Source organism: Lontra canadensis, unplaced genomic scaffold (assembly GCF_010015895.1).
Source record: "Lontra canadensis isolate GAN:19392208 unplaced genomic scaffold, GSC_riverotter_1.0 scaffold79, whole genome shotgun sequence".
Classification (NCBI taxonomy): Eukaryota; Metazoa; Chordata; class Mammalia; order Carnivora; family Mustelidae; genus Lontra; species Lontra canadensis.
In genome coordinates this window covers 5,455,532-6,608,964 of record NW_022631073.1, presented here as the reverse complement: position 1 = coordinate 6,608,964, position 1,153,433 = coordinate 5,455,532, and the positions used below count along the sequence as shown (strand labels likewise).

The 1,153,433-nt window shown below is 45.5% G+C and overlaps 9 protein-coding genes, 1 long non-coding RNA gene and 2 pseudogenes across 17 annotated transcripts; 5 read left to right on the top strand and 7 right to left on the bottom strand.

The window, feature by feature from the left end:
- Positions 1-112,229: 112,229 nt before the first annotated feature.
- On the bottom strand, positions 112,230-112,327 carry LOC116882016 (annotated as a pseudogene).
- Positions 112,328-193,306: 80,979 nt separating this feature from the next.
- Positions 193,307-194,845, top strand: LOC116882010 (annotated as a pseudogene).
- Positions 194,846-244,707: 49,862 nt separating this feature from the next.
- On the bottom strand, positions 244,708-255,426 carry TEX36 (testis expressed 36). Its single transcript, XM_032882204.1, has 4 exons — positions 255,242-255,426; positions 250,521-250,652; positions 249,594-249,671; positions 244,708-245,026 (listed from the first exon to the last, which is right to left on the bottom strand). Exons 1-4 carry the CDS (start codon positions 255,290-255,292, stop codon positions 244,730-244,732), a joined length of 558 nt encoding a protein of 185 aa, XP_032738095.1. The 5' UTR covers positions 255,293-255,426; the 3' UTR covers positions 244,708-244,729.
- A 36,568-nt stretch (positions 255,427-291,994) lies between these two features.
- On the top strand, positions 291,995-335,075 carry EDRF1 (erythroid differentiation regulatory factor 1). 5 transcript variants are annotated; one of them, XM_032882107.1, is made up of 25 exons: positions 291,995-292,225; positions 293,268-293,476; positions 295,131-295,197; positions 295,856-295,981; positions 296,948-297,072; positions 297,304-297,457; positions 300,711-300,812; positions 301,077-301,198; positions 301,884-301,995; positions 305,013-305,160; positions 305,237-305,345; positions 305,641-305,752; positions 307,125-307,385; positions 309,776-309,847; positions 310,126-310,276; positions 312,797-312,985; positions 313,325-313,525; positions 314,914-315,132; positions 317,046-317,269; positions 319,289-319,447; positions 319,598-319,747; positions 320,945-321,098; positions 323,413-323,528; positions 324,405-324,556; positions 334,229-335,075. In XM_032882107.1, exons 1-25 carry the CDS (start codon positions 292,118-292,120, stop codon positions 334,386-334,388), a joined length of 3,702 nt encoding a protein of 1,233 aa, XP_032737998.1. In that variant the 5' UTR covers positions 291,995-292,117; the 3' UTR covers positions 334,389-335,075. The 5 variants fall into 5 exon arrangements, with proteins under 5 accessions (XP_032737998.1, XP_032738001.1, XP_032737997.1 ...); XM_032882106.1 differs by having other exon boundaries at positions 291,996-292,225; positions 334,226-335,075; XM_032882108.1 differs by lacking the exon at positions 300,711-300,812 and having other exon boundaries at positions 291,996-292,225; positions 334,226-335,075.
- Positions 335,076-336,831: 1,756 nt separating this feature from the next.
- MMP21 (matrix metallopeptidase 21) lies at positions 336,832-343,846 on the bottom strand. Its single transcript, XM_032882105.1, has 7 exons — positions 343,685-343,846; positions 342,725-343,187; positions 341,755-341,894; positions 341,363-341,504; positions 340,089-340,346; positions 337,381-337,553; positions 336,832-337,131 (listed from the first exon to the last, which is right to left on the bottom strand). The coding sequence occupies exons 1-7, from the start codon at positions 343,844-343,846 to the stop codon at positions 336,832-336,834; spliced, it is 1,638 nt and encodes a 545-aa protein (XP_032737996.1).
- Positions 343,847-349,055: 5,209 nt separating this feature from the next.
- On the top strand, positions 349,056-368,393 carry LOC116881951. The gene is made up of 3 exons (XR_004385526.1): positions 349,056-349,066; positions 360,576-360,579; positions 368,290-368,393. It is a non-coding gene; the product is annotated as an uncharacterized LOC116881951 (long non-coding RNA).
- Positions 351,284-370,470, bottom strand: UROS (uroporphyrinogen III synthase). Of its 2 annotated transcripts, none has more exons than XM_032882103.1 (10): positions 370,222-370,470; positions 370,026-370,125; positions 369,761-369,844; positions 367,901-367,997; positions 365,764-365,838; positions 360,088-360,162; positions 356,528-356,608; positions 356,113-356,198; positions 355,024-355,122; positions 351,284-351,617 (listed from the first exon to the last, which is right to left on the bottom strand). In XM_032882103.1, exons 2-10 carry the CDS (start codon positions 370,086-370,088, stop codon positions 351,483-351,485), a joined length of 795 nt encoding a protein of 264 aa, XP_032737994.1. In that variant the 5' UTR covers positions 370,089-370,125; positions 370,222-370,470; the 3' UTR covers positions 351,284-351,482. The 2 variants fall into 2 exon arrangements, with proteins under 2 accessions (XP_032737994.1, XP_032737995.1); XM_032882104.1 differs by lacking the exon at positions 370,222-370,470 and adding an exon at positions 352,580-352,680 and having other exon boundaries at positions 351,461-351,617.
- Positions 370,471-379,801: 9,331 nt separating this feature from the next.
- BCCIP (BRCA2 and CDKN1A interacting protein) lies at positions 379,802-393,331 on the top strand. The gene is made up of 7 exons (XM_032882101.1): positions 379,802-380,025; positions 383,606-383,680; positions 384,355-384,435; positions 388,652-388,741; positions 389,832-390,019; positions 391,463-391,637; positions 393,082-393,331. The coding sequence occupies exons 1-7, from the start codon at positions 379,858-379,860 to the stop codon at positions 393,250-393,252; spliced, it is 948 nt and encodes a 315-aa protein (XP_032737992.1). The 5' UTR covers positions 379,802-379,857; the 3' UTR covers positions 393,253-393,331.
- Positions 393,332-393,489: 158 nt separating this feature from the next.
- Positions 393,490-430,426, bottom strand: DHX32 (DEAH-box helicase 32 (putative)). Its single transcript, XM_032882100.1, has 11 exons — positions 430,119-430,426; positions 419,015-419,208; positions 414,516-414,888; positions 409,237-409,482; positions 407,879-407,978; positions 407,633-407,791; positions 398,785-398,976; positions 398,007-398,156; positions 396,044-396,231; positions 394,969-395,150; positions 393,490-393,869 (listed from the first exon to the last, which is right to left on the bottom strand). Exons 1-11 carry the CDS (start codon positions 430,398-430,400, stop codon positions 393,698-393,700), a joined length of 2,238 nt encoding a protein of 745 aa, XP_032737991.1. The 5' UTR covers positions 430,401-430,426; the 3' UTR covers positions 393,490-393,697.
- A 13,974-nt stretch (positions 430,427-444,400) lies between these two features.
- FANK1 (fibronectin type III and ankyrin repeat domains 1) lies at positions 444,401-541,178 on the top strand. 2 transcript variants are annotated; one of them, XM_032882098.1, is made up of 11 exons: positions 444,401-444,471; positions 517,442-517,619; positions 522,982-523,106; positions 529,735-529,816; positions 530,777-530,851; positions 531,689-531,754; positions 536,261-536,426; positions 539,985-540,128; positions 540,569-540,646; positions 540,787-540,831; positions 540,926-541,178. In XM_032882098.1, exons 1-11 carry the CDS (start codon positions 444,459-444,461, stop codon positions 540,977-540,979), a joined length of 1,026 nt encoding a protein of 341 aa, XP_032737989.1. In that variant the 5' UTR covers positions 444,401-444,458; the 3' UTR covers positions 540,980-541,178. The 2 variants fall into 2 exon arrangements, with proteins under 2 accessions (XP_032737989.1, XP_032737990.1); XM_032882099.1 differs by lacking the exons at positions 539,985-540,128; positions 540,569-540,646; positions 540,787-540,831; positions 540,926-541,178 and adding an exon at positions 539,745-539,954.
- A 6,942-nt stretch (positions 541,179-548,120) lies between these two features.
- ADAM12 (ADAM metallopeptidase domain 12) lies at positions 548,121-872,562 on the bottom strand. The gene is made up of 23 exons (XM_032882097.1): positions 872,224-872,562; positions 830,627-830,763; positions 782,908-782,981; positions 667,739-667,817; positions 651,241-651,317; positions 635,769-635,955; positions 628,588-628,653; positions 627,425-627,496; positions 623,333-623,502; positions 620,816-620,900; positions 615,448-615,596; positions 600,204-600,381; positions 595,469-595,558; positions 593,790-593,985; positions 581,191-581,299; positions 580,885-581,083; positions 578,715-578,792; positions 575,754-575,862; positions 572,318-572,453; positions 571,600-571,708; positions 569,668-569,847; positions 551,268-551,398; positions 548,121-549,287 (listed from the first exon to the last, which is right to left on the bottom strand). The coding sequence occupies exons 1-23, from the start codon at positions 872,309-872,311 to the stop codon at positions 549,227-549,229; spliced, it is 2,760 nt and encodes a 919-aa protein (XP_032737988.1). The 5' UTR covers positions 872,312-872,562; the 3' UTR covers positions 548,121-549,226.
- A 40,405-nt stretch (positions 872,563-912,967) lies between these two features.
- Positions 912,968-1,117,193, bottom strand: CUNH10orf90 (chromosome unknown C10orf90 homolog). 2 transcript variants are annotated; one of them, XM_032882095.1, is made up of 10 exons: positions 1,116,835-1,117,193; positions 1,097,634-1,097,706; positions 981,143-981,234; positions 972,737-973,838; positions 934,763-935,053; positions 931,540-931,739; positions 929,317-929,494; positions 916,342-916,405; positions 913,198-913,297; positions 912,968-913,108 (listed from the first exon to the last, which is right to left on the bottom strand). In XM_032882095.1, exons 1-10 carry the CDS (start codon positions 1,117,072-1,117,074, stop codon positions 913,070-913,072), a joined length of 2,379 nt encoding a protein of 792 aa, XP_032737986.1. In that variant the 5' UTR covers positions 1,117,075-1,117,193; the 3' UTR covers positions 912,968-913,069. The 2 variants fall into 2 exon arrangements, with proteins under 2 accessions (XP_032737986.1, XP_032737987.1); XM_032882096.1 differs by lacking the exons at positions 1,097,634-1,097,706; positions 1,116,835-1,117,193 and adding an exon at positions 987,891-987,985.
- Between the last annotated feature and the right edge of the window lie 36,240 nt (positions 1,117,194-1,153,433).

Below are 1,153,433 nucleotides of genomic sequence, written 5' to 3'. Positions count from 1 at the left end.
TTTCTTTTTTTTTTAAGATTTTATTTATTTACTTGACACACAGAGAGAGATCGCAAGTAGGAAGAGAGGCAGGCGAGGGAGTGGGGGTAGGCAGGCTTCCTGCTGAGCAGAGAGCCTGATGCAGGACTTGATCCCATGACCCTGAGATCATGACCTGAGCCGAAGGCAGAGGCTCAACCCACTGAGCCATCCAGGCACCCTATGGAGCTCATTCTCTCTTTTTTTAAAAAAAATTTTATTTATTTATTTGACAGAGATCACAAGTAGGCAGAGAGGCAGGCAGAGAGAGAGGGGGAAGCAGGATCCCCACCCAGCAGAGAGCCGGTGGGGTCAAGACCCTGAGATCATGACCTGAGCCGAAGGCAGAGGCCTAACCCACTAAGCCACCCAGGCGCCCCTATGGAGCTCATTCTTATTCAGTGTTACGAACTGTAGGCTTTGTCTTCTGAACTAGCTCATGAACTCATCTGGTGGGAGGGGGGCTCTATCTTCTGCTCCTTTTACGCTCCCCACAGGGTCAGGTGTATGACAGTTGGGTAGATGTGCTTTTGAAAAACACATTGTTGAGAACCTATTAGAATTGATAAGCCAAATGAAATAAGTATGTGCGCTTTTATATTAATCGGGAAACTCATTCGGAAATGTTATAACGTAGCGACAGCGCCCTGGCTACGATCGATACGCTATTATTTCCTCCCCCATAGCACTTCATTTCCCGCAATGGTGGTGTCTGGGCACCGGGGACGGCAGTCACACCTACCAGCATCGCACCGAGAGCAAACAGGAGATGCCGAAGCAACTGTTGAATTCACTGAATGGTAGTGAAATATGGGCTCGCTGTTACTGATGAGAGAACAAAGGAAAACACAGAACCTGTTTAAGACATGAAAGATGTTAGTGTCAGGATGAGCAATGAGTTCGTACCTCTACCAAATGTGCAAAGCAGGTTTTTGGAGACAAAAACAAAAGGTTATTTTGAAGGCAATCAATTTTGTTTAATTTTAACATGGCCACATTTGTGCCAAGCGATCAACATTTTCTCGTTAGCTTAGCAACTGTGATATGGCCAAAATATTTGGCAAGACGCTGATTTCAGAAGTCAGGTGTTGTGCCAACCTTGCTAAATGATCTAGATGTAATTTTTAAACCACCCAACCACTTCTCGATGATTTCAATGGGCTGTAATAACTTTCATCAAACGAAAGATCTTTTCCTGAGGGGGGAAGAAAGATACTGAAAGTAGTGAAGATAATGTTGAATATTAGAAGAAAAGGAACACTCTGGAGGTGTTTGAAAGGTAGAGATATTGGATATTAAAGAAAAATCACTCCCCGAAGGAATCTGCCACTACAGTTCTCACAAGGCCAAGAGCACAGAGGGGTCCTGGGGAGCTGCTCTCCCCCACCCCGCTCCGGGGGCGATGCAGTGAGAATGAAGGGTCCGTACCCCTCACGCTGAAATTCATTTTTATTTTGACTTTACCTTTTCATGTCAATTAGAGACTCTTTGTTAAAATGCTTACATAATTTTCACAGAACGACGTTATTGCAGACTGGAGGAAATAAAGCCTCTTAAATGTGACTGATGTACTCACAAATTCCGCCCAGAGCGCCATTTCTCAAGGGGGCCTTCTGCATAGCATCCTTTTAAAGTACAGCAGGGAGAGAGGTAAACACCCAAGAGATCCAAGCAAGGCTTTTGGCTGAGATGGGGGAAAAGCTCCTTGTTCAAACAGCCGACAAAGGTTGCTGGGAACGAGATCGTCCTTTGCCTTGGACTCATCTCCGCGCTCCCTTCCTGTCTTGTGATAAGGTTACACTGAATGGGGCTGGCATCCTTCAAGGTTACTGTTCCAGAAAATATTTGCAAATAATGTGACGTGCTGTCAGCTAGCAGGCTGCAGTGAATTCTTATAATTCAACATACTAATGTAGTTTTTCATGCCTTAAGCTATAAATAAGTTGGATATGCAAAAGTTTCTATAATGTTTATTTAATAACAATATTTAAAAAATAAATCTTGATTATTCCATCGCACTCCAGTGGAAATCTTCCACTCTGATGGTTGTCTGTGACCTCAGGCGGTTTCTTCTTGCCTTTGTCTCATTTGATATCACTGAAGAAACACGCTTGTTTTTCTTTTCAGGCTTTTGGAAGGAGCCCTCTGTCGCTTCTGCCTACATGCTCCTCATCCAAGTCTCTGCTCGTTAAAGGACTGAACTCAATTCAAGTCGAATAACCCCAGCGGGATGGCACCTCCATGGGCATGGGGCCCTGGGCTGGGGCCACGGGAAGACGAAGTGGGTGTTCCCAGACCCCACTCCCTGACTCAGAAAAGACCAATCGTACCACAAAATGAGTGCTGTCACCTTTAAGAGAACACTGAAGGAATTACTGACCAGTTCCCCAGGAAGTGGCCCGCAGTGGGACCTGCCAAGAGGTATTTAAGTTGCCACCAGGTTGTGAGCAGGGCGACCTGCCTGCACAGACAGGGAGGTGGAGAGAGTGTGGCTCGTTAAGGCAAGGCAAATCATAGTGGTAATTTTTCTACTGGTAAGTTTCTGGAATGAGATCATTTAAACTATAGATCTGCTGAGTACATCTGCATGGCCCTGGGCGTGCCTGGCAGGGGGCCTCCAGGAACTTCTTGGAGCTGGGCACAAGCCAAGAGCACCAGGGCTGGTGTCGGAAGGGACTGGGTCCCCTGTACTGATGGGCATCGGTCCATTCGGAGGGTCCAGTCTATGTGTTCTACCTCTGGGGTTGGGTTGCTGTCACTGATCCTAAAGGAGCCTGGTGTCTGACAATGAAAGGACATAAAAGGGATGATCATGCTTAACCACAGATCCATGCTGCGATTGCCCCACACTTTCAACAAGGTCGGAGTGGGACCCTGGGTGGGGGCTAAGGGAGGGAACCACGTTGTGGCATCATGTGGTCCCCGGGGATGTCCCCAGAGCCAGGGCTGGTCCTGCCTTTGTGGAATGCAGCCATGTGCACAGAGGTGGCCAGTGGCCAGGGGATAGCTGGGAAAAAAGAGGTCAGCATCCACACACACACACACCCCCGACCCACTGGGGGCAGCCGGTGCGGCTTCTCCAGTCACTCTGTCTGGTTTTTTGAAAAAAACAACTTAATTCAAGTATGCTCCACACACCATACAATTTGCCCATTTAAAAATGTACAATTCAGTGGTTTTATAGTCAGAGTTCCGTATCTACCACCACAATCAATTTCAAACATTTCTATTAAAACCCCACCTACCTTATCTGTTCCCCATCCCCCGTTCCTCTCTCCTTCATCCCACCCCCCCGCCAGACTCCCCCTCATCTGCTTTCTGTCTCTATAGATTTGCCATTCTGGACATTTCATAGGAGCGGGATCATGTAATATGCGGTCTTGCCTGCTAGCTTCTTTCACTCAGCACGTTTTCTGGGTTCATCCATGTTGGAGAGGGACCATAAGCTCCTTAAGCAGCCGGCACACAGTAGGTGTTAAAATACGTGTTGGATGAAATAGTGCGCTGGTAGGAGTAGCTATGGGGCGGCCGTGACCTGGCCTGCCGCCGGAACACCTGGATGCCTTCCTCCCTGTTCGGCCCCTCGTGCCTTCCTTTAGTCCCACCAGGAACGTGGGCTCTGCTTCATGGAGACTTGGGCCACTCTGAGACTGTAAATGAGTTTTGAGATCATAATGTGCTATCTAAATTTAGGGAAACATAATGAACAGGGCAGTTAAAAAACACAAAATAGGTTCATCTTCTGGGGCAGAGCTAACTTAGCAATGGCCAATGGCTTAGCGGCACGGATAGTAATTTTATGAAGATTTCCCCTCCCCCTTCCTCCCCCACAATAAAATATGTAGGTGAGGGTTAAGCCAGGCTTGAAAATATTTTTGTTGCTTTTCGAGCATACACAATTTTGGGGAAAAGAATTTACTCATTGTAGTTATACTCTACTGAGCAGAAATATATCTACAACTATGATGTCTTTTTATATTTTAAATAAGTAGACTGGCTTTTTTTTTTCCTCAAGCGAAGTCATAATTGTGTTTATTTTAAATTTATATCCTGTCTGCTTCAAAAAGGAATTTGAGGCAGCCAGGAAAATCATAAGCTATAAAATGAGCAAGCTCCATTTTATACTAATAAAATAAAAGTTAGGATCTCATCAGTGAAACAACTTCTCTTTGTGCTATACTGTGTGCAAATATTTGGATTACTAAAGTGAATTTATGAAGCAATTACTTTTAATGCTATAAGAGGAAATTAAGTACTCATTGATTCTTGATTTATAAGCTAGAGCTAAAGATCATGAAAAAGCAAATATAACTTAATTAAATGTCCCTTGGCTTTGCTACTATTGAGGTCTTCACTCATAAAGTTAGTAAAACAAACCATTCCTAGAACATAAATGTATATTGGTTCTTCCAGTTGGGAAGGCAAATAATTTACTGGTTAAATATATTCAGCAAAGTTAACCCAAGTGAGAGATTTTCCCAGTGTCCTCTGGGCTTGAAAAGATAAAAGCTATTGTAGTTTTAGGGAAACCATTGTCCTGGGAATGATAGGCACTAACTTGCTGTAAAAAGGAGTAAACAAAAGGGCATCTCATTTTTTTTCTATTAGAAAATACATTTTAATATGCTCACAAAATAGACTATAGATCTGTGAAAGAAATAGAGCTTTATAGTCTATTCATTGGCTATATACTTGTGGTTATTCATTGCTGACAGTGAACGCATTAACCTGGGATAATTTAATTGAATCTTCTAGTAATGTTGCTATTTTTCTACTCTGAAGTGTAAATGATTTTTAAAAATTGGGTTCTAAAATGTAACACTTCAAGTGATGTATACAGCAAATGAAGGAGCCAGTGCAAGTCCCCTTTGGTGTTCCATGAGTTATTGATTAGAAAACAAAGAATAAAGAAAGGAAAAATAAAAGAAAGAAAAAACATAGCAGCAAAAGGGTGGGAGATGGAAATTAGACCCATTGGACAAGGAGTGTCAGGAACCTCCCCTACATCTCTCTTCCTGCAATTGCTGGTCTTTTGCAGAGGTGAGTGGGGTCAGGATTCGGGTCTCCTATCTGGCTGAGTACTGGGAGGATTTATTCAAGTAAACTGTAAATGAGCATGCTCAGCCAGAGTCTGGATGTTTCTCCTGGCTAATGTAGGTTTTGACAAATTCTCTTCTCCATTACTAGGATAGGTTGGAATCTCACCTTCAAGGGCATATCATGCTGGTTTGAGGAGGAAGTAACAAGAGAATCAGCTTTTAGATTCTAACCAGGAAATGTAAAGATAACCACTATGAAAAACAGCATATACTCACTTCAAGAGGATGAGGTCATCATCAGTGAGATCTGGACTTCATGGGTGTTTTCTAGGAAGTACTGATGGGCTAGCAGACTTTCTCTCGGGTTGGCCTTGTGCTAGGCAAACATTTTTATCTAGTGGTTGTTTTGGCATTAGGGGCATTTTGTGGTGATGGAGATGTGTTTTCCACCCTGTGACTGAGTCCATGAGCTCGGCCTCACTGGCAATATGTTCTAATCACAGGTACTAACTGGACCCGGTTTGCAAGCTGGTCAGACTAAGAGTATGTTAAGAATATAAGAAAATCAAAGTGAAGAGACATATTAGTTTGCTAGGGCTGCCATAACAAGTACCATGGACTAAGGGCTTAAACCACAGACATTTATTTTCTTACAATTCTGGGGTCTGGGAGTCTGAGGTCAAGGTGTCTGTGGAGTTGGTGTCTTCAGAGTCCTCTGTTCTTGGCTTGCAGATGGTCCTCTTCTTTCTCTCCCTGTGTCTTCACATGGTTCTCCTCTGTGTGTCTGTCTTTATTTTTTTGTCTTGTAAGGACACCCGTCAATGGATTAGGCATTATCTAACTGCCTGCTGAGGTAGGTTAGTTTTCTTCTGGAGAGCAGAGAGCATTTGATGAATAGAATAACGTTGAACTTTGATTTTCATAACTCCTTGGGAATGGAAGGCAAAGTTCAAGATCTAAATGAGGATGGAGTCTAAAAAGAGAATCCCTGCTGGTACTCTAAAGTAGTAGTTCTTTCCTAACTGGGGGTGATTTGGCCTACCAGGCTAAATGGGGCATTGTCTGGAGACATTTTTGATTATCGTGGCTGGAGAGGTCTACTGGCATTTTCTGGATGCAGCAATGCTGCTAAACACCCTGCGATGTACAAGACAACCTCCCACAACAGAGAATTATCTGGTCCAAAATGTCAATAGTGACAAGGTTGAGAAACTGTTCTAAAAGGTTACATCATTAGTATTAGAGTGGACTAGAAATTAAACCACTTTCCTCCCATCTCACAAAATTCAAGTAAAATTATCTTTCTAAAACATTGTGGTAGGGAAGGTGTTCCTCCATGAGAGTCTATAAGCACAAGGTTTATACCTCAACTTTATTCTGAGGCCATTTTATCTCAGGCAAATTTAAAGGGGTTCCAGGCTAATCATCCTCCTAAGTGCTTGACAGAGGCAAATTACCTCTCTCTGGGCAAGTCCACCTTCAACTTGGGTCTCAACTAACCCACACCTACAAACTCCTGAGAAATACATATGTAGTAAAAGCCACAAGAAAATAAGCAAGAGGAAAAGTCAGCAGAGAGAGGAGGATCAGAAACCCAAATGAGTCAGTTGTTGAAATTAACAAAGAGAGAATATACAATAATGAAAGTTAAATGTTTAAAGAAATAAAATGAGTACATGAAACGATGATTAAAGAATAAGAAACTATACATAATGACTGAGCAGACTTGAAAATTTTAGCATATAGAATTTTTAAAATGAAAACCAAAATGATTAATATTGAAAACTCCACGGAAGGCAATTAGACACAACTGATGAGAATCTGTAAACTAAAAGGCAGGTGTAAAAATGTTCCCAGTGTAAAAAATTTCCCAGGGAAGCACAGAGAGATTAAGACATGGACAAGTAGAAAGAATGACAAGGAGATGTGCAGGATGGAGAGATGGTTCAGCATAAGTCTGATCAGAGTTTCTGAAAGAGAATAGAGAGAAAATGGCACACAGTCACTGTCTAAAGAGATAATCATCAGTCATTTCCCACATTGCATGAAAGATGCCAGTGTACAGAATGAGAAAGCCCAGGTATGCCCAAGCAAGATAGAAAAAGAAGAGGAAATCCTACACATAGGCTCACCATAATGATACTGGAGACCGTCAGGAACAGAGACAAGCTTAAAAAATATTCAGAGGGAATTCAGTTACCTTCAAATGAATGGCCATTAGACTGACCACTGATTTCTGTGTAGGAACAACAGAAACCTAAGCAGAGTAGAATGCTATCGTCATCACCCTAAGAGGAAATCACTATCAACCTAGAGTAATGTACCCAATAATATATCTTTCTAGAAAACTGAGAGACTTTGCTATCTGTAGGCTCAAAGCACGGGAAATTCTAAAAGAGGGATGTTAGGCAGAAGGAATGTGATCAGGATGGAAGGTTTGAGAAGTGAGAAGGAGGAAAGACTGAAGGAAGTATGCACCCAAACAAACGTGGGCTGAAGAAAACAATATCAGCAATTCTCCTGGTTGGAAAAAAAAGAACTCTTATAAAATAAAGCTAATGTCTGGAGGAGGTGCTCAGAATTAAAGTGCTCTAAGGCCTTGTGTTGTTTCGGAGGAGAGTAAAGATCGTTATTAGATACACATTTTGGAAAATTCAACGTGTGTGTGAAAATCCCTAGAGTAGCTCTTAAAATAATGAAAACGAGACTCATAATTTCTAAACCAATAGAGGAAAAAGGGAAGGACCCATGTACAAAAGTTTGGGAACAAAATTAAAATAAATATTGTTTAGGGTGACAAACATAATAAAACTAGAAAGAAAAATAAGAGGGATACACACAGAAGTCAGGATCGTGGTGACTTGGTGGGGGTGGGAGGAAACAGAAGATCACACAGGGCCCTGACTTCAAAGGCAGTTGGCCATTTTTTCCTTACTGGGTGATGGGTCCGTGATCATCGATTTTCTATTATCTACATCTCAAATTTAATTCATAGTCTTTTGTGTCTATTCAGCATTTGATTATAAAAACAATAGATTTAAAAAAAAACAATAGATTTTCAAAAGAAAAGGATAAAAAACCTCCCATTAAACACTTTCCAATTTCTGTAACACTAATACCACTTCGAGGCAGAGAGATTTTTGTAAGGGGCTCATTGCCCTCTCCTAAGGCTTCGGGGGGCCGACATGATACTTCTTAATTCTCACATCTTCGTTGGCACCTCACTTAGCATGGTGGACTGAGAAGGTTTCAACGCATGCTGCTGTGTTTAACTGAGTTTATCCAAAAGAAGCTATAACTATCAGTAAGACGACTGTACTTAGAAATTGAAGGAACACTCTCCAATATTCGTCAAATAATTTATTTTTTTAAAGATTTTTTATTTATTTATTTGACAGACAGAGAGATCACAAGTAGGCAGAGAGGCAGGCAGAGAGAGGGGGAAGCAGGCTCCCTGTTGAGCAGAGAGCCCGATGTGGGGCTCGATCCCAGGACCTGGGATCATGACCTGAGCCGAAGGCAGAGGCTTTAACCCACTGAGCCACCCAGGCACCCCTCGTCAAATAATGTAAATAAACATTGTTTTTCGGGACAAATGTTAAAGTCGTGTCCTTCGTCGCTTCAGAGGGCTGTCTTGATTTGGGTTCCCCTGGAAGCAGATTCTGAGATAAGGATTCAAGGTATTTTGTTTGTAAGGAGCTGAGACAGGGAAAGCAAGGAAGCCAAAAAAGGATGTTATGGAGCCAGTCACTGGGGTGGCTCTATTCCTCTGGGACCTCCAGCCAGAAGTCAACCCAACCGCACGCTGAGGTGGTGGGTATCTGTTACCACTTCCCTGGCAGTAGGTGACACTGCCTCCCTGGCGATCCCTCTTCAAACGGCTGGTTTGTCCTGTGTCCACATTTGGAGACAAAGCCCATCGGCAGACCTGCACTCCTCCTTTGGCTTGTAGAGGTGAAAACTGGGGGATGTGGGCAGGACACCTACAGCGGGTGTGGGGGCCTGGCAGCCTTCTGTGTAGAACGAGGAGATTTGTGAGCTCAGGCAGGAGAGTGGTACTTACCCTGGAGGAAAGAAGCAAGAGAAAGGAGATGTGAGATAGTAAAGGGGGTTGAAAATAAAGGGGCAGCCACAGTGAGTGCCATGGTCCCAGGGGCAGAAAGTGGGCAGATGTGCAGGGACGCCCCAGACCATGACAGCTGTGACAGTGACTGGGGCTTCTCTGAACCTGGAGGTGCAGAATTAAGGGCACCACAAGCACAAGCATTCTACAGATGTCAAGGCTGAAAAGATCACCAGTGCGCGTTGCAGTTATCATGAGAAAGGTTAACTTTTTCTTGAAGGGCAGATGTATCAAGGGGTCGTTTGGACATATCACTCCTAAGGGTGGATCAGTGATGTGGTTTCATTTCTAAAGGACTTAAGTAGATAAACATATGGAAACGTACTATATAGGATAGGCAAAGATAGGGCAAACAGAATGAGCAAAACAGATTACAGTATGAATAGCACATAAAGAAAAATTCAAGGAAAGATGCATTAAATGAGACAATTGATATGAAGGTAGTGAATGAGCATTTGTTGATTGTTTTTCCAGAACCTATTCCCCCAATATTGTCTTGATTTCCCTTGAGGGGAAATACCCTTGAGGACTTTATCTTTCTTCCATTATTGGCCATGTGTTTTGAGCTGGGGATCACACGCTTTCAGCTTTGGGATGGGACCGCAAAAGAACACAGATACTCCAAAAGACAGAGTAGAGAGAGAGAAACCAAGATCTGGGTGGTGTCAAATCGGGTACTGGATCAAACTTCACCTAAATCTTGATTTGTTAGTTACTGGAACCAGTACATTCCATTTATTATCTAAGAAAGTTTGAGTCAGGGTTTCTATCATTTCCAATGTAAAGAGTCTTCACTAACACAAAGGGTATAGTATACAATCAAGATAAAATTGTCCTAATCTTTATTAAGAAAATAAAATCTATCATCAAAATATATAAAGGAAAAAAACTCGAGAAATGCAGGAGGAAAAAAATAGAAATTAAATTTTAATGGAAGACTTTAAAACTCCTCTTTAGGGACCAAATAGGAAACAAAAGTGAACAGGTAGAAATGTGAATAACGTAATTTAACAAAAATGATCTAATCGATATATCAATTTTATGCAGTCTACCTTTTCAAGTGCCAGTGGTTACATTTACACATTTCCATAGCTGAACCATGACAAAAACTGAGTGTGTTCCCTAAGGAAGAAAAAGTACCACAGTCTCTGCCAAATATTCTGGGAGCTAATAACAAAGGTGGAAAAGAAACAAATTCAAAAATCCTCCAAACCAAACAATCTCCCTTTTAACCCATTTTTTTTTTTTAGTTAAAAAGGAGATGAAACCTGTAACTATACATATAGAATATCTAGGAAATACTGACAATAAAAGTATAATTTTAAAGTCAATCAGAGAAAGATAATTATCATATGATCTCACTGATATGTGGAATTTAAGAAACAAAGCAGAGGATCAGAGGGGAAGGGAGGAAAAAAATGAAACAAGATGAAACCAGAGTGGGAGACAAAACAGAAGAAAGTCTTAATCAGGGGCCTTCTGGGTGGCTCAGTGGGTTAAACCCTCTGCCTTTGGCTCAGGTCATTATCCCAGAGTCCTGGGATCGAGCCCCACATTGGGCTCTCTGCTCAGCGGGGGGGAGCCTGCTTCCTCCTTTCTCTCTCTGCCTACTTGTGATCTCTGTCTGTCAAATAAATAAATAAATAAAATCTTAAAAAAAAAAAGAAAGAAAAGAAAGTCTTAATCATAGGAAACAAACTGAGGGTTGCTAGAGGGGCGGGAGGGTGGGGGTGATGGGATAGGGTACTGGGTGATGGAGATTGGGGGCAGTGTGTATTGTAATAGCACTGGTATTATGTAAGACTGATGAATCAAGACCTGTACCCCTGAAGCAAATAAAACATTACATGTTAATTAATTGAATTTAAATTAAAAAATAGTAAGAAAAATACAATTTAAAAAACAAGATATAGCTGAAATTGGACTCCATGGGCATTTTCTATGAAGCACTTTATTAAATAAGAAGGAAAAATATATAACTCGAGTATCCAATTCAGATAATAAAAAAGAATCTACTTTCTGCTCCGTTTTGCTATGAACCTAAAACCGCTCTAAAAATTAAAGTCTGTTTATTTTTTAATTTAATTTAATTTTTTTATTCATTTGACACAGAGATAGAGAGTACAAGTAGGCAGAGCAGCAGGCAGAGGGAGAGGAAAAAGCAGGCTCACCGCCGAGCAGGGAGCCCGATGTCGGGCTCGATCCCAGGACTCCAGGATCATGACCTGAGCCGAAGGCAGCTGCCCAACTGACCGAATCACCCAAGTGCCCCTAAAATCTGTTTTAAAAGAGAGCTCACCAGGGTGCCTGGATGGCCCAGTTGGTTAAGTGTCACACTCTTGATTTCGGCTCAGGCCATGATCTCAAGGTTGTGCGATTGAGCCCAAGCTGGGCTCTGCACTGGGCATGGAGCCTGCTTAAGATTCTCTTCCTCCCCCTCTGCCTGTTCCTCTCTATAAATAAATAAATAAATAAATAAATAAATAAATAAAATTTGCAAATTTTAAGAAAATAGAAGTAAAAACAGACGTAATATTACATAGTAATAAATTAGAAAATGGCATAGCTAATAAATACAAGAGAGAGTTCTTCGGGAGTTTGTGGGTAATTAATGCCTTATATTAACTAGCTTAGTCAAGACCTGGGAGAGAAAGCCCAAATACACAAAACTCAGATTCACACAGGGAAACTAAGAGCAGACGTTGATGAAATTTGAAGGACACTAAGATAGTACTTTGCTTAATTCCATACTAATCAACTTAAATGTAAGGATGAGGTAGATAATTTTCAAGGACAGTAAGATCATAATCAACTGAAAGGTAACTAGAAAATTTAAGTAGGCTAATAACTAAGGAATGGGCTGGAGGAAGTTAAGAAGTCCGTGTGTAAAGGTTTTACCCTGAGGGTTTCATGGTCAGTTCATTCAAACCTTCAAGGAACAGAGAATTCCTACGCTTCATTAGCTCTTGGAGAGCACAGACAAATAAGAAAAGCCTCTAAAATCTTGTTTGAATGCCAGAATTTGTAAAATAGAGCATGCACCAAACCAACAAACATACTGACAGATGAGCAGCAGGACAATCTCACTCAAACCCCAGGTAAAAATTAGAATCCTCTACTGAAATATAAAGTCTATGGGATATTAAAGGAATTTTACCAGAGGGATACCAAGACAGAGAGGCGTTCTTAGGAGAAAAGATGATTTAATAATAAGAAATGTACTAATGTATTCCATTACATATTATCAATAGATATAAAACATTTATTTAGTAAGTTTCAACACCTGCTCATTTTTATTTATTTATTTTTTTAAGATTTTATTTTTAAGTAATCTCTACACCCACCGTGGGGCTTCGAACTTAGAACCTTGAGATCAAGAGTCTCAGGCTCTATTGATTGAGCCAGCCAGGTGTCCCAGAATATCTTCTCCTTATTTTTGGGAAGCCCACAGTAAAACAGAAATAAACAGATATTTCCTAGATATAAATTATTGTGCCTATGGGATGTGTATAAATTATGTCATACTGAACAATAGCCGATTTCTGCTAAATAATAAAATATTAGCAGTGATGCCCACTAAAGTCAATAAAAGGCAAGAGTGCTGGTTGTTATTACTATTACCACAATCTGAGAGTTACCACTAGATTTCCCTGCTACAGGTTTTAACAATTTATTCTCCCTTCAACCAAATATGAAAGTACCTGTAACCCTACACTTTTGCTTACACTATTCTTTTTTTTTTAGACTTTATTTATTTGACAGAGAGAGAGAGATCACAAGTAGGCAGAGCAGCAGGCAGAGAGAGAAGGGGAAGCAGGCTTCCCGCTGAGCAGAGAGCCCAATTCGGGGCTCTATCCCAGGACCCTGAGATCATGACCTGGGCTGAAGGCAGAGGCTTAACCTACTGAGCCACCCAGGTGCCCCTTGCTTACACTATTGTTATTACTCTTTTCAATCTCTGCCAACATGACACACAAAAACTGTATTTTACAGTAGTTTTAATTTTCATTTTTTTAAGTATTAGTGAGCTGAATTCTTTACACATTTAAACACCACGTGTGCTTTTGTGAGTAACGCTTTCAAGTCCTGTACCCATTTTTCTGTTTGGTATTCCATGTGGATATCGTTATATTAACAAATTAACAATGTGAACCCTTTGCCATGTATCTTGCACATATTTTCTCAGCTTCTAGTGTGTCTTTAATCTTGATGGTATCTATTGACATGAAGACATCTAAATGTTTTCATATAATAAAATATTCGATCTTATCTCTCAAGTTTTCTGGCCTGGGTGTTTATATTGGGGAAGTTTCTATTGCAAGAGAGTAGCAGTCTTCCCCACTGTTTTATTCCAACAGTGTTACAGTGACAGTTACACTTTTACATTGAACCCTTTGGTCCAACTATAATTTATTGAGGTGTAGGGACCAAGGTGGGGCTACAAATAGTTGGTACATTTTTCCATATCCATATCCTCTTATTAAATAATCCATCTCTCACTCATTGATTGCAGACATCATCCCTAAATACCATGTCTTCTCTATGATCGGGTTTGCACTCTAGTCTATTTCACTTGTCTGTTGCTGGGCCAGGACTCACACTGTTCCAGAAACCAGCATTATTGGTTCTGGTATTTGCCAGAGCAAGCCCTCCAGAGTGATTCTTCTATTTCAGGATTTTTCTTATTCTCGCAAGGTACTTCTTCCAGAGAAGCTCCAGAACTATTTTGCCAAGTTCCAAAGCAATCTCGTTAAAACAACCACATAAAAGTGAATTAAGGGATGGCAATTTCCCGCGTCTCCCCGCCCTGCCCAAGGTGCTCGGTCTAAGTGTAGCACGCTGCTGTTGTTCTCTGCATGGCCAGGACCCAAACTGAGCCTGGTCACTATCTGTGCAGGACAACTGAAGCTTGGCCGTGGACTTGGCCGCTGTGCATCCTGATGGTTGGCTCACAACTTGCTTTTAGCATATTACATCACATTCTTCGGCTTCGGGACGATTATTCTGTAATAAATGAAAGGCTCACATCCTCTCATGAAGAATAGGCAGCAATGGTAGATCAATTTCTTAAAAAGATTTTCCCTTTATTACTGTCAAGGGGTTAGATCTAGGATAGTGTAGCATACAGATAATAAAGGTGAAATACAGGATACTTTGCAGATAACTACTATCCACTTTCTTTTTTCTGACAGTTATGGAGGGAAAAGAAAACCACAGATGTCTGATAAGACCCAGAGACGTCCTTTCATTATGCGTCTTAAGAGATAGGAGCAAGGGAGAGTAGAGTAGAAAGAGACATCAGAAAAAATTAGGAGGGGAGAGAAAAAAAAAAAAACGGAACCGTCCTGTGTTATATGGGTGGTTTCTGATTACTGCACATCTGTGGACAATATTTGAGATTTATTTCCTCTCTCTGGGGATTCCTTTGCCGGCTGAATTTGGCGTCTACAGCTCTGCAAAGCTTCTGTGGAAGGGTCCCTTGGCAGATTAAATTCCACGGTTTTGTCTTCATTCATAATCCATACTTTATACATCTCTGCAAATAACCACTGGAATTTAAACTAGAAAGTGACAAAATGGTCCCGGCTGTGGGTCGAAACAAAATCGGAACATGTGACTCTTTTGAAATCATCCCTGATCGCTGTCCCTTTAACACTAGGCTAATCTCCCATTGAAATGGTTCTTCCTGGCTTTTAGGAATACCAACAGTGAAGAATGAAAACAAAGACATCACAGCACAATTTCTCAAAATAAGTCTCTAGGCTGACAAGGGCCATTTGAAAATAGGAAGAAAATCACCATAAACATTTAAAAGAGAAAAGAAGAAGGAAAACAAACTGCTCCCCACTCCAACTCCACACCGGCCCAGCCTTGAGAACACAGTAGAAGTCAGTCTATGAGTGACCACAAGTCACCATGGGCGGCTTTCGGTTTTTAACAGAATTTATTTCGAGGTACAAGCCATAAGACCCTGTTAGCAGGATCCCAGATCCCAGAGAAGACCAAAGATGTTCATTCACCCACGTGAGCAGGAGAACCCACACACCGCCTTCACTCTTGGGGTCACTGAGACACTGGTATTCCACGCTTAGGTACGAAGGCGGGGTTCCAACTGACCAACTTTTTGGTCAGTCTGAGATCTGGGAAATATCTAGATCACTTTAATTTCAGGTAAAAATTTGTCCTTTTTCTGTGTTTGTTTATAAGGGATCAATATTCTATCTGAAAGAAAGAGAAATGAGATTACAGACTACAAAGAAATTATGAAACAGAGCCCATGAAAATAAATATATATAAATATAAATGTAACCAAGGAAATAGAAACAGGAAATCAAGGATCCATAATCACATCATCCTAATACTACTGTTTCTAGCATTTTAAGTCTTTCCCTTCTGATCTTTTTTTCCTATGTAAACACGTAGGTAAACACTTTGTTTTTAGAAAATGGTCATATTCTTACTCTGATAAAATGTATATCTTTTTAAAATTAAGCATGATATCGTAAGCATTGACAAAGTTCCTATACAATCTTAATAATCTGTTTACTGGATTTGCCATCATTGATTATTCCCTTCTGTCTACAAATGCATGTGGTGTCTAAACGGTGGGTGTGTGTGTGTGTGTGTAGGATGTTTGTATGCATCCTGCTTTCCCTTTCTTTCTTCCTCCCATGCCTGCATTTTCATCTTTATTTCCTTTTACCCCAAATCTCCATTATTACTCCCCTCCTCGCTGTAGGGAGCAATGCTAAGTCAATAAGTTTGTTTTTGCTGGTCAGGGTTTTTCCAAAATGAGCACTGCTGTTTGTGGACATGCATTTGTATTTTACATAAATGAGATCTGTGTCCTTGCTTCCCTCAGTAGTTAACATTCCAAGGTGTGCCATCGCCGCATGCCTAGTAAACCATCCACTCCCCCGCCCCACCCCCTGCCCCGTTGCTATTGATAACCCTGTGCTTGTATGTGTTCTTTTTTGGGAATACCCTTGTACGTGTCCCTTTTTGGATCTGCTGGGGAATTTCTAAGGGATGCATATCCAGGGTGAGAGTGCTGGGTCATTGGGCCCGTAATACTTACTTTGACTAAAAAGAGCCAAAATTGTTCTCAGAATGGCTGTAACTTTTTATATTTTTACCAGTAGTTCATGAAAATTTCACATCTCTGCGTCCCTTCCAACACTTGGAGTCATCCCAATTCCTAAATGTTTGCCAGTCTTACAGATGTGATGTGCATCTCCTCGCTGGTGTTAATTGTCACTCTCTGATTACTAACACAGTGTCTTTTTAATTTGCCTGTTCGCTTTTTGAGATTCCTCTTCTGTATGTTGTTTGTTCGTATCTTCCCCCCATTTTTCTACTGGGGCTGTCCTTTTCTTTTGGTTTGTGGGAGTTCCTTGAATATTCCAGGTTTAATCTCTTGTATATTCTCTGTTTGTTGGACTTTTGTCTGTTGGTCCATCAATTACTGAGAGTGGAATGTTAAAATCATTAGCTATGCTTTTTATCCGCAACTTCTCCCTCTAGCAATTTATTTTTTAATGTGTTTCTATGCTCTGTGATGGGGTGCAAACACATGTAGAATTGTTGTCTTTCTGATTAGTGGACCCTTTTATTACTAAAAATCTCCCTCTTTAGCTCTTGTAGTTCTCCTTGTTTTTTGTCCTATGTCTGATATTAATAGAGTCATAGCAGTTTCTTTAATTTATAACTCTAGTAAAGATTAAGGTTTATCATTTCTATCCTTTTACTTTTAACCTACCAATGCCTCTACAGCCTTTACATTTGAAGGGAAACTTTTGTAAAGAGGAAATCGGTCTTGCTGTTGTTTTCGTTTTCCAAATCCAGTGGAATTAGGCTAAGAAGAGTCATTTCAGAATAAAGGATTCATTACACCATGATGAGTCCAGGAAACTAGCAGGAAAGTGGGAATTGGTTTAGTAACCAAGACGGTGTCTGGTTAATTTGGAAAGAACATTTTATTTTATTTTTATTTTTTTTAAGAAAAAGATTTATTTATTTTAGAGAGAGCACACGCGTGTGTACAAGAAGCAGGGCAAGGGGTGGGGAGGGCAGAGGGAGAGAATCTTTAAGCAGACTCGTCATTGAGCACATAGCCCGATGTAGGGTTTCATCCCATGATCCATGAGATCATGACCCGAGCTGAAACCAAGAGTTGAACCCTCAACTGAATGAGCCACCCAGGTGCCCCTAAAGATTTTTTTTTTATAATTTAAAAAGAATTTTTTATAAACATATAATGTATTATTAGCCCCAGGGGTACAGGTCTGTGAATCGCCAGGTTTACACACTTCACAGCACTCACCATAGCACATACCCTCCCCAATGTCCATAATCCCACCACCCTCTCCCTACCCCTCTACCACCCAGCAACCCTCAGTTTGTTTCATGAAATTAAGAGTCTCTTATGGTTTGTCTCCCTCCCAATCCCATCTTGTTTCATTTATAGAAAGAAGAACATTTTAAATTTAATTACCAGGTGGCTTGAATCTACTAAGGTTTTACTTGACCTCCAGCATCATGTTCTCTTGACGGTCCTGACTCAAGACTATATTATGGGAGGGAGGAAGGCACTTAATTTTAACCTCTCAGGGGAAAAAACAACAAGGAAAAAAATCAAACCAGAAATTTTTGATTTTTTCTCTTTAGAACTCTGCCCATTACTGAAGATGTGCTCACCGGATAATTAAGTATCCTAGTGATAATCAGGGACTTTAAGATGCTGGAACAGAAAGGAGAGATTTCATTATTTTCCAATAACCTTTAGTCTTTAGGCTGTGATGCTCCTAAGATCAATATTTTTATCTCTGTGAGGGCAGTGTACATTCATTTTGTTACACATCCAGCATTTCCAAAGAGGTCATTCTTTCACGCAAATGGAGTCGGCCGGGTGCTCTGTTGTTATAATGAATTCTCCTCCAAGACACATAAAGTACTTGGAAAATTGCGAACTCCTGTTTTAACCAGCATGATTTCCAGCAGTTTTAATGAATGTTTTTTTAGAGGGAAAAAAAAATTACCCTGACAACTAACAGTTGTGTTTATCATCTCTGCCACAAAATAGTAAAGATCTGACTGTTCTTCAGGTAATCAATTTCCGGGAATTGTTAATAACAGATTTAGTAAGTCTCCCAGGCTCTGCAACTCAACAGTTGTGTGTAAGCTGTAATTTGCATTAAAAATAGGCATCTCATGACACAAATCCTGACATCATACTAACAGCAAGAGATACAGTTTGTTATATACACGACATGGGCTGTCCTATAAAGCACCCAATTGCACAATTAAGGTTTGTCATGGAATTCTTATATATGAACCATTTTACTTTAACCTCCAAGCTTCATTTTTTAGCCTTCAAACTAATGTGGAAATAAGGTTTTAAAAATTCACAGTTGTAACATGTGACACAATTGCAGACTGACCTTTTTGAAAGTGTTTGCTAAATGATTAGAAGAATACTAATTAAAATTCAGGCTTCAAGAAATGCATCTGGTCATAAGTTGAAATGCTGCTTACAAAACTTTCCCTGACTCGTGCTACGGTTTTTTAGATGAAGTAGGTTCTCTACAGTGCTGTCTTTGAAATCGGAAAAAGGAAAGGGTGGTTGGTTGTCTTCTAACTGTATGTTTGCATTGCCTCTGACTTTGGTTCACTCTGTTCTGTGAATCTGAACAATGAAAAGGCCACATTAATGTGACACCTGCTAGGACAATGGCCGGGGTCCCTCTTGGTAGCTGAAAATCTAGATCATGAATCTTGATGGAGAGAGATGTCATTCCATAAATATGTAAGATGTCCTTAAGCCAAGAGATCTATGATTTTGGCCATATTTGTTAGATGCCATTCTCCTGAGTCTGGGGGGATCGCAGCAAGGGCCACCTTCTGGAAAGAAGACTTTCACAGGAAGCGGGCCTGAGGACTGAGGACTGTTTACTTCCTGGTAATGTTGCCAAAAGGACATCCGGCAAAAATCAAAGACAAAGAACAATTATTTAAAGTATACGAAGAGGAAACCCCAGCAATTGAGACCAGCTACAACCCAATTCATTTTGATGGATTAGGCCAAGAAATTTGGGTAGAAGATGGATGTAGATAAGTGTTTTGTTTAGGAGCAAACCACGCTCTTTTCTCTACCATGTGAAATGTCACCTTTTGCCATTAGGTATGATTATAAACCGGAAGTCAGACCCGGAAACCTGAGCTTTGAATAATTTTCCCCTTGGTCTTATAGAATGCCTGACTCCCAAACATCTAAGCGTGTTGAGATAACAGGTAGGAAATGTGTAGAACAAATCTTCAAAGCCCGCCTTCTATGAAAATGATTGCACCAACTGCAAATGATACCAAGTGACTACAGTTTACGGTTCTCTGGGAAAACAGGAGGAATCAAATTATTCATGAAGTCTGATTTCGGATGGTTATCAATGGCCTGGAGGAGACTAACCGATAGGTCGAAATGCAACCCGTCAAAACCAAGTAGATGAGGTGACCTACGCTCCTCTGTACTCTGCATACCCCCAGCATCAGAGACGGTCCCGTACACTCTACAGCAGGAAGACCATGAGAATACGAAACGCCCACAACTTAGTTTTATTTAGGGAAATAATACTCTTCGCCGCCATTCGTGTTTGTGAATGTGTCTGGGGATATTCATCAGGGAAGTGGGGCTTGGGTAAGGGGAAATTTCTGGAAATGTAAATTATAGAGACAAAAAGTTAAAAAATGAAGAGGTGGACAATCTTTCTAGATTGTCTCTGTTTTGCTTTTCATTAATGGATGTTGGCTGGAACAGTTTAAACAAACTTTCAACAAACGTTTTGATGTCTGTCAATCTCAGAGTCTTAAAATCAAGCAGGAAGGGAGGGGTCACTGAAGTTAGGTAGCTCACATTCCCCTCAAGGCAGGGATTTCTTTGTTTTTTCCTTAAAGATTTTATTTATTTATTTGAGAGAGAGTATGAGAGAGAGAAATAGAGAGGCAGAGAGAGTGTGTACAAGTAGGGGGAGTGGGAGAGAGAGAAGCAGGTAGTCAGCAGACTGACACGGGGCTCAGTCCTAGGACCCTAATGACCTGAGCTGAAGGCAGACGCTTAACCGACTGAGCCACCCAGGCGCCCCATGGCAGGAATTTCTTATAGAACATCCCGACAAACAGTTATCTAGTTGCCACTAGAACCTTCTGTGATACCAACCTTCTCTTCCTCATGAGGCAGCTTGCACTACTTTTACTGGTAGAAAAGTCTTCCTTGTTTGCAATAGAAGCTACTTCTCTGTGACATGCATTCCTCCATGTCACCATATCCTCTTTTAAGATTTTATTTATTTATTTACTTGAGAGAGAAAGAGAGAGAGGGGTGGGGGGCTGGAGCAGAGGGGGAGAGAGAATCTTCAAGCAGACTCCTTGCTGCGCATGGACGCTGAAGTGGCCTCCATCTTATGACCCTGAGCTCATGATGTGAGTTGAAACTAAAAGTCAGATGCTCAGTTGAGCCACCGAGATGCCCCGCCAGCACGTCATCTTTAATGACAGGGAACAGCTTTTAATAGGATGAACTTTCAACCCTAGGAGAGTTCATAGGATGACCTTTCAACTTGGGGAGAGGGAATTCCAGTGCCTTCAAACCTCCCCTTCTCTAGGCTAAAGAATGTTCTCTTCCTATACCCTTTGAAAGCATAGCAAAATTTGTCAACTTTGTTTAAGTCATTGTTCCTTGGAAAATCAGATGCAAAGTAGAAACATTCCTCCTGGAGAAGAAAGACATATGCATCAGGAGGGAATAGGGAGGGTTTTTTTTTTTTGTTGTTTTTTGTTTTTTAATTCTTTTCAATCACATAATTGACATCAGGGTGTTTGGTTTGAAAAACAGAATGCAGGCGAATTCTGTTAACCTAAGTGTTGTGGGTATGCTGATGACCCCGTGGGAAGGCACGTGCACTTTAGTGCTCTACCTTCCTGGGGACCGCCGGCATAGCCAGCCTCACATGGCCACAAGCAGGAGATCCGGGGACTGTGGATTTTCTCCCTTCCTGTGACTGCCTGAGGCAGGTGCACGGTCATCATCGGGAGGGCTCCCAATCGCCCCTCACCCAGCGTTCCATACCTCGGAGTGAACTGGAGTGAAGCAGGAGCCTCACCATGACCCGTGAGAGATGATTTCATTCTTACTTTGCAGCTAGGGAAACAGGGCCTTTGAGAAGATAAAAGACTTGCCCAGGGTCATAGGGGTGGCTGAGTTCAGGGCCCAGCTGGCCAGGCTCCCGTTACCCCATCCAGCACTGCTGACAAAACTGACTCCCACTTACTAACCCAGGGGGCTGAACCATAATCTCATTAAAACAGAATGGCCAGAGCCACATCCCAGCCTTCCCAGTTAGTGGCCTGATGTCATGTCTTCACACAAAGGTGGGTTAGAAGCTCCAGGAGCGCGTCCTTTAGTGCTGGTCCCAGAGGAACCAGGGTGGATGGAAGAGGAACCTTTGCAGGGGTAGGTGATATTGTCCCCTGGGGTGAGGGACCGAGATTGACTCAGCTTTGGGGGAGCAGGAGGCCTTCCCTGAGATTTTGTTCAGGGTCTAAGAATACAAATGCCTCTAGAGCCCTTACACTGGGGGACAGATCATCTCTAACAGAAAACAGATGGTTTTAAGAAAAACCACATTTTGCCCGTGGCCCCATCCAAAAAGCACGAGGGTACCAGCCAGCTCCAGACAGTGTTCCAGAGAAAAATGCCGTAAGAGGAGATGTGGTGGGCTGGCAACCAGCTGTGTGGAGCTAATCTCTGCTTCTGTGGGTCTCCTGCCCGTGTTCGTTTGGCTGCAGCAATGCCCCCTCCATATTTATGCTCCTTGCTCTCCCTTCTGACCTTGAAAACACACAGAAACATTCTCCCCAGCCACCGTGCAGGCTTTGGCAGTAAAGTCCATTCACTCGAGGGGAGGGGTGGGGGGCCAGTCATGCTTTTTGCTGGAAGGCTCTGTGGCAAATCAAATCCCCTCCCGTTCTGAGATGTGAGGCTTCATAGGCTGGCCAGAGAGCAGGAGCAGATGCCCCCATGGGCTGCGGATGCGGAGGCAACTCCGTATTTTGCCTTTTATGGGCCGGCCTGGGCCCGATGCCACACATGCGCTTGGGGCATGGAGGTGGGATGTCTAGCAGGAGGACGGATCTGAGTGGGCTGCAGTGGGTTCCAGGAAGGGATGATGCTCCCCGCCTCTGTGTGGCCTCAAGTGGGGCGAGTGTGGCCAGCAGCACCACGTGCCAGCACCCAGGCTGCTGCACATGGCACCTCCTCTGACTACGAGTCCCTTCTAGATGCCAGCTGAGGCTCACCCAGGGCCCCAGGTCATCTTCTGTGTCAAGTGGAGTGAAGGCCGCATGGGGAGTCTGGACTGAGCACGATTTCTGGGTGTGTCTTTGAGGGTGTTTCTGGACGACTCCAGCATGTAAGTCATCAGTGGACTCCAAAGAAGAAATTGCACTCTGATCCACCGAGGGCCTTACCAGAACAAAAAGGACGAGGGAGGGGAATTCGCCCTTTTTGCTTTCTGCCTCACTAATCGGACTGGGAGATCCATCTTCTACTGCCCTTGGACCAGGGTGGACACCACGTGCTCCTCTGGTTCTCAGGCCTTCAGACTCAGATGGAGTTCCACCACTGGCTTCCTGGTCTCCAGCTCGCAGGTGGCAGACTGTGGCAATCCTCAGCCACCATAACTGCATAAGCCAAGTCTTCCTCATCAGTGTCTACCTGCCTACCTACCTATCTGCCTATCTGCTTACCCATCCATCTACCTATCTCATATTGGTTCTGTTTCTCTAGAGAACCATGACCAGCACAGCAGGAGACTGCCATAGTAGCTCATGTTCTAGAGGCAGGGCTCAGACCTGGATCAAAGACACACAAAGCCAGCACTCTTCTGATGGCCATGCTGCCCGAGAGCCAGTAAGATGGCGGCGCCCACAACAGGACCATGTCCACACCTGTTCACGGGGTTCTAGAGAGGTGTCTGAGCCTCACGGGCAGACACTGTGATGATGATGATTCTGGTGACACAGGGCTATGCGGTAGTTGCTGATGGAGCCATCCAGTGACAGAGTTATTCTGTTTCCAGTCCCCTTGGAACCATTCTGGGTCCAGTCAGGAACAAAGTCTCATGGCGCATTCGTCTTAACACCTTTCCAATGCCAGCCCAGGCTCAGAGCCTTCTGCAGACAACAGCTTTAAAGCCAGCTGTTAATAACATTGTTTTGTGTTTATTGCTTTTGTTTTTCTGTTATTTTTTTCCCCATTTGTAAAAGGGGAGACTTACCTTCCATTTTCAGAAGTGGCATGAAATTTTAAAATCGATGTATTGTTTCATGAAAGATAATCGGTTTAAAGAAAACAATTAAATGAGAGGACAAGTGGTGTACAAATTTCATATAGTTTGGAAAGCATAAGCACACAACCTAGGAAGCAGTCTTCACTTTGAACCTGGCTCTGCTGCTCCCGAATCATGAAACCTTGTGTGGATCACTTAATTCTTGCTAATTCAATGAGATGATGGAAAGGGGAAATCTCCTTGAGGTGCAAAATAATAATCAATTGTTACGTTAAAAAGTGTCACATCCCAGTCCTGCCGGTAGTTGTCATTTGTTGCTATGGCCACCGTGGGGGGGCGCAGGGGTGTGCAGGGAACCACAGTGCCCTGACCTGGTGGGGTTGCCAGGTGAGGAGTCAGGGAACCACAGTGCCCTTGGATCCCCAGGGGCAGGACTCGCAAATGATTCATCCAATGAATGGCTTCCTGGTAGTGTCACAAGGACAACAAAATGTGATCGGTCCTTTTCCTTTCAGCTATTGTGGTGGATGTGTAATAACACCACATTGTGGTTTTAATTTGTATCTCCCTAATTGAGGAATAATGCCACACTGTTTTTTTTTTTTAAAGATTTTATTTATTTTATTTGACAGACAGAGATTACAAGCAGGCAGAGAGGCAGGCAGAGAGAGAGAGGAGGAAGCAGGCTCCCTGTTGAGCAGAGAGTCTGATGCGGGGCTCGATCCCAGGACCCTGGGATCATGACCTGAGCCGAAGGCAGAGGCTTTAACCCACTGAGCCACCCAGGTGCCCCCGCCACACTGGTTTTTATGTGCTTATTTTTCATCTTTTATCTTCTTTGATAAAGTGTTAAAATATTTTCCCCATATTTAAATTGTGTTGTTTTCTTATTATTCAGTTTAAAAAGTTCCTTTATGTATTCTAGATACAAGTCTTTTGTCAGAAAAACATTTACAAATATTTTGTCCCAGTCTGTGGCTTGCCTTTCACATTCAGAACAGAGATGTTTAAAGGGCGAAAGTTTTAAATTTTAATGAAGTCAATGTACTGACTTTTTATTGTGTAGTTTGTGCTTTTTGTTTATTTTTGTTACATTCAAGGAATTTTTGACAAATCCACAACATTAGGGTTTTCACTAGTATTTTAACGACTTTATTTCCTACATTAAGATATGTAATCTATTTTGTGTTAATTCTTGCATATGGTGTGAGGTAAGGGTTGGTTTTGTTTTGTTTTGTTTTTGCATTTAGAAGTCCAAGTGTTCCAGCACCATTGTGCTTTTCTCACTAAATTACCTTAGCCCTTTTACTGAAAAGCAAATGATAATCTTTTTCTTTTTTTATAAACATATAATGTATTATTAGCCCCAGGCATACAGGTCTGTGACTTGCCGGGTTTACACACTTCACAACAAATGATAATCTTTGATACATATATTTGATCCATGCTTTGATCTCTGCAGGGGTTGATTTCTGAACTCTTTTCTGTTCAGTTGATCACTACATGGCAGTACCACACTCTCCTGATGGTATAGCTTTTGATTAAGTCTTGCAATCTATACACTCCAACTTTGTTCTCTTTTCCTAGTTGTTTTGGATATTCTAGATCATTTGCATTTTGACGCAGATTTTAAAGTAAGTTTTCTCGTTCCAACTTGCCTTTCTGCATGACGATGACTCTAGGCATTTTTGCTTTACTTGGGCCCCTGGGAAAGGTAGAGAGTGCAGCCCCTTGGTGTAAGACAACAACCAGGGAAAGATGTATTCCATATGCATATCCTGTGTCTCTGCCTTCCTCTCTCTCTCTCTCTTTCCCGGCACCTGTTACCCCCTAAACAGTTTACGTATTCAAGGAATACTTCTGGCAACTACAATTCTTATTATACAGTCATGGTCTATGTCAAACATGTCTTCGTGTTGAATCTCTTTCTCTCATCTGGATGCCAGCAATCAGGATTTGCTGTGCAGATGAAGATGGCGGAACCTTACTTTAATGGGCTGGAAGACTTCCTGGCATGTTTGGAGTAAATTGTGCTACAGTCATGCGGAACTGGCTTATTGTCTGTTTTATAAACAAGGTCCAAATGCTATCACTTTGCAAAGTGTAGCAGCCAGAGTCACCAGGTTACCTCTCTGCTGTGTGAGGGAACATTCTCGTCCCTACTATCTTATTTTTTACTTGGAAGTAGAGGGAATGGACTTTACGGGATGGGGTGCAAGAGAGCTCAGGGTGGCAGCCCAGGGTGGGTACACACAGGAGCCAAGCTCACACGGACCATACTTGACACAGGGCTGGGGTGACGATGGCAGAGCCGAGAGCACAGAACTTCCCTGCTAGAGGACGGCCCTGCGAGTGGAAGCCGTGTGAGAGGCGGCAGCTGGGCGCCCCCTCGTCCTCACCCTTGTCCCGCGTCTGCAGGACAGTTGGCCTGGAATGCTCTGAAGACTACCTGTGACTCAGCCATCAAGGGCTCATGCATTTCCTACATTCTTTTACGTTTATTAGAAAAGAGATCTTGGCCTCCCTGTGCTCCTCCCACCTCCCAAACCAATCCCAAACAATAAAACCTCTCACTTCCTGAATTGAGTTCTCAGGGCAGGTTCTTATTAATTGAATCTTTTCATAAACCAAACCTTTCCCTTTGGGGGGGATTCCTACTTTGTGCCAGGCCCTGGGCCTTGAGAGGCAAGGCGGGGGTGGTGACTGACCTCCAGGAGGGCATGGCCTCAGGAAGAGAGGGATTAAGCCATACATCTGTAAAGGCAAATGAGAGCTGGGAGGGCTAGAAGGGAGGGACAGGTGCCTCCTTGGGCTGCTCTGAGCAGGGAGGGACCACTCCACTTTCAGGGATAGCCTCAGGGAAGAGAAGGCATTTGAATTGAGCCTGAAAATTAGCACCCATCAGTTCTATCTGTTTATTAATGGTAAACAGCGACGATCGCACTGTATCACAGGTAGGGAGCACTTTATAAGAGCCAAGCATCTGCTGAATCTGGAGCGTCTCCTCTAATCCTCAAAACATCCTGTATTGATAAAGGTACATATTATTATTACATTATAAACAATTACGATTATATTATACATATTTTAGTTATAACATGTATAATGTATTTCATATGCATATCACTCTCCTTTCTCAGATAAGACAAATAAGTCTTGTAGAGAGGCTAAGTCACTTGGCCGAGGTCTTGCAACTAATAAGCGCAAGAGCCAAGATTTGAACCCAGGCTCTCATGCCAGAGCCCAAACATTGGCAGAGGAAAAAAATCTTTATTTACGTTAAATGGACTCGTGTTAAATGCTGAGGGGAACTATTCTGGCTCTTTTAATCTGGAATGTTTCAATATTTAAGCTTCCGGGTGTTGAAAAGGCGCAGTTCAGCTTGTCCTCTCCATCGTCAAGTGCATGGCCACCAATGAGTGAGAGCTTCCGTGTGCGCACAGGCTGTGGCGGTGACGACGCACACCGCCCTGGTGCCCCTACATGCATTCATGGAGCTAAATAAGACTTTACTGGCTACAATAACATCTGTCAGTTATCTGTGCTGTAGTGTAAACAATGAAATTCTTATTATGTACTCAGAATCCACAAAGCCATTTCCATGGAAACTCTGTTTTCATGTCATATCTTTAATGAATAGGTAATGAAAAAAATGCTGCATTTACAACTTCATTACTAGTTTAAAAAAGAAACAGAAAAGCACATGCTTGCACACACACGAGCCCAGCCATAAAATTTGAATTACGGTCACTGTCATGTCTTAGAGCGTGGGGGAACATCACAGAGTTTTCAAGGCTGTCAAGTTGAATTGAATGAATGGGAAAAGGAACAAAATTTTTTTGTATTGCCAAAACCCTGCCTCCCAGGCCAAAAACTTGGAGTGTGAGCCCCAGGCCAAAAACTTGGAGTGTGAGCCTCACTTTTGATCTCATTATGATTTTAATAATTTTGGCACTAAATAAATTCCCAGGCCTACCTCAGAAACAAGCATGTCTGGGAACGGAGAAGAAAAACCCAACACGCCCTCCTTGTTTCCTGCAGGGGCCCCAGTGGACCTGTGTCTGTTTTTGAGACAATAGGGATCTGATTTGCCATTAAAAGATTGCTTTAACGTAGCATAAAAGATTGTCTAATCATGGCATCTAGTCACCAAGGGGGAAGGAATCCATTTTTTTTTAAAGATTTTATTTATTTATTTGACAGACAGAGATCACAAGTAGGCAGAGAGGCAGGCAGAGAGAGGAGGAAGCAGGCTCCCCGCTGAGCAGAGAGCCTGATGCCGGGCTCGATCCCAGGACCCTGGGATCATGACCTGAGCTGAAGGCAGAGGCTTTTACCCACTGAGCCACCCAGGCGCCCCGGAAGGAATCCATTCTTGCAAGATCAGTGAAAGTATCTTAAAAAGGACATTTATGAGAATTATTAACAAAGAACTAGGTAGTCTCCATCCCGATGTTATGATCAAGACATGTGAGCTGGTCTGAAGGGACAACTGTGCAGCCATAACATGATAGGGAAGAGGAAGAGGCCCTGAGTCTGTCTCCATATACACAACCCCCCACCATCTTCTGGAACATTCTGCTGTGGACAAGTGGACTGGTACTTCCCTGATGCTGTCCCCACCCCTCTTCACTCCATACCATGAATGGAATGTGCAGATGGGGTACAAAATCACAGCAGCAGTTTGATCGGCATGGAAATATATTTAAAACCTGACACTCACTCCATCAGTCCATCCTGTCTCCCCTTCAAGTGTCTGATTGGCTAGGAAATGCTGCACATTTCCATGCACGGTCATGAATTATCCTGCCACTGAGCAGGGATGTCCAGTTAGTTCACGGGACAGCAGGTCCTTGTTCAGCAGACACCATCACTTGGAGTTTTTGATAATCTCAACAATAACTGGGCTGAGGCTCACCTTTGTCCGTTCCTGGAGACAGAGTGCTTAGAAAGTCCACAGGGAAAGAAAATTAGCCGGGAAGATACGTAGATCACTTCCAAGTGATGCCCATTTGTCTATAAAACGTAACTTATCTATTCATTAAAATTCTTTCCCTAAGAGCTTTGGACAGGTGATAATTTTTGTCAGTGTAACTCTAAGTACATGAAAATAACAAGGCTGCATTTCTTTAATAATACTCTGTGGATGAGAGGCTTCATGCTCTCATGGAGAAAAACATTGTCTAAGCTCCCTTCCGAACTGCTGTATGGTCTCGGGAAACTCACTTCCCTGGACCTTGGCTTCCTTATCTATATGTTGAATGGGAGGCAGGGAGGGACAAGACGATTCCAGACTCACCTGTCTGATGGTCTGATGCCAACACTGCTTTTGGAAGCATCCTCAGGGCTCCTGACTTGGCCCAGGTCCCTGTTTCTTGTCTCTGTCCCCAGTGACACTACAAGTCTTCATCAAGCCCTTGGCTTCCCTGGGGGACACTGATCTGTGTCTTTGTGGACCTTCATAGGATAAGCAAGTCCCCAGGAAGGTGTTCAGTTAGGAGTAGGACATGTAGGACGAATTGGGCAGGGGTGGCTGGGTTGGTAGTGATGGTCACGGGAAGATGAGGATGACACAGGAGATCCCACACACTCCCTTGTGAGTGTGTGTGCCTGCACATGTGTGATTTTAGAATGGAGAAGTTATGAAGTAGGGTCATGGTGGGTGCCCATTAGGATTCATGACAGGGAGTTCTATAGTCTCCTCACCCCCAGCACAAAGGTGAGCTTCTCTCTGGCAACATCCAGTTGCTCGTGTCATGGGGAGGAAATCGGATGATCACATATGCCCAAATGAAGAAGATGGCCAGGAGATGCACTAAGTGTTCATGGTGGGTGTCTTGATGATGAGACCACGATCGGTATTTTTTTTTTCCTCCTTTAAATTTTATATATCTTCTATGTGTCCTATATAGAGCTTTAGTAGTAATGAAAAATATAACTATAGCTTTTTAAAGGGAAAAATATGGAGCCAAGGTGAGGGTAGTCACAGCCCCCTATATGTCGGATATTTCTATCTGTCAGGCTTTCTCCATGACATTCCAGCAAAGCATTCAAATCAGCTGGAGAGTCTTTCCAATTAGCTTTTTTAAAATCATATTTTATTTTGGGTAATTTGAGATTTCAAGAGAAGTTGCAAAGATAGTACAGAGAATTTCCATATACTATTCACCCGGATTCCATAAATTGGCCATATTTCACATAGGCATGTTAAATTTGTCAAAATTAAGAAATTTTCACTGGCGCCTAACTATGAACCAAGTCACAGACAGTAATGGGTTTTGCCACTTTTTCCATGAACATCCTTTTTTTCTTCCAGGATCTAGTCTAAGATACCACATTGCACTTATCCAATTACCTCTAAAAGATTCCCTGGCCAACGTGCAGAAATTGTTAATTTTATCGACCCCATAGGGTTGTGAGATTTAAATCTGTGAGATTCAACTGAAATAATCTGTAGGGAAAAGCTTTGTAAACTGTAAAGTGCTGTGTTATATTGGGTAATGACGATGATGAAAACTTCACACTGGGGCCAACCCCAGGAGCTGAAATGGAAGGGGAAAATGATCAGAGAAACTTGCATTTGTAAAGCATCTTTACTCTTTGTAAAAGTTACCGTATATTGTGTACTATGTATGTTGAGCTCTGTGTTAGGTGTGGATGTTGGCTTCCTGGGTGCTGTTGTCACCCAGTGCTACAAACTGAGTGGCTGACAACAGCAGAAATTGACTGTCTCCCAGTTCCGGAGGAGGGAGGTTCAGAAATGAAGTGTCCATGGGGTTGGATCCTTGGTGTGTTCCGTGACTCTTTCCCAGCTTCCAGTGGGTGCCACCATCCTCGGCGTCCTGGCCTGTAGACACATGTCCCCAATCTCTGTCTCTGCCATCACAGGTCTTCTCCCTGTGTATGCGTGTGTATGTGTGCATGTGTGTGTCTGTCTGTGTCTCTGTGTCTCTATGTCCAAACTTCCCATTTCTTTTAAGGATTCCAGACATTGGAATAAAGCGCTCTCTAATCTGGTATGACCTCATCGGAACTCAAGCACATCTGCAAAGACCCTATTCCAAACAAGGTCACGTTCATAGGTTCTGGGTGAGCCTGAATTCTAGGGGGACACCTGTCAACCTGGTATAGAGCTCATTTCATGTGAATTATCACCTTGACAGGACAGATATTTTGAATAAATCTCAACTTAGAGACAAAAACACCCGAGACTTAGAAATAACTTGTCCTGAATCCACTGGCTTCAGTGACTGCTCAAACACTGGTCACTGGTCTTAAGCTCCATACTCTTCACTTCCTGTGTTTCTCAGAGAAGAGTTCAAGGTCATCTTCTTGGGATGCTTCTGAGTCTTAAGAATAATTCAAAAAATATTGTTCTTTTATTCTGACAATACTCTTCTAAAAATCCATGCAAGCATATTGTGAAGCCTTATCATGGGACCCAGTGGGCCCCCAGTGCCTGCCCTTGCAGCTGTGGCTGGGACCATATTGGGGGTCAGGCTGGCCACAACACAAAGGACCATGTATATGAAGAACTCAGCTCACCAAGCCAAAGAAGCCAAAGAGGACATTGCAGCGTGACGGACAGAACAGATTCCTGAGAGCTGGATGGAGGAAAGCTCCTGCAGCAGGAGGTGAGGATGGCGTCATCATGAGACCCTGGGAGCAGGATTCGCAGAACAGCCCAGACCCCACAGGGGAGCAGCCGGGAGGAGAGCCCCACTGCAGAGACTTAGTTCTGGCACAACATCATCTGCCACATTAAATCCATGCTTTTAATTGGACTTTTATAGATTTTATGGTTTTGTTTGTATTTAATCTTTAAATTTGTTTTGGTTTTTATAGATGTATAAAAGCTATAAACATAAGGAGATTATATCTAATTTATGTTTGCACATATTTGAGTAATGTTATAATAAAAAGAATTAAGGTCAACTCAAGGAATTCATGAGATTTTTCTCTAGCTGGAGGAGAAACACCCTTTGCTCTTTCTTGACTGCTGGCCTCTTTCTCCTGGCGGGCAGAGGAAGGGGGGTGCTGGAGAGGGTGCTCTCACCCTGCGTTAGTGGGGAGGACATGTGGTCTCTGGGAGAGCAGGTGACTTCCCAAGTGGTGTCACACAGATGGGTCAGGGAGAGCTGAGAGGACCCACCCACAAGCCTGCGGTGGAAACCTGAGGATGGAAAGGTAAGGGAACAGCAGGCATCCCTCTCTTCTCTGAAATTCCAGCAGGACCCAGCTGTGCCACGTGGGGAATGAGGCCAACGGGAAAGGCCAAAAAAACCAAAAACAAACAAACAAACAAACAAACAAACAAAAAACCAAAGAAAAAAACCCCCCAAACCGCCAAAAAAAACAATAACAAAGCACCTCAAAACAAAACAAAATCTTTAAAAAACAGAAGCCTTGTTTGTGGGCTCTACACCTTTTCTGCTCTGTGGAAAGGGCCTGCTTCTCACCAAGTTCTGGATCCTTGGAACTCATACCAGGGATGCGTGTTTGTGCGTGCGCACAAGCGAGTGTGTGTGTGTGTGTGTGTGTGTGTGTGTGTGTAGAGAGAGAGACCCCTTTGGCCACCCAGCCAGTGGCTTTCCTCTCCCTCCTTGTCTCGTATTATAACAACAAACAGCCCCTCCAGCAGGCACCAGGCTGTGTCGGGCGCTGTGCCAGTGGGGCAGTATTTCTTCGGCAGGGACAGGGAACGTCCTCAACCTCGCTGGTCTGCAAAGAAAAGCAAATCCCGCAAATGTTCAGTCTGACTTTGTTCCAGTTGGTCAGAAATCCGCTGAGCTGGTTTAGATGTCCTGAACATGCTTCCAAAGTTCTGGTTTCCTAGATAGGGTTCTAATTCAAGCCGGTGTTGAAAATTTAATTAAAATCCATAAAAAGGAAATGCAGGGAGTAAATCAAGGAAGGTGCTGCTCACGGGAGTATGTTGATTTTCTTTTAAAATGGCAGGGTTTCTCTCTGATAGGCGGTTTGAGGATTTGCGGCATGAAGGATAAGAGAATCAGTTTAAAAGATGAAACTGCAGAAAAAGAGGTGGGTATTGATGCCTTCACAGACCTGACTCGTCCACAACAGGAGGAAAATAGAAGGATGCAATAAATGAAGTAGCCCAGAATGTACGTACAGGGAGGTTCATCACCCGGTAGTCATAGTGCTGAAAATGAGGAGACAATTTAACTTTCTAAATCAGGGGAATGGTTCAAGCACGTTACATTCACAGTCTGGACTTTAATGTAGTTGTTAAAAGTCCAATTTGAAAAATATTTAATGACAAGCAAAAACCCGTGACCCAGTACCCAGCATTAAAAAGGAGGGTTCAAAACTCTATGCTTTGTATGATCACAATATCCAGAATAGGTTAAAATGTACAAAGAAAATACTAGAAGGAAATCTTCCAATTTGGTAACAGTGACAGTGAAAGGTATGTACATGTTCATGGCTGGGGATGAGATTGGTGGTATAATTTACTTTCTTCTTTAGATTTTCTTTACTTTACAAACTTTTTGCAAGTGGGTGTCTGGGCGCCACCAGCCCACAGATGTCTGGGGATTGATGAAGTCCCTCGGGACAAGACAACAGGAGGGACCAAGGAGCCTGAACGTTCAAGAAGCAAATAGAAAGGTGTAAGAGGGAATGAACTAGAGAAGAAGCCCGAGAGAGTCAGGCACAGAAGCAGAAGAGCATGGTGCTCAGACACGTGTACATACATGTACATACCCTGCATGTATGTATATATCACATACATAATGATCAGGAAGTGATTTTGAAGATCTTCAGAATTACGGGAAATAAGAGGCATCAGGGTTACAAGTGCACATCACGAGTGGATGAAGGGCCTGGACGGAGACCTTGAGAACGCTCACAGAGCTGCAAGAACATGGAAAGATCCAGGCTTCCCTGTCCTACAGAACCTTCCCTTCCCTCCACCCCTTCCCTGATGATGCAGATTCTTGCCTTCTTCCTTCCTTCTACATGCAGACCTCTTGAGCTTCCTACACATGCCATCTCTCCTGTGTGCCTCTATTCCTCATCCTCCGTGGTAAGCTGATCTCTGCTCTGCATCTCCATGGACAGTGTCCACCGTTAGACCAGTGACGCCCTCCTGATGGATGAACGTCATCTGCCCCAGTCAGCGTGGGCTCTGCCATAACGAGCACCATGGTCTCTGGGGAATAAACAGTAGACATCTCTTTTCTCACAGTTCTGGAGGCAGGAAATCAAGATCAAGGTGCTGGCAGGTTCATTTCTTCTGGGGCCTCTCACCTAGGCTTGTAGATGGCTACCTTCTCCCCATGTCCTCATATGCCTTTCCTGTGCATGTGCACACACTCCCGGTGTCTCTTCCTCCTGTAGGCCTCACCCTGAAGACCTCATTTAATCCTAATTACCTCCTTGAACACCCTATCTCTCTCCCACCTCCAGGTGAGTTCCCAGCCCCCACACACTCTTCATTCCATGGCCTCAGCCAAGGGCTTCCTCAAGTCTCCTGCTTCTGACCATTCTCCACTCCTGACTATAGGCTGTGTGTGGTCAGAGCTGCCTTTCTGCAGTATAGATCTGATCATTTTTCTCCTCCTGATTTCAACCCCTGTGGCTTCAGGATGTCACATATGATAGCATCACACCTTGTGCTCTGAAACGATGAGCCTATATCATACCTTGATGTGCCAAGGACCTTGTGACTCTGTTTCCATGCATGCCATCTCTTGGGCCTAGAATATGCTCCCCTTCCCTGCCTTACCTGACAAGTTCTAGTTAATCTTAAAGGCACAGTTCAGATGTCACTTCCTCATGGAGCCATCCTCACCTGACCCAGGAGGAGTCTGTTGGTCCCTCCTCCTGGCTGTCACAGCCCTTGTTCCCTCTCTGTTCTAGACATAAATGAGACTATCCATCTTCTTGTGCAGTCTGGTCACTGGGAGCTCCTGAAAGCCAAGACCAACTTTGAAAGTCTCAGAAATCCAACAGAGGTTTTCAGCACATAACAGACATGTAAAGAAGGCTAGTTGAAGAAATGTACATCTAGATGTGGCCAGGGGACTGATTCAGGGTACAAGCATATGTGTGTACCTCTTTATGCAGATCCAAAACATCATCCATTTTTTACCTGGATGTTTTGGATCTGCATAAAGAGGTAAACACATATGCTTGTACCCTGAATCAGTCCCCATATAGGAGCAGTTCCCCAAATGTTTGGTGTGCTCCTATGATGATGCTGAGTCTTGAAAACACAGATGAGGCCCGCAAATTCTCTGGGCTCAGGACTCCTTCCTCTCTCCACATTGTTTTTCTTCTTCTAAGAAAATTATTTTTAATTTGCAAAATGCATAAAAGAAACATTGGAAAGAAAAATAATTGTACATTGGAAAGAAAAATCATCACCATCTTACACTTGATAGGGGAAGTAAAAAGTGACTCTTCTTGCCTTTTCAGTCCATCTAATTTCACCCCAAGAGTTAACCACTGATAATGGTTTGGAGCGTATCCTTCTAGTTATTTTTTCTGAAATGATATGAATATGTAGACACATGCACTTTAAAAAACAAAATGTGATTATGCTATATGTATTGTTCTGCAAATGGCTTTTATCCCTTAAAATATATATCATTTTGGGGCACCTGGGTGGCTCAATCAGTTCAGTGACCAACTCAGTTTTGACTTAGGTCGTGTTCTCAGGGTCTTAGGATTCAGCCCCACATCAGCCTCCATGCTAAGCATGGAATCTGCTTGAGATTCTTTCTTCCTCTCACTTTGCCCCTCCCCCTGTTTACATTCTGTCTCTTGAAGTAAAATAAGTAAAATCTTTAAAAAAATGTATATAGATATCATTTTCCAGGTGGTACATAAGCAGCTCTTTTTCATTCTTTTTTTTTTTTTTAAGATTTATTTATTTATGAGAGAGAGAGAGCATGCTCTTGAGTTGGGGGAGGGACAGAGGGCAAGGGAGAGAGAGATCCTCAAGCAGACTCCCCATTGAGCATGGATCCCAATGTGGGGCACCATCCCTGGTTTCTGAAATCGTGACCTGAGCCAAAATCAAGAGTTGGATGCTTAACCAACTGACTCACCCAGGTGCCCCATCATTCTTTTTCCCAGTTGCATAACATTTCCATCCTCGGGATGTACCATTCTGCTCTTGCAATACTACAAACTTTTGCGATGTAAAATAACATATTCGTGACCAATGCTAATCAGTTATTTTGAAGGAACTGCACCACCAGTAAAGAACCATGGGCCTAAACCCTTAACTAAGTAAAAGAAAGGTGTCAAAATGCATTGTCACTTGCAAAAAAATGCCTTGCCACTGAAAATAAAGACTTGTACCCTCCCTCACCCCAAACTTTTTTTTTAAATCTGTTTGGAGATCACTGATATTTTTACACTTATCTACGAAGTTTACAAAAGCTTGGAAAAAGAAATGCTCTTCCTCAGAGAACCTGTTAAAGGGGAGGCCAGACTCATGCAACCCAGTCCTCTCTCCCAGCCTCCTTTCACTCAAGAAACCTAAGCATAATTCTGTCTTCAATGCACTACAGAAAACGTGAAAAGATTCAGTAGATGGCCATTTGAATTGTTTGGGAATTTTTGAGTTATGAGTCTTTGGGATAGGCAAATGCTACAAGTAAATTACCAAACAAGCAAGAAGAGCTCAGAATCATTTACCTCCAGGTATATTTGTTTATAAACAGTTAAATTCAGTAGAACTATTGAATGCGACAATAGGTTTGGTGAGATAGAGAAGTCCTTGCTTTCTTTAAAAAAATAACAAAAGCACAGTGTACCACAGCAATTTGTTTTTCTTGACACAATTCCTAGAATTTGTATTGTTTATGATAAGAATATACTACTCTCAGTTCATTTATAAAGTCAGCTAACCAGTGACCATGAGAAAAATAGTAGCAGGCACAATTTCAAGACTAAATTTCTTTTGTTGATGGTTATGTGGGTGTTATTGAATATCTAAGACCAAAAACACACAGCTGAGCTAGGAAATATTAATGGAATTTGGCTTTTGTTATTTGGCCTAAAGGATCTTTCGCACCAGCTCCTTCCTCCTGCCTTGGTGGTCTCCTTAAACTAAGTGGGAAACTGAAGAAACATGCATTTGGTGATGAGCAGTCTGAAAAATGAAGTGATTACAAACAAGTTAGAATCCCCATCGAAAAGAAGACACTGAAGGGCAGGATGTCTTTAATGAGATCTTTAATGAGATCTTTCCCGATCCCAAGACTGTACCTATTTATAGAGTTTACTTCGAACTAGGACTCCTGGGGGTCACCTGGTCCTGCTCCAATGCCTGACTTGACAAAGGGGAAATCTGGGGGCCGGCATGGCAGACTCAGCAAATCACTTGGCTGCTCAGAGATAGACGTGAGGCAGTTTCATCAGAGGGCAGAATTTGAACTTGGCAGAGAACCTGAAAGTGTAGGGGACCACAAAGAGGAGTCCAAAATCTGAGTGCAAACGACGTCTACACCCTTGGCTGGTTGCTGAACTGTATGAGATGCTCTTTTAACACTTGAGTGTAAGGGCACTAGGCACTGCTGAACCTTGTGCAAGCTATCACTCAGTTACTAGCTCACCTTGTGGATAGGGTGGGCGACAGCCAGATCTGCAGCTCCATCAGCTCCTGCCAGGTCCCTTCAGCTTCTCTAACTCCTGGTCTAGGCTCATCTTGAGATGCAGAAGCAGCAAATAGACATAAACTGACCTGTGAGCTCCCATAATTACACAAAGTCAGATCCCTTAGATAAAATGCATATTCCCTATCATTCCTAGTGGTCCTTATGGTTGTTTTTTAACTGATATAACATTCAAAATGAAAGACTAAGAAAGCTGGAACGACTATACTAATGTTAGGTGAAATAAACTGTAAGTCAAAGAGAATCCCTAGAGACCAGGACAGATAATTCATAATGGCAACAGGGTTATGACAGCAGCATGAACCAACAATTATAAATGTGGCCCCATATAATAACAGTTCTGACATACACAAAACAAAATGGCAGAACTAAAAGGAGAAATGAACTGCTTCACAATTATAGTTGATTTCCACACTCCCATTTAAATATTAATAAAAAACAGTAAAGATATCAAAGACTTTACCAATACTATTAACAAACTACACCCACCTAGCTGACATTTATTCCATCTAATAAGAATGGAATGTATGTTTTTTTTCAAGGACACATGGAACATTTACTAAGATAAACCATATATTGGGCCATAAAATGTCTCAATAAAGATTATTAAAAATTGGAACAATACATACTATGTTTTGTTTTGTATTATGTATCACAACAGAATTAAATTAGCAATCAATAGCAGATGATCTCTGGAATATCTCCCAAATATTTAGAAATTAAACAAACACTTCTAAATAACCCACGGGTCTAGGAAACAATTTCAAGAGAAATTAGAAAATATTCTAGACAGAGTAAAAATGAAAACACAACTTTTAAAATTAGCGAGATGCAGTTAAATCAGTGCTTAAAGGAAAATAAACACCCTTAAATGCTTATGTTAGAAAAACAAAATGTTCTCAAATCAGTAATTTAAATTTCCACTTTAAAAAAGCTAGAAATACATGAACAAATTAAACCCAAAGTAAGTGGAAAGTGGGAAATAATGAAGAGTGGAAATCAATGAAAATGAAAACAAAAAGCATAGACAAAATAATTAAAATCAAAAGTTTGGGTTTTTAAAAAAATCAATAAATTTCATAAACTTCTACCTAGACTTATCAAGAAAGAAGAGAGAAGACTAAATGTACTAATATCATGATGAGTGAGACAAGAGATATTACTAAAGAGTCTACAGGTTTTAAGAAAACAATAAGGAATTATTATGAACGACTTTACCCCAATGACTGTGACAACTTAGATGAAATGTACCAATTCCTTGAAAGACAGATTATGAAAATGAACTCAAAAACAAATAAAAACATGAATAAAGAAATTAAATTCTTGATTGAAATCAGTCCTACAAATAAGATTCTAGACATTCATGACTTTAGTGGTAAAGTCTACCAAACATTTAAGAAGAAATGATACCAATCCCAAAGAAAGTCCTTCTGAAAATACAGGAAGGTAGAACACTTCCAAGTTATTTTATGAGGACAGAATTACCCTGATATCGATGCCAGACAAAAACATCAGAGGGGAAAAAGAACATATGCCCCATTATCATGCATGAACATATAAGCAAAAATCCTTAATTTGTTAAGAAAATGCAGCATTGGTTTATTATTAGAAAATTAGTCACTACAAATCATGATAGTAACAGAATAAGAAGACCATATGATCATCTCAACAGAGGGAGAAAAAGCATTTGATAAAATTCAATTCCTAAAAGCTCTGAAACCAGCAAGACAGTGAACCATTCTCAAACTGATAAACAGAATTTACAAAAGACCTTCCGCTAATATCATACAAATGATAAAATAGTGGACACTTCCTTCTGAGATCAGGAATGGTCAGAGGATGTTCACTTTCACCACTTCTATTCAACATTATACTGGAAATCCTAGCATATGCTGTCAGGTACACACACACACACACACACACGCACACACACACGCATACAGTTTGGAAAGGAAAAAGTAAAACCATTTTTACTCTCAGAACACATGACTCTGTATATAGAAAATGATTCCTAAGGAATCTCCAAAATGATACTAGGACTAATCTGTGATTTTAGTAAGATCCCAAAATAAAAGGTCAGTTTAAGAGTCAGTGACATTTTTATGTACTAGCAATGAGCAATTAGAAAATGAAATTTTAAAGTATCATTTGCAGTAGTATAAAAATCATAAAGCTTTTAGGGATCAATTTAGCCAAACATGTGTAAGACCTGTTCACTACAAACTATTGATGAGATACATTTAAAAACCAAAGAAAGGGCAAGATATAACATGTGCATGGATTGCAAGATTTAGTTTTGTGAAGAAGTCAATATTCTCCAAATTGTCCTACAAACTCAACAAAATTCTGATCAAACTCCTAGCAAGTCTTTTTCTGTAGAAACTGACAAACTGATCCCCAAATCTATATGGGAATTCAAAGTACCTAAAACAGCCAAAATGATAATTAAAGAAAAAAGTTGGAGGATACACACTACCTGATCTCTTTAGTATAAAGTCATAGCAATCATGACAGTATGGTATTGGCATAAGGGTAGACAGACAGTCCAAGAATTTTATTTATATAGTTAGTTGTTTTTGCACAAAGGGGACAAGGTAATTCAATGTGAACTTTTGGTCTTTTCAATTCCTGGTGCTGGAATAATTGGATAGTCCTATAGAAAAAAACAAACTTCAGCCCTTCTCTTTCACCATATACAAAAATTAATGTAAGATAGGTCATAGACTTAAGGGACTTTAAAAGTATAAAATTTCCGTAAGTTAACATTAGAGAAAAACTTTGTGAAGTTTGGTAGGAAAAAAAAAAGATTTCTTAAAAAGGAAAAAGGAAACCCAAAAGAAAGAAAGAAACCCTTTTGCTCTTCATCAAAATTCAAAAAAATAGAAAGGTAAGCCACAGCCTGAGAAGACATATTTGTAAAACATATATCTGACAAGGGGGACGCGTTCAGAGTATATAAAGAGCTCTTACAACTCAATAAATAAAAAATAAAAAGACAACCCAACTTACTTTAAAAGATCTGAACACATATTGCATGAAGCGCTGGGTGTGGTGCATAAACAATGGATTCTGGAACACTGAAAAGAAATTAAAAAAAAGAAAAGATCTGAACAGATGTTTCACCAAAGGAGACCTTTGGGTGGCCAATAGGCAAATGAAAAGATGCTCAGGGAAGCAAATGGAAGCCGAAATGAGATCCCACTAATCAACCTTTTGAATGGTTAAACAACACCTGATCACCTTTCTCAAATATGAGAAAGAACATTGAGCAAGTGGAACTTCCATGTACTGCTGGCAGAAATGGAAAATGGAATAGCCACTTTGGAAAAAAGGCAGTTTCACTGAGTTTGAACATAGACTTGACAAATTACTCTAACAATACCACTTCCGGATATCTACTCAAGAGAAATGAGATATGTCTATACAAAGACCTGTATGTGAATGTTCATAGCAGCATTATTTACAATATATACAGCCCCAAACTAGAAACAACCCAAATGGCCATCATATGGTTAAACACATTGTGGTTTATCCATTTGATGGACTATTACTCAGCAATGAAAAGGAAGAAGCTACTGATAGAACCCAACACCATGGATGAGTCTCAAATATGTGCTAAATGGAAGAAGCCAGATGCAGAAGACTGAAGACTGTACAATCCTAGGGGATGGGCTGCAGCAGAGCCCAGCCAGCGTTTGGAGGGATGGAATGTTCTGTGTCATGACAGTAGTGGAGCTTACATGACTGGGTACATTTGTCTAAACTCATCCAACTGTGCATTTTACATGAGTGAATTTTCCTTTATGTAAATCATAGTCCCCAAGTGTGTCCAGAAAAAGCAAGAATAATTTCTGTACCAATAGAGACTTTAAGCAAGACATTTGCAAAAACTGACATGTTCTCCTCCCTTGTACATACACAGTCTATCGCTTGGGAAGTGATCAGCTGATTCTTGCTTAAGACAAGAGACACTCGTCAGAGTCAATTAAGTCTGCTGTTCCGTGGGGTCTCAGGGGGCTTTTCCTGCGGATCGCCCACAGCCCTGTGCAACCATGCTGACTCTCTTTTCTCTCTCTCCTCCAACAGCTGCAAACCTCTGAGACCTTGGCTTAGAATGAGTTGTACACCTGCATCCCTTCTCTCTTGTCTGGAATACCTGTAGGCAGGACCAACCAATGAGACCATTTTCTTTCAGCAGCTCACCAAGGGGTGTTTGAACTTCCCCCATATCTGATTTCACTGCCAAGTCCTCCTTGTCTGCTCCAAATCCCTAATGCTTCCATTTCCACTTACTCTTTTTCTTTTCTTCCCTGAAAGGCAATGAGGCACAGCTCATAACCATCTTCTGTAAAATAACCTCTCATGCCCTTAAGGAGAATCATTCCATCATACTCCATCCTTGCACACTGAGACAAGTGTTCCTCACAGTCCATGCCATTCATGCTCCATACATCTCCCCAGAGAAGGGCCCCCAGACCTCTGGCTGAGAGCACACTGTGGGAAAAGGCGCTGTCTTCCAGGCGCCTAGAGTCTTGTGTGCCAGGAAATGGGGAGTGAGTTCTGCTACTCATCCACTGTGTGACGCTGTGGCTGAGTGACCTCTCCGAGGCTTGGTCTCCTCATCCGATTATTAGCTGACATAATATCTATGAGATGGGCCGACCAAAAGCAAATGGCCCCTGATTATCCCCATCTGCCCTCGGTCTCTAATCCAGAAACCTACGAACTCCCCTCGTCCCTTGGAAAGTGTCTCTTGGAAAGTGCTATGACTGAGTTCGACTTATCTAGGTGATTAAGATATTGCTTAGACACAGTATTTTTTGAAAATTAATGAAGCAAGATAATCATACCTAGTATTGATATAGTCTTTTATTCTGTTATCTTAATTATGCTTTATGAAGCTACTATAAAACTGTTTAGTAAGATTACTGCAAATTAATTAATATTTATTATACTCTTGGAAGCAAAGTAGAGCCTTTACATTAATCAGGTAGAGTGAACTAAAGAACATTCTTCCTGAATTTGCAGGATCCGGTGCTATGGCTGCTGTTGATCTACAGCTAAATTAACCCTCCCTTCTCAGTCAGGACTGCTGAAATCAGCAGGGACTCCGTGTAGGAGAGCTGGCCTGAACTAAGAGCTAAGAAGAAAGAAGTCACTGAGGACCTCTAGTACACGGCAAAGGACAGGGCTCCAGCTAATGCCTGTGGAAGCACCAGAGGTGTCCTCTTCCCCTTTTGTCCCTGTAATTGACTTTCACTCTTGTCCCCAACTATCTGGTTGGTGGTTGGCATATGCCTGTTCTTTCAGGGGGAGGGTCTGGGGCAGGCATCAGAGGTGGAGAAGGAGAAACAGAGGGCAAGTGCTGGGCCAAATGCAGCTTCTGATTTAGTGAACAAATTCTGATTTTATACCGTAACCATCTTTTGTTTGCTTGGCCGTTTTTGGGTTTGTTTGTTTTTTGTTTTTTATCGTGTGGGCTGGTAGGCTCTGCAATTTGGTGACCTAAGTGACTAGAAATATTTGGTGTCAGTACATGCTTTAATTCCCAGGTGCCTTAAATAAAGCATGAACATGCTTTACATACAGCCCTCCAACCCCCGCTTATTATCAACACAGATTTTCCGTTCAAGTTTATTTCAGCATTGTTTCGCATTTAATTGTCTAATGGAATATCTCGACCAATTGAGAAAGAGAGAGGGATTGGTTATGCTACAACTAAAAGTTTACCCTGCTCCCAGAATAGGCACGTGTGGGTGTGTGTGTACTCATGGGCACACATAAATCATAGAGAAATATTTACATAGAACCATATGTACAAACCATATTTGTAGGATTTGTTTAGGTGTTGGAATTTACCTACAGCATGGCGTCGGGAAAGGCATATGACATTTAGTAGAACAGCCCCGAGAGCAAATTCCAGCTCTAGCACTCACTGAATGTGAGGCATCAGGAAGCGAATGTGTGTGTTCACTGCCTCAGTTTCCCCATCTTTAAAGCGAGGACAATAATAATAAACCCAACAATAATAACTGCAGCCATCCCACCAAAATTTCTTATTATATTTTCCAGGCACACAAACCAGACATTTGAAAGTGTTTTGTAAACCGTGAAATTCTGCCCGAGGCTAGTTATTGCTTCTAGATTTCATGGGAATATGGATATCCAGATTCTCAGACTGGCATTGAATTTGGTACCACTTGAATACAAAATTTCTCTGATGATTAGAAAAAAATCAGAAAGTCCATACATTTCCATGGGTTTCCACCTCATACCCATTAGAATGGCTACTATAAAACTCAAAAAAAAAAAAAAAGCCAGCCTAGAAAATTACAAGAATTGGCGAGGATGTGGATAAACAGGAACCCTTGTGCATTGGCTGGTCGGAATATAAAATGGGGCAGCTGCTGTGGAAAACTGTATGGCGGTTTAAAAAAAATTAAACACAGCATTACCATACGATTCAGCAATTCCAATTCTGGGTATTTACTCAAAGGAACTTGAACAGATATTTGTAAACCGAGGATCTTAGCCATAGTGTTCACAATGGCTGAAACGTGGAAACAACCCGCGTCCATTGGTGGATCCGTGGGTAAAGAAAATATGATCTGTCCAAGGGATGGGATATTTCTCAGCCTTAAGAAAGCATGAAATTCTGACACCTGCTACAACATGAAGAAACTTGAGGACATTTTGATTCGTGAAATAAGGAGAGACAAAAGGACAGAGATTATGATTTCACTTCTGAAATAGTCAGGTTCATTGACCCAGTAGGCTAGAGGCCACCAGAAACCTGGGAAGAGGTCTATGGAGTGCGTTAATGGATACAGGGTTTCAGCTGCGGAGAATGCAAAGGTTCTGGAGACCAATAACATACAACAACATGAATGCACTTAGTGTCACTGAACTGTACAATTAAAAATGGTTAAAAAGGTTAATTTTGTGTTATGTCTCTTTTACCACAGTAGAAAGAAATTCCCATGCTTTCCCCACCCAGATCTAGCTACTTTGACTTAACTATGGGTTTTTTAAATATCAAATTTCAGTTACCCAGCTCAGACTGGTTGTCAAAGAACTTCTTGGAGTGTGACCTTGGCCGCGTGACCCTATCCCCCAGGAAAGTGCGAAATGTTTTCGCTCAGCTGTGCTAGCTTTTATTTTAAAGCATAACCCCGGTTTCGAGTTTCTTGATATACTGTTACATATACCCTGTGCCATTGTGCTTTCTGTACCTGTTGTACCCCCTTTTTAAAAAGGGGTTCATTTTGGTTTTGTGTTGGTGGGTTTAGTTTTGTTGGGGCGATGGCAACTTTTGGTTGGGTTTGTTTCGTGTGTCTCCTGAGCTTCGCTTCCTCTCACAGCCTGAGCACACATTTTGCACTTCTGGTCACACCTTCGTGTCGTCCACTGTACTGACTCCTGGACCCTCTCAGCTCATTTATCGTGCATCAGTTAAAACTGTACCCTTCACCTGTGCCATCGGCACGGACAACCTCAGACCTGTCTGGTCCCCTTCAAAGGCACTTCTAACTGCAAACTCAGCGGCAGCCCCATGTCTGGGTGGTCTACCCTCCCCCTTCTCCCACGAAGCCCGTGTCTGTCTCAATCAAGACCTCTTCACAATATTCCACCAATAGGTCCCTATTCTGCCTTCGGTGACAGCATTTTCTCATTCCTGGGGACATGTCCCGCCATTTCTGCATCTGGCATGGACTCAGTGCTCTCCCAAGGCTGCCCGCTTGGGTCAGGGTGGGGGGGCACCTGCTACCTGTGTTCACAGCCTCTCTAATCGCTCCTTCCCTTGCGAAGACATTATCTCTGCCGTGCATTACGCCTCTTTCTCTGGGTCATTGTCATCTCCCCTGCTGGTGTTGACCCTCTGCATAAAATTTCTAAACAGAATATTGGGAAGGTGAGAATGTTTTTTTTTTTTACGTTCTTCTTTTGCAGATGACTTGGTAGCATGAAAAGCGTCTAACTCCAAAGAGAATCTCAGAATTTTAAGATGGTTGTCCTTCATTGTGAGCTAAATTCACCATCTTTTCATCACCTTGGTGTTTAATCGTGTTAGCCTTACTGTCCCATGAGATGAGCTCTGTCTCCACCTTGCCTTATTGGCCTAGTCCCCAGCAGTCTTCATGGGACGGTGGCCCTGGGCAGGGGACAGCTCAGCACAGCAGTTCTCAAAATGTGACTCTGAGCCACATGTGGGAGTTTGGACCCGACATCTGCTACTTGCTGGATTTTTGTTTGCTCTGTGAACTCGGGCAGGTAACGCAGATTTGTGAGCCTTGTTTCCTTGTCTGCAGCATGAAAGGTCTTTACAGTATCTCACTCGCCATGTGAATTGATGAGCTACCATGGGTCAGTGCTTGGTACAGTGCCTACCCCAGCTGGCAATCATTCAGTGTCTGGACTGCATGCTCCCCACCTGGGGCAGGACCTTGCCTCCTCTGCGGTATCCCTGGGCCACACCACAATTGGCTGGCACAGAGGCGAGCACGGATGGAGGCAGGTAGGAGGGTTAAGATGGGTGATGCTCTCTGGCTCCGTGCATGCCCCAGGAGATTCCAGCACCGGCTCCTAGAGCCTTCTCTGATGGCACCCTTCTCCCGGGTTGGGCGGGTCTCTCATGCTTGTGCCCACAGAGGAAGCACATACGTGCTTCCCTTCCAGTCTCCTCCCTCTGTTCTGGCATGTTCCTTGTCATCAGAGACCCTCACCTTTCTTCCACACTTGGATGCCTCATACTTTTCTATGTTTCATCCAGGGAAAACTTGCCTTGTCCTGCTCAATCCCCACCCCAGGCCAGTCTCCCACGTGGCTTAACTCCCCTTCCACTTTTCCCTGGTTCCCCGCCACCTCCCAAGAAAGGAAATCTGTGGTGTGCCTTCTCTTTCCTTTGCCTTCCTTCCTTCCTTCTTTCCTTTTCCTTTTATTTATTTATTTTTTAAACTAGTGCTTGCCTTTTCTTGCATTGTTTGGAAACCACGACAGTCTTTATAATAAAAGTCCTGTGCCTTGCACTATTGTAATCGGATTTTAATAACACAGGGGCTTTTACTTTTGGAGGAAAACCTTTGCCCACTTCAACATGTCTCAGCCACCGCCCTTCCTGTTAAAGTCACAGAGGAGCCCAGGCTCTGATGTTGGGCAGCCTGGGTCTGAATCCAGCTCTCCTACCCTCTGGCTGTGCAACCCTGGGCAAGTCATTTAGCCTCTCTGGACCTCATCTGTACAACAGGGATAATAACATTCATTGCGAACACTGAATGGGATAATGCCTATAAAATGCTTCATGTGTAGAGTGTCATAATGTTCCCAGAAGTATTTTTATGAGCCTCCCACCACTGGTCGCAAGTCTTTCCATGTTTTCTCATTTCTGCTTTTTTCTCAAGCCGAGTCACGCAGAAACTGCAGGGAGAAGTTGAGCTGGGCAGAGCTCACTTCCAGTTCCTGCCCTGCTCTGCACCACGTTCCACGCTGCCCGTTGGCTCCCTCGGGCGCGCCTACTGGTGCCAGAAGCAGTGGGTGAAGGGGAGTCTGACAATGCTTTTCTGGGCATTACTGGCAGGGGAAGCAACTGGCTTAAGTTTGGACTTTCTGCTTTCAGGTCTCCAGCAGCGACCATCTTTTGTCACTTGACAAACCCTGGGAGCCAGGTACAGGGCTAGGTGATGCAGAGACACCCCCAGAACCCTGGTAGCATGGGGTGGCGATAGATACAGAGAGCTTCGGAGACCCCTCGGGAGGGATAGCCCCGGAGGCTGGGCCCGAATGAGACAAAGGGAGAGGAGGCTGCGGAGGCCCCGAGGACGTGGCGTGAGGGCCGCACTTGGGATGAGGAGGGGGTGCTGCTAAGGTCATGCCAGCCAACTAAGGAACGGAGGCAAAAATGATCTGATCCAAGGGAAGCCCAGAACCAGACAGAGTTGACCGTCACTGGCTGTGAAGGGGGCCATGTAGCTCGAACACCAGCTCGAGGGTTGATATACCCTTCCTGAGAGTGTAGCTCAGTCCGCTGTCACGGGCTGGCTCCCTACATGCCCCCACCCCAAGTAGATTTACTTCCCCAAACTGCTGGCCTCTTCCTCGGGGCTAGAGCCTGTCCAGGCATCACCCCTGCAGGTGAGCAGACTTGCTTTGAGAAGGCGATGGAAACCAGAGGGGGCCTCTCCTTGTTCCCCAGTCTCCTCCTCAGCTTCCCCACTGCTCACCACCCAGAAGTGACTTCTCTTGGGGAACTTGTAGAGGGGAGAAAGAGACCCCTAAAATGATGTCCTCTGCTCTGTCCTCCCCGGGTATGTGGGGACCATAGGGTTTACTGCTCTCTACAAGCTCTTTTTCCACTGGGAATTCCTGCCTGCTGCCGCCAACCCCACATCTTGGCTGTCAAGGCTGCTGACGCTGTGTGTCAGGTGCGGGTGTGTGTGGGTAATGCTCCCAGGGCTCACTGACGAGTCAGAACTCTGTACAGAAAACCAAAGGATGCATTGAGGTTTCTTGAAGGTCCCTCAGACTCATGATCCTTCTCTATCACCAGGTGCTTTCAGTGTGGCCTGTTGGAGCAAATGTTGCACCAGCCAAGCCCTTGGGAGGCCCTCTTAACATCTCCTGCTCCCCCCGCTGCCCCGTGCCTCCACTCCCAAGCCCCGCCCACCTTATTTTTTAAATGTCTTCAGTCCGTGTGCACCTTCCCCTCTTCCCACCATCCCCAAGCCCCAGCCACCACCTCTATCTTTCCTGGACTCCTAAGGAAGCTCCTGATGGGGCCATCCACATCTCATCTTGAACTCTCCCAATCCGTAACCCAGCACGAAACCAGAGTGACTGTTTTCCAGTTAGAAATCTGGTCATGGCTCCAGCAGTCATTCCCTTCTCCGGCTTCTGTCTGATCCCAGGATGAAGATCCAAGTTCTCGCCAGGACGAAAAGGTTGTGTGATGCCAGCCTCCCGGTTCCACCTGCCCCTACACTGTCTTCCTCTGTCCCCCCTTCAGCCCCCCATCCTTCCAAGCCCTTGAGCATCTTCTACTGGGAGATTCTGTCCCCCACGTTCACTCCAGTGCATCCTTCAGAACTCCATTCTTGTTGCGCTCCCACAGGGAAGCCCCCCCCACCCCACTCATGGAGGCCTCGGGGGCCTGGTCGGTCACACGTTCTCAGAGCTCCCTGTCCCCATGTAGCCTGCACCACACTGTCTCACTCTTCAGTCTCTGGAACTGTTGCCGTCATTCTGTCTCTGTCACCAAGCTCCGAGTTTCCTTGAGGAATGCTTTGCTCACTTGGGTCCCTCCAGGGTCTAGGACAGTAGTAGAAACGCAATATAAATTAATGAATTCCTCATTATTAATTTAGAGGCCATCAAGCAGAGACCTACCAGTGGGCTCCTTAAGCGTGGAATTTAATGCCAAATTCCTTTGTAATTTTAAACAGTTCTTTTACTAAAATTTGGGGAGAAACGCCATAATGAGAGCCACACCGGGGGGTCGGGGTACATTTTACACACATTTGCAAACGGGGAGATGTAAAATGACATTTTCGGCCCAAATTCCCAGACTATTAATATTAACCCAAGGTTAAACCTGGAAGTCCCTTCCTCCAGGAGTGGTACTGAACTAGGAGGCAGTGCGCGAGGGTGTGTCGTCCCCCGCAAAGACCCCTGAGCTTCGTGACTTTGTGAAGAGGAGAAAGAAAGGAAGTTCTCACAGCCGGCCAGAGTGAAACAGAAATGTGTTTGCAGCAAGGCTCTGGCAAATTCATTTGCGATTCTAAGATGGGGCGGAACAGACACGGAATTGGTCGTATCTATCATTAAGGTGCTAACGAGAAAACATCATACACGTATCACCTGAAAGCTGCACCGGAAAGCATCACTGTATCACTGGGAGAGGCGAGAAATGGAGTAATCAACATCAACAAAATCTATTGTTCCCAGGTTGCAAAATTGAGGGATTATTTCTACTGCAAGTCGGAATGAGACCTGTTTACATTTGTCAGCAAAATGATCACATTTTACACCATTAACATTTGGCAAGACGGAGCACCCTCCATTAGGTAATCTGCCGATGCCCCAAGCACGGATTCAGGAAAACAAAGAGCCAGCGTGGTGCTGACTCGTCCCCACTGAGCCAAAACAATGAGCTAAAGGCTGCATCTGGGTTACAACTCAGGTGAGGCAGTGGCATGGTGGGGAAATGGAATGGGTTATTAAAACAATTCAGGATCTGGTGACTGCTGGGAAAAATGTCACCAGGATGCATTAAATGTCAGGAGGTACTTAGGCAGGGACCACTGGCTCATTAAGATATGCATGGGGTAGCCGTAAAAGGCTCAGGACATAGCAGTGAATAAAATAAACACCTCATTAACTCAAGTCTCAAGGATGGTGAGCTGGCATCATGTATTGGGCTCCAGTGGCCTGTCTTGAGCCCCCCACTGCTGAATGCTGGGTCTTGGGACCCCGCCTCATTCCCCAGCCTGGCTTTCTCTTGGGGATGTGGCCAGCAACAATGTCCTTGAGTTTCAGTCCATCTTGGTGGCATCTAGCAGATGGCTTTCCCAGCTTCCTTCTAGACTCAAAATTCACCGAATGTCTGAGAACTAAGGTCTGGCTCAAGGGGAACCAACCTACCCCTTGGCTGTCAGATATCCTTTCCAGGGAGAGGAGCCCTCATGAAATGTTGCAAAACAAAACCTGTGGCATAAGGCTAGATGTTGTTGAACAGTGAGCAGTGAGACCCTGCATGTAGAGGGGGTTCCCGATGACTCGGGGAAATTATCCAACAGATCCATGAATGGTACCAAGACAAGACTGGCAATCACTCCCCCAATTTTCCTTGATGAGTGGATTTCTTGAGTCTTATAAATATGAATCCAAGAAAATATTTTGAAATATAGACACCATAAGACTTATTAAGAGAGAATCGTACTTCGGAATTTGTGCTGACACATAGTGGGAGCTCAAGGCTTTATTGAATGAATAAGTGAGTGAGTAAATACCAACCCCAAGAGCAGACATGCTACCACGGAGTCAAGTAAAGCATTCCCTCTTAATACTCAAACTGTCCTTCTTTGCAGAAATATGACAAAAGCTAATCCACACGAAGCAAATAAATGCAGGGCTCTGGGGACAGAGCTGCCACAAGCATCTGTTTCATGCAGAGGTTAGTGCTTGTGGACACCAAGATTCGAGATTCGTCGGTGTAATGACTCTTTGTCAACAAACACTGCTATTTCTTACGCACGAGAAGAACAGCTTCCAGTTGTCATGACTGTGCTAAAATCCAGTTGGAATCTTCTAGCTCAGAAGACTACCCTCCATACTTTTCTGGTGGAGACCCTAATACTAGGCTAAAAACACCAGACTGACCTGAGCTCCAGACAGTGGCAACGCTCTTTTCCATTTGTGTGGCACTTTGAAGAGCGCTTCTATCCTCTATCTTGTCTTCACACCAATTATCTCTGGGAGGAGAGTAGGACAGACCTTGTCAACTCTTGTGAAGATGGAAAACCAATATTCTAGGAAGCTCCACGGCTTGGCCTCAGTGGTCTGGGGGCATGGGCAAGCCGGGCAGAAGCCCCCACTCTTCCTCTTGGCTCTGGCTGAACCTAGCAGGAGACCCAGCTCCCCGCATTCCACCCAGACACCAAATTCTTCCCCTTTTGACCATGTGTCTGCATATTCTGCCTAGAAAATCACCCTTCCCTCACCCCATCCCCATATTCTGTGGGTTGAGAACATCACATCTCAGCCCAAGCAAAATTTTCAAAGAGGCACGCTGTTCAAATTTGTCCTACTCTTCATGTCCTTCTCAGACCTTAAAAACTCTGCAATGACATATTTGTCTCTGTGTTTATTTATTAAGGTCTCCCTACCTCAGGGGCCCTGAGCTACACGTGGGCCAGAGGCCCTTTCTGGTTTGTTCCCCGCTGTAACCAACTTCATGTTGGTGGCCCATTTGCACTGTGTCTGTTATTAAGTTCCATTTCTGGGCCCCAAACCCAGCCTTCCATACTCCTCCTCCGGGGATGGGGGTTGAGTCTCAGCAAACTCAGGTCTCCCCCGCCAGCTGGTCCCAGTACGGTGCAGGGAGGCAGCCTGGGTGGGAGGCAGGGCCAGGGAGGAGAGATTCACCCCTTTTTGCTGCTCTTCCTGCCAAAGTTTCCCTAGCAGTTTCCAGGGGTTTTTTCTTTCCACCTGCTCGTTGATCCCCGTAGGCCCTCACTCCCCAACTAAGAGGCATAGGTCCCAGCTCTGTAGGGTATCCCTGCCAAGGCCATGGGTCATATAATATCTAATATATCGTATATTATGTAGTATACATCATATGGTATTTATTGTATAATGCCACATATTATATAATCGTAAATATATAATATGTAACATAAATATAAAATATATTATATATTATGTGCAATATGATGTACAGTGTATTTTTTATATATGCCACATATTTAACAATTTCAATCTTCCCCACAGCCCTACCTGGGAGGTGGTTGCTTTCAACAGTTTCTGTTTGTGCCCCCCTTTCGCCTCTGTTCTCCCTTGCTAATTCGGACAGCTTCTCACCCTACATTCTCTGTGTTACAATCACTGATGTCGCTTCCGTTTACTTGACTGGGCCCCTGTTGAGACAATGGCCCTAGTCATCATCATCATGGCCATTTACTAAGCGCTGATGACCCACCAAACACCGTTCCGAGAGTTTTCCGTGGATCCAGCGAGCTCTCCAATCCTGCGAGGTCCACAGCCGATTCCTGCAAACCTACAAACAGCGACGGAGGAAGAGAGAGATGCGGTAAATTGCCCGAGATTTCAGCCAGTGAGAAGCAGAGTGGGCCACGCTTCTGAAGGAATGAATGAAGGACGGATGGCCCAGCCAGGGACCACAGCCCTGTGTGTGAGCGAACGTCAGGACACACCGCGGTGCCGGGTTTGTCCTTGGGTCCACGTCCCCCGGCTCTTAGAAGCCTTTCAGTTTGCTTTGGTCTCCAGTCTGAATGTCTCTGGTCATGGGATGTTCGGCTCCTTCTTCGAGAGCGGCTGAGCTGGACAAGGACGGCCGCCTTCCCTAGAGCCCCTCTCCTTGCCCGTCTTTGCCTGCCCTGGTCGCCAAACCCCATGGGGGCGGAGAGCGCCTGCGGCAGTAGGAGTCTTGCCGGGATGACCCCGGATGCTAGCAGCAGGGGTGTGGGTGTCCCCATACTGCAATGTCTTCTGTCCACGAGACACTGAAGGGGCCTGGGAAAGCCAGACTGCTTCCTGAGGACATGCTTTAGGGACAGGAAGCTTCATGCCTACCACGGAGAGGAGTTACCCTTTCGGCGTGGTGATTTTGTGAGCTTTCTTGCTGCACTCGGGCTGAAGGTGCTGGGGAATGGGAGAGGCTTTCTTCTGCTCTGCAGGATAATTACTTCAATTTCCCTCACTCACATGGATGTTTAATTTTATAACATTGCTATTGGGCCCAGAAAAAATCCCCCCAGAGCCCATTATTAACATCCTGAAAATGGAAAGCATAATCTCAGAACAAATAGCTAAAATAATATTGTGGCAGGGTTTTATTTTTGCGTTGTGAAGAGGGAACACTAAGCAGTTGTTCTCTCTCCGTTTTCTCTTGGAGTTCGGCGTGCCAGAACAAAGTGCTTTGGAAACAAAGGAAACTGAACTGAAGCGGGCAAGAGGGGCTTGACAGTGGAGACTGCATTACCTTCCAGGCTTTGGGTCATTATCACGCCCTTTCGAGGGGGAGCCCGGCCTCCTGCACCTTGCCGAGGTGTTCCCATGTGGGGCTGGGACTGTGGATCGTCCCCCATCCGTTTCACCTCTTGTGCCTGCAAGCCCAGAATTGGGCAGCTCAGCCATCCCGGCAAATGATCAACTTGTTTAGTTCATGGCACTCTCGGCCACCCCCGGGCTGAACACCCCACCCACATTATGGAATTTTTCTGGACCTTTGGCCTGGCCCATGATTTGAGACCCCATTTCTTGGCACCTAGACTGGGAGTTTGGATTAGTTGTACCCCAGGGCCAGGGGAAGCTTGGTTCCCACACCACCCTGAAATTAGAGCCAATGACAGTGACCTTCCTGTCACTAGAGCCCCCTGGCTCTCAGCGCTGAATGTGTACCAACGGGCTCCACACCCATTGCTTTGTGGGTCACCGTGGATTTGCTGTTGGGCTTCCCAGGCCTTCCTTTGCCCTAGGAGCACGTGGTTGCTCGGCTCAGTATCCATCCTGCAACCCCAGCCACCAGTGCAGGACCCCGGTGCTTGACGCATCGCTGCCCTGAAGCCGCCCTGGCTTGGCGGTCGTCTCGAAGTCATGCATTTGCCAATTTATTGGTACAGGAAGCTCTCACTCTGAGACTTATTCAGAAACATGTCTTAAAACCATCATCCAGGAATGCAATTTAAATTTTAAATAAATGCACTAAATAGCGCACAGTGAACCAGGCAACGATGTGGTGAGCTTAGAAGCTGTGCGGGGGACTTGAGAAGGATGCAGAGGCCTGGGCAGAGGGACTGCCTTGGGTGTGGAGGCACAGAGAAAGAGTCGGGCCGACTGTGTCACAGGACTAATGCAGATTCCCGCCACGGTGGTAAGTTCCGTGTTATGCACTAATACATTAGATGTCGAGTTAAAGAGTCCTCTCCCTCCTCTCCAGCAGCCCCTCCTCCCGCTCTCCCCTCCCCAAAGCCTCTTCTACGCACGCTTCAAGCTTTATTTCATCCACTTAATGCACTCTGCTCTGTGCTCAGGTACTTAAAATCTCCCATTACTATCACTCTGGCTCTTTTACGGCTTTTTTTATTTGCTCTATCATTTCACAGTCCAGTTGTTCTTTTCGGTCAGGTGGACTATAAAATACTCCGATAACAAGTTCACACTAGGAGCCGATGCCGGGCTCCATCCATAATGACCGCAGACTCTTCGAGGACTAGCGTGTCCCGAATCAGCGCTTTCAAAAAGCTGCGCGTTCCCTTCCTACCCAGAGAACTGGTTGGTCTTCTAGACTCTTCTGTGGGCTGCTCTGAGGGTATCTCCTTTCATGAGAACAATTTTTCTTTTTAATAACCCAGCCTTTGTCACCCTTGCTTTTTAATTATCTCTCTTCTCTAAAGGTATTCGAATCTATTGCTGGGTATTTAATATTTTTCTCTCTACGCTGACATTCGTAAATATGATATAACGTCGGTGATCTAGCTTGCTCTGTGGAATGTCTTCATTGGCATGCTACCTTTGTCTGTACCTTCCCGGCACACCTTTATAGGCTCCGTACCCAGGTGGGGAGGGACAGTGGCCAAGAGCATCGCCCCTGGGGTCCAGTGGCCTGTGGGTCCACCTCACGCCATCTGGTGGGTGACACTGAGCCTCTCTGAGCCCATTTCCCATTCCATCTCTGAAATGGGAATCATAATAACAGCTCCTCCTGCCGGGATGATCCTGACGATAGAATGAGATGCCCATGTAAGCACCTTGTATGCGTAGGTCTTAAGACCGAGGGTCAGATTGAAGGGTTTCTCTCCCCGGGGGCACATCTCACAGAAGGTCAGTCCCATCTGATGCTCTTCTCGCCTCCATCTCAACCAGGAGCGGCCCAGCAAAATTCACAACCCACTGCTGCTGCCCGGCCCGGGGTCAAGCCTGCACCAACCAGATGTGTCTGGTCTCTGGAATGTGGGAGTGTGGGCATTCCCTCACTAATTCAGACCCAGCATGATTTTTAGGCTTGTGTCCCTTCATTTCATTAATCCATTCATTAATCTTTAAAGTTTATTTTCTAAAAACATCTCCGTGGTTCATAAAATCAATAGAAATCTGGTATCAACCAGACCAAATTCCAGACTATTATTCTTGCTATCTTTCTTTAAGATATTTTTAATTATCGGGGCGCTTGGGCAGTTCATTTGGTTAAGTGTCTGCCTTGGGCTCAGGTCCTGGGATGGAGCCCCATATCGGGCTCCCTGCTCAGCAGGGAGTCTGCTTCTTCCTCTCCCTCTGACCCTCCCTTCCCACTCGTGTTCTCTCTCTCGCTCACTCTGTTCTCTCCCAAATAAGAAAATAAAAATATCTTTAACAAATTTTTTAAATTACATAGTAACTATACACAGGTGTATGAGGCAAAAGGCGAGGTGTAGGGCAAGCACTCTTCATTTGTAAAACCTTGCAAGGTGGGTGTTTTACGGATAAAGAAAACCAGGGCCCGGAGAGACGGAAAGTCCTTGCAAGGTCAGGAAGCTAGAAAGCAGCAAGATGGGATGCAGGCTTAGGCTTGCCTACTGCCTACCACCTCCCCAATCTGCTGCGCAGGGAGAGGTCTGCCTCTCTCACCGGCCATGATCCCTCGCGGTTTCACTTAGTCTGGCCCCTCACTTCCCACAGCTGCCTGGAGTCCTGAGACCGTAGGTCAGAATGTGCTGGTGGATCGGAGCAGAGCGTTGGAGAGCCTGGAGGGCCAGTTCTGGGTATAAAGGTGGAGTATTTATTATCTGCGATCATTCTTCACATCGAACTCCTGCCATGTTGATTATCGACTGGAACGGAATATGGCTCTATCTAATAACAGCAGTACGTTCATATCACATAAATCTCATTTTGCATAAGATTTGGGGAATTTTTCCTCTCAACTCATCCAACTAAGAATAATAACCTAAAAGGGAAATGATTCTCTCTTCCGTCTTATTTTTCTCCCAGATATACAGTGTCCTTTTCTGAATGGAAAGCACCTTGAAAATAATGAATGAATTTATGAGTAGGACATGAAATCTACTTATTATCTCAGGTAAGTATATTTATTTATAAGGGACCTCCATCCATCTCCAAAATTGTTGGAGGTGATTTATGGTAACAAACATACAGATGCCAAGATCACATGACAAGTAAAAAAAATGTAAAGACTGTCCATGTGGAGAGGGACATAGATACTCAGCCCCGTGAGAGCCTCCTGAAACTTTGAGGTCCAGTGGTGATGAATCATTACAGTGCCGGTCATCACACCTGCCACTTGCTAACACATACGCTGTCCTAGTTGTTTCATACACGCTATTTCACTGAAGCCCTCCAGCCAGCTCGTAGGTGGGTGTTTCTGTCCCTGGTTTCAGGTTGGAGTGTCCATCCAGTGGTGACAGTAATTTGCCTGGTCCCTCAACTTCTGAAGGCCAAGGAATGTTCTGACTGTGGGATTGGCTTATACAAGCTTCACAAAACTCTCCTCTGTACCTCTGTCCCCCACATTCCAGAAACTCAGCCTTTCCAGACTCCACTTCTTGGACCACTTGATCCTTCCTCTGCCTGTTCCTTGTGGCTAACCCATCCCCTGGGATCCCTTGTTTATCTTCTGCCCACTCCTCTGGCCTTGCCCTTTTGGGGGCTGCCACACTTCCTGTTCTGGCCCGAGATGAAGCTAGCATTGCCTCCTTTGGCTATGGGACAGTTCTGTCTAGCACTTCCCATGTCTCTTCTGAGCTGACCTGATTCTCAGCACCCAGACCACCCTCCTGTTGGCCTCCATCACCCTGAGTAGGCCTTGGTCTTAACCCACCACCCAGCCATAGCCTTACCTTATTCCATGTATCTTCCTAAACCCTCAATCATATGTTGAAATACTAACACCCTGTGGGATGGTATTGGGAGGAGGGCCTTTGGGAGGTGATTAGGTCAGGAGAATAGAGCCCTCATGAATGGGATTAGTACACTTACAAAAGAGAACTCAGAGAGACCTCTCACCCTCTTGGCCATGTGAAGATACAACGAGAAGATGGCAGTCTGCAACCTGGAAGAGGGTCTCACCAGAGCCCGACTGTGCTAGCCCCCTGATCTTGGACTTAGTCTCCAGAGCTTTGAGAGATAAATTTGGTTTTTGTTTCTTGTCTTTTTTTTTTTTTTAGAGATTTATTTATTTAATTTGAGAAAGAGAGAGAGTGCACATGTGCACACACAAGTAGGGGGTGGGGGAGAGGCAGAGGGAGAGGTAGAGACTCTCAGGTAGATTCCCCAAAGAGCACAGAGCGGGATGCAGGGCTCAATCCCACAACCCTGAGATCATGACCTGAACCAGAATCGAGAGTCGGGCACTTAACTGACTGAGCCACGCAGGCGCCCCACATTTCTGTTGTTTATAAACCACTCAGTCTATGGTGTTCTACTACAGCAGCTCCAGCTGACACACTGTCCATCCCTCCTCCTTTCAGTGGGGCCACCAGCTCTCCACCATTGCGCCTGGGGGACTTGCTTATTGGGACATAACAGAGCACGGATTGAATGACTGAGTAAATCACTAAGAGATGGAATGGATGGGCAGAAATCTTGGGCTCTGCCTAGGAGGGCATAGCAGACACCCAAGTTTATACCTTTGAACCCAAACCCAAGTCTGTCAGTCTCTAAGGTTTGGGATTTTTCTCTGCACCCCGGCCCCCTTGGCATGCCATGAGCTCTTGGGCCGCCCACAGACCCACGCAGCTCCAGGTGTGTTGCACAGGTCTCTGTCCACCCTAGATCCCACGGGGCTGGTGTCTCCTAGAGCTGAGCGAAGTGACAGCACTACCCTCCCTTTGTTACCTCCATGCTTCGCAAAGCCTCCCTGGCAGCAGAGAAGTCTAACCCCTGCCATTCCAAAAGGCTGGGCATGCCCCAGTGCCCTCATTCCTACACACGGACCTATCCACTGAGCTTCCGCCAGCCAGTCCTCTCCGGAAGGCTGCAGGGCTCAGAACAGGACCGACCTTGGCTCTCCGCAAGTTTCAGAGCTGTCTCTGCCCTGGAAAGTGATGGAATATTCCCTGAGAGTCTCACTTGGCTTCCTTATAATGCCCATTCAATACACTGTTTTGATGGAAACATCACAAATCCATTTTATGAAAGCCAATGATATTTGCACCCAAGAATTCAATAATAGGACATGAAACTCAGGGAAAGAAATAATCAAATTGTCCATCCAGAGTGGAGTTAAAATTGTCATAAACATTGATCCTTCATTGCAGGGAACAGAAATAATAAACAGTTGCTGAAATGGTATCGCTGCAGAGATTTCATTCTCTAATTGTCAAAAAGCATTAAACATCAACTATTTATTTTGCAGGAGAAGAAGCAAAAACAGACTTCAGTGCATCCCTTCACCAGAGGTTGTCCCTAATTGTCATGCATAGATTGCAACAGAGGTTACCGAGAAAAATTGTTTGCATTTATTAATCAAAAGGAGTCAAAGGCACACAAGATATCATCAAGGCTCCCTTGTGCTGGGGGGAGGCTGACAACTAACATTCCTGATGAAGTGTTTGCAGAGTGTTTGCAAGCTGTTCAGAGCCTTTTCTCTTTGCAGGTGCAAACCTTTCCATCGGAAACATCAAAGAAACAATTGAAAATTAAACATAGTAAACATCACGAAACAGGTTTCAATCTTCCATTTTTTAAGACAATGGGAGAGGTATAATTAATTTCAAAGCAATATTTGTGTTCTTTCGAAATTCATTTGTGCACATTAGCTTTTCATTAGTTGTGTATGAAGCTCTGTTGCTCCTCTCTTTTGCCCCTTTTGTTTTTTAAAAATAAGAAAGTTGAACTACCCCCGAGATGTCTTTTGCTCTCAAGCATCCATGCATGGATAATTCTCTTGCTCGGCCTGTTTGATGAGTAGAATAAGTCAGAACTGCTCTGGTAAAGTCGGCAGTAGGAAAATCGATTAAGGGAAAAAGACCTCCTTTCTGGTAGTGGTGAGAACTTCAGAAGCAAACACAGCCTCCCAGACTTTTGCTACTGAATAATGTATTTTAATGTACTCATTGTAGGTATCTTTTAATATGTTGGTTTTCTTTAATTGCGCTCCCCGCCTCCACGCCATTTGGTTTTAAACTCATTTCCACGCAAGATAAATGAAAAGAAAATATAGCCAGCATGTATTATTGTGTTTGAGCTAAATGTCAGAAGCATGTTTTTTTTATATTTTGTTTTTAGCCAGTATCTGACTTTTGGACATTGTATTCAACGAGTTATATTTTCCTGCATCATCTGAGCTACATACTAATAACCTCTTCCCTTAAGGTCTATTAATTTTATACATCCTGGACAGGAGATCGACTGTCTCAAAGAGTATGCAAGGTCACTCACGTTAATAAAAATATAACCTTTTATTGTGCTCCATAAAATGGCACAATGTAACATAAATTCTGCATGGGTATTTTTAGTAAATAATAATGCCAAAGCTTTTGATTGAAAATATTTATTGAGTTACTTGTTATTTTGTCTATTATTCAAGTATAATATATATAGTTATTTTATTTGTATTTAAAAATAAATATTTTTATTTTTAATGGGGCACCTGGATGGCTCAGTGGGTTAAAGCCTCTGCCTTCGGCTTGGGTCATGATCCCAGGGTTCTGGGATCAAGCACTGCATCAGGCTCTCTGCTCAGCGGGGAGCCTGCTTCCTCCTCTCACTCTGCCTACCTCTCTGCCTTCTTGTGATCTGTCCATCAAATAAATAAATAAAATCTTAAAAAAAATAATAAAAAAAATAAAAGCCCTTAATTTATGTGGGTCCAGGGGGTGGGGAATGGAATATTTGCTAGAGAAAATTCAGTATGGACTCCTCCCTCCAAATGGGCCTTAACCTGGGACTGGGGTTTGCCTTGAGCTATATTTGAGGCTTGTTCTGTACACATCAGGTACAACAGGACGGGTGTGGCCTGCCATTTTCACAGGTATTTATGGAATGTCTATTGAAATGTGCTCATGAATATCGCTTCCCTGCCTCTGCTGTAGCACCCCCCTTCCAAAAGTGAGTCTGAATGAGCAATAATTTATTTTAAAATCATTGTTGACCTTACAGAGTGTTTTCAAAAAGCTGTAACTGGAAATCCATAAATATCTTATTTGACTGACTTGAAAGCAACAATACAGGACTGCTCCTGTGTCCCCCCAGCTCAGCACTGAAATGGCAGGAAGAACTGACACAGCAAAAATACAAAGTGTCACCCAACTGAGAACCACCAAGAAAGCCCACAGATTGCCTGCACCAACAACTGCAGCCTTGAAGACCCACAACCATAAGTATGTGGTTCCTTGGCTTCCTCTCTCAGATTTGGGGATGTGTTATTGTCTCTCGGATCCTACCCCTCTGCTGGATCTCAGTTACAGAGACCCCAGTAGCCACCAGCAGAGCTAGTGAGCAGCCCAGCAGGCTCACGGTTGAACTTCATACCCAAGGGAAAGAGAAGAAGGGTTTAGCTCAAAACAACCCACCTCTCCTTGCTTTAACTCTGGTCTGTTCCTTTTGGTTGAGCAGCCACATCTGAAGGAGAATAAGCCACGGTGTCTGGTCATTAAGCCAGCATGAGAAGTTTCAGGCTTCTCCACCTTACTGAGACAGGCAACGACTTTGAGACTTTTCTTCTTCAAAAAGCAGCCACAAGGTTTGCATTTTCCCAAGAGTGGTATGAAAATGCCCTCTAATTCCTTTGTTGCTTCTGATCTCCCTGTTGTGATCTTTTTAACGTGAGCCCCCATTTTGTTCAAACAGCACAAAGAAAGCAGAGAAAATCAGCCACAGAACCGAAACGCCATTTTTTTTAAAAAGCTTACTTTATCACTTTGTTATAACGTCTGACCGCGAGCCAGGCTAACTTCTCAGATAAGGGAAAGCCAAGGTCTTAGAAAAACGAGGAAAAACCTAAAAGAGAAATCTTCAAAAGAGTAATTTTTCATGCCTGGAGGGCTCCCTTCAGGTGTGTGTCACCCGCGTGTCACCTGCCTGAGGGCTCAGGTACTCCTCTCGCTAACTCCGCGGGCTCCTCCGACTCAGGCCACTTACGTCTTCACCCGATGTCATGTTGAAACATCTGACGAGGTCCCTTGGAAGAGCCCCGGTTTCCATGTCAGCCTCTCTGCAGCCAGCGGCTGTTAAAGAAAGTGCTCAAGTGCCCCGGTAATTGACCTGCGTCAGGGAGGCAGTTGGGAGGGGCGGCTGGAAGGGCATCTCCATCCCACCAGGCTCCCCAGACAATCGGGTGTGCAGCCTCCCCAGGCCCCGCGCCCAAGGTTAAGTCAAGGGTGGCTCCGCTTCTGTGCTAGGTCAATCACTTCAATGACTTCTTTTCAAAGACTCCTTCAGAGAAGAGAGAAGTGGTTCTGCTCAGATGTAGGGTCTAAGTGTCTTCGCTGAGAAACGTTGCATTTTGCTTCTGAGAGCCCAAGGCCCTGTGTGGATGGAAACATACAAATTCCATTTTCCGTGGAGCACGGTGATTTGAACCGTGATGAGAAGTCAAAGTGTAGAGCTTCCCCCAAAAATGTCATAGGCCTGCTGAGACTTGAGAATGATTACATTCTGGAGAGATTAAAATTTCTATTCAAGTCAAATTAAAAAACACAGAATTGCTCCCTTTTCATGGTTCTAAGATGATTTGCCACGTGACCAAGGGGGAATATGTTCATCCCTTCATTTTGTAGCAAATAGTTATTGATTCCCTACTGGGTCACAAGTCCTGGGCTAATTTCTAGATGTAAAGATAAAAATACAGGGGCTGTCCTCTACTTTTTTAAAGAAGATTTTTAAAAATTTATTTATTTATTATTTATTTATTTGAAAGAGGGAGGAGGGAGGAGCAGAGGGAGAGGGACAAGCCAAATCTGCACTGAGCATAGAGCCTGAAATGGGGCTCAATGGCACAACCCTGAGATCATGACCTCAGCCGAAATCAAGAGTCAGATGCTCAACCGACTGAGCCACTCTGGCACCCCCAAGCTCCTTCTTCTTAAGTGGCGTATGTCTCCGTGGGGAGATGAATAGGCCAGCAGGAGGACATTCATTTACAAGCATCACTGAGCACCAGGCGAGGCACTGGGGACTGCACTGGATGACTTGGACTATGTCTGTGTTCGTGGGGCATGGGAGTCCGGCAGGAGACACAGACATGAAACAAAGGATCATATAGTTATTTACTGATGACTGTGGCTGGGGCAGTGAGCCGGTGGTACAGGATGTCAATCCTAGTGCAAGGAGCCAGAAGATGCTTTGTGAAATGATGACACACCTGACAGCCACAGAGCCACCAAAGAAAAAAAAAATTTAAGAATTATATTTGAAAAAAAAAGGGGCCGTTGTGTGAAAAATCAGAACTTTACTGAGTGTCTGTACATTTCTTGTGTGGTTTAGTGTTATCTTTGTGTTTCTTTCCATTTTGCAAGCACGCACCACCAGCGTTCCAGGGTTTTAAGCTTCTGAAAGTCTTGCTCTGGTTCTGGGCTGGTCTTGAGCAGAGACCAGAGAAGACACAGCCCCAGGGACCAACTCAAGGATTCTGAGCATCGCTCTGGGGACAAGAGAGTTTTAGGTAGCCGAGTGGTCTGTCAGATTTGCATTTTTGAGACCCCTTTCTGTTTGGTATGTTTGGGGAAGGTGGGGTAGGAGAGGAGTGGAAATGCAAGGAGACTGGTGAGCTGGCTTCACAAAAAGTCATAATAATTAACTACTGTTTACTGAATACTTCCTCGAGAAATGGTCCAGGGGGAGCCAACAGGAAGGGCTGCTCAGTGCTGGCAGGAAAAGGTCCAGGGGACAGGCGCAGGCAGGAGGTACTTCTGGGTTTGAAGAAAATAATTAGTTTTTGCAAGGCGGACTGTCTGGGGCAGAACTTTCTAGGCAGAAGGAGAGGGGTGTGAGCTGGAGGCATCGCGCGGATGGGAGGGGACTGGGGATGGCAGTGCAGGGAGGACCTGGGGGAACCAGGATCCTGGGATCAAGCCCCACCCCCGGCTCCCTGCTCAGTGGAGAGCCTGCTTCTCCCTCTCCCTCTGCCCCTCCCCCTGCTTGTGCACTCTCTCTCACTTATTTGCTCTATCTCAAATAAATAAATAAAATCTTAAAAAAAAAAAAAAAAAGAACATGAAGCTCGGCCCTGCAGATGGGCAGACTAAGATGTTCCCAGTGAAATATAAGTCGTGTTTCTAACCTCACGACAATATTGCATTCCTGAATTTTCTATCCATGGCCATATTTGAGACCAGAGAAGACTTCTGTGTGATGATTCTAGGGGATTGCTGCTCTCTTGCTAATGACAGGCCACCCCACTTTAGTCCTTCCACCTCTAAACAAGGATTAATAAGATACCAGTTGTAGATCTGCCCCCCGTCTTCAACGTATCCAACTGGAGCTGGTCCCCTTTCCCCCCATCCCTCCTTAAACCATCGAGTGTGAACTCCACTCTTCCTGTTGAGATAATCCCAAAGTTCCTTGGGGATACATCTTCCCTGGTTGCATCAAGATAACAGAGCACTAGCTAGACCACTAGGCTGCTGATTGCAGGAGCGTCCTCGGTGATCTAGGGCCGGTGGTTCCCACACCCTCAATGCGCGAACGCAGAGAAGCGGGACACTCCGTGGGGCCTGGGGGCTGGCCGGCCAATCTCAGCTCCAGTTCTGTGACCGACCAGCTGGAGAGCTTTTGGAGAGTTACATAAGCTCTCTAAATTTCAGCCTCCCCATCCATAAAATGGGGATGATACCACCTTCCACCTGGGGTTGTTAATGAGGGCAAAATGCTGGAATGCACTGACCAAGTTCTGCATGCGGCGTATAGCGAGGACGCCACACCTGGGAAGTGGGACATCGTGCTTCGAGCTTCTTCATACGGCTGGTGGCCGTGAAACAAGGCTCTACACAGTAAACAAAATTGGGGATTTTTCCAAACATTAGCTTAGAGACCATATGAATGGAATCTTCTGGGAGTCTAGGCACCCTTCACCCCGAAAGCCTTACTCTTTCGACTGATACAAAAAAGAAAGGTGCGTAACAGATAGAATGAGGGGTGCTCATGTCGAGAATGGGAGACTAACACTAAACCTTAAGGCCATGTCTTTTTTTTTTTTTTCAGATGTCTGAATTCCTGCGTGATCAATTACGACTGTCTAGAAAACCCTTCCAGATGGTCCTATGCGCCTTCCAGTAAGTGGCTCATAAGAACTTACCTCCATGGTAATGCATATGGCACGACCAATTTATGAGAGCTCAGTTGGAGCTGACACAGGCTCAAATTCGCCACCCCCGCCCCCCAACACCCAAAGCGAAAAGTCTGTGCCACGTGGAGTGTCAAGATTGTTGGGGTCTGCAGAACGGACTGCACTGACACCCCCTGGATTTGGTGGGTTTCTCAGCCCATAAAAAGCTGATATGTTGAGAAGGAGCCCGTCTCCTGTTGTTCGACATGTGACAGACTCACTGCGTCTTGGAAGAAAGTCTGTTATGGACTAAATGTGTTTCTCCCCCAACCTCCCAAATTCATATAACGAAACCTGACCCGCAGTGTGGTGGGGGTGGGAGGTGGGACTCTGGGAAGGTGATGAGGTCACCTAATCACTAACGGGAATAGTGCCCTTCTGAGAGGGACTCCTGCGAGCCCCCTCGCCCCTTCTGCCGCTGGAGGACACAGCAAAACGTCATCGATGATCTCGGAAGCAAGTTCTCACCAGCGACTCTGCGGGTGCCTTGGTCTTGCTTGGACCAAGCCAAGTTTCCAGTATCCAGCCACGCGAACTGTGAGAAATAAATATCGGTTTTTTATAAGCCCCCGGTCTGTGGTACTGTATTAGAGCAGCCTGAGTGGACTCTCCTCCAGAATCAAGAGCCAACAGAGGTAGTTTTACTTATTTTTATTTCTTTACTTTTATTTATTTTTTTTTTAAGATTTTATTTATTTATTTGAGAGAGAGACAGTGAGAGAGAACATGAGCGAGGAGAAGGTCAGAGGGAGAAGCAGACTCCCCATGGAGCTGGGAGCCCGATGTGGGACTCGATCCCGGGACTCCGGGATCATGACCTGAGCCGAAGGCAGTCGTCCAACCAACTGAGCCACCCAGGCGTCCCTATTTTTTTTTTTAATGTATTTATGAGAGAGAGAGACAGAGACAGAGAGACAGAGTACGAGCAGCAGGAGGGGCAAAGGGAGAGAGAACCTCCCACAGACTCCCTGCCGGGTGCGGAGCCCAACACAGGCCTGCGTCCCACAGCACTGGGATCACAGCCGCAGCCGAAACCAAGAGTTGGACGCTCAACTGACTGAGCCAACCAGGCACCCCCTGAGGTTGTTTTAAAAACAGGTTGGCATCCTGTCCCTGTTTTACCCCATATTAAGTTATAATTGAAATACCCAGTGACATTATCCACTGAAATTCACCCGCAAGGGTATCGTGTCCTTTAGCGGCCGCCGACCTCTTCCAGACTTTTCGCCGCATGCTACCCTGTTGGGGCGGATGTGTCTAAGCTACAAAGTACCGGAGGCCCAGATATCCAAAACCATCTCAACCAAGTTCTTACGCGCATGAGACAGCTTCTCCGAAGTGGAGTCCTGGACACAAAAAGGCAGTTTACAAACACCAGTGATGGAGGCAGAGAGAGAAAATGCTGGAAGACGCCTGTGGGCTAAATTCCAAGGAGACTGTTTTGCAAAAGGTGCTGTTGCTTCCAGATTCCCATTTGTTCCCTCAGGGCATATTTCCGGAATAAAATTTATTATTTCTTTTATCACAAAATAAGTCACTCGTTATTGAAAATTAAATAGGGAGTAAAATAGAAAACAAAGGGAAGACACGTAATTCCCGTGTGGAGAGTTTTCCCCACTACTTTTTCTCAATTTTCCTCCACAATTTATATTTTATTGTGTGTGCAGGTTTGCATTTTCAATGACCATCATCAGATATGATTTTATTCTATTTAGTAATTTTCATAAATATCGTTTTATACATTTCCAAACACTCCTTCGAGCTGCTGCTCCTTGGTCTATCTGAGCACTCCCCTATTGCTTCAGACTTGGGTTGCCGACTGTTTTTTTCCAATTCAACTTACACAGCAACTTGCTTGTGCATCAAGGGGTTTGATAATATATTTTAAGTTGTTTGCTTGATTCAAGGATGAGGTGTAGGGTTCCTGGGTTTCAAAGGGAGTGAGATTTCAGGGCTCTGGAGACTTCCGGGCCAGTGGCAGGAGCTGTATCTCATAAATCACTAACCATAGACAGAAGCACATTGTCACATCGACCCCCTGATGGGGTTCACCGTTTGCTGGGTCCCTCCATGGAGAGCCTGTGCTCAGCGGTGTGGGCGGAAGAGATTTGATGGCACACTTCTTGACCTCAAGCAACACTTCCTCTACCTGCCGGGGGTCACCGATAGAGGGTTTGTGCGCAGTCGGTCGCCTTCCTCGTGCCCATTCTTTCCTCCGGGGCTGGTTCTCTCCCGCTGTCCCCTGCACCCCCGCCTGACTCTTGATCCGTTCTATGTAATTCTTTGCTCTGTGGCCCAAGGGTCTGACCTCTGGGGACTGCACTGCCCGGGTGCCTGCCCCCTGATCTGGGGTTGGGTCCATGCACAGCATGGACAGATTAGAGAGTGGTAGAAGGAGGAGAGGTCCCACCCCACCGCCCACCCCGTCGCAGTTCTGGTGGCTTCTGTGCTTGCCGCTGCTGTTGAAGGTCCCGCTTCCAAGCTCTTGCCGGGCCCAGGCAGCAACAGTTTTCCCCTTCGCGCGGTCAGCTCCAGGGGTGGGTGGGAATGGCTTTCTACCGCAGCTAGTCCCTGCACGCTTCGCCGTGTACCATCTCTGCAAAGAGTACCTTCATGAAGCTCTCCTCCAGCTGACTCCTCTGACTTTTTCATCTGTTTCCTCGGGGCGGATATGCCTCCTCACCCAGCTCAGAGTCATGGGACTGTCCAAACACCCACCTGCTGGGCCAGTCACTAACTCCGGTGATACAGAGCTGCCGGCTCACCCCAGACCAGCAGCCGAGCTGCTGAAATGAAGTGAGTTCTACCCTCAAAATCAGCACATAACACTGCGTGATGATCCTTCCAAAGGTCCTCGGCATGGCCCCTTTCCTCTTCTCAAAATAGCCATTCCGTTCCTTCCCTCCTTCCCCAGGCCCCTCGCCACCCCTCCCCATTCACCATCAGCATTTGCTCGTCACTATCTGCCTCGTCCGTGACTCTGGCCTTGGCCACCGACACCCTCCCACGTGTTGACCATATTCTGGCCCCACAGACGTTCCTTCTGTTCCCCAAATACATGAAGTTCCTAACTGGACGCCCTCCTGTGCCCATTGGCCCATGTACCCAGCTCCTTGCTGTGGCCCCCATGCTCTGAGCCTCCCCTCTTACGCTTGGAGAGCAGCGTCCTTCTGGGCAAAGCAAAGCCCCACCTCGTGTCCTGCCTTTCAGCCCCTGGCGCCCAGCCGCATTACCCCGCGCCTTCAGCAGCACCTGCCCCTCTCCGCTCAGGCTCATCTCTGGGAGCACGTCAGCAGCTCGAACATCGCCGTTGTAAACACCACCGCCCGGACCCCAGCGCCCGGCTCTACAGAACCCCTGTTCTGCTCTTGGAGGTATTGGCCTGTGTCTTTACTTCCTCCTGTCCCATCCTCTTCCCAGCCATCTCCCCACCTACACTCCCGGCCCAGCATTTCCCTAAACTGCTCTCAGCAGTCATCAACAGCCCTCCAAGCTGCCCCACACAGTGGTCCTCCCCTGTCCTCACTTCGTTTAACCTGTTAGCCGTGTCCCAGAGTTAACTGCTCCCTCCTTGAAAGTGTTTTTCTTCTGGTCTTGGCTTCCAGCTTGTCTCACTCACCGACGGCTTTCTTCCCAGTTTCCACCTCTGGTCTCTCCTCTTCCACTAGGGTCTAAGTGTGTGGGGAGGCCGGTCTCAGCAAGCTGCCCCTTTACCTTTATCTGTGTCCCCCTCTTACTAATTTCATTCAGTATCTTAGCTTTCAGTGCTACTGGGGGGCTGATTAGACCCCAGTTTCTGGGTCCAGGCCCCGCCTCTCCCTTGGACTCATGCAACAAGCTGTTCACCGAGCATCTCCAGGCACCTCAAACATCATCCGGCCAAACAAAACTCTTGGTTTGTCACCTGTCCTTCCTCACCTCACACATCTAGTCGCGAGCTGGGGAGGAGACGTGGGCGTTTTTCTCCAGCCTGTCTCCCAGCAAGGACTTGCTCCACCAGCCACCACCGCCTCGGACTGGGCCCCCTTCACTTATTCTCGATTCCTTTTTTGTCTGCCACTCCCACGCAGGTGGCTCCGTCTCCAAACTGCTCCTGCGTCTACTCACATGGCTCCATCTCGCTGCTCTCACCTCATCCAGGATGTCTTCATTTCTGACGTCCTTTGAGACAGTCAACCCCCTCACCAGTCCCCCACCCCCACCCCATGTCCATTACAACAGAGTGGCTCAGGGCATTCTTCCAAAACCTTCTTGTGTCATTGCCATGTGTTGAACTCTCCACCAAACTAAGTCCCCCTGCACTGGGAATGAAATTCACACCTAGAGTCTCGCCAACAAGACCTGACCGGTGCTGCCAACACTGCCCCACCCGCTGGCCAGCTACCTGTGCTCTTCTCCTTGCTGCCCACATTCTAGAACCACACCTCTCTTCTCTTCCTCAAGCACTAAGCTCCTGGCTGTCTCGGGGCCCCCACCCCGTGTTCCCCCTACTGGGAATGTGCAGCCCTCTGAGCGTCTCAGGGCTGGCTCCTTCCCGCTGTTGAGATGACAGATTAGAGGTCACCTCTTCCCCGAGGCCCTCCCTGACCAGCTCACCTGGTCCTGCCTCTGTTCTCGCACCCAGTGCATTTTCTGTATGGTACTTAGCATCTGACCCGACCTCACTCACTTTGTTTGTTGCCTTGCCTGCCCTCTCCTGCCCCACTAGACCATATGATCCAGAGAGTGGAGATTTGTTTTCTTTATTCACAGCTAGGTTTCCATCCGAACAGTGCTTGGCAGAGTGTATGTGCCCAAAACCATGTGTTCCATAACACAGGAATTCAGCAACCGCGTAAGGAACAGTAACCATAACTGAAACAACTACAGCACTTGGGAGGTAAAACACATGCTCTACTCCCTGGACAGGAGCACAGATGCCCTTCAACTCTGAGCCAGCTCTCTCATACAAGGCTCTCAGTGAGTCTGGGACGTAGAGGTTGTTATTCCTCTTTTACAGGTGAGGAAACTGAAGCTCACACAGCTCGAGTGACTTGCCCAGGGTCACCCAGGGAAGAGGAGGGACAGCCCTGGCCTTGGCAAAGTACTACTGGGCTATGGCCCACATCCAGGTCTGGCCTGGGATGCTTGTAACATCACAACTATTAGATGTCTATTACTCCCTGATAATTAATTTTATGGGACAAGTTGGCTGAGCCACGATGACTAGATATCTGGTCAAACATTATTCTGGATGTTTCAGTGGATGTGTTTTTCAGATGAGATTGGTATTTAAATCAGAAGACTTTGAATAAAACAGATTGCTCCCCATCATGTGGTGGGCCTCATCCCATCAGCTATAGGCCTTAATAGAGCAAAGGCTGACCTCCCCTGACCAAGAGGGGATTCTCCCAAGAGACGGCCTTTGGACTCAATCTACAAATCCTCCCCGAGTCTCCAGCTTGCTGGCTTACCCATTCTGGATGGAAATGGATTCAAACTACTGGTTTCTAGGACTTTAGCATTCTTTCCACTGGGCCACAGTCCTTCTTAGACAAAAAGGAAGAAATGGGCACATGAGCAAGAGAGATATAAAGACATGTAGAGGTTCAAAGAGTGAATCCATCTTGCGGTGGTGGAAGTAATCGGTACCAGGCTCCATCTTTCTGGGGGCCCAATCTGCCGGTCAAGTTCCTGATGAGACTTTCTGGGCCTGCTGAGGGCTGATGGTGTTGATTTCTGGCAGGGCTGCAAGTGGGTAAAAAAATCTTACTAAAACCTGAACATTTTAAAACTAAATTATGAGTTGATGAAATCTTACATCCTAATGTCCTTTGATTTCCCAGCACAACATGTGAAGCCTCCTTCTGCGGACGCTAACATTCAGATAAAACCTGATCCTGAGTGAGGCAAAAAGGGTCTTTGATGAGGTTGTTGTCACTCAAATTCCCACATGGTGTCTATGAAGATACAGCCCAGAGGCACTTTGTTGAGAAGTTTGGAGAACTTAATCCAAATAGTAACTCAAGCCCTTAATGTGCTATTACGTCCAAAAATGCTTTTAAATTGCCATGTTTTTAATAGAAAGATGAAAACAGAGATATTATATTAAATATTTATCTCATTAATAAACACAAGATAATCACTGCTTTTTATTTTGAATTAACTTTCCCATTTGGGTTCAATGCACATTTCATAGACATATTCTTTTCTCTTGATGTGAGGGAACTTAATTACAAAAGCACAATTGGACTTCTACTCTGTATGAAAATGAAGCAAACGAAATTACTTTTTCTCCCACAAAGGTTGTTGTTACGAAGAAACACAATTGAATATGACAGTTCTCTGCTACCTAGGAATTGCTTTTGGATGAAGTTTGGGGATTATGTGCAATTATACAACAGTAAATTTTCCATGACCGTTCATGTTCAAGGACTTATTTTAAAAATAAAATGAAAGCCTAAGTACAGAATAAAAAGAACCATGGTAACAAATGTTCTTTACACCTCTGTTATAGCGGTAAACAGATAGTGTTATATTTGTGTATTGGAAATCAGTATCACAAAAAATTCGCAACAGAAAGTAGTTTGTTAGAAAACCATATAAGCAAGGCAAGGCATCTTTTTATCCCTCCTTTTCTGTGCTCCAAATATCTACTCTTCCTCCCTGTTACGTAGTTCCTTCTTCCTCTCTTTCTCTGGCAAGACGAGACAAAGTGAAAGACCAGTGAGCATGGCAACTGGCAATCCAGCACAGCGGCGGGCCTGTGGATGGATGGATGTGACTGGCTCCTGACTTGCTACCCCAGTTCCCAGAATATAAGTTTGCGATGGCTTCTCCCAGGAAAGCGTGGCCCACGAACACTGCCTATAGCCTTGAGGGCTAGGAACTGCACAGTGGCGGCCGGTGGGCAGAAGGGAGTTGGACAAAATTCACACAGACAGCAGTGAGATGGGAGTCCTTGGAGTTGTCCTATGTGGTGGTACACTCTATCCCCTGAACCAGCCCTTCCAGAGGCAGGGCTTTATCTCACCCTCTGGCTGGCCTCTGGGACATGACCTTGTGGCTCCTTCTCTCCAATGACCCCAAATCTACTAGGGGTCCTTCAGAGCATCCAGCCCTAGAGCTCCCTGCAGCTGGGTTGAACTCTGTGTTTCTGCAGCTCCTGAGTCAAGGTATTTCTACCTCCACTGCTTTGGTTGGCTCAAGGATCTCTGACAAGTTTTCTGACTCAGTTTTCCTACTTAGTGATAGTGGGCTACCCTCCTCCACAGTCCAGTTCCTCATTCTAGGGTGGAACCGCAGCCCACTGCCTCATCTAACTCTTGCTAAACTCCTTCCACGGGGGCTGAATCCTGCCCTAATCCTACCCTTGAGCTTATCATCAGATGTTCAGCAGCAATGACTACTCTGCCTCTTGGACTTCCAATTTGTCTCTGGATCCCATCATCCTGGCTAGAAACCCAAAGATTCCAAAATCTGGGATGAGTGAGAATGGTTGTCCTCTCAGACACACTGTTTGGGGTTGCCTGGCTGTTATCTTTATGTGTCCTCCCCAAGCTCCCTTCTCCCCTGTGGTGACTGGGCTCCTATGACCTCGGTTCAGTCTCCTTCTGGGAAGTAAGCAGGTCTCCAGCCAACCCTGTATGCCACTCCATTTCCAACAAGTTTCCCTTGAGGAATATTTCAGGAAAGAAATTTATCTGATCACTACAGGCAGTGATCAAAGAAAACTAATTCCACTGTGTTTGTTACAACAACATTAGTGAAAGAAGTCAAGAATATAGCCTCAGAAGGAGCATAAAGTATGCAATAAAGGCCAATACATAATTAATGAATATCATGTCTCTAACAGTGTTCTGCAAAACTAAGAACACAATGTGTAATTATTCCTCACATCATCATAAAATAGGGAGTGGGCAGATGCTGATTGCCTCTTATAAATAAGGAAACCAGAGAAAAAACAATTTTCCCAAAGGAAGCCCAATAGACAGTAGAAATGAAACCCAATAATCTTGAAACGCAGTTGTGTCGCACTTAACATGTCAGTATGAATCTCCATCTCAAATTTCCAGTGTTCTGAGGCAGTCACTTGGTGTATCTATTTTACGGCATCTGCTGTGCAGAATCCCCGTGTAGCCACAAGTTCCAACCAGTCTGGGAGTCACAAAAGGAAACCAGTCCATTGACTGACAAATGGTCCCATGGTATGATGGGTAAGAGCATGGAATCTATGTCATGTCGCTTCTGTGCCAATCCCACTTCTACTACTTGGACAGCTCTTTGGTGAGATTAATTAAATCAGTACATAGAAAGATAGTTGATGATGTTTTGATTAATATATGTGCTTGGCATATTTGTATAATTGGCACATATATCGTGGTAAGCATGATGGAAGCAGTAGCTCTTACTATTACAATATATTCACATTTCATTTTGACTCCAAATTAGAATGAATTACCATCTTGATCACCCTTGTTATTCCTCACAATTGATCTGATCTGAAAGATCTCTGGTTTAAAAAAAAAGAAAGGCTCAAATATGTCCTCTAAGTTAGATAAACTGAATATATCCAACAAAAGAATTCTGTAAGTTCTAAATGCATTATTAGACTCTTCTGAAGGGGCCACAGATTCAAATGTCGCCAGGCAGGTGACATGAAAGTGAGACATAACCGGGTGTAAGACTAAATAGGAAAAACTTGAAGGAATATTGGCTAAACAAAGCATCCTTCAGATGAGGCTCATGATGAATTAGTTTTAATGTATTTATTTGCACCTTTTTAGTATCTATCAAATCACTGCTGTCTTTCACACTATAAAAGAAAGGTTTAAATGTATATATGTGTGTGTGTATATATATATGCTATATATATATAATTATATATATATAATTACATTGCATAGGCAGACTTTTTACTTCTGCTTATTTCAAAGGAGTCTGTCACTGATTTTCGGGTGGAGCTAAATTCATGGAACCAGTCTCCTCTGGTTTGGGTAATTCTAATTATTCCACAACTCCTCACCCTGCAATTGCTGAACTACAGATGCACCTATTTACATAAATCTAATTTGTGTTCTTGGGAATTTGGGTTCTCTTTTCTCTGTTAGAACGAAGATTCCTCCAGTGTAAAAACCATATTTCTACTGATCCTAATAATCAGACATATCTATTAAGTACCTAATTGTATCCAATGCTGAGTGAGGCAAGCATGGAGAGATTTCAGAGCTCAGCCTGTTCTCTAGTTCCCGTGGTTTCAGAGGTGGCTTATGTTCATGGAAACGGTCCCTGGAGCTGTGATGACCTCTAGGAAATATTTGCTGAGGGGTTATACCATGTCAGGTCTCTTCTGAGTGCTTTATTGTTTCTTTTAATCCTTCAACAACTCTCTAAGGCCATTCTTATTAGTATCCCCATTTTTAGATCAGCAAACTGAGCAGAAGAGATGAAGTACTTTGCTTGGTAAGATAGCAGGTGAGGGCAGACGTGGGAGGAGAACCATGCTCTAGTCCCCAGTCTCCCTTCTCCACAACCCACGTGTGCACCGCAGACCTGCAGAGCAGGTAGAACCCCTGGAATTCTTGTACAGACCTCCTTGCCCCCCAACACAAGCACTTTCTAATATATGGATTTTTGCACCCATCAAAGACTCATACCAAAGGCAGGGTGACTGGGTATAGGTATCTACTCTCATTCCCGCATCCAAGCTCTAGACAGTTGGGGAAAAAAAAAAATTAATATTGCCATTACCACATGGGGAGAAAAAGAAATGTTAGTGGTCTCCTGGACAAAAGGAAGCAGAGGGGATAGGATTCGTGGCGAAAAAAAAGTGCAGGAAATCACGCCACAGGAAGACTCTTCTCAGAACCTACAGATCAAATAGACAAAAACAGAACCAAGGCCTTGGAATAGTGGCCTAGCACAATTTATAAACTTGATCCAACTCTACAGAATTTTCTAACCTGAAATAGGGAATAAATATCCTCTTCAAGCATCCATAAAGCTGTCACAAAAACTAAAGGTGAATTCTGCTGATATTAAAATCTCAGCTGTCCCCGAAGCAGAAATCTTATAAGTCAGTTTTGCTATCCGTACTGCATTAAATCTGAAACTAGTATTTGAGGATGGAAGAGAAAAAACAAAAATAAAGCAAAGCAGAGCAAAACAAAACAAAACAAAAAACCCCACACCTTTGGATATGAGGGTAAAAAAAATCCTTTTAATTTGTTCCATGTTATTTATAAAGATTATTTCCAAATGGATCACAGGTGCCATGTACGTAAATAAGAGCAAAGACGCAGCAAGGGCGGTTTTCCTAGAGGTATGGAGTGGGTGGAGATGATAGTGTGCTGAGAGTGATCTAGAAGAAACACAACCAACAGACCTCCGGAAAGGATCTGACTGCCCTCACTGCCCCCCCTCCCATCCCAGTCCCTCACTGCCTTGCTCAGCCTGAACAAGATCTTGTCTGACTTGCTTGGCACTGGATCCTAGGGCCGAGCACAGACCCAGACCCAAGCCAAATGATTCGTATAGCTTTGGTGAAAACCTTTACTGAAGTCTGTCCACTCAGCACATAATCCCTCCCAGAGGGGGCATTTAGTTACAACACTCCCCCATCCCTAGCAAATAGCATGCCTGGCCAAGCTATACACACTCTGCAACTGACCAGACTCTTAATGCAAATTATCTAGTTTTGATCCTAAAACAAGATTACTATTCCCATTTTTCAGATGCTGAAGCTGAAGCCCTGCTTACCCAAGGTCATGGCTGAAGTGGTAGAGCTAAGATTTAGACACAGTCTAAAAATTGAAGAGCCCATGAAAATAAGTAAATAAGCTAATATTTATTGATTTATGGAGTCCCTACTTTGTGCTAACCATGGTGCTGGTGTTTTATAACAATTATTATTATTTTTTTAAAGATTTTATTTATTTATTTGACAGAGAGACAGTGAGAGAGGGAACACAAGCAGGGGGAGTGGGAGAGGGAGAAGCAGGCTTCCTGCAGAGCAGGGAGCCCAATGTGGGGCTCAACCCCAGGACCCTGGGATTGTGACCTGAGCCGAAGGCAACGCTTAATGACTGAGCCACCCAGGCGCCCTTATAAAAATTATCTTATTCTTTCCTCACAAGGACTTTGGGAGGTATTTATAATCTACACCTGTTTTCTATACCAATGAGGAAACCAGATAGAAATCTGCCAAGGTCACAAGTAGAGGAGCCAGAATTTGAACCTAGGTCATGGCTGCAAGTTTCATGCTCTTTTCCAAATGTACACTGCCCCTCATCAGACCCCTTGGTTTCAACTTAACCATCATCAAGGCATTGACAAATAAGTCTTTCAATGCAATTTAATTCTGATCAAGGAGGATGTTGCTTTTGTAATACAAAAGTGATGCTTTATGAAACTAACTAAGCTTAGGAGCCATTTGAGAAAGTGAAATGCTATTGATTACTTAATAGTTACTGCATAAATCACCTTGGACACATATCGTCTATTACTCTCTAAAGAGCAGGAACCCAGTATCTGGAAAAAGCTGGACAAATGTAGCACAATGCATATTAGAATCTAGTTGGAAAGACCCACAATAAGGGTTTATAAATATTTCATAGGCTCACTAGTTATTTGTCCTATAGTTTTAGTTTTTATAACCATCATAATTAGTTATTTTCAAGAGAATATCTGGAAGGGAACCTTAAATTCTGATAGGTAACTACAGCAATATTATAAAAGCACAAATCATCTGGATTAATTTTATGTGAACTGTAGTCTAAAAGATATCAATTTATTGATTTAAGAAATAGGGTTGAAGACAGAAGCAATTCTTGGATACCTTCATAGAGCAAAATGAATAGCTCTAATTACTGAGTGTGACACCCACTTTGTGTTTGCTACAAATTGTAGAGCCATAAATTTTAAAGCTACTTAGTGTTCCATATTCTTTAAGTGTTCTGAAATTGGGATCAATGTCCAGCCACATAAGAAAATTGTCCTCAAAGAATAAACGGTACATTCCTATTTTTCAGAGGGAAATGAAAATGTTGAGGCATTTATTTTAGGATATATAACAGGTCAGTAACTGATCTATTCATTCTTTTACTCAGGCATAAGTTCAAGGAACAATTTGGGATAGTTACTTGGTGCCCGTAGGTTAACAGTACGGGGGAAAGAGATAAGGTACAGGTAAGCTGGAGGTAATATACTTCATTGATTAGTATCCTTTTAAAATACATTTGTTGAGATATAATTAACATAATAAATGGTACAAAGGATACAGTTTGATACATTTTGACATGTATATACACCTATGAAATCTTCATCACAATTAAGACAATGAACATATCACCCCCAAAACTGTCCTTAGGCCTCTTTGTAATCCCTTTCTCCCATCCCTCTCCATACCCCCCTCCCCCAGCCCCAATGCCCCAGGCCACCACTGATCTGCCCTTGTCACTATAGATTAGTGTGCATTTTGCAGAATTTCATATAACTGGAATCACACAGGATGTACTTGGTTTTTGTTGTTGTTCTTTAACTCAGTATCATTATTTTAAGATTCATCCGTGTTGTTACATGTATCAGTCATTTATTCCTTTTATTTCTGAGTAGTAGCCTGGGATGAGGACACACCACAACTTACTTTTTCTCTTCACTGGCTGATACTTGTGTTGTTTTCAGTTTGGATCTATTATGAGTAAAGCAGGGCACGTTTGTGTACAAGACTCTGCAGATTCAAACTTTCACTTCTCTGGGATAACTACGTAGTGGTGCAATGGCTGAGTCATATTGCAGCGTATGTTTACCTTTGTAAGACACTGCTGAGCTGTTTTCCATATTGGTTGTACCACGTGACAAGCCCCGACTCCCCCACCCCCTGCCCCCACTGCCCAGAGGTGAGAGTTCCAGGTGCCCTTCATTCTCTCCAATACTCCTTTACCGTCAGTCTTTTTCATCTAAGCCATCTGTGATTTGCAAAGATGATTTCCAATTCTGTAGTTCATCTTTCCATTCTCTTACTATTGTCTTTTGAAGAGAAGAAAAACACATATATAATAGGATCTTATTTTTTTTTTAATCCAGTCAAATGTCCACTTTATTTTTTTAAGATTTTATTTATTTATTTGACAGAGAGAGATATAGCAAGAGAGGGAACACAAGGAGGGGAAGGGGGAGAGGGGGAAGCAGGCTTCCGGCTGAGCAGGGAGCCTCATGCAGGGCTTGATCCCAGGACCCTGAGATCATGACCTGGGCCAAAGGCAGACGCTTGATGACTGAGCCACCCAGGCACCCCTAAATGTCCGCCTTTTAATTGGAGCATATATTCTATTAACATTTCACGTTGATTACTGATGTGGTTGGATTTACCCCTGCCATTTTGCTCTTTGTTTTCTTATGTTTCATGGTTTCTTTTTTCCTCTGAACCTTCTTTATTGCATTCTTTTGTAGTAAATAGATATTTCCTAGTATGCCATATTAATTCCTTTGTTGGATCTGTAACTATTTCCAGCTATTTTCTTTGTGGTTGCTCTGAGGATTACTATGTACATCTTAATTTATCATAAAGTAGTTTAGATTAATACCAACTTAATTCATGAAAATGTAGACATTTTTCTCCAGTGTAGCACCATTCCCTCCTCCCTTCTTTGAGCCGTGGTTGCCATACACACTTCATCTACATGTTACAGACTCAACAGTACAGTTTTGTAAGCGTTGTTTTTTTACAATTTTCTTTTAAAGAAGTTAAGAGAAGAAAGAAGAAAATTGTATGTGTAGAGTCTTTTATATTAATCTACACATTTATCATGTCAGTACTCTTCATTTCTTCATACGGATTGGAGTTACTATTTGGGGTCATTCCTTTGCTCCAATATGCCTGCCTTCCCTACCTGCTCCATTGTGCTATTATTGTCAGGTATATCAGAAATTTATATGTGATAAGCTTAATAACACGGTTTTACAATTATTGTTCATGCAACTGTCTTTTAAGCCAATTATCAGAAGAAAGTATTTCTTTCTTTCTTTCTTTTTTTTTTTTAAGATTCTATCCATCCATTTGACAGAGATCACAATTAGGCAGAGAGGCAGGCAGACAGAGAGAGAGAGAGAGAGAGAGAGGAGGAAGCAGGCCCCCCCGCCGAGCAGAGAGCCCAATATGGGGCTCGATCCCAGGACCCTGGGATCACTACCCAAGCCGAAGGCAGAGGCTCTAACCCACCGAGCCACCCAGGCACCCCGAAAGTATGTATTTCTTTAATAATTACCTACATAATAACCTTACTGATATGCTTTATTCCTTTACATGGACTTGAGTTATAGCCAGTTGTCATTCCCTTTCAAACTAAAGAACTTCCTTCAGTATTTCTTAAGCATAGATTTTTCGGCGATCTACCCTAAATGAAGTCAGCCTCTTGGTCACCCTCTGGGAGAAGCACGGCACCATGGAGTTGGGGGGCAGAGAAGGAAGCCAGCCGACCTCACTAAAATTCCATGGGCTCCCATGTTTCCTTCCCAGTTCAGTAGCTTTTCTGAATGACCATTTCTCAATCTGTTGTCTGCCTTTGTTCAATTTCTAGAGTCCCAGAATGATTCTTTTTGACTGCTTTGTCTAGCTTTGTATTGTTTTTTAGGGAGAGGATTTGCAGAGACCCCATTCATAATCTAAAACTACCATCTTGGGGCTCTTGGGTGGCTCAGTTGGTTAAGCATCGGATTCTTGATTTCAGCTCTGGTCATGATCTCAGGATCATGAGATGGAGCCCTATGTTGGGCTCTGTGCTCAGCAGGGAGTCTGTTTGCAATTCTCTCTCCCCCCTGCCCCTCCTCCCATGCACACATGCCCATGCTCACATGTGTGTGCGCAATCTCTCTCAAATAAATAAATAAAGCTTTAAAAAAAATAGAAGTATCATCTTGATGGTCTTGTTGCTGTTCCATCAGTTTTGGTTCTCCTTTTCTGCTTTCTATGCCTTTGGATGAATTGTGTTTTAAAATTCTATTTTTTAAAAAAATTTTATTTATTTATTTGACAGAGAGAGAGAGAGATCACAAGTAGGCAGAGCGGCAGGCAGGCAGAGGGGGCGGGGGAAGCAGGCTCCCTGCTGAGCAGAGAGCCCAATGCGGGTCTCGATCCCAGGACCCTGAGATCATGACCTGAAGTGAAGGCAGAGGCTTAACCCACTGAGCCACCCAGGTGCCCTAAAATTCTATTTTATCTGCTTTGTTGGTTTATTAGCTATTGCACTTTATTTTGTTATTTTAGTATTTACTTTAAGGGTTATATCATACATAATAAACCCACAGTCTACCTTCAGATGATGTTCTACTGCATCACATATGTTATAGGAACCTTATAAGACTACCCTTCTTTACTCCTCCTGGCCTTTGTGCTACTATTCTCATACATTTCAGTTCTGCAAATATCATAAGCCCCATAAAACTTCATTTTTTTTTGTTTAAATAGTTGATTACTTTTTAAAGAGATTAAAATAGAAAAAAAATCCTTTCTCTTCATCTATGTAGTTACTATTTCTGGTGCTCTTTGTTTCTTCTTGTAAACCCAGATTTCCATCGTGTATCATTTTCTGCCTGCCTGAAAGAGTTCTTTTAGTATTTCTTATTGTTCAGGTCTGCTATTGAGGAATCGTTTTAGTTTTTGAATGCATATGTATGTGTTGCCTTTATTCTAGAAGATGTTTTTGCTGGGTAAAGAATTCCAGGTTGAGATTTTTTTTCTTTTTCTTTCTTTAGTACTTTAAAGGTAATGCTTCATTGTCTCATAGCTTGCAGTAGTTCCACTAAGAAATCTGCTGTCATATGTGTCTTTGTCACTGTATGTGGTAGGTCTTTTTTTTCTCTATTTCTTATTAAGATTTTCTCTTGTCACTTGTTTTTAAGTGATTTGATGATGATGTGCATTGTTATACTTCTATGTTTCTTTAGCTTGTATTTGTTGAGCTTTTTCTATCTATGGATTTCTAGTTATCATCAAATATGGAAAGATTCTGGCTATTTTTCTTTTCTTATTCTTTCCTTTCCTTCAGAGACTCCAGTTAGGTAAATTAGGCCACTTGAGGTTGCCCCACACCTCGCTGAAGCTCTACTCAATTTCTGGTCATATTTTTTTTTCTTTCTGCGTATGCCATTTTGGATATTTTCTACTACTATATCTTAGAGTTTGCTCTTTTCTTTTGAAATGCCTGATCTGCCATTAACCTCATCTATTTTATTTTTAAATCTTAGTAGTTTTCAATCCTAGGAGTTTGGTTTGTATTCTCCTTTATATAATCCCCACCCCCATGTCTCTAACATAGTCAGCTTTTTCCTAGCTTCTTGATAGAGAGTGTAAAATGTAGTCACAGTAATTGTTTTAACGTCTTTATCTACTAATTGTATTATTGCTGTTATTTCTTGGTAAATTTCAATTGACTGACTTTTCATTATAGGTTGTATTTTTCTGCTGCTTTGCATGTCTGGTAATTTTTTATTGGTCATTCATTCCTAAAAATATTCTTGAGCTTTGATCTGGGATTCAGTTATTTGGAAACACTGATCTTTTGGGGTCTTGCTTTTGAGCTTTGTTAGGTGGAACCAGAAATGTGCTTAGTTTAAGGTTAATGGTCCCACCACTGAGGCAAGAGCCTTCATAGTACTCTAATACTTCATGATATAATTCATAATTCATAATTCATGAATTATGAGGTTTTCCTCTCTAGCCATAACATATAAACACTATTCTCTGCCCTCTGTCAATTCAGGCACTATTCTCTCTAATCCTTTTGGGTGACTCTTTCCCTTGCCTTGAGTAGTTTCCTCATATGGATGTACTAATCAGTGCTCAGTTGAATATTTAAGGGGAACCCTCTGCAGACCTCCAGAGTTCTCTCCTCTACAGTATTCTTCCTTGTCTCTCAGCTGCCCTGGTGTCCCAGGGCTTCCTGCTCTATCTCCAGAACTCAGGGAGTCCACTTGGCTCTGTCTGTATTTCCCATTCCTGACCTGTGAGCTGGGAATCTTCTCTAGGCAGAAAGCTGGAATAATTACAGGACACATCTCATTACTTCCCCATCTCTCAGGAATCTTTTTCCTTTGTTGCTTGATGTGAAATGTCTTAAGAGCCATTGTTTCATACAGTTTGTCTTGCTCTTTAGTTGTTTCTGGCGCAACAGTAAATCTGTAAAAACTGTTTCTTCATCCGAGCCAAAGTAGAAGTCTAATCAATATTTTCTGGAAGGGCTTTTATTACAACTTTTTATTCAACATCTACTATATACAAAGAACTACATCTACTATTTGCATGGCTCCCTAGGGTTTTGCTCTTGAGAGGTGGCATTAGGGAAGGGAAAGTAGGCAGAATCACAAGGGACAAGATATGATCATCCCCATCAAGGAACTCACAGTCTGGTTGGGGAAAAACAAGATACAATCAGAGACCAGAGTTAAGGTAACTAATGCTGCAGAGAAGAAGATAAGGATATGGAACAAATATATTATTGAACAAATATATATTGAGAGCTTATTCTAGTTGCTGGGAGGTGAAGTGATGATCCAGACATGATCCCTTCCTTCCTGAAGCTTACATTTTAGTGGGAAAACAAACAACAAGCAGGTAAGTCAATAAGTGTAATCTTAGGAAGTAGTAAGAGCAACAAAGGAAGCTTGAACGGGGTAAGGGGACAGATAATGGCTGGGGTACTATTTGTAAAGGGGAAGCCTCTCTGAGGCAAGGCCATTGGAGGGGAGACCTGAACCAGTGAAGCAACTGGTAAGAAAAACTGACCCATACATTTCAGAGAAGGAGGTTTTCCTTCCAGCTAGGGTGGGCGGTGAAGGCTCATGAAGGTTACATTTGAATTTCCACAAGATCTTCATAAAGAATGATCCATTGCTGGTGAGAGACACAGATAAGAAGGGCTAAGGCATTTTTGTAGGACAGGGAATACAGATGCTTGCCTGGGGGCAAGTATTTGGCAAGAAGTGAATGAAATAAGTAAGAGAGAATCTTGGTGCCCCACTGCAGAAGGCCTGAGCAGCCGAGCTAGGGAGTTTGGTGGGCTTTGCCAGAGTTGGGTAAGAGGTGAAGCCATCCAAACTTTGAGAGGACCACTCAAGTCCTCATGAGTATGGAAGGAATGAGAGCATGGTGCAAGGAAGGAAGAGGGTAGCAGCTAGCCTGGCGGTGGCAGCGAGGGTCAGTGTGTCAGCCCTAGAGTGGGGCCAGAGGAAACATCGGCACTGCTTAGACACTTGGTGGGATGCTGGGCAGCCAAGAGGTTAGGGGTCAATGATGCCCCCAGCGTTAAAATTCATTGCAAAGGCTTGAACTTAGGGACTAAGAACTCAGATGGTAATGGAGACTTTCCGCAAAGAAAGACTCAACTTAAAAATACGACTGTTGATTTTAAACTAGTTTCTCATGGTGCCTTCTCTTAACCCAACGATAGGAGGGCAGTGACGCCCATGGGCTCTCATGTTGTAACAGACTTTTCAAGTGAGCAGCTCAAATCCAGCATCTTTGAAAGTCTGAAACATCTCATTTTCTCTGCCAGCTGAAGGCATTAAGATCACCATGTTCAGAAAATCTTTTTATTTTTCCCATCAGGACAAAGGTTTCTGAAAAGACAGAGGCGAGCTTCTTTAGACCTCACAGAAAGCAAACTACGCTCGAGGGACAATTGCAAATGAACTAAGGGAAGCTGTAGCCAAATGAGATGCGACAAACAACTGTCATATTCCAAACGGTCAATCAAAAGCTGGAACAGCGTGAATGTAACAGAAGTCCATTATGATGAAAATAATGATCTCGGGACAAGGGATCCTTAACGATTTGCAAATTTAAGTACAAGGTAAATATTCATCCATGTCCAACTCGTAACTTTCAAGTTCTAACCATCTTATGTGGCTGAGAGTATTACCCACAAGGGTGGGGGCACTTTTAAAGTGAGAGGGAAAGCAAAAAAGTTATCTTCATTTTAATTTCAGTATGATTGCAGAATACCAAGGTACACCAGAAATGTGAATGATACACTAACGGGTATCTTTTTTACATTCCAGAGTATCTCACTGTTTGGGCAGAATGGTTCTCTTACTGGAATTGTTCACAAAGCAACCTATTATATGGTGAGATGTACCCTCCGGGCACCATTGAAATTAATATGAAAGGAACAATCAAGAATGCCAAGAGCAGTGCATAGAACGCAGGTAGGTGGTGGAAGACAGATAAGCAGCCTCGAGGTTTAAGTTGCAGAATCTGAAGCTGCAGAAAGATGTGTTATACAATTTACATTACAACCAGTCACAATTTTAGAATGGGTAATGAAAAGCTCATAGAGTTAAGTATTGAGTCCATTAAAAAAAAAAAAAAACCAAACCCACAAAAAGCTTTTCAACACAAGGGAACTAAATGATGAGTAAATAGACAAAGGAGATAATCAGAGTGCAGGAGGAGAAAGCCGGACTTGCTTTCACAAAATTCCTCTGGTTTTGGCAACTTCACCTGCACATTGCATGGAGCATTCTCTCTCCAGTTGGATCATTTTTGTAAGAGGGTTTCTCAACCCTGGAACTAGTGGCATTTGGGGCCAGAGCACTCTCTGTTTTGGAGTCGTCCTCTGTCTGCCTCCTAGGATGTTTAGCAGTGTCCGTAGCCTCTACTCCCTCCCCCACCCCCCGGGATGCCAGGAGCACCTGTTCTCTCAGCTGTGACAACCAAAAATGTCTCCAGGCATTGCCAAAGTCTCCACGGGGGGTAAGATCTGCCCCCATTGGAGAAAGCAACAATATAAACTACTCTAGTGAATTGCTCCGCTTCAAATCATATGTACTTCATCCTTTAAAGAGCATCACTTATAATAAAATGGCAATTTTAGCTAAAAAAAAATCTGCACACCAAATTAATCTGGAGTGCAACCTAACAGTCGTGTATATGTGCTGCCGAAGCGAGCACAACAGTCGTGTAAAATAACTAATCTACATGAGTTCTGGAAGAATCTCTTTGCTGACTTTTCATTCTACCTTCAAACAATTGGGAAAAGCCTTTGGTCTCCTGTCCATTCATGTAGTGAGCACCACTTGGCCACAGACAGTTTCCCTCCTAAGACACGGCAGCTAAATAGTAGTTCAACACTTCCCCTACTTGATACGCTGGACAAAGAAAGCCAGGTATATTCTGAAGCATCAGGAATGTTGTCATGGTCACCGGGATATCTGAGGTGTAGGGGGCCATTCTGATTCTTCTGCAGCAAGATATTCTTTATGACGTTATGCTGGCTACATGGTTTTTGCAGTAAATTAAACTCGTTTTCACTGTATCTCTTCCTAATCTGGAGATAGGGCTAGACGATTAATTCCATGAGGACAGGGACATATCTTGTGTGCCTTGCTCATCCCTGTATCCATAACACCTGTCCCAATGCCTGACTTATTGCCAGCACCTAATGGATGTTTGTTGAATGAATAAATGAACAAACGAGGACAGAAATGCTAACTTCCAAGCAAATAGATTATGCTGTCAGTTCCTTATTATTTCTGTGCCACAGCCAACTCTGTGGTTGGCAGCTGGCACATAGTAGGTAGTCAGCAAACTTCTGTGGAACTCATCTGAATGGAAGGTCTCTGCCTGTGTCTCCTGGGCAGCAAAGTCCCTCTGACCAAGGCCGGGGCAGGTGTGCTGACTGAATCTGGTGGCCATGCTCACCTGTTCAGCTGTATCCAAGGATAACACGAGGACATATCCCACCATGAAGACCCAAATTAAGACATCTTATGCGGGAAGAGTTTAATACATGCTCCACAAAAGGACATTGTCACCCTCTTTGATGGGTGAGGAGGCAGATTTGGTCCCTGAGCATCCGGATGCTATTACCACAGGGTGTCTAAGGTGCCACAAAGCCACCCATATGCAGGATGTGACATTATTGGTCCTGCTGCAGCCCAGCCAAAGGCTTGGGAATGTACTGTGCAAATTAAATCATCGCAGGCATCAAGGAGTTTATCCTCATTGTAAATGGCATTATCTCTCATATTGAAACTTGAACAACTCGTCTAAAATGAAAAATCAAAAGTGTGCCAAAAAGCAGAGCTGCTGGAGGAATAATGATGTGGCTCTTGGGGAAGGCGCCGAGACTCTGTAAGAATAGAGGGCCCAGCGAGTAAGAACACTGGAATACACGGGAGGCTCATGGAATGACAGTGCCCAGAAGCTACTGTGAATGGTAATGACAGGCAATAAAATACCCCTTTAAAAATCCGGCAAAAGATAAAGACAGTAGATTGTAGCGATGCTTCAATAACCAACTGTTAGTAGATTAGCATAGGCATGGCGAGAAAACACAACTAAAAATTATTCAATCATACCAAATGCTTGCAGGGAAACTAGGCCAAGAAAGCAATCAAAATCAAATAGAAGCAAGGTGTGTTTATATAACTCTGTAGTTCAAAAACACTGAGAAACGTATTGAAAAGATATTTCAAGTTTCTATCTCCAGTTTAAGAAAAAAAAATTAATGAAACCTTCGTTAACATGACGAACGAAGAACACAGTTCTCTTTCCCTTCCCACCCCCTCAACCAGGGTTACTAGGAGACGCCATATTCCGTGTGAGAACTCCAGGACGCAGTCATAAAATACAACACACATTTATGCAATTTGCATTAAGTTTGGTTCTACAACATATGTGGCAGACCTCTTGAATTAAATGCATTCAATGTTTTCAGTAAGAGAAAGAAGATTCATGACTCATAGATGCCATAAATGAAATACAGCATACAGGTAGTAATTACTCAAATTGCATTCTTGAGTCTTTGAAGATAAATTAGCCAACAATGAGAAATTGATAGCTAATGCTGCAATTAGCTACAGGTACAACAGAGTGACCTATATAACTTCCCACTTTAAAAAAAATCTAAAATTTACACAGGTTAATAGCATAAGAGATTCTTCATTGTTACTCGTGGCAGAAATGCAGTTCTATAAATGCACTAGTGTGGCCTCCTGATGATAACTGCTTGAAGAATACAGAGGTAGAATTACTCATGTTCTTTTTTTTTTTTTTAAGATTTTATTTATTTATTTGACAGAGAAAGAGAGATCATGAGGAGGCAGAGAGGCAGGCAGAGAGTGAGAGGGGGAAGCAGCCTCTCTGCCAAGTAGAGAGCCAGACGTGGGGCTTAATCCCGGGAACCTGAGACCATGACCCTAGCCAAAGGCAGAGGCTCAACCCACTGAACCACCTTTCTTTGAATAAGAGAGGCTCAGATTAAACTAACACTCACTGAACACTACTGTGTCTGAGAGACTCAAATGAGATCTCAATCTTCCCATTGGTTCCTGTAGCTAGATATGTTCCCATTTCACAAACAAGGTGATGTTGATGTGGCTTTCCCAAGGCCATGTGTATTGCCCTTCCTGCCCCTCGCCTCAGTGGGCTAGGGATGGGAGTGAGAGATGGCTGTCAAAGCATTCTTGCTGAGCCAGAAGGTAGGGTTAGTCTATATACATGTATTTGCCTGCAAATATTCCTTCTGCTGGGAAAACTTCCTTCTCCCTCAATCACTAATAGTTTTGTTGAGTCTATGGGGTTTGAGTGGAGTTGACCTCTGAATCCTAGTCCAGGAAGCAGCATATGAACCAGCTGGCCACTCGGAGCACAGAATGAGGAAGGGTCAACTGGACAACATACTCCCTGGGTTCTTAAGTTTAAAGGACCACATGGGTCTGAGCTGTAGTGGCCTCATTGCTCCATGTAAGACAAATCCGCTGATGACCAGCCAACACAGGGAAACAGGAGATGGAGAGACATAACGTTATCAACATAATTTAACTGTGCCCTGAAGCCAACTCTACTTCTTAAAATGTTTGTTATTGTTATTATTGACTTTATTCTCTTTTCCAATTTCATGAGTTTGCCCCTAATGTCCCTTCTCTGTTCCAGGATCCCATATGGGATGCCACATTACATTAGCCTTCAGGTCTCCTTGGACCTCTCTGGGCTGTGACACTTTCTCAGACTCCCATTGCTTTCATTGGCCTTGGTAGTGTTAAAGAGTGCTGGTCTTTTGCAATATGTCCCTCGGTGTTGGTCCATCTGAGCCTCTTCTTGTGGTTGGACCAGGGTAATGGGCTTAGGGAGAAAGGTAGGCGAAAGCACCATTCTCATAGCATAGTATCAAGGGTACGTAATTTATCACTGGCAAGGTTGTGACTGTCCTTCATCACAGACCACCAAGAACACAACTGTAGTTAAATGAGTTGTCCCCATCACTCCCTGTGCTGAGGGAGAACACACACCATGGGAAGTGGAGGGTGACTCCGCAGGAAGGTGTTAGAAACAACCTATGATAGGCTTTGGGCTTTGGTTGGGTGATTTGGTAGGCGGTTCTAAGGAATCGGGGGTTTCCTTTCAATTGCTGTTGGGAATCCGGGCAGTTTTATGTTTGGTATCTCAATAAATCTCATCTATAGGGAGAGGAGAGTAGCATAAATACCCCACCTGCCCCTTCCAGTAATAAAATTCTTTTGTACAACTGATAACAAATAGCAGATCACTGATGTATACCATACAAAACAAAACCAGAACTTTGAGTTTATCTGTGACATGGTGTCTCGTCAGAGACTAATGCCATCTAGGTGTGAGAGCCAGACCAGCCTCTGAGCATCAGGGGCATTTTCCTTCTCTGTGCTCACCCTGGTCACCCGTATTGCCAAGTCCCTCCACCGTGAGGTCACTTTCCAGCTCTTTCCACAGTCTTCCTGGAAGGAAGTCATAAGGTGTGGCCGACCTTCTTGGGGGTGGCGGTTATGCTCCACCAACCGGAGCAGTTGTCCTTGAATGTTTGCATCTTGTTTTTCACTTCGGTGGTCTGAGTCAGGTTTTAAGGAATCCCAAACAGTTCTGATGAATGTTCTCAGGCCTCAGGGTCCTTTCTTGCTCTTAGGACTGCTGTGCTGAGTTCAGATCCTCTTGTTATTGAAGCCCTTACAATGAGGTCACCAGGGAGATCTCTTTGAAGACAGATTAAGGAGGAGGGTATGTCTAGACTGATGAACCAGGCTCTGGGTTTTTTTCAGGTATCCCATTGTGGTGGAGTATGGGGGGTGTATCATGTATCAAATTAGAAATGAACTTCTGGGAGCTGGGCTTTCCACCATGGTCCAGGTAAGAATTTACTCTAAAAATTCAATCTGAACAGAAAACCAAGTGCTATGTGCTTTGTCTGTCTAGAAACAATGAAGATCCACACTGTGGGGAGTGGAGTTCCTAACAAATGAATGAAGCCTCGCTCTGGCCCTGAGCTGGGATGATCTGAAGAAAACAGGTTGCTCTTAAAAAAAAAAAAACAAAAACAAAAAAAAACCAAAACCAACCAGGAGCTTCTGTTCTGCACTAGAAAAGATAGAGTTCTTTCCCTTCAGCAGCCGGCTCCTATTCACTGCCAGCTTTTTTCTCCTGTGCAGGAAAATCAATAAAGACAATAAATAAATGGCAATCCCATTGAGGGCTGCTTACTAAGTGATTAAATGTTTCAAACCCCAAATACTTGCATGCTTCAGGGATACAAATCTGAATGAACATATGTAAATGGAATTAATGCTCAAATAATTTTCTAGTTACTTAGCACAAATGTGCAATTATTAATACTGCCATAATTTATGTTTGAATATTTATCCCCATTTTCCTAAGCATAAAACCTTTAATCTACTTTTCTGACATAATTTGAAAATAGATACGGGAATCTTTTTAATCATCTTACGCTTTTTGTAGAGAAAGGAAGGAGACAGAAAAAAAAAAGAAAAGCCTCAGGTAAGGTGGGATCATTTCTGATGTCTCCACTCCCCCTACCAGAAAGGGAAGCAAATGATCCTTCCAAATCTGTGATGAATTTGATATGGAGATATCGGTTTCAATTTTACTCTTTGTTGCAAGGACCCCGACCATGCAAAGGCAGGTTTTTACCTCAACTTGGGAATTAAAGTCCCATAAATGCCACCCAAGAGTTTTTAAAACTTCGATGCAGGACAGAAAAGATTCCCTGCCCAACTTCTTCACCTACCTTTCTCTCCCTGCCATCCACAGTGGGAGGGGGAAAAAAGCAGATGCTGAGAAAGATCAAGAAGACAGGAAAGAGCCTCTTCTATCTGCCCTTTTTTTATGAGAAGGAAGGCTGGGGTCTGAATTCCAGTTCAGACACTCCCTCCCTGGGTGATCTTGGAGAAAGAAGTTCTCTATGAACCTCTGTCTCACCATCTGCTAAAGAAGGATGGAGGGAAGGAGATAGGAAAGAGGGTGAAAATGGAAGGACCAAAGAGGGGAAGGAAGGAGAAGGGCAGTCTCTAAAACTTCCTTCCAGACTTGGGTCTCCAGCTCTGAAATTCCAGATTCATCCATCCTTGTCTGTAAGGCCTTCTACTTCTCTTACGTCCTGCCAGCCTCATCCCTCCTGCCTCCTGGTGGTGTGATGACCATGGTCCTGCTATCCAGGAAGGTCCACTGAGTTGGGATTAGTAACACAGTTTTCACTGTCTACAAACCTTCAAAGTCCCAGGCACGTAGGGATTGGAGGACTGACTTGGGTTTGAATGTCAATGACATAAATGTATTTCTAGCTTAATGAAAATGAAAGCATATGGTGTCAGGGAATATTGTTGACACTGATTTTGGTAACAGGAAATGGAAGACTAAGAAAGTAAAACTATAAAAAGCTGGTTTGGTTATAAAAGCTAAATAATACATTTACATGAACCCCTAATCTGTATCTCATTACTACACAGAATCTTGTTATTCCTGAAATATAAGTTAAATTAAACTGAATAAATTTTTAAAATATGTGTTTATTATTTATTTTGAATTAAGCATTTCAATCACCTTGTTTAAAATACAAAAATTTCCAAGTGTGTACAATGAAAAGTCTTTCTTGGGCGTCCAGTCCCCCCCCCCCCCCCCAAGGGGTAAAAAATGTTCCTAGTTTCCTATGTATCCTGGTTTATAAAAGTAAATACATAGGGGTGCCTGAGTATCACAGTCAGTTAAGTATCTGACTCTTTGTTTTCAGCTCAAGTTGTGGTCCTGCCGTCATGGGATCGAGCCCCATGTCGGACTTTGCACTCGGAGCAGAGTCTGCTTAAGACTCCCCATCCCCCACACTTGCTCATGCTCTCTCTCTCTCTCACATAAATAAATAGACAGATAAATAAAAAATAGATAGATAAATAAAATATATAGATTAAATATACAGATTATTCTTTCTCCCTTTTTACACAAATGATGGCCCACCATAAATTGTGTAGATTTCATATCATTAAGAAAAGATCATCATGTCACATAAGCTTAGCCCTCATAATTGTCTGCTCATTAATGTAAAAAAAAAAAAGGTGGACATATTTTGATTGTCACTGACTATATTTGTTTATGTATAGGATAAATACATGTACAGAGCTTAAAACATGCCAAGCATTGTTCTAAACTCTGTATTAACTCACTTGATGCTCATCTATCCTGGGATCTTTAAAAGGAATCCTAAAAGAAGACTCAGTTTATTTAAACAGTAGTTCTCAAGGGAGTTGTACCACCCCCTAGGGGGAATTTTTGAAATTTGCAGAGGTAATTTTTGTTTGTGACAGTGACTGGTGGGCATCACTGGTAGCTATTTGGTTAATACCCTGCAGTGAATGGGACGGTCCTCCACAACAAAGCATCATCCTGCCTTCAGTATAACTTTGGAATGTCCCACTGCACATTATCGTTCAATCCTAGAACCTAACTCTGTTCACCATAAAAGCACAAAATACTTTTTGCATGGTTTCCATGTACATTGAAATTTCCAGAAATGCAACAGTGATGTAAATGGAGAGAAAACTGCATTTTTGTTTCACTGGGCATTTTATCATGAGTTTTTCACTATTTCAGAAAATCATATTGTTGACAGCAGTTCTTCCTGTGGGATTTGAGTCTTCAGTGCAACACAGCTGTATCAGAGCAGACCATGTCCCTGCGAATTCATCAGTCTACATCACCAAGAGTCTCAAACTCACTTAACTATTTCTAAGTATGATTTTGAATCAAGAGACCTAGAGATGGATGTTGGGATGTGCTTTCAAACACCTGTAAAACTCTTTCAACTCCATAGACCACGATCAATACTAAAAATGAGAATCACCGGAGAATTCCGGAATCTGCGTGGCTGTTACCTTGCTTGTCTATCCTGCCTTGTTCCCGATAGGCATCACCTCTAGGCAAGTGGGAGCCTGGGACTTGGTATAAGCAGGACTTCTGAAGCGTGTGTGTGGTGTGGGAGGGACTACTTGACTTTGTATCTTAGGCAAGAGCTGGTCCAGGAAAAAAAAAAAAACAACAACAAACATTCAAAATAGGTGGGGTGGCGGAGAGGGAACAGAGACTGTGGAATCAGGAAGCAGAACCTGAAAGATTCTCAGAGAGGGTGAAGGCAGTGGGACTTCTGTGATAACCTGAAGGGGAGCCAGAAGGACGCTGGGGTGCCTTCCCTCCTAGAACCAGGCTGGGCTATTAACCGACCACAAGGAATGTACAGATGGAATGCAGCCACTTTAATGAGCTAACACCAAGGTAAAAGACTTAAAGACTTTACAATCTGGTTTTGTAGATGTGATGGTGACTGTGTTATCTTCCTTCACGTGAAAATACTGCTGTTTGAATTTGAGGAAGCAACAGAGATAAAGGAAACAAACATTTAGCATAAACAGACTTAGACAACATGTTTATTGATTCTTTAGGGATTTAAATATAGGACAGGCCATTTAGCCAGTACTGGGTGTACGTTTTTGATAAATGTAACCTAAAAACACTTAGTGTAAGACTGAAGATAGGGTCAGCTTCCCTGTTTTGTGGTAGGTGGGGAGGGCTGGAAGAGGAGAGGACCTGTGAATGGAGAAGAATCAGTAAGCACAAGCATTTTAAGGAGCAACTTTTCAGTTGCTTATTATGTAGCTAGTGTTTTGCTTGATGAATGTAGAAAAATACATCATGAAATTTAACTTTTGGTAAACTATGCACACCACTGGGATCAGCAGTCAGTGTTTGCTTTCAAGACAACTGGAAAATGTTTTAACTAAACAGGTTATACAATCCCCCATCCAAATTTCCATCTTCCCTTATTTCTTAGTTTCTCCATTTCTGTCTATTATAATACCACCTTGCCTGCATCTGATTTGGTGTCAAGTTCCAAAACACCTTTCTTTGAGTCTATTCTGCTTCTTTTTTGATGTCCTCACTGCTATGTTTCTTTTTTTTTTTTTAAGATTTTATTTATCTATTTGACAGAGATCACAAGTAGGCAGAGAGGCAGGCAAAGAGAGAGAGAGATGGGGAAGCAGGCTCCCCGCTGAGCAGAGAGCCTGATGTGGGGCTTGATCCCAGGACCCTGGGATCATGACGTGAGCCGAAGGCAGAGGCTTTAACCCACTGAGCCACCCAGGTGCCCCCCACTGCTATGTTTCTAATGTAGAACCTGGTTGTTCTTTTTCCCTTTTTGTCTTCCATGTAAATATTGTTGACATTTTTTAGGGGGGTAGGATGAGCAGAGGGAGAGAATTTTTTTAAGGTTTTATGTATTTATTTGTCAGAGAGAGAGAGAGAGAAACTGAGCAAACAGTGGGAATGGCAGGTAGAGGAAGGTGCAGGTTCCCCACTGAGCAAGGAACCCAATGAGGGACTTGATCTCCGGACCCTGAGATCATGACATGAGCCAAAGCCAGTGGCTTAACTGGCTGAGCCACCCAGGTGTCCCAGGAAAAAGAGAATCTTAAGCAGGCTCCATACCCAGATGCCCCAGAACATTGTCGACATATCAGTCTTCCCCAGTGTTCATCAGTCGTTCTTCCAATCAAATATTTTCCTTCATCTATCAGTATGAGACTTTCTGCTTCTTTTCAACTTCTTCTAAAATCTGTTTGTATATGTTTTCTTGCATTCACTTCAACCCTTTACTCCCTCATTAATCCATTACTGAATCTTACTGATGCGGCCACCGAGATCTCTTTTGAATCCACCACTTTCTTCCTTTCCTTGTTACCACTCTAGTCTAACCCCTACCTGTGTCTGTGTCCCAACTGGTCACATCATCCCTCATGGCCCTCTCCAGTCCACCCTCAATTTTCAGTAAGAGCGAATTTTTAAAAATGTACATTAGAGCACATCCCCTTTCTTAAAACCCCCTTCACTGGTTTTCTATTAGAGTTAAAAACTCCCTAACTTGAGCTATAGGGCCCTTCACCATGTCTCCTGTTTATCTCTCAAGCCCCAAATTGTGCTACTCTATCCCTCACTCACCATTTTCCAGTTATACAAGCAACCATCACTCTATCTGTATGTTTCATTCATGTTCCAAGCTTTCTTCCACTTTTACCAGGCTATTTCTCCTAAGCCCCTACCTTTCACCCAAAGAACACGTTCTTATCCTATTGGTCTCATGATAGCATTGTTAGAAATATAAACATTCTTGAGGAAATTAACTAAAATGGGATCTTCATGAAACTCCAGATCAACAGTGAGATGACAAAACACAAGAATAATATAAAAAGTGAACTGGGAAAACAAGAAATTGAGGGCAAAATAAATCCAAATGCAGAATGAATCAATCCATTACAAACAAGAAGAGAATTTGGCTTTGTAGAAAACTGAGTCAGAGACATGCAGAAGAGATTTGAGAAAGTCAAAGAGAATACAGAAAGAAACACTAAAAAGATAAGAGGCAAAATGATAGATATGGAGGACAGACAGCAGAGATCAATATACAAAATAATGGACGTCCTAAAACAGAACATATCAAAAGGAGCAGAAAAATATATTCAAAAGATAATAGAAAAAACTTTTTTGATGTGAAAAAACTGCATCTGCCTGATTAGGCTCTCAGAGAAATAGCCAATATGATCTATAGGGATATAGATGAGATATAGTATTATAGGAATTGGTCCACATGGTTATAGAGACTGAGAAGACCCATGATCTGCTGTCTGTAAGCTGGAGAACCAGGAAAGCTGGTAGTAGAATTCAGTCTGCATCCAAAGGCCTGAGAATCAGGGTGCCAACCAAGGGTGTTAAGTCCCACTCTCAGTCTGCAGGCCCCCAAACCAAGAGCACTGATATTCAAAGGCAGGAGAAAGTGGATGTCCCAGATAACCAAAGAGCAAATTTGCCCATCTTCCACATTTTTGTTCTCTTGAGGTCCTCAACAGATTGAGTGATGCCCACTGGAATTGTTAAGGGCAATCTTCTTTTCCGAGTCAACTGATTTAAATGCTAATCTCATCCATAAAAACCTCACATACACACCAGACATAATGTTTTACCAGCTATCTGGATATCCTTAGTCCAGATAAGTTGGCACATAAAATTAACCATCACACTTCCCATCAAACAGGCTCACCAAATTCATCAAATGAATAATGATTAAAACAGGAAGATATATCTTGGCAAATTTATTGAATTTTAGAAATAAAGTCTGCTTCACATAGCTAAGAAGACAGGACAAGCCTCTTTGAGTGGGGAAAATTAAAAGACATTTGCAAGTGTGCAAGGAATAAAGGGGCATATTGCTCTTACCTGTGAATCAGAAAAGTCTTAATGAAGCAATCTAAGGAGCTCAGAGAGGACAGAAAATAGGAAAGCCATTGTTCTAAAGGATAAGAGATGAACACTGAATCCACATAAACAAAGATAAAGAACTATGGTGGTTATGTTATTCAAAATAGAATATAAATTTATATGTAAACATTTTAAAATTTTTAATGAAAAAATTAAAAATTTAACAAAACTTGTTATGACAAAGAAAATGTAAATTTTTGTGCAAAAACAAAAACATTACGACAATAGATAAGGATACTGAGATATTAATATATCTTAATTAAATACACCAGAATATATCAATTAAAATTAGGAAGAAAAAGGGTGAGGAAAGAAAAAGAAATGTAAGGGTCCCAATTTCCTCATAATGTTTAATTTTGTAAATGGAGAAAGATTTAAGAATATTGTTTAAAGTTGTAAAGGTAGACATTAGTTGGAAATTAAAACAGTCCATATGTCTTCCATTTGCCTCCGATGACAATCAATAATCAAAACCAAGCCAAAATACATAGTAAAAGAAAGAACACAAAATCAAGAAAATAAAAAACCCAAAAATTACTACATGAAATTACAAAGTTGAAATAAAATACAGCTATCACAAAAATCAGTGCGAATGGGGTCAAAAACTAAAGTCATCTATTTGCGCTTAGGGACAGATTTTGAAAGTAAAAGAATGGCCCATGATACATCAGGCAGCCACAAACAAAAAGCAGAATTTGCAGTGTGAATATTAGACACAGTTGAATTCATGGGGAAAGCATTATAATGCTGAGGTATAAAGTTCATAATGAAAATGCACATTTCATTCATCTTTATACACCAAACATATAGTATCAAAACAGATAAAAAGTAAAAGTTGCAGGAAATGAAAGGATGAAGTATTTGAAACATAGTAGTGAGAGGAGACTTTAAAACACTTCTCTTAGTCATGAATGACTTCCATAAACTAACAACAGGTAAATAAGTAAGTAGACCAAAAAAAAAACAAAAAACAAACCCAAAAAACCCCCACTGGATCTGATTAATATAATTAATAGCAATTTCTTTTCAAGTGCCCATATATTTTACAAAAATTGGATAACAAATAAAGTCTCAGTCAACTCTAAGAAAATATAAATGGTGCAGGTTTTTTTTACTGCAATTCAATAAAACTAAAATTAAATAGCAAAGAAAAAAAAGTAAAAATAAAAAAAACCCATTAGTAGTAAATGAACAAACATCTTCTAAACTACTCTTAAGCCAACAAAGAAACTGAAACCATAAGCCTAGAGTAGCTGCACATGATAACAAAATAATACACATTAAATCCTAAAGCTGTACTCAGATGAAAACATGTTTTAAATTCTTCCACTGACAATCATTAAAGAATGAAACAAATGAATTCACCATCCAAATCAAGTATTTAGATAAATAACACTAAAATAAACATAAACCAAAAAAGTAATTAATAAAGATAAAAGCAGATATAAATGAATTAGCATACAAAACTGGCAGAATTGCTCCATAAAATCAAGAGCTGGTTAAGGGGAAAGCAATAAATACCCAGAGTAAAATAAACCACTTGCTAGACTAATCAAGAAAAAAGCGAGAAATCACAAAAACACGAAACAAGAAGAGAAAAATCACCATAGATACAAAAGGAGTTAAAAGAATTCAAAGCAGTATTCTGCACAACTCTAGCTAATACATCTGGAAATCTGGCTGGAAAATCAATTATTATATTCTTGTTCCCAAGTTTCCCAGCCTCCCCTGCTGACGAGGTATCTGGGGCAGGGGCGGGGGGAGCTCTGGGAAAAGTGCGTTTCAGCTAAGAACAAACACGGGCGCACCAGCTCTTCCTGGACTCCCAAACCCGCTGCGGTCTCCTTGCAGCCATAAGGGGAAAACGGAGACTCACAGACACAAGGCAGGGCTGAATGGCAGAATGTGCTAAGGCCAAAAGTCTCCCTTCCGCCTTCCTGTTCCTGGAGGAACGGGAATGTTTTACATAAATCTTTATTACTAAAGTTTTCTGTCATTTGCAACAAAACGTATTTCTGACGGGAGCATATACTTTGCTACTGTGACAGAGAAAGCACCCTACACTTACTTTAAAAACAGGAACAAAGCAAGGATGCCACTATTACTACTCTCATTTATCTTTATGCTGGAAGTGTTAGCCCATACAAGCAGACAAGAGAACCAAACAAGAAACAGAAATAGTAAAAGGAAGAAGGCAGGTTGTCATGATTTCAGATGCTGTGACTGACGGAGTACCCAAATGAATGAACTAAAATCCACTATTAAAAATATAACTTAATGAGGTGGCTGGCTATAAAATTAAGATACAAAAATAAACAGGCTTTACAATATAAATATAATCTCTAATTAGAGAATATAATGGAAGAAAAGATCCTATTTATAATAGCAAACATTGATAAAATAACTAGGAAGTTGCTCAGAACAACAGGACTTTAAACTCTGAAAATCTACTTGTTCTTTAAAGGTAATGACTAATACAATGTCAGTTTTTTCTCTATGAATTATAAACTCAATACAATTTTAACAAAAGAAAGCTGACGAGGCAATATAAAAGTAAACCAAATGAAAATTATGAAGCAGAATGCTAAATAAACGAAGAGGGATACTTGATCTTGATAAAGAAGCAATCTACTCAGACAATAAAATAGTTATAAATTTTAATGTACTGAATTGTGTAGTGCAAAAATTGTTAGAAAAATAAGAACAATATTAATAAAAAGAGAATACTAGTGAGACAATTTAGCACAGTTCTCTCAGAAATGGACAGATAAATGAAGACATGAGGGTTTGAAAATCACAATGAACAATCCTAATTTAGTAGGTATATACAGAAATGTACACTCCACAAATGGAAAATAGTCATTCTATTAGAAAATGCTTAACATTCCAAAATGTTTACATATATATGTTTATATATATTATGGTATATGTTTATATATATTATGGTATATACCATATTGTATATAAACATATATACATCATGAAGAAATCTCAGTTCCTAAAAGTAGAAACATAAATGCCAGTTCCTTTGATTATAATTCAATTAAACTAGAAAATTAATAAGTCTAATTTTAAAACCTAGGGCATTTACAAATTCTCTTCTAGATGATACATGTCAAAAGAAAATAAAAATTAGAGAATATTTAGAAACTGATAAAAATTGAGGCACTACAACTCAAAGTTATTGAGATGTAGTCAAAATATTTAAAAATGTATTGCCTCACTTGTATTTACTGGAAGACAATGAAGACTAAAAATTAAATAATTAAGCATTCAATTCAAGAAGTTTAGGGAAGAAATAATAGCCTAAAAGGAAAGGCTGAAATCAGAAATTACTGCATTAGACGGCAAAATGGTAAACCTGATCACCATAATCAATAGTGGCTTCTTTTAAAATAGCTGATAAAATAGACAAATCTCTGGTAATTCTAACCACGAAAAAAATGGAGAAAACATACATAAAAATATTAGAAAAGACATATGAGACATCACCAAAGTCATGGGAAAAATTTAATAAGAGAAGATTTGCATACTCTCTCCCTTCTATGTAGATGTTTTAATAAATCTTATAAATTATGTTGAGAATGGTGTAACCCTTGCCAGGCAGAGGAGGATATTGTGGTGGCTGTCACTGCCATGTGCAGCAGAACTTGGAAGCTTGATCTGCATTTCATTTTCACCTCAATAAAGTCATTTCCACTGGTAAAAAACAAGCATTTGAATTTCCCGCTTAAATTTAGACCCTATAGGTATGCATAAACATTTCAAAATTGATCACATTAACACGAAACTCTTAGGGTGTGGGGCCCTGTGTTCTGGATCAGCTCCTAAGTCTAAAGAAGCCAACAGCCTCCCTCCTCCACACCATTGTAGGGACTGGAAGGGCATGCCAGAAGCAGGAAAAAGGACTCCACCTTCATTTGTTTCCTGGAAGAGCCCACTGAATAGTTGGAAATTTCCTACTATGAAAATAACATTGTCGACATAGCCAAGGGCAGATACCAAATTAAAAGAAAACTGGAAGAGAAACAACACTCTAGTAGCAACAAACATGCAAAGTGCCCAGATTTTGGTTTCTAATTCCATTCTCCAATGAAAGGAACCAGAGCTCAAATGGCTGATTCCAGGACTGGGGCAGAAAATATAAAAGATGAGTCAGGAGCATCTGGTAGGGCCAAAAAGTAAGATACTGCTAAAGAGATATATATGTTTTTTAAAGCCCCCAAGGATGAGGATGTGTCAAAGAGACACAGAAGCCAACTGAAAGAACTCCCAAAGACTGAAGACAGAGCAATTTGAGCAGAAAAATTTAGAAACTAGTATTGGTTTGGGGCGTCTGGCTGGCTCAGTTGGTAGAGCATGCAACTCTTAATCTTGGGGTCGTGAATTCAAGCCCCATGTTGGGAGTAGAGATTACTTAAAAAATATTTTTTAAAAATGTAGTTTTGGGTTATAACCCAAAGTATAAGATAAATACCCATGAGTCCATATGATATAAGTAAATAATTAAATAGATTAATAAATGGAGGAGAATAGACAAATCTGCTTGTAGAAATATTCCAAATATTTTATGTAGAAATTCTGCCTTCAAGGAGGGGGACCATAACTCTCACTCCTTTGTTATTGGCTAAGTGTGGTGACTTCTTCCAAAATGCACAGCATGGAAAGCAGGGATAGCTTGACCTTGGAGAGAGCTCAGAAGCACTACCTCAGCCATGGGATCAAGGACAACATCCACTATCAGACATCATGTGGATAGTGTGTATTCCTAATCTGTGTGATCAACATGGCACTTCATCTCTATGACCTTCCTACCAATAACCCAGAACTCCTGTCCTATCGTGAAAAGACATCAGACAAATTCCAGTAGAGGGGCATCCTACAAAATGTCTGACCATTACTCCTCGAAACTGTTGAGGTCATGAAAAACAAAGCCTGGGAAACCACCACAGCTGAGAGGAGTCTAAGAGGACAAAATGACTGAATGTCATATTGTGTTCTGGATACAATCCTGGAACAGAAAAAGGACATTAGGTAAAAAACCAAAGGAATCTAAATAAATTATGATCTTCACTAATAATGTATCAGTGTTGGCTCATTAATTATCACAAAAGTACCATACTAATTGAGATGTTAGTAATAGGGGAAACTGGGTGCCAGGTATATGGGAATGTTCAATTTTTCTGAAACCTAAAACTGGAGCAAAACACAAAGTTTGTTAAAAAGAAAAAAAATGGGTAATTGGTGGAGCTAGGATATGGACAAAGCAGCCTGACTTTACAGTCCATACTGTTAATAAGTAAGTAATTTTCTAGAAAAGTTAAAAATCATCACAATTTTCTTAATAAAGAGAATACAAACCAAATACAATAAGCCTAGATAAATGCAACAGGTTGCAAAATTGCATACCTCCACCTCCTCATTCCCTCCAACCCCCAAAAGGCAGCAGGCCCAGATGGTTTCATAAACATGTTTTTCCAAAGGAACCAACAACGCCTGTGACATTTTTTGCTGTTACAGAGAATTAAAAACAAACAAACAAAAAACCAAAAAACCAAAAGTTTCCCAACTCAGTCTATAGAACCTGTATAATTCTGACACCAAACAGATAAAAAAAATAGCATGCATGTGTGCGCACGCACGCATGCGCATGCAAACACAGACACACACACACACACACACACACACCAATAAACCAATGCTATTTGTGAATACACATTTAAATTTGATGTAATAACAAATTTTATGCTGGGGAAAGTAAGGGTAGCTGGAGTGAGTCACAAGAGGCCAGGGAGTCATGCTGTCTACCTACTAATACAGACCTAACTCAACATTTAACAGATTTTCTGATATGTTCTAGCTGACTGTGAGCCCAGTACAAGCCCATTTATGCTATATATCTGAGCATTCCTGTATTTTCAAGTCAGTAAATACGTAGACCAGGATCTGGAAGGACACAGATCATACTGCTTACAAGGGTGAGAGAACAAAAACCAGAGCCATGGTTTGTTTTTAAAAAGGAGAGCTTTTTCTCAATTATCTGCTATTATTTTTTTAAAAAAATTGGTTAAAATAAGAGATGTATTCAATCCAATTGAATCAAAATCCCAATGAAAAAAATTTTGATGTGATAATATGATATGATCATATGGTTAAAAGAGTGTAAAACTCATTTGTGAAAATAAGCATGTGCAAATAGAAAAGCACATGGTTGGGGACTACAAAATTTGCCCTAAACTCAGAGTAAAATATGTTATAAATCTTAGTGCTTTAATAAGTGTCCTACTGACTCAGGAATAGATAGAAATGTCAACAGGTTATGGTGTCCAGAAATGAACTCAAGTATATGTAAATTTATTGTATAGTAAAAGCAGCATTTTAAATCAATGGGCAAATGATAGAGGGGACAGGCTGTCTAGTCATTTAGAAAACATTCAGTTAAATCTCTATCACACTGTTTACCCTGAAATAGACTATAGGTGTGTCAAAGATTTAAATGCAGAAATCTAAAGCCATGGAAGTCCTAGAACAGGACATAAGTGACCTGTATAATCTTGGCAAGGGAAAGCTTCTCTGATAGGGTGAGGCAACTAGAAACCACACAAAAGCACACCATTACACTCCCTGAGAATACTTTTGCACAATAAGGGATACTGTAAGTAAAATCAAGATAAGAGATAAGCTAGGGAAAATGTCTGCCATATGTATAGGATGAAAATTCGGATCCTTTGTAGAAAAATAAGAAAATGTAAAAAATCCCAAGATGCACTAGAAAAAGGAAGCAATAAAAAGGGAAAGGGAAAGTCCTTATTTAGTGCCACAGAGCAATTTTTCCTCACACAAAATGAGTGCCCTTTTCAGCCGAGATGTTCCACTCCTAGGATTCAATTCTCTAGACTCACTCATAAAAACTGGAGTGTTGTTTGCGACAAGAAAAAAAAACCTAGAAAAATCCAATGTATACTAATAGAGTATTAAGTAGATGGTGGTATATCCATATAATGGAATACTCTGCAACCATCAAAAATGAAAAGGTAAATCTATATGTACTGACATGGGAGTTTCCAAGATAATTAACTGAAAAAAAAAGTCACACAGCAAAGTGGTCACATTTTTGTAAAATAGTTGGAATATGTATAGTTGCATAATTATAGAAAAGGATCTTGGAAGAATGTACATCAATCTGTTACAAGGATGATTTCTAAGAAGTGGGAAAAAAGCAAAGTACAGACATCTCTATTCTTCTTACATTCATGTATAGTTTGGATGTTTTTAAGTTTGTGTCATATAACCAATAAAAATAGGAATTGAATTTCAGAAATAATTTTAAAATTGTTAAGGTCCTTTTCCCACTTTCATATTCTGTATTTATTAGCAAAATGAAAAATTCTAAAACAAAAAAGGCAGTCAACTTGATTGATAAGCCAGCCAAATGAGTTAAACATCATAAGCAATCTCAAATTTTCAGCCAGAGTGCTACTTCATTCATAAAGAACATTCAACATTGAGAAGAAGAGAAAAGCCCCACAGAAAATCATCACAATCTCTCCCACAAACTTCTCTAGTCCTTCATTCTCCTAGCAGCCTGATGGTGGCATTAGCCAAGGACAACGAGCAGTGAATAAGTAGTTTTGGATAGGAAGTTGCCATTCCAATGGGAAACTTGGTGGGAACACTGAACAAATGGAAACTTTGTGAAGTGAAGAAAGCCAACCCGCTCTGTGAAACACTGGTGGCAAATGTGGTGTAGTAAAGGAATACTAGATTTTGGGAGTCCTGAATTTTGGATTGGGTATTCCCATTGAGACTGAGTTAGAAAATCAGTGGACTTCTTTGAGCCTCATTTTCTTCCTCTGAAAAATGGGTTTAAGGGTACCAATCTTATTGGGTTGTGGTGAAAGATCAAAAATTTTTAAAAGATTTATTTATTTATTAGAGAGAGAGAGAGCACGCGAGCATGGGGGGAGAGGCAAAGGGAGAGGGAGAGAGAAACTTAAGCAGACTCCATGCTGAGTGGACAGGCTCACCTGGGGCTCAGTGCGGGCTGGATTTCACCACCCTGAGATCACAACCGTGAGATCATGACCTGAGCCGAAACCAAGAGTCAAGTGCTTAACCAACTGCACCACCCAGGGGCCCCTGAAAGATCAAATTTAAACATGTGTATAAGGGACATATGGCTCGGTTGGTAAAGCATGTGATTTTTGAACTTGGGGTCATGGATTCAAGTCCCATGTTGGGTGTAGAAGTTCCTTAAAAAATAAATAAATAAGATAAACATGTGTATAGAACACTGTAAACAGTAAGAATGTGAATGTATAAATTGTTATTATACTACTTATGGAATGTGTTAGCCAGTAGAAAGCTGTAGTGGGACCATAACTCTCAGCTCCTGAATTCAATGCACCATGACAGGGCTAGGGTTGCTGGATAAAATATAGGATGCCTAGTTAAATGTGAATTTTAGATAAGCAATGAAAAAAATTTTAGTATAAGTAATGAATCATGATAACTGAACACAAGTTTACATTTAATTTTAACTATTTTCTATTATTCTCTCATTTCAAATAAATCAGGTGCATTTCCCCAACTATTTTGAAAGCTCTGTGGGAATACAGATCATATGTTCATGTTAGATAACAAGTATGATTACCTATTATTCAGGTATGCTCCAGGATGCTCAAACAATATTATAACAGATACTAATAAATAATGATAAGAGCAAGGATTTGGTTTGGGTGTCTTTGACTTCAGGGCTTGACTAAACTTCCTAATATCTACAGGGTCTTCTCATCAGGCTGCCCTGGGAACCTATGAAGCAGCTAGTGCTCAGGAACTCAGACAAATGCCCATTTCTAGAAGTTAAGGAAAGAAGGTTCCAGAAACCTAGATGACACTAATGGACCTAAGCTCATTCCTATTTGCTCACATACCATATAACTCAGGTGCTTGAGTCACCTACACTCGGCTTAAAACCTTAAATTCCTCCTATACTCTGTTTGCGTGTTGTTACATGGTTATGATTCACTAAGAGATAAACAGAAATCTTCCGAGTCTACTTGATTCCTTACAAAGAAGAAAGACAACTTGCACCTTTAAACGTGGAAACTAATTCAGGTTTTGCTGGGTTTTAGGCTACCAGATTTTGAAAAGAAGACAGTATTTCTAAAACACTGGTCTCTTTCTTTCTTACTCGCCTCTTTCTTGCTGAACTTTTCAATGAGGTTTTGGATCCACCACAAATATCCCTGAGTTAAAAAGAACATATTAAATCAGTGCTTGGTTAGAAGAAGGGAGAAAAACTAAAGAATGTAAGAGTCACTCTACCCATAGACAAGATGATAATCTAGATACACTATACATAATGTGTGTGTGTATTTTTTTTTTTTTTTAGGGAAGATACAGAACTTTCTCAGAACGATTTGATGAAATATACACTTGAATCACACAAAAAAAGAAAATGTGACAAGGAAATACTTTGCATACTGAGTTGTGACCATGGTTATGTAGGAGTGTACACCATTTCCAATTAAACAAAGAAACAGGCAGCAGAAAACACTTTTTTTTTAAACCATGAAGTCTCTTTGAAAGAAAAGTAGAATTTGCACTCTACCTTATTCATTAAAGTTAGAAACTGCCATCCCTTTAATGAGCAGCCTGAGGGTGGAGAAAGTGTCTTGAATAGCTATATTCCAAGGAGTACTTGGCATCATCACTGAAACATAATGTGGGACTGCAATTGTGTGGGTTTTTTTTTTCCTCCAGTGAATAGGAAGTGATCAAAGATAACACTGCCTGAGAAAGAATTAAAATAGTGTAACATTGCATCAAGTTATAGCCAATGCCAATCATCACATGGATGAATGAACAAGATCCTTTAAATAATGGTATAGACGTGCTGTGGCATTCAAAATATAATGACCAACTTCAGTGGGGTTCAAATAAAAATGCAAAAGCATGTGCCCACTCATCTGGCCAGAACAGTGAAGTATAAGCACGTCTCTTTAAATAGATCTGTAAGCCACATCCTTCATTTACATCATCTATAAAACACTGGACTATAGGAAATAAATGAATTCCAAAAGGCTGCCTTCGGAATTTTATCTTAGCAATGGGAAATGCTATCTACTAGGATACTAGAAAAATTAGAGGCACGATAAAAAAAAATAAAGTAAAAAGGACTTCTATAATTACAATGTGATCACCTTTCCCTCCGTGAAAGGACAGGAAAGGAAAGGCACAATACAGGAATTGAAATCATCATTGTGTGGATGAGAGTTCCTGGCATATAATGCTAGACAGAGCTATTTACTGGAAAAAGTGTTGGTTTATTTACATGCTAAACAGCACCACCTTCTAGCTTCGGGCTGACTGACAAATAACAGCACAGCAAGGGAAAGAAAGAAAAGGCAATCTTCCTTATTCCAGAGAGAATCAGAACAAGACAGACAGGCGTTGTCACAAATCCAAACATCTTGACCCCATCATTATAAATGGAGTGCCCAGCCTCTCCAAACATCTCCAAAGAGATAATCTTGGCTTTTTCAGTAACAAGAATCATAGCAAGGAAACTTGACTCTGCATCCAGAAGAAGGCATGAGGGAGAGGGGAAAGATAATATTTGTCTTAATCTAGAAAATCTCCATTACACAACTCTTTCAAAAGATGGGAAAAATAAAATGTAGTCTTTGTCGAAGAACTCATAAACAAGGCCAAATGCACCCTTGTGCACTGGATAAAAACAAAGGTGAAAAATATCTGATTTGATGAACAAAGACTGGCCGATGAATGGAGTGAACCGTTCTAATACAGTAAACAGGAGATCTGAATAAAAAGATCAAAGGAAGCCAGAGAGCCTAATGCACCCACAATTGCAAGTGCTCCCCAGGGAGTGACAAGAATAAAATTGGGAGATTTTGCTCAGGGAGATACTGCCCCGGATTCTAATCTAGTTGTCTATTCTCATCAAGGCACTGCCTTTGAGCTTTCTCTAAAAGTTTTCACTTCTTTGATTTAGAAAATAATGCTTGCACTTAGAGTTGGTATATATGAATTCTGACAGATACTAAGAGGGGAAATGAGGCCACTGAGTGGGGAAACAAACAAAATCCATGCGATATTGTTCTAGTTATGCCCACTCCTTGCTATGCAAGCTTTGGCAAATCATTTTATCCCTGGGCGATCATTTCTAGATTTTATGTGTTTACACTATGCTAAATATTTACATTTTACAATAAAAAGTGCTGCCTTCCCCTCCCACCAACCCTGCCGCACCTCTCTGTCTCTTTTTTTTTAAACAAATAAGACTGGGTCGAGTGAAAATTCACCCAAGAAACGGTACTGACAGAATATCCACATTTTTCTTTCCTCATTTGACATTTAGTTTCCTGAGTGGTATGAAGTGTATCGGGAAGTTATCTGTGCACCATCTACATATATTACTTTAAACCTCATTGACAAGACTACAGTTAGTTAGACAGAGTTGAAGAATGTCTGCAGGATTCCGTTTGATTTTTACTTTAGGTGACCCAAGGAAGGGTGACAAGCGCCAGCGAAGCGACGCTGGGGAAGCTGGGGATGAAAATGGCGGGGAAAAGGGAGGGGGGTCATTAGCAGCCTAGACATGGGCCACATTTCCTTCACAGAACCAAATGTGTCCATGCGTTCAGTGAGGCCTTCACAGGTAGTGAGCACTCACCAAGGCCTGGATGCTGGACCAGTGCCTAACGGTCAGTACCCAGCAGCCAGAGGCCACCGCCATTGCCAGCCCGGCTTTCCCCGGCGACCCCTACCCGGCAGGCTTTGTCCGGCAGCCCCTGACCCTTTCCATTACCTCACACCATTACCAGCAGGTCGTTACCGGCCGCTGTTATCTGGCAGCCATCGTGTGACATTCCTCAGTGACCCACTAAGTAGCCGCAGCCACTGCTGCCCAAGTCGTACTCCCGTGGGAGAAGCTGGTTGCGGAGTTTCCCTCGCCCGCCCAGGACTGCTCTACAGCGGGAGGGCCCGGCCATGCGCCACCGGGCTTCCGGCCACACGCCCCGGCGCTTCCGGCCACGCGCCCCGGCGCTTCCGGCCCCTGTATCTGGCTCGTCACCCGGACGGGCTCCTCACGGTGCGCACAGGCTGAGGCTGAGTGAAGCCTGCCCTTGTGGACTCTTGTCCAAGGCGCCTCTGAACATTCCGGAATCCTTCTGAAATTCTCCCGGATTTGGAGAGTTTTATTTACGACGGCGCCTCTCGCTCTGGGGTTGGGAGACTTCGTGAAGATGCTGATGTAAGATAAACTGCCTCAGGGAGAGGATTAAGTAAGAGCTTCCGCTTCGCCCAGATAGCTGCGCCCTCAGCCTGCCCACCCCGTCCTCTGCGCTCAGCCCACCGCGGCCCCGGCCACGCTTGCTCTCACCTGTGAGGATCTCAGCTGCGCTCCGCGGTGCAGAGGACTCGAGCTTTAGCGGCGGTGGGCGTCGCCCTGAACCCCAGCCCCGGGGCTTTACCGCGGTGGTGTCCCAGGCGTCTGCCTGGGCCGGGGAGCGGCAGGAGACGTCCGCCCCGCAGCTGCGGAGGACGGGGAAGAGCGTCGGGCGAGAGCGTTGAGACATCTGCTCTGTGACTGGCACGGTGGCTCTCCCTGGCCGTGTGGCCCGGGACGCGTGGAAGGCTGAAGCTGCTGTGGCACCTCAGAACTTGGGCGTTTGACAGGCAGGCGCTGGCAGACAGACTGCGGGCTTTGGGAGTCGTTTTCTAAACCGGCTCCTGCTGCGGAAGGGCTTGTGCGGAGTGGGTGACTTAGGTTTCAGCGCCCGGGACCACTCCGAGGCACCGGCAGCACGCATTTCCAAGCCCTGTGCACGAGGTCGTCAGACAGTCTGCAGGGATAGAAAGACTTCCGTGGAGAAAGCAACAGAAACTGGGTTTGCTCCTATTAATGAAATTTCAAACTTTGTGCCAGACCTCGATACAAATCATAGCCTGGAACTATGTGCTAGGATGACGGGAAGAAAGGGGGGCGGGGGGAAGAAGGAAAGAAAGAAAGAAGGAAAGAAGAAAGAAAAGGTTTTGGGCAAAATAGGGCAGTTCCATTCTTGGAAACAAAATTTCATCTTGGAAGCTTAGAGTTCCAGGCTCTAAACTTTAAAGTCACAAGCTTATCACAATAGTTCCAGGACTAACTGATAACGCAAGTAAAGTGGTGGCGTCACCGTTTCATCCCTGAAAGAAAATACTGTGCATTGTTTATACACCTCGGTTCGGTAAGGTCAGTTTTTTGTGTTTTGTTTTTTACATTTTTGGAAGGCATTTAACAACAACAAAAAGATTATTTTAGAGCGAGGGAAAGCCTGCGCGCAGGCATTGCCCCAGAGGGGGAGGGGCAGAGAAAGTGGGATAGGGAAGGAATCTCAAGCCGACTCCCCTCTATGCATGGAGCTGGAATGGGGAAGCTCGATCTCATTATCCCAAGATGCCCCTCCCCAGAAGGCATTTTGGATGAAAAAAGATGAAGGAGAACTCCATAAGCTCTACCCCTCAAGAAGGCTGGTCTAAGGGCTACCACTACAGAACAGCGGGCCCGACAATGTTGTTTCAGGGTTGTGTACATCACATTCTTAGCCCTGTTCCCTAAAGGTGTTGATCTTCAAGTAGGAGTGACAAAAAGGGGAGGGGCAATGTTGGAATTTTTAGGGTAAACTCAGAGCAGTGTGGTGAAGAACAACTCTCCTACAGACTCTTTTCATGAAACAGAGAAGTTAAAGCTTGACAAAGTCTTTGGCTGGTGGGTGGTATGCAAGGTTTAAAGAGGGGAAGTTAATTAAAGGAAGCTAATTTAAATAAAAAAGATTGGGAAACTTTCTTAATATTAAGCTGGTCTAGAGAATTTATCTACTGGGGCACTTGGGTGGCTCAGTCGTTTCAACCACAGACTCTTACAACTCAGGTCATGATCTGCATAGTTGTGGTATAGAGCACATCTGTCTCCCCCCAGCCTGGGGCTGGGTCAGGAGTCTGCTTGTCTCCCTCTCTCTCTGGCCCACTCCCTGCTGGCACGCTTGCTTTCTCTCTCTCTCTCTCAAACAAATAAATAAATAAATCTTTGAAAATTTTTAAAAAAGAATGTATCTGCTAAGAAGGGACTGAGGTAGAGAAAACAGTCACAAGAAAGCATAAAATAGGGTCTAAACTGATGGAAACTTCCTAGCTAATGATTGCTGAATTAAAAGTTAATCAACATTGTATTAGAAGACTTCAACTTTAGGCAATAAATGATAGACTATAGATTTCCAAAACTGAGGAACTAAGATAATGAAATTCACCTTTAATTTCTATTTTTAGACTCAAATGAACTTAGATTTAATTTCAAAAGCAGATAAGTATGCAGATCCTTAATACTGTGATTTTATTTTGAATAATTGCCTTTTATTTTTAATGCCTGTTGTGTCTTTACCTCATGTCACAATTTAATCCCTCTTTAAACTTAATTTAATGCCCAATTTAATCTCAATATGACAGCCAATAATTAAAAGAACTCATGTTGTGTAGCATACTGTTTGGTTGTGTTGGTCATGTATATGTGTTGTATACAATATTGTTTTGTACCATGCAATTTAATGAACAGTACCGCTTGATGTGTTTATTAAGGAAGAACAGAAAACCAAGCTACCATCTTTTGAGAGTTAAAATAGGTTTTCATGGTGATGGTATGAAAAGCAAAAGATTTTACATGCTACAGAGGCCTACTTTTAGTATTTGTACATCACATGTACAAATGTACAAACCTATAGATTATGTGTATTTTACACATACAGATCTAAACAGTCTATGTACAAATCTGAAATAATCATTTTGTAAGTATAGTGTTACATGGATTAATAATTTGTATTAGTGGTTTTCATCCTTTCCCCCCTTTTTCTTGTGGAATCTTTCAAGGAATTCTGGGAAGCCCAATTTGCAAAACAGACATTCTGTTTTGACACTCTGCTCTGATCAAAGTTATGTGAGGGCTGGAGATGGGGGTGGAGGGCCTAAAGGCAGCTTTTAGGTTCACTTTCAGTGGCCCCGAAGCCCTTCCATGGAACCTTTAGAATTTCTGGAGCACAGTTTGGAAATTGTTGTCCTACATAATGCCCTACATTTGTAGTGGGTTTTTATATGTTTGATAGTACTTCATTCCACAACATTCAACGTTTTTTCATTTTAAAGATAAGAAAACAGGGACTCAGGTCAATTCATTTTCCCACTGTCACATAATTATTGACTGATTAGATTTAGGACTTGAACTCAAATCTTCTGCTCTGACTCATGTTTTCCCCCTTAATTCATACTGTCTATAACAATAGAAAACATGCTCAGGATGTTTTCTAACATCCAAGTAGGATGAGGTAGAATTTATGTAAAGCATGAGTGTTTCTTAACATTGTCCTTCTGCAGCAGAAGTGAGTGACAGTAGTCCTTTGGATCACAGCCCTGTGGCTCACCAAAGGTCACTGACTGCATAAGGCTTAGAGATGTGTGTAATCCTCACCTGTAAACCCACTTGAGAAAGCATATTGGAGTACAGGGCACAGGGTAATATTATCAGAGTCGATTTTTATTCATGAACAAGATGAACATTTCATCCCCTGCCTTTGGCAACCACCAGTCTGTTCTCTGTATCCATGCATTGAGGTTTGCTTTGTTTTAAATTCTGTATGTAAGCCAGATCATACAGTATTTGTCTTTCTTTGACTTATTTCACTTAGCATAATGCCCTCAAGGTCAGTCCTTGTTGCTGCAAATGGCAGGATTTCCTTCTTTTATGTGGCTGAGTAGTATTCCATTGTATATTTACACATTTTCTTTATCCATTCACTCAACAATAGACACTTAGGTTGCTTCCATGTCTTAGCTATTGTAAATAACGTTGCAATGAACATGGGGGGGTGCATGTATCTTTTTTCAGTTAGTATTTTCATTTCCTTTGGATAAATATCCAGAAGTGGAATTGCTGCATCATATGATAGATCTAGTTTTTTAAACTTTTTGAGGAAAGTCCACACTGTTTTCCATAATGGCTGCACCAATTTACATTCCCATTAACAGTGCATGAGGGTTCCTTTTTCTCCACATCTTCAACAACACTTACTTGCTTTCGTTTTGATAATAGTCATTCTAACAGATGGGAGGTGATATCTCACTGTGGTTTTGATTTACATTTCCCAAATGGTTTTTGCTCCTTCTTACTCAACTTTGGGATACTTTTAGATCTACAGAAGGAAAGAAAAGTAGAACTCAGAAAGCTCATTGGTGAACATCTGACCAGTATTGAACGTACTTGCCACACAGAAGATTTAAGTGCTGAATCACAGATGGGTGTTGAATGTTATAATTCTCATTGTTACACTAAACACTTCCCATCTTAAGCCAAAGCAGTTTATTTTCCTTAACTGATTTTCCATTTTTCATTGGCTCCTATTGAGTCTCTTCCCCCACTAACGTAACTTTTGATTTCAATATTATAGTCAAGATGCTGATCACTAATTGGCCTTCTTTAGATATACTTTCTCTGAATTAGAAGATGAAAAACAATTATTTCCACTGATAATTAAAGTACTGAAGTTTGTGAACTGTTCATCTTCTATGTCATAAATAAAAATTGACTCAGTTAAAAAACAGGATAAGTCTTGTTAGACCCCTTGATATGTTCATGTACATTGTAAAGCCGAGAGCACAAGAAAATCAGAAGCATTTTACAAACAGCTAAATAAAGAACTTTTTCCCTTCCCTTTCATACCTCAACAAAGCACTGGAGTTCTGGAAAACGCCGATGTACAGCAATGTTCTTAGGCAAGTCAGAAAATTGGCAGATACTTCCTAATTAAGAAGAAAGCTCAATATGTCTGGAATCCAGTATAGTCATTTCATACTAGTCTTTCCTTACCCCACATCACACAGGAATGGGGTTCTACATAACACCCTAGTCCTTTGGGTGAGACTGTTCTAGCCCCGCTGTTTTCACTTACCCAGAATGACCTACAAATACCCACCTTCCTTTCTTTGTTTAACTGGCTTTCTCCACTTTGAAGGTCTTGCACTAAGCAACTGTTAGACACAGAGTCCAGAGCTGGTGACAATTCATATGTACATGAACATCTACAATGTACATGAACATATCAAGGGGTCTGAGAAGTCTTGAAGACACCTGTATAGCTTTTTAAAACTTCAGTGGATATTAAATGTTAAATATTGCCAGGCACTGTGTTAAATGCTATTCAGGGCAAGGAAGGGAGTCTTGCCTTCAGAGCAATTAACATCCAAGGTAAAAAGTAATATTAGGAAATTTAGGAAGGTAATTATTGATTTATTTTTGACAAACTGATGGATAATTGACAAATACAAGTTTGTATATTTAAATGATATGTATACATTTTGAAATGACCACCACAATCAAGTTAATTAATATCAATTACATCACATAGTTACCTTTTATTTTTTTTAATATAGAACACTTCACAAATTTGCATGTCATCCTTGTGCAGGGCCATGCTAAATAATTTCTGTATCATTCCAGATACAGATTATCTATATATATGCTGCTGAAGGGACAGTAGGCATTGATTGTTGGCACAAGTCTTAAATTGATTTATGAAAAAATGATTTATGAAGAAATGTAAACATTTTCTATTAATTATAGACATTTTAGTACACACCCTACAATGCTGTGTTTTCCTTTGCCTTGCCCTTCCAGCTCCCAGTCCCATAAAATATATGAAAGACTCGGAATTTAGCTTCAAAGTCATGTTTCTTTGTACATAGAAGTGTGACCATGTGTAAGGTGCCCTGAACCAATTTTTAAACTAAATGATGGGAAGAGGAGGTAGGAAATTTAATATTAATGTTCTATTTTTTTCTTTAAAATCTTCTGGGGTTAACTTTTATTTCTTAATTGTTTTTTTCTTCCATATTTGTTCTTCTACTTACAGCTAAATAACAAAATGAAATGAAAGTGGAACTATTAAAAAGAAAATAATTAACAATTAGGTATTTAGAATATTTAGAATTTTGCTTTATAAAAATATTGTTAAAGCTATTACTCATGTTGAAGTTTTAGTATTCATTATGTATTTTGTGCAAAATTAGCAAATTTCACATTCCTGGTTTGGCTGTTATACACACAAATTAATGAATGTACTTTAATGAATTTGATTAATATGCAGCAGTTTAAGATCCATTTTGTATTATTAGCCCATGAAATGTTCCTCATTGAATGCTGCTGATTCAGAATGCTGTATTTCCCTGGGAAGGCTGTCTCTCTCTCTCTCACACACAGAGATGCTCTTCACAAATAATGTAAAACTAAGATTTTCATAATTATCATAATTCACTCATTAAGATATTAGCAAACTGTCACAACCACAAAAGATTCTCTATGCATGGAATTTTCCATCTTTTGCCTGCACCCAAGATATACATGCAGTGCCAGTGCCAGAGAATGTTAAATGGAAACCCTACTTCTGCATTTTATTAGCAAATTTTGCAAACTACAAACAGCTTGAGTGTTGTATAAATTTATAGTTGTACTTGCGCATTTGTGATGGTGGTTTTTGGCATGCAAGTTTTATCTAAGAGCTTTTACTTGGAACTGCACAGAGCAATTCCAAAACCTCAAAACTAAAGGAAAATAAAACTGAAGTGCCTTTAGAATTGTGTAATTTATATATTAAAGTATTTATTTTAAAACAAGATTAAAAATACTGCACTCCTAGAAACACTCTCTCCTGGTAGAAGCCACTCGGATGGAAAATTTCATCTATTTCAAACTGATTTTTTGCCTGAATGACTTTCACATATTTTCCTAAAACCTAGTCATGTCAAATGATTTATTCTACCTTAGTAATACTGTGCAAGTAGCCAGGAAGATTCAAGTGTTGAAGTGGTAGAAGGCAGTTGGCCAATTAGGTGCTCAACTATTATTTTGATTTTCTATGCTTAGACATACTTATTCTTTTCTTACCTTCTGATCCCCAGCTCAGTACTTCTAAATGAGAATTTCTGCATATTTCTGTCCTAGGAATACGTGGCCAAATTTGAGATATAGAATGCATTTTGGATCAAAATCCCAAATAAGGATAATGCAGTGAAACCCATTTTCTCACTTTAAGAGGTAATAGAAGGAGCTCAGAATGGTATACAATGGGCACATGTATTTTCAATGTCCACCCCAAGGCACCCCGTCACCACCTTCACAGTACAGAATCATCTGTGCCACCACGATGTCCCTAGTGATAGGGAGGCTCTGCATCTATTAAAGATGACTGGCCTACAACAGAGCTACAGAGTTGCAATATAAGAAATCATTTTTCAGTGAAATAATTGGCACTTTTTTCAGATTTTTCTCTCTTAAAAAATTATTTTTTTTGCTTCAATCATTACTGTCATTGACTCACCATCCTCTGGCAACATATATTATTTTTGAAAAATCGATTTTAAAGAAAATAGCACGCAAAATATTCTTAACAGAAACAGTTGCTAGGCTGGAAAGTAATTGGAAATCTCTTCTCTGGTTGAGTTTGTATCATGATCTTGAAATAAAAAGACACAGGATGTGGTATATGTCTTAGTTTATGATCTCAGGAAGCATGTGAGAAAGCTATGAAAGTAAATGCAGACTTTGAAATTTGGAATTTGCTTTGGGAAAAGATGACAGTGGTAGCAATGACCAGAGCATTTTCTCCAGGAGTAGCTCTTAGCTATCTTGATTCTAGTCAACAAGTCAAAGAAACTGTCATCATTTTTCTAAATAGCTGGACTGAATGAAAGAGAAAACCAACATTCTGGACTAGGTTCTTATCTCGATGCACTGACACTCATGAAGAATTCTTTGAGTGAGGGAATACGAAGCTTTCCTATGACAGCACTGGCCAGTCCACGGAGAAAGAGGGACTTTGTCCAATAAGCCCTCCTCAAATGACCATGTAACTCATTTTCTGATGATGGAATATTGAAAATGCATAAGTCCTGAGCTTTTTCCCTTTGCAACGCCCCATTTGGAAGAAAGAAGTCATCAGAAAAATGGATTCTTTCTTGCTAACCTGACAGATATCATCCAGAAACTAGAAAGAAATAATTTGTCATTACTGTCAGCCAAATGCTGCTGTGGCCCCCATCTATTACTTAAGGTCTATTTTCATTCTACCCAATTCGACGAAGTTTGTTTTATTAAAATGAAAAATGGGATTATGGTGCTCCCTAGAAAGTCATTTTATCTCCTTCCAGCTGTTCAGTGACATACTTTTAACTTTGTAAAGTCACTTGTTTATAATTTAAACTTAAGTTAGTTACTGCACACCTTGTTTACTTGTACCTAGTAGCAAATTTGTAGTGACAGGAGAAAGATCACGGAGTACCACTAAGTCTTGCAAGGAAAGCACAATTAATAGCATCCTGTCCCCAGTTTTGGGAAATGTATGTTGTGCATATAACAGTCAGGATTCTATTGTAAATAATACAGGGCATTTTCATTATTTTAGGCCAAAAAAGGTGCTTTACAGGGAATTCAGAACTTAAATATTCATTAGAAGGTTGAGAAGAGCAGGCTCTCCACTGACATCCAGGAACAACTCCAAGGACAATTTTGCAGACCCAGGCTTCCAAGGGCCCTGAATTAGGAAGCTGCAGCAGCAATGCCACCCCCAGGATCACTGTAGATCTTGGACTTCAGCTGCTTTCCAGGCATCAGGAGGCCACCACCACAGTTGTTGGCTCCAGGAATTTGCCACCAAGGCTGCAGTCCGCTAAGGAGGCCACTTCAGGGCCATACTGTGCCTATTCAATCCATGAGAGGAAAATGGAGGTCTCCTGTATCACCCCTTCACCCTCCCTTGAACTTGGCTCCATGTACAAGTCTCACAAGTGTGCATCTCATTGGCCAAACCTAAATGGCTTCTTTAGTTGTATGGGATCCTGGGAAATGAAGGTTTTGTTTTGTTTTAATTTTCTAGTCTTCCCAATCCAGGAAAGCATGCTAATAGGAGGTTAGAACAGAGTTGAGATAGTTTACCAAATCTACTCCAATACCTGTAGACTCATTTTCTACTACTGGTTAGCCATGCATAAAGTTCGTCATAGTTTCCCATTTTTAAAAAATTAGTGTAATTCCTTCTTTTATCTTTTTGGAGATCTTACACTAGTTTTCTTAAAGTCATTTCAGATTGTTCTATCACTTCCAATTGTCAGAAGTAAATAGGTCCTGATGTGGTAAGCAGAATAATGTCCTTCTGCAATGATGTTTATATCCTAATGCTTGGAAACTGTATGTTACATTACATGGCAAAGGAGAATTAAAGTTGCAGGTAGAATTAAGGTTGTTAATCAGCTGACTTTAAGACAGAGAGATTATCCTGGATTATCCATGTGGGCCTGAAGTAATAACAAGGGTCTTTAAATGTGGAAGGCGGAGGTAGAAGAAGAGTTCAGAGTGTTGCAGTGTAAGAAATACTCATCCCACTGTTGCTAGCTTTAAAGATGGGGAGGAGCCATGAGCCAGGGAATACAGGCAGTCTCTAGAAGCTGGAAAGGGCAAGGTCGTCGATTCTCCCTAGAAAGGAATCAGCCCTGTTAGCACCTAGATTTTAGCCCACTGAGAGCCAGTTCAGACTTTGGAAATACAAACTTGAACAAGTTGTTTTAAGCCACTAAGTTTGGGGTAATTTGTTCAAGCAGCACTAAGAAACCAACACAGCTGATAGTTAAGATTGCTGGCTGACCTTTTCACTCATATTTTTTTTTTCATGAGCTTTGACATTTTAGCTTGTGGGTTCACCTTGAGTAGGGTTTTCCCTTGCTCTGAATACTTTCCTCACTTTGTCAACCTGTTTGTGGACACAAGGAAGCTCACTGGGACCCTAGGTTTTAACCTGGTAATTCCATGTCTAGTCTCACAGTGGTATTGGTGCTGTCCCAAGGTTAGCCAAGGGGACCAGTGGGCAGCCTGGTCCAAGGGCTGCCACCATCAGGGAACAGCACTTGGAGCTCTATCTGGCTTGTTTCACATGTTAGAAAGCATGATTAGCCCTTGATTGTATGCAGGAAGTAAAGCACTGGTCCCCAGCTGGGCACAGGGTGCTCCTGTCCAGGCTGTCCCACAGGAATCAGGTCTTTATTCCCTTGTCTGTTTTACTGTTAAAGCTTTGTAGGTCTCTGGTTCATGACACACTTTCTGCTTTGTAGTTCAGTTTTTGGTCCATGAGGATGTTTAGCTCATTTTATTTATTAGCATAGCCATACTTTTCAATTTATAATATATATTTAATACATAATGTAATTTGTAAAATACATATGAAATGCTGGTTGCCTCTTTTGTCATTGCTGTGTTTAGAGCAGAGGGGAGAAATTCCAAGCATTACCTTGACCCTAAGACTGAAATATGTAGGTTGTATGATTTTTTGTTTTTTTTAAGAATTACCTATTCATTTTACAGAGGGAGAGAGCGAATGAGCCAGGAGTGAGTGGCAAGGGGCTGAGGGAGAGAGAGAATCTGAAGCAGGCACCCCACTGAGTCCAGATCCTGATGCAGGGTTCAATCCCACAACCTTAAGATCATGGCCTGAGCCCAAATCAAGAGTCAGACACCCAACCAACTGAGCCACCCAGGTGCCTCAGATATAGAATTAACATTTCACAGAACACCATGTCCCAGGTTTTCACTGTGTTTTAGCTGAAGAGAAAATATAGTGAGTGGTTAGATATTTCTATTTCTATCAGTGATTTGCTTTCTGCATTCCCAGGGATGTCACTTTCTTCAACAAATAATACCCTTTTGGCAAAGGCTTAGCTGGCTGAAAATTATAAGAGAAAGTTTCATTGTATTGTACTTTAAAGTGGTTGTTCCAGAAATTCATCTTAAAACTTGCTATTTCAGGAAGCTGGCTCAGCTCCTCCACTTTCTCTGGAGTCCATCAATTCCATAAATTGGCTAGGCGTTACTAGAGGATGATTGTTAGGGTCAGGAGGGGGAGGAACAGAACACCAGGTGTTACATTACAAAAGGTGGCATGAGTCCCTGGTTTAGTCATGTACTTTAAGAGTGTGGAAAAATAGCTGTTCACAGTTAACACCAGAAGTGCTCATTAAACTGATTTTCTGTTGGGAATGATTCCCCCAAAATGTCTCAGGCTATCAAGTAGCTAAAATTCTATCAGGATTATGATACCCATTGAGTTACAAGTTATAAGAAATGATACTTGAAATAAAGGCTTTGCAGGCAAATTAAAATAGTAATAATTTCAGTTAATGTAATGATATCTTTTTTTTAAAATCCCTTAATATCATTCAGCCAAAATTACATATTTGGGGAAAAATGAGCTACTAAAGAAGATTTCCTAATTGTATGTAATATGCCTGAAGGCATATTGCGGATGTAATTCAGAGCCTGGACACAGAGGAAGATGGCTCTGATGATGATATTATACAATAGAACTACATTTTAGTCACAAACAGTCATAATGTAAAATTATTTCTCAGAGAAAGGAAGCCGGGAGTATGTTACCACTTCTGCAGTAAGCTCTGTAATCCTGGCTACACTCTGGAGATCATATTTTTACATGTGCAGGCTTCTCTGTAAGCCCTTGAACCTTGCAGATCAAATTTTGACATCTAGCATCCCAGTATTTTGCAAATGATAGCACTTATTTTCCTGAAACTCAATTGTGAGGCTTTTGCTTTCTTTGTTTAGTTTATGCCAATGTGGTGTTCCATCAACCAATTCATTTTGGCTTGCCCTTGTCTCTTCTGTGGTCCAAAAAAGCCCCAAAGCTGCTTCTTGAGGTGAAAGGAGACTTACTTAAACCAAGCATGAATTTAACTATTTACAACTAGAAGTAGCTGGGTTTAAGAAGGGTTTTGGGTTTTTTTTTTTTTTAATTTTACATTGTTAAGCTATAAGTTATTGTCAAGCAATGTATCAGTTAAAGCTTTTACATTTACTGTAGTTCAGTGGCCACAGTATTTGCATAGAATTTTGTATCAGTGCATATGTGATCTTGACAAATGACCAAATATCAAACTGTATTCTGGTTTGTAGTCTAACTCAGGTGACTAAATTTGAATTTTTTTTTTTTTTTTAATGCTCAGGTGGGGTTCCCAAACCATACTGGCAAAGGCTCATAAAAAGTAGGTCTCATGGTGGCCTCTGCACCTCTCCACTCCCCAAATCCCATGGTCTTTTCTTTCCCTTGCTGGCACAGGGGTCAGATGCCATCGCCTCTGAAGTGCTGATTTTAGTCTTCCTGAGATAAGGGCTCATAACCCATCTGGGCCACACTATTGTGAGATGGTGCCTTCTGCTTCAACACGGTTGATTCCTTTTCCATCCTCCCATGTTTCCTTTATGCTGGGCTAAATGCATTCCTCCACTGGGGTATGGCTGGGACAGTGGATTTCTCCATTTGTCCTGGTTGGCTTCTGGGATAGCCATAGCTCCAAACAGGCTTCTTGGCTGGTGAGTCTGGGCTCAACAGTTCAGTCTTCCTACTAGATCTGTAGTCAATTTACGTCTATCTCCCAGCTTCTCCTTATGCCAGCTTCATGACGGTTTTTCAGTTGGATCTCAGAACTATCAAAGGACAGCTGTGGGCTTTAGCCTGTCATTTGGCCAGGGATGTTGCTGGCTTGGGCTTAATACATCTGAGGGAAAGCCCAGAGATATGACAACAAGAAGGAACAAACAGGGGGAGGAGTCAAGATGGTGGAGAAGTAGCAGCTGAGACGACTTCAGGTTGCGGGAGATCAGGTAGATAGCTTAGCTAAAGATTGCAAACACCTACAAATCCAACGGGAGATCGAAGAGAAGAGCAGCAATTCTAGAAACAGAAAACCAACCACTTTCTGAAAGGTAGGACTGGCGGAGAAGTGAATCCAAAGTGACGGGAAGATAGACCGCTGGGGGAGGGGCCGGCTCCCTGCAAGCGGCGGAGCAACGGAGCACAAAATCGGGACTTGTAAAAGTCTGTTCTGCTGAGGGACATCGCTCCAGAGGCTTAACCGGGGTGAAGCCCACGCGGGGTCAGTGTGGCCTCAGGTCCCGCAGGGTCACAGAAGGATCGGGGGTGTCTGAGTGTCGCAGAGCTCGCAGGTATTAGAACGGGGAAGCCGGCTACAGAGACAGAGCCGAGGAGTGACTCTCAGCTCGGGGTTACCTTGAACCGGTCGCAGGCTCGGTCAGCTCCGAGCAGCCGGAGGCCAGGGTGACGGGAGTAATTGGGCGCTGTTCTCTGAGGGCGCACTGAGGAGTGGGGCCCCGAGCTCTCGGCTCCTCCGGCCGGAGACTGGGCGGCCGCCATCTTCATTCCCGTCCTCCGGACTCTACGGAAAGCGCTCAGGGAACAACAGCTCCCGAAAGCAAACCCGAGTGGATTACTCAGCCCAGCCCCGGGTAAGGGCGGTGCAACTCCGCCGGGGGCAAAGACACTTGAGAATCACTACAACAGGCCCCTCCCCCAGAAGATCAACAAGGAACCCAGCCAGGACCAAGTTCACCTACCGAGGAGTGCAGTTTCAATACCAAGGAGAGCAGCGGAATTCCAGAGGAGGAGCAAGCAAAGCACAGAACTCATGGCTTTCTCCCCATGATTCTTTAGCCTTGCAGTTAATTTAATTTTTTTTTCTTTTTCAATTTTTTTTCCTCTTCTAAATTTTTTTAACTTTTACCGTATTCTTTTTTAACATTTTTAACTAGTTTACCTAATATATATATATATTTTTTCCTTTTTATATTTTTTCTTTATTGGTTTTCTTTTTTTAATTGTTTCTTTTTTCTTTTTTCTTTTTTTTTCTTTTTGAACCTCTTTTTATCCCCTTCCCCCCCCCCCCCCGATTTGGGATCTCTTCTGATTTGGCTAAAGCATATTTTCCTGGGGTTGTTGCCACCCTTTTAGTTTTTTACTTGCTCCTTCATATACTCTTATCTGGACAAAATGACAAGGCGGAAAAATTCACCCCCCAAAAAAGAACAAGAGGCAGTACCAAAGGCTAGGGACCTAATCAATACAGACATTGGTAATATGTCAGATCTAGAGTTCAGAATGACGATTTTCAAGGTTCTAGCCGGGCTCGAAAAAGGCATGGAAGATATTAGAGAAACCCTCTCGGGAGATATAAAAGCCCTTTCTGGAGAAATAAAAGAACTAAAATCTAACCAAATTGAAATAAAAAAAGCTATTAATGAGGTGCAATAAAAAATGGAGGCTCTCACTGCTAGGATAAATGAGGCAGAAGAAAGAATTAGCGATATAGAAGACCAAATGACAGAGAATAAAGAAGCTGAGCAAAAGAGGGACAAACAGCTACTGGACCACGAGGGGAGAATTCGAGAGATAAGTGACACCATAAGACAAAACAACATTAGAATAATTGGGATTCCAGAAGAAGAAGAAAGAGAGAGGGGAGCAGAAGGTATATTGGAGAGAATTATTGGAGAGAATTTTCCCAATATGGCAAAGGGAACAAGCATCAAAATCCAGGAGGTTCAGAGAACCCCCCCCCAAAATCAATAAGAATAGGTCCACACCCCGTCACCGAATAGTAAAACTTATGAGTCTTAGTGACAAAGAGAAAATCCTGAAAGCAGCCCAGGAAAAGAAGTCTGTAACATACAATGGTAAAAATATTAGATTGGCAGCAGACTTATCCACAGAGACCTGGCAGGCCAGAAAGAGCTGGCATGATATATTCAGAGCACTAAACGAGAAAAACATGCAGCCAAGAATACTATATCCAGCTAGGCTATCATTGAAAATAGAAGGATAGTTTAAAATCTTCCAGGACAAACAAAAACTGAAAGAACTTGCAAACACCAAACCAGCTCTACAGGAAATATTGAAAGGGGTCCTCTAAGCAAAGAGAGACCCTGAACGCAGTAGATCAGAAAGGAACAGAGACAATATACAGTAACAGTCACCTTACAGGCAATACAATGGCACTAAATTCATATCTCTCAGTAGTTACCCTGAATGTTAATGGGCTAAATGCCCCAATCAAAAGACATAGGGTATCAGAATGGATAAAAAAACAAAACCCATCTATATGTTGCCTACAAGAAACTCATTTTAAACCCAAAGACACCTCCAGATTTAAAGTGAGGGGGTGGAAAAGAATTTACCATGCTAATGGACATCAGAAGAAAGCAGGAGTGGCAATCCTTATATCAGATCAATTAGATTTTAAGCCAAAGACTATAACAAGAGATGAGGAAGGACACTATATCATACTCAAAGGATCTGTCCAACAAGAAGATCTAACAATTTTAAATATCTATGCCCCTAACGTGGGAGCAGCCAACTATATAAACCAATTAATAACAAAATCAAAGAAACACATCAACAATAATACAATAATAGTAGGGGACCTTAACACTCCCCTCACTGAAATGGACAGATCATCCAAACAAAAGATCAACAAGGAAATAAAGGCCTTAAATGACACACTGGACCAGATGGACATCACAGATATATTCAGAACATTCCATCCCAAAGCAGCAGAATACACATTCTTCTCTAGTGCACATGGAACATTCTCCAGAATAGATCACATCCTCGGTCCTAAATCAGGTCTCAACCGGTATCAAAAGATTGGGATCATTCCCTGCATATTTTCAGACCAAAATGCTCTGAAGCTAGAACTCAATCACAAGAGGAAATTTGGAAAGAACCCAAATACATGGAGACTAAACAGCATCCTTCTAAAGAATGAATGGGTCAACCAGGAAATTAAAGAAGAATTGAAAAAATTCATGGAAACAAATGATAATGAAAACACAACTGTTCAAAATCTGTGGGACACAACAAAGGCAGTCCTGAGAGGAAAATATATAGCGGTACAAGCCTTTCTCAAGAAACAAGAAAGGTCTCAGGTACACAACCTAACCCTACACCTAAAAGAGCTGGAGAAAGAACAAGAAAGAAACCCTAAACCCAGCAGGAGAAGAGAAATCATAAAGATCAGAGCAGAAATCAATGAAATAGAAACCAAAAATACAATGGAACAAATCAACGAAACTAGGAGCTGGTTCTTTGAAAGAATTAATAAGATTGATAAACCCCTGGCCAGACTTATCAAAAAGAAAAGAGAAAGGACCCAAATAAATAAAATCATGAATGAAAGAGGAGAGATCACAACGAACACCAAAGAAATATAGACAATTATAAGAACATACTATGAGCAACTCTATGCCAACAAATTTGACAATCTGGAAGAAATGGATGCATTCCTAGAGACATATAAACTACCACAACTGATCCAGGAAGAAATAGAAAGCCTGAACAGACCCATAACCAGTAAGGAGATTGAAACAGTCATCAAAAATCTCCAAACAAACAAAAGGCCAGGGCCAGACAGCTTCCCGGGGGAATTCTACCAAACATTTAAAGAAGAACTAATTCCTATTCTCCTGAAACTGTTCCAAAAAATAGAAATGGAAGGAAAACTTCCAAACTCATTTTATGAGGCCAGCATCACCTTGATCCCAAAACCAGACAAGGATCCCATCAAAAAAGAGAACTACAGACCAATATCCTTGAAGAACACAGATGCAAAAATTCTCACCAAAATACTAGCCAATAGGATTCAACAGTACATTAAAAGGATTATTCACCATGACCAAGTGGGATTTATTCCAGGGCTGCAAGGTTGGTTCAACATCCGCAAATCAATCCATGTGATACAACACATTAATAAAAGAAAGAACAAGAACCATATGTTACTCTCAATAGATACTGAAAAAGCATTTGACAAAGTACAGCATCCCTTCCTGATCAAAACTCTTCAAAGGGTAGGGATAGAGGGCACATACCTCAATATTATCAAAGCCATCTATGAAAAACCCACCGCAAATATCATTCTCAATGGAGAAAAACTGAAAGCTTTTCCGCTAAGGTCAGGAACACGGCAGGGATGTCCGTTATCACCACTGCTATTCAACATAGTACTAGAAGTCCTAGCCTCAGCAATCAGACAACAAAAGGAAATTAAAGGCATCCAAATCGGCAAAGAAGTCGTCAAACTATCACTCTTCGCAGATGATATGATACTATATGTGGAAAAGCCAAAAGACTCCACTCCAAAACTGCTAGAACTGGTACAGGAATTCAGTAAAGTGTCAGGATATAAAATCAATGCACAGAAATCAGTTGCATTTCTCTACACCAACAACAAGACAGAAGAAAGAGAAATTAAGGAGTCAATCCCATTTACGATTGCACCCAAAACTATAAGATACCTAGGAATAAACCTAACCAAAGAGACTAAGAATCTATACACAGAAAACTATAAAGTACTCATGAAAGAAATTGAGGAAGACACAAAGAAATGGAAAAATGTTCCATGCTCCTGGATTGGAAGAATAAATATTGTGAAAATGTCTATGCTACCTAAAGCAATCTACACATTTAATGCAATTCCTGTCAAAGTACCATCCATTTTTTTCAAAGAAATGGAACAAATAATCCTAAAATTTATATGGAACCAGAAAAGACCTCGAATAGCCAAAGGAATATTGAAAAAGAAAGCCAAAGTTGGTGGCATCACAATTCCGGACTTCAAACTCTATTACAAAGCTGTCGTCATCAAGACAGCATGGTACTGGCACAAAAACAGACACATAGATCAATGGAACAGAATAGAGAGCCCAGAAATAGACCCTCAACTCTATGGTCAACTAATCTTCGACAAAGCAGGAAAGAATGTCCAATGGAAAAAAGATAGCCTCTTCAATAAATGGTGTTAGGAAAATTGGACAGCCACATGCAGAAAAATGAAATTGGATCATTTCCTTACACCACACACAAAAATAGACTCAAAATGAATGAAGGACCTCAATGTGAGAAAGGAATCCATCAAAATCCTTGAGGAGAACACAGGCAGCAACCTCTTTGACCTCAGCCGCAGCAGTATCTTCCTAGGAACATCACCAAAGGCAAGGGAAGCAAGGGCAAAAATGAACTATTGGGATTTTATCAAGATCAAAGCTTTTGCACAGCAAAGGAAACAGTTAACATAACCAAAAGACAACTGACAGAATGGGAGAAGATATTTGCAAACGACATATCAGATAAAGGGCTAGTATCCAAAATCTATAAAGAACTTAGCAAACTCAACACCCAAAGAACAAATAATCCAATCAAGAAATGGGCAGAAGACATGAATAGACATTTCTGCAAAGAAGACATCCAGATGGCCAACAGACACATGAAAAAGTGCTCCACATCACTCGGCATCAGGGAAATACAAATCAAAACCACAATGAGATATTACCTCACACCAGTCAGAATGGCTAAAATAAACAAGTCAGGAAATGACAGATGCTGGCGAGGATGCGGAGAAAGGGGAACCCTCCTACACTGTTGGTGGGAATGCAAGCTGGTGGAACCACTCTGGAAAACAGCATGGAGGTTCCTCAAAATGTTGAAAATAGAACTACCCTATGACACAGCAATTGCACTGTATTTACCCCAAAGATACAAACGTAGTGATCCGAAGGGGCACGTGCACCCGAATATTTATAGCAGCAATGTCTACAATAGCCGAACTATGGAAAGAACCTAGATGTCCATCAACAGACGAATGGATAAAGAAGATGTGGTATATATACACAATGGAATACTATGCAGCCATCAAAAGAAATGAAATCTTGCCATTTGCGACGACGTGGATGGAACTAGAGGGTATCATGCTTAGTGAAATAAGTCAATCGGAGAAAGACAACTATCATATGATCTCCCTGATATGAGGGAGAGGAGATGCAACATGGCGGGTTAAGGGGGTAGGAGAAGAGTAAATGAAACAAGATAGGATTGGGAGGGAGACAAACCATAAGTGACTCTTAATCTCACAAAACAAACTGAGGGTTGATGGGGGGAGGGGGGTTGGGGGGGTGGGGTTATGGACATTGGGGAGGGTATGTGCTATGGTGAGTGCTGTGAAGTGTGTAAACCTGGCGATTCACAGACCTGTACCCCTGGGGATAAAAATATATTATATGTTTATAAAAAATAAAATTTAAAAAAAAAAAAGAAGAAGGAACAAACAGTTGTTTCTCTGGCCCTGGTCAGAATTCAGCTGATTCTAGGCATCCAGTATTCAGGATCAGCTCAGGCTCAAGTCTTTCCAAAAGATAAATGAAGATGAAGACCCATTCCTAATTTCAAGGCAGGTTTTGTAAGAAAACCTTCACCTGCTGCAGGCTGGGTGGGCAAGGTGCCTTCAGAACAGAAAAGGGTGGTTCAGTCAGTTGAGCAACTGAGTGGCAGACTCTTGATTTCGGCTTGGGTGTGATCTCAAGGTCGTGGGATCAAGCACCACATCAGGCTCTACTCTCAGTGCAGAGTCTGCTTATCGTTCTCCCTCCCTCTCCATCCTCTGAACTCTCTCCATTCATGTGCATGCACACACGTGTGTTCTCTCTTTAATAAATTTAAAAAAATTTTAAAAGGTCCCCTTATTTTGTTTGTTTCCTAGAAGAACCCACAGAATAATGAGACCATCCTAGCTAAGAGAAGGACATAGCTGGCACTAGCTGGTATAACCAATATCAGATACTGTGTGAAAATCAAGCTTTGGTTTTCCAAGTGACCATATAATACTTGAATAAGGTCCAGAATTAGGCTAAACTGGGTTGGTACAAACTACATCTGACCTCTTACTGTTTCATGATACCAGAGAGCTGCCTTCTGGCTTTCCCTCTGTGTGAAATAAAGATGGTGGGTATAATCCTTCCTCTCTTCAAGAGAGAAAGGACCTATGCAGACATTTATTTATCAGTTTAACTTTTTGTTTGTTGAGCTATAGGTCTGTAGCCTTCCAACTGCAATTGGGGAAGGAAAGGGAGAGACATTCATGTCATGGAAGAACCTTTGGATTAGGCCTCTGAATACTTAGGATTCGATTTGTCATTCATAAGCCAATACTCCTTAGTTCTCAGTTGATTCCTCTGCAAAGAAAGTTGATAGTGAAAACGCTATGAGGGCTTCCCAGTTTTGTTAAGATGGGCAGATCAGAAAAGGGATATGAAAGCTCTCAGAAAAGAAGTCTACTGACATGTTTATGAAATACCTAGTGAGCAGCAAACTATGTGCCAGGCACTGCCAGTCTCTACAGATTAAAATGAAGATGACACCGCCCTGCCTCATGGAGACCAATGCTTTCAGCCACTGAGAGGTAAAGTCACAGCCTCCAGAGATAGAAAATCACTATTAATATTCTCTTCAGTTAGGGCCTTTAATTCAGTCTCCATGTTGCTGCAGGGTAGTTCAGTTCCAAGTGATGATGCATATGCTTCTTTTCCTCCACCTCTGCCTAATCGTTTCCTTATATCTTCTTCCTACAAAACTGAAGCAGTGCTCAGGGAAGTGAAGGGAAGTTGGTACTGGGAAATGTGCCAGGGATCAGGGGAGGCTTATTGCAGAAGGGACAACTTAGTTGAGACCTGAAGTTTGAATTGGATTGATGAGGCCAAAAGGGGGGAAGCGATGGAGGAAGAAGCCAAGGCTGAGAGAGAGAACACGTGCAAAGGCCCAGGGATGACCGAGAACAGTGGGCAGAGAGATGAGAGTAATTTGGGGTGATTGGAATAAAGAGTCCAAAGGATGGAGGGAAAAGAGTGGGAAGGATGAACGTTTCAAATACTGGGATGACAGGTATGTGGGAGAGAGGTTAGGTTTGCTTTCTGCAGTTAACTAGCTCCATGGGCACAACTAGAATCCAGGGGGAAAATTCCAGGGAAAAGGACATTGACTAAAAATTAAACTGTGGTAATGGCCTCTACTTAGCTAATCCTTCCAGTATTTCAGACACCATGGTAAGGATTTTCTATCCATTATCTCACTGGAGCCTCAAAACACCTATCCTGTATCTCACTGGAGCCTCAAAACACCTACCCTGTGAGGTAAATGAGAAAATAGACTCGGAGAAGTTACATTAACTAGCTCAGTGTCACACAGTGAAGACAGAGTTGAGTTAGGATTCCAGAATTGCCGCTCTTGGTCACCTCTGTCAAACTGCTTCCTTGTGAGGATTATGTTGTCACAGAACAAGTGTATGGCTCTGAAAGTTTCCTGTCACTGATGGGATACTGTAAAGGATGCAGGCATTAAGAGAACCAGTAACCTTCTGAGAATCTTCCCATTGCGAGATCCAGGGATTCAATGACACATCAGTAGTTGGATATATAAAACAACCCTGAAAGACAACCAGCTTCTGCATTTTGGGCAGCTTTATGTCATGTGTAATGGGCCCTCCTGGGGTATCTGTAAGGGGGGCATTCTCAGGCTTCATCACTGCAGAAGAGAGCACTGAAAGGGAGGCAGAATGAAATGGACCAAATTAGGGCAGCTCAGCCCTCCACTAAAGACATGCATCTTTCACAAACATCTGCTTTAGCTAATGCTGGCCTTGGGCAGTATTAAATTATGTATTCAGCTCTTAAACTATCACAGATTCATGTTTCAAGAATATAACCATGAGAAAATATTGCACCACTAGCAGAAACAAAACAGCTCTGCTCATTTGGCATTAAATATTTTTTGGTGAATTTCTATAATAATTCCTCATTTTCTTTCAAATTAAAGGACATTGTGGGAGACCAAATAGGTTAGAATGCATAGGAATTTTTTTCTATTATTGACTTATTGAAAAAAAGAATAAAAAATTGCCTCTTTTGCTCACCACTCAGTGAATGGTATCCAAATAGCAAACAACAATAAATTACACAATGAATTTGGGCATGTTAGAGGTAGAGAGACCTTAGAGAGCATTCCAAATGTGTTTTCTAGAATTGCCTCTTCTTTATAATGAAGTGCTTCTCTAAGGTCAGAAATCATGACCTTCTTGAAATATACCCTGGGTAGGCCAGCTCCCGCCCCCGTCCCAGCATTGCTTTAAAACAGAAAAAACCATGGCCTATCACAGTTATGAGGGCTTTACCTGTGAATTTTTTAGAGAGAGAGGGAGATGTTGGGGGAAGGAAGAAGGGCTCTCTTGTGCCATCAACCCTGACATATTTAGTGGTTAATAGTTGGGAAATATTATATGGAGTTCATCAAAACGTGTGCTTCTCAAATCCCAATAAAACATTAAGAGTCTTCAACAAAGTTGTCCTTTGTGGTGGCAACCCAGGATCCTTGCACCCTGATGGGAAGACAGTTTCCATAGTGACAATGAATATAGGTGACCCTTTCAGGCAAAACTCTGAAAATGTTGATTCTCCTCTCTCTATAGCTGAGTCAAAGCATTCCATTCCCTGCCCCTTCTCCTCTGAACACATGGTGATGCTCACAACTTCCAAGTATTTGCTCATTAAAACCCTGCATTCTGGACTCTTTCTGGTTCTTTCCCTTCTTTCATGAAGAAAAAAACCCCTCTTTTCTATATATCAACAACAGGTACAGAGCATATACTCTTAAAATGTAGTAAACCAAATTTTTGAAAATTATATTGGAAGGTATTACTTTTGCAGCAATCATTTCTTCCTTTACTCTTTCCATAAATATTTAAATAAAAATTTAGATCATTCTCATTTAAAAAAAGATACACCAATGGCCTTATATAAAAGAATTTTTTTCTGGCAACTTGAACATGTAGTAAATACAATAAAAAGAAAATAAAGATTTTGCAATAAGTGCCCTGTGAGTGTTAGAATATCTCAGCTGGAATAATCATGTCAAGGACCAGGCAGTTGGACAGGTGATTTTTCTTAAATAGAACTCAATCCATTAATGCCAGCCATGGTCCAAATGAGGTAACTGCTGTGGGTCAAGGTGGGGAAGACAAAGTTGTACAAAGACAGAGCTGCAGTAAACTAAAAACATCTCTGCTCATTTCCTCTTTGGTCTAAAGCACGCAAGAGAGGCATTGATCTTTGCCAGCCAGTCTTAAACACCGTCTGTAAGAGGAAGATGAATTAAATTCAGCAGAAGCATGATTGCTCCCTGGCTGCTGGAGAGGCAGGGAGGATTTGGTGTAGGGGATGCCAGGACTGACTGTGTTGGCAAGTAGGCAGGTGGAGTGATGCTGGCCTGTGCCCAGAGGCCATCAGAGGTCAGGACTTCCAGACCCGACCCCAAGCAGGCCCAGCAGAGTGTCTCAGCATAGCAATCCAACTGGCCAGGCCTTCCAGACACCTTAATAACTCTGTACCAGGGATTGAGTGGCTGGAGGAGGAGAGGTAGAAACCAATTTGAGGTACTTTTTGACGATGACTTTTCCCTCTAAGGTCTTCAGCTAGTCTAAGTGACTGTCATTATCTAGCGGCAGTTAAGTCAGGCTGTCCAGACTCACAAGTGTCTCTGTCAGATACTCTCTTTCTCCAAGTCAGCACAAAATTTGAGATCTGTAGGATGTTTGGCCAACATTTTGTAGCCTTTTTTCTCTAACACCATTTTTCAGGTTGCGTATTTCTGTGTGTGTTAAAACTAATGACGTCTGTCAAAAATGTTTCATCGAGTATGGTTTTTGTGTTTGTCTTTTCAGGGATAAGGAAATGTTTTATTTTCTTTACTGTTTGTCTTCCTTCATCTGGCAAAGAGTAAGCTGTCCCATCAACCCCCAGTGATTTAGAACAGAGAGGAAATTAATATTAGGGTTTTGTTTAACAGCGGCACTACATCTGCCATTAGACAACTTTTACTTCCTCTCTGAGTAGCAGAGAAACTGTCTTTCCTCAACCAAAATGTCAAATGAACAGAGGCCTTAAATAAGAACATGAATTTGACCTTTACCAGATGTCTTTATTCTTTAACATTTTTCAAAGATACACACTTGGAAAAGTTAAGACTTATTGATACCCAGCACGGATGCTTTATTGTCTGCCATTTCCAAGATGCCAGAGGCTTTCTTATGTGAACAAAACAACTATTTCCGTCATAATGGAGCACAATTATTTATTCACCTAGCAGAGCAGAGGAAATCATTTTTAAACTAAAAACACAGAATGGGTTGTCTCTACCACAAACTTCCCACAAAAGCAGGAATCTTACTACGTAAGTAGAACCAGATCCTTACTCCATTCTCTGCCCAGCAGAAAAATTACATGGCTTTTAGGTTTAATGGCCTTTTAGGCTTGTGGCCAAAAGAAGTTCCAAAAAATACTTCTCTGGTCCCAATTTGCCCACTCAGCCCAGTTCTTTGTAAGCAGGGAGCAGAGTCGCTGGAGAGCATCCAAAGCCAGCTCTGTGAAATGGAGGCCAGAGAACCACTCCACACAATTGGGAGGAGAGACAAAGGAGCCCCGTGATCACAGTGAGTCAGACCATGACAGAGCAGGTTCAGGATGGTGAGTACAACCTAAGTGATGGAGCCGCTTGTCAGGTGCGTGCGTTATTGACGTTGTACAGGTCAGCGTGTGGCGGCCAGGTGGGGCTGGGGGGGGGGGTGCCTTTATCAGAGTGCCCCAGGCCCTCCTCTCTCATCATTCTGTTGCATCTCATCCTGTTTCTGTCTTTAGTAAACAAACGTGACTATTGTTATTTCCTTGTCAAAGATTTGGGCTTTTATTTGAACATTTCACATCCCAGTCCTGAGTCCAGACTGTGAAGCAGAGAATACTTTTCTGATTTTTCATGGGCATCTTCAAGCTGAAGGGATTTCAGGAAAATACAGGGATATCCTTGCCTGCCTAGATATTCTCTTCTCCATTAGCTCAGGCTCCTCACTCTTGAGGTATGAAGGACGCAGATCAGTTGCCCATGCAGTAACTCCATTGTACATAGGTTTTCCTCTCTAGAACTCTGGATTCTCTCCTTCATTCATTCAACAACTGTTTATGTGCTACTGATGCACAGCAAGAGATCTGGGGCTGAATTCTATACCTGTTCCTGGCTTCAGATTGCTGAGAATTACCCAGAGAGATCAGAAGATGGCACAAAGCACCAGGGTCATCATCTCAATTCGAGTTGGTGAGGGTCACTTGGAAGGCACAAAGCACCAGGGTCATCAACTCAATTCGAGTTGGTGAGGGTCACTTGGAAGGCACCAGAAGGACAGCAGTTCTTCAGAAGATGAGAAGGTTGCTTCCGGCTCTAGTGGATCAGAGATGTCTTCAAGGAGGAACCTGCACCCATGCAGACCTTTGAAGGCCCTCTGAGCTGAGATATGTAGCGGCTGAGGGCAGTGATCCCAACTTGAGCTGAGGAAGCATGAAGAATCATTTTCTCTTACTTCCTCTAGTCAGGTTGGTTCCTAAGGGAGCTGAAAAATGCTTCAGCATTGCTGGTGGCTGTACTCTAGGCATTTGCTTCCCCTCACAGCCAGCCAGTTAAAAAAGTTTTACAGCTGACACAAATAGGCAAAAATAAAACAAAAAATGTAAATGATCTGGATTTGAGGAACTGAAAAAAAATTGTTAACGAGAGAAATGCCCTGTAGTATCAGTACATAATTTGTCTGGGTTCTCAATCACACCTACATGATCTCTGGGCCCCACGTTGGAGTTGCTAGAATGTTCTGTATATCTGAGCGATCTCAGACACCACAGGAAGACTAGAGCTCCTTCCTGGAAGCCTCTGGAGATGGAGTTTGTGTGACAGTTATCAAAATAAAAGATGATTCTTGAGAAACAGAAACCTGCAAAGACTGTGACAAACTTACACCTCATATGAACAAATCCAAACCTGTGACTGGAATGTTCTCACAGTTATTTAAGTTCCCAGAGTGTGGCAAGTTTTTCTCTTAACCATATCATTATTGTTGAAATGTAAGAAAAAACAAACTGAGAAATGACATCCTTCTGAATAAGTGTCTGAGAGGCAAAAATGTAATAGTCAAAGCACAGGCATTTCCAAAACTTTCAAATAGAAGACAACAACACAGTTAAATCATTTTTATTACAGGCATAAAATAAAAATTAGTATAAAATGTTAAATGTTTATGAGCATGACTCTGCTTTGAATAATTTCTAATTTAGAATGGATGATCTGGCAATCAAAATTGTCTCATAATTACTCTCTTAGATACATTAAGTTCACTCAGTTTTCACCTTCAGGCATTTAATGGCAAAAGACCATGGTATCTTTAGCCACATTTGAAATATTAGCTCTATAGTCAAGCAAACTCTTCCATAGAGGACTTTCCTTCTCTGTTCCCTAGTCTCTGAATGGTGCACAGTAAAATAGCAGGGAGGGTGGTGGCGGGCAGAGAGGATAGTTCCATTTCGTGGCACCAATGACAGCTACACCCTGGAATTTCTGTCTTGAGCTGAAGTTAAGAAAGGATGGCTTGGGTAAAGTCAGGATTTACAACAGAAAGGGTTTTGAAGGTTGCAGAGGCCCTTAGTGCAGACTTCCCAGTGCATGGAAGCAGCCAATTCCCCACATTTACATTGTATCTGTAGCTGGGTGACAGCTCTCAGTAGGGCAGGCCAGGTACAGCAAAGGAGTGTACTGTCTCCTGCAGGCCATATTAGGAGGCTCTGCTCGACCTGTGGTCCCACCCCCCTCACTTTCTGGAGATTCTGAGCCCCCAGAAGTTCCATTTGGATTACAATATCTTATTAGGACAATATGAACTGCTAAAGAAGTTGATGGAAATCCAGTGCAAGAGTTGGTCAGTGGGCTTGAGCGATGTAAGCCTCTGTCAGGGAATAGGGGGAGGTGCAGTGGCCCTGAGTTTGCCCCTGACTGGTCTGATTAGGGTGTCCATGCTTTGGGGAAGGTAGATGCCCAGTGCAGGACTTTGGGGTGGGGAAAGAAGGGCATGTTCATGGTGGGGAAACTGGGAGAAAGGTGAGGGGGCTGATGAAGAAAGCCAGTGTGAATGAGGAGGGTGTTGACATTGGACTCTGATTTAATAAGTACTTACGTTAAGGATAATGGGAGCTAGGTTTCTCATTGTTGGAGAAAGGAGTTGCAATTATGGAATAGAAGAAGTTAAACCCCTAAGAGTCATGTTGTGAACACATGGTTATATATATGGACCTGGAAGCAGGGACACCTCAATTGCATTGAGCACATATAGCACACAGATTCGGCTTCCTAACTTTCCTAAAAGAAACCAGGGATCCTTGGAGAAATGTCTGTTTCTATGGCTGGCACAGAGAGAGAACAAAATGAATTTGAAATTTGTTTTTGTGCCCCAAAGTAAGAAAGTGCTTGAAGAATGAGGAGGACATGCCAAAGGGATACAGGAACCAGAGTGAAGAGGCTCTTCGCGGGCAAATCGGGTACAATTTGAGTATCAAACTCAATAATTTTAGTAGTGAATTATAGCCCATTGAATAAAATAGGAAACCATGAAGTCCACACTGATATAAATGAATGAGTAAATTGAAAATATGACAAGGAATAGGATGTTTACATAGTCTCAAAATATCTCCCTACAAAATACTTGTTACAAAAAGGAAAAGAGAGCTGATACAGTGGAGAAGCCTGGAAGATTCCACCTTAAACTATATAAGTAATATCAGTAAGGGGACAAATTGAGGTTGTATGCCCCACCCCCCCGATAGCATCCCAAAGAAGAACACAACATCATGTCTGTGGTATTCTGTCCCAAATACATAGTATGAGTCTAATCACAAGGAGATAGTAAACCCTGATAGGAGGGAAATTTCACAAAATAACTAGCCTGTAATCTTTGAAGTGTCAAGGTCATGATGATTAGGAAAGACCAAAGAGACTAAAGAGAAATGAGAACTAAGTTCAACATATGATTCTGAACTGGATTCTTTTGAAGAACATTATAGGGACAACTAGGAAATTGAATACTGATGGAGGGTCATATAGTACTTGTATATCAGTATTAATTTCCTCATTTTTTGTTTGAATTTTATTTATGTTGGAGAACATCCTTGTTTGTAGGAATACACAATATATAATAAATATTTGGGAATGTTGGGGCATCATGTAGGCAACTTTCTCTGAAGTGGTTCATAAAACTTTCTTTGTACTAGAGTTGCAATTTCTCCATAGTTTGAGTTTGTTTATTTTTTAAAGCAGTTAATCACTTCTCTCATCAATAGATGTTGACTCTCACGATGCAATTGGCATGGTTAACCTTGTCGGGATTTGCACAATCCAACATTTTCAAATATACATGTTCCGGAAAAAAGTGGAGTTTGGAAACATTAGGAATAATAGATCAAAAAATTCAGTTTCCTATTACTACAAACAGATACTTCATTTTGTTTTTGTTTTTGTTTTTGTTTGTTTGGCGTTTTTGATGGGCAGCAAAGCAAAGATTATTGATCATTAGCACAAATCTCCCAAAGATGGGGGGGCCCTTAAAGAGTTGCAAGTAGAGTTTCTAAGTCAAGGGGTTTGGGGGGCTTGTTGGCTCTGTTTTAATCTGATTAACCCTCTGTGCACCTGTCACCCAATCAGGTTTTTGTCATCTACTTATCGTGTGGGAAAGGGTGGAGCGCACCTTTCAGGGAGGTGTAAATTCCTTTATTTTTATCTTTTTAATGTAATTAATTAACATATAATGTATTATTACTTTCAGAGGTAAAGGTCAGCATTCATCAGTCTTCTATAACACCCAGTGCTGATTACTTCACTTGCCTTTCTTAATGCCCATCACCCAATTAGCCCATCCCTCCAACCCCCTTCCCTCCAGCAAATTTGTTTCCTATGATTAAGAGTTTCTTATTGTTTGACTCCCTCTCTGTTTATGTCTTGTTTTATTTTTTTCTCTCTTCCCCTATGATCCTGTTTTGTTTCTTTCTTTCTTTTTTTTTTTTAGATTTTATTTATTTGATAGACAGAGATTACAAGTAGTCAGAGAGGCAGGCAGAAAGAGAGGAGGAAGCAAGTTCCCCACTGAGCAGAGAGCCTGATGTGGGACTCGATCCCAGGACACTGAGACCATGACCTGAGCCAAAGGCAGAGGCCTTAACCCACTGAGCTACCCAGGCGCCCCACCTGTTTTGTTTCTTAAATTCCACATATGAGTGAGATCATATGGTAATTGTCTTTCTTTGATTGACTTATTTCACTTAGCATAATACCAATACTAGTTCCATCCACCTCATTGCAAAAGGCAAGATTTCATTTTTCTGATGGCTGAGTAGTATTCCATTGTATATACATACACATCTTCTTTATTCATTCATCTGTGGACATCTGCACTCTTCCCAAATTTGACTATTGTGGACATTGCTGTGATAGACATTGGGGTGCAAGTACCCATTCAAATCACTACATTTATATCTTTGGGGTAAATACCTAGTAGTGCAATTGCTAGGTCATAGGGTAACTCTATTTTCAACTTTTTGAGGAACCTCCATATAGTTTTCCAGAGTGGCCACACTATTTTGAATTCCCGCTACCAGGGTAAGAGGGTTCCCCTTTCTCCACATCCTTTCCAACATATATCATTTCCTGACTTGTTAATTTCAGCCAGTCTGACTGGTGTGAGATGGTATGTCATCATGGTTTCAATTTATATTTTCCTGATGCTGAGTGATGTTGAGCATTTTTTCATGTGTCTTTGACCATTTGTATATCTTCTTTGGAAAAATGTGTGTTGATGTCTTCTGCCCATTTCTTGATTAGATTATTTGTTCTTTGGGTGTTGAGTTTGATAAGTTCTTTATAGATTTTGGATACTAGCCCTTTATCTTATTAAGATATTTGCAAATATCTGCTCCCATTTTGTCAGTTGTCTTTTGATTTTGTTGACTCTGTCCTTTGTTGTGTAAAAGTTTTTATCTTGATGAAGTCTCAATAGTTCATTTTTGCCTTTGTTTCCCTTGCCTTTGGAGTCGTGTTGAGCAAGAAGTCTAGCAGTCGAGGTCTTCTCTAAGATTTTGGTGGATTCCTGTCTCAATTAGGTCTTTCATCCATTTTGAGTCTGTTTTTGTGGATAGTGTAAGGAAATGGTCCAGTTTCATTCTTCTGAATGCAGCTAATTTTCTCAACACCATTTGTTGAAGAGACTATCTTTTTTCTGTTCGATATTCTTTCCTGCTTTGTTGAAGATTAGTTGACCATAGAGTTGAGGGACTATTTCTGGGTTTTATATTCTGTCATTAATATACGTGTCTGGTTTTGTGCCAGTACCATATTGTCTTAATGATTACAGCTTTGTAATAGATCTTGAAGTCCAGAATTGTGATGTCACCTGCTTTGGTTTTCTTTTTCAACATTCCTTTGGCTATTTGGGGTCTTTTCTGGTTCCATACAAATTTTAGGATTATTTGTTCCAGCTCTGTGAAAAAACTTGATGGTATTTTGATAGGGATTACACTAAATATATAGATTGATATATGTATAGGAATAGACACTTCAACAGTATTTGTTCTTCCAGTCTATGAGCATGGAATGTTTTTCCATTTATTTGTGTCTTCCTCAATTTCTTTCATGAGTGTTCTATAGCTTTCTGAGTACAGACCCCTTGTCTCTTTGGTTAGGTTTATTCCTAGGTATCTTATGGGTTTTGGTGCAATTGTATATAAGATCAACTACTTAATTTCTCTTTCTTCTGTCTCATTGTTAGTGCATAGAAATGCAACTAATTTGGAAGTTTTCCTTCCATTTCTATTTTTTGAAACAGCTTCAGAAGAATAGGTATTAATTCTTCTTTAAATGTTTGGTAGAATTTCCCTGGGAAGCCTTCAGCCGTGGACTCTTGTTTGTTGGGAGATTTTTTTTTTTCTTTAAGATTTAATTAATTTATTTATTTGTCACAGAGAGAGATCACAAGTAGGTAGAGAGGCAGGCAGAGAGAGAGGGGAAAGCAGGCTCCCCACCAAGCAGAGAGCCCGATGTGGGGCTTGATCCCGGGACCCTGGGATCATGACCTGAGCTGAAGGCAGAGGCCCAACCCACTGAGCCACCCAGGTGCCCCTGTTGGGAGATTTTTTATTACAACTTCAATTTCCTTGCTGGTGATGGGTCTGTTCAGGTTTCCTATTTCTTCCTGGTTCAGTTTTGGTAGTTTATATTCCCTAGGAATGTATCCATTTTGTCCAAATTGCCTAATTTGTTGACATATAGTTGCTTATAATATGTTCTTTTAATTGTTTGTATTTCTTCGATGTTGGTCGTGATTTCTTCTCTTTCATTCATAGTTTTATTTATTTGGGTCCTTTCTCTTTTCTTTCTGGTAAGTCTGACCAGGGGGTTATCAATCTTATTAATTCTTTTAGAGAACCAGCTCCTAGTTTCATTGATCTGTTCTACTGTTCTTTTGGTTTCTATTTCATTGATTTCTGCTCTAATCTTTATTAATTCTCTTCTCCTGCTGGGTTCAGGCTTTATTTGCTGTTCTTTCTCCAGCTCCTTTAGGTGTAGGGTTAGAGCTATGTGGCTAGACCTGCTGCCAGTCTAATGTAGGTTACAGACCTCTTGTCCCAAGCTGCTTTCAGGATTTTCTCTTTGTCTCTGAGATTTGCAAATTTCACTATTATATGTTGGGTGTTGACCAATCTTTATTGATTCTGAGGGGGGCTCTCTGCCTTCTGGACTTGAATGCCTATTTCTTTCCCATATTAGGGAAGTTCTCTACTGTAATTTGTTCCAATGTGCCCTCTGCCCCTCTCCTTCCTCTTCTGTGGTCCCAATTATACTATATTGTTTTGTTTTATGATATCACTTATCTCTTGAATTTTCCCCTTGTGATCTAGTTATCTCTCTTTTTCTCAGCTTCTTTTTTCTCCATCATTTTGTCTTCCATATCACTAATTCTCTTTTCTGCCTCATTTATCTTAGCACTTAGAAACTCCATTTTTTATTACATATCATTAATAGCCATTTTGATTTTGACTAGGTTAGATTTTAGTTCTTTTATTTCTCCAGAAAGGAATTCTCTAGTATCTTCTATGCTTTTTTCAAGCCCAGCTAGTATTTTTATAATCATTATTCTGAACTCTAGTTCTGACATCTTACTAATATCCATACTGATTAGGTCCCTGGCAGTCAGTATTGCCTCTTGTTTTCTTTTTTGAGGTGAGTTTTCCCATATTGTCATTCTTACAGAAAGTGGTCACTTTTGGGGGCACCTGGGTGGCTCCGTTGGTTAAGCATCTGCCTTTGTCTCAGGTCATGACCTCAGGGTCCTGGGAATGAGCCCTGCATCCGGCTCCCTGCTTATTGAGGAATCTGCTTCTCCCTCTCCCTCTGTCCCTCCCACTCATGTGCATGCTCTCTCGCTCTCAAATAAATAAAATATTTTTTTAAACAGTGCTTGCTTTTCTATTTGTAGAGTTCAAGCTATTCTTTTCTTAGATCTTTGCTTGAATTCTTAGGTGTTCAGAATGATTTGATAGCAATCTAGCTCAATTCCTGGGACCAGATGAAACTAAGGTCTCCTACTCCTCCACCACCTTGGACTATCTGCCCTTGATTTCCTTTGTTAATCTTATATTCTCTCTGTTTATTAAGGATCACTATACTGCAGAAGTTTTCAAGCTAGTGATCACATCCAAATGAATGTGTCATATGACACTGAATATAATTCTTCAGTAGATGTATCAACATGATCTTTTCTGAAAAATGATATACTAATGATGCGAATTATTTAATTACACCATTATGAATGGGCCTATCATCTTGATTTATAGGACTTCTAATATAAATTCTCCTGGCTCCTGGAACTTATGTACATGAGCCTTCAAGCCTAGTGTCCCTAGTGAGTAAAAATTTTTGGCAAGCAGATTTACTAGCCACTTACTATCTTCTTTGCTCTTTTAAGATTTATTTATTTATTTGAGAGAGAGGGGAAAAATAAGTGGAGGGTGGGGCAGAGGGAGAAGCAGACTGCCCAGAAGCAGACTCCAACACAGGGTTCAATCCCAGGACTCAGATCATGATGTGAGCTGAAGACAGATGCTTAACCAACTGAGCCACCCAGGTACCTTGCTATTTACTATCTTCTTTTTGATCCAAACTATCATTTCTCTTAAAACTATGTTATATCCTCGAGAAAATCTGAGTCACTGAGTCACTACCACCCCCCCTCCACTGCCTTGGAATTTTTTCCACACTCCTGTTGTGTTATATAATCATTATGGTACTCTATAAGAAAGTAAGCAGTGTAGTTGTTTGAATAATAAATGATGTAACATCTTTTGAGTGAAACAGTTACTTTTATTTCTTTGGTATGCTTGCATTATTCCTCAGTGCATTGTATGTACTCATGTTGCTAGCAAACTTAGTATTTTTCATAGTAAAAATTTCATTTTATTAATATTTTAAAATATACATATAAAAGATCATATTACATACATATTTCTGAATCTTGTTTTTTAAAACTCAATAAAACCTCATGGAAATCCCTCTGAAACAACTGGTATAACTTGAATTCATTTTGAAGTGTTGCATACTATTTCATAATGTGGATGTGCCATAATCTAGTCAATCATCCTCTTACTGGTAGGGCTTAATTTAATTTCCTTTTTTTGTACAAATAATGCACCCATAAATATCACTTTGTCTTATGTCTTATGTCTTTCTGGTTTTATTTCTGTGGACTGGCTTCGTAGGAATGGGCACATGGCATCTTAAAAGGCCGTGACAATTTACAACGTATGCCTATCCATTTATTCTCATTCCTAACAATACTAAGAATTAATATTGAGTTATTTGAACTTGTTTGTAGGTCAGGGACAATGATTCACTCACTCATCTGACAAACATTTATTGAGCACCTTTTACATAGCAGACACTGTTGCTGGCAGCTTTATACAGCTGTGAACAGAATAGGTCAAGTCCCTGTGCTTCTGGAGCTTCCATTCTAGAGAGGTAAATGGATAGCAAATACGCTGGGAGTCAAAGAGGGCCTGGAAAGAATGGGACAAGACTGACAGAGGTGGTGAAGCAGGTAGTGCTATTTGAGACAGGGTGCTCAGGAAAGATATCTCAGAGTTGTCATCAGAGTGGAGGAAGAAGTGTGGAATTGGGTCACAGGAAGAGGGGACAGCCAGTGAAGTCCCTAAGACTGGTGCATGTTTGGCATGGCTTTTGGAACAAACATCCAGGGGCCAGTGCAGCTGGCGGGGATCTCCACCTCTACACCTCAGAGCTCTGTGGAAGCCAACTTCAGAGGTAGTGCCACTGAGACTCACTGGGGGTGGCACCACTGGGTGTCCTGTGCATTGCTGGTCACTGTACACAGCAGGATCGTGCTGAGAACACACTGGAACCCAGAAGAAAGACCCCTTTCTGGCCCAGTTTTCCTCTAGTGCCTCTATTGGCAAAACTGGCAGCTAATTACATGACAAATTGTTTTATAATAGTTTTTATAATATTTTACATTATAGTTTTATAATTTTTTTTCCAAAATTCTTCATTACAGATCTTTTTCCCCCAAATTTGTCATTTGTCTATTGACTTTGTACAGGGCCCAGTTTGTCTTCTAAGTGTTTAAATACTACATCTCGTCATAAACGTCTCTCTCTCTCTTTTTTAATCTGACTTCTAGGTTTTCTCAAGATTTTTAGAATTTTATTTTTTTAATTTATATCTTCAGTCTGTGTAGATTTATTTTTCAGTATGGTATAAATAAGGATCCAATTGTATTTTCTTTCAGATAGCCCTTGTACTGACACCATTGATTAAATAATCTTTGCTCCACTGAAATGAAACTTTGTCATTTATTATACTTTTGTATTTACTGGGATCTGATTTTGGATTCTCTCCTCAGTTTCACTGATCCATTTGTTTCTTCCTAAATCTGCAATGACGTGATTGTAGACTTATAATTTTGTAAGGCAAGTACATCCAACTGTTCTTTTTCATAAGTTTCTTAGCTATTCTGAGCACACTTATTCTTCAAGTTTCAATATCATTCCTTCTAATTTGGAAAAACTCTTTAAGATTTTAATCAGAATTAGATTACTTTTACATATTAATTTGGGAGAAGTGACTTCTTTATGATATGTCTTCCAATCCAAGAAGAATATCTGTTCAGATCTGGTTTGATACATTCAATTAGGGTCTTAGATTTTCTTCTTTTAAAAGATGACTACACTTTTTGGTTAAATGCATGTCTAAGTATTTGTGGCTTTTGTTGCCATTATGAATGGCAGTTTTTACTTCCAGGTGCTTGTGCCAGTGTCCCAGCAGGAGACACATGATATACACAAATGGAGTAGTGAGAAGAATTTTAAAAGAAAGTATTTGTAAAAGTGTGGACATGAGTAAGGGAAATCTACAATGATGAAGAAGCATACCAGGGCAGACCCAGCAGGACAGTGAGGGTTGGCAGGGAGCACTTTACAGACTTGGAGAGAGAGCTGCAGCAGCAGGAAAGGACAGCTGGAAAGGAGCCTCTGGTAGAGGAGGCAGCTGGGGCCCATCCTGGGTCCAGCAGAAAGGGAAACGCCCTGTCTCTCCCACCTCCTGCCAGTGCCGCCCAGTGGCTGAGCCCAGCTGGAAGGCAGAGGGCAGAGAAGGGTGAGAAGAGAAGACCAGGAAGGCAAACGGAGTCTGTCCAGTACCATGTTCAAATTTAGAACACAGGAAAGCTATTGAATTTTTTGGCCTTTGTCTTGTATTCAGCCACTTTACATATTATTTTATTAATTCTAGTAACAAAAAAAAAATTGAATCCCTTTGGGTTTTCTGGCTGTACCATGATATCATTCTTTAAAACAGGTGATTCTCTTCTCTTCCAGTCGATTCATCTTCATCTTGTATTAGTTTGTGAGGGTTGCCACAACAAAGTAGCATAAATCCATGGGCTTAAGCAGCTGAAATGTATTGTCCCAAAATTCTGGGAGCTAGAAGTCCAAGATCAAGGAGGCCTCAGGGCTGGCTCCTCCTGCAGACTGAGAGAGGATCTGTTTGGTGCCTCTCCGCCAGCTTTTGGGGGTTTGCTGGTCATTTTTGGCACATTCCTTGATTAATAGGTGAATCACCTCTATCCCTTCCTTCACCTTCCCAGGGCATTCTCCCTGTGCCTTCCCCCTTTTATAAAGACATCTGTCATATTGGATTAGGGCCCACCCTCATGATCTCATTTTAACTTGATCATCTGCAAAGACCTTATTTCCAAACAAGGTCCTATTGCAAGTACTGGGGATTAGGACACTTTTTGCAGGGGATGGGGAGAGGGGGTACACAGTTCAACAGTCCAACCCACAACACCTGTCCTATCACCTTTAAGACAGTACTTATTAATAACAGCTATGGCAGGCATCACTGTCTAATTTCTAATTTAGTTGAAATTATTTTCAACTTTCCTCTTATAGGATATATTTCCTGTTGATTTTTGGTAAATAATCTATTAAAAACTTACTCAAAGATAGTTTAGTAAACAAATAACATTGTTATCAAGTTATTAAATTATTTTTTCTTTTTCTGTTTGACAAAAATTTTCATTAGGAATAAGATTACCACCACCCCCTACCCGGTGTTAAATAAACCTCCAATCCTCCAAAAAAAAAAAAAAAATTACTACCACGTTTTTATCAATGGTCTTTGTACCATCTGTTGATTTGATCAAATACCTTTACTCTTTTAATTTATTGATGTAATGGATTATGTTGATAATTGTAGAATTGTTGGATCTCTCTTGCTTTCCTGTAAAAAGCTCTTCTTGATAAAAATTTATTATTTATTTGATATATTGGTGGGTTCGATTTGCTAATATTTATTTAGAATTTTTACATTGATTTTTTTAAAGATTTTATCTATTTATTTGACAGAGAGTACAAGCAAGGGGGAGCAGCAGGGAGAGGGAGAAGCAGGCTCCCCACTGAGCAGGGAGCCCGACATGGGGCTCAATCCTAGGACGCTGGGATCATGATCTGAGCCAAAGGCAGACGCTTAAACAACTGAGCCACCAGGTGCCCCTACATTGATTTTTCTGTCAACTCAGACTATAGTTCTTTTGGCAACTCTTTTTCAGGTTTTGGTATTACATATATGCAAACTTCATAATTTTTAATTGGAAAGATTTTTTTTTAATCTCTGGCCTAGAATAGTTTACATAATTGGATTATTTATCTGATCTTTAGAAGTTAAATAAATGTCAGCTGTGAACTCACCTTGTTTTGTATGTTTCCTAGTGATACATCTTTAAGCAGCTTTACAATTTCTTCTTTGGTGATTGGCCTATTCAAGGTTTCCACTTTTTATTGGGTCAACTTAGGTAATTTAGGGTGAATTTGGGGTTTTTCCTTTTACATGTTTGAAGTGTTTGGCATAGTATTACATGTGATGTTCCATCATGTTTTTTCTAAGTTTTCTTTTATCTGAGATTCTGTCTCTTTTCTCATTCTTAATCCTGCATATTTTTGCCCTTGCTCTCTTTTCCTTTATCAAACTTGAAAGGAATTTATCTTTTTAAGTGTTATTTCCAAAGAAACAGCTTTTGGATTAATTTATCCTTCTACTGTCTTTGTTGCTATGGTTTTCAACTTCATTAATTTTGTCTTTTAAATGAACAAATGTCCACTTTTCAGCTTTTTATTTATTTTACAGTTCATTTCTAATTTCTGGTTTCATTATTTTTAGTATTTTATCTTTTTAAAAATTTTATTTTTTCCTTATTTTCTGAGGACTACTTAAATCTATAGAGATGTTGTAAAGCTTTTAAGTGTGCACCCTAGGTTTTTAGAATCAAATGTTCTCTTCATTCTTTTCTTCCTTTTTTTAAAAAGATTTTATTTATTTATTTTAGAGAGACATCATGAATGGCGGGGGGGGGGGGTAGAGGAAGAGGGAGAGAGAATCCCAAGTAGACTCCCTTCCCTCCCACAGTCCCAAGATCACAACCTGAGCTAAAATCAAGAGTCAGACACTTAACTGACTGAGCCCCTTCTTCATTATTTTCTAAGTGGTTTGCTATTACCTTTAATTTTTCTTTGTGTGTGTGTTCATGGTTTAGTGATTTTATTTTGTTCTAATTGAGATAAAATTTTATATAACATTATATAAGTTTCAGGTGTACGTGATAATTTGACATCTGCGTGGACTACAAAATGATCCCCCTCAAAAGTCTAGTTACCATCTATAACTGTACTGTTGATCCCCTTCACCCATTTTGCCCAGCTCCCAACCCCCTTCTCCTCTGGTAACCATCAGTTTGTTCTATATATCTATGAGTTTGTTTTGTATTTTTTGTCAGTTGTGCGTTTTAGATTCCACATATGAGTGAAATAGATGGAATTTGTCTTTCTCCATCTGACTTACTTCACTTGAGTAATACCTTCTGGGTCCATCCATGTTGTCATAAATGGCAAGATTTCATTCTTACTTATGACTGTATTTCATTGTGTATACATACCGCATCCCTTTTATCCATGCATCTATTGATGGGCATTTAGGTTCTGGCCATATTTTAGCTATTGTAAATAATGTCGTAGAGATATAAGAATGCATATATCTGTTCAAATTAGTGCTTTTGTGTTCTTTGGATAAAGACTCAGAAGTGGAATCGCTAGATCATATGGTAGATCTATTCTCAATGTTTTGAAGAACATTCGTACTGTCTTCTACAGTGGCTGTACCAGTTTGCATTCCCCTCAGCAGTGCGTGAAGGTTCCTTTTCTCCACATCTTCTCCAATACTTTTCATTTCTTGTCTTTTTGATACTAGCCATTCTAACAAATGGGAGGTGATACCTCATTGTGGTTTTGATTTTCATTTCCCTAATAATTAGTAATAATTGAACATCTTTTCCAGTGCCTGTTGGCCATCTGTATATATTCTTTGGAAAAAATGTCTGTTTAGATCTTCTGATTATTTTAAAATTGGGTTTGTTTTTTATTGTGGAGTTGTATGAGTTCTTTATATGTTTCAGATATTAATTCCTTATCAGATATATGATTTGCAGGTGTTTTCTCCCATTCAGTAGATGCCTTTTAATTTTGATGACAGTTTCCTTTTCTGTGCAAAAGTTAGGTTGATATAGTCCCACTTATTTATTTTTGCTTTTGTTTCCCTTGCCATTGGAGTCAAATCCACAAATACATCACTGAGACTGATGTTAAAGAGCTAACTGCCTGTGTTTTCTTTTAGAAATTTTATGGTTTAGGTCTTACATTAAAGTCTGTAATCCATTTTGAGTTAATCTTGGTGTATGGTTTCATTCTTTTGCATTGTGGCTTCCCTTTAACTTTTTTATTAAATGATTAACTAGCTATTGATTAACTATTAAATGATTAACTATTAATGATTAACCTAATGATTAACTAGGACTGTGATTCTAAATTCACAAGATTTTTGGTCAGTGTTTATTTTTTTTTTAAATTTTGGTATAATAATATATGGCCCTTACATATCTATTTTTATCCTTCTGTGCCCATGCTTATTTATTTATTTATTTATTTAGTTATTTATTATGCTCTAATTGTTTTGTTGTTGTTGTTTTTAGTTTCAGGGGTAGAATTTAGTGATTCATCAGTTGCATATAACACCCAGAGCTCATTACATCAAGTGCCTGTCACCCAGTTACCCCATCCTCCACCTGTCTCCCCTCCAGTAACCCTGTTTCCCATAGTTAAGAATCTCTTATTGTTTGCTTCCCTCTCTGTTTTTATCTTATTTTTCTTTCCCTTTCACTATATGCATCTGTTTTGTTTCTTAAATTCCAAATATGAGTGAAATTATATGGTATTTGTCTTCCTCTGCCTGACTTATTTTGCTTGCATAATACCCTCTAGTTCCATCCAGATCATTGCAAATGGCAAGATTCCATTCTTTTTGATGACTGAGTAATAGTCCATGGTATGGTATATATGTGTGTGTGTGTGTGTGTGTGTGTGTGTTTATAATCTACTTATATCTATATCTATATCTATCTATATATATATATATATATATCTCACATCTTCCTTATCTATTCATCTGTTGATGGACACCTGGCCTCTTTCTATAGTTTGGTTATTGTGGACATTGCTGCTATAAACATTGGGTGTGTGTGCCCTTCAAATCACTATGTTTGTATCCTTTGGGTAAATATCTAGGAGTGCAATTGCTAGGTTGTAGGGTAGTTCTGTTTTCAATTTTTTGAGGAACCTCCATACTATTTTCCAGAGTGGTTGTACCAGTTTCCATTCCTACCTACAGTGTAAGAGGGTTCCCCTTTCTCTGCATCCTTGCCAACATCTATTGTTTCCTGAATTGTTCATTTTAGCCATTCTGATCAGTATGAGGTGGTATCTCATTATGGCTTTGATTTGTATTTTCCTGGTGATAAGTGATGTTGAGCATTTTTTCTTGTGTCTGTTCTGTGTCCATGCTTACTTTTGATTTTTCATTATTATTTTCTCTCTCTCCTTTAAAAAATTTTCTTGTTTAGTCAAGCTCCTATTCATTTTATTTTCCCCTAGCTAATGCAGAATTTTAACTGAACATTTATCTTCAATAAATGGTTATTGGATTTTTTTATCTTGAAATCATATGCTTCCTATTTTTGGTGCTATTATTTCCTTTAATTAAAAAGAGAAGTTAGTTATACATGGTTGGATTTTTTTAACTTTAAGGCTTGCAGTCCTATGTCAACTCCTCCAATTAATAATAATAATAATAATAATAAACAAATTTTTTAAAAAGGAAAAGTATAGGCCTATGAAATCCAAATCTTAGGATCTTTGCCTCAAATTTTTTATATCACAGCAGTCTCTTTCCCCAGAGAGTCACTCTGGTTTCCTTGCTCAGTTCTTATTTGGTGTACACTCTTTGTTACAATTTAACCCACCACCTGACCTGGAATTCCAATTCTGCCACTTGCTAATGAGTAAATTGAAGAAAAATTTTAAAAAACTAAACAGTTATTGAACTTTCTCAAGAACTCTTACACAGAAACATATTTCTAAGTTTTTATTTTCAGTCAAGATACTAAGTATTTACCCCACCAAGATGCATTGTTTTCTTTTTTCCTCTACCCTATTCCAGTAAGGTCAAACCATTTTCAAGATGTTCTTGGTTATCCTTGAAATTTTATTTTGGTAAGTTTTAGCATTGATTTATTAAAATTTAGAAACATTAACAAACTCAGAACTAAAAAGGAAATTGGGATTATGATAGAAACTACATTAAGTAGATTTTGAGGAGTAGTGACATTTTTAAACATTGACTTTCCTGATCTGAAAACATGCTCTGTCTCTGTTAATTAGGATATAATATCCTTCAGAAAAGCTTTGTCAATTTTTTATACCAAAGTTATACATATGTTATTTTCCAAATTTTGTACTTTTCATTGCTATTGTGAATGGGATTTCTGTTTCTATTATATTTTCTAGCTGATTACCATTATAATATATTTATAATATATTAATATATTAATAGAATAGAATAGAACATATATAATATATAATTACCATTATAATAAAGGAGAACAACTTAATTTATATATTCATCTTGTGTCTAGTAGACACAAGTATGCTAAATTTTAAAGTCGATTATAATAGTTGTTCATTTGGTTCCTTGGATTTTCTAGATAAACAATCATATAACCTATTAATATTGATGATTTCCAATACTTGTTTCTTTAATTTTCCTTTTCATATTCTATTACATTAGCTAGAAATCCCACAGTGTAGAATAACGGTTCTTAGAGAAGACATTCTTATCTTGACCTTAACTTTAGCCCAAATATTCTTATTTAAACATCTTTAAATATTAATTTTTATATTCTAACATATATCTTATATCATTTTTAAGGTTTTGTTTTATAGCTATTTCCTAAGAGTTGTTTCTTTTTATTTAAACCCAGAATAAATCTGAAATTTTGTGGGACGCCTTAATGTCTCCTGAGATGATCACAAGACTTTCTCTTAATCTTTCAATGTAATGATTTACACTAATAGATTTCTTAAAGTGAATAGCCTTTACATTCTTAATTTATTTTATACCCTGTTGTAATTTATTTACTAATATTTTGTTTCAGTTTTGCATTTTTGTTCACGAGCGAATGACCTTTAGTTTTCCTATCTTCAGCTGTCCGTGTCTGATTTTGATATCAAGAATATGTTAGTCACTTAAAATGGGTCTGAAAGACCCACCAAATGTGTTTTTGCAAAAAAAAATATGAATTACATCTTAATTCTATCGAAAAGTGTCAGTCAGGCCATCCAGCTCTTGAAAAGAAAGGATTCCATGATCCGACACATCTGGGACTCCTATCCCTGTGTTAGAGATTCCCAGCACACCAGGTACAAAGCCTTTGGAAATTCCTACTGGAAAGAAGCTTATTTCTTCAACCCGGGCTTTCCAAACAAACTTGAGCACAGACATTTCATTCTTTTAAGCTTACCTATTAAAACATCCTACACGATATCTTTAAAGAGATATTAGTTTTGGAAATGCTGCTGTAAGCGCAAAGCTGTTTCTTGCAAATTATTTATAACAGCAAAGATTAGAGAACAACCTAAACAAGAGGGGGTGTTTAGGTAAATTACGGGAGAATGGAACATCATGCAGCCAGAAACTGCTGTGTGCAAGCATTTTAATAAAGGCATGAAAACGCATTCTTTTAATGTTAAGTGAAAAACCAGATTAAAAATACACTATGTCATCACACGTACATTAACACCAAAAACAAAAAACTGAAAACAAAGAAAATGATATGGAGTTAATTAAACAAAATTTCAAATAATCATCTTGGATGGTCGGGTTTATTTTTTCTCCCCATGTTTCTACAACCATGGATTGCTTTCTTGTTTGGGGAAAATGGCAATATCAAAATAATAGAAACTCCCAATTTCTTCCATGGAAGTGAAAGTTTGTGGGCAGAGGGAAGAATGTCTAGCAGAAGTGGGTGGGTGCCAGGGTCTCTGTATAATACTCTTTACCTCCTGCCCGTGGAAGGGCGTCCTCAGGGTGGACCATATTCTTAGCGTGGATTTAAGTGTGAGCAGCCTCTCATCCATGCCAACACCAGATTCTAACTTAGCAAAACAGGCTGCTGCAGCATGTACTCCCCACCCCACCTACCCTACTCCTTTTCCATCCCATCCTCATATAAACTATAGATGACTGTCTTTCCCTTTGGACCTTAGGCTTCTCCAAGGAAGATAGTGTCTGATGGACCTTTGAGTTCCCTCTGGTAATTAGGACAGGGCTTTAGGCATGACACATGTCAAAAATGTTTTTTTATATTCTAATATAATGTAAGGGGTGTCATTTTCTTACGTGCCCCCAGACCAGTCCTGCTCAGCATGAAAGAGTGAGGAAGGAAGCAGAAGAATTCTATGGCTCCAGGAAGAACACATGCTAGAGGAACAATTAGCTCTAAACAGTCACTGAGGCCACTCCCAATTCTCTCCCTCTAAATTTGTTTATTCGTAGACTTTGGACTCCCCCATTCAAAGTAGAGATTTTCTATTTTGCATAATATAATTTTAAGTGATTACATATGACTATTACCCAATTTCAGAGTAACAATAAAATTCTGTATATCGGACAATCACCTAGTAAGGGACATCTTTTTTCATTAACAGAGATAGAGAATTGAGGTAACTAGTGACAACTCCAATTCTTGAGATATTTATTAATGGTATTCTGATTCTAATTAATTATACTACAGTTTACATAATTCTTGACCTCTTCCAACACAGAGAACATTTTGCTATTTAATTTTTGAAGGCTAAAGATACAGAATCTCCTATAAGGGCTGAATCCATACACACACACACATATACAGGCAAAGTCAAGAGCATATTTTTCACGGAGGAATGGAGGAGTCTCTTTCCTACTTTCAAAAATCATGTACAATCCAGAATCTATTTGGCCACTACTTCTGTGTTATTTTTAAATTCTCTGTCAGATAAAATAAAGCTTAGCTTCCCTAAGATTTTAACTTAGCTTTGACAATGACTTCTTAATACCAAGAGTGACATGATCCTAATAGTTTTCCTGGACTGAGCTTCTCCTGTCAACTTGCTTCATCCTCAGAATCCCCCTGGTTGATGGGTTCTGCGACCGCAGGTGCACAAGCTGAGGCTCAGGGCGGCAAAGTCACTGTGTAAGATGGCACAGCTAAGAAACACGCACAAAACCTGGGGTTTCAAGCACGGGTCTCACTCTCTCCAAAGTCAAACCATTTATTGGTAACAGCTTCACAGGAAAACTGGAATTAGCATATGAAGTAGACAATACTCATATAATATGATGATAATAGAAGGAAAAGCCCCAATTGACTAAGCCCTAAGCAGCCCTTAATATGCACCAGGCACTGTTCTGAGCACTTGCCCAGTATGAATTCATTACATTCTCAGTTTGACGTCAGGAGGTAGGCACCATTATTATCTTTAGTTTAGAGGCGAAGCGAGAGCCCTGGTAGGTGAGACAACTTGCCCAAGGCCATGCCCTTGGCAGCAACAGGGCAGAGCTTGGACCCCAAGGAGTCAGCTCCAGATGGGAGGAAGAAGCCACTATTCTGTGCTGCGTGAGAACGACAGAAGCCCTTGGGACTCTCCTCTTGCCTGTTCGTCATATCCATTAAAAGTGATGAATTCGACGCTTGCTCTACGGTCCTCAGCTTGAAGAGATTTTTGGATTATCTTTGGGAATCAGCAGGACAAGTTTGTTCTGGGACAGGCAAGCTATCCCAGACTCCTTTCGACAGAACATGTATCTTCAAGCACCGTTGGGGGAAAACAGCCGTGGGAATAATCTGGCTATTTCCTCAGCATTTGTTAAATCCCCATGTCACTGTGGTATAAATTGGGCTTTGAACTGACTTCTTGGTTTTATCAAACATCTATATCCTAGTGTGTGTAAAGGAAACATCCTTTGGGTTTTCCAGAATCCAGCAAATAATAAGATGGTGGCGAGAAGAAAGTTCTGGAGTTCACATCTCACACTGCCTTAGAACCACATTAGTGACACCGTGAAGCTTTGTTTTTCCAAGAGATTATTATCGTCAGAAGAGTGTCTCAAGTTAACATTTTCCAAGAGCTTCCCATCCCCTTCATATTTATTATTTTGGCTTCAAATTACCTCAGTCAATAAAATTACCGTTGTTGGTTCGCACCTTTCAGAAAATTTGTGTGCATTAAACACTTTGGCAATATTTATTTATTCTGCCATCTGTCTCACTATCTACACATTCTCAACAGTCTGGCCTCGAAAGGGCCCAGAATCACCTGAGCATCATAAAATTAGTCCATGGCTGTCAGAGTAACGCATGGAGAACACAGCTGCTGTCCTGCTGCCTGATTTAATGAGGTTCCGAAAGTATGTGGACAAGGATGCTTTCCCTTGGTTACCATGGAAACAGGACAGGCTCTCAGAGCAGGTGTCAGCAGCATCGAAATCAAGATGAATCAGCTGATGGCTCGTCATCTGCAGGAGGCGTTGACCAAGCCCCCGTGGCTCCAGTTTGCACATAATGGCGCCCTCCCGCTCCTTCTTTCAGAGAACTCCAGGACAGAGACCCAGACTCCACCCAGACTTCACTCCAAACACATTGTGTTACCATATAAGCTTTGTGAGTCGAAAAGGACTTACACTTTGAGAATTTCAAAATTAGAAATCCAAGGGTACTTCTGTTCTTTCAGATCCTAATTAACTGGCGATCTGTTTCATTTGGGGACATGATCCACCCCTGAATCTCCCCTTCTACCCAGTCAACTTGAGTTTATTTGATTTTATTCAAAGCCAAACTCATTTCCATGTCAGGAGGAAACTTTCTGTCTTAATGAACAGAATAGGATATCCAGTTCTGGCTAAACTCACCATTTCCAGGGCCAGAGGCTTTTTACACAAAGCTGGTTTTCCTCCTAAGTTATGTTGTCCCAGTTGAAGCAGTGTAATTCATAAACTTCAGGGTTAGCTCCAGGAGTTTAGTGTTAGCTCCAAGTCACTTCTCCGAGGCCACATCACTTGTAAAGAATAGAAAATCGAGTATAAAACTATACTTTACAGTTCATTCTGCGAGTATGGAATCTTTTCAGGAAAGCTAGGAATGGAGGGGGGTTGGCTAAAACCCCTGGAGCATCGTTCCTCAGGAAGCTCCAATTTGGCACTAAAACTTAAGCAGAAAAACTTCGGTAAATACAGCTCTCTGCTCTCTGGCTTGTGCAAGGAAAAGGAATCTTTAACTTCTTGGCTTCACCTTCTTAGGATTTTTCTCCATCTTTGGACAGGGTCAAATAGAATTCATTAGCCAATTACCTCAGACAAAATAAGGCAGCGTATGTGCTATTTCATGTAGAAAAAGAGCAAAGTGTTCCATTTTTCTGCCTTTTTCGGCTGAACTGACAGATATTCTTTGTTCTCTAGGAATGTGATGATTTAGGCCAAAATTCTGCTTCCTGAATAATTTAGATAATTGCCTCCACCCCACACTTTGCCGGAGTTGGGGAGACTTGACTTCAAAAAGCAGGTGATCAAATTAAAATCATGTTTTAACGGACCTTACGTTGAGCTCTTTTAGAAAGGAAAGATGGATATTTACTGCTTAATTAAATGTTTCTCTGTGTTTTGAAAACAGAAATGAACCATACAAATACTGAATGTTATTAGTCTAATGTTAAGTGGTGAGCAGTGAAAAAGCTCTACTGAAACGGAGCTTGATATACTAGACTTTGTTGCTTAAGACTCATCCAATCAGACGTTTTTGTCAAGCAGATGTTTGAGTCTTGATGTTGGAGGAGGCAAAGCGTTCTTCCTGGCCCTTAGGAGTTGTGTGTACAAAATGAGTCTTGTTCCTCAGCTCTGTAGCTGTCAGTCTGCGTCCCGTCACTCCGAGCCAGTGTCCTGTGCGGTAAACAACGGAGAGGAGTCTGAGGGCTAGCCGGAGCTAGACATTTCCCTGGGTGTTGGTGACCCAGGAGCACCCAGCATGCACGGACAGCAGGGGCTCCCCAGGAAGAGAAATTAAATAAAAGATTTCATTTAAACAAAGGGACTGCTGTCTGGACTGACCTCCTGTAGGAGAATGAGAGCTTCATTTTGGCATCACGACGTGATTGTTGACTCACTTTGTGGACATTTTCTCAAGCCTTTGGTGAATGCTACTAACTCAGAACCGTGGTCCGAGCACATGAGTCATTTGCCTGACATGATCCAGGATTTGGGCTAAACCATCTGCATCCCTAGTCTGAGTGACCTGCCTGGGAGTTTGCTGCAGAGGGGGTCAACAGGTGCACCTGTAGCCCAGAGCGGGCCAAGAGAGAAAGGGGTGAAGCAGAAGGAGTCGTCTGTCCCTCATGCCCACTGGCACAGACCCTACTCTGGATGGACCCCACTGCATGCCACGTCCTTGCATGGCCCTCGGCTGCTCCCATGCCGGTTGGAGCCTGTACCCCAGGGCCTCAACGCTACTATCTGTCCAGCTGCTTGTGAAGACCCTTTAGAATCTCTGCCCCTCCTCAAAAGTCTGCCCAGCTATCCCGCAGCGGCCCCTCCTCTCAGCAAACGACCTTTCTCCCCAGTTCGCAGAGAAACAGAAGCCCTCAGGCAGGACCATCACCAACCTTGTAAACTAACCCGACGGCACCCATCCTCTCCTCATTTCTCTTTTTAAATAATTATGGCAACCATAGATAATGCTTATGTTGCGTTCACCATGGAGCCTGTACCTGTGCTCCTTTACTTAGTCTTCATAACCCCCCTGTGATGTAGGCATTAGTCTCATCCCCATTTTAGAAATGAAGAAGCTGAGGTACAGAGAGGCTGACGCGCTTGCCGGGGCCACTCACATAAGCTGTGTCGGAGCCGGGATGTGACCACCGTTTAGCCACTCTGCTAAGATGGAGATCAGCTGCTTCTCTCCAGCCAGTTCCTCTGCAGCCTGGAGACCCTTCCCCTCCCACCTTCTGAGAGATTCACTCTAACAACTCTCCCTGCCCCCCGGATCATCAGCTTCTCCTTTCTTATTGGTCTTTTCCTATCAGCAATTAAATACACCCAAGTACCCATCTTCAAGAAGTCCTAAATCTCTCTTCCGTCGCCTTCTGTCTTCTCCCTCACCCCCCTTCCTCTCTTCCTCCCTCCTCTCCTCCTTCCCACTCCCCCTTCATTCTCTTTCTCACTCTTTCCTATCCTCTAGTTCAAAACCAAGCTTCATGCAAAAGCCACCAGCACACATGGGCTCCATTTCCTCACCTTCTACTTAGTCAGCCATGGTGAGCTGGTTTCTGTCCCATCACCCCATAGAAAGGTCCCTCAGCTTGCCAGTAATCTCCATTGGGTCGTTTCAGTCATTGTCTTGGCACATAATTGACTTTAAAGAAATGTTTTCGTAAAATACATAAACAAACAAATGAATATAGAAAATCTTCTAAGAAAAACTCAGCTTATTTCTCCCCACTGTTTTCCATCCCTCTAACAGCTTACTTCTGGAGATTCCCCCGAGTCAGCCCGCACCCCCATCACAGTTCCTCAGCCTGAGGTCCCAGGCCACCTGTGTGGAAATCTCATGGCCACCCCCCACCCCTACTTGACCTTCTAAGTAAGATTCTCCAGGTGGAGTCTGGTATCTGCAGTGTCAACAGCTACTGGAGTTGAAAGCCAGGCACATGGCAGTAGGAGGACCAAGGCTCCATATCTGCCCTTCTGTTAATGTTGATGATTCAGGGATCTCCTTATAAACAATTAGATTTAAAACTATAAAAGGGATTATGCCTTTGAAAAACATTCACAGAGAGGAAGGAAAACTAAGTGTTCTCTTTGGCATTCAGTAATGCTTATGGAATTTCATTGATCCTTGCTGTTTGCTTGCAGCATTGACCCCTTCCACGAAGGCTGCGGGGAAGGTTGCCACAGCAGAACAACGGTAGGAGCAATCAGGGCACATCTGTGCACCCCAAACAGCTTACATGTGGGGGACCTGATATCTTGGAGACTGATGCTCTGTGTTCTCTGCTCCCACTTTTTGAGACAAGAAAATCTTATTTAGAAGGCAGAATTGCTTCTCAGACAAATGCAGACAAGGGAATACTTTCCCACTTACATGAAAATGCTCAGTGACTTTCATTCCATGTAATTAATAACTCTAATACTTCCTGCTTCTATGTCGGATTGCTACCTCACACACCACTTCCTGTACGTTAGCACAGTTTACTCTAACAATCCAGAGAAATGGGCAGAGCATTCTATGCAACATTCCTTCCACAGAATCCTAACAGGTGCCTGTTCTGTGCCTGACCCCAGCCTGGGAACACAGAAGAGGGTGTGACGTGGAAGCTGCTGCCCTCCCGTACCTTGCAGTCAGATGGTCAAGATAAGCCATAAGTACACAATCTAGTACAACCTAGAAGGTACTAAGGGCTTTGAAACTCGATTGTAAACACCTCGAAGGCAAGAACCTGCTCTTTTCTATCTCTGCACCAAGCCCACGGTCTGCGGGGCATCACCGTTCACTTCACGTGGTTAAATGAACAATAAGCATCAAGTGCTTTGGAAATTTGGAGTTGGGTTGGAATTGGGGGGTGGATCACTTCCTGCTTGGGGTAGGTCAGTGGACTGGGACTTCCTGAACAAAGAAATGTTTGGACCCAGCATCTCCTACTCTTCTGTAGAACTTCACAAGACATCTTTGTTCAAACCTTTAAAGATTGAGTGTAAATTAATGGAAAAGATGTTAGAATGTCAACCTGCCTAGCTTACGGCTTGTATTTGGGTGAAAGGCATATTTTACTCAAGTGCCCACTTGCATTCCATTTTCTCTAACTTAGTATTAGTTTCCAAGACTTTTCTCCTGTGTTATTTTTGTGTTTGCTTGTTTTTGCTCTATTTTCTCATAAGAAAAATGCAGTGCCATCTTGTAAACAACTTGGAAAGTGGAGGCAAGTTTGAAGAATTAGGAGGCAAATCACCCATAATCCCATGACCTAAAGGCAACCATGGTTATTATTTTTGGCATATTTTTTTACAGCACTTATATATGTGTGTGTGTTTAACGTTGATAAGCACTATTAAAAACACAGTTTAGAGTACTTTCCACTGTCAGTAAAACTCTTCAACAGCTTTCTAAAGCACTATGGCATGAGACACTATTGCTCATGCTATAACTTATATTTTCATTGTGTTTGACACGTGGCTTGTTCCAATTTTACATTAATAGAAATAAAGCTGAAATGAAATCTTTATAAAGTGTGGCCCACATTTTGGGTTACTTGCTTAGAATAGGTTCCTCAAAAGGAAATTGTAGAATCAGTGGAAGCAAACATTTGAAGGATCCTAATTAGATACATATTACCAAATGGCTTTCTAGAAAGCTGGCCTCAGTGTACCCTGGTCCCAGAGGGTTTGATTCTGTCCATGCTCTTGTTCACCAGCTTTTCTCAAACTGACTGCAGCAGAACAAACTGTCCCCAAAGTGAGCAGCTTAAATTTATAGGCATTTCATTCTCTCTCACAATTTTGTGGGTCAGGAGTTCAGGCAGGGCCCAGCCGGCTGGTTCTTCTGCCCCAAGGGGCACTGACTGGGGTTTCTTGCAGGGGTTCGACTGGCAGCTGGTCTGGCCTGGAGTGTCCGGGATGGTTTCTTCCAGGCTCCATCAAATCCCTCCTCTCTCCAGGTGGTCCCGGGACCTCATCACACTGTCTATCCAGTAGGCTCATCAGACTTGTTACGGGGTGGCTTGGGGTGCACAAGTGAGCCAGTGTTTCCAGAGGAAGGAAGTGGAAGCTGCCCATCTCTGAAGGCAGAGTGTCACTTCTGCCATATTCTATTGTCAAAGCAGTCACAGAGCCCACCCAGCCTCCAGGGAGGGGACCAAGGCATTATGTCCCAGCAGAAGGAACGTCAAACATTTGTAGACAGTTCTAATTCAACATAAAAGCATTGAGTGTTATTGTAAGAAATATTTACTTGCTTGCCAATACAAAAGACAAGATATGGTTAGATAAGAAAGTTGCTTTCCTTATAATTTATTCGTTCCCAAAAGTCCTCAACTTTTTCATATAATTATTGCCCCTTGAATTTTCCCACCTATGAGTTGTTTGTTTCTGCCCTTGGGTCTCTGCTAGCTTTGCCATGTACAAACTCCAGGTGGTGGGTGTGCTACATAAGCTCTCCAAATCTCTGTTTCTTCATCTGCAAAATGGGGGTGATAATGTTATCCAGCTGAGCATCTGTGAGAGCTGCTGGGATTTTCAATGAGAGGAAGAATCTAGGAAAGTTTATCACCAAGCCTGACCCATGACAAACACTCAGTACACGTTAGCAACTATTCCTAATCGTATCATTTGTTCAGAGTCTTGTCATAACACTCAGGTGCCAGACTGAGGACGTGCAGATGGAGAGACGCAGGGCTGCTGAAGTCACCGAGTGACTTCAGACAGGCGAAGCCAGGCATCCTCTGTGTTCTGCGCGATGCCAGTTTACAGCCCTAATTCCTGGCGCCTCTGCGCAAGGGCAGGGAACTGACGGCTCGTGAGTGGGCACGGTGCCATCCTACAAGGTGGGAATGAGAACGGGCAGCCAGGGGAACATGTATGTGCCCTGCCGTGTTTGTTAAACAAACCGTTCCCAGCCAGGGAACACCGCAACAGCTGTCAATCCTGTTCTTACAAATCCTGCTAATAAGAGACGTACAGTCATCAATCCAGCTCGGGGAAGAATTACCTTTCAAACTTTTTTTTTAAAGAAACAGTATAGTACACCCAGCAAATACAGAGAAGTTGATTTATGTCTCATCCATCAAACTGAAATAAATGTTATTCCATGGGAACAAGACCAGCACTTTGAGACTGGAGGTAGTAAATTCATTTGCTGAGCACTGACTGAGGGGTACTCACATTTGTCACTTCCCTCTCTTGTCTGAAGGTGACATTCGGCGCCCAGCCACCAGTGGCACCAGGCTTTCAGTGGCTTTTCCTCCCTGTTAGTGATGATGAGTTGTGTCCTGCCAGGCTCACACTCCCTTCCTGATTTGAGCCCCGTAATGCCTGGCCAAGCCGGTAGCCTCTCAGGTGACATTCTGGACCATGAATAGGTCAAACCATGGCCTTGCCAGCCATGGGCACATAGGGATGTTCTCGGTGGGTGATGGGCCCAGATGGAAGACAGTCAAGTGTGGGGTGCAGCAGGGAGGGAGAGGCAGGTGATGAGGACTCAGAAGGCAAGGGCTCCCCCATCACCTACCAATCACATGACATAGGCTTCCTGAGTCTCAGTTTCCACATCTGCTAAATGGGATACGAATGCCTGCACTGCCTACTTCCCAAGAATGGGAAGCCCCACAAAACAAAAACCTTATTACCACATGAGATATAAGCACATCTGAAGCAAGCATATATATTCTTTCTGTATTATTCTTTACTCTCCTGAAGATTTAATTCCCTAACAGCTTTGGAAGGGTTTAGTAAATACTGCTTTTCCATTTAACAGAGTTAGAAAACTAAGGTGCATTGAGTTTGACTTGTCAGGTCCTAGAGCAGAGCCCGGGTCCCTCACCCTCCACGATTCCCACTGGACCACCTCGTCTTCAGGCGGAACAAGGATACTGGATATGTTTCTAGGGCTCTGTTTTTATGCCCCAGTGGGTCAGTTCCAGCTGGGGTGCAGTGAGTTGGGACCAGCTGCTTACCTGGAGAAGCTCACAGACACCCATCCTTCATCTGTCTCAGTCCATGGAACCCTGGATCGGGAGGGCTGGATCCTTCGGAGCAACTCCATCCAGCAGTAGGACAGAAATCTTGGAAAGGCAAATACTCTGCTTCAAAGAGGCCAGACTTGTCAGTCAGGTGGAACTGGGTTTTAATCTCTCTACTTACTGGCTGAATAAGTTACTGCATCTCTCTGTGTCTCGGTTGCCTCAAAAATCGGGGACAGTGAATCATGGGGGCTGTGGCTGGTGGGGGACTAAATTAGTGTGCAGAGCATCAGGCCTAGTGCCTGGCACCAAGTAGGTGGACACATTTTCTTCCTTCTTTCCTTAACATCTATCTTATCTTTCACTTTTTCTTCCTTCCCTAGGGGTCTTGGAAATATCCTGGAGATGAACCAGACATACTTGACCTTGGAGATTTCTTGAGCAGGTCGTGTTCTGCAGGTATGCTGAGCTAATGCTAACGGGCACAGAGCTTGGAAGGAGCCAGCCTAGTCTGAGGACAGAGACGATGCAAGAGGGAGGTGGTTGTTTATATAGTGCAACCCATCGCATTCGAGTGTTCCTTGGTACTTGGCACACAGCTCTTCGCGTGCTGGGGAGCGAAGTGACTGCAGAAACCCTGGAAACTCCTCCCACCTTTCCCAGGATAACCGTGCAGGACCGGAGCACATCCCGAGGACTGGGTAACAGATTCCAGTCTACTTAGAAGAATGTCAGAGCAATCCCAAATTATAATCTCTAGAAACACTTCTGGAAACTCCTTTTCCTTCTTTCTTTTCTCCTCCGGTTCTTATGCAATTCCTGTAGGGACTGTCAGACTCAAGACATTTCACTCTCAAAATTCTGCTTCCATGAAGAGGCTGCCCCTCCCCTGTGGCTTTTAAGTCCTCTCCTTCTGTTGGTCCCCTTGCTATCTTCCCCCTCCAGCCCCGTGCCCCTCTAATCATTTCTCTAAGTCTGTATCTCAAAAGTCTGGCAGCATGTGGGGAAAGGAAGCTATCTCCTACAAGGACAGAGGAGGAAGAGAGGATGAGCATGGGAGATGGGGGCAGGTAGGGCCCAGGGTGGGGGCAGTGTGCATGAGTATCTCTTTCCCACTGCACATGCCTGTGGACCAGGGAGCGCCCTAACACGTGCTGGTGGGGAAAGCCAAGATGATGGAGTGCAGACAAGACAAGGAGTGTGAGCTGGTGCCCCCCGGTCTCTCCGAGCGGGACGCGTGTGGGAATGGCATGCAAGGGTCCTGCTGGATGGTTTCTATTTCCCCACCTCTCCCCACCCCAGTCTCTCCATCAGGATGCTCCCCTCCTAGTGGCCTTTCAGTAGCATCCATCCCAAACCCAGAGGCTCCCTGGCTTCGTTGGGTCTGTGCTGCTCCTTCTCATGCTCTCTGGGGTGTCACGAGCACCCCACCCCTGTCCCATGCTGTTTCCTCTGAGTACAACACTGTTCCATCCCCTGTCTTCATCCAGCCATGGCTGACTCGGCTCAGCATCAGCTCCTCTGGGAAACCTTTCCAACCGCCCTCTTCTGGCATGGTCTGGGGATGGGGGAGCCCCTTCTTTGTAATGACTCTCATTCAGCAGACACCTGTCGGCTGCCTCCTGTGTGTTAGCCACGTGCAGGCACCGGGACACAAAGAAAAGCAAGACACGCTCTTATCCTTCAGGAAGCTTACAGTTACTGTCCCTGGAATAGTGAGGTCGGGGACACAGGACAGTGCCTGGAGTTATCTTTTTCTATTTGCCTGTATCCCCGCTGTGCATTCTGGAGTCCTGCAAAAGGACCTACCTGGGTTTCTAGCACCCCGAGCACAGGTTCTAGCCCATACAGTCCTGTGCCTTCTGTGAACACACGAGCAGGGGGGCGGGCGAACACGTGGACCTGCCACGAAGCTTTGGTGCAGGTCTGGGAGGCACCACTGCCCGGAGGCTACCTTCCCAGCGACTATCACAGTGAGAGCTTGCTGATGATCCCGCTGGGCAGCTGTGTGGACGAAGTGGTTTGTGGTTTGGAGTCCTGAGCAAACACTGTGGCAGAGAAACGAAAGGAATTCCTGTGGTAATACTTGCTTCCTGCTCAGGTGCTCCTTTCTTGCAAGCTGGAGTCGTATGTTAGGTCCCTCCAGGACCAGCGTTCATGTGTGAGTGATTTATGCTTTATGCAGGCAGTGCTCCTGGAAACACAGGTGGGAATGGCAGTAATTTTGGGAGCAATCCAGTCCCAGCCTGATCCCATGGAAAGTTCTGCAGCCTGAACTACACCTGAGATGTCTTATGATCTGTGTCCACTTCACCGCACGAAGGGATCCCAGAAAGCTGTCCACACATGATTCCAGGGTGTGTCCGTGTGGTTGTCTCCAGAAGAGACCGACACTCCCATCAGTCGAGTAAGAGATGTTTGCCCTCCCCAAAGCAGGTGGGCATCACCCAATATGCAGAGCGCCTCCATAGAACAAAAAGGCAGAGGAAGAGCAAACAAATTCTTTCGCTCTTCTGGGGCATCATTTCCTGCCCTCGGATATCGGCACTCCAGGTGCTCGGGCTTCCAGACTTGGGTGGGGACTTACACCATCAGCTCCCCTGATTTTCAGGCCTTTGCACTCAGACCAAAATCCACCACCAGCTTCCCTGGATCTTCCAGGACATCGGGTAACTTCTTGGCCACCGTAACTACATGAGCCAATTCCTAGACTATATTCCCTCATATCTGCATCTGTATCTATACCGTTGGTTCTGTTTCTCTGAGAACCCTAATACAGCACGTCGAAGCTGAGCCCAGGGGAATAGGACCTCCAAAGTCCTTTGGGGCCTCTGAAGGATCCCTGGTACAGGGACAAGCCAGGAGAGACAGGGACAAGCCAGGAGAGACAGGGCCAGGAAGCTGGAGATCTGGGAGGAACATCTACACCTTGTGGGGATAGGAATACCCAAGAGCCCTGGGGGTGGGGAGGGCCTTGTTTCTATTTGAGTTGGAAATCTGTGTCTAACTGACAGACGCCATGGGCCACACTCAGCAGGGGATTGCCTCCACGGCCTCCAGCTGGACAGGGGTTGAAGCCACAGACATGGGCTGAGCCCAAATATGGGCTCCCTTGTGCAATTCTAAAGGGCTCTACCTGTGTCCTTGGTGTCTTTGCTAACGGTTTTATCCTGTTGTATTAGGGGTGAGCAGGGGTAGTTCTGTTAATCCAAGAAGTCAGAGAAAGTGCTTCCTGAAGATCAGAGCTTATCCTCAGCTCTCTGGCAAACAGGTGGAGATTATGAATGAGAAGGTATTCATGGAGCCCTCAGGGCTGAGCACAGAGAGATCAGAGCACACTTTCCTTCCTGGGCTTGAGTTTATTTCTAGAAAGAATCACTTTAAGAAAAAATCATTAAAAGCTATATTCATGGATGCCACGACCACGATACTTGAGTAGGACATACTGCGAGCACCTCACTCCCTGCTGTTTCTAGTTCTTAGGAATGAAAGCATTTTCTCCAGAAAAATGAAGGCTAATGTTAGAAGTGCTTGGGGGAATCACACCACTTAACTAATTTCCTAAGTGTTTCCAGCAACACAGCCTCAGTGGAAACTTTGGAGGGAAAGAGGGAGCCTTTCAAAGCTTTTATAAAAGGCAGCAGCACCCCCTCTGACACAGGGTGGAAGGGGGGACAACAAATAAAAGAGCGTCTCAAAACTCAAAAGGAGGAAAGGATCGCTGGAAGGCATGGCGGGGGGGCAGAGAACACATGAAAAAAGACATTATTCCCACTTTGCTGATTATAGAGCTCCACCAAGTCCTCCCACGCCGGAAAGAACAAAGTACTCATTTCTAGCAACCCCAGAACAGAAGAAGGGGATATTGGCACAATCCCTTCATATTAAGGAGCAATTAAGGTATTAGGAGATTTCAGAGAAGTTCCAAGAGAACAGAGTCGTTCCCGTACATCACAAACCACGTCCTGACCAACTCCCGAGATACCGCGCTGCTCTGTTCCTCGTTATTTTTCTGGCTGTTACGTTCGCCCATTCACTCAACAAATATTTGTCAGGTGACTTCATGCACAGGTCATGGAAAACGATTTTAAGGCCCCACCGACATCCTGTGGAAGAAGCAATCAGATCTGGAGGTAAAAAAGCCAAGATTCAACTCACCGCTGTGCCACACACGTGCTTTGTCACACGCCTTTCAAGCTCCCGGTCTCAGGCTCCCCACCCGGAAACTGAGCCTCTGATAATGCTTCGCAGGGGAGGCGAAGGGGCTCCGGGAAAGAACGTCCTTCACAAAGATGACCTTTCATTCTTTTTGTAACCTTCCCAGACAGGAAAGGGCAACACATTCCCTGGTTTGCCCAGAAAAGTCCCAGGTGACACCTGTTGGCCCAGCCCCAGTGCCCTGCTGCCGGTGCCCCCATGTGGCAGACCAGTGGCAGGATCCCCTCGTGGGAGCATCACCTTTGCAGGAGCCCTAGGGCTCCAAGCGGGTGGCTCCGTCGCAGCGCATTTCCATCCCTCGCTAGCGACTGGCGGAAGCTCCTTCCCGCCGAGCCACCCCTGCTCCCTGTGAAGGTGCCAGCCCGGGTGTGAACCTCAAGTGCGTTCGCAGAAACCGGTGCACTGCTGCACGTCTGCAACAGCGGGCCCTCAACAAAAGAGAAAACTGTAATTTGTGGTGTCCCCTCCCCATCATGAAGGCAGACTCTGGTATGAAGAACCGATTTTCTGCACAAACACCTTCTTCAGTCCATACACTGAAATACGCTGTTTCAAGGCCGCAGTGCTGCCGACCTCCACAAGAAGCACAAAGCACTGGCTGAGGCTGGTGACAGTAAACACCTGGCAGATCCGGGCCTTCCATGTGGAATTAGGCTGCAAGGGGGTGGCTGAGTGAGAGAACCTTAGACCTCGGGCTTTAACTCTCAACTCTCTCCCTTGGCCATGTTCCTCAGTCTTACCCGCTGCTGTTTCCCAACTCAGCGGGCAGGTATGGCCACAGCACCTCCTCCTAGTGCCGCCTTGAGGAGGAAGGCGGATGCAAGCAGAGGGTTTACCCGGCCCGGGACGCCGGGCACATTGTCCATCAGTTGCGGAAGAGCTTATTCTCTGTTCTGCTGCTCCCCACAGAGGGTCGCAATGGTCAACAAGCATGTTCATGGTCAGCAAGTACATGGCAGGAGTAAGGGGCCAGCCCCTGCTCGTACCTTCTCTCCCTTGGCCTTGCTTCCAGATCCTCTCAAGAACCGTCCAGAACTCAGACTTTCAAATGTGGTCAGTGAGTTTGCCTCCTGCCCGTGTGAGTTAGCCACTGCCACAATAACACCGTGCCACAAACTATCCTAAACCTCTGTGGCTTAAGACAACAAGGATTTATTCTCACCGCCGTGCAGGTCAGCTGGCGTCAACAATCCAGGCTGAGCTCTGCTTCACACCGCTCTGGTTGGGGGAATTCTGGAGGTAGCTCTGTGAGGACTCATCTCTCAACCTTCTCCTGCAACCAGGGGCCTCCCAGGAGAAGGGCAATGGCAGGGGCTCCCGGGGCCCATGGGGAGCCCTCCAGGTCTCTCAAACTCTAGGCTCAAAACCCAATCACTGCCACTTCTGCCCATCTAGCCCCACCCAAAGCAAATCACATGGCCAAGCCCAAAGCCAGTGCTCCCCGAGAAAGGCCATGGCAAGACGTGATGCGAGAGACGATAAAGAACTAGGGCCAATTCACAACATCCCATCATTCACAGAAAAGGATGAAACAAACAAATTCCGAGTACCTCTTTTGGACTAGGACATGTTTCAGTTTCAAGAAACCCTATGAACCCATTTTACAGATGAAGAGACTGAGGGCTAAGATCGAACCATCAGCTTTTGCTGTATAACAGAGCACTTCCAAACTGTATCTATATCTGAGCACCACCATTTATGTGGCTCACAATGCTGCCTGTCAGCAGTTGGAGCTGGGCTGGTCAGACTTGCTGAGGCGAACTCAGCTGAGACCACGATGCCTCAGTGGTCAGCTAGTAGGTGGGCTGGAGGCTGGTGGGGGTTTGGAATGGCCTCAGCCACCTATGTGGTGGTTGGCTTGCCATAGACTGGGCGACAGGGATCCTGGGCAGCCTAGCCTAGATTTGTTTATATCTGGATGTAGATTTGTTTATATCTATGTATCTATATAACAAAGATAGATTTGTTTATATCTGGATAGGGCAGCAAGAGAGAAAGCCCCAATATTCAGGCACATTTTTTGCCTTTGTTGGCATGTTCCCTAATGTCCCAGGAGCTAAAGCAAGACCTAAGGCCAACCCAGAGCTAGGGTAGGAGGGGATGAGCCAACAGGTAGAGAGAGCAAGTTAAACGAGGACCCTTCTGGTCATCCAACACAAGTACCTGGCTCGGGACACACAGTGACCACGTGGCAGACTTCCTTTTTGGGGACATGTGGCTGACAAGCATGTGGTAAGCTTAGCTTGCAAGACATCTATGTCCCTGATTGTTCCAAACACGCAGATCCCTTCCCACAATGGCCACGTAAACTTCCTGTCCTCACTAGACTTGCTACTCATATCTATCTCAAAGCCTCATGTCTCGGGCATTAAATAAAAATGACAAAATAAATGTATTTCACAACCTTTGGGAATCTTTGGGACCTTTGGGATCACCAGGAGGTGAATCTCTTAGTAGCAAAATTTACCTCCAGAAACAGAAATCTTGCCCAGGTGATTCTGGAGATTAGTTCTCCAAAAGCATTGTTATGAACAGAATTGGGGGATTCTCTAGGTCCCTGCCCTTGTGCCCACAATGGGGCACCTACCTGTCAGGCTATTTGCTGGGCCTGGTTTCTGAAGAAGTGCCTAGGATTTGCTAAGCGTGCCCAGGTCTTAGCATCTGAGCTTTTACTATGCAAATAGCCTCAAATGCTTCACCCATTTCGCATCATTTATCTGGAAAAGGGCAAAATCATTTTCCAAATTGGAGCAGACATGGAGGGGGGAAATGTGTTCGGTGTTATTGCAATTAGTCACGCTTTGGAATATCCTGGGGAAAGTCTACTCTTGAGTTATTATTGACATAGCGAAGTGGAGGAGGTTAGAAAGAAGTCTGCAGGCACCATTAATTAACCTCTCCATTATTTTTATTTCCATGTGCATTTTTCTGACGGATAGAAGACCCCGGGTCAAACCCTGCTAGAGCCGTGGGCATCCCAGCACTCACAGAGCCTACGCCTCCTGTTTTCCAGAGCCAGGGGGAATGGCTGGCAAGTTCCACAACTCCAGCAGCAATCAGGCAGGCACAGATCCTGGTCCCACATTGTTTGTGGCATGGTCCTCCCAGTCCTCCCAGTCCTCCCAGTCCTCCAGATGTTGCTCACTTCTCCAGAAAGCCTTCCTAGGATGGACTCTCCTTCTTCCACAACTCTCAGCCCTGTCTTAATGCCTCTTTCCGGGTGGATGCTGGCGTATTTTGCCCAGATTCCATCTCTAGGATGAAAGCATTCAGCTCCCTGCTGCTCACAGCTGCAGCCCTCCCTGGCAATTGCCTTTGGCCACAGGGAATAGACTTACTTGCCCAAGGTTAGACCCATCGGGGGAGCCAGCAGCCAGTGACTGGCTAAAGCAGGGATGCCGAGTCCAGTCCATTTCCCAAGATTTAGGCACATTTTGGCTTCAGAGCTCTTGGAGAATCAGCTGGGCCCATGCCTGTTGCACCTGCACTGTGGACCCACTTCTGCTCAGTGCTTACTTCCTCACAGGCTTACCTCCCCCATACACCTTCTGCCTGCAGCTCTTCCTCTCAGAATCTATTCTGGGGAATATGAATTGAGACACTACATGGCACCTTGTGTCTTATTTTGTTTTCTAACTGGGTGCTCTGAGGCTGAACTCACCATAATACTTATTTTTTTAAATCTTAATGACTAAAAATGAAGTTATGGATTTAAAGTTGCTCACAGTTTCCTCCTTAGCTAGAGATGGAGGCCGACCTTGTCCCTGAGAAAAGACTGCTGGTCTGTTTGTGTGGGGGTGGGAAGGACTTTTCAGTGTCCTTGTTGTCATGGAGAGTAGAACCCCAAGCCTGCTCTGGAATGGAGAGGTTGAGGCCACAACATGAGCAAACACTGTATGCTGATGTTCAAGGCTGTCTCTCCAAGGCAAGGAGTTTCATCTTGTTCAGGAAACCAGACAGGGAGGAGGGGTTTCTTTCCTGCTCTGGGCTGAGGAGAGGCATGGCTTTGAATCAGCTCTGGCTAAAGGGATGAGATGAAAGCTGTCCCCTCACTCCTGGGAGGAGATGGCTGGTCCTGTTGAGGGTGGCCATCTGGGAGGGACACCTAAGAAGGGAGAGAGCCAGAAGGGGACCCTGTGAAGGGCATGGCCAGTGGACTGTAGGAGATTTAATTTCTGGAATCTATTTTAAAAGTTTCTTCATTCAGGGGAGCCTGGGTGGCTCAGTCAGGTGGTATCCAACTCTTGGTTTTGGCTCAGATCATGATCTCAGGGTCTTGGGATCAAGCCCTGAATGGGCTCTGTGTTCATTATAGATTCTGCTTGAGATTCCTTCCCTTTCCTGTTCCCTCCCCCTCTCCTCTCACCTTGCACATGAACACACATGCTCTCTCCCTCTCTAAACAAATAAATAAATAAAACAATAACTGTTCTCATTTCCACTACAGACCCTGATGTTACCCCCAAGCCTCCATGGAAGACCATGTAGATATGGCCATGTAGATAAGTGTGATCAGGCCCTTCCATGGCCATGTAGATATTCAGGAAGGGCCTGATCACACTTGGCATGTAGAAGATGACTTCCAGCAGCCCAGACAATGAGAGTGACATAAGGGGACATGAGGTGATAAACTGTAGTTCAGTCAGATTCATGGGAAGAAAGCATTCTTGAGAGACCCACAAACACTTGGAGTGGGGAAAGGGGTTTTGAGGAAAACAGAGCTTGTTGGCTGAGTATTGGAAGGTCAGAGGCTCTGGGGGAGCTGTGTCTATGGACTCTGGCTGATGGGCTGACTCCCTACTCCCCTCCTGGGAGAAAGGAGTTAGTGGATTCCCTCAAGCCGATAGTGCACTGGTGTGCACCCAAGGGCCGGTGACTCCTGACCCATGGTCTCTGGTGGGCAGAATTCTAAGATGACTCCCACTCCCCTGTAATCCCTTCCCCTGTACATCATGAGCCATCACTCCTGCAGTTGTGGTACATGATGTGGCAGAGGGATTTTGTAGCTGTAACTAAGGCAACTAATCAGTTGACCATAAGATAGGGGTATTTCCCAGGTGGGCCTAACATAACCAGAGACTTTGGCTGGTGGCAGAAAGAGAAATCAGAGGTGTTGCAGCAGAAAAAGGATTCAGTGCATCATTGCTGACTTTGAAGTTGGAGAGGACCACATGCAAAGCCTGGAAAGTGGCCTGGAGGAGCTGAAAGTGACTCTGTCCAACAGTCAACAAGGGCGTGGGGACCTCAGTCCTACAACCACAAGGAAGTGAATGCGGCCAACAGCCTCAATGAGCAGATTCTTCTCCAGAGCCTCCAGAGAAGAGCCCAGCCAGCTCACAACTTGATTTCAGTCTTGTGAGACCCTAAACAGAGGCCAGCCAAGCCCAGCAGACTTCCACCTATAGAACTGTGGGAGAACGGCTGTTGTTTGAAGTCACTACATTTGTTTTCTTTTGTTACCCAGCAATAGAAGACTGATACCGTCTTCTTTGAAAGCTCTTTGCAACAGATTTTGGAACACTATGGACTGTGGATGAATTCCTTCCTGTTCTTTTCAGCTGCATGACCCCTGAGCCTCAGTTTCCTGACCTATAACGTGAGAGAGATAATGCCTATCTTTCAAGGCCGTCTCATTCACTGGAGTCTGGGTAGGGGGCTGCTCTTGGGAGACTCCTCGATCATTCTGCACCTCAGCTGTTTCCTTGTTAAAAGGACCTCATTAATACTTATATCATTGTTCTAAAGATCATAGCAGACCAGACAGCGGATGCCTGGCATGACATCGACCTCTCCTATTTACACCCCGAGCCTGAGCACAAACCACACACATCACACACCCAAGAACAGGCCACTAAGGGCAATTTCCTGCAAGCCTATCATCAAGCCCTCTTGTTTCTGGGTAGTGCAGTCCCCTCTAATTGAGAAATCTATGGAATTTTCTAAGAAAAATTGCCTATATGTTATATTGTCCTTTTAAGGCGCCAAATATCTCAATGCAACATTTTATTTGCATCAAAAACCGAAAACCAAAAACAAGATCCCAAGATCCCATGAAAGTTCCCCAGGAGAGATTTTGCCAGAAGTTGTCACATAACAAAGTATGTTGCCATCCATCTTTTCCTTTAGATCCCCTCCCGTGTAGTACCGCAGGGAAAGCTCCTGATTGAGATATAGGTGGCCAGTAAACGGGGAGCTGGAGCCCACACGTCCAGCGTGAAAAAGTCACGTGGGTAGGGGAGGCGGCTGCTCTGGATGTAATCGTCTCCCATCGGAGCACCAGTGATTCATGGGGGCCCTGATCATAGGCCCCACATTATCTAATAGATTTCTGAAGTTTTCCACCAAGCGTTTTATTTTAAGTGACAGTTATTTCTATTAATGGGTGGGCCCTGTCAGTTTCCTGACCCCGGTCGGCAAGGATATTCTTCTATTCCAATGGCAGTCATCATTTCTGTGAAGTGATGCGTGTAAAGGAGGCAGCCAGTGCAGGGCACCTCACTCGGGGCTGTCACTCAGGTTGACATCTCCATGTCGGAGCATTTTCTCAAAGTTTTCTCCATGTGACCTGCAAGTTAAAGATCAAGGGGCTCCCTTCATCCAAGCCATCCAGGTGCCAATCATCCTTACCTAAAAATGAAAGTTACAAACAAGCCGGGCTACTATTTATACTCTCCTGCCTGGCCCAGCTTCTCCCTGTCAATCTCGCCCTCTCATTACAGATACAGGAGCCTCGTCTCCCTAATGCTCTGCAGCGCACATTAGCTGCTCCCGCTCCCCCACTATTTGTCTTCCCTCACATTCTGTGATGTTTTATAAAATAATCAGGTCTGCCTGGCCTTCGTGCTTTCTCGGCCTAATAGGAGAAGGGGACATTTTTCCTCTCCTTGGCTTTTCTTTGCTTCTCTTGCCTCCCTCCCTCCCTCTTCCATCCTTCCTCTTCTTCTCCTCCTTTCCTTCCCCAGGTTCTCTTCCTCTTTCTTTTTCGTTGTCCTTCCTTTATCCCCTTCCTGCCCCTGATGGCTTCCCACAAGGAAGTTATGCTCTGGCTCTGCCCTGCGAAGCTACCTTCCCTTGGACCTGCGGCTGCCTGCCCACACAGCCCGCCCCAGGCCCTTCCCAGCCTCCAGCCTGAACCTGGGTCCCGCCTGATGGCCTTCCTCCTGCCCCCACTGAGCCACCACTTCTAACCTCCTCTGTCCTGATAAGGAGGTGCCGCTCCCTGCCATCCGTCCCTCCTCTCCATGTGAGGTCTGTCCTTGCCTCCCTTCGGCCTCCACCAATGATCTTTCTTAGCTTCCCCGGACAAAAGCACTGCTCTGAGTAAAGGCCTTATTCACTCGTTCAACAGCTCCTCATCGAACACCTTCCACCTACCAGGCTCTGTAGAACGAGGAAGCCTGTGGTTAATGAGACCACAGACTACAAGGCACTTGAAGCCCCACAAGGAAACTTGCACTGAGTTAATGTCTACCAAAAGTTGTCATCACGATGGCCACACATGGCACAAAGTAAGTCTGTCATCGATCAATACACGTCCTGTGTGCTCACTTCCTGGTTAGGACCCCAGGCACCAATGGGCACTCGCTGCCACTGCTCCTGCTTTCAAGAATGTCCAGGCCCTGAGGACGGCAGGTGGGCTCCTCCTCTTGGGTGGACATGGCCTTCTAGTCTTCTTATACTCTTCAGGAACTGGAATGGTGAAAACCACTGGGCTGTGGTCCTTCCCCTGGGGAGGGGGCTTGGGCCTGTGTGCTGGCACGTCTAAGTGTTTTGAGTGGCCTCAAGTGTGTTCTTAAGTGTTTTGCTCTCAAATGAAGCAGGAGCACATTTTCTCAGCATTCCCTTCCACACGGGACCACTGCCTCCTCCCAGCACTTGCTCACTTGCTGTTTGTGTCCACACGGGGTGAAGCTCAACTGTGAACTTGAAAACACAAGTGTGTGTACTGAGCTGTGAGTGCCCAAAGGCACCTGTACTATGATAGAATGCAGAAAAACCGTGAGTCTTAAAAGGCACTAAAATAGTGGACAAAGAGAAGAAATTCATTAACATCCTCAGCCTCCATTTTCCCTTGTGTCACGTGGGATAGCCATAGCACAGAGAGATTTCCAAAGCATTGCACACACTGTTTGCACCAATAAATGTCCATCTACTCTCCCTGATATATGCCATTTAGAAGTCCCAACTGTGGGGGCGCCTGAGGGGCGCAGTCTGTTGAGCGTCCGACTCTTGATCTCCAGGTTGTAAGATCGAGTCCCACATTGGGCTCCATGCTGGGAGTGGAACCTACTTGAGATTCTCCCTCACATTCTGCATCTCCCCCACACCCCTGCTCCTGCATGTCTCTCTCTCTTTCTCTCAAAAAAAAAAAAAAAAGAAGAAGAAGAAGTGTAGATTTTGTGAACCCGGCATGAGCACGAACAAATGTGGGAAACTATACAAAAAGCCTTAGTGTTCGAGGTGATGGGCTCTGGAGGCCCCCACTGGCAGGAGCATCTGCACAGACCTCCACCTTGGGACAGGGAGGGACAGTGTGGGGAGGGCAGACAACAGGGGTCACCTGTTTCTGCTTCCTGCTTCGCTGTTGATTGTCACACGAAAGGAAGGGAATGGGGGAGTCAACTGAGGAACTTGGCTGACCTGGAGAGACTGGGCCCCGCTGTGGGAAACTGAGGTTTGCTCTTTACAAACCAGCCGGATGCCTTCTACAAAGACACTGGCAAACGAGGAGTCGTGATAACCTCATGAACCTTCCCTTGAGGTGCTCCTCGTCACTGCAGAGAATTCACGTCTGCGCAGAACTGAACTGAGTCACACGTTGCTAATCGGACAAGGAGCCATTGGGAGATCGAATACTTCATCCAGACGCCTGGCTTGAGGATAGGAGGAGTTAAAAAAAAAGAACAAAAACTACTGTTAACTTTTAAACTAAAACAGCAACTAAAAGTCAGACAATTAAGCAGGGAAACCATGCACAAATGTCACACACAGAGAAGATCAAAGGAAACTTCGATCTCTGATAAAGATCAAGAGGGACAACTCAGATTTTTATGGCATCTGCTGACAAATGGCTGGAGTGGGAAAAAAACACCTAGTAACTTGATTTCTCAGTATGCTGGAGAGATCAAAGGCTAGCCTCGGAAGTGAAATACCACAAGAAATGGCTTACCCTTTATTTTTATTATTATTTTGGGGGGTAACTTGTATTTTAGGCCCATAACTCAAGGTTTAGAGACTTATGAGCCAGTGGTGTCAGGAGAGATCAGTCAGCTGGCTGAACAGTGAGGGATATATTGCCCTTGGAACTTGTTCTCCTATCTTCTCAGCGCACCCCTCCCTAATGAAGAAGGTGATACTAGACCTTTGTAAATAATATGGTAGAACCCTCTGATGCCCCAGAACACTGCCTTTCCTGAGCTGGATACTATGTGATTCTGTGTGCATGTGTCACTTACATTCCATCATTACTACTTTGCGGCATTTTATCCTCTCATAATATATCCACATGCCCTGGACTTTGCTCCCTCCAACTCGCTCTTCAACACCATCTTTACCTTTGAAGTCTGGTCTTTCTTGAGTCACCTGTGGTTACATCTGTATCCACAGCACTGAAAATCATCCCTGATCTGTCCAAATGTGTAGGTATCTGACAGCAGGTAAATAAAACATCCAGCTGTGTGTCTCCTGTTTTCATCTGGGACTTCAGCCTGATGCAGAGATCTCTTGGAGGGAAGCTAGCCTATTCTTTCAGTTTTCCACATTTGGTTAGCATTAGCATTATATTGTTATTTATTGTTATTTGTGTATAACTTCCTGATTCATATAGGTAGCCAGCCACAGGCATAATAATGTGGTTAATATTTTACACAAACAATTATCCTTCAAATGTAAGTTAGTAAGTGGATTATGAATGAATCCAAGAATATTTTGGCCAATATCCCTGAGAAGCTGCTTTGGGACTAAAGCCATGGTAACAAAGCAGAGTATTCTGGCTAGGGGATCGATGGTGTGTTTGAGAAGCTTAATAAAACATTAAGAGTGTTGATACTGCTGATTCCAGGAAGGTAGGCAGAGAAGTTTAATCAGGTATCAGGCAAGTAACTAGACAATGTAAATAAAATAGACCAGAAATACATGTCCTATAATCAGAATTATTTGCCTCTCTCCAGCTGAGAATTACACACATAATAAGGATAATGCTTAGATTATTGTAGTGTGTTAGAGGAACCTGAGGAGCCAAAACGAGCCACCTTTCGTGGCTAAGTTCCTGGCAACTGTGGTCTAGACTCTGATGGGCAGCCCAGAGTAATCTTCTCCCTCTTGGATGCCGAAAATGCTCCGTGTGCAAAATGGTGTGTCCGTCCAAACTCATGCATCCGAAATCCCTCTGGATGTTTTAGAAATCCAGATGCCCCATAGGTCTTCCTCACTGTGGCCTGTGCTAAAAGAGCTGTGTTCTTTTCTTAGTTACTTTATATTACGGGACGTTTCAAGCCTTTGCTAAAATGGGCAGCATGATGAATCCCAGCGTACCCATCAGCTTCCGTTGTTGGCAACCTTTCATCAATCTTATGGCTGATTTTTTCTACTGTGGAAAAAAAACCCCACGTAACGTAAAATTTAGCATCTTCACTCTTTTGACGTGTGCAGTTTGGTGATAAGTATATTCACATAGTTGTAAAACAGATTTCCCGAACTTTTTCATCTTGTAAATCTGAAGACTTACACCCGATTTCCCTTTCCCCCAGAAACCGCCATTCCATTTTCTGTCTTTGAATTTTATTACTTTATATATATTTTTAAAGATTTTATTTATTTATTTGTCAGAGCGCGCGCGCGTGAGCAGGGGGAGAGGCAGGCGGAGGGAGAAGCAGGCTCCCTGCTGAGCAGGGCTCAATCCCAGGACCTGGAGATCTTGACCTGAGCCAAAGGCAGACGCTTAACTAACTGACTGGACCACCACCCCGGCGCCGCTGAATTTTACTGCTTTATGTACCTCATGTTAATGGAATCAATCACATAGTATTTGTCCTTCTGTGACTAGCTTATTTCATTTAGCATAACGTCCTCAAGGCTTAGTGCATTCTGTAGGATGTGACAGGATTTTGTCCCTTTCAAGCCTGAGTAATATTCCACTGTGGGGATGGAGCACATTTGGTTTATCCACTCATCCGTGGATGAGCATTTGGGTTGCTTCCACCGTCTGGCGACTGTGAAGAGTGCTTCTGTGAATGTGGGTGCCCAGATACCTGTGTGCCCAAGATCCTGACTTCAGTTCTTTTGGATATAGCCCCGGAAGTGGGATTGCTGGATCACGTGGCAGTTCTGTTTTTAACTTTTTTGTGGCATTTCCCGAGCAGTCCATCAGGTTTAGCATCACACCAACGTTGTGCAAGGGTCTAATACCTTTCCATCCCCACCAACACTTGTTTTTTTGTTCTTTGGGTTTTTTGATAGTGGCCATACTGATGGGTGTGGGGTAATATCCCATTGTGTTTTGATTCACATTTCCCTGATGAGGACGGATGTTGAGCTGCTTCTCATGTGCCTCTTGGCCATTTGTACATCATCTTTGGAGAATTGCCAGTCAGGCCCTGTCCCCATTTTTTTAATTGAATTGTTTGATTTTTCATTGTCACTGCTGAGTTGTGATTTCTTCTTAAGTAGAGACATAAATATTTCATGTTTTGTTTTTAATCATAAAAACTGTAAAAGAAAAAGTGACTAGACTACGAAAATGAAGATCGTATAACTGTACAGAGGAGGTTTCCAATATAGGTCAGTCAGGGTTAGTAGGTTACTTTGAACTCTCCATACGGCTAATGGGAGTCATCCTTCAGCCATCAAACAGTAGTGGCACCTGTCTGAGCCAGCCTTCCTAAAGATGAGATATGAGTGTGTAAAAGACCTGGCCTCTGTTTCCAAAGAGCTTACAACAACTCAGAAAAAGGCAAATTTGGGTCTGATATGTTTTAACAGCTTTACTGAGATATATCTCAGTTCAGATATACAGTACAAAATTCAATGGGGGTTTGTATATTTATTTTTGAGATTATGATAAGATTTATGCAACATGAAATTTGCTAATTTAACCATTTTTAAGAGATTTTATTTATTTATTTATTTATTTATTTATTTGAGAGAGAGAGAGAGAGAGAGAATACAAGTGGGGTGAGGGACAGAGGGAGAAGCAAACTCCTTGTTAAGAAGAGAGCCCCAGAGGGCTCCTGGGTGGCTCAGTGGGTTAAGCCTCTGCCTTTGGCTCAGGTCATGATCTCAGGGTCCTGGGATCGAGTCCCACATCGGACTCTATGCTCAGCAGAGAGCCTGCTTCCCCCTCACTCTCTGCCTGCCTCTCTGCCTACTTGTGATCTCTCTCTCTGTGTCAAATAAATAAATAAAATCTTAAAAAAAAAAAAAAAGAAGAAGAAGAAGAAGAAGAAGAAAAAGAAGAAGAGAGCCCCAGGCAGGACTCGATCCTGGGACTCCAGGATCATAACCTGAGTTGAAGGCAAACACCTAACCAACTGAGCCATCCGGGCACCCCTTATTTAACTGTTTTTAAGTGCACACTGGGGCCTTGTGCTATGCACTTCATCGACTGGCCAGCAAACTTCCAAGTGATCAGGCTTCTTCCATGACCTCAGGCTGGATAGTCAAGTGCTGTCCTCAAGTTGCTCATGAGAGATGGCAAATACATCAACCCTTATTTTTGTTCAAAGTGTTCCTTCTCTCCAGTTAAAGTTAGAAACAGGTGGGGCATCTAAACATAGCCTTCCTTCACTTAGTCCTTAATCCCCAATCCATGGTATGAAAAAAACATGAAAATCCATGGTTTTTTAAATTAATTATTTGACTTTTTTTTTTTGCCAGATTATTCATTCATATGGTTCAAACACTGAACAATCCTAAAATGATATTAATTTCCCCTTCTCTCCCAACAGGGGACCAGGATTACTAAATTTTTATTTGTGTTTTGTTTTCTTTCTCCATCCAGAGACTTTAAAGCACTTACAGGCTAATACAAATATACCTCCTCCTTAATACAAATATACCTTCTCCTTCTACCTTAATCCTAGATAGCACCATATACATTGCTCTGAACCTTGCATTATTCACTTAGCAACATATTTGGAGAGCTTTTGTGGTGAGTTTCTGAGCCTCACAAATACTAAGAGATCAAGACTTCTGATGGGAGTAATTTTTGCAACATATTTGGTTATTACCTGATGACTACCGTGCGACTCCTCCACAATCAGTGCCTACCAGTCTGTACCAAAGTTCACAGCCTGAACTACCTGGCTCATCTGGGTGGCAGGAGACCCTATTTCTATCTGAATCACGCAGGCAACTGTGGTTGATGAGTGGGTCTAAAAATATGCAGCCCTTTCCCATTTCCCATCGGGGACATACTCTATCACATTTTGACCCCAACTTATTTTAAAAATCAGCATTGCTGGGTGGTGGCTTGAGTTGATTCGCTGACACTTCAGATGGGAGGCAGTGGCTCAGACAGATGAGAAATGGCTACGTGGGAGCCATTTCATAGACCTGAGCTCCCACGGAACATTCTGAAGGGTACATGGAGAGCACCTAGAAGGTGAAACCCATTCAACAGAACGTGAGGTTTGCCAGACCCTGAATCTGGGATCAGCTCCTCCAAGCAAAATGGCACCATTAGGGGCGCCTGGGTGGCTCCGTGGGTTAAAGCCTCTGCCTTCAGCTCAGGTCATGATCCCAGGGTCCTGGGATCGAGCCCCGCATTGGGCTCTCTGCTCAGCAGGGAGCCTGCTTCCTCCTCTCTGCCTCTCTGCCTGCTTGTGATCTCTGTCAGATAAATAAATAAAATATTATTAAAATCGCACCATTAATCAAAAGGGAAAGAGGGCCCCTTGCAAGAGGGTATATGTTGTGGGAAACTGGACTTAACTTGAAAATTCGCCTTGTCACGGCAGGCAGCGTCTTCCTGAGCAGAGATCTTGCTTGCCAGCCAGGGGGCTCGGACACACGTGGAGGTGAATGGACGAGTTGCCCCAGCGGAAACGAGGGGCTCTAGGGAGGGCTCACGGAGAAATAAAAGGGTTTAACCTTAAATTATCTCAATTGATGTAATTTTCCTCCTGGCCTTATGGAGGGAAATAAAACAAGATGAGAAAATGGGAAGATTTCTCTCGGGCTAGAATATTCCACCTCTAGGCTCCTGTGGTAATGTTCACCATCTCCCCACCCGGTTACTCTCCTCTTGCTAAAGTATCACCCAGGCCTCATTCCTCCCCCTTCATTCATTCGCTGCAAGCCCTTTGCAACAGGTACTTTCAAAAGGATCCACCTCCTCCTTAGTTCTGGGGGAATGGACAGGCCTCTTACAGGTGTGCGCGCCTGAGCCCCGCGCGGACGCCGGCCCCCCATCTTTCTCGTCTCTAGGGGGAGAAGCCTGTTGCCTCGTTCTGCAGTTCTGCCCGCCTTCCCTCCCTTCCTCTGGCACCTCCAAGAATTCACAGAATTTTAATATCTTCCCCAGATGTCCCACGGTGGTGCCAATACAATGTTTTTAAAATAATCTCTCTTTTATTTCATTAACGCCATTCACAGAGTTATGACTTCACATTTCATCATCAGCGCAGACTTGTGGGCTTTGAACCAGAAGCAGCGAGTTGAATTGCTGGAAATAGTCTTGTTGCAGCAAGTATCCTTCAGCCCCGAGTGAGAGAAGCCGGTGGTGGGGTCTGGTGCCCGCCCGCCCCTGGGGAGACTGTTGGTGCCACCTGCCCGGGCAGCCAGGGCCCGACTGGAGGGAGGAGAACACTGGGGCTTGGGAGCGCATTGTTTTGGAGAAGGATAATGTGGCAGGAGCTTGTTATTTAATAACCAGCTGCCTTCTGAGCGGGAGGGTTAATCACTACCATTAAGCAGTGATCACTCCAGGTGAGGAGATGAGAGCAACTGCACATTTCGAAAGTTTGGAAGTCAAAAAGCGAATGGCTGATGTGAGCAGAGCTTGACGGGAAGGCTGCTCTCCTGTTCCAACTGTGTGCGCGCTCTGGGGCTGTGCTTTCAGGTTGTGGGGTTTTTTTGTAATGGAAATTAAGATAAAACAACTTGATGCTGGCGCCTGGCCCTTTCTGGTTTTACCTATCATCATGTTTGAAAGTTTTTACAAGGAGCCTGTGTAATTTTCGTAATTAGAAAAAGCAATTGGCGTTCTGTGAAACAAAAGAAAACAATGGGCTTTTTTCACACTCCTTTTTTGCCTCGCTCTGTCTTCCGTCTTGTGTGGATGGCAGTTTCGGCCCAGGGTTCAAGACTATTTACCCAGTTGTGGTAAACAAGAGCAGATTTTCCCTTTTGCTTTCTGACTCTGAGAACTGAGATCCACGAAGACTGAAGACCGTTTCCAAGGAAGACAGCACAATGGAAAACAGCAAAGAAGATGGAGAGGAAAATGGTCATCACTTCTGTCCGGCCAGGTGTGTCTCCTGTTTGTCCTTCAGCTCCCCAAAGCTATTCCCAGCCACCATGCCAGGGTCAGCTCAGACATCCGGATAGTGATCCCGAGTGACTCGGCTTTAGGAAGCTCTGAGTTCAGCTGCCACCGGCTCTGAGACCTGCCGCCCAACCCTGCTTGCAGTTCGAATCACCTGGGCAGCCTCACAAGACTCTGAGCTCAGAGTCTCCAAAGACTCGAAGGTGAGGGCTCTGGGTACAGGCAGATGATGGTATTGTGCAGCCAAAGTCAAGAACCTTCCCCTCTGCTCTCAGCTCTGCCCCTCCTGCTTTGGTCAAAGCCTTCCGTTGTCCAGTGTGGTCCATAGACCAGAGCATCAGCAGCATCTGGGAGCTCAGGAGAAATGCAGAATCCCAGGCCCCGACCCAGAGCTTCTGAATCAGATCCTGCATTTTAACCAGACCCCCAGATGTGTAGTGTGCGTGTTAAACTGTAAGGAGCACTGGCCTTGGTCTCAGCCAGGCTCTCTTGCCCAGACTCCTCCATGGTCTCCCAGGGGGCTTCCTTTCTCTATTCTCCCTCATTTCGAGGGCATCTGCACACTATTGAAGGGGTGCAGAATAAGCTACTGTAAAATCACCTTGAGCTGAAGGCATTTGTGTTCCTGAAATCTCTACAACGTCTGAAAGTGGAGGCTCCCCAAAGAACTCAATGCGCATATATCCCTCCCCACCTCACCTCTAATCTTCTGAACCCCAGCAGGCTTTGGCACCTGAATATCACGTCTCCCATCTATCCTCTTAAGGGGCCAGCTTCCTTTCCAAGATGTCACTGGCTTTTTCATCAGTGCCCTCTCTCCCATCTTCTGAGAAGGCATTCGTTTTCTCAGAAGTGCCTCCCTGCCCTCCCCATCCCCTACAGAATGGGACAGAAGCCTGGGATTCTGACCACTTCCTGACTCACGTTTTTTGAGCACTCCCGTGCTGTTGTGTCATTTAACCTGGTTTCCTCTCCTGCTAGTCTGTCTTTTGTTGGTTTAATTTGCAGGTCCCCACCACTGCTCTAAGAAGGCAGAAGAGAGGTTTCCCTGCCCCACACGCCACATTTGCTCACATCAGGCTGATGCCTGTAGGATGAAGTACCAATTCCTTCCCAGGCCACAAGGCCCCCAAAACTAGGCATCAGACCTCTCAGGAGTGGTGTGTGTCCCTGGCTTCCTGGAGCACAGTCCTCCAGCTGTCCTGACTCCCAGACGTCACAGCTCTTTGTCGATCTGTGTGTGCACAGACTATAGCCTCTACATGCTCTTTCTCCCTCTTCTCTCCCTGGTGCTCTCTCGCTCTTCAAGAGCAGCCCCACTGGTGCCCTGTCCACACACCTTTCCAGTTTTCATCCCCACCCCCCAAAGGACTCTCAGTGCCCCTAGCTTGTGACTCCAGCGTCTGGCACAGAACCTGGAACCTGGGAGCTACTCAGAAAATAGTTCAGTTTAGGGGCGCCTGGCTGGCTCAACACGTAGCATGAGACTCTTGATTTGGGGGTTGTAGGTTCAATTCCCACCATGGGTACAGAGATGACTTAGAAATAAAATCTTAAAAAAAAAAAAAGAGTTTAGTTTGGATCAGTGGATAGAAGACCTTAGTTCTGGATTCCAGACTTCTGAGGGGTCTGCACACACCCCCAACACACACACACACACACACACACACACACACACACACATACACACACACACAGTGATAGTCCAGAGAACATGCAGGCGCCGCTGTCCTGTCCTCCAGCTCCAAACATTTGCTCAGGTGAAAACAGCTCAGGCTCTAGGGAAACACTTCTCTATGGCTCTTGCCTTACGTCCTCGAAACAAAAAGTACCTGAGCCCAAATGCCGTGAAGTCTTGTGGGTTGTGCCTCTGGATGTCAGAAATAGACAGAGCTTCAAAATAGGGGAGGATCTGAGCAGCAGAAGTGCTTAGGTAAGATAAATGACTAATTAATTCCCTTGTCAAATCCATCCTCCCAGAAAGAATGAACAGAAGAGATTTTCGCATAGTGAAGCATTCTTTGTGATACCGAGAGTCCATTTTCTTGCTTCTCTTTGTATTCCGATTTGTGGCCCAGATGTACTAAAGAACACTTAGCAGTAGTTAAATAATTCATATTGCTCTAAAATTTGCATACATGTGGATCTAGATATGACAGGCATGAAGCATGGTACCAGCTCCCGTGGTTACAACTGGATGGACTGGAAACACTACAACTGAAAGGAGTCCTATTGTTGTCAACCACTTAATGTAATAGCCTGACTTTCAAGATTTCAGAGAAATTCATCTCTTAAAAAATGGTTTCAGTTTTTATACCATTAGCGATGTTTTCTTTTCTTTTTCCTTTTAAATTTCATGGATAGTAATATTTTAAAAGAAAGCAGCTTTTAAAAACGTGAAAAATAACGTTGATTTTTGGAGGGGTCACATTAGCTCTCATTTGTTTTTTGATATAAAAATATTTGAATTGTATTTACTTTAGACACAGCTACATTCTATTTTAAATCTTTAAATCACTGAGAGCAAATATAAGGCAAGATCATGATGAGAATCAAAAATAGAATGTAGAGCTCAGACAAGAAAAAAAAGAAAAGAAAAAAGAAACAATACCTTCAAATAAGTGATTTGTATAAATTTTTTAAAGCTGGAAACAAAATGAGAAGTCTCTGTCAGGCACGACCCACATAAAATTTGCTAGTAAGACATTAGAAATTCTATATTTAATGAAGTTTTAATTACTGATCAAAACAATGAAAATGAGGGAGAAAATTATTCTAATCAAATTCACAACTTCAGGAGGTCAGAGGAAATCCCTGGGACCTCATATTCCCCACTACATGAAGATTTAATTACTGATCAAAGCGGTGAGAATGAAAAAGAGGATTGTTCATGACAAATTCACAACTCAGAAGCAGCAAGTGCAACTCTGGCCTGTCCGTTGGAAGATGAAGAAAAATCCATTCATGAAATTAGCAAATTGGATGCGAAAGAGAAGTCTCTGGGGCTTCACTCATTTATGGTAGGACAATCCTAAAAATGGCGTCAAACGCTCTTTGACAGCACGAGAATGTTTCTAACAAAACACAATCCGATTCAAATTAGCGAATCCAATTTTTCATTGGATGAGCACGAGCATGGCAGAAAAGGAAGTATTTCACTTTATACTAACATTCTTTCAAATGGAGAAGGAACCTCTAAAAGCCGGTTTTGGTAATCCAAAGTGAAAGACAAAGTATTTTGTTACATGTGTTATGTAATTCACAGACGACTTTCGAGATCAGCTTTGGCCAAAGATGTTATTTGTAGCCAGAAACATTTGGATTTTTTTTAATCAAAATAACACAAAATGTCATTGGCACATATAAGAAAAAAGTACACACATAAAAGTACTAAAAATTTAAGAATGGTGAATAAAGAGTACACCGCTGACAGTATTTAACAATGACAAGTACATGCCAGTCTACAACACTATTGTGATGTCCTGAAATGATATATTCTGAGCTCAGTATTTATCCGAGAGTTATGGTGATTTTTACGGTACTGAAACCCCAATATTTAGAGAAAGCAATAAAAATGTTCCAGGTTTAATAGAAATAATCCCAATTTTTAGGCTAGGTTGGCCAAAAATTTAGATGGATAAAAGTCATAAAACAATCACTACTCAGGATGGAATAATTCAAAATGAGATGATTAATTCAGTAGGTAAGAAAGTGAGAGAATCCTACATACAATAAAACCATAAATAAACATTACTCAATGCAACTAGATGTATCACTGACAAAAGTCATGTTGAACAGCAAACATTGATTATATGTATTGTTGAAGAAGAAAACAAGAACTTATTGCACTGTTGTTATACCTAGTAGTTTTTTATTTAAGAACTGGAAAAATAACTTTCAGTTTGTGGCATTGATTTAAAAGCTTGCTAAGGGGGCACCTGGCTGGCTCAGTGGGTAGAGCATGTGACCCTTGATCTCAGGGTCATAAATTCAAGCCCCACATTGGGTGTAGAGATTATATCTAAAGATGTTAAAAGCTTGTTGAGAATAAGTCTATGAAAATGGCGTCAAACACAGTAAACAAAAAGTGTATCGCCCCAAATTTTTTGGCCAGAAAGTTAGAAGCATCGCATGTATAGCTCATAATTTGACTTTACTGGGACACATGGTCTCAAGTTAGCTAGTGGTGCATTCTTCAGAATAATTAAGCAAGCATATAAAGGGTGCTTTCTAGATCTGCCCAAAAAGGGAACAGTTTGATCAAGCATATATCAAATCTGACCTACAACTTCTCTAAGACTTGAAATGGGAATGCCAAGTAAATGCCACTCAAGCAATTATGCTTAACTTAAACAACTTCATAAGAACAAGTTAAAAATGATTAAATATGTTAAAAATGTAGATGGATGTTAAATATTAACAAATTAAAATAAATAAAATATGTAAAAATATGTTTGACTCTAGTTTTTACATGACAGAAAATTGGCCAAAATATCTAAGATGGTCAAATTTAATTATTATTGTGAATGTATACACATATTTTACTGATGGGTCAGTAATGTATAGGTGAAATCCATAATTCATAAATTATACACTTATTCCATAAAATTTGTATTTCTGACTTAATTTCATCAAAATCACTAATTATACCCTTGTCATAAAAATTCTCACATACTTTATCCTATGGAATAATGTCAAATTAGACATTTCTTGAGTAATCAGAATTCCTAGTTTCTTTTTTTTCTTTTTAGAATTCCTAGTTTCTATTAATTTCACATTAGAGAAACTTTGCTGTATGTGAAATTATAAGTATTAATCTCTACACCCAACATGGGGTTTGATCCCACAACTCCAAAATCATGACTTGAGCTGAAACCAAGAGTCACATGCTCAACAACAGACTGAGCCCCGCAGGTACCCCTCACCTTGACTGGTTTTAACTCAGCTATCCATGAGATAGAAAAGGGGCGGGGGTGGGAGGACAACTTAGCATTGGCCTTCCCTGAAGAACCCTGGGGCCCAAGATTTCAGTGGGGTGCCCAGTACCTGCCCCTTCAGCTGGCCTCCTGTGCTCTGATGCTCCCACACAGCTGACCCCCTCTGCCCCCAGATGCCCTGTTCCCACAGGTTATGGTTAGAAGATGGCCCACTTGTGCCACCCCAGAGGGACTGCCTCTTCCCCCAACTTCCCCAGTAATCCCAGGGGCCCCGTGAGTACCCACAGAACTGAGATGTGTGCTTGGAGAACCATAACCAACAGCATCCACTGGCTGCCATGGAACTGGAGGGCTCCCCCCAGATGTCCCCAAGGTGGACTCGGCAGCCAGCTTGCAGCTGTGCCTTAACGTCTTGGCCAAGCTCAACACGCCACATCTAGAGTTGGCCTCTCTTCCTCTGTATTAGTTTCTTAGTGCTTGTTGCAACAAATGACCACAAACTTAGGGCCTGAAAACAAAAAACGTGTATTATCTTACAGTTCTGGGGCGGAGAAGTCCCTGAGCTGAAGTCAGGGTGTTGGAGGTTCCTCAGTGAATCCATTTTCTTGACTTTCCAGACTTCCAGAAGCTGCCTACATGCCTTCCATCTTCAAAGCCAGCAATATTGTGCTGTGTCTTCCTCACGTGGGGTAGCTCTTTGACTCTCTTGCCTGCCTTGCTCCTGCATTTACTAGAACATCGTATAACCTGGCTTGAGTCCTATGCCCGTTCCTGAGCTGGGGTCAGGGAATGGGGTAGAATTACTGGCTCTCTTTGGGTCAAAAATATCTCCATCCCTTCAACTCAGAGCAGTGAGGGGCAGTGATGGGCAGCCCCCAGCAGAGGCACAGGGCTGAAGCAGAGAAAGAAGTTTTCTAGTTTCTTCTGAACGGACAAACCAAGAAATATCTACTACAAATATTCATTGTTTTAAATCATGGAAAGATGTTAAAAATTCAGAGCAAAAACATCACCCATCATCCTGTCATCCCCCAATCAACTGTAGTTAAGACTGTGGAATATTTCCTCCAAGTCCTTTTTTTCTGGGCACATGCACATGTTGAATACAGTCCTGCCATATCGTATAGACAATTTTGCATCCTGCTCTTTTTACTTAAAATCATAACAGAAGGATTTTCTCATGTTATTTCCTTTGACTCTGTGCCCTGCACAAATCCACTTCCTTTCCCACTCCAGCTCTTTGGCGGAAGAATGTGTAGCCAGTACAAGTTAACTGGAAGGAGTGTGGGCTGTTTTGATTTAGGGGAATTTGAGCAGAGAGGAGAAAGAGGGACACAAGGCACAAGCCTCTGTGACCCTTGCAGAGCCTCTGAGACAAACAGATGACACAGGTTATGTGCTGCTATCCGTAGTGGTCATTTACCATCAAACGCAGTTGCCCACCCCAATTTTTTAAGTAATCAAGTTCGCAGGACAGTCTCAGTGCCAGAGGAGGGTGACGCTCTCCTGACACAGGGTCCTGCAGGGAGAGGAGTGCTTTCCCAGAGAATCCATACAGTTTTTGTGAGTTATGGGTGGTAACGTGGTTTTTTGCAAGGCGCTAACATCTTCAGGTGAGGACAGGACGCTATTCTGAAAGCTGCTGATAATACGTGCTTCCAAACCTGTGGGCTTTGAAGCTGCTTAACTGAAATTCACATCCAAAACCGAATTCTGTTTTAGCTCAACTTGACTACTACGGATGGTGAAAATAAATCCCCAGGTCCCACAAGGACAGTGATGGAGTGGAGTTTGTTTGCTGGCACAGAAATGACATTTCAACTGGAATTCAGTTGTCTTCATGTAACCAAACCAAATTTTATGTCATTCTCTGACCTGGATTTCTTTTTTCCTCAAGATAACACAGACAGAACTCAGGTACTGTCAGTGACAGAGAAAACTCAGTTTGCCACAGGCAGCCAAGTTTGGCTACAGGCTTACTCAGCGGCCAATGGGCTCAGCTTTCCCTGAGCAGCCCGGAGGGAAGGAGGGGTGCCATGACCTCCATCTCCTCCCATTCTTCATCCTGCTTATCCTCTCCATCAACAAGAAGTGCCTGTTCAACCTCTAGATGCTCCTCTGCTTCCACCTGCAGCCAGACCACGCTCAGTTCTCACCTGCACTCATGAAAGCAAGGAGGATCTTCCAACAACTGAAACCTCAAGCATCTCTCCCCTGCTCACAGCTTCCTGTTGCACTGACTCCGAATCCCCACTCTTCACCATGGCCCATGGTTCTACAAATACAATCCTTTTCTGACCCACCCCCTCTCTCCCTTTGCCCACACACCACACCTCGGCCCCTCAGGTCTCCCTTCTAGTCTCCCAATACCGCTAATTGGTTCCTGCCTCTACCTGAGCTGCTTCTCCCCAGCTCATCACACCCAGGGCTCCCACACATGCAACCCCAAGGTCTTGAACCCAAGTCAAGATCTTGCTCGGTGAGGGTTCCTTGGCTAATTTCTGCTTCATTACATTTCTACCACATTCACTCTTGGAACGATCTTGTTTTTTTCATTCATGCATGTCTATCTTCTATATCCCCACTCCAAGTAAGCTCCTTCAAAGCCGGAATGTTGTTGATCTTAGTCAACACTACTTAGTAAGCACCTTCTGGGTACTTAACAAATATTAGTTGAATGAAAGAGTGAATGAACATCCAATTCTAAAAAGACATGTTTTCTATTAGGCATGGACGATGATATGTTTGAGTGTCAGTTTCGCACCAGTCAGTGTTCCCCTGGTTTTTACCACTAGCTTCCTACATATTGCACTTGCCTTTGAGCGACGAAAGAATTCCCTTAACATTCATTAAGTTCAGGCAAGTGAAAGTCTTATTTCTAGTAAGGGAGAGCAAAAGCATGAATCTAAAATGTCAATTGCCCTAAGGTGTGAAAAATATTTTAAAATTCTCCATTTGCTCTTTGGTGGTAGTATCCTTTGTCAAAACTTTTCTCCATATTATATTCATGCCTGATGAATGGAGGAAGAGAGTTTTCCTAGAACACTATAAAACACACCCAGCTAGATGGAGCTTACGAGGTATAAGTGCCCTTCGAACTCACAGTGCCTGGTGAATTAGAAGTAAAAGCAGAGAGGGTGGAGGAGAGAAATCATTGATATATAGAGCTAGAAGATTGATAGGGAGAAAGGGGAAATTTTAAATTTAGAGTCCAGCAGCCTTCTAAGAGGGAAAGATCAAGACCCCACACCCTCCTTTCCCCGGTTTAAGTCTGTCCAGCTCTTTGGGTTGGTCCTGGCCAATGTCTGATGAACAAGGCACCCAACCACTCCCTGAAGCCTCACACCCGGTCTTCTGATCAGGGGTGGGCAAATGACCCATCCTGAGCCAATCATAATCCTCAGCTACTGTTATTGGTCCAGGGATGTCACATGATCCAGCCAGGCCAATCAGAGTCCTGCCCTGGGACTTTGCTGGATGGAGCAGGAAGGGAAGAGTCCTCCATGATCTGAACGGATATCTGCTTGGAGGGATCCAGTTCCCAGAAGGAAACCCCCTTGCTGTCAGAGAGAGTGAAACAACCAGCAGAGGCAGACCGAGGAGATAGAGAGTCCCCAGGGCAATCTGGGCCCAGAGTAGAAAGCATTGGGAACCACACTGTGGCACAAGGTCCACCTGGGTTCTCCAGCAGAGGCAGCTGGGGTCTGTTATCGGCCTCAAGTTCCCGCGGCTTGCTTCTTCTCTACCTTCTCCAGCTAGCACAACCCAAAACACGGAGAGGCTTGCCTAAACCTAAATATCTTTTTGCTTAAACTGGTGGGTTCGAATGGGGCTTCTGTCACACTCAAAGAGTCCTGGAAAAGAACAGGTGAGCAAGTCACCACAGATACCATGCTGTGAGGGAAGTGATTTCTTGCTGGGGGCCGGAGGTGGTGGGCTTCTGACCTTGTCCAGGCTCATGCATCCTTTTTCTTAGAAGTGAGCGTGTCTGAAAAGCGGCAGCCCTGGGAGTGCCACTAGCCGAGCAGAGTCTTGGGGCATCAGGGGTACCTTCTGTCCTCCCATCAGGGAGAGCTTGCAGCCACAACAGCAGGAGTGGGAGCCTGAGCCTCAATCCCAAGGCCATGATGACACATGCTCTACAGGGCAAGCAGGGATCTCCCCACACTGGGAGCCCAGCCCTCCTGCTCAGGGATGGAGTGAAGGGACCGGCAGGAGGAAGTGAGTCTGAGTGCCCTCTAATGACAAGGCAACTGAATCAGGAAGCCAAGGGACACAGCCTCAGGCCAGGAAGGTGGGCTGGCAGGAAGGGGGCGGTACCCTCTGGGTCATGGCGGGGTCCATAGCCTCCATCTTGACTGCTGCATCATCTAAGAGAGAAGCCATGGCTGGCATCTCTGTGCTGTCTCTACAGCACGTTTATACTGTTGTCTAACTCTACCTTCTCAGCCTTGAACCTGGAGCACAGACTTGGTGCACATTTTCTTAAAAAGGATTTTGTGTATTTATTTGAGAGAGAGAGCATGAGCAGGGGGAGGGGAGGGGCAGAGGGAAAGCAGGTTCCCTGCCAACTGGGGCTTCATCCTGGGACCCTGAGATCATGACCTGAGCTGAAGGCAGACATTTAACCAACTGAGCCACCTGGGCACCCCATCATGCCCATTTCACAGAGAAAGAAGTTAAGCTCTGGGAGGAGAGGTGGCTTCCAGCTCCCCACAGCCGAGGGGCAGAGAGAGAAGAAACTTTCCGCATACCCAGGGCATGGCTAAGTCTCAAGCGCATGTCGGTTCTCTCATTCAGCTGAGCGCAGACTTACAGCTCGGAACTGGTGACCAAATGCAGTAGATTTAACTGTCTATTTGTGTGAACTTGACTATTGAATTAGCCGCTTAAAAGTTGAGTTGAAAGAAGTGATTCGGCATCCTACACACCTGTGGGCACAAATCCATTTGTTCATTTAGACAATCAACAGATAACCCGAGGAATTTGCTTGGATTAAGAGCCCAAAGTCTTCTTGGGATGTCATTTTTCAGTGCTTATTTCACTTTGGGTTGCTAGGAGATAAATTGGTTTAAAAAAAAAAAAAGCCAATTTGCATAAAGACCAGGAAAGCATTTTAATAATGTCAATATATAGCCGAGTGGACTAAAGAGCTAAAGTGACTATTTTTCACTGGATAATTAAGCCTCCAAATTTAAATGTTATAAAAGAGATAGACTTGTATTCCGTGGGGGTCTGTTCCACTTGAGTAGCTAATTATTTCTCAAGAACAACACTGAGTCATGTTAGACATCTTCTTGCTGATCTAATAATATGAAGCTGCTCAGAGAGGTCTCCTATCCCATCACATAATCAGGAATGGAAAGTGGGTAGGGTTTTAATTGCAGAATTGTGAGAAATCCATTTTTTAATCACTAGCACAAATCTGACAATCTGTCTGGCAGCCAGGAACTAAATTAAAGAAGTTTTCTTTCCTTGATACGTATGCTATAAATCTCAGTAATTCAAACCGATGGAGAAGGAAGAGCCAATCGATTTTGGGGGGGGGAAAAATATATATATATATATATGTATATATATATATATATATATCTCCACCCTAGGACTCACTTAATACTTTTTAAAATTTGCCTTTCAAGTCCCATTAGAATCTTGAGTCCTGCCCAAAATGATCGTTACGAAAATGTTACTTATGTTTATTGTCTCAAAACAGGTACACAGACTAGAAGAAACTTTGAAAACGTTTTTGAAATGCCAAGGTCGCACGTTTGTCCACGTCTACAAGGAGGTTCCCATCGTGCCCTCCATCCCTGTCTGCTAGCCCCCTCACCCCCGCCCTTCACCACTTCTCCCGGCCAGAGGAGGGCGTGTTCCCCTACTCTCGGGTCTGAGCAGGCCTTGTGACTTGCTTTGAGCAATAGACGGGGGAGGAAGTGGTGTTGGGTGAGCACAGCGCATGGGCCTTAAGAGGCCTCTGGCTTCTAGATCTGCCCTCTTAGAAGGCCACTGTCATGTAAAAAAGCCCCAGCCGGCAGCCTGCCGATGAAAGACCGCTTGGAGGGAGAGGCCCAGCAGACCAACACCAACCGCCAGACCTCTGGCCACAGGTGACCTGGCCACACAGGTCACCCCCATCAGGTGACCTGGCCACACAGGTCACCCCCATCAGGAGCTGCCTCCCCCACACTCACAGCGCTGTTGTGAAGTGCAGCGCCACTCAGGAAGGAACCTGATGGCCGCACAGTTCCCCAAGGGGAGAAGCACGATGGGGGTGTATCTGCCCGATTTCCAATAGGTCGAGGGTCACCCCCATCAGGAGCTGCCTCCCCCACACTCACATATTTTGTCATATGCCTGCCACACAGGCCCAGGCAGGCAAGACCAGCAGAACTACCCAGCCGAGCCCGGCTCACCCGCAGAATGGTCGCCACGGAGCTGTTTGAACCCACTTAGTCTGGGGGTCATTTTTGATGCAGCAATAGATAACAGGTACAAATTTTTAAATAAATGTAGACCATTCAGAAGTAACAGTACAAAAAGAAAAACATCCCCACGATCTTACCTCCAAAGTTAGCTACCATCAGTATGTTGATATTTTTCTTCCAAATGTTTTCTTGTATGTTTGTTTATTTACAAGAATGGAAACATATTGTTTTATAAACGCGCTTTTCTTTACGCACCCGACGTGAATGTTTTTGTGTGTCATAAAATAGTTTTTGCTTAGTGTTCTCTTGGATGATGGTCCGTCAAGTATAGTCACAAGAGGACACAGGAGAGGCTCAGGAAAGCCAAGTTTAATATCCTACCGGGTCCTAGCATCAGAAGGCACAGCATGGCAAACAGATTCTCCTTGGGAAAGGGAAGACAGGACAGGACAAGCAGCTTAGATTAGCTAGTTTGAATAATTTTGTCGGACTCTGGGCTCCAGGGGTGTCCTCTGGTTGTCTGCACCTAGCCCTGGGATAATGAGAGCAGGGAGTGGTGCCTCTTGGGGTCTGCTGGACAGAGAGAAGAGGTGGGGCTCTGGAGTACTTAGTTTGCACGCGAAGGGGATTCTCCAGCTGAGTCATCTGCCAGTCTCTAAGAATTTGCTAGCCTGGGGAGGGGCAGTCTCTCCCCAGCCAGAATGTTCTTAAGATGTCAAAACCTATCATACTATAGAGAAGATGAAAAATACATATAAACAATAGAGTCTTCAACCTCGTTTTAAATAATGGCTTAGTGTCTAATGTCTTCACATACATCTTCCAGAATAGACAGCCTCAGGCAAGAATCGAAGGGCTGAGACTTTATTTGGGAGGTGCGGGCTGAGGGCCTGGATGGTGAGGAAAAGAAAGAAAAAAATCCAAGAGAAAACACAAAGCAGAGCTCTGTGACGAGTCAGCACGCCAGCAGCGATTTCAGGACGAGCTCCAGAGAGACACACAGGTCGTGCCACAGACGCGTTCCCCTGGCATCTGGAGCTTCCACCAGAAGGGGTGCAAGGAGGAACCTGATGGCCGCACAGTTCCCCAAGGGGAGAAGCACGATGGGGGTGTATCTGCCCGATTCCCAATAGGTCGAGGGTCACCTCCATCAGGAGCTGCCTCCCCCACACTCACAGCGCTGTTGTGAAGTGCAGCGCCACTCAGGAAGCCCTGCCTCGTGGGACTCTGTCTAAGCTGGGAAGAGAGGGTGACTGCGTGGGGGAGGCATGAAGCCCAGAAGACAGAGACGAGCAGACTGCCTAGGGACTCTGACAAGGCCCAGACTTTGTGTCCACTGCATGTATCTAGTGTAATTTACTTAACCCATGATTCACTCCCAACATTACCCGTGCAGCTTATTTCCACTGTGCTACTTTACAAGCTGGGTTGGGCCAGACATTCTCGCCAGTTAACTCTCGTTTTCATCTGGGAACATTTCCTGGGCATAAACCCCTAGAAGTGAAACTGTTGGGTCCATGTTGAGGATTTTGATCAGTATTGTCACCCAGAGAGCCACCATTACATATTTTGTCATTTCAAGTCCTGTGCACTTCTTGTTAAAGATTTTATTTCGTGCTTATGACTGTGGTGAATAGGATCTTATTCCAATACGTCCTTTACCTCATTAATGAGTATGATGGTTCATCAAAAAGATGTTTGTTTTCATATAATCATCTTTTGATTTAAGTTTAAAATATTGTTACATTCATGTGGCCCAAAGGCTTGAAGTTGTACAAAGTCTCCCACCTACATCCTCACCCCTGGAAATAGCGTGGGCTCCTCAGCCAGGCGTTTGGAGGCCTTTTGTACAGGTGCAAACAAACACGCGGTGTTCTCCTTGTCATGTTGTAACGATGCTCTGTGCCTTCCTTTCATTAGCTTCACGTGTAACTTGGAGATGACCCCCATGTTAGTAACTATGCAAAGTACCCTCCTCTTTGACTAGGTTCTCCATCATAGTATAGACGCCATGACGTAGTTAACTAATCCCCTGCTGATTGGCACTTGAAATGTTGTGATCTTTTATTATTTCCAAAAAATGCAGCTGAAAGCAACTTTGTAAACATAGCATTTCACCCACCCACATGTGAGTCTCTCTGTAGAATCGATTCCAAATATGGGACGGATTGATAGGTCGAGGGGTACGGACATCTGGAACATGGGTGGGTGAGGCTAGCTTGTTTCTCGTCAAGGCTGCATCAGTCTACGTCCCAACAGCAAGAACAAGAGAGTCTCTCGTCCCATCACAGGGTGGTTTTAAACTTCTCAGTCTTTGCCAGTCTGATAGGTGAAAAGCAACGTCTCAACGAGGTTTTCATGTGATTTCTCTGATTACAAGTGAGGCTCAATCTCTTTCCGTTTGTTTAAGAGCCATTTATATTCCCTTTTCTGAGAACTACCCAACTCTGTTCTTTACCTATTGCATCAGATTGTGTGTTGTGTGTTTAAGAAGCACAGGCTTACTGGATTCTCTTTTGATCTCCAGAAGTCAGTCCGTTGACTCTTGGTGAGGTCTAATACTGGGGTGCCTGGTGGCTCAGTTGGTTAAATGTCTGCCTTCGTCTCAAGTCATGATCCCAGGGTCCTGGGACAGAGCCCCACGTTGGTCTCCCTGCTCAGCAGGGTGTCTGCGTCTCCCTCTGCCCCTCTCCCTGCGCATGCTTGCACTCACTCTCTCTGAAATAAACACAATCTTTAAAAAAAGTGAAGGTATAATACCTGCAAAGAATGCCACTTCCATCTTCTCGTTTCTAATAGTCCCAGCTGATATTCCTGTCTTTTTCTGTGTGTGTGTTTTCCAATCGAGACTTACAGTTTCCAGCACAGCACTGGTTCCCATCTTCTACCTTCCTTTCAGGGGAAGGCCTCTTGCCCTTCATTAGCAGGCGGTGAGATATTGGCTGACAGCTTCGGGTACCCTCTTAGCGGAGTGCCCTCTCGACTTCTAGCTTACTGAGAGGCTATTAACAGTGTTTCGACTAGAAGCAGCTTCTCGGCTCCTTGTAGAACCTCTGTCAGGTTCAGCCTACTCGCCTCCACTCCAGCCTCCACTCCGGCCTCCACCATGTCCGTCAGGGTGACCTAGAAGTCCTACAAGATGTCCACCGCCGGCCCCGAGCCTGCAGCAGCTGCTCCTACACCAGCGGGCCTGGCTCCCGCAGCAGCTCGTCCTCCTTCTCCCGGCTGGGCGGCAGCTTCCGGGGGGGCGTGAGCAGCAGCATGAGTGTGGTGGGGGGCTATGGCTGCAGGCCCGGGGGCGTGGGGGGCATCACGGCCGTCTCAGTGAACCAGAGCCTGCTGAGCCCCCTTAAGCTGGAAGTGGATCCCAACATCCAAGCTGTGCGCACCCAGGAGAAGGAGCAGATCAAGACCCTCAGCAACAAATCTGCCTCCTTCCCCGACACGGCGAGGCACCTGGAGCAGCAGAACAAAATTCGGGAGACCAAGCGGAGCCTCCTGCAGCCGCAGAAGACCACGCAGAGCAACCCAGACACGCTCGAGAGCGGCATCAGCAACCTCCGGTGGCCGCGGACACCCTGGGCCGGAGAAGCTGAAGCCGGAGGCGGAGGCGGAGGACTTCAGGAGTCAGTGTGAGATGGAGCTCAAAGAGCGCGCAGACATGGAGAATGAATTTGTCCTCATCAAGAAGGATGTGGATGAAGCTTACACGAACAAGGTAGAACTCGAGTCCTGCCTGGAAGGGCTGACCAACGACATCTGCTTCCTCAGACCCGTGAGCTGCAGTCCCAGATCTCGGACATGTCTGTGGTCCTATCCATGGACAACAGCTGCTCCCTGGGCCTGGACGGCATCATCGCCGAGGTCAAGGCCCAGTACGAGGACTTCGCCATCCATAGCCGGCCTGAGGCCGAGACTCTGTACCAGATCAAGCACGAGGAGCTGCAGACATTGGCTGGAAGCACGGGGATGTCCTCCGTTGCACGGAGACGGAGATTTCTGAGCTGAACCGGAGCGTCAGCCGACTCCGGGCAGAGATCGAGGCCCTCCAAAACCAGAGGCTGCCCTGGAGGCGGCCAGCGCCGATGCGGAGCAGCACGGGGAGCTGGCCATTAGGACGCCAATGCCAAGGGGGCCGAGCTGGAGGCCGCCCTGCTGCGAGCCAAGCAGGACGTGGCCCGGCATCTGTGCAAGTGCCAGGAGCTCATGAATGTCGAGTTGGCTCTGAACATTAAGATCGCCACCTACGCAAGCTGCTGGAGGGCAAGGAAAGCCGGCTGGAGTCTGGGATGCCGAACCTGAGTATCCATACTAAGACCACCAGCAGCTACTCATGTGGCCTGAGCTCGGCCCCCGGGGGCCTCCCAAGCCCTGGCTCAGCTATAGCCTGAGCTCCTTCCAGGCCAGCTTTGGCCCCGCTGGGTCCTTTAGCGGTAGCAGCTCCTCCAAAGCTGTGGTAGTGAAGAAGATTGACACCCGTGACAGGAAGCTGGTGTCCGAGTCATCTGATATCCTGTCCAAGTGAACAACCACCGGGGTCCCGCCCAGCCTCCCCACTCTCGTGGCTGCCCTAGAGCCTTTGGGGGAAGGAGCTGTGCAGGGGAGCGTCGGGAACAGGAGACCCACCTAAGACTCAGCCCCAGTCCTCAGCCTGCCCTTGGGGGGAGTCTACTGCCCTGGGTACCCCATCTTGTCCATGCCTCCAACTATAAGCCAATTCGACTGTCTTGTCCCAAATAAAGCCTCAATTGGCTGTGCCCATCCCCCCCAAAAAAATAGTGTTTCAAAAAATATAATCAGTATCAGATATTAAATTGTATTAAATATGTTTTCAGAATATATGCAGCTAATCATAGTTTTTTATTCTTCATCTTTTAATACATTCTATTAATAGATTCTTAATCCCAAACTATCCTTGCATTCCCAGAATGGTGTGTATTCCTTCTTAATACAGTGCAAGACTCAATAGCTTAGTATTTTGTTTAGGATTTTGGCATCTCGGGACACCTGGGTGGCTCAGTCGGTTAAGGGTCTCTCTTCAGCTCAGGTCATGATCCCAGGATCCTGGGATCGAGTCCCACATTGGACCCTCTGCCCAGCAGGGAGCCTGCTTCTCCCTCTGCCTATCTCTCCGCCTGCTTGTGTTCTGTCTCTGACAAGAACATAAATAAAATCTTAAAAAAAAATAAAAATAAAGGATTTCAGCATCTCTTACATATATTCACATGAGAATTTACTGTCTGGTTTTCTTTCTGATAACACCTTTGTGAAGTCTGGGCATCATGACCTGTTAGGATCTCTTAGGTGGTTCTTAATGAAGCTTCAGCTCCAAGCGTCACTTTGCTTTTTCAAATCCATGTAAGTAACATCTCTTTTCTCACAACTGCCACCCCCATCCACAGAACCTTGGCAGAGAATCTACTTATTGGCATCACATGACCTCGGGGGAGTTCCCCCTATCTCTTTGTCCCATTCTCCTCTTTCATTTAAAAAGGGGAAGGGTTAATAATAGTGCTATCTCGTGGTGGCAGCATTTTGTAAGGATTAAATGAAATAGTGTTTGTAAGAGGCTTTAGCACAATGTCACAGAGTAAGGGCTCCCAGTGTAGCAGATAGGACGCCTTTCTTGATAACCAGCCCCATCTGACGGAAGTCCATGTCCCTAACGTACTTGCTCAGAAAGCGCTTGCTGAATGCTGAGCGACACTGGCACGTCCATGGGAAACAAATGCTGCGTATGATGTCAGCCGTGATCAGAGCGATATTGTCTGATCAAGAAATGGTTCACATCGCACTCATCTTTTAAACAATGTGGTTTAACAGGAAGACACTGGGACACAGCACAGAGATTCAATAGACAGAAATATTAGCGATCAGGAGGTGCACTGCACAAACGCTCAGAAAGTTGTTCTAGTGCCTAATTTCACCGTGTCTCCGCAGTTTCATTCACATTAGTGATTTTGAACCATTACTCTCCCCTCCCCCCCACCATGGCCCAGATGGAGGCAGCCTCAGCAGGGTGGCCTGGGTCGAGGCTGGAGTCTGAGTGTCATCTCTGTCACCTCTCCGTGCAGACTCGGGGCAAGCAAGTAACTTCTATTTGTGTTTTTACCTATAAACCATGAATGAAGATGCTAGAAACCGCCTCACTTGGAACTGTGAGAACTCAAAAATGAGTTACAGCAGGTGAAATGTTTGGAATTGTGCCTGCCCCCCGCCCCAGGGCCACACGTAAGGAGAGTGTGCGGTCATTCATGTCACTTTTATTACTACACACCACATTCTCAGCAGGAACCAAGTCAGGTGGTGGGTGATGGAAGTTTGAGAAATTGTATACAGTTGGCTTTTGTCATAGTTCCCAGTCTCCATATCCCCAACAGCCTTGCCATTTAGCTCTACCTGGGGTGACTAGGAGGAAGCAGGGCCCAGGGGTGAGAGGCCCCAAGCTACACAGAATTATCGAGAAGACCTCTCCTCCAAGAGGCAGTCAGTGATTGGCAGGGGGCCCTCGCTCTGTGCACAGACACAGGCTGGGAAACCTCACTGATCAAACCCCTGCATCATCCAAGGTTCTCCCCCCTACACTCCCAGTTACGGGAGTCAACAGAACATCAGTATTCTTGTTGCAAAGCAAATCTGAGTCTTAACATTAGAAGTGTAGTTAGAATACTCATCTGTGTACACAGAACTGCCACTTTAAAGTGGAAACCCCTCCAGCTCAGAGGATCGGTGAGCAGATGCCTTGACCACGGTCTGGTCCCTCAGCTCTGGTCAGCTTTCCTTTGTTTTACACCAACCTCCCTGAGCAAGCGCGCAACTCTTGATCTTGGGGTCATGAGTTCAAGCCCCAAGCTGGATGGAGAGCTTACTTAAAATACAGATAAATATATAAACAAACTGATCTCCCGGCCATCAGGAGAACCATTAATGCCCGGGGAGATCACTCCCTGACTCATCACGGATCCCAGGCTCTTGCTTCTGAGTCAGACCCTGGGCTCACCGGTTTTTTCACGAAGTGACCGCAGCAAATTAAGTCCTTGCAAATCAAGCGGGTGTCCTGCACGGCAGAACTGCAAATAAAACTCTATGTGTTGAATGAGCTTATTGTCTCCCTCTTGTTTGCAAACACACACACAGTGAGATCTTGATTATTTCAGAGCTTGGAAAAACAAAATTGTCTTCCAGCCTGTTTGAGCGCTGGGTGATTTTTCTGGCTCCTGGAGAAATGCCCAACCTTTTTGGAAGAGCGTATCTTGTGCATCCTAAACCCTCCCGCTGGGAAGAAACCCAGGTCGTGACGGCGGGCCTGAGGAGCATGAAGCCGGAGGCAGCACGTGGAGAACTTTCCCACGAAGATGAACACACACGAGGACCCCCACCCAGGTCGGCTCTCTGCCAGTGGGCTCTGCCCCCCACATGATGGCTCTCCCCTAATTACATGCTCACAAATGCAACATGAGTCTTTCTTTGCTTCTGCAAAATGCAGTTACCTCAGCTTTAGGCTTAGATTCCAGAGGAAAGAAATCGTCCCCTCCTTCTGACAACTTGCCAGACTCTGGAAAAAGTGATCGAGTCTGCAGACCCGGGCTTCTTGTTGTAATTCAGCCACTTGCTGTGTGACTTTACACAACCTAATTAGCTTCTCTGGACTTTAGTCTCATGAGGGTCTGTGCTTGCCTCAGCGAACGGCCAGGAGACTCATACACACAAATACGTTAGAAAATTCTTAGAAGGTACAAAGCATCGCACAAATGTAAGTCATAACCCTAAATGTGAGGTTAGCTCCCGTTATGAAACAGATGATGAAACAGAAAATAAAATTGAGAAAATGGGCAGATGTACAAAAGGACAAACGCATGAGGTACCGGAAGTAGACAAATTCACAGAGACGGAAGTAGAATAGAGGTGACCTGGGGGTGGAGGGGGGAGGCGGGGAACGGGGGGTTAGTGTTCAGTGGGGACAGAGCGTCTGTGTGGGAAGATGGAACGGTTCTGAGGACGGGCGGTGGCAACAGGGGCACAGCGATGTGAATGTACTTAATGCCATTGAACTGTACAGTTAAAAATGGCTAAAATGGTACATTTTGTGTTATACATGTTTTTCCACAATACAAAAAAAAAAACCAAACAAACAACAAAAATAAATGAGGAGATGGTTTAGGGAGACACAGGATTCTTTACAACAAGGTCTTTAACTTACAGATCATTGGAAAGAGTTGTGTCCATGGGTCTGATAACTTTTCTTTCTATGGCCAGACTCTAGGAGAAGCCAAAACCTCATCAGAAGGTATTTATGTTTGTGCCTTTGGAGTGGCACTGTCCCGTCCACTGATGACCACCCCCGGTGTTGTGTCCTCACCAAGAGCGGCCTGCCTATGGGACGGGTCCCGTAGCCAGAGCAATTGCTCCTTCTGTGGACAGACATGAACAGACACAGCCAATGTTTGCTCATGCTTCCCCTTTACCTTGTGCCCGGAGCTGGCTGTGCCCTCTGCCCGGAAGAGTCTTCCTTCCTTAGAGCGGTCATAATCAAAGCAAGGAATACACAAACTTCCTACACATGGATGACCATACGATTTATCCTCTAAAACGTGATGCTTCTGAGAAAGGGGGATCTTAGCCCTAAGTTGGGACAGTCCCAGGAAAGCCAGAACATAGGTTCTATTTCCTGCTCCACCGAGGCTGCTCCAACAGATAAAAAAACACCAGCCGTTTCCTTCTCCTCACTGTCTCTCTGTCCTAAGCAGTGGGAGAAAGCAGCCTCTGGGGAGAGAAGACAGTCACTCTGACCCAGTTCTTGGATGAACACCCCAGAGCAGAAGCTGGAACTCCTGTGAGTGGGAATGTTCTGTGGCCCATGAGGAGTGTGTCTGCTCTCCGGGGAAGTGGAGGAGGAAGAAGGACACATGGGGTGAGGCCAGCAAGAAGGCCGGAGGCCGCCTGCTTGGCGATGAGAGCACCCAACCCCACATAGAAGGTCAGGTGACGGTCCCGGAGGCATACAGCTCCCGTGCATGAGTGGGTATTTGGGGAAATCAGTAAAGATGTGGGCCTCGACACACCACAACAGGGAAGCGCCTCAAACACGCAGTGCCAAGTACAGGAAGCCCCACACAGAGGCCTCATACTGCATGATTTCGTTTTTGTGAACCACCTGGAGGACGGAAATCCATACAGTGCAGTTGGCCAGGGGATCGGGGAGGGGGATGGGCAAGTGACCAGTTCATGGGTGCGGGCTTGAGCTTGGGGTGATGGAAGCAACCTGGGGCTAGAAAGATGTGGTGGTTGCACAACGCTGGGAATGTACTAACACCACGGAATTGCTTGCGTATTAAAATCATTCATTTGATGTTTTGTGAATTTCACCTGAATTTTTTTTTTTTAAACTGTGGTCTTCCAGGTGGATCTAACACAGGCAAGTGGCAGCAGAGGACCACAGGGTTGAGGCAGGCCTGGCTCTGGAAGCCAAGAGTCACACACAACCAGATTTCCGGGGGGAGAGGGGCAGGAGACCCCAGCTGCCAGCTGGCTTACACGGCGGGTTAGGGGGTGGTCACCAGGCTCACTGTGGCCCACAGGAACTTAAATTTTCCACTTCCGGCTTCCAGCATCTGGTAGCCAACTGTCTTCTCAAATAACAGAGTGACAGACTGTTTACTGACACCCATGTCAACCAGAAGGGATTGAAATAAAGGCATGGAAGAAAGACGTCCTAGCTGTGTGAGGGCAAAAACGATGCAGATGCAGGAAAATGAATACCAGAGAAAACTGAATTTACGGCGAAAGTCATTGAAGGAGGCAACAGGGGTATTTGATATTGAAGAAAAGTTTAAGCTTAAGCTTGCCTGCACTTGACACCATTGCTTCAAACTCTATAAGGCATTTAAAAAGGTTGGATGGGAGGTACTTGGGTGGCTCAGTTGGCTGAGCATCTGACCCTCGATCTTGGCTCAGGTCTTCATCTCAGGTCGTGAGTTCAAGCCTCACCTTGGGCTCCATGCTGAGTGAATAAATAATACAAACATATGTATGTACGCATGTAGACCGGATCGGGCCGATACGCCCACATACCCATGGTCTGAACAACGCACCACTCCTTAAAATTGATCAAATAGACAAAAATCGATCAAATAGACCAAAAATCAAATAACCCCCAAACCCACATTTTTAGACATTTAAAAGCACAATTTAAAACAAATTCTAAAAATCTGTATGTTTTTCTAAATCATTATTTAGAGGGAAAGTCAGAATCTTAAGTGTATACATTGGAAGAAAGAAAGATTAAAAATTGACAAACTGACTTAGCAAGTTAGCAGCACGATGGCAAAGAAAGCAGAAAGAAGGAAAGGAAAGCAAGAAATGCACAGAACAGAAGAACAGAGAGAGACCACAAAACCAACATTATTTTCCAAGAGACTAGTTTAAATAGACAAATGTCTGGCAAGGTTGAGTGAAAAAGCAATAGAAGAAGAAAAAGAGAAAGAAGAAGGCACAAGACAACCAGGCATGCAAAAAGGAATGCAGTTATAGTTATGATTCAGATTTTAAAATTCAGCAGAATTCGATGGAAACTTTATACTACAATGTTTGAAAACTTAAGTAAAAATAAGTAATCTCAAAATATGTGTTATACTATTGTGAATTTAGAAAAAAACCCACAAAATCAGAATAGAACTATTAAATACATTGAATTGGAGTCAAAAGTCTCACACAAAAGGCTGATCTAACATGCTGACAGGTGTGTTTTACCAAACCTTCAAATAATATCGATTATCTTTCACTTACATAAATCAGTCCCCCCTCACAAAAAAAAAAAATGTATATTTGTAAATAGAGGGAAAGTTACCCAGACTCATTTTATGAAGCTAGCCAGCATCATGTCAATATCAAAATCAGACACGAACACCTAGAAAAAGGGGAAGTATTGGCCAAGCTTCAGCAGGCGCTTCCCGGCTAATCTCATTGCTGCTGCTCTTGTCCCGTTAGAGTTTACTCTACTTGCAACCCAGAGCGATCTATTTAAAGTGTAAGTCAGAGTATGCCAGCACCTACCACTCTGGCCCTGGCCGCCACTCTGCCTTGTCCTTCACCTCTGCTGAACACCCTTGCTGTTCTTGAAGCACACCAAGTACTGCTGCCCCAGGACCTTTGCACTGGCTGTTCTTTCCACAGAGACCACTTTTCTCCCTACATTCACATGGCTTTCTCTCCACCTTCATTCAGCCTCTGCCCAGAGGGTTTCCTTGACCCTGATTACTCTGCTGTGCTGTGCATAGCATTGCCTAGTGCTATAGACTATACTGTGTCTCCCCAACATCCCCCCAAATTCCTTTTGAAGTCCCACCTCCACCCAGTGTCATGGTATTTGGAGATGAGGCCTTTGGAAAGTCATTAGGGTTAGATGAGCTCATGAGAGTGAAGCTCTCACGATGGGAACAGTCCCCTTGTAAGAAAGACCCAAGGAGCTTTGTAAGAAGGCACACCACAGAGCTTGCTCTCGCTCTGAGAGACACAGTGAGAAGACAGCTGTCTGCAAACCGGGAGGAGAACTTTCACCAGGAACCAAATCTGCCTTGATCTGGGACTTCAGCCCCCAGAACGATGAAGAAGAAAATGTGTAGTGTTCTGCCCCACTCTGTGGTATTTTGTCTGGCAGTCTGAGCTAAGACACCTGTTGGAATAAATACTTGTTAATCATATTCTTCCTCTTGGGAATGTAAGCTCTGCAAGGCAAAGCCTTGTCCATCACCATTTCCTCCTATTATTCTCCTTGGGAATACAGCAGAGTACCTGGGGTGCCTGGGTGGCTCAGTTGGTTAATCGTCTGCCTTCGGCTCAGGTCATGATTCCAGAGTGTGGGTTTGAGTCCCACATCGGGCTCCTTGCTCAGTGGGGAGCCTGCTTCCCCCTCTGCCTCTCTCCCTGGCTTGTGCTCTGTCTCTCTAACAAATAAAAAATACTAATAGTAATAATTTAAGAACAGTACCTACTTCAGAGAGTCACTGTGGGTCACATGGGGTGGTGGCCAGTGCCATCTGCTAGGGTCTGCGCCCAGTGAGTGCTCGAACATGACACCTCTATGACCGCCTGCCCCGGACAGTGTCCTGCCAGTGTTGGGGTGTGACCGCATCCCACTGTCGACTTCACAGTCACCAGAACTGCCGAGTGCTTTGCCGTCCAGCTCCGCACTCCAGCCTGTAGGGGTGGGTGTCCGGGCCTCAGCGCGGACAAACTGTCCTCCCCTCCACCAGGTGACGTCCAGCCACTGTCCCATCCGTGACATCCCGCCCGAGTCCAAACAGCTCCTGAGGCTTTGGGCCACCTGCTGATGTGATTCCCGCCTCCTGCCCAGCGTCATCAGGACACACAGATTTCCCACGTGTGGTTGTTTGCCGCGTCCTCGAGCCCACTCTGAAGAGCCTCCTGCCCGTGATAATCTAACAATGACAGTAATGGTGAGCACTGGCTGAGGTCACAGCCCACGGAGGGCCCTGCCCCTCTGTTTTGTGTAAACTCACAGCAACCCTGGGGTGTGGCGAGAGTGGAGGAAACCAGGTCGTGTGGGCTAAGCTTGTGCCCTGGTCACCAGGCTGACGCCCAGCCCAGTGCTCTTTCCGCCTTCAACCCCGCCTTGAGCTGGGTTTGCTGGGCTCAGCTGCCACTTTCCCTGACCTAGAGGAAGTGGGTCCTTGGGAAAGCCCAGGCCTTGGGCCTTGGCAAAGCCACTTGTCCCCAAACCCACGGAGCCCACAGCTGAGCGGGCATAGCTGAACTGACCTACTTCGTGCTGAGAAAAATGAACCTAGAAGGTGCATTCCTGCCCTTCTCAGGGCCTCTTTTAATTCCATATTTCACAAATCAGTAGATTTTACTGATTTTTGACTTGGAGGTTTTTAGAGACCCAGCAGATTGATCATAGGGAATCAAGTCCATTCAGACAGAAGCCCAGCTCTGTTTCATCATTGCCCAGGCTCAGAACTGTTTCAGCAATGACTTACTGCACCTGAAATAAATCACACCTTTCCTGTAAGAAAAGAATGACTAAAATTGAGCGCTCTTGAAACCTCCCTACCACTGTTGGAACCCCGAGTCCAAAATTATATCCGTGGTCCTAATGACTAACCCATTCACAATAAATGTGAAGCTGAAGGTGAACTTGATCAGATCAACCATGTTTCCACAGATGGCGGACTCCCATGGAGTCTTCACTTTTTAAACCATGACCTTTAAAAAATAAATAAATAAATAAATAAACAAACCATGACCTTTGCTCCCCTTCCCACACGCTGTCTCTTTGCTCCTCCCCCAAATCACTCATGAAACCAACTGACAGTTACACTCATCTTGAATAGTTCTTCTTAAAAAATTGGAAAAAGGGGCCCCTGGCAGGCTCAGTCAGAAGAGCATGTGCCTCCTGATCTCAGGGTCCTAAGTTCGAGCCCCACCTTAGCAGTAGAGATTACTTAAATTAAAAAATAATGCTAATAAAGGAAAAAAATTCTTTCATTATAAAATGTAACCACAGTAAGGAACATTTGGTAAGTGGAGAAAGAAAAAAAAACAGAAACACCCATAACCCCAGGCAGCTGAAACAGCTTTGTCCACTTCCTTGACAGCGTGAAGACCAAAGTTGCTCTCAGTGTATAACTGTGGAGAATCACGTGCGGAGCTGCAGGATGGCTGAGGACCGCCTGGCATAGGGACAGGCCACTGTGCCCTCCCTCAGAGGGGCAGCCTTCTGCTGTGCACACGCGTGTGAGCGCACGCGGGAGTGTGTTTTCTCCTCTCTGCGTTGCCTGTGTTCCTGCTCATCCCTGTTCATTTTCAGTTTTGACCTTGTTTCTGCACTTTCTTCCAGGACAAGTTCTTTAAGAGACGTGTCTTTTCCCACATGTGCTCTCGAATTTCACACACTCAAGAGCACACGAAGAGGCAGCAAATGGGCAGTGGCCCTCTGCTCAGGGGAAGATGGTCCACGCGCACACCGAGGTTCCTGCTCCCCAGGCCACGCCCCTCGCCGAAATGGGTAATGAACGTGTCACTGCTTCAAGCTACTTGCTAGACAATGAGCAATAAAACCCCTTCCACTTTGGAGCCCAGTATTTCAGGGTGGGGGCCGGCCAGAGGCTCTGAAAGTGTCAACAGGTCCTAGTTGTGATCTTTCATAAGTCTGGGGGGCCTGGGTGGCTCAGTCGGTTAAACGTCTGCCTTCAGCTCAGGTCACCATCTCAGGGTCCTGGGATCGAGCCCCACATCGTGCTCTCTGCTCAGGCAGGAGTCGGCTTCTCCCTCTCACTCTCCCTCTGTGCTCTCTCTTTCCATAAGCAAATAAAATCTTTAAAAAAAGTGATGAAAGATCTGAGCCTCAGTTTCCCCATCTGTAAATCTGGGTGGTCTCTAAGGATCCCTCAGGGGAGGTTTCCCTGGCTCCCTGGCCACTGCAGCCTCCCATAAGGGAGCTGTGATGGAGAGACCTCTCCCCCATCCCTGGCTCTGCCCTGCCCTGGACTCCAGGACTTGTGCTGACCTGAGGGAGAGGGACATACAGAGCTTCAGCCCCTTGTCTGGGATTTGCCCTGTGATCCAATCCTGATGTGCCTAGCCCAGTCCAGGAAACCAGGCATGGGTCCAATTTATTTAGGCAGCAACACAAATGAGCCACCGCTTAGAGCTGGGCCCTGCGCCAGAATATGCAGAGAAGTGGTACCCGTCCTACTCCCAGCAGGGGACACACAGAACAGCACAACATGGTTCTCAGGCCTGCGCCTACCAGTGCCCAGAACAGAGAGCACATCTGCTGTCCTGCACCTGTGGACCTAGTAGCCACCCCACACCACATTCTGACACTTGACTCAGCCTCTCTTCCTCAGATCTTAAGAGTTCCTCCCTGAGCTGAGTCTGGGGGTACACGCAGGGATTTCTAAGAACTCAATCCTCCCAGCCTCCCTGACTCTGGGCTTTCCCCTCCTTGGGAGCCCCAACACTCCAGGTGTAAGCATCCTGAGCACCCCACAGGCTATGGGGCAGGGCCAAGCTGGAAATGTGCCCACACTTTGGAGCATTTGCTTGGACCCTATTCTCTGAACTTTCTCTTCCGCCCATGGGGACAGTGCCCCCAGCAGCCACTGTGTCCTGCCCCTACTGCCATAACTGACTGGCCTATGGGGGAACGTGTGGCCCAGGTCGGGATTGCCAGTGGATGCCCAGCTAAGTTTGAATTACAGGTAAACAGTGGGTTATACTTCAGGATAAGTGCCACCATGAATTATTTATGCCTCCTTTATTTGTGTTTGCTACATCTGGTCACCCTACCCAAGGTAGACCAATCAAATTCCATCACAGAACTTTGAACCCACAGCTCAACAAGACTCTAAAGAAATAACGTGGGGTGACAGTGGGGCAGCTAGGTCCCACCAGGGAAGGAGAGAAGAGAGGAATTTGATCTGCAGAGAGAAGCTGGCTGATGGGGGTAAGAGGCAGCCACTTTCCCCTGTGTCATGTTCTGGACTTTTCCCAGGAACTGGCCCCATCCCTGGCTCCGGTGCCCTAAGAGGCCCTGACGTTCTCACCATCATTCCACCCTTCAGGGGAGGGGGTCTTGTCCAGCATGTCTAAGGTGGAACCCTTCCCTGGGAACCCGGGTGAAGTAGCCGGTGTGAATGAAGTTTTGTTTGTTGCTTTCCGCCCCAAACACCAAGATGGTCCCTATCCCACCAGAGTCCCTTCAGTGTCCCCAGGAATCACTGCACATTCCTCTCTCCCCTCACCCGCCTGCCTCCAAATCCCGTCAACTCCACGTTCTCTCCACGCAATGACACCGCCCTGTTTCCAGCCTCCAGCCCCAGCTCTCTACAGCTATGTTTCTCCAGGACTGTCGATCTCCAGTCAAGGCAATTGTCCTAAACATAAATCTGACTTGTCCTCCCACCTCACTTGACATCTGTCAGTGGTTTGCCTCCTAGGGGATTAGGTGTCTCTCCATGATCTGGCGTCCGCTGAGCTGTCCATGTTCACCCCATCCCTCGCCGCCCACCCACCCTATCCCCAGCTTTGGCTTTCACATTCTCCGCCAGACTCTCCCTCACCTGAGGGGCCCTGCACCTGCTGCTCTTCCCACTCCTCCTCCCCTGCCCCCACCTTCCGCCTTCAAGACAGCCTGTCCTGACTCCCTCCCCCGACTTCCTAGCAGGTATGATAAGGGCTTCTCCTGCAACGCACTTACCTGGCCCTGGTCCCTGGACCCGCAGCAGCACCTGAGAGCGTGTTAGAAATTCTAAGTCCCTTCTGGACTGCCTGATTGGAAACTCTGGAAGTGCAGCCCAGCAGTCAGGGTTGTAACTAGCCCACCAGAAGGTCTGACGCTCACCCTGTTTGAGAACCACCACTGTACTGTAATTGCGTATTTCTGTGTTTGAAATAAATAGCTTGACAGCCGTGAGAGGATTGCAAAGGCCAAGGCATCTTCACCCACTAATATAGGAACTGGCGCATAATAGATTCTAGGTCAATGTCTGTGGTGGAAGGAAATGGAGGCCGGGAGAGAAACTGGAAGGGAGGGAGAAGAGGGGAAGCAGCGAGGAAGGCAGGTGGGCAGCCGCAGTTCTGCTCATGGCACCCTTGGCTTTCTGACCCTCCAAGGGTTTTTAGGCCCAGCCACCCCGTTTTGGCATTTCCTTGGCTCTCCCCTCTGCTCACTGTAAGTTTGGGCACAGAGACAGTGCGGGACACAGGCCCTGTGCACCTGTAGTTCCTGGTCGGCAGGGGCAGCAGGACGCACCCACCACCATGGGGCCAAGAGGGAGCAGGTAACAGGCTTTGGGAGTGTCAACACCTTTCAGCATGTGGGGAGGAGGTGGGAAGCGAGGGTAGAAAGGTTTGAAGCGGGTCTGGTCTGTTATTTTCTGGGTGGGCTTCATATCACCTGCCCACCCTATGGGCATTTCCGGCTCCCAGGCCTGCCAACGGCCGGGCAACCTCCCCTCCCTTCCTTGGGCCGTGGCTGACTGGCCCACGGGCAGGCGGCTGATCTCAGGGGAGTGTGTCCACAGGCTCGTTGGTCATTTGGACCTGTGTCGTCTGCTTGATAAGGTGAACGGGTCAATGCCAACTCCCTTCTCAAGAGGTTGGCATGAGACACTAGGAGGGCAGTCGCTGTGGGAACCGACGGCGAGTGGGTGAAGAGGAACCAGGGGCCTGCGTGAGCTGAGCCATGTGCGGCCGATGACCGGGAACGGGAGGGAGGGAAGCACGAGGTGTTGGCAGATGCAGAAAGAGACGGAGAGATGTCCCAGGCAAGATGGCAGGGCTGTCCCACCATTGTTCCCAGTCCCATGAGAACTGCTCTACCTGGCAGCCCGGATCCCTGAGCCGTCCCGGTCGCACTTGCAGAGGACCTTCAGATAGACAGTTTCAATCTCTACCTGAATGACTTAGAGTGAGAGAAAAGGCCACGCTCAGATGTTAAGTCGTATTCCACAAGCATGGAAACCGGGGACCACAGCAGCCAAGGAGAACTTCCCCGGGCCATCCAGGGACACCCAGGGGCCCAGTTACAACTCTCCATGCGACCGACACCCTCTGCATTACAGCACTGAAGAGGGAACGCACATGCTTCCATCGCTAAGCTAAACACAGGTCACTCTGTTTCTAGATGTAACCCCATGGAAAGACCCGAAAATCCCGTGGCATCCTCTCATTCGCATTTCAAGGGTAGGTCTTGGAAAAGTAAGACTGGATTTTGTACATGTGAGATGCCGAACACCACGGCCCGTTTCGGTTTGCGTCTGACCTGGACCCTCACGAGGTAAGAACTTAGCTGATGACCTCAGCCTGCAGGAGCGATCGTTAGAGAATACTACATGCCAGGTCTGAGAGCAATTCGGTTTTACCTTCTCCGTTTGGTCAGAGGAGTCGGCATGGCTAACTGTTCACCAATTTGTCTATCCGGCTGAAACAGAAGAATTGGGAACATTAAACGTATTTGGGAAATCTAAGCACGTGTTCTATCTGTTCATGTCCCACATTCTAATATTTGGGGTTTGAATTTGCAGTTAAGAATAGTAGCTAACATTTATTGTGTGCTTTCTATGAGTAAGAAACTCTTTTTGTGTGTGTTGGTAAGAACCTTTTAACCAATAATCATGTTTAATCTTCACAGTAACCTATGAGACAAGTATATTGTTTTAGAAACCGCACTAATTATCATATGGGGACCTCCCAGAAACCCGCCCACGGAGCGCACCCAGCAGTGGCAAGCCGGGTCTCCACCTGAGAGGCTCCCTCCCAGCCTTTCAGCCACATCCCCGGGGAAGTGAGCTAAGGAAACAGATGATTGCTTGTTTGTTTGAGGTACAGGCAGGGAAGATAATCCAGGAATTTGTAATTGCTCATCCCTGCTGAGGGATATTAGCCAGACATTAGCCTTGCCACGTGAATCATGACACTTGTATCCGGCTAACTTATTACCTATGCACGGTGGTGCTCACCAGCTTGCCTGCTTGGTTTAGAAGGTGCTGGAAAAAGATGGTCCCCACTGCATCTAGTGCTCCCACTGCCGTTTGCTCAACTAGGAACCCATTGCTCTTCCCCCACCCCTCCGCCCCCCTCCGGGCCACACCGCTACCCTGCACTCCTGCCCTCAATGCTACAACTTCCTGCCCCTCCGCACCCGGTTCCCTCCTATCGGCCCTTCCTTCGGGATTCAGCCTGAGTCAGCCCCCGGGAAAGCCCCCGAATCTGGAAGACCCTCCCCCCGATTCCTGCGCCCCCCTGCGTGCTCCCCAGCGAGGGTCTCACGGCTCTGACTCCCGTTTGAATCATTCGTTCACTCCTCAAACCTGCTCTGAGCGCCTGCTCTGCTTGCGGGCGCTCCGAGGGGGACGGAGAAGAGGACGAGAGACCCAGCGCCCACGGAGGGGGCACCACCCCCGGAGAGATGGGGGCACAAGCCTGCGTTCGTCCCGACTCTCTCCACCCCGGTTTTTTAAATTCTGCTTTATATTTCCAGGCTACATAGAATTTCATTCCTTCTTTTAAAATTCACCTGTGTGTCCTTTCCGAGGAATACGAGTTAAAGATAGAGGCTGGCGCGCTGCGCGGCGGAGGCCCCGGCGCTGGGGGGGGGGGGGGGGGGTAAGGAGGGGGGGCGCCAAGTGGCCCGGGCCAGGGGGCCCCACCGCCCGACCCCGGCCGGCGCGGGGAACCCGCGAGCGGATCTCAAATGCGGCCAAGCCGGGCCAGAAAGGGACTTGGGACAACCTCAACTCCAAGGACCGCCAAAGGGTAGGGCCTAGCGTGCTTCCGTTCTAGGACCCCCGCTCCTCCCGCTAAGAAGACTTAAATAAAGTCCCACCCTCCCCACCGCTCCCCCCTTAGAAACTACAGGAGAGACGGTTTCCATTGGATTTCTCCAACGTCCAAGGATCCGACGCCCCCTTCCCCCACGCCGGAAGCCTGGTGGGGGCGAGGTGGCTCCCCGGAAAGCCCTCGGGCTCCCCACCCCCACGTGTCCCGATCTCCGGCCCACCCTCCCTCCTGTCCCCCCCCCGACCCCGCCCCATGCCACCCCCCCCATCCCCACCCGCTGAACCTCCGCCCTCCCCTTCCCCCCACCTCTCTGCCTCCCATTCCACTTCCCTCTCCGCTCCCCTGCTTGGCTCCTGGCTGTGCAGAGCCCGCCGGTCCTGCGCTCCCTCTCCCCCTGGGCTCCTGACCCCGTTTCCCCCACTCCTCTCCCCACCCCCACCCCCGCGCGCCCCTCGGGGGCGCACCGTTTTTCTCCTTGAGCACGGCCCCCAAACGCAGTAAAGACTAAAGACGCAGACTGCACGGAGAGGGCTGGGCGGTCATCCTTACCCCTACGGTGTGGGCACCGGGTTCGCAGCCCCACTGGGGACCCGCCGCTAAGCCGCAGCCCGAGCCCAGCAGCTGCGGAGGCGGTTTCGAGGCGGGGGCGCAGGGCCACCTGCTCGGACCTCGGCCCACAGCGGGGGCGGTGGGGCCTCTGGGCCGCCGGGCGGCCTCGGTCTCCTCCTTCCCCTTGAAAGGACAGAGTACCCAGGGCTCCCCGCCACATCCTAGTGTAGAAAACCACAGTCCCCTCCCTCCCTCCGCCCAGCCTGGGAGACCACCCGAGAGCAGGACCCTGAGGGAAGAGTGGACGGGAAAGGGGGCGCTGCTGGGGCTCAGGGGGGCGCAGAGCCCGCAGCGTCGCGAGAACTGGGGGCCGGGTGGGCAGCGCCGAGACTGGCCGGTGCCTGGTGGCGCACAGAAAGCGCCTGGGGACCAGGGTCGGGGGGTGGGGGGCGGAGTTGGTATGTGGGGCAGCAGACAAGGCTCCCCAGGCGGGAACCCGGCTGAGGCCCTCGCGCAGGCCGGGCGGTGTTCCTTCCCCTCCGCGGCTCACCCTGTATTTTCTCCCAGACCGGCTGCGCGTTCTGGGGTGGGACCAGGTCCTCCCAGCTCATCTCAGTAGCCAGCAGAAGGCAGGGACGACGTGTGAGTGAGTAAATGCATTTTTTTGTTGAATGAGAAACAGGCGAATGAAGGAATAAAGGAAAGAAACTCTCTGGGTCCAAGATGGGTTTATTCTTACATCCTACTCCCCACCCCCTGAAAATAAAAACCTCTCCATATTTCTTATTTATCAAAACCAACTTTGTGCCTTAAAAAAAAAAAAAGAATTCAAACCGTTCATCTACCAACCTTTTATTTAGCACCTACTGTACAATTTCTGTACTTGGGAGTTTATGGGCCCTGAGGGAAGTGTGGACCAGAGACACTTCTTAGACTCGGTGCCCTAAGACTCAATTTTCACAATCCCAGCCATCCTCCTTACTAGGAGTAAGAGACAGTCCTTCTAACTGGCAACCCTTGTAGGATTCCCCCCCAATCCCCCGTAATGAAATGTATTCAATGATGAGATGTCAGTAGATCCCCGAGTTTTCAAACATCTCTCTGAAAATCTAAATCCTGGACCACATCTCCCCGTCTTTCCAAACAGGTAATTATACTTTGTGTATTAAAGTCTTCTATCTCTGACCTATCCAGTGCACAAAAAACAGTTTAACCTTTAAACCAAGTCATGTACACCATTTTACTCCTGGAAAGAGGAATTTATGTTATTCCGTCAAATCAGTATCAACCTGACCTTTAAACGCATCAGTGTTTCTTGGGGAAATATTATGGCTGGGAGGCCTACTGAGGTAAACAAATTCCGCTGCTCCTACCCTGCGCCGAGCCCTGCTGCGCCCCGGCTTCTCAGAATAAGAGGGTGGAAGGCGGCGGGGCCCAGAGCTCTTCTGACAGACTCCACGGGGTATGAAGAACATTGTAAATGCATCGAAGTTGGCAGATATATTTCTATATTACTGTTCCAAAGATAACCGCTAAGGTGAATCATTTCCCACCACCTACCATTCCAAATTATTTCAAATTCTGAAGGGACCCTATTTATTTCATTGGTAGCTAGCAATTTACTTAGCCGAAGATCATTATATTTATGTGTCTGTGAAATCCTCACAATAATTACACATTTGGGCCGTCTCCGATGTGCTATACGTATTCTCATTAGTCATATACTTGGAAGGATATTATCACATTTTTGGAGCAGCCTTCGCAACGTACATATAAAGCGCCCGACTGGATGTGAACTTTGATTCTCAGGGTTTTCTTACACATCAGATTTATCAAACAGCAGGGCAGCCCGCATTCACATGCAAATGCTAACAGAATGCTGGGAAATTGTCTTAATTTCTCTTTTCTCTCCACCGCTTCCGCGCCACAGCCCTGGAGGATATTGTCTTGGGCAGCAGGGAGAGCAAACCTAGCTGAGATCTCAAATTGCTTTAGAAGCTTACCAAAAAGTTCCATAATGGGAAATATTTATAAGGCAGTATGCTTCTTTCCCAATCATAAAGTCACTGATGGGGAAGTACGATGAGGGCATTTGAAATTTCCAGTGTTCAAGCAAGTGTCCCTGGGTTGAATTCTCTGGATAGTGTTTGTGAGGCTGGTCGGTTTACCTGAAAGGTGTGTTTTGTCACTTTAAGTCATGGATTATTAGAGGGCACGGACCGCCTGGTGGTTTTGTCTGTTTCCGCATGTTTATTTCGGAAGGGTCCACAATTATCATAACCCACGTCATTCTCAGAACATGTCTGACCTTGATAGCAAATAACCATGGTAGGAGAATGTTTTCTCCCACCTGAGCAATAGTTCCAAGAAAACATGACAATTCACGTGCCAGAGACCATTATAGGACGGCTGAATTCGGATGGGACCTGGGGGCTGGAGAAGGGGGAGGTGGATTGTCTGATGGCACGTGCCATGGTAATTTTGTGTGATGATGTATTCACATGTGCCTCCCCCACTAGACGGTGACCTCCGTGAGCATGAGGACCATGTCACTTATGTTCACTTTCACATTTTCAGCACCCAGGGCAGTGCCTAGAACATACCAGCGCCTGGCACATAGGTGCTCAATAAATATTTGTTAGACGTTGGGATGTGATGGAGTGAATTATAGGGACCAGCTCTGTGACTGTCGCCTTCGGATCCAATACTGTAACTATCTTCTAGCCCTCGAAGAGCTTCTAGTCTAATGGGAAAACAGATGTTTAGCAGCTGCTCCCAAGAAAGAAGATTCCCAGTGCAGAGAAAATAGAGCTGAATGCGTACATGAGAGAGAAAGGAGAAAGTGGTTCTGATGAGTGCCACAAATCACCCTGAAGTTTGGTGGCTTGGGAGGGAGCTTTGTTGGGGGACGAGAGTGTTCTGTATCTCAGCTGTGATGGTAGCTTCGTGACCGTGCATTTGTCAAAGTCAGCAAACTACACCTGAAAAGGGTAGATCTTACTTACTCTACGTTGTATTTTAATAAGCTGCCTTTCAAAACTGAAACAAGGGGCACCTGGGTGGCACAGTCAGTTGAACCTGGGGCTCTCTGCTTCCGCTCAGGTCTCCCGGTTGTATGGTCGAGCCCTGCATCAGGGTCCATGCTGAGCGTGGAGTCTGCTTGAGATTCTCTCCCTCACCCTGTCCCCCTCCCCCTTCAAATAAGTAAATAAAAATCTTTTAAAAAAAACTAAAAACTAAACCCAAACCCTTAGAGACTTGCAACAATAACTGTTGGTTACGCCCACAGACTCTGCGGAGGGGGGATCAGGGCTGGACATAGCAGGAGGCCTAGGCGTCGGCTGGGAGATCCCCAGGCTGGACAAGGACCAAGTGGCTGAGAGTGGGGTCACATGGAGGCCCCTGGCGCCCGGGCTCTGGGCTGTGGTGGCTAGAAGTCCAGAATGCCCCCTGGAGCACCTTCATCTCAGCCTCTCCATTCCACACATCCTTGGTGAGCGCCCGCTGTATGCTGCCGGGCTCGGCTGCAGAGGCTATGGGTGGATCCGTTAGCACAGGAGACCCGTATCCTTGCCCGGCTGGAGCTGACAGTTCAAAGATGGACGAGAGACAATAAACATTATAAATAAGTCAGTCTGTGGTCTGCTAAAGGTAATATAGTATGTTAGAGGGAAAGAACTGAGCAAGATGAGGGGTGCGGGACGTGGCGGAGGGAGTCATCTTTGCGAATGGCACCACCTGGTGCCACCAGCTAATGGTCCTGGTGCTTATTTTTGCCAGTGTGTGGGGCAAAATGGTGTTGGTTTTAATTGCATTTTTCCAGCTACGGGGGAGCCGAGCGTCTCCTCACGTGTGTGGCAAACTGCCAGCTGGTCACAAACACGGTTCCTCGTTTTCTTGGGTGCAATTAGACTACATTTCCCAGCCTCCTGTGCAGTTGCCTGCAGCCTGGGGTGGGGTTCCAATGGAGAGAACGGGAGCTGTAGAGTCTCACATCTTCACGTCTCGTCCATAAAAACCTCCTCTTTTTTTTTTTTCTCCCCCAGCTGCCCCATTCCTCAAGCAACTTTGGAAGACCCATGTTGAAGATGGCAGAGCCTCCAGCAGCCTGGAACCCTTCGGGGCTGTGAGGACCAGAACTTTGCCCCTTCCCCTCCCCAGCCAAGTCTATATGAGCAAGAGATAAGCTTCTCCTGTTGGTGTTCACAGCGCTGCCGAGCCTCGGTCACACGCGTTCATTCCATTTCTCTCTTCTGAGGATGACCTGCTGGGACCCTTTGCCGAACTTCTATGGGGTCGTTTATTCTTTTTTTCACTTATCTGTAGGAGTCCTTTATACCCTTGCTAGTCAAATTTGGTCTGTGGACCGCAGGATAAATTTCACCTGGGACCTTGTTAGAAATGCGGTGTCTCGGCCCCGCCCAGACTGCTCGGGCAGAATGTGCGTTTTGTAAGGATGTCCCGGTGAGTCTCATGCTGGGGGAAGTCAGGGAAGCGTTCCTCCGCATGTTCCGCAGTAATAATTCATCTTTCATGTGCATTCGATTCATTTTCCCTGGTCTGTACCCATCCTCCCATTTTTTTTGCTCTGTCTTCTCACATACAGACTTTTTAAGAATTTTTTTTAAATTTTTTTTTATTTGACAGAGAGAGAGAGAGATCACAAGTAGGCAGAGAGGCAGGCAGAGAGAAGGGGAAGCAGGCTCCCTGCTGAGCAGAGAGCCCAATGCGATTCGAGGCTCCATCCCAGGACTCTGGGATCATGACCTGAGCTGAAGGCAGAGGCTTAACCCACTGAGCCACCCAGGCGCCCCTCACATACAGACTTTTAAACATTTTTTAACACTGCGGTATTTGCCAAAATTTCATTATTGTCTGTCCCCTAAGAAATTCTCTGCCCGAGGGCATATGGATATCGCACTGTATTTTCTTCTAAAAGTTTTAAAGTTTTCCTTTTCACAGATTGTTGGTCCACCTGGAATATTTGTCTGTCTGGGATGTCCCGTAAGGCTCTCCTGTTATTTTTGGGTGTGGATAACAATTATCCCAGCGCTGTCCGCTGAATTAATCATCCATTCCTTACGGATCTGTCATGCTACCCCAGGCTCCAGCTGTAAATCAAGTTTGCACACACACGTGGATCACGTCTCTGGTCTCCCATTCACATTTTTCTTTTGGGTAATCTGCTTTTCCCCCCCGCTTAACCATACGTTTCAATCTGTCCCCGTCATGAGATTCTTTGACAATGAATTTGAATGGCTGCCTCATACTCTGCCGTCCTTCATTCTGTTCAAGTTTCCTTGTTTTGGTTTTACTCTGTGGTAAATAACAGTGGGGGGAATATCCTTCACGCAACCTTTGCACGCACGCGTGTCGATTTAAGATAAATTCTCTGAGCGAAATTACCAAGGAGGCATATTTTTAAAGCATTTGATAAATATTGCCAAATTGCCCTCTGGAGAAATGGTACCAATTTCTATTCCTACCTGTTTCCTGTTGCCTTCCTTAACATTTTAATATTTCAGCATTTAAATCCCTGCCAATATCATAAGCAAAATACTAACATGCTATAATCGTAATTCATGTGCCTTTGATGACAACTCAAGATGCACGTTTTTCATATGTTTATGGGCCTTTTGTACTTATTTTAACATGCCTGAGCCCATTTATGTGTAGGTGCACTTTCCTTATTGATTGATAAAGCTCTTTATATATGAATAACGTCGACTCCTACATGTACATCGCATCTTTTGGCAATTTGCATTTTACCTTTTACATTTGCTTACCATGTTTTTTTCGGTGTGCAGAAGCTTTAAATGTTGACATGGTAGGATCTAGTCATGTTTTCCTTTAGCATTATACTAAGAGAAATAAATAAGTCCTATCCCAAAATGATTGCTGTATGGATTTTTGTTGTTTTTTTGTTTTTTACAGATTTTGTTTTTTACATTTTACTATTTAATTCACTTGTTCATTACACTCAACCCTCAGGTGGCAACTGACTTCTCCCGCCAGGTACAATCCCCCTGTTATACACTTCCTTCCCTCTGAGCACTTTTCACAGTGGTAATGTTTCACGGGTGTGTGAGTCTTTGGCTGATGTCTGTGTCCTGCTGTAACATGCAAGCCCCATGAAGGCAAGAGTCACTTTTTCATCCTTTTATTCCCAGCACCTGTCAAAATGCCAGGTGCCTGCACCCACCCGTGTGTTACCCTCTGGCTTTGTTTAGAGCACCTGTGGAATCCTGTGTCTGTCAGCCCTTACTTCTGTCTATTTATTTAGCTCAGCTTATATGCACAAGTGATTATATGCATATACACACACATATATATGTACATAAATTTATAGCGATACAGTTGGATCCTATTCAGCCTTTTTTTTTTTTTTTCCTGCAGCCCTTGAGGGCCAGCCTGGGCTCATCTGACCACACCATTCTCTTCTTCCTTGCAGTAGATCACTCGGTAATACCTTGGGCTTTATAAACAGGCAAACCTACTATCTAAAAATAATTTAGTCTGTCTTGTTTCTACCAGTCATAATTCACATCTTTGATTTGTTTATTGCATTGGCTAAAACTTCCCAGAACATGCAGTTCTTTCGTATTGTGGGGGGGTTGGGGAGGGACTGTATAAAACCAAAATAGAAGAAGATTGTACTTAGGTTGTAATTTTTTTCAATTATAAATTTCAAAAGATAGCCAGATGGTCTCCTGATGTGCACACAAAGAAAATTTTCACAATTCTTGTATCAGCACTAAAAGTGGCCACCATGCACAGCACACCCAGCGCCCCGCCTCCCCCCTCAGACTGCTCCACTGTGGTGAGTCCAGTGTTCCTGCAGGAAACAAGGGTCCTGTCTCCCCTCCAGCCGCAGGCTGCAGGGGACAGGTGCACTACCTGGGTATCTAGAAAGCTAGGACACACTCTCAGCTCTGCCCTACTGGTGCCCTGTCTTGGATGAGTCATTGTCCCTCCATGGTTTCCATTTCCCCACTTCCCAGTCGAGGAACCTGCCTCCCAGCTCTGCAGTCTAGGACTCCTTGCTTCTGGAGAAATGGCCCTTCAGGCCATGTGGGTCCTGCACTTCACAGACCTTGGTCTCTAGGCAAGAAAGACATCCCTGCCAGAGCGGATGCAAGCCAAATGATGATTTACGTAAACTCAGACCTGATAGCCTGCTGCAGTGAAGGTATTAAGGAGATAAACCTTGGAGACTGTCCCATATTGGCTGAGTTGAGCCTACATAGATCACGGAGAGAACAAACCACGAGGCACCGTCAGCTGATCACAGGAGCAGAGTGTCCAAGTCGAGTGATGCCAGGAAAGGCCCAAGTTAGCAGGAAGCACTACCAACAAGCCCAGGGGAGGCAGAGACAAGGGCTCGGATCCTTCCTGGCCATGCAAGCCCCCTCTCCGGAGACGGTCTCACCTTGTCACCCCCCACGCCAGTGCTCCCCAAGCATCACGGTGGTCGTCTGAGCCACCTGGCGACTGCTCCTTAAAAACAGGGACCATGTCTTGTCATTTTTGCCTTCCCCAACCACTTGTGAGATGCTCAGATAGTGACAACATTTTTACTTCTTTCAAGGCACATTTTGTTTCGACTCACAAAAATATCGAATGCTTGTTCTAGGCTATCTAGAAGACAAAGCCACAGGCTAATGACTTCATCCAGAAACCACAGATTACATTTTGATGTATTTCCTCTCTGTTCCTGAGGTTCGTTGGTTTTTCACAAAACCTATCTTATTATATGCGTAACCTATATGCGTATATCATTGTAAAAATTTCTTACATAGTTAAATATTTTTCTAAAATGTGATTTTGTAGTAGCTATATAATTTTCCATCTTGTACCTGAGCCTTCTCCATTGGCCAGATATGTAGATTTGGTCTTTGAGCTATTATTAATAACTCTGTGAAAAGTATCTTTGCCCCTAACCCGTTGCCTAGGGCTCTTGTTGGTTCCTTAGGATATATTCTTACTCAGATGGGGGATTATTGGATCAAAAGAAGGAGTTTTTATAGGGCTGTTCATAGGTACTACTCCATTTCCTTCCAGAAATGTGCTAGTTCTGTCTGAAAATGTCCATCTTGACAAATCCTTGCTAGCATTAGGTATTTAAATTATAATAATAAATATCTTTGCTCATTTCATAGTGAGAAATGGAAACTCATTGTTGCTTTAATGGGCTTTTCTTTGATTACTAGTGAAGCTGAAAATTTTCTCATTTGGTTACTGTCCATTTGTAATTTATCTTTTGTGGATTTTCTATTCATTCCTTCTTCCCTCTCTCTACCTCTCTCTGTCAGACATTCAGTAAAACTGTGCGGAGGCATCTGTTGGCCAGACCCTGCCCGGGGGCCATGGTAGACGTGGTCAGGAAGACACAGTCAAGGACTCAGCACCCCTGGGGTGACATACAGCCCAGCAGAGGACCACTGGACAGCCGGAGACAACTGCTATGAGGAGGCGACCACGGATAATTCTTTTTAATCATGGTAAAATACACATAAAATTTGCTATCTTAACCATTTTTAAGTGTACCGTTAAGTGCAAAACTGACACTTCATACCCATTAAACAGCTCCTCGGTCCCCTCTCCCAGCCCTTGACAACCACCATTCCACCTTCTGGCCCTGTGATTTTTGATGACTCCAGGGACTTTATATGAGTGGAATCATATAAAGTGGCTGGGTTATTTCACTTAATCTGATGTCCTTGCAGTGCATTCATGTAAGAGCATATGACAGGATTTCCTTCCTTCTAAAGCTGAATAATATTCCCTCGCAAGTATGTGGAGATATATCTCTGTCTCTGTCTCTGCCTCTATCTCTGTACTCTATCTGTATCCCACTTTGTCTTTATCAGTGCCTTGATGGACACTGGGGTTACTTCCACCTTTTGACTGTTGTGAGGAGCGCTGCTGTGAACTGGGTATATGAATACCTCCCCTGAGACTCTGTTTTCAGATCTTTAGGATCTATCCCCGGAAGGAAATTGCTGGATCATAAAGTAGTTCTATTTTTAACCTTCTGCGGAACCGCCATACTGTCCTGCGAGCATTCTGCCGTCCCATTAACAGGGCGCAAGGGCTCGATTTCTTCACATCCTTGCCAACTCTTGTTACTTTCTGGTCTTTTGCATTTTCTTTTTCGTAGTAGTCGCCCTGACAGGTGCAAGGCGGCGGCTCGCCGTGGTTTTGATTGCATGAGAAGATGGTGAGCATCTTCTCAGTGGCCCTGGGCTCTTTGCGTATCTCGCGACGACGGGTTCTGATGCGGCCTGAGCGTCTGCGCGGAGCAAAGCCACGTTGGGAGGCGCTCCGCTCCCGTCCTGTGTTCACTGGGAAGCGGACTTGAAGTCCTCCCGGTGATTAGCCGGTTTCTAAATGAGAGAAAAGCCTGGGGACTGTCCTGATCAACCGGGTCCCCCCGACTCCCGACGCACGAAGGTGGGAGGCCGCGGGCGCGCGGACGGGAGGGCCTGAAGCAGCGCCGTCAGTTTGGGGACCGCGCGCCAGTGCCCTCCTCACCGCGCCCTGCGACGTTCTATCCGCAAGTGCGCAACCCGCGAAGTTAGTAACGCACTGAAGAAAGGACTGGGCGTCCACCGTTTTGAACGGCGGGTTGTGCAGTTTGAATTTACAAATGATCAGGCGCCTCGTCGCTTTGGCCCTGGAGACGGGGCGCAGGGACCTGCTCGCAGTGGCCTCCTGTTCTCCTCAGAGCCGCGTCGGCTGCACTAACACATGTGCGCACAGGCTGCGAGGTTTTATAAGGGGTTGCCCGCCCCCCGTCCCCGCCCCGCTGTGGTACCAACAATTCCTGAGTCTCAGCTTCCAGAACTCTCTGCAGCAACTTTTTTGACTCTAACATGGGCAAACTGTAGTCCTGCGAGGCCCCTCCCGCTGCGCGCTGCTGCAGACGCGGCAAAGCCACAGGACACCAGCGTTTGCGGATGCAAAACCTATCCTGGGGGTCGAGTCCCCTCCTCTCTTCGCAGGACCCTCTGCTGCACGGTATCATCCCAAATCTTCCCGAACCACAGTAAGAGGATGCGGGGATGGCGCCAGGTGCCCATGTGAGTACTGGCGGGGCCGTCACCTCCCCAGGAGCTGGGGCGGGCAGGGGGCGGGCAGGGGGCAGGCAGTGACCAGACGTAAGTGAGAAACCTAAAAGCAGGTCATCGAAAGTCTTGAGGTCTTCGGGCTGTTTGGGATCTGAACTGAACCAAAGGATTTGGTTCTCAACACTGCGCTGAGAGAAGGGAAAAGGTAGGCTGGGTCCTTAGTGGTCAGCTCTCTGGAGCCGGGCGGAGGGTGCCACGCAGGCCCTGAGGTGCCCCAGCTCACCGCCCACCTTGTTGTTAGGGGCTAATCTTAGTTGGAAGATTTAAAGGGGTGGAGCAGGGAATGAACCTCTGCAGGAAGGCCAGATAGCCAGATGTGCCGTCCTGGGGTAAAAAAAAAAAAAAAAAGAGCGCTGGGTGGCTCAGTGGGTTAAAGCCTCTGCCTTTGGCTCAGGTCATGAGCCCAGGGTCCTGGGATGGAGCCCCGCATTGGGCTTTCTGCTCCGCGGTGAGCCTGCTTCCTCCTCTCTCTCTCTCTGCCTACTGTGATCTCTGTCTGTCAAATAAATAAATAAAATCTAAAATAAAATAAAAATAAAAATAAATTAAAAAAGGCAAGAAAGCAGTAGCAGACAGTGGACGAATGTAACAGGGCACATCCAGAGAACACAGGCAAACAGGGCACACAGGGCCCTGTGAGAGGAGGCTTCGCACGGAGGATGCGGGAGAGCCTCTGTCCCGCCAACGGCAAGCGCCGCTGTCTCAGAGCGGCCATCTCTGCGCTGGAAGATAAGGCAAAGAGCACAAAGACAAGGGGACACATGCAGAAACGCGAGAGCCTCACACATAGGGGCCATGCCCAGGAGGAGGCCAAGGTGACCTGGCCTGTGGAGGAAAATAAGCACAAGCAAAATGAGGTTTCCAAGAGACGCGCCAAAGCACTGAGATAGTCATCTCTCCAAATCTGGCAAGGGAGCACCTTTTCCAGAATGTTCATGCCGATCCTTGCTCTGTGCACCCAGCTCAGCCACTGACTTAGCTCTTCTGTGTGCAGCAGGCTCCCATCAGGCTGGAACCCCTCCCCAGCGGCGCCTGTGACTCCCCTGTCCCAGACACAGCACCTGGTGGAGCAAGGGCTCCTTGAGGGCGTGGGGAGAGGAACTGGAAATGGTTTAGACCCACCTCCCCGAAAAAGTGTTCGCATCTTCCTTCAAGGGACAGAGAAGCTAATAATGAACTCATGTGGAGAATAGAGAGGTGTCCACACTTAAATTGAAAATTGGGTTTGGACCAGAGATAATTTTGACATCCTGGCTCAGTTCATAGTTCAGTTCTGAAATATTTGTTTCCATCTGGGGTTTGCCAGAATTGCATATAGTAAAACCCCACTGATGAAAGGAGAAATCGGAGGCAGACGGGAAGGTTAACCATTACACATTTGTTACACATGTTTAAAATAATTCGAACAGCATTATTGAGATGTAATTTACATAATGTATATAGAAAAGTCTTTGTGTCACAAGAGCACAACCCATACCCAAAGCAAGAGACAGAACATTGCCAGCACCCCAGAGGCTCTGACCTAGACTTTTGAAGGGCTTGGCCGCTGGCCTTGTCCAAGAGCCACTTTGGTGGCCGCCCCTTGTGTATACACTAGGATGTGTTCACTTCACCGAAGCCCATCTTCATTATAGGTAAGGATTTGCAAGCCCAGCCTCCTGGGCTCTGAACATGCTCTCTTGGGTCACGGATTCCATAAGAACCGGTGTAGTGGACACTGCGGTGCGCTGCCCAGACCCCACTAGCACACACCTTCCCCGAAGATCACAGCCCTTCCTGGCAGCCCACACCCAACATCTGATCAGGGCAGGCGATAAAGGCCAAGCTGTCATGGCCCAAGTCAGGACCCGTCTAAAGGACCATCTTAGCTCAGGGCTCCCCGTGGGGACCATCCCCGTGGCAGTGTTCTCAGGTCACCAGCATGTTGCCCCCGGCCAGTCCCACGTCCTCCCCATGCTCCTAGTCCAGGCCTGAGGGCTCGCTCTGAACTCCACCTGAGTCTGCTTCCTGGGCACCTGACCTGCAGCAGCCATGGGCTCCCCTCGCCTTCCGAGCTTTCATTTCCAGTGGCGGCGCTGAGAGCCAGCTCTGTCCTGGGAAGGCCCGGGGTGCTGAAGAATATGCAGAAAGAGGTCATTAAGGGGCTTCACTGTTCACATGCCGCTTCTCTGATCACGGAGCTCTTCCACGCACGCTCTCTCTGCGCCGTCTGCTCGTTCATTGACTCGTTCAGCTGGCGCATCCGTGATGCTCCAGCCCCACACCAGGGGTGACCATACAGTGAAGACTAAGACTCTCCCTTCCCTCTGAGAGCTCACAGCCCAGTGCAGAAAGCAGGTGCCACAGCAGAATTCTCTGGGTGCCAAGGGCCACGACAGGACAAGCCCCAAAGAGGGGAGAAGAGTGGCAGCTGGGGAGGTGAGGCCCCCAGGGAGGTGAGGTTCCCCACCTGGGCGTGCAGCGGCAGGGCGGCACCAGGGAGACCACACGGTGCGAGAGGAGACAGGCAGCCAAGCCCCAGCAGCCACATAGGCCACACGCCCACGCAGGGTCTCTGAGGTTCCCAGCGTGGCTGGGAGCAGGAGAGGCCCCGTGGGCTCTGGCTTCCCACGTGCAAACTCCCAGGGCCTTTCAGCTCACACTCACGCGGCTCGCTGGGGCCCAGGCAGCTGAGCAGGGAAAGAAGAGGGGAGAGTGTGGGGAAGGAGAGAGTTTGGAGGCACAGAGCGGTGGGTGGTAGGATCCAAACCAGAGATGAGCATGATCTTGTCAAGTTGCCCCCCACCCCGGTCCCACTTCAAGCACTGGATTAACTGAAATCCTTCTTTGCGCTACTTTCCAAAGTCAACAAGATTTGTTGAGTTTTTATCTCCAGGAGGGGAAAAGCTTTGAGAGAACAAGACCAAAAAAAAAAAAAAAAAAAGAAAAAGGAAAAGAAGACATGTGAAAAGAGATGTTTTCACTGATCTGAATGTGGGGCATATTGACAATTGAAAAAAATTTAAATGCTTAATTGTGGGATCGGACACACTCTTTTAGAACATCACCGCTTAGAAAACAAACATGAGATTATGCTTTTCAATGTTACAAAAATGAAAATATATCTTGCCTATTTATCAAATTTAATCACCCTAAAATCTAAAGACAAATGGGATTCTTAGGGCAGTATTCAGCCAGGAATTTAATACCTAAGTTTTTCTAATCAATAAACCATTGGCCTGTTAGAATACTTAAGTCATGCTTAAAGTCATTCAGAAAAAAAAAAATGTATCAACTTAAGTTCTTTGAAAGCATATCTTTAATTTAAGATGTCATTTTTTATTTATGTGTTGCATTTTACGTTACTCTAAAACAACACCAAAAAATTTTCATAGAACTATTGAAGGAATGCCCAGCTGGCTTAGTGGGTGGGGACATGAGACTCCTGATCTCAAAGTTGTAAATTCTAGCTCTCCGTTGGGCATAGAGATTACTTAATAATTAAAACCTTTAAAAAAAATTTTTTTAGATATTTAAAATATCTTAGAATCAGAAATGTCATCATTTATTATGTCTTTGATTTAGTAAGTATTTTATATACATAATACTATGTACCAGCACGTTGTATGACTCTAGGGGGCACCGCTCATGTTGTGATGTCAGAAATTGATCTGGGTTTGTGTGAGGCTATTAGGACACTGTTATGGACTGCGTGTTTGTGTCCTGCCCAAATTCAAATGTTGAAACCTTCCCCCTCAATGTGACAGTATTTGGAGGTGAGACCTTTGGGAGGTCATGAGTGTGGAGCCTCCATGATGGCAATCATGCCCTTAAAGAAGAGTGACAGTGCGGAGCATCCTCTCTCTGTCCCTGCCATGTGAGGGCACAAGAAGTCGAGGAAAAGAACCTTTCCTAGGACCCAACCATGCTGACCTCCCAGCCTCCACGACTGTGGGAAATGCATGTTTAAGACTTGCCGGGAAATTCTGTTAGAGAGAACTGAACCAAGATAGATCCCCTGGTGATAAGACACAGTTCTTGTCCTCGGCGAGCCCACAGTAGAGGGTGGAACCGGCCAGCGAGGAGAGCCTCGTGGGGCAGAGGTGCTCGCCCCTCCGAGCCCCCTCACCTGCCTTGGGATTAGGGAAGTGCCAGGTGTGACTCCTGGACAGTTAAAGCCACAGAGAGTCTTCAAAGGTTCTCCCACAGAGAGGTTAAAGGATTTGTCCAGGCTAACCCAAGGGGCTTTCAAACTAGAGCCACAATTTACTGCTTGTCCAAATGCAGCACGCTTGCCATCATGCATTAAAAGTTTTGCAAGCTATTGGTGCTTTAAAAAAAAAAAACAAAACCTCAAAATACATTTCAGGCCATGTAATGATAAGAAACATTTGGCATGTTCAAGGGGAAAAAATTCAAGTGTGCCATTGTAGAATTCTCCCCTATGGAAACCTCTGACTCGGTGCGCTCGGCTGGGAGGAAGCAAAGTTTGGAAGAACCCGATGTGGAACTCCAGCCTGGGACCCACCCACTCAATGCCAATAGCAAGAGCTCTGCAGCAAAAGATTTCCACCTCCGCACCTCGGACCCACAACAGTTAATTCGTGACTGTGGCCTCCAACGTGGGCTGGTGGCAGTTGTGCAAAACCTTCCTTCAGCAAACCTTCGTGGGGAAGGCAGAAGGCATGCTGCTTGAGAAGCGGCCACCTGTTGTAATAGACCTTCTCTACCAACGTGGAGCGAGAAAATGGGCTGTAAGTCTTCCTTCGTGGGAACTTTTCCCTGGTGACACTCCCTGCATCTTCAGATGCCTACAAAAGCATGGAAAGGAGCAACCATTCTGGAGGAAGCTTCTAGGAAGATCTTACGGAGGTCATGTGTTATACACAGCTAGTATGGGAAACACCACACTGTTCTAGCATCTTTGTTTTCAAAGTCCTTTTTAAAGATTCTCCTAGAACAAAATGCAGGGCAGTAAAAAGTCAAACTAGGTAGGCTGTGTGGCCAGTGTCTGCTTTTCTGGGCAGCAGGTGCACGTGCCCAGGCATGTCTGATCATAGGCACCGTGGTCCCCGGTCACCTTCTCCTCATAGCACCCTCTGGAGAGAAGCAACAGCGTGGCTCCATCTCACAGATGGGAAAGCCGAGGTTCAGAGAGGCTGCTGAGATGCCCCTCATCACAGGACATACAAGTCCCAACTGGCAACCGCTGAGCTCTGTGACCCCACCCGGTGGCTCGGGATTGGTGCCAGGCACACTGCCAGAGGGCCCTCCATCAAGCCTCGATGCCTCAGCACCGTGGGCTCTGGCCGGCTGCCCCGTGGAACCGCGTGGGAAGGACCGGCGCCGCCTGGAGACAAGGAGCCCAGTGCGCGGGGAGGGTGAGAAGCACTCCAGGCACCGGGCTACCTGGAGTTTAGAAGAAACGTTTTGAGAAAATAATTTGTCATCAGAAAAACCCCAGGGTCTGAGAAGCCTGCTTCCTCATCTTTCTTGGAGAAATCGAGATGACTTTAAATTACCCGACAAATTAGTTCATTTTAATGTCAGAATGCACCGAGGGGGGAAGGGTTTCTAAGGTGAAAGACGAGTAAGTGTAATTGCTTCTTTTTTCAAGATCACAATATTACTTTGTTCATTATGAAATAATGAAGCATTATTTAATCCCATTATGAAATAAATGAGATTGAATAAATAGCACATCTGCATTCAAGCAGTGATATAAAGTCAGGAAATGTTTATCCCACTGACATTTAAAAATAGCAGCTCAATTTTTCTTAGTAATGAAATTGTAGGTGTTTTCATTACAAAAAAATATATTTTACAAGAAATACAAATATGGCATTGTTAAATTAACTGTTTGGGAAGCTCTCCGGCTGAACGCCTTCCCGGGTGGTGGGGTTTTGAAATGTGGATTCACTTCTTCACAATAAAGCTAATCTGCGGGCAGTGATCAATATCAAACAAAATCATCAGTGAAATGCAAAAGAAAAAAAGTCAATATGCGCAAAGAAGGATAAGCCCGAGAAGCCCTATTTCAGTATGTACACCTGCCCTCTTGTGGTATTCATCTGTATGGCCGCCGATCGGGCACTTCGAAGACTATTAGAAATAGGGTATCCCAGCTAGTATCCTGGGTAGCTGTGTGTTCGCCTCACCACAGAGCCCTGTCCCCACGTAGTTCTGATTCTTTTCAGTGAGCACGTACTCGACACCCTCCTCTGCTAGGGATTGAAACCCCCAAGGTGCACTCACGTTTGATGATGGCAATGTTGGAGCGGGATCCGTTTCGCTATTTCTCTTGCTCTGGACTGCATCACAAATGACCCCAGAACATAAGGAGGCGAAACCACCATTCTGTGAGTTGGGAATTCGGACCACGGATGATTTGTCTGGGCCCCCATGTGGATGATCTAAAGGCTGTGGCTGGGAACGTTTCAAGGCTCATTCACTCTCGAGTGGATGAGGCTGGCTGGAGGCTGGGCACCTCAGTTTCTTGTGCCCACGGCTCTACATGAAGGCCAGTATGGGCTTCTTCAGAGTATGGCAGCTGTGTTCCAGGGGTGAGTGTTTCCAGGAGAAGGAACGACAGGCAGAAGCTCTGCTTTGCTGACCCAGCCTTAGAATTCAGATATGGGCGCCTCCGCCGTGTTCTATTGGTCACGAGGGGCCAGCCCTGATTCAGCATATTAGGGAACCAAACCGGCACGAGAACAAGGAGGTGTAGATCACTGGGATCCATTATGAAGACTGAATGCATACATTTTAATAATGAAACTACACTGTGTTCTGGTTTTCAGTAAAGTATGACTGCCTTCACCTTCTGCATCTGGCCCTGGCATGCTCTCATCTGACCGCAGGCCAGCGTGTAGGACTGAAGCCCCCGTTCCTTCCTGCTTGAGTGTCTGTGGGAGAACGATTGAGGCTGATGTCCCAAATAGAGTGACTCATCCGAGGGAAAAGGCGAGATCTTCTGGGATCTAGCTGTGGGGGGGCAAAGAGAGGGCCGAGGAGGGACGCTGGCACGAATGGGTGGGAGGTGGTCAGCTTGGGCGGGGGGGGGGAATGGAGACTTGTCTCTTCTCTTCGAGGAGTCTCCCTGCCAGACCCCATTTACCCCCACTCCACCTGCATGTTAAAAGATTCCATCAAGGACATCTGGGAGAAATACGAATGACTAATAAACATTTAAGAAAAAAAAACAAAACTCAATTTCACTAGTAACCCTGGAAACAGACATTGAAGCCACATTCAGATACCCTGAAGGGATTTTTTTTAGGTAGGAAGGGTCAGAGTGTTTTCTCAATGAGTGGAACCTCATTTAATCTGAAAACGTACTGCAGCCTATAATTATCTGAGTCTAACTCAAGTCTTAATTCAGATTTTCCATTTTTAAAAATATAAGTGTTTTTGGTTCTGAGAAAAATAGCTTCATATTCAGGAATACCAAATGCGGGTATCAGACCACTCCCCACAAATCTGTCTCAGGGGACAGCTGTGTAACCAGAAGCTGTCGAGGCATGGCAGTTAACTGTAGGACAGACAACTCCCCCTTCATCTGGAACATTCTGTGTTGTGGTCAGAAAGGAGACGACCAAGGACAGGGCTGGGGAATGTGAGGAACATGGCTTGGGGCCTGAGCCTCGAACAACAGGTGAACAGGCTCCAGGACGTCCTCTGTGGGGTGTGGGGGAGAGCCTTCTAGATAAAGGGAACAGCATGAGCCAAGGGTCAGTGGTGTCAGCCAGAGCCGTATGCTTGGGAAATGGCAGGTACCAGTGTCCTGGTGGGTGGTATGTGGAAGTTGGCACCAGAGTAGTTAAGGGCCGTGACTGGAGGCTGAACTCAATCTGTTGATGTGAGTCTCCAGTGTTTTTCAGTAAGGGCACCAGCATTTGGACAAATTTTAGAATAATCACTGTGCACAGTAGCCATCGAGGGGCAAGAGGGTATGCCAAAAGTTAGCAGCAGGAAGCTGTCGGGGTAACTGCGGCGGTGGAGGTGGGAAAAGAAAGAAGGGAAGTGATTATTAGAGAGAACTTTCTAAAGCAGAAGAGTTAGGGAGGCATTGGGGTGGACCCCAGGCTTTGCCTTGGTGACAGGATAGATGGGGGTGTCGTTAACTGAACATGGAACATGAGGAGGGGGAAGAGTCAGTCTGGGAGAGACCTTGAGCTCGCAGTTGGACTTGCCCAGGGTACATGCTTCTGGGCCCACTGGTCACTCTGGCTCCGCCCAGGGGCGTGCATCTCGTTAAATCTTTCCTCCCCCCGCTGCAACAGGCACGCTAAGAGGAGCATGACTCCCTCTTGCCGCATCCCTGGTGCCTCGTACGGGGCCTCAGGAAGATTTGGCAAGCTTTGCTGAAGACACGGTTGTGTACATAAGCGATGGGTCAACAAAATGCATGCCAGACATTGGAGAGGGAAGAGGACGGGAAGGGAAAGGGTACGGGGACACCCTGAGGATGGCCATCTGAGAAATGGTCGAGAATCAGAAAGCCCGTGCAGGTGGTGGGAAAGAACGGGAGGGAGGGGCAAGAGACCCACCCAGCTAATGTACTGTCCCCGGCTCTCCCCAACTAAACAGACAACAGCGACAGCCCAGCAAGGAGCCCCGCAGACAGGGTCCATGCAGGAAAAGCTCGCGCTGACCGTGTGAGCTAGAGGGGGTGCGAACCGGTTCTGTTCATTTCCGTGAAGAATCTGCTCCCTGTAGACAGTTCAGAGACTCCCCCAGCGGTCGTCCGTCCAGCCACTTTCTTCCTAGACATGCAATCACACACCCGCTTCGCTGTCTCATCTTTATGGAGGGAAAGTTTCCTAAATATCATTAATTACCTTGAAGAATTCCGTAAGTGGAAAGACCTAATGAGGGATTACTTTTTATTAATGGTGGCAACTTGGGACATCTGTTGGAGAGTCAACAACCCGCCAGATGAAAGCTAAGATATGGAGGCCTATGGCACTTGAATTTTGTATTTATGTCTACAAATATGATTTCTTGTATTATGCATTTGCCTATGATATACTGATAAAAATTAGAATTTATCTTAATAATGCTCACAAAACCCTAGATAAATGGCCATGTTTGAAGCACGAAAAACATAAACAAAAACGTTTGCTTGACTTGGAAGCCTCGTGGGATGATCTTGCTCTGAGTAACAGCATCTGTTAAACAATTAATTGTTTTGCTGATCCATTTAAATTTTTTGTTGTCGGACTCATACAGCAACAGAAAATTTAGAAAACAGGGAAACCAGTCTCCCGAATCTTGCCCCCGTCACCAGGTCTGATAGCGATTGGAGGGCTCCGTCCTTAGCGCTAAGCAGAATTTTTTAGTTGTAAACACAGTGTACTTTGTATCCTGCTTTTTTTTTTGCTTAATGTTATCTGATTCTTTTTTTATGAGCAATGAAATTTGATATGAGGGGGTTGCTCACGGGGTTTTTTGAGAAACCATTGTTGGAAGGATTGGTGAGCATTTTCTAAGCCCCATCGACTTCAGGGAATCAGGAAATTAAACTTTTTATTTATTGGTCCTTTGACTTTCCCATAAATGGACACAGTTCCACCTTGTTTGACTGCATTGTAAAAGCAGACACTGGCTGAACAAAGGCATGCGGGTGAGTAATTAGGCATTAGGTGGGGGCAGGGCGGTGCTTTATGGGGCCATTAGGACTCACTCAGCTGCCTTTAAGGTTCAAGTCTGCTCCTTGGACATTAGCTCCCATTAGTTTCTTTGATTTAAAAAAACTGGGGGCTTTTGGGGGGGAGGAGTGTCCAAATGTTTAAAAAATGGTAAACTGACTTTCCTACAGTCTTTTTTTTTTTTTTTTTTTAAAGACTTTATTTATTTATTTGACAGAGAGAGATCACAAGCAGGCAGAGAGGCAGGCAGAGAGAGAGAGAGAGAGAGGACTTTCCTACAGTCTTTTAAGGGAAAGGATAAAGGCTGTTTATTCCATAGGTGCTTTTAAAAAAAAACCACACATTTTCTGAATCTGAGTTGCTTCAACACTTCTGGTACAGATGGTGTGGTCAACCCTCCAGAGCCTAGGGAAACCGGCTCCCCGCTTTCCCACCCAGCAGAGGAGGGTGTGCAACCCCCCTTCTCCGCAAGGTTTGCAGCGTCCCTGAGAGGCTGTGTTCTTATCCCACGTTCCTCGGCCAGCCCACTGGCTTGTGGATCTTGACCAGTGTTCTGGGGGAAACGTGATTTTTGCTGCGTGTAGTTTTCCTTGTGAAATGCATTTCCTCATATATTTAGTTCAGAGCAAAAACTGTTATTTTCTTTGCCTGCGATCACAGCTATTAAATAAATAACTAAAGGCAATCCATCTTCAGAGGGGAAAAATTGGCGAGTTCTTTTCCACAAACATGGCCTCGGGAAGACGTTGTCCTCTTTGTAGAACCATCTTTACTCACCTGCTGTGGCTTTGTAAAGCAGAATGAATGTTGTGGCTTCTAGCATGGAAAAAGTCCATTTTGTTAAAAATCATAAGTTTAAAAATAAAACCACTAGTTTTAGTGGTTGGCTGTTTGGAAACACTCCCTCACTGATTAGCACTGTACATTGTCAGTGAGGGTCAGATAGTAAGCTAAGCACTGAGCCAAAGTCAAGGTCAAAGTGATGGATGTGAGCCTGTCCCCAAAGTGCTTGCCACCTGGGAGGGGAAACTGATGCTTAACATATCAGTGGTCTCAGGGGTGAGGGAGCTCAGAGGAGAAAGAAGAAATGTTACTTCCCACTGGGGACCAGGTGGCATGGCCAGGTCGTCCCTTCACAAGGCAGGACAAAGGGTCAAGATCACATCAGACCCATCACCAACCCAATATATTTTGGTTCTCAAGGAACTAATGTGATCCACTGTTGTTGCAGAATTATAACTAAGGACTCAATATGGTGAACAGTTATGGCCAAGAATCTTGAGGAGTCGGTGGCACTGCCCCAGGAGAAGGAGATGAATTCTCCCCAGAGCCTCCAGAAGGCAGCCCTGCCCGTAGCTGGATTTCTGTCCTCTGAGACCCATTTGACTCTGATCTCCAAAACTGTAATAAATGTGGGTTGTTTTAAACCTACATTAAGTCCTTTTGTTACCCTCTTCCTCCATCAAGCTACCACCCCGTCTCCTTCCTGTCCTCCTCCTGAGCTGAACCCCAGTGCCTAGCTATCTGCTGGAGGTTTCCTCTGCCTCCTCAGACACTTTGATGGGAATCCTGCTGCCTCCACTGTCATGACCTCTTCCTGACCCATTGCCTCTGCCATCTCCCCGCACCACCAGCCCTAGGTGAAGAGGGCAAGCGCCGAAACCTCATGTCCCAACCATAAGGTAGGAAAACAGACCTCATTCCATCTGTTGAATAAACCTATTATCCCTCACCATTACCCTCCTCTTAATTTTACCTATCATTAGGCTTTCAGTAAGTAAATAAACAAAACCGAAATAACTGCTTATAAATCCATAAGTAATCAAAATGTATTTAGTGCTTTAGCAAATAGTTTGTTTTTCTAATTTTCCTTTAATTAGCAGGGAAAGAATTAAAATCAATTTCTCATCCAGCAGATAAAAAATTAGACTCAGCTTCTGCCCTTACACAAATCCAAATTTTAATGTACACAAGAAACACAAATTCATAATTGTTCTTTAATATCATATGTATCCAATATTAAGCACATTTCTATGACATTTATCTTATCTCCCTGATCACAGCTTAATAAAATTATAATTATGACCTTTCAAAGTATTATTGCCTGATCCACACTTAATCGGCATTCCTCGCTTGAAACCTTGAGTCTTGCGAGGCGGCTGCCTCATTCCGTCGGTGGGTGAGAGAGTCTCGACTTTGTGCACTAGGTGGGAGGGTGAGTCGGTCGGTCCCCGCGCCCCCTCGTTCCTCCATGCCCGGAGCAAGGGCTTGAGAAGCAGCCACTGATGAGTAAGCACCAGGTGTCGGGCATGTTTTACTTGTATTCACACTGGCACGCGTGAGGGTGTGCCTACACCAAGCCCAAAGGGAAGGGGGCAGTTGGGGGAAGAAGGGGACAGGGATGGGGACAGGGCTATATGTTAGGAATGAGCTAGAAACCAGCCCAGACTGAGTTAGCAAACGTATCTGCTTTAATCAGAGCTGTCCTGATCCGGGGCGCCTGGCTGGCTCAGGATCCTGGGATCGAGCCCAGTGTCGGGCTCCCTGCTCCGCGGAGAGCCTGCTTCTCCCTCTGCCTCTGCCTGCCGCTCAGCCTGCTTGTGCTCTCTGTCGAGTAAATAAATTTTTAAAAATCTTTAAAAAATAAATAAATAAAACTCCTTTAAAGAAAAAAACCCTCCCAATCGGCTGAAAACACGGAGCTCTTCTGCGACTGTGCTCACGCAGAGCCAAATCCTTCCGTTTAAAGATGCTGCATGTGACAGACATCGGGCATTGGTTTGGTGAGGCCTTGGTGTCCGTCCGTTCTTGGAGGAGCAATCCGATTTCTCCCGTGGGATGCCGTGGAGACTTGCCTGTCCTCTTCTGGGACGGCGGCGGTGTTCGCTGAGGAAGGCCGGCACACGCCCCTCGCGGCTGATGAGAATCCTGGAAGCTTGGACCGAGGTGAAGAACAGCAGATTATTGGAGACGGTTTCAGCGTTTCCCCTTCCGGCCGAAGGAGTAATAACCATGTGTTCCTGGCCTGGGAGGGCCAGATGCCACAGTGGTTGCTTATGGTCCCGTGCACAGTACGACCCCAGGTGACCGTTCTTCCTGCTGGGGACTCGTGTTGTCGGCTACAAGCAGCGGCCAGACCGGTGCCTGGGAGGAGCCCAGACAAGGCTTCTCGGACCTGACCTTCTGATGCAGCCTCCTGTGTGGCCCGGGGGAGGGAAAGACGGGAAGAAAATGCGATGTGTGCTCTTGTGCCTGTATTGCCCAATTTGGAAGCTTGTGGATCTGTTTGATTTCGGCTGGGAGAGGGAACACAGCACTCGAAGTTATTTCGGTTACTCTGTGCAGAAATCACACGCTACACCTAACAAAGTCAACAATTTCATGGAGCCTAGTCAAGCGTGTGAGTTACCGTTTTATTCATTCCATTTATTCCGTGAGTAAGACGCTGACAGGGGGTTGATTTGTTGTTTAATATTTGGGGGGATTTATTTTGGTGTATTCGTAATGTGTTTACTTAAATATGGTGTGTTAAATGAGATGTTTTCGTTTGTTTTGATAGGTACTTATAAAGGCAACGTACAGCATTTCACACTTACCCAGCGCTTTCCGAGTCCTCAGCACGGCACCAGGACTCGAGAACGACTACCCTGCATGTTTGGGAAGTGCCAGACTCACTGTACCCAGAGCAAAGTGAGGGTTGAGCAGTGCGGCCGAGCCCCCGGACCCTGAGCCCAGCGGCAGGGCTCCTCCCCAATCTCGGGCTCCCACTATCACGCTAGGACCCAAGATTGTGGGCAGCAGCAAAGAGCCCAGAGAAGGAAATGGATTCTTCTTGCTTGTTTTATGGTTCTTAGGGTGTTACCATAACAGCATGGATTCTTCCGTGAACTCGGCGGAACATATGGGAAACCTATACTTAGCTTGTCATTTCAAGCCCTTCCTCCCCCACACCCAGTCCCCCCCCCAGAAGTCCTCAATATGGTACCAATTCTGTAGGTTAAAAAAAATATTCAATTGGGTGATGTGTCCTTTGGTCGTGACCCATAGGACAGCAGCGCTGTGCCCCGCCATCTGATTGGAGTTGCGGTTGAACGCTGAACTGCCAAGCAGACATCGTCCCTGGGATGGCTCTCCCGGCCACGGCAGGAGCGACGCAGCCAAGACAACCGAGTCTGGTGCACAGTCTCCAGGACAGGCACGGCTTGGGCCAAAGACAGCTCCAAAATGTGCAGAACAAAGAGACGGCACAAGGCGATCTTTAGAAATAGTCGTAAATGTCAAAATAGACCAAATGAGAATGTGTTCTTCTGCCTAAAAATAGGCAGTGTTTCAGAGCCGGCTTCACACAGGCAATCCCCACTCTGCTCTTTCAACTCCGATATTTAAGGGTCTTCGATCTGGGTTTTTATAAATGAGAAACCCAGTCATTCTGCACATGCTTACCACATGCACAGTAAGTAACTGCATCTCCCCGATCTGCTTCTAGAATGGATACTAGGCAGCATCTCTCCAAAAGAGTATTACTGAGCCGTCAGCTGTTCTTTTAGTGTCTCAGTCATTTCTAGGATGGCACAAGTCCAAGTCTCATTCGTTAAAACAGAAGAAATCTATAAACACCTGCATGTAATTGATTAGTAAGTTGGGGTTTCTTTAACTGCCTGTTTATTCCTCTGTTCGAAACAACACACTCAAACAAAGAACCAACAACAGCAAATCATTGACATTGTGCCAAGTTATTAGAGACTTTTATTTCTGTAAAGTGGGTTATTTTATTGCGGGGGGGGGGGGATCAGCCTAAGTTCCTGAGGGCTCCCCTTCCATTCAAGTGCTCTGTCCTTTTGTTCTTGGTTCACTGGATTGAGAACAAACTGTGAGGTGTGAGGTCGTTGGACATTGGTGTTTACTTTTTATGTAGAAAACAAAGAGAGAAATCAGGGTTTAAGGGCAAGTTATCTCATTTGTGTTTTTGCTGATGGTAAACATAGCGTCCACTCTTCCATCCCAAGAGGAGAGGCTGATCTTTCCCCATCCCCTCATCCCACCTTCACATACTTGCAGATTTAGTTCTGCACACCTTGTTGGGAGTTTTGTGAATTTAATCCGTAGGGTGTTGAATGTTGGGTCACTCCTGTTGCAGATTGTTGGTGTTTGGGCAGAGAGAGGGGAGGCGAAGCAGAGGTGAGGTAAGTGAGGGTTTGGGCAGGATGGGTTGGGGAGAAGGTACTGGGAGCAGACAGGGAAATGGGAGGGAATGGACCTGGGGAGACCTGCATTCCTATAAGTCAGAGAGTCAGAGACTGATCTGCAAAGAACAGATAACCCTGTGTGTTGGGGCAGGGACCTGAGAGTCGTGCCCTGGGCGAGCCCCAAAAGATTTCCAAGCATTCAAGCACTCGGAATGTCTGAATGAGGTGGGGGGTGCCAGGAAGCAGGACTGGACACCGAAAGCAGCTCAGATGTCATCAAATCTGACATAAGGCATTTGATTAAAACAAGCCAAAACCAAAAAAAGCATCTCTTTGAAACTGGGGACAGGAAGGAGCATCCACACAGAATCCCTCCAAACAGGAAAGGTAAATAGAAACCTCGCTGAGGACTGATTTAATGTGTATAAAATGTCACGGGCTAGTCTCTCCATTTTAGTGTGTCATTTTTTTAAAAATCAGGGAATATAAAAACAATTTGTAAAGGCTGCGATAGGAATTACTAGGACTCCACTGTCTCCTTGCGATCTTTCTCCTAAGATCTGAAGGTCCTCAACAGGGAATGGTGCCGGAGGCGGCGCCCAGGGTGAACCCCGGCCCCCGGCCCCCAAGATGGGGAGTAATGACCATGACCTCGAAACCAACAGGAAGGGTTGGGAATATTTGGTTTGCCAAACATCGTGTGCTCTTCAGGGTAAAAAATTGTTATTCACGTGACTGCCCTGATGTGAAATCATGTATCGTAGAATAAAAGCCAACATTTGAGGTTTTTAGAATTACTCCTCACAAATTACAGTTGAGATGCACTGAGCGTGCCTTTTACATGGTATCACCGGTATAAACGGGACACATGCGCCTTGAAATGAGAGCGCGGAGAAACACGGGATGAAGAAAAGGGACGTCGCCGGAAGGTACAGAGACTGGTCTGAAGAGAACTTTGAGGACTTTCACTCACAACCTTTAGTGCCTGTTTCTGAGGTGTGGAAGACACTTCCAGCTGGCTGGGAGAGGCAGCATTAAATAATATTGGCTTACATGTTAAGAAAATTGTTTCTTTTCCTATTTATAAGCCTTCTGTTTAGGTTGTGGAGAAAGCCTTGGGTTCAGTGACTATGTGTTTAATGCCTCTGAGGGCAGACCTCAGACACGAAGTCTTGAGGGGAGAACGATGTTTGGCTGGAAATTCATCACATCAGATTGGGGTTTTCTCCCCCCCCCCAATGTGATTACCTTTAGATGACTTTGTATCTATGACAAATTATTCCGATTTTCTAAAAGATGGAAGACAGGGTCCAAGTGTGCACATCAGGGCAGCAAATGTGGTAACCAGTCCAAGGAGAGAGTGGGTTTGTGAAGAGGTGGGGCCCCAGGACACTTGACCGGATTCTTTATAGAGATTCTCTGCCAGAGACGGGGACCATCACATTCTCTGTGCCAGGCAGCGAACTGGATCTGTGTCAGGGCCAAGGCAAGAGGAGAGGGAGTAGTTAGGGGTCAGGGCAGTACCCCCGGAAGATGACAGTAGACAAGCTGGGAACCCTCCCCAGAAAGAGAACTGGTGCCATGTCCCAGGCAGTGCAAACTGCCACTCACCCGTCCTCAGGCTGACGGTGTGAGGACGTCCACACCACTCACAGATAAGTGAGCAAGGATCCTTACAACGCGAGCATAAAACCAAAAATCACCAAATGTTTGCACCATGCTAGAAATACATACAGCAATGCCTGAGAAACAAAGTGAATGGACAAAAATAATAAGATGTTAGAATTAGCAAAATTATTATTGGACAGAATTAAATATTCCATCCACTAATAAGACCTGAATAGAGACTCTGGAAGTTAAAATGTTGTCAGTAGCTTGGCAGAATAACAGAATGGACCCACTGAAGAATCAGTGAGCAAACCGGAAGGCGAAGTATAGGGCTTCTCCCAGCAATGGGTGTGAACAGACAAGCAGATGGAAAATATAAAGGAATACTTCAGAGTTGAGAAAGATAGGTCCAGATATTTACATACCTATATAAGTAGTATTCTAGAGGAAAAGGAGAAAGGGAGTAGAGAAAATAATCAAAGAAATAGTTAAAGAAAATTTTCTATGACTTCTAAAAAAAAGTAAAAAAAAAAAAAAAAAAGCCCTAGGATTTAAAAAGTGAAATAGCTCACCCAGTTCTCAAGGGTGCGTATCACATTAATGCTAGACTAGCGCAGCCAGTTAACAAGCTATATATAATTATTTTTTTGTAGCTAGCAAAAGAGGCTACTCACAAAGAAATACACACACACACACACACACACACAAGTGCACATACTGGTAAAATCTGAATAAAGTCTATGGATTTAACATAAGTTTCCTGTATTTGTTATTCAGGGTGGGCTGAAGCCCAGGATGAGGCCCTTGACACTCACTCTTGTGTAATCCCCTGCCCTTGAGTGTGAGCAGCACCTGTGAACTTGATTCCATATCATTCCCATTATTCTGCCATGTTATTGAGAAAAAGGGACTTGTCCAGGTGCAATTAAGAATCCAAATCAATTGACCTTAAGATACAGAGATTGTCCTTCTGCCACGTGAACCCTCACCAAACACTAAATCTGTCCCACCATGATCTTGGGACTCCCCAGCCCTCCAGAACTATGAGAAATAAAGGTTTGCTGTTAACAAGCAAATACAAATATATATGGATGTTAAACTGGGTGGATCTGGGGCATCTGGGTGACTCCATTGGTGAAGCATCTGCCTTCAGCTCATGTCACCATCCCAGGGTACTGAGATGGAGCTCCAGTTCGAGCTGTCTGCTCCATGGGGAGCCTGCTTCTCCCTCCCCCTCTGCTAATCCCCCTGCTTGTGCTGACTCTGTCAAATAAATAAGATCTTAAAACAACCACCACCACCACCACTTGTGTGGGTCTGATCTAATTGTGTGATCCCATTAAAAACACCAAACAAACAATAACAACAGAGTTTTCCTAGTGAGAGACATCCCAAAAGGAAGAGAGATTTAAACTCCATTGATGACTTTGAAGCCAGACAAGGTGATACAGCATGTCAAGCAGCAACTTCCAGGAGCTAACAATGGCCTGTGGCTAACAGCCCACAGGGAACAGGCATCTAGGTCCTACAAGCACAAGGAACTGAGTTGGGGCACAACCACATGGGCTTGAAGAAGACCCCAGGCTTCACTACACCTCATTTTAGCCTGTGAGACTCTAAGCAGAGAGTCCAGCCAGTGTGCCCAGAACCATGAGCTAATACATGGATGTTGTTTTGAGCCACTACATTTATGGCAACTTGCTATAAGCAACAGAAAATGAATATACTGTTGTACCATAACTATGCCAAATATTATCATTAGGGAAAACTGGGTAAAAGGGACACAGAATCTCTCTGTACTACTTTTTTTTCACAATTTGCTACGAAGCTATAGTTCTTTCAAAATAATTTTTTTAAAGATTTTATTCATTCATTTGAGAGAGAGAAAGAGCACAAGCAGGGGGAACAGCAGGCAGAGGAAGAAGCAGGCTCCACCCTGAGCAGGCAGCCCATCGTGGGGGCTCGATCCCAGGACCCAGAGATCATGACCTGAGCTGAAGGCAGACACTTAACCATTTGAGCCATCCAGGCTCCCCCAAAATAAATTTTTTTAAAAGAGGGATTACAAATCCTTTTTGAATATCCCCTAGAACATTTGCAAATACTGACCTTGTGTTAAGCCACAACATTTTTAAATTTTCATTAAGTAGGAATTATACAGATTTTAATTATTGACCACAGTGCAAAAACTAATCAATTAATAACATATAGATGATGAAAACTAACAAAAGAATAAATTAGAAAATTTCCTTCTTAATAATTCTTGGATTAAAAAAAGAAAATTACAAGCCACTTTAAAATGAACATTCTTTCCTGCTTTGTCAAAGCTTAATTGAACATATAGTTGTGGGTTCATTTCTGGGATTTTTATTCTGTTCCACTGATCTATGTGTTGAGAGGGAAACCGAGAAACAGACTTTTTTTTTCAGATTTTATTTATTTATTTGAAAGAGATTATTTATTTAACATGACAGAGAGATCACGAGCGGTAAAGAGGGTCAGAGGGAGAAGCAGACTCCCCATTGAGCAGGAAGCCTGGGACCCTTAGATCATGACCTGAGCTGAAGGTAGATGCTTAACTGACTGAGCCACCCAGGTGCCTCAAGAAACAGACTCTTAACTCTGGAACACATACTGATGGTTACCAGGGGGGACAGGTGAGATAGGGGATGGGGATGAAGGAGGACACTTGTGATGAACACCAGGTGATGTACAGAAGGCTTGAATCAACATATTGTACACCTGAAACCAATATTACACTACATGCATGTAAGGTTTTATAGGCAGGATAAACATCACACCAGGTGAGGTGGGCACAAGGCAGGATTTACTAAAGGCGTCTCCAGTGAAGTTTCAGGGCTCAGGAAGAGGGGAGCCAGGAAAGTTGCACTGGGAGGAGGTGGGCACCCTTGGGCGACGTTCCTTGACTCTGGAAAGCGGAGTCGGGGAAGTTGAGCTGGGAGGGAGTCGACCGGGTCTTTTATAGGGCCAAGGCAGGGCGTGGGCTCACATCCATACATGGTAGGGTATTTGGTGATGGGAGGGTATGGGGTGGGGGGTCCTGATACTTCTGTTTCCTGCATAGGTATCAGGTTACCTATGGAGACATGACCTGGGCATACATCCTTTTGGCGGGAGAGTCAAGGGTTAAGGAAAGGGTAATGGGGAGGCTGGAAGATGGCGGGACCCACGGTCATTTCTATTGTTCCTCCTGCACTCCCAGAGCCACTGACCCAACAATGCACACTAACTGGAATTTAAATTAAAACTTTTAAAAAAGGGGGAAAATAATAAAAATAAAATAAACAGTATGTACAGAAGCATAGTGTATCTACAGAATGGCCTTTGGAAGAAACAGCCTTACCTACATTCTCAAGAAAACAGGAAAGGCTGCAAATAAATGAGTTATATTTTCACCTTGAGAAGCCATAAAGAAATAAAAACAAGCCCAAGAACAGAATACATGAACAAGAAAGCATGAATTAGTAAGATCAAAAGCAAACAATGGCAACAAAAATGTAGATTTAGTAAAGAGAGCAAAGACATGTGAACAACATTTAACATGTCAAAGGACAGGACATAACTTTAAAGAGAATAACTGAATGAAATATCCCAAATTCAAAAATCAGTACAAAACAGGCAATTTCCTCTATAAATAATAGTAACCAAAATTAGATGGGGCACCTGGCTGGCTTAATGGGAGGAGCATGCAACTCTTGATCTCGGAGTTGTGAGTTAGAGTCCCATAGTGAGTGTAGAGATTACTGAATAAATAAATAAATAAATAAATGTGACCAAAATTAGAGAAATGAAAAAAAAATAGAAGATACAGATTAATTTTCATAAAACACATTGAGAAGATGTTCAAAGATCTGTACCTGAAAACTGCACCAGGCCCAGGAGATTTCATGGCAAATTCTATAGATATTTGCAATTTACACATGCAGTGTCAGAGCACAGTAAAAACAGATTTTAGAGGAGGGCCTGGGTGGCTTTCATCAGTTGAGCCTCAAACACTTGCTTTTGGCTCAGGTCATGGTCTCGAGGTCATGATTCAGGGCCTGTGCATTGGGCTCTGCTCTCAGCTCTAAGTCTACTTGTACCTTTCCTTTACCCTCTGCTCCTCCACCTGCTCCCACACACACACTCTCCCTCTCTCCCAAATAAATAAATAAATAAATAAAATCTTTTTAAAAAGTAGACTTTAGGGACACCGAGGGTGGTGCAGTCTGTTAAGCATTGAACTCTAGGTTTCAGCTCAGGTTGTGATCTCAGGGTTGCAAGACTGAGTCCCATGACTGGCTCTGTGCCCAACACGGAGTCTGTTTAAGACGCTCTCTCCCTCTCCTTCTGCCCCTTCCCCCGTGCTCTCTCTCTAAAATAAACGAATCTTTTTATACAATAGATTTTAAGATCCTTTAATAATTTGCATATCAAGGCAAGAGAATAATACATCAAAAGAATAATACATCATATCATAACCAACTAAAGTTTGTCCCTTAGAATGTCAGAATGGATCAACATTAGGAAATCCATTAATATACTTTACTACATTCACAGATTAATACTGAAAATGTACATGATCATCTCTATAACTGCCAAACGTCATGGGCTAAAATGTCACCCCACATATTAACAATAAGAACTACAACAAATCTTAATTTCATAATTCAAATTAAAGGGGTCCTAAGCAAGGCATAAAATCCAGAAGCCATTAAATAGGAGATTCATACATTTTACTACATGAAAATACACACAGAACTAAAAACGTGGTGTACACCACACCTATGTAAGATGTTAACAATGGGGGGAACCATGGGGAGTGATGAATGAGGGGAAAGGAGGGAGATGGAAACGGTACTTCCCATTCAGTTTTCCTATAAACCTAAAATTGCTCTAAGAAATATAGTCTGTTAATTTAAAATACATATATGACAACAAAGAGGGACTAACCAACATTTGATACAAAGCCTTAACATCTTAATATATCAAGAAATCATGCAAATAATGGAAGAATGAGACAAATGAACCAATGGAAAAATTCGTGAAAGATACATATAAACATTTCACAGCAAGAGAAACACAAATGGCTTTTCAATAACAACACACACAATGAAAGAGATGCAAATTGAAATACGATACCATTTTTTTAGCTAACAGATTGGTAAATATAAAAAAATTTGTTAATGCCCCAGTGTGGGGAAATAGCTTTCATATCTCGTATCTTGTTGGCAAAGCTAAGTTGGAGCACAGCCCCTTTTAGGAAATTTGATCTTAAATTTTTTTTTATCTTTTTATTTATTATTTATTTATTTATTTTGGTTTGACAGACAGCGATCACAAGGAGACAGAAAGGCAGGCAGAGAGAGAGAGGGAGAAGCAGGCTCCCTGCTGAGCAGAGAGCCCGATGCGGGGCTTGATCCCAGGACCCTGAGATCATGACTTGAGCTGAAGGCAGAGGCTTAACCCACTGAGCCACCCAGGCACCCCTTAAATTTTTTTTAATTTAATATAAACTAAAATTGGAAATCCACATATTCTTTGGTTGAACTAGTTTATTTCCATGAGTTTTACCATATAGAAATGCTTGTAGATGGAGGCAAATGTTTATCTATACAGATGTTTAGAGGAGGAAAAGACAGAAACCTGCATAAAAATGGCCATCAGAAGATTCCAGGACCATGGCACATCCGTGTAATGAACCACTAGACAACTGTGTTTTCAAAAAAAGATTTTTAAGTACTGATAAGGAACAACTTTGAACCTTCAAAGATACATTTGTAAGTGTAGTTGGTAGTGGAGCAGTGGAAAGGCAACAGTGGAATGGTGTCTACCATTGGTGTTTGTTAAAGGGTGTGTGTGTGTGTGTGAGAGAGAGAGAGAGAGAGAGAATGAATCTATACAGATTACCTGGGAAAAGATGTACATTAAAAAGTGTCAGTCAGTAGGGCTGGCGCTGGGAGAAAAAATGGGGACTGGAGTCAGAGATACCAGAAAAACCATTTTCACTCCTTAATTTTTTTTTCCCATGTACATACATTACATGGACTTTACAAAGTAACTTAGAGAAAAACAAGAAACAAAGAATAAGAGATCACTCTTAACTGGATAAAGATTACCTATCTAAAACCTACGGCAATAGTCAAACTTGAGAACAACACATTCGAAACAGCCTTGTTACTTTCAGAAATAAGGATATGCGCCATCTGTGCCAGTATTCAAAATGTATCTGATGCAATAAAATGAGGGTGATGTATAAACATGAAAAATGAGACAAACAATCCTTTTTGCAAATGATATAATCATCTGCATAGAAAATCCAAAAAAAAAATCCACTGAAAAATTACTAGAACTTTATTTTTATTTTTTTGGAAATTTATTATTACAAGTTTAGCCAGGTGTCAAAAACTAGATTCCCACACAGAAGTCAATAGCTTTTGTACACATCAGTCAAAATCAACCTAACAGTGTAACTTAAAAAAAAAATCATAATAGCCACAGAAGTTCAAAATATGCAGGAATGAACATAGAAAAGAAACATGCCAGAACCATGTGAAGAAAACTCTAAAACTTTATAAAAGAACATAAAACAAGATTTGAATAAATGGTGAGATTCACTGTCGCATAAGGATATCAATTCTCCTATAAACTATTTTCTAAATTTGGGGAGATTTCTATCAAATTACCAGTGGATTTACTTGACAAGCTTATTCTAAAATTCATCTTTAGGAAAAATATCTGAATACAGATATAAAATGTTGGTATTGAGTGCTGGTGACACTGGTAAGTTTATAGGAGTGTGATACAAAGGACCATTGAGTGGGAAAAGACGCTCCTCCAATAATCAGAGAAATGCAAAATAAGAAAATAAGTAACATGTTTTTGTCCTTATATATCCTTAAATATCTAAAAGTTAATTTGAGGGACACTTAGGTGGCTCAGTAGGTTAAGTCTCCGACTCTTGACTTCAGCTCAGGTCATGATCTCAGGGTTGTGAGATCAAGCCCTGCATTGGGCCCTGTGCTGGGCATGGAGCCTGCTTAAGATTCTCTCTCTCCCTCCACCCATCTCCAGCCCCTCATTCTCTCCCTTTCTCTAAATAAATAAATAAATAAATGATGATTTGAGGAGGGACAAACTGAAATGCACAGATACCATTGGTAGGAGGCTAATCACTTTACTCTAAGGTAATTTGGGAGTATTTATTAAAACTTCAACTGTGCATCTCATCAATCTGGCACTGACAGGGTAACTTCTCAGATTCTACTCCTGAGGAACATACAAACATGCATTCAAAGAGATTGATCAAAATGTTCTTGTGGCACCAGGTCAGACAGCAAAAAGTGGAAGCAATTCAAACGCTCCCTAGGAAGATAATGTCTAAACACATGGTGCATCCGTTTCAGGGAATGCAGTGCAGCCGTTTGAAAACCAAACCAGTCTATTCATACTGACACGGTAAGAACTCCTAGGATACATTGTTAGATATCAAAGGAAGTTTTAGCACACCATGGGCTGTGGAACAGTTTATGTTCAAAATTTATATGGAGTGATACATATGTATATGATTCTAAGTGCACAGAATAAAAACAAAAGGTTAACTTACTTCTGGGGACAAGACAAAGATTGCAGATGTGATGAAATCAAGGGGAACTCCTGGTACCTCTGTGTTGTTAGGACTTTCAGCAGGAAAATGTGATCCTATATCAATTACAGAATTTTTTAAACTCCCCCCGGAAGGTAACGTGGCAATTTTAAAGTTCATTTTAATATATTTTTCGCTTAAAGTACTTTTCATTGCAAGTGTATGTATCTTCACATATCTTTATTTTTATAAGAACTTGAATGTTTTCAACTTTACTAAAAAACCAGAAATATGTTAAAGTGGGGAGTGGTAACATAATGTGTAGCTTTTCTGGTTTCTCAATATAAAGACTTTCATCTCTGTGTTATCACAGCAAGAATATTTCACCTCTGCATTAAGACATGTACAATCTCTAATCTCTAATTTAAACAAATCCTATGTCAACTAGTAGGGCTGAACCAGAAAACAAATGTTCAGTGTGATACCATAACCATAAAACTCATCCATAACCTTCTGGAAGGATTAGGGCTCCAGTGAAGAACCAACATTTTTGTCAATAGCAAACTTTACTTTTGGAGTCTTTTTCAAAAACTCTGTATAGCTTTTCCGAGGAATAAATTTAAAAGACTTCCATATCTCATTATAATGTCTTGGGAAGCGTCTGAAAATTGGGAGCACCACAACTTCTCGATAGACATATGATATCTGGTTATTTGAAAAGCCGTCAAGACAAGATGGAATATGGTCACACGCCCAGAGATTGAAATTTCTTGAAGCATGTTGCCTTTTCTCTGGGGAGATCTTCCTCCGTCCCAGGCCCTGGGAAAGAATTATAAAAAGATTAGGAGAAAAATATTCAAGGTCACAAGTTCTGGGGTCTTCAGTGAAACCAGTTACATGGCATCTTAGCCTTAACGCACAGTATGGCAACCACTACAAGAGGTATATCCTTTACCTACTTGCTAAGTGTTGTACATCAACAGTACGCTGGAGGCATTTTGTTAACGATTCTTGCCGTCTTCTACTTCCACCAAAGGGACTGGTCTTCCGGAGACACGGAAGGGGGAGCCAGAGAGACCACAGCTGGAAACAGCCTATTAGCCAGCCTGGGCTCCTGGGCACCCTGGGCAGGTTCTCTGCACCCAGGTGGCTCCTCCATGAATCTGCCCCTGGTAGCATCCCAGCATTCAATGGGGTAGATGGTTCTCCCTCTAAGAAGTCCACAGAAGCTGGATTCTTTCCCGAGAAGGAAGCAACACCTTTGGGGATCTGCCCACAGCCTTCCTCATTAACACTCAGGACCTCCCACATGAACCTGAGAACAGCTCTGTACTCAGAATTGGGCTTTAGATCTGATCATGATTAGGAGACAACACTGTGCTCAGACAAAAGACAAGGAGAAAAGACACTTTAGATTACCCAGACTTTACATTACAGAGCACCCTAGACTCACAATGGAGCAATATCCGATAATTCCACGGTAAACAGAAAAAAATTGCAAGTTAGGAACTGTCTGTAGCAAAGTGAGTTTGTCTTTTCATAAGGACCGGTATCATTCCAAGTGGCAGCAGGTGGCAGGCCCAATTAGGGTAATTTGAAGAGAGTTTAGTAATGGGACTATCTGTGGGGTCCCCCACTGGGACAGTAAAGAGGCTCCAGGTCCAAGGGGCTTGAGAGGAAATGTAGTCCCCACAGATCAGCCCCTGGTGCCAGGGGAGAGAGAAAGGGGGAGACTGGCTCTGGAGGCACAGACAGAAGGTGTTGCCCAAGCACCTTTCTAAAAATGTACCTGCAGATACTCCAGAAAAAAATTAAAACCAGATAAAAGAGACAAAATGAATAGAAAAAGAGCTACAAAGAAAGGAACAAGTAAAGCTTGTAATTAAGTCTAACTACTTACTGATAATGTGACTATGAAATATATTGAAACTTCAAGTAAGAATCCACAGAAAGAAAGGAAAGAAGGGGAGAAAGAGAGAGATAGAAACAAATCTGGAATTGAAATCCCAGGATTTCAGCTTGACTGCTTTTAACCCCAAGAGGTGCCACTTAACATGAGCCCATGAAAATGACACCTTCATGACTGGGAAAGCACATGCTGGCTTTCAGCACAAGAACATCTAGAGAGGAAAGTGAAGGAGGTCAGTACACTGAAGAACTTGCCTTATTCTGGAGGGAAAACCTATAGATATTAAAATTCATATTCATAGAGTAATAGTGTCAATGAATTTCTTAAATATTTACATTTAAGGGTAACCACTAGTAAACAAGAGAAGTCAGGGTGAGCAAATAAATTCAATCTAACAAAGTCAGGAGAGGGAAGAGAAAAAAACAAGAAACAACATGCGAATGTGGTAAATAGGAAACATAAAATGAAATAGCAGAAATAAAACCCAAAACACAAATTATATCAATGTGAATGGGTGAAATTTTCATACAAAGAAACCATGACTCTTGGATTTTTTTTAAAACCATGCTCTATTTTATTTATGATTAAAAAAAAGAAAAGCAACACCAAATGACTAAAAAGTATAAGGACAAAAGAATAAACCATAATGAAAGTAATGACTATTATCAAAAAGAAAACAATAGTGGCAAAGCTAATATTGCAATCTAGAATTCATGGGTAAAAACAATAAGGTATGTAAAGAGAGATACTTCATTTTGATAAATAATAAAAGCCACCAAGAAAATAAAATCCTCATGAATTTTTATGCAGAAAGATATGGCATTAAACTATATAAGGCAAGGGGCGCCTGGGTGGATCAGTGGGTTAAGCCTCTGCCTTCGGCTCAGGTCATGATCCCAGGGTCCTGGGATCGAGCCCCACATCAAGCTCTCTGCTTAGCAGAGAGCCTGCTTCTCCCTCTCTCTCTCTGCCTGCATCTCTGCCTACTTGTGATGTCTGTCTGTCAAATAAATAAATAAAATCTTTAAAAAAAAACTATATAAGGCAAAAAGAATTCAGAAATTCAAGAATAATCTTAGAAGGGAAAATTGACAGATAAAAACAAAAACGAAGAAAAGGTTGGGTGGCTCAGTGGGTTAAGCCTCTGCCTTTGGCTTAGGTCATGATCCTAGGGTCCTGGGATCGAGCCCCACATCAGACTCTCTGCTCAGCAGGCAACCTGCTTCCTCCTCTCTCTCTGCCTGCCTCTCTGCCTACTTGTGATCTCGGTCTGTCAAATAAATAAATAAATAATCTTAAAAAAAAAAAAAAAGAAAAAAAAAGGCTATGAAGGATTTGAGTAACAAAATTAAGACTTTAATTAATAAAATGAAGAACTTTGTAATCAACAGATGGGAAATATATGTTCTTTTTAAACACCCATGAAACACTTATTAAAATTAATCAGGTATAAGATAACAAAGATAGTCTTTATAATTCAGAATCCATATGCTATAAAAATTTAACCCATTGAATTAGATATTAGCAACAAAAGATGATCTCAAAAAATTCTAACCATGCAGAAAATTCAAAACATTCTTCTAAATTGTTTTTAGAATTAAAAATTAAATCATAGACTATTTGAAAGCAATTAACAACAAAACTTTAATTAGTAAAACCGTTGGGATGTAGCCAAAGCAATAACCTGAGGAATATTCATAGTTTTAATAAGCTTATTAACAAAAACACTTGCAAGTATATGAACTAAACATGCAACCAAAAAAGATTAAAAAGAACAGCAAAATAAGAGTATTTTAGGAGTTGTTACACCAATAAATTTGAAAAGAAATAGATGAATTTTAGGTAAACACGTATCAGCAAAATCTACATGAGAAGAAATCAGTAGAATAGATTAATAATCAACAGAGAAATGGAAAGGGTAAAACAGTAAAAAAACAAACAAACAAAAAAACTTACTCAAAAAAAGTATTAAATCCAAATAATTTCATGGGCAAATTCTATCTAACTTCCTTAAACTGAAAGTTCACATTTTATCTAAACTATTCCTAAATGTAGAGAACGTTGGAAAGCTTCCAGTGTTTTCTGTGAAACTAACATAGCTCTGACAAAATATTTGTGGTACAGTCCTGTTTATCACATTAACAAGATACACACTTTTATATATATGTTTGCATGTAGATTGCAAAAGTTCTCCAATTTTACCCACCAAACCGTTATTGGTGAGCCGTCAAGATGGCATTATGAGGAGGAAAAGTAAGAGTGCAAGTTTTTTTTTCAATTGTATTTAATTCTGTACTGTTTGAAAGTTGTAAAGGACATACGTTACTTTGACGGTTTAGAAAACCATTTTAAGCCCTCATATATTCATATATTAAGCCCTCCATGTAGAGAGGCCGGCAGCATGGATATGCTGGATCTGTATTCAACACTCTGCCAAGGGCAAATCAGAATTTTTAGGTTAAACCACTTCAGCTGAGCTTAGATAAGGCAGCCTAGAAGAAAGAGTGACTTTGGGCAAGTTTTTGGGTTCCTTGTTATCAGGTTCCCCATCTCCAAATTGGGGTCAATAAGAGTAATTAGCCAGCAGTGTTGTCATGACCATTAAATGAGATAGTATGAGATGCTTACATATGGTACATTTTTAATAAATGGTTGTTTTATGTACATCATCCTCATCATGGACGTTCAGATTTGGTAAGAATTCTCGGAAATCACTGGGTCCACCCCTCTACTTCAGATATATTAACCCTGCCCTGTCCAGTTTGATAAGTGCCGGCTACATGTACACTTCAGATGTGGATTTTCCAAATGGAGGGTGACCAATCTGGATTTTAAAGGCTTCATTTAGGGAATGTAAACTAACTCAGAAATAATGTTTATATAGATTACATGTTGAACCAATAATTTGGGGAGTTATGGAGTTAAAGAAAATATATTATGAAAATTATATTTTCATACTAGAAAATTTACAATTTACGTATGCAGCTCACTAGATTTCCACAGCACGGTGCTGTGTTCACCACCACTAACAAGTGCTCTCAGACTCTTCTCTCTCCACTGAGGGCAACTCGCCACTTCTGGGGAAGGACAGCACCAGTGATCGGGAAGTCCTCTGTATTATGTAAGCTCCCCTTCCTCTGAAGGGCATGGGGCTGCCTTGTGGGGCATGGGGCGGCCTACCAGAGACACACAGGCAACCCCTCCTTCAGGACAGATCTTCACAAGAAACTCATGAACGAGACAATTTATGAGAAGACACGTTTTGAAGTAGGAAGTGCGTGCAAACATAGGCAGAAGGACTATGCTTTCTGGTGCAGAAAGTTGCATGGAACTTTGAGAGGTTCATGCATTTTTTTTTAACCTGTTATGAGGCATTAATTTTGACCTGGTTCCAGATTTTGAGGAAAGTCCTCGACCTTCACCGTGCCTCCCAGGGGCACTCCCAGTTGGACTAGTAACTTGGAGAGTAATACTCACCGAGTCCAGGTAGCACCCCGAGCTCTGCAGGCTGTGCCGATTGTCGTGTACAGAGAAGGGGAAGTTATTTACTGCTTGCTGGAAAAGATCGAGGGAGGGGATGAAAAGACTCACATCAGGACCCCAACATGCTTTCGAACCAACACACAGCAGCATGGAAAGAAGACAGGGGAAGCAAAGGGACGTTATGTAAGAGAGAAACCAATCACTGGAAAGAAGCAAATGGCCCAGGGCAGTGAGTTCGTGGGTGTGCGCACCAACTCAAGGCTTTAAAACTCGACTTTATTGGTGACCTTGTGGAAAATCTTAAGAATCCTCTTTCGTTTTTTTATATTCATATTTTTTATTTTATTTTATTTTTTATTAATTATTTTTATTAATGTATAATGTATTAAAGAATCCTCTTTCAAAATACCTTCTTTGGAGGCAAAGAAGGAAAAGCGTATTGGTTCGTGGAATTGAAAGCTGGTAAGGACCTTTGAGGCCATCAAGACCAAACTTCTTCATCTGACCAATAAGGATTCTGATAGACCAGAGCGCCAGCCCAAATAGGCAGTGAGAGTTAGCTAAGGGTGAGGTTCGCACCGGCTTCCCCTTTAGCCCACTCTATGCCCCTGAAGTTGCTCACAAACTGGCCGGGGAGGCAGAATGGGCTCGTTCATGATCTGTGAGCTGTAACCAAAGGTGATGTTCCTTGTCCACAGATGAGCCTAACCTGATTGTCTGGACCAGGAGCGAGTTCCTTCTAAAGATTATTTGGGGTGTCACAGGGACCAGGTTTCAAGGTGGGATGCTACCTGCATTTAGGGAGCAGGGGATGACAAAGGAGTAGTTCCTTCCGAAGAAACGCCAGAATTGCCAGTGGGGCTGCCCCGGTGGAGATCCACAGGGACGGGGGGCCCAGGCCTGCACTCTGGACTCACTCACCTTCTCCCGAACTTTGTAGATTGGTGGTAGCTTCCCCTCCACTTGCCGAGACAAATGTGGGTGGTGGGGCTCCTTTAACATAGCGCTTGTGCTGGATTCTGGTGTCTTCTGTGTTAGTCCAATCTGAGGGAACTGGAAAACCAGCGCATGCTGTGATTAAAACCAGACACACTGTGTCTCAAAGCGAAGTATTGGGGCTTCCTCCGTGATGTGATTAAAATGCCATTTGGGTGCTTCTGGTGTGCAATGGAAATGGCGTAATTTTTGTGATTTTCAAGTATTCTTTCCAAGACAAAAAACACTGTAATGGCCCCAGGTCATCCCTGCCAGCTGTTTCCAGTTACCGGGGCCACCCCCACTGCACCCAAGCCTGGAAATGCTTCCGCCCTGGTAAAGGGGCGTGTGGCCTGTGAGCGCCAGCATGGGCCCCTGAGGAGGCACTCCCTAAATGGGGGCTAAGGGTTCAGCCAGCCTCCTGCACGGGGGAGGTGGTGCTAAAACCCAGTTGAATCTCCACTGAGAAGGTAGAATGGGAGGGGGTGGGAAAAGTCCATGAGGGAAAAATAGGGGATAGGATGCAAAGCATAATAATAAAGATAATTTGGGGAGGTTGCTGGTTTCTCTCCATGAACACGGGGCAAGGAAACAGGTCTGGGCAGTGGGAGGAATTCCCCAGAAGGGCCTCTGCCCACCCAACAGAGAGCTCTGGGCATGGGATGACCTCTCAGAACTGTCCTGAGCAGGGGTGAGGGGCCTGGGCCTTCCTGCCCGCTCATGGATCAGTCACCAAGTGTGGGTTGCTCTAGAAAGAGGGGTGACCTCGAGGAGGCAGCTGCTTTCAGCCAAAGCAGCCCTAGTGTCAGAAAACGGAGGAGGTTCTGGTTGGGGAAGAAGTATAATTTGGTGGTTGGGTCACACACTATAGATCAAAGGTCCTGAGTCCAATCCTGGCTTTCTCTCCTGTAAGGTGAGCCTGATGCAAGACACTGAATTTTCTAAGCCCCCATCTCTTTATCTGTAAAATGGGAATAATAATACTTATTTGACAGGGTAGCTGAGATTAAAAGGGAAAAGGCATGCACCAGAGAGTACCCTATACCTGCTAGCAGATTCTAGCTTTGCTCACAGCTGTCACCTCCCTGTCCCCTCCCCAAACCCCCCATCCACACCTCAGGCCCCTGCTCCCTCCTTTCTGCTGGATTACAAGGAATTTAGCCAACACCGCCATTCTCCCTTGTTCCTTCTCACGTCACAGTCTAACTGTGTATGCAGGTGGCTTCCGTTCACTGCCTGCACGGAGTGTGTTCAGTATGTTACTATTTCTGGAAAAAGGTGGAGACGTTACACCCTACACGTGGTGCCCTTGCTGGGCTCTCCTCACAGCAATGAGAAGCAAGGGGCTAGGTGACACACAGCCACTGAGCCATTCCTTAAACACAGTCCTGAATGGAAAAAAGAAAACCAGAAGGAGACCTATAACCCAACACCATTTCTGTAAATAAAAAATCCATGCACACAAGACAATACCTGATTTACAGAACACATCCAGATGAAAAAACTCCCAGTACACATTTTTGAATGACTACAGGAATGAGGATCAGGGCAGTGAAAAACCACACACCAGTGCCAGGCCAGCACCCGCCCAGAGCCCCAACCAGCGCCCCAACCAGCATCCTAACCAGTGCCCAGGCTCTCCGGGGGACCTGCACAAGGAGGGAGGGAGGAGGAAACCAGGAAGGAGGAAGGCTTTCTTTTCACCATTGTGCTCTACTATTTAAATGTTTCTTAACTAAGTGCAGCATTACATTACTCTTTTCCACAACAAAAATAATTATATCTGTTTCTGATTACGGTTGTAATATATACTCATGGTTTAAAAAGATTCAAACATAGAAACATAAGGAAGCCTTTCTCATACATCCCTGTGGGCATGAACACCCGTGTCTGTGTATGTATGGATGTGTGTAGAGACAGATAATTTTGCATACACAGGGTCATATCATACATGTGGTTTCTAAAGATCATGTATGCCGATTTATTGAAGAGTAACTTTTGATTCCTTTCTCCCCCTCCTTTTGTCGCCCGGCATGACAGTATCCACGGCTGAGTGTTCATGTTCACAAACTCCGACCCCTGCTGACAGGCTTCGATTGGTTTAAAAAGTTGGACCATAAGATGCATACTGTTCTGTGGTTTTTTGCTTTCCCACTTAACAAGGTACCCTAGACATTTTCCCAAGCCAACCTATATATTTCTGACTCATTCAGTGCTATTTTGTAATGTTCTAAAACAATTATTTTTCCAAAGTAAATAAAAAATACAAAGAGCCTCCAGACCCATAACCTTTCCTTGCTCCCTTTCTCCGGTCTGGCTATGTCAACACTCCTGTCTGGGCGGCTATGGAAAATCAGGAGGGGGTGGGAGTCATTCTAGCGTCAGGAATGATCCCTTTCCCCAGTTAAATGACAGCCGACTTGAGTTCATTTGTATGCTGGACGTCTAAGGACTAAATCACTAGGGGGAAGAAAAAGTCTCTAGCATTTTAATTTCACTCTTTTAAAATATATATTTAATGGTGATAACATGATAACTGTGAAATAAACCCTTCTGGTAGATACTGTAACCATGAAATATAGCTTTTTAACTAGTTGGTGGTGAAATTTTTGCTGCGTTCACTCACACAATGACTGCAATATTAAACAGGAAGGGAAGTGTATGAAAAAAGCTTTTCCTGCCCGGCAACAGCCAGATTACAACCAGCAAGGTCAACTGCAAAATGACTGCACCTTTAATGTGGCAATTACTGTCCTCCCCAGTGGGCTGCTGCTGACTCAAAGCCAACGATTTCTTGAATTTTCCCAACTGGCCTGCAAGTTACTTTGGGAAACTTCATGATCAGCACTATTCTTTTTATGCTCTGAGGTGCTGGCAACAGAAGAGACCCACCCCAAACACTCAAATCAGGCTTTAGGTGGCAATGCCTTTCCCCCTGAGCCCTGGCTCTAGGCACAAGTCCTGGGATCACAATATCTCCCCAAACTCCCTGGCAATAAAATTGACCAGGTGACCCAATGAGATCAAAGAGAAATCTGTAGGGCAGGGCTCTGGGATAGCTTTGTTTCCCCCCCCCCATGAAAAGGGACAGAATTAACCAACAGGAGCCTTCCATCTTTTTGTCCATTGACTTCCCCCTCATTTAACCCCTGAGTCGAACAGTCCCACACCAAGGATGACATGAAAGAAGGCTGAAAAGGACCGGATAACCTCCAAGAGCATCTGTCCCAGCCCCGAACTGCCTCCTCCTGAATTTCTTGTTGCTTGAGAAATACAAACCCTTATTTGGTTCACTGTAGTCAGCTTTTTATGATTCCTGCTCAAACACAGTTGTCGCTGATATTGTAGGTGATAGAGAGGAAGCTACTTAGTCTGAGAAACTTGTACTTTTCTTTTCAAGACTGACTCCTGTTACGTAGTTCATCCTATTTCCCATTTTACTTTGGCTGCCAGGAATCTCAGAACCAAATCTGATGATATTTTATAAATTGCAGTCATGTAAGTCCTATGACTGGTGTACACTACACATCTTCCCAGTCTCAGCCTTTTATGCTTAAATGTATCCAAACTGATTCTGAATTTTTATTTTTTTATGATTTCCTGCTTTATTGTGAATATTTTCTATATGTTACTGTAAATCTTTGAGGAATGAAGCAGGGTATACAAGAAAAAATAGGTGTATATGTATAATATTAATATACAGAATAGTTAACAAGTATTGAGTGGTTACTCTTTTTGTGTGCATCATACTAAGCTCTCTGTTGAATGGTCTCATGGTCCGCACAATAGCCCTATAACCTTAGTACACTATGCTCCCATTTAACAGACAAACAAACTGATTTAAGAGTAAGCTGTTTAGTCAAGATCACATCCAGGTGGGTAAAGTTAGTTTTTGTCGTGTTTTTTTTTTTTCTTTAAGATTTTATTTCTTTTGAGAGAGAGGGAGAAAGAAAGAGTGCACAAACAGAGGGAGGGACTGAGGGAGAAGGAGAAAGACAATCTCCAGCAGACTCTGCACTGAGCGGGGAGCCTGACTCGGACCTCGATCTCATCACCCTGAGACCATGACCTGAGTAGAAACCAAGAGTCAGACACTTAACCAACTGAGCCACCTGAGAACCCCAGAAAGTTAGTTTTTTAAAGCCTTTACACTGAAATGTTCAGAGGTGTTTTCTATTTTTCCTTTCCTTTTTAAACAAAGACTGTTAACTTTTCCACGTATTACAGCTCTAATGCAATCAGTAGGTAAAAAGACAAAGATCCCAGGACCCCTGGAGTTTACATTCTCGGAGTGGGTATAATACAGTGGATTACATAGTATACTGCAAGATAGATGTTATTTTAAAAAGAAGAAGAAGAAGAAGAAGAAGAAGAAGAGGAAGAAGAAGGAGAAGAAGAAGGAGAAGAAGAAAAAGAACACACAGCATTGACGGCTTTGAGGACATTCACGAGAGCGCTGAGTGTTTTACACACAAGAGTTGTTTCATGCAATCCTCCCAAGGAGGCTACGAGGGTCTTATTTCACAGGTGAAGGGACTGAGGTTAGGGAAGTGATTCTTCAAGTGATGCCACATGAAGTAGCAGCAGCAGGGTCTAGACTCAGGTCTGTGACCTTGACCACACCCACGTGGCCTGAGAAAGGCCAGAGAAGCCACCATCTTTCTTACCCATCTTCCGTCCTTATCTAAAGCTGGGTTGAAGCGTCTCCCTTTGGCCATTTTCTGCAGGAAGCGAAGGTGCCTGAGGTCGTCTCCCCGACCTCTTCACTGCCTCAGAAATTCTGTCATCTGGAAGACACTCCCCCCTCCTTGCTCCTGACCTTCAGCCTCTACCAGGAGGGGAGGGTCCAGGGGACCCACTGTTGCCATAGAATCAGAGCTCTCATCACAATGGGGGAGGACGGTGGGGCTTCTAAGCCCTCGGAGGGTTCCTGCCAGGGTACTTACACCTGCTGTTCCCCAAGGTGGAAGGCAGAGAGTCACCGGGTCCCAGCTGCGGAACCCCTTTAACAGGTCAGACAAGTGGGGACAAGACAGCCTGGAGATGGCAGCAGACTTTTATCCCCTCTGAATCCTCGAACTCGTGACATTGAGTAACTATCTGTCCCAACTTCTTAGTTTCCAGAGAAGTGAACTGAATCCAGGCAGGAGATGACCTTCTCCTCGGCGGGATTGCGATACCCAGGCCCCAGGGCTCCCTCACTGTCCCAGCTCAGATCTCCATCCTGAGGGCCCCTGCTGCTTGTTCACCTTAGGACACACCACTGAGGCCACGAGGAAGCAACCGTCATGAGCAATCGTGAAACACTGGGTGCTGGACTGAACTGAATACTTTCATGTGTTTTTGTCCTATTTACGCCACACAAGCACCTTTGGCATTTACAAATGAGGAAACAAGGGCCATGCAGCCAACGGAGTTGGCACCGGGTCGCAGGACGGCTCCAGAGCTCACGAGCCTTCCCCAGGGCCAGCTCGCCTCCCCTGGGTGCACAGGCTGCCCCTGAGAGCTGGCCTTTCTCTCCGAGCCCAGATACCCAGACCTGCCTCTCTCCTACTCAGCAATGTGATTTCTGCTTCTCTTGCCCTCTTTCTCCTTTTTGAGATGCTCTATCTCCATGGCTTTCTTGGCTATTCCATGAATTAAGAAGAGTAAACATCTAGAGGAGAATCTGTCCGGCACCTTCTCATCCCCTAATCACCAAACTGGGCATTCGCACAAGACTTGCCATGTTGGTGACACGGGACCTCTCCCCCTGCCAGCGCTGGTGGCCTAGAGAGGTGCGCTCCTGGATGTGAGGCCTGGGGTGGCACCGTTCTCTGGTGGCCACAAGGCCAGAGTCCTGCAGTAAGGGTGGAGGAGAGAAAGACGGAGAGCAGCGTCGTCCCGTGCCAGGGAGCCGCTGTGCCAGCTTCAGACCGACAACCCTGCCATGCAGGGACGGGCAGGCCCCCTGGGTTTCCGCTACCTGCTGACCGTCCCTGAGGTGAGGCTCCCTCTGCTTCTCACCAGTCCGCTGGCTGTCCTCCTTGTGGCCCGGAGGTGGCATCTGGGCTCCAGGCGGCAGGGTGGATAAAGGGCTTGTCCCAGAGTGTGGGACTGGATGGGTCCCGGCCCTGGGTGCATGGTCCGCTCTCCTTGCTGGCTCAGCAGCTTCCTTCTAGGGAAGCGTCCCACCCGCGGCCGTGAAATGCTCCCCCCCCGGGAGCCGCAGCTCCGTCCCTCAGTCACACCTCAACTGAAGAGAGGCCGCCACCTAGGCTTAGTCCTGGTGGGGTCTTCTTCCGGCTGGTGCTCCATCACCAGGAAAGAGACAGAACAAGCTCCTAGGACAAGCAAGGCCTCTGCCACCCGGATGGGTGCGAAATGCTCTGATCGGTCATCTGGACGGCCCTGACTTCCAGCAAGGTCAGGCAGGAGGCGTGTGCCGACTACTCCTCCTCACAGCGGGGACAAAGGCAGTACACGCCATGAAAGCACTTCGTAAACTGGAAAATACTTTGCAAAAATAAGGAGGGACCCATGTGAAAGGCCCGTCAGTTTTGACTAAGGATTTTCCTATCCGCTAGTCATTGCTGCATGTGACTGTGGCATGGGTGCTGGTTGTTCCCTTCTGTACGCCTTCCACGTGCCGAGTCGTTTCCCACCCATCTGCCCCCTAATCTATGCCCTGGTCACTGGCCTGCAGAGACTGCATCACCTGTCCCCACCCTTTGGCTGTGGTTGGACTCACCCAGTAGGAAGAACCGGTGGGAACTGAGAGGTCAGGAGAGCAGGGCACGGGGTGCCAGTCATTGGTGAACAACCAGCTCTCTGGGGAACAGCCTGATTTGTAGGGGTGTTTGTCAATTTCCATGGTATAAATACTTCTACCGTGATTTTTAACCTAACACCAGGGACACCCCACAGGTCAAAGGATTGATCTCAGGTTCCCTCCCTTCCAGCCCACACTTAGGAAGGAGCTGTGTTGTTGGATGGACACCTACCACTCTGGTCAGTCTGGCGGCCTCTCTCCCACAGCCCCTGCTCTTGCTGTCAGCAGCGACCTCTCCCCACCCCTTTGGCCTTGGGGCGGGCAAGGCTCTTGGCTCTCATGGGTCCTTGTCATCCCCTGAACCCTGCCCACGTCTCTAGAAGGAGATCCTTCATGAGACTGTGTTCTGTCTTGGAGTGGGCCATCTGGTTCCTGCGGGGACACAGGTAGAAGCCCACACAGGCATGAGCCACGACCTCCACTTAGTCAAGTGGAGGGACTCCCTGCAGTCACATAGCTAATGTAAGGACCTATTTAGCCAAAGCGACTCCATCTTGGTTAAAAGCCATTTTGTTGTTTGTGCAGTAAAACTTAAACTGACCCTGTCCCCCTCCCCCCGGAGAAACTTACTTAGAAGCAAGTCTGGGAAACCAGTAAAATATGGTCAGCTAGTCCCTGTTAACAGAGCCCAGAATACAAGGACGAGTCGGGCCGGGTGGAGACATCCTATCAGTAAGAAACACACATACTTTTTCCCTAACCACCAAAGAATGTAAACCCCGCCGTTTGGGCGCCAACCTTGAACACCAATTCTGACCAGAGTAATAGGTTAGGTCAAACAGCTACTATAGAGTAAATTGTAGTTCAATTGGCCACCTGCGTGTGACCTAACATGACTACAATCTCATTGGCCACCTATGTGTGGCCAGACTTTTGCTCTATAAAAGGTAGTCTGTAAGATGGGGAGGGGTCGCTCTCTTCGGAGACGGCCCTGGCCAGTCAGTCTGACTTCTAATGCTTGCATAGAATAGAGCTTTAAATAACTTCCACTTTGTCTCAGTCTCATTTCGTTTAATAACGGACCTAACATTGGGGGCTCTCCCGGGATTAAACGACGAGAACTGAGCCAGCATCAGAATTTCTGGGAAAAGCCTCTGGAGGTAAGATCCTGTCTGTCTGTCTGTCTGGTTGCAGAGCTCCAGGGGTATGGCCCACTGGGGAGAAACTGGATGCGGTATTGCTCCCCAGGGCTGGAGTGGATGCGGGGATGCCCCATCCCTCCACTAGTAGATCACTAGGGGGTTAGAGTCCCCCTAGGTGGTCACAGGGGGTTTGAGTCCCCCACTGCTTCAGGGGGCTCGAGTCCCCCTAAGCAGTCACCAGGGGGTTCATGGTCCCTCAAGGCAGCCAGGGGGTTCGAGTCCCCCTAGGCGGTCAGGCGCCTTGTTTTTGTTGTCAGTTGTGCTGTTTGTTAAATGTATGGGAATTTTGTCTGTTGTGCTGGTTGTTAAGTTTATGGGGATTTTTGGAAGAGGCATCCCTTACCCCCGCCTGGAGGACAAGGTCCTCATCTGTGAGGAGAACCGGCTGCCTTTGCAATCGGATTCTCCCTTAACTTCCTTTCAGTTCTGTCTTCACGGCCACGCCGGATAGTTTGTCTTTAGGAGTATGTTCTTATTAATTGTTGTAAGTGTATTTGTCTTGTTGTGGACTGAGGACATGATGGGACAGACACAGAAGACCCCTCTGTCTCTGATGATTGACCACTTCTCAGGTGTTAGGGAAAGAACTCATAACCTCAGTCTGGACGTACGAAAGGGAAAGTTTCAGACTTTCCACATGTCTGAATGGCCATCCTTTAATGTTGGATGGCCCCGGGAGGGCCGCTGGGTCTGCAGTTGTCTTTGTCTTGTCTTTTTGTTGTCTGTTGTGTCATTTATTGTGTTTGAAGGAATGGGGCAAGCGGAGAGTAAGGGGACTCTGACTTTCATCTCTCTGTTCCTCATAATAGATGTGGGGCTTCTCCCCCACTCATTTCGTGTGTTAAGGGCTATAACTGGAGCCAACTGGGGTTGGTCTAACTCGAGACAGAGACCATAAGGAATATTCCCAAGCAGCTACTGAAACTCCCTTTGTTTCAGGGAAGCTCCCTGTCTTCTCTGGCCCGATATGGACTGCCTAACCCCTCCCCTCTTGCTGGCGGGAAAGCATGGCATCTGCTCCTCTGTTGGGGCTGATGAGCTCTAAAACCAGGAACCCTTTCTCTACCTTCTGGTGGTACTTTGTTCTGTTCTTCACTGTCGGGAAACAAGAAGAGGCGCCCCGAGACCTGACACTCCCCACTCCGGATCTTCCCACCCAGGTCTCAGGTAAACATTCGAAACGGAATGGGCCCAAGTGGAACGTAAATCTGTATTTGAACTAAGTTAAGTTTGCTGATTTAATTAAGATAAACATGTCTTTAAAGTTACAGTAGTAGATGTGAAGCTCTTATTCTGTCAAGGTTTACTGAAGGTCAGATAAGCTCATGTTATTTGTTAAAATCTGTTAGCAAAAGATGACTGAATTGATGGTTAATTGTCTGTCTCAAAGTTTTAATGGGTAATTGTTAAAGTAGCTTTCAAAGTCTTTGGTAACCTGAAAGTTTAAAGTTTTGGTTGGATGACAAATGGAATTAAATTATGAACATCTAGGTCTTAACCAAATGGGATAAAATACTAAAGCACAGAGTACTTGATATAGGTTTGTGCCTTTGACTTCTTACTGCAAAGAAACGAAGAATAAACATGTTTTATGCTTAACTGTTTCATAATTTGCCTTCTAAAGAATTCTGTTGTAACTGTTCATAATTGGTTTATATTTAGTCTTCACTAGAGATTAAGATGTTTCTAAGAGTACAAAATCCTGGGGCACCTGGGTGGCTCAGTCGGTTAAGCAGCTGCCTTCGGCTCGGGTCATGATCCCAGGGTCCTGGGATCGAGCCCTGCATCAGGCTCTCTGCTCAGTGGAGAGCCTGCTTCTCCCTCTCCCTCTGCCTGCAGCTCTGCCTACTTACTTGTGCTCTCTCTATCTCTCTGTCAAATAAAGATTTTTTTAAAACCTTAAAAAAAAAAAAAAGAGTACAAAATTCTGCTAACTGTAAGGCTGATGGAAATGAGGAAAGCAACCCTGTATGTAGAAAAGTAGGAGATATTTAAGAAAGATTTAAGGAATGAGAATACATTTTGTTAAAGGTAAAAGAAGGTAATTTTGTCCTAAATGAGTTGGTTGTTTGGAAGAAATGACTTGGGACAAAACCTGAATGCAAAAGCAAGTTGCAGAAGGTCTGTGAAGGGAAATCTTCGGAAAAGGAATTTTAGGTATGGTCAGGACGTACTAAGATTTACTGTACACACAAAAAAGAGGGCCTAAGAGAGTGAGTAGTTTTGTCTTAAAGTGAAAATACCTGGTTGCACCAGAACATAAAAGAAGATAAACTTGAGGGTCTGAAGTAAGTCGTAGAAGGCTTGGGGGAAGTGACTTATATTTGCCTTGCTTTATAAGTTTGAAAGGATACAATGAACTATGTTAAAAATTTGACCATATTAGATCAGTTTTGGTGGATTTATTCATAAGAAAGAAAAAAGACTAATGAATCTTTTCCTGTAAAATGTTTCTGTTCAAATGAGACATAGAATTTAAGAAAGGAAGACTAAAGCCCTGTGTCATGGCAAATCTATATTGATGATCCACTCAAGTACAAAGTTTTCCTGGATTAGTCAATCTGCTGTTAAAAAGAAAATGTAAATAGCTTTCTCTTTGCCTGCCCAGAGAAAACCCAGTTTCTATGTTTTGTTTGATTCTCTTATAAAATAAGTTTTGTCTTAAAGGAGAACATGAAACTAAACAAACTAAAAGATTATAATGTTATGTCTCTTAATGTTTTGTCTCATTTTAAACATTACTGGTTCTCTAATGTTTACTCTTCCAGACTAAGGACACTCTTTTTCCTTAAGTTATCTGTAACTTAGAGAAATGGAAAAGTATTCATTTGTAAACATATCAAAGCAGTCAACTTTTCTGTCTATCTGAACCCTCTAAAACTCAAAACGTCTCAGCAAGTATTCTTTCCTCCGTGGCAATCAGTCATTTGCATAAGTTCAATAAGAATCTGTTCTCCTTGTAACAGGACACTATTGGAAACACTGGTAATTTTACCAAGACTTTGACTGGAATGTCATATTTTTAAAAAAAGACTCAGATATGACCAGACAGCTTAAAGGAACTAAGGTTGACTTTATAAAACCTGGAGCCATAAAGCCCTTTGCAACTGTTGGCCTGATACCTTGCTTACAGAGTTCCCAGCAGCCTCACCAGGTGAATAAAGAATGTCACTTCCTGACAGGATGCTTTGGGAACCTCAGGAAAAGGAATTCACCCAAATCGACAGGTATTGCAGGCATGTCTGATGGCAAGTATATGACTTGGCTTCTGGCCTGGAGAAACTATTATAAGTTCAACCTAAAGATTCCTTATAAAAGTTCCAGCAAAGCAGATTCTAAAAGATCTATATGATCACTCACTGTTCTTGCTGAGCTTATGTAAATAATTAGGCCAAGTCTTCCTCGAAGACTAGAAGAAATTAGTAAACCAAATAGATAAGGGCACTCATTTGGGGACACGAAAACTTAAAGAACTTATGGGCAAACAGTTCCAGGTTTCTAAATTAGAGCGTATGGCTCAGGATATGGTTGATAAATGTGCTCAATGTCAGGCGGTAAATGTGGGAGGAACTAAAATGGGAAGAGGGAAAAGAAAAAGAGGTAAAGAACCAGAAATTTATTGAGAAATAGATTTTACAGAGATGAAACCGGGAAAATACGGACACAAGTATATGTTAGTTTTTGTGGATACCTTTTCCGGCTGGGTAGAGGCTTTTTCCGCCAAACATAAAAAGACAAGAATGGTAGCCAAAAGCTAATAAAAAATAATTCCTAGGTTTGAGTTGCCTTTCATGATTGGGTCAGACAACAGCCCTGCATTGTGAGTTCAGTCCCACAGACATTGGCCAAGGCCATGGGCACTAATTGAAAGCTACACTGTGCCTACCGGTCCCAAAACTCCAGATAACTAAAAAAATAATAAACCAGATGAGAAAGGGTCGCCCTCTTCGGAGGTGGCCCCGACCAGTCAGTCAGTCAATTCTTGAGCCTGTAAGCTGGGGGTGGTGGCTCTCTTCGGAGACGGCCCTGGCCGGTCAGTCTGACCTCTTGGCATAGAATAGAGCTTTGCATAACTTTCACCTTGTCTCAGTCTCATTCTCCTGGCCAATCAGCCTGACTTCTAATGCTTATCATAAAATAAAGCTTTAAATAACTTTCACTTTGTCTCAGTCTCGTTTCGTTTAATAATGGACCTAACACTAATACGTGGCAGAGCCTGAACTAGACCCCAAATGTCCTGAGGCCAAGTTCAACGCCAGCATGTGCTCATTCGGCTGCTTGTCCATGACTCCGCCAAATTATTACGCAGTGACTTCCAGGAGGATTGCTTTAACTCCCTTTCTTTAATTGGCATGAAACAAGGCCCATCTAAATTCCTACCTCTTGGCCAAATGCCCCTCTCTGGTGACCTCTGGAGGTCAAGGCCAGAGGGCTGAGGTCATGGGCTGCCGGTGGCCCTGGGCAGCAGCACTGCACGCATGATGGGGAAATGGGGGGGACACTCGTGCAGAATGTGCAGCTCCCACACCCGGGAACTGAAAGGAAAGCAGAAGGATGGGAGAAGCCAAAGACTTGGAGTTTAAAAGTTAGAACCAGGGCCATTTCCAACATGGTGTTCCACGGGCACTCACTCTGTCTCCACCAACGGAGCAGGAAATGTTTTAGAACGGGAATCTCATTTCTAAATACACTTTGCATCTCCTCTGTCTTCAGTCATCCGCTCTGTCAAACAAGGACTATGATTGCCGGTTAAGGTGTGTTTCAATTTTTCCCCTTTGAATGATTGCTCAAAATTCTAACAAATTTGTCCAAGGAAGTCAAAACTGAATAAAGAACACCCTGCCAGGAAAAATAAAATCCCACTTCTCTTCAGCTAGGATTTCTCAGTCAGAGTTTGGGCCAGGGCTGCTGCTTGGTGGTGCTATTATTATCTGTGAGTTTGGAGTTACTGGCCTGAGCTTTGTGACCCTCCCCAGTTCACACACAGGTCCCAGAGCACACAGGCGCCCGAGTCACTACGGCCAAGGTCAGCAGCGGTCCACGCTCCCTCCTGGCCTGAGCTCTGCCTGTGCTGGGCCCCTGCCTGGAACACAGGGGCCAAGAGCATGCTAGACACCCTCCGCACAGACACTAGTGAGCGTGCGACAGTATTTATTCCATCAGTCCACAAAGATTTACCGGACATCCACTGTATACCAGACCTGTTTCCAAATAGCACCAAGGCAACCACCGACATATAGGAAACGGCGAATTTACCCGTTTGTCTAAGGATCAGTACCCCCAATTATTGGTTAACTGAGAACTATTTTCAGCAAACTTTCTACATTTACAACAAATTGTCTTGCTCAATTTTTTTTAAAGATTTTATTTATTTATTTGACAGAGATCACAAGTAGGCAGAGAGGCAGGCGGGGGGTGGCGGGGGGAAGACTCCCTGCTGAGCAGAAAGCCCGATGCAGGGCTCAATCCCAGGACCCTGAGATCATGACTTGAGCCAAAGGCAGAGGCTTAACCCACTGAGCCATCCAGGCACCCCTTGCTCAATTTTTTTTGACTTAACAGCTGTTGTGTACTTTGACTTTTAGATCTTGCACATCTGAAGTGTTAAGGAGTTTGCGAAAGGTAGATGTGTCTCTCTCTCTTCCGTGCATTTCCAGTGCAATAGGCCATTCCTTGTTAAATTAATGACGGGAGAGAAATCTTTTGAGGGACAGAAAGGGGTGGGACTAGGGGCGCTCTGCAGACATGCTCTCACGCGTGTGTGCATCTGCGTCCACCTGGGACGCCCCCACAAACGCTCAGACCTGACACACGGTCATCCTTCCGGTGTCACTCTGCCAAATGAATGTTTCATCTTCGCGTCGACATCCACAAACCCTGGGCAACTTCACTTCCGTCTGCATGTAAAATGTTGCACACTGAAAAATTCTCAAGCGTCTACCAGACATTACAAAACATATTGTCGTTTCACCCCATGAAGGTAAACTATCTGGGTTCTTTCTGCAGATAGCAACCGGATCAAGGTGACTTGACTACACTTTTTATTACGATTCATGATTTGTATGGTACTGATGGAAATTTTAATGGACGCACAACACGTTTGCACGCCGTCTGGAAAAGCACTCTTGCATCTGTAATGGAAGCACATATTTGGTTGCAACCCTATGCTGCAGACTCTCTGGAAAATTAACTGCATCTCTCTCCCTTCTGCTCAAGAAAACAATTCAGTGGATCCAGACAGCTAAGACTCTCTGAAAGACAAAAAGAAGAACTTCACCAACTGGGAAGTTTATGGAATTGAAAGGCAGATGCAAACTCACTGTAACATTTACAAAAACCCTTGACTCTGCCAACAGGCCTGATACCCCAAATTCAAGTTACAGGGGACATTGTCATTGTAAGGACCGAACAATTTGATCATCTTGCCGAGACATGAATTGCCATAAACCTTTCAAATGGTTTCCAGAGAAGCTTTTGGGTAATGGATACTTTGGAGACTTGGTCACTCAGAGAAGGGCCACCATCTGGCAATTGTGCTGGAGACGCTGATGGATACAGTAAAGCCCGCCACTGTCCTCATGCAGCCGACCCTCCTCTAGACAGAGACATTGCCCCACAAACGATCGGTCATGACTCAGAGAGGCACGGGGTGCCCCGGACTGTCTGACAAAGGGAACTGAATGAATGTGAAAGGATCCCAGGGCTGTGAGGAAGACATGGAGAGAGAAACAAGGGCAACAGGCCAGGGAAGAGGGCGGTGTGGGACAGGCAGACGGACATCCTGGTGCCCTGGCGGTGGGCACAGCTTGGCTTGCTCTGGAAAAGGAAGGGAAGCCAGTGTGGCCTTCATGCCCATGGGACAACTCTGGTCGGAGCAGAGGTTGGAGGGAGGAGCAGAAGGCAGACCACTCGGGGCATCCGGGCAGTCCAGAGTGGCGCACAGGCACCTGCCCTCCATGACCTTGACCAGACAGCAATGTCACCAGGAGGCAGAGACCCACGGAACAGGCAGCAATAGCCTAAAAAGCCTCTTGAGAACTTTGGCTTTCTTAAGAAGAGCACCTTAGAAATGAGACATAGCCGAAATGCCCCGGATGCATGGGGCTTACTCTTCCTCCAAACGCTGAAAGAGACGAGCAGAAACCTGCAGTTCGGAGCCCGTCTCTCCCCTTGTTGGGACTGTTATGTCTGTTGCCACGTGTGCCTCTGCGTGTTTGCAGAGGTGGACGCCAAGACGCGGCGCTTCGCTTTCGCCCCCTGGAAAGACAGCTGCTCCCGTCCTCTCGCACTTTGAATGGGAGAGCCCTCCGAAAACACGGAATAAAAGCGGTAATTACAAGTGTGGTTCAAAATGGAGAGCACTAAAATGGAAAATGCCAGCCTCCAGAATCGTGGAGCGAAGTGGCAAAATAAATATCTATTTTTCAGTTGAAGAGAAAATGAGCAGTGTCTCGGAACACGACGGAAAGTTCATCTCGACCCCAGCCGGTGCAGGAAGCAGCGGAGTCAGGGTCCCCAAACGGAGAAGAGATCTGTGGGCCTTTTCAAAATTCCCTTTATCCTCTTATTCTGTACTATAAAACATAATGGAGATTTCATCAACTTGGCAGGAAATTGCGAGCTAATAAAAGAGCCTTGTTACAAAGATAATAAGAAGAGAAAAGTCATAAAAGACAGACTTGAGCTAGGTTCTGGCCTTAGGCCCTCCTTTCCCAGCTCGGCGGGGACCCGAGGTTCATCAACTCAGTTAATGGTGTGGATGGCCACCAATCTGTCCTTCCTTGCTCCTGCTCTTTCTTCACATTCTGGGACATTTCCGCCCTTAGGGGGTGCCTTGCAAAGGCCAACAGGAAATCCATACAGCATGAAGCCTTGCCATGTCGCCTTCCGCACACGTGTCACCTGTTCATTCGCTCAGTAAATGACACCCTGATGGAGGAACCGAACAGGATACGGCATTGAAGCCATCGTCGATAAATCCCTTCACCTGAGGGAGGACTGCTTATTCCTTGTATCCTTCTGCTCCCTCTCTGGCTTCCAACTTATCTTGTCACCAAAACACCAGTCATCTCTTTTTCCCCTACTCCTCTCCAGGCCCCAGGCCTCACGTTGGAGTTGATGAGAAATGCAGATTCTCAGGTCCCTGCCCAGACTACTGAATCAGAATATGCACTTTCACAAGACTCCTAGGTGATACATGTGCACATAAACATTTGACACGTGCCACCGTACGTAGAGAGTCAGAGGCACGTGAGACCCATCTAAGCCATGGGTTCGGAAAGCCGTGTGGGCATGTTTGACCTCACACCTGCGGATAAACACTGCAGCCTAATCCCTGGACAATGACCACTGTCCTGTGAGATTTTGAAAGATTCAGAAGCCAAACAGGAGGCTTAAAGGGCTTACATTTACCCAGGTTTTCCTACGGGTGCCCCAACTCTTTCTAGATGGTGCCATACAGACCTACAGAGTGCTTGACGTGGAAGGAGGCAAGTGAATGATGTTCCTCCCTGGAGGACCCTCAGACACATGCTGTTTCTTTGCACAGTTACATAAACATACTGCACTGTGGTTGTCTTAATGTTTAATTTAGATTGCTGCCCCATTGATTCAACTGTGGCTCGGGCAAATGAGAGTGAACCAGATTCATGGCTCTGCCGTGCCACGGTCCAGTCGTCCTGCCTCTAAGAGAATGACCACATCAGGGCCGTGCGCCTAATTAAGCACTTAGTCAATAACCCACTCCCTCTGGACTGAGCCATTTGCTTTATCCATTGTGGGAACGAGATCAAGCTGGGCAGTGAGTGTGGGTAATTCATGCAGGAAGAACTCATTTTAGGTGAGGGCGGATTGACTGGAATTGGCTGTTTCAGAGTCCGAGTTGGAGAGAAAGCGCCTTCCCTCCTCGGGCGCTTCCAGCACCTTCACAAAGGCGAGGCGAGGCTTGAAAGTCCAGCCTGCCAGGGGTGCACGGGTGTGGACCCTGAAGGGCCAGCCAGACCTGGCCCCAGAGAGCTGGGGACAGACGCCATCATTGGTATGCACACAGTTGGCTGCCGTGGGACGTCTGGAGCCGTTCTGTGTGCGATAAGAACTCTGCATTTTATCTGAGGTCTCGAGACAGCTTACTGACTGCACTGTCTTACTGTATGGCACATAATAACATTGTTAGGGGAAATGTCAGAGAAGGCGCTGAAGGGTGGAAAAACACGAAATCAAATTTCTCCTATGACAATGGCTTGAATATTTGTTGGGTTTTTGCTTCCACCAAATGAGGCTGCGGGTTCTTTTCAGGCTGATTCAATCGGCCCCTGACCAGTGTTCGTCCGGTCAGCCTACCCAGCAGTCAGCACATTTTAACAAGCCATCCGCTCATCCTCCTCTCAGAGAGGGGTCTGGAACAGGCGGACGCTGTCCCAGTCTCTTCACAGAGAAATCATTTTCATAACATCCCGAGCGTCCCAAGCATTCATGGTATATTCTTTCATGAGCCATCTGCTGGGGTGGATGCATCCCTAAGACATCTTCTTTCGCTGGCATAATTAAAAGAGATTCTCCTCTTTCGAACGTTGTGTTACATTTACATTCAAAGTTATTTTGCTCTTTCTTTGCCCTTGCCCTCAAGGAATTGTGGGAATTCAAGTTAATAGGCTTTTAATGGCTCTGTGATAACTGTGATTATAAACTGTGAATCAGATCAGGGGAGCATTGGAGTTCAGCAGCATCTCGTGCAAAGACACCACCGTTCCTTTTGATCCTTGGTTGAAATTTGGTTTTTACTGTTCAGATGCCACCATCCCCTAAGGGGGGAAAAATTATCTTTAAGGATATCTCATTTGTTTCACAATTGCTTTGATAACAATTTTAAAGCCTTTCCACGTCTTCCTTTTGATATATTAGCAGTATTTAGAAACATATCCTGTTGCTAAAAATTAAGTCTACAATTGCATTTCCTGCTTCCTTTTTGAGGGGAAGATGCTGAATTTATTTAAAACACATGCAACATGTTGGACACACACACACGCTCACACACACACACGCACGCACACACTGTCTTCAACTTTTCACTGCCAAATATTTAGAAATAAATTTTTACTGTGTTCTCTGAACATATAATTACTGCTTTGAGGCTAGTTAATGAAAATATACTTTTCTTTGAAACATATTGGCTCTACTAAATGAGCCTTTCCTTGTGAGTCTACAGATGAATTGATTGTGAGCCTCCTTGAAAAAAAAAAAAAAAAAAGAAAAGGCATTCTGATCATTGTTGCCAGATGTCTCTAGCAAGCCTGCCAAGCTGGGGCTAGAAACGCAGCCTCAAAATAGTAGGCATGGGATTGTCCCAACAGCCAATTAGGGCCCTGAGAGCAAATTAGCTCTCGCTTCCCATTGGCCAGAACATCTGTGACCTGCGCATGGACAGCCCAGGGACGTTCTAGCGAGCATCCCCCACTCTGGCCAGTTGCTGCTGGCATCTGTAAAAGGCCACAAATAGCAGTCAGTCCACGGATTTTAGAAACTGCCCTGTTGAACACCTCAGTTTACTTCCTAGGAAAATAGCCATGGCCATCCCTGGAGACCAGAGCGTTTTCTAGGCAAAGTAATACCTGTGGTCGGAATAATTGCACCGGGCAAAGCCCTCACTGAAGTTGTTCTCCAGAGACAAGGTCTTAGTCTCAGAGAAGGGGGGGGCCCTTACCTACAGGGTCCCCGCCTTGGGGGAGAAATCAACTAGATTTGTTCAGTGGGAAATCTGTAAGAGTGAAATCTCTATAACCCAGCAGCAGACAGCACAGCGCTGCCTTCTTGAATAACCATCATCTCAAACTGGAAATTGCAGTCACCATCCATTTTAAAAGACACATTTCAGCAAGAAGCCATGGGAGACATGGAACCCTAAAGACCAGCTCATCTGTAAGGAACAAAGCAAAGCTGTGGGATTCTCATCCACAAGGGTCAGCTCTTCGCAGCATACGCCCCACTGGGCAGCCAAGAGCTCTTTAGACGCTGTTGCAGGACCAGCATCAGGACCAGAATTAAGAAACTACTGTTGGCAGCAAAGACTAATTGGGTAGCAACAGCTCCCTCAAAAATATCCATATCTTATGATCCAGCAATTTTACTTCTGAGAATTTATCCCAAGAAACTACCCATATATTTGCATGAAGATTTATCCCTAAGCGTGTTCGTGATACTATGTGTTTAAGAAAAAAAAATTGAAACATAAAGTTGAACCTGATGCGGTCATAAAAACCACAGAATGACACAGAAAGGTTTACATTACATTGTTCATTTAAAAAGAGCACCTGGGTGGCTCAGTCGGTCAAGCATCTGCCTTTGGCTCAGGTCATGATCTCTAGGTCTTGGGATCCAGACCCAGTGGGGCTCCCTGCTCAGTGGGGAATCTTCTTGTCCTCCCTCTGCTTGTCCTACCCACCCCCATGCTCTTGCTTTCTCTCTCTCTCAAATAAATAAATAAAATTTTTTTAAAAAGAAAGGTAAATACATATATAGAATGATCCTCTTTTGCAAAAATATGTATACATATTTATAGAAAAATGGAAGGTTACACAAAAAGTTTGAGAATTACTTGAGTTTCTTTTTTCTCTTCACTGGACTTTTCCAAATGAACATGTATTGTTATCGTGGTTAGAAACGAAATGAGAAGATTTTTTTCAAAGAGCTCATAGAAAAGCAAGTAACATAGGACTGATGTAACATTTCAAGAGCTAGACAAGGAGAGGATGTAAAAACTAAATTACAAAAAAACAGGGATGATCTAGGAAGAACAAAGAAGGCCAGACTGGTTCTGGTCAAGTCATGAATTTGCACGTGTTCTAGAAAAAGTGTTTCACAGGCAATGCTCCACGTGGCATTAGGTGCCAAAGATGATCGGTGTTCCCTACTCTGGAAGGCTCACCACCTGTCTGAGGAATGCGTCCACATGTCCACGGGAGCACTCCCCTTCCGCCTTCATGGTGGGCAGAGAAGTTCCTCGATCAGTCTCTATGGAATGTACTTTAATAAGCCCTCCCATTACGGAAAGTGAAATCAAATAAAGCTTAAAGTCTGCCGAAGCGTGACACTTGGCCTTAACCTGGCTTTTGAGAGTGAGACCTTGAAGTCCAACAATGAGGAATAACAAAGTTTCGAGTTCCAGCAGCATCCCTGCTGAGATCTTCAAGCAGGAAGGCTAGGACCTGCTCGAATGTCTTTGTGGGTTCCTCTGAACACAACTGTGAAACTTTCAAAGCTTCCGCTCTCAGGAATCAGACCCCAAAAAGCTAGATTTTTCTCAATTTAAGATATATATCCTCTCCATTATGGAAAATCTTTCAGCATGACTTCTTCAATATCTAGTGTGCACTTTTACAGTAAATAGACCATCTGACAAATTCTTCTGCAAATGGGTTAAAGAAGGCTCCAAGGACACTGGCCAAGTGGTCAAGCCAGGGTTCAGTCTGAGGGAACAGAGGTTCATTTAAAGGGGTATTTATGGGAGACTTGGAGGCAGGAGGAACTGGGGGGATAACAGACATTTGGCGGCTTGCCTCTCTGGCATCCATCATCACCTTTATTTTGGCAATAACTCCAATTTCTGCTCCTCACAACCATCAGTCCACCTGGATGGGGCAGGGTGGGGTCTGCTCGTCACTCCAGCTCTAGCCAGTCAGAGCATCGTGTTCCCCTGGTGCAACTGTTTGGCTCTGGGTGGGCACAGGATGAAATCAGTCCAATCAAAGCAAAGTAAATTCAATTCTCAAACAGAGAAAGAATCTCAGTCTTTCCCGACAAATTCGAACCTGAAAGCATGCAGGCTGGCATCTCTGCCCCCACCTTCCCACCTCGGTACCTCAAGAGGGAAGCCAACTCACAGGGAAGACCTGCCTGGGGCGCTGAGGGAATTCTGACCCTCCCTACCCAGGCTGACCTGCACCGGAAGCCAGCGTGCCCCTGCCCTAGCCAGTGCATGAGCCAGGAAGGTTGCCCTCTGTCTGTGAAAAGGGAAGGAGGGTTGAGGGAGAAGCAGAGAGAGAAGGCTTGGCCTCAGAAGGCAGAGGGGAGGGGAGGACCCATGGGAAAGGAAGGTGGTGGGAAACAAATCTCAGAATCCACTTCCTCCAGGACTGGGGGGCCCTCCCTGGGGCCTGGTCAAGACCTTCAAAGCCCAGGAGTCTGCTGCCCAGATGGGGGCCATTCCATATGCTTCCCTGTCATCCGTGTTCCTGGCCCATCCCCTGCTGTCCACTGCTACCGAGGACACCTCACACGCCTGTCACCTTATCTTCTGCAGAGTGGATCTCTTGGTATGGATTCTCCCCAAGAATGATACTATAGAAGGCTGAGCCCCAACAGGGGAGGGGTGGGAAGGAGGAATTCCCATTCCCTGGTCTCCATGATCACTCCATGTACTTGACTCCGATCCCAGCCCACACACAAACTCTTGACTCGAACTCACCCCAAAACACCAACTGCCCTCCCTGATTTGGCAGATCTCGGGACCTCCATGACAGCCCCACTGTTCAACCTGTAATTTCTGCTCTCCCTGCAGTTGGCACAGTTGGCCCCAGATGCAAACCCCGAGGACTGAATGACCGCTTCTTGCTCTAAGTGTAGCCTCCTTCTTGTTAACAAGACTTGCTCATTTGTGACCCATAGGCTCTGTGTTCTGGGTTATGACAAGCAGGGAAAGGAAGCAATCATGAAAACTTGAAAGGAGCAAATGGCAAAAGGGCTACTCATTCAATTTCATTGAACAGAGTTGATCAATTCCATATTTATTTCCCTATTAACCACCATATCAATAGCATTAATGGAAAGTTACATATTTTTCTGTTAAAAATAGGCATTCTTGGGGTGCCTGTCTGTCTGAGTCTGAAGAACATGCAACTCTTGATCTCAGGGTTGTGAGTTCAAGCCCCGAGTTTGGTGTAGAAATTACCTAAATAAATAATTCCTTTTAAAAAAAGGCCTTCTCATCTGCATCTTTGTTGACCATGCTTTCTGGATTTTAGTGCAGTTGGACTCCTGGGTCTGTAAAATGCCCAACCTCTGTTGTAACCCAGTCCAGGGCAGTAAAGCAGAACTTTAAATGGTGCGTCCAGAATTATTTGTTTTCTGTTCTCTAAGTCATCCTGGAAAGCAAAAGCACCTAAATGCTAACGCCCCAGTATTTCTCTGTATTTCTCAATATTCTCAGTATTTCTCTGGACTGCAGGAAAAAAAACCCAACACTTAGAAATGTGTAGGCAGCAACAAGAACCCTGGAAAAACAGCCTCAGGATGGCCACCCACAACAGCATCAGCCCATGCTAAGAATGCAGCTCAGGAGTGGGACGCTGGTTTGCACCCCAACACTGCCACTTCCTAGGTGTGTGATCTCAGGCAACTTCCTTCACCACTTTGTGCTTCACTTTTCTCATCTGCAAAACAGAGATCATTTTTTAAGTACCTGTATCTTTAGGGGGCACCTGGGTGGCTCAGTTGGTTAAGAGTCCAACTCTTGGTTTTGGATCAAGTCCCAATCCCAGAGTCCTGGGATGGAGCCCCAAGTCTGTTTGTCCCTCACTCTCTCCTTCTGCCCCTTCCCCTGAGCACGCTCTCTCTCTCTCTCTCTCTCTCAAGTAAATAAAGTACCAACATGTTTGGGCTGTTGTATTAAAGCCATTGCTAACAGGTGAAAATCCTAGAAAAGTTCCTGACCCATGATTAGGTGTGAATAAATGCTAGCTCTTTTTCTATATATTACTGATTCCTCAAAATGCATAGATTTTGTCAAGAAGACTGTGGGGATATAGTGAGTGGTAGCTGAGACTGGAAGGAGGAAGGAGCCTAGAAAGCCCGAGATGGGCAAGACCCGAGCTGGGGACTCACTCTGAGTCTCTGGAAGGCTGGCCACAGATCCAGAGTTTTCAGAAGTGAAGAAGGCTGTGGCAGAGGCAGATGCTTTCCACACCAATCTGGGTGCCCCCCCCCCCAAACGATATCCTCATTCCCAAGGATTCTCACAGACCCTGACCTTGGATTCTGTTTCTTCCTCTGCTCTCTTCTCTGACCCCAGGTCTCCTGCAGCTGTGTTGGCATCCATCCTTTCTTTGGCTTGCGGATGGTGGCCTGTAGGTGGGGTGGGGATCAGGAGGAATCCTGGGCAAGAGAGGACCCCAAGCACCAAATGGGAAGTCTGGAAGCTCAAAGGCAAATATGGATTCTGTACAGCTTTGCTAACGGAAACCCTTGCTTCAGTCTGAATTCAAGTCTTCCTCCAAAAATCACCAGCAATGACAGGCTCTTCAATGTGAGTTCTAGCCACAGGCCAAAGATTGGGCTTTACTGAACCAGAGTAAGGGAAAGAATGACAGTCAAACATCTTTTTCTGCACACAGACTGTAATCAGCTCCCCACAAGGTCATTGTGGAACACGAAGGACAATCCAGACCCCTCCTGGCTCTCCTCAGTAATAGACAGAAGCAATGGTGCAAATAATCTGGCCAAATGGTGGGTAATCCAAAAGTCATTTCCATTTGGCCTTGGGAGAAGTCTCCATGCTCATTCTGAGTGTGGATGTATGCAATCCTCCCTGCCAGCTCTGGGGTGTGCAGTGGGGTCTGGACATACCTATCCTGAGATCAGGCTATGCGCAGAGGAAGGCATCTCCAACCAGTGTCGCACAGGCTGTGGTCACTGCAGAGCTCAGACGACACTGGCCCATCTGGAATGGAAGTGTGCAGGGGCTCTCCGTGTGCCCCTGGCCCATCATCCATGCTTCTCAGCTCTGCCAGGCTGACCCTGCCAATGGTATCCAGTAGGCTCCTTTGCTGTTTGGCTTCCTGGCAGGTTTGAGTGACAGGAGATGGGAACAAGGAAAGGAGAGGAAGCCCGGGCATCCCTTCCTGCATCCTTCCTGCTCTGGTATTCTTTCTCCAGTGATCTCTATGTTCTGCCACCTCCTCCTTGGTTCTAGTGTCCCAGGAACACTGGGCTCCAGGAACACCATTCCCTCCTTATCCTTTCAGTCTCCGGGTGGTGACAGACTTTCACCATCCCATATGGGACTTCACCTGCCCATACCTCCATGAGTGGTGCCTTCATTAAAGTATTTTCATTAAACCATCTGGGGTGAGCTGTTTCCCACTGAATCTTGATTGACACGAGGCGGTAGCAGAAGGGAATGAAGTTGGGGCAGGGGCTGGGAGAGTTCATCAGAGAGGCAGCTAAATGCTCACTCAGAGCACAGCCCCTCACTTGATCTCACTGAAGCCCAATACCCCACCCCTCCTTTATACTTAGAAGACACTTGACTCTGCTGAGCCCAACCCCCATTTCAGACAGGGGTTATCAGGTACAACACATATGGAACTCCATCCAGTGTTGGAGGCCATTTTTCTCTCCCTTGTCATCTGGGGTGATGCAGTCCTCCAGGGATGATTGACTTTCTTTGGAAATGGATATATCAAATTATCAAAGGAGCCGCTCACCCAACATTTTTGACTTTTCCTCCTCCCGAGCCCCTTCTCCAATCCTGTCCTCTCAAAACCGGGTTTGGGATTTTATAAGAAGGACCTTTTGTCAATCGCTGGTTCCATGATCTTGACCCAGACTTTATTTTCTAGAATCATGACCCTAATTCTTCCTCCTTAGTCTGTTCAGCTTTCTGACTGTTAGTTGGTCAAAGCCATGGCTGTTGTGAGTTTGCCACAGTAACAGTCTATTTGATCATTGTTCTGTTGATGGACAATTCAGTTGTTTCTGATAGTTTTTTTTTAAGATTTTATTTATTTATTTGACAGAGAGTGTGCACTTGCGCATGAGTGCATGTAAGCACACAAGCAGGGGGAATGGCAGACAGAGAGAGGGAGAAGCAGGCTCTCCACTGAGCAGACAGCCCAACATGGGTTTCAATCCCAGGACCTCAGGATCATGACCTGAGCTGAAGGCAGATGCTGAACTGATTGAGCCACGCAAGTGCCCCAATGTCTGATAGTTTTAAAATCTAGTTAATTTCAGAGGTTCCTGCCCCATGAGTGGTGCCACCATCCATCCAGTTCCACACCACAAAGACTTAGGTGTCATCCACATACCTTTCTCTCCTCCATTCCCCAAATCCAAGCCACCCCCAAGTCCTGGCATATCTCTCAAATCCATCCTCTTCTCTCTAACTCAGTTTCCAACAACCTGGTTTAAGTGACCACTGTTTCTCAAGTGGATGGATGCCTTGTTCTGGGAATCCCTGCATCTCCCCAGCCCTCTCCACCCAGGCCATTCTGCAACCTCATGGCTTGGAAATGTGACCCAGACCATGTCCACTGTCGAAGTCCTTTCAGTGGCCACCATCACACAGCATAAAGACGATGTCCTCTGTGCAGTCCATAAACTACTGACTGCTCTGACCTCTGCGTCTGGGTCTGGCTGTGTCTCATACCATCTTCTACCTCCCTTTCTGCCTCCCTCCACAAACTGCACTCTCTGCCACCATATGGTTGTACGCTGCTCTACCCCACACCCACCTGACCTCTTTGTCTACCCAACTCCTGTTCACCCTCCGGATCTTAAATATTACTTCCTCTAGATCAAGTTCATTCCCCCAGTTAACTGTAGAAACCTGAACTCTCCTTCAAAGCACCTGTCACAGTTTGTAGTATGTAACGTGTTCATCCCCCCCGCAACCCCAGGCTACTCACTCCATAAACCCAGGAATTATCCCTAGCTCCTCCTATGTGACAGGTGCCCAAGAGTCTTGAATGAATGATTTTTTTTCCTATTAAAAATGCTGCCAAGGAAATTTTTGAATCAACATGGCAGATTTACCACATGCTTCTATTTCCTCTTCTTCTGGAAACCCTCCAATGATGGGATTTTTCAAAGGTATAGACCCAAAAGGACAAGAACAAAGAGAACTAAAGAGGAGACAATAACAGAAGAAAGACCTCAGCAGATTTTTGGAATGTAAACAAAATAAAACAAAATTTAAAAAAAAAAAGAGCAGCAACTAGGACCCAGGTGTCAATAGAAGGTCAACCAGGGGTCATGGAGAGGCTGGGCCCCTGAGACCTAGAAAAAATACTGTGGACATTGGGGACACAACAAGGCAGAGGCTGATAAAGCTGCTTTAAAATCCATAGCCAGTGGGCTCAACCCTTGTCCCTTTTCCACCTTAGGTAGCCAAGTAACGACTTTTCACATCTCTACTCTGACACCACCACCAGTAGAAAAGCAGGGCCTTCTCCTCTAGAGAAAATGAATCTGAGGGTCTCTGCTGGGGAGGAAATGAGGCATGGGGGTAAGGAGAGCACAGGAATAAAAACAAGCAGCTCAGGTGAGCATCTAATATTCTGCAACTTCCCGGGAAAACCCTCAGGCACAGAGAAGCAACTTTTCACAGTTGCAAGTGGGCCATGGCACGCTGATTGGTCTCAGGACAACAGGCAGGGACAGACTGTGGCCACTACCATGAATAAATGCAGTGTGGGAGCCCTGATTCGGTTCTAGATCAGAGAAAGAAAAAAGCAACTATAAAGGATAAGTTGGGAATGTTGGGGAAATTCAAATATGGATCTTATAGGGGGCTTTATTATCAACGTTAAATATCCTGCTGTGATAATGGTATTGTGCAAAAATATAGGCAAATATCCTCACCCCTATAAGCCATGCCAAGGCACTTAGAATAGAGGTGACTTTCAGAGAGCCAACAAAGGAATTATATACATACAGATATATATGTGTGTGCCATGTACACACAGATAGATGGAGAGGTACATACAAGTATACATAGACTAATAGTCAGACAGGAGGGGGCGGGGAGAGGAAATCAGACAGAGCCAGTGTGGCAAAATGTTAACCATCATAAGACTAGGTGTGGAGTATTCAAGTATTCACTGTTCCATTCTTCAGTTTTTATAGTAGGTTTGAAATTTTTCAAAATAGAACAACAATGGAAAGAATCCTAGTAGAATAAATCCCTTGACAGCAACACTTAAAGTGAAAACCAATAACAAACATACTTTGTCGGATATTGAGTAAAAGTGATTTTCAATCCAGATTCCTAGTCCCAGCCAAACGATCTACCAAAATAGGGAGGGCAGGAAAAAATACTTTGGACATAAGAAAGGAGTCAGCATTTTTATGTCCCATGTACCTTTTCTCAAGAAGCTAGCGAAAGACATGCTTCAAACAGCAAAGACAGGATGCGGGAAAGAGCCCCGGGAAGAAAAGAAGGCCGGGGATGGTGGGAAAGAGAAACCACAGGACACAGGGGTGCAAGAAGGCTGCATCCAATGCAGGCTGCAGCAGAAGGGCTCCACACTTCTGGAAAAAGGAAAAACAAAAAAGACCAAACAAAACAAAACTCTCCTGGGCCTGCCCAAACGGGAGTTGTCATTGATAAACATGGATCAGAGCATTAAGGGAAATGCAGTAATGACACATAGTAAACTGGCAAATATGAAATCAATTCCATGCTTAATTCCAGAAAAAAAAAAATGACGAGTATTCCAGAAAAGAGACCAGGGACTAGAGCATGTCTGCCTCAGCAGTTAACAATATTTGTAACGGTATAATAAAAGAAACACTGTTTTTTGGGTTTTTTTTGTAATTTCTTCAAAACTGGGAGGGCACCTGGGTGGCTCAGTCAGTTAAACGTTCGACTCTTGATCTCAACGCAGGTCTGGATCTGAGGGTCGCGAGTTCAAGCCCCACGGTGGGCTCCACACTGGGCATGCAGCCTGCTTAAAACAAAATTGAAGCAAAACAAAACAAAACCAAGACACTACGTGGGAGTGAAGATGGGGACTGTGTGTATGGAAAGGTATGTTCTCACCTGTCTGATTTACCATCCGGAAATCAAATGTAAAAAAATGGGTACATCAAGAAACAGCTGCCCAAAATAATTAAACACAGAGGTGCAGACTGGTATTTATACATTAGTATTCATGCCAACATGGTTCACAGGAGCCCAAAGTGGAAACAATCCAACTGTCCGCAGACAGATGGACCAATGAGCCACGTGTGGCATTTCCAGGCAGTGGAATATTATTTAGCCTTTAAAATGGAAAGACACTCCGACACCTGCTATGTGGGAAAACCTTGAAGACATGATGCTGAGTGACATAAGCCAGTCACAGAACAACGAATATCGTGATTCCACTGATAGGAGTTACCTAGAGGAGACAAATTCACAGACACGGAAAATAGGGTCAAGGTTACTAGAGGCTGGGAGCGGAGAGGGAAGTGGAGAGTTACTGTTTAATGGGTACAGAATCGTCTTTTGGTAAGACGAGGTAAGGTAAGAAACTTCTCTAAGGTAAGAAACCTTCTTCAAGGTAAGAAACTTCTGGAAACGAATGGTGGTGACCGTTGCACCACATTGCGGGTGTGCTTAATGCCACTAAAAAAAGGTTAACAAAAAATAACAGCCGAAGAGTAATATTCAAAGTTATGGTGGTAACTAGCGGGAGAAACAGCTGAGTAGGGAGTGCTTGCGGGAGGAGGGGATGCGGGGCGAGGGGTGGGGAGGGGCGTGGCAAGAGATAGTTGCCGGTCATTAAAGTCCTTGTTGCACTGTTTTAACTTTTAAAAGGATAGCAGGAACAGTCACACAGTGCTGCTCACTCGGATACTTTGTGCATATGTTCCTTAATCCTCTGGTCACCAAGAGGCAGGAGCCTTCAGTGTTCCTGTTCTCAGCCAGCCCACTGCGCTATCCCTTGGCCACCTGCATTACAGTAATCAAAGTGCAAACTAATTTTCCAAAAGATGCTGCAGTGAATTTCCTTGTCTACGTATTTTATGTGCTGCTATGTGAATATCAGATTCCTAAAGTAAAATAGTATGAATTTTTATAAAAGACAAAACATCGTGTCCAGCTCATTCTGTCGAAATAAAAACTAAGAATGTTGCTGATGTAGATGTTACACGTTCCTCTTCAAGTAGAACTGAGCACAGAAGCCAATGACCTTCCTTTGTATTCGTGATTTTTAGCAGGTCTCTCCAGTTTTTGCAGTCCCCCCCCCACTTCCCTTCTTACCTCTCCTGTGACGATGATCATTGTAATGGTACCTGGGGAATAAAATATAAGAAAAATGAGCACCGAAAGAGTAAATCGGTCTTCCTTTAGAAATAGAGGAAAATAATTTTGCAGTTGAGGAAACACATTAAAATACTATTTTTCTAGTGAAAATAGGTACATCACAATTTTAAATTACATTTCCATTTGAAATGGAGTCGATTTGCACCACCTACTGGAATGTATGGCTCTATAGAGTCCAAGGTTTCAAAATTAGGAATCTGCATTTAGAGACTTTAAAGTTAGGCTTTTAGTTATCTTTGAGAGACCAGTCCCTTTGATATGTTGGAAATGCCAAATGCTAATTTACTTCAGGGACCATTTTCTAAAACAAACTCTCTTTAGAAGCCAAATTTAATCATCTAACTAAATTAACAAATTGTACAACTGCTTATAAAAATAAAATGATTAAGCCAAATACATCAACCAAAGAGATAAAAATGTAAATTAGAAGCAAAACTGAAATCAATACACATTATCAGTTGCTAACTAACTATTAAAAAAGAAGATTCAAGCAGACAACTGGAAAATGACAGGAAACATAAGCAAACGGGATAATAAACAGAACATAACTCAACATTAATTAAAAAAGAACTCGCCCAATGAAAATTTGATAGTGTTTATATCCAAAGTAATAATCATTGTCATGGCTTAATTACAGCTGAACATCAACATACAAAGTACTCATATTTAAGCTCTTTGACATTGTAAAGGAAATCCCAACAAAAATTTCATTCTTCATGACAAACTACTCCAAGCAATAAATTTCTGAATATCTAGTAGCAACATTCATTATCGCGTAATTGACAGAGATTCAGAAAAAAATATATCTACAGTATCCACTATTCTACGTGAAATTGTTTTAGAATAGAAGCCTAAATATATTACATTTTAATTTCTTGAAACCTATTACAGCATTTCACTTATTTTATGGGTGCTTTGTCTCAAAATTGATTTTATTTTTAGATGTCAACTAAATTAGATGTCAACTCAATTAACTGAAGCATAAAATATGCCAGCAGGATCTATGTAAAATACACCCCACAAAATGGTGTGCAAGTAAGCACCTGATTGAAACTCTGAAGCACAAAAAGGTCCCGTTCGATGGCCGCCGACTCATCCATAATCCTCTTTGTTGTTGCAGGTGATTTGTGCATGACAAGCCTGTGCACAGTGACAAATGTCATGTGCAAAGTTGCTGGAAGGTGTTTTTCCTCAGTGTAGTTCACCACTGGTGTGATTTCATTCTTGAGGTTCTCATCTGCATTGGAAAGCGAGGTGGTTTAATTTCTGTTGGCTGAGCTCAAAGCGTTTCACTGAGGATGCAGAAGAAATTCTTAGTGAGGCCACGGACGCCTTTCCTGGTCAAGACACAGCTGCCTCTCCAGCCGGACCTGCTACCTGCAGCTCCCCAGGCTTCTGCCCCAACCTCACCACCACCTTCCTGTGCCCCGCCCTGGCCGTGCTCCCCACCTCTACCAGGACTTTGCTTATGTTTTTCCCTCTGCCTGGAATTCTCTTCTCTCCCCACTTTGGCCTAGTTACTTCTTCCCTGTCTTTCCTGGCTGAGTCAATTCAAAGCGGCAAGTTCGAATCTGGGGCACTTACCTGCAAGTTTCTGCATTCCCCCACTAGACTGATTTTACTCACCTGTGAGTCCCAAGTGCACAGCACACCACCTGCACAGAGGAAATACGGAATGACTCACTCAGATCAGGCCAGAGAGGCACCTGCTCTGGCCCTCCTCTGGCTACACCTCCCCAAAGGGAGATGAGCCCACCTGGAGCTCTAGGGAGCCCACTCTAATGGCTCCAACCCTACCCTGGGGTCCATGGAGGCTGCTTCCCAAGCCTGTCCCACAAAACACCTGGCGTATCCACCCCTGTGCCCAAGGGGTGGCCAAGGGCCATCTGTTGGAAAGGTGAGAGGATAAAATATATTTTAGGGGCACCTGGGTGGCTGAGTCAACTAAGCGTCCAACTCTTGATTTCGGCTCAGGTCATGATCTCAGGGTTGTGAGATCGAGCCCCACATTGGGCTCCCCTGGGTGTGGAGCCTGCTTAAGATTCTCTCTCTCCTTCTTCTGTTGCCCCTCCCCCTGAAAAAAAAGTACAGAAGTATTTTAATAGTTAGCAAGGTGTGGCTGTGATAAAGGTGTACAGTTAAGGAAGGAGGATAGAATGTGTTTTATTTCATAATTTGTTGGTTTAATATATAACTTGAGATATTTCACTATATGCTATGCAGAACTCCATTTATAGTTTTCCCCAGACCCTGCCAGTCTCCCTCCCCAAAAAACAGGCACAGAAGTGGTTTCATGAATATCTGAAAATAAACTTTAGCTCTCACTTAATATCCTGATGATCCCTTGTATCCCATCTGAAATCTGAATTCAAAGGAGAATGACTCTTAAAGTCAACGGAGATATAAATATTTAATGTCAAAGCTCCTTGATAAGCACAATGAATGGGGCCGGGGGAGAGGAACAGGGATAAAGAGTTGAAGTCATTCAGCTTGAAACCATGTTTCAAAATCATTATATGACACTGAAATATTAAAAAAAATTATGTTCTGTGGGTAATAGGACAATGCACTTTCTTGCCTTTTTGCCTTGCACTACTGTTTGAATTTTCTAATATAACCAGTGCTTACATTTGTAATGAAAATATTACTTTTAAAAAATCAAGTTACTATTCTGTTTCATTTACAAAATGTGAACATTTCACCAAAGCTCACCATCTTTGCTATCCTTCACATGGAAGCAACAGTAAGAATTTTTTGCCCATATATTAATTTCAGAGGCAAAAACTGTATCTTCTCAGAACTTAGTGGAAAAGGACTAAGGCTTATCTTACATTGTAGATAACAGGAAGTCACAAATAAGCTTCATTTCTAGGTTTAGAAAATGTGTTACCTAGCTAGTGGACTTGGAGCCTACTTGATTTTGGGCAGTTCCCTGACCGTTTGTTATTCCTGCCAACTTCCATTAAGCCAACCTTGATTTCTTTTGGTTTCCTAATTATGGTCTGGAGTTTCTTTTTCATACCCATTCTTCTAGAAACCCAGTTTTGTTTTTCCTTACTTAGAAATAAGAATGGTTGGGGCGCCTGGGTGGCTCAGTGGGTTAAGCCGCTGCCTTCGGCTCAGGTCATGATCTCAGGGTCCTGGGATGGAGTCCTGCATCGGGCTCTCTGCTCAGCAGGGAGCCTGCTTCCCTCTCTCTCTCTCTCTGCCTGCCTCTCCATCTACTTGTGATCTCTGTCTGTCAAATAAATAAATAAAATTAAAAAAAAAAAAGAAATAAGAATGGTCTAGGGATGCCTTGGTGGCTCAGTCAGTTAAGCATCTGCCTTCAGCTCGGGCCATTATCATGATCCCAGAGGCCTGGGATCCAGCCCCAAGTTAGGCTCCCTGCTCAGCGGGAAGCCTGCTTCTCTCTCTGCCCCTCCCCTGCTCATTCTCTTTCTCTCTTCTCTCTCTCTCAAATAAATGAATTCTTTTTAAAAAAAGAAAGAAAGAAAGAAAGAAAGAAAGAAAGAAAGAAAGAAAGAAAGAAAGAAAGAAAGAAAGAAAAGGAGAATGGTCTAGTTATTTACCTAGCAAGAATCAATTGCCCTCCATCCTTTGCCCCATCCCTCCCACCAAGTCCCTCACACCATGTGTACCAGTCAAAAGGTGATGCTCTTGTCCCCTCCCCCTTGCCCGGGCTGCTCCCACCTCTACACTTTGGCTAGTGTTTTTCCTTTACCATCCCACACCCTGCCCAACCTTCCAAATCCCAACTACCCCGGGCTTCACGGCCATTCCTGACCACCCTCCACAATCACCCCTCCCAGCCGAGTGAAATTATCACACCTTGGAAATTCTACCACACCTGGAACTTCTCCTTTATCTTATCAGGACTCACATTCACTTGTTACTACTGAGCACTTGCTATTGCCCTTGTCCTCTCCCCAGAGCTAGATCATAAGCCCTTGAGGTCAGGAGCCCTGTTCTGCTACCGTCTTTAACCCAGCATTGTTTCTGGGACTCAATGAATGCCTGAAATGAATGAAGCTACATTGTTTGGTCAATCCCAACACTTGTGTCAGAACTGCTCAGGGCTCTCTTGAGAAATGTGTCTTTTCAGTGCCAACTCAGCGGACTGACTTAAGACAGTGATTGACAGAAGAAAATGTCCAGAAAAATGCAACACCGAAGATTAAATTAAAAGGGATGAAGAATGAACTGATTCCAATAATAATTCGAGGAAGGGGAGGATTGCGGGTGGAGGCGGACTAGATGTGTGTTGATAATTGTTCAAGGTGCATGATGGTGACAGGTACACGGAGGTTCATTTTTCCACTCTCTCTACTTAGGTATATATTTGAAACTTGAAAATATTTGAAGAAGAAGGCAAAGGAGAAGAAGCAGCAACAGTTGGTTTGCAGACACAGAGGCGGCCCCGGGCCCAGGTATGAGAGAAAGGCTTGGGATGCAGGTTTCTCTCCCTCCGGGTACCATCCTTCCCTGTGGCCACACTCCTGTCGTCCAGGCTCCTCTCCTCCCAAATCTATACATGCCCCCATTCATTTATATGGCCCCCACGCTCAGACCCTTGGCCCAAGTAATGCCATCCCAGGCTCTGCCTCTTGGTTATTGCCCCACGTTCTAGGACATTCCTAGACGGGAACGGGAGCCCCTTGGAGCCAGTCTCTACTACAGCCAATCTGGTTGGCAAACCCTACCCCATGGGTGTGATAAGTCACACATGGAGATCTTCTGGGACATAAAGTCTTTGATGGTTCTTAAATCACACCAAGTACAGTCCCCTAGGAGGAAGAACTTGCCACAGTTTCCAGGAGACACCTCAGTGGAAATTTCTCCACTCTGGAAGGCTTCCCATAGTAGTGGAGGCTAGCGCAGACCACCCTCCGCCCAGAAAGACCAGTTCTATTCTAAAGGAGCCCTCTGAGGATCATCCCCGTGGCTGTGATTTTCCAGTTAGTCACGACAGTCAGATCATAACATTCATTGCAGCCAAGATGCACAGAACGCCATCGTGCTTTCCTACTCAAGTCTTCCCTAAACAAGTCATGACAGCCACGCTGATGATGTCCAACCAGTTTTAGGGATAAACAAGCCTGACAGCCTCCAACAGGACAGCTCAAGTTTCTCTTTCCACTCTCGTGCTAGCTTTTTCCTACTTCCGGAAGACCATTAAAAGCATGATATTTGTAATGTAGATGAGGCCAGTCTTTTTGCACAATGTTGACAGACAGGAGGAAGATTCCAGAGAGAAATGCCACAGCAGCAAATGAATATAAATGATGCTTTTCTACTTTGTGTTTATAAAATGCCTTTTGTACCAGAATCTCAAAGTGCTCCAGGAAGCAAGGCTTTGACTGGCACAGTCAACTCAGGGCAAACGTGAACAGCCAGAGCTCCCCAAGTCATTTGTGATAAGAAAGAACAAAAGTCCAGACACTCTAAAAATTCAATATCCTTGCCTTCTGGGTAGTAAATAAAAGTGTGCAGATGGATAATGACATCTGTGGATTCCGGCTCCATTTCCTAGGGAGAAAAAAATGTAAATAAATATGTAAAAAATTGTCATATGTGGATAACACCCATGGTTCACCCAGTGGTTCCCATTCAGACCAATGTCCACGTGCAATGGATTCTGTTACTGGGTGCCTTGTGACTGCATGACACTGAGAAAGTAAAGTATATCTTTTCCATGACCATGAGAAGACAAATACAGAAATGTTTAGTTAAAAGGTCTGTCCAGTCAGTGACTTTGACATCTGATGCTTTGGCACTAAGTGATACCTTCCTTTTGTTCTCTCCACTGGTGTCACTGCTAAATAACTAAATGATTCATTAGGGTCTGCAAAGGCCAAACCCTTAACTAGAAAGGCAGAGGGGACCCACAGGCAGTGCCTGACTGTGGGATTGATATGAAAGTTCGAGAATTCCTTTCTTCTCACTCTTCCTCGAAATTTCGAAGGAGCGTGCACAGCATGAATAAACCCTCAGGCTCCAGCCACCAATGAGTTGTCTTAAGAGCAGACGTTAGTGACTTTGAATCTGTTCTTTGGATTCATTTAGGGTTCCAGTCAGCTTCGGAGAATAAAACTCACAAAGGCTAAGAACACGTCTGCTGTGAAAGTAATACTTAGCAGAGACAACCTGTCCCTACAATCACTTGCATTGTGTTCTGAAAGTCAATGCTAGTAGCTTACGAAAGAATTTCAGTTCTTCCAGTATCTAGAAAAGGAACCCCTGAAAGTGCAATCGAAATGGCTTCTGAAGAGTTTCAAATAATTTGCTTCAATGTTATTTAGTCTACAGAAGAGCAATTAAATAATTATCACCTAAATTAAACAAGCTATCATGTAGTTTTCACCAAGAGGGTGTTGCTATTACACTGGTAAAGTGTACCTCCTAGTTTTCATTGTCTTACACTTTAAAATTTTTCTACTCTTGTCAGATTAAAGTGTAAAGGAAAATACAGATCATTAACCTGATAACTGTTCTTGACTTAAAGAGCAGCTGGCATGTGGCTTTTGGTACCATGGTGTGTCTGAAATAGTCTTTCTAAAAACAGCATTCTACAAACTTTCTTATCACACACTGTTATTAGTTTCAAAATGTTCTGAACATGCAGCCCTAATGTATGTGATTTAATTTGTAAATTACATCATAGCAATAATATATTAACATCAAAACATAAAAGTAGAAAATAATCAATACTTAACATATTTTAATTTATTGACTGCAAATGAGTTCTATTCCACTAAAATTCTTTAAAAGAGAGTAAAGTGCTCAAAGAGGTTTATTTTTGTGGCTCTAGTTTGAAAACTTGGTGACAGAACAACTTGAAGTGTCCTTCTAAGTTCAGTTTATTTTAAAAGAGGGTTTGATTGGTTGTCATTACTTAAAATAGCTCAAAAGATAATAAACTAACTAGGAAGAATCCCATTGTCTCAGAGCTTTCCAAGTCAAACTCATTTCAACTGTATCCGCACATGAGGCAAACATTGTAGCTGAAATTTGGCTACATTTCCATCTTCTTTGAGTCCATCCATCTTTCCTACACATCAATTATATGGTTTCAAGGAATAATTCAGAGATTATAAGTTGTCTTACATGCAATTTGTTTACTCGTTCATTCCTGAGGAAGAAAGGTCAACAGACTGTTGTCAAGGAACAAAATTAAAAACGGGCCGAATGAGAGAGAGAGAGAGAGAGAGAGAGAGATTGAGAGAGGGAGAGGAAAGTTCTTGCTGGCAACTGGGAAGAGTGAAGCTTGCAGCACATTTTTGGGGTAAACAAATCAGTTGGTGGATGACAAAGAGATCAGTCTGGGCATTCTGAGTAGGCCAAGGAGTGGTATTGAGGAAAACAATTAAGATGTGGATAGGTTTTCCCAAAGCCTTAAGAGTGTGGCTGAGAACCACAGGGGGCTTGCTGTCTCTGTATGACGTCAGCTCTGCTGTCCCCTTTTGGTTAGACGCTGCCCAAGGTAAACCAGACCTGCACCCCTGTTCTCCTCGATGTACTTAAAACAAACTCCATTCGGAAGATTTGTAAAAGAGGTGAGACATTTCAGCTCTTAAGTTGACTGTAGACATTAATTTTTAATAAGCAGCATAGGTCCTTTTCAGCAACAAAAGCGCACAATGTTGGAAAGATTTGCAAACATCTATTTTCAAAAGTGCTCTCTCCATAAGATAAAGTTTTTTAAAAAAAATGTCTTTCTCATTTGCTGTTAAACCATCACCTTTCTCTCAAAGGGACAGATTAAGCCTGTCTATTTTTGTGAAATTTCCAACTAAAGCATCTTAATCATGGCTACTTGTCACCACAGAAAAGGATGAGGAAATGTGGGACACTTTTTATAAAATATAGTAACTTATTTTCTAAGCTTGACAATTCTTTTAAGTGCTTTGCCACGCGATGATCTATAAACTGTGTGTGGTATATAAGATTTTCAAGGTCGCCTCTCATCATGGAATTCTGAAAAGATTGTCCTAAAGGCCTTGTTTTGTCACCAGATTTAATCATGTGGACAGTATCTAATAACCCATCTGATCCACCATAAACTGGTATACTACAGAGTGGTCCCCAGACACCCAGTGCCCCTTGCTGGGGCATATGTCTTCCCTAACACATGGGTGCTACACTTGGCCGTGTATCTCGTTTTGGCAAAAAAAAAAAGGTGAGTGGCAGCAATGTTTGTCACTCCTTTTGTTTGTTGGTTTGGTTTGGTTTGGTTTGGTGTGTGTATGGGAGGGGGGGTTGTGTATGTGTGTCCCTGACCAGAAGCTTTGGGAACTGGTTTACAGGTTGTACCTCTCTTGGTTGTACCACTCCAACAGACAGTGCTCAGGGTGGTCTCATCAGTCTGGCTCACAGAGTAAAGATCATGTGGACTAGTGCAAGGATGTCCCAAATTCTGCCTGGGATACACTTCCGCTAAATATTTGGGATGTTCTTAGCCTTAAGAATTTGTTCACAGTTTACCTGAAATTCAAATGTAACTTACCATCCTGAATTTCACCTGGGGACCCTAATTGTAAGTCACTGCATTTGGGAATTGCTTGTTTTGGCTGCAAAACCCAATCTTCCGTGACTGATACACCATCTGACCATGGCCCAAGGAAGGGTGCCTGTGTCAGTCTGCATATCAAGTACTAGGAGGCTTAATCTTTCCTTAGGTTTCAGATTAAAAAGCAGCAGTTCTGGTTCTTCCCGAAAGCCAGCAGAATGTCTGTAGAGATCACTGTTCTAAACTGTGGTCACCAGCAGCAGTGGTCAGATGCTGGAATCTTGCTAAAAATGCAGATTCTCGGCACTACCTTAGAATACCAATTTTGAATCTGGAGATGGCTAGAGGATCTGCTGGTTTAACAAGTTCCTTGGTGTTCCTTTTTAAAATGCTTAAAATGATTAAAAAAAAATTGGAGCCAACAACATTGTTTTTATGTCTCAAACACTTTGATAAGCATTTTAAAAAGCATTTTAAAAGCCTGTCATACTAGTTATTTTACCTACATTGCCTAAGGGCTAAAACAGTTCAATGGGCTGGTGTTGGTAAAACAGATGATCAGATGGGACACTAGCCCTCGAGGAGCTCACAGGTGGCAAGAGAGGCAAATACATATAGCTAGTTTTTCTATAAAGTGGCAAGTGCAGGGTAAAGCGACATACAAACTTTGGGAACAAAGAAAGGGACCCTAAGGGTTAAGGAGGGGGAGGTGTCAGGAGAGACTTATTAGGGACGATATCTGAGATGAGTCTTGAGGAATAAGCCAGGTGAGGAAGGGAAAGATGTCCTAAGCAGGGGGAAACCGGTAAATACAGACTGCTAGAACAGCCCGCTGAAGCAGAAAACTGTAAGCCGGTGATTCATTCAACAAACATTTCCTAAGTGGTGAAAACATCAGGTGCTGGGGAGCCCGTTAAACACCCAAGAGTGCTGACTGGCTACAGGAACGGACACCTACCAACAAAGCAGAGCAGGCCCTAGGTGATGGAGCACATCCTGAGCGGGGCCGGAAGTTGCGGGACAGGGAAGGAGGCAGAAGGCAGACATAGATACCATACAAAAAGAAACATAAATAAGCTTCTTAAAATGTGAAATTCTGAAAGTAATGATCCATGTTACCAACAACATTAAATTTCAATCACTTACATCAGAAACAATGATAACTATTTCTCTCTCTCTCTCTCACACACACACACACACAGCACTTAAAAGTGTTTGTACGGAAGAAAAGAGAGCAATTAACAAGCACTTAGCTAGAAGAATGGATCAACTCTCTGTAACTCAGATGTACCCAGTTTCTCTTGCCTTCAGGAATCCTCCTCCATTACTGTCTACACTTTGCTGGTTCTAGTCCTGGGAGCGGCCTCAGGAAAACCAGTCTTCCCTCAGGTCCTGGCACTCACTGGTAACCCCCCTACCCTGAAGACCCTCTCTGCCCCAGGACGCTTTGTGTAGTTGACCTCTTTCTCTATGCTGAATTTCTGGCTCTGTTTCATTCCTCTCTGCCTCTTTCTTTCTTTCTTTCTCTTCTTTTTTAAAATATTTATTTGAGAGAGAGAAAAAATATGAGTCTTGTGGGGAAGGAGCAGAGGGGAGAGGGACTCTCAAGCAGACTCCATGCTGAATGAGGAGTTCTACACGGGGCTTGAGATCACAATCCTGAGATCATGACCTGAGCCACTGAAATCAAGAGTCAGATGCTTCGCCAACTGAGCCACCCAGGCACGCCCTCCTTGCCTTTTCACAGGCCATTTCCGGCACATTTTCCCACTAAGCAACATCACCAAAGGTTCAGGAACCTGCTTCTCAGGAAGCCTGCAATATATTTGAGTCCTGAAAAAAAGAATTACTGATACCTCAGAAAATCCCTTCTTACAAAAAACTGTAAGTTTAATAAAAATTATGTTTTATGATAAAATAATGCATAATCAGAAAGAAAAATGGAAAACTAAACTTTAAAGAATTAATTTTAAATCACTTCATCTTAACACTCAGAGACTTTTTATGGACATAGACACAGGCAAAAGATAAGCTTTAAAAATTAGGATCATAACTGGGGCACCTGTGTGGCTCAGTGGGTTAAAGCCTCTGCCTTCAGCTCAGGTCATGATCCCAGGGTCCTGGGATGGAGCCCTGCGTTGGGCTCTCTGCTCAGCAGGGAGCCTGCTCCCCTTCCTCTCTCTCTGTCTGCCTCTCTGCCTACTTGTGATCTCTGTCTGTCAAATAAGTAAATAAAATCTAAAAACAAAAAACAAAAAAAAATTAGTATCATAATACATATTTGCTTTTTAAATTTTTATCACTTAACATCATATGTACAATTGAAAAGTTCTTGAACATTTCTGAAAAAGAAGTTAATAGTTGCACAAGTTAATGGTATTCTACACCAGGGGCGCCTGGGTAGCTCAGTGGGTTAAAGCCTCTGCCTTCAGCTCCGGTCATGATCCCAGGCTCCTGGGATCAAGCTCCATGTTGGGCTCTCTGCTCAGCAGGGGGCCTGTTTCCTCCCCTCTCTGCCTACTTGTGATCTCTCTCTGTCAAATAAATAAATAAAATCTTTAAAGAAAAAAAGGTATTCTATACCAAAAAAGACTTAATCATCTTCCTAATACTAGATAACTTGTGTTTAATTTTTTTACTACAATAAATGTATTGCCCTGCAAAAAAAGGGCTTTACAAAATATTAAAAAATGATAAATATCAAAACCAATACATGTTGAAGTGTCTACAAAATGTACTATTATGTATAATTCACTGTTAAATATAATTCATAACGTTTCGCTACATTTGAAAACAAATTGTAAATTGAGCTTCCTCGGTCACAAGGACGTGTGACTATGCATAGTTATCAGAGCCCAGTGTACGTTACAAATTGAAATAGCCAAATACTGCAAGGCGAAATTAATTTTTCAAAAAGTTTCCAATGTTTTGCCACAAAACAAAGCAAGTTTTTATGAAGCATGTGGCTGCATTTATGCTTGATATGGCAGTAAATGGGGATTCTGAGAAGAGATCCTAGCGTCTCCCAAGCTTTCACATGGCGCTGGCTGTTCCTCTACGTCCTTACTACTCTAGGCACTGGCATCATCTCCTGGAAGTCTGCTGAAAATGCAGAATCTCAGGTTCATCCCAGACCCAATGAGTCAGAATCTGCATGTCCACTAGATCTCCAGGTGTTTCCTGCCCCAGGACCACCCACAGAGCCCTTTGCTAGCTCCCTGGGGCCTGACAAGTTGGCAGGCTTTCCGCCCGTGCTTCCCGAGTCACTAGGCAAACGCGGCACCTGGAAAAACCCTGTGGAGGTGCGACCGCCTTCGAAACGCGTCGGTTCCGTACAGGCGGAAGGTCGCCAGTCCGACCCTCGGGGCCACGGGCCCAAACCCGCATTGTGATGCGCGAGCAGGACATCAAGCCGGGGCGCGCCGGAGCCTGCACTGCCCCTCACCTGGGCCCCTGATCTCTCCCTTCCTGGGGCTGTGAGCCCGTCTGTAAGCCGGTGGGGGTACTGAAGGCTGCGGAGGCAGGAGCGCTCACACCTCGCTACTTTATTTAACTGGAACGGCTGGTTACAGGACTGCGTGCGGTACTTTCCCACCCGCGCTGCGACGACCTCGCCGAAAAAGACATCCCTGAGCCCAGGTCGCCAGAACTGTTTGCCAACAAAGACTGCAGGCGTGCAAGGGGTGGAGCCTGGGAATCAGCTACCGCGAGACGTGGTCCCCTGAGGAGCCTCCGTCAGGCGCAGGCGCAGGCGCAGGCGCACTACACATCCTGCCCCCCAGCGAAGGTGGCTTCCAACGGGGAAGACGGGGCCGGCCCTCTGGAACAAAGATCGCGAGATTTGAGCGCGTCACCGCCACTCCTTCCGGTCACAGACCGGAAACTCAGTGAGCGGGGGCGTCTCTGGCGCTTGCTTCGCTGTGCTGCGGCGCCGCTGGGCCCGGTTTCTGTCGCGCCTCCTCGGATCCCGTTCCGCCTCGCCTTCCCTGGGCCGAGGTGATGGGGGACTCCAAGGAGGGTGGAGCGGAGTCTCCGCCGGCCGGGGCCGCTGCTCGGGAAGGGCTCAGCCTCCTGTCTCAGGGAGAATCGGAGGAACCTTCTGCACAGGTGAGTCGGTCCCGGGGCTGGACCGGCAGGGCTCCGGGGGCTGCGGGCCCGCTCGGCGAGGGGGGCATGTTACGGTTCCCGGTGGCTGCTGGTGCCTTGTCTGCGCCTCCCGGACAGTCCGCCAGCCGGAGTGGAAGCCCCCGTGTCTGTGACCTGGCGTTCGGGTATTTGCATCCAAGTCACTCGTATCAAAAGCAGTTCTGGCTTCCCACTCGGTTATAACCGCCGAGCGAGTTAGGCACGACCTCGGCCGTCAAGGAGCGGGAATACGTGGTTCCACGGTGTGGCACAGTCGTGCAGAGCTGCAGGGAAAAGAGCGGGTGCCGGGGGGCGCCCAGCGAAACGGGGTCGAGGTAACCCTTGAAGGGTTCATAGTATTTGCCGGGCCGAGAAGGGACTGAGGGGAAGGCTAAGATCGTGAACTCGCACACTGAGCTTGCTCGGGGGTGTGCAGGTGAGGAGTGTGAGGCGCCTCCAGCGCCTTCCTGTGAAGGCAGAGGCTCCGAGTGTGTAATGACCCAGCGAATCAACTCCTAAACGTTTGCTTGAAAACCGGAAAGCCCCAGGGGCGTCTGGCTGGCTGAGTTAGTGGAACGAAGGATTCTTGGTCGTGAGTTCAAGCGGCACGTTGGGCGTAGAGGTTGCTTAAAAACAAAAACGCCGCAGATATCCTACCACAAAAGACTTTCTAAATGATATGTTACTGAAATTAAAATAGTTCATCTTTAATAACAAACAGAGGCTTTTACCAAATTTGCATTTTGTTAATGGGATTCTATTGACTGTCCTTGGCTGTTGCTTGTCCACCGTCTTAGCTGATCACCATAAACATCGTACTTCCTGACTCATGTTTTTCTTAGAAATTGTGTGAAAAAGAGCTAAGTAAATGTGACAGTGTATGCTTGGGTTTATTGCTATTGGAAGGGTGTGGCGTATATTCTTGTGAAGCCTGATGTGGTGAGTTTTTTTTTTTTCTTTTTATAAAGGTGGTATTTTTAATTTCTAGAAGTGTTATTAAAGTTTCGTTCGATGTGTTAATTAGGGATCAGCTTTATTTCTTGGAGGCAATGAAGTGAAGAGCCGAGCTGTGGTGAAATACTCTTCTGCTCCTCCTCGAACAGCATTTGCACGCCTTGAAGAGAAAACAGACTTGAAACTCCCACCTGCCAACTGGTTAAGAGAGAGTGCCAAACTAGGGCCTGCAGGAACTACCATTCTTGGCAATAGTAAGAAAAGCAAGCCATTTTCAAGGTAAATATCCATCAGTGACATTTTTTCCTGTCTCTCAACAGCCCCCCTGCCAGCCCCCAGACTCTGATGTTTGCTTTTTCGGTTTAAGTGGCAATGCTCACCATCTTGGTGAGATTTCTCTTGAGAAAAAGGTTGACTTTCAAAGTCGTTCCCCCCCCCGCCCCCCCGCCCCAAGTGGGATTGTATTCTCATGTCAAGACGTCAGGTGCATGTGCTTCTTTCAGGTCTGCAGCCTTTTATTAACAAAGCTGAGTTTTGACCATTTAAATTCAATCAGCTGTTTTATTTTTAGCCGATCAGGGTACCTTTTGAGTATATGAATACAAAGAATCAGGATGGCACAGGAGGAGGAGAACCTTAACACTACGGAATCTGCCCCGTAGAGTTTTTCATTAAATGGTGGTGGATGATTTCAGCTGAAAAAGCCTGATACAGAAACCGAGCATTTTTCGGTGACTTACACCACCCTTGACTTTGACACTTGCTGAGATAGTTGCTGGAAGTTCTGCTGGTGGTATTTAAGTGTGAGAGAGTGGCCTGGGTTCTTACAGAGAAACATATACTAACATTCATATTCTTGTAGAGGATTTAATGTGTAGGATATTCTTTTTTTCCCTCTGTATGACTGAACCTAAAATATGTCCACATAACCTAGCAAGAGCCATAAATATGTTAAAAGCTAATGAGTTCGTAGCTTAGAAATTCTCCTAATGCTTCCAAAGGTAAAAATTGTATTTGCATAGTGTTGTTTGTAGCATTAGTTATACTAGCAAAAAGTTGGAGATGGTCCAGATATTTTCTTTTAGAAGAATGACTTAATCAGTTATCAGTCAACTAAATTAAATATTATAAAGTCATTTAAATTTTAGTTACATTGACCGTGTGCAAACATGTGCCAAATACTTTGTATGTTTATCTCATTGACTTCTCACAACAACCCTTTGAGTTAAGTTCTGTTAACTAATTTTCCACATGGGAGAACTGAGACTTAGAAAGGCTAAGTAACTTGCTTAGCCTGCATGGTCAATCATCAGAGCATGCTTTGAAGTGAGGCAGTCCTAGGTAAGTGTTCTGATCCTCTGCCATTTACTGACTGGAAAATGGTGACATCAGCCACTTTTCAGGCTTAGAGATTGTAGACGTGCCTCACGTGGCACCTGACACAACATTTTTTTTCTTTTCTCCTTCGGGCTGAATTGAGGTCATGTTCTTTTTTTTCCCTAAAAGTGTAGTATATGAACTAGCAACACAGTCCTAGAGACTAAAATCCTGATAAATGTTTCTTCTTATGTTTTTCTTATCTCTTCACCTAAAAAGTATAATATCTTAAACTGATTTCTCTTGGAGATTTTTTTGGGGATTTGTAATTACAAAAAAAGAAAGTAATTGTTAATTTTTTTATTCCAAATGCTTCCTATTAATTGCTTCTAATGATTATTACTGTGTTTTACCAAATTAAAGATGTGATTGATTTAAATCTTTGTACCATGAGGAAGGAAAAACTTCAATTCTAATGTTGATAGGCATATTGATTGCAGAGATGTAAGAATGTGGAAAATGGGTATCCTGGAGGTGATGGAATAGTGTATTCTCTTATAAACTCTACTTGTTTCATTATGAGCATGACCTTTGTGGCCTTTGTTCCCTTCATTAGCTTTGGTATGGCATACGACTTTATTGATTCTGTGGGAAACGATGTGGACGTTGTCTCTGACTCTGAAGTAAGTGTGCTTATTGGAGAATGTAATTGGGGTGTTTATATTAGGGATTTATAACATTCTCTGTTCTGTAGTCTTGAAAAATTGCTGATGAAATAAGATAAAACTGTCTGATTATCGAATACCTTTTGTGCTATAAAGTAACACTCTTCCACATCTCCTTTCAGAAAGGAAGGAGTGACACCCAAAACACAGGCAGTGATAGTAATTAATATTGGTGGTTGTATTTTAATAATAGCAATTATAAGTCATTGAAAGGTTTGGGATGATTTATATAGTGTTACCAATTGAGAATTAGAAATGATACCTAAGGCAAAATCTATTGCTCCTTAGTTGGTCAGTTTTATCTGATATGCTAAAAGCCTAGGTCAGTGCAAAAGTGACCTGTACACACTTAACTTTAGGAAATTCCATTGTGTAAAAATAAATGTTTGCCCACCATTTACATTAAAATAGGATGACTGCTAAAGTGTAGATGATTCTGGTTTTGAAGTTTTGTCTTCCATGTGTCTGTGTTTAGCTCTTTGTGTACAGTAGTTTATATAAGCTTAGGAAAATAAAGTTTCTTACGGTTTAAAATGGAATGAAGTTAAAATTGGAAAGAGTTCAGGTCACACTAAAAAGTTCTTTTTAATCTGGTTTTCCTCTTAATTTTTTAAAGAACATAAAAAAGCTCCTGAAGATTCCCTACAGCAAGTCCCACGTAAGCATGGCCGTCCACCGCATAGGAAGGACTCTCTTACTCGATGAGTTAGATATTCAGGAACTCTTCATGAGATCATCTCAGGTAATAACTTTCGGTGGAAAAACAACCATTTAAGCACTATTTTAACAACTTAAGGGGACTAGAAATATCATTTCAAAGAAAGACTGAAGCAGAAATGTGGTTCAGCAGTTCAGCAACTGAGAAATTAGGTGGTTCTTGGAATATGAAGAAGTTTTAATTTAAAAAAAAATAGAAAACAGAGTGAATAGGGAAGAAACTTATTTTATTTATAACCAACAGCCAGGATTCTTGCAAAGAAAAGGATGAAACCAATGGAGAAAGTTCTGAAAAATCAGAAATCTTAGGGGATTGCTGACTTTTTTGAAAAATTCTTTGGTGTCTCCATTAAAGAGATTCGCTCGAAACATAACTGCCAGAAAATGTGAAAAATGTTAGAAATAATTCCTGTGAATACATGGTTATTAGTATTAATTGGTTCACTTAAAGCAAAACTTCTCAAACAGTATTTTGGTAAGTGACTTCCCCACTCCCCTCCCCACCGTGTGTTGGTGATGGATACTTTTTGGAAAGTGTTAACAACAACGTTTCAGTGTCTCAAGGCTTACTCTCCATTTCTGTGCTCTCACTGAGGAATGTTGGCAGGTCAGGGTGTATGTATGCTTGTCACTGGTCAAGCTCTTGGAATGTGACAATGAGTAAATCACAAGTCCTTCTTTCCTGGCAGCTTACAGTTTTCGTGTAATAAACACACACAGATAATTTCACTATGGTAGGCATATTGGGGCTTCTTCCAGGTGCCAAGGAACATGTTAGAAAGAAAAACCACTTCTCTTAGCCTGGCTCAAGGAGAAGAGGAAGACAGATTTCCCCAAAGAGGTGAAAGGGATTAAGTCAAGAATGATAATGTTTGAGTATGTGTTTATGAAATAGTATTTTAAAAATAGAGTATTTTTTGTAAAAGAGGAGAGGGTAACAAATGTTTTGATTACAGCTTTGTTGTGTTTATCATTTTCTTTTGTTACTCAGACTGGTGATTGGACATGGCTGAAAGAGTTTTATCAAAGACTCATTGACCAGAAGTGGCAGAGGAAGAAGAAAAGCAAAGAACACTGGTATCAGAAAGCTATTCTTTCCAAGTTTTTATATTACAGGTACTTGGCTACTTTTTTATTTTTTATCTTTAGGAAGATGAAATTCTATTCTTAAATTGAATTTTAAGCTAGTAAAAGTAAGTTGTGTAACTATTGATATTTCAATGTCTTCTGTTCCTTTTTAAAATAAGATTTATAGTTGATATGGAATTTAGCTTTAAAAAACTGGTAGACTGTCACATAAAGTTAACTTTAGTAACAATGTGATGTTTTTATTTCTGGTTTGGCCAGTATCAATGGTGATGGAGCCGCTCAGCCTGTCCCATCTGCAGAGCAGCAGGAATCACCCAGTTCAGATCAGACAAATGATTCGGACGGGGCTTCGTGGCCCGCCCCCTTTGAAATGCCTTCTTCAGTCTCTGAAGACCCCAGTGCTTCCAGTCAGGTTAGTTAGTACTTAGATGTTAATTCAGTAAACTCATTTAAGAAGACAAAATAAGTGATCTTGTTAATAAAAATGGAAGAATAGGAGTAAAAAATATTTTTTAAAAAGTTTTCAAAATAGGATTTGTAGAAAATATTATGAATAGCTAGATAATGTTTTTAAAATTAATTTGAAGTATTTAAAGATTTTTACTGGCATTCAAAATAGCTTACCAGTGTAAACACATTGGTCTATGGTGTCTATTTAATGACACCATAGGTGTCATTAAAGCACCAGGTCTGTGGTGTCTTTTTAATAAGCTAGTGTCTATTTAATGCCTCTTATCAATGCTGATTATCTCCTTGAAGTCATAAGACTATTATATAATACAGTGATAGAAACTATTTTAAGCTTTAGACTTACAGTGAATGCCTATCAAATACTGAGACTCACAGGCCTGTTTGTTGTTTCTTACCTTAATTTTGTGATTGTTAAGCCTAAAATTGCCTTTAAGATTTTCTGGATGAAGTTCCTGAGACTTAACCCACATTAATACTGTAAAGTTTTTAGAAAGGAAGAAAGAGTAGTATATCTGTTTTGTCTCTTGTATTCTTGGTCTTTTTCTTCTTTCTTGTTTAGTTTTTGTCTTTACTGTGTCTATCAAAGAGTAAAGTAACTGAATCTGTGTAAATTTATGCATATCTGTTTTTAAGAAAACATATTGACAGAGTCGAAGATAAAAATAAGATCTTTGGTTAATTGTGTTTTTCCTCTAGTTGTGTGTTCTCACATATTGAACATTATTTGTCCAGATTGTTGCTCTCCTCACAAACTGTAGGGTTACAGGAGGCAAATGCATTTAACTTGATTTTAGTTTTAGTAGGTTTTGAGATAGAGAAAGCTCATTAAGCTGTGTAATGAATTTAAATTTTTTACCAAGTTAGGAAAGCTGTAGTGAAAAAGAAGGAAGTAATTACCATGCAGGTTCACATAGTGCTCACCTCCGGGAGGGGTGGGTGTTGTGAGAATACGAAGGGGCATGGGTGCTGGGTGCTAGCAGGGTCCAGTGTCATGACCGGGGTGATGATTACATGGATAATTTGCTTTGTAATTAGTCATTTTGCTGTGTATGATTCATCTTATGCACTTCCCTGTATGTGATCATATTGTATTAATGGCGTTTTTAAAAATTTATTTAGTATTCCTTGACTTCAAAACCCATGTATTACAAAAAGACCATATAACAGAAATAAGAATCTCCTGCCACCTATCTGCTCATCTCCCGGCCTTATTATTCTGTTCCTACCTTGTTTAGTGCTTACTATAAAAAATCACGGAGGCTTTTGAGAATCTGTAGAATTGTATGCGGAGGAAGTAAGCTGGTGTCTATTTAATGCCTTTTATACCACGTACTTTAAGCCGTGTATGTGTATATCTGTACGTATACATTTGTTTTCATCCTTGGGGCTGTATATGTATTCAGTGTTGATAGTACCATTTTATAAGTCAGTAAACTGAAGTTCATAAAGAGTAGATGTTTGCTCATCGTCCCACCACTGGGGAGATCTGAGGATTTACACCCTGAGCTTCTGGACTTCAGGGCCCTGTTCTGACATAGTACTCCACCGCATCCATGCACTCCCACGTGTCTAGAAGGGCCTTGTAAGCAGTGGGCTTGTCAGAGCGATGGCATGGTCCTAAGCAGAGCTAGCCTGCCATAAAAAAAAAAATCTTCTTTGACAGAATATTTTACATAACATTATACTGCCTGCGTTTCAGATTTGGAGATTGTTGTGCACTCTGTTACCTCATGAATTCTTATTCCCAAAACTAACCTTGCTAGTTTGAGGCCTGTGTTAAGCAGCAACAGAGTTTCTGTAGATGTCTGTGGTTGGCCTTGGAGCCGGACTTTTATTGAGAACATTGTAACCCAGAGCCCAGACTGCTAAAGCTGCTACCTCACAAATACAGTTTGGGGATTTGGTCCACAGGTTGATACCTTGTCTGTACAAAGAAATAAAATAAAAAAGCTTGGCGTTCTAGTGGGACTCTTTAAGGAGACTACAAGACAGCAAAAGTGCTGGAGATCTCCCCCACCCCCACCCCCACCCCCACCGTACTTGCAGTCGACCTGCTCACTTCCCAGGCCGTGGCTGAGCCTGGTAGCATGTACAGAGGTTGGGAAGTAAGAGATGGATGGAATGAGCTGTGCACATGCGCACACACCTACTGATCTTGGGATTAAAGGTTTAAAATGATGTTTCTTTCTTTTTTTTAATAATTTTTTTAAAATAAACATATAGTGTATTATTAGCCCCAGGGGTACAGGTCTGTGAATCGCCAGGTTTACACACTTCACAGCATAAAGTGATGTTTCTTAAGGCAACTGTCCCTAATGGTTGGAAATTTGAGTGGTACACGGAGTTTACCCATTGTCAAAGGTTCCCCTCCTTAAGTGCTTTCTAGAATATATTCCACAGAATGTGTTAAGGATAAAACGTGTTTTGAGATTAAATAAATTTGAGAACATTGGATTTTACAGAGGAGAAGTTGATTTTTCTCTTACAGAACCTTTTAGAGGCTTTTTAAAAAATGTAATAGGCATTGTTACTGTCCAAAAGCAAGCCCGTAGTGAACAGAGGGTTTCAAAACTTCCTGTGGAAGGTCTTCACCGAGTACCCCAAGGACTAGTGTTCTTTGAAGCCCATGTTGGACAATGGCAGACCTCGGGGCTGCTCTGATGACTCATGTCTCAAGAATAATAAGGCTGGGGGTGCCCAGCTGGCTCAGTCAGTAGAGTGTGTGACTCTTGATCTTGGGTTTGAAAGTTCAAGCCCCCATGTTGGATGTAGAGAGTACTTCATTAAATAAAGTCTTTTTAAAAATATAGGAAAAATAAAAAGAATATGGCTGAGATGTCTTAGAAATTTTTTAATTCAGTAGAGATGGCATGGGCTGAAATAGCAGTGGTATTCAGATTTAGCCAAAAAAGAAAAAAAAAAAAATCAAGACTTTGAAAGCTTAAAAATAAAATCTTTAATCTTTTTTATTTGAGAAAGATCTAAGTGTGATTAGCTTATTAAAATAGCTATGATAATTAAGAGCTGAAGTAAGCCATACGGTGATGAGAGTTCATGATTTGCACATTAGCCCTAAATTCACAAAAGTAGATTTGAGGTTTATGCTTTGAATGTTTAAGGGATACTCTTGAAAGTAGGCCATTTGTGAGAAATTATGGCAGCAGTGTCACTCCTTATCCTTGCACTTTTCACAGGGAAGTGAGCCTCTTGAACCCTCATACATAGTGGGGCATGTGGCCTCAGCACCCAAAGAACAAAACCTGACTACTTTATTCAATGACGGGGAGAACAGTCAGGTACGCTTTCTGTGGTGTCCAAATTGGGACACCTGATCCCCAGTCTGCTTTGTCATTTAAAAGCTAGGACTTGTAGGGAAAATAAGTCCACTTGATCCTGAAAATCACTTTCTAAACATCTCTGTGATCTTATAGCTCTGTGACTTTAATTTACTTTGTCTTCTTTGTCTTTCCTTTTTCTGGAATTTCTGTGAATCGTGGGGGGAAATTATGGATCTCCTGTATATTACATAGTAACCTCTCTTATTTTGTTTTTAATCAAAGGGTCTTAAAAATGATTTTGTTCGGAATATCTTATGGACATTTGAAGATATACATATGTTAGTTGGCTCCAACATGCCTATATTTGGAGGAGGCAGGTATCCAGCAGTCAGCTTACGTCTCAGGTAAACCAGAATGGTATTTCTTTAGGGTCAGTGTTTTATGTGCTTTCACTTAATCTGTTAATCATCACCTTTCTCCTTGCCCCATGAATTGAAATCCACGCAGGCGTGAGGAAGGGGCTATTATCAGCAAATGCTGAAAGCCCTGAGGTTGGGTTTTCATTCATGCCCTTAATGAATGGAGTCAGAGATCTGTTGCACTGGCTTAATCTTGTGTCGGAATTCACAACGTGTGAGAATATAATAGAATTTAATTAGTTAAGGGGATGGTTTACCAGCTTCCTGTTAACTGACTGTGAGCACTTGCTGCTTTAGTTCTCCAGCTGTACATGTTGGTGTGGGCCAGTGTGAGCTCCAGTGTGGGCATTATCACACGTGGTCAGTCCTTCACCTTTGGTTGTGTGAGGGGCAGGCAGTGGGCTCAGGTTAATCTGCTTTCCCACTTCCTTCTACTCTTACTGAGAACTCCTATGGAGTCCAGTTAGAAACTCAGGCAGAACTTACGGAAACATGGTGGAGAACACACCATGTAAGCTATGTGTTACGTGTGCAAATCTCATCAGAAAGTGTGTATGGCATTTTTCACCTGGGGAGTATAGGTTAAAGTGGTCAAATGGTGGAAATAAGTCTCAGATGGTTTATTGCAGAACATCTTAAACTGCATAACACCGGAAATGTGCATTTTTAGGGACAACAACAAACCAATTAACGTGCTAACTGGGATTGACTATTGGTTGGACAACTTGATATGCAACGTACCAGAACTTGTGATGTGTTTTCACGTAAATGGAATTGTACAGGTAAGTAAGCTGCGGTGTGACTTTTCTAATTTTCTCCCAGATGAAACTCAGTGCAGAGAGGACCTCAGCAAAGTTCTTGAGGCCCTTAAAGACTAGGCTCTCTTTTCAACAAGGAAGATTGCTGTGAATAAACTGAAACTTTGAGTGATTCCACATTTGAGTTGGTGATACCAGAGTTCTAGATGTTACGGGAGTGTAGTTGTATAGGTAATTTGTAGGAAGGTCATAAATACACTGCAACCTACATTTGTAGCCACAGAACTTTGATTTTGATGCCGCGCATTCATAGTAATTAATTACCTAAAAATATCTCTACAGTGGAGGTGACTGTATCGGAATATTTACTCCAGTATCGGAATATTTACTCCAGATATGCAGTCTTAGGGGAAGGCTACAACAATAATGTGTGAAGTCGATAGCTTGCATAGCATATTGTTAATGAGCTTGTTCTAGTCATGAGGCACTTTATCTTCATTATAAGTGTTGGGGAAAAACAAAGAATAAAGTTTGGTCACTACCCAGAAAAGTAAAATACTAGTGGGCAATAATGGTGCAAAGAGAAAGATAGGAGACCATCTGTTAGAAGGGCAGGACAGCCACGGAAATCTGGGTGTTCAGGGAAGGTGCGATCACTTCTGTTTTAATCTGTAGAGACTTTAGGAAGTAGTGGCCTCTCAATGGAATCTTGAATGATAGCCTCTCCAAAAGCAAGAGATGAATGTTAGACGACTAGTGTAAGTAAATGAAGGGATTGATAACAAATGCAGCTAGGGACACGGGGTTCATGTGACAGAAGAGCAAATAGATTAGAAAAGCCAAGGTCAAATAATGCAGAGTCCAGCATAGCTCATGGAGTCAAATAGCTCAGTCCAGGATGCTGAGCTAAGGAGTGTGGGCTTACTTCAGTTGGTCATCTGGAATCTGTGAAGGCTTTACATCTGGGAGGTGAAATTCATGGAATTGGAGTCTTAGCCTGGAGATGGCATGGAGGTCTCCAAGACAAGAAGCCTGGGGAGGACCTTGCTCTACTTTTGTAATTTGATGGACTTAAACTGCAGAGGAAGTACTAAGAATTGACAATGATATGGAGGAGGAGCTAGCGCTTACGGAGTGCTTGTTTTGTTACAGATACTTTGCTAAGTGCTTTACATGCATTACTTACTTGATCTTCTTAGCTGCTGGAATACCAGTATTCCCTTTTGATGAAGAGGGTAGCTTGAGGGGTGCCTGGTTGGCTCAGTGGGTTAAAGCCTCTGCCTTCGGCTCAGGGTGTGATCTCAGAATCCTCGGATGGAGCCCCACATCGGGCTCTCTGCTCAGCAGGGAGCCTGCTTCCTCCTCTCTCTCTGCCTGCCTTTCTGCCTACTTATAATCTCTGTCTGTCAAATAAATAAAAAAAACTAAAAAAAAAAAAAAAAGGGGTAGCTTGAAGATCAGGGCTACATTGCTAGTAAGTGGTGGTGCCAGTATTTGAACCTGTATCTCGCTGAGGCGGTGCTTCTAACCATTGTACTCGAACCCAGTGATTCTGAACCTTCAGTGTTTATCAAAATCACTCCTGTTCTCTAAAAAAAAAAAAAAAGTTGGCTTGGCTTCCTAGTATATCAGGATAGGTGGGATCTATGTATTGGGCAAAGAAAATTAAAAAAGGAAAAAGCTTTGTAGATTCTGATTTGCACTGTTAGTTGGGAAACACTTTTGTACCATTACCCTAAACAGCAGCATTTAATGAGAGGCTGTGGCCGGAGGGGGTGGTGGCATTACAGGGAATTCCAGGGCTCAGGGTCTAGAATAGCGGTGGTATCATTGCCTGAGATGGGGACATGGAAATGGTTTAGGCAGGGAAGGTGATCTGTCTGCGTCACGTGTTCCATTTGAGGAAAGCACTGAAATGTCCCTGTGAGCATTTTGAAGTCGCAGGCTTTGGAGAAGACGGGGATAGAGAAGTAACCCGAGTGCCGTCTCTCCCCGGGTACTGTTGGACGCCATCACCGTGGAAATCTATTCAACTCAAATGTTGGAGCCTTTCCCCATGTGGGTGAAAGGGGAGGGGGGCCTGAGTAGTGCAGTGTAAAATCCAGGAGAGGAGTGTTTTAAGGAAGGAATTAGGACGCGGGGCTTTATATGAACCAACGAGGATGAAAACCGACCTTAGGGGAGACTATTTGGTCTTATTTTCCAGTCCATTTGGAGTTTTTTAGAGTTTTCAGAAAATGCGATAGTAGACATTTAAGAAGTGTGAACAGAAGACAAACGAGAAAAAAAAATGTGGAAAAAAAGTAGTGGCAGTGGTTTCCCTGTGGCCTCTACTCTTGTTGCTGCCTCCAGTCCCTGGTTCTGTTTCTGGAAAGGAGTCAAGTCTAGCTCAAGGGAAGAGTAGTGTCACTGGGGAGACGTGCCCAGTGAGTCTCGTGTCTGGGGGAAAGCAGCTGGGTGAAGTCTGCCTTCATCTGCCACCCTCTCAGGTGAAAACCACCAGGTAGAACGAAGGAATTGTATGCTATGAGCTGTTCCACATGAGAACAGAAGCAGGATCGTGCCTAAATTTGAGATTCCAAATTGGTGGTGATTCTCTCTTGAGACTTGTTCCTGTGGTAAGCTGACAGCATTGTTGACAGGTGGGTCAGATTCCTCTGAAATGTTGGAGCAATAAAAAGGTCGAAAACCAGCGGTTTAAGCTCTTTGGGGCTGCATAGATCTCTGATGGCAGGGTTTATATGTTTGGTTCCTTCTTAATAAGAAGGGGGGCGCCTGGGTGGCTCAGTGGGTTAAAGCCTATGCCTTCAGCTCAGGTCATGATCCCAGGGTCTTGGGATCGAGCCCCGCATCGGGCTCGATGCTTAGCAGGGAGCCTGCTTTCTCTTCTCTCTCTGCCTGCCTCTCTGTCTACTTGTGATCTCTGTCTGCCAAATAAATAAAAAATAAATAAAATCTTAAAAAAAAATATATATATATATATATGAGAAGGTTTGCTGCCTAGGTTTTCTCTGAAGCTGCATTCTGTCTGTGTTTTACAGAAGTATGAAATGATAAAAACCGAAGAGATTCCCAATTTGGAAAACTCAAACTTTTCTACGAAAGTCATAAAAGACATTGCACAGAATATTTTATCGTTCCTAAAATCTAACTGTACAAAAGAGGGACATACCTATTGGTTGTTTAAAGGTAAATTCCTTCTTGAATGAACAATAATAATTGATTGGAGTGGTCCTGGTAAACTAAAGTTTGTTTTCCTTTTCAGCAAGTGGCAGTGATATAGTGAAGCTTTATGACCTCACTACTCTTTGTGAAGAAACTGAAGACAAGTACCAAAACCCGTTCACGATGCCGGTGGCTATTCTCTTATATAAGTGAGTGCTTGAAGAAGTCGTCTTATTGAAAATTTTAAAGTGCACAGCCACACATTCCAGGTCAAAGCTTTTAAATACCTCTTAGGTTTTTGTGGCTTAAGAAACAAAGTATAGTGCATATGTTTACAGGCTGTACCAAAGTCAACTTGGGAGGGGGGAGTAAATACCATATTTTAAAATACAGTATTGTTTCTTATATTCTTTATTTTATTGGAAGGTAAGAAGGGCATGGTTATACTTGAGTCTTGCAGAGAATGAGGAATGGAGTGTAAAATTGATGTAAACATTTTTTTAGGGTTGCTTGCAACATGATGATGAAGAAGAATCAAAATAAGAAACACTACGGGACTATTAGAACGTTGCTTCTTAATTGTGTTAAGTTGTTGGACAAAAGCAGACATCCTCAAGTAAGATTAACATTTATATGCTCTTTAAAAACTGCACTATCTGTTACGGTAGCCGGTGACCACTGGTGGCTGTTGAGCCCTTACAATGTGCTTAATCGGAATTGAGGTGTGCTTCAAGTATAAAATACACTTGGATTTTGAAGGTTGGGTGTACATATTGCATGTTGAAATGGTAATATTTTGTTACTGAACCAATACATTAAAATTAATTTTGCCAGATTTTGCCTTCCATATTTTAGCCACTAGAAATTTAAAATTTCATATGTGGCTGCCTGACATTACATTTCTCTCAGATAACACTGTTCTATAAATTTAGAACTCATGTGATTTTCACAGTGGTGTTGTTTTTTCCTCTTAGCACTTCTAGAAGGTGGAAAACTATTTTACAGTATTTCTTAAAAGATCCATTTACACAAATGGGCCTTGTTGTCACTTTGTTGTATAACTAAAGTTCACACTCCATACCTCAGTATATAAAGCATCTCTTAAAATAATCTTTCAGTCCTGTGCCCCACAGTTTTACATCACCCTTTACCCCAGTCGTCTGAACCTGACAGCTACTTTTTGGTGTAATGCCAGTTGTGTTCCATTTGAATTAGGAAAGGCATGGAAAATAGGCAGTTTTTTTTTTAAGATCCAAGTTAGTTTTAATTGTAGCCACATCAAGTTGGATATAAAAGTTTATCCTAGATCCCAAACCATGAGAAAATTCTTTTTGAAGAAAAATAACAAAATAATTTCTGATTTAAATACCTAATTGCTGATTATGAGGTAGTGGCAGTTAGAAATTGAATAGTTTACATGAAAGTTAGAAAAGGGTTTTAAAACTATTAAACGTCTGTGGTCAAAAATAACTACTGATAATAGAGTAGAATAAATAATGATATAATACGTAAATGCTAATTTTAAGAGATGCCAGGATGGACTTTTCTTCATTAAGCTAGTGGGGGATTCCCCCCCCCTCCGGAACCAAAGATCATGTAATAAATATTAGTTGCTTATCAAACCCTTATTAAGTTATAGCTTATAAAGAGAAATTCTGGTTTCTCAGTTAATATATAGAGTTATCTTGCTAATATTTTAGTTATGACACTCCCTGTGAAAACTTGTATCTCCAGGTGCCACCTCTTTTTTAAGACAGAGGGCTGGGGATGGAATAATTGCAGGGAACAAACAACCCATGAAGATTTTCTGGGGAATCTTCACAGTATTGATAACTTTGACTTGAGAACAGTTCTGTGTGTATTACAGTGTGGAAACAGCCTGTTTGCCAACCTCCTAAAATTTGTTAGTACCGTAGTAACATTTATTCCACTTCAGATTGTTCAGTTTTGATGACAATCACACGTATTTCTTTTTTTTTTTTTATAAGATTATTGCTTCAGCCAATTACATGCTTTCAGAACTTTTTCAATTAGATGAACCTAAAAAAGAAGAAAGTTCAGAATCTCCTTTAAATGAGAATTCTGATGAAAGTTACAGTGAAGAGGAGGAAGAGATGCCAGACAGCGATGAAAATGGGTCCTATAGTACCAGCTCGGATCCCTCAGACGATAACAAAGCTGTAGCTATTATTAAGTCTGTTGGAGAACTGTCAGTTCCAGAAAAATACAAATCCATTCATCAAATCCGAGTAAGCATGGTAAAATTGTATTAAAGTTGTATTAAAGTTTTATCAATTTAAAAACAATTATTAATTGAATACAGCTAACATCTCAAAAGATGGCCTTACTGGGGTGCCTGAGTGGTGAAGTTGGTTAAGCATTGGACTCCTGGTTTCAGTTCAGGTCATAATCTCAGGGTCTTGAGATCGAATCCCATGTCGGGCTTCATGCTCAGTGTGGAGTCCACTTCATATTCTCTCTCCTTCCTCTTCCCCTCCCGTTTGTGTGTACTCGTGTACACATGTGCTCTTGCTCCCTCTCCCTTGCTTTCTTTCTCTCTCTTTCAAATCTCTAAAAAAAAAAAAAAAAAATTGGTAGATCTTTCATGGTCCAGGGGCTAGTAATCATTAGCTTTATGAATACTAAAACCTGTTTTATAATTGCCCCAGGGTAACTGATTCACATGCAGACCAACGGTAGACAATGAGTAAACCACACATCAATATATTAATTTTTATGTAGAAGATTTTCTTTTGCAGTGACCAGTGTATATTCCTGTCTCCTCACTGGAGTGTTCATTCTCAGAGTCTGGGTTACTGTGAAACTGAATGTATAGATTGCTTGGTGAACATAGGATAAGAGCAGACCAGGGCTGGTTTGTTGATCCATTTGTGAGGAAGCTGTTGCCTTATCCCAGTGCTGCAGGACAATACTTTGACAGTGACTGGGCCTTAGGAGCTACACTGAATACATCTTTGGCCTGGTCAAGGTCAGATAGACTCTAACAACTTCCTACCCTTTAAGTTCTGTTGACGTGGCTGGTGCTGACTATTCTTTCCCAATTGGTCTCTTTCCAGATGGTAGAATTATGTTGCAGTTTGCTAAATCCTAATTACTTTCCAGTCCTATCTCCCTGTGATCAGATCCAAGTTAGTCTTAAAAAATTCTGGCTATTGCCGGAACTGAATACAGTCACATAACAGGTAATGTCTTAATGTAAGCTCTGAGTTTAACTTTCACATGGAAACTTAATATCCAGATAGATTTTTAGAGGACACCCCTGTCACCCAAAAACATTGCCTATCTTTTCGGCTCTTCACTTCCCCTCTCATTCACCATAGCCACACTGCCTCTTCCTGCCTCAGGCTTGTCAGGCCCATGCCCACGGGAGGCGCGTGCTGTTGCTTGTGTTCGGCATGTCCCCCAGGTTGTTGTGGCCGCCTTTTTTAAGCCTTAAATCTTGATGGAAATGTTGCTCCTTCTGAAGATCTTCCCTGACCACTCTAGCCAGAGCATACCCTATTTTTATCTCTTTGATGGAGACCATATTCTGTATCTAAAGTTTGTGTTTGTTTCCCTTTATGAAAACAGAAGCTTCCTGTACGTATGGACATTCCTCTGTCTCCCATGTCAAGGACACATAAGGAAATAGTTGATTAAATGACTACAGGAAAAATTCTTAACTGTCCATCTGAGAGTTTTCCTGCACTTTCAGCTTGAACTCCCACCCCCACCAGTGGAATTTAAAACAAACAAACAAACAAAACTTTTCTGATTATAAACAAGATTACTGAAGCCAAAAGTTATGTGTATTTGGGGAACTGCATTGTAACACCAGACCCCAGATTTATGGAGTAGGTAGATGACAGAGAGGTAGTGCTGTGTTAGCTTATAGTTTTTTACAGAGATGGCACTTTTTTATCAATATCTGAAGCACTCAAAAAAATGCCCTGGTTTTCATGTAAACAGGTCTCTAGTTAGTTTCGCCTTATTAGTGCACTTTGGAAACTACAGTCAGCCCTCATTTCCAGCTCAATGACTGGGTCCGCGGACACGTTACTTAACATCTGTGCTCGATGCACAATGAGTACCGTCATTCCAGCCTCGCAGGATTCACCGGAAGTGAAATGCCTCGCAGAGGCCCTTACACATAAGATCACTTAGTAGATACGGGTTGTTAACTGGTTCTGCTCGTAATGAAGCATATAAATTGTACAAATTATGCAGTGAGACCATCGGTGATACTTGTTAACTTACGCGGATATTGTTAACTGTGTGTTATGAAGTATCAGTGCTAATTAGGGATTAAACTCACCTGTTAGATTAGGTATACATTTATCCAAAGCATTACTCACATTCTTGCTTTTTTTGTCAGAATTATGTTTAAAACTAAGAATTTACAGTAATTTATACTTTGGCGGATCTTCTTCTTAGCAAGGTTTTGTGGATGCTTAGGCTGCTTCTATCTGCAGCGTGAAAGCAGGACATTAACCTTGGTGTCATTGACCTCACGAAGCTGAATACACAGCAAATTTGGAAATTATTGATGCATAGAGTTTTAATAATGCCCCGGAGCTGAGCACTGTGGAATTTGTCATGTGGGCAGCGTATTAATCATTTTAAATGTTTGTTTCTGAAGCCCAGTTGCACGTTCCCAGTCTGCCATGACACAGAAGAGCGCTGTAGACTCGTGCTTAGCTACGTTCTGGAGGTGAGTCTTAATTTTGTCTCCACTTTCAGTAAACTTGTACTTGGTAGGCACATGGAGCTTGTTTACTGGTGTCTAAGCATTATTCTGAATGACATTCTGCTCTTTTTCTCCCCTTTAAGCATAAAGAAAATTGTTTTTTCCAACCGTTTCAAGTAAAATGTAGTCTTTTCAAGTCTGTTTTCAACATTTAAATTCTCCTAAATGTGTTCAGGGCCTTATATTTCGTTTCTGGTTGACCTTCAGTTACGTGTCTGGTAAATGTTTCTCCTTTTTTAAAGGGGTTAAAATCTGTGGATAGCAGTATTAAAAAAGAAAGCGACCTTCCTGCAGCTGACCCCAACACCCCAATACCATTAAAATATGAAGATGAATCCACAAGGGGGAGTCCTGAGGGTCTGGAGAAGCAGATGGCCTTGTTTTTGGACAAAAGTAAGTTGAACTGATGTGCAAATAAGGACTTTGCTATAGAATAGTATACTGGTCCTTTATCAACAGCAGACTTATGTCAAGGCGTTCATTGAGAGGAATTCAGGAGAAGGATATCATGTGAATGGAAAGTAGGGGGAAATACCGTTTCATTCAAAATATAAAAGAAAAGATAATTTTGGCTCTTTATAGATATTCCTAATAAGTTCCGCTTTTTCCATTTTCCTGCAGCGAGGAGCTAATGCCCTCAGCTCGGTAGGGTTCTCATAAGAAATTACTGCTTCAGTAAAAGCAGTCGAGTGTTTAAGAGCAGACTTGAGAACCAAACTGCCTAGCCCCAAATCATGGCTTTGCTAAGGCAGGTTCCACTTTTTTTAACCTTTTTTTTCCCCCCTCTCTCTCTCTCAGTGGAGACAGTAGTGCCTACTTTAAAGTTTTTTTTAATAGATTAAATGAATTAGTATGTGTAAAGTGCTTAGAACAGTGCACATAATATGCACCGTAGGATTGTTTGCTTTTGTTACCGTGTGGTCCTTGAATCAGCTGGAAAGGTCACTTATAAATTGTCTAATTTGTTCCTCAGGAAAGTCACTTTGTGAAGAACATGTGGACTCTTAAAAAATTGGTTTCAGTTGCTTAAATGTTTCAGAAGCTTGTATGTTTGAAATACTAAGTGCATCAGTCACTTCTGGTCAAGGGTTAAAAAAAAAAAAAAAAGAAAAATACTAAGTGCTTTCCTGACTTTTTTTCTCTTCATAAACATAAGTTGTTTAGGGCGCCTGGGTGGCTCAGTGGGTTAAGCCGCTGCCTTCGGCTCGGGTCATGATCTCAGGGTCCTGGGATCGAGTCCCGCATCGGGCTCTCTGCTCAGCAGGGAGCCTGCTTCCCTCTCTCTCTCTCTCTCTCTGCCTGCCTCTCCATCTACTTGTGATCTCTCTGTCAAATAAATAAATAAAATCTTTAAAAAAAAAAAAAAAAAAAAAACAACATAAGTTGTTTATGGGTGGGGGGAGAGTAAATTTAATTGCCCTAAGCATTTACGTATTGCTTCCTGTGTGCCCGGCTTGAGCCTCTGTCCAGTGAGGAGAACACCAGGACTTGAGACATCTCTGCCTTTTTTAGGGTGTTTTTTTGAAATGCCTTTTCTCTCGTCCTTCGTCCCTACCTCAGCTGTTAAAATCCTGCTGATGTTCAAGAGATTGATGCTCCCCTCTCTCTCTAGTCAGAATTGATTCTCTTACCACTTTGTCCTTGAGCACTTACTGAAGCCTGCCTATGTCATAGTTAGATTTGTTGAATGGTTTTATGCACACCTGCCAGTAGAGTTGTGAGCAAAAATTGTGTCTTATATTCAGTTCTGGTATTCTCACCAAACCTCACACAGAGAAAACAGTTATAGAGGAAAAAGAAATACATGCACAACTAAAACCGTAAGAGATTGTAAGTACCTTTCATTGGTTTAAAAGATTCGTGTTGTCACTGATCAAAAAAATGAGAAATCTTGAGGCTCAGAGACTAGGGAGGGGAATTCCCGCAGCATTTTGTTCTCACCTCTGTAGTTGCACTTAAAATAGATTTGCCATGGTTTGTGTTAGCAGCCTGTCTCTACCTCTAGTGTGTGAGATCTCCAAGGATGGAGAGCATAGAACTTCATGTCACGGTTTCTGGTGTCTGGCACAGTGCTTGGCACAAAAGTGATCATTTGTTAGATGAAGAAGGTAGTAGTAGGCTGGACTTTAAATAAAGCGTGTTCCTGTGGAGGAAACAGTCCATTAAGAGGGGAGATTAGAAAAAATAGGCATCTTTGTGGGCAACAAGCTGTAACCTGACTTTGGCTACTGGGTAGTAGGGGTGGAATACTGGGGAGGAAGACAAAAACATCACATAGGAAAGTGGGCTAAGGTGCTCAGGACTTAATAAGTGGTGTGAAGCCATTTCGGTGTTCTAGAACAGGGGTCCCCCCATAATTAAAGCTTATTTTAGGAAGGTAAACTTTCAGGGGTGCCTGGGTGGCTCAGTTGTTAAGCGTCTGCCTTTGGCTCAGGTCATGATCCCAGGGTCCTGGGATTGAGCCCCACATCGGGCTTCCTGCTCAGCAGGAGGCCTGCTTCTTCCTCTCCCTCTGCCACTCCCCTGCTTGTGTACGCTCTCTCACTGTGTCTCTCTCTCTGCCAAATAAATAAATAAAATCTTTTTTTTTTAAAAAGGGGAAGGTAAACTTTCTGGCAGGTTGACATAGACTGGAGAAAGGTCATGCCAGTCATGAGTATATTTACGTCAGTGACCCTGAAAGAGAATGACAGAGTTGACAGCAGGGAGCAGAGAGCCTTCAAAAATCCCAGTGAGGATCTATTGAAACGCTGCTGTTTTACTCTGTTGTTCAGTAGTGAAATGCAGTGTATATCAGTCTTGTAGCCGTAGTACCTAAGCCTGGACTGTTTCTATGAAGAAATGTTATTTTTTTTATAGTGAGACTTACATTCAAATAAAATCTGCTTCCTTTCCCCTACTCCCGTGTCATAGTGGGCTCCCTTCAGAAGGGTAATTATTCCAGTCAATCTGGAATGATCCCTGGTTCTTGGCAACATAAAATGAAACTCCAGCTGATTCTCAAGTCATCAAAGGCCTATTATGTTTTGTCTGATGCTGCCATGAGTCTTCAGAAATATGGAAGAGCGTTACGATACATCAAATTAGCTTTGCAGAGCCATGGTAAGTCACTGTAAACTAATACACTTCATAGGCATTGGGAGGGGAGAACAGAAAAGGCATCTGAATCACAGTGAAGTTTTACTCCTGTTTCTGTTGTAAAATTTAATTTTGAAATAACTTTTTCTAGTCTTGAGTGTGTTACTTCGTATTTTATTTTGTGCTGAGTGGTTATCTCTTCCTTTGAAATACACAAAACTACACGAGATAGCTGCCATAACATAAACCGAAGAGCTACAGGGGTACAAAGCTTTCAGCTAGTAACAACTTTTTTAATACTCATTGTAGTCATCAATTTTCAATACCCCGGTGTTTTTTCTCTTTCCCACCCCTTCTGCCTAGATACTTACTGCTGCCTCTGCACCAACATGCTTTCGGAAGTGCTACTGTTTCTGTCTCAGTATTTGACGCTCTGTGGGGACATCCAGCTGATGCTGGCCCAGAATGCGAACAACAGAGCGGCGCATCTCGAGGAGTTTAATTATCAAACGAAAGAAGATCAGGAGATACTACACAGCCTCCATAGGGAGTCCAGTTGTCAAGGTACGCCAGTGAGACCCGGCGTTCTATGCACGTGGGATTAGTCCGTCCAGCGCAGGCTTAGAGTATGCCAGGACGGTGGCGAAAATGTTAGTGTTTTGATATTGCAGTTTTGTTTCACTGATTGTTTTGAAATTGAGCATGATCCCTGGTGTATTTGTGTGTTAAGCGATTTTGAAATATTTCATAATTACTAATTATACAACTAGAACTAAAGCTAAAATAAGCTCTAAGACAATTGTGTTGACTTTTTTACTCTCGTCTTTTCAAGAGGTTTTCCTCGGTAACCTTGTAGTCAGTGAACCAAGCCATGGTTTCCTTTTGTAAAGGAGTAACAGTTGGGTAAAAGCAAATGAATTACCTTCTGAATGATTTCTGGGAGCTCACGTCCAGAGATCATTTTTTTAAACTTAGTTCATGGCTGACTGTCTTTCTGAATATATTACTTTGTTTTGGGGTTGTCCAATTTTAAAACTGGGAAAAAGAATTAGTCCACTGCGGCTGTATCCTTAGTACGGCCATAAGCTCACTGTAGTCAGGGTGGTAAGTGAGCTAGGAGGTCCACCTTTGTAACATATCATGGCATTGTTTTATTTTGCTCTGAAAGTGTTGACGATATTTGATATCTACCTCCCCAAAACTTTTGAACATTTGCCATCTAGAGAAGTACAATGAGGGGAATGTAGTATTTCCTCACGTTTGCCCTCTTTCTTTGCCTTCTCTCTTTCTGAGTTTCTCAGACGATCGGTTTCATAGACACAGGGAGAAAATCCTTGGTGTTTTTACCACTCCCATCACATTTCATTTAAAACACTTGCGCTTGAGAGTGACGTTCTCCCATGTATGCCACGGTGAGCAGCAGGAGTTGCTCCTTTTTCCTTGAATTTTGGGCCCTGAACCCAGGTTTACTCCAGTCCCCCTGGATGGCATGTTGAAGTCTTTGAGAGCATATGTAGCGCTTCTTCAGTGAGGTAAACTGACATTCAAACCATAATGTCCATTAAGTAGCCTCTTGTAGCAATCAGAGCTTTATTTCAAGAACTATTTCCATTAATTAAAAAGAAGAAAAATGATTTACCTTGTATCAGTGAACTTTAAGTCTGTACCAGTGAGCAAGTGTGCTTGGTAAAATCCAGATGATGGAAATCGTTTGGTATTTTTGGTCAGGAGAATATTTCTTTATTCAAACATTAATATCCCAGGAAAATGAAGTTTTCTAAATTAAAAGATCTTTACTTTAAAACTTAAAATTTTACTTATATTGATTGAATCTTATAGTAGGTTTATACCATATTGGATTTCTTTTGTTGTCTTAAAAATAGGAGATTACTTGAATACTAAGGAAGAAGAGTTCTCGGGACTCACTGTGATGTTTCCTTTTTTGTTTCAAGGATTTGCATGGGCAACTGATTTGTCTACAGACTTAGAGAGTCAGCTTTCAGTCAGTTGTAAATGTTATGAAGCTGCTAATGAAATCTTGCAATTTAGTGACTTAAAAAGCCAGAACCCAGAACACTATGTACAAGTATTGAAGAGAATGGGTAACATTAGAAACGAAATTGGTGTGTTTTACATGAATCAGGCTGCTGCTCTGCAGAGTGAGCGAGTAGGTGAGTATCTCTTTGGAGTCCGCTCTTTATTGCCTCTTCTCATAGAAAATCATGCTGATTTTATGGTCTGAGCATAGTATTATGGCACTTGACTTGATGTAGAAAGGGGTGCTCTGGGGTGCCTGGGTGGCTCAGTCATCAAGCATCTGCCTTTGGCTCAAGTCATAATCTCAGGGTCCTGGGATCGACCCTGCATCGGGCTTCCCTGCTCAGTGGAAAGTCTGCTTCTCCTTCTCTCACTCCCCCTGCTTGTGTTCTCTCTCTCGCTGTGTCTCTCACTATCAAATAAATAAAATCCTTAAAAAAAAAAAAGAAGAAAAGAAAGGGGTGCTCTGTTGAAGAATCTTTTGTTCTTAAGTTCTTGAGAAATAAAGATAGGAAAATACATTTCCCTTTAAGAGTCATCATTTCAGTGTCCTCTGTTCTTCATCTGATCAGAAGTGAAGTGCTCAAGCAGCTTGTGCCAGGCTCTGTGCTAGGCTCTGTGCTGGGTGTGTAATTGACTCCAACATAGCTCTCTTTCATGTCAGGAAGCCAGAGAGAGAAACAGATTTATGGGGCGCTGGGCTGGCTCAGTCAGTAGAGTGTGCAACTCTTGATCTCAGGGTTGTGAGTTCAAGCCCCACGTTGGGTGTAGAGATTACGTAAAAATAAAAAGTCTTAAAAAAAAAAAAATCTTTGAAAAATACCATAAGCACAGATGCAGTACAGTAGAAGAATGGGAAAAGGAGATGTATTTTGAAGTTGTGGGGTTTTTTGAGGGCTTTTGGGAAGAAGGTGTGGTTTGAGCAGATTGATACATGACGTAGGATATCAACAAGCAGAGACATGGAAGGGGGTGCTGTCCAGACTGAGTAGGCAGCACTGAGAAGGACTAAAGATGCAGGGTCCGGTGGCTGGTGAGAGTAGTAGCACGTGGTCTTTTGTGATTCAGGCAGAGGATAACAGATTCAGCTGGGCCTCTGTCAAGTCTGAGAGATGTGTGGACATGTGAGTGGAAGGTCTGCCTCAGTCGTTGGTTAGAAACCTGTACTTAGAGCTGGGTTAGCAGGAAGTAGGTTGGAGATCACTCAGATGTCGTGGGGAGGGGATAGTTGGATCCATGAGAATGCTGGAAATGTGAAGACCTGCCAGTGGGAGGAAGGAACAGGGCCGTGGTAGAATGGAGGACGGCAGGTAAGTTGAGGAACTGTGTATGTGCCTGGTAGTCTGTGAGCTGTGCTTGGCCCTGGGGTGCAAAGAGGTCATGCTTGTTAAAGAGTTTTGTTATATGTATAATATATGTATTTTATTTTAAGGTGTCTCTAGAGGAGGAAGTCTGTGAAGGAGCATGCAAAGTGGTAGTCAGAAACCTAGGAGAATTAGATACAACCCAGATCATACCTCTTAACAACTCCATGGAACCACATGTTGTGAATCTTTATAAAATAGGGCTTTGCTCAGATCTTTTTATTTGCTTGTTTTCGGATCTGTCATTTCATAGTGAAAGAGGGCCATGTTTGAATATTATGTGAGTTCTCTCAGGCTGCCTTACAAAATAACCACAGATCGGGTGGCTTAAACAGAAACCATATTTCTCACAAGTTGAAGCCGGAAGACAAGATCAAGGGGCCAGCAAGTTTGGGTTTTTCTGAGGCCTCTGTCCATGGCTTTTGGATGGCCACCTTCTCGCTGTGTCCTTACCTGATCTTCTCTCTGTGTGTGCCCCTGGTATCTGTTTCTCCTAGAAGAACACCAGACATGTGGGAACCAGGCCCCATCTAGGATGAGAGCAGGTCACTGCAGTGGCTGCACACAGCTGGTTCCTCAGCTGTCCTGTCCCTGTCCTCCTGCCCTTGTCCTTGCCTGGGACGCACAGGGGGTTGACATGGATGTCTGCTGACATGTGGTTTTCTTTCTCTTCTTTTGTGCAGTGAGCAAAAGTGTGTCTAGTGCGGAGCAGCAGTTGTGGAAAAAAAGCTTTTCTTGTTTTGAAAAAGGAATTCACAACTTTGAGTCAATCGATGATGCCACAAACGCTGCTCTTCTGTTGTGTAACACTGGGAGACTCATGCGGATTTGCGCGCAGGCGCACTGTGGTGCCGGCGATGAATTTAAGCGGGAGTTCTCACCAGAAGAAGGCTTGTATTACAATAAGGTAACATGCTTGCGTGTCCGACCCCATCCATTTATACCTACTTGTCATTCACTTTTGCCATTTGTCCCTGAAAATATTATAAAACTAACTAGAACAGTAGTGATGGCCCAGGAGGAGACCGAGAGAACACTTAGAGACTGGCCCGAGAATGCGAGAATTTAGCGTTGGAGGGGGCGTATTGGAAAGATGATTATCCAGTTAGTTGTGTTGGCGTAAGCAGAAAAGACAGGTGGATTAAAGGCTGACGTGGAGAAAGGGAACTGAGAATGTGGAGGAGGAGCTTCGTGTGATGAGATGGGACAGGCCTTTCCCGGCACCACACCACAGGCAGGGATCACAGAGTAACCTTGGACACATTTAAATGTGTAGAAATAACGATTTCTAAATGCATAACAGAAAGCAAAATTGAAAAGAAAAGCCCAATCTAGTGAAAATATTGATAACAAAGGACAGATCAGAGGTCATATATAAAGAAGCATTAAGAACTATTGAAGAGGGGGATGTCTGGCTGGCTCAGTTGCTGGAGTGCATGACTCTTGGTCTTGGGGTTGTAGTTCAAGCCCCACGTTTGTGCGTAGTGCTTACTTTAAAAATAAATGATATAATTAATGAAAATAAATTGCCCCAATAGAAAAAAAATTTAGAATATATAAAATATATATATTTTTTAGTGAAAAAAATATATATTCATAAAAACTTTTTAAAATTAACAAATAATGTATTGTTTTCAGAGGTACAGGTCTGTGATTCATCAGTCTTATGTAATACCCAGTGCTCATTAAGGGGCAAATCTTGAACAAAAAACTCATACACATTTCAAAAAGGGTAGTTAATAAGTAAGAAATTTAAAATTCTAGACTTTTATGAAATTAAAATTTAAATTAAAAATTGAGTTTCTTTTGTCTGTCTGTTAATTGCCAGGTATTTTGGCAAGTGGTAACATCCAGTGTTAGAGATGGCGCAATGAGCAAGAGTTCTCCTTTTTTTTTTTTTTAAATATTTTATTTATTTGAGGGGGTTGCAGAGGGTCAACGGGGAGGGAGAAGGGTGAGCAGACTCCGTGTAGCGTGTAGAGCCCAATGGGCTCTGGACCCTGAGCTCTCAGGAACCTGAGATCATGGTCTGAGCCGAGACCAAGAGTCAGATATGAACCGACCGAGCCACGCACGCAGCCCAAGAGCTCTCCTTTAACAGGTACTGCACAGCTAGGTGAGCACTAGTGAAGAGTATTTGTGGCGTGGGAGGCTTTTTTTTTTTTAAGATTGATTTGTTTAATTACTGGAGTGCGAGTGTGGGAGGAGGAAGCAGAGGGAGCGGGAGAGAGAGACACAAGCAGACCACCTGCTGAGCACAGCGCCAGATGCAGGGCTTCATCTCATGGTGCTAAGACGACCTGAGCTGAAACCGAGAGGTAGATGCACCCCCCAGGCGCTGCATGCGTGGAGATTTTAAAATAAAATTGACCTTTTTATAGTTTTTTTACGTTTACAGATACATAGAAAAGAAGTAGGTGATGCGCACAAGAAATGCAGAAATTATTGCTAGGTGATGCGATTAAATGTGATTCGCTTAAATATAATGACCGTGCCCTTCAGGCTGGGGGTGGTAAAGGGTGGAAGGGGTTGCTGCTTTTTATAGTCAGATCCAGCAATTTTTTATCCTTAGGCTCATCAAGTTAGTTTCTTCTGGTTCACTAGTTATATAAACACATTTTCATTTAGAAAGGGAAAAAACCAAAGGAAGGAAGTGCATCCTCGTGCATGAGCATGAGGCAGAAAGCGCTGAGGCCGGTGCTGGACCCGCTGTGGAAATGTGGCGGGGCCCGCAGCCCACTTGAAGCAGCTCGCCTCACTGAACTCGTTTCATCGGTATGGTTTTTTCCTTTCCTCACAGCACTGCCCTCCGTAAACTGTTCCACAACAGATTAACCTCTGGATGATTTTTAAGTATGTTTTATTCTCACGTGTTGTTGGTATAGGTTTAGACTGAGCCCGACCTGGATGTTTCCCTCCCTCACAGGCTGTCGATTACTATTTGAGAGCCCTGCGGTCCCTGGGAACACGAGATATCCACCCGGCTGTCTGGGATTCAGTGAACTGGGAATTGTCCACTACTTACTTCACGATGGCAACTCTACAGCAGGATTATGCTCCATTATCTAGGAAAGCTCAGGAGCAGGTAGTCATACTCGTGGGGCTGGAGAAGTCTTCAGCTTCATTATGCCTTAGATATCGAGCATATCTTTTTTAACAAGCACTATTTAAATACTTTTATTTAAGATTATAGTCTTATCATTTTCTTCTACTCTCCCTTAAAAAAAAAAAAAAGATTGAGAAAGAAGTCAGCGAGGCTATGATGAAGTCCCTGAAGCACTGTGACGTGGACTCTGTGTCCGCGCGACAGCCTCTCTGCCAGTATCGAGCCGCGACCATCCATCACAGGCTGGCGTCCATGTACCACAGTTGTCTGAGAAATCAGGTACTGCCACTCCAGCTGCAGTTCAATGCCAGGTCCATTTCAGAGTGTTCTGGGTGTTTCTCTTCTATTTTACTGTCTACTTAAATGTCATCTATTCTGTTCGCTGATTTAGAAAAACTTGGAGTGGAGGTGATTTTTCCTCTCTCATCTGTGCTGTGTATTTTTGTCTGCTATAATCAGTATTATCTTGTGAAATCAGATATCCTCTGTGTGCCTGTCCCTCCACCCAGAATAAATATGTCCTGGATTTTCCAGGATGTCCGTACCTTTTCTGTTTTACCACGTAAGCATTCAGCCTGGCGGGGAGCTCTGTAGGAGAAATCTTACTGTACGTATTCTGTGGTTTATTGCTTTTCACACACACGGTGTTTTTGAGATTCCTCCTGGTTGGTGCATTTTCTTAGTTTATTAGTATTCATTTAATATATCACAGTTTATTTATCCATTTTGTGATTCCTGGACTTGGTGTTGTTTCACTGCGAGGCTGTGGGAAGCAGTGCTGTGAACAGCCTTGTGCGTGAGGCCCGGCACCCGGGTGTATGTGTCAGGACAAACAGAGGCCCAGGTTGGAGGTGCCTTCCTCCAGAGGGGTTGCCTGGCTACTCCTGAGGAATCTTGGGATTTCTCAGGGATGTTTTCTTGTTTGTGTTGCTGTTTCCCTTTTCTTAGCTCCGGACCAAGACAGCTTAGCTTGCAGTCCCCTGGGTATGGGCCTTCTCCGGGTGCCCTTACCCTGACACTGTCGTCCTTTGAGGTGCAGCTTAATCGGAGAGGATTTCTTTTCACTTCAAGCTGGCCCTGGACACTCTTCCCCTTGCCCCAGGAGGTCCTCGCCAAGATTCAGGCTTGCCCAGATGGCCTAATAGCCTAACGGCAAAAGCAGGCTTTAGCATTCCAAGACAACACAATGGGGACAGAGTTGTCTTTTCAGCATATAGTGCCAGGACGGCTGGAGGTCCCGGGCATGGCAGTGGAGTTGGACTCCTGCAGCGCCTCATGTACAGAAATTAACCAAAAGCGCATTAAACACCTGACTGTAAGAAACTCTAATAAAGAAAGAAAGACTGTAATAAAACTGTAAGATCCCTAAAAAAATGACGACACTAAGTAACATTTAGTGATCCAGTCAGAGACGTGGTAAGTAGTTGTTGTAAAGCCCAGGCATTAAGATTGGTCTTACTTGATTTTTGCCTCCAGGTTGGTGACGAGCATCTAAGGAAGCAGCACCGGGTGCTGGCGGACCTTCACTACAGCAAAGCCGTTAAGCTCTTTCAGCTTCTCAGAGACGCTCCCTGTGAGCTGCTTCGAGTGCAGTTAGAAAGAGTGGCGTTTGCAGAATTCCAAATGACCAGTGAGTCCTGACTTTTTCCTTTCGCAGGTCTGTGCGCATTGACTTCATGTTGGATCCTTTTTGAGTGAGACAGACCTGGGGATCTCTCTTGGATGTAAATAATGTCATTTTCTTTTTAATATACCCATAGTTAACGGCTTTGGGTAGGGGCCAGGAGAAGTCTCTAAACTTGTTAAAGTTTAGGAAATGGATTTGGTTATGTTCTTTGACCAACTTATCTTCGTAGAAATATTGAAATACAGCCCGTGCTCTCTTGGGATAAAAAATGTGATAATTCAGTTGAGAGCATTAGAGCTGTGACAACGTGATCATAACAGCACAGGAAGGGAGAAGCAGTGGTCCCATTGGCGTCCTGTAAACCGACGGTGGACACTGGCAGCTATGGATTACGGAACTAGAACTTAGATCCCGAGCAAGGTAGAGCTAAGTGGGAAGGGAGGAGTAAGGTAGGAGGCAGGTGGATGAGAGCTGCCTCTGTTGGGGCAGGCGGCAGGTGCCAGGTGCATGAGCCGGTGGGGAGGGAGGCTGCAGCGGGTTTTGGGGGCGGGGTGCCCACAGCAGGGGGAGGAGTTGCTGCTCCACACTGAATGTGTCTTCCTGAGTTCTGTTGCTCCTGCCCACCTGCCCCCCCTTCTGTAGGAGGGGTCTTTGGAGAAATAGCTCTCGTGTGGTAAAGAAACAAGAAACATTTCTTTGAAGTATAGCTGTTCATTTGATTTTATTTTCATTTGTTTGCTTGTATAAAATTAAAAGAAATGTAATATTTACCCTGGTACATGACTCTTTCAGTAGAGGATCCCAGAAGGATACACCAGAATGTGATATTGCTGCCTTGGGGATAGCACCTGGGGTTCCAGGAGGAAGGCCTTCACTGTTTTCTCATTCAGACTTTATACATTTTGAGAACGTATTACTTATTCAAAACAGTTTTTTTTTTTAAGATTTTATTTATTTATTCGACAGAGATCACAAGCAGGCAGAGAGGCAGGCAGAGAGAGAGGAAGGGAAGCAGGCTCCCTGCTGAGCAGAGAGCCCGATGTGGGGCTCGATCCCAGGACCCTTGGATCATGACCTGAGCCGAAAGCAGAGGCTTTAACCCACTGAGCCACCCAGGCGCCCCTCAAAACAGTTTTTTTTTTTAAAGATTTTATTTATTGATTTGACAGACAGATATTACAAAGGGGCAGAGAGGCAGGCAGAGAGAGAGGAAGGGAAGCAGGCTCCCCGCTGTGCAGAGAGCCAGATGCGGGACTCGATCCCAGGACTGAGCTGAAGGCAGAGGCTTTAACCCACTGAGCCACCCAGGCGCCCCTCAAAACAGTTTTTAAAAAACACTTTTTACTGGGGTGCCTGGGTGGCACCATCAGTTAAGCATCAGACTCTTGATTTCGGCTGAGGTTGTGACTCAAGGTCATGAGATCGAGCACCATGTCAGGCTCCACTCAGTGTGAAGTTTGCTTGAGACTTTCTTTCCCTCTCCTCCTGTCCTTTCCTCCCCCAGCCCCTCTCAAGAAAAATAAAAAAACACACACACACACAGACTTTTTACTGAAAGTATTTTTAACTTCTTGCCAGTTATACTAGACGGCAGGATTAATAGTAGCTCTGTCTGGGGGTGGGTTTGGATGATGTTTGTTCATTTGCATCTTTAAATTTTCTGCCATGGTTGAATTCCTTCAAGAGAGCAGGTATCATTTTCATAAAAACAGATACTGGGAACAAATTTGCTAAGATGACAAGTATGGTTAATTTTCCTTCTAAAAGAATGTTTAAAAATTGAGGACCTGAGAAAAGCAATGTAAACATATGGGGGCCATTGGACCAGACTTGTCCCAGCTGGTTTCTTTGACTTAACACTCAAGTCCTTCGGGTGGTTGTGTTCTCACCCTGACAGAGCTCAGTGGTGATGCGGGGGGACAGTTGTTATTTACTGTTTTGTCTAGACTTAATATTTTCATATGGGGATGATTACTGAGAGTTGGATTTGTTTAGATTCTCATGAGCAACTGTTACAGGATTTGAAAGTCCGTTTTCATTAATACATTGACACGGGATGGGTTTCTAGATTTATATTTAAAGGATTGATCATTTTTGGGGTGTCTGAGTGGCTCAGTCATTAAGCATCTGCCTTTGGCTCAGGTCATGATCCCAGGGTTCTGGGATCGAACCCTGCATCAGGCTCCCTGCTCGGCGGGAAGGCTGCTTCTCCCTCTCCCACTCCCCCTGCTTGTGTTTCTGCTCTCACTGTCTCTCTCTGTCAAATAAATAAATCTTAAATAAATGAATGATCATTTTTGTGTTTTTAACACTTTAGGTCAGAATAGCAATGTTGGAAAATTAAAAACACTATCTGGGGCTCTTGACATAATGGTGAGAACTAAGCATGCATTCCAGCTCATCAGAAAGGAGCTTGTAGAGGAATTTGACCAGGTAAATGGAAAAAATATATATTTGTTTTTTGTGTGTCTTAAGCTAAGTGGTGAACATATATAGTGAGCAGTTGGGGTATATGTGTGTGTTCTTCATAACGTGTATATGTGTATACAAAGACATTCATACATATATGTGTTTTCCATTAAACTCATTAACAGGGATCTGTTGTATTTTCTTGGTGGAATTATTAAACTCTTTAAGTTGGAACTATATGTTTTGTATTAAAATTTTTCTCTTTAACCACATGGAGCTTAGTAAGATCCCAGTAGCATAACGTCTCTGTAGTGTTTTCCTTTTGATTCTTTCGCTCTTTTTTATTCTTCCGTTTGTTTTTAAAAGAAAGAAGGAGTTGTGTAGCTCTTTTATAATCTCTCCTGAACTGCGGGGGAGCAGTTGAACCATTAATGGGCTGAAGCTCCTTGGAAAGCAGTTCGAGTTTGCCTGGCATTCCAGCGTTCAGGCTTCCTTCTGCTGTTGCTGAAAGTTTCCCAGAGGCCCCCATGGTCCCCCAGCCCGTTTCTTTATCCAGCCCTGGTTTGTCCAGCCCTATAGTCTGCCCATTTCCGTCTTGCTCCTTTACTGTGCAGTGTTGCAAAGCAGATTTCCATTTGGGGTTAATTTCTTCTGTGTAAGTGCCTGTTGGGTGTGAGACATTTTTCACAGGTTTTAGTCTGTCAGAGTGATCTCTGAGGCGGGAGAGCTACTGCCACCAACAGGCTGTGCCTGGAGAGAAACAAATGACCTGGAGTTTCCTTTTTGTTTTGTTTTTGGCTAAAAAGTTTACAGAGTGAATTGAAACTCTGGTCCCTTCATTTTACCATGAAGCGGTCACTTTCGGGGGGCTTAGGTAAAGTAACTTCTTGTTGTTTTCAGCCTAAGAGCGATGAGTCCACTCCAGCTGCTGATTCCTCTCCGAGTCTTAATCGAGAAGAAGTGGTCAAGCTCCTCAGCATATTCGAATCCCGGTTGTCATTCCTTCTCCTTCAATCCATCAAGCTGCTGTCTTCAACTAAGAAGAAAACAAGGTAAATGCAGTGGTTATTTGTGGAAATTTCTTTTGCAGCACCTTACCTGTAAAAAGGAAGTAATCTCTACTGACCGAATGAAAAGATAGGTTGTATTCATTCTTTTTTGTGGGTGATCAGGTATTTTAAGTGGTGCTTTTCCTGACTTGGTGAATGAGAGGAGACTCCTCTCCGTGTGCCCTGCTACATATTGGAACTATAGAAGCAGATCTTGCTTCCTAAGAGTAATTACCCTACTGGTTATAATGCTTTCCCTGAGAGAGATGACTGGCCCTGCAATGAAGAGCCCACTGTTTCTACTAACTCTCCGTTGTCTTTAGTGGGAGGCAAGACTACAGTTTTGATCCTCAGCCCCGAATGTGCTCATAGTAAGGAGATGACAGGGCATCGAAGTCTCTGCAAAGCCCAAGAACTTAGTGAAGAGAAAACTGGGAGCATCTCAGCAAAAAACGTTCTCCTGCACCTGTATCAGCTTCTACAATTCTGGTGTTCTGCCAGAGTCATTATGTTGGCATTATTAATTTAACTTGAAACTCCAGTAGTAAGTACTAGGTCAGGAAGGTAATACAAATAATATGTCTTTCTTTTTTAGAAACACAAGTACAGTCTGGCCATATTACAAAATTTGGAAAATAGGAAAAAAAAATCACTGTACATATATGTTATCAGCTATTCAGTGTGTATTTTATCAATTTATAAGCTTCAGGTGCTTTGTCTCTGTATTTGTTTTCGTTTACAAATCGTAAAATTTACTTTTGGTGCTTTGTAGTCCTTCAGGCTTTGACAAACACATACAGACAAGTGTCTCCTGCCAAAACCATGACACAGAACAGTTCCATTAGTCCAAAAATTCCCTCTTGCTGCCTCTCTGTGGTCAGCCCCTGCTCCGCTCCAATTCCTTAGATCTCAAGGAGAAAGCTTGGTGTCTTTTACCAGTAAGTGTAGCATCAGCTGTGGGTTTTTGTAGCTGCTCTTTATCGAGTTGAGAATGTTCTCTTCTATTCCTAGTTTTGGTCATGAATGGACATGAAATTTTTGTCAGACGTTTATTGATGCACACGTTGAAATGACCACATGGTTTTCCTCCTTTAGTCTCTTGATATGCTGGAGCTCATTCGGTTTTTTTGAATGTTAAACCAGCTTTGCCTTCCTGAGATAAACTCCACCTTGTTGGTATGTGTCATTCTTGGGTATCCCTGGGATGCCGTGTGCTCATCCTGAGTTGAGGACTTTTATGTGTGTTTGTGAGGTTCTCTTCTGTCGTGTGGTCACAGTTCTGGTCTTGTAGTGGTTTTGTCTGCTTTGGGGACTGGAGCAGTGCTGGCCTTATTAAACCAATTTGCAGGTGTTTCCTCTTCTAGTTTTTAGAGGTATAGAGTTATTGTTTCTTCCCTAAACTTTTGTTAGAATTTACTAGTGAAATTATCTGAACCTAGAGTTGGCTTTATTGAAAGTGTTTCAGAATGACTTCTATTTCTTTTCGTAGGTAAAGTACTGTTGAAGTTGACTTTTTCTTCTTGAGGAATGAAAGTCTGTTTCAGCTGTTGTCGATCAGTAGGTTCACAGTGTTCTGTGTTATCCTGTTAATGTCTTAGGGTGCTTGCAGTGATAGCCCTCTTTCCATTCCTGATAATGCCGACTTTTGTGTTCTTTTTTTCTTTTAGTCTGATTAGGAGTTCATCAGTTTTATTGATCTTTTTAAAGAACTGGCTTATTCGATTGATATTTTTTTTCCCCATTGTTTTTCTGTTTCCACGGTCACTGATTTATACATTTCTCTATATACCTTTCTTTCTGCTTATTATGGGTTTAATTTGCTCTTTTTCTGGTTTCTTAAAGTGGAAGCTTAGATTATTGACTTGAGACCCTTTCTCTTTTTTAATATAAGCATTTTCTATAAATTTCACTCTGCTTTTGCTACATCTCACAGCTGTATTTTCTTCTTCTTTCAGTTTACTATTAAATTTTTTATATCCCCTGAAACTTCCTCTTTGACCCCCGTGTTATTTAGAAGCCTGCGCTTAGTTTCTAAATAGTGGGACTCTCCAGGTCATCTTTATTTTGGATTACTAATAATTCCATTGTGCACGGAGACCATACCTAACTTCATGTGATTTCTCTTTTTTGTGTACAGTTGTATTACGGCCTAGAATATGGTTTGTCTTTCCATGGGCACTTGAAATATACAGGTGTCCTGCTGTCTTGGATAGAGACAATGGAAATGTCAGTTAAGTTGGTTGATAGTATTCAGGTCTTCTGTGTTCTTACTGACTTTCTACTTGTTTTATCGATTACTAAGAGAGGAGTGCAATTCTCCAACTACAGCTGTGGATTCATCTATTTTTCTTTTCGGTTCTGTCAGTTTTGTTTCCTCTGTATCGATGTGGAGACATTTCTTTTTTATTTATTTATTTATTTTTAAAGATTTTATTTATTTATTTGACAGAGATCACAAGTAGACAGAGAGGCAGGCAGAGAGAGAGGAGGAATCAGGCTCCCTGCTGAGTAGAGAGCCTGATGCCGGACTCGATCCCAGGACCCTGAGATCATGACGTGAGCTGAAGGCAGAGGCTCTAACCACTGAGCCACCCAGGCGCCCCGAAGTGGACACATTTAGATGCACACACACTGAGGATTGCTTTGTCTTGGAGAATTGACCCCCTTATCATATGATACCTGCTTTTTATCTTAATATAGCTACTCAACTTTCTTTTGGTTAATGTCTTCTTTTCTTTTAACCTTAACTATGCCATTTTTAGTAAAAGATTCTTATAAATGACATTCAACTGGGTCTTGCTTTTTTTAATCCAAACTTGCAGCTGGTGTGTTCAGACCGTTCACATTTAAGGTGATTTCATATAGTTAGATAAAATCTAGCATCTTGCTAGCTAGCTGTTTTTTCTATCTTCTTGAGTTAATTGAACATTTTCTATGATTGTGTTAGATTTCACTCTTGATTTAGTATTTATACTATTTTTTTTAAATGTTTCAATGTTTGCCCTAGGGTTTAGGTTCACAGCTTTAATCAGAGACCACTTCCCCATGATACTCTGTGGCACCGCATGTTGTATGAAGACCTTCAGATAGTCACTCCCTCTCATTAGTTGTGTTACCATTCATTTCGCTTTTATATATGTTATAAACACATACACTACTATTTCTGCTTTAGATAGTTACCTTTTAGAGCAATTAAAAATAGAACAATTTATTTTTATATGAATTTATTTTACCTTCATTTATTCCATTTCTAGCGCTCTTCTTGGTATAGATACCATTTTCTGTCTGGTGTCCTATTCTTTCTGCATAAAGAACTTCCTTTAACATCGACCAACAAAGAATTCTTCCATTTTGATTGTCTGAGAAAGTCTTTATTCTTCCTTCAGCTTTGGGAGAGGTTTTAGTTGGGTATAGAGTTCTCGATTGACAGACTTTCATCCCACACTTGAAGGATGTACCTCCCTTGCCTTCTGGCTTGCGTGTTCTCTGACAGGAAGCCCACTCTGGCTCTTACCTTTGTTCTTAGGTATTTGTTTGTTTGTTTTAAAGGTTTTTTATTTGACACAGAAATAGAGAGTACAGGTAGGCAGAGCAGCAGGCAGAGGGAGAGGAAGAAGCAGGCTTTCCGATGAGCAGAGAGCCTGATGCGGGGCTCAATCCCAGGACCCTGGGATCATGACCTGAGCCGAAGGCAGCCGCTTAACCAACTGAGCCACCCAGGTGCCCCTAATCTTCGGTATTTAATGTGCCGTTTTCCTTCAGCTGCTTTCAAGATTTTCTCTCCCACTCCCCAGCAGTTTGAACATGATGTTTTTGGTTATGTTGTGATTTCTCCTTCCTTCATAGGTATTTTTATTTCTTATGTTCCATTTTCTCTTTCTGTGGTGCCAGTTTTACCTATGCTAATTTATCTTCAAGTTCATTGATTCTTGATTTTGTGTCATTTACAGTTGAACTTGTCAAAAAGCATTCTTTATCTCTGTTTACTCTGTTCCTCATTTCTGGTATTCCCATTGGGTTTTGCTGTAGGTTCCATCTCTCTGCTGAAGCGACCATTCTGATCTTGCACACCGTCCACATTTTCCATTGAGCTTTTTAGTGTATTAATCAGTGTCGTTTTAAATCACCTATCGGATAGTTCCAACATCAGTGGCATATCTGAGTCTGCTTCTGTTGATTCTTTGTTTCTTGGTGTGTGTTGTTTCCTTACATTTCTACATCTCCTAGTTAGGGGAAACTGGACATCTTAGCCTGAGGGAAATAATTTTAACTGTGCCTGGAAAGCTTTTACACCTGTCCCATGCTGGGCCTTTAGTATGAGGGTTAGTTTGTTTTTCTAGTCTGGAGCTGAGCTGTGGTTGAGCCTTTGTGTCGCTGTGGTTAACTTTTCACGTCTGGCAGCCTTCAGGTTCCTCAGGTGGTGCCTGCGCCTAATGTGGGGCCGGTCTGCGGAGTGTTTTTCTGAATGTCTCCTCCACCTTTAGTGTTAGGATTTTCCTAAGGAAGGTTTGTGGTACCTCAGAGAGGGTCTGTCTTCACACTCTCACGGTTCTCTCAGCTATATTCCACTCCTGCTTGTCCTTCAGTGCTTCTAGGCTGCTAGGGAGGGGATAGAGGGTGGGCCAGGCCTTCTCAGTTGGTCTGAGTAAGCCTCAGCCTTGGGGAGCCACCGTGGCCCTGAGTGTGAGGTGTGTGGCCTCACACTGCTCCTGCCCCACCGCCAGGGTAGAGTGGCTTTATCTGCATTGACTTTCACCAGTGCCCTAAGGCTGCCACTGCTCCTTGCCTTCCTCTCCCTCGACTATACCCTGCAGATTAAGGCTTTCAGCCCTTGGAGAAAAGGGTCTGGGTGGGGTTGCCTGCCATGCTGTAGCTCTAGCTGGTCCCCTTGCCTGCCTGCATGAAGGTCGCTTTCTTAGGGCTCTCACCAGTTTTTTATGTGAACATCTGGGGGGGTCCTTGAAGAAGAGCCTACGAGACAAGGTGAACTCATCCTCTGTCTGCGGCCCCCAGGGACCCTGCACTCCCTTGCCAGCCCTCACTCCGCCTCTTCCAGCTCATTAGCTATTTTAGCTAAATTCTTAGCAGTATCTGGGTATCTGGCTGCGTCTGCCCCAGCCAAGGAAGGACTTTCGGGTCTCCCTGTCCGTCCTTAGTTTTCAGACTCATTGCTTGCCCAGGGATCCCAGCTCTTTGACAGATTCATGCAAAGTCATGAACTTGTAGTTTGTTCTGCTTCGCATTGCTGTGTTTGTCAAAGGGTGGGAATGATACTTTTTCTAGCTCTCTACATTCTGAGAAGAAACCCTCTCCAGTAAATGCTCTCAGATAATTCTCTGTGGCCCACAGAGAGCTTTTATTTGGGGAGGAGCACTCAGTCTTAGGTGCGCTGACATCTCAGCCCCAGTGTTCATCCTCCGGTCGGCTCCATGTCCTGTCACCGTACCCGCAGGGAATGTGGTTCAGCAGGGGACGCCTGTCTTCTGAAGAAGCAAAGAACTAAAAGGCAGAGGAGACAGTGCGAGTAGTGACACACAACTGAAAAACTTAACGGCTTTCCTGTTTAACAACAGTGGGTAAATTTTAAAATTTTTTGTTGGTTTCCACAAGGTGGCAATATAAACATAGGACATGTGAGAAACAGTGATTCACTGATTTTCACAAATTGATGGTTTGAGCAGTTCGCTACCAAGTGATGCTTCAGTCTTACAGTATCTTTTACAAACACAACTGTCAGGGCGCCTGGGCGGCTCAGTCTCCTAAGCATCTTGCTCTTAGTTTCAGCTCAGATTGTGATCTTGGGGTCTTGAGATCAAGCCCCCAGGCCAGCTCTGCCCTGGGCCTGGAGCCTGCTTACAATCCTCTCTCCCCGCTAACCCCACAGACTCGCACACACACTCTAAGAAATAAATTAAATCTTAAAAAAAAAAAAAAAAAAATGTAGGGGGTGCCCGGGTGGCTCGGTCATTAAGCGTCTGCCTTGGGCTCAGATCATGATCAAGCCCCCCACCCCCGGTCAGCAGGAAGTCTGCTTCTCCCTCTCCCACTCCCCATGTCTCTCGCTGTCTGTCTCTCTCTCTGCCAAATAAATAAGTAAAATCTTTAAAAACAAATAAAAGTTTTAAGGGTCCATCATGTGTATGGCTTAAGTGATTTTTATTTTAGTGAAGGGTCTTGTAACCCATTTTTTCAGGTCATTAATATACTGTTGGAAAAATGCAGTCTGAAGTTTTCATGCATGATGCCTGAAGTCCTGTTTAGCTCCTTTGTGTTCATTTGTCAGGGTTTATTAGATAAAAGACTGTTAAATGTGATATTTATGTTTCCACAGTTTATATGTTGATAGGGCTTCAAAACCTGGAGAAACCGGTTACTGAGTCAGTGACTGTGTTTCTCCTGTGTCACTGATCGCATGTGGAAACATGGGATTTTATTGTGAGGAGGGAGGCCTCCTGTGCTGTCTCCCCACAATCTGTGAGCGTTCCTGTTTGGAGTAAAGGGAGACCAGAACTTTTTTTTTCTTTTTTTAATCATATTTTAATTTATTTCTGTGAGAGAGAGCACGAGTTGTGGGGAAGGGGCAGCAAGAGAGAGAGCAGTAGACGCAGGGCTCCATCCCAGGACCTTGGGATCATAACCTGAGCAAAAAACAGACGCTTAGCTGACCAAGCACCCCAGCTTCCCCAGAACTAGACTTTAAAAGGAAATAGTATGTTTGGGTTTTCTTTTGATTATTCTCTACCTACCACAATGCCGCTTTAAAAAGAAATAGCTTGGGGCGCCTGGGTGCCTCAGTGAGTTAAGCCTCTGCCTTCAGCTCAGGTCATGATCCCAGGGTCCTGGGATCGAGCCCCACATCAGGCGCTCTGCTCACCAGGGAGCCTGCTTCCTCCCTCTCTCTCTCTGCCTGCCTCTCTGCCTACTTGTGATCTCTGTCAAATAAAATCTTTAAATAAATAAATAAATAATAAGTAAAAAGAAACCACTTAGGGGCACCTGGGTGGCTCAGTGGGTTAAGCCTCTGCCTTCAGCTCAGGTCATGATCCTGGGGTCCTGGGATCGAGCCCCCCATCAGGCTCCCTGCTCAGCGGGGAGCCTGCTTCTCCCTCTGCCTGCTGCACTGCCTGCTTATGCTCTCTCTCCATCTTTCTAATAAATAAATAAAATCTTTAAAAAAAAAAACAGCTTAGTAATTAAAAATCTTAATTTTCTTAGAATGTTCTTAAGACGACTAACTTCCTCTTATGATGACCAGCGTTATCCTGCTAGAAATGCTTGTTTTGTCCGTTGGGTTGTGTTTGCTTTTTGGATAAAGAATTTATTTACTCTTGTACTATATTTTAATATTCACTGCTTTAGCAGATAGAGCCTTTTGATCTTCTTTTGATGGCTTTGGGGTTTCATAGAATGAAAAGCTATGCAAAATAGAAGTAATTTCTGAGGGTTTGGAAAGTGCTTGACCACAGTGCAGAGAGCAGATCTTTTGGCTTTATGGGCTGTTCCTGGCCATTTAATATGTACATTTAATATTTGGTTAAGATAAAAGAAAAAGAGGAATGATAGTCACCTTTGGAAAAAAGATAAGCCAATGAAATGTTGGGACCTTTCTTGTTAGAGTTCATGGTTCAGTGACACTATTGATGAGAGTTGATTAAGGATGAGAATCATATGTAGAAATTGGAAGATGGGCTGCTTGGGTGGCTCAGTTGGTCAAGCGTCTGCCTTTAGCTCAGGTCATGATCCCAGGGTCCTGGGATTGAGCCCTGCATTGGGCTCCCTGCTCGGTGGGAAGCCCATTTCTCACCCTCTGCCTGCCACACCCCCTCCTTATGCTCTCTCAAAAATATTTAAAAAAAAAGAAAAATTGGAAGATGAAGATTTAAGATTCAGAAGTAGGGTCAGGACAGATCTCAAAGGGTTTTAAATTTATGATTCCAGCAGCCATCAGTTATCTTCAGGCCACCAGCTAAAATGTGGTATCATCGTCCATGCGGGAAAATTTCATTTTTGGAACACTGGTTCTGATTAAGTACTACTGCCTTGATTTGCTGGTAGTTTAAATTTCTTGTAAGGTCCTCAGAGGTTTTATAAAGGTCAGCCCCACCCAGAATTAAAACATAGCCCTCTTAGGCCCAAACTGTAGACAGTGAATGCATTTTAAATGATCACTTTTACTGTGCCACAGGTGGTTTGAAAGGATTGATAAAAGAAGTAGGACTAAGAAGGAGAAGAGAAACAGGTTTCTAGAGAGGGGTGTACGGGGCCCACACTCTTTCCGGCCTGGGCCCATGGTCAGCCCCAGTGTGGACAGGTGGGTCCTGGTGAGGAAGAGTGAGTGGAGCCACGAAAAGGAGGAGTTGTCCTCATAGCCCAAGCCTTGATGTACACCAGAGGGAGGTTCTAGACTGCTGGTTTGCTCTCTGGCCGGCCTGATGAACGCTCGGGCAAAAGCAGAACATTGGCACATTGGTGAATGGAAGAAACAGAGCATTTGAAGTCAGAATATGTCTGACATGAATCCAATTATTTAGCCCTTTTGAGCCTTGGTTTTTACATACGTAAGGTAGGAATGAACACGTCCTTGCCCTTCTGAGGCAATGGTTACCATGCGGTTCAGATGCAAACGTGCACATTCTGCAGAGACGATCTGCTGTCAGCTGTAGATGGTCACGTGTGGCCGGAGAGTCGGTTTTGCATCTGGACTCGTTTAAAAAAGGAAAAAAGGGCACCTGGGTGGCTCAGTCATTAAGCATCTGCCTTCGGCTCAGGTCGTGGTCCCAGGGTCCTGGGATCGAGCCCTGCATCGGGCCTCCGCTCAGCGGAAAGCCTGCTTCTCCTTCTCCCACTCCCCCTGCTTGTGTTCCCCCTTGTTGTCAAATAAATAAAATAAAATCTTTTTAAAAAGTGGGGGAGGATGCTAGAGGTGAACTGCCGTGTAATTAGTAATCTTTTCTCCTAGTAAGATAATCTATTGCTCTGTCCTGTGGGGGACCTATTTTCAGAGCAGCTGAGTCTCTGTCAGAACAGTTCTTGATTATGTCTCGGACCCTGCACCCGAGGGGCGTCGTTCACACGAAGTTCACGGGCGGTGTAGATACGTTGAGGTGGGCTAACTCCCAAGTCTGGAGTCTGAGCTTCCGGCCGGCACAGTTCTAGCCCCACGGAGAGCATCCCAACCTTCACACTGGTTGATCTCGGAAGGTCAGGCTCAGCGCAGAGAAGGGAGGACATAGGGGACAGCTTTCCACGCCCTCCCTAGCGTGGCTCCGCCGGATTCTCTTCACCGCGTGTCTCACCTGACAACGCTGTTCTGGCTCCGTGGGCGTCTTCGCCCCCGCCGCAGCCCAGCTCCCACCTGAGTGGAACGCGGTGCCGAGAGGGCGAGGCTGCTGGGTCTGGCTTGTCCGCGGCTGGGAGCTGCTCCCCGTGCGCGGGAGGCGCTCCGAGACTCATAAACAGAAGGAGCGTTGGTTCTGATGGATGTAGCGGAGTACGTGTCCACGCGAGGCCTGTGAACGGTGGATGCAGAAGGTGAGTACAGAATGCACAGAACTGGAGCACCTGCTTCCCCGTGGAGAGTGACAGGCCGTTCCTGTGGACGGTTTGGATTCTTCTTGAGCTGTTGGCAGGCGTCTGTGTGCACTTCACTTCCTTGCTTTTGTTTTAACGCAGCAGTAATACTGAAGACGACGCAGTCCTCAAAACCAACAAGCAGATCTACTCCCAGCTTTTGAGAGCTACTGCTAACAAAAACGCAGCCCTTCTGGAGAGAATCGACGTTCTCGTCCATCTGCTGGACCAGCTCGCTCGCGGCGGCAGTGGCGGGGTACAGTGACTCGTGCCCCAGGCCCCGGCCACGGAGATGCTCTAGTGCCTTCAGCTCTCGGGGGCGAGTTTGTCCACTCGGTGCTTCGTGTCATTAAATATGAGGGAAATGTCCACCTACAGCAGGCCCGGCCGGGGAGACTCAGAGTGCTCTTTTCCCGTGACAGACGAGTCATGGTTGAGTTCTTGGACTTCTCCATTGGAAGTGTTACAACCAGAATCCGACTTGGAGCTCCCGGCACTTGTTTCTTGGAGAAGTACATGGTACCTCCATGTTCCCAGACTTGCTGTGGTGGCCGGTACATTTGTAGACATTTTCGAAGTATGTTAAGCTACATGGGTTTAAGATAATTATTTTGGATGACGTTACTTTGGTCAAGGGAACTTCTATCCAGATGACTCTAGTGGTTCAGATGGGTTAAGGCAATGTCCTGTGCATCTGCAGGGTCTCCTCCTGAGCTGCACAGAAGAAAGCCTGTCCTCCTCCAGCTTCGGTGTGGGATGTGGTGAAGACTGGCCGTTGTGCCAGTGTCTGTATTTAGTGCATGTTCTGAAAGGATCCGCTCTTCTTTGACTTTGTATGACAGTTGATCAAGAATAGGTACTACTCCCCCCCCCTTTTTTTCACTTTAAACTTGAAACTGTGAATAAGGTAAGAAAACTATTTTGAATAAATAAATTATTTATTTAAAATGTCTGTATTTTTCCATTTTATGTTCTTCGCTTTGATTGAACTGGTTTAATGAGTGAATTTTACAAAGGAAAGATTAAAACATTAAAAATAAAATGGTGCTACTAAGTTCTCCCTAGAAAGTCACACTCAAGACTCGCCACTGTTGCTGCGCAGCTCCTGTCCCGTGGCCTATAGACGGCCTCTGTTTTTTTCCAAGCTACAGCGTGCGACGCTGTGCTTGTCCTGTCCTGCTAAAATCCATTTCAAGGAAATGGAACAGAAATCAAGCCAACTCTTTCCTGTCAGGTAGATGGTTGGGACTTTGGTGCATGAGGCCTTTGTAGACAAGAGCCTGCCCTGCCTCCAGGTCTGCTGGCCTGGCCCCCAAAGTCCATTCCAACCTCCTTCCGGCCACCTGCAGACCCCTTTCCCGGCAGATCATGCCGAGCCCCCTCCACTCAGCAGCCACACCTCTCCGGAGGAATCTGAACTCCGTGGAAAGGTGTTTGAAGCTGAGTTTTTACGGGGCACTTTCTCACACGCCAGGACTTTCAGGTGTTTCCTGCCACACCTGTCCCAGCGTGGCAGAGCTCCTGCTGGCCCCTGGCCGTCTGTCCACTTCCTTGTTACTTAGTTTACACTTCCTTGGGACAGGTTTGCATCCATTTTCAAAAATCACTGGGACATTTTAAAATTTTGACTAAGTCATGAAGCCGATGCACAGAATCAGCCGTGTCTCCTGTCAGGACAGCGGTCACTCGGCTTCCCCCATCGGCAAGCGCTGTCTCCGCGGGTTAATTCTGCACACCTCCATGGGGAAGATCTGATTTTGAAGCAAGTCCGCGTCAGGGATGTCGCCTTCGCTGTCTTGTTCTCTGGCCTCTCCTTGGCTGAACAGCCTTTTCGTCCAGAGGAGTATTTGTTTTTAAGCAAGAAGATACCAGTTCTAGCTGTCTTCCCTTGTCCAAGCAAGAATATGAACATCCCTACAGAGGAAGAAAGGGCTTTTTCCATGTTTTTGTCATCTGCTGACTTTAAATTCATGCTGCTTAAAGTGCTCACGTCTTAAGCTGTTACTTGAGAACTGTGCCACCCATGGCCTGATCACCGAGATGACTTGTTTTGCAGTTAACTTCAGGGCAGGGATGGAGAGAAGGTTGCCTGGATGCTGGGCTGGAGTGTGGAGGTGAGGGGGGCCAGCAGCCACCGCGTCTGACTCTGGGAAGGACACAGTTGTGAACTCGTTTCCTCGACTAGAAATGTCCAGTTGTAGGTTCCCTGGCACTCTCCAGACTTGTGAAGATCAAGAGAGAAATACACGGGAAAACCTGTACACTGTCACATATTAGAAAAATACAAATTATTGTGACAGGAACTGTGGACTGCAGTCAACTTGAAATCTGTCACCTTTTCCACTGAAGGCTCCCAGGGAACTGTGTTCCCTTCCATGACTGGATCCAATGGCTATTGCTACATTTTCGTCCACCCACGAAATCGGGGTGCAGGGGGGCTAGGTGGTAAAGAGACGGATTCCTCAGCGTTTTTTTTTTTTTTTAACCTTTCCTAAAAGATTGGCAAAATTATTCAATGCATTATTTATTTTTTGCCTGAGAAATTCCCTTCTAAATCAAGTATTTTAGAAGTTCAAGTAATGCTTTTTTCATTGGCTTTTAGCCCTATTTGCTTTAGTTACTAAAAATCTGGTTTGTTTCCTTTGCAAAAGAAACCAGACTTTCTCTTAGATGAGAAATCTTCTGACTCCATTTGCCTATTTCTCCCATTACATGTTCAGGGTGGAGGTGTGGACGTCACAGATGTCAAACCACCGCTCTGAGATGGACTGCTTCGGAAATAAGCCATTTGAAAGAAGCCAAGAATGCTTTTGTTTGTCCTTGTCGTTAACTACTTTCCAATATGCGTTGCCTTTGAAAAAGAAAACAGAGTTGTGTGCGTAGGAGTAATAGGCAGAGTCTATATTCCTGAAGGGATGGTCTCGTGGCTCTATTCCCGGAAACACTTCAGTGATCTTCTTCGGGTAAGAATCAAGTACTCGATCTCTATTGACATCAAATGCAAACACCTGCAAAGCAAGTAAGAGAGTAAGGCTGGCTTTTCTGAAAACCACTGATTTTTAAGTTAACTTATAGGAATGAGGTAAGTAAATCTACGGCTTTGCACTAGATTCTCTGGGCTTGAACTTCGTTCTCCATATGGTGGGATCTGCCATGGCCATAGAGGCCTGAGGCAACTGAGAACAACTTTTAACAAAGAACTTGAATTTCAGGTAGGCCTGAAGAAGCAACAGGAGGCTGGAAAACCTCCTACTTACGAGGGACTCTTTGAAGAAGTAAATTAACTGCTTTCTTCGGTCATAAAAGGCAGTGTCCAGGGGACTTGGGATGCCGGGAAATCCTTCTGAAATCAATTTGGGGTAGCTTCTTCCTTGTTCATCTTCTGTGTAGGTCTGATCCTTGTCACTGTCGTATCTCCAGTACTGATTCCCTAAGGGCCAAACAAAAAATGCTGATATGGCTTACTACCATTTAATTAGAGCCAAACATGAGGAGGGACTGCTTTCAACACAGGCCTCAGCCAACCACGATGATCTGCCGTGACTCCAGGAGAAGGCAGGACCTCAGCATCTAAGCGAAGCCTCCATTCAGATGAATGATTCCCCAGGTCTTGAATTACTTCTAGATTGGTCTCAGCAATCACTGCTGCTATTAAAATGTTGGTTGTCAGGGACATGCGGGTGGCTCAGTCGGTTAGCATCAGCCTTCAGTTCAGGTCGTGATCCTGGAGTCCCAGATCCTGGGCTCAAGCCTGGCATTGGGCTCTCTGCTCAGCAGGGAGTCTGCTTCTCTCTCTGACTCTTCCCTTTCTTGTGGTCTCTCTCTCAAATAAATAAAATCTTAAAAAAAAAAGTGTTGGTTGTCCTTTGCAGGGCACACCAGCCCACTGGCGCTCATCAAAAGCAAAAACAAAAAGACGAAGAGCATGTGGTCTTTTTCACAGAAGTTTCTTCTTATATACAGTCTCATGATCTCCCTTTTACATGTTAGGGAATCATGGGTTGTCAGTCATTTTTCTACCCTAATCAACATAAGCTCTCTTTTTACAGAAAACAATCCTGATGCTTATGACGGGGTTTTACTTTTTTTTTCAGGGTTTTAGGATCATGTAGTTCCACCACCAACCCCAGGGTACAAGTGAAACTGGAGAGAGGAGTTGAAGTGGTCCATCCCAGTCACAGCCCAGGCAGACTGGTGCAGCCCCCTCCTCCCACGTCCCATCCACAGGACTCCACCCACTGTTCTTGTAAGCTTGTCATTATGCTCCCTTTCTTTTCAAGATCCAAATGCTAATTTCAGGCTCTGAAACAGCACAGGATTATTCTAAGATCTCCTTACTAGTTCCTAATGCTGACTACTAACATACTGTCATCAGAAAATAGAACACATCCACGGGTTCGATATTTTGTGCTCACAACCTACACCACGTCACAGCCAGTTACCTTCCTTAGCCACCAGCCATGTGAGCAGCCTTTCCCTCATTCCCTCCCCCTCCCCCCCCCTCCTTCTCCTCCCCACCGACCCCTGGCCAAAAGTTTGCCATTTAGAACAGTGAATGACGAGTGTCCAGCCGGGGATGCAATTCACTCTAACTGGAAGACTTTTTTGAATTCAAAGTATTCACAGCAAGTTAACTTTAAGGTATTTTTAAAGCTCCAAGCATAAAGTACAGCCATATGATAGCAATCCCCCACAATGACCTAATTCTATAATTAAGAATCTTTGAGTGTTGCCAGTCTAAGTTCTAGTCCAGGACTTCCTAAAGTGTGGAATGCTGTGCTTCTAACTCTGTAAGATCTAAACCAGAGAAGTCCACCCTCGTAATTTCTTTATGTAACTGAACCAAAGTAATTCTTCCTTCATGTGATGTCAGGAAAATTAAGACCAAATTCCTGTGCGGCCCAGTCTGTACACAGCATCCTTCTGGCTGGGCTCTGGCCTCACAGTCCTGAGTGGTTTCAGGCAATAGGGTCGTATCACTAGGGAGTGGGGCAGAGACAGGGCGCACAGCTTCCCTCTAGGGCGTACGTTTGGGGAAGGGAACACCAGCAACCACAGAATCCTGTTTGTGTTTAGATGCCACGGATTTGGTTTGCTAAGACAGCCCGCCTCAGTGACAGGGGCACGGAGGTCAGAGCAAGGCGATCTATGAATGAAGGGAGGAAGCTGCAGGAGACCCTTGGCCGGCCTGCTCCGTGTCCCCCCGACACACACCCCACCTCAGTTTCTGCCTAACACGAAAACACGGATCTTGCCTGCTCGGAAACCACGATTCCTCACTGCCTGCTGGGAGAGGTCCAGCCCCCGAGCATGGAGGCTCTGGGTGCTCAGGCCGGCCTGGTCTTTCCAACCTAATCTCATCCCGGGTGGGGGCCCTGTCATACCTCCATGGGCTCAACTGTCTCTCCCGCCTGTGTTTTCACCCTCACTCACCCTAAAGCTCTGCTTCGGCCTCCTGTGTCTCACTGCCCCCTCACCCCCCCATCCATATCTCCCCCACCACACTATTCCCTGTGTCCCTTTCGGGGCACCTGGGGTCCTATGTGTCCTCCGAGGCTGGGGCAAGCCCTGAATTCTGGGTGGCTCCAGCATCTGGTTCCAGGGGCAGTGGCCACCTTGTCCACTCATCCTTCCCGTCACCGCATAATTCTAGTGGGCCACTTCTAAGGTCTGTTCTCTGCAGAACTAGTCTTTGGCAACCACCTCAGGGCCTGGCACCGTTGGTGGTTCACTCAGTCCGTCACTCAGTCAGTCACTCATCTGTTCCTTTGATGCCTGGGTGCCTTCTTCCAGAGATCAGGGGATACAACCCTGTGCTCACAGAGCTCCCAGTCCGACGCAACAGACAAATTACGTGAGGACTTGCGGGTGCGTTATGCTAAGACTCCCTGGTACGGGGTTCAAACATTTGTTCCCAGTGTGTCCAGGGAATAAAAGGAACAGAGCCCTCCGTGAGAACCTTTACCTTTAAAAAAATAACGCTCGTCCCGCCCCCACGTCCAGAGGTGGACATAAGCGTCGATGTTCTGTGCTGGGATTCCGCGCCAGCCCCTGAGGATTTGGAGAGGATCCCCGTAGCGCGTCCGGTTGTTTCGGTTTTCGTAAAGCCAGTACCAGCTGTTGCGGAAAAAGTAGGTGCTGAACCTCAGTGTCACGGCGCCGCGTGGGTTTCGCTCTCTGCGAATCCAGTCAAATGCGGTATCAAACGACCCTTTACATGAACCTGAGGGGAAAATGTCCAGCCACTTGTCACCTGCTGCAAAAACCAACAATCGCTACTTCCATCATGTGTCACTCAAAGACAACTGCGAAGCTGGAGTTTTCTGTCCAGTGTCTCACAGCAAGACGCCCTCCCCCACAAGCCTGAAGCAAGCCCACCCAGCGGAGCTGGAGGAGCCGGAGGGGCCCCGGGGAAGTGTCGGCTCACAGGGCCCATTCTCGCTAATCTTTGCGCAGGAGAGGACTCTCCGGGGGTCCCGATTTTGGTTGCTGGCTGTGTGATCACCCTGAACAGCTGATACCCCCTGATGCTCATCTGGCTTCATTAGAGGCAACGAGTTCGGTTCTGGGCACACACAAGAGTAAGATTTCCTCTGCGGGAAAGAAACCCATCCTGGCACTCGTTGTCACTATCCAAATGTGCCGAGAGCATCTTTGCAGAGAATGGCTGGAGTGGAACACAAACAGTGGTGCGCTCTCTCTCTCTCTTAAATGGAAAAGGGGAGAGTAGCTTTCTTCCCCTCAGCCTCACCGCTAGGTCACTAATCACTTCCATTAAATAGTGAGCCCTTAACACTCTCTAATTAAAGAGAGATTAAAGTTGATCCTGGCAAGGCTCCTGCTGTTCTTTGCCTTTTGAAGGCAGGAAGCTTCTTCCAGGGGCTTCCAAGTGCCTGCAGGGCCAGTGGGAGGCCGCTGCCTGGGTGGCCCACTGCCCTTTAGGAAGCTGCCATGTTCCCCTCCTTCCTCCCAGAGACATAAAGTAGCCCAGGGAAGAGGGAACATCCACGGGAGAGCTTTGCTCTGCACCAGTGGCCACCTCCGGGCACGGCCACCTTGAAGGAAGAGAATTCCCGTCACAGAGCTAGAAGGCAGCTCGCCTCCCGTGCAGCCGGAGTGGCACTATTTTGTGCTCCTTGGGGCCAGCCTCCCGATCAGGAGTGAGTGGGGTCCTGTCATGCTTTGAAATACTGAATGTCCTCTGTGAACTCTGCGGACGGTCTTCCAGAACAGTCTTACCGTACAACTTTTGAACTGCTTTTCTGTCTGACCAATCCAACTCAAACATAGGCTCCTGGGGGATGTAATTCGGCTGCATTATGGATCCTGGCCTGTAGGTGTGAGGCAGGCCAAGTACATGGCCAATTTCATGGACGGCCACCTAGAGGGAACACAAATCACATGTGTGGTGCCAAGCCTGGGTGTCTGTCACCTGCCCCCCCCAACTCCAGGGGGCAGGCCTGTGCTTTAGGAGGAGATGCACATGTTAAGGAGAAGGGGAGCGGTGGGGAGAATCGGGGAGCTTTCTCAGAAGGCTGGGGACACTTCCCCCAAGAAGGCCTGGCGTCCTGCCCTCCTGCCCGTGCTGCACACCCTCGCCTGGCCGCTCGGAGCAGCTGCAGACCGCTTACTTTGAGAAGGCTGATGCCTGCGTCACTGCTGGGAGGTGTGAAGTGCTCGTCGTCATCGAAGTGGATGTCGCCCAGGCGCCAGGCATGTGCAAACTCCTGCCCGCTGCCATCAAAAACCCGAGGACAGCCCAGGTGCCGGCCTGGCCAGGGGAGAGGGAACACGGACACAGGAGTCTTCGCGGCCTCCAGGGGCTCGCAGTCCAGGAGCGGAAGCAACAGCTCCGGGCTCCTGCAACAGGCTGGTGTCGAGTCTAAACACTTGGAAACAGCTGCCCAACAAACCTGTGGGAGCCGGCGGAGGGAGGGCGGGGGGGGGGGGTGCCCTCCAAATGCTTAGGGAGGAGACAAGATCTGAGCTGGATCCTCACAGCTGACTGGACAGGACATGAAGGAGGTGTTGCCCGATGGTCAGGTCCCTCCCCCGTGTACGGTTTTCAGCTACGCTCGCCGCACACCAGCAGGATGGCCACGAGCATCCCTAGCTCCCAGGGGGCTGCAGAGAAGTGACATTGTCCAAACCCACCCAGCTAGGAGGTGGTGGGCCTGCTGGTGGGGGCCCCCAGACCACCGTTGGGCTAGTTCTCCCCAGGAGTGGCAGGGAGGGGCGCCCCTGCCCTGTTGGGCACTGGAGCTCTCTGCAGCAGTGCTCACTTGGCTGACCGGCTCAGGGACAAGCACAGGGATCCGCACCAATGTCCCCATGTCACCACCCCTAAATCGCCGAGGCAGGCAGGCCGTGCCCTTCCCAGTGAGTTGTAATAAACAGCACCAAGGGTCTGCCAGCTGCGCTTACCCCTGGCACGTGCCACCTCGGACACCCCAGGAGGCTCTGCAGGTGGACCAAGTCGGAGGGGGGGGGTCCCCCAGTAGGCCTGTTGCGCCCCCACCCCCGTGCCAACCCGGCCGCGCCTCCGGCCGCGGGGAAGAGAATGGGGACACAGCCCGCCTGGAGCGTCTCGGCCCTTCTCACCTCGCCCGAAGCCCAGCTTTATGTCCACGGCGGCCCCCGGGGAGGCGAGGTCCTCGCGGAAGTCCAGCGGCATCACCTCGCTCCACATGCGGAAGGCCAGTCTGAGGATGTGCCTCTGCTCGTCCACGGCCAGCTGCCCGCTGGCGCCCTCCCCCAGCAGTCGCCAGGTCAGCGTCCTCTTGGCAAAGGCCCGGGTTCCCCCGCGGGGCGCGGCGACCTCGGGCTGCGGGGGCGGCGGCCGTAGGGAGCGCTTGGGCCGGGCGGGGGGCGGCGGGCGCGACAGGGGCCGCGTGTCGGGGACGCCGCAGCGCGGCCTGTTCATGGCGGCCAGCGTGGCCGCGTCCAGCCGCCCGCTCGCTGGCAGCGCGTTGACCTTCTGGAACCTGCGCACGGCCTCGGCCAGGCCGGTGGCCCGGGGGCCCGCGGGCGGCGCGTCGGCCCAGCCGTACTTGGACAGGAATCGCTGCGGAAGACAAGTACCGACCGCGGGCCGGGGGCGGACTGAGCGGCCAGGACGTGGAGAAGACAGGCCGCGCGAGGCCCGTGTGTCCTCGTGCAGGTCTGTGTTCGCGGGGGTGGTTGCCCGTGCGGTGCAGCATTTCTAGTCCGTGGTCACCAGTTGTCTGTGGGAGGCCCTCGCCTGAGGCGGTGTGGCTGCGCGCGTGCCCGCGTGTGCGTGTGTGCTCCTGCGCACGTGCCCGCGTGTGTGTGTGCGTGTGTGCTCCTGCGCGCGTGCCCGCGTGTGCGTGTGTGCTCCTGCGCGTGTGCCTGTGTGTGTCCGCCTGTGCCCTGGCCTGCATGTGCGCGTGTCTGTGTGTGCAGGTGTCCGCGTGTGCACGTACGGATGTGCATGCCTTCCAGGGGCGTGCACCGGTCTGCGTGCGCGTGTCCGTGTGTGGTGTGCACGTGCCCGCAGGTGCCCGCGCCCGTGAGTGTGGGGGCTGCCGGGGCTGCTCCTACCTGCGCAGTGAGGGGGTCCGCGATGGGCTGGGCGCGGCGCAGCGGGGCGGGCTCCAGGTCCGAGCGGTCCCGGCTGTGGAAAAGCGGCTCGGGCCGGGCTGGCCCGGGGGCCGCGAGCCAGCAGAGCAGCAGGGCCCGGCGGACGGCGGATGCGGCCAGCATGGCCCCGGCCGAGCTCCCGCCTCCGCCACGCGTCTCCCTCCTGAGGCGCAGGCCCCCCGGCGCTTTTATAAGCAGCCCCAGGGAGACACGCGCTGGCGAGGCTTCCCACCCAGGCCCGAAGTGTGCCCACCAGGAGGCCCGGCCGGCCCTGGACGCGCCGCCCTTTGAAGACCCCAGGAGCACGCTTCTTGTTGGGGTGAGAATGTTTGCGGCTTCCTCGGGTAATTACATCCCGACCTGGCAGCCGCCTGCCGATTCCGTTTCTGTGGTGACGGGCCGTGGGCGAGCTGCTGCCCGAGTGGGCTGGGGACCCGCCGCCAAGCACCCCCTGGCCCTGGTCGCAGAGGCGCGGAGCCTCGCCCCCCGCAGCCTGCTGGGGCCCAGTGCACCTGCGGCTGTACCCCGCCCGCCATCCGTTCGCTCATAGCTTGCATCCATTTTCCTTCTTGGTTTGCTGCGGCTGGGGATGTTTTGTTGCTCTGATCTCTTCTTGTTGTTCTTGTTTCTTTTTACAAAAGGGATAATCAGTATAGGCAAATGTAAATTCTGGAAGAAATCCTGTGATCCAGATGGTGACGTTTCGGGGAACATTCTCACAGGTACATGTGTCGTGTACATGCGCAGTGAAGGTTTTGTATTCCGATGATTTTATATGCATCATATTCTCTATGCTGTTCCCGTAAACTCCAGGGAAGGTCATGGGCGCCTTTCTGTGTTCATGAATATAGGTGTTTGCAGTCCTAGTTAATGGCTGTGTGCTGCCCTAGTCTGTGGGCCAAGGCATTTTTACACGAGGATGAACTAGAATCACCTGAGGTTCTAGAACTGCCCTCTGTTCCCCCTCTTGAAGGAGTCTACTGTAGGAAGAAAGAGGAAGAAAAAATTAGCTCAGCTGCCTGGGAGTTGTAACTGGTCATGTCCAGAGAGCCTAAGGGAAGAGTGTAAGGCCCTCCAGGCACTATGGCTACTGGTGAGAGCCTGGAATGCCAGTGTCACAGGTCGGATAACAGCAAGGTTGCAGGTGTGCGGGCTGTCCTTTACTCATTCATTCATCAAATACTCCTTAACTCTTCTAGGGACAGGGGATACGGAAATGAACATGATGCACTCGTTCTTTGCCCCCATGGAACTTATATTCTAAGTGGAAGAAACAATAAGCCAGTGAATGAAAAATTAAAATGGTGACAAGAACTAAGAATGCAGATCAGGAAAGTGAGTGCCTTGGAGGTGGGCAGTTGATATTAGGGGTCTAGGAAAGACCTATCGCAAAGGTGAAATGTAAGCAATGAAAGAAAAGTAAGAGGGACAATGTCACATGTGATTGGGATTCGTGGGTGGTGTGGGCAAAGGAAAAGAAAAGTGCAAAGGTCCTGAGGCAGGACCCAGCCCCTGCAGAATAACAGAGGGCAGTGTGGTGGATGTCAGTGAGGTGGCGGGAGGAGGGAGGTGAGAATGGAAAAGAGGGTGAATGGGAAGATGTTGAAGGACCTGGAGGTCAGATAATTTGGATTCTACCCTAAGTTCGTTGGGGATCTTTTGAGCAGGAGAGTGACTTTACTGCTTCATTATTTAAAGAATCCACCTGATTCTGGGGCGCCTGATTCAGAGGAGCAGGAGACCCTTGATCTTGGGGTTGTAAGTTCAAATCCCACGTTGGGTATAGAGATTACTTAAGTAAATACATAAACTTAAAAGAATCCTCCCAGCTGCTCTGTGGAAGATGGATAAGAGGGGGTGCAGCCCCGAGGCAGATGTAGACTGCAGTCCTTCCAGGGTGCCCTAGCAGCCCTTCTGTGCCAGGTTTGTCTGATGGCCCTGTAGCCTGAGACCCCTCAGGGGGCTCTAGGATATTGGGTTTCTGGACAGGGCACCGTACCAGGCTGTGACACAGGGGGATCCATTCCTAGTGAGGTCCCTGGGGCAGGTGTTTGGCCTCACACCAATGCTGCAGTGACAAGGCCAGCCCCGGTGGCAGGGCGTTGCGCTCACAAGGAACTGGGCTGCTCGTCAGGCCAGCTGCACAGCCCCACTCAGTTCCTGTCAGCTCAGAGACATCTGGGGCTGGCCCCGTACCAGGTGGGGACACAAGAACAAGTGAGGGTGGGGAGGCATGACTTTGGAGTGGTGGGCCTATGGGGTTGAAACCCTCCCAGGGCTGTCCAGGTGTAATGGGTCCCTGCAACCCCCTGCCAGATCTTGGAAGTTCATCAGGAGGCCCTATGTGGGCTCAGTCCCATAAACTCTGCAGGTGTTTTCAACACCACATCACCTTTCAAAGCTGTCCTTGGAATAGCGTCTGGGAGCGGGAAAAGCAAGCCGAACGGAACCCACGTTTCAAGGACTGGGAGTGGGTGAAGAGCGTCGGTGTGCCCGAGTCCAGCTCACGGGACAATCGGCAGTCACATCTTTTAGATGACCTTCCCCCGCGGGGTCGCTCACACTCAGCTGTGTCCACAGACCCATAGACCGCACCACCCCCAACTGTGTCTCCTGTGGACATGCTCTCCTAGCTCCCAAACTAGCACCACTGGCTGGGAGTGCTCCGTGGTCGCTCCTGGGGCTGTGGCAGGAGAGGACACCTAGGCCAGCTGTCAGGAGACAGGTGTGGCTCATGTAATTTCTCATCGTTAGTCTCACACCTGCTGCAGAAGCAAGCCTCAGGCATCCTATATAATCCTGTGCATAAATATGTCCGTATGGGTCTGTCCAGGATAGACTGTTGGGGAAAAAGAGCAAAGCACACCACCATTATCATGCCTTAAAACTGAGCAACAGCATCTGACAGTATCACGTGCACCCAGGCAGAGTTCACATTTTCAACTCCAGCCTCTTTCATTACATTTTATTTAAGATTTTATTGATTTGACAGAGAGACAGTGAGAGGGGCCACACAAGCAGGGGCACAGGGACCTTTTGATTGGAAGGGACATCCTGAATACTTTCTATAGAACCAAATGAAAATGAAAAGCACGACGAGTGACTCCCAGTGGTACTTACCACGTGACCGTGGCACCCGACATTTACATAGAGCCAGAGGGGGGCTGGCCCCAGCGCTGGGGGGCTGCTGGTCCCTACACGTGCCCACCGGACCTGCTCAGCCTGTGTACCTGGACTCCTGTGAGAGGCCCAGGGAAGCTCATCCCTCATCCCACGGAGTCGGCCTGGCAGGGTCTCTGCACCGCGTGACCAAAGGGGCCGGGCCACAACCAGTGCCCTACTTGAATTTCTTCCCACTGTGCCCTACCTGTCCTACACATGTGTCATTTATATATATATATAAGCACACATGTGACTATGACAGGTGTCAATCATGTCAGTGTGTATATATGTCAGCTGTATTTATCAACATACTTCATGTATGCAGGCATGTCAATGGACATGTACATCTGGATAAATGGCCACAGAGAATTATTGCACCGTGTGGCCAAAGCCAAGTGCAACTTTCAGGTTTAAGGGTCGTATTCACCCTCCACATGATTGAGTTGTCTGTTTTGTTTTGTTTTTAAAGATTTTATTTATTTGAGAGAAAGAGAGAAGAGAGGATGAGCAGGGGAGAGGGGTAGTGGGAGTGGAAGAAGCAGGCTTGCCGCTGAGCAGGGAGCCCGACATGGGGCTCCATCCCAAGACCCTGGGATCATGACTTAAGCCAAAGGCAGACACTTAACTGACTGAGCTGCTGTGGTGCCCCTCAAACTGTGTTTCAATTAGAAGATAATCCTAAATGTTTTCTCTTGGGGAAACCAAAACCTTCACAGGTACAAGATTTAGAACAAAATTATTCAGGATGCCACCTAGGCACTATCTTTCCTGGGAGGCTAATGTTCCGAACACGGAGCAGAATTGAGAACTCTGTGGTTGAGTGCTGGTGTCCCGAGGGTTGATGTCACACAGCCTGAGTTCTGCTGGGTCTGAAAGACCAAGTCGGGGCCTGTCCATCGTGCGAGCTCTGGCAGAAGACGGCGCTTCTGAAAGTCAGGTCTTTAAACGTGCACGGCAGCTCTCTGTGAAGATGGCAGGGGGACCCACTAGGGCTTTATGAAGGAAGGGTCTTGTTCCCTAACATTGGTCTTTTCTGCTGTGTTTTGCGGGGGCCAACCGGCTCGGGGCACCTGGACCCAGGGATTGTCTACCCTTCTCTCGGAGCATTCTTCTCCTGATTATTTCAAAGCCTCTAAGTAGCCTGACTGGTGTCACAAGGTTCCGACCGTTTAACTAAATCACTTATTCCAGGTAAACTGGATTTTAAGGAAATTAGATTTAGGAGAAAAAATGGCAGAAAAAAAGCGGGTGGTCTACAATACAGACAGGAGGTACAGGGGCTCCTAGAGAAGCTGGTTCCTGGTCTGTGCAGGGCACTCCTCATCTGAGCTTGGGGAAGGGTTTGGCTGGAAGCTTCTAGAATCTTCTTAAATGCTGAGATGATGGCATGATCCAGTTGTCAGTGGAAGGACTGAAGATTTTTTCCCCCCTGAAGTACATGTCTGCACAATATGGGGTTGCATATTCTCAGCTTCACACAGCGTAACATTTTGAAAGAGACTTATCCCTTAATTATTCCCATGGGAGATTTCTGAGCCTGATACACAGTGAGGGGTCAGTTCTGCCTCTGAATATGGATTGATCTCAAAGGCCCAGGTTTTTGGAAACCACCTGTGCAAGGGCAGGCCTGGGTGTGACTTACAGCCACACACTTCTGCCCGTGAATGGGAGAAAAAGTCTTCCCACTCCCGGATCTTCTGATTTCCTTCACTCTGGACTTTGCATTTCAGTCACTCTCCACCTGCAAAGAAATCCCCTTTCTCCCATGGCCAGCCTTGGCCCCCAGGCCTCCCCGGGAGCCGTCACACGCTTACATGTGGAAGGCTCTGTGGTTTGGGGCTCCTGCTTCCCCACGGAAGGACGTGTGCGAGGCGGCAAGGGGGCTGGGGGGAGGGAGGCCGCAGTCACCGCCCGCCCGCACTTCTCTGCGCACGTGTGTGAGACACTTGGACGATGGCCACTGACGTGGAGGTGATGATTGCCATTGGCTGCGGCTTACTGCTTATCGCGCGGTTGCTGTGTCCTCTGTCTTTGCTGCAAAGTGTTCAGAACACTGAAGTGAGTGGGAAAGGGAGGAGGGCGGAGAGGTTTGTACAATCAGTAGCGTGATTTGCCCAGCTGAGAACCTCCAGGCGGTTGTAAGAAATGGGCTTAAAAAAAAAGAAATCTGGGGGCAACTGAGTGGCTCATTCAGTGAAGTGACCGATCTTGATCTCAGCTCAGGTGTCAGTCGTGGGTTCGAGCTCCATGCTGGGCTCCATGCTGGGTTTGGAGCCTACTTTAAAAGAAAGAAAAATCAAATCTAATGCTTACTATACAATCTCCGAAGGGACATATGACAATAGATGGCATCAACACAAAAGGCAGGTGACTTGGTTTGGAAGAAGGCCATCCTGAGACTCTGCTGTCTCCAGCTCCCTGCGGTCAGGCTCCCAGCGACAGAACCTCAGAGAGCGGTGCTCTGGCAACTGTCCACAGAGAGGTGGCCTGCCCCCCTGTCTCCAGGCCACAGGCATGTTGTGTGAAATACAGGCTCTTTATGTGGAACTCAGCTGCTTCCTGACTTTGCTCTCTCTGGATGTTTGCAGGCCCCTCTAGGGCAAACGCTGTGCTGTCTCTGATCCCCAGGTACTCAGAACTCATTAGGTGTTGGGGCCATGACCCCAACATCGCCTTTGCCATTCTGGCAACGCTTTCCGCCAGACAGACCTCTCAGCTCGGAGCAGTAAATGCTGCGCAGTATTGCTTATGTATGACAATACGTGACACACTGCTTACTACCCACCAGCATAAGCTCTCCATGCCGATCTCAAGGCAGCTTCGGGGAGCTCTAGATGTAGTTTTCTGAGTTGCAGGGCACACCTCTAGGAGGTGGTAGCTTATCTGCTCTTGACAGGTGGGCAGACTGCAGCTCAGATGGCAGGAGTGACCCTCCCGGTGTCAGGGAGACAGGGGCTCTGAGAGTTCCACTCCACCCCCTCCTCCTGGTCTTCATGCTCCCCCAGCCCAAGCTTCCCAAACCCTCAGGACACCACACTTACTCTCTGTCCCTGCAAAGAAGCCCAGGCCCTGTCCACTGTGGGAGGGCTGGTTCCTGTCCTCACCCAGCTGACACCTCAGTGGGGCCTCCTATGTAGGGATGATGGCAGTCGGGGGCTATGTGCATACAGGGGACAGCAGGCAGCAGGTCGGTCAGAGGCAGAGTGAAAGTGTGGGGATATAATCGGGAGCAATCCGGCAGGGCTTTGACCTGCAGGCACACGGTCAGGGGACCGCCTCACACAGCAGCACCCACCGCAGCCCTCGGGACGCTGAGGCTCATGTAGCCATCTCTGGTCCCGGTGATGACACTCTGTCCTGAGGCTGGCTTCTAGATGCTGCTGTAGCAGCCTGGCCTGGCGGGCACTGCTTGGTGGCAGCTGTGGGGCCGGGAGGGCAGCACCCACCTTAGCGTGGGCTGCTTGGGGCACGGTGCTTCCCCAGGCTCAGAAAAGGTGACTCCAGCAGAAAAAGGCTCCCTGGAAGCGGCAGGGATTCTAAACACACCCCATCAGATCCAGACCTGACTTTCAGATCAGAAAGAAGCGGTGGGATGGATTCTGACCCTCCCTCAGAAACAGGACCGCAGACAAAAAGTACGGGGCCATCACGGTACCCGCAGAACTTCCGCTGAGGTCACACCACTAATTATCACCAGGTCCTCATTTTTCTGCTAAGGTCACGTGGAGGCGAGGCAGCTCCAGAGTGCCATCAGTCTGGGCCTCTGTGCTTTACGTCCCCAGGTACCTTGCAGAGCATTCTGGCTGGTCATTCACTCGCTGGGTGACCCTAAGCAAGGCATTTAATGCCGCGAGTCTCAGGTTCTTCCCCAGAGAAACAGGAGTCATAGTGGCGTCCCTGCCTCAGATCGTTAAGGGGAATAAGAAGGAGAAGGCAGGATTGCCAGCGTGACACACCTGCCAGGTCAGACACCCCTCCTTCCTGCCACCAGCTCACGTGACCAAATGGACAGACGCGGGTTGTAGTCTACCCAGCTCAGGTTCCAGGCCAAGATTTTAAAAGTGGAAATAAAGTTTGTGGGCAGAGTCCCCAAGCCTGTCCGCAGGCCTGGCACCTTGCAGACAAAGGCCTTCTGTGTAAACCCACCTCCCCGCCCCGCAGACACCCTGCCTGGCCTCAGCTGCATTTCAGCTCGGAAGGGAAGACGGTCTCTCCTTATCGGCAAGGCAACTGCCCACAGCGCACAGGCAGGAACTTTCGGGTCCCTTCTCTAAGATGAACGAAGCTGCTTCCTACACAGATGTTCTCGTGCCTGCAGGCTCTGGCGGCTCTCGGAACGTGGGTGCATCTGTTTCCTGGGCGGACATGGCTCTGTGTGCAAAACAACACACAGCGAGGGACAACACAGTCGGTGCCGGGAGCCGGGCGGTTTATTTGGTTTTCTTGCCTCTGCCAGAGGAGCTCTCGCCAGCCCCAGGGGCCCTGCAGAGGCACGAGGCCGAGGCGTGGGGGCCCTGCTGATGGCTCGCCGCTTCCCCGCAGCAGCAGCACGGTGCCCTGGGCCGGGGACAGCAGCGCAGTGGGAATGGTCACCGTCTCAGCAGCTGGGGGCCTGAAGGGCCACCTGGAGACCCTTGGCCAGGGCCAGCGGCGTGGGGCTCTCGGCCATGCAGCTCACACGCAGGCCCTGGGCGGTCAGCGCACGGGCTGTGCTGGGGCCGATGGCGGCAAACTGTGGGGGGAGAGATGGGGAGCTTCAGCGCACCTGCAGGGCCAGGAGGACAGTGGGGCAGGGCCTGGGACCAGTCGGGACGCTGGGGCTCACGTGCGGCCACCCCTCCTACCGTCTTGGCCCCCTCTCCACAAGCCTTAGCGGCCCACGGTTCTGCCCTGGTGTGGCGGGGGGGGGCACGTGGAGCAGAGAGTAAAGTGGAAGAGATGCTCCGGGCGTGGCGGGGGCCCTGGCTGCACCCCTCCATGCACCCCCCCCCACCCCAGGAAAATTCAGCAGCCGAGGGTCAGGTTCCCATCCTAGCCCTGCAGTACACTGGCCCTAGCAAGTGACCTGCCACCTCTGGGCCTCTGTCCCTTCATCTGTAAAACAGGGTAACAGCCTTCCCCAGGGGCTGCTGCGAGGATCACGAGAGGCTGGTGCGAGTAAGCACCTGGCTGAAGCCCCACCACAGATGAGAGCTCAGCGGGGGAACACGGTTACTCCGAGTGAGACGCTCGGTGGCCTGAGCCGTGTCAGCGGGACTCCTCTCTCCCTGAACATTGCATGTTTGATGGTCACATGCAGAGCCTCGCTTGGGGCTGAATGTGGTTTTCCGTTGTGGTGACCCCAGCCCTTGCCCAGGTGTCCTCACAGGTCACTTAGCCCCTCTGGCCCTGTTTCCTCACCTGTAGACGGGGTACAGCTGCCCTTGCATGGCAGGCTAGCATGGGGGGGAGTAAGGCCTCTTGCTCTGGCGGGGAGAGCACGCATGTCACCCCACCCCAACCCTGGGTGCATGCACCCCTGCCTGGGGGAAGGTCTGGGAGGATGGTAGCCCTTACCCGGCGCCCCCTTCATCCTCCCTCCCGGGGCCAAGTGTGGCGTAGGGAACAATCTCAGGACACTTTCTGGGGCACGTCAGAGCCACAGGACAGAGGCTGCTGCCCCCAGAAGCCCAAGCTCCCCGCTCCCTGCTCCACCTCATGATGCAGCTGTTCCTTGAGAAACTCCCTGAGGAAAAGATGGTGCTGGGACCCACCTCACAGCAGACACACTCGTGAACTTGAAGTGGCTCCCAGACCTAAGTGTGAGAGCGGAGAAGGAACAGAAGGACAGAAGGAACACAGGGCGAGTCTTCACGCCTAGGATTAGCTCCGCTGCTCATGGCCCAAGTAGCAAAGGGAAAGCCACGTAAGTGCGTCTTTACCAAAATGGAAAAACTGTCCTGCTTCTGAGGACACCGTCACAGAGGGGAAAACACAACTCAGGGGACGGGGAAATTTCTGCACATTGTACATCTGTGGAGAAGCCTGGATCTCGCCCAGCCCAGCAGCACCAGCCACAAGACACACGGCAAGGATATGAACAGACACTTGTCCCAAGGACAAACAGAATGGCCAGCACACGCGGGGACAGCTGCTTGGCGTCATAGGTCGTAGGGAAATCCAAGTCAGAACTACCCACCGGCCGCCAGGACGGCTCTGAGTGTGAAGACAAAGATGACAAGTTCTGCGAAGGACGTGGAGGAACCAGAACCTTCCCACACGGCTGGTGTGGAAATGGAGAGCTACAGCCACTCGGGAAGACACTAATTCTTCAAAATTACCAAAGTTAGACCTAAAGTGACCGTGCGGCCCAGCAATTCCCCTCCTTAGTTCATGCTCAAGAGAAATGGAAATACGTGTCCGCTTCAAAACTGTAGTCAGGTGCCCAGCATCACTCCTGCTTGCCCGGGAGCAGACCCGGCGCCAGTGCCCGTCGCCGAGGAGCAGATGAAGACGTAGTGCTGTGGCCCCAGCGCGGACTCTCCCACGGCCACAAAAAGAAGCAAAGTCCTGAAAGGCCACAGCCCGGGGGAGCCTCGAAAGCACCACGCTGATAAGCAGAGGAAGGCAGTCCTGAGAGCCCAGAGAGCAGCTCTGTGGAGACTGCGGTTACCAGGCTGCCGGGCCCGTCACAGCGGCGAGAACTGGGGGCAGCCGAGCACCCCAGCTTCTCCCAGCCTCCAGGGAGGAAAGGGCGGACTATGGGCCGGTCACTAACTTCCTGAGCACGTCAGGTTCTAATCTTCTCAATCTTTCCAACCCTGAGCGTCTCCTCTCCCGTCATTTAACCTCTCAGGGCCTGAGCTGCTTCACCTGTGGTCAGGATAGTGGTCCCAGTTTTGCCTGATTCCTACCACTGGACCGGTGGGCGCATTCTACAAGAGACTGCCCGGAAATGTTCCATCAGCTGGCCATGGCTCAGGTGTCACCACGGCTAACAACGTGGCACCCGTCTTCCTGGGTTCAAATCCCTTCCTCCCGTGAGATTTAGGGCAAGACACACAACTGCTCTGGGCCCAGTACCCCCTGCAGAACCGGGAGCCGGCGCTGAGTCCGCAGGCCGGAGTAAAAGCCAAGGGCGTTCACTGTGTATGAGGACACGCGTGCTGGCGGCCCGTCCTCCGCCCTCTCCTCGGTCCCACTGCAGCCAGTTCAAGAACCTTCCCGTCACAGGCCCCAGAAGCCTCGTCGATACTTGAGACGCTCAGCAAATGGGGTCCCTCACAAGGGGTATGTCAAGCTTTTGAATTAAAAGACATGAAAAGAGGGAATGGCTTTTAGAATAGATAAAGCCAAGATGTTTCAATGGGAAACCAGGGAAAGGATGTTAGGACGCGTGCCAGGTTCTGGCCAAGGACTGGCCCGAATTCTCATCCGGTCCTGAGACTCCTCTGTCGGAGAAGACCACAGACAGCAGCCCCCCCTGACTGCAGCTCCCTGAGCAGCCCCTGCCCCCTTACTCGCGGTTTCACTGTCCACACTGCCAGTTCCCCGCAGTCAACCGCAGTCCAGCCCAGCCTCACGCTGCGTCACTTGCCTCCATCACCCCCCTCCCCTTGTCTCGTCACGGAGTCACATTCCCATCTCATATCTCTGGAGGAGGGTGCGTGCACCACAGCAAGGCGTCCTGAGAGTTCACGTCACTGTGATCACAAGACACTGCTGTAACGGCTTTATTGTTAGTGGTTGTTAATCTCGGACGGGGCCTAATGTAGAAATTAAACTTCATCACAGGGATGTATGTATAGGAAAGAACACACTCTGTCAGGACTGGGTAGTAGTTGTGGTTTCAGACATCCACCCGGAGGTCTTATCCCCCGCAGATACAGTGTGACTGCGTGTCTCTAAAGGCCACAGAGGAATCATCGTCCTCATGGTACAAATGAGGAAACAGGCTCAGAGAGATTAAGTAACTTGTCCAAGAGCACCAGCCAGGAAGTGGTGCTGGAGAATTCTAGAGCCCGGCCGTTCCAGGGCTACGAGCGGACATCATGGTATCTGCTAGGTCAGGAGTGCTCTGACTTTACACGGAAACTCTAGGATAATTGGCAAGAATTTTAAAAAATCTGAAAAGACCAAAAGCCCACTGAATACCTCACCTTAATTCGATGGATGCTGTCACCAGATAACTCTTGAATGTGCCTGAGGCTGTATGTAAGGCCGGAGGGACTGAAGAACGTGATGCTGGCCGGAACGCCCTGCATGGGGAGCCCAAGACCAGTCTGTCAGCATGGGCCAAGAAGAGAGAACGTTCCCCTGGTTCTTCTAGCCAGGTGCCATCAGCCCTGGAGCCCCAGGAGGCAGGCCCCACAGAGTCACAGCAGGAAGGTACCTGGTGGCCGCGGCCGCCTCTGCTCCCTAGGCCAAAGCCAAGTTCAGGTGAGGCACCATTTAGAGGGCAGGGTGCCTTTGGGGAGGCTGGGTGCTGCTCCTCATCGCTCTGCTGGCCCACAGGTCTGTCTGTCCAGAGGACATGGCAACCGTGGACCCCCATGCCCAGCCGAGCAGACGGTGCCACAAGCTCACATGGCCAGAGTGGCCCTGATGAGTGAGATGGCAGTCCAGGCCCGCTCCCTGTCAGCTCTGCATCCCTTCTCAGGAGACAGAAGGCGCACTGGCTGCACAGCCTTTCTGTTTTGGTCTGTACTACGGGACTTCCAGAGCCAGCAAGCCATTCGGAAGCCTGTCCTGGGAGAGGGAGGGGAGGCAGCCCACTGAGTACAGATGTGGAAAAGCCTAGAACAGGCACCACCCACCATCCTGCCTGAAGCCTCCAGAGGCCCCTGTGGCTTCCCAAATTCAGTGCAGACCCCTCGGTGGGCACTGTGGGCCTTCCCAGTATGGGCCCCGCCTCCCCTCCTAGCCTCTGCCCTTGCGGCTCCCCCAGTGCCCCACACAATGGACAGTCGCATGAGGGCCCCTAGCTGCCCAGGCCCACTAGGTCTGGGGTGGAATCCACAGGGCTTTATGCATATTATCTCCTTTCATCCTTCTAGAAACCTTACAGGAGAGATCTGTTCCCATTTCGCAGATACAGAGATGGAGCCTTGGGAAGTCATGCAACTGGGGATGGTGGGACCATGCACAGGGGTTTGGGCCTCTTGTCCCTAGGCCTCCACCACTCAGGTGCCTGCCCCCCCCAACCCCCCACCCCCTCGCATGGAACTCCCCCTGCAAGCACCACCCACCTGCTTAGAATAGTAGCTGTTGAGGTTCACTTGGATTCCTGGGTGTGGGATCTTCTGATAGACAGTTATGCTTTCCATGGGGATCCCTGGGCACAATCAAAAGCAGAAAACAGGCTTCGTTCCACTGTGAACACTGGGCTCCCTCCTGAGACTGTCCTCTGTACGGGGACCTGCCCCAGGGTCCGTCCGCACCAGCACTACCCATACTCTTGGCGAAGGCTGTGACACCCTGCGGGCTCCTAGCTACAGTCAGGACAGCAGCCTGCACCCCACACCGAACATGACCATAAGGGGCGGCCCACCCTCCCCTGGGGGCTCCAGACAGCCAACCCTGAATGCGGACCGCGGAGGCTCCTGGCAGCCCTGAGGGGGCAGACCGGGGGGCTGTGCCCACAAGCCAATGCACTGTCGTCACCTCTGTCCTTGAGCATTTTCGGCAGGATTTCTCCTTTGACGGTTCCACAGGGAAACAGAAGGGGCAATGCTGGTGACTCCCCTGTGGATAAAGAACCAGACTTTGTTAACCCTTTCAGGAAGGGGGTGCACGTGCCCGGGACACAGGGAGCAGCAGCTCCCGCCCACCCGGTGACTGTGAGTGGGAGGGAAGAAGCTGACCTTGCTATAGGAAGATCGCAGAGGATTCGGCCACGGAGCTCAGAAAATGGGGATCCCCACATGTCGGGGCCGCTGTTCCCCGGGCCCCTCCAGCCCCTCTGGTTCTGATGCGGCGCCGGGCGGCAGGCACGAGCTAGCATGCCGCTCTGCACCTGGCTGGAGTCAGAAGCCAGGGCCCACGCTCACAAGGCGGCAGGGAAACCGCAGCTACACATGGCTGGGCAGCCATTCCCAGACAGAGACGAGCTCCCTGCCTACTGTCCCCTCAGGATGGTGGCCACCCGGCTAAGTGCCCACAGGGCGGATGGGTGGCTGTGGAGGGACCCGGCCTGCTGAGAAGGGCCCTGCCTCCCACCCAGCTCCCCGTCTCCACTCTAGGAAGACCTAAGGGTGCGTCCAGCTCCAGGCTCTCTGCAGAATGAAGACGGCATGCGGTCTGAGCTCTGACCTGAGACATTACCATCCAACAAAACCGATGGGCAAAGCCTCCCCAACTGTGAACATTTTGATCGAACTAACCAATCCCCTCCGAGCCAGGGACAGTTCAGATAACCGCACGCCCCTTTGCCTGACTCAGGCGCACCCCCTCTCTTGCAGAATGCTGTAATGCCCCCTTCTACCATTTATTTGCTGCTCGCTTTTCCATAAGAGCATTTCTCCTGGAAGGAGAGAATTTTCTGCCAGAACAACGAGCTAAATGGGTTAATAGTTTTATGAGCCTGCAGTGGCACCTGACACGTAGTAAAAAGCGTTAAGTAAAAGAGAGAAGCAGTAACTACGAATTGGCCTGTTGACCGCAAACACTGGAAGTAGATTTTTAGCTTTTAAAGTCCAGTTTCAGAGCTTGCTGGGGGAGAAAATCATTAAGGCCTTGGTAAAACCACGGTGGAATTCCCTATTAGCAGTCAAGAAGGATTCGTATTTGGATATTCTAACTGCGACGGAAGATTTATTAGGACACACGGGCGTGCTGGTTACGAATGAAAAAAAGAAACAAAGGCTTCGCAAAGGATGCAGCCCGGTGTCTGCGGAGATAAGGCAGAGTGCATCCCTATCTCCCCTCGAAGCCTTGAGTCCATTAATGGAAACACCAGTGTGATATCTCGGAACGACTCGGATCCTTCCTGCTTGTGTGTGCAGAGCATGGCGCCTCTGGACCTGAGAGTGAGGAACGACTCCGTTTCCTTCCATCTCTTTCTAGAACTCGTGCGTTAGTGGTGAGCGCAGCCTGGTCATCTACCCTGGAGACAGAGCTAAATGCCGTCCCACCCGTGGAACCAGTCATTCATCTTCCTGAGCCAAGGATGCACTTAATGCCCCGGGGAATGCCAAGCTCCACCATTTACATTGATTTCTACTTTAAAACAGAATGGCTTTGTTACTGTTTGATGGTGACCATTCTCTCCTAAGAACATCAGAAATAAAGAGCCTGGCGTTGGAGCATTCTGGAACACAGGCATCCCACACCATGAACTGCTGGGGAAAACCCAATCACATGATGTTGCTCTCGCCCTGGAAGAGCTGAGGCTTGGTGATCCTCAAAAGAGTCCAATGGGCCCAAGGACCGTGAGGCTCCCGGGACCGTGCTCACCCCTGGACCCTGGCATAACCGCCTGTGGCTTCTCAGCAGCTTTTGACGCCTGGCTGCATGGTAGTGCGCTCCTGGCAGGCCTGGGCTGACGTTCAGGAAAATGGCCGCTCAGCTTGGCTAGGCCTGTTGGCAGGGACCAAGCCCTCTCTTGCCTCACCCCCCATGCCCTCCTGTCCCACTAGAACAGCTGAACAGTGCTCAGCAAACACGGCGTGGGGACACCTGTGTGCCAGGCCATGAGGCAGGAGTGGGTTAAGCGACAAGGTGAGGCACAAAGGGCATGTGTGTGGTGGGGGTGGCCACAGGAGGGCCACGGTCTCCAGGACAGCGGATGTGGAAGGAACGCAGCCTGTGGCGTCCCTGTCACATGGGAGCCTTCGTGAAGGACAGAGTCTCTGTTGGTAGCACTGACAGGAGGGCTGAGCAGAGACGGCCATGCAGGAAGGGGGTAACGAGTGTGCTGGGAGCCACGGTGGCCGGCCAGAGCGCCACAGAACTGGCCACTAGAGTTGTGGGCCAGGCGACTGTCCTGCTGAAGAGCCCCCAAGGCCCTGCAGCTCACGTGAAGTGGTGGACACAAGAGCCGGGACAGGAGGCCCAGCAGTGCTGCCCTGGGATGGGAACACAGTGCTGGGTACTCGACTCGATCCTCCACTCCAGCCCAGGCCAGCACCTGCTTCGGCCAGGATAGGGCCCAGAGGGTCACTGCATTAGGGCTCACCTCCTTCGTCCCTGGGGCTTTGGAAGGTCTCCGAAACACACCCCCTCAGTAAGAAGAGCATTTTTCAAAACATGAGAGACTTCAGCCAACTAAAGCAAAGAGCTGGGCTGGGACATAGTAGTGGTTGTGACCAGAGGGGCAGGGAGCACCTTCCCTCCAGCTGCCCTGCCCCACTGCCCGCCAGCAGCCTCCACCGCAGCCCTGGACACTCTGCAGGGGCAGAAGCAGCAGTGGGAAGGCATGTCTGTTGAGTGCTGTGGGACGGGCAGGGGGCCATCTGGAGCCCGGCATATGCTGGCATCGTGTGTGTTTCATCTCTGAGTATCCAATACCTCGTGAACAGCCCGTGATGGGGCGGTGATCATTCGACTCACTTTTACCGATGGGCAGGGGCGAGAGGACGCAAGAGCGAGTGTCTGCCACCGGGTTAGCCCTGGCGGAGAGAGGATGGGAGATACAAGCAAGGAGGACCGCTCTGCTGGAACCCCTCTGGCCCTCCTGTGCCTCTCGCTCTAAGAGCTCCCCCACATCTTTGCTTCCATCAAGCCTGGCACCCCACTGAAAGGCAGACCCCTCTACACTAGTGCCATCTCAGGTCTGGGGCCACATGCTGCCCAGGGACGTGCTCCCAGGGAGTGGGCTGCTTGGAGAAGGAGATGGCCCCTGAGAGGAGCCGGTGGGGGGGTAGGCAAGGAGCAGACACAGACTCAGGGAAGGTTCCCAGTGGCAAGAGCCCGCCTCCACTCCTGTCATCATCACTGCAGATAGTCTCCTGGGATTTGTCTCTGAATGTTTCATTTGTGTCATGTTCCAGTTGTCTCCAGTCCTCTGGTGGAGGGGGCAGAGAGAGGCGGGCTGAATTCCAGCAACACAGACACACACAGGAAAAGGAGCCTGTGGTCCCACAAGCAAACTGCACACTGTGCACCAACCAGCGTCACCATGGAGAACGTGCCCAGAAAATGTTGCTCTCCCGGGGTGGGAGGGGGGTGAGGCCAACGAACAAAGAGTAAATGGGTGTCACTTGGGGTGACCTTTTTCTACTTACGGGAACAGATGTATTCTGCAAGCTTTTCTGCATTTCCAGAGTTTGCTCCTTCTGTGTCCAGGCCGATTTTCTTCACTGAAAAACAACAAAAGAAAAGTGTTTTCCTTAAAGACCTCCCTTCCTGGGTTGCTTGCTAATGTGCAAATGCACAGGAACGTCTCCTCCTGAAGGCTGGTATGGGATGATGGCAGGCACGTGTCCAACGTGAGGGTGCTGGGCCCTGGGCCCACCCTTCCTAGATGTGTGACTTTGGGTCATGCGCCCATTTCTCCGAGCCCCACTGAGCTCATCTACACGAGGGGAGGACACCAGCCACAGGGGACTGCTTTAAAGATTTTACAAGATGACGAGAGCGAATCCTGGCCATCCAGGGGGAGCTGAAGAAAGGCGGCTTTCTTATCGGCCAGTGAGGAGTGGCGAGCATTTGGGATTTGCTACGTCTCACAGGGCATGCGAGGGCCCTGGTTCTGTCGGGGAGATGAGGCCAGCCCCGTCCAGAAGGGTGTTGTGGGCTGACGTGGCCAGACTGAAATGGAACGGAGGGCAGGAGAGGTTCCACGGGATCCTGCCAACAAAGACCTCCAGCACCGCAACTATGGGCCTTCTGGGCTGAGGGGTGAGCAGCTTCCATCAAGGAGCGTGGCAGGAGCAGCCCCCCCACCCCAGGGCCCTGTGCACTCTTCCACACGGGAGATGCTGGCCCGTCCGCAGACGATGCCGAGGGAGGAAGGGCCGCGGCCCCTGCGCCGTCCGCGCTCGCCACCTGTCCACGGGCTGCGGCACCCCCTGACGGAGGTGGGGCTGTGGCCATTCTCTTTAGGATTCACGTGAGACCCGCCAGCTAATAACAAACCGCAGCTCTCACGTCAACACCGTCAGCTTTTCATTTACAGGGCATTGCTAGTGTCCCGAGCCCAAGAGTCAAAAGTCACATGCCGCCGTAAACTTTGTTCTGGAACAAAGCCCTGCTTACACTGCACAGCCGCCCCGGCCGGGCCGCCCCTCCTCTGACTGGACTGGGAGGGTCTCAGTACACCACAACCCTGAAGACCCCCCAGGATGGAACTGGGACCTAAGACTGCAGTGATGTCGCTCTTTACTGTCGGCTCGCCCATCCGGTTCGTGCGGCGACTAGACGGGAGGAGCCACACCGAGAGTCTCGCGCCCTGTTCCCAGGGAGCCCTGGCGCAAATGTTCGTCCCCACAATGACTCGGGGCCGAGGGCTCCTGAGAGCAGGGAGCAGAGCCCCGAGCCGGCCAGCGCCTGTCAGCTCCGTCTTCGAGGACAGGGCCTGGCTGTGTGGCCGCCCACAGCCCGCAGAGGCTCTCAGTAGAGGTCAGGGAGGGATGTTCGCAGGAAGGTCTCCACCCCTGTGGCAGCAAGGCTGGCTCTGCTCTAAGCAGGTGCCAGGTTTCAGCCCAGGGCCTCGGGAGCAGGCAAGCCCGCCTCCGGGGACTCCCCAGGCCGTGGTGACAGGGGAGCGTCAAGTGACTCACACCCGTGAAACAAACCAGTCTGCCCCCAGACAAATCTGCCATCGTGTTCTTTACATTTAAGAGCTTAAGGCAAGGACTGCCATGGTGGGCCCACTCGGGAGCTCAGGTAAACCTGGGGTGAGCCCCCCTGCTGGTGGACGCCTATGCTCGAAGGTACCGTGCGGTTGTCTCAAGGGGAGGAAAGTTCTTAGTTCAGGGCGCCTGGGGGCTTCAGACGGTCAAGCGTTTGCTCAGGTCATGATCCCAGGGTCCTGGGATGGAGCCCTGCGTCAGGCTCCTGGCTCCTTGCTCAGCAGGGAGTCTGCTTCTCCCTCTGCCTGCTGCTCCCCCTGCTTGTGCACTTGCTCTCTCTCTCTCTCTCTCACAAATAAATGAAATCTTAAAAGAAAATGCTTAGTGCAAAGGCAAATCATAAGAATCAACAGGTGGGATGTGAAGACACATTAAGGTTATAGACACAGATGATCTCAGTATTCTCCCAGAATTCATGGGAAAATGAAGCAATGAAAAATACTCAAAAATTAGGTATGGTTTATGGGCTGCCTGAGTGGCTGTCGGGCGAGGATCCAGCTCTGGAGTTTTGGCTCATGGGTCCCGGGATCGAACCCTGGGTCGGACTCCTCGCTCAGCAGAGAGTCAGCCTGAAGATTCTCTTCCTCTGCCCCTCCGTCCACTCGCTCTCTCGAGTGCACTCACTCTATCTCTCTAAAGTAAATAAATCTTGATGGACTTTGACATCAAGACCACTAGCTTGGGCCAAGTTTCCATTTCCACTATGAGAAACATTTGTATCTTCTCTTTGCTTCAACTGTTCCATTCTCCTGACCTGATGTGCAGCTTCTGGAGGGAGCCAGAGGCAGCTCTCGGGCCAGAGGGCTCCTGCAAGATGGCCCCTGGTGACCTCGGTGCTCCCACCACTGTGACATCCCCATCCCTTGAGCGAGGCTGGACTGGCTGTATTCAAACAAAAGAAAGATGGTGGAAGTGATGGGATGTCACTCCCAAGATTAGACGATGAAAAGACTGGTTTCTGGCCCGGAGGCTCTCTTGTGCTGGCTCTTGGGTTGTCTTATACTAGGGGAATCCTGCTGCCGTGTCCTAAGGCAGCCCTCAGAGAGGGCCACGTGAGGGCTGGGAAGTGGAGCCATATGTGTGGTCTTGGAAGCAGAACCCCCAAGTCAAGCCTTGATATATCTGCAGCCTGGTGAGAGACCCCGAGCCAGATGGACCCAACTTAGCCATTCCCAGACTGTGGACTTGCAGAAACTGTAAGAAATCAAATGCTTATTGTTTCTGGCCACTAAGTTTTGGGCAATTGTTATGCAGCAGAAGATGACTAATGCTTGGACTCAGGACTCCTCCGGCTGTCCATGTTCAAATTCCTCTCACTCTCCACACGCTTGCTGGGCCTTGGGATGAACAGAAGCATCCAGCAGTTCACTAGAGAGAAGTCCTCTGGGACACCATGTCTGGGAAGGTGAACTTAGAAGTTTCCAAAGTTGGGTGACTGACTTTCATGTTAAGATAGAATGTGGTTTCTCCTAAGAGATTGTTCTTCCCTTTTATTTTTAAAAAGTAATAGAGATTACTTTTAATTACTTTTAATCACACAGCAGTGTGGGTCCCAGCTGAGCCAGCTGAGCATCTCTCTCCCAAGAGAGGGGGGATCCCATGGGACCAGGCTCTGCCATCTGGAGCACACGGAGGCCGGCCCACACTAGCTGGCTCTGTCCCGGGTTTCTCATCCCGTATCCCCACTTTTGCTCTTGGATTTTCTTCTCATTTGACAGAACAATGAGATGCAGCCTGCACAGGGGTGCCACTGAGATGAGACTGAAGGTGGCGTGAGCAGAACAGGACCATTTACAAACATGCCGTGTTTGAGAGCTGAAGTGATGTGTAAGTCCAAAGTTGCCACGAGAATTTTCTTTCCTCTTCTACTTCAGAAAAAAAGGAACAGTGAAAGGAAGGTGTAAACAAATTCTTAACTGATCTGGGGAGGGGATGGGAGAGTGGGGGTGGTTTCCTTGGTAACCAAGGCCCGATCCCCTCTTCACTGGTCTGCAGAGCCCCGAGCTACAAGCTGTGTTGAAAAGCGACCCACCGGCTCTTCATTAGTCAAGCAACTCGCAGCTCAAGAGATGGGGATGTCACAGTGGTGGGAGCACTGAGGTCACCAGGGGCCGTCTTGCAGGAGCCCTCTGGCCCGAGAGCTGCCTCTGGCTCCTCCCAAAAGCTGCACATCAGGTCAGGAGAATGGAACAGTTGAAGCAAAGAGAAGACAGAAATGTTTCTCATAGTGGAAATGGACACCAGGCCCACACACTAAATTAGGAGACCGTCTATAAACAGCTGGCCAGTGTCAAGGTCACGAAGCCAAAGACAAACAGAGGCACCTTTCTGGCCTTCAGGAAACTAACTAGACATGCCGACGAAGGCAAGACAGGATTCTGAATGCCGTCCTTCCGCCACGATGGACATTACGGAGAAGTAAGAGGTACTAGCATGTGCATGTTAATTTCTGGAATGTGAAAGTTGCAGCGATACAGGGCAATGTGCTTGTTTGTAGGGAACCTGCATTCAACTACTTGGGGTTGGTGGGACATCACGTTGGCAACTTACTCTCCAGGGGTCCAGGAAAGACTGAGTTCTTTGTATTGTAACTTAAGTTTTCTGTAAATTTCCTTCAAAATGAAAAGTATATAAAAGAAAAAACTACATAATCATCATATAGATGCATCATAATTTATTTAACTATTCCCCTATTGGGGGCTCTCCTTTTTCCATGATTATAAATAATGCTATAATATACATTCGCATATAAAAACCGATTCTTTTCTCCTGTTTTGGATTATTACCTTTGGCTAGATTATCAGGAAAGGGATTAGTGGGCCAGAGGGTACAAAGCTTGTAATAGAGCCTTATTTTTTATTTTTTTATTTTTAAAAGATTTTATTTATTTTTTAAAGTAATCTCTATGGCCAACGTGGGGCTTGAACTCACAACCCTGAGATCAAGCATCGCATGCTCTACTGACTGAGCCAGCCTGGCACCAATGTAATAGAACTTCTGAATACATATGAACAAGTATTTCTGAAAATATATGACCCAATTTCTAATGCCATTTAGCAATATTTGAATATATTTGTCTCATTATACCTTTACCAGGACAAGCAGGAGAGGCAGAAGGAGAGGGAGAGAAATCCTCCAGCAGACTCCCTGCTGAGTGCAGAGCACGACTGGGGACTTGATCATGACCTGGACCTGAGACCAGGTCCCTGAGATCATGACCTGAGCTGAAATCAAGAGTCAGACCCTTAACCAAATGAGCCACCCGGAGACTCTAAAATTGCCTCTTGTTATTCATAATAGATCTCTTTCCATTACACCTGAGTTTATATTAATGGTGGTGTTTGGAAAGCCCTGAAGGAAGGGGGCTTGTTGCCAGGGGAACCAACCTTGTGATTAGAGAGGGTAGTCTCTTGCCTCCAAGGAGAAGAGTGGGGCTGGAGGTTGAATTAATCACCAATGACCAATAACTTAATCAATCATGCCTATGTAATGAATCCTTCATAAAAACCCAAATGGTGCGACAGAGAGATGCTGGGAAGGCAGTGCACCTGGAGGGGGTGTGGAAGTGCACCTCTTCCCGCCCCCCACCTTACTCTAGGTGTCTCTTCCATCTGTTGTTCATTCCTATCCTTTGAAATATCCTTTATAACAAACAGGTAATAGTTAGTAAACCATGTGCCTGATTCTGGGAGCAAATGACCCAATCCAACCCACATTTGTTAACCAGAATACAGAAGGGTGACTATGGTAATAACAGAGACTAAAAGAAGAAAAATAGTTTTTCATTCCCCAATGACTTAACCTTGTTTGTTTAAAAAAACAAACAAACTATAGTTTAAAATATGATATTTTGCTTATTATATTTACGAATAATTAGTTAAATATGCTGCTGGTAAGGGTACAGTGAAAGCTCTCTCTCTCTCAAAAAAGTAAAGCTTTCCAAAAAAAAGGAGGGCAACTTCATCTTTCTTATCATGTAGCAAATTCCAAGGGTTTATAAAGGAGATTTGTCCCAGGGACAGGGACAAAGCCAAATACACATTTTTATTACAAATCATAACATCACAGTCATTTTTTTGGTGTTTTATCTTTACCTTGATTGCTTACCTAGAGAAGAAGTAGCATTTCCGACCACATACACTGACTTAGCATTCCATTTTTCTCTCAGAGAATGTTTCCAGACTGTAAAACATAGAATTAGATGTGAGCAGCAAACAGCACAGTGGCCATCTGGACTGCTGCCCAGAGCTCCTTGTTCATCCTAAGACACTTGTGAACAAGGCAAACTATTAATAACCACGTATAAAGAACAGCGTCTTGAACTAAAAATCCATTTTTGTTCTGTTCATATTCGGCAAATTTCTAAAAAATCACTTCATAAATGTTTCAGTATGCCTTGCTTAGAATATTAATTCTTTTCCACAGTTGTACTAGAAGCACTTTTAGTATGTACCAGAAAATAAACATATCTTGAAGAAAGAATATGTAGGGTGACATTAAAGTTAAAAAATGTAAACTTCTATTAATTTTTTTTTTCTTTTTTAGTAATCTCTACACCCAACATGGGGCTTGAACTCACGACCCCAAGATCAAAAGTTGCAAGCCTGGGGTACCTGGGTGGCTCAGTTGGTTAAGTGTCCAACTCTTGGTTTTGGCTCGGGTCATGATCTTGGGGTCGTGGGGTCGAGCCCTGTGTGGAGCTCCATGGGAAGTCTGCTTGAGATTCTCTCTCTCCTTTCCCTCTGCCCCTCCCTCCACCCCACCCCCGTAAAATAAATAAGTAAGATCTTTAAAAAAAAGTCACACACTCTTCCAACTGTGCCACCCAGGTGCCCCTAAAAATACAGACTTTTAAAGAAAAAGTCACTGGTCTTTAAAAATAGCAACCTAGGGGTGCCACGGTGGCTCAGTGGGTTGAGCCTCTGCCTTCGGCTCAGGCCATGATCTCGGGGTCCTGGGATCGAGCCCCACGTTGGACTCTCTGCTGAGCGGAGACCTAACTTCTCCCTCTCTGCCTGCCTCTCTGCCTACTTGCGATCTCTCTCTGTCAAATAAATAAATTTATTTATTTAAAAATAAATTAAAAAAATAAAAATAAAAATAGCAATTTAGTGTCTAATAGAGCAACACAACTGGTTTTATTCGGGACATGTATTTGAAAGCAGTCAAGAAACTATAATCTCGGATGTGTACATTAAGTCAAAGTAAAGACCATAACTTTCCGGTTCGTGAGCAAACACAATTTAACTGAGAACATTACGATTTTAGGGCAAAAACAAACAGCTTTAACTGTGGATTAAAGATATACAAAGAGAAAATGAGCTGGATGAATACACGCTGAGGCCACCGGGTGTTCACTACTGTTGGAGAAGACAAGGACACACAAGTTCTCTGTTCCTACAATCCGATTAGGAGCGTAACTTTCCCGAACATTTAAGTGTTACGCTACCCTTTACACTCCCACGGGAAATTTAATTTTATTAATTAATTAATTAATTAATTTTTAAAGATTTGTATTTTTTTAAAGTAATCTCTACACCTGACATGATGACCACAGTAAGCATGCCTCTGGCCAGCGGTCCAGGAATACATGAGGTGCCGAATGTAAAGTATTTAACAGAGCCTGGCATACATTAGGCACTCCGTAAATGTTAGCAAAGAAGCTATTTGATTGAAAGACTAAAGTGGTTGTTCAGTCTGAAGCCTGGGCTCTGTTCCTGTGTTTTGATGGGGGAGGGAGGGAGGAGGTGGGAAAAAGGGACTGAGATGATCATGTCATTGAGTGCCTGGCATGGCACCAGCCATTTTTTTGATGTGCTTGGATTTTCTCATCATCTCTTTGAAGAGATCAAGAGATCATCTCAGAAGAGATTCTGAGGAGAGAAATGACCACCGGTAGATGAATCCCTCAGGGTCTGGGGACTTTGGGGGGCTGCCCTATCTTCTGTTTCCCAAGGCAGCATCTGTGATGTGATACCACCAGGTGCCTGCTCTGGTCAGAGACCACGAGGCTAACCTGTCATTCTGTGTGGGACATTCAGAGTCTGTTTATAAGGAGAGAGGCCATTTTCTGCTTCCTCCAAAGGTTACACAAACATGAACTAGCCTGGTACGTAAATACTGTTTTGAGCTGAAAGTCACGGAGATGTTTCAAACCTGAACAATCTATTTCTGGAATCTGGCCTCCCCGCTCAGGAGAATCAGAGTAAAGAAGGTCCAGGGGAATTCAGGAGAGTCCCCTCACCTTCCGTTTTATTGCCTTTCTCCAAACACAGCTCCACTGCTTCCACTGCTCTGGGGCTGGTAAAAATGAGTCCTCCATAGCCTTCAGGATGAGACAGCTGTGCACCAAACCGCAACAGAGACATTTTACACAATGGCCAAGTTCAACATTTTCCAGATTTGCAAATGCTTCACAAAACTAATTCCTTCTATCCATCCATGCATCGTTTATCCATCCACCCACTCTTCCATCGTCACCTGCCGGGAGCTGACTATATGCCGGGAAGTATTCTAGGCCTTTCAGGGTGCGCAGATGAACTCACTGTTCATGGCATTTCTCTCAAGCAGCTCACAGTCAAGGGGAGAGCTAGGAAAGAGCATGCAGAATGGGAGTGTAGCAGGAGCAGAGAGGGGGGCCATCTGACCCAGCCGGGGCTTGGGTGGGGTGCAGGCAGGAGGGCAGACTGGATCTGCATCCGTACTAAAGCTGGAACCTTCAAGGGGCGCTGGGGTGGTTTGGTTGGGTAAGCTGCCTGCTCTTGACTTTGGCCCAGGGTCCTGGAGTGAGCCTGGCATCGGGCTTCGTGCTCAGAAGGGAGTCGGCTTAGAGAATTCTCTCTCGCTCTGCCTCCTCTTTCCCTTCATGTTTTCTCCCTCCTTTTCTCTCTAGGGAAATAAATACATCTTTTAAAAAACCACTGCACTCTTCAAGGGGCAATATCCATGTTGAAGCCTTGATTTTCAAAGATGGTAACAGTGACATTTACCAAACATTGCTCTTTTTACGTATTGTGTCCCTCACTCTAAGTTCCCTGGGAGATATGTGAGGTTCCTGTCCTCTCATTGATGAAGACTTGGGCTTGGAGAGGCTGAGGAACTGGCCCATGGTGAGAGGCAGGGCCAGGACTCAAACACGTGCCTTGTGCCCCAACTCACTGCAGCATAGGGAGCTAGACAAGAGTCCAGAAAAGCCCTCAGGGGCCACGCTGGCTGGCGGTGATGGGAGAGGCTCCTGTGGGAACTCCAGTATCTGTGTGGCCACGAGGTCCAAGAAGCAATCTCAAGTGATGAGATCTCTGAGGCCTTTCAGGGCTGCTACTGGAAGGGCACATGGGTCTGGGTCCTTCTTAACCTCGTTCCCTCGGCACACAGCCCAGCGCATGGGGCATTAAAAGGTGCCGGACCAGTGTCTGCCGGGCACATTATTGAAGGAATCGTGTAGTATTTGTCCCCAAACAAAGGAAAACACAGGCTTTCCATAAAGAGCAGGAGGGGTGAACCTGGTGCTAACGGTGGCACGGAGCCCCGGAGCATGGCTGGGCACCCCTAGTCCATGAAACCAGCTGGCTCTTCCCCATGTGTCTAGAACGGGGCTCCTGGAAGATGCCCTGAAGGTGCTTCCCTCTTGGGACGGGGTGCTCGCCGGTGAGGGCTGCCTGAGCACTGAAGCTTTGATGGCAAACATCTGGAAGGCTTTACTGAGATTGTGTCCGGCAGGATGGATCCCCGTTCCCCCTGGCGGCAGACCTGACGCTGTGGGGGAGCAACGGTCTCACCCCAGCGGCCCCACCTGGGGCCTCTAAAATAGTGAAGTGCGTGGTCAGGACAGGTGGGTGAACCGGAGGACACACTGGAAAGGACTGCACGGCTGGGAGCCCCCTCCCCAGACCCCGCCTTCAGATCAGGGTGGCTTCCTGGAGGAGCTGGGGACTGTCACAGGGACAGACTCACAGCCCCGTGCACTGGAGCCTGGGGAGGCTACGCTGCCCTTGTCTGCAAGTCTGGTAGTAAAACGAGGGAGCAGTGTAGAAATCCTTCCAGCTCGGGTTGGCAAGGGTTCTAGACTCAGAAATTACGGTACTCAGACACCGACAGACCTTACCTTCTCAGAAAAACTGGGAAGAGACAAAAACTCAAATGATAAAACAGGGATCAGAGTGGCTTCGAGTCCATGTAACCCCAATTCCTGCAAATACAATACAGTTCCGGGTTGGCTAGGGTTGTTTGGAAAGTAAGGAAAAGGGTCACAGGGTCTGTGTCAGCTCCTCAGAGGGTTCGCAGACCACCCCCGCCTCCCCCCCGCCCCCCTTAGCTTCCTTAGGAAGACAGTGTGGTGCTGGGCGGGACCCAGAACCTCAGGCACTTACCCTGATGTACGGATCTTGGCCACAGTCATCCTCCTTGGTGTCTTTCAGTAAGAGAACTTTCATTATGGCTTGGCAGTCCTTACAGGGCGCTGGGACAGAGCAGGGAGATGGATGGATCTTAATTAGATCTCAGGAACTCTTCCTAAGCAATGTCAGTTGGGACAGGAGCACAGGAGGAAGGTCATCAACTGCTTGCTGAGGTGACTGACCTATCCCTCATCCGCAATGACTTAGCGTTAATGGGCTTGTTCCTTCTGAAGCCCCTGTCACTGATAAGGCCAAGGGACAGCATGCTGGCACTTGATATCACTTGGAAAGGCAGATGAAAGCCATTAGGGAAAGCCGGTGTCCTGGCCACACATTTAAGGCTCCTGAAGAGGAGTGATAAAATTTGGGGGTTGTATCATTAACAAATAGACAAATTATTTTAAAGAAATAAAGAATTACTCCATCTCAAGATAAATGTACTAAGAAGTTAATAAGCTTTTTAGGAAATAGTTACATTGACCCTTCTACTTGTTTTATAAATGATGTTTTATAAATGGTGCCAAGTATGAGATCTTTTTTAGAAGTTTTCTAAAAACCTGGAAAAGAATTTGTTGATATCTTTCGAAAGCCTTGTACACTTTATACTCTTTCTTCTTATGATTTCACTTTTAAGCATAAGTACTAAGGCAATATTCATAAAAGTGTGCAAAGACTAACATAAAGATGTTCATTCTGGATCCTGGCATATGTGACATAACAGCACTGTGTAAGTTTCAGCTCACATCAGCTGTTCATCTGATACATTTATTTGCTACAATATGATTACTACCATAGCAGCTCAGCTAAAGCCTCTGCCACGCCTCCTGATAATTATTTCTTTTTTGCAGTTAGAACATTTAAGATCAACTCTCCTAAGGAACTTGGAAGTTTGTAATAGAGTACTGTTGACTGTAATCACTATGTTGTGTATTAGGTGTCCAAGACGTTACTCCTCTTCTAGTTGCAAGACTGTATCCTGGTATTTATAGTGGGAACAAAGTAAATGTCCAACAGAGAGGCCAAGGTAGTTATATGAAATTATTAAAATGTTAGTTACATGGATTATTTAATCACAAAATGTGAAGTTAAAGAAGTCTAATGCATGAATAGTATGGTTTTATAAATTTTATATATGCATATTTATGAGAGAATGTGCATCCGAATACTACTAATAATTACTTTTGGGTGGCAGGATAGGGTGATTATTTTCTTGTTTACCTCTTTCTGTATTATCCATTTTTTTTACAATAAACATTACATTCTTTTTTATCAAGGGGGTGGAATTTAATATGACAGCCCCAAAGGCCTCAAAATAAATGTTGCTAGAGACCTGCAGAATAAACTCTGCCTGAAATGTGGATTACTATCCTGTAAGTAGCATTAGGCCCACCAGCTGGTTACTGACCGAGTATTACACAGTGGTTGATGATAGTCAGACAGCGTGTATTGTGTGAAGCAGAAATGGGTTAACTCTGGGAGCCATTACTTGTGAGTTATTACTGAATAGGTTTCTGGAACATTATAATATCTATGGGACACCTTAGAAAAATCTGGCTCAAAATGAATTGCTTTGTATCTAAGCAACCAGCCCTGGGTGAACAAATAATAATCATGAAATCAAGTTCTAATTACTGCTGCTGTCGAGCTGTGAGCTAGAGAGACTGGGGATTTGGAGAAATGGGCAGTACTGTTCCTATCATTTCTTGGAATTACTTGGAATGTGTCTCACATAGAAATTAGGAACCGGCCTTTCTGAGATGGGTACACGCAGGTGTCAAACCGGTGAGGCATTTATTCCCAAATGCTAACGTAGGTGGTGCTGTGAAGGCATTTTGGAGATAGGATAAAGTCTATCATCGGGTGGCTTTTTGCCAGGGAGATTATTCTAGATAATCTGGTGGGGGGGCCTCCTCCAGTCAGTGGCTTTAAGAGCAGAACAAAGGCTTCACTGGGGCAGAAATTACAGCTGTGGACACAGCTTCCTCTGCTGCCCGAGCTGGCCCACCCTTCTCAGCGGCTTGCACTCAGCCTCCACTGGGGGTCTCAGACTCTCCTGGCAGCCCCTGCAGTGGCACCAGGCAGTGCCTTGCAGCAGGTCCTAATCCATATCCCCCCATGAGCTCTGTATCCTTGGTTGAACCCAGACTGATCCCAAGAGCTCCTTCTGGGGCTCCAGGAATCTGTATGTCAGAGTGGCAGGTAAAACTTACCATTTTCAGGTAACACATACATGTTTCCAGGCCCACAAAACAAGCCAGGATTGTGGGGATTAGAGAAGCAGTTGGTCCCGGGCCGCAGACCTCAGCCCCACCATGTCCCCACCATGGCTTGAGGTTCTGGGATGCGTATCCCCAGGATTTCAAAGGATACATTTAGTGGTGTTTCCAATTCCAAGAGCCAATCTCTCCCAAGTGTTTCTACATGTTCCCAGAAACTAACATCAGGAATCTGTCTTGGGGAGATTAGGTCTGCATTATGTATTGGGGGCAGGGCACAAGCTCAAGTCTACCAAGTGCTAGGAGATGATGTGGGAGAGATGACTGGGTGCTGATAGCCGGTTGCTGGTCCAGGGCCACCACTCTGAGAAAGCAGCATCTTAGTTGAGATCTGAATGACAACAGCAGCGAGGAGAAGCGTTCAAATGTCAGGAAGGGGCTGGGTGCGTTCCCGGGAGAGAAGGGTACATAGGGCTCTGGTGGGAAGGCAGGTGGACTTGGGACACTGTGAGATATGGGAATCCGCAGACAGGTGTAAGCAGGACTGGCAGCAATGGTATTCATGCCTGAGAAAGGCCTCCAGCTCCTGTGGTGAGGACGGCCACCAGCAGAGCAGGCCGTGGTGGCGGCTGGCTTCGGCAGTGGGGCCCTTAGGAGGGGGCTGGCCCAGGGACTCACCCTGAAGACAGGGTTAACAGGACACAGGGGTGTAATTCATGGTGAAACTATCTGTCCACCGCCTGACGACTGGGACTAGGTGAAAATGTCTTTCTTCTTCGAATACTACCTACACTCTGGGTTTGTTCGGTGTAATCCTATCTGTGAGTTAACAAGTATTTCTAGACCATTACTGTGTCCTAGGCACAGGGGATAGGATATGATTCTTGCCTCCCACTGGCGGGAGGGTAAAACAGACACTTTACAAATAAGTAAAAGCGATGGCAGAGTCGGTGTGATAAGTGCCACGAAAACAAGTCAAGGTGCTCTGGAGGCGTAAGTGGCAAGTCTCACTTGAACTGGAGTGGGGGGCCGAGGATGCTGGGAGCCCCCAAATGTGGAGAGGGGGCCGAGGATGCCGGGAGCCCCCAAATGCCCACCCTTCCTTTCTCACTCATAGAAATGGAATCCCTCGTTAGTAATAAGGCACACGGTTGCCCAAAATAAAAACATGTGCCTGGATATGGCCAGGGGACTAGCTTCTGGCCCACAGGATCTATGTGGGAGTGATGTGCACACTTTGTGGGGCCCATCCTGAGAGGGAGGTGCCCTGGCCCTACTCCTTTCCCCCTGCCTCCCTGCTGGCTGGGATGTGGATGCCATATCTGGAACTTTCCTTGGTCTGTGAGAAGCTGCAGTAATGCCACCGTCTAAACTCCTGTGACTGGAGAAAGCCATTTGGACGTAAGTCAGGGGTTTTGGCACAGGAGTCATTCCTCGTTCGTAGGGCAGCTGGCTGAGGTCATCCACAGCTGTGCCTTTACAAACCCATGTACCTTGGCTGTCCCATGAGCCAGTCCTCCCCTGGCTGGTATTTCCTCTGCTAAGGGCAGTGTCCGTCACCTAGTCCCTGGGCCTTTGCTAGACTCTTTGGCTCTGCAGAACCTTTTGGGACTCACCCCCCAACCCCAACACCCCCCATCACCTGCAGACCTTTCTCTGAGCCTTTGGATTCTGCCCTGGGCTGAATGCGCTAACAGTATAGTGAACCGTTCCGTCAATTCGGGGGAATCATTCTCAAGACAGTATCAACTTAAATCTTCAATTACTAAGAAAATTAGTCATTTGTGAGCACGATTATCTTTGCGCACTTATCAGGTGATTTCTTTCTCACTGAACTTGATGACATGGGGATCTGGCAGGGCACAGAGTCTCCAGCAATGATTCCTCTTAATTCTGCATTAGAGGTGCTTTGAGCAATGGCAGGAAGGAGTAAGGGTGTCTGATTTTTATCTGCCAAGTCCAGCAGCACATCTCATGGAACCTCTTAATGGTAATTATCAGGAAGCCATCAATTTTATTACCTAAGACAACCATAAAGTAGAACGCAGAAGACACATTTTCTCTATTTACAGTGGGTCGACTGGGTTTGCTTTCCACTGTTTGCATTATTGAACTAAGCCCTTTGTACCAGAGTGGTACTTTTTATCTTCATGCTTTTCTGTTTTCCCAAACACTGGGGTGTGCAAAGTCTATGAGAGGCAGCCTAGTATGGGGGTTAGGAATACAGTGTCCAGAGCCAGACTGCCTGAGTGGGAACCCCACCCAGCTCTGCCACTGACCAGTTCTGGGACTTTGGATGAGTTTTGTCCTCCATAGGCTGGCTTCCTCACCCCTAAAACAGGACAAACCTCGTAGACTTAATGCAAATAAAGCATTAGATCAGTCTCTGGCAGACAGTAAGTGCTCAGTAACTGTGGCAGTGGTCATTGCTATGTCCTTCCAGTCGCTCAGCAACCTACGGCTGGATAGGGCAGAGCTTATTCCCACTTAATGGGGGGAGAAAAGAAGATCACATCATGCGCAATAAAGCTACTATCAGATCCCCGACTCTCAGCCCTGTGCTGGTTCAGTGACACCACACTTCCCTCCTACTACCCCAAAACGGAAAGCAGACATAAGAACAGGAGAGGAGGCATAAATTTATAAACAAGTGGCTTCCCATTGCTGTTAAGATCAGAAAAGTCCCCAATACAACCTGCGAAGGCCCAGCGTCTTCCAGCCCTGTGTCTCCGGCCGCCCCAGACTTCTCTGCATCCCTCAGGCCCGGCCCCCTCAGAGCTTCTAGTGCTAACTCCTACTCAGCCTCCAGGGCTAGGGGTAAACATCACTTCCTCACAGACAGTTAGGATGTGGTTTGGTGGCTCTAAGAGGTCCAAGCGAACAATGGCTGAAACGGGAGAGAACTTTGTCATGGCTGGCTGGTGGCCCCGACATGCAGAGGGGATGTGCTCCTTCTGCCTTGTTCTTCCAATATCCTCAAGCAGGAGAGGAGCTCAGAGCTGGCCACCAGACCTGTTCAGGCCATGGTAAGGACTTTGCTGTTTATCCTGAGTGAGATGTGATGCCACTGGGGGACCGAGCACAGGGCTGATGTGCTCTGACTTATATTCCAAGAAGGTTACTTGCAGCTGTGAGGAGAAAAGACTCAAAGTAGGAAGGAGGAAGAACTGGGAGGCTCTTAGAACAGACTAGGTGAGGGGCGCCTGCGTGGCTCAGTCCGTTAAGTATCAGACTCGATTTCGGCTCGGGTCATCATCTCAGGGTTGTGAGATCCAAGTCCCAGGTCAGGCCCTGTGCTGAGTATGGAGCCTGCTCAAGATTCTCTCTCCCTCTGACCACTCATGTGCTCTCTTAAAAATAAATTAAAAAAATATGGAAAAGAACAGTCTAGGTGAGAGCGGGTACAGGTTTGGGTTAGGCTGGCAAAGTGGGGAGGAGTGTACTTGGATGTGTTCTGAAGGTGGAGCCAATAGCATCTGCTTCGGCTAGATGCAAGGTAGAGGAAAGAGGAGCCAGGTTTAGAACCGGAACCATGGGGAGAATGGGAGCACTGTTAGGAGATGGGAATGGATGGGACAAAGATTCACTTGGGACCATATTATGTTTGAGTACGCCTATTCCCCACCAAGGTGCCCTCGCCCATTTGTGCACTGTGAATGAGTTCTAGGCATGTCTGCAGGCTTGATCCCCTCAGCCCTTGGGGCCGCTGGTAGGGCCCAGGTTCCCAGAACCACAGAGCACTCGTCCCATGCCCATCCCAGCCGGGGCTGGCTGCCTTCCCCTGCAAACTGCACAGCTCATCTGTTTCTTACAATGTGCTGTCTAATAAGTATTAGCATTTTCTTAGTATGCTGTAATGTTAAAAAAGTTGGAGAGTACCAGCATTAAATGTCCAAATGAAGAAAGTGGGTGGGCAATTTGGGCTCAGTGGCGAGTCAGGTCAGAAGACAAAGATCTGGGAGTTGTCAGTGTATAGAGGGTATTTGAGGTCTGAGGACCTGGTGAGACCACGGTGAGAAAACAAGGAGGCCCAGGACAGAGCCCTACAGCACCCATGCGATGCCAGATCCAGTCTGGGCAGAGAGCAGAGGAGACCCTAGCAAAGGAAAAGGAACACAGACTGGGGTGAGCCTTAGTACGCCATAACAGAATTCCACAGACTGGGGGCTTTCACAGTAGACTTTATTTTTTTCGTGCTGGGGCCTGGAAGTCCAAAAATCAAGGCTCCATCACGGCTGGTTCCTGGTGAGAGCTGTCTTGCTGGCTTCCAGCCTACCGCGGTCTTGGTGCGTGCTCTCGTGGTCTCTCCTTTGTGTTTGTGCAGAGAGAGAACGCTGGTGTCTTCTGGTCTTCTAAGACACCAGACCTAGAGGATTAGGGCTCCACCTAATGGGTAGAGTCGTAGGGCTTGACCTCTCATGACCTCATTTAATCTTTATGACCTCTTTTTTCTCCTTTCTCCTTTTACCTTTTTTTTTTTCCCCCAGTAGGTGCCATGCCCAACATGAGGCTTGAACTGATGACCCTGACATCAAAGTCACGCTCAACCAGTCAGGCACGACCCTTCATTGCCTCTTCAAAGGTTCTATATCCAAATAAAGTCTCATCGGGGATTAGAGCTTCGACCTAAGGAATTTGGGGGGGACACAAGATAACCATAACTTAATGCGGAAAGTCCTGCTGCTCTCCCAGCAATAACAACCACTGCTTCCCCCGCTTTTTTAAGGTTTTATTTATTTATTAGAGAGGGAGGGAGGGAGAAAAAGCACAGGCAGGGGGAACAGCAGAGGGAGAAGCAGCTCCCCGCTTAGCAAGCAGCCCAGTGAGGAACTTGATCCTAGGACTCTGGGATCATGACCTGAGCCAAAGGCAGATGCTTAACCAACTGAGCCACCCAGGGGTTCCAAGAGCCGCCCTTTTAGTGAGCATTTACTCTGAGCAATTTATGGGGCTAAGCATTTTATGTTGCAGGATCTCAATCCTCATTTAAACCAGAAAGGGTAGGTATTATTATCTTTATTCCACAGAAGTGGAAACCAAAACTCCGATGTGCCCAAATTCACACAGCACACTGAGTGGCAGGGGTAGGATTTAATCCCAGTCTGAAGCCCGTGCCCATTCCCTAAGCACTCGCACCACCTCTCAACTCCTGTAAGACACTCTATGCTACTTCACACTCTGACCATTCACTCCACACTGGGAGCTAGTCTGAGGACACAAAGTAAGGTTTTTCCCTTGATCTCTTCTCAACGCAATACATGTTCCCTGGAAAATTTGCAAACTACAAAAAAGTACAGTCCTTCAAAAAACAGCAAACACAGAAAGAATTACCGTATGATCCAACAGTTCCACTTCTGGGTATACACACCCAAAAATGTAAAAGCAGAGACTTAATCAGGTATTTGTTCATCCAAGTTCACAGCAGCGTTATTCACAATAGTCAAAAGGTAGAAGTAACCCAAGTACCCACCAATGGACGACCGGATAGACAAAATGAGATATATATGTACAAAGGAATATCATTCAGCTCTAAAAAGTAAATTCTGACACATGCTACAACATGGATGAACCATGAGGAGTTTATGCTAAGTGAAATAAGCAATCACAGAAAAAAATACTACAGGATTCTTCTAGAGTAGTCAAATTCATAGAGACGGAGAACAGAATCATGGTTTCCAGGGACTGGGCAAGGAGGAAATGGGAGTTATTGTTTAATAGAGTTCTAGTTTTGCAAGATGAAGAAGGTCTGGGAATGGATGATGGTGGTTTTTGCACAACAAAGTCAATATCCTTGATGCCACTAAACTGTATGTTTAGAAATGATTAACATGATAAGTTTGGTTGTTTGTTTTACTACAAGAAAGTAGTAAAAGAAAAGGAAAAGATTATCCATGATGTCTGAGTGCAACTCTGTTGATAGGCTGGCCCTGTGCCTTTGAGTCCTTTTTCTAATTTTAGCCTTATGGTATCTCTTTTTGTTTATTTATTTATTTATTTATTTTTAACATCTTCCTGTTTTGTACGTCTCAGAAAAATGTTTTTACATAGTTGTGGGATGGAAAGGGGGCCTTTTAAGCTAGCCCAGCAGATGTGAATCCCTGATATGCACCAGTATCCAGGCTGTGGCCTGGTAGCGGAGACTCTCAGGAACAATGAAACCCACAGAACACAATCATGGGGCTCCAGGGACCCTTACCTTATCCTGACTACATTTCCTGCTGCTGAAGGATCACGGAGCTTTTCAGGCTTCTGCTTAAGCCTCTGGGCAGCAGCCCCCTCACTACAAGGCGCAGCTCCTTCCATATCTAGAATTAGAGGTATCCAACCCACTTTTCTAATTTTACAGAGGAAAAAAAAACCATAGACCTCCTTCTCAGATACCTGATTTCTTCTTCAATTAAGGACTTTCCTTCCAACTAGCCTTTACAATGAATAGCTGCATACTGGTAGCCCGTGAGATAAACCTGACTGGGGACGAAGTTTTACTTGGCACAGGTGTTAAAAATCAGGATGGATCTTGTGGATCTCCAGGTTCTCTTGAAGTATAAAGACCTGACGGTACTGGGACAGCAAGTCCCCTCCGCCACTACTGGCTGCTGCAGCACAGCATACACCGTCTAGCTGACCACAGTCCCCTCCACTCTGTTCTCTCAAAGAAGGCTCTGCTCCGTGGTTCAGATTTTCCCCCAGTGGACCTGAAGCATTTAAGGTTAATGGCTATCTTAAAGAAAGTTTGTCAAGAAGTGCGCTTGAAGAGCGTCGGTTGGGGGCAGGGCTCCGGTGAGATTCATTAAACCGCGGACCAGACCATGCTACCGACGGTGCTGAGGGGCCCAAGCCCGGCCCTGCAGGCACCTGCGCGAGCCTGACGACCTGCCATCCGCGTTCGATCGCTGCCCCCGGGCCACGGCCCCCGCCCTGACCAGCAGCGGCCTCGGGGTTCCGCTCCCCACTCGTCACGCTCTGGCTGGCGCCGCAGGCTAGCCTTGCGCGTCCGCGGGCCTCAGGGTCATCGTCGGCACCGTGGGCGGCGACACCTACCTCGCCGGGCTGCGGGGGCCGGAAAGGGTAGGCGCTGGGCCAGTTCCCAGCACTCGGGGGGGCGCCCCGTTGGGGGCGGTGCCTCGCGGTGCAGATGAATCCGCGGTGCCTCGACTGGACAGAGGAGCCTGGTGGGCGGCCCCCTCACCATGTGGTCTCTGCTGCCATGGAGACAGCCAACGCGCCGCCACGCGGCCTCGGCCCGGAGACCACCGGTCCCCGAAGCGGAGCGGCTCACAGCTGGAGCGCGCGCGTGCGCAGACAGCGGCCCGGGGAGGGCGGGCCCAGATGGATCGAACCACTGAGCGAAGGGGAGGGGGAGCGTTGGTAGGAGTCAAGGAGGATGGAGAGGGGGAAGAAAATGCCAAACGGGACCTGAAACTTGACTTGACTCCTAGGCATCACGGCCGTGGAATCCATTAGGGGCCCTGGACTGACGCCGACTCAGCGGCGAGGCTGTCAGTCGCCTGTCACTCGCCGCGGCCTGTGTGAGCGGGTCCGGAAGGGCGGGCTCGTGGGAGTTGCGCAGGCGCAGTGAGGCCGGCAACATGGCGTCCAGGCCCAAGCGGCGTGCGGTGGGAAGTGGGGTTCCGCAAGCCCCAGGCGTCCCAGTCCACCGCGACGAGGAAGAAGAGGAAGACGAAGTGGAAGATGAGGACGAAGACGATGAAGACAGTGACGAGGAAGAGGATGAAGACGACGAGAGCATCCACGAGGTGAGAAAACACGCGACCCCAGTTTCGTTTATGTCTGGGAAAAAAAGTTTCTGGCCGCCAGAGCCGTGTGGCTGAGTGAGCTGCTCGGAGGAGCGACTGCCGGTACCTCCGGGTCTGAGCAGGAACCGGAGATGATAAGAGTGCCCTGCTCGGGTTCCACTTGAGTCTTTCACACATTGCAGCCGCAGGAGTTACTACTGCTATTTTCAGAAGTCCTAGCCCGCGGGTTCGGCCCTCCCACCGCTCCGGGAACACCCGCCACAGCCCTTTCCTCAGTGGCTTTTTGTAAAAGCCCCAAATCCATTCAACAAGGGCTGCAGTTTATTCTCAGCCCAGCCTGCAGCCAGGTTCTTGTTGCCTTCCTCACTCTCCGCGGCCCTCTTTCCGTTGTGGCCTTCTCGGTCCGCTTTGTCGGGAGTCTCCCCCGGTGCTCTTCATCCTGCGGTGTTTTCCCGTCCTTCCTAGTCTAACCCAGCTAAGCTGTATCTTCTGCCTCCGGGCACCTGCCGCTGCCCCACTCACCGACCCTGGTGATGGGTTCTTAGAACACCGGGTTCCTTTTTTCCAGCATATCTCCTACCATACTGCTTGGCATTACAGGTGCTTAATATTTGTTGAATGAATTAATCAGGACTGAATGAACCTTCAGAGCACTGTGTGCCCAGTAGGTACCTAAAACTTCACGGGTTCAAAGCAGAATTTGCATTTCATGCTCCAGCTCCTAATCTTTGCCATTTCTGTAAATGGTTCCCGTAATTGCTAAGTTGCTCAAACCACAAACCTGGTAACCAACTTTAATTCCTCCCTTTTTGCATCTTATATCCCACAGTCTGTCAATAAATCTGTTAGCTCTACTTTCGTACCCAGACACTTTTCATCATTGATTCTCCAACAGACTCAGTATCTGCTTCCACCATCGCTTGACTGGACTCCTGTAGTCACTTAAGTGGCTTGCTCTCTTCCATTCTTGTTCCTGTACCATCTCTACACCCGCAGCCAGAGAGATCTTTTTATTTCATTTTATTACACGATATCAGGAATGCTAAATACCGTACTTTGAAGTTTATTTATTTTTTAGTAACCTCTAAGGCCAGCGTGGGGCTCAAATGCACAAACAGGAGTCACATTCTTTTCCTACTGAGCCGGCCAGGCACCTCCAGAGAGATCGTTTTAAAATGTAGGTCTGTTCTCTTTTCCCTGTTCAGAACACTCCACTGACTTAATTTATAAGAAAATCCGAAGACCTCCTGGTTGATGGACAGAAAAGTAGCTAATGTGGCCACAACAGAATAAGCAAGAGAAACTGAGGGGAAGTCAAATCCGATATAAACATGATTCAGGCTTAGGGCTCAGACTGGCGTGGGTATATGGTAAATCTTCCTTTGAACAGAACTTTCCCTTAGAAATCAGCTCTTGACTTTGGCCCCGGACCTTGAATGTGATCTTGCCTTTCTTCACTTAGAACTTTAATGGGCTGTTTTGCAAATTTTGGATTACAGAAATCAGTGCTTTCGTTGACATGGATAGTCTGTCCCACTCCAGTGATTAAAAATTAGTGTGAGGGGGCATGTGGGTGGCTCAGTTGGCTGTCTACCTTCAGCTCAGGTCATGATCCCAGGACTCTGGGATCAAGCCCTGCATCGGGCTCCCTGCTAAGCAGAGAGCCTGCTTCTCGGTCTCCCTCTCCCTTTGCTGCTCTGCCTACTTGTACTCTCTCTCTCTCTCTCTCAAATAAATAAAAAATTTAAAAAAAATTAGTGTGAGAATGGTCGTTGACTGTAGTGTAAGAAAACAGGCATGGGTACTGTTGGTGGGAGTATAATTTGCAATGTCTTCGGAGGGCAATTTGACAGTAATTGTCAAAACTAAAAATGTGCCCATCTCCTGATACAGTAATTGAATGGAAAGAATTTATTCTTCAGTCATAATAATAATGTTTCCAGGCTTTGTGCACATTGTATTAACTCATTTAATTTTTTTTAAAAAGATTTTATTATTTGACAGAGAGAGAGAGATCACAAGTAGGCAGTGGGGCTGGGAGGAAGCAGGCTCTCTGCTGAGCAGAGACGCGGGGCTCAATCCCAGGACCCTGAGACCATGACCCGAGCCGAAGGTAGAGGCTTAACCCATTGAGCCACCCGGGTGCCCCAACTCATTTAATATTCACATCAACCTTCTGAAGTTAGGAGTTATCACCGTTTAAGACAGAGGATACACAGCAGGTTAAGTGAAGACAGTCTGTGTAATGTAGTCTCTGTAGGAGAAAGAAACAGGAAATAAATTTGATTATGTGTCGAAAACCCCTTGAAAGATTAACTTAACTACTGATAGTAACCTCTGAAGAGTAGGAGTTGGGGGTGGGTAATAAGACTACCAACTCTGTAATCTCTGGTCTCTTGTAGTGTTTACCGGTGAAATGTATTACTTTTTTGACTGAAGAAATTCTTAGGGCTTTCAGGGCAGTTCCCTACACTCGGTGGCTCTTGATTCCTTTATTTATTCGAATGGAGCTTTTAGTTTCTGAGATGTTCACTCACCACAGCTCATTACCGTGGTGAATGAATCTATGAGAATTATATTTGAAATTCAAAATCTGCCTTAGGAATGCTGTGTATATAAGGAAGGAAATGCACGCGTGTGTGTGTTAAGTCTGATTTAGAAACAGGGTGATTGGCTTTGCGGCAACAAGCAGAAAGGGGATAGAAAGTAGATATGAGAACTTCAAGAAATAGGTCAGGGTATTGAAACGATGAGAAGAAAAGCAGTAGGCATGTTAAATTCTTGTGGCCCTGTGGTTAGGACTCTTTCTTGTGTGCAACAGTGACCCTTGGAAGGGAGCTTCAGAAGATGGGGCGTTTGAAGTAAGTATGCAAGGGTACCTTGGACCTCCGAGGGCAGGAAGGGGCTGGGACCTTGAGCCTAGAAAGCTGTGGAGAACCTGAGACATCTTTACATATTTTTTCTCTGCTTTATTGCTCTTTGTTCCATTCAAAATACTTGGTTGTTTTTCTGTTTCTTCTCCATAAAGCAGAGAATAGAAAATGCCAACAGCTTCTTTGGTGCAAAAAGGTGGTTTTATTGAAGCAGAAGGACAGGACCTGTGGGCAGAAAGAGCCTCGCTGGGTCCTGAGGAGTGGCCCATTATATACTTTCAAGTTGGGAGGGGGTTAGGGATATCGTGAGTCTCTCAGGAATTTTGGAAGCAAGGTTTCCAGGACCTTGTGGGGGCTAGCTATTGTTGGGAAACGGCCATTTATTACCGTCTAATAAAACCTGATTCATGAGACCCTTCAGATGTATATCTGTGGGTCATATGCGATTGCCAACGTGTATCTTGGAGAGGGAGGGTAGAGATAAAGGAAGTTTTGGAAGGAATTTTTATATGATAAAGTAGATTTACAGGATCCTGGGGTTTGGGCTAAGATTGCCTGTTGCTCTTAGCAAAGTATTAATATTAAGCCAGTTGAGTCCCTAGAGGGATGTCACTCTGCCTGTTTCAAGGACTTGTCAGTAGGCTGTAGATAGTAAGGGAATTTAATAATTTTTGTCTGCCTTTGTTTCCCCACATCATTATTTACAGGAAGTGAATGTTGAATTTGAAGCTTATTCCATCTCCGATAAGGATTATGACGGAATTAAGAAGTTACTACAGCAGGTATGGTCTTTACCTCTCTGCACAAATCTCTTCTCTAAGAAAATCCAGGCCATTCCGCACAAGCTAGGTCAGATTTCATCCTTTATTTTAGAATTCCCATTCTTACTCCCTCTACCCTGCATAGAAGGAAGTACAGTTTCTCTTTTCTTCTCAGGCTAACTCCCGTTGGAGCCTCCAATTCATATGTTAATAAGTGCCTTGTGTGCTAAAATACCTTCCTTTTCATGTGCTAATTATTTGAGCTACTCTACTGTTTTTCTCTTACTCCTGTCTAAGCTTTGTGGGGCCGAAGAATTCTTCCATAGTTCTATCGCTGAGTGCACCAGCTGGTGCTGCAGAATCAGGCTTGCTGCTTCTACACAGTCCTCACCCATGTACGGTGGCTTTGGTTTTACCCTTCAGAGCTTCCAGTGTCCAGGCACCACATTCTTTGGCCTTTTGTCTGTCCTTCTCCTCCCCTCCCCCACACGTCCAGTCTTACCCCTGACTGTCCCTTCAGTTTGATTTCCTTGAGCTTCGATTTTTCTGGGCTTTTCCTTTCCTCCTGGGATCGCTCTTTTGAGGTGTCTTTTTCATCATTGATATTTCATTGTTTGCATATGGATATTAGAAGTTTTATTAAAAATTATGCTTTGATTTTCGTTTAAAATAAGTTTTATTTTCCCTCCTCTTAGCTTTTCCTGAAGGCTCCTGTGAACACGGCAGAACTAACGGATCTCTTAATTCAACAGAACCACATTGGGAGTGTGATAAAGGTAAGCGGGACAGTTATGCTTGTTCTGATTAAATTATTTTTTTGTCCTGTTAAGATCCTCCTGATGTTTAGCTGGTAGGCCAGGAGCTCAAACTGGAAAGAGGTGTCACTGGAGGAAGGGAGACTGGTTAGAAAGCCATTCCAGTAATTTCCAAGATTACTGAGTGTAGGAATCCTGGGGCTGGCAATGGATAGCAAGAGAAGGGAGATTTGGGAGATGAGGTATGATGGGGCTTAGTGAGTAACTGGTCTGACTGAGGGGAAAGGAGTCAAGGGTGGCTCCCACGTGTCTGGCTCCTACAACCAAGATAGCAAACTGGAGGATGAGGGGGTCAGGAGGCAGCGTGGGTTTGGGTGTGCACTTGTTGAGTTTGATTTGCAGGTGACACATCCCGGGGAGGTGTGAGCAGCGGCTGGATTTGGGCGGTCTCAGCGGATGGATGGTTTACCCAGGGAGGGTGGGGACAGACACTGCTGATAGCACAGTTACTTGGGGAAGTAAGTCAATGGTGGAGTCTGCAAAGGAGCCATGCTAGGGGCCACTGGTGGCCACGCTGGGGGCGCGGGTGACCTGGAAGGAAGTGGCATTAAGCACCAGAGGGAGCTTTTGGAGGAGGCACAGCAGGAGGGTGAGTCCTGCCCCTGCTGCTCCTGATGATGCTTTCTGTTTTCTGTCTGCCTCCTGCCCTCGGTTTAGTGTCTTAGGATAGCAATGGTCCCTTCTTGGGCTTTTCTGGACACAGCTCAGTGAGGACAACTCCGGTCTGCTCCATGTCACGTTAGCTAGAGAGGGTCAGTGGGGGGCCAGAGGATTCACTTTCAAGATGACTTACGTGACCAGCAGGTTGGTGCTGGCTGTCCACGGGGAGCCCTGCTGGGACTGTGGGCCAGGGGCCTCCATTCCTCCGCGGGGCGGGCCCCTCTGCACAGTGGCTGGGTTCCAGGAGCAAGCAGCCCCAAAGAACCAGGCACAAGTGCACAGCATTGTATTTCCTCTGTCCTCGTAATCAGACACGAAGGTCTGCACAGGCTCGAGGGGAGGGTGACGGGCCCCACCACTTGGGAGGGAGGAGGGACGAGGTCCTTTGTCAGAACGTGGAGCTGGAGCTGGAGCGGCCATCTGTGGAAAATAGAATCTGCCACAGTGACCTTGGTCCATTTCCGCATCCACCTCTGGAAACGAGGGTGGTCCTGGTCCCTGCTTCGTGCGGTGGCCGTGGTTCGGAAGCAGCAGGAGTTGCTGAGCGCAGGGTGCTCCGAGCCTCGGTGTGTGGTGAGTGCTGGAGCGGCGACACCCTCGCTCGGTGTCCTCCCGGCCCGAGGGCCCGGCCCGCACTGTCTGCGTCATGGTGCAAAAGCAGCCGCCCTTCAGTCTGAAGCTCGCGCTCACCGCCGCACCGTGAGCCGCCTCCTTTGTTGTCAAAGCCGCAGGTCTCGAGGAAGTTGGCATTCGCAGCCTCTGCCTCCTCTCCTCAACACCCCGATCTGGCTCTTCCTACCAGTACTCCCCTGAGGTTCTGGAACTGTCGGATGGGGTCATCAGCATCCCTGTTGCTAAACCTCATGGCATGAAATGTCAGAGTGAAGGGAGTAGCACCGCCAGTAGCTTTCTTTTATTAGAGCATGGGAGAAGCAGGCCCCTTTCACCGAACATGTGTCCTCTCCAGCCGATGGTGTCTGTAGGCATGCTGACCACACTGACTCCATCTTGTTCGCGCTCGCGCCGGGACCTCCTGTGGGCTCTGCTCTGGGCCCCAGGGAGGCTAACGCATGCCGACCAGAATGCGGGGAGGCTTGTTCTGATCTTCCCTAAAGAGGCCCCACCTTAGATAACTACCCTGAGACCTCCCCACAGTGCCCCGGGCTCCAGGGGAGCTGCAGGGTGAGTCCTGGGCAGCGTGGAGAGCAGCTACGTAGCCCGGGGTCGTGTATCTGCGTGATCCCTCTGTCACTAACAGCCTGAGTGAGAATGGTGTGGCGTGGCTGGCTTCAGTTTTCCGTCCTAGGTGCCTCCTCAGTGTGGAGGAGACGTGACTGACCCTCCTCCACCTTTTTTTTTTTTTTTTAAGATTTTATTTATTTATTTGACAGACAGATCACAAGTAGGCAGAGAGGCAGGCAGAGAGAGAGAAGAGCAAGCAGGCTCCCCGCTGAGCAGAGAGCCCGATGCGGGGCTCGATCCCAGGACTCTGGGATCATGACCCGAGCTGAAGGCAAATGCTTTAACCCACTGAGCCACCCAGGTGCCCCCTCCTCCACCTCCTAATCGTGTCCTAAGACCGTCCAATAAGAAACTGTCACTTTTATTCTTGGAAGAGCTTTGCTGTCAGCGGGGGGATTCAGTCTTCACAGGACGATGAACAAATAACTTCACTGTGACAGTTACGGCCTTTGGCTTCCACAGAGGTACTTGACGTGTCCCAGCCACAAAGACTCTGTCCCTAGGAGAGGGACTGCCCAGAACTTCCACCAGAGCCTCTAGGACTCTTGCAGAGAAGGTGGATCCTAGGGCTTTGGAGGGGAAGGGCAAGGGGTGGCCCCGAACTGCACCTGTGGGTTGTGTAGAGCGAGATTCCAGGGTGAGGTGTGAGGTGCGGTTGCTCAGGCCTGAAGTCCCCGGAATTGTGTTGAACCAGGAGGCTGGAGGGATGGGAGGGGGTGTGGGAGGGGGCGGTGAACGGGTCATGCAGGCGGGGCTGTTGCTGCGGGGGCAGGTGGTCATGGATGAGGCTGATGGGATTGTGACCCTGACCCCACGGAGAGGCAGCCACCTGCGGGGTTGCTTTGGGGGTTGGTCACTGGTTAAGGAGGACCGGGGAGCGTGCCCCCGGGGGATGCTAACTGCCTGTGAGCCCAGTGACCATTTGGGGGGTTTCTTTTCTTTCTTTGTTTTCTTAACTAAGCTCTGTGCCCAACCAACTCACAACCTTGAGATCAAGAGTCGCATTCCCCTCCTGCTGAGCCAGCCAGGTGCCCCAGTTTGGGGGATTGCTTAGGATTCGGCACCCAGGGTCCCTTTTCCTCCCCTGGCGCTCTGTCGGTGCTGTGTGTATTTTGCTACAGTAGGTGGGAGACCTGTGAGGTGCAGGACGTCTGTCTCCCATTTGCTCTTGAGGAACAGGGGCTGCTGGACGTGTTCTCTTCTTTCCGTCTCCTTCTGAGCAGACACGCCCTGGCGCTCTCACGTGTCACGTTTGTGTCCTTCCGCGTTACTGTCCTGCTCTGTCCGTGCCTCCTCTTGATTCTGGCGCTTGCAGCGGCTCTCGTTTTGGCACACACTTCCGTTTCCGCGGCCACCGCACCCTTCCCTGTTCTGCAGGAAGAAACCGGTGGTCTTTAACGGCCTGGCAGCCCCTTGGCCCCGTCCCCTGTTGGTGGCTGTGCCGCCTTACATCCAGGAGCCACTTCCCCAGGTCTCTCCCATGAGGCCAGGCTCCCTCAGCCACAGGCCTGACGTCCTGGCCCCGTAGACGCCGGTGCTCCGTTCCCGCCCAGAGCCGCCTAGAGCGCCCCTGCTCCTTCAGCTGCCGGTGGTGCTGCAGCGAGAGCTCGTGTCAGGGACACACACGGGACACTTGTGGGTCCCTGCCGTCCCAGGTGCTGGGGACACGGTGAGAGTGCACACAGCCTGAACAAGCCCGGGCAGGCCACGTGGAGGAAGATGTAGAAGGAGCAGGAAGGCCCAGGGGAGGGGCTGTCAGTAGGGTCAGCAAGTTCATGTTGGAGTCAAGCATTTCATTCTTAGTTCTCTGTTTCTATTTCATTCCCTTTCTTGCCCGCTTTTCCTTTTCTGTTCACGTGGTAGGAGGAAGTGGTGCTCAAGCGTTGTTCGCTCTCCCCGCTGCTCAGGACTGGTCTGCGCTCTGGGGGCAGGTGGGTGGAGGGCCCCCGGAGGACCGAGCAGGGCTGGCCTGGGCCAGGTCACTTAGAAGACAGGAGTGGTTGATCTCAAGAGGTTTTATCTCGTCTGGATTGGTAATATATTGAGAATCCAGCATAAAGAAAATTTGGAGCAGGAAGCAGTCACCTGCATGTAGAAAGGGGGAGCAGACCCAAGACAGGTGAGTCGGTAGGGACAAGGCCCACGGTCCTCAGTGTGTGCTGCTTCCCCGTGGCGACGGCAGCTACGGAAAGTGTCTGAAAACGGCAGTGTGAGTTGGTGTTTTGCTTCCTCCCAACCAGGCATACAGTTTTAATTCTTTTTCTTTCTAAAATAGCAAACGGATGTTTCAGAAGACAGCGATGACGATGTGGATGAAGATGAGATTTTTGGATTCATAAGTCTTTTAAATTTAACTGAAAGAAAGGTTGGTTTCACGGGTGGCATCTAGTACCTGTGCCTTAGACCCCAGTCACTTCTGTTTAATACATGGTGATGGTGCTGTTTATGTCAGACCTTGAAATTAACAACAATAAGGATATGTGCTTTTGTGAACTCTTACTGTAATCTTATTTTTAGGATTTTATTTGAGAGAGGGGGAGGGAGAAGCTGACTCCCTGCTGAGCAGGAAGCCTGACAGGGGGCTCGATCCCAGGGCCCTGAGATCATGACCTGAGCCAAAGGTAGACGCTTCACTGACTGAGCCACTCAGGCGCCCCACTGTAATCTTTTTTAACATGAGAGTGTTTTTGTGCTGAATGATCTCTGTCGTGAAAGTCCTGGCTCCCTGGGGTGTAGAGAACCATCCAGAACTGGGGTCCTGGTGTTGGTATCAATCCCGGAGCTAGTGGCTCTGCCGGCCTGCGGCTCTTCCTTTCCTTGTAGGCTTCGTTGCTTCCTGCAGCAAGTTCTGACCTTTACTCGTGTTTCCATTCATCTCTACAGACTCTCTGAATTTTTTTTTTTATAAGATTTTATTTATTTATTTGACAGAGAGAGGCACAGGGAGAGAGGGACCAGAAGCAGGGGGAGTAGGAGAGGGAGAAGCAGGCTTCCTGCAGAGCAGGGAGCCCGATGTGGAACTTGATCCCAGTACTCTGGGATCATGACCTGAGCTGAAGGCAGACGCCTAATGACTGAGCCACCCAGGCGTCCCTCAATGAGTTTTAATAAAAAGGGAAAACCAGCTGTTTACTTTCGTCAGAAGGAGTTCATGTCAAACTTCACCTTCAGGTTTTTTGTGAACTTTCCAGTTATTCCCATCTGTCTTTACAAGATGGACTGGAATTGCTGTTCTTGTGTGTGGTGTCTCGCTGCCACCACTGCTCGTGGGACCGTAAATGACCAGGTGTAGAGACTTGGAGAGATGCTTGAGCGGTCAGCACGGAGGACAGGCGGGCTTTAAGGGAGGTGGCAGGGGACTGCCCTCACGGTTCGGTAGAAGGTGATATTCAGCGCTCTGGTTTCTGCTCCTGGTGTGGCCTGTACCGAACAGCGACCTTGTCTTGGCTTCCTAGGGCACCCAGTGTGCCGAGCAGATTAAAGAGCTGCTCCTGAGCTCCTGTGAGAAGAGCTGTGGGAAGAGCTTGGTGGAACAGCTGGACGCACATCTGAACGACACCTCCAAGCCCGTGGGCTTGCTCCTCAGCGAGAGGTTCATCAACGTCCCTCCTCAGATCGCGCTGCCCATGCATCAGCAGCTCCAGTAAGAGCCTGCGCCGCCTGCCTCCTTGGTGGCTATGCCCCGGGGGTGGGGTGGGGTCCGCGCAGGGCTTTCGAGCCAGTGACGGTCTTGGCGGCCTCGCGGCTCCAGTGAGCAGAGGCCCCCTCCTCCCGGGGGCATGTCCCTTCTTGACAGTGGGCTCCTTCGTGACTTGTGACGTATGAACAGTCTTACCAGGTGTGCGGGGTGTAAACACAGACGAGTTTATATAGGTTTTTTGCCCCCTACTGGTCTAAAGTTGTCATCCTCTTGCCGGATTTCCGTGACATGGACACGGTGCCGAACAGTCCAGTAACAAACCAGTACAACTCTTCAGTTCCACTGGGATGTTCTGTAACGAAGGAGGCAGCAGTCCTGATACTGTGTCTCTCGTGTTTGGGGGTTTGCTGTTTTTACTTCTTTGTGGGTTTTTTTGTTTTTTTAAAATGACCCTAAGATCATGACCTGAGCCGAAACCAAGAGTCAGAAGCTTAAGACTGAGCCGCCCGGGTGCCCCTGTTGTACTTTCTTAATGCGGAGGTTTTTTAGGTTTACAACATTTTAATTGTTAAGAGCTAAGGACTGGGGTTGCAGTGCTTTGGGGTAGAGCAGGATGGAAATCCAGATGGACGCCCTTGCTCCAGGGCCATGGTACTGCGTGCCCGCTAGCCAGTGGTGGGCATATAAGGACAGGTGACCCTTCAGGGTTCCCACTGAACAGGTTCGTTGCTTACTAGTTTTACTCTCAACCCTGCCCTCCCCCGATGCCCAGCTCCCGTTTTTCCATTTGCTTTTTTTTCCTTTTCCTGATCCGGTGGCGCTCATGTTTATTTGGTTTCACGGGAGGGGGATGTGCTTTCCCCAGGTCCTCTGTTAAAGAAAGCTGAAGTCTTTACTTCTTTGATTAGCCAGATGCACAGGGACATGCACAGTTTTCCGAAGGCTATGTTGCCACTCCACGGACTCTTCTAGAATCTAGGGGAATCTGTCCTGTCATGCCATTTCTGCAGTATGCCAAGACTCATCATAGTTCTGGGCTCTGGTGCTTGGAGACTGGTCATCACATGCTCTAATGACATTGGTTGATGCTCTCTTAAACATTTGTTTTTAAAAATCCAGATTCTTACCTATTTTTAATATCTGCAGAGGCAGAGCAGTGACGTTGATAAATGTGAGACTCCTGTTATTTGCTGTGTGTCCACAGCTTAGCATCGCCTGAGCGATACATCCCACTGCGTCCTGTAAAACACGGCCATAGTCCATCACAGTGCAGGGGACCACATAGGTAAACTCATGGCTTTAGAAGTGTCCAGATCCGATCTCTGTCCATCAAGCCTGTGTCTGAGACAACAGACCCCAGCCCTGCAGAGGCCTCACTGGTTTGCCCTGTGCTCTGGTTTGTGGATGGGTTTCACCGGGCTCAGTAGGCTCTGTTCTACTTTGTAGGAAAGAACTAGCAGAGGCACACAAAACTAACAAGCCATGTGGGAAGTGTTACTTCTACCTTCTGATAAGCAAGACGTTTGTGGAAGCTGGAAAAAACAATTCCAGAAAGAAAGGGAATAACCAAGAGAAAGAGGAATTAATGTTTGCCAATGCAGAGGAAGAATTTTTTTATGAGGTAAGACTGTCCTGTTGTCATCTATTTGTTTGAATGTAAACAAGGATTTTCTTGACAATAGGCAGGATCGACTGCTCCCCGGTTTATGGCACAGTGCTCGGAGGACAGCGGCCGTGTCTCCATGTTGTTGGCAGCTGTGGCTGATGCATTCCCCACACCTAGTACTTTGCCCAGCAGGTTCGTCCCCAGCCCTCCAGCCCCCAGGGCAGAGCGTGGGAGGAGAAAAGTCATGAACGTTGAATGGTGATCAGGCACTCAATACGCTCACTAGAAGATCTGTAATTCTAGGATCACTCTATGAGGGAGACGTTGGTCCTGGTTTACTGATGGGGGACATTGAGTCTGAGGGAGATTAGAGCCATTATCTGAGGTCATGCAGGCCGTTAATGTGAAAGGTGGGGCAGGCCCTGCTCCCCAGTGGTGGCTTATATGGTTCTCTGTGCCCTCGGTCCTGGATGTCCTCCCACTTGTGGGATTCCTAGCACTTTCTTGCAGAAAGATGGCTTGTGCCATGATGGGCAACCAGATACCAGAGAATACGCTTTCTCACCCTGACCTGCTAAGTAAATCCGAGGGGTAACTTACTTTCCTGGATTAGAGAACATCAGTTACTACTTTTTTTTTTTTTTTAATTTAAGGTTTTATTTATTTGAGAGGGAGGGAGAGTAAGCACAATGTGTGAGGGAGAAACAGACTCCTCGCTGAGCAGGGAGCTGCACAGGGCTCCATCCCAGGACCCTGAGATCATGACCTGAGCCCTAGGCAGATGCTTAACTGACTGAGGGCCCCAGGCGCCCGCATCTGTCACTACTTTTTAAAAAGCCTTTGACTAAACACTGAAGTACCACAGGTTCAGCTCTGCCCTTGTTTTTTTAAGAAGTAAATAGTGAAAGTTAAATTTTTATGCCTGAGCACCTTAGAGTGTTTCGGGGCAGGCTGGATGGGTTTTTTAAGACGGCCTGCTTATGCAGACCTCCCTCTTTTCACATGGCTTGACTCCAAGGGAGCAGCCAAGACAGTGGGGAAACACCCGTGTTTGAAGACCATTCTTTTCATTAACTTTCAAATGTTACAAGTCTTTATTTCACTTTTCTGTTGAAAGATTGAGAATCAAATGAGAATGAATATGAATGAATATGAGGGACTTCAGAATTATAAACACTTAGAAATGGTAGTAGCATATGTCACTTAGCTGCTGTTCACCTCTTAGGACTGCGACCCTGCTCTCCACGCTTCTGTAGGTTAGAAATCTGGTAAGCATTTTGTAACTTCTACCTGCATATCCCATTTGAGTTTATTTTATTCCACGTTTTGCTTCTGTTCACTATTATTTTCGTTGTTGTTCACTGTCATTCTTAAACACGTCAAATAGTATTCCTGGCTGCCATGTAAGTAAGTTTTGCCTTTAGGTTGTCTGAATTTTTAACTTGTATCTTTGGTTCAGAAAGCAATCCTGAAGTTTAACTACTCAGTGCAGGAAGAGAGTGACACTCGTCTGGGAGGCAGGTGGTCCTTTGATGACGTCTCGATGAAGCCCTTGCGAACCGTGATGTTGATTCCAGGTGACAGGATGAACGCAATCATGGATAAACTGAGGGAGAATCTCTCTCTCTGACCCGTTTCCCGTGGACAGTAATGGGGTGGTTTTGGGTTTGTAAAATTACCAGAAAACAGCTCAGATTTACTGAAAAAAACCCAGACTTTATTCAGAGTAAGGTCCTCTACAAAAAAGTAGGGGTCTGTCACTTGTGTCTGTGACACATTTACAAAATAGCTTTTAAAAAAAATTTGGTCGAATTATGATTGGTGGATTAAAAGCTTTTCCAGTAAGAAGGAAAACGTGGAGTCGTAATTTAAAGAACTCAATAAAAACTTCTATTTTTTATTTTTAAATAATATACAAAGTGTTATTTTTTTCAAGACACTCGTGTGGGGTGTGCTGTCCTTGTTCAAGTTGAATGTCTGCACCTCACTCTGGTGAAACGACGTTCAGGCCAGCTGGGGGAGGGCAGGGGCGGGACTTATTGCACATCTTGCTTTCTGTAGAAGGTTCTAAAGAGTCACTGGACGGTGCATCTTGGCTCAGTAGTCTCAGGGCACTTCTCACACATTTTCTGGTCCTTTTTCATTGTTGAAAGAGGGGAAAGGTGATCCATTACTTGGTGGAGAATATCCTTACTTTCACTAGGAGGCAGGTTGCTGAAATAGTATGGTGGTGCCAGCTGCATAAATCTGTTGAAAACATAAAGGTGAGATTTTTTTTTTCCTTTTTTGGGGAGAGCTACAAACATTACATGTGGGAACTTCTACTCCGGAAGAATCTCATTGTAGACCTGGTATTTAATTTGAACTCTTCCGTCTCCCGTCTGCCTTTGCGGAATAAATACTTCCTGTGGTTTTTTCCTGTGGTTTTCATGGAACTAATCCAATTGCATTTCTAGAATATGTTGGCTTCTCTAGTGTTATGCCACACAGTGGGTGATGCCCAGCACAACATGGGAAAGACAGATCAGGTGTTCCTGAGAGATTTGGGTAGGTAAGAGGGGGGGTGTCTTTGCCTCTGTGTCTTATTAACAAAAACCACTTCCCATCCACCTTCTAGTTACTTTTGGTTCCTGCCCTGAACATCACTGTCCAGGCAGGAGTGCACGTGCAGGAGACCCACACCTGCAGTGGCACCAAGAGTCTGGTCTTCATTCTCACTACTGCCCCTGTGGTTCGCTCACGTAGCCACAGAATCATCCTTAAAAGTATATGGAGAGGATGTTACTCCTGTTTAAGACTCTCGAATCGTCTCGTACTGTGCTTAGGATAAATTCCAGGCCCTCACGTGGCCCACAAGCCCTACACCTCTGGTACCCACCCGTCTCTCACCTCCCCTTCCCTGCTCTCTTCCCCACTAGCCCTGGTCTCAGTGGCACATCTCTTCTGAGAGGGGGCTGAGCTCATTCCTCAAGGTCTGCACCTGCAAACACTATTTCTCTGCAGCTTTCTATGTCTTTTAAGACGCATTATGCTCTGTTCTATATTTCACTTTTTTTTTTTTTTTTAAAGTAATCTCTACACTCAACACGGGGCTCAAACTCATGACCCTGACCGAGATCAGGCATCGCCTGCCCCACCGACAGTCCGCCAGGAGCCCCTCTGCGGGCTGTGATCCCAAAGAGAGGGGCATTTATACACTCATTTGGAGAGACCTGCTCTAAGTAGGGATGCTCGGCACAAATTGGAACTGGGCCAGCGTAAGCTCACAGAAAATGTCCCAAGAGCCAAATGGGTCATTTGCTCAAGTATGAGTTGAAAAGAACTTCATTTTTTCTCTTAAACTCACAGTTCAGGAGAGATTTCTGAGGTAATCCTGATGTAGTTGTTCTCAGCTATGCTGAACTTGTGGAAGAGCACCCATTCTGGCAGCTTCTTGGTGACGGAGTAGCCGGACAGCGGGTGCAGCTGAGCGACCTGCTTGTGCGTCAGCATCAAGTAGTTACCCGACCCATCCACGTCCCGCGCGGTCTACCAGGCAGTGTTGGGGAAAAAGATTTTGTGTTAAGATGGAGATAATGGACAAAAATGTTTTCTTTAAAAAAACTCCAAAGTGTTTTGTTCAAAATCGTGAAAATTACATATCTGCCACCCATGTTTCCTATTTTCAGACCTAAAAATTAAGCCCCAAACAGGTTTTGCCCAGAACTTTGAGACAGCGATGACATCCTAACGTCAGCAGTTTCAGGCGGTGGGTGAAGAGCGCGGCTGCAAAGGCGAACGTTTGCGCGGTGCATGCTGGCGCGGTACCTGCCACATTATGGGCCGCATGTTTTAGCTCAGTCAGTACAGTAACACTGTGATGGAGGAACCTTTTTCTGTACGTGATGAGGAAATTCATGTTAAAATGTCATTTTTTTCTCGATTAAGACCACTTTAGAGTTGGAGAGGAAACACCACAGCTTCTCCGACTGCGACGTGAAGAACATGGCGGCGGCGTGCTTCAGTTGAGGGGGCTGCGTTATGAGGCAGCCTTCATTTGGGGGATGAAACAAATGAGACCCTGCCTTTATTTCTTGGCTGGGAGTTAGTGTCACCGGTTAAATGTGAGCTAATTCACAGACCAGCGAGATGAGGGACTGTACCTGAAGCTCGGCCACAGCGCATGCTTTCCTAGCGTCCCCGCTGCAGTGAGAACAGGCCTCCTGTCCTTTTGGACAAAGTGAACATACTCTGACTTAGCCCTTCAATTCCCTTGAGGGGAAGTATATTTAAATACTAAATCTTTAGTAACATAGAAGGTTTGTAGTTTTATTTAAAGTTACCACCACCAACAGAATCCTAGGCGAGAGCTTCCTGACCGACCGTCGCGGACAGGTGAGATTCGGGAAAGCCCACACCAAGGCTGCCAGCCCCACTCTCACCTGCATGAAGTAGCCTGACAGGAGAGCCTTCTTTATGTTCAGAGCATTTTCCTTTGAGCCAAAAGCAGGTTCTGCACAGGGGAGCTCGATTCGCTTGACAATTTCCAAGAGTTCAGCTCGGATGACGTCTGCCATCCTCAGAGCACAGCAGTTGAGGAAGTAATCATGACACCACTTTTCAACACAGTCTAGAGGGAAAGAAGCAGAGCTGATGTGCTATAAGCAGTAAGAGTCCAGGCCAGGATGGAGGGGTGATCTCTGTCCTCTGCACGCTTCTCCTAAAGAGGTCACGTGAGCGGCGGGGAGGAGGCTGCAGGGACACAGGCTAGCTGGCGGGACTTGCTCTGGCTGTGGGGGTTCTGGATGCCCACCGAACCTTGGGCACAGTATGTTCTAGTGCCGACCAGTGTGTCACCCTTCATCAGCAGCTGTGAAGGGGACAGAGGAGGGGGTCTCTGATCAATATTTGTCTTTTGTCTCGTGCTAAGCGTGAGGATGTCCAGGGCCACGTTTACTCAACTTAGGAAGGGAAAGTATATGGTACAAGTTACCTTAAGCCATGAAAGTATCTCAGTATAAAAAAAGGATCACTACTAGGCTGATTTGGGAATTCTGTTAAGCTCACCTATCTGCTCTAGGTGCAAATTTTATATATGTGTTGTGTGTGTATCTTTTTTTTAAAGATTTTTATTTATTTGACAGACACAGTGAGAGAGGGAACACAAGCAGGGGAAGTGGAGGAGGGAGAAGCAGGCTTCCTGCCGAGCAGAGAGCCCGATGTGGGGCTTGATCCCAGGACCCTGGGATCATGACCTGAGCCGAAGGCAGATGCTGAATGACAGCCACCCAGGCGCCCTGCAAATATTATATTAAAATTCAGTCACCTGGTTAACACTTTCTTGCTACCTGTAGTTACTTAAGATGGACCTAGAGTTCTGCCTTGCGCTGGGAATGCATATGGCCTTCACACAGCAAGCAGAAGACCCTGGGTGACCCTGTCCGGTATACTCAGAGCTCTTTGGAGCAAAAAGAGCACGTACTTGGGCAAACAATGGCACCCACCCTCCGTGTTCTCAAAAGATGCCACCAAGCTCCCCCTATCCTTTCTGGCTCCACTGACTTTATCTTCTCAGCTCCAAAAAATTAACTCCCTGCTCTCTAATTCTACTGCTATGCGAACTGCTGTCATCTTTTTCAGCTCACTTTTCATCCTACCAGAGCAAAGGAGGTAAATATGCTTCAGGGAAAACGAAGGTTTCCTTGCAGGAAGGGAGCTCTTCGCTGGCTGCCTCTGAAGGCCCCAGCCTGTGCCCACTGCTCTGCCCGTCGGCCCTTTGGGATCCACTTCCCGTCTTTAAAGCCAGGCAAGGGAGACTCATGGAGAGGTGTTTCCGGTTCCCTTTTCCCTGGGTCCCTCTTGTGGAAATTCCTACGCTCGCTGTCGGTCAGCACCAGGACTTCTCAGCTTTTGCACACGCCCGCTCCCCTCCTCCCCTCTTCCCCTCCCCTTGGCCAAACCCCAGTCCTGTTCTCTCCAGCCCCCTCGGCAACCCACTGACTTGTTCCTGGGATCTGGGGCCTGGTTGGCTGGTTTGGTTCTGAACGTCTGCATCCTCTCTTTGCCTGGGAGTGAATGTGGATGTTAGGGGAAGCACAAAGCACAGCTCTGACCCCGGGGCCCCCAGAGACGGCAGTTCCTTCCCCGACCCTGGAGGGTGGAAGCTGTGCCATGCAAGTCTCTGTGTCCCCACGTCATGTGCGCCCGAGCTGGCTCCGAGGCGGGCTGGGCCAAGCGCTGGAGGTCCACGCGCACAGACACGCATGGCAGCAGGCGCGGTCGGGGCCTCGAGCGCCATTCCACCCGGATGACCAGCAGGGCTAGGGAAGGGTGAGGAACACCTCGGTTTTCTTTGAGGAAAGAAAAGTGGAAATGAGTTTCTCAGGATCACAAGCATTCACTTACGTTCACTGGTGGAGTTCAGAGCTATGTCTTGGTAGGCTTTGTAAATGTTGATGAGAGTAAAGTGATCTCCTTCAGGATGTAAAAACGTCTTCCAACCAGTCAAGGCAGCCTCCTCAGCTCCATGTGGCACATTAGAGAAGCAGTTGGGAGCTTTAAGACACAAAAGGTCACGAGGTCAGCAAGACTGGAGACCTGTGACCTGAACACAACACGCAGAGGGGAGGGGCTCACTGCTGTGTGTCTGGAACCGTTCCTGTCTACTTCTTTTAACAAATGTTATTCTTGCTTACTTAGAAATCAGATTTAGGGTGCTGTTCTTGTCCCTATTTATGTTTGCCTCCGTCAGGTATAGTGTGAGTCCCCTGCTGGAAGCACAGTCAGAACGGGGGCACACCCGGGGACCGGAGCCGCTCAGAGGCCCCACTGCAGCCTTAGGCCTGTGCTGCCAGTAAAAGAACATATTAAAACAGAAAGTAAGAAGATGGAAGGACGCGGGAAACAGCAACACGTAAGTCTGTTAGGGAAGAACACGTCTAGTGACACATTTTTCTTTCAGTGTCTGATGAACAAATTCACTGGATTTGACTGATTTTTTTTATATTAAGATAATTAATCTTTCTACCTTTTATATCTGTTAAAGCACTTCATTATCACTTGAAAGGGTTAAATGAATTGGTCAAAGTCTCTGTTAGGTTCTTAAACTATTTCAGACAGCTCTAGCTTAACTCTAGAGCCAGGACAGACAGGACACAAAAGAGCAGCGCTCTCCGAGGAGTACCTGTCACCATGGCGGCGATGGTCAGCATCTCCTCCACACAGTCAAACTCGCAGGAGGCTAGGATAGACTTGGAGAGCTGCGGGTCAAGAGGAAACTCCGACATGATGATCCCGAATTCCGAGAGGTTCCCGTCATTGTCCAGTGCTGCCAGGTAATCCAGGTCTTCCAGGGCCTGCATCAAACTCTCTGGGGCTAGCAGAGGGAAAAAATCATCACCGTCTCCTAGAAACAAGATGGCGTGACAGGTCTTGGACCTCCCCTCCCAAACAGTGGGCAAAAAACGGCCTGCGAGACCAAGAATGTCAGGCAGTGAAGGAGAGTGATTTCTGAGAGGGGGACGCTAACGACGTGAGCGCCATGACTGCCCAGCGTGAGGCCTCGACAGTTTCCTGCTGCAGCGCCAGAAGGGGACCTGGTGGGGCCTGTTGGACTCCCTGTGTCATGAAGACAGTTTGGAGGGCCCAGGGAGCTTGCAGGTGGGGTACCTGACAGGAGCCATATAGAAAGAAGATGCAGAAGATCCACGGAAGGTCTCGACTCATCAGCAGAGCATGCAGAAGAAGCTGTGTCGGGTCCCAGAACCATCCAGGGGACTAGAGGGACAGTGCCAGCTGCTCTAGTGAGATCTAAGATAACCCCCATTTCTACCCACTGGACTGGGAAATTGCACAGTTCGTGGGGCCTTGGGTAGGAGACGTGGAAGGGAAGAGCCCCCGCTCCCACCAACCTGATGTACACTCTCCAGTGTCAGCTAATGGACCTGAAAAGCAGGACCTGAAAGGATCATCCTGCAACCCAGGGTAAAGGTCAAGAGTATAAGAATAAAAAATATCAGGCACCTGGGTGGCTCAGTGGGTTAAGCCTCTGCCTTCAGCTTGGGTCATGATCTTGGGGTCCTGGGATCGAGTCCTGCATCAGGCTTTCTGCTCAGCGGCAAGCCTGATAACCCCCCATCTCTCTGCCTGCCTCTCTGCCTACTTGTGATCTCTCTCTGTCAAATAATCTTTAAAAAAAGAATAAAAAATATCTAATACCCACCACAGCAAAATGTACAATGTCTAGCATCCAATAAAACATCATGAGGCATGAAGAACAGAAAATACAGTCCCATAATAAAGAGAAAAATTAATCCACTGAAACTGACCCAGAACCTGGAGAGATGACAGAAATAGTAGGCAAGGATGTTCAAGAGTTACTTGTCAGCAGGATGATTTGCTCCAGACCCGTATTTCTTCTTTAAGTTTATACAACATCAGTAATGACGTGTTCATCATATATGCTAATCCCCACCAAAAAAGATAATCCATTTATTCAAAGCAAGGTATTCTTGGCCTTGCAGAATAAGATGAGATTAATAAATAGTGTTTTTCACCTGTCCGGCAGGTGGTAGAGCCAATGCAGGCCACACAAAGAAGCAAAGCAGAGCATTAAGCTGCTGTTGTGTTCCTCCCCAGACACTGAAGGATTTCCGAGCACCTCCAGATCGCTTTCACTGTCTCAACTCCAGCAGGTGCGCCGTGAGCAGGAGATGAACACGATGGGGACCCAAGCGGCAATTTCACCTACTTGCATCCGGGAGTTCGATATAACAATAAAAATAACCTTATTTGCTGTTCCAACACTGACCGCTAAGCTACTTGTCAAAACTCAGGCAAACGGTGTAACTCCAAAGCCAGTCACCAACTCAGATTTGCTAGAACCCCTCGTTGCTAACAAGACACCATGAAAACACGGGGAAAAACCACTGCTGTTGGGGGAGAAATGGCTCGATGATGCTGATGGGCAGTTCGCCAAGTCTCTAGACCTTTCGGTGAAGAAGAGCAGAGCATGTAAGAGTCCTGATCTCAACCGGAGACACAGCAGTCGTGAGCAAAAGCTTAGTTCTGGAAAAGCAGGTGTCGGGGCTGCAGGGGCTCTTAAGAAGTAGCCCCTCCGAGAACCTGCCTGAACCCCAGAAACCTGCTCAATGCCCTGGCGCTCAGCTTTAATCCCCAGCCGGGAGAGAAGAACATTAACTTTCCTACTGCTTTTGAATTCTCAGAGATTTAACACGTAGCAGGGCAGGCCTCCCAGGAGATTCCTGTCCTTGCCCAGATTCTGCCCCTCTGTCTTGCCTGGGTGTCCGCACGGAGCACCGGTGCACTCCTCCTCCCCTCTTGGACAGCCCCCTGGGCAACAAAGACCTTGAGAAGTCACAGTCCTGGGAAGGAGACAGATGGGCTATTCAGGAAAAAAAGTCCAAGAGTTCTCTCAGTGAGCCATGACAGAACAGCTGACGTGCCAGAGAAGGTCCGAGAGGCGGTCGCAGACTCTCGCGTCTCAGATTAAACACAGCAGGAGGGTGCTGAGAGCACAAACTTAATTACTGACAACTGTTTAGAAACCAATTTCTATAAATCAGCAAACCTGCTGCGTTATAACTTACAGGATCTTTGGCAACTACCCGTAAGCATCTGGCTTCGCAGCCAGGCTGTGTCCCCAAAGGGCACCTGCACCTCGTTTTTATGCCCTGCAGCTGAGTTGACTGCACACAGGATTACGAGGAGGAGTAACTTCATCATTCTGTTCCTGTCCTGACGTCAGGAGAAAAGAGGATGTCCTTGGGTTTTCTTATATCAGAAGGAACAAGGTAATGAATGTAGGTTACGCCGGTGAAGGAACAAAAGAAGTAACTGATCGGGCTTTGCTCACGCTACGTTCCACACTTGCACACCTCCCAGAGCAGCTCATAAAACCGTCTGAGCTACAAAGCAGAAGGGTTTAGACGAGACTCTCCTCAGCAGCTGCTTAACCGTGAGCCGTGGGAACGGTGCCAACGGACGTCTCACTGGAGAACAGGGCAGGGGTCTCCCTTGGTCAACTGTCCCTGGTTACCCCCACCGCCCCCCACCAGGTAATACTCCTTAACCTACTCTCTAACCACTAAGGATCCAGGATTAAGGTTCAAACTGAGCGGCTGGAGTTGGAAAGAATCTGAGAGGGTGGCCTCCACGGGCGAACGGAAGAGACGCATTTTGAACACCACGCCCACGGCAAGGCCCGACCCCGGCCCGGCAGGAGCAGACCCTCTCGTACCCAGCCTTGCCATGGACGGGGCTCGCCGGCAACAGCGCCGCTCCCACCGCCTGCTGGGCACCGGCTGCAGCATGAGGCAGGGGCAGCCCAGGCCCTCTGGGCTGACCCAGCTGTGCCCTCAGGCCAGCTCTGCTCCATGCCGTGCCCTGGAAGGACACCCTCGCAGACCAGAGAGCCACAGGCACCTCACGTCACTCGCACGGCCCAGACCTAGCAAAGGACTAAGGGAAAGAAAGGAGCAGAGTCCAGCTCCAGGGTCTGCCTTGTTAACGTATTTCCTTTTAAGGATAACATTCAACTCATTCACCCACTTCTTCTCAAGCCACTTGTGTCTCGTGCTCTTGGCATCTGCGAGGCCCTGGGGGCAGGGGCACACATGGACGGGCCCAATCTTGGCCCTTCTGGAGTTGGAGGTCTTAGGAGGGAGACACACACATACACCAACAACCAATTTCCAATGTACGGAAATGCAATTTTACCCCAAGGGCCTCTTCTCCAGGAAGTGCGCCCCCACTCCAAGAAGCAGGATGCTGTAGCCCGTGACCACCTCCCAGACTCCCACTAACCTCCAGCCATGGCTGCCTGGCTCGGGGTGGGGCCCTGCTCAAACTGAGCCCATGACGCTCTATGTTGGGGATTTCAGAGTCTGGACCAAGAGAAGCTCAGGAGTGTGCAGGGGCTGACTCGGACATCACAAGGCTTGGAGAACACAGCCGGGATTCTGCCATGAGAACTGACAAGAGCAAAGAAGACCCAAGACACACGGAGATGAGACTCTGCCAAGGTTGTTCAGGTCTCTCGTGTTCCTGAGGCTTGACTTCTTCTCACTCTGGGTTTCACGGGACACCCCAATCTCCTTATCTTCCTCCACTGTGTTTACACTACTGTGAACCACATGGCTGGCTCTCACGTCCAGAGAAATTCTTTTTTTTTTTTTTTAAGATTTTATTTATTTGTCAGAGAGAGTGAGCACAGGCAGACAGAGTGTCAGGCAGAGGCAGAGGGAGAAGCAGGCTCCCTGCCGAGCAAGGAGCCCGATATGGGACTCAATCCTAGGAAGCTGGGATCACTACCTGAGCTGAAGGCAGCTGCTTAACCAACTGAGCCACCCAGGTGTCCCGAGAAATTCTAACTAATACACCACAGCAGAATCATCCTGTGTTGAAGGAACAGGGTCTCCAAGTGCCACTGGAGCTTAGAAAAGGTAGGGGCCACTTTGGCCTCTGGAAGGAACAAGAACAGCTGCCCTCAAAGCTCTCACTATGTGCCTGGTACCTGCATTCATATCTCTCTCTCACACACACACACACACACACACACGGAGAAAGACGACAGATAGCATTGAAGTCACAGCTTGAGAGGACTAAAGAAAAACGAAGTTTCTGGTCCCAGCTGGTTTTAGGACTGGGACTTGGGCACTATGCACAGCTCAGAGTCCACAGGAGGAGAGACTGACGAGTTAGGAGATGGCTCTGGGCTGACGGTGTAGACTTTAAAGTCTTGGGACTTCTAGGGAATGGGACCCCGGCTGCTCAGAGCCCACAGGCCTGTTCTGAGCTCAGGTGAGAGTCACGCAGGTGGGGACAGCTACAGGATTGACTACATGCCGGTCATGTAAATGGATTTATCTTGACAACTTTGTAAACCAATTACTTTGATTATGCTCACATTCAGATGAAGAAACTGAGGCCCGAGGGGCTGACAATGCTGATGTTACATGGGGAGCAGGGGGCTGTGACCGGAGCCCAAGCTTCCTGGTGCGGTCCCTCACCTGGGCCCCTCTGCCCTGGCTGGCCGAGTATGGCGGGTTCCCGTGGCTCGCCCCGGCTTTATCGTCAACAGTGTCCCCTTTCATCCTCCAGCATCCCGGCCTAGAGAGTAAGTCCCTGCATGTGGGACCCATGAAGAGCCTAAGGCGAATCAAGAGTTGAAAATGCTTCTGTTCTGTGCCTTCTACAGTCTCTCCCTTCTCCTCTTCACTTTCTTAAAAATTACTTTGTTGCTTCCGAGACTCTCCAGGATCCTCGCTCAGCGGCTCCCGAGTTGTTCCAGTGTGTTTGTGCCTGTTTTCCACACTCCCCCTCCACCGAATACAGCAACACACTCCACGAGCGTGACTGTCACTGATGCAGACCTTTAGAGGGGGTTCCTGCCCGTGCGGTGTTGGGCTCTCCACTCATGTCCGGGGCTGTGGGGAGCGGCCGGCAGCTGGCGGGGGGCTCTGCGGTGAGGCTGTCTACACGCACCAGCATGTGCACGTGGCGTCTGGCCCCTTCCGCCTCTCTCTCCTCTGAGTACAGACTGTCCTATTTAAATACACTTTTGCAAACCCCAAAGCAAAATCCCCCATTTCCAGCGATGCAGAGACAAGCAGAGGTGCTTGCCAGTGTGCACACAAACGTGGCTTTTCCGTGGCAGACAGGGTTCTAAAAGATCTGGACTCGTTGAGTCCCGACTCCTCTGGTGAACCTCCTGCAGCATCTCCGCAGGTTGAGCCCCTGCAGCATCTCTAATCCCTCGCTCTGCTGACTCCAACACTGGCCTCCGTGGCTGTGACGCGATTCCGTCCCCACGTCCGTGCCCTTCTCCTCGACCACCCAGTCCCATCCTGCCACCGCGTCTGGCAAGTCTGTGTGTGGGTTCCTTCTTCCCAGGTCATTCCAAAGCCAGTCGTCGCAGCTACACGAACTGTGCATCCAGACGCAAAGATGACATCTGGGGCAGGTTGGTAGGTTTCAGCTAGTTTGTCCCCAATTTTTGTGTAGGTGCCATTGCTTCCCAGAGGGCAACATGTGCTCATTTGACCCTGGGCCTCCTGACCCTGATCAGCAGTGATCCTGTTGCTCCTGATAGAAATAAACCTGCAGCACCAGGGAAGAAAAAACAATGGATTCTTTCTTTTTTTTGAAGAGCTCTACATCAACAGAGTTCAATGAATAGCCTGTAGCCTAGTTATGCCAAATTCACTTGCACACAGCTCATGGATCCTGAAAGGGGTAACAGGATGGCTGCGCTGGCGTAGTTCAGTGGTAAGTTGAGTTAAATGCACCAGCTGCAAGCATCATCTTTTTTTCCTTCTGAACTGATGAGTCAGGGCGAATCCACAGTGAGCTTTTTCCCTCAGCACAGCAGACACAGTTCTGTGCGTGTCCTCGGGAGCCGACAGTAAACGGCGGCCCTAGCCTGCAGCCCCCGCTGCCAGCTCTAGGCATAGGCAGCGCGGAGGGGCCGCCGGGAGAACGGGGGGTTCTTCCCCGCTGCTGTGCTTTGCGGCTGGCTTTGTACAGAGGCTGCATCTCTTCCATCTTGACGGTGCGTCACCAAACATCTACTGTCTGGAGCCAAGAAGATGCCCAGGGAGTCAGCACGTGGGGATTCTGGGCCTGCAAGAGGGGCAGCGGAACGGGAGCTGGAAGAGCAAGTTTCACAAATGAAGCGTGTTTCTTCAGAGCGTGGTCTCCGGAAGGTCGCTGCAGGGGTCACGGTGGCCGATTGGCCTCCCACAAAAGCCACGCTGTTGCAAGCTCTGAGGTCACCGAGGGGAAACCCGAGAAATGGGCGCACGTGGCAGAGACCCTCGCTTTGTTCCTCAGCAGCCAGAAGGGCAACCGGGAGAAGGCGGGTGGAAGCTGGAAAGTTCGGGCACCGGGGCCACGGGAATGCGGCCACCAGCACCGAGGGCCTGCCCAGGTCCCCGGGCCCCACCCCCGCGAGCGGCCCACAGTTCCCGCCCCTCCTTCCCCTTCTAAGAACCAACGCACCGGCTGAGGCCCCAACACACAGGCCACAACCTCGCGTCACATCCTCAGGCGCTGCGGTCCCCGGAGCTGCTGCCCCGCACGTGGGCGCGTCCGCTGCAAACGGAGGCGTGTCCCTCGTCAGTTCTCGGCACCTCTTCACAAAGGCTGGCGCCTCTGGAGGACCTTCCTCTTACTGAAGCTCCGTGTCTTGCCAGCCTCGGGGACCCGATTGGCGCTAAGGCCAAAAGCGTTTCTGCAGCGCTTGCGAGCCTGCTGGCGCCGCGGGGCCGAGCGACGGGAAAACGCGGGAACGGAGGGAAAGCTCCGCGGAAGAGTAGAGCCTGCGCGAGGCCTTCCGGCCGCCACTTCCGGCCGCCACTTCCGGCCGCGCTCCCTGCGCGAGGCCTTCCGGCCGCCACTTCCGGCCGCGCTCCCTGCGCGAGGCCTTCCGGCTGCGGCTCTCTCGTGCACGTGTGGCCAGGAGCAGCACGTCCGCAGGCGCCGCTCGCCCTCCCCGGAGTCTCAGCGAAACCGCAACCGCTGGTCTCACACGCGGGACAGGAACGAGTGGGACAGGAAGGAGTCCCTTCGTCTGAGCGCGCTCGTGCGCCTGAAGCACCAGCGAAAGCATCACAGCTCTTGGTCGGGGAGCTTTACGGACATCAAGCGCGGGCTGCTTCAGCGACGCCAGGCCAGGGCCGGGATCGAAGCGGCCGCTCCCACGGGGACTACGGCCCCGACGCGCGGCGGGAAGGGCCGCCTGAGGAAGCGGCCTGTGGCGCGCTGGGGCCTAGCAAGGGCCTTCCCGGGGCGGGGTGTGGGGGGGCGGCTGGCGGGGGGCACCCAGGGAAGGCACCCCTTCCTGCTCAAGCCGCGGAAGACGGTGCTCAGCAGGCCGCGTCTGACCCGCCCCTGCGGGCTCCGGGGTGGGGTGCGGTGGAGAAGCACCCCAGACCTTCCCTCAGACGACCCGGAGACAGGTTTGGGCCCGCGGGTCTCCTATGTGTTCAAGGAGACTCTGGCAGAGTCCCCTCCGTCTGCGCGCGGGACCTAATTTCTGTGACTCGGTTTCCTCATCTGTAAAATGGGGTGAGTCCGAGCATCCCCCCCCCCAAAGCGTTGTTGCAGCACGGACGACCATCCGCGCGGGCGTGAGACGGTGCTGCTGCCCCGGGAGGACGGGCGTGTGCTTAAATGCATGAGAACAAGGACCGCATTTGCGCCTGCCCACCTTCCTCGCCGCGGACTGTGGATGTTGGAGGCTCCTCCCTGTTCCCCGGACCGTGCAGGCAGAGCGGCGGCAGCGTTCGCCCGCCAGGTAGCAGAACGTGTGAGAAGGCCCAAGGTCCCGACCAACCTTCCTGAGCTGAGCAGGCCCGTGGCCGCCCTGCACACCGCTGGAGCCGCCTGCCCCGTGCCTTCTCGGCCTTTCCGCAGGCCTCTGCTGCTCCTCAGAGAGGCCGCGGGCCCAGGGCAGGGGGGCCCTGAGGGAGACGGCGGCACCTCTGGGTGACGGGACCCTCCGTGGAGAGATCCCCCCCATCCCGAGAACCATGGCCGGCCTGAAACCCCAAGCTTGGTCCTCGGCTTCAGAGCCTCGGCCCTGCAGGAAGAGCTGCACCTGAATCACAAAGCAGGGAACTTCCGGGGTGCTCCCCGGGGGACCGTGCGATGTAGGAGGAAGGACGGTTGGTTGACACGTGTCCCACCAGGGACACTGAAGGCTGCCCGAAGTACCCTGCCCCCCGCTGCCGGCAGATCCAGAGGCCACACTCAGCCGCCAGCGGGTCTCCAGGCCCGGCCCCCCGGGCGCCAGGGGCCAGTGGCAGACGGTTCTCCACGGTCCGGGCAGATAGTTCTAGCAGCTTTTAAACAAACTCCTTCAGAGAATGCTGCTCTCTAAAGGCAGAAATGCTGGAGCACAACCCAAGCCCACGCTGGCCCGGCCTGCCCCAGGCGCCTGCTCTTTGGCCTGGTGGCGGGCAGAGGAGAGGGGGCCCGCCTCGGGCCGCACCCGCCAAGCACAAAGCTACCTGGTCTGTTCATGAAGTCGCAGTGGCCTAGGCCTGCGATGTCTATTCTCTTCAGGAAGAGCACCATGCTGGTCAGGTTGGCCTCCTGCATCTCCGCCGGCTTGAGTGGCCGCATGTCCTTGGAGGCAAACTCCTCGGAGTACAGACAGAAGAGCTTGCCTAGAAGAAACCGAAGAGGGTGGTGTGAGCACGCCTAGGTCGCCTTCAGTCACGGATTTACAGCCGTTTCCACGACCGTGGGGCTACCTGAGGAGGACGAGCCAAGAAGCTGCTTGCGCATGTCGGCCTGGCTCCGGCTGATGGGCTGCGTGACCAGGGAGTCTGCCCGTATCCTCGGGTTGTACACCTTGGAACAGAAAGACAGCACGGGTCACATCAGACACTCGGGGGTTCCAGGCGGGGCCGATGGCCGCATGTGGTCCCTCACGTCACCCATGACACACTCTGCTAGGCCCCTCCTCTGGTCCGGACTTACTACAGACCATGTCTTGACAGAGAAATTGCCAGCGCCTTAACAAATGGATTTCAAGGTTCCATAAACATGGGACCTCGGCACCATCTCCTGAATGCTAGCAATGTCACTTCTTAAAGCACGACCCCGTGATGACGACAGATAGGCATCTGCCACACGGAGGAAAGCGTTATGGCTGCTAGTGCGTCTCCTCGAGGTTCTATGCGCCTCCTCTAGGGTCTATGCGAATTATGACCTCAGCGGTCTGACCTTGATGACAGCCGCTGAGCTCTCCCAGGCCTGGATCAGATCAGACAGGAACTGCCCGTGGCAACAACAGTCACTGTTTTCTCTTACAGGGGCTGGGTGGGGGGAGAGGTGGGGTGGGGAGACAGCCCTGGGTCCTCAGTGGTGCACTAATCCTGTAAGACCTCACACTGGCTCCAAGGGGACCTTCAGATCAGGGGGCCCTGCTCTGTGCAGTGAGACAGTGAGATACTCAGAAGTTCCGGTTTCCTCGAGGGATAAAAGCTACATAACTGCTGATAACGTGGAACAGATCAGTACTTGGGGAGGTTCTTTCAGTTCTTAAACGCTAGGATTTATGTTCCAGTGTCTTTGAGAGTTTGAGATCTACTTCCCTTTTTCTAATTTTTTTCTTTAAAGGTAGTAATTTTATCATATCAACATTCAAGCTAAAACTTGGTAAGATGAAAGTCCATATACTTGAAACTAATTTCCGGTACCTCAGGGAAGACCCTAATCATTTTGGTTACGGGGCTACCAAAAATACTCAGGAGATGTACACAGGGAAAGGCTGATGAGAAGTCCGACACTTTGCCTTGCTGGCATCAGAGCTGAAGAAAAACCACTGACAAGGAGATCCACCGCCTTTATGCCTTAGTAGTTGTGTCTGTTCTCAGGACGTTTTCCCGTGGCACCTGAAATCAACTCGGTTTGGGGATTACCTACCTGCTAATGAGAGGCCCGACCGGGTAAACAAGCCTTGCAGTACTTTCCCTTTGTGCAGGGGAGCCCATCAGGGAGCCCCCTCTCCCAGATCACAGGCTTTGTCCTCACTTCCCAGTGGATATGGTGGCAGGAACCCAAGGACAATTACCAGCAGAGGGTTTACCGACTTGATAGTAATTACCTTTCTCCTTTCCACACCCACATCAATAACAAATTTGACTGTGTTGCTCCAGATCAGAGACTCTCCAGAGCTAGCAGTCAACAGCACTCTTCTCTGATAAACTTGGCATCTCTTTTCTGTTTCATCATTTGGCTTGAACAACGCACATTTCTCTTTTGGATACAAAGGAATGACCACCAGCTCTCCAAGATCTGGGTTTAAGTTAGATCCTTCTTGACAGACGATTTCATAGGCTTTCTCAATATCCTAAAGTAAAAAACAGTATCATCCATGAGAAGAAACATGTCACAAACAACTTTACTACTTAAAAAAAAAGTCTAATGAAAAAAATGTCTAATTAAATAAAACTATAGGCAAAAGCTACATAATATATACAAGGAAAGACCTGTGTCGTCGTCTGTGTAAGTCAGTACATGAAGAGATATAACTGGATGAGAACGTTTCTTTGGGGAAGTTAAATATAATTTATAAACAATTTCATTGCTTTTAGTCCAGAATGGTTTTCCTCTTGTGAAATGTGCTATTTGTGCCTTCATGCACTTACCCTATGTTTCTAGCTTGATGCAGTTTCTCAAATCCATTACCAATGATGGGTAAACCTAAGTTATTTTCACATCAGTGATGATGCTCTAATGGTGGCAGAGTTAAGAATTACAAAACAAGTGCTGGGTGTCCAATAAAAGCATGTACACACACACATTCTGTAATCAGGGTCTCTGGGTCACTCTGAAAGTTGTCTTGACCCCTTAGCACCTTAAGACAACATACAAGCAATGAAGTAGGCAGGAAATATTCACTGCTAATTCACACACCTTGGCATGACTCAGGCATTTAGAAATACCCTTTTAAATTGTTTCACTGCCAAATGTATTGGAAAAAAAAATAATTTCCCCTAAAACTATACAGAAGTAAGTGGTGCAAAACACTCAAAAGGCAGCGTGTTTTAGACAGTATTTTTCTATTTCTCAAGTACAACTAGTTTTTTAGGACCTCATGTAAAAAAGATGTCACTTAATTCTTATACCATTTTCATTTAGGTTTCTAAAATTTCTACTTTCTTAAGGGCCCAACTAACTACCAAATGGAAGAAGCCTCATGAATTTCACAAAAATTCTAAAGAAAAAAAATGACTTTCCGTGACTGTTTGGGTTTTAAGACCTGTTCCGTTTTCTAGTGCACTCGCTCACTCACTCTCCTTCCTTCAGTTCATTTGCAGAAGAGGGTTAACAGGAGGGTTTTGTAGGACAGATCTGCCTGGAAAAACGGCATCACGGTGAGCCATCTGAAAGTTATTCCTGAGCTGCGGGGAGGCCCCAGGAAGTGGGCCAGAGGCCTCTGCGTGAGCAGGTGTCCAGCCACGTTCTGTGTACGTGCCCCTAAAGAGGTGGCTTCGTGGGGGCAGAGGTCTACCAAGCAGAGTGTAACTACTGATCATAATGAAAACTTGCCAATTAGGACAATCGGAACAAACTTATAATTCTGATCATGTCCTCAACATATGTGAGAACAGCCTGTAGGAAATTACAGGGAAAGCAGGAAAGTGGGCTGTGTGTCCCCGCCACTGGCCACCAGTTGCCTCCCCAGGACATCCTCTGTTCCTCCCGGATGACCCCCTCGAGTAGGCTGCCTACAGGGGCTACTGGAGTTGGAAAAGGAGATGGATTCCAGCAGCCCGCTTGTGACCAATTATTTTTCAAAATAAACCTTCAAATCACACCCAAACATTTCTCTTTCTCTTAGAGTACCATTTAAAAGGTAATTTGGGCCACTCATTTTTAATTTGCTTCTAGTTGCTAGATCTTCTTGGTTATAGGTGGATTCTTAGGTTGAGTTTTGTCCCAAATGGAGAAAGAAAAAGGCATAAAAGAAATCTTCAAAAGGAAAAAAGCGGAGCAAAACAGAACCCGATGCAGTGTGTGGTTTAGACTCCTCAGGCTCAGCTGACATGGGTCTCTAAGACTATAACGTTCAGAATTTGGGGAAAAAAAAAAAAAAAGCTCAACATACTTATCTGGTTCTTCCAACCGTTTATGCATTTCCGTCTTATCCAATGGGTACAGTGCGCTGATCTATGTGGGGCCTTCCTAGAATCCCCTGCAAAGCCATGGAAAGCACAAGATGCACTGAAAGGAGATCCCCGGGCCCCAAATGGAAGGCCTGAAACTGTACAGAGCACTTTGCAGAAAACCTTCAACCTCACAGTGCCTTTCTGGAACAATTTAGAGGGGCACCATAATTGGGCTGATGGGACCATAAATCTCAACTTTGTTCTCTACATAACATTTCACTTTTCCAGGTTAAAAGTTAAGTGATGAGGAACCAGAAACACCGAGGGCTCAAAGTCCATTATGTGTGAAGACTTGGGGCAGTAGATGGCCGAGAGGACAGATTCAGCCGGGGTTGGGGGGCGGCTGGGCTGGTGCTCACAGCTCGAGGGAGGCACCCGGTGCTCACCAACCCGAAATGGTGGAGAGCATTTCTGCAATTATAAGTGTAGCTCTTAACCTAAAAAATGACAAGCAGCACGTTTCTGGTCATGTACTTAACTGCCTGCATTCCTAGGACATTTAACTGCCATGGCAGACTTGAAAATTTTATATGGAAATTAAGAAAGCTTCAAATAGTGCGGGAGGAAAATGATCAGTGGCTGTCAACACGGATTTCAGAGCGGGGCGAGGTTTTCAAAGAGACAGATTGCAAGACCACAGGAAAGGAGTATCTTTTCTTCTTCTCTTTCCTTTTTTTTTTTTTTTAAGAGAGAGAGCATGTGTGCGCACAAGCAGGGTTGTCATGGAGGGCACAGGCAGAGGGAGAGGGAGAACTTCCAGCAGATTCCACATTGCACAAAGCCCGACATCCCGTGACCCTGAGATCATGACCTACGGAGAAATCAGAAGCCAGATGCTTAACAGACTGAGACACCCAGGCGCCCGGGAGAGGAATATCTTAAGGAAATGCTGACGTAAGTGGTAAAGAAGAAAAGAGTAACGTCCGTCAGGAGATGAACCGTGTGTGCAGTTTGCTGGGGGGACGTGGGGAGAAGCAGACTCCAGCTGCGGGGTTCAGAGCTGAACTGTGAGCAAAGCGGAAGCCGGAGGGGGGCCTCCCTCAGAGATCCCAGGACCCAGGTCAGACCTGCAGCCCACCTCCCGCCCAACATCACGGCCTCACTCTCAGAGCTTGGAATCACAAATTCCGGCCCACAGCCTTCATCACACCATCACTTGCCAGAGTTTCAGGCACTACAAGACTACGGTGTCTTAACAGGAAATGTCCTTCAGGTCCAACTTCAAGAAAGGTTACATGCCTTTGTAAGCCCTGAGTTCTACTACCAGCCTGGGTCAAGATGCATCTCCTAAGGTCTGACATTTAAAGTCACCATGCCATTAATTATAGCTTATATTAAACTTGTAAGAATCAAATACCTTTCTTAAGACCATCCACTATCCCCAACTGTTAGGAACTTTATTTTGCAAAAATCCATTTTGGGGGCTCCTGGGTGGCTCAGTCAGTTAAGCACCAACTCTTGATTTCAGCTCGGGTCACGGGATGGAGCCCCGCGTCAGGCTCTGCACTCAGCACAGAGTCTGCTTGTCTCGCTCCCTCTGCTCTTCCCACCCCCCTAAAAATAAAGTCTTTTTTTTTTTAAATTTTTTTTTAAGATTTTATTTATTTATTTGACAGACAGAGATCACAAGCAGGCAGAGTGGCAGGCAGAGAGAGAGAGGAGGAAGCAGGCTCCTTGCTGAGCAGAGAGCCCGATGCGGGGCTTGATCCCAGGACCCTGAGATCATGACCTAAGCTGAAGGCAGAGGCTTTAACCCACTGAGCCACCCAGGCGCCCCCTAAAAATAAAGTCTTAAAAAAAAAATCCACTTGGGATTTTTTGCTCTGACTTGAAGGAGGACTACTCATTCCATCAGTCTTAATTATACGCCCCTCCTCCCCCCAAACATATGTCTTTTGTCACTGGGTGACTGACTTTCACACTAATTCTGCCATTCTTCCCTTCCCTTCATTCGCTTCCCTTCTCCTCACTGCTTAACATTTTATCACTTTTCTCAGGACTTTCTCAACTATCTTGAATCATGCAGGATTAGGAAATGATAATAGAATGATCTCCTACTGAAGAAACTTCGTACATGAAAAATGGAGAAACATGCCATAGTTATCATACATTTGAGATTCTAAATTACTTTGTGGAAGCAGGTAAAATCCGTCTAAAGTTCCTGAAGCTAGGAGGGTCAGTCATCCTTTATGCTCTGAACATAAAACAGAATAAATACTTGTGTAAGTATTTCTGAAAGCATGTGAAACTTAAGACTCTGATGGAGAGCTGAGAACCTTGTCTTTGTTCAGCTAGTGGCTGAGCCAGTATCAAACAATTTCCTTTTTGGTTTCTGCTTCGTCACTGGAATCACTACATATTTGGGTCATGGTCTACTAAAAACTGGTACTTTTACTAAGTAAGATGATGGGTAGGAAAAAACGGCCAGGAAACTAGTCTCTAAGAAGAAAGGTATAATTCTTGAGAGTCTGGAGGCTTCCAGATTGGGCCAACAGAGCACTAGAGGGGAAGTAGGGCCACTGAGTAGCTGCAATTAAAAACAAAATCCAGTGCAACCCCAAAGGGCACCTTGAGGATGTAAAAGCAGTAGCATATGCTCAGTAATACATTTCCCCCTGTTCTCCTAAAAACTCATCTTCTAGAATCCAGCCAGATTCTTCTCATTCATCTTACAGAAGAGGAGCCCCAGGGCAGGGAGAAAGCCTTCTGGTTGTGCTATAAATGATGCCTTTCTGCCTCACACCCCACCGACCATTGTAAGACCATCTGTGGGAACTTTTTTTGTTCCTTCGCCCTAGGTCAAGTGCTTAGGGTACAGTCCTCCAGTGCAGCGAATGCTCCTGGTCAGGTGGGAGGCAGCCGAGAGCATAGCAGTAGTCAGCGAGCATCTCTCCGAGACCATCCGAGCACGCAGGTGCAGCTGAGAGCCAGCCCCAGGGCTCTGGAGAACCCCACTGTGGAGTCCCGAGCGCCTCCCCTGTCCCCTGCTCTCACAGCTTGCGATTTCAGAAGCCCTCCCATCTTATTTACCATGCCACATGGCTTCCCAAGAACTTAAAAAAAAAAAAAAAAAGGGTGTGTTGTAACCAAATATTTAAACAGTGAGTCAGCAAACGGACACCTGGATGTTAATTATTAAAAGTTTCCCAACGAGCCTAAAAGGTTCCCCCTAGGGAACCCAATGACTCCATGAGGCCAGAATATGACTTACTTGTTCACAGGCCAGAAAGACCACAATGTCCCCCTTCTCGCCGGACTGGTGAATTTCAAAGATAAGGCGTAAAATAGACTCAAAAGATTCCTTCTGAGTGCTGCTCAGGTGCACAACCTCCACAGGGTGCTGCTTTCTCACTTCTACGAGAGGCACATTGCCGTAGTAAGAGCTGAGTTTGCTGACCAGGTGCGGGGAGGAGTTAATGATGAGCTTCAGCTCCGGCCGCGCCAGTAAGACATCCTTCAGAAGACCAAGCAACACGTCGGTGGCGATGCTTCTTTCGTGGACGTCGTCCAAGATGATGACCCCATAGGTGCCCAAAAAAGGGCTGGACATCATCTCTCTCTGCAACATGTCATCCGTACAATACCTGTGAAGAAGCAGGAGGAACGTCAGAGGCCCTTAAGAAAACCCAGAGATTCCAAACGACACCACAGATGTCTTCGCCATGCCCTCTCTCTAACGGGGGTACTTAGTGGGACAGAATCACACGTTACTATGGACTCTGGTCTAAAAACAGGTTATTTAAATCTACGCTACTTCCTTCACGTGAGAAATTAAATCTATTCCCTTCTCAACAAAAACTCATCTAAGCACTGATCTTACAGGGAGAAATGTTCACTGCCAGGAGGAGGTGGTGTTTTACAGAAATATTTCAAGGCTTCATTAAAAAGAGGAAGATGGTGACTTATTTAAACTCCACTAGACTCAGCAAGGCCTGGGCCTTCCAGTTGATTATGTAACACTAAGGCAATACTAAGGCTTAATCCTAAAACTATACAAACCTCTAATTTTCTCCATAACATAGAGATCTATTTCCTACCTTTGTGTTAATAAAATCATGTGTACAGTGCTTTAAAAAGTGCTGCTCCTGATAACTATTTTAAAAAAAAGTACAGATTGTGAAGGTTTCAGGAAATGTAGTTTATATTTCAAATCCCTAAAACAGAATTTTAGAAAGCTAAAAATAAAACATTGGGTAGTTTTATTAATATTTTCTGAAATTAAATGTAGCAAATTTGACCTTGAATGAAAACAGGAGTCATTTTTTAAAAATCTGTGTTCTATTTGAAATTTATGTATCACTTCTACAAGTCTGGACACCTGGTTCAGAAAGACTATTTTAGGTATATAATACTTATGTTTTATATATATATATATATATTTTTTTTTAAATAGTATCCACTGTTTCAAAAAAGACCATGAAAAAGCTTATAGAAGAACTAAGTTGTTACATACAACATCCAAAATGAATGGTACTAGGCATAAAGATTATATTTACTAAGGGTCTATTATGTGCCTAACAAATGAGATACTAAGGGGCTACAAAGAAAATGAAAAAGACAATAGCAAGTATGGAACACTGCCTTCCGTAATCAACAGGTCACTTTAAAGGCTCTCATTTAAATAGCTATTCAATCTGAGCTTTTTAAAAATTGTGGCTCACACAGATCTCTAAGAAAATGAACCTGCTTCCGATTTACCTAGAGAATCAAAATTTAGCTAACACATATAAGGTGCTCACACGTGTCGGCCCCACATGTTCGTGTCGTCCCCACAATAACCCTGTGAGCAGGCAGGATAAGAGCCCCATCTTACAGGACGAGGAAGCCTGAGCCGCAGAGGTCAGGTGGCCTGTGCGGGGCTCCGGGGAGGAAGTGGTGGGGGACACTCCTCTTCCAGCCACGCTGCCTCCTATTCAGAGCACAGAATCCGAGGAGGGAGATGGGGGCTGCTTTCTTCTATCATAGGGGGCTTTTCACTAGTTTGAGCCTCTTTGCTGCAACTCAGACTCTGTTAGCAACAAATCAGGGTACTGCTGACTCTGCACTGGCTGGGGGCTGTCAGGGGGAAAGAAAGAACAGTCTCCTGGCAATGAGAATAATGGCAAAGTGCAGACACAAAAGACAGCGTGAGGGCCAGCCTCCCCCCCACCACCAAGGCAGCAGAAAGCAGAACTGCTGGGGCCAAGGCCAGTCACCCAGCCCCACCGCCTCCAGAGGTGTACCTGTGCCTCAGTGGCCCTGCAGCTGAAAGCTGTTGTCCATACGAAGAGCGAATGCAGTGCGCAGATAAGAACTACACCAATGTCAACATGAATTGTAGCCCTTCTTTTGGCCGTCATGACTGAACGCTTGGGTGGTGGTGGGGGGGGTTCCCATAAAATAATCACATGGAAGCCAAGTCCCAGCGAGAGATGTATCTTCGACCTACACAATTATTTATCTCTGTGGCTTTTTAAAAAATAGTGTGTATGTGTGTATGTGTGTGTGTGTGTGTGTGTGTGTATGTGTATACACTTGATCCGTATTAATTAGCAATACTGTAATATTGCATTTTAAAACTGACTACATCCAAGAGTTCCTGACAAAAGGTGGCATTAAAGATGTAAAAGTCCAGATGGCATTAAAGATATAAAAATCCAGATGTAAAAATAAAATCCAGATGTAAAAAAAAATCCAGATATAAAAATACCTATACTGACTTCAGACTGTAGTCAGAGCTGTCCCTTAATTAATACCACGACCATTTGAAAGGTCACTTCAAAATGTAAAGGATAAAGAATGAATCTGTCAAGCGTGGGGATCCTTCACTCCTGTGAAGGGTCCGATATCCTGTCCTCTCCAACTCTCACAAGGAGGTTCTTACCTAGTTCATCTGTATCTCTCATAGATCATTTGTATAATAGAGTTTATGCATATACACTAATTTGATGACTCGGGGACACTGTGGCTATAAAAGCAGGAGGCAAGATATCTTCAAGAAGTTCAAGTCCTATTGTTGTTGATGGAAAGATTCCCTATGATTAAACGCTAACCGGAAGACCTGTGTCTTCCATTTTTAAAGGTAAACATTTGAAGGAAAGCAGCTTAGTACAGACCCCATGAGTCACATGGCCTTTCTGAATGGGAAAAGTCTCCAGACTTTACCATGAGAGGCTCTAAGCTCTCCAGCTAGCTAGGAGTGGGCACTACTCCTTCCTTCCACTAGTAAATTTGTTGAATGTTCTCTGAAACAAGCATGTCAGATCCTGGGGATATGAGGATGCAAGAGCCAGCACCTACTACCCTGTACCACACCACACCACCCCATACCACACCACACACCACACCACACCATACCACACCACATCACACACCATACCATACCATACCGCACCACACCACACCACACCACACCATACCACACCACATCACACACCATACCATACCATACCACACCACACCATAACCATACCACACATCACTCACCATACCACGCCACACCACCCCATACAACACCAAACACCACACACCAAACCACACCACACCATACCACATCACACATCATACCACACACCATACTACACCACACCACATCATACCATACCACACCAGACCACCCCATACCACACCATACCACATCACACCACATCACCCCATACCACACCACACACACCACACCACACCATATCACACACCATACCACACCACACACCACACCATATATGCCAACCGTGTTACACTAGAGCAGAAGTTCCCCAGTGGTGTGTCACACAAAGGAATTACAGATGTGCAGACATACTGTTCCCAAGACACTTGTCTCCTTAGCCCTTGGAGCGGTCAGGTAGTGCCTGGGGCAGCTGAAGTCCTTGGGATGGCCAAGCAGCTTTGACCATTTCTTTGAGGTGCTGTTAGATAATTCCATTTTCTAGGTGGGCTATGATATAAAACTTCCTGAGAAACACTGGCCCAGAGCACTGCTTTTTTCAAATTACGTTTTTCTTTTCTCTTCGCCTCTGCGTGTTAAACTCTTAGAACCCTCTGTGCAAAGGACATCTCACAGTGAAGCTAAAAACAGAGATAAAAAAGATGCCCTTTTCCCTCAACCTGTGGTAGTTATTGAGAAGGATCCTGGGAACCTGTAAGACTCTGAAAAGCAGAGTTAGACAAACACTGATCGAACCTGCCATGATGGAGGCTGGTGCCAAGTTTTAAAGAGGCCTGGTGGAGTGTTTTCTAACGCACAGCACGGGAGGGTGAGGGAAGCCTTCCTGGAGTAGGTGAGCCTTGCATGGGGTCTCGCACACCTAGAAGGAATCAGCCATGTCCAGAAGAGGCATCAGCCATGTCCAGAAGAGGCATCAGCATTCCAAGCAGAGGGCATGGGGCACAGGAGAACCACACGCATGTGTCAACTTGGCAGCCGCACAGATAACTTGTATGGACCCATCATGAGGAGAAGCTCGAGAAGCACAAACTTGATGGCCTTTGGGCCCAACCTAACAAGTTATCATTTTTCCGTGAGGATTATGGGGAGACATGGAAGAAGTTTAGACAAGAAACCCCTGGTGATGCCAGTGTAGGAAAACCACCAGCGCACATTTGGCTGGTGATGAAGCGACCAGTCACTAGGACACATTATAAGACGTAGAACACAAGAATACGCTCTTGTGGGATCACAGAACACAAGCTGAACATCTTCAAGCACAGCAGACCCAAGCCCCCCAAACCCACCTCAGGATGGTTTCGCTGGTGCAGCAGTTTTCAAAGGGGATAACGTAGCCAACTTCATGGCCAATGTTCACATCCATCTCGTCTGCCACGCGCAGGGCGAGCTGCACCGCCGTGGGTTTGTGCACCTGTGTGCATACCACGCCCCCGTGCTGGTAGTGGATGGAGAGGCAGTACTCGGCACACCACTGAGGAACCTTTCGGGGGAAAAATGAGACAGGATCAGCTTCCTTGGAGAGAACCACCAAAAGACAAGGGTTCATCTTATAAATCTTTCCTCCACCAGAGAATCATCAGTGGGCTGCACTATCTCTCACTCAGTGAAACTCAGAACAGTCTGTGTTACGCGCAGAGTCATTCCTATTAAAAAGGAATGGGTGGCTCAGTCATTAAGTGTCTGCCTTCAGCTCAATTCATGATTCCAGCGTCCTAGGATAGAGTCCCGCATGGGGCTCCTTGCTCAGCAGGAGTCTGCTTTCCCTCTGCCTGCCTCTCCCCCATCTTGCACTCTCTCTTTCTCTGTGAGAAAAAAAATAAATAAAATCTTAAAAAAAAAAAAAGTTTAAGAGTTAGCAGGGACTGTGAAAGTTGGACTTCCTCCAGATGAAAAAAAAATGCAGATAAAAATAAAAGCAAAATTAAAAAAATATTTTTAATCTCAGCTGTGTTTCTGAAAAGACTAATTTATTTACAGACTGTTATTTTCTTCCTGGTTACAAGAAAGCTCCATCAAAAATATGGTTTCTGGTTGCACTGTATGTTAACTAAGTTGAATTTAAGTAAGATCTTAAAAAAATATATGGTTTCTGGTATCAACTACTATGTTTTAAGTAATGTAAATATTAAATAGCCTCTCAATGAAAAATAGTGACTCCAAATTAAAGCATGCACATTTAAACCCAAATGATTGTAACAAAATAACTGGATAAGCCTACTCACTTCCCTGGTAACAGAAGCTAAAACACATCGGTATTCATCATCTAGACACAATGTAAAACAGGCTCACTGAGCTAGTCAACCAATCCATCCATGTTTGGAAAGAGTCAATTCCAAGGCTGCTGTTGAGTCATTTATATTAAAAAATCCTTTTACTGAAAATGTACTATAGACCAATTGGCTTTGTTAAGTTTATTTGTGCAATAATGAGGGGAGTGGAAAGTACTTGTTTCATCTGTATGCTGTAACCTTAGGTTCTGTAAGTAAGCCATGCTCTGTTACATGTGTCTTTAAAATAAATCATCCCAAGAGGGTTTTGTAAATAGAGCTAAGGTACTTAAAAGTTTTAACATGTTTAATTATTTTGAGATTTGCTATTTAGTACACCCATCATAGAACTCTTAGATTTTAATCCTCACTGTAATTTGAAGAATAAACACAACCAGAAATCATCACTCCAAAACATTACTGCTATAGAATGCTAATCCCCAATGATTAATAGTGCAAATGTAGTTCCTTCATTTTAAGACAGGTGTCAGCCTTGTTAACAGGTTGAAAACTAATCAGTAATTAATTTATTCAGCGCCCGCTTTGTTCTGTGAAAGATGAAGGTTTAGGGTACTGCACCCAGAAAATGTGGAATCAGGGCACAGCAGGAAACGACAAGGCACTCCAGGGACCAAAGTCCAGACCTCCAGTAGCCTGGCTTGCTACTAGTTCGTTTTTTATTTGTTTGTTTAGTAATCTCTTCACCCAACGTGGGGCTTGAACTCACGACCCCGAGATCAAGAGTTGCACGCTCTTCTGACTGAGCCAGCCACGTGCCCCAACTACTTTGTTATTTGTAAATCACAATTCTCTAAGCTTCAGTTTCTTCTCTGTAAAAGGGGTGGAGGGGATGAGTCACCCTTCAAGTCTAAGCTCCTGGGACATTTGCTCCACAAGGCTTACTGCCATCCCACAGGGCACTAGCCAGTGGCCATACACGAATCACCCTTCCTGCAGCTGCTGGTCTGTTCCTGGGGTCCGCCCACCCCGTTAGACTAGGAGCTCTGGGAGACCAGAGACCCATTTCAGTCACCAAATAATCTCAAGCAATTTTACTCAATAAATATTTGATGGATGAACAAATTCCTTTTACTTTTCAACAAAAATATTTTGAGTACTTAATATTAGAGTATACTCTAATACTATATACTATTATATATATTGTATATATCTAATAATGTACAATATTAGAGTATACAATCCTGTATTTTTTCACATAAAATTTGCTGCCTCCCTCATTTCCTAGCAACTAATTTTTCAATTCCTGCCAAACCCTTCCTTTTTAACCTGATTCCCTTCATATCAGGGTCCACTCTCTAGGTGTCTAGCTGAGACTTTAAATATCATTCTTGTGAAAACCATATTAAAACTGTTTGTTTGAGGGGTACCTGGGTGGCTCAGGAGGTTAAGCAGCGTCTCTGCCTTCAGCTCAGGTCATGATCTCCAGGTCCTGGGATCGAGCCCCATGTCGGGCTCCCAGCTCAGTGGGGAGTCTGCTTCTCCCCCTCCCTCTGCCTCTCCCCCTGCTTGTGCTTTCTTTCTCCATCTCTCTCAAATGAATAAATAAAAATAAAATAAAATAAAAATAAATACATTAAATTAAATTAAACCATTTGCTTGAATTTGTGTCTCCCCACTAGACTGGGGAGTCCTTACACTGAATGTGTATGGTTCATACTTTCCCCAATACATAACAGAGGACCTGATACATAATAGGGATAATAAATATTTGGGTGGGTGGAAGGTTAAGGATATCATAATAATAATCGAAGGAAGAAAAGGGAAAAGCTTGGACTCAGAACTTAGAAGTAATAAAACCAAGGGACATTAACTGCAAAGGCAGCATGAGCAGTACTCACTAGCAGAGTAAGATGCCTAAGAAGAAACAAACATTCTATGATTTCTAACTAATAGTAGGGTGACGGTATCACCATCAAGAACAGAAAACTGGAAAATAAAATAAAATGAACGAAGCTAGACAGCAGAAGGTGCTTTTGTGGAGAGTGAGGCGCTAGGAGGGGAGAGGCGACCTTCGGCCTCCGGCGGTGAGGAAGGTGTCAGGCCGGTCTGTGCAGGGAGCAGGCCCAGGGGCAGCGAGCCTGAGAGCAGCTGACAGGCAGGCGGGAGCAAGGAGGCGGGCAGAGGAGTCACGGGATTTCAGAGCCGGAGGAAATCTCTGGAAGGCACGTTGGCCACACTCTATATGAGTGCTTTGCCCACGTCCTACTGCCAGTGGCAGCCCAGCCCGAACCGGTCCAACCCTCTGGCTGCGTGTCCAGCGTGATGCCCGCCACGCGGCAGGTGTCCAGGCACTTCTGAGCACCTTCCTACAAAGGTGGCAAAGGAAGCCTTAAGACTCAGCCGCCAACATTTCTAACCGCACTTTTCAGCCGAACGGCGGTGTGGACACAACACCGTGATGAGCACCGCACCGCTTTACAGACGTAGAGCTGCTGCTGAAATCAGGGCACCCGGTTTGCCTACAGCACCTGAGATTACTCCGCACAGTCTTTGTTCTGCGATCCAGGACGGCTGGCTTTCGAAGTCTGGAATGCTACGGGATTCCAACAATCGCAGGCCACGTTCCCAAGCTACTGATTGGGATTTGGCCTGCATTTCTTTTCTTCTATCTACTCATTGAGACAAATGCTGCACGATTAGATTATTACACTGCATTTATAATGGCATAAATATCATATAGGCCTGGCAGTGCAATAAATGTAACAATCCAACAGTCCTCATTGCCCTTTTTTGCCCCCTTCCACAACTGAGCAAATTATTTCACTTACGAGGCAAAAAAATTACTTCAGAAGTGGAAGAGCTCTTCTAAATTGTATCTGTTAAAGTAACCGGGGAAAGACTGGCCACACGCCTACTGTGCCTAACGGGGGATGTCTGCTGACACAGCCGATGAGGAGCGGAGCACAAGCCACAGCTCGTTCCCGAGAGCCCGCTGAGTGCAGCCTTGGCTGCCCGGGACGCACCGGCCTGCGGAAACAGCTATACACGGACAGCAGCGGTGAGCGACGCACACGCCACGGGAAAGGAAATATGAACTCATCTGTCCTGCTCAGTACAATTCCTCCGGCTTTATGCACCTCCTGAATCACTCGAAGCCAGCTCAGGCCCATTGTCAAGTGTGATACCCTAGCAAACGCAAAGTATTGGCTGGAAAAAGCATGATTCAGCAACTGCTAGAAATGTGGACATTTGGTCATTTCCAGGGACCAGGATTACAGAGTCACAGGGCACGCCCGCACTCTCGGTGCCAACGATAAACACCGTGGCCTTCTGTGCCCTGATTCTGAGTCTCCTCTGGGAGCGGCTTTTTCTTTGTCCCAATATACCTTAGCCTCTCGCCAAGGAGTTACACGCCTTTTTGAGAATTCATTCTGCCCTCCACAGTCTCTCCTAGAAGATGGTCCCCTGCCCCCCCTGGCATCCAGAACATATTATAAGTTGGCACTACAAGAACCTCGAGAGCTTAAATACCTACATCTTTCTCTAATTCATTTGGCTTTACTCTCCCCAGAGAGATACACCGAATTCTAGGCCACTTTGTGCCTTAAACAACACTTCAGAACTTAGCAATAGGGCGCCTGGATGGCTCAGTTGGTTAAGCGTCCGCTTTAGGCTCAGGTCATGATCCCAGGGTCCTAGGATAGAGCCCTGCATTAGGCTCCCTGCTCAGCAGGGAGGCGGCTTCTTCCTCTCCTGCTCCCCCGACTTGTGCTCTGTGTCAAAAAAAATAAATAAATAAAATCTTAAAAAAAAAAAAAAAAGAACTTAGCAAAAGTTGTACAATCTGGTAAACAAAATAGGAAACAAGCTTTTTTTTTGGGCATTTATTCTCAGCAGAATTTACTCCCGGGCTGCAAGTTTTTGTTTCTTCAGTTTCCTCAGGGATAGCTTTTTCTTCTGTGCAACCTCCTCTTCTGGTTTAGGGACAATCCAGTCGTCTTTGGGTGGGATCACTCAGTGTGGCAGGGAGAGCTCATGTGTGGGCTGACACGACCATGAGCCCTGTAAGTTCCGGACTGCATCTCGGGGGGCTCTGTTTGCCTGCATGCGCTCAACGACCAGAGAACTGACATCTCAACCCTTATGTTCAGCATGACTCTGCATTTCTAAACACGTGCAGTAAAAAATTCAACACTCTTCTGGGGTCCCTGACCCCGTGCACAGTCTCACTGTCTGGCCTGGGCACACCCACCAACTCCCACCACTGCAGGGACGCACCGCTCCTGCAAAGTGATGTCCTTCATACCTGGTGGCTTATCAGATCTGCATACCCTTGACGGCCTGGGCAGCTTCACGTGTGTTCTTCAAGTGAAAGTGAAGATTTGAACCTCTTGATTTGCATGATTTCATAGGGTTTTCTGGGTCAAGTGGACAGCGAACCATTTTCAGAGGTCACCTCGGGCTGCTTAGGGAAGAGCAGAAACTGCTCTTTTGACTCAAGAGAAAAATAAACCTACTTACATGTTTATCTGGGAGTCTGGGCAACAGACAACCCCTAAATTTGTACGTTTGGTCTAGAAACTCTCCCTACTAGAAAACACCACTGCAAATATTTTCATTTGGAACTCACCTTACAATTGTTTCAAACTCCTTTGACCCATTTTTTTCTTTTTTTTAAAAAATGATTTTATTTATTTATTTGAGAGAGTGAACGAGCGAGCATGAGTGGGGGGCCAGGCAGAAGGAGGGGGAGAAGCGGCTCTTCGCTGAGCAGCGAGCCTGACAGGAGCTCGATCCCAAGACCCTGAGATCTTGACCTGGGCCAGAGGCAGACGCTTAACTGACTGAGCCACCCAGGCGCCCCTCCCTCAACCCATTTTTTAAATGCCATTTCCTGGACTGTGTGTTGTGCCAAGTGTGTTAAAGCCTGAAGCACGCTACTCTGCTGTCCCAAAGCCCAGCTCGGCTGCCTCCGGGGTGTGCAAGGCAATCAGTGTGAGAGTGCACAGCGAGACCGTGGGGCCCCGGCTCTTATCTGCTTCCAGACAGCGGATCACCAGGACACTGGCCCACTTGTGGCATGAGAGGCGGTAAGAGGAGTCCTCTGAGGAACCAGAATCTGATCTACATCAAGGCTTCATCAACTTTAATTAGAGGCTAGAGTTCTACAAGTTGTACAAATTCAAAGTGAAGCAAAGATGCTCCATTCTCTGGGCAACAGGCCCAGAGGCCAGAGGCTGGGCCCGGGGCTCTCGGGGTGGGGGCGGGGTGCGGGGCCCGATCCGGGAGAGCAGCCATGGTGGCCGGGTCTGTGTGCGGGCCCTCGGCTGCCCCTGGGGCCAGAGGACAGCCACATGAATTATATCCGTGTAGAACTCCCTGTCCTTGCACCCACCGCCACCGACGGTCTCAGCTCACTGAGTGGACCGGTACACAAGTGAAGCAAGACAAAAAGTCATCTGTGAGATACGAGGCTATGCCTGTTAACAGGTCCGAGTCCCAAAGTCCCCCAAGCCCTCGTTTTCCATCACTCCTCTGTCCGTGCCAGCCTGGTTCCTCTTCTGCTTTCTAGAACCACGGGGGCTGCAGCCAGTGCCGAGGCTCTGGTCTCTCACTCTTATTCCAGTGCCAGAACCACGGAATCCAAAGGTTGAAAGGAACCTTTAAGACCGGATTCACCCAAAGGTCTGACTCCCCACAAAAACACCCTACAAAGTGCCTGTGCCTGAGCTCGCTCCTGAGGCCACCCCAGGTGAAGTCCTAGGTCAGGCTACATTACTGAGGAGTGGGTCCCCTTCTGAATTTCATGTACCACGGCCCTGGCTATCTTAATTTGTATGTATCTTGACACGGAGTGAACACAGGTAGAATCCCGCAGCAGGGAACACGGTCGGCACGTTTACTCAGTTAACAGGGGGCAGATGTTCTAAACCATACAGCTTCTTACTTTAGGTGTGATCTCAAGTGCAGCGCGCTTAGCCACCTCCCTAACCCATCCGTCTCCTGGGAAATTTCTGGACAAAAGCTAGAGAAGGAGAATTAAATAAAACAGACAGCTCTAAAAATATTTCATTCTCTTTCAGGCTTTTTTAAAATAAAGCTACCCCCAAAAAAGGCAATAGGAAAAGCCTCTATAAATATATGAAAGGTTGTCCTGTTTTCCCCAGGGCAGGCACAAAATGCCAGCTAGACCAAAGAGAGATGAAATTTTTAGGATCCTATGAAATGTCTGTGGTCCTCTTTAGAAGGCTTGGGTCTAAAGACGAACTTTTGTTTGAAAGGCTTGAACTCTGAGGAACAAGACAGTCCTGGAAGCTCTGTAAAAAATAACCAGGTTGTTTCCAGAATTGAGAAAACAACCAACGCTCCCAATATTTAAATTAGTTTAGAACTGGCCCATTTTCCCATCATTTGAGGACTATTTTGATTTCTGCCACCTTGTAGATACACACTGACTTCCCAACTAATAGAAAACAAGCATTATTTGTGAAAATGGTTGAAAAGTCAAAGATGACAGGAGAAAGCATTGCCAGTTATAACATATTATAAATGTATGATAATTCTTGCCCTAAAAGATCACAAGTTCTAAAAGAAAACTCAGGGAGCACGTAATTTTTTTTTTTAACCAAAAGCGTGGGTTAGCAATTCTGAAACTACATGATGAGCATGTATTCTAAGACTGAACAAGCCAAGCCACTGCAAATAATGAATGACAGGTTTCCCACAGTTAGAGAAGGGAGTTAGACATGGGAAACAGGCACAAAGAATGAACCCTGTGGTGTGGAACTGGAACCGGAGGCATCAGCATGAATTCGTGGTTTTTAAGACACAGAGAAATAAAAACAAACAGACAAATATACATATATATATATATATATATATATATACACACACACACACACACGTACAGAGAGAGAGAGAGAGAGAGAAATACATAAGAAAGAGAAACAGAAAGAGCCAGAGACAGAGAAGCAGAGTTAGAGGTGGCTGGTGGGGGTAGCTGTAACCCCTCCCCCCAATATTTACTTCCTTGCTATGTTAAAGGACAAGGCCTGGAAGCAATGACAAGCCAATGGCAATGCCACTTAGTGTCCCCATCTTGGTTTCTAAGTACAATTCTCCACTAAATGGAACCAGGGCTCCTTGAGAAAAAATGGCTATTTCTTGAGACACGGGTAGAGCCTCTAAGGTCTTATGGGGAAAGAGCAAAGATGAGCTCAGGAACCACGGGACACGTCGGAAGGACACGGAATCATCCTGAACGGTGCCCACAGGCCACATCAGGGACAATTTGAGCAACAAAACAAATGGGCTTAGTAATGGATTATAATCCATAGAATAAAGAAAGAATGCATGAGCCCACATTGAAATAAATGAACAGGTAAATAACAAAAAGGAAGTTTGGTTTTTCAGAAGAATTCCAAATATTAAATGTAAAAGGAATGTCAGAATTAGGAAAATCACCAGTTTGGTTACCCCCAGCGTAATCATGTCAAAGAATGATCTAAGGATGCTAAAACTAGTAGGCAAACGCATGTTGAGAAGCGCACCTTACAGTCTTGAAGTACCTCCCCGTATCTTTTTATAGGTTTTTAAAAGTGAAACACTGATTTTTTTTTTTAACTCCATTGTTTAAAAACTCTTGAAAAGATTTAACAGGAGACTTATACAAAAGTGCTCATCATGGGGCACCCGGGCAGCTGGGTCGGTTAAGCACCCGAGTCTTAATTTCAGCTCGGGTCTTGATCTCAGGGTTGTGAGCTTGAGCCTGGCTTTGGGCTCAAGGCTGCACATGGAGCCCACTTAAAAAAAAGAAACAACACCACAAAATGCTCATCACAGCACTGTTGGAATAGCCAAACCCTGGAAGCAACCCAAGGGCCCATCACCAAGCGAACGGATATACAAACTATATTCACACAACGGGACACCATAAAAAGGAAAAACAAAGGAAGCCCAGCTGTAAAGCATCAGGCTCATCCATGGTTTCCAGACCACCACCATTAGCATCACCCGTGGTGGGTCTGTTACCCCGGCGAGCCCTCCTCTCCCCACCTATTGGATTAAAAACTGAGGCAGGGTTGGGGGGTCAGCAAGTGGGTTTTGGAAGGCCCCCAGGTGAGCCCCAAGTTAGAGCATCACTATTATGTCTGACTGTCAGTAACACCTGCACAAGACAAGCTGGTCTCAGAAGAACACAATATGTTCATTTAATAGTGAAAAACTGGCTAACTAAAATAACAGCGTTTTTAACCAAAACACATGGTAAAGCTATAAAGAAAAGCAAGAAATGATTAATATAAGTTACTCTGTGGAGGAAAGAGTGTAGAGTATGGGGAAGGGACACACAGACAGCCTCTTAGAAAAATAGTGTCTTATTTCTTCAAGTAGGCAGCAGGTATGAGAACCTTACCAAGTTATCAAATATAATTAACATCAGGGCAGAAATCTTATTAGGCTTCCTGATAGGAGGCATGAAGGAGGACACCACAGCACCTGCGTGGTCTTCCTGCCACAAATGCTTTAATTGGAATCTAAGCCAAAGGAAATGTCAGACAGGCTCAAACCAAGGGATGTCATACAAAACACCTAGCGGTACTCTTCAAGTGTCAAGGTCATGAAGGACGAGAAAAAAACAGCAGCTGTTTCAGATGAGAGGTGAGGAAAGAGAAGTGGCAATTACATACAATGTCATTTGGATTGGGTTCTAGACCAGAAAAATACTTGTATTATAAAGGACATTAGTAGGAAAAGTAATGAAATTGAATGTCTGTACATTAGGTAATCAGGAAATGTCAATTCTACATTCCTGACTTTGATCATTACAGTGTGGCTATGCCCTGTTTTTAGTAAATATTTGAAGTATTTGGAGGCAAAGGGCATCGTATCATTAACTTTTAAAGGGTTCACGATAAACACTGTGCACGTCTGTATGTCTTTGTGTGCATGGAAAGAGAGAACGATAAAGCACATGTCAAATATTAACGTTTAAGAAAGTTGATTGAAAAACATATGGAAAATCTTTGTCCTACTTTTGCAACTTTTCCTAAGTCTGAATTATTGCAAAGTAACAATTTCAAATAATGTTTTAACTTGCTGTTTGTCCACAGAAAGAAGGAATATTATACCCATTCAGTTTTCAACAGTAGCTTCTTGCTGAGAAACCAAAAGCATTAGTTGTAACAGTAACTCACTGCAACAATACAATTCATAGCAAACACTCCACATGGGCAGCTCTAAGTTAAAGAAAAACCACCTATTGTCCATCTCTCCTCTCTTCAAGTTAGAACAAGTAAGCCTCAGAGGTAACAAACAACCTGAAAAGTAGCAATGCACAGTAGAAAGTATTCTTGTACTCGCAGCTTAGGAAGTTGTGTGACATTAGACAAATTATCAAATCCCTCTGGGCCAGTTTCATCATCTGAGAAATGAAGGCATTCTGTCAGAGTATCTTTATGGTCTATTTTAATTCTTACATTCCAAGAATCCATACATGAATTTTGTAATCAAAATACTGCTTGCATTGGAATTTAAAGGCAAAATATAGATACTACTAAAATCAAATCTAGAAGTTCAGGTGTCAGAACAGCCTGGACCATACGTTTTCATTAGCCATCTACCCTCATTCTATCCTCCATACTGGACCCCAAAATGTAGGATCTTGGGCCAGGATGATATTTGCCCACTCACTTATTTCTTATAGTCTGGAAAATAACAATTTTCTGTGCTGTTGAATTTCTGTAATTTACCCATCTTCGCCGAGAAGCACTCATGACCACACACCTCCATTGTCAGACTGCTGGGCACATAAACATGACAACTAGTCCCCAAGTCTGTGGCAGGCAAATAACACCTATCACATCTTTTCAAATGGAATATGAGCCATGAAATAATTTGAATGGGTTTTTATCTACTCGTCTAGAGAAAATGTACTGGTACACTAAACACGATACCCACACGGGGGTAATTAACTGTCATCAGCTGGCTTTAATAAATTAAACCAGGTAATTTAACTGTTGTGCTTGAATTGTTAGAGCTTTGTTTGTTTGTTTGTTTGGTTTAGATAACATTATTAAAACGGAATGTTATGCTCCGACATTGCACTTAAGTAAGGAAAAAGTACAACGCCTCAAGCAAATGGTGTTTCCCAACGGCTACTCACCTGAGAGCTCTTGCCACACTTCGCATCTCCTGAAACGATCACAATTTGATTCTGAAGCAGATTCTCCATAAAGGAGTATTTTTCTTTCCATATTGGAAGATCTTCCCTCTCTTTTAGAAGTTTGTAATAACGTGAGGAATATGGCAATCCATCGAAAGGGTTGAGTTCCAAATCCTCACAAGCCAAAATCCCCTCCTCATCCCCATCACTGGAATCCAGGGACTCGGGGCAATAGCGTTTCTCTGAGGCGGAGTCGGGGCATTCCAGTTCTGCCTCTTCCATCTTGTCGAGGGCGAGCTTAAGCGGCCGGCATCGCCGGGCGCCGAGCTCCGACAGCAGCGCGCCGCGCACCGGGCCGAGAGTCTGCGGTCGCTCGCGGGGACGACCCGATCGCCGAGACTTCAGGGCAGAGTCTCAGCCAGCTGGGCTCGCCCCTTCCGCACCCGGGCCTCTCTGCTGTGTGACCTACGGTGCCCGGACACGCTCTTCTGCACGTTCAGTGACAGTCCGTGCACCGCCCTACAAGCACACAAATAAAGAAGGGAAGGAAAATCAGGTACCCAAACAAATGTCCAAAAGCAAAAGCACAGGCATTCGAAACGAAAGAAACTGGTTTTTTTTTCTTCTGCAAACTGGTTACTGCCTGTGCTTTCTGCTTCGTCTTTGAGGAGCCAGCCTAGCTCTTCAAGTGCGGTCAGCGGCCGTCTTCTCCTGGCCGGCTTGGGGACGGCTGCACACTGGACCTGGCGCTCTAGGCCTGACCTCGAGCACGGCCCCAACAGTGAGCCGGGGACGTGGTGGCTGCGAGGCTCTAGCACATGGTCTCTAGCCCCACTAAGAGAGAGACGCTGGATCCTGTTACTGGGCGACACTGTGAGGACCCAGTGCATCCTGCCCTAACACTGGTTACAAGACAGTCTATTTTGTTTTAATTAAGAAATCCTCTAGCTTAAAGGAGAGTATTTTTAAAAACTTCAGTTAGATTTGCTTATGCCAGTCCACAGTGACAGGTGAGGGAAGTGGATTTATTTATTTATTTTTCCCTCTGAGGCTATAGCTATCTTTGAGTTATAAGGTCTTTGTTTAATCAAGCGAAGCCTCAAGCATATTTCTTGAGATTCTAGGACCTTGATCCCAAAATACCTGATTCAAGCGGCAGTAGAAGAGAACATTTTTTTTTTTTTTAAGATTTCATTTATCTATTTACTTGAGAGAGAAAGAGAAAGAGTTGGGGGGAGGGGGCAGAAGGAGAGGGAGAAACAGATTCCCCGCTGAGCAGGGAGCCCAACATGGGACTCGATTCCAGGACCCCAAGATCATGACCTGAGTTGAAGGCAGATGCTTAATTGACTGAGCCACCCAGGCGCCCTGAAAATATTTTAAATGAAGAAAAGAAATTACCCAAGCAAGGGCAAATTTAAACGAGGTCAGTAACTTATTCCCTATGTGTCAGGTAAGTGATCTTACAATCCTGAGTGATTTTTTTAAGTCCAATCAATATTGCCGGAAATAAACCCCTTTTCACGTTAGCCAGGTCAAAACTAAAAATACAGAGAAACTCAAGGAAAAAAGAGCAAACCATAATTTGTAACTCATGATATTGTCAAATTACTCTTTTTACAGGACCTCGTTTACCACAACTATTGCTTTAGATGGTTAGTGGGCTCCCAGGCTAGCTCCTCACCCAGGTAATAAAAAAGGCTTCTTCACTATTCAAGCCAGGCTCCAGGGAAACACTGAAACACCTAAGAAACACTTGCTGGGTGCCTCCTCAGGACTTCAGTTAATAACACACATTAAGGATACTCTTAGGTCAGGACCAAGACTTTACAAACTCACACACAAATAGGCCAAGAGAGGGAGAAAGTAATAACCAGAGGGGTGGGAGAAAGGATGTTTAACACCTCAAAGGGAGAGTTCTTCAAAATCCATTCTGAAAGTTGTTTCAAAATTAGAGTGGTGTAATAACACAAATGTAGTATGGACTAACGTCACAGCTCTTTGCAGTTCCTACGGGTGAGACCAGCTCTACAGAGCAGCTCCAAGGAACACTCTGGCTTGGGATCACAGAACAAGGTGACTTTAAGACAGTATCTAAGAATCAGAAAATTCCACTGCTTAAGAGAAGTTAACATTTGGTTTTACATTCAATTTTTCCTTTATTCTGATTAGAATCCCTTCTAGAGGTTCTCATTCTACATGTAAATTAAATTGCTGTTATTATGATCAATGATTGCCCTAGGTACTATTTCTGAACCGTTTTACCTAAAAAAACAGTTACTATTTTTTTTAAAAGATTTTATTTATTTATTTGATAGGCAGAGATCACAAGTAGGCAGAGAGGCAGGGAGAGAGAGAGAGAGGAAGAAGCAGGCTCCCTGCTGAGCAGAGAGCCCGATGCAGGGCTCAATCCCAGGACCCTGGGTTCATGACCCGAGCAGAAGGCAGAGGATTTACTTAACCCACTGAGCCACCCAGGTGCCCCACACAGTTACTATTTTTACCAAATAAACATCCTTGAAATGTTTCTCTTAGTTTTATGATACTCCCTGAAGGTCAATAATCTTGTAATTAAATAAATAATAATTATTTATTTAATAATTAAAAAATAAATAATCTTATTTATTAAGTATCGACCACTTTGAACCATCAAAAAAGACTTGAGTTTTCTGAGCAGTCATCTTTCCAGAGATGGAAGGGTCACCCGGCCCCCTCACCACACCTACAAAGTACAGCTCCATCACCTACTTCTCTGTTCCGCTGGGTTAAAGATGGCCGCCAGTGCTCTGCCACTGCTTCCCTGAGAGGTGGAGTCTACTTCCTCTCCCCTTCGCTGAGCTGGCCCTGTGAATCACTACCATCAAAAGAATGCAGTGAAGTGACGACGAACCACTTCCAAGGCATCCACATGCCTGAAACACTCCCTCTTGAAGCCAGCTGTCATTCTGGGAAATGCCCAAGCCACATGGAAAGGCCACTGGGAAGAGACCTAAGCCAGACTTCCACTGGCAGAAAGCACACACATGCCACGTGAGTAAGCCACGGAAGATGGTTGTAGCCAGGTCAAGTCTCCAGATGACCACAGGCCCAGCCAATACAACCCCCAGCGAAAGCAGCACCCACAGCTGCCCCGTCAACCCAGAGAACCGTGAAAGGGAACGCATGGTCATGGCTTCTGGAAGCTACTACGTTCCTGGGTGTTGGTGTTGGCAGCAACAGATAACCAGACCTCTGCCTACTAAAACAATCTAACTTTCTCTTCGCGACTCAGGGTCACCATTATGTCAGTTTCCCAAACAGAACGATGTCCTCAGACTTCCCCGAAGTGTCCAGGGATCAAAGGCCAGACTGGTCTGAAGCCCCGCGTTTCTGCAGGGATTCGATACCCATGCACCCTGTGGTCAGCGTGCTTACCTGGTGGGGCCCTTCTCTGCTTTTCTGACCAGCTTTCCTACCCAGCATGTTAGAAACCAGTAAGGCTTGTTGGACAGAAATACTTGTAAAGGTGGAGCCCGCAAAGGGCTCTCTACTGAACCCAGCAAGCGCTATGAAGTTTGTGACGATCTATGCTCACCTCTCAGCGGGACTTTCTGTTGCTTGGTAGCTGGAGGCCCAGATTTGGACGGGGCAGCGGCGGAGTTTTCACGATAGACAACGCCTTTCCGCACTTATTTGGCTACTGGCTTGACCCCTGTCAGTATTTTCTTAGAGGTAATTAAATACACACAAGAGATCCAAGGTTTGGCCTTTGGCAAATTTAGTAGTACCAGTGAGGGAAAACGGATACGGTAGGTGACATGCTCCTCAAATCCAATTAATAAATATTGTTCTGTTAGCAGTTATCAGCTACAGTCCTCTACAAGGATCTGGAAGACTGGTATTTGCTCCTTTTCAAAGCTTTCTTACATATAAATTGTAGACTGCATCATTCGTCAAGGACTGCCCTTTGAAGTGAGTCTATTACAACTTTTAAACAAGCATTTATGAAAAACAATATAGATCCAATGTAAGATGAAACTACCTCAACAGGAAAGAATCAGAAGTTGATGTAAGAGGAGCGATGTCTCAGTCATTGCAATCCTCGGTTCTGGCGCAGTTAATTCTAGAAACACAGTTCACAGAAAAGGCAAAGTTTGCAAGGAATTAAGTAAACCAAGATCGTGACATTTGTCCTGAGAAACTCTGGATTAGGTTTCGCTGTTCAATGTTCCTCTTCTGCATTTTTCTCCATGTTCAGTTTACTAAAAATACATTCTTCACACCTAACAAGTTCTCAAATGTACAACGTGAGGACTCTGTGGAGATGGAATGGGGCCTGTGTGGTCTCCTGCGGTGTCACGGCTTTGACGCCATCCACGTGAGGAGGGCTCCCACCTGCCTGTGCTGTCCACCTTGCTCCTGAACTTGGTCTCCTGTGTTCTACTACTAACTCATCACGTCCAACTTGGCTATACAACAGGTATTTCAGACTTAGTCCTAAACTGACCCCCTGATATTTACCCTGAAGCCACAAACCTGGTCCTCCCACGTCAATGACTTCCTTTCTTTCAATTGCTCAGACCAAAAAATTTGAAATTATTCTTGATTTTTTCTTGCCCTCAAATCCCACATCTGATTCTTCAATGGTAGTAGGCAGAATAACAGCCCACAGAGACTTGCATGTCCTCATCCCCGGAACCTGGGAATGTGTACTTTGAAGGCCAAAAGGGCCAGAGGACGTCACCAAGTTAAAGCCCTCCGGCTAGGGAGACTATCCTGGTGAGTCGAATCTAATCTTAAGAGCCCTGAAATCAGACAACCATTCCCAGTTACAGTCACACGGATGCAGTGCTGTCGGCTTTGAAGGTGGAGGAAGGGCCATGAGCCAAGGAATGATGTGGGCGGCCTCTAAAAGCTGAAAAGACAAGGAAATGGATTCTCTCCTCGAGTCTCCGGAAAGGAACACAGGCCTGCCAATCTTCGATCTTAACCCAGTGGGAATCTGGACGGACTTCTACCCTACACAACTGTAAGAGAAAAAATAACCACTCACTCTGCGATGGTTTATTACAGGAGCAACAGAAAATGAACGGATGATGTCAGCTCTACTTTCAAAATACATTGAGCACCACTGGGAGCAGCCCGTCCCCTGGGTCATGGCAGCAGCCTCCTGCCTGGCCTTCTGATTTACTCTTAGCCATACAGTCTCTTCTCAACCCAGTCGCAGTGACCCTGTTAGTCAGCTCGTGCGTCCCCTGCTCACAAGTCTCTACTGGCTTCCCATCTCATCTCACTCCAGGGGAAACCCCACAAACACTTAACAGGATCGGCAAGCTCAGAGGCTCTGGACCTGGCACCGCTCTGGCCTCATTTCCAACACTCCCTTGCTCCTCACACTTCTAGCCGCGTGGTCCCCTAGGTGTTCCTTGGACGCCCCAGCAGGGGACTTCATGCCTGCTCTTCTGTCTGAAATGTCCTTGCCTCAGGTGTCCCAATGGCCAGCTCCCTTTCCTCTTAAAGGTTTTTATCAAATGTCAGCTGGTGTGGCTCAGTCGTTAAGCATCTGCCTTCAGCTCAGGCCATGATCCCAGGGTCCTGGGATCGAGCCCCACATCAGGCTCCCTGCTCAGCCGAAGCCTGCTTCTCCATCTCTCACTCCCCCTGCTTGTGTTCCCTCTCTCGCTATGTCTCTGTCAAATAAATAATAAAAAAAAATCTTAAAAAAAAAAAAGTCAACCCAGTGAAGGCTTATCGGCCACCCTGTCTACACTTTGACCCACACACCCCACAACCCAGACCCACTTCCTAGCCTCTTTTCCTGCTTTGTTCTTTCCCCTTGACACTCACCATGGGCCGACAAAGTATATATTTTACCTCTTGACCTTGCTTCTGGTTGGTGTCCTCCACCAGAAGGCGAGCACCACGAGGCAGGGATTTGTGTCTCTTCTGCTCACTGCTGTCTACAACAGAGTCTGGCCCACACTCCGCATTCAGCAAATCTTTGTTGAGTGGACGATGTTGGCAGTTCAGAGATTTTTACTCAACTTTTCCAAGACTGCCTTACATTGCGTCAGTGTCAAGGTTTTCTCAAACTCCTTAGGATTCAGTTCTTCCCCTTTCCCTTTTACTTCATACCAAGATGCTGGTGATGACCTACTGTCACTATGCTTTGGGATTTCTGTGACTCTGTGTCCCCTTTCATGAACAAGAGGACAGACTCCTGTTATTCCTAAAGGCTCTGGCCTGAACTTCTGGGGGAATTCCCAGATTCCAGAACTGAAATATTTGTACAGGTTCTTGGTTGGCCTTGAAGAAGACACCCAAACCACAGTTCACCCTGTCTTTCAGCAGAGTTACAGGGCAGAAACCACCAGAGCTGCCCCAAGATCTGTTGGGAGGCACGGACCATGCTTGCCCAGGCCTCCGACCTTCCATAACTGATACAGACAAAGCAACGTCCTTTCATACCAGGGAACCACTCAACTACCTGTATTACCTATTATCCTCGCCCCATGGTTTTGGTCTCTGCTTAGACTGTTATTGGAGCGATTCCCTCTTTGGTATGTGCCACAGTCTGAGCCCGAATATCGTGGGTGTTTAATTAGTAATTAGAGGCTGCAGAGCTAATGACTGAATCACTTTCTGTTCTTTGGGGATTTTCCACTTTTAAGACTAACATCTTCCATGCCTACACTGCTGGTCTTCCGTTTACTCAGCCAGGACCTGAGTGCCCACTAAGTAGCTACCCTGCGAACGGGCCAGTGCCACAGAGAGAGCAGCCAGGTCTGGGTCCTGTCCTCCCAGAGCGTACTGTCCAGCGAGGCCAAACTTGGGAGGGGGATGTTGTGGAACAGAGATCGTCTATGACACGTGGACTTAGTCTCATGGTCGAATAACTACAAGAAGGAAGAGGTGGCTGGTACATGAAAGGAGAGAGAAAGGCTCTGGTACAGACGAACTCGCAGAGTGGACAGGGCCAGGTCACCAACGATGGTGTGCAAAAGAGACTATGTTTTATTGCAAATGCCATGGGTGTAACGTGCCCGGTCATTTTCTGATCAAAATTCTTATTTTTTTACTTTTTTGCTTCTTTTTATAATTCTCCTATTAGATTTGATATGTTACGGTATTTTTTAATACTAAAACTTACAATGTTCTTTAAGTCCTTAGTGAGACAAGTTTTAGGAGCGCTGGTAACATTTCAAGGCAAATGGCAGGATGAAGCGTAGTGGGGTTTGGAGCTGGCTTACCGGGCTGGGCAAAAAATCATTTTCACACACAAAAATTCTTAAGACTTATGAAAACTAAATAACATTTCTTGACTTGAGCATTTTAAATCATTTTCTGATAGGTCTGTGAAAATAGTCTGTTCTATGATCTGATTCACAGTCCCTCCCTTTTTACCTCCACTCTTTAGGGAAAGGGTTCTGGGGGAAAAGGGAACACACACACACACACACATCTTGCCTTTAAAAAAAAATCATTCTTTTTATAGGACACCCAAAACTGGGTTGACGTTATTTGACCAAATAATTTTTTTCTTGAAGAATCAGTGGTAATTTGTATTGAAACTTTACAAATATTTTAGTATCTATTTAATGTCTCCTCATATTCTGCATGGCAGTAAATTATTTAATATTAAATATTTATCCACAGGTTCAAACAGAATTAGTAATCTAAAAAAGAAAAAAAAAAAACCTCCAAGGATGAGTCTCCTGTAAATACTAATATTAAAAAGTTGTACTTTTGTCATTTGTATCCCCAAACTCAGTTATTCCCTAGTGTCACAGATTTTCCAGTCTCCCAGGAGAAATGCTACCCTCGATAAAGTGAACTCTGATCTCTACTATGACAGTGTAAGTCCTGAAAAATAAAAAATATTAATTCTGGCCATTTATGGGAGCAGCTTAGAGAAAGGAGACATCTGTCTATGTGGAGTTTTTGGAACCAAACTATGGGACTAATGCAAACACTTGCTACATGCACTCAACACATTTATTCAGATTTTCACTTTGTCCTCTTGCTCTACGTTCACCACATGCTTCCTAAAGTCAAGATACATTTCCGAGCCATCTTTACAACTTCTACAAAGTGAGATACAGGGTTTTGCACAGACCATGTGACCAATAAATATTTGCTCAAGTAATAAACAATATCCCTGTAACCCATAATTATAATGTGTAGAACAGAGGTTAATGAGGCATCACAAGTGAATAATAACAGTCTTCAGGAGAAAGGGCTATTATTTTTTAGAGAACAGGATCACTGGTCCAACATTCCATGCCAATTCCATTCAAAATGCTTATTTGTGGCAACATAAAGAGCTTGCACCGAATGTAAATCAACTCATTGCTTCCTTCATCGAAGAAGTCTTGCTATCAAAAAATGTCAGCTCAGTGCAGCAGTATGATTAGAGCCACAGTCTACATCCTGGCACAAGCTCCTTATCTCACTGCCAAGCAGTAACAGTGTGTGGACTGGAACTGGTCTGCAGATCGCAATTCGAGAAGCATGGTTCTTACTGCTACTGAAGTTGAACTGGTAACAACAATGGTGATGATGGTAATTCCGCCAATTAGCCTTTACAGAGTGTGCTTCCTGGGTGCCAGATGCTCTACGTACTTAAACACTTCGTATGGATTACTTCATTTAAACTCTTAAAGACCCCATGAGCGTTTATTACTTCCATTTTTCACATGAGGAAATTTAAGCCTTTGGAGGTTTAGTTAATTCATCCAGCTTCTAATAGCTCATCTGTGGGAGAGCAGGTGCTTGAAGTCAAGCAGCCTGATCTCAGCTTAACCCCAGTTAAGTGTACAGAGTATGCCCAACCACACTGTGCCACACCGCTTCCTGGCTGCACCAAAGAACCCCTCACGGTGAGACACCGTGGGCTGAAGGAATACTTGAGGTTAAGGGAGAGGTCAGGCAGGGGTGGTCTGGAAGAAATACCATTAAACAGAACAGAGAGTGAGAGCGCAGCTCTCTTATGAAAAGAAAGACATTTGAGAATTTCTGAGAAACATGGCTGTAATCACCCACGTGGCCTTACAGTCAAATATTTGATATGTAAACTTTATCTCCCAGGCGTGTGATACTCTAACTGAAACAATGGGCTTATCGTTACTAGGACTTTGAGAAGGTTAGCCTGTAGTCTGCTTTAAATGGGGTCAGAGCTCCCCAAAGCATATCCTCCAGGATCTACTTAAAATCCTTCTTGAACAAGATAAAAGTTCAGAATCCATTTTAAAAGACTCTTATGTCCAGACTTCTAACCAGTAGACTCCGTTTTGATTTTAATCAAATTACATCGGTTGGCTTTTTAAAAACACTCAAATTTTAAAAATGATTCACTTTTAACTCAATTATCTGTTCATACCAAATGTGGCTGGAATAACCAACCCTGAACAATTAATTTAAGAATTCTACATTCCACTGGTAATTGACATTTTTGTAGACTTATATACGGGAAGATCACCCAAACTCAATCAATACTTATATATCATAATAACCTATCACTGCCCACATATATACTTGTAAATCAAGCTTTTTATTAGAATGTCATTCAGTGCTTTTCAATATTGTTTTGTTTGGTTTTACCAGAGGATATTCTAAAAACTAGTATTTGAGTAAAAGCAAAGTTAATACAATTTGCTAAAATATTAACTTGGCTTATTTACGTGCTCTATTTAGATAATCCGAGCAACAGTTAAGATCCAGCAAAAACTGAACTCTAAAGATTATTGCCAGTCTTCCCTAGAAAAATAATAGTTATTTTACCTCCAACATTTACAAAGTGAACTTTTGCCTACCTTTTTGTAAAGACAGCATTTGTTTGAGGTATCATCATAACCCCCAAAGCCACATTTTACTTGAATTATTGTTCCAAATGGGGGTGGTGAAAAACCACGAATATCAGGAAATTTTCTTTCTTGTTAAGAAAGTAATGGGTAGCCATTTTGTAGTCACTTTAATAAAACAGAAACAGATTGATGAACTAAGTTGTACATTCCATGGCAAGTGGAAGAAAATATAATTTCAGGGAATGCAATGCATGAACCCTCAAGAGCAGGGATTCCGCTTTATTCATCTTTCCAGATTTTGAGCTTTCTTTGGCCACTCCTCCTCAGTCTCCTTGGTTTCTCCCACCATACCAACCTCCTCGTGTCAAGTAACTGTGCGCCCCCGGGTCCGAGCCTTGACACTCTTCTCATTCCACGTGATCTCCCTGGAGAGATTTATTCACTCATAGTTAGCCTCAGTTTCTGAATGCTTCACCTAAACTTCCCCCTTCATCTCAGACTTCTTTCTTTAGTTCCTGCCCCACATGTCCAACTCCTACTTAAGTGAAATCCCAATTTAGATGACAGGCATTTCAAATGAACTGAACTCACCATGGATGCATTTCTCACACTCCCTAAAAAGAAAAAGACTTCTTTCCTTTTCTCGTCTTCTGGATTTCGATAACAGAACACTTACCCCGTCACCTGGACATCACCCCTGGCTTCTCCCTCGTCTTCACTCCCTACAATACCAACACCTGCCGCTTGGACCCTCTGAGGGCCACCTCCACCCTGTTCCCCACCCTCCCAACCACCACACTTATCATTTCTTGATGGAATTACTACAAAATCTCCAGTTTGGTTTTTCTGCCTCTAGTTTTGGCTCCACCAATCCCTCATTCCCACTCTGCCAGCGATCCCTTTCAAATGGAGAACCGAATGCGTATCTGCCTCCCAGCTTCAATTCCTTCTATGCTCTTCTATTAAGTTGCCTAACTTGACTGTTAGACAATCCCTGCAGATTTTTGTTATTACCAGTTACCAATGAGGAAATTATAGCTCCTGACTTTCCAAAGTGGCATAGCTAGAAATTAATGCGATCACCCCTGACTAAAAGCTTGTCTTGTATTATTATTCTACTTAAATTATCAGGTAGATACTGAAAATCCACCATGAGCTAAAAGGAGTACTGGACTTAGTTCCTAAAATAGTTAATCAAGTCCTAAAATAGTTAATCTAATCAGAGGCACAGAGCCATGCACATAAAATGGGAGAAAACTACAGGAGAGTAGAGTCCGGGGCTAGGTGCCAAAGTGGGTAGTGTCCCCAGTAGGAGAGAGCAGTGCATTTTGTGGCCATTGACCAAATCCTGGAAGACTTTGCAGATGCGGGGGCAGCAGCATGGTCCTGCAGCCCAATTATACTAAGAATGAGTAAAACGTTGGAAGAGCATTCCTGGAGTCCAACAATTTGAGGGCAGACCATTACAGATCTGGAGGCCACAGAAGAAACGAGGCAAAAATGGACATTCGTTTTCTACCTTGACTGAACTCCTTGTAAATTTCAGAAAGTAGTGGTGGAAAAGAGAGAAAAAAGTACCCTCACTCCGGCAAAACAAAAAGCAAACAAAAATCCAGTAACAGAAACAAAAACTTCCTCTGACTTGGGATAGTAAGTCTAGGAAACACACAGTCATTTGTTTGTCTTTCTTTCTTTCGTTTTCTTTTTTAAATCATCCTACTCGCATTAAATAATGTTAACTTTCTACTGCAACTATTTTTATTTTGAATTCTGATGTGGCTAAGAGACTTAAGTAAGAAAAAGAAAGGCTAGGTCTGTCCCTTCTCCGCTACCTTATTCCCTGGTCATAGTGGTTCAGTTTGCTACTCTAGTTAAGCACCAGCAAAGTAAATAATGTAATAATTCTACCCAGTCTGATGAACTTAGAGACCTTTTTAAAAATCGGGACTTTATCATTTTTATCTAACCACCCGTAACTGCCTAAATATGCCGATGAAAATAAAAAGAAAACACGTGGTAGGAAATCCCCAAAAGGAGCAACCAATACCTTTGACATTCATCTCAACCCCTACCCCATGAGCAACATTCTGTCCTCAGGATAGCTCCTCCAGTAAGAAAGCATATCCCTTTATCTCAAGCACTTTCTCGAACGCTCTTCTCTGTCAACAGACAAGCACAAATACACGGTACCAGCTGCTAGAGGGAGAAAGAGAAACTGAATGTTGTCCTTAAACATGTTAGTACCTTCCCCCACTTCCACCCCTCAACCAGTCATTTCTTCCATAAACACACTATCCCCGAAAATCCAATGTTGCTTTCCACAGTTGCCAGTTACCTATTACCTGAAATATTTCAATGCGACTTCCTCAATGTCAAGTTTATTGCTACTGATAAAATCATTCTTCTACACTGCTAAGTTGGTATTTTAAACTTTAAACCTTAAAATCTGCATGCAACAACCAAATTCTTGAGTCCTTTAAACCTCAGCGTGGAGATTGGAGAGAGACAACATTGCTCCCTTGTCCTTTTTAAATACAAATGATGAATCCTTTACTGTTGGAGAAAATAAAACCCTATTTCTTTTACGTGTTAATAAAGACCAGGTTTTTATCATTAACTTGTCACTTTGATTATGGTATCACTAATGAGCACCACTATGTTTCTTGGATGAAAAGACCAACTCACGATTTGCTAATGGTACGAAAACTTGAGTCTGAAAACACTGTTTACAGAAGTGCTGTTGATCTTAGATGCTGTTTGTCTAAAAATGTACCCCCTGCCCTAAGTTTCAGGAACAGGTAATTAAGGTGCTGTGAGGTGTTTACTTTCCAACCTGAATTTATTACTTCAATATTTTAGCTTATGAGTTATGAGTTCAGTATATAGCACACTGCTTGTCAATATCCACACATAAACCTTCTTACTTTGGCAATTAATCTGAAAAGGCCCTATACAGTCCAGGAGGGGAAGCCCAGTTTGGTGGAACATAATAAATGTCCGTTTCCATCACAGAATATATGCTTCTTAGGTTCAATTAACCTCTGAACAATTCTCTTTCCATGAGGAAAGTAATTTTCCTTGGTGTCCTTGTCATCTATGGAGTGGAAATCTCTCTAGTGGCAAAGAATGAGTAATCGCTTACATGACCCAAAAAGGGCTCTTCTCATCATTTCCCTCAAGTGCTGTCTAGAGCAGCGGGAGGAACTGATGGAGGGGCCATAATCTCCAGACGTGAGCACCAAATGAATCACGCACTTCCCACCCGTCTGCTCTTTTCCTCCTCAATCCTTTTCTTCTCTCTCCTCCATTTTTCTTTCCTCCTTAAGGCTCGTTTTTCTTAAGCTAGATCTCTCTCGCGGTGGTTTGCATTTTTACAACCCACAGGCTCAATCTCTTGCGATCCTCAAAGCTTCCTTAAAGCATAACCGGCACGTATTTCAACAGCCAATTATTATGATGCTATTGTATGGGCTAATGTTACAGTTTAGCAGCCCTACAAAGTTTCGGTACAAAATATGTGGGCTGACTCCACAGCTGAACCGAAAACGGGGAGGATGGAAATAAACAAAACACACACACACACACACGCACACACACAAACACACACAAACACACTCCAACCGGAAAGATCCAACCCAGGCCCACTGCCTGAAATGTGATACTCGGGATGACAGTGCAATGTGGGGCAACGGAATTCTCCCGGGTTTCAGGATTCAGGAGACGCATTTGGCCCACTGCCGCCGCCGACAGAAGAGGCTTTCTTTTGCTTTATGAGCCTCCCATAAACGCCGCCCGAGTGACCACCCTCCCGGGGCCTGGCGGACGCCCTGGCTGCCGAGGGATCGCCCTGCGGGGAGGGCTGGGGTGCAACGGGTCGCTCCCGCCGCCGACACGCGGACTCCGGGAGGTAGTGGCGGGGAGGCGGCCTCTGCCGGGGCCGTTTCGGGGGTCGGGGCGGGGTCGTCCGCGGCCAACGGGCGGGCAGCGGGGCCCCCCGAGGCGGCGGGGGCGCGCCGAGCTCGGGCGACCGCAACAGGTGCGCCGCGGCCGTCCACCCGCCCCTCCCGCCGCCCGGCCGGCCTTTACCTGCAGCGGCGGCTCCCGAGTCCGGGGAAGGAGGCCCGGGCCCGGCCGCCCTTCCCCGCCCGGCAGGCCGAGCTCGCCGGACGCACGGACTGACGGACCGACGGACGCCTCGGGACGGCGACGGGGGGGGGGCACAGGCCCTCGCCCCAAAGGCCCGGGCTCAGGCCCCGCCGGGGGCGCGAGGGCTGCCGGGGAGGACGCGACCGCCCGACCGGGCCTCAGGGACAGAGTCTTCAGCCGACGACCCGGCCACCACCCTCGTTCCCTGTCCCCGGCGACGCGCGGGCCCTCACGCTCGCCCGCGTTTCTTCGCGGCTTTTGGTCCCTCCCTCTCGCCGTCCTTCTGGCCCCTCCTCCTCGCCCTCCGGGTTGTCAAGGCAACCCTAGCGACGCCTGCCGCGGACGAGAGGCGTTAGGAGGGGCGGCGGCGGCGCCGGGGGCTCGGCCCTTGGGGGCCCGGGAGCAGCTGACCATGGAGCCCCAGAGTAAGGGGGCCGGGCCGGGCGGGCCGGAATCTCCCGGGAGCAGGGTGGGCGCCCCGCGCACGGGCCGCAGGCTGTAACGCTTCTGACGCGGAAACACGGTTCTCCCGCTCGCTCTTCTCTCTCCTGGAGCGGGGAGAGGGGCCTAAACCTGCCGGGTGAGTCCGGCTGGGTCCGAGCGCCGAGGGAGTCCGCGGGGAGCCGGAGGGACGCGAGCGCTCGGGAGTGTGCCCCGGAGGCGCCAGCGCCCCGCCGTGTTCTTTCCTGAAGTTACCCGCAGGCAAATCCGTGTGTTACTACTGTCACTCTCGTCGTCGCTGTGGCTTGGCTCATTCATTGTCAAGAGCCGTCCCGCTTCTAAATTCTAAAACGTCAGCCGTTGAAGAAGCTACGAGGCTGGGTCTTGAATTTATGAGCGAGACCCCGTCCAATCCCCACTCCACAGTCTGTGATTTAAAGGAGAAAACAACAACAACAAGCCAAAAAACAAAACTGAGCTTTGTCCAGGCGCATTTGATTCATTGCTAGAGGCTGTACGAGCTAAGACACTCCAAAAATATATCTCTATATCTATATTTATATCTATATCTATAATTTTCCTGTTTCCCACATTGTTTGGCAAAACGTGGGCCATCTGGAGTTGAGAGAGCAAATATGCGCTCTAACTTAACTGGGTCCCCCGGCTCCCAAAGCTCTCTAGGCCTGTAGTGCCCTGTCCGTGTTTTCCAATAACGTCTTATTGCTCCTTTTGTTCTCGAAATGATAAATGTTTTCTGTAAAGACTTGGAAGATCTTAAGCTGATGCAGTTTAACTCTCAAAACCAAGTCGGCTTTTCTTGGACTATTTGAGAAATGGATGTACTCAGATCAAATCCATTCTCTGGGGAAAATGCTGGCGTTTTAAAGGGTCGTTAGTTTTGGGCAAGAAGGCTTTAAAGGCTTTTTTCCTTCCTTTTAACTCATTTGCTGATGAAAACCTTACAACTTGTGAGTTACAGTTGCTTGAGTTGAATGTATACACTATCCTGCTGTTTGCATTATAACTCTATGTATTACAGCCCTCTTAGCGCAGTGGGCAGCGTGTCAGTCTCATAACTATGCATTCTACATCTTATCCAATTTGTTGAAAGAAACTATAACTTACAACAGTCTCCTGTCAAAGTGATGCCAGGCTGTGTGTGTTTTCTGTTAATGGAAGAAAGAGGTGAAATATCTCTTTCAGAAACAGCAACTTTATTCCTTCAGATTTGTTATTGTTTAAATGTGTTAAGTATAGATTTTGACTAATTCTGTGCTCACTGTCTTTATCCATGCACCCATTCATAGTATCTCTTGTGTTCCAGACACTGTTCTAGAGATGGGGGTGGCACAATGACTAGGATAGTGTTAGTTTGGGCCATCCCAGGAAAACCCTGCAGAGACTTGCCCAAGAACAACCCACACCTCTCTCAGGTCTGAGATTGGGAGGGAGGAGACAGAGTCTTCCGGGAGGAAGTAGGAGGAGGCCTGCAGAATAACCTTGATTTTGGCTCAGTCATCATCTCAGGGTTCTGAGATCGAGCCCCAGGATGGGCTCCGCACTGGGTATGGAGTCTGCTTGAGATTTTCTCTCTCCCTCTGCTCCTCCCCTACCTGCTCCCTCTTTAAAAAAAAAAAAAAAAGTACAATGCATAGGAATTACATGTTTATATCCCATCGCATTGGGTTTTGAGGTGGAAAATTTTTGTTAACTAATTCATGCTTGGGGGACAATTGTACGGTTATTCCTCTCCACATAGTCTTAAATGCTTTTATAAATTTAATCTCAAGTGATCCAAACGATCACCAGTTACCTTGGGAAATTTTTTTAAAGATTTATTTTGAAGAAATCTCTACGTCTAATGTGGAGCTTGAGCTCACAACCCCAAGATCAAGAGTCGCATGGTCTACCGACTGAGCCAGCCAGGTGCCCCCGGAAATTCTTTCACAGTCTAATGAGCACCATTTTGGATAAATATTTACTAAATCATTTACTGTTAGTAAATATTTAGAGGATACCATTAAGTGATTTTTAAGGTCCCTTTTAACTTCAAAATTCATATCCAACCTTCGAAATTCAGATTTTACCTGAAACCGACGTTATTTCATTCTCTCAAAAATATTGGCGAACACTATGGATACGATATTAACAAGAATTATAATTATCTATAACTACTGTTATCATTATATTATTAATGGTATATTGTGATACCAACATTTTCTAACACATTGTAAGCCTGGTGTTTACCTTTTGTTAGCGATGGGTTTCAAAGAACATTTTACAACTGTAGTTGAACATAGCATCAGTGAATTGATTGGAAGGAAGGATCCTTCTTAATTGCTTTAACGCTTAGACATATACCCAAGGAAAACACCAAGGAACCGCTAGAGTCAGTCTTATCCATTCTGTTTCCACACACTTAGGTTTCTATTACTTTTAGGAACGACCTTTATAAATGGAGTCATTAAAATCCAATAAACATAAACCTTCAGACCTCACAGCAGGCTCATACTCTGGCTATAGGCAGAGGAGAACAGGGCTACCACTATTTTACAGAATAATAATAAATCAATGAGCCAAGAAATGACTCCCCAGGGAAAGGGCAAATTAAGTAAGTTCACAACCTTGAACTTGGGCTGTTCAGAGCCGTTTTGGCTTTAATTATTTTCTTCCTAAACTAACTATAGTATTGGAAAGATAACCCACATATGAAACAACATGGAAAATATACATCAAAAAAATTTGTTTGGTTTTTGTTTTTAGAAAATATTTAAGTTCAACAGTACTGTCTCTTCCATAATTTCTTAGTGAAGGACAATGCCAAGGGGTAACTTTGGGGGCCTTTACCCTCTCTCTCATGATCTTTCCCTAGCTCACCAAATCACCCTAAGCAAACACGCAATCTGGGTATAAAAACTGTGAATCAAATGCAACACCAAGGGAAGCCCCAGCTCCCACTCAGAACCCTACTGCTGCCTATTCTCTCTATAAAAAATCTAGGTCTAGTTTAGACCAGGCAGTCATTGACTGTGCCCCCGCCCCCCCAGCGTAGAAAGGAATACCAAATAGGGATCTAAGTTATTCCAATGACTCAGAGAGTGAGGCATTCACTTAAAGGGCTGAAGCCTTTCTCCAAACCTGTTTTTCTACTGGTTTTCCCATCTTTGATAGGATTACACCATCTCCCCGGTTATTCCAGCTGGAAATCAGAGTCATCCTTCCCTCCTCTCTTCCACTCCCTACCCTTGTACCACCCTACCCACCAGCATGCCTGTGTACCCACCTTCAAAATACTGTCATCACTGGGACTTCAAGCCACCATCTTGTTTAAGCCATGGTTGGAGGCTCTACTGATTTCTGCAGTTCCTGTCCCCTGCCGCATCTGTGTTCCACCTGGAAGCCAGAGTGACCTTTTCACAATAACATAGTACATCATGTTCCTCCTCCGCCAAAGGCCCTTCGAGTTCTCATAATGGTCTAGTTGCCTCTTCAAACTTACCAGGTGTGTGATCTTAGATAATTGCACTTCAAATGATGGTCTTTTTAAAAAATATTTTATTTATTTATTTGAGACAGAGCACAAGCAGGGAGAAGGATCGGAGAGAGAAGGAGAGGCAGACTTCCCGCCAAACGGAGAGCCTGACATGGTGCTCGATTCCAGGACCCTGGGATCATGACTTGAGCTAAAGGCAGACGCTTAACCGATGGAGCCACCCAGACACCCCAAGTGTATGGGTCTTTTAGTCCCTTAAGCATATTAAGCTCCTTTAAGGACAGTGAGTCTTTGCGCCAGCTTTTTCCCTCCTGTTCGGACAGATCTGACTCAATATCCTCTGGTCTTAGTTTAAAGGTCCCCCGCCATTGAGTCCTACACTTAGACCCTAAAGTAGGTTGTGCCCTCCTTCCTCACGTCATTCGGACCTTTGCATTTTTCTCTTCCTAGCAGTGATGATAATTCGCACTTCCTTTGTTAATTAAAAAAAAAAAAATCTATTTTCGCCACCACATGGTAGCGTTGTGGAAAAGGGCCCTGTCTGCCCTTCTGGCCCTAGAGCCTGACGATGGGAGGGACGTAAGCCCCAAACAAGCATTTACTGAATGGATGGCACTGCCTCATCTCATCTTATTTCCTTGAGAATGGGGCATCCTTAAAATCGGAAGCCATTTTGCTCTACAACAGGAAGGGTTGCGTACGGCTCAAATCTCAAGTACCTCTTGTGGAGCGTGCTTCAGGTCAAGTTCATTGAATTCAGGTGCTTACACCTGTTAGCTGGATTACAAACATGGCATTGCTTTTTAGTAGGCTTAATGAGATGTTTTAAGAATCTCATTTTATCCAAAAAAATTAAGGAGGGGCACCTGGGTGGCTCAGTTGTTTAAGCATCTGCCTTTGGCTCAGGTCATGATCCCATGGTCCTGGGATGTGCTGCATGGCTCCCTGCACAGTGGGGAGCTTGCTTCTCCCTCTACTCCTCCCCCCTACTTGTGATCTCTCTCCCTCTTTCTCTCTCTCTCTACCTCTGATAAATAAATAAAATCTTTTTTAAAAAATGAGTAGGCAAGTAATCTTATTTTTGAGACCAAAGGCTCACTAGATCTTAGCTCCAACAAAATCTTTGCACTACCGTGGAATACTCAGCTTTACTAACCCGATAGACCGGTAGGAATTTAAGAGTAATTATGTAAGCCCAGGGATGTTTTAAAAATATCTGCAGTTTTTTTCTCAAGTAGTCTTAGCCCCTAAAGAATATTAATTCTAATAATTAGGTTATAATTGAAATAGTATCATTAAGAAATAAATGCTTGTATAAATCAAGTTCAAAACTTTAAAAAAAATTTCAAAGCAACATCATTTAAATAGATAGTTTCAAATCCCCATCAAAATACTAAAATTCATTGCGCTCCTGACCTCCGGATGCTCCGCCAGCCCCAGAGAGGGGCAAAACGCCTGGACGGTTGCAGCTGTGTCTCACCAGAAGCTCACATTCACCTCAGCGTTATTCCTAGACCAAGTCCATTCCTGGTAACTTGGATTTTACCTCTGGACGGGAAAAGGAAGCACTGTTAAGACATGCCTCCCTGAGAGGACCTGCCCAAGCACCCCAGGAGCTGAGCTAGCCAATCAGATGGAAGGAAGGGTTTGTGCACACAGGCAGCATCCAAGAATGCCTGAATGACTCAGTAAGGTCAGAAGGTGGTGTGAACACTTTAACAAGTAAACAACTCACAATGCAAGAAATGTTCTTGCATTTCTGTGCTCACAGGGCTGGCTGGTAAGCCAGGTGCCAAAGATGCTCCAGCCTGTGTTCTGGGGGCATTTTTCTCCTGCAAGGCAGAAGGAAGGGAGGAGGCATTCCTTTCTCTTAGACCCCAGGTGCCAGTTCCTTCAGCTGTGTCCTTCCTCCTTCCAGGTTGTCAAGGACCCTTCTCTAGCTTCATCTTCTTGGGAGTGTCCTTTCATCCTCTGGCTCTCCTGCCTCCATGAGTCGGTCCAGAATGCACTCACCGCCTATCTACCTGTTTATCTATGAAAACAAATCTTTGGACATCACTGTCTCTTAGAAACTTTGCCTTTTTACCATCCTCCAACCCAAATTAGAGTTACTGTCTGCATTTAATTAATACATTTATTATTCTAACAAGCTGTAATCAATATGTATTCATCCATTCAACTCTCCCATTAAAAGTTAACTTGAAATGGTTTAAGAGTTTAAACATAAGATCTGAAATTTTAAAACCCCTGGAAGAAAAACAGGGTGAAAGCTCCTTGACATTTGTCTTGGCCAAGGTTTCTTAGATGTGACGCTAAAAACACAAGTAACAAAAGCAAAATCAACAAGTGGGACTACCTCAAACTAAAAAGCTTCTGTACGCTGAAAGAAACAAAATAAAAAGGCAAACTACAGATGAGAGAAAATATTTACAAATCATCTATCTGATAAGGGGTTAATATCCAAACTATGCAAGGACCGCATACTACTCAACAGCAATAATAAAAGTAACAATCACCATCACCATCATCACCATCATCACCATCTAATTAAAAATAGGCAGAGGACCTGAACAGACATTTCCCCAAAAAGCCACTGATAGACCTTGATTTTCAAAAGTTTACATTTACCCCCACTTGGCTTTTATGACAGACCTATATTACTACCTGTTTTTTTCTAATCAAAAATAGAATTGGGGAACCCGAGTGGCTCTAACTCTTGGTTTCGGCTCAAGTCATGATCTCAGGGTCTTGAAATCACGCCCTGCGTTGGGCTCCGTGCTCAGCGGGGAATCCGCTCGTCCCTCTGCTCCTCCCTTCGCAACCTCTCATTCTCTCTGTCTCAAATGAATAAAATAAACCCTTAAAAAAAAAAATATATATATATATATATATAGCGTTCTCAGTGGTTTTGCAGGGAGCCCTTACAGCGGCAGCGCGCACCCCATGCAGGGAGAGTGGCGCCGCCCAGTGCCTAACCCGGGAACTACAGTCCGCATCTCCACATCCAGCCACCAGAGCCCTGAGCAGTCTGTGAGCATGGGTGCCTCATCTTGATTTATTTGGGGCATCTGTTAGCAAGGTGTGTCCTTGGGTACCCAGAAAAGCCTAAGAGAGGTTATTTTTTGGACCCGAGAATGCTAAAAAAAAAAACAGTTTTCCATTTAAATTAATGGCAACTGCAGCCATTAATTTGCCAATTTTTGTGGAAAAACACCAGTTCAGTTTGTGATAGTTTTCGCAGGAACGTTCTATTCCAGATAGCTGGGGAAAGCTGTGTATGAGTGGCCAAAATGTACACAAAAAGATGCTCAATATCATTAATCATCAGAGTCATGCAGACCAAAACTACAATGAGCTAACACGTCAGACCTGTTAGAATGGTTATAACCAAAAAAAGAGATAACAAGCATTGGCAAGCATGTGGAGGGGGAATCCTGGTGCACTGTCAGCGGGAATGTAAACATTAGCACAGCTGCTATAGAGACAAGTATGGAGGGTCTCCAAAAACTGAAAAATAAAACTACCATATGATCCACCAATCTCACTTCGGGGTATATATCTGAAGGAAATGAAATCAGGATCTTGAAGAGATATCTGCACTCCCTCATTGCAGCATTTTTCACAATAGCCAAGATAGATAGAGATATCTATGTATAGATATATCTATATCTATCTATCTGTCTGTCTGTCTATAATATACCTATATAGATACACAAAGGAAAGCCACAAGAAAGAAGGAAATCTTCCCTTTGTGACAATACGGATGTATGCGTAAGGACATTTTGCTAAGCGAAATAAGCCAAAGAGAGAAAGAGAAACACTGAATGGTTATGATCTCTCTTATATGTGCCAAGGGAACAAGTGGAACTTAGAGAAACAATAAGTGGAATTCCAGGCAGCTGCCAGGGCCTGGGAATTGAGGGAAATGGGGAAATGCCAGAGAGTGCAAATTTTGAGTTACAAGATGAGTGAGTTCTGGGAATCTAATGTACATGGTGACTAAAGTTAGCAATTCTGGATTTGAAAGTCACTAACAGAATAGATCTTAAATGTTCTTACCATATGCGTAAAAAATTAATTATGTGAACTCATAGAGGTGTTAACCAACCTATTGTAATCATTTTCTAATACATAAGTGTATCAAATCATCAGGTTGGACACCTTAAATCTACACAATGTTCTGTGTCAATGTATCTCAGTAAAGCTGGGGGTGGGAGTGGGAAGCCAGGAGCTCCTTGTTGTTTTCTTTCCTGAAGCTCTCTAGAGCACTTGGAAGAAAACAACTAACCCTATTACACTACTCACTTTTTTTTTTTTAAGATTTTATTTATTTATTTGACAGACAGAGATCACGAGTAGGCAGAGGGGCAGACAGAGAGAAAGGGGGAAGCAGGCTCCCCGCTGAGCAGAGAGCCAGATGCAGGGCTCCATTCCAGGACCCCAAGATCAAGACCCGAGCCAAAGGCAGAGCCCCAACCAACTGAGCCATGCAGGCGCCTCTACAACTACTCACTTTTACTAAAGAGCTCTAAGACAGCAGCAGGTGGTTATTCCTTGCCTTGTGTAGGATTTGGTGATTGGGATCTAGTTTATGTTTTAAGTAAGTTTTTGCCACTGTAAGCAATGGACTAGCAGTGACCCCTTTACCACTGGGGGTCGGTAATGCTTTCAATCAGACTGGAGAAACAATTCCAGATAACTCAGTACCAATTCAGAAAACTCATCCTAAAGTTTCTGTTCTTTTGCTCTGATTCTGTATTAATATTTGTATCAATTAGAGTTTAATTAGAAAAAGCAAAACCACTGTGGGTGATACAGTATGTGTTTTCCTAAAATGTTCATTTGTGGTCATTCGTTATGCAGCAATAGAAAACAAGTACATTGCTTCATATAGTTTCTGCGGGTCAAGATTTCGGGAATACTGTAGCTGTTTTGGGTTGTAGTCCTCATGCTGGCCAGAGCGTTGGCCTCCTAACGGCTTGACGGAGGCTGGAGGATCTGATTTCAAGATGGCGTACGCAAGTGGTAGCAAGTTGGTACTGGATATTAGTGGGAGAGCTCAGTAACTGAGCACATTAATTTCACTGTAGGGTTGCTTGAGTGTCCTCACAACTTGGTGGTAGGTTTTACCCAGAGTGAATGAGCTCAGAGAAAGGAAGGTGGAAGCTGCATTGTCTTCTATAATCTGGCCTTGGATGTCACACTCTTGTCATTTGCCTCAGTTACACAGGCCAGCCCTATTCCCGATGAGAGAGCCTGAGAGAGGGCTGTGCAAGGCGGTAAAGAGCAGGAGGTGAGAACTGTTGCAGACTAGACACTACAACATTGTCAATGGTACCACTCAAAGAACCGGTTTTTAGATTGTTGTATTTTCTCCATTATGCATTTGTTGTCTATTTCATTGACTTCTGCTTTTATCTTCATTGTTTCCATCTTGTAAGTTTTCTGTTCTTTTTTTTTTTTTTTTTTAAGTCTTTGAGAGGGATACCTGGGTGGCTGTTGGTTGAACATCTGCCTTCTGCTTGGGTCATGATCCTAGGGTCCTGGGACAGAGCCCCAGGTCAGGCTACCTGTCCAGTGGGGCGTCTGCTTGTCCCTTTCCCTCTGCCATGGCTCATGTGCTCTCATTTTCTCTCTCAAATAAATAAAATCTTTTAAAAAGTCTTTGAGGGACACCTGGGTGGCTCAGTGGGTTAAAGCCTCTGCCTTTGGCTCAGGTCATGATCTAAGGGTCCTGGGATCGAGCCCTGCATCGGGCTCTCTGCTGAGCAGGGAGCCTGTTTCCTCCTCTCTCTCTGCCTGCCTCTCTGCCCACTTGTGATCTCTGTCTGTTGAATAAATAAACAAAATCTTAAAAAAAAAGTCTTTGAGATAGATACTAACATCATTGTTTTTTTAGCCTATTTTTGCAAACATGTGCATGTAAGACTCTGAATTGCCTTCTAAGCTCAGATTTAACTGCATTCCACAAGGTTTTTTTTGTATGTGTGTGTGAAGTTGTATTAAAGTATGACATATGCCCAAGAAAGTACACAGTATTAAGTATACAGGTTGATGAGTTGTCTCAAAGCAAACACACCCGTAACTAGCGCCCAGATCAGGAGATGGACGACCATTAGTTACTTCAAAGCCTGAGCCTCATAATACTGCCAGTTCCTCTGGCAGTATTATGTTCATGTCTGATCATTCCAACACCCAACATTCGAAAGTTCATGTCTGATCATTCCAACACCTGAATCACTTACAGATTTGTCTGTCTTTTCTGTTTTTGGTCATTTGGTCATGTATCCTGGCATTTCTGGTAATGTTTTATTGAATACTCGACATTCTTTGTGAAAATCATAAAGGTTTTTGTAGATATTATCCGCAGAAGATTCTATTTACTTTTGGTTGGCAGGTATAAGCAAATCACCCTAATTTAGCCGAGGGTGGTCTATTCTCAGTTTGCTTTTATTCTTAGGATGCGGCTATTTAGGGATCTTAGCTGAAAACTTGGGGACTTTACTCATGCCCTTCCCTTTCTTTATCTTTTTTCTTTCTTTTTTTTTGTGAGAGAGAATACATTTTATACATGATATACATGTCTTACAGTTTTTGATCAAATTGCATAAATCCTAGTTAATAAAGATAATCTGGAAATTCAGTAGATAATTTTGTATTAATTCCTTGAAGATTAAAAGAAACTTTTATGACTATTTTATGTACATTGCTTAGAACGCACTTTTGATGGTTAAGTAAGTTATAGATGTCAAAAATAAAACGAGACCAAAGATAACTAACAGAATCATTTCTCCAGGGGAAAATAGCCTGCTATTTTAATATTCTGTTAATTTGTTTTAGAATGTGTTCAGGATAATCCTCAAGTTAGCTAGAGGAGTTACTTGGGCCTTCTGGAATCTGCTCAGATAGACGACTCAGATGGCAATGGTCTTTTCTTTCCCTGTTGAGTGGCTTCCTCTGCTCTGCCCACATGCATCACTAGCTCCCAACTATATGTCATTCAGGCCCAACTACTCTAGTAGTATTTCTTTCTTAATTCTAATTCTAAAATTCAGGGGAAGAATTCTTACTAGATTACCTGCATCAGGTGCCCGTCCCCTGCATGGTGGAAGGATGGAGGGGAGGCATGTCCATGGCAGCTCGTGTGCAGGGAAAGCTGAAGAGATTGGCGGAAATGCCAGACCTTTGCCAAACAAGGTGATCGTGTCAAACCACAACATTTCAATACTGTGTCCAGAGGTGGTTCTACTTGTTTCTCTGGTCTGTGAGAGGGAGGGCCGTTCCTCATTGATCCGAGTCCTCTAAAGCTGGCCGGAGCAGGGACTGACTTTGCAGTGAGTTCGCTGTAAGATCCGTCCAGAGAAGCAGGGACCTGTTTTCATGACCGAACTGCTTTGTCTTGTTGAAGCTGACAGAGCAGAGTGCCGCCAAAGATCAAAGTATTGTTGCGGCCAGGTCTTGCTGATCAATACACAGTCACTTCCTGTCCTTTTATTCGGAGCGTACTTGGAGCGTACTCGATAGCTACGCCTGAATTTATTTGTGGGACTCCTTTCTTCCCATTTTGCAGAGAAACATAATCACGACAGTGTTCTGTAGGAAATCCCATGTACCTGCTTTCTTGTCCTCCAAGGTCAGATGATCACAAACCAACCTTTAAGACATCTTTTTTTGGTAAGATCACTTTTTAGAGAGAGGAAGAGAGCGAGCGAGAGAGAGCGCGTACCCACAAGCTGGGAATGTGGCAGAGGGAGAGGGAGAAGCAGTCTCCCTTTTTAAGATCACTTTTAATTTTTATTTATTTATTTATGGAGCACACACACGGGTGCAGGAGTAGGGGGGTAGGGACCGGGGAGGGGAAAGGGAAGGGGAGAGAGAGAATGTTAAGCAGATTCATGCTGAGCACTGAGCCTGCTGATCTCAGGACCTTGACCTCGCTGAGCCACAATCCAGAGTCAGAACCTTAACCCACAGAGCCACCCAGGCGCCTCCTTAAGAAATCTTTTATACAGAGTAACATGAACAATTTAGTCAGCACGGTGAGCTCTAAGAGACATGGAGTAGCTACAGAAGTCTCACTTGTGGTGGGCAGAGGGAGACTACTGTGGCTCAGTGTTCTGTGAATTCTGAGAAAGTGGCTGATAGAGGAATCCTGTGGACTCACAGCCTGCGGCCTGGGAAACATCCTGTATGTCCCAGGGCTCTCTGAGCGGCGCTCTGTGGCTGGCGTCACAAGCCACCTCTGCCGTTGAAGCCTAAATATGACAAGGTTCAGGACAAAACTTCCCAGTTTACTTCAGGAATGCAGTTGAGAATGGCTGAGTTCAGGGACCGCGTGACTCAGAAGAACGTTGCACTTTGAGCACTTGGCTCCTCTCTCCCTCCAGAAGACTGTCCGTCACAGACTCTGGTGGGGTAAGACATGCTGAGACCTACAGCGGCCTTCTGTGGCTCCGCTCCTTGGAATGACAATGTTTCAGGGTTAATTTGTCCCCCTATGAACTGTGAGGTGGGCTTTGCAGATCTTTTTATTTTAATTAATTAATTAATTTGACAGAGAGCGAAAGAGAGCACAAGCATGGGGAGTGGGAGAGGGAGAAACAGGCCGCCTGCTGAGCAGGGAGTCGGATACGAGGACCCTGGCATCATGACCTGAGCCGAAGGCAGATGCTTAACGGCTGAGCCACACAGGCGCCCCGTCCCCTAGATCTTTAAAACAATAACAGTTCTGGGGTGCACGGAGGCCTCAGTTCATTAGGTCTGCCTTCAGCTCAAGTCATGAAACCAGGATCCTGGGATCGTGTCCCACATCAGGCTCCTTGCTCAGTTGGGAGCCTGCTTCTCCCTCTGCCCGCTGCTCCCCCTGCTTGTGCTGGTGCTCTCTCGCTGTCTCTCTCTGACAAATACATAAAATGAAAAGAAAAAAAAAAAGAATAACAATTCTGTTCAATATTGGACAGAGTCCCCTTGGGCACTACAGTTACATAAAGATGCGACTTGTCTTAAGTTTATGCTCTGTGTTGCCCATATGTACACGTGGATATGTAGAACAGAAGCATAAACATAGATACACGTACTTTCTCTTTTGAAATTTTTCAGAGCTGTGGAGTAGCTCAAAGTCATACAGCGAATGCCCCCATGCCCCTCACACAGATGTGACTGTTCACACTTTGCCACACTCTCCCCTGCCCACACTCACACACTCACAAATGTACACAAGCACGTTTATTTGCTGAACCCTTTGGAAGTGATGCACAATGACACCATGGTCCTAAATACTTCAGCATCTTCCTCCTCTAAGAACCAGGACATTTTCTTCTGTAACCACGTACTACTAATACACACCAACAGTTAACATTGGTCTAGTAATATTATCTAATAGGTAGTCCCTAGCCGTTTTTTCCCAATTGTCTTAATGATGTCCTTTATGGTTTTTTCTTTCGTTTTAAATGCTTGGGACCCTCTTCAGGATTACACGTGGCATCGAGCTGTCATAGTCCTTCAGTCTCGTTAATGTGGATCGTCTCCGTATTTTTTTTTCTTTCATGGCACTGCTATTTCTTTTTCTTTTTAAAAGATTTAATTTATTTATTTGACAGAGAGAGACACAGCAAGAGAGGGAACACAGGTAGGGGAGTGGGAGTGGGAAAGCAGACTCCTCGCTGAGCAGGGAGCCTGACATGGAGCTCCATCCCAGGACGCTGGGATCATGACCTGAGCCGAAGGCAGACGCTTTAACAACTGAGCCACCCAGGCGCCCTGTGACATGGATATTTCTGAAGTGGCCAGGCCAGATGTCTTACAGAAGCTTCCCTGCTGGATTTGTCTGATTGTTTGCTTCCTGATGTTTGAAGTCAGATATTTTTACAAGGAGTGTGATATCATACAGATGATGCTGTTTCTTTTTTGTTGCATCTTACTAGCAGGCACTTGATGTCCCTTCTGTATTTTGATACGATGTCACTGCTGCCACTGAAAAAGAAGAGACAAACGTTCTGGTATGAAGTGTAGTTAAGAGTTGGGGAATCTGGAAAGAAGAAGACTCATTTCTCATGGCTGTCAGGACTGGTGCTACAGAGCCACATCGTCATGCTTCCTTTTGCTGACAGAGGGTGGCAGGGGGATGAACATGAACGATGTGCCTCTCTTCTCGAAGACGTGTCCTCCTAGCAGAAGAGAGAAGCTAACACGTATGAAAGAATCTTCCAGTGTGAAGAGAGAGAACATTTCCGCTTAGGACTAGAACACAGATGTGAGCATGGCAGGGATAGTGAATCAGAGGCTTGGTAATTGAGGCAAAACCCACTCTTCATATTTCTGTTTTCACTGCTTCCTGGGATATACTTATGATTCTACTTAAGCCTATTTCCTTCTTGCCTTGCACGTCCATTATAGTCACTCACGTTTTTATTGCCTCATGTTTACTCACCAGAGCCTTGTCCTCCACTGCTCTGCACTCTTTGTGGTAGCCTGCTTCCAAGATGGCTCCCCATGAGCCCTCTGCCTCCTGGTGTTCTCACCTGTACCCTGCCTTGGTCTGTGTGACCAGTAACATATGGCAGAGGTGACACATCACTTCTAAGATTAGATAATAAAAGCCTGGGGCTCCTGCCTTGGGCTGGCCTTCAATCTCTCTCTGTTTCCCTTCCTCCCTCGCTCCCTCTTTTTCTCCTTCTTGGATTACTCATCAATGGCCATGTCATCATGTCATCGACACACTCAAGCATCCTAAGGAATGGCCTACATAGCAAGGAACGGAGGCCAAGTACCGGCCTCCAGGCGGATTCCCCAGCCTCATCCAAGCCTTTAGATGACAGCTGCCCCAGCTGTCAACTTGACCACAACCTCTAAAGAGACTCTGACTCACTCAGCTAAGCTGTTCCCAGATCCCCGACCCCTCAAAGCTGAGACAATTGTGGGTACTTGTCGTTTTAAGCCACTAAGTCTTGGGGTCATTTGTTGTGTAGCCTTGGAATCAGACACCATTTTTTATCTGTTGCTGTGAAACTTGGCCTTTCTGACCCCAAGATCAGCATGGATCTCCCCCTACCATAACTCCTTTTGTGCTTCTTTCTCCTCTTTCTAGGTTTTCTGGTTTTAGATAAGTAATATAGTTACAAATTTCAAAAATAAATAGTTATAACAGGGTATATGCTGACAAGTTTCATTCTTGTAATCCTGCCGCTCAGTTCCTGCCTTGCAGGCAACCACCTTCTTTGCTCCTGATCGATCATTCCCGGGAAAGCTTATAAATTATATATACAAGTAAATTACATGTACTACATTCCTGTCTCTGTTCTGTATTTTGCTTTTCTCACCTAACCTTATATTTTGCTTTCTTTTTACTACATGAGTTTTCTCCTATTTTAAACACCTGCGTAATATCCCATGGTAGGTTTGCTGTCATTTATTTAACCCATCCACAGCTAACAGGCTGTTTGTTTTCAGTCTCTTACTACTGAGGGGGGGGGGTGAGTAGAAGACGTCTGATATTCCTAATCCCCTGAACCTGTGAGTGTGTCGCCTCCTAGGGCAAAGGGAACTTTGCAACTGTGATTAAGTTAAGGGTCGCGATGATGATGAGCCTGTATGATCCAGGTGGCCTCTGCGTAATCAATCACGAATCCTTTTTAAAAAGGGAGGCAAGAACAGCAGTCTGGAGGGGGCTGTGAGCAGAGTTTGGAGAGTTAAGAAGGTTGGAATCCAAGAATGTGGGAAGACTAGAAGCTGGGAAAGTCTCGGAAATGTTCTTTCCCCTAGAACCTCCAGAAAGAACAAGACTTTGATTTCAGCTGGGCAAGACCTACTGTGAACTTCGGACCTCCAGAACTGTAAGATAATGAATTTGTGTTGTTTGAAGCGGCTGTGTTCATGGGAACTGGTTATGACAACCATAAGAAACTAGTACGGCTATTATCACAAACAATGATAAAGTTGCATTAAATTATCTTGTATAATTTAATGCATTCTGCATTTTGTGCAAGCATTTTTGCAGAATAAATGCCTAGATGTGGCATGGGCCGAAGGCAGTGTTGGGTTTGGTTAATCCTCACTTCCAATGGTAATATTTGTGAGAACAACTTCCCAACCTTTCCAAAGAGTGGGTAACTAAACTTTGGATTTTTAGGGTTTTTCAATTGCTAAACAGTAACTTCTTGAATGAGCTAGATATTCCGTATCTGCACACCATTTTAGAATCTCCTTCAGAGTTGGGACTAAGTCCTTATTTCTATTTATTCCACGTTGTTTGCCTGCCTCCCTTCTACTAATTTACAGAGCGTGAGTTCTCCCCATAAAGTGGTAAAGGGATACGTATCCAAAGGCGTCCATTCTTAAGAGTGGGTAAGAAATGTTATGAGGGATCCACTTCATCCACGTACATAACCATCAATTTTTAGTTATAAAAACAAAATGCTTTGTTTTGGATAAGAACATCCTAATTGTAATCATTGATAAGGGTTAAGGAATGGTTGCCTGGCATGTTTGTTCTGCCTTTTTTTTTTTCCCCTAATGTTTGATGGATCTAAGGTTGGATCAAGAAAACACGTGGCCAAAGAACACATGGCCTCGCCTTGCCCCTGTTGCCCCAGACAGCTACTACAGACCTTTTCCATTAACGGCAACACAATCCAGGCTCCTGGAGGTAGCCAGTCCTTACTGATTATTTGCTCAGGAGCAAAAACTTGTTTGTGTTTATTTAAGGACTAACAGCTGCACCACAAACTGTAACCTTGTGCCTTTCCAGCAAAGAATGAAACATATGTACAACCTTCCACCGCCTTCCTTCTCTTACCTTTAGGATGGTTACACCTCCATTCCTTACGTTTTCTTCTTCTTTCTTAGCATTGCCAACATGTTTTTGAGAGCTTAAAACTTCAGGGAAAAGAAAAAGCTACCACTCTCCTGGACACATTGGAGGCTTCTAGTTTTTTAAAATTAGTTTCTTTTGTTTATAATGTAGCCTGGTGGGTTTGAAATCTAATTAAAAATTATTTGGTAAAAGTTCTAGCCTTTTTAATCACTTAGCTGTTAGCTAAAACTTAATACATAGTGTTCAGTTTCCGAACCAAACAGTGTTAGAGTACACATTCAGAGTTTTCAAACCTTCCAAGAAACCACAAATCTTCAGTTTAATAAGACCTGGAAATACAAAACATATCTATTGCCAATGATCCCAGTTATAAAAATTCTTTGGTTACTGACAAGGGTATAAGATGATGAAGGCTTTTAAGAAAAATCTGTGACTTCTGTCTTCTTACTGTTCAGAATTGGTGATAATTAACAAGCATCCAACAAATAACTTTGAAGATAGACTCATGCGTCTCCATCCTTTTCTGATCGTGTGTCTGCATTTTGACGGTCTCTCATTCTGCTTGACCCCTAAACTTGAGCCCTTTAGCCATCTGCCAAAAGGAGGGTGTATTTGTCCGAGGCCTGGCACTTGATACGTTTCCCTCCTTGCTAATCAGCAGCGGGATAGTATCTTATGACACAGGAGTAGTGAGTCAGGCTGGTTAGCCGGAGTCAGGCCGGTTTGTCTCAGCTGTTTCTGCCAAAGCTGTCCCTCTGGTAGGGGTCCTTGCCACCGCTAATTCCAAAGGGCCTCTGTTTACTTTGAATTCCTTCTAGATAAAAGTGAACCAATTTACAAAAATGTGATAATGCTACCAACACTTAAATTACCATTAGAGTTCGTATTTTGAAACTTCCTACATACCCATTACAGTGTGGGGACAGTACTCTTTTCCCTCAGGAAAACAGCTTCTATGGGCAGTGTGTTTCTCTCCCAGCACCGAATATGTAACAGGCCTCATTCTTCTGTGAGGTAACAGTCTAAACTTACACGAACTTTTTCATTTTCCAGAGCTCCATTGTGGATCTTTTTAGGCTTTAAAAAAAAAAAAAGAAAAGAAAAAAAAAGAAAAAATCTCCATAATCTCTTTTGTGGTAATTCCCACACCCCACTCTCTGCGTCAGCTAGGTGGTACCCCCCCCCCCCCAGGAGTATAGGAACCACACCTGCCTGTTCACAGAGGCACCAGCATTGGTTGAATAAGTAAATGGAAGACATGAAAATGTGGGCAAGATTGAAAACTTCATGACTAGGGGAACCCTACAGTGCTATGGGTAAAGAAATGTTGACCCAAGGCAGTGTCTTTGTTTTGTTTTGTTTTTACCATATTTTTCCCCAAGGAGTAGAGTTTAAATTCTCTTTAAGAAAAAGTAAATACTCAGAAGAGAAGTGAAATATGTATGTATGGTTGAGTTTGAAAGACCACTGTAATAACTAAGATTCCACCCACCCTCCATTCTCTGCTTCAGGAGCTAATTTGGAGGAACATTGTTCCAAAGGAATGTCCATGATCGGAGGCGTGGATCTCACTGTGGGCTTACTTTTATTTCCTGAAGATTTGATTGCCCGTAGAAGGGGAGAGGAAGAGGGTGGTTGTGATCAAAAGTGTGGGCTATGAATTCCTAGGTTGGGTGAGGCCTGGAGGTGAAATTAGAGAATTTCTGGCAATGAACTTGCATCCCATCTGAGGGAGGTTTGGGTGGAGGGTGCCAGGAAGGCTGGAAGTCGTTGGCAAAACCCTGGGAAAGGTTGGGAAAGACTGGTAGATCCAGTTCTACCAGGAATCCATCCAAGAATATTGAACTTGAAAATGACACAAAAGTGCCTTTGCCATGTGGGGGAGAACTGCCCTTCCACGGGACAACTTCATTTGCATATGCATAGACCAGAATCCTCTGTTGGTGCTGGTTCTCTTCAACTTATTGTGACCTAGGCTGTGCAAGGCTAGGCTGGAAAACCTGAAAATGGATGAGGTGAACAATGCATATTTTTCCCACTGATGCACAGATATTTTCCTATAATTCATAAATGGTTGGCATTTTCCAATATTCGATTGCTCCGTATTAACTTCACAGTTTGTAATAACTGTGATGAGTGGTTTCTTTATAGTTGAACTATTTTGTTCCTCTGGCTGTGGAAAAGTAATGAGAGGCTTTAAATAAGATTTCTATCAATAGAAAGTAGGAGCAGTCTGTATTTCCCCCACATACAGTCATGAAGAAGATATTCTAAGAAGACAAACTTTGTGGCCGGGGCAAACTATTTTGATTGCTTCATGTGTAATATTTGGTATAAAAATAATATTGTTTAAAAGGCTTGCCACTTGCAGTATTTATAATCGCTAAAAGGCAAAAACAACTCCAGTGTCCATGAACAGATGAACAGATAAGCAAACGAAATATGGTCTATACCTACAATGGAATACCACTCAGCCTTAAAAAGGCAAGGATTCCGAGAGCGGCTACAACATGGATGAATCTGGAAGACCACATGCCAAGTGGAATAAGCCAGCCACAGGCGGACAAGTACCGTATGATTCTACAGTCAGAGGACAAAAATCAATTAGTGATGCTTGTTCTTTATGTAAGAGAAAATAAGCCATGGGTGGGGAATGTCGTGTCTCACCAGCAGTGGAACACTCTTGCTGAGGGATACGGGTCAGGAATGAATTACACAGACCTTTAGAAGACGAGTGCGGAGGTGGGGCATTTGATTGGCTGGGGGCGCATACATGACCGTATTTAGAAAGATCAAGGAAGGAGGAGCTAAGTAGAGCCCAGAGTTGGCTCCGCATCTGGGGATTGGCTGACTGGTTATACTGTCTTCCCAGTCAAGTTGGAGCATTTATAAGAACAGGAAAGTTTGGTTTGCTGATGTGGCACATGTCGCTGGAGTGCCTCCAGCTCAGGCCCAGAAATTTAGTTCACTACTTACCTAGAGTAGTTAAACCCACAGAGACAAAAAACAGAATAGAGCCTGACAGCAGCTAAGGGAAAGCAGGAGTTAATGGATGCATGTAGGATTTTAGCTTAAGATCAAACAAGTTCTGGAGATGGATAGTACTGGTAGTTGTATAACAATGTGAGGGCTCATAATGCCACCAAATTGCACATGTAGGGGCGCCTGGGTGGCTCATTTGGTAAAGCAGCTCATTCGTTTCAGCTCAAGTCAGCATCCTAGGGCCCTGGGATCAAGTCCCACATTGGGATCCCTGTTCAGTGGGGAGCCTGCTTCTCCCTCTCCCTCTCCCTCTGCCTGTCTTTCCCCCTGCTTGTGGGCTCTCTCTCTCTCTCAAATGGATAAAAATCTTAAAATATATATATATACACACTATATATATACACATACACATATACACACATATAAATGGCTAAAATTGTGAATCTTGTTAAATATTTTGCCACAGTAAAGATTTTTTAAACACCCGTCATTTGAGCACCTCCTAAATGCTTTCAGTACATCTCCACTTAAAATGGCCTCGCACAGTGACCATGATCCCTTTAGCTCACAGATGATGAAACTACCTCCGAGGCACTAATTCTACATCCAGGGTCTCACGGCTGATAAATATGGGCTTGGTCTGATGTTAAATCACACCCTCCTCCTGCCCTGCCACACTCCTCTCTGAAGAGCTGGAGAAATATCAGTGGAGAATCTGAAAATAACTAATAGAATTGGAAGTGTAAGAGACACATGCATATTGTTTGAGCAGAGACCAGCTAAAGATGGCTGGGACTGATTTCGTCTAAATACAGTTGAAATGTGAATCCATAGGAAGGGGAAGGAATTTCTAGGTTTCAAGCTGAGCTAGAAGTCCTCAGAGTTACCTGGATTGGAATCCTAGCTCACGAGAGAGAAGTAGAAGTGTTAGCCATGGAGAATATTCGGTAAACTCAACTTCAAATGTCATTAGCCTGCGTTTATTTGATGTCTAGTGGAAACCAACCCCAGGAAACACTGGAGGTAGGAATGTCCCCTCTGAATCTCCTGGGAGGACCTGGGAGACCTTGAGGAATGAGAGGAGGTGTCCTTCCTTGGGGTCAGGTGGACTATGGAAGATGAGCCAGCCCCTCCAGCTAATGGTGATTGCCGCTAGTCCATTGTTGGACCTGACCCGTAACATGTAGAAGAGATCAGTTCTTTGAGGGATACAAAGGCTTTGAAGTGGGTCAAAGATGTATAAAGCCGGCTGTCCCTCCCTGACCTTTGCCAGTGGGGCTTGTCTGATTCTTCTGGGGCTCTGTATGTTCACTTTCTGTCTGCTTTTGTGACCCTGGGGTACACCTGCCCACAGCTGCTACAGAATCCTTACCCTGGGTGTGTGTGTGTGGAAAATGTTTTGAAGTTGACCATAAATCTGAAAATGAGTTTTTCCACTGAATTGGATTATTTTCTAGTGTCTTCTATCTGATTGATTTTTTTTTTTAACCACCCCTAAAACTACTTTACTTTCGTAATTGTGTGAGTTCTTTTGGGAATACTTGGTCCTGATCTTGCTTTACCACATAGCAGGTGTACGACCTGCTGGTTTCTGCTTGTACCTTCTGGAATTGTGTTGTGACTTCTCATGATGATGAGAGTTTAGATTTTGCAACTGCTCCAGTCAATAGTGCTTCCTTCTGGCTCAGCTAACACTGAGACCACATCTCAAAGTGCAGGGGAAGAATATGGAGGTAGGCGGTAACTATGGTTTTAAATATTTTAACTCTCGGCGCGCCCAGGTGGCTCAGTCGGTTGAACATCTGCCTTCTGCCCAGGTCATGGTCCTGGAGTCCAGGGATGGAGCCCTGCATTGGGCTCCCTGCTCAGCAGGGAGTCTGCTTCTCCCTTGTCCCTCACCCCACTTGTGTTCTCACTCCCTGCCTCTCTAAAATAAATAAATAAAATCTTAAAAAAAATAATTAACTCCTGGGGTATCCAGGTGGCTCAGGAGGTTAAGCATCCAACTCTTGGTTTTGGCTCAGGTCATGATCTCTGGGTCGTGAGATGGAGCCCTGAGTGGGGCTCTGCGCTCAGTAGGGAGTCTGCTTGAGATTTTTTCCTTCTCCCACTGCCCCCTCACTCCTGCTCACAAGTGCACCCGTGTGTGTGTGTGTGTGTGTGTGTGTCCATGCGTATGCTCTCTCTCTAAAATCTTCAAAAATATTTTAACTCCCTTTACCTTTCTTATATAACAATCATGAAAATAGGTGTAAAAACTTTTCCCACTTAATGGGGGAAATTTGAGCTACTGTTCAGTTATCGTCATTCTTATCTGAAAAGGTTATTTAAAAATCTCTAAGGTTACTATTTCATAATCAAATAGTACAAAATTACTGAAACTTTGGACATTTAAAAACATTTTTATTTAAATCCTTCTTATGTTTTCTCCCCTTGTGGAGGGGCCCTGGCAAAACCTAAAAAGTGACAGGAGACCACGGAGAACAAATGAGATCTGGGATGCAGGAGGAAAAGCTGCGATCGTCTGACCTGCACATTGTGCTTTTTTTTTTTTTTTTTTAAGATTTTATTTACTTATTTTAGAGAGCGCAAGTGAGCGAGGGGAGAAGGACAGAGAGGGACCCAAGCCAACTCAGCCTGTACACAGAGACGAACGTGGATCTTGACCCCTTGACCCTGAAATCATGATCTGAGCCAAAATCAAGAGTTGGACACTTGGACTGAGCCACCCAGGTGGCCCTATGCAGTTTGCTTTTTTGTTTTTCTGGATTTCGGATGTAGACTGAACCTTGAAATATCTGGCCTCTGAGTCTCCCAGCACGGTGATGCAGCATTGTTAGCCCAGTTGTAAAAGTTAGATGTGACTTTGGACCTAATGTTTCCTTACGACCATTTTCATAAGGTGCCCAGATGGAAATGTTGCTCCTCACAATACACTAGATTTATTTATTAGAAAAACCTTTTTAAATGATTTTATTTTAAGTCATCTCTACACTCATTGTGGGGCTCAAACAACCCAGAGATCAAGAGTTGCACGCTCTACTGACTGAGCCAGCCAGGCGCACCGATACGCTAGACTTATTAAGTAGAAAATTTCAAGGTTTTTTGTTTTGTTGTTTGTTTTTTACCCAAGGAAACATTTTCAGGAAAAACAAAACAAAACAAAACTTTTTTCTGTTTCCTGGAGTAGTATTAGTAATAAGTGCAAATACTCTGGAATGATTATTTTTTTTTTTTTTTGGAGAAGACTGCATAAACACTTGTATTTTTCTTTGTGATTTACGAGTAGGGTAAAGACTGTCACAACGATGATCATAAATGGTGAATGTGTCCAAGCTGGGCTCAGGCACTGTGGTTGCTGTTGGCCCAGAGTGAGCACTGGGCAGCTGACACCCCAGCTGCCGCACGAAACATACAGCGATGGTTTGCAAACTGCTGTTTAGACCTCCAGTCTCTCGGCAGACCAAGGCTTCAATACACAGGCTTTTTGGTGAAGGTTTCGACAGGTTTGCATCCATTTAAAAATCAGCTTTCAATATATTAAAACACCCTGTTTATTTTAAAGCCAACTGGGGGGATATTACATATGCCTACTATCCTTCTGTCCTGCTACATATTTATTTTCCTGGCCATCTAATAACTTCATTAATAGAAAAATATTTGTGTCCATCTCCCTGCTTCCTCTCCCTTGATCTTGGCTGTTCTTGGCCTTTTGCACCTAACTGATTAGTCAATTCTAAAATTTATATTTTTCACAAAAGTTGTTGGGATTTCCATGGGGATTCAATCAATAACTCAGTCTGAAGAGAACTTTACAGTATCGAATTTTCCAATCCACGAGCTTCATTTGTCTTCCCATTTCTTATGTCGTTGGAACATTGTTAAATACGATTTTCTCCATTAAGGTCCTACACATATCGTAGGTCAGTTACTAGATTCATTGCATTTTCAGTGCTATTGTAAATTATTCAGTTTGCTAAAATTTTATTTTTAATTGTTGGGTGTATGAATGGCCAACTTGCTCATTATTTATATAGATTCTTTAGGAAATTTCAATACAGTTAGCCAGACCAAACATAAGTTTTTTCTCCCTTGCTAATTCTTTTGCTTTTATTTTCCTTATTGCATTGACTAGGACCTACAGTCACCAGTCTGGTGAACCTATGTTCACCATTGAACCTATGTTCACCAGAAGTGCTGATGACAGTGGTCATCTTTGTTGTCTTTCCAATTTCAGAGAAAGCTTTTGGTATTTTCCATCGAGAATATTTTTTGTGGTAGATCTCCTTTATCAGAATAAAGAAGTTCCCTTCCATTCCTAATTTGCTTAATTTTTGAAAATGAAATGGGTTTGAATGTTATCAGATACTTTTCATGCATCTGAGATGATTTTTTTTCTCCTTTAAACTGCTGATGAGTCAAACTTTGTTTTTTTCATGTTAAAATCAAGCATTCCTGGAATAAAACAAAACTTACCCTTTTAATATAATGCTGGCTTTAGTTTGCAAATACATGTGTAGGCTTTGAAAACCTGCATACACTTCATTCTTTTTCCGTGTCCAGCTCTGTGATGTTGACAGATAGTCGTGTAACCACTACCACAGTGAAGATCCCTAACCATCCATCACTTTAAAAATTGCCTTGCGCTACCCCTTTGAAGTAACTCCTCCCCCTTTAGCCATTGGCAGCCACCTATCTGAATCCCTGCGGTGTTGCCTTTTTTCAGAATGTCATTAACATAATGCAATTGAGATTTACTCCTGTGGTCTGGATCAACAGTGCATTCCTTTTTATTCACACTTAGTATTTCATTGTATGGATCTCACATGGTTTATCTGGTCACCATGTGGAGGCAGATGGACTATTTTCACTTATTAGTGCATTATCAATGAATTTGCTCTGTTTGTTTACAAACTGGCCTTTGAACATAGGTTCTCAATTTAGTAAGTACCTAGGAATTGGATTGCTGGACGGCACTGTCCGTCTGTTTGACCTTACAAGAAACTGCCAAATTGTTTTCCCAAGTGGCTAGACCCTTTCAGTTTCTTGGATAGATACATGAGGGTTAGAGCTATCTATTTCTTCTTGAGAGTGCTGGTGTATGGAAGGGAAAACTTTACCTGACCCATTGTATGTTTTCAGCCGGGGCTCTGTAACAAAAAGATAAATAAGCAAAAAACAACTCATCTGTGTAGGGGCACATCGCACCGGGGATACCTCTGAAAAGTAACTCAGAGTGGTGGCTTTCCAACAGTCCGCTTCTGTAGTACCTTCAGCAAAGGGCCAGTGTCTGTAGAGAAATGACAGAAAGAAGGAAAGCAGTGTAGGCTTCCAAGGGCAACAAACTGGGAAGGTTAAAATACAGATGTAATGAGGAAGCTAATGGAGGAAAGTTTGGTTGCAGATTCTTCTGGTGCCATCTCTGGACTGGGAAGCCTTTTTCCAGTAAAAGAAGAATTTACATCCTGCCTTCAGGCATAAATGAGGGAGGACAAAGCTTTTCCTATGTTTGCTGGGGCTTAATTGCCTTCTGTTCAAAACAATTTTTATGTAAAAGAGACTTATTTTGAGGTGACCTATTCTGGTTTTCTTCAATAATTTGTCTTTCAAGGGTTGATCTATTTAATTTGTAGAATTTCTAAACAAAGGTTTGTAGTATCCTTTCTTTGTAGTATCCTCTCTTAACCCAATGTCTGTAGGGTTTGGAATGGCACTTCCTTTCTTTCTTAAAAAAATTTTAATTTAATTTAAAAAATTTTTATTGTGTTATGTTAGTCACCATAAAATACATCACTGTTCCAAGATTCATTGTTTATGTACCACATTCAGTGTTCCATGCAGTACATGCCCTCCCTAACACCCCCACAGGGCTCACCCTTTCTTTTCCCTGGTGTTGGTGATTTGTGTTTCTCCTTTTTTCTTGGTCAGTCTGCCTAGAGCTTTATTAATTTTATTTTTTTCCCCCAAAGAACCAGCTTTGGATTTCATTGACTTTTCTATTTTTCTATTTTAAATTTTATTGGTTTAGTCTCTTCTATTTATTCTCCTGCTCAGCTTTTCTCTAAGTAGATACTTAGATGGTTGACTTGATACTTTTCTGACATAATAACTTAGTGCTATAAATTTCCCTCTTGGTACACATTTTGAAATGTTGATATGTTCAGTTCAAAATATTTTCTAGTTGTCCTTGACCCACACATCATTTAAAAGTACGTTGATTTCCACATTCTTGGCAATGTTCCAGAAATGTTTGATTTCTGACTTAATTCTGGTATCAGAAAACTTATTTGATTTGACTACAATTCTTTAACATCGTTGGGGTTACTTTTATGACCCAGAATATAGTCTATTGCCTTCTGCTATGTTGATCATTCTTCCAAGTTCTGACTTCATCTCACTCTGCTTGCCATTTACTTTTAAGAGTCCTGGAGTCCTTGCATTTTATATTTTGTCCAGAGATTTTCGCTGTAATCAGAGAATGACTGGCTACAACATAAATACTGCATCTTGGCCAGCACCATAAATTGTCAACACATTTAAAAAAAAATACCTGTTCATCTGCATTGAATAACATTGCCCTGTAAATATCTTTGCCTGCAGTCGCCTTGTTGGCCTTGGTAGCAAGGTTATTTTTTTCTTAACCTCATGAAATGAACCAGGGAGTGTTTCTTCTTTTTCTATTCTCCGAGACAGTTTATGTTAGATTTCTTTTCTTTTTTTTTTTTTTTTTTTTTTTAAGATTTACTTATTTATTTTAGAGGGCACAAGTGGGAGGGGCAGAGGAATCTCAAGCAGAGTCTGTGCTGAGTGAGGAGCCTGACATGGAGCTCAGTCCCCGGACCCCGATATCACGACCTGAACCCAAACCGAGAGCTGGATGCTGAACCGACGGAGCCACCCAGGTGCCCCGGATATTTAACTTGTATATTTCATGGAACATTTTGGTGAAGCCCAAGGAACCTAGAAATTTTAAGGGAAGATTTTGACTATTGATTCTATGTGTTTGATATGCAGACGAGGTCTCAGTTTTTCTACTTTTTGAGTCCATTTTGACATTGCTTTTTCAAAGTCTTTAGGTCTAAAGTACAATCCTCATTTTGAGCTGTTATTAATTTCTGGCTTTTTTTCCCTCACTAACTCTTGTTAAAGGCATGTGAATTTTATTATGCTTTTTAAAGAACTGAGTTTCAGCTGATTGATTCTATTGTCTGTTTCTTTGTATTTTGTTCATTTGTTATGTCTTTCATGTTTCTTTGAGTTTATCTTGTTCATTTTCTTTTTTTTAATCTTATTTTTTCAGTGTTCCAAGATTGTTCATGCACCACACCCAGTGCTCCATGCAGTACGTGCCCTCCTTAAATCTTGTTCATTTTCTAATTTATCGACTGATTCTTAGCTTAGTTCATTGATTTTATTTTTCAAAGTTTTTCTACAGTACGAATTTAAGACTATAAATTGGCCTTAAGAATGGATTCAACTGTATCTCACAGTTGTATCTTTTTTTTTTGTATCTTAAGTTTTTGATAGAACTGATGATAATGAATTTTCCTTGTAATTTTATCTTTGATCTATGGGTTATTCAGAAGTATGTGTCCCAATTTCTACAATGTGAGTTTTCTCATTATCCTTTGTTTCTTACTCTCAGCTTAATTATGCTATTGTTAGAAATTGTGATCTGTATTCCACTTCTTTAAAATTTGTGGCTTGCTTTAACACTCAGATATATGGTTAGTATTTTGAAATTGTTTCACATTTACTTGAAAAGAAGTCTGTTTCTACAGTTAAGATACTGTGTTTATATATGTCCATTGAGTCTTTTTTCATAATTTTGTTAAAATCTTCAATATCCTAATTTTTTTAAACTTTTTCTATTGCCTGAGAGATGTTAACATGCCATTGTGATTGTGGATTTGTCTATCTCCTCATATTCTGTCAACTTTTGCTTTCCATTTTGAGGCTATATTGGGATATATGATTTAGAAAAACATGTATCTTCTTTGTAATTTGAATTTCTATTGAAATCCTTTCCTCATTTATCTATGCTCTCAACTGTATCGATGATTGATTGATATAGCTGCAGTAATTTCTGTCACCCTCTGCTGTGTGTACGTGTGTTACATGTATGTTATAGTGTCTTTCAACCCTTTTATATCTTTATATATTTCTTAAATATTTTATTTATTTGAGAGAGAGAGAAGGGGGGAGGGAGGAGCACAAGCAGGGGGAGCAGCAGGCAGAGGGAGAGGGAGAAGCAGGCTCCCCACTGAGTAGAGAGCCCAATGCTGGGCTTTATCCCAGGCCTCTGGGATCACGACATGAGTTGAAGGAAGGCAGATGCTTAATGGACTGAGCCACCCAGGTGCCCCTGTATCTTTATATTTTGGATAGGACTCTTGTAAACAGCATGGGATTGGATTAACAATTTAACGACTTCTAACCAAATCATTTAGTCACTTTGCATTTATTACATATCCTGATGTTTTGGGATTCTCTCTATACGGTTGTGTATCTGACATGTATGTGTCTGATAATCTTATTTTATGTTTTCTACATGTCCCTCACAATCTCCCACTTTCCTGTCTCCTTTGGACCAGTGGGATATTTTTTCATTTCTAGTTTTTTGGAAGTCTTTGTTTACATTCTTTCAGTGACTATCATACTAATCTGACCACGCGTATTTGTTATAAAAGCCTAAAGTTTACCTCCTGGTGATATAAGAACTTTAGAATATTTTAATTGATTTAATTCCTCTTGAATTATGCTATTATAATGTATCTAAATTTATTCATTTTCATCTCTTCATTTGGAGATGATGGTAGATTCACATTCAGTTGTAAGAAATAATACAAATATACTCTTTACTCAGTTTCTCCCAAGGGTAACATGTTTCAAAACTATATATATAACACCACAACCAGGAGGTGGACATTAATGCACAGATTTTATTCAGATTTTACCAGTTTTATGTGCATGCATGTGTGGGTTTATTTAGTTCTATTCTCTCCTATCACGTATAGGACTACTGTTGCCCAGATAGAGAACAATTCTGTAAGAAAGTGCCTCCGTGTTGCCCTTTTTAAGCCCCAGATGCTTGCTTTTCTCCCTAACCACTAACCTGGTCTTCATTTCTATAATTTTGTCATTTCAAGAACATTACATAAATATTTAGTATCTAATCTTCTGAAATTGACTTTTTTCATTCAGCTTAATTCTCTTAAGATTCATTCAAGTTGTTTGGATATATTTTAGTCTTACCATTTTTGTTTTTCTATTTCATGGGTAATTTTATTGTTTTATACACTTAATTGTAACCATAAATTCACTATTTTCTTTCCCCGTTCTTCATTTCTTCTTGTATCACTCAAGATCACTTTCTTCATGCCTGATTTACATTTTTTAGGATTTGGTTTAGTCATAGTCTCCTGGGGCCAACTCCCTATGTTTCTGTGTCTTGTACGCTCTCTTTATTTCATTCTAATACGTTTTTTAAAAAGGAACTTTTTAATCGAGATATAAGCTACATATAGACAAGTGCATATAGGTGTAAGAAACATACAATTAAGATTATAAAAGTACAACTGAGTGAATATTTACCTAGTTGATAGAAATGGAACATTACCAGCACCGCTATAAGCTTCCTTTATATTCCCTTCCAGTTGTTACTTTCTCTCCTCCCCAGAGAATTCCCCATCCTGACTTCTTATACTTGTAGAGGAGTTTTGCCCATTTTTGCACTTTATAAATGGATTTTTTTTTTGCCTTCTTTCCATCAGCTTTAGCTATGTGAGACTTCCTCATAGCAATGGTTAGTTCATTTTCATTGTTGTATAAATTCTATTTTACTAATATCCCATAATATAATTACTCTGCTGGTGGTAGGAAATTCGGTTTCTAGTGTGGGTATATTATAAGTAATATGGTTGTGAGCTTTCTTGCGCATTTCTTTTGGCGCACATGTGTCTGTTTCTATTGGTTCTGTACCTGGGAATGGGGTGTTGTTTTGTAGAACATGTTTACGGTAGGCTTTGGGAGATGCTGCTAAATTTTTTCTACCGGTTATGTCAGTTTATACTTCCACACCTGGTATGTGAATGTACCAATTGTATCTCATCCTTCCCAATACTTACTATTGTGTCAGTTTTAAATGTATTTTTAATTTAGTCTTTCTGTTGGGTATGTAGTAGTATCTCACTCAACTTGAATTTTCATGATGCCTAAAGAGGTTGCACATACTTTCATATATTTTGATATTGGCCATGTGGATATTCTCTTTGTGGGGAAGAGTCCTTTCAAGTGTCTTGCCTCACTTTCTCTTGAGTTGCTAGTCCTTTTTTTTTTTTTTTTTTCTTATTTAGTTTTGATGTGAGGGAATTCTTACATCTATTCTTAATCAGAGTCTATTGGTTAGATTTTCTTAGTGCTTTTTCATTCTTTTCATTTTTTCATTCAGCTTTTTCATGCTTTTTCATTCTTTTCATTTTTTTTTAATTTAAAGATTTTATTTATTTGACACAGAGAGAGAGACAGTGAGAGAGGGAACACAAGAAGGGAGAGGGAGAAGCAGGCTTCCTGTTGAGCAGAGAGAGCCTGATGTGGGGCTTGATCCCACAACCCTGGGATCATGACCCGAGCTGAAGGCAGACACCCAAAGGACTGAGCCACCCAGGTCCCCCAACTGTTTCTTTTGATAAGTAGAAATAATTAGCTCTAATTAGTCTAATTTATCAATCTTTTCCTTTATGGTTAATGTTTTCAATGTTCTTTATAAATTTCTTTTGCTGAATCTAAGGTCATAAATATATTCTGTTATCTTTAAGAAATATTTTCAGGTTTATATCTATCACATATGATACAACATATCATTAGATTTTTTTCTTCTGGTTATTCAGGTGACTTAGCACAATTATATTAGAATGACATTTTTTCCAGGGCTCCTGGCTGGCTCATTCAGTAGAACGTGTGACTCTTGATCTTGGGCTTGTGAGTTCGAACCCCACATTTGGTGTAGAGATTACTTCAGATGACTTCCTTTCCTCACTATTCGGCAATGCCCCCTTTATTATAAATCAAACACCATAGAGCCATATGGATGCTTTTCTGGCCTCTTAGCTCCTTAGTTGATTTGTCTGTAATTGTTCTGGGAATAAAGTCATAAAACACAGCCCCTGCTCTTAAAGGTATTTACAATCTAATGTAGGAATCAGTTGAGTAGCTTAGTTCAACATAATATAGTGTGGAAGAAAACAATGTTAAAACTGCTCATGTTTAAGTTTTCAGAATTAATCTGTTAAGATTCTCTTTAGTAAAGAAATTCCATAGGAAAACTGTTTTCATAACAAAGATATTTTGTGTTTCATTACTTGGATTTTCTTTATAGTTTACCATATGTGAATATATCCTTAAGCATACATTGTTTAGTTTTACCAGTTTAACTTTGCTATAAAATGGCATTTATACCACATGTATTCTGTACTGTTTTTGTTATGGTTCAATTTAAGCTTTTAAGACCAATTATATTTTAGTGATAGAATTTCTAGCAGTAGGAAAAATTCCATGCCAGGTGGTTTCCATTACATTGGTAGTTCCTAAGATATGGTATACAACATCATTTTAGGTGGTATTAAGACAAGCATTTTTAAATGATCACTTTATATTTTAATAGTTTCTATTGGTTAAAACCATACTATTAGTTTTTCATTTACTTACAGCATAAAATTTCAAGCCAACATAAGAAATTTCGGCCAATTTTGCCAGTGGTAGATACTTTGTTCCTCTTTGTAGAATGCCAGACACTTGAAGTGGGATGGAGATGGCCTGTGTGGACGACCTGGCCTTAGATAGTGCCTTTCATGGCCCAGAGAATGAGAGAGGAGGTTTTATCATTGTCTCCTTTTGGTCAGGGGTACTCTGCAGTTAAGGCCAATTGCTCCCTAAGAAAGTTACCATTGGATGGGATAGGAGGAGCAACTACACAATACTGTGCAAAAGGTGAAATCTGTCTCTGGTTTGCCACTCTTCTGCCATGAGTGTCTACTCATCTGAGTAGTATGAGGGAAATGAGGGAAGCCCATAATTAAATGTTAACAAATTTGTGATTTCTCTGGCTAGAAGATGAAATACTATCTATGTCTGGTCTTCTCTGACAGATGGAAAGATAAAGGGTAGTATCAGGGTGCTTGGGAGGGTTTGGACTGAGAAGCTGGTGAGCAGATCCTATGAACTATATCTTGAGGAGGGCTTCAGTTCCAGAAAGAGTATGAAGCTAGGAGTGTGGGTTTCTAAGGATAGGACAGAAGCCAAAGACCAGGCATAGAACCAGAGTTGGGGGAGGAGGAGAGTGAGCTTTGGGGGGAATATTCCTCATCCAGAGCGACAGCATCAGGCCATGGTACATTTTATGGCAGTAAATGGAGCAGAGTTTATCATTTAATGTTCAGGTCACATAGTCATCGGCCTCTGAGGAGGAAGCAGGAATCCACAAGACCTGACCATGCATGAGGGGGAAGAAGCAGCCCACATAGTCCAGGGAAGTTAGGTAAGAGTTCAAGTGTGGGAGGGTAGGAGGAGGCGGAGCTCTCCACAACCACTGCTAAGAACCAGGCTGGAAGGGGAGTTGATCTGGGGGAAAAGATAAGTTCATTTTAACCTGTTAAAGGTTTGAGATTACTGGGGCCTGCACAGGAAGCTGGGATGAACAACAATGGAAAAGCTAAGCAAGAGTGCCAGGGGTGGGGTCTTACCAGGCAGGGGACAATAGCTCAGAGCTGTCCAGGCTGCGTGGGAGAGAGACCAACAGAATGGCCGATTGTGTACATAGCTAAGGAGAAGAGGAAAGGCCACAGCTAGTGAAATGATCTAGTACAATGGCTTGTATGTAGCATTTCGTATATATTTGTTGAAGTATTTTTGAAATACCTGTGCAGACATTAAAAGACATAGGGAGACTTTAACTTCTGGAAGTTGAGCTTCTGGCAAGCTTAACCTTGGGATGTGGTTTTATATATGGAGGTAAAAGAAAAAGACGTTCAAGTTCTCACACTGGTCAGCTTACCTGAACAACGCTTTCCTTCTCAGCCTCCTGCTTTTGTCTGGCTGCTGTTTAATAAGTATGACTTGAGTTCCCTCTTCCATAGAAAATTGGAAGTCCACAATGGCTATTTAAAGGCTTATCAGTGCAACTGGAGGCAACAGCTGGCAACTGGTTTGGAGGGCGGAGACTGGAAAGTAAGACTGCGGCTTCCCCATTACCGTAGATCACCAAAGAAAAGAAACAGGCGTCTTTCAGAGGCGGGACAGGTTGCATGGTAAACAGACATCGTGGGACAGGGTGAATTCGGGCAAGGTCACGGGCAGCTGCAGCCTCTCTCGGACAGAGCGCTGGGCAAGGGCTGAGAGGAGCCTGGCTCTGAGGGAAACTAGCCACAGGCAGGAAGTGTGGCTGTGCTGGGCAGGCAGATGTCTGGCTATTCAGAGGGTTGGAGCTATGGGTGGAATTCTAGTCCTGGATGAATTAAGGCTGATCCTAGAATTCAGTGGAAGGAACAAAACTGACTGGAGCGGGGGAGGATGGTCTCAGGAGGGCAGATCTTACCTATTCAGTATTGTGTACGGAGCTCTGGGTAGCTCACCCAATAGCTGGAATGTGGCAGAACCAGGATTCCATTCCCATACTGGCTTCACACTCCTGCCCTTCCCCATCAGGCCACATCGGTCTGTTGCTGCTTGTATGCCGTGAGTGCCGGCCCTGCAGCCATGTTGTCCTGGGGCTCACTGAGCTGTGGGTCCCAGCACCATGGTCTTTCCCCTCCCCGTTAGCTCAGTGCTGGAGTCCGGCTGGGTTGAGACCATTTTCCCAGCACGCTGGGTCGCCTGCTGGGAGTGTGTGTGTGGGCTGAGCTTCTCTCTTCTTGTTTCACCAAAGACTGCCTTCTATTCTGAAGGAGGTAGCCTGCCACGGGGCACTCTCTCCCCACCCACGCCTTTCCTTCCTTTGCTGACAGTCCTCCTGTCCTATAGGATCATCTTCGGAGTCCTCTTCTGTCATTGCACTTGTCCTGGTTTGCAAGTGGGGCCTTATCCGGTTCTCCGCTCACTGCTCTGTAGAGCATCAAGCTTCAGGAAGGCAGAGGCCACGTCTGTTTGCTCCCCACTGTGTCTTCCTAGTTTCACACAGTTCCTGACCCCTGGAAGGTCTTTAATACTATTGATGATGGAACACAAGAGCTCAAAAACTTACCTCTGCATGTATGGTTAATTAATTGACAACAGAGGAGTCAAGAATATACAATGGGGGAAAGGATGGTCCCTTCAGCAGTATTGGGAAAAGCAGACCCCATCTTACACCACACATAAAATCCACTCAAGACGGACGAGTGACTTGAATGTGAGACCTGAAACCAAAAAAGAAAACATAAGCTCCTTAACATTGGTCTTGGCACTGATGACTTGAATGTGACACCAAATGCAAAAAGAAACAGATGGGACAATATCAAAAGGAAAAACTTCTGCATCGCTGTGGAAACTAACAGATGAAAAGGCAACTTGGAGGATGGGAGAAAATCTTCACAAATCCAAATTATATAAAGAACTGAACTCCATAGCAAAAAAATTTTAAAAATCTGATTAAAAAATGGGCATTGGACCTGAACAGACATTTTCTCAAAGAAAATCTATGAGTGGCCAATAGGTACAGGCCTGCCTCAGAGCTCTTGCAGGTTTGGTTCCAGACCACCACCGTGGAGCAAACATTGCAATAAAACAAGTCAAAATAATTTGGTTCTTTTTTTCCCAGTACATAGAAGAGTTATGTTTACACTGTACTGTAGTCTGTTAATTGCAACAGCATTATGTCTTAAAAAAAAAAAACCCAAGGCAACGTACATACTTTAGTTTAAAAAGGATCGCTAAAAAAAACCCTAACCGTCATCTGAACTGTCAGTGAGTCAGAATCCTTTTGCTGGTGGAGGGTGCTGGCTCCGTGTTTCTGGTTGCTGACTGAGCAGGGTGGTGGCCGCTGAAAGTCAGGCGGGGAGCGTGGTAGTTTCTTAAAGTAAGGTGTGGAGTTTGCTGCATTGGTTGACTCTTCTTCCTTTTACACACGAATTCTCTGTATCATGTGGTGCCGTTTGACCGCATTTTCCCCACAGCAGGACTTTCAGCGCTGCAGTCCGTCCTCTCAAACCCTGCTGCTGCTTCACCAGCCAAGTTGATGTGACCGTCTCAAGCCTTTGTTGGCATTTCACCAGCCTTCACAGCATCTCCACCAGGATTAGAGTCCGTTGCAAAAAAACACTCTCTGCTTGTCCATCCCAAGCAAGTCGTCATCTGTTCAAGTTCTGTCGTGAGATCTTGTTCATCTGCAGACGAGCTTGGGTGATCAGGTGCCTTATCTATGAGCAGCGACGTGTTGAATCTTTTTTTTTTTTTTTTCCTGAGCAGTAGGTCCCAAGAGTAGGCTTAAAATATTCTGTTAACCATGTTGTAAAGGTGTGCTGTCATCCAGGCCTTGTTCCATCGGTAGAGCCTAGGAGAGTAGACTGAGCATAATTCCTAAGCACCTTAAGATTTTTGGAATAGTGAAGGAGCACTGGCTTCAATGCAAAGCCACCAGATGTGTTAGCCTGGTGACTGGCAAGAGTCAGCTTGTCCTTTGAAGCCAGGCACTGCCTTCTCTCTGGCTATAGCAGTCCTAGATGGCAACTCCTTCCAACAGAACGATGTTTTGTCCACCTTGAAAAATTTCATTGCAGGCACCTTTATTACCCTCACCTGATGTTCCGATAACCCGCTGCAGCTCGTAGGAAGAGCTACAGCAGCTCTTGCTTCTTCACCTTGTACTTGGACGTTACGGAGGCAGCTTCTTTCTTAAACCTCATGAACCAACCTCTGCTAGCTTCAGACTTTCTTCGGCAGCTTCCCCAGCTCTCAGCCCTCACCGAACTGGAGAAGTCAGACCTTGCTCTGGCTTTGGCTTTGGCTCAAGGGAATGTTGTGGCTGGTTCCATCTTCTGTTGACTGCGAAAACTTTCTCCATATTGGCAATAAGGCTGTTTTGTTTTCTTATTATTCATGTATTCATTGGAGAAACACTCATAATTTCCTTCAATCATCTCGCCTTTGCATTCACAGCTTGGCTGTTAGGAAGCTAAACTAGGTTTCTTGTGCCGGACTTGGCTTTCAACATGTCTTCCTCACGAAGCTGAATCATTTCAGCTTTTGATTGGAAGTGAGAGGTGTGTGGCTTTCACTTGAACATGTAGAGGCCATTGTAAGGTTATTAATCAGCCTAATTTTAATATTATTGTGTCCCTGGGAATAGGGAGGCCCAAGGAGAAGGAGAGTGGTGGGAACGGCCAGTCAGTGGAGCAGTCAGAATCCACACAACATCAGGTTAACCTCAACTAAGTTTGTAGCCTTCTATGGGCGTGGTTGGTGGAGCCCCAAAAGAATGACCGTAGTAATACCAAAGATGACTGATCACGGAATATCATAACAAGTGTAATAGGAATGAAAAATTTTAAATATTGTAAGAATTCCTGAAATGTGACATGGCGACATGAAATAAGCAAATGCTATTGGAAAAATTGCACCAATAGACCAACTTCATGTGGGGTTGCTGCAAAACTTCAATTTGTAAAAATAAATTAACACTTCCTCCCCAAAAAACCCCTCAGTATCTGCAAAGCACAATAAAAGGAGATATGCCTATACATGCAAAGATACGCAGAGTCCTTACTCCTCAGAAATGCAAATCAAAACCATTTGAGCTAGCACCTCAGACCTATTGCGATGGCTGTTGTCAAAGACAAGAGAGAACAAGAGCCGGCAAGCATGTGGAGAGCAGGGAACCATGTGCACCGTGGGTGAGAATGTAAACTGGTGCAGCCAGTATGGAAAACAGTATGGAGGCTCCTCAAATTAAAAACAAAAATACCAGGGTACCCCGCTGATTCAGTTGGTGGGGCTTGTGACTCTTGATCTCGAGGTTGTAAGTTTGAGCCCCACTTTGGGGGTAGAATTAAAAAAAAAATCGATCTCTGATGTTATCCAGCAATCCCATCGTTGTGTACATATCAGAACAAAACCAAATCACTGTCTAGAAGAAATCTCTGTGCCCCATGTTCAGTATAGCATTACAGCAGCCAAGACCTAAAACAACGTAAATGCCCAACACCAGATGAATGGATGAAGAAAATGTGCTATATTTACATATACAATGGAACATTGAGCCGTGAGAAAGAAGGAAATCCTGCCATTTGTGACATGAATGGACCTTGAGGGTGTTATGTTAAGTGAAATAAGTCAGAGGAAGACAAATACATGATCCCACGTGTAGTGGAATCTAAAACTGAACTCACAGAAACTGAATGGATTGGTGGTTGGGGTGATGGAGGAAGGTGGTCAAAAAACACCGACTTTCAGTTATAAGTCCTGGGGCTCTAATGAACAGCATTGATGACTACAGTTACCAGACTGTGTTGTTTACTTGGAAGTCACGAAAAGAGTGGATCTGAGAAGTTCTCAGCGTAAGAAACATTGTAATGATGGGAGATGATGAAAGTTAACAATATATTCATTCTATACCTGAAGCCATTACATTATGTCAGTTAAAGGCCAGTGAAACTAGAAAACAATACTATTTGATGAATGAACACATGAGACTGCCTTCAGTTAACTTTGCTTCTTAGTTCTTAGTTGCCATGTATGTTGTTAGACCACAGGCCTGTTTTCCAAACTGCCTTGAGTGTGGTTAAGAAACTGCAGGCTTGCTAGGAACTTGAATTCCATTTAGCAGCAGACCGAGGTTTTGTGAGTTCTGAAGCAATTTGAAGAGTCCTCTTTAAGAGAGAAAAGGGAAATTAGAGTCTATGCACTGCCAGAATGAGAGTAAGAATGGAAATTATGAACATAAAATTGGTTATGAAGGTGTATACTTAGAATGGCAGAAAGCACAATTAATTAAAAACCCAGAAAGCTGCCCAAATTAAAATAAATGCCACAGAAATCCAGAAAGAATAACATTTTTATTAACTGATTTCTGTTCTTTTTTTTTCTACATGTTCTGGCTGCATGCTATTGTCTTCCCTTTTGTGTAACAAGTGACCTTGGAAGTTTGTGGCTAGAATAGAAAGATAAATTAGTCTTTCCATTAATGTGGTTATTAAACTTCTTACTCTAAAATTATTAGGCATTTTGCTGAATATTCTTGCTATAACAGCAGTTTTATTTTATTTTAACGCTATTGAGGGCCCCCAGAAGAATAAAGGTCTGTGTACTTCTCGGAGCAAATCCTGTGTATGCGGGGGGTCACTAGCCCAGTTGATGGAAGGTTTCTCAGACTCCAGGAAACCGTGGCATTTCTTCCTGTAGCACCAGTTTTACTTGTTAGTATATACGGTGAAACATTTTTATACTAAAATAAAAGCCAGAATGTCCTACAGTAGAATGGAAGATCCATTAATTTTTAAAGCCTAAACACAAGACTTTATAAGGCCCTGATTTTGAGTTCATACCTCAGCACTCCCGGATCTGAGGTTGTCATCTGGTTTCCATCCTAGTTCTTCCTTTTGTGTTTACATTTACTTGATCTTGGTGATTTTGGGCTTTTACTTCTTTACTTAACTGGAACTTAAAACCTACTTTAATTGAAGTATACTATAGACGTGGAAATTCAGGTTGTGGTTAACTGAATGTTCACGAAGTAAACATAGCTGTACATCCAGAACTGGAGGCAAGAAACAGAACTTGACCCCAGCCCCAAAGATCTCCATTCAGTTCCTTCCACACACTGCCTCTGCTCCATGCCCTGGTTTCTAACAGTGTAGCTTACCATCGCCTGATTTAAAAAAAAAAATATATATATAAAAAAATATACATGTATATATATATATATGTGTATTATATATATGTGTGTGTATATATATATATTTTTTTTAAAAGAAAGTGAGTGAGTGGGGTGGGGGTGGGGTGGAAGGGGCAGAGGGAGAGGGAGAGAGAGAATCTCAAGCAGACTCTGCACTGAATGGGGAGCCTGACATGGGGCTCCATTTCCCAACCCTGAGATCATGACCTGAGCCCGAATCAAGAGTTGGACGCCTAACCAACTGAGCCACCCAGGTGCCCCTAGGTTTGCCTGGTTTTGAACTTTAAGTGGAACCATCCCATCTGTACTTGTTTGGATCTGGCTTATTTACCCCTACATTGTAAGACTCACTTGCATCGTTGTGCCCAGTAGCAAAACTTTCACTCTCCTTGCTATTCTTTTGTCTGAATATACCACAACTTACGTATTCCACTGTTGGGCATTGGGATAATTTTTATATTTTGGCTGTGAATAAATACCACTATGATTATTTTAGGACCTGTCTTTTCGTGAACATGTGTATGTGTTCATGTTGAGTGTGTGTAACTAGGAGTGGAATTGTTGGGTCCTAGGGTAGGCATGTGACCAACTTCGGTTAGACATGGTGGCTGATGCGCTCCCCAGTAGCATATGAGAGTTTCAGTTGCTCTGCCTCCTCACTCGCCCTTGGTTGTGCTTTCTCTTTAATGTTAGATTTCCTGGCACCTGTGTAGGGGTGTTTCATTATGGTTTCAATGTGCACTGCAAATTTATGAAGCATTGACGGCTTAGAAAAGATTCTGCTTTGCAACTTGTTTTTGGTATCATGTAAATTTTCAGAATAGTTGTCAAATTTGGGAAGACCTGTAAATTTTATTCATGAAATTTAATATTTCAGAAAATTTTCCATACACAGAAGTCTGGATGAATAAACTGTGATACATCCATATGCCCACACAATGGAGTGCTATGTAACGGTTTTTTTTTTTTTCTTTCTTTCTTTCTTTCTTTCTTTTTTTTTTTTTTTAAAGAATGATCTCCATGACCTGATATGGGGTGATTTATTTATTTTGTCACGTTAGGACTGTCTGTCAAAATAGCATTACATCATGTTTTATAGAAACTGAAGACAAATTACTATCTGAGTCTCATAAATTGCCTAGTAGAAGATCAGCTTGCAAACATCAGTTACTACATTTCTATGTAATAAATTGTTAGGAAGCAGAATTTTAAAATATCATTATTATATGAAATTCAAAGGACCCTAGGATTACATCTAACAAAGCATGTGAGTCCTGTATGTGGAAACCACTTCATTGAAAGACATACTAATTACTTAAAAGTATAACGACTTACAGATAATTAGTATGACCAAGAATGTTCATAGCTGGACTATTTACAGTAGCAAAAACCATGCATCCATTGTTGGAATGGCTGAATAAATTATGGCATATTCACATGATAGAGTATAATGGAGCAACGAAAAGCTACTCACAAGTGGATAAATGAGAGTAACAAAATTTCATGAAAAAGCAAGTCTCAGAAGATAATACAGTTTAATATTCTTCTATAAAGTTAATATACCAGCAAAACTGAACAATAAAGAGGGACTCATACATACAATGTTAAGCCACTTTTGCAAATCATAGGAATAGCGAACACACATCAGTGGTGTTCTCTCTGGAGGATTAAGGAGTAGGATGAGGACAGGACACAAGTACAGTCACTGGTATTCGTACTTTTCTAGGTCTTCAGCTGGTGGTTCTTCACAGCGCCTGCTTGATTATGGGTTTATATATTCTACATACTCTAGTGATAGCAAGAGTCATAATGAAAATGATAAAATAACTAAGAAATAGCCTTGATATATCAATTTTATTTGTATATACTGTATATATTGTATATATAATATACATATATACTATAATATATATGTTGTGTATACACACACACACACACACACACACATACACACTAATGAATTAGAAGCTACAGTGTAGGAAGGGAACTTCCTACATGGCATTCTGGAACTAAATCTGCAGGGTCTATATGAAGACAATTTTGGAAGCCTACTGAGAGCCATAAAAGGAGACTTGAAAGTGGAAAGACCTATTTTTTTCCTGGAAAAACTTATTTCATAAAGATACCAATTCTCCTTGAGTCTATAAATTTAACATTTTATAAATTTTTTAAAGTTATTTTCAGCCTAGATAGGTTAATTGTAGAATTCATGTATGGAAAATAAATATGTTATTATATATACAGACAAATCATTAAACAAAGATAAAAGTGACTAGAACTGAATAGAAAGCTTCAGTAAACCTGCCTAGGACAGGTAGGTGAATGGACATAAAGGCCAAAAAAGCAAACCAAAGCGCAGGAATAGACCCTTTATTCAAGAGACAATTCATATATGATAAAGATAACATTTCAAATCAGAGGTGAACTTGGGATTGTTCAGTACATGTTGGGGAACCAGATAGCCATATTTTAAAATCTAATTTCCGAAGGATCAAAGATTTAAGTCTTAAAAAAGTAAATCTAAAAGAAAATATGAAATTTAAAAATAACCTCGGCCTGGGGAAGATCTTTTGAAGCATGACTCAAACTATTGAAGCCATAGAAGATGAAGTTGACTATGTAAGGAGGAGGAAAATAAAACTGAATAAAAATGTGTTGGTGGGAAAATGTTAGTTCATCTTAAAAATAATGTCTTTGATATGTAAAAATTCTGCAATTAATAAGACCAACTATACAGTAGTACATACAATAAGCAAGTTTCAAACAGACATTCCACATGTTTTCTAAATGCAAATGCAAGTAGGTTTTAGACATTAAAAAAAAAGTTCAATCTTAAAAGTTCAATCTTAGAGAAATGTTAATTAAAATGACAAGAATGCAAAAATTGGCAAATGAACAACTCAGTTAAAAAATGGGCAGAAGATCTGACCGGACTCCTCACGCAAGAAGATACTCAGATGGCGATGAGCATATGGAGATGCTCTGTGTCCTATGCCATTAGGGAACTGCAAATTAAAACAACAAAGGAAGTAAACAAATGAAAACGAACCACTTCATACCATTAGAATAAAGAAAATCCAAGACTCCCATAACACCCAATGCTGGTGGTGCACATGTGGAGCAGCAAAAACTCTCGTTCATTACTGTTGGGAAAGCAAAATGGTACAACCGCTCTGGGAGACGTTTCGGCAGTTTCTTATGAAACTAAAGATGCTCTTACACAGCCCCAGCAATCATGTTCTTGGTACTTAAGAGTTCAGAACTTAGGGCTACACAGAAGTCGGATTGTGGATGTTTACGGTAGTTTTGTTTATAATTGCTAGATTTGGAAACAGCCAAGATGTCCTTCAGTACGAGAATGGATAAATAAGCTGTGGTATATCCGGACTATGGGATATTACTCAGCACTAAGAAGAAATGAACTACTAACCCATGAAAAGACACGGAAGAACCTTGAGGGCATGTTACTAATGGAAGAAGCCAAGACTGTAAATGGAACAGTAGTTGCCGGGGATTAGGGGGAGAAGTTGGGGGTCGAAGGCTGAGGAGGCAGAGCACAGAGGATTTTTGAGGCAGTAAAACCAATAAATCTACTCTGCGTGATACTCTAACAGTGGGTACACGTCATTATACATTTGTTCAAATCCACAGAATGTACAATGTCAAGAGTGAGTCCTACTGTGAACTACAGACTCTGGTGATGATAGACCAATGCAGGCCCATCAGTTATAACGAATGTACCCCGCTGGCCAAGGATGTGAATAGTGGAGAAGGTGGTACATGTGTAGGGTTGGGCTATGTGGGAACTCCGTACTTCCTACTCAGTTTTGCTGTGAACTTAAAATTGTTCTAAACCAGTCTATTTAAAAAATGACAAGGAGATGCCGTTTTAAAATCATCTAAATATTTGACACACTGTATTCTTGAGGGTAGGAAAGTAGGCATGATTTTTGCTGGAGCATGGAAGGAGTATCTTATCACTCCAACTTAAAAATGCATAATCTGACTTGGCTATTGTACTTCTAGGAATTTATCCTGCAGATACATTTCTATGTGATTGAAAATATCTACGAACCAGGATATACAATGCATCATTATTCATAATAGGTAAAAAGCTGGAGATATTCTAAATGTCCTACAAGAGGGAATGGGTCAAATAGTACATCCATAAAATCACATACTTGTAGGTATCTAAAGAAAAAGTAGAAGGTAATTCAGTCTCTGATCACATTAAAAACAACGTTTGGCAGAATTTCAGCTCTGCAACTCATTCATGGTAATGTCAGGTACTTTTTAAAGATTTTTGCTGTCAATTTTGCTATAATTGCCATCTGGTTTCTTTCCTGTATAGTCCACATTTTCATGGGCCAGGGCAATCAGGAATAGTATTAAACAGTTGGTCATTGGGGTATTTGTAATAGCAGCAATTATGAGTTTCATTTGTCTTTAAATTATTTTTAATGAGAATCTAGCAAAATATTGAGTATTTCCCTGATGTTTGTATGATCCACTTTTCTTCATTCATTGGGTTATCAGAAATCGAGAGCCTACTCACTTTATCTGAAATCTATCCTTACCATTTAATTACTGCTTTTACTGAGATCTGAAAATTTTCCTCTTACAATTGGTTTTCTGATGTTAGAATAATTTCCACTAAATTCACTGCTCCTTTTTAATCACTTCTTTCATATTCCAATAATTTTACACTTCTGTATTTAATAGATCGAAATCCTACCTGTATGTCCAAATCTGAAATTTTTAATTTAGTGAACTAGTCTAAAAGGATTTTTTCCAACTTTTACTTAAGATGGCGTAGTCAACCTTTCTTAGTTTTTAAAGCATTAAAATGTTTAAAAATAATCCACATATCATAACCTATGTCTTCTAAAAAACTGTACAACCCAGTGTTTAGCGGTGATACTCAATTTTAAGAGTATACTATCCAATTTCATGTATCACCCCCAAAAGACCCCCCCCCCATCCTCATCAGCCGTCACTCTTTGTTCCCCAGCCCCTGGCAACCATAATCTACTTCTGTCTCCATGGATTTGCCTATTCTCGATGGCTCCTGTCAACAGAATTCTACAATATGTGGCCCTTTGTGCAAATTTTATTAACTTTTTGAATAAACGCGTGTCTCCTGTTCAAGTTTTTCTCGCCATAGAAAATGTATTTCAGAGTACTTAAAATTGCTGTTGTACTTCAAATTGTGCTGCGGGCTGGCTGGCTCAGCTGGTGGAGCTGCCTGTCTTGATCTCGGAGGTTGTGAGTTTGAGCCCCACACTGGGCATAGAGCCTATAAAAAAAGTCATAAAATGTTATGCTGTAAGATCTCACTGTGTTATCTGTAACAGGCAAACCATCTCACTATCCTTAGAGTCTTAAAAAAAAATCCAATTTGGCATTTAAAAAAAATTTATTTATTTGAAAGAGGCAGAGAATGTGCGCACACACACACAGGGAGAGGGAGAAGTGGACTTCCTGCTGAGCAGGGACCCCCCCCCCCCCAACCCCCGCCTCCAAGGTGGGGCTCAATCCCAGGACCCGGGATCTTGACCTGAGCCAGAGGCAGCCACTTAACTCAATGAGCCACCCAGGCACACCTGGTATGTGTTTAAAATACTACATCTCCTGTAAGAAAGAATAATTGGTGCAAAATCCTGAAGTAGTCTTCAACTTCAGGAACTGGGAGGAGCTCTTCTTGATGTGATTTAGGGATTGCACCCAGAATGTGTTTTTAAGTGCTTACTAAGGTTTTCAAAGGGTGCTTGAAACTTTGTCATCTCTCCAGACAGTCTGGCCATTGGCTGATTGCAAGTGTGCAGCATGGGTCACGGTTGTCCAAAACTTCATTCACTCTGGGGAATTGCCAAAACTGCATTTGACCGATTCTTGTGTGTGCCTTAATTTCAGGTCAATTTTGGCAGAAAAATTAAAACATGGTTTCTTGCATACCGTGGTGTTTTATTTTATATTTTAGAATTGCTCACATCATGGCATATCTGAAGTAGTTCACTATGGCAGAATCTGAAGCAGGAGAGGCTTGCTTGTTGTCTGGTTTTGATTTCTCACTTCATTTTGTTCAAGTTTTCCCTTAGTTTGATTAATTTTTCATGAGCCGTTTTGGATCAATAAGTCAATGTAGTCTCTTCATTTTGACAGTTTTCCAAGCACTCATGTAAAAAAGGATCAGATCTAGTGGTTAGTCTGATGATTTCCTGAAGTTCTGAAGAGCGTTGCTTTATATTGTCTGATGGGTAATTCTTTTTCACTTAATTTAATGCCCTCAGCTACTCCTTTTAGTGCTTCAAAATAATATTGTATTTTGTCTGTTCTTCCAGGCCTTGGTAAAGTACATCTTAATATATCTGTTGTCCAAGTAAACACAATCTCCTTGTGTTCTGTGATGCCTGATTTCTTAGAGTTCTTAATATATTTAGTTCCACCTGAAAACTTATGTGGTGTAGGTGATGTAGGGCTTGTTAAAACATTTAATATTGGTAAAAAAAAAAAACAAAACCCACCAATACATCTATTCTTCAGTTGTGGAACAGACTAGACAAAATCTTAAAATAATTTCATATTTAAATGTGTTGTATAGTACCTGTTTGAGAAGCATTTTAACAAACCCTCATTTTGGTTCTCTGTAAACCGAGATCACAATTTTGCAGGCGAAAAACTCTCATACACAGTGTGTAACAGGCCAAGAGGAGCATTCACGCTACTTAATGGAAGTCAACACCTTCATTAAAAGGTGGCCATGCTGACAAATTGTTTTCTCTTTGGAAATTATTTTGTGCTTGATTCTTGTAATCTTATTTATTCTGTTGTCATTTTTATTATCGGTGTCTTCTTGACTATTATTCTTTTTGAAATGGTTCTGCACATCATTTCAACCATGAGAGATTTAATTTCATTGTTAAATGGGAGAATCTTTTTCCTCCCCAACATTTTGAAGGTCCTGCCAGTTTATTCTGTTTCCTCTTTAGTTTCCAGTACGGTCCTTCCTTTCCAGCATGTTTGAGTTTTGGAGGGATCAATAATGGTAGAAAATAGAAAACTGGTCTGAAATGAAGGCAAACACAAGAGCAGGTCAAATGTGTTTAAAAGTGGCCACTGTTTTTGATGGAACCCCATAATTGTATAATTAAATTATTCTCAGGCAACACAGAGTGAATCATTGATGGGGTACGTGTGGGCGTTCTTCACGGGGACATGTGTTTCTTCAGGCTACTTGGCTGCACTGGTGGCAATTCCGCATGCTGTTTTATCTGGAGCTGTCAGACTGTGAGGACGAGATGCCCTGCTAAGTGGAGGTGTGCCTAAGAACGCGGCAGACATGCAGCTTCTGCGTCAGTTACATTTGCTGTTTGAAGGAAAGCTTTGCATTTGTGTCCTGCAAACCGAGTATTTTGACATTTTATTTCATGTGACTTACTGCAAAAAAGAGAAAAGTAGGGTATGTTTGTAACTGTATACGCTGCCTCTCGAGTATATTTCTGACAGGTGAAAACCTCGGTTTTAATTAGTTATCAGTGAGATCTACAACCTCTGCTTCAGATTATAAATATTTGATGTTTGGGAGAATTCTCCACAGACTGGCTTCTGGCTCTCTCCATCTCACTGTTTTTCCCTGAAGGGCGTGTTCCTAGGACAGTAGACTGGCTTACCCTGAACCTGCATGATGGGGAGCACCCCGGGAAGCCTGTTTCCAGAAGGAAGGCATAGCAGTACCTCGGGGATACACACATGCGACTTCAAGTATTGATACCTTTGGGAAGGTATCAGTACCTTCCCAAAGCAGGTGTGTTTCTAACTCGGTGCCCCTTTGATGGTAGGGATACCAGTCCTCACAATGACGCCAGATGTGGGGGGAGGTGGGCATAGGGGAAGTTGAAGCGGGAAGAGGGTGCTCTCCTAATAATTAGGAGTTCTGACCTTATTTGCAGATTTAACAAGAAAATGTTTTGCCATGTGAATACATTGTTAAGACCCCCAAAATTTAGGTTTCATGAACTCTGTAGAAAATCTCTTTTTGGGTCTAATTATTTCATGGCTACAGGACCCCCTCCTAAGAATTGAATAAATATGGGTCCAGTTGGACGTTTGTCTGTTGGGTCACACCATGTCCCAGACCACTTTGTAAACTAAACATTTTGTGGGTCCAGCCTCTGAGTCTGGGAAATGCCTTCCTCCCTGCCGCCTCTGCTTGCTGCAGGATTCCACCTGAGTCTGCCCAAGTGTTTGTGCAGTCAAGGTGCCTCAGCCCAGCCTGGGGTCTGGGGGTGAAGAAGAAGCATTTTTCTGTAGCAGGGGAACCCCCTGCACCCCGCCATCCCCCTCCCCACCCATCTCAGTAGAAACCTATCACCCAGTGAAGGCAAAGGTCCATATCAAGAGCATCAGACTTTCTGGCCAGACATTCTTCTGTCTTTTTTCTCTCTGGGGCCAGTGGCTAATGATACATGCATTTACAAAGGTCTTGCTCAGCAAAGAGCACTTTCCTGGAACTTTCTGTACCAGTCAAGGTAAATGGTCAAGCCCTAGGCTGGCATGTGTGCCCAGAATTGCCCTTTCTTGCCCAAGGTTCCTACCACAAACCCCAAAGCTGCTTTAAAAACATTTTAAGATGATTATACTCTGAGTATACGGAAAAGCACTGAACTGTAGACTTTAAATTGAGTTTTATGGCCTTTCCATTCTACCTCTATAGAGCTGTTTAAAAAAATAGTTCAGAGAGGGACTCGTGGTTGCTGATTTGTACGTAGTTTTCCATTTCCAGGGGAGTCACAGCTCCAGATCCAACACAGCTTTGTTAAGAACTCGAGTCAGGCAGAGGAGGGTTCAGCCACTCCTGATCAGGTGACCTCCTACGTCTGGGAGGGCTCTGTGTTCCAGTCTCACTTTCAGGTAAGGATTCTGCAGTCCTCCACGGGTGTCGGTGAGTTTGAACGAGACGGCTGCTCTCCAGCACCCAGCACAGGACTGGCTCAATGTCAGCGCTCACATAAATACTAAGAATGCCATGATGGTTTTGTTATGTGCTAAAAAGCCTAAAATTAAAATTAAAGATTAAGTTTAAATTTATCCTTGAGTCAAATGATTTCAAATAAAGTCAACATGGATTCAACATCACGGAGAATTTCAGTAGTTAAGGGCTTACCCCCCCTGTATTGGGCAAAATGGATTTTTAGTTAAAATAGGAAAAATAGGAAAACTTATTAATTATTTAGTTAAAATAGGAAAACTTATTAATAGAGCATTTATTGAAGAGCAAAAAGTTTAAAAGGAACAACTGCCTAAAATTACAACATTAGCAGAAATCACTCTGGTACCTTTTGTTCATTGCTTTGCTTGGCAAAGAATTTCTGTGAAACACTTGTAATACTCTTATTTGATATAAGTATCTTATTTTTTTTCTTTCTTTTTTTTTTGATTTATTTATTTTGGAGACAGTGCATGAATGGGCAGAGGGGCAGAAGGAGAGAATCTTTAACTGGACTCCCTACTGAGCATGGGGCCCAAACTGGGGCTCGATCTCACCACCTATGAGATCATGACCTGAGCTGAAACCATGAGTCAGACCCAGGCACCCCTAAGTATCTTAGTTTTTAAGTAATGTTTTATTAAAAACCAGTTACATGCTTCATCTCAAGTGATTATATAGCTCCCACACAAAATCCAGTTCCTTCCAAGAAAGAATGTGTGTTCTACAGCGGCGCCAAGCAGGCAGGTAGGGGTGTGGTGGGGGCAATTAACTCAAGGAATGTTGGAGGAATTTAAGATTGTCAAGGCTTATCTCCATGAACTATGATGACTTACCCTGGCTATGGCAGAACGCTGTGTGAGGCCACATTCTTCCTTCTTCACATTTTAAAGTTCAAATCAGGAGGAAAATGGAGATCTTAAGAAAATCGTGGAACACTTTGGCTACAAGGTGTTTGTTTTACTTACCAAGCATGCAAATATTTGATGTGCGTGGATCTTAAAGCAAAACCAGTACTTTTATTGTATTTTGGGGGGATGAAGGGCAACAGCCAGGATGAGGTTTGCATATATTTGGGTGGGAATTCAAAGTGACATGTTACTGAGGATTTCACTTTAGAAAAAAAAAAAAATCAAGGGCTTTCTCAAAGATTGTACAGAAAATAAAATTTATTGGAGCCCTCCCTTGCCTGCATGCTCCACCATTCAGCCACCATATCTAATGCAAGTTCTTCAAGCATAGAAAACGGGAAGGCACTGTCAGATTTACTGCTACGTACGAGCATGAATAATTTTTATTCTTATTGCTTTCCCGCTTCAAGGTGAAATTTTTTACTTTGGACCAAAGGCATTCGTTGGGTTTGTAGAAAATGCAACACAGGCACCTGGGATGTAATATATTTATTGTACGTGTTTGTCGTGGTAGAAAGTGATTGTGGTAATTTTAAAGTTAAAAAAAAAAGTTACGGTTAGGCATTTTAAATAAATTTAAAGTGAAAATTTTATAATTAACTTACAAGAGTTGAATGATAATCTGTGGGTATGTTCATTTAGCAGTTTTAGTGGCCAAGAAAGGACCCACTCATGTTCCTTAAGAAAATACCTTACAGGGGTGCCTGGGTGGCTCAGTGGGTTAAAGCCTCTGCCTTCAGCTCAGGTCATGATCTCAGGGCCCTGGGATCAAGCCCCGAGTTGGGCTCTCTGCTCCGCGGGGAGCCCGCTTCCCCCTCTCTCTCTGTCAGCCTCTCTACCTACTTGTGATCTCTATCTGTCAAATACATGAATAAATCTTAAAAAAACAAAACACAACACCTTACATACTAGAGGGAAGATAGTTTTAGTAAACAGTTAAAAAGGAGAAATGATAATGCATTTTAAATTTGTATACCTGGGTGGTCTAGAACTCATCAAAGTCTGTTAGGTGCGACTCATGGAAGTCACACCCCTTGACATTATGCAAAAGAACCCTGTGACCTTACACTTGTACCCCTGTCCTCCACGCTATTGCGAGATGTTTCTTCTTTACATACTATTAACCTCAAGATACATTGTTGTTTACTTTGGGCAGATGATCTATTTACCCACATATGTGCTGTTTTTAGTACTCTATTCCTTTGTGTAAATCCAGATTTTCATCTCCTAGGATTTTTCTTCTGCCTATGAAATTTTCTTTAACATTTTGTATAGTTCAGGGTTGCTGGTGATGAATTCTTTCAGCTTTTATGTGTCTAAAATAGCCTTTATTTTGCTTTTATTTATATAGTTAAGACTTTATTTATTTGATAGAGAGAGATCACAAGAAGGCAGAGAGGCAGGCAGAGAGCAGAGGAAGCAGGCTCCCCGCTGAGCAGAGAGCCCGATGTGGGGCTTGATCCCAGGACCCTGGGATCATGACCTGAGCTGAAGACAGAGGCTTTAACCCACTGAGCCACCCAGGTGCCCCATTTTGCTTTTATTTTTTTAAAGAGCTTGCCACTGGGTAAAGTATTCAGGTAGACCCTTTTTGACTCAGGTATGTTAAAGATGTTTCTATATTGTGTTCACTTACATAATTTCTGAAGAAAGGTCCACTGTTTTCTTTGTCCCTCTAGTTCCCCAAGCCGCCAACTACAGTTGCTTTCAAGATTTTTCACTGAACTTCAACAACTAGATTAAAATCTACTTGGCATGGTTTTCTTAAGTTTATTCTGCTAGGGGTTCTTGAAGTTCTGGATCTGTAGGTTTATACTTTTTATCAAATTTGGGAAATTTTTGCTATTATTTCTTCAAAAAAATTTTGCCTATTTTTTCCACTCTAGTTCTTGAACTACCCTTACACGTAAGTTAGTCTGATATTTTCCTTCACTTCACTGATGCTGTCTTAATTCTCAAGTTTTTTTCTATGCTTCATTTTCCCATTTTTAAGAAGTTTTATTTTTATTATTATTATTTTTTTAAATCTAAGTAATCTCTACATCCAACGAGGTGCTCAAACTTACAAATCCAAGATCAAGTCACATACTCTTCCCATGGAGCCAGCCAGGTACCACCATTTTACCATTTTTTTTTTTTTTTAAATAGCTAGGTCTTCTAATTTAGGGACATTTTTCTACAACGTACAATCTGCTATAAATTCTAATCTGTTTATTTTTCATTTCATATTGTATCTTTCACACAGGCCCAGTTAGACATTTTTTATGTCTTCTGTTCTTTCCTCATCTTGCTCGTGTTTATCTTCTTGAACCCCTAGAGCATACTTGTACTAGCTTAGTGTGCTTGTCTATGAATTCTATTACCTAGGCATTTCTAGGTTCATTTCTATTGATTGATTCCCCCCCTCATATGTAATATTTTCTGCATCATATTGGTGATGTTTTCTTTCCTTTTTTTAAGATTTATTTATTTCTTTACCTGACAGAGAGAGAGAGAGAGACAGAGTGTATAAGCACAAGCAGGGGGAGTGGCAGGCAGAGGGTAAGGCAGGCATAAACAGGCTCCCTGCTGAGCAGGGAGCCCAATTCGGGGCTCAATCCCAGGACCTTGGAATCATTACCTGAGCCAAAGGCAGATGCATAACTGACTGAGCCACCCAGGCACCCCAATACTTTCTTTTCCTAAAACAGCTTATTTTTATAATAGTTTTAGATTCACAAAAAATCAAAGATAGTATATAATTTCTATGTAACCCACAACCAGTTTCTGCTGTTAACTAAAGTCTACACTGTATTTATATTTCCTTAGTTTTTACCAAATGCCTTTCTTTGTCTTCCATGATTCTACCCAGAACACCCCATTAAATTTAGTGGTCACGGCCCCTTACAACTTTCGGTGGTGGTAGTTTTTCCATACAGGTCTTGTTTTCGACGCCTTGGCAATTTTGAGAAAGGCTGGTTCAGGTGTTCTGTAGAATGTCTTTCGATGGGATTTAACGGAACTTTTCCTCCAGATTAGGTTGAGTTCATGGGTTTTGGGGAGAAGACCACAGGGATAAAAATGTCATTTTCATCACACTGATGAGGCACTGTCAATGTCGATCTGAACGACCTGGGTGGGATAGGGGTAGTGTTGGTCAGAGTTCTCCAATTGAAGTCCCCTCTTCCCTCCTGTCCTTACAGAACTTGATGTGTGGCCCACACTAAAGGAGAGAGCAATTATGTTCTACCTCCTGGAGGGCAGATCGTTCACATACATTATCTGAAGTCCTTCTGCATAGGGGATTTGTTTCTTCTTTCAGATTTGTTTATTCATTCTTTTGGAATTTGGATCTGTACCTTATAGTTTGGGGGTACAGTCCAATACTAACTTCATTCTGTTCTTCAGTGTTCCAGCTTGAGTCACTGGGAATTTTTCAATTGGTGCCCATGTCTCTTGAACATTGTGGACTTTTTTTTTTTTTTTAACTATTAACTTTCTGGTACTGTAAGAGGCTGCAAACTCATCTTGTGTGCTTCCTGCCCCTTTTCTAGAATCAGCCTTTTCTCCAAGGGCTGGCTTGCTTCTTAACTGAAAAATAACATTAGAAACGAAGGTCTGGGTGCTGGGCTTGCTTGTTGCTATTTACTGGGGTATCATTGCTTTTAGGACTTCCCAGTTGACAGAGCAAAGAAATATAGGAGTGTTGACACACATGTACATACATGTATATGTAAGTGAAGCTACACATGAGTTCATACTGATGACTCCAACTATAATTTAGCATGTGGGCCATTCTAGCCTCCTCTCCTTGCTTGTCTGTGAGGTCTCCCCCCAGTAGTGACGGGTTTGGTTCTCACCATCTGCTATTCATTTACTTAATTGTTCAGCTCCAACACACACGCACAACAATTAACAATTGTTAACCTGGACTCCTGTGGGAAACGGCATTATCAAGTGGAGTAATGTTTGTGGGTGGTTTCTTTTCCCTTGATCTGAGTCTCTACACATTTCAGTTACCTGGGGTGGCACCCTTTCCCCTCCCCGTCAATGAAGTCGTTTCATACATCTGTAACACTTAAAGATTGTTTTATCACATTGTGGGTTCCACCTTGGTGTTCTCCAACTACCTAAATGACTTAAAAAATGTGCATTAAGCTTCACTGCTTGGGCTGTAGAGTTCCAAGGTTTTTGACAAATTCATAGTATCGTGTATCCACCTTTAGAGGCTCATAAAGAAGAGTTTCACTGTCCTAAAAAATCTTTTGTGTCTCACCTACTCATCCCTCCATCCCTACCCTAAAACCTCTGGTAACTACTGATTTTTTATTCTCACCACAGTTTTGCCTTTGCTACAATATCCTATAATTGGAGTGGTAGGATGTATCCTTTTTGGACTGGCTTCTTTCACTTAGCAATGTAAAAGTAAGATTCTTCTCGTGGCTTGCCAGGTCACTGGTTTCATTGTTGAATAACACCCAATATAGGGGTGCACCATAGATGACTTGTCCCTTTACCTACCGAAGGACCTATTGCTTCTAGTTGGGGACAACAATGAGTATAGCTGTTGTGTAAACATTCTCACACAAGATTTTGTGTTGATGTAAGTTTTCAAATCAACTGGGTAATTACTTGGGCTCTTGATTGATGTGTCATATGGTAAGACTACATTCAGCTTTCGAACAAAACAAATCAGCATTCAGCCAAAGAAAGATCTTGCCAAATTGTCTTCCAGAGTAGCCATACCAATAGCAGTGATTGAGTTCTAGTTGCTCTGCATCTTGGCTAGCATTGGGCATTGTCGGGTGTCCAGATATCGTCTATTCTTATAGGCGCTGGGTGGCTTCATGCTGTTTTAATTTGCAGTTCCCTATTGGTGTGTGATGTTGAGCATCTTTTCATGTGCTTATTTGCCATCTGTAGGTCATTTTGGTGAGAGATTGATTTAGATCTTTTGCCAATTTCTTAATTGTTTTCTTAATGTTGAATTTTAAGAAGACTGTTTATGTTTTGGATACAAGTCCTTTATCTGATAGGTTTTGCAAATATTTGCAAAATGCCTTTTTTTTTTTTTGGAAGCACCTGAGTGGCGCAGTTGGTAGAGTGTCCAACTCTTGGGTTTGGCTTACGTCATGATCTCAGGGTGGGATCGAGCCCTGGGTCAGGTTCCTTGCTCCGTGCAGTCTGCTTGAGATTCTCTCTTACTCTCTCCCTCTGCCTCTTCCCATCCCTAAAATAAAAAAAAAAAATCTTAAAAAAAAAGCCTGCCTTTTCAATTGATAAAAGCGTTTATTTCATTCTTGTTCCTGAAGAGAATTTTTAGTGAGTGTGCTGTTCAGGCTGACAGCTGCTTTTTCTCTTCCCTCTGAGATATTCCTGTGTTGTCCTTCAGAATTCTTGTCTCCTCCTGACCTTACTTTGTGAGGGGATGTGTTTTCTCTCTAGTTGCTTTTGGGATCTTGCCATTGCCTTTGATGTTCTGTAGTTTCATGTTTGTGTCTAGGTATCTTTTTATTTATCCCACTGGGTATATGTTTTTCTTCCTGAGTTGTGAATTTGTATTTTTAATTAGTTACGGTCCATTTTCAGTGGTTAGTCTTTAAATGTTGCCTTTCTACTCTCTGTAGTCTTCCTTTCTGGCAGTCAGAGGGACTGTATGTTGATATTCTATTTTTCTTAACCTCTACTTTACATTTTCTATATCTGCTTCATCCTGAGTGAGTTCCTCAGGCATATCTTTTTTTTTTTTTAAGATTTTATTTATTTATTAGAGATCACAAGTAGGCAGAGAGGCAGGTAGAGAGAGAGGGGAAAGCAGGCTCCCCGCCGAGCAGAGAGCCAGATGGGGGACTCGATCTGGGATCATGACCTGAGCTGAAAGCAGAGGCTTTAATCCACTGAGCCACCCAGACGCCCCCCTCAGACATATCTTCATATTTCTGCTTATTTGCCACTTAATCCACTGCTTAGTTTTTATTTCAACAATTGTATTTGCATTTCTGGAATTTCCATATGCTTTTTTTTGGTCAGATATTTCTGGGCATTCCTCATAGTTTTCTGTTATATGTTCAACTTTGTAAATCTTTTATTTCTTTAAAACTTATGTACATAACTCTTAGTTCATCTGAATCTGACCATTCCAACATCTTCGGTTCTTGGAGGGCATTTTTAATGTGGGTTTGTTATTCAGTTATGGTGAGCTGCACGTCATCGGAAAGAGAGTTTGTGACTCAGTTTGCAGGAACAGGGGGCACGCCATGCCCTGTGGAGATGAGGACACACAGGGAAGTACCAGGTCAGTCAGGAGGCAGAGGGGAGAGTAAGGACGACCGTGGACAGGACTCTTCACTGCGGTTTCTGTAGGAAAGACAGGCAGAATAAGCAGGTTTAAGATTGACTACTTTGAGGGTTCCTGGGTGGCTCTGTCAGCTTATGTCATAATCCCAGGGTCCTGGCATTGAGTCCCGCATGGGGCTCCCTGCTCAGAGGAGAGTCTGCTTCTCCTTCTCTTTTCTACCCCTCTCTCCTGCTTGTGCACTATTTCTCTCTCAAATAAATAAATAAATAAATAAATAAATAAATAAATAAAGTATATTTTAAAAAGACTGGCTACCTTGAATAACTCCTGCAGACTCTGTGGCATAGTGGCTGTCCCAGTTGGTCTAGCATCCGATAGGTAGTTAGGACAGGTGGATATTGGTCTAGAGTTTAAGATCTTATAGGAGCTGAGAGGAAGTGTGGGCTTTGGATTGACTACTGTTCATATGAAAGGTGCCCCCTGAAAGGCAAATTCATGGTCTCTAGGAACTGGCTATAGCCCTGGGAGGGGCCATCTCCCCAGAGTCAGTAAGGCCCCGGATGTCAAAACCTTAGAATGAAAAAGGTATGCTTAATACCAGGGTCTATATTCCTCACTGTGTGGTAGCTTGCCTTCCTTTGTGTTTGCTAATCTTTATTTGATCTTAAACTGTGTGGTTAATAACTTGGAGGGGGGGTTTTTCCATCAAAGAGAATTTGCTTCTGCCCCAGAGGTAGTTGAAGGGTTTAAAGGAACCATGGCTGCTTTGGATCCCTCCCTTAGAACGGGATAGTCTGACTCCACTGCTGCTTGTTGCTTTCCAAGTCCAATATGGCAGTGACATGGTTGCTGTATTGCTCTGGCCTCGTCAGTTTGAAGCCCTGCTTCCTGCCGATGAGGCCAGCTCTGGTCCTCCTGTGCTCTGACTCCCTGCTTCTCTGGCTCTGGTTCTCTGCCTCAGCAGATTCCTTCTTTCCTGTTTTCTGGTTGTTCTGGACTAGTAAAGCCCAGGTTTCTGTTCCCATTGGTTCCTGATGGATCTGAGCCCTGCTCACATTTTATAGTATTTTTAAAATTGGGACAGGTGAAGAGATGGGCTGTCTCTGGATGATAATTCTGCCTTTTGTGAGACCAAAGCATTGTGGACTGGAGGGTCCTTCAAAGAGTCCGGCAAGTTTGGTTGCCTGTATCTGATCACTTCAGGACCCGGCCTCCTACCTCCCAGGTCCTCACCACCATCCTGTTTCCACCTGGGTTACTGCAGTGGCCTCCTGACTGGTCTCCCTCCTCCTGCCTTTACCTCACTTTGGTCTCTTTAAAATATGGTAGCCAGAGGGTTCCTGTTAAAACCTCAATCAGATTGTGTCAGTCCTATACTCAGAAAGCTTGAATGACTCTCTATCTCCTGCAGCACCAAAGTCAAAGATTTTGCAGTGACCAGAACATCCTGGATGTTTCGTGCACCCCTTTGTGCCACCCCAGCCCGGACTTCTCTCCCCTCACCCTCTCCGAGTCTTGCTCATGATCCTCTAATATACTGTCCTCGTTGCAGTTTAGGAAACATGCCGGGCCTGCTGCTGCCTGTAAGTTGTGTTAGCGGTGCCCGCTTCTGGGAGTGCCCTTCCTCCAAATACCTCCATGACCATGTTCTCAGCTCTACCCGTTCTTGATCCAACTCTTTGATTCCAGCTCAGGTCATGATCTCAGGGTCATGAGATCGAGCCATGCGCTGGACTCTGCACTGAGCATGGAGCCTGCTTGAGATTCTCTCTCCTGTTCTCTTTGCCCTTTGCCCCTATTTGTGCGCTTGCTTTAAAAAAAAAAAAGTCACACCCTCAGTGGAGTGAGTCTTCCTCGGCTACCCCAATCTAACACCGCAACTGACCCCAACCTCTCTAGTCCCATTCCCTGCTTGAAATTTTTCCTTAGCGTTTAGGATCATATTATATATTATATATTGTTTCTTTTAAAAACTGACTTTACTGAGATAAAATAAAGTGTACCCATTTTAAGTATATAGTGAGTGGAGTTTCGACAGATGTATTCACCTGCGTAACCATTACTTCAGTCAAGATACAGAGCATTTCTATCACCGAAAATATCCCCCTAGGCCCCTGTGCTACCTTGTAGGCACATTTCCAGGCAACCACTGCTCTGATTACTGTCACTAGGGATCTTTGCATCTTCTAGAACTCCATGTAAGTGGAGTCACTCAATGTGAACACTTCTGTCTGGTTTCTGTGACTCCACATAATGGTTCTGAATTTAATCTGCTGCTACATGTGTCAACAGTACAGTAACTGTTCATTGGATATTATGAATTATCTATGCATTCCTTTTTATTGCTGAGTGATATTTCAGTGTATGGATCTATCACAATGTCTCCATTTACCCACTGACGGGCATTCAGTATGTCTTCAGGTTTTGTTGGTTTTGAACACAGTACACTGAATGTTCATGTCCAAGTCTGTAGACATGTTTCATTCACTTTGGATAGATACGTCGGGTGGAGCTGTTGTTTCAATGTTCAGTTTCTAACTTTAACTTGATTAGAAACTGCCAGTTATCCAAAGTGCACAGTTTCAGATTTCCACCAATAATGTGTGAGTTACAATTCTGCATCCTTGCCAACACTTAGATTCCTCGGCTTTTTTTACTTTAGTTATTCCTGGCATTTTGTTGGTTTTACCAAATAGCCAAAGCAATCTTGAAAAAGAAAAATAAAACTGGAAGTATCACAATTCCAGACTTCAAGTCATATTACAAAGCTGTAGTCATCAAGACAGCATGGACTGGCCTACAAATAGATCAATAGAATGGAATAGAAAATCTAGAAATAAACCCAAATATGTGGTCAATTAATCTTCGACAAAGTAGGAAAGAATATCCAATGGGGAAAATGTCACTTCAACAAACGGTATTGGGAAAACTTAAAAAAAAAAAGTAAATTTTTTTTTTAATATGTTCTGGACATGTGTCTTTTGTCAGATGTATGAATCACTAACATTTTCCCCCCGTTCTCTATATATCTTTTTTTTTCTATATATCTTTTTTTATTTTCATAATGGTGATTTTAAAAGATCAGAGGTTTTAAATTTTATTGAAACTCAAGTTATCAGTTTTTTTTTTCCTTTTGTGGTTAATGCTTTCCATGTCTTGTGTAAGAAATCTTTGCATTATGTGTGGTTGTAAATTTTTGTCCTAACTTTTCCTGTATTTTGTTTATTCATTTTGTTTAGTGTCTTTCCCACAACTGCTAAACATAAACTCGTCGAGGTAGAGGTTTGTGTTGAATTTATTGCGAAATCCCCAGTATTGGATTAGTGCATAGTTCATAGTAGGCTCTCAGTTAAATATTTGCTGAATAAATGCTTTCATAGTTCTTATACATGTATATATCTGTAAATAACACATTAGATTATTTTGCATACTCAGTAAAGTTATTGACTATGAGCTGAAGTAAACACAGTAGTTTCTAAGTAGCAGACACCATTACTTACCTAAGTGAGCAACAAAATGTATTCTGTGATACAAATAAACCTCATTTTATCCATTTTCCTGTTGAAAAGGGTATTTCCAGTTTTTCATTACATCATTAATAACATGACCGTGGTCTTACCAGGTCTTCTTGCCCATGTGTGGGAATGTATGTCTCACTTTCAACCTGTTTTCTGGGGCAAGGGGGTTGATACAAGTCTTGTTTGTTTGGATACAAGGAAACCAGTCTCTTGCATACTCTTGGTACATTGATATATGCACCATTTAAAGGGTAATTTGGCAACGTATATCAAAATGAAACCTTTACATATTCAAAGACTCCATAATTTTACTTCTACGAATGTCTTTTTTTTTTTTTTAAAGATTTTATTTATTTATTTGGCAGAGATCACAAGTAGTCAGAGAGAGGGGAAGGCAGGCTCCCCGCTGAGCAGAGAGCCCGATGTGGGGCTCAATCCCAGGACCCTGAGATCATGACCTGAGCCGAGGGCAGAGGCTCAACCCACTGAGCCACCCAGGCGGCCCGATTTTAGAAATGTCTTATAAGAATACTTGCATCGCTGCATAAAGTTAAATGCACCACAGTTTTTATTGAAGTATTAACTGTACAAGATTATCATATACAGAGAATAGTTTGTTTTCAAAATTTGAGTGAAAGCCACATATATTAACATGCAAGAAAACAGTAGCCTGATACTGGAAAATCTGCTATACTAATGCTCAAGAAATCTTTGAATCTTCATTGAATTGCTAGTGATCATCATTTTTTTTGGGGGGGGGAGTGTGTGTTTAATCCAGAGAATTCTTTTTAAAAATTTCCAATATCTGAATAACCATCTTTCTTTTTGAAAACAGTAGGACATACTTTTTTTTTTTTTTTAAGACAGAACAGTATACTTTTTAGAACTCATCTGATTGGACGGTAATGACTTTGCCTTTTAATTGAGGTTATGTTTGAATGCTTATGTGTGCCAATTTTCATTTGTAGGATTAATTTTATAGTCTCCATTTAGAAAGCAATATTTTTTTTCCATGCAAGATTTCCATAAGATTGCAGGAGTAAAAATAAAAGCTTGTGGTTTAAGGATAATTTCAAGTCAACATTTCCTCTGCATTTTCTGGAAATGTAAGGGAGGAGTTGGGGAGGATGTAAGTGTGTGAAGAAGAAAGGACGTGGAGGAAGGGAGCTGGCGAGGGTGGAAGGGAAGCAACCTGGCTCAGAGGATGCAGGAAATTTATTTGCTTCAAGCCGAGATCAAAGCGGTACATTTGTAACAGGTGCAGAGAGGGGAAGGAAGTCTATTTCAAACTGTTTTGTACACACTGGAGGAGAGGGACTTTTTGGAAGGCAACTATAACATAGTAGCTGCCTCTGAATTTTGTTTGTTGAACAGGTTTAGTTACTATGTACAGCAAAGTGTCCGATCATGAATCTTGGCTGCCAAGACTTGATGGGAGCCAAGAAACCGATGAATACGAAAACAACCCCATAATAGAAGCAGGGGATTTTTTTTTTAATTTTATTTTTTATAAACATATATTTTTTTCCCCAAGGGTACAGGTCTGTGAATCACCAGGTTTACACACTTCACAGCACTCACGATAGCACATACCCTCCCCAATGTCCATAACCCCAACCCCCCTCCCCTCAGCAACCCTCAGTTTGTTTTGTGAGATTAAGAGTCACTTATGGTTTATCTCCCTCCCAATCCCATCTTGAGAAGTAGGGAATTTCTTATTTAGGACATTATTCTGATAAATGCAAAGAACAATGACCATTATTTATAATTAATGCCAGATTTATGATCCTGTTTTTTTCCATACTGGCTGCCAAAGTGCAATGTATTTTCCTGTGTAGACCCTCATAACTTATTTAGAATGAGTGAGTTTGGAGAGAGTTAGGGTTAAAAAAGTTTGTATATGTTAAGTTCGGTCATCCCTTCTGTTCATTCTTTTTATTGCAAACTATTGCAAAGGCAAATGTTGGAGAAGCAGGGGCGTGGTTATAAGCTACAAAAGAACCCCATTTGGAAGAGCGCCAACGTGTGGGAAATATGGATTGATGTGTAACAGAAAACCACGATGTTTTCATTAATCACAACTCATAAGGACTCCAGTTTATCACGTACATGATATCCCCTTCATTTCAAATGTTCACATTATGCCTCTGCACTTCTACAGAGACCTGTGTTAGTACCTGTTTTTGCTAACTGATAGAAATCTGAAGAGGATTTTCACTTTAAGATTCCACTCAGCATCTCTGTTTCCAGCTGCCAGAGTTGACCTGTGTCTGTGAGCACCTGTGCTTCCTTTCCATTTATATTGTGTGCCTATAGCCAGATATGTCCTAAGGTACCAGAAAAGCCTACGAGAGTGTCTTTTGGGTCTGTGAATGCTAACAATTTTTTTCCATATAAATTAATGATAATTGCTTCTTTGGTTTATGCCATTTTGGCTTATAAAAAGTTTCACAGGAACATTCTATTTTTGGATAGCATGAGAGCCCTGTATGTCCATGATGAGGGTTAAATTTTTCTCTACTGGTATTACTATTAGACTACTCAGTTGCTATTAAAATGATCCGACTCAGTTTTTGGTTTGAATTTTGCATGGGGGCAAGTTTGCACCTTATGTTACCATCAACTTAAGTGGCATGATGAGTCATTTTTCTTGCTATAATGTCATCATGGACCTTTCTGGGCTGCACCCTTGATACACGAGATCAAAGTTCTCTCAGCACGTTGGCCTGTTTCTTGTAGAGCAATGATCAGAGTTGTTATTTTTTTTTTGTGTGGGGGGAGATGTCTTTGTGTAGTGTTTCTATCTCCTGTAAGACTGTGGACTCGGAGCTAGAAGCGTCCGTCTCATCCTACCCTCTTCTCAATACTTAGAGTGCCTACCTCACAGTAACATTCAAAAGAAGATATTGAAAAGTAAAGGTCAGAGAATAGGTAGAAGAAAGAGATTGGTTGGATAGAGAACAGAGCAGGAAAATAGCAGTTTTGAGAGAAATTTAAGACGATGACCCCTGGTATAATCATTTGAAACCACAAAATGTGCTCAAAAGCTGTAGGATTGCAAAGATTCTTGTCGGTACGCATCATTCCACTATATTCATTTGACGAAGAAGGGTTCAAACAATATGGTTATTTATGTTACAGGATGGATTGAGTTAGTTTTTATGGGGGCTCTGTGGAAGGCAGCTGATAAACCTCTATGTCCAGAGACAAAGTATCATCCTATGGGCTGCCAGGCATGAACTAGAAGATGGACAACACAATGATTTGTGTGTGATTTCTCACACCTGCCGGCCAGCGGCATGCATCGATGGCTGTAGAGTAAAACATCCTGTGTTCAGACTAGTTATCTTTGATGGTTGAATGAATTGCAACCTATTTTAGGAAGTTAAAAGACAATTCCCTGAATATTTGAATAATGTCAGCTCGAATCAAGCATTTATGAAGTGGTGTTGGCTCGGTCCACACTCCTCCAGGAGCCTGGTCTCTAGCTGGATTGCATGTATCATTGGAATGTAGGGAATATTAAAGACCCACGACTCCTGGGGGTGTCTGAATTTGAAATAGAGCCAACTTTGCATAACATTTTAAGGTGATTGTGGAGTGCGGGTTATCTGGGTACCCATTCACTTGGGCAGTGAGTAAGAAAAGAATAAGGATAGAAACACACCTGGGTCTGCTGCGTCTTGTTCGGTTCTTTTGTTAAGTAGTTTAGTCATAGAGTTATCACCTGCTGCCACCCAGCTTAGGAAACCAAGCACGGCCAATGAAATTACTCTGCTCTTCTCTTCCTTTCCTTCCTTTTTCTCGATACAGTTTTGTTTTCTCAAGCTTTATGGAGATTGTGTCATTCTGTACACATCCTCTTGCAACTTGCTCTTGGAATTCAGCTACCCTCCACGCCCCCCCCCCCACCCCACCGATTTATCCATGGAGATGAATTTAGACCCAATTAATTGCAAGTGTAACCTTAGCTACTGTGCACAATTGCAGTGTACGGTTATTTATAATCGGTTCAGGCTTCTCATGCTGGCGATGGAGGTGGTTTCCAGTGTTTTCCAAATGCAGAGTCGCCGCGAACATTCCTGCCACGTCAGGGACGGTGGCTGGGAGTGGAATGGCTGGTGGTGCAGAAGGCATTTCACCTGGACATGGCTCGCCGGAGAGATTTCCCAGCTTATACTTCGCTGGCAGTCTGGGAACGCCCCAACTGTTCTTCTTCCCTGCAGCCCAGATTTTGATTTTTGTAAACTTAATTATGGTGAACTCCCCTTTGAGGTCCTTCCCTGATGATCGGTGAGGGTGCGTGTGCTTGATTGACATCCTGCTTCTGCTGCATATTTGGCCATATTCTTTAGTGCAGTTTTCTTCATGGATGGAAGCTAAGCAGATGCACGGAACATCTTCCTGTTGCTGCTATTAAAATATCCCACCATATTCACTCTAAATATAGTTTAAACTTTAGTGACCTGCTCTGTGGCAATAACCTATAAATAGCAAGTTGACTTTTCATATTTGGTTTGGAAAGACTGTCATTTTTACCCAGATTCGTTACTCGTTTCCATTGAGAAACTCAGAAGCCCCGCACCAGGTAGCACGTGGGGAGGAGCCCAGGCTCTGCATTTAGAGACCCAGGCTGCAACTCCTGCTCCCCTCTTACCAGCTTTGTAGCCTTGAACATTCTGCTTTACCTGTCTGAGCCTGTTCCTTCCTCCCTGTTCCTCATCTGTATATGGAGGTCATCAGATCATCGAGAGGTCTAGGCATACTGTAGCTTGAGTGTCCTGTGCAGAAAATAGTCTGGGCAAGAAATAGCATGGAAACACATCTCCTATTTTGTCTACTACCTGTTACCCATATGGAATTCCAAGCAGGGTTTCCACATAGCAAAAAGGACGAAGCAAATGTTTTCAAAAGCATTACCCCTATCTTATGTTGAAGCTCCTTATACATTTCAAATCACTTTTCAATATTTTGTTGCTTTTTCTTTGTGGGAAATTTGGGAGGGAGGGAGGGAGGGGAAAAGGGAGGCAGTCCTCCTTATATATCCTCTTTTTCCTGAGGCAGGAGACAAGCGGTGGATCCAGGACACGAGACTACGGTTCCTAATAATTACTCTGGGAGGTTGTGTCTTTTGTTTTTTGTTAGTTGAGTTTTGCTTTATGTGTGGTTTCTGTTTTCCTCTAAAAGCTTTCTAGCAAAGTAGAGAGAAGCAGGTTTAAGCAGTTTGCATTTTATATTATTTTCTCTTAGAAGATAAGGGTGGTTGGCAATAAAAATATAAGGAAATTTTCTAAGAAAATGAAAATGTTTCTATTAAAATTTTAAAACGATTTGTTCATTTTTGAGGGAGAGTGAGTTGAGGGGAAGGGCAGAGGGAGAGGGAGAGAGAGTCACAGGCAGACTCCCTACTGAGCATGGGGCCCAACAGGCTTCAAGATTCCACAACCCTGAGATCATGACCTGAGCCCAAACGAAGAGTCGGACGCTTAGCTGACTGCACCCCCCAAGCACCCCAAAGAAAATGAAAATGCTTTTTAATAGATGGTGTCCTCTCAGCCTACAGGCCCTGCTAGACTTATCCCTCTGACCCTTCACACCTCACTTGAGAGCATCTCATCACCCCTCCCAGCCTCCACTGCCCCCCCCCCCCGCCAACCCAAGATGCACCTGCTGCCTCTCCTCTCCCTGCCTCGTGCCTCTGGTTTGCTTTTGTTTGTTTTGCTTTTGTGTTGGGTCTCTTAGCGCCCTCCCCCTCTCTGTCTGGGTCATGCTTGTGCCATTGGGATGTAGGTGGTGTCCCACAGACTGAATGAATTGATGTAAAGTAAACTTATCCCTTGGAAGTACGTGCAGAATGTCTGCTTGACACTAACATGGTCAGTAATTTGAGCCGGAGTGTAACTGAAGCGTCTCAGGCTACGAAGCATCCACAGTGACTTGTTGGATATTTTTATCAGACTTGTTTATCAGACTTGTTTCTCCAGGTACATGTAAGCTCAGGGAGAGAGAGTCGAGGCTGATCGTTGATCTTTGCTGAATTTTATTTTCATTAAGTATATGTGAAAATGTGCAATCCCATTTTGGATTTTTTTTTTCCATATCCAATGCTGTAATGACAATAGAACTTACCCCAAATCAGCCATAAATCCTGCTCTAATTGTCTTTCATTTTTCTAAGTTTTTCTGTGTATGCATCTGTATATTTTATACCATTATAATCAGTGTCTATGCAAATTTGAGTTCTCCCCTTAGCATATCAAACATATTGACATTAGTATATATTCTCCCATGTGGCTTTTTAGTGGCGAAGTATTTTTGCATATAAATGATGTACCACCGTGTATACAACAAATTCCATGTTCTTGAACATTTAGATCATTTGCAGTTTTTATGGCTATCAAGGATGCTAAGGTGATTTTCTTGGTTTTTCTGTTATCATTTATGTAAGTGCGTGTGTAGTCAAATGTAGGGAGCTCGTAGGTGGTATATACAGAGGTTAAGGGCATGGCTGTGGTGTGGTGTTGCCTGCATTCAAAACTGCCTACTGGACCCCCCCACATAGCCTGGCAAGCTATGTGTCCTCTAACTATAGTCCATTTGTAAAATGGAGGAAATTCTAGGATTTCCTAGGGTTGTTTTAAAGATTAAGTGATATATTGTATCAGTGATATAGGAGTGCAATATATGAGATGTGATATGCAAGTTGCTTACAACACGGTCTGATACAAAGTGAATGCTCATTAAAATTTAGTTATTAAATAATCCAGGTTTGGGGGAGCGTAGGGTTAGGTGGAAGTAAAGATGAAGAGTGGCCATGGTCATGCTGATAATTGATGAAGCTGCGTGCTGGGTGTGAAGACACTACACTATTTTTTCTATTTTTTTAAATGTTGACTTTATTTTTTATTATTTTTTACAGTATGAAGTAAAAGTACACACAATACAAAAACCCTTTAGGTTTTATATTTATTTTTTGGTTTTGGATTATTTTTTTTGGATATGTTGCTAGGCGAAGAGTCACCAGGTGGGATGGTGTATAAATCTTGTGGAACATGGCCAAATAGCTTTAGTAAAGGGTTGTGCTCAGGACTTCCCACAATCTGTAGGTAAACCAGATTTTTCACAGCCTTAAACATGCAAGGGTAATACCCTGTGCTAATTTTCATTAAATTTTATAAATAAAATGGTACTTCATTTATTTTAACATCCCCTCCCCACCCCCATCCTGCTTCCTTTTCATTGAAGTATAGTTGGCACAAAATGTTCCATGAGTTGTAACAGCATGACCTACGGCACGGTGATTACGCTGTGCTCACCTCGAGTGTAGCTCCCATCTGTCACCATAAATGCGGTTGCAGGATCAGACACTGTCTTCCCTGTGCTGTGCCTTTCATTCCCATGATTTATCCGGTGCAGAACTGTAAGCCTGGATCTGGGACCACTTTGTCCCTCCCCGACCCCGCCTTCCCCACCCCTAGCAGCCACCAGTTCATTCTCTTGTCCATGGATCTGTTTTTGCTTTCTCAACACTCCGTTTTGATTAGTAGTAACTTTGAACATTTTCTTAATTGTATTTCCTGGTGGTTATAATTTTTCCAGCTTATCTACTTCTGTCCTTGGTCCTTTCCTCGATTGGGGTTTTATAGGATCCCATTCTATGAAAACACTAGGATAGTTTGGTGGCGCTAAGGCCATTTTGGCTGTCGCATCTCATTTTTAAGTTAAAGGAAAGTTTAAGTTAAAGGAAAAAGCCGTCCTCGCTCTGTGGCTACTGTGATATTTGATTGAAAATTCCTTCTTCGGTACGTATTTGGCAAACATTGTGGGATACTTATAAAAAGCCAGGGTGTAGGAACGGTTATGATCTCCTTGTCATATTGATTTGGAATATGGTTTTGATTTATGGTTGCTATAAATAGATGGTCAAGCCATGATGAATTGCTTCGAGATGACAGTCACCACTATCCTTTATATAAGGTCCCCTCAGTGTGCTGTCATCTTCATTACAAACCATCTGCCACTTGAGGCCAGGATGCAGATGTCCCTTGTCAATGAAATTTGACCTCAGTAAATCTGCAGGTGTCTTTGGAAGGACAGGGAAAGGGCCATTCTGCTTTTGTGGTATTCTGTATTGACAGTGATGAGACTCCTATTTGCTTCTCCATCATTTTCTGCTTTCTGTGACAGTAATCACGACTAATTTCAATATGGACTGTGATCATGAGTTCTCTCCGTAGCTTTTCAAATCCCATCATGTGCCCATCATCAGGAGACCTGGTTAATTGGATGTTGGTACTAATTCCTCCTTTGAATCTCCTTTTATAGGGTTGGCACATTTCTGTTTTATTATATTATTACAACCTGAATTAAAAAATTAGGGTGCTAAGGCCTAATATTGTGCAGTGGCTTACTTATACCTGATAGCATTCGTGTTTAGACCTATACTTTGTAAATGATAGTTCTTTAAAAGGTGGGTTTCTTGTGTGCTTGAGAGCCATTCTTTTTACCATCTTTGTAACCACTGGGACTAATGGTGACAGTGTGTGGAGGCTTCTATATTTTATGTTCATATTATTTATTACTTGACAAATGGCAGGAGGGGCATGAAACTGTCCTATTTGTCAGATTTGCATGAGAACTTTTTTACAAAGAACGTCTGTGGTGCACAACACAGGCATAAATCCTCACGCAATCATCTTTTTGCAGTCTGCCTTGTAGTATTTCCTTTTTCATAATTTGGAAAACCTTTTCTTTTGGTATTTATTTTGTTGAGGTATAATTGACCTACAACATTAGTTTCAGGTGTACAACAGAGTGATTCGATATTCGTGTATGTGGCACTGGGGTCCCATAGGGAGTCTAGTTACCATTGGTTTCCACACTTAGTTACAAAACATTTTTCTTTGCTTCCTGTAATGAGGACTTTTTTTTTTTTAAGATTTTATTTATTTATTTGACAGATAGAGATCACAAGTAGGCAGAGAGGCAGGCAGAGAGAGAGAGGAGGAAGCAGGCTCCCCGCTGAGCAGAGAGCCCCACGTGGGGCTCGATCCCAGGACTCTGTGACCATGACCTGAGCCTAAGGCAGAGGCTTTAACCCACTGAGCCACCCAGGCGCCCCCTGTAATGAGGACGTTTTAAGATCTGCTCTTACCAACTTGCAAAGGTGTAGAACGATGGTGTTTACCTATGTTTACAAGGTCCATGGTGCATTATATTCTTCTGACTTACTTTGTAGCTGGAAGCTCATACATTTCTGCCCCTTTACTCTCCCCCGCCCCCACGCTACGCTCTCCCTTCCACCCTGACCTCGGCCGCCACCAACCTGTTTCCTATTGGAAAACTTTTCAGGTAAGTTAGCCACGATGGAGAGAACCTACCAACTGTTTAAAGGAACCACACAAAGTTGAAGGTAAGGTTTGTTTCTTCCTTTTTGTTGGTATCATGAGGAAAGTTAAGTTTTAAGCCAGAGCTTGTGACATGAGATTCTGTGATTGTCTAAATTTTGACACTGGTTATCAGACTTATGCAAAAGCATCTTTTAAGAGATCTGATACTCACAGGAAAAAGAGTTCTAAAAGTTCTGTATAAAAAGTAGCCTCTAACACTGTATATTAACTATCCTGGAATTAAAACAACAAAGTAGCATCTTAACTTGTATCTATTAGTGTCTCTTTATGGTGTGTTGTACATTCATTTTATAAAACTTAGAAAAGGCAATTCCCCAAATAGTGGTTATGATAGAAGATAAATACAAATATGGATATGAACATCTTTTTTTTTTTTTTTAATTTTATTTATTTGATAGATCACAAGTAGGCAGAGAGGCAGGCAGAGAGGGTGGGGGGAGGGTGGGGGAAGCAGGCTCCCCGCTGAGCAGAGAGCCCAATGCTGGACTCGATTCCAAGACCCTGAGATCATGACCTTAGCCAAAGGCAGAGGCTTTATTTTACTGAGCTACCCAGGTGCCCCTGGATATGAACATCTTGGTTAAATAGCAAAAAGATGAGCTTTCGAGTTTTTTAAAATACTAATTTAAGGGCGCCTGGGTGGCTCATTCATTTAAGTGTTTGCCTTCAGCTCAGGTTGTGATCTCAGGGTCCTGGCATGGAGTCCTGCGGTGGGCTCCCTGTTTAGCAGAGAGCCTGCTTCTCCTTCTTGTTCTCTGACCCTCCTCCCTGCTTGTTTGTTTTCTCTCTCGAAAAAAATTTTTTTTTTTTTTAAATGTTGATTTTAGTCACCTTAAGAAAGATATGTTACTTGTCATCCAGCCACTCAGTTACTCCTAGAGTAGAGGGAGTCAGAGCTGGGATGGTAGATAAGCTCACCACCACCCCTGCCCCCCAGTTGCAATTCTAGCTTCCTCGTAAAGTGTGGGGGCGACAAAATAGAAAAATGGAGGAATCTGTGCCCGTATTGGTCGTACACTCAATGTAGCCTATTTTTCCAGTATGTTGTGTACTCTCTGGCCTGGCAGATTTCTCTAGGGGTCATCTCACTAATTGTTTACTCCAGACCTTATAATAACCTTTTCTTGGCCTCTCACTGCCATCTTTCCCTCCACATTCCATGCTGGACACGAAGAGCACCTGGCTGTCTTCCTACCCACGTTCACAGTGTCAAGGTGAACAGCAGCCAAACCTCTCTGCCTTCTTGGCCCCTACTTAGGGTTCTGTGCTCTTCTCAGATCATGTTCTTTTTTGTGGACTGAGTTCCGGAAGATAAGCGGTCTCCCTGGCCCCAGGGCCGGGAGGGACTTCCCCTCCCTTCTCCCTCCTATATGCAACATCCCTGCACTTCAAACAATAGGGGTCTCCATTTTTCTTGTCATGCTCATTTTCAATTTCCTGGGGGTTTAAGCGGGTTCACAAGTCAAGACTTACTTAAAATGAATGGTTGGGGGGGGGGGAGAAACCCTGACTCTCAACTCTTAGAGAACACATTGATGGTTACCAGAAGGGAGGTGGCTGGGGTGCTGAGGGAGAAAGGGGAAGAGGATTGATGAGCACTGAGTAAGATATGGAACCGTTGAACCATTATGTTGTACACCGGAAACTAACATAACACTATGTTAATTACACTGGAGTTAAAATAAAAATAAAACGAAGGGTTCAAAGAAAACTTGAGATTGAATGAAAAGATTTTTCACCCAGGTCTACCTTTTAGATCTCTGCTCCTAGGAGGCAGTATGGTTCAGGGACTTCTGAGTCAGATTTCCTGGTTTTGCCTAATACTATGGTTTGACCTTGGGCAACTTCTTTGACCTCTCTGTGTCTCTGATACTTTATAAGGGTAGCAGGATTTTTGTTATCTCCACCTACAGTTGTAGGGAAGGTGAACTGGTAACTGACCGTACAGCATCTCTGACAGTGCTGGCACCGAGCGGGCGTCACGGTGTTTTGTTGTCCCCCTCCCAGCCGCTGGTCTCGTCCTGGCCATTGCTGTTGGCTTGCACGGAGGGTCAGTGCTGTCCTGGGCCTGTGTGCCCTTGGCATCCCGAGGTTTGCACTTGGGCCTGTAACCTGTTATACATATATTTTAGGATCCTAAAACAAATTCCTATAATGTGTATCATAGCAGGTCATGACAAAAATACCAGAATCTTTATCAAAGAAAACACAAACTAAGTACAATGTCGTAAGGGTTAAAACACGCCTGTCAAATGACTGGAGGTTTGCCAAAGACCAAGACAACTTTGGTCTCATCTGCTGTTTTATTTTGTTGACCACCCTAAAAAAACCCCAAAAACCCCCAAACTTTTCCCTGATGAGAATGCTCGATCATGGCCTGACCGTAAGGCTCCTGTCTGGCACGAATAGCTTTCTGCCCAAAGCAGTTCTCGCCCCGGTGGAGATTCGCATCATGGGAAGCTTTGTTGTTCGTAAGGAAGACTTAGAGTGTCGCCTCGCTGGTCTGTGCACAAACCTTCAGTGTTGGGGTATGACTGCCGTGTGGAACGGGGTCTCCGCCACAGCCTGTCCGCGGCTACCATGGCTGTGCGCTCAGTAAGCCTTCGCTCACGAGTGCTAGACCATGGTGAGGCCATGGGCCAGGGAGATTTGTATCACTCCTTAAAAAAAAAAAAAAAATTAAATGAGGAACAACAACAACAAATCAACTTTCCAAACGGCACACCTTCTCTGGCAGACCAGATCAGGGGGAGGGGTGATAGACAGCGGGGGCACCCTGGTTGTCCTGAGGCTGCTGCCAGATGTGGGCACATCGCCACGTCTGGTGGAACTGGTGCCAAGTTCAGGCATAGAGATCTGATCGTCCGGGGCTGAGCTCACAGACCGAGGTCTCTCGTTAATTTACTGTATCGATGGTTAGTAAAGAGCAAGGCAAGAGAAATGCTTGCATAACGGGGAATATTTTTTTAATTTAAATTCAATTAATTAACAGACAATGTGTTATTAGTTTCAGAGGTAGAGGTCAGTGACCCATCAGTCTTATATAGCACCCAGTGCTCATTACATCTCATGCCCTCCTTAATGCCCGTCACCCAGCATGACTGGAACATTATCCTTTTATTCCTCACATAAATTCATGGTGAGCCATTTGACTTGTCCATTTCAAAATTTGGCATTAAATTCGAGTTTCTTGCCGATCTTGATTTTGACTGAGATTCTCAATCAGGCATCTTTGGAGTGGGAGTTTTACTTGCCTTCTAATTATATGGGGGTTATCTGCAATGGTCTATTAGTCCTGCTCTTTGGATGGTTCTAGAAGGCTCTGGAAAGAAAAGAAAAAAGGGTTGCTTAGCACGGGTGTCATAATGTCAGGGTGTGATTCTCCAATACGTGCCAGGCAGTGTTGCTGGGATTAAAGGAGATGCTGATACCAAAAGGTGAGTGTCTGGCAGGTAGGAGGTGCTCATGTGTTCTTTCCCACACAGATATTAATTAGTACGTAGGACATTGAAATAGGTTTCTCTAAGATAACCAACAGCCCCATGAGTCATGTTAGTCATTTTTATAGTTCTTAATATTTCAAGTATTGAAAATCACACAGCCCCATGGACCACATAGGTTTAAAATGAAGCATTTTGCCAAATAAGTCTTAAATTCTTAAAGAACTGAAACCCTACAGATACAGTGGCAAGTCTCCCTCCCCATGATCTCTCCATCCTTTCCCCGAAGTCTTTGCCATAACTCTGTCCTGGTGGTGGGCGTTCTTCCCCATCACGTCTTCAACTTTTACTGCATGTTTGTGTATTCACAAACAATACCCAGTGTTGTGTTGTAAACACTGAAGCAGTGCGATGTAGCAGGTCCTTTGAGCACGTGATTTTCACCCCCTCATTGAGATTTACCTAGGTTACACGCAGACCTAGCTCCTTTCAGCTGCTAGGTAAGGTAGCATTGTACGAAGTACTCTGGAATTCGCGACTCCGTAGGCTAGTAAGTTATCACAAAACACTTTGAATATTTTTGACTGTTTCAGAGCATGAATTTAAACCCAGGTTTAGTCAACTCCATCTTGCCATGCTTTGATAGATATTAGGAAAATAAAGTTGAGAAAAATGAGCTTGCAGGCTGTCCCCTGGTGTATCCAGAGGAAGTAAAGGAAATTGGTGGTTGTCTGTCTTCCTGGCCTGGAGCAGGCAAGATCAGGACAGCCCTGCCTTCCTCAAGGACTCTACACTCCAGGATGCCCTGGAGTCTGTGGGGAGTAGACTGTGGTCTGTGTGTCCGCTACCAAGACAGGGCTTCTGGGAAGTACAAGACCCTTTCTTAGTGAATAGTGAGTCTGGTAAATCACTGATACTTCTGAGGCCCAAAAGGCCCTGTGAGATACAGAGGGTTTTTAAGACAAGTGTCAGACATCTGGGACGCCTGGGTGGCTCTGTTGGTTAAGCGTCTGACTCTTGATTTCGGCTCAGGTCATGATCCCAGGGTTCTGAGATCAAGCCCCACATTGGGCTCTGTGCTGGGTGTGGAGCCTGCTTAAGGTTCTTTCTCTATCTCCCTCTGCCCCCTGCCTGCTTGTGTTCTCTCTCCCAATAAATAAAATCTTAAAAAAAAAAAAAAAAAAGTAAGACATGGACCCAGCTCTCAAGGAACTTAAACATCTCCCAGGGGAGGCGAAGCTAATATGAAACACAACAGCCAGATGCTGACCACCCTGGTGTGCTGTGCCCCTTGTCCTCTTCCACAGCAACAGACTAACCTGTATTTTTCTCCGCATCTTTCTCTGCATCTCATTCAAGAATACCTTCTGGAAATCCTTTCAGGGCATCTAGTCTAGAACTAGTTCATTTTTTTTAATGTATACATTTTTTATTATGTTATATTACAGTTCATTTTTAAAGGACCATGTAATGTCCCATGCTAGGGACACGTCATCGTTTATTTGACCATTTGCTTATCAATGGGTCATCTCTTGTTTGCTTAACCTGCTAAAAACTGCAGCATTTCCTGTCCTTGTAGAGGCGTCCCTCTACTTTGGTGCTCTGATTTCTGCAGGCATGGGACGGCTGGAGAGGCGGCATAGCTATGTTTAATTTTAATACTTGCTGCCATATTGCTTCCTAAGAAGGCTAGAATTCCCATTTCCCTGCAGCAATGTTTGAGACTGTCCTCTCCCTACACTGTCATCTCTCCTAGTTATGCTCTCTCGTCTGGAGTGTCTGACTGGATATGAAATTATATACGATTGTTATCAATTTCTGTGTCTATTGGACATTGTACGGGCTGTTTGTTTTTGATGTCTTGTGCACTGCTCATCTTTTGTCTGGTTGGTTATTAGCCTTTGGGTTTTTCCCTTGGTTAGTCTGCAAGAGCTGTTTATCTAGAAGAGATATCAATCCTTTGTCATCTACATTACAAAAAACATTTTGGAATGGTCCATAAGTGAACTATTGTATGGATGGGTTAGGATATGATCTTCTCGACGAAGTATGTCATAGCTCACTACATCAGCTGGATTTTCTGTCACTTGAGCTTTTCCGATATTCTTCAAGCAGCAGGGAGGATACTTAATCTGTGTCTGGATGTGGAGGAAAATAGTCTCATCTCTCCCTATTGTAATGCACTTAGCTGATCTCGGGGTCCTTATGGAAATGGAGTCCTGAAAGTCTGTATTGTTTTTTGTTTTTTGTTTTTTTTTTTTTTAGAAATCACACCATCCCCAAAGCCTCATCCACCTGTTGTGGGCAAAGTGACTCATCACAGCATCGAATTATACTGGGATCTGGAAAAGCGAGCAAAACGGCAAGGACCTCAGGAGCAGTGGTTCAGGTTCTCGATCGAAGAAGAAGACCCCAAAATGCACACTTACGGTATCATTTATACGTAGGTGCAATGTTGAATTGCTTAACATTTTGCTTTGATTTCCTGATGAGCTGGAATGGTTTCTATTGTCTCTAACAAGACTCATTCTGAAATGAAAGAAAAAAGTGAGCCAGCATCATTTGCATGCATGCTGCTTATGAATTAGAAGTTTTGGAAAATCAGCATGAGTGGTCACTCTGAAACAAAACCTCCTCTACCTTCGAGAGCTTCTTTGGCTCCTGCAGTATTCTAATGGTATATTTTAAAACTCTAAAATGTAGAGACACAATCAAGAGGATTTGAGGGACGCCTGGGTGGCTCAGTTGGTTAAGCAGCTGCCTTCGGCTCAGGTCATGATCCCAGCGTCCTGGGATCGAGTCCCGCATCGGGCTCCTTGCTCTGCAGGGAGCCTGCTTCTCCCTCTGCCTCTGCCTGCCATTCTGTCTGCCTGTGCTCGCTCTCTCTCCCTCTCTCTCTGACAAATAAATAAAATCTTTAAAAAAAAAAAAAAAAGAGGATTTGAGATTGGAGGAGGCTGCTGTGTTCAGAGATGTGGGCTGGGGCCCCCCTGTCTGCCCAGGATGCCTCCGGACCGCCTGGCACGCTGCTGTTCTCGGTTAGCTGTTCCCAGGCAGTGCTGGTCCCCAGGGCTGGGTCTTCCTCGTTAGGTTACCCTGAGTGTGTTTCCTTCTGTTTTCATGTGGCTGTTTCCTTCATGCCATGCAAATATCAGGTTGAACATCCCTTCCGCAAAAGGCCTTCGGAAATGGCCACCCTCTCACCCAGGCATCCCCTCTGTCCTGACTTTGTCTCATGCACTCCTAACCTTCAGCTCTGCTGGAATTATCTGTCTCATTGGCATGTTTGTTTTGTCTTCCCACTAGTATTTAAACTCTGAGAGAGGCAGAAAAGATTCCTGTTTGCATAACACCTGATGCCTCTGCCCCTAGGCCGCGTTGGCACGTTGCAGGCCATCTGAGTACTTGTCCCACGGATTAATAAATGAATGTAACTGGGGTAATCAAGAAGTCTTTTTTTTTTTTTTCAACTCCTTTCTTCCTTTTGACTGCTTTACCACTTGTGAAACGACTATCTTAGGGATACCAAAAACACGATACAAATATGGCTGTGTGAACTCTAATTAGTCTTGAGATAATTGTAGAGTCATTTCAGGTTGTAAGAAATGACAGAGATCTGGTGTACGTTTTGCCCACGTCCCCCGGGGACTAACATCACTGGGTGCTGTAGGGAGGCCTCACAGACTGGGGCTGATGCTGTCAATGCCCAGGGCATCTCCGGCATTTTGCCAGTCTTTTCTCAAGGTGGCATCGTGATGATCTTGAGGGTATTAACGGAGGATTTCCCTCTTCCCTGAATGATAATATCCTGGGGATTTAATGAATGGTTGGTTGGTTGTGGTTTTGTTTTTTTACGATACAAACAACAAAAAATAAAACCCCCCAAACAACAAAAAAACCAAACACATTTATCTGAAATGTAGTTACCATCTGCAAATAATTCTGGCCCCATGACTTGAAAATGGTGTTTTAATGAGATCATGCCATGGTATTCTCCATTTAGGTAATTTCCATCTGAAGTCTGAAAGCAGGAATTATGGTATTGGAAGTATGAGTACGCGGAAGGGAAGAAACATCCTTTCTTTCCCGGGTCCCCTGGCGCCCACCCTGCTCTGGGGCTGCAGGTGGGGCCGCGCTCTATGCTCCTTCCTCTTCCCTTCTCCGCCCGCAGTCCCGGGAGGAGGGCGTTGGGGGACCACCTCCCCGCCCCACCCCTCACTGGAGCGCAGCCACGCACTGGCCTCCGCCTGGGGCGTCTGTCAGGGGTGTTGCACGTTCCGCAGAGGCATGAGTGCTGCCCTGCGGGGGGGTCCGCCGGGAGGAGGGTCTGGCATCACGGAGCTGGTAGCAAGACCTGCCAACCGCCAGCCGCAGGCTTGCCTGCCCTCCGAGAAGGGACTGCGAAGCCCGCCACTAGGTGGCAGAATGAGACTGTGTTAATCTCCACTCCAGCGCTCCTTCCCCGGCCGCTCCAGGTTTCCTCAAGACGAGCAACGCCTTCCTTTGAAAAAGTGGTTTAGAACATCGGACCTTGGAATTAGGATTTAAGAGCTTCCTTTTACTTGTCTGTTTCTGTCCCTGTTCACCGCCGGCCGATCCTGAATCGGGGGTGTCCTCACGGACCCTTACCTGGTTTTGTGAGTTCTCCCTTTGCAAACGCCTCGTCTGCTCCTTCCCGAGGTCGAGGCATTTATGCCCCACGATGCAGGGGGGGATGCAGGCTCCATCTTCGGACTCCTTCCCTGATGAGCTCCGGAGCGCGTTTGCTGAATGAATGGGGCTCGTCCGTCTTCTCTTGCCTTCCAGCCGTCCATTCTGTCTTGCTAATCATCCTTTTGTCAAGTTCTCTTCAGGGAGTCTCCATTTCTGGAAGCATGAAGGTCAGACTCCATCCATGATGCCCTTCACAGGTTGCCTACAACCTGCCTGCCTTGTTGTCTCTCTTATTTCTGAGCATGAATCCTCCACCAAGATCTGTTTACTGTCCTTTGAACAGGCCCTGATTTTTCTTGCGTGTATGTTCAGCTGTTTTCCCTGTCAGACCCGTGTCCCCTCATCCCACCCTTTCTTCCACAGGGTCGGATTCTACCTCGACCGAGAAACTTGTTACTAACCTATTGTCTGCCCCTCTAAATTCCTATGACAACTGTGCATTTCATTCATTCGATCACGATTATCCAGTATTTCCTTGATTCCGTCTGCATATATTAATGGGTATCTACTATGTTGCAGACACTGCTGGATGCAGGGGTTGTGCACTGAACAAACCGACAAAAATTCCTCCCTCATGATGAGAAAAGCAAATAAGAGATATAAGTGAAAATGCAGAGTAGGTAAATATAGATGGCGAGAAGACCAAGGAGAAAACATAGGAAAAGTTGGGGGTTTGGAGCAGAGGTAAAGGTTTCCTTAGAAGGTCGCATCTGGCTAAAGAAGCAGCTGAGGCCGATCTGGAGTCTGGAGAGCATCTAAAAGAAGAACATTCCAGGTAGAAGAAATAGCAAGTGAAGCCCCCTTGAGATGGGACTGGGCCAGGTATGTTCCAGGAACCCTGAGGAGTCGAATGGGTGAGAAGAAGAGCAGCAGGGTATGAGGTCAGCGAGGCTGTCGCTGGGGTCCGTGGCCGGGACAGAGCGGTGGCGGGAAAGCCAGGGGCGACTGCTAAGCTGTGGAGGGGCAGGGCCTGGTTGACACTCTTGCTCTCTGATGATCATTCTAGCTACTGAGGTGAGAACAGGCCCAGGGAGGTGCAAGGCAGCCGCTGCTTTTACAGTGAGTGAGGTGGAGAGGATGGAACCGGGCAAGCTGTAGCTGAGTTTAGGATGGTTTGAAAGACAGACTTGAAGACTCTGCTGGTGGCTCAGATATGAGATGGGAGAGAAAGAGGAGCATCAAGGGTTAGATCTAGACCTGCCCCTCCCGGACAGCGAGTCAGGCTGCATTAAACCTCAGCTTCAGAATCTCTGTGCTTTAGGACGACAGTTTCCCACACGACATTACCGGTGTGTCAGCCGTGGCTCCATTGCACGGTGTCTGTCTTCCACGTCCGCCCGGGCTGAGAGAGCAGCCTCTGCCTGGAGGTCGCCAGTCACTGTGGCTGGGGGCAAAGGGCAGGCCACACTGTTTCTAGAAGCTTCCACCCAGAATGATATATTTTACTCCTGCTTCTGCTTCCTTGCTCAAAGCAAGTCCTACGGTCATGTCTGAGTTTGACAGGGCAGGGGGAACGGGACCCTTGTTCTGTCCCCAAATTGTCCCCAAATATTTGGGAACAATATTCTCATCTTCCACAGGTGGTGTGAGGGGACTGGGCCTGAGCATTTCCGATAACAAAGATGGGAAGATGGGGGGTGGAGAGAGGAGGAGAGACTCAGCAGGGGCATCAGGTGGTGGCCAAGTAGAGATGTCAGGGAGCAGTAGCTGGGCAAGACTGGCCTAGGGCACAGTCCCCAGCAGGAGGCTGGATTGGAACTGGGGGCAGAGGGAGCATAGAGAGAGAGGGCAAGTCTGGCAACCGGGTCTTTAGGCGTTCCAGTATTGAGTTTCTTAGGTTCCATGTTTGTTCAGCTGCCACATCAAATATTTGCTTAGGGACTAATAACAAAAATACAGGAGTGTGTTAGACTTTCATAGGCTCTGATCTACTGTGGAAAAGTCCCAAGATTGTCTCATTCATTTAGGTACCATGCCCAGGCCATGGGAACTTGCATTTTCTTTTCTTTTTTCTTTTCTTTTTTTTTTTTTTAAAGATTTTATTTATTTATTTGACAGAGAGAGAGAGAGAGATCACAAGTAGGCAGAGAGGCAGGCAGAGAGAGAGGGGGAAGCAGGCTCCCCGCCGAGCAGAGAGCCCGATGGGGGGCTCGATCCCAGGACACCGGAATCATGACCCGAGCTGAAGGCAGAGGCCCTAACCCGCTGAGCCACCCAGGCGCCCCTGACTTCTGTCTTCTGAACAGTCGTGTGGTTCCTCTTTCCAGGCGGTGAAGGTGCTGCTTGCTTCAGCAGGACCAGAGGATACTCAGCAACACTGGACTTCACTGGGGCACTCTGGTTTCATGGTGGTCTGAAAGGACACTAGGTCTTTGGCACCTGACACCGAATTCCACTGAAGCTTGGATATGATACTCAAGTTTTGCTCCTCAAAATCTTTTCAGAAGCCACAAATCCAGGGCTTGGTCTCTACGAGTCCCGTAACAATAGATACGGACGCGCACTCACATAACAAGGAAATCTACCTACTCTTGAACTCACTTTGGGCTAGGTGGATCTATTTTCGCTGGTGATAATGATTTTTTAAACCATGTGGTTTTACTGAATACTTATTTTGGTTTCAGAGCTTTGCTTTTGTGGTAAATGTATTTATATTGACTTTTAACCATCTGTTTTCTTGGTTTCTTAACTCAGATGTTTTTCTTAATGCCACTGGTATCATTTCTTCATTGTCTTTGTGCTGGTTTCTTCTTTGTGGATGATGTGATGTATCAGTTAGTATCTGTTATCTCTTGCTGCATAACAAACCACACCCAAACTTAGTTGTGCTTAAAGCAAAAAAAAAAAAAAAAAAAGTCCTGTGTTTTCTCATGACTCTGCAACTGGGGCAGGGTGGGAAAGGATGGATGTGTGACTTGTCCTTTGCACTCAGGGCACCCTCCATCTAGGGTGGGAGACTGACAGCAGCCAAGGTGGGATCATACAGGAAGTACGCAGCATTCACACCTTGCTTCCTCCTGCTCTTAGCGACTTTCAGAGCGTGCTGATTTGATCACCAGGTTTCCTGATCGTGCGTGTCTCCTCCCTTCTAGGGGATATGCAACAAAGCATGTTGTGGAAGGTCTGGAACCACGAACACTGTACAAATTCCGACTGAAGGTCACCAGTCCTTCTGGAGAATATGAGTACAGCCCAGTGGTCTCCGTATCTACAACCAGTGAGTATACAAACACCACACTCCTTTATCCAGAGATCAATGAAGACAAAGAACCATATGGAGGTACAAGTACCCTGCCTTTTGCTGAGCCTTTCTGGAAGCAGAAACCCTTCTATTTTTAAAAAAATTTATTTATTTATTTGAGAGAGAGAGAGAGAGCACGCATGACCACGCAGGAGAGGGAGAAGCAGACTCCCTGCTGAGCACAGAGCCTGATGTGGGGCTCAATCCCAGGACTCTAAGAGCATGACCTGAACCGAAGGCAGGCGCTTAATGGAGCGAGCCACTCAGGTGCCCTGAAACGCTTCCAGTTTTAGAGACTCTGCTGCAACTGTTTACTGGCTCGTCCAGGCCGCAGCAGGAGGGAAGTCTGTGCTTTAACAGACGGGGAGAGCTGTGCTGGGGCCGGCCCCAGCCTGGGAGTGCACATTCAGGACTAAAGTTACAAAAGGGTAGAGTCGCCTTTCCTAGGAAGCGGGCAGGGGGTGTGGGCCGAGAAACAGTCTGCCCATTCGGCTGTGCCTCGGGTGACAAGGCCTAGAAAGCATTTTGTCCCTTTGAACCACCTCAGTTTTCTGTCTTGACACATGAATCGGATTCCGGTGGGGCCTGTGAGTGAGGAAGAATGAACACCAGCCAACACACACACACACACACACACACAGAGCAAGGGGCTGGCCATGCTGCCTCTGACCTTGCGTGTCCTTCTCCTGGTCCCACCTGAGGGTGCAGATATTTTCTGTGATCGGTATTTTGGTGCTTTAAAGATGTGTGTGTATCTAGAATGTGGTAAAGATTAAAATGGTCAGAAATGCTCTTTGTGGCCCGCTTGCTGAGAGCACAAACGTCTCTTCTCAGTTGCACAACGAAGTCTTCCTCCTGTGAGTAAAAGTCATTTTAAAGTTTTAGTCCCTATTGCGTACGGCGTGTGCAGGTGTAACATAGACATACATGAGTAAAACATACACTTTTCCTTCTGTGGCTTTCAGTTGTGTCCTTTATGCGTTTATTTGGAGAATTTTTTAAATTTAAATTCAATTATCCAACTTACAGTACATCATTGGTTTCAGATTTCACGTTCAATAACTGACCAGTTGTGTGGAACACCCCGTGACCATCACCTTACGTGCCTCCTTGATGCCCATCACCCGGTTACCCCATCCCTCCTCCCCCTGCCCTGCAGCAGCCCTTGGTTTGTTTCTTAGCATTAAAAGCCTCTCAAGGTTTTTCTCATTTGGATTTTTATGTGGATTGAAGATGATTAAGGCTTTGAGTTATCATCTCTTAGTTTGCAGACAGGGCACTGGGGAGTTGGGTCTTAGTTTGGCAAACTGAGAATTCAGTGACAGCTGGGAGGGGTGTCCCTGTCCCAAGGTGCTCCGCTCGCTGCAAAGACGCATAATTTCAGAGGACACTTTCCGAGTGGAACAGTCAGTTACAGTGACGCGGGTCAGGCAAGAGGGCTTGTCCTTCCTGTGGTGGCGGCGAAAGCATTTCCTTCCTCTGGGAGACCAGGAGCTCTGGCGCTTTTAGGGGAAAAGGCTGAGTGGTGGGGTGTGGGTTGGTCTCCTCTGTGACGAGGGCGGGCACGGAGAAAGGAGGAGCAGGGGCAGGAGAAGAGTCGGCAAAGGGGGAAGCCAGTGTTTGAATGACTCTCTAGGGGATGCTGGGCCACTGTGCTCCCTCCTGTCCCACCGGCCCCAGCCAGCCACAGGCCCCTCCTGCACTCCTCTGCTTTTGCCCCTTTTCCCTGGAGTGTCCCACCTTAGAGCCACCTCTTCCCAGTGCCCCTTCCCCTCCTCTGCCTGCCAGTGTCCAGGCAGAGCTCTGCTTGGGGGTGGTCCCTTGTGCCTCCGCCGGTACCCGGCTGTGTCTCACCGGCTCTGATGGCACCCAGCCCATCTTATTTTATGTATCCTTCATCTTCTTTGTCTCCCACCGACTTGTGTGCTTCCAAAGTGGAGGATGTGATGGGTCAGTCATGTCTGGTGTAGAAGATCACAGTGCATGGGTGGACGGATGGGGAATGGAAAGGTCCAGAGGCAGAATTAGGATGAGGAGGGAAACACTGATCTTCTCAGCTTGCACTCCCGTCTGTGGGGAGATGCACGTGTGTCCTACGGGCTGGGGAGCATCACCTTGACTTGGATGGCGAAGGCAAACAGGATGCAGAGCCAGCCACGGTGAGCCTCTGCTCGCCACGGACATCTTTGCTCCTGCCACATCCACGCCAGGGCAGAGGCTGCAGGACCCTCTGGCCAGAGCTGATGTGGCGCTCGCCTACAATTCAGAGCTCTTCAGGAAGGCAGAAACCATCGTAGGTTTCCATCAGCTGGCCGGGACGGTGCTGACTTCCTGCTGAGCTGGCTTCCCAGAGGCAGCCACGGAAAGGTGGTCTAGGGTCCAGAGCATTTGTCCCTGCAGCCCGTGGCTTCCGTGGGTCACTAGACCAGACCTCCTGCAAGGACCAAGGTGTGATGGAGACGTGGTTCCTGATGTTGATCTGCATACCAGGCTTCATGCTCCTTTCGCGGTCTGGTCACAGCGTAGGTCTGCAGTGGGCAGGACTCTGAGACTTGGGGGGCTCTCCCAGGTAGGGGGGCGCTCTCCTGCTGGCTGCTGCTCCCTGACACTATTATTCTATTTATAATACCCAAAGCAGACTCCCTTAAGGAGGTAGATTATGCTAAACAAAGAATTAAAAATGTGCATATTTTCCAAAACAAGTAAAAAATGCTTCTGTGGGTTGATCACTTGCATTCAGTTTGAAAGTGTTTTTAATGAATCCCGAGAGCATGTACTTTGTTTGAATAAAGGATGCTCAGCTTTTTTTTAAATTATTTTTTTTAATTCCAGGTAAAGTACACAAGACTCTTGCTTAAATGAGGCATGCAATTTTAATCAGTTGGGCCCTTAAAAAGAGAAAAGCAGCTGCTGCTTGTTAATTGGCAAATCTCTCCTCCAATGAACTCCTCATTTATTCACTGCTTCTAACAGAGACCTGAATTCTGCCCAGAAAGGTGTTACTGCCATATTAGAATATCTGCGGGCACATCTGCCACTAAATGACCCTCTGACAGAACAGGGTGAGGGCTTTTTCCACCTCCTGGGTGTCCCCTCTCCTGGCCCTGCCTGATGAGTTCGGTCCAGTGCGGCGCTAGGACAGGGGGGCGGTGGGGGCCACTTGCAGACGTCCTCCCTGCGGGCGGCATTGATTCAGCATTAACAGCCAAACAAACCCACAGAGGCACAGCCTCCCTTCTTTGTATTCGGTTGTACTTACGGATGGCGATCCCTTGGGCCAGGCCCACCATGTCTTTGAGGATTCAGGGGTGGCAGGAGTGGAACATATGGCTCACCCTGGAATTTCCTTTCTTTGTGACTCTTGCCTGTAGTAGGAGAAAGAGCTGCTCTGCTCCTGTTCTACAGACAGGACCCTTTCAATTATTCCTCATCCGATTCATATAAACGGAGACTTGCAAGCCCGGGTTGATCCGCGTCTGGTCTGGTGCTAATCCTCAGGACTCTCTGCCTTCCCGGCAGTGGTCTGAGTGGGGTTAATGAGTGATGAGAAAGAGCATCTACGCCCCGAATGAGAAGTATCGCTTCCTTATGCGGAAACTCCGCAAACAAGGAACGGTTAGCCATAGCGCTGTGCTCCTTCCCTTCTGTGAGGGTCCTTTCGTTCTGAGTAAGTTATGAGGGCTCTGATCACCTCTTGCAGAAGCTGAAATAGGGCAATACATTCATTTCAGTGATGTCCTACCATCAAAATACCCTGGTCTTTGCCGCGCACCGTCCTCACGCCTCTAAGCACGAAACGAACTTCTTTGGTTTTCTAATATTTGCATGCTGCAGGGCCTCCTGGGTAGGAGGGACCAGGAAGGGCCCCCCCGCCCCCCGCAGCCGAGAGCTGGACCGGCCAGGTAAGACCGACGTTGTAGACTGGAGGTGGGTCAGAGCAGAAACACGTGGGGATGCTGCACGTGCTTTTAGAACTTTGTTTAGAGTCTTAAGAAGTTCGCGCTTTTCTGAAACTTTTTAGGCTTTGGCATACCCTTTCATTTACCACTTTGTTCCAGGGGAGCATGTTTATTTATTGAAGAAGTCTGCTTATTTTCAGAGTTTAATAAGGTTGGAAGCACATGATGAGTTGGTCGGCTACCTCAGCATGGCGGGTGGCCGTGCGAAGGCCTCGTGAGCTCTGACGTTGCCCACGCCTACCTACTTGGTCTCAGACAACTCACTCTGCCTTCCTGGCTCTCTTTTGTGGTCTGAAGAAGACTTAAAAAAAAAAAAAAAAAAAAGGATTGTGTAGAGTCCTAGATAGAGCTTAATGAATAAGTTTTGAGTTAGGATGTCCTATTTTAAAATTTAGTAGAAATAGGATGAGCTTCCTATGTTCTTCTAGATGATTCTATGCAAATTAGTTGTTTTTGTAATTTTGGTGGCAGTTGAAGTTTGTGAATCACAAGAGGCAGCTGGCTGGGGGTATGTACCACCACCATCCCACTCTTCCCCTCCTTTCCAGGAAGTGAGAAGGAAGGGAAACTTACCATGGGTTTAGTTTGTCCACTAAAGCAGGGATGCGTCACCTAACAGATCATTTTAAGTCCATACTGCTCTAGCCCAGGGCTTCTCCGACTTGGTGCGTTGACGTTTGGGGGCTGGATAATTCTCATTGTGTGCAGGTGAGATCATCAGTATCCCAGGCCTCTACCCACTAGACGCCAGTAGCACCAACCCTTAAGGTGCGACAACCAAAAAGATCTCCAGGTTTTACCAAATGTCCTCTTGGTGGTGGTAGTGTTGGGGTGGGGGCTGTTCCCTTCTGTAGCCCCCAGTGGAACCACCAGGCTAGGTGTGATCTTCCTTGGAAGGCCAGGGACAGAGGGTGGCCTTGCCCTTTGATGGTTTATCGTGATACTTTTCTTTGAAGCTTTTGGTTTAAAACTATGTGTGGAAAGATGAAGAGGAAGTACAGTGTGGTTAAAAAGTGTTCAGGAGATTGGCAAGCACTAGCAGACAAAATTGGTATTTCAAAATCCGTTTTCACTTGGCTTTAGTTTATTTTTTTTTTTACCAGAAGAACAAGGGTATCAGCTAGAGGTCATTCTGCTAGTGATCAATACACTCTTCTGCCCCACCCGCCCCGGTTTCCCAGTTCATAATGTGCCCAGTTAAAATCTTCCAAGGAAACGAGTAGAAAAGGGGCTCCGGGGCCCAGGAGTTCTCCCTAGCAGAATTTGCTGACCGGGATGGGTACTGAGTTTACAATCCCCAGTTCCAGTGAGCTCCATGGGCTCAACCCAGAGAGTTTTTCTACTGCAGGTGCAGGAAGAGGGAAGTTTTCTCCCCACCTGGTGGGGCCAGCCAGTGGATCTCTGGAGGCCAGCCTGGTGGAGGGTGATGAAGGGGTGGGTGAGCCCCAGGAGTCAGTCTTGGGGCAAATGCGGGAGGACAGGTAGGAGATGGGTGTTTTCTTTCAGGGTTTTAGATGATGACAGGTTTGAAGCCGGTGCTACTGTGTAAATGGCAAAGGAGAGGAACGCACTGGTCTTGTTCTCTCTGGACCCTCAGGGTCAAGACTGGGCATGCGAGTGACTTAATAAATGTTTGAGTGAATGGAAGAGACCTTGGAGCTGACTGGAACTGGGGATTGTAAACTCAGTACCCATCTGGGTCAGCGAGGTCGGCTCAGGTGTGAGGGGCGGGGTGTGACAACGGTGGGGACAAGGACAGTGGCCGCTGCCCTTCCCACGGCCTCCACAGAGGACGCGTGTTGGATATTCAGGACATGCCAGGTGCTCTGCTAAGTGCTTCGCGTGTGTTCCATTTACGCCAAACCATTCAAGCAACGAGAAACGCAGAGTGTGAAGCAAGCCCTGGAAGACGGGCTTCTCTCACTTGGCTGTTTATTGTCACACTCCGCACCTTTCTGCACTTCTGTCTTCCTCGAGGACCTAACGTTGCCCCCACGCAACGGGACACCTTCCCTTCTGCCCCACTTCCCCTTGTTCCTGGAGTCGTTTGCAGGCTTCCCCTCCTGGCTCCTCTCTGCCTGGCAGGCTCTCCCCCGTCATCGCGCTTTCTCACGGTGCTCCCCCTCTGTGAACGAGCCCCGTCTGCGCCCTGGCCCCCCAGCAGCTCCGGGGAGACCAGGCCAACGTGAATGTTATATCCCTGGGAAGCACTGAAATTTCGGATGTCAAATGTTACAGCAATTTATTTTTTGTCGTTTGTTCAAGTAGTTTAGAGACGCTTTGGCAAACAAAACCAGCATGTTGAGACGATCGTGGGGCTTTTCCTTGCTTGTAAGAGACATTTAGTAAGTCTTAGGAAATCTGGAAGGATTATTTTCACCTATCAAAATACCATGCACTAAGCAGTGCTTTTATAACTTGAGAATGTCCCAAGTCCTTAGGACAATCTGAATGTTCTTAATATATGGAAACAAGGCCTTTCTCAGTAAAAGAAGTGGAATAGGAAATGTAAGCCACACTTCTCGGAATAGCCAAGTGCCTTCTTGGAGGGGAACGTGAACACCCACTCAAGGCTGCGGGAGGCGCGTATCCAGAACGAATATTCTCTCATTTGACTTTGGCGACTGTTTTCCATCTTTCTTCAGGAGAACCCATAAGCAGTGAGCACTTTCACCGAGCGGTCAATGTGAATGATGAAGATTTGCTGGTTCGAATACTTCAAGGAGGGTGAGAGAACTCTGCCTTAAAATTAAAAAATTTTTAATGCCCAGCAAGTACATAGAATTGCACTTAACTTTATTTCCCCTTCATTTTCCATGCCTTTGAAATTGCTCCAAAATAGATCTCCAGTGACTGGTGGGAGTTCAGCAGAGTCAATAAAGAGGACCTCTGAGCCCCCATGTAAATGCTAGATTTTGTAAATATCTAATGAAAAATGAAAATGAGAAGTCTGGGTATCCGCTTTTCTTCCCAGAAATAATTCCTGATTCTTGCTTATATGCCATAGCATTTAGGCAAATTTCACCCCTAAGTGCCCACATCTACCTAGGGAATCATTAAATTTGCTGTTTCTGATTCAAGAAGTCGGTAAAACATTAGAAGAAAAGTAGCAAATACATTTGCAGCCACGGGATATTTGATAATGAAAGGTGAACAATGTTATGTAGATTCTTTTTGAATCAGTAGTTTTGAGGACCTTAGAAGACCAGTCATTTTGCAAACAGGGCCCTTAAGTTGGAGGAGAGAAGGACCCCACAAAAAACCAAGGTTTCTGAGCTGGTATTGAAGAGCTCTGCTTTGTTCCTCCAGTAGCCTCCAGGGAGAAATGCAGGCCTCCCCCAGCCCAGACTCTTGGTGGAGCGGAGTGTGGGAGTGCCGGCACCCCTCTGTTCTAGAAGGTGGTGGTGCCCGTCCCAGTGTTTCCACTGCTTACATGGTGGCTTTGAGTTGAACGGAGAGCTGGTTTTAAGCGAAACTAGAGCAATTTCCCTTCCTGTGAATTCGAATCCTTGAAAAATATTAGGCAGGGTGGTTTAAGACAACAGAAACTTAATGGCCCAGAAGAAATGGGAATTTTGGGGGAGAATAAATTGTTTTAGTCACCTGTGTCCTGCAAGAGACCTCTGCTGTGACTGCGGAGAGCCATGCGGAGCATCTTAATCTCTTTTCTCTGTGTTTTTCCCCAAGAAATGTTAAGGTTGATGTTCCCAATAAGTTTGGCTTTACTGCTCTGATGGTCGCTGCCCAGAAAGGTTACACCAGGTAGGCTTCCTCCTCTCATATCTCTGAGTGGCTGAACCTTTCCCTTCTCCCAAAGGCTCCAGTCAGAACATGGAAGGGAGGGAAAAAGGTGTGGGCAGGAGTCCCCTTCTTCTTGCTTCCCAAAACTCTACCACGTGTGGGCTGCCCCCAAACTCGGCTGTTTGCAGCCTGAAGTTCTATACCACACAGGAGAGAATGTAAACGTGCAGAATCCTATGGTGAGGAAGAGAGGTAGCCACTAAATTCTATTTTACAATATATTTTATATGTCCCAGAAAACTGGTTATTGGAATAGGAGTATCTTTAAAAAAAAGAAAGAGGGAAGGATATTAATTCTGGAAAACAAACTTCCCCGAGAGGTTGCTAAGATAATTTTCCCCGATACACTCTATTATCTCTATGCCACACAGAGGCATACACACTAGTGGCTTATTTTACAACCGTATTTATATTTAACTACTAAAGTACCATTTTGGAAAAAAGACCTATATTTTATTAAATGCTGCCATTTGAAAATATATTTAAAATGGCCATTAAAGTGACAGCAAATTAGCTTGACAATACAATGTGTTTCATGTGATATGATTTGTTTTCAATTAATAATTCATGTGAGGAAGAAGCCCTCCCGCCAACCTTTTTTTTTTTTTTTTTTTTTTTTTGGTGTTGAAGAGGTAGTTTTCTGGTTTAATAATGTCCTTTGAAACCAGCCAGCCTCTGAAGGTAGAAAAGGAAGTGTGGAGATGTGTCTGAAATGTAGTGCTGTGTGTGCCCGCATTACCGTGGGTTCCTACCCATCAAAGCTGCGTCTCCAGTGACCTTCCGATATGTCTCCTGCAGGCTTGTGAAAATCCTCGTTTCTAATGGCACAGATGTGAATCTGAAGAATGGAAGTGGCAAGGACAGGTGGGTGGTGGGATGCCCCGAAACGTCCCCCTACTTTGGTTACCAGGTTTGTGCCCAGACGCTTTTTGATTTAACCCAAATATTTGCAGCAGCTTCCTTTGACAGGGCTGTATCCCAAAGGAAAGAGGTTGATGAACAAAGCCTGGCTTATTCATTCGTTCTCGTATTACTTCACGCGCCAGAATGAAGTGGGCTATACTTTGGGCAGCTGCCACCTGCCCTCACTCAGCGCCCGGCACATGCTAAGTGCTCAGTGACTGGTAGCCGTGATGGTAGCCATCGCCAGGGCCGTGCTGGGCATTTGGCTGTGCCTGTGACACTTGGGGCCCCCTCCAGGGATCTCCTTACACTTTGCCTTACTCTCTTAACCAAGCCTCTTAGGGGTTCCTAAAGAAGCACAAAGCAGTCATGATGAAAGCTACGGCCCAAGAACTTCCCCTGGTGGAGGCGTGGAGCGCCGCATGGGAGAAATCTACAGAAAGAGCATGATACTTGGAAACTCTATTCAGACAGATGAAAGAATGCTCTACAAAGACTTAAAAATGATCAGTATTCTAGTAAAAAACCCTATACAATAAAATGGACTAATTTCTTACAAATCTAAGGAAAAAAAATCAATTTAGAAATAATACATGGCCATGGTTATAGAGAAAATCTTTTGGAAATTTAGGAAGAAAAAAATAGAATTTTGGAAGGGTACCTAACAGTGCCTAATAGTGGTGATAGCAGAAACCTAAACATAGAAAGTGGTACACTGCGTCTACACCAGTACATGTGATAATTTCACTGAAATTATCTTTTCGATGGTACATTTTCTGGGAAAATGTAAATCCCCAAAACCAGCCCAAGACACAGAAAATCTGAAACAACTAATATCTGTGCAAGCAGTTAGAAAACTTAGGAAGGGATTATGAAACAGACTCGTGGCAGGACTGTTGTGCCCATGCGCTTGGGAGGAGTGTAGGTAAAGACTATAGATAACTTACTTAGCAGAAGGGTAGTTGAACCATCACCAAGCATAACCTTACTGCTGAAGTCTGATGGAGAAAGAAAGCTCTTCGAATGTTCTTATGTGTGCAGATAGTTATGTCCCTTCCATCCTAACTCAGCGGGTCATGCAGGATGTAAGGATGTCTAGAGCAGGACATTTCTCAATGCAGTAGACCAAAGGTGAAAACCTATGTATGTGCAGAGGCAAAACAGAAATTTGGTATAACTGCACACCTTTCACTAGTTAAAATATCTTTACTCTTTTAAAGTGCAGGATGCTTTCAGTCCTGGGGACAGCCTCTGGGGATAGGAGCACCGGCCTGTGGTGATGGAGGGAGTCCTTTGATTGCATCATAAAAGCTTAGTTATCATCTCAGACCACCAGCCGTCATTCCTAGTGTTGACAGATGGCTTTGAAAAGTTAGTAATGAAACCTGTAGGAGTAGGTGAGAGCCATATAGCTCGATGTCAAATCCAGACCCTGTGGTCAGGTCGTATGACCTTGGGCAGTCACTTAACCTCTGTGTGCTTTATCTACGCGATAAGGATGATAGAAGTCCTTACAGAATTGTGAGTGTTTTTAACAAGTCACTACAAGAAAAGTGAGTAAAAACAGTGCCTGGCGTGTTTTCTTGTTTTGTCACTTCATGACTGGTATTTTGAAAGATTTTTTTTTTTTTATTCGACAGAGATCACAAGTAGGCAGAGAGGCAGGCAGAGAGAGAGAGGAGGAAGCAGGCTCCCTGCCGAGCAGAGAGCCTGAGATCATGACCGGAGCCAAAGGCAGAGGCTTTACCCACTGAGCCACCCAGGCGCCCCATGACTGGTATTTCGGAGTGCTGGTCAGCCTGGTGAGAGATGAAATGTATGAGACCTGGCTCCTTTCTTGCAGTGTCCAAGTGAGTCAGCTTTCAAATACTTGGACTTAATAAGGAAATTTAGTAAAGTGGCCAGCTACTATTTAACAAAATTTTTTTTTCTTAAATAACAGCAGTAATCAGTTAATAAGTATATTGAGGGAAATAAAGTAGAATAAATATCTAATGGAAGTGAGAAATTTGTATTAAAAAATCCTATAAAAATGAGATTAGAAGGTTTAAAAGAATGGCATATACCATATATGGTATACCATATGCCATACCTATATCATATGCCAGAATGGCAAGATCGAAGACTGCAAAATTTTCAGTTTTTCCTAAATGAATATATAGACCAGCATAACCTCAAATGAAATTATTCTTGGGAGGCTGTCAAAATGATTTTGTGATTTACCTGGAGGAACCAAGGGATGACCCCATCTATTAACTTTGTTGAAGAGAAATGTGGAAAGACTTTTGACAGTCATTAAAATGCCTTATAAAGTTTTAGTAATTAATGTATGAGACCAGTACAAATAATTGAAAAAATAATCTGTGGAATGAACTAGAAATAGTTCTCCATATACGTCAGAACTTAGTATGCGACGATGGGAGCAACACAAACTAATGAGTATCGGAAGGAAAAAAAAGTTCTGGCCTTGTATGGCATGCATCAAAATAAATTCCGGATGAATTAAGAATTAAATAGAAAAGACAGAACCAGAGAAACCACAGCATGTGTCTGTCTGGTCTTCTAACAAGAAAGGCAGAATCACTGAAATAAATCACTAAGGAGAAGATTAAAAGTACATAACACGTTTTTAAAAATTAATTACGAAGTAGAGGGTAGCCTGGGGAGAGATTTGCAAATATATTATAGACAAATGACTGGCGTATATAATGTGGGGGTGGGTGCGTGTACCTTCCCCACAAGATACACAGTAGAAATGAGCAGTTTACATGAAGACAATTCATAGCAGAATAAATTAAAAAAAGTTAATATGCAAAAGTGCCAGTAATAAAGACTTACTGTCCTATTGTGAATTAAAAGAGGATAGTAGCGTTGGTATAGTGAGTAAAAGGGACCCTTATTGGTGCAGTCGATACAATTGTAAATGGACATAAGGGCTCTGGAAAGCAATGCATCTAACGGGAGCCTCACGTTTGCCCTAAGCATTTGGCAATCTGCATGGGAAGAAAGCACCACAAAGCCTGGCTGGCGAAGGGCCGCGTTTGCTCTTTTCTGGGAGCCTCCGAGACCTGCAGGCCTCGTAAGGATCCAGAGATGCGGGTCCAGAGATGCGGGCCTCCGCTTCCACTCCAGGCGTGCTCAGGGCTGGGCCTCAGAGCTGGATGTCCTGTTTATCACTCAGAGACTTTGTAGAATTTCCCTGTTAGGAAGACTTCCTTCGGCACTGCCCCCCACCGCTACCCCCCCGCCCCCAACTCTGTGTTTTGAGAAGTTCAAACATTTAGAAAAGTCGAAAGAAGAGTACGGTAAATTTCTATGTACTCGCCGCTTAGGTTTGGCCGTTGTCAACATTTTGCCCTTTTTGCTTCTCTTTCTATAATTTTTTATTCAACTTTTTCTCCTTACTTGCCCATTTCAAGGTTAATAGGCATCTGATTCCTCAATGTGTCCTTCAGTATTTCAGTGTGGGGTGTGGCCGCTAATCTCTCCTTTGTAAAGATAGTTTCCTGCTGAAATTAGCAAATAACCTATGGGGTAAACATGGTGTGAATATCCTGTTCTCTGTTAACTTTTACCCAACGATTTTAGCACCCACTGATGGGCCTTACCCAGATCCGTTATTTAACTGGAATTGCCAAAGTGTGATTTTCTAATTTCACAATGTCGTCCATATTGACTGGTTGGCAGGCTTCGGAGAAAAGGTCTTTCCCTCATCACTCGACGATGGACTGACTATATTTTCTTCTATAAAGGCAGAATAAATGTTTTTATTTAAATACAAATATTTAGAGTATGGAATTGGTTTAATACCCATCTATAATAATGTCAAATGAGTATTTTTCTCCCCTCTGCCTTTTTTGAATATCTTCACAGACTCATGGATATTTTAAAATCCAATATTTTACTCAATTTACAGTGATTCCTTTTTTAAATTGAGATGTAATTCACACACTCCTTTAAAATTTGGCCCTTAAAGAACATATTAACGATGATGTGCCACTGTTACTGTGGTCGAATTCCAGAACATTGGCATCAGCCAGAAAGAAGCCCTGTGCTCACCGGCAGGCACTCCCAGTTTCCTCTCTCCCAGCCCCTGGAAACAGCTACCCTGTCAGTTCTTCCCCGCAGATTTGCCTGCTCTGGGCATTTCACGTAAACAATCCTACAACGTGTAGCCTTTTGTGTCCAGCTTCCTTTGCTTAGCGTGATGTTTTTAGGTTCATTTATGTTGTGGCATAATATCAGTGCTGCTTTCTCCTTTTTATGGCCAAAGAATATTCCATCGTATGGGATGCCGCATTCTGTTAATCTGTGCATCTGTGGATGGACACGACATTTCATATGAAGAATTTTCATGGCTTTTCCACTCCCATTAGGATTGCTTGGTTTAAACCAGGCAGGGTAAAACAGGGACCGGAGTGTGGTGACTGTACTTAGAGCTGTTGCTGCCCCCTCCATGTGTTGCAGTCTGATGCTCGCGTGCTACGCGGGGCACCTTGATGTTGTGAAATATCTCCGAAGACACGGCGCGTCCTGGGAGACCAGAGACCTCGGGGGCTGCACGGCTCTGCACTGGGCTGCGGACGGAGGCCACTGCAATGTCATCGACTGGATGATAAAAGATGGCTGTGAAGTACGGGATCTTCCTTCTCAACCACACGTGTCATTAAGACCTTGCGGTGCTGATCCATGGGGTTTAGGAGAAGCAGAGCCTTATGTGGATGCCTTTGATTAGCTGAACTTAGAAATGCTGCAGAAAGCTCTCTGACTTACTTACCAGTAAGAAGGTTCCTGAAGCCTGGGTAAAAGGGTCTTTATAGAGCTGATATGATAGCTGAGGCTTCACATTGTCATGGAGGTTTGTCTTATTAGGACAAAAAGAAACTGCCGAATCCAGAGCTTGGACCTGATGATGCTTCTGCTTATTTATGCGGGTGTCCATTTGCTCATTATCTCTTCATTCAATCTGTCCACAAAGCTTTACCGAGCACCGGCCATGTACCAGTTGCTAGCTCAGGTCCTGGAGACCGGAGACGTGGAGAACTCTTACAGCCATAGGGCTTCTTACTGCTCTTAGAATGAGACCATTTTTATTCGTGGTTTGCTTTAAAGATTAACCACTACAAAACCCTTCCCAAGAGCAAACTGACCATATCGCAAACAGAGCATTGCAGCTCCTTGTGCCTTTACCTTGAAGCAGGCGTGTGGGTAACCCTTCTGGTCTTGTGTTATCAGACAGTGCAGGTTGGACGTAGTGAATACAACCAGTGTTGTTGGGCTTCTGTAGCTGTTTGAAGATGAGTCAACAGAATTAGCTCAATTATGGTAGCAGCTGATAACTTTGGAGAACTTAAATTCAAGGCTTGAAAGAAGTTAAATAAAAATTTCAAGGCATGGAAATAAGGAATGGTAAACAAAATGCTCTCCTAATTGAGATTGCCAGATGGTGCAGAGTATGGAGAAATTAAACTGATGACCTGGAAAATAAACTCAAATTGAGAGGAGTCATGTCTCCTGGAAGATGTTAGGCAGATTTGTTCTGGCTTGTCTCTGAAGTGTGACTGAAGGAAAGCCTTGCCTTTTGCAATTGTGGGGTCCCCCTGGTTGCCACTGCTGTCTGCAGAGGGCTAAAGAAAGGGCCCTTTGAAGGAAAAACCTCAGTAGCTAAGATAATTCCCTTTTATCACATTTTTTTTTCTCATTTAGAAACATGCTCAAGAAGTGGGAAGGAAAAAAAATAAAAAAAAAAAAAGTGGGAAGGATTAGTATGTGGGCTTCAGTGGTGGGGCGGGGCCGCACCTGCCCTGGGTGGTGATAAGAGCTGTGGTTGTCTTGTTTGCTTTATGATGAACTCTGCTCATGCTTTGGTCTCAGTAGAAGTCTGTAGTTAAAAATGAAGTTTGACCTTTGCTGAAAGAAGGGCAGGACTCTGCCATGAGTATTTAAATTCTGTAATTTTGGAAACAAACTTTCTGGGCTTCAGATACAAGCATGTTTGTTTGTAGGTAAATTCTTTGTTTTTTTTTTTTTTTTAATTAAGATATCATGTATTATTTGTTTCAGGGCTACAGGGGAGTGAATCACCAGTCTTACACAATTCACAGCACTCCCCATAGCACATACCCTCCCCAATGTCCATCACCCAGCCACCCCATCCCTCCTATTTCCCTCCCTTCCAGCAACCTTCAGCTTGTTTCCTGAGATTAAGAATCTCTTATTGTTTGTCTCCCTCCCCAGTCCCATCTCATTTCATTTTTCCCTCCTTTCCCCCACGGCCCCCCACCCTTGCCTCTCAAATTCCTCATATCAGGGAGATCATATGATAATTGTCTTTTTCTGATTGACTTATTTCGCTCAGCATAATACCCTCTAGTTCTATCCACATCATTGCAAATGGCAAGATTTCATTTCTTTTGATGGCTGCATTCTATTCCATTGTATATATATACCACATCTTCTTCATTCATTCATCCGTTGATGAACATCTAGGTTCTTTCCATAGTTTGGCTCTGGTGGACATTGCTGCTATAAACATTCGGGTGCACGTGCCCCTTCAGATCACTACATTTGTATCTTTGGGGTAAATACCCAGTAGTGCGATTGCTGGGTCATAGGGTAGCTCTATTTCCAACTTTCTGAGGAACCTCCATGCTGTTTTCCAGAGTAGCTGCACCAGCTTGCGTTCTGTTTGTGGATAAATTTTATCTTAGTTACCACTAAAGATTTCTGTGAGGTCGGTTGGTGGCATACCATGGATGTCAACAGGAGTGCCTCCGTGTTCTCGGCAGAGGGGCCGCCCCATGTTTGTGTGATGGTAGGAGGGGTCTGGGAGCCAAGCAGGGCAATGTGGCCACCATTCGAGAGTATCAGGATTTCCTACTGACGGTGACTGACTGGCATGGGGAACCGTCTCTATGTTTAACGAGCCACGTGACCTTAGGAAAGGTGTTTGACTTCTCGGAGATTTGGTTTCACCACCGGTAGACCAACAATCAAAGCACCTACCCCATTTAACCCTCAGACCCAAAAGAGAAAATGGGGGTGAAAGTTCAGGGAAGACCGCATAAAGCACCCCATAAAGCAAGGTGATGATTTTATTATTTAAACACAATGGAGTCTGCTGCTCCGAGCTTATTTGTTATTTGCATGAGAAAGAGCTGCAAATCCTGATGATGTTCAGGGGATAATCTCCTGCGTACAAATAACCTGACTTGTCCCAGGGACTTTGTGGCAGTCCCTAGTTTGTTCCTGCATTCTGGTGTTTTACTGATATGTTCGAGTAATACTCCTATAACAGAATTAGGGGCGTGTGTGTGTGTGTGTGTGTGTGTGTGCGTGCGTGTGCACACACCTATTGCCTTCGGTATCATTCTTCAGGGATCGGTGAGGTCTTCCCTGGAACGGGGCGGGGCGGGGGGCAACGCTCACATATTCTTATTCTAGAATATGGCTTTTACGTGACCTTGAGAGCTCCCAATCCCTGGATTACTGGGAAGTGGCCATCTTATTACTAGTCAGATTGAGTTTGGAGAAGGTACTAGATTGGCAACTCTCAGATTGGAATTTGTGTCGTAAATCTGGATGCTTAGTGTTGATTCCACCTGTAGTTCTCCTGCTTAAAGTTAATCTGTGTTGCTAAGTGTAAGGGTGTGTGTATATGTTACTGTCTTGTTCCAGAAAGGAGTTAAAGCTGCTTACAGAGACACTAATAAGGAAACAAAATAAACTTAAAAAAAAAAAAAAGGTGATGAAAGTTAGTCGAGAAAATAAGATCTTTAAAAAAAGACTTTATTTGAGAGAGAGTGCACCCACAACAGCGGTGGGGAGGGGGGCTGAGCAGGGAGCTGGAGGCGGGGCTTAATCGCAGGACCCCCAAGATCATGACCTGAGCCGCTTAACCCACTGAGCCCCCCAGGAGCTCCCATCTTTCAACCCTTTGAACAAAATGTAGGTGATGAAGTTGCCGGCAGGATGTCCTAGGCCTCTCAGCCCCTGTAAAGTCCTAACACAGCTTCTTACCGCACGTGAACATGAGTTAGCTCTGTTCCCTCGAGCCTTCCCAAGTCTCATCCCTTATGGGCTATCCAGCTCAGGGGCATTTGGGCAAGGAAACGTTCCTTTCTAAGTTTCTGATGGGTATTTTTAAGGAAAAAGACACTGGACTAAGAGCAGCTCTTCCTCTGGCATAAAGGTAGATGCTGTGGACACAGGCTCAGGATGGACGCCCCTCATGAGGGTTTCTGCAGTCTCGGGAAACCAGAGCGTCGCGTCTGTACTAATTGAAGCTGGAGCGGACGTGAACATGAGAGATAAAGATGGAAAGACCCCGCTCATGGTATGCCTCTCTTGAGAACACAGCCTGGCTTTGCGGGATTAAGGTCCGAGCTGCTTCTAGAATTAGGTGATTCTTGTGAATTCAGCTCTGGATGAGCCCTGGGTTTTCGCTGTCTGTATATTCCCCACTGGCCTGTTAATAAAGGCATGATAATGTCACTGCAATATTTCCTCTGCTGGTCTGGGCTAGCATTTCTCCTGTCCTTGCAGCGCGGGGGAAGGCAGACTCGGCTCCGGCTTCCTTGCACTCAACGTCGCAGCAGGGCGAGAGCACACGTCTGTCGTGTGAAGTCACAGCGGCCCTGGCTGGCTCTGCCTTCTCGGGAAAGCCTCTGGCTGATTTCCCCAGGCCTGCCATGCATGGGGTCCACCCTGGCTGCCAGCCGCCTCCTCTGCGGGAAGCGCAGACTCGCTCACACCCCACTGTCGTTGGTTTTTTAGGTGGCCGTGTTAAATAATCACGAGGAGTTAGTTCAGTTACTTCTCAACAAAGGGGCAGATGCAAGTGTGAAAAATGAGGTAAGGAACTCAATCTTTATCTAAAGCCTTTCCCCAGAGAAGAAAGAAAAAAATATATATAGAGAGAGAATATTGTATTGCATATAATTGTACGTAATTGTATATTTTTATATATATATAATTTTTGTTTTCCCTTTCAGTTCGGCAAAGGTGTCCTAGAAATGGCCAGAGTTTTTGACAGACAGGTTGGGATGTTCTTTCTGATTCTCAAGGCTAACTTTGTGGTACTTTAAAGAACCGCGAACCTGGGATGACGTTTACCTGTTTTTGTTTATCCAGAACGTGGTCTCCTTATTAGAAGAAAGGAAAAGAACCCAAATGACCAAGAAGTAGTCTGTCTGCTGACCGGGGCGGCGCTACTGATTTCGAAAGCCCAAGCGAAACACAGTCTAAATGCAGCCATTGAGCTAGAGACTAAATTCCGCATCTTTGGGGGCCATACATTTGCTTATTTATTTAGTTGAAGATTCGGTGACTTTTGTAACGTACAACTGTTCCCACTTTGAAATACTTTTTTTTTTTTTTTTTTTTTTTTTACCTAAGCACGTGCGCCTGTGGTGTCATCCTTGGGCGTCTGCCGCGTGGGGATGTTTTCTTGCCCTTGTGCCTTTTCCAGTTAGACATGAAGCCAAATATTTATGTATTGGAGCTGCACAGACACAGGTCCCCCGCTTCCCGCTCCTGCCCCCCCACCCCGAGCTGTCCTCTGAGCCCGTCCAGGACCTTGTGGGAATTCTTCCCCTCATCTGTTCTCAATTACAACCTCGGCTCTCGACTTCAGGCCTTCTAGGCCGTGTGGTCAGGCTGGTGTTCCCTTCTGGAGGGATGCTCCTGGAAGCCCAGGAGGCCTCGTGAAAAGGTTTCTCCTCAGCTGTTGGCCTCACATCAAAGTAAAAAACAAAACAAACAAAAGTATTTCAAGACTCTGATTCTGCTCTGTTAGAGGAGTCTGGTGGAGGGTCAGTCTTTCTAGAATAGACCTGTCTGAGAATGTGTTTGCATATCCTTATGACAAAGGAAGACCCAGCCTGCTGGCACGCTGACGACTGTGCCAAAGAGAAGTATATTAAGTTAGCCTGCAGAGCAGAAGGGGTTTTGACAGTGGGCACGCAGTTGGAAGGCAAGCAGGCATTAACCACAGCGAGGGCTGCTGGTTGGGAGCTTAGACACACGTGTGCGGGAGCTTGAACTCGGCAGACACATGTGAACATGAGCCAAGTGAGCCAGCAGACCATATGCCTCTTGTGTCTCCAGAGACAAGTGGGTTAACTCAGCCCCAGGAGAAGACTGGCTACAAGGGTCGGCACCAGAATGGAATTTTCTCTGCCAGAAAAGCCCGATTAAAAGGTAATTAAAGCTCCAAAGCTCTGGGGGGATGGGCACAAAGTGCAGTTGATTTTATTGATGTTGGCAATTCTCAGCTTTATTCCATACAGTTTCTAGAATGTCCAGCTCCGGAATTGGATCTGTGGGTCGTAGATCGTCCTCTCTTTACACATTTCATATGGGTTTTACCTTTTCTACAAATACATATTCCTTTATTTCTCCTCTAATCTTGATTATTTCCCTTCTTGCGTGTGGAGTTGGCTTAATTTGTTGTTGATTCTCCAGTTCTTTAAGGTGTAAAGAGAGCTGGTGTATTCTGGATTTTTCAACTTTTTTGAGAGAGGCTTGGATGGCTGTATTTCCCCCTTAGGGCCGCCTTTGCCGTATCCCATAGGTTTTGGACTGAAGTGTCTTCATTCTCGGTTTCCATGAATTGTTTGTAAGTTTTTTCTTTGATTTCCTGGTTGATCCAAACATTCTTAAGCATATTCCTTTAAATTTGCTAGATTAAATTTTTAAAATCTCTCTCAAAATCAGAGCGTAGTCATTACTTCCCACGGTCCTTCCCCCTCCCCCCACGATCCATGTGGACCTTCACCTTCATTTCATGTCTCGGTCTGTTATAGATCCCATTCACAAGCCCCATCTGTGGCAGGAGTACACGTCCCTTCTCGTCGACAAAATCCAGGCGATGTCGTCCCATCCTCCTGATCGGAGCCTTGGCCATACAGTGGGGTGACTTTGGTCAATGAAATGGTAATGGAAATGGCTCCTGCCCCTCTGAGCGGAAGCTTTAAGAATCCCCACGTGTCTCTTCCTTCTGTCACAAGACCAGCCGTGACTCAGGTGGAGGCGCTCCCTCAGCCCGGGGCCCCGCGGAAATGCCAGAGGTCACCCGCAGATGGGTGACTCATGAGAAACAATCCTCTTGTGGGGTCAGCCACTGAAAAAATTTTTTTTTTAAAGGATTTTATTTATTTATTGGACACACAGAGATCACAAGTAGGCAGAAAGGCAGGCAGAGAGAGGAGGGGAAGCAGGCTCCCCGCGGAGCAGAGAGCCCGATGAGGGCCTCGATCCCAGGACCCTGAGATCATGACCTGAGCCGAAGGCAGAGGTTTCAACCCACTGAGCCACCCAGGCGCCCCACAAGCCGCTGGAATTTAAGAGTGGTTTGCTGTTGCAGTCAAGGTAGCCAACTGTGAGCGCTGATGAGGTCTTGTGATAGGTTTGTGAGTTTAATTTTCCACAAATGACATTTGCATCTCTGGAGTCCTGTGGATTCCAGCATATTTAAAAACTCAGGAATAGGTGCTGAATCTTCTCAAATGTCTTTTCAATGTCTCTGGTAATCCTAATATGACATATTTCCTGAAAACCTGTCGATGTGGTGACTTGAATGAGTAGATTTTAAAGTATTGAACCATTCTTAGAGTCCTGAGACATCTCCCTGGGTTACGGGGCCGCACCGGAGTCTGTACGTTCAGATGCTTTGTGTGTGTGCTTTCCCTCATCTTTCCTTAGTGAGATCAGTGATTTGACTCGTGTTTTAATTTTCCCAAAGATGCAACCCATGGTCTGTTGTACCGTTTGGAACCGGAGTTTTACTTCGTGGCTTTATATGTAGTTTTATAGATAGTTCTGTGTATACAGAACTTTTTCAGAGGCACTTTGAAAGAAGGCACATTCTGTATGTTTGAAGTATCTCCATCAGATCCATTTTGATTATGTTAATTTTCTTTATTATGTTTATTTAGCTGGCATATAGTATGCTCTTAACTGGGGTCTTCTAGGTACTTATTTTTTGCCTACTTGTTTTGACATGGGTATAAGGTGTTAAGAACAAAGACCTTTTGTTACCATTCTATATATCTATTTTTCTTTGTATTTTCTATAGTTCTTTATGAAGTTGGGTTCTGCTTTTCAAAAATCTATGAATTTCCACTACACTCAGATTTTCATTCTGGAGAAACCTGATATCCATGTTTCTACCCCCACATGCTTGCTTTTTTGAATTTCTCTCTTTTGTAAATAAGGTGCGCTTTCAAAAAGATTGATTTGGATAGGTTATATATTTACATTATTCAAGACAAGTTCCCAGTTCTCCTCCCCAACCCTTGACCCCCACTCTTGTGTATCTGAAAAGGCGTCTTCTTTCTTGTCCTGTCATCTGACTGGTAGCGCCTGCCCCCTGACCACCACTCTCTTTAGTTTCTTACGGACTGTTCCAGATCATCTTTCTGCCTCTGTAAATGGGGGAAAATACAGAGAAGGGGTTTCCCTTTCCCCATTTTTGTGACATTGTCAGTAATGAACAAGACACATCTTTATGTTTATCTGGGTACCATTTATTGGATATAATATTCTTAACAATGGCTTTCTCTACGGAAACAGGTGGTTACCTGTAGAACCCCAATATGAGAAATGTGCACAAAAGCAACAGACTGTAATGTAAAAGGAATGTGAAAAAAAAAAAACAACTTAGCAAGTGGAAGCTTTATAAATGGACAACGCACGATGAACTTAAGGAACCGGTCTGTTTTGTAGCTGTAAGTGTACTGTGCTAAGTGGCTTGCAGCCAAGTGTTCAAGATGTTTTACTTAACAGTTGCCGTACACGCTCAAACCATGGGTCTTCCCCCACAACCTCCCAACTTGACCTGAGAGAAGGCAAAACAGACCAATTGCTCTGCCCTTCCTTGTCCTGCCTTGGACTCTTAGAGGATTTTCAAATTTCCAATTTGATACTTTTGGTTTTTCTTATCAGTGTTTGCTTATAGACCACGGACATCCATGTCATTCTACTTCTTTGTGAAACTAAAAAGATCACAAGCTATTTACCATTTTGTCTGGATTTAAACTGCACTTAAATTGAGGACTGATTATATTATTTTCTGGAAGGAGACTCCCGGGGGAAGCGTAAGACATGTCTTTTGTAGATTATGTGGAAAATCAGGATGGGTTCCAGAATATTCAACCTGGAAGAGCGGAATCCCACTGAGAATCCCTTTCACTGTGTGGTAAATCTCTGGGCTATCGCTATCCGTTATTGAATGTTGTAACAATTTCATATGCATGTTTTGTCTCCCCAATTTTTCTCCTATGAAACAGGCTCTCAGGGCCGGACTTGTCAGCTGTCACTGCTGTCCCAGGAGCAGAGAGGGGATTTCCATCCGCGTGCAGGTAGATACAAATGGCTTCTAGAAGCATCCTCACTGCAGAGAAACGGATCTTAGCCTGGGGCTCACTGATCTTTCTTAGTGTGTCACTTGTATCTTTATCGGAGTTTCCAAAAAGGTTTTAAGGGAATAGATGTGAACAGGAACTGTAGAGTGAGTCAAGGGAATTGTACCATCGTGGCTAAACTGATCTTCTAGGGTGGGGGATGTGCCTGTGCGAGGGACGATGCTGGATTCGAAGCTGGGGCACTGCTGGTAGGCTTCCTCCGAGTCGCCACTCTGGAGAAGAGTGGGCTTGGGCGTCCAGCGGCTGGGCTGGGGGGAGGGTAGCGACAGGTCACCATAGCCCACACCCACTTGGGTTGACCTACAGTAGCCCTGAAGGCAGAGACTTGTCACATGACAGGGACATTGGCACTGGGTTTGCTGTGGAAAAGCAACTGGGCTCCGGGTGATAAGAGGCAAACAGATGTATTAGCCTCTGCTGTGTCCAGATGTGTATACGGGCCTGTTCCTGAGTCGTGGTGGGGGGACGGGTGACTGCAGCAGCCTGGGGCAGCCTCTGGGGTGGTGGGGAGGAGAAAAGATGGCAGCTGCAGTGTCGCCCACCAGCCAGCCATAGTGTATGAAGTCAGACCTAGGGGTCAGCACGGCACCGTGAGACTCCTGGAGAGGGCTGGTGCCCTGTTTATGTGGGTCACTTGTGGCTACCCGGGGTCCTACTGAGAGCAGGGAGGAGAGGGCTCCAGCCAGAGCGAGTCTGCCCTGGGCCTGCTGCTTCCAGAACACCGAAGGGAACCCTCCCTTGCAGAAGTTTTCAATGGAATCAGCCTCATGAGGAAAGCCTGCCCAGGGGTCAGGTTGCGTGAGAAAGATCCAGTCCAGCTGCCCAGGCATCTTGCCCTTTTAGTTATTAGGGTCGCATTGGCTCAGAATGCTTAGTAAACATCAACTGAGATGGCAGGAAGGCGCTCGGGCATTCTAGCCCGCCCAGCACCAGGCTCTCTGCAGCACCGGGGAGATCACAGCTTGACACAGATCAGAGTTTTTGCTGTTTTTCTTTGAGGGGATGCAGTGATGGCGTTGTACTGATTTGCCAGAGAATAATGGCCTGTGGTTTCAGCCTGAGAATTCATAATAAAGTTAAGAAGGCATAAAAATGTCCCCTCTGAGACCAGTCAGGAGTATTTATGCTCATGTAGTTTAATTTGTTGCTTTTGTGGTTTCTGTGATGTCATCCCACATGTGTAAGCTGGAAAATTCACACTGGGAAGTGTAACCTCTGTTTGCATATTTGGACAATGGAAAATGTTATGCATTGTTTCTCTTGGTTGCTACACATCTGATTCCATGTGTCAGGGAAACAAACTGTTACCAAAAAATTCAGGAGATAAACTTTTAAAGAGAATGCCTGGAAGATTAGCCCTATACTTCCCGGTAAGTGGGGTCACGTAAGCTACAATGATAACAAGACGGGGCAAGGAAAGTGACAACCCTCAGAGCCTGCTTTGGGTCTAGGCACGTTAAATTTCTCAGTGATGGCCTTATAAACTCAAATCAACTCTTATTCATGCCTATAAAACATTTAAAATATTAAAAATAGACTGCCATGGAAATAAAAGCATTGATTTTTTTGTTTCGATCATCTATAAGGATATAAAAAGGGAGAGGTACACCTCCCCACTGCTTCCCCCCACCCCCTTAAAAAAATCCCTGGCTGTGGTTCTTTTCTTTAGTTGTATTAAAATGGAACATATGCTAAAATGCTTCAGTTGATAGATTCTGTATCTTGGAAGTATTGTTCCTTTAATATCTATATTTGTGAAGGGATGTTAGGTTTAAACATGTTTGCACTCAATAATAACTCGCGTGGCTCTATGAACGCAATTTGGGCTGTAGAGCGAGGACTGTGTCATCAGCTGCTGCCCGTAAATGACCACTGATGACACGTGTCATCAGAAGGTCACAGCGTTACCCTTTTTTAATACCAATCTATTCCTGGTTGTCTGAAATGGAAGCACAGGAATTCTAGCTAAGGACAGACAAAAAGACAAAATTCACATCCTCTTCCTGATAATAGGAGGAGGGGCAGAATGACAGATCTAAGAATCCGGGCATCTGTAAAGACAATACCCACATAACGCACCATGAAAATTCTGTAAACTTTTCAACAGCATGTGTTTTGGCCTTGATACAGTTACCAAATGTACTATCAATTACAGTAATTCCGTAGATATTCATCAGCAGTAATACTTTCTAACATGGCTTTGCCTTTTTAAGAAAAGAATAATTGTATGATACACAGACACACTCTATAGGGGTTGGAATGTATCAGATCTGGGCTCCCTTTTGTGTGTTTGTGACACGGATTTATTTAGTTTATCCGTGATCATGAGTACTATGTTGCCTGGATACAGTGGGGAACAAGGGGCGAGTTAAATGCAGTCTTGCTTTCCGGAAGGCAAGCTGATTCTTGGTATATTCTTGGTCTCTGTGCTTCAAGGCCCAGGCAAACTGCTGAAATGACCCCAGCTGAAGTCTTTATCATAAACCACTCGGAGTGAATTACAGAACTGTGGTCAACTGCTTTCGAGTGTGAAAAGGAGTCACATATGACCCGACTACAACACAGAGGCGTAATGGCATTTTACCTTGTCTGAGGATTTTTGTAATTTTCGTGCCATTAGTACAGGCAGCTTCAAGATCTCTTTGTGAAAACGTCTCCCCAGTCAGACGTTTGAAGAGTAAAAGGTTGAAGGAGCTGCTGCCCAAGACCACATTTCATGAATATTTAGGATTAAGAATCGATTTCCTTATCACATTCTGTGATGCTCAACAGGTAGGTTGCGAGCGTTTAAAAAAAAAAAAAAATTCAGACATGCTGAAAACCTCTTTTAGAGAGTCCCGCAGCCAAGCTGGGAACACAGAATACCCCCGAAATAACTGACACATAACTTAACCGGATGGTAGACACAGCCTGCCACACAGCGTTCTGTTTGGTTGTAGTTTTTGTGGGCATAGGGAGTCTGCCTAATTTTTAATAAGCTGAATTTTGCAAGAAGAGATTTTTATCTACAATGTTGATTCACTAGATCTGGTTACTGGTTCACATCTGAAAATAGTTATGGTCGCATGGAAAGCCTCATCTATCTGTCCGAACACAGAATCATTGTATTACAGTTGAGAAGATAAGGTGGTAATTTGCTTAGCTCCAAGCAGTACCGGGGGGCTGGAGGCTTGCAGTGCCTGGGTGCAGCCTGCTTGCACAAACACCCCCTTCCCCATCTAAACAAGGTGCTGAGGCCACAGCATCACGGGAAGGGCAATGTTTCTGTAAAGCAATGGTCTTTGTCTGCTCTCCAAATGTGCTCAAGGCCTGCGAGTTCAAGGTCAAGTTTCTGCCTGGCCTTGTGTTCCAGTCTGTGCCCTGGCTCAGGTTCTCTCCAGACCTTCCTGGCCAGAAGCCAGGGCCTCCCCTTCTATCCTGGACCTTCAAGGTGTGGCTGCTGGTGGGCTGAGGCCCAGGGGCTCCCTGAAAGCCCAGCCCAGTCTGGACATGAAGCCCCTGGCCCTGGGCTGAGATCATTGGGGGTTCCAGAGAATCACTCAAGGTTCTGCCTGGGGGCTCCTGAGCTGGGTCTGTGCCATGACCACAGCCATGGAGAGATTGTTGGAGAACCATTCTGCCAATAAAACCTCGATCAAAAAGACAGCCTCCTGTCCAGAATCCCATGCAGCATGAGATTTCAAGTTCACTGAACTACTGAAAGCGCACAAGGCTTCCTTCCATGGAAAACTCAGTGATGGTTAAAAAAAAAAAAAATGCCTCCCACAGCGCACTGCACTGGAGCCAGCATCGGGCATAAATTAATAATTTACAAGTTCCTGAGCAAGTGTACAGAGCACCATAGCACAGCACAGCACCGACGGCAGTAGCTCGAGTTCGGAGAATACGGGTGTTTTAAACATTTTAAAAAAAATTCTAAAAGTTGGTACAAAAAAACAAACTCCAACTGGAGTTGAACGATAGTGCAAACTTCTGTCTTCGCTGTCGAGAAAAGGTGTCGACTTGCTTCTCACTTCGTGTAGGCAGTGTGGGGGGGCCTGGGTGCTTGGTGGGGGTGCTTGGGAGCGGGTCTGTGGCAAAAGAAAAGAAAACGAGATCGTAGGTGGAGCCCCCCGGAAGGTGGCTTGCAGGTCCAGGATCTCTTCTCCTGCCCTCTGCGGAGCCTTGGGAATCAGTCCCCACCCCAGTGCTGAGGGCTTGGTGCTGAGTGCTTGGGACGGCCCTGGCAGGGACAGGCTTGCAGGGCCCCTGGAGGAGCCCTCACCGGAGCGCCACCTCCTCCCCGCAAGGTGACTCCAGAACCGTGCCCCTGCCTAGAAAAACTGGGAGTCACGGAGGTCATGGAACCTTCTCTAGGAGCCACGTGAGAAAAAGCAAAACCTAGGTGAGACCAATTTTTGTGATGCATTTCACAGAACTCTCCATCGTGGCTGTACGTATCAGTACAGATGTCTCCATGGGAACAGTCCCTGAGCATCTGGGCATCTGGGACCCTGAGTGGTCCCCATCCCACGTGCATCTACACTGATGGTGTGTCGTTTCTCCACAGCGCGCCTGCAGTGACCTGGTAAGCCCATGCGCGTCTGGAGAGCAGAGCCAGGCATGTGGGAGCCCTCGGAAACGAGATCTTCTTCTTCGAGGGCAAGACCAACACCAACTTGCGCCGGTGTCAGTGGCCGGCATAGGCGACGACCGGCCACGGCTTGGTGGCATTTAAAAAGAGAGCCTTCCCCTAATCGTGTCCGCGTAAAGTGGTGCTTTTTCTTTTGAACTAGAAAAGTAACTTTAAGACTGGCAAACGAACCACAGAGAAATAATTAGCATGCTCTGCAGTCTTTCTGTATTTCCACAGTTGGGACTGAAACCACAGCTCTGCCCCCTTGACCGGCATTATCTCTGGGATTTATGAGGCTGCTTGTGCTCTCACAGGCTGAACATTTTTCCCAAAAGCTGTAATGACATCACGAGCGTGTTTTCCGCATTGGAGATGCTGAATTATTGAGCCCAAGGCCTGGCTAGCACCCTACCTTTGGTTCCTCGGAGCTCCTACAGCAAGCTTCCTGCCAAGGGGGTATGCGTGTCAGAAGGGTGTTTTGGCTGCGGGTGTAACCCTACCCGTGGCGGGGAGGGAGGGGGGCCAACCTGTAGCCTTTGTCTGTTTCCAGGGTATAAATCCTCTGGCTGCGTGAGCAGGGAGGGGCTGCCCGCTGGCCCCCTTCCCTGGCATTTGCACCATAACGGAAATAGCTGCTTATAACCTCTAGAACAGGTAACAGTAAAAGGTCAAAAAAGTTTTGAGTCTTTTATGTTTTTCATGTAACTTGTCTCGTTAGGAGTTTATATAATAGTGGCTCAGTTTGACACCTAGCTGGCAAAATTCCTGGAAATGGGATAGCTCTTGAAAACCAGTGTGGGCCAGTCCCAGGTGGTGAACCTCCCTGGGTCCTTTGTCCTCTGGGACAGGGTAAGCGATGACCGTGGCTGGGCGACGGTCGTGAAAGGGGATTCTTTTTGTTAGTTGGATGGAGAAGCTCCCCGTCGTCCCAGGTGTGCAGGAGCTAACCCCTCACCTCATCTCTCTCGTTCAGCTGTGACCACCCCCCCCCAAACTCACCTCCTTTCTGGGGACCCCAGGGATGGGGCCGAGTTTATGAAGGTTTCCAGTGGTTTTGGGGGTATGATCCGCCTTCACGGGATCACACCACTTGGGAGCTGTTCATCTTCACCGTGTAGGGGGACGGGGCCTGGCTCACCTCAAGAGCCACAGGTTTCCCAAGCTCACGATCTAGTGCTACTTGATCTTGGTTTTTCTCAGGGACACTGGGGTGCTTAGCAAGAGCCACTGCGCGACCCTGGGGGTTACAGGCTTGTGAGTGCCTCATGCTAATGTTCCTGTCAGCTTGGGCAACCCTCATGCTGTTCCCAGGTACTGGGGGACAGGAAGCCCGGCCTTAGACTATTGGCCCCGTCCTGATGGGGCTGGGAAAGCACGGGTCAGTGTGGCTGCCGCACATGGATCTGGGGAGAAAGGGAGGGGCTGTTACACCGACCTGAGGGGCACCAGGCGGAGCCCAGCCTCCTGCTGTCCTGGGGCCCTGGCTGAGGCACTGGCGAGCCGGCTGGTCCTGCTCAAAGGATCTGCAGGCAGAGGCTTCTGAGGAGGGTTTGGCTTGCGAGGTCCCTGCAACAAACCACAAGACCGTGCGATCACCCGTCTCTGTGAGCTGTGACCAGGCCCTCACCTCAGGGGCCGCCGGAGTCCCCTGCAACATGGCCGGAACCGGAGACTGGGGTCAGGGGCCGGGCTACACAGGTTTCACGTCTGGAGTAAACTTGCTGAACGTGTCCTCTCACCATACAAGCTGTTGACCTTTGTTAATCTTCTCGCCAACATTTCTTCTAATATTTAAAAGATGTTTCAATAGCCTCGCCTAGTTACAAAGGAGTGGCTCCAGAGGCCACCCTGGTCCCAGGCCTTGGGTGACAGTGCACACTGGCGTTTGGGGCCAATGCTACCCGGAGGAGGTGAGCTTTCCTGTGCCTGCAAGCTTCCTTTCAATTTGTAAAGACCTAAAACTGAGAGGTTGGTAAAAATCTTAATTTTCCAGAACCGTGTAACAATTCATCCAGCCGCGAATGAATGTGCCAACACAAGTGATCATCTTCCCTCCAACCATCGTGGTGTCCCTCTACCCCATGACAATCCAGACTGCTGAGTGAAATGCACTGAAATTCTTCTACCAAAATACTTAATTCAAAGAATCACAAACACACAACATGACAATGAGGAGGAAAACCTAAGAACGTGTTTTGAGGGACAGGTGTAACTCTCTAAGGAAGCTAATGGAAAGGTCATATTGAGCAGAGCATGAACTTGGGAGTGACACTCTGAAGACCACGCTTTGGGACTGTCTCGGTCACTTAATATGTCTAAACCTCAATTTCTTCCTCTGTAAAATGGGAGACAAAAGCACCTATCTGAAAGCATTGTTACACAGACTACATAAAATGACGCGTGGGGGTGGGGGACGGACACCTCGGGGATTGAGGTGTCAGTCGGCGAAGCATCTGCCTTTGGCTTAGGTCACAATCCCGGGGTCCTGGGACCGAGCGCCACATCAGGCTCCCTGCTCAGTGGGGAGTCCGCTTCTCCTCCCTCTGCCTCTCTCCCTGTTCTCTCTCTCTCTCTCTAATAAAATCTTAAAAGCTTAGGAAGCCCCCAGAATATAGATAATTATTAATACCGTCGGCATTCCCTCATGCCACAAATTTTAAAATGCTTAATGGAAATATGAGAAAAGCAACACACAGAATATAGTAAAACCACAAGTCACTTGTTTTCAGGGACCCCTTCCCCTGGCTACCCTGAGAAGAGGGGGTACGGAGGGGACCCGGGGTCAGAGGTCAGTTAAGTGTTGACCATGTTCTCCTCTCGGCCCACGGTGAACACAGGTGCCAAGACCACTTCTTCTCTGGTCTTTGGAGCCTAGAAGCACTCGCAAATGCATGGCAAGTCTGTAGGAAATGGTGTTAGAACCTCAAGGGACACAGGATGTCCTAATAAGCAGATGACCTACTTCCCTGGCATAGACTCACTATTCCATACTTCCAAGACCACTTAAGAGGATTTTGAAACACTTGACTTGAATTTCTCACAGTACTTACCCCACTAAAATTACATTTCCTCCGCAAATGGGGCTCAGTTGAAAGAATGCAAATGTGTATAATCACCATTGAGCATATCTTTGTGAGCAGAGGAAGCAAGTCTGGAAACCACAACTGTATGGAAAGTATGCCAAGTTGAAACAGTGAGCAACGGGCCACTGACCAAGGGATAGACTTCAAAGAGGCATTTCTATACCAGTTCTTATTAAAGGAAACAAAATAGAGCAAATGCCTTAAGTAGGCAGAAAGACTATCTAACATGCCTACGAGGCTGCACACTGAGCATGGGCTGTTTAGAGAGTAAGCCAGGCTCTGCAAACACAGGGGTTATTTAGACTCTAAGTTATAGAGCGGGGGTGCTAACAGGACCTTCCTCAGGAGGTTGATGTGAGGACAGAACCATTAACTGGAAAGCTCTCCACACAGGTCCCAGTACACAGTGTCCAATGAGTTATGGGTAAGCTGTCTCACAGCTATTAGGAGCAAATTTACCATCTAAAGGTACTGCAATCCTAACAACAAACTTTGGGTAATAAACTATGGGAATAAATCAAACTCCATGTCCTAGAAGTTGGCGGAAAACTATGAGCAAGAGATTAGCCTGTGATGTAAAAATGAATGCACGCACCTATAAAACTGAAAAACTTTGAGGTTTAAGTGATTCATTCCTCAATGATACTGGTTTTGCTCCTAAGAATGAATAAGTATCTGGTCTTGGTAATAAAGATAATGTCAGGTTTTTATTGCAGTGCTGGAGAAAAAGTGAGACCCCTGTTATAATGTATCATAATACATTAGGATTTATTACAGAAACTCAGGAGAGAGTTAGCTTGGCCATTCATTCTAGTTTGTTGGGGACATCTGCAATTTATGTTCATGGCCCTGTTTAGTTATTAATCACCACCTCTCTCAGCTATGTTCTAGTTTAAAGGATAAATTGTATGGTCACCATAGTGACCAAAGCCCAAACAGTGGAAATGTTGATCGAAAGTTCTGACCTCAAACCCTGGGATCTGCAAAACCCCGATCCACTGTGAACCGGTCACACTCACCAATGCTGCGTAGGTGAGATGTCTGCTTCCTGCCAGGCCCGAACAGGCCCAGCAGAACAGTGGAGTTAGTGAAAGAGGAAGCATCCTCCCTTCTCAGATGTCAGGCATGGCGACGGGGAGCCTACAAACAGGTGCGAGGAAGCCCTAGCCGCACAGGCCAGGACCTTGCAGGAAGAGGTAGGGTTCCCACATGCCCTGTCAGGCACTGCTTTCCCTGCTGCCTTTGCAAACCTCGGTTTCCAAGAAAAGTCCAGCCTGGCCACAAAGCGTCATCAGAATGGAGTCGAGAAAGGACTCCTGGCCAGATTGTTCATACTCAATACATATTCTTGTAGATCCATTAAAATCAGGAATTCAGACTCCCATTTTTCTCCCTTTTCAACTTCCAGATATTGGAGGAAAATTGAGATATGCCATTAGGTAGAAATGTCCCCATTTGTCCATGTTCTGCTCGTGTTTTAGTGGCAGCTACATATTTCAAAATTTTGAGAGGGTTGGGAATACAGTTTTAAATCTAAACAGAGTCCTCTACCTTGGCCCCCATCAACCATTATCTACCTCTGTGTAAGCCACGGCCAATGCATCCTGCTTATCCGAGATCTCTCCACAGGAAGAGGAGATTTTATCACAGGAAAACGCCAGTGATGCTGCAGACATTGCTGAAGAGCTCATACAGGGTCAGGGGACACCGTCAGCCTCCCCGTCCATACTCAACCTCTCTCTGTCTCTGTGAGGAATATATGTCAAGAGCATGCCAAGGACAACCAGTTCTCAGGGAAATGCTGCAATGTCTTTTTATTCTTCCTTCAAAAAAGCAGAGGTCTCAACAAATCAGCTCTCTTAAAAGAACACACACCGGTCTGTAAGGTGACCTTGACCCTTCTTTCCGAGACTACCTGAAAACAGTGTAGAAAATGCATATAAAGGAACAATACTCCATCTTTAAGGAAAACTTACAACTCCAAAAAGGAGGTGAATTATCCAGCAGGCTAGCATGAAGAAAGGTCCTGGGATGCAGCAGATGTCTGCCATTGCCAATCTGACATTGGAGAGGGGAAAACCCTTGCTTAAAGCAGGTATGAGGAGCAAGCAGATGCCATGATATGCCTGGGCTGCACAAGCAACAGCGTAGACAGGCCCCGTCATCTGTGAAGGCTTGGAGCAGTGCCAGGGCCCCCACAATCCATGCTGGGAGCAGGGAAAGCCAGACCCCTCTTCCCTCAGAGCCCTGAACTCTGGGCTGGCCTTTCCCTCAGCTGTCTTGTGACTGGATTTCCAGGAAGAACTGCCCACCTCTAAGGAGGAATTGGACACCCTAGGAAAAGGAAGGCAAATGAAGAACCCATCCTGCAAAAATGTCTGTCTGTAGAAATGAAAAAGAGAGGCAGCAAAACTCAAATAAAACCATGAAAACCAAGGAAGAAAATAGCACTGAACACAGGGCTGTGAGGGTCCCAGCTGAGGGAGATGAAAAGTTTCACAGTACAACAAAAACCACAGCAAAGACAACACAACATATGTACAAGAGGTGTCACTTAAGGGATCTGAGTGAAGATGGAAGAAACACCCACAATTATCTTGTAAAAACTTTCCTAACAGTGAGAGGGTCAGATCCATGGATTACAAGGGCACCCTGTTCCCCCAGGAGAATGAATTCAACTCCTCAATTGTAAGATACAAGCTACGGAAGTTACCGGACAGCAAAGAGACCAAATCATTTCACTTAAAAGGACAGAAAAAAAGCGCCAGCTTCTGATTTGTCCAGGGCAGATGGAGGAAGCCCATGTATAAGAATTCTGGGAAAACAATGTGTGACCCCTTAATTTTATACACACGCTGTGGCTGAGAAGCAAAAGTAATAGCCAAGTGTCTTTGAACATGTAAGAGTCAGGGAGTGTACCTCTGCGGGGCTCTCATGGAAGGAAGTACCATGGAATGTCATCAGCTAGCCAGGCAAGGAATGAATATGTGGCAGAAAGATCATCTATGAGCGTCGAATCCTTTCAGTGTAGACCTGCATCAGTCCACACTGTGGTGTTCATGGCTATAGAACAGAACGTTACAAATCATGGTAATGGAGACAGTACAGACCTAACCAGCTGGGAGGTGACTCTCCCATTTCTGGTTATATGGCAGGCTGGTTACTTTGACCTATTTTCTCTCTAAAACCACTGAAATTATTGGACACACACACACACACAATATTTTTTTTTGAAACAACAAAGAACTGCAAGATAGCAAGATATATCAGGTCCACATCTCACTGCAAGAAGCAGCCTGCAGAGCTGCATATCTACTGAAGCTGAGAAGTCATTTGGCAAATTAGGGAAACCTAAGTTTTGGTTTTGATACCCTTGTATGGTGAGGGAGACAGGAGTCCAAGGTCAGCACCAGCCCAAGTTTAATAGGACACTATTCCTTCCCTTCCCAACCTCTCCCCAATAAAGCCAGACTCTACAAAGAACTATAACTCCGGTAAGAATGTTCTAGAAATACTAGGAGACTGTAAGGAGAGTCCCTTGATGCTAGGCAGACCAATGGAGGAAAATAAAGCTCTAACCATAAACTGCCTTTGAGGACCTGAAGCTGAGATCACATCACGTTGGTAGCTCAATCAGATCAAGTCATTGAAAGGGGTCTCAAACTGGTACTGCTTCCAGCCACCAGGCAGAGGCCAAATACATCCTCTCTGAAGGGTCAAACCTTCATCCTAGATCTCAACTTCCAGAAGGTTTTCTAGATAATTTTCCAGAAAAATAAGAAGCTCAGTAAAAAATTGCCAAGCACACAAAGAAGCAAGGAATTGTGAAAGAGACCTCAGGAGTAATTTACCCAAAGATTTCAAATTATGGAATTATTTGAACACATTTTCTGTATTTAAGGAAATAAAATACAAGTCAGCATATTGCAATAAGGAAAATTTCTAGAAATAAAAGGTAAATAAAACATAATTGCACCAAAAAGAAAAAAAATACTTAAGAATATGATTAACCAAGGAGGTGAGACTATAAAACATGGATGAAAGAAATTGAAGACGACACAAACAAATGGGAAGATACTCCATGCTCATGGATTGGAAGAATTAATGTTATTAAGATGTCCATACTACCCAAAGGAATCTACAGATTCAATGCAATTCCTATCAAAATACCAACAGCATTTTTCACAAATGAAAACAGATAATACTAAAATTTGTATGGAACCACAGAAGGCCCCATTAGCCAAAGCAAACTTGAGAAAGATGTACAAAGCTGGAGGTATCACAAGCCTAGATTTTAAGATATACTACCAAGCTATAATAATCAAAACGGCATTTTACTGGTACAAAAATGGACATATTGACCAGTGGAATAGAACAGAGAGCCCAGAAATAGAAACATGCTTATCTGGTGAATCTATGACCAAGGAGGCAAGAATATACAATGGGGAAATGAGTATCTTTAGTAAATGGTGCTGGGAAAACTGGACTACTTTCTTACACTACACACAAAAATAAGCTCAAAATGGGTTATAGACTTAAATGTGAGACCTAGGTCATAAAACTCCTAGAAGAGACCATAGGCAGTAATCCTTTTGACATTGGCTTTAGCAACATTTTTCTAGATATGTCTTCTTAGGCAAGGGGAACAAGTCAACTATTGGGACCAGCCCCAAATGAAAAGTCTTTGCACAACAGAGGAATGAACAAAATGAAAAGGCAACGTATTGAATGGGAGAAGATATTTGCAAATGACGGTTCCAATAAGGAGTTAATATCCAAATATACAAAGAACTTGCACATCTCAACACCAAAAAAATCCAATTTAAATATGGGCAGAGGAACCGAATAGACATTTCCCCAAAGAAGACCTGTAGATGCTCAACAGACACATGAAAAGATGCTCCACATTACTGATCACCAGGGAAATGTGAGTCAAAACCATACTGGGGTACCACCTCACCTGTCAGAGTGGCTGGTATCCAAAAGATAAGCAGTAACAAATGTTGGCGAGGATGTGGAGAATGGGAACCTCTTGCACTTTTGGTGCGAATAGAAGTTGGTGAAGCTACTGTGGAAAAGAGTTTAGATGTTCCTCACGACATTAAAATAGAAATATCATGGGATTCAGTAATTCTCCTACTGGGTACTGACCCAAAGAAAACAAAGCCACTAATTTGCAAAGATATATGCATCCCTATGTTGACTGCAGCATTATTTACAAAGCCAAGATGTGGAAGCAGCCCAGTGTCCATCGATGGATGGATGGATGAAGAAGGTGTGGTGTGTATATACAATGGAATATTACTCAGCCATAGAAAAGAATGAGATCCTAGAGAGTATTATATGAAGTGAAATAAGACAGGGAAAAAACAAACACCATATAATTTTTGTGGAGTCTAATCGTGTCATCCCCAAAACCAAATGAGTGAACAAATAAACAAAAGCAGAAACCAACCCATAAATACAGAGAATAAAATTGGTGGTTGCCAGTGGGAGGAGAAGTAGGAGAATGAGCAAAAAGGGGTGAAGGGAAATGGCGGGTCCAGGCTTCCTGTTATGGAAGGACTAAAGCCTGGGGATGGAAGGCACAGCACAGGGAACACCGTCAATGCTATTGTAATGGCAGAGTATGGGAGAGATGGCAGCAAAGCTTCTGAGCATGGCCTCACGTACGGAGTTGTCAGAGCCCGTGTTGTGCACCAGAGACTAATGTAACATTCTGTGTCAGCTGTCCTTCCAAAAAAAAAAAAAAAAGAAGGAAAACACAGTTGAATGTAAGTGCAAACTGTGTGAAGCCAATTGTAGTTTGATACCATTTACACAAATTGAAAAACATGGTGTGTGATATATTCATTGGATACACGTATCTATGTGAACATATTGAAAAGATTCTATAGAAAAATCCACACCAACCTACAAAGGTGATTATATCTGAGGTAGTCGCAGTGACATTGTCTGGACTGCCTTGTTTTTCCTTTTTTTTTTTTTTAATTTTTAAAAAATTTATTTATTTGACAGACAGAGATCACAAGTAGGCAGAGAGGCAGGCAGAGGGGGAGAGGGAAGCAGGCTCCCCGCTGAGCAGAGAGCCCAATTCGGGGCTCGATCCCAGGACCCTGGGATCATGACCTGAGCCGAAGGCAGAGGCTTTAACCCACTGAGCCACCCAGGTGCCCCTATTTTTCCTTTTTTAAAAGAAGGAAAGTGTGCATGTCACCTATCTGAGGTTTAAATAGGCACATGCATGAGAAAACCAATGGGCTGTACCTGTGTAGTGTAAATGAGGGTAAGTCCTACATTATTTTCACTCTTCTGTATTTCAAACGCCTTAACAACTCATGACAACCAAAAGGAAATTAATTTCAACCTTTGGGCCAAAGGAAAAAACAAAAGCAAAAGTGTAGGTTATTTTAAAATACGGATAGAGAGAACAGTAGCAATCAGAACCAGTGAGCACAGATAATGGAGTGTTTGGAGGGAAATTCCTAGACCCCTGTGCTTATTTGGTAATGTATGCATAAAATAAATAACGAAGTATGAACAGAAATGAAGTAAGGGTCTAAGAAGTTAGAGAAAGAAATCTAGAGATGGAGGGAGATGAGAAAGGGGAAAAGCACACATTAGAAAAACGAGGAGCTGTCATTTAGCAGAGACTCATTACACCACAGGCTCATGATATTAGATATTTTCATGAAATGACCATGAAGCCCAGAGAGGCAGGTGCGCTTGCCATCCGGGGTGTGCTGGGGGGACTAAGGTAGTGCTGCTGTGGCCGAGGGACAGCAACTAGGAGGCTGCGTTGCTTTAAGGCTCCAGCCAGCTCCCGTGGGAGCTGCCGAGTGGCCAGAAAACGCTAATGAAACACAGGCCGGGAAGGGACAAAACAGCACACAGACTCAAGAAACAGGGTTGAGGATTACTCGGTTGGCCCTCTAGAAACAGGGAGTTGGATTCTTACTTCATTTTACACACCAACAACAATGGCAGATGGACCAAATGTTCCAGTGTAGGGAAAAAAAGATCCCAAAAGAATGAGACAAAAACCTTTGTATTCTGTGGGTAGACAGGCCTCTCCAAAGACAATGAGATGGCAGAGGAGAGGAAAAGAGTTTACGAAAAAGGAAAAAAAAAAACCAAAACAACCCCACAAATGGATCTTATATCTTTGAAAAGAGGTTCTGCCTCATTTATGGGAAGAGAAATGTAGACACCACTTATTTTTTTAGCTATTGTATGGGCAAAGAAAAGTCAACTCTCTGAATACCATGTTGTTGGGGATTTGGGGAGTAGAAATCGGCAGGACTCCTTTCCAGGCTGTTCTGCCTCATCAGATCTTACGGCCTTTGGATAATCCTCGTGTTCCCGGGACGTTACCCCACAGATGTCCTCTGCAGGGCCCTGAAGTCCTTGGGCAAGGACTTGCCTGTTTGATGCAGCAAATGATTGGAAACAGCCCACGTGGCCCTCAGTAAAGGACAGGTTAAGTAATTTATGGGATGGCTCCACAGCGAAACACAAAGTAGCGGAAAGAATGAGGTGGACCCCCGTATCACCGCTAGGGGACAGCCAGAGTGCTAGAGATGCTGGGGTGGGCTGCCATGTGAGTTCCAAACAAGAGGCTAAGAGGAAACAAGAGGCCAGCAAGCTGGCAGGTGCTAAACGTGGGTGTGAGGCAGACAGTGTTTCATGATACTCTTTTCTCCAATTTTGCAGGTTCAAAAATTTCCTAGTTTTCAATAATTTCTCTCTGCAGAGAGAGAGACAGTGGAAAGGAGGCTTTTGCCTGTATTCCAAGTTGTAGTTAAAAAGCCTAGTAACCCTGCTCGCTTCTGGCAAAGGAAGCCTGGGGGCAGAGGTGGGAGGGAGACCAGTTGTTTTCTAAGTAACCCTCTGTTCTGTTGGAATGTGTAATTATGGGCATATATGACCTGTTAAAAAACATAAAGGGTAAAATCAGCATCGTTTTTCTCAAGTACAGCTTGCGTGTTTCTCATAACTCTCTAAATGAGTGGAAAGCAAACATCCCTTAGAAAACTGTGACCATCTGAATGGCTTTCCTCTGCGGTTCCTTCTCTCCAGAGAGATACAGGAAATAGATGTTTTTAAAGACAACACACGGGGTTTGTCACATGAATAACTGGTATAGGATATGAAACCAGAGAAATTTCAGTTAAGATTCCTAGAAGTACTGGGCAGGTGGCAAGGAGAGGTCAGCAGGAGTCCAAGACCTTGGTAGCTACATTTCAGATTTACAGGAGGAAGGGACTCAAACTTTTATGAACTTGTGACTCACGGAACGTGACGGCCACAGGGGAATAACCGATAATGGGAGGAGACTTATTTTTTACTACTTAAAATTCACATCCCCTCGGCATATTCCTCTCGCATCTATTATGTTCAAGGGACTGGACGTGGGTGTGCCTGGAGATGCATGACCCAGTCTGCGCCTCCAGACATTGGGCAGAACAGATGACAAGGTCACCCCTGAGGCAGCAGCTGAGCATGGAGGCTCACGGGAGGACGGCGGAAAAGGTCAGACAGGAGGCAGCCTTGACAGCATCTGGGCAAAAGGGGGAAATTTGGAAAGCAGCGAGCAGGCATGGCCGGGGCGGCCGGGGGTGGGGGGGCACGATGTCCAGCACTTGTGCTCAGCTATTAGCCTTTGGGTTGCCTGGCTTAACGAAGGGTTTTAGAAAGATCCGCTTCGTTGTATTTCATCTCACTTCCTTGGGAGAACATCTTGACAAATGGATTTCCTTTTCTCATTAGATATCAGCCTTTCTGATGAAAAAGGATCTAAATCATCAGATTTCCAGGCCCCGTGAGCACTGGTTTAAACACCAGACACCCACACAGGCCAGAAGGGTACAAGTCCTTATTCATTCAAACGCCGAGTTCATTCTGTTGAAAAGGACTTGGAAAGTCAGGGCTCTGCCTCAGAGTCCACATTAGTTCATTTTGCTCTCATCTATATCCTAAAGCGTTTAGGAATGAGGAGCTGTTGTTTACCAGGAACAGCTGGGGGTGCGGGGGTGGAACTGTTCAGCACCCCCTCTGCGGGCTGGGGAGGGAAGGGATTTGGAGCTCCTTGAAACAGACATTGTACCCGCCCCCCCCAGGCCACTGAAGAAAGTCCTTGTTCCGCGGCCCTCTCAGTCCGCAGAGACCGCACGAGAGGAGCCGGTCTCCTTCGACAAAACGTGGTTGGTGGTATGTTCCGCAGACACAGACAAGGCGCCGACGAGGAGAAGCGCCTGTGGGAAACACGGAACCGACCATCTGCACCTCTGCGGAACATGCACGTGGCCTTCTTGGTATTTGAAAACGCAGCCCCAGGACCGCTCTGATTCCGAGCAAGGACCAGCTCCAGGAGAGACGAGTCAGGACCAGAAGGACCTGAGCGCTCTCGCGTCGCAAGCCAAAGGACAGAGAAATACAGGACTCCCGTGTTACAGACGCGAGCCTCTACAGGATGCCAGAAGGTCCGCGCCCCCCCTTGCCCCTCAGCACCTTGTATCTCTGCAGCAAAATGGGGGCAAAAATGAATTCAACACGGCAGGGATGGTCGCTGGTCTGAACTAGGCTAACCTGAACACACTTCGGTCAGAACAGTGTCTGCCTCCCTCCTCTCCAGCTACCCACCCGTCCCAGACTGCAGGCAGCGAACGTGGTTTTCCCACCTCTGGGAGCCTTCCTACCAAGCTGTTCGGCCTCACTGTACCTGGTTCCATCCTCTGCAAAATGGGGCCAAGGGGGATGTCAGCTCCCAGGCTCCAGGAGATGGTCAGAAATGCCCATAAAGACGCTAGGCTCAGGAATGCTGGCCGCGTCATCGGTGTTCAGTAAATGTTTGCTATGTTACAACGATTTAAAATAGAAAGCTCCTTATGCCAAGACAATTAGTAAAACCGCACACCCAGACACATACATGCCCACAGAAATACACTTCTACGCTATTCGGTTTTGAGAATAAAAATAGCAATGAATCCTGTCGCCCCCGTTTTGAGGACATTTCTGCAGTGCAGAGAAGCTGTGCCAGAAATAGGGCTGGCAAGCATTCTTAGGGGCCTACCAGCTCTTTCAGGAAAAGACTCTGATTCAGCAAAAATCAATCTCAGGAGCAGATCCAATTGTCCTTTTTTGGTTCTTATTTTCCTGAAGAAGCTAATCTGACTAGAAAAACAATCTGAGCCAGTTCAGTATTATAATTCACTGATAAGATTGCTCAGAGGAAAAGCACTTCCTAGCATTTTCCAGGAAACTAAGGGCTTAAAGAAATCAACAAAAACGACCCTGGGCCAAATATCCTCACACAGCAGCATGTATAGTTCAAATGCCATTTTAGGGGGCAAACCTTAAAATAAAATACAGATAAATGCTAAAAGAGGAACACTTGCATGAAGGTTTTGCTCTTTAGAAGAATGGCCCGGCTACGGATTGAAGGTGCCTCTTAGGCTCCCTTTAGAATCCTGGCACATTTCAGTCTGACAGCCGAAAATTGCATTGCAACCTGCTGCTACTTAGTACAGCCCTCTCTAGACATAATTTTCTGTGAGCAGAAATCTTTTTTTTTTTTTTTTGACAGAAACATCTATTTCTTAGATGTGACATTGAACACATTTTTATTTAAACTTTAAATGACTTCATTAAGCCAATTAATCAGAATAAACTGCATAAAGACATTCAGGAGGAGGACACAGGGGGGTCACAGAGGTGTGTAACTGCCTACAGTTGTGCCTTGTGTCGTTGAAATCCTCGAAACCTAATGAAAAACCCCAACAGTTTGTCCCCATCTGGCTCTCTTCTCTGCCAGGAGCAAAATTACGCACACCGATGTCTGGCTGTTGAGAATACGAGTGGTCTTCCTATCTTGCAGGCTTTGGAGGGTCGTACCTCACTGTTCAGGCTTAGGTGGCTCGAGGCCCTCTCTTACGTGACAGGAGGTCGCTCGGTCTATGCCCAAACTCTTGTCATCTTCCCTGCATGGCGTCTGTGTACCGGGCTGCTGCCTGCCTCCTCCCCTGGGCTCCTCCTCCTGACCTGGGTTCGGATCCTCTCCAAGCATCTCAGACTGTCCTCCACCTGGACATCAGCCTTGCCTCCCTACCCGGGACTGGCTGGAGGCCACCGTGATGATGGTCTGCCTGCTTCCCTGAGAGTTTAAGTAGGTCAGAGGGCACCAGCACACAGATGTTTCCCCTCCAAGGTCCCTAGCACATCCAGTGTTTCTGGTGCCTCTCTCCCTTCTGGAAGTCAGGTCAGTTGACTTCATGAACCAAGTGTGTGGTCCAGACAGTGATCCTCTGGCTGGATTCTGTGCAGGTCATCAATTGCCAGGTGTTTGTCCCTCCTGTCCCAGCCCGGGGGTCAGGCTGGAGCCTGCCACCTCAAGTGGCTTCTTCCCAAGAATGTCCTTTCAGACTTCTGCTCAAGACCCACACTTGCTAGGTGCTATATCTTCTCCCCTTACTACACATTATTCTATTTTAAAAAATGATCATAATGATAATATTGACTTTTTTTGGGGGGGGTGCAAAGTTGAGTGATTTTTAACCCTTTCACGGAGAAAAACAACAGAGAATATCTTAAGAATGACCATCCCCAGAAGGGCTCTAAAGCCTTCTGGGATCCGTGCACAGACTTCATTTCTTTCCTCTTCACTTCCTGCCAGACCCTGACATGAACCACCCAGCAGCAGGACCCACAGAAAAAGGCACCTGGTGCTTCCAAAGTGGCCTGAAAGATGGAAACGTCTTTCTGATTGGTGTGATCCCTGCTGCCCTCTCCCACTCCCCGCCCTCCCCAACACACACAAGGGATCCTTCCTGCAGGGCAGGGTCAACGCCACACTGGGTGTGGTATTCTGTGATGCTCCCCAATGACACAAAGCACAACGTAGGCGGTCACACACCTCTGTGACCCCCCATGTCCTCCTCCTACTCTCCTGTTCCCGAGCCCGCCTTCTGCCTTTCATGCTCTGGGGGAACTTGGCAAGTCAGCCAGCAACCAGATGAACGTACTGCCTTAAGTTTTCTCTAAAACAGCTGGCAGGATGAAAAGGAAATGAAGAGTTTGTTTCTTCGATTGAGGCCAAGGAGGTAGGTTGAGAAGTTTGCATTCCAAGGGACATTCTGCTGCAAAGGAAATGGTACCTGGGAAGGGGACGTCTGTGGACAAGACGGGGAGCAGAGTCAGACATCCCCGATTTGTATAAATCACACAGAGTGCTGGACAGAAAGATCAAACATTTAGCCTTTCAATGTGAGGTGTATATCGTGTTTACGGTAACGTTTTCCTTCTGGAAGGTTCGGATGGTAAGTCTGGATGAACAACGCATGGCTAGCCGTGTAGCCGTGTGTTTGTCAGGTTGTGGGGGACCGACCGGGCACAGGACTCGAAAGTGCAGTGTCAGTCAGTGGATTCGATCTGTGCTGCCAAGAATAAGCCACCTCCAAACACAGCCTACACCTGCATGGAATTAATTCCAGCTCTCTACGTGCGATGGGGGAGGAAGCGTGAGCTTAATCTGTATCATATGTCTCGGAAAAGCTCCAGACAGACACCAGCCTGCAGTGAGAAATGTGGATTTTTCAGTTCCTAATGTTTAAAGGGTAACATTTCCTTCGTTTCATAAAACAGAATGAAGGCCTTTTTTGGGACCTGTTTTTAAAGGAAATCTTGAGGGAGTGACTTGTGTAGGCATTGGCTGCTGTCAGGAAAAAAAGATACCAGCAAATGGAAATATTTTGCCTCAGATTCCATGGTCTGTTAAAGACAGTCCCAGTTTGACATGGTGCATAGGCAAGTTGTTTAAAGAGAGACATAAAAAGCCTCAGCATGAGGGAATCCATGGGAAAAGAGCTGGCAGGCTCTGCAGATATCTGAAATTTACATGCAAAGTATTGAGTATGGGTGCATTTTCTGGGGGTTCATAGCTTTCATCAGATTCTCGAATAAGTCCATCACCCAGAAAAGTTTAGGAAATGTTTGCTGCCTTCCCCCAATGTAAATCCAAGACAGGTTAGAAAAACAACTGTGGAAGAACTCTCAACAGCCAATAAAATAAACAGAAGAGACTAGAGGTAGACCTTGACTGATAGTGAAATGGAAAGGGACTTTGCAAGCACAAAGAAAGGGGAGAATTCACACAAAAGACAAATACATTTAATAGGCAAAACTGGAATTCCTTTTACACCCCAAAATATCATAAATAAAATTTAAAGGTAAGCCAGGGAAAGGTTTGCAATAAATACCGGAAGACGGCAAATGCTCTTGGTAAGAAGATGAACTCTTACAAATCGGGAAGAACAAGTCTCTCCCAAATAGAAGAATGTACGCCAAGGGCAGGAACAATTCACGGAACGAATACAGTCAGTAGCAGCTCCATGCTGGAGCTGGCTGGTCCAAGATCATGTCAGCCAATTCTCTACTTCTCATTTGGTGACATTATGTTGATGGCCTGAAATTGGCCATGGTGGGATTTTTTACAGCAGAGAAATCACTGACAGATCAAGGCTTTTTTGTTTTTCAAGGGGCAATTTTACACCATTAGTAAACAGATATGTAAAATGCAGTCTAAGTGTGCCAGTAATCAGAGAGATACAGAATGAGATGAGGTCTGGACAAGATGGAATAAGCCCCTTTCACACCATACCTCCCGCAAATTACAACACAAAAGTCTGGAGAAAGTCCACAGAGCAACTGAAACTCTGAAAGTTGGAGAAAAAAATAAATGGACTGGCTGTCAGACCTCAGAACTCAAAGAACTACCCAAAAGTGAGCTCTTGTTTTTGTTTTTTGTTGTTTTTATGTCTTGGTCTGTGCTCTGGAGAGGTTTCTGGTCTGGAAATGCCAGTGTAACCAGAGCAAAAGGAGGCCCAAGGAAGGCCTTCTGGCTGCAGCCAATAGTTGGGGAACAGGGTGACTCAGTAAGAGCGAATCATCTTGACCGTACCCGACCTTACTCCAGCTCCAGGTGGGGAGCAGAAAAAGACATCCCCTCTGCCCCCAATTGGTCACCACATCCTGGAGATGGCAGAGTCCTGCTTCCCAATCCTGCTTACTATAACAGGCCACATCTCTTCCCTGGAACAGAGACTCTGGGCTAAACTTTTCAGTAGATTTCCAATCACCACAGAGGCCAGAAGGAAGTGGAACATTTTTCATATGTCAAAAAAAAAATAGTCAACCAAGAATTCTATATCCAGTGAAAATATCCTTCAGGAGCAAAGGTGAAATAGACATCTTTGGATGAAGGAGAACCAAAGGAGCATGTCACCAGTGGACCTGTTTTAACAGAATAGTTAATGTTTCTCAGACAGTAAAGAACTGATAACAGAAAGAAACTGAGAATATCAGGAAGAAAGGAAGATGAGAAAGGGTGGATAAATGAGTAGAGGTAGTAGACTGTAGTCTTCAGTTTTAGAACTTGGTTTTAAGCAACTCTGCTTCATGGTTGAAAGCAAAATTATAGCATCTGAAGTGGTTCTGAGTGCACATGAAGGTAACACTTAAGACATCTATGTGATAAAGGGAGAGGATAAAGAAGGCTCAAAGGTGGTAATGTTTTTACACTTGAAGGGACAACGTACCAATACTAGTAGACTGTGATAAATTACATCCATACGGTATAACCTTTAGAGCACCAGCTTTTCAGTCAGGTGATTTTGTCCACCAGGGGACATCTGGCAAAGTTCAAAGACATGGTTTCATGTGCAACTGCCATCTTGGTAGAAACGAAGATGCTGCTAAGCATTCCACAACACACACAACAGTCCCATAGAACAAAACGTTACCCAGCCCCAAATGCCAACAATGCTGAGGTTGCAAAAGCCTGCCTTATGGCAAATTACACAAAGACATATCTTAAAACACTGTAGATCAATCAACAGGGAACACTGAAAAATGTTCAACCGACCTACAGGAATTCAGGAAAGAGGAGCACAATAAACAAAAATCAGAGGGAACAAACAATATTAAAATGGTAGACAGGTTCTAACACACCCATAATTGCATTAAAAGTAAATGATCTAAACATACTTATTAAAAGACAGTGACTGACAGAATGGATGACCCAGCTACATGTGGTCTCTGAGAAACTCATTTTCAATACAATGACATAGGAAAAGTAAGAGTAGAAAGGTGGGAAAAGACATATCTTGCAAACACGAATCAAGAGAAAACTGAAGTGGGTATATGAGGAAGAGATAAAGTAGACTTTAGAACAAAGGTAAATACCAGAACTAAAGAGGACCAGGACATAATGACAAAAGAGTCCATTCACCAAGAAAACACAACAATCTTAACTCTGTGTACCACAAACACCAGAGCTTCAACATGCATGAAGGAAAAACTGATGGACTGAAAAGAGACACATTCATCATTGAAGACATCAACATCCCCTTTGAGTAAGCGACGGAACCACTAGACAGAAAAAAATGAGTTTTTTTTAAAAATATCAATTTGACAAAGCTTTGAAATGGTAAGACTTAGAACCAGCAAAGTCATGGAGACAGAGATGCTCTGTAATAATGTGGAAATACAAATATACATAGGGGTCCTGAAAAAATATTTAATTTATATGTTAAGAGGCTTAAAAGGATTATAGCACTTTTCAACCCAATACTTTCATTTTTAAGAAGATCTCCTAAGGGAATAATTAAAGTGTCCCAAAACTTATCTGTCTACATCTTCACAACAGAACTATTTATAATAGAACTTAGAACCATCCAAACTTGCCCACTAATTGGCAAGTGCTTAAAAAACTATTCTACCTAAATATACAGTGCTATTGTTAAAGAGACATGTTTAAGAATTTTTAGTGCTGTGGTAAATAGGAATGATTTTCAGGCAAAAAAGTAGTCTGTAAAGCAATGTACATACAGAATAATCTAAATTATGTTAAAAATACACATGAAATTCTTAAATACAACAATTACTAGAAGTATGACAATGATAACAGGGAAAAATTATCAGGGATTATGTCTCTGTGTTTTGCATGTGCTTGTTTTTACTGTCTGCCCACCTCAAATTTTAATCCTGAAGTGATGTCTTATTCATGGTCATAACAAACAGAAACCATCAACTTCTAAAACAGCATAAAAATGAGATAGATGACAGATATGGAGGATGTAATACTGTGCTGCGTCTGGGAGGGAGAGACTTGGTGGATGGTAAAAGTCTTGTCATTTTGAGAATAAAAAAAGGGTAAGAAAGTATGCCCACCAATATTCCTGAGTGACCATCTTTTTTTGTTTTAAATATTTTACTTATTTGGGGGAGAGAGAGAGAGAGCGTAACCAAGCAGGGGCAGAGGGAGAAGGAGAAGCAGACTCCCCACTGACAGGGAGCCCGATGCGGGGCTCAGGACCCTGAGATCACGACCCAAGCTGAAGACAGATGCTTAACGACTGAGTCTCCCTCCCCACCCCGACCCCTGAGGTGACCATCTCTGATTTATTATGCAGGCCCTATTAGTAGCAGCGTCCTGTTCTTCTGAGAGTTTGGATTAGGTGGTAAGAGAGGCAGCTGCCTCGGCTATTCTGAATGCACAGATATTCCTGATAAAACACACGTATTGTGACTACACCGAGCATTGTACTAAATGCTTGTCATGGCTTATCTCGTTTAACCATCCGAGGAGCTGAGTTATCTACATTTCACGGAGGCCCTGGCAAGCGGACCAACCAGAGGTCAGCACGAGGGCGGGTCTGGACTTGAATGACATCCATCACATCAGCTGTGAGGGCATACCTGGGCCTGCCGGAGTGCAGGGCTGGCCGGCAGGGGTCTGGCGGGGACGAGGGGTGCACGAGGCGCCTTCTGGAGGGGCGGGAGCACTCGCTGAGGAGAACTGGGCGGAGGGGCGTCGTGGGCTTGGAGGGGCCCGCTGATGTGCACGTTCTGACACGGGGACCATCTCCTGGTATTGCCCTGCAGAGGGGAGCAAAGACATGGTGTCACGGGAGTCACCATTCCCCGGGAGGGGGTGGTGCTGACTGGTCGTGCATTCTCCGGAGAGGGAGCCCATCGTTACTTGTGCAAACTTCACAGCTGGAGCAGAAGCACCCTCTGACCCAAACTGGAATAGTGGTATCGGTTTCTCCCGGAATTTTAAAAACTGGTTTAATTCATCAACAAATAGGCACAGGACACCTGGGCAGGCGCCAGTAAGTATGACGACACAGACTACATCTGAAGGAAAGGATGGAGGAGTTGTGAACTGAGGCAGTGGGTGATGCCCTCCAGGCTCAGGGAGAACCAAGGAAACCCCTGGGAAGGACAATGGAGGCTTCTGGAAGCCGGCTGAGGTGAGGCGCCTGTACCTGGAGGGTCACCACCTACATGGTGCTTCTGCTTTTAGGGCAGATCAGAACGGATGCCTCATGCCCCCCCACCCTCCCTCTTTTCCTCCTTTCTCTTTTTCAAAAGCAGCTTTATTGAGGTTCCCGGAAAGACAGCTAATTGCACATAGCAAAACCAGGTGAAGTGGGAAACTTTGACATGTGTCCACACCAGTGAAACCATCACAACGAGCAAGATAATGACATACACTCACCGTCATCCTTCCCTCCCACTCCTCCCCATCTCCCCTTCCCTCCAACTACTGGTCTGCTTTCTGCTACGGTGAAATAGTTTGCATTTTCTAGAATTCCACAGAAACGGCATCATAGAGTATGGACTCTTCTTTTTACTTGGCATAATTATCTCGAGATTCATCTATGATGTCATATATATTAATAGTTCATTCTCTCCTATTGCTGAATAGCATTGCATGTGTAAATAGACCAAAGTTTGTTTATCCTTTTACCTGTTGTTGGAAATTTGGGCCATTTCCCATTTTTTGGCTCTTCAAAAGAAAGCTGTGTCTTTGGCTCTCACCAGTAAAGCTGGTGGTTCTTGCTATATAGTCCCACATTTGGGGCTGAGAGGTGGTAAAGCATATTAGGAACCCAGTTCTCTAAACTTTTTATAGCAACAGAGATAAAATAGCTTATGATTTATCAGATAAGTGATAGTTCTATTTAAAATCATTTGTCATTTCTTGACACCAACACTGTCACTCATAATTTGGACTCTTGTTGAATGAGTCCAATATTCAAAAATTCCCATGCATACGGCAGAAATACTTGATGGGGATACCTAAATATTGGAGTGGATTCTGGTGATAATTCACAAGGAAGCAGGAAGGGTCAGAGCCATAGACAAAGCTTACACAGCCCTGAGCTGGAGCAAAAGGGGCCCAGCCATGGGCTCCATGTAACTCTTAGAAATGCATGGGGAGGTACAGGGCCAAAGATGATTCAGACCTTGCTGGCGGCATCTGAAACCAGAGGAGGGGCCCAGAGGAAGGAACCTGCTTGGGAGGCAGACCCAGTGGGCCTCCTGGGAATTAGGTCTGGGTGTTTGGAGGGATCATGGCCCATGACGTACCACATAGCACATCACACCGGGGACACCGCCTCAACTGGATCTCAGAGAGCTTCCATGGGGCAGAGTGGGCCGTGGAAGAAGTGGAAGGAGCCCCCAGCCATTACGTCATGAAGTGGGTGGACTCCACATTTCAGGGATCTGGTCCCATCACAAACTATCTGTAGATCTTTGGGATCTATTCCTACTCAAGCTCTCTTGAGAAACCCATGTTACAAGGTGCCCACGAACTTCTCACATTTGTTGACAGCTTACCTTTGACATGCTGGAATGTGGCAGCTTCCTCATCAGGCCTTTGCTGAGGGGGCCGAGGTGAGCCTGACCGGGCTGGGAACCGCGAGACGGCCGTGAAGGGCGCACACACCTGCAACACAATCGCGTTACACATGAACAGGCGCGTTTCCCCTCTGGTTGACTTGACTTTTTCTGATCTGTTCACAATCACGCTCGAAAAAATAAGTGACTTATTTTAACTCAATAAGGAAAAATTATCTAACATTCTTACGAGATTAAAAAATATATATTGATTTTTTTTTCTCCCCAAAGCCACTACTCTGTGAAATTAGTTTTTGCAATTTCTAGACACGTGGCTCTGAGACCCCTGGGAGTTATTTGGTAGAAAGAGGCCATTTCAGCACGATTGTCTTCGAATACATTTAGATCCCAAGCTACCCCAGCTGACGAAAATATTTTAAGATCCTGTGTCTTGTAAAAATTACTAATATAAAGGTGGGAACAAATGCATTGGCGGGATTCAGCCTGCTTACTCGTGGAACGAGCAGCAAACAGTCTGAAGGGAAAGGAAAGGAGGCAGCTGGTCTGGCAAAGATTTTAAAAAACCAAAACAACGGTTTTACTAACTAAAAACCTGACCTCTTTCTTTGCTAAGGAAAACAAAGCGAGAAGAGGAGCCGTTGCCTGCACGTTGCTTGCAAATGCCGTCTCTGGAAAAAATGACCCAAACCCAGCGTACCTTAGCTTTTCAATGGTGGTTTTTTTATCTGTAAACAGCAGGCGAATTAATGTCTTCCTTTTCAGATAAACTACAAATCCAGCAGCAAGAAGACAGAGGATGGCCACCAGAATTCCTATGGTTAAACCTTGGTTATCTGAAACAAAACACATTTTGCTCAGGCAAAGAGAGTCATGATGAAATATGGGAAGTATCAGATCGTGGCCCTCACGGCCACGCGAGCTCTGAAGGAAGGAGCAGGAATGCCGCGAGTAGATGTACTGATATGTCGGTCTTGGTTCAAAGGTCATGTCTGAGGTTCAGTCTGCATCGCCAGTGATGCATTTCTGACAACTCTTGATAAACGGGAAGGTCGTCTGGCAGGTGGGACCATAACACTGACCACATGCCGCCCCCAACCTTCCTGCTGCCCCGTGGACATGGTGGCCACAGATGGTGGCAGGGAGCCGGCATATCCCTGGACAGTGACCTCTCCAGCCCCCATCAGAGATACGCTCCTTCCCACACCCTCCTCCTCTCATTCTTTAGCGCTGGGGTCTGTGTTTATTTTTTTAGACCAAGACTCTACTTCTGGACATTGTCAAAATAGGTGAGAAAACCCCACAAAATCCATAGCTAAAAGGAAAGGCCTACGGGTTTGCTTCTGTTAGATTTCGTTGTGTTTGTTACGTTAGGGACTCAAGTTACAGGTTTTGGGGGGCAAACCCCTTTCTCTGGGAGGGTACTTTTTATTTTCTCCAAGGGAACATCCCTTTTCTGGGATTTGCTCCCATTTTGTTCAGTACAAAGACACTGAGAAGCCCCCCTGAAGGGTGTGGAAGAGAAGGGAAAGTCAAAGCTTCAGGCTGGTTTCTGGCCACAGAAAGAGCCCCGGGGATGACCCTGCCAGGCTGGAGAGGAGCCGGATTGGCAGCTCCCACTGCTCTGCGGAGTCCTTGAGAGCACAGATGTGGGGTTCATGGGTCTCTGTCCCCCTGCCAGCAACGAGCAGGGCGTGCCTCCCCGGCAGGCAAGCCACAGTCCCCTCAGGCTGCTGGGGACAGCTGTGCAGGTGCCCGTCCAACCGCCCCCCCCCAACCAGGCCCTCCCCACCCTGCTGCTGGCTACGATGCTCACTGGGGCTGACTGCCAGGCCCGGCCAGCCCACTCCCGCTCTGGGAAAGAACGCCTCCCACCCTGTTTCTGGACTTCGTCCCCAACTGACAAGTCCTATCAGGGATGTGTCTCAGCCTAAGTAAGACAATCAACATATGACAGTCTTGATTCCCTTGTTAGTGTTACTGGAAAAGCCCTGCTTCTGGGTTTCCGGCCAAAACGTCATTCTTTTCAGACGGGGGCTCTGGCTAGAGCTCTGTTGTGTCTTCACAAAGCTAATGAATGAAGTCAGCAGCTACAGCACGAGCCGCAATTTCCAGCTCCTCGCAATCAATCTGCAAGTCTTAAGCTGATCAATGCAGCCAGATGAACAGTTCCTAGGCCCCGCAATGAACTTGGCTGCACCATCCGGGCCACCTGCCTTCGTCTGTCGCAGTGCATCCATCACGCCGCTCGAGCCAGCAAACCGGGGCCCGCTGGTCCCCTCACCTGGTGCAAACACCAGGTCCCATGTGGCTCACCACATTGGCCCACTTCCCCAAGTCCCCTGGTCTCCCTTCCCTTGGCAGTGCTCTTGCTGGGCCACGTTGGGCCTGCTCCGTGTCTCTGGGCCCTGGAAGAGTGGCTGGCACGTGACAGGTGCTCGAGAAGTCACAGTCAGGCTGGGGGGCGGTGGGGGCAGGGAGGCTCAGGACAGAGCTCCCCATACCTGCCTCTTTGTGTGCGTTTAAGCGTACTTTCATGCAGTCATGGTGGCAGGGGACAGAGGCACGGATGCTTCCTTGCTCCAGTGAAGGACAGGCGACTTCGGACTCCCTGGCTAATGGGGAGCCCCCACATGCGAGTACCGCGGTCAGTACCAGAGCGTCCTGGCCAATCCCCTCCAACCCTGATGTGGGGGGAATGGGGGCCTGTGCCCCATTCTGAGCAGAAGCTAGAATTCTGCCAGGTGAGCATGACACACGCTTTCTGCCGGCTCCAGATGTCAACTGCAGGGCAGGGAACGTGCCGTGGTCAGGGCGGAGACGTCAGCGAGGAAAGGGGACGCCGGCCCAGGGCTGCTTTTCTGCCCCCCCCCAACCTCCCAGAAGGAATGCTCACTAGACAGCAAGACTTCTGGTCCTTTTTGTACTTGCTGCGGGGCCTGGACCTGAGGGCGGGGTCGCCTGGAGTCTCTGAGAGGGACGCTGAGACCCGACCAGGTTTAAGGAGAAGGATGATCAGGAACTCATGACACTTACTGCAGATGTGCCCCTGGGGCAGGTCCTCCCTCTCCCCCCATCCCAGCACTGTCCTCGCCGCCTGGCCCTGCAGAGCAGTGTTATGTCTGTCGTCTTTAAGACGTGGTGATGCCACCACCAGTTACAGCAGGACGTGAGGACATGGGGTGTTCCCTGTAGCAGCACGAGCCACCAAGTGAACGTCTGAGCGTCACGGGGCTCAGGTGAGCACTGATTGTCAGCACAAGCGGGCTCGGGGCCGGCCCTCTGCACCTTTTTGATTCTTTCCCTTTACAAGGGGCGTTGTTCAGACTTGCCTCTTCCCTGCCTGACAGGTGCTCAGAGAGAGCAGCAAGGCACCTGGAGACCATGCGTCAAGGTCACCCCGGGAGAAAAGCAGTGGGGAGCAAGCGCTGCTGCTAGGAGGGTTTTTTTTAGAATTAGAGGGAGAGGGACTTGGTCTCAATCGTAGCTGTGTGGCTTTGGGGAAGTTACTTACCTCCCCGGAGTCCCAGGTCCTTTATTTGTAAAGATGGAAGAATGATAGTGGCTTGGGCATGAGGCAAGTGTCTGAGGAGATCACGCAAATGCAGCCGACGCCCAGCACGGTGACTGCACCGCACAGCTGCTCAGTGCACAGAAGCCTTCTTGCTTCCCCCGGGGGCTGCTGGGGCTGCCAACCCAGACTAGGAGGTGACTCTCTAGTAGGCGTTTTAGGAGACATTTGGCCTCGCACCTCTTGGTCCCCCATGCACTGATGCTGGGCTTTACAAAGTCCTTTCATCCCACACCCAAGTTCGTACCTGTTTGGCAGCCCCCTGTCAAAATGACCTTGGCTAAGCAAAGTGTCACAGGTGAACAAGGGACAGAGTCAGCCACTCAGCCAGAGTGGAGTGAGGACCTTGGCAAAGGTCAAGATGGGACAGAGCCTGGACATGGGCCTCGGGCTGTGTCAGGCCCTTGTGGGGGTGCACTGGGCTTCCCCCGGGGGCGGTTATACCTGCACACCCACGGACCACTGGTGAGCCCTCCGTCTTGTTTGGAAAGATCTGCACCTGCCTTACCACGGTCCCCCCCGATCACTCGGCACCCACTCCTGGGGGCATGCTGTCCCCGCTCACCTGCTCGCCGGACGGGGCCGCTGTCTGTGCTTCCCCCGAAGCCAAACTTATCACAGAACGGAGGCGCCCAGTGGGCCTCGCAGTGGCAGTTCTTGCGGTTGTTACACACCTGTCCAGGCCGCAGGGGTGGGGGACACCGAGAAAGAGGAGCAGCATTAGAGCCCACCCTCCATGAGGGGCGGTGGCAAATCTCTGAGGGCTAATTGGCTACCACACGGAAGCAAAGGCCCTGTGTCAGAGTTCCCTCAAGCACTGAATACACAGGTGGGACCAGAGCCCAAGGCTGCATATGTAACAATCTGCCTCTTGGCTGCGGTCAGGGCAATGCTGGCAATTGGGGGGGACATCCACCGCTTCCCACCCCTTTTCCCTCCATCAACTGCTATGTCCTCGTTTTCTTTTTTTTTTTTCTTTTTTACATGTCCTTTTTTTCAATTCAAAATCTCCCCCCGCCCAATGACCACAATGAGAAGCCCCCTCCATGGTAAGAAGCGACCCCGCTTCAGGGCTGCAGAATCCGAGCCCTTGGCCATCCCAGGCCTGACAACCTATGGGCACAGCCATGCCTCCTGCAGACACAAAGTTTGGAGAGGTGGTGGACCCGCTCCGATGTCTCATGCCTGCAATGCCCACCTGCCTGGGGAGTCTCCCAGCGGCCCCTCCTTGCCTCTCAGCCCCGCGGACTGGCCACAGCCGACCAAACCCTGGGGTCCTCGTGGCGGGAAAGGGGTGCTGAGAAAGCAGGAGGATGGGCTTCACTCTGGGATAGGGGGCCAGAGTCCCCCAGGGAGGGGCCAGCTCCAGCTCACCTGGTTAGCAAGGGTGACCGATGGAGGCAGCTCCCCTAGCCTGAGCTGGCCGTCAGACCCGCTGTCATTACTGCGGAACTTACGGAGCTCCTGCACGCGCAAGGGGCACAGGAGCTCAGAAACAAGAAGATATTGTTTCTCTGAAAACTGGGGGCATGCTGTGGGCACACTGGATATGGGCAAGTCGCTAAGAAGAGCTTCTGACACATCTGGAATGTGTTGCCTGCGAATGACCCTGCAGGGCTGCTCAGACCAGGAAGGATTCCGCAGTCAGGTTGCTTCTGAGCGTCCCAGGTTCTCTTCTGCTTACAGAAGTGAACTGTGCATCGCAGATGACGGGCTTTGCGTGGTTTACATAAGTCCATGCAGACAGCCAGACACCCATCCCAGAGGCCTCAGCCCTGTATCCGACTATTGCTGGATGGGGCTGAACACATACTTCTCTATTTAAGGCAAAAAGAAGATGTTTGGAGTAGAGGTCTCATTTGTGATGTTTTCCTGCTTTCACTGACTTTTTTGTTGCTATTGATGATCCAAACATCAAAAGCCCCAAGTGGGCACCTGGGTGGCTCAGTGGGTTAAAGCCTCTGCCTTCAGCTCAGGTCAAGATCTCAGGGTCCTGGGATCGAGCCCCGCATCGGGCTCTCTGCTCAGCAGGGAGCTTGCTTCCCCCACACCCCCGCGCCTGACTCTCTGCCTACTTGTGATCTCTCTCTTTCTCTCTGATAAATAAATAAAATCTTAAAAAAAAAAAAAAGCCCAATTCCTTAAAATAAGACCAACAGTCCAGACAACCTGTGATAAGTTGGAAGCTATATTCCTATAAAGTTAAACCCCTGCAGCATTGATGACCGAGTGGCCCGGCCTGTGCTGACACTGAGCGTCTTGCCTGTCTCTCAAAGATGCTGCTGCTGACCTACCACCTGCCACACACCTGCGAGGATTTGGGCCCGGCGCTGCCCACTCCGTTTTGCACAGTCTCCCAATGCAAACTGGAGTCAGGTGCCCTTTTTGCAGCTGGCAGTAGAAAGACTGGCAGCTTTGCTATCCCCTTTGGAGGCACAGCGGGTGAGCCTGGTCTCACTCGGGGAAGGCTGTGGTCAAGTGACTCATCACCAAGTCACGGCAACTGTTCTGTCAGTGTGGGCCTTTCTTCTCCAACATGTGGATGGGAGCCCAGGGACGCTGTCAGGTGAGGAGCCCAGGGTCCGCCCCCAGCATGCCTGCTACCTGGTCACGTGACCTTGGACAGGCACTACTGCCTCTCAGTCCTGGACTCCTTCATAACGAGGCTGCACCAGACCATCTCTTAAGGCCATTAGAAAGAAATCTATGATCCAATGAAGACATAAAAGGATTTTGTTTTATATTGACAGCTACACTCGCAGTCAACAAACCGGCCAGAGATGGCATTGTAATCCTTCATGGTTAGAGCACAATCGCCATTTTATGAAAACCCCATAATTCTATGTTAGAATCATTGGTGAGTGTCTGCGAGTTTTAAAAATAGAATTGGGAGCATGATTTCTGCAGAGAAGGTTTCAGAAAAACAAATGAACCCCTGGCATGGCTAATCAAGATTAATATGATTCCCATTGGAAATAATTAAGCCCATCAGAAAAAAATAAATTATGTTTTAAACAGTCAGAGTCCTCTTCTCTCCTAAAAAAATTCTCTGAACTAAAGTAACCACTTTCTTTAGTTGAAATGCATTGTGTGAGATTTCAAGAACACGTCATCAGTATGTTCTGTCTCCCTTGGTTTAACTGCTTTTGGAAGTGTTTCCGTTCAGACCCATGCTCTGAATCTTGGTCCTTAAGAGGGACAGCTCTGTTTGAAACCATAAGGCAAAATCCTTTACACAGGAAGGTGAGTTTTAAAACTACTTTGAAGATGACAAAGTCCCTTTTTTAAAAATCACAGGACGCTCATCTGAGAGATAATTACGGCTCCATCTGATTTTCTTTGTTAAATAAAAGTCACATTTCTCCTGCTATGTAAAGGTCAGAGAAAATTAGTGTCTTTAGAAGAAAGCACGGAAGCGACAGCTATATTTTTTTAGAAGTTGCGGATTGCAGAATCCTTTACAAACGAACGATTTGGTGCTTTGCTTGCTAGGGACAGGCTACAGGAAGCCCACTGGGCTGCTCACCCCTCTTTGGTGACACTGCTTCACACACTCCTGAACGCCAAAGACGCTTGTGTTTTGACAGCGACGATTGAGGCAAATCTGCGGAAGGAGGAAAACACGGTAAACGTCTCAGCCCCTTTCCAACTATACACACCATATCTGTGATCTCAAAAGGGAAAGCAAAGAAAAGTTTGAGGAAGATGATTTTCCTTCAGTTCCTATGGGGACAGCACAGCGATGCCCTTTCCATCTAACTCTGACCTGGATTTGTGCACCTGCTTGTGGACTTGGAACATTTCATCACTCAGGTCAATGTGCTTCATGTGGTTTCGTCAATTAGGAGATGAGGATAACTGATTTTTGTTTAGAGCTTGCAACAAAACCTATGAATTGCGGCATCTCCACCCCCCCCCCCCCCTGACCCCCCCACCTGCTCCTTCCATTGAAGATAAAGAAAGAAGAAATGTACCAGCCCTCGGCCTGGGGTCTGTGCAGACTCAGAGACTCCAAGAATCCAGGTCCAAGTACCTTTTAAAGGAGATACTGACACATGAGAACGTTTCCAAATTACTGACCCACAAGCACTGTCACTGCCACAAACCATCAAGGAAAAGGCTCCATGGAGGAAAACAGACAGTTCCCTTGTGTTTATCAAGCCTTTGCAGGGGTGGTAGTTTCCTAAACCATACCATGCTGGTTGTAGGAGTGTAGTCTCATCTTAAAGGTGCCTAACATACTCCAGACTCATAGGATCAGACCCTTTATTTCCTCTAAGATGTTACAAATCAGTGGAGGCAGAGGAAGAGAAGTCTAATTTTTAGATTGCAGAAGCATTTCTGATCGAGTAGAACCTCCCTACGGGAAGTTCGCACGAGTGACACACTTTGAAAATAGTGCCAGTTGCCCAGGACAACTCCCAGGGCTGCTGGGAATCATGGCCAAGGGGACTGTCACATTCCAGCTGACAAAAGAAACTGAGGTTACAGAGAACGCAGCAGGACCCGGGTCAGAACCCCTGCATATGGGTGCCGCTCTCCTCTCAACCCACGAGCAATGAAGGCCAAGGACAGCTTTCAAAGAACCCGTGTTCTGCGGGAACGGAGATGGAAGTGCATTTACTCTTGCACATGGAGGAAAAAACTCATTGACAAATTGAGGCCTTGGAATTTCAGTGTTCAGATGCACCTGGTTCTGGCTTCTGGCTGTTCAGACTACAGTTTAAAATAGGAGTGTCATTCTAATGTCAATGCCAGAAAAGAAGCTGACATGTGTGGTTAAGGAGACCCCAGGAATGTACATCGTGTTTCATGTACCATCATCCCATTTCCTTCGGGACAAGGCACTTGTGGCTCAGAGTATATGACTGAACGGGGCTGAGGGCACAGAATTCTTGCCCTGGGGACTTGGCCACGGAGCTGAATCTATCTTTCTATTTTATGACTTTCTATTCTGTGACCTCCATGTTCGTGAATGATTTCATAATCATTTTGAAAGTGGAGGTCCTTAAAAAAGGTATGTTGATTAATCCTCTTTCTTAAAATGTTTTATTAACTTGCTTTCATTTAGCCTGACGAGAAAGTCTGCTGAGAAAAATCAATGTGGCAGAATGTTAAAAAGAAACCTCAATTTCTTGTTTTGACTTCTCATTTTTGACTTTCTTTCTAAACCCCCAAATATCCCTGTCCGCTTTTCCCCCTGCTCTCCAAAAGACCTCCCTTTGGCTTCAAGCTGATTCTCTCTCTCTTCCCCTCTCCTATTCTCTCTATGGGGGGTCTCTGAAAATACATATGATTTCCCGTTCTGTCCAGGTGAGAACAAGCCGTCACTGTGCCAAAAACCAAGGCCGCATTTCCAAAAAACAATATAATAGGCTACTGTGTTTGCTTCCAAAGTGATTTCCTGGCTGGAAACACTCCTGACGTCCAGAGTGTAGAAATGACTTACTAACACTCAAAGACTGAGAAACCGAGCTTGATTTTCCCAAATCTGCATCTCCATGGTTAGGCCAGGATCTAGGGTTTATTAACTTTGCCTTCTAGGTGCAAAGAACTGGATTCCAGAGACAAAGTTCTAGGAAGGAGTAGATTTAGGAAAACAAACCGACCTCTTGAGTCAGTTCTTGGACAGGACGTTTCTCCACAGGCCCCTTCCAGACTTAAATTTATGATGTGAGGGAACATGTGGGTCTTACTTTTCCATCTGCACACTTGGTGCCGGCAAGCACAAGCCCGGGGTCCGGGAGGTCATCCCCCAAGTACACGTGGGTCCCGCGGCACAGAATCCGACCTCCTTCCCGCAGTGGGATGTTTGTTTCTATGGAGACGGCATTGGTACCAATGACGGGCCGGCTGGCACCTCCTTGACACTGGATTTTTCCACATTTAGCATCTCTGCAAGGGCGAGAACAAACAGTCCCCAAAGAGGGCAAGTCTGCGACCGGCTCTGAGCCACGTGGGAAGATCAAAGCGATGACGTGCTTGGGCGGCGGGTTCCGTACCTCATCTCGCATTTGGCAAATGAACTCTTGGAGTCCTTGCCACAGTTGCCGTACGGGTCACCTGCAGAGTTGACTCTCTCGAAGCAGATCCCGGGGGCAGGTTTAGCACCTGAAACAGAAGTCAAGCAGCACTTTTACCTCCTGCAAGGGTTTCTAATAACTCGTCGCTGACTGGTGCTGGGATTTCAGGTTAAGGGGAGATGGGCTTGGTGTGCAGAGAAATCATGCCTGCACCTTGGCTGGCTCCTGAGATGAGCGGGCCAGGGCAGCCTACCACCCTCGCCTGGCGTTGCTCGTGGTAAAGCCTGCATTTCCTAGCTCACTCTTCTCTAGGGCGGCTCTCTGGGCCCAGGGTGCGCAGCCTTTCAGGAGACGTGGCCTGGCTATGGGACCAGACCTGACCCAGCACAGAAAAAAGGGGGCTAGCTGGCCTCAGGCGCAAGGGAGTGTGCTCTCTTTAATGGCATCTCCTACAATTCTGGTGAGAAAACTCACGCTAGAGCGGGCTCAAAGGAATAATGATGACTATGGGGGGATGCAGGGAGAGAGGGAGGGAGCAGACAAGCAACACGGAGATCTTACACAACATTTTCAGTCCTATAAAGCTCCCTCTGAGAGCAAGCCCTAGCGTCAGTTAGGGCCCATGTTAGCAAGGCAGAGAGTGCTCTCAGAGGCCAGGGAGGGACAAACCCCACAGTCATTTTGCACGGAATGACAGTGCCCAGTAGAGAGGCATGTGGGATCCAGGGAGCGCAGGACATGGGCATTCCTAGCACATCTTTTGGCCAGGGAAAGAGTGACCTTGTGCTTTGGAATTCACACGGCCAAAGCTTTGGAGGGTTCTTAGATCCTAGGCAAAGGGACACCTGTTGAAGACGATGTGAGAAATTCAGGAAAATGGTCTATACTCTTCAGAATAAACTGTGTCTTGTGGCGTGGGCTTGACCCACCTTCTTTCCTATACTGGTGTCCAGGTGGGTGCTCTTTCCGGTAACCTTTCCAACTGCCAGGATGCCCACTTCCCAGAACTCACTCTGCCCTTCGCCTTTCTCTGCACCCAACTCTGGGGAAGCTCCCTACACTTCCCAAGGTGACAACTGACTTATCTAAGATACCAGTCCAACGATGGACAAGGGAACAGAAGACATTGTTATTTCTAAAAATTTCTCTTTCTTTAAACTGCACCTGATTCCTCTTCATCAGGCAGGAGCAGACACGACCCCCCTCTCATTTAAAAAGCAACAACACACAAATCAAACCAAACAAAACCCTTGCAACCGTTGAGATGGGCTGTGGGTTCAGCCATTGGCCTCTGCGGTGAGGTACCGGAGTCCCCATTGGCCTCTGCGGTGAGGTACCGGAGTCCCGAACCTCTCACTTGCCCATTCTCTGTTTTTTTTTTTAAAAACCATGTTGAGACACCTCTCCAACTCATTTTTAAGGGCATGACGGCAAACAGGACACAGTTCTCGGTCATGGGAAAAGGCCAGGTCTCTGGCTCAGAAGCATCGCAGTCTTTTCCTGGCACCCTGGGTTCCCATTTCTGCTCGCAGCGTGGTTACACCACTGACCCGCTCAGCTTCTGCCTACTACAGGTCCATTTCTTCCATGTCCTCCCGCCTTATTCTTGTTCCTCTACCCACTGCAGGTGGGAAGATGGGGAGGGCGTGTCGAGCCTGTGTTCTGTTTGATGGTACTTTGATCAAAATACCTGGATCTAATTGATCAGTTTTAGAAAAACTGGCATCTAGAATATATCAACAACTCAATGGTTGTTTGTGTATTCGCATGGACTCAATGTACTTGTTACTTGCCTGTCTGGTTTTCTCTTTCTCTCTCTTTCCTTCTTTTTCCTATTCTTTCCTTCCTTCTGTCCATCCGTCCGTCCATCCAACCTCCCATCATGTTGCACACTTCATTCACACACACAGTTATCTGGCCCTCACTATCTGCCAGGCCCTGGGGGTGTAGGGGTTGACCACTGTGGACAAAGCCTCCTGCTTGCTCTCAAGTTGCAAGGAAAAAAGCGCAAGCAAATGAGTATCTTCCTCTCAAGTCCCGGGTTGGGGAGTGTTATGAAGGAATCAACCAAGTCGGAGGGCCCAGGGGGCTGTTGCGTTAAGCAGGCTGGTCAGGAAAGAACTCTTAGAGGAGGGACAATGAGCTGAATTCCACACCTCAATCCTACCAGGGATCCTAAGAGGCAGGTCTCATTATCCCGTTTTATGGACAAGAAAACTAGAACCCAGGAGGTTAAATATGTGGCTTAAAGCCAGGCAGCAGGGCTGCTGGAGGGTAGAGCTCAGCCTGTCCTCTCTGGTGCTCTGAGGTGTATCAAGGCCCCACCCGGTCTAGGTCCTGCACGGGCCTTGGGGACAGAGAGAAGACCTGAACTGCATCCGCCCCCATTGCTGAGTGGAGAGCCATGCTGGTATGCGTGTGTAGACAGGGCAAGAGCTGCAATGGATACTCTCATGCCGCTCAAGTGATCCCAGACTTAGGCGGATGTGAGATAGGGAGCTCCTTCTACGTGCTGTAAGGCCGATGGAAAAGGCTTCAGTCCTTCTTTCCCTGCCTTGGAAGACCCGCCAGGATAAAGGAGCACCAGCAGGTCCTGGCAGATGCTGAGCTCTGGAACTGGGGAGGCAGAATTGGTATCTCTCTGCTACTGATGCTGGGTCAATGCTTCATAGGGTCTGTCATGCTTGCTCTTATCAAGTAATTTATCCACTGGGAAATGTGGCCACTTTAAAAATAAAAAAAAAAACAAACCTTGCTGCTATTTGAATGTGTTCATTGATTAATTTGTTTTCCTGGTAGGGAAAAAAGAGATAAAAGAGATTTTATACATGCGTGTGTGCATGCGTGTGTGTGTGTGTGTGTGTGTGTGTGTGTGTATGTGTAGAGATTTCCAAGCCGTATCAGACACACGAGCTTGTGAATAGCTAGAAGGTAGGATTGGAGGAGGGCTGGACTAGGGTGTGCAGAAGGGTAAGACGAAGAAGGAAAGAGACCAATTGCCACCATGATTTAAAACAAAGGGGAACATTTTATGTAGGAATACCACAGAAAGTGGCTAAAACAGGAAATCAAGCAAGGGGGTACAAATAGTATTTAAGCAAGAATAAAATGTTTAGAAAAGAAAACTAATGCTAGGTCACTGTTTGGGAACCTGGATCTGGAAATTTGACAAAACTGGGTCTTCTAGGGCAGGGTACCTTGGGATTCTAATGGCCCACATGTCAGTGGGCTGTCTGGCCTGGAAAACCAGGTGTGTGTGTAAATCCCTAGGGGCAATAGAACAGCATTAGTGTTTTCTGATAACTGTGAAGTGCTGTGTGTGTCCCAGTAGGTCACAACACATTTAAAGAGAGTTGCCATTTTCCCAGAGAAATGGCCCAGAAATGTTGATGGCAAATTTGAATATGTGAATTTTTAGCAACATGGATGACAGAGTCCAAAGTACTACAACATACTATCCATTAACTTGGTGAAAAATATTGAAAAGTCCCATTTTAATAAAGAAATATTACTTTTTCTTTTACTCTCCTATATCATGAAACAAAGCTACTCAACGTCTTTACATTTCTCTTTGGTCTCAAGGTCTTTGGTCGACTGATCTTTGACAAAGGTGCCAAGAAAGCCCCACGGGCAAGAATAATCTCTTTAACAAATGGTGCTGGGAAAACTGGATATCCATATGCAAAAGAATAAACCAAACCCTTATCTTCTACTGCTGCAAAAATGAAGTAAAAAATGGAGTAATGACTTAAATGTAAGACTTAAAACTTATAGTTTCAAGAAAATATAGGGGAAAAGCTCCTTGACATTGGTCTTGGCAAAGATTTCTTGGACATGACACAAAAAGCACAGGCAACAAAAGCAAAGATAGACAAATGGGAATACATTGAACTAAAAAGCTTCCTTACAGTAAAGGAAAAATAATCAACAAAATGGAAGGCAACCTACAGATTGGGAAGACATGTTTGTAAACCATCTATTTGACAAGGGGATAATACACAAAATACATAGGGAACTCCTAGAACTCAATAGCAAAAAAAAAAAAAAAAAAAAAAAAGTCCCAAATAACCAGATTAAAGAATGGGCAAAGGAACTGAATAGACACGTCTTCCAAGGAGACATAAAAGGGCCAACAGTTACACAGAAAGACGCTCAGTGTCTCTGATGATCAGGGAGATGCAAATCAAAAGCACAATGAGACATCACTTCATATCAGTCTGAATGGCTAGGATAAAAAATAAAAGCAAAAGATAACAAGTATTGGCAAGGATGTTGAGAAAAGGAAGCACTTGTACCCTTGTACCGTACATTGTGGGGATGCAAACTGAGATGGCCTTTGTAGAAAACAGTATGGAAATCCCTCAAAAAATTAAAAAAATAGAACTGTCATATCACCAGTGGTCCTACTTCTAGGTATATATCCCAAGGAGCTGAAATCAGCTGAAATCTGGAAGAGATTTCTCAACTCCCATGTTCACTACAACTTTATTCACAATGCCCAAGACATGGAACCAAACTGTGTCCACTGATGGACAAATGGATAAAGAAAACGTGGTAGGCACATAGAGCGGAAGAGGACTCAGCCTTAAAAAGAAGGAAATCCTGCCGTTTGAGACAACGTGGATAAGCCTGGATGACATTACCCTAAGAGAAATCAGTCAGATACAGAAAGACAAATACTGCACCATCTCCCTTATATGTGGAATCTGAAAAAGTGGAACTGATAAAAGCAGAGAGTAGAATGGTAGTTGCCAAGAGCTGGGGAAGGGACGTGCTTGGGGGAGGCATTAGTCAAAGAGTGCAAAGTTTCAGTTATGCAAAGCAACTCCTAGAAATCGACTGTACAACAGAGTCTACAGTTAATAATACTCTTATGCTATGCTTAAAATTTTGCCAAGATGGTAGATTCTATGTTAAGTGTTATCTCTCTCTCTCTCTCTCTCTCTCTCTCTCACACACACACACACACACACACACACACACACACACGAAGAGGCTAGGAAGAAACTTTTGGACATGATGAATGTGTTTCTGGCATCGGCCATGGTGAGGGTTTCTTGGATAAGTGTGTATTTCCAAGTTCATCAAGGTGTGTGTATTCAATACCTATGGCTTCTTGTATGTGAGTCCAGTTGAGTAAAATTGTTAAAAACAAGTCTGTTTCCACAGCACATCCTCTGTACTTCTAGCTCATTAGAATGCTGACCTTTTTATTCTGTTGTGATGCTGTCACTGGAAATCTTATTTTTAGGTACAACTACCCACTCTGCCAACAGGGAGTCTTCTGATTTTGCTTTTTTCTATCTGCTCAGCAGGTGTATGTTCATGATCTCCATAGCCTAATCATTTGTCCTGTTGCTCGTCAAAGTGATCTTTTAAAAGCTTTTTTACCAGAATGAAAAAAAAGTGGAGGCATGAAGTGACACCCTAGGCATAATTAAACAGGTGAAAAATGCCCTTGTCTTTTCTTAAACCCAATTTTGTCAGTCAACCTCCATGAACTTCCTAAAAAGCACGGACAGATGTTCATGAGGTCCGCTGTGCCTTTCTGACTGGGCTGTGAGAATCAAAAGACATGATTGAGAGATTAAGAGGTCAGTAATAAGCCATTCTTTCCGATGCATAGATTTTTGGGGGTTTCCATGCTTTGTATCTGGGCATGTATGGGATCTAAGGAAAACAATGAACATTTATCACGCTTCAGTTGCTTTCGGAAGGCTCCCCGCCCCCACTTTGGTCTCTATAACCAGCCAGGCTGCAGAGTTCGAAGAGCAAGGGTCTAGGACTAAGAATAACAGTCTCCCAACCCACCGCACTCTGGCCGGACCCCTCCTAGGACAGCCTGTGCAGTGGGAGAGGCTCCTGGCAGAGCGCTCTGTGCCACAGGCCATAGACTGGGTCCATGGTGGATACATGCCCAGGGCGAGGTAAATTCACATCTCCCTCAGAGCCTGACTGCTGGAGCTGGCTGGCTGAGGCTCCTGGGCCACTGTGTTGCCTGACATTGCTGACTGCATCCCTCGGGGCCACCTCCCATCACTCCCATCCCACGAGGCTGGGGTCCACCATCCTTCTCTTGTCCATGCCATAGGAGCTGTCCCCTTCTTGGATTTACCACACTGGCTTCTCTCTCTCTCTTTTTAATCTTGTGACGTCCCAAGTCTCTGGCCTCACTGTCAAAACCCAGGGGACAGGGGTGGTCCCTCAGGCCTGCACAGAGCAGATGTGTGCCAAGAATGAGTGACTGACGAGCCGCTGGGGAGAGAGTTTGGGGAAAGCATGTTCTGCCTCAGCTGCCCTCCCCAGAGGAAGCCAGTTGCAATTTCTGTAGAACAAAGCATCTTGGGTAGGTGAATCCTGTCCCCTGGCTCATCTTTCCCACGGCTCTGGATTTTCACTTACACATTTACATCAAAGGAAGTATTACCATGCTGTCCAGTGAAGAAAGAAGATAGAAGGTCATCAGGAGACAGGTTTTACAAATATAGGCGAAGAGAAGAAACCGTATGGGCAAGACAACCAGAAAGAGGGCTCGGCGCTGACCCTGGGAGCAGAAACAGCCCTTGCATTCCAAGGACACATCATTAAGGAAGAAGAACACAAGCCCCCAGAGACAAGTCCTGAGCACCTCGGCTCAGGCCAGTTCCGAGAGTGGAGTAGGGGCCAGCCAAGTGTTTCATGGGGCTCTCTCACTTAGAGACAGAATGGTCGATACTTTCAGAAGCGTAAATGACTTCTCTCCACTGGGAAGGGGTTAGGAACGCACAGAGACTAGGGTTCAAAGTTGCCACACTTAAAAGTGTCTGTCTTCACGTTTTCACAAAAGAGACTTCACGTCTGTCTCTTGGAAAAAATGACAACAGTGTTCTCATTGCTACCACCACGGTGCATCAATTTACAGTCTTTGAATTCTTAATAACACTTAGAGGTTTTGCCATTATCCAAAGATAAAATTTAGCCTTTCAGAGGGAATTTTGACATCACCCTGTATTTTACAATTACACAGAAAGTGAAGGATTTTAATTACCAGTTTTATCTTCAGAGGGATAAAACTTATATTTGTAATTGTAGTTTGCAAGTTCCAATGCCATTATGTCTTTTGAAAGAGAGATGATGACATCTTGCATTAAGCTCACAATTTACTTGATCTAATCTTTTCCTTAAAATGACTCTATTATGCAAATGCACTTCTCGCGTTTGGGCGCATGGGCTCCTCCCTCTCTGTCACTAACTGTCCCACCCCCACTTCTCATACCCACAGACAAAGCCCCTCTTTGGCAAAACTGAAGGCTGTCCCATTGTTGTTGTACTTCTCCCTTTCTCTACTCCAAACTGACCTTTGCATTCAATGGAAAATGAAGCCCAAATGAACAAGTTTTATCACTTCCTTCTCATGCTGCGGGAAAAAGGGGAGACTCTCCTGCCTCTAGACAATTAGGGCTCTTGGCAAAAGTCTCTTCTCTTCCCATCGCTCGTCGCCAGAGTTGTGGCTGATTAGTAAACGTACTGCCCCAGGTGTATCATAATAACACAAACTCATTTAAACCAGCCTTGCAGATAAACACTGAATATTTACCAGCCCATAAAAACTGTCTGGCCAGCTCACACTGCATAAATCAAGTGACACTATTTTCTGGTGAGTGATAAAATAGATAAAACTAACATATTTCAGGACTTCCCTGATGCAAATTGTTTGTGGCTCTAGACATGTAGTTATCCGTAAGATTAATTTCCAAGTAACGCTTTCAGTAACCATGGTTCAGATAAACAACGTTGGCAAAAGTAAATTTTCTGCCTGAAGAAAAATATCCAGCTGTATTTCAGAAGGAATAAAGGTCATGTCACAGGGACAGAAAATCTTTGTGGCTATTAAAACCAAACTGGACAAAGGGGGTGTAGCGCAGGCCACAGTTTGAACTGCAGATAACAGTTCTGTGCCTGACACCAGCCCACAAGGCCTTGAGATACAACATTTGTGGAAGAAGAATTGGGGGGCCAGCGGCGGGGAGGGGAAGAATTTAAACTCCTCGCCAGCAAGAACATTATCAACACTACTTAGGAAAAGAAACAAATGAACGAAAACCCCAAAAGGTATTCTAAAAGGGTATTACATTGCTAGCAAAGAGTTGGTTGCAGGCATATGTTTTGAATTTTCTATCATTCTATTTGTAGAAAGATTTGGAAGCAGGATTAGTTTATTGAAATCCAACGCCGGGTTGAGAAAAGTCCATTTCAAAAGGGAATAAGTGAGCTGGAAGGGAAGGCTCTGTCCGGCCAGCGCTCTGGCAGCCAGGCCTGGAGACGGATGGACATCCTGAGCGTAACTGGACGTTTCCGGATGACTCGACAGTTCTGTCCAGTCACTGGGGCGCACATGGCACGGGCCAGCAAGCAGGAGCCCAGTGACCCTGGAGCTCTGAGTCATCGGGCCTCAGAGGGGAGCGAAAATGGCCCTCCAGCAAATGTAGTCCAGAGCCCAGAGCATTTGCTAACCGTGGGGGAAATGAAATATGGCAAATGTGTTCCTGACAAGAAGTTCTCCCTCCCTGAATCATGGGAAGCTAATTTAAACCAAGCACCGTAACGCAGCGTTAGAAGGCTCTCAGCCCCGTGCATCTCGCTGGCTGGGGGCCTGGCTGTGGAAGTCACCCCCGCCCCTGGGATCGCAAGGGTCACATCCCAACTCTCCTCCAGGTCCAAGCGAGAGCGCAGAGGGACGCTGGGAAGTCTGTTCCTCTGGCAGAATCAGGTTCTCGAGTCAGCAGCATCTGGTAAGAGCTGGACACCGAGGAATATGTAATAAATGAGAGAACGGGGTGAGAAGTGAGGCTCTCTGCTCTCCAGGTCACAATCCAAGCTCTGGACAAGCCCAACTGCCTGCAGTTCCCTGGAACGCCCGCCGCCCCCCCCCCCCCCCACTGGTGTTTCTGGGCACCTTGACCCCTGCTGTTCCGCATGCAGGAAGTACCCTTCCCCTCCCACCCCTGCCAAACGGTGTCTCCAGGGCCACCTCATCTAGGACGCCCCACTCCATGGTCCGCCACTTCCCAGCACTCACACCAGCCCCAGGACACAGGCTCATTGGTCCATGAGCTTCCTGTGGGCTCAGTCAGAGCCTCCTTCTAGAGTTCAGACTTCCGAGGCGCCATACACCGAGCACGCGACTGCACGTGATGCAGCACACACAAGAGGTCACAGGCTGTGTTCGAGGACAACAGGATACCCGTGGGCTAACCCAACTACAATCCCCAGTTTACAGCTGAGGCCTGAGGTCGAGTAGTCTGTTGAAGGTCACCTCGTTAGCAAGTGGTCTGTTCAACGCCCATGGTAGACAGATAACGGCCCCCGAAGAGTCCCACATCCTAATCCTCAGAATTTGTGAGTATGTCCCCTCACATGGTAAAATGGACTTTGAGAATGTGATGAATTTAACGATTTGGGGAGGGGCGTTTCTCCTGAAGGGTCTGGATCAGAGCAACAGGATCCCGGGACCCTTCTAAGAGGGGGGCAGGAGGGTCCGATGCAGAGAAGAAGATGGGACGGCAGAAGGAAAAGCCGGAGAGAGGCCAAGTTCGGCAGATGCGTGCTGCTGGCCTTGAAGATGGAGGCGCGCCGTGAGCCCGGGAGAGCAGGAGCCTCAGGAAGCCTCAAGAGGCAGAGAAGTGTCCTCTCCCCACAAGCCTGCGAGAGTAACACTGCATCACCAACACCATCATGTGAGGACTTCCAAGCCACAGAGCTGGAAGATGACAGATTTGTGCTGGCGTATGTCACCACGTTTGTGACGATTAGTTCCAGCAGCCACAGGAAACCCGAACTGTGCCCCTGAACAAGACAATGGGCAGCTGCACGGACACAGAAGGAAAGAGCACACTGCATTCCCAGAGGAGGTGGTCAAAGGCCCTTCTGAGGACTGTGGGGGCCGCGGCTGTTTCTGACCCTCCCGAGGAAGTGTGTCCAGTGATCTGAGGGACCAAGAAAGGACTGGCTGAAGTACAGCGAACCTGGGAAGTAACGGGGCTGAGGTAAGACCCCAAGCTCGTCACTTCCAGGAACTCCGAACACCACTGATGCCAGGGAGGCTTAGTCTATGTGCAGTGACTCTCTCAGTCCTTGGGGGAGGCCGGGGAGAGAAGAGGCAGGCTGGGAGCTGCAGACCCACAGCCCTCTACAGCAGCTGGTGCAGGCCCCCAGGCGGTCAGGCCGCCCCCCTCACCAGCCGCCACAGGGAGGCTGAGAATTCAAAGGAGGTAACGTCCGGGTGCTCTTGCTTTTGAAAAGCTCAGGCATGACTCAGGTTGTCAGTGTGCCTGCCCATCTGGCTCGCTCTCTCTGGTCCGGCAGCTTGAGAAGGACTAATCTGATGAGATAATAAATACCAGCCTTGGTCACCAGGAATCTGAGGCGTGTGGCCAGCTGAGTCACACAGTGGCGGTGGCGTGGAGAGAGCCTCGGAGTTCCATCTGACCTCACTTGGGAAACGGGGCCAGACGCCGTAATACAGCAGGGCACCAAAGAGCATATTTTACTCCAAAAGCTCCAAGTGCTGTGTGTGCTCTGGCCACAGAATGCTTTTTTGAAAGGGAGCATTGTAACATCCCCTGTAACTCAAGAATCGGGAGATTGCAGAGTCCGGAGAAAGGCTGGGAAGGACTAGCCCCGAGGGAGGCTTTAGGCCTCGAGGTCTGGGCCTAAAGCAGTAGCCACTGTCCTAAAGTGACCTCACTTGGCAGAAAGGTGTCTGAAGTCACGAAACCATTCAGAGCCCATCCGGCCACTCGACGGTGTATAGTGAGTGTCTTCTTTGTGTTTGTCATCGCAAGGCATTCACCCAGTGTGAGATCGAGAGATCCCACCCTGGCCTGGGGTCCCCTGGCCCAGCTGGTGAGGAGGCCAGACAGAGGGCTGGGCAGGTCCAGAGATGAAGCACAAGGCCCCAGATACCACAGGACCCCCACCTCCTGTGCCCATGGACCCATGAAATCTGAGGAGCACTGGGAGAACACCCCACAGATATGACAAAAAGGCCGCCTCAGGTCCTCTATGCTGCATCTGTGCTGCTCCTCTCGCCCCTCAGGGAGGCCCAAGTATGGAGGGGTATCTTTGGCTGGTGGGGCGGTGGGCTCCGTGACAGACCTGACCCTCAGAAACCTCTGTCCCCGTTCTCCCTGCTTGCTCACGGCTTTCACATCACACTGAAAACCCAAGCTATGAGTATCTGCCCTAGTTTACTGTCCTCCTCACTCCTGAAACCAAACCCTCACAATGAACGTTTGACAGAGGCCCATATCAGATTTCCCTGCCTCTGGAGCTTGCCTGGCTCTCTGCCTGGCTGACCACAGTTGTCTTGCCATGGCTGGTGTCCCTGGCCAGCGCTGAGGTCATGTCTGCAAGGCAGCGGGAGGGACAATGACAGGCAGGGTAGGGACCGCACTCTTAGAAAGTGCTCTCCATGGGATTTATTACTGGAATCCTGGAGCTGGACAGAGGCAGCAAACCCTGGGATGGGGAGTCTACTGGGCCCTGGCTGTCCCCCAGGCCCCTGGACCTCTGGCCCCCGAAGATGGGTCAACAGAGGAGAGACGTGTCCAGGGGGACTGATTATTCCCTTTTGCATCCAAGCATCTGTTGGGACAGTAGAGCTTTGTTCTAGACCTGGTCTTTGGTGTGACTGCATGTGTGCATTTTCTATGGCCTTTGGGTCATCTGGCCTCGGTTCAAATCCCAGCATCACAACTTCACGAAATTGACTTCCAGTCTCTGACTTGGGGCTTTGGTTTCTCTAAACTGTAGCCATTGTCCCTATCTCTAAGTTCAAGTCAGAAGGGACAAGTCATACTGCACATTGGGCCTGGCTTCCCCTACACAGGAAGCAGTGAGTCGACAGACTCTAATTACCCCAGCAGCTGCTTCCTAGCTACCTGCCCGCCCTGGTGCCTTTTTTGGAACACACAAGTCCATCACTCAGCTTTTAGAACCAAAATGGCTTTCAAAAATCTTAAACACCTGTGTCCATGTTCTTTCTCTGAGCTCTGATATCCAGGCCTCCCATCCCAGCAGTTCCTTCTGTGTGCCTTCCCAACCCAGGGCCAGTTTGCTGCTCCTTGCATCAGGAACAACCTCTCCCTGTCCCTCCTGGTCACAGACAACTCATGCATCCAGTCTGCAGTGACTCTCTTTGGCACCCCCAGACTCCGGCTGGGGTCCTTGTTTGAGCACCAAGAAGCACTTACACATAATCAGAGTGGATGGAAGGTTCCAGTTGTCTGTCCAACTACCTGTTAAGCTATCTGAGGCCAGGGTTCATGGCTGATTCTTCCCTGTCACTCCCTAGGGCACACAGTAAGTGCTGACACATCTCTCCTCATTGGACCACAGTAAGCCCTCAGGAGAGGTTCTAGGAAGCATCCATTTTTGCCTGCCCAGTGCCCAGCACGGCCCCAGACCTACCAGGGAGCCAATCACCACAGCTGAATGGAAGGGAGCTTTGTAGATGGAACACGGCAGGAGTGGAGCTTCTGGAAAACAAGTGAGCTCCCCAACCCACTGCTCTGAGCCCACTGGTGGCAGCCACCTACCTGGTCCCCAGAGCGTGATGCACTGCTGCTCATGGGTCTGACAGATGCCGTTGTAGCAGTAGCCGTCCACCCCCTGACACGGGTGCCCGTCGTGCAGGTACACGTTGGCGGGGCAGTGCGGGCTGGCCCCTGTGCAGAACTCTGGGAGGTCGCAGGAGTTGCTGGAGTCCCTGCACGCTGTTCCCGCAGGTTTGAGCTGGAAGGAGAGGCTGTTTATAGCACATGCGCTGCGGGAAAGGGGGAGCGGCTGTCCAGCAGTGCCCCTGGGGCAGAATGGAGCAAGGCCATCCTCATGAAGCCTCACATAAAAGGGCAAGGATTCCAAAGCAAGAGAGACCCAGAGAGTCATTAAGTAAACAGATCCTTGTCCTGGGCTCTGGGGTTCACCTTCTATGGGGGTGGAGGGGGATGAAGTCAAGAGTTGCTTCTTTTTAATTTCATGCAATATTAGGGTTTTCTGCTGAGCGGACAGGCTGCTGGCTGGTACCTGCTCCCTCAGAGGAGGGGTGGGAAGGGAGTGCGGGCTGATGGGCTCCTTCATTTGGAAGGAAGATCTCTGGTGGCCAACACTGTTACGTGTTTTATGATGATATGGGTACCTATGGGGTTAGCGCTGTGCCCAGATGACAGAAACCATCCCAAGGGCTCAGTCACAATAATGTTTCACAGTCACAATAATGTTTCACTTTGTCATCAAATTGTGGAGCTGGAAACCTGTCTGCAAGACCCCATGGTTGTGGAGGAGAGAAGGGACGAAGCAAGGCAGCAACAGGAGAGGCTGGGAACTGCCGGCCAATGCCTCACCGTTATATGGTTGAAGACACAAGGGCTCAGAGTGGCTGGTCAGAGGCCGCACAGCCAGTGACCTCCCCCCTGCTCGTCCCCGACACTCTTCCCTGCCAGGAGCTGTGTGCCAGGAGCACCCGCTTCCTTGAACAATCCCCCAGAAATTAGTCACAAGTAGAAAGGGCAGGAGGGATATGTCAAGCCGGACGTAAGCTGTGTCACGCCCTTGTGACCCACCGGGCTCTAGCGGGGGAGCTAAGACGGAGTTTCCTGCGAGCAGAAGGCCAAAATCAATTGCTTAATTTAGAAAGATATAAAGTCCACCCTTGGAATCTTTGAATCAAAATCTCGGGCTTCCAGATCTCGGCTCTGAGTAATGAGACAGGCCCTGGAATTGCCAAAATGAACCCAGTCCTGGTGGCAGGAAGAGCCAAAGCCGGAAACTGGTGCGGTGGGCTGGGCTGGCCAGCTGGTGCCCTGTGTTAGGAGGACGGCAGGATCCAGATGTTGACGTGGCACCCCTGGAGCCCACACAGTTTCTCGGCCCCGCAGGCAGGTGCTCCTGGGGTAAAGCAGGGGTGGAGTGACAAGGGTCGGGCCCGGCTCCCCAGTTGGTCCCATTACTGGGGACGTCACACACCTCCAATGGCACAAAAGGCACATTTAAGACTGAGCCGGAGTTTTTCTGGCTGCGTTGCTTTCACCCCACAAATAAATAACTTACCACAGCTGATGTAGTCCTCAAGTGTGCGAGGGTGATGGTGAGAGGAGGTGGTGGGGGACACCGGCTTGTGCGGTCAGGGGCCACCATTCTCACAGCCCAGGTGTCCTGTGTCCTGCCCCAGAGAGGAACCTGCGGAACCTGGGGGTGGCCTCGGGCCGAGAGAACTCACCTGGCAGTCTTGGCAGCACAGCCCGTGGGCACACACGGCGTCCGGCTTCAGGGTGCACGTGCTGGCGTTGCAGCAAAGATTCACACATCCCTGCAGAGGGGGGTGCGCTCCATGTGACACGGCCGCAGGTCGTAGGGGACAACTACTCACAGAAGGCGGGACCCATAAAGGGAAGGAAGAACCAGAGGGCCTGGCCCTTGAGCTGAAAACCAGCCTGGCCGAGAGGAACTTCATCTGTGACAAAGCCCAGCCTCTGGGAAGTGCTTTTGAATGGACGGGGTGAGCCCCCGGGAAGAGTCCGTGGCCCTCAGTGCCTCTGGCGGGGGTGCAGGCAGGGAACCTGCAGGAAGCCTGGCTACCGAGTCCGGCCAAGCTCGCGGATGTGGCAGGTCTCCCCACAGCGAACTGTATCGGGATCACCAGCAAGCTTGGAGCTGACTTAGAAACACACAGAGACGTGCACCAACGGAACTCTTTCAAAGACTGGCCCTCTTCATCTGGAGCACGCTGGCAGGGCGTGAAGTCCCCCGGTTGTGTTCAGACCACTGTTCCCTGCGATCCCACCAAATGCTGTAGCCAAGACTCCTGCTCGGCCCAGCGGGGCTGCCCCACCTGACAAGGTACCTCGCAGGTCGGAAATGCATAACGACCTAGATTACTGGAAGGTCCTGTGCCCGCTGACTTGCAAGGGATTTAAACAGTTAGATCAAATATTACATGCATTGTTCTCTCTAAAATGAGAGAAAACCTCCTTTGCCAAGCTGTTCTTCACAAGAACCTGCTTTTTTTTCTAGCAAAAAACCCTACAGGGGATGGACATCTTCGCTTAGCTGTCTACAAAAGGTCTACGCATAGTGCCTAGCGTAAGCATGAAGTCCTAGGACTTTAGGATATCCCAATAACCTGGACTTCACACCTTTTAGAAGAAACTGAATTATCAGAAGGAAGAGGTCAGGGGCACCTGGGTGGCTCAGTGGGTTAAGCCTCTGCCTTTGGCGCTGGCCATGGTCTCAGGGTCCTGGGATCGAGCCCCACATTGGTCAGCGGGGAGCCTGCTTCCCTTTCTCTCTCTCTACCTGCCTCTCTGCCCACTTGTGATCTCATCTGTCAAACAAATAAATTAATAAATCTTAAAAAAAAAAAAACAAAGAAGGAAGAGGTCATAGGGTCTTTAGGATTAATTTATCAATGTCCTTCTATTTAGTATATGACATGAGCAGAAGAATGTATACACTATTAGCTAGAGGGAAGCCAACCATGTACTGTTTTAAGAGTAAAGTCGTTTAGTCCTGAAAACCATCTTTTGCAAATGAGTTTTTCGTTAGGATTATAAACACAATTAACAAAATTTTGTTGATAATCCAGAAGGTTTGGGACTATCCTAGATCTCTGAACTGTACCCTGTGTAAGACTGTGAATTCTGCTCTCATGTGGTGTTTATCATTTGCCCCTGTTACACATACATCCAGAGTTATTAAATTTTAAATTTGCTCAAGGACTTTATAAACATCCGGAGTATATAACATATACAATAAGATAAAAGTGCCAACCAGAAGTCATAGCTGTAATTTTCAAGACGGCAAGGGTTTCTAACTCATGGACTTACAATCTTACAAAATTTAGGAAGTTGTTTTTTTTTTTTTTTAAAGGAGTCGACTGATTGCATTCCTGATCAGTGTCATCAAATATACAGCAGTGTCATGCTGCACATTAAGGTCTAAATGGCTCAACTAATGACACACTAACCAAATCACAGATTTCCCTGAGCTTCTAAGTTAAATCAGCCCTCTGAATACTGGGTCCTGGGTCCTACGATCGTTGAGAACTACCTCCCCCCACCTCCGATCAAACCACCAGATACTATAATAAGCAGCCGCTCAAATGGAAACGCAGCCAAGCGGCATGGCTTTGACTTCAAAGGGGATTGATAATGTGAGAAAGATAACTAAGTTTAATGGATATTTGCAGGCTACTGGCGTTCTATTGACTTTAAACAAGGAGGCAGGGCTGCTTTCCCAACCCTGTTAGCCGGATGAAGGAGTGAGTTGTCAGGACATCCTTATGGTGGATGTAAATCCATGCCCTGCACGGAAGGCTTCAGCAGTCACTTGCCTTTGTCACAACCCAGGATCTCTTTCTTCCACAGGACTGTACTTATCAGAAGAGAAACATTCTTCCTCTGCTGATATACGTATTAACTTAGCACTCAATAGCAAAATTCAACAGAGCCAATGAACACTAGGTCTCCAAAGAAAAAAAGAATAATGAAGCCATTAGAGGATGCTGCAAAGACCCTGTCATTCTTGGGTGTGGGCAGTGGACCCGGTTCTTCATTGCAGCGCACTGGCATGTCTACGGCGCTGCTTCTTGAAAACAGTGGAGGTTATTTCTGGGAGCAAAGGGGCAGAAGCCAGGTCCACTTGTGAGCTGGGGAAGTTGTTCTGATCCCATTTGCTTGCTGATGTGGTGAGACACCAAGTCCCTCTATGGGTGAGGGGGTACGCGGGCCAATAGAAGCACGGGGGTAACAAGTACTTCCAGTGCCTGAGCACTGGGGACGGACACAAAGAGCCCTGGCGAACTGAGCCCAGCTGTGACTGTAAGCTTTGGCCGCAGTGGTTTGGAAACTGGGTACTGTAGGATGCTACAATGTTAGACGCAGTTTGAAAAGCAAAAACTGTAGAACTGCAAATTGAAGCAAAAGTCTCGTCCATGACTTGGACAGTCCGTGACTGTCCAAGAAAGAGTTCTTGGACAAAAGGATTTTGGACTAGGAGAATGCCAGTTCTCTTCAAATATCAAGAAATTACCCTGTGAAGTAAGGACCCTAACCCCAGACATACCCAGTTGGGAACTATGTGCAGCTGGAATGTGGCTCTCCACGAGGAAGGAGTCGGATTTAATCGGCGCTGCCCTGCGATACTGCATCCTGCCTGGAGAGATAGTAAGCACCCTCCTAAAGCTGAACGCCTCCTCGATGGAGGGGACGTGGAGGGTCACGGCCATGGCTGGCCAGTTGCGGGCACTCAAACATTTGCTGACGTGATGGTGGTGGGGTACTGGTGGTGGGGATGGCGGTGGTGCTGGGGATGGTAGGGATGGCAGTGATGAGGAGGACAGTGGTTATGGTAGGGTGATATGGGAGGGTGATGATGGTGGTGAGGGTGGCAGCAGGGCCGGTGTTGATACCTGAATACGGAGCAAGTCACTGCTAATGGTCATTCTAAATCTGAGAGTTCATGACTCCAAGAAGAGTTGTCAAATTTATTTAGATTAAACAAGCAATTACGAGGAGTTCAAATCAAAGACAAACCGTTTGAAGTCCGCATGGCCTCTCCTGAGAACTACGGGTAATTTAAACTAATTTTGTTTTTCTTCTTCAGGTAATTAACAAAAACTCTATGGAATTTCCCCTTTGCATGCCCCATCCCATGACAGTTTCAAGTGCTCCTCCACTAACCTGAAGAAGAGTTTCTACAGCCCCATGCCTGAGGTCTTGCTCCCGCACAGCCATCCTCCCCAGCACATTGGGACCACAATTCCTGCTGCTCTGGACCAGAGTTGCTATCAGAGATGAATCCCGGGTTTGGAAAGGGCACACAGACATTTGACGGGACTGCCCCTACAAACCCCATCCCCTGGTACTTATTCACTCCTGACATTCTTGCAGAAATGGCCAGACTGAGTCCAAGATGGGTCCCGCTGGTTTGCGAAATCACAGAGACTGGGAGATTAGGCAGATGAAGGAGATTCTACAATCAGTTGCCTGTCTGATAAACCCAGGAATCCAAGGTTTCTGCACCTTTCCTTCCACCCCAGCACCCCCCTTTAGATCAGCTCTCCCAAACATGCTCTTCCTGAGCCCTCGCCAAGCCTGTCTGTCCATCCAGTGAAGCCCGCCTTGAATCCGTCTGCCCTTGAAGCTGGCATCAGGTCTTGGGGAGGGGATCCCACATGCAGAAGTCCTGCGATAAAAATAGCTCGCTTTGATTTATTCTAAACACAACCTCCGAGCTTCCAGGAGGCACTTGCTTTTACCAGGAGGTCTCACTTTGTCCTGTCTTTCTCTTTCCTGCTCAAGATCATTCAGAGATCAGAAAGTGGTTGTTATAATTTTTACATTGATTAACTTTATCTTGGGCCCTACAGAAACAAGAAATTTTCCTGACATTGGCTGGGAAACAGGGTTAAGTAAGCCCTTTGCTGGATAAATCTGTTTCCTGCTTTGGCTTATTGCTTCTGAAAGCTAATGAGGGAGGAGGCAGAAGCCCAGAGCCTCGGCTCGTGCATACAAAGGTGGCCGTGCATCAGGCAGAGATGCAATGGGGGGGGGGGGGCGGGAGCTCTTCGTTCAAAATGAATGTTGCTTATTCAAATTCCCCTCTGGTTGCTCGCCTTAGAAAGAAATGACGCTTATTAGCCATCTGAGGCTAGCATTCCTCAGCTTTCTTCTCTGTTAAACTCAAAGCTAAATGCTTCTCCATTGTTCTTGTCCTCAGCTCCCCTCCCCTACACAGTATCCTTCAACACAGAAGATTCTTTAACATTTCCAACCAGAGCCACCATTGTCACAATTCAAGAGAGCTACCTTGGCTTGTGTGGCTGCTTGAGGTGGCCGTTTAGGACTTTGCCTCCCGAGTTCCTAGCACTTTCATTCTGCAGCATCCTTCTTCCACACACACACTGCTTTGTGAGCCGCGGCCACAAGACCACGGTTCCGGGACGAGTCTCTTACCTCGGGCTCCCCGCAGTCACACTCCTCCCCTTGTTCCACATAGCCGTTCCCACACTTCTGGCCCCCAAAAGACTGCTTCACTTCCGGCAGGTTGAAGAGGCACATCCCCACGCCCTTCTCCAGGCTGACCTCCAGGTCCTTCTTGCTACAGCTGCTGAACACCATGGGGAACGGGAACCTGTGGAAAGAGCTGGAACAGTCAGCTGTCAAGGCACAGGACAGGCAGGTGTTCATGGCACCCGCTGACGATACCTGCCCGCGTGTCCACTGTTCATCCCCAGGAACAAAGGCTTAACGACCTCGCACAAAATGAGGCTCAATCTCATGACCTTAAGATCACGATCTGAGCCGAAACCAAGAGTTGGACGCTTAACCGACCGAGCCACCCAATTGCCCCAAGCAAACTATTTTTGAATGATAAGCAAATAGAGAATATCTGAAGTTATACTTAACCCAATGGCTCTTCCTCCAATAAACAGTAATCAGTGAGTTAAAATGATTACAAATCTCCAAAGGGAATTTGATGGCACCAAATATTAGATTCCTTTGATACAACTCTAATCGACGTATATTTGAAAATGTTTACATCCAAACAGCCACTGGTTGCAGAATGTCCAGTGAACTGTTGAGGTCTTGGTTTAAGGAGTCAAAGAACGGTTCATTCATCTTGATGAAAAATGTGCCAATGGACCATGAACGAGGTATAGAAGCAACTCCCCAGCACGGTGTCAAGAACCCACGGACAGGATGTATCTATCAGCCCAGTGATTAGTAAGATGGCGATTTCTTCAATTCAGTCACAAGGAAAAGAATGACATCAGGAAGATGCTTGGCACAGCCAAGCTCATCACCCTACTTCCTAGGTACCAACTCTGCCTCTGAGCTTTGGGTGACAGCAGAATTAAAGTTTTTGGGTAGTGTGTTCACTACTCTTTCATGGAATCACTTACCCACTTCCTTACTCAAGAAGGAGTCTCCAAGAGTCTATGATAATCCAAGCTCTGAGGAGGATCCCAAATGTGGTTGGAGCCCTTCCCACTGTCCCCCTGTAGGGCCTTTGCCAAGGGAGCTACAGGACACACCCATGCCCCACACCACCTCTCCATCCATAGAAATAAACTATGGATGCATATTTACATATGCATAAATATACCACACATGCTTATCCATCTAACATAGGATTCATATAAAAATAATTATATTCGGTTAACATATCTACATATTTTCAAAAATAACTATATATTGAGAACCTTCTTTAAGCTGGGTGGCATGGTGGGTGCTTTCTCAGTAATATTTCTTTCTCCTTTTATACTTTTTTTCTTTTGGACTTAAAACTTCCAAGCAAACCAGTGAGACACGTAGGACTGTTCTCATTTTGCCAGCAAGATGAAAGGTTGCTTTGTGAGTTTACAGTTAGGGGATGGAAGACCCTGGATTTGATTCCAAGTTCAGTTATTTCAAAACCCATTTTCCTCATGATGGAGGTCCGCACACACTGCATTACCGGGAGGGGACAGCAAGAACATGGCCAGTGACCAATACATCCTTGATGTGCTGATTTAAACACGAAGGACAGGGGCACCTGGGTGGCTCAGTGGGTTAAAGCCTCTGCCTTCAGCTCAGGTCATGATCCCAGGGTCCTGGGATTGAGCCCCACATCGGGCTCTCTGCTTGGCAGGGAGCCTGCTTTCTCCCCTCTCTCTCTCTGCCTGCCTCTCTACTCACTGCCTACTTGTGATCTCTCTCTGTCAAATAAATAAATAAAATCTTAAAAAAAAAAAACATGAAGGACATAACCTCCTGCTGCCTACCATATGCCTGGATCGGTATTTTTCCAAGTGTGGTCCTTGCATCAGCATCACTTGGAAACCTACTGGAAAAGCAAATGCCCAGGCCCCACCCAGACCTACCGAGTCAGAAAAACTCGGGGTTGGGGCCCAGCAACCTGTGTTTTAATTAGCCCTCCAGGTGATTTTTTTTTAAAAAATAGAGGTACAATTCACATAACAGAGTCCTCCATTTAAAAGTATGCCATGTAGTAGCTGCTACAACATTCATAATATTGTACCACTGTCCCCACTAGGAGTTCCAGAACATTTATTTTCCTGAGCCCCCAAACAAAGCCCATACCCATTAAGCCATCACTTCTCATTCCCTCCTCCCCACAGTCCCTGTCAACCACCAACCTGCTTTCTGTCTCTTTGGATTTGCCTGTTCTGGACATTTCATAGAAATATAATCATGCAAGGTGACCTTTTATATCTGGCTATTTTCACTTAGCATAATGTTTTCAAGGTTCATCCATGCTCTGACATTATTTATCAAAATTAAGGTTTGAGAACATCTGACCTAGATTTAAAACGGAGAGGTCATAAAGGGAATGGGGATAAACCCACATCTACTCAGGTCAGAAAATAAGAAATACAATCTAGGTGCATCAAAGGTCACCTTCCACGCACTCAAATTAGAAATTGTTCTGTTTTACACTGTGGTTCCATTCTCTAAGGAAAAAAAGCCCAAATGTACAGCATTTTGAAAACATTATGTACTTTTAGGCAGATGCTAAAAATTCCATGAGTATGTATCTGTCTTTTAAAGCCAAATTCAAATCATGAATACATTTTCGGATGTCCTTCAGTGTTGCACCAGAATGATGAACCAATCATCACTATATACTAACTAAAGTGCCACGGAAGGTTCTGGTCATGGAATACGAGGTTTCTGTCTGAAGCAAGTTCCTTCCTCTTGTTTCCAATTCCTCAGTGTGGGGTTCTTCCTGCCTGTGGTTGGCTCTGTTCCTGCCTCACGGCGAGCCGTGTTCCCCACAGCACAGGTGAAAACAGCGCTACACTGGGCTACATTGTTGCCCGTACCGTGGAAGGTCTTCTGTAGCCCAGGGTCAGTGGCTTACAACGACAAGCCTCAGTTCCTTCCAGAGCTTTCGGGAAGCTCATCATGAAGTGCTTTTTAACACTTCTCGTAAATTATGCCAAATATGTCAGGAGAGCTGCTAATTGGATTGACATATAGCAAAGAGAGAGTGGTGCAAAGCAATAAGACGGGAACATTATTTAGAAAAGAAGGCCTTCTGCAAGACACCGGTCTTCCACACGAGAATGCTTCCCAGTGATTCTACGTCGGACCCAGAAAAAGTGCTGCTTTCGGCTCACGGGCGGACACCACGTGGAGTGACCTTCTCCTGCTCAGACGTGACCTCTGCTGTTACATCCTCCTCTGCCTCAAGTTTTTCACTACCAAGGGCACTTGGGGGCAAACTCACCACACAGAGTGCAAGGTCAGAAATAAAACGTGGACAAAACAGGCAGCTGCAGACATGGGGGGGAAACAAAACACAAAATGCACTTTTCGAAAGAGGAACCCCGCTTAAGGCTTCTCACTGTAAATGTTGCCCAGCTTCGTGCTGTAGCCGTCACAAAGCTGCCAAGTAAAACATTATTAGGGGTTACTTTTACTTTGATAAATCTGCAGTCGGAAAATTCTTTGCTTGCAGGTGCCTATTGCACATTTCCCTGCTATATTCGTGGGGAGACCCATTCTAGGCCAATTTATCAGCCCTGACAGTAGAAGTCGGCAGTATCTGCCTTGCGAAAGCTCTCCGGAAACAATGGCCCTTCTTGTTGGAAACGAGGCGGCCGGGGAAAGCAGGTGTGACCAGGCTGGATTGAGGGGGACAAGAAGTGACTGTGTGCCAGGTTTCCCTAGACGTCCTTGCCTCTAATAAATATGGGTTGGGTCCCAGAGTCCGGGTTTCCAGCTCCGAGCTCTGAGGGTGACATCAGTCTGTGCTGACTGCAGGAAAGACACAGAAGTGACCCGAGGAAGGAAGGGAAGTGGCCTGCACAGCTGCTAGGAACCCCTTGGAGGTGACACAACCGTGTGACAGGAAAAGCCAGTGTCGCAGGAAGCCGGGACAGATGGGAATCCTTCCAGATTTGCTTAAATTGATTGGAAGAGAAAAAACCACCACCACCCCCTCACATCTCCCACAGCTGATAAATGATTAAGGCATAGCTAGTTCTAGAAAATGTGGTGCCGACATTCTGCTTCATGCTGGTCTCTTTTTGCAGACTAGAGTGGAATTTTATTTCCTCCTGACAGGAGAAGTGACATACTCGGCAGGCCTGGGAGTGGGGGCGCGTGTTGCACGGAGCCGGGGGAGAAAAATCCATCTATCACAACTAAAGCCACGTTTTAAAACGGAGCCTCATTTTCACATCTGTAGAAAGGGGGTACCACGACTACTTTACATGCCACGGGTCAGGGTCAGCGAGCTTCCGGCAGAAGTGAGGCGAGCCTCCACTTACCTTCGGAGCACGGGGAGAGGCTGAGTCCCGTGTTCATAGGAAGCAGCTGTGTATTTCTTTTTAGAATCGCTGCTTTGCTACTTCAAATTACTGACTACAAGTGCCTTGTACATTCAAGGACCTAGAAACATTTCAACAGGATGCAGAATTTATCCTAATTGTGGCCCAAACATAGCAATCTTTAGACTTTAAAACCACAAGTGCATATCAGCTTGAGAGTAAAATGACTCAGGAGGCCAAGAGATAGCAGGCAGTTAAGTACGATCCCTCAATTAAATGCATACACGGTGTGAAAGGAGCAAAAAGACCCAGCTCCAGAATGGAAGGGCTGGGTTTTCTCTCACTCAACCGGAGCAGGGACTGAGGAGCAGCAACAAACAAAAACGCACTTGGACCCCTTTTACCTGCCACATTTGGCCGTGGACCCTGGAGGCTCCTTCGGAGTCTTTCCCTAAGCTCGGGTCACGGGAGCACCCTCTCCCCGGTCCTCTAATCCCGCCCTCCACAGCCCAGGCCAGGCCCGAACAGAGCACACCTGGCCCCCGTGCTTGGAGAACACCATCTCATGACGCATTCTGGAGCATTCCCTCCACAACTAGCCCGAAGACCTTTTTTTCCAAAAACAACTCATTAGTTAACAGTTCAGAGCTGATGCCTCCTCATTCCTCCTCCCTCCAGGAGCGCAAACCCGGCGTGGCTATCATCGTTCCTTCCTAGCCGAGCCCGAGGCCTGTGTACAGCAAGAGCGTGCAGGAGGTCACCGATAACCTGGTCAAGTTTTAAACCAAAGATTCTAGGACCGTCTTCAAAAAAACAAAACCTTTAGTTTTCTCACAGTTGTGCCCAGGACTGAAAACTCCATCAGCGAGTCCGGAATCGAGGTGCGAGCAAGAAGGCGGTGCTGTTGGGACTGGCCTGGTCTCGGGCAGCCTGGCGGGATGGAGGTGCCGCTCAGGGAGGTCGGCCCGTTGCAGGCGTCCCTCCCCCCCACCGACCCCGGTCAGGGGTAATGAGCATAGATATCAATGGTCAGCGAGCCCCCGCTGTGGGCCAGGGGCTCCGGGGGCCTTCTCGCTCACCCATACCCCCATGAGTCAGATTACATCATTTCTATTTTGCAGAGAGGGACACGAGGCTCTGAGAGTTTATGTACCTCCGCACAGTCATCTCAGGTCACAGAATACAGCTCTCTGACCTGACGTCCCATGTTCTGCACGGGCAGCCCACCTTGCCTCCAAGGCAGTCAGGAGGCCTTGGGGAGCAGCTTCTAGAAGTTACTCCCAGGGCAGGGGCCTCGGGGCAGTCTCAAGCAGGACCCGGAACAGATGACTGAGCCAGGACCATCAGCACTCATGGAGAGGCAGCTGTCTGAGGCCTGGGCTCCCTGAAGTCAGGTAGAGGCAGAAGCAAAACCCCAAGATCCTGCACGTTACCCCAAACGTACCTTCAGGGACCTCCCTGAATGTATTTGGTGTAATGGGAAGCAGAGGCCCCGTCTTGGGATTTATCGAGAAGGCACACGCCTGGGGGAGGCGGGGAGCCTGCTCCGGCCCCAACAAGCTGTGGGCAGAGGAAGGAAGGGCTCTTCCACCTGGAAAGCAGCGTGGCTTTGCTGGGAGACCCTCCCAGGTGTGTGTGGAGGGGGGCGGAAGTGACCCTGAGTCTGCCTTCTGCCCACCCGTGGGGGCACAGGGCACGACCCTAAGAACCCTGGCTCACACGCCAGAATGAAACCTGGGGTGACCGAAAGGAATTCCTCCTGTCAGCTCCAGGAACGGAAAGTGACTGCATTAGGGCCAAACGCTGACCCAGTGGGCCTACCAGATGGGTCGCAGGAGGCGAAGGAAAGCACGAGGCCAGAAGCAAATGATCAAAGACGTCCTTAGTAGGACATTTCCATTGTTAATAGCAAACACCTGGGATTCAGAAGGACGCCATCTGTGGCACATTATAATTCATGTTTGTACATGTGAACTTTGACCTCTGCTCCTCCTCCCTGGAAAACAATTAAAGCACAAATGTAATTTCCTAGAATTTTTAATAAAGAAAGAGGCCAACTGCTCTCCCCCGGTCCGTTGAGAGGTACAGGGGAGGTCTCTGGACGTTTCCAAAAATCAGACCTCTCACTTCTGTGTGCTGATGGCAGTTTCCTCCTGAACCCAGGCCTGCAGAGTGGGAGTGCTCAAGGCAGGGGACCCGGCCCATCAGAGACTGTGTCTCAGGTGAGTTTCTCAGCTTCATTGTAAGAAAAGGCCCCTGTCTCTGCGTGGGGCTCATCAGGGACTGAGCCCTGGCAGATGCAAACAGACCCCGAGGTGAGTCAGGGGCAGTCTGCATGCCGGAGAGAATGCTGTTCTCTTCCCGCCGGAGCAGACAGACCTTCTCATCGTGGCAGGCAGATTTTGCCAGTTGCTGCTGCCTCTTAGAGTCTGTAACGGGGAAGCCACTTTGAATCAGTTATGGTAGAAGAAGTAGTCATGCCGGATACCTCCAGGCCACCCAGCCAGGACTGAAGTTTGCGTGAGTCCTGTCCTTGTCTCACTGAGCTCCCGACACTGGGCTGGCCCCTGACTCCACCCCACCCTGCACCCCTGCACCCCGTGATTTGGAACCAAAGGTTACTCCGCTCAGACACACGTGGGGAGATGCGGAGGAATGGGCCGCGAACCAGAAGCTGTGGGCTGACGTCTGGAGTCTGATCCACACTACCTATGGGCCGGTAGGCTCCCCAAAGCTTGGTTTTCTCCGATGTAAAATGGAGATGATTATATTGCCCTTTTCTCACAGGCGCGATTAAATGCGAAAGGAGATAAGAAAGTTCTCTGCAGACCAGGGAGTGGTCTGTGAAGTCTACAGGGCCTTACTCTTACCACGACTTTTAGATTTTATATTTTTGAGCCCTCTCCTCCCACTTCGGCTAAATCAAGCAAAGGCTTTCAGGAGAAGCCACTTTGAGAAGGACTTCACTTTTTGGAAGCAAATTGCTCCTGCCACCCTGCTCTCCAGAGCACGTCTGAGAAAAAGGCAGCGGATTCCGCCACTATTTACCACCCATTTCCCTGGGTTTTCTCAGCTCTTACTATAAAAGACCGCCATCTCAGAACCTTCTCTCCAGGGGTTCAGCCATTATGCAAAAGGTGGAAGGACGACCTCACTCTGCATATATCTGATTGTGCGGCAATCACCATCTGTCCGTCTGTCCACCCGTCATTCCATCCACCATTATTTATTCATCCACTGACCTATCCATCCTTCTTCCAGCCACCCATCGGTCCTTCCTTCTACAACCCTTATCCATTCACCACTGTTCCTTGCTTCCATCCACTCGTCACGATCCACTCATCCAAGCACCCATCCTTCTAGCAATTCAGGCTTTCATTCAGGAAGTACTTACTGCACTTCACCACGTGTCAGGCACTGTTTTAGGTGCTGGGAACTAGGCAAGGGCAAAATACACACAATTTCTGGCCTAGCGGAGCTTGAGGTGGGTTCTGCCGGATATCGTTGATGGCAGAGAGGCCTAAACATTTACCCTTGACCTCACCCTGGAGCCTCTGTGCCATATGACCTGGGGAGAGGAGGAAGCCATGGGTGTGTGTCTGTGTGCGTAGCGGGGGGGGAGGGAAACATTGGCAGAGTTTCAGCTATAATGTTTTCACACATGTTCTACCACAAATAAAATGCTGGATTAACGAGCAATGACAGGAAATAATTCTTTGCTGTTGTAACATAAGTTGAAGGAAGTCTGACGAACTAAATGTTTTAAAATTGGGGCAGCTCGCCTGCCTCCCAGAAGTCATCCAGGGACATTGAGCTGTACCGAGAAGGCTTCAGTCCTCACACAAAACCCAAACATGGCTGGGGCCATGTCCATGTGGCAAACTCAGAGGTAGGTTGAATGGCCCAGTTCCCCACCACTCGTCCTCAACCTTAATGCATACAGCCCAGCGGCAAGGAGGTCCCTCGAAGCCTCCATCTGGAAGGTGAGCATGCTTTTCTCTGACCATTACCCCAGGACACATGCCCTTCTCCTCTTCCTGAGGTTTAGATGCTGCAAATTTTTATTTGAGGGAAGTCATAGGAAAGTGGGAAGGCAGGGGTTCGGTACCTGGTGACTCAACCTTATGTCCTGGAACTGCCGGTTGGGTAGTTTTGGAAAATGTAGGCAGTTCATTCAACTTTCTGAGCCCCAGCTCTCTTCTCTTTAAAACAGACATAGCCATACCCACAGTTTACTGGGTAGTACCCAGTAATACCCACATGGTTTACCAACGCTCTAGGACACTGGAATGTAATCCTCTAGGGGCAAAGTCAAGTTTTCCTCTGGGCATTTCCCCAAAACTGGGTTGTTTAAGAAGCAGGGGCTATGCCGACCCAGCTCTCCAGTTTGACCTCTCTGTTTTGCGTCTAGCTTAAGAGAGGAGGAGGATTCTACTATGCCCTGGGCAGTGACTTTTAGTACTGGGGCACTGCATTAAATGTAGCCAAACGCCCGTATTTTCCAGCGAGTACCAGCTATTGACACAGAGAGGAGTAAGAACGTTCTCCGTATCGGTGTGCTTTCTTGAACTCTTTTCAAGAATCTCTCCTGCCAATTCCTTTCCCCATTATGATAATGTCAGGATATAGCCAACAGAATAACTCTGGCTGGATAATTAAGCCGATTCTGAGCAGCAGTGTTTATGTGTTACTAGAGTCCCTCATTCTGTCCCCTCCTTGGATAATGATTTCCATTTCCCCCCCTACATTTTGAAGACTGAAGTGAAGCCTTTCTTTAACCTTTCACTGAGAAAAAGAAATAATCACCTTTAAATGAAGAGTTAATACGGGAAAATGATTTCCCACAAACCCGTTCTTTTAAAATCCCCTTATGATAAATGTATTTCATGATCTCAGTTCCTCAGTGTTCAAAGGGGGGGGTGAGTTTTAATTATGTGTATTTTGCACTCTTTAAGAATGCGAGATCTACAAAGAGTACAGACTTCCCGAATACATCTAATTTGTATCTATTCCTAATCACATCCCAAACTCTGAGGAATCTTTCACTGAAAAACTCCCTTTAGTTCCTCAAAACACATTTTCAGATAGAGGTCTCCTCAAACAGAAATCCAGTTTTCCAGTAATGTGAGCTAGAAAATCTTGAGCAGCCTGCCTAACCCCGTTCAGTTCTTCAGGGTTCAGACTGGACTGTGTTCCTGGACGTCTTCCCTGCCCACCATCCCTTTCAATGTTTTGCTCCTCGTTCACAATGAATTAACGTTGTTTTTAAGTGTGAATTGGTATAACGGTTATGTCAAAAAATGTCTCATCTTGCAGCAGCAGTACTTATTGGTGAGATGCTATGAAATCCAGGACCATGTAAAGAGACTAGATTAGGTAACCCTGCAGGGAGCCTCATAGCCCCAAAAATGTTCCCCAGTAGAGTCCTGAGGTTCTAGCACATAATCAGCACGGTTTACTTGCCTGTCATCCCACCACAGTATGAGTTTCCAGAAGCTTCCTGCCTTCTGTGTCTGTGCCCTCACTCTGCTCCCCGGGACTTGGCACACAGGGGCACAGTAAATACGAGCTGAGTAAATGAGTGGTTTTGTGATGACTGGTTGCCTAACCCCATTTCCTGCAGTGGGCTGGTCCTGAGTCAGAGGCAGGCCTGATGTCTTCTTAGTTTTCATCAGAGAAGGTTGAACCCGGGTGGAGGCCATCCAGATGTGCTCCGCGTCCAGACAGCTGTGTAGCAAGTAGGTATGCAACGAATGTTTCCTGAATTGAACTCAACGGGACTGAATGAACCGATGATACCAACTTTGGAGGACACAGCGTGGCGATGCTTTCGGCTTAAATGTGCTTCTTCAATCCAGTTGGAGATGTTACTCCTGAATGTCCGACCTTGGCTTAATGTAAACTATTTACACCACTTGAAGAGTGAGGGGCCATCCTCCTCTGATTTCCTTAACCTGTGTTATCCTGGGCGCGCAACACACTGCTCTCTGTTCTCTGTTGGCAGCCGCGAAACATTCTTTGCTCAGGAGCCATTTGCCAGTCTGGACAAAACAAACCCAAACAGCTCCAAACCCCTAATCTTAGCATCAGCCTGAAAACTATGCAGGAATTCCTTTCAGACGCACACACAAACGCACACACTCGTGCACACACGGAGTGCGAGAGGGCTCTTCCACGGCTCTTTGAAGTCGAGGCCTTAAAGGATGCTTACTGTAGGGACAACAAAGTGAACTCCTAAACAGAAGAGCACTTCGTACATCACGTATGCAAGGCTGGAGAAGCGAGGGTGTTGGGGGAGGGGTGCTCTGCCCCATGTGCTGAAGCAGGACCCTTGTCACTGAATTCCAAATGCCTATTAATTACACAAAAATAGAACTAGAATTTATAGCCTATCACTTTGGCGTCTTTTTTTTTTTTTTTTTAAATAAGAAGCACACCCTGCCTTTTTAAAATAGACACAAACCCCTTAATTTGGCAAGCGATCCTAGCTCAGACACTGGTGATCTTAGAAGGGAAGAAAGCTTGAAAGGTTAGGTCAGATCAGATTACTGCCCTGCCTAAAACCCTCCAAGGACTTCTCACTGCCCTGGAGACAAAACCTCCTTCCAACCTGGTGGACCGGGCTTTGCTTGCTCCTACTCCTTCCAACCCTCCTTCTCTCCAGCAGCACCAGCAACCTGTGCCCCCAGACCCCAGCCCCATCCTGACCCAGCCCCCGACAAGGCCCTGGCCTGCTGTCAGCACTGCCCCCCACATCTCCTCTGCCCAAACCCAGGTCCGCCCCCACCCTTGCAGGCTCTCTGACCCGCCCTTCCTTTTGGTCTTCACTTCAAGGCCACCTCCAAGAGAGTTCCTCCCCAAGCCCCTAATTCAGGTGGGGCCCCTCGCCCATGTGTTTCCTTTCCATCCTCTTCCTTTGTGTCTTCCAAAGCTCTTTAACCTGCGATTTTCAATGTACTGTTTTTCAAGTCTGTCTTCGCCCAGAGAGTGCAAATTCCACGAGGCAAGAAGAATGTCCTGTTCCTGGCTGTCACCCCCACTTCTACGAGAGTGTGTGAGATCTCGGGTTAGCGTGCATCCCAGACTCAGCCTCCTTCCCCCCACGACAGGCTCCCTTCCTCCAGCTCTTTCCAACAGAGAACGTCCCTCAAAAAAATAAAGGAAGCCCCAAGAGCACTTTTTGAATGCCAGCACTGCTTCCTGGGGATCCACTCTGGAAGTGACATTTACAATGATGCTAAACATCTTTTTCCGCATGTGTTCAAACGATTCACATTTTTCTTACTCCCCTAAGTGTGGTTTCATCTGCCACACTTTCAGCCCCAGTGCTCCAAGCAGCTGACGAGCCAGTGGACCCCACTGAGTCTAACTCCCACTCGAACCCCCAGATACTGTTTTTGCCCAAGACTGCTTTCCAAGACAGGTCTTCACGTGAACTACGCTCACGCATACTTCTAGACCTTTCCAGGTGCTGCGGTCATTAATGGTACGACCTGTCAGGAAGCCCTTCGGACCATCCCTGAAAGGTGTTGCTGACCTCACGCCGCCGCCGCCTTGAAGCGGGCGTGGGCACAAACCGTGGTTCTCCCTGGACATCGGGTCCCATTTGTCAATGACGGGCAGGTGCTGAAGGTTCTGGAGTTCAGATTCTGGAAAGTCTCGATAAAGAAGACACAAGGCATGCTAAGGGCTATGCTTTCCCCCTTGCCACCATCTGGAATCGGTTCTTTCTGATTTGGGGCGACCTGAATATCACGAAAGCAATCAGGATTCACCTCTTTTTGGGTCCCCTTCAAGGTTAAGGCTTGAGCAACATTTTGAACGTTTGCTGCTCGTGCCTGAAACCAGGAGTACGGAGGAAGTTGGGGGAAGGCGGGTGTCTGGCCAAGGGCCAGCCTACGCCGAGCCGTTCACCCTGAGACTGTGGGTGCGTTGCTCAGTTAATGTTCTGTGGCACGGGCGGTGCTTCCAGCAACTCCGAACAGGGGTTCTGGAAGAGGCCCTCCACGATTTAGACCCCGCAAGCTAAGTAACAACAGTACTCGCGCTGCTGTGTATTTGTGGAGTGATTTACAATTTACAAAGACATGTGATCTCATTTAATCTACTCACCGCTCTCGAGGGAACCCCATGAGGTAAGGGAGAGACCACATTGGGATAATATGGCAGATTAAAAGCAGCCTGGAAGTTCTACAATGGGTGATGGATGGCTGAGGGTTGCTTGGGCGGCCTGACCTCCCCCTCACTGTGGGTTTTTGTGATTAATTCACCCACTTGCTTAGGAAGTTTCTTTCCATCTGAGAAAATTAAAAACACCACTCTCTGGACGGGAATGTGAGATCATAAACGAGAACCAAATAGAAAAGATTTACACAAAAGCACAAACTCAGCAAAAGAGACAACTTAGAAATTGCTAATAAGGTATAAATCAAGTAAAGGCTATTAGAAAACCCCTGGTAAAGGGAAAAAAATACACCTTTGAAATGATTTGCTGAGCTCTTAACAATAGTGCTCCTACCTATGATTTTCAAATATCTCCGGGGTAATTTGGCTCATATCCTTAAACACTGCCATGAAGACTTTCCAATTTGAAGGACTTTACACAAAATTATGGGGAGCGTCAGAAAGAAGGTCTTGCTATTGTACCTCCAGAATCACATAATTCTTAGAGCTGTAGGGTCTTCCTCGTCTGTGCCTTCCCCAGGATCGTGAGCACAGGGGGGGGTCCAAACAATTTGGTGACTATGTGAACAAGTAGGGGGAAGGATGGGTGGATGTACAGAAGAGCCGATGGAAAGATGGGTAGGTGGATGGATGGCATGAACAGTGAGGACATGGATGGGCAGATGGGTGGGTGGATAGAGGGAATATGAATCAGTGGATGGACAGACGGACAGAAGGTAGGAAGGAAGAAGACAAACTGACTCATTTTCTTGATGAAGAATGGTGACACCAGAGGGGTTACTCCCTCGTCTGTATTACCCAAAACAACTGGTATCAGAATAGGGGCTCTCAGGGCACTTCAGTCCTACTCTAGTGTCCCCAGCCTAGATCTTCTTCTCTTCCATTTGCCAATTTTATCAAGAGTTCCGAAACATTCACGAGATCGGTCACTGGGAACCACTTCCGGAGGCATGTAAGCTGATACATTTTTGTGTCTATGTGATCAGCAGGGAAATTAAGCAAGCAGTGAGTTTTCTGTAGCCACTTGGAGTTTCATCAAGAAGGAGAAAGCACAAACACCACTCAGCTGTATGTTAACTTCCTACAAACCTCGTTGTCTGAGACCCTCACGGCACGCTGGCCAGTGATGCTGGGCTCTGTCGGGCCTGCTGGGATACTGGAAAAAGAAGACACCTACCGGCCGCTGGCCCAACTTCACACCCTAAGAAGAAATTCTTTGTCCCAAATGCCCCCCAAATTGTTATCCTACCTCTGCCTGGACAGTTTAAATGAGAAGGAGCACACACTTTCTCGGAGGAGCCTGCCTCCCTTTGGGGAGCTCCCTGGTTTGCATGTAGGTTTTTATAATATTTCGCTTCCTATTGGTGTTGGCCTGAGATGCTCTCGCTTCAGGCTTCGGTTCCTGGCTTCAGTTGTCACAGATACAGAACAGATCCCTCCACTGGGTCTTGGTAACTCCCTTGAATTGTGCTTAAGACGGAACCAGGAGCAAAAAAGATGCCCCGTGAAGGCTCTGTGAATGGTGGCGGTGAAGACAAGCAATCACTTGTTAATCAGGTGACAAGGAGGTGCCGCAGGAATGTCCCTCAGGTGTGGCAATGTCCCAGATACGAGCTGTGCCCTTCTGCCCAGTCTGTGTTTCAGGGGCAACATGGAGCCCCAGGAGCCATTCGATAGGAGCCTCCCAAAGCTGTTGTTCGCAGAAGCAGAACCTCCCTCTGTCACAGTCCACCCCTTACACTTCTAGCAGGTGCCCCCCAACCTGCCCTGCCCAGGGCCGGCCCCTTGCCAGCAGGTCTCCACAGAGGCCAGTCTTGGGGCTGCTCCAGCATTTCCTTCCAGCAAACCCAGAGAGCAGGCTTCACCTGGGAAGTGCCACAAAGAGAAGCGTTGGGAAGGACTCACTTAGGTATAAAAAAAGATGATTGTAACAAGCGTGTGTTCTCCTTTCCTAATGAACAGCTCCCCACATGAGCACAGCCCTCTAGTTCGGGACAGGGCCTTGGAGGCATCAGGATCTCATCAGAATCTGTACTCGATCAGTCCACGTACCGTCTCTTTCCACCTCATTTGGATGCTCCCTTAATGAAACTGTCTTCCTTTTTCCCTGGGCGGACAGAGTCTCGAGTTTCAGAAAGGCATTTCAAAGGCAAGAACAGCGTGATTTACTGACATAGAGATGTCACTTCATTTAAACCTCTCAAATTCGATAAGGTGATGCCTCAGAGGTGGGGACACTGCTAACCCTCTGGTCCCCGCTAATGATACACGTCAGGCACACCGGCCGCAGGGCCAGCCCCGACGATGGAAGAAGCTCTCCCCAGCCTGCATGCTCTGAAGGCCATGTGACCCATCTAACCCTGCCCCCTTTGCCAAGTGAGTTTTCCCAGCCCTGGGCTGGTGGGAGCACTGGAGCTATGGGCTCAAATAGAAAACCGGTGCTCAGACAGTAGGATAATTTGCAATTTCTAAACAAAGACACATCCATCCCTCCCCACTCGCCACTTCTCAGGGAAGAGGTCAGTCCTCCTGCCCTGTGGCAGTGCAGTCTGGTTGCCTGTGACCCACCCTCTCAGATAAGCCCAGTCTGCTCTTGCTACTTAGAAAGGGATCTCCTTCTAGAAGTTTCTATGGGTGGTCTGGTCAGAAAACCAGGGAGACTTTTGCTTAGCAATTTCCCAACAAGCAATTCAACCTGTGGCAACTCTGAAAGCGGCTGGAATGTTGGTACTTGCCCTGTGGAGGGGTTCATGATGCAGCCTCCTTTGTCGGCAGCCACACTGCAACCACAGCCTCGCTCCAGCGTGTCGTGGTTCATCCCGAAGTTGTGGCCCAGCTCATGTGCCAGGGTCACGGCGGCGCCAAGGGGGCTGTCTGAATGGTCCTCAAAGCAAACACAAGAGCACATGTATAGTTCACATCTCCTTGGCTTTTTCCCCAGCCCTTGTCCATCTCTGTCCCCCACCATTGATCTTTTCTTAACATTTGACCCAATCAAATCCCCTATAAGGAACAAAACATAGAGCCCCATTATTTAGTTCAAACATAAGTCAGAGATGTGACCTATTTTATGAAACCAGCTCAGGGGCCCTTCTGCAGAGGAATGCACACATGTAAGACTCCTAATGTCTTTACATGAAATGTTCAAGGCAATCATCTCTATTCTGTTTCCTGTAGTCTCTTACAAAACATCTTTCTTGGAGCACCTAGATGGCTCAAAAAAAGTACTATTTTACCCTAAATGGAGATGAGGCTGATGAAAAGTTGGGAGGGGAAGGATACTTTGTGACATTCTCAGTAAGACCTGAGCAGGGGCTACTGAGTATCCCCCTCCCTCCGGCCACCCTGCCCCATCAACTTGGTAGAGAAGGATACTTGGAAAATTCACAATAATTCACAAAAAAAGCAAGCCACATTGAGTAATCTGTTCGAAGACTCAACTGAATTAAGATTATAATCCAGTTATGTGTCACTCTTGCTGGCCCTTGTTTTGTCAAGTCAATTTTAGAGATGGGTAGAAGCACCCTGATTCTGTGAAGGTTGCTGCTGGGGGCTCACTCAACTCTTCGATGGGTTTTGGAAGGTGTTCTCTCCATTCAGGGAGCATTGTGAGGCCACTCCTAACTTAATGAACTACATGGATGATGTGGCTAAGTAGATATTAGAGATTATTGTTACTTAAAATATTATTATTAAATTACTAAATACTAATTATTAAAATATTGTTACTTGAACAAACTAAAATTAGCTAATTACTAAAGGTGATTTGCAGAAATTGTGCCCATCAGTGGTCTTTTTTTCTTTCTTTTTTTTTTTTTTTTAGTTTCAGGAATTTAGTGAAAAATAAATAAATAATAATAATTTTTAATTATATAAATACTATAATTCCAGCTAAATAAATAATTTATTCAATTGGAATTTAGTGATAAATAAATATCTATTTATTTTATATTTTATTTATTTTATTAATTTATAATCTAGTGATTTTAGAATTTAGTGATTCATCACTTACCTATAACACCCAGTGCTCATCACATCAAATGCCCTCCTCCATGCCCATCACCCCTTTTGCCCATCTCTCCATCTACCTCCCCTCCAGCAACTCTCAGTTTTTCTTCCATAGTTAAGAGGCTGTTTTGGCCTTATTTTATTTTTCCTTCCTTTCTCCTTTGTTCATCTGTTTTGTTTCTTAAATTCCACCTATGAGTGAAATCATATGATATTTTTCTTTCTCTGAATTACTTATTTCACTGAGCATAATACACTCTAGCTCCATCCGTGTCATTGCAAATGGAAAGGTTTCGTTCTTTTTGATGGCTGCATAGTATTCCATTGTATATCACTGTACATCACTTCTTTTTCTATTCATTGGTTGATGGACATAAGGGCTCTTTCCATACTTTTGCTATTGATGATAGTGCTGCTATCAATGTTGGGGTGCATGTGCCCCTTTGAATCACTATTTTTATATCCCTCAGATAAATACCTAGTAGTGAGTCGTTGGGTTGGAGGGTAGCTCTATTTTTCACTTTTTGAGGACCCTCTATACTGTTTCCAGAGGGGCTGCACCAGCTTGCATTCCCACCAACAGTGTAACAGGGTTCGCCTTTTTCCACATCCTCGCCAACATCTGTTGTTTCCTGTGTTGATTATTTTAGCCATTCTGACAGGTGTGAGCTGGTATCTCACTGTGGTTTGATTTGTATTTTCCTGATGATGAGTGATGCTGAGCATTTTTTCCTGTGTCTGTTGGTCATTTGTCTGTCTTCTTTGGAGAAATGTCTGTTCATACCTTCTGCCCATTTCTTAACTGAATTCTTTATTTTTGGGGTGTTGAGTGTGGTAAGTTCTTAACAGATTTTGTGTACTAGCCCTTTATCTGATACATCATTTGCAAATACCCAGGTTGCCTTTTAGTTTCGTTGACTGTTTCCTTTGCTGTGCAGAGACTTTTCATCTTGATGAAGTCCCAACACTTCATTTTTGCTTTTGTTTCCCTTGCGTCTGGAGATGTGTCAAATAAGACATGGCTACAGCAGAGGTCACAGAGGCTGCTGTCTGTGTTCTCTAGGATTTTGATGTTTTCCTACCTCACATTTAGGTCTGTCATCCATTCTGAGTCTATTTTTGTGTGTGGTGTGAGAAAGGGGTCCAGTTTCATTCTTCTGCATGTGGCTGTCCAGTTTTCCCAACACCATTTGTCGAAGATACTATCTCTTTTTCCATTGATATTCTTTCCTGTTTTGTCAAAGATTAGTTGACCATAGAGCTATGGCCATCAGTGATGTTTCTAAAAAGGCCTGCCAACCACAGAGCAATAAAGGCACCCAGGAAAGAGATAAGACGTTTTCCAAAACACTTCCAGGAAAGAGTGACCCTGAGTTTTGGAGAAAGCATCGTTCCTGACACAGATAATCTTTGTGGGACCTCTTCTAAAGGCATGTAGATAAACGATTATACAGGCTGTTGCTCGCTACAGCTGTAGCTGACTCCTTCCATAGCCCCGAGTCTCACAAGAGAATAGCATATCAAGGGACGAAGTTATTCTTAGAAAAACAGATGAAATTCCTAATAAATTACTTTGCTTAGATTTTACAGTTTCCTGTTGTAGGAAGCTTCACAAATATGCTTCAGGAAATCAATTCTCAAGAATAACACAGGTTGGCAAACAGGATGTAGCCAACCTAGGAATGTGAAGGGTTGAATTTAGCATGCTTTGGCACAAAATTCAAGGACTTCGTCCTTTAAAAATTATTCTTTATTTGATTTTTTTGTATTACTGAATTTCTTGGGTTTGTTTTTAATTGCCAAATTGTTTTACATTCTTTCACGGATAGGTGATTATGAACAGAATATCTCGCAAGAGACCCTGATCAACAATTTACATTTCTAATAAGAAAAAAAAAAAAACCCTACTTCTTCCCCCACCCCCCATTTCTTTATTTATAGCATTATTCCCAAACTAAGGCTATTGGGAAGGCCGTTCTAGTCCAGTTAGATACAAGGGCATGGCTTTAAGTTACTAAAGCCAATATTTGCTCCATCTTAAAAGAATAGAGAACCAGAAGAGGAACTCATATTTTCAATTTGATTGGGATTCCTGCTTCCTTGCTACACGATTTCCTTCCTCTTAACTTGTGAGTACTTGAATGGGGCATGGTCACATGAACACCCACGAATTTAATTTTAGAGATACAACAGGAGAAGTCTAGAAGTTTTAGGTCTGGTCAAGAGATTGATCTCATGAATTTTATAGAATTAAAGGAGCTGTAGACTTTTGTCCTACGTGATGCTTCTCTCGTGTGTGGCGTAGACAAAGGACGTGTTTGCTGCCAGGTTGGTCAAACGTATTTCCTGTTGACTAACTTTGGTCTTGACTCGATTACCACTGCAGTACACATATTTGCCTATAGTTCCCACGTTCATTTTCACCCACTTAAAAAATAGCCTTTTCTGTATGTATTTTTTTTATTCTGTTCAGTTAGCCACTGTATAGTACATAATTAGTTTTTGATGTAGTGCTCAGTGACTCATTAGTTAAGTAGAACACCCAGAGCTCATCACAGCACGTGCTCTGTGTGCTTTCAAAGAAGGAATCTTGATCAAGTGCTTGTATGGAAACAGAATGAGGGATATGAACCGAAGAAAGCCACTTAATGTGATCAGGATGGTTATAAAAATATTTAAACACCCCAAACAGAAGAACCTTCCATACTTATAAGGAATTTAGTTTCAGCTCTAAAAAATATTTACACCCATTTTAAGTGGCAAAGTCAGTAGCCACTGACCATGAAACCATAAAACAGAAAATTACTCCCTCTTAAAATTTTACAGGCTGCTCTGTAAAAATACAGTCGGGATCTGACTTGAAATTAACCTGGCAGCAACAAAAACCAATCTTTCCAATGACTTCCATAGCGGGGATCACATATAGGGCTTGCAGGTTCAAAGAAAACCAGAGGGCAGCTCCTTCGAGCCAGAAATCCAGAGTGGGTGCCATCCTCCCAGACGGCCACTCCCGCTTCTTCATTTAGTGCCTGTTTATATGAATTACCAGTACTCACCAGAAAAGAGGAAAACATTTGTTGTGTATATTCTCTAAGAAGATTAGGTCAGGCACTAAGTGGAGAGAAAACCATAGTCAGCAGAACCTTACTCCTTCTGCTCCTTAAGACAATGGAGTACTAAGCCATGTTCTGTTCGCAAAAAATGTGGAGGAAGTCATGGTTTTTTAGAAGGGCAATGTTCTGTTTGTTTAATGGAGATGCCAGAGTAGACTCAGAACACCCCCTGTCTGAGGGCTGGGGCAAAGGGGACACTGCATTTTCAGAGCAGGGATGGTGCCAGAATGAGGTGAAACCTCTTCTTTAATTGATAGAATGGAGCAGGGGTCCCCTGTGGGGCAGTGTATCAAAGCTATTTCCCTCTTAAATTAATAAGAAATAAGGCCTAAATATTCTTCCAATTTTGTTCCCTTTATAAACATGTAGAGCCCCAAAATGAAAAAAAATTATCCTTATAGAGCAATAAACCTAGGTATCTGCCTTCCAAGCTTATTGTTATTATGAAGACAAATTGGACAGGAGCTAGGAGGTCGAGCAAGCATTTGCAGTGGTAAATAGTTAAAAAGCTCAGACTTCTGGCTGTTGGGGCTGGAGGCAGAACCATTCAAAATCATTCTGGTAGTAATGTTTGGTGAGACCACAGTCCATCTAAGAAACCGAGTGATGAGGGCAACCCCAGTGCCCCAGTGCCCTGGTTCATCTCAGTGCTGGGGGGAGTCCTGGATTGGAATGATTTGACCAAAATCCCAGTTGAAACTTTTTCTCCATAAGAGGGGTAGACAGGCTTCCACTGAGTTATTTTTTACACACTGACCTAACCTGTGTATGACCTGATGCGTGGTTTGGTTTTTATAAATAGTCCCTAAAATATTATGGGATCTAGAAGACCATAAATAGAGCTAGAAAAAGGTAGAGTTACATATAAGAACCATGAAAGGTAATGGCCTACTTTTACACAGTTGGTAAAAGTAGAGCTGTTGGAGAAATGCAAGGAGGTGAGTGGAACATTGCCATCAGCCCCTTGGTGCCCTCGACTTACCATGACGATTCCTCCTGACTGCTCTGCGGTACACATGCTCATGATCGGTGCCATGCCAATGGTCGTCCCTTGGAAATAAACCCCACTGAGAAACAAAAAACAAAACAACTTTCTTAAATTAATATAGAATGAGGACATTTCCTAACATTAGAAATCATTTTGGCCGTTCTTGCATTCCAAAAAGAAGAGCACGGACATGTGCAAAAAGGAAGAGAGCCACGGGGGGCATGTTTACAGGTGATTTGTGTCCTTAATTCCTCTCAAATGTATTTTGCATTGTGGTCCCATAATCCCTTCAGATTTTTGTTTGCAACACTCAGACTATGACCAGTCATGACCTTTGTACTTATGAGTTGTATCCTGCCTATTTCCTATGGATTAGAGGGTCCTGCTCCTTTGAAACATGTGCTGATGGAATAGAGGGTCCTGCTCCTTTGAAACATGTGCTGATGGAAATGGTAGGAAGAGTCACAGAGAATCACTGGCAACTAAATGAAATGCGCATGGTGGTTTACTAGATTTTCTGTTTTAGCTGAACTTGGTTTCCTGTGAACCATTACAATTAATCCAGAAACCCAAACTCTTTCAAGTGTCTTGCTAACATAGTTGGCAACAATGATGGTGGTGGAGAAATGATTGATCTTCAGGAGCCCGTGCAGAATAAAAACCCACGTCTGGAGGAAGCCTCCGCACACCCGGAGGAAGGTTCCAGTAGGGGATATTGTAGCTTAGGTGCAGGCTTCCCCCCATGTGGATTCTTAATGTGGAGTCTAATGACATGAAGCCCTGTTTAATGCCAGTCCTCTAAATGTGACCCTCGTGCATTAAAAATGAAACATTGTTCGTATTTGTTGAATCTCCTTTAAATGACTTACTCATGTTACCTTGACCACGTACATACATAGCCTATACATATTCTGTTTGAAAAGTCAGTTATTTTGATAGTGTTCGACTGGACAAAAGGGAATAAGTCTATATAAAATCTTATCTGTGTATATATGTATATGTTTATCCTTCCATCCCTTCCTATCATACTCATATGTGCAGTAGTTGAGGTTATAGGTTTTATATTTACATCTATATAGACCATTTTAACAGATACAATTATATATATATGTATATATATATAAAATAAGAGGTTAATTTATTTCCAGATGTTCAAGTTGGACAGACTCCATTTGGGAAAAAGAATTAAAACAAAATACTCTGACTCAAAATTTCTAAAATGTACTTTAAGTAGTTTGGGATTAATCAATGCATAAAATATGAGGCAACCGCAAATATCCAGGGTGGGAAAAAAAACAAACAACCCCGTGAAAATGACCAGAGTAAATTATCAGGGAATGCCAAAAGCCTTAGTTCATACGTAGGCATTTTCTAAAGTGAGGATGGGGTAAGAATGGTTTTTAACTTCCCTTAATTTTTTTTCAAAGGTTTTATTTATTTATTCTAGAGAAAAAGAGAGAGAGAGAGAGAAAGAGCATGCACACAAGCAGGGGAAGGGGCAGAGGGTGAGGGAGAAGCAGATCCCCCCCAAGAAGGGAGTGGGGCTTGACCCCAGGACCCTGAGATCAGGACCTGAGCTGAAGGCAGATGCTTAACTGACTGAGCCACCCAGGTGTCCCATCTTCCTATAATTTTTTAAGGAACTAGATATAACTTGCCAAAGAAAAATGACCCCAAAGCTTCCAATTCAGTGAAATGAGCTGCATGAGAACATAGGAATAACAGCATCAACTGTTTAAGGGTCTTAATAAAAAGTTGGTCAATTTGGGGAAAATCTACTCCTTACCAATGTGGATGATAAGAATTTTTTTCTTTTAAATATAAAGGTGTTTGAATATCTTTCCAATATATTATATTATAGCTCTACTTTCCCTCATTTTATTATCTTCATGACCCAATACTACTGTTGCCTTCTCCCAGTGGACTGGGGACTCCTGAGAGCAGGGAGGCTTACAGTGCTGGTCATCACTATGTTCAAAGGACCTAAAACATACTTGCTTCCTGACTGGTGCTCAATACACACTGGCTGAAAGAACGCAGACCCCTAGGGTCCTCTGATCTAGAAAACCAGAGTCATGGCGAAATAGGAGGAGGAATGAACATTTCCTTTCTCCAGGCATCTGGCAGTAATTATCCTAATGCATCATCTTCACATCTTGCATAAACATTTTTCACTAATAGTGAAAGAAAATGAGGGTTTTTTTTTTTAATAGCCTACTCAGGACATTTTATATTAAGACAAAGACTAGAAAGATTTGCAGAGAGGAAAATGTCCAGGTGATGAAAAAAGAAAATAAGACATCTCTTACAGGGATAGGTTTCCTCAGGGATTCAAAGGAAGGCTTTCCTGATGGACCCCCAGTTTGGTCAAGATCAGTGCCCCACTGATGTGGACCGGAAAGCACCCTGGTATAAGGTTCTGCAGTTTTGGGGACTGCCAGGTGATGCTAAGAGGAGAGGGGGTTGCTGAGGTCACTCTTTAAGCAAAGCAGAGACAATGGATCTCCCTACCTGATGAGCTGGGCATTGTCATGCGATTTGCGAGGTAGAAGCTTCATCTTTCTCCAATCCAGAAATTCATGGAGGCTTGTGAACGGGTCCTGACTTATGGAGCATTTGTCGATGTCATTCCACACCTCCACACCCACAAGCACTATCCGAATGTTCAGGGATCTGTAAAACTGAACAAGACAAGCACCCTCTGGGGATCACATTCATAAGAGCTCAAAATGCAGAGTAGAACATATTTGCATGTTTTGAATTTCACTGACATGGGTGAGAAAAAGATCTTTGTCCTCCCTTGTTCCTACGGCACTGGAATTTAAGAAGTATTTGCAGTGTCTGATGCAAAGTGATGTGTTCATTGGGTTTCCAATGTTGTTGACCAGTTAGATGCCAAAGTTCATAGGCTTTTTGATGTCGGCCCTTACTTGTATGGAAGCACACAGTTCACACGGTTCACTGGCGATTGAAAATGTGCAGATAAATGTGTACTATCCCTAAAGTAGCTACATTATACCTAAAGACTGCCCATGAGTAACTACTGTGGGAAAAACAATGAGGGAATTAGGATCTTTCAGACACTCTGCCAAGGACAATAATATGTTCCTTTAAAGCAAAATGTTCTACCTATGAGTTACTGAAAATGAATCTGCAGTAATTTTTCAACAAAGACTCAGACCTGGCTGATGCGATCACATTCCATCACTTATAATCTACCTAGAAGGTTTTAGTTAAATGCACAAATCAGTCTTTTGGAACAATAAAGCCATATGCTGAACCCTTCTTCTGGAACTTCAGTGACCATCTTCTTCACAGCCGGAAGTTAGCTCACCAGCGGCATCACGGGAAGGATCTTCTAGAGGAAGTTCCTGTTTCATAGGCTTGTGAAATCAAGCTTCAGATATACACCAAAGCATCTTCTCATTGCCTGTCTGTCTCCTGTCTTTATATACTCCCGACTTGACTTCAAACTACAGCCCTTTCTCCACAAGCAGATCATCCCGGGGCAGAGGTAGGAGGAGCAGCTCTTCAGATGGCTAAGGGATAGTCTGGTCTGGGACAAGATGTCAGGACAGAGGGAGGATCTACCCACTGCCTCCAACTCTCCCGCTGCCCGCCATGTGCATTACAACGAGGAGGTGGCTCTGCGCTTGGGGCCCAGGGGGTGAGGACATGGGATCACCAGGGTGCTGTAAACTCTTCGAGTGCCCGTGATGGGTGAGGTGAGATGCAATGGGCAATGGGCACGTCCTCATTTTCTGATACTCCAGGTAGCCCAGGAGAAAGATGTAGCAGCCCAAGTCAGGCTTCAGATGTGAGCTGGTCCCATTTTATGCTACATGCATCTTGGACAAGTAGCAAAAGTCATAGAGGCTTCTCATTGGATGGTTAAGTGCCATCCGGATTTGGAGAGTTAATGGGCCATACGGTCCCCAAGTCTGAGCATCTGACCCCTGTTCTGACCCACCGGGGACAGGCTCATCGCTTCCCCGGCCGATCTCCCCGCAGTCGTCTGGTGAGCCTTAGGTTAGCCCGAGGCTGTGACTGGAACGCACACAGCGTCACAGAACGTAAGCTGGCCGCAGCGGTCCCACCGGGCTTCAAGCAGATCACAATTACAGGCATTACATTAATAAGTTAATGAGACAATTCTCCGACCTACATGCAGCCCAACAGCTTGTTTTCAATCAAGAAATGCTTGCTGTGTGGTATGGACTTGCAAGCTCCCAGCCCAGGCTTCCCGGGCAGAATGAAGCTCCCGGACTCTTCTGGAACTGGAAGCTGCCCGTGTCCGGCTGCTGCCCTTTGGCCGGGAGACCACATTTTGCACTGTGTTAGGCAGAGGTAACAGTGATCAGGAGGCGGAAACGTCCGAGCTCCAGGGCTGAGGTCCACACCAGCTCGCTAAGCCCTAACTCAGAGCCAGATGCCCCATGTGGGCTTCACGTGGTCATCTGTGAAGGGGACACTGAGTTTGCCTCTGACAAGGATGGTTGACTAAGGTCTGTAAAAAAGCACTGTTCCTCAGAGCTAGCCTCAGTGCTGGCCAACAAAGGAGCCTGCCGTGGAATGACGGGAGAGAAGCTGGGCGGGAGCCTGGCAGCAGCCTGCCCAGCCCACGCACCCCAGAATGTAGGGGTGCAGCCCGAGAGCGGCGGCATTGAGTCACCCACGGATACCGCGGCAATGGGCATTTGTTTGGCTCCTGCTGTATACCAGGCTTGGCCCTGGCACCAAGAACAAGGATTAGGACACCCTTGTCCTTGGCTCCCAAATGCTCAGAGGTCAGCAAGAGGATCAAAGCTGGGGACACTTAGCCACTGTGACAGTCCACTCCAACAGACTGAACTACCAAGAAAGGGCGCGAACAGGAGGTTCACAGGGTGCTGTGCTGAGGGTCAACGAAGCCTTTCTGAAAGAAGAGGGTCTGAAAAAAATGAGTGGAGGAAAGAGGAGACCCGGTGGGGGCCGACGCAAGAACCTGTACCCTTCAGGCGACCGGCTTGGGAGAGGGGAAAGGAGACTCCCATGAGCTGGAAAATACCTGAAGAAATTAAATGCACAGAAGATAAGCCTGTTCGGAAGCAGGTCACAGAGGGTCTACGCCAGTGAACCTGCCGCTGGTGTTAAGCTCTTACTGGATACGAAGTGGGACTGGTGGGAGGTGAAATGTTAAAGCGGAGAAGCCTGGGCGATCACATACGTCCAGCGCTCTGCCCTGCAGGCGAATCAGGACCCGGGAGCGCCTCCTCATTTCTAGGCATGAGCTTGGCTTCCAGCTATGAGCATCCGACCTGCTTTCCATGTTTTACTTACGGGGGGCGGGGGTGGTTTCCAGGATGCTTCAGAATGTCACCTTTGTATTCAATGACTTCCTGGTCTTTCAGTCCGGGATGTCCTTCTCCTTCTTCCTTTCAGGCCAACCCAGCCAGCCAAGCAGTGGTTACTTCAGAATGGCCAAGGAGAGCCAAGCTTTATGCAAATGAGGAAGTTGCCACTGGAACCGTCATTGTTTTGGGGCCTAGATACTCCCACTTGGAGAGAGACAGAGGTGAACTTTTGAACATCTGCCAGAGCTCAGGGCTGGTCAGTTGGCAGACTTGGGTGTGCAGAGTACCTGGAGGAGCCCGGGTCCCGCAGCACGCTCTTCAGGGTCTGCTGGGGGTGGCCGGATGGGTGAGCTCGGCCATTCAGCTCTCTCTTGGCCAGAAACGCAAGAACTGCCAGGCTGGCAAACTCCATGGAGTCCATCAGGTCTTTCCTGAGGTATGTGGTCCTTTAATTACTAGTGCGAGTTATTAACAACTCCCCGATTGCCAGGGTACCCAGGCAGCCATGCTTTTAAAAGTTTCCCTGTGACTCCAACGTGCGGGCAGGTGTGCAAAGCCCTGTGTTAGAGGGAGGGCGGTCAGCCCCAGGTGGCCGGATAGCTTTGTTCCTCGGGGTGCAGCTGGGGGGCAGCGGCTCAGACAGGTTCACTCTCTCCTTTCAAACAGGTAAAGAGTGTTGCTGCTTTCCTGCCCCTGGGATTAGCCCAGACTTCTGGGGTTTCCTCCTGGTCTGGATCACCTTTGCCAAGGGTGAGCTCCCAATCTCCTCGTTCTCGGTGAGCAATCTTCCAACAGTTGATTGAACCAAAAGCCAATTTCCGTGTCTCAGGATGGTGGAGCCTATGTGTCACTTGTAAATGACAGCCTGCCCTCAGGGGAACTCTGGACACAATCCAGGGATACCTGGGTTAAGAGGCCTCTTGGGAGTTCTCCAGAGAGTCAGTTTCATCCTACTGGGGTTTTGGCTCTAACTGGGGAAAGTGAGACCCGCTCCCCCCCCAACAACACACTGGGATTCTGGCCAGAAGAGAGCCTGGAGGGAGACGTAGCCCAAGGCCACCACAGTCCAGACCGTGTGCACGGGTTGGCGTCTGCCAGAGCTGCTCCAGACTGGGAATTCTGTGCTCAGAGGAAGGACAAGTCATTGTTCCAGCCCAGGACCAGAACCCGGTCTCCCTGCCAAGTCAGACGAGGTGTACTCCTTTCCCTCCACCCTGTTTCTAAACATTTACGTGCTTTGAATGATTTAATTACCCGAAAAAGAACTTACCTTGTCAACGTGATTAGCAATCTCTATTAATCGCTGCTTAACTTTTTCCAGATCTTTTCCTTGCCTCTGAAACTTAATAATTTTAAATGTCAGCATTAACAACAGCAAGAATATCAATCAAATCTCATCTTCCCAGCTCCTGGAAACGTGAAGTCTTAAGCTTCCCAAACCACCCGGGACCCTCCACGGCTTACAGTGAAATGAGTTCCCATCCTGACGAGTAATTTCCCCGTCTGGGGACTTTCTGCAACTCCTTGAAATTTGCCCAAGCCAAGTGCTCAGAAGACAGTAACTTCTGCGATTTTTCCAGCCTCATAAATGATGGAGGCCGTGACATGTTTTGGCAGAGAAAACAGACAACGAGAAGGCAGTCCAAAGCCATTTTTCATATCATCAACTTGATTTTAACTTCCTCAGAAATTTCCTTTATATTTGTTTTTAAAAATTAAACAGTAAAAGTAATAGAAACTCATGGCACCGAGTCAAACAGCAAGGAGAAGAGGGAAACGTTAATGAATTCCCCCTCTCCCCTCTCATCTGACCTTCCTGCAAGGAACGATTCTCTGAGCAACTCTCAAGCCGGTTTCATTCATAGGTGTCGGCTGATTTCCCAAGAAGAAGTTGCCTGACTCATAACTTGGACGGAGGAAGGAACGAGTGCAGAGAAGATCGTCTAAAATGATGGTGTTGGAATTGGAAACTAACTGGAGAGAAAACTAACCCAGCATCAAAGCAGGCTTCAGAAGGTAGGGTTTTCTGCTGTATACCCCCGTGGCCTGGATTCTTCACTTCATTTTGGGTCAGGAGGGATGGGACCATTTTGCACCAAACTTTTCTCCCAAATGTGTCAGAATATATTCTAAAGTCATCTGCCATTTCCCCCAAGTAACTTCTTCTGGAGACCTTAGCTCCAGAGTAGCTCTGCTTTTCCAGAAGTCCTGGTTTTTACTTGGTAATATCAGATACATTTACCATAGTTGGTGCTCTCCAATACCAAAAACCACTTTTTTCAATGGGTTGTTGCAACGTTTTTAAGGGCTCATAGAATATGGAGTTAATCAGAACAAGTAATAACTTGCTACACATTTTTGTTTCTGTATTTATTTATTTACTTATTTATTTATTTTAACCAACTGTACTGAGAAGTTTGAGAAAGTTCTTACCTCCCGGTTGTCTGCTACGATAACCAGCTCTACGTACTTGGTCATCTTGAGGGTTTCTCTTTTATGCTGCCAAAAGCAAACACAGATTTGATTTCCCTTCACACCTCTCTGGGGCTTCCAGAACACTGCCTGTATCTCTGGACCCCAGCACTTTGCCTAAGGGGAGACGATCTTCACCACCGCCACTGGCAGCACCCCCCCCCCCCCGTTCCCTCTAAAAGTTCATTTCCAACCCCAACGACCTCTGTCAAACCTCCTGCGCATGAGTGACTGGTTTCCCTTTCCATATGGGAAATCCTTAAGAAAGGAGTGCAGCAAGCCTGCGGAATCACAGATGGCGGAATCAGAACAAGTCAAGATCATTATTCCATGAGACAGGCACATGGCAAACAAGACAAAACCCTCTGGAACAGGAGCCAGCTGACGGCCACTCCATTCGGGCGGCACGTGGCACAGAGCAGATCCCTCCAGAAGATGACGGATTCAGTGTCTTCTATGTGTTGCTTTCCCCTTTACGATCGAGTGTTGGGATTTGAAGAAAGTGAAAGAGAATGTATTTTGAGGAGAGACTGCATGACCCTTCTGGGGAAACACTAAATAGTCCCCTTCGGGCAGCTGATTTCTTGTGGCTGATCATGTAAACATCAAGTTAGGAGCAAAGGACGATGGTGGTCTGGAGACTAGGGAACAGCCAAGCTGATAAATGGAACAGAGTCAGGTGAAGAGGTGGTGCTAGGAGTAAAGCCAGAAGGAAACAGAAGAGACAGAATAGAAAGAAACAGAGTCAAGAAAAAATAAAAAGACTGAACTATTTGCCACGGGATCAGAGGGCTGGTGGGAGGGGGAGTGGAGCAGTTGGGAGGAATAAGGAAACTGCACATCAAGGGGTACGGATGGAGAAGATGTCGAACTCCCTCTGAACTAAAGGCAGCCTCTGAAGTGGGTTACATTTTAATCAAGTTTCCTCAAAAAAACATTTGCACTCTTCCATGAATTACTGGGAGAATCCCAAAGGCATTTTTAGGAGAAAAAGAGCAATTCATGGAGGGTGGTCTCAAAAAGCAAACATTAAAAACAAAAAACAAAGCCTTCTGTTTCTGCAATAAAATGTGGTTGGAGGAAACGGGGGCTGAGGTGGGCTTGGTCCTCGCCAGCGATGGCCTGGTTTCTGTGTCAACGGCACTGTTTCACGTTTAAAACTCTCATGATCTAACCACGCTTTCAGACAAAAGCAAAAATGACCGAGGCATGCTTTGAATCAGCTTTCCAGTCACATAATCCTGAGGGACACATCTTTTATAAAACAAATCCCCGTCAGTCCGGGATCTTCTAAACAGAGTTTTACAAGAAAAATGTTTGTATCATAGCAGTGTTCCTGTTCACTGCCCAAACGTGCTGATTCATGAATTTAGGGATCCCTCAAGAAATCTGGAAACCTTATGGAGAAGGGAAAAATAAAGCACCAGGAAAGGTATAATATCTCATACTTTTACAAGGTTATGAGAAAAAAAAAAAGTCAAGCTTAGTGACTACGTGTTGCAGGCGTGCTTCCTGGTGATAACTATACACTCAGAGAGGAAGGAAAATGAACCCCAGTGGTACCCACTGGTGTCCCCAGAATGAGCCACCTTTGAAAGGGGCGAAGATCTTACCCCTTTTCCTTCTTGAGGTGTGAAAGAAGCTGATGTCTCTGTCTGTCCCTTCCCACCCCCCGTGCCAACTTCCGATTACCCCTGAACAGATACAGCTAATCATACAAAAGAACATAGAGCTCTGTGGCAAAAAAAAAAAAAAAAAAATTAATCTCCCCTCGAAAAACCCGCTGAAAGGGGCTTGGTTGTTTAGATGTTTATACCTTTCAGACCACGAAGGGGTGAAATAAATGACCGGGGGATTTTTCCAAGTGGCCTTGGATCATCGTTTAGAAAATACACAATTCCAGATAATGAAAACAAACACATGAACACAATTTTCCTGTCTCTGCAGTTTTCAGAGAAGTCCAAATTTTCTCATGAATTCAGAGAAATGCAAGCTCAGAGAGCAGCCTAACCACATAATAATAAAAATCCATGGGGGAGGGGCCAGCTCATGGCCGCGAACATTCATTCTTCCATCAGCAGCACACAGAGAGGCTTAAATTACCTCCACATGACTTCGACCTATCTGGGCTGTCCGGTTAAAAAAAAAAAAGAAATCATATTTAAAATTTTTGATATGCAGAGCAACATTTGAAACTGGTGGCTTGACTGAATTTTCATTTTTGGGGTTATAAACAAAAGCCCTTCCCCAAACAGATAGGAGCATTAGCGTCTGAGGATGGCCCAGCGGTCTCTGTTCCAAGGCGGAGACCGAGGCGTTCTCTGAGTCTTGCTCAAGAAGGAACCAGTTCCCGGGCCTCTCAAAGTCATCACAGCCAAGTTCCCAGAGACAGACTATCCCCCGACAGGCCGCAGCAGGAACTCTGGCACAGGGGCCTTAACCCAGCCCAACTCAAGTCAGAAAAGCAAGTCAAGATTAAGATTTCAATAAACGCTTATCATACCTCCTCCCTCATCTGGGCCAGACTCTGTATATCTTTTATGTACCCCACAGATATCTACGATGGCTCTCTCTGCGTGTTTGGCACTAGGTTGGGTGCTGGGGACAGATGGACAGACAAGAAACCCAAGGTCCTGGGCTCATGAGGCTCCCATTCCAGGAGGGGTTAGGAGACAGGGTGACAATAAAAAACATCAACAAAAATAAAGCTTAGTCTGTAGAAGGGGCAACAATAGACATAATCAGCATTGTGCAAGGAGAATAAAGATGGGGGCGTGTGATGAAGGCAGCTGTGGCCTGAGGATGAGAGGTCTGTATGTGTGCGGGGAACAGTGTTCAGGTAGATGGAACAGCAGCTGCAGAAGTTCTGAGGCTGGGAGACCTTGGGGTGTCGTGGCAACAGGCAGGATGGCTGCATGGTCTAGAGAGGGAGGGAGGAGTGTAGATGAGCTATGGATGGGGAAACCGCGGCCAGGGCAAGGAGGCTGAAGCATCCCCCAGTGACCTGAGCGCAATGGGGAGCCCCTGCACGGAAGCACGCTGGCTGCTGGGAGAATGGATCATGGGAAGACAGTAGTGGAAGCCAGGAGTGAAGGTGATTGCTGGTGACAGTTTGGGACAGGAACCGTGGAGATCGGCAAACAGGTTCCAGCCGGGTGTGATACAACCAGCAACACAAGAACCGCAACAGTGAAGCCGGGGCCCATGCTTCTGTAGGTGGCCAGATCAGCAAATTAAATGAATCCAGTTTGGTTTGATTTTCCTCTGTGTGAAAAAGGGTCTCCGTCGGCTCCCGTGAGGCGGGGTGCCCAGACTCTGAGGCCGCTTCGTGAATATTTATGAGCTGATCCCTGGTCCCTGCCTGCCAGGCCCTCTCGGCCGTCCTGCCACTGGCTTGTGCGGGGTTCAGGGGGTGGGGGGTGAAGTACACAGATCACATCCGTGTGGGATACGGCCCCTGGGGCCCCACTGATGGGCGAGCTGCACAAGCAACCGGCAAGGGAGACAGTGAGCCGGAGGACGGGCTCCGCCTGACCGGCCGAGTGCGAACAGGCACACGGGCAACATGCGGAAGTGGGGTCCGCAAAGCCAAAGGCAGCAGCAGCTCTGTTACTCATTGATTCAGAGTTTTAGGGGACGTAAGTGTCAGCAGGAATCTGCACCTGGACAGTTTGGAGGCTCAGCTCATGCGGAGGGAGGTCGGAGCTCAGGGCCAGAGAGGCCATGGCACCGAGCAAGGTCCGGGAGGGAGCAGCCAAGCGGCCCAAGGAGCTGATACGGGCGCTCGGGGCAGGTGTGGGCACGCAGGTGGTCGAGTCCGAGAGGCGGCAGCCGTGCCCGCTAGAAAGACGGAGGCCACGTGGTTCTGGCCCCTTCCTGATGCTCAGCTCTGCTCAGGCTCGGCACGGGCTGTAGACTCCTGTTGCTGCTGCTCCCGCCGCCGTGACCGTCTTCCACGGAACGAACGGGGGAGGCTGTCTAGGGATCGAAAGCCATCGCGCAGGCCCATCGCAGAAGGGCCGTGTTCGAGGACACGCGGCAGCTGGAGCGAACCCGGCTTCCTACAGGAAGTATTGCCTTTTCCATTTGACTCATAATTACCCACGCTAATGGAGGGGAACCACAGCGCAGATAATCCCCAAAGAAGGGGTAATTCAAACATAATTTACATTTGCCTTTGGGAGGCATTATGTGATTTTTCTCCTGTAGTGAATTTCCCAAGGCTTCGCCTCTCTCTGGCCCAGGCCAGTGTTAGAATCAGTCTGCCTTCTGGCCCGGCTCCTTGACGGAGGGAAGGAGCGTGGCGAGTCGGAGGGCGGCTGAGCGGGGCCAGGGCACTAGGGAGGGCTGGGGTGGGGGGGACTCCGGGACCCTGCAGAGGCGAGGTCGCATTACAAGGCCCTGTGACCGCAGGCGCCCTTCCAGGAGCCACTTGGGTTCTCACTCAAATCGAACGTAGGGCCTTGTAAAAATGACAAACCATAGCTCGAGCCTGTATTATTGCCGGTGCAAACCCCGAGTGCTGATTTATTCCTGCTGCTCTGTGAAAGGAAACGCAAGTATCTGCAGAAAAACCTCAGCCTGCAAACCAGTCTTCGCCCTAGTTAACATTTAGCGGGGGCAGAAGATGCTGGCGGAAGGCTGGCACGGCTGCTGCATTGCATGAACAGGAGGAGCCTGCAGCAGTTACGTTGATTTTTTTTTTTTTTTTTTTTTTGAGTGTAAAATCAAGGGGTGGGAGTGAGGCAGGTGAGTGCCTCTTTCATGTTCACGGAGTTGTTGTCCCAAAGCACGTGGTCTCCCATTCCAATCCCCAAGGAGTCCCCTTATTTAAGAATCACGTTTCACATCGTTTTCGTTATGTAGATGTACTTTGTGTCATATTTTTCTCTTCCACTGAAACAATCACAAGGATTTTTAGAGAAAAATGTTGAGGACGGAGCTGTTGCCTTCCCTTTTCAATTTAAAGGTTCATTTGCACCCCAATGTGCGTTATTAACAAAACAACATTGTTATTCAGGTTTTGCGCTCTCCTCTCTGAGTTGGAGTGACTGGAAATTACGGTGCCAACCACAGTCCTAGACAGCCAGAGGCTTCGTTAAGGAACTAAAATACCGCTGGCAAGCAGACACCGAGCCTTGTACTTCTGCGTGAAATGGCAAATGTATTCGGGTGTCACTTAAACTGTCAAGTTATAAATCTCACAACGTGGGCCCCATACATTCAACAAGGTGATCAAAGACAAGCGCCTTGAAAACAAAATGCAAATGTCCTCCTTGTTTATGACTGGAAGACCTACAGCTTAATCACCTCTTCTCTGAGGTCTGGAATGAAGGCGAGAGTGTTTGAAGAGTAAAATAAACATGACCTGGGACCGTAGAGACTGTAGAGACGGGTCTCTGTGATTCCAAGTCTTCAATCTGTCACTCTAAAATGGGGGGGAGGAGGGAGAAAGGCAGGACGAAACTCTCTCAAGCTGCTGTTCACATGTGGGGGGCGATTTTTTTCAAGCTCTGATCCCTGGGTCTCCACTCCTGAGTATCTGTGTTAAGGTGGGTCACCGTCCCAGACGGGGGCTCTCCCCCTTCTGTGTGATGGGGGAGGAAGGACAAGGAGGCAGCACACACCCGCCATCGGAAACCTTGTGAGCAAACTAAGAAATAGAGGACAACAGGGTCACACAGGCAGAACACAGGGACAGGAAGAAAGAATGAAACGAAAGTGAAGGTTAGGGAAACACAATTCACAGGTGCAAGGGAAATTTTACAAATGAGAAGAAATCATTTAGGATCATGTTTCCTGTTTGAACTCGGAATAAAAATGATGAGGAACGAACAAAGAGGAATAATCCTTACGCAGTACTGAGTGGTGAGTCAGGAAAGAGGAAATGTGCTGTCTTTTAAGTGGAACCTTGAAGAACATGTCTCTAGACCACCCAGTGTTAGCACATTTGACATCATATCCATGAAATCCTGATGTCTTGTCAACAGAGGAACAGGAAAGCCAGAGACAAAAATCAGGAAATTGTTCAGAATTTCCTATCTGGTTGTACTCATTCAAAGTCAGGGCCCCCAGCCAAATGTGGCTACCCTCACTCCTTTTTCAGAGTGTTCTACGGCTGGGGCACCTGGGTGGCTCAGTGGGCTCAGCCTTCTGCTCAGGTCATGGTCCCAGATCCTGGGATCAGAGCCCCACATAGGTTCCCTGCTCAGCGGGGAGCCTGCTTCTCCCTCTTCCCCTGCCCCTCCCCCCACTCATGCACGAGGTCTCACTCTTTCACTCACGTTCTCTCTCTCAAATAAGTAAAATCTTAAAAAAACAAGAGTGTTCTACCACGGCCTGTGGCACCCAAGTAATACTAAAGGGTCAGGCAACCATTTGGGGTGGAGATTTCCTGATAACGCACCAGAGAGTACCAGAGCCCCTGTGTCTCTGTCAGCTTAGCAGGCAGGAAGATCTGTGGCCCGGGCTTCACCAGGCAACGACTCTTCCCCCTTCTGCGGCAGAAGGAGAGAAGTTTGATGAGCAGAGCCAGGAGCAGGTGGCCAGAAAACACGGGAGTGTTTGGACAGTCTCAGGAAGGAAGGAAGGACAGGCACGGGCAGCATGGACAGTAAGCAACCCTCCTTAACCACACTGTGTGGCCAAGATTCCATTCACCTCTGCAGGGGCAAGCAGGCAAAGACTGGGGATGTTATGCAAATCATAACAAAGACCCCAGCTGTAAAACAGACTTGCTAATAAAGAAGGCTCCATATTGTCTTTCTCCTCCTGAGGAAGGAGAGCCGCCCAATGGGCAGGTGCGGGTCCATTCTTGTCTTGTTTATCATTGTGGGTGCAGTGGTGGGGTGCAGCCCTGGGTCTAGGCCCGCAGTAGCTTCTCACTGACCACAACGAATGGTAATTTTGTCGGCCTCTGAGCCAGACTTTACGCAGCACAGGCTGATGAGTCTGAGGCCGCCATTTGCAAAAACAGTGATGGAGGTTTCGGTATTCGGTGATGCTGTGCACACAAGATATGAACCACTCCAGATCCACCCCCACACAACATGCAGACAACGAAACTTCTCCAGCTATCTTCGCCCTGGAGCCCCCTAGCTAGAGCCCCCCTCCCCGGAAGCATGACCCTGATTCCCCCCTACCCTTCTTGGCCACGTCCGGGAGGGTGGTGGGAGCCAGTTCCCTGCAGGGAGCGCAGACGTGCTGTGATGTGACCCGCAGGACCCCCAGGTGCCCTTCAGCTTCTCCACCGGGAAGAGCTTGTGTTTGTTTCTTTCACTTTCCACTGGTTCCAAGATATAGGTGCTATTTTCAAATGTAATAAGTCCCCTGTTGAAGAAGAAATAAGAAAAAAATATATAATTTTAAGGGTAGTTTCTTGTTTATGGCCAAGGCTCTGTTTATAATGAGAGAAGAAATACAAGGAGAAAAGCCGATTTATTTATAACCTCAGGTTTTAATTGGGAAGGATATTTCTGAACCACATGTTTGCATGGATTCATCTTGCACGTTTTGAAAACAAGTCTGGGAAATGTTTTGTCTCAAGTATTTTACGGTAAAGAGTAGACTGTGTTTAGCCTCTATGTGTTTTTTTTTTTAATTTTGATTTATAATTTTTTTCTTCTCAAAGATATATTTCTGGGGAAAAGAGTTGAGAGATGTTTCATCTGCTTAGAAAGTAACTCTATCTGAATTAGCAGATGGGGAGGGAAATCTTTTTCTTTAAAGGAAAATCCTTGCATGTGAATTATTCAGCCCGATCAACTACACTTCCTAAATATTTGAAAGGATTCTGATATGAGGTTGAGTATAAACTTACACTTATTTATGGGAGCCGTGAATAAAGGAAGCTGTGTAGGCACATGAAGCATTAGAACTGCCTCTTGAAGGCTGAGCTCTGCCCTCTGCTCTTTGTTAGAGTTGGATCACTCCTCATAGGAACCAAGACTACTGGGAGATGCCCCAGCCCCGAGGCTGGCGAGGCAGCCTTCAGAGTCTGGCAGTCTGGGGGTAAGCTCTAGGTGCGTGACCTTGACCTCTTTGAAGCTTGGTTTCCTTATCTGGAAAATGGGACTATAATACCTATTTCTCAGGACTGCTATGTCATCCAGTTAAAACTTTTAGCCTTGTGGAGGCCATAGATCAGTGCTGAAATGGTAGTTGTCTTCTTTGTTATTAACAAGGGCACATCCATGGATTAGGCTGCTGTTAACATGTTATTCCAAATACCAAATTCCTGACAATTTCAGGAAGATCTTGTGTTTTGATAACACGTCTGCCCACAGACTGGCCATTCATGACTCCCTGACGTGAAACAGAGCAGTAGTATGATAAATCCACTTCTGGGAATGAGAATAAGAAAGAAAGAAACCTTTGAAGTAACTTTTAGATTTGGGAATAAAAGTATAAGTTCTTTTAAAAAAACAGACAAATGTGCTGAACATTCCACCTTATAGAGACAGACAGTGGTATCAGGTCATGGACCACAATGCATGTCTGACCTTCTGGAGCGGACAGAGCCTAGGCAGTGTCTGCTTCCCAGAAACGAGCAGCGCTAACCCAGAGGTGTCAGCTTCCTTCAAGTGTTGGGGAACATTGGCCTACATGATGGTTTTTGTCTCTCTCTTTTCCAGAGTGCGACAGTAAAGTACTTTAACTTAAAAGGCTCTTCTTGATATTGAAAGACAGATTTTCTTTGGAGAAATGGCAATTTGAGTAATAGTAAACTGGCAGTTTTAAGACTTCCCACATAATAACGGAAGCTTCTAGCGACTTCCATTCTTTAGCAAGGCAACCACAATCTCTCCACTAGAGAAACGCATCACATTTTCGAGTGAGACTTATTGCACTGTAAGCAGACATGCCTAACATAGTAAACCTTAACCTTTTTTGAGACATGAACCCTTTTATACTCTCCCTTGAAAAATACACATGTGTGTATATTGCAATATTTTGCAGATAATGTCTGAAGACTGGGGACTATGGATGAGGTTCAGGGGCTCCAGGTTTAGGGCAGTAGCTCCAATAAATAATTTATATTGCATCAACCCAAGGACTTGAGCCTGCCTTTGTCCTTAAGACATAGCTGAAAAAGTTGATTGCTCCATCAGCTTTCTTCAGAAAATCTCAGCCTTTTTCCAAAACAGGGACCTTGTGAAATGTTCCTTTGTCATTCATTATTGCTTATTTTAGTCATTCACTCATGTTATGCTTATCGTTCCAAGTTTAGCCTGTGTGCTGTGGAAGCAAGCACCGTTCTATGTTTATCGAAGGCCCATTTTATTTAGTTGCTTTTAGATTTTAATAGAATGATGGGATTTCAATACTCAAATAGTATGGAAGGAAGAGGTTTAAAGGAGTCAGGTGTGTATTTGGAATACAAATGGTGAGCAAATACTCGCTACTCCATTCATCGTTATTCAGCTGGTTTGCTCTATCAGTCCTATGTAATGAAGTTATAGACAAAGGCAAAGAGAAAGATCTTGCCTGGGATGCCTGTGCCCCAATTCATGTCTTTGTGTGTCTCTAGCAGATCACATGGACATGACTTTGGCCATCACCTCTGTTGGGGTGGCTTGTATCTCTCTTCTTAAAAAGTTCTTTGTGAAATAAAACTTAGATTTCTAAGTTTGGAATGGGTAACAGGGGATTTTTGTTTATTAAAGTTCATTTTAAATAGCCTCAATTAAGAAAGAGTACTTAAAAATGAGAGGCCAAGGGAATGTGGAAGACAGACACACTTGAAGGGAAAATATGGATTTGCTAAAAATCTGACCTTCCTGCCCTAAAACAAAGATGATACCAACATTTCATTTGATACCACAAAGTTTTCTCTTTTGCGTTAGCGTTAAGTAAGCTGGATGCTCCCAGTAAAACATGTCACTAAGTTGTAATCATGAGAAACAAATTACTGAAAAAGTTTTTCTACTTAATGGAAAATTTTTAGAAATTGTTACTTAGTCATAAAAATGTTCTCATATCTCCTTTTATCTTTCAAGTCATCCAAAGGCCAGATGTTGAGAAACTGGGGTGAAGGCTCTCCCTTCGCTAGGAAAAACTGGCAGCCTGTAGGACAACTTAATTAAATAATTGCTTTGGACGGTCGTGGGTATAATTAATCATTTAGCCCCAGAGATTGCTGGAAACAACAGTGGACACAAAATGCAAGGATTCAGGGTTTCTGAGATGTAAAATTTTGATGTTCTCACAGCCCTTGCTGGCCCCAAGCTAGATAAGCGAGTGTAATTTAAGTGGAATGTAAGATATTTAGCTGTAAACTTGGATTTGGAAGTATCTCCGAGTATGGAATTTAAACCCAGCAGACTTTGAAGTTGGGATTCTTTCCCCTTGCCAGAGTGGGGCAGAAAAATGAAGACCACAGGTACCTTCTCTAGGGGGAGATTAGGAGAACTGGGAGGATTGGGAGGAGGCTGGAGGGTATGGGACCGGCCATCATGGTGGGCAGGGGACTGAGTGCAGTTCATGGTAGAAGAAGAGAAAGGGGTGGTTGGGGGTGATGAGGGCCACTCCGATGGTGCTCTGCCCAGGCTGTGCCCCTTGCACTAATCACCTAGTGGATCTGCACATGGTGGCAGCCCTGGTGATCGTCCCACTATCCAAGGCAGGTGGGAGGCTGGAGGCAGAGCTGGGACCTGTGTGCCCCAGCCCTGCTCCTTTCAGCCTTCCAGCTCTCCTGTCTCCCTCTAGCGCTCTTCTGAGAGGGGTCTGGGGCCCTGCACAAGGATGAGCACAATGGGGGAGAAAAAAGTCAGAGAAAACAGGTAGCCTTCCTTTAAATTTTAAAATCCTGTTATTTTTCCTTCAATAGAAACTTAGAGGAATCTATTAAAATTTTAAATTGACTTTGTGAGCTTTCAAAGTGAAAACTCAGGAGGCCTGTATTTCCTCGAGATAAGTTTTTGTTTTTCTCAAAAGTCAGTTTTTAATCTCCAAAGCAACAGTGCATCAGGCAATAACACGGCTTAATGTGGTTGTTCTTATTACAATTTTTCCTGCTACTCCCAGGCAAGCCGGAGAGTGGCACGGATTTTGACTACCTGTAATAAGGTAACGATTAGAATATATGAATTACCCGGACTAGCTCCATGTTCAAATGCTAATTGAATTTTCTTGCAAAAAAAAGACTTTTGGTCTCAATATCAGGCTGCCAATCATCAGTTGGAAATGTGGTTGGCATGAAATCTAATTTCAGCTCTTTCCTGGGGGAGCCCAGGGGTAAACACCATATCCCACCGCACCTACGCTGGGTACAGCGATGGCGGCGGTTAGTAGGGAACACGCAAGCACTGGAGGGCTTACTGCCAACAAGTAATTTCCATGGGGACTACTCATGGATGATCAGGACAAATTTGCATTGTCCCCTACTATGTGGGAAGCCCTTGGCGGGCTCTGGTAGAACCACAAAGACATCTCACCCACGGTTCTCGTTTCAAATGTAATTCATACCCGGGTCTGGGAGGCATATGACAAAAGAGGTAAAATGTTAGACTATTATAAAAGATTCTAATAGTAGTTGGGACTGGCACATCAATAAAAATAATAATAATAATAATAATAGCAGCTCGGATTTATGAAGGCACCGCCCCCTGAGCCAGGTTCCTTTTTAAAAAGAACAGTTGATCGAGAGATGATTCAATATACCATTAAGTTCACTCTTAAAGCAGGCAATTCCGTGATTTTTAGTACATTTGATGAGATGTGCAAACATCACCACTGACTCTAGAACATTTTCATCACCTCCTCAAAAACCATGTCCTTGTTATCAGTCACTCCATGGGATCTCCTGCCCCATGAGCCTGGCTTCTGAATCCTCTGTTTTCTCTAATAATTACAGCAATCCTTTCAGAGCAGGTACCATAAGCCCCTTTTATGAAGAGGGTACCAAGGCTAAGAGCCCGAGGTCACTGTGCTGGGTGAAATTGTGTTGCCCAAAAGGATATGTCTGACTCCCAGCCCTTGAACTTGTGAACGGGACCCTTGGAAACAGGGTCTTTGCAGATGGGGTCTTGTTAAGGATCTCAAGATGAGCTTCTCCTGGGCTGACAGTGGGCCCTAAATTCAATAACATGTGCCCCCTTTGAGAAAAAGGAGAAGACAGAGACATAGTGGGGAGGCCACGTGAAGGTGGCAGCAGAAACCTGTGACGGGGAGACCAGCCAGAGCAGGCCGGCGGTGGCCAGTAGCCACTAGGAGTCAGGAGCCAGGCATGGGGAGAAGCCTCAGTCCAATGCTGAGGACTCCTTGACCTCAGACTCCTGGCCTCGAGAACGGGGACAATACATTTCTGCGGCTCTCGGCCCCCAAGCATGTGGTGACTTCTTCTGGTGGCTCTAGGACTCTCACACAGTCACCCAGCTGGTCAGCGGCACAGCCAGGATGGCCCAGCTGTGGACCTGGCCCCCGAGGGTGGGGGCCTCCTCCATGGCCACGCTAGGGTGGGCCCTTTCTCCTCCACACCAAGGACTCATTCTGAGGAGGGCACGGCTGAGTTCTGAATGCAAAGGCTGCCCACGGGCTGGACGGTCAGCTCGGTGCTGACCGAGGGAGCGTCATCCATCGCCTGTGCAAAATGGGGGGTCCTGAGGGGAGTTTTGGAGGATGGGGGAACTGGAGGGTGGGGAGCATGAAGGCCAGGTGAGTGGCCTTGAAGGAGCACGAGCTGAGGAGAAAGTTCAGAGTGCGTAAACACCCCACGCACACGAGGGTGTGGGTGAATGGCTGGTGGGGGCCGTGGAAGGAAGGCGGGACACAGCATTTGGGCTTCCTTCTCTGTTTCCATCCTTCACCTTGGCTTTGGCCTTGGTTGCCCTGCGGCCTCACTGCACACAGTTCCACACCCTCCATGCAGACTAAAGGTGCCTCTTGCTCACACTTCCAACTCCCGGCTGCCGGAGCTCTGCCCTTGCTGTCCCCTCCTTCCTCGGCCTTTCCCCTCCCCCACCCGAGGGGTCTCTACAGATCCGCAGGCTCCTTCCGTGTAACCGGGAGTGCCCAGCCCTCTGGCCTGTGGGATGCAGCTGCTTCCAGGCTAGGGCCATGTTCTGCTCCTCGGGGCTCCCACCCAATGGCCTCGCACCATTCCTGCCGCAGCCCCCTGGCTGGATTGACCTTCCAGGCCGATGCAAGCTTCCACTCAGCCGACCTTCAGGACAGCCTGGCATCCCGGTCCCTTCCATGGGTCTCTGGTTCTGTGCACGCCCATGTCACGGCTCTCGCTCCATGGTGCCCACACGGCCTCCGGCTGCTTTCCACACCCACGGAGGGTCTTCCTCATTTGCAGTGGTTTTCCCGGCCCAGCACCAGGACTGGCATGACCGGCGGGGGATCGGGACACAAGAAGCCGGCCCGTGAGCAGTTGCACACGCGTGTGAGCGGGAACGACGGCACACGCGTGTGAGGGAGCGAGAGGCTCTGATCGCAGGCTCCAGGGAGCCCCGTGGCTCCGTGTGCGGGGGCAGTGGCAGGACTTCTGTTATGATCAGGCAGTGTTTCTGAAACACGACCTTCTGGAATGTTCGGGATGGCTGTGAAGGGAAGGGTGGAGGCAGGAAGCACAGGTGGGAGGCAGTTAAACAGTCTCGGAGCAAGGGTTGTACTGGGGGGGGCGACGCGGAAGTCTGCAGGGGCTGGAGCACCAGAGGGGTCGTCAAAGGTCACCACTGGCCAAGCTTCGGAGCCAGAGATGGGCTGGAACTTCCGTGGAAAAGAGGTAGGAGGGGAGCCCATCTGGGGACAGAGGAGTTTAGATTTGGACACCTTGGCATTTTGAGGGAGAGTGGGGCAGGGGAGTGTTGACACTTGACCTTGGGTGACCTCCAGGATGGACACCAGGGCAGACCTGCAGACAGCGTAGCTGAGTTGTGATCCCAGCACTGGCTCCCACCGATGTTCCCATAGGACCACAGAATGCACGTGTCCTCCGGAGGAGGAGGAGGCCAGGACAAGGAGAAACTGGGCCAGAGGTGGCAGGTACAGCCAGAGGGCTGGAGGGCAGGTAGCGTAGGCCAAGTCCTAGCCTAGAAGCTGAGGGAGCAGAGGGTCTCAGTGCAGAGCTCGAGGTCAAATTGACTTTACCTCCTCTCTAGCCAATTTCTTCCTTAATATGACCTTAGAGATGTTCTAAAAATTTGGACTGGCCAAGGAACGCCTGGGTGCCTGTCAGTGAAGCTTCTGACTCTTGACTTCGGCTCAGGTCATGATCTCAGGATCGTGAGATCGAGCCCCACATCTGGCTCTGCCCTCAGCGCAGAGTCTACTTGTCTCTATCCCTCAGCTCCTTCCCCCGTTCTCTCTCTCTCTCTCTCTTAAATAAATGAATTAATTTTAAAAAAATTTGGACTGGTGAAGATTGTCACTGACCACTTAATGGCTTGGGGAGAGCATGTTTTCTCCACTGAGGTTGCCTGAGCACCTATAACTTTCCAGGTTCTAGGCTGAGCCCAGTGCCCCGCCTGCCTTAAACTCACGGTCTGGCAGACAGGAAAGGGAATGCAAGGTCAGCTCTGTGCGCCTGACTTTGTGGCCCATTAGGCCACTTGGTGGCAGGCCATGTAGGTTGAGCTGTGAGATCTGATAAAAAACCACATCCATCCAGGTGAGAGACCTGGAGTGAAGGCGGGAGGGGCCAGGAAGGCGGTAAGCCCTGGCGCGCTGGATGTGGGGAACTTCGAGAAGCCTGCGGCTCAGTTTCCAGCCCGCCTTGCTCCCTCCGTCTGCTCTTCCTCCTAGATTCTTTCCTCCTCTTACTTTATCAGCGGAGATTTCTGGGTGATTTTTTCAAATGGGTCAATTCAACTTGTCTGTTAAATTGTAAATAATAAAATAATAATACAGTATAAAAGCAGAACTTTTTTTTTTCTTTTACAATGGTTGCCTTTCCCTTAAATTGCAAATGATTACTTTCATTATAATAGTTATTTCTGACTCCATGGACCATAACACTGGTTAGTTCTACCTTTGAAAAATAAATTGATTGACTATTTTTCAGTAGTATGGAACAAGAGGTATTCCTGCATTCTGTGCTATGTTTGATTTCATCATATAAAATTTGGTGCAGCAAACTTTTTTTATTATACAGTTTAAAGGAACATAATAATATATGTCCTTACTGGGGTAACAAAGAGACTTACATCTGAATATTTGTATGCAACTGAATTTCTGAAAACATTTTGTGCTGTCTCTCACATGGAAGGCGAGTGCTGAGAGCTCCAGGCACTACAAGCAACGTATCAGAAACGTTCCCCATCGTGAAGGTCCTTACAACAAGGTATGTGAGCGTACAGCAAGGTATACCAGTCAGCTACCAACGGAGCGAGGAAGGAGGGGAGCCTTAACGCAGGGATGTGAAGAGATGTTTATAAATCACCTGCTCTGTGGCAGGAAAGGGCTGCCTGTGACGGTGCAGACGACGCAGGGTTGATCTGCATGGGGAGAATCTTTGGGAGGCAGGGACGGGGCTGTATGCAGGAGACATCATTTGATTTGTTCAAGCTTTTAAAGCCAAATGGAAGGCAGAGAGAGAAGCATGTCCCAGGCAGAAGGTCAGCAGGGACAAAGACGGGGAGATGCATGAGGAATGCTCTGGAAGCAGCTAGAAAACAGTGGAATGGGGGGGAGGGGTAACTCGCGGTAAAACCGTGCCTTCCTGTGGCTCTGGTGAGCATCACAAGAGAACACCCAGAGTTGCATAAATGCAGCAGGTGCCTCTTTCTCGAGACAGAATCTGTGCCTTGGAACAGCGTCGCATGGTGTGGGGACCAGCCTGCCGATGGCGGAGCCTCAGTCAGGAGCTCTTGCCATGGTGGTAGTAACACCGCCCTACCCTCAGGAAAGCAGAAACCATAAGGATGAAGGTCTGGCCCCCACCGTGTGTCACCACTACCCCAGGGGACACGTGTGTGTGCACGTGTGTGTACATGCATCCGAGAGAGTGTTAATATGCGTGTGTAGGTCCACAAGTGTGAGTATGCCAGCTATGGGACGACGGTGAACGACAGTGTAAGTGTGCGTGCACGCAAGGATGGACGTGCAGGCATGAGGTGTGAGTGTGAGTGTGAGTGCATGCACGCTTTGTGCTCAAGCAGCTTCAACCCCATTTAAGAGGGAAATCAGCATTACAACCCCCTCCTAGTTTACAACCCAAGATACCAGTGTCCTCATCTGTGGAGGGAATGGTGGGCTTCAGTCTGTTAAACCACTGAATTTCCTTCAGAAATTCTGCCTCCTTTCAACCACCGAGCCTGCCGGGGATGGGAGAACACGTGGCTTATCCCAGAAGTGGGAGATTCCAAGACACCTTGGGCCAGACACCAGCAGGAGCTGAGAGGGTGGAGCAAGAGAATGAGAAGAAATGGGGAGAGATAGCGTCTTCCTTCAAGGAACTCCTCATGCTCCAGCCAGAGCTGGATGGGGAGGGGAAGGTGGCATTTGTGAATAAAATCAGGACATGGGGACACGCTGTTCTGATGCTGCAGCAGGAGTGTGCCAGGGCCACATGTCTGTCCTATGACAGAATCAGGGTGACACCTCTAGGGAGGGAGCAGACTTCTGTCCCCAGCTGGGTCCCTGTGCAGTGTGGTGTGGGGGAGTTCCTGATGCCCGCGGGGATGCTGTGGGTTAGGGGCTTACGGGTAAGGGGCGTGAGGCAGGATGCAGGGACAGCAATGAGAGCCCAGAATGTCAAAGGAGAACCATGCATCTTTGCACTGGAACCGTGCTGACGAGGACTGTGCGTTTTGGGGACACATAGGCTAATGAGGACTGGCATTCCGGGGAGACGTGTGAAATAGCAGAAAATTAACTTACACCTGAACTTTGCCTTTGACCTGGAGTCCTTTCAAAGTAAGAACAGACTTGACGGCTGCATTCATTTTTATGACCCATTTTCCACATTGCACTCCATCATCCCCTCTAGTAAAACTCTTCCCTTTTTAATCCTGCTTTCTGCTGGGACCTTTATGCTTTTCTCTCTCCTTATCTTCCCCCGCTCAAGCTTCAAATGAAGAAGGCGGACTTGCTTGCTTCCTTCCTCTCTCGTTTCTTCCAGGGCCGAGTTTTTCCTAGCTGCCCACGTGTGAACCAGCCTTTCTGAAGCCATGCAGGACGTTCCTTCCCTGCTCTTTCTCTGCAAAGCTGTAATCTGACGGGCTCTAATGAATGTGTCCCCTAGGACATTTGGGTTCCCCCCACATTCCTAGATCTGAGTATGCTTTTGGGTCACACCATACTGAACAGAATTTTTAATGCCTATTTATTCTTTTCTAAATCTGCCGGGCTGGTGCCATGAGGGCTGACTCTCCCCTTTATCTCCAGGCTCAATCGATTCTTCTTCCGGTGGGTATTTGGTCCAGCAGAGCTTTTTTTTTTGGTCTGATTCTCTGCTTGCAAGGTCACAAGGTTGACTCCTTAACTCCAGAATTTCTCCATGGATGCACAGTCTGCTGCTTTTGTCACAACTGCACAAAGAGCTGGTAAGTCCGAATTCTCAGGAGCGCCACCCTCCTCGGGATCTCCCATCATCGTCCCCACCCATCTTGATGGTGGACACCAGACGACATGCAGCACGTGCTCTTCTGACTTTTTCTGAAACCCCAGCCACGAGTAACTTCACAGCATTCCTCTCTGCCCGATTATGGTCTGTGCGACGTACCCTGGACGGAACATCGTCCAGGTGCTGGAGACGAGAGGTAGAGGCTGAGAAGCAGATGCTCCTCAAACCGGACAGAGAGGCTGGCCTCTCCGTGTGGGAGGACAGGTACCGGCGCCTTTGGTGGGCAGCCCTGGTGGAAAGGTGGGTGTTGTGACCGAGGGACATGGCCAAGAACAGAAGGCAGGTTTATCCTATTCGAATATTATTTCGGGAATACGCTATCCAATTGTTCCTCTTCGTTTTCTATTTTTTAAAGATTTATTTATTCGTTTGAGAGAAAGGAGAGCACAAGCAGGAGGGGCAGAGGAAGAGGGAGAGAGAATCTCAAGCAGACAGCAGCTGAGCTCAGAGCCTGACACGGGGCTTGATCCCACGACCCTGGGATTATGACCTGAGCCAAAACCAAGAGTCAGATGCTTCACTGACTGAGCCACCCAGGTGCCCCCTTCCTCTTCATTTTAAAAAACTAATTAATTAATGTCACTGGTTTATAAATGGAATACCTTGGAGAGACCCCTTTCTCTTTACCTATCAAGAGTTTGAAATGCCTATGAAAATCACCTGAAAATTACCAGACCAATCCCGATGCCTCTGTTAATGCCTGTTCTCTGTTTTGATGGTCTAAAACTTCTTCACAGATGTGTAGAAGCCATTGTTGGAAGAGGCCTGTTTGTTGCTTACTGTCTTGGCCCTCATTTGCCCTTTCTCTGGCAAAAGCCCCCTGGTTTTCCTTGGAGAACTCACTCTCCCCACTTCCCATCCTTGGGGTTGGGTGTAGTTCACCCCCAGCCTGACCCAGGGAGTTAAACCAGAGCATCACACCCACCAATGGCCACTGTGATTGTTTCAGGGATGGACCAATGACCCAGTCAGGGCCAATCAGAGGTATTTTAGGGGAACTTTGCTGAACTTGAAAGAGCAGTCCTCATACTTCTACTTGGTCTCTGAGGATGTAAGCCTAGGGCTGCCTGCAACCCCCCTGTGACCACACACACACACACACACACACACACACACACAAAGCCATATATGAAAATAAAACCAACACAGAAGAAAGTGGAGGCCAGAGTGGAGAGAGAATGGACTCTGACAGCATTAGTTAGACCCTGTATCCAGCCATGCCTGAAGCCACCTCTGGTCTTTTAAGTAGGAGGAGTCTACCTTCAAGTTTTGTTTGCTTTTTTTTTTGCCAGTTCAGATTAGCTTTTCCGTTCTTGTACACTTTGACATTTATGTTAACTTGAAGGCTGGAAATACCCAGCCCTCAATAAATGGCCTTTGAACAAACAGGTCCATCTTTTAGGCTCTGAAGAGGAGCAACAGTAAAGTGTGGACTTGTGGATTTTCCTTTTCCAGGTATGTATTAGAGACTCTCTACTTTGAAGAATGTTGGATACCACACAGGGTAGGGTGACTGTGATTTCCATGTGTGATCTTTGCCACCATGGTCTTGTGGGTGTCCACCATGTTTCCCCTAGGAGGAGTACCGCTCTGCATGAATTAGCGCAGAAGTACTGCATGAACACACCTCCCAAAGGGGCCAGCTACAGAATCAAAGAACACAAGACAGTCTCAAGAGTCTGATGGTTCTTCCTTTGGCGGCTTGCTCCAAATCAGGCACAGGACTGGCTTTCCTATAGGTCACAGGATTAATTTTCAAAACCACCACTTTAGCTGGAGACTTCATTCTATTTTAACACAAGGAAACTGGGGCTCAGAGAGGTCTGGTGACTTGTTCACTGTCACACAGCTTGTTCACTGCTAGGGCTGTTGTGGTCTAGGGTGCAAACATCCACTGTTGGCTCCAGATCATCCATCTTGAACTGGTCACACCCCTCCATCCCAGATGCAATCAGGTCTGACCCCATCCTGTCCTTCATCTCTGTTCGCTTCTATCTCCCCAAGGAGCCTGAGCTCTGGCTTTTCCATCAAGATGGGGCCCTGTCTCCACACAGCCCTTTAATCCTCTGACCCCATTCTCACTCCTCCCTTGGCCCCTCTCACCTTCCCACTGTGCCCCTGGGACTCACGTCCATCCTCGGACTCCCCTCCCCCTGCCCTTCCATCTTCCCTGCAGCTGAAGCCTGGCTGACCTTGCTCCCTCCAGCCCCCTGACAGCCTTTTGAAAAGACAAAAGACTCTTTCCAAGTTCTTCCCTCGTGCACCTCAGTCCACGGGGAGCTGATGTCCTCTCTGTGCATATTGTCACTTGCAAACAGTGTCCTCCTCCACCTCCTCCTCCACCGAGCACCCAGCACGCCTGCTGGGCCCGCACATGTCTTGGAGGCCCTGCCCCTTGAGGGGCTTTCCCACGGCTTCCTTAGTAACCCCTCACTCAGCGGCAGGAGCTTGGCCCCTTCGTGTATTTGTGCCCCTCACTACCCTGGCGGAGTGAGTTTCAGACACAGAGCACTTGCGGTGGAGAAGGCAACGGTCAGAAGCTTATGCAGGTGTCAGGGGCACCAGAATCTCTAAACCCTTGAAGAAGTTTCTGGACTCCTGCTTGTCCGCAAGTGCCCCCTCTGCCCAGGCTCCGGTAACCCGGCAGGATTCTCGGGAAGGCGCCTCGCTGAGCTCTGCGCCTCCGCCTGCTCCCCCTACCATCCAATTTCAGCCCAGCGGCCAGAGTGACCTTGTCAATGTCAAGTGAGACCTCAGAGCAAAGTTCCCGTGACCCTGTCATAGAGAAGGGAGAGGCCAAGGCCCTCCTCCTTCTCCTTGACCTCAGCTTCCCCTGCCTCCTCTGCCTGCTCTGTTGCAGCCACACTGGCCACCTTGCTGCTCTGCCAAGCCCGGGCATTTTCCTGTGTCAGGGACTTAGCACATGCTGTTCCCTCTGCCAGGAATGTGCTTCCTGCAGACGTCCGCACGGCTTGCCCCACCTCCTTCAGTGTCACACTGAGGAAGCGCTCAAGGGATGTTTGCCGGAGAACCATTAACAATGGGAGAGCAGCCAATCCATCAGCACCGAGATCACTCTGCTCACGTGCCAGATTCGCAGACGTTTCAAAGTTCAATAGTGTCCTGTGAATGGGATATCAAAACGTGTCATGAGAGCAACAGTGTGCAGAAACACGTGTGTGCACACACTCAAGGGAGGGAAGCGAACAGAGATTTAAGTCTCTGTCTCCTGACTCGCAGAGACAGAAGAATCAGGGTAAAGTGAAGAGTAAGATGTGACTCGATTTTTATAAAAACAGAGAAACACACACGCATGGGGCCTTGCCCAGGCCTGTGCCCAGGACGAGGAGGCGAGCTGGGAGGGGTATCCCCACGCGGCTGCCATGTTCCACCTGAGAGGAGTGGAAGGCGCGTGAACAGGGAAAGGTCCGCTTTTCCTACATTTTGCTGGATTCCAGTTGTAAACACAGATGTCTGGGATGGGGGAGGATGTGAGGAGGGAGACTCTCAGCTCGGACGGCCAGCGCGGGCGCTGGGACAGCGCTTGGAACAAGAAGGTGGCAGAACTGGTGCTGGTAAGAGGTTGGGGCGTCCACACAGCACCTGCTCTTCCCGCCCCCCCCGTTTCCCCGGGCCCTGTGCACCGAGGCACAGACCCCCTGAGACCTCCTGAGCACCCCGCGCGGCCAGCGCAGTCTGCAATTGAGCGAGGCTGGAAACCACCTAAAGGGGCACCATGGAGGGCGGGAAGAGACAAGGCGTGGCGAACTCAAGCTCGTCTGTCGAAGGAAGGAGCCAGCCCCTCGCCAGCCCAGGAGGAAGGATGTCAAGACGACGCTGGAGACAAAAGCAGATTGCGGCGCGAGACGGGATGTCCTCTCCTGACACCTGCGCCTTGTGCGGGCGACGGGGCCGCGAGGCGCGGCGGCGGCTGGGAAGGAGGCACGTCCCCAGGGGCGGGGCGGCATCGGCCGGAGGCGGCGGTGCGGTGGAAGGAGCTGGCCCTGGGGGCTCGGCTGAGGGACGGCTCTGCTCTGGGCCCCTGACCCGCAAGTGAAGACAGAGGGGCCCACAGAGGGGAGACGAGAGCGAGAAGCGGGGCGGAGGGTCTGGTGTGTTCTGTACGTTGTATGTGGTATGTCACTTGTGGTTTATTGCGTATGTGGTGTTTGTGCTGTGCATTTCGTAGCGTGTGTGTGATGTCTGTGTGTGGTAGCGTGTGTGGCACACTGTGTCTGTGCGTGGTGCCGTGGATCGTGAGTGTACAGTGTCCCACGTGGGACTCTCAGAGACGCGGCGTTCCCGGGACCCAGAGGATGGCCCGGTCTCTCTCAAGCTGGCGCACCCTCCCAGGCCCTCGTCCCTCTCCTCACAGAGCCCGGGGCGCAAGCGAAGCGGGACTCGGGGGATGCAGGCGGCTGGTTCACAAACCCAGTGAATGGATCCGGCAAAAAGGCTGAGGCGGCTCGTGGGGGGCACAGGAGAGCCAGCTGGTGGCCAACGAGTGTGATCTGGAAGGACGAGCCGCGGGGGTTGGCTCGCCCAGCCACGAAGGGCGCTGTTTCCTGCCACGTGCGCAGCCTCGTAGCAAAAGCCCCTGCAACCCACGCCTGGATTCGACTCTCCTCGCTCTCTGCTCGGCTGGGTGCTCTGTTTCGCCTCCCGGGAGGGGAGGCCTCTGCATGTCTCCTGAGCGACAACCTGAATGCTAGGACCCGAGCTCCTACCTTTTAACACCAGGATTATTAAGCACAAGAGCCACATAAGCGAAAGATCATCACAAAATCCTCGGATGTAGAAACTCAGCCCCATCCGTGGCTCTCAACCCACCAGGCCTGAGAACCTTCTAGAAAGGGCTGCTGGGGCAGAGAAGCTAAGATCCCGGGCACACTGTGCTCCTTCGAGGTGTCCGGTGGGGCTTCTCTGTCTCACCGGGGGGAGGCTCAGGCCCCACCATTTACTCTTGATCCTTGAGAGTGAATGGGGGGAAGAAGGAGGTGGCAGTCATGCTCGGGTCCGGAGCCGGCCGTGTCAGGGTCACTTACCTGAGGCCAGAGCAAGTGCTGAAGCTGGCGGTGGAACCAGAGTGTCCTTGCACGTGTCCGTGGTAGTAGCAGTGACCCTATAAAGAGGAAAAGGTTGGTTCAGTCATGTAGCTTCTTGCCTGCTCACAATAAGCCAACCGCCTCCGATCCACTTCTTCTGCTTTCAGCTACGGGATTCCCTCTTGGCATAAAATATTGAACTGACGGTCTTAATATTTAATGCCAAGTCTGGTGTGACCCGGCCAGGACCTCCGGCAGGAAGGTCTGATTTACTTAGAGATGATCAATGTGGTGTTAAGAAGCGTCCCAGGCCCACTCTTGTCTCTCTGACACCCTTCAGGAAAGCTCTGATGCTGAGGCTTTCCCCAAACCCAGCAGCAGAACAGACCCCGTGGACGTCACCACCTTACTCTCCCGCAAGCTGTCTTTTGTAACGAGATGCGACCCGTGCGGCGTGTTTAAGCACATTGTGAAATGGAACAGAATGAGGCCTAAATCGATGGCTTCTGGAAACAGAACAGCAGATGAGACGGCAGCTGGAGGGGACCGCCCTGAATTGCCCAGTTGGGAGCTCACGATCTCTCTTAGCAGGAAAAGAAAAATAGGAAGGTCTTCTTGGTCTACGACAGAAGTCCCCGCGTGACGCCTGCAGAATTCCATTTCTTGAATAAGGTCACCGCATGCAACAAGAAACCACGGCACAGGCCTTCCCTTCCCGAGACGGAGATCTGTCCAGAATCCACGTAACAGAGTTATGGGTTAGCCCCCACGAAGCGGCTGACAGGCAAGAAATGCTAAGCGGGTTCTACTCGCCTCATTCGTGGCCTCGGCATGCCAGCCACGTGGTCCGGCAGCAGAGGCGGCGTGGAAGGAACAGGGCCAGTGGCATCGGGCTTCAGCCCATCCCTGCAGTGTCCCCCACAGCACATGGCCCCTTTACTCACGTGGTGCTGGTGAATTCACTTTTCCCGGGGCAGAGCTTGGTGCCCAGCTATTCTGCTCAACAAAAATGAGATCCCAAGACCACTCTGACTTTGCTAAGAAGGAGGACTGGCTTGGGACACCTGGCTGGCTCAGTCGGCTAAGTGTCTGCCTTCGGCCCAGATCATGATCCCAGAGTCCTGGGATCGAGTCCCGAGTCAGGCTCCTTGCTCAGTGGAGAGCCAGGTTCTCCCCCTGCCTGCTGCTCCCCCAGCTTGTGTGCTCTCTCTGACAAATAAATCTTAAAAAAAAAAAAAAAAAAAGAAAGAGGACTGGATGGGATTGAATGGCCAGTGACATCCAATAATCCCCAATAAAGGGGTCAAGTTTATCTGTCCCTCAGTAGAGGACAGACTTCTGGGACCACCTGAAAGGCAACTCAAGGAGGGAGAGGAGAGTGCTGGACACTGGTTATTTTGACTTTTCTTAGCAATTCTGGAAGTTCTTCAAAAATTCAGGGTATACCTACTATGTGAGAAGTGATTTTTTTAAATTTACTTATGGTATCTTTGGTTATACAGTTTCCCATTCTTATAAAGTCAAATTTTCCATCTTTCTCTTTATGAATGTCATGCACCGCTCAGGGTGGCTTTCCTCAAGGTTACATGGACGTCCTTCTTTATTTTCTTCTATTTCCAGTCTTACACTTAGCTCTTTAATCTACCTGCAACTTATTCTTTGAGGGGGCGAGGTTAGGATCCGTCCCCCGCAAACTGAGACCTGGTTGTCCTCTGCCACCATTTTCCCTTTCCTGGTGACCGGGGGTGCTACGTGTCACCTACAGGGTGCTCACAGCTCTGCTGTTCTCCTCCATGAGCTGTCCCACGTGAGACCAACCTCCATTTGTCCATCTCCGTGCCAAGAGCGCCGCTGTTTAGTTCCTCTTGTTCCATCCCACATTTGGATGGCAGACAGAACAGGTTCTCTGTTTTGACTAAGATTAAATTCACACACCACAGGATTCACCTTTTAAAAGCATACACTTGGCAGGTTCAGAATGTTGTACAGCTGTCACCACCGTCTCATTGCAAAACATTCTCATCACTCCGAAGAGAAACCTCGTCCCCAGGAACCCTCACTTCCCCGGACCCACCCCTCCTGCCTCAGCCCCTGGCAACGGCTCGGCTACTTCCTGTCTCTAGGGATTTGCCTGTTCATTCATTTTGTGGCAGCGGATTCATACAAAACGTGGCCCTTCGTGTCTGGCTGCTTTCAGCATAATGCTTACAAGGCTCATTCAGGTTTTAGCATGGGTCATTCCTTTCTATTGCAGAATAAATAATACACGGTCTGGAAATGCCAAATTTTGTTTATCCATTCATCAGTCGAGGGGAACTTGGGTTGTCTCCACTTTCTAGCAATTGTGAATAGTGCCGCCATGAATAACCGTATGCAACTCCCTGCAGTTTTGGTTCTCTTGGGTACGTGCTGTAGCATAGGGTTTGCAAATATTCTCCCCCACTTTGCGGGTTGTCCTTTCATTTTCTTAAGCATCTCTCCCGAAGCACAGAAGTTGATCACTTTGATGAGGTCCACTTCTCCCTTCGGTTGCTTATGTTTTCGGCGGTGCTATACCTAAGAAACCATGATCTCAAGGCGCTCAAGATTTCCACCTATGCTTTCCTTTAGGAGTTCCACAAGTTTAGCTCTTATACTCAGATCTTCAGTCTACACGGAATGAGTTTTTGTCGGTGGCTTGAAGCGGGATTCTGGTTTCATTCTTGGGCATGTGCCGAGGAGCATGACCCAGAGCTGTTTGTTCAAGGGCTATCTTGGCAACCTTGTGGATGACAGGTGCTCTTTGGTTCTGTTCTTTTCTTCAAATGTTTCTAGGATAATGTTGCCTATTTTCTCTTCCAGGTGAATGTTGGAATCAAATTTTAAGCTTTGTAATAATCCACTGAAATTATATTAAGAATGTGGTTACTATTCCACTGTAATAGGGGCACCTGGGTGACTCAGTTGGTTAGGCGTCTGCCTTCAGTTCAGGTGATGATCCTGGGGTCCTGGGATCGAGTCCCACATTGGGCTCTCTGCTTGGTGGGGAGCTTGCTTCTCCCTCTGCCCCTCCCTCCTCTCTCTCTCTTTCTCAAATAAAATAAATAAAATCTTTAAAAAAGTAAAAATCCATTGTTGTAATCCATCAAGATCCATTTTCCTATTCATGTACATGGTATATTTCCATTAATATTGTTGTTTTTATGTCCTTCAGCTGAGCCTTGGATTTTTTTCATGTTGCCATTAAAAAATTTTCCATTAGGCTTATTCCTAGGTATTGGGTAGGTCTGCTGATACCACAGATAGCATCTTATACATGGTAATTTTTAATGTAAAGGAAAAATTTTTTTTTCTTTAAGTTATCTCATAGCAGACCATCTTATCGGGTTAGTTTCTAGTTTGTCCAAACTTAGTAGCCTATCTTGGATGGTTTATGTTGTTGATTATACTGACTGCAAACAAGAGAAATTTGTGGCTCTTTTTTGGCCCCCAGGCAACGTCGGGGTGTAGGGTGGCTTGTTGTCCAGGGGCAAAGGCAAGAGAGGGGACGCTCACAGAGGGGAAGCATGTGCAGAGATGGGAGGCAACGGGAGAGGGGCTGGTAGTTCAGGGACGAGGGTTAGTTCTGCTTGGCTGGAAGATTCCATGGCAGGAGCACGGCACGGGAAGCTGACCTCTTCAGTGAGCATGTGGCTCAGGAAGGGATGTACCAGGACAGTGGCAGGGGACACAAGCCCAGCCTGCCATATCAGGTGTCCAGACCTTGCTGCCAGCTTGCCTTTTTAGCTTCCATGTGAAATTACTTTGAAAGGCTCCATGGCCCCCCTCTCTAGATAAGGGGACCGGTGTACTTAAGGGAGTTGTGATAACAAGTGTCTAATTACGAGGAGGCTACGTAACTGGGTCATAATGGCCCAGGGCACCAGAGGGATCCCAGTGGGGGGATTTCAGTCCGGGTGCCCAGCAAGCACATCAGAATGGAACATACCCAGAAAACAGAAGAGTGGGAGCTAATCAGTTTAGGCTGACCAGAGAGCCCAGAATCATGGTTTTTGTCTGGTACCCATCATGCATCACAGATTTTGCCTCATTTTAGAGAAATATGAAATGTTGCATTGGCAGCTGAGTATTGGTTAGACAGTGAAAAACCAAATAGTGACAAAAATCTTAATTACTGACCTCTGAAATTTCAAATTCATTTATTCTCAGTCTCAGTTTATTTCTTAATAGATTATTTATCAAACGTACTTTCAAATTAAATACCCAGAAATATAAGCTCATTAAAGCATGAGCCAAGAACAAATTAGTATAAAATTAACTTCCAGTTCACCAGTTAGGCGGAAGGAGTGCTGATAACAGAGGCGGGGATGGATCCTCATTGTCATGGTCCCAAGGCCATCCCGTCTCTCTCCGTCATTAACAGAGTTCATAGCTCATTTCCTAGCGCTAAAATTGCGTGAAGTTCATCCTCCAACAGCCCACAAGCCCACTGCTCGCTCTTTAACTTCTTAGATCACCGAGCATAACTACTAGAACTCCAAATTCCAGATTTTCCAGGACAATTCAAATGTCATGAAGTTTTAATTTTTTCAATATGAGGCACTGCATGCTTCCACAAATGTGATTTCGTTTTTAGGACACAGTCAATCATATGGATAAACTCAAACTCAGAAAGACATACTCATCACACCATGTGCCACATAATTGGTTGTGAATTTGATTATGAGGAGGGGAAGAGACGTAGCCTCCCGCTCTCTGGACAGTTTCGCCCCCTTCATTGGTGGTGGAGGCAGGGGGAGCAGTGCCTGCTCTGGGGTCTCTGGGAGAGGGCTTGCTACCACACCTGAGAGCCAGGTCACCTCCCATGGACTGATGCTAAGAGGCAGGAGTCCTCCAGGCCTTGTGGACTTGCAAATGCCCGGACTGTTGGATGGGGAGGTGACCACACCAGTGAGAGACACAACAGGCATCCATCATGCCGAGGGAGGTCGTGTGCCCAGGGCGCACCGTGCTACTGATCCCATCGCTTTTCCTTGCAAATGTTCCCAAAGCATCCCCTTCTGCAGCCTCAAGAGTATCAACTACTGTCTCTTTTTTATCACACCCATGTCTGCAAAGGCATCGCTGAAAAAGACACTGTCCCGTTAGCCCGTCGACTCTGCCTGTCCTCCTGATCCAATACATTCTATTTCTACCAACAAAACATAACCTAGAAAACAGTCCCAAACATGCATAACCACAAAATTACATCTTTTCCTTTACAAAACCTCTAACCATGTATTTTATATACTTATTACTTAACCTAATGCATTTCCCCCACTCCAATAAAATGAATTTTCCTTCTGTTTAATACGATCAATCAAATGTAATGGTGGGGAAGAGGGAGATGGAATGAAAACCCTTGAACTCGAGGAGAGCCCTCCACTGACTGCCATATGGGAAGTCAAATACAAATTCTGTTATCCAACGCTCCGTGGACTAGAAAGGAAGGAATTTTATCTGCTAAATTGCTAACCAAACCGGCCTGACCTTGTGATTCAAAAGGACTGGGAGCAAAGTCTGTTAGGGAATAGGCTGGACGAAAATTATTTTCGACGCCGCTTCTCCTCGGGAAGTTCGTAGCTCCCCCACCCCACGCCCAGCCACACCACGTGCACTGTGCAGAACTGATTTAGTATTTGAATCACACAGTGTTCTAGCTGGAGAGAAGCTTCAGGCCATCTGAGGCCAACCCTCCCCTTTCAGGCAACCCCGTTCCCAAGCAGATACGGAAACGGGGGCCCTGATTGGTCAAGCGACTGTCGAAGGCCACAGAGCTGGCCAGTGGGCTAACATTTAGCAGGGACTAACATTTAGGGCCTCGACTCGGGCCAGACGGCTTCCCCCACCCCCAGGTCCTGCTGCGACGAACATGTGACCTCACCGGTCTCTCTTTTCCGAAACAAAAGCTATCATGTAAAACCCACACTTAGACGGGATGCCTTCTCAATTACCACAGAGCCTATTGCAAGGCCGCTCAGGGAGCCCTGGGAAAGTGATGCCCAAGCCGGCAGAGACCCCTGCAGAGAGAAGGGACACAAGGGTGAGTGCGTGCATGTAGGTCCACACGGAAACGTGTGCACGTGTGTGGGAGCGTATCTGTGTGCATGTGTGCACCTGCCTGCGCCTGTGAGCTGTCGGCCCGCACGCAGATTCCAGCATGACCGCGGTCTAGACGGAGCTCCCTTGCATGGCCCATCGGGCCCCCCACACTGCACAGTTTGCTGGAGACTGAAACACGGTGGCGGTGCATCCGAGCCAAGGAAAAAGTGATTTTGCAGCCCCGTGTGTTTCTCTGGCTGAGCTACACTACGCTTAGCCTTGAGAGTGTGTGGGACGGGATGGCTGAGAAATACGCCACCACGCCCATACTCCCAGGGCTATCTCTGCTCTCAGCTCTAACGAGAACCATATCTGGTTAAACGACTGTGAAGGACGAGCCTCAGGGGCCATTCGCATTATTTTGTCGTGCTGGAATTTTACATCAGGCAACACATGCTTAAGAAATCATGTTCACGTTCCTGGGGACCTCCCAGCACACTGGGCCTGGACACAGGATGTCTGCAGGAGTGAGAGCGCTCCATGGCTCCCGCGTCGGAAATCTTGGACTTTGAGACGTAGGGTCTCAGGTTTTCATCTGTGAAATGGGAGTGACCCTGACTGTCCAGGGCATTAGGGATCAAAGAAACATCACACAGGGGAGCAGTCTGTGACGGGAAAGGCACTTCCATAGATCCCGAGCATGAAAATACACACTTTAAAACCCACTGTGCCATCAACTCAACTTTCCTCTCTGCTAAACCCTAGCCCCATGTGCTTTTGCTGAATGAGTGAGTGTGTGAGAGCAATGGACACGCTGGAGAGAAGGGGGCTGATTTTCTCACACTCCCATGTGGGTTCCTAACTCCCAGCTCCAAATCCACTCACATGCTGGCTGGGGCTTTGCAGGACTGTGAACATGAGCAGGAGGGGCCTGAGGGGAGTCAGGTCGGAAGAGCAGACAGGACAGTTACCGTCTCACCAGGACACACGTGTGTTAAGAACACGGCGCAGTGCAGCACATCACCCGTTTTCCTGACCGTGGCCCACTTTCTCATCCTGCCATCCTGAGAGGAGGGGACTTCCAAAGCAAGGATGGTCGAGGGCGGCTGTGAACTGCTGTAGGCAGTGGCCACAGCAGGCTAACTTTTCTAGAGGCCTCACTGTGTGTCAGTTTCAAATGTCTGTTTTATGTTCACATTCACGGCTGGTTAAGTGCTTCAGCTGGGATTTGAACCTGGGCCATCTGCCTCCCTGGCTTGTGATCCTGCCTCTAGACAGAAGGCGTCACTCGGAGCCATCCCTTCCCGACAACGTTGGAAAAGGGAAGTCACCCAGACCTGCGCTCCTCTGAGGACTAATTCCAGATTCTACCCGGGTTTGGTGCTTCCACGGTGTGGCTCCTAAAGTCTCCTTACCATGGGCGCATTGTGTCATCTGTGGTCGGACTGCATGCTCCCTGAGGACAGGGGCTGTGTCCTGCTCCCTTCTGTAGACTGCCACAAAGCCTGGGACCGTTACTGATCTGCACTCGGTTGGGCTCCAGAGCGATGTGCTTAGCAAATTCCCAGAGGGCTGGTCAGGCTTCCTCTCCCATGCTCCAGGACTGAGGATAGCAGAACACGCCCTGTGCTCCCCCAGAAGCATATGCTAGGTGCCTCCTTGCAGATGAATGCTAGTCCCTTCCCTAATCCAGCTTGTTACAGTTTTCTAGACTAATTCCAGTAACCACAGATGCCCCAACCAGGAACGTGTAACAGAGACCCTTTCGTGTTCTGTTCCAAGTGGATCAGAGGCAGGATTGCAGTGGCCAGGAGCTCTGATGCTAGAGTCTGGCTACACGGGCTTGAATCTTATCAGCTGTGGGTTTGCTCTAGTTATTTAACCCTCTATCTTAGATTCCTTATCCGGGTATAAAAATAGCAAACATTGATTTGTTGGGAGGATCAAACAACAAAACATCTGAAAAGCACTTTACATCATGCCTTGCGTATAGCTGATGCCGACTTGATTCGAGCTGGCATACCGGGCACTCAGCACACACCTGTCGTGGGGCCAGCATCTGCGTGGGTGATCCACACATGAACAGGGAGGTGTGGCACCACCGAGGAATGTGCAGACTGGTCTAAGAAGTCCAAATTTGAGTGAGGGGGTTTCAGGAAGCTATTGATGATTTATCAGAATCAGATTAAGGGCAACAGGGAGCAGCACACCTAGAGAGATGTTCTGGAAGGACTGCAGGAGTAGGGGCTGGACTGAATCTAGATGAGACTGGAAATGGGAAGAAGAGGTCAGGTGGCTGTGAGGACTTCTGGCTGGACAGAAGGCAGGGCCTGTGCCAGAACCTCAGATGGGTCCTTGGACAAGGAAGGGGGAGAAGGGGAAGGTGCAGTGGGGCAGTGTCTCTGTGGGCTACAGGGGGTGCCTCAGTCAGGGGAAGAACAGGGCAGCCTTCTGGGAAGAGTACACAGGTTGGATGGGTGTAGAACACAGTGAAGGCAGGGAAATTCAATCTGTTTTAAAGGGTTTTTTAGGAGACTAATTATGAGCCTTGCTCCCACCTGCTAAATTTATGGGATATGAATGACCTGTGACTTTCCTCTGATATCCAGAGTCACCTTTTCATACGTTTCTGATGCTAACTATTGAGGAATAAGGTTGACTTCCTAATGCACTTGCCCTGGCATGTCTAGTCCAAGCCAAGTGCAGAGATTTGACCCCCACCACACCACCTTTTTTTAAAGAAAGGAAGAGAGAGCTGGGGGGTAGGGGCAGAGGAAGAGGGAAAGAGAGAATCTCAAGTCCACTCTGTGGAGAGCATGGAACCTGACCCTGACCTCAACCCCACAACCCTGAGTTCCTGACATGAGTCGAAATCAAGAGTCAGAAACTTAACTGACTGAGCCCCGCAGGTGCCCCCAACTCCTTTTTAATAGGATGGATTTGCCATGGAAATGGATGGGGTGTCACCCAAACAGTACTTCTGATCAGAATCCTGGATTTCACACCGATCTGACGGCCAGCCACGGTTAACACTGACTAGTCTCCTACTGGCACCCACCAAGCAAATGTTTTCATAATTTCTTTCCAAGAGAAACACATACAACAAATGGGACTTTCTGGGCACGGCTTGCCTGTCTAGGGTCAGACATCTCCCTTCTCCGTCTCCATGGCCCTGACCTCAGCAGCCATGTCCTCTCCCCTGGGCTTTAGACTTTTCCAGAAGAGCCAACTGCCTGATCTTGCTAAATCCCTGCTCTTGCTTTCTCCGATTACTCTTGGTTCTGCCGCTGGCGGGTCCTTCAAAGCCTACACTGGTCCTGACACCCCCGGGGTTGAGACCTCTTATGCCTTCCCAGTGTTCCTCCCTGACAACCAAATGTATCACCACGGCCTCAAAAGCCTCCACATTCCGGCCCCTGTCAAATTTAAACATACCCCTGGGCCTGCCAGCAAAACTCAGTCCCAGCCTGGATTGTCCCTCCCTCACCACCCGCTGGTTCCTGCCTCCTCAACCTTCCCATCTCAATTCACACACTCCTTCTTCCAGGAAGACCTCCATGATCCCTCAGACCAGATTAGGCCCCTCAGCCTTCCCTTCAGCACACTTATCACAGATGTTGACTAGGTGTGAGATTCTTGGAAAAATGTCAGTCTCCTCCTTCTGGCCCCATGTGGGCCCCTCATCTATATTCAACCCCTGCTGTACCCTCAGTGGCGGCCACAGGGCCTGGCACAGTGGCGGTTCTCAGCACATGGGCGGCAGATGGGGGCCTTCCGACCGGAGCCCCAACAACACTCGGGAGACGTTCTGGATGGTTATGCCGGCCTCTCTTAGAGTTGTCTTCTGAGATGAGAGTAGCACAAATGTCATGTGCACTGTCTCCCACAGGCCTTATTATAAGTAACAATATAAAAGATAATCTTCCCTCAGATGTGGCCAGCAAAGGATAAAACCACAAATATTTCAGCCTGTCAGGACAATAGAGAGATAAAAGACAAGCGATTAATTCCAAAATTAAAATCAGCCACTACTCAGCCTGTCAACCAGCTTATACTGATGGTGGAGAGATGACATTTCTTAAAAAGAGGGTACTATAGCCAAAAGCCGTTCTTATTTTTATATAATCTTAAATTTAGGAAAATTCATTGTGTGCTGACTTCAGGGGATAAGAGGATGAGTCAGCACATTTCTTTTTTTGTTCTCCAGCCTGATTCAATAAAAACAAAACCCCAACGGCTGAGTCTGTCTCCTCACCATGAAAGACAAGACGAGGTCATGGACTCTGCTCAAGGGGTTTCTGCTGGAAGGACAGTCTGTCTAGGGCTGCGGGTTCAATCGTGGGGACGACGCTTCACTCCTTGTCTTCACAGTAACGTGGCTGAAGGCTCAGAACGGAGGCAAAGGAAGGGGACCAAGTTGATGCTGGGTTACAGGACAAGTTGTTCTCATTCTAATTGTATGAGCGATACGTGCTTGCTGTTTCTGGGGGCTTGGGGGTGCCAGTTAGCCTACCCTCCAACTGCTTTGCCGACAGGAGCTAGATTCAGGGTCAGAAGAAGATTAAAACACACCTTCAGCTGAATTACATTCAGAAAAAGGGGTTTCTGGTATATTCTGTTAAAGGCTACCACTTAGGTCTGGTTAGAACTGAGGCATGTGCAATTTCCAACCTTTATCCCTACCACTCTGTTCTTGCTAGTCAAGCCTTGGGGCTCATCTCAGGGAGGCTGGGGCTGCAGGACACGTTTGCTGAGAATGCTCCATGGAGGGAGCGGGCAAGCCCCAGCCACCACTGACTGAGGGAGGACACCAAGGCTCGACTCGTGGCCCTTCCGGGCATGGGATCTCCCTGCTCCCCAATAAGCAGGGACTAGGGTTGATGGGCCTGCTTACTCCTGCCCTCTTCTCCCTAAAAAAGATGCCTCCATGCAGAGGAGTGGGGGATGAGTAGAAGGATGGAGTAGACATTCACCTGTCTATACGCTGACCTTGCAGAGAAACAAGAAGAAAGAAAAACATAATCCTCCCACTCGCCATATACACACAAAAATCACAGAAAATAGAAAAATCCAGAGCCTCCCCACACAGAGATGGCCACTGTTAGCACCCTGGCATGCTTCCCTCTGGCTTCGTCTCTAAGATGGCTACATCTCTAAGATGGCTACCTCTGTAGCCTACAGCCTGCACCGTCCGAGACCCTAACAGACCCAGCAGCTGCTCTAGTACTCTGTCTCTTCTTCTCTCTTATCATATTTGTTTTCCCACATGAGATAAAAGGACAAAAATTGCCTAAGAAAAGGAAAATTAGTAAGGGGGGTTGAAACCCAAACCAGGAATCTGGTAGAACAGCTTTGGGAACATATCTTACACATTCTGGCTGTGTCTGTGCTAGAGGACGGCCACTCACCCCCACGTACAACAGGGAAGGGGAGGACTGAAGCCTCCTGTCACTGTGACGCTCTCTTTTGTTTCTATTTGGAACAGCACTTACAACTGTGAAGATAGCCTTCATGATCACCATAAAACATGTATTAAATGAGAGCATCCTAGGAGAAAAGAAGAGAAAAAACCGGAGAGTCAAGTGTGAAATGACGGCACCAATGTTTCTGTCCGAGGTTGATTCTCAGATCTTCATTTTTGACCCCCATCTTTCTCCTGGACTCCAGATCCATATACCCAGCTGCCGACTGAACACCTCTACTTGGCTGTCCCATTACAGACTCAACGGGGACAAACCTGTCCTCACTGACCCCTCTGCATTCCCAAACCAACAACTGCTCCTTAATGGTGCTAGTGACAACACAAGGCCTGATGTTGGTGACAACCCCCTCATCCACTATCTTGTCTCTTCTGTCTCTTCAGGTTTTCTTGACTCTGGCCAGTTCCATCCATTCCAAGGCCACTTCTATGGGGAAAACCTTCATCAGCTACCTGAGATCCCTAACAGATTTTCTCGCCTCTGGTCTATCAGTGACTCTGCCAATCTCACTTCCATTCTGCCATCAGAGACCCTTTCTAAACTACAGGACTGAATATGCCATTCCCCGGCATGAAAACTTTCTAGAGCTTCCAATTTTCTGTAAGATCAAGTCAAAACTATTTAGCACCAAAGGGTTTTATACCAACTTTTTTCTTCTGTACTCATTTTTAGAGACTTAAATATCATTTTCTTAATGAAGCGGCCTCCAATGAGCTAAAACTAACCATGGCCTTGATAATGTTCCAATGGTATTTTGTACACACCTCCTATGGTAGCAATTTTATTAATACATAAGTATTTCCAAGTTTTTAAAGCACACTACTCTATGAGTAGAATATATATGCTGAAAAATATGTTTTAGTCAACCTATGTCCCCAGAGCCTAACTGTCAGCACACAGAAGGTGGTTAATAAGTGAGCGAATGGGTAAATGGATGAATGGATTCTGGGGGCATCAACCAAGACACTGCAGTGGCTGTGTGAATGTTTTGGAAAGTCTGGTCTGTGCAAGGTGCTGCGTGAGGCTCTATGGGAATAGAAAATAGATATAAGAAATATTCCCCAACCATAAGAGTTCTTATAATATACATAAAATATATTATGGATTATATTTGAAGAAATAATATCAATTATAATAATACTTTTCATCTAGATATAGTAATACATTAAATTACATTATCAGATACATAGATGTCAAACTCTCTTTGCATTCCTTAGATGAGTACCATTTGGTCACAAAGTAGTTTTCAAAATATGTGCTGGATATGATCTGTAAATATTTTATTTAGGATTTTTGCAACTATGTTCATAATATAATATTCATATTGTGGATGGTCCTTTTCTGACTTTTGTAGTTCCTCTCTTCTCCCTTAAAAAACTTAAAAAAAGTTCAAAGGGACTATTTTTTTTTTAATAGGTTTGGCAAGTTACCTGATAAAATATTTGGGTCTGATGTTTTTTTGGGGAGGGTGGATTTTAAAAACTTTATTTTTTATTTATTTTCTTTATATAGTTATATTTACATTTTTGTTTCACCTTGAATAGCATTAAGAATTTACATTTTTAAGAAAATGGCTAGTAATGTTGATAGCATTCCTGTGATTCTCAAAAATCTCTGTATGGCAAGAGTTACGCCCGTCTTGGTGTTCTTAATACCACTGTTTGGGAATTCTTCTTTCTTCTTGATTAGATTTGTGTTTTATTAATTTTATTAAAATTTTCAAAGAACCATCTTTTGGCTTGATTCTCTCAATTTTGGGGGGAGGGTCTTCCTTTTCATTAATTTAAGCCCATCCTTCAAAATCTTCCTTTCTGAGAGAGGTATGGTTAACTCTCCCTCTCTGGTTATGGATTTGTCAGTTTACTATAATTCTTTTGATTACTGCTTCACAGGTTTTGAGGCTATTTTATTAGTACACATAAGTTCACAGTTATTCGGTTATTTTACCATTCTTTGGAATTGTTCCTTTTATCATTAAGTAATCAACCCCTTTATCCATAATAACGCCTTTTTTTTTGCCTTAGGATTTAGCCCATCAGATATTAATGCTACAACAGCAGCTTTCTTTAGGTTAATATTTGTCTACTATTTATTTTCTATTCCTTTCACGACCATTTTGTATTTTGAGTGTGAATCTTGTAAAAATTATGTGGCTGGATTTTAAGTTCTAAGCAGATAATCTGTTTTTATTTTAACAAACAGATTCATTCTATTTACATATAATTAGATTAATATGTTTGCTCATTTTTATGTACTTATTTTGTGTTTTATATTTACTCTGCTTTTCAAATCCTTTTGCTTCTTTCCTGCCCTCTACTGAGCTGATACATTATTTTTGTTCATCATAGATTATTTGGGATTAAACACTCTGCTTTTCCATTCTTTTAAGGGTCATACTTAAATTTGCAAGTTATTTATCAAAATCTAAAGTAAACATGGATCTGTATTATTCTCAAGTACAATACAAATTCTTAAATTGTTTTAAATCTATTTGCTCATCTTGTCTTAAAACATCCAAATTTAGTCACTATTGTTGCAATTTTTATCCTAAATAGCTCGCTTAGATCTACTCACATGCGATTATTCTGCTTACTGTGACCTCTGATGTCCCACCCTTGCCCCTTGTGTTCCATTTCTTTCTTCCTGCAAAAGCCTTTGATAGATATTTCATTAGAATTTAAGAGCAGTAAATTCTCTTATCTTTGTGTGCAAGTGCATCTTATTATTATTTTTGTGATTTTCCGTCAGCTTTCTAGAATTTTAATTTTTTAGTTGCTGACAAGTCTGCTGTTGGTTCGACTGTCATTTCGCACAAATGTCTCTTTTCTCTCAGGCGGTTTTACAGTTTCATCCTTGCTGGTGTGCAGTTTCAGCACAAGGCTTCCTGGAGGGAATTTATTTTTCTTCTTCCTGCTTGGGATGCATGTCTTTCTTCAATTCCAGGACACCCTCATCACACTCTGTTTAAACACTGCTGCTTTTTTTCCACTTTCTTTCTTTCTGTATCTTCACTCTGGAGTTTCTTTTTTTTAAAAATAGATTTTATTGATTTATTTATTTTAGAGAGAGAGTGCATGAGTAGGGGGAGGGGCAGAGGGAGAGAGAATCTTGAGCAGACTCTGCGCTGGGCGTAGAGCTGGAGGCAGGGCTCAATCTCACGCCCCTGAGATCCCAGCCTGAGCCAGAATCAAGAGTTGGACACTCCACTGACTGAGCCACCCAGGTGCACCTTCACTCTGGAATTTTATTAGGCCTATTCTGTTGTCTTTAAAATACTTACCATTTTCTCTGATTTCTCTATTATCTTGCATTCTCAGAGGTGCCGATTCTCTTGTTACTCTTGTTCACCAATGCTCACTTACAGAGCCTTTTCTCACTGTGTGTTTTGTAATTTTGATTTGGGACTCATCATTGTTCTTTGTTTTTGGGGTCTTGTGGTCTGAGCTGTAGAAATATCTCTACAGAATTATTTTGGGTGGCTTCAGCCCAGGGGACCCCAGAATGCTAATGTGGGACCAATCGTAGCCTCACTGGTTCCATTATATTTTGAGGTCAATATATTGACTGGGAATTACATTTCCATACAGGTATTAGAATTGAGACCCTAGTCCACGGCACCACAAACATATACTTACAAGGCTAGCTGGGGTTTCAATTTCTCTATTTTTTATGGGCGTTTTCTTCAATCCAGGATACCCTGAGACAATTCTCTTTGTTGTCCCTTCTCTGGACCAGAGTTTTTCTTTTTCCCTTTTTCACAGAAGAAGCATCTCTCTGGGGCCCAGCTTCTGTGGGACTCTCAGCTGTAGGTGCCCCCACTTCTCTTGCCCCAAATTCTAAGCACAGGTCACCCTTTGAGGTATGAGCCTAACTCACCAACCTACTGCTCCGAGCTCATGTCCCCTCCTTGTTTCTGCCTCCGGGGATTTCTTGGATTCTCTTTTAAGCTTGACCAGGTTTCAAAAAAAGTTCATAGATGGTTATATTTTATCCAGGACTTCTATGTGCTTTCTTCGGGCTGGAAGGTCAGTATCAGGTCATTCCACCAAATTGCTATGAGTCTGAAGGTATCAATTTGTACTTGCTTTGTGCCAAACATGTGATAAAGAAAACAAGCCTTGGCATCATTCACAGAAGGGAGAGATCCCTGCTGCTACTCTGGGCTGCTTGACAACAATTCAATGCAAATGTAAAGCCTTCCTCTAAGCTAATTCTTTTTAAAACAAATATCCAGATTTTTTTTAAAGTAATTTTCCTCGTTCTCAGAAGGCTGCAACTCTCTTTAAATCCCTATATTCACACACACAGGCTGAGTGAGCACAGAGGGTACCCAGGAAGCACTTGTTAGAAGTAGCCTCTTGTCTCAGTTACACATAAAACTTCAAATACCAGGGAAGCTAAAAGGTGATAAAGGTCATATTATAGTAAGAACCATGATATAGAACCATATTGTTTATGGAGGATTTATCGTTTATATAAATAAATGGCTTATACCTTTATTTATGGTAGATACACTTATAATAGGTAGGTTACATTTCTAATAAGTAGGATATATTTATAGGTTCACTAGAATCAATTTTCCTTTGAGTTTCTTGAAGACACTTAAAGTGTAACACAGCGAAGTTCAGCCCAGGCTACCTCGAACTTAGGCTTTTCAGGCCACCTTGAACTTAGCTAGGTTTACTAGAAAGGGTTTGCCTAACTGAGCATCCCCCTAGTGAGTAGAAGGTGGTTTCAAGGTCAGCAACACGTCATAGGCCTGTCCTGACACAAAGCCGGCCAAGGCTAAGTTTTCCTGGAGCTGGGACGCAGTGCCCAAACCCTGAGTGGTGCACAGGCTCCTGGTGGGATCTAAGTGAAGAATCCGGGCGTGTGACCTTGCTAGGAGAAAAAGAGCCGCGAAGTGCAAGCCCAGATTGGATAGCGCAAGATCACGGGGGTCGACTTGCTGGACTTACCGTGTGATTTCGACTGAGGGAGATGTCAGTGCCATCTTGCAGATAATGAGTTTCTGTGAAACTGCTAGCAATGAGACCTCTGTGGAAAAATAAAAACAACAGGAAAAGATGAGTGTAGCATCATACTGGTATGTTGCTTGTGAGTTTCTAGGCCACAGGGCGGCCAGCATCTGGCCCATCCTCATTTCACAGATGACCCAATGCGGCTCCCAAAGGACCTTCCACCCATTCAGGAAGGAGTCAGGAGACCCAGACAGGGGGATCCAGACGTGTGCTCGGAACAACAGCGTCCACACTACACGGGGAGCCCTCCCTCACTCTCTTACCTCATTCCTCCCAAACACTCCCAGGCATGTGTACCCCCAGGAACACAAGCACACATGTGCACACGCAGTGGGAACGTGCACAGAACACACACTCGTCTGCAAATCACACCTGCAGGTTTCCAGGCTGGGGGACTTAACCTGCCTGGCAGTCAGCAGGCTCTCCCATCTAGAATCAATGACGGCACCACCTGTTGGGAAAATAATTCTGGGTCCACAATATTGAGCCTGCTGATACCTCCTGGGGTAAGAGAAACAGCTATCTCTGGGAACATGACAAAGAAGAGAAGAGTTCAGAACAACAATGAAATGTTCAAAGCGCTGCTACAGAGGCAGAGGAAAAATGATTTCGGATACACTGAAATATTGAATTTTTAAGATAAATGAAAGGCAGAGAAAAAGCTCTCTTTATCCTAACTAAAATTGTATGTGGTCTACTAGATCTTCATCAATGAGAGTAAAGCCTGAGTTTCTTTAGGTTTTCAATTATTTAGCAATTTCTTTTGTAATATGCGCTATTTTATTCTTTTTCAACAGAACTGTGACAAATAGTTCCTGTACACCTACTATGTGAGAGGTGCTGTACTAGCTGTGAGGGTACATCGGTAAATAAGGACCCGGTGGCCTGGTGGGGTGACAGAGGAGACACCACCCAGCATGGGGAGGGCTCCCGCAGAGGTAGGCAGTCTCACTGGGTGAATGGAACATGGCAGGGGTGTGCTGCTGAAGGAAGTTTTGCACAGGAAGCCTGACACTGGAACAGCAGCTGGCCAGACAAAGGAGGGGTGGGAGGAGAAGGGAATTCCAGGTGGGGGACAGCAAGCCAGGAGACCTACGGTCTGAAATCTGGGGAGCCGGGCTGGTGCGAGATGGGGAAGGAAGGGTCCGTGTACATGGAGCCCGGGTGGTACCTGCTGGGGCGGTAAGGATTGAGAACTGTCGTGTATAATGGACTTTGCAGGAGGTGCAGTGCCTGCCGGGGTGGGGGGGCTGTCTCCCTGCCCCCCAGCCTTCAGAAAATGCACTTCGCCCCAGTGGTTGTGTTGGGAGTCACTCCACTTCCTGTCCAGAGATAAACCTGAGATTCAAGCGAGCCATTCGGGAACCTTTCCTACAGCATGCCAGAAGCGGGGCCTCTGGGGAGCAGTCTCGCCTCCTTGTTTGAAGAACTCCAGAAATACACTCACTGGGCTTCCCTCAGCCGGGTCCCCTCCTTTCTGAGGACCCTTCCCAGGGGACCAAGCCATCACTCGGCTTTCCAGGTGTGCGGGAACCGACATTACCTCTCCCCTTCCCCGGTAAAGCCCTGTCCTTGGGTTCAGTTGGCTTGGGTTAGGTTTTGTAACCAGAGCAAACAGAGAAGAGACAAACAGGGAAGAGACAGAAGTCGGAAGCTGTGGACGCAACAGATGAGGAACACTTCCTCACAGTCCGTCTCCCCAGCTTCTCTCACAGACATGCCCAGAACTGAAAGCAATCTCCCTGTTCTACGTGAATTTTGATAGATTTAGGATAGACCCAGCTTCAATCAGTTAAACCCATATAGTGGTCTGATTTGTGCTCTACTTACCAGTGAATGTTGGAGAAGCGTGTGCCTAAAACACAAAATAGACGATCTCTCACACTCACTGACAAAGGTACATGGATCCTTCTGTACGTCCCCCCACACCCCCCGCCCCCTACTCCGCACAGATCATGCTGGGTGAGGTTAACCTCCTGCTGCTTTTGGTCTCAAGTCCTCATCCTCTAAGTATCCCTCCTGTGAGCTGTCAGAGGACCCTCTGGACAGGCTCACTGCCAGGGAGACTGCAGCCCTGCTGGGATGGGCAGAGGCAGGTGGGGGAGGTGTGGGAGGCTGGTGGCCTAGACCAGGAGAGCTGTAGGGGAGGCCAAGGGGATGGGGACAGCAAAGGTCAATGAATCTTTCCAGAGGATAGTTCTGAAGGGAAGCAGAGACATGGGGTGTGAAGTCAAGGGGCAGGGGCTTGAGGGGAGAGTGTTATCTAAAGGGATGGGCTGGAGAAATGGGGATGGAGAGGAGGCAGAGCAAAGCCTCGGGAGTCAGAGGGAAGATGCTTAGTGCACAGGGGTGAGCGAGGAGGAGCCAGGCCGGCCTCAGGTAGGGCCTGTAGCAGCCCTAGTGCTCCTGCTGAAGAAGGGGCTTGGTTGGCTCCAAGTCCCAGAGAGAGGAGAAAAAGAAAAACGTAATATAATTCAAGTTATATTATTATTACTTACATTATTTACTGTTTGCTCATCATTTTATTATTCTGCTTACATTGGTTAGTATTTTAGTAATTCCACTCTTGACAGTACTAGATCCCTAGTTTGAAGGAACCTAATGCTAGGAGGAGTCACACACACAGGAATTTGCAGAGAGGTGATTTTTAATCCAAAGAGATACCATTTTCAGGCTTTCTAACCTAAAGCTGGTTTGAATGGATGTCCAAGGAGAAGACTCACTTCATGTATGAGAGACATGGAAAATCTGCCAGGAAGGCCAGGAATTGAAGATGAGCTTTTCATAGACAACAGTCTATGAAACAGTCTTGCGGACAAGAGGGATTTGGGGGTATAACAGCAGAAAGATTAATTGTAAGGTTTTAAAACATGACTCTTTACAGTAATACAAAGGCCCACGAACAACTTCTGCCTTTAAAAACCTACTGCTTCATTGCACTACTAGGTATTTATCCAAAGGATACAAATGTAGCGACTCAAAGGGGCACCTCTACCCCAGTGATTACAGCAGCAATGCCCACAATAGCCAAACTGTGGCGAAAGCCCAGATGTCCACCGACAGATGAATGAATAAAGAAGATGAGGTGTACATATACAATGGAATATGACTCAGCCATCAAAAAGGATGAAATTTTGCCATTTGCAATGACGTGGATGGAACTAGAAGGTATTATGCTAAGGGAAATAAGCCAGTCAGAGAAAGACAAATACCATATGATTTCACTCATGTGTGGAATTTAAGAAACAAAACAGAGGAACATAGAGAAAGGGAAGGAAAAATAAAATAAGATGAAATGGGGGTGGTAAGCCATAAGAGGTGCTGAACTCCAGGGAACAAACTGCGGGCTGCTGGAGGGGAGATGGGTGGGGGATGGGGTCACTGGGGGTGGGCATGAAGGAGGCACGTGATGGAATGAGTCCTGGGTGTCATATGCAACTGATGAATCATTAAATTGTATTCCTGAATCTAATCATTAAATTGTATTCCTGAAACTAATTGTATTCCTGAAATTAATGTTAACTAAATTGAATTTAAATAAAGAATTTTTTAAAATGCTACTGCATTTCCTTATTGTCCTAATGTCACTTAAACAGAAATACCACCTCAGTTGTACTCTGAGCTCTGAACTGTGTCACTGCAGTTCCCTTTATTGAAAGAGGGAGAGGCTGACTGCTGAGTCATGCCTGAGCATGTCCTCTGAAGCTAGGACAGGGATGACACTCCTTTCTGAGTTTTTCTCATAGAATCTGGGAAAGAAATGGGCTGGAGTGCAGGCGCAGGGACAGCACCGTGGGTGTTAACCTTCTCAAAGGGAGGGGGGCACACAGAACAGACGCTCAGGCTCCACGGGCATGGCCAGCACCCTGAGCTTAGGGGGGCTAGACAGGCTCATGCCTCAGTTTCCCTTGAGGGACTGGGATAGGAGATGGAGGGCAGCCAGCTGGCATGGCCTCTGGGGCCCCTCTGCAATGCTCAAGCCATGGGTCTGTGAACCACATGGGGCTCCAGGAACTGGGTGTCCCTGGGCCACACACTGCACAAAAGGTCCCATCCCACTCTCTGTGCTGACCTCCTCTCATCGCCAGACCATCCACCTCACATTTCCCTCAGGCTGCGAGGAGCTGAGGGCAGTGATGGGCCGGTCCAGATCCCACTTTGGGGTCATGCACTCCCCTGCTTAAAGCCAGAAATGCCTTCCCACTGTGCTTGGAATGAATTCCCCAGCCTTCCATGCTCTCCCAAGTGCTCACAACCTTACCCCCCCAACACACCGTGACTGCTTGTGACTCAGTCTACCCCAGGCAATGCTGTCTCCTGGCATGTTCTAGAACATTTCACACCCTATCCCACTTAGGGCCTTTGTATTTGTCCTGCCCTGTGCCTGGACCATCCTCCACGTGATTTTTCGTGGGGCTGGCTCCTTTTCATCTTTCAGGTATTAGTTCAATGTCTTTGCAGAGCGTCCTTTCCTGATCATCTCCCTGGAAGTGGCCTCCATCCTCACCACTCCCCACATCATAGAACACCTCTGGTTTCCTTACTTGTCTATGTCCCCCAGTCCAGGCCCTGTGCCAAGCCCTTTATATGCACCTCATTGAATCCTGATAGTGCCTAGTATCTGGCTCTGTGGTTTAGATCCCATTTTTACCCCAATTTAAATAAGGAAACTGAGACACTGGGAGTTTAAGTGACCCACCCAGAAGCACACCTGGTTTTGGTGTGAACCTGCGCTCTTAACCACTATGGGGCTCTGTCCTCACAGGCCGCCCTGGAGACGGTGCACTGACTGGCCGCAGGTGCTGGGCTGAGCGCTGGATAAGTGTGTGTCAAGGGGAAAAAGAGACAGACGACTGGACGGACGGGTGAATGACAGGATTTCAGGAGGGTGCTGCAGGCAGAGTCTTTTTGCCTAGGGCTACCTCCACAGAACCCAGGTCTTCCGTGTTTCATGTCTTTCTTAGTGACCATGACTTGCTGAGGAACCATAGCTGAAACTGAGAATGTGCTCACTCGAGGCTTTCTAAGATGTGTGTCTAATTTAAAAGGGCTAGAAGTCAAAGGTCCCTTGAGAAAACAGAGAGGCAGTAGGACGATGGCCATATTGGAAATGCAATAGCAATGGGCCCATTTCCCTAGATTTCCCCAAGGAGAAAATCCAATTAGATGCATGCTCTGTGTCAGCAAATAAAAACAGAAGGTGAATGCATAATTTCATGAGAACGTTCCTTTCCTCTGGTTGTTACTAACATGGAATTCTGTTCCTCTCTATACCAGAAAATAAAATGCCAGGAGTTGATTTTGGTATTTTCCATATGTTTTGCTATTATAAGTGATACCTCAATATTCGCATTTAATATGTACTGTGCTGGACATCGGGAATGAGACCCCCCTCGAACTCACCATCTGGTGAAGGATAGACCCAGAGAGTGATGAGAGCTCCGTGATGGGAGATATGCCCAAAGCACTGGGGGAGTTCAAGGAAAGGCTTCCAACCCAGAAGCCAGCCTGAGGGAGGTGGTACCTCATGAAAGATGGGGAAGAGGAAATCAAGTAGAGAGAGGAGAGTGACCTGGGAAATGGAGAGGAATGAGGAAGAGAAGAGTCGAGATATGGGTAACCACATTCTCAAAGGCACAGAGAGCACAGGAGGAGTGTGCTAGTGGGGGATGGGCACAGGAAGCAGCTTTGTGGAGTTGCAGGGGCTGGGGTGTGGAGTCTGTAGTAGGGAGACACACGTGCTCAGAGGGGCAGGCTGGGGACTAATCCTATAAGTTGCAAGTGTTGCTGACTTTATTCCGTGCAACGGGGAGCCATTAAAAGTGGCTGTGATCTGAGCAGACACAAGCTTTGGAGAAAAAGGTCACTCTGACAGCCATGTAGATAACACTGGGGGAAAGCAACAGGGTGCCTGGGGGCTCAGTCAAGCATTTGATTCTTGATTTCAGCTTAGGTCTTGGTCTCGGAGTTGGGAGTTCAAGCCCCACATTGGGCTCCACACTTGGCGTGGGGGAAAAAAAAAGATGGAAAGAAACAAAGGCAGCAGGAAGCTAGTGTGAGCCATCAAACAAATGACCAGACCAAGATATGAGACTTCAGGATGGGAAGTTCAGACAAGGGCACAGAATTAGGAACTTGAGTTGACAATGAGATGGGTAGTTCATGCAGTGAGGTCTGTCTTGGCCATGTCAAATGTCAGGTACCTGGCAGTCATGGTCGTGCATGTCCCCCAAGCAGCTGACTCCCTGAGTCTAAGGTTTAGGAATTGGTTGGGAGTGAAGATAGAGATGGAAACACCTAGACAGCACATGCTCTGTTGATAGGAGAACAGGTACAATCTTGTCTTTTCCAGTCGAACACTCTATTTTCTGAGTTCAAAGTCTTTGGGTATATCTGGCTAGAAATGATCACTTATGATTTACATTAGAACACTGTGATATAGTATTCTTATAAAATGTCTTACCTTTCTGAAATGATTTGTATATTGAAATTTTAAAAATTACCCCAAAATTACCTTTTTAAGTTAGGATTGAAATGATTCCACTCTAAATTTACTATTATATAATTTAATTCTGTGGTTTGAATGATATGAATTTCATCAAAATGGCATATTTTGTTCCCCAAAGCAAAAGAGAGCAGTAAGAAACACCTGCTTATTTTTATTTCTGGAATCACTTTCTCCGTCCTTCCTCCACTAACATCTCTCCAGTGTTCCGCCGGGACTCTGTTATGGGCCTTTCCTTGCTCAGCTTTGTGTCTCGGTGACTCGTCTTCTCCCACTTTGGGTTGAGCTAAAGGGCAGAAACTACATCCCTAAGCTAGCATGATGCCTAGCACACCGGAAGTACTTAATAAATAAACGGTGGCAAACACAGAATCATTAGAACAGAGAAACAACCCTTTTGGACAGAATGTGTTTAGACTAATTGGATCAATTAAAAAGAAAAGAAAAATGGCTCTAAATTGTGGTAACTGATCTTAGAGGGGGTCTGGGGTGAGGGACAGTCACACTCACTCCCTTGTTATTTCAAGAACTCTAAATGCCGTCATGTCATCAAGACCAACCCTGACAACTTGTCACCAATTTCAATTTCAGGACCGCTTAAATGAGGGAAGAGAATCTAAGAGATTGGCATCAATTATTTAGAACACGAAAAACTCGTTGATGACATGTCAACTTTTTTCTATTATTTCTTTGAAGACTATACATAGGGTTTAAGGGTTTAATTATGGTGTGCAGGATAGTCATGCAAAAGCATAACAAGACAGCTCTCGTGTGGGCTGCACTCCCAGGCACCACAGACATTCCGCAGTTAAATCGCACACGCACGCGCGGTATCTCTAGCAAACCCGTTTGGTATTCATAGCACCCAACCCGGTTTTTTGCTGAAGATTTACTTCGCTACAAGTTATTATTCCACAATTTACCAAATGATTCATATATAAATTTGGGTAATGGTTTTCTTTACAAGAATTTGAAAATATAGCTCTGAATATGTTCTTATGAGGGATAAACCATCTGGAGCTTCAACAGGATATAACACATAATAAAAACCATAATTAAAAACCATGATCAGGATCTTTCCAGTTACTAAAATGAATATCCTTTAATGAAAATGATCTATTCCTCAACCAGAGCTAAGTAAATAGAAAAGATCGAGAGGAAAACCAGTATGTACCCAAACTGGATGTTTCAGACATGCAAAGAACTCCTTCTAGTCTTCAGTGAAAACCCCACAGCGGCTGGAGTCACGGGACTCCCCATGCTCATAGCCTGGGCTCTTCTAGACTCTTTGATGGAGAGATCAGACAACTGAATAATTCTTGATAAAGACAGTGCACTCAGGTATGAAGTAAGAGATGGAAAATGAAACCAAGAAAAAGAATCCAAGACCTGCTGTCTTCTATGTCTCAGCTCTGCTTGAACGTCCTTCAGAGCCTTGTCCTTGCAAATACTTAGGCTTTTTGTTTTCCTTATAGGAAAAGTCATCCTGGCAAACAAATGATGCTCTCGGTTCTTGATTTGGGGAGTGAAAGGAAGAAAAGCCCCATCACCATGACCATTTATGACTTGTCATCTTCACCAGCAGTGCCATCTCCCCACTGATATTCGCTCATCAAGAACTTTATGTTGGAGGAGACCCTGTAGTGTAGGGGCTGTTACCATTTGCCCAGCAAGGAAGACAGAAACACACAGAGAGGTTAAGGTACTTGTCCAAAGCCACACAGCCATGCCGGTGGAGACTGAACTTGGTTCTCTTTGGCTCCAAAGTCCCCCTCATCCTAACCATGGTCAACCCTGCTTTGCCAGGCAGAAATCTCAGCACACAATTCTTAAGGTTTGAAAAATAAGCAGCAGCAAATCATATTGTATATTCTCCTGAAATAATTGTTTCCACCCTACAAAATGGGGCTTATGCTGTTTCTCATAGCACTTCATTCAATTTAGCTACAAAATTCACATTATTTTTGGTTATAATTTTGGTATTTGGGATCCTAACTATTTCTAGCTGTACAACTGTAAGAACAATGAAGCATTTACATCGGATGTTCTTTTGTTATTCTCTATTTGCAAAAATACTCAGAATGATTAAGCAACTTTTTCCCCCTAGAATAAAAAAAAAAAAATGCCCTTTCCCCAGCTCTTTCTTATTTAGTTTCACTAACTATAATAAATAAAACTGTTGAGACAGCATTTCGGAAACTGTAAGGGACAATTAAGTTCCTTGCAAAATAATCCTTAATATACTGCTTCCATTTTGTCACAAATACACAGACTTTTGGGTCAAATCATGGGGCATTGACTCTGAGGTATGTGATTCCCGTCTCCTGGGGTTCTTCAGATGACCCCATCCACCCACAGAGTGAGCAGATTACGTGAGCCACCAGGGACAGCTGTAGACTCGGCAGAGACGTGTGTAAGGATGGAGGGACGCAAAGCTTCCAGGTGAGACGTAAGGGCAGGGGAAAGATGAAGGGTTCCTGCCGCTGCTGCTCCCCAGCTTCATTCTTCTTGGGCCTAAAGAGTCATCAGGCTACTCTTCTCCTCTATTACGTGGCTACCTGTGGTTCCAGTGGGTCTTTGTTTCTTAAAGATTTATTTATGGGGCACCCAGATGGCTCAGTGGGTTAAGCCTTTGCCTTTGGTTCAGGTCATAATCCCAGGGTCCTGGGATTGAGCCCTGCATCGGGCTCTCTGCTCAGCAGGGAGCCTGCTTCCTCCTCTCTCTCTGCCTGCCTCTCTGACTACTTGTGATCTCTCTGTCTCTCTCTCTCTCTGTCAAATAACTAAGTAAAAATCTTTTAAGAAATAGAGATTTATTTACTTATTTTAGAGAGGAGCAAGTGGGAGAGGGGAAGGGCAAAGGGAGAGGGAGAGAGAGACTCTCAAGCTGACTCCTCATTGAGCGTGGAGCCTGACATGGGGCTCGATCCCAGGACCCCGAGATTGTGACCTGAGACGAAGTCAAGATTTGGATGCTTACCCGGCTGACCGGCTCAGGCGTCCCTCAATGTATTTTGAATGTAGGCTTATTAACTGTTCTGGGTGGTTCTTGATGGGATAGGACTGTCTTCATAGCATGAGATTTATCAAGTTTAATTAACATATTTTTAAAAAGAATTTATTTATTCATTTGACACAGAGAAAGGAGTACAAATAGGCAGAGTGCAGGCTGAGGGAGAGGGAGAAAGAGGCTCCCCTCTGAGCAGAGAGCCAGATGCAGGGCTTGATCCCAGGACCCTGGGATTACAACCCAAGCCGAAAGCAGACACTTAACCCACTGAGCCACTTGGGTGCCCCCAGTTTAATTAACTTTTTTTTTTTTTTTAAGAAAAATAAGGTTGTTAAATAGGAAAAGTTGGAAACCCAGCAAACCATCCATTCTGAAGGTAAATAAAGCCCCCTGGTCACTTTTTGCAGATAAGTTTGCAAGAATAGATTTCCTAAGTTAGCTTACCTGGTCCCCTTCAAACATTTCTGCCCACACAAGTAAAAAAGTTAGTTTTTTTTAAGTTTTAAAATTTTTTCTTCTTTTGAAAAATAAGTTGGTTGTGACAGCAGAAGCAGGAGCTAACATTTGTTTGAACTCCTACTAAGCAAAAGCATTTTATATGCATTATTTAATTTTTACAACAATCCTAGTGGGCTGATTCCTGTTTTGAGATGAGGAAACTAGGATCATGTAGAGGTTCAGTGACTTGTTCTAGGGTTGCCCAGCTGGAACCGGGCAGACTGACTTCAGAGCCCAAGATCCTATTGCTATGCTTACATGTGACTTTACTAGTCATCTTTCTTTCAAGGGACATTCCATTTAATATGCCAATTCCTGACTCTGAAAACAATTGTAGTTTGTTTTGTTAGTTTGTAGTTAGTTTGTTCAGTAGACCCAAACTACAATTCCAAAAAAGGAATTGTAGTTTGAGTCTATTTCCCATTTACTGCTACAGATTCGAAATGAAAAGAGCACTTAGGGGGGAGTATGAATCAGGGTTCTGTTCACCTCTAGTCTGAAGAGTAATTCCCTGTGGGAAGCTGTTTTATGTGTACTGGCCTAGGAAAGGTTGTCACTATTCCATATGGAAAGGTGAAAAGTTCCGTAAGGTAAGTGAATGAAGAATGAAGCCCATTTATATTTTTTTTGTTGGTGCTAGACATTATCTGAAAACAGTCGAGGAGGTTTGACACCTGAAGTAAAGTCAGTCTTGACTCATGTTCGAATTGCCCATTGCGCCCTATAATGCCAGTGGTATTTATGGCTGCAACTCCCTGAGCATCCACATGGTCTGTGATGGGGCAGGACATGTTCTAACTAATGGCTCTTTAAATCTTTACTGTGACCATCTCATAAAAGTAGAAACTGAGGCTCAGAGGTGTTGAGAAGTTTGTCCAAGGTCACAGGGGGATCGAGTAGACATAGAGTGAGGTTGCTAGATGCTATCACACCTTATACTCAGCCTTTGGCCATCACCAGCACATGGAAAAACACGCATGCTTCTATTTCCTCCAGCCCAACAAAATTCTTGGTGGATGACTTTAAGGATGGCAGGACCCAATGGAACAACCAAATACGGTGTGCAAGGAGATGAAAGCCAAGGGAAGTGCCTCCAAGTGCTACAAGTGTTGGGGTGGGTCCTCCTTATTGACTTTGGAGGCCCCGGCTCCTGCCTAGTTCCCGGCTCCCAAAAGGCTTCCAGTCAATATTTGCAGGATGCTTTGGCTAATATATTTTTGAGTAATACCAATTCAGACCAGGAGACAAATCTACCCTCAAAATACATCGCTGACAGCAGTGTGGTAACAGTGGTTGAGGGCAAACCTGGTTCCATTTTTTTCTTCTTCGTGACCTTGGGGATAACATTTGACCTTTGTTAAACTACAGTTTCCTCATCTAAGATGGGGATAATAGGAACTACTTCATAAAGTTCTTGCGAAGATAATATATGCTAAATGCTTACACACATGCCTGGTCTAGGTTATGTGCTTGATAAATGGGAACAATTATTAGGATTCATAAACTCACCAGCTTCTGTCCCACTCACCCCCAGCTCCCAGATCCAAGTCACCATCTTCCCTGGCCCAATCTTCTATGACGGCTTCTACACCACACTCCTGTTTTCACTCTTGTTCCATCCCCGTCTCTTTTCCACACAACAGCCAGAGTCCAATTTTTAAAACCAAAATCAGATTATGTCATTCTTCCACTTAAAACCCTACACTCCCTTCTGACAGAGCCTGGAGGGCAGTAAAAATCCTGGAATGTGGACGGGCCCTGCCTCCTGGTCCACAGGCCCAGCTCACCTCACTAACGCTCTGGGACCTTCCTTGGGTTTTTCAAGGCCTCCGCCCTTCTTACCTTGCTCTGGAACATTCTTCCCTCTTTCCCTGCTTGGCCAGCTAATAGTAACCCTCACCCTAAATGACATTTTCTGGAGCAGCCTTCTCTGCCTGCCCCTTTCCACATCCGGTTCTTCTCGTAGCCCTTCTTGCAGGGACCTGCCCTGTTCCCATAATGCTCACTGCCCTCCACTGCTAATTGGCTCTGTGACTTGTTTGATGTTATGCCTCCTTCATTAGGACAGTGGCCCAACTCTCTGATTCCCTCTGTGTCTTCAGCCTTAGTCTAGGGCCTACAACCTCACAGGTACCCAATAAACATTTTTTAAAAGATTTTATTTATTTATCTGAGAAAGAACGAGATGGCAAGAGAGCACGAGCAGGGAGGAGAGGGGAAAGCAGGCTCTTTGCTGAGCAGGGAGGCCGATGAGGGCCCTGATCCCAGAACCCTGGGATCATGACCCGAGCCGAAGGCAGACGCTTAACTGACTAAGCCACCCAGGTGCCTCTCAATAAACATGTTTTGAAGGAACCTAATAATCAAGAATGAGAAAAATACATCAAAGGTGTTCATAGACAATACAGTCATTACTGATTTGCTGGTTTTTTAGGGTGGGAGGCGTTTCTTCCTACCCGCCCCCCCACCAAAACAAAACCTACCACCACCAAAACCACACGAAACCTAAAAGATAAAACATACTTAAAGGTTCCATCACCTAGAACAGATCTGGCCTTTTGTTCATACTGTGGAGCGAATAAATTGCTTTTTCTTTTTAATCTTCAAAGATCAGTTTCTCAATTTTTAGTATTAAAAAAAAAAGGTGAGCCAGATTTGGAACCACCAAATCAAAACACCTCTTCATCCATGGACATAGAGCTTTAAGTGGAAAACAAACGACTCTGGTGCGCGCGGAGCTCCCCCACCCCAGCGGGAGTCTGAGGCGGCTGCTGGTGGGAACCGGCACCTTCCGCGGAGCCCCATGTGGGGAGTCCGGCCACGTTGCAGGTCTGATGACCGGGTACGCTCTTCCACAGAAAGCTGGAGGCCGTTCAGTCCGTTTTCCTCACCCACACTGCTCGGTGAGGAACTTTTATTAATTGGTGCTCTGAGGCGAAAGAGGGGGTTTTCTTGGCCCCAGAGGAAGCCGGCCAGCCAGCTCCCAGGCAGACTCGCAGATTGGCCAGCTGGGCTCTCTTAAAAACTGACCTACATTGAACCAAGCTCATAGAATGTGTGTTAGATCAAATTTGTTCCTTTCTGCTTACTCAAAGACAGTTCTGCTCTGCAAATTTCCATCGCCTCAGTGCCAAGAGAGAGATGCCAGGAGTGACCTATGGCAGGGGAATAAGACCCCTAGCTTTCTCGAATTCTCTCCACCAGCCACTGAACTCCTCAGACTTTCTTGCTGAGCAACAGGCTGTGGTTCTGAAATGAAGGTCTTGCTCTTTTTTTTTTTTTTTTTTAAAGGGCCTACTGGCTGTGAAGCCGCGTGCTCAGAGCCACGGTCAGGGAAAGCACACCCTCGTTCCCGTGACGGCCTGCTGCCATTGCCTGCTCACGTCCCCGAGGCTGAGTCACAGAGATCCCAAAAAAGCCACAGATTTCTGCCAGCACGAACAGGCACCGATGTCTGTGAGAGATCCGGTTGAAAAGAACAGATCTTTGGGGCAGTGAAGGGCTGTGAAATGTGAAACTGTAAAATGAAACCGTAAGTCCCATCTGAACCCCTGTTGCTGTGTTCTTCGTAGGAAGTATTCTGTTCTCCCCCACTTTTTTTGTTCTTTTTAAAAGCAACCACAATAAAAAGTCCTTGTAATACCTAAGGTGAATACTTCTGATTCCCAGGAGCTATTCTCTCAAAACTTACCTGATTAGCAATTTTTTTTTTTTTTAAATATCTGGAAGCGTTTTGCATTTTGACCTAATGCCTTCGAGAACCCCCAGGGAAGAACCAAAGAGCAGACCCCAGTGACAATGGGCCAGTGATGGATTTCTCTCCAGGACAGAGGCCACGCCGATCAATATTCCCACAGCTGAGCCTCTGAACTACTTGCCTCCTCCACGTGGGCCCTCCAGGGGTAAAGGAGCACTTTTCATGGTGCCTTAATTCTATTCAACTCCAGCCTCCAGGTTTATGAAGAGTTTGGCTAATTCTAACATCTAATTTTCCACGAGCACTTAAGTGGTTGAGTCAGAACATGGCTGGGAATATTGGTCCTGCCATCGTTCTTACCACAGGGTGACAGGAACTACCTTGTTGATTTCGTTAGCTAACACCATACATGGCAAACTAGCACCTAGGTCATGACTAATAGAGGCCTTTAACGAGCATCCCAGACTCAAACTGTACAAACGGTTAAAAACCACGACGGGGGTGCTGAGCTGGCTCATATCTGATCGAAGCCGGGACCCACTACATTTATGAAAACTTCGGAGCTCATAAGCCACCAGCCTTCCCGTGGATGACCTGCTTGGTACTCTTTTAAAAGGCTGTTGGCATCAGAGCCGTGACAACACAAACCATGCTCAGCTAAGACAGCTCTTCTCCCCTGGATGTACCTTCTGTAACCGCTGAGGGTCCAAGCTGTCCTGGGCACAGGGCACCCGACCCAGACCATTACTTCACTTCTCTGGACAGACTTTGGGCAGAGAAAAGACAAACATACTTCCAACATTTCTGGCTGCCCAGTCACGGATCTGTTACTCAGATGACAGTATTGTGGTTTCTTTAAAAAAAAGAAACACAGAAGAATACTTCCTATAAAGAACCCGGCAACTAGAATTCACATGGGATTTATGGTTTCGTTTTTACACAACAATCTTGCACGCAAAGCTGGGGATTGGGATTACATCATATGTGCTACTAAACTCATATTCTAAAAACATGCTCCAGAAAGGAGTTCTTCATTAAAAGCTGAAATCTTTCCATGTGTCTGGGGGAAAGAAACAGCGGACTATATTGAGGAGGAGGAAGGCACAACTTAATGATTAAAAAATGTAATTTATAGCGATCTGCTTCAGTAATCTTTCCTAAATAGTTTCACAGAAAAAAATACTATAATCACCTACAAGCTTATTGAATTAATCAATGTTTCTCGGGGTCAGAAAACAGTGATATATCCTGTATGTCAGAAGGCTGCAGAAATGTATCAAACTAGGAAATGTGTAAAATGTCAAGTCAGTGCTCTTGACTTTCCCCCATAAGTGTGGATGTTTCCAGAGGGAGTCAATCCCACCTCGGCTCCCTGGTGGGTCTCTGTTTGGCCCCAAGACCTGTGAATCTGGACCAGCTGTTATCTGTACCAGCCCTAGGGACTTATTATTCATTTTGCTGGGTGTGACAGTGGCACTGTAGTCTCATAAGAAAATTGCACATTATTTCAGAAACGCATACTGACATGTTGAGGGGCGAAATGACATAGTATCTGGTGTTGGTTTAAAATGACCTCTGAGAAGCAGAGGGCCTGATAGAAGAAACAGGTGTGGCCACGTGTTTACACCAATTGATCCTGGGTCATGGCAGTGTGGGCAGGTCTCTCAAGCTCGGCTCTGCTGACAGGTGGCACTGGGGAACTCTGGCAGAGGCTGTCTCTGGCCTGCACAGGACAGTAACCATCCCCAGCTGTGACAACCAAAACTGCCTCCAGCCACTGCCCCAGCTCCCCTGCAGGGTGGGATTCCCAGAAGCACTGTGATGTGGGAGGATTCATATTATACTATTTTCTCTTCTTCTGAATACATTTAAAAGGTTTCAGAATAAAAGGCTTTGCAGTTCATGGAGGAATAAAAATATGAAAAATCATGGTGTTAGGTGAGTCTCCTGGGCTATTTGGAGAACATTCCTGAGGAACGTGGCCATCTCAGTCTGGGGTGCAGACACCAGGGGAATATCCGACTCTGGTCCTGAACACACGGGGTGGGGGGTGAAGGCGGCGGACCCACCTCAGGTCTGGGATTCAGCCCCTCGGGGGAACTGGGCCCAGGAAGGTACATTGAAAAAAGCAGCATCAGTCCCTCGTTAGGTTGTATTCCGTTTGCTTTATCCTTTGTGCCGACATGGGCTGACCGGGGTTCACTATCTCCCTCCCCACTCCTCCCACATTTTTTTTCTAAACCAAGTGAGGGCAAGTGTCACACGTCACGGCCCTTCACCCCGATGCACACTGTGGTGTATTTCCTACAAGTGCACATGGTCCTGCGCGGATCGTGGTGCGGCTCCCCCATGTGAGGAGCGACACCGATTTGGGGACACCCTCACCCGCTCTTGGGTTCATATCCTCACGTCGTCCGTGGACTCAGCGATGTTCTTTGCAGCGTTAGCCCTGCCCCCCTCCCCCCAACCACCACCCAGGACAAGATCTTGTCTAGGACCAGACATTGCTCTGGGTGCTCATGACCCTTTACCTCTTTTTACTTTTTACTAGCAATTCTGAGAAATAATTCACATCGTATGATCTACCCACTCAGGATGGCAGTTTTAGTCTATTCACAGCGTTGTCAACCACCCACCCCATCTGATTTCAGGACATCTTCGGTCTCCCTTTGCCCTTGATCCTGTACTCATCACCCTTGGCCTCCTTGAATTTAGAACATTTCTATTGCTTTTCTTTTACTTTTATGATATTTAATAAAATTCTCCTCATGTGGCCTTTGCCTGCTATTTTCTTGTGATTCAATGAAGTTGTCCATTCTCAAAGCAGCTACCTCCCACCTGATGCCATGTCTCTCTCAGGGTGTCCCGGGGGAGACACGTGCTGTCCGTCTGTCCCTCCAGGCTGATCACCTGGCCGAGGCGCTGTGGGTGTCTGCACTGTACAGTTCCACAGGGTGCTAATCTAGGGGGACATCTGGACGAGGAACACGGTATTTACGTGATCTTTGAGTCTCCTCACAGCTCACGATCTGCAAGGAGAGAGGAGCGAGCATCGGCTCGGGCGCTCCCCGCCTCCCTGCTCGCGGCACGGCCCCTGCCTGGGGAGGCGGCGGGGCGCTGGCTCGGCTCTGCCAACCGTCCTGCCCATTCAACCCCGAGGCTGGCTGCCTGCTCCCCGGAGCACGGCTCACTCTCTGCGTGGATTTTTACAGTCCCTCCAGGAGCTAGCTGAGGAAAAGAACACATTTCTGGAAGGAGGAAGGCAGTCCTCACCTTCCCCGGCGGTGGCTCATGCGTGGGGATGGGGACCCGGCCTGCCAGGCTGCTCTCGGCCGGGGGACTCGGAGTCCACGTCCCTGAAATACTCAGCTCCGCTGTGCTAAGCCCGAGCTATCCCCGCAGCTTCGGCTTCTCATGACCCTGCTTCGGGCCTTTCTCTCGGCTCCTGGAACCTCCACAGGCCATGGAGGCCGCGTTGGGGGACCTGCCCGTCTTCTCCTCCAGGGTGGGAAGGGGGCCCGGGACGAGCCTCTGATGGACCCACAGGGAGCAGGAAATCGACGGGGGAGAAAATACAACAGATGCTTCACGTGCACTCGTGGTCTCCCGGGGTCAAGGCAAACCCCGTCCTGTTTGCTGTGCTTGACACAACCGAGTGCCTCAGATGTGAGGGCCTGGCCCAGGCGGGGAGGGCATTTCTGCCCAAGACACGTTGGGGGGGGGGCGGGCAGAGCCACAGGGAGAGCTGGAGACCCCCTTCGGGGCGGGAGTCCTGCGGGAACGGTCAGAAACACGATGGCCCGGCCTCCGACGACTCCTCAGGGAGCCCCACGGGGCAGACCGAGTGGCACACGCGAGCAGACAACATGTTCACAGGAGGGGGATGAACACTGGCGAGGAGCAAAAGCAGCCTCCGGGAGGCCGTTTTACCCAGAGGCCATGAGGCCACACAGCCAGGTGCTTAGAACTTCAACTGGCTTTGGCCTTGGCCTGCCTGCTCGCGGAGCAACGTTAAAAAATATTATTATTGTTTAATTGTAACAATAACAATTGCTCAGAAAATAAAAACCAAAACAGGCAAACCATTGGAACACCAAGAGGAGATTTCTAAGGGTTTTTATTTTAAACATATGTTCCTAAAACGGCCCGTGAAGAGTGCCAAAAACACAGCGTCGAGTCTGTTTTCCTTTTTCTGTGTACAGGATTTACTTTGGAAACTGCCTATAAACGCCCTGAAACTCTTTCTCTCATCAAAAACAATTGAGGAACAGGACAAGGAGTTCTGAGGCATCATCTACTCGTTTCGCTGAGTGGAGGACAGGGGATGTGATGCTCGTGTGACACGGACGGAAGCTACGGCGGGGGCTGTCAGGAGAAGGCACCCCTCCGGCTCACCCAGAAGAGGCACCGCATCGCACAGCATTCTGGAAAACCAGCCCGGCCATTTGGCTGCCCTGCATGTTGTCGGTGGAAGGAGAAGAAAGGCTCTCCCTTCCCATTCTGGAATTCCCTGGGGGCTGCGGCGTCGTGTAAGGGACCCCAGACGGTGTTCAATCCCCAGAAGTAGGCAAGAGAGTCTATTCCCTTCCTTTTGACGTACGGGCCCTGGAGGGTCTCTCCCCAAAGCTGTGGGATGGAAATCCACACTCCCTGTGTGCGAGCTCAGCAGAAAGAAATGGCCGTCCCCACCCTCCCCCCACACACCACAGAGAGCTTCTCCAAGGGAGTCAGCTCAACGGCGGTCCCCAGGGTTAGGGTCAAGGAACTGGGTGGCGGATAAAACAGACCACGCACTGGGTTAACTCACTGATGTCACACATAGCAATTGCAGAACAATCCCAGGAAAGTGAAGAATGTTGTCGGGGACCCATCAGAGAGAGCATCATGAGTTAATGTGCATTCAAGGCCTCGATGGGCCCCCCTGCCCTTTGCTTCAAAGATTCACAGCTCAAGTGAGGATAAACAGTTCTTTCTGCCCAAAGCCATGATTCAAAATTCTGGCTTTGTTACCCTTCAGCGTGGGATTAATTATCACAAGGCCTTGTAGGGGATTCACTTATATATGATATGAAGTAGAGTTTACTGTCATTTTAAATAAAGACACTGGATGAAATTTAAGGCCTACGAAGGGGAGAAAGAATATAAAACCAGAAATGGTGAGACATCACAATTCTGAGGAGAATTCAGAATCATGATCTGGGGCATATTCTACTTGGTGTTCAGAATAAGTAAACAGCTGAATTAAGTACATCCCATATTATTTTATTTCAGAATAATATGATTCTTTTCTTTCTATTGCATAGGAAGCCATGATGTAACTAAAATGCAATCATCACCTTTGGGTCTAGAAATAATGACCTTATAAAAAGAAACTGGAATAAAAACTTAATTCATAAGGGCTTTTAACAAAATCTCTCGTTGTCTCCTAAAGTGTGGAGGTTTACATGGTTAAATGTAAGTGACTCTTCAGTGTGTATCAGTGGACCATACAATCTTTCCTCCAAGTATTTATGACCAAACCCCCCGAGAGGAGAAATTATAGAAAGAAATCTGCAGTCGTGGCTCCTAATCTTTTAGAAAAGGGCTCCTTTCATTTTAAAAGGAGCCAACCTACTTGTATAATGCTACAGTGAATCTGTCATTGTATCATATTTTTAGAGCAGGGGTACGCTAAACAGAGAGAGTGGGGAGAGAGGCAGGGGGAAAAGAGAGGGACAGAGAGAGGGAGTAGGACAGAAGGAGACAGAGGGAGGGAAGGAGAGAGGGAAGTAGGAAGTGAGAAGGAGAGAGAGGGAGGAGAGCGTGGAAGCCAGAGGGAGAGAGAGAGAAAGATGGGGGAGGAAGAGGGAAGAGAGAGGAGATAGCCTGGTTGAATGCATTTGCTATTCATTTAAATCTGTACATTGCTGCCACTGCATTATGGGAGATGCTTATGAAAGCCCTTTATAAAGGATAGGGCGGACTCTCAAGAAAATGTAGAATTACCTGGGAGGAAAATTTAAAATAACATCAGATTATAAATAAATAACATCATATAAAATAACATCAGATTATAAAAAAAAAGTGCAAAAATCAGAAGATTGAAGATCTGATGCTGGGGAGGTGTGGACCAATGGTAATTACTGATTATTAACATATTAACTGTATAACAATACAGGTCACTAGTCATCAAACCCCTACCATGTGTCATGAAGGGTGCTAAGCGCACTCTCACTTACTACTTAAAAAGATCCATAAGGTCTCATAATTCTGCCCATTTTACAGAAGAGACAAATAAGGAACAAAGAGATCACTAGTTTATTCGTAGTAAATAGAAGACATAGGATTGGGACCAAGATCAGTCTGACTCCAGACCATGTTTCAAGATTTCCTATGAAGATTTGAGACTCTGACAGGAATAGGTTTTTTTCAACTGGTAATTCAAAAAAAACAAAAATAAACACCATTTTGGCTTAAGAATGTGAGAAGGAAGCCTGGGGAGAACCTAGATACAAAGCTGTGAACAAAACTACGATAAAATAAAGGAAATAAAATATCAAAATCAAGAGTTACCTCATGCTTGATCATACTGCAACAGAGGGTGGGATTCAGTTGCTGCAGAATTCCTTCATCACCAGGCTTTTGGCCAATAAGGAAAAAAGGTCTGCACTTAACCTGGAGGTACTAGGATACAAGCAATGTGCCAATCAAGCCTTTGGCATCTTTATTCATTCATTAAATAAGAAGAATCTGTATGCGCTCATCCAATTTAACTTGTTAACCTTAATTTGAAAAAAATTTTAGTCTCTAATTTTGGAAAATTTTTTGCTAATAATAATTGGTTAAGCTTTTGTGTCTTATTTATGACTATCACTGACATGAAAAATGGCTTTGCTAATATCTCAGCATCTACATTAGACAAAGTCAAACACTACAGACATTTCAAAAATCTTTCCTACATAAATGGGATCTACTCTCTTATGTAGAGAATAAACATAGTTTCAAGCAATCAAGGAAAAAACACCACTGTAGTTATGGAGATCCATATTAGAGGATTTTTGTTTATGAGAACATGGTACTGTTATCAATTCATATTTTCATGGATTTAAAAGATTTTTAAATCTAAAATTCAAATCAATCAAACATTTTAGAAAACCTGAGAAATACTCATTATACCTCTCTTTTGGCGCATGTCAGTGCTTACTGAAAGATCATTTTTCCCCTATAAACATCTTTAAGATGTTTCTGTAAACAACAATTGAAAACTTACATAAGTGTCAGTCTCTTATGTACAAGAGCAATATACAAAAAGGCAACACATTCTTTGTATGCTCATAAAAATAATTCTTTATTTCTTATTGTTCTTCCATGATATCAAAAGTACTAGAACACAACAAAACCAGGCTTCAGACAGAAAAAAGAAATTAAGGGAAATAAAAAGATCAGAACACTTGATAAAGAATGTTCCTGTGGATTACTTGTAGTAAAGTAAAAGAGAAAATGTCTCCATTGCATGTGAAAAACACAACATGCAACTGTCAATATCTACTTAGGAAGCACCCAATCAACATGATTGTATCATTTATTTCATGAACATAAATGGTGTATGTGGAAATGTTTCATTATTCCTGCCAAAAATTGTCATAAATACCCATTAAAAATGCAGCAGTTCTGAGACAGAAGTTTATAGTGATAAATGCATATACTAAGAAAATAGATCTAAAATAAATGAAAGAACTTTATACCTCAAGGAACTAGAAAAAGAACAAACTAAGCCCAAAGTCAACAGAAGGAATGAGATAACAAAAATCAACATGGAAATAAATAAAATAGAGACCAGAGAAACAATAGAAAAGATTAACGAAACTAAGACTAGTTTTCAAAAGACAAACAAAACTGACAAAAGTTGAGCTAGACTAAGAAAAAAAAAGAGAATCCTCAAATAAGTAAAGTCAGAGATGAAAGAGGCGACATTACAATGGACACTATAGAAATACACAGGAACCTAAGACACTACTACGAACAATTATATGCCAATAAATTAGACTACCTAGAAGAAACAGATACATTTCTAGAAATGTGCAACCTACCAAGACTGAATCAGGAAGAAATAGAAATTCTAACAGACCAATAATGAGAAAAGAGAGTAAGTCAGTAATAAAAAAAGAATCTCCCAACACAGAAAATCCTAGGACCAGATGGTTTCACCGACGAATTCTACCAAACATCTAAAGAAAAATGAACACCCATTGTTCTCAAGCTCTTCCAAAAAAGTTGAAGAGGAAGGTACACTTCCAAACTCATTTTACAAAACCAACATCACCCTGATACCAAAGCCAAAGCCAAATACTAGAGAAAAGCACTATAAGAAAAGAAAACCATAGACCAAAAACCCTGATGAAGACAGAAACAAAAATTTTCAACAGAATATTAGCAAACTGAATTCAACAACATATTAAAGGATTATACATCATGACCAAGTGGGATTTGTCCCTGGAATGCAAGGATGTTCAAATCAATAAATGTGATGCACCTCATTACTAAAAAGATAAAAAAACCACATGGTCAGCTCAATAGATGAAAAAAAAAAAAACAACAACTGATAAAATATAACATCTTCTCATGATTAAAAACCCTCAATAAATTGGGTATAGAAGAACATCCCTCAACATAATAAAGGTCATATACAAGCCCACAGCTAGCATCACACTCCATTAAAGACCGAAAGCTTTTCCCGTATGGAACAAAACGATGGTGCCCAGCCTCACTACTTTTATTCAACGTATTACTGGAAGTCCCAGCTAGAGTAAGCAGGCAGGACAAATAAACAAAAAACATCCAAATCAGAAAGGGAGAAGTAAAATTTATAGATGATATGATCTTACATGTAGAAAATCCTAAAGAATCAACCAAAAAACTGCTGGAACTAATCAATGAATCCAATAAAGTTGCAGAATATAAAATAAATCAGTGATGTTTCTATACACTAACAATGAAATATCTCATTTACAATTTCATCAAAAACAATAAAACACTTGGCCATAAATTTAATCAAGGAAGTGAAAGAGCTGTACAGTGAAAACTATAAGGTTTTGATGAAAGATATTTAAGGAGTCACAAATGGAAAGATACTTTGTTGTCATGGATTAGAAGAATTAGTATTGTTAAAATATCCATACTGCCTAAATCCATCTATAGATTCAAGACAATCCCTATCAAAATTCCAAGGACATTTTTTACAGAAATAGAAAAAGTGATCCTGAAATTTATATGGAACCATAATACCCCAAATCCAATCCCCAAAGCAGTCCTGAGAAAGAACAAAGCTGAAGGTCTCACACTTCCTGATTTCAAACTATTCCACAAAGCTGTAGTAATTAAAACACTCTAGTACTGGCATAAAAATAGACACACAGACCAGTGGAACAGAATAGACACCCAGAAATAAACCCCCATATACAGTCAACTAGTATTTGACAAGAGAGCCAAGAACACTCAATGGGGAAAAGATAGTCTCTTAACAGACCGTGGTTGGAAAACTAGACAACCACATGCAGAAAAATGAAACTGGACTCTTATACCACTCACAAAAATTAACTAGAAATGGATTAAAGACTTAAATATAAGATGTGATACCATAAAACTCTTAGATGAAAATAGGGAAAAGACTCATTGACATCCTAGTCTTGGTAATTTTTTTTTTTTTTTTTTTTGCATATGGCACCAAAAGCACAAGTAACAAGCAAAAATCAACCTGTGGGACTACAACAAAAAAGTTTCTACACAGCAAAAGAAACAATCAAGAAAAGGAAAAGGGAACCTGCAGAATGGAAGAAAATATTTGCAAACCATATATCAAAAAAGAGGTTAATACCCCAAATATGTAAAGAATTCATACAACTCAAAAACCAATCTAATTTTAAAATGGCAGAAAAACTAAATAGACATTTTTTCCAAAGGAGACATCCAAATGGCCAATAGGTACATGAAAACACTAATCATCAGGGAAAGGCAAGTCAAAACCCCAATGAGACATTGCTTCCCACCTATTAGAATGTCTACTGTTCAGAAGATAAGATAGTAAGTGTTCACAAGGATGTGGAGAAAGGGAGCACTACGCACTGTTCGTGGGAATGTAAATTGTGTAGCCATTATGGAAAACAGTATGGATGTTCCTCAAGAAGTTAAAAATAGAAATACTATCGGATCCAGCAATTCCACTTCTGGGTATATATCTAAAGGAAATGAAACAGGATATGCAAAAGACATCTGCACTCCCAGATTCACTGCAGTATTATCCTCAATAACAATATACAGAAACAACCCAAGTGTCTGTCAGTTAACAAATGGATAAAGAAGGTATGGTGTACACACACACACACACACACACACACACACTGGAATATCATTCAGCCATGAGAAAGCCATGAAAAGAAGGAAATCTTGCCATTTGTGACAACATGCCTTGAGTGCATTTGACTAAGCGAAGTAAATCAGAGAGTGAAAGACAAAACCATGCGATCTCACTTGTGTGTGGAATATAAAAAAGCTGAACTCATAAAAACAGAGCAGTGGGTGGGGGTGGGATTGAAGAGATGTTGTTTAAGGGTAGGACTTGCAACTAGTAGATGAGTGAGTCCTAGAAATCTGGTGTGGAGCTTAGTGATTTATAGTCAACCATACTGTGTTGTGAACTTTGAAGTTGCTAAGAGACCAGATCTGTATTGTTCTCACTGCAAAAGAGAAATTATAACTATGTGACATGTTGGACTATGGAGGTAATTGTATTGCAGTATGTAAATGTATCAAAGCCACAGGCTGTATACCTTAAACTTACACAGTGTGGTATGTCCTATTAGATCTCAGTAACAAATGAAATGGGTTTAGCAGCTCTTCTTTCCTCTCGGCTGCTTACTTTGGCACCAGGGTAGTTATTACACAGCAAGTAACTATGTCTTCCATCTGCCATGTCCCAAACTGTTTCTTTTCTGGCTTCTTTTCTGTAATCAAGTCATTCCACAAGATACAATCAATCAGCACTGCTTTCTTTATCCATTGGCCTCAAAATGAGCTGGCTGAATTGGTCAGAATCAAAGTCTTCCATCTATCAAGAGTGGCAAGGACTGTGGGATAGAACACACAAAACCAATCCTGAAGAGAAAGTTGAAGTGATTCAGAAATATTTTGACCTTGTGGGAAAAAAACAGGACATACTTTGAATGCTAAAAAGTGTTGAGTCACAGATACTCTGTCTTTTGACTATGTTCGACCTTAATTATTAATTCTAGAAACACTGAGTGCCTCCAAATGCCATTCTGGGGATGCTGGCGATACAAGGATGAATTAGACAAGTTCATGTACTCAAGGATGCTTTTAGTCTAGATGTATACATAGACAAATAGGGTGTTGTGGAGGCCACGCTAGAAGTTCACGCAGGACATGGTGAAGTTTGGGAGAGGAAGGTGTCATCTCTAACTGGGTAGGATAGGGACAAGGATGCAAGCTTGACCCCGATGCTCCCCTCGGTCTTACTCTTTGCCTTCAGAGAAGTTCTTTCAAGATATTCTACACCCCCATCCCCTATGCAGAAGTTATTCTTCAAGGAGAAATATTCTCTAGGCTATAAGGTCCATATAATATCCATCTAAATTATACAGATGTGATATAGAGGGTATTACTATAAATAAAAGAAATTATTTGGGCTGATTTCCATGTCCCAGGTGTTATATTAAGCATTTTTTATCCTTATAATAACCCCAGGCACTAATCTTATCCTAATTACACGAGAAAACTTATGCTTGGAAAGATGAAGAGTATTGTAAAGGTCAGACTTGTAGTTAGCAGCTGAAATTAGATGAGTGTGTTGACCTTAGAGCTTAAGGTCTAAGCCACAGCAAGGCTTAGGCAAGGAAAACCTTTCTAAGTGTTCTGCATTCAAGAACAAGGCTTTTGATTCTGGAGGGACATGCCAGCAACAAGCTCAGCCATCATTGTATCAGTCTGGCCTTTGCAGGTGTGTACGTGTGCCTGTACGTGGGTGACGTGTGAGGCTGATTCTCATACTCAGGAAAAAGCAAAGATACAGCACTGAAATGACAAACAGGAAAAATATGGCAAATCTGAATACAAAAGGTAAGCTTAGTAATTCTGACAATAAGTCTGTTTGGGTGGCTGTAACAGAATACCACAGACTGGGCGGCTTGTAAATTGCAGAAAGTTATAGAAATCATAGTTTGGAGGCTCCAGCTCCAAGATCAGGCTTGCCAGCCTGGTCCAGTGAGGACCTCCTTCCTGGTTCATAGCTGGTGCCTTTCCATGGGTCCTCACCTGGTGGAAGGGGCTAGGGAGCTCTCCGGGGTCTTCTTTACAAGAACACTAACTCCTTTTATGATGAAGTTTCCACCCTCATGACCGAATCACCTCCTTAAGACCCCAGCTCCTCACCCATCACCTTTGGGGGTTAGGATTTAAACATGAATTTGGTGAGGATACAAATATCCATAGCATATGTATCAATCTTTTCTTCAAATAATAGTAATAAACCGAGTATTCATCTGTGCAGCACCTGGTCCCAAAGAATTTAAAGCAAAGTAGTGAAGTTCCTCGTGATTCTCACATAAATATTTATGAAGTTTTAATTTGCTTTCACATTGGAAGTTATTGATCCTTTTCCCTATTCAATTGTAAAACCTCATCCTGTACAAAGCAGCCTCTCAAAAAGAAAGTTAACGAAGAGTAAATTTGTTATTCTGTTGATTTTCATTTCCCAGTGTGGCATTATAGCTCTGGAGAGAGGGCCATTGTTATTGTAATTATACTTAGCATGCTTGCATTATAGAATAATTAGCCAAAAACATTCTGGAAGAAGAAAAAGTACAAATACAGTTTGAATGAGGAAATTTTAGAGGTTACTTTTAGCCTGCTAATTTAACTCATGGATACTATTTCCTGGACAATGCTATAGTAGAATAAGAACATAAGAACAAATAAAGTATCTAATAAATATCAAAGCAGATTATGCTATATTAGGATTATGGTCAGGGTCTCATTATTCCTCAAAATAATTCCAAGAGTAATACTGATTTACGTTATATAACACCTATAGCTCCTGTTTCATCAGTACGTTGGCATTTGTATGCCCATCCATCCACTCGTTTATTTATTCAAGAAACTTTAAATAATGGCCACTGGGTATCAGGCTCTGTGATGGGGAGTGAAAGACCTGTGAGTCAGAGAAGAGACAGTCCAAGGTAGAGGAGGGCCAGGAGAGAGCTGGGTTGTGGAGTTTTTTAATCCCCATTTCTTATCTGGTTAGAATTGCAGCTTTGCGTTTGCCCTTATATATTTTTTTAATTTTTTATAAACATATAATATATTTTTATCCCCAGGGGTACAGGTCTGTGAATCGCCAAGTTTACACACTTCACAGCACTCACCATAGCACATACCCTCCCTGATGTCCATAACCCCACACCCCCTCTCCCAACCCCCCTCCCCCCAGCAACCCTCAGTTTGTTTTGTGAGATTAAGAGTCACTTATGGTTTGTCTCCCTTCCAATCCCACCTTGTCACCCTTATATTTGACATTATACCAATTCACCTAGAAATTAGCCAGAAGCTTTTGACAGTCAAAAGAGATCAGCCCTTGAGTGGCCGTCCTTCTGGTCTCCCCAGTTGTTACAGAATTTCTGCTGGCTTGGGAGCAGTGGAGATCCACTGGGGAGCTTGCCTTGCTGCCCTGCCCGGTCAGCGACCATCAGTCTGCTCCTGCAGAATGACTTTCCCTCTGGGAGCAAGCAGAGCATAATCCTTCTGAAGGCATTTAAAGAACTTAATTAGGGAAAGAAATCAAGGTTGAAATTCAGCCTCACAAGGTGCTAACAACGTAAGTCATCCCATGAACGTGATGGCTGGGTATGGATGGCGTGTGTAGGAAATGGCAGCCCTGCTGGGCCATACTGATGGGCCTGTTTACTGGAACATTTTTATTCAAAAACACCAATATGTGGAGGTAAAGTGCATGAGGCCATCACAAATCTGATAGTTAATTTTGGAATAATATTACAGCAGAGAGTACTTATTAACAGAGTCTAGAACATAACAGACATCTAATAAAAAAAAAGCCAAAGGTTCTGAAGACACTTTCATATATTCTGGTACAGATAGAAGATCTTTAAAGGGACCTGGATTTGTCCAGTAAAATAACCAAAAAAAAATGCTCACTACAAATTATTCACTTGCATGATTCACTAATTTAATGAAGACTGACTGAACTCTTCATCTTTCCCCAGTATACTTTCCGTAGGGAGGTTACAAAAGATGTAAAATGGGTAAAAATATCAGATTTTGTCTATGGGAGGTTTAAATTTCAATGGATTTATAAGGCTTGTCCCCACACACGAGACAGAGACCCTAAACAAGGATATGAAGAGCCCAAACTTTATGCAAGCTGCTGAGGGGTTTCAAGGTCATTATTAACCACAGAGGGGCAGAAACCCTCAGAGGCTGCTAGAGGGTTTTGGGCAAGGTCAACAGAGAGGTCTTGCTCACATGGCATCTCTTCTGTCAGTCTGATTTCTCAGGATATCATGGAGGTAGGTAATCTCAGGGCCATTCAATCTACCAACAAGTTCTCTGACCTTCACATCCCATATGAGCGTGACGTCTGCTAGAACACTACCATGTGCAATCAAGGCTTTACATTTTCTTTTCAGCTTCATTGAGGTAGAATTGACAAATATAACTGCAAGATATTTAAAGCATATGATGATTTGATATCCATATACACTGGGAAGGGATTCCTCCAATCGGTTTCATTAATGCGTCCATCACTTCACATATTTATAAATATCTACTTTCTTTGTAAATTTCAATTCATAATATGGTGTTCTCTATTATTATTAAAATGCTATACATTAGATCCTCAAATCTTATTTATTTTATAACTGAAAGTTTGTATCCTTTTAGCAACCTCTCCCTATTTCCCCCTCCTCCTCAGCCCCTGGAAATCACTTTTCTACTCTTTGTTTCTGAGTTTGACCTTTTGTTTGTTTGTTTTTAGATCTCACATAGGAGTGATACCCTGTGGTACTGGATTTGTTTCGTTCTGTCTGGTTTATTTCACTTAGCATAATTTTCTCCAGGTTCATCCATGTCATTGCAAATGACAGAAATTCCTTTTTTTTTTAAGACTGAAAAATATTTATTGTGTAAACACACCACACTTTCTTGATCCACCCAACCCCTGAGGGACATTTACATTGTTCTGTATTTTGGCTATTGGGAATAAGGTTGTAATGAACGTTGGAGTGCAGAGATCTTGTTTCATTGAGAAGAGCACCTCCTAACAGGTGTGAGGTAGTACAGCATTGTGGTTTTGAGTTTGGTTTCTTGCCTGGCCATTGAAACACCCTGTTAGCAAAGTGAAATAGAGGCGAAAAAGGCATTTGGGGGCAAACACTAAAATATCTGACAAGTATGTGGTAGTCTCTATATTTACACATTTATTTCATACTTTTAAGAAGTCTATTTTTATTAACATACTCAACGATTTCTTGAATGTCTCCTCTGTTCCTACATACTATCCTAAGTGCTGAGGACATGACAAAGATAAAGAATAAGATGTGTTTTCATCTTTCCCCCAGTGGCAGGAGCAACTGTTCTCCCAGAACCCACACGACAGGCATCCAGCAAAAGTTCAGTAAATGGATGGATGGGAAAATGGATAAATGACAGCAGGTTTTGAAATCCAAACAAAGAGATGTTATTTACATCTACAATTTACATGTAACTATAGAAAAATCTAGTACTGAGTCCTGTGACTAACTCTCAAAAACTTGGCATCACAAAATGTTCCTAAATCCACATTTAAGAAATAACTGTAGAGCATAATGAATTATCGAATATTCGAGACTTGCATTATTGCTATCCTTATATGATGCTTGTTTTTCTGCAAAAAGGCCATGAAATCTTTATTTAACACCATAACTCATGAGCTGGGGAATGAGGATTTAGTCCTACCAAATCTATCTCAGAACCAGAACTCTGTCCCATGGAAGGGACACATCTCAGCTCTTTATAAGATTTATCCTCTGTCCCTCCTCTCCAGTGTCTCCCCCCACCCCCGCCCCGATCCAGGAACAGCAGAATCAAACTACCAGATACAAGTGAAACTGCTCAATTATATTTCTGTGCCATTAAACTGTTTTGATACATCAGCAACTTTTAGATCATACCAACAAATTAACCTACCACAGGCTTTATTATTTTTCCTAAGCATTGAAGTTATTCTCTACAGAAAACCCACAGCTCTTGAATGTTACGTAAAAATGGTCTCAAATTTTTAATGACACAAAGCTTATTAATCTTGCTCAGATTTCATGCTTAAACATTCATTATTAGTCTTTGAAATATGATTTATTTAGATTTAAGTATACCCAGTTTTTATGAAGAAATGGAAAATGCTCTATCATATTTCACAAATTAGGAATGACATTTTCTAGATTAGAATAAGAGGATTCAGCATGGGACTTCAATTTTATAGCACGTGGTTCTGTCAAAAATATAGTATCCAGGGGCTCTGAGCAGCTCAGTCGGTTAAGTGTCTGCCTTTGGCTCAGATTATGATCTGGGTCCCAGGATCGAGGCCCTCATCAGGCTCCCTGCTTGGAGTCTGCTTCTACCTCTCCATCTGCTCCCCTGCTCACGTTCTCTCTCTCTCTCTCAAATAAATAAATAAAATCTTAAAAAATATATAGTATCCAAAACCCAGTGACCTTTCTGCTGCCCACCACTCATCAATGTCGTCTTTTCCAATATTTGTGCTTTGTGTGTTGACAACTGTCCCGCAGGAAAAACAACCCCCAAGGCAGCCCTGGGCAGCAGAAAGTACAGGAGATCCATCTGGGAAGACGAGAGTTCGAGCCCTGCCCAGCCACCTCCCTTCCTTCTGCATAGGCACAACAATGGGTACCAAGACGGCACCGTCCTGCCGTCCTTCCAGGGTCACGTGAGGATCAGAACACACGTGACAGCGACCAACACCATCCCACCTGTTAGGCCGTGGGCAAGGAGGGATACCGGAAAAGATTTACAGACAAAAGCCAACACTGCAGCCTGAACATAATCTTCTATTGGATTAAATCCTCTTATCTAATAAAGCAGAGCTGGGCTCTCATCTTTTTTCTCTTTCTGAGCCTTCATCTTACTCAGGACCGCCTGACACAATGGTCTGGATTTGACAAGGCAGAGCTGAGAGCTAGCTCACGTCCCTGGGTGAAGATGGAGGATGGTTGCAGGATGTTGCAACTGTACCGCATTTTCAAACATACTACGTTTCTTAACCATGGTGTAAAATGGAGAAATTCTGAATTTACTCCTGGGCTTTTGTTTTTGGATCATCTGTTTGCCAGCCAGGGCTGTACCCTTTGGTCTAAATGAAATGACTTTGATAGAGAAGAAAACAATAGCACCTTTCTCTGAACACAGTGCTCCCGCTTGGGAAGAGCCAAGGCTGCTGGAACATATAGGTTCTAGCCCCATGTGTTTTTCAGGATGGAGGAAAGTAGTTTTTAGAAAATACATAATGGAGCCAACGGTGCTCTATTATGTGCTTAAGGTGAGGCCTGCAAGGGGAAGTTACAGTGAAAGCCTTCCCAAGTAATCAGACTGACTCATGGGAGCACATAGGAAGGGGAGCATCTAGGAGGGCAGAGGGACCAGGTGCCACCTGTGAGGGACAATGAGGGAAACACAGACGTTGTGAGTGACAAAGAGTAGCCTGGGTTCCAGGGGCTGGGAACTGCACTGGTCCCGACAATTCATCTCAAGTGATCATTTTATGGGCATTGTTAGTGTCTCATGAAACAGGCCATCTCCAGTGAGAACAAGCTCCCTGTCTCCGGGATGAATGAAACCCTGGATGGAAAGTTTTCGAAGATATCCAAAGATCAGCCAGGGGAATGAACTGAGGGACTGTCAATATCCCTTGTAAATCTGAAGTTCGATGATGCTGTGTTTAAACGTTCTGTCTGGATTTGCTCTGTAATGGTGAGCCGGTGACCTCTGTCTGGAATGTTACTGCTTGGGCCCCACCAGGGGACAAGGAGCCTGGAGAGAGCTGCTGCTTCTGCCCTCCACTCCCCTGGATTCTGGCAGCAATGAGAGTCTGTTCGTGGACACCAGCCAGGCCTGGATCAGGAAACTCATCTCTGCAACTGTGTTTGACTTTCCTCTTCCAACTGTCAGTCTGTAACATGTGCCTGCCACGGGTCCCCATGCGGCAATCCTTCTGGGACAGCAAAATTCTGTTGACGTATTTAAGCAACCATTACCTTTGGGGAGTCATCTGGCTAGTAATGAACAAATGAGCAGCTGTGACTGCAGAACCGTGACATGGTGCTTTGTCAGTGGAAAAGTTCAAGTGATGTGTCTGGCTGGGCAGCCATCCGAGTGAAGGAGAGTTTATTTCCCTGGAACAATCCCTCAGGCTTCAATCACAGTCTCGTTAGATGAGCTGACATTTTGATAGGACCAACCGCACAGATACACTTTCGTCCAGGTCCTATCTTCCTTTCATCTCCAAGACAGCTCTGAGACTCAGGTACCACCATCTTTGTTTTATAGATGGGGAAACTGAGGCTCAGTGGGCAAACATGCTTAACAAAGGCCATAGTCACCAGTTGTGGGCAGATCAATCCCTGCCTGACTTTTGATGCCAAACCGTGTGGTCTGCTCTCAATACCAGCACCTTCCCTGACACGGTGGCTACTCCCCATGTTGTTTTTAAGCTAATGGTGTGAGTGATGTCATGATTAATTACTTCATTCATCCTAATGTCTAGGTGCTGTTTACATTTACAAATCTTTTGCATCACGGGAATTGCTACATTGATAAACTTTTTCTGTTTCGTCTCAAATTACAGATACAACAAAGGACAGGCATCCCCTGAGAAATGGCCCCCTTTGGTGAGATAGTCTCCACATGATTTTATTGTTCTCATTCCTTCTCTTTCTTAAGCTCTCCCCAGCTGTGAAGGAAATGAAGTACCAAGTGTCTTTTTGCTGCTGGGGGCATTTCAGTAAATGGTTTTGACCTTCCTTCTAGCTCCTTTCGAAAGCCAAGGAAGCCAGAATGCTGACACATAGGCATTTGGGGGCTCAGCCGGCGGCTGTGTCCCACACCTGCACACAGAGCTCGGGTCAGGTGCCCAAGGGGTCTCCCCCGGGACGCCCCCGGCCAGAAGCTCCACCCCCAAGGCAACAGTCTTCCTGTCCTTGGGGGCAGTGGTAAAACCACTGGGCGTAGGTCACTTGAAAGTGACTTCAAAGAATCCATCTACTGGAGAAGGGAGCTGACCCATGCGCAGAAATGAGGGCAGCAGGCGGTAGTAAGCCAGACACCGCACAGCTGCTGGAGTCGTGGGTTTTAAGTTCCTGCTGGAGCTAAGGTTAAAGGTGCTTTGAAGATCCCTCCCTCCCTGTTCCCCTGGGTCAGAGTAAATGTGCATTCAGTAGCCATGTTGTACCTGGGTCTCTGCTGACGCCATCCTCTAAGCTCGGAGCCCATCGTTCCTGCTAATGGCTGGAGCTGGGGCAGCCAGGTGAGCAGCGTGAGGATCCACAGAGAGGCTTCCATCTGGTTTACCTCAGAGCCTGTTTGATTCAGATCAGGCACCTAACGAAGGCGGATCGGGTCTCCACAGAGGAGGTTTAAAATTCTGAGGGTGACGTCATTTAAAAAGCCAGACTGAAGGGATCCGTGAGTCCAGCTGCCACTGCCCTATATTTAGCAAGAGCTACTTGATGAACACGTGATCTGTTCTCAGTGTTCTCTGTCCCCTTCTTCCTCCCAACCCAAGCCTCCCTATCACACTGTTTCTTCCCCCCCATCTAGGCTGGCTCATAAGGAAAAACATGTTGGAAGCAGATTCTGAGAACCAAAAGTTGAATGCTTTTTAAGTTTACAACCCAAATCAAACCCTCCTCTGTGGACCTTTATTAGACACCACATGTGCCACTGCACATGCCCTGGTTTTCTCAGCTCCATCACCACTGCACAAGTCTTCGGGATTCAGGGTGGTCTCATATTACTTCCCACAACAAAATGCTTATCACAGCTTCTCATCCAAACGCACTGAATAGGACATGAACGTATCAGTCTGTCAATGCCTCTGTCACTCAGGCTTACTTTAGACCATGTATGTATCAGGCATTCTTCCGGAAGAAGCCTTACCTGTGTGGGACCACACAATCTGGTGCTAAAGAACATTCTTGTTTTTTAACTTCTACTTCAGGGAGCCGAAGCAGTCATAAGCATCTTCTGTGTATGCAAGCATTTCTCTTATATTTGATCCCATGACATCTCTTTATAACCTTTTAACTTCCGATTCCATCTTTGGGATCCTTTTTTAAAAAATTTTATTTATCTAAAGATTTTTATTTATTTATTTGACAGAGAGATAGAGATCACAAGTAGGCAGAGAGGCAGACAGAGAGAGAGGCGGAAGCAGGCTCCCTGCTGAGCAGAGAGCTCGATGCAGGGCTCAATCCCAGGACCCTGAGATCATGACCTGAGCTGAAGGCAGAGGCTTTAACCCACTGAGCCACCCAGGCACCTCTTTGGGATCCTTTTATCAACAGCATTTGGATTGTCGTCTCTGTTACCAATGATCATACATCATCCATCCATCACCCATCCCTCATCCACCCATCCATATATATCCACCCGTCATCTACCCATCCATCCATCCATCCATCCATCCATCCATCCATCCATCTTCTGCCCATCCCTCATCCACCTATCCATACCTGTGCATACTCTGTATGCCAGGTACAGTGTGAGCTCAGGTTGCATGAAGGTCCCTGTCCTCAAGAAGCCTGAAGCCTAGAGCAGCGACACACACATGCTTTAGGAACACTAAGGAGGAAGCCTTGAACTTACTGAAGAAATTCGGGAAGACTCCACAGACCAAATGCCAAGCGAAGGGTCACAATGGAGAAGGACTCACCAGTCTAGAGGAGTGGGCGGGAGCAGCACACAGTATGGAAATGAAGCAGGAAAGAGCAGGGAGCATCTGCTGAACGGGGAGGAGTTCAGCTGGGACAAAGCCACGGCGCATAGTGGAAGGAACAATGACACCAAGAGGACAAGTTGAGGCAGAATGTGGGGGCCCCGAAGGCCAGAGTCAGTCTGCACCCTGCGGTCTTCCTTATCCCTTCCGGGATCCTAATTTTCTCATCATGACATCAGCAGCCGTAACCACGTCTGCTCTGCTCCTGACACAGTACTCGGACAATTTTTCAAGTGCTGACCGAGCCGGCCATGTGCTAAGTGTGCATTACTCATTCGCTCCTCTTGGTAACCTCTGGGTAGATCCTATACTTCTTCCCCCTTCGTAGCTGGCAAAGTAAGGACAGATGGGGCTCCCTGTCCTGGGCCAGACGGCTGGTCCTCGGTGGCCCCGGAACCACGTGGCTGGTCCTCGGTGGCCCTGAAACCGATCCATGCCCGGCCTGCTGCAGAGCCACTGGTGAGGCTGACACACCTGTGGAACCTTCCTGAAGATGGCACCATGGTGACTCCTCTCTTCTGACGGCCAGATGTGGGATCGTTTCACTCTGTATTTCAGGCCCATATTCCCCCTCAGTTCTTAGCACCCTCTCGCCTTCCCTCTCTCATCAGATGGCTGCTAAAGGTACAGTATTCTGAGCAGGGAGGCCAGCTCTCTCTTCCAAATGGCCGCAGGACAGCAGCCACTACACTAGGCAGGCGCTGGGACCCGGGGCTTGCCTCCCCCACCAGGCTGATAGCCCCCTCCTCCCCACCCCCGGCTGAGATGCTCTGCCCACCTTCCAGCCTGCTTGGGTTGGGGTGGAGGGGACCAAAACAGGGCTGCTCCACTCCTGCCTCCAACCAAGTGCCTACCATGTGCTGCTTGTTGCAGGTTGGAGGGGGGTGCGTGAGGAAGGAGGACGCACACAGGGGTTCCCGATGTTCTGGTGGGAACAACATTGTAATGACCCGTTCCTGAGTCAGAGGAGGCTGGGGTGGGGGTGATGGGGGCCAGCGGCCTGGGTTTAAACCTTGGATCTGCTAACAATAAGCTGTGTGTCTTTGGGAGGGGTGAGTAACTTCTCTGTGATTTGGATTTTTCATTTTAAAAAGAAAGATACACTTTTTGTGGTCCTTATGAGGATTACCTAAGTTGACATCTACAAGGGGCTTAAGAAAAGTGCCAGGTAGACACACACACACACACACACACACACACACACACAGGGCAACCCAACCATTGACAGTTACTATGACTAGTAGCAAACACAGGACGAGCGCCCACTCTGCACGAGGCACCCTGTTCTGGGTGGACCAGCTTCACCACCAAGGGGCTTCCGTGCTATCAGGTGGCAAACACATATTAGTGCGTTAGATACGCCTTCAGTTACTACCTTGTATCCCCGATGGCCACTTACTACAGGCAAAGAAGATGATCAGGATCCCGAGCAAACGTGACAAGGGAATCAACGCTACCCAGCCGTCTATACCTACCCCGCTCTTTACTCTTCTGCCTCAAAGCTCCCTTTTGCAGTTCAGTAGACACGACCCTCTTTAGAGAAATGTTAAATTTGCCTGTCTCCCATGGCTAATCTCGTGACTTCTGAAGTGGTCATGAAACATTTAAAAAGATCAAATTTAAGCAAGGAGTCCAGTGGCATTTTGTACAATCTGACAAGGGCCCGTTTCAGCCCGGGACTATCTGGTCCTGCTCCAGTGGCATTAGCTTAACCGGTCTCGAGCTGTTTGTCCCATGCGGTTCTGAAAGACGGAAGGGCATTTGCCCACTTCCAAAAGGAAACAGTGGACAAACTTTGCCAAAGGATTGATTGTAACAGTTTACTGGGGCGGGGGTGGGGGGAGAAGGAAGGCAGAACATACACCATTGGGGTTAGGGTGAATAAAATTCCAGAAGACAATGAATTCAAGTGACCAAGAGGACCTGCTTCCCATTCATGTGCAAAGTCGCTGCACTCAGAGGACTGGGAAGGAGGCACCCTCTCTAACTCCTGCCACAGCTTAATTCTCTTAAGAAAATGCACTTCCTGGATTTACTTACTGCTCACCCTAAAACTGGACACTCAAAACAAAACTCAATCATGAAACCCAGAAAAGGGACAGATTCTTTCAAAACACAAAGGAATGACCGACCATGGCATTAACATGTCTCAGGCATGTGGGGGAACACCAGAAACACAAAGCTAGTATGGAAAGATGGATCTGAAAAGGGTGGGGTGTGGGCCCGGGGTTCTGCTGTACCTCAGGCTGAAATGCTTTAAAATCAGTGCTTTTCTTCCTGAAGCATTTACATTTGTGAAAGGAGGAGAAAACTACTTAATAAGCAGCCTAGGTGCTTATCAGGAGAAGATTAAAAAAGAAAAAAGGCTCTGAATGCTACAGAGTGTTATGGGGCAAACGTTAAATCGAACATCAGAGTGACCCAGTTTCCAACCGGGAAGTATCCTTGGTGCTTCTGTCTCTGCCAGAAGTTGCAGGCTCCTAATAAGAAGCTCGCACACCCGGGGGAAAAAAAAGGCTTTCTGGAGGCTGTCAGGCCATCTGTGTGAAGACTGGAAAAGAATGCTTTAAGTTTTCAGGGACAAATCAAAGGCAAAGGGCGGAAAAGGAAGCATACACCTCGCCGTTTATGGGAAAGGAGACTCCGGTAATTTTGTGGAGCCGGTGACAGAGGAAACAGAGTCGAATGAGGCATTTCCCACAGGTGGGCAAAGATTCTCCCAATTTTAAGACACCCCCCCCCAATGCTGAGTCAAATTATTTTTATTCTAATACCATTTAAATGTATACAAGCATAAAACAAGGTATACCCATTTGCTTTTAGCTCTTCTCCCAACCAAAGCAGATTTCTAAGCGCTGGACTGCCAACCCAAGAATGCACAAGTGAACGATATTAATTCAACCTAACGGGTAATGTGGTTTTGTAGAAACAAAATTGCTCCCATCGAGTTTCCAAAATATGTGACCCTGGTTCTGTTTCTACATGTAATGTTTCCGTATTTGATTTTAATAACACCCTTGCACACAGCGCTCATTTGCATACTTACAGGATACAGAACGGTATGAAAATCTGAGAGCTTCGGTTCCCTGAATCGGATAATCAGACCTCATCTGTCTCTGAAATTCTGCCAGGAAGCAGTCCTTGAACGCCTGTGTCCCGAGGTGGAAACCGATCCCTTTGTTATTGGAAGCGAAGGCTTCAGGACTGTCATGTGGAAAATCTGCATTAAACACGGACCGATCTTAAATATTGTTGCACTCCAAGGAAACATTTTCTCACTATTCTATTGACCACTGATAAACGTCTGGGAACTGGTATCTAAAAGATGGAGGGTCCATGAAATTGTGAAGAAAAATGACCTTTAACTTGAGAATAAGACGCAAAGCTTGCTGTGTGCACTCTCCAAGTCAGACCAGAACACTGACCAGGCCACCTTAGGATCCCGCGGCTAATGGGGGCAGGGGTCAGCAACCTGCCACTCAGGGCCTGCTTTTGGTAAACAAAGCTTTAGAGGAACACAGTCATGGACGTGTCCCTGACAGCAGCTTTGTGCTCTGCCGGTCGAGTCATCGTGATGGGGGCCACACGGCCTGCAAAGCCCAAGATAGTTACTCTGGGGCCCTTCACAGAAGGCACCGGCTGACCCTCCTACTAGGGGATGCTACCAGGTTGGTTTACTATTTGTTCCCGATTAGGGACCAGATTCTGTAGAGTTAGATGTTAACTTGTAGAAGGCTCAGAAATTACAAGCAATTTCATCTGGTAGAAAAGATAATCCCCTAAAGTTAGGGTGTCACCGCCCAGCAGGATGCACACTGGATTTTGTGTCTAAGCCAGGGCCCTGATCAGCCATCCCCACTCCCACGAGCCAGCTCGGCCACCCTGCTGTTCCCCTCGCTGACCAGCCGCTCACACCTCTCACGGATGCTCATTGTACATTTCCTCTGAGTCAAGTCTTCAACTTTCTGAAATGTGCACTTGCACATCCCTTACCTTTTTACACTCTATTGGCGGGCACACACTTACTGACCAACCCAGATGGGTCCAGCGACCAACAGAGCCCTTTCTAGGCAGAAGTGCTATGCAGGGGCCATGTAGGATACAAAAGTGAATGAAGATGGGCGTTGATGGAACAGCGTGGAGAACTAACTGGTTCCCATAACTAGTATACATTAGCCGTGTGCGTTCCGAAAAGAATGTGTGCAGTAATGCCATAGTTAATCATAACTGCTTAGTTATAATTAGTTACTGCGGGGTAAGATTCTAAGTAAGGTTTTTCTCCATGCTTTTGTAGGTTCTATAAAGAGCACCTGTTGCTTCTTATAAAATTTTTTTAAAGGTTGGGGGGAGGATTTTAATTTTACCAAAATTAAAGATGAAAGAACTAGCAAAAGCACAAAGAGTTGTCTTAGTTTCAATGGGAAAGAGGGGACTTCTCTCTCAGAAAATCATGGAAATTTGAGTAGTCTCAGTGGGAGAGCAAGAGGAGGGAGGAGGGGGCAAAATCACCTGGGGATCTTAAGAGGAGCATCAGGAAGGTCAGACAAGAACCAGGGGAGTGTGGCAACAGTATGTACCTTGAGAAAGGCTGGTCTGTTGAGCACCCTAGGACAGAGATGAGCCACAGAAAGGCCCCTGGCTGGCACAAGAACCTGCTTGCCTATTTGGCATTTGCACACCTTTGGTGCCAACGCATGCTCCATCCATGAGCTGGAGGTACAGGGCAGGGACTGAATGAGGTCACAGAATAGTGAGGGTGCAGACCAGGATGATGGGCCTGCAGACCGAGGCTGGGTGCCCAGGAGGAACAAGCAGGTGCACTGCAGAGGGTGACGAGGACGGACGGGCTGCTGAGAAGCCAAGCACAGAAAGTGTTTCTGAGTCGTGGTTATAAAAGGTCAGAACTGAGCACTGACTGTTTAATTTAACGACTCACAGGTCAGCAGTGACACAGGAAGAGCTAATTTGGTAGAATGACTGGGACAGAAGAGAAGAGGAGGCAAGGAGTCATCAAGGAATGAGACAAATCGGGAGGTAGGCTGTAGGTGGGAGCAGTCACTGCGGTGGAGGTGAAGGGAAGGGACGTTTCATTTCTAAGAAGACGGGTTTCAGAGCATTAGGGGTTGTCCAGGATGGAACCTACACCGATGATGCTGGAGGGAGCTGGGGTGGAGAGGCTGTCCTGCTGGTGGAAGAGGATGGGACCCGGCACAGGCAGCTCGGCGATGGACTGTTGCACAGGTCGTGCACAGGACCACAAACCAAGGCAGCAGCTCTTCCAGACCAAGACTTAAGTAGGGCTGGACAAGGAGATGGAGATTGTGGAAGCTTGAGGACAGGGTGAAGGGCTGGAAACACAGCAGGGGCTCCCAGATGTGGGCGGTGATGCAACAGGAAGGGCCAGCAGCTTCAGCCAGCAGCTTCCAGAGATCGAGGAGCCGAGGGGCTCACCTGGGGTGAGGAGGGGAGAGGGCGATGTGTGCACACGTGGAGGGGGCAGTTACAGAGCTGTGTTGGCAGGAACATCTTTGGGGAGGTGGGGAGGATGCCAATGGAGAAGAACAGTCCTCATGAGCCTGAGAGCCCCAGAAAGAGGGGGGCACCTAGAAAACCCTGAAGTTCTCCACCAAGCATGAGGTGACATCACCTTCTGTGAGTTATTGGAGGAGACGCAGAAGGGACGGGGGCCTCCACCTGCAGGTGCAGCTCACATGTGACATGCCTGGTTCACGAGAAACGTGAAGATGTGAAAGAAGCTTCCCTTCCTGTGACAGCACCAGCTCGAAAGACAGACCAAGAGCCCGATGAGAACAGGCGGCTCTGCGGCTTTCCCTGGCGAGCCCAGAGGACCCACAAATGGGGCACGGGAGAGGGCTGGGGCCCATGCCATGTCACGTCCAGCAGCAGACACGCTTTCCAGATCTGACCTCACCCCTGCGGTGGCTGAGAAGTCACACCATCTGGAGGGAGGTCTGATGAGGTGTCAGATGACAGAATCTATAAGACCGGGACAAGGACCAGAAAGGCCCTGGGGAGCTCTGTGTCCCACGTACCTCTCTGTTCCCAGCGCCTGCAAAGAAGCCACAGAGGGGCCACATGATCCGGGTTTCAGGGACCTGGGTAGCCCAAGATGGGCTGTCTGGTTGGCCGAGGCAGAGTCTGCAGCCGGAGCAAGGGCAGCCCCCTTGCTGATGTTACTGCCGTCACTCGGGTTTCCGGGCCTGAAGACTAGAGTCCCCACGACCCAGGCCCCAAACCGCATGTGCCCCCACATCAGGGCCTCAGCACCTGGCATCCGGCCTTGCAAAGCAATGAACAACCCATTAGAAACAAACTCGGTTTTGCTTTTTTTTTTTTTTTGTCTCGAGGTACGTCTGGGCTTCCACCTGACAATATGCTCTTTCAATCCTATTTTTCTTTAAACCCCACCAAAACTCATGTGTATTTATGAATATACTGTTACTGCCAAATTCCTGGCGATTTATTCACATTCAAAACTCCCAGCTGTGGTGAGAAAAGACGAACACAGTTTTCAGGAGGGGAAGAAATGACTTTCCCCGGTGTATCAGAGATATGTCCCATCTTATTACCATCCATCTGATACCACGGCGTAAAGGAGGCAGGCGGCAGATTCCGGAGTTTTCCTTCAGGGGCGCCTGCCCCTCTGCACAGCGGAGGGTGTGCTCTGCTGCTCTGGGAAGAAGTCCAGGCCCGCCTCGCCTGTGGAACGACCTCCTTGCCAGGCCAAGGACCCCGCGGTGCTCAGACTGAGCCCACAAAGCCTCGGTTTGGGGTGAGAATCTGGAAGATTCAGTCAGACGTAGGAACGTAAGAACAAGGGACTTGGAGGGCCAGGATGCTGTCAGTGAGGTGAGGCAGCCCAGCGACACCGGCAAAGTGACCCGCTCACCCCTGCCGGCCGGAGGAGCAGAAGCAAGTCCTCTGGAGGAAGCAGCCCAGGTCAGAGTCACACCACCCGCTCGGGCTGCTCCCACCGGAGGCGTAGGTATGGGGACGCACGGCCAGTTTCCTTAGTGACCGCTTGGCCTGCTGTCCGGTGCACAGCCCGCCTGGCTGCCAGCGAACACGCAGGCTCACCTCTGGGCGCCAGGGCGGTGGCTTTAAATCCTGCCCACACCTACTCCCCGCCAGCCCCCCGGCACCCCCTTCACCACAGAAAACCTCTGCCCCACAGGCTGTTACACGAGTCTCCAGTATCCCCCAGTCGATGTGAACGGACTTCATAAATGTACTAGTGCAAAGCTTGTTTCATACACTGTCTGATGAGCTTAAACTGACTTGCTTCCTTTTTAGACCTTGAGGAGTTATTTTTCATGAAGTCAGAAGAAACCAAATATTTTAAATTATAAATGATATACAAAAAATATAACACAGTTTCTCTACATGCCACGAATATTTCCTGATAATGAAAAAAGGAGAATGCATTCTTTAGTTTTATTTTGTTTTAAGATTTTATTTATTCATTTGAGAGACAGGGAGAGCATAAGCAGGGGAACGGCAGAGGGAGAGGGAGAAGCAGGCCCCTCGCTGAGCGGGGAGCCCGATGTGGGACTTGATCCCAGGACCCTGGGATCATGACCTGAGCAGAAGGCAGCCGCTTCAGGGACTGAGCCACCCGGGTGCCCCAGAGGATACATTCTTTTAAAGTAAATTATGCTCCTTCCACTCTAGTGAACAGAGATTGTACATGATCTTGAGACAAGAATTAAAGTTTGTTCCATCGACAAACGTAGGCAGTGATCATCTGATCAAGGGAGGCTTTGTGGTCAAACAATTGACGAATAAAAACAGAAGTTTCACTACCTGATCCTCGCACTAAATGCAGGCACTTGACAGGGTCACAAATGATACACGGGTCAGGCCTTGCACACCCGTCGTGACCCATACCCCCTGTCAGCAGGAGGGCTGATACACTTGCAGGTGGAACATTACTGCCCATAAGACACTCCTTAATAGTCACCGTTCTATTAATTGCAATATTCTGCTAATTGGCATTTCCATGAGGGGTCCAACCTGAGCCACAGGGAGGTGGAACAGGTGCAAGGTGTAGGCTGGAGGGAAGTATGGCTCCCTGGGAATTGGGCGGGCAGTGGCTAGAGGGCAAAGAGAGCCCAGAAAGGACACCAGACCTAACCTGGGGCTTTGGCTAACCCAAAGTTCACATCCTTGAAAAGTCTGAGCAACTTCTTAATAGCCTCCAGCTGGATCAGATGCCTCCTGAATCACCACCACTTCTGGTGTAGCATCAACACTCAAAACGTCTATGCTCAAATTACGGACATGAAGCCCTGCCCACGGGAAAGGCACTGATACCTGCAGGAACAGTGGAGTATGGAGGTCAAGAGCGAGGCTGCTGGAGTCAGAGAAATTGCCTGAGACTCCCGGCTCCACCTATCAAGGGTTTGTAAGATCCTGGGCAAAGTGCTCCCTTCTCTAAACTGCAGCGTGCTGGGGTGCCTGGGCGGCTAAGTGGGTTAAAGCCTTTGCCTTCGGCTCAGGTCATGATCCCAGGGTCCTGGGATCGAGCCCCGCATCGGGCTCTCTGCTCAGAGGGAAGCCTGCTTCCCTTCCTCTCTCTCTGCCTGCCTCTCTGCCTACTTGTGATCTCTGTCTGTCAAATAAATAAATAAATAAATAATAATAATAATAATAATAATAAACTGCAGCGTGTTAATCCACAAGGCAGGGACATAAACCTCCTTTGGGGAACTGTTGTAGGACTTATCCAAGAAAATGCATGCAAAGTGCTCAGTACGTGCTGAGTAAGATCTCCGAGAACGTTAGTTCGCAGCAAGACTAATACCGTCACCAGGAAAGCACTGTGTGATAAGCTCTGAATGGCTTAGAAAATTCAGAAGACAGACAGGTCTCCCAGTGGGTTGGAGTCCGGAAGACTCCAGAGAAAGAGACCCCAGGGTGTGGCTTTGAGACAGACCTTGCAGAGCCGTGAGGACTTAGATGTGGGGAGATGGATGAAGTGGGGGATGGTAGTTAATTCAAAGCAACAGGGAGAGGTGCTGTGAGCAAAGACACAGATCCCGCAAATGCATGTGCGGTGTTCTGGAGACAATGAATAGGTCACTCTAGGCGGGGCAGAGGGCTCTCAAATGGGGATGATGGGAAGGAAGACTGGAGAAGTCGGCTTGGCCAGACTGGGGAAGAGTAGGACCCAGCTAATGTAGCCGGAATCTCTCCCACAGGCAAGAAGGTTTCTGAGCAACTGAGTGATAGGAAAAGGGACATTTGAGGGGGAACAACATGCTAGATGCTGTGGGTTCAATTGTGTCCATCCAGAAAGATATGTGGAAGCCCCAAGCCCAAGTGTTCATGATCGTGATCTTATTTGGACTCAGAGTCATAGCAGGTGGACTCAAGTGGAGCCGACGGCATGTTGGAGTGGGGAGGCCCTTGTCCAGTGACTGGCATCCTCCTAAGGAGATAGACACAAACACAGATTCTTCCCTCGAGCCTTTGGAGGGAGCATGGTCCTACTGGAAATCAGAAGTCCTTGATTTTAGAGTTCTGGCTGCCAGAAAGATGAGAGAATACATTTCTGTTATTTAAAGCCAAGTACAATTTGTGGTCCTTTGTCATGGCAGCTCCGGGAAATGAATAACCATAGGGCCAGGCATGTTAGAGCAGAACAGGACCTGAGCATGATCACCAGATAGGACGGTGGTGGTGGCAACGGACAGAGCTGAAGCAAATCAACAAGATGTAGAGACTTAACAAGTATGTGGAGGCAAGGAGAGGGAAACATCCTCTGTAAAGATACAGAGGGCCAAGGGGGCCTCTGTCAATGTCAAGAAAGACCAGGAGTGAGGGCACTGCTTCTGGGAGCTGGACTGGGCGGTGGGTAGAGACCCATTGGGTGTGGCAGTGTGACACTGGTTTAACAAGTACGTAATTAACCAGAGGACATCTGGGAGAAGAGGGACAGTCCTCTTTATTTGTAATGGCAGAACTCATCCGGTCCAGTGGAAAAGTAAAAAGTCCATATGATGTCTGAGCATCCCCTGACTTCCCACATTTGCCCCTCTCGACGACATGCCCCACTGGGAAATCACAGCCTCGGAACATGGGGTGCAGCTATCCTCTCACGTGCCTAGGGACCCACCCCATGTGGAGAAACTCAGCTCCAGAATGCATTCTTGGGGGTTTACAGCTATTAGTACCTGTGGAGAACTTTTGCTTTATTTAAAGATTTTTAGAAAAATAAACAAGGCATACCATAATTGTTGGTTAATTTGTTTTCAGTTAAGCAATTCCAGATTTTGAGCTTTCTGACTATTGCCACTTTTACCCTTTTAGGCCCACCCTTAAGTTCACGGAACTATAATTTTGTGTAAATTTAATGACTATCAAATGACATTACGAAGTCTGAAAATCTTCCTTTTTCATTTTGAGGTGACCCACCCTGTAATCCAAGGGTTTGAAAAACCCAAAAGTGCTCTATTTCTTCTCCTCCCTTTCTCTCTCTTTTCTAACCAGAAGAAATAAAGGTCATTCTCTAGTCAGAATAATTGCTATAGTGGAGAGAAGATATTTTTAAAAATTTTCTCTCAAAATTACAGATTTAAGACAACAAGGAAAGTAAAATTGCAGTTCAAATCCAAAGCAAAACCTTCAACTAAAAATACAAGCTACTCACACCGTGCAATTTGGCTGGGGCCAAGAGGCAAAAAGCACTTTGCTTCAACAGAATTCTCATCTCGAAGTGTCTGTAGAATTCAAGTGGTTTCAGGTTGTACAAAGTCCCCAAACGACTGGAGGGAGGTTCGCATACCTAGATATCTCTGAAATGCCTTTCTAACATTTTTCCGAAGGTCACCCCGACACTCAATCTTCAAACCACTAAAAAGAAAAACCTGTCTCTGTGCGACACGCTTTTATTTCACATTGTTGCAGATGGTAGAATGCAAGGGAACTACGTATCAGCTTTTGTCCTGGTTCCTTTTAAATGTGCCATGGTAAATCACAACTTTCAAACCTCGCAGGGGAATGGTTCTTCCCCTGTGACATCTTTAACTAGACATCTTTTGCGAAAGCTCAGGTGTTAAGCAGTTCTCAGTTTTAATCAGGTAAGAGGCGAGCACAGAGAATGGGTGTAATGGGAAATGGGCAGACAAGTCATTCATGGGGTGAAAAAAACATGCAGAACATTCATTTCTAAATTTAAATTTCGTACCTTAAAGCCTACCAAGAGAATGCATCTGATTTAATCTGGAGGAATCACAGTAGTACTTTTCTAGAAGAAGGAGGAAAGCATTCTTTGATATCTATATTAATGCTATATGCCATCCTCCAACGTCTATTCAAAAGAATTACAGTTCGAGGGAGGAAAAAATACCTCCGTTCAATTGTAACTAAAATCATATTTAAGGTAAATACTGCAACAGACGTTTTAACTTTACTTTATAAAAAGCAAGTATAGTGGAATTCCTGTGTGGAATGTAGGTGCTTCAGCCAAGAAAAATTATGTTTTACAGATTTCAGACGTTCTTTTTTGAACAAATATAGAAACATAAACATGTGGAAACACAGAAGTCAGTGAGAAAAACGATTTAGGCATAAACTCTATCAAAGCATCAAATACCATTTTACTGAAGAGCCATTCAATTTTTAGATAAGAAATCATTTTTTTCACAAACGTACCCTGAATATCCTTTACTCCTCTGACAGAATCTGACTAAATATCCTTCCAGGTACAATTTTCCTTCCCACTCCACAAATTCCTCAGAAACTATTCAGAAGCGCTTTAAAAAGTTTCGTTAATTTGGGCGACGAGCGGGTCTGACCTACCCTGCCAGGCCCCAGCCCTCCCTCAGGAGCCGGGCTATTCCCGATGGGCCTTCTTTTCTGTGGTGCATGTGTTCCTGGAAAATTTGAGTAAATCAGACTTTCATTTTTATTATTGTTGTTGTTTTTTGGGAACCATGTCGTCCTCTCAGTGCCCTCAGCCGTTTGCTCGGGGGCTGCAGGGAGTCCACAGCGACCTCTTGGTGACAGCAGCAGTCATGGGTCTCGGCCTGTGACAGGCGGCTGGGCTTGGCCGGGCCGCAAGCTTCCAGCTGCTAGTGTCCCTCTGTCTGTCCTCCCCGTGCTGGAGCTCCCTCCTGCCACTGAGGCTGGAGGTGGCCGTCTCTCTGTCCCTTTGATCTAGTCCTGCTCAGGGGTCTGCAGTGAGGATTTCTGGAAAGGCTTTTTCCTCTACTGGGAAGAGCAGTGTGAGGGAGGAAACATGGCTTCCTTCTCGTGTCTGACCGTCAGACGCTGCTCAGTGAAGGTGTGTTGCCTGCAGCTGCCGCATCGCCTCCGACTGCAGGGGGGAAGCCGGGGGAAGCAGCGAGCAGCAGCCCCAGGGGCTGTCCGGCCTTCACGGGCAGGGCCCCCAGAAATCCCGCTTGTCCCTGCGGCCTTACCAACCAGCAGCTCGAGGGAGCCTGGCCTGCCACACGGAGGCCAGGCCGGTCACTCCCTCCCTGGAGCCCTGGGCACGCCTGTGGCTCAGGCGCACGAGGCTGACAGGACTTCGTGTTTGCCAGCAGGACAAGCTCGGAACGTGGGCCCCAGGGCCCAGGAAAATGTGGCGGCCCCTTGCTTATAGTTCAAGAATTTCAAGACAACAACCGCAGAGCATAAACCAGGCTGGGCCCGGGCGCGGGGGAGGCCTCCGTTTGCACACTCACGAAACTGGTCCGCTTACAAGCAAATCTTTTCTGGAAATGTCCGGATAGCAGGTATTTTAGGCTTTGCAGGCCACACGGTCTTTGTCTCAACTGCCCCACTTGGCCCTGGTGGTATCAAAGCTGCCACAAGAGAACACATAAGGGAACGGGCACGGCTGTGTTTCAATAAGTCTTTATTTATGGGAAGTTGGCCCAAGGGTCCTTGCTGGCTCCCACTGCTCTAGACCAGAGGCTCTTCAACCTCGGTGTGTACGTGAGGGTCACCTAACGGGTCATCTGAGGATCTTGTGGAGGCGGCTTCAGCAGTATGGAGTGTTAGTGCAGCCCGATCCGAATTCACAAGCTCCCAGGCACCACGTTCTGGGAAGCGCGGTCGTGTCTGAGAAACAGTGGCTTAGCCTGGAAGGTGAACCATGGGATTACTCTCTGTGGTCAGTGCCCCCCGCAGAGAGTTCCCCCTCGCGCCCCCCGCAGAGTCCCAATTCCATGAAAGCAGGAACTGGACCTGCTCCGCTCACCAGCACCGCGTAAGCAGCACCCAGCCCTGGGAAATACATGTCCGGAAATGCGAATTAATTATAGGAGCTCCAAACTCATCTGCTGAATGAATTCACTAGGATGCAAGTTCTCAACAGGCAGGAATAACTCCTAATACTTCTAGTATCTTCTAAACGTCTGTCTTCCTAGGAAAGGGGCTTCTGTATTGTAGATTTTAAGTAAGTGTTGAAGATCTTCTAAATGCACCTTATCCAGATTCATTTTTACACAGCCACCATTGCTGCTCCTGTCATCCTTCCCCTCACTCCCTCCCGCCCCATCTATCAGCTCTTCCTCCTCTGTCAGGTAATGTCTCCTGTGGACAGCCCATTCTAGGGGGATTAGCTAAGACATCACCCACAGTCACGGGGATAGGCTTGAAAAACTGAGTTCCCACATTCATCACCATTTTCTGGCCACAGTGATGAGCTCAGGGGACAAGCACATCATGAAAGACAGGCCAGGTGGACACCGTCACAAGATTTGGCTGTAGGTTCTTGAAAGAGATGGTCTTTTTCGCCTGCAATTTCAAAGCTCAGAGTGTATGAGTCAAGGGATGCCTATGGCCTTCTCGACGGTCACAGAAAGAGCCTGACCAAGAGAGAGCCAGGGCGACAGGGCCCCAGTGACATTCTGAGCCCTTGGCTCCAGCCAGGCCTGAAGCAAGTTGTACCTTGCTTCCTAGTTATGTGATACAGAAATATCTTGACATATTCATCAAGCAGTCTGAGCTGGCTTCCTGTCACTTATAAGCAGAAGATCCCAACTTTATAGAAACGAACTCCCTCTGCACTTTGGACCAGCTTCATCCTTTTATGTTAAATTAATCACAAGAACCCACTTTACATGGGATAGCTAAAGATTTGAGTTAATCGTAATAACTATGAAACTGGAAATGATGGGACCAGCCACCTCCACTGACCTGTTACCCCACTTCTTAAGTCTCAGGTCCATCCATACCAATGCCTGATCAGTATATTTGTTAAACGTGACCTGTCCTTCATGTAGAAAATCCTTTCGAAAGAAACAGGCTTTCACAGGTCAAGCGGACTCCTGGCATCAGGCAGGTGAGAAGCAAACTCACGCTGTATTTTCTAGAAGTAAAGACAAACCCAGGCTAAGACACCTTATTTCAGACTTTGCAAACCCCTTGTCTCTCTGCCCCTCCCATCAATTTTTGACTCTTGCTGGAGGTCCTAGAATGTGCCTGAATGTTACTCCCTGGGGAATGCTGTTCAGTACGTTGTGGTGATATTTCTTATTGTTGATACTTTAAAAAATTTGAAATATTCTGGTCACCAGATGATCAGTTTTATGAGCAAAAACATCACTGGTATCTGGGTGAATTCCAATAACACACACTAATACGTACACTCATCTACATTAAAAAAAAAAGAAAGAAAGAAACCAACACATCATAGTCTAAAAATTTTGGTGGGAAGGCTATAATCTCGCCTTCCCAGCAAGATTTCATGAGTCTAGAGAAATGCCTAATTTTTTTTTTCCAGCAGCATCTAAACAAATTACCTCGAGTACAGCAAAACAGGGTCACACTTGAACTCAAATAACTGAGCCTCAGAAATCTCTGGCGTTGTGATGTTGTTAAACTTTCCTTACTGGGGGAAAATGGAATGTAAAAACAAGGTCATCCAGCAAGTCTTCCACTGGTCTATAGAACGAGTGCATGGACCTTGAATTTCTTTTTACCCTCTCACAAAGTACTTGCCATACGTGCCAGAAATACTGAGCCTAAGAGACTTCAAGACCCTAAATTCAAAAACCAGCAATGTGCCATTAAGTTACACTCACCTGGGACACTCTCCTACTGGTCTAGGGAGACAGACTAATCCAATTCTGAAAACAGTTTCAAATGTTAGTATTAAAGTAAAAGAGTTGACTCCTTAACACTCAGCCAGGGAATTAAGTTAATCATAACATCTCATGAATCAAGAGAAACACAGCCTCCTGCTTCCAAAACATACGTATTCATAGCTAATGTTGACAAACAGGCTAATTGTCTGCTCTCCAAAAAAATGGATCTTTTTCTATTGGGGGATGTTTGTCTCTATCTGCTAAGACCCGACAGGGGGCAATTATGAGACTGTCTGACTAACACCAATATTTAAAGAAAGAAACATGCAAGAATCATGCTCTAAGTTAGTGTGTTGCTGTATGTGGGTTTTCTTCCTCCCAAAGGGCTTGCAATTCTCAGCGCACACAGAGGAAGGAAAACAGGGATTAAGAATATAAACTGAAAGGCACTTCAGATGGACATTTTGTGATCCTGGATCAGAAAGCCTGGGGAAAAGGAGGAACAGGGCAAAGGCACAGAGGAAAAGGGGGAGGGTTTATGACACTTCTTTGTCTGCAGAAAGCTGCTGGCGGGGCCAAAAATCCAAGCAGAGTTGACAGACTTTTGATTTCATAAGTAAGAAATAATGATGCATTAAAATCTTTCCTTGCAGTCTAAGTTGTGTTTCAGCAGATTACATAAATTATTACAACTTGGTTTGAGGTTAGATAGTGCACATGGAATTGCATTAAAACGATCATTTAAGAAACAGTTCGAGAAGAGCTCGACACACATTGTGTACTGCAGGCATTGTTTCACTGGATGTGAAACGCTCTTGGCATTGAGGACTTGGTCTCAGCTCTTGTCTGCCAGTAACAGACCCCATACAAACTATGATCGATCATTTCCATGCTAATTATACTAACTCACATGACAACTGGTAACTAACATGTAATTACTTTTGTGATTCTCTAACATTGTTGCGAACCTTTCAAAGTTGATACTACTCTGGATTATTTACTGATGCTAAGAGCTGCTGTTGTTTAAATAGTTTCTGAAATACCGATAGTCTTGTCCCACTCATCTCCTTATCATCATCCCTCAGGAATTGGAGATAAAATCCCAGAGTCTATTGTTAGATAAGATTACACAAATATACCCAGACCCTTACATATTTTACCACGAATAACACTAAAAGGAAAAAGAGTGGCCAGTAAGACTTCCATGTAAGCTAACAGATTTCAATGGTCTCTGTCCATTTTTCCCCTGGTAACGTACGTTTTACAGAAAGACGGTTAGTATGCACAGAACTGCATCCTGGGTATAGGACTAGGAAGGCGTTCGCACTCGGTGTTTCTTGATGTGGGAGTCCTGCTGCTCTGAAGAAGAAATACTTCTAGCTGCTGCCCGAGACTGGGAATGGAAACCCGTGGAGCATGTGAAGAAGCTGCTCTCAAATTCTTATTTTAAATCAGTGGTTCTCAGTTGGGGTGGTTTTGCCCCGCAGAGGACATTGGTAATCTGGGAAGACATTTTTGGCTGTCACAGTGGAGAGGGCAGATGGTGGGCAGGGGTCAGGGAGGGAATGATCTCCTCCTCAGTTAAAGTCACTAGTCCTGAGGTCCAAAAACCTGTCCCAGCTTCATCGAGCTGTAGCTCTTGGTCATCTGGACGGCTCTCCAAGCTCTTAAAGCATCACAGGGGCACCTGGGTGGCTAGGTCGGTTAAACATCTGACTCTTGATTTCAGCTCAGGTCATGATCTCAGGGTTGTGGGATCCAGCCCTGTGTCAGGATCTGTGCTCTGTTTGTCCTTTGTCCCTCTCCCTCTGCAGCTCCTCCTGATTGCACTCAGTCTCTCTCTTTCTCAAATAAAGAAAACCTTAAAAAAAAGTTTCATATGTAGTTGTGCACCAGAACAAATAGATACGTGAGGCACCCACACACAGAGTTCTCGAAAAAGTTACAGTAAAGAGAAAGAAATCAAATAGAATTTCTCTTTGCTTTTCCATGATAGGTGACCAGCCAACAGGAAATATAATACATACTTATTGGGGGGATAAAATCAACACCTTAAATGCAGATAAAAAAATCGAAACAAAACTAGCAGCTCACAGCACAGGAAGACTGAGCAGAAAAAGAGAACTGTCCAAGCAGTCTGGCTAAAATGATCCTCTGACCATTGCAAGGAAAGTGTATGAGGCCCAGTGGGATGAGTCAACTTCTCTGAATCTCATCCATCAGAAATCCCGGCACTGCAACTTAGAAAGAAGAGAAAGGGGAAGAGATTTTCTCACTGCTCCCTCCCATAGCTTTCTCAGCAATCACGTCCCTTCGCCGCTACAAAGGAAGCTTTCCTCCATTCCCCGCCAACTTTTTGTCATAGGAATATTGTCTGAGAAATGTCAAATGACAGAACGTTTCTTTTCAAGGATTAATGAAACTTTTCTATTACTCATTATAGCGCTGTCAAAAGTGAGACCAGCGAGACAGCAATGAAAGCTGGAGTTTCGAAGGCAAGAACATTGTCAATCCTCAGTCAGGAATTCTGGCAAGGAAGCTGAGTCCTATCAACAGAGGATGCACATTTTTCTTCCTTTAATTGCTTCTCATGGCCACTTCCAGAAAATGCAGGGTGTTCCCACCTTGATGAAGAGAGTGGGGGGAAAAGGCAGCTTCTGAAATCTTTCATGGTAGCAGCCTTGGGTGCAAATTTTTTCAGATATCGCTGTAGAATTCTGCTGGACGTGGGAAAATGTTCCAAACTGATAGAAGTGAACAGAAGTGACCTGATGGACAGTGCTGTTCCTTTCTTGTCTTGGCATAAAGTCAAAACTGCCTTTAGCTGTGACTCCCCTTTAGACTCCATAAGGGCAATTTGTGGTGATAAGATAAATACTGGGGTGTCCTATTTTCATGCAGAATTTATTGGGATTTGGGACATCATGCTATGACAACTTGTTGTGCCTTTGATTGGGACAAATGAACAGTCAGATTTTACAACTGTAGAGTTGGAGACCGTGGTCATATTATTATCAGAATCACGCAGATAGTTGAGTTGCATTCCTCCCAAGAACTATTCTATTCCTCCCAAGAACTATTGAAGAAGCAAGGACCAAGTAAGGACTGTCTTATTACACCAGATGCAAGCTTTCAGCCAGAGAGGCTCCAAAACACGGATTTTCTAAAACAAGAAGCTCTTCATACAACTTTTCCTAGAGCTTCCCATCCAGGTAGCACTGAGCTCAACAGCAGAATGCACGATTCAACAGATGGAGGGGTCTGGGTCCATGAAAATTCAAAATACAGTTAGTTATCCTACCAAGCACCCAACTTCACTGTTGGATATTCTATTCAAAATAATGTATGTGTAACTTATTCCTTGATATTTTATTAATGTATAACTACATCTTGGGGATCTCCAGATACTAACTTAATTCATAGGCTTGATTCTTAGCCTTCTGTGGCTATAACAGGAATGTTATATCATCTCCCTGTCTGCTAGGTGCATCCATGCCTGCTAGCTTCCTCCTGGGGGACCCGCTATAGGGAAGATCCTTCCCTTCATCTGTGTCTGGTGAATGCCATCTCATCCTTCCAGAAATAGCACATGACAAAGCCAACATAATGGCAACTGACATTGACTATGCTTTCCTCTGTATCAGGGCTGTGCTGGGTGTTTTACAAACAATATTGCCTTTTACTCTCAACTCCTAAAGAAAGGCAGCTAATTCCTCCCGCCCACTCCTGGGTTCCAGGCCCACCAAGTCACCTAGCTCCTGGCCCCAGCAGATCCCAGAGGCAATGACCACACAGCAGGCCGCATGCTAGATGGGAAAGAACAAAGCATGATGGGGGAGGGAGGGGCACAAGGGAGAACATCCTGGAAAATACTCTGGTAACAGCATGTGTGGGCGAGTCTCTCCTAAAGGCTGAATCAATGAGTCAAACGAAGAGGATGGTAGGAGGAGGCGTACATTTGAAATGGTCGGCATGGGAAATGATGACTAGGTCATGGAGGTCACCAGGGACGAGATGTGGACATCTGTACAGGGAGGAGTGATCTCTCTCCACTGGTGCCCTGCATTTTGGGAGGCAGAAGGAGAGAGCAGAGGATGAGGCTGATCCACAGTGAGACCTTTTCTGGAAACCAGGAATAGGGTGATAGGGAGCGAGGAATGTCATGAGAGGTTGGACAGTCTGGGAGCTCATGGAAAGGTTGCAGTGGACATTCGTGGATGGCTTCCAGGCACGTGGCACTCAGTCCCCTGTTTTCTGCCAGTGGGCCTATATTTTCTTTCAGCCAACTACTCTTTTCCCATTCGCAGTCTTTTTGGTTTGGTGGAATTGACTCCACCAATGGTGGATCTCGGTTTTCCTCTGACATGAGGGACTTCCTCTCTTCCCTGCGGGGCAGCTGTGATAGCACAATGGAAGGCACAGAGCTGCTACCGCCATTTGCAAGCACATGGGGCTGTCCAGGGAGAGGTTCTGGAGAGAATGGGGAGGACTCATCCCTGGGTCATCACCTAACTGTCTCCACACCTCTGAAAGATGTTTCCTCTCAAACTCCTTTCATAGATGGGTCCAGGGGGTTTACTGCTGTGGTCTTGCTTCCTCTCCACTGCTGTTTGCAGGGTGAGATGGGGTGCTTAACTTATCTTTTAGCCAAGGGTTGAGGGACCCTGTGGGGCTCCATGCACAACCTAACCCAGGGCATGTGTCCCGGGCCAGCCATGCAGAACACCCCACTCTCCTGGCACAGTGAGTGGTCCTTAAGGGATGGGTGCCCTGCTTATGCTCTTTTTCCTTCACTAATTGTCACAGAGATTGTATAAGAGAGTTGATGTATTCTCAATGGGGAGGGGACCTAAGATCACATGACTCTGGACATGCTGACAGCCTCCACACTTCCTGTGGGCAGAGGCAGACCGAGAAAGCCCACAAAGAACAAAGTACTGAACGAGGGGGACCACGGGAGCTGGTGAACACCCTTTGTGCATAAGCTATGTTGAGTTAGGCTTTCTATTATTTGAAACAAATTAGACCAAATATTCTCAGGCTGGAGCAGTTGTGAAGTCCAATATGGAATGCCGGGTTTAGTAGACAGGAAAGGAACAGGAGTTACTGGGACTTAATTACCATCCTAAGGGATGGAAGTTGGTTCCCATGTGTTCCCAGCCCCACCACCACGCAGCTCAAGAGCCTGGCTGAGCACTGACTGGCAGGTACCACGCAGACATGGACCAGGATTCGGGCTCAGATTCCTATCTTCTTATTCCTCCTAATAATGATCAGGATGCTGTATTTTCCGAGTGACTAAATTCTCCAACTTCACCTTGGGCTGCAGAATAAAAGGCATTTTCTGAGCACACGTGTGCCCCACTCCCCAGCCTTGAAAGACTAAGGTATACTTGTCTTGATTAAGCATTAGTTTATTTTTGGTAATAATCTTCAAAAGAAAAGAAAGTGAAGTGGCAGCTCTTCTCTCTCTCTTCTTGTTTTTGTGTTTGTTTCTGTTTGTTTTTTTTTGGCCCATCCATCTCTTCTTGTACATGTGAAGAGAATCAGGTTGCCCTGGTGTCTCGGGTACCACGAGGCCTCAGGCTAGCTCTGCTGATCGAATTGTATCCGGCGCAGGGATCTGGTCTAGGTCGCTCCTGAACATAACCATTTGGGGGCTTTGAACTTAACAGCAGTCTTGATTATGGAGAGATTGATTCTTTTCAATTTTACTGCAGTAGTAGGCAAAGGACATTTTTTCTTTGGTCATGATCAAATACTCATAAATGCATGTGGACCTCTGAGGTCAGTCCCACCATCTGCTTCCTGTGTATTTTCCTGTATGAACCCAGAGGGACTTTTTAAAATAACAGCATTATTTTTTTTTATTATGTTCAATTAGCCAACATATAGCACATCATTAGTTTTTGATGTAGTGTTCAACGATTCATTAGTTGTGTATAACACCCAGTGCTCATCACCACACATGCCTGCCTTAATACCCATCACCTGGTTACCCCATCCCCCCAAGCCCCTCTCTTCTACAACCCTCAGTTTTTGTTCCCAGAGTCCAGAGTCTCTCATGGTTTGTCTCCCTCTCTGACTTCTTCCCATTCAGTTTTCCCTCCCTCCCCCTGTGGTCCTCCATGTTATCCCTTATGTTTCAAATATCAATGAAACCATGAGAAAATCATCTTTCTCTGCTTGACTTATTTCACTCAGCGTAATCCTCTCCAGTCCCATCCATGTCAATGCAAACAGTAGGTATTCATCCTTTCTGATGGCTGAGTCATATTCCATTGTTTTACATAACGCCAGGGGATTGTTGTGAAAGAAAACCAAAGCTGGGGCATCACGATGCCTGACTTTAAGCTCTATTACAAAGCTGTGATCAACAAGACAGTATGGCACTGGCACAAAAGCAGACTCATAGATCAATGGAACAGAAATGGTCCCTTGGCTCTAGAGTCAACTAATCTTTGACAAATCAGGAAAGAATGTCCAATGGAAAAAAGTCTCTTCAATAAATGGTGCTGGAAAAATTGGACAGCCACAAGCAGAAAAATAATAGCATTATTAAAATATAATCCACATACCATAAAATTCACCCTCTTTAAAGTATGCAGGTGAGTGGTATTTTAGTATTTTCGCAGAGTTGTGGGAGGGATCTTTTTCACAACATGTGTCCGCTCTCATCCCCAACCCTAAAGCCCCACAAAAGCTGCGAGAGTCACATTTTGCATACCTTTTTTCCCTACAGTGTCCAGCACATTGGCAGAAAGGAGGTGCCCAGTAAGTACTTGTGGAAAAAATAATCCATGACTGTAGAGGCAGGCTAAGCTCAAAGACCGACTACATACAGAAACTTTGGTGTTCCGGCAATGGTATTATAAATCAGGATGTGACAGACAATAAAATGCTATAGGTTATCTTTGCCATTTAACAGTAGAATCTTTGCGTATGATGTGATGTGTATGTGTTTTGTTCTTTGTTTTTTTTAATTTAGTTTTTATTATGTTATGTTAATCACCACACAGTACATCATTAGTTTTTGATGCAGTGTTCTATGATTCATTGTTTGCACATAACACCTAGTGCTCCATGCAATCCCTGCCCTCCTTAATACCCATCACCGGGCTCACCCATCCCCCCACCCTCTCCCCTCTAAAACCCTCAGTTTGTTTCTTGGAGTCCATAGTCTCTCATGGTTTGTCTCCCCCTCTGATGTCCCCCTCCTTCATTTTCTCCTTCCTTCTCCTAATGTCCTCCATGTTATTCCTTATGTTCCACAAATAAGTGAAACCGTATGATAAGTGTCTTTCTCTGTTTGACTTATTTCACTTAGCAGAATCTCCTCCAGTTTCCTTATCTAACTTTAGCCTAGGACACTTCGGAGCTGATGTCCAGATGAAGTGGCGGGAGGGAATTAGTCAAACGTCACCGATTTTAAAGTGAGTGTTTCAGGCAGACAGATGGAAAGAAACAACCAATAATCGATCGAGTATTTGTTTCAACAGCACATTGTGAAATAACATGCTGGGTTTTACCAAATAAATAAATAAACCGCCCACTGATCACACTCAAAGATTTTTTCTACCGAGGCCGCAGAATAATTGCCAAGTATGAAAGTATGTGCAGGCTAAGTTACCTGCCAACATGAAACTGCGTATTTATTCTTAATATTAAATCTCCACGTGACTGATGCTAATTATTGTTGTGATTGGTAATCTATAGTTTGAAAAGCTCCCAGGATGCCGAAAGCACTCAGATGGAAGTAGAGCCCCAGGACGGTGTTTCAACAATGTTACAAAGTTTCCCAGCCAAAACACTAGAATGAACTCATGCTGGCTTACGCTTAAAGCAGAGACCCTCTGTTGCCTCTCCTCCCCACGCATAGAGCAAAAGCAAATCAAAGCAGGTTCCTTCTCCTAAAAACAAGCTTTCTGAACTGAGGTGAATTCTAGGTTGAGTGATAAGCAGCTTCACAAATGCCTCATTATGACTTTTAAGAAAATGGCACAGTGACGACAAAAATCCAAATGTATGACTTGAACCAATGAATCACTTCACAAATATGATGAAATCACAGAACTGGAAGTAACCTAAATGCCCATTAATAAGAAGAAGCTGGTTAGGGGGATTTGAATTCATCCAGACCATGGCATTCCGTGCAGCATTAAAACCACGAGTAGAAGCGTGTGGTTGGTCACAGAGTGGCCGCCGGCAGGTGAGTGCTGAAAGCCAGAGGCAGAGACACCGGCACGGGGCACATCTCTGCCCCGCCCTGCAGCAGCGACAGGACTCAGGAAGTCATTCTCTCCTCCGGTCCCCCATCTGGAAAACCAGGGGACAGTTCCAGTTCCTACCTAGACGGATGCTAAGAGCTGTTCCTATGAGACGGTATCTGTAAAGCACTTAGAATGGGACATACTGTAAACATCACGCAAGTATTGGCCGCTCTTGTCATCCCCATTCACAGACCTGTTAACATGCACAGGGATCGCCTCTGGAAACGTATTCGAGAGAGAAGGCTCTGGAGGGTCTGGAGGGATATTTTCTTTTCACTGTGTGCATTTGTGACCTAACAAAAAGCCTTACATTTTTAAAAAATGAAGAAATAGGGCCCCTGACAGGAGCAAATGTTTCTGAGATGAGTGTCTATGACGTTCATAATGACTCAACTTGGACTCCTTGCTGAATGCAGGTGGCCACGTATAGGCCCTTTTTGGCCCTGGAAGAGCAAACTCCCGGGAGGGGGCCCTTAGCCCTACCATGGGCCGTGAGCCCACTTTCCGTGGCAGCTGTGTGGGTGAGGCCACTGCTCCTCAGCAGGCCTCCCACCTCCCATCCCTTCTCCTCTTCTTGCCAACTCCTGTCTGGCTGAGACCTTCACTGGGTCATCTCCCTGCTCAGAATGCTTGTCTACACCCCTGTCCCACAGTGCCAGGTCCAAACTCCTGGACCTGGCCGTGGAGGTCTCTTGGCATGTCTGACCACTGTCTGTCTGTCCAGCCCGATGTGCCCTGCCCTTCTGACACAGGCCAGCCTCACCTGTCCCCTGTCCTTACCATTCCCTCCAGCACCTTCAGGGAGGGATCATGTGGCCCCTAGTTCCGGTCCAGGCCACCTGCATCCAGATGTCACTCTGCCACTGCCAGGTTTGGCTGTCCATCCTGGGTAGGTGCCTTCCCCTCTCTGGGCCTCAGTCTCCCCAGGGGGATACAGGGATGACACCACCCCTGGGCATCACTGGCTAGAGGGTGAGCAGAGTCACTGTGTCTTGGGCTCAGGGACAGCCCCACAGGGCTTGTCTTTCCTCTTGTCCCCTGCCTGACTCTGGTTGCTTCCCCCCTTCTCCTTCCATTGACTCACTTCCATGTGTTACATACGTTGGGGAGATCCCAGAACAGGGCCGTCCCCTCGGGGGCTGTGCAGTTCAGTTCAGGGTCACCTAAAATCACAGCACATAGTGAAGTGACTGACTGAAGGACATGGATTCTGGGACTGCGTGGCAATCACTGGGGAGAGGGTGGCTAGGGAAGGCTTTACTAGCAGCTGTCACGTTAGCGCTGAGTGGGACGGGATCCCACAGAAGGGGGATCCCTCGGCAGGCCCAGCCCAGAGCTGTCCACGGCAGGGGCAGGACTCACAAGGCAAAAGAGAGGGTTCCGCTCGGGGGCGAGCCTCAAGTCCACTATGAAAACAAGGCCATTCTTCAAGAACAGAGTGTGTGCCCATGAAAGCAAGTTGTCAACTGGTCACCCCCAGCAAAACCATGGCCTAAAGTGCTTATGTAAACGGGTCAGATCAGGTGTGTCAGCCGAGGGCCACAGTATCCATGAACACGTCAACATTTTGACCAGTTGAGAGCTCACGAGCCGCCCTGCTTCTCTGGCTAACGTGTCCCCGCTGGCATGCCCTCGGGACAGCCGCAGCTGCGTCCGGACGGGACCCCACCTGGAGGCGGCGGCGGCGGTGACAGCTCTCCCCCAGTTGTCAGATTTCAGCCTTTGTTGTCCCCTTCCCGTGCTTGCTGGGCTGTTCAGTGCTAAAAACATTTGCTACAGCTTGTTCTTTTAAATAGTTTGAACATGAGAGGGAAGGTAGCGTCACCCCTCCGTCACACACCGAGGTGTCCTGTCATCTGGGCGGCTGAGCCTCCCGGTCTGCAGTCCGGGGCTCCCGACCCTGGGAGACACCGGGCGGGACTGGGGGGCGGCGGGGGGAGGCTGGACTCCTGGACGCCACCAGTGAGGACAAGACGGCCTTTCCTGAAGCGGGAAATCCCACTCAGAAGTTAAAAGGATTCCCATAAAGATTAAAACACAAACCCTACCCGAGCACCCGTCAGCCCGATGAGGCTGAGCCGTTTGTTCTCCAGCAGTGACCGCGCTTGCGGGCTCCCAGCTTCGCCCCTGGCCAGCTGTGCTCCGTCAGCGCCTGCTCCATAAACCGCGGCTGGGGGCAGGCCCCTGGTTTCAGCCTCAAGGAGCCATGAGACCCCAAGTGGCCCCAGGAAGGGCTGAGCCCCGAGGATGATAAATCTTCTCTTTCTACCATAATGGGAAGGTACCGCACTGCTCCGAGTGCCACTTCCAACCCACCCTTTAGTCACAGTGCCTTTCGCTTCAACCGTTTGGGATGCTGAACATTCATCAAAAAACCAGAGGGCTCAGTGGGTTGGGGAGGCAGCCTCCTTCCCGTCCTGGATCCCAGCCGGGAAGCCAGGATGACCCTGGTGGAAGGCCAGAGGACTCCGCCTCGGGCCAAAGAGAGAATTCCAGATTTTGAAAGATGATCCTGGAGATGTCCCCAGAGGAGTTCCAGGTCCTCATCCACACCCGCAAGCTGGATCTTCAAGCCCAGTGCCTTTTCCCTATAAGTTCCCATATACTGTGTTTTCATCTGAAATCCCATGTAATGATGAAGGAGAAGATTTTTGTTTCTCCCTCTTCTCTTGGTGTTCTGTTTTTAGACTCTGCGCTCAAGAATCAGAGATGCTAGCAAACACATCTTTGTATATTAGAGGAGCTTAATTAACAAGATAATGACAGTAAGTACAAGTATCTTTCACAACTGAGAAGCTGGGATAAGATAAAGGCACATTTATAATAATGACTACAAAAGGCTAGACTTTATGTACCTAATGAATGTCCTAAATGAATGTGATCTTGGAAAAGATGGACTTTATCCAGAAGACAGCCTAGCTTACTGAGAAAAAAAAAAAATTGGTCCTATAGGTCTCTACAGAAAGGAAGTACCCCCAATCTATGAAGCTATCATAAGAAAATAGCAAAAGCTTATTATATATTTGGCATATTTTTGAATCCACATAAATTACTCTATTTTCTAATAAGAAAAATTAGAAGTTTTTAATTCCATGGAAGCATAATATAAAGGGATTCTTTCAGTTTAGTGATATTATGATAATCATTAATCATTACCAACAATCAGAGCAGAATCGATCACTGGGTATCTAGATCTTTAGGGTGACCATCATCCAGTTTGAGACATCTATAAGAGTGAAAACCATCAGTAAACATGACCTGACGATAGGTATAAACCAGACTGTCCCAGGCACATGTCCCCAGGGGGACATGTGGTCCCCCTCACTGTGTCGTCCTGCTAACTCCACATCTACTCACTGAGGTAGGAATTATTATCCCCATTTTACAGACAGGAACACCAAGGCTTGCTCAAGGTCACACAGCTAATAAGTACCGGAGCTGGGTTTAGAACTAATTTCAAGGCCCTGGCCCTTCTGCGCAGACTCTCAGACAATAAGAGACACACTGGGGGTATCCTGGTGCTTTGTGTCTGTTAGGAGGGCCGAAGCAGAACACTGAGAAAACTCTCGGGCTCTCTAAAAGTGCTCAGGAATGGGTGTTATGGGCAGGGGGCATGAAGGCCACTGGGCACATGGGCTGCCTTCTTGTAGTCTTTGTTCACTCACCCCACAGCAGCACCAGATCTGTACCTGCTCTCTTTTTCCGCTGTTCAAACAATACCCTCATCTAACGCCCAACTGAACCCAAAAGCCAACCCCAGAAATAAATCCTCCAAAGGGCGTATACTGCTCTCTTCCATTTCTCACGTGTCACTAGAAAGAGAATGGCATCTGACGAATTAGGATCTGCGGAAGTATTGGGGGGTGATTAATAAAAGCAAGTAGTTCAGACATTTGCCATAAATGTTGATATCAATGCCTTCTGTCAATTCCACACCTGCTCCAGGCCTGGCCTTATGCCTGAGGCTTTACAGACATTACAAGCAATCCTCCTGACCCTGCGTGGATCAGAAATGAGATGAATCAGAAATTCACAGGTGAGGAAAATGAGATGTAGAGGTCACAGGTAGTAAGTTATGGGGCTAGGATGTGGTAGCTACGTATGGAAAACTCCAGAACCCAACTGAGCAACCCTAAGGGCCCAGCCTGTTTGGGGTTGCCCTAGAATGAAAAAAGACGAAAGCAATACCGAACCCATTGCCACATGCCTCAGGATTTATCACTCCAGATGCGACCCAGGTATGGTGTTGTAACTTTGAGGTCCAGGCCTGCTGCTGTCCCTCATGCTCTCCATGGCTTTCCTGGAGACCTTCAGGGAGGCTGTGCGCAGGCTGAACTATCATCATAACAGCCATACCACCCCAGCCCCCGTGCCTCTCTCCCCGGGCAGGCCCGGAGCCTTGGCTAACCTGGACATACATTCACCTCTTTGCACTGTGGGATGCAAATAGGTCCTTTCCTTTCTGTCTCTCTCTAAGACTGGAGAGCTATAAAATGTCCACGTTTTATAGAGAAAAGGAATGTCCATAAATCCAATTGTGTTACTATGATATCATATTTTAACAACTCAGAGGAGTCTGGTGAAAATCCTTGTATAGCTGAATGACCTTAGTCAAATATAATAGCTCACAATAGAAACAGACAATTTGCCGTTTCTCAAAGTCATCTTTTCTCATGTAGCTCTAGGTTCTATGAGCTAATCAATAAATTTTGTCAGTTAAATCATCAATATAACAGGTTTGATAATTAACGCTGCCTATTAAATTTTTTTTTTCTGATGGACTCTCTTTCTTATTGCTATCACCAGACAAACCTAGGTGACAGAAAAATTTTTTCAGTTTATAGGGAAATTTTCCACTGAAATTAGATAATTAATGGGCATTGACCTGGATCATAGTTGTCAAAACTAGGCCATGAGGAATTGGAAATAAGACGAACAAATGGAGAGAGAGGGGCTCGATAATTCTGGAATTGGCCACGGTAATAAGCAGCACCTTGCCATACCAAGTAGGAAGTCTGCAAACCTCCGTGGAGACCAAGCCTAGGACTCATATACACGGTGGGGCAACACAATTCTATGTGAGCTCTGGAAGGGACATATAAAATAACAATTATTGTGCTTAAGTTATTGGATTATGGGCGGTTTTAATACGTACCAGTTTCCACTCTTTTTATAATGTTACAACATGTGGACAAGGTTAAAATACCTAAAGTAAACTCTTCACCATCTGTCTTTTCTCTCTCACTTAAGGAAAAGGAATTTGGCTACAAGCGGCTGTTCATCGTTCACATCCAACGGGAGGAAAAAGAGGTGCTGAAATCCATCTTGGGGGGGGGAATGGGGGGCAGGTCTGAAATTCAAAGACCCAGAGCCTCCCCTTTGCAAGGCAGATTAGATCTCCCTCATTCTCCCCAAAGAGCAGGTGGGCTGACACAGATGCTAAAAACTCTATCATACTAACGAGGCACCCGGTCACCAGAGCTGTCACAAACCAAATGTGAAAAATGGCAGTATCTTTACTCTTCTCGATGCCAGCATTCATCTCTGAATCACTGAACACACATAGACCCTTGGAGCTAGAAACCCAGACTGGGTCTCAAGAGGTCATCTTGTCCTGGGCGACCCAGTGGATGCCCCCCCACCACACCCACCATCCTTCTGAAGTCCTCTTTGAAGAGGGTTTGTCTCTCAGGATTCTCAGCAGATGAGTTTAGCCTCGTTTGAGCCGTGATGCTGGCTAACCCAGCACATGCAAACATACACATGAGATGGAATCATGGGCCATGCTATTCTTTAAACAAAGGGGCAGCACTCAATTATAGGGACAGCTCACAGACTTCTAGCCCCCAGGATTACCGATGGTGTGCTCTCAGTTTCTGCACAAAGCCTCAGTTTGGAGAGAGGATCCTAGTTCTGAAAATCCTGGCAGCCGCGGCCATCTCCCTCATAAAAAGCACTGTGTTCAGGGCAATTTGCCTCTGAAGACTTACAAGAAATTGAATTGGCAGGTTCACAAGACATGGCCCCAGTCCTAGCTATGTGCCTTGAGCAAATCCCGTAGGCCTCCGTGAGTCTGTTTCCTCATGTGAAAATGGGCAAAAGGCTAGCGTTTGTTGCCCTGGGTTTTAGGGGGGAGAATTGAGTACAGCCCCACTCACAGTAAGTACTCAGCACACAGGTTCATGAAGTCTCTTCTTGCAAAGTGCTGTTCCCAGGGTCCAGGCCACAGAATGGGTCTGTTAGGCATTTTGATCTAGACACTTCCCTAAAGCTTCCATTTAGGACTTGTCTTGCATTTTGGGGTTGTTTTCTTTTCTTTCTTTTTAAGATTTTTGTTTATTTGACAGACAGAGATCACAAGTAGGCGGGGCGGGGGCGGGGAAGCAGGCTCCCTGCTGAGCAGAGAGCCCAACCGGGGCTTGATCCCAGGACTCTGGGATCATGACCTGAGTGGAAGACAGAGGTTTTAACCTACTGAGCCACCCAGGCGCCCTGTTGTTTTCTAACCATAAAGAAAACAGGCATCATGGTGGTGACTTCAACTTTCAGAAACAGCCAGTGGAAGTGGAAGTTGTTAAGAATCTGTAACCTCACACCGTCAGAGTGTCCAAGGCAGCAGACGATCTGGCCTTCTCTTCCTGTTTTCATGTGTTCACCCTTCCCAGGGATTTCTGACTCTCCTGAGAGTCCTCAGCCTTTCTTCCATACATGCTCCAATTTCTTGGGAAATTAGACTGGCAGCAGGAAATTTTCCATCACTTCACACAGGGCCAAGGGAACAAAGTCATTGTCAGTGATTCATCATGCTCGCTAATTGTCCTCCTGCTTCCTAGACATTGAGATTCAGTTCCGCCAAATCGAATGCAAATGCCTCATTCAAATAAAAAATAATTTTCATTTTGCCTCTGTCATTTTTCTGATCAATTTACAGTTTATAAGTAATCACAATCTCACTTATTTATCTACTTTTTGAGGCATAACTGACACAATATTATATTAGTTTCAGGTGTACAATGTGATGGTTTCATATTTGCATACATTGTGAAATGATCATAATATGTCACCGAAGTTAATATATTATTGATTATATTCCTCATGCTCTAGATTTTGTCCCCACGATTTACTGATTTTATAGCTGGAAGTCTGTAATTCTTGATCTCTTTCATTCATTTCACAGCCTCCCCCAAATCCCACTTCTCCTCTGGCTACCACCAATCTGTTCTCTGTATCTATGAGTATGGGTTTTGTTCAGTTTGTTTCTCTTGTTTTTTAGATTCCACATTTAAGTGAAATCATGTGGTATTTGTCTTTCTCTGGGTGACTTATTTCACTTACTTCAAGGTCTGTCCATGTTGTTCCAAATGATAAGATTTTATTATTCTTTTTTTTAAATACCTGAATAATATTCCATTGAATACATATGCCACATCTTCTTTATCCATTTGTCTGTTGATGGACATTTAGTTCGTGTCCATATCTTGGCTACTATAAATAATGCTGCAATGCACATAGAGGTGAATATATCTTTTCACATTAGTGTTCTTGTTCTCTTCAGATAGATACCCAGTAGTAGGATTGCTGGATCATATAGTCATTCTATTTTTAATTTTTTAAGGAATCTCCATACCGTTTTCCATAGCAGCTGAACCAGTTTCCATCCCCACTAACAGGGCAGGAGGATTCCCTTCTTGCCACATCCTCAACAACACTTAATGTTTCTTGTCTTTTTGATAATAGTCACTGAGCTGATCATACACTTTTTATCTTTCACTTTGTCAATGTGGTGTATCACAATGACTGATTGATTTGCAGATATTGAACCATCCTTGCATCCCTGGGACAAATCCCCCCTGGTCATGATGTACGATCCTTTTAATATACCATTGAATGTGGTTTGGCAACATTTTGTTGAGTATTTTTGCATCGTTGCTCATCAGGTGTTTTGACCTATAATTTTTTTGGTGTTATCCTTGTCTGGTTTTGCTTTTAGGGTAATGGTGGTCTTGTAAAATGAGTTTGGAAGTACTACCTCCTCTTTGATTGGAAGAGTTTGAGAAGGATAGGTATTAAATCTTCCTTGACTGTCTCATAGAATTCACCAGTGAAACCATCTGGTCCTGGACTGTAGTTTGTTAGGAGGTTTTTTGACGACTGATTCAATCTCCTTGCTAGTAATTTGTCTATTCATATTTTCTATGTTTTCATGATTCAGTCTTGGAAGATTATAAGTTTATAGGAAGTAATCCATTTCTTCTAGGTTGTTCACTGTTGTCATATAATTGTTCATAGTAGTCTCTTATGATTCTTTGCATTTCTGGGGTATCAGTTGTAACTTCTTTCATTTCTGATTCTATTTATTTGAGCACTCTTTTTTCCTGGTGAGTCCAACTAAAGATCTGTCAATTTTTTTTTAATCTTTTCAAAGAACCAGGTCTAGTTTCATTGAACTTTTGGGCTGTTTTTTTAGTTCTTTGGTTTATTTCCACTCTGATCTTTATTATTTACTCTCTTCAACTAACTTTGGGATTCATTTGTTCTTCTTTTTCTAGAGGCTTTACATGTAAAGTTAAATAGTTTATTTGGGATTTCTCTCATTTCTTATGCTAGGCTTCCTTCTTTCTTACAACTGCTTCTATTGCATCTCACAGATTTTGATATGTCACATTTCTTTTATCATTTGCCTCTAGGTACTTTTTTATTTTTACCTATGACTCAGTAGTATTCTCAGTAGCATGTTCTCAATCTCTACATATTTGTAGTTTTTCATTTTCTTCTAATAATTGACTTTTCATTTCATACAATTGTCGTTCGAAAAGATGTTTGACATGATTTCAAATTTCTTGAGTTTTTTGGGATTTGTTTGGTGGTCTAACGTGTGATCTCTTCTGGAGAATGTTCCATGCGCATTTGAGAAGAATGTGTTCTGCTGCTTTTAGATGGAATGTTCTGTATGTAACTACTAAGTCCATCCGGTCTAATGTGTCATTTAAGGCTGATGTTTTCCTATTGATTTTCTGTTTGGATGATCTATCCAATGTTATAAGTGGGGTGTTTAAGTCCCCTACTATTATTGTATCACAGCGACTTTCTCCCTTTAGGTCTGTTAACATTTGATTTATTTATTTTGGTGCTTCTATGTTGGATGCATTTATATTTATAAATGTTATATCTTCTTGTTGGATTGACCCCTTTAGCTTTATGTAATGTTTATCTTTGTCTTTTATTACATCTTTCTTTCAAAGATTATTTTGTCTAACACAAGTATAGCTACACCAGCTTTCTTTTTGTTTCCATTTGCATGACACACCTTTTCCCACCCCATTCACTTTCAATGTCCATGTGTCTTTACATCTGAGATGAGTCTCTTGTAGGCTGTATACAGATGTGCCTTGTCCTTTTATCCATTCACTCACTCTATGTCTTTTGATTGAAGAATTTAGTCCATTTACATTTAAAGTAATTATTGATAGGTATGTACTTTTTGCCATCTTGTTAATTGTTTTCTGGCTGCTTTTGTAATTCCTCTCCATTACTTTCTCCTCTTTCTCTCTTCCTTTGTGGTGTGATGATTTTCTTTAGTATTATATTTACATTCCTTTCTCATTTTCTTTTGTGTATTTACTACAAGTTTTTACTTTGTGGTTACCGTGAGGTTCACATACATCATCTTATGTATACAATAGCCCATTTTAAGTTAATAACAACTTAAATTTGAACATATTCCAAAACTACATTTTTCACCCCAATTTTATGTTTTTGATGTCACCTTTTACATCTTTTTATTTTATGTATCCCTCAACTAATTATTATGGCTTCAGTTAATTTTCGTACTTTTGTCTTTTCACTATCATAGTAGCTTTATAAGTGATTAATCCACTACCTTTACAATAGATTTACATTTTCCAGAGAGATTTTTACTTTTCTGTGTTTTCTTGCCAATTCTTTTCAGCTTAAACAAGTCCCGCTAATATTTGTTTTAAGGCTGGTTTAGTAGTGTTGAACTCCTTTAGCTTTTGCTGGCCTAGAAAACTCTAACTCTCCTTTGATTCTGAATGATAACCTGCAAAGTTTCTGCTGAGAAATCTGCTGAGAGTCTTATTGGGTTTCCATTGTACATAACAATTTGTTTTTCTCTCCCTATTTTTAAGAATCTTTAACTTCAGACATTTTAATTATAATGTGTCTTGGTGTGAATCCCTTTGGGCTCATCTTCTTTGGAACAAAGGGCTTCCTGGACTTGGATATCTGTTTCTTTCCCTAGGTTAAGGAAGTTTTCAGCCATTATTTCTTCAAATAAATTTTCTGCTTTTCTGTCTCTTCTCACAAATGTTATTTGGCTTGGTGGTGTCCCATAGTTCTCTGAAGTTATATTCATTTAAAAAAAGTCTTTTTTCTTTTTGCTGCTTTTTCTGGGTGAATTCCATTGCTTTGTCTTCCAGCTCACTGATCTGTTCTACTTCATCCAGTCTGTTGCTGAGCTCTTGTAGTGTATTTTTCAGTTCATTACTGTATTCTTCAGCTCTGTGAGTTCTGTTCAGCAGTTTCTTATGTCTTTCATCTTTTCATTGAAGTTTTCATTGTATTAATCTATTCTCCTAAATTCAGTGAGCATCTTTAGGATGATTACCTTGAATTCTTTTTCACGTAGATTACTTATCTTCTTACCATTATGTTCTTTTTCTGAGGTCTTGTCTTGTTCTTTAATTGGGAACATATTTCTCTTTCTTCATATTGCTTGATTCTCTATGTTTTGTTTGTAACAGGTAAAACAGGCACCTCTTTCTCTCTTGAAAGAGTGACCCTGTGTAGGTCATGAACCTTCTCATTAGACCTTCCCTTAGTTCTTAATTTCTCTCTAACCTCTGTTATTGTCTAAACTTATTCTTGATATGTCCCCATTTTTGAGGATGTGCCAAAACTTGTTCATGTTCCAAGGGAAGGAATCTCATTTAGCTCCTAGTTTCAGGCTGATTGGAAGCCAGACCCTCAGGCAGCAGCTTTTAATACAGGCAAATATAATCAGTCCTGTGAGGCCATAATCATAATCCCTCCTGGCCTATATACCAGGAGATCTAGAGATGTCTGCTGAGTGATAGTTGTAAAAATCAGCACTCTAGATGAGTGTATAAGCTCCTTTGTGGGAGGTCTTGTCGAGCTGTAGCAAGGCCAAGGCAGTGAGAGAGGATGGTGTCTCTGTTTACATTATCTGGGAGTGCCTCCTAAGCCTGTAGATGTGTGGGAAACCTAAAGCCTGTCCCTTAGGCAGCAGCTCCAGGCTAAGTAAATCTGTTTTTTTTTTTTTTTTTTTTTCACAGGAAGACTGGGGTTGTGTTTCAGTCTGTTGTCTGTCTGGTGTCCTGGGGGTGGTGGACTGTCAGGAGCTATCTTTACAATTGTTACTTTCCCAGGGGAGCTCAGGAATGCCAGCATTCTTGGTCACCAGGGACAGGTGATCCAGGGCCATCCCCTGTGCGGACTACATACACATACACATTAGCTGGGGAGCAGGAGAGTGTAAGGTGGTGGGGAAAGGTGGTGGGGAAATAAATGTCTTGATTCCATGCACACCCCTGGGCTTTAGGAATGCAGTGGGAGAGAGTCTGGTCTGTAAGATGAGACAGGGAGGATGCTACCACCACTGCTTCCACTTGTCAGCTGGAACCAGGGAGCAGGGGGAGTGTCATAACTGTCCAAGCTAAAAGACTTCAGCCAGCCAGCGGGAGACCGCGGCAACTCTTTGTATTAACCGGCGCTAGCCAGGGAGCAGGGAAGGATCACAACTCCCTGTGTGTTCTGGTTTCAGAAATATGGGAGGGTAGTGCTGCAACCACTTGCCCAAGTTTATCTCAGCAGGGTGGTAAGAGGGTGCCACTTCCAAGTTTGCCAGCCCCTCCGTCTCTAGGGAGAGTTTCAACCATTCCCTGACTCTCCAGCAGGTACTTTTAGATTAGCAAATGACTTTTCCTTTACACACAGTCTTAGGTGCTCTTCAATTATCTATTTTTTTGCTCGGTTCTTGGGCAAGTGAGACTACTTGGTTTCCTACAGCTTTGGACATCAGTCCCATTGGTTTTGTAAGCCAGATGTTTTAGGGGCTCATCTCTCTGGTGAAGATCCCAGGGATTGGAGATGTGGGGCCTCCACCCCTTGCTCTGCTTCTTCAGGAGAGACCCCTGTCCCACCTCTAGATCTCCTGGTCTATGAAATCCCTTCCTATTGCGTGTCTCTGTTCTGGGGCAGGGTTTTGATGACGGCTGTCTGACCTGTCTTGATGTTGTCTTTTGATCCTTTGTTATGGGGAAACAGCTCATCTTGCTTTTAGATCTCTTTCAGATGGAAATGATCCATGTGTAGCTGTAGGTTTGGTGTGTTCATGGGAGGAAGTGAGTTCAGATTCTTCCTAGGCCACCATCTTGTGGAAATCTCTCAAGCCATTCCATTTAGATAGGATAAAGTTTAAGGGGGAGGTATTTGGCCTATAATAAGCACAATTGTAAATAACCCTATGTAAGTGAATCCAGTAGCTTTTGCTTCCTTAATATGTCTAAAGTATAATACTCTAACAGAGATAAAATTTAATTTCAAAGAAGTATTTCCCACATTTCAGCTTCTGCCTGCCACATTCTTCTGCTCTCTCAAATCAGTCAACATTATAAGCACCAAGAATATGACCTCTAATTGAGGACGGGTGTTATTTCTCCATGGAAATTGCTTTGTTGTCTATCTTTGCTAGACATATCACATGTACTACAACATTCCATTTTCAATGTCCTTGAATGTAAGAGTTGAGAACCTACAGGGTATGTATGTAAAATTTTTAAAGGGCCATAACTCAAATTTGAGAAAGAACAATAAAAGAAAGTGGTTTTAGAAGAATTTCCCCAGCAGCAACAGAAACCTGCACCCTACAAATACAAGAAAAGCAGCCCACATGCTCCCTTCTTAATGCTGCTATAGTGTAGGAGAGTAGCCACGTCAGGCCCAGACAAAGGTACATGCCTAGCAGGTCCCAAGTAGGCTCTGCTGCAGCAGGAGATAAGGAAGCAATTGCTGGGGAGAGGGGGTTCTGGGCATTAGGGAAGCACCAAAGCCAAGCCAGCCCCCACCAGCCTCCCTCTTCACAAGGATGGCTTTTGTCTGGGGGCACAGATAGGTTCCTGCTACCTGTGAGTCAGGCTTGGGGGTGAGAAGCAGCTCTTTATAAGGGAAGTATGCCCAGGTGATGGAGGAGGTATCTCATCTCATGTCGCTATTCTGATTGGTGGAGGCAGAATGCTTCTCTGGGGATGGACCATACTCCTAGCCATTCACACCTCACATGTATTGGCCCAGACCCCTTGGTAAGGGAGGAAGAGAGCTGGCTGCTTTTGTTAAAGCACCATTTCCTTGTTATGGGTCACATTCCAAGGTTACAAAGCATGGAAGTGGAGGCAAAATAATGAGAAGAATTACTTAAAAATATGTCACACACTCGAGGACTACAATCTGGCAGTCATAGAATTTCAAAGCCGAATGAGCTCTAACTAGAGTTTTCTAGTTAAATGCTTTCATTTCACAGGTGAGGAAAAAAGCCCAGAGAGGTGAAAAGACTTTTGCAGGGTCACATAGCAAATTAGTGTAAGGTCAGCATAAGAACCTCCTTGATCCTTTTATCATCTTGCCTGATCATTTGAAAAATCAGTGAGCTTTTACTTTTCACCTGGGAGCCAGACTTCTATGAATTACTGGGTGAAGCCATGTATGTTTAAGACATGGGATTGCAAAATGAGCACACATTCAGGATGCAAAATGAGGGTGGAGTAGCTCCCCTTCACCATGCAGGCTGGTCTTGGCTGCCAGTCTGATAACCAGCTGAAATTTCAGTACATACAATTTTCATCTTTTAGCACCAAAATGAGCAAGGACTTCAATATGAACAGTTCATGGAAATATGGCTGGAAACATCACTCCTCTCTGAGCTTTCTGGAATTGCAACTGGGAATTCCCAGGGTCTCAAAGTGACGTGTTAAAATAACCTTACGACAGAGTGTAAGTGTCCACTGCACTGTAATTCTAGCTATCTCCCAAATGGAATGATGTTGAAGCTTTTCATAACTTTAACAGAAATGGGGATGTGGAGCAAAGTTCCCCTTGAAACCTGAAATGGTCACCTGGGGTATGGTCCTAGTGCCCCCAGGGGGTAGCAGAGACAAGCATCTTATTGTGGACCAGCTGTAGAGCCAGCATGGCCAATACCGACAATCCACGCAAGTCAGGATCATGCTCTGTGCACATGTACAGACAGTTAGAGAGGACAGCTGGACAATGGAACAATAAGCTCTGTGTGATTCCCAGGGGTCTGAGGCTGTTCTTTCAGCCCCTGGATGTCTGCCTGAACACAGCTCTCCAGGACACAATCAGAACCATGTGGGAAGGAAGGATGAGTTCAAGGACAGCAGCAAGAGGAGGAAAAGCGTGCACGTGGACATGGCTGATGAGCACTGTGGTCTGGTAGATTCCATGCGAAGAGGGAAGTTTTCCTGCCTGCTGACCACATGGGCAAAGGTTTTAAGGGTCCCTTCAGCAAGGCTGAGGCACACATGGTAGCAGCTCTGCTTCCAAAATCCTTATGTTATCATAGCAGGACCAGGATGGCCAGAGGGAGAAGTTTGGGCTGCGGAATCTGATGGACCTGAGTTTGAATTCTGCCTTTGCCCCAACCTGTTGAGCAACTTTGGCCAAGATTTAGTTTTAACATCTGTAAAATGGAATTAACACTTACACCCTCCCAAGTCTGGTCACACCAAAATACATAAACAGAGTGCTCAGCAAATACTAAGTGCTCGACAAGTGAAGACCATAGGCAACATTTATTGAGCATTGCTATGTGCCAGGCATTTTTGCCAGGTGCTAGGACACAGGGATAACAAAGACTGACTCTGCTTCTGCTTCTAGAACTTGCAGTCTAAAGAACTAGGGCTGGTTCACAAACTGTAAATGCCTGTATAAATATGAGCACATATTTATCAGCCAACATGAATGAATTTCCTTGCTCTGTTTTCTTTGATGCTTGCTCTCTGACAATAACTCCTCCTCCTATGGCACAGTCAATGATGTTATTTCCACTAAAATAAGTGTTTCCTGCTATTCTTAGCATAATTACCATCACCACCACCACTGCCACCAATATCGTCGCCATCATCACTACCATCATCACCACCACCATCATCACCATCATCATCGCTGTCACCACCATCATCACCATCACCACCACCATTGTCACCATCACCATCATCACCACCATCACCATCATTATCATTACTACCACCATCGTCACCATCGCTATCACCACCATTATTTTCTTCATCATCTTCAAGCTCATTATTAAGCACTTACTACATATGAGACCTTTTGCTCTGCCCCTTACATGGATTCTTGCATTGATTTTCAGTTAAAACATTCCTCTCCAAGTAGGACGGTTGCTACCCAAAGCATGGGTCGGCATCACTTGGGAGCTTGTCAGAAACATAAACTCTCAGGCCCACCTCAGCCCTACTGATTGGGAATCTGCATTCCTACAACATCCCCAGTGACTCGGAGGCTTATTCGGGTTTGAAGAGCTTCCTTCACGAAGGCGGCCATCTCTTGGTAAAAAGTGACTCTCCACTCTTCCTTCCTAGGAGCCCCACCATATAATTCTGATGATCTCACAAGGCTAAGGAAGAAACCAAAGGGACAGGAAAATAAAAATCACAATAATTTTATGAGGCCAAAAGAAAGCTGGAAGCAAGGAGGAGGGTGGGAAGGAAGAGTCCCAGGCAGAGGGCTGGCGGCCCCCACAGAGCCCCACCCTCAGCATTTCCCCCAAGCCTTGAGCATTGAGGTCCCTGGAGGAAGTGTGGGCGGGTGCCTTCCTGTGGTGACATCCCTGACTCAGGGCCTGTGGTCTGGGAGGAGAGGAGCTTCCACAGGCCAGAGGAGGGAGGGCCGAGGACCGCCCTAGCAGTTCCAGTCCTCACTCCAAATGTAGACAGAAGGATGCCTAATGCGGGGTGCCCACCAGCTGGCCACTTGGGGGCCGTGCACACCCAGCATTGCCCAGTTCCTCTTGGCAAAGGCAAATCAACCCTTACTGAAAGTTCCCAAAGTCTTAAGAGTGCCCCAGTGCGCCTGCAAATAATTGCTATTAATAAAAGCTTAACACTTAGAATGGGAGAACGTTTGATACATTAAAGTACGCCCTAGGGTTTCTCCTTCATTCAGCTTCTATGAAAGGCATGATTCCCAGAGATCATTTCATTCAAGCCCAGGAACTGGCAGCTGGAGGAACAGAAGCGAAACAGATTTTCAAAAAGTAACTTCAAATGTACAATGTTGGGCTCAGATAGAAGGATTTAATTTTTATAAAACCCTAAGAAGGTTTAGTTAAATTTTTTAAGACACATGTTTTTTAGAAATACTTAAATGGAAACCATCCTACTCCAGTCTATTTCATACTAGAATGAAACCAGATAATTGGAAATCATGTTTCTGGTAGGTATTTTTACACTCTACAAGAGCAGGACAATTCCACACTAAATGAAATACTTCATTAAACATATTTGCCCTTCCCCAGAGCACTCCCAAGTTCTGGTTATCAAGACGAAGGGTGAACTTTGTATCTGTTTCTCTGTCCATAAATCATGATCTTCAGTAAAGACAGGTCCCGCCCATGCATCATCTATTCTGCTCTAAGCCTCCTCTGTTCTTTAAATGAAAAATACTGTTTCCCTTCCAAGTAATAGTAAATCTATTTGTAAATCCAGTGACTATGTGGGGTGAAACTTTATAGAATATTTTTAGGATAAAAAAATCATATTGGCAGTGCATATAAGAGTTGTCAGAACCAATAGCAAATTGGTGGGTACAGATGGAAAGAAAAGCCAAAATCTTCTTGTGATTACCTTGTTTTTCCAGAAAACAACCACCACAACAACCACCACCACAACAGCAAAACACAAAAAACAACCTAGGATGACCATAGGTCATAGAAAACATAGGGGCCCAGAGGTTTCCTTATTCAAGTGCTCATACATGTGGATGTCTTTGGTTCATCCCCCCCACATCCCTGGAGGTAGGTAGAGATTGGGGTTGAAAAAGGTGGGGGCCAAACGCTATTAATTGATTCATAGGCTCTTACTTTTCCTTTTGAGCAAAAGTCTCTGGAAATCAAATCCAAGTATTGTCTAGTTTCTGTGGCTTCATGCCCTCAATTTGGGGTTTGTTGGGTACTTCTTAATGGTGTAGCATGTTGAAGGATGAATTATGTTAGATGCATTAAAACTTTTATTCATCTTAATGAATTCATAAGTAGGGCTCTTTAAAAAAATTTTAGGACTAGAAAAGCAATATATGTTAACTGCAGAAAATTATAAAAAAGGCATTTCAAGTTCCTAATAATACACTCCAGAGAACACTATTTAACATTTTAATGCATACTTTCCTTCCTTTCTTTTCCTATATATGGGCATGTTTTTCCTTCCTCCCTCCTCTCTGAACTTCCCTACCCTCCACTCACCCTGTCTCCTTCCAATTGTCAAGCTCACATTTTCCTTTGGGAGCAACACCCCTTCTCACCCTCGAATCTATGGTTGGGGGGGAGTTTTGCCTTCTAGTCTAGTTACTGCGCAGAGGTATGATCTTAAATCTTTTATTGGTTTCATTCTTTTGTTCTTACTACCGAAGGGTGAAAGCAGGCCTTCCATAGCCTTCCTGACTTGGCTCTGGGGCACCCATATGCACAGCATCCCAGAGCTTTTCTGTAGCATCATTTTTATCCCCAACATGCTGGCTTACATCCTTGGGTCTGGCCAGTTCTTACCTGTCCTTTCTATGTGGCTAATTCTTCCTGATCCTTCTCATCTTGACTGAGATGTAACTGTCCCTCCGAGTCCGGAGCAGGTGTGGGTAAGCTCTGTGTGCTCTTTCCAGCCCTCCAAGTACTCGTGGCATTGGGCTGTCGTGACTGATTGCCCTATCTGTACCTCAGACACCAGGGACAGAGGGAGGGAGGGCAATGGCTAAGTCTGTTTCAAACCATCCCCCAATTCCTCCCCGACACGTAACACTGCTTCTGCCTCTTAGTTGATATGCGATAAATATATCTTCAGTGACTATCATAACCAGATTGCAATGAATATATACCTTGTAATGTATCACCTACCTTCCTTAGAGTAAATCCCTGATGTGAAATTGCTCAAAGGGTACAAATATGTTTAATATTTATTGCCAAACTGTTCTACCTCACAGTGCCCAAAGTTCCATTCTTCTGAACTGTGTCCGAATCTACCCACATTCCAGAAACCTCATCAACACTGGATAGTAGTCTTTTTTTACTTTTGCCAATCTGGTAAGTGAAAAATTGTCCCTCATTTGAGAATGCATTTTTGTATACATCAGTTTAAGGGTCTTTCCTCATATTCATTCGTCATTTGTGCTTTGTGATTGTCTTAAGCAATTTTTATCTTAGTGTGAACATCTTCTGCTTCTGGATTTAGAAAAGTTCTTTATATAGGAGCCCCGGAGTGGCTCTGTCATTAAGCGTCTGCCTTCAGCTCTGGTGGTGATCCCAGTGTCCTGGGATTGAGCCCTGCAGCAGGCTCCCTGTTCATCGGGAAGCTTCTCCCTCTCCCCTCCCCCTGCTTGTGTTACCTCTCTCTCTCTCTGTCAAATAAATAAATAAAATCTTTAAAAAAAAGTTCTTTATATATTAACTAGTATTTATTTATAGTATTTATTTATACTGACAATACTTTATACTGACAATATTTATACTGACAATACTTTTTCCAGTGTATCATTTGCTCTTTGTCCTTGGATTTTATATTCTAATATCTGTAAGTTTCAAGGTTTTATTTCATTTAATATTACACTCTTACCCTTCAGAGTTGTTTTTTTTTCCTTTACTGTTATGTTGAGGAAGGACATACATAAAATCTTAGGGGATTCTGTCCTATGTAAGTTGCAAAAGACTGCATTTTAAAAGATTGTTAGGTTGAATTTTAGCAACCAAAATCATTATATTAAAAACGTGAGACATCAATTTAAAAGGGATTCTTTGGTGCATTGTTCCGTAAATGGAAGCATTCTTCTGCAAGTCTCTGGGGACTTTTGCCTGCCATATACAGTAAATCTGCATATTCCTGTATCTTAATAGCTTTAGCTCAAAAAATGATTCCTTCAACCTACTAGAGACTGAGGTTTGCTGGAAGAGCACGTCCTGCTCCACCAAACTGTGGCCACTGGATGTTTGCAGGAGATGTAATTATCGCGCTTGCTTTTCTTTGTGTTACAAATCTTTACCTCCTTCTCCCAGCATTTTATAATAGTAATGCTTTTCTGGAAACTTAAAAACCTTAAGAGGGAGAAAGAGGAGATTAGTAGGAAAAAAAAAAATAGCTCACACTAAATAGATCCTTCCCGTCATGCAAATGTGTTTCCATAACCCCATGTTCTAGACAAAACGGCCCCATCTCCAGTTCCACTGTCGTCCCATTCCCAGGGACTCTGCTCCATGTGTTGTGTCTTTTTCCCTAACCTCTCTTCACCTGTGGCAGTGCAGCTCCTGCCTTCACTGAAAGGGCACCAAGGTCACCTGTTAGCCCCCAGCCAAATCTGAGAGGTACTTCTCCTCCTCCTCCTTGCGACACCGCCTTCCATCTGGATTTCCTTCCCACCTTGCTGGCTGCTGCTTCTCCTTCTTTGTAAAATCTTCTTCCTCTTCCCAACCTCAACATGTTGGGCCACACAGGGATCCGGGGCTCAGTCTTTGACCTGCCTCTCTTCTGTACCTTCTTTCCTTCAGTGCCTCGATTTAGCCTTAATTTCTGTTCTTTTGATCCCCAACTGTTTTCTTCCGGCTCTGAATTTGAGGCTGACATTTCAGCATCTCCTCTTGAAGGTCTAGCAGACACCGCGGGCTTCGTAGGCATAAAAGGGCCCATTGGTATTAGTGTCCCCTCACCCTGTATTGCCCTGTCAGGGACTGAATAAAGGCCCCTCATAGATGTCCACGTCCCGGTTCCTGGGACATGCGGACATGTTGCTTCCCCTGACGCTGGCTCTCTGTGGATGTGATGAAGGGCTCTGAGGGGGGCGAGGCGGTCCTGCACCCTCTGGCTGGGCCCAGCGCAATCCCAAAGGGTCCTTGTGAGCGAGACTGGCAGGGAGGCCCAAGTCAGAGAGGCTAGAAGACCCTGCACTGCTGGCTTCACAGCTGGAGAAGGGACCAAATGGTAAGAAACACAGGTGCCCTTCATTAGCGGGAGAAAGCAAGAAAAAGGATTCCCCCTACCACCTCCAGAACTGCGCGGTGATCCGTGGTGCTTTAAGCCGCTAAATGTACAGTAATTTGTTCAAGCTGCAGTACGAAACCAATGCGTCTACCTCCACCACAGGCAAAATGAAACAAAAATGTGCCCCCTCCTTCATCTCAAGCAGCGCCTGCAGGTTCCCTCAGCCGCGCTGCCCTACGGCTCTGGGGTCAGCTCTCTGTGGCTTTTTCTCTCCGTGTTGTCCGTCCAGCAGCTCATCCACTGACCAGCCTACTGCCAAAGTCATGGGAGAACTGATCACCCTATCGCTACAGGGCTAGTACCGTGGCCCCAGGGGACACTGACCAAGGTCACAACTAGGAAAACTGCAGGAGGACAGAGGTGGGGGGGGGGGAAGGAACGTGAAAGATACTTAGGATGTAGAGTCCATGGGATGTCAGGAAATGAAGGGGTCAGAGGGCTGAGTGGGTGGGTGGGGGCCGGGTCCCCTGGTGGAGCCACAGGGGAAGGGGTCTGCGGGGCAAAGCTGTGGAGGCTGGATACTTCCTGCCTGTGGACGGCACCCAGCCAGAGACCACCAAGACTCCCCTTCCAGGGCCCGGGGCCAAAGTGCTGGGATAGACACGAGCTTCAGATGTAGATTTGGGCCCCCATAGCCAAGAGGTAGGAGTTCAAATCATCCCAGAGGATGGGGCTCCCACGGGGCCATCACTTCAGACCCAGGAGGAGGAGGTACAGCCTAGGAAGAGGCAGGAAAGGAGACTGGTGGATGGCCAGAGGGCGCTAGGAAAGCCCAAGGTCATGGAATCAGGTGCAAAGGGCACTAAAGAAGGAGAAACTGAGGAACCATGCCAAACACAATTCCCATGGGTTGGCACCAGAAAAGGTCATGGGGGTCAAGGGAATAGAAGTAGCAAAAATGGGGGATCAGGGCTGGTGTGGACACGAAGGGATGAGGGCGGGCTGGGAGGACAGAGGGAGGTGAACACACGGGGGGGCCCGGCAGGGTTGGCGTGATTGGGGTGGGTGGGTGGAGGAAGGAGGCATAGTTTCAAGGCTGGTGTATTTTACGGGCTACGTAGGAGCTGGGAAGAAGGGAGAGGTTGGAGACCCAGTAACAAGACCCACCAGGCAAGAGGTATCAGAACAGGAAGCCCGGCCCCCCCCAAGAGTCTCAGAAGCCTGGAAGAAAGGGGCGCATTCTGTAGTTGTTGAACATTCGTGAGTTCGATGCTTCCAGCTGGGGGGCTCCCTTCATGAGCATACAGTACCATCGGCCACCTGTATGGGAACCACACTCACGCTGCAGTAAAGCTCTCTTTGATTTACGCTCACAGATAAAGAGGCAAGTGGTGACTACATTTATACATTGCACTTGGTATTTTACGTCCTCTGTATACATAATTCCATATCCCAAAGGTTCCATAAAGGAAACGAGAAGAGATGAAGTGAGGGGTAATAAATCGTTGTTGCTTTTGCATGCATCAGATGAGAAAATAAACACACACCAATTTTCCAGTAAAGAAAGCAGAAGCAGCTGTAGCTATCCTTCCTGCAGGAAGTGACGACGGGGTTGGTGACACACAGCAAGCTGCACAGAGCAGAGACTCCCCCGCTAATCGGCATGAGTGCCGGGCCTACCCAAGGAAAACCGCTAGTTGTAAGTTCAGGTGAGTCACCGAAAAAAGACTGGAAGGAAATAACCAAAGAGTGATGACATTATGTGCCATTTATTTCCTTTTCCTTTTTGCTTATCTGTGTTTTCTGTATTTTATATAATTCTCATGAGTCACAGTTACAATAAAAGATAATGGCAGTTGTGACAAAATGTACATGTCAATAGAAACTCAACACTGTTCCTTAAGCAGACGTTAAAGTAGCTTGGTGATTTGTGTTTCTTTGAAAGCTGGTCGGGTTGCTGTTGCCAAGTCTCAAATATAGAAATGTGGAGGACACTTTGCCATGGCAATCCTCTTGACCAATACTGGCATGTATGAGAGAAAAATACACTCCTGTTTCTTGTTCACCCTTCCGTGACAACCACACTCACAGCGCTTCCGACCCCAGATATGTGGGTCCCTTCCCACACTTGGAGCAACCAGCTGGGTGTCCTAGAATTCAATTCAACCCTGACAGTGACCAGAGTGAATGCAGACCCCACAGTAGAAGGGCTCAGGTTCCCAAGACCACCGCCCACCTCGGAGGCCGATTGTGAGCAGTAGGCCCCCAGCTTACCCACCACTTCTGTCCAACTTGACAAATCAGAGGTTCCCACAACCTCCTACCCTTGATTCATCTTCCGGAACAGCTCACAGAACTCAGGGAAATACGTTTAGCAGTTGATCATAATAAAGGGGAGGATGAAGAGTGCTGATGGAGAGACAGATGAAGACATACAGAGTGTCGGGTCCATAGGGTTCTGAGCTCAGGACCTCCTTCCACGTACTTGGGGCACATCACCCTTCCAGCACGTGGATGTGATCACCAGCCCAGAAGCTCTGTGAATCCCGTACTGGTGGGACTTTTACGGAGGTTTCATCATGTACTCATGATTGATCGATCAGTAACTCCATCTCTAGCGCCTCTCCCCTGAGAGGTGAAGCTAAAATTTCCAGGCTTCTAATTATGGCTTAGTCTTTCTAGTGACCAGCGCCAACGCAGGAGTCCATCCACAGGCTCCTCAATAGAACAGGAGACATTCCCTCGCCTGAGAAATTTGAAGGGATTTGGGAGTTCAATGCCAGGAACCAGAGCCAAAGACCAAATATTATAGGGGCACCTGGGTGGCTCAGTCGGTTGAGCATCTCATTCTTGATTTCCACTCAGGTCATGATCTCAGGGTCCTGGGATTGAGTCCCGCATGGGGTTCTGCTGTCAACATGGAGTCTGCCTGTCCCTCTCCCTCTGCTCCTCCCCCAGCGCATGCTCACTCTCTCTCATCAATTAATCAATCAATCAAATCTTAAAAAAAAATACTATAACAAAAGATGCTTCTAGTGCTCTTATCACATAGGAAATTACCAAGCATTTAAGAGCCTGTGTGAGGGACTGGGGCAAAGACCAATATAAATATTTTCTATTATTACACAGCACGTAAGCCACATGATCCCACATGCAAACACAGGCTCAGAAAGCAGATCAAATGACAACATTTACAGTTCAACAGTATGGGTCTTTCATTGCTTATTGAGTAGCTTAGTCTGTGCCAAAGACTGAGCTGAGTGCCATAAAGGATACAAAAACATGGCAGAATATTGAAACTGAAGACACGCCTGGCCTGGGGGAAACAAACACACTTAGGTGTCTGGGCTTCTGCTGGCCCCTCTGGATGCTTAGTCTTCAACGTCCAGATTTGCATTTGCCTCCATCCATGCAAATAAGGACAGAGATCCAAGATTGGCGGTAAGCCAGCTAGCTCTGGAAACTGGGAATAATTCCCCCAAATGGGAGGGTTGATGACACTAACGTTCATACCAGCAAACAACCAGGGACAGTCTGACCACAAGTACCCTGGAGGAAGCCCCCTGCCTCAGGGCTGCAGAGGCACAGGGCCGGCCCACTCACTGCAGTGGGACTTTAACAAGGCATCAGGCTGTGTGGGAAATTAAGGCTGTGCTCCTATGAGTAAGACCAGAAGGATGGGGGAGGGGAGAGGGAGGGTCATCGAGGAGCTGGAGGCCGGGACAGGAAGCACCGAAGACTGTGTCCGTGCTCCACAGGGCCACTGAGTCCAGGCCAGGCTACCAATGCCCAGTGGGTGATAGGCCAAGGGTAAGCCTGAGGAGGCTGTCACCTCGAGGGAGGGACACAACAGCAGCACAAATGCAGTCAAAGGCAAGTGAAGACATACCGGGGGGGCGTGGGGTGGGGAGACGGGACAAGCTCGGGGAGCAAGAAGCATCAGACAAAGGCAAGGTGACAGGTCACAGAGACACAGCCGTGGCTCTGCCCTCTTTACCTTCTGCCCTTCCTCGGGCTCTGTCCGCTCCCACACAGTGTGTCCTCGCCTGGGAGATGGGCTCTGCTGCTTCACGGGGCTGGGGGCTCTGAAGGGCTGGGACTCAGAGCTCAGGTGACGTTCAGTAAACATGCAGCCATGTACGATTTAACTCCTCCTCCCCCAGCCACATCCTGTCACTGCCCCTTCCCCACGTTCTGCTCTGGGTGTCACTGGAAGGAAGGGACTCTTATTGTTTTAAAAGTGTTTAAAAGCAACTGGTTTACATGAGAAATAATGGAGATGTTCAAAGAGGGTGGTGACCCTAGGAATGAGAGGATGGAACCCCAGGGCTGGGCCCTCTGTTGGATGGAAGGAGGTACAATGTGGACCAGGCGGATGTGTTGGGGGTGGTGAGCCAGTGCAGGGAGGTGGTGGCTCGCCTGCGTGTTCGCAGGACTTGGCCAGACCAGGGGCCTTGGGAGTACAAGCCGCCCAGGGGACGTCCCCAGTTCAGGGTCAGGCAGGGAGGGGAGGGCTGGGGTGCAAGGGTGAGTGCCGTTCTAGGAGGGGTGGGGTAGGTCTCATCCTAAGAGGGGCAGGGCCTCCACAAGGGAGGAGGAAGGACATGTCTATGATCGGAGGGAACATTTTTGCTCTGTGGTGGAGGGCACCCGCAGGCGGCTGTCCGGCTTCTAGAGAGGAGCGCATGCAGCTGGGCTGGGGCAGTGGCCATGGAGGTGAGAAAATCGAGGGGATCAGGAGATGTACAAAAGACAGCATCAGGAGGCCCTGGTGGACGGAGACAACGCACAGCCAATTCCGGGGACTCTCCAGGGTCCGCCTCCAGCTGCTGGGTGGGTGGAGACGTGGAGCCTGAGATGGGGAGCCCCAGAGACAACGGGCGTTAAGGAGGGCAAGACTATAGCTTAGTTTTGGATTTACTGAGTCTGAGATGCTCTGTGATGGCTGGGCGTGGACATTCTGGTCTCTAGAAACTACCAGACCGATCTGGAACTCCAGAGCAATCAGAGCTCGAGACTCAGTCTGTGTGTTGGGTGTGAGCATGTGGAGAGGAAGGAGCCCCAGCAAGGAGACACCCGGGCAAGGTCAGGAGTGGTAAGATCTCAGGAGACGGACAAGAGCCCTGGATGTGGCATGGCCCAGGCCCAGGGACCGGCCCCTGGAAGCAGTGGTGGTGGCGGGAGTGTCCTCCCTGGGGCGGGCAGTGCGTTGCCTTCTCTGCAGAGAATCTGAAACAGCACGAAACTGACCCCAGCCGCTCGCTTTTTACCCCTGCGCGTGAGAGAGTATAAGCAGAACCAGGGACGGCACGTTTCTCCCGACCTCACCGCCCTCGCCCACTCGCGCCTGCCTTTACTAACATGTTTCCCAGCGCCCTTTAAATAAGTACCCTCGTGGTCTCTTTAATTTGGAGATTGCCTTTAAAACCGTTATGCCTCCTTTTCTGGACTCTGGGAGATACGGAACCCACTAACTTATTCTTAGTTCTAACAAGAACACTAACAGAGACATTTTTGTTGGGTTGTTTGCTGGTCTGCAAGGCCAGCCGCTGGCGATGCAGAAACCATCCAAAACATGTCTTTTAAAAAGTCATTAAAGTGGTTTTTATTTGTAAGAATTATTTCATTCTCTGATGAGTACATGTGTTTTGTAAATTGAGGTCCCCCAAGCTCTTGCTACCGTTAAGTTATAGCCTGAGAATTTAAGTGATAAATCTAAAACTACGGAGAACCTTCTAGAAATTAACACAAGAAGGCGGAATTTAATCTCTGGAATAGGAATTTATGTGGTATTATGCTTAAGTATCTATGTCATTATTACCTCCAGTCAATAGCTCATAAAAAAAAAAAAAAGGAAAGAAAGATATCCATAGTTCTGCGCCTGCTAAAGAGACACAAGAACCAGAAATTCATTTTCTCTCTCAAAATCTTAACTTGGTTTCCAAGGGCAAACCTGAAATTCCACTTATTCTGCTCTATTACACTCCTCCCCCCTTTCTTTTATAAAGAGGATCTGCTTCAGAGGCTATACAGACAAATTAATTATTCAATGACAAAGAGATAAAAGAGAAGGTTTCAGGGACTAAAATATTTAGGCCTCCGGGTCTAGGAGTCTGATCACATTGACTAAGTGGGCACCCTGGGAGCTGAAATAAACCAAAATTAAGAAGTAAAAACTGTGTCAACATTTTATTAATTTTTGTGGAAGGAAGGGAAAACCATTTCCAGCAATAATGTTCATGTTAAAGATTAACTTTTGAGGCTGAACTAATTGAAAGAGCATTGCCTGTACATACCGTTCTACAGGTAGGGGATGAAAACTGCTCAAGTAAAAGGTGCGCAGGAAAAAAATAACACATTGTTTCCATTGGAGCTCAGATGTAATCACGGGCCTATGCAGAGTCAACCCTTTCTAGGAGATGTGACTTAACAGCGATTCTGCTGGAAGCGTCACCCCTGCAAGGTCAGCAGCCCTCTCCTTGTTGCTTTTTGCAAAAAAAGCAACTTCTTGGGCTTCTAACCATCAACGTTCTGAGTCATTGAGGATGTCTAGACAAATGGCTAGCTCAAAGCTTTGGTTCACAGGGAACAGATCCCCCTTCCTATAATAAACAGTTGCAGGGGTGACCTGTTCTTTTTGGAAACCAGTTTAAAGCATACAATATTTACTCAGCTCTGCATTTTCTCTCTGAGGAGAAAGAGACCATCTTAAGAAGCAGCAAGCAGAACTCCTCACTTGCTGGACCGGAGGACTGATGCAGTGACGACTGCAACTTTTTTATTACAAATCTCAGTACTAGGTCCCAGAAAGCCTGGGAGTTGCAGGGAACACCCATTCCCCTCACCAGGAACTATCTGATCCTGTGTTCATGGTCCTCTGATGGGAATGGGTGCCCGGGATGTCACGAATGGCAGGACGCCGATGGCCAACCCGGCCAGATTACATATAGGGGTGTCATTAAGAGAGCAAATCCGAAGAGTTGTTTTCACAAGGAGAAAAATTACCCCCTTTATTCTTTTCCTCTTATTGTATCTGTACAAGAAGATGGGAGTCAGCTGAACCTGTTGGTGATCATTTCACAGGAGATGGAAACAAGTCATCACGCTCTGTGCCTTAAACTTATACAGCGTCAATCATTTCTTGATAAAACTGGACAAAAACAGATTTAAGAATGAAGAGTTGCTGGGTGTGCTCATTAACTTGTGATCATCATTTCACAATGTATACGTGCATTAAGTCATCATATTGTATACTTTTTTTTTAAACATCACATCGTATAACCAGAATATATATATTTTGGTGGTGGGGGGGTGTCAATCCTCAGTAAAGCTGGAAAAACTACAATAAAATCAAGGAAGCTATATGTATAATATAAATTTTTCTATTTGGTCCCTTTCTAAAGAAAGGCCAGCATCTCCACCCATGGTGGGCAGGTGAACACACTGTCCATATCACGGTGGGAGTCCTGGGGGGCTCCGCTTTGAGCAGTTTCCAAGTCAGGACTTTACACTCAGTGACTGGGTGCCCACTGCTATGCCGAGCGTCCCTACCCCGTCCTCCTGAGCCCGCACGCTTCCGCAGCACCTGCCGCAGTATCTGCCCCGAGTCCACGCAGACTCCTCTGCTGGGCCTGCTCTGCCATGTGTCTACACTGCCACTGGCACACGCAATGCTTGGTGGCCCAGTGGACATCCCAAGGACAGAGACCTGGCTGAATGTTTTCCTTACCTCCCACTCAGGCCTATGCCTGGAGTGTGCATTTGTAAGGACTCCTCCTTTGCTGAAGAAAGGTACATGGCTAAGTCACCCATGCTTTGTAAAACCTCATTCAAGTGCACTTAGTAAGCGGTGCGGCCCTCAGGCAGGTGATGCTCAGACATCTCTGGGAATCTCACTTATTGGGTTCCCGGGGCTCAACCGTGTGCAGTAAAAAGAGTAAATGTGGGGCTATTTCCTACATCGGTGCTTTTCAAACCTAGTGTGCACCAGCAGTCCGTAAGGGCTCAGACTCCTGAGTCCCATCCCCCGGGGGTTTCTGATTCAGGAAGTCTTCGGTGGGGCCCAGGAACTGGCATCTCCAACTTGTCCCCAGGTGCTGCTGCTGGTGTGGGGAGCTCACTCTGGGTTGCGCTACTCTCGACGCAAGGGGACCGTGTGGACATTGAACCCACATACAGGCCCCAGAGACACAGCAACACAGATCCAAAGGCAGCCTGTCCGTGGTGATTAGGGAGGTAGAGGAGCCCCGCGTGAAATGCATGACCACACGACAAACACAGTTACAGGTAAGAACTGCACTGTTAGCAGAAGGAAAGGGAGCACTAGGGGAAAGAACGGGGTAGCTAGAAGTTGCGTTCTCTCCACATTCAGGCTCAGGCTGGAAGGCCGAGCAGGTGGCAGCCAGGCAGGCAGGACGAGGAGGCAGAACCTTCCAGGCAGAGGACAGAACTAATGAAGACTCTGAGGTGGAAAGGACACCTGTTTGAGCACTGAGACCGCCAGAGAGAAAGCGAGACTGACGGGGGACACCCTGGCCAGGAAGGTCTCGGTCAGGAGTTTCTGTGTTATTTCTTGAGTGACAAGAAGCCACTGGGTGCCTAGCCAGACTGCCATCAGACCTGGATTTGACAGGGACAGACTTGACCTTGTTGGTCAAGCACTTGCACCTAAGCTTGGAATGAAATTTCAAGTGGCATCAAAAAAATCATTCAGAAACTGATGAAAGCATAAGCGAAGTGTGGCATATCCATACAGTGGAATAGCATTCAGCCAGAAAAAGGAACAGGCTGTCCGCAAACGCTGTGATGTGAATGAACCCTAAAACATGAGGCCAAGTAACAAAGCCAGACATAACTCCCTTCATAGGGAATGTCCGCAACAGGCAAATCCATAGAGACAGAAGCATCAGTGCTTGGCAGGGGGTCAGGGAGAGGGAACATGGGGTCCAGGCGGTGACTTTATTAGTTATGGGGATGATGGGAATGTTCAGGAATTACACAGTGGTCATGGCCGCATGACACTGTGAATATACTAAAAACCACAGCAATTACACACTGTAAAATGCTGAGTTTTATGTTGTGTGAATTATGCCTCAATTAAAAAATCATAACTAGGAAACGAAACTTACTCCTTAAAAACTGGCATTCGGTAAATTGTTTCCTCCCCGTCTCTTAGAACATGTGACTTTACTCCGACCTGCAGAACCTCTGTCTTGGCTGACAGCTCTTCGTCCCGACAAGTACAACGCGGAGGTCGGGCTGAAGTCCGGGCTGCTGTCTGTCAGACAGGTTGAGGCCATGAGGCGAAGTCGCTCCTTCCTGCCCCTCGCTTGTCTGGGGGGGCACTGGGAAGTTGTGGAGGAGCAGGTATGTTTCAGACCAGGGTAAAGTGAGTGGACGTTGACTTTGTCGCTCACTGGCTATGTATGTGGCCTGGGCCAAGTTGTGTAAACACTGTGAAGAGTGTCCCCATCTCTAAAATGGGGACAGAGCGCTTGTAGGACTGTTGCGAGGAGTAGAGGTAATGTGCGCAGGGAACGCATAGAAGCAACAGATACCTAGTAAACTGTGTTTTTAATAGTCTTATTGATACACTCGACAGCATCCTGGCAGTGAGTGCATTTTATAAACGCTCTTTGGAATCCCCCACAGCAAAGAAAGAGCTGGTGGGGTATACTTTGAAAAACAGAGTGTTTTTTCTTTTTCAAATCAAATAACCATCTCCTGACATACATGTTTGGAATCTTAGACTGATTTTCCCCCCATTATGTGAGTCAGTCTGTTTGCTTCAGTTATGTTTGCAAAGCTGTGTTTCTGAGAAGTTGCATGCGAATCACATTTTTACAATTCTGATAATATTTTCCCATTGTTCCACATTCTCTGCTCAGGGGTGATTTATCTTCATTTGTGATTCATTTTCGATTGGCAGCCGCTCCCTACACTCCAGTTTGAAGCCTCTTTTCTCCCCAGACTCTGTCAAGTTGTAAAAACATATTTTAAAATACCCTTGACATTTGAAGGAACGCCCACTCACCTATTTTCTAAAATCAGACCTTCAGTGATAAGGCTTTCCCACAAGCAGGGGATAGAGTTGTAGATCCCGTTCAACAGTAAACACCCAGCAGGCTCGCTTACTTTCGATGGAATCCACCCAAGGCTTTCAAAATCAAGGGAAAGTGACGTAGACTGAAGGACAATGCAGGCAGCTTGGCATCGTGTTGGGGAGGGGTAAGGGTGAGAGCGTGGGAACACAGCAGGGGCTCCGCCCCCACCCCTCCCCTGTCCACAGTGGGTCCCTGCAAGCCCTCCGAGAACACGCCCGGCAAACCCATGTAGTGGGGAGCAGCTCCGGGGTCCCAGGTGCCTCGGGATGCCTACGTCCGGGAAGAATGGAGCAGACACACTGTGTCCCGGCTTCGGCCTTAGACTTGCTGGGGAGGCGCTCCCCTGGGCTCCTTCACATGCCTGGTTTGGACACCCGGTGCAAAGTGCTGTGGACTGTTAGGCTCTTTCGGAAGGGCACATTCCTCTGCTTTCCTCACTGAAGCTGTCCCCCAAAACGGATGTGACCCAGCCAAGGCTGGGACCCACAGAGACATATGGGCAAGCCCAAGCCGTGGCCACACTCACCCACCCATGTGGGACTGCAGATGACTCCAACCTTTTCCTTCTTCCCTTAGACATTCATCCCATCTGCACACTCAGAGCCACTGTGACAGCTGCATAATGTCCCAGGAGGAGGCCAGCACGAGCACGTGACATAGCAGGCAGCATCCGGCCGCCGTCTACCACGGGAGAGCCCAGGTGTGGGGTTCCTGCCCCGCGGACTGCTGCCACCCTGCACCAGATCCTCAGCAGCAGACCTGGGCCCAGCTCTAAGACTCTCAAGTGACACCGAAGGATGTCTGGGGGTAATGATGATCGCGGGCCCGAGTGTGTCATCTTCACCCAGCCACACCTCTACCAACCGCTCACCGTGAGCCCTGCATGGTGCTAAGCTCTGCTCGTACCTCATCCCAGGCAACTCTCTTGGCTCTTTCTGAGGCAGAGACTAGGGTGGCCCTCCGTGGGGACCAGTGGGGAACAGCTCTCTGTGTCTGCGTGTGGGGGGAGGTTGTTCAGGCCAAGTGCAAACATTGGTGGGATGTGCTTCTTACTTTCAGGGTGAATACAGTTTTACTGACTTCTTTTTGGGGGGCAATAAAAGTGGTCTTTGTACAGACACCTGTTTTAGGAAGAGAAGATTGCTGGTTTTAAAAACACTCTGCATTTTAGACAAAAATCTCGGCGTTTCTGAGAAGCCGCCAAGTGAAAGCAGCTTCTAACATCTTCTGTCCTGGCGTCAGACTCTGGCAGCTCCGCAGAGCTCAGAGAGCTTCTGGCCGGCCCAGCCTGGTGCAGACACTGCTGACGCATAATTTAAGGCTCCATATCGTGACTGTCCTCTACATCTGAGCTCTTTTAAATTCTAGAGCAAACTAGTTTAGAAGAGATTTGCAGCTCAGCTACAGTCTCGTGAAGGGTACCGTACACCAACTGGATCAGGCTGGGGGCAAGAGGATTCTATTGCTCAAATTCTAGTCATTTCCAGACTCCTACTCATGTTTTGGCAGCTCTGGGGTTAGAGCATAAGGGTTCAGAATTTACTCTGTGGCTCTGATGGTCTCGCGTACTTGGAAACAAAGCACGAGATATCTAAACAACTCATCAAGTATTTGATGTACGGCTGTGTATGTGCCAGGGAGCTGGCTTTGGCGGGGTTCAAAGCTGTCCAGCATGGCTTTTGTCTGCGCTCCGCTTGCACATGATTCTGGGAGATAAGACAAATTTGGCGAAAGACAGCTGGAGAACACGCTCCAGACTTACCCGTGCACCAAACCGGCTACAGGTGAACGGTCACCGTCGCATGCGTGGGACGGAGGAGGGGACAGATGGTGAGGGAGAAGGACGAGCTCCCGAGGCAGAGAGCAGACAGGGCACAAGGAACACGCCCTCGTGTGTGAACGGGCCTAGGGTTTTCCGGAGAACTTGAGCCGACTGTGAGTTGGAGAATCGCCGTAAGAATGGTGGAATGTCTGTCCTGGTGAGCCAAGTCCCAGGGACCCAACCCTGCTTCTCAGTAGGAAAGTGTCATTTAACATGTCACTCAATCCGTATTTATTGGCATCTATTAATTTACAGGTCTCGTGCTGGGGATTCAGAGAAGAAACCATGTGTCAGACCCCAAGTAGCTCCGACTCCATAAATACAAGCAGAGCGAGGAACAGACCCCGTGGAATGCACAGACTGTGAGCAGGTTGTAAGGAGCCGAAGAGGAGGTACAGTTCCAGCTGAGGTGGGGGAGGGGTGTGGGAGCAGTAAAGTGATCAGGAAAAGCTTTGGAAAGCGATGCTGGTGTTGTCCGTTAGAACACGAGTGGGTGTGTGGATCACTACGGAAGCCAGAGAAGGGGGTCCTTCGAGGACAAGATCACAACAGGGCCGGAAGGCAAGGAGGAAGTGGACTGAGGAAAAAGGTTTTGGAATCGACAAGAATGTGGCCCTTCCTCTGGGGTCCCTGGAAGAAGAAGGCGAGGAGGAGATGGATGGGGGGGTAGAGGCAGGTGGCAGGGGCCACTGTTCTGTGCGTGTGCCTGCAAGACAAAAGAGAAAAATCGGACTGGGGCAGGGTGGATGGATGGAAGAATGGATGGAGGGATGGACATAGACTCTTCTTTAATAATGGAGAGATCGTAGTGTTTTTAGAGAGGGAAAGGAGGGAATGATCAGGAAGGGCCTAAGAAAGATGGTAAAGGAAAAGAAAATAAACCAGGATGCAAAAATTTTGGAATTCTGGAGGAGATCACAGGCAAAAAGAAAACAAAACAAAGTAAAATAAAATAAAATAAAATAAAATAAAATAAAATAAAATAAAATGGCTCAGGGAACAAAATGTTACCCTTCTTTCTTAGAAAGTGGGAGGATTGAAAGGCATCTGCAGGCTGCTGATCTACTGATGTAAAGTTGAGAGTAAATGCTTAACTCGTCCCTTCATTCTGAAGCTCTTGGGAAACATCCCAGATTTCCCAGTTCTGTCCTCAAGAAAATGCCCACAGACAACCCTGGGTAAACCCTGCTGCTATCTGGCCATCCCGACAGATACATATTTAAGCTTTTGTTTTTCTACAGGAAAGAAGAAATGCCACTTAATATTTCAGTGAAAGGATTTTCCAAATTGTATAAGATCATTTCTCCTTGGAAAATAACTCCAATTACCCTTTAAAAGATCTGAATGCAGTTCCTAAGAAAACCCTTTCGGTGCCGAACCTCAAGCTGTCCATCTCAAACCAACTGTGCTGCATAGGGAGTCAGAACGTTGGGAAGCTTAAGAAGGATCAAGTGCACGCTTGCTCTAAGCATTCCCATCTTTGGAGATGGTTTTAAGATACCATCACATAAAATGCTTGCGTATTGTATTAACCCTTCTCGCCATTTCTCCTAGACGAAAGAGCTTTGATTCCCCCAAGTACAATGTCGACAACATCAGCAATGGGGAAAATCCCACTAACCAAACTCCAATCACGGATTGCAGCAGCAGCAGGAACTTGGAAGCCGTCACCCGCTTGCCTGTCACTGCGAGATGCCGAGGAGGGAGCCTGTCGTCAGTGACGCATGGGCCATCCCGGCGTCTGGATCAGTCCTGAGAAACTCATGTGCTTCCTGGCCCTGAGTCATGAGGAACTGATGGCGTTGCATAGCCCAAGAAGAGAGGGAATTACTTAAGACAAGGCTGGATGCTGACCCTGCAAATAAGTCATCAAGCAGGAATTCTTTGCTCTTATCTAGTTTTTGGTACTCGTAAAAACATCAACCAGAAATAATGAATGCATGACTCTAAAAATACCACCCAAATCAGCCTGGTGGCAACGAAGAAATAATACAGTCAGCACACAGTGGCCAGAATTTCAACTCCTCCTCTGTCAGGCCATTCACTAAAATTCCAAGAAATAAAAACGAGGCCTGCTTCCTCAGCTCCCACAGTGGTCCAATGGCTCAGCAACAGGCTCTTGGGACTTGGTAATCTCTCCAAACCAAAGACGTGAGAATTAGAGGGGTCTCTGAGGGCCACGAGGGCAGCAGGCCCTGGTGGAGGGCTGCAGGAGAGAGCATCTGTTGCGGGTTCGAGTCCCAGGTATTACATTCCCCTCCAGCTTCACATCATCATCCATGAAATGAGGATGGCAACCGTAGACTCTACATGTTGTCGGGTTATGGAAAGAATCAAAGGCCATAACTCATGTATTCTTCTCAAAATGAGGTCTGGTCCTATGTGCCAGGTGCTCACCTAAGCACTGGGATGCAGATGAATGGAACAAGCCAAGCTCCTCACATGAGAACACTCACACAGAGCCTGGTGCATCGTGAATGATCATTTCTGTCCTTCCTTGTGCTTCCCACTCCCACCTAGGACACACACATGCCACTGTGTTACCATTGGGATCTCCTGGAGGCTTCCCTTGGCTTCCCTACCTGTCCTTCATATCTTCCACTCGCTGGTCCATTGCTGCCTGTCCGTGGCCAACTGGCAGACATCTGTGTCCTCTGACTGGTTCACCAACAGGTAAAGACTTTCCAGTGTTTGGGACCATCCCTGAGTCTGTTTCACAAGGTAAGTCTTTCCATAAGTGATTCTCAGGTGTTCACCTAGTTTATTCCCAGAAGCACCCACTTAGTCCAATGAACTCTTGCTCATTTACAGTTTAAGGAACCTGAGACACAGCATTTCAATAGTCTGCCTGAGACCACACAGCTTCTGTGTGTGGTCCTTGCCTCTTCTTTTTCCAGTTAGCTCTGGGAGACCTTTTTTATTCTATAATCAACTTCCTCTCCCAAAACCTGGCTACATCTGTTGGTTAGTAGAGTTGAATGCAAACACTCTGGTCTCCACCACCTCCAAACCACAAAGAAGGTGCTCTGAGTGGGGGTTCATGGTGGTTGGGGGAGTGGTGGCATAGCGTGTTTGTCTGCAAGGGGACACAGAGAGCTTACGACTCTGCAGAGGTGCTTTGGAAAACCATTATCTGTATGGTAGCCTTTGCCCACAACATAATTTAAACTGCAGGAACTCTAAATGTTTCCATGGTTGCATTAGCTTTTCTCCTCCTGAACTCATCTAGCACTTTGTTGCATGCCCAGGACATACAGACCCTCTCCCTTGACTGGTGACACTGGGCCATTTATCATGGTCCTATATCACACTGTATATTTCTTCAAGTTGGGACTTGGGTCTTGGTGTCCATTCTGCTTAGCACAGGGGCTCATGCACAGTAAATCACTGACAAATATCGGCTGGAGGAACCAGAAAGAGAAAGAATGAATGAGCAAGAGAGTGGTGTATGGCCAGATTCCACCCTAATCAGGGTAAGGGCTCCAACCCATTCCAGGATGACCACAGCAAGCAGGAAGCCAAGCACAGGGACCGAGGGGCTCTTCAAAGTTTCCAGCCAACGTTCCTTCATGCAGCATATTTCCTGAATGTGTAAATGGGGATTCAATGAGTCAAGAGGCCTAACGACCAGTTCTCATGAGCTGGCACCCACTGTAATCAAAGGGGCCCACCTTTACTTAAATAAACTAACATTTAGGAGACAAGATTTGAGAACAAACAACCCTAAGATAAACCAGTGGGGACAACCCAGGCTGACATTTTGTTCACATGTTTATTGGGAGGGCCGTGTGTGTGTGTGTGAGTTTATCAAATGTTCAACAATGAGTATTTTTAGAAAGGGAATGTTCTGCCCTGGACTTGTACTTTCATTGTATCATATGTTTTAATCAAATGCTTAAAAATAATTTTTAATCTGTCAAGACTCTTATATTTAAACAGATTTTTTTTTTTTTTTTTTTTTTTTTTTGGTGGATGGAGGTGGTGTGTGCATGGGGAATTGGAAGAATAAACTCCAATAGGGATAAAAAACTTCTTGGGAGTTTGAAGTGATTAGCTTTCTCCTTCTCCTTCTCCTTCTTCTTCCCCTTCCTGAAATTTTTATTGAAATCATCGTAGAATTACAAGCAGTTATCAAAAACTAACACAGAGAGATTTTCTGTACAGTATGCCAAATTTTCCCAGTGGTAATATTTTTGCAAAACTCTAGTACAATAACATCACAACCAGGATGGTGACATTGATGCAACCCACCGACCCTACTCAGAATTCCCGTCTTAACTGTCCTCATTCGTGTGCACGCATCATTAGCTTTTTACTTGGAGTAGCTGATGTTATTGATCTGCTACCAATCATCCCAATTTATAATTAATATACAACATCTGATTTTCCAGCTCTGAAAATGTGGCAGGCGTGGTGCCAAGAACTTTACATTCCTGATGTCAGTTAATCCCTATGACATTTTTGCCTTCCCTTCTGGTAATAGAAACTCTGCCTCCCCCACTGGCCAAAGGAAGTGCCTTGTTTTCCTCCAGCCAAGAGGTGGGGACATGTTTTAAGGGGCCATATCTCTGGAATTTCACCTGACAGGAGGACGAAAGGACTGTCCTTATCAGACCCTGACGAGCTGTCCACTGGTTCTCCCAGCAGGACCTGAGGGGCCCTGGTCCCCACCTGTCTGAGACCCAGTTCTTCATCCTTTCTTCTAACTGTCAGCTACTCCACAGCCTTCCTGTAGATCCCCTTCTGAAGTGGGCATGGGCTGCTCTGTTGCCTGCAGTCAAGCCCGTCAACGGAGTAAGTGCTGGGATCCTGAGTCTCTCTTTAGAGCAGGAAGCCAGCTGAAGACGTTAGGGAGCTTGCCCGGGCCACGTGGCTGAGAAGTGGCTGAGCGTGGACACAGACCAGCCTGCTGGTATCAGAGCCAATGCCTTGGCCACTGGGCTTACTGCTTCTTATAGCTTGTACAGCTGGGCGGAGGTGATGTTTGTGACTCCAAGATCCCTTCTTTGGGATACTTCTAGATGGTTAAGTCCAGAGTGGATACTCGGTTAGGGCTATTTTCTCAGCACAGAACATGCCTTGCTAGGACTGACTCCTATTTCCAATACCATTCCAGAAGTCCTCTGCCAAACGACATGTAACACTCCATGATTAAACATATCCCTTCAAGTCTGTCCTTCCCTGAACCTCTCTCCCCATGGTCCAAGCACAGGAAATGTTGTTCTACCATTCTTGACATTTACTATAAAAATTTCTTACAAATAAAAAGAGAGAAAGAGAGAGCCAGAGAAAGGGGGGAATGCATACATTAAACTTTCGAGTCACCACGTTGCATTTCTGCAGCGTTACTCATGCTGTTACAACTGGTCTTCATCAAAGGGTTTTCATCTGCTTGCCAGTGTGTCATCTATCCTAATGACTCACAATGAGGGCTCGTTCCTTTCAGCATGATTTATTCTAGCTTATCATTCCCATGTAATCCAGGGGGAGGCTATGCTACAAGCGAGATCAGCCCACAGAGAAATAATCATGAACCAGCCAACTCCTCATGTTAAGGAAACCAGCCAATGTGCTGTCCACAAATGAACCCACTAGAAGACTAGAAGGATACACCTGCTTATTGTCACAGGGTAGACTGGATAAGCAGGGGACAACCCACCCTCAGGAGAGAACTCTGGGTCCTCTGACAGCCTTTGGACTCACATTCCATTAGAAAATCTTTGGGGGAAGGATGGTGGGGGTCTTCACAATCATCCAGGTCGTCCTTGTAGAGGGGCTCCTGGGTGAAGGCACCATATGGGGGCAGGATAAGCCATGCACAGCCATGGTTCCTACACAGCCTGGGCTTGCCCAGGGGTGGTGAGAGAAGCTTTACACACGAGTGAGGTAGGTCCCAAGCCTTCCATGTTTCCTTACCCACATGGGCCCACCAGCCCTCAATGTCCTGCTAACCACCCAACCTGAAGCTCAAAGAGAGGTCTGCACACAGCCAGCAGATGTCTGGGAGTACACGAGCCTGGGCATGGTGACATTGTCTACCAGGAGCCAAACCCACATAGTGTGGACTGCCTAAGGGCCTCCTAAGTCCAGAGCATGGAAGGGGAGCAGGGCACTGGCAAGCTCTACCAGGCACTTAGCACCCTGCCCAAGAGCAGCCCCTTCACAATATCTCCTGGAGATTGTCTACTTACACCAGCCTGGCCCTCCACAGTGGCTCTCAGCCCTTCTGCCTCATCAGCTCACCTGGGACACTGAACCAAAAACAATGATGCACAGATAGAGAGAAATCCTATCAGCTGACCTAGGGACTCTTGTTTCTGTTTTTAAACCTCTCTAGGTGATTCTAATGGGCAACCAGGATGGACAACCACTGGTCTGGCATACAAAAATCCTATTGTCTGAATGAATGAAGGGATAGGCGTTAAGCACAGAGTTGCATGACCCTGTCACAGTCAATGGCATGTTCAGTGAACTAGGAAGCAACACCAGCTCTGGGTTTGTCATCTAGAGCTTTGCTCCAATTTCCAACTCCAGCTTCTAGTGACTTAGGTGAACCTGGGCATGTGCCTCTCTGCTCTTGGCATCTGCATCTGCAAAATGGGTCACTTGGACAAGATGACCCTTGAGGTACCTTCATTCACTGTGTACGCCATGAGTACCCACTGTGTGTGCGGCTCTTTTCCTTGGGCGGGGATTCAGCCAAAGACCAGACCAGCACCTGCCCCTCCAGGAGCTTGTAGTCCATTCTCTTTCCACTTCAGATGCTCTCCAAATCTAGAAGTTTACTTCATTTATCTGGATAATAGCCCAGTTCAGAGTAGCAGAGGTCATACCAAGTAAGAGTAACCAGAAGCAAGTGTCTCCTTGAGTCCCGGAGGGCTGATAGAGATGAGGTTAAGTAGGAGCCACAGGGGATGGGTAGGCTGGATCTATCCAGAAATCTCTTATTAATATCAACACGGCAAAGGCCAGTTCTAAAGTACCATTTCAGTGTATTTATTCCTAACAAGTCCTGTTCCCATGGCTTTGAGGTGGGCATATCAATCATGACCACAGAGGGACTTCTGTGGCTTTGTACTTTCCACATTTTGCAGAGCACTCGCTAACCCGCTCTTGGCAGCTGCACACTGGCTGCCCCATACTCCCCAACCTGCTTGTGTGTCCCTGTCCCACGTCTACAGCTCCCACGCTGCCCCTTCTTCCCCCAACATTCCACGTCCTGCACAAGTGCTCCCAGAAAGTCTTCTCCTGGCCTCGAGAGCAGCCACCTAACCCTACAACATGTCTGCAAAATGCAACGACCCACAACGGTCAACCTTTAGACAGACCAGGAAGGACAGACGTGCGACAACATTGTCCACAAGCCAGGATGCCATTTATGCCCACTCCAGTCTTCCCCCCAAAACCTCCTGAGTAAGAAACCCCAGAACATCTCCATCAGCCACAGCTCTGGGATCAAGATGGGCCACGTGAATGAAGATGGCCTCTTCCCTGCTGAGAGGGAACAGAAGCTGCACTGATGTTAGCAAAGCAGCTCTTTCTGACCTAAATAAAATTTAGAAGCAAGGAGAGCTTCTTTAGGTATGCGAGAATCTGTTACTTTCTCCAAATTTCTCAGGCATGCAGAGGTGATAACGTACTTCTATGCTGCATTAAAAAATATTTTACTGACTCTTTAAATAAAACTCTGTGCACAATAATAAAAGAAAAATGGGGAAATATGGCCTGTCATTAGGAATTACATCTCTTATAAAACACTAGAACCGCTTCACAAAATAACTTTCATCCATCAGCTGTGGAGATGGGCAGGGAAATAGAACTGTCCTCATTTTATAGAGGCGAGAACGAAGCTAAAAATATATAAATGCAGAGGTTAGAATAAAAACGAATCAGTCCTTCCAAGGATTCAGGAAAGACTCAGCTGAGCAAATGATGCTGGACGTTTATAAGCAGGGATTAGAAGTCACGGATTCCTGGGCAAAGGGAAGTGTCCTTTTGAGTACTGTGCCTGCGACAGCTAGGAAACGAAGCATCTGTCATATTTGCCCAAGATAAAGGCACTCCCGAAGAGAAAACGGCTTCTCAGTTGTCACAATGGAGAGATACTAGAAGGTTCTCTGATCATGTATCTACTTATATACAATTTATATAGATACCTGCACACACTGTGGCAAGAGTCAACAGTTCACTTACAGCATTTGTTAGTTTGGTTACATACTTAAGATGTATTGCATTAGCTACTTTATTAATATTCCTTTTTCCCATTCTCACGTCTCACAACACACTTATTTGAAATCTTTGTCCTTGCTGGGAGATTTTCTGAGTCACTTCACCGTTTTCTAGACTCGGCGTCTTCACCTGCATCTGAATAGTTCAGGATTCCGCAACCGTCCCCTATAACCACTTCTCAAACTTGACCTCAGCAGTCACGGTCACCACACTGAGCGCCATCGGCTCACACATGAGCCTCGGTCATGTCCCTCGGGGCCTCTGACACCTGCTCTTGACGTCCCCCACGTCACTCACTGTGCAGCGATCAGGGTGTCATTTTTTTAAGACACAGATTTCACCCTCTCATTTCCCATGGTGTGCAGGACAGAGCCCAAAACCCATCCAAGGCTTGGTGGCTGTGCTCTTTGCGGGTCCTCAGTGGGCGAGGTCAACCTCCAAACCTCCGTCCGGCCCTCTGCCAATGGCTTCTGCCCCGCTGTCCCTGTGAGCCTCCTGCTGCTCCCTGAAGCCTTCCCGCCCTGCACCTGGCTCCTCCCACAGGTGACCTGGCAGAGACACACTCAAGCCTTCCTTTCGATCACACTCTCTTAGCTGTGTCCAATGCCTATAACCACAGAATGCATTGTTTGTAGCCTCTTTTCTTGGTCATCTCACTGCCTCATTAGGCTGCAAGCTTTCAGGGAGCAGGACGCCTTCTCCATCCCACACTGGACCCCAGGGTTTGCTCTGTGTTTACAGTACGGTACAGGTCAGACACCAAGTGACTAACAGCAGCACCCGCTAGCATTTAAGGGAGGCTTATTACGCCTCAAGCTCTACACTAACCCCGTTCAGGGCTTATTGATTTAATTCTAAAAACAACAGGATAGTCTCAATGATCCCCATTTTGCCGACACCAAGCCAACGCTTCCGGAGGTTAATTCCTAAATTCACACAGCACAGCCTGGCCTTCATCAAGATGATCACATCCTGCCTGATGCTTCCCGTTTATCTAGTAAAACAAATAGCCTTCTTGGGTATCTGAGCAAATGGGGCACAGAAGAGAAATACTTTTTTAAAAAAAGCTCACAGAAGATCGAAGAGGACAAATCAAGCTCTGTAGAGTCAAACAATAAGTTTATAAAATAAGCTGTGGCTACTGTCTCCAAAAACCCTGGTGTTCATGAGTTTTGTACAGTTTGTTTATTGAAAGAGGTATCGCACACTTTCCTTAATAACAAAAGCGGCAAGTCACTCATATTTTTTGGTGATTGTTCCCTTAAACGTTCTCAGACATATGATCTGGTCTGAAATAGCTAAATGTTCCACTATGGGAAAATGCAATTCTAATATTTGTCTTTAACATGTAAGTGTGACATTCTGGTTTCTTTTGTTTTCCATTGCAATGGCTCTGAGTACTCTCTGGGCACTGCCTACACTGGTGGGGGAGGGGGGCACCCCTCCTTTAGCCTCTATGGGAATAAAGTCACCCTCTGAGGACTAAGTCAGTACAAGTGACCCAGTTAGCTAACATTTACCTGTAGAAAAGTTTTCAAAACCCTCATAGTACAGTTTGGTGGGCCAAACACCTAATACTGAATTTTTTTTTTTTTTAAAGATAACCGAGGGTTAAAAGAGCCAACCCACTAATGGTGGTAGGAAATGGGGACACGCCACCATGAAGGGTCCCTGTAAGAACACAGAAATAAAGGAAACAGACATTAACTCTGTAGGTTAAACCAGTCGTGTCCATGAAAAACAGGCATTTTGGTGGGCACTGCAGTCCCCTTACACAACACGCTAACTCCAGGGTCTGGAACTGGAAGGTGAGGCTGGAGACCTCAGAGGCTTGGCTGAAATCCCGGGCCAGCAGGGGCCCAATGGGAATGACCACTGTGGCCCAGGGAGCAGCTGGGACCAGAAAGGGCTTCTCCCCATGGACGGCAGAAGTGGGATGTCAATGAAACAGACAAGGAGTGAGGGGGTTCATCTAACACAACTATGTAGAGAAAACATGGATTATGGATTACGGGGCCTGTTGTGGGCAGGATTTGTTCGTTGGTGTCCTTCGTCCCTGCGCTGAGTAAAGCTCACACTCCGAGCATTGTTGCCAGCCCAGCACTGGGAAAGATTCCATCCGCTCCACTCTAGGAGTTATTATCCCCATTTTATAGATGAGGGGCTGAGGCGTGGAGAAATTCAGTGTTGGACTAGCATGGCACAAAGCACAGGGACTGTGGGACCTCCCATCTAACCTTCCAATAAATTCCGGATTCGCTGTCCATCAGCAGTGAGTTTGGTCCTTGCGATTCAGGCCTCTGGATAATTTCTGGTTGTACAATTCCCGGACGCCTTCCCGGAGGTGATGGCCGTGACTTGGAGGCCAGCTGCCAGCCCAGGTGACCAGGTGACACTGGGGTGTCTACCACACATGTGCTGTTCTCCACGCTGCTCTCCAGGTCTGTCCTGGGAAGGCGGGACCAATGGCCAGCAGCCAGTGCTGTCCTCTGGCCTTACAGGCAAACCTGGATGCGAATCTGCATTTGAAAAGCTGATCTCTGCTCCTGTCTGGGATTCTCATAAATCAAACACAGCCAGTGTTTACAGCAGAGTCCAAAGGGAGAGCTGCTGGGAGAGCCCCAAACACTTAAAAATTCTATATGGGAACCAAGAACACTTCATCTGAAGACAGGAGATTAGAAGAACTAACAGGCCCGCTTTTCATCTGCTTCTCATTTAGAAAAATTGGACTACTGGGGAAAAGGGTAAAAATAAAAATTGGAAGCAAAAAAAAAAAATCTTTAAGGCCAGTGGATCACCCATTCAGAAACATGTAGAGATTGATACAATCCTACCCTTTCCCGAAGACTGGTTAATTGTTTGGATAACCTGTCATACAGGGGGATGGGGGGTCCGCGGCGGTGACACAGAAAGTTGACAGAGGGTTAGTGATGACGGCCACAGTCCCCACGGGAAGAGCTGTCATTCAACAACGGGGACCATCAGTCTTAAGACAGACTGAGTCCCTATGGCAGAGCTGTGGCGGGGCCGGTGTTTGCCTCAGTCAGTCCACCCCAAAGGCAGAAGCAGACCATCCACAGATCGCGCTGGGAAACAGATAATTGTGTAGCATGTCATGTGTGTTTCATTTACAGAGATATATACACACGTGCATATATACAGATAAACACAAACGTATTTGTGAGTTTAAAGCAATTAGATTGTACTTAGAAAAGGCAAAAAATAATTATTTGAAGAAGAAGGTAGGTCAAAGATGGAAAGAGGAAGAAAAGTATATCATTAACCTAATTTTCCCTATACATTAATCAGAAATCTTATCAATACCCTTTTGTGAGTATTTGTTTTAAATCAGTTCAGACAAGCCTTTCCTTTGCTATTCTGGAAAATGGGGCTGGTTTAAGCCCTGCGAAAAACGGGGACCCCATAGGACTTCTCTCCACATGCTACCACCCGCACAGAGTCTGAAACGCAGCCTGTCGCAGGGACGCACGGACGAGCGAACATGAACGAAAGAGCAGATCCACGACACGGAAATCAAGCACCTTAATATCAAAACACAAAAACTAAAAATGACAAAACATAACTCAGATTAAAAGCTCTTTGTGAATAAAAAGGATCATCAATCAACAAAGAGGGTTGGCGACCCTTTTTATTAATCGGGTGTTTTTAATGCTCCACTTTGAAAATTTTGAAGGAATCGACATTCAAATCTTACCTTCTAAGGAGCCCTGATTTCTGTGTTTAAATCAAAACCTGTAGATGATTTTCAGGGCATAAATCAAGTTTACACCGCTGTCAACTTTTTTTACTAAGTCATCGAAAATATGACCTGAACTAACAGGTTTTTCTAAAATAACATATAGGTTACTAGTTCCACTTAACAAAAGTGAATGAGTACTATAATGACTGATATTTATGTAATACTGTAACTACATAATACATTAGGAGATATAAGTGTGTTTCTGTGTGTTCATATCAATATAGAAATTTAATGACAAATATATTCTGAGAAATCCCATTCTTTATATAATAGTTGTGTTATTTCCACTTATAGGAATACCATGCCAATGATCATAAAAGAAAATGGTGTTGATTCATTGAAATATTTATCCAGCTCCTTTCACTGGCAACCAGAGGGGCTCACTTTCCTTAAACTCATTCCAATGACAGTGTCCTCTGCAAATCAATCAGGACTTCTATCCAAGGTGGTCAGAGGGAAAGAAGGAAACACGCAACTGGGCTCAAAAGGATTAGAGCAATTGCTCTCTGTGGACAAAAAAACTGTGTTAGGTTTTGCCATGAAAAAGATGATGTTTTATTTTTATGACCTATAGTGTATGTAAGAATGAGAAAAAATGAACACTCATGCACCCATCACTGGTTTAAGAGATAGAACATAACTAGCATCCTGGAGACACCTTGTTCCTTTCTTCCATAACCATTTTTGTTTTAAAAATTATTTTCAAAGACTTGAAGGGGATTAAGGCAATGATCACATATATCATTGTGTTATGAAGGGTCTCCAACTTTTTCTTTTTTTTTAAGATTTCATTTATTTATTTAACAGAGAGAGAGAGCTCGTAAGTAGGTAAAGAGGCAGGCAGGGGGAGGGGGGAAGCAGGCTACCTGCTGAGCAGAGAGTCCAAGGTGGGACTTGATCCCAGGACCCTGAGATCATGACTTGAACTGAAGGCAGACGCTTAACCCATGGAGCCACCCAGGCGCCCCTTTTTTAAATTCTTTATTCGAATTCAGCTTAGTTAATATATACTATATTATAAGTTACCAGCGTAGAATTCAGTGATTCATCAGTTGCATGTAACACCCAGCACTCAATTCATCACGTGCTCTCCTTAATGCCCATCATCCATTTACCTCATTCCCTGGCTCCCCTCCCCCCCAAGCAAGCCTTAGCTTCTTTCCCAAACTTAATCTCTTATGGTTTGTCTCCCTCTGTTTTCATATTTTGTTTTTCTCTCCCTTCCCCTATGTTCCTCTGTTTTGTTTCTTAAAGGCCACATATGAGTGAGATCATATGGCATTTGGTTTTCTCTGACTGACTTATTTCCCTTAGTATAATACCCTCTAGTTCCAACCATGTGATTGCAAATGGCATGATTTCATTCTTTCTGATGGCTGAGTAATAGTCCATTGTGTGTATATATACCATATCTTCTTTATCCATTTATCTGTTGATAGATATCTGCATTCTTTCCATAATTTGGCTATTGTGGACATGGCTGCTATGAAATTTGGGGTGCAAAGGAAAAAATTAACTATTGGGATTCATCAAGGCTCTCCAACTTCTAACAAATGCCACCTATGCCTCAGGCCAAGAGCTGATGCTTCTTGTCGTGACTCTCCCACAAGTGGTATCCCATGTTTTCTTTATTGTGTTGGCTATGAGCTTCCCCTGAGCACACACATCTCCCTTACATAATCTCACATATTTAAATCTCCCAACAGAACAGAATTCTTGGGTCTCCAGAGAGCAGATCTCAGAGCCACATGAAAGGAGTTACTCACTCAGGGCTTCCTCATTCACTAAAATACAGCTAAATGGAAACCTTGGTTCTCACAGGAATTGCCTGATTGGTTTCGATGCTTAAATACAGCATGTGACACGTGATTCCTCATGTAGTATTGTAAATACAATTCCTCCCAATATGACCAGTTCAAGAATTCCTCTGGGACAAGTAAGAATGTATTCTAATTCAGGAAATTACAGAGGCCATACATCTTAGAGGGGAAATGTGCCCCTTGACAACCACCCAACCCAGTTCTTAACTTGATAAGCCATTGTTTTCTTTTTTTTTTAATTTGGGAAATATCTTGTTTTTAAATGTATTAATTGAAGTGCAATTGCTATATATTAAATTAATTTCAAGTGTACAGCAAAGTGATTGAACAAGCATATACATTGTGAAATGTTTGCCACAATAAAAATAATACAGTATTATCAACTATATTCCCTACACTGTATTTTTTATCCCTGTGACTTCTTTAGTTTACAACTGGAAGTCTGTACGTCTTTATCCCCTTCATTCATTTTTAGATTACAATTGAGAAAATCAGGACTAGAGAGGTTACTTAATTTGCTGAAAGTCACAAGGTTACAAATACCAGAAATTTCATGTTTCCATCTTGATTCAATGCTTCACCCCTAAACTAAACCTCTTTCCTCTTGGGGGAAAAGAGAGCAATGACAAGCATACATCATACTTCCCTAAGTGGTCATCTCATGACTTGTATCAATATGGATTAGCATTGCTGCTCTGAAAACAGAATAAAATATAGAAGCTTTAGTTGTTTTGTGGTGGGGACATTCTACAGGTCTGGAGGAAAACCATTAATTTGTGTGTCTTTTTTCACAAACTTGAATCATTTCTGGGATATGATAGAGAACAAACCAATTACTTAACGAATTTATAATATATGGCCACCTGCATCAATATTACATGTAGGTTCTATACTCAAAAGTTACTTCGGAAAAAGCATCAAGTCTGAATAAATAACTTTGTAAACAAAAAAAGAGATTTGTGTAATGCCAATGCAGGTAAGTGATGGTCCAATGCAAAAATATAAACTTTTCAATGAAGAAGTATTTATGGAGCATAAGAAGTGATGTAATACGTCATAAGCATGACGGTATTTGGTACGATAATAAATTTGACCCAAAATTTAAGTGTATTTTAAATATATTTATTAAATTGTAGGGATAGTACTTTCAGTAAGTTTTTAGTGTCATTTTTTCATATATATGTGAAATTTTATATATATACGTATTTCTACTTAACCAACCTCCTAGTATATGTATTTTATCAATATGAATACATAATACCACCAGGACTTTACTAAAAATGTTAATAATTCATTGCTTTGTGAGAAGCACTATACAGCCATACCCACAACTCCTAAGGGAGCTGTTGTGGCACTGAGATTTGTCACTGGGTGTTGCTTGGTCACTAACAGCACAGAGGAACTCTCCCCTGGAGTCTGTCAGATTTTTAAAGAAAACCAGGAAACGAATCAAAACCATCTGGGCCAGTTAAGATCGAAGAGGTAGCCTTAGAAGTGCAGTGAAAATAACTCTGCATAAGTACATCGTCTCTATAATAACCCTCCTGCTGTGGGGCTTGCTCTCACGGCATCGTCTATCTGCCCACCTGTTTTTCATAAGGAAGAAAATCTTAAAAAATAAAGAAATTCTGTTCTCCGCTTAGGCTAAGCCCACTTCAACCCACAGTGAAATCCACCAGCACTAAAAGAAGTGACTATTTCATAAAATTTTTAGATAAATGCCCTTCTTCTATTTTTGTCAGGTGCACTTGCATGAGTGCGGCTGTCCTTGATGTCCTTTTGGGCTGTGGGTCTTTGAAGAATTTGCTGCCACTTTCTTTTAGTCTAATTCTGCTTACCAGGGAACACTTGCCTTAACTTGCCATTGTCATTGACATGAAGATAGTCCTTGAGGGACAGGTGATGTCTGGATTCCAATTCAGAGTCCTGGTTTTCATGCCAGCAAGGCTGGGGCCCGTTCCTGCCCTCCTATTCTGACCCCTGAGTATCTGCTTCCATGAAGAGACATGTTTGTTTTTAAAAGAAAAAGAAAATTAGGGTCTCTATAGGGAGATTTCAGAGTCAGGCTTATACCCTGCATTCTAGCAGCACCTCAGAGACAGGCTCTGACACACCTCTGCATCCCTGTAGAGTCTGTCATAATGTGCGTGCTCAACAGGGGACCATGGAGTGAAGTCCCAAGTGTGTGGTGCTTAATTTGAGAAACACAGTAGCAACCAATGAGCAAAGGCAGAGCAATGATTACAGGTGTTCCTGTCTTTTTCTCAAACTTCAGGGTAACCAACGGTTGATGAGAGAAAGTTCTTCTCTGCAGAAGCATTCCATCTAACCAATGAAGAAGGGACAATAGAATTAGAACATCACCACTTTGCAAGACCCAAAGAAAGAACTGATCTACACATTCATTGTTATGGCCACTGACCCTGGCAGGTAAAGTCTCACATGGGGTTTTCTGACACAAGCCTCAGGATGATTCTGAAACCCAGTGTTCAGTCCAACATCACAAAACTCCCAGTGTGATACAAGAGGACACAGCATCACCTGCGATGTACTCCTACCAAGAAACCAGAACCTGAATCTGCTCAAGGCTGTAGCTCTAACTACTGGTTAACAGAAAACACAGGAGCCAGAGGGATGGGCTAGATGACATGGTGGGGAAGCAATCAGCCGGAATTCTACTGAGCAGCAACCTGGTTTCATCCACAGGGACTGTAAGGTTTAGAAGGCAAGAATTTAAAAGGAGGGACCATTAAAAAAGACTTAACTGTAGTAACCAAATATAATGTGGGGGCTGTGTTTATACCCAGATGCAAGTAATCTAACCACCAAAAAGTGTTCCAAGCTTTCTGGAGAATTAGTCTTACATCTTACCAGATCAAGGAAGAGTCATGGTGTCCCACAAACAGAAATGCTATGGCCTTTCTGTTGAAGATGAGACAACTGGAAAAAGGAAGGGACTTGTCATACATAACACCAGCCTCTGTATGTCACCATGCCAGCCACACCACAAGGAAGGGGTGGTCAGATGACAACCACAATGACAACACTGACTTGCCCCCCAGGCACCAGAGACCACCCACACATAACCAGGACAACCATTCTTATCCATTTATGATGCAGTGTTCTGGGGAGGAGCACTGAGGATGTGCAGGATTTTCATCAGAAAACCATAAACCCAAATGAAGGATGGGAAGTGATGTAATTGGACTTGGAAATCCACTTCCATATCAAAGATCTTGTCAAACCCTTTAAAATTTAAAGCAGTCAATTCAAGGACACCATACTCTCCAACTGGAATGCAGAGAGGCACCATTATGGAAAGGCTGATCTTAACCAGTTAAAGCACTTTAAAGTTAAGTCAGGTTGGGGAAGAAAAACTCTAAAAATGGCATTCTGACCTTTTCCAATGCCTGTATAAACTTCAAAGACTGAAATGAGGAGAAAGCTCAAGGGAATGCAGTTCTCTTCGGCAAACAAAATTTAAGCCCAATTAGAAAGAACTTAAATGTTAAGAGACTATAACTGAATTCAGAAGGGATTTGGTCTAGTTAGAAGATGGCTGAAGTCCATCAACAGTCACATTCTATTCACATTCAGAAAATTTTCAACTGTCCTTCCCTACTTCATCAAAGTGCAGAGGTGACCCCACTGATACAACCCAATGCCCTAAAGAAGGGGTTGGAGCTGACCAGGGTGCAGAAATCAGACAACCTGAAAAGGTGTGGTCACTTCCTGCAGGAAAGGCCATTCCCACAGGGAATTCATCAGCTAAGGCAGAAACCCTAAACTAGAAGGATCTGGTGGGTTGGCATTTCCCTGCCAGTCCTAGCACCATTCAGCACTTTCTGCCATAATGGAAGTGTTTATACAGCCATACGTGGCAATAAGCATGTAAACTATGGCTAGTGTAATGAAGTAACTAAAGTTTTAATTTTATTTAAATTGATGTAAATAGCTTCGTGGGGCCACTTACTGGATATAACTCTTTGTGGAATGTGTCAAAAATACAATCCTCAGGCCCTATAACTGGGGATTCTGGTTCAACAGAGAGACATGGGGCTAGGTATCTGCCTTTGGATAAGCTCTTCATGTGATCCTGGTGTCAGTGGTCCTGAAATACTGCACCAGACTTGAAGAAGGACAGGAGTTTCTGTTTGCACTCCTGGCACACAGAGCGCTCACCACATGGAGAAAGACTATAGGAAGGGCATGGAATAAGGCCTAGAGCAAACCTGGAGGCCACAGTCTCATCCCACTGTGTTCCCACCCAGACACCACATGAAACACTGGCATTGCCTTGGATTGTGACAGCTATCTAGATATTCTCAGGGCCATGGCCAGGACCTCAAGATGTCCAATCCCACCACAGGCTTCTGCTCTTCAGCTCATAGCCCAGCTACTGCTATATTTAGGCCACAAACATCCACAGATCCCAAAGAAATGTCATGCCTCTTTCCACACAATAACCTTCTACAGGTCACCTCCTGAGTCGATTCTATTAGGTCCAAAAGTTGACCCTCTGGCAAGGCTCTGAGGACTATGCCCACTATGATCTGTCTCTTGGTGTCACCAACCATTGCTCAAAGAGCAAGTTCTAGGTCCTTTGTTAGGATTCTCTATTTTAATCAAAGTTCATCAATTTTCTAGCCTTTCACGGATAAGAATTATCCTTTCCATTATCCCACACATTCCAACCGCTCATCAATTTCTACCCATTCTTCCCCCTGAACATCTCTCATCTGTTCCTTTCTGTGGATTCTCCATTGCTTGGAGCCATTACTAGTACTGCCCTATGCACCAGTGATAAAGAGCCTCTTATCCCACCCACTTTTTGCTGCCCCAATCTTGTCTTCATATGTAGCCAGAATGCTATTTTAAAAACTGAATTTTATCCTGTGATTGCCCTGCTTACAGGTCCTGTTCCCATGGTGTACCATTGTCTCAATGAGAAAATACTTAGGTCCTTATGGAGCACGAGGTCCTGCATGGGCTGGCTTCCACTTCTTTTGCTATCCCCCTCCTGCACACTAGCACACCAACTTTCTTAGTGTTTGAAACACCTCAGAGCTCCTTCCACCTCTCCCAGGACTTTTACGCATGCTCCCCCTTCTCAGGGAACCGTCTACTTTCTGCCCTCCTTTACCTGGCTCGCTCTGATTCGTGTGTCGCTCAAATGCTTTGTCACACAACTTCCTTCCCTAGGCCAGACTGGGTCTCATACTAGTCTTCCTCAGCTCTTACATTATAGCTTTGTGATGGCCTGTTTGGCATTGAGGTCCTTGACTGACCTCCAAGAAGACAAGGACTTGACCTTGTTTTCTCTGTCTCCAGCACCAACCACAAGTATCTGGTATTCAATAAATATCCGTGAACAAATGACTAAGTAAATAAAGGTTAAAGAATTACTACTGATTAACTTATTACTAATCATTTGAAGTAATAAAGATTTGTGGATGATATAAGGGAAGTGGAGAGACAAAACCATGAAATAGAGTAGAATTTCCGAGATGTGGTTTTGTCCTTGCTAGTTCAGTCAATAATTAGAACCACTTGAGAGATTAAAGCTCGAGGTTCTAACAGGCAGGCTGGACTTCCTCTGCAAGAGTAGAAATGAAAAAAAAAAAAGCACTCTATACACAAAAACTTAAAAATATTTAATCCCTAAAGATGTCAACATTGTGAAACTAAGACTGTTGCGGCAACAGGAACCCAGAGGATTAGCTAATCCTTTCCAGCTCTTCTCAGAATTCTACTCTTTGGCCATCTTCAAGACTCATGGGCAAAGATTAGACATAATCTGATCTTCACTAATTTAGGAAGTTTGAAATAGGACATAGTTTTGGTGAACCCAAGGGTATACTTTGGTGAAATAACACATATCAGTGGGTCCACAGGCATAGGGCACTGAGTCATTCAAACCCGATTATCAAAAACAACACAAGCTCGAATCTTTCGGCACTCACTATACACAGACTTCTATTCTTTCTCGCAGACGAGAAAACAGAGAATGTAAACAGCTTTTTGTCGGAAGCAAAGCTGGGTTTTGAAGCCCCATTTCGGAGTTAAGCTTTCTCCTTGAACAATTAGTGTCTCACACCACCCAAGACACACCTTCAACCTCCTGGTGACTCACTTCTGGTTGGGTCCAGGCTGTCCTCATTCCATCATTCACTCATATGGTAAGTGCTCATTGAGGGCCAACTACCAGCCAGACCCGGGGAAGTGGGTGGAGGGCAAGTTGAGACCCTTGCCCTGGGCTTAGGGGCATCTCTTGTTGGTGGGAGAGGGAAGGGAAGTCCAATGGTGGGAATGAGAACCATGGCAAGCAGCTCTCCAGGACTGTGTGTGCAGCAGCACAGGGGGAATATTCTGGATATGGCCCGACAGGGTCACTACACAGCCTGATGCCAGCCACTTCCGTTTAGGGCCATGGGCACTCATGCACACACACTGTTGACAGTCACCTTAGCAGCTGCACCACCTCAGGGGCTCATGTTGAGTTTGTGGGTCCCATTCATGAGAACTACAAGGAAATTTCTTTCTGAGTTTACATTTATTTTCTGTTAACCCAAGCATAGGACTTTACATTTATCCCCATTAAATCTCATCTTGTTAGTCTTGGCCCATTGATCCAGACTGCTGAAATCTCTCTAATCCAGATCCTGAGATGCAGACAAGTTACCCCCTCCAGCGCTGCATTGCCAAGAAGTGTGATCAGTGCACATTTTATGTCTTTATAAAGAGGGCTCTGGAAATTGTGGACCATAACGAGGCCTTGTACATAGCCCTAGGGCTGATGACTGCATCTCAGTCCAGTTGTCCAGCACAGTCTGGGTCAACACAAACAAGAGACTCATATCCTCTGGGTGGTTACTCGGCTGAGCCCTAACCTAGCCAGCACGATCTCTGCATCAGCTACATCTTCCCTCATGCATCACCATACTCCAAGAGATGTCATCAAATAAACACCCTCCCAGATATTGACGCCCACATCTGACCAATTTAAAATGTCCTTTCTGCTACCGATTGAGCGAATATTAATTAGATTTGTCCCTTCAGAGATGTCTGGAATTATCCCAGACAGAATAAAAGCCAACGCCTGACTTCTTCCAATGCAGAGACCCAGCAAATATAAATTCAGCGGGCCATAGACCTCCCCCAACCTCTGCCTTCTGTCAGTGATGGGCCAAGGCTGGAAAACAGAAAGCTCGGTGGGTTTGAGAGATGTGGGGGGTGTGATCTACTGCCATCACTTCTAATTATCCTAAACTGGAAAAACGGATGTCTAAGCTGGCCAGCCTGTCTAATAAAGCATTTTGATCAAAGATGCAATTGCACAGAGCACCTGTTTGAGGGATGGCCTGAGAGCCCACGGGGATCCAGGAGAGTTATGGAAGTCATAAAGCGGTCCCTGCAGTTCCGTAGGCAGACAGCAACACTGTGAAAAATTTTTCTCCAGGGAAGCTTTGAGTCTCTTTAAACATTCAATTATGACTATACAAACACAGATTTTAAGTGAACAGCATCCGATCTTTGCACAAATTAGGGATGCTCGGAGGCAAATAGAAGAAAGCCCCCTGAAACAACTGTTTAATACAAATTCCGTCCAGCTTCAAGAAGAATTGGTGTATGTGATAAGTTTTTGAGCAGGGTTAATTAGGTGACTCTCTTCCAGCATTAACTTTGGATTATGGCTCCTATGATTTAAGGCAATGAGGCCACCTTTATTTTGGTTATGATCTCCAAGCAGGTTTTTAATTAAAACAGATTTCTGGATATTTAAAGACCCAGTATTCAATGCGCAGAGCTTTTTAGCCCTCTGAAAGTTGGTGGAGGTCCTTCTAAAACACATTTGCTTTTTATGAATAATAAATACTCCAATATCCTTCTTTTCAATGATTTTTAAGTTTTTACAGATTTTTTTTGCTTCAGTGTTAAAAGTTTTCCTAATCTCAACAGTAATATTTTCTTGCTCTAAAACATGAATGAATGTCTTCCATAATCTTACTAGTCAGAGATACACATATATGTATATAATTTTGAAATAAAAACTCAATGTTGTGTAAAATATTATCTAACATGCCGCTTACATTGATTATATCATGAGTGCTTTTCACAGTGATGAAGATACCATCATCTCCTCTAATTGTGAAATAGAGCTCTATTGGCTCTATATTGTTAAGTCATAATTTAATCAATCTCCTATCGATTTAGGTAAAATACTCTGCGGTGAACATCCCTGAACACAGGACCTGCAGCCATGATGTAGGGCACCCACAGGTTACCTTCTGGTTAGCCAAGATCTCTACTGTGCTGGTTAAATATTCACATTCATCTTGCTTGAACATTTGAGTTCTAATACCTTTATTTGAATAAATTCTCTAATTGGATCTATTGGGCCAAAAGCTATATGAATTAAAAATTCTACTTTCTCCTGGACAATGGATGATATTTTGTGTTTGACAGCATCAAGAGCTGGTAGCGCATGAGCATTTCACTTTCCCCGTAAAGCTCCAGAGTTCTGGTATTCACGGTCTCCAAAGTAAAGCCGTATGGAACAGACAGGTAATTTTTTTCAAAAAAACATTTTATGTTCAAGTATTTTGGGGAAGTGCAACATTAAAATAGTAATATTGGCATGCTCTAATTATGAAAATGTTATTCTTAGCAGGGTAGAATCTCTACAACTGGTATAAGTAGTATAATTGAAATAAAGCCACGGAACGTCATAGGATCATATCAAACACTCTCCATACAATTTCTAACATGAAGGTTGACAGTGAGGTTGGGAAGATAGATATGAATTGAGAAGAGATAGCTTTATGTTTTTGACTTTTCTAATTTTGAGATTATATTGTGAAAGGCCCAGAATTGGAAGTGAGCAAATTAAGGCACCTTTTAACCTTGTAAAATGATCTTTTATACAGATGAGCCACGGTCGAATGACTATTTGTCATTGTGTATTACACTATCTGCCTTAGTAGACAGGAAACCATTTTCAAAAGAACCAGGAATGAGACTACTGAGCCACTTCAGAGACTCAGAGAACCAGAAGGGCGCTAAGAGCTGCATTTCTATAAGGAAAAGCATGTCCAGTATAAAGCTAAGTGAAGAAGCAGGTTATCAAATGCACAGACCCAATATCCACTAGGAAGACAAAAAAAAGCAAAGCTTACTTGTAAGGAAAACATGACCTTGGACCACAACTAAAATATTCATCAGGATGTTGTTTGGTAATAGAAGTATTTTCTTTTGGCTCTTTGATTTTTTTTCCCCTACAATTTTCAATTTTCTGCACTGGACATGTATTCCTTTTAGAGTAGAAACAAGTAGATTAAGGTTTTTGTTAAGTTGATTTCCATCCTTCTACCTGCTGTCCGACTACCATCTGTGGGTCTGGAATTGGCATCATTCCTGCTGTCTAACACGTCCCCCAACACTCTGACAAAAGGAGCGGACGCCCGAATCCAGCAGCAATCCTAAAGCGCCATCAAGGCCATGCATCTCCACCAGAAACCCTAGTCCTTTTTGATCATTCAGGAAATATCCAGTTTCGTCTGTTGAGATATTTCAAAACCACATGCAAATAGCAGTCCACAAAAATTAAAATGTCCCACAGTCTTCTTACATGAACAACAAAAAAATAACATGAATATATTTACTTGGCTGAGAGAGACATACCAAAGGCAACATAGAAGTTTCTGTTCAGTTCCCTGTTCATTCAAAACGGGCACCCGAAACCTCTACTTTAAGACTATCAAGGCATGAGGAAAGCTAAAAACACATCATTTATTGCTTAAAAAAGCTTTCAATCCGTTTAATGGTGGGGGGTAAACATACAAGATATACGAAGAGGCAGGCTGCCGTCCTATTTTACATACATTCATGTTCAGTGTATTTATTTTTTTAAATGTATATATTGATATGGATCTGTTTTTTTAAAAATTGTTGTTGGCCGCAGTGTTAGAAACTGAATGTGAGAACTGGCCATGATGATCTCATTGATCTGACTTGCTTGGGGCCCTCCAATCAAAGCGCGGATACCACATGTGATCTGACTTGTCCACATGGAGACAGTCAGATTTTTGTGACATCTCTCTTGGGCAGAACTCATTCCAGTGAAACTCTCTTCTCTACAAGATCACATCAGGAAAAAGTCAGCATGTCACTGATGGGTGAGGAATAGGAACCAGTAGTTCCGAATTTAGAAATTTCTAGAGGTTTTATCTATCTATCTAGAAGATAGAAACTCCTGTTACAAATCAAGCAGGACATGGTAACTTCATTTACATCTTTAAATCAGATTACTTATTACAAGCACACAGATCTTTTCTGGTACTAATAAGAAAGAATAGTATTGCATCCTCTCAGTCTAAGGAACCCAGGGGGCTAGCCAGGGTATAAAGGATGACAAGAACAGGGCTTGTGTTCCTTATGCCTTGAAGCAGACAGTTTTCTACTGGGAAGTCATACAAAATATGTAATAATATCCATCTGCTCCAGGAAAAAAAAAATAATACCATTTTTGGAAATTCATATAATTTTGCAAAAAAAGGGTCAAATTTTTAAATAAAAAGATAAAATAAATACTTTGTACCACTGGAGACAAGCTCTGAAAGATAAATAAACCCTTGGTATTTCTCAGGGAAAAAAGAGGTTCTATTCATTTGAAGCTATTTCTCCTTATATAAGCCAGGAATTGCCAGAAGTCAACTAATTATGGAACGCTGTTATTTGAACAGAAGATGCTTGAATTCTACCCTTGACAAATCAGGCTCTAGAAATGAGAAACATCAGAACTATGAGGAAAAACCTGCTGATTTACAAAGCTTTTTTTTAGAGTGATAAAATTCTTCATTTTCCACTTCATTTTTTTCAAGTTAATTCCAGCCTCAGGCCCAAATTGGGATTATGACTCTGTGCATTTCATTCTGTTTCTCTAAATGCCAATGTAGATTACACAGCACTTTGAACCCACAGCTCCTTTCTTTCTCCCATGGCACAGTATACAAGAATTAACATGACTTACTCGTTTCTTTCCAGATGTATGATCAGTTCTTTGCTTCCCAGTTGTATTCGAAAATTCAACACTTCTGGATGATTCTGAAAGATAAATAAGAGAAATCAGCTGAAACACATTTCACATTGACTTGCCAACATTTGAATGTTCTGAAGACATATTCGATGGAGGAAGAGAAAAAGAAGTTTTCTTCTTGGGACCATTCTGATATCCCAAGTAGAGGAGACCAGGTCAACCAGGACCAGAGTCTGGAGGAAGCACCACCCTCCTAGATGGCACAAATGTGGCCTGTACACCTTTCCTTTGGCCACATAGCCCTGATATCATTTTCGACTACCCCCACCTCCCACAATGACCTCCTCCCTCAGTTTCCCTGTCTCTATAAATAGCCCCTTCACTTCCCCAGCTGCTCACGTCAGAAATGTGAAGTCCTGCTTGAAACCTGCTCCCTCTCCAGCTCCTCTCCATCCATGGGAGGTCCTGCAGTGTTGCTGTCAAAACCACAGCTCCTATTACGTCGTACACCCCACCACCTCACTCCAGTTCAAAGCACAGTCACCTCGCATCGGGAATACCGCAACGCCCTCCTAACCTGGGTTCCTCCATATCTACCTTTGCTTTCCTCACATTTGTTCTCCAATGGCAGCAGAAATTCAACATCAAAACTACCTCTTCATCAACGCAACTGCACTTATAAGGAGCCTGCACTGGTATCCAGCGATAAGATGCCAACCCTTTAATGTGGCCGGCGGTGCCCACACGGCTCTGGTCCTCACTCACATGGACCTTGCCAGCAACTCAAACACACCGAGCTCCTCTGTAGTGCTCATTTTTTGCACATGCTTTTCCTTCTGCCTGGAATGCTTCCCCTCAGACTTCCCTAACTCAGTACGAGCTTTGACGTCAATAAGTCAGGGAACCCTTACCTTGCTCCTCAATCTCACTGCATACCCCTCTTCCCAGGCAAGCTTTCTTCCAGTCTCCTGTCCTTTCCCTCCTTGTGGAATGAAGAACTTCTTTCCTACTTGTGGTAACTCAGTATGTTGATTTGTGGGTCCACTTGCTTATTATGTCCACAGAGGTGTCAGACAAGTAATAGAAGCACAATTAATATTTGGTGAATGAAGGAATTAATGACTAGGGTAAATGTCTCTACCAATCTCTTCTCCTTCTCACAAGGCTATGACATACTCCTTCCTCTCTGAGCTCCAGGGAATACAGCTCATGCGTGCCCATCTGTCAGTGGGAAGCAGGCAAGTACACTTTCTGCTCTGCCCTGGAAATCCCAATGAGTTTCTTGCCTTGCCCTGAGAATGTACCTGTGTGACAATGTCCCTCAACTCACCACCTTACCCAAGTTCCCTTCCCACCAACCCAGGGTGGTCATGTGCACCACACTCCTACCTTTGAACCCAATCATTTAGAGTCCTTACCCAAGTCACAATCTACTCGCAACTCCAAGGTATTCTGTGAACCTCCCGTGCCCTTCCCTGCTGTGTGATTCGGGAAGCGTCACTTCCTCCTTATCCAGACCAGCGTGTGTCAGATGAGGGCTCTATGTATCCACGGGGCAGTTCTCACTAGGGGAACTGAACATTTCAGTTTTTTTAAAAAACCAATTGATTTTTTAAAACCAATGCTGCATTTTCATTCTGACCTGTCGGGACAGTCCCCCAGCACTCAGGCAGGAGACTGGCAGTGCCACCTGATGGGCCAGGAGATGTGTGAAAGGCAAAGAAGGGGTTAATTCACAAATGATGCAAACTAAAGGAGGGCCAAAGGCCATCAAAGCCCAGGGCAGGAGTTAAGGCTCCTTGGGGGCTTAAAAGGAGCAAAGTAGAAGAGAGCTGGGTCATCACATGGAGCTGGCATCGCAAAGTCAAGGGCGCCCGGCTCCCCGCGGTCAGCGCCGCATCCGAGAGCCGCCGTGCAGTGGCTCAGCCCTGCTCACAAGTCATCACTGCAGGAAATCAGTGCTGCCCCCCCTCAGCTGGTGTGGGTTTTCCTGCCTTTGCTCTGGAAGTTCTTTCGGATTCATCCTTGTGAAACTAAGATATTCATATGTAGTGTTCTAATATTCCAGCGTTAAGAGTTCAAGAGACTTTTCCTACAACATAGCGTTTCATCTGTACTATGGGTCAACTAATCACATGTTACTATGAGAGAAGGTGGAGTGTAAGCTCCAACATCCAACCTTAGTCCAAATGAAAGGAAATTTAAGCAAAAACCCTAACAACAGAAGTCACATGAGTTTTGGGAAAAGGTTAAAACAGCGTGTCCTTGTGCCGTGAGACTGGGACAGCATCACACATGGAGAAACGCTGCTTCTTTTATTTTCACGGCTGCCCTTTGCACATCTGGATAGTTTCCGATGTTGAATATGGTAGCTGTTAGCCACATATGAATTTACATTTAAATTAATTGAAATAAAATTTAAAAATCAGTTTATCAGTCTCCCTGGACACATTTCAGACTCAAGAGCAAGATGCTGCTAGAAGCAGCCCCGTCGGACAAAGTAGAGCGACAACATTCCTACCTACCTTCCCAGAAAGTTCAGACATTTCCATCTTCATTGAGATGGTCAGAGTCAATAATAAAGACCTAAGATTTGCATCAATCAGTTGCTGCCTGAGTAACAGACTATTTTAAATATCGGTGCCTTCAGGGGACATAATTAGGTGCAAACCCAAGTGGGTTTTTTTAAGTGCACATTTAAGAAAGCTCTTCTCAATTTTAATTGATGAGTGATATTATTTTTTAAGGAGTTACTTAAGCTTGAGAGTTAAACTGGTAAATTTCCATATAAATGAAATGCTTATCTGTATTTTCTGGGTTTAAACAGAACTTGTTTTGTACGGACTCATTCTAGCAAATGATGAGACAAACATCTAGCAATCTTGTAAAAACCACACACCGTAAATGACTTATTTTGGCACTATCTGATGTTTCTAAGAATTTTATAGGTTTCTGAGTGCCGAACTTTTCAAATATTACTATTTCCATCCTATGCAACATTAGACATACATTATGTCTTTAAATTTTAATATAGTGCATAGAAGTGCTTATAAGTCCTGGATTTGCTATCAAGTCTGTCATGAGGACTTTTGCCCACATTTGCTTATATTTTCTGACACTGAGATTTAATTACAAATACACATAGACTATTCTCTCCAGGGTTTGCAACTTGTAGTTATCCATGATTTCTTAGAAAAATTGATTATTAAGTTTCCAATAAAATATTAGAATAAATGTCTCGATATTTTGTCAAGATGTGCCCAATGTACGTACATGTATGCATATTTGAATGTGTTTTATATATGTGTGTGTGTAAATAACTTCCTTTAATTACAAATTGTCTTTGCCTGAAATACTGAAACATGTATCACATTTTAAAGATGAATCCTGGCAATTATATTTGTGAAAAAAGATAAAATATTTGCGGTACCTCTCGCCCGCAGTTCAGCTAGTCAGAACATGACCTTTTGTGCTAATTCCACAGGAAGTCCCTCCAGGACCTGTTATAATATTCCAAAGTCAACATCTTTCAAACGAATACATTTTTCCCTAGGGAGGCAAAAAAAAAAAAAAAAAAAGATCTTATCTGTATATTTTAGTTGGGATTTAATGGTACAGGAGAAATCAATGGGGAAAAAGAACAGAGAGCTATTTTCATTCAAAACCACTAATTACATTAGATTGCTCAGTTTAAATGCATGTATTCATTCCATTTTCTTCTGATTTTTATACATCGAAGATAATAAACTAGTGCTGGTTAAATATAGCATTCCTTTTCTTAAACATGATATGCCGATTACCTAAATGGAACTGTGTCTTTTATTGAGTGCCTAAAGAACTGTATTTGCTTAGTCAATTCAATGCTATGAATAGGCCGGAAATGTTTTGGCGCTACTCTAATTCCACCTTTTTCACTGGGGAAAGTAAACCCCAAAAAGAGTGTCCAAAATGTATCACTACAATTTTAATTTTAATTTTTTCTAATATTTATTTTATTTATGATGGGAGGGAAGGGCCAAGGGAGAAAGAGAGAGAATCTCAAGCCAACTCCTTGCTGAACGCAGAGCCTGATGACACGGGGCTCAATCTCATGACCTTGAGGTTATGACCTGAGCTGAAATCAAAAGCTGGATGGTTAACTGACTGAGCCACCCAGGCTCCCCACTACAATTTTTTTTTTTAAAGATTTTATTTTATTTATTTGACAGAGAGAGATCACAGTAGACAGAGACAGGCAGAGAGAGAGAGAGGGGGAAGCAGGCTCCCCACTGAGCAGAGAGCCCGATGCGGGACTCGATCCCAGGATCCCGAGATCATGACCTGAGCCGAAGGCAGCAGCTTAACCCACTGAGCCACCCAGGCGTCCCTCCCCACTACAATTTAAAAAAATAATTATTTTAGAGTACCTATCACTCAGCTGAAAAATCAAAACATTATCAGAATCTGAGAAGCCCCTTGCATTAGTTTGCTAAGGCTGTCATAACCAAATACCACAGGCTGGGTAGCTTAATGAACAGAGATTTATTTCGCATGGTTCTGGAAGCTAGAAGCCCAAGGTCAAGGTGTCAGCAGGGTTGGTTTCTTTTAAGGCCCCTCCTCTCGTAAACTCCTCAAGGAAACTACGTGGGCAGCCTCCCCCAGGGGCTGTGCTCAGGTAGTTCTGCCAAGAAAGGCTGCAGCCAGAATCCCACCGCCCGTTTCTGGGACCCTCAGTTGCCCTGTGCTCCCTCTGAGGTCAACCACAGCCCATGTGCCCAGCACTCTCTACTTAACTGGAATTCTGAGCAGAAGAGTAAAAGTGATTTATTAATTAGCTGGGATTTCTTTCATGTTGTCTTGCTTTCCTTTAATCTGTGTAATTGGGGATCCCCCAAACTTGATTTTAAATTATTTCACCCATATTGGCTACAAAATCTCTCTAGTCAATACACAAGTAACTTCTCACAGATATAGGGATGCCTCTGACTGCTTCTTCTCTGATGGGTGGAATGATACACAGCACCATATCCTTGGTATTTCCTTGTCTTTAAAAAACAGCCATCTTCAGCAACTTAGAAAAAATCTGAACCAGATCATGAAGTTGAAATAAGGAGGCAGTGAGCCACCAGAAGGAAGGGAATTACAGAAGAGAAAATACGATGTCGGGTCAACCGCCAAGTCCACTCCCACCCTGGCTTATAGGTTACCCTTTCAAAGATCACGCTCGGTTCTGACCCAGATTCACTCATCTCAGCCGTTGATACTGGAAGCTCAGAGAGATCTAATTTTTCAAGCAGAAAAACAGTATTAAGATAACTGCATTGGACAGACTCTGAAATAACTAGATCTCTCTCCAGCACTAAATACATGCTTCAGACTACAGCCGTGGCATTCGTGGGGCACAAGGGAGTCATTTATTGCTATGAATATTTAGAGGCAATCTTGATTACCACTTTAATACGAGTGGCCAGCTCCACAGCCGGCAAGATATGCACACTGTGGAACTGCGAGAAGGCAAAATTGAATTAACTGCAGGATAGCACAGGAAGGGGCAAAGGCATTGCAGTGCCATAATGGGGTGTCCCTGGCTTGGGGCCTTTTACTTATTACATAAATGATGATAATGTTTATTCATGAGTCATTGACAATTTTTTTTCTGACAGAAACTGACCTTAGCAAACACCTTGTTAAAATATACAGAATGGCCCATATTAATCTCAGGTAAAAACTGCTTTTGAAATATAGGTAATGTCATTTCTAAGGTTTCTGAGGGTCAACATATTGGATTATCTTTAGTACGGACTCTCCTTAAGTTATTGTGACATGAAGGGTTTACAGATTTTCAGCCTGCTTCTGCCTTCCCATGACAAAACTCACCCCCTCACCACCACCAGCATGTGTGATGCTCAGAGTTCAAGTTCTTTATCCTGTGGCTGCTGGAGTGACCACTAATGTTTAAATTTGTAGCAAAATTTTTTATTTTCATTTTAGATTACTAGATGTTTTAGCCAAAACATCTTAAAAGCCTTATTTATCGATTGAAACATTGCCAGTCTCCCCCATGTGCATCTGTACATGATGGGCTCGTAGTCCCCCGTGCACCGTCCTCTGTGGCTGACGACAATGGCTAATTCTGAAGCCGACATGGTCATCTGTTCCCTCCTGGAGCTCACTACTAGGTTGTAAGAGGACAGCGACAACATGCCTTAAATAGAAAGCAAGCTGGAAAACCCTACAATGCAGTTTTCTCAAAATTAACACATCTAAAACTCATTTTTTATTTTATGTCCCCTCCATCCATTCCAAAGAGGAAGGTGGAGAAAATCAAATCAGTACTGGCTGTGGTGGAGAGCTGGCCCAGCGACAATGCTCTCTCTTAAAAACCCCTCATCAGGGGCACCTGGGTGGCTCAGTGGGTTAAAGCCTCTGCTTTTGGCTCAGGTCATGATCTCAGGGTCCTGGGATCGAGCCCTGCATCAGACTCTCTGCTCAGCAGTGAGCCTGCTTCCTGCTCTCCCTCTCTCTGCCTGCCTCTCTGCCGGCTTGTGACCTAGGTCTGTCAAATAAATAAATAAAATCTTTAAAACAAAACAAAACCCCTTCATCAGGGGCACCTGGGTGGCTCAGTGGGTTAAACCTCTGCACTCCGCTCAAGTCATGGTCTCGGGGTCCTGGGATCGAGCCCCGCATCGGGCTCTCTGCTTGGCGGGGAGCCTGCTTTCCCCTCTCTCTCTGCCTCCCTCTCTGTCTACTTGTGATCTCTCTCTTTCTGTCAAATAAGTAACTAAAATCTTAAAAAATAATAATAATAAACCTCATCAGTAGCCCATCAGACTTAGAATAAAACCATGGCCTTCAGACCATGAAGGGTCTGGCCTCTGCTTACCAGACTTTCAGCATACCATTGAGCTGGCTAGGCTCCGGCCAGCTTCCAGGCCTCTCCACTTGATGACCCTGTGCATGGAGGTCATCCCTGGGCTCCACTGCCAGGTCTCAGGCTGGACATCACTGCCTCAGAGAAGTAGGGGCCATCTTAGTGGGGCTCTGCTCTTGCACACCCAGCTCCCACCCACCCTAGATTTCCTCATTTGTGATCATTTATTGGTGTGTTTATTTCACTTGTTGACTGTGTACCACCTAGGAAAACAGAAACTTTGCAGGCAGAGGAAATTTTTTGGCCTTGTTCCACATTCTGGCCCCAACACCTAGAATAGGAACACCTAGAACAGGAGCACCTAGAAACATCTGTGGGATGATGGAAACATCCAGAGGCTATCAGAGGTAGCAGAAGGATCACAGTCTGAGGGGTCGCAAAGAAACTCCAAAGCCACACACGTTAAGTCAGAAGGTATGAAAGAGACATCAGGACTCTCCTACCCCATGGGAGCTGTCCCCAAGCAGAAGCCTGCTCCTCTGACGCCAGTGGGCTGCCTGCTTCACCCCTGGAGGCTGATGTCCCTCATGGGCCCAAGTGGCCATACAGAGGATCCCTGTACACTGAACAAGGAACTGGGCTTCGACTATGACTTGCATTCTGTTCCTCTGGGGAAAGGGGTTCTGGAAGCCGAATTCTTTACATTTATACTTGGGACTGACAAGAATGTCTCGTTCCTGGCACCCTCCTGCTCCTCCTGCTCAGTGTCTTTGGACCTTAGTGATAAAGAATCCAAATCAGGGCAGAGGGGCATGGAGCGGGTGGCAGGAGGAGGAGGGCACATGATCAAGTATCAGTCACTGTGCTGTGTGAGGCAGACCATCAGAGCCAGGGGAGGGAGAGGCAGAAATCAGAGCCATGTCAGGACGGGGGCAGGTGCTGAGCAAAGTCCGGGCAGGAGGGATTCGAGGAAGACTTGTTTTGCTGGTAATAACTTATCGGTTATTAACTGTCCCGGGTGTGGGGACCATATTCTGGATGCACAGTGACATGGTGGCCTGGGGGCAGGACTGGGTGGTGACATGGTACCTCTGGGGACAAAACCATGGGGTGAGAGTATGCCAAGATCAGACCACAGCAATTCGCCTCTGAGCAGGGCTGAGCAGACACCGGACCCCACCCAGTTGTGGCACCACGTCCTCAGATCTCCGCTGTCCCCTCTCCTCGTCTGCCTTCAGACATGTCTCTTTGAAGGAGAGAATACATCATCCTTGACCTCTCTGCCTGCTGATGACGCCAGCACAGCAGGACACCTGAGGCAGGAGGCCAGTGGCTACAACGGGACTTTCCCAACAGCCTCGTACCCGAACAACTCACAGAGCCACCCGCAGCCCCGGCACCACGTGTTCATCATCCCCCCCAACGGGGACTGGCCCCTGGTGAGTGTTCAGTGTCTGCACCTCCAGCGATGGGACCTGTGATGGGGACTGCTGTCAGGTGAAGAAGGCCGGGGCTGGGTGTCAGGGCCCAGCTTCACGTCAGCATCCTCCAACCACCTCCAACACCGCAGAAGGTCACTGTGTCCTTCTCCTAAGGGGATCCTACTCTGGAAGTTTGCACATAGGTAACAATTTCTCCTTCTTTGATTGCAAAGGAATAATAATTTTAAGTTAAAAATGCACTGTTTAATTTCATCTTAGAAACGGTGTTTTTCCACCTAGGAAGCTGCACACATCAGGGGGCGGTGGGGAGGGGGGAGCAGGGGCTGGGGATCTGCCCTCGGACTGGCTACAAGCCGCCACTCAGACCAAAGGACCGCCGGCCAGTCACTGAGTTCTGCTGGGCCTCCGTTTCCACACTGGGAGAGCAGGGACGACTGTCCTGTTCCTATCAGTGCGGTCAGCAGGATAACGAGGCCTTGTCCTCATCCCTGGAACCTGCAAACATGTTACCTGACTCTGGAAAAGGGGCTTTACTCATGTGACTAAGGGCAGGACTCTGAAAGAGGAAGATTATCCTGGATTACTCAGATGGACCCAGTGCAATGATGAGGCTCCTTGAAAGCCCAGAACCTCTCATTGCTGGGGTCAGAGAGGTGTCATGTGCCGCAGCCTCGAGAAGCTGGGAATGGCCATCAGCTCAGAGCCAGCAAGAACGCTGGGACCCGGCCCTATGGCCTCCAAAAGCAGGATTCTGTCCACACCTCAGATGAGCCAGAAACAGATCCTGCCCGAGTGCCTCCACCAAAATCAGCTGTCCTGTGAAGAGCTTGCTGTCACCCTGGCGAGATCTGAAGCATGAACACAACCGGACGTCCGATCCTCAGACCCAAGAACTGGTCCAGGCACTGCTCTGAGCCACTTGAGGTGCGGTCATTTGTCATTTGTCACAGCAGCGCCAGGAATCGGATAGACTTGGGAGAGATCCCTATGAGATTCCAAGGGGAAAACGTCTGTTGGGAAACCATCATGGGCAATAAATGGAAAGCTGGTCTGCGCTAGAAATCCAGTCACCAGTGAGACCGCTCCCTCACAGAGCGACTGCGACAAATGCCCTGTCATGTGTTATTTATTGCTATTTATCCAAATCGCAACTCATTTGGGTCTTTTGAATTTAGATCTAAATAAGGCTTTTTGGTGTTTCTTTTTTTAGATTTCATTTATTATTTATTTTTTCTTATTATTATTTATTTTTTATTATTTTTATTTATTTATTTGACAGAGAGAGAGAGAGCACTAGCAGGGGGAGCAGGAGAGGGAAAAACAGGCTCCCCACTGAGCAGGGAGCCCGAGGTGGGACTCAATCCCAGGACTCTAGGATCGTGACCTGAGCAGAAGGCAGATGCTTAATGACTGAGCCATCCAGGCGCCCTAAGTAAGGTTTTTTAAGTTAATAAGTTTACAAAAATAAATATTATACATTTGTCAATTGGGGGCCTAGTTATGAGCCAGTATGACCCAGTTCCATTTGGGAAGATCTCATACCTGTCTGATCATAGGTATAGAAGGGATAGAAGATTCTGCAGCAACCCCAGAGATACCGCACAAGACAGTGAATGCCCTTCGTTTTGAGGTGAAATATTCTAAAGGAAGCACTTTCTGAGATTGGCTTACTGATATCAGGACATACTATTAGAAAGCAGCACAGAGCACTGCTGTTTGGAATGACTTGTCTCGTCTTGAAAGACACAGGCGTAGAATAACATGTACTCTGTTTATTAACTGGAAAGCTGGGTTTTCAATTCCAAGTTCATTTATCTAACTAATTTGATGTCTGGAAACATTCATGTACCATATATTTCTACAACACCATTTCAAAACTGTCAGTCAGAGGAAGTTAATAGCTTAAGTTGCTGGTTTGTTTGCACGCAAGCTGTCTTCCGGGGAGAATATCCCATTCATATGTTGACTGAGGGCCATTTATAAAGCATCACTGTAATCTCTTCCAAATAAACATTAGCAGAATATAATAAGCCCTTTAAAAAATAACCCTGCTATCGATCAGAGACACTGCCGAGTCCCTGCATCCTAACGAAAGCCCAGAGCAAACAAGTTTTTCTATTACAAACAGAATTACAGCTAATTGCTATTTTTTTTTAGTATAAAACACGCTCTAAGTGTTCTATGAAAACCCTCGCTGGAAGCCATGCAGAGATCTAGGAGAATTTGCATTTCATAACTTCAGACAAAAACTGGAGTGGGACTCTCACCAGCTCTCCCTATCGCATGCCTGTCACACAGATTCTTGGGGTGTTTGAACCTCAGAATCAGGAGGACGTGGGAGCAGCAGGAGCAAAGAAGCGTCAGATGGAGCAGAAGCCGCTCCCAGTCAGGAGGAGGACCGCGGAGCCTGGGCTGTGGGCCGGGGTGGTCCAGCCCGGCAGCCACGACGCAGGAAGACCAAGCCAGAGACTCAAGTGGCCTCTGGGTACCGCCATGTGAGCCTCCCTTCCCTGGGCGCTCAGGACTTTATCCTCTGGAGGATATCGTTTTCTTTCCTCAACTTAGCTCTGTTCTGGGACAAAGAGATCCTCAATTGGTACGCTTTTTTTTTTTCCTGAAGGAAAATTCGAGTCCAACTCTCATCCTGTTAAAAATATTAGTGAAACCAACCAGTCGTCAATCTAGTGACACTTATGGCCGACTTTGTCCTCCATGTTGAAGGTTCCCAAATCCAAATCCCCGCCTCCGACCTCTCTCTAAAGCCCAGATGGGTTGCTAATGCCCCACGAGTCATGTCCAACAGAAAAATTACCAGCAACTCTAATGGGCAGGTTAAAAACCACTCTCGTCTCACCTCTCCCCTGCTGAGCGCATTCAGCATCCTGTGACGCCCCCATCCCTGCTGTCGCAATCATCCTCAGAAGACCACGTGCATCCCATCCTCTGACTCCTTCCTTCCTCTTGGTCCCATGTCCATCTAGTGGCCCAACTCCGGGTTTCTCCCCTCTCCCCCAATGCATCTCTGTGACTCTGTGCTTGCTGGTGGCCCCCACCCAGCTCTGCTCTGGCCACCCCCTCCACAGCCCATGGTCCGCACTGTTCTCTGGCTGCTCTAGAACGGCATGGCTCAATTACACTTCTCTCCTCCATCCTGAGTATGACATCCTGGGGAACTTCCTCAGCAGCACTGACTCCCGAGTCTGCCCACTCTCTCTCTGATGAGGGAACAGAAGGCAAGCTGAGGACAAAGCAGAAGATGACACCCCACAACCCCTCCCACCCCCACACATTCCTCCTGCACTCCTGGCTGCCCTAATCTAAGGAAAGGAAAAACAACTAGTTAACCCATAGAGACCACAATCCTGCAAGACCCAAGTCTCCCTCAGTTTACAAATTCAGCAATCTCCAAGAACAAAGCATTTCTGTCAATAACCTAGCTTCCAGAAGGGAACATAAATACAGTTAAATGTCCTTATAACCTGCAGCCCATCCACAGACTCTTGAAGGGACAGAGGGTAACGTTCCTCCAGGAAGTTCTCAACTACCTTCTTGTTAATGCCTTCCTGCAGGGGTCAACAGTCTTAACTTGACAATGGCCAGGCCTCAGGTATGCAGTGAGTCTTCTTTAGCATATGAAAGTTCTTTCTTGAAACCTCCCGTTTTCCTTACCTCCACCCCACCCCATAATATATAACCAGCCGCCCCTCTCAACCCCGGGGCAGCAGCTCTTTCTGCCCACGGGTCCTGTCCTGTCCCCGTGCTTTAATAAACCACAATTTTGCACCAGTGATGTCTCAAGAGTTCTCTCTCGTCCTTGGTCTGGACTCCACCACACTGAACCAGACCTGGATTCCAAAACCCCACCACCTCCACACCTCTTCCCTATGCGGGAGCAGGCTGACAAACATTTTCTGGCAAGGGCCAGATAATAAGGAATCCATATTTTAAATAAAGACTTTGAGCTCCGTGGGCACTAGGGTCCCTGCCTTGAAGCTTCAACTCTACTGTTGTAGTGCAGACACAGCCAGGAACCAAAGGTAAATGAACAAGCGAGGCTATGTGCCAGTAAAACTTTATTTATGGAAACTAAAATCTGAACTTCATATAATTTTATGTATCATAAAATATTATTCTTCTCTGGATTTTTTTTTTCCAGCCAATAAAAAATGTAAAAAAACATTCTCGAACCTGACTGAGCACCAAAACCATCTGGAGGGCTTATTGACACTGACGGCAGGGCCCATCACAGAGCTTCTTTTTCCACAGCTCCGGGACTAAGCCCTGGCATTTGCAATTCTAGCAACTTCCCAGGTGATGCTGACTCTGCCCATGTGGGCACCACGTTTTCAACACCATTGGGCTAGAAAAGGGTGGTTTCACAGGGTGGTTTCACGTGGTCCCCTCAGCCTGCAGCTCTTAATGGTTTGGCCCCAACTGTGTGTACTCATTGTTGTCAGTTTGGGTTCGTTGCTAACATCTCACAGTCGGGAGAATTTGCAGACAAATCTGGCCATGAAGCTTCTTGGAGGGGAAGAATGCGGGAAAATGGCAGCCCTGAGCTTGCGCATCAGGTGGCGACAATTGGCTGAAACTAGAGAGAAGCTACCAGTTCTCCCAGCCCCGCCATGCCCTAGTGTGTCTGTCCATGGGGGCCACTGGGCAGAAGTAATCTACCGTCTTATGCCTGGCCTCATTCGTTCACCACACCTGCCTGGCTCCTGGTGGCATTTGAGTTCACTTGAGCCTCTGGTCTAAAGTTAGACAGGATGAGGACAGAAATAGGATGACTGTGAGAACCCATGGAGAGGCTGGATGAGCACACCTTTTCTTTTCTTGCCTTCCCTTCTACTTGCTGACCTCTGCCCCATCCCTTGGGGTCCCTGAGATGCTCCTGATCTGCCTGACCTGGCAGCTCAGGTAGAACCCTCTGCTCTTCACTTGAGACTACACATCCACATTCTGCCTGGGGTATAGCGGTTTCTGTCCACTGGCTTTATCCTCACAGGGCTATAGGCTCCTTGAAGCCTCACCCAACTCAACCTGTCGTGATGCCTCAAGCGCTGCCTTCTTGAACACACAAAACACAAAACGAATGCTTATTTGATTACCTTGATCAACACGTCAAACAGTATTGCTCACTCACTCCTTCATCGAATATTTACATGCCTTAAGTATAGGCTATCTGCCCTGCTAGCCGATCACGACCTTTGCTACAAAGCTTAAGTTTATTAAATACCTTATTTTGCTGAACAAATGAATATATTGGCTATTTTGTTGTTGATAGTATGTTGACAGAGTGAGGTCTTTAAATTCATCCTTGATACACACTATTCTCAGACCAAAATAGGAAACCTAGTCCTTGCCAGGAATGAGTCTGGAAACATCACACAGGGATGACCACCAGATCCTTAATCTACTTTGGGCCTCCCTTAGCCCATCTTAGAGTAAATCATAAGAGTGTAAATGAGGCAGCATTGAAAGGGCCACTGTGGAAACTGTAGGATTTCTACCAGGACAATACTGGCTGCCTTCAAGTGGATATGGAAAATGAAGTTCACGGTCAGTGCTGTCATTTCCATCACTGGGGCTGGCCATGGCTTTTCCTCCGGGAGGACAGCCAGGAGTGCATAGGGCCCCCTCCCAGTCCTGTGGGAAGAGGAAAGAGTGGCTACACTCCTATCAACTACCTTACAACAACTATCCAAAGCTGGACAAATAGTCAACTTTCCTAGGCATCAAAACTAAGTAATGTTGACCTGACAGAAAGTGAAAGAGAAAAAAAGAGATAACTCAGCTAAACCAACATAACACATAGGTATGAATAATTATGAATGACCCACAGACTTTTAACCAAGGAAAGCCAAAATCCCCTTGTTTTCTAGAGACAGAATGTCATATAGGGATACCCAAAGTCCCGCTAAAAAATCTTACTTATAATAATTTCAAAGAAAGTAGTTCAGAAAAGATTTCAGAGGAGTTACTAGTTAGAAGAAATTTTGTATAAACAAAGTGGTATGTGTCTATATTTTTCTTAAGTATAAAACAAGATCTTACTAAGGTACACTGAAATAAGGAAATGTAAAAATTGCTGCACGGTCGTCAGGTTTAAGGTAAAAGTTTTCCTGCTCATTTTTATAAATAGAAAATCTGTGTTTAGTGGAAGACAAGGGGAAGCGGCCAATTAAGCCCACCAGTAGCTTCCCCGTTGAGCAGAACTCACTTTCTCATTATAGCCTCCTCACCTCCCCAAGTAAACTCGGATCACAAGACCTGAGGTCAAATCCGAGACCCATGACTAACTATCTCTATGACTTAGTCACAGTTAAGCCCCTCTGAGCTCGCTTCCTTGCTTATAAGTCATAATAATGCCAGCTGGGAGGATTAAGTGGCATGGTTTATGTCAACAGCTGGACAGGGCTGGCACCCGGGGAGCACTCAGTGTGACGGACGACAAGGATTACACCACACCGCCATTCGTATTGATCATACTTCTGCTTCCTTTGTCAAAAAACACATTTTTGCTTGCTAATGCAGCAAAACATTCCTGTTCTTATAATCTAGTTTCCATTTTGATATAAACCATAATATCTTATCACAAAAACACACATACAGATGTATTTATTTTCATTCTTCTACTGGAATTATTGAAAAAAAAAATTATTCACAAGAACCTCACCCAAATGGTCAGTCACAGCTATCTACTAAGAAAAGGAAGGTTAGAGAATCTCTTCTCAATAACTCTAGGGGACTCTTCCTCCCCATAAAACTACACACATGCTCCCACCGCCATTCCACTTGCACTTTATTTATTTATTTTCCTACCTACCTACCTATCCAGAAGGGTGCTGTTTGTAAAGAAAACAAAACAAAACCATGGAATGTGGAGGGGACAGAAGGCAAGCCAATCTCTTTTCATCTGACAATAAAAGCTAAAAGGAAACTACAGTGATAAAGCACGGAATAACAGGTGAAAACACAAACATTCTATGTTTAAATCATGCATCTATACACCGTGTCTGCTATAAATGATTCAAAGTCCTGGCAGGTAGGTTCCATGATGGCAGTGGGTGGAGAGAGCAGGCTCATATCCATTCCTGTTTGTGAGAATCCTCAGGAAACATGTGCCAAATCGATTTTGAAAATAAGATACTTGGCAGGTAACTTCCTATTCCTTAATTTTAAATATCCTGTTGAAAAGAACTACATTTTCAAAGTTGGGCAAAGTTATCGGTCTTTCCCCCAAATACACATTTTGCAGGAACTACACACCCCTGCTCCTTCCACTGTTCTCTACCTGATATGGTTATAGACCAATCGCCATTGTGGGACTCTATTCTGGAATGTCAAGTGGGTTAGGTTCTTAAAATGCAACCATGGTTGTTATATTTCAGATATAAGTCACCTAATTTAGAGTTTGGTGAGATTCCTTGACTTCCTTGATCTTTACCGTCAAGGTCTATAAATTTGATTCAGGACTGCATTACATTTCATCCACTGCGCTCCCCATCCTCTTTACCCTATCAACTGCTCTTACATTACATTCCCCATCCTACAACCACTTACTTATATATTTTTTTAACTTCAGGCCTTGTTATTTTACTTATTGATTTATTTTATGAGTTTTGACCCATAGTTTCAAATTATTGAGAACTTTAAAAGTCATCATTCTTTTGCCTAAGCTGGTAGCCACCTGGGGTTGTGCCAGGCTTATTAAAGTATGATATTCCAGTTTTGGTGAAGTGCCAAGAAATGGGCACTTTCATGCGCAGCTGGTACAAGTGTAAATTGGTACAGCCTTTCATGGAGCAATCTGGAAATAGTTATAATACTCTTTTAAAATGTACATATATTTGATTCAATAATTCTACTCTTAAGAACTACTCTAAATGAAATAACCAAAAAAAGCATGCACAGATATAAGCAGAAAGACACTTAGCATAGTTCATATTGAAAAGTCAGAAAATATCTACGTGTTTACCCCAGAGGAATAGTTACAAAATTGACACAGGAACCATAGGAAATGATAATACAAAGTCATTAAGTTGCTGGAATGGTAATGGGGAATTTCTGTTTCTGGTGGTGATGCTCTGAATCATTTGTACTCATCCTCCCACTGAAAACAACTAGAGAAGGCGTGTAAAATGTATAAAAATTCTATTTGAAGACAACACAGAGTTTCCGAAATAAGGAAGAATTATAGGACCGTGACTCGGGTAGAAAAGGAAACCCATGGTGTGATACCAGAAGTGGAGGTTAATTTTTCTGCTTATGACATCTGCAGCTATTAAAAGAGGCAGTTCAGTCTGAAACTTGAACAAACGTCCACCAGATTCACAGGGTGATGGGAACCTGGATACCAGAGTTTGCTAAAAGGTGATATGAATAAACACCCCAGACTCTGGACTTTAGGTTGGGATTTTGTGATGCTATTCTCTAGGAGAAAGGGAGAATCAGAAGTAGACTCATCCTTACAGAAAATGAAACCAGCTCAGTCCCTGATCTTGAGTGCCCCAGCTTAGACGTGAGCCATAAAGAGTGTCTCAAACTATTTTTACAAATCTCATACACGACGTCTGACACTCAGAAAATAGTCAGGTGTAAGTGGACACCAAGAAGAGGACACTGAAAATCAGGAGAAACAACAGGCAATAGAAACTGATCTACAGGAGATTTGGTTGTGGAGCCAACAGAAACTGACATTAAAATGGGTGAGCCTGGTGGTGGGTATTGTGGAGGGCATGTATTGCATGGATGTGGTGCATAAACAATGAATTTTGGAACACTGAAAAAAAAATTTTAAAAATGATCGTGCTTAATATGTTCAGGAAGTTAAAAAAACTTTCAGGAGAGAACTAGAATTTCCTGGATATTCTACAACTGGAAAGTACAACTCAATGAAAAAGTTCCATAGTAGTTTAAACATAGCTGAAGACAGAAAAATGATAGAGTGCAAAATAGGTCAGAAGAAAATATGCAGGACTAAAGTATAGAGACAAAGGGTGAAGAATTTAGAAAAGAGCTAAGGAGACCTATAGGATCTGGTGAATGATCTATGTGTGTGCAATCAGAAGCACAGAAAATGAGAAAGGAGAAAACACAGTGGAAACAATATTTGAATAAAATATAATGAGGAATTTTCCAAAATTGGCAAGACATCAAGACCTACGATTTAAATAACACCATGCATTCTAAGCACTATATAAAAGGAAAAACCACACCTTGACTTAACATAGTAAGATTTCTGAAAAACAGAAATGAAGAAAAAATATAGCATCTTAAAAGGAACAATAATAATTGGCAGATGGCATCACAGAAAACAATGGAATATATGATAGCGTTTAAAGGAAATAGTTCCTACCTAGAGTTCTACATTGCATGAAATATCCTTCAAAATTGAAAGTGAAATAAAGACATTTTCAGAAGATAAAAATTGAGAGAAGTCAAAAGCAACAGGCTACACCAAAGGAATACTAAGGTCTTTTCTTCAGGCAAAAGGAAAATTGCCCTTGACAGTTGCTTGGAGATGCAGAAAGAAATGAAGAGATAAAATTTAATGTGTGGGAACCTTTAAATGAAAATTAAAGGCTGGTTGTTATATGCAACTAATGAATCACTGAACACTCCATCAAAAACTAATGATGTACTACATGGTGGCTAACTGAACATAATAAAAGAAAAAAGAAAGTTAAAGGCAGGTTACAACAATAACAAGAGAGACAGGAAGCAAATCTAACCCAATGAATGAATTTACAGGAGTTTACACAGTTTCAACTACTTCATTTCCAGAGACGTATTGTTCAACCGGAAGAAGCAGCTTTCATGACCCCAGGTCCTCGTGTTTATACATGGAAGTTTGGTCGGCAGAGATATAGTCCAGACTTCTTGTCGCTACACCTAATTTTTTGTTGTCATGCGTTTATTCAACAAATCTACTAAGCGAGTTAATACATGCCTCACACTGTGTAGGGTACTGGGACCACAGAGATAAAGATACCCACATTATCAATGGAGAAGAAAACCTCAGGGAGAGGAAGCAACTTGCTTAAGGTCACCAGGCTTCTAAGGGACAGAGCTGAACTCTGGTTCTATTTCTCTGCCATACATTTTTTACTAAGCAGCCCTGACTCTTATTTTAAATTACCACATATACGAATGCTAACTGGAATTGATGCATGTTATTTTTTCTCTCCCGTGTTTTGTTGCCATTAACACTCAGCTTTTTTCTCTCATATCCCTGCATCACTATCTCTCTCTACACCATCTTCTAATTATTCCCTTTAATGCTCTTTCCTACTTCCTATGCCTTTGTTGAATAAAATATTTTGAATTTATTTGTGCAATGTGCAATCTTCTGTTTAAGATGTCAGCATGCAACGTTCTCTAACTGGAAGAATTTCACTGGGATTTCTAACCATTTAATGCCTATCAGTTATACACAGCTGCTGTCCTCTCACCCTGGCAGAGAGCAGAGGTCAGGGTCCAAGGTGGCCTAGAGAGGAAGGCAGAATACTACTTCTTCTCTCCTTCTCTTGCCTGACCCTATCCCATCTGATTAACCTTGGCACAGGTGCCCTGGTGAAATACAAAGGTGAGAAGGCCAGTGCTGGTGTTATCAGTGGGGCTCCTTCCTGCTTCTCAATCACCCAGTTCAGTAACTTGGAGCTAAGAGTTATTCCTCCTGACTCAGACAATAACTTCAGCATATCTCTGTATCACAATTTAACAACGTGGAGGGAAAGATTATTTTTACAGAGCAATGATCAACCACATGTTTGTATAGAATGTATGGTCAAGATATAGGTTTATAAGACTGAAATACTGCTTCGATGATTTCATCTGAGCCCCTATCTTATAGAAAGATAGTCTGCAGGCTGGAGGCCGAACTTTCCAAGTTTGGCTCAGGAACAAACATGGCGAAGCAGCACAAAGAGCTTAGAATGATGAAAGCGTGTGGGGTTAGAGTCTGAGGAACAATAAAAAAATTACGCCAAATGATTACTTGATTTAAGCATCAGAATTGGACGACCCTGAGAAACCCTCTGGAGAATATACTACAGACAGTTGCTTCTCCAGAGAATGTAGAAATTTTAGATAAGACCAGGATGTTTTTGTACACTACTTGTACTGTACACCCTGATTTTAATTACTACAGAACTTATTAATAAAGGACCTCATATTTTATTAATAGGAAGGAAAAAAAAAACTGACCTCACTAGAGAATAAAATTCTCAACAGAAAAATAACATTCAAATAAAAATAACCTGATGTAAAAGTCTCTACAGGTTGAGTGTATAATTCTTTCCACACGTCCACAGATTAAGTGTTGCTCACGTACGAACATTGCTAGTATATTTCATGAGAGTCTGCAACCACATCTTGATGGAAAAGACCAACTTCTGAGGAAGCCCAGAGGTTTTTGTCAACAGGTCTTTCCCTTTTCATCTACTGAACAAAAAACAAGTATTCAAAACAAGCGATTTTTTCAGTAAGTAGGTTGAAATCACTGGTTATCAACCTGGGGTGATTTTGCCCCCAGGGGACATGTGGCAACGTGTCAAGACATTTTTGGTTCTTATGACTAGGTAAGGGGTGCTCCTGGTGTCTAGTGCATAGAGACCAGGGATGCTGGGAAACATCCTACAAAGCCAAGGATAAAACAGCCCTACCACCCCCAGCAAAGGATTATCCTGTCCAAAATGTTAACAGTGCCACAGTTGAGAAACTCTGGTATTAAAGTCTTCTTCATGAAGAGCTGGATTTGACCAGGTGGTCTATAACTCAATAAGTACTAATAACCTACTGCCCAACATAGCACTCTTTCTCGTTATTTTATTTCTATATGCAAACAGATGTGTTATGTATTTTTAAGATCCCCTTTGAATGGCAGAAAACTTGCCAAAATATAGCTACGTTCAATCTATATCAGTGTGAATATAGTTTCACTCAGCCCTAGAAATGACAGTACACTGGAAGAGAGATTAATGTGTATTTAATTTGGGGAGGTTTTCTGTAAGAGATAGCCTTCAGTTCTCATTTAAAGAAAGATCAGGGCATACTGGAAGGGCAGAAGAAAAACTTTCATGTTTCTGAGTCAAATGTGCAGAAACTTGGAGACAGGCAAAAGGAACACGGGGGTGAGGAGTGGGGTGGCTGATATACTTGGAAGAGTGGATTTTTGGAGGGAGAAGCGTATTTATTTCAGATCAAGACTTGTAGGGTGTGACCATTTGGCAGGAAGATTGGCGGACAATCAGCAAAAGTCTGTATTTAATCCTGAGCAACAGAAAGCCAGGGACCATTATAGGTTCCACTGAGAAATAAATACTCAGAAGATGAAAATATACTGGGGTCCACTCTTGTCATCCAAGTGGACAATATCCCCCTTTGTAAACACTCTTGTCTTTCCTCATTTCAAGGCACAATTAATGCTCCGCCTCTTTAATCCTAGTTCATACTCTGTGACCAGGGATTAATCACTTAATCTATCTAAAATCTAAGGAACATACGTGGATCCCATGTATCATGACCATGGGACAGCTTGAGCCACTTAAGAAAAATTTCAAGTACAAGTAGTGTACAAAAGCATCCTGGTCTTATCTAAAATTTCTACATTCTCTGGAGAAGCAACAGTCTGTAGTATGTTCTCCAGAGGGTTTCTCAGGGTCGTCCAATTCTGATGCTTAAATCAAGTAATCATTTGGCGTAATTTTTTTATTGTTCCTCAGACTCTAACCCCACACACTTTTATCATTCTAAGCTCTTTGTGCTGCTTCGCCATGTTTGTTCCTGAGCCAAACTTGGAAAGTTCGGCCTCCAGCCTGCACACTATCTTTCTGTAAGATGGGGGCTCAGATTAATCCTCACTAACTTGTTCTTGTGATCACAGATGTGCTTCTGGACCCGTCTTCCTTTTACACATAATCTCATGGAGTCTGGGCTGAAGACTGCAAGTTAGCATTTTTTAGAAAATAATTGGTCTTTTATGATATTTGTAGAATGACAAATGAGTTTCAGCAAAAACAGAAATTATTTTTGATAAAACAGAATGCCGATAGATGGGAAGAATTCATCCCTTGCATGAGGACACTTAGGATAATGAGTAGAGGCCCAAGGTACAGGAGGGCAGAAGAGGTCTTGGGAGTTTGAAATGATCTCTATAAATTCAAGTAAAAGCACAGTTGTCTCCTATCTGAAGGCAGCTTGTATTCAGTTGTTTTTAAAAAGGAAACCACCAATGAAGAAGATCCTGTTATGCTCAATTATAAATCACCAATGAAAAGTAACTCTTAGAAAAAAAAAAGGACAAAGGTTGTTTTGTTTTTAAATATTCTATTTATTTATTTGACAGAGAGAGAGAGAGATCACAAGTAGGCAGAGAGGCAGGCAGAGAGAGAGGGGGAAGCAGGCTCCCCACTGAGCAGGGAGCCTGACGTAGGGCTCAATCCCAGGACCCTGAGACCACGACATGAGCTGAAGGCAGAGGTTTAACTCACTGAACCACCCAGGTGCTCCCAGGACAAAGGTTTTTAATAGGCCATACACACCACACCATTACCAAAGAATACATGTTTTCAGAATTATAAATGTCTGAAATTATTTTTGAGTCTTAATGCAATGAAATCCTCATGACTTCTAATTTCTGCTAGCTGCTTGGGTAGAGGTGATCTGTGAGAGAGAGGAACAAGGAGAGAGGAGGAACTCATGTGGGATGGGCTGGACATTGAGAGTAAGAGGAGAGTAGAAGCCCAGGGAGGGACAAAGTGGAAAACGGAGTGCCTGGACCCTGGTGTGCGGGCAGAAATAGGAGAGTGGGAAGGGGGGTTGGTCTGATCATTTCTTGTATTTAATGTGCTAAGTGTCTCTACAATCGTGAAATTAATGTTTCTTTAAGTACATGGGGACCCACTGCTGCTTCAGGCAACACAGATATTCCTTTTCATATGTCACTTGATAGAATCCCCATTCATCACAATGTGCTTTTCATCCTTTTGGTATTTCCAGCTGCTCATAGTAACCTATATATGTCCCGAATATAATAGCAGCTGTTGTCACTGTTTTTGGAAAAATACAAGCATCTTTGAACAGCTTTCCCAAGCAAAACTCTCATTTTCCTTTTTATTAAATTGGTCTTGATTAGTGGCAATAGTTAAATAACTGCAGAAACCCGATTAGAAAGAATAATGTACAGATTACACAAGGGTCCCAGGTTCTTCCCCAAGACAGGTCGTTAGATTACTCCTTAAGAAGAAAAAATTCACATACAGCATTTTCTCCTCAAGATAACTCAGGGTAATTAAGAAGGTCTTACCCTATTCCTAGCTCTTGGGAACCTTCTGAGGCAAGGTATGATGGTTTGAGCAAAACTAGGGACACTGGTAAAGGGAGATTATTTCTACACAGCAGAGCAGGGAAATAAGCCGTATGGTTGAATATTGCTCCCGCCCCCACACACACACGCAGCTTGAGACAGACTGTGCATAACAAGCATCTTTCCCTGGGGTGGCTGAGGTTCCTTCATTAACCCCAAGGTAATGCCTCACCTTGCTTTTCCTAATTGTGAGACCACCATTATACTCTACCTCAAATTGGCTTGTTCATAAAGGGTAAAGATCCTAGGCCAAAGGATGGGTTTAAATTCTCTATGATATTATTTGACAGAGGACTATGAATAAGTTAAAGAAGTATATTGGTATTTCCACAGATTTCTCAATCAGATTGCCTCTGGAGATTAAGTTGTAATGCCTTAAGATGTCCATTATACATGATGGGTTCATTTCTGCTCTGTACTCTGAGAATAGTGCTGGCTATATGCCATTCTTGGGAGAATTGAGAAAACAGACGACTGAAGTCATTTTTCTGTCTTCTGTGGTTCAGAACTCTGGTTGAGAAAGACTACGCTGCTCACAAACACACAAAAATAAATAAATAAGGCACTGATGAAGGCAAAGAACTCGGAAACCAACAGTGAAGGAAAAAAACGGAATACTGAAACCAAACCAAACAAAACGCAACCCCAAAACAAAACTTTACATTAAAAAAGTAAGGAAAATAAGCATTAAAAAAATGGAAAAGTAGAAAATAAATAGCAACCACTACAATAGGAGGCAGAGGTGGCCCTACTGAAAAAGCAAGACTTAACCATATGCTGTCAGCAAGAAATAGACTTTAAAGACACAGGTATGTTCAAAGTCAAAGGATGCAGAATGACAGACTATAGAAAGTGAGATGCTATTATTTCATAAGCTGGATTTTAAATTTTAAAAATTCTGCTCCTTAAAATACATCATTAAGAAAATACAGAGTTAAGCTATGGCATGAGGGAAAATACTTCAATACAAAGATTTTGTATCCAGAATAGATAAAGAACTGTTACCACCCAAGAAGAGTATAAACGAACCAAATAAAAACGGGTAAAACATTTGAATATTTACCCTCCCAACCCCCACCAAAAATATTTGAATGGCCAATAAGTACATGTAGAAGTGGTCTATCTTATTAGATATTGAGGAACTAAAATCACAACGAGCACAAATATTCCTCCATTAGGATGACCACAATTAAAAGGACTGAGAATACAAAGTGTTGGCAAGAGTCAGATCAATAGAATACACGTAACTACTGGTGGGAAAGCAAAATGGTGAGACCACTTTGGAAAACAAAGTGACAACTTGGGCATCCAAACATGTATTTACCATTTGAAATGAGAATTTCACTCCTAAATATTTTCCAAAAAAATAAAAATAAAAATATATGTCCACACAACAATGTATACAGGGATAATCATAACAGCCTATTTCTTTTTTTCAAAGATTTTATTTATTTATTTGTCAGAGAGAGAGAGAGAGAGAGAGCGAGAGCACACAAGCAAGCAGAGAGGCAGGCAGAGACGGAGAGAGAAGCAGGCTCCCTGCCATGCAAGGAGCTGGATGCAAGAATGCAGGACTCGATCCCAGGACCCTGGGATCATGACCTGAGCCAAAGGCAGCAGCTTAACTGACTGAGCCACCCAGGCATCCCAATAACAGTGTATTTCTTAATAGCTCAAAACTTGAGTGAATCCAAATGTCCATCAACAAACTGTGGCATATCCAATAATGAGTGCCTATTCAGCAATAAAAAGGAATGGTCTGATGACACCAATGACAACACAAATAAGTCTCAAAAACATTATGTTAATCAAAAGAAGACCTAAAGGGGTACACATTGTTTTGTTCTACATATACGAATTTCTAGAAAAGAAATATATAACCTTTAGGGATCAAAGAATAGATTGCAGCCAGGGTTAATGGAGAAACTGACTACAAAGTAAATTTGGGGGATGATGGGTGCACACATTTGTCAAAATTCATTAAACTGTATACTTAAAATAGGTACATTCTATTATTTGTTTTATTTCAAAGTTTATTTTAAAAAAAACCTCCACTTTGATATGGTTTTGTCTATCTCCCCTTTAAGTTCTACTAATTTTTGTGTTATATATTTTGAATAAATTTTTAAAAAATTTATTTTATTTTTCCAGTGTTCCAAGATTCACTGTTTATGCACTACACCCAGTGCTTCATGCAATACATGCTCTCCTCTAATAAAAATCTTCAGAATGAAGAGAAATGATTCCAAATAAAATTATGGCAGGTTAATTGACACTGTTTTTTCATTATGAGTATCTCTATTTTTTTCAAGATTTTATTTATCTGAGAGAGAAAGGGAGTATGAGCCATGAGACGAGAGGCAGAGGGAAAGGGAGAAGCAGACTCCCAGCTGAGCGGGGGAGTCTGATGTGGGACTTGATCCCAGGACCCTGACCTGAGCCAAAGGCAGACACTTAATTGACTAAGCCACCCAGGTGCCCCCTGAATATCTCTCTTTATTTCTAATGCTTCTTGTCTTAAATCTAGTATATTTGATATTATTACAACTGGTGAGATTTATTTCGAGTACTGTTTGTATAGCATATATATTTTTTCATCCTTTTATTTCTATAGAAATTTCTATATTTCTATATGTATTGATACTTATGGAGTGATCTTGTGAATCACATATAGAGAGTTTGGTTTCTTAACTCCATCTGACAATCTTTTTAAATTTGCCCATTTAATTTTAATATAATTGCTGACACAGCCAAGTTTAAGTTTCCATCCTTCTATTTTTTCCTATTAATATTTTGTTCCTCTATTTCTCCTTTCATTTAAAAAAAATCATGTATTTTTCCTATTCTGTTTTTCTCCTCTAATAGCTTCTTATATTTTTTATATTTATTGTAGTGATTAGAGATTAAAATCTGCAATCAAGATTTACTACGCTATATCTTAAATTAGAATCTGTACTGAACTGTACTGAACAACGCAAAAATATTACGACAATTTAACTTCATTTGTTCTTCCCTTTGTACTATTGGGGTCATATATTCTACTTCTACATATGTTGTAAATCCTTAAACATCTTGTTACTGTTGTTTAACAATCAATATTTTTTAGATTTACCAACATATTAACTTTTTCATGCTCTTTGCTCTATTTTGCAGTTCTGTGCTTCCATATGGATTCATTTCCTTTCAACCTGAAACACATCCCTTCATAGTTCTTAGAGTCTGAGTCTGAATTTGTTGCAGATGAGTTTCATTACCCCTGTTTGGTCTTTAAACATTTTTATTTCTCATTCATTTCTGAAGAATATTTTCACTGTGCTGGATTGTAGGTTGGCAATTTTTCTTACTTTCTGCCCTTTCAAGTTATCGTCTCATTTTCTTCCTGGTAGTGTATTTCCATTGCTAAGTCAGCTGTAAGTCTTAATTTTGCTCCTTTGAATGTCTTTTTTCCTCTGGATCTTTCAAAGCTTTTCTTGCACTTTAATTTTCAATAGTGTGATGGGATTTTCTCTCTATTTATCCTAATTGGGATTCATTGAGCTTCTTGAAAGTATGAGCTGACTGCCTCTCATCACTTCTGAAAAATTCTCAGCCATTATTTCTTTAAAGAATCCTTCTGTTCCAATCTCCCCCTTTCCTTATGGGGTTCCAAGTATGTGTAAGTTAGACTTCTGACTCTTCCATATGCCTAAGTATGTTCTTTCGATTTGTTTTTATCTGTGTTTTATTTTCTTCTATTGCTGTCTTCAAGTTCACTATTCCTAAATTATTCTGTTTACATTCTGTTGTTAAACTTTCCAATGAATACTTAACATTAGATATTGTTTTATTCAGTTAAAGGATGTTCACTTAATTTATGTTGTAGATTCTAAGCTACTGTTGAAATTCTACATATATTTCTCCATTTTCAGCTTTTTAAAAAACCATACCAATCCAAATTATTTTTAAATCCTTCTCAACTAATTCCAATATCTGGATCATTTGTTACACTGCTTCTATTACTTTTTTGTTGTTGTTGTTCTCTGGTTGTTAGTCACAATTTCTGGCTGCTTTTTGCTCATCTAGTCAATTTTTATTTCATGACAGCCATTGTATATGAAAGTACCATAGAGGTTCCTGATGATATTTGCACCAGGGAGAGGGCAGCCTTTCCTCTATGGCAAGATTTGATCAATGCAATCAGTCCCTCACCTGCCAGGAATTGAGCTGGGTCAAGGTTGGGCTGCATTCCTAATAAGACTCAGCCTACCTCCAGTTGAGAGTGACCCTCTTAGGCTTCTGATGCAGAGTCAGGAGGATCCCTGTCCTCTCAACCCTGAAAGACTGCAGAAAAGGTTTGGTTCTACCTTTTGGAGGTCTGAAGCTTACTCTTTAGTTTCCTTACCCATGAAATTTTAAATCTGACATGAAAGGGAAAACAGTCATGTGACTGTTGCAAGCCTCATTCTTCTTACTGCATCTTGTCTTCCAAGCAACATGAGTACATGGATGATTTCACTCTGTCTTTCCAACCCATCACCCAAGCCTCCTGAACTATACCAGAACTTATATGTAAATGTATACTACTGAAGTCAAAGAAAATTTCAACAACACAAACCTTTTCTGTACTACTTTAAACATCCCCAGAGAAATCTTACTTTCACTACTGATTTACTTAGCACTTTAATTTTTTTTAATTAATTTTTTATGTTCAGTTAGCCAGCATATAGTACATCATTAGTTTTTGATGTAGTGTTCAACGATTCATTAGTTGTTTATAACACCCAGTGCTCATCACAACACATGCCCTTCTTAGTACCCATAACCCCCTTACCCCATCCCCCACCCTCTTCCTTCCTGTAACCCTCCATTTGTTTCCTAGAGTCCAGCGTCTCTTGTGGTTTGTCTCCCTGTCTGATTTCTTCCAGTTCAGTTTCCCCTCCCTTCCCCTGTGGTCCTCTGTGCTATTCTCTATGTTTCATATATGAGTGAAACCATATAATAATTGTCTTTCTCTGCTTGACTTATTTCACTTAGCATAATCCCCTCCAGTTCCATCCATGTCGATGCAAATGGTGGGTATGCATCCTTTCTGATGGCTGAATAATATTCCATTGTATATATGGACTACATCTTCTTTATCCATTCATCTGCTGAAGGGCATCTTGGCTCCTTCCACAGTTTGGCTATCGATATTGCTGCTATGAACACTGGGGTGCATGTGCCCCTGCTTTTCACTACATCTGTATCTTTGGGATACCTAGTAGTGCAACTGCTGGGTCATAGGGTTTTATTTTTAAATTTTTTTGAGGGAGAGAGAAAGCATGCAGGTGAGGAGGGAGAGGCAGAGGGAGAGAGCGATTTTAGCAGGCTCCATGCCCAGCATGGAGCCCAACATGGGGCTCAATCTCATGACCCTGAGATCATGACCTGAGCTGAAATCAAGAGTCAGATGCTTAACTGAGCTGTCCAGGGGCCCCCTATTTAATATTTTTAACAGATAGTACAAAAGTGAACTTCTATAAAATCACTATTTAAAATTAATTCAAGTTTTGAGTAAGCGATATTTTGACTTTTTTCAAATATTGATTTTCTATATGAGGAAATGCCCTCAGACTGTATCCTAGAAGTTTAAAAATATTCTCCGCAAATTGACTGACGCCTGGTGTGCTTTGTAGTGAATGATACTGGAACATCTCTTTTCAGATAAGAAGCATTATCATCTCGTAGTTAGCAACTGCAAATAACAGCTGTGACATGTTGAAGTCTTTTGATATTATATCCAGCTGAAGGTCAGAACTTATCACTTAGCAGTCCAGGAATGATGCATGTGTCAGCTGTCATGAAGCCTCATCTGGGATAGCTGCAGAGATGCCTTTGTACAGTTGAGTAGACATTTTTCCTGCTTGCCTTCCATTCTCCTTATGTACAGTCCCAGAATCCAGAGTTCTTTTGGGGAATCACCACTCTCCCACATGGTCCTTGTAATTACAGTTGACTCTCTCCTCATCCCCATGTCAAAGGTGGGCATATGGCCCAGGCTTTGCCAGACACTTATTCCATGCTTCTGGTTATGCTGACACATAACACAAAATTAGTTCTCAACTTGAGGATGCTTGTTTACATTGCAGAGGACTACAATGTCTATAGCTGGGGTTGCAGAGGAGGTATAAGACTGGAGCTATTGCACCCATCTTGCCACTATGAAGTTAAGGCCTCTCTCAAAACAGAGCTAACAGGGAGGAATTAAGAGATGTAGAGGATAAATGCCAGCCTTGAGGACATTGGTTGAGTCCCTGGATGGAGCCTAACAAGTCTAAACCAGGAAATGCCCTCAGGAATTTTCAGTTTTGTGAACAGAAAACAAAAATCCCTATTTAACATAAGTAGGCTTTAGTTGGTTTTCTGTCACTGATAACCAGGGGTCTCTTCACACTGGGTAATTTGCAATAATGGATCAGCATTCTAGCTAGAGTCCATTCTAAGACAGGCCACCTGGTGAGCTTGGCATATGGGGGGAGAAGTTAAAGTGCTCCTACTGTATTACATGAGGTGGGAATCCATGCTCAGGAACTGGCCGTGTCACAAACCAAATATGAACTTGAATAAGCCACTCAGCTTTCAAAGAGAGGCAAAGAAAATCACTTTTAAGGACTAGCAGCTGGAGAGAATGGCATAATGTCCACACGAAAATGATCTAAGACAGTTGGAAATATGGACCTGAATCTTGCAAAAGATCAGGGCTGATGGTGAGGATTTTGTCATGTTTATAGAGGTGAGGGTAGCAACCCTTGAGGTGGTGAAGGGGTCTAGAGAGAGAATGCCATAAGAGGAAGTAGGCAGAAGACAAAACCTTACGAGTTCCATAGATTTAGAAGGTTGGTGGGGGAGAATAGGAATGGGGGAAAGTGAGTGAGCAGTCAGGGAGGCAGGAGGATAATCAGGGAAAACCTGGAACAAGAAATTAGGGGCAGCAGGTAAATGAGAAAGACATCACTAACTACGAATACCAAGAAGTTGAAAATCCCACTGAGGAAAGGGCAAGGAATTCACCAAGGTCATTGTTGACCTTGCCAAAAGCTGTTCCAGGCAAGTGGTAGGGTAGAACACAGGCTGCAACAGCTACCCAGCAAATCCATGGTAAAAAAAAAAAAAGTAGACCCTAGGAGCCATCAGATGCCTCTGAGGTGACTGGTGGATAAAACAGGGGTAGAAAGGCAGAGGCTAGGGGCTTAACTCCAAAAATATATAAATGCCATGACATTGTCTTCCATTGTAAATCACCACTTGGAATGCTTATTTTCAAAAGGAAGCAATTAAAAACAGACTCTCTAAATAAATGTGTAAGGCTATGATGCTAAGTAGCACATGCCCAGGAAATTTATCAAGAACTGAATTACCTGTTTGGTGAGAAGGGACAAAAATATAAAACTGTGGGCTACAAAAGGAAAACTACTATGATTTAGCCGAGCATCTACTGTGTATGGTGTATAGTGGATCCTAAAAAGATGAGGTTCCTGCCTTTAAGGGGTAACAGTCCACACTGAGGGTCAGTACAAGATAAAACCTCCAGGAAACCTCCTCTGAACTATGCCCTTGAAATATTGAGATCCTAACCTGCACTCGGTGTGGGGCCCTTCCTGCTGTCCCTGCGCTGGGTGTGGTTCCAACACGCCTCTAGGAATTGCTTTCTCTACACAGGTGTTTGTCTCTTGGACTGGGCTGACTAACTCCTGGGGGGTCAGGCGTTACATTTATTCATCTTTATGTCACACAGTCTGGAACAGAGTAGATAATTAGGGTTACCAGATTTAGGAAGAAAGAAAAAAATAAAATCTAGTTAGACTTGGGTTGCAAATTCAAATACTGCATGGGATATACTTTTTACTCAAAAGCTCTTTGTTGCTTATCTGAAATTCAAATTTCAATGGGCATCCTGTGCTTTATGGGGCAACTCTACACATTCCATCCATGTTTTCTGAATGAATGCAAAAGTGTAACTGGAGGAGGAGATGTGGAGAGGACAATTAACTCCTCCTAAACCCATTCTCCAAAAATGCTAATTTAAAAACAGCATGATGCCAGAGGTAAGACACTAGCAGTGCCGTTATGACCATAAGAAGAAGAAACGAGAGAAGATGTGAGAAACCTGAAGCAGGAACACCAACTGGGGGACCCCATGTAGTTGGATAGATCTGTTCCCCCACCTCTCCCACCCCCAGGATCACAACTCCTGATGTTAGAACCTAGCTGTGCCTCTGGATGAATGTGGTTGAATTTAGGTCACTGTCTCTCCTCAACACACAAAAACTAAAGGAGAAGTACTATGTGCAGCTGGGTGGTCTTGACCACATAGTTGAGGGATCCAGAGACTCTGGGGTCAGTGGAGCCTGGGTGGTCAGGGAAGGCTTCAGGGAGGAGGCGTGCCTGTGGTAAGGCCCTCAAGAAGGAAGAAAACACAAACAGGCAGAAACCTCTTCTTAGGTTCTAACTCTGAATTCTTTGTAATTAAAACTAAAACATAAGCCAAACATGAGATCAAGATTGTGGCTGTCTTCCTTAAACACTTGGTTTATTTGTTACTCTAGCCTTTTCCCTGCTTCAGTAACAAGTGACTTTCCTCTCTTCTCCCAGCAGACAAGAGTTTCATCAACCCTGAGATCAGTACAGCTTAGTTTCTGACAAACTGTGAACTATGCCCCGTCATTGCAGGCCACGTTCATACATATACGTGCACCTGTGTGGAGAGGCACTGTCGGGTAACAGGCACTTGTGGCCAAGTCTTTGGACTTCGTGTTGCCTTCTTTCCTTCACTTTTAGCTGACATTTTATTAGTTACTTGCCTCTGTTTTATGTGGAAGGCAACCACTTTCGTTCAACTGAAGACAGCATTTTAGCCTACCATTTTGCTTACAGTTTCTGTGGGTAGGAACCGGATCAGGTTAGCTGAGAGGTTCTATCTTGGAGTGTCTCACGAGGGTGCGATCAGACGTCAGCAAAGACTGCTATTACCTGAGGGCTGGTCTGAGACCGGAGGACCCACTACAAGATAGTGAACTCACAGGGAAGATGGCGCACTCACATACCTGGCAGTTGGTGCAGCCTGTCAACCAGACAACTCAACTCTCCACATGGCCCTCTCCACAGGATGGCTTAAATACTTTCAGGGCTTGGGAGCTGGCTCCCTCCAAAGTGAGAGAACCATGAGACCAAGGTGAAAGGTGTAAAGTCATATGCTGTCTCTACTGCCTTATTCTGTTGGTGGCACAGACTAACCTTGACTCATCTGGGAGGAGGCTTCAGGATAATATGGGAAATGGGCCATCGGAAAACCAGTTTAGGAAACTCAACTTAGAAAATTCAAAAATATGCTAACTGGGCAATATCTCCCATCCCAGAAATAGGAGGACATTAAGATCTTATAAGGAATAGCCAAATGCCCCCAAAAAACTACACAAAAGGGAAGCAGAGAACACAGAGGCCTCATCAGTACCATCTGCTTCAAGGGATTGGGCCTTGTCCACCCTCATCCATTCACCCTCCAGCCATCCACCTCACATCTCTCATCTACCCACCCAGATATCACTGATATTTACCACACAAACTGCTGTGGTAGACTCTGGGGAATAGTGGTGAGCAAAAGTGGTATGTCTCCATCCTCTTGTAATAGACAGTCCAGTTGGGGAGACAAACATACAAGTAGATAAATAAAATGGTGAGGCACAGTGTAAAAGAAAGAGAGAAGAATTATAGTAACCAACAGAGTCAGTACCTGCCCAAATGAGATGGCCAGGGAAGGCTTCCCTAGGGAGGTGGTTTTGAGGCAGAATTGAGAAAGTCTCTTCCAGCATTGATCAGAAGGGCAATGAAGGGACTCGTGGATGGAGGTCAGGAACGGGTGGGAAGGTTCCTAGAGCTCTTCTGGACAGAATTCCAGAGAAGGCAAGTGTGGAAGATGAGACCACCAACTCTGTCCTAAGCAGCTCCCAACAGAGGGGCTGCATTTGTGACATTGCCTTGGGGCCTTTAGAGGAGGTACAGGTGGAGAAGGAGCCAATCCTGGAAGGAGGGTGGGAACGGAAGTCCCCGCAGTATGGAGGGAAAGCCAGTCCGATTTCTGGAGAGGAGACCAGATGTCCCATGTGAGGCAAACCAGAAACCAGGTGAGGGTGGTGTGAGGACAGGATATGGTGGGAGGTGGGTATTCTAAAAGAAGTGTTGATGCAGAGAGAGTAGAGTGGGGACAAGATCTAGTGCTTCAGGCCAAAGTCTGGCTTCTGCTTAGAGCTGCACCTCAGTGGGGCTGCACAGTGAACGTTTCCACTCTTCATTCTGGACAAACTGGGAGCACCGTCCACTTACAACTGGGACATACCCAAGTTGATCAAAAGATATGACATATATATCTCCGGGAAAGAAGATCTGCCTAAGAGCCCACTGTTTATAGTAACATTTTCAATAATTTGAAATGCAAGTACCTGAGGGAAATGTTTGATTGTGAAACTATTTATGAAAGTGATTTTTTAAATTTTTTGTAGCATTCATCAAAACTAAATGAAAAAGCACTAGACCAAAACAAAAGCCAAGATAAAAGTAAGTGAAATGAAATAACTGAAAAATGAGGGATTATTATAAATATCAACTCAAACATCTTTGGGAACCTCCTACGTATCAAGTACCAACTGACTCTGAAGATACTGATGTGAGCATTTCATGGTATTTGCCCTTCAAGACTGCAGCTTCCTTAAGAAACCAAGAAGAAAATCAACTGTTCTGTGTGGATCACACATGCCATGATAGAGGTACTGACTGGGTGCTTGGGTAACATGCGCCATGCTGGAAGTACTGAACTAGATACTCAGGTAACGTGCTCCATGCTGGAAATATGACTGAGTGCTTAGGTAACATGCCCCATGAAGTACTGAACCAGGTCTCAGGTAACGTGCTCCATGCTGGAAGTACTGAACTAGGTGCTCAGGTAACATGGCCCACACTGGAGGTACTGACTGGGTGGTCCACTGCACCACTGTGGAGGTACTGATTGGCTACCTGGCAGCTAACCAGATGTTGACAAGGGGCGGTGTATGTGAGGAGTTTGGGAAAACCACTGCCTGGTCTGCTTACAGACAGGAGTGCTTAAACAAAAGACAGGGTACCCCCACAGTTCCAGAGGCTGGAAGTCCAGGATGAAGGTGCCAGTGTGGCTGGGTCTTGGTGAGGACTCTCCTCCTGGCAGACCGTCACACTGTCACTGCCTTCTCATGCGGTAGAAAGAGAACTCTGGTCTCTTCCTCTTCTTATAAAGACGCTGCTCCCATGCTAGGGGTCCCACCCTCATGACCTCATCTAACCTTAACCACCTCCCTAAGGCTCCACCTCCAAATGCCATCACCTTGGAGGTTAGGGCTCCAACATGAAAATTTTGGGGAAAAACAAACATCCAGTTTCTAATGCCAACCAAGGAAGGTGACTTCTGCGGTGAATCCAGGAAAACGGAGACAGGATGTGGAAGGTGAGGGAGAAGGAAGGCAGGGAAGGTAGGAGCATGGAGAAAGTGCATGCAGAGCAGCAGTGGGACTGAGCCTCTGGGGGCCAGAGAGGAGGCGTGGGTGAGGCACAGCAGGAGGGAGGCGGAGGGCGCTCAGCTCACTGAAGGGTGCACAGGCCCCATGTTCAAGGTCTGGGTCTTATTCTGAGAGAAATGGGGAATCACTGATGATTTTTAAACAGTTCTAAGACCTGGCCAGATTTGCTGAAGAAAGACTCATTCTGCTCAGTAAGGGTGTCTCTGAGGGGCCAGAGAGTCAAGGATCCACTAAGACACCATTAAAAACAGGGTTTCTGAGAACGCTTTGTGGCCCGGGAAGTGTAACAACAGTAATAAACTGATTCTCAGCATGTTCTGTACACTTAAACACCATCTTAGCAACAGCCCTCTGAAACAGGTACTTTTTTGGGGTTCCCTTTTTTAATGGGGAAGCAGAGGTTCAGAGAGGTTGTGTAACTTGCCAAAGGTCACAGAGCAAGGGAGTGGTGTGCAGGCCTGACCTCCTGTGAGCAGTCAGCTTTGATGACCTCAGTGCTGGAGAGGGGTCTGCAGAAAGCAAACGGCCCTCACCAGCTCCTGCTGGGGTCTCTTCACAGGCCTGACACCCACGTTCCACCCCTAACATAACCCATCTGCCGCCCTGCCACCACTTTCCTTCCTAAAACGGATGCTCTAACTCAAATTGCTTCTAAATCCACTGCCACTTCTTAGAACCTTCCGTGGCTTTCCACTGCCTTTGGAATGGAATTCTAACCCTTTAGCGTGATAGTCAAGGCCTTGCTCCAACAGAAAGCTCCCATCCTAATAGTGCCTTAGCCGTCATAGGTGTTTGTCCTCTGTGAACACGAGCCGACAACACTACAACTTGCCACTCCGGGCGTGGACAGGGCAGAATGTGGCTCCAGATCTCAGCTAGGACCCTTCGCACATGAGGAGACCGAGGCGGGGAAGGTTTCAACGGGCTGCCTTGGTTTGCAGAGGAGCTAGAACTCATCCCTTCCCGTTTCTTCCCGTTGGATTCAGAAACGCCAGCCAGGAAACCCAAAGGCGGGCTCTCCAGCCTCAGCTGCTTCAAATAAAACAGCTACATTAATTTGCTGTCACGGCCGTAGGAGTTTCTTGAGAGGAGGTGCCTCCGAGGCTAATGGGTGTAAGAGGCCAGTTCTGCATGAGCTCTGATTCCTGGAATCTGCAAACACGGGCAGTTGTAACTGGTAACGTTTCACTGAAAAATGTCCATGTGTTGTCTTCAGGGGTATTTACTTAACTAAAGACATACATTTCCACGGCTTCTGGACATTTATTTTATAGGAAAAGCTCTTTAAAGCCTCTCCAACTCATTTCCCCACCTGCCAACTGCTCTGGCCGGTTCTCCCCCAGCAAACCTGGCCGGGGCCAGGAGAACAGCTCCGTGCTGCTGTCCGTTAGGCCCAGACAAAAACGCCCTCGACATTTCTGCCTCTGACTTCAGGACGCTGTTGCTGCCCTTCCCGCCTGATGGCCTCTTCTCGGCCTGGCTGGGCGGCTGTAGTCCGTGGGACAGAGATCGGAAGCCTCGGGTGTTGGAGGCCGTGGGTGGGAGTGGGGGACACCCGCTTTGCGTTCTACCCATGCAGGCGTTTCCTGCAGCAGCTGCCTTCCCAGAGACGCTTCCAGACTGAGGCAGACAAGGCCCGGGACCCGCCAGTGAAACACAGGCTGGAAATACTCGGCTCTGGGACTGCACTGACACTGCTGTCTCTGCAGATGGCCCTGCGAAGAGTCCCCTCTCCCCTGACTGAGGCTGGGAGGCCAGGCCATCCACAGGACCGGAATTCCTCACTCGCCAACTACCCAGGATCTGACGCCTTCCCACGGATCCCACTGAAGACACTGAGACCAGCAAGAATCTGGCAAACACATTCCTGTTAGCTGAATAGGCACCACCAGAGATTACATGCCCAGTGGTCTTGTTTCCAGCTGTAAAAGGAGGGACCGGATTTCAAAGGAGCCCACATTAGAATTCTCTACCCCTCATGGGCTCTCGGCTCTTCCTGCTGTTGGGACGGCAGGAGCTGCCATTTCCTAGAGCTCTGTCTGAGCAAGCTTCAAAGTCGTTCTGGAAGGAAATTGCCGGGTTTTATGCATTTTTCTAAAAAGGGCAAAGTATGTCTAGCATCCAGCACAGGGCCTGGAACATGAAGGGCTCACGGTAACTGCTGGCTGCTTAAATGAGCATGCAGAAAGAAGTCAGAAGAGAAGGAGGGTCTTGTTGAGTCAGTGAAAATTTTTCCACTGGAAAGTGATACGTCGCTAGTCGTAGATGGAGCTCTACCGGACAGCGCTTGGTCCTGGCTGGGGCGCCCCCGCTCCCCCCAGCGGCTGAGCACAGTGTCACAGCTCATCTCTGGGGATCCAACTGACCCTGCCCTCCAAGGGATGCAGGGCTTAATTTGCACAGCTGTTCAGAGCATCCCTGGTAAGCAACTCAATGATCATCTATTGGATGGAAAAAAGAAAGAAACCGTGAAAGGTCTTGGGCTGATTCCAAATGATATAACATCTTCCCCAATGACAGATGCATTTAGAGAGGGATACAGCACATTTCGTTTCCATCATTTATATTCCTTTTATGTGTTGGAGCAAAAAATCAGTATGTCAAGCACATATAAACTATTAAGTGTAGCTGTTTCTATAATTAGGCTGAAATCTTCCCTGGGGACCCTGGGTGACTGATGTTTGGGAAACACGGATGTGAACTATGTCACCGGCATATACAAACTGCTAAGCCAGCAGTGATGGGGAAGAGTGCACACGACGTGTTTCCGAATTTGGGCTGTCTTCCCTCATACGTTCAGGGGTGTCCCCCCGTAGGATGCTATGGGGCTCAGACATGCCAAGCAAGGGAACAGAGCCAAATTAATGGCTCCTGTGGGGACAGGGAATCCTAACAGAGACATAATGTGCGACCCTGGTCTCATTAGCTCTCTGCTCTCACCAACTCTGTTTTGGGTTTATGACCATGTCTTTAAATTACATGCTCGGAAAATGAGTAGGTTCAAGCAAAAGACCCTTAGTACCTTCAGTGAGTAAAAATTGTGTAGGAAAATGGTTATACCAGCTGAATAAAATCTTTTTGTGTGCCACTTTTAGGAAAAAGGTCAGATTAATTTCCAGTAATTAGCAGAAAGGCAGCCTGGAGGCACGGATCAACTCAGGGAATCTGAAAAGCCAGAGTTAGGTCAAACACTGGAAAGTTGGGTATTAATTTTTTTAAAATAACATTTTAGGGAAAGAAACTTAATGATTAGGTTTGATTCTCAAGAACTGATTTAGGTTATGGAAAATTGCCATTCTTCATTTTTGCCTGAAGAATTATAGCCATAAAAAAGCCAAATTCCTGGTACATTTTCCTCTTACTAGAATTTTTAGAATTAAAAATACTGTTTGAAAATGTACAGTGTACCTCAGCCATGACCCAGCATTTGAAGTTTGTTTCTCTCAAATCTGGTAAGAACACATACATATATTTCCTTACTCTGTCACCTGAGGAGACCCAGAAGTGTCGTTGCAGTGCTGGTGAGCCCAGCTAGCACCCACATCTTGATGTCTAACACCAACCTCCAGGGAAACAGGTTTCCCAGAGAAATGGCTGACTTTAGGGCTGGGGCAGGAAACATATAAAATGGACCTGGTGCTTCTTGTAGTGACAGAAAGTAAGGAAGTGATTACACACACGTAATGGGGGTATGACAAAGGGACACAAAGCCAACTGAGAGAGTTCCCAACGGCCAATTTAAAGAACATAAATAAAATAGTACTGAGGGGCAGGTGCCTGGCTGGCTCACTTAAGCATCTGCTTTTGGCTCAGGTCATTTTCTCAGGGTCCAGGATCCAGCCCCGCGTCGGACTCCCTAATCAGTGGGGAGTCTGTTTCTCCCTCTGCCCCTCTCCCCCCTTCTCATGCTCTCTCTCATGTTCTTACCCTCTAAAATATAAATAAAATCTTTCAAAACTAAATAAAACAAAATAGTATTGAATAACAACCCAAAACATAAATATCCATGAGTCCATCCTGATATGGATAATCAATTGAATAAATAAGTACAGAGGGAGAGTAGATAAATCTTACTTGCAAAAGAATTATATTTTATGTAGCTGCTTCACCCTCTAGGGGGTAGAGCATGACTCTTTTGAGCATGAGATGTACACCGTGACTTCCTTCCCAAGAATACAGGATGGAAAGGAGATAAACCTGGCAAACATGACCTCAGCCAGACGATCAAAGTCAACATCAACAGTGATGAGTTCTGTCGATAGTACTTGCTATGGTGTAACAAGTATGGTACTTACCTCTGCGGTCTTCTCCACAACATAGATAAGTCCAGCTCAATCATGAGAAAAATATCAGACAAATCCCAAATGAGGAACGTTCCACAAAATCCCTCATGAGTACTTCTCAATGTCATCAATATCGTCAAAAATGTAGAGTCTAAGAAATTGTCAGAACCAAGTAGCAAGATATGATGACTACATGTAATGTGGGATTCTGGGTGGGATCTTCGAAAAAGGATATTAGGTAAAAACTAAGAAAATGGAAATAAGGTATGGACTTTGGTTAGTTATAATGTACCGGCATTGGTTCCCTAATTGCAACAAAAGCACCATAATATAAGTCAGCAACAGGGGAGACATTGTGTGAGGTATAAGGGAACTCCGTACTAGCTTTACAACTTTTCTGTAAATCTCAAACTGTTCTCACATAAAATACATCCTTTAAAAAATCTAGCAAGAACAGACTTTGAGAGAGGGAGAAATCAACTTTTCTTCATACCTGCCCCAAATCTCCCACAGGCAGATTTCTGCGCATACATGTAGTCCTGGGAGACAGACATTTCCTTCTGCCCGTTTACATCTGGTGCCCATCATGCATTCTCAGGAAGTGGATAGTGCCCTTAATGGGGCAAAAAGTGGTACTTGGGGAGGGGTTGAAAATTCTTAGATATTACAATGATTTGTATCCCTCTGGAGCTTAACTCTAGCTAACAAATCTTATTTCCTAGTATTTAATTTCTCCCTAAAGAGAAATATAAAGTAATTTAAATTTAACTAAAATTAATTAAAATTAAATTTCACTTAAGACAGGCAATAATGAAAACATGGCTATAAGATACTTGTGTACACCATTCAAAAACACATACCTTATGCTTACAAGGAAGTGTGCAAGGAATGGGGGGGGTCTAGAACATGTTAAATCAATACAGGAGGAAAATCTCACACAAGCTCTCTACACAGGCTTTACTCTACAGTTTTTAACTGTTTTTAACATGATTTTACATACTTGGTCGCAGGCACTCTTGTCATAGATTTTAAAAGATTTCTCACTTTTTGAGGAAAAACAATTTTTTAAAAATCTGAACTTTGAGCTCTGGCTGAATGAAACGTCATCACCAACATGACAGTTTATTAAACAACAAGGAAAGAACCCATCTCACTGGTTATGTTGTTGACTTGTGAGAAATTCCAGAGTAAATGCATAGGTGAGGGCTTCCTCGGCCTTCACAGGATGTGAAATTATTAAATGCAACATTGATACATATTAAGTTTCTCTTGGGAAGGTAAGCTTTTTTCCTCTGAACCAAGATTTAAAAATCATTAGGCTTTCCAGAAATTTTATATTCTTTGAAATATTCCCAACTTCCCAAACCTTTTTCTTTTAGTGAAAAAGTTCAGGTTAAAATATAAAAAACCATGTATCATTAATTGTTACAAATGTGCCATATATATATTTTTTTTATCGTAAATGCAAGTAACAGGGAAAGCTGAGTGTCAGGTGTATGGGGCTCTCTCTACTATCTTTGCAATGTATCAGTAAATCAAAAACTACTCCAAAGTCACTTATTTTAAAAAACACAGGTCTCTTATGAAGTGCTTATTTAAATTTATTACAATCATTAGTTCACTAAACTGTGAGCTTCTCCAGGGTAGATGGAGGCTCACCCATCCTGTGCCATAGGAACTTGACCTAGGACCTGAAATGCAGCAAGTGTTCACTTGTGCTTAGATGAATGCTTGGAAAATTGAACACAGAATTCATCAGACTCCTTTTCTCCTACTATCAAGCAACTATATGCTCTCCTTCTCAGTCAAATGTGGAGAGACTCTCCTAAGAATTAAAAAGAAGAAAAATTATAACTCTGTTTAAACAAAGCAAACCACTCGATCTCCTGGCATTACCTACATTTGTTATTTTACAATATATTTTTTTTTCTTTTTGGAAAAGTTTATTTATTTAGCTACTAGATGATTAACTATTTCGGATTTATTTATTTTTATTCTGTTCTAAATGGCTTCATTTCCAGAAAAGTTGGTATATTTTCTTCCATGTCTTTTGTTTTGAAATAAGCTCAGAGAAAAACCCTCTCATGGCACTTTTTTTTTTTTTTATAAACATATAATGTATTATTAGCCCCAGAGGTACAGGTCTGTGAATCACCAGGTTTACATACTTCACAGCACCCACCACAGCACATACCCTCCCCAATGTCCATAACCCCACCCCCCAATCCCAGCCCCCCTCCCCCCAGCAACCCTCAGTTTGTTTTGTGAGATTAAGAGTCTCTTATGGTTTGTCTCCCTCCCAATCCCATCTTGTTTCATTTATTCTTTTCCTACCCCCCAAGCCCCTCACGTAGCAACTCCACTTCCTCATATCAGGGAGATCATATGATAATTGTCTTTCTCCAATTGACTTATTTTGCTAAGGATAATACCCTCTAGTTCCATCCATGTCATCGCAAATGGCAAGATTTCATTTCTTTTGATGGCTGCATCGTATTCCATTGTATATATAGACCACATCTTCTTTGTCCATTCATCTGTTGATGGACCTCTAGGTTCTTTCCATAGTTTGGCTATTGTAAACATTACAATATATTTTTAAAAGTCTCAGTTCCAAGATGATGCTAGAGGCCTGGTGGGGCAGGGGCATGGGGACGGAGCTGCAGAAACTGTGGGGACACCTAATTCACTAGCCGATTTTAAAATAAATGACATTAGGGCCTCGCTAAGAAGTCCCAAGCAATCAAAGAGTTAGCGGTGAGCCACGTGGAAATGTGGTCCCAGAGCCCCTCCTTGATGGGGAGGCATGCTCCCAAAGCAGGGGTGACAGCTGAACCCAGCACAATACCTTGGCTTGCGTTGTCTTTCCTGTCTGTTGGCCAAAAAGGTGGACAGAACAGAAAGGCCGTGGAGGGATGGGAGAGGCACTCACATCTTGCTTAAGGAAAGAACTGCTTTGGAGGCAAGACGGGGGACAGCACGCCTGTCCTCCAGGCCATGCCTCTGCAGTCCAGATTTCTGAGCCCGTCCTGGTACACGCACAAGGGCAGAAAAGCTAAAGATTTTCCTGGGAAGCAGCACAGCACTATGGAAAGAGCTGAAGACTTCAGAATGTGATGGCCCTGGGCTCAGTGGTCGAAGTGGCCACCTCCGGTTCCCACTTGGGCACTGCCCCATGCTGGCCCCCACCTGCACATGGAGGGGGCATCCTGGGTGCAGGGTGTCTCTACTGTACCGACATCTAGTTCAGGGGCAGCAAACTACAGCCTGCCCTCGGGCCACGTCCGGCACCCCGCCTGTGAGCTGAGAATGGTTTGACATCTTTAAATGATTTAAAAAAAAATAAAAGCTTATTTCATGACACATGAAAATTCTATTGAATTCACATTTTGACGCCCATAGATACGTTTTATTAGAACACAGCCATGCTCCGTTGTTTGGGTATTGTCTGCGGCTGCCTTCAGGCCACGAGGGCCAGAGCTGTGCGGCCGCGGCAGGCAGTGCTGATGCCGCAAAATGATGAAGCCCAGCTGAGCTCTGGGCAGAGAAGGTTTACCAGCCTCCGGTCTGGCTCCTCCCAAAGTCAAGGCAAGGTTCTCAGGGACTCTACTGAGCCTTTCTGGTCTTTTCCCCAGGGCAATGGCTCTTCAGGGGCAAGTTCCCCCCTCCCCCTCTCTAGGGACATATGGAGTTGACATGACTATTGGGGAGGGCGCTACTGGCATCTGGTGGGCAGAGGGCAAGGACGCCAAGCACCCCCCCATCACACAGGACGGCCCCCTGACTGTACACACAGCACAGAAGAGAGCCAGCCTTGAGCAACGGTGCCGAGCTTGAGAAACCCTGCCAGAAAGTCCAGAGTAAGTTAAGGGAAAGGAAAAGAGGCTGACACATCATGGAGCGTGCTGAGGGTGTGATGTCAGGCAGCGAGGCGACCGCTACCACCTCCTTCACAGACGAGGAACCAGGCTCCACCACGGCCTGTCCCCGGACCCACAGTACACAGCAAGGCAGAGGTGGTGCAGGAGTCTGAGTCCATTTTGGCGAGTTCCAACACCTTTCTCCTTCTGCTGTACACAGCACTGATTTTTGAAGACAGTTGGGTTCCCAAAGATAGAGGGGGCCAGCTCTTCCCTCTCTGATCCTGCTCTCCCAGAAGGGTGGGCTTGGTCTTGGCTGGCTGGGTTGTGTGAGGCCGAAGCAGGAGCAGCCTATGTGCCCACATAGCTGCAGAGGGACCGTCAAGCAAGGCATGGGGCTGGGGGGCCAGTGGGAGCTAAGTGGTTGGGGACTGGGGATACAGGACTTCCTAGGAGACCGTACAGTCTAGAAAGAATCCATTTCTTAGGAAAAAACCTCACAGTGGGTATTTTAATAATTATATTCTTAAGAGGAAGCACTATTGGTCAGCTCGTAAGCTACTGTAAGCGCCATGTTCCCTAAGTCGGAAAGGCCAACCATTGAGCTCACTCAACCAAGAAGCAGACAACATGGGCTGGCCTGCAGCAACCCCTACAATTACCAGAATAATCTCTTAGAGAAGGGGAAAGTCATTTTGTAGAGGGCCGGCCATCCCTCCTGGAACGGGGAGGCAATGTGGGGAGTTATTCCAGGTAAGACATTAGTAACCACAAAAGTGAAAAATGTAACATTGTACCAAACTATAAAAGACCTCTACGAGATTTAAAAGCCGCTGTAGTTGCTAAAGGGAGGTCAACAATATCTAAAAAGTTACGGTAGTCGGAGAGCATTGCTCTCAGGCCGTAAGCGGCCTGTCCGGCAAGAGGTGGAAGGACCTGAGGGAGTGGCCGTGGGGAGATCGGGGATGTAGGGCTGATGTAGCCCTGTGTCTGCAGCATCTGTCCGTGCTGTGTGACCAGGCTCCAGCTGCATGAATCAAGTGTGTGCAAGGCATGATTGCACATCACGGAGATGCATGTGACCACGAGGACAAAGACACAGGAAGGACCGAGCTGTCTGGGGGAGCTCAAGATGAGCTTCGCAAGAGATGGTACAATTTAAGCTGGGGCTTCAGGTATCAGGCATGCAGCATACGGCAATAGAGAACATGGTGTCTTTGGGCAGTAAGTGGACCAGGATGAGCTCAGTGGCTGGGAGACAGAAGTGGGGCCTTCCACATCAGGACATCCCAGCCTATACAGTATCTTGAGTATCACGCAAGGTACCCAGCTTTGAAGTCAGACACGACGGCTAGGAAGCAGGAAAGCAACGGGCTAGATCTGTGTCTTAGACAAACGGCCCTGCTTGCATTTGTAGAATGTCTGGAGGCTAGAAGGCCTAATGAGGCATGGTGGGATGGGGTCATGTGTTAGACATACCCGGCTGGTGGACTCGACCTCACGACGTCTCCAACCTCATGATCTGAGGCGAAAAGGGGGATGACCATCTTATCTTCTAGGAGCTATTAAGTAAAGTAGAGGAGATGGACAGGGGGCTGGGTCCACTTTGGAGTGGAGCGCATTTAAAATAATTGGGACCTTTCAGCTGGAGGTGCCAGAAATCCCCCGGAAAGCAGGAGCGCATCTCAGAAATCAAAGCACAGTGAGTGATGTGGATTTTAAGTCCACAAACGTTGGAGAACTGATGGTGAGGTCACCGCATGAAAGGTGCCTGGCGGGGTACTTTCCACATGGCAGGAGCTCAGGTATGGTGGCCGGTGTCTCTGTAGTCATTCCTGGGAGCAGCCCCCCCATTCCCCCACTGCTCTGGAGGACAGTGAGGCCACAGAAGCGAATGAAACGGCCAGAGGGAGCCCTCCATCTGAAGAAACTCAGCAGAAACCAACAGTTTAGAGACAAAGCCAAAAAGAGGAATGAAAAGCAAGAATCAAAAACATATGAGGAGAAACAAGAGAGAAACAGACAGCCAGAGGAAGTGAGAATTTCAAAGGAGAGTGAATCAGTGTGAAGATAAGTGAGATAAAGGGTGAAGGGCATGGGCTGGCCTCGCAAGCTGGGAGGCTGCCTATGACCTTGCAAGGGCCTTTGTTGTGACGAAGTGCCAGGAGAAGAGGTTGCTACTGGGGGTGGGAATGCAGAGGGAGGGAGCCCTGGGTGGGGAGCCCCATGACAAGTCCCCCTGGAAAAGCTGAAGCTGATGGTCCTTCGAAGGAAATGTGGGGCTTCTTCCGATGCCTGCAGGGCATCTACTTATGCCATTTTAACTACTTGCTATCTGATATTTGAGACCCACAATATGCTAAGGGAAGCTTTGGTTTCATGTTCTCATCCAGCTGCCTTCTTACTTTCCATTTCGCACACTGTTTCCATACATTCATTCCCATGGGAGGAAACTGGAAGTTGGAAATTTCCAGGAGCATTCAAAGGCTGGGCTCAATGGAGATCATCTCCTGATCGAGTCATGTCCTGACATGTCTTCCCTGGGTCTGGGTCCAGGGCTGAGTTTTTTCAAGACATGAAACTGGAGAGGGGTCTCTGAAACCCTTTAAACTTGCAATATCACCTTATATTTGTGTAGTTGGGTTTTAGTTCCTAATGGATTTTTATAGTCATTGTTTCTTCTCATTCTTACAGTGACCCTAAGGGGGAAGAAAAGCAGATAAGCTTATCCTCAGGTTCTAGACCAAAACAACAGCAAGCAAACCAGCAAAATCCTGGAAGCTCCAATGTATGTAAGGACATGCTTTCTCATCCCCTATTCTTTCAAGTAAATCATCGGTGACAATGATGGTTTGAAACTTGATTTCTAAAGGGCCTAATAATATGTCATCCAGATATATTTCAATCACAGAGCTGGAGAGAGAGAGAACGAGAGAGAGATAGACAATGTGACAGTACTTTTCTTTTTTTTTTTAAGATTTCATTTATTTATTTGAGAGAGAGAGAGAGAGAGAGGGAGATCATGAGAAGGGAGAAGGTCAGAGGGAGAAGCAGATGCTCCATGGAGCTGGAAGTCCAATGCGGGACTCGATCCAAGGACTCCGGGATTAAGACCTGCGCTGAAGGCAGTTGTTAAACCAACTGAGCCACCCAGGCATCCAAGACCGTGAGACAGTACTTTTGCCAGAATCAGCTCAGACAGGTTGACCAGCACTCCAGCAATTTCCAGTAGTGCCACTGCTATGGTTCTACTCCTGTGTGCTCATTAGAATCTTTTGGGGGCACTTTCTAAAACGGAAGATAAAAAGGAAGAGTAAATCAAACTCTTAAAAAGACTGGTTGACCAGAAACATATAGGAGAGCAAAGAATAAAATAGTAGAGCAGAAAATCAAGAATGTATATCTAAAACTGTATTCTAAGGTACAGTAGGCACAGTTGTGTGGGAAAAATAGTCATTAATGTAAGGCATACTTGAGGATATACCCATTAAAGTAGTTTAAAATTAAAATGCTGACTCTTCAATTTGAAAACAAGACACACACATACACACCATTAACCAGAATCCCTATTCTCACGACAGGTGCACACATCTGCCTCCTGGAGGGTTATGGCACACGTGTACGAGCACATTAACAGACATTTAAATGCTGATGTCATGAGCCCCATGGCATTATGACAAAATGCTGTTCCCCAAATCACCTAAGTCCCCATTCCCTTAAGTAGTATCAGTATAAGTAGTATCAGGAGTTATTTTGGCATGCTAGGTATGTGCCTGCTACCTGCATGGTTCCAGCTGGGAGGCAAAATCCCAGAGGAGCTAAGACAGTCGTCAAATAATAACGGTTTTCCAAGTTTTCTATGAAGATGGCACTGGTGGCTCATAGTCATCAGGTTTTAAGCTTGGTGAGAAACATAACTGCCAGATGCTGCTTGTTGTTTACAAGATGGCTGGCAAGCAGGAAACATGAAGCTGGAGGTCAGAAACCAGAGCCCACCTGAACTGGTCCATTCCAGAGGCATGCCAAGAACCCTCATTTGGTTGTTGCTCTGATACACTTCCCGGGTAGGGTTGCCAGGTAAAACACAGGACACTAGTTAAATGTGCACTTTGATAAATAACAATCTCCCAGATACTGCTTCACCTTTATCTGAAGTCTGAGTTTCAAGGGAAACATGCTGTACTTTCATTTACTAAATTTGTCAACCCTCCTATCAGGGAAAGCTCCCATAACAGTTTCTACTACCCAAGAAACTTCAGATTTTTCCATATTTTTGTTTCATTGATTAGCATCTATAAATATAGATGGAAGATATACTTGCTGAAATAGGATTCTTCTCTTTTTTGCATCTATCATATCATTTCTATGGACATGATGGACTATCCTTTAAGGTCTTAAGTCTTTCTTCCAGGTACCACCACCAGTACCACCATGAGTGACTTATACTTTGTATACTAAATTTGCAACAGTCTCCATGAAACATAAATATTCAAAAAGTGCAGATTTAGCATTTGGATCCTTTCCCCAAACCTCCAACCTTTCTGAATGCTCACTTTCAACTGAAAGTGTCTCTAGAAAATCATGATGTAAATCATATTATCGTTACTCACATAAAGGTGGCCCATTGCCGCCCTTCCAGAAAGCTACAGAGAATTTTTGCAATCTCAACTGCTCTTTAAAAAAAAATCTGTTTTCTATTATGAAAAATAATCTAAAAATAGTTCCACATAACACAAGGATAAAACCATCTGTATGATCTCTCCAAAGAGCTCATATTTCTATAGATTTTTATCACTTTCCAACTGTTCCAACAAGTTCTGAAATTTAAGAAAGTCATGTAGATTTGGCAGCTAAAACTCATTAAAGTATTAAATTTAATCACTAATATTGCAATTATTTTATGTTATTCTTTTACATCATAGAAGGTTCAAATCAAATATGTATCAAAGTAAACAAAGCACAAAACTGCATTAAAACTCATGGCAGAATTTCTTAAATGTCACATTAATGTTTCCACCAATTATCAATCAATAAAACCAAAATATTGATGCAACAGAAAAATACCCAGCACTCCAGTACAACACACAGAGAAAATGTGTATCTGGAAATGTTAGCCCCAGTGTGTGTTTCACGAATAACTTCCAACAGGTGTAAATAATGCCAGGCCCCTCATTAGGACTGTCACATCAAAACTGGTGTGTATTTTCTTAAGAATCAAGATTTCACTTTCAAAGAATAAAGTCAGCATTAAAATAAAAACAAAACTTGTACAGAAAATCATGAATGCAGTTAATGTGATTTTTTAAACTTGAGCCACCGAGAAGTCCAGAAAACGAAACAACTGACCTTTGCGTGGACGCTCTCCATCGGGTCCCAGAGATCTCCATTCAAGAGAGAAACACGGACAACTTCATAAGCTCCCCCCCGGCCCCTTCTTCCAGCCGGCTGCATGGTGGGGGCTAACTTGCTTCCCGGGTTCACCGCTGCATCGAAAAGAAAACAACCCAGTTCTTCATTCTTGTCAGGAAGACTCTGGCATCAGACACTTATGACATAAATGACTCAGTGAAAATATCTGGAAGCCCAAGGAAGCCAGGGAAACAGCATTATCTATTAAGCCACGGTCAAGGTTAGAAGTGATGAATACTCTTGTCAATCCAACCAAACAATTCTGTGACTTAATCAAAAGCTAACTTTTCCCTTCAAGTCCTATGGCATGTCCTGGGTGATGATCGAAGTATATAATTCTGTCCTCAACGAGCAACAAAGATCACACAAGTGGTGACTTTTTAAATGATGAATTAATGCTTTGCTTCAAATCAGCTCTCTCTTAAACATCTGAAGGCTTTAGCTGTATTAAGACTAAATCCATTTACTTAAGTCCCAAGGAATCAGCTCAACACAACGCCAATTCTCCTCTCTGTACTTACAGAGGCTAATTTTATATGCCTCACTGAGTGATTCTATAGACAAAATTAATTGGCCAGTTCAGACCGACTAGACTGGTTTATGTAAAAAAATTAAGTCACTCAATAAACTATTATATGATCTTGTTTCTTGGGGTCTTGTCGAACCAGTTAATGTCCCGACACAGGTTCAACTTAGCCCCATTTCCATAAACAGTCCTAATGGAAAGTATAACTTTTTTCTCTTCTGGACAGTATATCGCTTTCCTAACAAGTCGGGTAATTTCTCTGGGATTGCTCTCCTATGAGGTCACATTCCTGCTGTTTGGTGCGACCACAGCCTGTCCCTCAAGGTAAAGGATGGAGCAGAGTCCCTCACATGTTATTCCCATTTCTTCAACCAGGACTCATAATTTTCAGACCTGAGTCATAATAGCACAGTTTTAAGTTACTAAGGAGTTTACATTTATTGGGCACAAATGGTACTGAAATTTTAATCCTAGACATTTTACAGTTCCCCCAATACTTTTAAATCCATACCATTTTATCATTCTTGATGTGGAAGTCTGCAGTTATGTTCAGGTTACAAAAGGATTACTCCTTGAGTATTAACTGTCTGACATAGCTGCTCCAGAAAATTCTCAAGCTGGTCACAAAGCATTTAAAACTCCCAGTTGTTGAGGGACCACGGGAACAGGGATGAGCAGAGAGTTAGGGATATGGCCAATGGCAGAGGAGGTGAGTGGGTCCACTGGCCACGAGGGGCCGGGGCAAAGCGTTGTGGGGGAGAGGACCATGAGCCACGTGAACAAGCAGAGGAGAGTGTGGGGGGCTCAGGCCTGGGACGAGCTGAGTGTTTGGGGATGAACCCGCATTCGAGTGATGAGGGTTCTAGCCATGTCACCAGAGGGATGGGTGTGGGTCGTGACATCTGCAGACACTGGTGGAGGGCCTGATAGAAGTGGAAAGAATAGGTATCTGAATGGAAGATGCCAAAGCCCTTCTCCCGGCTGCAGAGGGGGCAGCCACTGGCACAGGGAGATCATGGTTAGAGGAGCCCTGACCACCGGCTTGATTTCATAGCCTTCATTGCACTCCCCAGTAGTGTGACATCACTACAGTGGGGGCTTCAGGGGAAGACATAGGCCAGCACCTGTACCCGCTCTTCCACGGGTCAGCTGCGGGTCTCTCGTCCAGTTGTTCTCCCCCCTGCTTGTTCGTTCACTCATTCACTTACTCATTCAACAACTATGTATTCCCTGTCTACCTTCTGATGGACACTCTGATGTCTTCCATTCAAAAAGCCCATCCTTTCTGCTTAGGGTCAGTGTGCGCTAATGTCACCTGGGTGGAGACAGCCCCTCTGCCTCCACAGCCAGGACCCTCATCTTGGAAATGCAGCTTAACCCCAGAAGACTCCGTTCTCTCCATCCTGTGTATCTGAGGGAGGGTCCCAGGTAAAGCTGCCCTCACGTCTTGCGTTCTTGAATTGGCAGAAAGAGGAATAGCACGACCATTTCAGAGGGCGGTCAGGACTATGAAAGAACAGGGCTATGGGGGCTCAGTGTTAGCCTTGCTCTGCTTCTGTCAATCTGCAGTATCTTCCAAATACAAGATAATAAGAAAAATGAGGTAACAGTAGAGTCATGGGGAGGGCTACTCTTGATGGAAAGGCCAGGAAAGACCATTACTTGTTGGGGGAGGGGGTGCACATTAGCCCAGATGTGAAGATGAGAACCTTCCAGCCCCACACAGAACCACAGGAAGAATGAGCCAGCAGAGGGACAGCAAGTGCTTTCCTTTTCCATAAAATGAGGCAGAGCGTGGGGATGCCAAGAGAAAATAGGTGTGAAGCACAGAGAGCAACGTCCACTGGTTTACCAGCATCATTCTTACCAAGACCCAAGTCTCTTGCTCAGGACTCTCAGTGGGATTCCTATGGTGGAATTTACCAGAAGTTCATGCTGAGCCAGCCATACAGCTCGTGCAGAGCCAGACTACGGAAAGCAATCAGCTGAGTGTATCTTAACAGAGAGCAGGTGTGTTCTTTGAATTGGACCAAGAAGGCTTTGAAATACCAGTAATTATGGAATAAGAATTAGAGATCTTCTGAACATTCCCCCAAACCAGTGAAAACCACGCCACAGGCCAAGAGTCACCCTGGCCAGTATTTCACTTTTCAAAAGTTGGGTGAAACTGTTAAGAAAGTGATTGCAAACATTTAAAAATGTTCTGTACAAAAACCAATTTGATTCTAAGCTGTTCCTGGCAGTTCTGGAAGTTAAATTTCCAACACAAGTGGATCATTCACTTGAGCAGTTAGCCACAAATCCAGTTGTCCAAGGGCTTATTAAATCCAAAACAGGAGCTCCGCCTCACCCACCACTCAGCTGCCACGGGGAAGACAGGATGCTTTCCAGGGGCACTGCAGCCATGCTTCTCAAAGACCTCGGAGATCTTCACCAGCCTCAGACATTGGAAAACAACCTTCACATGCATCTAAACTCGCTTGAGAAGCCACATGTCTTAGAAGGAAGCAGATGGCACTAAGAGGTCCAGGTCTCCTGGGTGAATCCCTAGCAGGACTCTGCCATCAGGGGAGAGGGGTAGCAAGTCCACATCCTTGATTTGGGGGAAGCTGGAGAACCTTTGTGGGGCCTCCTAGATGACAATCAGGCTGCAGCTCCACAAGCCAAAGACAAGGAACGTTCTTAGTCCTCTGAACCTTTTTCCTCCAAGACTCTTGGTAATAGAAAATGAGAGTTATTTATTCTCCTGAAGGCAAAATGTTCCAAGAACTGAACACTTCCCTTTTCACCTACATATTACATTGTCTTAATCCAAAAGAAGTCCTTTTTGGCTGAATTCTTTTTTTTTAAACATTTTTTTAAATTTATTTTCAGCATAACAGTATTCATTGTTTTTGTACCACACCCAGTGCTCCATGTAATCCGTGCCCTCTCTAATACCCACCACCTGGTTCCTCCAGCTTCCCACCCCCAACCTCTTCAAACCCTTCAGATTATTTTTCAGAGTCCATAGTCTCTCATTGTTCACCTCCCCTTCCAATTGTCTAAGAGGCTTTATTTCTGAATATTCCAAAGAGAATTCCAAGGCAGACTGTGCCAGCACTTGGAGAATGTTGTGCAACCTTTTTAAGAAACTGAGTAACTGCCCTGTTTGCCGAGTACAGTATTTATTATCTACGTACATGGATAATGAAGCTGTCCCTCAGCTTTTTAACTGGTTGCACAATATCCCCCCAGCAGTATCTGTAGTCAGAAGACCGTTTCTTATGAGCTCTGCTTATGTATTTATACACTGGTATTTCTTTTAGATGATGTAAATAAAAATTTCATTTGTGCTGCACGGATAGACAGAATAAATTATACACAGCTGTGAGATATCAGAATGTATTTTACGGAGTGATCTTGTTGACAATCCATAAAAGCAGGTCCTGAATGATGTGTACATCTAAGTCCTTAGAAGCCCAGGGGGAAAAATATGACCTTATAAAATATACAGTGTGCATACATTTTGTTTTTCCTAGTATTCGGGAATCAACAAAACTCAGTTGCCTAAATAAAAAATGTGAATAACTTATATTAGGAAGGAGCTTCTGGCTTTTTTTTTTTTTTTCCTGCTGGGTAACCAGATACATTGCTTGCCATTTTGATAAAATGGTCAGTTTGCTTCAGTCTCATAGTGGGGAAAAAACCATATTAGATAGTTTGCTTTCTAACAAGATTTGCATCTATAATAATGAGCTTTACTTTCCCATGGGAAATGTGTATGTCTATTTTGCTTTTGTCTTTGCTGGAGCTTTTTACCTTTGGACTTGTGACCAGCCAACAGGGAAGGTATGAAACCCAATTCCGCAAGCAAGCAAGAATCTTTGCAGCAATGGCTTTACAGTCTTGGAAAAGCCACTAATGAAGACACCTGCCCTGAAGAGATGTAGGATCCCCCCATTAGAGCCCCCCAGAGCCTGGCTGCTCATGGAAGTCCTGCCTATCCCTGCTCTGGCCAACCCTCCTTTGCCTGTCTTACTAAGAACAACAACATGATGTCCATTGATGGGCATCAGTTATGCACAGGGAGAGACCGACGTGGAGTTCTGGGACAGTGAACAACGGACATCTTGGAGCCACAAGGCCCAGCCCTGGCCTTGAGTCCCCTGGTCTACTTGCTCCAAGCCTACCTCTGGGGTTCTGCCTTCTGCAGAACAGGAAGCACATTCCCTCCCTTCCTAATTCTTACAGGGTAGAGGAAGCTCAGTGCATTCAAAGAGCTTTCAAAAAGCTTTAATGCATGAAACTAGTTTAGGATATTCGAATCCACTTTCCCAAACTTCTATACAGGGTTCATCTGACCAAACCACACTAACGGTGTGAACGTGGCCACGGTCCATCCAGCAGTAGAAAATGCCAGGCTTAGGTACTGGTGTGTATCCACTCAGGCCACCCAGTGGGCCACTGTGGAAGCAAACTCTGATGAGATTACTACTCAAGATAAAACTTACACATCACATCTGGAATTCTGGCTTTAAAGGGAAACCAGTATGAACACCTGTGCAGACCTAAGAGAGGAGAACCCATCTGAGGCACTAGAAGTAGGATTAAGATAAATATTCTTCTGAAAATCTAGCTGGGGGAAAAAATTGAGGTAGCCATTATGAACCATAAACCAATCTGGGGACAAGGCTCTGGAAACTCATAAAGCATTTTCCTTAGCCCACATATGTGAAAGCAAAAGACAGTCTTATAGAGCTGACCGAACGGCTCCTTATTTCAGGGATATATGGTTGCAGTGCTCCCATAAAGGATGGATGTGTTTCCTTGGTTCAGATTCCTATTTGCAGTCTTACCAAATAACACTGTCATTCTTTCATTTCATCTGCAGACTCCCCGGGTGGAAATTAGGAATTTGATTTTAAAATGACATAGCTCTGGGATGCTCAAAAGAACCATGGTTAATCTGCAAAAGAGGAACTTCAGAGTGGAAAACCCTGAAAAATACTACTTCGGCCAGATGATCAAGGCAACATGAAGAGCGATGTCATACTGCCTGTGTGTACCTTTCAAAGGATGTGGTAGGAATGACGCTTTACTTCTGCAGCCTTACTCCCCAAAACCCATGGCCCCAGTCTAACCTGAGACAAATGCCAACAGAGCTACGACCTACAGTACACGTGACCAGCAGACTTTGAAATAGGCAAGGTCAAAAACAAGGGCACTCTAAGAAACCCTCGCGACCAAGAGGAGTCCAGGGAGGCAGGACAAATGTCCTTCAGGGTTACATGCTGATGGAACGGAGAAACAGAAAGGGAGATGAGATAAAAAGTAAGGAAATCTGAGTGAAGTATGAACTTTGGTTGAAAAATGTTAATTTTGGTTTATAAGTTATGATAAAAGTATAATATGAATGTAAGATCTTTAACAACAAGGCAAATTGGGTGTCAGGAATATGGAAACGATCTATATTTTCTTCTCAATTTTCTTATACATCTATAACTGTCCTTTAATAATATTAATAATTAATAATTGATAATTAATTATTATTATTAATAATATTAATAATCCCTTTTAAAACTTAATCTGAATCTTGGAGGAGCAATGTCATTGTGGAGCAATTCAGTATCCAAAGCTCGGAGATGGCCGGTGACCACAGAGGGCTCCAAACACCCGTAAACTGGAGGGCTTGCCTCTCTCTGCTCTCATCGCTCTTCATTCAGGTGGAAGAAAAGACAGGGCGATGGCAGTCAAGCGCAAAGCATCAAGTAAGTGATACGGTTTTCTAGAGCAGGAAAAGGCAGAGGTGTGTGAGAGTGGTGGATCCCCCAGCAACTGAAAGGCCCCCTACGTGCCCCCAGATACTCTAGAGGACAAAGAAACAACAAATTGCTGTAAACACTTCAACATTTTTGGATGATTGGCTCCAAGGCTCTGCGGAAGTACAGAAGTAAGAAGTTGGTTTAGGAAGGTGACACCAAGTGACAGTCACATAAACGGTTCGATAAAAGGATGTCGAAACAGAACCAGATCCTCTCAGAGCCTAAGGTTTTACTCATCCACACTGGCAGGATGAATTATCAAGACGAAGGAAGGAAGGAGCCGCAGTGTCGAGTCAGAAGACACGTCCTGCACCCATCACAGGCCATTTCTGGATGCTCTTGGGCAAGTTCCTCCTGCTTGACACTCTGATTCTTTCTGTGTCCTGGAAGTTAAGAGACCATCATCTACTGCACAAGGCTGGCAGGAGGCCCAAGTGAGATCATGGATGTAAAGTGTCCTTGGGTGTCATTTAGCTTAGAATTTTTAGAATCAGTGTTTGGAAAGAAATACACGAAAATGCTCTTCCAGGTTTTTTCTGAGTGTCAGGGCTATGAATTCATTGTTTTTCTTCTTTATGTTTATATGTATCTCTGATTTTTCTATAATCAGTACATATTGCTTTTGTGATAGATAAACTTTTATGACGAATAAAAAATAAACTTAAAAAAAATCAATCATTTGGACTCATGACAACAAACCAACTGCTTGAATGTTTTACTTTCTTACCAGCTTTCCTGGCATCACAGATACCAGACTTGGGCATGCCAGAGTACAGAGCCCATTTGGAAATAAAAGCAATCAAGCACTATGGAACAATTACAATTTTGAAAAGATGTTTTATATGTCATTTCTAACCTCAAAGAAAGGTGGTTATGGCTTCTCGTAAATGTTTCAAATGGATTCATATCCCAAGCATCCATTGTCTCTACTACACAGAAAAGTAATTCTCCATGCCCATAGTGTATCTGTTTGCAGGGAGCAAAATCATTTACAACATTAACTTATTTCTATACCCTTTGCTGGTCAGTGGAAAGTGGAAATTAATGCAAGGACCATTTTACAAATGGTCAGACTGAATTACAGGATTACATAGGTTATTCTTAATGGTGCCTAACAACGAATGGCAGAATTAATGACAAAACCCAAGTGCTTTGCATTTCAAATACATTCAGTCCATTTGCCCTTCACTACAGGGACCAAGTCCTGCTACAGGAATTCATTTGATTACTCTTGGGGGTTGGAGTCGGGTCAGAGTTTTCCAAAATTCACCTTGTAAAAAAATTATATAATGGGGAAAAATAGAACCAACGATTAAAATCTATACTCCAGGAGCCATTATTGGAAGTTAACAGCAAAAGGACAAGAATAAAAATGAATTTATTTCACTATTATAAATTCAGCAAATGGAAGTACACAACAGTGAGGGAGCAGTCACTTTCCCCTACTAGAAGCTCACACTAGAAGCTCGGTTCTGTCTGATGGCAATCTCTAACATCCTTGGTGTACCATTTGTCACCACTGACCAACCTCTGCTAGTTGGGACAGTGAACAACGGACATCTTGGAGCCACAAGGCCCAGCCCTGGCCTTGAGTCCCCTGGTCTACTTGCTCCAAGCCTACCTCTGGGGTTCTGCCTTCTGCAGAACAGGAAGCACATTCTCTCCCTAATTCTGAACACTGCTTCAGCAGCACCTGACCATCCTCTGACCAGGTCTTGCCTTGTTCCACTCATCCCCCTTTCTCTGACCTTCTCTCCCTGAGGGATTGAACAGCCCCCCAAGTCCCAGCTCGGGGTCATCTTCCCTCTCTACTCTGACTGTCTGCAACAGAACTCATTAACATTAAGCTGATGTTGCCCAAATCAATATTTTCCCATCTGGCCCACTCACCCAAGAGCAGTCTATATTACAATACCTACTGGGCATTTTAACTCCTACGTCTTGTCACCACGATCACCTCAGACTCAGCATGTGCAAAAATCAAAGGTTTCATTCCATTCCCCAGTCAGACAACAGAGCATTCTGTATCACGCTTGTCTTGCCAATGCCACCACCATTCCCTGCTCCTTAAGTCACGTGGTCGTTTGGCTAGGTGATCTGACACAGTCCTTGTCTTATGGCCCATGGTCAACAGCTCCAAGGAGCTTTTAATGGTGCTTTGTTTTTGTCTCCTGTTTTCTAAAAACTCTCCTACTTCTTAAGTGGATCCTTCTCTATAGCCTCAGAACGTACAGGTTCTCCCTCTTCCAGTCTTCAAGGAGGGGATCCATCTGAGAAGAGCAAAACCCTACAGCATTGTTGTCCCTCAAGAGAACATAGTGTAAATGTCCTAAGGCTACAGTGAGTGTGGCGGTCAGTATGGCTACAGTGAAGTCAGTGACTGGGACGGAGAGAGCTGTGGGCAGAAGCACGGGGGGTAAACAAGGCCTGGCTCATGGTGCATCTCCAAGGCAGAGTCTGGATGTGGAGTGCAGTGGGAAGACATTCTAGAGTGGGGTCGTAGGCAGAGTAAATCATCCGTATTAGAAACATTCTCTGTATGAGAGCGGAGAGTATGAAGGCTGGAGAATAATGGAAAAACGAGAACAATTCATAGGCCCAAAATGCAGTGTTGCATTAGAACATTGTCTATTTCTTAATTTTAAAATATGCTGATATGCCTTAAACTGTAGTTGTAGATCACTGTCATTTTGCTGTTTGAAAATAACCAATGTGTTTCTAAAAGTGTTGTGTAATCTACTTTTGGTGTTAATGCAGAATTGTCGTATGTGTAAGCTGCATGTTAGACACTTGTCTTTTTTAAAAACTAAAATAATTGTACTGAAAAAGATTATGATTATAAGTGACATAATCAATAAGCACGTATCGATCACAATGGTGATCACTAACTGAACAACAGCTACACACCAAGCCCCACTCAAACTCTTTGAAACTTTAACTTGTTTAAACTTCACTATACCCCACAAAGTTTATCTTCATTTAATACATGACAAAAGAGGCCCAGAGAAATGCAGCCGACAACCAAGCAAATCAAGAAGCCAGGAAGCCAGTCCCCACAGCTAAGTTCTCAGGTCTGTGATCCAGCCGTATTGCACGATACAGGAACAGTCCCTAGGGCCTGGAGATGCTTGGAGTAAGACTGAATCCTTCCCTGTGTCCTAGACTCCTAGAACTCCATCCCCTGGCCGCGTCGTCTTACTCGTTCTATTGTCAGTCCCCACCTCTCTACCCCTCAATCTAAAATCACAAGAAGTAGGACCTTGTCTATCAAATTCACTGTTATGGCCTCATGTGCTGACATGTATTTATTTAGTGAATTATTACCAAACAAATGAAAAGTTCCCACAGCCTTGTTGTGATCATAATGACATAAGGCAGGGAACTGGGGTTTGGTTCTCAGCGCAGAGGTTCTGAGAGGTGATTTTTAGCTCACCCAGCGATGTCTGGTCCCTGGCAGGTAGGTGCACAGAACCAAACCCACATGTGTCTTATTTATAAGCCAGGAGTCCCATTTACTTATTTTTAATGAGAAAGAGCTGGCAAGTCAACCAGAACCCTCCTCTAAAGCATTTTGCTCATTATTTTCCCAGCAGGAACTCTTCCTTAAAAAGCCAAATTAAGATCAGAACAGAGAACTGAGGGACCATAATAGAAACTGTAATCATGAAAGTCCGGCATTTCCTTTTCCACTCAAGAGTGTGTACCTGCCATGCTTGCAGAGGTAGAGCTGGACCTCAGCAGGTGTGCTGCACACCCAAAGGAAGCAGGTGTAGGCTGATTACTTGAGCTTGACTCTACGGACTCCAGGAGCCCCTGAAGGCTAGCTCCCAAACCCTGTAGCTCGTAGTGTAGAGGACTCTCCTGCCACCATTTGGACACATCACCTTCTTTACGAGAAAAACCCACTTTGAGTTTTAACTCAGATAATAGTTTATGGACATGATACCCCATGTATGTTTATGCGGAAATATATTCAGAATTCCAGAATGCAACACCAGGGGCATAACCTATGCCTCACGCCCCTACTACAGAGCATTTCCTCCTCCTTCTCTACCTGCCGGACACTCAACTGTGGGGACTCCTGTGGCTCTGGCGGGTTGAGAGTGGGAACGGGGCAAGACTGGGGGCCTTGGCTTCAAGGTAGTACATGGAGGAAGTCAGGATGGGGGATAATGGGAATTAGCTAGGGCACACCTGCCCAGGGGAAAGCATGGCTCTCTGGAGGCAGGGCAGGGAGTATTTTACGATTACTAGTCTATGTGTTGACTTTGCTGGTTGAATTGGAGGGACCCCAATGGGAATCCTAACATCAATAGTCCAATAGGATAAACAAAACTATTATGACACAGGGTTAGAGTCCTGTGTTCAGAGATGTTTCACTTCTCTGAGATTTGATAAATATTTACTAGGTACACAGAATGACTTGGGAGCACTTTTGGTAACTTCAATTAGAAACACTTTCATTCTCAGTTTTTGTCCAGGTTAGGAACCTTTAAACAATTTCTTCTCAATAATATAAATCTTTATTCTGATCTAGTCCCATGAGACAACAGAACTGGCCAATACCATACTAGCCAACAAGCATCTTACCAGAACAAGTGCTTTTGTGGGCCAAGTGTCATTGCCCTGCTTTAAAATTCATGCTAGCGCTGCATTAATTGTTTTAAATGGATTCTTAATCTTCTATAAAATTAGTGCTGATAAGCTGTCCAAGCACCATCGCTGTGAGGGGACCACAGTCACTACCCAGGAGCTTGCCCCGTCTTTCCCCCTCCTGGCTGGTCACACAGGGGAACCCAGTGGCATCCACAAGAGGAGGCATGAGGTTCCATGGCCTTCCTGCTCTATGGAATGTTGGGGGCAGGGGTGAAAGGGCAAGAAGTGGGCTGGGCCCCCTCCTGCCCTTTGCTGAATATGAAGCATGACTGTTTTCTGTCCATTCAGCAGCACCAGGCTCTGGCAGGTCAACATCTCAGTAGCCAAAAGTCTTTAGAAGCCCTCTCAAAAACATCTGAGGATTTGTGGGATGCCTGGATGGCTCAGTGGACTGGACATCTGACTCTTGATTTCAGTTTAGGTCATGACCTCAGACTCCTGGGACAGAGCCCCATGTTGAGCTCCCTGCTCAGTGGGAATCTGCTTGTCCCTCTCCTGCTGCCCCCACCCTCTCTCTCTCTCTCTCTCTCTAATAAATAAATAAAATTTGAGCATTTGTAAAGAAAAAAAAAAACCCACACATTTCCTTGTTGTTTTAGTGTGCATTTGTCCCTGAAGTTAAACTTTTTTATATTTATATCAGTCATTTTCATTTCTTAATTCGGTGATTATGATTCCCTATCTCTCACCCATTTTTGACTGTTTGAATTTACTTCTATGAAATGTTATGTGCTAAGAATATTAAACAGGCTTATTTCTAAAATGAACAAGCCACCAAACAACACCTGAGTCAACCAGCATCTTCCCCAAGAGTGGAGGTCTCTCTCCCCTCCACTGGGGGATCCCCCCTCTGTGGCTCAGGAGCGGCCAGGAGGTGGTGTAGGGATCCACGTGGCTCAAGACCACAGGCAGCCTCTGCTTTCCGGGGACTCTTCTAATGCACAGAACAGAGTACACGAAAGTTAACCCCTGGGAGAGCCAAGGAGACCATAGGAGATGACTTGTGGAGAGAAAGCCTTTGACTTAACACCTAGTCCGTGGCTGAGCTCCATCTGAAGTAGCCATTTGGGAGGGAAGAAAGGAAGGGAAGCGAGCTGCTCTGAGGGTCCGTTTCCCATCAGCTTCCACGCTGAGGTTTCCCTCTTCATTCAGACTCGCTTCTGTCCTCAGAGAGCACGAGGTCCCGTGAAGAAGGCTGGGAAGCTGAGCGCCTGCGAGAGTGATCTGAGTTGAAGCGGGAAACGGGCTGCAGTTGACATGGTCCAGGATGTGGCAGGCTTCGGACAGGTACGCTCAGGGCACTCACATGCGCAGGGAGGGAGGGAGGCAAGGACCATGTCCCAGGTGTGCCTGGGCTGCAGAGGGGGGACCTGGGAGGACGTGGATGTCTCTCAGGAGAAAAAGATGCTACCTCGGGTCCAGTCGCCAGGGCAGCCGATGTGCTCTATTGGTCCGCTCTTAGACTTTGTTCTAACAGACATTCTGATGTTTATGCTACGGACAGACAAACGCTTCTTCCATCTCCCTTCCCCTTGGAATTTCAAACTCACAAAACCTTCATCACTGAGGAATTTTCTTTGACAGTCTCTGTTTATGAGAACAGACAATAAATCAGGATCCATGTAGGGCTGCCAGATGTAGGAAACAAAACCATGACGTCCAGCCCAATCTGAATCTCAGATAAACAACAAGGGGTCTTCAACAGAAGGCCGGCCCCTGCAATATTACATGACCGTGATGGGAAATTCAGACTGAGCTGGGCGTCCTCTGTTTTATCTGGCAGCCTCAGATCCAGGTTCCTCGAATAGTTCGCTGGCCCACAAAGCCAAAACATTTCAGTCAACTCGTAGGAGCACATTCTAGCTTCGGAACTTGAGGTGACCGCGAGAATGCCTGGAACGTCCTTATTCTCCATCAAGTCAGAGTGGGCGACCATATTTACTATGGCACAGAACTGGGACCAAGTAACCCAGGTGACATATTTCAAAGGGGAAAGAGAGATGGGACGCTCACCCAAGAGCCCACCTCTTCAGTAACTGGATCCTCTTAATCTCGAAGCTCGTGTAACCCAGCTGCTGGGAGACAAAATCTATACACAATAAAGAGTTTCATTCAGGGGTCCGCATGACTCCATCCGTCACCGAAGCACATGTTTGGCACGGACTGAAAGCCAAAAGCAGTCTAACAAATATTTCAAAACTGAATTTATATCTTTCTAACACATGGTTTATATACGGATGTAATACCTAGAGAGCTTTTCAGTTCTCAGATCATATCCTGGCTAAACTACAAATAATGTCTGCAGCAGACCACAATACCAAAATTATTTGCTTTTTAAATATGTTAAAGAAAGCTAAGTGTATGAGGGGGTGGCTGCCAGAGATGCCTGCTTTAGTATGCAATTGTTAGAAGGGAGCAGAATACACACACATCCACAGTAGGCTAAATATTTGCGTAATTCCTTACACAAAGAGGGAGCTGCTCTCTGAAGCTCCAACTTCAGGATGAAACTTACCAAGGACGCTTGGCTCACATTTTAAAAGTTCTGAGTATGTGCTCCCTCTAGGAAATTGCTTGAAGGTCTCCTCTGTAACAGGGCACGTTGGGTGTTTGCTCCTGCTGTCCCAAGGCAGAAGGACTTAGCATAATGTCTTTCCAGGCAGGAGAGTGAGCTCAGGCGTACTGGCCGGCCCTAAGTGGCTTTTCCTTATGACCAATTTCTAGATAGAACTGAAAACGATGGGAAGACAAATATTTTGTCTTCAGTGTCAAACAGCCACATGTTTGTAGACTTTCTTGTCTTCATCATTTTCAGTTTTCCTCCACCTGCGTGGTAGCTGGAGACACAGCTTCCATCCATCAGGCAGCAGACCCTATTCGCCACTGGCTGGCCAGGGTGTTCTTGTAAATACTCCAATACCCTCTCTGCTCCCAAGAGTAAAGTGGAAACACGGAAACTGTCAGCAATCACAGTCCCCACGCTGGCACCTGCTGAAATTCTCCTAACTTTTCCCGCAGATTGCTTTCTGATGAGGGCTGGGTGGAGAGCAAGGAAGTCATCACATTGATTTTCTGGGGAAATGATACAATTTATGTTTTTTAACTTGACAGTATTAGCAGAAATCAGAGCCACGGGGAGAGAAACGCTCCTCCCTAACACACGGGCGCGCATACGCACACACGTTGGCATGCTCACACCCTAGGGCTCTAGAGGGCAGACTCTGAGAGAGGGAGGGGGGACAGGGATGGCTGCTTGCGGGGTCATCCCCACCACGAGGCTCATCTGGCCCCACAAGGTGACCAGAATTTTAGGAAGCTGCTTCCCCAGGGCCTGACTGTGTGCATTTCTTGGAGGACATTGCACGGTGGCTTGGGTGCAGGAAGGAGAGGGAGTGTCCTTGGTGGCAGTTTGGTAGCCAACAACTCCCAGGAGCTCACAAAGTGCTTTACTCAACAGACTGCCATGGTGGGTTGTACGCACCCTGTTCTCCCCACGTGCAGGAATGGGAACAGGATGGGTGGGAAGTGAGCCCTGGAGAGGCCAGGTGCCTTGCCAGAGCTCAACCCCCTAGCAGGTGGCAGAGGACTGGCTCAAATCTGGGGCTTCACCTGCCCTGGTCACCTAAGACTCAGGGTCTCTTGACACCACACTCCCCCTCTGTAGGGTATGCCCAGATTAGGGGCTTCAGTTAGCCGAAGCAGGGCTGGGAGGCAGGCAGTAGCTAGGCTTTCAGCAGAAGCTAGGCTGTGGCAAGGTGCATCCTGAGGTCCAGGCCCCACTCTCAGCAGAAGCTGGTGCCGAGCAACCTGAGCCCCCTGACCCCTCAGCCTGTCCCCTGGTCTCCCTTCCAGTTTCAGGTTTCCTGCATGACATAGACCTCATCAAATGTGACCCAGTTATAACCAGTGCTCCTGCCGGCTCTACCCTCTACCAGCCCCATCCAAGTTACCAGGCTCTCCAAATTGATGCCCCGGCCAGTTCTCTCCCTCTCTAGAAATTACTCTGCTCCCTTGAGGTACAACAGATCCCTGTCCCACCCAGAGAGCTGCCCAGAGCCTCCTAAGAGCCCCCCTCCCCACCCCGGCACTGTGTATAGTCTTCCTAATGTGGAACCTCATGCCACAGCCTGTGGTCATCACCGGGCCATATGGGAGATGAGATCTTAACAGAAGCTTTTACTCTGAGCCCCAACTCCCAACCCCCAGGACCCACCACATGCTAAATAAGTGTGTTGAACAGATATGATAGAAGGGATGAGGTCCAGAAGTTGTCAAGTGAGATGTATGAAAATGGCCTGGCTAACAGTTTGGGTCCAGAGGGAAAATGTCAACCTCCTCATCAACAAGAAAACACCTCCATCTGTGGACTGCTTTCCCAGCATCCTCTCTTCTAATGGGGGCACTGAGCACCCCAGGGGCATTAGTTGGTTTCAGGTGTTATCCATGTGTCCCATGATTCAGGCCTTAACCCTCACCTGGTCTTTGAACTCATACCTAAGAGTGGATGGTTGAAAGCACACACAGGTCACTGGAAGGCTCTGGTCCTTCTCCCCTCTCCTCTAGATAAAGGGTCACCAAATTATTCTGGGATCTTTACTGAAGGAACTCAGACCTCGAGGGTCTCAGCACCCTGGCACATTAGCACCACTTCTGGCTGGGGGCAAGATGCTCTTAAACAGGACACTGATCACAGGGGACACAGTATTCCCTTCCCAGACCCCTTCCAAGTCTTTTAATTGGAGCAGCATCTGTTTGGTATAATAGACCTAACACTGCCCCATCCTTCTGCTGACCACCCTTCCGCATAAAGGGAGCAGGGCTCTCGCTCACGGACATTGACAGGTGCCAGTGGCTGGGAACAGTGTAATCACCCTGCTGTGTCTTCCTTCTATTTGTTTCTATACTCTTTGTGACAAGTGACACTGGCCTTCCATTTATAATATGGAAGTACACTTTCCTCCTTAAATAAATTGAAGTAGAATGTGTATATATTGACTTAAAGGAAAATGTAAGATAAATTAAGAAAAGATGTTACTTAAGTAAATGATAGCACAGGTGACATCCACATTTGAAAAAGTCATGGAGGTGTCAATGCCAAGTCGGGAAACTTGGTAGTGCATGGACGCTTAGACCACAGTTGGTCCACACTGCTATGTGCTGAATTACTGAAGCGGCTCAATAAAGAAGCAGGCCCTGACCCCAGCAGAGATGAGACCCTAATTCAGGGTACAGTACCAAGTGGGGTGTGAATCTGAGTTCGTAACAAGCTCCGTGGATGATTCCAATGCAGGCCATCTGGTAGACCAGCAGTCTCAGAGACCCTGGCTTTGAATCAATAATCCTTGACCACCACTCTAAAATCAAAGCATAAAGTCTCCTCTTATGATAGGAATGTCCCTATTTGGTAATCTCTACTATGATCAAAGCTGGCTTTGTTCTACTATTCCAGAACATCTATCTTTTCATCCATGAGACATTCGAGCATATCCTACACACACAATACAGCCCATAGACTGAAAGGGAATTACCACCCACTCCCTATGTTCACATGGAAGCGATACCTAATAAGTAGAGAAGTATGAGACATAAACTCCAACACCAATGAGCTCACAACATCATGAGGCCATTACTGAATCTGCCAGCCTTTACAGGGCACCAGTCATGTTGCAAGCCCTTGGGGATGAGAGTCAAAGGCCACAAGTCCAACTCTGAAAGACTTCACAGTATGCAGTGGAGCAGACAATGGTGTCAGAACAAGATGGCGGGGCACCCAGGGACAATGCCTACCACAACCTGAAGAAAAGAACTGGAGGTAGAGGTGGGAGGACAGTAGTCAGGAGCTGTCCCAAGGGACAGAGGATCACAGGCACAAAGGGGGTGGCACTCAGAACAGCATCCAGGGCTGAGAAAGCAACATATGTAGTAAGTAGTCACATGGATGATGAAATGGGGCAGGCACTGTGGTTACATTAGCATGTCATGATTTTCACTTCATCTGTAGAAGACATCAACCTGTTTACCAAAGAGCCAAGTTCTAGGAGGGCCTCTGGTAGTTAAATGAACTGAACAGGATATGCCTGAGTTCTAAAGCTAACCAACGCTTGAATGGACAAAGGTAATGGAACCCAGCTCTAGCCCGACCCTGCTCATATATCTTTTGGGAGATTTCATAACGTACCCAGAGTTCCTAAAAAGATTGGGAAACTGCCTTCTGTGACAGTTGGTTGCTCTGGGCCACCAGCCCTAGGCTTCCAGCTGCCCTTACTTGGGAAACACACTCCCCAGGGATAATGTCCCTTTGCAAGTCTACAGAATATTGTTAAGCCCAGCCGGTGGACTCACGTGCACAGCACATTCTGCATGCCTAAATGGAGTATCAAAGGAAGGTAGTCTGTGTAAATCTGAGATGACATATTTTAAATAATTTTTATACTGATTAAAAAAAAAAAAAAACACCTTCTTTAAAAGAGAAAGATGTCTGGGGCGCCTGGCTGGCTCAGTCGGCAGAGCATGTGGCTCTTGATCCTGGGGTCATGGGTTTGAGCCCCAGGTTGGGGACAGAGATTAAATAAATGTTTTTTAAAAAGATATGCATGTATGTACTTATTTTCCATTGATACTTCATCAGTGCCTCCATGAAATCCTGCTCCTTCCCTAGTCTGTACCCCTCTTTGGACAAGTCATTTGACCTTTTCAGCCTTACCTTCCTCATCAGAAAAATGACAGATTTATGGGTTGTCCCTACCACTTTCTGAAGTCCCAAGAATATAGTATTGTGGTTTTAGGAGTCATTTTTATTAAAGGAAAATCCCCAGAGTGTGTCCCATCATAAGGCTGGTTTATTTCACCTGCCTCCTGCTCTCCATCACCCTCCGGATTTTGAGTAACTAGTGGTCCTTTGTTCTGGGAGGAGGGCAGAGAGAGGATTCAGGAGGGACTGCACACACACATTGTCTCGGGCATACAGGAGGCACTCCCTGAGCGTCTGGGGAGGGGATGGTGGAAAGGGTAGTGGCCATAAACTGGGTGAGTTTCTAGTTTTGCACGCATCTCTGAAATCCTGTATTCTGTGCACCTTACTAGCACTGATACATGCAAATAACATTCCAGTTTAAATTACTTTTTTTAAAAGTAGGTCCTTAATGGAAAAAAATCACTTAATGCTGAAAAGAAACTGGTTGGCAATTAAAAAAAGAAAGCTCTGTGGGAGGAGTCTCTGGGGGAGAAAATAACTCAGCACGTCCAAGTCTTCTAACATGTTTATTTGTGAAGTGAGTGGCATAGAACAAACAGAGGCAAGATCTCCATTCACAATTGATAAGACATTTTGCTTTTTAGTGGAATACTCAAAAAAGATAGTTAATCAGTGAATTTTAAATCTACACTCTTCATTTTGGGGTGGTGGCACCATGAGGAGATGGAAGTTTTTCACATATTTATATTAAAACTTGCACTGGTCTGGGGTCCCTGGGTGGCTCAGTCAGTTAAGCATCTGCCTTTGGCTCAGGTCATGATCTTGGGGTCTTGGGATTGAGCCCAGAGTCCCGTGTCAGGTTCCCCGCTCAGTGGGGAGTCTGCTTCTGCCTCTCCCTCTGCACCCCTCCCCTCCCCTGTTCATGTATGCTTCCTCTTTCTCTGTCAAATAAATTAAAAAAAAAAAAAAACTTGCACGGGTCTTGGAATTCACATTCAGAGAAAATTTGCCCCACGGAGATCTGAGGTTAATCTTCAAACAGAAATTCTCTGCAGAAAAAGGAACTGTTTTTAGATAGAAAATATTTTAAATTCTGTCTAATGAATACTACACATCAAAATAGAAGGGAGAGAGCCAAAAATTTGCTAAAAAGCAAATGTATGGTTTTAAGTGTGTTTATTATCAAAAGATAGGAACATAAATGAGCTAGCCAAAAAAAAAAAAAAGCTAACTGTGAAAAATAAGAGGAAGGAGTAAAAAATTAAAAGTAGAAATTACTAAATTAGAAGCCATAAATCAAAGCAATAGATTCAATGACTAAATCCAAGGCTTAATTCTTCAGACAGACCACATCCATATCCAAAATTCTGATCTGCCCAAACAAGGAGAAAGATCAATTGTAAAGACAGAGAAATAGGTATATTTATAGGTACAGAATTTAAATTATAATCAAGTACTCCACATTCTTTAGACTAATAAGTCTGAAAACATGGGTAGAAGATTTTCCAGGGTAAGAGGTTCCCAAAATTGGCTCCATAAAAAAATAGCAAAACCAATGGCCATGTAAGTAGCTGAAAAATCTGCAAGAGATTTATGTTCCATAGAGATGCTCGGCCCAGACAGTGGTAAGGGAAAGTTTTGAAAGCCCAAAGACAAATTATTTTCTTATTATTTTTACTGTCCCCAAACACACACACACACACACGCAGGCACGTGCGGGAGCACAGTCCAAGGCGGGATGCAGGAAACTTGAGGATTATGGTCGGTTGCTGGGATGGCCCTGACACTTTACTTCCCCCCGTCTGAGCCCCGTGAGCCGCTCGCTTCAGGGGAGAGATTTAGCTCGGCAGCTCCTCTTGCCAAGCCCACATGCCTCCATTCTGGGTTTGGCTAGAGGGTCAGACCCAAGCGGAGGCTAGAACTGGGCCTGAGCGTTCGAGATTGTCAGTCCTTGTGCCTCTCCAGGCCCCACAATATGGTGCCTGGGCTAGCCTGCTGGAGGGATGGGAGAGACTTGGAGCAAAACCCGATCACCACATCAACAGTCAGTGCGCCCGCAAACATAGGAACAGGCCTCACAAGACCAGAACTGCCCCTTGTAAACTCCTGACGCACAGATTCCATACTTGCTTTCTGGTTTTAAGCCACTGAGTTTGGGGCCAATTTATTAAGCAGTATTGTTGTATCAATAAACAACGGAAGACCACTTTGTCTTCTTAATTTAAGTGTGAAAAATCTTAATTAGAACACTAGGAAATTGAATTCAATAGCATATTAAAAATATGATACACCTTGAAAGAGTTAGATATGTCCATTAAATGTAAGGATGTTTTGATACTGGGAAATCCATCAATGAATAATGACATCAAAAAGTCAGTGAATATTTGGATTAGTAGATCAAAGGATTCAGAGAAAAAAAGGGAAAAGATGTGGTGCCTCAGTGTCTAAAAGGCAGTTAATAAAATTCAATATCCAATGCTGATTTAAAAAAAAATTCCTACTTGAAAATGAGAAATAGATCCTTCTTTAAAATAATGAAACTTCATCTTAAATCCACAGTCAATATCATAACCAGTGCCGAAAACACCAGGGGCCTTTCCACTAAAGCCCAAAACATAAGAGGGATTCCTAGTATTTGCACAAGTTTTTGAAACTTCTTTATATTTGAGAGACTGCAAGAAAGCAATAAAAAAGAAATTCAGAGAAATAAATGTAACAGAAATTATTTATAGGTGATATGATCAGTTACCTAGGAAACCCAAGGAAATCAACTGAACTTCTACTAAAACCAGCAAGATATTTTAATAAACAGGCCAGTCCCAGGATGTATATATATAAATCAATACAAAAATACTATTACTGAAATAAAATTGAAAGTTGGATCCCATTTACAATGACAAGAAAAGAAAAATATCCAAGAGGGGGGAAAAAAACCTAAAAAATCCTTTGTGAGAAATGGATGATAATGCTGTTCATCCAAAATTATGCCTCACAACAGGGTAGTGTCACAACACATAATCCGTAAGAGAGGACAAATGCCTCAATAACAAGGTGACCCCAGGATATGAATGGACAGAGTAAAGAAGGAATCATAAGCGGTTGGTGAACACAAAGGGGTAGGGATTCAAGTATAAGTAGGTATTTACAGAGTCTCCTTTCCCAGCTCTCCACCTGCCCCTCACCCTTGCTTCTGAGCAGGAACTTGTGCCTGGCCTCCCTCCCTGCCCAGCTTCCCCAGGGAAGGGACCGTGACATCTGTGACCCAGGAGACTGGGAGGCAGAACGGCCTGCTGTGGCTCCGTTCCCTCCGGAACCCCCTCTCTTCTTGGATCTGCCCACAGCACATTCATTCTGGCCTGCCCTGCCCTGCGGGAAAGGTAGTGACCCCTCCTCAAGCAAGCCCACTCAACCACAGGCCAAAAGCCAAATTCTCCCACCGGCTTCCACGTAATAGCTGGTACTTTGATCCCCAACGTTCGGCTCCTGAGCAACCAATGTACTCTGAATCTAAGAAGGGAAGAGCGTGCTGTTTATTAGACTCCCAAACCCCAATGACCATTGAAAACGTGAGTTGAGCACCTGGGTGGCTTAGTCAGTTAAGCGTCCAACTCTTGATTTTGGCTCAGGTCATGATCTCAGGGTCGTGGAACCAAGCCCATGTCAGGCTCCATGCCGAATGTGGAGCATGCTTGAGATTCTCTCTCTCCCTCTCCCTCGGCCCCTCCCCCATGCACACATATACGGATGCAAGAACTCTCATAAATCAATCAATTGATCAATCAATCAACCTGCTCCATCCAAAAGAAAATAGAAAAAGGAAATCTATATTGGGCATGTATAAAAGAAATAGATAATGAATTTAAGTCCCATGTGAATAATGAGTTTAAGTGTAATTAGATGAAATGTTCCATTTTAAAGGAAGAGACCCCGAGAATGGATTAAAATGCGAGACCAACTAGTTACTGTTTACAAGAAATGAACTTTGAGTATAACTATGATAGGTAGGTTGAAAGTAAAAACAATAATAATAATAATAATATAATGGAAAAAGATGCTCCAAGCATACATACATATCACTAAGCATAAGGAAGTGGAATTGGCTAAATGAACACCAAAGTTAACCTAAAAGAATTACCACATGAGATATGGAAGGATTTTGCAATGATGAAAGCAGACATTAACAAGGTGTAAAACCTAATAAGAGTTTCAAAACACATTGAGAAAACAATGCATAGAACTGAAGGGAGAAAAAGTTTCTAGTTAAGGTTGTACTACTCTCTCAGCAACCAAGAGCACTGGCGAACAACAAACGAGTGAGCTTCTGGAAGATTCAGTCGCACCATCCATCAACTCTGCCACGTGTAGAGCACTCCTCCAACAGCTGCAGGAACACTCTCTCCCCTGCTGCTGCGGAACACCCGTAACACCGACCACACGCTGGGTAAAGAACTAGTCTCCGCAGATGTAAAGAACTGATCACAAAATGAAATGAGAAATTAAAAACAAAATGATATCTTCTTAAATTCTCAGGTATGTGGAAATTAAGCAACGCATTTCTACGTAAGCCATAGGTTAAGGAATTAGATGATGGGGAAATTTAAAATATTTTTCGCTATACAATAATACAAACTCAGCCCTTAAAAATTTGCAATATGCAGCTAAAGATGTGCTTCTGGGGATATTTCTATTCCTACCTGGTTCTGTGGGAAAAGAAGAAAGGTTTTGGGCCAATAGCCTAAGGGTCACCACAAGAAGCTAGAGGAAGAGCAAAACCAAAGACAAAATAGAAAGGAATACAAAAAGGTAGAAGGCTGGAAATAGATGGTAAAAGAGAAAGTCTTTGAAACTGAAGTTGTTTGCAATACTGGTAAAACTGTTAAACCCTTAGCAAGGTGAAGGAACACACAACTTAACAATTTCTGGAATGAAAGAAAAGGACATTATTATAGAGAATTAGGGTATCACAATAAGAAAATACTATGAAATACTATATATCAATAAATTGTACTCAGATGACATGCATATGTTCTTTAGAAGTCACAATTGACCAAACTGACACAAGAATGAGAAATATCTGTGTGGCCCTCTACCTGCTAAAAAAAATTGAATTCATGACCAATGCCCTCCTCCCAACACACACGCGCACCCACCCCTCTCAGCAGCCAGATGACTACACGGACGGATGTTGTCAGACATTTAAGAGAGAAATAATAACAATCCTACACTAATTCTTTCCCAAAATACAGGAGGAAGGAAAATCTTCCTAACCCTCATTATGAGGCCAACATAACCCTTTTACCAAAATCAGACAAGAATATAATGAGAAAAATATTATAAACCAATATCTCTTGAACACAGACTTAAAATCCTTAATATTAGGAAATCAAACCCAGTACTCTCTCTTTACACACACACACACACACACACACACACACACGGGAGAAGAATGGGCAGTTCACTTGTGGATCTAAATTGTCCATATTCCCAGGACTAACCTAATTAGGCCACCTGCTCTTATTTATTTAAAACTCTTCAGCCAAGTGGATTTCACTATTCCTTTGATAACCTACTTCAATATTTTGTGATCTGGGCTTAGTTTTTAGGCTATTTCTACAAAGGACTGATGGCAAACCACCAAGAGAAAAATGTATTAGAAAAATAAATAGGGCACAACCTTAAGAAATGTACTTTAAAATTACTGTGAGTTTATCAACAATGAACTTTGATGTTCCCAAACAGTTGTATATAAAAATGGTTTTCACCCAAACTGCTGAAATCATCCAGTGTGGACATAAGTAAAAGGATAACCAAGGTCAACAGAAGGAAACAATAAGAAACAAAGTAAAATCTGTGAATTGCAAATTAGCCTGATGGGAGGTTTTATGTTTTTTGTAGTTGGCTGCACTTAAGTTCTGTTTCAGAGTCATTTTTCTCCCACTGTTGAATTTTCACTTCAAAGGTTTAAAATGGAATAAAGAGAGAATGAAAAGAAAAACATGAATATATATCTGAGTTTACCTTCACCTGGTCACTAGGTGCTGGCTGGAAAAAACCCACCCCACGGCAGCATACACTCATTCATACCCACCTGTGCACCTGGCTGTTTCTCAGGGAAGTCATGGGAACAAGCTGGTAGAGACCTCTTCTGATTTCTTATTAAAGTATCAGCTTATATCTTCTACCCAATATAAACATAATATCCCAAGTAGAATTGCATATATTTCCCGGGATGTTTCTTTTGGATCACTCAAAGATACTAAGTACCAGGCACCTGGGCGGCTCAGCCAGTGAAGCCAAAGACTTTTGATTTCAGCTCAGGTCATGGTCTGGGGGTCATGGGATCGAGCTCCAGACCAGCCCTATGCTCAGCACGGAGTCTGCTTGTCCCTGTCCCTCTGTCCCTCCCCCTGCTCTTTCTCTAATAAATAAATAATTTTTTAAAAAAAGACATTAACTACCCTTTTTGTACCAAATATTAGGATACATGGTCTTTTTAAAGAAGATCTCCAAATATCTGATGCATTTACATGAGAGGTTGTACACCAACAAAAAGTTTAAGTAGAGGGTAGAGTTTTAGAGAACCAGGTCAGTTGAAAAGGAAAAGCAGCAAGCGGAAGGGCAGTTGGCTCACCGTGTCAGGATATACTGAGCAGCTGGGATGTGCTCAGTACGGGGGACAATGGTGAACAACACGGATGTGGTCTCTGTCATCCTGGCACTTAAATACTAACCACAAAGACAAGGGATCCAACATGATGAGCCCTTGGAGGAGCGATGGCACTTTGAGCGCACTTAGCAGGGGGGTGACAAGGACTGAGACCCACCTGTCCTGCAGAAGTGACATTTCAGCTGGAGCCCTTCTTTAGGTGGAGAGCTCTGCCCTGAAAGGGACATGGACAGTTAAGGAATGCAGCGGCAGCCACACAGAACCACCTTCCCTAACAAGATGCTGCTACCGATTCTGACACATGTGCCAGCCAGCTGCCAGCTGTCAGAGCCACACCAGGTGCTAACAAAGCTCGGGATAATGAACGCGGGCGGTAGACAGACGGCTAAGATGGCTCCTGATGACCTCTGCCGCCCAGGACTGCCATCCCTGTGCAATCTCCTCCCTGAAGAGGGGGCTGACCTGCTCACTTGCTTCTCACCGACAGAATACGGCAACGCTTCCATGAGTTGATTACAAAACCTGGGGCTTGAGTCTTTCTAGCAGCCTCTCTCTGCTGCCATCTAAGCTTGCTTGCTTGCTTGGCTGAAGCTGGCCGCCATGTTGGGCAGGGAGTCCTCCTGCCAAGGGCCCGCTAGGAACGGAGACCCTCAGGCCATCAGTTCTCAGGGAACAAAATTCTGCTGGTAACCAGGTGAGCTTGGAAGAAGAGCCTTTCCCAGTGCAAACTTCAGATGGACGCGTGGCCCAGGGGTCACCTTGATGATGGCCTGTTGATGGAAGCTGAAGCAGAGGGCTCAGCGGAGTCCACATTCCTGACCCACAGGAACTGCGAGGTCATAGGCTGTGCTACCTTAGACCCCTGAGCTGTGGTCACTTGGTACACAGCAATCGATAACATGTGTTTGTGTATGTGCATCCATAATTTAAGTATTTTCTACAGCCATCATGGACAAAAGTGATTAGGGGGAGTCCTACATTTTATGTGTGAAAGAGAACAGAGAACAGATAATTATTAAACCATCCATTTCCCTGGCAGAGAAAATCTATTTTAGCTAAATCCACACGTCTCTTTAATTCAGAACCAAAGAGCTATTAGCCCCTGAAAATGGGTCCCTAGACCTCTCTTTCCTGTCAGTCCCTGAGGGTCAAGGACCCACCTCAGGGAAAGTTCCAGGATCTACACAGTGAACATCTCAAGTATCATTCTACCCAGCATCTTTCTGGAAAGATGTGCTGCTCTTTCCTCAAACCCCAATACTCAAGATCAACACAAGATGGGACAGCTGTGAAGGGTTCTAAATCTGGAAGGGCACTTGGGAGTCATGGTTCCTTCCAAGGTGCCCACATGGTGAGCCACTGTGGGCTGTGAAACCCACCCTCTAGTTTGGTTGTCGCTCAGCCTCCTATAAGACAGAGCTGAAGCAAACTGCAAGTGCCTTATGCCTCAGTGGTCTTATCTGGAAAATGGAAATAATTAGAGCACAACCCTCCCAGGATGTAGTGAGGTTTGAAGGAGAGGGTTCACGTAGAGTCCAGCATACACTGAATGGTAGGTTCCATGCCAGGGTTTTCACAATGACTGGTACTAGAATGCCCATTTCTAGTGCTTATTTGCCTATTTGGACCATACCTCTTGGGCATAATCTTTCTGTGCCACCTGCTTGCTTGTGTAACCTTGTACACATTGAACTTCCTAACTGTGGCTTTTATATCAGGAAAAGAAAGCAGTCACAGTATCTCCTTCCCAGACCTATGCACTGAGGATGCATGGAAGCTCTTGGATCAACACTGACACACATTTACAAAAGCAAACACTCCTTTATGGAATTCCTTCATTCTATCCTCAAAGTAAGAGCAAGGACCCTCAGGAAATATGGCTGTTGTCCAGACATGCAGGTAAGACTGTAAAAACTAGGAGTTGAGTGTGGTCTCGTAATGTGTTCAACTAGGACTAAATGGTTATTTTTTGAAAATTCATTTGCTTCTTTGCAACTCAAGGGAAAAGGTAGCCAGAATCAGTAATTTAAGATTCAGGAGATAAACAATCTTGGTAGTGAGGGAAAAAATATCTTTCCATTTACTTATCTTTTTTTCCTACAAATTGGGAAAAATAACATCCATGTTCAGTCTTAGAGTGGAAAATTTTTGTTGGAGTCTGGAATGTTCCACATTTTATTGACTAGAAACACAAGGATTCAGAGCTTTTAAATAGCTATACGGCAGAAATCCCATACTCTAATTGGTAATTAGCACAAAAGAGCTAAATGTATGTTCTATCCACAAAACATAAAAGATTCCTATTTCTACTGAAATCCTAAAAACACCTATCCAGCACCGTGATAAGCATTTTTATATTTTACATTTTACTTTCCTTGTAATTCTACTCTCTGTCCTCCTCCCAAAGCTCTTTCTCAACAAGCCGGTGGAAGGTGAAGGCTGGGAAAATCACGCCCCTGGCCTGAGTCTCTGCCATCACTTGTGCTCTTTCCAGCCCTATGCAGAGCCCACAGCATGTCCCATAAGTGGAGAAGAATGACACTAATAATCATTTTGTTTGCTATAACCAAATATATCTGACATTATTAGGACAATCTCAAGTGGTCCTGGTTAACAAAGAGATACTCCAGCCTGAGACCAATAAAAATGAAGAGTGAAACATGAGATTTAAGGCTGGAGGAAAGAAAGAGAGCTATCCTACTTTCCCAAACCTCTGCTGCCCCTGTGCTGACCTCTGAGACCTGCACACCCATCTTCCAGCAGCAGGAGGGACGGCAGCTCATGGAAGCTGAGAACTTTGGGCTTCCCAAGGCATGAGCCCAAACCTACGTCCTTGAACTGACAGTGGTACCTACCGTGTGCCCCCCAACCGGAAGGAAGAACTCAAATTACAGAACCCTCTGCCCAACATGCCCCTACTTCAGTGCTCACAGCATCCCAGTGAGGTCGGTTGTGTGCTTTTCTCTCTTTTTTTAATTAAGAAAAAAAAATTAAGTAGGCTCCCTGCCCAGCATGGAGCCCAACATAGGACTTGAACTCACAATCCTGAGATCAAGACCAGAGTCGGAATCAAGAGTTGGACACTTAACTGAGTCATCCAGGCACCCCTGGATCCTTAATTCTTCTTTGACAAATAAGGAAACCAAGGTTCAGAAAGATTCAGCAGTTTCTTCAGGCCGCAAAGCTGTAAAGAGTCCAAGCCAGGCCTTCTCAGTCCAAGTCCGAGTTCTAGCATGCCCCCGGCGCCCTTCAATGTCATCACTGCAGCACGGGAACACACAGCTCCCTCAGCTCTCTGACTGCACGTGGAGGTGACATCAGGAGAGAGAAGCTAACGAGCCCTCCTTATGTGAAGTCATGTGTGCCCATAAGAGGAGCAGAAGCCTCTATTAGGGTTTTGTTCATGCTTTAAAAGAATTGTCTTGAGTTGGCCTTGCAAACTCTTTCCTATCTGGTTCCTTCCGCCACTCCTTTGAAATCACTTTCCTACTGAAATTCTGTCATCAACACCGTGACCCCTCAGCTATGCTGAGTAAGAAAGAAGGCTGAAAGCACTTTCTCAGGGCGAGCAGAGATACGAAAAAAGAGGAGAGATGCTGAACCACGCAGAACTGGGACAGGAAGCTTCCGGGAGACCACCTACTCCAGCTGAGTAAACTATGCTCTAAGGAACAGACTTTCCCTACTAAGAAACTGGAAGTAAGACTCCATGCATTGAGTACACTAAATCCACATTTCAGTGACAAATCAGGCATCTGATTTTTTGAGATAAATCAGTAGAGAAATCACTCTTATGAGATCGTGTTATTCATTCCAAGAGTTACAAAGATACACAGATGAGTGTTTCAGTTACCGGCTTGCCCCATTATACAATCTGCTCTCTATATTAGAACTTGAAAGTATGGAACAAATTCAATATACGTCCTGGAAAGCTCACAAGAATGGAATTCTGTTGACACCTCCGCTAGCAGAAAAGCGGCTCCTGGGAGCATATTCCGGCCTTGTTTCCCAGCTGTTCACATTCTGCCTCAGCCAGAGGAAGATGGGAACAGCTGAAGGCTTCACCCCCAAAGCTCAGCTTGGCCCCATCATTAGCACATCTCACCCCTGCAGCTGCCAAGGCAAAGTCTAACATGCCAGCAGGAAAGCAGCTGACTCGCTTTTCTGACCAAGCTTTGGAGTATTGGAAGCTGAGAACGAGGGTGCCAGGTGGGTTCAGCTCATTTTTTGTACATCTGTAGGGTCTACTCACTCTACATGCCAGGAGGTGAGCAGCTGTGTCTGTTTTTCTCACCGTCATATCCCCAGTTCCTGGCACAAACATGAGATTGCTGTAGGCAAATAAACTTGTTGACTAAGATAACCCAGTGTTGGGGACTCCCTGTTCTGAAAACATGGTCGACTGAGCTGATTCAGATAGAAAACTTTCTCAAGACAAGCACATAAAAATGTTAAATAAAATGTGGGGGTTTTATAGTATATACATAACTAAACTAGAAAGAAAGGAAAGGAAATTACCAGGGCCCATAAACTAAAAAAAGAATTCATAGCCGGTGCATTCACACCCTGCCAATGCCATCAATGCCACAGAGACCCAGCAGATACAGGGCTGCAGTCTAGGAACTGTCAGTTTAACGATGGGCAGTTTGATTGTTACCATAGGAGGTGGGGAACTACAGCCAAGACCCCTGCAGGATCCAAGTTCAAACGGCTAGAAAAACTCTACCAAATGCTCCAGGGAAACTGCAAAGTGGCATGTATACCCAGAGAGCTTGTAAGTGTTAGGGGGTCTCCCAGGAGAAATCAAAACCTCAAACCTTCATCACGTGGGTGTAGACACCAAAATTACAATAATAATATGGCACATAATTCCCAAAATGAGAAATTAACATAAAAACTGAGCTCAGGGCACCTGGGTGGCTCAGTGGGTTAAGCCACTGCCTTCGACTCAGGTCATGATCTCGGGGTCTTGGGATCGAGTCCCGCATCGGCTCTCTGCTCGGCAGGGAGCCTGCTTCTCTCTCTCTCTCTCTCTCTCTCTCTCTCTGCCTGCCTCTCCATCTACTTGTGATCTCTGTCAAATAAATAAATAAAATCTTAAAAAAAAAAAAAACTGAGCTCAACTGAGTGAAATCCTTGAAACGCCCATCACAAGTAAATGAATTCCTCCACTAGACCTTTCATAATCCCAGGTGCGTAAGACTCCCCATAGGAGCAGTCGTAGTAGATAGAAAAACTGAAAATGAGTTCACAATTCAAAATTGCAAGAAGGGATAACCCATGACTATATAGGCTCAGCACCCTAAGAAATAGAAATAATAGAATGATCTAAGAGGTATACATATATATGCATACATATGTGTGTGTATATATATATAATACATATATGTATATATGTGTGTGTGTGTGTGTGTGTATTCATTCTCTATCTTCCATCTCTCCAAAAGTTTTGGAAACATAAAATACATAGAAACAATAATGGAAGATAATAAAAAACATTATTTGTAAATGATCTGGCAGGTTTAAAAAAGAAAAAAATAAAGCTCCTATAAATGAAAAGCAAAAGACATTGGAAAGGCAGAGTAAGTCCACAGACAGTTTAAACAGCAATATGACATTTCTTGGAAGAGAACTAGGCAATGAGCTTTAGGCCTAGAGATACGACCCAGAGTATAAAGCAGAGTGATAGAAACAAAGAGAAATTAAAAGCAGTATGACTAAATGATAAAGTCTTGTTACATATAACAGAAGTCCAAAGAAGGTAATGGAGAAAATAAAGACAAGACAGTAACTGAAGAGATGATGATGGAGAGTTTTTAATAATTGGAGTTAAGACACATGTCAAGAGCAGAAATACACAAATTAAAAATAAATCCATAGCAAAAAAAAGTGATAAAAACTTCAGAACCACGTAACAAACAAACAACAATCTTAAGAGCAACCAGAGAAAAAGGCAGATTTAGTGCAAAGGAATTATTGTGAAACTAAAGGCTCCTCAACAGTAATAGCAGAGACCAGGATACAATACATAATATCTGCTAGGTGACAATAACCATCAACCTGGAATTTTATACACAGGTAACATAACATTCATGAAAAAGGCAAAACAAACATTTTTCAGGCAAATGCAGGGATCTGTTACTCATAGATTTGTTACTTATATTTCTTCAATGAAAGACCACTTTGAAAAGAAGCAAACTAAATCCAGGAGGCAGAAGTAGTTTGTAAGAAACCATGATGGAAGAGAGGAACTGGTTACACTGGACCAATCCGAATAATCCAGGACCATAATAAACAAAAACAGGGGCTCCCATGTGGCTCAGTCAGTTAAGCATCTACATTCCACTCAGGTCACAACCCCAGGGTTCTGGGATCAAGTCCCTCATCAGGCTCCATGCTCAGCAGGGAGTCTATTCACTTGCTGCCTGCCTCTCTTTTCTTTCTTTCTTTGTCAAATGAGTAAATAAAATCTTAAAAAAAAAAAAAAAGCCTACCACTGCCCCGTGACATTTTTTGATAATGTGTTTCAAAATGATAGAATAATATACTAGATAACAACAGTCAGTGAGAGAAGAGATGAAAGGCATTAAGCATTCTTAGCCTGTAGTACAGTTTGAGAGGAGGCCAGAGTTACTGACCACCTTTACACTTTGGTGCCTGAGGTGCAAATGTTAAAAATTTAGCAATACTACTAAAACTGTGGAAATGGAATATATAACCTCCAAATTAATAGAATTGGACAGAAGTAGGAGTAAATAATCCTTCAGTAATATAATAGGAAACAGAAAAGGAAAAGTATCTAAAAATATCAATAATAAATAGAGTTCAAAATTTTCAAAAGTCACAATAAATGTAAATGGGTAAAATTAGTTGGTTAATAGGCAGCAATTACAAAGTTTTAAAAATCCAGGAATATTTTCTTTATGATGGACATTTGTAAAATATAACATGAAAAATTTTTAAGTAAAGAGATAGGAAAAGATACACCAGAATAACTTTAGCCAAAAGAAAATGGATATAGTAATTTTGTAGTACATAATGTGGTATATAGCAAATTATCTTATACAAATCTGAGGTTGTACACAGTTGAATGGATGCAACCAACTAACCTCAAAAGGCATAATGCAAAAACTGACAGAATTACAAGGAGAAAAGGAAAACCCATGACTCCATTAGATTCTTAAAACCTCTCTTGGAAACAGAAATACTGAACAAAAACTATTTGTCATAATATGATGTGACATCAGCTAATAAGCTAACCTAATTGACATATCTAGAACCCTATACCCAATACATTATTTTCAAACACATATGTACTTTTTACAAAAATTAACCATGCATGAGCTCATAAAGAAAACCTTAAATGGATGAGAGTAAATAGGACACAGATGACTTTTTCTGACATAAGTGCAATAAAATCAGATACCAATAGCAAAGGAACTACCCTTCCTCAAGCATTTGGAAGGCAAAACACACACAGACCAATCAAAACATATATCTAAATAACTTAGTAATAAAAACAGACACAGGGGCACCTGGACGGTTCAGATGGTTAAGCATCTGCCTTTGGCTCAGGTCATGATCCCAATGTCCTGGGATCTAGCCACATGTCAGGCTCCCTGCTCAGCAGAGAGTCTGCTTCTCCCTTTGCTTCTCCTCCCACCCCCCACTCATGCTCGCATGAGCTCTCACTCCAAATAAATAAATAAAATCTTCAAAAAAAAAAAAAAAGACACAAAAACAAAATCCCATAATACAAATTACAGACTATTTTGGATGGAATGATAACACAAAACTGGAAGCAAAATGTGTGCGATAGTGAAAGGAGTAATCAGAGGGGGTGCTTTCACCCTTTGTGACTATAACAGTAAAAGATGGCTGAAGGTGGAAGAGCTAAGCTTGCAACAGAAGAAACAGAACAGTATAAACTCCAAGAAAGTAGAAGAAAAGGACAAGGAATTCATGAAATGGAAAACAAAACAAAAGAGATCTACAAAAGAAGAAGTCAACTCTCAGATTTCTCATGAAAACACCACACCCTGGTATGAAGTACCAACATCTATTAAGCAAAAAATCACCTTGTATACCTACAGCTGTCCTAGGAATCAAAAAAGAAGCAACACCCTAGCTCCCTGAGGCTTACAGTAAAGCTTTGAAATGAAAATAAAACAGACATTTAGAGAAAGGAAAATTAGAGTCTAAAGTTGGTCATGAGCATTGCCCTAGAGTGGCTAAAGTATAAATAAAATATTAATAAGTGGAATTCAACATTATATTTTAAAAATGCACCCAAATCATGGAGGATTCATCCTAGCCATTCAAGGATGGTTTAACAATATAAAATCTATTAATGCAATACATTACACTAATAACAGAAGAAAGAGAGGGAAAACAACAACACATGAAAAAGTGTTCTATCCAAAAATGTTTATGAAAAGCTTAAAAAAAATTAAACAACCATTTATATATGTTAAAAGGAAAACATTTTAGTAAACCAGCAATATAGGGAAATGTTCTTAACATGATAAAACATATCTAACAAAATTTTACAATGAACATCATAATTGTGAAAAGCTAGTTATTCTCACTGAAGTTGAGGAAAAAAACCCAGGGACACTTCAGTCACCATTTTTGTTTATCACTGTAATGGAGGGGCTAACCAATGAAAGAAGAAAAATAAGAGCGATAGAATGAATAAGAACTGTAAAGAAAAAAAAAACAGAATTCACTATTATTTTCTGGTGGTAATTCTTTTAAAATTTCTATGAAATCAATTTATAAACTATCAGAATAAAAATCAAGCAAATTTACTGAATTCAAAAACAAAGCACAAAAATCAGTAATATATATTTACATTGAACAGAAAACATCTATGACAACCTTTTTAAAAAAAGACATAATTCCACAAATAAAACAAGAATAGCCATAAGCTCGTATTTGTAGAAGCTGAGAAATAGACACGTGTGTTCATTACCGGTCTGTCTACAATTGTATGTTTTAAATTTTCCACACTAAAAAGTGAAAACCTAAAAATAAAAACAATGATAACATTCAGAATAATAAATCTAGTAGGTATCTAGGGTACCTCAAAATATATCTTACAGAGATGTGCAAGAGCTTTAAGGAGAAAACAATTTAAAATTTATTGAATAACATTAAAAAACAATGAATAAGGAAGTGACCAGGGATGCCTGGGTGGCTCAGTTGGTTAAGCATCTGCCTTCGGCTCAGATCAGAATCCCAGGGTCCTGGGATCAAGTCCTGCATTAGGCTCCTTGCTCAGGGAGCCTGCTTCTCCCTCTGGCTGCTACTCTCCCTGCTTGTGTTCATGTGCTCTCTCTTTCTCTCTCTGACAAATAAATAAAAATCTTAAAAAAAAAAAAAAGTGCCCATATTCATGAAGCAAAGCTTTGATGTCATGAGTTAGTCAACTCTCCCTCAAATTAATCTGTAAGTCCCCATAGGGTATCTTGCAGAAATTATCTAGATTATTCTAAAGTTCATATGAAATATTAATGTTTCAAGAATAGTCCAGAGAACTTTAAAGTAGAGTCGGAAGAGTAAGAGGGGAAATTAATGTTCTTTGAGCATTTAGCACGAGCTGTCCAATACTTTCCATGGATTATCTCATTTACTCCTCCTGCACCCATGTGGGGGCAGATACTTTATTGTCACCATTTCAAGGAAGGAGAAACTGGGGAAAAACTTGCACGATTTGTGCAAGGTTTAGAATGATCAATCTTCATGGTTTGCCCAGTACCAAGAGTTTCCTGCAACATGGGATTCTAAGTGCTAAAACTGGGAAATTCCTGACAACATAGGATATTGACCACCTTCCCAAGGTCACGTGTCAGTTAAGTGGGTGGCAGAACTGATATGTAAACACTCACAAGCTGACCTCACTGTCTGCCCTCTACACCACTATGTGCCAACCAAGCTAAACACTTAGGGCTGATTACAAAGTTTATAGAAACCTGAACACAGGAGGATGCTGGAGATAGGATAAATAAATGTCCAACAGAACAAGGAACCCAGAAGCATATCTGTCTATACTTGGTATTTATCAGAAGGGAGAAAGGTGTCAACAAATTTTAACCCAGATGATTAGTTATCCTACCTATATGTGAAAAAAATAGATGCTGACTTCATATGACAAATAAAAAAATAAAGTCTAGTTATACTAAAAGTGAACACTGAAATGTTAAAATTTTAAATTATTATTATTATTATTATTATTATTATTATTATTTTAAGTAGGCTCCATACCCAGCATGGAACCCAAAGTAGGGCATGAACTCCCAACCCTGAGACTGAGACCTGAGCTGAAATCAAGAGTCTGGCACTTAACTGACTGAGCCACTCAGGTGCCCCTAGAAGAAATTATTTTTAAATCTCTATTGGAGCTTAGGAAAGAGAAAAATATTCAACCAGACCTAGAAAAGTGAGCAAATGATAAGACTAACTCAAAGAAGAAACACAGAAAATAATATGGACACATAAAAAGAGTCAGAGTCTCTAGCAATCAGGAAATTGATAATAAAAATAATGAAATAGTTCACATCCAGCTTGGCAACATTTAAAAGTCTGAAATCGCCAGGTATTTGCAAAAAGACAGGTAACGAGAACTTTCTAACAAGTAGGCATGTCAATTGGTACAAACAATTTAGAAAATAATGGAGCAAAACATGTAAAAGCGGAAAATTGCAAATACTGCCCAATTCATTTGTAATAGATTCCCTAGAACTCGCGCCTGTATTAAGGAGACAAGTGGAAGTATCCCTGCTCCACTGCAGTATCAGAAGTTGGGGAAAACAGATACATCAATAGGAATGCGCAATGTATGGCTCATTCAATTAAAAGGAATGAAGAAAGCACATGTATCAACACTAACAAGCCTTTAAAAATACTGATTTAAAAACAGCAAGTTGCAGAAGGCAATTGTATACAGTAGGGTACTGTTCATATAATATTTAAATACAAAAAATACTGAATATTGATTAGAGATAGGTAGCAGATGAGACTGCCCAATTTTTTAAGCACTCATCTAGAAGCTAAGCTCTTAATATAGACTTGGGAGGACATAAAATCTTAAAAGATAAAAAATGTCAATATGATGCTGAATTATTCAGGTTCTCCATCCTATCTGTCAGTTGGAGGCAAGGTATATTGGGCATTAACACACAAGGATGCAGAAGGAAAAATGAGCTGGAAGAAGTACGAAGACTGAAATGGCAGCCCATCAGACAGCATGACTTTCGATGGGCACATTTCAACTGGCAAATAAAGCATACTTGAACTGCACTGCCATTCTGCTTAAAACTAAGCTCATTTATAATCTCATTGCTCTCGATGTTATAAATTACGGCAAAGACAGAGTGCAGAGCACATGGACTACAAAATTTCCCCGAGGCTAAGTTAAGACCTAGTCTCCATCATGAGACAGCCCTGACACTGCCCTACATCGGCAACTGAGCAGATACTCACCATCTGCCGCCGTGGTTTCCTCCTCTGTAGATGGAGGGTAATAGCAGGACCCGCTGCAAGACTCTCATGAGATGGTGGGAGCAAAGAGCTTAGAACTGCCCCTGGCACCAATGCACGCAGTAAATGCCTTTTTAAGTAAGTCTGTGCCGGTATAAACACTTTGGGTTTAATAAAATACTAAACAGACACATAAAGAAAGAGCTACTTGAAATGCATAGGAACTATTTCTTGAAACATTCTGTCTAGATCATATCAACTTCACTTTCTCAATCCCAGGGAGCTGATAATTAAAGAATTGTACATACCGCAGAGTTGTTTAATACAGATCTCAGTGGGTACACAGCCAAAGGGCTACGGGGCTGGCCATTTGGTATACAAGAAACATTTGAAAATGTTTCTCACACCTGTCTTTATAAATCATAGATACCGCAGGAACAGTTCAGCTTAAAAAGGCTCTTGGAACACAAAACAAAACCAAAAAAAAAATTTTTTTTTTTTTGCAATTGTATTGAGTTCATTAAGGCATCATCTATACCAGGAAGAAAGATGGTTAGCATCTTTACAGGATGCAGCTGCATTGCTTTAAAAAAAATTCTTCACAGTTTCCACAGCTCCAACATCTATCTAATTAGGTATATATTGACTTCTGGCATTTGTAGATTTTAAAAGAAAGTTTTAAAACATTTAAAAATTGATGTAATTTTTGTTTCCACAAGGAAGGAACAGAAAGAGCCAAATGACAATTAAGAGAAAGAAAGTGTGTCTCTATGTAGGGAGTGGTAAGCCCAGAAGCACAGGCTGACTTCTGAACGGACATGGCAGACCCACAGGTATTTACCTGCACTCCCTCCTGAAACCCCACAACAGGAATAATAACAATAATTTTTTAAAACAATACATTGGAGAGAAGATAACAGGTCAGGGAGAACAACAAAACTTTCCAAGATGAAGGAGGATAGATGAGTGGTTCCTTACTTAGTGGAGAAGAAAGGGCTGGAACCCTGCTGCTTGGAGAGGAGGGAAGCTATCGAGAAGGGGAGATAGGTGAGCAGAACATGAAAGTGCTTGGGAACAGGAGACATGAGCACCTCTGACTGCTAATACAGGCTGAGCTGAAATATCGTCCAAGAAGTTAGGAGCCCTAGATCTCTTGCAAAGACACCATGGTGAGGCGATGACCCCTTCCTCTCTGACAGATGAGGAGAGTTATTTTCTGGAGACACTGAAGCAGAGAAGTTCTGTGCTCAAGGACCTCAGGCATAGCTGAGGGAGGGAGGGGAAGCAAGGTGCCAAATTAAAAACAAAAGGATGAATTAAAACAAAACAAACAAACAAAAAAAAAAAAGCAAAGCACACTTCAGAGTGAGACATCCACTATAACCCTTTTCCCCTTTGCTCAGCTCACAGACCATCTAGTCAGGCTTCAATCTCCTCAGCAAGAGGATGCACAGTTCTCCTCTGGAAAAATGGATCAGCCTAAGAAAGAGGATACAGTCAGTGATTATGAAGGTCCCCACAACAGAGTGGCACTTTGTAAGCACACAGACCTTTCAATCTGCCTCTTAGTGTCTCATTATTAAACATAAACAACCAAATTCAGAGATTATAACAAATAGGAGTAGGGAAGAATCTCAAGGCTAATGATGAGCATGAAGTGAACAAAAAATGCTCAAAAAATAATTAATATACTCTAAGAGTTCAATATCTTATTTTTTTACACAAAAAATTTAAAAACAACAGAACAGTACAAAAAAAAAAAAAGAAAAGAAAGGGAACATTCATAGAACAGAAAACATCTGTAAGTTAACTATCTGGAAGAAATGAATAACTCAATAGCAAGGTTGGAAAATGAAACTAAACTCTCCCAGAAAATGGACCAAAAATGCAGAGATGAAAAATAAATAAGGAGGTTAGAGAATGTCTCCAGGAAAGTGGGACAGACATCCAGCTGATAGCAGTTCCATAGAAAGCATGACAAAAAACAGGAAGGAAGAAATAACTGAAGAAATACTACAAGAAAATGGACTAGAATTCCACAGCACGAATTTTCAAACTGAAAGGGCCATAGAGTTCCCACCATGATAACTGATAAGAACTTAAAGTGAATCATCATGACATGTAAAAATATGATAATAGCTTCCATGGGGGAAAAAATAGTCTACATTTAAAGGACTGACAGAGTGCTATCGAGTTCTCAAGCAGCAAGGGGCACACAGACAGTAAAGGGATATCTTATCCAACCATGAAGAAATGGGACTTCCGCCTTGGGATTTTATACCTAAACAAACTAGCAGTCAAGCGTGGAACATATACCCAGATTTTTACGCAATGTCTGGCAGGCACACATTCTGACCTTTCTTACAGAATCTGTTTTGTTTAAAATACCAATGTGCACAGCTAAAAATAGGCACTTTTCTATTTTCCCATGCAGTTAGCAGCGGCCCTGTGTCTCAGGCTGATTAACAGAAAATCTGCTACAAAGGTTTCTGGAAGTAATCATATTTTCCTCCTAAAAGAGATTTGGCTGGCTCTGCTCTTCACCTCTTCTGCCCTATTACTGCCTAGAATTCAGGTACAAAGCTAAAAGGTAGAGCAGCTGTCATGAGACCAGAGGCCAGAAACATAAAGGCAAAAGCCAACATGTAAAGATACCAGTTACAAACAAAAGTAAAATCCTGGGTCCCTGATAGTCTCATGGACCCACTACACCAGCTACTACATGGCTTACTTCACAACTGCAGGTCATATAAAGATAAAGAAAAAAAAAAAATCCTATAGTCAGGTTTTCTATTATTTGCTGCTGAATATTCCTAGCAAATTATCAAGTGGTTTTACCTCCCATGCACCCTTCCTCAGGAAGTTACTAAAAATGTGCTCCACAAAAATAAGGAACTAAAGTAAGAAAGAGAAAGTTACAGTGCTCAGAAAACAGGTGATCCCAGAGAGGAAGGATGCAAAATGAATTGCAAGTATCTTAGTAATAAGGGTAGTCTTGAGACCACAGCTGTTACTGTATCCTAAAAAGTAAGTAGTTTATATTGGAACAAAAGGATAACGGGCTCCAGGAGAGAGAACACTAAATATAAATAAATAATGGATAGATTACCTGATGTGTTTGATCATGTTGAAAGGAATTTAATAGTTCTCCCAGAAAGTCTAGAAGGTAGAGATTGGTACACAGGAAATAAAGGGTGGGGCGGGGGGGAAAGTCCTTTTAAAAAAAAAGGCAATTATTAACTCTAGGAAAAACAAAAAGTTGCAAGAGGTATGAAATGGAATCATAGAAAACTGTGTGGCTCGACTGTGAACAATATTTGCAAAGTCTTTATAGTGTAAACATTGAATTTTGTTTTTTTTTAAATTATGGCAACACTATACTGGAAAGTTGGAGAGAAGAGAGGCCAGTGTGGCTGAAGTAGAATGAACAAGTGGGGGAATGGTAAGAAAGGAGATCATAGAAGAAAACAGGGATTAAGTTATCCAGAAGTTTGAATTTTCTTTCCTAAGAGCCACTGGAGAGTTTTAAACAGGAAACCAGCATGATCCAACTCATGATTGAAAATGATGACTTTGGCTGTAGGATTGGGAAGAATACAGTGTGCAAGGGCAGGGGGGAGAGCCAGCAGACCGGTTAGGAAGCTACTCTAGCAGGGATATCAAGCTTCTATGGAAGAGAGAAAAATAAAAAAAGGAGGGCTAGGTTGGAGAAGGCATACTTCGAAATGGTGGGAAGAGGGCAGACGGGAATACATCTTGGAGGTTGGTGGTGTTTAGAGAGAAAGGGATGACTTTCTATGTGTTAGCATGAGACATCTGGAGAGACAGAGGGTGTTATTACTGAGTTGGGAAGACTGGAGGAGAAAGGGATTGAAGAGTAGAGGGGTTGGTGTCTAGGGTGCTGTTTTGGACTTGTTAGGTACCAAGTAGGCAACCATTTTGGGTCAGAGGGGTAAAACACAGGGAGAAAACCCCATGATATACTCTGCCTTCAACAAGTATTAATTCCTCCTTTTCTCTTGCCAACACAAAGACACGTTTTTTCATATGCTTGGATTTTTAAGCAACCTCAATGCTATGATTTGGGGCACTGATTTAAGAATTGAGACTGAGAATCCAAAGATAAACAAGCTGTGAATGCTGGGATATCACAACCTATCCCCATACAAAATGTTTAGGTCTAACTGGTTTTCTGTTGGAGCCAGATCTACCCCTAGGAAAATCTCTTTCCACCAAAAGTCCCCTACTCCAAGAATAATTTCCATTAACTTGATTTACTAAACGTTTTCTTATAAAACAAAGAATATTCTCCATGCTCAATGGACTTCTATGCGTATAGAGCATATACCAAGTTAAGGACCACCTCAGGCACACTTTGAGATTGTTTGGGTTTTAAAAAGTTCCTTCTCAATAAACATTCAAAAAGACCAATTTGTACAAAAGTCTTTCAAAAACACTATTGACTACTATTTTTTTGACTACTATCAACGCAGGTCTTTCAACAGTCAGCAGTATTCTTTCTTGGCTTCCCCGTTGTTTTTCACTGCTTTGTGCAATGCTTTTATTTAATCATTAATTCCCCAATTGGTCTTCATTGCTGTGTGGATTTTAACGAGAGCTGGGTTTTAGCCACATTACAGTAGACATGGTGGGGGTGGAGGGTAGCAGTGGCAATTGCAAAATAAAACGTACCATAAAGTGGTAACGGCTCATGATTGAGGCCAGTTGTTGAAAAATAAATGCCTGTTACAGAGAACCATAGAAATTGAGAGTTGGAGGCCGAGGCAAGCCATTCATTGGTAGGCTGACAGCGCCTCTAGCGGCGGAAAGACCGCGTTGACGGCGTCCTGGGGAAGCTTCTGAATTTTTAAAAAGGCACCTGCTGGGTGAGTCCTCATTATGCAAAAAACAAAAGCTCCACAGGTGCCCAATTTGAAGGGGATACGACTCGAGGAAATCTAGATCCACGAAACAGCTATAATACCTACATTTCAGTTTAACTTTGAAATGAGTTGTCACTTTACACAGGTTGATTTAAGGATTATTTATAGCCGAGAAACGACGAAGTTGCGGGAGGCGGAAAAATTCTGCTCAAGCTTGGCCGCCACACACAACGAGGGAGCGATCCCGAATGGGGGAAAAAAAAAGTGGGTGAAGAGTCAATTTTTCAAAAAATGGAGACCGCTGGGGAACGCAGCAGGCGCACCTGTGCAGGAGCGGACGGCTCACCTGTGTGGTTACGGGGCCTCCTTCAAGTCCGTGGGGGAGGCGGGGTGGAAAGGAAACTTCATGGAGGGCTGCCCCAGGACTGGGGAAGTGGGGAGTGGATTCACTAAGGGGGGTGTCAGGAAGAGGACCCGACGCACACGTGTAACTGTCAAGACTTGGACACCTTGGCGAAGGACACCCGAAAGGGGAGGGGACCCGAGGCTGTGCCGTCCGGGCTACGCGCCGGCGTCTTGCGGGCCCCGAGCCAAGCGTTCCCTCCTCTCCTCCCCACACCCGGGGGAATGAGCACCTTAGGGAGGAGGGTCTCCCCTAGGTGGACCCCGCGCGCCGCCCCGCCGCTCGGCGTCCCCCCGCACTGCCCCCTGAGGCGCGAGGTGCCCCCGGGGGACGACCCCCAGCCCGCGGACGGCCCCGGGCGGCGGGCGGGAGAGGAGGGCCAGGGTCCGGCGGGGGAGCTGCGGGGGCTCGGCGACTTACCTCGGGCCGCGGGGGGCGACAGCAGAGCCCCGGCCAGGGCGAGCAGGAGGGCGCGGGCGGGGGGCGCGGGCGGCGGGCGCGCTGCCATGGTCGGCGGCCTTCGGTGCAGCAGCTCTCGGGGCCGGGAGGCGAGCGCTGCACCATCCCACGCGGGCGCCGAGCGGGGGCCGGGCGGCGCGACCCGAGGGACTTCCTGCCGCGGGGAGTCCGCCCCGGAGCCCTCGCGCAGCGCCCGCGCCTCCGAGGAGCGAGTCTAGGCTTTCATTTTTTTGAAAAAGTTTCCCCCGGTGTGTGCGTGTGTGCGCGCGCGCGCGGCGCTGGCACGAGCCAGCCTTGACCGTTGCAGTCAAAGAGCGAACTGTCCGAGTTGGCCCGGGGGCGAGGGAGATCGTTAGTGAGCGAAGGCGGGCCTGTGAAATGGATCCACGGCCAGCAGTCACCGTTCTCATTACCACGGAACAAATTAGCGTCTCCCCCGCACCCCCGCCCGCCGGCGGCGTCCCGCGGGTCCTAGAGACCGCTCGGGGGCCCCCCGCCAGGGTCCCGCCCAGAGCCGGCGCTCGCCCACTCCCGGGGGTGGTGGGGTGAGGGGCGTAGGGGTGAGGGGGGCGGCTCGGTGCCGGGCGCCTCGCGGGCCGCGCGCCCCGGCGGCACAGACGTGGCTCGGTGGCGGCGCGGGCGCCCGGAGCGCACACATCCCCGCCCCGGGATGATGTGGCCGCGGGGCCCCGGGCGTCCGGCTGCCAAGAGCACACGCGGCTGCACGGTCCAGCTTTCCAGGCTGAGGCTGGAAATGATGACTCGGCTGCTCGCTCCCCGGCTCGCCCGGAGCCCGCGCAACGCGGGTAGCAGGTCTGGAAGGCGGTCCAGCGCCCGGGCGCGCGTCCCCGGGCCTGTGCCCTCCGCCGCCACACAGACACCTCGGGCCTGACGGAGAAGCCTGGACTCGCAGGCACGCGACGACGTCTGGGCAGGACATGTTTGATGTGCTGCTCTGGGGTGTACCTTGCGAGGTTGGCTCGCGTTTCTTTCCCTACGTACGTAAGGCATGGGACCCCGGAGAGAACCGCGTCGTTTCCCCAACTTTCCCGGTCATGAGAAGCATCTGAGTGCGTCTGTTGGAAATACAGGTTCCCCGGGCGCCCTTCCCCGCCTGTGGCTGGAGACTCCGCGGGCCTTGCCTTAGTTGAGTCCTAGTTCTTGGCGGCCTCCGCCCTTCCCGCCAGAGAGCCTGGCAGAGCCATGATGTCCGTTTTGATAACACGACTTGTCGCCCTCTCCAAGACCCTGGGGATCGACAGCGACGCAGCTACGGTCACTGAAGGAGCGGGGTGTATTAAGGACGGCGGCCAACACCCACCAAACACGGAATTCTGTCCTGTGACTTCTCACCAATTCCTGACACAGCCCGCATTCCACGGGCCAGTTAGCCAGTGTTTGAGGAAACTCCCATTACCGTCTTTTGCTACGTCCAGGAAAGTACCTTTTCTATCTTCCACCCCCTCCCAGGGTTTTGCAAACTTCTCAAGAACCACAGCAACCCTCTCACAGAAGTACAGGTGTTTAAAAACAAAACAAAACCCTGAAAGCCAGAGGCACTGGCCAAAGGCCCCACCTTCTCTGGGCCAGCGCACCCCAACACTCCATCCAGAAACAAGGTCTGGGTGTGAGCCCCAGTTTAAATTCGGCCCTGTGTACCCCTTACCCCTCTGCATGGCCTTTCTCCATTCCTTCATTCATTCCCTCAATCAACAATTAGCAACGCTGTGTTAGGGCCTTGGGAAACCAAACGAAAGAGAAGAGCCTTTTGCCTTCAAAGTCTTTCCTGTCTTGTAGGACAAACTGGTAAATCGGGCCTATTGAACAGGGTGATTGGTTACTGAACCTACTTAATAATCACCGGGTTGCTAGTTACCTACCACATTATTTGCTACGGGACTTCATAGGATCGCAGTATTGTGCTAAAGTAATGTAGCCAGTGCATTATTTCCATTTAAAATCCTGAATATACAGATGAGGAAACCAGTGTCTAAAGGTTAAGAGGCTTCCCCATGGTCACAGGGCAGAGGAGCAGGTCAGAGCCCACACCAGATCTTAGCAAACGCAGCCTGTGTCTTTAACGCTTGACTTCTAAGCTTCAGGTTCAGCATCTGTTAAGTGAAAGTAAAAGACAAACCTCCCAGATGGCAGAGACCATTAAATAAGCTAATACAGTGCCCCGCCCCCAACCCACGGGATTCCCAACCATTTGTTAAGAATTCAAATCCCCTGGTATTTGCATCGGACATTATTATTAGGAAGGTCTGGGGAGTCTCAACAAGTACTCAAGGGGTTCTGATACTTTGGTTCCCAGAGCGTTCAGCAACACTGTGCAGAGGAATTAAAAAATTGTTTCCTTTGAACTCAGTGGGACAGACTAGTTTGGAGATGAGTCTAGCTGCTGGCCTCTTGAATCTTTCTGACGAGGCAAATTTTTTACTCATAATGGACCTCATATGTGCTGCACGCTGGGCTGGGGGCTTTCCCTACTTTCTCTTCTGATGATCCATTTCTTTTTGCTCTTCTATATTCAGCTATTACTTTTGACTGTGGAAGTCCAGTTTTTTTGTTCGTTTGTTTTTTAACCTGAAAGCTGCAAGGCTCTTTCCAAAGGATTAAATGTACCTCAAGATTGTCCTTGGTTTGTTTTTGACTGAATGAAAGAAAACAGCCAATGCAGGAGAGAAAAAATAAGGCAGGAAAGAAAATCCTAGCCACCGTCCTGGTGTCTCAACCGTCTAGTTCCCCATCGCTGTGAGGCAAGGAGTCAGGACTGACACTCCGTCCATAAAGACTTCATGCTCAACCGTAACAGCCAGCCAGGCAGAGACAATCTTCCATCCGCCAGATGGTTGGCCTTTGGACGGGAGCTCTGCCTCCTCGTGCACAGGAAATGGAAGCCGACGTGGCATTCAATACTGGATTGTTAGGTCATGGTATGGGGTCAGAGGCCAGGATCTGCTCGTTAAAATTTCAGATAGATGGCTTGTTGTCCCTTCCTTTCCAGAAGAATTGACCTTTGCGATACCGTTTCCTGTGGGCTATTTTTGCTGAACAGCCTGGGCATTCATGAGCAGGGCACTCACTGCTCAGCCCAGGTCGCATTTCCATCAAGCCACTTTGAGGACAAGCCGATGAGAAATGGAAGCAGATTTTCCTGAGTTGGGATCTTACAGGTAGCCGCTGCTGACTTCTGGAATGGGTCAGCCTCCCTGCGGCTCGACCCTTGCCGGACCTTCAGACACAGGCTCATGGAACAGCTTTTCTCTCTCCAAGCACAGTTCCCAAGGCTCGCTGCAAAAGTCAACAAAGACAGTCGCACGCCCCATGATGAAGATTCTTGGAAATCTTTTTAATTCCATCTCTGGGAGGCTTGAAACTCATGACCCGCTCAGTCCTGGATAACACGGATTCCATTTTCTTTTCACAGATCTCACTTCCAGAATCCGTGCCTCACTTCATGAGGTTTCTCAGTACTCACTTCAAGGGCACCCAAAGAAGAAGAATGCTTTGGGGGAATCAGGGGCTCATGGGTGCTCCGGGTCAGAAGGGACATGAAGATCATTTAGACCATCTCCCTTCAACCCCGTCTATACTCACCTGTGGCTCCCTATCAACTGACCATCCCATATCTCCTTGTATGCCTACTGTGATGGGAAACTCATTACTCAAGAGAGCCCATTCTTAAGTGTCCCAAGGGACTGACAATACCCAGGAGGAACGGAGAGCCACCCCACAGCCAGAATGCCAGTCACAGAGATAACCCCACTGGCTGTACTTGCCTGTCCTTCCCCACCATCACCGGGGCAAGCTGAATAAACCGGCAGTACTGAGAAAAAGGCAAACTGGGCATCTCAAAACAAACACGAACTTACAAGAAGGACCAAATATTTGAAGATCCTCCTTCATTCAAGAAATAAAGCTTAATCTTCTCTTTTCGTGTGGGCTGGGCTGGGAGGCTCATTCTAATGAATAAAATATGGCCAAAGTCACCGTGAGTGAGCTCTGAGACTAAATCACGAAAGGCAGGAGTGACTCAGGTCACTCACTTTGAAGAAAACCAGCTGCCGTGAGGACGCTCCAGCAGTCTAATGGGGGCGGGCGGAGGTGGGACGTGGAGGTCTGCTGCCATCGGCCATGGGAGTGAGCCATCTTGGAAGCAGAGCTTCCCACCCAGTCAAGGTTTGTCAGCCCCAGGAAGAGACCCAATGGCCAACCCACCCAGCAAGGCTGCTCCCTAATTCCTCACCCACAGAAACTGCATGAAATGATATTTATTGTTTTGAGCCACTGATCTGGGGGGTAATTTTTACACAGCATTAGATAACTAATGCACACTTAACAAAGCAAACATTCTATTTCCACCGGAAAGTTTGCAAGGATTCTAATATCAAGGGCACCAGCCTTCTTGTGTGAACTTTGAATATAAGTTATAGTTGGAGGGGGGCACCTGAGTGGCTCAGTCCGTTGGGCATCTGACTCTTGGTTTCGGCTCAAGCCATGATCTCAGAGTCGTGGATCAAGCCCTGTGTCCAGCTCTGTACTAGGCACAAAGTCTGCTGGAGTTTCTCTCTCCCTCTCCCTCTGTCCCTCCCCTGCTCTCGCTCTCTCTTTGAATAAATAAAATCTTTAAAAATTAATTTTTTAAAAAAACCTTATAGGTAGATGGCCACAGGCCTCAGCTACGTACCAGCCTAATTATCAGCAGTATCCTCCATTCACTGTCCCAAGCATCATGGTTTCTGAACAAATTGTACCACTATCTTATCTGTAGGTTACCATCTTTTGTGTCGTGTTAGGGGGCAGAAGGAGGAGGCAAGCACTCAAACTTGGTTCTACATCTTGACCCAGTTCCTCCTATGACAATGGTTGAACGTGGGACTGAACTTACGGTCCTGGATAATACAGTACAAGCAAACTGCCTAGGGGCGTGGACTTGCACACACTTTCTGTGAGTCTTTTCACTCCTCCAGTGAGCCAGTCACGCAGCGATCTGATCTAAACTGCCACTTCCGGACACAGTGATACATTTTTTACCGGCTGCCAAAGAACCCACAGGCATTTGCTGTTGACTGTATCTTGAACACATCAAAGCAAAAATGTGCTTAAAGGCCATGCTTGCTCTTGGATGGAGGGACCCACCGGAAGCAAAGATGCTCCCATCTGGCAAGGCAAGCCGCTCCCTCCTTGGGGCTCTGCTCCAAAAAGAGGCGCAGGCTCCCAGCAGCCAGGAGAGCTGGGATGGGTGGGACCTCTGGGGGGGGAGCCAGGCCCTCCCTATGTACTGGCCTGGTCCCCAGCAGCTTTCCTCCTGCAGAGCGGCCAGCCCTATTTGACAATAACCCCAGGGAAGGCCATTCCAAGACGTCCATATGTTTTTGAAACTCCTTCTTTACCTAATCTCTCTGGTGGCGAATTGGGCCGTTTGCGTCTTCTTCTGTGCTCTTGAAATTGGAAAATAACCAGACACTGGGCCCTCTCTATGTACTTGAATGCAGTCCCCATTTCGTCTTTACTGTTTTAGGCAAATCAACCCCAATTTCTTTAACTTGTCTCTTGGGTCCTATTCTTGCTCTCTTTAATCATGTTTTTTGCTCTCCTTTGGATCCTCTCCAGTTTCCTGATTTCTCTTAAACTGTAGAGGCAAAATGTGGCTGGAGAGCTCCCAGAAGGGTCTGCACCGGGCCACGGGGAGGGGAGGCTGCTTTATTGCCTCAGCTTCACGGGCCGTGGGGTCTCTCTCTGCAGCTGAGACTCTTAACTCCTCTTGGGGGCCTGACTACTTTCTCCTTCGGGAGTGAGGAACAATTCTGGGTGGTTCTGGGGAGGTGGGCTGCTCTGACCTGGGAGTGCCCGGCCCTCCATCCCATCACTGCACAGCCTCACTGGCAACACACGCAGTCCTCCTTTGCTGCACTTAACTCAGCCCGCTCCTTGGATCTCAGTGTCTTGGCTTCTTTAAGGGACACTTTTAGGCAGGCATCCTTTCTCCCCTTTCTCCCCTCACAGGACTCAGGCAGAAAAGCCAACTCAAATTTCTAGGGCCTGGGGGTCCCTTGTTCTTCCTCCCGCGCTGAGATCTGGTCTAGAATGTGATGGAGATTTGGTTTTGTAGCAGTGACCAAACATTTGACCCTTGTTGTCATCACCACCACATCCTGGACCAGCAGCACCCTGGCTGCCCTAAGCCTCCCAACACCTATCTGTAGGAAGGGGCCTCCTGCCCCCCATCTCCCTGGGTAGAAATACCAGCAGCGTTCCTTTCCCCACATAGTCTTAGGCAACATTCCCCAAGGAGCTTTCAGCTTTCTTTGTCCTAGACTGAGCTGGAAAATAAGAAGTTGAGCACTCATCCCCAGAGCCCCTCTGTGCCCTGCTGCAGGTGAGGAACAGATGACCACCCCTGTTCTCCCGACCCGCTACCCGTGTGATACAGAGTGTGGATCAGAGCCTGCCTCAAGTTACCGTTAACGGACAGCCTCGTCCTGAATCTGCCCACTGCGCCCCAGGCCTCTGCGATCTCATCAGCCTGCGAATCCTGTCCATTCCCCTCTTTTGAAGGAGATGGAGGGTCGGTCTGAGGAGTGACTTGGTCACAGACTTCAAAGTGGTGCAGCTCAGATCGTCTGACTCCAAAGCTCCCCCATGTCATTTCCTCCCTGCCGACCCCTTCCTCGCTCTCTCCCTTGACCGTGCACTTGCAATTCATAAATCCCATCTCCTCGGCCTCAGGAATGGCCCCTGACTCTGCCTCCTCCCCCACCGCTTCAGCTGCAGGACTGGGTCACCATGACGCCTTCCCTCGGTGACAGTAACAGGCCCTTGGAGCTTGTGTGGCTCCCATTCCAGCTACTGCTATTGCAAAAGCACTTTGAAAATGCAAACCTGCCAAACCTTCACTAAATCCTCATGGCCTTTCGTGATACACAGATTCTCCTTTGTGGGATACACAAGGCCATTTGGAATCGACCACAACCATCATCCCCAATCTCATCTCTCACTTCCTCTCCCCCCCCATACACAGCCTCATCCTTTAGCCACATGGGACCGCTCGACATTTGCAAAGTGTCCAATGCTTTGCCGTTTTCCGTGCTTCTCTTAACACCAGAATGCCCTTCTCCTCCTTTCTGATCCACCCTTCAAAGCCCAGTGACACCATTTCCTCCCCAGGGCTTTTTCTACGACTCCAGGCAAACTGGAGACTTCTGTTCACTTGCACAGTTCTGTGCCTCCAGGGCTGGTATGGGGGGTTACCACTTTGTACTCCAAGGATCGTTGTGTGAGCCTACCTGCCTAACTCTACAGGGAGCCCCTTGGAAGTTGGGTCCCTTGACCTATTATATCTGATGATCCATGACTAGCCCAGAGCCTGGCAAAAAGAAGGGACAGCAATTTCTGGTTCAGGGGATAAACGAGCCAATGTGTTCCTATTCCCACTTGGGTTTTTAAAACTTTTTCTCTCCACACAGCTTTCCAGTCTGGGCTCAAGGATAGTGATTCCATGTGAGCATATGTATTGCTGAGGTCCAAGAAGATAAGTAGGCAATATTTCATTTCTCTCCCAAACCATTCCCCCAATAACCTCTGTAATTACTCCTGTTAAGGCCCATTACCAGTGTAAATCAAGTTAGGACTGATTTCCACAGTGCTAACAATCTGTACCAGGACAAGTTTCATTTTCTAAAATCTTCCATTTTTGACCAACTCTGTGACTTCTGGTACTATTTTTTTAATTTAATAGAAACAAAATCAAACTCTTTTAAAACTCCAAACAACCTCAGACTGTGTTTTGTTCTGGTAATCAGACAATGGATGAAGATTGTGGTTACTCGGAGATATTGCCAACAATGGAAAAAATAAATAAGAACATGAGTCAGAATAATCTGAAACCAGAAATGTGTGTTGGTAATAACTCAGAAAGTCATGTGGAAGAGCCTTGGTCACAAAATCAACTTTGATTTTTTTTTTTAAATTATAAGCTATTAAGGAGCCCCTTCTACCTGGTAAAGCGCCAGGAAACCTTACGAAATCTAGTCCTGGGAAATCAGAATCCTGCACCATCAGGAAAATGCTGTCTCTCTGGGGGGGCGGATGCAGACAGTCTTGAGTGCCATATGGAAAAATGACCCACAGTGGTGAGGAAGCAATGTATCACTGGAGAGGGGACCATTAAAGTAGGGTAAAAGCCATCACTCCAGCCTAATCCTGTTAGGCACATTTCCAGCAGCGCCCTGGTGGGGGAAATTTGCAACAGGACTCCATATCCAACTGCATAGCACTGGAACACCAGAAGCCTTACCCATAGTGTGGTTTCGCTATTTCAAAACCAGCTGCTTGTCCACCTCTCCATGGAGGCAGGAAACCACCCCACTCATTCATCCCCCCCTGGAACACTGTCCCCAGTCCCGTGTTGGGCATCCTCATGACATCAGGCCTAAAACTGCCCGCTTGAGGGACTCCTGGGAGGCTCAGTGGGTTGAAGCCTCCACCTTCGGCTCAGGTCATGATCCCAGGGTTCTGGGATCGAGCCCTGTGTCGGGCTCTCTGCTCAGCGGGGAGTCTGCTTCCTCCTCTGTCTCTCTGCCTGCCTCTCTGCCTGCTTGTGATCTCTGTCTGTCAAATAAATAAATAAAATCTTAAAAAAAAAAAAACAAAAAACTGCCCGATCGGTCTCCATGCCCAGCAACCATGGTCTCCACCCTAGAGGTGGCTGTCCCAGAGAAGGAAAATGCAGGCAGTCAACAATGGCAAAAGAGAGTATCCGTGTCACACTCCCATCCCCCCTACCCCAAAGAATGGTCCTTTAGGTCTTAAGAAAACAGGGTTTAGACCAAGGGTCTACAGGTAAAATCTCTCTCGAGCTGAAACCGCCCCCTCTTCTGCTTAGATTTGTGGCAACTGACCTATTTTACCACTCTCCTACTGACCTACTTTGGAGTTCTATTTTGGAAAGTGACACAGAAGTCTCCTGTACCCCATGCAGAAGGAGAACGCATGCACAGGCGCACACGTGTGCACACCCTGGAAATCAAGGCCACGGCTGTTTGTCACATGGGAGCTTTTTTTCTCCTGTCTCACACACACACACACACACACACACACACACACACAAACTCCCAAAACAAACAAAACAAAACAAAACAAAAACTTTGCCAGCACTTTAAAAAGTGTCAACAGTCCTTTCAGACGTAAACACACATGTGTGTTTATTTACTAGAGGCTTGTTCTCTGGTAAAATACCGGCAGGGTGATGGCCCCGCATGCGGGCGCCCAGCCTTGTCCTCCGCACAGAAACCCGCCACTGACCGGGGAGCCACCACCGGTGGAGCCGCGCATGCTCTCTGACGCACGCCCGGCTTCGCATCGCTTTCACCAGAGTTTCAGGCCCACCGTAAGCGGTGGGCGAACGCTACGAGTCTGTTTCATGACAGAACGACCGTCTGGGTAGCAGATGACCCGCACCTGGCCCCCAAGAGCCGGGTCTAGATCTGCCCACAACGATGCGATGGTAACAGTGATTGCCATTCGCTGAGTGCTTCCTGCGGTCCAGACACCTCCCGTGCACAACCTATTAGCTTCTCTATTACCCTGTGAGGCGTATTTTATTTAGCTTCCCATTTTACCTATGAAAAAACGAAGGCCCGGTGGCGCTAAATTATCCAAGACCTCCTACCTACTAAAAGAACCCAAACAAGGACTCCCACCATGTCTGCCCGATAAGTGTCTGCATTTCCACCCACCCCCCAACCACACTGTGGTTTGTAGAAGCGGATTCCACCCAGATTTAGTTTAAATCCTGCGATCATCCCCCTGCCAGGAAGCCATTTGGTTTCTGTCCCTTATCACCTATAAAATGGGAGCGCTCTTTAGCACCGATAGGTTTTTTTTTTTTTTTAGGTCAATTAAAAGGGAAAGATATTAAATGCAACGTGGTATCCTGGATCAAATTCTGGAACAGGAAAAGGGCATTAGTGGAAAATCTAGTGAAATCTGAATAAAGTCTGGAGTTTAGTTAATAGTCATGTACCAGGGTCGGTTTCCTGGTTTTGACAAATGTAGCATGTTATTTTCGATGTTTACAGTGGGGAAAACTGGATCAGGAGTATGTGAGAACTTTCTGTACTATCTTTGCAACTTTTCTGTAAGTCTGAAATTGTTCCAAAATTTAAGCTTTTATTTTTTTAAAAAGAGACATCTAAATAAATAAAAGGAAAAGAATGGAAAAATAGTAGGTCTCTTCCTGCGGTCTCTGATTGTCAAGATTCGAACCAAGTATTTATTGTAGGCTGGATGGAGACATGGACTGACATTTTCAATTATACATCAGAGCATCAGGATGAACACATTTATTTAAATTTGTTTCTTTAAAAGTGCAATGGAATGCATTGCAGTATTTTTGTCCTTGTATAGTTTCTTAATAAATTCCCAAAGTGGATCTATCTAATGTAAACATTTTTGACATTACGAAGCAGCCTCAAAAGCTAGGAGAAAAGCGTGGATAGCATGCTACCATTTATCCAAGAAGATATGATATAAAATACATGTATGTGTATAAGATTATGCTATTATTATATTGATTTTTAAACAAAAGGATAAACCATAATTTTTTTAAATCATTCCTTATAAGGGGAGGAAAAGATCATGGCAGACAGGGAGAAGTAGATTAGACTTCTCAAATACACTTTGGTTTGTACATTTGCTTTGGAAACCATGAAAACATTTACACAGTTATAAGACAAATTAAAATATTTTTAAAAATCAGCCCCTTAAAGTAAAAAGCAAAATGAAACAAACATAGCTATATATTGATTTATGGCTCTGCCACAAAGATAGAAACTATCCCATGTGACTTCAAAACGTTCATTTGTCTGTACATCCTTAGACATATGCTAAGAACAAAAAGAAGACACTAAAGGAAAAACAAAGGGTTTTTAAGGATCATATTATGGACTAGAGGGCTAGAGCTGTTATTCTGAGATTTCAGATTGATGGGATCAAGTAAAATGTATTCTTACAAACTCATTAGACATTTTATTTTAAAAACTTATTTTCTAGCTCTATGTGCTGAAAAGTTCTGGATGGGGTACGTGACCTTTGTGTGGCTTCTGATTTGAACAATCTGGAAAAATCTTTTATAAGGGAAATGGGAAAATTTGAACACTGACTTGATATTTGATATTAAGAAGTCACTGTTAATTTTTGAAGGGATGATAATGGTCTTGTGGTTGTATTTTGAAGAGTCTTTTCTTTAAGCAAAAAATACTCCTACACTGGGCATGAAATGATGTCAGTATTTGAGATTTGTTTCTACATAATTCTGGGGTGGGATGTGCAGAAACAAGTGAGGCTATGACAGAAACAAGATTTCCATGACTTCATAATTATTGAGGCTGGGTGTTGGGTGCATGGGAGCTGCTCACACCACTCTCTCTCTCTCTCTCTCTCTCTCTCTTTGTTTTGTTAGTATTTCACACTTTCTACAATAAGATGGTTTTTTAAACAAGGACTCAGGAAAATAATACAGTAAATATAACAAAATGTTACAATTGTTACATGGATTGATGGATATATTAGGCTGGTTATTAAGCTTTTCTCTCTGCTTTTCTATATGCTTGAAAATATTCAAACGTAAAAACAAAAACCCTCATCAGAAACAATTTGAGGTAGGTTCTCATGCTTAAAAAGTTGGCATCACTGTAGGAAACTCACAGATTTTCTCAAACATTATTGACCACTTTCATGTGCACTCTATTATGACACTGTCTCAGGTGTTACTGAGTGTGACTAGCATCAATTTAAGACTGCAGGAAGGGAGGCCCAGGGAGGCACTGACTGGGGTCACCATGCTGAGTTCAAGGTCAGGTTCCACTTTGTCTCTGTCCAGTTCAGGGCTCTTCCTACTCCTCTCTCTGCTAGAATTAGAATATCTGAGAACAAAACTCTTTTCCCCAGTGCATCAGTTTATAATTCCTGCAAGCTTGGGGGTCCTTTATGTATCCTGGGACATTAAGTGGTAACATTGTTTTGTGTATTTGTTAGTTGGGTTTTTTTTTTTTTACTTAAAAATGTTTACTGAGTTACACACAGTGCGTGAATATTAAGTATACTGTTTCATGAGTTTCATTTATGTAAACTTTCACTTAGGTACTGCCGCCCTGATCAAGATCTAAAATATTGCAGCAACCCATCACCGGAGCCCCTTTTGAATCAAGACCCCGCCCCCGGGTAAGGACTCTGCTGACTTCCACCACATGGACACAAACAGGTTCCCAGTCGGTGGTCTGTGCGTCTGACTACTTTCATTCATCTCTATGTCCGAGATTCACACGTGTTGCTGCAGGAAGCAGTAGACTATCCTTCTAGTGCTGCACACTATTCCCTTGATGGAAGGATCTACCTCAAATTATCAAATCCATCCTATTTGATGGGAGTGCGAGATGTTTCCAGTTTTTAACTATTGTGAGTAAACCGTCAACGAACATTCTCAAAAATGTCATCTGCTGGGCATGTGCACACACACTTACCTTGCTTGAGTGTAAACTTGGGAGTGGAATTGCAGGTCATGGGAATATTATGACCCTCTCTACCTTTAGCAGGTAACTGGCAAAGCCATTTACAATGTCATACCCACTTTTCCTCCCAACAGCAACATACAAAAGTCCCAGCTGGTTCCCATTCACAGTGATACAACTGCCACTGGTCTTGCCATCCCGCTATCTTTGGGAAGAACCCCTAGGAAGAGTCCTGTTTCTTCTGCAGGATTCGAGCCTCTTGCCTGGCTCGCATAGCATCTTCTCCCCCTGTTGCAACTCCTACCACTTTTGCGAGACCATTTGTTTTTTGGGTGTCACTGACATGAAGATCAAGATCCCTCAAGCATAGGGCAGTATCCTATTCTTCTCGGTATCCCAAGAAGATGTTGGGCCTGGTGCATAGTCGTTGTTCAATGTTTGATTCACTGAGTGAATGAATGAATGAATGAATGAACCAGTCAATCAATATTCTTAAAAACCTAAAACCTACTATCCTGGAAGGACTTGGTACACAGTTTACATGAATAACTAAACTCTTTGGACCACGTGAACCTATTTAAATGGCTGTAACACACAGAGAAAATCCGTTTGGCTTGAAATTCAGAGAAGTCTCGGGGATTAGAAAATGTTTCCCATCTCCAAGTCCTCATGTGCTGCAGGACTGGAGGCACAGAGAGAAGCAGGACTCAGCAGCCAGAGGGGAGCTGCCAGGGTTGGCTCCAAGCTTAGACAGTGTGGATCTCTTCCTGAAAAGTCCATCTCTTCCCTGCTGGCCACCATATTGCCATAAGCACAGAAAACAGCATTCCCACGCTCACGTTTTCAGTCCTTGCCAAGACCAGCAATCTTCTCTTTGTGGAGGTTTCATGAGATGCAAATGCTAGCCCTCCTAACGCCATCTCTGGGTTCAGAAATTCTCCAGACTGACCTCATGGTCCAGATGTACACACCAGGAGGAGAATGATCACGGAGATGCTATCTGGGTCAGCTTGGACAGAGAGGTCTATGTAAAGGTTGCCATTAGGATGGATGGGGGATTGAGAATCCATTGCTGGGTGAATATTGTAACCACCAGCACTTAAGGAAAATGTCCATCATTTAGGCAAATAGTTGGCTTTTGTTGACTTCCGCAAAATGATTACATCAGCGGACTGACCTCGGCAACTTCAGTGGTGAACACTTCTTGAGCATTTCTGTGTGGAGGGTGCTGCAGAAGGAGAATAGGAATCATAGAGGCTGAACGCTGACAGAAGCAGGGCTACAAGGAAGACTGAGGAGACTGGAACGGATGTGCTTCTCATGCCACCAGTCTTCATTCCTCCAAGTCACACCAGCCTGGAGGTGAGGATGAGGCTGTGTTCTATTGCATTTATCTGGGTCTCCACTGCATTCTCAACTGGCTCTTGTGCCCATGAAGGCACAGGACTCAGCCCTTTACTTCCAGGTGACTCATAGAACTGTCACATGTGCGATGGGTGCAGACGTCCTTGGCCTCCCCTGTCTCCCTCCCGACCTAGGCACAGCCCTAAGCCCCGTCTTCCCAAAGCTGCATGCAAGGGACCAGCACAAGGGCCAGATGACCTGCACTGGGCTCCCACAGCCTGGTGACATGTGACCCCAGTCAGGCCACCTTGTTTGCAAATGTCCCCTGGGAATTTCAGCAAAGATGGTACTTGTCAGTTCAAGCTGAAAAAGATATTGTCATGGGAGTCTTCTCATACCTCCCCTGTTGGCCCAAGGAAGGAAAGCCCTGTATGGATGGCCCTCGTTTCTCCAGCCTCCTGGGGATAGTTTACTTCTGCTGGGCTGACTCCTCGGCTTTGTGATCCAGGAAGAGAAGATGGGCAGAGGAGACACCAGAGAAAGGCCAGCAAGAGAGGTGAGGACTTCACTTGAAGCCCAGGGTGGTGGCATTAGGGAACATTTACATAGGAAAGCTGAAGAGTAGGGTAGAGCTAAGGGGTGGGGAAGATAGAGTAACAGGTGCATGATGTGAGGGCAGAGAACAGCTGAAGTGGGATGAATCAAAAATGGGGATTCCAAATAATGGGATGTAAGTTCCTAAGTTTTTATTTGGAGCCTCCCAGAAGACTGGACTTCCTACCAATTTGTGTGTGGCTTTTGAACCATGGTCCTTGAGTGAGCCCAGTGGTGGCCTGAGTAGGTCACATTCACAAGACCCCTCTTCCTAGGACTGAGATGTGAACAAATCTAAAAATGGGGCAGCCTTCATGCTCAGAATGGCCCATCCTCTTCAATAATAAACCAGGCTCTCCTAGTAGACCTGCAGCCAGAAGGGCTATCTCTTCCCTCAGGATGAGTCCTGTGCAGGAGGCTGCTGGTCCAGGTCAGTGTCCCCTCAGTGAGTGAGGCTTCGGGTGAAGCTGAAACAGAAATAAACATCCACGAAGGGCTTCAGCCAGCAGCTCTTCCTGTCCACCCAGGCTGGCTCTGTAGCCCCGGAAAGAGTCCATTTCACAAGAACTGCATTCTGTCCCCAGTGACCCACATGACCAATCGAAGCACAAGCCCTAGTCATTCATTCAGATAAATTTGAACAACATCTGATGGGCAGTTGGGTTTGCTTCATTTTAGCCCAACTAGGCTGACTATTTATGCCTCTGGTCTCATAGGTACACAGGTTGATGAAGGAACCTGCACACATGACTGGCTATGAGTGAGACTGCAGTGTTCAAAAGATGTTTCCAAGTCAACGAACATCCTATTTTCCAGAAAGAGCCAAGGACGCAAAGTAATGCTAGTTAGTAGGGATGGGGGGAGAAAGCAAGATTTAAATTCCTTATTGTATGAATTCTGTGGGTTTCTTTCTCTTTTCAAAATTTGTCTTGGTGGGGCGCCTGGGTGGCTCAGTGGGTTAAAGCCTCTGCCTTCGGTTCAGGTCATGATCCCAGGGTCCTGGGATCGAGCCCCACATCGGGCTCTCTGCTCAGCAGGGAGCCTACTTCCTCCTTTCTCTCTGCCTGCCTCTCTGTCTACTTGTGATCTCTGTCAAATAAATAAATAAAATCTTTAAAAAAATTTGTCTTGGTGTTATATCTTATTTGTTTTAACTTATTTAAATTCAATTCTGTATGGTTCTATCATCATTTAATTTCCCTCTCTATAGCCATGCAACTAAATATAAAAATTGATAGAAAATACACTAAAATATTCACAGTTGGTCACTTCTGGTTGATGGGACTGTAGGTGACTTTTGTTTTCCTTATTAAAATGTTTTCCAATTTCAAATTTGTCTTAAATTATATTCAATTAGCCTTTGCCATGTAATGAGCTACTCCAAAACTTAGCTGTTTCAAACAAGAGACAAGAAACATTATTCCTCACAATTCTGTGGGTCAGTGGGCTGTTCATTGGGTCTGGGCTGGCTTGATGGGTCTCTGCAGTCAGCTGACAGTGAAGCTGGGTCAGGATGGCCTCATGTGACCGAATTCAAATTTCTGGTGATTGGAAAGTTGGTTGGCTTCAGGGATGGACATCTCTACATGGAGTTGGCTCTCATCTTCTGTGGGCCAGCAGAGTGTGGTGGTCTCAGGGGTGCAAAGAGCATGAAGAAAGGTCAAGTCCTATGGCTAATGATCTTTCCAACCTTCTGCTTGGACCACACTTGCTCTTGTCCATTGGCCAAACAAGTGACATGCCCAGCCAGAGTGGCAGGGTAGACGAGACTCTGCCCCATGTGGCAAAGGTCAGGCACCCAGGGAGTAAACCCATGTCTATGTGGGAGGACACACACAACATTTGAAATCAGGAAGAAAGAAGCTCATTCTTTAAGAAAGGATAGAAGAAAATTTTGTCAAGAGATTTGGAATTTGGGTTGAGAGTTCAAGAAGCCAGAGGTTTCTAAGAATATGAGATGCTCATAGAACTAGTGAGTCATTTATGGCCAAGATCAATTATTATTTATTTTAAAAAGAGATGGTGGATGTTCCTTCACTTCATTTCAAGTGCTTCCTTTGCCAAGGACTTTTCCTTCATTAATTAAAAATAAATGTTTGTGGGAGGCAGTATTTTGATCCCCCAGCATTTATGCATGTGATTATGTTAAGTCACAAGGCAGAAGAGAAGGAAGCTTGCAGATGGAATTAAGGTTGCTAATCAGCTGACCTTTAAATAGATTACCTTGATTTTCTGGGTGGGCAGGAGAGACAGAGAGATGCACAGGGTGAAGAAGCAGGAGAGATTAGAGGTTTCATGGAGAACTGACTCACTGTTGTTGGTTCTGAAGATGGAGAAGTGGCCATGGGCCAATGAGTGGGAGTGTATTCTAGAGGCTGAGGATGGCCCTCCGTGGACAGCCAGCAATGACACGGGGACCCCAAGGGAAACCACACATAAAGAACTGACTTCTGCCAACAGCCTGGATGAGCTTGAAAGTGGATTCAAACCTAGAGCCCCCAGAAAGGAGCCCAACTTTACAGACACATTGATTTTCTCCTATTGAGACCCCTACCAGACTTCTGACCTACAGAACTATAAAATAATAAATTTGTGTTGCTTTAAGTTTGTGGTTATTTGTCACAGCAGCAATTGAAAACCAGCGCAAGGTTTTCATGATATAAATTTTAGAAACTATATAAAAGCACAAAGAAGCCTGCATAGTATTCCATTGTGTAAATATGCCACATCTTCTTTATCCATTCATCTGTTGATGGACATCTAGGTTCTTTCCATAGTTTGGCTATTGTAGACATTGCTGCTATAAACATTTGGGAGCACGTGCCCCTTCGGATCACTACATTTGTATGCAGCCATCAAAAGAAATGAAATCTTGCCATTTGCAACGACGTGGATGGAACTAGAGGGTATCATGCTTAGCGAAATAAGTCAATCGGAGAAAGACAATTATCATATGATCTCACTGATATGAGGGAGAGAAGATGCAACATGGGGGGTTAAGGGGGTAGGAGAAGAGTAAATGAAACAAGATGGGATTGGGAGGGAGACAAACCATAAGTGACTCTTAATCTCACAAAACAAACTGAGGGTTGATGGGGGGAAGGGGGTTGGGGGGGTGGGGTTATGGACATTGGGGAGGGTATGTGCTATAGTGAGTGCTATGAAGTGTGTAAACCTGGCGATTCACAGACCTGTACCCCTGGGGAAAAAAATATATGTTTATAAAAAATAAAATTTAAAAAAAAAGCACAAAGGAAAAAAAGTAAAAACCATCCATATTATTATCATCTCTGGTTAATCACATTTTACTTGAGATATATTTTTATCTATTTAGCTATCTTAATGCAATCTGAGAGCATACTGGACATACATTTTATAATTCCTTTTGTTTGTTTTTTGGTTTGTTTTTAACAGATATTGATAGTATCCTATGTCAATGGATTGTTTTCTCCATCCCTGAAAGTAGTATTTTTAAAAAAGATTCATTTATTTATTTTAGAGGGAGGACAGAGAGCACAAGTGAGGCAAGGACAGAGAGAGAAAGACAAGCAGACTCCTTGCTGATCGCAGAGCCTGACATGGGGCTTGGTCCCAGGATCCTAAGTTCATGACCTGAGATGAAATCAAGAGTTGGATGCTTAACCAACTGAGCCACTCAGATCCCCCCTGAAAACAGAATTTTAATCAGATCTTAGAAGTGATTTTGGAGAGGTCACACAGGGTATGGGAACTTAATCGTGGCCAGGAGCCACTTTCAGGAAGAGAGGGAGTCTTGAAGAATGAGTAGGAGTTTGGTAGGTGAAGACGTTAGGGTGACTTCCCAGTAGGAGGAACGGTAGGGACAAAGATGCAGAAACATGAGCCCAGAGCATGCTTGCCCTTCTAGTCTAAAGGGTACAGCAGAGGCTGTGGGGGGGCAGGAGGAAAGTCGGGGACAGACCCCTGAGGACCCGAACACTGATGTGCCTAACCTCTGGGAAAGCATCCTCTGAAAGACAATCCTCTTATCTGGGTCCTGTCACTGTTTCTTTCAAGGAGATGCCTTGTGGACAACTGACTTAGGACTTCCCTCTGGAAAAGAGTTGTGGCCATTACTCCAGGTAAGATCTACGCAAACTGGATTTTCCTAGAACAATGCTCCAACACCCGAAAACCCCATTCAATGAGAGTTGCTTCAACATAGTCATTACCTTGACACCTTTATGGAAAGTGGAGATTGTGCTAATTGCTTGACAGTAACCCACTGCAGAACTGAAACGGCTGACACAGAAATAAACACATTTAATTACTACCAAAATATAAACGAGTCTTGGCAGAAAGACCTCAGCAAGTACAATGTGCCCACCCCACACATTCTGGAACTGCGTTTTCTGGTCTGGGTTTTCTTATAAAAGACCCTTGACTTCCAAGCAGTTGCTTAAATGGGCAGCAGAGAGTTGTGTGGGGAGTCTGTTTTCCTCCTCGGGGACACAGGTAAGACACTCAGGGACCCTCAGCAGACACTCCCTCTGTCCCCGGCCAGATTGGCCCATCTTCGGCAAGAGCTTCAGCACTGAGGTTCACCTTGCCCTGTTTGTTCCCAAGCAGAAGATGGGAACAGCAGGGTCTACTCACAAAAGTTCCAGATCTTTTTATCCCGGAATAATGAAGTAATTCCCACTCTTGTCTCCAGACTGGAGGGGATGAGTCATGCTGAGCAACGCCGTCCTCTTTTTCCTCAGCAAAGCATCTTCCCAAGCAAGGGAGATACATGTGAGTCGCCATGGTCCTGGCTTTCTCTGGGGCTTGAGAGTGTTTTCTGTGTCCACGTGTCACACTGTCTGCAGACCAAAGCCTGAAACTATAGAATGCTTTCTCCCAGCCTCTTCCCTCAACTCGCCTGCCTCCTAATCCAGCCCTAATTCCACCTGGGCACTCTTTAAAACATCAAAGGACAGCTGCTCCCTTGGACATAATGGTTGTCTTTGTTATCCCTGATGGACTGGAACCTTTAAAATGTCACTTCCTTGCAGATTTCATTTGGTATAACTGAAACTGATTTTAAAGTTAAAACTTGCACTTGGAGGTTTAATTCCTGGGGATTGTGTGTCTTTCTGCCTTTCAGCTGGCTCAGCCCTGGGGTCTGACATCCTGACATAGATGTATAGGGCGCTCAGGCAAATCCTGGAACTCTTGCAGTTTCTAAATCTCTCCTATCTGAACTTAAAAAGGCACCTCCAAGGATGTACCACTGCTGTGACCGTGCATTTTGGCGTTGAGAAGATGGCTATTTTTCAATGATTTGCTTGTCTCTTCAAGCAGCATTTATGGTTCTGTTCATCTTAGAAATGATTGTTTCTGTAGGATAGGATGGATCTTAGTAGAGAATGACCAGTTCCTTCTTGTCCTGGACTGGCGTCCACAAGACTTATGCCAGCCAAGTCTTCCTGCTCCTTGGGACAATCAGTTCTGTCTGTCCCCTGCTCAGAAGGTAGAGCCTGAATTTATCCTGGACTCTGGCAAGAAGGCTGGTAAAGAACAGCATCCTGCTTTTCAAGGTCAATGCTAGGTCCTGCCATGTTCACACAGAGCAAAACTTCTACCAAGCAAACCAGAAGTCTATGCTCAGGACATTGGAAGACAGTCATCCTTGACCCAAAGGCACAGGCTGTGGGTCTACATGACCTCAAGTGATATGACAATGAAAATGACCAGTCACCAAATGTCAACATGGACATTTTTCCCCAGGTTGGAGGCCATTATTTCTGAAAGTTGACCTTTCTGGAGGTAAGTCTTCATTATTAGGTATTGGTTGCTCTGGTTGTGACCAACTCACTCCCTCCTTTGTCCCCCAACCTGCCCCACCCCAAGCTTAATGGCCCATGCATCTCCATTTGCATATTTTTTACCCCTAAGACTTGGCTCAGGGGAGCAGTTTTATTTATACAGTCACTTCCAGGTGGTGCAGTAGTTTCCAGAGTGATTCCTAGGCTGAATGTGGACTTAGGAGGAGAGAAGTCACCTATTGGTTATGGAATGGTATTGAGCATAGAGTGGGGAGAAAGTTAAGTCCTCTTTGCAATACTCCTGGGGAGTCACTCTGTGTTCACTGTCCCTATTAGAGGGGTCCTCTGGCAAGTGGTGTTTGAGACTCCAGACTCCCTCATCCCATCAGGAGAGGTCAGGCTGACCTACAGACCAGAGGGCTTCCCCATTTAATGGGGCTTCATTACAGCTTTTTCAGGATGACCCCTCCCAGACACATATCCCACCCACCCAAACTTTCAGTCCGTAACATTGCTATCTATTTTCCAGTGGTAGTAAGTACTTCATACATGACCTTTTAGTGGGCATGTAAGATTTCTTCAGATGGATATATGAGTTTCTGTAACCATTTCTCTGTTCTTGGACATTTGCCTTACTCATATTTTCCCTTCTTTTTTTTCTTTAAAGATTTTATTTATTTATTTATTTGAGAGAAACAGAGAGAGAAAGCTGGTGTGGGGGGAGCACAGAGTGGGAGAGAGAATCTTAAGCAGACTCCCAACTGAGCACAGAGCCCAAAGTGGGGCTCAATCTCAGACCCGAGATCATGAACTGAGATGAAACAGAGTTGGAGGGTTAACCAATTGGCCACACAGGTGCCCCTCACATTATTTTCTTCTTAAAAAGAAAACTGTAACTTAATTTCTTATATAATGCACTTTCAAAAGTTTTGAAGTTTCTAGAATGCTAGCAGTAGGATTGTTGGCTCAAAAGAAATGTACATTTTATAGCTTAGATATGTATTTCTAATTTGATTTCAGAAGAGTTGTATCAACTTATTGTCCAGACAGTCATGGATTGGAAGAATAAACATTGCTAGAATGTCAATACTGCCTAGAGCCATCTATACTTTCAATGTCATCCCACTCAAAATTCCATTGGCATTTTTCAAAGAGCTGGAACAAACAGTCCTAAAGTTTGTATGGAACCAGAAGAGAACCCAAATTGCTAAGGAAATATTGAAAAAGTAGAAAAAACTGGGGGCATCAAGTTGCCTGATTTCAAGCTTTACTGCCAAGCTGTGATCACCAAGACAGCATGATATTTGCACAAAAACAGTCACATAGACCAATGGAACAGAGTAGAGAGCCCAGATATGGACCCTCAACTCTATGGTCAAATAATCTTTGACAAAGTAGGAAAGAATATGCAGTGGAAAAAAGGCAGTCTCTTCAATAAATGGTGCTGGGAAAATTGGACAGCTATGTGTGGAAGAATGAAACCTGACCATTCTCTTACACCATACACAAAGATAAACTTGAAATGGATAAAAAACCTCAACGTGAGGCAGGAATCTATCAAAATCCTAGAGGAGAACATAGGCAGTAACCTCTTCAACATCGGCCATAGCAACTTCTTTCAAGATATGTCTCCAAAGGCAAAGGAAACAAAAGCGAAAATGAACTTTTGGGACTTCATCAAGATAAAAAGATTCTGCACAGCAAAGGAAACAGTCAACAAAACAAAGAGGCAACCCACAGAATGGGAGAAGATATTTGTAAATGACAGTACAAAGGGCTGATATCCAAGATCTATAAAGAACCCCTCAAACTCAACACACGCAAAACAGATAATCCTGTCAAAAAATGGGCAGAAGACATGAACAGACATTTCTCCAAAGAAGACATACAAATGGCTAAGAGACACATGAAAAAATGTTCATCATCATTAGCCATCAGGGAGATTCAAGTCAAAACCACATTAAGATACTACCTTACACCAGTGAGAATGGCCAACATTAACAAGACAGTAAACAAGAATTGGAATGGATGTGGAGAAAGGGGAACCCTTGTACACTGTTGGTGGGAATGCAAGTTGGTGCAGTCACTTTGGAAAACAGTGTGGAGATTCCTTAAGGAATTAAAAATAGAGCTACCCTATGACCCTGCAATTGCACTACTGGGTATTTACCCCAAAGTTACAGATGTTGTGAAAAGAAGGGCCATCTGTACCCAGTGCTCATAGCAGCAATAGCCACAGTTGCCAAACTGTGGAAAGAACCAAGATGCCCTTCAACGGACGAATGGATAAAGAAGATATGGTCCATATATACAATGGGGTATTATGCCTCCATCAGAAAGGATGAATACCCAACTTTTGTATCAACATGGACGGGACTAGAGGAGATTGTGCTGAGTGAAATAAGTCAAGCAGAGAGAGTCAATTATCATATGGTTTCACTTACTTTTGGATCATAAGGAATAACCCAAAAGACATTGGGAGATGAAGAAGAAAAGTGACTTGGGGGAAATCGGAGGGGGAGATGAACCATGAGAGACTGTGGACTCTGAGAAATAAACTGAGGGTTTTAAAGGGGTGGGGTGGGGGAAGGAGTGAGCCTGATGGTGGGTATTGTGGAGGGCATGCATTGCATGGAGCACTGGGTGTGGTGCATAAACAATGAATTTTGGAACACTGAAAAAATTTTAAATTAAATTAAAAAAATAAAAATTACTTTAAAAATTTGAGAAGTAAACTGTTGTGATTTATATCTTCAGATAACATAAATTGTTTTTAATCTAATTACAAAGGTAGAAAATTTGGAAAATAGAAGTGAAAGAAAATAAAAATAAAGTGTGAAGATCACCAGTTCTAGGGAGAAGGAGATGATTTCTGCAACTTAATATCAAATAGTTCAGAAAAATAATATATACAGGTTTATATAACACATACAGTATGACACATATAACATATATACTCATGTGTGTATATGTATATATACATATATATACTACATGCATATTTTATGTCATACGTAGGAAACAGAAATATCACACATATTATATACACACACCTATACAATCATATATAGATTATATAATGCACTTACATGTACATACATTATGTATTTTATATATTATTTTACGAACATAATCACAATATATAGTGTGTATATGTTTGTGTGTGTGTGTGGAGAGAGAAAGAGAAAAATAAAGCAAAGGTGGCAAAATGTTAACACAGTTGGTGAGTCTTGGGTGAAGGTCTGCGAAGGTACGTGAGCATTCCTTATAGTACTCTCGGAACTTAGCTATAAATATGATACTATTCTAAAATAAAACATCAATTGATTTTGGATAATATGCTTTCTGTTTTTTTTTCCTATGCATAAAACACTGTTTTCTGTTAATGTAAGTGTTCAGACTATTTTGTTTTTTTAGCAGCAGCTTCATAGCCTCACTCTACCATAAATATGTTGCCTTGACCTTGGTACATCCCCTTATGGATGTAAGCAGTCGCCTTCCTGTGGAACTTTTAAGTTGTTTCCAATTTGTCACCATTAAAAATAATATTTCAGTAAGTGTCTCCGGGCACAAATCTTTAATCATGTCTTTGGGAAATTTCTTTACTGGGAAAGGCTGCTAATGCAAATTGCCAAACGCCGCTGGACAAGTTGCGCTAATTCGTTCTACCACTTGCCATGCAGGACTGCTTTGTCAGGTGCCCAAAACAGAATCCGGCTCAAAGCTGCTCAGGGGGAAAGCAGGCACTCCCGCAGGCTTGAGGCGGGTTTTGGGGGCTCCAGCCTTGGGAAGCACAGCCTGGCATTTTGGACCCGGTGTGTCTCCTTTGGGCAGCATTTCCCCTACCCCATCCACCTCCCGGTTAATGCTTCTTTGCAAAGCTCTGTGTTCTCACCCGTCCTTCACTCCCACTCGAGGGAGCCTCTGATTCCCTGTGGTGTCCACTCTGGCTCCCACTTCTGGACCTTGCAGTTTGAGCAGCTCTCCACGGTTCGCGCAGGTGGGGTAGCATGTGTGTTGGGCGTGGGGTGGTTGGAGCACAGATGTCTTACAATGGAGCAGGACCAGAGAGGCAATGACCCACACCTCCAACTCACACGGTTCCCTGTGCCTTTTACTACAATTCTCTTTCACTCTTAAAAAGAGAGAGAGAGAGAAAATGGAAAATTTGATAGCTTGAAACATTTCATTAATTGCATTTCTTGGGCTGTCAGTGCTGTTTAGTATTTGTGCGTGTTCTTTCTTCTGGGAAAGGCTTGTGCATGTCCTTCCAACATATATGTATTGAGCATTTTTTTCCTTCATTGATCTGCACGAAGTCTTTATAAAGGACATCACCCTTGGTCATAGAGTTTGAATATCCGTCCCATTTTCTATTTCACTTTTTACAGCATTTACCGTGCCTTTTGACATTTGGCTATTTCTCCTCTTTGTATCATCAAATCTAAGCGGGTTTGTTTTGTTTTTCACTACAGCTCAACACTTAATAGAAATGCTTCTTTCTTTGCTTTTGCTAGAAAGGTCTGCCTTCCGTGTGCTCAGGCGTTGGAGCTCTGTACCGCATCCCCTCCTACCCCACCTATGTGGTCCCTACCAGGCAGCCCAAGTAAGCGTCCAATCAGTACATGGCTGCTGTTGAGTTGAGTGAAGGGTGAAGAGTGAAAATTCTTTATGGTCTAATGATTTTGAGCATTATATGCAAGGGTGCAAATGAGAATTCAAGAAGCAATGTCCTAAATGGTACCCCAGTGCCTCTCAGAAGATCTGGCTAATTGAATTAAAACCATATGTGGGGCTGTGTTTCCCAGGACCATATTCTCAGGAGCTGCCTTTCCAGAGCCTGGCAGTCCCATAACAGGACCAAATGAAGGCTGAAGTCAACATCTTCCTTTTCTCCCTTCCGAGATTTGGATTATGAGGTGTACCTCCTAGCAGTAATGATTTCTGAAAATTCATAGAGCTGGTGATACAGGGCTCATCTGCAAGGAGCAAGACAAATGCCTTGTTTTAAAGTGGAAGGTGGTGTCCATAAGCCCGAGGCAAGGAGGTGACAATTATCACAAGTCTTTCCACGATGTCTTTAAGCACATACATGGCAACAATAAAGTCATCGTGCTGGGCCCCCTTTTGGCTCCAGGACTTTGGGCCTCATTTTAGAATGTGCCCACAGAAAACCAAACCAAAACCAAAACCATGTGGTACACTTCTAAAGAGGAACTTCTCCCATAGTGCCCTGAGCCTTTTCAACGTTGGGCGGGGGGTGGGGGGCAATCTCTTGTTAGAAATCTTGAGGATTTTTTTTTAATTTTATTTTTTATAAACATATATGTTTTTCTCCCCAGGGGTACAGGTCTGTGAATCGCCAGGTTTACACACTTCACAGCACTCACCATAGCACATACCCTCCCCAATGTCCATAACCCCACCCCCCCTCCCAACCCCCCTCCCCCCAGCAACCCTCAGTTTGTTTTGTGAGATTAAGAGTCACTTATGGTTTATCTCCCCCCCAATCCCATCTTGCTTCATTTACTCTTCTCCTACCCCCTTAACCCCCCATGTTGCATCTCCTCTCCCTCATCAGGGAGATCATATGATTGTTGTCTTTCTCTGATTGACTTATTTCGCTAAGCATGATACCCTCTAGTTCCATCCATGTTGTCGCAAATGGCAAGATTTCATTTCTTTTGATGGCTGCATAGTATTCCATTGTGTATATATACCACATCTTCTTTATCCATTCGTCTGTTGATGGACATCTAGGTTCTTTCCATAGTTTGGCTATTGTAGACATTGCTGCTATAAACATTCAGGTGCACGTGCCCCTTCAGATCACTACATTTGTATCTTTAGGGTAAATACCCAGCAGTGCAATTGCTGGGTCATAGGGTAGTTCAATTTTCAACACTTTGAGGAACCTCCATGCTGTTTTCCAGAGTGGTTGCACCAGCTTGCTTTCCCACCGACAGTGTAGGAGGGTTCCCCTTTCTCCGCATCCTCGCCAGCATCTGTCATTTCCGGACTTGTTAATTTTAGCCATTCTGACTGGTGTGAGGTGGTATCTCATTGTGGTTTTGATTTTATTTCCCTGATGCCGAGTGATGTGGAGCACTTTTTCATGTGTCTGTTGGCCATCTGGATGTCTTCTTTGCAGAAATGTCTGTTCATGTCTTCTGCCCATTTCTTGATTGGATTATTTGTTCTTTGGGTGTTGAGTTTGCTAAGTTCTTTATAGATTCTGGACACTAGCCCTTTATCTGATATGTCGTTTGCAAATATCTTCTCCCATTCTGTCAGTTGTCTTTTGGTTTTGTTAACTGTTTCCTTTGCTGTGCAAAAGCTTTTGATCTTGATAAAATCCCAATAGTTCATTTTTGCCCTTGCTTCCCTTGCCTTTGGCGATGTTCCTAGGAAGATGTTGCTGTGGCTGAGGTCAAAGAGTGTTCTCCTCAAGGATGTTGATGGATTCATTTCTCACATTGAGGTCCTTCATCCATTTTGAGTCTATTTTCGTGTGTGGTGTAAGGAAATGATCCAATTTCATTTTTCTGCATGTGGCTATCCAATTTCCCCAACACCATTTATTGAAGAGGCTGTCTTTTTTCCATTGGACATTCTTTCCTGCTTTGTCGAAGATTAGTTGACCATAGAGTTGAGGATCTATTTCTGGGCTCTCTATTCTGTTCCATTGATCGATGTGTCTGTTTTTGTGCCAGTACCATGCTGTCTTGATGACGACAGCTTTGTAATAGAGCTTGAAGTCCGGAATTATGATGCCACCAACTTTGGCTTTCTTTTTCAATATTCCTTTGGCTATTCGCGGTCTTTTCTGGTTCCATATAAATTTTAGGATCATTTGTTCCATTTCTTTGAAAAAAATGGATGGTACTTTGATAGGAATTGCATTAAATGTGTAGATTGCTTTAGGTAGCATAGACATTTTCACAATATTTATTCTTCCAATGCAGGAGCATGGAACATTTTTCCATTTCTTTGTGTCTTCCTCAATTTCTTTCATGAGTACTTTATAGTTTTCTGTGTATAGATTCTTAGTCTCTTTGGTTAGGTTTATTCCTAGGTATCTTATAGTTTTGGGTGCAATTGTAAATGGGATTGACTCCTTAATTTCTCTTTCTTCTGTCTTGTTGTTGGTGTAGAGAAATGCAACTGATTTCTGTGCATTGATTTTATATCCTGACACTTTACTGAATTCCTCTATAAGTTCTAGCAGTTTTGGAGTGGAGTCCTTTGGCTTTTCCACATATAGTATCATATCATCTGCGAAGAGTGATAGTTTGACTTCTTCTTTGCCGATTTGGATGCCTTTAATTTCTTTTTGTTGTCTGATTGCTGAGGCTAGGACTTCTGGTACTATGTTGAATAGCAGTGGTGATAACGGACATCCCTGCCGTGTTCCTGACCTTAGCGGAAATGCTTTCAGTTTTTCACCATTGAGAATGATATTTGCGATGGGTTTTTCATAGATGGCTTTGATAATATTGAGGTATGTGCCCTCTATCCCTACACTTTGAAGAGTTTTGATCAGGAAGGGATGCTGTACTTTGTCAAATGCTTTTTCAGCATCTATTGAGAGTATCATATGGTTCCTGTTCTTTCTTTTATTAATGTGTTGTATCACATTGATTGATTTGCAGATGTTGAGCCAACCTTGCAGCCCTGGAATAAATCCCACTTGGTCATGGTGAATAATCCTTTTAATGTAGTGTTGAATCCTATTGGCTAGTAATTTGGTGAGAATTTTTGCATCTGTGTTCATCAAGGATATTGGTCTGTAGTTCTCTTTTTTGATGGGATCCTTGTCTGGTTTGGGGATCAAGGTGATGCTGGCCTCATAAAATGAGTTTGGAAGTTTTCCTTCCATTTCTATTTTTTGGAACAGTCTCAGGAGAATAGGAATTAGTTCTTCTTTAAATGTTTGGTAGAATTCCCCCGGGAAGCCGTCTGGCCCTGGGCTTTTGTTTGTTTGGAGATTTATGATGACTGTTTCAATCTCTTTACTGGTTATGGGTCTGTTCAGGCTTTCTATTTCTTCCTGGTTCAGTTGTGGTAGTTTATATGTCTCTAGGAATGCATCCATTTCTTCCAGATTGTCAAATTTGTTGGCATAGAGTTGCTCATAATATGTTCTTATAATTGTCTGTATTTCTTTGGTGTTAGTTGTGATCTCTCCTCTTTCATTCATGATTTTATTTATTTGGGTCCTTTCTCTTTTCTTTTTGATAAGTCTGGCCAGGGGTTTATCAATCTTATTGATTCTTTCAAAGAACCAGCTCCTAGTTTCATTGATTTGTTCTATTGTTTTTTTGGTTTCTATTTCATTGATTTCTGCTCTGATCTTTATGATTTCTCTTCTCCTGCTGGGTTTAGGGTTTCTTTCTTGTTCTTTCTCCAGCTCCTTTAGGTGTAGGGTTAGGTTGTGTACTTGAGACCTTTCTTGTTTCTTGAGAAAGGCTTGTATTGCTATATATTTTCCTCTCAGGACTGCCTTTGTTGTGTCCCACAGATTTTGAACCGTTGTATTTTCATTATCATTTGTTTCCATGAATTTTTTCAATTCTTCTTTAATTTCCTGGTTGACCCATTCATTCTTTAGAAGGATGCTGTTTAGTCTCCATGTATTTGGGTTCTTTCCAAATTTCCTCTTGTGATTGAGTTCTAGCTTCAGAGCATTGTGGTCTGAAAATATGCAGGGAATGATCCCAATCTTTTGATACCAGTTGAGACCTGATTTAGGACCGAGGATGTGATCTATTCTGGAGAATGTTCCATGTGCACTAGAGAAGAATGTGTATTCTGTTGCTTTGGGATGAAATGTTCTGAATAGATCTGCGATATCCATCTGGTCTAGTGTGTCATTTAAGGCCTTTATTTCCTTGTTGATCTTTTGCTTGGATGATCTGTCCATTTCAGTGAGGGGAGTGTTAAAGTCCCCTACTATTATTGTATTATTGTTGATGTGTTTCTTTGATTTTGTTATTAATTGGTTTATATCGTTGGCTGCTCCCACGTTAGGGGCATAGATATTTACAATTGTTAGATCTTCTTGTTGGACAGACCCTTTGAGTATGATATAGTGTCCTTCTTCAACTCTTATTATAGTCTTTGGCTTAAAATCTAATTGATCTGATATAAGGATTGCCACTCCTGCTTTCTTCTGATGTCCATTAGCATGGTAAATTCTTTTCCACCCCCTCACTTTAAATCTGAAGGTGTCTTCGGGTTTAAAATGAGTTTCTTGTAGGCGACATATAGATGGGTTTTGTTTTTTTATCCATTCTGATACCCTGTGTCTTTTGATTGGGGCATTTAGCCCATTAACATTCAGGGTAACTATTGAGAGATATGAATTTAGTGCCATTGTATTGCCTGTAAGGTGACTGTTATTGTATTTTGTTTCTGTTCCTTTCTGATCTACTACTTTTAGGCTCTCTCTTTGCTTAGAGGACCCCTTTCAATATTTCCTGTAGAGCTGGTTTGGTGTTTGCAAATTCTTTCAGTTTTTGTTTGTCCTGGAAGCTTTTAATCTCTCCTATTTTCAATGATAGCCTAGCTGGATATAGTATTCTTGGCTGCATGTTTTTCTCGTTTAGTACTCTGAATATATCATGCCAGCTCTTTCTGGCCTGCCCGGTCTCTGTGGATAAGTCTGCTGCCAATCTAATATTTTTACCATTGTATGTTACAGACTTCTTCTCCCGGGCTGCTTTCAGGATTTTCTCTTTGTCACTAAGACTTGTAAATTTTACTATGAGGTGACGGGGTGTGGACCTATTCTTATTGATTTTGAGGGGGGTTCTCTGAACCTCCTGGATTTTGATGCTTGTTCCCTTTGCCATATTGGGGAAATTCTCTCCAATAATTCTCTCCAATATACCTTCTGCTCCCCTCTTTTCTTCTTCTTCTGGAATCCCAATTATTCTAATGTTGTTTCGTCTTATGGTGTCACTTATCTCTCGAATTCTGCCCTCGTGGTCCAGTAGCTGTTTGTCCCTCTTTTGCTCAGCTTCTTTATTCTCTGTCATTTGGTCTTCTATATCGCTAATTCTTTCTTCTGCCTCATTTATCCTAGCAGTGAGAGCCTCCATTTTTGATTGCACCTCATTAATAGCTTTTTTTATTTCAACTTGATTAGATTTTAGTTCTTTTATTTCTCCAGAAAGGGCTTTTATATCTCCCGAGAGGGTTTCTCTAATATCTTCCATGCCTTTTTCGAGCCCAGCTAGAACCTTGAGAATCATCATTCTGAATTCTAGATCTGACATATGACCAATGTCTGTATTGATTAGGTCCCTAGCCTTCGGTACTGCCTCTTGTTCTTTTTTTTGTGGTGAATTTTTCCGCATTGTCATTTTGTCCAGATAAGAGTATATGGAGGAACAGGTAAAATACTAAAAGGGTGGCAACAATCCCAGGAAAATATGCTTTAGCCAAATCAGAAGAGATCCCAAATCGTGAGGGGGGGTAAGGGGATAAAAAGAGGTTCAGAAAGAAAAAAAAAAAAGAAAAAAGAAACAAATAAAAAAAGAAAACCAATAATGAAAAAATATGAAAAGGAAAAAAAAATATATATATATATATTAGATAAACTAGTTAAAAAACGTTAAAAAAGAAAAGGGTAAAAGTTAAAAAATTTAGAAGAAGAGAAAAAAATTGAAAAAGAAAAAAAAATTAACTGCATGGCTAAAGAATCATGGGGAGAAAGCCATGAGTTCTGTGCTTTGCTTGCTCCTCCTCTGGAATTCCGCTGCTCTCCTTGGTATTGAAACTGCACTCCTCGTAAGTGAACTTGGTCCTGGCTGGGTTCCTTGTTGATCTTCTGGGGGAGGGGCCTGTTGTAGTGATTCTCAAGTGTCTTTGCCCCCGGCGGAGTCACACCGCCCTTACCCGGGGCCGGGCTGAGTAATGCCCTCGGGTTTTGTTCCCTGAGCGCTTTCCGTAGCGTCCGGAGGGCGGGAATGAAGATGGCGGCCGCCCAGTCTCCGGCCCGGAGGAGCCGAGAGCCCGGGGCCCCACTCCTCAGTGCGCCCTCAGAGAACAGCGCCCAATTGCTCCCGTCACCCTGGCCTCCGGCTGCTCGGAGCTGACCGAGCCTGCGACCGGTTCAAGGTAACCCCGAGCTGAGAGTCACTCCTCGGCTCCGTCTCTGTAGCCGGCTTCCCCGTTCTAATACCTGCGAGCTCTGCGACACTCAGCCACCCCGATCCTTCTGTGACCCTGCGGGACCTGAGGCCACGCTGACCCCGCGTGGGCTTCACCCCGGCCAAGCCTCTGGAGCGATGTCCCTCAGCGGAACAGACTTTTACAAGTCCCGATTTTGTGCTCCGTGGCTCCGCCGCTTGCCGGGAGCCGGCCCCTCCCCCCGCGGTCTATCTTCCGGTCACTTTGGATTCACTTCTCCGCCAGTCCTACCTTTCAGAAAGTGGCTGATTTTCTGTTTCTAGAATTGCTGCTCTTCTCTTCGATCTCCCGTTGGATTTGTAGGTGTTTGCAGTCTTTAGATAAGCTATCTAGCTGATCTCCCGCTACCTGAAGTTGTCTCAGCTGCTACTTCTCCGCCAGCTTGACTCCTCCCCCAGGATTTTTTTTTTTTTTTGACAGAATTGTTGATTCTGTGTTGACTCCTTGACTACAAGATCATGAACTCTCTTGGTCATTACAAATCAACATCTGTAGAATCGTCTCTTTCACCAACATCAAGGAAAAGGGAACTTGAGTTTTTGAAATACAGCCTCTGGAGAAAACCAGTGTGCGCACCACACAGATTATGCCATTAATAATGCATTTTTAGATGAAGTTAATATTTTATGGTCTATTAATAATATATGTGTTTGGGGAAATGCATATATTCTATAGAAGGAAGAGAAAGTTATAAACCGTGAATCTCACATCTTTGGATCGCAGCACAGTTGTGACCTATATTGGATGAAAACTTGCCATTATTTTGTATCGAGAATAAAGTTTCTTCATTGATGTAACCTGGAAGGTTCAGAATTCAGAAGTTTGTTTTTGCTTCTGGCTGAGATTGCTGCTGACAGCACCCCTGCCCCTCCTTACACATCCCACACTTTGGCCACGGCTCTGAGAACCGCCAATGCCAAAATGGGGGCTTTGAAGCCTCAAGCCAGGGCATGGGAATGGCCCTTACTATGTGAATACATAAGAACTCATCTCACCTCAGAATGTGATTTCAACCTAAAGATGATTTTTGTTCAGAACTGGAAAGTCTCTGTCTCTCCCATTACCTTTGAGTTTGAAGAGATGAGTTACGCAATGTTCACTTTCCCAGATGGAGCGAGACACGAAAGGAAGACAAGCGAGAAGCAGCTGGTGAGGCCCAGATGTAATGAAAACCCAGCTGGTGACATGAAATGAGAACATCCTGACACCCATGGGTGCCAGGCTCCCTGCCAGGCGCTGAGGAGGAGAAGCATGGCATCACGCCTGCCCCCAGTCTAGCTGAATCATCACAGGACTCCATTATTCCCATGTCATGATGAACCTACTTAATTCCTTATTCGGCAGTCCTGACATCTCGCCACTAAGGATGCAAGTATCCAAGGCAAATATTTTCTCATTTTATTTCCCTGAAGTCTTGAGGTATCCTCATCCATATGTTAAGTCGGATGGAGTTCAGAACACGCAGTCCCCAAATACGGCATTTTACCATGTTTTAAGCATATGTGAAGCTGAAGAAATTTGAGGAATGCAGGTGCAGGGAAGACTCCCTCAACTGCTTTCTCCCTGAAGCAACTGTAAGATTTCGTGTGAGAGGTGCTTCCCTGTGCTCGGAAGAAAGAAACTCCCTTATTTCCGGAGATGAGGGACACCAAGAGGACCCCAGGTGATCAGGCCTTCCTAAGTTTCCTGCCCTTTGCTCATACCCTTGGTCCTACCATGTTTTCCCATGACTGTCCAGTCTTCACCAGAGTTAGTGCAAAACCACGTTAGGGGCGCGTGGGTGGCTCAGTGGGTTAAGCCTCTGCCTTCAGCTCCGGTCATGATCTCAGGGTCCTGGGATCAGGCCCTGAATTGGACTTTTGGCTCAGCAGGGAGCCTGCTTCCCCCTCTCTCTCTGCCTGCCTCTCTGCCTACTTGTGATCTGTCAAATAAATAAAATATTTTTTAAAAAACATGTTAAACATTTCTTAAAGTGTTCATTTCTCTTTTTTTAAAAAAAGATTTTATTTGTCAGAGAGAGTGTGTGTGCACAAGCAGGGGGCATGGCAGACAGAGAGAGAACCAGAGTCCCTGCTGAGCAGGTAGCCCGATGCGGGGCTCAATCCCAGGACCCTGGGATCATGACCTGAGCCGAAGGCAGATGCTTAGCTGACTGAACCACCCAGGTGCCCCTTTAAGTGTTCATTATTTAATGACAGCTCATGTCACAGAAAATTTATATCAACAGGTGAGCCTGCTTATCTCCTGTGAATCTGTTTTTGTTGATTTTCGGACCCAGCCAGGGACCTAAGAGGGTCAAAGACAAGTTTTTCCTCCAGGGGTCAGGAAATTCAGGGATGCTCCCCTTTCCACTCCAAGCCCCTGAGGACCAGAGGGGCCGTAGGATCTGTCGTCCCTTGCTTCTCAAAGTACAACCTTCTCACTGTGCTGAGTGGGGTTCTAGTACTTTAAAAGAAATTTCAGGGGCACATCAAGTACCCTAAACATGTCAATTTCTTCATCTGATGCTCAGCTGATCTGTTTCAGAGCTGGAGGAAACACTGAGCGGCTGCAGACCTTTACTGAGAGAAGTTAGTCTGTCTCAAGATGGTACCGAAGCGGTTTTCAAGAATGATTCTGAAATAATACTATTCTGTTCTTATCTTAGAAGCTCTAACCCCCCCCTTATGCTCATACATCGCAGCTCTAGCTCTTATGAAAAGGAAGCCGGTCCAGAGCCTACCTACCTTCCACCTGCGTGCACTATTCTGAGGGAAATGAATATGACGTGGGCATGACTTGTAAATGTCCAGACTTTCTGACTCCACAACAAACAACAAAGGGAATATCTCAGAAAATAAAAGAGACCACTAAACAGCTCCGAGCCCCAAGCCTCAGTTTCCTGATGTCTTTCGTGAGACAATGGTCTTGAAGCCAAGCTTCGTGGGGGTGGAGGAAGTAATGTTCTAAATTCCTTGAGTTTCATGAGCCTATCAAGCACTCTGCCGAAGGGGCTAGATCCTAGGGATAATATGCCAGGGACAGAGAGAATTCAGGAGACGACCCAGAGGAGAAATCTATTTCCTCCAGGTGGCCCAGAGGAAAGGCATTAAGTTCAGAGAGTGCAAGGGCTGTAGACACAACCCATGTGAGGTCTCATGGTCCAGAAGCTGGGAAGTCCAAGATTGAGGTGCCAGCAATCTACGTTTCATTCTGAGGTCTCCGCTCTTGGCTTGTAGACAGCTACTGGCTTTGTTGTGTGCCCACGTAACCTCTTTATGCATTTTAAGGAGCCTCAGACTCACGTCATGATCTCAGAGCCGTGACCTCATGACCTCACTTGGCCTTAATGACATCCTTGGAGGTGCCACCTCTAAACACGGCTGTACAGGGAGGGGGTTGGGTTTCAACACATGAATCTGTGGGGAACACAAACACCTAATCCATAACAGGATCTTTCCTCGAGGACCCTGGAAGCAGGTGTGAAAACTGTCTTACTCCTCCTTGACCTTGTCTCATGTCTACAGATGAGACCTGAAATGCACAAATCGATAAACTTATGTTAATTTTTTATTAATTTGTCCTTTATTTCAAGCCTTAGCTGAGAGCCTAGGTCGGAGAGAGGAAAAGTTTCTCCATGCCTACAGTATACAGCACGTGGCAAGCATGTGACATGTGCCCAGCACTCAAGACAAACACAAAATCCTAAGCCTTTATTTTTAGAGACATTCGAACTGGGTCCCGGGCTCAGCAGGTCTCTGTCCGGGCTTCTCTTCTGGTTTGTTCCTGACCCATCCATCAGAAACCATTTCATCCATCCAGGGTCTGGGAAGTGGGGGAGACCTCACTCAATCACCAGCTGAGAATTAGGGTCAAAACACCCCAATCTGAAAAAAGGCTTCATTGTATTTCCCCCAATCTGAGCCGATTTCACGTCTCGAACTAACCAACATCCACACATCCCAGTCACCCATGCGAAAATATTCACTGTCCATTGGAGAGACAGAGGCATGGCTTTGCTAATGAAACGTCACAGGCCACCAAAGTCCTGGAAAACTATCCTGAATCATTTTGTCATTTTGATTTAACAAACGTTTCAGCCAAGCGAGCAAGACTTGGAATTATAATTATGTCGGCATAGAATAATTAAATCTGCCTAACCAGCCTTCACTGCATACTTTTCAATAAAAACAAGCACAAAAAATTCTGTACATGCGCTCAATAGATTTCAATGTTAAGGACATAATTGGCAACACATAACTGTTAAGTGGCTCGTCATCACAAATTCCTCTGGTATCCATGGCACAACGTCAGTCACAAGGAGCCACAATGGATACAACACACGCTGTGGGTTTGCTTCCTTACCAATCAGCAGCAGTGAAAAGATTTATAATTTCCCTCTCCCTGACATCAGTGGGCCAGTACGCAGGCAGCCTCGTTGGCTTTGATGAAAGGATATTACACATCGAATGTACTTAACGCGGGTAACGGTTGTAATATCTTTTCCCTGATGTCATTCCAGCTGTTGCCCTGTTTCAGGCAGGTCAGCAAAGTACAGACACTGAACAAAGGAATCATGCTCTGCCCGTCATTGACGGGACGCTTTTCCTGTGTCTCTCACTCTTAGTGCTGCTTCATAAAAAAGATTGAAAGAAATTCATGATTGTTTTTTCTCAGCTGCCATTTGGACCATAAACTGCATTCTCTTCCTCTGTAGGCTTGGATAAGAATAAAGCAGCATTTTGAAGATCTTAGAGGCAAGCAAAGGCTCTCCCCTCCCTCCCTGGCTTCAAGCTCCTGATGTGCTAAGATCAGAGAGAGGGGTCACCGCTTGGAGTCATGGTTTGGCTGCAGCCTGGCTGGGACCAGCAGCATTCAGCATGGGGACTCGGGAAGCTTCTAGAGACGTGAGAAAAAATGGACGTTTTTTCAATGCCTCCTCCCCAACACACACCCTAGACAACTACCTCAGACAGTCTCTTGGGGTCTCTGGATCAGAACTGTGCCTGAGGCAGCAGACGGGACTTGGGGAAAAAAAAAAACAAAAAAAAAAACCTCGATTCTCGGGGAGACCTGCCAAAGTTGTTGCTAGGTTCCATGTGGAGAAAACATTTGCGTCAAGGAGCAGCCCGACTTCGAGGAGAAAGGGGGCCCCTCATGGAATCCCAGAGTTTTCTGACAGCCCGCTCTCCCAATGAGTGGGGAGATGTCCTGGCAGCTTGCGACAGACAGACAAGGAGAAAATTCTGGAGAGATGGCCACAGCATGTGAGTCCCCGGTGTGGGCTGGTTCAGCTCGGGGCCAGCACCTTCCCCAAGGCTGCCATTCAGCATGACCCTCGTAGGCACCTCTCAAGTGTGCATGAAAGGGCACAGAATGCAAGCATCTGCTGAAACTCATTTTAATCACATCACAGATCATTTCCTTCACTCTTAATGTGCATGACAGCGCTCTCACATAAAGCCACCGTGAGTCATTTCTGTACCTTGTTCTTACTCCCTTAACCCAGAAGGCCTGGTTCCCCACTGTCGGATGGCCTCCCGGAGGCTGGTCACACCCTCTTGTCCTTCTGCCTCCGGCCTGCCTCCTACTCAGACTGCTGGTCATCTGAGAGGCAGAGACCAGGTCCACAGCGTACAATCTGTACGCCAAGGGTTGAAATGGGAGAACTTTTTTTTTTTTTAAAGATTTTATTTATTTATTTGACAGACAGAGATCACAAGTAGAGAGGCAGGCAGAGAGAGAGAGAGGGAAGCAGGCTCCCTGCTGAGCAGAGAGCCCGATGCGGGACTCGATCCCAGGACCCTGAGATCATGACCTGAGCCGAAGGCAGCAGCTTAACCCACTGAGCCACCCAGGCGCCCCGAAATGGGAGAACTTCTTAAGCAACGGCATTTCAACCACTCTCCAGCAACTGGTATTTCACAAATAGTTCTTTCAAAGAGCATCGTTTCATGTGAGCAAGCATTTGCTGACTCACTCAGGGAGCACACAGCTTCCAGGAAGTTTGGTTGGCAATCCGTGCTGGCTAAGAAAACCGAGGCAATTGTTTTTCCATTATTCCATTACCAGCTGGCAGAGAGGATAAATACCAAAATAGGAATTTCTCCTTTGACATGAAGTCATGGAGACCACAGTGAGACAGGCCGGTCCTGTTACCGGCCCATCTCAAATGATTTCAAATGTTGCTTGGTCTGAGCTCATGAGCTGCCCACAGCAAATCCACAACGTCCGCTACCTGCTCCTGTCACCGGAGAGTTGTTCCAACACCGGAACTCAAACCCACTCAGATGAGAAGTTGGCTCCCGAGTGAATCTGATTATTAAAGTTACAAAAGTAGATTCTACTTAGAATTTCAAAATCATTAAAGTCTTTCCTGAAGTCTGATTTTAAGAAGAGAAGCCAGCAACTGGGCCACCACTTCCTGAGAGAAATATAAAGGATGACTGCTACGTTTCAAGCCTTTTCTTCCATATTTATTATAACACTATTGTATTTCTATTATAACCTTATTAAAACATAAAAGAAATGCTGGGCATCCAAAGTCACTCATCAGCATTAAGACTTGGCATCTGCTTTGCAAAGGGGGTAATCTCTTCACGGGCAACTTTGGGAAGGTGACTGCATCCAGGAATTCTGAGATATTTAGTTGCTAGGTGACATAAACCCACTTCTTAGAAAGTGTCACAGAACAGCCTAGAAGTGGTCGGGCCCTGAATTTAAATTATTGGTTAGGAAAAGCTTTGAAACTCTCTGAAGATAGCGAAGAAAAAAATAAGAAAATGTGTGGCAGGATCTTTACCTGAGAAAGACTAGCCTGAACGCATATCATAGATTCAACTTAAACAATTTAAGAGCACGTGAAAAATCTGAGTAGAAATTCAGCATACCGTCTCGGAAGTTCAAGAAAGCTGGCATTAACCTTCAGGGTAAAAGCATAAACCACAGTTGAATTTGTTTCTACGAGGGAGAAGAGCCCGAGAGCAGAAGGACGTTTGCAGAGCATCCTGCTTGTAGGACGGATTTTTCTGCGGCAACATCCACAGGGTCAATGGTCTTTTTGGCACGTGTTCTTAGTGCCGAGCTGAGGGATGACGGGGATGGACAACTCACGGCCCCTGGGCCCAAGGGCTCCCGAAGACACTCCAGCCCCCACTTCTGCATCTGTGTGCGAGGAAACACTCTAGTGTGCTTGCTTTGGGCCAGGCACACTTCCAAACACCGGATTCACATGGATGGTTCCGTTCCCATAGCAACCCTGGGAGGAGGGGCTAGAATGGTCTCCGTTTTACAGCTGTGGGAGCGGGGACAGGGCTAAGGGGCTGGCTAGGCCAGTGTTGGGCGGCATGATCTTGCCCTAGCAAAGCTGCCCTTCTTGCCTCCTCTGTTGAAACGGATCCAGGCCCCCACGTGTGCTCCCTCTGCTTGCGGGCACAAGGCTACGCTCTGTTGATAGACGGAACAGACAGGGCGGGACGGAGGGCACTTCTTCCTGGGTCTGGGACAGTTTGCTCAGCAGGCTCCTATGGGTCAGGGGGCGCCCCTTCGCCCCCTCGGGTGGTACTGCAGCAAAATAATGTGCCCCCCCCCCAAAGCATCCTAGAGAGCTGGCTTCCAGCAAATTCCAGAGGGTGGGTTTTCAATGAGACCACAGGAACGCCGGTCACCTGCTGAACCACAACTGTTCCCTCTCCATCCTGTGGGATCTCTGCTCCCGGGATGCTCCCCACGTGCTGCTCCGGGCTGCCCCCACCTGCTTGCTTTCGAGTTCCCTCTCCTTCTCGCTAGCCAATCCCTCATTCCGCACTCCCGGTATGGTAAATAATTACATACATCACACTTCCCCGGGCAAGTTACTGTGCGGCTTCTCTCTCCTGATTGAATCCAGACCGATACCCTTGCCTTCCAGGCACAGACTAGGGAGCAATGCGGCCAAGACCAGGATCCGGAGTCTGCAGGGGACCACATTGTCCATCATCACCGGCTGGCAGGGTCTGAGACCATGTGCCCAAAGGGCACGGCACTGACTCATCCTGGAGGACAGGGCCGCGGGGAAGGTGTCAGGAGAGAACCTGCAGGCTGAGTTTTCAAACGGTTTTTCGGTAGACATGTAAACAAAAGGCGTTCCAGAAAAGGGATGGCGTATGCAGCAGTGGAAGGAGGGAAGGTGAGTGACAGCCTCGGGATGGGGACGGAAGGGTCAACGGGGCTTCTGCTGACCCCCCCAAACCTCTTCTCATTCTGGGGCGATTCCTAGTGAGCAGGAGGCCTTCGGGATCCTAAACCTTGCCCTTCCATTTCCCTGCTTCCCTCACGCCTGCTCTCCGGGGCATTGGGGCGCACAGGGCTCTGGACCTGGGTGTCGTGGTGGTGAGGAGGCGGCGGACGAGGGTTCTGAGGCCCCTGCTGGGCTGGGACGGCATTCTCACTGTTATCCACAGCAGCTGCCTTAGTCACGGCGCGGAACACAGAGCAGAGCGATACTTCCATTTTTGTCATAATTGCATTTATTTCCATTTTTGATAAAAACTAGTTAGCTCTTCGCTCCCCAAACCCACTGATCAACACTGAACGTCATCAGAATTGGAAGAGCATGTGGCTGAGCAGGAGCCATGGCCACGTTCAGCCACACGGCTTTTGGCTTGGGAGGAGGGGCTTTGCAGAAAACACGGAGTCGCCTGCGGTTTTTTTGTTCCCACCAATCCCGCCCTCACAGCTTCTGTGGACATAGACTCTTTTTCTAAATGAAGAGAAGCCCTCAGAGCGGGGTGGGGTCATGAGGACGGCTCTCCCCACTCTGGTCGCGGACACACAGACTGAACGCTCCCTCGTTCCTGCCCGAGTGCCCGCCTTCTTCCCAGGTCCGCTTCTGGCATCTCTCGGCCCACACATCCAGAGGGTTTTTGAGCACTGGGTGCTGACCCAAAGTCTGCAGTTTGCAGAACTGGCAGACGTTGGGATTGATACTTCAAAAGTGACAGATGTGCGTCCCAAAACTCTGAGGAATGAAAATAACCCCCTAGGGTCTGGGCCCATGTGAACGTATTAGGCCTTTTGCTGCCTCGGGCGAAATGGGGGCAGCGGGTGTGAGGAATCAGAAGCAAAAGGTAAATTCCAAAGTGGAAAACTGAGAGGACTAGACCTAGTGATTTACATCGCGTGGGTCACCCCCCCATGGTCTGCTGGCCCATTTCCTCAAGGGTTACTGTGTCTGTGTGGTTTGGGCAAGCAATTCAGGAGCTATGTTTTCCTTTACAAAACAAAAACAAAAGCAAAAACAAAAAACAAACAAAAAAAACACCAAATCGAAAGTAAAGTAAGTGCTTCATATCATGAAGATAGTGGTAAGTTTAATGGTGGATCCGGTGTTTGAAGCCATCCCAGGTCCCGGGAGTGGGGCAGCCGCGCAGCCTGTGGTTAGACCGCGTTCCTTTGAAGGAGCTGGTCCAGTAATTGCTAGGGAGGCAGGAGACAGACACGTCAAGGTCAGGTTCAGCATCTGCGTGCCACACACACGTCACACCTGCTGGCGGCCAGGCCATTACCTTTTTGAAGACTTCAGCACGGAGTCTGTTACTCTGTAAGAGCACTCTTTTCTTTTGTTCTTCTTTTTTCTTTTTCACTTCCGGCAAGTTATTATAGATTCTGAAAGAGATTCAGAAAACACTCTGAAGGGGAGCGAGACAGCGGGTGCCTGGGGTGGGTCTGTGTCCTGTCTTGCCAGCAGGCTCTTCCATTTCAAAGACAAGACCAGCTGCCGACGGCCATCCCAGATCGGTGAGACGCCGAGACCCAGGGCCGCCTGACAGTCTCCAGAACGGGCCGCTGAGGCTGGGACGGCGCCAACAGTCAGGGGTCCCCTCCCCGCCCCAGGGCAAAGCTCAGAGGCCAGTTGTCTACTGGGTGGGCACTTCCTGCCCCTCCATTCTTGCAGATAATTAATGACTTGCTCACATCAAGTGGGAGATTCCAAACCTCCTGCTTTCCCACTCTATAAACTTGCCCAGACGCCTTTTTGCTACACGTTTTTTTAAGCCTTCCTATGACTTAGAAAAAGAGCAGCGAATAAATGGAGGAAGTAGCAGGAACTCTACCGGGATGACACACGCGTAAATGTGTGTTTCTCTCTTAACCTGTTGCCTTCCTAATTAAACTGCTTCCAGATACATCTCAGACGGAAGTATCACGGTCTTGTCCTAGTGTAAAATTAGGAGTTTCCACGTAACAAGCAGGGCCCAAGAAAGAGACCTTCTTCTGGACTCTTCTTTCCTGACTCTTAATAGAAACTGTGTCCAGAGGCTGAAGGATATTTCTGCGGAGTCCACAGACACAGTGGAGGAACAGTAGCCTGAGCTGTGGGGTTGCTGCATACAGGGCCTGTGGGTAAACGCCTTTTTTTTTTTTTTTCATTTTTTCCCACATGCGAAAGCCAGACAAAATTTGTTTAATAGGTTCTACTTTTAAAATAATAATAACAAAGCATAAAAATATAAATGACATCATTAGCAGGTGACATTATCTTGGTTACTGAGCACGAGGCTAATCACCAGGCATAAATGTTGTCAACCCTCACAGCAGCCGGAAGAGGCACATAGTGTCCTCTACAATATGACTGAGGAGCGCGAGGCCCAGCGAGGTCAGGAGGCTCTTGCAAAGTCCCCCAGGCTGGCTCACGGTGGGCTGGGGTTCGAACCGTGGACTCCAACGCAACACTGCCCCCTAACCCCATAGTATAAAGTGTCTGGGAAATACTTGTTCCATGGGTATGGTTTGAATGAATCCATGAACACAGACTTGCCATATCTAGGAACTATTCCAGGAAGGGCCAGGAAGAGGACCATAAGGAATCAGCAGGAGAGCTGAATGTCCCAGAGCTCCACAGTGGAAATCCCCAGATGCACAGAGACCATCTTCCTGACACCGACCGTCTGAACTATATGGGCAGTTTAAGATAAAAATTCCCAGGTCTCACTCTTGGAGCTCCTGATGTGGTATTTAGTTACAAGGGCTTCCTAAATAAATTAGGATACATCCATACAGAGCACCACACAGCAAATAGTTAGAACCAATGAGGAAAATGGTCAATTATCTGTATCTTTCATGCGATAAAAGTAAGCTACAGAAAAATAATATACATAGTATGATCCCATTTATGATTAACAAATAGATAACTGCTGATGTACAGGTGGAAGTCTATCTTCAGGAAGACAGAAGGTCCTGGAAGGATGCACAGAAGGCTGAGTACTGTGGGTCTCTAGAGAAAGAACCGGGCCCAGAGAAATGCGGTGGGAGGGAAGACCGTCGGCTAGGAGGGCCTTTAACTTTATCTCTGCTGTTTGAGTATTTAAAATGAAAATGTGATTCAACCATACAACTAATAACAAAGAATACGGAAGAAAAGAAAGCTCCAGCATGACTGTGGGTGAGTGAGAGAGCCAGAGTCAGAGCCCACCCAGGACGCAGAGTGAAAACCCAAGTACGGACTCCATCCGGGGGCGCACCGTGACCTAGCTCCTGCATCCTCCCTGAGCCTCTGTTTCCGCTTCCAGAAAGCCCTGGGGCCATCCTGTCGACCCCGAATGCTGCTTTGAGACCTAGTACTTTAGCTTGCAGTCTCCATAATAGCAACTTTGGGTTTGGGGACTGCAAAGGGAAAATTCAGCTGAAATTTTTTGCTAAATTGAAAAAGGAATACTTCGGGCATGAGGGACACACAACCCTGCACATCTCAAACAGCAAGTCTGAAAACCCAGTGGCCCCTCAGAACTCCCAGTTAGAATGCCATGAATCAGATCATTAATGGGATGCTCCCCTTCTCACTTCCACTCTTGGACTTACAAAGAGGCTCCTTGCCCGGGATCAAAGTTGGCCAACTATCATGGAAACGATCCTAAAAGCAGAGATTTTTGTGCCTGGACTGTGGAGAAACATATTCTTCTTATTTCAGTGGTTTCTCTAAGGGCTCTATCAATTGGGTTTAATTATTACCGTTCCTCCCAGTGCTAGATACTTTATTATAAACTAATGACATTTTCTTGTATGAACTTGGCCAACATAGCTGAGTTATTACCTTCTGGTTAGGCAGCCAGGGCTCAGAAAGAATGGCCGCCTTTGTGTGATCAGGTGGGTGAGAAATAGTCGGGGTCTAGAATAGCAACCAGCCAGGCAGAACAGGGAGAGTCTGTGGGCAGCGAGGCCGCCAAGCCCGCCTGGGATGGAGCGTCAGGAAGGCCAGCATGTGGCCCTCTGTGGCTTTGCTGGCTCCCACATGCCACGGGCTTCCAAGTTTGGAGTCATTCCTGCAGGCTCTGCCACTGGCAGGGCCCTCAGGAGAAACCGTCTCACTCTTCCTCATAAAATCACCTTCAAAGGTGCACAGTGACAAGGAGCACCTGCCCACAGAGACAATGAGAATGTGCAGAAGCTTTCCCGCTACGAGTCTGGGGATCTCTTAGAGACCAATTACTGGGTCGGCTCAGAATCCAAGACCCGCCACTTTCCTAAGGCTTTTCCAATAACGGCATTAACATTCAGAGGTGCAACTGAACAACTTCTTTTAGCCAGCGTTCCACGTTCACGGCCAAGAGGACCTCAGACATTAAAGGGAATAGTGACCCCTCTGGATGGCGCCTGGACGCAGCAGCCACCCCCCACCCCACATTTTTCAACCTCACACAATAACCAAGTACCTTTTAGATCGCATGTGCATCTCCTTCTCTGAAATGTATCTTTCTTTGGGTTTGAACAAGTTATCTGGAATGAAATAGAAAGAGGATTAATTTGGGAAGGTTTGGATATCACGCATTTCTAGAGAAACATTGTAGCGGACTTAGTACACATTTTGTTATTGATCCTTAGTCTAAGGCCCAACCTGCCACTGACGGTGCAGGACTCAGTAGACACTCATACACCAGAAATGCTTATATTGAAACTGACAGCCAAGATTGGTCTATTACAGGTCTAAACACAGGCAAGAGGTACAAGGTTTGACATCTAACATACTTTGCAGACAGTGACCCTTCTGCATGCTTCAGGTAGCAACTGTCATCGTGTGCAGAGGGTAGTGACCGAACTGTGCCTCACCGTCACCGTGGGTGCATGTCCCTGGGTGTCCGGTGGAAGATCTCCCCACGAGATTCCTGGTGCTCCTGAGGATAAGCTAATCTCCCAGCTATCACAAGAGCATTTTGAGAGCAGGAGTTGATGTTCATAACTGGGACCCTCCATCAGGGACCCTCAACCTCCACATCCATTCTCACAGGGGACCAGCCCTTTCCAAATCAGAAAATGCAATGGACAGCAACACAGGACTAATGTCTCTCTTGTGCCCCTTGAGAGTACAGCATGACTGAAAATCACTAGGAGTCTGGAATGTTTTCCAGTGAGAGGACACATTAGTAACCACAATGATGTTTACAGATAGGACACTCAGAAATAATATGTATTTTTAAAAAATAGTGTATACCCTTTTGTAATAACTCAAATTCCCACATGGCTCTCGGCCCTATAGACCAGCCAAGAGTCTGTCACACAAAAAAGCTCTTGGGGCTATGTGTTGCATGGAGTACATCTGAGAAGCTGCCACACTTTCTGGAACACCTGGACAGTGACCAGTTCACCTCCTCCGTGCACATAAGCAGACAGACAAGCCAGTACCCTAGCGAAGCATCACAGAGTTGACACGGGCTCCCTGTGATCCCCAGTGACGACCCCATGTACTTCCATTAATCTCCCCACGTCAGCCTGTGCCCTCACTCAGCTCTCCAGCAGAGCCCCATGATGCTTCTCGGGCTTGCAGAATTATCCACGAATATGCACAAAGGTGGGGGAGAGACAGGGATAAAACACACTTCTCCCCTCTGGAGAAACAAAACACAGCTACCAATTTACAAACTGGAAACATCACAACAGCTGACTTGTATTCTGTCTAGTTATTTAACATAAAAGAAAAAAATGGGACCATTACTTAACTTCAAAGACAAGATTCAAAGGAGAAATAAGAGAGAGGACCCCCCCCCCAAAAAAAAATCAATGGAATTTTCCCATCTCAGGGAAAATGTCCTCAGTGTTTGGAAAGCCATGAGAGAAAAAAGCAGTCAACACCACCGTGAAGATTTCCAAGATGCCTCCCAGTGCCCACCCTTGGCTTTCACTCCCACTAGGGCCAGCCCAGCGTGGAGAGCCTCAGAAACATCTTGATGACCTTCCCAAAGAAACAGGATGCCGCCTTCAGGCAGCCGGGTCTTGGGGAAGCAGTTCTGTGACTGCCTGAAGACTCCTACTCAGGCAAGGAGAAGGAACCTCTATAAAAAAAAAAAAAAAAAAAAAAAAAAAATCAGATTCAAGTCTGGAGTAGCATTCCTCAGGAGCTACTCAAAATCAGGGCACCACCAACCCAGAGAGATAAGGGTGCTCCAAGGGAATAAAAATGTTACAAACATTTAAGAAATATATTTGTAACATTTTAAAACTCTTAATCCAATTGTATATTGTCTACTTCGGGACATTAGATTTTTTTTTTTTTTTAAGTTTATTTCTTTAGAGCCCCTGATACCATAATGAAGCTTTGGTTTTATTTCCAAGAGGAAACAAAAGCAAATGCAAGCTCCTTGGCACCTTCACTGTTTTGTTTTCTGAACTCTCCGTGGCCTGCTGGGCCTCAGCAGAAATTTAAATTTGGGGCACAGCAGCCTGTATTAGGTGCCAAACAAGTGGGTCCGCATGCAAGAGGCCAGGTCCTCCCTCCCCAGCTGGCGGGCTCCACCCACACTCGCAGAAAGTGTTTGCTCCTTGGTGGCTGACTTCCAGTTTTCGTAACAGCACCAAACCTATCTGATGAGTAGTGAGACCTTTCTGGAGAGGAGGAAAGAGAGAGCAGTGGTTTTACCCTCCTGGAGGAAATTGTTTGAAGTAAAGCAGTGTCTTGCCAATGGTGCCCAACCTCCTCAGAGCACACGGAACCCTATGTGGCACTTAAGAGGAGGGAATGGCATGGGGTGGGGAGGGAATGGTATGTCAGACCTGACGGGTCTGTGTTACTACTTATAACAATACTCCTAGCATCTGTTGGATGTTTCCCTACATGATCTTCATACCGACCTTGGGACATGTGCATGATTTTTTTGCATTTTAAGATTGGGGAAACTTGAGCCCTAAGGGCTGTTTCCTGTTCAGGCTTATGAAATGAAAGAGTGAGTGGAAGTGCTGGGTTTCAGCCTGAGTTAGTCCAACCCCGTCCACACACACCCTTCACCTCAGAACACAGCCCCCCACTCGTATTGCAGAATCTGTATCTGGGGGCCCTGACGAGCATCAGTCCACTTCCCAAGAGACCGACCCCAAATTTCTTTCTTTTATACTCCTTCCTCCTGCGTCTAATGAGCAATTCCTATCTCACCAGGGAATGCTCAGAAGAAAGGAAAGTAGATAAGATCCTGCCACCATGAACTTCATTTGTTACGGGGGGAGGGAAAGGGAGGTGGGGATCAGATCATTAACAAGCCGGCTATCACATATCAGGCAAGTGTTCTGAAGAAATCGAAACACGGCCACATAGTAAAGGGGGGACTGGGAAGGTCAGGAGGGCCCTTTGGGGGAGGAGATATTTAAACCACAACCCAAATGACCATGGGACCAGGTGTGGGAGGATCTGGGGGAAGGGGGTGGAGAAGGGAGGCCAATGAGGGCCACGGTGGATGCAGCATGAGGGAAGGAGGGCACGAGGCACGAGGTGAAATCAGGCCAGCAGGTGACACCAGATCAAAGACAGCAACGTCCTCCACCCAGGTACGCTTGACAACTGCTTGGGGACCTTAACCGCGATGCACATGTGCAGGCCCCGGAAACGTGACCCAGAATGTCTAGACTATGCTACTGGGCACCAAGACCGGGAACCATCTGAACTGGGTTCTGTAAGCCTGTTTAAGGAACTCCGCAAGCCCATTAAGGAGTTTTCCTTCAGAGCGAGAGAGATGGAGAGCCATGTGGGGTTTTAAAAAGGAGAGACGATCTGCGTTGTTAAAAGATGACCAGCGGCTATTCACACACAAACTTGGGTCGAGGAGCTGCACACAGTCCGTGGGGAGGCAGATCAGGCATCTGGGGGGCGATCCTAGAGACGGCAGTGTTCAGAGGGTGAAGTGGGGGGACTCCAGCCTCGCGACACTGCCTGTGGGCAAAGCGAGTTGTGGGTTGGGAGCTGATCGGGATGACTTTCAGGCAGCGGGAGGGACCATTCATTTGATGACTGGTCGGCTTTCACCTCTTCGGTGCTCTGCAGTAGATCCACAAAGGTTGCTAAGACAAAGGGCTCAAAGCTCAGGGTGAGAGCTAGATAAGTAAGGCCTTTGGATGCCAGGAGCAACAGTCTGCATGGGGTAGAGGGCTCCTAGGGGAGTGGTCAGCCCTCTGGTGGAGGAGCCAGTGGGCTGGAGGAAGGGTGACCCTGGGGGGGAAATGCAGCAGGGCCCCTGGGACCTGCCTGCAGCAAAAGATGGTTCTCCAAGCACACACACATGCAACAGGACCCACTGGGGCATCATTTCAAGGAATGGAAACCATCTTGCATGTGCTTTGTTCGGAAATACAGCAAATTGCACCTGTCAATTCTCTTCGAAGGAAATTCTGCCTTTATGAAATTAAAGTGGTGAGAAAAATATCCAGCCTGCTTGTTGGTCTTTTACGGATTTTCCTTGAAGTGCTCACGGATAGAGAGCAAAGAGAGCCACGGTTGTATTCACCTCTCATTAACATTCAAATAGAGGAGGTTTGGGGTTGGTTTTCAGTGTTTCCAATAAAATTACGGAGGTAAATTGCCCATTTCTGTATTTCTGGAAAATCCTTCCCCCATTCCCCCCCACATCTGTTGTGTGTCTGGTTCATGATTGTACCCAAGCCACGGGACCTGCTGATAATTTAATTTGGCAAGGCCAGACACGCTTAAGCCCTTGCGTGTTTCAAGGTCAGCCAATAACTGGCTACCAAGCCTTTAGGGCCTCTGAGGCTGTCATGGGTGAGCAGCTGAGCAAAGGCTGAGTCCGGAGACCCCCTTGATCTCTGTAAACACACATGGGTGTTTATTAATGACCCTCACCTCCTGTGTGTGCGCACACACACGTGGCCTCCGCAGTCGGTGCCACCAGGAGGCAGCAAGGGTCACCCACGCGCCAGTAGGATCGCTTGTTTATGGGGCCTGGGTTCTTCTCCCTCCACAGAGCCCTCTCGATCTTCCTTTTCCCTATTGAACAAGTCATCTCAATGATCAAGTTCACAGTGGATTTGTAACTACAGTGCCCTCCCAGAAGCTCAATCTCACAGTCACCCTGAACACTTGGAAGAATCGTCAAGTGCTTGCTTCCCGCACCCCTGCCCTTAGAAACACCAAAACCAAGAGATACCTGTTAGACAGAATCCAGCAGGGAGACAGCCAGCTACTTTGGTGTAGACACCAAGTCTACACCACTCAGCCTCTTCTATTAAAGACCAGGCCCCGCAAAACGAACAGAGATGGGGTGTGGGTTTTGGGGAAAAGTTTCTAAAGGCTTTCCCCTTAAAAAGGACCCCAGTATCTGTGTATTCTGAGATCACAAGACTGTTCATTATGCCAGCTTCAGAGCCAAGGAGAAGCTGACCATCCTGTCGCGGGAGTAATTACATCATAGTTTTCAAGAGTTAAATCCAGTTACTTGCACATGATTCCTATTCATCCTGCTTTGGAGGGACCTTGAATTTGCTGAACACAGGCAAGGGCAGAGTGGTCTAGCTTGGACTCATTAGCTTTCCAGAAATGAAACGGTACACACTGCCCTGTACGAAGGCAAGTGGGAAGACTCTTGGGTTGTCTGACTCCGATGTGCTCTTATGATGGTAAAATCTTGTGCTGGGTAAACGTTCTCATTTTTCTCAGATCACTTGTAGCCTTCCGTGGAATCCTGCTCTGAATGACAGTTCCACCTGATGGGCAGCCAACTCTGGGGCCTGGAAGGTGGGGGACATGGCAGAGATGCTGACATTGAGGTGAAAAGGATGCTCATGCCAATTGCCATCCAGCTACACAGGGAGATGCTGACGTCAGAGATGCAGAGAGGCTCTCAGAGCCTTCTGGTGAAGGCATACACCATGGAGAAATGAAGAACAGGGCCCCTGGGTGGCTCAGCCATTAAGTGTTTGCCTTTGGCCCAGGTCATGATCACAGGGTCCTGGGATCGAGTCCCGCGTCGGGTTCCCTGTTCAGTGGAGAGAATGCTTCTCTCTCCCTCTTCCCCTCCACCCCCCCCAACTCATTCTAATAAATTTTAAATTTTTTTAAAAATTGAAAAAAGGAAATGAAGAATAAACCAGAGGTCCCCAGGGATATTGATTTCTCTCTTCGCATGTTCAGTTTGAGAAGCAAGGTATGAAGTCTCCTGGTTCAGGAAGTGACTCTGTCTCTCCGTGGAGAGCTCACCTCTTGCTCAGAGAGTTGTCCTTGAGTTTAGGGCTGGGGCAAGGGTGCTGGTGGTGAGAACAGCCCGTCAAGAACACTAGCAGCCCATGAGACACCCCCCATAGATCTTCATAATGGGAGAGTCCTTGGTGTGCCCGGGCACACAGGCCCCAGGAATGGACACTTCAGCTACCCCAGCTAGAGGAACCAGGTCCCCAAGTCCCACAGGTCAATGAACAACATTTTTGGAGAGAAATGGAGTCTTTATTCAATCCCTGGTTCTATCCTAACATCAGACCAAGAGCAGCCGCCCAAGCCCTTCCTTCCCCACTCTGTCAGGTCTTTCCCTGTGTGATTCTAGGCTTGGTTTCCAGCTACCTGCCAGACCAGCTCTCTTCCCAAGCAGCACGGAATCCCTAGAGGACAATGGGCGGTATTCTTTTTTTTTTTTTTTTTTTTTTTTTTTGCTTCCTCATCACTGCCCCACCCCATACCCCTGGCTCCTTTCCATCCACACTCCATCTCTATGGCCAAAGACAACAAATGTTAATATTTCTTGTATTACCTGGTTACTCTTCAAAGATCCAGCAAAGGAAGAAGGGGTCCAAGGCTCTCTGCTAGCTCTCATAAAAGCCACAAAGACACAAAGGAAGGTGAGCTGTATCAGTCACACCTCTCCTCTGCATTGCTCCTAAGCTCTTGGCATAGACAAGGACATTCCTTCTCCCATTATTTCATGCTGTCGCATTTGTGACATACTTTCCAAAGGGACTGTGACTGGCTCCTTTCCTCTGATGGACTTTGTGCGGTGTACCAGCATGATGGTATTGTTACAGATGCCAGGGGAACCCACATGGAGACAGGGTTAGGCAGGGCCTATCAATGGACAAGCTTCCAATGAGGCAAACCCAACCAAAGACCAGGAAGTTGGCACCAATCTACTGCCCAGAGGGGCCCAGGGCCCTCAACCCTTGCTTCCTGGCACTTCTAGACCAAAGGGATACAACTAAGGTGAGTAAAACCTCTGTTCCATAGTCCCAGGTTTCTGTGAGAAATGGCAGACTTAAACTCTGCTTGGGGTTTCCTTAGCGAAGCATAGTAGCTGTTTCCATAAGCAAAGATTCCTACAGCAATATTTCCAAAGAAATATTGGAACCCCAATATCTGGACTCTCAAGAATTGGATAAAATCATTCCAAGGTCAAAAAAGCTTAGGGGAAACACAGTGAAATGAATGTCAGCAGCCTTCATGGTTGCACAACTTATCAGTGCCTTTAACAGTTATAATCATCAGTTTTCAAAGTTACTATGTATAGCTATAGAACAAGATTTAATCTATCCTAAAAAGAAAACGTGGTGTATTTTCCCCATATTTTTGAAAAAATGTGTGGGTGTTAAATGGCAAGTTTAAATTACTCATTTAAAAGAACTTTAACAATGGCTCAAATCACCCACTTCACCATAAAACAGCAACAGTTAGTGAAAATTTGAAAGATTAACTATTGATATGAGAGTCATTGTTTGCTCCAGTTCCAGGGTTTGCCAGCATTTTTAAGAGAACCAGAAAATATGGTGATTTATAGATGATGAATAAACTTTCCTTCTCATTGCCAAGTAGATTTATATCTTCAGTGTCACTGCAAGGTTTACTACTAAGCTGCATTGCGAGATAAAAGGGAGATCATTTGGAAAATAGAATCCAGGCAACTGGGAGAAGGAATATCCCATAACGTTATTTTTCCCTGTACCACTCTAATTCCTGTTTCTACCTTGAACGATTTTAATTGGAAATAACACTGTCCTTTGAATCAACAGACATAAACTGGTCTTTTCTTTCCATGTTTCTTAAAAAAACACAACACCTTTATCATCAGTCTGTGAAGGACACTATAACAGTGTATGTGTAAATAACTCTGAATCAGGGAAACGGTCTTTTAGCTAAATCATGCTGCTGTTTTCTCTGCAGGCTGATGAAGCAAATTTACAATTACTTTTATCTGACAAGCACATTAAAAAATTCCTTTGTGAGTAATAATGGGAGAACTACCTCCAAATATTTACTCAGATGTTTTATGGGAAAACATTCCCAAGATCAGACCAGGCAGTAATAGGGACAATGCAGCTGGGGCACACCACATTTCTATTACTGCGATGACTTCCCTGCCATCTCCTATCTGCTGGGTCACTTCTCTGGCTCAATGCTCTGGGAATGCAAATTCATTTTAGTACTCGCTCTAGCCAAGATCATCAGTCTGAAGGCAGATCTGCTGGAGGAGGATTTCTGCAGTGCCTTCAGGAGAATTCCATTCCTCTACTGGTCCGTGATCTGAATGGCTCTGACCTGGATCACCTTGGGGAGTGTGGATAATGCAATTCAGATGACTTCAGTCTGTGGCGCCGTGCAGCAGGGCTGCCCAGAACGGCGTAGTGCGGCACGCGCCCATCGGCACTTACAATCTGGGGAGACTTTACTGGCTTCCCCACCTGACCATAATCCAAAGTGGAGAAGCTAAGAAAGTTGGGGATCCAGAGAGATGCAAGTGTCATGAGCGCTCAAATGGAAGAAGGAGGGGGCAGGGGACGGGATAGGAGTATCAGGGAGAGCTTCCTGGAAGAGGGGGATATTCTTCATGGGTTTTCTACACATTCGCAGGTTAGGGGGACAACCTGGGTGGGCCATGAGGAGGATCCCTTCAGGCAGAGAAGAAAGAGCTGAGGCAGAAGCACAGTGGAGAGGGCGGTGTTAGAGCATCGCTGGGTTCTGGACGGGCTGCGGTAGCAACCGCGATTCATAAAAGGCGAAGCACTCAACACCACATGGTCCGGGTCAGGCACTATGGGAAGCAGAAGGGAACGGCCTTGGCAGTAAGAGATGAGAGAAGAGGCCGGACTTAGGCTGGGCCAGTGAGGTGAGGCAGGATTCTGTAGGGCAGAGACAAGGAGGACAGATAAGGCTTCTATCAGGTGGTTTAGGGACCCTGACTTATTAAGGAAGGACAGCTAAGGAGACCACCTGGGGGGGGACAGAGTCAGGATGGGAGGAGTCCAGGTCACAGGGTAGGGATGGAAGCCAGGGGGGCTCTGGGCTAGACTCCCCATGATGAAGAGGGCAAGGCTGGGTAGTGGCAGCGGGAGCAGAGGAGAGCCACACACTGGCCAGCGGGGTATAGCGAGGACTGCCTACCCCTGTGGGTACCAAGCCATCTGATCCCGACAGGTCTGTACCCCTGCACCTGAGGGTGCTGTACCCCATACTTTCCGTTCATCCTGCCCAGACTCATTCTGTAAGGCAGAAGCAAGGCCTAACTCTGAAGCATTCCAATTCCCAGGTCAGGGGCGGCCTTTAAACATGACCAACCCCCGGAACCCCAGGAGGCACGCAGGGATGATGGGGAAGGCTTGCCTACCGCCCAGTGACTGTGGTGGACTGAGCAGGAAGAGCCCTCACGTGGGGAGGTGAGGCAGACCCTCAGACTGCAGAGGCCTCGACCTCAGAGACGGCCAGCAAAGCCTGCCTCCGACCTTCCTCCTTCCGCTTCCCTGGCTCGCTCTCCTTCTTCTCCCTCCTTCTCATTCTCTTCCCTCTCTCCTCCTGAATTCAGCAGTAGCCACCACATTCTATTGATTCTACAATCACAAAACCTGTCACATCTGCCACATCCTGTATCCCACTGCCCTGCCTGACGCCAACCCGTCCCGTCCCGTCCAGCCTGGAGCCAATCTTGCCTCGGCTCTTGACCTCAGAATAAGGTTACATTTGGAAGCAGCATTCACAATCCCTGTTAGCCCTCCGGGGCTCATCTGTGGCCCCTCTGTCTCCCTCTCTGCACCCCACTCTGCAGTTCAGCCCGAGCTGAATGGACACCCTCACACCCTCCCCCATTCCGTTCCCCCCACCCTGCACCACGATACAACTGCACAGCTTCAGCCCAGAGCGGTCTGGAGGTCTTCCTGGCAGTAGCCTCCCCACGAGGCAGGGAGGTCCATGAGACCAGGGGCTGTACCTCACAGTGAGTTCTCAAGAAAGTCTTGCTAAGTGATGGATGAGAAGGCTCCCGGGTCACTACCATGGGCATGCAAGGTTGGCCCGGGTGCCTCCAGGCAAGGAAAGAGAGGCACCCTGTGTAAGACTTTGGGGATTCAAACTACAGGCGGCAAGACCATAAAGGCAGGTGGCGCAGGTGGGGTAGACACAAACTTCATCAGGCTACTTCCTAGCCTCTCTGAAGTCTCAGTTGTTCGTGCAAATGCCCATCTACAAAGAGGGAGCCCAGGGAACTCACACATGCACACACGTACACACGTGTCCCTGCCCTGAGCCTTGAAAACCGCTCAGAATTCATGAGTCAATAGGAAGCTGAGTTGGCCCCATGGCCCTCGCTGTCCTCATCCCTGCAGGTCGGGTGCCTGCTGTCCCAGCAGTCCCCGCCCCACGAGGCATTTGTAGGCCACCAGAGTGCCCACCTGAGCCGAAGACGAGACTGCTGGGCAGACCCCAATGATGGGAGGCAGCTAGCCCAGCTCGGACAGCAGCCCCATCTTCCTCCTGACCGACGTCTTGACGCTGTGGCCAGAGCTCGTTCACACATATGATTTATTAACTAATTTAGCATGTAAGAAAAACATCTGCATTTCGCTTTTATCATCTTGCCAGCAGACAGGCTGAAGACAAGATGTGTACTGTAGACTTGTTTAATGGAGCCCTAAACACTCCCTTCTCCCTTGCCCCAGCTCACACAAGGCTCGGGCTCCAGACGTTGTCTGATTTAACTGACCCACACAAACAAACAGAAGCATAAAGCTCTCATCAACACATAAATACCACAGGGACGGGCAGAGTGGCCATAGAGTCCTGCCCGCAGCACCCTAGCTGCTGGGGCTACCTCAGAACTGGGGAGCTACAAAGGTACCTCGGTTATTTAAAAGTACTGACTAGGTCTGATCACACTTTGTTATAGATGAGTTGAAGATGTCCATTTAAAGTCAACTTCATTAAAAGATGTCACTAAATGTGAACTTGTAAGATCTGTTTAGGGGGAAATGCCATGGTTGGACAATGTAGTGGGTAGAAATACTTCTCCCCAAAAAGACAAGTTCAAGTCCTTACCTGCCAACCCAACCTGTGATGGTGAGCTCACTGGGAAGCAGGGTCTTTGCAGATGTGTGTGAGTTAGAATGGTTCACACTGGATAAGGCTGGACCCTGATCTCGTGACTGGTATCCTTCTAAGATGAGGATATTTGAACACAAAGTCACGCAGACAAGGGGAGACGGAGAATGCAGTGATGCATCTGGAAGCCAAGGAACACCACGGCTTGCCAGAAACCACCAGAGGCTGCCAGAAGCCACCAGGAGCCACCAGAAGCGAGAACGCAGCCAGAGCGCGAATTCTCCCTCCGAGCCTCCAGAAAAAAAAAAACACCACTTAGATATATTCAGTTTGGATATTTGGCCTCTGAACTCTGAGAGAATAAATTTCCATTATTTTAGCCTCCCGGCCTGTGGTCACTTGCTAAAGCAGCCCTAGGGAGGACCGCCGGGCATCTCTCTAATAGTGGCGATGGTGGAAATCCTGGAGTACCCAGCACCCACCGTGGGCACAGCTGGAAGGCAGCTGGCCTGGGGGATGGAGAGCCCAGCACCTGCCGCTGAGGAATGGCCCCACACAGAAGATGCTCCTGAGTGTCTCTGGGTCCCCATTTCTTCCCACACAAAGGGATCCAACTAAAAAGAAAGCTAATCAGATGCGGTTTTTCACCTGTGGAGCTGTGGAGCTCCGCGCGGCATTGTTTGGTTTGTTGACAGCACGTTTGTTAACCATTTATTACCAGGTAGGAGCCTCAAAAATGTCAAGGCCCAGGGGCCCACACATCATAAGCACCCTTGTAGTCCTTCCTGGGACAAGCGCAGATGTCCACGTGCCCGGGGGGCTCCCACGTGTGGCCAGTCGTTCCTCGTGGTGACTTGAAAAGTCTGCCCCTGAACCCGACCGCACGTTGTTGAGCAAGAGACTTTAGTCCCCAGGAGGACACACCCCAACTCGAGCCTGGATCTGCCACGCAGCTTGAGACGCTGGTGAGATGCATTTTCAAAGAGGAAAAGTCTGCGTGTTCATTTTGTTGATTTCCTTTTTTTAAAAAAATCTTTTAACGCATACTGGAAAATGTCACTGGGAGGGAGCAGCAAGTGTCCTGCCCAATCCTGCGCCATGAGAAGGAGGCTCCTTGCCCGAGGTCTTCTGACCTGCAGCACCACGGGTAGATGAAGGAGACAGCCTGCCCACGGGCCGAGGAAGTGAGCAGGAATTCTGGAACAACACCCTTTGTCCTCTGTCACCCAGGCTCCCCTACAATGTCTATAATGTTTGCTAAGCTGCATTTTATTGAATATGGTTATTTCCCTGGAGGACTTTTATTCTGATTTATACCTATGATTTCACCTCCTGGGGGCGAGAACATTTTCCTAGGAAGAAAGATCCTGTTCCTCTATCCAAAGGAATAAAACGGAGGTTCTCCCAGGCCTCCAGATTTTCAGATTTGGGTTGGCAGGCCATCTGTATGTGCTCTGATGTCCCCATTTTTGCCCTCATCTCTTCTTGTTATTCTTGCTGCTTTAATAGTCTGTTTATAAGCTCCGTGAAGAAAGGACCAAGGCCAGTCTGGCTCACGGTGCTATCCCCAGCTCCTGGCACGGTGCCTGGCCCCGAGAAGATTCCTCAGTACTCCCTGTCGAATGAGCACATGCGTGCGGCCCCTCTCAGGGTCAGCCCAACCCTGGCTCTGCGGAGTTGGGAGAGCAGACCATCCACACTCTGAGCTCGCAGCAGGAAAGGGGTTTCAAGATGACGAATGTTGATACAGACAAGCTGGAGTCAACCTCTCACCCTGAGATCTGTTTTTGCAATCTATAAAGGGCAAAGGGGATCTCTTGCAAATGTCTGTCAGGAGCCAAGAATTTGAACTTGCTACCCTGGCTGCTACACTTGTATGGCTTCTTTCCCAGCTACGGTGGTAAATTTGTGTCCCAAGCTAGTTCTGGAGAATTCAGTGCCCTCGGTAAGCTCCCACAATGGCGGGCTTCTGGGGCAGGCTTTGGGATACTGAGATCTGGATGCATGGTGAGACCAGAGTCTGCCGCATGTCAGGGGGTATCATCTGTACCACCGCCGGGGGTGAAGGTCCCGGCCCCTCAGACACCTTCCACCCAGTCTCACCTGCCCTCCCAAGCCCCCTGTGGCTTACCACTAAGAGGGTGGGGAACGGTGAACTGCTTCTTGTTGGCGCGGACAGGAAAGAGACTCTGCTTCTGCCCCAGGTTCTCCTTCCGCTGGGCTTTTCTCTGCTGTACCATGTGTTCCAGCTTCTTCAGACGTTCTTGGGAACGAGAAATGAACTGGGGTTTCCGGACTTCCAGCGCTTCCTGACGGCAGCAAGAAAATATTTTATTTTTTAATAGAGGTGATGCAGGCAAGTAATGCATCTCTCTGATTTGGTCAAGAAGCTGACCAAAAGCACAAGCTTTAAGGACGACCGGCCACAGTGCACCTGCACCCCAAGATTTTCTGCCCCTGCCTCCTGTGGAGACTGTGACAGATGGTTGATGATGTCGGTCCTGCTGGCGGTCCCAGCCTGCCCCAAGGGCCCTGCTGCAGCATGACAGCCTAGCCGCTGACAGCGAGGTGGCAAACTTCTACCCATCCCTTCCTCCCTGTCCATCCATTCGGTTTCCAACAGCCTGAACTCTGAGTGCCCTGAGCTCCAAATTCCAGAGAAATGGGGTGGGGAGGGAATGAAGGCATCATGAGTCACTTGCTTCTGCTGGGGGCTGGAAGCCTCATGCGGACACGGACCATCCACCCAGCATGAAATTCATGCCTATTCAGGAGAAACTGTCATCCTGGCTAATAGGAGTGTCTATTCCCAGGGAGAAAAAGCTGGCCAAGTAGCTTTGCCGATGCAAACTGGTTCTCCAAGCTTTATAGGGGAGGTCTCCACGGCCAGACCTCCATGTCGGCCACGTCCCTCAATATACACGCCCCAACCCCTGCACTAAGCCATATACTCTGGTCCACTGACAAAGAGAAACCACCACGGAGGCATTCCACTCCGGGTCAGACCCTGGGCTACGTGCCTTATGTGGATTCATCTCTGGGAACCCCCACATAGATTCTGAACAGCATATATACTTCTCCCCATTTGACAGATGCAAAACCCAAGGCTTGTAGTGGCTTGGTGGATCTGAGCGATGCCCATGTTTTCTCCACACTGCCTTTTGTGGTCTTAAGTCGCCATTCCTTGAAAACCTCTGTTTGGGTTATTCCACTGCCTGGACTAAGACCCTAGTCACACCCGTCAGTGAGAGTCCCAGCTCTCCCAGTGAGCTTTGTCGGGCCTCCCCATCAGCCTGAGCCTCGTGGTACCTCACAGACCACGTTGTACACTGACAGCCATGCTGGACGGTGAGCTCCTCGACAGAGGAGCCACAGCCCATCCACTCTGTATCCCTCCCTCCACTGCCCTGAGCCCTGCACATAGTAGGTGCTTAGCAAGGCCTCTGGATACGCCACCATGGCCGACCTGTTCCTCAGCCTCACTCCTTGCCCAGCCCTTTGGGAGCTCAGAGTTCCCGTGGGGAGGGCAGTGCAGACTCCTGCGTCATGGAAGTGGCCTCAGCAGCTGCACCAGGAAAGGAGTCTTCTCGGCCACCTGGTCTCCACGGCACCATCCCTTGGTCCCAGGCGCGCTAGGGCTGCACAGAGAGCCCCTGGGAACAGCCTACTGGCCCAGCGTGGCTGCCCTGGGGCCATCAAGAGTCTCTTACCAGGGACTGACCGAGGACCGCCGGGATGCAGGGACCGACCAATGGCACCATGTCCACACCTGCAGGGACTTTCCTGGAGGGTACGCCTGAGTACACAACATCCTGCTGGCGGGAGCTTTCTTGAGGTTGTCTGCTCTTCTTGTTTATATACCTCTATAATTCTGAACTTTAAGAAATGTACGCATATTCCTTCTACAACCAGGAACAGACACCAAGTGAAAGGTTTCATATCCTCGATCTCATGGCCATGTGATTGAGAGCAACCTCCTTAATCTTTCCAAAGCTTAATATCCTTGCATGAAGAGGGGATCATAGGGACTGGTGGCCCATAGGGGGGCGGTGCGGGCGGAAGGCTCTGATGCCTATGAGGTGACCTGCCCAGTGTCACCTGTCACTTCCTGAGAAACGCTGTCCCTGCTATGATCATTGTTACCACGGGATCCTCATTCTAACCCAGCCAGAGTAGACATCATTTCTCCGTCACTCGCACTGTCAAACAGAGGCCCAGAAAGGTCAGGGGACCTGCCCAGAGTCACAGAGCCATTACGGAGGGAGTTAAGCCTCCAGTCTCAGAGGTGAGAGTGAGACAACACCCACGTGGACTTGCCCGGAGAGGCGCCCCCTCCGTGGGGGTCCGGCCTTACCTGCAAGGTCAAGGAGCCTGCAGGTGTTCGTGGACTCTCGGAACAGTCTTCGGACGGGTCAGGGGTCTCTGGTGGCTCAGGGGGCGCTGGCTCCGGGGGCACTGGTTTGGGGGGTGCTGGCTTGGGGGCCGCTGGATCGGGCTCCTCGCTCTTCCTGCATTCCTTTATTTTTACAACCAAGTCACAGCATTTGTAGTCCCCTGGGGAGAAGATTTAGAATTCCATTTACAGGGGCAGCAAGGTTTTCCCCTGGCTCCTCAGTACCATGAGACACAGAAGACGATTTGGAAAATAGAAACCCCATGGCTTATTAATGGGCCTCGTTAAGCCGATGAGATCCTGCCTCAACAGACCGTCCCCCTCCCCCCAGCTGCCCTGGTCATGGGGAGGAATGTCCGTGGGCCTCCGGACTTGCACCACGGACGTATTCCCTCAGCTTCCAGGGTTCAAAATGCCTTTGTTCACAATGAAAAGAAACTTTTCTACTCCGGGCTTCCTATAACGTATGCCCTGTACAATTATTACAGCTCAGTTGTTTGGGGCCACGTGTTAATTTATCTTACGTTTGCTACACTGATGATGTAAGACCGAAGGACGGTGCTCCGTTATTTCTCTCTTCCCTTCGTTTGCCAGTGGTCACCCCTGCTTTACGTGTATAATTGGAATGATCTCCCCCCACACACACTTTCTCGATGCTGGATCTGGCCACTTGCCAACGCCATTTTGACCTTCCCTTGTGGAAAAGGTCAGGGAGCGCATGGAGTCAACAGCGCTTTGGGCAGGGCAGCCTCTGGCATATGGAAGGATGGATTAACACAGATTCACTGACCCCTTAGTGAGCAGCTGCTCCGCCAGGAACACACTGTCTCTTCCATCTGGGCCAGCCCACTCTCCCTAGGTGAGCTCCCCTGCCCCCCTCCGCACCATCCCCCAACACCGCCTCCCCCACCCCCAGCCCTGAAACTCAACAGCATCTTACTCCTCACCCATATGTCCTCCTCTTGCCACAAAGCCCCTTTGATTCCTGGACCCAGGGTCCTCCGACCTACAGGTTGAGCCCCAGTCGTTAGGAAGTCCCCCTTCCCAAAGCAGGCTCCATTCCGCCCGCCGTGTGTCCGCGCGACAGAACACGCGTCACCACCCAGCAGCACTGGTTACACGGGAGGGTCATAACAGGATGTTTTGACACCACAAGCCTGTGGCTCCTCTGAGGGCTGGACCACGTCATAGTCACCGTGCATCTCTCCATGGGGGCAGCCCAGGAGCCTGCCAGGAGCAGGCTCTGTCAGGAGTGGAGAGGGGCCCTCAGGAGGCCTGTGGGGCCGTGGGCTGCATCTCCGTGGTCCCCTGAATCTCTTACATGAAGCCCCTGCTAGAGCACCTGCTGTCCATGCCTGGAGCCCCTCTGGCCCGAGCCAGCGGTCCTCGCTCTGCCACGAGTCCACTCCATCCCGAGACCCTCAGGTCCCGCAGGCAGCCCAGTGGTCCCGCAGCTTGTTCGTGGCGGTTCCGTTTCCAGCTATCACCTTGCACTCGAGCCCAACAACATACGACATGGAGGCTCCCAAATCGTTCGCTTTCCTTCCTGCAGGCATTTGCTCTTGTTCTTTCTGGAGGGTCTCCCTGTTGCTCCCCTATTCCTGCTTCCGGCCTAAGCAGCTGGTCCAGATATCCGCCCCCCAAGTCCCCTGCAGCCAGAGGTAACTACACACCTCGGACCACGCTGTGCCCCTTTCCTGCCATGGACTTTCCTCTGCTTTACCTCAACCACAGGGACGCCACAGTGCCTCGCATCCTTTCCTTCCTGCACTCCATCACCAGAGCCCGCAACCCAAGGGCGGTGTAGGCATGCCCGTGTCCATCAGTGCTCACATCAGTGCTCCCTTGTGTTTTCAAAGTCTCACCACTGTGGCCTCTCCTCCAGTCTGTGCTCCTTGGCAGGGCCTCGGCCCCCGGCCTTACCCTCTCCCTTCTGTCCCACCCCACCCCCCATCGTCCAGGACAGAGTCTCCTTCAGAGCAAATCTAGCTGTCTGCCCCTCAAGGGCTTGGCCCCGCCTTTAGTCCAACCCTGAGTGAGTTTTAAGGATTTTCCAACTTGACCACATGACCTCAGACTCTCATTAAGCCCCCTCCAGCCTCCTAGGACTTTGGCCCCCCTGGATCTCAAATCAATTGTACCCTTTCTATCAACTCTTTGCTTTGTGCATGGCTTTCCCTCAGTCTTCCATGCTCTCAGGTCTGATTTATAAGCTCCTAGTCAGCTTTCAAGTCCCTGCTCAGAATCATTTCCTCGAGGGCATTTCTGTCCGGCCCCTCCTTGGGACCCCTGTGCCCACCTGTGGCTTCCTAACAGCTTTCCACAGACACAGGTATGGCCCTGCTGTCTCCAGCATTGGTGGGCAGGGAGCACCGAGCATGGTCACTGACACACAGTAGGTATGTATATAGTAGGTGTTTAATAAATGCTTCTTTAATGTACTAACGGATAAAGAGCTAAAGATTGACTTGGCTCCCAAGTGAAATTAGTTTTATCAACTACCATAGCCATTTTAACCTTTGTATCCCAAAGATCTATAACCTGGTGCATTTCTTTCTGTCCTCATCTGTAGCTGTTTGGGAAGTCTTTACAGTGACAGGAAATCTAAATTTTCTCCCTGAAAACTGGGCACCACAGATCTCTTTTCTATTCTACCTCTATAGTCTTTTATATATCGGTGCTGACTGCAGTATTAGTAGGGGTTGGGGCTTGGCATTAGAGAAGGGATAGCTGGGTTGGAGTTCTTGGTTCCTTCCTTGGTGTGAGGCTCAGACTGGGACCTGCCTGGAGGACACTGTGGGGCCTGCAGCTCTCAGCCATGATCCTTGCTAGTCAGGCACAGAAGACCACGGGCAGCCTGGTGGACCTCAGAGCAGCCATGCCAGCACCTGGGAGCCTGCCATGTGCCTGGGAGTGGCCTTCCTTTTGGCCTTGGTGGATACTGAGCTGGTGCACAGCAGAGCTAGGTCCCTGACCCACACAGGGGTGTCTTCTCCCTGCTTGGGAGGGAGGACTCACCCACCACGGAATGCTGCAGGTTCTGCTTGCTCATGACTCACACGGTCCAGAAGGGACAGCTTTATGAGGTAAGATTATGTGAACCAGGCCTCAGGAAGACATCAGACCATTTTCCTTATGAATACCAAGGAGGAATCACCTCCACCCTACCTCCCTTGCTCCTTACCTGTCGGGATCTCTCTTTCTATCTGAACATCACTGTCTTCCTGTGGAGATGTGCATAAATCTTGTAAGGGGCAAAGAAACCCAGATAAAGGGATTCCGGACTTCAGGAAGCTTTGCTGTTGACTCTCTGAGGGCTCAGAGAAGTTGCTAGACTGACAGCTGTTGCTTGGAGAGCTATACCCATCGGGAAGCAACTCTTTAACCAGCTTTTGTTCCACTGGGGGAGCAGACAAAGTCCCACGTGCTTCTCCTTGTTGCTTCTCGCTGCTTCCAGAAAATACTTTTGTTTCTACTAAAAATAAAACAAGAGTTGTGCTCAAAACATCTGATGAGTGCACCTCAAGGGTACTGACTTTGGCACACCTTGCTCGTCTGGAGATGGGACATGGGCTATAGCACTCCTCCAGAAGGCCTGAGCCGTGGCAGGGGGAGTGGGGGGCAACGTTCATGGGCTTGGGCAGCATTCGTCACATGATCACGTACTGGATAGGATCTCCCCCAGCTCACTGAGGAGCTCCACTGTATACACCATTCTCATGCATCCGGTCTAAAGACTGTGCTCGCCAGTGCCCTTAGAAACTCAGATGACTTTCTCAACACCAGGCAAGAGAGTGGGTGGGTCAGCACACCGACTGTGGGGCCAGAGTACCTGGGTTCAAATCCTACCTCTACCACTTCTAAGTTATCCGGCCCCATCTATAAAACTGAGGTAATCACATTAAATATTACTTGTTTATTATTATGTCTATTTTCATAAGATGTTCATATAAGTAGTAACACATTTATACAATTTATGTAATTTTCACAGAATAACATTATATCAATTAAAATTGAGGCAATATGAAACAACAATGATCTGTGTAAGGTGTTTAGCACAGCACCTGATACACAGTAAGCTCTTAATGAATGTTACCCATCATTATTAACGCAGAAACACTGACGGAGGGTTTGTACTATGGCAAGTACAGGGGTAGGAGGTAAGTTACGAGGTCACGGTGCAGACTTCTCATAAAGCAGTGGATCGAAAATGTATACAACATGTTGCTTGTTGCCCCACTGTCCTACCAAGAGTCTAGAAGGCACCTGCTGCCTGTCAGTGGGGGACTATGAGATCCTAGGGCTTCCACGCTCCTCAGCAAAAGAACAGAATAGAGCAAATGCTCTTGGGCAGATGTGGAGTACTCTTGGAGATGTGTTAACAGGTGAACGAAGCAAAATTCGAGACCGTGTATCAGGTCTGCTTCCACTGCTAAGTGCTGATATACTCAGGACATCCCCGGAAGGACCCAGAAGGTGCTGGACACCTTGGGACCTCGAGGGCAGTGCAGGACTAGGAGCTGGGAGTGGAGGGAGAGACTTCCTTTTCACTGTTTGCCTCCTTTATACTCTTGGGTTTTTTGAGGGGGGAATACTCTATAAATGTTTAAAGTTTATTCACTTTAAATAAGTTAGTGATTCTTCACCAGGAATCATCTCCTATGTTAATACCCCCTAAGGGGTAGGGCCCCACCTGGGGGAGAGAGTCCCTGCTGCCAGGAGCTTGTGTCCCCAACCTCCTTGGGTACTGGGAAGAAAAAATCTCCTAAGGACCGCTGGAATAAATAAGGACACTTAGAAGATACTTGCAGTATTTTCTCAGATGTCCTGTGCAACAAGGGAATGAGCCCACAAGCACCTGGCATTGTTCAGAACGGGGACCTGTTTTAAAATATCTCAGCTGTCTGCACTGCTCCAGCCCCTCTGTCCCTGAGCCCTGGTGTCCCCAACAATGAGAACAGGTTGAGTGTGGCGATACGGTGCAGGGCAGCGGGAAAAGCAGAGGACACAGAGGACTCTCTCAAGTGTGCTCCCTGGCTCGGGGATCTGGGGCAAGGGAATCCACAGGGGCTAAAGCCGGATTTCCATGTTCTTATAAACAAACAGACAAAATGAAGGAAAGCACCCAGTGGGTCCCAGCACATTGGGGGTACTAGGAAAATGGCGGTTATTTTTGGTCCTGTCTTTTGGAGAGGACACATGGTATCCTCTGGTAAAGGTTGGGCTTTGCTCATTTGTACAGAAAATATCTTTCTAAACTTTTATTTCAAAAACTGCCAATTCTGTTTAAGTATGAAATGCCATAAGCAAAAAGTCTCAAAATAGTTATTGTTTTCTATGTTGCTTCATTTTATGAGAAGCTCTCATTAAAGAATCAAAAATGAAATCCGTGAACAGTGGGGCAGTCCCAGTCTGCTCCTCGCACACCGGTGTCGGGCTCTTTAAGGGAGACATACCTACCGCCCTACCTATCAGGTACCCATCAATCTGGTTTCATAGAAACTCTTATATGAAGCTTTTGGTGAAGGTCAGATGGGTCCCCTCATGTCTTGGAAGAGTTAAAAAGACTCCCAGAAAGTAGGACGTGGTTGGTGTGCTCCAGAAGAGAAAGATACTCGGTCCAAGAAGGACTCCCTGACAACTTATTGCTCAGATCTCTTTTCGTGGATTCTGAAAAGTACAACCATCAGCCACGGAATTACCCTCAGGCGGGCCTCGCAAAGCAAAAATGCGCCCATCGTTTCCCCCATTACGCCCTACATGTGGGTTGGACTGAGAGTTCTCCATTCGTGCCCCCAATTTGAAACTCAATCATCCCAGTGATGGCCCATTGCACTGCCGGCTCTGCCCATCTTGAGAGTCTTAAGAGAAGCGTGAGTAAATCAGCCGCCTCTGACAGGCATTTCTTTCTTGGACTCAAACTCAAAGCTTCCTTCCCGAACCTGAATTTGGAAGAGTTGGAGCATTGCAGCTTTCCTTGAAATAGTAAGGTTCCCTCTGTTGTTTCTTCTCAAATGCATTACCCTGGAGGATCCTGGGCAGCCCAGTCCATGAAGCATCTGCCTGGGGCTCAGGTCATGATCCCAGGGTCCTGGGATCGAGCCCCACATCTGGCTCCCTGTGCAGGGGGATCTGCTTCTCTCTCTCTCCCTCCGCCCCTCCCCCTGGCTTGTGCACACGCCCTCTATCTTTCTCTCAAATAAATAAATAAAATCTCAAATAAAATGCATTACCCTCCGGGTTGGTCTTCTATAGCTCTAGTACTGAGCAAACTCACCTATCCAAAATTGTGCCATGCTCCGGGAGGTGAACAGAAAGCAATCAGAGATCCTGCCCAACGAGTATCTTGTATATAATTTTCCCACCTACGTCAGTATCCACAAACAACAGATTTCCAATGCCAAGAGCAAGCTCAAAGCTAGTTGTTTTCAGGTGAGGATGTCATTGCACCTGTTACTCAAAAGCTTCCGGGAGGAGAGAGATCAGTCAGCAGGCGGGCTCGGCCACAGCTTCCCTGAGAGCTGATGGGGCGCGATTCTGGGAAAGACAGAGGTAAGCCACAAATGAGTCTGGAACACAAGGGGCTGACCACAGTCTGGACAGCAGGCAGGGCTGGCCAGCAGGAAGAGAGCCAGGGGAGTGGGCTGCTCTGGACTTTGTGTTCCTGCCCTCACCGTGTGTGACAGTGGGACACATCTCTGCGGTGAGATGTGGCCTCCGCTGACCCAAGCACAGGGCAGGGAAGGGAGTGAGGACCTCCGGGACATACACAGCATCTCAGCCAACCAAGATCCATGAACCTGGACCAGGAGAGGCTGCCACTAGGTCCTTAGCACAAAATGAGGACAAGGCACCCCTTCCCCAAGACACTTTATCTCCATTGGCCGGAAGATATAATGAACCAATCTGATAGAAAAAGATACTTCACTGATTCTTTCCAAATATTAAGGCAATGCATAATCTTTTATGTTCTTTTTCTTTTTCTTTTTTTGAGAGAGAGAGAGAGAAAGAGAATCAAGTAGGGGTGTGGGGAGAAGGGGAGAGGCAGACAGAGAATCTTGAACAGGCTCCACACTCAGCACAGAGCCTGACGCGGGCTTTATCGCGGGACCCAGGGATCATGAGCTGAGCAGGAATCAAGAGTCAGACACTTAACCAACCGAGCTACCCAGGTGCCCCTCTAATCTTCTATGTTCTTAGGGGAGGCCCTAATGAGCCATTATCCCCTCTCTGGCCTCCAGTCCTGCCTGTGACAACTCGGCTCAAACAGAAGCTAGAAAATGGGCAATGGTTGCTAAGAAGGACTGGCCCAGCAGTGAGAGTCTGCTAGTGAATCGCAAAGGGAGAGCTCGGTGGGGGTGGGGAACAAAAACAAAACAGGGAAACACACACGTGAGCCAGAGAGGACGGTTGTCGGGGGGATGCTGAAGAGCCCAAGGCAGGCAAGTCACCAACAGAATACATTTTAGAGTCATTTATCCCCAGATTAGTTTAGATTTTGTTCTAGGTGTTTCGGCGTTGAAGATGGAACTCAGCTCCTAGCAAGGTCCTGAGGGTTGCGGCTACTGCTGCGCACTTTCCTGCCTTCTTAAAACAGAATGAACCCAGCCAATGAGCCACAGAGACATTTCTGAACAAAGCCGGCTTCCCGGAATCCAAGGCATACATACATTTCCTCCCACATTTCAGTGTTCCTGCTGGGGATATCCCCCCTTGAAAGTTGGACCATCTTAAATGACCGGGTCTTAGAGTAACTTAATGTCTCTGGGTCATTGATAGAAATACAAGTCTCTAAACTATAGGGCGAGCCTAAGGATCTCCTAGAGGGTGATGCTATTTGCCCTGCAGTCCCGACTGCCCTCCCCCGTCACCACCTTATTAAAGCTCTCACGTCTGCATTTTCTGTACAGTTTACCTAACTCTTCCAGCAAATCCTGGAAGCCCTGCATCTCACTGGAAACCAAAGAAGTAAGCTTGACGGGCCTGTGTGTCAATTAGTCAGAAAGACACCTCAGTGGCATCCTGGGGTCAACGGCAGATTCTCCTCGCTTCCGGCAGGACTTCGCTGTCCCAGTTTTGGCACAGGGACCCAGGAGGCTGCCACCAAGGGGGAAGACGGGGCCTTCTCTGCACAAGGCATGCTAATTTTTGGACACGGAGGCTGATGCAGGAAGAGAACACGCAGGACCACGGACGCTCAGTGGCACCAAACTTCTTCAGCAAGGGCTCTGCTCCATTCACCAGAGAGAGAGAGAAACTCCATCCACCTCCAACTACCATATGCAGAAGGTGAAATCAAAGAAAGTCAATTGGCGGCCCACTGAGGAACCACCAAGAGAGAAAAAAGAAGAGTGTTTCGCAATGAGCAAGGTCGGTGGAGGTTTTGTCCCTTTTACTCTGGGCCGCCGGCAAAAGCTCACGTGGAAATGGGTCTCCTTGTGGGACCCCGCATCCCACCCAATCCAGACTTCTGTTTAAAATCAGCCCATAATTGTTTCAGCATATTTCTACTCGGTTTCTATGCGGAGCTGTCATGCCTGGGAAGGGAATCCGAAGAGGAGAGGGGAGCCGGCAGCAAATGGGATAAACAGCTCTGGGCAGAGAGGACAGGGGCAGCCAGCCCCAGAGCCACGCCATGCAGCAGGAGCCGAGCTCGAGCTGCCACCCTGGGGAAGAGAAAAGGGAAGAAACAATCAAGCCCAGGGGAACAGGCAGGCAACCCAGGAATCAGAGGGTAAAGATGAAAGGGCGTCCCAAGGCAGCTGGGCCAGAGGAAACACGTGGGGAGTGAGCCCTTTCTGGAAATGAAACTTCCTGTCCGTGCCAGCCCTTCCTAGACAGTAAACAGGTCTCTTCTGGTATAGGCATCAAACACCAGAGCCCCGTTTCTCCCTAAAAATCTGCGAAAAGAGCCTTCCCTTTCTGGAACGTCGGCACACGGAGGGGAGGGGAGAGTGGTTATGTTGTTAAGATGTCTAGATGGTGTCAGGACGAAAATACGCCCGTGCAGGGATCCGAAGAGCTCTGTATTCAGAGAGCAAGAGGAAAATGCAGTCCCTCCGTTGCTATTGTTCTAGGGTTAAGTTGCAAAATACCATGTGGGAAACAATGCACGCAAGGCTCCCTTACCGCGAAGGCTCATATATGCAATTCCTGTGAAGAGAAATGAGTAATAGCCCTCCTCTCCCAGAGACCGTCTAGAAAGGACACTGGATAGAGCTGTTTTTCCAGGATTATTGTCATAATCCTAGAGGTCTTAAGGCTGATGAACAAAAGTCTTAGAACATACAAAAAGTATTTGGAAGGCAGAACTAAAACACACGTGCACGGCCGTGCACGCATCACACGTATGCCTGTCCGTTTTCCGTAACGCGATTACCGTGAACACATTGCAAGTGGTGGTCGAGAGACACAAGTCCAGGGACAGATCAGATCCTTCTATCTTACCCTCAGGAAAGACAGTCCCAGGTTACTGCACTGTCCATAATCTTTTATCCCAAAACGTGACTTCTCTTCCTGAAGTACAGGAAAAGCACATTTTAAGCCTCTTCTTAAAACCTGATGCTAGGGGTGCCTGGGAGGCACAGGGGTTGGACATTGGACTCTTGGTTTCAGTGTGAGATGAGCCCTGCGCCAGGCTCCGTGTGGAAGCTGCATGGGATTCTCTCTCCTTCTGCCCCTCACACTTGTGCTCTTTTTCTGTAATAATGAACACATAAATCTTACAGAACAAAACTTGATGCCAACGTTCCCCAAAGCAAGCATTTGGGAAGAAATTTTCTCATGAAGGTGCACTTTCTTTAAAAAACTCTCTTCAAATTACAAAGGCAATAAATGATCAAATTTGAAATACAGGAAAGCATATAAAAAATTAAAATCATTGACAAGCTGTCACTCAAAAATGTTCCCAGTGATTTTCTCTGGGAAGTAGGGCACATTTCCTGTGGACTAATCCACTTTTCCCTTTATTTCTTTCATTCCCATTACGGATATCACTTATGACAAGACAGGATCCCCCCCTTCCACCCAGTGATACATAAAAGCCAGGTTCCTTAACATGCTATGTCTGTTGATGGCCACTCTTCCCATTTTGCTTGATGATTCTGGCAGACGTTCATCTCACCTCCTCCTCTTGGTTTTCCTCGCTGCTCTGACAACGACCAAGCAGGTAATACCGCACATTAAAAATTGATTAAAAAAAAAAAAATCCAGCCCATCTGCCAGGCGTTAAAGGGAACGAGAGAGGAGAATCTTAGTCAAGGTTCCTGCAGAGTGAAATGTGTGCTGGACATGTGTGTGCATGTTTGCGTGTGTGTGTTAGTGTGTGCATGTGTGTGTAGGTCCACATGGGCTCACGTGTGTGTGTGTGTGTGTGTGTGTGTGTGTGTGAGAGTTAGAGAGAGACACACACACACACACACACGGCCAGGGGCTTCTAGGTCTTACCCCATTACCTTCACCTGAGGTTTTAGTACTCCAGAAAGTGAGAAAGCAAGGTTTGCTTTTGGTCTCTCCTGCCTCTCAAAGAAAATGCCTGACCTCTTGATCTTCAACAACACTTTACTGAGCACTGACTATGTGCCAGGCACTGTCAAAGGCACTTGGGATACAACAGTGGAAACAACAGAATCCCTGCCCTCATGCCAAGGACCATCCATGTCAGCCCCCGTCCTACAACCAATGACCGTCACCCCCACGTCCACAGCCAGACGTCACTCTTGCTCCTTCCGCCAGTGAAGTTACCCCCATGCCCATAACCAGCAACATCACCCCCACTAGAGCCTACCACGCCTACAGCCAGTGACCACTGCTGCAACTATTGACCGTCACCTCCCCTCCCATTCCTATAACCAATGACATCACTTCCACTGTGCCTCTACCCTAGCAACCAATGAATGATATCACCTCCACTACAACATCCCTCCTACAATCATGACCATCACCTCCACTACCATGCCCCTCCTAGAGCCAATGACCATCACTTCCACTCCCACAATCAATGACTTGGCCTCCACTCAAGCTCCCACTCCCACAACCACATTCCGTACCTGGAATGTATCTGCACCCAGAGCTGCTGTTCTTCTGAATTGGTAAATGGAAACCTGCCACTCTCTGACTCCATCTGCTAACTCCCCCAGCTCACAGAATGCTACTTCCTCCAGGCTGTTCATTCTTCATCACTGACACCTCAAGTCCCCACCAGCCCTGTGGCAGGCATGGCCGGCTCCCTACCCAATCTCCGCTTTTGTCTTTTTTCTTAGAAGATCCTCATTTTGTTCAAGATGGCCATGAGCCCAGCTAAAACAAAGATTTTGGTCTCCTAGGCTACTGATCTGGCCAGTGACATAACAGCAGAATTCTTTTGGGAGAACTTCTATAAGGTCTCAGGAAGGACTGTTCAGCTGGTATTTACTGGGGACGGGGGTGTGAGGGCTGGGGTCCCAGCAACCATCCTATGAGCTTAATAAGGGGTCAGATCTAAAGGAAAGTAGAGCAGGAAACCAGAGGCCTGAACTCCTGATGACACTGTCGGCCTGCCATGACTGCCCATCTCTGGACTTCTTTTACAACAAAAATAAATTCTTACATTTTCAAGCCACAGCTTTATGGAGATCTAGTTACTCAAAGCTACGCAAAAGTCCTAAAGGATACAACGCCCATCTATCACAGCATGAATCTTGAATGGCTGGGTTCGTGGCAGCCCGTCTCTGAATCACATGGAAGTTTTGTTAAAACCCAGAATCTGGGATACAGTTCCAGGATTTCCCAGTAAGTCCAGATTGGGGCCCAGATGTGCATTTTTTAGTTCCCATCATACTGAGCCTGCTGTTCCAGGAACCACACTTTGAGAGCAACTAGATTAGTTAAACAAAAAGCAAAGACGTTTTACGACTCAGCACCTTACCACTAAAAATGTGGTCAATGAATGCCATCACCGGGGAACTCTACAGACACGGAGCCTCAGACCCTGCCTCTGACCTACTTACTCAGAATCTGCCTTTGAACCAATCCCCAGGCACATCAAGCACAAGTTCCATGACCAGACTCAGCCTATCACTGTCCTCAGGACCTTGACACATGCTTCGTGACTGCTGAGGCAGACAGTCTGCACTGGCCCATCAGGGCTTCTATTCACAAGCCCTCCAATCACTCAGATTTTCATCAGCCAAAGTGTGATGTCAGAGTGGAGGGACATGCAGTCCAGCCATGTGCCCATAAGAACAAGAACATGAAAGAACACCTTAAAGATGAAACCACGGTCGGCCTCCTGGTTTCCCAGATTTTTCAAGCGCCCCCCCCCACTATTCTCAGAGTAGGGACCAAGGAAATTTTAACAGGCATAAGTACAAATGTAACCACTAGAACAAAGATACAAACCATCTTAAGTATCCCCCCAGAAAATTACAAATAAAAAAGCCAAGAGTGTATCTTAGAGAAAAAGAAATTCAGCAAAAATAACAAAATACAAATAATTATAAAATTATGATGAAGATGGACTCAAATATCAGTCCTTTCAATAAATGCAAACGGGTTTAATTTGTTGATTAAAAGAAGACTTTCAACACAAAGACCAGCAAAATGGGAACCTTGGCAATACCCAGCAGAACCACATATGAACCCGCCTTTCAGCCCAGAACTCCCCCACTAGGAAACCACTCTAGTGGGCTCATGAGACAGTTTGGCCAGACCTGGCTGGTAACACTGGCCCATTTGCTCCTGTCAGACAGAGGAGAGAAACCAAGCCCAGGGCAAGAGGGACAGATCTCAGGCCTGGAGGGAGTAAGAGCCCTGCTGTAGAATGCGCAGACATCACTTGGGTTCGTGTTTGGGCAGACCACAGGTCAAACCCCCCCCACCCGCAAAGAGCCAGTTGTTTTAAAAAATATTTTATTTATTTATTTGACAGAGAGAGAGAATGAGAAACAGCATAAGCAGAGGGAGAGGGAGAAGCAGTCTCTCCGCTGAGCAGGGAGCCCTACTTGGGGCTGAATCCCAGGACCCCGGATCGTGGTCTGAGCTGAAGGCAGACGCTTAACCACCTGAGTCACCCAGGTGCCCCGTCAACAGCCAGTCTTGATGCCAGTGCTGAACTGGGCACCTGTTCTGAGAAGTCCAACCAACCAGTGTACGGACCCGACGCGTGGGAGCTGCCTGACAGGGCCCGGCAGGGTCTTCCGGCTAGTGAATGTGGCCAAAGTGATGTAGAAAAAAAAAAAAATCTGAAAGCCAAAGGCAGCAAAACACAAAGCACCTCTGACACACACGCTTCCGGGCAGTCCAAGGGGGCGCAGGGGGACGTCCGCTAAACCAGCGGGCGAAGGCTCATCCGACTAGATTAGAGCTTAATCCCCTTCAAGAGCTCCGGCGTTAGCGCCTGGGCCGTCCACACACGGCAGGTCTTGACAGTCCTATATTCTATTTATTCATTTATTAAAGATTTATTTGTTTGAGAGAGAGAGAGGGAGGGTGGGGGGAGCAGCAGCAGGAGAGGGAGAGAAAGAACCCAAGCAGACTCCCCGCTGACCACAGAGCCCGATGTGGGGCCAGACGCCAGGACCTGAGCCGAAACCAAGTGTCGGACACTCACGGTGCCACCCAGGCGCCCCGACGTTCCTACATTTTAGAGCACCCCTCAACAGCGTCTGCACTTGCAGGCTGAGCGTTGGCACCACAGGGGACAAACAGAACCCCGCGGGGTGACGCTTGCCTCCAGCACCAGCGCGATAGACACTGAGGCTCGCACTGCTCTTTTCCGGCCATCGTTTAAACGCGTGCCAGCCACACCGTCCCTGCTTTACAAAAAAGGCGTTAAAAATAGTTGCCTGAACCTGCTTAGGACTCATTTAACACAATTCTGATGAAGCCGGGAATCATCGGGTCCCGAAAGCAGCAAATCTTTAACCTTCACTCTGCGGTCATTGGACTCGAGCCAGAAAGGGATTGACTCCGTGCTGAGTTGTGAGGGAAATAAGCACAGTTAAAGAGCCAGTGCGAAGTGGTGAGTGTATACGCTGAAAGCCCGGGCCGAAGGTCTGGGGTATGAAGTTAGAGGTCCTGTAATAGGGCCGAGGGCTCTGCCTGCAGGATCCCCCTTTTCCCAAGACACTTTCCAGTTCTCCCAGGCAACGGCCACTGGCGCTCCCAGGACCCTGACAGGAATCCCTGCTTTGCTGCCTCAGTGGGGTTGGGGCCAGGAAGGAGACAGGCTGGCCTGATACACAATACCTCCGCTTCCTGCCTTGCCCAGTCGGTCCCGTTCCTCCCTCCAACCCCAGTCAGACACTCGTTTCCAAGATCTGGAAACATCATTTGGGGAAGATATAAATACCTCCAAGGGTTCCATGTCAGGAAAGGAAGTGAATTCCAAGGCTGGAGGATTCCCGTGGAAAAGGCTCTGGGTTCTACTTCCCAGTGCTCTTGGGACTGCGAGCGGTACTTCCTTGCCTGGCTGACATCATTTTTCTGGTTTTCTCAGACACTTTGCACAAACCTCAATCATGTCAAGCCAAACTCAGCAGAAACACATGGTCCTGTGTGCGTCTTCTTCGAAGAACGCTGTGCCCTTTGAAGAACTATTTTTGAAAATCAGAATTGGAGAGACTCCCCAGGGCCTCTGAAGAGAAGCACATGCCACCCGAAAATAGTAATGAAGAATAAATCAAGCAACACAAAGAGCCTGAATCTGGGCCGGGCGGACCACAGTCAACACGCGGACAGACCCCGACGCCGGCTGGCTTTCTCTGCCTTCATCTCATAGGTATCAGGCTTCTCCACGTCCCGCCCTTTCCTCCCCTGTTCCCTCCTGAGTGACCATCATCGCCCAATGAAATAAACAGGTGGTGTCACACCAGACAAATGCTCTGTTTTCCCATTACTCCCATTTAATATGGATTTCCCGAGTTATTTATTTCTCATCTCTGGGAGTAATTCATAAGAAACAAAACATATTTAGTTTATGGGCTTGCCCTGGGAGATCACTTAGGTACAGAAAAATGGAAATACGCTTAACTGGTCTTTAAAAGCCACAGCGAGGATTTGTAGCTCGTCAGCATCTTCCTTATGCCCACAGAGGGGAGGGATATTTGTGTGTGTGTGAAAATGAACTTATCATTGTCTTATTAAAAATCGTCATTTTAGAGCAATGTGGGAAAGGCTAAATTGTTACAAATTACTAGCTTTTTCTGAGCTGATGTCTAATATACAAGCCTGGGGGAAGGAGAGAGACCCCATGCACTTTTACTCTTTCTAGCTGTCTCATGTTGGCCAGCAAAGTAAATAACTTCCTTCTGACCATTTCAAGTTTTCAGCTAATGCAGCTGAGCATTGTTCTACATAAACTTGCAACACTGGCAGTGAATCATACTGAATCAGTGTAGGATTCATGTCTTCTTTCCCCAAACCACTGCCTCCCCCTCTTTTTTTGGTGAGGATATTCAATTCATTCTTGATTTCAAAAGAGTAGGAAAAAAAAGATGGTTGATTGGTTTTCACTGGGCTTTGAAACCTTGCATCAGGCTTTCCAAAGCCTCTCTCAGGAAGGGAAACTGCCTTTCCCACTGTTCTATCCAGTTCCTACAAACTCTGAGCCATCTTTGTTTCTCATCTTGATGGCTTTCAAAGAAGTCTTTTAGGTCAAGCTGTAGAGTAACTACAGGACCCTTTAAAATGTGGGTTTTCAAGCAGGGGCCTATGGGGTACACTGGTACTTCATTTAAGAAATTCGTTTTCTAGGGGCGCCTGGGTGGCTCAGTGGGTTAAAGCCTCTGCCTTCAGCTCGGGTCGTGGTCCCAGGGTCCTGGGACCGAGCCCCACATCGGGCTCTCTGCTCAGCGGGGAGCCTGCTTCCTCCTCTCTCTCTCTACTTGTAATCTCTGTCAAATAAATAAAATACTCAAAAAAAAAAAAAAAGAAATTCGTTTTCTAAATGGTCATTGTCAACATCTTGTTAGCATGTGGGGAAGCAGGGTGAGGGGTGCTAGGAAACTCTTTGTATTCTATCCACACCATTCCTAAAAGTCTAGAATTAGTTTAAACTTCAATGTTTTTAAAAACAGTCATTTGTGGGAACTTAAAAAACCTTCCTCCCAGGGTTGCCTCCTTCATAGAGCTGAAAGTCACTTCTCAGTAACTCTGTAATGTAGCTCTCAACCTCTGTATTTGTTGATGTCCCAGAAGGGGCATAAGCATGTTTGTAAAATCCTGCTCTGTGTTTATTAAAACATCGATGCATCTCAGCTCAGTTTCCAGCATCTGGCAATCTGTTGGTGAGTGGAGACGGGTCATGAGCTACTGAGAATCCCACCAAGGTCAGCTCTGTTAACAAGGTAGCTGCATGGTCTGGCAGGGCATGGCATAAGTTCTCCCAGGCTGGCCAAGTTTGCAAGGTGATATCATTTCAGAGAGATGGCAGGCCTTTGGAATACCAATGACAGGAAGGATTTGGAATGCACACCAGAGACCTGTGATCTGCTCCTGCCTGGGTCTGCCTCCCATTAACTGTGTGACTCCACAGATCACCCAGCCCATCTGGCCTTAAGTCACTCGTCTCTACAGTGGGATGAGCACCATCCTGCTTTGTGAGGGTGAGATGGGGAAACGTGCGTACTCAAGGAGAATTACGCAGAAAACAGTGCAAGGGGAGCCTTTGTTGGTTACCCAGCCCTAAGGTGGCCCATATCTAAGGCACAAACTTTAAAGTGATGTGGATGGACTTTATTTCAAATCCAAGGGGGGAAATATACACCCAAGGGCACAACAGAGGCAGGAAGACAGCTCAATCTTTGACCCACGTCCCACCCCCATGCCCAGACTGCTATTTCCTGCCTATTGTGCCAAACTCACTAGAAGGGCAGTGAAGGTCAATGTGGGTTATGCTTTGTGGTCCCTTTATACGTATGGCAGGATAACCAATGAGCTTTTGGTGGGGCACACTGAGCCATCTTCTTGGTCCTGCAGAGGCTCTGGGGGATGGACTCTGCTCTCCAGACCCATTTGCCTTGGTCTGTCCCTTGAACGTGCCATCTTCCCTCCTTATGCCATGTCCGGAGCTATTCTGCTGGGGAGCAGGTGAGAGAAAATGATGTGGAGGCACCACCTGCAGGTGCTGGAGATCTGAGACCCTCTGGGGATCTTCAGATGAAAAGCAGGTGGAAGGGGACATGACCAGCCCGTGACCCTTCTATACCTTTCCCTTTCGCCCTGACCACTCAGCCAGACTGAGCTGTATACAAATACTGGCACTGGGGTGGGAAAAGGGTAGAGGAACACGCAGTGAGATCCGTGCCCAGAACTCTACCCGACCCAGGCTCTGAGGGGCAACAACAGTCGTTCAAGGTCAACTGCTGCATAAAAATATTTGGGACTTTTCAGAAAAGTCTAGTCACAAAGGGACTCACTCTAGGCTCACACAGGTACGCCCTGAAACTGAGGAGGAGAAAGCACTGGGAATCAGTGACGCAGGGGGTTTCCCAACAAGCACGGCCTATCCCACCCTGCCCGGGTCTGGAGCCTCTGAGAGCTGAGCTCCCAAGGGACCCCAATGGTTCAGTCCTAACTCATCCCAAGTAAGGTCGGACTTGGACAGGACCTGCCTCTGAGGACACAGCTGATGTGCGCTGTCATGAGGCCTCTCTGCGGTCACGGGCCCACTGTTATTTATACACTCTGGATGATTCTTTTCTTTCGTGAAGATGCCTTTCTCCCATTAAAGCTAATGGGACTCATGTGGCTGAACTGAAGGCATTTCATTCTCCCGCTTTTCTAAAAATAAAATGTGGAAAAGGGAAACATATGTATTGTTTCTATTTGGGATTGTAAAAACACAAACAAAAAAGGGACCAGAGAAATTCAGTGTCCAAGAGATCCAGTTCCTTCTCGATTAGAAGACTGGGAGGTTACTTGTCCTTAAATCAGTTTGGATGCGAGATCACCTGAAATCTTGCTCAATGTGTTATGTGAGCACAGTTTAATGAATGCTCTTTGTATCCCTTGAACACTACATCCCATCTTCACTTTGAGGACCAGGACACCGACAGGTCTTTGTTAGTTAATGGACTGTGGAACAGTCCTGTATTGTGGTTCACACTCAGAAGAGCTATATTCCAGAAAAGTCTGCTGTAAAGGAAATTACTAAATAGGGAATTTTGTTTTCCTAATGAGTTTCATTATTCACTTGTAATTACATATGGCAAGGATGAAAAAAAAATACCCCTTGGATAGAACAAAATTATACTTCAAAACATAAACACTTCACAACATCCTTTTCAAGTTAACACATTTAAAGAGACGATGCTAATACAACGTTAACACCAACTGAGCCAGGGTCCAATCTCAAAATCTCACAAAATTGCAACAACTGAAAATAAATTTCTGATCTGCCTTGTCTCACATAAGTGTAGTATTAATAAGCCAAAATTGGGTACCTTTGCTCAGCCTTCTACTGGCATGAACATTTCTAGTTTTCCATCCAGGACCCTTTCTGTTTGTTTTGTTTTTCCCAACACTTGTTTGCAGGCATCTTGAAACATGGCCATGCCTCCACGGACAGTCTGATCCAGGGCTTGGGAACCCACAGATGCATCCAGTCTGGGCCTGGCAATGGATGCCTCCCCCCAAGGAACAGGGACCGGACAGCGGTCAGCTGTCTCATATATCTGAAAAGAAACTTAAGTGGGACCTAAGCCAGCCATCCTGCCCCATAATTCAGTAAGTTCATTACTCCCAAACCTAGGCATTTCCTTCCTTCCTTCCTTCCCTCCCTCTCCCACCCCATAAGAAGTCCAGCAGCAAGTTGTGTTAACTCTGTAACACCAAAAACTGTTCAACTCCCACTCAGGTTGACTCCTGTGCTCCTGTCTTGCTTCCACCTGAGATCTTGGAAAAAAACATAAGTCACATCATGACAATCCTCTGCTTCAATCTCTCCAACAGCTTTCATCCTGCCTAAAATAAATCACAAACTCTCCCGACATGATCTGTCTCCTGCCCACCTTCTCAAGCTCATGTGGCTGCCCCTGGCCCCCCTGCACTCCCCCACTGGCCTTGATCTTGTCTCTCAGAAGAACCAGCTCCTTTCCATGTCAGATCAGGGGCTCCTGACCAGCTGTTCCTTCTGTCTAAAGTGCTCGGACTCTCCGCCTCCACAAAGTAGGCTATTACACAGCTCTTGACTGAGACATCCCTTCTTCAAAGATGCCTGCTAAGACCATGCCATCTGAAGAAGCCAACAAGCCAAGCCAATGACCCAATCACACCACCTGATTCCAGGGCTCTACTAAAGCTCTTCTCTCCGCTGGGAATTTCTCATGCAGATGCCTCATCTATTTGCCTCGGTCTCTAGCCACTCGCTAGGTAAGGTCCCTGAGGGCAGGGACATCGAATTGCTTACTGCAACACCTAACACACCTAGAGGATACCTCGCACCACCGCTAAGCCTTTGTCACATGACTCACATCATTTAGGTAATGGCTCAGGTCTTCAGTAAGGGCTTATGGTCCATGAGGAGTCCAGTGAAGACTAAGTTGCCTACCAAATATGAGGAGATGATGGAGAGATACAGGGTCTGCACCCAAAAGTATCGTCAGGGGAGTTCTGATAGGTTCTTAAATGGGAACAATAATTCAATAATTCAGTAGTATTGTTTAGGTACCTCGTAGCGTCCAGATTCTTATGAATGAAGGATAGATTGTGAACAGAGACATAGTTCTTGGCCCCACAGAGTGGCCAAGTTGGGGTATTTGTTGACAAAAGGATAGATGTCTCAGGCCAAGGACAGTTAATTCCATCCTCACGCTTATGGTAACAAAACTAGGTAATTCTAGAAGCACCTGGGTTCCTTCCATTCCAGTGGCCTCAAGGAAAGGAAAATTGTTTTGAGACTAAGCCTAATTCCTGAATAGAGACATTTCTGCATGCTTACAACTTTTTCTTTTTCTTTCTTTTTCTTTTTCTTTTTGAATCGTTCACTCCACTCAGGAAGGTGTTGGAAGCCTTGCTTGTCCTTACCTGGACAACTCTATTGGCGGGCACTGCAAATCCATTTGGTTGAAAGGGACATGGAGAGTGGAGAATCTGGGGTGAGCGCGTCCCTGTCTGACAGGAACTGGACATTAGCTAAATTCAAATGTACAGATCTCATTATAACCACGTCATCATGGACAATAGTTCCTGCCCCTTTCTAGTCCAAAACTTTTACAAATCAAGTGGCACACTTCACCAATTCTAATTCACAGTTTCTGCACACTTTCTTAGCAGAAGCACGGGTGGATAGAAAATTAGACAAGAGCCAGCTGGAAGGAACAGTGGAGACAGAGAAGCAAAGAGCTCCATTACACCTTGACTGAAATCATTTACGTCCTAAAGAGCTAGAAGACATCACTCCCGCTTTCCCCACAATGTGGAATTACACATTTCCCACTTCTGACAAGACCACCCGTCTAGCCACCTGAGGGCAATGTTCAGGAAGGAAGCAGCTGATCAGCTTTGTGGGCCACAGAGACCAGACAGTAAATACTGGTGTGTCCCTGGGGAGAACAAGACGGTCAGGTTCTGTCTGAGATTAGCAGGAGATGAGCACTTCCTTATGGGAAAAATAGTTCAAATTTTAAAGGGCAGTTTCTCTTCTGAAAAGGAGTTAAGGAACAACTTTAGTTTTGGTGCTCTTACTTTTTAGTTCCCGGCACCTGTTCCATTATTCTCGCTGAAAAATACCTAGCAATATGCAATGTGCAAAAATCCGCTACTTTTTAAGTTATGGTCTAGAAGATATTGCTAGCTGAGACAACACGATGCAGGACAGTTACGGTATGTGGATTAAATCCCAATGAAGTGGTTATTCAATCACTCTTTAAAAAAAGCAGGACCAGGGGCATCTGGGTGGCTCAGTGGGTTGAAGCCTCTGCCTTTGGCTCCGGTCACAATCCCGGGGTCCTGGGATCGAGCCCCGCATTGGGCTCTCTGCTCCACGGGGAGCCTGCTTCCTCCTCTCTCTCTGCCTGCTTCTCTGCCTACCTGTGATCTCTGTCTGTCAAATAAATAAGTAAATAAAATCTTAAAAAAAAAAAAAGGCAGGACCATTCAGCAACCTGATAGGGCATGTGGCTGGCAGGTTGTGAACAAGGTGGGGACAGGTTGGGGGTTGCACCATATTAAAGAGCATTTTGGGGCTAGCAGGTGGAGCCCAAGTGAAAGACACTGTAGTACACTTAGCATTCTGGTCTTTGCTAGTCTTTTGACTTGTAGTCTAATTTCCTTTGGTTGAGTAACTAATTCAACTCAGCTGCAGAGAGACTGTTTTTCATACGTTAACTTTCATGATGTAATTAACGATTCACATCCAATTACATCATGTTAAAAACCTCCTTCCAATCCTTTCTCTACTAATCCTGGACTCAGTGCCTGTGTGCTGACTTGATCAACACTCAGGAGGAAAGTGGAAAGCTCATTTGCAAGCACAGAGGTGAGCCTGGGATGATCTTTACCGGTGCTTTGGTCAAACACATGCCTGCCTTCAGTTTGTGAGTTGAGATCGGGTATGTTTTTATAAGAAAATCCTAAGGTAGTAGGTAGGCCATATTCAGAAGAAAGCTTTTACATCAGCTCCATAAACATGGCTTCCCTACCGACTGGATGCAGGTATTTCCACGTGACTCCCTGTGGCCTGGGAGGGCTTCACAGTGTCCCCAGAGTGAGGCCTGAAATCCCTGCTGTGGGTAGCCCTCCACATGGGGTCCTGGACTTCTTTCCATTACCATATCCTGTTTGCAACCCATCAAGTCCTCAGGGATCGAAGTACATGTTCTATTTGTCATTCTCCTAGATCTTCCGAACTTCTGCAACTGCCGCGTGCTGCTTTTCAGCCCCTGGGATGTCTTTCTCCATCCCACGGATGCCACCGAAACTTTGCTAGTTCTCTCTTTGGAAATCAATCCCCCCTCACTCTGCCGGCTCAGCACGGGGTGTGGATTATCCCATGGGCCTGACTTTGACTCATCTTTCACGCCTCTCTTTCCCTCTCGCCTGTGAGCATCTTGAGACAGAGAAGCTCTCTTTCCCTTCATCATACCACCAATGGCACCAAGCACAGTCATTCTTCTGTACTCTGTTCTCAATAAAACTTTGAAATGAGTTATTTTCGCATTCAGGTCTTTCAGACACATGCCCATTCTCTGAAAATCCATCATTATTTGTGTTGTTACAACAATTTCAATTCCCTAAAGACAAAGAAGTCAGACTATAGTCGCAGAACTATAAAATGGAAGTTCAAAATTACGTAGGGGTGACTCTACACTGACCCAGTGGTGCAGGCTAATCATCATGGTCACTGGTGACATAAGAGTTAGTACCTTAAAGACTCCAGGAAAAACCCTAACGGTCAAGGAGCTGAAGCAGAAGTAGAATATAGGACAGTTTCCAAAGCAGGAAATATACATGGCCAATAAACTACCCCACATCATTTGAAATTAAACATGACTAAGACACACTCTTTCACCTATCAAATTAGCAAAGCACAAAAACATATGCACTCAGGCACGTGGGTGGCTCAGTCATTGGGTGTCTGCCTTCAGCGCAGGTCATGGTCCTAGGGTCCTGGAATCAAGCCCTGCATCAGGCTCCCTGCTCAGCAGGAAGCCTGCATTTCCCTCTCCCACTCCCCCTGCTTGCGTTTCCTCTCTCACTGTGTCTCTATCAAATAAACAAATAAAATCTTAAAATAAATACATAAACATATACATATATATGCACTCAATTTTAAAGAGAACACAAGGAGACCAGTTCTGCAATGCCAATGGCTATGTTGTGGCAAGATTTTGTAAAGCAACTGGTAATATGGTCTCAAAAGCCTTAAAAATGTCCAAATACTTTATCCAACAATCCTCCTTCCAGGAATATAGCTAAAGAACACAAGCAGAAGTGTGGCCAAAGATGTACACATGAAGATACACAGTAAGTATTAAGTATCATTTATAGGGGTGAAAAATTAAGAAACAAGCAAACTGCCCAACATGAGAAACATGGTTAAAAAGTTTATACCAATATATGATCTGAATATGAAACTAATATGTTTACAGAGAATTTTTAATAACATGGAAAACAAATCACTGTGATTCATAGCTTGAGAAAAACTGTAATGATGTTAGATAAAGCCTAATCAGGTCATAAAAAAACCCAACTTAAAAGAAGTACCACTTAAGTCTCCTTGTGTAAATGAAGAGGCATACGATATACAGGCTTTAAAAATTAGTGTTGTAATGATGACCATTAGTCTAAAAATTTAATTTTTAAACATACCCCAAAATCCCAACACTTTTTTTTCAATGGATGGCCAACTTAAGAAAATTCTAATGAAAAAAATGAGTAAAATATTTTATTTCCTGCAACTAGATACTCAAAACACCCTTATCCTAAAAAGCAACTAAAACCTTGGACATGAGTACAAATACATATACATGGCTCAGCTTGCAGGAAAGTATGGAAACCCTTCAGAGCTCAAGAAGAAAACTGGAGACCAATCCACCTTCCCTAAGAGCAACTGCTGATTTCTGGTCACCTAAAGCTTTGGATTTAAGGACAAACAAGCTAGCAGACAAAACCTGGAAACAGAGACTGTGGGAATTCAGGGTGGAAAGCCCTGCATGAAACACCAAGTCATAACCCCAAGCTGATCCCCTCTCAGGCTTGGGGCCAAAATTCACACAACCTGCCCAGTATGAACAACCACAAGTTGGAATTTTAGCATAATGTGAGCCCACCTGAAAGAAGCATGAAAATCCCTGGAGAAACTTATCCCCAATCTAGGACGCAGAATTTCCACAGATAAAGTTCTGAAGAACATGTGCTCCGAATCACAGTAACCAAAGAGGAACCATGTATGGTGACCACGGTTACCATAGCACCCATCTACGAACCCCGAATCATAATATATGCAAGAAACAACCTCCACTAGCAAAAGCCAGCAGATAAGCTAAACTATAGATTCTGACTCATGTGTGACTCAGATATTAGAAATATCAGAGAATATTAAATAACTGACATGTTTGAAGGAATAAAAAAAATTAATCAAAATTATCAGTAAGGAATAAGAGACTATTAAACTGACCAAAGTGATTTAAAAAAATTTTAAAGCATCACACACACACACAAATGCATTAATTGAAATTTAAGATTCAAAGGAATTTAGATAGAGCTGAGAATAGAACTAGTGAAATGGAATACTAGCCTAAGCAAGTTTAATGAATGCATCAGAGAGAGTCAAATAAATGGAAACTGAAAGGCAGGTCAGGAGGAAAGAGGATGGAAGGAGTACAAAATTCATCTGAGCAGAACTGAAAGGAGATAATAGAGGAAATGAAGGAGAAGAAATAAGGAAATGGCTGAGAAACTTCCCAAACTAATAAAAAGAATCATCGGATTCATGAAACACCACCAACCATGTAAATGATAAAAAAAAGAAATCCACATCCAAAATCATCATGGTGAAGCATAATCCCCCAAACCAACAGAAAATCTTAAAAAAGTTTAAAAAAAAAAGATACAGAGATCAACAACTAGACCTACAGCTGCCTTCTACAACTGGAAGCCCAAAGTGCTGGCATAACATTTTCAAAAGGATGAGAAGAAATAATTGTCAATGTAGAACCTATACCTTTGACAAAGTTTTCATACAAGAATCTGGTGAAATAAAGGTGTTTTTAGAATTCCCATCTTCCCCAACCCCAGACAAATTTAGAGACTTTATCACCAAAAGTCCCTCCATTTTGATGTACCACCAAAAGGGACACCTCAAATATGTATTTTAGAAGATGAAAATTGATATCAGCAGCAAAGATCGGGCATACATAAAGAAAAGGGGAGCCCAGGCAGTGGTAACCATGAGGTAAATTAAACACTGATTGTGTAAAAGTAACATCAGATTTGTAGGAGTCACAAAACAAAAGATAGAACTATAATATGTAATAGAACTAAAACACTGGGTGTCACATGCAATGAATGAATCATTGAACACTACGCCAAAAACTAATGATGCACTATATGTTGGCCAAGTGAATTTAAATTAAAAAAAAAAAAGAACTAAAACATAATAATCAATAGGAGGGGGTAGTGGGAGTTTAGATTCTAAAGAGAGGATTAAAATATTAACTTTCAACTTTGTTAAATTCACGTTACTACTTGCAGCTGGTGAATGAAATAATAGAAATAAAAAGTATAGCCTCCAAATAGAGAAAAAATCAGAATAGAAAAAATTAATTCATTACAAGGTTATGAAAGAGATAAAAAGAAAAGGTAGGACAAAGAGAAAGATTAAATAACATGATGGAAATAAATCCACATATACCAGTAATCAAAATAATTACAAAATTACAATTATTACAAAATAATTATAAGTGGCCCACATTTTCTATTTAAGTAAGAATAGCCAATAACATTCTGGAAAAATGTCAGATGTTAAATCCCATTATGAAAACACATAAAACAAAGTGATATTGGTGGAGGATATGCAGAAAATACTTCAAACTGAATTAAAGAGAAAAATGTATATGAAAATTAGAAGGAAATTCATATCTTGAAATAATTATGTGAAAACATTTGATAGGAACATTTGATCAAAGTCTCACCCTTAGGCTAAAAAAGTAAACAGGAGAAGAGCAAACTTAGGAAAAAGTAAACAGACGCAGGGAAATAATAAAGCTAAAAGCAGAAATCCGTGCAACAGAAAATCAATAAACAATAAGAAGAATCAATGGAGCAAACCCTATATCCTTGGAAAAATTTCAGTAAAATGGATAAACCTCTAGCTAGACTGATAAGGACAAAAGAGAAGACACAAATTATGAGTACCAGAAAAAAATGAGGAATCATCATCACAGATCCAAGGATACTAACACAAAATACTATGAACAACTTTGTGGCAATAATTTCAACAACTTTGATGAAATGGCAAATTCCCCAAAGGAATTACCAAATTACCAAAACAGACTCCAGAAGTAGTAGAAACACTGACTCGTCCTATAAAGAATTAAAGAAATTGGATTCATAATTAAAGCTTTCCCACAAAGAAAACTTCAGGCCAAGATAACTTCACTGGTGATTTCTACCAAACACTTCGAGGAAACACTTCCCAGATCTTTGTATAAAACTAGTATTTTCCTGGTACCAAAACCAAAACATTTCAAAAAAGGACACATCACTATTCCTTGAGAACAAATAAAAAAAAAATTTCCTAAAAATATTAGCAAATAGAATGCAGCAATACATTTATTTTTAAAAGTATAAATGTATCATGACTAGAGTTGAACCTAGAACATATAATTTGTCATGAAATTTTGTATAATTCCCCCATTACAAAATAAAGGAGAGAAACCCTATTATTATTCTAATAGGTACATACAAAGCATATAAGTATTCCACAATAATAAAAGCTTTTATCAAATTAGGAATAGAAACAATGAAACAAGCAGAATAAAAAATGGGCAAAAGACTCAAATAGACATTTCTCCAAAGGGGACGTTACAAATAGCTGGTAGGCATATGAGAAGAAGCTCAACATCACTTAGGAAATCGTTAAGGAAATGCACATCAAAAACACAATGAGGGCACCTGGGTGGCTCCATGGGTTAAGCAACTGCCTTTGGCTCAGATCATGATCCCAAGGTCCTGGGACTGAGCCCAGGTCCAGCTCCCTGCTGGGTGGGGAGCCTGCTTCTCCCTCTCCCCCTGACACTCCCCTAACTTGTGCTCTCTCTCTCCCTTTCTCTCTCTCTCTATATATATCAAATAAATAAAACCTTAAAAAGAAAAAAACACAATGAGATATTGCTGCATACCCATTAGGATGGCTATTACCAAAACAATCAGAAAATGACAACTATGGACAAGGATCTAGAGAAACCGGAAGCCTTCTGCTTTGCTAGTGGAAATGTAAAGTGGTACAGCTGCTGTGGAAAATGATATGGTGGTTTCTTAGAAATTTAACACAGAAATATATGACTCAGCAATTCTACCTCTTGGCATATCCCCAAAAGAGTTAAAAACAAGAGACTCGAAGAAATATCTGTACACCGCTGTCCACAGCAGCGTAATTAACAATGGCCAGAAGGTGGGTCCACTGACAACAAAGTGTCCGTTGACAGATCAATAAAACAAAATGTGGTCTGTCCATACAGTGGACTATTATTCAGTATTATTTTTTGTCCAAATTTTTAAAAAGAGAGAAAAAAATCAGAATAGAACAAATCTTTTTCAAACGGGCAGACAGAATCTACCTATGTACCTACCTTCCTATCTATATTTTTAAACCCCTACAGCTAACAAGGGAATAAATCAGGATGCTCACCCCCATTACTGCCATTCCACATTTTACTGGTAAGTCTTAACCTAGTGCATTAAGGCAAGAAAAAAGGAAGTAAAGACATCAAGATGGGAAAATAGTAAGTAAAATTTTAATCATACATAATACTACTGTGTACATAGAAAATCCTGGGAAATCTACAAAAAACACTGTTATAATCATTAAGTGCTTCCAATGACATTGCAGGACTCAAGGTCACCTTACAGAAAACAACATGTGTGTGTCTATGTGCAAGCAAAAAAACAAACAAAAAAGGAAAGGAAACAAAATGTCTAAAAATCACTATCATTCATTTTAGGGAGCATTCAGAATGTGAAATAAGTAGGGATGCATTTAACAAAATACATGAAAGATCTTTATCATGAAAACTACAAAACACCATGGAGAGAAATTCAAGAAAGATGTCGTGATGTAGAAGAATTTTGAAAGCATTAGTTTGAGTGGAAGAAACCTTCCACAGAGAAAGCCCAATCTGCTTCCAATTTATATAGATTCTAGAACAGAGACCAAGGGAAGATCGGAAGTTTTCTGGTACAGGAGCAGGGGGAAGACTGACTGGGAAGGAGCCAAATGTTTTTCTGAAATATTCTGCATCCCGCTGTGGTGCCGGACACATGGGCACATATGTAAAGGTGTGTACTTTAAGGTAAGTAAGTTAAACCTCCATATAGCTGATTAAAAGCAAACAACAAAGTGTGGGATCAAACTGAGAGGGCTTTTTCTAAAATATAAAATTAAAATTTGAGAAAGTATGATGGCAGCCAGAGCCCCTCCACACCCGACCCCTGCAGTGACATGACACATCAGATGTCAACAGGACTTTACCCTTAGGAGTATCTGAAAAGATTCCCCACCTCTCAAATCCCTACATGGTAACAGAGCAGGTTCTGTGAGACACATAATATTTGAAAGGCATGGAAATTTCTAGAAGGAAACTGCATGAGTCAGGGAAATCCTCATATAAACATAAATTTGATACAGGATCGACATTTCCAGCCAGTAGAGGAATAATGGATTACCTCATCAATAGTCCACAGACCACTGGCAAACCATTTAGGGAAAAGAGATGCCAAGCTTCCACCATCTGAGGATATCCGTCCAGAGGAATTATAGATTTACAAAAAGGAGCTGGAGAATGAGCTTAGGAAAATAATAAAAATTACTGACTGTCAAAAATTAAACAGACTTGGTGACTAGATGCAACGTGGTATCCTGGATGAGATCCTGGAACAGAAAAAGGACATTAGTGGAAAAACTGGTAAAATCTCAGTGAAGTCTGGAGTTTAATCATGTTGTAGCGATATTGATTGCCTGGTTTAGGTCAGGGAATCTCAACTGTGGGTGATTTTCCTCCCTGGGGAACATGTGACAATGTCCAGAGACATTTTCCCTTTACAGCTGGGGGTGGGGGGGTACGTGCTGCTACAGTGTCAAGGTGAGAAAGCCTGTCTTGGAGAAAAGTGCTGTGATTGTGAAGGAGAGTAACATAAGGAGAAGCTAGATACTTGGGCTATCCAGGAACCCTCTGTATTACCTTTGAAACTCTTATGTCATTTAAATTCTCTCAAAATTCAAAGTTGAAAAAAATAGGATAAACAACATTCAAAAACACAAAAGGATATTTTAACAAAAATAAAAAGTCAAAAGAGAAAAGACTGAAGTGGACAAAGAAAATATATAGGCAATTAACAAAAGCAGAAATATAGGTATGTCACATGGGAAAAGTTCAACATAAAAAAATAGGCATTATCATAAATATCACTTTTCACTTATCAAAATGGCATGGAAATTTTTGTAATGCCACCACTGAATGTTCATGCACATTCAGGGAAGCTGGAGTTTAAGTGTTGTTAGTGTCACTTCATACACCTGTTGCAGAGGACCTTGAAATTCTGCCTATCCTCTGACCCAGAAATTCTCAGGAATCAAGGTTAAGGAAATGATATGACGTGCCCACAAAGATGTCTATACAAGGACACTTATCAACACGTTGTTACAAAAATGTAAAAATGGAAACAATCTATTCAACAAGAAGGTTTTAAAACCAAACAATAACAGCAACAAACCCAGGTAAATCCACCCAACGAAAGCCTGGGTACCCACTACGTGGTTAACAGGAATATTGTAGGACACGAAAATGAACTTCACAGTCCACTGCTGAGAAGGAGCAGCCTCCAAGAATGAGGATTTACATGGTCCCCTTTCAGTTAAGGAAAGACTAGAAAAACAGAATAAAGAAAAAAAAAAAAAAGTCTGTTGCACCCAAGTAATCTATTCGGAAAGATCTACAGAAACGTTCATAGTGATGTTGCCTATGGGTAGCAAGATTATGGCTGCTCATTTTCCTCTTTTTGCTTATCTCCATTTTAACTTTTTCAGTGCACATTTTTTTTAAACAAGAAAGAAAGAAAACATTACAACAGCAGAAGAACTGAAGGAGAAATGTTAGAATTACAGCCTTTTCTAAGCATTCACATCGACACTGGGAGATGTGGGGAGAAACCACCCAGTTCCCAATGGTGCCAACAGCCAAGGAGGGCTTGTGATGGAGACCGCGAGGGTGGGCTTTGCCACACCGATTACATCAGCACGAATTCCCACTGATGTCTAGGTAAGCGACATCTCCCAAGTGTACGACCCTGGGCTAGTCAGTGCGTTTTAAGGACCACGTCTCCTCAACGCTGCTGGCTGGGATGTGATGCTCTCTCCTCACAGCTCCTTCATGATCACTTCTGAACTGAAGCCGGTTACTCTGTCTTACATGTGTATGTATGGGGGTACAGGACAGGATGCTTCTGGAACCCAAGGTCAGTTTCACCATCTACACAGGCCATCAAAATCACCACAATACAGTCCACATTTACGCAAAAAATGGATAAGCCTCTATCTTCTTAAAACACCAGAGCTTCTCATCTGCTGACTATACGCCAGCCTTGCAATGCATGCTCAGGCCTTCCATTTAGTCTTCTGCCCAAAGAGGGAGCAGATTTTCAGTAAAACTATACAATTTTCCCCTTCATTTTAGCCAACTTAGGTATTTGTACACGGACAAGACAAGACAAAGCCAGAACACCAAATATTTGCCCTAAGATTCCGCATATTTACAAGAGATGGGTCTTGGTGAATTTGAATTTTCTGGACATGTGGAAGGGAAAACATCAGGGGCTGTGTGGACCAAATGCCCTGAAAGGTAAGAGTCACTCAGAAGACAGAGCTCTGGCAGCAAGGAACGTGGAGGTGGTATTCCTCATGGGGCCCACATAAATAGCATCATCCAATATGACTGATCCATGACACAACACACCAAAGCACCATGAAGACAAAGGCAGTTCTACAGAAGATCAAAATGATGCAGGCCTTGTATCCCCAATGTTTCAGTTAATTAAGAAAACCTGGATTTTAATAGCTTTTGCTCCAACTTCTGAGTCTATAGAAAACCACCACTTAACAGGCCAGTTTATATAGTCCTCACCCAGACTCTGAGTTTTACTCTGAGTTCCTACGGGGCACTTATCACAAGAACGGGAGTGGACGAGGGCAGGCATTTGGGGGAAATGGTTCTCACCCTACCTGGCATGACAAAGGCTCTGTTCTTGCAAAGAGAGCCCCTATCCTGTGCATCTGCCCTTCAGGACCCCTTGGGGAACCTCAAACTTGAAGAGTTTGGTCGTTAGCCCTAAGGGCCGAGAATCAAGATGCATAGTAGAAGGGACACACTGTCCTCCAGACAGAACTGTCCCTGAAGGGTAGACACATATGCCACCCCAGAATATGTCACTTCGCGTGAGGAGTATTTTGAGCTGAAAGCAACTAAGAAAAGAGAGAAGAAAAGCTCTCTGCCCTCTCCCTATTTGCCTAAAAGCAGGACATAAATTTACAAAGGTGTCCCTCCTCCCTACTCCACCAGGAAGCACAGAAGTTAATCACCAGAAACAACTTTAAACCCATCAGCCAGGAGACAGCACCAGAGGAACCGACATAACAAATGTCAGCCTTTATCTGCCAGTGGTTTCCTCCCTGCTTTGCTGACCCTGGAAGCCCCAAACTGCCGGTTTTCTTTTGTTTGGGCATTTCTTCACAGACCCATCATTCTTGTTGAAGGTCTACATCTAAACTGGGACTCTTAAGCCCCTGTTCAGAGTCAGACTTCCCATGCACACATTTTCCCATGTATGCATGTCAATAAACAGACTTGCTTTTCTCTTGGTAATCTGCCTTTTTTTTTTTTCTCATAGGGGACCCAGAGAGCACATAGGAGGGTGGGGGGATAATTATCTTCCCTCCCCTACAGCTTCAGAGAAGGGCTCTTAGCCCAGGAGACACTGGATTTCAGCAGAGAGTCCGGGGCAGGCATCTGGAAAAACTATCTCTGGGGTGTGTGATGCCCTCCCCTGGCCGGGAACACGTTCTCCACACTGTGACGTAGCCCCTAAGCCACATGAGCTCAGCAGAATGCCCCCTGTGTGGACTGTGGTGGTTTGTCCACAGTGACGCCCTCACAGGGCTCTGACCTAATCCAGGATATAAAAGACGCCATGTAACAATGTGGGAACAGCTTCTGCATTTAGCACAAGCTACTGCGGCAACATGGCTTAAGAGGACTTTCCAGGCTGGTCCTCCCATCTGCATTCATCTCGCCTTCTCCCAAAGTTAGGTGGTAACATGGAAAATACATTTCCATTTTTTGGAAAGACCTGAGCTTCTGCCTTAAGATAATGGGGAAAATAGCAAAACTCATGAAGCCGAAGGAGTTAAGCACACCACCCATTTCTCATAGTTTTCTCTTTTTTTCAGGGTCGTCCATTTCTGGACCACTTTTCCTTACAAAATTCACCGTTATGACCACTCCTTTTTCCAAGATCATGTCCACATGAATTTCCCACAGACAGCTCGGGTGGCCCTAAGGTCTGAAGATAGTTCCTGCTGCACACCCACCATGCTCAGCGCTCCTCGGGGCAGAAGGTCGGCAGCTAGCACAGCCTGAACTGAAACACAGAGGGTCTGATGCCCACACCTGTGGTCTTTCTTCCACTAGGTCCCCCTGATGATCACTATTTCTCAGGCAGGTAGAGAGGCTGGCTTTGCCGTCACCTAATTTAAAGATCAGACCATGTATCCCATCAGCCTGCCGCAGCCCTTGAACCCAGGTCTCTGAATCTCGTCCCTTAGGCAAACCTAAGCCAGTGGCCCATTAGAATGACCACTTCCTAAACAACAAGAGGACACAAGCCACTCATTCAACTAAGGGAATTACTTGGGGAAAAAAAGGGGGGGGGACTTTTTTTCCATAAATTCAGTTGGGGTAGCTGACCTGAACAATTTTTAGAGATCATATACTCTAGGAGATGATCTGAACATCACAGTCAGGATTATGGGGAAAACACTATAATCCCATCAAGATATACCAAGAGATAGATGAAAACGCACAGACACACACACACACACACACACACACACCCTTCAAAATGTTTTTGCAACTCTGTCCATATGTTTTTTCTTTTAATATTAAATTTGGCTATCTAAAGGATAATAAAGGAGTCGTTCCATGATAATACTTACTCTTATTGAGTTCTTGGAGGGAAACGACAGTTGGAAACTTTTTCCCGCTAAATTTTAAAACCAAATGGGAATATAATAGTTCTCACTTCGCTTTTTTACAACCTGCCTCTAGACAGTGAATCTTACATGGCTCCCCACCCTTTCCTGGCCAGAGAGGTTTTAGATACAGCCACGGGGAGAGGTGGTTTGAGGAAAGACAAGGCAGCTGGCTTTTAAGTGACCCTGACATCAGAAAGGTTTTGTTGGGTCACCAAAGTGTCTGCCCTCCACCCAGCACACACATCCTGTGCGAGGGCTCTGTGCTCTGTGACTCTCTGCTGACCCTGGAGAGGTCAGTGCCAAGACTCAGGCCTGGATCCTGACCTCAAGGGCCATGCAATCTACAGGAAGGAATAGTTCCCGCAGCATAGCAAACCCATCATATCAATAAGCTGTGAAAGTCCCAGGAGCTGAGTACTTGAGAGATACAGCTGGACCAGGCGCTGAGGCTGCGTCTCAGTCTGTGAGCAAAGAGCGCACAGCTGAGAGGGCTGGTCCACGATCGCCACAGGCTGAAATGGGGTCTGGACCCAGTGTGGGCCAACAGCTCTCAGCCACAGGGGGTTCTGATGTGCCCCGACCAACCAATTTCTGGAGATACTGGTTTGGTCACAACAGGGAGGGGGGGCTATTGGCACCAAGGGGACAGAGGCCAGGGGGCTGCTAATCACCCGACAGTGTGCAGACAGCCCCCGCAATAGAGCATGATCAGGCCCCAAAGGTCCAGCTGCTGAGGCCTAAAGGAGAAGGACAGGAGGGGCGGGGTCATCGGGGCGGCCACAGCCAAGGTCAAGGTGAGAAGCAGGAATGAACACCCACCAGCCATCGCAGAGTCGTCGGCTAAAACCGCAAGGCTGAACTGCAATTAGCAAAACTTAGCAGACGGGTCCCTAGTCTTGGCCAAGCACATATGGAAAGGGCCCTCGCTAAGAAAAGCAGCAAGAACTAGGCTTCTCCTGAAGTTGAACTGGGCACCATGCCCCAAGAACCTTAAAAAGGCTGATACGCTCTGATCTGGAAATGCCAGTTAAAGGATTTTTTCCAAAAGGAAATAATCTAGCAAAGCCTTACACACCAAGTGTCCACATTAATATTAGTCCAAAAAGTGAAAAAGGAGTAACAACTTTAAGGGCCAAGCATGAAGAAATAGTTAAATAAACTATGGCATGTCCAGAAAACACACCATCTCAGTCAATAATATGTTCTTTGTAAAGTACTGTTAATATCAAGAAATATTTATGACATACTGCTAAGTGGCAGAGACCCAGAGGGAAATCACATATGTAGCAGGACCTCAACTATTTAAAAGAAAAATCATAAATGCATAAAAAACAATAGAACAAATACACCAAAGTATCAACAATGATTATTAAACTTTTTATTCTGCATTTTATTATTCCCAGTTGCCTATAATGTATTAGTTTTATGGTCAGGAAAATAAATCTATCTGGGCACAGAAGTTCATGAAGGCAACACAGGCCTGGGTCGGGGTAGGGGGTGTGGACGCAGGGGAGAGCAGACGGCTGAGGGAGACTGTGGGCTTCGCTGGTGACTGAATAGGGCAGCAAGGGACAGGGAAAGAGTTCAAAGAGGACCCAGACTTCTGAGCCTGGAGTCCAGGAGGTGAGATGGCCATGACCAAGAACAGAAACAAATGAATCTGAGTGCAACGGTGACAACGGTGGTCTGGGATATGGCATCAGGAGGCCTGGGGGACACAGCCAGATGGGTGAGCATGAAGCCTGCCCCTCCCCCACAACTAGCGGCAGCTGGGGGCAAATCTATTTACCTGTTGTACCTGTTTACCTGGAACCTGGAAGTAAACAATATTTCCCCCTCATGGCCTTGAGGGAGCAGTAATGGGATGAAAGCCATGAAGCACGTGGCCCAGCTCAGGGGGTGCTAAGACCCCAGTACTGAAAATCGGGGGTGGTCTGAGCACCACCATGGAGCGGAAATGTTGCTGCTCCTGCCAGACCTCAAATATTTGCATCCCGACCTTTTTCAGTGCCTGTCCCTCTCTTTCTCTGGACACTCTTAAACTCTCCTGCAGCATAAAACACTGACTCTAGAAGAAGCCTCCCGACCACACCTGTAGCCTAGAACATTCTCCTGAGCTCTAGACTCACGGGCCCAACCTCCAGCTTGCCAACTGTGCTGGAAGGTCCCACTGGCACTTCAAACATACCCTAACCTCATAGCGGTACTCGAGTTTTCTCTGCTTGTCCTCACATCCTCCCCATCTGGATAAAACTCTTCTTCCCTGTTATCCAAAATACACAAACAACTCTTAAAGCTTGACAAGAAGAAAACAAACAGCTCCATTAAGAAATGGGCCAAGACCTTAACAGGCACCCCACCAAAGAAGAGACACAGAGGGCAAATAAGCCTGCGGAAGGTTGCTCTGTGGCCTACGTCATCCGGGAACTGCAAAGTAAAACAAGAGTGAGATATCGCTTCGCACCCATTAGAATGGCCCAGATCCAGAAGGCGGACCACACCAAATGCTAGTGAGCGCTGGAACAATACAAGCTCTCCTTGCTTGCTGGTGGGAAAGCAAAATGGCACAGTCGTACCCTGGAAGACAGCGCGGCAGCTTCTTACAAAACTAAACATACTCTGGGAAAGCTTTCTGTAGAAGTAAACAAACAAACCAACAAAAACTAAACATACTCTAACCACGTGATCTGGCAATCACACTCCTTGGTGCTTCCCCAAAGGAGCTGAAAACTTACATCCACACAAAAACCTCTGCCCAGATGTTTATAGCAGCTTTATTCATAATCTCCCAACTTAGAAGCCACCAAGATGTCCTTCAGGAGGTGAGCGGAGAAAGGCCGGTCCGTCCAGACAATGGCGTGTTGTTATTCAATGCTAAACACAAATGAGCCATCCAGTCTAGAAAAAACAAAGAGGAATCTTAAATGCAAATTGCTAAGTGAAAGGAGCCGATGTGAAAAGACCACATAGTGTATGCTTCCAAGTACAGAACATTCCAGACATGGCAAAACTATGGTGACCGTAAAATGATCAGTCGTTGCCAGGGCTTAGTGGGAGGGAGAGATGAACAGGAAGAGCACAGAGGGTTTCTAGAGCAGTGAAACTGTTCTCTGATACGACAGCAGCGGGTGCGTGTCATGACACATTTGTTCCAACCCACAGCATGCACAGCACCGAGAGTGAACCCTCACGTAAACTACGGACTTCGTGTAATGATAACATATCAACGTAGGTTCGCTGGTTGTGACAAATGTACCACTCAGGTGGGGATGTTGATAGTTGGGAGGTTGTGCGTGTGTGGGATGTGAGATATGTGGGAAATCTCTGTACCTTTCTCTCAGACTTGCTGTGAACCTAAATCTGCTTTAAGAAATAGTCTATACACAAAACAACAGCACCTTCTCTAGATGCTTTAGTCAGAAATCTAGAGTCCTCCTTGCCTCCACTCTGCCTCCCTCCTCTCGAGCTCCCCAGCTCCCCGAGGCTTGCGAATTCCACCATCGGGCTTTTCCTCCCTCCCCAGCTTCCAGTCCAGCCCTCACGTTCTCCACAGCAATGGCCTCACCTGCTTCCATCTCTCACCCTCTGAGAAGCAGGACCATCTTCTTACATACATTGCATCATAGCATCGCGCTACACTTAGGATAAAGTTTTAAATCCTTATTCTGGTCTCTCAGCCCCTAACCCTGACCATGACTGTGATCCAAGTTCACCTCCCAGCCTCATGGCCCCACTTACCACGTGGCGGATGCAAGGACCTTCTCAACCACTCCGAAGTGCCACGATTCAAAGCTTTGGCACACGAAGGCTGCCCTACTTGTGCTTCAAGAATCGCTCTAAAAGCCTCTCCCTCAGAAACTTGATAACCCCTGCCTGCATCACAGAGTAACTTCTCCCTCTGCTTATTCCTGTTTTTTTTTTCCTCTTCCCATATACAGAGGCCAAGACTGCTCCCCAATAAATGCCCGTTAACCTCCACCTCAGAGTTGGGTTTCCAGAGGATCCCACATGCACGACTGGCAAATAGGGTAAATAAAGTTTGTTTTGGAGGATGAATGATTCTGAATCTGCCAATTTCAGCCAGTCAGCCAAATCAGGCCACTGCCTGTTCTTGGGAATAAAGTTTTATTAGAACATGTCCACACTCACTGATTTATGCATTGTCTGGGGCTGCTTGAGTTGAGCAGTTGCTATGGAAACCATCAGGCTCTTTACCCAAAAAAAAAGCTCACAGACCTCAGTTTTAGATCATTAAAGAAAAATCCTATTTGTAAAATAAGGGCTCCTCAAATGTCTTCTGGCTCCTCTAGTAAGAAGTTTTCATGGGACTGAAGGAGCAGAGCCTAATGCAGATTTTTCTGGTAGGCCTGATGTGTATGCATAGAGTCTGTCATTTTCCCTTGAGTGATGGAAGCCCTTTCTTCAGGACATAAAACAGCCTCACTAAACCTGTGTTAGATTAGCGCATCAGAACACTGGCAGACACGGTGGTCACTTTGTGAACCTGCAGGGGGTCCCGTCACTCCTCTCCAGGGAGTCCTCTCCAGCCACGCACATCTTTGATCCCCAGTGATGCTAAGCTCCACTGGGGACTTGTCAGACCAAGGCCACCAGCAGCCCAAACGCTGGCCGGGGCACAGGGCAACAGAGAGCCCATCACAGAACATCAATGTTTGGGGCAAATCAAAAAAGTGCATTCGTAAGTCTCTTCTCCAAAAACATCTAACAAACTTCCATGGATGTCTTGGAAACAGGGGAAAGCTTCAGATCTAGGCCACAGATGCCAGATGAAACCAGCAATAAGTAACGTACCAAAGTCAATGCTGTTTCAGGCGTGCAACAACCGGCAGAAAGAGAATGGCTTGGACCCATACTGCACATCCCACACATCCCACACATCCCACACAACAACACAAAGAACGGGATTTCAGGCTGGGAAGGATTTCCGAGCAATAAATTCTAACTGTACACCAAATGACATGGCTTATTACACTTAATTAGAAATTCACTGTGTACATCACTCTCCTGATCGATTCTGGCCACCAGAGACCACTAGTACTCCATACATCCACGCGTGGTCTTCAAACATTCCCATCGTGCTGACCGTGGAGACGGGGCCCACCCCCGAGAGAGTCCCCACCAATCAAACTGCTCTGCTTGGAGCCGTCACTCAGAGGGTACCGCCGGAGCCAAGTGCGCGGGACGGTTCTCAGCTCTGGCACTGAATGGCCATGTGGGCTCGAGGAGATCATTTCATCTTCAAGCCTCATTTGTCTTAGCTGCAAAGTAGGGATAATGATACTGTCTTTACAGAAGGGAGGATTCTGAGTAATGGACACGACCGATGTCAGCCAGGGCCTGGCATCTAGGACCTGCGCCATCTCTGCTGGGGTCATTGGCAGGATGAGTGCCAAAGACGATGCGACACTTCCTCGGAGCAGACCAGGGAGCTGAACAATGCCGGTCTGGCGGGTGCTGGCAGCAAGTATACCCAGAGTGGAGACACAAAAAATGAACATATGGGGACTGAGAAGGGCAAAGGAGGAAGCAATTGCTCAGTCTCTAGAAAGAGAACAGGTCCCTGTGTGTCAGTTAGAACGCGACACAGTAGACGTGACCGAGGTAGACACGGTCTATCTAACCTGCACCAACTGTTTGCAAGTCTCCCCTCTTCCCTCATCTTAGTAACCTTCCTGCATGCGTGTCCATTCTAGAATACAATGTATAGGACTTCCTGCCTGGTGACCTAACGACTAGAACTGAAACTGCCTTGCCTCTGTTTGTAGAATCTTCCAGACTGCACCTCCCTTGTGGCTAAATGTCAGCAAGGCAGCTAGAGAGGCTGCTGCTCATGCAGGATTTGGGGATCCTTCAGATAAAAAGAATCAAATTCAGTAACAATGAAATATGAAGATGGCTAATAGCATGTGTAACCACAGGAGGCTGTCAAGAATGTCTCCCACAAGATCCCAGTGCCAGACAGGAAACACAAACAGCTCCTCGGGAGTTTTAATGAGCACGACCCCTTCCAGAAAGTACTTGCAATAAGGCTAGAGCGCTGTGTCAGGATGGAAGGTCAGCAAGCTCACCCTCAGAGTGCTGGGTAGGTTAGCCCAGGACAGTCTGTGGTGGTCAGACCCCAGGAGTTGTGCTTAGAAATCTCAGGCAAGAATTCAGTAGTGTGGACACAAAGGGCGTTTTTGTCACTGGGAAGAAATACATCTCATTGCCCATGAGTTTCTAAGTGAGAAGGTCTGAAAGTCCGGGGAGGGCTGTGTGAGCGAGTGTGTGTACGAACGCATCTGAGGCGTGTGCGCAAAATGGTGAGTTCCAGCTTTCCGTAGTCTTGAGCTTGACAACTGCGGACCCACAGCCACATGGACACTCTCCCTCACAGATTCACCTCAGGCAAACAGAGCAGAGCTTTTTTCAAGCTAGAGAGAACCTTCGAGAACACCAAACACACCCGTTCTCTAGCCACCCAGATGAGGAAACAGGCTCCAAGAATTAGGGTTGGCTTGTCCACATTCACTGCACGAGAAAATCATGCAACAGCAACTTTCAAAAAGGTGGCCTGGCCTTGGTGAATATCTTTCCTCAAGTGGTAGAATGACCCACACGATTCAGAACCACTTGAATCCTCCTCATGGAATCCTTGGGATCTGGAGTGATTCTGAGGGAAGTGGGCCCATGGGAAGTAGAATGAATTCAGTACTCTGCCTGAGAACACCAGTTACATGGCCAGTCATTCCACAAAATCAAAATCAAGTATATTCTCTGCACCAAAGCCAAAATAAGTTAGGGTGGGGTGGGGGGTTTTCTCTGCTCATCTTCCTCTCCACTGAAATCAATGTCTGGGACCCGACTCTAGTGATTTTTAAAGATCCTTTGGTCAAAGTGCCATAAATCCAAATGATTATTTCACACCATGGAACCCAACATGAAGATGAGGATACGCTTCGGTAGGGGTAGGGGTGGTAGGTATACAACAATGAAGGTTGTACATTTCCAGAATCTTCATCGACGAGGAAGAGAGAGTGGCGGACTTGAGCGATTTCTTAAAAATACTAGACTGAGGCCCATCTTTGCAACACTGATAAGGGCTCACGTCCTCCTTTTTTGCAATAAGTCTTGTAGGACTCAGAGGCATTTCAATAGTCTAATCAACCTGAAAGCCATGTCAAATTGCCTTAAAAATCTCTACGCATTCAATATATACACTTTTGTTAAAATTAATTACATCATTGACCATTTCTACATACATTATAGCTTAAAATGTTTTACAGTCATTTTTATTAATTAATAAGGCCTTAATGGACAAAAATTACACTATGAAATTACTGTACATATGCTGCATTTCCAGTTTTACTGCTATTATCTTTAAATATTTCCCCCAAATGGAAAGTCACTAATTCATAAATCACAGTCTCTTCTAGAAAGTAAAACTGAAAACTGGAAGTTTATACAGAGAAAGGAATCTGGGGTCAGGTTCAGCCCTGTTTCCCTCTTCCTGGTCTCCTAAGAAAGGTAAAGGGTGCCCAGGGCTGCTCACCCTGGGACGTCTGCCTTGTCCTGGCAATGACAAAAACAGCAACAAATTCTAGCCCAGACACCCCAGAAAACTGCTGTTTTGCTTTTTGGCTCTCCCTGCCAACTTGCCTCTTTTTGAAAATGTCCCATAATTACTAACCATCTCCCCCCCCTTACACATAAACTCCATTATACACAATACACAATATTTCTAAGAGCAATCCATAAATGCCAGCTGTTGGAGGGAAAGGTAAAGGAGAGCAGGACTGTGGACCCTTCCAGACACCCAGATGTTCAGACAAGAGACACGAAACCTCTGGGCATGGACAGCACTTTTTCCTCTTCTCCCTGCTTTGGAGCCATATGGGCCTAAAATAACTTCATGTGGGGGCCATAGTTTCCTGCTCATGACATTACAGGGTCTGGAGCTATTGTTGGAAACAAAACTTTGAGGGAAGGTCCCTCAGAATCTATAAGAGCATCTGTGAAAACCTAAGGCAGACGTCAACACTGAGCTGCCGATGGCCAACTCAGAGCAGAGCAGAGAGAGGATGCTTCTGAGAACCACCTCTTGGCATAAGTCATGCAGAAGAAACTCACCGTCCACCTTGGCGGGGGGACTCGCACAGACGACCTGCAGGCTGGGGGTATTTGGCGGCCCCACCTCCCGAGATTGTCACTCACCTGCTGTGTAACTCCAGCCAGGAATGTGGATGGAGAGTTGGCTGCCGCCACCACCACGGGTCGTGGTCCCGTAGTCTTCTCTCCCGTTTCTTCCAGTGACCTGGTGAACTGCCGCACTTGAGAATCCTTGTTTTTCCCACAGACGCGAGCCCCTCCAAGGACAGGTGCGGGGCCCCAGATGCACCTGCTCCAAGGATGGGACTTCCTGCAAGAAGCTTCCTTGCAGACCTGGGTTCCAGCGGGGGCCTAGAGGGCTCTGTTCTTCCCGGGCGCCGCTCTGGGGCCCCGCATTAGCCGGGCCGCCTGCGCCATCTGCTGTCGGTCCGTGTGAACTGCACTTGAGGTTGAGTGACAGGACCGACCTGTGCATTTTAGGGCCCGCAAGCTGGGGCTGCTCCACGGGGACAGAGAGGGCCCGGTCTAGATAGTAAATGGAATTCAGGCACGGCTGGGTCACCCTGACCTGGACGCAGGAGCTGAACACCAGCGGCCCCTCTCCCGACCGCGCCGCGCCCGGAGGAAAGCTGCTCTCCCGGCTGTCCACATCGGTGATGCAGTACTGGGGACCCCCGCACAGCCGCTGGTCCGTCTCGGGCACCCTCAGCCTCATCACAGAGCCGTTTCCGGAGAAATCCGGGCAGGCGAACGGTCCCTGGTGCCGACGCGGATCGGCACCCCCAGCCGGCGCAGAGGCGTCCCTGAGTGGAGCGCCCTGGGCCCGGCACTCGGGGCACCGCGAGTCCCGCACGGCCTCCCACGCCACGGGGCTGGCCGGGGCGCCCACGCGCCTGGCCGTGATGGTGATGGACGCAAAGCCCCTCTGGGGGCCGCTGCCCGGCTTCGCGCTGCGCGGCGGCTCCGTGTCGGGTCCTGGCCCCGCGGCGGGCGTCGGTGTGCCCAGCCCGCCCGGGAGGAGGCCGAACGCGCGGCCGAGGCAGACCCCGGGGCGGCTCCCCCGCGACGGCTGGGCCGGATGCGCGTGCAGAGCCGGGGTGCAGGGCGCGGGCAGCGCGGCCCGGTCCACCTTTGATTTACTCTCATCAATCAGCTGTGAGATGACTAGGGATGAGATCATTTCTGTGTTTTGCGATGCCAGAGCCCCCTGCAAATGGGAAAAGATGGCAGTTACGCAAACAGCCTATCGCAAGGCAGGCAGTCAACTCCCTTTCAAGGGCCAAGAGGACTTCCCAGAACCCTGTTCTCGGCCGAGGCCTTCTACCCGCACCTGACTCCACCTCTGCGTGCTCGGAAGGGCGGGAAACCCGGATCCACCTGGAATCATTCTTCTGACCCAGGGATTGGTTTTCTCGGCTGGGTGTCTATTTTCGGTTTATTTAACGATGTTTGTGTCGATGGGGGCCATCAGATTTCAAAAATCACCTTCACCAGGCCTGGGAGTGCCTGAAAACAGGTCCACAGCCTCAAGGGGGAGGGAAGATGTAATTCTGGAGCAGGGCTGGGACTTGGGACAAGGGTTTCTGTGGGAGATGAGTTAGCACTGGTGGTGGGGTCAGGGAAGGCCTCTCTATGTCCCCAACCCCCTAACACAATTCTCTAACTTTGCTGATTCACAGTGGGGTTCAGTGGCTCCCCATGCCAGCCACTGTGGGGGTCAAATCCCAGGTAGTGGAACACAGGCAATCAAACACCCAAGCTGGACTAGACTAGCACAGCGACCAGGAGAATCAGTATCAGGAAGCAGCTGGACGGGACAGATGTGGTTTGTCTGCCTTTCAACGCTCAGGGGCACAGCCACGGCTTCTGTCCAGTAGAGGGATCGAGGTGTTCCATGCTCCCTTATCAGCAGATCTATGTCCTAACAGTAAACTGCTAGTGTGTCCAAAACAATGTGCTGAGACTTTTAATAAAGCCTCTGACCAGGTCAGCACCGGGAGGACGAGTCGTTTCCTCCTGGTTTTGTTTTTGTACGTGTATGTTTAAGACACTGCAGGAAGCCACGTGGGCGGGTGAACGGAGAATGCTCCCAGGGTCGCAGGCCCCCATTTTGAAACTCAGTATTCTACGTGCTTAAAACGAACTCTTGCCTGGAACAGCGCAAGACCGGAAATAACCCGGGAACCACTCAACCCCCACAGGGATCCCCACGGGGAGCCCACGGGGAGCCCACCGGGAGCAGAGCCTTCACGAGAAGCCTGGAGGCTTAACTGGGGCTGGGCAAGGACGCAGGAATTCTCACTCCATAATGGGCCTGAGAACCACCTGAAATGTTAACAACTACAGGTTCCCTGGGCTCCAGGGCTTCTGATCCTGTAGACCTGTGGCTGGGGCCCCAAACTCTGCGTTTTAACCAAGATCCGGTGATTCCGATGCTGGCAAACCAGCGACCCCACTCTGAAAACCTCCAGCTGCTGGTCTTTCGAAGGAGGGGAAGGGCTTGTGTTTGAGAAGAGACAATCATCGTTCTCTTTTCCTTAGATGTGATGAGAAAGCACAAATTTTTCTTTTCTTCAGAGAAGGATTAGCACTCACTTATGACACTTAGGTCATGCTTTCCTCCACCTGGACATGTGATGGGGGGCCGGCCCATGGGACCTTAGCAGCCAAGGCGCACTGCATTCTAACTCTTAGCCACGGGAAGGTGGTAGGCTTCTCAGTTTTTCTTTTCTTTTTTTTTTTTTTTTTTCCTGTTTTTCATCAAAATCCCTATCACCTGACACTCGGTGAGATTTTTAAGGTACGTGGGAAGTTGCAAATTCAAAAGATAGCCAGAGACAGGTGAAGAAGAAACAAAGTTGTCTTAAATGTCCCTTCATCTTATAAAAAAATCTGACTATCACGGGCTACCCTTTCCCAGGTGGCTAGCGAGTGCCAGGCTCTGCTTGAACCCTCTTTCAAGATGGGGGGGGTCTCCCCTTCAGCCTGTCTCATTACACTAACAACGTGGGAGCTTGTAGAACCTCACCCCCGACCAAGGGCATCAGAAGCCCTGGGGTGGGGCCAGGCATCCCTGTTTTCTCCTCCAGGGTGATTATAGCAGGCAGGTGAAGCAGCCCCAGGAGCTTCTGAGGCACCTCCCTCTCCTTTCTAGGAGGCACTCTCCACGCCTGTGGTTTACAAAGGAGAACAGTGAAATGTGCCTGGCATCTACCCCAGGCAGTTTGACTCGGTACGCAGTCCCTCCCTCGTTAAATTTAGTTCTGATAATAATTTGCCCGTGTATCCTACCAGGTGCATAGTTGTACCTGGTAGGAATTCCTTTGACACAGGTCTTTGAAAAAAAAAGCAAATATTCCTCTTGGAAAGTGTGCTGTGTTGGTCTTATTTTACACTGTATAGTAATGTTTCCCCAAGTTTGGGCCAATGGCCACTTGCATAAAAAAAACCTGGTGCGGGGAGAGTTAAAAATGCAGATTTCTGGACCCTTCTTTCCCCTCCTCTAGACCTAGGGTGAATCAGGATCTCTAGGGATAAGGCCAAGCAGCTCTGTTTTTAACCAGCTTCTGGGTGATTTTCTGCACAGATAGGGAAGAAGGAATGCCAGGCCAGGACTCAGACCTCCTGGAGTCTCTCCCTGAGCACACGCTGGAGGGATGCCCTGCGGCTCCACTGGAGGTTTCAGGCACCATTGTAGGAAGCCCTAGAGGCCCAGAAGGATAAGACAGGGAATCACCCACCATCTCATTACCTTGGGCCTGGCTGGTGTAACGGGCTTTGAGTCCATCAAATGCAAACGGATGAAGGAAGAGCAACAAAGACATGAATCTGAACTCAATTCTGAAGCCGGGGAATCACCATACATCAGGGAGACACTGTTCCTGAGGGAGGAGATGCTGGTAGAAGCCCAGTCCTAAAGGGAAGTCCGTTTGCCTCCCTACCTTACCAGGAGTTCTGGAAACCAGAAACAAGGAAGGACGCGAAAGTACCTCTCAAAATATGGACTTGATATGTCACGGCAGGGTATGACTTTTTCTGTGATTTATCAGAAACCGGAGGATGTTTGGTGGACTCAAACCCCTGGGTGAGTGAGGGAGTATTTAAAATGAACACATTTGTGTTTATTTGAATTACACAAATGGAAATGACCTGTTACATACCCAATACGTTGAAATCTTGTCATTGTGAACGGAAACTTTCGAGATGTAAATTCTGTCATTCTACACAGAGTCGTGATCAACCCATTTATCCATGAACTCATCACACAGATCTATTGAGCTCCTACTACAGGAAACGGAGGAAACTTCTTGGCCCCACGGAGTTAAATGGGAGAGAACGCCAAGCAGGCAACCAAATTGTCAGGACTGGGATTATTGGTTACATTTTACTGCGGTTTTTTTCCTGAGATGTTTACACTTGGTTTTGGAAAAAGCCCCAACCGACAGACTGAGAGAAATTAAAAAGGAAACACTGTATGCTTTGCTCATCAAAACACTAATCCTACTCTTGTAGGGGAAGTTCTATTGATCAGATCCTATTTTCTCATCAAAATCCATTAAGTCATGAAAGATAAATTCCAACCTCTTAAAACTCTGGGCTGCCGGAACAAAGTGCCACGGTCTGGGTGACTTAAAAACAGACATTTTATTTTGTCCCAGTTCTGGAGGCCGGATGTCGGAGTTCAAGGAGCCGACAGGACTGGCTTCCTCTGAGTCTTCTCCCCGTGGCTTCACATTTTCCTCCCTCAGTGTGTGACCATGTCCTAACGTCCTCCTCTTTTAAGGGCATCGGTCCTACTGGATAAGGCCCACCCTAGTGTCCTCATTTAACCTGAGTGACCTCTTTAAAGATTCTGGCTCAGAACACAGTCACGCTCTGAGGTGCCGGGAGTCAGGACATCCACACACGCATTCGGAGTGGGGGAGACGGTCCACGGCAGACTACAATATAGCACTTTGTGTCCCGCTCTTCTTCTGGGGCTGGGACGCCAAGAAAGAGATGAGACAGAGGATCTATTTGATGTCCCTGACTTGGCCCACTACTTTTAAAGCAGGGCAACTTTTAAAAAAAGGGGTCACATCCTTCACATCAAATATCTTCCCCAGTGAAGCTATTTCAGGATGCTCCTCCAACTGTTCTTTCTATTGGGTTAACTAAACACAGCTTTGGGGGGGGCGGGGGAAGAAAGGTATCTTTCATCTAAAATAAGATTAGCTGATGGAAGATTTGATTTAAAAAGAAAATAATCTTGCATTTAAAGTAGAACATTCAAGGTCAGAGGAAGGTCAAATGAAGAGTGGGATTTTGTGTCTCGCCGTGGCAATAAATCACCCATTTCCTGACCATCCTCGTACAGCACTCGCCTATGTACATTTTCTTTCTCATAAATGCCACTTTAAGATATTGATTTTTTTTAAATGTTTCAGACATGATTGTGTGAGGCTGGTAACTGCTTCCCTAGTTTTATGCATTTTATTGACTGTTTTTAACTTTATATTTATGCCTTAAGGTATTTTACTATAAAGGCACCATTTCATAAATTGAAGGAAGAAAGAGATAAGCGGCGGATGGTTGGAGAAATCAGATCCTGAGCCACTGGGATGAGGACGCATCCATTTCTGTAGCAATTTATTTCTCGAAAAGATAAGCATCTAATCAAACCTGTGGCTTTGAAATCTATATTTTTCTCCACTTGACAATTCTTCCCTTTTCCATGGTCACTCTGCAGCCTTCAACTATGTTTGCCAGATGATTCCTTGGCCCCATGTCTGCCCAGATCCTCTCTCCAGTCCCCACTGCACGAGCTGCAATCCTGCTCAACTCCTTTTTAGTCCATCCAGCATCATCACCACTAAGCAATCTGTCAACCTAGTGGCGTTTCATCATGCATGTAAGAGTGCTTTCAATTGTATGAGTTCACTCTGGTACGTAGCACTAGGGGAAGACCGTTTTGAGACCAATGGAAGAACTGGAGCTTTTCTCCATCTCTGTTCTGAAACTTTTGTCTCTTTCCATGCACTTACAAGAAACCAAAGGACTCAGTGCAGTGTAATGCACAACAGTGAAAAGCTGGAAAGAATCCAAATGTCTTTTAAAAGGGGTTCGGGTAAGTAAATCATGGTAGGCACAACTGCATCGTATTCCGTAGAAATTAAAAATAGAGATTACAAAGAATTTAAATGCCATGGGAAATTGCTTGTGATGGAATGTTATGTAATAAAAGAGAGCTATAAAAGTTGATAAACATTATAGTTTTATGTAAAAAAAATTGCATGGGAAAAAGGAGGGAACGAAATATATATAAATTTTCTTACTTGTATATTTCTATATTTTCCTAAGTGTCTACATGGAGCTGCCATTACTTTTGTTATCAGGAAAATTTAAACGTTGTTTTTGCAAAGATGAAAACCCTGTTCCATATTTCATCCCTTTTAAATAATCACTTGGTTGAAGAAGAGCCTGCATATCATTTCTACAGCTTTGAAGAGTTTTGAAAGGAAAAGTGATCAATCGTGCACGGGCTTGCATGGAGAGGCGGAGATTTATGGCAGTTACAAACGAAGGGCATCCGTTCCAAGTGCTTCATCATCTTACAGCATCCTTACAACACACACAGGCACGAGCTTTAAAAGCTCAAAGTTAGGAGGAAAATTTGAAAGTCATAGTACTGATACAATCGCAGTAGATGGTCCAGATCATTCCAAAGCAGAAGTTTAGAAGGTGTGGTTTCTGGGAGTTATTTAATTCAGTCACAGAAAATGACTGTGTGTGTGCGTGTGTGTTCGAGAGACCCAGCCGCATGGCCCCAAAGATCTAGATCACCAATAACCAAACTCATTAATTTTAACATCAACAGGAAAATGCTGGAACTTGTCAGCTCAGTGTGAAAAACAGGTGGGAAAGACCTTCAGCTGGCATCTTTCTTAAAAAGAGCAGCAATTGGGGAACGTGGGTGGCTCAGTCGTTAAGCATCTGCCTTTGGCTGGGATCGTGATCCCAGAGTCTTGGGATCAAGCCTGCTCAGCGGGGAGTCTGCTTCTCCCTTTCCCCCTGCTCACTCTCTCTTGCACGCACTCTCTCTCAAATAAATAAATAAAAGCTTAAAAAAAAAAGAGTAGCAATCAACTTCATCATTATCCTTCCCTTCTTAACTGGGTACCTCCCTCCAGGGGTGGTTGTCAGGGGCCCACTGTTCCTCCTGCTCATTTCCCTCCCCGCGACCTGAGAGTCTGGCTCCTGCTCCCTGGAAACAGATGAGTCATAGCCGGGCATCTTTACGTCTTCAGACAGCGAGCTCGGTGCTTCCACAAAGAAAGGGCTTGATGGAAATATCTTATGTATCGATGACTAGATCTCACACCCAGAATAGCATCCTTTCGGCAACGTGTGGGAGTTCAGGCCTGGGGTCTCTGGGCTTCACTAAATGCAGAGCTAAATCAAAAGGTAATACCCAAGACAAGCATTTTGGGGGGAAAAATTTTTACAGATATCCTTGCCACTTTAATCTGTCATGAGGCATCGACTCTTCTAATCCCACAATCTCTCAGAATCATAAAAGATGGCAGCAGATTATCCATTTGTCCTCTGGATGATTCCTTCAGGCAGAAAGTCCACATTTTACAATCTGTTAACTGGAATGAGCCTTCCTCTACGCCAGCCCTTTAGAGCAAGATACGAACAGAAGCTCTGGGGCAGCTGGGTGGCTCAGTCGGTTAAGGGTCTGCCTTTGGCTCGGGTCATGATCCTGGAGTCGAGGGATGGATTCCCCCGCTTCTCCCGCTGACCCTCCCTCTCTCACGCCCTCTCTCAAATAAATAAATAAAATCTTAAGAAGAAGAGGAAGGACAACAGAAGCTCTGGAGCCTGACAGCTAATGAGCTGGGAGCTTCAGGGCAAGTCAACTACTGCAGCTACTGCTTTACTTTTCTCACCTGCAAAATGAGTATAATGATAACACCTCCTTCCCAGCATTGTGGGAGGGGTGCAATGAGTCAGTCAGTCAATTAGCCAGAACCGGTTGTGGGAGACATTGGCAATATTAACCCCGGCATACAGATGCTTTGTTCTCTGGAATCAGAAACTCTACATTTTATAAATATGACCTCTAATTTTCTCCCTATTTCAGACAAGTGATGCTTTTTGCAGCTATAACAATGCATACTAGCTTGTTAGATTTCCAATTATCTCTTCTCCACCTTCGAAGTGCTGCATGGCATCATTCTGTCTCTCTCCGGCAGATTAATTTTGGTTTAAAATTGAGATTCAATCACCGTACTCTCATACGATACTGCAAATTTACAAATTGTTGATGAAGATTCTAAAAGAATAATTAAATTTACAGTGCATATTTTAATGTAACAAGTCTTAGTCATCGATGGTTAGATTTTCTGCTGCCTTAATTCAGTTTTGACTAAACAAAATAAAATGCAAACACATCATCAACAGGCCAATGATTGTGTTTTATAGTTGGCCGCATTTTGCTGACTACTCAAGAAGTTAGAAAAAAGTTACCTCGGTGAAGTCAGATTTCTTCTCTGTAACATCAGACTGAAGATTTTTAAGGGCAATCTGATTGTTTGTACAGTACTGCTTGTCCCGTAATCCTAGACAAAAGGAGACAATATTGCTACTTTTTAGTATATGAAAGGATACAATGGAATCTATAACTCTCCTATAAAGTTTCAGGTCACCTACTCAGGTATGGGGTGAATCCTTGTACATTTCTCTCATTCACTCCACTCCCTGATTTGGGCTCTCTGATTTTATTATTATTACTTTACAATTAAGCTGCAAGTTTCCTTCTTCCACACAGTTGTTTATGTTCCTAGATTCAGTAAGAGTTGAACAAGTTTGGACTGCTCACATTCTCCCTCATCCCAGCAGGAGAGAAAATCACATCTAAGAGGTTCCCGACACCACTAGAATTAAGAAAGGCTGAAACGTAAGTCCAACTTTCATCCAATCTCTTAATCCAACAATACTTGAAGGAGCCATGAGTGGCCCAGACGTGGATATTGAAGCTGCTTTGGAACAGCTGGGGATAATTTTGTGATCATACTACAGGGATAAGTGAGACCCTGTGGACAGCCCTCCACAGAGACACCTGCCTCCCTGTTGGCCCAGGATATCATCAGGTCCAAGAGCACACAGCTGGTGTGTTTTGAATTACGAACCTGGAGTCCAGTTCCCACCCCACTACCCACGAGTTCGTAACGATGGGTGATGTGGACTCCTTGATCCAACAAACCCACCTTGCACTCCTCACGGAGCACTGGCTAGAACCCACAACCCAGCAGCCTTATGATCCGCCTGGACACCTGTTGCTAATGCGGGAATGTGTACAAACACAGGAAAGTAGAAAGCAGAGTCTGTGTGGCCCGTTCTCTGGAGCCTGGTGACAATGCTGTCCTCATAACATGGATATTTTGGGGAAAGTGAATTTTCCAGAACCTACAAAGATTGGTTCCCCAGCAGCTGGTGCTGGTGATAAGAAAAAGGAGCTTTAAGAAGTACCTCCCTAAGTTAGAGTTCTGTCTTCATCAACTCATGAGAATATTCATTAAAAATTTACCTATATTCAAATAACTCAATTTAAAGCATTTTATAATAATTCAAAGCATTTTCTGGAACAACTGATAGGCTATAGTATTTTTATGTTTGGCAGGTTTGCAAGGAGTCAGGACATGGCTTGTGGGAATTTCAAGGGTCCCTATTGACCCATCCAAAGGCTTCTCCTGTCTCCCCTAGTCCTTGGGTGATGACAGAACCCCCACCAGCTTCACCCCACACGTGTGCCTGTGCCTCTCCCTCTGCCCGTTACTGAGTGACAGCAGGCGGCATCCGAGATGATGGACACAGATTACTTTCCATAAAGTGCCAATACGAGACCTGAAAGATCTCATGGATTTTGTGCAGAGTCCATATGTCATGATGAGCTGACAATAAAGCTGATGAAGATGGAAATCTCCTGGCTTAGTCAGGTGGCATCGTGCTAAGAACTCTGAAGTCAGCACTGGCTAGGGGCCAGCGAGGCCCGGGCTGCAGCCCAGCCCAGCCCAGCCCCAAGTTCACATGCAGTCTGTGGGTTACTCATCCTCTCGGAGTTTCTTTGGCCACAAAATGCAGAGAACTGCTCCTGCCCAGCCTTGTCTCTAAGGCACTGAGGCACGTGTGGGTAAAGTCCGTGGCCCAGGGAGCGATCTGGGGTTAATACCTGACAAACCACACTGCTTGTGACTGTTTGTGTGCATCACCAAGGTGACAACACCTCCCACCCGGGCCCAGATGGTCACTAGCGGCAGACCACACTCAGTCCCAGCATCTCTAGCTACAGGTGTGGCTTTGGGCAGCATCCCTTGGCTCCTTGCTGGGATGTGGAGATGACAAGGAAGCCACCTTTATAGAGGGACTGGAAAAGATGAACAGGCCTAACTAACTAGCCCTCAGCATGATACCCAGCGCACGATGACACGGGATCAACAACAGCTCCAGGGAAGTAGCCTCACCCCCGTGGGGAGGAGGAATGGCACTGGGGTCAGAAAAGCAGGGGCTGTGCGTTTGGTGGCCTGTGGCTGCTGCCTCAGTGGTCACCATCTTGAAGGCTTCAACAACACAGATTGTGATATCTTTTGGTTCTGGAGGTCAGATGCCCAGGGCACATTTCATGGGACTCAGGGCAAGGTCTCAGCTGGCTGCACTCTTTGGGAGGCTCTAGGGAAGATCTGTTTCCTTGCCTTTTCCAGCTTCAAGGGACAGCTGGCTTTCCTAGGCTCCTGGCCCGTCAAACTCTGCTTTCACCATCTCTTCTCTCTGACCCTCCATATTCCCTCCTCCCAAGACTCTTGTGATTCGACTGGGCCCACGGATCACCCAGGAGAGTTGTCCCATCTCAAGGTTCTTTGATCTGCAAAGTCCCTTTTGCCATGAAAGGTGATATGTCTACCGATTCCGGGGACATGGACAGATTTGGGGGCACCACTGTTATGCCCATCACAGACCACCTGGGGAGACTGAGATAGAGGCGCTGGATGAAAAAAGTAGGGCCTTTAAAACAACAACTATAAAGTCTATGTAGCAAACAAGGGTAAGCACTTACAATGGGCTGTTTATTGAAAGAAAGGAAACAAAAACTTATGAGCCACATGATTGCAACATTAAAAGAAAATTTTCAGTATGTGTGAGAATTTCCAAAACCAGTAAACCTGTAACTCAGAGCCATGAACCTAGTTTTGAGTGAAAATGAGGTAGGACTAAAGCCATACAGGAGGGTACCTGACATAATGACCTCAAAAGATATGAGGAAGTGAGATGTCAGCGTGGTTAAATGCACAGAATCTGGAAAAGAAAGGCCCTGATTCAAATCCGTGTCTGTCACTAACCACTTGGTCCATTTAAGTAATTTGGAGTAAGTTACTTAAATGGCCAGGGTCTTCTTTTCTCATGTGTCAGAGGAAGCAAGACCTGTCTGCTAGGGTGGTGAAAAGAAATAATGAGACGATGAATGTCAAGACCTGAGCAGAGTTCCCAGCATGTGGTGAGGACACAGCCCCCCACCCGGTGCCTTCCCACCCGACCACATAACTGGTCAGCACCGGTAAAGGCCCCCACCATCAGGTGACCTGCACTGGCATCTCGAGGAAGGTAAAGCTGGGAGTGGGAGGGACACTAGAAGCAGGTTAGCAAGAACAAGAGTAATAGTTTTGGCTTTTCCAGTAGCTGGGATGCAACAGTTTCACGGGAAAACGGTTCATGTCTCCAATACAGAAAACGCATTAACCAGAATGGATGGCGCCTGGCCTTTGTCCTCCTCCTGGCGCAAGGATGGGAGGGGTCCGGAACGGTCTCCTCCTTCTCTCCACAGTGGGAGCTGGTCCGGCCCTGACCTCTCACAGGTGCAGATGAAGTCCACTCTGTATCAAGAAATTGTCCCGGTTGAAAGGAAACTGGCAGAGGGTGGGCAAGCCCTGAGCACTTGCCAAATATACTCCAGGCAGGCGTATGTCATCACAGCCCCCAGCAGCCCACAGAAGGGCAAGAAATGGGTACAAAAGCCAGGGAAGCTCTATTATTTATGCTCCAAGTGTAACCCAAGGGCCAGACTGTACCTGAGACCCTATCAGGGCTCCTTAATTCTCTCACAATCCTTTCCTGGACAGTGCCCTCTCCCACATGCCCCTCAATCCTTGCCTCAGGCTCTGCTTCTTGGAAACCCAATGGGGTCCTACCTCACAGTGCTGTTCAAGAGTGAGGGCTTTCCACGTGGGGCTACTAGACCACCTGTCTCTGCATCATGGGTGAGCTTGTTAGAAATAAACTTCTCAGGCCCCACCTGCTGACCCACAGATCTACTGAATAGGAACTCAGGTGGTCTTGGCCATCAACGTTTTAGCAAGCCCTACAGAACACTCGTTGCAGTTCGGGTCCAAGAACACTGCCGGTCTTAGGCCAACAAGTGCTTCCACAAATGATGACGTTAAGGCCCCAGGAGGAAACCATACATGCTTTGGATGAAAAACCAGCCCATGGCTTTTAGAAAACTGTATCCAGAGGATCTAAGTGGACTTTTGACCAAGGGCTTCAATTAAAGTGAAGCCACCCAGGATTCCAGCATGCTTTTATTTTCAAATAAACTTAAAAATCAGCCCAATTAGCCAACAATTCATCGCCGGTTTACAGATCAGTTGTGTTTGGTGCCCAGAGATCTGGTCCTCTGGCCCCAGGGAGCGTGTCAGCACATGGGCATGTCTGGAGAGGTTTTCTCTGCTGAGATGCTTGAGGGACTGTACGTGATTCTGTCTCCATCAGCTTGAAACACTCATCTGAAGCCACCCAGCCCCTTCCCAGAGACCGCAAGCATTAGGTCGCTCATGAGGCCTTGAGCCAGACAACCCTGGAATCCAGATTTCCTCTCTGGAGGAAGATGTGCGTCAGCCATGGAACCCAGAGCAGGAATGGAAGAAGCACCCAGGGTACTGGCGCCGGGGGAGCTGGGAAGCAGCTCTCCACCCATGGCTCCGCTACCCTGACCTCAGCCAGCCGCAGAGAGAGCCCCGCCTGCCAAGGGACCCTGGCAGGGGTTGGGACGGGGACACTTGAAATGGCCCTGTAGGATGGGGTGAATTTGGATAGAGGTGGAAGTGGGGTGAAGGGAAGGTGACACAGACCCAGCTGAGGCAAAAGAGCGTGAAGTGGGAATGGCTTAAGGAAAAGTCTATGAGCAGGAAAACATGGCAGATTGGAGAATGACCTATGGCCCACTGGGTGAGGCACAGGGTGGGAGCGAGGAATCCCCTCCAGTCCCCACATAGCCCCCAGTGATGCTTGAGTCGTCACTGCAGACACGGCTCACAGGCACCAACGCACAGTGCCCTGCAGGTCACCCCATCAGAGTCACGTGCACCCGAGGGGTGCCCAGTCGTCAGTCAGCTAAGTGGGCACCCAGTCTGCCCTCCTCTGTCATGGCATCAGGGACAGAGACGGCACAGCCGGTTGCCCACTTCCGGGACTCTAAGTGCCCTTCCTCATTTCTAGACTTACGGGAGCCACAGTTGGCTCAGAGCCCTCACCATGCTCGAACAATACCCTCTGAAGATATTTTAAAATAGATGTTTCTCAGAATCACTTATCAAATTTAAACGGAACTAGTGCTTCTGTGGGGCCTGACCCTGTGAGCTACCTAGTGTCTCTGAAGATCTTTCCATCTTTGACTTCTAGAATGATGGGTCTTCCATCTTCCTCCCTTCTGGCTTTCCTTTGTGGGTTCTCTTCTTGACCCCCCTATTATCCCTCTGGGCTCTGGTGCCAAACCTCAGACACATCGTGGCCTTTGCTTGATCTATAAACCAATGCCAAGGAAGGATGTGGATCTCATCCGTCAGAATCAGCTCGAACCTGCCTCAAACTCGGCTAGTTTGAAAGGGAAGCAGCCGACTCACCCAAAGTCGCTGCCACCACCACCGACCTCTTCCACCTCTCCTCCCCCTTCCAACCCTGCATCCTGTGTCTTGGCCAGTGGTCCCCATCGTCCTATCACCCACAATAGAAACTGAGGTGTCCCCTTCCACGCCCCTCCTTTCTCTCATCTCCAATGTCCAGCAGAAAGCCACAGCCTGTTCTCTCTCATGAAATAGGCTCTGCTCATCTGTTTAATCTCCCCAGTACAGCCTGGTCTCGGCAAGGTCACAGTCAAGCTGGTGACCCCACCAGCCCCATCTCATGTCTGGTTCTCCCAAATCCCCTTGACATCATCAGTTTGTGACCTAGTGGTTCCTTTGAAAAATCTCATAAAAGGATGTCGCTCTTGCCCTCCCTACCCCGTACCCCGACCCCCGAACAGGGCCTGGGAAACATACACATGAAAACCTGCGCTTTTGTGCACGGGCTCCTGGGGCTCCAGGAGACCAGGCTAAAAATCCTTAAAACAAGCCCGCTGCTACATCCCAGATGTGGCAGCTTCTGTGTCTCTTTGAACTCAGGGCCACCTTTCCAATTGTCCTGCCCAGTTCACTCCTGACTCCTGGATACAGCTCGGGAGCCGCTCCTCTAAGAAAGGGTTTCCCCTACCCAGCATTGCCCTCCAGTCTGTGCTGGTGCCTGTCCTCATCTCCTAGGGCTATCATAACTAATGATCACAAATGAGGTAGCAATAGGAATTTATTCTCTCACAGTTCTGGAAGCCAGAAATCTGAAATCAAGGTGTTGGCAGGGCCATGCTGTCTCTGAAGGACCCAGGGGAGAACCCTCCCTCACCTCTCGTAAGCTGCTGGTAGTTGCCAGCCGTCCTTAGTGTCCCTTAGCTTATGGCAACAGAACTCTCACAACTGTGTCCATTGTCACATGTCTCTGTGTCTGCAAATCTCCCTGTACAAGGGCACCAGCCCCTGCATTTAAGGCCCACCCGAAGCCAGTCTGACCTCATCTTGACTCTATCTACAAGGACTCTATTTCCAAGTTAGGTCATATTCACAGGTACTGGGGGTGAGGACTCCAACATATCTTTTGGGGGAACACAATTCAACCTGCATCTGTACCCCTGACGGGCTGTCGTCACCACCTGTCCTTACTACACTGTAACTAACTGTTCACAAGGCTGTCTCCCTGGGTGGACCGAGGTCTTGAGGGGACGACCTATTCATCTCCTTCCTCCCATGCCTAGTCCAGCACCTGGCCAGGACGCTTTTTCGGGAATGTCGACCAAGGGAACCAATTATTTTATGTTTTGATACGAGTTACATCTACAGGGGAATAAATCACAACGTACCTTCCTCGGACAGTTTTATCATATTCCACTGGCGTTTCAAAGACATTTGACTCAGTTCCAAAGGTCTGTTAATGACAAGGATGTTTCTGGCTAAAAAAAAAAGAAGACGACGACGACGACGACAGAGGAGGAGGAAAAATCAGGCACAGTTTACATCTGTAAGTACTCGGAATGAGTCAGGTTCCCACCGTCGGCCCTGGGCTGAAGAACCTAAGTGTTCTACTTGTGATGACGTCACCAGAGTGTTTACATGGCAACCAGGGGTGGGGGGGCAGGAAGTTCCCCCTGGGTTCCATTTCTCCTTAGCAGCGGCAGCAGTCATAACTTTGACGTTTCTATCTGAGGCCTCTCTGACAAGTCAGAAAAGTTCCCAGGACCATTATTTAAAAAGTGTTCTGCAGAGCACTGAGATTCGAGATAAGGAGCTATTCTCTCTCCTGCCTACAGTGAGATGCTAACTTCTCTTCCTTCCCACTGTGTCACTACTTGATTTTTTGCCTGGTTTCAACAATTCTGGTTCATCACGCTTGCCCAAGCATGCTTGCCAAGCCGTATTTTTACTATTTAAAATTGCCCTAAGTATGAAAATACATTCAGAAACTATCGCAATATTAATTTGTTTAACCCACTTTTAATATGTTACCAAATTCTGCAAACCAGGTTATCTAGAATATTGGGCAATATGACAGTCTGTTTACCATGCAAGCTATTGTAAGAACAATTGGTTTTCATACAATTTAATAAAACACCTTTGACACTAAATTATAACGAACATTGTTTTATAATTTATGCCCGACCACATTTGAGGTAGCTTAAAATTAGCAACAGGGTTTTTGTTTTTGTTTTTGTTTTTTTAAAAAGGTAAAAACTGATAAAAGAAGCAAGTGATGAGCTGGAGAATTCCTGACCACCCATAACACCTGGACGAAAGATGACACCGGCATGATGCATCACAACCTAAGGGCATGTTTGCAACATCCAGGGCCAAAGGGGGACATGATAAATTGCATAAGTTATTGCCTTTCAAATGAAATATGCTGTTTCAAAAGGAAAGTGGTTTCAACCCCTGGGATAAGACACTGAAAGCCTAGTCATTACAGAAGTGGACAGTACCTCTGTAAGCCTTTTCATAAACACCAAACCTATGTACATTTCACTGGATAATCCCAAAGGGCTTTGAGTCTGGTCAATGTCACTAACACATCTTAATGGCTAAAATTTCTTCTTCCCGCTCCGTAAGATAATCGACGTTGGATACAGTGTAATCTCCTGCAATGCTCAAAGTGGCCTTGGGAGAAGGGTTCTAGTATCACTCCTGTTTTACAGGTGAAGAAGCTGTGCCTCATTTATATAACCTGCAAGGGTCACCCACTCAGTGAGCCTCAAGCTATGAATTTGTAGTATTAATGATCACTGCACCTGTAGAAAAGGTAGAAATGGGAAGAAGCCGTATCTCAGAAAATTAAGGTAATAAAGATGTCTTCAAAGTCTACCCACTGATTTTGTAGCCATTTTGTAGCTGATTTCCGAGATGCCTGGAATCTGAGGCACTGGCCCTTGGTCTCTGGCCCTTGGGGTGGGGGCTGGCTCCCTGGGGCACAGGGCGAGGGCTGGGCACCCAGTACAATCACGCGTGCACACCCGTCTGTGAGTCCTGTGTACGGTATCCATGTAATCACACCACGACCTCGGGGCCACAAACGTCTGATGAGAACCCAACATCTGTGAGGGCCTGAGTTCAGTGGGGGTAACAAAGACGGATAGGGCACTGAAGTCCCCGTCTCTGAAAAGCTCCTCTCCCAGTGGGAGAAGGAGACCCAAAACTAGACCTCTCTCGATGCTGTGTAGATTTGATCATTTCCTCTTACGGACTGTCTTCTTTTTTACTGCTGCACTAGTGTGACATAAACAGAGTATAAAGTGACCATCTCAACCACTTGTAGGGTCCAGTTTGCGGCATACAGTACATTCCCACTGTTGTGCGACCACCACCAGCATCCAGCTCCAGAGCTCTCTCATCTTGTACAACTGAAACTCTGGCCCCATAAAAAATGAACTCCCAGGGCGCCTGCGTGGTTCAGAGGGTTCAGCCTCTGCCTTTGGCTCGAGTCGTGGTCTCGGGGTCCTGGGATCGAGTCCTGTGTTGGGCTCGCTGCTCCAGGGAAGGCCTGCTTCCCCTCTCTCTCTGCCTACTTGTGATCTCTCTCTCTCTGTGTCAAATAAATAAATAAAAATCTTAAAAACAAAAAAATGAAAAAACTAACAAACAAAAAAAATGAACTCCCCATTCCCCATCCCCCAGGCCTTGGAACCGACCATTCTACTCTCCATCTCTATAAATTTGACAACCCTAGGTACGTAACATACGTGAAATCATATACATCTGTCTATTGGCGCCTGGCTTGATTCGCTGAGCATGTCCTCGGAGTTCCTGCAAGCCGTAGCTGGTGTCAACATTTCCTTCCTCTTCAAGGCTGAGGAATATTCCATCGTATGTCTAGAGCACATTTTGTTTCTTCGTTCATGTGTTGGCGGATGTTAGGTTGCTTGCACATGTCGGCAATTGTCAATAATGCTGCCGTGAACATGGCCATACAAATATTGCTTCGAGTTCCTGCTTTCAATTCTTTCTGCAGGTCACCTGCCTTTCATTCTGATTTCCTGTGTGTCTTATTACCTAATCTTTTCTTAGCAAACACTAGAGTTCTTTTTTGAAGGGAGGGTAGGGCAAAGAGACTCATGGAGAGATCATTTCAGTTGTCCTCTTAAAAGCATCTTTGAGGGGCACCTGGGTGGCTCAGTTGGTTAAGTGTCTGCCTTTGGCTCAGGTCATGATCTCAGGGTCTTGGAATCAAGCCTTGCATTGGGCTCCCTAATCAGTGGGAAGTCTGCTTCTCCCTCTCTCCACTCATGCTCTCTGTCTCTCCCAACAATAAATAAAATCTTTAAAAAAATTATCTTCAAAAAATTATCATTTCCCCTTTTGTACCCACATGCACAGTTGAGAGAGGCATGGGGTGGGGGTTCTTGTTTTAAGTCCTCAACAGAAGTAAGCAAGCAGAGGCATCCTCTGTCATGAAATCCAAATACCTTCAATGTGGGCTCCAGTGTGAAAGGGAGAGAACACGCCTCCCCTCTCAACAAAGACTCCATGAGTGGGGGCGGGGGCGTGTAGCCCAGGCAGAAAGAACCAGGGCCTGGAAGTAGGGGGTGGGTAGGGGTTCTGCTGGGCTCCCTGGGAATGTGCAGGCTCACCTAAGCAGCGGGCCTGGGTCTGGGCAGCACGAAGGAACAGTGTAAGAGGCTGAAACAATGCAGTGTTCCCACCTTTCTTTTGGCTTTAAAAGGGACACAGCATGACATGGAGGACAGAGTCCAGACGAGCGGCAAGGACACTGCGCTCAGATCCCTGGCCAATCAGCTATGACCTTGAGCAGGTCAGCCCATCTCCCAGGCTCAGTTTCCCCGTCTGTGACATGTGGAATGGCCTCAGGGACACCATCTAGCTCTGCCATGCGGCCCTGTCCCAAGACAGCCAGCTGCATGGTGTCGAGGACATGTGAAGGTGTGTGTGTGGAACGGAAAACAGCATCACCGCCCCCTCTGCTTCAAGGAACACCAAGCTTGCTGAACAAGGGTCATTATTACCTGGTACTGAAAATCACCGAGCGATTTGATTTCAGAGGGTCCCTTCTGCCTTCACAGGTGGTGGCAAAAAACTGGGACCCTGGTACCGACAAGAGGGACCAGAAAGAGACCCCCACACTCCCCCTGGTGTGACCCAGGCTGCCACAGGACCTGCTCTGTAGACTCGCCACCAAGGCAGCTTTCTGCAGGATGGATGAGTGTGGATGAACCGTTTGCTTTGAGTTCGAGCCTGGAGAGCAACCAACAGGCAAGGAAGAAAAAGGGGCCGTCTCGGAAGCCTCCCACCAAAGAAACTGGAGCTACATCTGGCCAAGCTGCAAAGCCACACACTCCAAAGCCACGCACTCCTCAGCAGAACCTGTCAGCTCCGGCTCGTTATGCAAACAAGCAAAACAAGGATTTTCATAAGATGTCAGCTTGGATTTCCTCTCCTCCCCGAGGAGCAACATGACTCTGGTTCGGCGAACTTCTTCCTCACTGCCAACTGCCGGACTCTGCCTGGGCCCATATGGAGCCTGGAGCGGGAGCCCACAGAGAGGAAACCAGGCTGCCCTGTGCACTGGCCACACGCGGATGGCGCTGCCCCCAAGGGCACCTGGTTGCCCATCTCTCATTTTTGCAAACCTCCGGAGTAAGGGTCTCGGGCAGCACCAGGGACAGAGACACTGGCCCAGACCCATGTCTGGGAGCCCCACATTGGAGGAAACACCCAGGCTGTTCTGGGTGGGGGGTCTACGCAGGAATCTGGGTGGCCTCCCTACATAGCTCTCCCCTCCGACAGCTGAGCGGCAGGTAGACGAGGTCTCTCTGCTCATGGGGTGTGCTTCGGGTTTTGAGTGGGGTGAGTTTTCGTCATTGCTACTATCCCGGTTCCTCGTTTAATGGAGAGAAGATCCAGAGCTCCAAGTTCCCTACTTGTCCCTCCTCTTCTAACAGACCCTGAACACAGGCAAGAGCCAGGAAAATCAATCACCCCCTGAAATGTAGAGGCACCTCAGCGTGGAGGGATACCCGCTTGTCCACACCTGCCACTTCGCAAAAATAGGAAACTGAAGCTGGGTGAGGGGCAGGGCCTGAGGGAGCAGCTCCAGCTCAGCAGTGGGGGAGTCAGGCTTGCTCCTAGGAGAAAGCCCTGATCTCAGGCTCTCCCTCACACTGTCTTCCACTGCAGCCCCCCACGGCCCGGGCTGGGCTGACCTTCCCTTTCCGCAGCTGATTTTTTTTTTAATAACCGCTTTATCGAGCTATAACTCACATACCATAAAGTATAGCCTTTACCATGTACAAGTGGATGGTTTTGTATATTGACAAAGTCATGGACCCATCACCACTATCTGATTCCAGGACATGCTCATCGCCCTCCCGAGGAAGCCCCTACCCGTGACTCCCCATCACCCCTTCACCCCAGTCTCTGGCAACCACTAATCTTTCTCTGGACTTGCTTATTCTGGACATTTCCTATATGCGTGAGGCTCTCATTCCTTTCTAGGGCTGACTAGCACCCTGCTCCAATGACACAGCACACACCGCACCTCTGTTCACCAGCTGATGGACATTCAAATTGTTTCCACTTTATCTTTTAATGAATAATGCTACTATGAACATTTACGCACAAGGTTTCATGTGGATATAGGTTTTCCATCCCATGGTTGAACACCTAGAAGCAGAATTGCTGGGCCCTACCGTAACTCCACGTTTAAACTGCACCATTTTAAATTCCCACTAGCAATGTATGAAGGTTCCACTCTTTCCTCATCTTTGCCAAGACTTGTTCCTCTCCACTTTTTTCTTAAGGATTTTCTTTATATATTTGAGACAGAAAGTGCATTAGCAGGGGGGAGGAGCAAAGGGAGAGGGAGAAGCAGGTTTTCTGTGAGTGGGGAGCCCAACACGGGGCTCGATCCCAGGACCCTGAGATCATAACCTAAGCCAAAGTCAGATGCTCAACTGACTGAGCCACCCAGGCGCCCCTGCATCCTTTGACTAGAGCCATCCGCATGGGGGTGCAGTGCCATCTCATTGCTGTTTTCATTTGCATTTTCCTAATGACTAAAATGTTTTATACCTTTTCATGTGATTATTGGCTGTATATTTTCTTTGGAGAAATGTCTATTTTCAAATTGGGTTATTTGTCTTTTCTTTTTACATCTTAATTTATTTCAGTGTAACAATTGCACTCCTGAGTATTTACCCCAAAGATAAAGACGTAGTGAAAAGAAGGGCCATATGTACCCCAATGTTCATAGCAGCGACGGCCACAATCGCAAACTTGTCTTTTTATAGCTATGTTAGGAAAAAGTTGCTTAATGATGCCTCCCTTCCCCCACCCCCACAAATGAGTGAATGGAACAACAGTGATTCACAGACTCCCATAAGACAGCATCTCATGTCAATGTACCTTCACGGAGAGGGGCATCGCTACATGGAGGCCAAGAGAATGTTCTCTGGCATCCTGCAGATAAGAGCCTGAATTTAGCTTGACCGTGTAAAGACTGTGTCACTTCGAGGGAGAAACAAAAAGCCAGACTCTTAAACACAGAAAACAAGTGGTTGCCAGAGATGAAGTGGGAGGGTGGGTAGGGGGTAAAATAAAGGGGAATAAGAGTACACTTACCATGATGAGCACACAGTAATGTACAGAAATGTTGACTCACCTGAAACTAATAGTACATTGTATGTTAACTAAGTGGAATTTAAATAAAAACTTGAAAAAAAGAAATGTTGAATCATTATATGCACACCTGAAACTAATATAACACTATATATTTTTAATTATACTTCAATAAAAAATAAATAATGAAAAAAGTTGATGACTGAGATAAGTCACCTGATTCTCTCTGCCTCGGTTTCCCCATCTGTAAAACAGAGATCATGATGTCCATTTCACTGGAATGTTAATGAGCAATGAGAGAGAAGACACACTAAAAACCCTGTGGACATGGCTTAGTGTACAGGAAGCTCCCAATACTATTCCCTGATTTATTTATTTATTCAGTGAATATTTCTATAGCATCAACCTGGGTAAGTGCAGCCCTGAAGTCACAGCAATGAGCAAAATAGAGAGAAAATTTCTGCCTGTGAGGGGCTTATATGCAGCTTAACATTTTAGCAAAAGTTAATGATTCTAGTTATTATTATAATTCAACATTTTTACTCCTGATTGCCAAATAAGTACCAGCTCATCAGAAACCAGAAACTAGAATGACAAGATAAAGTTTCCCTAATGAACTTGAACTTTAGAGTGAGATGAAGCATTAGTTTCAGTAATTACAGCTCTCCTGCCAGCTCCCCAGAAGGGCCTTTCCTTCCTCTATACTTGCACAGAGACATGAAGGAGAGATGCCTAGGAAAACACCCACCAGTGGGTCCACCAGGTCTTAGGAATATGAAAAAAGGAGCAAACACCAAGAATTAGCACTTCTAGGTGTCTGGGCAAAGAGAAGGATAACACACTTACCACCTAAGGGAGATTTAGAAGCTTAAGAACAGATCATTTCTTTAAAAATGGGCTAACAAAGAAAATGAGAAGCATTCTTGGGCAGAAAGAGCCACCAGAGCAGCTCTTGCTTCTTGAAAATCAGGAGCGGTAGGGCCAAGTGGGGCTGAACCTGAAACTAAATGAAGGGCAACATCTGAGAGTTCATTTGGGCATGGAAAGGAAAACCTTCCTGAGCAAATAAGGGTGCAGGGCCACAGGAAACCCTCCTCCGTTGGGAGGTCAGTGGAAACACACGAAAGGCCTGTACTCAAGGCCAGGTTCACCAGGGACCAGCCACATGAACCCAACAAGTTGCTTGCCTTATTTTGATTTCCTCATCTGCAAAATGGTTTCATGGATTCCAACCTCATCCAGCAGGTTAGACTCGAGTCCTTCTAAGAGAACATTCCCTCCATCTGGGATGGGAGGCTTTTAGCACAGCCTAGCTATTGACGCCTGGCTTACTGTGGGATTCTTTGGGATGCCCAGATGACCACAGCCTCTTTGTGTGTGAGGGGATATGTCAAACCTAGGAGGACAGTGATATCAACGGGCTGCTTTTTAGAGAAAGTCAGACACACAAATAGGAGAGAGGAATATGCCCCATCAGATACAAAAATTTAAAGATGTAAAGAAAACATCAATGCGTAACTATAGGAATAAACAAACAAACAAACAGACAAAACAAAAAAATTCTTAGTGGAAAAGAATAAGGAACCCAGAAAGAGACACTCCCATCTATGAAATGTGAAAACTAATGAGGTGGTATGGGTAGAAGCAAACCATAATAAATGATGCTGAGACAACTAGTTATCGAGTGGGAAGGCAAGCTTGGTGCAGCCACTCTGGAAAACAGCATGGAGCTTCTTCAAAAAGTTGAAAATAGAGCTACCCTATGACCCAGCAATTGCACTACTGGGTATTTACCCCAAAGATACAAATGTTGTGATCCGAAGGGGCACGTGCACTCCAATGTTTATAGCAGCAATGTCCACAATAACCAAACTATGGAAAGAACCTAGATGTCCATCAAGAGATGAATGGATAAAGAAGATGTGGTCTATATATACAATGGAATACGATGCAGCCATCAAAAGAAATGAAATCTTGCCATTTGCAACAATGTGGATGGAACTAGAGGGTATTAGGCTGAGCGAAATAAGTCAATCAGAGAAAGACAATTATCATATGATCTCACTGATATGAGGAATTTGAGACTCAGGACTGGGAGTCGTGGAGGGTAGGGAAGGGAAAAATGAAACAAGAAGGGTTCGTGAGGGAGACAAACCATAAGAGACTCTTAATCTCACGAAACAAACTGAGGGTTGCTGGGGCGAGGTAGGTAGAGAGAGGGTGGTTGGGTTATGGACATTGGGGAGGGTATGTGCTATGGTGAGTGCTGTGAATGTATAAGCCTGATGATTCACAGACCTGTACCCCTGGGGCTAATAATACATTATATGTTAATAATAAAAAAAATCTGGGGGTGCCTTGGTAGCTCAATCATTAAGGATCTGCCTTTAGCTCAGGTCATGATCCCAGGGTCCTGGCATCAAACCCCTTATTGAGCTCCCTGCTCAGCAGGGAGCCTGCTTCTCCCTCTCCCACCACCCCTGCTTGTGTTCCCTCTCCAGCTGTCTCTCTCTATCAAAAAATAAATAAATAAAATCTTTTTTAAAAGACTGTTAAGACTGTTAAGAGATAAAATAACTAATATCTTTATGATCTTAGGTCAGAAATGATATCTTTAAAATGTTCCCAAGGAAAACACTACTAAATAAAAGTTTGATTAATTCAAGTATTTTTAATTTAAGAATTTTTTTTTAATTTTTTATTTCTTTTCAGCGTAACAGTATTCATTGTTTTTGCACCGCACCCAGTGCTCCATGCAATCCGTGCCCTCTCTAATACCCAACACCTGGTTCCCCCAACCTCCCACCCCCCGCCCCTTCAAAACCCTCAGGTTATTTTTCAGAGTCCATAGTCTCTCATGGTTCACCTCCCCTTCCAATTTCCCTCAACTCCCTTCTCCTCTCCTTCTCCCCTTGTCCTCCATGCTATTTGTTATGCTTCACAAATAAGTGAAACCATATGATAATTGACTCTCTCTGCTTGACTTATTTCACTCAGCATAATCTCTTCCAGTCCCGTCCATGTTGCTACAAAAGTTGGGTGTTCATCCTTTCTGATGGAGGCATAATACTCCATAGTGTATATGGACCACATCTTCCTTATCCATTCGTCTGTTGAAGGGCATCTTGGTTCTTTCCACAGTTTGGCGACCATGGCCATTGCTGCTATAAACATTGGGGTACAGATGGCCCTTCTTTTCACTACATCTGTATCTTTGGGGTAATGAATTTCTGACCATTAACACTGTGATAAAAAGAGGAAGCAAACTACAAATTAGAAAAGATATTTGTAACCCACAAAACAGAGAGTACCAAAACTAATTAAATAAACTTCTGTATCTGAAACTAATGATACTCTATAGGTTGACTAATTGAATTTAAATAAAAAAGTTAAAAGCTTCTGTAAATTAATTAGAGAAAGACTAGCAACTCAACACCATATGAAATGAGGTAATTCAGCCTCATTCATGAGGTTATTCATGAGGCTGAATAACCTCATTAGTAAATAGAGAAATGAAAATAAAAATCATAATAGGAGACTACTTCATATCTATCCAACTGGTAAAAAATAACAGTACTAGTTATTAGTAAAGGCGAGGGGCAACAGAGACTCCTGCACATGGCTGGTGAGTACCAGCTGGTAAAACCACAATGAAAGTAACCTAGTGAAGGTGAAGATGAACAATTTAGCTCTTATTTACAGTATTTCATCAAAGTCTAACGTATCAATTATAAGATGTACCATTATTTTCCGTATCACCAAGAAAAAAAAAAGATTCCAAGATGCCACTAATTTTAAGACACATTCTGATTTCAGATGTATTGTAATATTAAAAAAACACATTTTAGGATAAAAGAAATATGGTATGTATGTAAAAGAAACCTATTCATTGACACCAGGGTTTACAAGACTGACAATAGCATCACTGTTTTTAATGGCAAAAACCTGAAAACAACCAAATGTACTTAGAACTTATAAGCAGAGAGATATTCAACAATCCAGCAGTGAAAATAAATATAGGTGCACTCATTAATATGACAAAAAGCAAATCAAAATAAGAGCAGAAATTAATGAAACAACAGAAAAAAATGAAAAACTTAACATAGTCAAATTTGGGTTTTTTGAGGGGAAAACAAAATCAATCAAGAGAAACATTAGAAACACATACAAACAGCCACTGTCAGGAAATGTGTTGAAACTTCAGGCATGAAAAGGATAAGGAACACAATAAAAAAAAAAAAAAGAATAAGAAGAAAAGGATAATGAGCAGATACTATGAATACATTTTATGGGAATAAATTCAACAACATAGAAAAGATGTACAAATTGCTTAAGAAAAGTACAATTTACCAAAATTGACACAAAATAAAACAGAAACTCTTAAGAGTCCTTTAGCTAGTAAAGGAATCCAGTCATTATTAAAAACCCTTTCATAAAAAAACAAACAAAAAAAAAAAACCCTTTCATAAGGAAAACTCCAGGCACAGATGCCTTCCCTGAAAACAAGGAATAGAATGAGATGGAAGAAAACCAAGTCTTAGCTCAGGTAGCCTGTAGACATATATGGGAAAGATGGACTTTAAGAAAAAATGTCATGCCAATACCGCAAGACTCTTGAGAAATTAGAGGCGACCAGCATAACCGACCATAGATCAACAGCAATGCCTGGCGAAGACATTACAAATATATATATATACAAAGAAAGATTATAGACCAATATCCCTCATGAACATGGATCAGTGGTTCTCAGCTGGAGTAATTTTGCCTCCGAAGGGACATCTGGCACTACCTGCAGAAGTCTCTGGTTGTCACTCATGGAAGAGCAGGTGCTACTCGCTACTATAGATGTTCCTATCCAAGAAGCCAAGGAGGCTGGGCTCTGAGTGGCTGGCATCACAACTACTTCTTTGTCTGGTGCCTCAGCACTTCCCTCATCCCCAGGAACTCTCAGACCTTGGTCCTGGAGGCTTTCCTGGGCTCCATCAAAGTACAGTGACCCCAGATCAATCCCCGATAAGTGGAGTCAGGACTCATATGCAGAGTGAGCAAAAAGCAAGCATTCTTTAATAAAGGCGGGGGGGGGGGGGGGTGCTTGCCACTATACGGCTAAACCCAGCAGGATTTGCAATAGTGCCATTTTGGAGTAAGTCCCTTTCAACTCAGGGAAAATCTGTCTTACCATTTAATGCCCAGCTCAAACTATTTCCCTCTGGAAGATCTGCCCCCAGGGGAAAAAAATCAGTTACTCTTCTGTGTTTCCAGGGCATTCTCCCCAACGTATTGCAGTGGTCAGCAGTTGCTTCCTAGGTGGGATGGATCTCGTAAGGACAGAAGCCTCCCCCTTGGCATCCCCGCTGCCTAATCTCACGCTTGGGGAGTCATGAGAAATGAACTCACACACTGGAGGACCTGACACCAACTTTGACTTTGGCAAAGTTAACCTCTCACAGCCCACTTCCCATCTGTGATGGGAGAATATGCGCCCCACTCACTTTAGGGAATTGCTTCCTGCAAGTGCCTGGCACATGGCAGAGGTTAAGAATGGCATTTGCCAATGAGTATAAAAGCAAATGAAAAGTTTGCTCAACTAGGCTGAATTACAAGTGTTGGTTCCGCAAGGGTGGGCCTGGTTCAGTGTGTCCACTGGCACCTTCCCTGAGAGCTGAGAGTCCCATAAGAGCTGGGACTGGGTTAGACCAGGGCCGCCAAGGTGTATCTGCAAATAAAGAAAAGGGAGAAGAAAATGCAAGGATTCTTTGAGAACAGGAGGCATCTGGTGTTTCTCCCTCCCTACACCCTTACTTGGAGCTACCAGTCACAGGTGCCCCTGCTGGCTGAGAGCGTCCTTCTTTGCCCCATGAGATCAGCTTCCTTGGGGAAGACCTGTGCATTATTCATCCAGGGTCCACGTCCTGTCCCACTGAGCCCCTTACTATCCGTGTGAGATTCCAGATCTACCTGCTTGTGCAAAAGCCAGTTCTGTTTGGTATCTGAAAATCTGTGCTTCCCATGCAGGCCTCCAAATGCCTCCTTTCAGAGCCCCAGCTACTCTTGTTTTGTCACTAGAGAATTTCTGAGCCTGAGAAAATGGGGTGTCGCATTTTCCATTCCCCACTGTGCATGCTCTTATGGTTGTAACAGGACATTTTCCTCTCCTAATCTCCCAGTCCTTTGGATCTGGCTGGAAGCTGTTGCAGTGTTTGGGATACACGGTCCCCCCTTTCAAGGGAGTATCACTGGTGTCACAAACCAAGATCCAAGAAGCATATCCAGGTCTTTAACAGCGCCTACAGAGGTAGCTTTCCCACATCTCTTGCTCACTCCCCAGGGAAGAAAAGATGATGATGCCACGAGGTCCATAAATATCAAAATCCCTATAATGAATTTCCAGTTTATTTGTTGCTGTTGTTTTCTGGTTCTGCTTCCCTCCTCCTTCAGCAAAGTGACAGAAATGGGGCATAACTGGTGAATCTGGAAACTCCCAGCAGGCTCCCATTCACCTGGCGCGCATATTGTGGGGACACAACACTGTTTTTCCACACCCTGTCAGGGTCTGCACAGGGTTGTCTCCTTTGGCTAGTGTCTGTGGGGTCCCAGTTGCCCCCATCAGCTCCATGCTTCCCATGGCTGCAGAAACCAGCCTCTCCCACCTTGCTGAGAAGGACCTGATGCCCAGGTGGCTGGCTTGAAGCATCTGAGGTCCCGCCCGCTCATGGGAAGAGCCATGTACTTTCATTTCAGGCGCAGGAAATTTTACAACAGATCTCCAGATATATCCCTACATTCATAATAGATTCCCGCTACCCAGATGGGAAAACATGACGTTGTGGTCTACAGACCTCGTGTAATCGTGTGTATTGTTGGAAATCCATGGGCGGAAAGGTAACAGGGAGAAAGATATTCACAACAGAAACCCACCGCAGCAGGGATTCTGATCCTATAGATCATTTTTTGTTTTTCCTTTTCCTTTAATGTGTTTTGGATCTTGCCATTAGAACTAAAAACAGGCTGGCTTGCTTGCTTTCTTTTTCTTTCTTTCTTTCTTTCTTTCTTTCTTTCTTTCTTTCTTTCTTTCTTTCTGTTTTTTTGTTTTGTTTTGTTTTGTTTTGTTTTTGTTTTTTTTCAGGCTCAACGGACAAGCACTCTCCACCTTCTGCCTACTCAGGCCTTCTCCCTCAGAACCTCTGTGTCGGGGAGGATGGCATGGAAAACAATGAGCCATAACAACCGCTGTGTGCAGCACAGCTGTCCTTGAGTGGCTAGAGTGCATGTTGCAAGGATATGAGTGCAAGGACAGCAAATGGCTCCACCAGCTCATGCCCGCATCCCATGGGAATGCTATGATCCCTGCCCGTGGTTCCTCTTCTCTAAGGACAATCTGAGCTCTCACTTCAAGGACCATGATTAGGCGATAGGTAGAGCGGAATCCTGACTCCTACTCTTTTTCCCTGTTGGGCTGGAACAACGGTGCAGCCGCTAAAGAGCCATCTGGGGTACAGGAGGCACATGGCTGAGAGGAAGCCCACCTTGGCATATTACAGGTTCTGGAAGGGGCCTCTTCAGTGGTACTGCCCAGGGCATCAGGGGGCCCTGACATGAGAACCAGGTCTCTGATCTGGGATGAGCGGTCCTGCTGTAACACACAGGACACCCTCCACCTATAGATGCATGAGAGGGTTTGATACTACTTTGAACTTGGGAGAGGGGCGCCTGGGGTGGTGGTGGTTTCAGGCAGGGCTCAGTAAGCGCACTCTGGCAAACATGCCAGAGACCCTTGCATTGCCCTAGTCCTGATTCCGCCCAAGATCAGGAAAGAGTGAAGAGTGCCCCCGTTTCCTGAGTGTGGCAAGGATGCAAAGCCGGTCCTGCCTGACACCAAACCAAAGCTTCCCCACCAAGCTGCACTGGCCACAAGTAAGTAGTTTCCACCTGTGCTCTCCATACTGAGCCCATCCACCACAAAACAACGCATAAAGCTGTATGTGTGTTCTTACAGACAAAAATGCCCTTGAACTCTTTCAGCGCCCTGCCTGAGTCTGATAAAAATGTCTGCCATTCAAAAGTTGCCCTGAAAATCCCACAGCAAGAAGTCAGACCTGGTAAGGAGGCTCGGGATCCTTCATCACTGGCTTTGTGTTGCCCCTAAAACAAAGCTTCCAAGGGCTGGACTGGGCAAGTCAACCATTCCCCTGCCAAGTCTTCAGAAGCTGGAATACAAATACCCAAGATTAAACAAACACAGGGCGTAAAAATAAAAAGAAATGTAAGTGGGTTTGGTACTTATCTTTTTTCCCAACAAAAGATAACAGGTAATTGCTTTTTTATCACTAGCACTTGAAATTTGAAAGTAAAGAAGGAGCGAGGCTTGGTATCACACCAAACTTGGCAGTCCATTGATCCTTAACTTCCACTTCTGCTGAGGACCAACAGTCAAACAACCCTGATGCTCATATATAATTCAATAAGAAAAAGAGCCAAGAAGCAGCAAAGGAAATGTCAGCCATGTCATCTCCAACAGGAGGGCTTTCTGTGTAGATGTTGTTAACTGATCACATACACACACGCAGCCCCCTTCACCACCACCCCCAAAAAGTTTTTAAACATCATCGATTCTCTAAATGTGCAGCCTTTACCAAAGAAGAGACATCTGGACGAGGGGAATGAGATGCTTCGTGGCCTCCCCACGGAGGGAGGAAGCTGTTGCCTAGCAACCCTGCCCCCCAAAACTCCTGCCAGTTACCTGGGTCTTGCAACAACTGAACATCTTTAACAGAACACAGGTCTTGCCTGCAGCTGCCAAAGCAAAGCATTTGGCAGGGGAGCACCCCCTCTTTCCACCCAAGGGGCTTTCCCATACAGCAATGCAAAGGGCAAAAGAGGCCCGCGTCTGAGCTTCCCTGGTTGTTTCCCTCCGAGATGAAGATCCTCATGTTCTTTCCCACTTAGGGTATCCTGCAACTCAGCTCAACAGAACTTACTTTTTTCTGTCTAAAGAGTTCTCTGGATGCTCAAGAAATTGCATGGCCCAGCAGAGAACCTGCAGTCTCCCTCAGCTGGAGGTAATTCTCTGGGTTTCTATCTGGTATTGAAAATCTTGAAATCAAAATGATTTATTGACTATGGTCATGGGTTAAACCGTGTCTCCCCAAAATTCACATGTTGGAGGCTCTAAGCTGGTCAGACTGAAATGAGGTCATTCGGGGAGGGAGCCCTGATCCCATATGGTGAGTGTCCTTATAAAAAGGAGGAGTTTGGACACAGATACGCTCACAGAGAGAAGGCCACGTGCAGACGAAGACAGAGGGGAGGGTGATGCACGAACAAGACAAGGAACGACAGAGGTGGCCAGCATCCCCCCAGAAGTGAGGACGAGAAGGACGGAACAGATTCAGAAGGAACCAACCCTGTGGAGGACATGGTGATTTTGGACTTCAGGCCTCCAGAGCTGAGAAGCAACACGCTTCTGCTGTCTAAGCCACCCGAAATGCAGTCCTTTGTTTGGGGGGCACAGAAAACCCACATCGCCATTCCCCACTTGTGATATGCTGCTACAGGTGTCACTCCCTCTCTCATGGAGCCCCCCACAGCTCCCCAAGTACGATTCACCACAGTTAGCACCCAAGGAAACCATGGCTCAGCGAGATGGTGTGACTTGACACCCACAGCTCCCAAGAGCAGGAGCTGGAATTCGCAGTCACGTCGGGGCCTCCGAAGACCACTCTCCTAACCCCCTTGCTGGTCTCCCTCTGCTCATTCTAGGGGTGGCTTCCTTCACCCCGCAGCGAGGGGCTTCCCCCAGAAGTACCTAACAGCAAAGCTGACTGCTAACCAGGGCAGGGAAACCCAAAAAACCAAGGCACTATGAAATATTTAACATGTCGATGGGAGGCATTTTGCCAGCTGAGCTCAAGCCAGGAACCGGTCCTTGGCTGATGGGCAAGAGACTTCTGCTGCAGCAAGCTGAGCCCGGAGCAAAGTTAGCTTTGAAGTTTATTAAACCTCGAGTCTCGAGAGCCTCGGAGAGAATGAGCTTGGAGGGGGACTTGCCGTTGCAGCGCTGGGCAAGGCAGTGCAGAGGGACCTTCTCACCACAATGGCAAAGCAGGAGGCATTTAAGAAGGTATTTTTCACGTCTGCAACACATGCACTTAGCAGGGAAGGCAAACTTCCGTGCACAGAGTAAAAACCCACGTAGGGCTCTGCTCCACGACAAAGAGAGGCTAAAATCACTGCAGGCAAGTGAAGGCGAGTTGGTATCATAAGCAAGGCCACCATGTTCAGGAAAACTAAACCCATGGTGGGGGGAGGTGTGGAAATATCTTTATTGTTAGTGGGAGTCTCTGCAGTAGCATCTTATGACCTGACAAAGGTTCCCCATCAAAGAAGCCATCTCCATCTACCACATTATTTAAAGGTCCAAATCATATAAATAAATGCCACTTAGTGATTCTTCAGTCACACAAACCTTCAGCCAAATGCTACAGAAATAAATTCACTCCATAAATGCAGCATACATGAAATGATCAAATATCAAAATCTGATTAAAATGTTTTCATGAAGCAAAAGAAATATAATGCTTATTTTGTGGTTTTTATAAAATGGGAAAAATGTCTAAGACCACTATATTTGGAAAAGCTTATAAATTAAAACTTCCCAGCTGGTGCTTATTAAATACATCATAGGACTTCTTGGTTTTTTGTAATTAAAAAAAAATAATAATGAGACTTCTTGTGATAAAATATGAAGTCCCAAATAAGAAAACCCTGGTTGCTGGGAACAAAGCAAGCATTCCCCAGGTCACAGGAGTGCCGCCAACGCAGTAAGATCAGAAAGGAAGAGACCAATTGGCCTGGAAGAGACAAAACTCTCGTGACTTCAGACGATGTGATGATCTACCTGGGAACCCTAAGGTCTAAGCTGTAATGGTCAGAACCACTGGCAGAGCTGAGTGGTTAAAGAACCATCAAAAACTTCTTCCAAGAGCAAGTATTTTCACAAAGAGCTGCAATAATCATTTACAAATCATCAGAAGAAAAAAATTAAAGATGGCCAGGAAATTATGAAACATCCTGGAACGCATCTAACAAGAAATCTACTATGCCTACGTCAAGGAAATCATGAAGTTATATCGGAGGAAACAAAAGAAAGGCCAAGTGGACGGGGGAGCATGCCACACTTCCGGATGAAGAAGTCAAAATTGTAAAGTCAGTTCCACCCAAATTCATTTATATATTCCAAACTTAATCTAAAAACAAAACGGACCATAAATAAGTAAAAGATTAAATAAAAAATTGAAAACGTGATTCCTAAATGTATGTGGGAGAGAGAATACATAAGCGCACTCGGGTCAATTTTGAGAATATACAGTAAGAGTGCGATATTGCCATAATACACAGCAAAACTTACAATTCAAACAGTGTGGTCCCAGCTAAGGAAAAGATGGATAGAGCAATGAAATAGAACAGAGAGTAAGACACCCATGTACATTGGGGGATTTACTATCAATGAGACGTTACCAATCAAAGGGAATAGGATTGGTATTGGTAACCCATTTAAGGGTAAAATAATCTCATGGCCCTATTTAAAGCCACTCACAAAATGCATTAAAATTTGTATAATATTGGAAGTCTTCTTAAAGAAGACAAAATACCCAGAGACTGTAAAAGATTAACAACTGAAGTATGAAATAATGAGTAACTTTTATATGACAAATGTTACATGCAAAATTAAATGACAAACATCAGACTGAAAGAAATCATTAAAAGGAAAAATACACAGGATATAAAAATAACTTCCATGATGATATTAGAAGAACATACTTTATAAAAGTAAGTAAATGATTTGAACATGGATTTCACAGAAAAATAAATACAATGGGATAATATCCCATTAAAAAGATTCTGGAGCTTTTTAGCAATTGGAAAGTATAAATTAAACCAACATTTAATAAAATAAAATAATACCTTATACATTAGAGGATATTATCAAGAAAGTAGAAAGACAATCTACAGAATGGAACAAAATGTTTGCAGATCATATATCTGATAAATCCAGAATCGTGCATATATAAAGTACTCTACAACTCATCAACAAAAAGACAAACAACCCGATTTAAAATGGCCAAAGAAGTTGAATAGCTATTTCTCCAAAGAAGCTACACGATGGCCAACAAGCACATGAGAAGAGTCTCAACGTTATCACCGATGAGGGAAATGCAAATCAAAACCACAATAAGACACCACTTTATACCCACGAAGATGGCTATAATCAAATATAAAACAAAACAAAACAAGACAAACACACCCCCCAAAACCCAGAAAGTAACACGTACTGGTGAGGATGGGAAGAAGTAGAAACTTTCCTACATGGGCTGGTGGGAATGCAAAATGGTATAGCTGCTATGGAAAATGGCTCGGCAGTTCTTCAAAAAGTTAAATATAATTACCATATGATCATATTGTCATATATGTACACGCATATGTATATACATGTATACACATATACACGAAAGAATTGAAAAAAGCCAAATACTTGTATGCAAATGTTTGCATCAATCCTAGTCACAACAGTCAGAAGGTGGAAACAACCCAAATGTCCATCCACAAATGAATGCATCCACAAGCTATGTCATACCATGGATTGTATCTGTATGCACATATATGCCCTGGAAAAGATTCAGCTGCAAAAGGAGTGAGGCCATGACACAAACCACCACATGCATGAACTATAAAAACATCAAGCCGGGCAAAAGAAGCCTGACACGTAAGAACATATATTATCTGATGCTCTTCATAAGAAATGTCCAGAATAGGTCAGCCCACAAAGATGAAAAGCAGATTAGCAGTAGCTAGGAACTGTGGGGGGAGGCATGAGTAGGAAGTGGCTAAAGGGGTCCAGGATGTTCAGTCAGTGTGATGAAATGTTTTGGAACTGGACAGAGGTGTTGGTTGTATAACATCATGAATGCCCCAAATGCTGCTGCCAGGTACATTTCAAAATGGTTAATTTTTTGTCACGTGAATTTCACCTCACTAAAGCAAGATACTTTATCTTTTTCTTAGTTTGGCAAACACGCCCATACACATACATACACACATCTATAAAAATCCAGTGTTAAGGTGTGGGAAAGTGGGTTCTGTCTACACATTTGGCTGCAACGTAAACCAGTAGAGCATTCTGGGGAGGGAAATTTGGAAATATCTATCAAACTTTAAAATGTATATACCTTGTGACCCATCAGTTTCACTAATGAAATTCAATTCCACATGTGCCCCAAGAGAGATGTGTACGTTCACTGGTGTTTAGTTGTTTGAAAAAATGAAGCAAAAAAATCTGGCAAATGGGTGCTGTTGGTTTTGCTGAGAGCCTCCAAGAAAAAAAACAGAAGCACCATTTGGTCTCAAATTACCCTTGAACATCCCTTAAATCACCCAGAAATTACATATATGTGATTTGTGTAAACAACTCGGCACAGCAATAAGAATGTACAAATACGTCATTTACACTGTAATGTATACTATGTGGTTCCATAAAGTAGTTGCAATAAAAATTGAATCATTCAAGTGCTACACTGCTTAAACACACTTCAACAAATCTGTAAATATTCAAACTTGCCAGCTCTTCCTGCTGGTGAATAATGAAGTGTCTCGCATTTTGGTGCCTTCATCTGAAAAATGGGGATGCGGCACACGCTCAAAGGGTCACCAAGAAGACATGCGGAGTTAATTCAGATAAGGAGCCCAGCACTGTAGCTGGCATGTCTTCGGCATGCAGTAAACGTGGGATGTTTCTAGGCAGTCAAGGGGTTGACATTCTGGAAGGGGAAGTAGACCGCAATTGTACAGCATAGGGTGTGATGAGGGCTCCAGCAGCTGCGGGTCCAGGGACAGGGGGAAATAGAGCAGGAGCGCTGCGGGCAGGCTGACCACGCAGAGGGTGGTCCATTCTCTCAGTCCATTTGAAAGTTGGCTATGAACCCACTTCCTGATACCGACCAACATGAACGTGGTTTTCCCTCGTGGCCCACGGATTTCATTTCTCCACACCTGTGCTATCTAGTATTAGCACACATGTTTAAGAATTCCCTGTGTTTGTTCTCCAGAAAATACACTGTTGGAAAGAAAAATCGATTTTCATTAGCAGTGCTATTACTTTCAGGAAAATCCTTTCTCAAATGAAAGTGGTAGAGGACACTCCAAAACCTGATGTCACTTTGACCTTCCCCGTGGGACTGAGTGAGTTGCTGCCTTAAGCCTCAACGCTGTCTTCTCCCCCTCGGTCCTGAGCCAGCATCCAGAGACGACAGGCCAAAAGAAGCCAGCAGGTGCCATCGGAGAGCACAGCAGGCTGGGTGGGGCTGGGCTAACCCAAGAGCCTCCCCTCAGGGCTGAGTACCCTTCACTTCAGCATTTGGAAGCACAAGATTGGGTTGCCCAACCCAGTTTTTGTTTTTGTTTTTTGTTGTTGTTGTTGTTTGTTTTTTTAAAGATTTTATTTATTGGGCGCCTGGGTGGCTCAGTGGGTTGAGCCGCTGCCTTCGGCTCGGGTCATGATCTCGGAGTCCTGGGATCGAGGCCCGCATCGGGCTCTCTGCTCAGCGGGGAGCCTGCTTCCTCCTCTTTCTCTCTATGCCTGCCTCTCTGCCTGCTTGTGATCTCTCTCTCTCTGTTTCAAATAAATAAATAAAATCTTAAAGATCTCTCTCTCTCTGTTTCAAATAAATAAATAAAATCTTAAAGATCTCTCTCTCTCTGTTTCAAATAAATAAATAAAATCTTAAAGATTTTATTTATTTATTTGACAGAGAGATCACAAGCAGGCAGAGAGGCAGGCAGAGAGAGAGGAGGAAGCAGGCTCCCCGCTGAGCAGAGAGCCCGATGCAGGCCTCGATCCCAGGACTCCGAGATCATGACCCGAGCCGAAGGCAGCGGCTTAACCCACTGAGCCACCCAGGCACCCCAACCAACCCAGTTTTTAAAGAGAAACTCTATGCCTGAATTTTTTTAAATCTCCCATTTTTTTTTAAATATTCAAGGTAAACAACAAGACCCTCTTGGGCCCAGCCAAATCTGTGGGATGAACCTAGCCCAGGGGCCCCAGCAAGTGGCTTCTGTGACACACACTTCCCTGGCCGGTCTGAAACCGGGCATCCAAAGGTGCTCATAGACCGTGGCTGTGGATGTCGTAGGAAAACAATCTGCTATGTTCTTTGGGTCCAGCAAAACCCATTGTTGGATGTGAGTTAATTTCCCATCCCCAGCCTGTCAGTCATCTGCCTCCAGGATTCCGCCCCAATCTTCTATCCATACCACATTCCCCTGCTGGGGGTCGTCATTTCAAATAACACCTGTCATTCTGTGCATGGCGGCACATACGCCTCGCTTAACAAAAGTAAATCACAAGACCCATCTCTACCAAGAAAGCACACTGAGTTTTATCTTCATTTCCCCCTGAAAAGTCAACAGAATTTGTGACATTTGGCACCTCCCCTTTGTCAGTGGAGCTTTTAGAAAGATTATCTTAAATGAATGTAAAGGGAATGATGGAATCAGGGAAGGGAAAGTACAGAGCCTCCAGGCAACGTGAGAGCAGAATTGATTTTTCCTGACTGAGGGGAGTGAATAATGGCATAAAGCACGGCCTGGGAGAGCTACTCTGAAACCCATTCTTTCCCAGATGGTGAAATGCCCCTGCCTTGCCCTATTGATCCCACAGCAGGCATGGCCAGAAGAGCAGAGGGCCTTTGATTATCTGGTGATTTCGGTATCTTTCCCTCCTTCCTGATCAGCACTGGCAGGGTGATGGATTTTGAAGACAATTTCTAGGCTAGATTTCCCATATCTGACAAGGGCAAATGACTTCTAAACACTACAGTCGTTTCTAGAAGAGATAAATGCCAACCCATTATTTAAAAGACATGTTGCCTGTTATCCTCTGTCTGAAAGTGACTCACAGCCTAGCTGAAGTCAAGCACAAGACACCTTCACCCCCACCCTCCCGCCACATAACAGAGGAGAAGGAGGAGGAGGACGACCTTCCTACCTCCATCCACCTCGTCACACCCCAGCCCTCTGATCTCTCTCATCCAGAGCCAGCACCACCGCCCCCCCTCCAGGAACCCACGGGACCTACGGGACCCGAGATCACATTGAGCACAGTAAAAATCTCCCATAAACTACCATTTGGGTACAAAGTGTACTAGCTATTGTGGGTTTTCTAATACCCCAACTCCTGGTTCAACTGTCTCTGTGGACTTAATTTATTCCTTGTCTCTTACCTTTTATTATGTAAAGGAAGGCATCATGACCTCTATACCAGGCCAAGTGAATGACAACAGTGCCTCAATCTTTGTGGCCACTGATAAAGAAATCTTTAAAAGTATCCACTTACTCTTACCAATGTGCTACGACTGTTACATGCTGAATCTCTCCATTGCCTGTGATCCCAAGGTGGCTGAGGAACCTGGGGGCAGTAACGTATCACAATATTTAAGTAGCACGGTCTCTCTCTTTTTCTCCCTTTGGCAAATACATTTACTGGAATTCCTGAAACCACGGAGGCCAGAAGAAATGACACAATATTTCTCAACTGCTTTAGAAGAAGAAGAAGGAGGAGGAGAAGGAGAAGGAGATGGAGACAAAGAAGAAGAAGAAGAAGAAGAAGAAGAAGAAGAAGAAGAAGAAGACGACGACGAAGACGACGACGAAGAAGACGAAGAAGAAGACGAAGACGACGAAGACGAAGACAAAGAAGAAGAAGAAGAAGAAGAAGAAGACGAAGACGACGAAGACGAAAAAGACGAAGACGAAGAAGAAGAAGAAGAAGAAGAAGAAGAAGAAGAAGAAGAAGAACTTTCAACCCAGAATCCTACACCTTAGGAAAATATCATTCAGAAATGAAGGGGAAATCAGATAGAAAAAAGAAAAAACTAGGAGAATCTGTGGCCAGCAGATGTACCCTAAGAGAATGCTAAAGGTAGTTCTCTCCAAACAGAAAGGCAGAGATAAAAGAAAAAAACTGGAATGCCAGGAAGGAAGCAAGAACACAAATGAGCAAAAGTATAGATAAATACAATAGGTTTCCTCCCTCCTGAATTTTGTGAGTTATGTTTAACGGTTGAAGCAAAAATCACAACACTGTCTATGGTTTGAAATGTATGCAGAGGAAGTATTTTAAACCACTATACTATAAATGGGGGAAGGGAAAAGAAGGTACAGGGAGGTAGAGCTTCTGTACTTCACTTGAACTAGCAAAATGATGATAAGAAACTCTGATTTTAGATAGATATAGATAGATAGATAGATAGATAGATAGATGGATATATTTAATATAGCTATTCCTGTTTTCCCTTAATTGATGTTTGTATGATATATCTGTTTCCATTCTTTTTTTTTTAAAAAAGACTTTATTTGACAGATAGAGAGAGACAACGAGAGAGGAAACACAAGCAGGGGGAGTGGGAGAAGCAGGCTTCCCACTGAGCAGGGAGCCAGAAGTGAGCTCGATCCGAGGACCCTGGGATCGTGACCTGAATTGAGGGCAGATGCTTAACCAACTGAGCCACCTAGACACCACTGTTTCCATCCTTTTACTTTCAATCTGCCTCAATTGCTGTATTTATTTATTTATTTTTAAAAGATTTTATTTATTTATTTGTCATAGAGAAAGAAGTGAGAGCGAGCACAGGCAGACAGAGTGGGAGGCAGAGGCAGAGGGAGAAGTATGCTCCCTGCCAAGCAAGAAGCCCAATGTGGGACTCGATCCCAGGACGCTGGGATCATGCCCTGAGCCGAAGGCAGCTGCTTAACCAACTGAGCCACCCAGGCGTCCCTCGATTGCTATATTTAAAGTGAGTTTCATGGAGATAGCAAATGGCTGGGTCACGATTTATAATCTAATCCACAAGCTTTTGTCTTTTAATTTGTGCATTTTGTATTACATACATACATGAGATGTATAAATTCATAAATATACACATAAATATACGATATGTTCTATATATCATGCACATATATTGTGATCTATATCTCATGTATGTTTATGTAAATAGTATATATATATGATGTCATACATACACATATAGTACATGCATGATATATATTTATATTATGTGTGTATATATCATGTATGTATATAATGTGATGCCTAGAGTTTTATATCTTTTATCTCACCCCTGGAATTACCTTTAAAAAATCTATACAAAGACATACTGAAAAACATAATCGTTAAATCATAATGGAATTATAAAAAATGTTCAGGAAAGTCATGGAAAGGCAGGAAAAGAAAATAGAGAACAGAGAAATGAAAAACAGAGAAAAAGCAGAATGCAACAAATAAAAGGGTTGACTTAAGCCCCAACTTATCTATAATTACATTAAATACAAGTGGTCTCAATATACAAAGGAAAAGACAAATGTTCGTTTATAAAATATGACCCAACCATTTGCTATCCACAAAAAACTCACTTTAAATATAGCAATATAGGCAGGTTGAAAGTAAAAGAATGGAAACATTAATCAAAGGAAAACAGGAGTAGCTATATTAATATCAGACAAAGTAGACTTCGGAGTAAAGGAAATTACCAGGGTAAGAATTGAGGAAAAGAGGAACAATACATAATGGTAAAAGAGTCAGTCCACCAAGAAGACATGGGAATCAGACCTGAGCATGTCTCGCACAACAGAGCTGAAAACATGGGACGCCAAGGCTGATAGAACTGAAAGGATTAACCAGACAAATCTGAAATTATACTTAGAGGACTTTAACCCCCTTCTCTCAGCTGTGGATAGAAGAGATGGGCACAAACCCAGCACAGACAGAGAAGAAACTACCACCACCACGAACCAGCAGGACCTGATCAACATTCATAAAACACCACACCCAACTACAGCAGAATATGCATTATTTCCAAGTGGCCGTGGAACGTGTACCAGAACACACCATATCCTGAACCATAACACAAACATCAACGAGTTTAAGAGCTGAAATCGTACAGAGTGTGTTTTCTGACTACGGTGAAATCAGACGAGAAATCAATAACAGGAAAATCTCCAAACACTTGGAAACTAAGCAACGAACTTCTAAGTAATCAATGAGTCAAAGAGGACATCTCAAAGGAAATAAAAAAGTGAACCGAATGAAAACAAAAATACAATGTACCAACATTTGTGAGACATAGCTCCAGCAGTGCATGTCTAACACTAACTGCAAACAGAAATGCAAACAATGCAGAAGGGGGAAAGTTTCACATTGGCAACCTAAGCTCCCATCTCAAGCGGCTAGAAACAGAAGAGCAAAGTAATCCCAGAGGAGGCAGGAGGGGATTATAAAGTTGAAACAGAAATCAATGAAATAAAAAACAGAGAAACAATAGAGAAAATCAATAGAACAGAGCTAGTATAAATAAAGTTGACAAACTTCTAATAAGAAAAAAGAGAAGAAACAGATTACTATAACAGGAATGAATATCACCACAGACCTTATAGACATTAAAAATGAAGTAAGTAAATACTATGAATAACTATGCACATAAATCTGACAACTGAGATAAAACAGACCAATTCCCTAAAAACACAAACTACCACAACTCACCCAATATGAAATATATAATTTGACTAGCTTGATAGCAATCAAGAAGATGAAATATATAATTAAAACCTCTGCTCCCCTGTGGCGCCTGGGTGGCTCAGTGGGTTAAGCGTCTGCCTTCAGCTCAGGTCATGATCTCAGGGTCCTGGAATCGATTTCCACATTGGGCTCCCTGCTGAGAAGGGAGCCTGCTTCTCCCTCTGCCTGTTGCTCCCCTGCTTGTGCTCTCTCTCTGTGTCAAATAAATAAATAAAATCCTTTAAAAAACCCTCTGCTCCCCCAAATTCCCAGGCCCAGATGGTTTCACTTGAGAATTCTACCAAACATTTAAGGAAGAATTAACATCAATTCTACACAATTCCATCCAGAAAAGAGAACACTTCCCATTATTATATAAAGCTAGTATTACCGTACTGCAAAAACCAGACTGGGAAGAAAGAAATAAACTGTCCTTATTCTTATATGACATGTCGCTGTCTACATGGAATATACCCCCAAATGTCTTCAAAAAATTTCCTAGAACTCGTAAGTTCAACAAGGCTGCAGGAGACAACATAAACAGATAAAAATCAATTGTGTTTATATACAGTAACAATGAACACATGGATATCAAAAGCTCAATTATGATATCATGCACAGTAATTGCTCCAAAAAATAAAATACTAGGTGGGAATCTAATAGAATATGCACAGGACTTGTGCATTAAAAATGGCACAACATGAACAAAAGGAATCAAAGATATAAATAAATGGAGAGACATCCCATGTTCATGGATTGAAAGATTCAATATAGTAAAGACATGAGTTCTCCCTAAATGATATGCAGGTTTAACACAATTTCTATCAAAATCCCAGCAAGATTTTTTATAAAAACGGACAAAATGATTATAAAATTTATGTGGAAATATAAAGGATCTGGAGTAGCTAAAATGATTTTTTAAAGGGAGAATAAACTGGCAAAGACCAATCTACCTGATTTTAAGATTTATGATACATCTTCAGTAATCAAGACCACGTGGTACTAGCAGATTGTTGGATACCTGTAACAACGGAGTAGAATGACCCACACAGATATGTCCAACTGATTTTAATAAAGGTGCAAAAGCAATTCAGTGGAAGAAAGATATCTTTTAAAACAAATGATGCAGGAGCAATTGGACACTTAAAGGTTGAAAAATTATCCTTGAACTAAGTCTCACAGCTTATATAAAAATTAACTCAAAATAGGGTATGAATTAAATGGAAAATCTGAACTATAAGTATTACAGGAAAAACAAAGTAAGAGGATATCCACAGGATCTAGGGCTAGGCAAAGAGTTCTTAGACTTGAACTAAAAGAATGATCCATTAAGGAAAAACTGACCAACCAGACCCCCTCAAAATTAAGATAATTTGCACTGCAAAGACCTTGTTCAGAGGATGAAAAGGCAAGCTACAGAATGAGAGAAAACATTTGCAAACCACATATCCAACAAAGGGCTAGTCTCCAGAATATATTTTAAAAAAACTGTCAAAAGTCAGCAGTAAGACAAACAAACCATCCAATTAGAAAATGGTCAAAAGGCATGAAGATTCATTTCACCAATGAGCATATACAGATGGCAAATAAGCATGCAAGAAGATGCTCCACTTCACTATCCATCACAGAAATGCAAACAAAAACCACAGTGAGCCATCCCTCTCTGTCTATTGGAATGGCTAAAATGAAAAAACGGGGACACCACCAAAGGCTGGCAAGGAAACAGAAAAGCTCCATCACCCATAGGTTAGCTGGTGAGAATGTGAAACGGTGCAGCCACTCTGGAAAACAGTTTGGCAGTGTTTTGAAAAGCCAGACATGCAAGCACCATACAACACACCATTGCTCTCCTGGGCTCTCATCCCAGAACAATGAAGATGTGTGTTCACACACACAAACAACTGTACATGAACGTTTCCAGCAGCTTTATTTATAATGGCCCCTAAACTGGGAAAAATCCACATGTTCTTCAATGGGCAAATAGTAAAGCAAATTGTAGAACTTCTATGTCATGGGATACTACTCAGCATTAAAAAGGAATGAACTATTTACACACGGCAGCCCTGAATGAGTCTCTGAAGAGTTAATTACACTGAGTGCAAAAGCCAGTCCCCAACCAGTCCCTGCGTGCTGTTTGATTTCATTTACATCACGTTCTTGGCATGACAAGATGACAGAAATGAAGAACAGGTGAATGTGTACCAGGGATTAAGGAGGGGCGGGGCAAGAGGGAAGTGGGCGGGGCTATAAAAGTCATCCCATCCTTATGCAATGGAAATGTTCTGTGTTCTGACTTGTATCAACCTCATCATACTAGTTGTGATTGCACTGTCGGTTTTTGTTGTTGTTTTTTTTTTTACTTTATTTTTTTTTAACTATGCTTCACACCCAGCGTGGAGCCCAGTGTGGGGCCTGAACTCGTAACTCTGAGATAGAGACCCTCAGATCAGGACCTGAGCAAAGATCAAGAGTCCGAGGCTTACACGACTGAGCCACCCAGGTGCTGTAGTTTTGTAAGCTGTTACTATCAGGGGGAAGTAGGGTAAAAGCTACATGGCATGTCTGTATTATTTCTTAAAACTACATGTGAACCTCCAAATATTTCCAAGTAAAAAAAAATTTCGATGAAAAACATCTCCGATATCACTGCCTTTCCTTAAATGAGAATTCATCTGGTTCCCCCCTGTTTTCTCCCTCTTGGGGTCAGGGGTGGGGAGGGGAGGGCAGAGCCAGCCTTGCAGCCAGGTGGTCCTAGATTTAAGTCTTTGATCTTCATATGCCAGCTGCAAAACCTTGAGTGTGTCATTCATCCCCTCCAAGCCTCAATTCTGTAAAAGAGGGATAATTAAATCTACTTTGAAGGGTTGCCCTGAAGTTAAAGAGAACATTTGCAACATGCAAATGGGGTTTTTCATGCATGATAAATGCTTAATAACTAGTAAATGCTTCTACTGCCATCAGCACCTCTATGTGGGTTTATTCCATTTTGCTCGGTGCCATAGTTCATGGTATAGGAGTTCCTCCAACAGTAGGATGAAAACTCCTTGCACAAAGTACTGAGTCCTATTCAGTCATTTTTCCTCCAGTACATATTACATCTGTCATGCAGTAAATACATCATAAATGCATGTTGGACTGAATTCGTAGAATAAAGTACTGTAGGGGGGATGTGGGGGAAAAAAAAGTGACAGAAAAACTGCAAATCGATAAGAGAATGGAAACAACCTTGTTAAATGCAACCTGCTGTACCTCAGCAGATCCAAGGAGCATAAGATTCCTACACCAGGCACAATTTGTCTAAATTCCTGTCTTGGGCCACAGGATGCATTTGAGATCATTAGATATAATATCCACTGGAAAAAGGCCCAGGAGAAGAGAAACCAGGGATTTGGAGGATTAAGTCCCAAACTGATTTCCTTATTAATAAGGAGAGGCTTGTACTCTTGCTGAAGGCAGTTTTGAAAAGGTCTCCAGAATGATGATGAGGACAGCTGTGTGTCACTTGGTCAGTGGGATAAGCACAAACAGCAATGCCTACACCTGAATTCATCCACTAGAACAAGAGAGGACCCACTACACTTCTAAGGCACATCAAGTGGAGATAAGGTGGAAATTACTAGAAAATAGGTAAGGGATTGAGAGACTGACTACGGTTACGGCTGGAAATACTGGGTTCTCAAATGTCTGAGAGTGGAGAAGCTTGGCAGAGGAGGGAAGGAATTTGCTGGAGGTCAACTGATCTTTGAAGGAAAACAGCTCCCAGTACATCTGCCTGAAGCACCTTTATAATATTATTCTTCTCTGAATATAAGCTCCTTGGGAATAGGAGCTCCCATCCCTTTTGCTCACTGCCAGTGCCTGGAAACACACAGTACACACTCAGTAAATATTTGTTAAATGAGGGGCTCCCCTTGATTACCTCCAAGTGCCTCAGGGTACTGATGGCAGCACTGAATGCAGCCTGCCTTTGTCTCTGTTAAAGCCAGAGGACGGAAGGCTCCATCCTGACATCTCTACATTGGTCCAGGACCTTCCTTCATAAAACCTGAGGACACAGAGTTGCAGTGGAACTGGGCATGTTTAGTCCGGGAAGTCTTCCTGCACAAGTGGTCCTCGACCCAGATGTCACTCTGTAAGGGTGGAACCCAGTTATCCAGATTCTTCCTCAGGATGCACCAGTGTTCACTTCTCCCGTGTTGAGAAATCACCAGGTCTGCTTTGACCTGAGTCTGGAATGACCCCTGCCAAGAGACACTGGGGTAAAGGACACTGATGTGAGATGTGAAGCAATCCACTCTCCCTGCGGTCTGATTATGCGGCATTCCCTGCCCACTTTCTCAGACCATTTACCCAGCATGAAAAGAAATGCGGCATGTGTTTGCAAAGGCAGAGAGAGTGAGGTTCTAACCCTTATACTCTTCTTGCATGGCCAGGTGTGAAAGAGGATACTACTGCATGTACTAGAAGGAAGAAAATATTTCCAACAAATGGCTCGTGCCAAATGGACACCAGTTTAGGGGGAAAAAAACAAGCAAATCTTGACCCCTGCTTCATACCATAAACACAAATCAATTCCACATAAATTATAAGCCCAAAAAAGAAAGATCAAACTATAGTGCTTCAAGAAGAAAACATAGGAGAATACCTTCATGACTTTGGGGGCAGGCAAAATTTTCTTTAAAAAGGTAGAAAAAAAAACACACACACAAAATAAAAAGGTACAAAAAACTCTAATTTTAAAAGAAAAGATGGATACACTGGACTTCAGAAAAATCAAGAACTTCATTAAAAAACACCATTAAGCAAATGAAAAAATCAAGCCACAGATGGAGAAAAGATATCTATATACACATGTATCTGTGCTAGATATATAAAGAGCTCCTACAAATCAATAAGGAAAAGACAGAAGACACAATTTTTTAAAACCGGGCAAGGAACTTTGACATTGTCTGCAATTTATCCACATCCTAGTGCGTTCGTCAAAAGGTACTTCAGAAAGGAGGAACAGCAAAGCTATGAATAGGTGCTCAACACCATCAGTCATCGGAACAACTAAACTAGGAAAACGTCGCTGAAAGCTAAAATGTGAATGTTTGACAGCACCAAGTGCTAAAGAGGATGGTGGAGTGACCACAGCCCCCACATAGGACTGATATGTGGATCAACGATACAGGCACTTGGGAAAACTGGTGGATGTTATCCACAAAGCTAAACGAATAAACAAAATCCTATGCCGACCTATGAGGCAACCATTCCACCTCTAGGTATATATCACAGAGAAATGGATGAACACGTCACACGTCCACTGGAGGCACGAACAGGAATGCTCGTGGCAGATTTGTTGGTAACAGCCAAACACTGTAAACAACCCAATGTCTACCAACAATAGAGCAGATAAATAAACAGTGGTCCATTCATATAATAGAACACTATGTAGCTATTAAAGGCAACACCAGGAAGACATTGAAACACACTAGCGTGTGGATAAATCTCAGACATACCATCAAGCAAAAGCCAGATACCAAGGCAGAGGACGCCTGACTCCCTTTCCATCAAGTTCAATGGACAAAAGTAATCTATTGCAACGGGAGTCAGAATAGTGCCTTGGTGAGGCAGGTACGGAGGTGGTATGTGTGGATGTGGAGGGGACGTGAAGGAGATTCTGACTTGCTGGACATGTTCTATCTTGATGCGGGTGGTGGTTATAGGAGCACACACACGGGTAAAAACATAGCACGCTGCACACCTAGCCTCTATGCGCTCCGCTCCGGGTCTGTGACAGCCCATTAAACATAATAACAAAATTCCACACGGTACAGTGCAAGACACATAGTAACCACTCAAAAATGTATTGACATAAAATTACTGTTAATTTACTGTCATAATGAGAGATTCCTTCCCGGCCCCATTCCCTGCTACCAGTTTTCTTCAGAAACACTGCAGGAACAATGCAGTATGTTTTAAGCTTTAACATCGCAGATTTTGAACTACTTCCGTTTTCCCTTTCGTCTCACGAAATGTGCAGGAAAGTCAGACACCTTTATTGTAAATGACTACTCCTGCTGATTGCACCTCGCTGAGATAGTCAGCAAAACGTGGGGCACAATCAAGCAGGCATGAAGACAGGGAAGCAGACTCTGATTATCAGAGGCATCTAAGAAGCTGGGAACAGCAGCAGCACTGGTCACAGAGCTTGCCTGCCTCGGGTGTCTTAAAATACTGGCAAATCTGCCACTGACTGTCCCTTTCCTTCGGGGAAGACAGTCTGATTGTGTCCCAAGCAGGAGAAGCAACCTCTCCCGAGTGGCGTCATCTGTACAAGACCCTGGAACTCTGCCTTAGAACCAGGAAATTAAAGAAGGAAGCTTGGGGTGGTGACAGAGCCCATCCCACCTAGCTCATCAGCCTTTCATTTCTTACTAATCCACTACCTGACTTTGAGTTAACCTTCAATGTGTACAGGATAAACAGGTTGGGCTTGGGGGGCAGGGAGATGAATGGTAAATGAAATATAAAATTCAGCAGTAGCCACACACCAGCTTTGCAGAAACTAAACTGGAGGAGACGGACACATTAGCTTACCGGTCTCATCCTCCGCTGTTGAAAATAAGCTCATCAGACCCTTCAAATTCACACTTGGGTCAGCATCAGTCAGTGAAATCAGCATCACAGAGAGACGGCGAGGGAAGCAGGCAGATAGGAGTCTCTCTCTACCTCAATGTAGCTCACTTCAGAAGTTGCTCACTCTTAGAGAGAAATGATTACATTTCACAAAGATATCACTCTGTCTGTGCCTGAGTCAATTTCACATTTTAACCTGCCATAAAACTCCTGTGAAATTATACAATTTTGGTGAATGCCTGTAAATTTGTGAAGTGAGTCGTCCTCAGGTTAACCCAAATTGGTGAAAAATGTCTGGCTCAGCCTGCATCAGATCATAAATGAATCTTTGCTTTCTGATATGATCAAAACCAGCTGGCTGACTGGCAGTTAGTCAAAGCAATGCATGGGCCAAAGTGACAATAATAATCATTTCAGGTCCCCTATCATGATAAAGAGATGATACTTGACTTGTGATATGGAAGATTACAAACAAAAAACAACAAAAAATCAACAGCAGGTAGCAAAGAGGTACTAAAACAGAGGAAGTGGGGACAGGAAGGGGAGACTTTGCAAGGACTCGGCAGAGGGAACCAGGTGACCCCATCTTCTTCGTTTATGCTCTAAATAGACCGAGGACGGTTTCTCCTCGTGGTTATCACACCTCAATATTTTCCTAGCTGCAAACTCATGAAATGATCCTTGAAATTATATTACCAAGAGAAATTTTCCTTCATTGCTTATTTTGATATGATTTCAATAAATGTACAGTATGTGAAATTATTTCTTCATTTCACCCTGATCCTGAAAATGAAATCCAAGTTAGAAGCCAGTCTACGGAACACCAGCTGAGCACAACACACCAGCGGCATGTTGTTGACGGCAGGACTGGGCCCTCGGGTGGTGTGTTTTCTCTCCAGGGCCAGGACAACCGTTTAAGGGGAAAGGTGGTCTTCAAGGTCATTCTCAGTGGGCTGAATCATGGATTGTGGATTCTTTACCAGTAGTGGCAACTCAGACACCCCATTTCTTCAGCCTATCATGTAATCTAAAAAGAAGAGCATGAGAGATCCTGAAGAAGACAAGAGGGTCAAGTACCATGGATGGGCGCACTGGTGCACCCCCACCTGTGACCCCAGACAGGGCACCTGTGCACAAACCAGAAACCCTGACCTTGAGGTGGACAGGCAGGGCCGTAGTACCTAGACATCTCTGTGGAGGCTCTGGATAGGAGAGGAGTGCAGGGGGCACCTCGTGGCTCAGATGGTTAAGTGTCTGCCTTCAGCTCAGGTCATGATCCCAGGGTCATGGGATCAAGCTCTGAGCAGGGAGCCTGCTTCTCCCTCTCCCTCTCCTGTTCTCCCTGCTTGTGCTCTCTCACTGTGTCAAATAAATAAAATCTTAAAAAAAAATGAGAGAGAGAGAGAGAGAGAAAGGAGTGCTGTGTTATTCCTAGGACTGTATTAAAAGGATGGACTGGGGTGATGGGCTTTTGATGCCTTTAAAAAACTGTGATATATTTCAGACACACAGAGGTATGATGAATAATAAATTGTACAATGACATACTACCGCTGAAGAAATAAATGTTATCAAAACAGTTGATGTCTTTTCCGTAATTATATCTTTCCCCAGTTACACCCCCTTCTCGGATAAACTGAACTGATGTGCAGCCTTCCCATGACGTACGCTCATACAAATGTATGATTCCTTTAGCAAAGTGTGGTTTTGTTTCAAATGTTGTCGAATGTATGTGGACAGTATTCTATCAAGCCAGAACTTGCTTTTTTGTTCAATATTTTGAGATTTGCCCCTGTTGACACTGTAGTTACAACTGATTTGCTGCTCCTCTCACTTTGGGTTTTCTCTTTCCAAATTTCCTACATCCAACAGGCATGACTTTCACCATCAGACAAGGAACAAAGATCAGCTCGGGGAGGCAGCTCCACAGGACTTCTCCCACCCCTCCTTCTTCCAAGCTCTCTCTCGGGGAACAGCGGTGTTGGAACTTAGAAATGTCATCCTCCAACCCCCCAGCCGATGGCCAGGCCTGGGGCCTGCTTCTCCTAGCACCCCCAGATGCCTCGCTTAACCCACTTTTTTTCATATCAGAAGCCCATCCCCTTTCAACCTGGTCTGAGCTGATGGGTCTGCCCAGCCTTCTCCTTGCTCTGCCCTAGTTCAATCCACTTTTATTAATCCCCAACTGATAATATCCCGGGTCAGGTTTTCATCATCTCGTGCTTGTATTACTTTACCAGCTGCATTACTGGGCTCCTGCCCCCCATTTCATTGCCAGAAGTACCTTCCTAAAACAGAAACCTGAGCCTTATCAAACCATCCCCTCCGCCTTAGAAATCCTTTAGCGACTTCTCATTGTCTTTGGGATGAAATCCAAACATTGAAGTATGACGTATGAGCCTCCATGTAATGCAATCTCTGCCCATCTGGTCCGCCGCCTCTCGCCCACCACATCCACCATGAGTTGCTGTTGAAATTCTCCAGACTGGCCGCACACCCTCTCACTTTTCCTACAGTTTCTTCTGTCTGTGCTCTCTGCTCTCCTTTCCCTGCCCAGCCAGTGCTGGCTACTAGCCCTCTGAGCCACCACGGGCCACCTTTTCTAACCCCTTACTCTGTCCCAGCTGGGTCCCCCACACCGTGACCCTTGGCGCGTCACCTCTCCCCCAGCATGCTCACACTGATCGGTGCTCACACAGAACCGGGCACCCGGGGCTGTGCCCTGCACCTTGATTCCCCAGGACCCAGCTCAACCCACACCCGAGGGTACATGAGGGCCATGTACCCACAGAGACCTTGCATTATTGGGACACATGGTCCTCTCAGTGAAATTTCTACATCATTGAAATTCATCCGTCTGCACCAGAAATACTTCTGTTTGGATATTTATTTGGAGATTTTTCTAAAAATGATAAATGCCACTGATATCTGGCCCATACTCTGTGGTACGCCTGGACCCATACTCTCCAACCACATTGATTCTTATACATCAGGGCCTTTGCCCAACACTTGCTAAATATTTTGAAAAATCACTCCTGATTTATTTGCTTCCTTGAATATTTTAAGTAACCAATAAAGAGATTTCCATCCTTTCCCAATGCTCTATTATCACAAGTATCTATCCTGGAGTGGTGGAATCCACACGAGGCTTTGTCCCTACATCACTGGGCCCCATACGGCCATACGGCCAAGCTTGGATATGGACAGTTGATATCCCTTCTGCCAATGGCCATCACTGTCCACTGTCACTCCTCAGTCAACAAGGGAACATCCCGTGCTTGCACCATGCCTCTCGCTATGCTGCTCAGACTTGCCACGGGAACAGAACTGAGGGCAGCAAGGGATCGCCATCCACCCTGGCACGGCGGCAGGTCCCCTCCACCACCGCCTTCTGCCCAGAACCTTGGGAGTTGTGTAACCATCACCCTCAGTCAGGGCTGGTGGGACTGATGTGAAGGTGGGTACAAGGGGCAGTGAATCATCTCTTCTGTACCTAAGCACCAGCCCACTGGCTTAAGAAAACAAACCAACCAACCACCCAACCAACCAACCAGGCTTACTGTGTTCCTATCTGATGCCAACTGGCAAAGTTAGGATATTTAACATAACAGCATAATCTAGAGCTGATTTCCTTGAGTAAGCAAGTCAGAGATATTTTTCTTAGAGTTTATTAAGAGCTCCTGGTAATACTCAAAATATGTGGTGGGAATCTGACTGAAATTAGACCTTCAACAGTTTCAGGGGAAACACAGCCGTGTGTTATCCCCACTTGACAAACCAGGTGAAGTAAGAAACCTGAAGAACTGCATGACATTTGGATTGTAAAGTTCTTGGTTCTTTTCAGAGTGCCTGGGTAGCTCAGTCAGTTAAGCATCTGCCTTTGGCTCAGGTCATGATACCAGGGTCCTGGGATCAAATCCCGTACCAGGCTCCCCACTCAGCAGGAAGTCTGTTTCTCCCTCTCTCTGCCCTTCCCCCGACTCATGCTTGCTCTCTTTCAAATAAATAAACAAAATCGTAAAAAAAAAAAAATGTTCTTGGTTCTTTTCTGATCTTCTCATGACAGCAGCTTACGTGAAGTTAGGCTGCCTGAAGGTCAAGTTACGGTATTTGCTCTTAACAATAAATGTCATATTTCTACACAACCACTCCATTCGTTTTCCCAAACATTCTTGAACAAAGCCACACAGGGGCGCCTGGGTGGCTCAGCCATTAAGCATCTGCCTTCAGCTCAGATCATGATCCAGGGGTCCTGGGATCGAGCTCCATGTCGGGCTCCCTGCTCAGCGGGAAGCCTGCTTCTCCCTCTCTCACTCCCCCAGCTTGTGTTTTCCTCTCTTGCTGTGTCTCTCTCTGTCAAATAAACAAATAAAATCTTAAAGAAAAAAAAAAAAAGCCACACATAAAAGATCACTTTTTCCTTCTCACTGGACAGTCCTCACTGGCCAGCAAGAATTACTCTCTGAATGAAAGAAGCAAGGGCCCCCCTGACAAGGTGGGTGAGACTCGGCCCAAGATGAAAACATGCCCGTGAGTAGAGCCTTCATTTTTAATTTCTGCATTTACATGTAACAGGAGGAAAACTGAAATTAATTTTCCACTTTAGTTCATTGGCAAACTATTTTTCACTTTGCTGAACGTTCAAGGCACAGTGATAAATGGCAAATAATAAGCCACCAGTGCTCTCAATGCCTGGCTGGAGGCCTCTCAACTTTGCTTTAATGGGCACAGTCACGTGGCCTTCCCACATTGGGCTCCGACTTGCTAAGGCCTTCGGTGACACTGGAGCGCCAGAGTCTCAAACCAGAGTAACCTCACAGACAACACCAAAAATGCAGCTTATCACTGGATAAGAGACCAGCACAACAGGTCTTTGGCCAGGCCCACCAAGGCACCTGTTCTTCCAGACCTGGGCCAGCAAATGATTTCTGCTTAGGGCCAGAGAGTAAATATCGAAGGCTTTGCAGGCCACACAGCCATTGGTACAACCATTCAACTCTGCCCCTACCACAGGCCTGGGGCCGCGGACAACGTGAAAGCAAATGGACCTAGCCTTGTGTTCTGCTAACACTTTATGGACACTTAGATGTGAGTTTCATATCATTTTCATATGCCGCAAAACATCTGTCTTTTATTTTTTTCCCACCATTTAAGAATTTTAAAAAAAAAGGTTCTTAGCTCAGAGAGCTCACAGACACAGGCAATATAATTTTCTAGAACAGTATCCACGGGTCCTACAAAGCCTGCATGGAAAATGCATCCCTCCAGCCCTCTGGAGTAAAGGAAACTCCTGCCGATAGTTTAGAACGCCAGTGTCATCTACTGGGTTTTACCCTGGCTGCTCTCAAAGACGTGTTCGGAGTGGACAAAAAATTGAGTCAATGTATGTAGTCAAAGATAGCAGAACGGCCGGGAAAAAACTGGGAGATGTGGAAGAAAGACTATGACGGGTGCCTGAAGAATATGATTCGTAGCCTGCCCCCGGTTCCAAAATAGGGGACTCACCCTCTAATTAATCTTAATGGCAGCACCGCCGGCTTCTGCTCGCGGAACCCCGACAACAATTCACGGGACCTCATTCAAACATGTGTGAGGCTGGACCACCTCACCGGGTGGTGTGCGGTGATGAAACGACAGAGCTGCGAGCGGCCAGCCCTCTGGGCTCCTGCAGCCAGCCTGGGAGCGTGGGTGTGATCCTGCGGGCATCTCACTCCGGCATGGCTGCCCTGCCCGGTTCATTAAAATGTGCTCTTGGGATGGGGGCCGGGGGGAGGGGGGCAGTGCCAGTGGTGCAGAAGGAAAACCATAAAAGCAAACGTTCCCACTCCGTGCTGCGGAGAACCGCCGGGTGGGTGCAGGGCAATGAGGCTTGATGTGACTGACAAATGTCACCTTCTGGAACCGCAGCTGCAAAGTAAACAAGGGCAGTCTGGGAGAAACAACGCCTGGTTGCCAGCGGAGAGCAGGGGGAGAAACGGCTGGTGGAGAGGCCGGGGCAGGATGCGGGGAGCCGGCCCCCTCCCCAGGCTCCTGCAGGGGCCCCGCTAAGCACCCATCAACACCTCCAGATAAGATGCCTGGGAGACCAGAGAGGTGTAAATTTGGAGGTTAAGTGAGAAGGAAACTCCCACTGAGAGCTGAATTAGGAGGGTGAAAGCTGTGTCCTGGAAGGTCCCAGCAATCAGGAATAGTCATGAAAGACCTCAGGCCTGGGCGGCAGCTTGAGTTCCTAGCAGGGGAAGAGCCAGAGAGGCGCCCCCCAGCGGAGGTGCTGGCTGGCTTCGCCCCCTCTGTCTGAGTAGGACAGGGTGCCCAGGAGAAGCTGCAGGGAGGGCAGGACCACTCTGCCGGCACTGTCCAGAGCACAGCCCTGGGGGGCCCAGAGGCAGGGAGGGAAGGAGGCCCTTCCCCCCACTGTTTGCTCTGTTGGTGGCCACAGCTTGCTAGATTCTAAGGGGTGTGCCTGGCCACTGCCTTCCCCGCCCCCAGCACAATGGCAGGAAAGCTGGACAGCCGGGAGCACTCAGGAGGGACACCTTTAACTCATGCTCCCCGCATTCTTCTTCCAGAAGCCCAAAGGGTTAGCCCAGGATTGGAACCATGGGAGACAGTCTTCTCAACAGAACCCTTTTGGTCTCTGCATGAGACAGAACAGCCCCAGACACACCAGACGGGAATGCCTGTGCCACCCTGGGTAGGCCAAGTGACCTTGCTGATATGCACACGGCCGCACCTGTCAAAGGGGCAGAGAGCCATTTGCAGGAGCTGTCAGTGGTTGCTGTCCCTTCCCCTGCGAAGTCACCTTCAGCTTTAATGGGAATCCGTGCGTGGTTACAGCCAATATGCCCAGAGCCTGCCGCGGAGAGCCCTCTAACCCATCTGAGAGTCAGTGACACCCAGGAACAGAGCTGCCAGAGCCCCCCGCCCAGGGCAGTAAAACCACCAGGAGCGCCCCTCCTTCTGCAATCTACCAAATGCACGTCATGCCATCTGCCAGTGTGAGGCTGCATTTCCTCCCTTAGTGGAAACTGAGACCCCAAGTGAGTCGGGTGTCTGATGCAGCTCACTCCTCCTGGCCACGTGCAGGGGTGCACCGGAGCACACATGAGAGGCAGCGTCTGCACCTCTTCCTGACTCTGGGTTCCGTGGCATCACATTGATGCTTTGAAACTGGCCATGATGGGAGCGTTTATACCACACAAAGAGACAAGAGCTACAGCTCAGGGTGACTCCTTCCTTCTCCCTGGTTGTTGGGACTGACCCAGCAGGCCACTGCACCCGTCCGGGCACTGCCCCACATGCCGGAGCTCAGCCAGCAACATGGCCATATGTGGCCAGACAGGCAGACCCTGGCCCACGGCATGTCCTCCACGCACCTGCATATCCACCTTCCACCCTATGGCAGAACGGGCCCCGAGGCCCCAGCTTTCACTCCAAATGGACAGTCAAACCAGCCAAGGCAGCACAGGGAGAGGCCTGCCTTGGCTTCATCGGGATTTTCACTGGGAGCCGCACAGGCCCAGATGCAGGTTCTCACGCTCACTAGATGTCCAGCTGTGGACAGAAGTTGCGACCTCCTGAGCCCATTTCCCCATCTGTATAAGGTGGACAATCCCAGTTCCTTAGAGCACTGCTGTGAGGAGTCAGTGTGGCCCGGGGCACGTTGATGGGTGTGGCAGGGGGGCTGTGGGGAGGGGAGCCTGCATTGCTGAGCCATCTGCGAGCTCAGAACAGAAAGAACTCAGCCCAGGGCATCCCGCTAAACCAAGACTTTGCGCATTTGCCTGCAGTGACACTATTTGGTCCGTAGACCAGAGAAGCCAGTTGCTGCAGCAAATACACTAAGATACATACTAGCATCATTCATTCTGCTGACACTTGCTAAGGATCAGCCAGACACAGTCCCTGCCTTCAAGTGACTCACTATCCAGCCCAGGGGCCAGAATGTTGGAGCCAGGAGCAGGAGAACTTAGAACAGGCTTTCTCCAGTCCAGCACTGCTGACCTCTGGGCCAGAGCCTTCTCTGTGGGGCGGCATCCTACACTCTGTGGGGTGCCCAGCATCATCTCTGGCCTCCATCCACCCACTCTATCCATCCTAGGTCTGGCAACCCAGACTGTCTCCAGATGAGGCACACTGGCTCTGGTGGAGACCTGTGGTGGAGACCGATGGCTCTCTGCTCGGGGGGCCGTGAGGACAGGGTCTGAGTCACCAGGTCTTCAGAGCTCCAAGCCCAGAAGAAATCTGGAAACACATCACCCAGTGTCAGCAGTGACATTCTTTTCCAAACTAACCATTTTAGTGTCGTTTGGCCTTTGTGAGCAACCCTGTGTGTAACAAGAAGGTGGTGACCAGACGTGGGTCCTGAAGGCCAAGGCCTCCCAGGCAGCAAGTGTGGCCTCCCTGAGGTGGCAGCAGGGACAAAGTCCCTCCCTCCGTCCCAATCACAAGCCAACAATCAACCTTTAGACCATCAGTGTACAAGAAGCCTGGCTCTCAGAGGGGCACAGGCTAGTCCTGGCAGCAGGGGGAGGAGTCCCACCAGGGCTTCTGTCCCAGGTGCCCGCCAATGCCCGCCTCACTACACACAGACCTTGTTGTTCAAATGAACCTCCCCACCCTTGCTCAGCACACTGTGGTCCCAAAAGTGACTCTCCCAAGGTCTCAGAACATGTCAGCCGCAGACGATGTTAAGAAGCAGGAAAAGAATAATGACCCCCCAACAGCCACCTCCCCCAGGCAATGGCCAAGGGGCGGGGCTAGGCCAAGAATTGAGAATGTCACTGCATCTCATCTCCAAGGCCCCCAGTGAGTCAGGTACGGGGTGAGGACCACCACTGCACACCACCACCGCACCGTACGTGACTCTGTCAATGGCCCCAGACAGAAAGAGCCGGAGCTGAATGTGAGACGAAAGCAGAGGCCACATTCCTGACCCCGAACCACATAACTTCCCACTGAAGAATGAGGGGATGGACAGGGATGGCCCCATGGCAGGAGGGTCTTACACAGGAAGCTGCCCAATCTAGGTGTGTACCACCAACTGCCCCTCACCCTCAACTCTGCTTGAAAGACCTTCTAGATAAATTTGGAAAGACAGGGCCTGCCTTTTGCAGCCTGGAAAAGTCAGCTGATGGAAACCATAGCAACCTCCCCCATCTCACGTAGGAATGGCCAGCCTCATCCCTCATCCACGCTGGCACGCAGACTGGCTTTGTTCTTCCTTTTCTCTGCCTCCCGCTTGTGTGTGGCATGACTGTGAAGTGGCCTTCACTTGCCCTCACCACCCCCCAAGTCATCCAATTCAATATCAAAGCAAAGACATCTTTGTGTTAACTCAATAATAAATTTAGAAATAAGACTCTTGACTCAAGGTTTAAAATACATATATATATATGCTTAAAATATATATCTATATAAGATATTTATATAAACATATAGTATATATAATATATAAATACATAAAATGTAAAATATTTATATAAAATACATATATGTATTCACACATACCCACACAAACACACATACGGAAGATGTAGACATCTTCCAAACTAAGTAAATCAATCCATTTACTGTCACTCTCCCTAAAAACAGGGCCCTTGTAGGAGCCCCAATCTCTGCTTTAAAAAAAAATGTCTTTCCAAAAAAAAGTAAAAATAAAAATAAAAAATGTCTTTCCATATTAGCATCTGGAAAATTGGCATGTTTCCAGCGAAAGGGGAAACTTCTCGCCACTCAGGGCTCCAAGGCCCTGCACTGGGCCGGTTGAAGGCACTTCAAAGCTCCTTGTCATTTGGACAAATTGGAAACAGAAAACAAAGGGATGAGAAAGGAGCCGTCCCCACACAAGCACTCTCCATTCCGGAGGGAAGCAGAGCCCCGGCAGCTTTGATGTGGCCCTGTGGTCACATTCCTCCCTAAAAGCTCCAGACGCTGGTCCCCCCAGCTCCCCTTGTTGTTTGAAACTGAGCAAATCCAGCCTTGCGGACAACAGCCCCATCCAGCACGCAGGGGCGGCTGACGCGGCATTGTGGCCGTGACCATGACAAAGGTGCTGGTGAGGATGAGTATGGCCCCTCCGTGCCTCCCGCCAGCTCAATATCCACATCGAAGTCCACTTCCCTTCTCGTGTCTCCATGTCTTATCAAACTCCTCAGTGGCCATTATCAGTCATTCCCCTCAATAGCCTGTGAGTGGCGGCCCTGTCAGCCGGACGCAGGACGGAGGGGCGGCCCAGAACCAGGCTCCCACGCCGGCTCCTGCACTCACACAAGCACGACCTCGGGCAGATTATTTTACCCATTTGGGTCTGGTTTCTTTACCTTTTAAATATTCATGATCATAATACCTACGTGATGGGCTTACCGAGCGGATCAAATGGAGTATCTGTGCTTGAAAGATAGCAAGCCAACAACTGAGGTTGTTCGTTGTTTTTTTTAATTCAACTAATATTAATTGAGGGCCCCTGTGTGTCAGGCATTGTGCTCTGTGCTAAGATAGAAGAGTGACGAAATTGGACTGAATCCATGCCCTTCAGGAGGCAAGAAGAAAAGAAAAAAGGATGGGGGAAAACCTAAGAATTACTTTTAAATTTCAGAAAGTTCAGGATGGAAGTCCCAAGGGGCTGAAGTACAGGATACAGCTCCAGTGGGTAAGAGCAGGGCCGGCCTCTCTGAAGAACTGGCTGGACAGCGGGAAGGACTCAGTGGGCCCAGAGAGGAGGAGCGAAGGAGGGAGAGCCCGAGGGAGCACATGTAGGGAGGAGGGGAGGGGAGGAGGGAGGGATGACCTCCAGATTCCCTACTGAAGGTGGGAAACATCACAGACACATGCAGACTGAGATGTGCATTACCCACCCTAAGGGGGGACATAGAGTGGGCAACTGAGCGAGTGCAGCCCAGAGGAAAGCCTGCTGGGGTGGGGGGTGGGGGGTGATAGATGGAGCTGGAAGCCTCGGCACAAAGGGGACGTTACATCCATGGAGTGTGTGAGAGACGATGGAGCAGAGCAGAGTCAGGCCTGGGTTGGATAAAGGAGATTGACCAGCAAAGCAGGCCCGAAAGCTGTAGCTGGTGGGTGGGGGAAGCCAACCAGGAGAAAGTGGCATTTTCAGCTCGAAGAGGGAGGTGCCCTGTCCTTCGGGGCTAAGAGGTCACACCACTCGGGGCAGAGCGGGGCTGCGTTGCTGGGCTACCAAGAGCAAACCCCAGACCACAGCAGGTGCAAGGGTGAGGCTGGGGGCATTGTGCACTTTAGCCCGAAGGGAAGCAGAGCCTGGAGTGGATCTTGGGAGAGATGTGTGATCAAGACAGAATATTTTTTTAAATGCAACGTATCTGTATGCTGGTGGAGACAGCCCAGGAGAGAAAAGATGAGTGGCATACGAGCGAGTGTGTGAGGAGGGGCAGCAAGGACACTCTTGACAAGGTGGCAGGGTGGAGAGAAAGGGAGGCTTGGCCATAGATCGGGGGTGGGCAAGCTGCCCCAGCCAGAGACAGAATGTGCTAGTTTTCGGTGGCTGTGTGACAAGCACAAATTTAGCCCTTAGGACCTCACAGCTGTCCAGGTTGGAGGTAGGGCAGAACTCAACTGGGCTCTGTGCTCGAGGCCTCCTGAGGCCGAAATCACACCATCGGCAGGGCTGTGTTCCCTTCGGGAGCCTGAGGTGCTCGTCCATTCTCACTCGGGTTGGAAGAGAAAGGTACTGGTTCCTTGCAGTGGTAGGACCGAGGTCACCATTGGCTGCAGGGTACTCTCATCTCCTAAGAGCTGCTCTCAGCTCCAAGCCACAACACCCCTTCATATTCAAAGTCATCACAAACGTCCTTCCTCGTGTTAGAAGGAAGGAACCCTTTTACAGATTCACCTGATTAGGTCAGGCCCATCTAGATGCTCTTCCTTTTGATTAACTCAGATTCAATTGGTCAGTATCTTCATCATGGGAGTGATATTCCATCCTGTTTGCAGGCTTGGCCCACACATATGGGGGTCTTACAGGGCACACATCCAAGTGGACAGGAGTCTTGGAATTCTGATGGTAAAGGGCAGAGCATAGGTGGGGGGAGACAGTCTCGCAGCCCACAGTGTCTGTTTCCCCGGGCAACATGAGGTGTGCTGTCTACAAGGGAGGTGGAGGGGTGAGCTCAGGAAGATGGAAGAGGGAAGACAGCAGCCCACTGGCAGGAGGAGGGCTGGGGCGGGGGGGCGCTAAGCTGGAAGGCATAATGGGTGCTGTGGGTACTGGCTGCTGGGAACGGGATGTGTGGCCAACACAGTGACGGGCACTTCATTCCAGCCAGGCTTTGCAAAGAGGGAAGAAAAAACTGTCCAGTAGTAGTAGTAGTGGTAGTAGTAGTAGTAGCGGGACACAGAGGGGATCAAGGAACCTCCTCTAATCCCCACCTTGGGAGTGGTGGTGTAGGAGAAAAATCATGACTGCAGGGAAGCAGGAGCCAACGGGCAGCCATGGGAAGGAGCAGGGCTAGGAATGCTTAAGGCTCTGGAATAATAAGAGAAAGTGTTCTCAGGACTGTACGAGATACAAAACAAAAATACAAAACAAGGCAACAGCTCTTCCTGCGGTCCAGTGAGATCCCTGCCTCCGCTCCCACAACACGAATTCTTTTAATAAACTGTCTTTCTCGGAAGGAACTTGCACATGTCTCTGTTCCTCAGAGCCTGGAAAGGGCACCCACCCCAACCCGTGCCAGGCCTTGTGTCCACTACAGACGGGACAGAGACGCCGGTCCTTTCTCCGAGGACGCCACAGCCTGATGCAAACCGACCGGAAGAGAATCGCTGCAACGATGGGACCAAGACGGACCGCAGGAGGAGTCCGAGCCAAGTCTGTGCCCTGCAAAGAGTCCGGGGACGAGGCGTGAAAATATGAAAAATTAGACGTAAAGGGCAGAGTGAGCAGAGAGAAGAGTGTGTCTCGGGAAACGGCAAGCAGGGGGAGCTTACGGGGGGTGTGAAGTCTTCTGTCTCAGCGCAGCCTGGTGGGTGTCTGTGGCCGACCCCTCCTAACGGCCGAGTGTTAGCAACGCTTCGCCAAAACTACATTACAAGGGACAGTCTCCTCATTGTCCCCACAAAAATCAACCTTTGGCTCATGAAATCCAATTTTAGAAGGAGCCCCAAAACTCCTGAAGTATCTCTGAACCACAGAGAAAGCAGATACGTGCCACCTTCAGGCTTTAAAAGAAAAAAAAAAAAAAAAGGAAAGAAACCAACAGAAAGAAAGTGATGCTTCTTTGGAGATGGTGACCCAGTGCCTTGTGTGATGACTGCGCTCAGTGATGCACGGTAACCCTTGTGAACCAGAAGCAACAGCGTGCAACCAAAAGAAATATTTCTTTAAAAATTAACTCAAGCGAAAGCTCTCCATGATTCCTGGTGTTACCCTGCCTGGTGAGTTCGGCACCAGTCATATTCTACTTTATTGCAGACCCTGGTTTATGCCGCATTATCTCCCTTCTTTTAATTCACGGGCACAGCATACTTTATGCCTGCAGACGCAGAAACTCCTTAGGGCAGGGACTTCATTAAGGTTTGTGTCAATCAGGGCAGAGCTATGTGCATTTTCAATAGCACCATGAACTTTATGCACTGCCTTCCCTTCCTCCTGGAACTTCCCACCATGCCCGCTTGTGCTTTAAGATTCAGAAATCCAATGCATTGAAATGGACCCCCGGAAGTTAATATATTATTACCCAGTTAGCACAGTTCTGTTTCGTGGTATTATAATGTAAGGCTCAACGATTTTTCTAGGCAATAAAAGGAGTTACTTTAAAACTTAATTAGGAAAATTTAGAGACTATATAGGATTCTTACTGAATTTCTGAAAACTTGGAAGTATGCACTGATATTCCTGAGATTTATCTCATGGAAATCCCGGAAAGGGTTTTGTGAGCTGTTGTAAAAATCATTCTCAAGGGTGCTATTTCTCACAGTTGCACCAAAGGCATCTTACTGAAAAGAAATAACAAACCAAACAAGAATGCCCATTCCTATGAGAAGTGAATCCGTATTACCATCTTCCTCCCAAGGTCTTCGGGGAGATCCCCTGCCCGTCCTTCATGTTTCATTTCACCAGACCCATCTGTCCACACTTCCCATTTCTCTCCAGTCTCACAAACTAACCTGATCTCATTTGAATGGAAAGAAAAGTGGGACGCCTGGGTGGTACAGTTGGCTAAGCATCCAACTCTTGGTTTTGGCTCAGGTCATGATCTCAGGTCAGGGTCGTGAGATCGAGCCCAGGCAGTGGGGCTCTGCGCTCAACAGGGGTGGGGGGTCTGCTTGAGATTCTCTCCCTCCCTCTCCTTCTGCCCCTCCCATTCATGCTTTCGTGCACACGCGTGTACACTCTCTCTCTCTCTCTAAAATAATTAAACCTTTTAAGAAAATAAAAAAATAAAAGGAAAGAAAAATAAGACTATTTGAGCCATAACAGAATCTGTACCAAGACTCTAGGAACATCTTCCCACACCCATCACCAGCGGTGAACCCACAGACAACAGCTTCAGGGCCGTGGTGCATCCCTTCCCTCTACACAAACTCATCCTTGGTGAGCAACTTTATCTACTTCCATTAAAATAGACGGGCTTGCCTGCAGGGGGTTGTCCTGGAAATAAATGTTGGGTGTGGCACCAGTCCCTTCGAAAGAAGTCAGGCTCAGAAAGGGAAAGGGAAACACTATTCAAAGATGCAGCCAGTGAGGGCGGTGCACCAGGCTCCGACCGGCGACATCCTTCTGGGGACCTTGAGACTTCTTGTAGAAGTGAGGGTGAGTGATCACTTTTTAGACACAGAAATCCTGCATTTCACCCTGACAGGGGCTCCCACAACTTCCCGCAAACCAAGGGGCAGATGAGACTCACCAGGGTGAGGGCTTTCTCAGGAGGGCAGGAGAGCTGGCTGGGATGGAACCCTGGAGCCTGGGAGCCATCAAGGACAGGGGCTGGTCCCACAGCCTCTGCGGCAGAGACTCTGGGCGGGGCAGTCACCTGTGGCTCCACCTGGGAGGAGGCCCAGGTAGGAGGCAACCTGTGAATAATGAACAGGCTCTCCCTCCCTTCTTAGTATTCTATTTAAGCCACGCGAAGGAAGTATCCATTTCTCTTCCTGGCTTAAAATGAGAACCCCAGCCTCCGCCTCCCGGGATGGAGATGAGAGAGGGGACCTGAGATGGCAGGACCCAGCACCCGGCACCCCGGCCAAAACCCCACCCACCACACTGAGCAGGACCCTTCACTACCAAAGACTTGAAAGGAGCCGTGCTGCAGAGTGGAGGTAAGGGACTTCAGGCCAGATGCATAAATAAATCCAAGACTTCAAGTTTCTGTCTTCCAAAAGGAGGGGGCACCAGCCACACGGAGCCGCACAAGTCGTCAGGCCTGCGTGCTCCTGGCTGAAGAACCAGCCCCTGCGGCCCTCAGAGGAAGACCTTGCTGGAGGTGGTAGACCAGATCACCTGGATTGGCTTTGTGAGGTGGGCCGCCACCCGGCCTCTTTCGTCGACAGCCTCAGCTCTAGAAACATACCCACGTTCACACTACATTTTGGCCCACCTCTGAGCTCTCAGAAGCCTCCCAGAGCCCTGGTTTGCCCCTGCCTTGACCACGCTGCCAGGGGCCCCTCTGTCGTGCAGACTCCTGCTCCCCCGCCCGGCTCTGAGGAGATTCAGGGAGAACCGCCCCATCCAGAATTCCCCAGAGAGCCGCAGCTCAGCCCAGGGAGCTCTGCTGTTTCCCGGCCTGCCTTCTGCACCCAACACCAAGTTTGCTCAGAAGCACCTGGGAAGCATCTCATGAACAGAAGAAGGATATTAAAAATACTGCCTTTCTGACAAACCATAAGAGACTCTTAATCTCAGGAAACAAACCGAGGGTTGCCAGGGAGTGGGGGGTAGGGGGAGGGTGGTTGGGTGATGGACATTGGGGAGGGTGTGTGCTATGGTGAGTGCTGTGAAGTGTCTAAACCTGGCGACTCACAGACCTGTACCCCTGGGGCTAAGAATTCATTATACATTAATAAAAAATTTTAAAAATTTTTAAAAATTGCCTTTCTAACCCTTAGTAAATGGTGATTGCCATTTTGAAAGATTTGTTCAAATTCTATCTGATGGAAGGAGAGTGCGTGAGGATAGGGTCATGAAGAAAACGGGCTCAGTCCTGCTCTGGGAGAACTTATTTTTTAGTTTTTTAGGTCCAAGTATTTTTTTTTTTATATTTTTGTTTTAGCAAAAATGCATTATGTTCCTTGTTCCATACAAATGCTAGTAATTAAAGACTTCAACAGTAAGAAATGAAGCCTTCTGAGTATGAAAAGAGGAATATTTTAATAATCTGAGCAAGAACACCCTTCTTGCTAGACTGCAAATCCAAAAGTCATGAAAAACTGAAAACTCGGACTATATGAAAAATTAGAATGTTCTGCTGCATGGTGACAAAATCATATACTACAAACAAAGTCAAAAGATAAATGACAAACTGGCAGAAAGATATTGAACATTCATCTGTTAGGCAAAAAATTAATTTCCTTAATGCACAGAGAGCCCCTACGATCAATAAGACGGGGCTCAAAACCAAAGAGAAAAATGGACAAAGGACACAAATGGGTAGTTCACAGGAAAAAAAAAATTAGAAATGGCTCTTAAACATATGGAAATATTTTTAACCTCTGTTTAAAAAAAGAAATAAAAACTATGACAGCCTGGAAAGAATATTGCAAGACAGGAAAATTAGAGAGCCATCTTTCTCTTGAACATAGATGTAAAAATCTTAAACAAAATGTTATCAAATCAAAGGCAGTGATATGTAAAAAGAACGATACATCAAGACCAAGTGAAGTCTGTTGCAGGAATGCAAGTGTAGCTGAACATTTAATAAATCAATCTACATAATATACAGCATCAGCAAAGGAAAGAAAGAGGAAAAAATAACACAAACATCTTGAAGATGTAAAAATAATGTGCCAAGAGGTATAAAAAAATCTAGAGGAAATTTCTTTCTTTCTTTCTTTCTTTTTTTCTTAAGAGAGCGAGTAGTGAACACACAGAAATAGCAGGTGGGGGAAAGGGACAGAGGGACAGGGAGAGAGAAAATCTAAAGCAGGCCCCACACCCAGCACAGAGCCTCATGTGGGTCTCAATCTCACAACCTTAAGACTGTGACCTGAGCCAAAATCGGGAGTTGGATGCTTAACTGAATGAGACACCCAAGGGCCCTGAAAATTTCATTCTTTATGGTAAAACAGTAGAAGCTTTCCCTCTGAGGATCAGAATGAATACATGTGCCTCCTACAATCACCTTTATTTAACATGGTACTGGAGGCCCAACTCAGTAAAATAAGTCAAGAAAAAGAAATAAAATGCAGAGGATTAGAAAGAAAAAAGAACACACTCTAATTATTTTGAGATAAAACATGTTTATGTACTAGAAACCCAAAAGAATTTTTAAAACTATTAGAATTACTATTTCTTTAAACTATTAAAATTAATAAGTGAAAGTAGTAAAGTGTCTGAGTGTAAGAGAGCAGGATACAAAATTTGACTGTGTTCTTATTTACTATCAACAAAGAAATAGAAAACAAATTTTTAAAATTATGTTCTGTATAATAGCCCTTTTTAAATCCTAGGACTAAATCTAAACAAAAATCTGTGTAAGACATCTGGACTAAAAATTTCTAAGATTATTGAAATAGAATAGACACTAATAAATGGAGAGATATACTATGTCCATGGACTAGAAGACCCTCTATTGTAAAGATGTCTATTCTCCCCAAAGCGACCCATAAACTCATCATAATCCCATTAATATTCCAGCAAGATTTTTTTTTATAGAAACGGACATGTTGATTCTAAAATTCATATGGAAATTCCAGGTGAGTTTGAAGGACAAAGCTGGAAAATTTACATTATCAGACATAAAGACTCATCATAAAGTTACAAAAATTAAAACAGTGTGGTACTGATAAAAGAATGGGCAAACCAGTGGAAATGAAGAGTCTGGAAACAGAATATCACCTGATGTATGACGGCTGTGCTACATAATGTAGTGGTGAAAGGATGTTCTTTCAATGAAAGGGACCAGATCAAATGGATATCCAAGGAGACAGGACAAGTCTGGACCCCTAACTCACACCACACACAATAATCAATTCCAGATGGTCAAGATCTTCATGTGAAAGGTAAAAATAAATAGAGCTTCTAGAAGAAAATGCAGGCAATAATAGCTCTGTGACATCAGAGTAGGCAAAAAAGTGTCCAAAAAAATAACTGCATTACTTATAATGTGTTCAGAATGCATAAAACATTAATAAATTGAGCCATATTCGATTTAGAACTATTCATGAAAAAACATCAGTAAGAGGGTGAAAATAGAATCCACAGAGTAGAAAAAGGTATTTATAATACACACATCCAACAAAGAATTCATGTCCAGCATACATAGAGAATTCCTACAAATTAGTAAGAAAAAGACAAACGACCCAATTTAAGATGGGCAAAGGACTTAAGCAGGCTTTCCACAAAAGCAAATATCCTTATGGCTAATAAACAAAGGGAACTGTGCTCCACTTCATTAATCAACAAAGAAAAACTAATCAAAACCATTAGACACCCATCAGAACAGCTAACGGAAAACAACTGCAAAGTGCCACGTGTTGGAGAGGCCATGGAGCCACTGGAATTCTCACACAGGGATGCTGCTACTGTGCATTAGTAAAATCACTCTTTGAAACTGTTTGGCATGCCCTCTGAGCCACCCATTCACTCCTGGGTATATGCTCAACAGAAATCCTTGCATATGTTTCACCAAAGACATATATAAGAATGTCCGTAATAGCCCCAAACTGGAAATTATTCAAATGCCCAACAACAGAACCGGTAAATTGTACATTTGCACAAAGAAATTCTACTTAGAAATGAGAATAAGGGATCACAACATGCAATGATTTGGATGACTCACAGACACAACGTATGAAGGAGGCCGGACGCACAAAGCACATACTTCAAACCCCCAAGGCACAGAACAGGCCAACCATCTGGTCAGGGTGTTGATCCCAGGAAGGAGACCCCGGGAAGCTTACAGGGGGTGGGTCAGGTTCTACATCTTGATCTGAGTCCCGGTTAGATAGATGTGTTTTGTTTTGTGAAAATGCCTGGAACTGGATGCTTAGGATATGTGCATTTTTATGTATAGATAGTATACTTCAATTAAAAATTTTCAAAGAGTCAGTTCTGCTCTTGTCAGGCGTTAACTGGACTGCCCAGGTAGTGAAGGAATACCAGTATTCTTTTCTCTAAGGAGACAATGCCACCGGGTCAGACTTATCAGCCACTTACATACAGGTGTTTCAGGAAGATTTTATTCTGAAAGGGTTTCACAAATCTGTATTTCATGATGCAATTTTACACTAAGCCAATTTCACTGAAATGTGTTCAAAGCAAAGACTGTATGAAACTTGTAAAAAGTATAGCATGTATATTATTCGTAGCTAGAAATGACAAAAACAAAGGAAGTGACGTTTTCCAGGAGTGGTCTCTTATTGAAATCTACCATCATTTTATTGCAAAATATTTTGCATATAAATATACGTTGGTGAAATAATGGGGGAAAGAGTTAATTCTTACCAAGCACTCATACGGAAGATGTAGTTACAGTTATTTGCATGCAGAAACACGTAGTTATCCCGAGGACAACCCCATAAGGTAGGGTTATCATTACTCCATTTTACAGACGGGGAAGCTAAGTGGCTAAACCATTTATTGACGATCACAGATCTCTTACATGAAGCCAAAGAGAATCAAAACTGCGTGCCTATCTCCCATACTCATGATTCTACCCAGGAATTATCTTTACCCACAAATGTGAGTCTGTGGGTCTTGGTGTTGAATCAACATGTCTCTCCTGGACCATGGCAAATTTCCTAGGTATAGACCCCTGATTGGTGAGTACTGATCCATCTAATAGCCAGCATTCATAATCTGATCTAAAAGCTACCAAGTAAGAGGAGAGGGAGAGAGATGCATTAAAGTGAATACCTACCTGAATTCTTTCAGCTAGAATCTCAGGATGCCCTAACTCTCTTCCCGCGACCTGGATTTGTAACTTGTCTTTAGATCCTAAGAGATATGCTTTTTCTAATAAACCTATTTTTCCAAAAACTAACTCAAGTTGGTTTCTCTCACTATAGTGAAATGGAAGGAAGGAAGGAAGGAAGGAAGGAAGGAAGGAAGGAAGGAAGGAAGGAAGGGGAAAGGAAAAGGAAAGGAAAGGAAAGGAAAGGAAAGGAAAGGAAAGGAAAGGAAAGGAAAAGAAAAGGGGGGCAGGGGAAGGAAGGAAGGTAGGAAGGAAAGAAAGAAAAGAAGGAGAAGAAAGAAAAGAGAAGAGAAGAGAAGAGCAAGAAAGAGGCCCCTAAAACAAGATGCTAATCTTCTTCTTGCCCATGGTACAAACAAGAATGTGTGAGTGCATGTGTGTGCGTGTGCATGTTTCTGGACAGATTTCCACCCTCGCTCTGTCCCATCCATAAGGGTCTAGCTATATTGTCCTTTTTCCTCCCACATTCTCCATCCTAATTCTCCAACAGTCATGACTAACATTTACAGTTGTTACGAGAGGCATTAAATTACACTAACAAGGAGGGACACCTGGGTGCCTCAGTGGGTCAAGCCTCTGCCTTCGGCTCAGGTCATGATCTCAGGGTCCTGGAATCAAACCTCACATCGGACTCTCTGCTCAGCAGGGAGCCTGCTTCCCCTTCTCTCTCTGCCTGCTTGTGCGCTCTCGCTCGCTCACGCTCTCTCTCTCCATCTCTCTCTCTGTCAAATAAAGCTTTAAAAAAATAAAAAATAAAAATAAATTACACTAATAAGGCAAAACTTCAGGTGTCCAGCCAAAGAACTCACTCACAGCTTGGCTGCAAAATAACCCACTTAGACTAGCTGCACTGCAGAGTGAAAACCCCAGGAATACAGGCTCCATCCTCCGCTGTGCATAGCTAGGACCACACTAGATCAACTTTCTCCCTCCTCTGTCTCACTTAGCTCCTTCTGCAAAATAAGACCAGCAGGAACATTCATGCTGGGTCTTTTGTTCTAAAGAACTCAAAGGAACTGAAAGGAAAAAGCCTTTTTACAGTGAGAATTCCAGCCCCAGAGTTCATTTGACCAGCAGGAGCGCACCAGGGGAGAACAGACAGACAGACCCCCTAGCCATCTTCCTAGGAGCACATCCCTGAGTCGGGATTGCCAGAAGAGAGATCTTAGGGGTCCATCACATGGTGTGGTGTCCTTTGCCAGCCTGTCTTACCACAGAGCCTTCTGTCTGCACCATGAAGCCCTGCAGATGGTCCCGAGGTGCTCTCTGCAGGGCCCCCTCATCACATCACCCACGCTTCTTCTCTTTGCCCTCCTTACAGACCGACTTTGCCCTCCTTACAGACCGACTTTGCCCTCTGTTCTTTCATAGGATGGTTGGATCAGAGGCACAAAACTGATGGCCAGGGTTTAAACTGAACAGCAGCTCACATTTGCTGTGGACTTGTAGACAGCTATCACATGCAGCAGCATAAAATACGATAAACACCTTCAAATTTGGAAAATTCCCCACGTTGTGACTCCTAAATTCATGGCATAGAATCTTTATACAGAAACAGACAAAACTACATTTCCCAGCATACTTTGCCACTAGGGTGCAGGCATGTGACTCAGAGATCCACCAATCAGAAGCACCCCTGCAGAACCTTGGTTCAGAAACCACTACAGGTAGAAGCTCTTGGGGCTTCTTACTGGGATACAAGGGCAGCATCCCAGTCTCAGAGGGCAATGTGATTCTGCGGTTGGCAGCTATAGTGCCAACCTCTGGTTGCAGCAGGGATGGTGGGCTCCCAGAAGGGAGCCTGGGGACACACCAGCTTCCTGGCTGTGGTAGGGGCAGCATAATCCTGGGTCAGGGGCATCTCCTTGGCCAGATTGTTCTTCAGAGGCTTGGGAACCGGTTCCTGGAGTAAGACTGCAGCCTGCTGTTAGAGCCCCTCCAGGGATGTCCCTTAATACGTCCCCTGAACTAGCAGCAGAGGGCTTTGTGGTCTGCAACTAAGAACTGGGGCCAATTCCCCAGGTCTGTGCTGGTGTATATCAAGGACGCTTTCAAAGGACAGGGCTTCTTCCCCCGATTCCCACCCCCTCAACAGCTTCTAGTTTGATCCAAAGCAGGCAGTTGTCTACCTTCCTCTGCTTCCCTGGTCGATCACTTTTTTCTTCATCCTTTTCAACAATTCTGATGAACTATAAGGACACGTACTAGGTCTACATAGAAGGTGTGTGAAACAAGGGGGGTGTGGAGGCGCACAACACCAGCATTCAATGCGAGAAGGATCTGCTGTAGAAGGTAACAGGGGGCAGGTGTCTCGAGATCCCATATTCATTTCCATAGTTACAAGTGAGACAAAGCCCCTCAATTCATATGGGAGAGGGGAGGACACCTAGATATCAACTTATTATGGAAATGAATGAGGAGATGGGTATCTTCCAAATCAGTTCTCTTTATTTTCTCTGCATGAGTATTTCTTGACTGTTTTCTAAACATCACAAAAATGGCATAAGCCAGAGTATCCCATGATACCTCCCATGATCTCAAGCAGTGAGCCAAAAGTCTTGAATTAAAAGGTGTATTGGACTACTTAAAATGTGAAAATATGTACCATGCGCCACGCTGAGGAAGTGGTGGGGAGGCTGCAAAATCACAGATCAAGAGACTCTTCCCGCCAACAGCTCAACGTCATTCTGCAGGAGGGTTTCCCAACTTTGGCTGACACTATCAACATTTTAGGCTGGGTCACCCTCAGTTGCGGGCACTGTCCTGGGCATCCCTGGCCTCTACCCACAAGGACGCCACCCCCCAATTGTAAGAACCAAAGATGTGTCCAGACATCATTGCCACATAGTGCCTGGGGACAAAATCACCCCTACCTGGGAACGACAGCTGTGCAGCTAGGCACCATAGGCCACTTTGTCAAAGCATGGCAATGTGTGTGTGTGTGTGTGTGTGTGTGTGTGTGTGCGCGCGCGCGCACGTGTGTGCACATGCACAAATGTTTTAGCTTCAGGAATAATGTTTTTCAGTCAAAAACTCAAGAGTTACACATTAAATCTCAAGGTAATTTTCCTTTATCTCTGAAACATTTAGAGAGGAAAAATCATTATGAATTCTAATACAAAGAGCTCAAAAATCTCTCAACCTCAAAGTCATTCCCTCTATTTGAGATTTGATATCGAAAACAGATCCTGGGTTGTTTAAAAGATCCCTTATCCAACTTTACCTTTCAGGCTTAAAAGCATCGAATTTATATTCTTGAATTTCATTCTGTTTCATATTTATGAGGCTGAACATTATCAGTTCTGTTCTTTTAAATAATCATTTCTTGGCATTATTCTGCTCAGGCTCAAGCCTGGCACAGTGGGCAGTCTCTCTCAGCGTTTGGAAGGAACGGTGCCCTGCTGAAGTCCTAGTCCTGGAAGGACAGAGCCCTCACACCGGCTCTGCATCCAAACTCACCACCTCTGAGCAGAGTTCCTGCGAATGACTCCCTTCCAACTCTTCCAGCCCTTCCAGCTGTCAGGGCTCACCCACCCTACACTCTCAGGAAAGACAGTCCAGCTGCTCATCTCCCCGGTGCCTCATAGGCTAGTGGAAATCATCAACCAAACTGGATAAGCGGGCAGTGCTCTGACCTGGAAGGGACACCCCCACCCCCAGCACCCCCGGCACCCCTGGCAGCAATAGCAGCAGCTGTAGATGCATCCGCCATAGCTAACGAACGTCTCCAACTACTAGGTGAGGCCAGGAGCCTGAATGGAGCCATGTGCACGCTGTGGCTGTGCTCTGTGCCATGTGGGAAATGCCCCCACGAAGCTGCCTGGACCTGTCCACCTGTAGGAGAATTCATGGTTTTTGTTTGCCCCAAGTATTGTCCCTCTCCTCATGGTAATAGAACAGGAGACCCCCGCAGCCTCCTCTCAGAATCCAGCTGATTTGGGAGTAGTTAACAGTTCTAGAACCCAGAAATGATGGTGGAGGATTATTATTACTTTTTAGAATTCTGGAACTTTATTTTGTTTTTGGATTTTAGAATATTATTTCCTTTTTTACAGTTTTTCACAATTTTCATGTCCATCCACATCAGTCCCTGAGAGACAGAGTATGATGGTTGTGTGTTTGGGTAGTTCCCTTGGTGGGTCCCCTACCCCTCCCATCTCCTGCAGGTGCACACACACACATCACACACCCCTCCCAGGATGGCAAATGTTGCTTATGGCCAACACAGCCTCTGGAGGAGGCTACAGAGGAGCACATGGTATGGGATTTCTATCTGGAAGGTATTTCTCCCAGCAGCTGGGAGGATGGATGAAGGAGCACCAAACTGGAGGCATTATAGGCAAATAGGCAAATATTATAGGCAATTATAGGCATTATAGGCAAATAGGAGGATCCCTATTGGGACACTAGTCTCCAGCTGCTCAGGACAAAGATAACAAAAATAGGCATTAAAGTGATGTTTTAATCTTTGAAGGTGGGATTTGAGCATTGGAGGAAAAGGAAGAAAGGGAGGGAGGGAGGGAAGGAGACAGAGAAGGAAGGAAGAAGAAAAGGTGAAAGACAGGGAGAAGGAGTAAAAGAGAGGGAGGAAGGGAAGAAAGGAGGAATGGACACTTTCAAAGGACAGGGATCCCCATGCCTAGGGCAAGGACAAAGACCAGGGAGCATTCCCAAATTCCATTCCATTTATTCCAATGAAATAAATGATTTATGAATTGGGGACCATTCAGAAAAGAATATTAGGGCCAGATAAGGGAGAGAGTCCAGTGCCAGCTAAGTCCTTGATCCTTGTGGCTCTCCAAGCAGGGTCCCCAGACCACAGTATCAGCCTCAGCTTCAGCATTGCTACCCAGGAACTAGATTAAAATGCAAATTCTCAAGTGACCTCCTCCTGCCTCCAGATACCCCTGCCATGGGGCCGGGCCATCTGAGTTTTAAGAAAGCCCCCAAGTAATTCTGAGGTTTTCTAATGCCTGAGACCCACTGCTGCGAGCAACAGGGAATCAGTGAAGATGACTGGGCAGATAAGCCCCTTCTCTCTGTCCTGAAGACCGAAGCAACTCACTTTTTTCCAGCCTCTCAGACAGGAACGGTAACTTCCGACGGTAAGTGCTTCTAGGCCCTCATTCCAGACCTTTGCCTTCAGCACATCTTCTAACATTGGGCCTCTGCTGTCTCAGGGACGGCTCTGCTACTCTAATATTTACGGTGTGGAAACCGCCTTCCTAGAGCAATAGCCAGGCGTGAAGAGTGAAAGAAGGAGAAGTGAGGAGCAGTCTTGAAACCAGAGCCTTTAGCATCCCTGGGCCGGCAGCTGCGCAGCTGTGGGGCCCTGAGACCTTTGCTTTCATTAAGCAAAAGAAAGTGTTGGTGGAGCAGGGCCGCAAAGAAGCCTTGCCAGGCGCTAACACGAGAGGTCAGCTGAGAGAAAAATCAGCCACAACGCCCCTTCGTGGGTTAATTCAGCCTTTGCCTTTGTGAGCTGCCAGGAGATGCCTTTCTTTGCCTCTTGCTTTGTTTACAACAGAGCACAGGAACACACCAGGTCAGTAATTGCTACCAGGCCCATTCTTCCAAATGGTCACTTGCATCTGTTTCTTCCCTGCAGGGCTTACATTTCCTAAGCTGCTTGGAAAATGCCTATAGAGCTGTTCTCTTAGTTGGGCTGCCTAATCCCCAAAAGTTAAGAGAAGGGAGTGTCAGAGGAGGGAGTGTAAGACATGGAGGGTGACTCTGGATACTGAGCTCCCAGACAGAAGTGGGGAGGGGGTAAAACATCAAAGCAGAGATCAAAACACCGGCTCAGGGAGGAAGTTCTTCAGTTTAAAATCTGTACTTCCTCCTGTAACCGCAGATTCTGCTCCTGGGCAAGGTCCCATTACCCCACCTCCCACCCCAAGCCTCGAGACAAAAGTCCAAGGGGAAGGGGCTCTCAGAGGCCAGTAGGAAGAGACTCCACACGGCCTCTTGTTGATGAACAAAGGAGGCACCGGGCTTCAGCAACATCAAAACAACAGGACTGATGTAAAGGTGATTCTATAATTCTCCACCCTCCACTCAAGCCACTGTAATAGTGGAGGAAGGGTTAGCTGTGAGGTTGCATGCCTATGGAGGACAGAAGCCACCAAACTGTGACCACTGGGTTGTCACAGCCCAATGACAGCAGTAGTGATATCAGGGAGGCCTCACCGTTCCTGGCCACATTTATATTTTATAGGATAATTAGTGTTTTTTGAGCATGGATGGGATCCCAGGCGTCTTAAGACCTCTGTGAGTCAGGTGCTAGAGAACCTTAAGAGTTGAGTGGAGATGTGCTTGATCAGTTGAGACCATGTGATATTTCATAGACATTTAATCAAGCACTTAGGAACTTTATGCTCTTTCTTTTCACATTTTGGAGCCATTAAAATGTGGGGTTTTTTTAGGCCCCGACCATCTCACAGAGCTCTGAAAAGCAGTCAGGCTGAAGCTGTGAAGGCTACAGAAGCTAAAGGAAGGAAAGGTCCTAGTGAGTTGCGACTGTGAATTGCACATGCCACCGCCCAGCCCTCGGTCTGCACAGGAGATGAGTTGACAAGAGGACCAGACACAGTATTTCCAGGGAGGAGCAAGTGACAACAAAAGCAGAGTTTCAGAAGGGACTGAAGAGATCACAGGGTAGGGGTAGCTCAATGTCATCAGGAATATGGTGTTTTCTAAGATGTACGTCATTTTCAAGTTTCTTACTTCCTACCACACATTGTATCCTCGGCTACTCTGTAGTCTTCAAAAAAAGTCCTTTTTTGTTCTCAAACACTGTGTTGGGACAGGAGGTTTTACAATAACTATGTCCCAGAAATAACATCCCTGGCATTCTGTGCAAGATACCATCTGCCTTGATTCTGCATGGGGAGGGTGGGAAAGACTGAAGGGAGGGCCATATTGTGAAGGAGCTTACCCAGGGAAAGCTAAAATGAAGGCTGAAAAGTAGCATGAACCCCGGGAAGGAAATGCAGGTGAAGTTCTGGAACCACGAGAGCAGAAACAACCCATACATCCCTGATAGCTGGACAGTATCCTAACTGCGGACGGTGAAGCAGACGCTACCAAGAATGAAGTAGGTCTCTACGTGCTGAAGTGGATATGTTTCCTCTACATACCTTCGTAGGTGGTAAGCCCAAGCTACAGGACAGTATGAATGGAAAGATCTCGTTTACATAAAAAAAAAAAAAGGAGCCCAAAACACACAAATCCTGTGTGTGTCCAATATAAATATATCCATACATATGTAAATGTCCACCAAAGGATTCGAAGGAAATGCAGGAAAATGTGAGCCAGGATCACATCTGGGAAGGGAGCTTGGGAAGACTGGGCTGCGAGTGGACTGTTGAGTCTTTTATAGCCAGCAGCACATGTCAACACCTCATCTGGGCTGGCCACCGTTCTCAATGCCACATCCACGAAGTGAACCAGATGCGAACACAGTGCCCTCCAGACAGTGACATTCACAGGGAAGGAGACAATAAACAAACACACAAATGGGTAAGATCAGGTGCAGGTCAGCGCCATGGAGAGGATGATAGAGAGTGGCAGGTAGGGGTGGGAAAGTCCTCTCTGAGCAGCTAAGTGACAGAGGAGATGGCGGCTGTTCAGAGTAAGAGCATTCTGGGCAAGAGGGTCTACCAGAGCAAAGGTCCTAAGTCAGGAAGAGCTCACCATGTTCAAGAGATAGAAAATAGACCCACAAAGGCAGGGAGTGGTGAACAGAGAGGTGGAAAGGGACTCCACAAGGTAGGTGGGGGCCTCACAGCATGGTCAAGGGCTTGGACTGTATTCTAAGCACAATGGGAAGACTCTGGAGAGCTCGCAGGTGGCAGAGGACAGACGTGATCAGGTTTGTACTGAGAAAGTTCACACTGGCTCCTGCAGAAGCAGGGAGACAGTCTCATGGGGAGAATATTCCAGTAGCCAAGGCAAAGAGTGACATGGTTTGCCAAGGGGACAGGCAGTAGACATGGTGCCAAGTGGTGGTGGTTCAAGATCTGTTTTTGAAGGACAGTTTGGCAGGACCTACAGATGCATTCAACGTGGGATGTGGCAGAAGAGAAGGACCACTATATCCCTTGAAGGAAGGCCTGAGCCACTCCATGGAAGATGGTTTCCCTGTTGAGATTGGTGAGACTGGGTGTGGGGGCAAGACTGGAGGGAAGATCAACAGAGGTGCCATCCAAGAGATGTAATTGGGCAGCCCTGTAGGCGGGGGTGGGACATGGGAGAAGGTTCAGACTGAGGCCGTGACCGAGAGAGGCTATCATTAGCCCCAGATGGTATCCCAACTATGGGGCAAGATGGTATCGCCTGGGGAGATGAAGCAGGTAGATAAGAGAATGGGGCTCAGGGGAACACCAAGATACAGGGTCTGAGCAAGGGAAAGGAGCCTTTGAAGAAGACAGAGAAAGAAAAGGGGCTGCGGGTGACAGAGTGGCCTTGAAGCCTAGGGCAGCAATGAGTTCATGAAGGGAGAAAGTGATATGCTGTCCCAGATGCCCCTGAGCCGGGAGCATAGTGAGGCAGAGATATGACAACATGGCCGTCCCTGATGCCAGGACCATGGCGGGTTCAGTGGTGGGAGGGAGATGATCTGGGTCAAAGTGGGCTGCAGAGAGAATGGATCATGTTCTCATGTGCCATCCAAAAGCCCTCGTTAAGGGCTCCCGGAATTCTCTGGCCTTGTTCTTGAACCATGGAACTCGGCCCTTACTGTGCTTCCACCTGCACTTGTGGTCATTAGTTAGGTTGCGAGAACGCGGAATCTTTGGAAACCCAAGCGGATCATTAGAATGTCAGGCTGCACTGCGCAAAGTGGACCAAAACATTCTAATTGATACCCACGAAGCGGACCTCTGCTCCACACAGATTGATAGATGGGGCTCTTCCACTGAGACGCAGAATGTGCTTGCATAGCCTTTGGATGGCTGCCACCCCTCCTGACAAACCCATCTTTTATCTCCCCCGCAAGTGACAGCATCAGAAAAAGAGGATCTAAATTATTTAGCTTTACGGGTTGCCCATTCTCGATGTTTAAAATGCCAAAAAGGCAAAGTGCGAATAAGGGATTCTGTGGAATCTCCAGCAGCTCTCAGCCAGAGGCTGCATGGGGGAGGAGGGGGTGGTGTGCAGGGCAGGGGAGACCCAGCCTCCAGCTCCAGCCTGACGCAGACTCACCTGGGCAAACCACAACCTTTCCCAGGGCCAGTTTCCCCATCTCATACCCTAGGGAACAGACTGGTCTCTAACACTTTTGGATGTGGAGCCGTCTGTTCAGATGAAACCCTATGCAGAAGACCAGTAAAGAATGGATAAAAGTGGAGGAGCCATGTTGGGACTGGGGGACAATCCAAGATCCCCCAGACCTAGCCTTCCATGGACAGATAACCCATCATGGCTCCAAATCTTAAGCTCTGGGAGTGTTCAAGCCCACTGGACGATACCATTTAGAGAATAACCCACCAGACTCTCCCCTTATAGGGATAAAAAAAAAAATTAGCCTCAACCCTTACTTTGTACCATACACAAAAATTAATTTGAAATGGATTATAGATCTGAATATAAAAGCTAAAACTATAAAACGTACAGAATAAAATATAAGAGAAAATCTCAATGTCTTACGGTAGCAAAGATTTCTTAGAACTCCAAAAATACTGACCATAAAAGAATAAAATGATAATGGGACTTCATCAAAATTAAAATCTGGCCTTTGAAAGACACCATGAAGAAAAGGGAAAGGCAAACCACAGACTGGAGGAAAATATTGGCAACGTTTTTATCTGGCAAAAGGCTTGTACCTGCATTATATAAAGAACTTTTATCACAGGGTAAGTGGGTTGCTCAGTTGGTTAAGCGTCCGACTCTTGACTTCCGCTCAGGTCTATGATCTCAGGTTGTCAGATCAGCCTCGGGTCAGGCTCCGAATTCAGTGGGGAGTCTACTAGTGATTCTCTCCCTCTCCCTCCCCTTCTGCTCCTTCCCCCAGTCATGCATGCTGTCTTTCTCAAATAAGTAAATCTTTAAAAAAAAAAAAAAAGAACTTTTATAACTAATTTGATAAGAAGACAACTCCATTTAAACTCTTCATAAATAAAGACAGAAAAATTACAAATAAGGGGCACCCGGGTGGCTCAGTCAGCTAAGCATATGCCTTTGGATCAGGTCACGATCCTGGACTCCCAGGATCAAGCCCCATGTTGGGCTTCCTGCTCAGTGGGGAGCCTGCTTTTCCCTCTCCCTCTGCTCCTCCCCTCCCCCACTGTTCATGCTCGCTCTCTCACTCACTCCCGTTAATAACGAAATGAAATCTTTTTTTTAAAAAAAGATATAAATGACAAGCACATGGAAAGGTGCTCAACACCTTTAGTCGTCAGGGAAATGTACAGTGAAACCACAATGAGATATCCCCAGACACCTGCCAATGGTTTACACTAAAAATACTGACAATATCAAATGTTGATGAGGGTGTGGAGAAATCCGACTTTCACGGATTGCTGCGGGGAGCGTGAGGCGGTACAGTTCACTTTGGGAAAAAGGCAATTTCTTATAAGGATAAACCACAAAGGTTTACTACACAACCGAACAATTTCAGTCCCCTCGCCCCCCAAAAAAGAAAATATATGTCCACACAACGATCCAGTATCAAAGTGTCTGTAACTGCATTCATCACCGCCGTGGTCCATCCACGCAATGGAATGGAATGGAATATTACTCAGTAAAGAAGAGGAGCCGGTGGGTGTTCTAGGCAGTGGGGCTGAAGTGCTCAGGAGCTCGGGTGAGGGAACACAGTGTGTCAGAGGGGAAGAGAGGCCAGAGAACAGCCTAGAGGCTGGGAGGAGGCTGGCACCAGATGCCACACAGCCTCGGGAAGCACTGATCCTGGACTGGTTCTGAGGAAAAGGGATGGGGCTGACTAGCTTGGTCAGATGTGCATTAAGAGACGGTCTGGCAACCAGGAGGAGATTAACTGGAAAGGGGCAGGGGAGGACAGGGAGAGACCGGCTAGGAGCACCCGATGACCGTGGCTGGGCTTATGTGGTGACGACAGAGAGGCGGGTGCATTTGTTGTAAGAGAACATTCTAGCACAACGTAATGACTAACTGGGTCTGGAGAAATGGCGGTACTTACCCTGTTAAACACCATCGTCTTAGCTTCTGCCTTTCCCTTTGGTTTCATCATCCAGCACATAAGCAATTCCTTGCAAATGTGATCGGTGACTACTTGTGTCATCTGAGTCATTGTCACAAATGTTGAAACAAGACAAGGAACATCATAGCATGAACGACTCTCCCCTCCACGCTGAGCTGGAACAATGCTCTTTATTCCACCGGGAATCCACGGAGCCCACATTTCTCTGCTCTTCCCTCAATATCATGAAGGACCTGGTCCAAGGCCCCATGAGCACCCACAGTACTTGCCCTTCCTCTGAACCACAGCTCTCAGAAGCACAATGGAAAAAGAAGGAGAGGAGAACATGGCTTACTCTTTTGGAAACCAGCCCGGCCCCCTTGAGATCTCCAAGGGCTTGGCTGGGGTCTTTGATCACCGACCTGTGGCAGAGCTAGTCCCACACCCAGGACCCTGAGCACCACTCACTCCTGCCCCTTCTCCGGCAGCTCCAGCGTTGAGATGAGCTAGCTGAGCTGACCTTTTATCCTTCTGTGCAGTGTCTATAAACTCAGGTGAATAATTCCATCTGGCGTGCTTTTCTTGGTAGAGAGAAAGAAACAGCAAATATCCTCTTGACATCTTTCTTTCCCGAATATCCTATAATCTGACCATAGGGGAATTAATATCTTTGAACCCAAGCCCATTGGAAGTGGATACTTAGCACAAAATCCACCTTGTTCTCCAGCTGTGCCATCCAACAGGTTACAATTTAAACATCCATCACACCTGCACGACTTCACGCCCCTTGCCTGCACTCTCCTCGGTTCCTACACGTTTCCTGCGTCCTCCTCTGCCAGACCTGTAATTAAGCTACTGTGTCAGCACGCCATTTCACTTGCAGTTGGCATGTGAGCTGCTCTTTAGGAAGGAAGCAGTTATCAGCTCATGGATGGGCTCATTCCGTGGTGGCATTTCTGAACTGACTGGAGCAGGCTGTCAAAACTGAGCAAAATTAATGAGTTTACCAGAGAGCGTTCCCAGCTCTGGCACTGGGGTGTGGAGTGGGGATGAAAACAGGAACCTACTATTTCTCCTTTTTCCCCTGCCTTTCTCCCTCCTTCCTGCCTTCATCCTTGCCTTCCTTTCTTCCCTCCCTTCCTTCCTTCCCCCTCCTCCTCCTCCTCTCCCCTCTCTCTTCCTTCTAATTAAATGATGAAGGATTTCCTGGCTGTGGTTGTCTATAATTGGTGTTGCTCTGTCTCTGAAACAAACCTTCACATGTATCTACTGGCAAACTTCAAGTTGCTATTTTGTTGACAATAACTTGGAAGCATGAAGACATATGTCTGTTGGGGTCAGTGGGCCTCTGCCTAAGCCTGTTGCCCACTTCCCCAATCTCTGATCCTTCTGGTAAAACTCTCCCCTACACGTGGAACAGAACTCTGTGTGCTACAGAGATGGGATGCTGGGCCCCGTTGGTGTTCTACTGTTGGAAAGGAAGGCTGGAAGCAGCTCCTGGGGCCAGTCAGTGGATGAAAGGGCAGCCCTAAGGGAAAGACCAGGAGACAGAGCCCGGACAGCCCCTATGGATGCCCTTCTGAGACTCCGGGGAGAAGCACCACCCTCTGGTTGTCCCCTCTGCTTTGCAGGGTTTTAAGTGGTCTACCAATAGCTGTGCACAATTAGAGGTGGATTCAAAAAACTAGTCATAGGGGATTGGGCACTAATCCCTTTCCAATTGTTACTATTCATTAAAGAGCTTTCTCTCTTTCAGTATGCAACAAACACTCATACTCCTTTAAAAGGACAAGCCAGAGAATGCGACTTGGGAGGATAACATTTGCTTGGTTTTTCCAGCCAGGAAAGCAATATGTTCTTGTTTTCATTCTCAGAACAAAGCTTTGGGACGGAGGTGTAACACAGGAGGAGGAAGAGGAGAGCACTTTCTTTTCGCCATTCCTTAGATGAGATATTTTGAAAGATACAAGATGTTAAGTGCCTAATCACTTCCCCTAAGAACTGTCTCATTGGCCACTGCAGTCAAATTATTTAGATAAAAGCACAGAGCGGGCTCAGCTAGTGGGAGCCACGGTGTGGGTGTGGGGGTGTGTGTGCAATTGGGTCACTCTCCAGTGGACCCGAGAGGCCCCACAGGTGGCCAGCTTCCCCACAGCTGACATGCTGAGTCTAGCCTTCTGAGCTTTGCAGGTACCCCACTTCCCCGGGGAGACGCCCCAGAGAAGATGCCATAGACCTTCCAAGGGCAGCACCACTATATCCTCTTGTGGCCCTTGGACAAACACACTCACTGAGCCCTGGTTTGTGCAGAAACCTGCTCTGTGTGCAGGAAAGACACACGCAGGGAACAAAAGGCAGATGCAGCGAGAAGCTCATGAGCAAACCCACAACAACCAAAGTAAAGCCAACCACACACCGAGACTCGGAAGGTGCTGGGAGAGACGGGAAACACATCCTCACCCCGATGGGGAAAAATGCATCTCACCCACCGAATTGCAAACCAAGAAAAAAGAAAAATACCTAGAGTCTCCTTCCTGTTCAAACCAGAAAATTTACAAGACGTACTGCAGGCCCAGCTACACACTAAAAGAGAGAGTGTGTATGTGCGTGTCTGTGCTTAAATCGACGTATTACGTTAATTAAGGGGCAGTGAAGCCAGAGATGTGTCACGTTTATCTCCTTCTCTTCGCCAAAGCACCCTATACGATGCCTGACCTCAAACAACCAGTTCTTCCAGTCTCCTGCCCCTCTGGTGCATGTGTGCACCAACTATCTCATCTGATTTATTTTTTAATTTTAATAAAATAAAATGACTTTTCTAGTTATACCCTAGGATTCAGAGGCTGAAAAAAGTTCCGTGTTCTGAGGCTCCTCTGAGGCTCTTTGGGGACCCAGAAGAGCCAGCAAACTGCCCTCCTAAGGGACAGCAAGGACATCTGATGATGTCCAGGCCGGGCACCACACTCACCACGTGGGGAGCATGGCCTCGGGGGGCTTTCAGGAAGCAGGAAAACAGCCCACTTTCCCACACTGAATTCTCCCTCAAATGTTTCAACTCCAAATGCCACAAAATGTCCTATAGAAGAAATAGGCATGAGCACGCACTTCACAGAAGGAAAATGCGTTGCTAAACACTATTTTTCATGTTGCTATACAAATGTCCATCCCACAGCCAGCCTCCTCCTGAACGGTAGAGCAGATGAGCTCTTCTGAACGAGGCCCATGGACCTAGCTCCAGGAACAATGTCCCCTGGACCATCTGCACGCATTTCAGGAGGAGCCTTTCCGATGAATCACACTCTGGCAGATGTTTTAGCCGCGATACAAGTCTGTGTTCCCTGGGTTCGGGGCTACAGTGAAGGTGCTGTATACACCTGCTGGGGGAACTCTTCCCTTAAGCCCTGAGTGTCCACCTTGGGAAGCAAACTTCTGGGAGCACAGTCAACAAACACTGATGGAAATGGAGACTGAGCCATTGCTCTGCTCCCTGCCCCATGTTTGTCTCAGAATACCTCATCTCCTACCCACCTGGGGAGGCGGAGCCAGGGCAAGCCCCCTCAGGCCCAGGCAGCTGTGAGTGGGCGCCCCTGGGTCTCAACCTAGGGTGGTCAGGCTGCAGACCTCCAGCTCCGACACGCTTTCTGGGGTGCACAGCCAGGTCCCAGGAGCATCTGGCCCCTTGAGGGTAAGGGCTGTGCCCATCACTGTCTTCCTGGTTTGTCAGAGACCTTCAACATAAAGGCTCAGATGCTTATGTGTAAGCATATGAGCCCAAATTTCTGGAAGCAGCTGAACCTCTCCAAAGTCAGGAAGTGTCTTCCGTGGGATGGTGTCATAGTTAAGTTGACAGGTTTTTGGTTTTCTTTTTTTGGTCTTCTTAGCCACACAAAAAACAATGGTGCATCTTACCAACGGTGGACCTTGGATTTGAGGAAATATGGTAGCGTCTACTTACTCCATTGTAGAAAGACAGAGCTTTCCCCAGGGTGGTTTTCAAAATTCAGAATAACTAACAATGGGTGATAGGAATGATGCAGAGTAGGAAATCAGGGAGAGCGCCACAGTGAGGGGACAAGAGGGACACTACACAGAAGATGGCAGGTTCCAGGGTAGGGGATAAGGTTTTACAGCCATCACGCTGAAGAAACAGTGTAGCGCCCCAGCCTGAGGTGGAAGTCAGGTCATAAGCCATGCCATCTGTCATTTTTTTTTTTAAGATTTTATTTATTTATTTGACAGTCAGAGATCACAAGTAGGCAGAGAGGCAGGCAGAGAGAGAGAAGGAAGCAGGCTCCCCGCTGAGCAGAGAGCCCGATGCAGGGCTCGATCGCAGGACCTGGGATCATGACCCGAGCCAAAGGCAGCGGCATTAACCCACTGAGCCACTCAGGCGCCTCAGCCATCTGTCATCTTGAACAAGACAATATCCCAGGGTTTGACTGCTGGCTGCCCCCACTTGCTGTGTGACCTTCGAAGAGCTGCTTAAGCCCTCTAGGGCTCGGTTTCCCTTACTATAAAGGGGGCTAATAGTTGCACCTACTTCCCAGGTTAATGTGAAGGTTAAATGCATTCATCTGTATTTTAGCTATGGAAAATAATCTTATACTATTTCCAGACCTAAAAGGCAGTGCCGGAAGCATGGTTGAATCCAAACATTATCAGGATGTGGGGGAAGCTCCTGCTGGATGCCAAAAGGAACCAGAAACAGAGGAATGTGGGGGAAATGTGCAAGGCCATCCACGAAGCCTGACATCAGAAGATGCTCCAGGGTCGTCCTGTCCTTTGGACTCAAGGTCGGGGGAGACACACACTCACCAAAGGCAGGTGAGTACAAAGCCTGAGATGAAATTAGACTGGATAAGCGTGAGAAGAAATGCTTGCCCTCATTTTCCCTGAACGTTTCCTTTCCATGTTCTAAATTCCCACACGTTTTTATTTCCACCCCTCCTAAAGCCACCCTGGCTCTTTCCAGAAACACAGTTTTGGAGAAGCCACAAGGCTTTTCCTGGTTCTCCTGGTGGCACCCTGGCCCTGATCTTCTGCCTGATTATTCCTTGATATCTAAGTAAAACTGAGCCATAACAGAAAACACAAACCTTCTGTGTTACCCGGGAGCCCATTCCAGTGCCACATTTTCACAAGGGAAGAAGGAAGCCTTCAGGTAATTTATCCAATATTTTTTTTTTTTTTTGCCTGAGTGTTTGGCTGCTTGATCCTTTATTTCCTTTCTCAGACTCGATCTTTAGTTGAAAGGGAAAAAAATAAAATCTGTATATATGCAGTTGTTTTAAAAGAGAGGAAATTGCTTGAACAAAAAGTCCCCAGTCTTCACAGAGAATCTCATTTCTACTATTCAAGACAAGAAAGATAATCTATAAAACACAGAAATGCAAAATGCAGATGTGATGTCTTCCCCGGTTCCCCAGACAACAAGCAAAGTTCATTTAGGGCTTTTTCTTTCTTTTTTTTTTTTTTTTTTAATTTTCCTCAGAAGCCACAGAGTGAGACAATGGGGTTTTGCCACACAGCTCAACATCCTAAGGGTCAGAAAGGCTGAAGTTCTGGTAATAGACTGAGAGTTTGCTGAGGTAACAATTTATCTATACTTCTCTGCAAGTTCCACCAAGCTTGAGTTTCTTCAGCTACATGAATCCATTTTAATAAGAGCTGACAGTTTAATCAGGTAAGATAAGGCGTATTTTCATAATAGGGCACAAGAGGGATGCATATTTTTCCATTAATGGATCTTGGGATTTGGTCACGTAGCCTCAGCATAAAATGTAGACGTTTCATTCCAGCGTACCCTTTTGATCTGGTGCCACACCAGGAAAGCTCAGGAAAAAAGGCGAAACTGGCTGTAAAGGACACTTGATAATGAAATAGATTGCGCACATTAAAGAGAACTCGACTTTCAAATGAATGTTGCTCCATGACTTCAGTCACGCTAATCACTTAATGGCCATTTTTAACCTTATAACTAAGACATGAAATTGCTTCATTCTGGAAAATGGTTTCACATTTCTTCTCAGTAGAGAGAATGTGGGCCCGCAGGTCACGAATATGGATGAGCGTAAACACCGTCCGAGGAGCATGGCCCTCGATGTGCCAAACCAGAGATGCAGAGGCAGGAAGGCATTTCTCTGACTCCAGACCTCTCCCCTCTGACTCTGGCATGAGCTCAGGCCTCTCTGATGAAAGGCATAGCCGCTGGGCCTGGGGTGATGAGCAGGGCCAGCCCTGCAGGGTACAAGGTGGGACTCTGTTCCCTCTGGGGGTTGACTGTGGAAGACCCTGGAAAGGTCCCAGTGTCCCTGCAAAATAGCCATTCCATGGGGATCCCGGGTCCCTGCTGGGAGCAGCCTGTGTCCGTGGGCCTGGGAAGACATCCAGGAGAAGGGAAAAGATGGGCTGTACCCGTACCCCAGCCCCCAGCCCCGAAGAGTGCTCAACCCTAAAGCCTTATTAGCCAAGGAGAAAAGTAGGCTCCCGGGTCTCCTGGTTTCCTGCTGGTGTCTTGACAACACCTGCACTTAGAGATGGAGCCTGCTGAGCATCCTGCCAGGGGTGACACTGCTGCCTCCGGACCCAGAGCCAAAAATTACTAGGGCCTGGGGTTAGAGGACCCAACAACCCAAGAAGAGAGGAACAACCAGAAACCCAGAAAATGGGGATCCTTAAGAAACAGAGCTACAAGAGAGTACAGAGGAAAACTTAAAATAATAATAATAAAGTAACATTCAATTGCAGCATATATTTTAAAAAGACTTTAAATAAATATGATCTTTAATTTTAAAATTCTATCTATAGGGGCACCTGGGTGGCTGAGTTGGTGAAGCATCTGCCTTTGGCTCATGATCCCGGGGTCCTAGGATCGAGCCCCACATTGGGCTCCCTGCTCAACAGGGAGTCTTCTTCTCCCTCTCCCTGCCACTCTCCCTGCTTGTACTCTCTCATTCTATGAAATAAATAAATACATAAAATCTTAAAAAAAAAAAGACCTCTAAATTTCCATCTATATATTGAAGTAGAGGATGGCCACTATTGAGACCCAAATTAGTAGCTTTGAAATGAAGTAGAAGAAACAGCTCAGACTACAGAGTAGCTCTTAAAGGGCAATGCGGTTTTAAGTTAGAGTCTGTGAAGACAGAGCCCAGGGGACCCACAGATTCCTAAGAGTTCTGCCCGCAGTACATAAAGCAACTTTCAAGACAGGAGAACACTCATCAGGGGTTGTATTGATGTTATGATTAAAAGAATGTCCTTTGAGACATAAAATGATATTAAAAAAATGAATAATGTCACTCTTGTAGGTTATAATCTGTATGATAAATGATTTTGGTTTTAAAACACTTGGAGAAGAAAACAAGTATAGCCCATTACCATAACATCATCGGTCCTTCTGGTTCTTACTAGTGGCTGTGGGCTGCCTCATACTGGCTGTGACCTGTGACTATCTTGTCTCTCTTTTCTCTTTGAACAACAAGAAGATACTACAGCTCATCTGTGTCACTTCTGAAGGTTATCCTAGAGGGGGTTGTCCAATATCAACTTTCTTGGCAAGTAAAATTAGCTAACCTACTACCAGCGAAGCAAAACGGTCTCGGCATTCCACCTGCTTTAGAGTTTACTTCCAAGAACTTTGAGGGGTTCTAATGTTAGGAGACAGGTCAGCAACATAATATCCTTTTAGAATCTGGGAGTGAGGGAATGGATGGAAGTGGAAGTAAGGTTCGTACAACTTAACTGAATCAGGTTCAAAAATTCCTATGATGTAGCTGTTTTGGTTGGGGTGTTTATCCTGGACTATTTGTACAAATCCTGGAGAACTGCATTTCCATGATGAAATTGCTGGGGTTGGGGAAGCAATATAGGTCCTAAATCTCATTTTCCAAACCTCATATTCAATGGTATGATGAAGAACAGAATCTGGGACAATAGGCATTACAATAGTCAAGGCAATGACCTAAAGGTTTAAGGAGGAGCTATTCAAAAGAAGGCATTGCTCAAAATCGTAGTTCTCAAAATATGGGGATCGTCATTCCTTTTAGAGTTCCACAAGTTTAAATTATTTCTATAATCTTCTATAAAGAACTTAGCAAACTCAACACCCAAAGAACAAATAATCCAATCAAGAAATGGGCAGAAGACATGAACAGACATTTCTGCAAAGAAGACATCCAGATGGCCAACAGACACATGAAAAAGTGCTCCATATCACTCGGCATCAGGGAAATACAAATCAAAACCACAATGAGATATCACCTCACACCAATCAGAATGGTTAAAATTAACAAGTCAGGAAATGACAGATGCTGGCGAGGATGCGGAGAAAGGGGAACCCTCCTACACTGTTGGTGGGAATGCAAGCTGGTGCAACCACTCTGGAAAACAGCACGGAGGTTCCTCAAAATGTTGAAAATAGAACTATCCTATGACCCAGCAATTGCACTGCTGGGTATTTACCCTAAAGATACAAACGTAGTGATCCGAAGGGGCACGTGCACCTGAATGTTTATAGCAGCAATGTCCACAATAGCCAAACTATGGAAAGAACCTAGATGTCCATCAACAGACGAATGGATAAAGAAGATGTGGTATATATACACAATGGAATACTATGCAGCCATCAAAAGAAATGAAATCTTGCCATTTGCAACGACGTGGATGAAACTAGAGGGTATCATGCTTAGCGAAATCAATCGGAGAAAGACAATTATCATATGATCTCCCTGATACGAGGGAGAGGAGATGCAACATGGGGGGTTAAGGGGGTAGGAGAAGAGTAAATGAAACAAGAGGGGATTGAGAGGGAGACAAACCATAAGTGACTCTTAATCTCACAAAACAAACTGAGGGTTGATAGGGGGAGGGGGGTTGGGAAAGGGGGGGTGGGGTTATGGACATTGGGGAGGGTATGTGCTATGGTGAGTGCTGTGAAGTGTGTAAACCTGGCAATTCACAGACCTGTACCCCTGGGGATAAAAATATATTATATGTTTATAAAAAATAAAATTAAAAAAAATTATTTCTATAATCTTAAAAAATGCTATTTGCCTTCCCCCACTGAGCTGACATTTGCACTGATGGTCAGAGTAATGGTAGATAAAACAGCTGCCTCTTTACCATGAATCTTAGCACCAAACTCTGCTAACAGTCTTATATTCTCTACCAGTGCACACTCATGGTATGGAACAAAACAGAAATGCCAATGTCCTTTGGTATGTCTTTGATAAAATCACAAAAATGACTGATTTCATCACAGAGCCATACTTGGGGACCCACTTCTTAGTATTCTGTGTGACAAAATGAGAAACTCACTTTGGCTATAGTCCATGGGTTGTCCCGAGGAATAGCACTTGTACAACTGTTAATTGTTGTAGCTGCAAATGGAACTAGCCATTGTTTTCATGATACGCCATTTTAACTTGAATGAACCACTGACTCACAAGCTATAGTCCTTCAGACATGAGTGTTTGGCAGACATTTTTTTTTTTTAAATGAACAAACAGAATCTGTTACTTTAAGGAAAACAACTGGATAATCTTCATTGTCAAAGATAAAATTTGAACTTTCAAGTGGAAGTAGAATTTTAAAAACTTGTATCATGCTCCCTTGACCTTGACATCTTCTCAATAATTAAAGACTTTTCCAATAACATTGATGGTGACATCAGTGAATTCGTTTTCTCTAATATAAGACAAAATGTGCCAACATTTAGAAGATCTGCATAACTCGAGGAATCAGAATTTTCCAGATCACCCATGCATGATGTTACAGAATCAAACACGGATGAAAGACCCATTCAAGTGCCAGGTCAACAAGTAAGTTTTAAAGTAACAAAGTAAGAAAAGTTCACAGATAGGGTTTCACATTCCACGTTATAGCTGACCTTCAGAAAACTATCACTTGACAAGCTGTAGCATAGTATCAAGGACGAAAATCCGCAATTACATGAAAAGACTGTTAAAATATCCCTCCTTTCCCAGCTGTATATTTGTATTACCTCTCATTTTCCTCATGTACTTTGATTCAAACAACACATTTGTAACAGATTATTACGTAGGAAGCAGATGTGAGAATCTACTTGTTTTCTATTAACCCAGACTTTACAGAAATGTGCAAAAATGCATATGATTTTTGTTTTCCACATAGTATTTTTAATGAAAAATGTTATTATGTCAACAGGTAATAGATAGATTACTGCTCTGTTAAATGAACCCAAAAATTAATGTTGTAAACTTTTCTTAGTTTTCATTTCTAATTCAATCAGTACAAATAGATATAGTTTACATCAGCCAAAGGTCTCCTAAATAATTTTGAAGAGGGCCTAGGAGTCCTAACCAAAAACTTAAAGAACTATTAGCTTAAAAGATTATGTCTCTGCCATGGACAGGTTGTGTGGCTTTGGGCAAGATACTTAATCCTCTGTGCCTCAATTTCCTTATTTGTAGAATGAGAGTAACAACAAAACAATGTATGTAAATTATTTAGTGTAGCACCTGGCCCATAGTACCCCTGCAGAGGGTGTTAGCTGTTACTGTTTTCCCAATAACTACTCATAGAGCATCTACTAAGTGCCAACACTGTTCTGGATATTGAGGAAACAATAGCAAACAAAAGAGACAAAGATCCCCAGCCCTGTGGTGCTCACATTCTGCTGAGAGAAGCAAGGACTGCTCACATTGGACCCTGACTTGGAGTCTTCTCAGAAGCCAAGAAATACATTGGCTTCATCTCTGGATCCTAAAGATCACAAGTGTGTGGGTTAGAAGTTCATCCTTCTCGACCTTGTACCCACCTGTTCCTGATGTCTCCCATCCACCTCTCCAGATCCACACCATCCTTCCCAACCTGTGCTCTACCCTGGCAGGCTGACTTCCATGAACTGTGCCAACAGGGTTCCCTTGTCTCTGGCTTCCAGTTGGGTTCATCCAAAAGGGACCACAGGTGGGATGTAGAAAGGAGGGAAGTTGGGGTCCTGACTCCCCTGGCTCCTCCTTTTGGGCCATTTATGGGCTGAGCTCAGTTCCTGCAGGTGGTCCTCCCTCTCTGCCCAGCCCCCCACTCTCCACCATCTGTAACCAAGCCAAGCCTCACCACTTCCAGCAGGGAGAAGCTGGTGACACAAGTCCTGGGGTTCTGTACCATCCCCTGTTCATATGTTTTAAATGGCCCCTTTTAAATCTCTCCTAAAATTACTCAAATGGAGTGTGCCATCAGTCCCCAATTTGGACCCGACCAAAGGACTTGCGTGGTTCCAACCCAGCACCTGGAGCTTGGATGGCTCACCGGGAGGGCAGGGGTCTCCTCTGTCCTGTTCACTGTTGTTTTCTGGGGTTGAGAAGTGTCCCAGGCACACAGTATGCACTTACTAATATTTGCTGGAGGACTGAATGAGAAATGAATTTCCATTTTAATTTTGTCCACATATTCAATCAAATGCTTCAAAACACTTTAGATTAGGAATTCATTGTCTCTCCTAGTCATTATTTTAATCCATAGATATAATCAAACCTCTACCCACCCACAGTCAATAAATGAAAACCAGACACATAACAAGTCAGCAGAGAGGAGAGCTCAGATGAAGCCCCATCTGGAATCTCGCCGAGGACTCTACATGTGCCCCCACAACATTCTTGTGTCCGGAGGAGGGGTGGGAGTCTCTATACTTGTTCTGTTTTTCTTTCTTTGTTTCCATTTGCATCTAATTTATGATAGTTTTAAGTACAACAACTTGATTAAGACATAATTCACAGACAAACACATACAATTTACCCATTTCAGTGCACAAATCAATTGCTTTTAGTACAGTCACAGAGTTGTTCAACCATACCCACAATTCCAGAACTTCTGCATCCCTTCTAGAACAGACCCCACACCCACTAGCAGTCACTCCCTATTTTCCTCTCACCCCCCAGCCCTAGGAACCACTGTCTATACCTGGACATTTCATATAAATGGAATCCCATAGTATGTGGTCATTTGTAATGGCTTCTCTCACTTAGCTTAGTATTTTCAAGATGTATCCATGCTGTCATATGTATCGGTGTTTCATTTCTTTTTATTGCCCCATAATATTCCCCTGTATGGGTATACCACATTTTCATGATCCATTCATCAGCTGATGAACATCTGAGTTGTTCTAACTTTTTGGCTCTTACAAATCATGCTGCTATGAACAGTGTACAAGTTTTATGTGGACATAGGTTTCCATTTCTCTTGTGTAGGACTGCTGGGTCATATGGTAACATTACGTCTAACCTCTTGAGAAAGTGCTAGACTGTTTTCTAAAGCAACTTCCCCATTTTACATTCCCACCAGCAGTGGATGAGGCTTCCAGTTTCCCCACACCCTTGTCAACACATATTATTATCTTTTTTTTTTTTTAATGATAGCTCTATAATTCTTCTTAAACACTCCAAGGGAGAGGATTTTTGTTAAATGGGGCTTCAACCAGGTCTCTGGACCCCTCACTAAAATGATCGTGTTTAAGGGGCTAGTCTAGAACTGCTTCCCCAGCACCTCACAATTTCTGGAGTCCCACCCAGGCTCCAAGGGCACCGAGTAGATGTGGTCCCAAGTGGCACACTGAGAGTCTGGACAAATTCCACTACAACATGAATTCTGCATACTCTAGAGCTGTCCTGTCCAATACAATAACCACTAACCATATGTGTCTATTCAAATTTAAATTAATTAAAATGAAAAGAAATTAAACATTCAGTTGCTCAGTCACACTGATCACATTTCAAGTTCTCAACAGCTACGTTGGCCAGTGCAGATACAGCACATCTCCATCACTGTAGAAAGCCCTATGGGATCGCAACAAAGAGGAAAGACAAAAGAAGACACTACACATCACCACCCTGTGAAAAATGCTCATCGGAGTGGCTTTGTCTGCAGACCCCCTTCTCTCAAGCACCCCATGACATACACTCCCATTTTGCCAGTCAACCAAAGACGTTCAGAATCCTTAATGATGCTAGGGAAAGGGGAGATGGGTATGTATTTTGGTGTAGAAATGAAGAGATTTTGACCTTGAGACCTTACAGATGGATGACTATGTTTTCCAATCAGTTCAACAACCTCAAGCTACTCTTTGCATTCCTCAGAGTCCGACTACCCAAACCTCAGTGCCTCCTACGAGTAATATTTAACATCTAAAATGATGCCTTTCTGAAAACTCCTCTCTAAAGGATTGCCAAATTCATGCATTTCTAAAACAAAGAATTTTCTGCATATGTGCTATTAATAATTAGCAGTCAATTAACACTTTTGAGCCTCCAGCATGTTAAAAATGTTAACCAAGTGGCTCATAGGAGAAAAACTCGCCCTCGAAGCAGAAATGACGTGTTACATACTAAAGCAGAGTCAGCCGGCAATTCTGGGGGCTGGTATCTGGTAAGGCATACCAAATGCTGGATTTCACCCCTCTTTATGACTATTAATATTCAAAGAGTATACTCATTATTCCTTGAAAGGCAGGCAAATTCTCCTTACTATTAGTATAAATCAATGGGCACTGGCCTTATCTCTAAAGCCATAAGACTGTACTTTGCCACAAGTTCATAGAAATCCAAGGACCAAAGCTACAGGTGATCACTTCAATCCACTTATATAAAAGTTCACAATAACTAATTCAGTTCTGAAAAACTATATAAAGCAATTTAAAAGTCGAAATTCTTCACAGAGCTTCCCTCTCCCTTTAAATCACTGTAGGCAAACTAGTTCTTGCCAGGTCTTGTTTTAAAGAAGCAACAAGGAACTTCTCACTCAAGACAAAGCAAACCTATGTGACCTTTAAGCAAAGACTGAAGGATTCCTGGGGAACTCCTTCTCTCTGGAAATGGGCCTCCAGTTTATACTTGAGCCAAGGTTTTCAATGTTTTACATCTGAACAAATATATGTGGTACCCTGGGAGAAGTTGCCAACTGTGATGGCCTGACATCCACCACTTGTCCAGTGAATGTGAATGGGCAGCCCAGCCCTGTGCTCCCTGGAAGGCGGTCAGGAGACTATGGGCTCTGCTGAAGCTGATTCTCCTTCTTAAAAGTGTATGTTCTCTATTATACACGGGCAGGTCCTATGGTGCCGTCACACATTCCTTTGTGTCATGGGTCCCCAAAGCAGCCACAAGGTATCAGGCAAAGTTGATGTAGTTGTAGAGCAGGTTCAAGAGTGGCTACAATCTAAAGTCTTTTAGGGACAGAGACTAGCTGTGAGACTGTTGAGGTCATTGCCCTGAACTCCCACAGCTCTACCTGCTCACTTTTGAGGAGGTAGTATCTTTTTATCCCCACTCTACAGAGGAAGCCCCAGAAATTGGAAGACTGACTGAAAGTCCTTGGGGTGGGATGAGAACTGAGGTGTCTGCTCACCATGAAGGGAATAAAAACATTCACAAAATGTGGCAAGAACCTCCAAGAACATGACAAGGGCAAGGATAGACATAGCTTGTCTCTGTGGAATGGATGCAGGGTTAGAGAAAGCCACATGAAGTCCAGAGAGCCTTGTAACACCCTCTGCTCAATCCTGAAGCTAAGGTGTCAACTCCAGACAACCCCTTTCCTTCCCGTGTTGGAACTGAGGTTACCGTGTGGGGTGGACATGGGGGATTTGGATAGAAGACCAGCTGTATCAGGTAGGTCCCAATCTGATACTCCTCCATGGTTTCCTATCCTCAGCTCAGCCTTCTAACATTAGTAAAGGTTCACACTTGATGCCCATCTGTCAGTAGGGAGGATCACTGCTCAGTAACCCTGAAGGCCATCATTCCTCTAGAAGGCACAGCATAGAACTAGAAAGAGACATGGCATTAGCTTCTATTTAATATATTCATATGCTTTGATAGTATCTGAAATCATCTGTGGAACAGATCAACAGAAATACTTCTTTCTATGCCAACTCTTAGGCTCAATCATGTATCAGGTGGTACTTATAGCACCACAAAGTCCTACAAAACTGGGTGTCCTAGACAACAACATATTTATTATTTTTCATGATTTTGCATATTGGACAGGATGCTTCTGATCTAGGCTGGCTCAAAAGAGGCTCAAGGGTCTAGAAGGGCCTCACCAGCATGTCTGGGCTCTCAGCTGGGATCCTGAGGCTCTCTCCACAAGCATCTTCCTCTAGTTGTCTAGCTGGCACTTCTTCATACAGAGGCACAAAGTTTCCCAGAAACTAGGGGGGATGAACCCCACTTCATACGGGCTTTCCAAATTTCTGCTTGTCTTCCAACTGCTAATGTCCTTTTGGCGAAAGCAAGTCACATGGGCCCAGCCCACAGTCAGATGGGAGGAGCAGCACTAGGGCATGGCTATGGGGAGGCACAATTCACTGGGGGTCATGTCTTCAACAATCCATAACAAATTACTCCAGATGAGATGAGTGCCATAAACCAGCAAAGTTCATGTCTTCTGTTGAATGAAATACAGAGAAGAAGGAAATAGTATCTAAGCCACATTACTACACTTCATGGTAATATTTCATAATAGGACTTCAGCAACAACCATTATCTGTGAGAGAAGATGCACTTGAACCAAGACCACAAAGTATGAAATCTGAAATACAAAGATCTGATTTGACTCATACTTTTAATTTACTTATATTTTATTCTCTAACCATATCTCCTTAAGATTTCCTTCAGTTTTCTGCAAATACCTTTTTTAAAGTACCTATGATGTCTAAAGCATTGTGAAGATCCAAAGATTCATAGCATATGATCTCTACCCCACCAGGAGAGATAGAGTCTCTACCCAGATCACTATAATATTTATCATAAGAGGGGAGAAAACATCACAAGAAGAGAGAGTCAGATGAAAGTCCAAGTGGAATCAAGCTCAGGCCCAATGTATATCTCACTGTTATAACTTCATGAAATTCCAAACACCCTCCATCTAATTCCAACTTGGCCATGTGCTGGAGACCTCCCATCAGAGCACTACCACCTTTACTGGCATCAGTGATAGGGGACTTCCGAATGTCCCAGACCACTGGACAGAGGGTTGTCCTCCGGGATGGCTGGATATGGGGCTGAGCTGTGTCTCGGAGCATGACTGAGCACATTTCTGCCAGAGAACTGATACACAGCAACCCTCCTGACACACACTTCTAATGTGTGTGGTCTGCCAGAAGCTGATCTTCTCTTGATTTTGTGTTCCTATCTGAACGTGCCCTCCTTCCATGCCTGTGAGTCTTTAATCTGTGAGTGGAATAAAGTAGTTGTGCAAATGTACACCCAAATCTATCTGCCTCACACCTAAACAAACGGCTACTGAACTCAGTCATCAAGTACTCGCCCCCATCTATGCTTCTATTTCTGTAACAACCCTCTTTCCACAGGCAGTAGGTGACTCATGTCTAGCTGTCCTAGGAGAAAGGTTTTCAGGGCCCATCTTGGATGAACATAGGGGTAGGCGGTCAGGGAGACACACACCACATAATCATTCTAATATGATCCCACCCATCCATGGAATCTACCAGAGTCTAGCATGCAGGTGGCATTTGTTTGGGTAGGAGGTGAATGGTGAGCAGGGCCATGGGAGGATTTTAAGAGGCAGGGAGGCATTGTGGTTATGCCCAAGGAGCAAAGGTGTGAGTCCCCTGGCAGCTTCTGGAACCAATCCCTTGGGCAGCAACATGATGGCTCTTCGTCCACTAACTGAACTCTGGAGGGCAGGGCAGGGCTTTCAGGTATTTGAGCTCTGTCTTTGCAGTCTGTACAATCCATCTCCTTAAATTAATGGCCACTCACAGCTAAAGCCAATCTTGGGGCAGTTCATGCCACTGGAAGAGCAAAACCTTTGATCTCTGTTCTTTGCTTGTCTCCTCCTAACCAAATCTCGGGCAGGAAGAACAATAACAGCAAGTCTCCCCTTCTTGATCCAGTGACCTTCAGTGCCCCGGCCAAGCAGGGCCTGCAACACTGATGGGACTCGGCGTCTTGCTTCCTGCATCTCCCTTTTATAACCAGAGCTATTTAATCGAGCTTGAAAGACGATGAGAGACTTAAACCCCTGATGGTGGTTCTACTAAATCTTTCAGGTAGCCTCTGCTGTGAGAAAACCTAGATGACTTAATTCTTCTCCATGGGAACTATCTCCTCTTTCTGATAGCCCAAAGCAGGAGAGAGTCAAAAACACAAAGTGAAATCAAATAGTACAAATTCCTCAATGTATGCTAGGCTAATTTCCTACGAGCTGCCTCCTCTTGAACTTCCCCAAATCACTCTATCCATCTATACTCCACACCAAATGAGGAGACTTGGGGCATTGCTTCCAATTTGATCTCCAACAGGGAGTGACACAAGATCTCCACTCCTTTCCCTGGGGTGTGAGTGAGAAGAACGTTCTGCTGGTCGATGGGCAAAAACAAGCACCTCACCCAGACAACATCACCCATCTGCGTACCCACACAGAGATGCTGTGCCTTCCACTCATGACGACTGGTTTGGATTCTTCTGCCAGCACGGCTTGGGTTCTTACACTCTGCCAGCTCAGAGCCGGTCTTCTTCACAAGTGTATGTGTCATGGGCAGATATTCAGTCTCTAGGTATGGACACACATTGATATATAAGCCCCTTGATTCATTCTCTGCAGAGAAACACTCCCCAACATCGCACTTCATTTATGGGAATGGCTTCTGAGATCCCTGCTAGGGTAACAAGCTCTGATATCATGACTTTTGTCTTTGCCTATGTCCTGGGCACCTCTGTATCGTCCAGGCTGCTCTCCCACATCCCAGTCTCCATCTCTGCAGTGGAAAGCATCATCTACCATGGGCTCTCCCTCTGTTCTACCTTGGGGTTTGCCATTACAAATGTGGATTAGAGAGAGAGAGAGAGAGAGAGAGACCATCAGTCACAAAATCCATGAGCAATAAATGTTAACGTATGCCAATTTTTATTCAGAGCTGGCTGTGGGCCACGGCTGATGCTTAATATTTATTGAGTGCCCATAATGGATGATGCCCCTTCTGACCCTCTCGTGAAACAACCCTCAGGAGGGATAAAAAATGCTTTCCTAAGGGAATAAACCTCCCTCACTATGAGGCTCACAAGGGAATCTTAAAGCTGGAAGGGGTTTTATTACCATATTTCAACAAATTGAAGGTGCCTTTCAATCTTACAATGTTATATTGATGCACCATTATTTTCTGGACCTAAAGAGACAGATACTACCATTAACTGCCAAGTGCCATAGACTCCATGACACATCTAGATCTCAGAAATGTTAAAATGTGACAAAATGTACATCTTAGAATCAAAGAAATAGTTATTTTATCTAGCTTTGTTCATGACTGTGACATGGAATCTCCTTGGTGTTGGGACACCATTTGTTTTCTTCTAGAAGATTCTAGGACAAACCCTTCCCATCTTCCCACAAACCATGGTGGTATTTGATCAGCCTTATTTTCCACAAGTCTTTCTTCCTGCCTGGCCAGATTCTCTTTTGCTTTAACTTGCTTTAACTTATACTTGTTTGATTTTCCACTTACCTGGATATAAGCTAGACTTCCTGTCCTTTTAAATACAATCCTGTATTTGCCTGAAGACAACAACTGAGCACCCAGTCTTTCCTCCTATAGGTCAATTTCAATTCCTTTTTAACAAAGTATGACATACACATACAAAAATGAACAAATGTATAGCTTGTTAAGATTTACAAAATTAACACATCTGCAGAATCATCATTCTGATTGTTTAAAAGTATGAGCCTCCTTTATGCCTTGCCCCTTCACCCAACCCCAAGTTAATCATTCTGACTTCAGTCAAAGGCAGAGATTCATTTTGTCTGTTTTAAGCGGTACGTGAAGGAGAATATACAATATATAATCCGTTGTGTTCGGTTTCTTCTGCTCAACACTGTACACCATCTCTCAGTGTGTGGCAGTAGTTTGTTCCTTTTGATTTCTACAACATATTCACTCTTGATGAATATTTAGGTTGTTTCCCACTAATGCCTTTTACAAATAATATTCTTATACATGTCTGCCAAGACACAGAGGCATACATACCTGTTGGAATACACATAAGGGTTGAATTACTTAACCGTAGGGTTTGAGTGTGCTCAACTCAAGTACTGACAATGCAAGAGTCTTCCAAAGTCGCTTCCAAATATTCCATGTTCCTATAAGAAATGCATGAGCATTCCTGCTGCTCCACATCCTCACCAACACTTGGTTGTGTCTACTTCTTTTCAGCCATGCTGGTGGGTAATACCTCACTGCACTTTTAATTTGCAATTCCCTGATGACTAGTGATCTTGAGAACATTTTAACATATTTTTTGGCTATTGGATTTCCTCTTTTGTGAAGGATCTTTGTAAGTCTTTGGCCCTTTTAAAAATTGTGTTGCTTTTCCTTATGGAATTTATAGAAATCCTTTATATATTTGATACTAGACACAAATCCTTTGTTAGGTGGATCTATCAATCTATCAGTCTATCATAATTACCTTCTGCCTCTCTCTGGAGTGCCTTTTTATTGCTTCACACAGTGTCTTTTGATGAGCAGCAATCGTCAATTTTAATTTAATTGTATTATTTTTAATTGTTTTAATTTATTTATGTGAGAGAGAGAATGAGAGAGAGAGAGAGCATGAGAGCAGAGAAGGTTAGAGGGAGAAGCAGACTTCCCACTGAGCAGGGACCCCAATGTGTGACTCAATCCCAGGGCTCCAAGATCACGACCTGAGCTGAAGGTAGTCACTCAACCAACTGAGCCACCCAGGTGCCCTTAATTTTATTTTAAAATAATCCAATGGAGCAATCTTCTCCTTTATAGTCAGCATTTTATGTTTTACCCACCCCATAATCCTAAAAATATTTTTTCGTGTTATCTACTAAAACCTACTTGTTTGGAGGCACCTGGGTGGCTCAGTTGGTTAAGTGTCCAAATCCTGATTTCAGCTCAGGTCATGATCCTAGGGTCCTGGGATCAAGCCCCACGTCAGGCTCTATGCTCAGTCTGGAGTCTGCTTGTCCCTCTCCTTCTGCTCCTCCTCCTATTTGCATTCTCTCTCTCTCAAATAAATAAATAAACCTCTGAAAAAAAATAATAAAACCTACTTCTTTTGTTTTTTACAATTCACCTGGGATGGAATTTGTATATTTCCAAATGTTTCAGGACAAGTTCTTTCTCATATCATTGCTGGGGCCCCTTTGTCACTCATCAGGCAACGGTGGGATTATATCTGGGCTCTGTATTCTATCCCATTACCAATTCTAAATGTCTTGACTACTTTAGCTTTATTGCTTTAATTAATAAAAAAAATTAAACCACATTAAAAATTCATGTTATAAAAATGTCACCCATGTGACTCATCCCCGGGACAGTGTATTGATCAAAAGAACACAGTCTGCTGAAACAAAAGGAATTTTAAAATAATTCAACAGCATTATTTGTATTTCTTGAGCACCTTCCTCCTCCCCAGCTCAGGCCACTCCCCTGTTTTCCATTACAGAAGTCAGAAAAGATAGGATACCCTCCCTGGAGGATGGAAGGGGCAGAGGGAAGAACAATTCAGCAAATCCAGACTCTTCTGACTTGTTGTGGGGGAGGAAATGCTGGAAAGACTCACTGTTAATCATTTGGGTTTTTTTTGTTTGTTTGTTTTGTTTTGTTTTTGTGGGGGTTTTTTTAATTTTATTTTTTATAAACATATAATATATTTTTATCCCCAGGGGTACAGGTCTGTGAATCGCCAGGTTTACACACTTCACAGCACTCTTAATCATTTGTTTTAATTTCCTTTGGTTTTAAACTTATAGAACCCAAATAGATATTTTGTAAATTTCAGGAACTAGGAGGAGGGGAATAATCTATATTCCCAATGAACTCAACAATTACAAATTCTTTCAAGTTTAATCAAGAAATAATTGACATACATCACTGTGTAAGTCTAAGGTGTACACCATGATGACTTGATTTACATATACTATGAAATGGTCACAACAGGTTTAGGAGACATCCATGTTCTCACATAGATACAATACAAAGAAAAGAAGGAAGAAAAGAAAAAAATTTTGTTTTTTTTCTGTGTGATGAGAGCCCTTAGGATTTACTCTCTTAAGCAACATCCCTATGCATCATTTAGCCAGGTTGGCCATAGCCATCTTGTTCATTACGTCACTAGTACTTATCTATCTTGTAACTGGAAGTTTGTACCTTTGGACCCCCTTCTTCCAATTCCCCACCACCTACCCCTCCCCAGCCTTTGGCACTTACAAGTTTGATCTCAACTCATATGAGTTTGCTTGTTGTTGTTTTATTTCACATATAAATAACATCATAGCATTTGTCCTTCTCCATCTGATCTATTTCACTTAGCACACTGCTAACACAAATTTAATGCATTCCCTGCCTGTTCTTTATTTCTTTTTTTTTAAGATTTTATTTATTTATTTGACAGACAGAGATCACAGGTAGGCAGAGAGGCAGGCAGAGAGAGAGGAAGGGAAGCAGGCTCCACACTGAGCAGAGAGCCCGATGCGGAGCTCGATCCCAGGACCCTCGGATCATGACCTGAGCTGAAGGTGGAGGTTTTAACCCACCGAGCCACCCAGGCACCCCCGGTTCTTTATTTCATGTGCTTAATTAGTCATTGCTTTTTAATTTGAGCCAGGTATCATGCTTAATATTTACTGAGTGCCCATAATGAATGAGGTCCCTTCTGACCCTCTTGCAGAACAGCCCTCCAGAAGGATAGAAAATGCTTTACATGTTTTGCACTACTGTAACCTATTCATAACTTCTATTGCAAATTACAAAATTTACACAACCTTTTCCCTACTACTGAGCATTTAGGTTGGTCCTGATTTTTCTTAAAATAGATAATACTACAATGAACATCTTCAAGAATATGGCTGTTTTCTTTCTATTGAATTATTTCTTCCCAGTGGGTTTTACTACTTTACATGACCATGGGCAGTGTTCAGTTTCAATATACACATTGTGAATTAATTTACATTTTAATGGGGTTGAATATTTTTCTATATATTTTTTTAGCTTCACCTTCTTTTTTGTCCTTTGTGCATTGACCTAGTGAGGTCTTAATATTTTCCTTTTCAATTTGTGTGACACATCTCTAGCTGAAAAAAATAGTAGCTGTCTTTTGTTTAAAACTTGTACTCCTTTAGGTCGGGGATGGTGTGGAATTTATCTGTGTATGTTCAGGGGTTAACACACTGCAGGCACCCAGCATGTGCTCAATCAATATTTGCTGAGTGAATGAAGTCATCTTTGTTTCGAGTATTCTCCCCTATCTATTGTTGCCATCTGTGCTTTGTGCATGGGAGGAATTAATAACTGTTGCTTGTTTATGATAATAATGATGACATATGGTGTATCTATTTTTAGTGGCATCTGTCATGAGTAAGAGCCCCCAATTTAGTTATTTCAGTGTGGCAATCTTAGAGATTTTTTTTCTGAAGCCATTTCACTCATTCTTGATATTAATAAAAATTCCTCCATACAGTTAATGTAGCAAAAGTAGGAAAATCTAGAGTAAATTCTCTCTCTTTGCTTTAACTCATCCAGACCCACCTATCTACTCATACTCCACAAAGACTTTGCATTTCAGTGATACTGAGCTACCTACAGTCCTCTGAATGAACTACGCTCCAGCTTCTTGGCCTTGAACATGCTGTTCTCCACCATCTGCCACCCTGTACCATCTCCACCCCCTAACTGGCTTATACTCAGTTCCTTCCAACCCCCAGTTTAGCAAACATCCTCCCCATCTCTCTGCCCCATGGGCTTATTGGGGTGTTTCTCCCTATTTTCTTCCTAGAATCTTCAAATTTTTCCCTACAATATCACTTTGCCTCAGATATTAGAATATGCAGAATTGTGTCTGGTTCATTCTTATAGTCACTTCCACTTCACCCTTGAACCTACATAGTCCCTGGGAAATAGTAGTAAGCGGATTTATTGTTGAGTGAACAAAAATAATTAAAATAAGCTCCATGGATATCAACCTTCTCTAGCTCAACTGATGAATGATTTTATCAGGCTTAGAAAGGAGACCCAAACCCTACTTTCCACTCTTTATCACCCCTGCCCATCAGTGGGCTCAGCCAACTCCTCCTGTGACCAAGAAAAAAAAAAATCCAGATTCCTCTTCCTGTTGTTTTTAAGTCTAACCACAGTTCTCAACTGGGGCCATCTTACCTTTAGGGGATAGAAGTCAATGTCTAGGGACATTTTTAGTTTCCATGATGGGGGAGAAGGTGCTGCTAACACCTGGTAGGCAAAAGCCAAGGATGCAACTACCCTTCTAGCAGGATGGCCCCTACCACAGAGAATGATCTGCCCCAGTATCAGCAGTGTGAGGCTGACAATCCCACCCTGCTCAAGGAAGACCTTTCCAATTATTTCAGCACTCCAAATAGCCACCGCCCAGCAGTCTGTTTCCCCAGAAGCCTGAATGACAAGGGAGGATTTTACTAGAGGAGGCCAGAGTGCCCTGGCAGGCAGCGATGGTCCTTGGCTCCAACAGTGCTAACCATGCTCTAGTTAGAAAGGTGCACACACTCCCATTATGCAAAGGAACCTCAACAACCCTTCAGATAGCTACTTGACATAAAATTATTTAATTTACATGTGCAAGCACATATTTCCATACATACTTAGCATTGCCACAAATTAAGTAGCAATACTGGAAAGGCTCACATGAAATATTAACCACGTAATTTGATTTCAAAATGTACTATGCAATTGTCCTCTGTAGGAGACACAGAAGTTAGAGCAAACAGCACAGCCCAAGGCTTCAGGCCCCCATGCCTGCCTGACCAGCAACTCTATGAGCTCTTAGATAAGCTCACAGCTGGATGTCACTGTGGACCTTAGAGTAATACTTTTAAAACCCAAGTCAGAGCATGCCTTCCCCTACTCAAAACCTCCCCTGGGCTCCTGACTTCAACGTGAGTTACCATGGCCTCAGTATCCTCTCGTCTGGGATGCCATCCCCCACTATCCCCTCATTCATCAGCTCCCGACTGGCCTCTGTGCTGTTCTCAAACACCCTCCACACATCCCAGACTTGGGATTTTGTTCTTTCCCAAATTTCTCATACCTCACGTCTTTCCTTCCTTCGTGTCTCTCAAATGTCCCTTTTTCCCAGAAGTCTTCTCTGGCCATCTATACAAGCCAGGATAGCTCCATTCTACCCGCTTCCTTCAGTTTATATGTCTTTGCAGAGCACACCACCACCTGGCAATCTATATCTTTGTCTGCCCACCTCACCCCAAGTAGGATGAGAGCTTTGTGTGGCAAGGTCTTTGACTGCTTGTGGCTATCGTCCCAGCCCCTAGAATGGTTTCTAAAACACAATGTTTATCTAATAAGTATTTGTTGAATGAGTAACCCCAACATTGCACTTTTTAGGTCTACCCCCATGATACAAAGAGATGAGGAACATCACTGGTCAATTCAGCAAGTAGGTATTGAAGTCTTACTAGGTATTTCACTGGCGTGGGCACTGGAAAATGATTACAAGATAATAAACCTGGTCCTTTTTTGTTTTCCATTCAGAGTTCCCAGCAGGAACTGCCTCTGGCTAACCTAAATCTATCCCACTGGGGGAGCTCACAGAATTGCTGAGAAGACTGAGAACCGGGGCAGGCACAAAGAGGGCTCCTGGGAACTAAACAGCAGAGAGTCAGGAATGGTCTTATAGCCACACACGCAGTTAAGGTAAGAACTTTGAGCCACATCACCTGTGATGGTTTCTTTTCTCCCTATGGTTCTCATTCCAGGGCCAAAGTTTTAGGAAAGAGCTTCTGGTGGCTCACATTTAGGATTTATGCTGAAAGTCTGGAGCAGGAAGAGGAAGAGCCTGACAGGAAATCTGCCTAAGGATCACTTGACTTTCCACAGTGGGGAACAGGCATCCATATTTATTTCCAACAAGGCTGAGTGCAGTAGGAATAAATATCCCTGGAAAGAACTTTGCATGCTGGTAGGACCCAGAAAAGGACCTTGGGCAGCCAAAGAACTTCACATGCTGGTAGGAGACAGAAAAGGACCGTGGGCAGCCAACCTTTGGACAGCCAAAGATGGACACGTACCCACTCTACCTTTGCCCTCAAGGAGCTGGCAGTGTTTTCTCTTCAATCACAGCTGACAGATGCATCAAGTTCAAGGGCCCAATGGCCATGCTGACACAAAGAGAGGCAGAGGTTCTGAGGAGGGTACCCGATGGGACCCTAGAATCCCCAGACACTCTTCCTTATGGGGAGTAAAGAGATTACATTTAAGCAGACACTGGTCTACCCCTTCCCATGGGGCCTCTGGGCCTAGCCTTCTAGAACAGGAATTCAGGAAATGTCTAGGGAGCCAGAGCAGCACTTCCTCATGTATGTTCCCTTTGACACTTGTCCCACAAGGTGCCCATCATGCAAAGGTCAAGCAGGCTTCCAGAACCCGCACAAACATGCCCTTGACACACTAAATAAAACACCTCACCCTGGTAACTCCCTGTTTCCCAAGAGGACTTGACCAAGTGATGTTTTTATAAAATACAATAAGTATTTGACATCCCATGTCAATGGTAAACACTGGAATATCATTTGGGAAACCTGACCCAGAACATGGTGGTCTGTTAGGCTGTGTCTCCTCTATCATCCATCCTACATCTGATTGGTTCCAAGTATTCTGAGGAAGAAGAGAAATTCAGAGGGCAGGAGTGTGGGGGAAGCAGTACTAGGCCAACACAGTGTAAGTCCTTTTTCAATAGTCTGACCTTATTTGGGCAACTCCTTAATTTCCCTGAAGATATCAAGGACTCAAAATGAGGTAGAGAGTGGGCAATGCAGACTTTAACTTGAGGACTGAAATTCAGCCACTTAATTTCTTTACATTGTTCACCAGAATTTTTACTGCAATCTTGAGTTCCTACAGTGGGTGGTTTTGAGATTAGAGCCTTCCCACGGAATGTTGGGTTACTTCTCAAAGCATGGAAAGGCCTCAGACTTCCTTTTCTTCCCAGTGTACAATGCACTGTCCTCTTTTGCAAAGACAGATTATCATGGAAAGCGGACCTCAACCTCATCCTCCCTGTCAGTTCTGCCTTCCAACCCTCCCAGCCCAGGAAAATCCTTCTGAGACCATGTGCCTCCCAGAACCCACGGTGGTCCTGGTGAGGAAGGAGGGAAGACTGAAGCACTGAGAACAGCAGCTTCAGGTAAGCTCAGGGGTGTGGATTCCTGGGGTCCGGTCAGGCACTGACTGAGCCTCCTACCTTGTCATGTGAAAGGCTCATTCCTGTGCTAATAAAATCTTCTCCTGGCTTTAGATATGTTCTTCCAAGTTAAGAAAGGATTACTGCATCTTTGATATCACAATTAAAATGGATCAGGAGGGAGAAATAATGATTGATCCTTGAACTATTGTGCTGATCTGTTAAAACTGCTGAGATATGCCTTGAGCAGAAACACTGAATCACAGGGATCGATAACCCAGCCGTGTCAGTGTGGCGGCTGCGGCTTCCCAGGTAGGCTGGTGCTCGCAATGAAAGAGACGGGGTTGGCTTTAAAATCGCTTCACCAGGAGTACGTAACCTTGGTTTCTAAATGAAAAGGTAACTGTCCTTGGGGCTGTCAACACCACCAAGCTTTCCCCTGGCTCTCTGCAAGGACATCCCCACCCAGCAGCCATCTCAGCGGCCATGACGAAGGCCATCTTGCTAAACAGGAATAAAACTCAATGAAACCAGGTCGGTCATAGAAGAGCAGCGATTTAAAAAAAAATAAATAATGGAGATAAACCAGTTACTTTAAGTTCTGAGGAATAGTTCCCGTTTACTGCCCCACGTGGATGATTAGTAAAACCTCACCGTGGCCCGTGTTCGTGGAATGGCCACACAGGGGCCTCGGATTCGCCGGGAGTTCTGCCTAAATCAAAGCCGTGAGGCAGCCTAGCCCTTTCTCATCTCCGTGTGGTTCATGCCTCCAGTCCCGAAGCCAGACGGAAGCTCCAGAATTCTGGCCGCTCCAAGTTAAACAACAGAAGGTGAGGCGTGGGGCAGAGGGAGACCCACGACGGGATAAAAATCACTGCGAGTGTGCGTCTGTGCCTAACAGTTGCAGGTAAGACGGGGGATGTCTAAGGGGCCAAAGTCACGCACTCTCATTCCTCTTGGCAGCCCCAGCGAAGAGAAAACTCCAATTCCAGCTCCTCGGCAGAGCCCAGTTTCATGTCAACATGGATATATCTGCTCATGAATATTTCTGAGCATGCCGGGCCAGATTTCTCTGAAGAGGGGCCTGCCTGTTCTTGTCAAAACTAGCAGTTGTCTCTCAGGAAAATGCAGGGAATTTTACCCAGTCTGTAAAGCCTAGGTATGCTCTTGTCATGAAGATAGGCTCCTCAGCCTGATGCATGAGAACTCCTTCTGGGGCACTTATGAAGCCTGGGTCCCAGCCCAACTTGATCGGGTCATTCATCAAGTCTTTGCTTAGGTTTTTCATTGGTCAAATAAGGCAAGGAGGTCCCTAAAAGATCTCTTTGGCTTTCACATTCTTGGGGTCTCCAAATGCCCAAGGTCTGCATCTTATTTATGTATTTTCAGGCCTTTCTCAAAGTAGGTGCCTATTCAATGCTGGGGGTGTGGATGGGTGGGAGGACGGAAGATTGAACGTTTGGATGGATAGAAAGAAGGAAAGAAGGAAGAAAGGAAGATAAGAAGGAAGGGAGGGAGGGAAGGAGGAAGGGAGGGAAGGAGGGAAAGCGGGAAGGAAGGAAGGAGGGGAGGAGGAAGGAGTGGGGAATGGAGGGAGTGTTGGGGGAAAGGAAAGAATGGTGTTGGGTGATTGGAGGCTTTGTTTGTCACTAGTTCACATGTTCCTTATTTGTGGAGAATTCTAGCACTCAAAATGCACCCTTGGCTTGAGTTTCGACCATCACTGGGAACACTGAGCCAAGGGGAGGGGTGCTGATCTTGCTAGAGGTCAGCCTTCAGGATGAGTTTCGTCGGCCCCTGCCTCTCAGTACCGAGAACCACTCAATAATAAGTAATTCGGGACTGATTTGCCAAGTGGACAGTTCTGAATATTGGTAGTCACCACTCCTACGCTGGGAGTCTCCTTGGCCATGTACCATCACCTTCCTGTCCTTCATCTGGTCCCCACAGCTTCTCTGAGACGAGGCTTACCTACCCACCACTCACTTTCGGCTGTCCTCACAGGAGTGCGACTGGCGATCCCAGTTCAGTAAGGAGGGCTGGGCTGTGACTAGATCATTCCTTACAAACACCAAGCTCCTTCCACAGGCCACCCTCGCCTGCAGAAGTAGCAACGTCTGTCACTTACATTTGTCCTACCACTTGCTACACCCTGGCCCCCAGAGAGACCTGTGAGTGGCCCTTGTGGAAGAAACTGTGGTCTAAGCAGGGTTCTCCACGATGCTCCTGATACAGAAATTAAGATTCCACACACAGGCCAGCTTTCCCTAGTGTTACACCCTCAGTGAGATTAGAAGGCAGAGGCAGCCTTCGGGGATGGCATTTAGGGTCCCAACTGCTCATGAATGATGAAGGCTGATTTCTGCAGCATTAATTCACTATCATTGACCTCTTCTTGCATTAATTGTGAAGGGTGAAAACTTTTATAATGACTTAGCTTCTTAAATGCTAATTTCATCTTTTCGGTGCAGGAATGAGAAGCCCAGCTTATCCCAGCTAATAGGACGACAGAAGCAGACACCCTCCAGCAAAGATGTCTGATGGACACATTCTAATGAAGGGGAAACATCTGGCCAGAGACCATGTTCGGCGTCCTCAAACAAGACCCCTGCTTTGCGCACAACATATCTCAATTATCAAGAAAAGTCTGCACAGAGACAAATGGCAGGTGTTAACAGCAAGAGCAGGACAGGCAGCTTCCAGCTGCCCGACAGATGCAGACATCTGAAGGGATCTTTCTTTATGCAACGGCTTGAAAGGGGGAAAGTTTTCAAAGTAATTTTACATTCCACATACTTAAAATTTTCGTTAAACTTATCAGAAAACCCAATGTTCACAAGGGATGAGAAGCCATTTGTAGAAAAATGGGCTTATAAATAATAGGGCTCGGCATGCTTGGTATTCAGTGTGGCTAGGACACACTTTCCCATCAGTAAATGCACATACTTTGTACTCAGCAAAGACAGGAGCCACCCACCCTGCGGAGCTCTGTCCGGGGGTGGGGCCAGGCAGTGTGGGGGTTTGAGGAGTGCCAGCTGCAAGGAGAGGTAAGCAGGCAGGAGGGGTCTCAGACCCCAGACACGGTCCATGAACCTCTCTGCTAGGGATCCTTCCTTTTGCATTCACCAAGCTCTCTTTTAACTTGCAAATATTTCTCAGAGTGCTATCTTACACTCGCTACGTACGATTGTGCCTCTTTTTTTCCTCTGCAAATGCAGATAGTAAAAGGAGCAGTCACTCATGCGTGTACTTTATACTAGGTATGGTGGGTGTCAACATGACCTTGTTTAATGCCCTCAATGGCACTGCCCCCATTTTTGTAACAAGAACACTGGCCAAAGAGCCCAAAAATCCCCGGGCCCCCCGCATACAACCTGTTCACTACTCTGCCTTTATGTCAAAGACCTTCATTCAACAAAATCTGACTGGATGCCCACAGAGTGCGGAGTCTAAGTCGCTGGGATGCAGAGGTCCCAGCGTGGCCCCAGTGTGGTCGCCCTGGGCGTGGGCTGATGGCGTTGGGGTGTGGAAGCCGAGGAGGAGGGAGAGGTGACGTCTCAGATGACGTGGCCTGTCAGGCTTCTGAGGAGTAGCAGAGGGATGCTGGGTTTAGGGATGCTGAGTCGGCAGGAGGAAGGCACACAGGCCGAGGACAAAGAAGAGAAGGAAGGGCAAAGCCTCTGCTCACGTCTGTCCGACAGGGCCCATGCTTGTCTAGTCTGCGGTGGACAACCCCGTGAGCGGCCTCACCAGCCCTGCGGCCCCAGCAAGCATGCGGTGACGGCCAGCTTGCACGCAGCCGGCCTGGGCTCAAACCTGACGTGAAGCAGTCCCGAATCACGGTGGGCTCCTAAGTGCCCAGGGCCCGCTTCCCCAGTCTGGACTTGGGGTGACCATCAGTACCTCCAAGGAGGAGCGAGAGGATTAAAGGGGGCGCTGGTGAGGCAGCATCCTCCAGTCCTCCCTTCTCTTGCCACCCACCCTCAACCCTTAGGCACAACCTGGAGACTCCATTTCCAACCCCTGCGTGTCCACATCCAGCGCCCCCAGGCCACCACTCTCATCACACGCTCCCTTCTCTGGACGGCTGCTGTGGGCCTTGAACTTGTCTTCCTGCACTCAAGCCGGCCCCCTACCCCTGCCATCAAGGAGTGGAAGAAGCCTCAGGCTCCTCGCCCCTGTGGACACTCGTCCACGCCTCTGGCAGGGGCCCTGGCATTTTTGTACTTGATGCTCTTGCACTCTATGTCCCAGACAAGTTCACCCTCCCTGCGGCCCCATGACACCTGAATCTGCCCTCACACATACAGGTGGCCTTCTCACAAAACCAAATGACTCAGGATGCGTAAGGTTCAACCCTTCAGCTGGGTCCGTGGTACACAGAAACCCACCAGGCTGGCCAGCCCTCCAGGTTCTGCCTGATCACTGCTCCAACCATGTCTCCTATCCCCTACTTCTTCGCTATGATCAAACCACACCAGCTTTCCTTTTCCCATCCTGAACATGTCAGGCTCCTCCCTCCCTAAGGAACTTTGCACATCATGCTTCCTCAGGCTGAAACAGTCCCCACTCCAGCTCCCCATATGGCAGACTCCTTTCCACCCTTCCGGACCTGAAGCAGTCACCCATCTGTGTTTCTCTCTCCTCTCCTTGTTATAATTATTTTCTTTTTTCAGTCTTCCAAGATTCATTGTTTATGCATCAAGCAATAATTTTGCTTACTTGTCTGTCTACTTGATCTTTGTCCATCCTGAACCTCTAGAATATAAATATTAGGAGGGCAAGTTTGCTTGGTGTCATGTTCAAAATTGCACACCTCGTGCCCAGCACAGTTCCTCGCACATGCTGAGTGCTCAGTAAAAGGGTACTTCCATCCCGATTTATCCAATCTCTATCTTCCAGGACTTTGAGATCTCTGAACTTCCTGGATGGCAGAGTTTTGAACAGTGAATGATTGAAATGGAAGACAAGTAGCACAAATACCAAGACCCAAGGAGCAGATGTAGAAACAGAAGCACGAAGACTACGAAACCGTCAAGAAGGAGCCACCAAGTAGAGCTTCCTCTGCAGGCCAAGGACTAAGCCACTGCTTAGTGGCAAGAAGAGATGGGGCAGATGTCCGTGAGGGACCAGACACTGTCCCTGTTTATGTGGCTACAGGGGCCCCAACAGAGCTGGAATTGCCAACATTCTAGGGAGCAGAATCCCAAGGCATATAAACAGGCAAAATTCACATGGAAGAGATGGGATTGGAAACCTTCAAGGGTGAACTTCAAGAGACACCAAGTCTCCTGGACTCCAAAACCAGAGGTCCTATAGGTAATCAATGACTAATCAGACTCAGACCCAGATCTGGCCAACTGACTAGAAGGTATTACCTTCCCAAGACTACGTGTTTTCATGTATCCATTGAACAGCTATTGATTGGGTTCCAGACCCTGTGCCAGGCATTAGGGCTGCAATGACACACGTGACGTGTGTGGTCCCTAGACACGTGTGGCCCCTGACCTGTGGGCAGCCAGCATTCATCATGCATTCACCAAGGGCCAGGCACAGGTGCACTTAGCATGAGTGTGCCCCACTGCATGAACTCCTATCATAAAACTCGGAGTAGAACCCCATCTTAGGGAAGAACAGTTCAGCAACCTCATACATAACTAGACATCTTTGAATCGCAATAATCTTATCTATTGAATGGGCAGAAAAGTACCTTCGCCATGGAGTGGTTGTGGAAAAAAAAAAAAAAAAGCACAAACCCTGTCCATGCCGATTGCTAGATGCATCGCTGGTAGATGGATGCTGGATTGCTTGATTGTTGGTTGCTAGAAGCATCATGGCTAGATGGATGCTAGAGTGCTAGATTGCTAGATGCATCGCTGGTAGATGGATGCTGGATTGCTTGATTGTTGGTTGCTAGAAGCATCATAGCTAGATGGATGCTAGAGTGCTAGACTGCTAGATGCATCATTGGTAGATGGGTGCTGGACTGCTAGACTGCTGCATGCATTGTGGGTAGGTGGATGCTAGATTGCTAGATTGCTAGGTGCACCTTCGGTAGATGGATGACGTTAAGAGTTCCAAGTCCCTGCATCCCCCATAGCCCTCCCTTTTCAGAGGTGAGGTTCTCACCTCTAGATTCTGAGTTCCATCATTTGACTTGCTTTGGCTTGTAGACATGCTTCTGCACTTCTGTTTCTGTCTTGTCCCCGGCCTTCACCTTGGGAGCATTCCCAAGCAGCCTGCTTGAGCCATCCTCCCCCGTGGACAGCCTGCTGACCCCCACCACATAAGTAGGCCCAGACAAGACCAAAGCCAAAGACAAGAACCAGGAGCCAGAATTGTCAACCTGTGCTTAAAGAGCCAAAGAAATGTTTATGCTTCTATGAGCGAATGAGTCTTGGAGATGGTATGTTTTTGGCATGACTGTGGTCATGGGCATGTGAATCCTATTGCTGGTGTTTATACCTTCTCTCCCTCTAGGTTCTCTGACAAACTGGCCTTTCTGGAACTCCATGGAGCCTGGTCTGACACCAGGACCTGCAGCCAACACCCAGATGTGGCCCTCACCACTGTCGCCCACATGATAAAACCTATCTGGGAAGGTACAACATCACAACTCTGCAGGCATTTTCCATCATCTTACAATGATTGCCCAGAGACCCATGAGACCCATGAGGACCCATATGGAATTCTGCTGTTGGACAGGATATGTTATAGAAGAGAAGATGGAGGACATTCCACAAATTGCCAGGGGACTCCCTGGGGAAGGTACAGGAGTGTCTGCCTGAGAAAGAGCAGCACCCAGGGCAAGGAAGTCTTCAGACATCTGCTGAAGGGTTCAGAAGCACAGGGCAAGGGTATAGCCTGACCCATCCTTGGGGTGGTCTTCCCAGATGGCCTAGGACAGGGACAAAGTTGGCCACTGCAGGGCTCCTGGCCAAGGAAGGTATAGGGCATGAGGCTCTGGGATAAGCTAGGAGAAGTGCACCCCCATCTGGGATAAAGCTGTGCGGATGAAGGAGAAGGAAGCCAAGGGGACAGGCTGAGCATGGTGACCAACTGTGGGGTCACTTATGAATAGAGATGTCCAGCTGTGGCAGACCTGGAGTGAGCCCACAGGTCATCAGGCAGGTTGTCCTTCTATCCTTGTGCTTTACCTCACCCTTCCCCTGCTCTTGTGGCCCCCAGCCTCACCTTCTCTCTCCTCCTCCAACATGCAGCTCAAATAGAATGCTCCAGAAAGAATATAAGAGCATAACCTGTAAGTACCAGTATATTTTAGGCAGTGGTAGGCATTGAGAGCCTGCAATGCTCATTTAAATATCAACAGTGAACATTAGTCACTCAGCATTAGGGAAATGCAAATCAAAACTACAATGAGAGATCTAAACTCACCCCTGTCAGGACAACTATTACCAATGATCTCTCTGATATGAGGACTTTGAGGCGGGGGTTGGGGGCAGGGAGGGGAAAAAATGAAACAATATGAGACCGGGGAGGGAGACAAACCATAACAGACTCTTAATCTCAGGAAACAAACTGAGGGTTGCTGGAGGGGAGGGAGTAGGAGGGATGGGGTGCCTGGGGGATGGACACCGGGGAGGGTATGCACTATGGGAAGTGCTATGAATTGTGCAAGACTGATGATTCACAGACCTGTACTCCTGAACCAAATAATACATTATATGTTAATTAAAAAAAAAAAAAAGCTAGGGGAAAAAAAAAGTAACAAATGCTGGCAAGGATGTGGAGAAATTGGAAACCTTGTTTCCCGTTGTTGGGAATGCAAAATTGTACGGCCACCACAGAAAATGGTGTTGGTTTTTTCCCCAAAAGTTAAAAATCAGAACCACCCTGGGATCCAGCAATCCCACTTCTGGGTATTTATCTGAGGAACTGAAATCAGGATTTTGAAGTTATACTCACAGCCCCATGGTCCCCGCAGCACCATTCACAGAAGTCGAGATGTGGAAACAACCCCAACAACCCATCCGTCAGCGGATGAACGGAAAAAGACGATGTGGGAAATGTGCACGATGAGATACTCCTCAGCTCTCAGCAGGAAGGAAATCCTATCGTATGCAACAACGCGCACGGACCTGGAGGACACCAGGTGAGTGAAGCAAGCCAGTCCCCGAAAGACAAACCCTGCGTGATTGCACGTCCGTGATGTGTGTGAGAAGGTCGGATTCCTAGAATCAGAGCCGGGGGTGGTGACGGCCGGGGGCAACAGGGAGGGGAAGATGGGGAATTACTGATCAATGGACATAGGTTTTGGTTAAGCAATGTGTGCAAGAGATCGGCTGTACAACACTGTATCCGTAATCAGTGCTCGGCCAGGGTTCATTTAACACATTGTCACATGGGTAGACCTTATGTTAAGTCTTCTCACCACAGTAAAATAAGCTTTTACCTAACGGTTGGGATTAGTGTTTTCTACCTAAGATGACTGCTCCTTGAAATAACGACGCACAGTAGGTGTTATTCCACCATTACAAATGGTGAAACTGAGTCTCACAGAGCTCTGTCAAGTTGTCCAATGTCAAAGAGTGAACAGTGAAGGAGCTGGGATCGCCCAAAGCCCTCTAGTCTCGCCCCCCGCCCCCCACGCTGACTCCAATCTTGTTCCTGAGGGCAGGACATCATCCTCTGACCCCAAATGTAATTCACCCTCAGACACCCAGCATTCGGAAACCGCGTACCCAACCCCATCGCAGGGCACAGCTTTCTGGAAGCGAGCGCCCTGACCCCGGCCCTGTCCGCGTCCAGAGCTGTCCAGGAACAAGGCTCGGCCCCCTCAGCAGGCTGACAGTCTCGATGTTTAAGCACCGCCTGAGACTGTCTCCTCAGTCCCATAAAAAGAACAAGTCTACCCGGGGCACACGCAAGGCATTGGAGGGCCACGCTCACAGCTGAGCGAGTGGCTGGAGTCCCACCAGGGCCGGCACGAAGGGACTGAAAGAAACCCTGAGCTGAGGGTCATTAAAGCGAAGCCATTTAATACCGGAAAGGGAAGGGCATTGTAAAAGCACCGTCCCATTATACTCTCTGCCACATCCGCTCTTCCAGCTGAAACCCAGGGCGCACTCCCACCCCTTCTCCAGTCGCGGGGCCAGGGGCCAGCCCTCCCCCTGCAGAACCAGCTGCTGAAGCTCTGAGGCACCCAGGGCAGCGCTTTCTGGAGAGCCCTCGATGAGGCAGGATTTAGGAACCCGACAGCCGATCCATAGAGACACGGGGGAGGGCTGTAGGTGGAAATGGCCTGTCCACGGTGATAACCTGCTCATTCCATGGGGCGCTGGGTTAACGATGGGCAGCCTCCACGTTCAGAGAGAAAGCAACCAATCTGTATCCCAATGCTCTGTGCGCTCCCCGCCGAGTCCTGCGGAGGGTGGTTTTCAAATCCTGCTTGGAGGCGGCAGCCTGGCAGGACCTGCAGACCCCCTCCCGGGGGACAGGCCCCCCGCAGCCAGGGCACCTCTGTTCGGTCTGTCTCCCAAACTGGCTTCCCACGAGGTTCCATCTGAAGAAAGAGCTCCACTTAAAAATAGCCTGAGCCGCTTTAAGGAAACTCAGCCCTCCGCGGTCAAGGTAGTTGGGGGAGAACAGCAAGTTCTCCGCAGAAGCTTTTAAAATAAGATTCAGGAGCTCTCTCAGCACAGAGGCCAGGCGGCGCTGGCAGATGCCAGCCTAAGGCCGAAATGTTCCAGGAGGTTTCATAAACATAAGATCTCCTCCTGTGCCCACGGTAGGCACATGACACGAAGCCGAGGCCTTTTCCAGAACAACGGCCTCTTTGAACACAGAAGCCAGCTCCTACCTGTCAAATTACTCCAACACAGAAACAGTTTTTACCAGGAAACACCACGTCTTTGCACTCCCCTGGAAGCTGGAATGGGGTAGTGGCGCTAATTTTCTTTTTCTAGCAGCTGTCACCTCTGACTGCGAGCTCTCTCTCGGCCAGGCACGGGCCGCCCACCCCCAGGCCCTGGCCCTGAGGGTGAGGGGCCACCTGCACCCGCACCCAGAAAGAGAGAGAGACCGCCGGCAGGAAGCAGGAGAGGAGGAAGCGAGTCAGGAGACACTCTGTTCAAAAGCAGGTGCTTTGCAAGAACCATCTTCCGGCCAGCACTGGTGTATTTACTGTATGTACCAAGAGGTCAAACAGGCGGTGGGGGCAGATGGTGTTGCTCTGTTCGGGAGGCCCTTTCCTCCGTGTCCCCATCCCCTGGGCTCAGCCACAGTCCAGCTGCCAGAGAAATTCTCCTCTCGTGCTGCAAAGCCAGATACTAACATGACCATTATGTTCAATAACATGAGAAGCTTCAAAAACACATTTAATTCCACACGTCACTTTCAATTTGGGCTGCCTTTGTTTATGTACTTATTTCTTTTAAAGAATCTCTTCTTTAGTGGCCAGCAGGGCACGAAGCTACTCAAACCTGGAACACGTCCGCTCATGGGGCGCCTGGGGGGCTCAGTGGGTTAAGCCTCTGCCTTCGGCCCAGGCCATGATCCCAGGGTCCTGGGATCGAGCCCCAACATTGGTCTCTCTGCTCTGCAGGGAGCCTGCTTCCCCCGCCCCCTCTGCCTGACTCTCTGCCTGCTTGTGCTCTCTGTCTGTCAAATAAATAAGTAAAATCTTTTTAAAAAAATATCTGTGATGTGTCAGCTCTTCAACAGGTCCGTCTCTCCACGCCCTATGCACAGAATTGCACAGAATTTCACTGCAACACGCAGCGCTCGGCGCAGCCGGGCCCACAGAGCTGGGGGTGGGGGTGGCCTTTTATTTGCAACCTTTCCCCAGTGACATCGACCCTTCGGAAGGAGTGTGGGACTTTTGACAGTTATTTGTAAATGTTCTTTTTCTCTCGGGGGCTCTGGATGTACAAGTAACAGTAAGGAAGTAGAAACCTACGAGCTTCTTTAACTTGAGGCAGCTGAACATCCCACCAACAATCGTGCGTCACCCCCCGGGCTCAGGGCTCTGCAGCAGGCGGGTGATTCCACCAAGAGAGAGATGGGTGACATCTGACGAAGGAGACTCAGAAACTTGAGGCTGGAAGGGAATGTCGCACCAATTCAGAGAGGAGGAAGAAGACAGGGCGGAAAGGGGCGCGTACACAGTGTCCCAGAATGTCCTCTTAAAGTCCTTCTAAGTCAGCCCCGGGGATGTGCCTGACCCCCGTCCCCAGGGCGCTCCAGGCTCCGCAAGTGACTTAGCTCCTTCTTCCCCCCACCTGGCTCATCCCCCCAACAGCTGCTTACGGCACACCTAGCTTGGTACAGGGGCTGGCAGGCAAAATCCAAGCTCCCGCGCAGCTCACGGTCTGGATGGGGGAGCAGGTGTTTATCAAGTACAAAGAAATACCACACGATCATCACCCGTGCAGCAAGGAAGAGGAAGGGAGACTCCAAGTGCCTGCAGCAGCACTGCTCTTGAGACCAGGGATTCTTCCCTAGGACGTATGGGTGAGACTCTGTAGCCTAGGTCGCTTAGGGGGAAGGGAACAGACAGCATGGTTGAAGCAAAGAGATCAGCTTGCACAGGGGCCTCACAGAGGAGGCACACATGGAGAACAGGGGTGGAAGAGAGGGGGAGAGAGGGAAAGAGGGAGCTCAGGGACTGGTGCGCCCAGGGCCTCTCAGACGATAGAATCATCTTCACGAGCAACTGAAGGATGTGGAAGGACGTTAAAGGAGGGAAAAGCGTGGCCCACCCAGCTCATGCTGGCCGTGAGTAGGGACTAGACAGAGAAAGCATGGACTACCGCAGCAGTCCGGACCAACATGGCATCAGAGATGTGTCTCAGAGATGATGAGGAGATAAATCAGAGCATGGATTAGACATGGGGGTGTGGCAGGGGCAGAAAGACTCTTAGGTCTCCTGCTTGAGCAGCCACATGGATGGCGGTGCCATTCCTGAGATGGGACAGCAGTCTTAGCTTAGAGAGATATTAGAGCTCCATTGCTTCTCGTGCCCAACCTGAACCCAGTCTAGAACCTGGGTTCCTGCCTTGCTGGGGAATGAGTTCCTCGCTTGCCTCCAATTCCTGAACCTGATGCTGGGACCTTAGGCACTCTGGGCAGGACCTACCCTGACTCAGATCCAGCCCATTTCTCTCTCCATGTGCCCCCGCCCTACATTCCCAGGCACCAAGATGTACTCCTCCATCTGAGGACACTATGTCCTCTAGCTGCATGGGCCCGACACTGACCTCGTGCCCAGCTAGTGTCCACACCTGGCTCTCACCATGCTCTCAGAAGCTGAGTCCAAGCTCTCTCTCTGTCCTCCTCGCCCCAGCAGGTGTGTTAACCCCCAGCTCCCAGACCATGTCATTCTACCCAGTCCTCCACATCTTCACTCTCCCCACGCCAGGCCCTCGTGGTGTAAGGCCTCCAACTAAGACCCCATATTGTGTGCTGTCTTGACATCCGGTGAAACTAAGAAGGCTTCATCTGGCCAAAGGGCAAATTCCCCTTCCAACCCTGCTCCCACAGACAAGAACCCCGGCCAAACAACCCTCCTTCTCACGGGGAGCAGGAGCCGCTCCTGCTCGTCCCTGAGCTGTAGCTTCGTTTCCCTTCCGACTCATGGAACTACTCAAACGATCCTATTACATCCTTCCACAGGAGGCAGGGGTCACCTCCCCCCCCACAGTACAAAGCCTGCACTCGTTCACTTTGTCCTGCAGTGCAAGCCTCGTGTGGCCCTGCAGGTGACAGGTGGCTGGTGACATGCTGGTCCCCGGGGCTATGAGCTATATGTGACCCATGAACTGCCACTGAGTCACCTGCCAGGGGTCAGGCATTGTGCCCGGCCACCGCCAACACGTGGGGGCGGGAACCCCTCCCTGACCCACAGGACAAAGTTGAGGCAATAAAACAGCCCTTATCGAAGAGCTCCGTGCTGAGTGACCCCTAGACGTGAAGGAATGACAACCCCGTTTATTTCTTAAAAACACAGCAAACTCCCAAAGACCCACAGCGGCGGTTCACACAAGAGAGGCCAGTGACAGCTTCCTGGGCTCCACACCCACAGACTCTGCCGCCGCAGGCCTGGGGGCAGCCGAGAGACCTGTTTCTGGCTCCGGCTCCACGGAGCCCTCGGACGCCCTCTTCCACTTGGGCACCATTGCTAGAGCAGAGCATGTTCCTCGCACTGCGATTTCCGTAAAATCTTGTCTCCGTGCTGCAGAGTGTGGGGCTGCTGCTTAGCCACGGGACTCGGGCTTCCGGATGCCCTTTCACCAACAGGTGCTCCTTTCCAGCAAAAGCATGACGCTGGATGCCTGTCTCTCAGACCCAGTCCCTTTGCTCAGGTGACAGTACTGATACCCACAGAGGCCCGCCCTGATAGCCATGGCAATGGTTCAGGGAAGAGGAATGGACATGATGAGTGGTCCTCCTCGTCCTCCTAAGAATAAGACACAGCAGCCCTCACGGACCCCTACCGGTACCCCCTGCCTCCCTCAGCAGCTGATTCCCACACTTCTAGACGAGCCGCTCTTGCTCCTCGGTACCCAAGAGGCAATGACTAAGCTTCTAGGCCTTGGAGAGGAGACAGTTAACTCTGGCCAGGTGCACGTCTTTCCGACACAGAGCTACACAGACTGGCAAATCTTCAGCCGAGCTCTTTGCTTAGCCCATTACTTTACCAATTATTTTTAAATTAGCTTATGACCAGGTGATGGGTAAAGATGGGGCCAGAGGCAGAAATTCATGTCGGGGGAAAAGTTTCTTATGGCACTGTGTATAGGTGATCACAACAAAACGGAGGGTCAAGACCCAGCAGCCACTAGGCAGAATTCAGGAAGGGGCTGGAGCATAATGGTTCTCCATCAGGGAGCAAGCAGGGAACTGTCACACACCCCTGTGACAAAGCCACTTGGTCTCTATTTGCCCCAATAATGTTCTACACAAGTAGGCACAACAGACCCCAATATGTCCCTTTCATCTTCTGCAGAAAAACAGGAATAAATGTCCTTTCTTCTTGGGTAGTCAGAGAAGTGATGTTGCCTTTTCCCACCTGGGTCCTGGACAGAGTGGGCACCAAGCAGCCCATGTAGGAGCCACCTGGGTGGAGGGAGGCTTCCATCCCCCTCCACAAAGGAAGCTGAGTAACAGAACAGGAAAAGCACTTGAAAGAGTCTTAGAAAAACCCAAAGGCAGTTGCTTTCCTTCACAGGCTCTCAACTGCTGTCACAAGATCCAATTCCCAGGCTGCTCTGCGTGCTCTCCTGGGAAACTCAAGGAAGGTCCCTGGAGATAGAACTAGCTCTACGTGGTTCCTTCAGTCAAATAATCCTGCGCAAGCCAGTGAAGAACTTGTGTGCGCTGGTCCCTGACCTTGGGAACACAGAGCTGAGTGAGACAATGTTCCTGCCCTCCAAACCAACAGTCTTGATGAGACAAGTCTACAAGGGAAGAGACAAGTCTACAAGGGAAACAAGGCAATGCAGGAAGGACTCTAATTCTGGAACAAACAAAGCCTTAAGCACCAAGGATGGGCCAGTTGCATCAGGGAACGCATATGACAAAAGGAAGGATGTTCACACCCGCAAGATCTAGAAGGTGGTTTCAGACAAGTCCCCATAGGCAAGGAGAGTGATGGGCAAGTGTAGGGTCGGATGTGGAGTGGCACTAAATGCTGTGCCCTCTGAGGACTGGTGTGATTTCTAAGCAGAGAAGTTACACTGATTAAAGCTACTCCTAGACCATGTTCCCTAGATGACTTCTCCTCACAGGCAGGGAGGGATCTGTGAGAATGAGGCAGATGGTGATACAACATGATCAAAACGGCTCCTGCATTAAAAAAAATCCTGAATAAAACCTGAATAAAAACCAGGTTTTTCAGGGAAAACATAAATATGGTGTCCCTGCTAGACTTTGTTCATAAACTGCAATTACAGATTCCAGAAGAGAAACAAAATACAATTCACATCCTCTCAAGGTGGTTTTTAAGGGGTAACAGACCAACCCTTCCTTGAGGGATAGTCAAGGGTATGTGTTGTGTCGGGAGCTGTTTGACTCGATGCTGATGAAAGTGAAAAGTATGGTTATGAAGGGAGCAAATCACTGCTCTTATAAAAGCTGAAGAAGAGAAACAGTGACCCTCAAGTTTTAAGTGAAATATAATGACTTCATCCCACTCATCAATCAAAGACCCACCCTTTAAAAACTGCCAGTTATAAAGGTCGGGCTTAATTGATCAGGAGGGAGAAAATTTTATGCCGTCCCACCTTCCTTCCTAAGCCAAGTGAATTAGTAATTAAAATTTCCCGGTGACCTTCATCAATTACCCTTCCATACATTTCCCGTAAAGGATGCCCCAGCAATGGCTTAACGAAGCACCTGGACCTTCAACCGTTGCTCAGTCCTTAGATTAAGCAGCCTTGCCTGCAGACAGGTAGCTCAGTGATGGGGGAACCAGTGAAAGGAATCTTTTTATAACACACAGAATGGAAATTTCAAAGCGACTTCCTACCTTCCTCTGATTTTGAAAACAGATGTGAGTTTGGGCAGACACCATTGCCCCTCCTGCATTTTTTTTCTCTTGGAGTTTGGATCCTATTAATCATTGCAATCTGAAGTTTCACACAAGCCAACCAGATGCCAAAGATCTTGCCAATGGGATGATTTTACCATAAAAACTCGGCTCCCTGCCCTTCCCACTCTTGGAATTTCCAATGACAGAGACCGCGGGTAGTTGCAGCATGCAGGCGAAGGAAGCAAAAATGAAAATCCGGAGACGATGTTCCTTTCCGATTTCGTGCATGAGCACTTGAGCCCTGTTTGCACCAGATACTCCCCTGACCTAAGCTTCTGCAACAGGGGCGTACCCCCCACATTGCTGAGTGCTAGAGTGGCCGGTAGAGATGGGGCGCCCAGAACCACGGTTATCGGAGAGCAAAATTAGACCTGAGCAAGTAGAGAGACTTCTCTAAAAATAAAGTGAGGACAAAGCGAAGTGAAGACAAAGTCGGCCATGCACTAAGTACCTCACCTTAGAAAACAAAACCCTGACACCGGTGTGTGGTTCCCAGGACAACGCTGCTCCTCCCTGTCCCCAGCTGTCACCCCCCAGCCGCCACCCCACACACGTGGGCTTTGCAGCTTCATCCTCTGTCCACCCCGCTCACGCAATTTCTTTTGCATTAATCCCAGCTGTTCTCATGGCTTCTCACACCCTGCCTGGAAATAATGGTCGCATTGGGCTCTACAACCCTAACCCGTCTTCAGATCGCAACACCAAATTGCTGAATGCTACCTGGCCATCTAAGGCAGGTGGCCTCTCACGAGGAGAGGATGCAAACCCCACAAATTCAGGATCCCCCCACGAGCACCCCCCGACTCTATGAACCTCCTGGACCCTGAATTCCCTACCCCACGAATGCCAACACTCTCTGCCCGGAAACATCTTTCAACCTCCCCCTTACTGCAAATGTTCTGTCATTTCCCCAGCGCTCCAGCGATCCAACACCCCCACTCCTGCACTGGACAAAACACTCATCACCTCCTGCCTGGACCGGCACACCGAGGAGACGTCCTAGAACGTGGGTCAGGTCATGCATTCTAGGAACTCAATATTTACTGAGTCCTCTTTGGCTTCTCAGTACAGATTGAAAACAAATAAATAACTTATTTTATTTTGGCTCAACCCAATTCAAAGGCTTTCTAAAAACTCCAACCGTGGGAGCAGATCCTGATCCTCCTTCAGAGAGTGAGTCCCCCTTCCGTGGGGCTGTATAGGGTCAGCCTCCTCTGCAGAGACGGCCCCCCTTCTGCATGGGAATGAGTAGGAGGGCTTCCGACATCAGGGAGAACCTGGACAAAAGGACCCACTGGCCCTTCCCAGACTTGAGATTCTGAGAGCTGACATCTGCCTGGCCCGTGGGCTCCTTCTGGAAGAACTGCCCTGGTAGCCAGGTACGCAGAGGATCAGACCCACGGAAGCCACGTTTCTAACATTTGACCTTGCCTCCTGACCTGAGGTGACTGAATCAGGACAGAGCCTGAGAAGGTGATTTGACAGACACAAGGGAGAGGCGGCAGGCAGGAGGCATCGAGCCCTATTACGGTAGCTCCAGGCGAGGGCCCACACGTTCTTGCTGCCAGAGCCCACGGAGTTCTGGGGCTTTTTGCAACCTGATGGAACATCCTTCCACTAAGTTCACTGGTTTCCTAATCGTGGTTTCCCTTGTGTGTGTTTCTAGTCCTTGTGACACCTAATTTGATCTAAAACTCTGCTCCCTTGGGCCCCCAAGGCCACAGAGAAGACTGATCCAGGTCTCATCCTCGTGCTGGGCCCCTCTCAGGATGGTGGGGCAGGGACTTTCATGCCCAAAGCAAACTCCTGCTCTTCCCCAAGCCACCAAACCGGACCACAGAGAGCCCTGAGGGCACAGGTGGCTGCTCGGGCCAGTTTTCAGAAAAGAGATGTGTCCACGTGCCCTCCTTGACCCAACTTGAGCCAGGCTCCTCTGGGCCTCCGGGAGCCTGTCAAGTCCAGTTTTAGCAAAGAATGCTGCTGAGCCCAGATTTAGAGAGAACCCTGCTGAGCCGGTTTAAAGGACTTTCCCCCACCCCTGACACCAATCGAGCTCTCCCTGGTAATGTTGTAGGCACCGCGTCCCCCACAATGACCGGCTGCAGACCCCGAGCTGCCCCGGCTGCCTTCAGAGTTGAGCTCAGTTCTCCACTGGGGTTGACATTCTCTCCTGCAATAGCTCCCAAGTCTGGTCATTTTAGACCAGTTAACAGTGTCATTTTTCTTTAACAGATGGGAATGGCCTTGCAGCCAGATGCACAGAGCCCGGATGGCCCCCCGGAGCGTCGGCCAGCCGGGGAAGCAGGAGCCTGACTCTGACAGACACTCGCCTTGATCCACCCAGAGTCAGGCTTCTCCGAGAACTCGATCTGACGAGGCCTCACCACCCTTGGGCTCTGTCCTTGGCCTATTTAGTCCACTTTTAGAAAGAATCCTGCTGGTTCCATTTAGAAAAAAAATCCCCACCCTTGATATCTGATCAAATTCCTCATCCCGCACCTGTCAAGCCAACTGAGCCAACCCCCCTTACCTCGTAGACTTTTTCCATCCATGGACCCCCATCCTGCTCCTTGGCAGTGAATTCCTACTTTTCCTTATATTCGAAGGGGGGGCAGACTCTCTTTCCTCCTCGAAGACCCCATGTAGCGGTCTCCCTGAATAAAATCTCTCTCTTTCACCCTCTTTAATCAGCGTTATGAGTGATTTTTTTTCTTTAACAACTGCTTGCCTTCTATACGAGAATGCCCAAGAGTTATCACAACCTTTAAGTATCTTTCTATAATTAAAACTTGGAAAATACAGATTTAAAAAGAAAGAAAAATAAAGAAAGGAGGGAAGGGAAATGGGGAGAAGAGGGAAGGGAGGGAAAAAGCCGGAATATCTGTATCTCCTCCTCGCCCGGACTTGCTTGGGCACATCCCCTGCAGCCCGGATGTTAACCTGTGGCCTCTGGGCCAGCACGTGTGAGGTTTCTAAGTCATTAAGCGGCTAAGTACCTCGTGAGTGGACGTCCACCGCAGAAGCGCCCAATTAGGCCCATTGCGAGCTAAGCTCATCCTAAGGAAAAGCAGACTGACATGTCCACACCTAGGTCACCCAGGACAAACTGTTCTCTCCACGACCTCGAGTGCTCTGAGGAAAATACAACATCCTTCTCAACGTCCCCAACCCCCACTGTGGGGCGCGGGTGGGCAGATCCGCTTCACGAGCCTGCCGTTCAGGCCACCAGAAACACCTACCAGGGGACTCATGTTCTCACCACAAGCAATTTCTGGGCTAGGTTTTCAAAGGGTCCAAACGAAATTCATGACACTATTAAAGAATAAGCTAGAAACCATGCTTTGGGGCTCCAGGAAGTATCAACTAGGAAAGCTTCTTTCAAATCATATCCTTGTCTTGGGCTGACTGTGTCAGTTACGGAGAGTTATCAGGTCCCTGATACCTTTGATATGGGCGGGCAGTAAGGGGTAACGGAAGAGAGAAGCTATGCATGCGTATAATCACACACACACACACACAAGCATGCACATGTACACACGGATATTTTTCATAGAAACCAAGTCACCTGCCACATTTACAAATTAATAAGACGAAGATGAAAAATAAAATTTGGTCCATGAGAACATGCTTTTAGAACTTAGTTTTTGCTAGAGTCTCCAAATTGAAATACTCTGTTAAGCTCAGTCTTTTTACAGTGTCATCAGAAAATGGGACCTAAACTACCATCTGATTCCTCTCACAGACACGCGAAAAACAAGCTTGTTTCCACACCACTTATGTTAACAAACTTAATAAAAGTTATGAACTGTAACCACCTCGCTGGTGTGGGAACCGTGTAGGGGCTGTGAACTGAAGCTTCCCAACAAATGATTTATGAAGGCGCAGAGACGATGCCTACACTTAAATTGTGGCTGCTCCGATGCGAGAATATTCCATATTTGTCCCATTACTCATTCCTGGCGGAACCCTGCACCACGTTGGCCCAAACCTCCACCGTGTGCAGCAATCTTGGGTCCCAAACGCACTACCTGAGGCAACCGATATTTCTTCTGCATTGTTTGCTTTTTCAGAGACGGCCAACCTAAAAGCCTGGGTGTTTAGAAATTCAAATCAGCTTCAAATCTTGTCAGAGCCACTGAGCTATCATCTTGGGGTGGGGGGAGATGAGGCTCCAAAGCACATTTCGTTATTAATAAAAAATAAAAGAGAGAGACAGCAAATAAAACCTTGAATGGGAATGCCACCGGGTCAAGCCCAGCTCGTTACCTGTGTTTGAAAGACCTTCATTTCTTTCCCAAGCAGAATGATCTTTGGGGGACGAGAAGAGCCGACTGTGGATCTGGAAGATAAACAGAATCCTTCCCAGTTTTATATTTTAATTTGCCAGATATAAAATCTTCAATAATGTGCATTGTTATTTTTAAAGCATCCAGAAACGTCTCTAGAATCTCTCCCATCTCCTAAGAAAGAACTCGGGTTTTAATGAAGACTTATTTCCATGTTCTCCTGTGTTAACTCTGCAAATGAATAAAGGGTGGGTTTCTGACAATTTCAAAATGCACAAGGAGGAGGAGGGGAGGGAGAAAAACCATAATCACCTAATGCGGATTTTGCCGCAGATTTTGCCAGCAGAGCAAAGGACCACACCTAATATTTCTTTTCTCTCCCATCATAATGCTGAATGGTTGTTGAGCTAAAATTGGACATTCAATAAATATTGATGAATTGATTAAACACAAGCAATCAAATTTCAGGAATTAGCCTTCAAGGCCCAGTGAAAATAAGATTAATATATACAAAAGTGTTCCGCTCTCTGCAAGTATGACTATGATGCGGACATTCTCTGCCAAAAGGCAAAGATTTGTTTTGTACCTTTATTCCAAAAGCAGCTGGCTGTGGGTGAGAACTTTGGTTTGGGCTTCTCAATCTACAATCGGACTCCAGAGCGCCTCGTTCCACCCTGGGTCTGCCCCTTGCCCACCAGCTGTGGGCTCACCCCAGGACTCTCCCTTAGCGCTAAGGAGTAACTTTGCCAACCCCTGCTGTAAGCACAGTCTCCCGTTCTGAATCTCAGTTAACTTCTTAGTCCCAAGCGGAGTTAAGCTTTCCATTGTACATTTCCCACATTGGCCCTTCTCATCGCCAGCATCCGGGCAGCCAATGTGGGGACAGAGAAAAGCAGTGGAGCCCAGAGCAGGGTGGGGCTAAGATCTGGGGAGTCAGGCACGGTTCTCTGCCACTCCCTGGGCTTCTCTGCTCTGTGGTTGCCTGGGAGCGACATGAAGTATGAGTTCTTACAATGGACATGTCAGAGGGAATACCAGAAACCCATGAAAAGTTTTCAGGAAGGAAGTAAAAGTGCAGCAATATTAGATGTCAGGATGAGAATGATTTAAATTCCAAATTCAGCAGCAGAAGCATCTCCCTGTTGCTTTAAACATGATCAAGCAGGTGGGTCTGGAACCCACCTTGGGAGAAGGGGGAACAGATGTGCCGAAGACCCCTCTGGCTGAGCAAAGATTTTAAGCTTCCCATTTCCTAGCCTGTTGCCTTGTCTGGCTCTTTTAAGAAAGATATTTATGTCCGTTTTTTAAAGTAATGCTATCAAATTCAGTAACTTCATTACCCTGGGACATGACAACTCATGATTAATTTTTATCCAGCAAGTTCTGATTGACCGCGCAGTCCTAGTCGAGAGCCCCAACCCCACGGTGAAGTAACAAGTAACAAATACTGAACAGCAATGGTTTGGAATGAGGGTCGTCCTCTCTCTCTCTGGGGTCCTAGCAACTGCCAGCGGATGGCAAGCTGACTAGGCCCCACAGCCCTCTGCATCATCAAAACCTGGAACCATCTTGTATAGGCTGACCCTGTACACTGGTGCAGGGTACCACCAATCCAAGAATTCCCAGTGACGGGGGATTCAGGAATCTGTCATCAATACAGGTCTCAATCCAATAGTGACATCCTGGGAAGACTTGGCTTTGGCTCTGCTTTCTGCTGGTTGTTCATTATACTGGCTTCCTATAGAACAGCAACAGTTTTTGCCCCGAGGACAAAGTAACAAGAGGGTCCTGTGTGGTCTGCACTAGGGAATCTCTGTGGTATTACCAGACACCTCTCTCTAGACACACACTCTGTAAGAGCTTCCCTTGGCCCCCTGAATACAAATTCTCTCCCTGACTACAGGGCCTTTGCACATGCCGTTTCAGCTGCAAAGCATGTTGTTTCCTTGGTCCTCTTCTGGATCTTGGCTCACATGATCTGATCATGGGAGTGTCTGTAGACACCCATCTCAAAACCAGTTTCCTGTTTTTTAAGATTTTAGAAGCACTCCCGTCCTTCAGCACTTGCACCTTGGACTGTAAATCTGTATGAATTCATGTGAACCTATAATTGATGTCTGCTTCTGCCCTAGATACTAACCGCTCTTAGAATAAAATTATTTAGCCTTTCTTGCCAATGTATTCCTAGCTGCTAGTATAGGCCAGACATATAGTAGACTCTCAATAAATATGTATTGGAAAAAAAAAAAAGATGGAAGAATGAAGGAAGGAAGGAACGAACAAACGAATGAAAGCAAAGCCTCTTCTCTAGGATAAATTCTGTTCAATGCCCTTTGGAATCTACTCTCCTGTCTTCTTGGAGGTGACACCCCTCAAGGATCCTCATTCTGTCCTCAGTCTTCAACTCGGCCTTCCTCACACTTCTAACTATGTCCAAACCTTTCTCAAAAACAAAACCAGGGGCACCTGGGTAGCTCAGTCGGTTAAGCCTCTGATTCTTGACTTTCACTCAGGTCACGATCTCAGGGTTGTGAGATCGAGCCCCCCATCGGACTCACGGCTAGGCGTGGGTCTGCTTAAGATTCTCTCTCTCTCTCTCCTCTCCCTCTCCCCCAGCTCTCCCCTCGAAAACACAAAAACAAAACAAAACAAAACAAAAACAAAACCTCCCTCTCACACACATTACCTTCCTCCCTTCGCCTTCTCACTCACAGCAAATCTTGGAGAGGATGGCCACACTGACTCTGTCCCATTTCCTCACCCCCCATCAGTCCTCAGTTTACCACAATCTAGACAGAGCCGCTGTGATCTGTGTCCCCGAAATGCTTCTCACTGTGCTCTCCAGTGGCCCCCTCAGTGCCCACTCCATGGCTGTATCCTACCACAACCCCCATTGGTTACCTTTCTGAAATGCCTCTCCATTTGGGCTCCAGCTCCCTCTCCCCAACCCCCGTCCTAAAGGCCCAGACCACGGCAACCTCCCCATTCTCAGCCCAGCGGCCTCCAGCCTCCACCTCATCACCAGCCATGTTTCCATAAAGCAAAGCTGGTTATGTCCCTCCCAGCTTAAAATCCTTGAGTTTTTACCCATCCCACATACAGTTAAAACTCTATTCCCAAAGACATTTTTGCAGCGCCGTTCATAATGGCTAAGCGTCAGAGGCTTCTGAAATATCCAACACCAGGGAATAGCTCCGTAGGTCAGAGCACACGTGTTAATGCATCCATTAACATGATAACAGTGTTCACGGTCCGAGCCGCAGTCTCCACAGCTACAGACCATAACAACGTGTCACGGGCAGCCTTGAATGCTATGCTAACTTGGATATTATTTCCTAGGTGATGGGGAAGTTTTAGTGATTTTTGAACAAGACCAGTGAGTGCTTAATGTTCAGTTAAAGTAAAGCAAGTGGAAGGAGAGCAGACTGGAAATGAGGCAATCAAGAATACTCCTTGAGAACAAACACTGCGATTAGGGTCAAGGACATTAAAAGAAACATGACCCCTCACACTCATAAGGGATGTTCCAGCTCGCAAAGCTCTTTTATACCCATTCCCTCCTTCTGACTCTCCAAAGCCCCTGAGATGTGGGCAGAACAAGTAGACTTCTTATTTCATAAAGAAACAAAGATCCAGAGAGTGTGAGAGACCTCGGTGCCCACAGACAAGAAAACGGGGCTCTGACTCCCAGCACCAGCCCTCCTGGCCCCAGGGCTGGCATTCCTTCCATGCCACCTCACCACTTGCTATCCTTACAGGGTCCAGACTTACCAGCACCACCAGCAGAAACTCTGTCTGACACCAACGGGGACACTGACGACACTGACCACAATAGGATCTATGGATTCCATCAGGAGCTGGAAGCTGAGCACCAGCGAGATCTGAACATCATGGATACAGTAATACTAGAACCATCCATTTGTAGAAGACTAAACACTTTACAAGGCAGCTCTCATGTTCTCCTCCTTGATCCTCCCAAGTCCGGCCATAATAGCTGGGCCCTAATGAGCAAATATGCTATTGTTTTTGCTGGTTCTGTTGTTTACCAATTCGCCCTTCGAGATAGCTGAGTCCTCATTATGAATCCATAATCCCTTATCTGCAATTCTAAAATCCATAAAGCTCTGAACTCCGAGAGGTTTTTCTTCTCTGAGTTTATACAAAACTAATCTGACAGCCAAACCTTACCTGAACTAACCTGAGGCTATTTATAATATTAATTTATTCCACTTAGTGTGAATATTCATACATTTTATTGCAAAAACATCAGTGAGCTTAATTACAGGGTGCTACCTCAAATCCCGCTAGAAATGTTGTGCAGCGTTACCTGCGGAAATAAAATTAAGAAATCATTGCTGAATCACATTTGGCCCCAAGAGTTCTGGGTGGAGAATTGTGGCTTGGTACAACAGACATTTAATAAACTTGCCGATCCCTGGGTTCAGGTTTTCCATATCTAGCCCCTCATCCAGTTCCCAGGAGATCATCAGTATCTTTGCATTTTATGGATGCGAGCCCTGGAGCATGGAGACATTCAGTAATTTGCTCAGGTCACAGAGCTACTAAATGCCAGAGCCAGGACCCTCTCCAACTAGAACATACTGTTCTCAACATTGCCCATGTTAGCACATGTGTGTGCATGTGTGTGTGTATGCATGTGCATGGGTGTGTAGTTCATGCGTGTGTGTGTGTGTGTGTGTGTGTGTATGTGTGTAGGGGTGATCAGGGCTTTGTAAAGCACTGAGCAAGTAAAACAGGGACCAAATGAAGAGAAAGGAAAGGAGAGAGAAGAGAAACAGCCGGGAACTTCTAATCTACCCAGCACCCTGCCTCCAATACCTCTTCACTCTGCCTCTGCTGGACGCAAGTAGGGTCTACAGAGAAAACAGAGGGGAGATTCCAAATCTGTTCATAGCCCAAGGATCAAAGACCAAGGGTGGATTTTGTCTGGGTCTTCTCTTTAAGATGATGGCAGACATTGTCGGGCTCCAAAAAAAACCAGGGCCATTTATTTTCAGCATCCAATGTTGGCGATCCTACTAGAAGGCAGACAGCACTGTATAGGGCACGTCCCAGCATCGAGTGCCACAGGGTTAACGCAGCCTATGGGGGCTGGAATATACTCTCCGTGGCTAATCTGGATGCGTGATTGATCTTTGCCAGCACTGCACGTTTGTACTCAATCTTATGAATTCTCTTCTGCAACAGTAATTAACATCAGAGCAGTTTAGGGATCGACAGTGTATTTTCTGGTTAACGCCGCTCTGCACCTATCATAACTCAAAACTGAGATGTATCACTCTACCATGGTTCCCTCTTCATGCTTCATCTCTTCATGTTTACATCTGGTTTAACTTTTTCTAATCTAAAATAAATCAGCATGAAAAGCCTTAGATTTTTCATTTAGATTCTCAATTGCCTTTTATTATGGAGATAATATCCCTTATCTGATTGCAAATGGCGGGACTGTTCCCTTGTTAGGATCGGCAGGAAGATGCCTCCCTCTCTCCTTGCTTCTCCTTCACTTTTGTTGTCAAGGGTGGTGTCTGGTGGGGTTCTGGTTTGGAAATAAGGCAAAGCAGGCTGTAAGGAGGATGCATTATTTTGATCATTCCTCCTCCTGTAAGACTCCTGGAAAGCAGCTTCCCCCAGCTGCCTAATGAGAAGTGGTCCACGGAGAGTTCACTCTCCGTTTTCCCGCTAGGGTGACTTCAGCCCCTATCTGTTTGCAGGGATAAATGAGAACAGCAATGACGAGGCACTTGGCTGGAGATTTCTATGCAAACATCAGGCGTGGGGGGAAAATAATGCTGTAATATGGGCATGTTAATTACCCAGTCACAGAGTCAAATTGAGCTGAACTATTTTGTATATCAAAGAGGTCGATTTCCCCTGCTTCCTTAAGTATTCCTTTCCGCGTGTTCTATTATGTTTCCTATCATTTGCAACATTCTTTCCTTACTCGAAAATGTGAGCTGATGAGGCCAGAAGCCGAATCCATTTCTTGTACCAGGTGGACACCTTTTCCCCAGGAACTGTTTGCGGTCTCTGACTACTCTCCCTCAGTTAGAGCCCCAAACTACTTCGAGCACGACCCAGACTTCCCTTCTGAATACCTCAGGGAGTCGGGAGGACTCGATTGCCCACTCCACCCTCTGACTCTTAACTCAATCGCTGTCATTTTTCTTCTTTCAAAAGAACAGACACAACAAACAAAGAGGGACTAGGGTATTTCCTGTTCTTCGGCTCCCCTGTTCACGTGGAGCTCCTCCCTTGGGCCTGCGGGAGAAAGAACTTACTATCTCATACCCGTGGCTGCTGTTTGCAACGGTGTTTTTTACCTAGACTGGCAGAAAGCAGTCTAAATGGGGCCCTTTCACACCATCTCACAATTAGAGAAGGTGATGACTTTGACTTAGTGAGGAATAGCAGAATTGGGTCCTTAATGGCTACAGAACAGAATGATATCCACAGCGACTCAAGAGAGTGCTTACCATGTGCCAGGCACTGTACAAAATGCTTCACAGGCATTAAGTAATCTCCATGGCAACATCAGAAGGAAGGTACCATGATATTGCCATGCTAGAGAGGAGCAACCCGCGTGCCTGGGATTCTTGTTCATGATGGCATCAATGATAGGATGATAAACAGCTAAGTGTTACTGAGCTATTGCTATAAGCCCAGCTCTGTCCTGAGCGCTTTCCGTCCACCGCTTTCTTCAACCCCAGCAAATGCACGGCATGAAGGCAGGGGACTATTATTAACTCCACTTTGTATAGGAAGCATTTGATCCTGGAGAAGGTGAGAGTTCACGCAAAGTCAGGGTAAGAGTTAAGAAAGGGTAGAGTTAAGATAAAAATTTTACGTGCACCTGCATCAGGGCCTGAGCCCTCGCCTCTCTGCTGTCCCAATACAGCATGATCCATTTAACTAAGATGCCGAAAGTTGTAATGGAAACTTACTACAAGTCACACACACACACACACAACAGCATACTGCATGATTTCAGTTAAAGACATGCCAGACCTGGCATAAGTTAAGTGGCAGAAAGCAGATCAGTGGCTGCCGGAAGCAGAGCTGAGGGAAGGTATTGAGTACCAAGGGCACCAGGGAACTTTCTGGGTCGTGGCTATGCCCTACATCGTGATTCGGTGCTGGTTACATGACTCTATGCATTTGTCAAAACAAAATGAACTGTACACTTATAAAATGTATGAATATTAATGTATGTAAATTATACATAAGGCTCCATTTTTTTAAATGTATCATGAACAAGCTTCAATGTAGGTTAGAGTTTCAATTCAACACAGAGTTACTGAGAGAAATAAGACAGGGACCCTGACCTCAGAGATCTCATCATCTAGTGAAAGAGAATCACCTTATGCATTTTTTTTTTTTTAAAGAGAGAGCATGAGAAGGAGCAGGGTCAGAGGGAGAAGCTGACTCCCTGCTTCTCCCATGCAGGACTTGATCCCGGGACTCCAAGATCATGACCTGAATCGAAGACACTCAACCAACTGAGCCACCGAGGCGCCCCACCTTATGCATTTATAAACACAAGTTAGCACAGGACCAGCTTCACAGGTGTGAGATGCAGGCAGCACCGCAGAGCGTGTACTCAGAAGAGCCACAAGCAGGTTTGAGGTTGCCATCTTGAATTCCTTTTAATTGTGGTAAAATATACGTAGCATAAAATTTAGCATTTTAAGTGCATAACTCACTAAAACCAAGTACATTCATCATGTTGCGTGATCATCACCACCGTCTGTCTCCAGAACTTTTCCACCCCCACAAACTGCAAACCTGTACCATTAAACACTCATTTCCCATTCTCCCTGCCCCCATAGCCCCTGGTAGCACCAGTGTACTTCCTGTCTCCGTGGATTTCACTACTCCACTGACTTCGTGAAAGTGGGGTCAGTCAACACCTGTCTTTTTGCGACGGCTTCTTTCACTCAGCCTCACATGCTCCAGGTTCACCCACCTAGTAGGTGGGTTTCCTTGTGCTGTGTTGGTAATGTCCTCTGATGCACACAAGGTTTTCATGCTGATGAAGCCCAATTTATGGACTCTGGATTTTAAAAATAATCTTATCTTTGAACTTGTGTTTCGTACATGAAATCCCAGAGGACAGTGGAGGACGCCTGTGGGCAGAAGACAGGTGCAAGGTGTGTGCTTGCTGATTTCCCTGATGCTCCGGTCACAGGCAGTGCCCAGGTGCCCCTCGCTCATGGGATTCTAATGAGCCTACCATGCATGGAAGTTCAACAAGACTCAAAGGGAATATAAGGTAAGCAAATCACATCTAAGATCAAATAAGCTGAATGATGACATTCCCAAGAGGCCACGCTCCCTACTGGAAACAGACTTACTTCAAATGCAGAAAGAAGGCAGTGGATTTCTGGGAACACGTGTGACCAAGCAACCCGACCACAGCCTCTCACTCATGTTGCATCCCTGTGTTAGCCACCCACATGTGCTGCACACGACACCTCAGAAGGAGAGGGAGAGAAGGACTCTCATAGCCCCTTTTTCTCTCAGCCCTTCCTCACCCAGCAAGAAACTGAAGGTACAGAGTGTTGGTCAAATAAGGTTATATCATGGGGGCGCCTGGGTGGCTCAGTGGATTAAGCCTCTGCCTTCAGCTCAGGTCATGGTCTCAAGGTCCTGGGATCGAGTCCCGCATCGGGCTCTCTGCTCAGCAGGGATCCTGCTTCCTCCTCTCTCTCTTGCCTGCCTCTCTGCCTACTTGTGATCTCTGTCTGTCAAATTAAATAAGTAAAATCTTTTTTAAAAAATAAGATTATATCATGGAATGAAATAAAAGTTTGAGTTGATTTTTGCTGTGTTTCCATTGCTCTAGGGAGAAGGAGACACATACTGGCACGTATGGGATTAGTGCAATAAAAACTACCATCTTAGTGATTCCACATGAGTTAAATGCTTTTATATTTGTGCTAAAATGGCATTATGAAGTATAAAGATGATTGTTAAATTCGTGGTAATAATTTAAGATCTTAATTTTTCTTTACTTAAGCCAATATTAAAGAACACATTAAAAACCACCAGGACAAATCAAGAGAAGACAGTGGAAGGAGAGAAAAAGACACTTCGGTACCTTGAATGACTATATATCTCCCCGCCATTCTAACATAAGGACCACATGTTCCTTTGGCACTGGGCCCCACGAACTACATAGCCAAGACTGAGAAAGTGGCCATTTATCGTGGAACTCTTCCCCAGAAAGTCTTCATACTGCTGTTTCCTGGGTGTCTGGTAGCTAGCACGGCGGCACATGTGCCCTGGAGATACAATGAGGCATCTTCCCTGAACATGACGTCAGTGGTGAGGAACAAACAACGCACACTGGAGCACACTGCATCTCCCCTATGATCCTGGGCCCCTCTCTGCATATCCATCAGCCACGACCCTATCCCTCTGGCACACAGGGCCGAGCTCCAATCACCGCAGAAGGAGTCCTCCGGCTCCAGGGAGCAAAGCAAAGCCACTAACCAGAACCAAGTGCCTAGAAGCCAGCCGTGTCCGGAGCTCATTAGTGAGGAGCTGAGCACCTGTGTAGCTAAAATCACGGGTTTCACAAACTGTGTAACCAGAGGGCTGGATCAGAGGCATCTGAGTCCTGCCAGAGAGTAACTCTTTGGGGTGACCTGCTCACCGCTGGCTACAGGCTGCTTTGCTGGGAAGAAGCTTCTTGTCTTCAATAGAAAATGGCAAGCAATTTGTTGTCTACCTTAAGAAAATAATTCCTCCATTTGTCTTCAGCCCAATTTTTTCTCTTGACAAATTATTATTCCTAAACTCTGGATGTTCTCCAACGTACTTATTTTTGGAGCTGTCTTGAAGTCCTTTCTGGATGGAGAAGGGATATAAATTAGAACTCCAGAGAGAAAATTAGATAATGTCTCTATTTGGTATTTGATTAATGAAAAGGGTAATGAAACAAGGGACCTCCATTTTGGACCTTCACTTGGGATACCTAAAGCCAAGGTCTGTTGATCACCGCAAATGAGGGAGGCTGAAGGGAGTCTGGAGGGAGCCTGATACAAGCACGGAATTGAATCAGAGGCAGATCCCTTGCATGTACAAGGTCAGCAACCATCACTCATAATGGCTTCAGATTTTCATCTCAAACACATCTCACACTTTTGTGTATCCATATTCATCCATGGATGCGTTCACTCACACATGTGTCCCACAATGCTCCTAAAGGTCACCTGGTGCTGAGGGCAGAGCGGTAAGCTAGAAGCGATTAAGGGCACCTGTCCTCTGGACCTCCTAGACAGAGGTTCCAACTATGTGCTTACAATTCTAAGGCCTCCTTCTATTTCCTTTTCTGCACAGATACAAAAATTTATAATATAGTGTAGGAAAATGCTAAGACAGCCCCCTAGCTTCCCACCCCTCGGTGCACATGCCTCATACATTCTCTCTCCTTTCAGTGTGAGCAGAGCCCGTGAGTGTGATGGGCTCTCACTTCCACAATTAAGTTATATTCTCTGGCAGAAGGGTTTTGCCTGTATAATTAAGGATACTAATCAGCTGATGTTGAGTTAATCAAAGGGAGATGATACCAGGTGGGCCTGACCTAATCAGGTGTCTCTCCAAAAGAAGTCCGAGAGATTCAAAGCAGCAGATTGTCCTTTTGGCCATGAAAAAATTAAGCAAACATGTTGCGAACTGCCTATGACTGGAGTCACGTGGCAAGGACCTGAGGACAGTTTCCAGGAGCTGAGAGTGACAGTTGAAGGCCACCTACAAAATGGGGACTCAGTCCTCCAGCCACAAGGAACTGAGTGTGAACAATCGCCAGTGATGTTGGAAGAGGCCCCTGAGCCTCGCAGCCTCATGTGACACCTCGGCTCAGCCTGGAGAGACCTCAGCAGAGGGGCCAGCTAACCCACACCAGGATTTCTGACCTACAAAACTGTGAAATAATAAATAGGTGTCACCCTAAGCCAGTTATATCATTTGTTTTATAGGAATAGAAAAATCACAGAGAGCCTCTGCCAGATTGCTTTCCCCTTTTCTCCTAGTCCATCAGAGCTGAAACAATCCTACACTAAAATGATATCATCTCAGCCATAAATAAATAAGAAAACTGCCTCAGTTAATTATGCAGTGTGACCACAAAGAAACAAACATATTCGTTGCACCAGAGAATGCTGATTGATAACCCAGTGACCACCACTGGGAAACATGGAAATATATACTATTTAACACAGCTTGGGCCAAGCTATAAACATGTACTTGACAAGCAATGCTTTGACATATGTCCCATTACATTTGGAAAAATTTCAGCTATTATTTCTCCAAAACATTTTTCTACCCTCCTCCCCTCCCCACTTCCTGAGATTCTAATTATATGTATGTTGGATCTCTTGATATTGTTGTCCTGTAGGTCACTCGGGTTCGGTTCTCTCTCTCTGACTCTCTCTCTCCCCTCCCCCTTCCCTTCCTCTCCTCTTTCTCTTTTTCTCTTCCATTTAGAAATTTCACTGACCTTCTCTTCTGTAACATCCAATTTCCTGTTAATCCCATCTTCTAAAATTCCCCCCTCAGAGAAAGTCTTTTTCTTTCTTCTAAGTTCTATTTGGTTCATTTTTATATCAACCATATCTTTCCCCATCATGGTAATATCTTCCCTTAAACCTGTGAATCTAAAGGGAAAACCACAGTTTTATAATAGCTTTTTAAAAAATCCTTGCTTTTTAGTTCCATCATCACTGTATTTATAAATCTGTTTCTATTAACCATGATTTCTCCTGGTTAAGAATCATACCTTCCTGTTCCTTTGAGTGTCTAGGGAACTTGGTCTGGATGTTAGATATTTTTCAATTTTATATTATCGCTTGCTGAATTTTACTGTAATCCTTTAAAGAGTGTTGAACATTGTTTGGGCAGGCAATTAAACTACTTGTGGAAGAACCTGATTCTTTCAAGAATTGTTTTTAAAATTCTTATGGGATGGATATGGAGTAGCCTTTACTCGAGACCTAGTTTAGCATCTTTCCAAGGTGTGACCCTTCTAGAATCTCTACTGAATTTACCCTCTACTCAGTGAGGTCTTTCTATTCTGGATGGTGAGCAACTTAAACGATGCATGGCCCTGAGTGAGCTCCGAGAATTGTTCACCTTATTGCTTTCCAGCAACTGTACTTGCCTTGTCAGCTGTTCTATGTCTGGCCTCATGGTACAAATGAATACTTAGCCATAGACCCAATTTCTGAAACTCCTTCTCTGCCTGGCTCCCTCCTCTCAGGTATGGTTCCCTGCAAGTGTTAGCTGCAATTCTAGAGACCATTGGGTCCTACTTAGGTATGGTTTTCTCACGCCTCCCCCCAGGAGTTGCCAGTCCTTCTGCCTGGAATGCCTTCTACTTCTCCACGTGTGCCCCATATTCCCACCTTTCCTCCCAGTCATGGAAAACTCCCAACCTTCCATGAAAAACTTGCCCAAATGTCCCCTTCCCTGTGCAGACTTGCCGAGTTTTCTGGGCCTACAGCTCAGTGTAGACGCCCTGACTTGGCACTCCCTGGGATGCTGGCCTCCCTCCCCGGATGACAAGCAGAGCCAGGAATCCTGCCTTTAGTACCTCCGTGTCCCCAGCACCTAGCGCAGTTCCTGGCACAGAGTAGGTCCTTAATTTTTTTTTTTTTTAAGTCAGCTTTAATCCTTCTGCTCCACAGGAGAGGGATGACAACGTGGGACAGCACAGACAGTGGGAAGTAAGGACCCATGTGGGACCCAAGAACCAGGAGGAGGCGCTTGGTACAAGAACTATGGGAAGGAAATCTTCCTGAAGCAGATGGAGAGACAAGTCAGAACAGGTGTATCACGGCCTCTCACCGCCCGATCCTGGCACAGATGGCTTTGTCTACAGACAACCCTGAACAGCCCTGGGTTCCCAGTTGCTGCTGTCAGGACAAGGGCTACTCCCCTGTCTCCCCATGCCCCAGCACCAGCCGGAAGCACAACCTCAGACTAGGACATGACTGAGACAGACCCTCCTTCCGCCGCTCCCTCATCCCCATGCAGCCTGCTCTAGGGATCGAGCCTCACAGAACTTTCTCTTTGGAAAAATAGGGCTCATGTGCTTCACACAGCTGTGGTGAGGATCAATGAGGCAATTCAGGGATCGAACAAGAGCCCCCTTTGTTCCATCTCTATCTCTCAGCTTTCCTGGCACACAGTGGCCCAGACACTCTCCTCTCTGACCATGCCTCCCCTCCCCCTCCCCATGCCCCTTGGCTCTGGCTTTCTCAACACAGGCCCGTCATTCTGGCTTCACTGCCATCTCCTCCTTGGTTCATGCTTTTGGAAAATACCCGTCTGGACGTTCCAGATCAGGGTTTTAGACCTGCATCAGAATGACCTGGATTTCGTGTTAAAAACAGAAATTTCTGGATCCCACCCTTCCCAGAGCCCAGGGCTCTACATTCCTAGACCATTCTCCTGAGGATTCTAAAGGACACTAAAGTGTGAGGGCCATTCACACCTTCCTGGGGTGGTAAATTCCTTTATAATCCTTGTGGGTCTTCCAAGGGAGGGTGCGTCTTACATGGAAAAAATGTCCTGTTAATACTTCCTGCCTTCGCTCTGACCTTCTCAGGCAGGAACCAGATGTGGAGAAACTCACATTCTCAACAGTCCCTTCTCGAAGGTGGACTTTGCAGCTGACCATAGGAACTAGGTCGGTTCTAACTGGGAACCGTGCATTCAGCTTAGGGCCAGTTTGCTGACTAATGTCTGAGTTGCTTGGGAAATGGAGAATACCCGAAGCCAAGAGCATAGACGGTCACAGGCCCTTGTTCCTTGGCACTCCGAGTGTGCGGAAGGAGGAAGACAGATGTTCACACCAATTTAAACAGGATTACATGTCCAGAAGCAGCATCCTTAAAGCCCGGGTTACAATTAGCCTGGCCCCAGGGTCCATGTCTCTGTGCCACGGCATTAGGGCAGGGTTGGGGATGGCAGAAAAAGGTATATTGGAACTTGAACAGCAGCAACCCACTCTTATTAGATGCTGCCTCTGCCGGGCCTGCGGCTGTGCCCTTTGTAGAGATTCTCTACCTTAATCCCTGCACCAAACCCAGGAAGTAGATACCATCCTGGTTCACATGAACACAGATGGGGAAACTAAGGCTCAAAGTGGTCAAGAAACTATCCAAGGTCATTCACCTAGCAACTGGGGTCACTCACCCCAGAAAGACGCAACCCAGTGCCCTCTTAGGCACATCGCCACCATTCACCTGTCATAGCTCCTCCCTTCGTTTGGCTGAAAGATGATGCAGGTCCCCCACCCATGCCCAACGTGCTGATGGACGCTGTCTGTAACAGTGTCAGACTGATCTCAAGAGACTATAAGTGTTCTGGGTCGAGGTGAAGGTCACCCACAACAAAACACTCAGAGTGCAGCTAATCTGGAGACGTCAATCACCAGCTGTGCCTCCTGAGGCAACAAAACCAGTTTCAGTCTTCTGACCCCCTTATACCTCTTGAGAACCCTGCCCTCTGACGTCCAGCCTCCCACTGACCCAGGCAGGGAGGAGCTGGAAGAATGCGGCCAGTGGGTGGCACCGAGACCTGAGAGTGGTTGTTTCATCTTTTGCCTCTTGCACTTGCTCACTCCAACAGCAGGAAAACATTCTGCTAAGCCCAGAGTGGTATCTCTTGACCCTGGCGGGACATCAAACCTGCCCAGGGGGCTACTTCTCCTTCCAGCTATGATGGAACAGACAGATGAAAGCTAGGAAGCCATGGTGTCCAGAAACCAAGCGCAAAGCAACGGGGGTCTGCGATCCTGGAGGAAGGGGGCATGAGAGAAGGGAGCCCTATAATTGTCCCCACCAAAAGGCAGTTTTCAGGCTGCAGAGCATAAAGGGGAAGATCAAGAGAGCCTGGTGTCTCACTGAGCAGAGAAGGCAGAGATCAGGAACTGGAGAAGCTGAGCCAGCTACAGTTTGGGGCTAAATACTGAAGAAGAGTGAAAGAGAGTTCTAGCAACCAGCAACGTGTCCCTCCAGGCTTTAGCTGAATACTGATTTTTGCATGCTTAAGAGAACACTGCAAAAGACCAGAGAAAGAACTACAAGAAAGTAGTAGGTCAGTCACATCTGAGACCTTACCCAGAGTTGGAAACAGTTCATGTTCCCCTGGCTCTGGTGGAAAGATCTCACATACATGGGGCATTAAGGAGAACCCTCACAAGGGTCATACCTCTACAATGGGACTAAATTAGCCCTTGTCCAGGGCTTCTCAGCCTCCACATTTCAGGTGGGGCAATTCTTTGTCGGTGGGGGCAGAAGACTGCCCTGAACCCAGGAGTACTGTCTTCAGTACCCTGGGCCTCTCCTCAGTAGGTACCAGAAGTGTCTTCCCCGCACTGTCACAACCAGATCTCCAGACTTTCCCAAACATCACCTGGGGCCAAAATCTTCATTTACAGAGAACTAACACCGTAGACTAAAGTGCTAAAAAGTCAGCCTCAAAAAGGATCAGACTGTTTTCAAGTAACTTCACCTTATGCCAGGACCAAGTTCAATGCCCTTTAAAGGAATACAGTGAAATCACACATGCGCTCTGGGTCACAATGGCCTTGGCTGGGCTGTAGGCATATGTCAGTTTTTAAAAGTTCACCATAAGGAAAGAACCCAAATGTCCATTGACATTTTTTAAATGTAGTATATACATGCAATGAATATTATTCAGGCTTAAATATGAAGAAACTCCTGTTATTTGTGACCTTATGGATAAAACTGGAGAACATCACATTCAGTGAAATAAGCCTAGCATAAAAGGACAAACAGTGCATGATTCCACGGACACGAGGTAGCTAAACTAGTCAAAATCTTAGAAGCAAAAAATAGACTGGTGGTTGCCAGGGGCTGGGGAAGGGGAAATGGGGAGGTTTTGCTTAGTGGGTGTAGAGTTTCAGTTATGTGAGCTTAACACATCCAGAGCTCTGATGCACAACAGAAGTGCCCATAGTTAACACCATGGGATTACACACTTTAAAGTATGTTAAGAGAACAGATCTCAGCTGAGCATTCTTACCAACCAAAAAAAAAAAAAACCAAACAAACAAACAAACAAAAAAGTAACACGCACAGAACAGAGGAAATGTTCAGAAGTGATGGGTCTGTGTAGCGCCTTGATTGTGGTGATGGTATCATGGGTGTGTGCATATGCCAAACTCAACAAAATGTATACATTAAATGTGCAAATCAAAAAAATACAAAATAACAGTTTGCCATGATTCTTACAGTCAGCCAGAATAGAGCACCACTGCCAAATCCAAAGGGGAGGGAAAAAAAAAAAAGGATGAGTAGGATGGAGAGATAGAAATGATATAAGTTCTGGAAAATGTTAAAAAGCACAGCTAAAAGGGGATTATTACATACAGAAACTTTCTCTGGCTCATCTAATGATGAAATGTGTTAGAAACTATCACCTAAGATAACACAGACGGAGACTTGACTTTCATGCCCCAGCCTGTGCCCATCATCAGAAAGTTCTCAGCAATCAACCAGGAGGTGCCGGCTCATATCCACACTCCAGGAGACAAAAGCACATCTCTGAATTCCACGTGGTTTCGCTCCATGGAGCGATGGAAACACCATCCCTGCTCGGCTTTAGAAGGACTCTGGGGATGTGGCCATGTTTGCAATGTGGACAGTGGCCAGAACTCAAACAGATCTCTGCCTCATTACTCAGTTCTATTTTACTGTCTGAAGTTTATCAGATATCTACCTGCGAGGGGAGAGAAAGGCCCTTAGCACACTGTGTTTTTAATAGTTTGGGGTCAGCAGGGATCAAAGGCTTCGCAAACAAGGATCTTCAGCACCCTGGTTGCCATCTGCCTCCCATCCTCCTTACGTTTCACACAACAGGTCTGGTGTCCCATTAAAGGTCTGCCATTCTTCTGAAAGACAATTCAACTAAGGGAATGAGTACAGTTGGACCGCCCCTAGGACAGAGTTAGGCCAAATTACCTCTCATATCCAATGAGAGGCAGCATCTCCAAGAGGTTAACAGGGCCCAGGACTAAGGCCACAGTTTTAGAGAAATGCCAGTTTTAGACATTAAACTCAAGTAGATTTGTAGGTCCTCCTGGGAGGGACTTGAAATTCATAAGGTTTTTACAGAAACAAAATTTCCAAAACTCACTTTCACTGGAGAACCATCTAGTTTCATTAACTAGTACCTTTGTGCATTGAGAGTTCATTTAGTGACCTTGTTCATTTCTCACCCATCAGGTTCTCTATGGTCACAGCCCAGGCAGGTTAACCCATGGCCTTGGAGCTAGTGAGAGAGAAGGTATCACCGGGGCCAAGTCTAACAGGGCCCCGAGGCTGTTAATTGGGCTCTATCATCAGTTCAGCTTGGAAATTGAGCAGGAAGTTAACTTCTTCCTGGAATTCCTAATCTAAATGGTGCTGACATGCCCCAGTGGGAATAATATGGATAGCTCAATGGACACAGAATACTTTAAATTTTAAAGTTTGCTTCTAAAAAAGAAGAGCTCAGAAGTAAGAGGGATAGGAGGCACAAGTAGATGTTGGTTTTCCAACTTGGCCTGCCCCTGAGCCAAGTGGGCCCCGTCTAGACCACTTCCCAAATCACAGACAAAGAGGACCGCCCAGCTGAGGGCCTGAGTGCCCTGGTAGGGTCTCAGACTCATTTTAACATAAGAATTAAGACTCCAAGTTACTATCAAGCAGCAGGCACCCAACTTCCACTTGTTGACTATATCTGGTAATTGGGGGTGGGGGAGGGGCCACAAAAAAGGACAGCTGTGACTATCAGCATACTTGAAGCTTTTTACAATCTCCTGCAAAGATGTACTTTTCCACTTTGCCATCTTCACTGTTGCTATGGGAATAAATGAAGTTTTATTCATTTAAAAAAATGGGGACACAAGAGCTGCTCTTTGTCATTTAAGGTTTAAATTGGAGCCATGAACACTCCTGTAAAATGCAAGATGGTATAATTCAACAAGTTTTACTCTCTCAGGAGGATCGAAAACTAACCTGAATGGAAATTATACAATGATAAAATTCTGTCCCATCCGATTAATTACTTGTGAATAATAATATCTCTGGTTTCTTTCAATTATATTCTAATTGCACACCTTTTGCTCTGGTTGATTGGGCAATGAACTAATGAACAATTATTACTGAATTTAATTAACACCATTATTTCTGTGGCCTTTATATCTCTGTTGTGAACATGGAAATTCACAATCCCGCGGCTGGAACTGGAAGAAGCCAGTCTTGAACCCTGTAGAACAGGTTCTCGCACTGCCCTGGAATAACAAAGCCCAGGGTGGGGGACAAAAGATCTGGAGTCTCTGCCAGCATTCCAGCCGAAGGCTTTCCCAACAACAGCATCAACATTCAGAAAGGTTACCATTTCAAAAACATTAGTAATTTACATGCTACATTTTTCCAAAGAGATAGGTAAGTGAGCTATACAGGACTCATTTACAATGACATTCATAATTTATTCCATATACGACAAAGAGCTGGTCAGATTTCATGTGTGTTTACTCTGAAGGATAACTGCTCGGTGACTAAGCCTAGCCGTAGCATACAAATATGTCTGAGTGATAGGTTTATCTCACTTTGACATTCTAAACTCCAAAGTTCCCCCCCCACCACCACAAAGTAGCTTCTGTTTAAAAATTAGAACTCACTCGCAAAAAAGAAAAGCCCATTCTTACAGGCCTACTTATTTTAATTCGATCAAGGCAAGTCATAGATAATTTTTCTACATAACACGTCTGGAAACAAATGGGAATTTGTTTTTAAAGACAGATGATTACAAACTTAGAGAGCTAGGAATATTTAACTCGCAAGAAACATACTGCTGTTCCTAAATGTGGCTACAAATTAACTTGGCAGTCACTACTGAATGTTTGCAAATGCACATGTGTGTCATGTGTAAATGACATTCATCTGACAGGCTTCCCCCATCCCCTATTTCAAAAACAGAGAGAAGAGATGAAAATGTCCTTTCCAAGTTTGTTGGGGGAACATGACAAACAGATGGTTAATTCACGGGACCAGAGAAAACACCTGAATGGTGTGTCTGATGAGAAGCGGCTCCATCTCCCTGAATTAGGTTGTGTGCCCCCGCTCCCTGCCCGGGCTCGGCCATACCTCATAGTGGCTAGCTGTCTGCTCAGCTATCTTCAGGCCTTGATACACACGGATGATGCAGACTTTGGCTCTTCTCTGGGAGGGGAAGCAGTTACTCTTCACGAAATCCATGACCATCACATAGTTTTTCAACTCGGTGCTAAATGTTTTGATCTGAAAAGTCCTGGGCACAGCCGTTTCCGTGTGGCGGCCAGTGGACCCCTTCTGATGAGTTTTTGCAGGAATTCCAGAGTGCCGCATGATACTCGGAATCTTGTGACTTCAGCCAGTGAGCCTGGCAGACACAATTTTCTTTGTTGAATTCAGGTATTGAGTGCAGCAGGAGGGACTTGGGAAGGGCCCTTGCTAGGATGTCGCCTAGTAGTTTCCAAGTCCAGAGCTGTTTTTTTCCCAGATCCCAGCTGCCAACTGGCGGGATGTATCTATGTGGAAACCTCAGGAATGACCTTTACGTGCCTTAAAAATACTCTGTCTGGCTGCCGTCCATCCTTCTCCAGTGCTTCTACCTGTGTTCTCAGGTCACTCAAAGTCGTCTCTGATTTCAAAGACACATTTCTCCTTCCCGCTGTATTCAAGTTCTGCACGTGGAGTTTGCCCGTGACTGTGAGGTTCAATATACGTTCTCAGTGTCAGACCCCTCAAATCCAGATAAATTATTTACTGGGCTCTACAAAGGAGCCAGGAGTGATCACTGCTGCTTTTTAGAATTCCTGCTTTTTCTTGCCAAGGCTGAAAGGAGCGAGTGCGGACTCCCGCAGACACAAAGAGTGACCTCAGCCCTGGAGAAGATAAGAAACACATTCAAGTGAAGAAGAGAGCCTGACACAAAAGGAGGGATGGCTGCAAGCAGGCATGGAAAGCAGGGCTCTGTTAGGAAGCACTGTGTCCAGAGGGCGGGGGTGAGGGGGACGCACTAGCTTCATGACAGCTCTGGTCCCAAGACAACCATGCAAAGTCCTGTCACCATGCTGAGCCTCAGTCTTGCACAAGGAAAATTGGAATAATCATACCTGCCACTCCCAGGTACATCAGGAGGGACAGGTGAGTGAAATAGCAAAGAAAGAGCCGTCATACATCACAGAGGCAGCATTTCCAAGGTATGGTTGCGTGTCTTCCGTCCAACCTACTTTGCACAGTTCACCTGATGCCTACAATGTTGCAGGGATAGACACGATGCTGAGAATCACTGGCTTGTGAATCATTTGGAAATGCAGGTGCATGATGTGCTCCTATTCATTTCATTTCACGTTTTGCTACCATTTCTGTTAACCCAGTAATTTAGAGGGTGAAAATTACAAGCCTGGGATCAAGGGCTGGGCCAAGAGAAAGCTGATGACAGGCACCGTGGCCGTGTTCCGAATCCTCACACAGCACTCTCCTCTGCAGATGACTCCCTCTTGGCTCTCAGCACTGAAGCCCCTTGAACGATGCCCCCACCCCACTAGAAAGCTGGGGCAGAGGCGGGAGCAGGGGTGGGGGGCGAGAGGCTAAATGAGGAAGTGCCTCCAAATCCGTTTCCTGAAACAGGCCAACAGTTCCTGGCCCAGAACCACACCCCCTCCTGCTGTAGTCAGCAGCTAGGACCTGGATGGGGACTGTTGAACTTCCACCTTTTGAGGCAATGGGAATGCTGAAGCTGAGAATGAAAACAAAGGAGAGGGAGAGACTTCAGAGAGAATTGAGGCCAACGTTCTCATTCCAGTGTTTGGACATGAGACCCATAGTCATTTGCTATGATCCACACAGTGAAGTGGGGCTTCCTTTTCCTTAAGCAAAACACGGTCTGTTCTCCCTGTGTTTCTCCCAGGATGTCAAGGACATTGTCAAGACCCAGGGGATGGCAGCATGGTTCCCACGGGAAGAGCAGCCCACCAGGATTCAAGCCTGAGAGCCATGTTGGACATTCCCCAATGAGTTACACCATGGGGCACCATCTTCAGTTTGGAAGCTCTGTGATAAAGACTGCCAGGGTAGAAATTTGAGCAATAAAGAAATAAGATTAAACAAGGACGCCAAGAGAAGAGGGTATCCACTTGGCTCTTTGGGGGCTGTGAAGGCCATTGCCTAGGTCTAGATGGTCACCATTTGAACCGGCTCCTGCTGATGCCTGTCTCCAACCAGCAGTTCCTTCAAGCCAGGAAGGAAGGAAGGGAGGAAGGGAGGGAGGAAGAGAAGGTCTCCTATCAGCACAGCACACGGAAGCACACTGTGTAATGAAGGGCCCATGGAACTGCCCATCCCACTGCATTGAGACCCAAACCCATGGCTGGCTTGGGACCAGAGCCATCATGAAGCTAGTGTGTCCCCTCCCACCCCCAACCTCCACCCTATGGTTCACTGACTGTTGGCTGGCTGCTGATGACAACCGTATGCCACAGGCTGCGTCAGCTGCAGTGTCTGGGGAGACTCCAAAGACCCCAAGGCTGTAGGTGGCTCTTCTCTCTCCCAAGGCCACGGGCAGGATCTAGGCTCCAAGCAGCCACTGCAGCCACAAGAGACAGCAGTACTGTGACCTTCCACAGGTCTCCAGAATTCTTGGTCCTTAGCCCTGGAAGGATAAGATCCATTCCCTCATCCCACTAAGCAGGAAGCAGAGGCCCGGGGGAAGGAAAGAGCACAGCTGGGGAGACGGAATCCCAAACTGGCATGTGAGTACAGACAAGCCCCTCCCTTCAGCCTTTAGTTCCTTTGCCACCAAGCTCCTGGCTGCTCCCTGTCGGGCCTATCGATCCAGGTTGTATGTGGACAGAGCAGATAGCAGCTCCCTGCCCAGGGCAGGCATCCCCAGGAAAGGTAGCAGATCCTTTGCAGGTGGAGGCCTCCTCCTGCCTGGGCCACTAAGCAGGGGTTGGGGGGATCGGTAGGGCCGTGCAGCTCATGCCTCCCATCCAGCCTTAGAACCAGCGCTCCTCGTTCTCAGCAGCACCCACCCCCCTCCCCACCCTACAGTCTAGTCACTGCACCACCCAAGCTCAGTCTCAAAGTCGGAAGCCCCTGCTCCCTCAGGTGCTCACAGCGCTGGCCCTGCCACGTGGGGTGAACTGCAAACCTCCCTCTGCCTCAGTGTCCCCGTGTGTGTGAGAGGATGACAACAGGACCTTGCTCCTTGAGTTTCTATGAAGATGGAAGGAACTGGAACATGTAAAGGGCTTGGGACAGCCTGGCGCTGGCCGCATGCTTGGCAACCACCGGCCATTGTCACCCTGAAAGGGCCAGCACTCTCAAGGTAGTCAACTCCCAGACACATTATTTTAGTAAGGCAGGAACACGGGCCGGAGGAAACAGGGACTGACCTGGCACCAGAGACCTGAATCCCAGGTCTCCACCATGCCATGGTGCCCAGAAGGGGGTCTGGGGCCCGCCCTGACGCATTCAGGTGCAGCATGGAGACCGCACTCCCAGAGCAGACCCGGATGCTCCCTATGCTAGGTGGTCAGGGCATGTGAAACATTTATGAAGTATCTATTTTTTAAAAACTATTCAAATGCAAGTTTTCATGTGAGATAATAAACAAAACAAAACAAAACCCAGTGGAAGGAGGAAGTACCAGGCACAAATCCACACGGAGCTAATTCTCACCCAAGGACAGAAAGCCAGTCATGTCTACCATCAGAGAGAAGGCATCGGACACTGGGATGCCATCTCCTGGGCCCATACCACCCAAGGACACGGAATGCTGTTCTGTGAATTCTCCCCCAATCCCCACCCTGTGGAAGCTGGCCTGTCTTATTAGAACACCTTGTCTCTGACCCCACCTGGCTTGCTCAGGGGTGTGCACACAGCTGGAACAGGGCCAGTCAGAACCCATCATGGAGGATCTCACATCCTGGGACTGAGCAAGAGTGGTGGCGGAGGCCACGGGACGGTGCACGCCAGTCACTGTTGGTGGAGGGGGCAGTGGTCACAGAGTGAGGCAGAGGCCAGACGTTGGAAGCACCCTGAGGGCTCGGAGCCCCATTCCTGCCTATGGGTCCAATGAGAGACTCTAGGATCTTTCTACTACTTTATCCTGTAGGCTTAAGATATTTGAATGGAGTTTCTGTCTCTTACGACCAACAGAGTTTGGGCAAAGTCCTTGAAAATTAATTCGTGTATTAAACAAACACATACCAAGTCCTCATGGGTACAAAGCATTGCCAGCAGCAGAGACAAACAGATGAAACTCACACTATTTTCACGCTGCTCAGCAGTGGGACAGATGGGGACAAGCAGTTCCTCCCTCCCCAGGAGGGAGGTTTGCACCAAGCTGAGTATGACCTCCAGAGACCCTGCGAAGGAAATGATAGGGCACGGAGTCTAGAAGGGTAAGGGGTGTGCTGCTCGCCCCCCGTGTCTGGATCAAAGTCACCCTTTTCCCTTTCTGTTCATACATTTCATCATAAAGCACAGGGCCAAAAATGGGGAAGCACTAACCGAAACCATATTGATTACAAATAATCATCACTCCACGGAAAACAACTTTCTGAATCCTTCGCTGTTTTTTCCTTAAACCAAATCACTCAGTCAACTATAAAAGTAAGATCTCTGACCTTATTAATGTCCTGCAGAAATTCTATTTAATTTCCCCAAATTGGTCCCTAAGGTGGCTGACTAAAACCGTAACATCATTAGCAATTGCTATCCAATGACACCACATCAACATAAACGAGGCTTGAATGTGTTTAGTGATGAAATATATGTGAAATTAATCTCTTATTTCTCCCTTGCCCCTGACACAACACGCAGGGCTGCATAGAATGCGCAGTGAAGTATTTAAATAAGGAATTATTCAAAATGAAAAGGAACTGCAGGTACCTGATGCCAGAAATTCACGCCTGTGAATTCTTAATCTGTTCTCCAATGGGATTAGCATTTACGACTATGAAAGATGTCCTAATTATGCAGAGTTTCAGAGCTGATTTTCTGCAGGGCCTGCACAGACCTAAAAAGCATTAGGCGACAATAAAACCGGATGACTATGAATTTCTGAATTCATAATTTGATTTTCCTTTCGGGGGTGGAGGGTAAACGGCATTTTTATTTATGGGCGCTTCACTCATCAGGTGGGAGCTGAAGTTTTCTCTCTTCTCAAAGGCACCGTGCGTACCGTAAATGGAACTAAACCATCAGCCTCTCAAAACAGAAGTGCAGAATCCAGACGGCTGTTGGACATAGGACTAAAGCAATGTATGTGTCCCCCTCTTTCTTCCCACCCACTGGGGTTCTAGGACAACACAGGAGGATGAGAATGGCTGATTATGGGAGGATGAGAATGGCTGATTATGGGATCTTGTACCCTTTAACCCAGTTAGGAAGAGAACGCAAGTTTGCTCGATGAACGCCATTGCCCTGCAAGTCATTCAGCTGTGCTGGGCTAGCGTGTTGGTTATAGTGACGGAAAAGGTGTCATCATTTCTGTGGTCAGTCCCAGGCACTCAATAAATATTTGTCCGGTGTATGATTGAAATGAAAAGGTATCAGCTGTCTTATCTTACAGGCATGCCTCTTCCTTGTCTATCAGTGGAAAACTTCTTTTTCTACTTCTTTAGACAACACTGGAAACTACAATGATTTGATACGTCCGCCAGCTTTCCAAAAAGAAATGGCAAAACCAAGGAGAAAACTGGAGGTGGTGGCCCAGACAATATTGTCAATTCACCCCCATGGCTCGTGTTCCTCCCCCTTCAGCAAGTGATTGATAATCATTCACTTAACACCCCTGGGGTTTCAGCTACACGGCAACGACTCCAATTACACAATCAAAGCTACTTGTAAGACCAAAGCAACACACCTTTAGGGAGAGATCCTATATCCCTCCTTCAAGCTCACTGAAAGGAGTGTGCAATTTGAAGACAATGAATGGTATTTTTATATTTTTCCCTCTAGTGAGTGAACAGATTTTGAATAAAGAAAATCAATGACTTTTTAAGAAACTATCCTTGTTCTAAAGCCATGGTTTGGCAAGGAAGAAGGAGGGGTGAACATTAGGTGGAAATTTTAGGGAAACATCAAACTCAACTTGCCATTTACATCCCGGGTCAGTTTTACCCAGAAGGAACCACTGGAGTGTTGGCCACCTGTCACTTCCCTCCCACGAATGAGGGATGCCAGGTGGGGCTGGACGCTGCAAGTGGCGGGGTCTACTGCTTTGACCTGAGCATAGACGCTCCACTTTCTCTACGTGCACTTCTCATAGATGCTTTCATTGTCACACCGGCATGTTTCCTTTCCGGTATGGATTTAATTTTTCGATGAAAGAAAACAGATTGAACAGGTTGAACAAATCCCTAAAATGCAGTATTTATCAGTCACATACCCGAGCCCCACGGGAAACTGCAAAACTAGTGCCCTCCCATGGTGTAGCCTCCACCAACCTCCCAGGTCTGCTCAGCCCAGATCCCTCCTCACCACTGGGGCAGTGAGTAGACAGCAGCTTGGGGAGCACCCAGACTCTCACGCTCAATGCAGAGTGACCGGCACCTGTGGAGACGCGGCCCAGATCCCAGGCCTCGGTTGGCATTTATCTCAAGACAATGGCTTTCTACTTACACCCAGCTGCCAGTCTGGCTCATGTCCCGGGCTAGGTGGTCCTGTCCCAGGCAGAGGAGAGGCCTTCTTTGAGCCCCCGGAAAATCCACTTAATTGGTATGGAGGTGGTTCCCTCCCCACCGCATGTGGCCGGTTGGGTCATCTTCAAACACCAATACCAACAGCCAGTAGGGGCCGATTACGGACTTCCCAAACATTATAAAAACTGGTTCTATATCCATGACCGTTTGTGTATGTACACGCATGCGTACACGCGCACACACACACGAAGATGTATAATATTCTGTGTATTTTCTAAAAGTAAAATGGGCCCAGTACAATCTGCCTTTTAAGTCACTTCATATTTATGCAAGAATTTTCTAGGCATCTCACCTGTCCATCAAGGCATATGAGGTCAGCAAACTTTGACCTGTGAGCCAAATGTGGCCCTCGGTCAGCAGGTCCCCCTGGCCGGTGGGGTCTGGGGCCGGGCAGATCCCAGGGACAGGCCTAAGATGCCCTTCTGCACGTTCTGTCAGCAGGGCCCATGATGCAGCGGGAGCTGCCAGGGCTGGCCGGCCTCCCAGCGCGCCTGACCTGGCCTTTCCAGCTTCCCAGCTGCATTCACCCCGGGTCCTCACTCGCTCTAACTCCTGGGGTACACCATCCAGGTCGACTGCCACTGCAAGTGGTTTCCCAGACTCTGCTCTCAGGAGAACCCAGGCTGAGCCCAACTCCAACGTACCTATGGCGCCCGCTCACCACACGCCAGATGGCTCAGGGACCTCTTCGCTGAGTGACCAGTCCCTCCCTGGACTTTGAACTCTAGCACCCCAGACCCTTTGGCAGTGCCCATTATGCTCTCACTGGGATCAGTACAGAATCTCCATTAGGTCCTTCTAAACATGTAGCTCAATGCCTTGCTTGAAACTGAATCCCAATTAGTGTTTGATACGCGCAATAGCACGTAGCAAACAAGCCACATATAGGAATAAGGGATAAATCCTGTGTATAAGGATACTGTCCTGAGTCACCATCATGAAAAGCACCTGGGGTGACTCAGAAGTCCAGGAACGCCTTCCAGGGCCCCACCCGAGGGTCTCTGTCTTTCCCCTGGGTGCCCCAATGCAGGACCGCCAGACGCTCCGCAGACCCCGAAGAAGCTGCTGCACGCCAACCTCCAGGTTTTCCTGGTTCCAACATGTCCGACAAAACGCCCAAGGGGTTATTTTTAAACACATGCCAAAGGAGTAGAAGGCCATCTTCCATTGTGCAAAAACAGGTGAAGGGAAAGTGTAAATACAGACCAAGCAGCATTTGCCTCTGTGGTCATCACTGTCGGGCATCACGGGACATCAGTATTGGGCATCACTCCTGAGGATCAGTGTTCAGCCACCACTGTTTGGACCTCACTGCTGGGCACCAGCAAAAACACAGACCCCCTAATGGGGAGCTCCTCTCTCCCACTGTTTCTCCAAATCTTGCAAGCATGGGCACCTTGAGGCTTTTCTAGACCCATCCCTACTATAAGGTGGAGCACAGTAAATGTTTGTTGAGTGGATAACCGCTCTCCCATTATAGGAGTCTCCTTACCGGGAACTATTAACAGGTTTGGGTATAATGCAGCAAAGTACCATCTCTTTAGAACAGGACTCACTTTCTACACTGCATTTGAGGAGATCTCACACCCTGCTAGGAAACCCACAAGGACACCTGCATCATCTCCCTCAATAGTGCTCCCTCTTAATCAACCGGTGGGCCAATCTCTCCCAGCCACCACCAGCGACTATCTGAGAGGCCTCCAAAGAGGCCTCCATGAGCCAAGGAGCACAAAAGAACTGCAGCACCCTTGCTGGCAGGAGAGTGGAACCCGCCAGACCAGTCTGTCCAGTATCTGTCCAGTATCCCCCTTGCCCACTTCCTCTGCCTGGCACCCTGCATGGGACGAGGCCAGGCCACCTCACTGTGCAAATCCGCACTCTCCCCTCTCACAGTCCCCCGGGCTCTCACCCTGTGGCTCTCTGCCCTGCCTGCGTCCCCAGCCAGCCACCTCACCAAAGGGAAACAGACCTCGGGTTCCATCGATCCTCCCTGTGGGCTGACCACAAGGGCTCCCTCCTCAGGTTTCCTGCCTGCTTTCTCTGACCCGGCTTCGGTTTCCCTCTGGGTTCCTCACCCTGCAGTTAAAATTCAAGTCGGATGACAGCCCTATTTTTAAGCAAAGGGAAGAGCCTTCTCTTGGGGAACCAAAATGAACATAGAATACAGGCCCTCACCAGGCCAGTACCCTCTTTGAAAAGAAGAAAAGAGAAATTCTGAGAGTTTTTGTTTTTTTCGCACAAAGAACTCATCCTGCCAGCCAAGTGGAAGAGCTAAAAGAGTTTTAAAAGTTCTAGCCTGGGTCGTCTAAAGAAGGGAATGGCAGCCCTCTGGGCGTCCTAGCTGCAAAAGGCGTCATTCAGCGTCCAAGCCCAGATCCCACTGGGCGGCTCTTCCTGGGGCCTCCTGTTGATGACGGGGTCCAGGCTCTCCCACTCCTGCTCCTGTCTCACCCCTCACAGCCTCGAGCTCACTGGAAATTCGACGAGGCCGTGCTGCCTCTTGCTCGTGGGCTCATGCCTGGGAATTTTGACCACCCCACACCCGGATGGCAGGCACAGTTCTTGGCAGTAGGAATTCCAAGTCAAGCAAAACATGGCTCCTGATCCGCACACGCTGGTGGGAAGGTAAAATGGTGCGACCAGTATGGAAAACAATATGGTGGACCCTCAAAAAATTGTACATGCCACCACCATGTGACCCTGCAATTCCACTTCCAGAAACGTGCCCGAAATAACGGAAAGCAGGGTCTCAGAGACGTCTCTGTGCACCCACGTTCACGGCAGCATTGTTGACAGCAGCCAAAGAGCAGAAAGAGCCCAGGTGTACGACAATGGCTGAGCGGATAAAGGAAATGGGGGTGGAATATTACTCAGCCACAAAAAGGAATGAGGTTCTGACATGTGGTATGACAAGGATGAATCATGGAGACATGATGCCAAGTGAAATGAGTCGGATACAAAACAGAAAGCACGCTAGGATTCCAGTTACCTGAGGTACCTGTAATAGTCAGATTCACAGAGACAGAAGGTGGAATGGAGGTTTCCAGGGGCTGGGGAAGGTGGGAGAGGGGAGTTCTTTCCTAACGGTCACGGAGTTCCAGCTTTGCAAAATGAGAAGGGTCCTGGAGATGGATGGAGGTGATCGCAGCCGCCGGTGGGAACGGACTTACTGCTGCTGGTCTGTGCACCTCAAAAGGATTTTAAGATAGTACATTTTGTTAGGTATATTTTACCACAATTAAAAAGAATTTTAGGGGTGCCTGGGTGGCTCAGTTGGTTGAGCGTCTTGGTTTTGGCTCAGGTCATGATCTCAGGGTTGTGAGATTGAGCCCCACGTAGGACTCCACACCCAGCCAGGAGTCTGCTGGAGAGTCTTTCCCTCTCTCTCCCCTTCTGACCCACCCTTGTTCCCTCTTGCATGTGCACACACACACACACACTCTCTCTCTCTCTAATAAATAATCTTTTCTTAAATAATAATATATATATATATTTTTAAAGTAGTCCCTGCTTTTGAGGTGGTTAAAATCCGGCAGTTCCAGGACAGCGGTCTCCCAAGCTGGTCTAGGCACCTCTGCAAATACTATTCTCTGGTCCACAGTGGGGATGGAAGACAAGATGACAACTTCAGGTATGCTTACTTTTAACTCATCTTTTAAAATATCTGTATAGAACTGGTTCCATAAAGTACTATATTAGTACAATACAGTTCATGATTACACCTTGTAGACAAAAATTGGGTGTCTATCCTGAGTGCACTAAAAATTCCTTCCCGGTGAGGCAGGAGCCCACTGTCTTACAAGGATGGGCTTCTGCACCTCTGCAGAGGGCAGGTAGACCTTTCCCAAGATTGGAATCCTCTCTTCCTCAGGCGGGGTAAGGGGGAGCAGGATAATAATCCAAGTTGTCCTGACAACCACAAGTGTCAACGGGATGTGGCCCCCAGACCGCCAAACCCAACCAGGAAGGGCAGTGGAGGGTTTAAGAACAGTGACCCTATCCCTCTCCCCTTTCTTCTGGGGAGTCATGGAGCTTTCATGCATTGTTCTCTCTGGGGGCTTCTGCTGCTGCTCCAGGGCCTGCTTGTCACTCTGCAAAACTGTGGGCAGCTGAGCCTAGCAGAGGCATTGCCACATCATTACCACCTCTGGACCTGGGATCAGGCTTACATACTTGCCCCAAAGTGATGGAATGGGCTCTCTCCCCACCGGGATTAGAGCCTGTCATTAGGTGTCCTACTGTGGTTGATCTTCGCGGAGCCCCTACTCTCAAGGAACATGTGACATGCTCCTCTGGGATGAGGTGGATGGTGCTGCCTTGGGCTGCCTCCTGCTAGCCTCCCACTAGCCCTCAAGAGTGTCCTCGGCCCTGCCACTGACCATCTTCTGTCTTGGGTGAATCCCGGGTCTACCCTGGAGGGAGGAGGAATTTCTCAGGCTTCCAAGAGAGATGCTCATCCCTGACCTGTTCACACTGGGAGACACTCGTTCCTTGTGCATGGAACAGGAGGTGGCCATGGAGTCTGGAACTTCTGTGGCCATCTCTCCCCTGGGGACAAGCTAACAGCAGGGAACCCAGCATGGACACTCAGAAAGCAACGAGATCCTTGATGACAGGGAGCAGCCAAATCCAAGTATCCCAAGAACCCACCCTACGCTGGACTTGCCAGCCTCACACACAGACGAATTACAACACTGTTTAACCTCAGTTTGATTTCACTGTTGGCACCCAAAAGCATCCCAACTGCATGATCTTTGATTTGGTTCCATTGCATTTTTATGGCCTACAACGTCCTTGGATTTCACTCAGCCTCTTACTATTTCCAGTAAGAAAGAGCAGGGCAAGGAGAGCGACGTTGGCTTCCAGGCTCCATCCTCTCTCATGAGCCATCCTACATCATGCTGTCATCACTGACCCTTCCGATTCCAGCACCACTGCTCGCTACAAGTGGACCCAAGCCCGCACACAAAGAACAACAGGAAGGGAAGACAAGACCACGTGTATCTACTAGGAGCGGGGGTGGGGCCGAGCGCCAAGACTTCAGGCATCTCTGTTACTGTCACTCAGGTCCCCAGAGCTAACTCATTGTCTTCCTATCTCACCTGTCTATTAGGGGATGCAGACCATTTCTATGTTTTCTTATATCTCAGCCAATTGTGGTCACAAGATGCTTCCTACCCTGTGATCTTTAATCTGATTAATAGGCTTAAGCCCCATTTTTATGTTATCTTGTCTTGTCCCGCTTTTGTTCTATCAATCACGTTACTGTGTAGAAAGAAACCAAACTAACATAACAGAAGCTTATTCTTCCCTAACTCGTTTATCCTGGTCTCATTTATCTTGCTGTTCTCTCTTACCCGACTTCCTTCAAGGATTACGTGAACACTTACATGTGTTAAATTAGAAAAATATACAACCTTGTGAAAAGGAGCTGCATTTGCATAAAATACTGCCACCTGACAGCCCCTCAAGCCACCGTAGACAAAGAAGGCTTGTAGGTAGAGTTCAGGGTTGCCATACCATACGCTGCCAGTGTCTTCCTGGAAAACCCACTGTAAACCAAGAATATCGTATAATTCTTGAAATACAAAAAAGGACCTGGAATTTTCTTTTAAATAAACTGGAGTTGCTTTCTACAGTCAAGAATGTTTATGGTAGTGTTAATTACCTGCAACTGTCACTCCCAAGTTTGTCCTTGCTACGTTCTCTCCAGCAGATTCTAGCTGACTGACAGCTTCTCTCTCCAAAGAGAGCTCTGTAAATCACATAATCCCACTGACTGCAGATAATGATCGGGTAAGGGATGAGGGCTTTATTCAAGCTTAACCAATTAGATTTCCTCAGAGAAGCCCTGTGATCGAGGACAAGGAGACAGAGTCAACTGCTTAGGCATGACGCACTAGGAAGGTGATGGGATTGAGTGCCGCCATTTTGGGCCAGACAGAACCACGTGCATGGGGATGCAGAGAAGCTGGCCTGCATAGAGCAGAGAAAAGCAGACCAGCAACAAAGATGAAAGAGGAGAAAGAGATACCAGGACCCTCTACTCAGGCTTGCCTGTCCTTATTGTGTTTAGGATCCAAGGAGTACATTTCTAACCATAAAGTCCACCTTCTTGCTCTTTCATGAGTAGACTTCTGTATCTTGGAATCAGGCAATCACCCTGGCTGGGATGCTTTGGAGGATGCAGCCTGAGTATCTGGGGGCTCCTCATCAACTCCTCTTTCTTAACACTGGAGGCTTCTCCCAGGCAGTCAGCTTCACAAGCTCTGACTCCTTTATTCTCTCTTTCTAATTTACCAGCTGTTCAGGAATGGCCTCTAGAGAGGGTTTCAGGGACACACTGCCAATTATCTTCTGAGAAGAAGCCCAAGTCCTCATGATGGGAACGTCCAAGGCTTAGTGCACTCATGCTTTGGTTATAACTAATAGAATTTTCAAGTTGAAAGGAACTTTATATTAAAGAACCATATGGCCCCAATTTGCAAGATAATCCTGATTTCAAATATTCTGTTCAACGTTCAGCCAATCTATTCTTATTTCTGTTTCAGCAAATGTTCTCCTTCCTTCTTCTGCTGAAGATCAGAGAATAAGCAGGGCCCCAGGAGCTGATCTTGATGAGGTCACCGTCTAGTGGAAGCTTAAACAAGGGCAGTGTGTTAGGATTCCTTGGGGCTACAAATGACACAAACCCTTCTACACCAGCATCAACAAAGAGAGGAACACAATGGCTCAAGGAATCCAAGGATAGATCAAAAAATCAAACTGCCAGAGGGTAAGGATTTCCCGAGAATCAGGAACAACTGGATTCTCCATGTGGATTTCCCTGTTGCCTACACTATGGAGGCTTAGCTTACTTACCAAGAAAGTGGGAGGATAATGTCTCTCATAGAGGGCTCAGGCAAAGATTAAATTTTAAATACCTCAGGGAAATGCCTAGAATGATATAAAGGAGGAGCTCAATCAATTTCAATCAATCTCCCCATTTCCCCTTATAAGTGTCTCATGGCAATTATGAAACAGTGGGGACCAAAATGGAGGAAAGCCCAAGAACATACAATTTGTTACCTGACATGGGGTGTAATCGAAAATGCAAGACCATAGGAAAGGGGTAGGGGGAAAACAGAGATAAAGGCACTTTTGAGCAACTGAAGAGAATCTTCCAGACATCTTTGAGTCCAAGAGAGACATTCTTTCCTCATAAAACCAGAGACTTCTCCCACTCCCAGGAGAGTTGCGGAAATTATCTTGAAGAAACCATTATCACAAAGGAAGCCACACCTCCTGAGTTTCCAGCAAATGCACACATACATAAAATGTTAAAATGGAACATCTAGAGCTAGAAAAATAAAAATGTACTTATATGGTACATGGAACTGATTCAGAAAAATCTCTGTAGATTCAAGAATAAATTTGGACTGATAACTCTCTGGAATTAGCAGGTAAGTATTGATTTTAAAAATAAGTGAGCATTCTCAAAGCAAATGGCACTAAGGCCAATTAGTAAGTTACAGGTACCAAAACTGAAGGAGACAGAAGAAGATACAAAAGGATCCCAGACAGAACTGGCCCCACCCACCTAGCTAGGTCTGAAGCAAGACCCTCCCGAGGTGAGAACCAAAGGAAATTGTCTAAAATGAGGAAACAGACTTCTGTTTTCAACAGAAAAGGTCCTAATTATAATATATATATATATATATATATATATACATACATACACACACACACACACACACACACCCTGGAACATCTAAGTAAAAAAAAAAAATCAAATTATAACTCATAAACCAAAACTATACACACACAGAAAACCAGATGAAGGGAACATGACGAAACATGAACCGTGGTCTGTTTGTGCAATGGGATCACAGTGCTTACTGCTTTTCCTCTCAGTAGTGAATATGCATTCTTCTTCATGAAAACCAATTTTAGGAAAACTTTTCAAAATAACTTCTCTCATTGCTGAAGAGAGGTACCTCAGAGATCACACAGAAGTGTGAAGAAAGGTAGCTGAGCGTCAGTCGGACGGTGACATGCCAACGGCACGCGTGGTTCACACTCAACATGAATGAACACTCGTTCATGGTTCCACACTGGGCGTGTTGGTGTGGCCGGGACCACACAGGGTGTGTAAAGCGGAGCAGTGGCTCACAACCACCTGAGGCTGACAGCACACTTCCCTGCGCTTGACAGCAAGGTCAAGTGAGGCAAGAAAGGGAGTGACCTGACTCACCAGGGCAGAGCCCCGCCCAGAGGTGGACGGGCACCTACCTGACTCGGTCGGAGCCCACCCTCCAAACCTCTCAGGGAGCAGGTCACCCCACCAAAGTCCATCCTCTTCAGAGAAGATGCTCCATGAAAAGTTGCTCATGGAGTTTCTGTCAGGATCCTGCCGGGGGCGCAGACACCAAATCTCACAAGAAGTCAGGCAACGAGGCCACAGCCACGCTGCCGCTAAGAGGCAGAGGGCAGATGCAGCCCTCCTTTCCTGACACCATGGTCACACCCTCAGCGCCAGGAGGCCTGGGATCCCAACTGGCTCATCCCACCTCTAGTCTGGGTTTTTCCGGGAAACTCAATAGTATATCAAATATATATAGTACATTCAAGAGGTGCTCATTAAGTACTTCCTGGGGCTAATCACTAGGGGCTCAAAGCAACATCCTTGCCTGCAGGAACACGCATCCCGCTGGGATGTAGGCAAGCACAAAATCACAGCTTATGACAAGGACTATAATGGCAGTAGGTAGAAGATTCAGAATTTTCCACGGAAGACCCAGGAGGATGCTCAGGAAAGAAGCTAGTTAGGGTCTGCTACAGGCCTGCAAATGGAAATTAACGCCCCTGTGGAACTGAGGCCAGTCACCCTCCAGTCTGGGACGGGGGCCCAGGTGAGACATTCATCTCCATGTAGACTCCAGAAGCACGTCCCACCTTCTCCACCTCCCGTCCTCCCCTGGAAGCCTGTTAGCTCCTGTCGACCTGAGCTTCTGCCATGAGTCAGTGTGTGAGAGGACGCACATCACGTACCCTGCTCAGCCGAGGCCCAGGCTGGCGAGCCACCTCCCTGCTCCCCGTCAGACCCCTCTGACGTTGCTGAGCCTGGCATCATGGGAGGGCCACGCACAGCCACCACTCAGTCTGCGGAGTCGGAGTTACTGACGGCCCCCGGTGAGCTGGCCCAGGCAGGCAGAGAGGAAAGAACAGTCCAAAGGGGAGCTGAGCCCTTAATTCCAAATTCTGTCAGGAACTGGCTTCTGGCTCCTCCCTCCCTCTACCGGGCACCCTCTCTTTCACCATCAGTGGTCTTGAATATTAGTCTCACTGAATATTTTGGCTAGAATTAGCCTTGGTGCTGGCTTTTTTTTCTTGGAACACAAAAAAAAGCCAAAGCATAAAGGAGTTAAGCAAATTGCTCAAGGTCACACAGCCAACTAGAGGGGCTCTTTCTATTTACGATAAATGAAAGCCATTAGAGATCATCTTAAATACAAGGTAAAGGCTCCACCCTGAGGATTAATTCCAGGAACAGAAGCAGAAACTGGTCAAAACTGGTTAAATCAGCAACTTAGGGAAGCCTGGTCACTGGGGAGACCCAGAGGTCAAAGAAGGATTTGTTTCTTCCTTCTCTCCCCTCCCTGTCCTTTCTGTGATGGGTCCCTTTTTCCCCTACATAGCTCTAATGGAGTTTCCTGGACACATGGAGAAAAATCAAGTAAGGAAACTCAGATTTCTGGCTTGAAGGGCTAAGGGCAGATTGTATAGTCTTCAAAGCCAGAAAAAGTCCAGGTGACCGGTACTGTCATGTGTCATTCACTGGGAGCTCAACACTAGGGGCCTCGGTTTCTCTTTCAGTAAACCAGCGGCCCTGTTTGCTTCCCTCACCTTAGACAGTAGCAGTTAAAGAAAGATTGTTCTGACACCTCTTACTACAATAAGGAAGACTTTGTTCAAGACCACTGCAATAGGGAGAGATCAAACCCACCTCTGAGCACAACGGGGACAAATGGAGAATTATGGCAGAGGAGCAAAGAGAGGGGCTCAGTGGGTGGAAAATTCCTAAGATGAGACATCAAGTGTCAGGAGGATTTTTGCCAAAGGTGGACCATGAGGGTTAGATACCGAGGGGAGGGAGATACTAAGAGGGGCCGGGCAGCCCAAAGACAGGGCAGGAGCCACACAAGACCAGGAGGAAAAGAGTCATCAGAGGAGCCTGAAGGTAAGTCAAGTAGTCTTCTCAAGCCACAAGAATCAGACAAGATACTCTCTAAGCTGTGCACAAAGAATGATTCACATTACGTTTCTAGCCCCTATAGTCATTTGCTATGAGAATTATTTAGAAATAATTTGTGTTTAATAGATGGTAACACACAGAGACACACACAAACACACAGTTGGCATTTCAAGTCTAATCAAACCAAGCACACAAGCTTTAGGCTCTGGAAACTCTGAGAAACAAAGCAAAATCACACAAGCCAGTGATGTTATGACCATCTGGCTCATCTTTTGTCACCACCATCATAGCTAATGGCCAAGTAGCCAGTGGACCACGGTGGGGGCTGGTCCTACCAGGCATCTGAGGGATGGGCCCCACCGGTCACCCATGAGACTCGTGGGAGGATTCGCACTGTGCAGCTGGGATGTGGCTCAGAGTCCAGCCCAGGGAGGGCTGTGCTAATCCTGCACTTGCAGTCTAGGAGAAAACGAAAGCAGAAATGACTCTGAGAGGACCTTCCTCATCGTGTATGAAGGCTTCCTAGTCATTTTAAAGATGCTATTTACTATCTGCCAGGATCTGGGGAGGGGACTTCAAATTGCTTCACAGATTTGAAAACATCCCTAGGAAAGAGACCACCTGGGCAAACGGCTGGCCTCCTCCCGCGCACGGCCTCCTTCCAGGAGGCTATGTGCCCCAAAGTAGAGCAGCACATGAGCTTAGGGAACCTGGAAGGGCACACCCTGCAAGGCACACTCAATCAAACCAAGGGTAGATCAATGAAGGCCCAACACAGAGCCCACAGAGGTGAACCAGCCAAGGCCCAGGACCTTCCTCCTCTGCCCGATGAGCACGTGGTTTCTTCCCTCCAAGGTGTCCACCTTCTGCTTCCTCAAACATGCACATCAAAGGGCTGCCCGTTGGTGTGTCCCTGGGGAATGAATCATGATCACAGACTCCGGAGGCGCTCACGCTCACGGCGGGGGACCCGTACAGACACGCGAGGTGGAAAAGAAGGTCTTACCTTAAGTGAAGCCCTCCGGGACTCCTAAATGCAACACTTGCCCTCGCTCACTCGGGCGCCCGATTCTGCAAGCGCTCTTTACTCACTGCATCTAGTTCTGTGGTGATTTCTGTCCCACCCGCCATACTCTTCCGCTTCCTTTGAGGACCTGTTGAGAACTTGGAGTCAATCAAGGCAGAGGTTCTACTGACCCAGGACACCGCCTCAGGATCCTGGATTACTCCCGCAGGCAGACACCGTGGGTGGACCAGAAACCTCTCAGGAGCAGGTCTATTTGTTGTCATTCTGAGTCTGGACAGGGGGGCAGAAGAGCTTCTTACCCTGGTTTCTCGTGCGGGCGCTGGAGTCAATGTTTCAGCGCCTCCTTTCCCTGCCTTCCCTTTGGTTCTCACCCACATCCAAACAAGGTGAGAAGCAGACCCTCTCACCCAAAGCAAATGGAGCCTGGCGATGCCCGAATCCGTGTGCCCTGACTTTCTGAGAAGAGAGAATGTAGACGGATCTTGAAGGGCCCACACGCTGCTCCCCCTTTTCTCGCTCCACCCCCGCATGAGCCGAGCACCGGCCCTCAAGGGAACATGGAAGTCATGCCAGCCGCTCCAATCAGCCCGTCAGTGCAGTCAACCTTCGGGAGGCTCCCACCAGAATCCCACTGTTTGCAGACATCTGACGGTCCCTCAAAGCCTTCAGATGTGAACAGGCAGGGCCCCAGCTTATCGTGAGGCTAAAACGGGAGGTGTTCAAAGCCAGGCCTCAGCGTACCTACTATTCTGCCTGCCTGTCTCCTGGGAAGATGAAGGACAGCCATTTCCTACTGGGGAGAGTCTTCTTCCTTGTAGATGAGAAACAGCCAAAAGAGAAAATGTGCACTTGCCTTGAGGGGCAGGAATGAAATACTCCATGTAATCCACTGAAAGATGCGTGCTCTCTGGACCGAATAAACTGGCAGAGGCCAGTGGCCATTGGTCCCACAGCACCAAGTCCCCTGGGAAGCTAGAAACCAGGACAAAAGAGGGATATGGGTTTTCTGAATAGTTTGGAGCACTGAAGGCTTTATCCCATTAATCTGCTGCATCTAATAAAAGGAACCTGGCTTTGAAAAGAGGCAACACAAATGTTTATACAAAAGTGGAAAAACCTGTCCCTCGGGAAGCAGGCAGGAACCACGGCCATGCAGTCAGGGAACGTAACAGACCCGGCACCACGCTCAGCCTTGTGGGGAAAGCAAGAGCATCACGCAGCAGCAGGGGGACTCCTTGAGGCCCCCACACCTGGGGGTCTGGTGTCCTCCGCGCTCCAGAAGCCTAAAGATTACAGTCCACCCACAGACTGGTGAGGCCGTGTGGCTGTCCCTCACAGTCAGAGGTGACCTGGTTAGAGTCCACGGCCAGTGAGCACCACATACAGAGTCAAACAGGCAGAGATAGAGTCTGAGCCAGGTGGGCCTAAAACAGGAGCTGGGGGCTGCTCCAGGGGCAGAACCCCCAGGGTCAGACCAGGAGGGGCCCAAAGAAGCAGAGGAGCTCACTGGCAGGGCCGCTGGACCTGCTGGGCTGGAACTTGGTTCAAGTCCCCGTGACCTCTGTCTCCTGAGACCAGTGGCTCGTGACTGGGAACAGTTTGTCCTTCCCAGCCCTGGGGAAAACTTGGTGATGTCTGGAGACACTTGTGGCTATCACAGCTGGGAGGACATGCCACGGCATCTGGTGAGGAGAGGCCAGGGACACAACCAAACATCCTGAAATGTGCAGAACAGCCCCCACGCCTGAGGATTTTCCTGACCCACAAGCCGAAAGGCTCCCGACAACCAGAAGTTTCCAGTGCCCGGTGGCGATGTTCTTCTCTGCGGTTTGCACATCGCCGCGGTGTCTGCCTTCCTCCGGTGTCTGCTTTGAATCTCAGGTCTGTGGGCCAAGCTTGTGCAAAGGTCCTGATCCCCCCTCACACCATGAACAAAGTGATCAAATCTCCAGCGTGCCCTGGGGATGGCTGTCCCCGTTCTACCCACCAGACAGTTTTCTCAGAAGTATTCCTTTGCAGGGGGGAAGCTCCCCTGAAGAAAACCAACTGAGGGAAAACGAATTGTTCCCTCCTCTTGCAATGAAACTGGAGAGCTGCCATTTGAATAAACAGGGGTCATTACCCTTTGAAAGATGTCTTTCCTTTTGTCTGATTCAAACTAACCATTTTTCATGTAAAATAGAAGCTAACTGGAAAATTACATTTCTACTCTTTTATAATACAGATTAGAGAGATGAAGAAAACTCTGCCATAAACAATAGAAAAAGCCATTATTCAGCTGAAGAGCCGCCTGCAGGAGGCAGCTGCCTGAGACGCAGGGGCTGGGTCCACACCGGCTCCGGCTGTCAGTCTTCAACTGGGCGCACGTGGGAATCACCTGAGAAGTTCTGAAAACCTCCCCGTGATCAGGCCACATCCCAGACCAAGGACACCAGAAACTCTATGAAGTTCACACCGTGCGTCAGCACCACCTGGAGAGCTTGTGAAAAGGCAGGCCCTGACGCCCAGGGTTTCCAATCTGTAGGTCAAGGGTAGAGCCTAAGAATTTGCATTTCTAACAAGTTCCCCGTGACATGGATGCTGCTGGTCTGGGGACCACAGTGGGAGAACCACTGCTCTCAGGAAGGACCCAGGAATCCCCAGGGTCTGCAGCCAGCCCTGAGAATCGAGGCTGTACCTCTACTCAGGGACTGACGTCACCAAGGGAGGCAGTGAGGAGAACGTTAGATGGGTCCTCTGTGCCTCTGCTTTACCCGATCGATGCAGTCCTGAACGTGAGATGCCTTTGACAAATAAACTATGGGAAGGGGCAGCGGCGGAGGCAGAGTGGACACGCTGGAGGACGCCGCCTCAACAGGAGGTCAAGGTTAGCACCAGCCATGATGAGACACGTGGTGTCACATGCCTCCTCGTGCTGTGTGACAAGGAGGGCACATCATCTCTGTGGCTCTCATCCCCCAAATCTATAACTGCGATGGAATGAAGAGAAAACATCAGAGAAGCTCCAACTGAGGGACCTGTTGCAAGATGACAGATCATTACTCCTCAGAAGAATGGAGATTCTGAAGGTCAAGAGAAGACTGAGGAAGTGTTGCAGGTTGGGGGAGGCTGAGGAAACATGAGGCTGCGTGCCATGTGGGATTCTTGATGAGACGCCAAGATGGAAAGAGGACCCCCGTGGGAAGTCTGAGGAGACCCAGAGAAGCCCGTAGATCACAGCATTGTACCGATGCTAATGTCTTAGTTTTGACAAACGTGAGGGACATTTGGGTCAAGGGGATCCTCTGTTGTCTTCACAACCCTTCCGTACATTCAGAATTATTTAAAATAACAAGTTAAAAAATGAGAATCCTAGGACTGTACGATTTTCTCAATGCATTTCATAATTTGGGATTTATGAAGAGATCCTTGCAAGAGACTGAGGGAGTTCTAGAGACATCCTTCCCTAATTCAGCTCGTACTGGCTGCTGGGGACAATGAACAAGGTAGGGTGCCTCAGAGAACTGGGGACAGACGTGAGCAAATGTTCTAATCTTAGTACAAGGCACTATTAGGAGAAGTGATTACTATGATATAAGATTCTGATAATGCTGAGAAAACAGTACAGAAGTAGTATAATCTGTGCCACACACACAACATAGTCCAGAGAGCCACACACTCCTGAGTCGGTGCCTCAATTTACCCTGCCGCAAAATTAGGCGCTGAGACAAGAAGTCCCTTAAGGTCGTTTTCTCTCTCACATTCAACAATTCACATATATGTTGGGGTTTCTGAATAATCAGCTTTTTAAGAAAGTAAGGTGTGCCAATTTCAAACACACTGGGAAATCTGAAGACGACCATAGTTATCTGTCCATGACATTATCAGGGATTTAACTTTCTTCTTTGTACTTTCATGTTATTTTCCCAATTTTGTAAAAAGTGCTATGTCGGGCTTTTATAAGTCAGGACAAAACAAAAAAATACAGGAATATCGGTGTTTTCATGACCTGCAGACAATGATCACACAGGAGAAGGCCACTGGTGATTTGGAATTGCTAATTACACTCCTCTCTGAGAGATATCACAAGTGGATAAAATGAGTAAATATGAATGCCTGAAGGCTCCACGAGATGCTGAAAGAAATAAGTTTATTCTGTTTTTCACAATACAGAATTGATTTTCCTCTTGCCTTGAAGTCCCAAATTATGCTGTTTTGAATCTATTCCACCAACATGTTACCAGGCTGGGGATGTGACCAAGAGTTAAAACACAGGACAGTCCCATGTGAATGCAGCATTTCAAGGTGTTAAACAAAAACTAAACTGAGACTTTCATGCTTGGCCGTGACAGAGCAACGGGTCTCAGATTTCCCTTCCTGGGAAGGGAAGAGCTGTCATGGACTGTTTGTGCCCTCCCAATTCATATGTCGAAGCCCCCCCCCCTCAATTGATGGTGTGTGGTGATAGGGCCTTTGGGAGGTAATTAGGTCTAGGTGAGGTCATGGGAGTAGAGCCTCCTAGAGTGATGGGATTAGTGTCCTTATAAGAAGAGGAGGAGACACCAGAGCTTCCACTGTCCGTGCATGCGAAGAAGAGATGACATGTGCTCACCCCAGCGCCCTGAATCCGGGCACAGCCAGCTGCCAGGAGAGAGCCACAAAGGCCCGGAGAGCAAGCAGAGAAGCTCTGGAAGGTGCCGCCTCTGCTGGGGGTTGCTACTCGCCAACAAGGCCAGGAGTCGGGGCAAAGAGCTGGAAACGGGCAGGGAGAACAAAGAGCAGCCAGAATGGACCCTCCACCCTCAGATTTGGTTCAGATGTCAAGACTAAAGGGGCCCCGTTTACACCAAGGGGCCGTGGAAAGGCTGATGACTCACACCACTGAGGTCTCTGGGGGAGGTGGCGGACATGGTATGAGAGAACCCAGAAGGGAGGCTGACTTGGGCTTGAGGGGGGCTCTAGAGCCCAGGCAAGGGCTTCTGTGGCTCGAGTCTCCTACCAACACCACAAGGAGGGAGCACGAGGCTTTCTCCTCCGCTCACCCAGACACTGAGCAGAGGAACAAGGCAGGGATGAGGCTTAGAAACTGTAGGCGGTCAAACATCAAAAAACAGAGTCGGATTTCTCACCGAAACCTTCCAATCTCACACATATGTTCCTCGACCAACCCTAACTCAGGATCACACAGCAGCGTGCGGAGAAACCTAGCCCCATCCTGGCCAAGCTGACACCATGCAGAATGACCACCACCAGCACATGGCCTATTAGGACTAACTAGACCCAATTTTGTTAGATGAGCAACATTTGGTGACTGACAAAACTAAAATCCATGAAGAGTAGACGAACACAGAAAGGGAGAAAAGTATCCTACTGCTTGGCTCTTGAAACACAAGCTTCTCCTTCAATCGGAAACAAAGAACACCATATTCCACATCCTGCCTGGGACATATATACGCGACCCTCTGTTCTCTGATTTTCAGCAAGAGCACCATTTTCCATAACTGAGATTTGGGGGGAATGCTGGAAAGAGAGCCTGAAACATCCACAACTCAAGCTTGTCCAAGTTTCACTCCTACACTGAGTCAGGTAATCAGGGACCGCCACACCTGGCCATCGTTTTAGTCACTTGCTCTTTGCTATTTCTCCCATCAAGAGGTGAAGTCGGCTTCCTATTCCTTGGAAGCTGGATCAGCCCGAGGGTCTGTGTTGACCAGGAGAATGTGGCAGAAGTGACTTTATACAACTTCCAAGGCTGGGCCTTGAGAGCGCTACACATTCCAAGCTGTCTGCAGCTCCCCCTTCCCTCTTAGAACAGTTCTCTGGGAACCCAGGTGCCATGTTTTGAGAACCCGGACATCCTAGTCAACAGCCCAGCTGAGCCTCCAGCTGACAGCCAGCACCACCAACAGCCATGTGAAGAAGCCACATTGATGTTCTGGCCCTAGCCAAGCTCACAGATAACTCGGCCCCAGTAGACACGCATCGCCACTGCCCAGGTGAACCCGATCAACCCACCATATTCGGAGACATAATAAAGTGTGGCTGTTGTGTCAAGTCGCTGAGTTTGGGGTGTTTTAATACAACAAGAGATAACTGAAACACTCTCCCCCATCCCCATACCCTTCGTGGTATCTCTCACTGACCGGTGCTTTGGTAATGGTCATCTGCTTCCATTAAGGGACGTTGTGAGAAACAGATGGTCATACAAAGGTCATGACAGTGTCCATGAGAGCTTTCCCAAGGATGAAGTTTGCAACAACCAACACTACTGCTTGTGAGGGCCTGCGGTAGAAAGTCTTCTCAGCCACAGAAAAGGCTGGGCATCTGCTGAACAACTCACCTGCATTTATCTTCCTGCTAGGGTGACTGTTTCTTTCCTTGCTTTGTGGACTAGGACATGTGGGGCCAAGTTCATGAACTAACCCAGTCAGCAATGAACAAATTCCCTAGCTTCATTTTTTTCTACTTAAAATTTCCCCTTACCTGTTTTCCCTCACTACGATTCCAACATCTTGTATTACTTACATTTTTGGAAGTTACAGCAAATCCTCTGTGGACTGAAGCAAAATACGAATAAAACACAGGTAAGTAAACATCACAGTGTAAACATCTAGATTTGCCATTCCACATTTCTCCGCAAATGTCATATGGTGACATTAAAATGAGAATATAAAAAAACAAATGATGTCTTGAGCAACATGAGGAGCAGAAAAAGGAAATCCGTGATCCTATTTGTATACTTGTAAACTCCAAGATCCTCCTTCTCAAACTCCGATATGTTATTGTCCAGTTTAAGAAGCCCCAGTGATTATAGGACATGGTAAGCAGAGAGATGGCCTGGGGATGGTCACATCCGGGTCCCCAGCACCCATGACTATGTTAAGTTACATGGCAGAGGGAATTAATGTGGCAGATAGAATCAGTGCTGTTAATCAACTAATCTTAAGATAGAGAACTTGTCCTGAATTACTGGGTAATCCAAACATATCACAAGAGTCTTTAAAAGTAGAAGAGAGATGGATAGAAGGAGCATGACGAGATCCCACGACCATTGCTGGCTTTGAACATGGAGGAGGATGTCAGAAGGCAAGGAATGAGGGCAACTTCTAGAAGCTGGGAGAGGCAAGAAAATCGTCTTCCCCGGAGCCTCCAGAAGGAAGGCAGCCCTGCCCACTCCAGCTGAGAAAAACCTGTTTTGGATTCTGACATCCAAAACTCTAAGATAATAAAATGTATCGCTTAAGACACTAAGTGGTGGTCACTTGTTACAGTAATCATAGAAAACTAACGCACAGGCTAATGAAAGCTGCCTAGGAATGCAGCTTTCAATGTCCCCCCATTCAATGTCCACTAACCCACCTGGCCTGGAGTCCTTGTGCTTCAGGCACTGGCATGCCTGCCCTGGGCCTGCCATGTCCTGGACCTCCCCACTCCTCTCCCAACCTACGTGCTGATCTCCTATTCATTAAGCAAGGACCAGCTCAAAGGTCACTTCCTCCCTAGGGCCCTCCTTGATTCCACTCCTGTCCCCCACTGCTCCATGCCACACAGAAAGGGCCCCTGACTGAAAACACTCATGTGTTGTGTTGTTACTTCAGCACTGTGGGTTTGTTTCGAGATAGCCCTCCCCAGAACCGACACTCTGAAGGCAAAGACAGCATCTTGGCCACCTCTCACTCCCCAGGGCCTAGCTCTTAGTCAATAGTGTCCTAAAAGAATGAAATTTAAAAAAAAAAAAAAAAAACACAAAGACATGACTCCATCGGCCACATTAGCAGATCTTTCACCATCTGGAAAATTCTGCGTCAACAAATTGGGGGCAGCACAGGGTCAAGAGCCTGGCTCTGCCGCCGGCTTCCCTGGACGCCCTCCAGCTCTGTCGCCACCAGCTGCCTGGCCGGGGGCAGTTTGGGGATGTCTCTGTGTCTCCCTTTCCTGACCTATAGACCGAGGAGCAGGTTAGAAACCATCTACATTTCAGAGCTGCCAGGATAAAATGCAAAGATGAAGCCTTCCATAAAGGATATGTATTATTTATTTATTACCCATTAAAAGAAGTCTCTACTTTTCTTACAATCCAAAAATGACACAGGACTCTCAGCTTTTGTCGCTAATGGAGAAAAACGTGTTTGTACCCTCCAGGCCCGCTTGACGGCTTGCAGAGTGCGTGGGCCTGGTTCAGGTCCTCCTCTCCCTCATCACACCTCCCAGCCTCCGTGGCTCCTCGTCTTTGGATGCGGTTCGCTTCACACGTGAAGATTCCTGGAACGTGACTCTTACGGCCAGAGGACAGCCCGTGCGCTGGTCTCAAGATCAAAGAGTTTGAAAGGCGCGCTGAGTCCCAGATGAAGGTTGCAGAAAGTGCCCGGGGAACGCACCGGCTTGCTCTCTGAGCCTACTTACCCCTGCTTCCACGGGGTCCACAAGCTCCCCAGGCCCCCCTGATGCCTGCATCCAGGGACCACCTCAGAAGACCCCCGGATCATGATCCTTCTATCCTCTCTCACTGGATGTCTTGACAGAAGTCACGCAGGAGGGCTGCATGAGCTCCCCACTACAGCTGAAGAGTTTCTGAGTCAGAGTCACACCTGCGAAGGACAGCCTGTCCCATCCCTCCTGCTGCAGGAGCACCACACTTGGCCTTCGGGCGTCCCCTCCAACCCAGGGTGCTGTGGGAAAAAGGGGAGGAGGGTGGCTGTCCTCCAAGTCACCCCCACAATTCAGAGTCTGACAGAGCATGGGGTGGCTTTTCTTGGACCAAGGGAGGGAAACAATGATTTGTTTCTTGGGCAAATCCTTCCTGAGGTCCTGGTACCTGCCTGACCGTGTCCTGGGACCTGGGGATGCCACTGTGAACACGCCCGTCCCCCCATTAGGGTAGCTATAATTTTCTTTAAAGCATGTGGGTAAGAAGAATTGACAGGGATGTCCAGAAACGGGAACCCTCGTCTGTCACTGAGAGGACTGTGAAGCGTCACAGCCGCGTGGAAAACAGTCGAGGATTCCTCCCCAAGTCAGACACAGAGTGACCCTTTGCCACAGCAATTCTACTCCTGAGAACACACCCAAAAGAATGGAGACGGGTGTTCAAGCACAATCTTCTACCGGAATCAGCATTAGTCACCAGAGCCAAAAGGTGGAAACGACACAGATGCCCAGGAACAGGAGAGCAGGTAATTAACACGTATGCCAGCGACGGACAATTATCCGGTCATCAGAAGAAATCGAGTCCCAGTACAGGCCACAGCACAGGTGGACCTTGGTGATACGCTGAGTCACCAGACCCCAAAGGCCACATACCATAAGATTCCATTTCTGCGCAATGTCCAGAATAGGCAAATCCAAATGGACAGGAGATAGACTGGTGGTTGTTAAGGGCGGGGGCAGGTGGTGGGAGAAGTGGGGAGCGCCTGCGTCACGCGTGCAGTTTCCTTTTGGGGTGATGGAAACGTCCTGCAGCTAGACATGACGATTGTACACCACTACAAATATCCTAAATGCCGATGACTGTATGCTTTAAAATGCTTTAAGTGCTATTATGTGTATTTCAATAAATAGAAAAAGAAAAGCCCTACCAGCCCTACCAGGGAGAGTTTGTGGTCTAAAGAGAGAAACAAAAGAGAAGCTGGCAAGACCAATCCGTGTGATAAAGGCATCAAAAGGGGAAGGCCAGATAGTGTGGCCACAGAAAAGGGGTTTTGTAATTGGGATGAGGGGAGGGTGTCAACAAGGAAGACTTCCTGGAGGCAGTGATATCGAAGGGGAAAGGCCATGTTGGCATTAGCTGGACTGGGACCTGGGGATACAGGGCGGAAGTGTGAGCAGAGAGTAGGGGACATCCCAGCAGGTGCAGAGGCCCAGCGTAAAAAGCGTCTTAGCACCTTTCAGGGGATTTGGAGGGGCAGAGTGTAAGGTGGGGAATGATGAGGAAAGAATCTGGTGAGCAGAGGTCAGGGTGCACATGCCCTCTGGACGGGATTGTACCCGTCCATACTCGACCATCATGTCCCAGCTGACCTCGAGGCAGAGAACGAGGGGGAGATCTGTTGGCTCCCTCTTCAGCAACACCCCAAAGCAAACCATCAGAAAAAGGTGTGTGGAAACCAGGAGAACATTCTAACCTTCCCAGCAGCTCTGCAGCTCCCACAGCTACCTGCTCAGCCCATCTCTGTGCCTGGGCCCTTGTCTTAGAGGACAGAGGGCAGAAACAGGAGTAGTGGAGCCTCTCAGAATAAATGACTATGACACTCAAACCTTGGTTCATGCTCTCTCTCCTGTGAAATTCCTCCTCCCCTTCACACAGAAGGAAACTCAGGCTCAGGAATGTTACGCAGTTTTCTCAGACAGTGCAGGGGCAAACGCAAACAGCCAGAGCTCAGTCCTATGTGCTAGTTCCACGGCCACTGGGAAAAGGGGAGGGGAGACGAGACAGAGCCCAGGATGGAGAGGGCGCCTGGGGCTTTCTTTGTGTTCCTTCTGTGATCCTTCCTGAGATCCTCTGCTCTGTACTCGCTCCGCCCCTGCTCCCATCAACCCAGGCTCACATTGCAGATGGCCAAGAACTTCTCCTCCTCCAGAAGTCAACCCTGGGTGTCCAGGTACTTGACTCTCCAGTACCAGTGAAAGTTCCAGCTTCCCGGTGCCCCCTGCCGGCTGCCTCCCTCAGCCAATGCTCAGTATGTGGCAGGACCTGGCCCAGGGCTGTCATCTGCCCTGCTCTCCCTCAAACCCCCTGCTGGGCTGCCCACACCCCATGTCTGCTGGCAGGTCCATCTCCTCATACATTTGTCAAGGGAGTGCTCTCTCCCCTTAGGACCCTGGGGCCCTGTGGTGCTGGAGTAAAGGACCTTGCTTCTGAGATCAGGCAGGAATTTCCGGGTCCGCCATGATTTCCTGCTACTCTGGGCCCAGTCTAGTTAGCTCAGTGCAGCCAAACCCCTCAGCTTTGGAAGCATCTGTTGTGTTGGGATCCCCGAGACCTGGCATTATGCAGAGCTATTCCTGGGTCTTCACACTCAGAGTGTTAACAGAGTTTCTGAAGGTCACAGAGAACTTCCCTCTCTCCTGCCTGAGGCAGCTCCTGACCTTCCAAGGGCTTCCCCACAGACAGACACTCTACACAGCCTGGATACACACTATCTTCATAAACCAGATGTTGGGAATCCGCAGAGGTGTGAATGGAGTTAAAATCAAGGAAGCTGCAATCACACCATAATTCTTTAATTAGAGAAACAAAAGTTAATATCTTTCATCTGACACTCGAAAACACGAGCCAGAAATCCACCCCCAGCATCGGGCAATTCAGACGTCCAGGCTCACGTGAGAGGCTCCAGCGGCCCCAGGGGCTCAGCACTCCTGAAACAAAGCCCTCCTGCCCCCTTGCACACGTTGTTCTCTCCTCCAATTCTCCATCTCCACCTGCCCCCATATCCAGCTGGACAATTCCATTCAGCTATCAAGGGCCAGCTCGGATGGCCTCTCCCCTAAGAAGTCCACCTGGGTTTCCCCTGGCTGAAGGGGAAGCTCCCTCCGCTGAGCTGCCTCGGAACCACGAACACATCCTGTTACCGTGTTGGCTGAGCTTTCTTACTGACATTTACCTCTCTGGCTCTCCATGGAAGCAAGCCCTTTTGCAACAGAGACCTGCTCATCTTCACTTCTCCTGTGCTCTGGGCACAGACTAGAGAAAGACCCCACGCATGACTGTTGGGATAAACAAAGCCAGGCCTTCTGACGAAGAGAGAACCAGATGCTCCAGATCCTAAGGGAGCAGTTATGGACCCAAATATTGAGTCCAAATGTGTGATTCTGGTTCAAAGCTCTGGCTTGACTCTCACGCAGAATGGCCAGACTCGATGGTGAAGGCTGAGGAGCTCCTTGAGTCCAGCTGGGCAGGACGCAGGTGGGCTCCTGCCTTTAAGGAGCTTCTGTTCAGTGGGAAAACAGGCAGGAAGACAAATTTCCACAAGAGGGGTCCCTGGGTGGTTCCGTCAGTTAATATTGTTTTTTCACACTTGAACTTTATTTCTAAAATTCTATTCACCAGTGGCAGGAATTGGACTTTAGATTGTTCAAGGTAAGACCAATCAACTAAGGCTTCTTCCCTTCTTTGTAGGGTACCCTCTAAAGTGGGGAGTGGAGCTGATCTTACGTCAAGCAAATAAGTGGAGGGAGGTCCTTGGTACTACCCAGGGAAAGAGCTTTTCTCCTCTAGAGCAAGGACACTGATTCCTTAGGTAATTCTCTACATCTTCTCTTCTATCTATACTTCAACTTCTGAAGTAAAATAAAATTGCCTCTCTTCCTTACCTTGTATTTTGGCTAAACTAACCTTACTAACCCTCCCCTAAAGACCAGACATTTAGAGAGAGTAGGAAAAAATGCTGATTTTAAAAAGACACAGATGAATAAGTCAAAATATTGTTGACACACCCGCTTTCAAATGGGCTGGGGTAAATGGTGACTGACCCATGCTTGCTCCCAGAACAGCCACAAGCTGATAAAACCCAGAAATGAGCGGGGGTGAGTCCAAGTCCTCCTAAAGGAAGGTACCAGATGAGACTGTAGAATGACTTCATTAGGAAAAGATGCTAAGAGAAAATCCGGGGGAGCTGGGAAAAGGCGGGAAGAGTCATCAGACTGTGATGCAAGTAGAGGCAAGTGAGGGAAAAAGAGAGGGAAGGACACAGCCCAGGCTGTGGAGCACTCAGAGGAAGGCTGGGCCAAGCCCTCAGCGAGCCGTCAAGCCAAAGTCTTGAGGCAGAGCTGTCTTGTGCCTCCCAGGAATGCGTCTGCCTTGGTACCCTGGATTGCTGGCTGAGAGGAGCCACTGGAGGGTACAGCCTTGGTATGGAAACAGCGATGGGTCTCAGAGGTCAGCTGCTGGGCTCTTGGTCACATGGGCTCCTTGAAACTGTAAGAGTGTGAGGCTCATTCCGTGTCCACCAACCACATCCCTTGGAAGGGATTGGAAGCAGGAGCAAGCTGCTAGGACAATGAGAATTCGAAACAGATTCTAGAAAAGGAAGAATTTGAGACAAAAGCTTTCCATCACCGGCTGCTGTTACTGTGGGATGTATCCCAGTTCTGAGGACAAAGAGGAGGCTAAACATCTTGTGTAATACCAGTGAAAAACGAGGTAGAGGGCCCCTGCAAGGGAGACAAAAAAAATCCCCAGCAGAGTTCTGGCATGCCTTTGGGCATTCTCAAGAATGTGGGCCTGGTTCCTTAGAACATTCGCTGAATTTTGGAGCTAAGCAGAATGTAAACCAGGTATTTTGGTGGAAGCTTCTGAGAAGCACAGTTCCATGAGACAAAGATTTTGCACTCAGAACTTTCCTGAGTCTTACTAACGCTGCAACCCATCGTCAACTCCAACAGACCCTGACTACACTGGGGTACCCAGTCACTGCTCTATGTTCCCAGCAGAGAAAAGGGTTAACTTCTATCCAGAAGAAAACAAAACCACTTGGGTCCTCTAAATTGAAAAATTACTAGTTCAAAAGACAGAATCACATGATCATATAGCAAGAGGGGAAAAAAACCCTTCAGAAAACCTCAGCAAGAGAATCATACCGACAAGGACCTAGACGCTGAAATCAGCTGACGAACTCTATAAAATAACCCTAATTAACAAGCTTATGATAATAAAAATGGATACCAGGCATGAGAAGACAGATCATGTTTACACTGAACTATAGCCTATAAGAAAATAAATGGACATTCTTCAACTGAAATGGATGGTGTTTGAAATTACAAACTTGTTAGTTGGATTAAACATGGCACAATACAACACTGCTGACCTATACTGGAAGACAGATCAACAGAAAATGTCCAAACTAAAGCACGGAAAGGAAACAGAGACAGAATATAAACAGAAAGACACATTTAAGTATGTGGGTTGGTCACAATCAAAATATCTAATTATGTGTATGATTAGTGGCCTAGAAGGAGAGGAGAAAAAAAAATGTGAGAGAAGCAAGAGCTGAAATCAGAGTGGCAGAGAATTTTTTAAAAGTGATGAAAGATATCAACTCCAGTGTCCAAGATGTCCTACATAAATATTAAAAAACTTCGAATAAGGCATATCATGGTAACAGTAATAAAAATCAAAGATACAGAGAACACCATTCAAGCAATTGAGAAGGGTAAACAACTTTTGTTCAAAAGACCAACAGAAAAATTAATAGTTGAGGTACAAACAGAAACCATGGATTCTAGCGCCAATAAAAAATATTTAATATTCTGCAAGAAAATACTGCCAATCTAAAATTTAAAACTCAGAGGGAAAATTCCTTCAAAGACAAAGGTGAAATAATAAAGTTCTCAGACAAATAAAACCTGACGAACGTCACTTAAAGCAGTATTAAAGAGATTCCTTCAGGCAGAAGGACAATGATTTCCAGAAACACACAACTGCAAAGGAACACCAAGAAAACTGGAAAAGGTAAGCACGCAGATAAATGTAAATGCTGATTGAAAATGCAGTGTACAAAACAACTACAGTGATTTCTTGTGGGTTTCAAAACATACAAAGAATAAAAAGAAGTGTAGAGGTGCCTGGTGGCTCAGTTGGTTAAAGGCCTGTTTCAGCTCCGGTTGTGAGTTCAGGGTTGTGAGATCAAGCCCCGTGTCAGGCTCAGGGTCTGCTTGAGATTCTCTCTCCCTCTGCCCCTCCCACTTATGTGTGCACTTTCTCTCTCTCTTTCTCTGTCTCTAAAATAAATCTTACCTGGGCTCTCTACTCTGTTCCACTGGTCTATGTGTCTGTTTTTACACCAGTACCATACTGTCTTGGTGATCACAGCTTTGTAGCAAAGCTTGAAATCAGACAATGTGATGTCCCCAGTTTTGTTTTTCTTTTTCAACATTTCCTTAGCAATTCGGGGTCTCTTCTGGTTTCATACAAATTTTAGGATTGTTTGCTCCAGCTCTTTGAAAAATGGTGATGGAATTTTGATCGGGATGGCATTGAAAGTATAGATTGCTCTAGGCAGTATAGACATCTGAACGATGTTTATTCTTCCAATCCATGAGCACGGAATGCTCTTCCATCCTTTTGTGTCTTCTTCAGTTCATTTCATGAGTGTTCTGTAGTTCCTTGAGTACAGATCTTTGGTTAGGTTTTTTCCCAAGTATCTTATGATTCTTGGTGCTATAGTAAATGGAACTGATTCTCTAATTTCCCTTTCTATATTTTCATTGTTAATGTATAAGAAATCAACTGATTTCTGTACATTGATTTTTGTATCCCGCCACATTACTGAATTGCTGTCTGAGTTCTAGTAGTTTGGGGGTGGAGTCTTTTAGGTTTTCCATATAAAATATCATGTCAACTGCGAAGAGGGAGAGTTTGGCTTCTTCACTGCCAATTTGAATACCTTTTATTACTCTTCATTGTCTGATTGCTGTTGCTAGGACTTCTAGTACTATGCTGAATAAGAGTGGTGAGAGTGGGCATCCTTGTCGTGTTCCTGATCTCAAAGGGAAGGCTGTCAGCTTTTCCCCATTGAGGATGATATTCACTGTGGTTTTTTTGTAGATAGATTTTATGAAGTTATCCCTATACTTTGAAGGGTTTTAATTGGGAATGGATGCTGGATTTTGTCAAATGCTTTTTCTGCATCAATTGAGAGGACCATGTGGTTCTTCTCTCTTCTCTTATTGATTTGTTCTACCGCATTGATTTGCAAATGTTGAACCACACTTGCATCCCATGGATAAATCCCACCTGGTCATGGTGGATAATCTTTTTAATGTACTGTTGGATCCTATTAGCTAGGATCTTGTTGAGAATCTTGGCACCCATATTCATCAGGGATATTGGTCTGAAATTCTCCTTTTTAGCGGGGTCTTTGCTTGGTTTGGGGATCAGGGTAATGCTGGCTGGCTTCATAAAAAAAAGTCTGGAAGATTTCCTTCTGTTTCTATCTTTTGAACAGCTTCAGGAGAATAGGTATTACCTCTTCTTTGAATGTTTGGTTGAATTCTCCAGGGAATCCGTCAGGTCCTGGGCTCTTATTTTTTGGGAGGTTTTTGATCACTGCTTCAATCTTACATTATTGGTCTATTCAGGTTGTCAATTTCTTCCTGATTCAGTTTTGGAAGTTTATACGTTTCCAGGAATGCATTCATTTCATCTAGGTTGCTTAACTTATTGGCATATAACTGTTGATAATAATTTCTGGTGATTGTTTTTATTTCCTTGGTGTTAGTCCTGATCTTTCCCTTTTCATTCATAATTTTATTAATTTGGGTCCTCTCTCTTTTCTTTTGGATTACTTTGGCCAATGGTTTATTGAGCTTATTGACTCTTTCAAAAAATCAGCTTCTAGTTCTGATGATGTGTTCCACTGTATCTCTAGTTTCTATCTCATTGATCTCTGCTCTAATCTTGATTACTTCCCTTCTTGTATGTGGGGTTGACTTAATTTGTTGTTGATTCTCGAGTTCTTTAAGGTGTAAAGAGAGTTGGTGTATTCTGGATTTTTCAGAATTTTTTGAGGGAGGCTTGGATGGCTATGTATGTCTCCCTTAGGACCGCTTTTGCTGTATCCCATAGGTTTTGGACCAAAGTGTCTTCTTTCTCATTGGTTTCCATGAATTGTTTAAGTTCTTCTTTGATTTCCTGGTTGATCCAAACATTCTTAAGCAGGGTGGTCTTTAGCTTCCAAGTCAACTTCTTTCAAGATATTTCTCCAAAGGCAAAGGAAACAAAAGCAAAAATGAACTTTGGGGACTTCATCAAGATCAAAATCTTCTGCACAGCAAAAGAAACAGTCAACAAAACAAAGAGGCAACCCACAGAATGGGAGAAGATATTCACAACTGACACTACAAAGGACTGATATCCAAGATCTATAAAGAACTCCTCAAACTCAACACACACAAAACAGATAATCGTGTCAAAAAATGGGCAGAAGACATGAACAGACACTTCTCCAAAGAAGACATACAAATGGCTAACAGACACATGAAAAAATGTTCATCATCATTAGCCATCAGAGAGATTCAAATCAAAACCACATTGAGATACCACCTTACACCAGTTAGAATGGCAAAGACTAACAAGACAGGAAACAACGAATGTTGGAGAGGATGTAGAGAAAGGGGAACCTTCTTACACTGTTGGTGGGAATATAAGTTGGTGCAGCCACTCTGGAAAACAGTGTGGAGATTCCCTAAGAAACTAAAAACAGAGCTATCCTATGACCCTGCAATTGCACTACTGGGTATTTACCCCAAAGATACAGATGTAGTGTAAAGAAGGGCCATCTGTACCCCAGTGTTCACAGCAGCAATGTCCACAGTCACCAAACTGTGGAAAGAACCAAGATGCCCTTCAACAAACAAATGGATAAAGAAGATATGGTCCATATATACTTTGGAGTATTATGCCTCCAGCAGAAAGGATGAATACCCAACTTTTGTATCAACATGGATGGGACTGGAAGAGATTATGCTGAGTGAAATAAGTCAAGCAGAGAGAGTCAATTATCATATGGTTTCACTTACTTGTGGAGCATAAGGAATAACATGGAGGACATGGGGAGATAGAGAGGAGAAGTGAGTTGGGGGGAATCAGAGGGGGAGTCAGAGTCCTGAGTAAAAGGAAAATCAAGCATGACTCCAAATGACCAACAGGTACATGAAGAGGCGTTCACCAGCACTAATCATCAGGGAAATGTAAATCAAACCCACAGCGAGGTACTGCATCTATCAGAACAATCATCCTCAAAAAGACAAGAGATGACAAGGGTTGGTGAGGAGGTGGAGAAAGTGAATGTGGTGCACTGATAGCAGGAATGTAAACTGGTTCAGCCACTTGGGAAAACTGTACAGAGGCACCTTGAAAAATTAAAATTAGAATTACCATACAATCCAACAATTCCACTTCTCAGTATGTACTTAAAGGGAATGAAAACAAGATATTGAAAAGGTATCTGTTTCCCATATTCACTGCAGCCGATTCACTGCAGCCAAGATACAGAAACAACCTAAGCATCCGACACTGGACAAATGGATAGAGAAGATGTGACATACACACATACACCGAGGAGTATTACTCAGCCATGAGAAAGAATAAAATCCTGCCAGTGCACGGATGAAGCTTGAGGGTATTACCAAGTCAAATAAGTCAGACAAAGAAAGACAAATAATGCATGTCATCACTTATGTGTGGACTATCAGGGCGTGAAATTCATAGACACAGAGTAGAAACAGAGTGGTCACCAGGGGCTGAGAACAGGGGGAGCTGGGGAGATGTTGTCCAAGGACACAAACTTGTAACTAGAAGATGAAGAAGTTGGGGAGATTTAATGTAGAGTACAGTGATGATGTCAACAGTACTGCATCATACACTTCAAGGTTGCTAAGTGAGCAGACTGCAAATGTTCCCAACACAAAAAAGAAGTGACAGTTACGTGACAGGATGGAGATGTTAGTTAACGATATGGTGGTCATCATATTGCAGTAGGTATCAAATCAGCAGGTTGTATACCTTAAACGTACTGTTCTGTGTCAATTATATCTTATTTAAAAAAAAAATTATCCTATCACGCATTTGATCTGAGCTAGAAGAAGCCGAATCACACCATTTACTGATATTTAAATAAAATAATGCACAAAATAATGCACTTAGCACAGTGGCTGCCACCTAAACACTTATGGACTCTTGCTGTTGCTCATGATAATTATTATTTATTTTTATGACAACCAAACAGGGGACTTGTTATAGGTGCTTGGGCTGGAA

Excerpts from the sequence above, each read along its gene's own strand:
- MMP21 (XM_032882105.1), bottom strand. The coding sequence starts at position 343,846 with ATGCTGGCCGCATCCGCCGTCCGCCGGGCCCTGCTGCTCTGCTGGCTC. Across the intron at positions 341,895-342,724 it reads AAAGCTGGGCTTCGGGCGAG|GCCGGCACCTGGGCTGTCCT; the intron begins GTGAGAAGGGCC and ends TCCCCTGGCCAG. Across the intron at positions 337,132-337,380 it reads ACTTCTTCAAAGAGTCCCTC|GTGTTTGCATTTGATGTCAA; the intron begins GTAAGTAGGAGG and ends CTTGCTTTGCAG.
- UROS (XM_032882104.1), bottom strand. The coding sequence starts at position 370,088 with ATGAAAGTTCTCTTACTGAAAGACACCAAGGAGGATGACTGTGGCCAA. Across the intron at positions 360,163-365,763 it reads AAATGCTACTTCTTCTCTAG|TGAAGAAAATCGGCCTGGAC; the intron begins GTAAGCAATCAA and ends GTTGTTTTTCAG. Across the intron at positions 352,681-355,023 it reads ACAGCATCCATCGAATTAAG|GTCTGGGAGCCACTTCAAGT; the intron begins GTGAGGTATTCA and ends TCTCACACTTAG.
- DHX32 (XM_032882100.1), bottom strand. The coding sequence starts at position 430,400 with ATGGAAGAGGCAGAACTGGAATGCCCCGACTCCGCCTCAGAGAAACGC. Across the intron at positions 409,483-414,515 it reads TCTTTCTGGCCTGTGAACAA|GATATTGAGAAAGCCTATGA; the intron begins GTAAGTCATATT and ends TTTTTACTTTAG. Across the intron at positions 395,151-396,043 it reads TGTCAGGCTACTTCATGCAG|ACCGCGCGGGACGTGGATGG; the intron begins GTGAGAGTGGGG and ends ACTGCCTGGTAG.
- BCCIP (XM_032882101.1), top strand. The coding sequence starts at position 379,858 with ATGGCGTCCAGGCCCAAGCGGCGTGCGGTGGGAAGTGGGGTTCCGCAA. Across the intron at positions 383,681-384,354 it reads TTAAGAAGTTACTACAGCAG|CTTTTCCTGAAGGCTCCTGT; the intron begins GTATGGTCTTTA and ends CCCTCCTCTTAG. Across the intron at positions 384,436-388,651 it reads ACATTGGGAGTGTGATAAAG|CAAACGGATGTTTCAGAAGA; the intron begins GTAAGCGGGACA and ends TTTCTAAAATAG.
- CUNH10orf90 (XM_032882095.1), bottom strand. The coding sequence starts at position 1,117,074 with ATGCGGCACTCTGGAATTCCTGCAAAAACTCATCAGAAGGGGTCCACT. Across the intron at positions 1,097,707-1,116,834 it reads AGACAGCTAGCCACTATGAG|ATCCACAGTCGGCTCTTCTC; the intron begins GTATGGCCGAGC and ends TTTATCTTCCAG. Across the intron at positions 913,298-916,341 it reads ATGCACATGCGATCTAAAAG|AATCTATAATAACTTGCCGG; the intron begins GTACTTGGTTAT and ends AATCTCTTTCAG.
- TEX36 (XM_032882204.1), bottom strand. The coding sequence starts at position 255,292 with ATGGCCAAAGGGAGACGCTTCAACCCAGCTTTAGATAAGGACGGAAGA. Across the intron at positions 250,653-255,241 it reads TAGATAAGGACGGAAGATGG|TTCCCTCAGATTGGACTAAC; the intron begins GTAAGAAAGATG and ends CTGGTTTTCCAG. Across the intron at positions 249,672-250,520 it reads TCTACAAAGTTCGGGAGAAG|CAAGCAGTAAATAACTTCCC; the intron begins GTGAGTGAGTCC and ends GATCTTTTCCAG.
- EDRF1 (XM_032882106.1), top strand. The coding sequence starts at position 292,118 with ATGGGGGACTCCAAGGAGGGTGGAGCGGAGTCTCCGCCGGCCGGGGCC. Across the intron at positions 300,813-301,076 it reads ATGACGGGGAGAACAGTCAG|GGTCTTAAAAATGATTTTGT; the intron begins GTACGCTTTCTG and ends TTTTAATCAAAG. Across the intron at positions 315,133-317,045 it reads TCTGCAGAGTGAGCGAGTAG|TGAGCAAAAGTGTGTCTAGT; the intron begins GTGAGTATCTCT and ends TCTTTTGTGCAG.
- ADAM12 (XM_032882097.1), bottom strand. The coding sequence starts at position 872,311 with ATGGCAGCGCGCCCGCCGCCCGCGCCCCCCGCCCGCGCCCTCCTGCTC. Across the intron at positions 667,818-782,907 it reads ATACATCTGGAAAGAAACGA|AGGTCTCATTGCTAGCAGTT; the intron begins GTAAGTCATGTT and ends ATTTTTCCACAG. Across the intron at positions 581,084-581,190 it reads TTTGCCAAATGCGAGATGAG|AGATGCTAAATGTGGAAAAA; the intron begins GTACGGAACCCG and ends TCGCCCTTGCAG.
- FANK1 (XM_032882098.1), top strand. Across the intron at positions 531,755-536,260 it reads AATGGAAGTGGCAAGGACAG|TCTGATGCTCGCGTGCTACG; the intron begins GTGGGTGGTGGG and ends CATGTGTTGCAG. Across the intron at positions 540,647-540,786 it reads ATGCAAGTGTGAAAAATGAG|TTCGGCAAAGGTGTCCTAGA; the intron begins GTAAGGAACTCA and ends TTTCCCTTTCAG.